The sequence below is a fragment of the Bos javanicus genome, chromosome 24 (genome assembly GCF_032452875.1).
Source record: "Bos javanicus breed banteng chromosome 24, ARS-OSU_banteng_1.0, whole genome shotgun sequence".
In the NCBI taxonomy this organism is placed as follows: domain Eukaryota; kingdom Metazoa; phylum Chordata; class Mammalia; order Artiodactyla; family Bovidae; genus Bos; species Bos javanicus.
In genome coordinates this window covers 44818491-45859358 of record NC_083891.1, presented here as the reverse complement: position 1 = coordinate 45859358, position 1040868 = coordinate 44818491, and the positions used below count along the sequence as shown (strand labels likewise).

Sequence of the window (1040868 nt, the reverse complement as noted above, 5' to 3'; positions counted from 1 at the left end):
TGGGCTGGAAGAAGCACAAGCTGGAATCAAGATTGGTGGGAGAAATATCAATAACCTCAGATATGCAGATGACACCACCCTTATGGCAGAAGGTGAAGAAAAGCTAAGGAGCCTCTTGATGAAAGTGAAAGAGGACAGTGAAAAAGTTGGCTTAAAGCTCAACATTCAGAAAACGAAGATCATGGCATCCGGTCCCATCACTTCATGGGAAATAGATGGGGAAACAGTGGCTGACTTTATTTTTGGGGGCTCCAAAATCACTGCAGATGGTGACTGCAGCCATGAAATAAAAAGACACTTACTCCTTGGAAGAAAAGCTATGACCAACCTAGATAGCATATTCAAAAGCAGAGACATTACCTTGCCAACAAAGGTCCGTCTAGTCAAGGCTATGGTTTTTCTAGTAGTCATGTATGGATGTGAGAGTTGGACTATAAAGAAAGCTGAGCACCGAAGAATTGATGCTTTTGAGCTGTGGTGTTAGAGAAGACTCTAGAGAGTCCCTTGGACTGCAAGGAGATCCAACCAATCCATCCTAAAAGAGATCAGTCCCGAATGTTCATTGGAAGGACTGATGTTGAAGCTGAAACTCCAATACTTTTGCCACCTGATGCAAAGAGCTGACTCATTTGAAAAGACTCTGATGCTGGGAAAGATTGAGGGCAGGAGGAAAAGGGGATGACAGAGGATGAGATGGTTGGATGGCATCACCGACTCAATGGACATGAGTTTGAGCAAGCTCCGGGTGTTGGTGATGAACAAGGAAGCCTGGCATGCTGCAGTTCATGGGGTCGCAAAGAGTTGGACATGATCGGTGACTGAACGGAATTGAACCAAGTTTTTATTATTTAAAAACGCAATCATTTCTGAACAGAGGGACTTCCTTGACATGTTAATAAATCTGAACCTAGGCTTAAAGGTGAAGGCACTTTAGTAGAAGGATCTCCACTCAATTCAGGAACACAGCAAAGTCGTTCTTTTTGCCAGGTTGCATTTTCCAATGATGACCACAGTGGTATCTTCTGCACTCTTCTTACAATGTAATCCTGACCTTCCAACCACTGGCTGGGGAGTCTATGTCCCTTTCTCTTGACTCTGTGGGTGGACTTCTAATACAGTAATGATGGAATTGAGGCTTTGTGACTTTCAAGATTGATCATAAGAATGCTATTATATGTTCGCCTTGCTCTGTTAAAATGCTAACTCTCAAAAACCAGCTATCATATTGGAAATAAGCCCAAATCAGCCATCATGAAGACACCACACAAAGAGATCAGGTGTTAATGTTTTAGCCCGAGGCTGACAGCTTGAGATCCTGCCCAAAGCCAGCAACAAATGCCAGGCAAACAACTGAAGCATCCCTGGTGATTTTACCCCTCAGCTCTTTAACCATCCCCAGCCTTTCAGTCTTCCCAACCTGAGGCTGCAGACAGTATGGAGCAAACGTGAATAATGCCCACTGTGCCCCATCCCGGCTCCTCACCCAAAGAATCCACAGTTATTTTATGCCATTTGGAGTAGTTCATTATACAGTCCATGCACACGTGCCAAGTCACTTCAGCCATGTCCAACTCTTTGTGACCCCATGGACCGTAGCCCGCCAGGCTCCTCTGTCCATGGAATTCTCCCAGCAAGAGTACTGGAGTGGGTTGCCATTTCCTCCTTCAGGGAATCTTCTCGACCCAGGGATCGTGTTTCTTATGTCTTCTGCATTGGCAGGCGGGTTCTTTACCACTAGTGCCACCTGGGAAACAGTCACTGTACAGTAATGACTAAAACTTTTGCTGTTATTAATACCACCACGACCACATTGGCATGATAGTACTTGCTGAGAAAAAAATGAGAAGATCCAAAATTGATAAGGAGGAAGTAAACTTATATTATTTGCATGTGAAATAATTAGATATCTGGAAAAGTCAAGAGAATACACTGAAAAAATATTAGGACAATAAGAGAATGAGGGGTTAGTTTCAAAATCTAATTTCTTTCTTTCTTTAAAAAAAAATGATTTAAATGTTTATTTATTTGGATACACCGGATCTTGGGGCACTCGGGATCTTTGACCTTTGCTGTGAATTCAGGGTCTTTAGCTATGATGTGTGACCCCTTAGTTGCAGCATGTGGGATCTAGTTTCCTGACTAGGGATCGAACTCAGGCCCCCTGCATTAGGAGTGCAAAGTCTTAGCCACTGGACCACGAAGGAAGTCCCCTAAAACCTAATTTCTTCCTATTTTTACTTGCATAAATGACCAAAGTTGTGACTCCCATTGCCAAAATTTCTGTAACATTGCCTACTCATAATTGAAATTCTAATTTAGAGACAACATAAGTGGAGAATACACACTGGTTGCCAGCTTAGCAAATAGAACAAGATATAGGACACCCAGTTAAATTTGAATATTTGATAAACAACAAGGACAGTTCTAGCATAACTGTGCCCCATGAGTCCTGTTTGTTAGAAGGAAATAGATAAGCTCAGTCCACGCGCAAGGTGAGAAGCATAGACGAAGAAGAGAATACCAGAAGGCAGGGGTCATTTCAGAGGCCCCTGCCATACTCTCCTTCATAAATTTTCTTGAGAAATCTTTTTTTGGCCATTTTTTTTTCATTTATTTATTTTTAAGTCTTTTTTTTTAAGCTTTTTATTTTGTATGTGGATATAGCTGATGAACAATGTCATGATAATTTCAGGTGAATAGCCAAGGGACTCAGCCATATATACATACATGTTTCCATTCTCCCCCAAACCCCCCTCCCACCCAGGCTGCTACATAACATTGAGCCGAGTTCCCTGTACTATACAGTTAGTCCTTGTTGATTATCCATTTTCAATATAGCAACGTGTACATGATTACCCCAAACTCCCTAACTATCCCATCCCCCCTGGCAACGATAAGTTCATTTTATAAGTCTGTGCCTTTCTGTTTTGTAAGTAACTTCATCTGTATCATTTCTTTTTAGATTCCACATATAAGGGATGTATTACTATATTTTTCCTTCTTTGACCATTTTATTCCAAATAGATACTGTTGCTCAGAGAGCAATCCTGGATACCTCCCTTCCAGAATTTCTTCCATGGCAATGATTTTATTAGACGAACCAAGGGTTTAGAGGTTTTCTCACTAGGTTTTCATCTAACCACTGTAGAGGTGAATGGGTGTGTTATTACTCACGTCCTATGTGAATAATAAAAGAGGAAGTGAATGATGAATTGCAGCGTTTGCACTTTATATGTTCACAGTGTTGCTGAGATCTGTAAGTTATAAATACATGTATTGATGCATGTACCATCTCACAGCCCGATATCAGGATTGTAAGATGATAGTTGCTTCCTATAAAAGGATGTGAACTGAAGTGGTAAATGTGACTGAGGCGTTCAAGAAAAGACAAAAATGGAGAACTTTACCAGAGAACTAGAAGTTACATGTTTTTTAAAAAGAACAAAATGGAAATTATAAATGGGAAAAATACAATTGAACTTAATAATGCATTAGATGTGTCTAACAGCAGATTGAAAACAAAATCAGTAATCTGGAAGGTTGGTTAGTAAAAATATCCATACTGAAGGAGAGGGAAAAGATGTTAAAAAATTGAGAGAAAAAAGAATGGACAGTAGTGTGCAAGAGATACAGTGACTTCTCAGTGAGAAGGTGCGGACAGCCTCAGCAGGTCCCCCAAGGTCCTTGCTTCCTGATGGGCACGTCCTCATGTCGCCCACCCCTGAGTGTGGGCGGGACCTGTGGCCAACAAATAAGGCAAAGGTGACAAGATGCACATGATCACCTGTGTGAGTGTGTTAGGTTAGTTACAATACTGCACGGTCATACTGCGTAAGGTCACAGTGCCTGTTTTACTGGGGTCTCACCACCCTTGCTGGCTTTGAAAAGTAAGTGGCCATACTGGGGAATCTCACTTGGCCAGGACTTTGGTTGGCCTCACCTAGTAGCTAGCTAACGGAGAAGGCAATGGCACCCCACTCCAGTACTCTCGCCTAGAAATACCATGGATGGAGGAGCCTAGAAGGCTGCAGTCCATGGGGTCGCTCAGGGTTGGACACGACTGAGTGACTTCACTTTCACTTTTCACTTTCATGCATTGGAGAAGGAAATGGCAACCCACATCACTGTTCTTGCCTGGAGAATCCCAGGGACAGGGGAGCCTGGTGGGCTGCCGTCTATGGGGTCGCACAGAGTCGGACATGACTGAAGTGGCTTAGCAGCAGCAGCAGCAGCAGTAGCTAGCAAAAAACTGATGTCTATTGTCCTACAACTTCAAGGAATTGAACGTGGCCAATAAACTAAATGAACAGGGAAGCAGATCCTTTTCCTAGTCAAGCCCCAAATGAGAACCCTGTCCTGACTAACATCTTAATTACAGCCTTGTTGAGGACAAAAATAAGCTGTGAATTCTAACCCACAGAAACTGTGAGATCATAAATATGTTTTAAGATGCTAATTAGCTATAATATTTCTGTATAGCAATAAAAAACTAATATATGATGGAAGTAAGAAAATACTTGAATCATATATTTAAAGTGTTAAAATAACTGCCAACCTATAACCCAGTGAAAATAACTTTTCAAATGAAGGTGAAAAAGCACTAATGAAAAGATGAAGATTGAGTCACTGAATATTAAAACTAATTCTGTTCATCAAAAGATGCTGTTAAAAGAGTAAAACAAGTCACAGAATGAGAGGAGATATTTGTAATAATTATAGCTGATAAAAAACTCTTATCCAGAAAATATAAATAATTTACAAATTAACAAGAGAAAGGCAAACGGCCTAATAGAAAAATGCTCATGGACTTCCCTGCAAGAATCTGCCTTGCAATACACAGGATGCAGATTTGATCCATAGTAGGGGAACCAAGATCCCAAGTGCCTGGAGCAACTAAGCCCGCAGGGACTCGATACGGCCAAATAAATAACTAATTTAAAAAAGAAATAAAGAAAAATAGGCCAAAGACTAAACTGGCAATCTACAAAATAGAGTACGCAAATAAACAAAAAGCAGGTGAAAATGTTCTCAGCCTTAATTGTCAGCAAAAAATTGCAAATTGGACTTTGCTGGTGCTCCAGTGGTTAAGAATCTGCCTGCCGATGCAGGGGACGTGGGTTGGATCATGTTTCGAAGCAACTAAGCCTGTGAGCCACAGCTACTGAGCCTGCTGCACCCAGGAGTCTGTGCTCTGCAAAAAGAGAAGCCACGGCAGTGCAGGGAAACAGGGCTCACCTCTCAAAAACACAGAAATATTTTTTAAATATAAACTGAAACTATAAGTGGGATAATACCAACACTCACAAAATGGCTTAAAATTTTCTTAATGATAATACCCAGGATTTATGAAGCTGTGGAGCAACTGGACCTCACACATAGCTGGTAAGAATGTAAATTAATTTGGGAAATGTTCTCACAGTATTTTCTAGATTTGAATGTATCAGAGATTTTAATCCTAAGTATATACTTCATATACATGTAAATGTATGTACCTCGAAAGACATATATGAGAACATACATGGCAACTTTATTTGTAAGAACCTCAAATGGAAGCAACACATCAGCGGTAGAATGGATAAGTAAAACAATGAAGCACTCTAAAGGAGAGCACTATTGACAGTTTGAGTGAGATAATTTTTTGTCATGAGGATTATAGTTTTTTTCCTATTTTTAAAAAATATTTTAAATGTAGTTTTGGTTGCGTCAGGTCTTAATTGTGGCTTGTGGGACCTTTTGTGGCTGTGCAAGGGCTCAGTAGTTGCAACGTGTGGGCTTAGCTGCCCCACAGCACATGGGATCTTAGTTCCCTGAATAGGGATCCAATCCATGCCCCCTGTAGTGGAACCAGGATGTCTTAACCACTAGATGCCAGAGAAGTCCAAGATTGTAGTATATCCAACAGCACCCTGGGCCCTCGCCCACTAGATGACCGTGGCACTCTCCTAGTTGTGACAACCAAAAATGTCTGCTGCTGCTGCTGCTGCTGCTACTAAGTCGCGTCAGTTGTGTCCGACTCTATGCGACCCCATAGACGGCAGCCCACCAGGCTCCCCCATCCCTGGGATTCTCCAGGCAAGAACAGTGTCTACAGATATTGCCAAATGCCTCTGGGAAGGATTACTCCCCCGCTCTCCCCAACTGAGACTCACATGCTGTGTGATTTCTAAGACAGGATGAATTCAACCTGTGACAGAAGTTGGGGTACTTGTTACCTTTGTGAGAGTAATGACTGGAATGGGGTACACAGAAGGGGTTCCGTGGTGATGGTCCATATATATCCTGATCTGTGTGATGCGCAAGTGAGTGTGTTACTTTGAAAATTCATCAAGTTATAAAGCCTTATGATTTTGCTATATGTGCTCTGCTTCCAGAAAAGTTACTTAAGAGAAATACATATTTGCAAACCTAGAGATGAAGAGAAATAATTCTAGAATATAGAGCAAATGTTAAGAGTTACTTTAAAAATACAAACAAGGACTTCCCTGGCGGTCCAGTGGTTAAGACTCTGAGCTTCCACTGTAATAAGCAGGGCCCATCCCCTGGTCAGGGAACTAAAATTCCCACAGCCAAAACAAATGAGAAACAAAAACCAGAAGGGAGCCTGATATCTTTAATTGGAAGATAAAGAATAATTGGGCTTTGTTAGAACAAAAATGGCTGAATTTAAAAAAAAACAAAGAAAGGAAATCTTATTTCCAGTCTAGATTTCTAAAGTAGTTAAAAGCTAAGCAGGGAGACAGAAACATTACAGTTTAGCCAAAAGTAGGTGATATGGAGGAAAGATCTTTGGGTCAGGAAATAAGCAATCTGGGTTCCCAGCCCAACTTCATCAGTGGCTGGGTGTGACATCTGGGCAATTATTTCATTTCCTTGGGCCTCAGTTTCCTTGTCTATAAGACTAAAATTTGGGCTGAACAGTCACTTCCAGTCTAATATACTGTGAATGCATAAACTGCCTCTCTGAGATTGAGGGGAAACTTATTTATCTTTGTGGGCTCACTACCTAACACAGAGTATTTAATAAAACTTGTTAATAAATAAGTGAATGAGGGCCTCCCTGGTGGCTCAGTGGAAAAGAATCTGCCTGGCAATACAGGAGAAGCGGGTTCGATCCCTAGTCCGAGAAGATCCCACATGCCTATGTTCTGGAGCCCGGGAGCTGCAGCTACTGATGCCCACGTGCCCTAGAGCCTGTGCTCAGCAGCAAGAGAAGCCACAGCGATGAGAAGTCTATGCACCGCAACAGAGGAGCCCCCGCTCTCTGCAACTGGAGAAAAGCCTGTGCAGCAGAAAAGACTCAGCACAGCCATTAATAAGTAAAATAAAATAAAAATCATTTTAAAAAGATAAATAAGTGAATGAAAGAATAACAGGGCAGCTAGGGCAACTGTTACATCCATTCAATACCTGAGTTACATGATGTCTTTAAGGCCACATTGCTAGGTAGTAGACGAATCAGGTTTTACGCTCAGTGTCTGAAGATGTGATAGAAAATAGAGCAATTCTTCCTCTCAATGCAGTGGAGGCAGGCGGTCAGCCCACGACCACCACTGCAGAATGGAAGTGAAAGTGAAATCGCTCAGTAGTGTCCGATTCTGTGCGACCCCATGGACTGCAGCCCACCAGGCTCCTCCGTCCATGGGATTTTCCAGGCAAGAGTACTGGAGTGGGGTGCCATTAGGAAACTGTAAATATGAGGTCTGAGCACTGTAAGATAAACCTGAAAATAAAAACCTGCGCAGCATGAGAGAGAGCTGTGCTGATATGAAAAGCACATCCATGCATCATAGCACTAAATAAAGCTGGCAGGGCCGCCTCTTTGAGTGGTGTGTCATCAAAACCTGGACATCAGCAGTCCTGGCACAGGGTCGGAGCCAGGCTATGGTGAGCCGGCTCTCACGTGCTCCTGGGATAACTCACAAGAAAAAGTTCCCCTGGCAACCAGACAGGCTCCAAGGACAACCCCACACAATCCTCAGTCTTCTCTTAAAATAGCCTCAGACACATTTAACGAGGGACATCTCTTCATTCAAGCTGACTTCTTACCCAACATTCAGTTTCACATTCTTCCCAAGGAGCAGAAGTTGTAATAGCTAATTCCATTCTGCTGGTAACTCAAGCCCCAGCTGAGGTCATGAGTTCTTAATTTAGTATAGGCAAACGCAGCTCTATGGACAGCACAGCCCCTCCAGCAGGGCAGAACTTTGGGCAAAGGATAGTGATGCTGCAGGGCTTGGACCACTATGTGCAACAGTCCCTACATTTGTACCACCCTGACTGAACTCACTCAGATGAATTGGAAAGGAGGGGTGGGAAGTTTCACAGACCTAGAAATGGGGGTCTAATAAAACAGGCCCATCTAGTCAAGGCTATGGTTTTTCCAGTGGTCATGTATGGATGTGAGAGTTGGACTGTGAAGAAAGCTGAGCACCGAAGAATTGATGCTTTTGAACTGTGGTGTTGGAGAAGACTCATGAGAATCCCTTGGACTCCAGGGAGATCTAACCAGTCCATTCTGAAGGAGATCAGCCCTGGGATTTCTTTGGAAGGAATGATGCTAAGGCTGAAACTCCAGTACTTTGGCCACCTCATGCGAAGAGTTGATTCATTGGAAAAGATTCTGATGCTGGGAGGGATTGGGGGCAGGGGGAGAAGGGGACGACAGAGGATGAGATGGCTGGATGGCATCACTGACTCGATGGATGTGAGTCTGGGTGAACTCCGGGAGTTGGTGATGGACAGGGAGGCCTGTCGTGCTGCGATTCATGGGATCACGAAGAGTCGGACACAAATGAGCGACTGAACTGAACTGAATAAAACAGGCAAGATGGTCAAAATCGGGTATCAGAAACTTCTGGACCCAGGTTTCCTGGCTTCCTAACCAGTTTTTTTTTTTTTTAAACCATCAATCCCTTTGGAACAAATAACCAAAGGGGATTCACTTTAGATTCTGGAAACAGGAGGATATTAATAATAATGCTATATCTCTTAAGACAGACACAACTACATACAATGTATGATCTTGGATTGGAAAAACAATTTTTAAGAAGCACATAAAGACAACTGCAGAAATTAGAGTATGAACTACATATTAGTTAATAAAGTCAAAGTTAAATTTCCTAAATTTGATCATTTTGCTTTGATAATCCAAGAATCTCTCTGTGCTTTGGAGATAAATGCAGAAGTATGTAGGGGTGGGGTTCTCATAGGCAGACACGCAGTCAATATCAGAGATGAAAGACCAGAGGGCCCCTCTCATTGACACACACCCACACGTATGGGTATATCTGATATTTCCAAGAAGTATGCAGTTAGAGACCTAGAAATGGAATTAAAGCAAGAAGGTTTAATTAGGGACTGCTTTAGATGCTTGCTTGCTCACACTTTATATCACTCTTGCACATCTACAAATAGACAGACTGTCGGCCTGAGCCAGGCCCCTGACTCCTCCAGGACCTAGTCCATTTTGCCCTGTGGACTTGGGTTTCCTGACTTCCTAACCTGCCTTTTTTGTTTTTAAACCACTAATCTTATTGGAACAAAAAACCAAAGGGGATTCACTTTAGATTTTGGAAACAGAGGCTATTAATAACAACGCTATATCTCTATACTTAAAGATTTAGATGAGGGACTTTCCCGGAGGTCCAGTAGTTAAGTCTCTGCACTTTTAATGCAGGGGACGCACATGCAATCCCTGCTCCGGGAACTAAAATCCTATGAGGCACACAATGCTGCCAAATTAAAAAAAAATTAGACGACAAGGTAAATTTCCTAGGTTTTTTTTTTTTTTAAAGAACCACTCTTGGCTTTTTGTCCTTCTTCTCTATTGTACTCATTTTCTGTTTCATGCTTTTTTGCTCATATCTTCATTATTTGTTCCTGATAGCTTTTGGGGGTTTATTTTTCTCTTTTCCTATCTTTCTGGCATGGATGCTCACTTGACTATCTCCATTTGGAAATAAAAATAGTTTTACTTCTTCCTTTCTAATCTGTGTATCTTTTCTTCAAAAGCTTTATTGAGATATAATTCATACACCATACAATTCGCCTATTTAAAGTGTATATAATTCAGTGCTTTTCTATATATTGGACCTTTGCAACAATTACTTTGAAAGGTACTCTGTACCCTTTAGCTATTACCCTCTACCCTTCATCCTTCAGCCATCAATTTGATTTCTATCTCTATATATCAGCTCAGTTCACTTCAGTTGCTCAGTCATGTCCAACTCTTTGCAACCCCATGAACCACAGCACGCCAGGCCTCCCTGTCCATCACCAACTGCCAGAGTCTACCCAAACCCATGTCCATTGAGTCTGTGATGCCATCCAACCATCTCATCCTCTGTCATCCCCTTCTCCTCCTGCCTTCAATCTTTCCCAGCATCAGGGCCTTTTCAAATGAGTCAGCTCTTTGCATCAGGTGGCAAAAGTATTGGAGTTTCAGCTTCAACATCAGTCCTTCCAATGAACACCTAGGACTGATCTCCTTTAGAATGGACTGGTTTGATCTCCTTACAGTCCAAGGGACTCTCAAGAGTCTTCTCCAATACCGCAGTTCAAAAGCATTAATTCTTTGGCACTCAGCTTTCTTTATAGTCCAACTCTCTCATCCATACATGACTACTGGAAAAACCATAGCCTTGACTAGATGGACCTTTGTTGACAAAGTAATGTCTCTGCTTTTTAATATGCTGTCTAGGTTGGTCATAACTTTCCTTCCAAGGAGCAAGCATCTTTTAATTTCATGGCTGCAATCACCATCTGCAGTGATTTTGGAGCCCCCCAAAATAAAGTCAGCCACTGTTTCCACTGTTTCCCCATCTATTTGCCATGAAGTAATGGGACTGGTCTAGTGGTTTTCCCTACTTTCTTCAATTTAAGTCTAAATTTGACAATAAGGAGTTCATGATCTGAGCCACAGTCAGCTCCCGGTCTTGTTTTTGCTGACTGTATACAGCCTCTCCATCTCTGGCTGCAAAGAATATAATAAATCTGACTTCGGTATTGACCATCTGGTGATGTCCATGTGTAGAGTCTTCTCTTGTGTTGTTGGAGGAGGGTGTTTGCTATGACCAGTGCATTCTCTTGGCAAAACTCTATTAGCCTTTGCCCTGCTTCATTCCGTATTCCAAGGCCAAATTTGCCTGTTACTCCAGGTGTTTCTTGACTTCCTACTTTTGCATTCCAGTCTCCTATAATGAAAAGGACATCTTTTTTTGGGTGTTAGTTCTAAAAGGTATTATAGGTCTTCATAGAACCATTCAACTTCAACTTCTTCAGCGTTACTGGTTGGGGCATAGACTTGGATTACTGTGATATTGAATGGTTTGCCTTGGAAACGAATAGAGATCATTCTGTCATTTTTGAGATTGCATCTAAGTACTGCATTTCGGACTCTTTTGTTGACCATGATGGCTACTCCATTTCTTCTGAGGGATTCCCGGCTGCAGTAGTAGATATAATGGTCATCTGAGTTAAATTCACCTACTCCAGTCCATTTTAGTTCTCTGACCCCTAGAATGTCAATGTTCACTCTTGCCATCTCCTGTTTGACCACTTCCAATTTGCCTTGATTCATGGACCTAACATTCCAGGTTCCTATGCAATATTGTTCTTTACAGCATCGGACTTTGCTTCTATCACCAGTTACATCCACAGCTGGATATTGTTTTTGCTTTGGCTCCATCCCTTCATTCTTTCTGGGGTTATTTCTCCACTGATCTCCAGTAGCATATTGGGCACCTACTGACCTGGGGAGTTCCTCTTTCAGTATCCTATCATTTTGCCTTTTCATACTGTTCATGGGGTTCTCAAGGCAAGAATACTGAAGTGGTTTGTCATTCCCTTCTCCAGTGGACCACATTCTGTCAGTGGAAGTGAGAAATAGATTTAAGGGACTAGATTTGATGGATAGAGTGCCTGATTAGCTATGGACGGAGGTTCATGACATTGTACAGGAGACAGGGATCAAGACCATCTCCATGGAAAAGAAATGCAAAAAAGCAAAATGGCTGTCTGTGAAGGCCTTACAAATAGCTGTGAAAAGAAGAGAAGCGAAAAGCAAAGGAGAAAAGGAAAGATATAAGCATCTGAATGCAGAATTCCAAAGAATAGCAAGAAGAGATAAGAAAGCCTTCCTCAGCGATCAATGCAAAGAAATAGAGGAAAACAACAGAATGGGAAAGACTAGAGATCTCTTCAAGAAAATTAGAGATACAAAGGGAACATTTCAGGCAAAGATGGGCTCGATAAAGGACAGAAATGGTATGGACCTAACAGAAGCAGAAGATATTAAGAAGAGGTGGCAAGAATACACAGAAGAATGTACAAAAAAAGATCTTCACGATCAAGATAATCATGATGGTGTGATCACGCATCTAGAGCCAGACATCCTGGAATGTGAAGTCAAGTAGGCCTTAGAAAGCATCACTACAAACAAAGCTAGTGGAGGTGATGGAATTCCAGTTGAGCTATTTCAAATCCTAAAAGATGATGCTGTGAAAGTGCTGCACTCAATATGCCAGCACATTTGGAAAACTCAGCAGTGGTCACAGGACTGGAAAAGGTCAGTTTTCATTCCAATCCCAAAGAAAGGCAATGCCAAAGAATGCTCAAACTACCACACAATTGCACTCACTTCACACACTAGTAAAATTCTTCAGGCCAGTCTTCAGCAATACATGAACTGTGAACTTCCAGATGTTCAAGCTGGTTTTAGAAAAGGCAGAGGAACCAGAGATCAAATTGCCAACATCTGCTGGATCATGGAAAAAGCAAGAGAGTTCCAGAAAAACATCTATTTCTGCTTTATTGACTATGCCAAAGCCTTTGACTGTGTGGATCACAATAAACTGTGGAAAATTCTGAGAGATGGAAATACCAGACCACCTGATCTGCCTCTTGAGAAACCTATATGCAAGTCAGGAAGCAACAGTTAGAACTGGACATGGAATAACAGACTGGTTCCAAATAGGAAAAGGAGTTCGTCAAGGCTGTATATTGTCACCCTGCTTATTTAACTTCTATGCAGAGTACATCATGAGAAATGCTGGACTGGAAGAAACACAAGCTGGAATCAAGATTTCCGGGAGAAATATCAATAACCTCAGATATGCAGATGACACCACCCTTATGGCAGAAAGTGAAGAGGAACTAAAAAGCCTCTTGATGAAAGTGAAAGTGGAGAGTGGAAAAGTTGGCTTAAAGCTCAACATTCAGAAAATGAAGATCACGGCATCCGGTCCCACCACTTCATGGGAAATAGATGGGGAAACAGTAGAAACAGTGTCAGACTTTATTTTTCTGGGCTCCAAAATCACTACAGATGGTGACTGCAGCCATGAAATTAAAAGATGCTTACTCCTTGGAAGGAAAGTTATGACCAACCTAGATAGCATATTCAAAAGCAGAGACAGTACTTTGCCAACAAAGGTTCGTCTAGTCAAGGCCATTGTTTTCCCTGTGGTCATGTATGGATGTGAGAGTTGGACTGTGAAGAAAGCTGAGTGCCGAAGAATTGATGCTTTTGACCTGTGGTGTTGGAGAAGACTCTCGAGAGTCCCTTGGACTGCAAGGAGATCCAACCAGTCCATTCTGAAGGAGATCAGCCCTGGGATTTCTTTGGAAGGAATGATGCTAAAGCTGAAACTCCAGTACTTTGGCCACCTCATGAGAAGAGTTGACTCATTGGAAAAGAGTCTGATGCTGGGAGGGATTGGGGACAGGAGGAGAAGGGGACGACAGAGGATGAGATGGCTGGATGGCATCACTGACTCGATGGACGTGAGTCTGAGTGAACTCCGGGAGTTGGTGATGGACAGGGAGGCCTGGCGTGCTGTGATTCATGGGGTCGCAAAGAGTCCGACACCACTGAGCGACTGATCTGATCTAATATAATTGCTTTACAGTGGTGTGTCAGTTTCTCCTGTACAACAATGTGAATCAGCCATATGTATACATATATCCCCTCCCTCTTGAGCTTCCTCTCAAACCCCATCCCACCCCTCTAGGTTATCATGGAGCACCGAGCTGAGCTCCCTCTGCTATACAGCAGCATCCCACTAACTATGTTTTACATATGGTAGTGTATACATCGGAGAAGGCAATGGCACCCCACTCCAGTACTCTTGCCTGGAAAATCCCATGGATAGAGGAGCCTGGTAGGCTGCAGTCCATGGGGTCTCGAAGTGTCGAACATGACTGAGTGACTTCCCTTTCCCCTTTCACTTTCATGGATTGGAGAAGGAAATGGCAACCCACTCCAGTGTTCTTGCCTGGAGAATCCCAGGGATGGGGGAGCCTGGTGGGCTGCAGTCCATGGGGTGGCATAGAGTCAGACACGACTGAAGCGACTCAGCAGCAGCAGCAGCAGCAGCAGCAGCAGCAGCAGCAGTGTATACATGTCAATGCCACTCTCAACTCGTACTACACTCAGTCCCCCCAACCCCGCCATGTCCACAAGTTTGTTCTCTGTCTGCATCTCTGTTCCTGCCTTCACATGTGTTTTCATTTCTCGTGGATATACAGCTGGGACTTAGTTTGCTGGGTCATATGATAACTCAATATTTAGTCATTTGAGACCCTGCCAAACTGTTTCCAAGATGATTGTACCATATTACAAGCCTACCATTAGTGTATGAGGGTTCCACATCCTCATCAACACTTGTCATTATCTGTCTCTTTTATCCTTCTTGGTATGAGACAGTATCTCATTGTAGTTTTGAGTTTTAGTTTCCTGATAATCAATGATGTCAAGCATCTGTGCATGTGCTTATTGGGCATTCATATAAATACACACACACACACACACACACTGGAGAAATGTCTTTGCAAATCCCTTACCTACTTTTAATGGGGTTATTTGTCTTTTATTATTGAGCTGAGGTTTTATAGATTCTGGACATCAGTCCCTTATCCGACATATGATTCGCAAATATTTCCCCACATTCTGTAGATGTCTACTCACCGTCTTGGTGGTATCTTTTTTATTTTCAGGAAGTCCAGTTTAACTACTGTTTTCTTTTGTTGCTTGTGCTGTTGGTTTCATATCCAAGAATCCTTTGTCAAATCCAAGATCATGATTTGTCTCCAACTTTTCTTCAAAATTTTATAGTTTTCATTCATATCAAATGTTTTGAGTTACTTTTTATATATAATGTGAGCTACGGGTCTGACTTTATTTTTTGCATCTAATTGTCCCAGCAACACTTGTTAAAAACTGTTCTTTCCCCAAAATCATCTTTGGATGATTTTGGCTTTTTTATTACCATGAACTGTCCATCTTTATTTCCTGTTCTAACATCTATTTTGATAATACTGTAAATTTGCTTTTAAATTGTGCTTTTTAAATTTGTTTATTGACTTATTTTTATGTTGGTTGTGCTGGGTCTTTGTTGCTGCGCACTGGCTTTCTCTAATTGTGCTGAGCAGGAAGGGGCTACTCTCTAGTTGGGGTGTGGTGTTTGTTATTCAGTCATTCAGTCATGTCCAGCTCTGTGACCCCATGGACTGCAGCACACCAGGCTTCCGTGTCCTTCACTATCTCCCAGAACTTGCTCAAACTCATGTCCATTGTGTTAGTGATGCCATCCAACCATCTCATCCTCTGTCACCCACTTCTCCTCCTGCCCTTAATCTTTCCCAGCATCAGGGTTTTTTCCAATGAGTTGACTCTTCTCATCAGGTGGCTAAAGTATTGGAGCTTCAACTTTAGCATCAGTCCTTCTAATGAGTATTCAGGGTTGATTTCCTTTAGGATTGACTAGTTCGATCTCCCTGCAGTCCAAGGGATTCTAGAGTCTTCTCCAGCACCACAATTCGAAAGCATCAATTCTTTGCTGTTCAGCCTTCTTTACGGTCCAACTCTCATTTCCATACCTGACTACTGGAAAAACCATAGCTTTGACTATCTGGACCTATGTCAGCAAAATGAAGTCTCTGCTTTTTAATACACTGTCTAGGTGTGAAATAGCTTTTCTTCCAAGGAGCAAGTGTCTTAATTTCATGATTGCAGTCACCGTCTGGAGTGATTTTGGAGTACAAGAAAATAAAGTCTGTTACTGTTTCCATTTTTTCCCCCATTTACTTGCCATGCAGTGATGGGGGCTTCTCAATGAGGTGGCTTCTCTTGTTGCGGGGCACAGGCTCCAGGACTGGGCTTCAGTAGCTGCAATGTGTGGGCTCAGTAGTTACAGCTTGTGGGCTCAAGAGCTCAGACTCAGTAGTTGTGGCACACGGGCTTCGTTGCCCCACTGGCTTAGTTGCTCCACAGCATGTGGGATCTTCCCAGACCAGGAATAGAACGGGTGTCCCCTGCAAGGCGGATTCTTAACCACTGGATCACCAGGGAAGCTGTACTGTAAACTTTTAATTGCTGTTTACATGTACACATTTTCCATGATTTTACTTTTAATCTATCTGTATCTTTAAAGTGCATTGGGACTTCCCTGGTGGTCCAGTGGCTAAGACTTCAAGCTCCCAATGCAGGAGGCCCAGGTTCAATCCCTGATCAGGGAACTAGATCCGACAGGCTGCAACTAAGGGTTTTCATGCTGAAAGTAGGACATGATGCAGCCGTGTAAGTAAATAAATGAATATTTTTAAAAGAATAGCATTTAACTGAGTCTTGATTTTTTTTACTCAAGCTGAAAATCTCTGCTTTTTAATTGGAGTATTTGTATCATTTGCCTTTAATGCCATTATTGATATGGCTGTGTGTAAATCTACCATCTTGTTTTCTATTTGTCTCTTTTTATTTCCTTCTGCTTTTGGGCTGAGCATTTTTTATGATTCCATGCTAACTCCACACTGATGTATTAGATATCCCTCTTTTTGTTTTATAACTATTGTTATAGGACAGGAGTTTGCAAACTACTGTATGTGGGCTAAATGTGACTTGCCATCTGTCTTTGTAAATTAAGTTTTTTTGGAATACAGCCATTTCCATTTGTTTATGTATAGTCTATGGCTGCCTTCATGTTGGTATGGGTTTTGAGCTAATTCTCACCACCAAGGCAAATAATCTTCTGAGGACACTACTCAGTGTTCTATGGAGCAGGAAGTAGCTCCACTCTAGCTTATAGGAATATGAGAAAATCCCAGTCCTTTGCATGTTCCAGGAATTTTTGTCTGTTCCTTTCCAGTGGCTCTTTCAGCGGCTTCAGGTGATTTCCTCCTGTGTGTGCAAATCAGTTTAGACAAAGATTTGAATAAATACCTCTGCAGACCTGCAGAACCCTCTGATATTTTCTGACATTTTCCTTTGATTTTCTCAATTCTCATCTCTCTCTCTTCAACTAGGCAAGATCACCAGGCTGTTTGGGTTCTCCTTCTCTGAGCTATGAACTTGAAAACCCTGTCCATCACTAACCTGGGTCTATCACAAGGCTCACCTTGTTTCTTTCTCTTATGAATTAATGTCCTAGGCTTCTTTGTTACTCAATGTCCGAACACTATAGTTTCCTATTTTCATTTGTTTTTCTATTTAAAGCCATCTAGTCAGTGTGATCACTCTTATTTCAACATGGCCAAAAGCAGAAATCTATAAGTTTCGATATATAGAATTTTCATCATTGCCAGTTCTAAATATTTTCTAATTTGCAATTTTTGATTCACAGTTTTAGAATGTATTTCTTAAATTCTAAACATACAAGTTTTCAGTTATTTATTTTTATCTAATTGCATTGTACTGAGAGAGCATGCTGCATATGGTTTCAGCCCTTTTGTAATGGTTGAGATTTCTTTAACTGACCACTAGTTGGATAATTTTTGTAAATTCTCTGGATGCACTTGAAAAGAACATGTACCTGTGGCAGTCTGTAACAGGATTCTTTATATATCCATTATCAAGTTTGTTAATTGTGCTGTTTAAATATCCTGTATCCTTGCTGATTGTTTTTCTGCCTGTTCTATCAATTTCTAAGAGAAGATGTAATCTATCTACTATGGCGTGCTGCGATTCATGGGGTTGCAAAGAGTCGGACATGACTGAGCGACTGATCTGATCTGATCTGATTGTGAATCTACCTATCCTCATTTTTAAGACATTTTTTCAAGTACCTTAAATAACTGGAGGTGTTTTAAAAACCTATTCTTTCAATCTTTGTCTTTTATCTAAAACAATTTTCATACTTACTTTACTATTCTATAAAATTATGTAGGTTTTAGGTTTCTTTTTGATTCTCATATTGTACATGTTTTGCTTTTTTCTTTGAACATAAATTTCACGTGTTAAGTGTTAGTCACTCAGTCATATCTGACCCTTTGCGACCCTTGGACTGTAGCCCACTAGTCTCCTCTGTCCATGGGATTTTCCAGGCAAGAATACTGGAGTGAGTTGCCATTGCCTCCTCCAGGGGATCTTCCCAACCCAGAGATTGAACCCATGTCTCCTGTGTCTCCTGCACTGCAAGCAGATTCTTTACTTGCTGAGCCATCAAGGAAGCCAAAAAATAAATTTCAAAGGTTACTTTTATCAACTAGCTGCTACAGCCAACAATCAGCCCCAAATTTAAAATAAGCTCCAAACAATAATCATTTATTATTTCTTATGATTCTACAGGTTGACTCTGTGAGCTTCCAGCCTGGGACAGCGTGGTTGATCTATGCAGTCTGCTAGTAGGGCTGGACAGTATAAGATCTCATTCACATATCTGGCAGTCGGCAACCTGTTTGGTCTTGGGGTGGGAGCAGGGCTCAGCTGGAATTACCTTTCTTTGCTCATCCTCCAATAGTCCAGGTTTCTTCACATGGTAGTCTCAGTAAGAGATGGCAAGCTCCAACGCATAATGAGTTTTTAGTCCTTGGTTTTGTCCTATTTGCTATTTGTCTCATTGGTCAAAACAAATCATAGGGCCAAACCAGATACAACAGGTGAAGATACAGACTCCACCTCTTGATGCGAGAAGTAGCAAGGTTAGAGTACAAAGGGGGAGAGCACAAAGGTGGGAGGGATTTTGGTGGTTATTTCCACAGTTGATCCATCAAGTCACCTTACCAAAAGCACTGCAGTTAAGAAACAAATGACAACCTTGGAAAATATTCACAATTCAAATTGTAAAAGATTAATTTAGCTAACACACCAGAAGCACCTATAAACTGTTAAGAAACAGATGAAACAATCATACCTAAATGGCTAAAGGATATGGACAGTCTCCAAAAAAGGAAATACAAATGTCTTTTGCATTATATTTAGCCACATATTTGTGGGAAAGGAGAGGGAAATTTTTAAGGTCAATTAGGTAATCTTTAAAAAACTAATTGATTCTTGATCCCATGGTGCAAAATTTTTAAAAGTACAAAAAGGTGCAAAGTGAAAAATCTCTCTTTTCTTCTTTAGACTACATTTATCATGGTTTGATTTTATTTATAAGAGATATTCCCATACAGGAAGTTTTAGTGTTTCAAAATTTTCAAATATTTCAATCATTTTATTTATGGCTCCTGGATTTCAGTCGTAAGTTTCTGACTCTGATTATTTAAAAATCAAAATATTAAAATTCCTCTATGATTTCTTTTACTATCTTTTAAAAAAATATTTAAATCTTTGATCCCTTGAAATTATCCTGATATAAGGGGTAAAGTATAGATTTAGCAGCATGTGTTAAATTATCCATCTCTCTATTACTGATTTAAAAGGTCATCTTTTTCATAAACCAAATTCCTACATACATTAACATTTGGAATTAGGCAGGTAAGCAGATCAGAAAAAACAATAGCAAATCCCAAGAGAAGGGTGCGTGGGAGGAACATAACTGAAGCTGCAGAATCTTTCCCTTTCATTTAGCTGACCTTGTGAGTGACTACATGATGACTGTCATGAGTTCACCTAAGAGAGCTACTGAAGGACATCAAGCCATTAACAACATAGAAAACCAATGTTTCTTCATATGAAAACTATGCATTTGCACATAAAAATTCAATACACAACCAGACACCACTATTTCATCAACAATGACATTATTTCATCTAAGAACACAGAAATTAAGTTATACGGAATGTCACAAGGAAAAAATTCTTTAAAGTCCTATTCGATCTACTTTGTTAAGAAAGGTGAAATTTATTTGGCTCTGGTCACAGTTCCATCATGTTTACTCTCTTTGTAAGTTCAGCTTCAATAGTATCCTAAAGGAAGAAAGAAACACCATAAATATTATAACTAAGGACATAAAAAAAAGGGCTCTAAATTCTAAAGCTATTTAAAATAAGGGAAACAAAAAGGAAAACCACTAAAGCAGAAATTTTAAACAATATCATTATAAATGAGATTTTCCTTGCTTTTATATCTTTCCCACTTCCCACACTCCAAGTTTTCAGACTCCTAATAAACATCTAAGGAGGGGAAAAAATAAAACCCTTTAGAGAGGTGAATGACACGCTACATGAATAGATTTTCCTGACCTGTACTCCTTAAGCAACGTACTTTTGCAATGTCTCTCACATCGCTCTTTTCCAGTCTCACTGTCACTGTTCTCATTACTTCTCATCTGGCCTAAACAGGCCAACTTGTTTCTGTAATTTTCTTTCTCTATCCTCCAATCTACCTTATACACTGATTGCAGAAAAATCTTCCTAAATGACTGCCCTGATCAAAAAGCATAACCTTGATCACACTTTACTTTAGCTTAAAAAGCAAGGCAACCCAGAGCAGCTTTCAGTGTCCCCTGCAGCAGCAGTCCCCAATCTTTTTGGCACTAGGGACCAGTGGAAGACATTCAGGGAAGACGTTTTTTCCATGGACTGGAGGTGGGGGGATGGTTTTGGGATGATCCAAGTGCACGACATTTATTGTGTACTTTATTTTTATTTTGTGGCAATCTCAGCATATTCTGCCTTGACTTTAGGGTTGGTGTTCACACTCCTATGAGAATCGGATGCTGATGTGACGGGGCAGAGCTCAGGAGGTAATGTGAGCGGCTGTAAATACGCATGAAGCTTCTCCTGCTCACTCTCTTGCTGCTCACCTCCTGCTTTGAGGCCTGGTTCCTAACGGGCCATGGACCAGTCCTGGGGACCCCTGCCCTACAGGCTCCAAGTTCAACCTTCTTTATATTCAAGGCCCTTCACCTCCTAAACCAATTGACCTACTTCAGTCCTATCTTCCACTGCATACCCCTAAGCAGGCAGATTGCTTTACTTGCAAAAGCTTGGAAAAGTCCTCCATTTTTCAGCTCTTATGTTTTTGTTATTTCCTGACCTCCCTGGTGGCTCAGATGGTAAAGCGTCTGCCTACAATGCAGGAGACCCGGGTTCAATCCCTGAGTCAGGAAGATCCCCTGGAGGAGGAGATGGCAACCCACTCCAGTACTCTTGCCTGGAAAATCCCATAGACGGAGGAGCCTGGTAGGCTGCAGTCCATGGGATTGCAAAGAGTTGGACACAACTGAGTGACTTCACTTTCACTTTGTCTAGAATATTCTATGCCTCTCAACTCTCCTTTTCCATCCAGGAAAATCTACACAAAAATGTAAAAGACCACTACGTATTTTTATGAAAAGAATCACATATGTGCCCCCCAAAAGTATTAAAAGATGCCTGGCAATGATATACCTCAAGTGTGGGACTGCGCTTTACCTTTACCTCCGAGTAGAAAGGAAAGAAAGAGGAGGAAGGGAGTTTTAGCTTTATCAGCACTTATCTTTTAAAGTCTGAAGGAACAAAATGGAACTACTTACTAATTCTCGCTTTGCTTCTTCAATTTTTACCTGAGCAAGAGATGGATTCTTTTAAAGAAAAATAGAATAAGGAAAGGTTATATTGTCTCAGCTAGGAAACAAGGGAAAAAAAAATACAACGACCCTTTTCAAAAGGCAAAAAAACTTATAGAAAGTATATCCCAACTACATACAATACTGAAATTCAATAAAGACTTTCAACACAGACCCTTATACAACCTAAAACCCCAGAATTGCATTCTATAAGAATTTGGAGCTTATATTTTACTGAAAGAGAAGAAAGAGGAGGACCTAGGTCCTTAGACATGGACCCAGTATTTTCATGATCATTTAGTACCCTTGGAGAAAGCTGGAGGAAGTAAACTTTTTTTTTAATTCATAAAAATAATTACCGGCATTAAATCTAAATAGGACTCCAATTTTTTCTTCAAAGGCATAGTCTGTCGTTTTAGTTCTGCCAATTTCTGAGGGTGAAAAAAAACACACAGAATAATAAAGATATTCACAATGCAATTAAACACTGCACATAAATAAATAAATAAAATGTGACAAAGCATTAACATTAGGACATTTTAAACAATGTAACAAATAAAAGAGCTTCAAAGGTAAATGGATAACAAATGGACACAATCCTTAGAAGATGTTAAAACAGGAAAGTAATACTCCCGTTTATTAAGACTAATATGCTGTCTGGGAATACAAAATAATGTGATTAAGAGGCATCAGAACATCAGGAAACAAGAGTCTCAAACACATATTTATGAATCGTCAATTTTAGATTCCAAAACTCAAAGTACCAAAAAATCTTAAGAATAAAACCATAAAACAAATCTCCCCATTTCTCCCTCTTCCCATGAAAATAGATAAAACTCTTATAGAACCTAAACCCCAGAACTGCATTCTATAGGAGTTGGGAGCTGGTATTTTACTGAAAGCGAAGAAAGATGAATACTTACGTGGTTTAGCACATAATACTTCAATACATTTATTCAACAGATAAATCAATAATCATTGACTCCAACAAATAAAGAAAAAAACAGACAAATGTAAAAATATATATAGATAAACAAGTAGTAAAGATATAAATACTGGTAAACATAAAATACAGAGGTAAAGGAAAAGAAATTGGGTCAATAGTGAAAAAAACTCTATAAAAAGAAACACGCACATCGCGCACTGACGTTTTAAAGGAAGCTAAGTTGGGTAAAGTAAGCGAACCTCTGAAAGTGCTACCAGTGACTGATGAGACAGAGAAGCATCCATTCCTCGGGCTGAAAGCTGCTCCTACAATGACAAAAAAGGGAGCTCAGTTTAAAAAATTATTTGCAAGTGACCATCATTAAATATTTTCAATATATAACACAGTAAAGAGCTATAACTTAAAAAAGAACTTTTTTTTAAAAAAAAGAACTTCTGTAAAAGCTACAAAAAAAATCACAGATGAAGAACAATACCTGCTTCTAAGCACTTTTATGTTGCATGTGAGTCATTTCAGACAGTCCGACAAGATGGTGACAATATGGGTGCAGGGCGTAAGAGCTTGAGCTTTGGGACCTGCACGTGAAGTGGGATCTGCTGCTAGACGGCTGTGCGACGGTGATGGACAGAGAGGCCTGGCGTGCTGTGGTTCATGGGGTCGCAAAGAGTTGGACATGACTAAGCAACTGAACTGAACTGAACTACCTTCACAGTATCCTTGTGTGAGAAGAGAATAATAATACTGCCTAGTTGTGAGGATGAAAGTTGAAAAGAAGTCTGAAGAGAGCTAAATGTATTGAGTCTTCCATACGAACCTCCGCAGTTCTAATCCCAGATCTGAACTCCTCCGACTTGGCTTTCAGGAAGTCCATGTTCTGAAGACGACTGTCAACTCTGGCCCTTTCCGTACACAAATGCAACTCTGCCTTCTTGAGGTCCCTTGAAAAAGTGAAGTTGAGAACATTTTCTTCTTGGTGAAATTATTATGAAAAGCAAACTACTACTTTGATTCAAAGAGTAGATAACATACTTGCTGGATTTTCTAGATTAAATTTTATATCTCAGACTGGCTACTACCACACATTCTTCCAGGTCATCTTTCTCTCCATGTTGCCATCTGGGATTTTTCTCAAGGAATACTGAATAACTTTAAGATTAATCTATGCTGATTATGCTCAGAGAAAGTAGATCTGCTGCTCAAAAAAATGACTTAATGGATCCTAAAGACAATTTGAATTATGGGGGTCACAAAGGCCTCTCTTCTAAATGTAACATGACAAGGTGCTTTGCACATACAGAGTCAATATTTATTGGATAAACTTATACAATATCATATTACTTGTGCATATACATACTCCTGTTTCACAGCATCTAACCTCTGGGGCCATAGGGACCTAAAGAGCCAGAATATCAAGGAAGACCAGAGTTCTAGTAACAAAGGGCAATAAAAAAGAACATGACTTTAAGTTGTATCATAGTTTATGACACAGTGGTGGAAGGAGAGAGTGGGACAAATTGAGAGAACAGTATGGACACATACACATTACCATGTGAAAAACAGACAGCAAGTGAGAATTGGTTGTGTGACACAGGGAGCTCAACCCAGTGTTCTGTGACAACCTAGAGGGATGGGATGGGATGGGAGATGGGACCGGGGGTTCAGGAGGGAGGGGACATATGTACACCTGTGGCTGATTCGTGGTGATGTGTGGCAGGGGCCAACACAATACTGTAGAGCAACTGTGCTCCCATAATTGTATTTTGTTCTGCATTTCTCAATATTGTATAATTATAATCTTTGATAATTATTAGTTACTCAAGAATAGTTATGAGTATCGTTCAATTGTCATCACCAATAGAATGATACTCAGATGCATTCTTTCTGTAAAACTTTATAAGTAATAAAAAAAATTTTAAAAAAAAGGGGAAAAAGAATCTACTATATAAAAGATAAAAGTATGTACCCAACCACTCCTATCTTCATCCAAGTCATTTTCTACTTAAAAACATATTTTATCTTACCATTTCCTAATGTGTTGTTTTAAATTATATCTATTGGCCAAAACTAAATCTTACAATGTCCTGTTATTGCCTTTATAGTAAAAATTGTCACAACTTCAAACTAATTACTTACTCTTGCAGACATTTTTCTAATACTAAAGTTGCTGTTAGATTTTTCTCAAGTTTGGCCAATTCAAGCTTGATTTCTTCATTTTTGGATTTGGTGCGAAAAAGATCAGAGGTCAAATCATTCACTGCAGGGATAAAACTAAAAGAAGAATCTGGTCATGTAAACGGACATTAAGGACAATAATTACAATTATTACAATTACTCCTCACTTCTAAAAATGATTTTACTTCCATGTGAATTCTTCCTTAATCACGCTCTTTTACACCTCTATACTATTTTACACGCTGTTCTCATTGGAATACCCTTCCTCAGCTGGCAAATTTCCTTAAAAACTGTATTTATTCCCATTCTGGAATTCACTACCCCTTTCTCGTGCTTTCTACCTACAACTTGTACATTCCTATAATGTTGCAGCTGTCATACTATTTTATAATTTTACAAGTCCATCTCCTTCAATTTACCATGAGCGGAGACGGTCCTTGCCGGCATTCATTATTCTATTCACTTCATTTCTGCTTCCCCAGTGCCTACATAGATAGCTATACATAAATGTATATATACATAGGGAGGGAGGGAGGGAAGAAGAGAGGGGAACAGAGATATAGAGCGAACTATACATATATTGCCTGGAGAATCCCAGGGACGGGGGAGCCTGGTGGGCTGCCGTCTATGGGGTTGCACGGAGTCGGACACGACTGAAGCGACTTAGCAGCAGCAGCATACATACAGTTAGGATTTGGTGTCTGCTGAATTGGCTTAATTCAAGTCAACTGATTGAATTAAGATTTCTACTGCCATATAGCCTATATGAACTTCTAGCTAGAACTCTTCTGCTTAAATATATATATATATATATATACACACATATGTATGTACATATATATTCCAAGGTTTTGCATTAGCAGTTAAACAGAACAGCTATACAGTTCTCTGATTATAATCTGTAATGGTAGTCCCTAGCTAAGATTCATCCAACAGGGATAGTTCTAGGACTCTGAAGTCAGATGGGGTTTGAAACCCAACTCTGTCATTTATTAGCTCAGAGAAATTATCTAACCCCCCACTCTGAGCCTCAGTTTCTTCTTAAGGTTGTTAGAAGAATAATGTCTTTACACAGGTAAGATGCCTGTCAGAAGGAAACCTACTCCATCCAATAGGGTAGGAACATGACTAAAAATCATTATGCTCAACAGTAGGCGATTTAGCCTACTGCTTTTCTTACTGTTTAAGGGAATAATCAGTCCTGAATATTCATTGGAAGGACTGATGCTGAAGATGAAGCTACAATACTTTGGCCACCTGATGTGAAGAACTGACTCATTGGAAAAGACCCTCAATCAAAAGATTGAATGTGGGAGGAGAAGGGGATGACAGAGGATGAGGTGGTTGGATGGCATCACCAATTCGATGGACATGAGTTTGAGCAAGCTCTGGGAGTTGGTAATGGAAAGGGAAGCCTGGCATGCTGCAGTTCATGGGGTCGCAGAGTTGGACACGACTGAGCGACTGAACTGACTGACTGAGGGGAATAATGTGATACCTAATCCCTTTTCAACTATACATGAGAACCAACCTTCACAAACCTAATCCTGAAAGAAGAATACATTATAAATGTAACCAAATTTATCTGAAATAATCAAACATACTAGCAATGATAAGGAGTTGACTAAATTTAGTGTTTCTGCATATATTTCCTATATAAATATAAAATTATTTCCTATAATTTCTATATAGCATTACCCTGAGATACAAAAGCTCCTTAGGTCAACACCTGATAGCATATATGACTGCAGAAATTAAAACAATCACAAGAATTACCTAGCTAGAGAGGTATCCTTTGTTTCAAGGACCACTGCACTGTCAACCAAAGCATTCAGATACCTGGAACCAGTGCTGGAGAGACTGGCAGGGGAAAAATTCACACTCTCCATGAGAAGGTCTTGAAGATGCTTGGCTGAAAAGAAATAAGAGTTCTATGGTGACTAAGATCTTTGCTTTGCTTTAATTTTTCAACAGCTTTATTGCAGCCACCCACCTAAAACATATAATTCAATGGCTTTTACTATATTCAGAGTTGGGTACCCATCCTTGTAGGTGTGCAGTGGAATGTGGTTTTGATTTGCATTTTCCTGATGCTTACTGATGCTGTGCTTACTGGCAGTCCCTCATCATATACATGATTTTCAAATATTTTCTCCCATTCTGTGTGTTGTCTTCTCATTTACTTGATGAGAAGAAAAAAAATTTGAGATCAAAAGTTTTTAATTTTGATGATTTCCAGTTTGCCTACTTTTTATTTTGCTGCTTCTGTTTTTGGTATCACAGCTAAGAAACCATAGCCAAATCCAAAGCATGAAGATGTACATCTATGCTGTCTTCTGAGTTTTAGATTTAGCTCTTACTTTTAGGTTTTTTATTCATTTTGAGTTAACTTGTTTTTTTTAAAACTCATATATATATATATATATATACATATGTATTTATTCATTTATTTGGCTGCATCCGGTCTCAGTGGCAGCACTCGGGATCTTCACTGCTCCAGAGAATGTGGACTTCAACAGTTGTAGCCCACAGGCTCTCTAGTTGTGGCACTCAGACTTAGCTGCCCCGTGGCATGTGGGATCTTAGTTCCCTGACCAGGGATTGAACCTGTGTCCCCTGCATTGCAAGGCAGATTCTTAACCACTGGACCACACAGAAGTCCCTTAAGTTAATTCTTACATATATTATGAGGCAGGGTCCAACTTCATTCTTCTACATGCAGATATTCAGCCATCCCGGCCCTACTCAGCAGACACCAACTTATAGTTGTTGTTGCTCAGTCGCTCAGTCATGTCTGACTCTTTGTAACTCCATGGACTGCTGCATACCAGGTTTCCCTGTCCATCACCAACTCCCGGAGCTTGCTCAAACTCACGTCCATGAATTGATGATGCCATCCAACCATCTCTGCCTCTGTCACCCTCTTCTCCTGCCCTCAATCTTTCCCAGCATCAGGGTCTTTTCCAATAAGTCAGCTCTTCGCATCAGGGGACCAAAGTATTGGAACTTCAGCTTCAGCATCAGTCCTTCCAATGAATATTCAGGGTTAATTTCCTTTAGGATTGACTGGTATGATCTCTTTGCTGTCTAAGGGACTCTCAAGAGTCTCCTCCAGCACCACAGTTCGAAGCATCAATTCTTTGGCCCTCAGCTTTCCTTATGGTTCAACTCTCACATCCACACATGATTAAAAGAAAAACCATAACTTTGACTATACAGACCTTTGTCAGAAAAGTGATGTCTCTGCTTTTTAATATGGTGTCTAGGTGTGTCATAGCTTTTCTTCCAAGGAGCAAGTGTCTTTTAATTTCATGACTGCAGTCACAGTCTGCAGTGATTTTGGAGTCCCAGAAAATAAAGTCTGTCCCTGTTTCCACTTTCTCCCCATCTATTTGCCATGAAGTGATGGATGCTATGATCTTAGCTTTTTGAATGTTGAGTTTTAAGCCAGCTTTTTCACTCTTTCACCTTCATCAAGAGGTTCTTTAGCTCCTCTTCATTTTCTGCCATGAGAGTGGTGTTTTCTGCATATCTGAGGTTATTGATATTTCTCCGTGCAATCTTGATTGCAGCTTGTGCTTCATCCAGCCCAGTATTTCACATGGTGTACTCTGCATACAAGTTAAATAAGCAGGGTGACAACATACAGCCTTGACGTACTCCTTTCCCAATTTTGAACCAGTCTGTTGTTCCATGTCTGGTTCTAACTGTTGCTTCTTGACCTGCATACAGGTTTCGCAGGAGGCAGGTAAGGTGGTCTGGTACTCCCATCTCTTTAAGGGTTTTCCATAGTTTGTTGTGATCCACACAATCAAAAGCTTTAGCATAATCAGTGAAGCAGAAGCAGATGTTTATTGGATACTTTAGTATGGAAAATTGTGTCAAAATTTTGTATATATTAGTAGAAATATTTATAGTTTAATGTATCACCCTAAAAGGTGCTTTATGACAGACATAAATAATCTTAACTTTTAAAATCCTTAGAATTTTTGTTACATATTAGTATAGACCAGAGAAGGCAATGGCACCCACTCCAGTACTCTTGCCTGGAAAATCCCATGGACGGAGGAGCCTGGTAGGCTCCAGTCCATGGGGTCGCTAAGAGTCAGGCATGACTGATGCTGGGAGGGATTGGGGGCAGGAGGAGAAGGGGACGACAGAGGATGAGATGGCTGGACGGCATCACTGACTTGATGGACGTGAGTCTGAGTGAACTCTGGGAGTTGGTGATGGACAGGGAGGCCTGGCGTGCTGCGATTCATGGCGTCGCAAAGAGTCGGACATGACTGAGCGACTGAACTGAACTGAACTGATTTTATATGTCAGGCTAATAAGTTTAGACTTATATTTTAGGGGTTAGTATTTTACCATCAGAGTACCAGTAAAATATACTATAATGATACAACGTATTGTTATTGTTCTTTTGTCACTTAGTTGTGTCCAACTCTTTGCAATCCCATGGACTGTAGCCTGCCAGGCTCCTCTGTCCATGGAATTTCCCAGGCAAGAATACTGGAGTGGGTTGCCATTTCCTCCTCCAGGGGATCTTTCCAACCCAGGGATCTAACCTGTGTCTCCTGCATTGGCAGGCAGATTCTTTACTGCTGAGCTACCAGGCAAGCCTTGTAATATATTAGGTTGCTATAACAACACAGTTTAAGACAAATCTGGGTAAAATAAAGAAGCAATGCTAAAAAACTGTCTACACTAAATCAATCTTGTATACTCTATTGTTAGGGCTTTCCAGGTGGCACTAGTAATAAAGAACTCCTGCTAATGCAGGAGACATAATGAGATGTGGGTTTGATCCCTGGGTTAGGAAGATCTCCTGGAGGAGGGCATGCAACTCCCTCCAGTATTCTTACCTGGAGAATCCCACGGACAGAGGAGCCTGGCGGGCTACAGTCCATAGGGTCACAGAGAGTTGGACATGACTGAAGGGACTTAGCAGGCACGCATACTTTACTCTTTTAAAATCTGGTTACCTCTAGTTAGTATCTCATTCAAAATTCTGTAATTGATCTCACCTTCTGATTCATATTCCTTTGCTTTCTGTTTCAAGTCCTCTGTTACTAGGTAGACATCCCTGTCTCGGATCCTGTTGCGTTCTGAAAGGTTATATAAAATCTCTGTTGTCCGAGCATTCACCTCATATTGTGGAATGGGATGATCTCCAAATATTTTTTTCAGCCATGCAGCGACCTAACCATTACAAAGGACACGAATTTAATAATCCTTGTTTATTTCAACGGCATGAAGCAAATAAGACCAAGTAATGATCAATAGCAAACAAAATGCTTTCTATGAATATTCTGGCATCCTACTTACTTCACATCCTAATTTGTCTTTAGGGAGAGAGATATCAGATGTCAGGAGATTAAAAAGTGAGCAGGTACAGCACAATCAACAAAATTACCAGAAAACAATCTGTTCTTCCCCAAAGCTACGAAAGCAGTATTAGGCAAGTATTTTCATAGGAAGCTCAATATGCAAGTGCTAACCATTATTATGGGCACAAAGTCTGAAAAAAAGAGTTGTCTTCAACACATCACAAGTCCCTCAAAGCCGGAAAGCTCCTTGAGTTGGGATGCGAGATGCGGAAAACAGGTTGTGTGTGCTAAGTCGCTTCAGTCCTGTCCGCCGCTTTGCGACCCCATGGACTGTAGCCCTCCAGGCGCCTCTGTCCATGGGATTCTCCAGGCAAAAAAACTGGAGTGGGTTGCCATGCCCTCCTCCAGGCGATCTTCCCGACCCAGGGATCGAAACCGTGTTTCTTACACCTCCTGCATTGGCAGGCAGGTTCTTTACCACTTGGTTAAGAGTGAGAAGTCTAGTAAAAAGCAGCAGTGAACGGCGAGGCCTGGCTGGAAGCTGAGTTTGGGATCAGAAGTCCCCCTCCAGTGTCCAGGGAGAGGTTTCACACGAGAGGCCTCCTCAACCCTTCTCCAAGCCTGAGTCCCAGCAGGGAAGGCCGGGAAAAGAAGGGAAACTCCCTTTTCAGCGTTGGGGTGGGGTTGGGGGGGAGAGGGGGTAGCTCACAGATGGTGAAAGCCGGACTAAAAATGGATCAGCAGAGGAACATAGTAAAAGTGGCTAGCCCAGGAGATCCGCCGGCGGGGCGGGTGTGTCAAAGACGCGGTTTCCAGGAGGCCGCAAAGCCCAGCTCCCGCCCCATCACCTGCGCCTCTTTCTCCTCTAGAGCTTCCATCGCCGCCAGTCCCGCCACTTCTCCAGCAGCTCCTCACGGAAGAAGCGCCCCGCTTGCTCTGACGGCCCCGCCCACACACCGTTGGGCCCACCCCCTTCGGGATCCGGGATTTCTGGGAGTTGTAGTTTTTACTAGGACTTCAGGACGCGGAGCTCTTGGACGAGGCTGGTCCAAGGCTTCAGCCCTGCAAGCCCTTGTTCCCTTGAGGCTTTCTCCGCTCTCCATGGTTATCACCTCCAGGAGAAGTAAAGCCGCATGGAACCAGGCTGTGTTTTCTTTTATATTTTTATTTCTCACTTGAATCACTCATCTTAAAAAGAAAAAAAAACAACCTGGAACTTGTTTTTTGATAGCAGATGTTTATTTCTTCCTCACTTACAATTTTAATTTTACCTTGGCAATACGAGCTGGGGCCGTCTCACTCTTTTTATACCTTAGTTTCCACTACTAAAGAGCTAAATGTGCTGGAAACTGTTTTAAAAAGGTTTACAGCATACAACTCCTACACTGTCACTGCCACTCAGCCATTCTTTGATTCATTTCTTTGCCTTTCCTAAAGTTCTCTTCTCCTTCCATCACTCTGTAGTTAACACCTTGAGAGGTTCTTTATATTTCTATGGTAATGTATAGTTTTATGTGTTTTCCTATTTTTGTTTCATTCTTACAGGAACCCTGCAAAGTACATTGGCACACATTATTTTACCTATTTTCACATTAAAACCACATACATGGAGTATATAGCTTGACCAAGATTGGGTGGTAGACCTGGAATCTGACCATGGTGTTCTGACTCCAGTTGGGTATTTCAGTCTCCTCAGGTCATACCATACTGCTGTGCACAACCTGCTGTAGTATACTATCACATTAGGAAAAATAGGTCATGTACTCAAATTTCTGTGGTGATGGTTTGTTCGCTAAGCTGTGTCTGACTCTGCGACCCCATGGACTGCAGCACCCCAGGCTACCCTGTCCTTCACTATGTCCTGGAGTTTGCTCAAACTTGTGTCCACTGAGTCAGTGATGCTGCCTAACCATCTTATCCTCTGCTGCCCCCTTCTCCTTTTGCTTTCAGTCTTTCTGTGACAGGTTGCAATATCAAATTGTGGATCACTTAGCACTAAATATCTTTCTCTTAAGTAATATGGATATTTTAAATGATTAAACTTTTCAATGAAATTTTAGTAAGTAGCCTATATCATATTGTGTGGCTTTCTTATTCTTTTCTGTTTCAGTCATATATGTATCTGCTCATTTACTAAATTCCAGATAAGGGTAGGGAAGTTATCTTTATGCCCTTTGTCCACTTTCATCACTACAAATTTTACAAAATATCCTTGAACTTTATTTTTACAAACCCAAAGTTTACCTAGTCCTACCCCTAATTCCCAGGAGGACTGTCATATTTACTCAAGGCTCACCTTGAAAAGGAAGTAGGATATTAGATAAAGGGATGGGTGATCATATATTTGCAAACTGTTTTAGGATATAACTTTTTTTTTTTTTTTTAAGGATATGACTGTTTTTAACCCAGATATTCATATGCCCAACCCAAATTAAGATTTGGGGTATAAGCCAGAATTTGGTGAATGAAGCTAAAAGATCCTTCTCAAAACAGCTACAAGTGCAGTTAATGTAAATACTCTCCACTATCATAAAATGCCATAAAATGGCACAGTGGTAAAAAAAAAAAAAAATCCACCTGCCAATGCAGGAGACACAAAAGACATGGAGTTTGATCCCTGGGTCGGGAAGATACCCTGAAGGAGGAAATGACAACCCATTCCAGTATTCTTGCTTGGAAAAATTCCATGGACAGAGGAGCCTGGTGGGATACAGGCCATGGGGTTGCAGTCTGATAGGACTCAACAAGCATCACAAAATACCTAACATTTTCCTTCCCAACCCAAATTCTTCACATTTCACAATTATCTCAGTCTCTCTCTCTCTCTCTCTCTCTCTCTCTCTCACACACACACACACACACACAATCTCCTTGGGGGGAGCAAAAGTCCTGCCCTGATTTCATTGGGTAGGTATAGAAAGTTATTGTCATCATTGCCGTTTTACTTCAGATGAAAAAGTAGTGTCTATACTGTCATGAAAATAGCTACTTTTAAAGGAAAAATTGAGCCCTAGCTCACTCTGCAGTGATTCTGGACAATTCTTCCCAGGATTAGCAACCACTCTATTCAAATTTTTGCTTGTTAAACATTTTAATGTTAAACATTGCCCTAATTGGCAGACATAATTCTTTCAGATCGAATCTAAAAGAACTACGATTCTTCAATTTGAGTGCTTATCACAGTGAGGGTGCTTTTCAAACATTCAGCTTGCCCCCAGTTTTTGACTCAGTCTCTGGGGGTGTGGCTAGCGATCTGAAGATTAATCCGCGTTAATTCGCACAGCAGGAAATGCTCTGCTGCCTACACGCCCAAGAAGAGTAACTATTGCACCCACATCACCAAGGTTTAATAGCTGTATCTTCGGGACCCGCCACAGTCAACCCCCACGATGGTCAAGCTAGCCAGCTGCGCCCCAGGACAAGATGACGGCAGCATCGTTTTTCTACCAGGATGCGGCCTGGAAACTGCTTCTCAGCCAGTTCCGCTATAACCATGCGGTCGCCCAGGGCAACCACAAGGTCGATGAGAAAGATCAAAGTGAATATGTAACCAGTGCCTGGATCGAAGCTGGCGGACGTCTAATCAGTCAGTTGGAGGTTCAAAATCTAAAAATGATACTTAAAGGAAGAAAGTAATTAACCCCCCACCCGCACCCTGGCAGATTCGCGTCCGGGGGTGAAAGCGAGGGGCGGTACATCCGGGTCACGTGGGCTGACTGCTTTGACCTTCCCCGCAGCTCGGCCATTTTGTCCCAGTCAGTCTCGAGGCTGCGGCTGCGGAGGAAGCACCTCAAGGGGAGCTGCGAAGATGCTGTCCGTGCGCGTCGCCGCGGCCGTGGCCCGCGCCCTCCCTCGGCGAGCGGGGCTGGTGAGCACGGGAGGCTGGCTGGAGGGAGGGTCCAGTCAGCGGCGGGTGGCGATTGCATGGGCTCGGGCTCTCTTTCTGTGCAGAGGGTGAGGGGCTGTGGCGGGCGGCGCCATCTTGCCCCGCTGGCCTCTCGGCCTGGCCTGGGCTCTCGGAGAAGGGCTCTTTCGCTCGGTGCCGGAGGGTGCAGGGTGCTGCAGGGGAGACACTGACCTTCGTGGTGTCTTGAGATGGCGCCTCGGGACGATTCCAGTCTTCGTCCGAGAGGCCGGAGAGGGGCCTTGGATGAAAGTCAGGGCTGGGGCGCTAGTTTCCCGAGGCCTGCTCCGAAACGGGGAGCCTGGGTCCCACTGACTCTTCCTGACTTCCTCGCTGAAGGTCAGAGCACTGTTGTCAGCCCGGGTTGAAGCAAGGTAGGGAGCATTGCGTGAAGGTCAGCAGGCCCCGGCATTTCACCTCCTCCCGAGGTCGGTTCAGAGAAAAGCAATAAGTGAAGGTGCCTTTCTGAATGCTTCAATATGCGCTCTCTTAGTGCCGAATAGTGAAACGATCTTGAAAACACCGTATAGGTGCAAATATGCATTTCAGTGCCGGCGCCACCCTGACAGCGGAGGAGCTGGCTTCCAGATTGTCTCAGACTGGCAGACTTTAGTTGGTGGTGCTTTGACTTGTTTTTAAGATTTCATCCTTGAGGAATGTTAGTGATTGAAAACTCAAGTAAAATAGAACATAGGTTGGGAGATTCTTTTGAAGGTCAATGCCCTTCATCACTAAAATCCCTTGAAGTTAAGGACATTACCCCTAAAGGTTATGTAAACGTTTTGACATTTACTTGTGTTTTCATCTTGAGAGTAATCTCAGTTTGGAAAGCCAAATAAATTCATTGGCCATTTACTGCCCTAACACAACCGCCGATAACATTTTGGATTTCTATTAACAAAAACAAAAAAGAAGTACTCAAGGACATTCATCCTAGTCCTGTAGAAGGGAACGTCTTCAGAATATGCCTTGACCAACCACAGTTGTAGAAGGAGGGTCCGGATTCCTGCAGGATTTGTTGAAAGGAGTTTTTTTGAAAACGAAGTGCATATTGCCATATCTCTTAGTTTCTAACCAAACTCAACGTTTAGAGGCTTTTTAAGATTAGAATAGAAAATCTATTGAGATTTGCCCCTTTTAGAAAGCAGTTTATAAAATTGAGGATTTCCACAACTCAATTGAAATACATTTAAAGTCAAAATAATATTTATCTGGTGCCTTTAAAAGGAAAGATACATTGTTAGTGGTTGCTTTTTAGAATATGCTTTTTTTTTTTTTAAGTGTACTTACAGTGTACCTGGAACTGCATTAACAAATTTTCACATATATTGATAAATGCTTTCTCACGTGGTTACTATTTGTGCTGATAATTTAATCATACTAAGCCTGCATTTGTTTAAGCTTGCTAGTTTTATAAAGGCCTTTTTTTAAAAATCAGAGTTTTAAAGAAAATTTCTTGCACTAGGTCTCCAAAAATGCTTTGGGATCATCCTTCATTGCTGCAAGGAACCTGCATGCCTCTAACTCTCGTCTGCAGAAGACCGGTAAGTCATTATTTCTGTGTCTGGACCACACTTACTACCTTGTTACTAAATGAAAAATGTCACGTAGGTTACATACCTGCTGGGAATATTTTTTGGATTTTTTTCCATTAGTGAATTTTTTTCTCAATTTTAGTTAATGTGGAATTTTAGATTCTGAACCCATAATATGCCATTTAGCTCTATTTTGGTAGGTTCCCTTCTAGTGAAATGAACTATAATTATTTATTTCTCTTGATGGGAGCACAGGTTCTTTTTTTGTCATGATGAATGCTTCTTGGTCCTTATCAGTATATGTCAGGTGGTAGGCTCCTTTCTGACCTATGAACCCTTTCCTAATAGACATTGGGAAAAGACAAGTAGTTTTTATGTGTTTCAAAAACAGGAACTGGTAACCTATACCTGGCAGTCTGAATTTGCACATTGTAAATGCAATAGAGAAATCAGGAGGTAAACTTAAGATTCTGTAGGTTGGGAAATTTTTTTGAGATGTGCATTAGGGCTTTTGAAATAGTTAGGTATCATCTGTATGTCAAGATGAGGAATGTAGTACATGCTTCCCTTGAAAGGGAGAAATACAGCTTTTCATCACTATTTGAAAGTGGGTGTTCTAATGAAGTTTTTCTTTGGCTGAAATGATTAAAGTGTGAAGAAGAAATTACCCTTTTTTGTCAAAGTGAAGTGACATAAATGAACTTTCAAAATGGCAAGGGCTATCAGTACTTATATTTTGTTAAACAGTTGGGTTTTTTTTGTTTTTGTTTTTGGCTGAGTGACTTGTGGTATCTTACTTTCCCCAACAGGGACTGAGCCTGGGCCCTTGGCACTGAAAGCATGGAGTCCTAGCCAGTGGACTGCCAGGGAATTCCTAAGCTGTTGCCTTTTAAGATATACTTTTTATAGAATTTAGCCAAAAAATTCAAGTTTCAGATTTGGTAAGAGGTTAAACCAAAGAATTAGGAGATAGAAAATATTTATTTTAGGGAGATTGCTTAATTTGATTAGCTCCTTACCTGGTTTATGTTTGTCTCGTGAAGTTTTTTCTCAGTCACTTAGATTTGTTTTCATAGTGGTAGGTATCAAGCTTTTTTGAAAGAATGTTAACTTTAGAATACAATTTGATTATTCTGATCACAGCTATAGTTTATATGTTGTTGGGGAAATGAGTTTTGAAAAGATCTTTGGACCAGGCTGTTTTTTGTAATGGAATTGTCCTCTCTTAATAGGCACTGCTGAGGTGTCCTCTATTCTTGAAGAGCGTATTCTTGGAGCTGATACCTCTGTTGACCTTGAAGAGACTGGGCGTGTTTTAAGTATTGGTGATGGTATTGCTCGGGTACATGGGCTAAGAAATGTTCAAGCAGAAGAAATGGTAGAGTTTTCTTCAGGTTTAAAGGTAAATTGTAAAATGAGATTTAATAGTTTTAGCATTGGTGTTTCCTCAGTTATTCATTTAGTAGTTCAGAGATTGTGTCACATTATCTTTTTTTTTTAACTTTGAATCTGAATCTGCTTCAGTGATTTTGTGTTTGTCATTACTATAGATTGTGAAAAGAGTAAATTTTTTTGTTAACCAAACTTTATCCTCTGGACTGATTTACACATAAGTTGTAACCATTAGCACTGAAATACAAAATTGGGTAAATTTTCAGCCAGATTGTGAAAAGCTCTGTTCGTAGCTGTTAAGATCATTCTATATAAAAGCATTTGATTAGTTAAATTCATTTTTGGCAGAAAGTTGGAAGTCATTGACTTTGTATTTCTTGTAGGAGTAGACCTGTTGTTGAGAGGTGAGCTAGTGTTATAGCTATCAGAAGCACTAATAATAGAAGTGTGCTTTTTTCTATTAGATTATCGTAGTTGGCCAGTAAGGTGAGAAGTCAAAGTTGTAGGAGTCATGGGTTCTCTGACAAAAGCAGAGTATGATATCCAGGTGGACCAGGGGCAGTGGAATTTGGTGTCCAGTATGGAGAAAGAACCTGTTGGTGTGAAAGACTAATTATGGAGCCAAATGTTTTATTGGTAGCTCTCAGACCTTGGCTAAAAATTTACCCTTTGATCTATCGTTGTGTGTGTCTTTGAAATGTTAGGCTGAAATAGAGGAACTCATTTTCATTTAACTTAAAATCTAGGAGTCCAGACTGATACTATCTGAAATAACTTCTGCCATGTGGAAATGTTTTATAGATATGGATACGGTAACTACTGAAGTTTCTCTGACTTGGGTAACAGGGCAATTACTAATTTCAATTTTAAATAGCCATATGATGTTAGTGGCTACTCTGTTGAACATTAGAGATTTAGACTAAAGATTGTGTACCTGCAATGGCATTCCATGGTACTCCTCTATATTTACTCTGTAATTCTTGAGAGCTTTATTTATTGACCAGATTCAGTTCCTGGACTAGCCTTTTTGCATTGATTATATATGAGCTGCTGCTGCTGCTAGGTCGCTTCAGTCGTGTCCGACTCTGTGCGACCCCATAGACAGCAGCCCACCAGGCTCCCCCGTCCCTGGGATTTTCCAGGCAAGAACACTGGAGTGGGTTGCCATTTCCTTCTCCAATGCATGAAAGTGAAAAGTGGAAGTGAAGTCGCTCAGTCGTGTCCGACTCTAGCGACCCCATGGATTGCAGCCTACCAGGCTTCTCAGTCCATGGGATTCTCTAGGCAAAAGTACTGGAGTGGGGTGCCATTGCCTTCTCCAATGTATGAGCTAGGGACCTGAAATCTTACCATTTTGAAATACGATGAGATGACCCAGCACTGTTCTGTTGTACAGATTTGTTCTTGATTAGGTAGCTTTTAATTTAATTTTTTACTGACTTGATGGGTATAGGTTCTTACTAGATAATCTTTAAAAAAGATTGTTTATGAGTTCTCACAGATGTAAATCAAGTGTGTCTTCCTAGTTGACCCTGACACTTTACTTCATACTGGTCACCCCATTCAAAAACTGTAGTCAAAGGAAATGCAGTGGAAGAAGCTTAAGCAGTTCAATTTCCTTGCTTATTTTAGTTTTTAGAGGATGTGGTAAGGTGCATGTTTGGCTTATAATTTTAAACTCTGATTATTCGAGGGAACTTGACAAGTGTTTACTGAAGATTGTTTGGTGGTAAAATAGAAGTGAACCAGATCTGAAAAGTTGGTATTGCTCCCCCTTCCATTTTCATATGTAGTGTAGGTATATGGGAAGAAGTGCCACTCAGACTTCATGGATGTTCAATTATGTCTTTTGTGTAGGGTATGTCTTTGAACTTGGAGCCTGACAATGTTGGTGTTGTCGTGTTTGGAAATGATAAACTTATTAAGGAAGGAGATATTGTGAAGAGAACTGGGGCTATTGTAGATGTTCCAGTCGGCGAGGAGCTGCTGGGTCGTGTAGTTGATGCCCTTGGTAATGCCATTGATGGAAAGGTAGGTTTAACATTTATTGGATTTGGTTGTAGCTTCAAAGCAAAGAGCCAAATTGATTGTTCTGGGGTTTCTTCTTACTGTTTAACAGGGTCCAATTGGTTCCAAGGCCCGAAGACGAGTTGGCTTGAAAGCCCCTGGGATCATTCCTCGAATCTCTGTGAGGGAACCAATGCAAACTGGCATTAAGGCTGTGGATAGCTTGGTGCCGATTGGTCGTGGTCAGCGTGAGCTGATTATTGGTGACCGACAGACTGGGTAAAGACTTAACAGCTTGTTAAAAGTAAACATGCTCTATTGAAAGGTTACTTTTAGACTTGGAATGGTAGATATTAATACTTGGACTATACGGCGAGAGTAGACTGTAATATGAGAGTAACTTGTAGTGGAATTTAAGTTGGGGAATTCTTTGAAGTACTTAGTAAGGTTTATGTTTGTTTATTTTTTCTTAAAGCAAAACGTCAATTGCAATTGACACAATCATTAACCAGAAACGATTCAATGATGGAACTGATGAAAAGAAGAAGCTGTACTGTATCTATGTTGCTATTGGTCAAAAGAGATCCACTGTTGCCCAGTTGGTGAAGAGACTCACAGATGCAGGTATTAAGGAATTTCAGTCTCATTGCAGTTATCTGGGATGCTGCAAATCTTAGACTAGCTTATGCTTATAATGAAGTCTGATTTTAATTACTCCCTAATGAACTCAAATTTCTACTAATACAAGTCAATACAAAAGTAAGAAGTAAAAAATTATATCGGTAGTATAAAGCAGCAGTAAACTGAAGGTTTTGTTAGTTTCTTTAAAGTAGAAGCTATTAGACTGGGTAATCTTAATAGTAATGATAGTAGTAAAGTGCTTAATTTTTATTCTAGTAGCCTCTAATTTAAAATCATAGTATTAATAATCATGTAAAACTTAATGTTTATTTTCTTCTCAGATGCCATGAAGTATACCATTGTGGTTTCAGCTACTGCTTCAGATGCTGCCCCACTTCAGTACCTGGCTCCTTATTCTGGATGTTCAATGGGAGAATATTTTAGGGATAATGGCAAACACGCTTTGATCATTTATGATGACTTATCCAAACAGGTCAAAAGAAATGTGTTTTTAGACGTGTTTATATGTTTGTATGTGGTAGTTGACAAATGTAGCGCCTGTCTAATAGGTGCACACTTTTCTATACTGTAGGCGGTTGCTTATCGTCAGATGTCTCTGCTGCTCCGCCGACCCCCTGGTCGTGAGGCCTATCCTGGTGATGTATTCTACCTGCACTCCCGACTCCTGGAGAGAGCAGCTAAAATGAACGATGCTTTTGGTGGTGGCTCCTTGACTGCTCTGCCAGTCATCGAAACACAAGCTGGTGATGTGTCTGCTTACATTCCAACAAATGTCATTTCCATCACTGACGGACAGGTATTATTTTTATGATTAAATATGAAAACTTTGGGTGATTTCAAGGCAGTAATTGAGACTGGTAGTTTTGAACTAATTTGTTAAATTCCTTTTACTTCTCATTATGGAAAACCTCAATTGTAAAGAGAATAGTATAATGAAACCCCACATATCCCACCTATTTATGTATTGATGGTATAGTATACTTCATTCTTGCTTTCTTTTTCCCCACGGTTCTCTTGTGTGTAATTTTGAAGCAAATCCTAGAGAGATCACATCACTTAAATCACCAATTTAAGTTTTACTGTAAATATGGTACCTAATTTTTTTGCATCTCACGTCTCCTCATCTCCGCAATGGAATATACAGGATGATTTTAAGTTGTGAAAGATTTAAGGAGTTCTTTAGGATAAGAAGCCATTTAGCATTCTTTGGTTTTGGGGCTTCAGTTTTTGCTATAGTGACTTAATTGTGAAAATAATTGATTTCTTTAAGCTTGCTAATATGCCTCTGTATTTTCCTTACATTGTAGATCTTCTTGGAAACAGAATTGTTCTACAAAGGTATCCGCCCTGCCATTAATGTTGGTTTGTCTGTGTCCCGTGTCGGATCTGCTGCCCAAACCAGGGCCATGAAACAGGTAATTTGTATCACTTTGTCATTAGGTTAAAAATAAAAATGTATTTGTATGGTGGTCTGTGTCATTGAAGTATTTTTGTTTTGTTTGAGTTAACCATTTCTGTTTCAGGTGGCAGGTACTATGAAACTGGAGTTGGCTCAGTATCGTGAGGTTGCTGCTTTTGCCCAGTTCGGTTCTGACCTTGATGCTGCCACTCAACAACTCTTGAGTCGTGGTGTGCGTTTGACTGAGCTGCTCAAGCAGGGACAGTATTGTGAGTTGTACATTTGGTCAAGTTCCTACTCTGTGTTAGGACCTGGGAATATCACATAGCTCCTTACAAACTGTAGTATGTGCCATTACCTTTGATTAAAGATGTTGCCTTTTGAATGTGATTGATACCTGTTTTAATTAATTACAGTCATCATTTCAATGGAATTGCTAGGAAGGGTATAATAATACCTTTCTTTTGGAAATTAAGACATAGTAGATTCTATGTCTCCCTACCATTTCCTTGGCTATATACGTGTAGAATCTGGCAGATTTAAAAGAATGTTGAAGGTGAAGGTCGCTCAGTCATATCCAACTCTTCGACCCTATGGACTATGCAGTCCATGGAATTCGCCAGGCCACAGTGCTGGAGTGGGTAGCCTTTCCCTTCTTCAGGGGATCTTCCCAACCCAGGGATTTGAACCCACGTCTCCCATATTGCAGGGGATTCTTTACCAGCGGAGCCACAAGGGATAACTAATAGATAACTAATAAACTAATAATTAATAAAGAGTAACTAATAAAGAATGTTAGTATTGGGAATTCTCCAGGGGTCCAGTGGTTAGGACCTCTGTACTCACTGCCAAGGACCTGGCTTCTATCCCTGATTGGGGAACTAAGGTCTCGCAAGCTATGTGGTGCAGCCAAAAAATGTATATTATCTTATTAAAAAATTTCAGCAAGTTATTTTTACCCCAGACAGTCCTGTTGGGTGATGGATGGTGCTCATGGAATAAGTGCAAAGATTGTACTTCAAGGCTTATCAATAAGGGAAAAAACTGTTTCTCCAGGGAGGTGGGAAGGAGTACTAATAATGGAATTTCTACTTGTGAAATTCCATGATCTATGAAGACATGTTAATAATTTGTGAAAAAAATAAGTTTCTCTAACTCTGGAAACAATGGCATGCATTTGTTGAGCAACTTACTTCTTTCTTTTCAGCTCCCATGGCTATTGAAGAGCAAGTGGCTGTTATCTATGCGGGTGTCAGGGGGTATCTTGACAAGCTGGAGCCCAGCAAGATCACAAAATTTGAGAATGCTTTCTTGTCTCACGTTATCAGCCAACATCAGGCCCTGTTGGGCAAAATCAGGTATGAACATAACTGATGTCTCCTTTTTTGTAAGCTTTAAAATAAAAAGTCTTGTTAAAATTCTTTTGAATTCTGTAATTAGGTTAGTCATTGAATTTTTGCCCAGGTCACAACTGATCTGCTTTTGTTTTCAAATAGGACCGATGGAAAGATCTCAGAAGAGTCAGATGCAAAGCTGAAAGAGATTGTAACAAACTTCTTGGCTGGATTTGAAGCTTAAACTCCTGTGGATTCACATCAAATGCCAGTTTGGTTTTGTCATTGTTTCTTCTAGTTCCATTCAGATTACTCCAATACTGCAGATGTACAGTAATCACATTAAAATAAAGGTTCCATGTTGCTTGGTGGTTTTCTATAGATTGATTCTTTAAAAGAACTGAGATTACTTTGAGGAATTGGTAAATATGTTTCTTAGCTTTTTTTACTTTATTAAAGTTAGCAGGCCTACATAATATTTATGACTGAGTTCTTTGCACGATTCCAGAGTGTTTTTTGATTGATTAAATTTAGAGAAATTCACTAACTGGCCATAAGAGGCAAAGTTCATATTTGATAATGTGAAAAGCCTGACTGGCTTCTCTGCCCAGGAGACTGATCTGCATGAAGAGGTACTGTAATCAGTAAAAAAAAAAAAAAAAAAAGGGCAACTAAGGTTTTCAAAGAAATGAAAAAAAATGCTAAGTGCAGAATAAAATATTAGGACAAAAATTGCAAAAGTAGGTATCAGAATGAATAAAGTTGTGAACATGTCAATATCTTTGCTTTAAAATAGCTTTCATACACTGCAGTTCTTAATTACGAAGTGATCAGGTTTTCATGGTTAGCCTGTTTGGTCTTATTTAGGAAATTTTTACAGTCACAGAGGTAACTATTTTCTGTTAAGAGTTGTGAAGGTTTGCTGTCACCTAAGAGCTTAATTCACGTATTAGAGTTCTCGAGAAATGAAACGTAAGTGTAGTTGTGTACAGAGATTATGGTGTTGGCAAATTTGAAAGGGTAGGTGGGCAGGTTGGAGACTTAGGGAAGTGTTCCATTTGGAGGTACAATTCCTTCTCCCACAGTAGACCTCAGGTCTTTCAATGGCAATGAGACCCGCCCTTATGGAGAGTAATGGAGTTCACTCAAAGTCTAATGCTTTTTTATTAAAGAGTTAATCATCTAAAAAATATCTTCACATGGGACTTCCCTGGTGGTCCAGTGGTAGATTGTCCTCCCCCCAACCAAAAAGAAAGACACAAACCCTTCACAGCAATACCGAAACAAACTGGGTACCATAGGCAGAATCAAGGACAGGGCTGTTGATGAAAAAAGGGCCATCTGTTGTTTGTCTACCCCCAACTTTCTGCTCTCTAAAAGCAGCTGACTTTATTTCTTCTGTCAATTGTATATTGCGGTTTTCATTGTGCCATTTTTACATTATGTATGTGATCTATTGATTTCACCCAGTAGTTAAGAATTTTGCATGTGGACACACTACACACCCATGTTTATCATTACAGTATAGATTATGATTTGGGATAAAGAGAAATTTTGCTTATGACAGCTGAAGAAAGCAAAAATGTTTATTTTTACCTTCCTCTCAGAATCTGTATAAGCAGAATATTTTGAGATCTAGTTTTTAAAAATTATTTTGACTGCATTGGGTCTTTGTTGGTTGGCTCGGGCTTTCTCCAGTTGCAGTGCATGGGCTCTTGCACAGGCTCTAGGCGGGTGCACTGTAGAGCATGGGCCTAGCTCTGCTGCATGTGCACTCTTCACGGCCCAGGGATTGAACCCGTGTACCTTGCAGTGGCAGGTGGATTCTGATCCACTGTACCACTAAGGAAGTCCCTGAACAGTTGTAGTTTGATTTGTCTGATGGTAATGAGACACACCAAGTGTGCCATGTGGAAAGAGTTTGTGAGTTTGCTCATGTAGGCCAGTTTCTGTTCATAAGCTGTATGAATTTGGAAAGTCATTTAAGTCTTTGATCATGTGGATTAAGAGTTGTGGCCCTTTCCCTCATTTTATTTACCTAAAGATCAGCTCATTTTATTGCTTGCTCAGGCTCATGTCCATTGAGCAAGCCATCTGGCCATCTCATCTGCCGTCTCCTCTTCCTGCCTTCAATCTTTCAGGTATACTTAGTCGCTGAACAACTATAGTTGTTCATCATAGTGATGAGAAGAGTTCTGCCTGTGTGATTCAAGTATCACCTGTTTGTAAGTTCCAGCACGCCTGAACTCAGTTTAAACTCAAGCCCAGAAAAGGCCATCATTTAACTGGAGCTGATTTCACACATCTGATAGGTATGGAACAGCTCCCAGGTGTTTTACTCCTGTGCCTTGTACAAACGAGTTTCTGAAGAGTTTATACTGGTGTCATGGAGGTGTGTTAATGTGAAGACTGAGCAAAGATTCACATTACTTCAGTAACCTGAAACTTTTTAAAACTATTAAAATAGCCTGATAACTTTAACAAACCCTAGAGCTAGGAAGGAATTTGAAGTGATGCTGTTTATGCCCTGGTTGCTGAACACCTCATTCTATGCTGGAATCTCTGAAGGACGATGTGAAACTTCCCACGTGAAATGTACTTTGCTGTAGCTCCTTCTAGTTAAGAAGCTTTGTTTCTATCTTGCTGAAATCTCTATTGGGAAGGATCCAACAGAAACCATTTGTCGTTTCTTTATAGGAAGAAAACTAGAGCTGTCAAATGCCTGTTCTGTATTCTGGTTACAACACAGGGTAGGCTCAGTGATATTGAAAGAGGAATCGCTTATATATAATGCATTGTTTGTGATTGTAATGTTAGGTTGGTGCAATAATTGTGGTTTGCATTGTTGAACTTTGCTCTTTGATACTGGAATACATTGTTAAATGTGGTTATGTTATACATCAAAAAAAAATTACAGCAATGAACCAGGAGCAGCAAATTCTGAGACTCAAGTGCAGTTTTTTTAAAACCACTCAAACTAATGTGATGGGTTACCTCATGGGCACCTGAATCTTCTGGACAGGCAGGCCTGAATACTTTGCCTAACGGCCTTCCTGTGTGGCAGCCAAGTGGCCTGTCCAAATGCATTTTGTACAGCTTATAGAGGAGTGGTAAATGTCTTAAAAGGTACTTGACCTTTGAAATTTGAGGTTTTATGGCTTTCAGATTTACGTTTTAAAATCTTTTGATAATAAAGTGAAGTCTCATGTCTCTTTCAAGGGTATAATTTATAGGAATATTAAGATAGGCATATTTAAATAGTGCTTAGTTTATTGAGCATCAACTTGAGATTAACACTAAAGAACATGCAAAGTGAGCAAGACAAGTACCATTTCATTTAGGTTATTTAACAGTTACGGTGGGAGGGCAAAAAACATTTAATGACTTCGTAAATATTGTGCAGTTACTACACAGAAACACACACTGAATGCAGTAGATAAAATAACCTACTGGTAGACCTGGAGGAGTTTGTGGATGGATTGGCTTTTGGCTAGAGGAAAACTTGTTTTATGTTGTTCAGTTGCTCAGTTGTGTCTGACTTTGCGACCCCATGGACTGCAGCATGAAGGACAGCTTCCCTGTCCTTCACTAACCTCCCAGTTTGCGCAAACTCATGTCCATTGAGTTGGTGATGCTACCCAACCATCTCATCCTCTGTCTTACAGTTGATTTACAATATTGGTGTTAGTTTAGGTGTACAACAAAGTGATTCAGTTATACTTGAAATTTTTCTGCACAAAAGATTTACGTATTGTTTATATATTCAGTTACCTACTTATGTCAGTATAAATTCATGGTTAATTATTTTGTACTTTGAATTATAATCCAATAAGCTCTAGAAAGTCTTGGTTTTTTATTTTTCTTCTAGATTTTACAAGTTTTATACACACACACACACACACCATACATGTACATTATGTACATGCTGGATATGAGTTCTTAACAGGGTAAAAGTACCATAAATTTCCTCTTTTTTTTTTTTTTGGCCACACTGGGTCTTTGTTGCTGCATTGCGGGCTTTCTCTAGTTTGGATAAGCAAGGGCTACTGTAGTTGTAGTGCTTGGGCTTCTCATTGTGATGGCTTCCCTTGTTGCATAGCACGGGTTGTAGCACAGACAGGCTTCAGTAGTTGTGGTTCTTGGGCTTAGTTGCCCCGCTGTATGTGGGATATTCCTGGGCCAGGGATCAGTCTGTGTCCCCTGCATTGGCAAGTGGATTCTGAACCACTGGGCCACCAGGAAGTCCTCTTCTGTTCTTCAGCTTGTCTGTCTGAAAAGGTGGCTTCTGTTGAAAAAAGCCCTATAGACAGTAGGTTGTCTTATGTAACAGTGAATATCAAAGTTTTTCCGCCTTTAAATTACTTCAGTCAGGAACACATCTGAGTTACTTCATTCAAGAAAATTCTAAACTTAAAAGGTGTCAAGAAGGGGGAATTTTTCCCTCGCACTGCATTTGACTGGCCTACTGATAAATTTGACACCAGACAGATTAATGAGAGAAGTAACAAATTTTAATTGATGCACATGGAGGTCTCAGAAATGGGATATAAGACATGGCTAAAGCAGGTAAATTTTATGCTTTTTAGACAATAAATTTGAGAGGAATTATCAGGACAAACTTAGGCTATGGGTGCTTAATAAGTGAGTCTAAACAGAGTTTGGATTTGGGCTTGTAAATAAAAGAAGCATAACAAGTTTTGTTTATACAGACTTCTTGGCCCTGAATTTCCTATCTCTGCCGTAAGGATGTCTTTCAACCTCCTGGTACACAGAGGGGACCTTTCAAATGGGAGATTTATTTCCTGATTTCAGGGAGACAGGTGTTACAGTGTCCTTGGATTTGCAATTTCTTAAGTAACATTCAAAATCATGCCGCTGAGGATATTTTGGGGGTGGTCTGCCTTGTGCCCCAACAGTACAAAGGGCAGACCACCCTCACCTGTGCTTTGTTGCAGACAGCTAGCCCCTGGGTACTGAAGCCTCCTCCTGGAAGTTTTCGCTTTGTATACTATTCATGTCTTGTTTTGACCCTCTGCTCCACTCATGAATCTACTCAGCTTCTAATCTTAGTGATGAAATCCAACCTCTCTGCTTTTGACATTGACTTACTGCTGCCCTCTGTCCCCTGCCTGGCCAGGTCCTGCTTCTCAGATCCTGGCTTTAGCTCCTTGGCCAGGTTTCCCCTGTCTCCTGGAAGGGAGGGATCAGGCTATGGGAACTGAAGTAAAAATTGGTACTGACTGCTGTTTTTTAAATTAAGTAATTAATTTTTGGCTGCACTGGGTCCTTGTTGCTCTGCACAGGCTTTCTCTAGTTGTGGCAAGTGGGGGCTACTCTTCATTGCCAAGAGCAGGCTTCTCACTACAGGTAGTTTCTCTTGTGGAGCTGGGGCTCTAGGCTCACAGGCTTCATTATTTGTGGGGCATGGGCTTAGTTGCTCCATAGCATGTGGAATCTTCCCAGACTAGGGATCGTGTCCCCTGCATTGGCAGGTGGGTTCCTATCCTTCATGTCACCAAGGAAGTCCAGTACTGCTGTTAATGATCAGGGAGAGCTGGTTGAATTCCCTGTCTGGTACTATCATTGTCTAATCCATGAAAGTACATAAGAAAATAGCATCCTTATCTTGAGGGGCTTTGCAGTCTTCTTGGGGAGGTAAGCTATCCACGAGGAACAGAAATTAGAGAAAAAAACGTCATATTTCATCAAGGGCTAGTTAGTGTAATAAGGATGACACGTTCTAGAAATTCAAGAAATGAGAAGACTAAGGGCTGGAGAAGGTGGGAAAGTGGTGCTGAGAGAGAATTTGAGAAGAGAGACCCAGGCAGCCTGCAAAGGAGCAGCACAGTTTGGGTGGCAGAAAAGCCAGATTGGCCTAGGGTGGGGACAGGGGAGGAAGCCGGGGAGTGAAGTGGCAAAGGTCAGGGTAGGGAAGGTCTTGACGGCCACACACGGGCATTTGGGACTTAATTCTGATGGGGAAACGTGGCTTTGTGAGGACAGCAGAGAAAAGAAGCAGGCAGTGCTTCAAGAAAGAACAACTAAGGCGAGTTGGCAGAGTAGGAAGAGGAATGCAGACTGACTTTTTAAAGTGTGAAAGGAAAAGTGATTTTAGTGGGCATTTGTTATTTTTGTCACTCACCATCCATTTATCCTATTTCAAGGGAAAGATCCCTAATTCCTTCTGGGGAAGCCTCCCTTTCCTTTACAACTCTTGTGGAAAACAATTTGACAGCTTTATTTCAAAAACTTTAAAATTATATTATTTAACCTGTGATTATGAGAAACTTTTTTGAGGTATAGTTGATTTTCAATGTTGTGTTAATTTCTGCAGTACAGCAAAGTGAATCAGTTATATGTGTGTGTATATACACACACACACACACACACACACATTCTTTTTTAAAATCTTTTCCATTATGGTTTATCATAGGTATTTGAATATAGTTCTCTGTGGTATTCGGTAAGACTTTGTTGTTTATCCATTCCAGTATAATAGCTTAAATCTGCTAACCCTACCCTCCCACTCCATCCCTCCCCAAACCTCTCCCCCTTGACAACCACTAGTTTGTTCTCTATGTCCACGAGTCTGTTCTGTTTTGTAGATAGGCTCGTCTGTGTCAGATTTTAGATTTCACATATAAGTGGTATCATACTTGTCTTTCTCTTTGTGACTTCAGTTGGTATGATAATCTCTAGTGGCATCCATATTGCTGAAAATGGCATTATTTCATTCTTATTTATGGCTGAGTAGTATTCCATTGTATATATGTACCACACCTTTATCCATTCATCTGTTGTTGGACATTTAGGTTTCCATGTCTTGGCTATTGTGAATAGTGCTTCTGTGAACATTACGGGGAATTTTAACAAAAATTTATGTAAAAGATATTTATCAGTAATATTTCTAAAAGCATTAAGAGAATGCTAAGAAAGTATTGGTATATCCACTTGATGGGAAATTATGCAAAAGTTAAAAAGTGATACTGAAGATTTTCCTTTTTAATTTGTTGGAGGTTTGAAATACACTCACATTGTATAAACTCAGAGGTCCAGAGAGCATGAAGTGAAAAGCAGGTTTTCTTCCCTCCTATGTCCCTCTGCCCCATTCATCCCTGCATAAGAGGAGTATTTAAAACACGTGTGTCTATTCTCTTTCCTCCTTACCCAAATGGCAGTTTGTTTCGCATCTTGTTTTTCCCCTACTTTATAGCTGGTGATTGTTCCATATCAAAACACAGAGCTTCCTCATTTTTTAAATGCTTGAATATGATTTAATTGTATAGATATATTACAATCTATTGAGCTAGTCCTCCACTGATAGCATTTAGTTCTTTCAAATCTTTTGCCAGAATAACCATGCTGCTATAAATAATTATATACATATTTCACTTTGCACATATGAGGATATCTGGAGGATAAATTCTAACATGGAATTGTTGGATCAAAACTTAGGAGCACTTAGGAAATTCCTTGGGGCTCCAGTGGTTAGGACTCAATGCTTTCACTGCAAGGCTTGTGGCAAAAAAAAAAAAAAAGGAGCATTAAAAATTTTGGCAATAGGCAAAATTTCTTTTCACAGAGATTTTCAATTTTTTCATGAAAGAGTGTCTGTCCTGTCCATTCAGCCAGCACCATGTGCTATCAAACTTTATGTTAGGAAAGGTGTATTAAAGGATTTTAGAAAATACTAATGAAATATTGTTAAGTTACAAAAGCAAGACTCATATCTGTACAGTACAAGCTTAAAAATGCAAATGTAGGACTTCCCTGGTGATCCAGAGGTTAATAATCTGCCTGCCAACCATGCAAATGTATATTATTGAAAGAGATAATGCCAAAATGTTAACAGTGGTTTATATTAAATTCATTATTCCATAATTGTTGTAGTCTGACTCTTGGCAACCCCATGGACTGTGGTCTGCCAGGCTCCTCTGTCCATGAGAGTCTCCAGGCAGGAATACTGGGGCGGGTTGCCATTTCCTATTCCAGGGGATCTTCCTGGAGTAGTGTTATTGCTGTAGTAGTGTTATTTAACTTCATTAGTAAAATGTCCCAAATTTGTTATAGACCCTTGGGGGCTTCCTTGGTGGTGCAGATGGTAAAGAATTTGCCTGCGATGCAGGTGACCCAGGTTCGATCCCTGGGTTGGGAAGATCCCCTGGAGAAGGAAATGGCAACCCACTCCAGTATTCTTGCCTGGAGAATCCCCATATTACTTGTCTTTTTATTCCCAACACGTGTTGAGGTGATGAGGTTTATAAATTAGGAATGAATGAGCAATGTTTTCTGACTGTGGACAACCATTTGAAATTCCCAATCTTGCCACCAGGTGGTGGAAGAGAGTTAAAATTCTGGGGACCTTGTGGGATCTGAGCCACGAAAATCAAGTACAATGTACCCTCAGAGGTTAAACAAAATGTTAAAAATGAAAGTTTAAACAATTAGAATTATATTTAAAATATTTGTTCCAAAATATGCAAAACTCCCAGGAAAAACCTTGATGCTATCTGTGGCACTTCAGCATATTTCCTCAGTTGGCACTATTTTTTACCTCCTGTTGAGCCTGTTCTCCTGGTGCCCCTGATGATGCTGTCAGGCTTCCCTTTCTTCCTTCTAACCTCACTGCTTTTCAAAGAGTTGAACAACCAGATGAATGGATGCATGTCCTGGGAGTGACCCAGAACTGAAGGCCACCTCTCCATCTCTGTTTTTGCAGATGACTCTTGGTGGGATTTCATCACGGGGGTGGGTGAGGGCGAACCTTCCAGCTGCCCTTCAAATCACCCCAGCAGCTGTCTTCACTGTGTCTGTCCCAAGCTAGAAACTGCTCAGAGGCACAGTTTGCCTCTCCAGGTCTGAGGCTGGGGTCTGGCTCTCTTGACCTTCATCCTCCCCTCCTTGAGTGGATCTGCCTCAGGAATGACCTCTATCTTTGGCTCTGATTCTGTTTAGAGGGGCAGAGCTGTAATCGAGCTCCTCATACTTTAAATACCTTGTGATCTTGGCCACGTCAATCAGCCTCTGTGGGCCTCAGTTTTGGTTCAGGACAGGTAGCGCAGGTACTTTGTCCTAGAGTGCCTTATCACTGCAAAGCGGGGATGGGTCTGACTTGCCCTGGGTTATGTTTACGAGGGTGTTCTACTAGGAGAATGCAGGAAGAGGAAGGACGCTGGGACATCATACTTATGGAGGGATTGGTGGAGAAGGGTCTTGGGTCTGGATCATAAGAATGCGGAAGGGTTGGGGAGGAGCTGAGTTCCTGGACACCTTGTAAGGACCCCACTGAAGGACATGGAGTCAAGGGCCAATGACCTTTCCATGACTTTTGGACTAAAACATGCTTACCTGTGGCGGGTGCCTCTGGGATCCCGCACTTCACTAGCTGAAGCGTCCACACCTGACGCGGCCGACAGCGTTGTCAGTGCTCAGGCTTCACGGAGGCCACGCGCGGTCCCAGGGACCACCTCGGATCCGACGGGGGCTCCTTCCACCAGCGCGCAGAGCCTGGATATCTCCGCCAGGAACTGGGTCAAAGGAGGAGGGAGCTGTGGGCAGGAACCGAGCCGAATTCGGGGAGGCGACAGAATCGGTTCCTTCCAATCTTTAAAGGTCTCCTGAAGGAGGGGGACGTAGGGCTAACTGACTGACTCCTGACACCGCAGGGCCTAACCCGCGGGCCGCCTTCTCTTCCGCGCGGGACGAGTGCAGGGTGCGGGCAGACCCGGGACGCGGCTCGGGCAGGAGTGTGGGGTGCTGGGTGCTGCTGACCGCTGAGGGGTGTGGGGAGCGGGACGGGGCGCTGGGTGTGTGTGGGAGTGCTTGGCGCGGGGGCGGGGCCGGGGAGCGGGGCTCCGGGGACGGAGCGGGGGTGGGGGCGGGGCCGGGGCTGGGCGAAGCGGCTGGGGCAGGCGGGTCGGGGCGGATGGGTGGTGTGGGGCGGGGCGGAGCGGGGGAGCTGGGCGGGGCGGGGGCCGGGCCAGGGCGGGGCACGAGGGTGGGCGGGGCAGGCGGTGGCGTGGGCGGGGCCGAGCAGGGCAGCTGGGCGATTGCGGTTCGGGGCAGGTCGGGCGGGGAAGCTGGGTAGGGCGGAGCGCAGTGCGGGGGCGGGGCGGAACGGGGGGAGCTGGGCGGGGCCGGGCGGTGAGGCTCGGGGCAGGCGGGGCGGGGCAGATGGGTAGTGTGTGGGGCGGGGCGGGGCGCGGGGCGGGACGGGGCTCGCGGTGGCGTGGGCGGGGCTTAGTTTCGGGTGCGCGGCCGGGCTGGCGGGTCCTGACAGTCCTCGTCCCCGCGCGCCTGCTCTGGTTCTCCTCGCTGCTCGCTAGCCAGCCATGACAGGCTCACTGTTCAAGGGGAACTTTTGGGTAAGTCAGCGAGGCGAGGGGCCCATCGCCCGGCTTGGGAGCTGGGGGCCCTGAAGGGAGCCGTGGGCCCCTGTCCGGAGCAGAATCCGATCGGACTGGCCGCCGCCGGCCCCTCTCTGCGCTGCCCCCAGCCCGCCGCGCGTCCGCGGGTCCCCGGGGTCCGGTTCGCAGGGTCTCCCTCGGCCGTCCGCGCCCCGGGTCACCGCAGACAGGTGTAGCCTTATAGCTGGGACATTCACCCCTCATTCTCACACCTGGGGAAACCGAGACCCAAAGGGAGGAGCCACCCGTTCTGGGGCAGTCGCAGGGTGGTCCCGGAGGCTCCGCTGTGAGCAGATTTGGGGGGTAACGTGGGTCAGAGAACGTGCGGTAAACTTGGCCGGGTTGTTTGGCTTTTCCAGGTCCGCGGAAATGTACAGCCTGTCCAAGCCTGCAGACATTAGCGGGGTTCTTTAGCAGAAGCTTTGCCGGTCTCGTAGCCCCGTTTCCTGAGCCCCTGCCAGCCTTTGCCCCCTGTCCCCCTATCCAGGGGGAGGCTGGTGCGTGTGTAAGATCCTGCGAGCTGGTGGGGGCATCTGAGCCCGAGGACGGGCCCAACCAGGAGGCGTCAGTTCAGTCCTCTTCTCCTCTGTCCAGTCCTCTTCCCCCCCTGTCCTCTCGCTCCCCAGGTGCCCCTCAACAGTCTGTACCCCCTCATTTAGAGGAGCCACCCTCATCCTTTTAAGGCAGGAGCAGAAAGTCAGCTTGTCTCCAGACTGAGCTACTGCTGCCAAGCCGCCCCATCTCCTTACCTGCAATCCAGATGTGAAGTGAAAGTTGCTCCCTCTGTCTGACTCTTTGCGACCCCATGGACTACAGTCCATGGAATTCTCCAGGCCAGAATACTGGAGTGGGTAGCCTTTCCCTTCTCCAGGGGATCTTTCCAACCCAGGGATTGAATCCAGGTCTTCCACATTGCAGGCGGATTCCTTACCAGCTGAGCCACAAGGGAAGCCCAATACTGAAGTGGGTAGCCTATCTCTTCTCCAGAGTATCTTCCTGACCCAGGAATTGAACTGGGGTCTCTTGCATTGCAGGAAGATTCTTTACCAACTGAGCTATGAGGGAAGCTGAAAGGAAAGCAACCCTGATGGCTCCCCCTTTAGCCTCATAGCGCCTAACAAGTTCCTGTCCCCCATGGAGAGTGCTACATAGAGAAACTTGGCCCTGTGACCTGGGGGACACAGTTTACACTCTGCCTTGAGAAGTCCCTTTTCCTGGAGTTTTTGGGGTTCTCCTTAGGCAATGCCTACCTGTGGGGTATGGTCCTCTCACCCCAAGCAGCTTCACAGAGAGGGTGCATGGCCTTGGAGCTGGCCCCTGGAGGAGGCCTGTGAATTCTTTGGTGGAATAAAGGATCTCTGGGTCCCATGCCAGGCGCTGTGGGAAAAAAACAGCACAGAGAGCCCTGTTTTTCTTCCCTTCAATATGTAGCATTCAGTTTTCAGGTCTCTGCCCAGTGTCTTCTCTTCAGGGAAGCCCTTCCTGATTGCGCCCGATAGCGCATGTTGTATTCCTTCATAGTTTTTGTCCTTTATAGTTTTGAGGTTGGGGGCCTGCAAGCATGTGAGCACCTTGTAGACAGCTGTTGTCTGGCTTTCAGTGCCACTGCCCCTTGCACGGGCTGATGCCAGTAAGATCTCAGCTGATAGCTGTCGAATGAGTACAGTGGACCTATAAAACGGACAGGGCGTGTAGTGGGTTGAGAGCTGCGGCCTCCATCCTCAGAGGATGCCACAGGAAGGCAGCCCCCAGCTGCTCCCAGAGGCAGTCTTGCAGGAATGGTTAGGGGAGGAGGCAGACATGAGGTCTGTGTTGGGAGTTAGAGATTGGGTAAAGGTCCAGGGTAGAGAATTTTCTGGGTTTTTACTCCCCCCCCTCCCCCTCTGAGCTTTTACTTTCAAAACATATAAGATCCTGAGAGATAGTTTGCAAAGATATCTTCCATTTCTAATTTCACATGATTTTTATGTCAAGTAATAAAAACAGTAATAGCTAACATTACTGTGTATAGAGTCTGTGGCAAGCACTGTGCTAAACACTTTACATATACCACTCGTTTAAGTCTCAGCTACCCTATGGGGTACCTTATTGACTATCCCATTTTACAGATGGGGAAACTGAGTGGCAAACAGGTTGAGCAACATTCCCAAGACTGTAGAGCTATTAAACAGTGCAGCAGGACTCTGCATAGACCAAGTGTTCACTGAGTGCTTTCAATGAGGCTGGTGCTCAGTGAGAGTTCCTTTGGCACCATCAGATGTAGATGCTGAGACATCATTTAACTCTTCATGTGGCTATCTTTTTCCTTCAGCTCCAACCATGAGCTTTTGGGGGGTCTGCGCTGAGTGCCACCACTGAGCCTCCAGCACTGCGATGGTGCTTCGGATGGTCAGGAACCAGGCAGACGGGACAGTCAGCCCAGATTTGAGAGAAAAGGGGCAGAAGGGAAACTATTGGAGACCTTAGGGGCTGCTTGAGATGCTCTCATATTCTCAGGGATGGGTAGAGAGTGGGGAGCAAGGCTGTTGTTATTACTGAGGGGATGGCAGCAACCCACGCTTCAAGGACAAGAAGGTTGTGATGGTATAAGGTAGAAAGCTTTGGAAACCCGAGTGGGTATCAGCTGATTGAATTGAACAAATATTTGAGAAAATACGTTCTCTGTATAGAGGTGGCATTTTCAGGGATAAGAGCACTGTCTTGGGTCGAAGGTACATTCATCATTAGGAAGCCAGCAGGGAGGGTGGACTTTAGTCTTGAATGCCTGTCCTCAGGGATATAGAGGACAAAGGGGCTGAGGGATGGGAGAGTTCTAGCAGGGGCCAAGGGGCAGAAAGGGTCTGTTCCAGGATGGAAATCATAGGGAAGGGACAGGAGACCAATGAAAGGAATGGCAGAGGGTGAGAGAAATCAAAGCCACGGGACCAGGTCACCAATTGAAGCCGGGCAGTGGGGGAAAGGAAAGAAAGGCTCGGAGCAGGCTCTAAGTAAGGTGAGCGGGAGAGTGGGGTACTGGCCCCAGAAAGAAGGAAGTCAGATGAGGAACTGGTTTGTGGGGAGAGAAGGAGGAGGAGGCAGAAGTGATATTGACAATATTAACCACAGGGGTAGCACTGGTGAAGACTGAGACTCGCAGCATCCTGAACCCCCTGCAGCAGCCCTCGGCTTTCAGGACAGTGCCAGGGTTGCTGGATATGGGGAGGTCCTGGGGAAGGAACAGGGGCCAGACAGCAGGCTTTGGGGATATGTTAATATTTGAACAGCCAGTACAAACAATGAGTATGCCCTGATCCTAGGTTTGAGAACTTGGTGGAGGTGGCCCCAGTGCCTGGGAAAGGGTGTCCAGGAAAGACAGTGCCTGGAACAGCAGAGGCTCTCAGGTGGCCTCAGTTCAGCTCAGTTCAGTCGCTCAGTCGTGTCCGACTCTTTGTACCCATGAATTGCAGCACGCCAGGCCTCCCTGTCCATCACCAACTCCCAGAGTTCACTCAGACTGATGGCCAGGTTTAAATCCCCATCTGCCCCCTTATAGTTGAGTGACCTTGGGCAGATAACTTCAACTCTCATTCTGTTTTTCCATGTCGAAAAATGAGGATAATACCAATGTTGATACTCTAGGACTGTTGTGAAGATTAAATCAGAGTTCTGTGCATGCCTGGCACATAGCGAGCACTTGTGATTGTCAACTATTATCAGCACAGAGATGACAATTAAAGGAAGTGGTTGACAGTTACTCAAGGAGAAAGAATCAAGAGATAAGAGGACCCCAGAGAAGCACTATTGGTGACTACCTTGTTTTGGCAGGAGTAGAGAGTGGTCAGAGAAAGAGGGGCAGAAATATAGGGATTGAACCCTCAAAGGAGCCATCACAGGCCCAGGAGAGGAATGTTCCATGGAAGTTGAGAGGCCCATGGTCAAATTAGGTAGATGTTCCTGAAAAGGTATGAGTCAGCGCATACTGTATAAATCATGTTCAAATGCCCCATGGGAAGTTCATTTAAAGGAACATTTCGGTGGATCTATTTGAAAAGGGAATACTCTTTAAAACTGGGATAGTGCCCAGCTGGGTTTGCCCATGTGCTTTTTCCTTCCCAGCAGTTGTATGGTTAAGCCATGCTGTTATTTATCCTGGTTAACGCTGATGGTATCTTGTTGAAATAAGACGGGGACCGTGGGTGTGGTTTCCAGGGCTCCAGGGAAGGTGGCCACATAGGGACAGTCCCAGCCTTTGGTCTGTGGTCAGAGGGGCCTTGCACAGGTGACCTGTTCCAGGAGAGGGAGATGCTCCCCGCCTCAGGACAGTCCCATATTCCTCACAAGGGTATGACCCCGGCCTGACCTTGTGTATCTTCTAGGTCCTTATTTTGACACGGTCTTCCTGATTCTCAGGCTCTAAGCCCAGACCAGCTTCCTATTGCCTGTCCTATCCTCTCCCACCCCTGTGCCTACGGTGGGCGAGGCCTCTCTCCTCTGCTTGGGGAGTGACCAGGGGAAGGCTTGGGGCCCCCTGAACTTGCTCGTTGCCCCTGACCACCCAGGGCTGTCCCTCTGCTTCAAACCTCTGACTGCTTTGGAATCTGTTCTTTCTGGGTCTTACCAGATCTTGAGTTGGTACTGTCCTGCCTGGTGGCAAAATGCAAGATAAAGGCATTGACATTCGTCCCTTCCAGTTCATTCTTTCTAGAGCAGCCACTGGGGTCTAGCTTTCAAATAATTATCACAAATCTTTTTTTCTTGTTTTAGCATTGTAAGAGTTTAATAAGAAAGTCATGGGATCTACCTTCTAAGGAAAATAAGAAATTCTTCTCTTTTTTTGGCCATGAGGCATGTGGGATCCTAATTTCCTCACCAGGAAACCCAAGCTCCCTGCATTGGAAGAGCAGAGTTTCAGTCACTGTGACTGCCAGAGAAGCCTCCAGAAAAATAGGAAATTCTTTTTGAAATATATGAAACAAAATCTGAACAAGTGGAAAGAAAACAAAAGTTTGTTACCAAACTTTAAAAAAGTCTAGATGATGCAAGCATATTCTTTAAAAATCCAAATATTCCCAATGACTCAGAATGAAAAACAATATAAATATTATTTATGTTGTCACAGTGTTTATTTTATTTTTCTTTGCCATGTGACTTGTGGGATCTTAGTTCCCTGACCAGGGGTGGAACCCATACCCTCAGCAGTGAAAGTGCAGAGTCCTAACCACTGGACTGCCAGGGAATTCCCACAGCATGTAAAGGTTTTTTGTTTTTAAAGCTAAGTGTGTGTGTGTGTGCGCGTGCTTAGTTGTGTCTGACTCTTTGCAACCCTTTGGACTGTAGCCTGCCAGGCTCCTCTGTCTATGGGATTCTCCAGGCAAGAAATACTGGAGTGGGTTGCCGTTTCCTTCTCCAGGGGATCTTCCCAACCCAGAGGTGGAACCCGTGTCTCCTGCATTGCAGGCAAATTCTTTACCTGATGAGCCATCAGGGAAGCCTGAAGTAGTATATTATACTTAGATCTCCATTCTTATTTTTCCTGGACTTTCTAATTCTTTCTTCTTTTTTTGAGAGAAGACATTATTCACTTTTATCAGAAAACTTTTTTTTTTTTTAAAGCATTTATTATTTAATTTTGGCTGTGCTGGGTCTTTGTTGCTGTGAGGGCTTTTCTCTAGCTTCAGAGAAGCGTAGGCTTCTCTTTGCATTGGCTTCTCTTGTGGAGCTCTAGAGCACAGGCTCAGTAGTTGTGGCCCACAGGCTTAGTTGCTCCAGAGTATGTGGGATCTTCCTGGACCAGGGATTGAGCCCATGTCTCCTGCGTTGCAAGGTAAATTATTTACCACTGAGCCACCAGGAAAGCCCCAGAGACCTTTTTTTTTTCCAATGCTCCACTCTATCAGTTTTTTCCCCTGCATAAACAACAGTTTGTTCACAGATTAGATTTACACAGTGAATGTAGAATTCAGATACCCATTACAGGAACACGTACATAGATAAACATAGTTAAGTTCATTCTAAAGTCAAAAAGACTTGGTGTGTGCAAACTTAGTATAAGTGTATATGGATGCATATTAATTTATGGATTTTTCTGGTAAAAGCAACTATAGATGTCATTAGCCAGTCAAAGCAAAATATTAGTTACATCCAAACATATACAATATCCAAAGTACCTCTGTTTGTACAACCAGTAGATGTTTTTGCCGGAGAAGGCAATGGCACCCCACTCCAGTACTCTTGCCTGGAAAATCCCATGGAAGGAGGAGCCTGGAAGGCTGCAGTCCATGGGGTCGCTCAGGGTTGGACACGACTGAGCAACTTCACTTTCACTTTTCACTTTCATTCTTTGGAGAAGGAAATGGCAGCCCACTCCAGTGTTCTTGCCTGGAGAATCCCAGGGACGGGGGAGCCAGGTGGGCTGCCGTCTATGGGGTTGCACAGAGTCAGACACGCCTGAAGCAACTTAGCAGCAGCAGCAGCAGATGTTTTTGCAATTAACTTCTGTAATTTTCATTTACTGTCTCAAGTATAATCAGAATGTCCATTTTTGGACATATTTTATTACAGCATAAATATCATCTAAGTTTCAATGTTAGTGAAAAGCTCATCTGAGTAGGAAGGGGCTGACATTTTTCTTTCCTCCGCTATACTAGAAATCTCCAGCTTTGACAAAAGAAAAGGTGGGGTGGGGGTGGTGTTAAATAATAGGAATTGTTGGTTAGCTTTATAGAATGACATGTCACTGTTTTTAAAAAATATTTGTCTGCTTATTTATTTATTTGGCTGCATTGCTCTTTGTTGCCACATGTGGGATCTTTGTTGCTGTGTGCCAGAGCTTTGTTGCAGTTTCTGAGATCTAGTTCCCTTACTAGGGATCAAACCCAGGTCCCCGGTCTTGGGAACCTGGAGTCTTAGGCACTGAACCATTGGGGATGTCCCTAGCCATTGTAATTTTTAAAAATATAAAACTATTAGACTTTTCCAACTCTATCAATGGGACTATTTAAGGTATGGTTGCCAAGAATTTAAGAACTCTTGCATGTTATGAAAATCCATGAAGACTGAGAGCTATATGATCTCACTCTGGAAAAGTCAGGCAACAGGAAACCAGATACTTTGGACACTGTGTTCAGATAGGTGCTGTTGCGTCTCACAACATTCAACACAAGCTTCGGAGCCTCCCTCAGAATCAGGGGCTTCTAGCTTCCCAAACAGCCTGTGTGTGAGGAAAGTAGGAAGAGCAGGCTTCGGAAAGACACAGTAGGCTCTTGACATGTTGGTTTAAAAACTTGCCTTCTAGCTGGAATTAGCTGTATCTTTGTGTGAAGGTTAGACAAAGGTCAAGCTGCAGATTTCAACACAGAAGATAACGGTTTGTTCTTGAGAAGAGGAAAACTTTTCCCTAGCTGACTCTAACGCTCTTGTCTTAAACACTTTACACGTTTGTATGTGTAAGGAGGCTCAGAGTAGTTCAGTTCAGTTCAGTGGCTCAGTCGTGTCCAACTCTTTGCGACCCCATGAATTGCAGCACTCCACGCCTCCCTGTCCATTACCAACTCCCGGAGTTCACCCAAACTCATGTCCATCGAGTCGGTGATGCTATCCAGCCATCTCATCCTCTGTCGTCCCCTTCTCCTCCTCCTGCCCCCAATCCCTCCCAGCATCAGAGTCTTTTCCAGTGAGTCAACTCTTCGCGTGAGGTGGCCAAAGTATTGGAGTTTCAGCTTTAGCATCAGTCCTTCTAAAGAACACCCGGGACTGATCTCCTTTAGAATGGACCAGTTGGATCTCCTTGCAGTCCAAAGGACTCTCAAGAGTCTTCTCCAACACCACAGTTCAAAAGCATCAATTCTTCGGCACTCAGCTTTCTTCACAGTCCAGTTCATATCCATACATGACCACTGGAAAAACCATAGCCTTGACTAGATGGACCTTTGTTGGCAAAGTAATGTCTCTGCTTTTGAATATGCTATCTAGGTTGGTCATAACTTTCCTTCCAAGGAGCAAGCGTCTTTTAATTTCATGGCTGCAATCACCATCTGCAGTGATTTTGGAGCCCCCAAAATAAAGTCTGACACTGTTTCCACTGTTTCCCCATCTATTTCCCATGAAGTGATGGGACCAGATGCCATGATCTTCGTTTTCTGAATATTGAGCTTTAAGCCAACTTTTTCACTCTCCTCTTTCACTGTCATCAAGAGGCTTTTTAGTTCCTCTTCACTTTCTGCCATAAGGGTGGTGTCATCTGCATATCTGAGGTTATTGATATTTCTCCCGACATTCTTGATTCCAGTTTGTGCTTCATCCAGCCCAGCGTTTCTCATGATGTACTCTGCATATAAGTTAAATAAGTAGGGTGACAGTATACAGCCTTGACATACTCCTTTTCCTATTTGGAACCAGTCTGTTGTTCCATGTCCAGTTCTAACTGTTGCTTCCTGACCTGCATATAGGTTTCTCAAGAAGCAGGTCAGGTGGTCTGGTATTCCCATCTCTTTCAGAATTTTCCACAGTTTATTGTGATCCACACAGTCAAAGGCTTTGGCATAAAGCAGAAATAGATGATTTTCTGGAACTCTCTTCCTTTTTCTATGATCCAGCAGATGTTGGCAATTTGATTTCTTTCAAAGAGTTAAGTTCAGGGCAACTTAAATCCCGGTGCACAGATCCATACCATTCATCAGTATCTATCTGTGGAAACTCTTATATGGCTTCCTAGCTTACCGGTCGGATATGGCTCTATTGCATTAGCATTGATCAGGTCACACCAGGCGAAGACTTTCTTTTTTTAAAGTTTGTTTATTTGGCTATGTGGGTCTTAGATGCTGAGTACTCTCTAGTTGTGGCCCAAGGACTCAGTTGCTCCAGGGATATGTGGGATCTTAGTCCCCCGATCAGACATCGAGCCTGAGTCCCCTGCATTGCAAGATGGATTCTCAACCATTGGACCACCAGGGAAATCCCAAGAATTTTCTTTTTGACAGAAATGATCACAGCTGAAATATTTGGAAAAGTAAATTAAAAGAATATTCTTAGATATTTAAATCTGTTTTTTAACAGAAGGTTAGACAAAGGTCAAGGCTGTGGCGCTTTATACCCTCTCACCAGCCCAGCACTGCGCCTCCAACAGAGAGTATGACATAGAGTACCGTTTTTTCTTTTTTTTAAGGCTACATGATCTTAAATATTTTTTTTTCATAGATCACTGTTCATCTTTTAAACATATTACTATTTGTGCCTTTCAGATCCCTAAGAATGGTACTGTAAGTGTCACATACCTCAGGGACATCACTGCTTTTACAACTGTATTTTAGGAGAGGGAGACACACACAGAGGATAAAAAATAAGGAAAGTTGGAGTGACAGAGGATGGCTGACCCTGCCTCATACCCTCAGCATTCACACTGTGAGGTGTGGCCACACAAGACCCCCAAAGGGCTGGAGGTCGGAGAAGGGGGTGGGAGGTTTTAGTTGACTTTGCACTGATCTCTACTCCTCCCTCCTGGTCTTGGGGAGGAGACTTTTTTACAAGTCTGTTGCATATTTCTAACAATACGCTTATCACTCCCATGTTTGTTTGTTTTTCTTCCTTGGTAGACTGTGGTCAGCTTCTGTATTGTTTACCTCTGTGTCCCTAGAGCTTGACTCAGTTCTGAGGACAGAACATGTGCTCAGTAAATGTTTAACAAGTGAATAAATGAACACTGAAGTCTCAACTACTTGATGTTAAGAGGCATCCCCCTACTCTCTACCCCCTGTACAATACCTAATATTTAGGGGCCATGCAACTAAATTCCACATATTTAACTAATTTTTGTTGTCTTTTAAAGTGTGATGCCACATTTAAAAAAAAATTGTGATACAACGCACATAACAACATTTACCCCCCAACCTTTTTTCCGTCTAGTCAAGGCTATGGTTTTTCCAGTGGTCATGTATGGATGCGAGAGTTGGACTGTGAAGAAAGCTGAGCACCAAAGAATTGATGCTTTTGAACTGTGGTGTTGGAGAAGACTCTTGAGAGTCCCTTGGACTGCAAGGAGATCCAACCAGTCCATTCTACAGGAGATCAGTCCTGGGTGTTCTTTGGAAGGAATAATGCTAAAGCTGAAACTCCAGTACTTTGGCCACCTCATGCGAAGAGTTGACTCATTGGAAAAGACTCTGATGCTAGGCAGGCTTGGGGGCAGGAGGAGAAGGGGACGACAGAGGATGAGATGGCTGGATGGCATCACTGACTCGATGGACGTGAGTCTGAGTGAACTCCAGGAGATGGTAATGGACAGGGAGGCCTGGCGTGCTGTGATCCATGGGGTTGCAAAGAGTTGGACGTGACTGAGCGACTGAACTGAACTGAACCTTTTTTCAGTGTAAGGCTAAAACTTCAATACTTTGGCCACTTGATGTGAAGAACTGACTCATTGGAAAAGACCCTGATGCTAGGAAAGATTGAAGGTGAGAGGAGAAGGGGACAACAGAGGATGAGATGGTTGGATGGCATCAATGATACGATGGACGTGAGTTTGAGTAAACTCTGGGAGTTGGTGATGGACAGGGAAGCCTGGCGTGCTGCAGTCCATGGGGTCGTAAAGAGTTGGACATGATTCAGTGACTGAACTGAACTGAAGGTTCATTGGTATTAAATACATTCACGTTATTGTGCAACCATCATCCCCATCTGTCCTCTAAATTCCTTTCCTCTTGTAAAACTGAAGGTCTGCATCCATTAAACAACAACTCCCCAATCTCCCTTCCCCCAGTCTCTGGCAACCACCTTTATACTTCTGTCTCTATGATTTTGACTGCTTTGAGTACCTCACATAAGTGGAATCATAGAGTATTTTTTATGACTGCCTTATTTCACTTAGTGTAATGTCCTCAAGGCTCATCTGTGTTGTAACACATGTCAGAATTTCCTTACTTTTTAAGTAGAATATTCTTCCGCTGTATGTATATACAACATTTTGCTGATCTGTTCATCCATCAATAGATATTTGAATTGCTTCCATGTTTCGGTTATTGTGAATAATACTATGAACATGGGTATACAAATATGTCTTCAAGACCCTGCTGCTAATCCTTTTGGCATGTGCCCAGAAATGTAATTGCTGGATCATATGATAATGCTATTTTTAATTTTTTGAGGAACTGCCATATGTTTCCTATAGCAGCTGTACTGTTCTACCTTCTCACCAATAGTGCAGAGGGTTCCTGTTTTCTCATATCCTCACCAGTACCTTTTATTTTCTCTTTTGTTTGTTTGTTTGTTTTTTTTTTCCACTCTACTCAAACCTCCACTTCACTTCCTCATTCTTTCTCTGTTTTGATGATCTTTGCCTCCTGCTCCATTAAGAAATCAGACACCAGCTGGTGAAAGCTCACTTGTCTTCTGTATAAATAAGATGAGGTGTAGCCATGAGTAATAGAAAAACCCAAAACAACAGTAGTCTCAACAAGGACAAAGTTTTTCTTTCACCCACACAAAGCCCCAAGCCATTCATTCCAGGGATGGCACAGCCACCCACAGTGCCAGGGCCCACACTTCTGTCTCATTCCTCTGGTGGTACCTAGGTTAATGCCTGGTACATAATGGATTCACAGTAATAGCTGTTGAATGACTGAAAATAGGGTTTATTAATAATAGGACATTTAAAAACTTGATATGTAGCACCAAACTGATTTCCTAAAGAGGAGACATAGTTTAAGTGTCCCTGATAATATGTGGAAGTAATCAGTTTCACTACATCAGCCACGGCCAGTTTAATAAGCAAAAACAGATGCCTTATTAAATTTTTGTTTGTTTTTATCACCGGGGAGAGTGAACGTTATTTTCTTGTTGTATTTCCCCATTTACAAGTGGTTTTAATTCCTTCCTCATTCTTTACTTATAAATCTACATAAGTCTTTTGAAATGATAAATATATTCTTTGTCATTTAATACAAATATTTGAATGTGTGTTCTTGTATATATGTGTGTGTGTATGCGGTTGTGTATGTAATTCACACGTTCTAGCCTGATTCACACGTTCAGCAACTAGCGTGCAGCAGGGAAGGACTTTCCTCGTGCCCTCACACTTTTGCCTTGAACATTTCTGGGTTGCAATCCCAGCTCTGCTCTTTTCAAGCTGAGGGATGTGCCCTTGTTCAAATTACTCAACCTTCCTAAGCTTAGTATCCTTGTCTGTAAAAGGATCATTGTACTTAAACATGTATAATGTATTTTGAAAACACTTTATACAGTCAAGTTTGCTGTAATTTTGTAATTTCATCTCAGCTCAGTTCAGTCGCTCAGTCACATGTCCGACTCTTTGTCATCCCATGGACTGTAGCACGTCAGGCTTCCCTGTCCATAACCAACTCCCGGAGCTTACTCAAACTCATGTCCATCAAGTCGGTGATGCCATCCAACCATCTCATCCTCTGTCATCCCCTTCTTCCACCTTCAGCCTTTCCCAGCAAGGGTCTTTTCCAGTGAGTCAGGTCTTCACATCAGGTGGCCAAAGGCTTGGAGCTTCAGCATCAGTCCTTCCAATGAATGTTCAGGACTGATTTCCTTTAGGGTGGACTGGTTTGATCTCCTCGCAGTCCAAGGGACTCTCAAGAGTCTTCTCCAACACCACAGTTCAAAAGCATCAATTCTTCAGCTCTCAGCTTTCTTTATGGTCCAACTCTCACATCCATACATGACTACTGGAAAAACCATAGCTTTGAGTAGATGGACCTTTGTTGGCAAAGTAATGTCTCTGCTTTTTAATATGCTGTCTTGGTTTTTCATAGCTTTTCTTCCAAGGAGCAAGCGTTTGTTAATTTCACGGCTGCAGTCACCATCTGCAGTCACCCAAGAAAATAAAGTCTGTCCCTGTTTCCATTGTTTCCCCTTCTATTTGCCATGAAGTGATGGGACCAGATGCCATGATCTTCATTTTTTGAATGCTGAGTTTTAAGCCAGCTTTTTCACTCTCCTCTCTCAACTTCATCAAGAGGCTCTTTAGTTCTTCACTTTCTGCCATAAGGGTGGTGTCATCTGCATATCTGAGGTTATTGATATTTCTCCTGGCAATCTTTTTATTTTTTTTTCTCCTGGCAGACTTGATTCCAGCTTGTGTTTCATCCAGTCTGGCATTTCTTATGATGTACTCTGCATATAAGTTCAATAAGCAGGGTGACAATATACAGCCTTGATCTACTCTTTTTCCCAATTTGGAACCAGTCTATTGTTCCATGTCTGGTTTTAACTGCTGCTTCTTGCCCTGCATATAGATTTCTCAGGAGGAGGAAAGGTGATCTGGTATTCCCATCTCTTTAAGAATTTTTCACAGTTTGTTGTGATCCACACAGTCAAAGGCTTTGGCATGGTCGGTAAAGCAGAAGTAGATGTTTTTCTGGAACTCTCTTGCTTTTTCTATGGTCCAGTGAATGTTGGTAATTTGATCTCTGGTTCTCTGCCTTTTCTAAATCCAGCTTGAACATCTGGAAGGTCTCTGTTCATGTACTGTTGAAGCCTTGCTTGGAGAATTTTGAGCATTACTTTGTTAGAGTGTAAGATGAGTGCAATGGTGCAGTAGTTTGAACATTCTCTGGCATTACCTTTCTCTATTGCACATCAAGGTTTCAAAACTCTGCATGCTGAAACTCGATAAACATTCAGGTTCTTTTTTCTGAACTCTTTTTTTATGATTAGAGTTTTACTCAGTATTTAATTGTCTTTTTCTATGAGTCTTTGGGGCTTCCCAGGTAGAGCTAGTGGCAAAGAACACACCTGCCAACGCAGGAGACATAAGAAATGTGGGTTTGATCCCTGGGTCGGGAAGATCTCCTAGAAGAGGGCGTGGCAACCTGTTCCAGTATTCTTGCCTGGAGAATCCCCATGGACAGAGGAGCCCGATGGTCTACAGTCCATAGGGTCGCAAAGAATTGGACACGACTGAAGCAACTCAGCACGCACTCATGCATAAGCCCTTAGGTGTTCCAACATTTGCAGAAGCTAGAGATCTATGTGGACCTGTAAAGTCAGGAGAAGACTGATCCCTGCCTTCGGGGGGCTTTGTTGTTGTTGCTGTTTTGTCACTCGTGTCCGACTCTTTGTGACCCCATGGACTGCAGCATGCCAGGTTTCCATGTCTTTTGCTATCTCCCAGAGTTTGCTCACACTCATGTCCATTGAATCAGTGATGCCATCCAATCAACTCATCCTCTCTCATCTCCTTCTCCTTCTGCCTTCAATCTTTCCCAGCATCGGGGTCTTTTCCAGTGAATCAGCTCTTTGCATCAGGTGGCCGAAGTATTGGAGCTTCAGCTTCAGGATCAGTCCTTCCAATGAATATTCAGGGATGATTTCCTTTAGAATGGACTGGTTGGATCTCCTTGCTGTCTTGTTAAGGGACAAACACATGTGTATGACACTGATGGGAAACAGGCTCACCTAGTCTGCTCATGCTGCAAGCAATGGGTTAGCCGGATAGGATTATGGGTCAGGCTTAGCTGGAGCATGGTTTCCTAAAAAGTGCTGAGATGGTACCGAGCATGTGATAAGATGGAGAAATCTGTGTTTCCAGAACACCTCAGAGAAGACGGTGGCATGCACAGGGGTAGAAGGAATACTTGAGTGACCTGCTTAGGGTATGGGGACTGGGACTTCACCTGCAGGTCTTGCTTGAGTGAAAATAGCTGATAGTCTGGCCATCCTCTGAGGGGCTGGGGTCTGGCTCACTTTCAGGCTTAGTTTTGCTGTGTGACAGATGCCAGCCGAAATGCTGAGAAAAGTCACCGCTGTCTTTCCTCTCCGCTCTGGCCCTGCACTGCTGAGTCCCCACTCCTGTATGAACATGACTTTTTCTATTTTAAGAAGCAGGATCTGCTTAAAGCAACAGGTTCAAAAATGGCCACAAACACAATTCCTTCACTGCACCAGGCCTTCGTTGCCCCACATCTTGGAATCTACTCTGCAACTGCACCCTGTTGTCAGAAACAAATGTGGCTTTCTTGATCCCATGTCACGGTCTTCGTAGACCAGGATGTGGGGACTGGGGTCAGTGAGAAGAGGGACGCAGGGGACCCAAGTCTCGAGTGAAACAAGGATGCTTTATTTTCAGAAACACATGTTTATATATCTTCATACAAGGCAGCTTTAGGCAGTAAAAAAATTGAGCAAAAACAAAGGCAAGCAAATAGCAATCTTCAAAGGGCCAGAAAGCATTCCATATCCTGAGTAAGAGGGGCATAACTGAATAGATTACCTTTAAGTAAAAGGTCACTGAAGGCAGTCACTGAAAGGAATCCAAGCAGGTGCCCTTCTCATGATCTCAGTCCTGAGAACTGCATGCAGCTCTGATCGCTCCTGTTTTCCAGGAACTGATAACGAATAGAGAGTCCTTGAGAAATGGCACACAAAAGAAGAAAATAACATATTGGATCCCTTAAAGTTGAATGTCCCCTGACAATCCTGCAAGTCAGGTCCTGAAGTAGGGGTGCAGAAAGACCTAAGCTCTGAGGCATTCATCAGTACCTCTGCTGCTGGCCAGATCTGGACAGTTGATGAGTCCTATGGGCTGTCTGCCCCAGATCAGGCTTCCCCCCTACCTGTCCGATGTTTGCATATACCTGTACGAATCAGGATTCCCACGTTAATTCCTGCTCAGAAGGTTGGCCAGCTTTGATTCTGACCAGCCGTGGCTCAGGGCTGGTGTTCTGGTTGGCAGGCCTCTCCCTGGCCAACCCTGGCTGATGCTGCCCTTTCCTGGGGAGTCTGTACATAAGGGACCCTCCCATTCCTCCCGGCCATCCTCAGCTCTGAGTCACAGGGAGCAGACTTGCTGAAGATCCAGGCACCTGCATGTGAGCCATGCGGCCCCTTCTGCAGAAACTAAACTGAAAGGTCCCGGAGTCCAAGGGCTCAGGAAGCCATGAGCCTGTCTGCTATCTGAGGGCAAAGGAATGAGTCCAGTCAGGGTCGTTGCAGAGGGGGAAGCTGGAAGCCTGAAAAGACGGGGGCCCTGAGAGAGGCCGAGTGAACAAACCGCAGCTATTCAGAATTGTGATTGATTCCGAGAGCAGAGGATGTGGGGAGGGAGAGGCCAGCAGCCGCAGTCCTCCCAGCCAGGGCTGTGTATCATTTGGGGTCTGCACCCCACTCTACCTCAGACTAAGTGGGTGACTCCCCGGAAGCCACCCTGCTAACCACTCTGGTTAACTTGGGCTTCCTGTTTAGCAATGTGGATAATACTATCTGGCCAGCCCACTGCCAGCTAGGGCCATCGTGTCTCGGATGGAGGAGGTGGAATCGTCGGGGATGTGTTAATGTCAATAGTATAGTGTTTTCCTGTTTTGTTTGTTTCTTTGGCCGTGCTGTGCAGCACGTGGGATCTCAGTTTCCTGAGTAGGGGTGGAACCTCTGCTCCCCTGCAGTGGAAGCCCAGAGTGCTAACCACTGTGCCAGGAAGTCCCAATATTGTAGTGCTTTCTGCAGTTAAATTAATTTTTAAAATTGAGACCATGAATGAAAATGATGAGTGGAAATCACTTGAAAAAATCTCAAGAATTGTTAGAACAGGTGAAATATAGTCCCTAATCTCTAAAAATTATGATTTTAAACAAGCAGGGGTCCCTGTACTTCTGTTATGAGGCTAATTCCATAGTATTATCCTCAGGGCTCAGTGGCACAGGTTTTAGCACTGAGTGAACATGGCTTTGAATCCCTGCTCAGCTGTGTATGCTTTTGCTGTAGAACGTTGGGCCAATGGTGTTACGTCTCTGGGTCTCTGTGTCTGTATCTGTAACATCTGGGTGATAATACCTCTTGGATATCATCACCTGGATGATCTCTCCATCTCGGGGTCCTTAATTTAATCACAGCTGCAGAGTTCATTTTGCCATGAAAGATAACACAGTCACAAGTTCCAGGTATTATAGCTTGGCACCACATAAGGTGGTTGGGTCGTCACTGGATGTGTGTGGGGGGATGGAGTTGTCATCGGGGACTTCTTTGAGAAGACGCCATTTGAACTGAGATGTGAAGGGTAAGGTCCACCTAGCCTTGCAGGTGGCCGGAGGAAGGGGAGGGAAAAGAGCAAGCCTGGAAAGGGCCTAGTGTGTTTGAGGGATAGAAGGATCAGCGCTTCAGCAGGAAGCAGGTTGAATTGCTGAAACTCAGCTTGACAAAAACCCATTTGCTGAAATGATCATGTCACCAAAACTTGTTTTTAGTGATTACCCAGAAATCTAAAGCATATTGTTTCATCAAGGGTAGTTTCAACAAATTTTTTATTTAATAGGCTTTATTATTATTATTTTATTAATAGGCTTTATTATTTTGAACAGTTTTAGGTTTACAGAAAAAAATTGAACAAGGTACAGAATTCCCATATCACCTCTCTCTCAGTTTCCTCCACTATTAATATGGGGTGAGAAATCTTGCCTTTCATGAATGTTTACTGAGCAGCTACTCTGTGCGAGACATGGCAGCAGATTTTGGGACTTCATACTCTAGTCTGTGAGATCCAAGGTGGCCAAATATTACATACGTTACACAGTTAGGGATTTTGGTGACTTCAGTGAAGGAAATAGAGTGTATGAGCTTCCTATTGCTGCTTTAACTAACTGCCACAAGCTCAGTGACTTAACACAAATTTACTGTCTCACAGTACTGGATGGCAGAAGTCTCACTGGGCTAATGTTGAAGTATCTGTAGGGCTGTATGCCCTCTGGGTGCTCAAGGAAAATCTGTTCCTTGCCTTTTCCTGATTCCAGAGGCTCCCCTCATTCCTTGGCTAGTCGCCCTCTTTTATCTTTAAACCCAGCAATCACATCACTCTGCTTCTCTCTTTTAAGGGTTCTTGGGCCCATCTGGATATCTTGCATTACTACATTACTAGCTAAAGTCCATGCTTTACATTAAGGCTGACTCTTTGTTTTCTGTGGGTTTTGACAAACGTGTGATGCCATGTATCCACCATTACAGTATCGTACAGAATGGTTTCACTGACTTGAAAAATCTTCTTTACATCCTTGCTTGGTTCCCCCGAACCCCGGGCAACCAACAACCTTTTTATTGTCTCCATAGTTCTGCTTTTTCCAGAATGTCATGTAGTTGGAATCACATATGGTATGTAGCTTTTTCAGACTGACTTCTTTCATTTAGCAATATGCTTTTAAGATTCTCCTGTGTCTTTTTGTGGCTGGATAGCCCATTTGTTCTTATCGATGAATAATATTCCATGGTATGGATGTACCACACTCTTCATTTGTTCACCTATTGAGGGACATCTTGGTTGCTTCCAATTTGGGGTAATTATGAGTAAAGCTGCTACCCACATGTGTGTGTAGTTTGCATGGACATAAATATTAAACTTGATTTAGTTTCATTGATTCAGATTTATTGATCTAGCCCAGTTGGATGTCATTTTAACACGTGTTTCACATCTAATATGGCTGAATATCCTCTGTGCTTCAAATTCATGCAATTTATTCATTGGATCAAACTGAATGAGAAGTCAGTGAGTTAGAGAAGGAGAAAAGGCAGCGGGCTCAGATGAACATGTAGGGAGAACTACTTCTTATTTGCTTCTAAAATTTGCTTCCAAAATCCTAACATTTATTATTTGCATATATCTGAAATTTGAATATGAAAACATTCTCATGACCAAATGTCATGAACAGAAAGTATAGAAAACTTGAAAGATGGTGAACTTGGGCTGGTGTCAGTGAAATGACAGTCATGAAACTTAAAAATAAACTAAATCTAAAATTTAACTACATTTAAATCAAAACTTTGAAAAAGCCGTGAGGTCTTTTATAGACTTTTTATAGACTATGAAATTGTCTATTTTATAGTCGTTAGGAACAAGTAGAAACAAGAGGCACATGTTTCAGGGGTGAGAGAGGGCTGAATCACTGAGACATAGAGGATGAGTAATTTTGGGATGAAAAAAATGGTATTGGTGTTTTTCCTCAGACTCAAAGTTAATCAACCTGGTCTTCAGATATGGAGATTATTGCATTTATTTACATGGTGCTGGTTGAGTAACACGTTTTGCATTTATGTATCCCTAGTTGTGTTAAGACTATGACTGGGGCTCAGTTTCTTCATTAGTTGCAGGATGGAGACTGCTTTCATGGTTGAGCTCGGAAATGTCTTCTGATACCTCGGCATGCCCAGGCTGGAGCAACGTGGGAGAGTAAACAGACTGATTACCTAGACAGTTCAGGAAATGGGATAGATATTCTGATTAGCAGTACTTTCTCTTTTTTAAAAGCTTTTTATCTTGTGTTGATTTTGTTGTTCACTTGCTAAGTCATGTCTGATTCTTTGTGACCCCAAGAACCACAGTACACCAGGCTTCCCTGTCCTTCACTCTCCTCCTGAGTTTGCTCAAATTTTGTATTGGAGTATAGTCAGTTCACAATGTGACAGTTTCAGGTGGACAGCAAAGGGACTCAGCCGTACACATACATGTATCCATTCTCCCCCAGGCTCCCCTCCCATCCAGAGCAATGCTTTCTGGTCAATTGATAATTGACCCTGATTCTTTTTTTTTTTTAATTTATTTTTTGGCTGCACTGGGTCATACTTGCTGCTCGAGGACTTTCTCTAGTTGTGCCGAGTAGGGGCTACTCTCCAGTTGCGGTGTGTGGGGTGGGCTTCTCATTGCAGTGGCTTCTCTTGCTGTGGAGCACAGGCTCTAGGGTGCAAGGGCTTCCGTAGTTGTGGTGCAGGGGCTTAGCTGCCCCACCACATGTGGGATCTTCCCAGACTAGGGATCGAACCCATGTCCCCTCCATTGGCAGGAGGTTTCCTAACCACTGGGCCACCAGGGTACTCTAACCCTGATTAATTTTTAATTCAAAATTTGTTAGAATTTATAAATCTACATTTGCTTTGGATAATCAAAGTCCAGAGACTATAAGGGAATTTTTTTCGAGGACTTTTCTGATTATGCATGGGGGTTTCAGAAATGGAGATAGATAAGATGGAGGAAATTGATTAGGAATGGATGTACTGAGGCCAGGTTTTATCTTAAAAAGTTATTAACAGTAAATCTTTTCTACTGACCTGCAGTTTCTTTACTTTAGATAAATTGTCATGGAAAAAGACCCAGGCAGTTGAGTATCTGGATGACTTAAGTCAAGGTTTCCCAGTTAGCTGGAGCCATTATTTCTGCAGGGATGAGACTGCCTGAGTCTCCACAGTGGTGTATTGTTTTGAGACCAAAATTTATTCTCCTTTGAGTATATGGTTTGCCTAGTGGGTCAACCAGAAGGATAGTAGAGATTCAGTCAGTTTAGTCTCTCATTCGTGTCTGACTCTTTGCGACCCCATGGTCTGAGCTCACCAGGCTTCCCTGTACATGGCCAGCTCCCGGAGCTTGCTCAAACTCATGTCCATTGAGTCGGTGATGCCATCGAACCATCTCAACCTCTGTTGTCCCCTTCTTCTCCTGCCTTCAATCTTTCCCAGTGTCAGGGTCTTTTCCAATGAGTCAGTTCTTCGCATCAGATATCCAAAGTATTGGAGCTTCAGCTTCAGCATCAGTCCTTCTAATGAATAGTAGAGCTTAAAGTCCTTCAAGATTGTACTGCAGAGGCTGTTGGGAATTTTTGTGGATTGGACCCAAACTTTCCACTTGCAGTGAGAAGGAATACAGGTCAGCTGGTGCAGTGACTGTGGATGTTCCCTGGGTTGGACCTACTTTGGATTCCTGGCTCTATTTGCTTTTTTTAACAGTAGTGGCAGTACATTTGGTTTTTGAACTGGCCTGTTTTCTTGGCTTTTCTGGCGGAACTGCTGGAGTTTGTTGTTCCCTTGAAGTCTGTTCATCCCATAGTTGAGGACTTACTTTCAGTTTTAGAAACAACCTCTTCATCCTGGTGCTTGCTTGCCCCCCAGGCCTGGGCAAGTGTCTTGGGCATGTCTGGGAATTCTCAGGAATGCTGTGGGTGAGGAAGATGACTTTGGGGTCTGTATTTCTGGTCATTGACATATCACTGGTTTTACCCTATGATGTGTAAAGTCATGCATCTCTTAGGGGTAAGCTTCAGTCCTTCAACTTATTTTTATTAACTAGAAAAGTCATAGCACTGACATTAGCAGTGCTCTTGGGGGTAATCTAGTGTTCCTTGTGAATTGAAATTCTCAAATTTTCTCTGCCAGGAAATTTGTGTTTTCCCTTAGGTTGTGTGTTCTGTGTATGTGCATGCGTATGTGAGAGATTTGGATCATGTTAAAGGTTAAATAAGTAATGCTGGACATGAGCCAACTTTCTGAATATTATCTTTTAAATCTTTTGCCTTCTATGTTAGATTTACAGGGATAAGTATCTTTCAAAAAGTCATGATCTCACCACTGCCTAATATGAATTAATCTGTATTTAGTAAAATAGAACTTGTTTCTAGTTTTACACCAGTTTTGTTAGAGCAGTCCAATCAGTTCAGAAATAGAGGTTGCCACTAGTAAATGTGAGGTATGGCTCCTTCTAGACTTTTATCTTTGCTTTTATATATAATGTAGCTACGCATTTTCTTAACATATATAAGCTCCCCTATTATGGGCTCATATATGCAACTTTCATTTTTCTTGTAATGATATATTGTGGATATCTTTTTATGTTTCTATGTATAATTCTGCTTTATTCTCGTGTCTATTCAGTTTTCCACTGTATGATTATCAAATTTACTTAAACAATTTTTGTTGCTGGATATTTAGGTTGTTTCCAGTTCTTTGTCATTACAACACCTTTGTATATGTATCTTTTCAGATCTGTGTAGTTATAGAGAATGAATTTCTACTAGAAGCTATACACATTGAAAATTTTCATTAATATTGTCTATTTGCCTTCCAAAAAGGTTGTACTGATGTACAATCCTGCCAGTAGAATATGACAGTGACTGTTTTGCTGTACTTTTGTTTGCCAGTACTGGGTATTTTCAACCTTTACCAATCTGATGGGTGAAAACTTATGTCTTGTTTTTTGCTTGTTGGTAATATGGATTCCCTTTTTACAAAGTGCTTATTGGCCATTTTAAGAGCACTGTCTCTATATCTTTTACCTATTTGAAAAAAAATTGGTTTTGCTTATTTTTTGGTGGCCCTGGGTCTTCACTGCTGCACACGGGCTTTCTGGAGTTGCAGGAAGTGGGGGCTACTCTCTAGCTGCAGTGCATGGGTCCTCATTGCTGTGGCTTCTCCTGTTGCGGTGCCTGGGCTCGAGGGCGCTTGGGCTTAGTGTTTGCAGTGTGCCGGCTACATAGCAAGGGCTCAGTAGTTGTGGCGCATGGGTTTAACTGCCCCGTGGGATCTTTCTGGACAAGGGATTGAACCTGTGTCCCCTGGATTGGCAGGTGGATTCCTAACCACTGGACCACCAGGAAAGGCTGAAAGACTGTTTAAGATGTACAGAAAAGTTGTAAAATAGTACACGGAATTTCTAGAGACTTTTCACTTGAATTCCTCAAATGTTAATACTTCGTTCTTTCTCTCTGTTTGTACCGAAAATACATATGCACACATTTATCTTTTCTGAACCATTTAAAAGTAAAGTTGCATGATTTCCCTTTGTCCAGAAATTCTGCATTGTGTATTTCATAAATATAAGGATATTTTCTTGCATAATCACAGTATGATGATAATATAATACTGTTAGCTAATGTATAGACCCTACTCAAATTGTCCCAATTGCCCTGGATAATGTCTTTATAGCAAAAGAAGAAACACTCTTTTTAATCCAGGGTACTGTGTTGCATTTAGTCCAGTCTTTTCAGTCTTCTTTAATCTGGAACAGTTCCTCAGTCTTTTGTTATTTAGGACTGAGATTTTTGAAGCGTATAAGACAGTTATTTTGTAGAATGTCCCTCAACTTGAGTTTGCGTGTTTCCTTATAATTAGATTCAAGCTATTTTTGGCATGAGCTACACAGAAATGGTGCTGTTTTATTCTCGGCATCAGGGGCGTGTGATATTTATTTGTACTGTTACTGGTGGTGTTAACTTTGACCCTTTACAAAGGGTTCCAGTGGTTATGTTGGTTTCCGGTTGCTGCTGTAACAGATTGCTACAAATTTAGTGGCTTAAAACAGCACAAATTTATTATCTTATAGTTTTGGAGGTCAGAAGTCTGAAATGAGTTTCACTTGGCTAAAAATCAAGGTGTTAGGAAGGCTGGCTTGTTCCCGCTGGAGGCCCTGGAGCCTCTGCTTGCATTGTCCAGCTTCTAGAGGCTGCCTGCATTCACTGGCTTGTGGTCTCTTCCTCCCTTCAAGTCAGCGGCACAGCCGCTTCAAATCTGTCTCTCTGACTTTTGCACCTGTCATTCCATTTCTGACTCTGAGTTTTCTGCCTCCTTTTTATGAGGAGCCTGATAATTACACTGGGGCCACCTGGATAATCTAGGATACTCTCTGCATCTCAAGATCCTTCATTTAATCACACCTGTAAGGTTCTTTTGTCATGTAGGGAAACATACTCACAGATTTGGGGATTAGGTTGTGGACATGTTTCAGTTCAGTTGCTCAGTCGTGTCCGACTCTCTGCGACCCCATGAATTGCAGCACGCCAGGCCTCCCTGTCCATCACCAACTCCTGGAGTTCACTCAAACTCACGTCCATCGAGTTGGTGATGCCATCCAGCCATCTCATCCTCTGTCGTCTCCTTCTCCTCCTGCCCCCAATCCCTCCCAGCATCAGAGTCTTTTGCAGTGAGTCAACTCTTCGCATGAGGTGGCCAAAGTATTGGAGTTTCAGCTTTAGCATCATTCCTTCCAAAGAACACCCAGGGCTGATCTCCTTCAGAATGGACTGGTTGGATCTCCTTGCAGACCAAGAGACTCTCAAGAGTCTTCTCCAACACCACAGTTCAAAAGCATCAATTCTTCAGCACTCAGCCTTCTTCACAGTCCAACTCTCACATCCGTACATGTGGACATGTGTAGGGGCCATTATTCAGCTTACTGTGTGCTGTGTTCTCAGTGTCTCCACTGTAGAAGTACTGTTTTCCTCTTTGTAATTACAGGAAGATACTTTGAAAATATATAAACATACCACTTTGCTCAAGCTTTCATCCATTAGTTTTAATATCCATTGATTATTCTTACCTGAATCAAATATTACTAGGATGGTTGCTAAATAGTGATTTTTAAATGTTAGCAATTTTATTGAAGAATAATTTACATACAATAAACTGCCCATGTTTAAAGTATACAGTTTAATAGGTTTTAACATGTGTGTACCACCTATGAAATTCCACGGTTGAGATAGTGGATAGTAAGCAAATCCATCATTCCCAAACTTTACTCTTGCCCTTTTGAAATCTCTCCTACCTCATCAGTCCTTTTCCAGGCAACCACTGATCTGCTGTCACTATAGATTAGTTGTATTTTCTATTATTTACATAATTGGAACATAGTAAGTACTCTTTTTTGCCTGGCTTCCTTCATTTATAATTATTTTGAGATTCGTCCAAGGTGCTGCTTGTGTTAATAGTCTGTTCTTTTTTTTTTTTTTTTTTTAATCACTGAGTAGTATTCCATTTTATGGACAGATCAGTTTGTATAATCATTTACCTTTGACAGACTTTTGGGTTATTTCCAGTTTTTGAAAATTACAAATGCACCTATTGTGAACATTCAAGTCCAAAGTCTTTGTGTGGTGATTTTCTAACTCTATCTACATAATAAAGTTGGCATTCTCTGTAAGGAATAGCCTTTCTCTCTTTCTCTTTGCCTCTCTGTTTCTGTCTTTATTAGTATGGATTTATGGATTCTTATTTTGTTCAATGGATTATAATATGTTGCTGCTGCTGCTGCTGCTAAGTCGCTTCAGTCGTGTCCGACTCTGTGCGACCCCATAGACAGAAGCCCACCAGGCTCCCCCGTCCCTGGGATTCTCCAGGCAAGAACACTGGAGTAGGTTGCCATTTCCTTCTTCAGTGCATGAAAGTGAAAAGTGAAAGTGAAGTTGCTCAGTCGCGTCCAACTCTTAGCGACCCCATGGACTGCAGCCTACCAGGTTTCGCCATCCATGGGATTTTCCAGGCGGTTATAATTTATCTTCATGCTTGAATCATCCTACATTTGGACTGTGGGGATCCCCTTTACACTGGATCCTGTGTCCTTTTGATATATCCCCATCATTCTTTGAGCACTTCCATGCTTTCTGGCATAGGATGCTATAGGACATTTCTCCACCCCAGTCCTGGAGAATCGTATTTCTCCAAAGAGCCTGGGTTCCTTTTAGTAGAGAGCAGGACTTAGAAACCAGGATTCCAGTGCTCTAGCTATGCCTATTGCCCCTTATTGTCATTCTTTCTAGGCTCTCTCCACACACAGAGTAAAGAAATACATATATACACATGATTCCTCCATTTCTATTCCAGCATCACAAGGTTTTTCTTAACGATAGTTTTGTTTCTTGGTTACTATATTTCTCAGTCCCTTCCAGAGGTGTGCTGGTAAATGGTTAACAATCGTTTCTCCAGTGGATAAAACTCTAATTTGCAGCCTTTGCCAATTTCTATGGTGTAAAAGCTTGCCCTTTACCTTTTTTCACTTTAAAATAGGAGATCATTTAATTCTAGAGACATTCCATGCTAATTTATAGAGATATTCCTCATTCTTTTCATAGGTGCATGTAACTCCATTGTGTGGATGAGTGTTTATCAAACACTCTCCTGTGTATGAGTACTTAGCTCATTTACAGAATTTCCCAGTTACAAACAGTACCACAGTGAATAACCTGTGCAGATGTATTTTGGTTTTCCTGGAGATGTACCTTTAGGGTACATTCGTATAAGCAGGATAGCTAGATCAAAAGATAAACATGTATGTGATTTGGTTAGATATTGTTGAGTTCCTACTCTTTGAACCATTTTTTCTTCTCACCAGCAATGTATGGGTGGCTGTTCACACAGTCTTGTGAACAGAATGTGTTGTTGCACTTGTTAATTTTGCTGTTCTCATGGGTGAGAAATGGTATTTCAGTTAAGTTTTCATTTGCATTTCTCTTTTCTATGGGTGAGCTTATTTATTTTTCCATATGTTTAAGGAACACAGACACACAAAGTAAATCATCTGTTCATATTTCCTGCCCATTTTGGGGGTTCTTCTCCATTAGTTTTAAAGAATTACTTATATATTAGGTATATTAGTCCTTTAGCTATTGCATAGAAGTTAGCTAATTCTCTTTTTTCAATTATCTTTATGTTGCTAATTATCACTTTTGCTATGAAAAATTTTTTATTTTTAGATGATAATTTTTTTTTTTTTGCTGCTCAGTTCCCTGACCAGGAATCAAACCCATGCTCCCTGCATTGGAAGCATGAAGTTCTAACCACTGGACTGCTGTGATCAAACTTATGAAACTTATTGAAGTTAGATTTTAAGTTATGATTAGAAACCCTTTATGAATGTTTATTTCTAGTACTTGTATGCTTTCATGTTTTTCCATTTAGATCTGTGATCTATTTTGAAATTCTTGTGTATGGGGTTTAGATCTATTTTTATAATTTTCTAGGTAGCTAACATTTGTCCCAGAACCCACTTATGAAACATTCCATTTTTGCCCCAGTGATGTGAGAAGCTGCCTTTAGCGTATATTGCATTTCCCTGTGTACTTGGCTCTATTTCTGGACTTTATATTCCAGTCTTCTGGCTTGTTGACTGTTTATGCACCAGTACTGCACTGCTTTAATTATGAAGGACTTATGATACGTTTAAATGTCTGGTAGGGCTGGCTTCCCTCATAACTTTTGTCAGTTTTTGCCTTGCTATTTTTTAATTTTTGTGTTTTCCATATAAACTATGTTTACTACATAAAAAATAACTTGCTGGTATTTATTAAGATAGCATAATTTTTTGTTTATTTTTTCTTTTTGTTTTTTGACTGCATGGCACTGCTTTCGGGATCTTAGTTCTTGGACCAAGAATCAAACCTGGCCCTGACTGTGAAAGTGCCAAGTCCTAACCACTGGACCACCAGGAAATCCCCCAGCATTGTGTTTTAACATTAACTAAGAATTGATATGTTAATGACAAGGAAAATCTTTGTATTATACTATCTTCAAGTAAAGATGGTTTTGTTTCTTTTCTGTCTCTTATGTTTCTAATTGATTTATCTTCTCAAATTGCATTGGTTAATACCTCTAGTATAAAGTAGTGGAAATATGAGCATGAATATACATGCATATGTTAATATATATAGATATATAAATTCCCATTTTCTCCACTGTCTTTTAAAATCAGAGATGGGTGTTGAATACTGTCAAAAGCTGTTTTTTTGGCCTTGAATTACTTTTCTATGGCTGCTGTAACAAATCATCACAAACTTGGTGTCTTAGAACAACAGAAATGTATTCTCTTACGGTTCTGGAGGTCAAAACTCCACACAGTATCACTGAGATGAAAAGATGCTCAACATGGCTACTCATCATGTAGGCTGTCTGCATTTCCTCTTTTGAAAAATGTCTATTCAGTTCTTCTACCCATTTTTTATTCTTTTTCTTTTACGTTGAGTTTTATGAACTGTTTACATAGATTGGATATTAACCCTTAATTGTTCATATAATTTACAAATATTTTCTCCCATTCAGTAGGTTGTCTTTTTGTTTTGTTGATGCTTTCCTTTGCTGTGCAAAAGCTTTTTAAGTTTAAATAGGTCCCATTTGTTTATTTTTGTTTTTATTTCCTTTTCTTTAGAAAACAGATCCAAAAAGATATTGCTAAGATAATGTCAAACAGTGTTATGCTTCTGTTTTCGTCTAGGAGTTATATAATTTCTAGTCTTATATTTAGGTTTTCAATCCATCTTGAGTTTATTTTTGTATTTGGTGTTAGTGAATGTCCTAATTTTGTTCTTTTGCATGTAGCTATCCAGATGATTTTTCTTTTTATTTATTAAAATGATTTCTTAGGTTAGTGGATTTCCTTGTATTCAATAACTTTCCCTTCTTGGAATAAATCCCACTTAGCAATGGTACAATCTCTTCTTAATGTGGTATGGATTATTTTTGCTAATATTTCATTTAGTACTTGATTAATATTCATAAGTGATATTAGTAACTATATTTTTTATACTCTATTGGGTTGATGTATTGTTTTATACTTGTTTTATAAAGTGAATTAATAAATTTTTTTTCATTTCTGATCAATTTATGGACCTTAGGAATACCTTTTTTTCCCTCAAGGAAAAAAAGGGTTTCATTCTCCTGTGAAAACATCAATTGCTTTTTTCTGCTCCTTAATCACTTTCTGTTTCTTCTAAGGAAATTGGCCTGTCTAAGCTTTTTATCTCAAGTGGGGTCAATTTTGGTAAACTGTATTTTCAGAACAGGCTAGCCTGTTAATCTTTTCTTCTATGTTTGGAGTCATACTTAGGAAAGAAACTCTTACCTCAAATATGTTTAAAACTCTTACCTTAATATGTTTAAAATATATACATTTTGTATTTTCTTCTTACATGTTTGTGATTTCCATGTTTACATCTTTAATTTATCAGATATTTATTTTAGATGCTATGTTAGAAAGGACTCTATATTTAGTTTTTGGCAGAATGAACAGTCATCGTTACAATAATATTTATTGAACAAGGCATTGTTTTCTTTCTGGTTGTAAATGCTTCCTTTATCACATTGTACATAAAGCCATTCTTGGACTATTGTTTGTATTTTATGCATCTGATCATTAATTATCAATATAAATAACATAGAACTTTAAAAATTTTTTGGATACTTTGTAGTGTTTTTTATAGGGTAGGGTAAGTCTTCACTTATCTTTTCAACATTTTAGGCTCTGTTTTCATTCACTTACTCTTTTTATTTTGGCTTTAGAATGAACTTAAATTTTAAAAAGAAATCCCACTAAAATTTTGACTGAAATCATTTTAACTTTATAGGTTCACATGGGGAGACTTGCATCTTTCCAATACTGGACTTACCCATTTTGGACTAGGATATATTTCTTGATGTTCTGAAATCTTTGTATTTTTTTAAGTAATGTTTTATAGTTTTCCTTCAAAAAGCCTTATTCCTAGATATTTTATAGGTTTTATTGATATTGTGAATAAGATTTTGCATTTTAAACTACATTTTTAAATTATTATTGTTGACATATAAGAAAACTGTTCATTTTTTAAAAAATATTTAATTCAGTTCCTAGCTTTTCATTTGATAATCTCTTGTTTTCAAAGTAAGGAATTATATAATCTAAAAATAATGACGATTTCTGATATTTTTGCCTCTGTCTGGAGTGAAAAAGTGGAAAGGTGTCACCCTGAAAGTGAAGGGCATTTACAGAACTTGAGAACCGCGCCGAACCTCTTTTTCTTTCAGTGTTTACTGCGCAAGCTTTGATGGTGCCTAGGGACAGTGGCCTGTTGCTGTTCTGGTCATCGTGTCCTTGCGAGGAGCCTGCTGCAGGGTGGAGTTCTCACCAGCTGTGGTTTTGGCACAAAAGTTAGAATTAACTGCTCTGGGCAGGGCACTGGCCGAGTTCCTGGTGTCCAACAGACACCCTCCCCGTATCTCTGTAGCTGCTCCAGTTTCAAGCTCTGCTGATCTGAGCTTAGGGTTTTCAATGACTCTGCTGGGAAAGTTTGTAGACTGTCTTCTGTTTTGTGCAGGTTGGAATACTGACTTCTGACTTCTATCCTCTGCCCATCTAGTCTTATCTGCTTTTTGTTTTATAGAAATTCCTTCAATGTACGCCTTCTTCCTCAGTGGGCCCTTTCCTATTTTTCTGTTGTTGCTGTTGGTGGTTTGTTATTTTAGTGGGGCCTGGGAATAGATGAGACAGAAACAAGACTTCAACAAGACTTCATGTTTAAGGGATGGACGTAGGCAGAAAGGGGACTTCCTAGGTGGCGCAGTGGTAAAGAATCTGCCTGCCAATGCAGAGAAGCGAGTTCAGTCCCTGAGTTGGGAAGATCCCCTGGAGTAGGAAATGGCAACCCACTCCAGTATTCTTGCCTGGGAAATCCTATGGACAGAGGAGCCTGGAGAGCTACAGTCCATTGGGTCACAAAGGGTAGGATGCGACTGAGTGGCACACATGTATATCCATAGGAAGAAAGACTTCAGATTATAAAATCTATGCAGTATATTCTAGAAAATGTAAAAATATAGAAGCATGCTAAGAAAAGAATTGCTTTTAACCTTTGGGTGCCCATCCTTCTAGTTATTTTTTTCCCCTTATTCAGAGTTTTTGCACTGTACACTTTCTCAGGTTTTGCTTTCACTGAAAATATTTTCAGTTGAGTGAAGTTGCCTTTGTAATTGACTTGATGACTTGGCAGGAGGAATGCTTAGACATGTGAAAACATCATGTGGACCCAGGCTAGACAGAGGTGGGGCTGTCTAACTGAGGATTACAGGGGGCAAGGGAAGCATGCTGTCGGCTTGTAGAACAAGGCAGGTGTGGAAACTGGGGTGGGGTTTCATTCTTGGCTTCGTAATCCATTATTACTGCTTAAGAAAAGGCTTAAGGGCACAACCAGTGTAGTGGCTTTGATTTTAGGTTTAGGAAAATGTGGCTGAAAATGGCAGTTTCCATGTCCTTTGCTGAGGTATCCCTGACACTTTTCCAGTTGCTTTCTCAGATGACGACACACTTATTTTTGAATAGCTAATAGCTACGTTTATTTCACTGTTGTCTGCTTTCAATGAAAAAAAAATCATGTTGTTCAAACACATATGCTTTTTTGTTTATGTGTCCATTAAAAATCTGGATGTGCCTCCCTCAATTCCTTTAGTTTATGAAGCACTTGGCAAACTCAAAGTTCATGATCTCATTTGGTCCTTCCAACATCCCCATTTTATAGTCTAGTAAGTGGCACCCCACTCCAGTACTCTTGCCTGGAAAATCCTATGGATGGAGGAGCCTGGTCGGCTGCAGTCCATGGGGTCGTGAAGAGTCAAATACGACTGACTGACTTAACTTTCACTTTTCACTTTCATGTACTGGAGAAGGAAATGGCAACCCACTCCAGTGTTCTTGCCTAGAGAATCCCAGGGATGGGGGAGCCTGGTGGTTTGCCGTCTATGGGGTCGCACAGAGTCAGACACGACTGAAGTGACTTAGCAGCAAGGAGGGATTGAGCTATTAGCTCCAGGTCACGTATCTTGTTTGTGGTAAAACTGGGGCTCAAACCAAAGTGTGGCGTTAAAGCCTGCGAGTGTCTCATTTCAAACTGTAGAGAAGTAGGCCAACTGGCAAAAAGTTAGATTTGGTTCTCATCCTCAAACAGAAGAAGCTGTGTGGTTGAGTGGTTTCAGAATACAGAGCCATTGCTTTTTATCCTGTAAAATGGAGATAATTAATTATACTTACGTCGGTAGGATTGTTATAAGAATTAAGCAAGATGTCCCATGCTAAATACTTGGTGTGCTGTTTGGAACACAGCAAGCATTTGATGTATATTAGCCCAAGTTATTAATATTAACTAACAATACTTAATCTATATTTGCTGGAGAAGGCGATGGCACCCCACTCCAGTACTCTTGCCTGGAAAATCTTACGGACAGAGGAGCCTGGTAGGCTGCAATCCATGGGGTCGCGAAGAGTCGGACATGATTGAGAGACTTCACTTTCACTTTTCACTTTCATGCATTGGAGAAGGAAATGGCAACCCACTCCAGTGTTCTTGCCTGGAGAATCCCAGGAACAGCGGAGCCTGATAGGCTGCCATCTATGGGGTCACACAGAGTCGGACACAACTGAAGTGACTTAGCAGCAGCAGCAGCAGCAATCTATATTTTCAGATAAGGTGAGTTTGAGCCATTTAGCTTTACCTCTTCTGATAAAAGAGATAGAAAAGAAAGACCGAGGTTGAGAGCAGAGAGAGGTAAAATGAAGTCTGGTCTTTTCCTGTCTTCTGTTACCATATAGCTTTTAATAAATAGTGAAGATTTGGGTAATACTGTTAATGGAGAGTTAAAATCTTTCACTGTGGTTGGAGGAAGTGATAAGGAGAACTTCTCTTCCTTGTTTCTTACTTTCTTCAGCTGTAAACATGGAAAGAGCTCCTGGCTCACTGTGTTTACATTCAGCATGTTGCGGTCCTTTAATGCAAAGCACACCACATTAACACATCCTAAGGCCAGTCTTCAAACAAATGCAGCCTTTGTGTGTAATGCAAAGTTAGTGCCTTCTCCCCATTCTAGGGGGCTCTCTGGGCTTCCAATGGGCATTATGCCAATTTGCACTTTTTACTCAAAATTGGAGGTTATAAAAAGAAATGCAAACCATGAGAGTCTTCTCTGGCCTCTTCTCCTTTGCATTTATTGATAAAAACAATCGTTCTTTCCCGCCCCATTCTGCTGTATTCTCTAGTTTCATGTGCAAGTATCCTGCTTTCCTTGAGGCAGGAGCCATGATTGTTCTTCCATCTTTTGTAATTTCTGTGGCGGCAGTTCTCAAGCAGCATTATAGTCTTTGGAGTGTTACTGAGGCCAAGCTTTCTCTGCTTGCTGCACAACAAGCCAATGAATCTGAGAGACAAGGAGTTGAGGCAAGGAACACAACTTTATTCTGAAAGCCATCACACAGAGAAGATGGCAGACTAATGTCTCAAAATAACCATCTTTTGGGGTCTGGAAGCCAGGCTCTTTTATAGACCAGAGAAAAGCAATGAGGAACCAAAGTCAAAAGGTAGAATAGAGAGGTTGAGGCAATAGAAAGTGAAAAGGGCCATCAGTCTTATAAAACATCTCTGTGAATGGCCAGCATCAGGGAAGGGTTGTGTTAATCTCTTCTTTCTTGCAGCCATTCACAGGTGGGCAGGGTCAGATTATCTCTCTGTGAGATGAACAAAGACACTTTAATAGTCAGGCAGAGGGGCAGCGTCTTCTGAGGCATGGCCTTATGTATGATTATAATAACAACAGCAACGAAAAGCAAGTCAAATAAACAGTTCCAACATGGAGTCACAATTGGTTCTTCTCTGCAACAGGAGGAGTATAAAAAGTGGGGATTTCCCCACTCCAGATCAGAATCACCAGGTCTGGGGTAAGACCTGGGGGTCTGCCTGTTTACCATGCTGCCTGGGTGATTCTAGCATAGGTGGTCCTTGGAGCCCACATCTAGAGAAACTGAAGCTGTGTAGCAGACGTCATGATAAGATGGATGTGAGAAGCACCACTGAACTGAATGTGCGGATGCTCTGTGTGTGGTAGCACGTGTCATTCTGATGGTGGTTTGGAGACTGCAGGTATCCTTTGCTTCCCCTCTGCCTTGTCTTTCTGCCTACCATCCAAATGGTGGAAAAAGATCACTGGAAACAAATTCTTAGAGGTCCCTGCAGAATGAGCCTTAGGATTGCGCACAGAGGAGGAGTACATATACCTGGATTCATTGAGACCAGACCTGAGTGTTAGGGGTGGATTTGAGGAGCTGGCCAGTGGAGTTACCCTCCATCAGGCAGCCCATGGAGATTTCCTTCTCCTGTGAACCCACACCCCGCCTGGACTGGACTGCCCACTAGTGTCACAGCAAGACTGTTTTTTTTTTTTTTTTTTTTTTTAATTCAGCTCACACATCTCCTGAATATGGCACACTTGTGCTGGAAAATTTTTTGTCTTACAGAAATTGAAGTGGTTTTATGATTAAAGTACTGCTGCTGCTGCTGCTGCTAAGTCGCTTCAGTTGGGTCCGACTCTGTGCGACCCCAGAGATGGCAGCCCACCAGACTTTCCTGCCCCTGGGATTCTCTAGGCAAGAACACTGGAGTGGGTTGCCATTTCTTTCTCCAATGCATGAAAGTGAAAAGTGAAAGTGAAGTTGCTCAGTCATGCCCGACTGGTATCGACCCCATGGACTGCAGCCTACCAGGCTCCTCTGTCCATGGATTTTCCAGGCAAGAGTACTGGAGTGGGGTGCCATTGCCTTCTCCAGATTAAAGTACTAATCCATTGATTAAAACTTGAATACTTTCTGTTATGGCTGGCAATTGTAGTTATCTTTTATTTTTTGTCTGGCTGTTAATTGCGAAAACTGATAAACATCTTTTACTGTTGTGATTATGTAACTAGTGTTCGTTTTAATACTGTAGGAAGGGGAAGCCCTTCCAAGGCCTGAGAGTGGACTCTTGTCTAACACTCAGAAATGAATTGTCTGAGGAGACACACCTGCTGACAAAGCGAGAGACTTTATTGGGAAGGGGCACCCAGGTGGAGAGCAGTAGCATAAGGGAACCCAGGAGAATTGCTCTGCCATGTGGCTCACAGTCTTGGGTTTTGTGGGGATGGGATTAGTTTCCAGGTTGTCTTTGACTGATCATTCTAACTCAGGGGTCTTCCTGGTGGCGCACACATTGCTCAGCCAAGATGGATGCCAGCAAGAAGGATTCTGGGAGGTGGCAGGACATGTGGTGTCTCCTCTTGACCTTTCCTGAACTCTTCCCGTTAATGGTGGCTTATTACTTCCGTGTTCCTTACCAGGACTTTCCGCTGTGAAATAACTCACGCAAATGATTACTATGGTGCCTGGCAAGGGTGGGTGGTTTCAGCCAGTGTGCTTCCCCTAACATTATTACCATTGCATCATGATTGGTCAACAGAAAATAATAGCATTCTGTATCACTAAAACTACCATTTAACAAAAAAACCTGTAACCACTTTTTAAAATCCAGACGCACATTAAAATTATCTTGGAATATTTTGCAAAATATATATGCCCAGGTATTGTTTTTTTCTCCAAACTCCGGATGTGATTCTAATGAGCAGCCACATTTAAAAACAACTGGAAAAATATTGGACTATATGATGATCTTTTACCTTTATCTAGTTTGTTTCATTTTTTCTATTTCATATTCAGTGCTCCCATTTCACCTGGGTTTCCCTCGTAGCTCAGTCGGTAAAGAATCTGCCTGCAGTGCAGGAGACCCAGGTTTGATTCCTGGATTGGGAAGATCCCCTGGAGAAGGAAATGGCAACCCACTCCAGCATTCTTGCCTGGAGAATCCCATAGACAGAGGAGCCCGGTCAACTACAATCCATGGAGTTGCAAGAGTTGGACACGACTTAGCAACTAAATCAGCATCATCACCATTTCATTTAGCTTATGTTTTCCGATTTTCTGTCTGTTTTTGTTATTTTTCCTCAAACTTTTATCAAATGTAGTAGAAAAGCTTTTGTATACATATATGTGCTCGAGCTCAGTCATGTCTGACTCTTTGTGACTCCACGAACTCTAGTCCACCGGGCTTCTCTGTCCATGGGATTTTCCAGGCAAGAATACTACAGTGGGTTGCCATTTCCTTCCCCAGGGGATCTTCTCGGCCCAGGGATTGAACCTGCAGTATTAGCAGGTGGATTCTTTACAACTGAACTGCCTGGGAACCCTACACACACACACACACACACACGCTATGAAAGTCGCTCAGTCATGTCCAACTCTTTGTGACCCCATGGACTATAGCCTGCCAGCCTCCTCTGTCCATGGAATTCTCCAGGCAAGAATACTGGAGTGGGATGCATTTGCTTCTCCAGGGGATCTTCTGGACCCAGGGATCAATCCCACTCTCCTGCATTGTAGGCAGATTCTTTGCCATCTGTGCTACCAAGGAAACCCATATATATTATATATATACATATATGTATAGTAAGTATAATATGTATATATATTTAGAAAACATGAATTTTTGCTTAGCTAAAAAATTTATGACATTTTGGTTCCACTTATTTGACTAAGTATGAATAGAATGCTAGATTTCTAATTTATATTCACTCAAAACTTTGATATTGGAGAAGGAAATGGCGTCCCAGTCCAGTACTCTTGCCTGGAAAATCCCATGGATGGAGGAGTCTGGTAGGCTGCAGTCCGTGGGGTCGCTAAGAGTTGGACACGACCGAGGGACTTCACTTTGACTTTTCACTGTCATGCATTGGAGGAGGAAATGGCAACCCACTCCAGTGTTCTTGCCTGGAGAGCCCCATGGACAAAGGAGCCTGGTGGACTGCTGTCTATGGGCTCGCACAGAGTCGGACATGACTGAAGCGACTTAGCAGCAGTAGCAAAACTTTGATATAGTTTCATTTATTCTGGCATCTCATATTACTGCTAAAATTCTAGAAAGCTTATTATTTTAGTGATTTTTAAAAAATTTTGAATGAAGCTTGAAACTTCTAACCCAATTCTGAAAATATAAAGAAATATTATAAAAAAACAGGAAATTAAAATGTGATACAGTATTTATTAACTAAAGTACAAATTTTGTTCAGATTTCACAAAATTTTATGTTAGTGTCTATTGCTTGTTTTCATACCTCATTCAAGATTCCACATTATATTTAGTTGCATTGATCAACTTTAGCTGCATGCAACAAATTCTGATAAATTCTCTTTTCATTTTTATTCTGTTACAAATATTTTCTAATTTTCCTTGTTATGGCTTCTTAGATATACCCAACATTTAAAAGTGTACATTTAATTTCCAAATACATTTAAAGTATCCTTGATATTAATTTCTCATCTAAATGCTTTCTTCCCTGCAATCACTCTCTGTGATTTTTTCAGTCTTTTAACCTTCTTGAGGCTTTCACTGACTAAGTCAAAGATCTTTCTGGGTAAAGTCACATTGTACTGGAAAATATGTGGGTTATTTTCAAATATCTTTTGATATTGATTTCTAACATCATTCCACAGTGATAAGAGAACAGACTCTATGATCTCAGTACCTTTAGACCATGATATTTTTGCATCTTGTTTTATGTCCCTGGATACATTCCAGTGTCTCCTGGTTTATAGCCTATGGGAACTTGGATAGAATTTGTACCCTGATGTTGTGTGAAACTTGTATAAATCTTAATTATGTGGAATCGGTTCATAGTGCTTTTCAGGTCTGTTATATCCTGCTACATTTCTGTCTATTCATTCTATTAATTTTTGAGAGTTTGATATTGAAATTCCAACTAAAATCTTAATTTATCTACTTAAAAATAATTGAAAAAAATAATTGTAATATGTAGTGGAACTGGTACTTCCTTGGTGGCTCAGATGGTAAAGAATCTGCCTGCAATGCAGGAGACCTGGGTTTGATCCCTGGGTCAGGAAGATCCCCTGGAGAAGGGAATGGCAATACATTCCAGTATTTTTACCTGGAGAATTCCATGGACAGAGTAGCTTGGTGGCTTCAGTCCACAGGGTCACAGAGTCAAACATGACTGAGAAACTCACTCACATAGTGGAACTATATGTAACTTTGTTCTGTATTTTCCAAATCTCCTGTACATGCATTATCATGCTTTCATAATTTAAAAAATAAAAAATTTTGAAAAGTTGAATGCTATTTACCTCTATAGTTTGAACATTTTCTTTTCTTTTTTTTTTAATTTGAGCATTTTCAACCTTATATTCTGGGTCTTTGGGAGGTTGCTGGGTTCTTGAATCTGCCCCTCCTTCTTTTTCATTTCCCTGCCTCACCTGGGACTCCAAGACCAGATCCATTTTTAAGGCTGTTCCTTCCAGTGACTGCCTCCTCCCTCCCATTATTTTCTGACTCCTAATCAATTTTTCTTTTCTTCTTGTTTTTAAGTTTTTGAGGTATCATTTGCCTAAGATGAAGGGCACAGACCAACAAGTTTGAAAACTGCACATACTGGTACAACTCACACCTCCATGGAAAGATTTTTTAAACAATTTTAAAATTTTTAATTTTATTGATTTTAGTCATTTATTTTTGGCTGCTCTGCGTCTTCACTGCTGCTTGTGGGCTCTCTCCAGTTGCTGCCAGCGGGGACTGTTCTCTGGTTGTGGTGTGTGGGCTTCTCACAGTGGTGGCTTCTCTTGTTGCAGAGCACAGGCTCTAGGGTGTGTGGGCTTCAGTCGTTGCAGTGCACAGGCTCAGCAGTTGTGGTGGACGGGCTTAATTGTCCGGAGGCATGTGGGATCTTCCTGGACCAGAATCAAACTGGTGTCCCCTGCATTAACAGGCAGATGCCCAACCACTGGACCACCAGGGACGTCGGGAAATATCTTGATTGGATGCATTGCTATCATTCCGGGAAGTTCCCTCATGTCTCTTCCAGTCCGCCTTCAATTTCTCCCCTGAATTAGGCAATCCCTGTTCTTACTTCCTTTACCATAGAGGTAAATCCTAGAGTGCTTGCCTGTCCTAGAACTTCATATAGATGGGATTATACAGTAAACACTTTTTGTATCCAGCATTTTTCATGAACATAACGTTTTTGAGATTCATCCCCGTTTCACTGTCAGTAGTTCTTTCCTTTTTATCGCCGAGCAGTATTCCACTGTATGAATGTACCACACTCATCCGTCCATTGTTAGACATTGGGTTCTTTCCAGTTTGGGGCTATTGTGAATAGAAGTCCTGTGAACATTCTTGTACAGGTCTTTTTGTGACATATACTTTCCTTTCACTTGAGTAAATGCTTCAGAGTAGAACTTTGGGTCATAGAGTAGCGCATGTTTAGCTTTTTGAGAAACTGCCATTTTTCAAAACGACTGTACCATTTTCACTCTCCCAGCAGGAATAAACGAGAGTTCTGATAGTTCAACATCCTTGCCGACATTCAGTGTTGACTTTTTAATCTCAGCTATTCTAGTGGGCACGAAGTAGATATCCTTGTGACTTTAATTTGAATTTCCCTGTCATGTTAAGCAACTTTTCATGAACTTTCTGGTCAAAGGAATATCTTTTATAAAGAGTTTATAAAGTTTAAGTATTATGCCCAGTTTTTACTGGATTGCTTATATCTTTATGATTAATTTGTTGAAGTTATTTGTATACACTGGTTACAAGTCCTTTGACAGACATATGTACTGTGATTATCTCCTTCCAGCATGCAGCTTGCCATTTACTTTTCTTAATAATCTCCTTTATGAACAGAGGCTTTTAATGTTGATTAAGTCCAACTTTTCTGTTTTTTTCTTTACCAGTATGTATTTTTGTCCTCTCCAGGAAATCTTTTCCTGCCCCAAGGCTTGAAAGGTATTTGCCTGTATCTATAAACCAAAGCTTTTTATTTTGGTTTTGCATCTGAGTCTGTGACCCATCTCTTACTAATGGTGTGTGCGTTAGTAAGACGTAATGTTACTAAACCTTTTAAGCATTAATTTCTGAATATTTCATATCTTTAATGCCATGTAAATCATGTTTAATTTTTTTGCTGCTGGTATATGGAAATGTAATTGACTTCTATGTATTGATCTTGTGCCCTGCAATATTGTTAAATGTATTAGCTTTAGTAATTTTGAGGGGTAAATTTCCTAAGATTTTCTGAGTACACAATCATGTTGTCTGAAAATATAGGCAGTTTTATTATTTCCTTTCCAACAAGTACGTTCTTTGTTTTTTTTTTCTTTCCTTATTTCCTCTTTATTAGAAGGAAATTATTCAGTCTTTTGCCATTAAGTTGTTAGCTAGGTTTCTATAGATGCCCTTTGTCACAGTAAGGACATTGACAATTTGTGTTCTTTTCTTTCTGTTTCTCTTATTTTTTGATCAACCCAGCTGTAGGTTTTCTGATTTTATTAAACTTTTCAAGGGACTAACTTTTGGTTTCACTAATTTGCTTTATTGTTTGCCCATTTCTGTTTCATTGTGTTCTATTATTTTTATTTTCTTCCTTCTACTTACTGCAAACTTAAATTTGTTCTTCTTTTTGTGATTCCATAAAGTAAAAGTTTAGATCATTAATTTTAAAACCTTTTTTTTCCCCCTTTTCTAATATTAACATTTGAAGCTACAAATTTCCCTATAAGCACTGTTTTTCTGCCTCTCATAAACTTTGATGTGTTGTTTTCTTCACCATCAGTTGGTTTGAAATATCTTTTGATTTCTAGTGTGAATCCAGTCTCTTTAAATGACTCAATTTAAATCTTATATCTTCTCCTTTCTGATGATCCTAATGTATTTTCTCTTTCCCACCTCATTTATTTTTTCTCTGGTGGGAAATAATATATATATTTTCTCTGGTGGGGGTGGTTTAGTCGCTAAGTTGTGTCCGCTTCTTGTGACACTATGCACTGTAGCCCATCAGGCTCCTGTGTCCATGGAATTTTCCAGGCAGAAATACTGGCTTGTCAGTTCCTTCTCCAAGATATTTTCTCTGTGTAGTCTTATATTCTGTCTCAGTCTCTAATTTTTTTACGCATACACATTTGTTTTGTGTCTGTGTCTTTTACTGACTCCCGAATGAACACTAAGGGACTCCATCTTTGTAACCTTTTTAAGTACCTTGTCTGTAGTTGGTATACAGTTAACAGATTTCTTAAGCCATTGATGTAGGATCTATTGTGGGTGATGAAGTTTGGGTATAATCTAGATATACTTAAAGTTGACTAATTTTTTAAAAAATATTAACTAATAATGCAAAATAGTATGTAATCAGGGCTAAAGAAGAGGAATCATCATTAAACACACCAGGTACTCCTAAGAGGGAAGGGAGACTGTAGGATAAATTGTCTGAGGAGGACCTCAGAGAGGACTTGGGATTTGAATTGGCCCTGAAGTGAGGTGGGATTTAAGTGAAGAGGAGGAGATGCCATTCCCATGGTAGGAAAGTCCTGTGCAGTGGTCCTGGGGTATAAATGTACACCGCCCATTTGGAGGATGTGGAGAGAGCAGCATGGGAAGAGCTAGGGGAGAGAAGTCAAGATGCTGGAAAGCAGTATATGGGGTTACAGGCTCAGCACGTTCATTTCTGACAGCAAACCTGCTGTGTTGTCTTGGTGCTCGTTGCTGCTTATGCAACTACATCTCTTCTTTCCTCCTTGACCTTCTTATTCTGCACCTGCCAGTCAGGGCTTCTCAGCACTGCTTTCCGAGGAGCATGGGAAGGAGTTTCCAGGCCATATTTCCTGCCACTTTGCGCTTGGGCTTGGACACTCTTTGTTTTCTCTTGGAGATTTTCTTTCTTGGGAACCTCTGAAGTCCAGTCACTCCTCTGAAGCAGCAGTTCTGGTTTTTTAAGGCTGGTGGCCAGGAGGCCTGGTGATTTGGTTTGTTTCCAGGAAATCCTAGTCTAGCTCCACCCTCCCTACCCAGCTCAAAGAGTGTCCGCACCCTTAATTGAGAAAAAGGAAACCACCTTTTCCAAATGAATATCATAAAACAAAGAACCCAAGAGTACTTCCCTGGGAAGACCAAAGCACTTCTGACTACAAATCAACATTGACATGGACCCTTTGTCCCCACCCATTCATTCCCTCATTCCCTCAGGAGTCTTTGTTTTCAGTGTTCTAGTGCATCTGGCTGGGAACACAATAGGCATTTTCATCCCACAGAATGTTACTGTAGACCTTTGGTGTGCATAATATTAAGCTAGATTTTTGGGGTGTGTGTGTGTGTGTGTCTGTAGGATCTGTCTAAGAAGAAGCTACAGGCACTTGGAGTGGAGTTGGGCCAGCAAGACTACTCACAAGGAGGGGTGGCAAACAGCAGATTCAGGAGCTGGACAATCTGAGAGCCCAGAGGAAGGAGCATTAGGGCTACTCAGGGAAGGCTTCCAGAAATCCTGGGGCTGGAGGGTTTGGACCAAGACCAAGCATCGTCTTGGAGTTGCCATTGAGCACTGCACTCTGGGGGCAGTTAGAAGTCTCCCCTGCTGAGACACAAGAGTGTGTGTGGAGAAAGGAGGGTAGGGAAATGAAGCTTTTGTGGAAGCTATTTCTTTAGGCTTCCCAAGGCCTAAATCTATGCTGAAACAACAGCCAGAACCCATAGAACTAAGTGTATTTCTAACTAAGATTTATTTGTATGTCCATGTGTAAAATTTACTATACTTTCAATAATCCATTTAAAAAAAATGCAATGTGAGTTATAGCCAGTTAAGTTTCTGAATCCATATTGAAATCAGCCTCAGGCCTTGCTCTTGCTGGGTCTCTCTGGGACCCCTGTTTGTTCAGCCAGGCCATGAGGAGTTGCAGCAAATAGAAGAGAGAAATTCTGCTTCTCCAGTGTCCTGGACTGGGCAGGCAGGAGAGAGGAATCTTCAGGAGCCCCCTCACCCCCACCCACCCCACCCCTCATTGGCAGAGAAGTACTTTCCTCAGCAGACGGAGGGTGATGGGGCTGGGCTGGGGGTGGCTCAGTTTAAAGCTGCCCAGGACACACCAAAACACCACCTAACCAAGCTCCCTAAGGGCCTGGAGTCTAGATCAGACCACCTATTACATGTACGTGTGGAGTAGGAAGCAGGGAGCCAGCTGCAATAGGTGACACTTTAGCAGGTATTCTTCAGAGCTCCTGGTTTGTTGGTTTGGGGAGCTGAGGAGACTTTGATTTTTAAAAGACACTGCATCCAGGGCTACTGCTTTGGGAGACTTGGACAGCTTCCTCCAACCTCAGAGCACACAGTAGAGTAAAATGGGAATAAATGGCTCTCTCGATGGACAGGAGTTTGAGCAAGCTCTGGGAGTTGGTAACGGACAGGGAAGCCTGGCATGTTGCAGTCCATGGGGTCGCAAGAAGTCAGACATGACTGAGCAACGGAGCTGAACTGATTTGAAATGGCTCACTTAAAATGTAAAAAAAAAAAAAAAAAAAAATTCCTTTCCCCCAAATTGGGGCCAGGCCATCCGGGGCCTGCTGGCTGCTGGTCTTCCCTTCCTGCTACAGTGGGAAGCCGGCCCCTCCTACCTCTCCTGGGGCCTGGCTCAGTGATACCCTTGACCCTCAGACCAGGCTTCTTGGCCGCAGAAAGAGCTTTCAGGGTCAAGCTCTGAGACAAGGGGGAGGCCAGAGTGAATGCTGTGTAGCCCTCGTTACGAGGACCTGTGGCGTGAATGAGTTTCCCCCTGCAGGATGGAGCTCACTCAGCAGAAGGCTGGAGGGGGGCTCAGTTCCTGCTGCCTGCCTGGCCTGATCAGGGCATGGTGGGGACCCAGGGAGGGGCCCCGAGCCAGCCAGCTCCCTCGACCATGTGCCTCTCAATGTTCTGTCACTTCCTTCCTGTTTTGTGACCCAATAGTTTCATAATTCTAAAAAGTCTTCCACAGCTACACCAACTCTGAACTTCTGTTTTGTCCTTTTTGGTCACATGTGCGTTGGAGGTAAGCATCTCAAAAAGTCCCCGTGGCCGGCTTCCCCGGGTCCCCGCCGCCCCGTCCTCGCTTTAGGCCTCGGGGCTGATGTCACCTGGTTCCCCATCTCACACAGTGTTGTTTTTCCCACCAGACTTCAGACATCCTCAGCACCATCGGCTATGACAGCATCGTCCAGCATCTGAACAATGGCCGCAAGAACTGCAAAGAGTTTGAAGACTTTTTAAAAGAAAGGTACCTGTCGTTTTGTTTTTCTCTGAAGACGCAGTGGGCAGAACGCTCCCACACCAACAAGGACAATCTACGGGTTGTGTTTGTTTTCAGTGGTTCACAAGGCCCGCTGCTGTATGTTACAGAATGATACCCAAGAAGTAAACGATGTCTTGGTCCTAAAGCTCTTAGGAACTCCAGGGAGAGATAAAGTTTATGAATGAAATGACAAACAAAATGTAACGAAGTGCTGTGCTCTGTGATACCCGTGATACTGAAGGACCTCATGGCAGAGGGGGAGATTGTGGAGGACTGGCTAAAACGGGGGGCAGCTTCATGGAGGAGGAGATCTCAAAGGGTCCCTCAACTCGAGGTGGCTTGGATGAGTGGAGGATCACAGGCGGACCGCAGGCTGGGCCTGTGAGGTGAAGGGAGACAGAGCCTGGTTCAGAGACCACTGAGCTGGGGGATCGGTGAGAAGGATGCAGAAGCAGGCCCCTCCAGATGGTGATGGGCTTGGAGGTCTGGGGGGCTCTGGCATGGTTTAGAGGATTCCCTCCCCTCCTCTTCCCTTCTCTTCCTTTCCTTTAAGATTAAAAACATTCTATACTTAATGGCTAAGTTAGTTTGTGGAATATCTCATTCATCTGGAATCCTCCATTTCCCAGTGATTCTGGATGAAGGAGTGGTTTAGGGGGATTTTTGGCCAAAGATCTGGGTTGTTGCCAGGACCCAAACTGATGAACCTGTTCTGTTTGTAAGGCAGTGAGTGAGAGATCTGTAACTTGGAGGTACAGACAGCAAAATGTTTTCAGTCAAATCTTTTATTTTCCACTCAAGAAGACTTTGCTGTTGTTTAGTCACTAAGTCATGTCCAACACTTTTGCGACCCCATGGACTGTAGCCCACCAGGCTCCTCTGTCCACTGGATTTACCAGGCAAGAATACTACAGTGGGTTGCCATTTCCTTCACCAGGGGATCTTGCCAACCCAGGGATCGAGCCTGCGTCTCCTGCATTGGAGGATTCTTTGCCGCTAAGCCACTAGGGAAGCCCAAGAGAACATTGTTTAGTAGCTAACTTGTATCCAACACTTTTGTGACCCCATGGACTATAGCCCACCAGGCTCCTCTGTCCGTGGGATTTCCCAGACAAGAATACTAGAGTGGGTTGCCATGCCCTCCTCCAGGGGAGAACATTAGGGTAACAAAGCTCATATTGGTTGCCCATGCTCTGATGGTGAGGCATCTCCCTCTTAAACTGTTTCAAAGGTCCCGGGGAGCTGAGCACTGACATACTGTGCGTCTCAGGAGAGGTGGACAGAGAAAGGTCTGTCCACTGTCAGGCTCCATGGAGCTAGTCACTGTGCCTCCTTTGAGGGACCAGCCTCCATCTTCTACCCAAGCTGGTAGAAAGTGGTGATGCCGAGTTACAACTTTCCTTTCTCTTGGCAGGCACTGGAGGTTGGCTTCCTCCTTTCTTCAACAGAGCTCTGACAAAGTAGCAAACACACAAGAGATTCCCCACTGCACAGGGATAGAGATTTTAGAACATCCCTTGATTTTGTATTTCTCCTCCAGTAGGGCATCTATAAACTTTCTCCTAGAAGTGAAATAGCTCTGCCTCTCATACACAAAGGAGGTGTTGGCTACTGGTCAAAGCTTCTGCTGCCCAGGCAGGTCGAGTCAAAGATCCCCTGATACAACCAGGATGGTGGTGTGTATCAGTGGTGTCTGGATTTTTTTTTTTTTTTTGACTGTACCCCTCAGTAACACAAAATCATTCCCAGGTAGCTCAAATGGTAAAGAATCTGCCTGTAATGCCAAAGACTTGGGTTCGATCCCTGAGTCGGGAAAATCCCCTGGAGAAGGACATGGCAATCCACTCCAGTATTCTTACCTGCAGAATTCCTCGGACAGAGGAACCTGGGGGGCTACAGTCCGTGGGGTCACAAAGAGTCGGACACGACTGAGTGACTAACACACAGTAAGAAATACATTTTACACTGCCACCCCGTACACACATGCATAAAATAAAAGTTTGATTAAACATTAGCATCCTATTATTTTGTTCAGTTCTATTTAATTAAAAACTGCTGGTCATAATCCATTGAATTGATTTATGGTTTACAAATGGGTCATGATGACCCACGGTTTGAAAATCACAAGTCCAAACAGAACTCAAAAACTAAGATCTTCACAGAAAAATGTGGGTAAGAAGAGAAAGCATGTGCAAATTAAAAATTATTAAATATTTATGTGGTATTTCTAGTATATGGTCATCTTTCTTCAGAAGTTTCATAGCAAAAGAAGCCAGCCCCGTATCCACCGGTCTGGGGGCAGAATCTGCTGTCATCAGGTCAAGGTGTGAGATACATCTGCCCTGGGTGGGGGGCTTAAGGCCCCGGAGCAAGGGGGCTGCTGGCTTTGGGCCTCCTTTCCTGCTAGTATGCTTGCCAGAAGGAGACTGCTCCATCAAGGGCTGTTCATGGTTCTGTTCACTGTTCTGTTCATGGTTAACTCAGGAGGGGAGGTGCCATCCTCTTCAGCTTTGGGGGTCCAGCCTTTCTTTTTTGCTTGTCATAGGTGCGGGGTGTGTATGGGGCCTGGGCCTCAGTCTGGGCCGTGGTCTGATATTGCTGAAACTCCTTCCTCGGGTCTTGAGCATTACTTTACTGAGCTGCCATAAATTTCAGGTGGAACCCTGGGATGTTTGGTATTCCTATGGACTAGAGAAAAAAACACACACAGGGAAAAGATAACAGCAGTTTGTCATGTATTATTTATTATTTTATCCCTGGATTGGGAAGATCCCCTGGAGGAGGGCATGGCAACCCACTCCAGTATTCTTACTTGGAGAACCCCATGGACAGAGGAGCCTGATGGGTCCATAGGGTCACAAAGAGTCAGACAGGACTGAAGCGACTTAGCATACACACACATTTGTTATTTTTGTTCATGAAGTGTGAAAGTGAAACTGTTATTTGCTCAGTGTCTTGAGGCGTAATCACATACATTTATAACATATTTATGATATGGGACTAAATATGCCCTATATCTAAGGTGGTGGCCTTCTATGCCCCCAAAGTGTTGAAGCCCCACCATGAACCTCTCTGGAATTTCTGGTAGGTGGCTCTACCTGCCCAGGGGCAGCAAGGGGTAGGGAGAGATACTGCACTCCCCGGGGGACCTCCCTCTCCCTCTCTCTCAGATGCAGCTGGGACTGGGTCCCTCCATGCTGTTTCAACCTGCATCTTGGAAGCTACGAAGTCCTTGTCCTTGGTTGTACCAGATGGATTGCAGTAAATCCGTCTACACTCGTTTGCGCATGGACAGAACAGAGGCATGTCACACACTCCTCTGGAGTGGGCAGGAATGCTACCTTTCCTGATCTATATTGCCAATCCGGGGGCTGTGTCTCAGTGTGTGCCCTGTAGCTAACAAGTCCCCAGTAAGTCCCAGTAAGTCCTGGATGACTTACTGTAACACAGCAAATAAGTAACAAAGCAGAGAAACAATGTATCCAGTAAATTATAAACTGCCTTATCTTCTATCAGTGATGATATAGTTGATGACAACCACAACCAACCTCTGAACAGCCACAAAATAACAAATCACACATTGAACACTTGCTGTGTGTTGCTCTCAGAGTTTTGTCTCAGGATCTTTTTATAATTGGGGTTTACAGATCCCTTTGAAATGGCCTCCTTTGACACAGTCAACTGCCTAAGGTATTATTATTTCCATTTTCTTTGCATGAAAATGCAGCTTTTTGAGATGAGATTGGATAAGTAACTTACCATGGGAACCTAGAAAGTCACAGAATCCAGAACAGCTCCAGAGGCTTCTCACGCAGACCCTGTGTTGATGACTTATCCACCGCAGGCAGAAGGGCAGGTGATTTCCAGGAGGCTGGGCTTGTTCTCAGCACAGAGGTTTCTCTCCCTCCCTTTTCCTTCTGTTTCGTATTCTCACTCACCACACCCACTCCATCTATCCCAGCCAGAGAGATTATTAGTGAGTGTGTTTTGGATGTCTCTGCCTCTCCATCTTTACTCCATATTTCCCCACCTAGAATATTCTCTTTTTTCTGCGACTCCTAAGTAGACTCTCCCCATCCTTCAAAGTCCAGGTCAAATTTCCTTCTCCTCCTCTTCTTCTTTTTTTTTTTTTTCCTTTAAAGGCAGCATTCTACATAACACTCCAGCCTGAGATCTTCCACTGGCTGGCAATTAAAATGAGCCTGTCTTATCTCTGGTAGCCCAAGCTTATGGACTCTCCTGCCCCTGAAACCCTTGACGGGGCCAGACATTATGTACTGAGCTCCTGATACGAGCAGGAAATGAGAAATATGAAAATGAGGATAGGGACTTCCCCCGCAGTCCAGTGGTTAATAATCTGTCTTCCAATGCAGGGGATGTGGGTTCTTCCATCCCTGTTCAAGGAATTAAGATCACACATGCTGTGGGCAACTAAACCCATGTGCCACAACTCCTGAGCCTGCATGCTCTAGATAGAGTCTGTTCTCAGCAACAGAAAAAGCCTGCATACCTCAGTGAGAAACCCTTGAGCCGCAACAAGAGAAGCTTGTGTGCTGCAACTAGAGAGACCCTACGGGCTGCAACAAAGAGCCCAGGGGCCTCAATGGAGACCCAGCGCAGCAAAAATTTTTTTAAAATGAGGATAATCCTGCTGCAGAGGGTGGCTAAGGTGACTCAATGAGATTATATCCATAGTTGCCATTTATTGAAGGCGTATTAGTTACAATGGACAGAGGAGCCTTGTGGGCTACAGTCCATGGGGTCACAAAGAGTCAGCCACGACTGAGCGACTGCACAACAATAACTATTAGTTATAAGCTCCAACATTATTTAAATATATTATCTCATTTAATTCTCAAAATACCCCTGTATAGCAAGTTTTATCATCATTATTTTACAAGTGAAGAAACAGAGATTCACAGATGTTATGTAACTTGCCTAAAATCAGACAGGTAATGAAGGGTTAGATCTGATTTCAAACCTAGGAAAGTTGGACCCTGGAATCTGTGCTGTTAACTGCTTCAGCATGCCAAGTATAGTACCTGGTACAGAGTAAGTGGTGGGTGAACGGTACCCATTACTAATATTGTTATATTAAGCCTAGAAGGTAGATAGAGAATATATCATCAAGTCTGTTTTACAGATGAGAAAGCTGAGGTTCAGTGGGGGTTTAAATGACTTGCCCAAGATTATGAAAGCAGTAAATAATAGAGCCAGGACTTCTTGACCTCACATCTAATTTTTTTTTTTTTTGCACTTTATTTTGTGGTCTCCTAAGAATGTTGTGCATATATTCTTTGAAAAGAGGTTTCTCTGGGAACTGAGTGGTCAGATCAGCCCTCTTAACTGTGTGTCGCAACATGACGCTGAGTGGGGAGGAGGGAAGCGTGCTTGTGGAACCACTTTGTGTGTGAAATTAGCAGCTGTAAGTATGGACTGGGGGATCCTAGCCACAGTGCTTTGGGCCCTGGGCTCCTTCCACAAGCTCCTGTACTCCCCCTGTTCTTTTTCAGGGAGAAGTCAACATATCTTGATTACAGCTCTCTTTCTGGGGTCCTCACTGTGGGCCAGCCATCTCTCAGGATGGGCTTGAGAATGATAGATTGCCAAGGTGGGCGTGACGAGTTCCCTTAGATGTTAGCTTCTCATGGTCAAGTTATAGCCAAACCGTTATTACTATATGAGTTTCCTAGGGCTGCTGTAGCAAATTACCATCAATTGGGAGGCTTTAGACAACGGAAATGTATTCTCTCCTAATTCTCAAGGCCAGAAGTCCAAAGTCAGGGTGTGCAGGCTCATGTGCTCATAAAGGCTCTAGTAGAGAGACTGTGTCTTTTTCTTAGCTTCTTGTGGTGAACGAATCCTTGGTTTGCAGCCTCTAACTCCAGTTTCTCCTATCATCACATGTCATTCTTCTCCTGTGTCTTCCTGTCATCTTCATATTGAATTAAGTGAAAGTGAAAGTTGCTCAGACGTGTCCAACTCTTTGTGACCCCTTGGACTATACAGTCCTGGGAATTCTCTAGGCCAGAATACGGGGGTGAGTAGCCTTTACCTTTCTCCAGGGGACCTTCCCAACCCAGGGATCGAACCCAGGTCTCCCACATTGCAGGCGGATTCTTTACCAGCTGAGCCACAAGCGAAGCCCTCTTCTGTTACGTATATATTATTTTGTACATTTTTATTATGGCCCTTGTTACGTGAACCTCATATTCAGATGAAAGCACTGGTTTACATTCCCTGCTGTCCCTCACCCATGCGCTCTTCTAGGCAGGCCTCATATTTCGGTCACCTCTATGTTCTCCCAGTCTGATGCCTGGCACATAGTAGATGTTCAGTAAATGACAAATTAATGAGCAGATGAGAGGGAAATTTTGGATAGTTGGTAGGAGGGTGATCTAGATAAAGCCTACTTATTTGGGTGTGAATTTTGCAAAGTCCTAGTGATTCCTTCATTGGCTGCAGGTCCCTGGACGCCACCGCTTCCCATTGGCAGTGTTTCTCAGTGGTTGTTCACCTGATTTCATGAAGATGAAGTTGTAGTTTCATTTTTATCAAAGCTCCTTGTTTTCTTCAAAGAGCACACTGTTGTGCCTGCTGGAACTCATTACCGTCATCATTCAGTATCCATGGGGGATTTTCCAGGACCCCCCAAGATCCACAGCTGCTCAAGTCTTGTATAAAATGGGGTACTATTTGCATATAACCTAAGTACACCCCCCTGGATACTTGAAGTCATCTCTGCTGCTGCTGCTGCTCTAAGTCGCTTCAGTCGTGTCCGACTCTGTGCGACCCCATAGATGGCAGCCCACTAGGCTCCTCTGTCCCTGGGATTCTCCAGGCAAGAACACTGGAGTGGGTTGCCATTTCCTTCTCCAATGCATGAAAGTGAAAAGTGAAAGGGAAGGCGCTCAGTCGTGCCCGACTCTTAGCGACCCCATAGCCTGGAGCCTGGTTACTTATAATACCTAATCCAATGTAAATGCTATGCAAATAGTTGCCAGTATGAGCAAATTCAAGTGTTGCTTTTTGAAACTTTCTGGAATTTTTCCCCCAAATAGTTTTCATCCTCAGTTGGTTGAATCTGTGAATGTGGAATATGCAGTTGCAGAATCCAAGGTTGTAGAGGGCTGACTATACTTGTCAGATTCTAGGACTCTCCATGAGGATCAGATGCTGTCTGAGGTGAGTTCAGATTCCTGGTGCCTTAGTGCTAGAAGAAAGGAATTGAGTAAATTCTGCTCCTGGAAACCACAAAGGATTATCAAGAAATCTTCAGGATATAATTCGGAAAAGATAAAATATATGTACTTTATATAAGTATTTTTAATGAAAATAGCCTTAATTCCTTTTTACATGTAAAAATACTAAATGTTCATTGAAGAGGATCATAAAGAGCCTCATCCAGGTTAAGTTATTTAATTAATGAAAGAATACTTCAAGTATCTAGGAAGGGAAACAAGCCAAATTCCCAAAACAGGAATGGACAGCAGGGAAACTGGATCGCCTTGGTCTTCTCTTCAATGACAGAAGCCAATGGAACAAGTTTAACAGAGTTCTGAGGGAAAGTTTTAGAACATGCATTACACCAGCAAGGGTATCACTTAAATATAAACGCCACACCATCATCAAAAAGTCTACAAATAATAAATGTTGGAGAGAGTGTGCAGAGAAAGGCATTCTCACACACTGTTGGTGGGAATGTAAATTGGTGCAGGTACTATGAAGAACAGTATGGAGGTTCCTTAAAAATCTAAAAATACTGTGTGATCCAGCAGTCCCCTTCCTGAGCATATATCCAGAAAAGATGAAAACTCTAATTTGAAAAGACACATGCACCCCAGGGTTCACTGCAGCACAATTTACAATAGCCAAGACATGGAAGCAACCTAAATGTCCTTTGACAGATGAATGAATGAAGAATACATGGTACATACACAAATGGAATACCACTCAGCCATAAAAAAGAATGACATAATGCCTTTTGCAGCCACATGGATGGACCTAGAGATTATCACAGTAAGTGAAGTAAGAGAAAGACGGATATTCTATGATATCACTTACATGTGGAATCTTAAAAAATATGATACTAATGAGCCTATTTACAAAATAGAAACAGACTCAGAAACAGACATAGAAAACAAACTTAAGGTTACCGAAAGAGAAAGGTGGGGAAAAGGCAGGGAAGAAGATAAATTGGAAGTATGAGGTTAATAGTTATGTATTACTATTTATAGAATAGATAAACAACAGTCAGCTCCTATATAGCACAGGGAACTATATTCAGTATCTTGTAATAACCTGTAATGGAAAAGAATCCGCAAAATAATATATAGGTAGATGTATAACTAAATCACTTTGCTGTATGCCTGAAACTGATACAACATGGTAGATCAGCTGTGCCTCAATAAAAAATAATAGTTTCAAATATGAAGGCCATAGGTAGATGGCCTCAAATATGAAAGAACTCAGGAAATACTGATGCCCTCCCTTCTGAGCCATTTTGGTGAAAGATCATGAATTGATGAAATCCAGCCAACCTAGAAATGAACCAGAATACAAATCTTAGGGATGGAAAAGCTATGGTAACAGGACTGGTAGTCAGCATCGCATTTATTTTAATAGAGTTAAGACAAAACAACTAGGGGAATTATGATTGGAGAACAGTGTGTGTTATAGATGCAAATTAAGTAAAAATAATGTAAAATTATTGAGAAGGAGATGGAGGTACAGTAGGGCTAATCCTTTCACCACAGGCTGTCAAGTATCTGAAACTAAGACTGAAATAGATCATTAAAACATTTTAATGTCTCAGTCCCCTTATTTTCATAAACTCCTTTTTAACTTTGGAAGGGTCTTTTAGGAATTATTTTTTCCTGTGCTAGAGAAACAATCATTTGAAATTCAGCAATTCCTTCAGCTTCCTTTCAGTTTCCTTTTCTTCTGTGAAATTTAGCTAAAATTAGGCTTGATATTTTATTTTTATATTATGTTATTTATTTTTAAAATTTTTGCTGTGCTGGGTCTCCGTGGTGGTGCATGGGCTTTCTACTAGTTGCAGTGTGCGAGGGCGTCTCCTGTGGTGGAACACGGGATCTAGCGTGCGCAGGCTCAGTAGTTACGGTCTGCAGCCTCTGTAGTTGAGGTGTGTGGGCTCCGTAGCCGCGGCATATGCGCTCAATTGCCCCGCAGCGTGCGGAATCTTAGTTCCCTGAGTAGGGCTTGTACCCATATCCCCTGCATTGGAAGGCAAATTCTTAACCAGTGGACCACCACGGAAGTCCCAGTACTTTATTTTTAAATAGTGTATAGAATATAGCTTTTAGAACTGATGCTTTTGAACTGTGGTGTTGGAGAAGACTCTTGAGAGCCCCTTGGACTGCAAGGAAATCCAACCAGTCCATCCTAAAGGAAATTAGTCCTGAATATTCATTGGAAGGACTGATGTTAAAGCTGAAACTCCAATATGTTGGGCACCTAGTAAGAACTGACTCCTTGGAAAAGACCCTGATGCTGGGAAAGATTGAAGGCAGGAGGAGAAGGGCATGATAGAGGATGAGATGGTTGGATGGCATCACCAACTCAATGGACATGAGTTTGAGTAAGCTCTGGGAGTTGGTGATGGCCAGGGAAGCCTGGAGTGCTGCAGTCCATGGGGTTGCAAAGAGTTGGACACGACTGAACAACTGAACTGAACTGATAGAATATAGTCTCATTCTTTTAAAATTACTCATGCCTATCTGTCCATCCATCCTGCTTGCATATCTGTGTAAGGGAATGCCCATTACAATCATCACCGAATGTTAATACTAATTATTTTAGTTGGTGGATTTTGGACAGTTTGTTGCTTTCTTCTTTGTATTTTTCTTTTTGCTTATTTTTGAACAGTGAGCATGTATCATTTTAATAAAGTGGATAAGGTTATTATTTAGAAAAGACAGATGAGAGTGGGAGAAACTATATAACATGTAAGAATAAAAATTGATATGTATAATATATGAAGAACTTCTACAAAACAATAGGAAAAAGGTAAAATGTTCAGTTAAAAAATTGGGGTGATATGCCTATGTAACTCATAAAATAACATATAGAAATAAATATATAAAATGCATAATCACTGAAATCAAGGAAAAGTAAATTTAAATGAGACCTTTTTTTCAAACCTCTCTTACTAAAGTCTAGTGAGGACTGATAATATACAGTGTTGGGGAGGGCTTCTGGGAGTGGGAGTGCTTGCACACTTTTGGTGAAAATATAAATTGAGAAGGCTCTTTTGGAGGGCAATTCAACACTGTTTTCCAACATTTAAAAGATATATTCTTCTGATCTAGTAAATCCACTTTCTCAGAAATCCTAGCTTAGCTAGAGAAACATTCTCAGGGATGTCCATGAATATCTGCCTGAGGATGTTCATTTAACTCTTCTTAGCAGTAGTGAAAAGCAAAGCAATTAGGGTGACCTTGAACTGTGGAAGATGCCTAATTATGAACATGGTAGTTGGCATGTACTGATAAAGAAAGATCTATGTGACAGATATATTACTAGGTGAAAAACAGAACAGCAAATAATACAATGACCTCAGTTATATAACTAGAAAAAGCTGTGTGTTTGTGAGAGATGACTATGGAAATGCAGAGAAAGACTGGGAGGATACACAGCAGTCTTAGCAGTGGCTCCTCCTGGGGAGGGGCATGGGGTTGGGGGAGAGCATGAAGGGAGGCGTTTGTGTTTTATTTCATATGACTTTGTGTTGTTTGAATCTTTTGCTGTGAGAATGTATTCATATAATATTTTAAAAAAATTTTTAACTTGGGTATATGAACCTAAAGATCCATAACTTGATAGTAGGATTTAGATAAAACTGGGGCTGGGACACAAAGTGGAAATGGTGACAGAGGCTGTGGGGAGCAGGAAAGGGGGAAAAGGGATATTTTGTGCTTTAGACAGACCCATAATACCACACCAAGTAACAGCATTCCTGTGAGACCTGCTGACTGCAGGGTTTCTGTTGTGAAATTCTCATCTCCTTGGTACAGTTTAGCTACATATTTGAATTGACCGTGAACAGAGAACTCTAAGGGCTTCCCTGTGGCACAGCTGGTAAAGAATCTGCCCACAATGCGGGAGACCTGGGTTCGATTCCTGGGTTGGGAAGATCCCCTGGAGAAGGGAAAGGCTACCTACTCCAGTATTCTGGCCTAGAGAATTCTATGGACTGTATAGCCCATGTGGCCACAAAGAGTCAGACACAACTGAGCAACTTTCACAACATACCATGTCCTTTAATAGGTGAACAAATAAACAAACTGTAGTACAGCTTTACCATGGAATATCATTCATCGATAAGAAGAAATGGGCTATCCAGCCACAAAAGGACATGGGAGAATCTTAAAAGCATATTGCTAAGTAAAAGAAGTCAGTCTGAAAAAGCTACATACCATGTGATTCCAACTATGTGACATTCCGGAAAAAACAGAACTATGGAGACAATAAAAAGGAGAACTCTATGGGGCTTCCCTGTTGGCTCAGTCAGTAAAGAATCTGCCTGTAATGCAGGAGACCTCTTAGGTTGGTAAAAGGATACTCATAGAGAAGATGGGAGGGGTGGGCCTAAGGAGTGCAGCATTTGACGGAAGTATCCTTTACTCCACTTAAAATGTATATATTTCATATCTGTATAGATTTGTGTAGACTATAAACATATATATGTGTATATATATACACACATATATATGTATATACATCTTTTTGGATCAGAGTTTGGAAAATTATTCTGTAATGTAGTAACCTGTGCTGGTCAAGGAACTGTACTTGGTTTGGCCTTAATTATTCATGCTATAGACTTTTTGCTGGAGAAGAACACTGTAGAGATGGAGGTCACTGGTCTTTTACAATTCTTCCTGGTTCTGTAGTAGGAGTTTCACATTTTAGAGAATTGTGAGCTTCTATGTAAAAGGTGCAGTTTTGCCTTCAAGGGAAGTGCCATGTGTCATAAATAAGAATCAGCCCTGAGAAGGACTCAGAACTCTCTCTCCTGTTCTCCTTAGGGCATCAATTGAAGAGAAATATGGAAAAGATCTGCTCAGCCTCGCTAGGAAGAAGCCATGTGGACAGTCTGAGACCAAGTAGGTTCCATGTTTCTTTCTGGTTTCCAGGTTGTCTGATACCACTCAGGAGCCCTGTCACTTCATCAGACAGACCTGGCCAGTAGGGTGAAATGTGTTGGGTGAAAAAAATGTTTACTTTTTTTCTTATTTCTAGTTGTGAAAAACAGAAATACAGAAAGAAATCTAAAATGAACTATGAAGCCATAACTCAATATTTTCTAAATTTTCCTTTGAAGTCCTTTTCTGTGTATACTTTTTATAGGTAGAATTATGCATAATTTTATGCTAGAAATTCAGTAGAGTGTATTATTGTTTTGTATATATATTTGTATATGTGTACATATTGTGTGAAACACATAGTTTGTAATTGTTACGAGAGACTGTCTTTGCATCATTTCATAGTTCTCACCATTGATGTGAGGATTCTGTACCTCGACTATTCATTCTTCCATCATTCATTGAACACTCTTGAGGATACAGAGATGTCCAGACATGGTGCCTGCTTTGGGAACACAGTCCCTCATTTGCAAGGCTGACTTGGGCAATCATATGGGATCGCAAATGTAGATGGGCTTCAGAACCGGTTTACTATCTTTGTGTTGATATGTCATGTCTGACTCTGTGTGACCCCATGGACTGTAGCCTGCCAGGCTCCTCTGTCCGTGGGATTCTCCAGGCAAGAATACTGGAGTAGGTAGCCCTTTTTTTCTCCAGGGATCCTCCCGACGCAGGGATCAAACCCACATCTCTTGCATTTCCTTCATTACCAGGAGGATTCTTACTCTTTGCTGTCACTATTTGAAATTCTTAGTGATTTATAAACAAAGAATGGCACATTTTTGTTTTGCAGTGGGCCTCACAAATTATGTAGATATTCCTAGCACGTGGAAACTTCTAGATTCCTTCCATACGTAGCATACTGAGGGAGACTTGGGGAAAATAGTTTAGGCAGACCTTTGCAGATCTCTGCAGATGTAATCGTACCTCATGCTGTCGTGCACACTGCTTTGTGCTGTAGACAGCGGCAAACCTGCCTTGAGGTCTGTGTCTGCTCAGAGGCAGTATTGGGGCAGACAAGACATTGCCCTTCCCTTTCTCTTCTCTTGATCCTAAGACACGTACACCTGCACCCGCACACCCACTCATCCCAGGTTGCAAAGTACTGGATTACGGAGGAGGAAAACATTGGGAGATATTCAAAGTATTAATAGTTACATAAGTCTTAAAAAGGGGCCACTGCATCTGTGGCTTAGTCAGTGGTAAGGAATCTGCCTGCCCATGCAGGAGACTCTGGTTCAATCCCGGGATCAGGAGGATCCCCTGGAGGAGGGAAGGGCAACCCACTCCAGTATTCATGCCTGGAGAATTCCATGGACAGAGAAGCCTGGCGAGCTACAGTCCATGGGGTCACAAAGAGCTGGACCCAACTGAGCAACTGAGCATGCTGCAAGCCTTAAAAAATATGTTACCCTCAGACATAGGACATTCGTACATGGAAAATTTTTTGTTGATTATATTATTTGATTATATTATTTATCTTTCTGATGTTTTAAATGTAAAAACACACTGAAAATTAAAAAGGCAAACATAATGAATGGCTGTGAATCCATCACTTAAACTTAACAATTATTCATACACATCTTATTTTCTTAATGTAATTTTTTTATGAATTTAAATCTGGAGTCAACTAGATTTTACTAGTAATTAGCCGTATTTATAGACCCAGATAATCACGATGGTGTGATCACTGACCTAGAGCCAGACATCCTGGAATGTGAAGTCAAGTGGGCCTTAGAAAGCATCACTATGAACAAAGCTAGTGGAGGTGATGGAATTCCAGTTGAGCTATTCCAAATCCTGAAAGATGATGCTGTGAAAGTGCTGCACTCAATATGCCAGCACATTTGGAAAACTCAGCAGTGGCCACAGGACTGGAAAAGGTCAGTTTTCATTCCAATCCCAAAGAAAGGCAATGCCAAAGAATGCTCAAACTACCGCACAATTGCACTCATCTCACATGCTAGTAAAGTAATGCTCAAAATTCTCCAAGCCAGGCTTCAGCAATATGAGAACTGTGAACTTCCAGATGTTCAAGCTGGTTTTAGAAAAGGCAGAAGAAACAGATCAAATTGCCAACATCTGCTGGATCATCGAAAAAGCAAGAGAGTTCCAGGAAAACATCTATTTCTGCTTTATTGACTATGCCAAAGCCTTTGACTGTGTGGATAACAATAAACTGGAAAATTCTGAATTCAGAGATGGGAATACCAGACCACTTGAACTGCCTCTTGAGAAATCTATATGCAGGTCAGGAAGCAACAGTTAGAACTGGACATGGAACAACAGACTGGTTCCAAATAGGAAAAGGGGTATGTCAAGGCTGTATATTGTCACCCTGCTTATTTAACTTCTATGCAGAGTACATCATGAGAAACGCTGGACTGGAAGAAGCACAAGCTGGAATCAAGATTGCCGAGAGAAATATCAATAACCTCAGATGTGGAGATGACACCACCCTTATGGCAGAAAGTGAAGAGGAACTGAAAAGCCTCTTGATGAAAGTGAAAGTGGAGAGTGAAAAAGTTGGCTTAAAGCTCAACATTCAGAAAACGAAGATGATGGCATCTGGTCCCATCACTTCATGGGAAATAGATGGGGAAACAGTGAAAACAGCCTCAGACTTTATTTTTCTGGGCTCCAAAATCACTGCAGATGGTGACTGCAGCCATGAAATTAAAAGATGCTTACTCCTTGGAAGGAAAGTTATGACCAACCTAGATAGCATATTCAAAAGCAGAGACATTACTTTGCCAACAAAGGTCCGTCTAGTCAAGGCTATAGTTTTTCCTGGGGTCATGTATGGATGTGAGAGTTGGACTGTGAAGAAGGCTGAGCGCTGAAGAATTGATGCTTTTGAACTGTGGTGTTGGAGAAGACTCTTGAGAGTCCCTTGGACTGCAGGGAGATCCAACCAGTCCATTCTGAAGGAGATCAGCCCTGGGATTTCTTTGGAAGGAATGATGCTGAAGCTGCAACTCCAGTACTTTGGCCACCTCATGTGAAGAGTTGACTCATTGGAAAAGACTCTGATGCTGGGAGGGATTGGGGGCAGGAGGAGAAGGGGACATCAGAGGATGAGATGGCTGGATGGCATCACTGACTCGATGGACATGAGTCTGGGTGAACTCCGGGAGTTGGTGATGGACAGGGAGGCCTGGTGTGCTGCGATTCATGGGGTCGCAAAGAGTCGGACACGACTGCGCGACTGAACTGAACTGATAGATGAAACTCTGAGTTCTAGCGTTGGTCATTGTCACAGACATGTCACTGTTTCTAGGCTCTTTCAGGGGACAGATTTTATTTTGTTTATTATTTATTTATCTATTTGGCTGTCTTGGGTTTTAACTGCAGCCAGCAGACTCCCTAGGTGTGCTGCATGACCTAGTTGCTCCCTGGTATGTGGGATCTTCGCTCCCCAACCAGGGGTCGAACCCATGACCCCTGCATTGCAACACATATTCTTAACTGCTGGATTACTGGGGAAGTCCCAGGGGACAGATTTTAAAAGCTTGAGTTCATATTGATATGTCTAATTCAAATTTAATTTATAATTCACTTCTTATATTTTATATTTATTTCCTCTTAACATAGAAAATCTTGGTTCCTGACAATATTATCATAATTATTGGCTTTCTATGACAATATATATTAAAATGTTTCAAAATGATATAAATACAGCTACTAACAATGAAACTTCTGAATGAAACATTTCTTTACAGTGCTTTTTGCAGTTCCTCTTGCAGTTCCTCTTGACCTTGTATACCACTAAGAATATTGTTTTCTAAGGTCACTTATGGAGAAGGCAATGGCACCCCACTCCAGCACTCTTGCCTGGAAAATCCCATGGATGGAGGAGCCTGATAGGCTGCAGTCCATGGGGTCGCTAAGAGTCGGACACGACTGAGCGACTTCACTTTCACTTTTCACTTTCATGCATTGGAGAAGGAAATGGCAACCCACTCCAGTGTTCTTGCCTGGAGAATCCCAGGGATGGGGCAGCCTGGTGGGCTGCTGTCTATGGGGTTGCACAGAGTTGGACACGACTGAGGTGACATAGCAGTAAGGTCACTTAAAATACTATTTTCTCTGTGTGATTATGTAAGCAGTTTCATATACAGTTAAGTTTGTTTGTTTTAAATGTTCAGATCACATCAGATCAGTCGCTCAGTTGTGTCCGACTCTTTGCGACCCCGTGAATCGCAGCATGCCAGGCCTCCCTGTCCATCACCAACTCCCAGAGTTCACCCAGACTCATGTCCATCGAGTCAGTGATGCCATCCAGCCATCTCATTCTCTGTCATCCCCTTCTCCTCCTGCCCCCAATCCCTCCCAGCATCAGAGTCTTTTCCAATGAGTCAACTCTTCACATGAGGTGGCCAAAGAACTGGAGTTTCAGCTTTAGCATCATTCCTTCCAAAGAAGTCCCAGGGCTGATCTCCTTCAGAATGGACTGGTTGGATCTCCCTGCAGTCCAAGGGACTCTCAAGAGTCTTCTCCAACACCACAGTTCAAAAGCATCAATTCTTCAGCCCTCAGCCTTCTTCACAGTCCAACTCTCACATCCATACATGACCATAGGAAAAACCATAGCCTTGACTAGACGAACCTTTGTTGGCAAAGTAATGTCTCTGCTTTTGAATATTCTATCTAGGTTGGTCATAACTTTCCTTTTTCTTGCATGATTTAGCTTCATGTTTTTGAATATGTAAAACATTTCCATATTCACATGTCAGACCTACATACTATTAGGGTTAGGTAAGTTTCATTCAAGGACAGTTTCTGTAGTTTCAAGGAAGATTAGTTTCTGTAGTTTCAAGGAAGAAGGGGCCAAAAAAAAAAAGAAGAGGTCAGTGGATCTAAAGCCTTGTTTATCATAAAGAAATCATAAGTCATTTGGAAAGATATCCAAAAAGTTTTTAGGTGATGTGAGGGAGAATAGCCATGTTCTCTCACATAGTATTGCTTGGAAAACATATTTAGCAGAATGAGTCTGATGCAAAGTGGTATTTCTTATATTCTTGTGTGTTTGATTTATAACTTGGTAATTTTTCAAGAGACTCTAGCACCAATCTCTTCTGTGAAAAAAGCTCGTCAGTTTTCCTTCTAAGAATTTCTCAGAGAGGAAGGTGAATAGGATATGAGACCTGCAGACTATAATTCCAAGGTTGAAGTGAAAGGCCTCTCAGGTACTTCTGGTTTTGTCACCTCCAGGATGCTCTTTAGGAAGATTTCCTCAATGAACGTGCACAACTTTGCTTGTTCAGGGCCTAGGTAGGATTTTTTTCTGCCTCATTGACCACTTTGAGAGACTTCGTAAGGCCAAAGTGTTTGTAAGAGGGGCGGGATATTTTCTCTTCCCACAGTTAAGGAGAACACCTGGGAGGAGAGGGCAGGGACACTGTGAGAGCATCATCCCCAAGGTCCACATTCACTCCTCGGATTGTTGTCATCATCTAAACACGAGCAGCAATGAAGTGATGCTGCAGGACAACTGCTGCTGCTGCTGCTGCTGAGTCGCTCAGTCGTGTCCGACTCTGTGCGACCCCAGAGACAGCAGCCCACCAGGCTCCTCCGTCCATGGGATTTTCCAGGCAAGAGTACTGGAGTGGGGTGCCATTGCCTTCTCCGGCGGGACAACAAAGCTGATGACAAATAAAGAGAGTTTGGGCTGCTCTATTAGTGGCCTTTTAACCAGTCACTTAGGCTGGGGGAAAAAGTTTAGACTCCGAACAGACTTCATCTCTGTCACTTTCCAGCTCCACAGCTCATTATGGGGAAAGACTTCCAGTTCTATCTGAGGCCAAGACCAGCTTTCTCTCTCGCTAATTCCAGTCATAAGTCTGCTCTTGAGTGAGGCTCATGCATCTTACTGGACCAGTTGTGCGTTTGTTTAGACACGGACACTTTCTAGTGCATTTTCCTTGAGAAATTGTATCATAAGGCAGGGAAAGTGTACAGAGACTGTGCAGTTAAAGTTATTCTGCTTAACGTGTTGGTAATAATTGGGAATGTTTATATGAGAAAAGGCAGGGCGACATAAGGACTCTTTGTTTGAGGATGAATAAGCAGAATGGGAAAAATGAGGTGTAGTTAAAAAGAAGGGGCCAAAAAAAAAAAAAAAAAAGAAGAGGCCAGCCAAAAGATACAAGCCTTTTTAGTTTGTAAGACAGCAGAACTTGCCACCTACATGTATACGTGTAGAATACAATCCGTGATCCTACGCTGTTGTGGCTACGGGCTGGGACCATGACTTCACTTAGTCCCATTTCTTCTTGAGTGGCTGGAGTGATCCCAGTGAGGTCTGCATTCGTGAGGGCAGTGATGAGCAAGAGAATCCCAAGAACCACTTCACCTCAAAAGGAAGCTTGTTAAGGAAGTGTAGGACGGGAAGAACTAAAACCACGAGCAAGGGGAGCTATAAGGGAGGAGGAGCCATGGGAGAGAAGGGAGGAAATTGAGAGAAGGTATGAACGGTGAGTCATGGTCTTCTCCACAGAAACTGTGAAGTAAGAAATGTGTCTTGTTTTAAGCTGCTAAATTTGTGGTAGTTTGTTCTTCTGTGATAGAGCACTGTATTCATGACTGTCTCTTCCGTTGAGACTCTTAAGTCTGTGGCAATGTCTGTCTTGTACCACTGAATCACCAACATCTGACACCATGCCTGGCCCATAGTTTATGTGCAATAAACATGTGAGGACTGAAGAATGGATGGAAAAGGAGGTGATCGGGAATCCCTCTTTTATTGGCTTTTATCCATATTTTGGGCTGGATGAATCACAAGCTGGAATCAAGATTGCCAGGGGAAATATCAGCAACCTCAGACATGCAGATGATACCATGGCAGAAAGTGAAGAGGAATTAAAAAGCCTCTTGATGAGAGTGAAACAGGAGAGAGAAAAAACTGGCTTAAAACTCAACGTTCAAAAAACTAAGATCATGGCATCTGGTCCCATTATTTCATGGCAAACAGAAGGGGAAAAAGTGGAAGCAGTGACAGATTTTATTTCACCGTGGACGGTGACTGAGGCCATGAACTTAAAAGATGCTTGCTTCTTGGAAGGAAAGCTATGACAGACTGAGACAGTGTATTTAAAAGCAGAGACATCACTTTGCCGACAAAGGTCTTTCTAGTCAAAGCTATGGTTTTTCCAGTAGTCATATATGGATGTGAGAGTTGCAGCATAAAGAATGCCGAAGAATTGATGTGTTCAAACTGTGATGCTGGAGAAGACTCTTGAGAGTCCCTTGGACTGCAAGGAGATCAAACTAGTCAATCCTAAAGGAAATCAACCCTGAATATTCATTGGAAGGACTGATGCTGAAACTCCAATACTTTGGCCACCTGATGCAAAGAGCCAACTCGTTGGCAAAGACCCTAGTGCTGGGAAAGACTGAAGCAAATGGAGAAGAGGGCGACAGAGGATGAGATGGTTAGATAGCTTCACCAACTCAATGGATGTGAATCTGAGCAAACTCTGGAAGATAGTGAAAGAAGGGAAGCCTGGCATGCTGCAGCCCATGGGGTTGCAAAGAGTTGGACATAGCAACTGAACAACAAAAACAACATCCATATTTCTAATTATCATACTTTAAGGAATAATTTGTATCGTTATGAGAAATGGATCATAACTCCTATATTATCCTTGGGGAAAATGAAGCATAAAGAATTTTGGCATCTGGCTCTACCCAGATGGACAGTAAAGCATTTATGATGCTTGGGCCTGGGACTGAGGGGCAATAGAGAGGAAACTAGACTGAAGAAGCATTGATCTTTTGTTGTCTTCTCAAGCTCATGGGCAAAGATCAGATCACAGGCTATCAGTTAAGATGTAGGCTGGGAGAAACATACAGTGGCATTATAATAAGGTTATACAGCCAATTTCCAGAACTGAAGCTATACACGTGCTTTTATTTTTTTTTTTTTAGCACCCTGAAGCAAGCCCTTGAAGTCTTCAAGCAGCGTAAGTGATTCCTTAAAAATGCATTTGCTGTCCTTGGTGAGCTCTGTGTTTGTCATCACAGCTGCGTTTTAACTTGAACAGCTCATACTGGTTTAAAAAATAAAATAGAGCAACTTGGTGATAAATAGCCCTTCAGAGCTGAAATGAGTTGGAGAACTGTCTACACCTGCACTTCATGATGTGCATTTGACTCATTTCAGGCAGTGGTTCTCACACTGGGAATCCAGGGTGAGGCCCTGGCACTGGTCTTCAGGGGGTCCTGTCCATTTCTAGCATTCCCTGGGCCTGTGACTCAGAGTTTAAGGCCTTTAAATTTTCTGTCCTTAGTGCCTCTAAGCTAAGGATTTTAACGTGGCACAGTATGTGCTTAACATGTTTCTGTAGCTAGTTGAGTGGTGCTAGATATCTTTCCATTTCATTTCATATAGATCTGCCTCACTCTTATATTTAACGTTTTTTATTCTACAAAATGCAGCGTTTCCTCTCAAAAAGTGGTAAATTTCCCCCCACCCGCAGTACTGTTTTTTTCCCATGCTTGCCAATACCAAGAATGTTCGAACTTTAACAATTTTTTTCCAAACTGAAGGATAAAAAGTGATATATTTCTGGATTTTAAAAATTTTGTTTTTTTTTTTTCCAGTAATTTTAAGGCTGAATATGTTTTCAAATGTTAACTGGCCGTTTGGCCAATCTTTTTAAAAATTTCATGCTTTTCAACCATTTTAAAACCCTGGAATATATATATTTATTTTGATTTGAAGTTCTTTTAATATAGCTATTTACTCTGTTGTGTAAATTGCAATTTTTTTTTCTAGTTTTTTGGGTCTCTTCTAACACACACAAGTTCAAAATTTTTTCTTAGATCATATCTGTCAATCTTTCTATCTTTAATGCCATCTATAATTTGTGTCCTTGGAACAAGAAAAGTAAAAATTTCAGTTCTTCTATTAGAAAGGTAAGTCATGCTCTTTACAAAGATCTCAGAAAATAAAGGGAAAAATACCAATAATCATTCTATCCAGAGAGAAATTTCTTACAGGCTCATGAGATGTTAGAGATGGGAAGAACCTTAGAGTCCTGTAATGAGAAGTAGGATTCAATTTGAAATTGTAGTGGGTTTAGTACTGTGTGCTAGCATGCAAGCTCCATGAGCTTCTCCCCTGCCTTGGGCACACACCAGGTTAGTGCAGCTCGTGGTGGAAAGCTGCACTAAAGGTTTGCTGGCTTCAGGGTAATGCTGGGTATGTGGAGGGGCTTAATAAATGTTGATGACCAAGTGAAGCAGGTTAACTTTACCACATGCCCAAGAGTTCTGTCTGTATTTTAACTTTTTATGTGGTTTCTTTGATTTGAATTCAGACATGTGGGTTTGTTTTTTATTCTTTTTGCAGAAGTAGACAATGTGGCACAAAGTCACATCTACCTTGCACAGACTTTAAGAGAAGAAGCCAGGAAGATGGAGGAGTTCAGGGAAAAGCAAAAGTCACAACAAAAAAAGGTTAGATTTATGTGTTACATGGTTTATGTGGTTGGGTTGGGTTTATGTGTTATATCTTACATGTATTAACATGTTGCCTTTCTTCCAGCAGAAAACTCCAGGCTTGTTTTCTCACTGAACTCCTTAGCTCAGCTCCCAATCTCAAGCGTCCACACTCGTCTTTTAACCTATGAGATTATTTATCGGGAACCATGTGGGCACTCAGTCTAGACAGGGATGCCTCTGTGCCCATTTACATGCTAGGGCAGTTCTTTTTTAACTTGTTGCAAGAATCAGAGGTCCAGCTTGCTTTCCTGTTCTATCTGCTGCCGCTGTTTAAACTATGACTGGAAAGGGGAAGCCCTGTTTTCATAAGGGTCTAGCACATCCAAGGTGGTGGGTTTTCAGTTCACATTCCTCCTCCTGGTCAAGGTGATATGGATGGGTAAGAAGTGGAGGGGACTCAGTTCTCCCTGGAGACCAGAATGTAGTCCAACTGCCCTATTTTACAAATAGGGATACAGAGGTCCTGGGAAATTCAAGTCCTTTTGGCTTCAAAACGGATATTATACAGGCTCTTTTTCCTTGATGGGCAGGAGGTGGGAGTAAACAAGAGTTAATAAAACTGGCAAACATTTAGGAAGTTACAAGGATCAAGACAAGAAGTGCAGATTTATATTAAAGTGTTCCTTAGACTAGACCAGCCTCTGTTTTGTCTCCCTTCCATTTTGGTCCTAAAAGATTTGATTTTTTTGGCTGTGCCGAGTCTTTGTTGCTGCAAGGGCTTTTCTCTAGTTGTGTTGCATGGGCTTCTCATGGCAGTGGCTTCTCTCGTTGTGGAGCGCAGGCTCTAGGGCCCGCAGGCTTCAGTAGTTACAGCCCGAGGGCTCTAGAGCGCAGGCTCAGTAGTTGTGGTGCGTGGGCTTAGTTGCTCCAAGGCGCATGGAATCTTCCCAGACCAGGTATCGAACCCATGTCCCTGCAAAGGCAGGCAGATTCTTATCCACTGTGCCACCAAGGAAGTCCCCACAGAACTTTTCTTTAATATCTGGTCTCCAAGGTTAGCATGAACTTCATGTGAGAGAGAAACTCTTGCCTATGTAGCATCTGAACACGCCCACCCAGGTCTCTCCAGACAGCTCTGCATGGACTTCTTGGCAATCTTTCTTCATCCTGGCCCTTTACTGTCTGGAAGTCATTGTCTGCAGTGTATATATCCAGTTAACAGCTGATTTCACCCATGCCTCAATCCCAGCAACTTTGCCTGTGGTTCTAAATCAGAGTCTAATTCCAACCTCCCTTGTGGCGACCTGACATTTGGAGTGGGCGGAGGCATCTTAAGGGCCTGACTACCTTCTATATACTGTCATTTCATAAGCTGCCCTGACAGCTGTGCCTCTTCTCGGAAGGAAGGGTAGAAACTAACAATTAAGGAACACCATGTTGGGTATTTTCAGACAAATTCAAGGTTCAAGTATCAGGTTTGAGGGTCACATCTGGCCCAAAGTATATGTGTATTACACCCATCTATCTATTGGATGGTCAGACTCTTTATGTCTGCCATTGCAAACCCTACCTGTTCTCCAGCGGGTTTACAGTTTTTCAGCCTTCGACAGCCAGGGTCTGTGCACACATGATTTCCACTAAGAGAAGAAGAGACGTGTTTCCTCACAGTCTTAAGTGCCCTTGGTTTCAGGGAGAGTTTTGTTAATTTTGCAAGGCTTCTGAAACTTCCCTTCCTCGTAAGTTACAAAGACCAAGTTCTCGCAGCTGGAACTATTTTGAATTCTCTTAAGCAACAGCGAAGCCTGGGCTCATTCCACTGCAGTCATCAAAGTTCTCCACGCTGTGTGCCCTCGACAGCAGGAAAACAGCTTCTGAGCTTTCTTTGCCAAGTCCAAAGTTTATTCATAAATTTACAGTTACTTGTATCACAGTGAACTATGGGTTGTTCCACTTCTGTATTTAGATACTTTGGAAAAAAAAAATCAGACTTTTAGAGACTATGTGTCAACGTTAACTTCTCATTTTCACTAGTCAAACCCTGCACGTGTTGGTCTCTCACTTCTTGGAAACTAAGCCATTTCCGTTTATCAAGGAAATCCATCAGTTGGTTTCTTTTAGTGAACTGGGTCAGGGGAGGTATGGCTGGTAGAACTTTTCAGTGAACTAGCTTATAGAACTAGGAGAAGGCAATGGCGACCCACTCAGTACTCTTGCCTGGAAAATCCCATGGACAGAGGAGCCTGGTGGGCCGCAGTCCATGGGGTCACGAAGAGTTGGACACGACTGAGCGACTTCACTTTCGCTTTTCACTTTCATGCATTGGAAAAGGAAATGGCAACCTACTCCAGTGTTCTTGCCTGGAGAATCCCAGGGACGGGGGAGCCTGGTGGGCTGCCATCTATGGGGTCGCACAGAGCCGGACACGGCTGATACGACTTAGCAGCAGCAGCAGCAGCTTATAGAACTAGTTTTCTGAGGGTGGTGACAAATGCTGCTGTGGCCATCCCTCCCCCAGAGCATAGAGCTTGGCCAGAGAGACTGATGTGACAGTAATCATGTCGGTGGAATGAGCCTTAAAAGATAAGAAAGTGAAGCTGCCAGCTGAACCTGCAGTGGGACACCTAACCTAACTGGTAGGTCTGGGGAACCTCCTGGAGGCAGTGACCTTGAAGCTAAAGCCAACAGAGTGAAAGATGGTATGAGTGAGGGCAGAGACAAAGAAGGTTCTCAGCCCTGGAGGTGGCAGGCAGGGAGGGATCTTTGGAGCCACGCTCAGGAGGTTTGACGTTTTAGGTGCTGAGGTGCTTTCCCAGCCCAGAGCATCCTAAGCTGAACAAAGGAAGCACGTGGTCAATCACTCTGTCTTCTGGTGCCTACATTATGCTTTACTGTCTCAACTAAGACAAGGATGATCATGGCAGAAGGCCCTGTGTCGAGAGCGAGCTCCGAAGAAGGGAACCTCCTTGGTCACATAGGTTGTCACTTCCAGTTTTCAGAGTATAGTCTGAGTGTAGGTAAACAGACAAACAGACTATTCAGCTGCTCAGTCAGCAATTTACTGCAGGCCATTATTATACATCTCTCCTTCCTTTTCCCCTTCCTCTTGCCTCTCCCCACTTGATAGCATGCAGGGCTGTGGCTTTGCACTATTTTGTGTTACTGATAAAGCATAATCAAATTTCCAGTAGAGTCAGTCTAAACAGGAAGAATGAGTCCTAGAAGAAAAACATCCCTAAGGAGCCCTGGAAGAGGCTCCCTGGTTGTCCAGTGGTTAAGGCTCTGTGCTTCCACTACATGGGGCACAGGTTTGATCCCTAGTTGGGGAACTAAGATCCTGCATGCTATATAAGTCCTGAAAGAGAACTCATGACTTACTGGGGTTACCATGGAAAGGCCACCTTACAAGTGAGTATGGACATGAGGAGACTTAAATCAAGGTGGTAGCAGACAGAGCTGGACTGGGTGTCACTGAGTGGTCTTGAGCTATAGCACTTTGTGGGCTCCAGGGATCACACCAGTTAGGTTAGAGCTAGACTGCTGCTAAGATCCTGCTGATATACAAATACAGGAATCCTTGAAGCCAGAGAGAAGAATGGCATGAAGTATAATGGAACTTTGTAGCCACATGAGAGGTGCATGATGCTGGTGTTACATAGAACTTGGAGATAAGGAGGCCTGACTTGGGCCATAAACTATAAAATAATAACAGCTCCTGAACCGAAAGAATGGCACTGTGTGAATTTGGACTAGAAAGGACCATGGACAGACCAGCATTGCTAACTGATCTGCTCTGTGGAGCCTGGGAAACCAAGAAACATTATGAATAAACTCTGCCCTCCTCACAGAGGCACATAGGTGCTCACATGAGCCACACAGCTGTCTGTCTGCAATGGCAGGGATCTGCTTGGGAGTCATCCCCGTGGGGTCATGTTTCTGTCCTCCATTTCTTTAGAGCCTTAACCTCGTTTCCTCCTGGTCCTTCCGTTTCAGCTGGGCTGGGAGATGGGTGCTTCGTTCTCAGAGGGCCCCTTGGGGGCTCTCCCAAGGGAGTTTCATATATTCTACAAAGTTCATATCTGAAGTGAGACCATCCCAAAACATATCCAGATATCTTGAAAATCCATCCATATTTGTGCATTATGGTAACAGATAAAAACTTAGTTTTCCAGAAGAAAGAGACATATTTTAATATTCTTAGTATTATTTTGCATTATGTCATCTTGTACAAGGGCAGTGCCATAACTCATTTTGTTGCATTTCTTAGCTTTTATATACCCATCTGATTTTAGAGGGCTATCATGTGGTTAATGGTAGTTTTGGGTAAAGATTAGGAACAAGGACACAGGAGTCTGACTGTGTCCAAATCCCAACTCTGCTACTTGCTGAGAATATCACCTTGGGTGAGGTTACCCAGGGGATGGGGATGAGTACTCACAATCGTGATGCATGAGAGTCACTTAGCACATAATAGTGTGGGAGCTGCCACTATGTCTGGGCTGTGCTTAGTTGCTCAGTCGTGTCCAACTCTTTGCAACCCCATGGACTGTAGCCCAGGTTCCTCTGTCCATGGGGATTCTCCAGGCAAGAATGCTGGAGTGGGTTGCCATGCCCTCCTCCAGGAAATCTTCCCAACACAGGGATTGAACCCATGTCTCCTGCATTGCAGGTGGATTCTTTACCATTTAAGCCACCAGGGAACCCCACTGTTATGTCTGAGAGTTGAATTTTTATTATCAGTCCCATTATTTTGACTAATAAAAGTATTGTCACAGCCACAGCAAAGAAATTGCTCCCAAGTGATCTCAACCAAGTAGCTTACCTTTCCTGGATTAGATGGTGTACAATGTAGGACTGATCAGCTGTTCCACAAACATTTCTTCCCTTCATCCTGCCTGGGCTCCTTGCCAGTGATGGGAGTGCCTTTGACAAATGCCACAGAAGTGAATGTTTCTGAGTCCCTAACTGCGCTGACACAGGCTTACAGAATAAAGAACCCTTTTAAAATGAGCAACATTTTAAAAATCCCTTTTTGAAACTCGAGGCTTCCCTGGTGGCTCAGATGATAAAAAATCTGCCCGCAGTGTGGGAGACCCAGGTTCAATCCCTGAGCCAGGACGATTTCCTGGAGAAAGGAATGGCTACTCCCTCCAGTCTTCTTGCCTGGAGAATTCCATGGACAGAGGAGCCTGGCGGGGTCACAAAGAGTCGGACATTACCGAGTGACTAACACCTGAAGCCTAAGTTTCTTGATTCCATATTTACTGATGAGGATACTCTAAGGTGATCCCTGATTCTCAGTAGTGGCTGGTGGCCACCCAGGTTCAAAGGTAGGCAAATTGTTCCCCCTTTCTGTGCTGCACTCTCCTTATTTGTGAAATAGGAGTAATAATAAATAGCACATCTACCCTCTGGGTTGTGTGAGGACTAAACGAGGTAAGCCATGTTAAACGCTTAGCCTTCAAAATAAACTGGTGTTAATAATTATCTTTATTAATAGTGCTTGTGCTCTCTTCACAGACGGAGCTTATAATGGATGCTGCCCATAAACAAAAGAGCTTACAATTCAAGAAAACCATGGATGTAAGTCTTACTATATTGTTTTAAAAAAAAAATGGTGACATTTTTTGAAATCTTGTGCTGTGTATCAACATTTTCCTGAAAATAACATTTGTGCAGTCTTTTAGAGAAAACAGCCTTTAGTGGTTTGGCTTTCTTTCCTTTTAAGGCCTTGGAAAGATTGAGGATGAAATTAGAAGAAATACAATGATGTTATCTTTTCAGCAATCTGGGAAAATAAAGCAAGTCAACTTAAATATTTCAGACCAGAGCATGTATATTATATGATACCTTTTATCTTGTTGGATTTGAACTTCTTCCCTGTAAGACTGTTTTGAATCTTGATTTCTTACCTTTTTTTAATTGAGTTTTAAGATATCTGCAAACTGTAAAAGCCATCTTTGCTTTAAGTAATTTATTTTAAAAAGCTTATCAAGATAGAACTTAGACAAGTTGCTGGGATCTCACACTAGCATTTCATGAATCCCCTACTGTTGAATTGTGTTACTGGAACATCTGTGACTCCATCTTTGTACAGAAGTATCGTCATATATTCTGTGACTGTGACATCATACCTGGTTACCTGGTCAAAAAAGAAAATGCCACCAATGTTGGTGGCATATGCGGTCTATTCTGCATTTTTTCTTTTGCTGGGGAAGTGTGAAATTTCCTCGGTTCTGTCTTGCCACAGCAAAGATTTGAAACGGCAGACCAGTGTTACAGCTCGGTTACAGCTCAGAGTTTTATTCGGCAAGCAAAGGAAAGTATACCCTTGAGGCATGAAGGTGGGCCGACCCCAAAGGAGAGGCCTCAATCCATCTTGGCTTCCTCCTTTTATACGTTTGTCTCCTCCCTACCTTGAGCCTGCCCTATGCAAATTGGGCTAGCCAATAAGAGGGTGTATTTGTTTGTGAGAACTGAAGTTCTCACTCCAGTCTGCAGATATTCTTTTGTTCCATTTTTGCAGGCTTTTCCCTTTCTTTGTCTTTTAGCCACTGCCATTTTGGACTCCTTTTTCCTATTCTAACTACCTAACATCCCCCCCTCAAGAGATGGGAGGCCCAATTCTCTGGGAGTAGGGGTGTTGAGGTCTCTCTGGCTACTTCCTGCTGAGCTGGGATGGTGAGGGGCATTGGGCCTCCCCCTCTCTTGCTAGTCTCAAGCCTCAGAGTCCTTATAGCAGTGTCCATCTAAAGGTGAGTGATATTTTCCATTGGTCAGGTTGTAGCTTTATATATCCTTGTTGAACTGGCACTGCATATTGTAGTTTGTTGACCTGGGCAGAGACAAAAACAGGTTAGACAATTGATAATACATGGAGCAATCACAAGCAGCATTAATATGGTATAACAGGGATTAGTAGGGATATTAGCCAACTCCAAATTCACCCTTGCCTGGAGAAGGATCCCCCAAAGAGAGATTGTAGCCACCCCAAGAACTCTCCAGCTCATTCTTTGAGATCCTGTAGGATCTGAATGTTTTTCTTGAGGACTGTGAGACTTTCTTTAACTTGGTTGGAGGTATTTACCAGAAACAACACGTCTCATTTAAGATGGCTCAAGTTCCTCCTTGTTCAGGGATCAGGAGCTCTATCTCCTGTCTGTTTTGGAGTACAACCCCTGCCAAGCTGTGTTGGCTCTTTAGAGCTATCCTGAGAAATCTTGTCCCCAGAAAATTAATTTTGGGGGTGTTCATTAGAATGGCACTCATTTGTAGTCCTAAATAGGTATCTGAGATCTACCAGGGTATACTGAATATCCTCTTCTGTTTTCTTACACAGCTTGACTAGTGATTAGTGAATCCAGGAGTTGTGCCCTGGTATCTTAACTGCTGTGAGGGTAGAAAATATTACAGGGTAGGGGCCCTTCCATGTGGCCTGGAGTGGAGCCTTTGGGGACCCATCTTTCCAGACTTTAATTAGGACTTGAGTCCCTGGAGCATATAGTGGTGGCTCTTTAGAATCTTTTGGGTCTTGGTTGACACCCCACAAATGTATATCCTGTTGGAATTGCCCAATGGCCATGGTATAAGACCAGAGAGTCTGAGCCTCTGGATCTAGGAAGAGGTCATTGATATAAACAAAAGGTCTTCCATATAGCATCTCATAAGAACTAAGACCAACCTGTTCCTTATGGGCAATGCGGGTGCGGAGGAGAGCTATTGGTAAAGCCTCCTTCCATCCCAGGGAGGTCTCCTGCGTTATCTTTTTTTATCACTGATTTTAAGAATTGATTGGCTCTTTCTACTTTTCCTGAAGATTGAGGCCTCCAGGCACAATGGAGGTACTAAGTAATGCCCAGTGCTTTCGAGACCCCTTGGGTGACCTTAGAAGTAAATGATGTCCCATTGTCACTTTGTAATGACCTGGGCAGACCAAATCTTGGAATGATTTCATGGAGCATTGTTTTTTACCACATCCTCAGCCTTCTCAGTCCAGGTGGGAAAGCCTTCAGTCCATCCCGTGAATGTATCTATCATGACTAGTAGGTATTTAAACCCTTGAGAAGCTGGCGTCTGGGTGAAGTCCATCTGCCAATCCTCTCCTGGGTAGGTCCCATGCCATTGGATGGGCTGGGCCAGCTGAGGTCTTCGAGCTCTTTGGGGGTTAATTGGCAAGTGGGACAAAAGGTGACCACTTGCCTTATAGTTATTTGGAGGCCTTTTCCTCTGAAGGACCTTTCTAGTAATCTTTGGAGGGCCTTCTCCCCTAAATAAGTGGTGGCATATAAGGAGTTAATCAACTTCAATTGGAGCTTCCCAGGCAGAAAAAGGAGTCCCTCCTCTTGGAACCATCCCATATGATCTTCTTGAAAGCTCTCACTCTTAGCTTTAAGAGTCTTACCTTCAGTATATGAAGGAATTTCTGGCAAATTAGTCTGTGGAACTAAGGTGGCAACCCCTATTAGGTCACTGTTCTGTAATGCTGCTCTTAGCTGCCTGATAGGCTTCTTGGTTCCCTTGTGCCACTTTCGTACTCCCTTTTTGGTGTCCTTTACAGTGGGAGGTTGAAACCTCACTGGGCAGATGGACTGCCTCCAAGAACCTAAGGATTTGATCACCCTACTTGATTGGGGACCCTCGGGTGGTCAAGTGGCCTCTTTCTTTCCAATAGCAGCATGTGCATGTAGCACCAGAAAGGCATGCTTGGAGTCAGTGTAAATGGCTGCTCTTTTTCCTTTTCCCAGCTCTAAAGCTCAGGGCTATGAGCTCAGCCAATTGGGCTGAAGTACTGGTGACAAAGGTTTAGCCTCTATGGTCTCAAAATTGGAGACTACTGCATATCCAGCTCTTCTTTCCCCATCTAAGACCAAGCTACTTCCATCAGTGTACAATTTCTTCAGGATTGGTCAGAGGAGCTTCTGACAATCCTTCTCAGGGTTTTGTCCAGTCGTCCAAGGTTTCTAGGCAAGAGTGAAAGGGGAGAGAGCCCTCAGGGATAGGTTGGAGGGTAGCTGGGTTAAGAACCTCACAAGAGTATATAGTTTGGCCTGGATTTTCCATCAGCACTACTTGATACCTGAGGATCCTTTGATCAGACATCCATAAATGGCCTTTCCCATTAAAAAGTTGTTTCACTTGGTGGCTGGTAAAAATAGTTTGCCCCCAAGAGAGAGTTTTAAAGCATCTTCCATCAGAACTGCAATAGCTGCAAGATTTCGAAAGCAGGGAAAGATCTCTTCCCAATAAGGGAGTAGGACACTTAGGGACCCCCCGAAACTGGTGGGAAAGTATTTGCCCATCCCAGCAACAAAGAAGTGCTTGGGTGAATTTTTTTGTAATTGTTTTTCCTGTAGCACCCGAAACAGTACAGGTTTGGGAGGAGACGGCTCTGGAACAGGAGGTCAGGACAGAGTAGGTAGCCTGTGTGTCCATCAAGAAATTCTCGGACCTATCTGCCACATCCAGGTGCACCCTTGGTTCCATCCCTGTTGATGGTTATCTGTGGCAGGTGGGCTGGCTGGAGCAGGCCACTTCAGTCCTGTTGAACCATTGTGAGGGAAGGCTTGGCACTTGACCTTGAGGCTCTTGGATCCGGAGGGCAGAGTGCCACCCAGTGTCCCAATTGATGGCATTTGTAGCAAGCCATTTTAGGAGACTTGCCACAGTTTGAACACTCTTTGGCCCAATGTCCTGCCTGTCTACAGATTAGGCATTTGTCTCATGCCTTGTCCTTCAAGGACTTGGGGTTTGCCCTAGGGCTTCCCTGGAGGGTGGCCAGCATCTGGGCATGGCTTGTCTCTTTCATTCTCTCTCTTTCCTGGGTCTTGGCTTCCCTCTCCTGTTCTCTGTTGTAAAAGTTATTGGTGGCTGTCTGGACCATCTCATCTAAAGAGGCAGCAGAGTCCTGCTGCTGTAGCTATTGTAACTTTATCCTGATGTCTGATGCACATTGGAACAGGAATTTGTCCTTAAAAATCACCCGTCCTTTGTAAGAGTCTAAGTCCAGATTGGTAAACATTTGGAGGGCCTCTTTTAGCCTTTCCAGAAAGGCAATGTGGTTCTTGTTGGGCTCCTGAGTTATTGCTGAGACTCGGCACAGTCCCACAGTAATAGGCTTCCTTCTATTCCATGGGTGGACTTCCTTAGGGGTGAGTCTTTCCAAAGCTTATCCTACCCAGTACTGTTGCAACCTGAGAGCCAGGCGTCCCCGGGTCAGGGTGCAGATCCCCAGGCAGACTGAGGCATGACAGCCTCCTGGAGATCAAATCCCTGGGCAGGTCAAGGCATATCGACTTCCTGGGACCAATGGACTGGTGGATTCAGAAGCAGGTTGAGGTGTGACAACCTCCCGAGGACCAGATCCTTAGGCAGGTTGAGGCAGGTCAACCTCCTGGGATCCTAGGCTGGGTGAATCCCCAAGCAGGCTGAGGCGTGACAACCTCCCAGGAAACAGATCCCTAGGCATGTTGCAGGAAGAGGGACCCCTTCCAGGGCCCGTAGTGGGCTCTTGTCTAACACTTGGAAATGAATTGTCCGAGGAGACACATGTGCTGACAAAGCAAGAGATTTTCTTGGCAAAGGGCACTTGGGCAGAGAGCAGTAGGGTAAGGGAACCCAGGAGAACAGCTCTGCCATGTGGCTTGCAGTCTTATGTTGATAAGTTCTTATGTTGCAGTTTTATGTTGATAGGATTAATTTCTGGGTTGTCTTTAGCTAATCATTCTGATTCAGAGTCTTTCCTGGTGGTGCATGCCTTGTTCAGCCAAGATGGATGCCAGCAAAGGATTCTGGGAGGTGGTCGGACCTGTGGTGTCTCCTTTTGACCTTTCCCGAACTTTTCCAGTTGGTGGTGGCTTATTAGTTCCATGTTCCTTACCAGGACCTCCTGTCATAAAACAACTCACGCAAATGGTTACTATGGTGCCTGGCTAGGGTGGGCGGTTTTAGTCAGTGTGCTTCCCCTAATAGGCAGGTCAAGGCAGGTTGACCTCCTGGGACCCCCAGGCTGGAGTTGGGCATCCCCAAGGTCTCCAGCGTGACTAGTCCTGGGTAGGATTAGGGGGTGTAATCTTAACTCATTGCCGGTTTGTCCATCACGATGGGAATAGATACCATGATGTAAAGCAATCTAAGCCTGTGCCCTGAGACTGGGAACCTGGTGAAACCTTATCCTCTTATTGCTCTGAGGGAATGTAAGTCAGATTTCTTTTCCTAGTCCTCCATAAGAGTAGTTTAGGGTGTTTCCAATGGTAAACATTTTATTGTCATAGACCCATTTTAGGTAATAACAGAAGTTATGACATAGGAGTAGGTTATCTGGTCCTGTAGGGGCATTAAGAGTATTTTAATAATAAGCAAGGTGGAGCAATGTTGCCTATGAGGGGGCAGGGTCCTGGTTGTAGGAGTTAGTAAGTGGCTTAAGAACAAATTGATAAGAGGCAACAGACCAGAGGACTTCCCTGGTGGCTCAGAAGGTAAAGCCTCTGTCTACAATGTGAGAGACCTGGGTTCAATCCCTGGGTTGGGAAGATTCCCTGGAGAAGGAAATGGCAACCCACTCCAGTACTCTTGCCTTGAAAATCCCGTAGATGGAGGAGCTTGGTGCAGGCTACTGTCCATGGGGTTGCAAAGAGTCAGGCACGACTGAGCGACTTCACTTCACTTCAACAGACCAGATGTTCCATAAAAGTGAAGTGGATATTTGATCTGGGGGTATGTTTGTAACTTTAGGAGAAGGGTGGTAAGGGTTTGGGTCCAAATGGCCTGAAGGGCTAACTCCCAAAGAAGCAAACATTATCCCTGGAAGCCCAGTTGCCCTTGAAGGGATGCCACCAACAGATGGACTTTTTAGCAGGCACTGTGTGCCTGTCACCTGCCCTAGTGGGTTCACTGAGAGTTGCTGTTGCTGCACATATTGTAGGAAACATGGAAGATGAAGGCCTGAATCTCTAGAGTGATTGGATATTATATAATATTGCCCTCCCAAGGGTCAGTTATTTTCTGGTTGTCCCTCCAGAAGAGTGTAGAGGCAACATTGTGGGCCCACACTGGGCTCAGGAAAAGAGCATGAAACAGGAGGGAGGGGGCAGGGCACAACTGTTGAAAGAACGACATAGCCCAAGGGTACAACATAAACCGATTAAAATCAAATGGGTCCAAGATGGCAGACAAGTCAAATTCTACTAAATTTTGATCCTCAATCTGCAAGCTAAACAACACACCCAGAGGCGCCATGACACGTCCAAGGCACTATCAAAAGACCAAGGAGTGGGTGATTCCCCAATTGTTGGAATGATCCTCCCATTCACTAGCATATGAAATTGCCCAGCAGATAAAAAACTAACCACACCACATTTCATGGCTGCCTCACTCGCCCTCTGTGATGGCCCACTCTTGGAGTGTGCATCTCTCTGAATCTGAACAAATCCACCTCTTACCTATCGCTGTGTCTCTCACTGAATTTTTTTGGCAATGAGACATCAAGAGCCTGAGCTTCATTAGGTCCTAAAACCAGGCACCATGGGTTTTGGCTGGGTTCAAGTCCCAGTTGAATATGACTGAGTGACTAAGCATAGCACAGAGTCCCTGCCACGTGGGTTTGAATCCCAATCTTAGGTATAAACAGTTTCATACACAATTTTCAGAAATGGAAACATGATGACCCCCCCAATACTTTGTAAGCAGTGGCATAGTTGGAGAGAGGAACTGAAGGACAGGAGGAAAAAGCAGTGGGAAAAATGTGCTGAGGAATCCCCTTCATAACCTGCCGGAAAGCCTCCTAAATACCTGACCCGTGCTCACAGTTTTCATTGGTCTGATCTTTGGCACAAAGATGATTAAGGACAGAAGAACCCTCACCCCCTTGGGCAACAGCTACCAGGGCATAGCAGATAGTAGAGCCTTTGTGACATACCGGGGAGGAGTCCCTGCTAGAGCCCCCCAATTGCACCCACTGCCGCTTGCCTATTTGCAGGGGGTTTGAGGAAACAAGAAACGAGAGATTATAAAGGAATTAAGATTTTGTTAGCCATATGTCCTTTCAGCCATAGGGGTGAGTACCTCCTACCTTGACTGGAGGTCTGGAATCTGAGGCTGAGCCATGTGAGCTTTCTGCTGAGTTTGTTTTTTGCTGTCCTGGTTTCCAGCACTCTGGGCTTCTTATCACTTCTGTTGCGCTGGGTTTTCTTCACGTTCAGCTTCCACAGAGAGAGCTTTCACCGAGTTGGGCTTCTGCTGGGCTTGGCCTCCGCCTCGCTCGTGCTGAGCCGAGGTTGTTTCAGCCACGTTAAATCCAAGAAATGGCACCAGATATGTCGGGGGAGTGTGAAATTTCCTTGGTTCTGTCTTGCCGCAGCAAATATTTGAAATGGCAGACCAGTGTTACAGCTCAGTTACAGCTCAGAATTTTATTTGGCGAGGAAAGGAAATTACACCCTTGAGACATGAAGGCCGGCCGACCCCAAAGGAGAGGCCTTAATCTGTCTTGGCTTCTTCCTTTCATGTGTTTGTCTCCTCTCCACCTTGAGCCTGCCCTATGCAAATTGGGCTAGCCAAGAAGGGGGCCTATTTCTTTCACCTGAAGTTCTCTCTCCAGTCTGCAGATATTCTTTTGTTCCATTTTTGCAGGCTTTCCCCCTTCCTTTGTCTTTTAGCCACTGCCATTTTGGACTCCTTTTTCCTATACTAACTACCTAACACTTTGATGCAGAGCACCTGAAAAGTGATTGATAGAGAATTATGTCAGTATAATGCAGAAATGGTGTTGGTTGATATATGATTACTCCCAGAATTTTTATGTTTTGAGCAATCTAGGGAAAAGATTTTCTCTCTCATAAAGAGACAGTCTTATTGAAATATAAATTTCCTACTTCTTCTGCCTACATTTACAGCTGTAACATTGTTAAATTTTTGCTTCCTCAAAAATTTAGAAAACACAAGAAGAAAAAGGAAGAGTATTGTGTTTGCCCATTTTTTGCTGAGTGTTTTTTTTTCTTCTAATGTTTCAAGGTTTCTTTTCATAATTTTGTTTTGCTTAGAGAACTTCTTCAGGCATTTTTTTAAGGTAGGTCTGCCAGTGATAACTACTCTTGTTACTGAAAACACCAAGCCCATGTGTCTGACACACACCGAGGGCAAACAATACTAAAACATTGGAGTTTGGAACAAAGGTTTATTGCAGGGCCATGCAAGGAGATGGGTGGCTCATGTCTTAAAACCCCCAAACTCCCTGAAAGCTTTTAGCAAAGCCCTTTTATAGAAAAGGTGAGGGAGGGGTGTGGTTAGTTGTGGCAAACTTCTGGGTGTCAGATCCTTTGTTCTTGAAGTCAGGTCATGGTCAGGTAACAATGTAACTGTAAATTTCTGCCAAACAAATTTTTTTCTCTGTCCTGATAAGAAAGGGCAGGGTCCCAAGGCACAACTTTCAGCCACCAAGGTCCCGGTCCTGGCTAAGAGGAGGCAGATCTCAGTTGGCAGCTCCCTTGGGGCCAGGTTCCCTCACCTTGCCCAGCTATCATCACTGAGGCAGCCAGGTGTCCAAACCAACTGGCTCTCAGGCTCCTCTGGCTGCCCAAGGGGGCAGGGCAGGTCCCACAGACTGTGACGCACACAAACTGCTGCTGATATTAGGTCACAGAGACAAGGATGGGGGAGAGGTTCAACACTGCTTTAAGGCCTGGGCCAAGGCTATTGGGTGGCCTTGGTGAGGACTTTTGGCCCTGCATGACACAGTACCCACCCTGTTTCCTTGGTCCCCCATCACGCACTGGCCCAAGACCAGGGAACAGGCTGGAAGGCCCAGGGGAGAAGGCAAGCATCTACCTCTTACCTCACTCTCCAGCTGATGACCACCACCCTACTGACCACTGGCCGAATCAAGTCCCTAAGGATCTCTCATTGACAGTTGGTTGCTTGTGGGAAGGGCCCACTGTGGTGCTGGCCAATGGCTGAGCAGGACCTGTTGCCTAGTAACAGTATGGAGTAATGGTCCACAGTAACCTCTATGTGCTAAGGGCTGCCCTGCTACACTCTGTTACACTCTTAGCTTTCCTTTAGTGAATTCCCTTCCAGTTCACCAGTTCTTTTTTCTGTCTCTTTCATTCATAAGTCTATCCTTTCAAGTAGTAAATTTTTAAGTTCTAAAGTTTCTATTTGGTTCTTATTTACACCTTCTGTTTCTTCGCTGAGATTTTCTTTTTCTTTGCCACGACGGTTTTTTCATTTTCCCACTGTTTGCAAATGTTTATTAAACATTTTTATGATGGCTGCCTTAAAATCTTTGTCAGATAATTGTAACATCTCTGTCGTCTTGATGTTGAAATCTCTTGATGGTCTTTTTTCATACAGTTTGAGATCCTCCTGGTTTTTGGTATGATGAGTGATATTCAACTGATATTGGACATTTTAGGTATTCTGTTGCAAGACTCTAAATCTTATTTAAATCTTCAGTTTTAGCTGCCTTACTCTTATGCCACTCTAGCACTGAGGTAAAGTGCCACCACATTAGTGCTATGAGGGGGTAAAATCCAGGTTCCTTTCCTCCATCCCCCAACCTCTACTGACACCACAGGGTCAGTGTTACTACTGGGGAGTGGTTAAAGTTCTACTCTCCACTAGAACGCCTCTGATGCCACTGCAGCAGGGAGGTGGTGCACCTCATTATGCCAGGTGGGGATGGTGAAAGTCCAGGCTCCTCACAGAGTCTCTGCTGGCTCTGTGTGTGCTGCTTCATTATCTCTGGGTAGGAATGAAAGTCCAAGTCTGATATTTGTTCTTCTCTGATACCACCTTAGCAGAGGAGTTGGGAACCTCAGCATAGCCTGGTGAGTGTGGAAGTCCCCACTTGGCCTTTGCTGGATGTGTGGTGGGTGGGGGAGGGCACAGTTTCTTCATGTGGTGTGTGGCTGCTGTAGAACTTGGAGGATTCTTCCTGTCCTACTGTGCTGTCCCATGTTTGACCTTTTGGCCGGAGAGAGCAGCTTTCCACTGGGACTATTTTTTGTCTATGCCCGTCAGCATGTCTCGGTTGTCTGCTGCTTTGGCACCCATTCTGTGATATATGAGGCCAAAAGAAAACTCAGGGCACTTGCTTCTGGGTTACTGTCTGAGACCAAGGACATTAGTCAATCTATCTTCTCTCTACCTTTTAGCAATTTGTGTTTGTTTTATGTAGAATGCTCAGAGGTTTTAGTTATACTTGTGTGGAGGAATAGGGAAGAGTAAATCTGCTCTATCTTCCCTGGAGCCCATATACATTTTTAAAAGACATTTTATTATATGCTTTTAGAGTCATAAATGTGATCATACCCCATCAATTTTATGCAAAGAATCTAAGACTATAAAAATCCTCCAAAATGAGAAAAACAAAATGTACTACTGTGTTCAGTACTTATATGAAAACTGTAAATGATTTAATTACCAAAAAATGGAGAAAGATTAAACTGTACAACCTTTAAAGATATGATTATGAGGACTATGTAGCAACAGAGAAAAAAGTCCCTAATATGTCATATTAAAAAATAATACAGAAAAGAGAAAGATGGATCACTGACAGCCTTAAAATGTAATACTTCTTTAGAGCAAAAGAAAAAATATCATATGGTGAGAGATGACATGGGAGAAAAATATTAGTACCACATGGGGCTTCCCAGGTGGCGCTGGTGGTAAAGAACCCTCCAGCCAATGCAGGAGACATAAGAGATGTGGCTTTGATCCCTGGGTTGGGAAGATCCCCTGGAGGAGGGCATGGCAGTCCACTCCAGCATTCTTGCATAGAGAATCCCATGGACAGAGAAGCCTGGCAGGCTACAGTCCATAGTGTCACAAAGAGTTGGACATGACTGAAGTGACTTGGCATGCATTAATAACATATAATTTACAGCCAGTTAGTGTTACTAGTATAGACTGAGCTTTTAAAAATCAATTAAAATTATAATGCTCCAAAAAAAAAAAAAAGTAAAAGACATGGAGTAGAAAGGATATACCACCGTAGCAATGAGATAAAATGCAAAAGGTTAAAAACATTGTTTTATTTTAGTGTTGGTGAGAGTATGAGGCCACCATACCCTCACTATGTGTTTATAGGAGTATAGATGAGGGCAACCATTTTGGAGGGAAGTATGTATATATTCTTTTAGCAAACAATTATGCTTATAGGAATTTGGTCTGTAAATTCACACTACCCACAGTAAAAATTGGAGTGTTTTTATGTAATAAAAATAGGAAATAGGATAAATGTCCACCAGTACAGAGTAGGTTAAGAAAATTATGGCATATATATATATATATTATATGTGTGTGTGTTAACCGCAATTGAATTGCAGGGGAAGCTGAGAAATGTAGGAAAGCATGTGAGATATTTGACGAGCACAAACCAGCTCTGAAAAGGTGTCTTCATTCTTAGTCAAGCATTTTTGGGGTGTTTATAATTTTTTATTTATTAGCCAACTGATTCACAGCTTTGCTTTGTTTGAACAAGTTAAGTCTTTGCTTCAAGAGTTGAAACACAATTATTTGATTCAGTAAGTGTACTTTGTGAACTGATTACACACTGCTAATAGTAATGGTAGCACAGGAGAGACCACACTTACTTTTAAACTACCGAAAACAGAATTCTTTACATCAAGAAGGAGCATGACCACCTTGGGCTACAGAAATGATGAGGTCGGTGCCCTCCCCACTGCCCACATGCTGTAACGAGGCACATGAGAATACTGAAGCATTGTTAGTTAAGTTCTCAGGACCAAATCATTGCATCTCAGTTCTGAGTGTAATGAATAAATGTTGGATTACACGTCCTCTAGTTACATCAGTATTTGATTTTGCCTAATTTATATTCAGTCTTTTGTTTCAGTAAATTTTTAAAGTTCATAGACTTTGTTTTTGCCAAATAGGAGTTGTTAGTTCCTTGATCAGGTTGCCGCTACATACATGATTTGGAAAGGGGATGGAGAAACCTTCCAGAGATAGATTAAAAAGAGCAGCTGCTCTGAGCACACACAGTCTAGAGGCGATCACAGCCCTAATCAGTGTGCCCTCTTATTTGCTGGGTGAGGGGAGCGGTTAGGGTGGCTGCTCCTCAGAGTCACAGTCTGCTTATCTGTTTTGATCCTCTTTTGTCTCATAACTACAAAGGCAAAGAAGAACTATGAGCAGAAATGCCGAGACAAAGATGAAGCAGAGCAGGCTGTCCACCGCAGTGCCAACATGGCAAACCCGAAGCAGCAAGAAAAGGTACCTGGGAGAGCCAATAGCCTGAAAAATCCAAGATTCACGTATGTCAAACTAGAGCCAATTAATAATCTTAACGAACAAACAAAAAATGGACTTGCACTCTAAGCTCCTGGCAATACCCTCCTTCAGGCTATTAGAGTCCTCTGAGCCAGAAAAACCCATGTCCTATTTTGAGGAAGAGCTAGAGAAACCTGGTCATGGGGGAGGGGTTCTGATGTTTTCATCTTTCTTCAAAACTCCATCTCATGTGTTCCTTAGAGCGAGGCTCCCTCCTGCTTGGGTCTTTTATAAATTGAATTTTATGAAATCTGGATAAAGATTGTTAGCAATCAGAAGGTAGGGATATGTTTTAGGAAGATTAAAGAGCAAGTTGAGTGATTAACTTACAAGAGAAACATAAGTATGACTTAGAACTTGTCTCTTCACAGACTTTGCTTTTAAACCTGTTTTGCCTTTAGAAGCCTGGCCCAGCATTCCTGACTTCTTCTTCTTGTTTTTTTTCTGGTCCTCACAGCTTTTTGTGAAACTGGCAACTTCAAAGACTGCAGTAGAAGACTCAGGTGAGGGGTGTGCTCCAATGGATGGGGGAAGACGGTGGTGGGGCTAAATCTGTCTGAGAAAGGTAGTTTTGTATACCTTACAATAGTGAATATATGCCTGTACCATAGGGTTAGCAAGGTATCTGAAGGAAAGAAGGGAGGGACAGAGGGAAGGAAGAGGGGTATATCAGAACCCTGGAAAGTGGGAGAAGCAAAAGAGGCAGCGGTTTCTGGCCCCCGCCTGCTTAGCTCATGCTGCCTGACAGGTGACTGAATGGCATGGGGGCATGGAGGGGTCGGGTCATGTGACAGCTGCTTTGAAATCAGGTACTCACTCTTACTTATCGGGTACAATCATCTTAAAATCCCATTTCATTCCTGATACGTCTTCTCTGCTGTGAAAGAAACAGCCACGTTGTGAGGTCTCGTCATCACTGAAATCTAAGGATTCAAACCAAGAGTTTGCAAGGGCTTCTAATTCCCAGAGTTTCCTGCAAGAGACAAACCTCTTACGACCGTGGTCCCTTAAGTCTCTAAATCCAAAACTGAAGTGACTTGCTAGTTCACTTTTCTGCCTGCCTCATTTAATTTTCCTCAAAATGGAAAGAGGTAGAGGGAAACCCTGGTGAGTTTTTTTGTTTTTTTTTTTTTGTCAGCCTTTAGGTCTCTTTCTTTGGAACATTTCTGGCTGATTGTTTGGTTTTTCTTTAGAAAGAAAGTGATGCCTGCCTTTGCTTATTTTTCACAAAGCTATGATGAGGGTGAGATGTAATTATGGCCTTCCAGCCTCCAGAGTCCCCAGGAGCCCTGTGAGCTCTCGGGAGGGGCCTGGGGGCTGGGTCTGCGAGCCCCGCTCCTCCCAGTTTCCAGACCCAGGCCCCTCCCCTCCATTGCAGACAAGCTGTACATGCTGCAAATCAACACGCTGGACAGGGTCCGGAATGAGTGGCAGAGCGAGCACATCAAGGCCTGCGAGGTATCTGGAAGCGCATGGGCGGGTCTTTCTCCCTCTACTTTTGCAGAATTGCTTGAAGGCAAATTAGAAATGTGGACTTTAAGTAGAGGATGGAAGGACTGGAATGCTTTCTTGCAAACCTTGTCTTTCTGCTTCTTGCCCATCCTGATCGTGCCATCCCATTCTGTCAATGGCTTGCTCTGTTTGGGTCGCAGTTATGAAGCAGCTGAAATCAATTAACGCTTGCTTTAGTGACGTCCAGGGCTTCCCTTGTGGCTCAGCTGGTGAAGAATCCGCTTGCAATGCGGGAGATGTGGGTTCGATCCATGGGTTGGAAAGATCCCCTGGAGAAGGGAAAGGCTACCCACTCCAGTATTCTGGCCTGGAGCATTCCATGGACTGTATAGTCTATGGGGTCACAAAGAGTCGGACACGACTGAGCTACTTTCACTTTCACTTTCTTTGTGACTTCCCACTGAAAGCTTCTCCTTTCTCTGTGACAAGGCAGTGCAGGGAGCAGCAGAGTTGGCTTTAGAGATTTTTATTCTCACACCTTTCATTTCGCCATGGCCCTCCTCATTTTCAACATGTGCCTCACAATGTCCCAGAGAAAGTAAAGACTCCACCTGGAAACTTCCTCAAGTTTCTGTCACCCTGTCTATACATTTTTCTTACCAGTGGTTCTCAAAGGGAGGTCCTGGGACCTGTACCAACATCCTTGTTAGATGCAGATCTTATTATCAGACCAATTCCAGGCCCCTGGAACCAGAAACTCTGGGCCCACAATGAGTGGGCTTTCTCGAGTCGAGGTTAACGGGGGCCATTCCCTAGTTTGCGGTGCATGGGCTTCTCTTGTTGCAGAACACAAGCTCTGGAGGGTGTGGGCTCCAGTAGTGGTGGCTTGTGGGCTCCAGAGCTCAAGCTCAGTAGTTGTGGCTGACGGGCTTAGCTGCCCTGTGGCTGGTGGGATCTTTCCAGACCAGGAACTGAATTAGCATTGCAAATTCTGCATTGCAATCTGTCCTTCGATGCAAAGCGGACCCCCAACCACTGGACCATCAGGGAAACCTGAGGGCAAAACTTTGCATTGGAGGCTCTGGCAAGCTACCCACATGCAGATTGTCCTTTAGGCAGTGGGAAATGTGAGCCACAATTCAGGTTAGAACAGTGACGGCTGGGTTCACCATCACCTCTTATGTACAAAACTGTATCCAGTCCTATTTGTGTTAGTATGTTATTAAAATCCATTTGCCGGAGTTAAGAGTGTATGAGCTTCCTCAGCAGTGGGTGGGAGTACACTAAATGAGACTATAAGCTTACAGATAATTCAAGGTTGAAATTGTTTCTTACATCATGGGCAGTCTAGACCCTTTCTCTGCATGTATGTACCTGTTTCTACAGGTGTTTGAGGCTCAAGAATGTGAACGAATAAACTTCTTTCGAAATGCACTGTGGTTACATATGAATCAGCTCTCACAACAATGCGTCACAAGTGATGAGGTGAGTCAGAGTTATCCACAGAGGATGCTCTGCATATTAGATTCGTAGAGTGGGAGGAGTCAGAGACAGTTGTTGGCTCATCCCCTGTCATTAGAGGCCCAGGTAGGTACAGTGACTGCATACACAGTGAGTATGGACCCAGAGAAACACCTAACCTGCCTGACTCCTGGCTCATTTTACCATCATGAGTCTCTCACTGAGAAATTCACATTTAGGGCAGGAGAGCAAAGAAAGGACCCAAATGCAGTTTAATTTATGGAAAACAGATGTCACAACATGAATGTGAGTCCCGGGGACTGCTCCAGTCTGGAACGGAGTCACCCCAGGACAGTAAGTACCAGGAACTAGCAGGCTGAGCCACGCCCAGGCTAATGGTCACTCCAGGGCTCAGGGTTTAATGTCAGCAGTGTTAAGGGCCATTAGTGACCCAGGTTTAACTCATGCACAGCAACTGTCCTGGGTTCCCAGGTCTCAGAAGGACCAGAATCAAATTATCACAACCTTCTTTCCTAAGAAATAGCCACTCTCACTTAGATGGGACATTCAGTTTTGAAAATAACACCCAGAAAACAGGTAGGATTGACTGAAGAACTTTTCTCCAGTTGTCTTTGCATTTGTGTGTAGGATTGGTCATGGGACTTGGTATCTATTCTCTTCATCCCATGCATTTTTTTTTTTAAGTCTTTAAGATTACTGTGCTGCTACAAAGATATTATTTTTTGTCATCTTTAAAAAAAATGTAATAGCAGATATACATCAAAGAAATCCCTCTATATGAGTCCAGGACATTGTGGTATCTTTTTTTTTTTTCTTTTCAAGACAAAATTTGGAAAATAGCCATTCATCACACCTCCCGTTTTAATACTCCATGCCACCATTTTTACGGACGTAGCTCTACCTTGATTTATCTTCTTTTTTGTTAGATGTGTGAAAAAGTCCGTAAGAGTTTAGAGATGTGCAGCATCGAGAAGGACATTGAGTACTTTGTGAATCAACGCGGAACTGGACAGACTCCACCAGGTGAATGGAGCGGTGGGCCGGGGGATGTTATTTAAGCAATACTATCAGTCTTTCGTGTCACATGTCATTGAGAATGGAAGTCATCAGCTTCTTTAATGTTTTATGTCTTGATGATTCCCTAGCACCCATCATGTATGAGAATTTCTACTGCCCCCAGAAGAATGCAGCCCCAGGAAAGGCTACAGGGCCTAACTCGGCAAGGTAATATCCAGCTTTCTTTCACATGAAGAAAAGTGCTGTTAGGGACTTCCCTGGTGGTCCGGTGGTTAAGACTCCACACTTCCACTGCAGGGAGTTCAGGCTGCAGTGAGGCCAGAAAAAGAACTTTTAATGAGCATTTGTACTTTCAGTGTTTCAGTTCTAATACAAACATGTTAGAATCGGAATGTGTCACCACTGCATTTGTTTAGAGAGGTTTCTGGACTTTTGGAAATAGCGTTTTTAGGACAAATGTTAAATGGATTGTACTGGTCATAGTTTAAGGAGAATTGTGTCATGCTTGAGTGTGATTATTATTACTTATGCACGAATCCTGTACTTTTCTATTAATAATATTTATTGATTTTTACTTATTTATTTATTACTTATTTGGTTGTACTGGGTCTTACTTGCGGCACACAGGATCTTTAGTTGCAGCATCTAGTTCCCTGACCAGGGATTGAACCCACACTCCCTGCATTGGGAACTCGGAATCTTAGCTGTTGGACCACTTGGGGAGTCCCAATCCTAGACCTTTCTTGTAGAAAGCAAGAGTTGGCAAACTCTGGCTCCCTGTGAATCAAATCCAGCCTACCTGTTTTGGTAGGGCCTACAAGTTAAGAACAGTTTTCATGTTTTTAAATGGTTGAGAAAAATTTAAAGGAAACTATTTTGTGCCATGTGAAAATTACATGAAACATGAACATCAGTGTTCATATGGAGAGTTTTGCTGTACTTATCGGTTTCCTTTCTGTCTATGGCTGCTTTCATGCTGGAGATGAGTAGCACTGAGATAGAAACGTCATGTGGCCAGCAAAGCCTAAATCATTGACTATCTGGCCCTTTAGAGAAAAAACTTGCTGCCCCTGATATAAAGGATTGTGAGGGAAAAGAAGCTTCTGTTTTACATACAGTCACCCTGAAATCTAAGCTGTTGAATTTTCAGTCCAAATTTTAAAAAGATAGGGGAGTGTTTGAGTAGGAAGGAAGCCAAGCGCAGGACTTCCCTGGTGGTCCGATGGTTAAGAATCCACCTTCCAGTCCAAGGGACGGGGGTTTTAGCCCTGATTGGGTAACTAAGATCCCACATGCCATGGGGCAACTAAGTCTGTGTGCCACGACTAGAGAAGCCTGTGTGCTGCAACAAAGACCCAGCACACCCAAACACATAAATAATAATAAATGTTTATGAGAGGGAATGCTAAGTGCTGCTCAAAGCTCTTACTAGGAATTGTTTCCTTTAACTCTCAAGGCAAAGTAGGAGCTGTTTGACTTCCTGTTTTGCACGTGAAGACTGTCCAAGGTGATCAGGAACTCTGGCCCACACAGTAGATTTCTGGGCTGCGGAGCAGAGCTCTGGGCATCCTGCTCCCTAGCATAGGGTAGTATTTGTAGCCTAGATCCAGGAGGTCAGTGCTGCAGAGCTTTGGTTTCATCTGAAGTCTTCTTAACCCTCTAGAGCAGAAACCCAGTCTGACTAGCATACAGTATGTTTGTAGAGTGAAGTAGAAAATTGGAAAAAACAGCAAGAACTTATCTGAAAGATTTTGGTTTCCATTTCTTACAGGAGAGGACCTCTACCAAATCCTAAAAGCTTACCAGGTATGCTACCAAGAAAGATCATTTGAAATCTTAGGTCAGGTTTTATTTAAGGTTGAGTAGCTAGAATTTTGAAATAAAAGGAGAGAAGGGAATAAATAGAATAAAATTTCCAAGAGAATGAACTTATTATTAGAAACTATAATACTCTTTGTCATAGTGGAATTTGGTAATTTGTGTTCTGTTTTATAGCTTATCCAAGAGAATTCAGTTACTCAAGTAACTTATACTCAAGTAACTTACACTCAAACTTATAAGGGATTTTTACTAAGAGACTAATTCAACTTAGGCCATGAAAATGACAAAACTGAGATATAGTTTCCTTTGGATGACACTGAAATATAATTTATAGAAGATGTCTAGAAACATATAACCTAATATATTTTGTGCACCGCCCACAATTGGATCTTTCCAGAATCACTCTGGTGTCTTTTTCTTTCTGAACTCCTATAATACCTCTAGGGGAACGAAATATTTAGTGCTTTTTGTTAGTCTGTATTCCCTGGGTAATTATAAGATCCTTGAAGGCAGACATTTTGTTTTCTCCTGAATTAATCACGAAATGTAACACGATACTGGGCACGTAGCCGGTTCTGAGCAAATACCTATTATTTGAATAAAAGATATACCTACCTATGTTCAAGGGAAGAGGGAGGAGACATCTTAGATTGCATTTAGCATCTTAGCAAAAATTTAGTGGTTGAAATTACATCTTGGAACTCTGTAAGAATGTAAGTTAATTTATTTCTCATAACCTTTTAAATACCACTTGATAATATGGGACTTACTTTTGTCTATTTCTGAAGATGATTTTACTGTGGGGAATGATAGCTGGGCACGGATGAAAAAGGGCAAATAAATTATAATAGAAATTTCCAGTATGTTTTCTGGCTTGTAGTTATGACTATTATTTGTAGGTTTTGTTGCCAAATGTTTTCTTCTTACAGAATAGCAGTCACTAGACTCAGAGTGGAATGGTTTGATTTGAAAAGGGCTAAGATCTTATCATGAAGAAATGTTAACTTAGTGTTGCTCTCTGTTATGCCCTTTGCAGATGACCCTGATTACTCTTTACTTGATAATAACTACAGTTTGGTCTATCAGTAACATCAGTGGTAAGAACCTTTCATCTTCACAGAATCAAGTTGCATTTAGACTAGTGACTGTAGTTTTGAAGTCTTTGAAGCTTCCCTACAATATGACTGCAAACGCCTTGCATCAGGTCTTACACTGGTGGGCATGGTGCACTTGCAGAATGGCCTCTCTGGTTCCCACAGCTGGGAGGGTACCAAGACCATTCCATACCTACTTGAATGAGGACATTCCCCCTTTATTCTTGGACTCTTTATTTGCTCTTGTTAATCTCTTTTGTGGCTATTGCACACCTATACTTAAGGCACTGCTACAAACAAATTTGAGCTTCCCAGGTGACTCAGTGGTAAAGAATCCACCTGCCAATACAGGAGACACGGGTTCAATGCCTGGGTGGGGAAGAGTCCCTGGAGAAGGGAATGGCAACCCACTCCAGTATTCTTGCCTGGGAAATCCCATGGGCAAGAGCATCATCACGCACCAGGTGATTAGTACTCTGACCTCGTTAGTAAAGCACAAAGGCTCCTGGAGCAGAACTGCTAAGCCCACAGTGGCTGCAAAGGTGATTCTTCCTGTATGGCACTCAGGTGCTGGCACTGGCACTCAACATGCCCCAAGTCAATATCAACCAGAAGGAATGTCTCTGAAGACAAAACAACATTACCAAATGAAATTCCTCGTGAACTGTAATTCTTTTAACCCAAATGGGCATATACATGTATATATGAGCAAAGAAAACCTCTGAAAGGATATCTTCCTAAACAGATAGTAGGTTTTCTTTTCATCTATCCATGTGTGTAATTAGTCTACAGTGCTAATTTATTGTTTCTTTCATTAAAAACTCTTTTAAAGAGTTGATCTTCTTGCATGTTACTGATCTTAGTGTCTTCCTGGGAGTGACAGGAGGGGTGGGTAGGATTCAGAGAGTCACAGTAGAACTGGGAAAGTCTCTCTCCCACGCTTCTCTGTTTGTTGTTGGTGAAATTCACTGTCTCTTATGAAACAAAATTGATTAGACAGAAATATTCAGCTAGTATATTATTTATGTTTACATGTAAGTCTTTAAATTGCTTAAGAAGTATGCTGCTGCTAAGTCGCTTCAGTCGTGTCCGACTCTGTGCGACCCCCATAGACAGCAGCCCACTAGGCTTCTCTGTCCTTGGGATTCTCCAGGCAAGAATACTGGAGTGGGTTGCCATTTCCTGCTTCAATCCATGAAAGTGAAAAGTGAAAGTGAAGTCGCTCAGTCGTGCCCGACTCTTAGCGACCCCATGGACTTCAGCCTACCAGGCTCCTCCATCCATGGGATTTTCCAAGCAAGAGTACTGGAGTGGGGTGCCATTGCCTTCTCCTTAAGAAGTATGTGTAGTATTTAAAGACCTTTGCTGTGAAAGATAGTGAATATTGAAGACATAAAAATCCTCATCCTCTGACTGTATATAATTTTCTGACCTACCAATTGTAGTCAGCCAGTTATCACTTTTTCATTTCATAAACCCCTCTTCCTCGTGGAAAGAGGCCCAGTGCATTTTAAAAGTAGAGTAGGAACATGGGAAATCAATGACTTGGCGTTCAAAGGTGGACCCTGCTCTCTAGAGTACCAGGCAGTAATGACTATAGGGCAGGGCACTGGCAACACCACAAATTTCTTTTTTATTTTTTACCTCCCTTTCTTCCCTCCCTCTCTTCCTTTTTCTCTCATTCCTTCCTGGCCCTCCCTCCGCTCTCTTTTCTTTCCCTCCCTCCCCTGTCTTTATTTTCCTTCCTTCCTTCTTTGCTTTCTCTTTTCTGCTTTCTTTCTTTCCTTCACCTTTTTGGATAAAGCATACATTCTACCTGCTTAATAACAGCATTTGACCCAACAACTCTAGTTCCTCAGAGCCCAAGAATTTGCCGTTTGAATGCAAGATGTCCACACCAACACGTTTACTCAAGTTAGGTCATTTTACTGGGCCTCATTAGTGTCTGCATCAGCTCAAGGAATAGGAATCCACATGTGTAATTGACCGAATTTAAGAGAATTTGAGAGAGTCTACCTTTATTAATAACTTAGTTAAATGACTTACCACAACATTTAAATAGTTTGAATAAAACTTTGGAAATGACATTTAAATAGGAAGGTTTAAGGATTTGCATTTGTTCTGCAATTGTTGATTTTAGCTGCTATTCCTGTTTTTAATCCTAACATGTTTAGATAAAAACAGATTATAACCTTTGAATTAAAAATATATATATATCAAAAATATATAATTTTATGGGGACTTCCTTGGTGATCCGGTGGTTAAGACTCACTGCAGGGGAGCATGGGCTTGATCCCTGCTTAGTGAACTAAGATCCTACATGCTGCTTGGCCAAAAAAATTCCATTTTCCACCACTTGAAAACGCATCTCTCACTATTTATTCTCCTTGACCAAGCACATTGTTCTCACTGAATAAAATCACAATGTAGGAGCAGGGTGCTGATGTGAATAGTTGATTCAAATGAAATGTCTTTGTTATTTCTTTCAGAAAACAAAGCTTTTTCTGGCTGGCATTTCTAAGGCATGGAAGGAAGCACTTAAAGCAGCAGAATCTGTAGAAATTATGTCAATCGTGAAGACTTTGAAGTGAACCCTTGCTATGATTTTTTAATATTTTTAAGTTTATGGCAGTCATTTAGTTCAACTTAATCTAGTAGAGTTCTGCAGTTTTTAAAAGTTTGTAAATTGCCCAAGACTGAAGAATTATCCTTTCCTAATCAAGTTACTAAAATTGTATGTTTTCTACTTGATTCAGGAAAGTCTTTGGATTTAAAACTTTGACTTGCGGTTTGGGGCAGGGAAGGGTGAAGAGGAGTCTGAGCCAGCAACCCGCTCAAGAAGCTCCTTTGCCTTTGAGGGCAGCGTGACTATGGAATTTCCATGGTGACACATAACTCTCAGTGGTGCAACATTCAAAATCACCTTCCTTTTTGGCTGGAAGATTTAAAGGCCATCTCATACATAGCACTTTCTCATTTTGCAGATGAGGAAATGGGGCCCAGAAGTGTGAAATCAATCTCCCTACAGTTAGGGACAGACACAGAAGTAGAGGGCAAGCTCATCTCACGTTATCGTCCTTCTAACGCTTCCTGAGGCTGTGATGCTCGTGTTGAAATTTGAGACACCAAAGTTTTTGCTGCATCTTTTCAGCTGAAGAGATTACCAGGGTTTGAATGTCAGGTTTATTTTTATATGGCTTACTATGTGTACTGAACTACAGAGCACCGTATTTAATCTAAGAAGCCATTCACTGTAAAACATCCCATTATTTATATGCCACTAAGAAAGTCAGTAGAGGAGCTGATGCTTGTGACAATGGCTAAGCCCACTGGAATTTGAGTTTCTAAAGTGTAGCGGGCAATACATCCTAGAATCAATGAAATATGGTATGTTGACTCTATCCCAGAAGAGAGTTTTAGACATACAAAACCGGTACTCAATCTTAAGTCTTCACAGAGAAGCTTTTCCTTGTTAGATCCTGGAATTTTTGAAGTGTCAATCTTACCCTCTCACAAGTATCTGAGTCTTTTTTGGTTACCCACACACAGCCCAGAGATTGTGTACCTTGGTCTAATATTCACACTGAGTAAACTGCATTTTAGTTAATGACAAGTTAAAATCACACTGGCATGGTTGTAACATTGTGGTACCACAAAGAGCAAACACTTTCCTTTTCTGCTCTGTGCATAGCTTTCCCAGAAGCATGGACAAAGTGATTGAAGGAAGGCTGATAATTTCCCCTTTTTGCATAAGGTGCTGCTGGAAGAAGCAGCTTCTTGTCATGGCCGGACGCTTGCATCAGCTGGATATCCTTTTGAGAAACTGAAGTTTGCAAAGGGCCACTGACTTCCCCAAACTGAACAGGCTCAGGAAATTTTCCTTTGAACTCAGAACATTCTGTTTTTAAGTATTTTATTTATTATTAGCAGGTCCTCAGGGATTTCAGTTTTCTCTCTATTGGTCAGTGTAACTGATGTAAAAAGTTTTAAGAATTGAAAATATTTTTATTTTATTGCTCTGCCAGTTTGATATGAAGTGAAATAAAGATTCTTGGTGGTTTGGTGTTTATTTTGCATTTTCATGTTCATTGTACCTCTCTTCCAAACTCTGTTTCACTCCTTGTCACAGTTGCTACTATTAGATCATGGAAGGACAAACTTCTAGTCAGGGAAGACAGACAGAGACTGGCACCATGCCACTTCCTACTAACCCTTCAGGAGACAGATGTAGGATCCCTTTCTTGGGGAGGTAGCTTCCCTGCCTCTGGGCTTGGCGGACTTCCACTGATGTCTCCTTCCCCACTTTTACATTTTCCTTGTTATTACAGAATTCCCTCTTAAAATTAATTGTTCAAAGTCTGGCTTCCCTCCTAGACTGTAGTATCCATGACAGCAGGGTCCCTCATCGTTTTTCTTGCTTATATCCCCAGCACCTGACACATGGTGGTAAATATGTAAGAATTAGTGGCCTAGAAGAAGCTAACGTAGCTAGAGCAATGATCAGGTGACAGAGGAGTGTCAAGGAAGCCAGTTAAATAAGTTCACATGATAAATTAGTAGGTATGGGCTATTCTGCAGACTGTCAGCACCTTAATTTGGGTTTTACCAGAAGCAGACCCTGGGATGAGGATTTGAGTGCAGGTACTTTTCAGGGGGTGATCCCAGAAAGAAGTGGGGATAGAAGTGGGGAAGTAAGATAGGAAAGAAAAGGAAACCCTGTGAGCCATGAGCTTCAGCTGCCAGGACCCTTGAGTGACTGTGGGGTCTGCACATCAGAGAGCTCACCTGAGGGGAGAGAGCTGGGGTAGTCACTCACCAACTCCCACCCGTCACAGGTAGAGCGCTGCTCCTGGGAGGCATCATTCTCTGGCATTTCTGGCCTGCCGTGAACACTGGCAGAGTGGCTTCCAGCTGCCGGAGAGTCCTCGTGTGCCTCCTGCAGTTGGAAGTTGGGCTGGTGTGTGAGGGAGTGATAGATGCTGAGAGGATGTTGCCAGAGCACTGGCAGTGCTGACCCCTGCATGGCTCAGGTCCACCTGTGTCCCGCATGCCTCCTGTCACCACTTCAAGTCTCAGCTTCCAAAAGACACGCAGACACACACACACACCAGGAAGTTTAGTACAACGAGCTTTAGTACCTGCTGCTACAGATGGTCCTGAGTCCATAATTGACATTAATCATCATCTTCCTCTACCACACTGTTAGGAATTCTGTTCCCCCAAATTCATATGTTCAAGTCTGAACCCTCGATACCTGTGTGAACATTTTGGAGATAGGGCCTTTAAAGAGGTGATTAAGTTGAAGTAAGGCCTTTGGAGTGGGGCCTCGATCCAGTCCTTATAGGAAGAAGAAGAGACATTAGGGGTGAGTTTGCACAAAGGGATGAGTGTGTGAAGAGGTAGCAAGAGGGCAGCTGTCCGTGAGCTGAAGAGAGAGCCTCAGAGGAAACCAATTCTGCTGGCAACTTCATTCTGGACTTCCAGCCTATAGAACTGTGGGAAAATTAATTTCTATTGTTTAAGCCACTCAGTCTCTGGTATTTTGCTATGGCAGCACCATCAAACGAATGCACACATAGAGTTCCCTTCACAGTTGTCTGGTCTTCTGCTTGTCCACATTGCTTGACTGGTGGGGTAACGTAGACCCTCAACCCTAAGGGGTCTTAGCCCCTGGTTAAGACTCTTGTCAGACTCTGTTGGATGAAATTGGAAGTTTATGTTTATCAGGCTTGGCAACATCAAGAGGCAACTCAGTGAAACACCCGAATTTCAGATACATTCCTCCTTGCCCACCTTTCCTTGTGGCAATCACCTTCTCCTGCTGAGTTACTCCTTTCTCTGCTTCCTGGTCTACCCCAGGACCCCAAAGGACCAGGTATCAGTGGTAGTTTAGTGGAACTCTTTTATGTTTCTTGATAGACGTATCCCGGGCCAACCACCTAGAGCCAGGTACTCTAATCCACAGAGCCTAATGTCAAAGGGATGGGAACACGTTCCCCAGGTGGACCAGTGTAAGCTATGGTGAACGAGGTCAACCTACCTCTCAGTTCCCAGGCCTGTGTTTTCTACCTATTGGAGTCAAAACATGCAGTACCATATTGTGACCATATATGAAATGGCAACCCACTCCAGTGTTCTTGCCTGGAGAATCCCATCTATGGGGTTGCACAGAGTTGGACACGACTGAAGCGACTTAGCGGCAGCAGCAGCAGCATGCACCATATAAGACCATATCTCACAAAAGAAATAAGAGCAAAAATAAGCAAAAGGGATTTAATTACATTTAGGAGCTTCTCACAGCCCAGGAAACCATAAACAAGATGAAAAGACAACTTATAGACTGGGAGAAAATGTTTGCAAATGATGCAACTGACAAGGGCTCAACTTTCAAAATACGCAAATAGATCCTACAATTCAATAGCAACAACAACAACAACAAAAACAACCCAATCAAAAAATGGGTGCAAGACCTAAATAAACATTTCTCCGAAGAAGACATGTAGATGGCCAATAGGCACATGAAATGATGCTCACCATCACTAATTATTAGAGAAGTGCAAATGAAAACAACAATGAAGCACCACATCACACCAGTTAGAATGGCCATCATTAAAAGGTCTATAAATAATCATGCTGTAGAGGGTGTGGAGGAAAGGGAGTCTTCCTATGCTGTTGGTGGGAATATAAGCTGGTGCAGTCACTATGGAAAATAATATAGTGGTGGTTTAGTTGTTAATTCATGTCTGACTCTTGTGACCCCATGGACTGTAGCCGGTCAGGCTCCTCTGTCCATGGGATTCTCTAGGCAGGAATACTGGAGTGGGTTGCCATTTCCTTCTCTACTAAACGGGGTTTAATGGCATCGACCTCACTGGGCTGTGAAGGGGCTCAAGAGAGACAAAGACACTTAAAGTTCTCGACACAAGGCTTGGTACCCAGGAAGTTTCCCACACACAGTAGGTTCACTGTGAATAATGATCAGGAACACTCCTAGGGGCCTGCAGGGTTCCCCGAGGGGAAGGAGCAGAGTGCCCACCTCCCCAGTCTGACAGAGGGCTGGAAAACACGGATGCACAGGCTCTCCTTGAGGAACACAGTATGAAGCTTCCTAAAAAGACTAAAAATATAGTTGCCATATGATCAAGGAATCCCACCCTGGGCATATACTGAGACAAAAGTATAACTTGAAAAAATACATGTACTCCTCTGTTCATAGCAGCACTATTTAAAATAGCCAGGACATGGAAATAGCCTGAATGTCCATTGACAGATGAATGGACAAAGAAGATGTGATATATATATATATATATATATATATATATATATGATGTATATATATATTATATATATTTATTATATATATATAAATATATTTATTTTTTTATATATATAAGATGAATGGACAAAGAAGATGTGATATATATATATAAATATATTTATTTATTTATTTATATAAATATATTTATTTTTTATATTAAAAAAATATATATATAAATCAGAATATTGCTCAGCCATTAAAGAGAATGTGATAATGCCATTTGCAGCAACATGGATGGATTTAGAGATTACCGTATTAAGCAAAGTAAGCCAGAAAGAGAGGAATGGAACTGGAAGAATCAACCTGCCTGACTTCAGACTATACTACAAATCATGAACTCCTTATTGCCAAATTCAGACTTAAATTGAAGAAAGTAGGGAAAACCACTAGACCATTCAGGTATGACCTAAATAAAATTCCTTATGATTATACAGTGGAAATGAGAAATAGATTTAAGGGACTAGATCTGATAGATAGAGTGCCTGATGAATTATGAAATGAGGTTCATGACATTGTACAGGAGACAGGGATCAAGACCATTCCCATAGAAAAGAAATGCAAAAAAGCAAAATGGCTCTCTGGGGAGGACTTACAAATAGCTGTAAAAAGAAGAGAAGCGAAAAGCAAAGGAGAAAAGGAAAGATATAAGCATCTGAATGCAGAGTTCCAAAGAACAGCAAGGAGACATAAGAAAGCCTTCCTCAATTTTCAATGAAAAGAAATAGAGGAAAACAGCAGAATGGGAAAGACCAGCGATCTCTTCAAGAAAATTAGAGATACCAAGGGAACATTTCATGCAAAGATGGGCTCGATAAAAGACAGAAATGGTATTGACCTAACAGAAGCAGAAGATATTAAGAAGAGGTGGCAAGAATACACAGAAGAACTGTACAAAAAAGATCTTCATGACCAAGATAATCACGATGGTGTGGTCACTGACCTAGAGCCAGACATTCTGGAATGTGAAGTCAAGTGGGCCTTAGAAAGCATCACTACGAACAAAGCTAGTGGAGGTGATGGAATTACAGTTGAGCTATTCCAAATCCTGAAAGATGATGCTCTGAAGGTGCTGCACTCAATACGCCAGCAAATTTGGAAAACTCAGCAGTGGCCACAGGACTGGAAAAGGTCAGTTTTCATTCCAATCCCAAAGAAAGGCAATGCCAAAGAATGCTCAAACTACCGCACAATTGCACTCATCTCACACGCTAGTAAAGTAATGCTCAAAATTCTCCAAGCCAGGCTTCAGCAATACATGAACCGTGAACTTCCTGATGTTCAAGCTGGTTTTAGAAAAGGCAGAGGAACCAGAGATCAAATTGCCAACATCTGCTGGATCATGGAAAAAGCAAGAGAGTTCCAGAAAAACATCAATTTCTGCTTTAATGACTATGCCAAAGCTTTTGACTGATCCAATAAACTGTGGAAAATTCTGAAAGAGATGGGAATACCAGACCACCTGATCTGCCTCTTGAGAAATTTGTATGCAGGTCAGGAAGCAACAGTTAGAACTGGACATGGAACAACAGACTGGATCCAAATAGGAAAAGGAGCACGTCAAGGCTGTATATTGTCAGCCTGTTTATTTAACTTATATGCAGAGTACATCATGAGAAACGCTGGACTGGAAGAAACACAAGCTGGAATCAAGATTTCCAGGAGAAATATCAATAACCTCAGATATGCAGATGACACCACCCTTATGGCAGAAAGTGAAGAGGAACTAAAAAGCCTCTTGATGAAGGTGAAAGAGGAGAGTGAAAAAGTTGACTTAAAGCTCAACATTCAGAAAACGAAGATCATGGCATCTGGTCCCATCACTTCATGGGAAATAGATGGGGACACAGTGGAAACAGTGTCAGACTTTATGTTTCTGGGCTCCAAAATCACTGCAGATGGTGACTGCAGCCATGAAATTAAAAGACACTTACTCCTTGGAAGGAAAGTTATGACCAACCTAGATAGCATATTCAAAAGCAGAGACATTACTTTGCCAACAAAGGTTCGTCTAGTCAAGGCCATGGTTTTCCCTGTGGTCATGTATGGATGTGAGAGTTGGACTGTGAAGAAAGCTGAGCGCCGAAGAATTGATGCTTTTGAACTGTGGTGTTGGAGAAGACTCTTGAGAGTCCCTTGGCCTGCAAGGAGATCCAACCAGTCCATTCTGAAGGAGATCAGCCCTGGGATTTCTTTGGAAGGAATGATGCTAAAGCTGAAACTCCAGTACTTTGGCCACCTCATGTGAAGAGTTGACTTATTGGAAAAGACTCTGATGCTGGGAGGGATTGGGGGCAAGAGGAGAAGGGGATGACAGAGGATGAGATGGCTGGATGGCATCACTGATTCGATGGACATGAGTCTGAGTGAACTGCGGGAGTTGGTGATGGACAGGGAGGCCTGGCGTGCTGTGAATTATGGGGTCGCAAAGAGTTGGACACGACTGAGCGACTGATCTGATCTGATGGATTGACAAACCTTTGTCAGAGTCATAAAATGTTAGTAGGCCTTCTGGCCAGAAGATGATGTAAATCACCTAAACCATTTGTATACGATAAATTTGCAGGAAAGAAACCCTGGTTTCGATAAGGATCAAAGACTGCTGACTTTGCATGATTTCACATCCCCTATTATCCTCTATGTGCAATGCTATGCTATGCTAAGTCACTTCAGTCGTGTCCGACTCTGTGTGACCCCATAGATGGCAGCCACCAGGCTCCCCCGTCCCTGGGATTCTCCAGGCAAGAACACTGGAGTGGGTTGCCATTTCCTTCTCCAATGCATGAAAGTGTAAAGTGAAAGCGAAGTCGCTCAGTCGTGTCCGACTCTATGTGCAACTTAGGGTATAAAAGCCCCTGTTGAAAATAAAGCTACGGGCCTTGCTCACCAAAGCTTGGTCTCCCCATATCATTCTTTCTTTTCACATTCTGGCTGAGTCTCCATCTGGAGCGTGGAGGTCCTCTGCGACTATTTATTGCCTGGGCTTCTAAGACCCACTCGAGAAGGTGCCTAAGGTGGGGCACCTTCCGCTCTTCAAGAGGGCGCCTGCGGCCTCCGTGGTCAGAGCTAACCTGTTGTCACAGGTTATATTGATTTTCCACGTAAACCTAGCTACTCAGCCTCTTTTCTCCACTGAATTTTCCTACTGAGCTATCCTCATTCTATTACTCTTTATATCTTTGATGAATATTTAAATAAAGCCAGTGGACTCACCGAAGCTGTCTCCCCTTCGAATTCCCTGGATCAGCCGGGGCTGGACCTTGGCAGCAGAGGAATCAGAGATCAAATTGCCAACATCCGCTGGATCATGGAAAAAGCAAGAGTTCCAGAAAAACATCTATTCCTGCTTTATTGACTATGCCAAAGCCTTTGACTGTGTGGATCACAATAAACTGTGGAAAATTCTGAAAGAGATGGGAATACCAGACCACCTGATCTGCCTCTTGAGAAACCTATATGCAGGTCAGGAAGCAATAGTTAGAACTGGACATGGAACAACAGACTGGTTCCAAATAGGAAAAGGAGTACGTCAAGGCTGTATATTGTCACCCTGCTTATTTAACTTCTATGCAGAGTACATCATGAGAAATGCTGGGCTGGAAGAAGCACAAGCTGGAATCAGGGAGAAATATTGCTGGGAGAAATATCAATAACCTCAGGTATGCAGATGACACCACCCTTATGGCTGAAAATGAAGAGAAACTAAAAAGTCTCTTGATGAAGGTGAAAGAGGAGAGTGAAAAAGTTGGCTTAAAGCTCAGCATTCAGAAAACGAAGATCATGGCATCTGGTCCCGTCACTTCATGGGAAATAGATGGGGAAACAGTGGAAACAGTGTCAGACTTTATTTTTTGGGGCTCCAAAAATCACTTCAGATGGTGAGTGCAGCCATGAAATTAAAAGACACTTACTCCTTGGAAGGAAAGTTATGACCAACCTAGATAGCATATTCAAAAGCAGAGACATTACTTTGCCAACAAAGGTTCATCTAGTCAAGGCTATGGTTTTTCCTGTGGTCATGTATGGATGTGAGAGTTGGACTGTGAAGAAGGCTGAGCACCGAAGAATTGATGCTTTTGAACTGTGGTGTTGGAGAAGACTCTTGAGAGTCCCTTGGCCTGCAAGGCAATCCAACCAGTCCATTCTAAAGGAGATCAGTCCTGGGTGTTCTTTGGAAGGACTGATGCTAAAGCTGAAACTCCAGTACTTTGGCCACCTCATGCGAAGAGTTGACTCATTGGAAAAGACTCTGATGCTGGGAGAGATTGGGGGCAAGAGGAGAAGGGGATGACAGAGGATGAGATGGCTGGATGGCATCACCGACTCGATGGATGTGAGTTTGAGTGAACTCCGGGAGATGGTGATGGACAGGGAAGCCTGGTGTGCTGTGAATTATGGGGTCGCAAAGAATCAGACATGACTCAGCGACTGAACTGAACTGAATGAAAAATGATTTGATAAACATGGCCCAAGGTGATGTTATGTCGAATTTCATAATGATACTCAGATATTGTTAGCCCCTGGATGGTGTTACTGGCCAAGATACTGCTGACAAAAAAAAAAAAAAAAAGATAATCTCTTCTTAGAATCAATCCCACTAGAGATGAATTTCTAGACTGTTCATCAAGGTCTGGATTTTAAATCCAGAGACTAGATCCAATGATTTACACAAGGGTTGAGCCCAGATAACACCCCAGTAAAATAGGTAGTGAAAAAAGGAAGAAACGAAGAGAATAAAGAGTGTGTTATCAAGCCAGAGGCCATAATGCAAGTGAGTTGAACCCCACTGGGGATTCTAGGAAACAGCACAGAACACATATCTCGGAGTTACTCTACCCAAGGGGTAAGGGAACTGGGTATTTCTATTAGTTTGCTACAACTGCTGTCATGAAATGCCATAAACTGAGTGGCTCAGATAACAAAAATGTATTGTGGAGGCCAGCTGTGGAGGCTGGAGGCAGGAATCAAGGTGTCGGCCCAGCTGGTTCATTCTGAGGGCTGTGAAGGAAGGAGGTGTTCTAGGTCTCTCTCCTTGTCTTGTAGCTGTGAGTCTCTGTGTCTAAATGCCCCCATTTTATAAGGACACCAGTTATATTGGGTGAGGGCCCACCCTTATGGCCTCATTTTAACTTTGTAACCTCTGTAAAGATTGTATCTTCAAATAAGGTCACAATCTGAATTACCAGAGGTTAGGATTTCAATCCTCCCCCGGTAATCCTAGGTAATTGATGCAAAAGCTAGGTAATTGATGAACTATGGTGTTGGAGAAGACTCTTGAGAGTCCCTTGGACTAAAAGGAGATTCAACCTGTCCATCCTAAAGGAAATCGGTCCTCAATGTTCATTGGAAGGACTGATGCTGGAGCTGAAGCTCCAATACTTTGGCCACCTGATGTGACGAACTGACTCATTGGAAAAGACTTTGATGCTGGGAAAGATTGAAGGCGGGAGGAGAAGGAGACAACAGAGGATGAGATAGTTGGATGGTATCAATGACTCAATGGACATGAGTTTGAGCAAGCTCTTGGAGTTGGTTATAGACAGGGAAGCCTGGCTTGCTGCAGTCCATGGGGTTGCAAAGAATCGGACATGACTGAACTGAACTGAACTGAACTGAGGATTTCAACATATGAATTTTTGAGGATATAATTCAATCCTTAACTGTATTTATATGAGAATTTATATATATGTCCTTGGTCAAGGGTTCCCTTTGGTTTAGGAAAATGTGTTATTTCTCTGGTACTTAAAGCCTGTCATACGTGTGGCTGAAGGGATGTTTGAGGCAAAGAGGTGATAAGAGTTGGAATTTGGGTCTGCATACTCAGACACGTTAAGTGCCAAGGGAATTGGAGTGGGACACCTGGAGTGTCTGATACTTTATCAGATCAGATCAGATCAGTTGCTCAGTCATGTCTGACTCTTTGCAACCCCATGAATCGCAGCATGCCAGGCTTCCCTGTCCATCACCAACTCCCGGAGTTCACCCAGACTCACGTCCATCGAGTCAGTGATGCCATCCAGCCATCTCATCCTCTGTCCTCCCCTTCTCCTCCTGCCCCCCAATTCCTCTCAGCATCAGAGTCTTTCCCAATGAGTCAACTCTTCGCATGAGGTGGCCAAAGTACTGGAGTTTCAGCTTTAGCATCATTCCTTCCAAAGAAATCCCAGGGCTGATCTCTTTCAGAATGGACTGGTTGGATCGCCTTGCAGTCCAAGGGACTCTCAAGAGTCTTCTCCAACACCACAGTTCAAAAGCATCAATTCTTTGGCGCTCAGCCTTCTTCACAGTCCAACTCTCACATCCATACATGACCACAGGAAAAACCATAGCCTTGACTAGATGGACCTTTGTTGGCAAAGTAATGTCTCTGCTTTTGAATATGCTATCTAGGTTGGTCATAACTTTCCTTCCAAGGAGTAAGTGTCTTTTAATTTCATGGCTGCAGTCACCATCTGCAGTGATTTTGGAGCCCAGAAAAATAAAGTCTGACACTGGTTCCAGTTTCCCCATCTATTTCCCATGAAGTGATGGGACTGGATGCCATGATCTTCGTTTTCTGAATGTTGAGCTTTAAGCCAACTTTTTCACTCTCCACTTTCACTTTCATCAAGAGGCTTTTTAGTTCCTCTTCACTTTCTGCCATAAGGGTGGTGTCATCTGCATATCTGAGGTTATTGATATTTTTCCCGGCAATCTTGATTCCAGCTTGTGTTTCTTCCAGTCCAGCGTTTCTCATGATGTACTCTGCATATAAGTTAAATAAGCAGGGTGACAATATACAGCCTTGACGTACTCCTTTTCCTATTTGGAACCAGTCTGTTGTTCCATGTCCAGTTCTAACTGTTGCTTCCTGACCTGCATACAAATTTCTCAAGAGGCAGATCAGGTGGTCTGGTATTCCCATCTCTTTCAGAATTTTCCACAGTTTATTGTGATCCATACAGTCAAAAGCTTTGGCATAGTCATTAAAGCAGAAATAGATGTTTTTCTGGAACTCTCTTGCTTTTTCCATGATCCAGCAGATGTTGGCAATTTGATCTCTGGTTCCTCTGCCTTTTCTAAAACCAGCTTGAACATCAGGAAGTTCACGGTTCACATATTGCTGATACTTTATAGGTGCACATAATTGTTTCTATGACTTATTTAACCTGTTCTTAGTCGGGAAGATTATGAGAGGTTGTGTGCTAAGTTGCTTCAGTCGTGTCCAACTCTTTGCAATTCCATGGACTGTAGCCCGTCAGGCTCCCCTGTCCATGAGATTCTCCAGGCAAGAATACTAGAGTGGCTTGCCATGCTCTTCTCCAGGATGTCTTCTTGACCTAGGGATCGAACCTGTGTCTCTTAGGTCTCCTTCACTGGTAGTCGAGTTGTTTACCAGTAGCGCCACCTGGGAAGCCCTATGAGAGGGTAAAAAGAAGAATAAAAGATAAGTTTTGTATTTTCCTTCCTGTGGAAGCAAAAATCTGTTCACAGAAAAGACCTCATCTATACAAGAGTCTTTTTAAAATATGTGGGCGGATATTTTTGGTACTTATTTGAACTGCCAGCTTATTGTCTCAAAAAACTGAAACAATTTAGCAGTGACATGATTTCTTTATAACTAAAAATGCATTTAGTGATCATGAATGATGAAATAATGCCATGTACAGAGTGACACACAGGAAGTAATTGTTTTTAAAAGAATGACTTCTCTGAAACTGTGTCGGACGAGGGTTCACCGACAGATGATCACCACCAGATGGTAAAGAGACTCTGAAATCTAATTTTGTGAGGGATTTTTTTTTTTTTTTTTTTGTCCTCTGAGGCATTTTATTTGTATGCATTACTTTCCTAGAAAAAAAAAATCCAAAGATTTTCTCTCCTGTGTGTTTTCTTCTTGCTTCTTCATGGTCCATGGTGCCAGGTGAGGATGTCAGTACAATGAAGTCAAACTGACAAGATGTGAGCTGACGTTTTTCTAGATCTTTGAGTTGCACATTAAATCTGGGGCTGATCACGTCACACTTATTTAGCCTGCATGTCAGGTTAACAACAATTTTTCCAACCCTGTGATCATCAATGATTTCAAATTCGCCAATATAAATATACTTCATCACTACATTTGGAAACCTCATGATGACTTTGGAGCATGGCCTAACAAGCACTTGCCATTTGCCTCTCTTTTCAGCATTGTTGATGCTCTTGAGAGCATCAACCAGGATGTTCATGCGCATCATTATGGTGGCACGGAAAGAATGGAGGAAAGAGCCAATTTTGTAAGGGATTTTTAAGAAAGATTTAGCCAAGGGTTTTCCATGAATTCAGAACCTTTCACTTAACCCCGTTACTGCAAAAAAAAAAAAAAACTGTTCTAGATGCTGGCTGACTTAGGAATTGTGGTCGTGTTAAGTTTTGAAATACCTTAATATACATAAATTATACTCTTTACAATCCATAGAGTTGCAAAGAGTTAGGACCGAAGCAACTTAGCATGCATGCATGTCTTCTTTGGAAAAATGTCTGTTTAGATCTTTGGCCCATTTTTTTTTATTGTTCTTTTTTTAAACTTTTTATTCTGTATTGGGGTATAGATGATTAACAATGTTGTGGTAGTTTCACGTGAACAGCGAAGGGACTCAGGCATACATATACATATATCCATTCTTGCGTGTGTCAACTACAAATTGGCACTTACCAAGAGCATTGCCAAGAACTGAACAAGGCATTTGCCATCTGCCTCTGCAGAGATTGAACCCTGTGCTGCTGCAGCTGTTGACCTTCAACACCCTCTGAGGGAGTTCAGGGTGGAGTGAGGCACTCTGTGCTCCAGGAAATCTGGTGGGACAGGCCTTTAGATAGTTGAAGGTTTTTAGGAACAAATTTTATGCTTTCAGTCTTTGCATCTCCTTCCTCATATCTAGAAAAGCACTAAATCCTTTCACGGTGACATCAGATCCTCAAGACTAACAGAAAACCTTTTGTAAAATGAGTTTTTAATGGTATTGAATTCTGCCTTCACCAAAACCTAACATACTGACATTCCTCCCACTACCTCTTTGGAGCAGTCTCTCAGAGCTATCTGAGATGCTGCCTCCTGGGCTGAAGTCCTCATTTTGCCCATATAATACCACAGTAATCCAAGTCTATGCCCCAACCACTAATGCTGAAGAAGCTGAAGTTGAATGGTTCTCTGAATGGTCCTACAAGACCTTCCAGAACTAACACCAAAATAAGATGTCCTTTTCATCATAAGGGACTGGAATGCAAAGGTAGGAAGTCAAAAGATAGTGTCAACTACAAATTGGCACTTACCAAGAGCATTGCCAATGACTGAACAACAAAGGCGTTTGCCATCTGCCTCTATGGGGACTGAACTCCATGCTGCTATTGCTTTGGCCTTCAACAAACCCTGAGGGGTCAGGGTGGAGTGAGGCACTCTGTGCTCCAGGGAATCTGGTGGGACAGGTCTTTGCCCAGGGACAGTTGGATGTTTTTACAAACAGTTTTATGATCTCAATCCTTGAAACTCCTCATATCTAGAGAAGCCCTAAAATCTCTTCATGGTGATATCAGATCCTCATGAAAGTGAAATTCTGACTCTTTGCAATTCCAACAGTCCATGGAATTCTCCAGGCCAGAATACTGGAGTGGGTAGATGTTCCCTTCTCCAGGAGGTCTTCCCAACCCAGGGATCGAACCCAGATCTCCCTCATTGCAGGTGGATTCTTACCAGCTGAGCCACAGGGAAGCCCTCATACCCTCATGACTAACAAAAAAATGTATTGTAAAATGAGTGCTTAATGGTATTGAACTCCCCCTTCACCAAAACCTTATATGTTGACCTTCCCCCACTGCCGCTCTGGAGCAATCTCTTGGAGCTATCTGGGGTGCTGCCTCCTGGACTGCAGTCCTCATTTTGCCCCAAATAAAACTTAACTCACAACTCTCAAGTTGTGCATCTTTTTTAGGTGACACCTGTAATAATGCAAGTTTGGCCTTGGAGTAGAAAATGAAGCAGGGCAAAAGCTAAAAGTTTTTCCAAGAGAACACACTAGTCATAGCAAACATCTTCTTCCAACAACACAAGTGTTGACTCTACACATGGACATCACCAGATGATCAATACTAAAATCAGACAGATTATGTTATTTGCAGCCAAAGATGGAGAAGATCTGTACAATCAGCAAAAAAAGACCTGGAACTGACTGTGGCTCAGATCATGAGCTTCTTATCGCAAAGTTCAGACTTATATTGAATAAAGTAGGGAAAGCCACTAGGCCTTTCAAGTATGACATAAATCAAATCCTTAATGGTTACACAGTGGAGGTGACAAATAGATCCAAGGGATTATATCTAGTAGACAGAGGGCCTGAAGAACTATGGACAGAGGTTTATAACATTGTACAGGAGGTGGTGAACAAAACTATACTAACGAAAAAGAAATGCAAGAAGGCAAAGTGGTTGTCTGAGGAGGCCTTACAAATAGCTGAGAAAAGAAGTGAAAGTCAAAGGAGAGGGAAAGATATACCCATCTGAATGCAGAGTTACAGAGAATAGCAAGGAGAGATAAAAAAGCCTTCTTAAGTAAACAATGCAAAAACATAGAAGAAAATGATAGAATAGGAAAGACTAGTGATCTCTTCAAGAAAATTGGAGATACCAAGGGAATATTTCATGCAAAGATGGTAACAACAAAGGACAGAAATGGCAAGGACCTAACAGAAGCAGAAAAGATTAAGAAGAGGTGGCAAGAATACACAAAAGAACTATGTAAAAATGGTCTCAATGACCCAAATAACCACGATGGTGTGATCACTCACCTAGAGCCAGACATCCTCAGGTATGAAGTCAGTTGGGCCTTAGGAAGCATTACTATGAACAAAACTAGTGGAGGTGAAGGAATTCCAGCTGAGTTATTTCTAATCCTAAAAGATGCTGCTGCTAATGTGCTACACTGACTATGCCAGCAAATTTGAAAAACAGCAGTGGCCACAAAACTGGAAAAGGTCAGTTTTCATCCCAATCCCAAAGAAAGACAACACCAAAGAATGTTCAAACTACTGTACAATTGTCCTCACTTCACATGCTAGCAAGGTAATGCTCAAAATGCTTCAAGCTAGATTTCAACAGTACGTGAACTGAGAACTTCCAGATATTCAAGCTGGGTTTAGAAAAGGCACAGGAACCAGAGATCAAATCGCCAACATCTATTGGATCATAGAGAAAACAATGGAATTGACTACGCTAAAGCCTTTGGAGAAGGATATGGCAATCCACTTCAGTTTTCTTGCCTGGAGAATTCCATGGACAGAGAAACCCAGCAGGCTACAGTCCGTGAGGTTGCAAAGAGTTGGACATGATTGAGCAACTAACACACAAAGCCTTTAACTGTGTGGATCACTGCCAACCATGGAAAATTCTTAGAGCAATGGGAACACTAGACCATCTAACCTGTCTCCTGAGAAACTTGTAAGCAGGTTAGAACCATACATGGAACAATAGACTGGTTCAAAATTGGGAAATGAGTACATCATGGCTGTATATTGTCACCCTGCTTATTTAACTTATATGCAGAGTACATCATGAGAAATGCTGGGCTGGATGAATAACAAGCTGGAATCAAGATTGTCAGGAGAAATATCAACAGCCTCAAATATGCATATGATATCACTCTAATGGCAGAAAGTGAAGAGGAACTAAAGAGCCTCTTGGTAAGCATGAAAGAGGAGCGTGGAAAAGCTGGCTTAAAACTCAACATTCAAAAAACTAAGATCATGGCATATGGTCCCATCACTTCATGGCAAATAGATGGGGAAACAATGGAAATAGTGACAGACTTTATTTTCTTGGGCTCCCAAATCACTGCAGATGGTGACTGCAGTCATGAAATTAAAAGATGCTTACTCCTTGGAAGAAAAACTATCACAAACTAGACGGCATATTAAAAAGCAGAGACATCACTTTGGCAACTAAGGTATGTTTAGTCAAAGCTATGGTTTTTCCAGTGGTCATGTATGGATGTGAGAGTTGGACTATAAAGAAAGCTGAGTGTCAAAGAACTGATAATTTTGAACTGTGGTGTTGAAAAAGACTCTTGAGAGTCCCTTGGACTGCAAGAAGATCCAACCAGTCCATCCAAAAGGAGATTAGTCCTGGGTATTCATTGGAAAGACTGATGTTGAAGCTGAAACTCCAATATTTTGGTCACCTGATGCGAAGAGCTGACTCACTGGAAAATACCCTGATGCTGGGAAAGATTGAGGGCAGGAGGAGAAGGGGATGACAGAGGATGAAATGGTTGGATGGCATCACTGACTCTATGGACATGGGTTTGGGTGAACTCCGGGAGTTGGTGATGGACAGGGAGGCCTGGTGTGCTGCAGTTCCTGGGGTTGTAAAGAGTCAGACATGACTGAGTGACTGAACTGAACTGATGGGACCAGAGGCCATGATCTTAGTTTTCTGAATGTTGAGTTTTAAGCCAAGTTTTTCACTCTCCAATTTCACTTTCATCAAGAGGCTCTTTAGTTCTTCGCTTTCTGCCATAAGGGTGGTACCATCTGCATATCTGAGGTTATTGATATTTCTCCCAGAAATCTTGATTCCAGCTTGTGCTTCATCCAGTCCAGCATGTCTCATGATGTACTCTGCATATAAGTTAAATAAGCAGGGTGACAATATACAACCTTGATGTACTCCTTTCCCAATTTGGAACCACTCTGTTGTTCCATGTCCAATTCTAACTGTTGCTTCTTGATCTGCATACAGAAATGGGCAAGGGGGTCAATTTTATGGTTATAGATGGAAACAAATTTTTAGTGGTGAGCTCACTGTAGGATATCCAGAAGTTGAAATATAATGTTGTACACATGAAACTTGTATAACATCATAAACCAATGTCACTTCAATAAAAAGTAAATTTAAAAATTTAAAAGAATGTATCTTTGGGACTTGCCTGGTGGACCAGTGGCTAAGACTGTGATCCCAATGCATGGGGCCAGGGTTTGATCTCTGCTCAGGGAACTAGATCCCACAAGCTGCAACAAAGAGTTCCCATGCCACAACTAAAGATCTTGCCTGCTGCAACTGAAATTTGACATAGCCAAATAGATAAATATATTTTTAAATTTACTTTTTCTTAAATCTTCAAGTCATCTATATAAATCTAAACTTTCTATTTATAAATCTAATAAATTTGAATAGCCACTTTCAAGGGGGAACTTTAACATTTGGTCAACTCAGATTCAATAGACCAAACTTTCTTAAACAACTGATCTCATTTATGACTTAAATTCCTTCAAACGTTTTAAACTACAGTATTAAATGTAATATATTTAAATTTCTTCTTTTGTCCAAACTGAACAACAAACCTAACAACTTGTACTATTTATTAATATATTATTAATAATTACTGTAAATACTAAGGTCTAACAATTTCAGTTTATAAAGTATTCCTCCTTTTCCCTATTGGCTGTGATCTTCATTTATTTATTTCCCATAGGCTATGATTATTTATTTATAACTTATCTGTCCATTGTGTCTACACCCCAACTATGCTGTAAATCATGGAAAGTAGAGGTGGAACCAGTTCTGTTTTGCTAAGCACTGACTGACATATGAAGAACTTTGAAGTTCAAAAAGAATTTGAATTGGTAGAGGCCAGAGAGAGTATTCCAGATTGGAAAAAGTACCAGCAAAAGTTAAAGACAGTAATGGTGGTATAAGGATTTTGTTCATATGTGCCAAGTCTTGCTCATGATAGTCTTTATGCACTTACAGGCACATACACGCTGAGGCAGGAGATGAATGGGCCCCAGGCTAGGCATTTACAACTGATCTCCTGTTTACATTTCTTGGGGGAAGAAAAAGATGGGCATCAGGTCAGACACTACAACTAGCCTCCTGTTTGCATTCCCTGAAACAGGATATGTGGGTTCCAGGTCACATATTTACAAAGATCCTCCAGGAGTTTTCTCTCCAAAATGGGAGTAACAACTGAAACAGAGTAAAGAGCCAGGCCTCGTCTCCTGTGGACACCTTAAGACAACAGTCATGGCGGGAACAGAGAAGGGCTAAACCTTGTCAAGTAAAGGATTCAGATCAGATCAGATCAGTCACTCAGTCGTGTCCCACTCTTTGCGACCCCATGAATCGCAGCACGCCAGGCCTCCCTATCCATCACCAACTCCCAGTTCACTCAGACTCACGTACATCGAGTCAGTGATGCCATCCAGCCATCTCATCCTCTGTGGTCCCCTTCTCCTCCTGCTCCCAATCCCTCCCAGCATCAGCGTCTTTTCCAATGAGTCAACTCTTCACATGAGGTGGCCAAAGTACTGGAGTTTCAGCTTTAGCATCATTCCTTCCAAAGAAATCCCAGGGCTGATCTCCTTGAGAATGGACTGGTTGGATCGCCTTGCAGTCCAAGGGACTCTCAAGAATCTTCTCCAACACCACAGTTCAAAAGCATCAATTCTTCGGCGCTCAGCCTTCTTCACAGTCCAACTCTCACATCCATACATGACCACAGGAAAAACCATAGCCTTGACTAGACGAACCTTTGTTGGCAAAGTAATGTCTCTGCTTTTGAATATGCTATCTAGGTTGGTCATAACTTTCCTTCCAAGGAGTAAGCGTCTTTTAATTTCATGGCTGCAGTCACCATCTGCAGTGATTTTGGAGCCCAGAAACATAAAGTCTGACACTGTTTCCACTGTTTCCCCATCTATTTCCCATGAAGTGACGGGACCGGATGCCATGATCTTCGTTTTCTGAATGTTGAGCTTTAAGCCAACTTTTTCACTCTCCACTTTCACTTTCATCAAGAGGCTTTTTAGTTCCTCTTCACTTTCTGCCATAAGGGTGGTGTCATCTGCATATCTGAGGTTATTGATATTTCTCCCAGCAATCTTGATTCCAGCTTGTGTTTCTTCCAGTCCAGCGTTTCTCATGATGTACTCTGCATATAAGTTAAATAAACAGGGTGACAGTATACAGCCTTGACGTACTCCTTTTCCTATTTGGAACCAGTCTGTTGTTCCATGTCCAGTTCTAACTGTTGCTTCCTGACCTGCATACAAATTTCTCAAGAGGCAGATCAGGTGGTCTGGTATTCCCATCTCTTTCAGAATTTTCCACAGTTTATTGTGATCCACACAGTCAAAGGCTTTGGCATAGTCAATAAAGCAGAAATTGATGTTTTTCTGGAACTCTCTTGCTTTTTCCATGATCCAGCAGATGTTGGCAATTTGATCTCTGGTTCTTCTGCCTTTTCTAAAACCAGCTTGAACATCAGGAAGTTCACGGTTCATGTATTGCTGAAGCCTGGCTTGGAGAATTTTGAGCATTACTTTACTAGCGTGTGAGATGAGTGCAATTGTGCAGTAGTTTGAGCATTCTTTGGCATTGCCTTTCTTTGGGATTGGAATGAAAACTGACCTTTTCCAGTCCTGTGGCCACTGCTGAGTTTTCCAAATGTGCTGGCATATTGAGTGCAGCACTTTCACAGCATCATCTTTCAGGATTTGGAATAGCTCAACTGGAATTGCATCACCTCCACTAGCTTTGTTTGTAGTGATAATAATAGTTTAGCCATAAAACAAAGTCAAGTTCCTTCAGTTCCTCCTTACAGGCTATAGATAGTATCCTAAGTCATATCTTTGTTTTACAGACCCTAAAAAACCCCACCAGAATGAAGACATTGACTGCATGCTGATCACCAGCATGTAGACTCCAGACCAGTTGTAACCAGAAAACTACAAATAAAACTCCCAAAACATCACCTGTTACCTCACCATCAAGCAAACAGAGAATTGAGCGTGAACTGATCGCGTGCCCTCACTCTGTCTTAAAAAAGCCTCCGCTAAAAGTCATTGGGGATTTGGGGTCTCTTTGCTTGTTTCCCTTATTTGACCCTACAACAAACACCGTACTTCTCTTCACCATAACCAGGGGTCAGTAGGTTGGTTTTGCTATGTGTTGGGTGAGCAGACTCAAGTTTGGTTCAGTAACATGAGCAGCTGGATAACTGCTTTGTTGTTTTTGAAGATTGGGGATCAAAATACATGAAATTGTGTTACTGGAAAACTGGATTCACCTCTTGCTGGGTGTTGAGCCAAAAGTCACTAAGCCAGAGGTCCAGAGGCAGAATTTATCACTTGCAGCAAGTAAGGAGAACACTAGGGAATTTTCCCAACGCAGTGTCTCTCCTATCAGCAAAATTGGGGAAATTTTAAGCTAAGGGTATGTGTATATTCATTCAGCTTGAACTGGGGCAAATGTCACCATATTCCCAAGCTTTAGGTGGCTGCAGTCACAAGGATCAGAAAAGATCAACACATCATCACTTAGATTCCCGCTGATCTAGTGGTTGAGTGCTGGGGCTTGAGTAGGGGGAGTGGGAGGGTGTCTAAATTCTGCAAAACAGCTGAACAAAGTGCCTACCCTTTGAAACAGAACTGGAAGTCTTTACAACTGATTTGTTATCTTTGCTATTGTTACTTTTCTAGTCTGGTAATACTCCTCTGTTCTTTTGTTCCCTTAAGATTATCATTACTGAGACTCATTCAAAGGGAAGCATTGTGGCCAGGCTTACATTACAAAATGGATTAGGTCTAAAAGGACTTCTCTAAAAAACATGAATAAAGTATAATGCTGATTAAGTTGCCCCTAACAGATTAAGTTCAGGGAAGCCTAAAATGAAGCAGATAGAAAAGTTAGAAAAATAAAATGGTTCCTCTTATGTCAAATAAGCCATGCCTGGTTTTCTTTATCTGGGGATTCCCCCCAACCCCAACCTATCTGCTTACAACTGTATTTTATATGTTGTTAGGTCATAAACAAGGCACTGTAAAGACTCCATCTCTGGAGTCCTTTCCATTTCTCATGCCATATTCTTGGATAGTTTCCCTTGCCACCCACATCTCAACTATTTTATACCACCACCAGACAGAACAGCTCACATTCATTTCATTTATCAAATAATCAATATTCATTGAGCCTACCATGTACAGGCTACTGTTCTAGAAGCCCTTGGGATGCCTTAGGGAACAAAACAAAGACCCCTGATTTTAAGGATCTTACATTCTAGCCAGGTTGACAGACACAAACAAAAGCAAATTAAAATAGCATTTTAACAGGTACTAAGCACTTTGGAAGAAAATAAATTGTAGAACTGGGAAAGGGAGAAGGAGCCAAGTTTTCCCATCTGGAATTTTTAAATGAAGGTGTGTAAAACCCATACGAAAAACACTTCTATGGGTCTTGTCTTTTTGCCTTCTCGTCTGCCCTCTTTGGTGCAGCTGTCTCTTTGCTGCCTGGGATCTGGAGAGTAATGATAATAACTACCATTTACAATTGGTCCATAAAGAAGGCTGAGCGCTGAAGAATTGAGGCTTTCAAGTTGTGGTGCTGGAGAAGATTCTTGAGAGTCCCTTGGACTGCAAGGAGATCAAACCAGTCAGTCCTAAAGGAAATCAACCCTGAATATTCGTTGGAAGGACTGCTGCTGAAGCTCCAAATACTTTGGCCACCTGATGGGAAAAGCCGACTCATTGGAAAAGACCATGATGCTGGGAAAGACTGAAGGCAAAACGAGAAGGGGATAATGGACGATGAGATGGTTAGATAGCATCACCGACTCAATAGACATGAATTTGAGCAAACACGGGGAGACAGTGGAGCACAGATGAGCCTGGCATGCTACAGTCCATGGGGTCACAAAGAGCTAGAAATGACTTAGCAACGCAACAACCAGCACCATTTACAGATATGCAGGCGTATACCAGGCACCTTAACGATCAGTCCATTTAATCTTCTTTACACTGGTAGAGGCAAGTATCATCTTTCTCCTTCACATAAGAGGAAACTGAAACGCCCACCTGGAAGGGCATCAAAGTTCTTGAGCACAAAGCATAGATTTAGGCTGATTGGTCCTAGTTATCTAAAGGTCAAAAGAAGGCTAACAAGCACTGTCCCCAGGCTCCTTTAGGCCAACGTGGGTGAGGTGTGCAAGCACTCCGGGGATCCAGACCCAGTGCAGCTTAGTGGAGGTTCCGGCGATAAGGACGCGATCCCACTCGGGAGAGTAAGCCGGTCACCCAGGACAATCCAAACGCAAGTGGGGCGGAGCCAGGCGGCCCTGCACGCGGGTTAGGGGGTGGGGCCTGAATGAAAGGGGGCGTGGCCATAATCCTCCTGTGAAAAGGCCTCCCGAAGTGGTTTGTCCTAAGTTGCGGCCCGTAGAGGCTCCGAGTTGCCGCCCCTCTCCGGGAGTGGTGGAGATTCGATCATGTGACAGTTGGAGGCCGGAAGTCGGCAGGTTGTGGAACGCGCAGGGTTTTGACAAAAACAAGCAGCGACTGAGCCATTGCAGGGTCTATGGCAGAGGCAGTGAGGCCCCCACGCCGGGCCAAGGCCAAGGGCAGCCGGACTAAAACCAAGGTGAGGGGAACTCGCCCATCCCACTCTGCCCAGCCCCTGGAAGTTGCGTGCTGTCTCCTTTTCCTCTCTTCGGCCTCTCCAGCCAACTCTGCCCGTCCCCTGAGCCCCTCTCAGCCTCTGCTCCCACCTTCCCATATTTGATCCCTCTGCCCATTGACACCAGACCTGTTCCTCTGTTCCTTCTTCACGTCCTCCTGCCAGACTTTGCCAGGAGCCTATTTTTTTCTTTTTCCTCCTGTGATCTCTCTAGGTGCTTGGTTTTCTGCTGCGTTCTTGACTTCCCGCATCTAGGTCTGGATTTCGGTTGGGGAGCAAATTTTGTCTTCCTAGGCTCAGCTTTGATTGACTTTCACCTTTTTAACTTGTGAATATTTTGAGCCTCTCTCCGCATTAAGAGAAAAGGGACCGCTCTTCCACGAATGTATCCTCCGGTAGAACTTTACAGTGGGAGACAGAAAGTAGACTGTAGTGATGTGGCTTTTCAGTTTAAAAATGCAAGATGACCGTGGCGCTGCTGCTGTTGATTTCTCATTATCCTGGCTGTTTGTGATGGGGCGTGAATGACCAGAAGTGAAATCAGAAAGGGATTCACACAACAGGGACGGGTTTGAATTCTCTGGGTTTCCTGGATTATGCTAACGTGTGGTATTAGTGTGGTTTTAAAGTTGATCTTTCTTGTTTTTAGGTGCAGTCTGGTTTTTCATTTTGTTCCCATATGTTTTCTGAAATGACGATTGTTTTACAGTGAACAGAATAAATGCTGTGCGAGAATAGCTTGGACATAGATAATTTTGGCTTACCTGAAACTGAATTTATATTAAGGAAATAATGAGAATAGTATTAAAGCGACAGGATATTGCCTTTTCTACAAGTAGGTGATGTCTACAAGTGCAGGTGTGACTTAAAAATAATACCAAAATAAGAATTTCTTATGAGAACAAGATTTTAACAGGACATTGGTGTTCAGACATACTGTATTTAATAAGCTGTAAATGATTTTATGCACATCAGTGATCTCATGTCTGTGAGGAGTTATTCTTTGGGGAGAAAGCCATTTTGCTACCTAATTCCAGAAAAATTTTTAAGAGAAATAATTTTGCATTGTACCGAGCTATCTAAATGGACGAGAAAGTAAAAGGCCATTCGTCAGCCATTGAGCATACAGTCCCTGAACCTAGAATACAGTATCAATCTACAAGGAGCTGAATCTTAATTCTCAATCTATAGTTAGTTTTTTTCAGAATGACTGGTGAAACTAAAGCCTAGATAACTTAAGTGATAAACTGTAAGTCATACAGTTAGTAAGAGGACTCAAGGTAAAACCAGAAATCTTAAATCTCAATCCAGTAGCTTAGTAATTGTTATACATATCTTTATGTATCTGTGAAAGTCGCTCAGTTGTGTCTGACTCTTTGCGACCCCATGGACTTGTAGCCTGCCAGGCTCCTCTGTCCATGGAATTCTCCAGGCAGGATACTGGAGTGGGTAGCCATTCCCTTCTCCTGGGGATCTTCCCAACCCAGGGATCGAACCCAGGTCTCCCACATGGCAGGCAGATTCTTTACTGTCTGAATCATCAGGGAAGCCCATATATATCTATAGATACAATGTTATAAATACTTAAAAAATACTTATTAAGAGAATTCTCTGTCAACTTCTTTGTTTAGAACAGGGTTTCTAAAATAAAAATTAAAAACCAAACTTTTAAATCCATCATGAAAAGTCATTTGCTCATTTTATATTGGCATATTGTGGGCAACTTCCCTATAGAAGTTGGGCTTCCCTTGTGGCTCAGCTGGTAAAGAATCTGTGCAATGCGGGAGCTCTGGGTTTGATCCCTGGATTGGGAAGATCCCCTGGAGAAGGGAAAGGCCACCCACTCCAGTATTCTGACCTAGAGAATTCTGTAGACGGTCTGGGGTTGCAAAGGGTCAGACACAACTGAGCAACTTTCACTTCACTTCTCTATAGAAGAATAAATTTATTTTATTATCTTTTAATGTTTATAAGGAAAACTTCATTCCAGAGGTATTTTTCCAAAACCAAAAGTCCTTGACATGCTTTTAGCCACCTTCCAAATCTCTTCAAGGATTGAATTTTGCCAATTATATTTTGTAATTGATCTCTTGATTCTGCCCATTTCTCTTCCATCCTAAGTCCACCATCCTTCAAGGATGATTTCTTGGATTTTTGCTAAAATGGCCTATCCAAATTTATTCTTGCTTCCCATTCTCTAAACTAAAGCTGGACTGATATTTTTATTAACAAACCTCAAAATGATCACTCTTCTTAAAAACCTTTCAAAGATTTCTTATCATCCAGAGGCTAAGAATCCAAAGTCCTTAGTATGGACTCAAGGCCCTGATTGGTCTGGATTCTGTCTTTCTCTTCAACCTCAGGTCTTCACTACTGTCTCTGTTGACCCTCAGTCATACATGTCCTTTCCTGCTTTGGGCTTCCCTTGTGGCTCAGCTGGTAAAGAATCGGCCTGCAATGCAGGAGACCTGGGTTCAATCCCTGGGTTGGGAAGATCCTCTGGAGAAGGGAAAGGTCACCCACTCCAGTATTCTGGCCTAGAGGATTCCATGGACTGTATAGTCCATGGGGTCTCAGAGTAGGACACGACTAAGTGGCTTTCATTTTTCCTGCTTTAGGGCCTTTGCTCATACTGTTTCCTGTGCCCTGACACTTCTTCCAGTCCCTCTTCACCTGCTCATTCATGAGGTCTCTGCTTAAATAGTACTTCCCTCTTTACCCACATAATCCCCCCACCCCAGTAGTGCTTTGCACCTCTCTTTGTCACTTGTCTCACTTGTAGTTACTTTGTTAACATCTCTCTTCTTCCTTAGACTGTGAACTCAATGAGGGAGGGACCTGTCTTTTTCCCAGTACCCTTCACAGCCCTTGTAGGCATTTGATAATGGTTGTTGAATGAAGGAAAAAATACCAGTATGGAAGAATATTGTTTCCAAGCTTTGTGGCTCAGAAGAATTTACTCTGGGAAATTTTCCTCTAGGTAGTGTGAGAATGGAGAAGGCAATGGCAACCCACTCCAGTACTCTTGCCTGGAAAATCCCATGGACGGAGGAGCCTGGTAGGCTTCAGTCCATGGGGTCGCGAAGAGTCAGACATGACTGAGCGACTTCCCTTTCACTTTTCACTTGCATGTATTGGAGAAGGAAATGGCAACCCACTCCAGTGTTCTTCTCTGGAGAATCCCAGGGATGGCAGAGCCTGGTGGGCTGCCGTCTACGGGGTCGCACAGAGTCGGACACGACTGAAGTGACTTAGGAGCAGCAGCAGCAGCAGTGTGAGAAAACAAATGGGGAAAAGTCCACGATACCAGCAAGGCCCTCATACCTGTCAGTCTAGAAAATGAATTCTTCTTTTAGAGTAAACAGATTTATTTCTTAGTGCTGGTTGTGGTTTGGCTGTGATCCTGAAGCCCAACAGTAATGAAGTCCTTTACCCTTGTGGTATAATTTGGTGACTGTTTATGGAACCATATAAAGTAGTTCTAAGGGGGTGGTTCAGGAAGTGAGTAGTGTCATGTGCTTTTGCCTTTAGATAGTTTGAGTGGCTTCTGACCCAGCAGCTGACCTGTATTTCTTAGTGTTAATCATCTGGAAGGTGACCTCACTTTGTTTGTTTGTGGTTATCTGGTGCTTGTCGCTTGGTACACAAGAGACAGTCCTGACAAGTTTCACCTTGACTTCATTGATCTTGGTAGGTTGAGAATAGTAGATTTCCTTTATTTATTGTTTATGATTGCACTGGGTCTTTGTTTCTGTGCTTTCTCTAGTGGCAGCAAGCGGGGGCTATGCTTTGTTGACTGCAGTGACTTCTCCTGTGGAGCATGGGCTCTAGGTTCACAGGCTTCAGTAGTGGTGGTGCTGAGGCTTAGTTGCTCTGCAGCATGTGGGATCTTCCTGGAGAACCAGGCATCCAGCCCGTGTCCCCTGCATTGGCAGGTGGTTTCTTAATCCCTGGACCACCAGGGAAATCGAGAACAATAGATTTTTAGATTGAACTTCCTCTGCAGAAGCAGTGTATTTTATAGTCATGGAAAGTATTTTTAAAGTTAGTATTAAATTCTGAATGTTAGCAACTCATTAATAGTAACAGCATATTGTAATTGCTAAGGACTGACTGAGATGTGTCCCAGAAAACTGATACCAGAAACAGAGACCTTTGCAGTCCCCATCCTCTCTTACTCCTTGGCCTAGATGATTTCTCCCTCTTAGTCCCTCCCTCCCATGAGTGATTATAGAAGTGAAATTGGGGGATGCTCTATATTGTTGAGCTCCTTTTGTGCCTTCTAAGATCCATATTTTGTTTTTGGTGAATAAACTACACACTGATCACCCACTATGTCCCAGAAATTCTTCTAAGCACTTGGGGTGTAAGTGAAAGTGATAGTCGCTCAGTTGTGTCCGACTCTTTGTGACCCCATGGACTGTAGCCTGCCAGGCTCCTCTTTCCATGGAATTCTTGAGGCAAGAATACTGGAGTGGGTAGCCATTCCCATCTCCAGGGGATCTGCCTGACCCATGGATTGAACCTGGGTCTCCTGCATTGCAGACAGATTCTATACCATGTGAGCCAACAGAGAAGCCTGAGATGTAAACAAGGGGAAAAGAAAGAAGAACCTGGCCTTAGCATAGCCTGTGTTCTAGAAACAGAAGACAAAACAGAAAACTCTGTAGGTAAATAAGTAAATCACATAGAAGATAACAAGGGCTACAGAAAAAGAAAAATGAACTGAGTAAGGAGTTGAGTACTGGTGAGAGATTAGGATGGGTTGTGATTTTTAATGGGCTGTCAAGGTAGTCCTTGTTGAAGATGAAATTTAAGTAAGGACAGGAAAGAGATGAGGAAGTTAGCCATGTGGATCTTGGGAACAACTGGGGCAAATGCCTTAAGGCAGTGGCATGTCTGTGCTGTCCTGGGGACTTCAGGGAGGCAGTGTGGTTAGGGTGAGTGAGAGGCAGAGTGAGTGAGGGGAGAGGACCTGAGATGAAGTCAGAAAGGTGACACAGGGCTAGGTCGAGTAGGGGCTTGTCGGCCACTGTAAAAATGGCTGCACTTGAATGGCCTTTCACTTGCACTTGGAGTGAAATGTGCAGTCACCCAGGGTTTCAGGGGATGGCAAGCCACTCCAGTGTTCTTGCCTGGAGAATCCCACGGACAGAGAAGCCCGGCGGGCTGCAGTTGGTGGGGTTGCAAAGAGTCGGACACGACTGAGTGACTAACACACACACACACGCACACGCACACAGGATTTCAAGCGGAGGAGTGATATAACTGAAGTCATTTTAAAGGGTCACTGTGCTTGTTTTGATGAGAACAGTCTGTAAGGGAGCAAGAGGAGGAGTAGAGAGACCATCTAAGACATTTTTGCTGTGATCCAGGCAGGAGGTGATGGTGTCTTGGTCCAGAGTTTTAAAGTGTAAGTGAAGAGAAAGGTTTGAAATCTGGGGGTTTCTGAATATCTAGCTAAGAAGATTTGTTGGTGGTGTGGATGTGGAATGTGGAAACAGTCAAGGATGACTCTGAGATGGAGGAGGCAGTGAGTAGAACAGCTGTTGGGGGCAGATGAGGAATTCAGTTTGGGACATGCTAATTTTGAAGTAAGTGTCTATTAGACCTCCAGTTGGGTTGGATATGTGAATCTAAAGAATGGGAGAGCACTCCAGGCTGGAGCTCTCTTTTACGAGCTAGAGTCCAAGTTAAGTTACCTTAGGAGTGAGTGTAGTGTAAGAAGATGACAAGAAGAGATTCAGGGGCACTCCAATTTTAAGAGCTTGCGGAGAGGTGGAGAAACCAACAAAGGAGTATGATGTGAGGTAGTAAGTGTTCCCAGTGCCCTTACCTGACTGTGGGATTCTAGAAGCTGAGAGAATCATGTGTAAGAGAGGAGGAGGAAGAGATCAAGCATGGAAAGTGCTGTGGATACCTGTAGTAAGATTGTTAAGAGCAACACGAAAGAAATGGCAGCTGAGAGGAGATGTTGTATTCATAGCAAAATGTGTAACCCCCATCTTTCTCCTTTTTATTTGTAAAGCATTCTTGTACATCCCAAGGAGAGCGGGTAAAATTGCCCTGAGGGCTCTTGATGTTATAGTTGGACCCGTGTGTCCAAGCCTTGTTTATCTCTTCTACGCCACAGGCATTGTGCTAAGTGCTATGGATATAGACATTCATGATAAACTGTGCCTGCACTTAAGTGATCCCACAGAAGTTTTCTGTGTAATGTGTAAAATTGAACCTTTATCATTTACGAAAGTAGCTCATCAATAGTTTGAAGGATAGAAAGAGGCTGTATTTTTTTTTTTTATTTTAACTTAGTACAGTTTAAAGCGGAAGAACTGCAAGTGATGTATGGAAATTTCCCATTTATTTTCCAGAACTTAAAAAAAAAATAACTTTTTTTCCTGATTACAGAAATGCTGCTTGCTTAAAAAAAGTGTGTATCTGTGAGTGTATCACACAGAGAGAGAGAAATGTACAACACAGAAGTGAAAGGCCCCAAATTCTGTCTCTTGGAGATAACTGTAGCAGTTTGTTATGTTCTTCAGGATTTTCCCCCTACACATATGCCAACACTCCAAGACATATTTACTACAATGTATGGTTAACTATTGGAGTAGGAAATGGCAACCCACTCCAGTATTCTTGCCTGGAAAATTCTGTGGACAGAGAGCCTGGTGGGCTGCAGTCCATGGTATCACAGAGAGTTGGACGTAACTGTGCATGCACCCATCCACACACGTGGTTAAGTATATATATATTTTCTGTGTTTATTAACAACTATTCCATTTCTGTATAACTTCTTGATTATAACGTCTTGATTTCTCCTATGGAATTATTTTAAAATTGATTCTCTACCTGTATCTAACTTAGAGATCAAAATAAAGAAATATAGATTCTTTCTAATCTCTAGGCCATTTTCAGTTGTAAGAAACATGTCTTTTGGTTAAAATAAAATTAAGCTCTAATTTTTTATGGATAACTGGATACATGTGGAGTTCTGTTTGAATTTTATTTTGTCATCTGTATGATTGTTATATATGCAACATGTTCCGGTTAACTCAAGTAGGCTAAGTAATTGTTGGCTTTCTTTTTTATTTTTAAATGAAATGTTGTGTTTTAAGTGTAAGAATATGTTCAGGTTTTGGCATAAAACTTCAGTTTCCTCTGGATGCGTTGGCTAATCCCTTTGCTTTCTGAGAGGCATGTCAAAATAAACTTCTGAATATGCTAGAGCACGTAGTAACTGTAAATATTTGTTGGATAATTTGTTCATTTTAGGATTCTAGTACTTAGGACCTCAGCATGCAGTTGGTACTCAGTAAATTCTTGTGAATTATGAGTTGTCATTTTTATTTCAATAAATATATATTGAACAAAGTGCCGAAAATCAGAGGCAGGTCAGACCCAAAAAGGGTAAGATATAGTCCCTGGTCTGCAGATACTTGTGGTCTGTTTGGGGAACACACTGTAAAGATGAATAGCCATACGTGGTGGCTTGTGACCAGGACTGGGGGGTAGGTACATACTGCAGAGTTCAGAGTAGAACAGGTGTGGCGGAAGGCTTGATGTGGTCATTGACAGTTTTGTCTTGAGAAAGGATCATCAAAGGCCCTGAACACCAGAGTTAAGAGGCAGTCTTTAATTAAGTGGAGAGCCATGATTGTTTTGTGGTGTTTGGGGTTGGTTGTTTTAAGGAGACCAGTCTTATAATGGTGTCTGGGTGAATTGATGGTGGGGCAGAGGCTGAAGGCTTGGGACCTTTTGGGACCTGCTCCCCTGTTCTGTGCTTTGGAGAAGGGAACTGAGCCGTCGGGAGCTCACCACTGCTTAGGGGCCCTGGCGTTGGTGGTGATCACAGTGTGTGCACCCAGAGGTCCTGTCCTATCCAGGGGTCTTTGAGGGGCAGGCAGACCTTTGCCACCCTCTCAGACAGTTGTGCCTCTCACAGTTGCTCATCCTTCCCTCCCTCCTGCCTTCTCTGGTATGTCCAATCCGTTCTTTGAATCAGATGACCAGCTTCTTCTCTCTCCTTTCCCCTACTTCCTTCCCTGGAGCAACTCCAGGGTAATTCCTTCTTGGACCTAACTTCTGTAAGAACACAGGTGGAGAATTAAACAGAGAAGCACTGAGTTATCCTCCCAAGAGAAATAAAGCCCAAAGGCATGTGTTCCTCCCTGGGAGGGTTCAGAGGTTTTAAAAAGATTCTTTGATGATCTAACCACAGTATCTGTTCTTCTGGTTTTAATTATTCCCACGAAGGTAGATCCGGTGGAAATGAACTTGCAGGTTTGTTAGTAGCAACTGGAGCCTTCATTTTGTTTAGCGGAGAGGAAGAATTTGAAATTGCAAGGGCAGTGGTGGAATAGAAAAAGAGGAAGTGGTTTGGTGGGGTTAGAGGTGGGCAGCGAGGGACAAAGGGGAGTTAAAAACTACCTGAAGGACAGGCTGGAGAGGAAGCCCGAGGTGGCCCGTGGCGCGAGGGAAGTGTGTCTGTTTGCTGCGCCGCTGACCACATGGCCCACTTGGGCCTACTTCCAGCTTCCTGTCCTCTTTCCAGTTAAGCGTGTAACACCCCCAAAGGTCTCTAACAGTTTTAGCAAAGAGAACTAAAATTTTCTCCCTCTATTCCGCATTCCAGTCTCTAATTCCTTACTTTTCACTTACTTCTCAAGTCTTTTAAGTTTTTAAAATCTTTCATCTTTTCATCTGGCAGCTTGGTTGAGATATAATTCACACACTGTACTTACTTGTTATTCAGTGGTTTGGGGGATAATCACAGGGGATGGGTCACCATCACCACGGGCAGGAATGCCTCTCTTTTCTGTAGAGGAAGCATTGTGTTGCCATCCCACTAGCAGCATGTGAGGGTACTAATTATTCTACATCCTTCTCAACATTTATTATTATCTGACCTTAGTCATCTTAGTGGGTGTGATGTATTACCTCATTGTGATTTTGATTGCGTTTCTCTAATGACGAATAGTATTGCGCAATTTTTTATGTGCTGTTTGTATTATCTTTGGAGAAATATCTGTTTAGCTCCTTTACTTCTTTTTAAATTGGGTTGTTCATCTTTTTATTATTGAGTAACACATGTTTACTTTTTAAAAATTCTGGATATAAGCCCCTGATAAGATAATGGGTTCAAAGACATTTTCTTACATTCTGCAGAGTTGTCTTTTCATTGGCTTCATATTTTCAAACTTTAAAATCTTTATGATGTCCAGTTTGTCTGCTTTTTTCTGGTGTTGTGTGCTTTTGGTGTCATGTCTAACAAGGCTTTGCATAATCCAGGGTCATTAAGGTTTACTCCTATTTTTTTTTTTTTTTAAGTTTAAAAGTTTTAGCTCTTATATTAGGTCTGTGATCCTTGTTGATAATTTCTGTATATGATATAAGGTAAGGGTCTAATTTGATTCTTTGGATATCTGGTTGTTAGCACTATTTGTTGAAGGCTGTCCTTTCTTGGCATCCTCGATGAAAATCAGTTGACTTTAAATGTATCAGTAAGAGTTTATTTCTGGATTTTCAGTTCTAATTCGTTGATCTATTTGTCTATCCATGTGTTAGAACCCCACTGTCTTTATTACTGTAGTTTTATAGTAGATTTCGAAATTGCAAAGTATGAGATTTCCAACTTCATTCTTTTTCAAGATTGTTTTGTCCATTCTGGGTTCTTTGTATCTCCTTAAAAGGTTAAGGATCATCTTGTCATTCTCTGCAAAAATGGCAGCTGGGATTTTGATAGAGGTTGTGTTGAATTTGTATATCAATTTTAGGAGTATCACCATATTAACAGTATTGTGATCTGATCCATGAATATAACCCTTTCAGATTTTGTTCTGTAATTTTCAGAAGATAAATTTTACACTTCTTTTGTTAAACTTACCTCTAAGTATTTTGTTCTTTGTTATAAATTAAATTGTTTTCTTAATTTCATGTCATTATTGTTCAATTCACTGAAGTATAGCCTCTATCTTGATGAGTACACCAATATTTCTCCACTGTGGTAACCATTGGCCTCCCCTCCTAGTCTTCTCTTTCTGACTTCTCAATCTGACAAACCTGTTTTTTATAGCTAGTGTGCTAAATATCATTGCAGTGTAATTGGATCCACTTTTTCATTTTCTTATAAATAATCCCACAATGCTTTCCTGCTATTCATGACTTGAGGCATTTTGACACGGTGCTTTGCATGCACTGTGTGGCTGTTTTCTGAATCTGATACGTGCGGTTCACAGTGTGGATTAGAGCCGTTGTGGAGGGACACATTGCTTCTTGGATCACTGCTATTTGTAAACATTTAGTAGTTCATTACCAGCAAGCTGAGCTCAAATTGCCTTTCGCAAACATTTGTCTTTTCTTCTTAATATTAGGTGCATGTGACTGTTTTACTTTTTTGGTTATTGTCAACTTTTATTTATTTTTTTTGCTGGACATTTGCAGGATAGCATAATCCATTATCAGTTCTTACTGTGTAACTATCATTTTGCCTTTCTTAAAATTTCATAGGGAAAGGGAAATATTTGAATGATTCAGTCCTTTTTTAGTTTCTTTGTAACAGTTTTATTTAAATAAATAATAAATTTCTCCATATTTCTTCTTTTTTTATCTAGCCTTGTTTCCTGTGTATCTAGTTAGTGTGTTAATACCAGAGATACTTCAGTTTGAAAAACCATAATCTATTTTATCTTATTTTTTAAATGGTTAAGATTTTTTGATTTGGGTATTTTTTCAAGTTAATTTTGGATTTAATGAAAAGTTACAAATATAATACAAAGAGTTCCATACTGAACTTTCATCCAGAATCTTCTTTTATTTTATGTAACTGTAAATTCTATGCTCCAGGACATTTATTGCAGCCAAGAAATTAACGTTGGTACAATGCTATTAACTAAAATACAGAACTTTTTTGGATTTCAACAGTTTTCTTGCTAATGTCCTTTTTCTGTTCCAGTATCCAGTCCAGGATCCTCCATTGCATTCAGTTATTATGTCTCCATAGTTTTCTCCAGTCTTTTGATAGTTCCTTAGTCTTGTCTTGTCTTTGATGATCATAACACTTAAGTTATTTTGTAGACGTTCCCTTAATTGGGGTTTTTGTCTGACGTTTTCTCATGCTTAGATTGAGGTTATACGTGGGTACAGAAGAGTCAATCAGCCTTCTCAGATCATAATATGGGAAGGTATTACTCATTATAATAACCCTGATCACTTAGTTAAAGTGTGGTCTGCCTGGATTCTCCACTGAAGCTTACTGTTTTTCCCTTTGTAATGACTAAATATTTAGGGGATACTTTGAGACTGTGTTCTGTTTCTGCTTAAATGTTTACTCCCATTCATTAGCAGATCTTGCCTCTTGCCTATGGCAGTTATTATCATGGTGTTTTAATTGTGATTTTCTGTTTTTCTCATTCCATCTACATTTATTAATTGAAATTCTTCTGTGAGGAAGAATGCTACCACTTTTCCATTAAGAAAAAAATATATGTATAAGCTCATGAATATATATTTTATTCTGAGGGTTATAATCCAGTATTATAGCTATTTATTTCATTGCTCAAGTTGCCCTGACATTTTCTGCCTAAATTTTGAATAAATATGTTTGTTAAGATGACAACCTATTGAAGCCTAAGATACTTGGAGACTGTTGTCTTTTATTTAACCACTAGAGAAGGCAGAGGCACCCCACTCCAGTACTCTTGCCTGGAAAATCCCGTGGACAGGGGCGCCTGGTGGGCAGCAGTCCATGGGGTCGCTAAGAGTCAGACACGACTGAGCGACTTCACTTTGACTTTTCACTTTTCATGCATTGGAGAAGGAAATGGCAACCCACTCCAGTGTTCTTGCCTGGAGAATCCCAGGGACGGAGGAGCCTGGTGGGCTGCCATCTATGGGGTCGCACAGAGTCGGACACGACTGAAGCGACTTAGCAGCAGCAGAATGGAGAACAGCCTAATTAAGACTTTTCCTCCAATCTTAATTCATAATTTGTTGCTTATTTCATGTCTTCCTCTGTTGGGATTAGACTAGTGAATCTCCCAAATTTAACATTCTCAAAATTGAATAATACAAAATATGAAGCACATTGCTTAGGAAGTGAGTTTAGATTTTTAAATACAATTTAAACATTCCTCATGTTGAAAGCATGTTATTGCTGTATTATAAATTATTTCACGTTATTCATCTTATTTTTAGGAAAAGAAGAAATATGAAACCCTTCAGAGGGAAGAGTCTGATGAAATCTCCCTTGCACAAACCTCCAGAGAGCTGGGAATCCTTACTCCGGCTTGTGAATTCAAAGGAGATGCTCCAAAGGAGTTAACCGATTCCCAGCTCCAGAATGATGCTAGTGGACAAAATGAGAGTGAAATGTTTGATGTACCACTCACCTCCTTAACTCTAAGCAATGAAGAGACTCTGACATGTAATACAGAGAGTTGGAACATGGGACAGGAGATCAGAGCCTGTGCTGGGGACGATGCAGTCGAGCTGAAGGTTGATCCTGAAGGCAGTGTTCGAACCACAGTAGAAACCCCCAAGAACTTTACTGAAATGGAGAAAGATACGTTGCTACAATGTAGAACTTCAGAAAGCATACAGCAATCTAACGTTTCTTATATTCAGCAGGAAGTGGAAAATTTGCAGGTCAGAGAAACTCAGAATAGGAAAGAAGACAAAGAAGCCTTGGGTCTTTCTTCAGAGGTGCTACAGAATGTTGGCTTGCAGAGTTCTTGTGAAGCCAAAGACATTTTTCAGCCACCTAGAGTGAAAAAACTGTATCCCCAGTTGCCAACTGAAATTGCTGGGGATGTACCAGCTTTGGTGGCAGTGAAATCCTTGCTTCGTAATGAGCGACTCTACCCGGAGCTCCCATCTCAACCAGAAGTAGTACCATTTACTAAAGAACAGCTAAAGATCTTTGAGCCCGGTTCATGGCTGGAAAATGTCGAGTCATATTTAGAAGAATTTGACAGCATGGCTCATCAGGACAGGCATGAATTTTATGAGTTACTTTTGAACTACTCACGCTGTAGGAAGCAGCTGCTGCTGGCTGAAGCTGAGCTCCTTGCTCTGACATCTGATTGCCAAAATGCTAAAAGTCGACTGTGGCACTTCAAGGAGGAACAGTTGTCTGTCCAGGTGTGTTGACTGGTGTTCTGTAAAGTTTGCAAGAACCGGGGTATTTGCAGTGGAACTCCTTTTCCTGTGATGCGATCAAGGTCTGGAATCTGCTCCTTGTACTCACACTGACCTTGTACTCGCTCTTGACAGATTTGGTGGTGAAGGGAAGCTGGAGGAGATATCAGGGAGAAACGTGTGATTTCCCCCATCCCTAATCTTCATTCCTTAGGAGACTTGTGTATCTCTTTGTAGGTATGAAGGAGCCCGTGGAAAGGGAGACTTTTGAAAATACTGAGAAAGGGGTTAAAATAAAGAACACAGCTGTAGGGTTAACATTGGAAAGGAGAGAGGTTCCTTTCTTTTGAGCAGAATCACAAAGAATGATGAGGGAACATTCAGAGATGTTTTGAGGTCTCTTGAGTTGAGGGGCTATCACCTTGACCTCACTGTTTATAAAGTAGAAGGTAAGATTTTCTGTTTTCTTGCATCTTTCCCCTACCTACTTCATCTTAGGGTTTCTCTTCTCTGAACTTGTGACGCCTTTGTGATTGGCATTATACTCCTTGGCACCTGGTTATGTATTAGTTTTATAGTTTTCTATGTGGTAGTATTGTTCCCTCACTGTGATTTTTAAGCCCTTTGAAGATGTACTGAAGCCTGTGTGTCATATACAGATTGCCTGGTTACATCAAGAGCAAAGGTAACTGGCTTCATATCTTACATCTTACCCTTTTGTCCACTGCTAGGGTATCTGTGCAGATCAAGTGAAAGTTTCAGGCCATCATCGCTACCAGAGAGTGGAGATGAATGAAAATGCACTGGCTGAGCTAAAGAAACTGTTTGATGCCAAATCCGAGCACCTCCACCAGACCCTGGCTCTGCATTCTTACACTTCTGTGCTCTCACGGTTGCAAGTGGAGTCTTACATCTACTCGTTACTCAATAGTTCGGCTGTTCTGAGATCTTTAGCAATTTATCAGGAAGGCCAAGGTGTGTAAGTAATGAAAGCCTCACTCTTCTTCTTTTTTTTTTTTTTTTAAGCCTCACTCTTGTGGTCTAAAATGAAAAGAGAATTGAGGGATACAGTCTGGTTGAATTGATTGTGCGCTGATTGATATTTGTAAGGGACCACCGTTTGTGCTTGCTGTCTTACTTGGCGTCTCCCAGTACAGGTTAGGGTTGACCCCTACCTTAATAACATTTCTTGAAAGCAGTGCCAGGTCTCCCTTCCCTGTGGACTGTCTTTCTCGGCTCCTCTAGGAAGCCATAAGTTTGCTTTTTATCATTAATGTCTCTTCCTGTCCTAATTTATGTGCTTGTTACCAATTCAAGTCCAAGTACGGTTTCTGATTCTAAAACCTAGAGCTCTTTTTCATTCTCTGTCTGTTGCACTTTATTTTTGCTTGTCCATTTTGTTCGATTGTTTAATTTTCATCAGAACGTTTATAATGTTTTGTATTTTTAGTCTTATTTTGGATTTTAAGAGATTAGCCTTTATTATATAATGTGTAAAGTGTTAATTATGCAATTTTTATTTCTTGGAGAGATATTTGAATCATTTAGATAAGAAATCCTTCCCCTTGTGGTTTTCATAACTAATCAAAGAGCTGGGGATGGCAGAGATCTGCTGATGTTTAAATAAAAAATGAATTTTGATGAAGTTAATTTTTTCTTGCTCTGAACTACTTCACAAAGTTAAATACTTTGTTTTCAGTTTATATAGTGGAAATTCATATTTTGATGTAGCTTTCTTCCTTGGATGTTCATCTGAAGTAAATATTTTGAATAGTTTATTCTCGTTGTTGTTTTTTAAGAAGAGACACTAAAACTTCTCCCCGATACCATTTGCAAGGGATTCATTCAATCCTCTTTTTAACTTACAGCTTCTAAACAGGCGGAGAGCGTTCCCTCTGACCTGTGTCAGCTGAAGGAGTGCATCAGTGTCTTGTTCACGTTCACCAGGAGAGTTCACGAAGATGCTCAGTTCCATGACGATGTCCTTCTCTGGCTGCAGAAATTGGTGAGGAAATAGGCATGGTAGTCTTTCTATTATTTCCCTGATAATTTAAGAATTATCTCTTATGTCCTCATAGTTTTTTCTTCAACAGCTTATTCAGCTAATTCGTTTAATGTGTTAGTGACATTTTTTTTTGCTCATGACACACAGAAATAAATTATCCTTATCCTAGTGCCTTATTAAGCACATAGTGCTTTTCTCTCTGATAACTTTATGTTCAGTGATCTCTGGTCTTCAGTTTTGGAAGAAATGGAAATGTGGGAAGTATGCTAAATTTAAGTGTCTTCAGAATATAGGTTTGTTGTTCATATCACTTTTGTTTAATCATATGTTAATGCTATACTTAAATTTTTTTTTTTTTAAGGGAAAAGAATCAGGTTTTGGGAAATTTAGGAAAGATACTAGGTGCCTTATGGGATGAGGGGTTGTTTCTTGGTTATGTTTCTCAATGGGGCTCCCTTGGATGTTTCTTTTTTAGGTTCATGCTACAGTTCTTAGATGTGGACTTAGGTTCCAAGCATACTTACTTGGATTTGAGAACCTTGCAGACTGGAACTAGATTAAACTACTTGACTTATATCTATTCGTATATGGCCAGGAACATTAATGTTTTGTAATTTGCCAGATACTAAAAATTGGGTTTGCAGAGAAACTGCTTATGATATTTTTAGCATAGTGCTCATAGATTCTTAGTCCTCTGTACCTCCGTGTAGAAACTCAGCCAGTCAATGGTATATCTTATGTCTGGTTACTCTTTTGAAAGATCACATGTATTTAAGTATCAGATAGATGATTGCACTAGGCCCCTAGAAGTAGTTGTCTTAATAAACAGTAAAACTCTACGTCCTTTGCTGTTCAGGTATCAGTGTTACAAAGAGCGGGCTGTCCTGGAGATCACCTCTTCCTTCTAAACCATATTCTTCGATGCCCAGCTGGTGTTAGTAAATGGGCTGTTCCTTTCATCCAGGTATGATGAATGACTTTCTAATTTTGAGGAGAATGGGGGAGATTTTGTTAAACATTGTTCCTGAGGAAGTTGCTTTCAGAAATAAGCCTACTTAAAATATATTGATATTTAAGATAAAATTATTAGGATATATCCAGCCTGTATAGGAGTTATTATGCTGCGCCTTCTTGGCCACTGAAAATTGATGAAGTTAAGGTAAAGATGCAGAAGTTTCGTTGTAGTGTGGCATGGTGGTTTCAGTGGTGTTTAATCCTGTAAGGTTTCTGTGCAGGAAGGCTTGCTAGGACTTACTTCTGCAATATTCAACTTTGAATATTCAATAAATTCAATATTCCTTAATTAATCCATCCTACACTGTAGTTGGTGCAGATAAAAAAGAAACCACCAGCATCTCAGAGTTCTTTAATACTAGCAGAGATCTCACATCTGCATGATCACTTTAGGCATCGATGTATGGTTTACGGGTTCCTCCTCTCTGCTGCTTGCCTTAGGGTTGTGTTGTTACTCATCGCAGCCCCTTCAGATGGGCGGGTAGGAGCCAAACGTGTGCCAGGTTCCTTCTGCATTTTATCTTTTCTCTAGTATTTCTGGTGGCAAGAAATTTGAATCGTTTTAGGTAGAAGGAAGTTTTTTAAAAAAAATCTCATCTTTGGATTAAAATAGCAGTATAATCCTCTTTCCCATATTATTTCAGATAATTGATGTAAGTGACTGAGCTGCCTCTGTTCTCTGAGTGCATCGAGCCCAGTCAGTACTGCCAGGTAACTCTGAGGTGTTCTCATTCTTGTGGATGAGGAGCCAGTTTCACCTCTGTTTTCTTAACAGCTCCCTTGTCAGAATGCTGGTGAATTCAGACTATGGCTACTTGGGTTGTTGGTTTTCTGCAGTATGCCTTTTCCTTTTCTGATTTCAGATCAAAGTGTTGAATAACCCATCAGGAGTCTTTCATTTTATGCAGTCCCTTGCCCTGCTGATGTCTCCTGTCAAGTAAGTGTGGAAGAGCTTCGTAAAGTAGAAATTAAAATGTTCTGTCAAACAATTGGCTTCCTAAACTGCCCAGATCCAAGCAATTGCTAAGGGAAGAATCAGCATTCCAGAATTTAACAATTCAGCTTTTCTTGGGGTTTAATACCCTTTGTCCCAAAGTGACCCTCTTAACTGCCTTTTTTTTTTTTAATTGATTAACTTTTTTGGGTGCCTCCTTTTAATGGTCTGCCATTCCGGCCATATATGTCATTGTGGTGCTGTGGGGAGAAAAAAAGTTTCTTTCCTTCAAAGGAGAGATTTAGTGGCAAAGGTAAAAAAGCACAGTCAGAGATTCAAGTGCCAAATTGTATGGAACTATGATCGATGCTTCCCAGGTGGCGCCAGTGGTAAAGAACTCACCTGCCAATGCAGGAGATGCAAGAGACACAAGTTTGATCCCTGGCTTGGGAAGATCCCCTGGAGAAGGAGATAGCAACCCACTCTGGTATTCTTGCCTTGAGGATCCTATAGACAGAGGAGCCTGGTGGGCTACAGTCCATGGGGTCACAAAGAGTCGGACATGACTCAGCTGCACACACACACAATTGATGCAGTAGAAATGAGTAAAGAGTAGAGTGGAGTAGTCAGAGGGTTCCAGGTGAATGAGCTGGATTTGAAGACTGGAACTGATTTCGGAGGGAGAGGAGTAGGGAAGGCACTTTAGGGGGAGAAGGGAGCAGTGGCCCAGAGTGCAGGGAAGCGTAGCTGTGCAGGAGGCACGTTGGAGGCCAGCTGGGCTGCAGTGAAGGGGTGTGTGGGAGATGGTAATAAAGATGAGCAGCTAGAGGGGAGTCGGATTATAGAAGACCTAGAAATTAAGAGAGTTTTGAGATGGTCTGGCTTTTGAAGCAATTGAGGGTTTTTGAACATGGGTAAAAGTCGTATTTACGGCAGATTAGGGTGGACTGGAGGTAGAAGATGCACTTCTGCTTCACTGAGTCATGGTTGCAGAGGTCTGGCTCTCCTGGCTCTGGAGCCAAGTCCAGCATCTAGAGGGCACATCCTTACATGGGGAGAATGCAGGCTATGTCCAGGTGACCTGGAACTGTGTTACTACCACGGGCTCTTGATCCAGGAAAGCCTATCTTCCTGAACCTGAATGCACGCGGTGGGCTCTCTGTGTTTATGTTTATGTGACTGGAGCGGTTTCCTTTGTCCTTTAGAAACCGAGCTGAGTTCCTGTGCCACATGAAGCCCAGTGAACGGAATCCATCCTCCTCGGGGCCTGCGTCCGGGACGTGGACTCTAGTAGACGAGGGGGGAGAAGAGGTAACTCGTCATATCTGCAGCATTTTGATGAATTATTTATGAGCTCTCTCATGTGCCAACTATCATTTTAAGCGCCTCTTTTGTATTAGCCCATTTAATTCTCCCAACAGCCCCATGAGGCAAGTACTGTTTTCATCCCATATTAGAGATAAGGAAACAGGTACAGGATGAGGGTGAGGGAATTTGTCCCAAATCACAAGTCTTGAGCCTTTGTGCTGAGCTGGTGTCTGCTGCCTCCCTTCTCCAGACCATCACTGCATAGCTGGGAGAGTTTGGACCTGGAAGTGTTCACATACTGCATACTCTTTCTATTAGGGTTTTCTTTTATGTAGCATCCATTTTCTGGGCTTGGGACCTCACCTACAGATACTCTGAGCCTTTCTAATAAAGAGCTGGATCATACCAAGGTGGGCTTCCCTTATGGCTCAGCTGGTAAAGAATCCGCCTGCAATGCGGGAGACCTGGGTTCACTCTCTGGGTTGGGAAGATCCTTTGGAGAAGGGAAAGGCTACCCACTCCAGTATTCTGGCCTGGAGAATTCCATGGACTGTGTAGTCATGGGGTCCCAAAGAGTTGGACACCACTGAGCAACTTTCACTTTCACTTCTTACCAAGGTTCTGCCTTAACACTTACAAACTTTCTTACCTAGATCTTCTCATTTGAAAGAAGACAATTTCCTATTTTTAGTGAGAATTTAATGATCAAAATCCAGTTTCTCAGATAACATTCATTGATTTTTCTTTCTACTATTATACATGGCTAGTGTACTGGTAAACATTTTTTTTTCCCTTGCAGCTAGTTATCTGCCTGCCCTAGTGTGTCTTTATGGTCCAAATCCCGATTTGACATGCTTGTCCAGGATTGGCCAGGAACTAAATTTACTAAAACACCTTCTCTTTAAAAGGAGTTGAGAATTTTCAGTGGACACTCCTTAGAATGACACGTGGCAGCTGTGGGATCATGTCTGTATATTTACCCAGCTGTTCATTCAGAAGCAGGAGTGCCTTCACACTCAATGTGCTCTTCCTGGAACTTGTGGGAGGTGGGAGATGGTGGTAAATGATGTGGACGTGCAGAGACCGAACAGTCCTTCTGGAAAGAGCTTCTCAGGTGCAAATGGGTCTTCTAAAGATTGTGATGGAGCAGGGTTCCTTCTCTCCCCCACCCTCCACCCCGCAAGACTGGTCTCTCCTGAGAGAGGAGTCTTTTTTTTCCTGTTGGTTTCCTGCATTTAATCCCAAAGATGGGTAATGGTTAAAGACTCTGGAATGGTGCCTTAGCTCTCACTGGATGTTGAGTGGATTCAGGAACCTAGGGTGGGAACGCCGGCAGTGCTGTTGACTCAGAAAAGGCCGAGAGTGGAAGGCATTGTGCATCGCCCACATTGGTGATTTCCTGACACTGGCTGTGTGTCGGGACCACCTGGGCAGCCTTGCCCCCATCCACACCCAGCTATCCAAATGTTTAGAGCCTCCGTGGTGATTCCGACGTACAGCCAGAGCGGGGAACTACTGCTCTGGGTGGAATTTCTGAGGCGCTTATTTGCTAACTGTTTAGGATGTGTAAGAGGGTAGAACTGAGTGGCTTTAGGAAATTATGAATAAATTGCACTAGACCCTTGTTGAAATTGAGGTGATAATTCTTCAGAATCTCTGGGTCTTTTTACAGTATTCCATTTTTTTTAAGTAAAATAAAAATTACTTACTTATTTTTGGCTGTGTGGGGTCTCTGTTGCGGCACACAGGCTTTCTCAGTTACAGCACAGGGGGGCTGCTCTTCATTGCAGTGGCTTCCCTTGTTGCAGAGCACAGGCTCTAGGGCACTCGGGCTTCAGGAGTGCATAGGCTCAGTAGTTGGGGCAAGCAGGCTTTAGAGCTTGGGCTCACTACTGTGGAGCATAGGCTTAGTTGCCCTGTGGCACATGGAATCTTCCTGGACCAGAGATTGAACCTGTGTCCCCTGCATTGGCAGGCAGATTCTTAACCACTGGACCATCAGGGAAGCCCCAGTATTCCCTTTTGAATGTAGCATATCTTAGGTCACAAATCAATTTGGTTTCTAAGGAGACTTTAGTGCTGTGTATCAAACAAAAAAGGCTTCCCTGGTGGCTCAGTGAAGAATCCACCTACAGTGCAGGAGACATGGGTTTGATCCCTGGGTTGGGAAGATCCCCTGGAAAAGGAAATGGCAACCCACTCCAGTATTCTTGCCTGGGAAATCCCATGAACAGAGGAGACTGGCGGGCTACAGTCCTTGGGGTCTCTAAAAGAGTCATACTTGACTTAGCAATTAAACAACAACAGTTGAATAAAACCCCCCAACTATTTCCTGTATGTGAGCTCTGTGTATGACTACTGTTACTTTTATCCTGTTTTCAATGGTTCTGATTGATGACAGAACTTCAGATATCCATAGCAAATGCTAATTGCTTCTTAATAAGTCAGTTGACTATTGCAGTAAACTTTAATTTGGGGGAAAGAAGAGGCTTATAGGTAAAATAACTTGGACTTGAGTGCATGGCTCTTTAATTGATACTGTCAAAGCACTGAGATTTACGGTAAGATCCCTATTCTAGAGGAATTCATCTTCTTTGGGATAGAAATCTAATGAGAGCAGTTTCAGCCACTGAAGAATGGATATGACTTGGTACACATAAAATTGTACGTGCAGTGTTAGGGGATTTATAGGTCATTTAGCAGAACTGATAGTGTAAATCTCTGTCCTGGAGAAGTCCATGAGGACTCATGAGAATACAGCTTGTGTACCCCTGAGACCTGTGACAATGCAGCTCCTGTAACTCTGTACCATGGTGTCATCTCGTCAAATCAACTGTTAAGACTGCATCTTTTTCCTTAGGATGAAGACCCTGAGACCAGTTGGATTCTCCTTAATGAAGATGACTTGGTTATTCTTCTGTCACAGTTCCCATTTCATGAACTGTTTCAACATCTTCTTGGGTTTAAAGCAAAAGGTAGACTAATTTCTTTTGTCTTATATAAAATGTGGCAGTGGCAAGCTCAAACACAGGAACTTAGCATCAGGTCTTACATCTTGAGTGGGCTCCTGATTTTGGGTTCCCCTATGCCTGGCTGTACTATGCAGAGATGATTGTGTCTCTGTGGTGAGGCTTCTTTCCCCTCTCTTGTGATTGTAGTTTCCTCTGTGGTGCTTAAATACAAAAGGTCGCACATCTCCCAGCTTTAATGAATGGTTTTGGTTTTGTACTTCATATCAAGTTTCCCATTTCACAGGGTATAGGAGCCAGAGCATAGGATTCTCCATCTTGACTTTGTTTCTTCCTTAATATGTTGACATCCGTATCTTTCAGTGTTTTTCCATTGTAATTACAATTTTTTTCCTTTTCTTTGATGAACTTTTAGGTGATTATTTACCCGAAACAACGAGACCTCAAGAGATGATGAAAATTTTTGCCTTTGCTAACTCCTTAGTGGAACTTCTGGCAGTGGGGCTAGAAACCTTCAATAGAGCACGCTATAGGCAGTTTGTCAAGCGAATTGGTTATATGATCAGGTAATACTGCTCTTGGTATATCTATTAGCCCCAGTTAGTCACAGACAATGTATAATCGTGATGGTGGGCATTTTATTGGTACAGTTCATGTCTTATTTCTCATAAAAGTAAGAATTATTTCCTTCACCATCTACTAGATGGGAATTTTAAATAAATACTTCCAGTCAGAATATTTGGTTAATTATCTCAAATTTAACTGGTTTGCTAGACAATTGTTGTTGCAGTCAGGATCTTCAAAGCAGTTGGGTTGACCTTGGCCAGAGAGAGGGAGTCGAAGAAAATACAGGGTCTTTCCCCTCCTTTGCTCTCTTCTCTTCTACTTCCTAACTTTTGCCTAGAAATTGTCATGTAGCTGTGGAAAATTGGCAGTAGCTCTCTTGCACTATTATTTCCCTGTTTTCTCTCTTACTTGCTCTTATTCTGATTGCTGTAAAATACCAGAAAATTGCAGACTTCATCAATGGCTCCTGTATTTGAATTGGGAAAGCATTATCATTCATTTGTGTGAAAGATAGGTTTTTTTTTTTTATTATCAAATAAGAGTAAATTCTGAGAAGTGTACTGCTTTTCATTGAATTAACTTACATCCAAGAGGATTCTGTATTATCAACCTTTGATTTTTATGGTATATATAAAACATAGTTATTTCATCCACCCTCCCTTACCTTGAAAGAAAACTTACAAAAAACTATAAAACTTCCCCTCCTTCTGTACTTTTGTTTGTAAAGCATAGTTGATTTTAATTATTTCAGTTATATATCCATCACATTCATAAAGCCAGGTAATGATATAGGATGCCTGGAGTTCTTGAACTCTCCGCACTCAGGCTTTTCCTCCCAACACTACCCAAACAGCTCTGAAGAATGAAAGTTGCTAATGAACTTTGTTCTACTGACTAATCCAGGAGCCACCTCTGAGTCTTCATCTTGCTTCATCTCTCACACAGTTCATACAGCAGCCTTCATCACGGATGGTCACTTTTCCTTAAAGCATTTTCTTTGTTTGACTTCCAGGATACCACGTTCTCCTGTTCCTTTCACTGGCTGTTCATTTTCTGCCTTCTTGGTTGTTTCATTCTCACCTCCTAGACTTCTTAATGTTGGAATGCCTCAGGGCTTCATCCCTGGACCCCTTTCTCCAAACTTACTTCTTGGGATTTCACCCATTCCCATGTCTTTGAGTATCATCTAAACATGGTTAAAGTTCTGTGTTCTATTTCCATTTCGTACCTTTCTTCTAAGCTTGTACTGAATATATCCAGCTGTATTGAATATAACTCAGCAGCACTTGGGTGACTTATGACCATTACAATTGAATATTCCCCAAATGGGCTCACTCTCCCCACCTCTCAAACTGCTGCTCTCTCAGTCTTCTCAGTGTCAGTAAGTGCCAGTTTTTCCGGCCAGAGCACTAGTGTCATCGTTGACTTTTGTTTTTTTTACAGCACATCCAATCTAATGGTCAGTTCTGTCATCTTTTCTTTCAATACGCCATCTTTCAGCAAACCTAAGATACATTTCGTGTACCACTAAGAAAGAAAAATGGAGAAGGCAATGGCCACCCACTCCAGTATCCTTGCCTGGAAAATCCCATGGATGGAGGAGCCTGGTGGGCTGCAATCCACGGGGTCGCAGAGTCGGACACGACTGAGCGACTTCACTTTCATTTTTCCCTTTCATGCATTGGAGAAGGAAATGGCAACCCACTCCAGTGTTCTTGCCTGGAGAATCCCAGGGACGGGGGAGCCTGGTGGGCTGCCGTCTACCAGAGGCCGCCCAGAGTCGGACACGACTGAAGTAACTCAGCAGCAAGAAAGAAAAAAATGCCACCAGATTATGATGTTATCAGTCTTGATGCACATTCTCGCTGCAGAGATTAAACTGTGAAGGGCATGCATCCTTTGGATTAGTGAAACATGCTGCTTCCAGAACCCAGCCTCTACTCACTGTGTTCACTGCTGCTACCACAGTTCATTTTTAGTCATGTCTCACCGATTATCACAGTAGCCACCTGACTTGTCTTGCCGCTTTTGCCCTCCCTCCCCCACACCGCCAGCTTATTCTTACAACAGCTACCAGTGTTTCTTGTAAATCGTGAGTCAGCTCATATCACTCCTCTGCTCAGACCCAGCTGCTCCCAGTCTCATTCAGAGTAAAAGCCAGTATGCACAGTGGCCTACAGGACTCTTCATGGCTGGTTTCATGTCTCTCTGATTTCCTCTCCAGACGTTCTCTCTCTCATTTACTTTAGCACACTGGCTGCCTTGCTGTTCCTCCAACACAATGAACACACCTCAGAGCCTTCACACTGGTTGCTTCTTCAGCCTGGGTGCTCTTCCCTTAGATAGCCCGAGACTGCATCCAGTCTTTACTCACGGGTCCCTCTTCAGTGAGGCCCCTCCTCACCAACATGCCCGAAAACCTTTATTTTTCGCTCCTACTGATTTTTCTCAGTGTCATTTATAACCATGTGACAGACTGTGCATTTTGTTTTGTTTATTGTCTGTGTGCCCTCCACTCAACGTCAGCTCCATGAGGGGAAGGTTTTTTCCCTCCATTGCATCCCTTTAGCACCTAGAAGGTAGTACGCAACAAAGAAGTGCTGACTGAGGTAATGTTTCAAATGTAAAGTTGCCGGTGTTGAGTGCGTTCACAGAGAAGGCCGCGCTGTCTTTCTTCATGCTCAGGATGACCCTTGGTTATGTGAGCGACCACTGGGCCCAGTATGTGAGCCACAACCAAGGCTCGGGATTGGCCCTGCAGCCCTACTCCATGGAGAAACTACAGGTTGAATTCGATGAGCTCTTTTTGAGAGCTGTTCTACATGTCCTGAAAGCCAAAAGGTAAGATGTATGATGATAACTGTCGAGAAATAGCTCCTTGGCTAGCGAGGAAGACTGGCGTGAAAGTCATTGACTGAAGTAGGGCTCTTATAATAACATCAGCGTATTTCATCTGTTTTTTACCTTGGGTTGATGTTTGGGATTTAGTTTCCTTGTCTGTAGTATTGCCTGAAATGATCTTGACTTTCAGGTTTCCTTCAGTCTTAAAAATAACCTGATTCTGCTACCTCAGTTTTGCCACTCTGAACTTTTGGGGTAACTTTGAGCAGGGGATGAATTGTATTTCATACCCTGCTCTAGTGTGCCCAGTGGGGCAGAGTAGGCACTCAGTACGTTGCTCAAGTTGTCCGACTGTATGGGATTTAAAGTTTAGGACTGTCTTGGATCTGGGGTCCTCCTCCACCACCTTGACTGCATTCTCATCTCGCCATTGTTGCTGCTGCTTACAGCCTAGGATACATTTTTTGGCAGAGGTGGGGACATGACCACTCATCTGCACTTTCTTCCCTGAGTTTTTGCCGAAGTGTGGGAGTGGGTTCTGCTTCAGCACTCTGCCCGCCCACCCCCCCACCCCCCAGCTCCACTCATGAACTGCTGGATCCCTTTCTGAGCTGTTGCCCTTCTTGCCACGGCCTCACAGTCTCGCCCGTTATTTATGTGTGCTGTGTGGTGGCTTTGAGCCCGGGTCTGCCAAGACTGTTGCCTTGGGCAAATCACTTAATATTTTGGTCTCACTTTGTGCATTAATTAAGTGGAGATGACGATGATGATACAACTTGTTCCATTGACCTCATGGATATGTTATGAGGATGAAATGCAATAATATGTGGAAAGTAATATTTTTAAACCATAGAAGACTTTTCAGATGTAAGTGGTGGCTGTTTTTGTGTGGTTTCAAATGAAGAACAGGATAACCACTCAGTTAGAGAAAGATTAGTATTCTTCGACTAAGTCTTAAAACTACCGTTAGGTACTTAGAAGGAGTGGGTCTAAGATAAAGAGAACTTGGGCTTAGAAATTCAGTTCGATTATTCTTGTCCATACTTGGTGGTCTCCTGAGGTGTACCAGGTCCCTGCTAGGGCTTCAGTGCAGTAGCAGCTGCTCACTGAGGCCGGCCTCCTGGTGCTTGGGAAAAGTCTTCCGTGTCTGATCTCCTGTCACCTGGTCTTGTGTTTGTTTAGCTGAGAGGCAAAGCTTTTCTAGAAGAAAAACGGTAGTTCCTTATGAGGTCTTACGCACTGAGCTGTGAACCCTCCTGTAATATTGTTTATGTAATTCACACAGGTAATTGCTTTAAATTTGAAAATGCTGAGAGCTGTTGTTCTTGAATATAATTTATTTCAGAACACATTATATGAGAATCAGGTATTTAAAGCTGTGAAATTTAAATTTATTTGACACTCCTATGGAAATTTCTGACGCTAGTCCCTCGACCTAAAAAAAAAAAACAAAACCCAAACTGAAAGATAGACTACAAAAACCTAAACCAGACTTACTTCATGTCTGCTGCTAAGTCGCTTCAGTTGTGTTCGACTCTGTGCAACCCCATAGACGGCAGCCCACCAGGCTCCCCCGTCCCTGGGATTCTCCAGGCAAGAACACTGGAGTGGGTTGCCATTTCCTTCTCCAATGCATGAAAGTGAAAAGTGAAAAAAAAAAAAGAAAAAAAAGAAAAGTGAAAGTGAAGTCTCTCAGTCGTGTCCGACTCTTAGCGACCCCATGGACTGCAGCCTACCAGGCTCCTCCGTCCGTGGGATTTTCCAGGCAAGAGTACTGGAGTGGGGTGCCACTGCCTTCTCCGACTTCATGTCTGCTCTATAGGAATTTTGTAGCTGGAAATATTTATTGTCTGTGACATTACTTTTAAGGCCTCATTGTTGGGCGATCCTTTATATAAGAACATCCAGTCCAATGTGAGGTGTTGGGATAAATATTTAATAAGACAGAAGCCTGACCCACTTGAACTTAGAGAAGTCTAGCTTTTGCTTTTCAGAGTCAAGGTCAGTTGTGGTTTGGACTGCTAGTGGCCTGCTGGGCCACAGACATGGGTTAAGCATACACTATTTAATTTCTGTTTTTCTTAATAAACATTATTTATAATTGATTAAATTAGAGTTTTGCCCCCAAAGCAACAGTTTTGAGTGCCTCCCCATTTTTCCTTTTTAGATTTTTTGAGATAAAATTCATGTAACAAAATATTTATAAGCATTTATTGAGTATTGTTTTTGAGATACTAGTTTAAGTAGACTTGGTTTCTGCTGTCACATTGCTGTGTGCTGGTATGTGCACCTAAATTGCACGTTTAAATCTCTCACCGTGTAGTTTAAGGACCAGCTGAGTCTTGAATCATCTGGGGTGACTGTAAAAAAGAGGTGCAAATTCTTGAGCCCCAGCTGTGACCTGCAGACACAGAATCTCTTAGGTGGACCTTGGGAGTCTGCCTTTTCCACAAAGTCTCAGGTGATTTTTCTTTTTTTTTTTTTATTTAGCATAATTAGGATATTTATTAATTGGAATTCTTTAAATTGCAAAATACAGAAACCCAACTCAAATCAAAATGAGAATTGTTTGCTTCATATAACTAGACAGTTCAAGGAATAACTCCCATTCAGACAATACTAAATCCAGAATCTATATCATGGTATATCATCAAGAAGCTTTTTTCTCTCATTCCAGCTCAGGTGATTTTTCTGCCCGAAGTGCTGTGAGAAACAGTGATAGTGGGTTTGATCATGCCATAGTCAGGTGTGGTTAGAATTTCATAGTGGTGCGGAGGGGAGGGCATTAGGGAAGGCCTCACAAACGGAGAGATGGCGCTTTGTAGTTGGGGAGTTCTCTCTGGGCTTGTCCAGGAATTTGTTGATGTTTAGTTGCTAAGTTGTGTCCGACTCTGTTGTGACCCCATGGACCGTAGCTCGCCAGGCCCCTCTGACCATGGGATTTTCCAGATAAGAATACTGGAGTGGGTTGCCGTTTCCTTCTCCAGGGGCATCTTCCTGATCCAGGGACTGAACCCGGGTCTCCTGTGCGTCTTCTGCACTGCAGGTAGATTCTTTACTGCTGAGCCACCAGGAAAGCCCCTTGTCCAAAAATGGTCTGATAATAATACAGAGAGGGCTGTGGTTGGGAATACAGGTCTGAGCTATTTTTGGAAGGCTTTGAATTTGGAACTGTGAACTTCCTTCTGTTTTGAGGAAGGAGTTAGGGAGGGCTTTGGTCCCTCCCCCGCCTCTGCCAACTGTGCAGGTCTGGGTGTGCCCATATGTACCTTGGTGTGTGCTCAGACACACACACCCAATCTCAGCAGTCTTTCTGTTGCCAGGTCTTAAAAGGATCTTTGGTTTAAAACCCAGCTCTGCCTCTAATTAGTCTTTGTGTTCTGGTAGCCTGATATGTAAATTGGGGATAATATCAGTAATAGTGCTCGCCTTGGTTTTCGTGAGGAGGAATGTGCTGATAAATAGATGATGTGGTGATGAGAACTGTGCGGGGCACAGAGTAGGTGCTTTGTGTGTATTTGCCGTTAAACATTCTCAAGGTGTTTATGACTGAAGCATGCTAGAAGAATTGCTGTAGTATGATTTAAAAATTTAAGAATTATTTTTGCCTCCTTTCTCAATATGGTGAAGTTGACTGATACATGAAATTATTCCTGCTCTTCTTAATACATGCAGACTTGGCATTTGGCTGTTTATGTCAGAAATGCCCTTCGGGACACTGTCTGTCCAGATGCTCTGGAAGCTCTTCTACCTCATGCATCAGGTGGAAAGCGGGAATCTGGACAGGCTCAGTACTGCCCTCCTGCCTGCCGAGTGCAAGAAACACCTCCAAGGTACAGCCGTGCCAGCATCAGTCTCTCTGTCTCATGCGCCTCTTCTCTTCATGGCTTTATTCTTTCTGCTTTTAGAAGGAGTAAGAGATGTTTTACTCTGTGTACTCGTGTAATCATTTTGAAATTTAAGAGACTGCTTTGTTGTTTTGACTTATTAGAATGATGATTCTAATTTTCATTATTCTTCAAATGCTCTGAAGAGTAAATTCTATAATGAACCCAATTTGGGGATAGGAAATGAAAATTGAGTTGTTAATACCCTGTGGATATTTTGATAATCCTGGAAATTTGATGAACTATGTTTGATTTCTCAAATGTGTAAACATATAAAAGGAATTATTGGCTTGTTGCTTTCTTGCTGTGAAAAGTTCCACAGGGAGTATATTTTTTAAAGAGTATTTTCTTCCCTCTATAGTTTTGCCTTTGAAGCCTTTAGTTTTCTGTCAAATGTGGCCATTCTGTTTATCAAGACTGCCCTCTAGTGACAAAATGTAATATTGCTTACAGAGCATTCTCTGAGGAATAGGCAAAAGTTTAGATATTGTTAATCCTATTCATCAGTATTTCAGTCATGATTATAGCTAATTTCTTGTCCCAAATTTTTGTTTATAAGCAAATGTCTTTTGCGTGAAATGCCGTGTTGGTACTGAGTAGTTTCCTAGTCTTATCGGTTTTTGTTAATGGAGTTGTCCTTCATTTGGCTGATAATTACCAGGTAGCTTCAGGTGTATTGCTGAGGATGTCTTGCTCAGTGACAGTAGCAGGGCTTTGCAGTTGATAAAGCTCTTGACCAGTCACATAGCATCTGATCTTAAATAAGCTTTAGAGACAGATTAGGAAACTGAGACTTCTTAAATGTTGCCTAAGCCAACATTATATTTAGAGTTGGAATTTCAGCTGGTCCAGCCTTCTTCCTAATGCCTGTAGAAATCCATTCGAGAACAAAGATGTTTTCTATCTTTAAATATTTCTTAATATCCTTTAGTTTTATATCTTATCTATCTCTGAAAGAGTAACTAAAGTGACATATGTTTATTCTCTCCCCACTTTAATATTCTCGGACTTGCAGACCCTGAACATTTTGTGAACTTTGAGAAGTGTCTTTCTTCCATGAATAGCTCGGAAGAGATTTGCCTTCTAACTACTTTTGCTCAGATGGCTCAGGCCAGAAGAACCAATGTGGATGAAGACTTCATAAAAATTATTGTTCTGGAGATATATGAGGTTAGAATATTAAGTTTTAGAAATGAGCTAAAAACATTTTCTTTTGGTTTGCCCATCCATTGATTCTTCTGGGATCGCTTTAAAAAAATGTGACAGCCTCATTTTGTCTGCACTTGTGGAATGAGATGATCTGTAAGTAGTACTGAAAACATGAATCATACCCACCCCGTTTCTCCATGCTGTCTCTTTTCATTTGATGTCTGAGTTTTGGTAAAGAATAGACAGTCTGGCACAGCCTGACATTTGTAATTTCTATTCTCTCTGTCCCTCTGCCCGCCTTCCTCATTTCCACTCCTCTGACCCTGCCAGGAACATGGAAACCTGGCTTCCCCGCCTACTTAGATGAGATGGTGGAAATAATACTGAACCTAGAGTTAGAGCACCTGGCTTTGTTTTAACTCTGCTCCTCGTTGCCCATCTCACATCAGAGAAGATATCATATCGCTCTGGGCTTCAGTTTCTTTATCTGTAAAATGACAGGATGAGATGAGATCCTTGCTTTCTTTACTTTTTCACCCAGCCACCCTTAATGGTGGAAGAGAATGAACTTTAGACCCCTTGTGTTGAGGGACATAACTCAAGTGGTTACCAAAATGTTATTGGAGTTTGTGTGTGTACATATATCTGTGTGTATATATATAATGTACATTTTCACTGTAGGCTGTCATTTATCTGTTTGCCTTCATAAAAAATTTCTTCCAATATAAGTAAAAGTTATGTCTGAAGATTTATTGTCATCCCCCTCAATAGTACAGTTTGAGAATGATGGTCTGGGTAATCTAAAGTTCTTTTCCAGAATCAAATATCCTAATAAGCTGTTCCCATTATTGTACTTTGAAAGTAGCCCTGCCTGCGATTAAGGCCTTGATGGATCTGAAATTCCAGACTAGCTTTATAATCTGCAAAAACTGAGGGGAGAACGTATATTTTCATATATATTAAGTGGCGTTCTCAAGGTAATATTACTTAAGTACTATTTATGCTCTTGAATGATGGTTCAGATGTTCTGACCAGTTCTTACAGTAAAAACTGCATTCTGATCCTGTGTGTGTTGTGTATGTGTGTCCACATGTATAAAATTGAATCAGTAGTTATGCACTCTCACATTTTCTTCTTCTATTTTATTCTGCTTTCTTATTTTTCCATTCTGTCCCATTGTGTTAAAAAACAAAAACAACACCACCCAAACTGCTGGCACGAATGGGTTGTGTATTGTAGTTTTGAACCCATTGTTTAAGAAGAGTTGGTAAATATTGATTATTATTATTATTTTTTGGCTGTGCTGCATGGCATGTGGGGTCTTAGTTCCCAGGGATCAACCTGCGCCCCCTGCAATAGAAGCACAGAGTCATAACCACTGGACTGCCAGGGAAGTCTAAACACTGATGCATTAGGAGCTCTTCTGATAGAGGATCTCTCTCTCTTTTTTGGAGAGAATAGATATTTCCAGGAAATGAGTTCTGATTTTAATAATTTTATTGGTTTCCTCAAATTTAGAAAAGTTTTAATATGAAGGGACTATTTAATTGTTCTGAAGACACTGGTGTTTCTTCTGAATCCAGCACTAGAAGTCACTGTTACACTTTGTAGGTTGTCTTTCTTCTCCAGTCTCTCCTGCCACCTTCCAGACTCAGGGTAGACACTCTGCTCTCTGAACTTTTGACATCCTTTTGATCACGGTGTGAACCAAGCCTCATTTTGAGATTCTTTCTGATACTTTACTTGAAAACTTTCTAAATAAAGTATGAAAAAGTTTTTTTTTTTTTTTTTTTTACTGATGCTTGGTTTTAAAAATGCCATCTCTCCACGTTCCCACTAGGTGTCTTATGTCACCCTGTCCACCCGAGAAACTTTTTCAAAGGTTGGTCGAGAGCTTTTAGGGGCCATCGCAGCTGTTCATCCTGAGATAATTTCTGTCCTTCTGGATAGAGTTCAAGACACCATTGACCAGGTTGGAATGGTAAGAGCACTGATTTCGTTTGTTTCCCCTTTTGTTATTGTTGTTTATTTTGAACCTTGGAGTATTGGAGCAGTGGGAAAAATAGTTACTGGGATACAGAAAAAGTTGTTGGGATGGCTGAGTCATGGGTACAACAGAGAAAAGAGAGCATTTACTAAGTCACAGGCTCTGTGCCTGCTTGGGCATAGCTGCTGCTTATGAGAAACTGGATTGTTTCTCTTAATCTCTGCAAAGTGACTTCCCACCTCCTTCAGTAAGAGGTTTTTATTTATTATTTTCTTTTTAACTTATTTTTGGCTGCACTGGGTCTTTGTTGCTGCGCTCGGGCTTTCTCTGGTTGTGGTGAGCGGGGGCTGCTCTTTAGCTGTGGTCCATAGGCTTCTCTTGTTGCAGAGCACAGGCTGTAGCTGTGCCAGCTTAAGTGGTTGGCAGCACGTGAGCCCAGTGAGTGCCACTCTCAGGCTCTAGCGTGCTGGCTCAGTGGTTGTGGCGCACGGGCTTGGTTGCCCTGTGGCTTGTGGAATCTTTTGGACCAGGGGTCAAACCCATATCCCCTGCGTTGGCAGATGGATTCTTAACCACTGGACCCCTAGGGAAATCCGCAGGCTTTTATTTTAATTAGAGCCTAACAATAATCCATAGTTTTTATTTCATAATTTTGCTTTACCTTCATAATTCTTATATTTTTTTTGGTGGAAACAACTCTAAGAAAGAAGACCTGCTTTAAATCAATCAAAAACAAAATTAAAAGTAATAGTTTAAGTTGAGCAAGATGTATATCATTTAGTTCTGTCATTTGTCACAATCCCTTTTGTAATCTTTATGTAGTTTTTAAAAACAGTTTTATTGCAATATAATTCACATATAATTCATTTATTTAAAGTGTACAAGTCAGTGGTTCTTAGTATATTCACAGATAGGTATATATATCACCAGTCAATTTTAGAACATTTTCATCACCTCAGAACAAAACCACATACCATTTAGCTGTCAGACTTCCATTCTCTTCAGCCCTGAGTGACCACAGACTATTTTCTGTTTGTGTTTTTGTTGTTCAGTTACTAAGGCATGTCTGACCTTTTGTGACCCATGGACTACAGCCCACTAGGCTCCTCTGTCCCTGGGATTTCCCAGGTGAGAATACTAGAGTAGGTTGCTATTTTCTTCTCCAGGGATCTTCCTTCTTCCTGAGCCAGGGATTAAACCCATGTTTCTTGCATTGGCAGGTGGATTCCTTACCACTGAGCCACCTGGGAAACCTGTCTCTATAGATTTACCTATTCTGGACATTTTATGTAAATGGAATTACAGAATATCTGATCATTTGTGACTGGCTTCTTTCACTTAGCATGATGTTTTCCAGGCCTATCCATGCTGTAGCATATGTCAGTAGTTCATTCCTTTTTATGGCCAAGTAGTATTCTATTGTTTGAGTGTATCATTTTCAAAAATATATACTTACTGAAGATTTTCTTCATCAAGTATAGCAAGGCTGTAATGAGTGAATTTCTCTCATGGCAGGTAGTCATGTGTGGTAACTTCAGGAGGAGTGTTTAAAGTTACAGTGTTTTTCTCTGGGCTTTTATTTGCACAGGGCCTTTACCTTATAGTGATTGCATCATTCCTATCTATCCATCATTGCAGGATAGATGACGGACAACTATTGTACTTCGTCAACTCATGAGTGAGCAAATTTAATGACAGATTGGTTTATAAGACTGTTTTTTCCCCTAACCGAAGAATAAAGGCTATATCATTCTTTACTTGGAAAAGTATATGTTACTTTTTTTTACATTAAGAGAAATTTAATTGTGGTAAATTATACACAGCTTCCCTGGTGGCTCAGTGGTAAAGAATCCACCTACAATGCAGGAGATGTGGGTTTGATCCCTGGGACGGGGAGGTCCCCTGGAGAAGGAAATGACAACCCCCTCCGGTATTCTTGCCTGGGAAATTGGACAGAGGAACCTGGTGGGCTACAGTCCACGGGGTCACACAGAGTCGGACACTACTTGGTGACTAAACCACCACCACCACCAAATTATACACAACATAAAACATGATATTAACCATTTTTAAGTATAGTGGTATTAAATACATTCACATTGTTTTGCTACCTACCATCACCACCATCCATCCACAGAACTCTTTCATCTTGTGAAACAGATTCTGTACCCATTAAACACTAAACTCCTTGTCCCTTTTCAGCTCCTTGCAGCCAGCATTCTTTGAGTTTGCAAAGAGCAAGTTTTTGGTTGTTCCTTTTTGAGTGGTCATCTAATGGGATGTCTTCCAAGAAAATCTACAGTGGGTCATATGAGTGTTTCAGTTTGATTGAGTTCATGACCTTTATCTGACACTTTTTTTTTCCCTGGGTTTGGCCACATTTAACATTTTTAATTGGGTCCATAATATTTTCAGTAATAATTGTGCTCAGAAATATGCTTAGCTGTAAGTGTGCAAATTAGAACCATAATGTTCTTTAGAGCACATCTTATAAAAGATGCCCCCCACTCTGTTTATACATGTGGTTCCTTTATGTTCATTAAACTCACTGACATTTTTGAGGAACTTGTTTAAGCCCCCTTGCCATCAGATGAATATGATGGCTTTGAATATTTTTGCTGTGACCTTGGACTAGGCTGAAATCAGCTTCGAGCTTCAGAGTCTGGGAATGAACTGTGGACCTAAACTTTGACTGACACGGTTGGGGTGTGTCTGAAAGTAACTTTGTTCTCGAGGCCCAGCAGGAGAGGAAAAGTCATTTGTGCTATAATGTGTGGAAGTCACCCTGGGTTAGGAACAGTTGTTGATAAGGACCAAGCCCTTGGGGACATCTCAAAGTACAGAACTCAGATAAGTTTTGATGACAGCCTGAAAATTGATAAATATTTTCCTGTTGGTCTTTTTTAATAATTTGAAACATTCTGCTTTTGTTAGTGAAATCATCTTCCTAATACCCTCTTCAGGTAAAATTAGTGATCTTTTGACTTTCAGTGAATGCATAAATATATTTTAAAATACATTCTTTAAATTCTGTTTTGTTGGGAATTCTTACTAGGATTCTTCCTGTGTAATCGTTTCTTTTTTTTGCTTTATTGAATGAACTAGATCTTTCATTCATTCCAGTATGAAATAGAGGTAGTAAAAGTGGCCTTACTGTGTTCCTTATCATAGCAGAAAAGGTTCCAAAGTTCCCCATGAAGTATCATGCTGCTGCTGCTGCTGCTGCTGCTAAGTCGCTTCAGTCGTGTCCGACTCTGTGCGACCCCATAGACAGAAGCCCACCAGGCTCCCCTGTCCTTGGGATTCTCCAGGCAGGAACACTGGAATAAAAATAAAAATAAAAACCACTCGATCCTAGTATATTAATCTTTTTATGTGTTACTAGGTTCAATTTGCTATTGTTTATTGTGGATTCATGGCAAATATTGATCTATAATGTTATTTTGTTAGATTTTGGTTTTAGAGTCATGTTGGCCTTGTAACATGAGTTGGAAAGCATTTCCTCCTCTTCTATTATTTGAAAGAATTTTTGTAAGATTGCTATAATTCTTCCTGGAATGTGTGATAGCATTTACCAGTGAAGTTATCTGGGTCTTGGGTTTTCTTTGTGGGATATGTTTTGATAACAAATTGAAAATTGTAAGCAGATAGTTTTTTTTTTTTCTGAGTCAGTTTTGGTAATTTCTATTTTTAAAGGGATTTTTCCATTTCTTCTAACCAGTTGAATTTACTGGCCATAGAGTTTTTGTAACAGTCCCTTTTTAATTTTTTAATGTCCATGAGGTCTTTCTTGGTTAATTCACTTTCATTCTTGATGGGTGGATATATGTTACACTATTCTTTTGTGTGACTGGACAGAAGTGCTTTTCTGGACAGATCTTGTTGCTATACTCATTGTTCTAGTACCATTATTTTGTTCTTTTTGTCAGATGCTCACAGGCTAAAGGAGAAGTTTTGTATGTGATAGATTGCTTAGGTTACTGTTTTATTCAGTTATTCAAGACCTTTATTACAAATCCTTATGAAAATTTAGCTAAGTACACACACACATACTGCACGTGCAAAGGAAAGAAGAAGTCTTTCAAAGTCATTCCTTCTAGTCTTCAAATTTTGTTTTGCCTCCAATATGGAGCAGTGCAGGAACCTGAAAAATGCTAGGATCCATGTTCTCAGCTGAGTTGTTCAATAGAGTAACCACTACGCCTATATGACTATAGAGCCCTTGAAATATGGCTTATCCAAATTACGATATGCTGTGAGTGTAAAATACTCCTGGGGTTTCTAAGACTTAATATGAACGGAAGAATAACATATCCCAGTAACCTTTTGTAATGATGTGGGAATACTATTTTGGACATATTGGATTAAATGAAATATGTTGTTAGAATTAATTTTGCTTGCTTCTTTTGACTTTTAAAAATGGCTGTTAGAAAAATTAAAATACATTTGTGGCTTGCTTTAGATTTCCTTTGGACAGCACTATTCTAGACATTATAAAATGAACTGCTCTTCTGATCATTCTTACTTAAAGCAGACGGTATTAAGTGAACCCAGTTGTATCTTACTTTGCATATGGATTTGTTATTGACAAGTGGTGCTGTGGATTTTTGTACAAAATTTTTCAAGTATATAAAGAGTAGAGAAGAGTGTAATAAATTTCTGTGTACCTGTCATCCAGTTTTAACAAATATCAGCTCTTGGTTGATCTTGTCTTATCTTTACCCCTATCCATTTTTTGTATCTACTTCCTGGAATGCTTTAAAGCTAATAGAAATAATTTTTTAAATGCTACAGGAGAAATAATTATTTGAAGTGGTAAGTTTTTTTGTAAAATGAATGTCTTTCTGCTGATTTATCATGACTTTAAATTTGAATCTTACTGTAGTGCTTTCTTAAAAATGGAAGTATACCATTTTACAGGGACTTCCCTAGTGTCTCAGCTGGTAAAGAATCCGCCTGCAATGTGGGAGACCTGGGTTTGATCCCTGGGTTGGGAAGATCCCCTGGAGAAGGGAACGGCTGGCTACCCACTCCAGTATTATGGTCTGGCAAAGAGTCGAACATGACTGAGTGACTTTCACCTTCTGTTTTCACCAGTTTACATAGGAAAAACCGCTTGACCTTTACAAAGGACTGCAAAATGTGCTTTTGGTGTATCATTAGTATTTATATTCATTTGATCTGGTTGTTCATTTCACTGTCTAAAAAACAAAACCCCACTTCCTTTTGGAGAAAACTTTTTGTAAGCACTTTAATAATGTAGTATTGTAGTAATATAGGATTGTCCTTAAATTTTGATTTTAATTATTATAATTTTTCTTTTAAATAAGGTTTCTTTATACTTGTTTAAAGAACTACCTTTGTATCTTTGGCGACCTTCTGCCTCTGAGATAGCTGTGATTCGGGATTGGTTATTGAATTATAACCTGACATCGGTGAAGAATAAATTGGCCTGTGTTATTCTAGAAGGCCTGAATTGGGGATTTGGTGAACAGGTATGTGTTAAAAACCTTCCCTAAAGACTGTCCACACACATCAGTTTTAAAGAAAGATTTTCTCAGACATTAACATTTTTAAACGTCATTTGCAAGATCTGCAGATTTTCTTAGCTGTTTCAGAATTTAGGATCTCCTCTAATTGAGTTCTCTTTTGCAGAGTGAGCATCCTATAAGTGAAGATAAACTGCTCCACACTGAAAATACTTCCCTTGCTCCTTGGATCGTTTGTCTCTGTTGTTTCATTTCTGGCTATTTGCTGCAGCTCCTCCTAATTGCCTCTCCTGCCTCTGGTCTTCCTCTTACATTTTGTATTGTGTGTCATTGCCCGGCTTGTCTTCCAGAACACTCTGCGCTGCTTAAGAGCCTGAGCTCTGAGCCAGCCTGCCTGACTTCTGATCCCACCTCTGCTACCTCCTGTTTGTGTGACCGTGAGCAAGCTTCCTGAACTCCCTGGGCCTCAGTTGCTCCTCTGTAAACGTCACACTGATAGGCTTACCTCAGAAGGTTGCTGTAAGGTTTCAGCAAGCTGGGACACATGAAACATGTTCTTGGCACATGTCAGGGTTTTAGTGGTGGCAGTTATTAAGAGTTTGCTACCTATCATGTCTCCAAAGATGCCATGTCAAGGAATTCTGTCAAAATCTTCCTCCCTTTTTACCCAGGCCTTATTAGTTAGCTCCTTGATCAAAATATTTAAATATTTTAAAGGGAAAGGGAAGAGAACTCAGCCCCATCTGCCAGCTTTTGTTTTGAGCAAGTCATCTAGTCCTTGCAGTCATCTTGTGTGGTGGTGTGAACATGACCCCTTTTGTACAGATGAGGAACCTGAAGCCAGGGAGCTTTCTCCCCAGCCTGTCCCTAACCATCTGGTCTGCTCATGGGCTCAGCTGGGTCTTCTCTCTCTTAAGTGCTGGTCAGTGAGAGCTGCAGGAGACTCTTTTCCACCTTCGCCTTCTCTGACTTGTAAACAGAAGCCCCCACCCTCCTCTCCCAGAGAGCTGCATGCAGAGTCCAGTCCTCAGCGTCTCCTTGCTCTTTTCTTAGTGTTTGGAAAGTCCTCTTCTCTGAGAGGATTAAGGAATGTGTTATGTCAGATGCAAAGGAAGATTGGGTGGGAGAATTGGTAGGCAACTTCAAGCTCCTGAAGGAGTATTTTACCTGTGTTGTTGAGTATTTTTAATATTTTCACTGATGACAGAAGAAAAGGGAATGTAGACTTAAATTATTACCTTCTTGTTTTGTTAATAATAGTTAAACATCTTCCTGATTCTTAACAGTGCCTTTAAACTTGTAACCTAAAGTATTTATAGAGATTTTAGAGTGGGGATTGGGAGTTGCATTCAAAGATACCTTTTATAACTGGAGTTGGTGATGATGCACCTAACTGGTGCAGTGTAGTGGTTCTTTAAAGATTTAAATTTTTTTTCCTATTTCCATTTTATAATTTCATTGTTAAGGAATGTGAGCTTTGGAAAATTTAGCTTCTGCATCCAGGATTTTTTTTTTATCCTAACTAATCTTTCAGTTCAAAGGTATAATAACAAAAAAAAATCAAGATGACATGTTTGTGATTATTTTTCTCTTTAAAAGGTGTCTCTTCATCTGGATCAAGCAGTCCATGCTGAAATCGCTTTAATGATTCTTGAAGCATACCAGAAGTATCTCGCACAGAAACCATATGCTGGGCTTCTTTCTGAAAGTATGAAGCAGGTATTTCCTTCTTTTCTGTATTGAGGACGTAAGTCTTTATTATAAATGACTTGGGTGGATAAAATTACAGTATTTACTCTTAGGCTTCCTAAGAACATTTCTGGCAATTTCAGATATTGAAATTGAGTTCTATGGATGAAGAAAGATTTTTCTTTAAGAAGTAGTCTATATATGACCATTTTAATATTGTGGAATTTGAGTTGATCTACAGTGGTGGGCTGGTGCTGGCTTGCACTGGCTCGGGAGAAGTGGTTATTACATTTTTAAGAACTCTGAAGCCTGGCTGTTAATCTTTGGTGGCTTGAAGTTGACCATGGTGGGAGTTTTTTTTTTTTTTTTAACTACCAGAGTTGGCAAACCCTATAAATGAACCCCTGAACTCCAACTTGTTGTTAAATTTATTTACCAGCACACCCGTTGCATACCAACTTTCGTATTATTACCCTTGCTCGAGCTGACCCTGATCAGGTTCACAAAGTGACTAGGAAATAAGCAGAAGTGTTCAGTTATGAGTGAGAAATGCTTAAATTTAGTGCTATAAATACTGAGTATCAGTACACATTGTGTCCTTTCTTTTGAGGGCATTATTGATCACAAAGAGAGAGGGGTGGGTGAGCTTACTAATTTAATGGTTATGTGAATAATGTGGTTTAAAATAAATGTTTTAGGTTTCATATTTGGCCAGTATCGTTCGATATGGAGAGACACCTGAGACCTCATTTAACCAGTGGGCCTGGAACTTGATTTTGAGGTTAAAACTGCACAAAAATGATTATGGAATACAGCAGAATTGTGCAGCTGTTCCCTTCTCCAGCACTGTGCCAGAAATGACAGAGTCACCCACGTTTCATCCTCTCTTGAAGGCTGTGAAGGCGGGCATGCCCATTGGCTGTTATCTGGCCTTAGCTATGACGGCTGTGGGCCACAGGTACAGTGTTTGGGTTGAACTTCTAGGGTTGCTGAACCTTGTAGTCAGTGCTTCCCCCAACTTCATTTTTCATATCCCAAGGTCTGAGGCCTCATTCAGATCTGTCTAGGGGTAATCAGGGCCAAATGATGAGCCTCAGTTAATAGCTTACCAAGGGTGAATGCTGCCCAAATTCATGTAGGATGGATTTGTGACAGAAAATCACCTGGGTGCATTATGAAGAGAGTTAGACCTTCACCCAGACTGGAATGTGTATGTCAGCAGTAGACAGAGTCTCTTCCTCAGAATAATGACCAAATAAAAATAGTTGGTCACCTGTGCTGAGTTTTATTTCAAGTGATGGCAGCCCATCTCAGGCTTCCTAGCTGGAGGGCTGAGCCCACCAAAGGGATGAACTGCCTGATCAAGTCAAGCGCTTCTCTTGTATGAGCCCGTAGCTGTGTCGGCTTCTTCCGCTACAGTATTTATCACAGTGTCATGTAGGGTCTGCTTAATTTTACTGAAGATATTCTATGAGGTTGGGACTCAGGAACCGTATTTGTCTTTTAATAATCCCTAATGATGAAGACTGAATCTGGTGCAGTAAGTGACTGAAGGCATGAATATTGAGTTGGTTAAAAATCCTTTTCTTTAAAGATCATTTTGCTACAGTGTATTAATTTTTTCTAGCCTGTCAATTTTTCTAAAACCTCTTTTACCCCTACTTTGTGATTCTTGTGTTTTAGATTAACTGTAGCACCTTTCTAGCATCTGCTTTCAATATGTTATTGCCCATTCAATGTATTTTCAGTGGGATGCCAGTTGTCATGTGAGCTGTTAGTGTTCAGCCTATGCTATGAAGTAGAGATACAGAACAGTTGGCGGTACTGAACAATATAATCATGGGCCGTGAAAATCGCTCAGTCATGTCTGTTCTTTATGACACATTGGACTGTAGCCCGCCTGGCTTCTCTGTCCATGGAATTCTCTAGGCACGAATACTGGAGTAGGTAGCCCTTCCCTTCTCCAGGGGATCTTTCCAACCCAGGGATGGAACTGAGGTCTCCTGCATTGCAGGCAGATTCTTTACCGTCTGAGCCACCAGGGAAGATCTGATCATGGGCTGGATGATACAAATAGAGCACTGGTTCTTAATCTTGACCACCCTTTAGAATCACCTTTGTGGTGATTCTAATTACCAATATGGGGAAGAGAGTGAGAATCCTGATCTAATTGTTCTGGGGGCCAGTTCTCCAGGTGATTCTTAATGTACAGCTTAGACTGAGAACTTATTATGAGTATGGGCAGAGAAAAGGTAAAAGAAGGAGAGATCCCTAGAGCAGGATACCATCATGGAGGAGCTAAGCTTTGGAGAGGAGTCTTAATTAGAGAAGACTCCCTGGGCTAAGGAGCAGAGTGGTGGTGCTCACCTTCGCCCGGTGATCGGTGCGCACGGTGCTGGAGATCCTGCGCTGCAGCACCTGTACCCTCTGAGGAGCATGCTCACCACATTAATACGCGATCACCTCCCCCTCCTTGAGGGGCTCTGTTTCTTGGTGGTAGGGGCGTGGTACGGGTATTGTCTTGTTTATATTTGTATCGCCAGAACTTCTGCTTCATAGATATTTCTTTTTTTTCTTCTAGTTTTATTGAGATATAATTTACATACAGCAGTCTATAAGTTTAAGATGTACAGCATAACGATTTAAAAAATTTTTTTTAACTAGAGGAACATTGCTTTACAATGTTATGTTGGTTTCTGTTGTACAACGACACAAATCGGTCATAACTATGTATATATATATCCCCTCCCTGCGGAGCCTCCCTCCCCTTCCCCCATCCCACCCCTCCGGGTCATCACCGAGCACCAGGCTGGGCTCCCTGTGTCTTAGAGCAGCTTCCCACCAGCTGTCTCTTTCACATATGATGGTGTGTGTACGTCAATGCTGCTTTCTCAGTTTGTCCCTCCCTCTCCTTCCCCCGCTTTGTCCACAAGTCCATTCTGTGCATCTGCATCTCCATTCCTTACCTGCAAATAGTTTTTTATCAGTACTAGTTTTCTAGATTCTCTATATATGCATTAATATATGGTATTTGTTTTCTTCTTTCTGACTGACTTCACTCTGTATGACAGGCTTTAGGTTTATCCACCTCAGTTCAACTGGCTCAAATTCATTTCTTTTTATGGTTGTGTGATATTTCATTGTATATATTTACCACATCTTCTTTATCCATTCATCTATAGACGGACATCTAATTTGCTTCCATGTCCTGGCTGTCAGCATAATGATTTGACTTATATACATCATGAAGTAATTATCACAAGTTTAGTGGACATTCGTCATCTCATATAGATATAAAATTAAAGACTAGAAATATATTTTTTTCTTGTGATGAAGACTCTTGGGGTTTACTCCCTTAAAAACTGTTATGTATAATATACAACAGTGTTACTTACACTTAACATGTTGTACATTACATTACTGATTTGATAACTGGAAGATTGCACCTTTTGACCATCTTCACCTAATTCCCCTCCTCTCCACCTTCCCTGACTACCCCTTGCCTCGTCACCCTTGGCCTCTGGTAACTACAAATTTCATCTCTTTTTCTATGAGCTTGTTTGTTTGTTTTTGAAATATAATTTACTTGCAACACTGTGTTAGCTCCTATTATACAACATAGGGATTCAGTATTTCTATACATTTATAACTGATCACTTGATAAGTCTGGTTATGATATGTTACCATTAAAAAATATTACATAGTTATTGACTATATTTCCCACACTGTACATTTCATACCCATAACTCATTTATTTTGCGATTTGAAGTTTGTACCTCTTAACCTCTCTCATATGTTTCTCCACCCCAAGCTGCTTCCTCCTGGGGTTATGATTGTAGCATTTGTGTGTGAAATTTGGCTCTGTATAAATGTGTTGGAGACCTGAGATAATCCGGGTAGCTTGTAGGCTGATAATGCATTAAAAGGATATCATTTTATGAACTGATTACCTTATATGCTCATTGCTTTTTTCTTTTTCCATAGCATTGAGAAGTTCTGTGCAGAAGGCATCCCACTCTTGGGAATTCTGGTCCAGTCGAGGCATTTGAGAACAGTGGTCCATGTCCTGGATAAGATTCTGCCTTTGTTCTACCCTTGCCAGTATTACCTTCTAAAGAATGAGCAGTAAGTGGAGAACAGCACAGCAAATATAAAATGACTGTGTCCTCTGGTTTTTCAAATATAATATAGGCAATGATATTTCAATCCTGTATTTCTTATGAAACAGAAAGCTTCCTGCCTAGTTGAGAATGCAGAGTGATGAATGAAGACTCTAATAATGATCCCAGTTTTACTGTTATGAAAGATACTTCCTTTTGTCATTTCATTCTGGATTGCTTGATAGCTTATAGTATTGAAAAGGGTGGCTGTTTCCCTGAGACTGGGAATAGTGCTTCTGACCTTGAGCAGCAAATGACTTTGCTATTGTAACAGTAACAAAACATATTGCCTTTAATTGCAGTGTGTATGGGGCAGTATTACAGAGAAGATACAAAGAAAGGTGCCCATCACATGAGACATTCATAATCTTGTGAGAAAATAAGACTTTTGAGGTAATCACGAAGTTATGAAACAAAATACTGGCAAGGCCATGGCAGGGTGTACAGGTTGCATTCACATTACAGTGGACCCTTGAATCACACAGAATTGAACTGTGTAGGATATTTTTCAATAAATGTACTGGAAAACTTTTTGGAGATTTGTGACAATTTGAAAAAATTCACAGATGAACTATGTAGCCTACAAATGTTGAAAAAAGTATGCATGAATGAGTAAAATATATCTGGATACTAGTTTATCATCTCCTACCATAACATAAACATAAATCCATTATAAAAAGTTAAAACTTATCAACAGTTAAACAGACAAGCAGAGATCATACATGATGCCATTCACAGTTGAGAGAAGTAGAAACAAACCTAAAGATACAGTATGAATTTATAGCTGCATAAATTAACTAGTACATTCTGTACTGCTGTAATAATTTTGTAGCCAGCTCCTGTTGGACTTCCAGATGGCTTTGAGGTAAAGAATCCATCTGCAACGCAGAAGACACAGGAGATGTGGGTTCAATCCCTGGGTGGGGAAGATTCCCTGGAGGAGGAAATGGCAACCCACCTTAGTATTCTTGCCTGGAAAAATCCCATGGACAGAAGAGCCTAGAGGGCTACAGTCCATGGGGTCGCAAAGAGTTAGGCATGACTGAGCATGCACGCACGCGCCTGTTGCTCTCAGGGTGCGCTCAAGTGAGTATCCACCTGACACGCTGTGTGACGCTGATCATCTCCCGAGTGAGCAGTTGTTTCTCCAGTAAATGGTGCATCACAGTAAAAAGTGACCAGTTCTCGAATCGTTTTCATTGTGTTTAGTGCAGTATTTGTAAGCCTTAAATAACACCAGGGGAGCTCTAATGATTTTGAAAGTGCTCCCAAGAAGCAGAGAAAAGTCATGACATTACAAGAAAAAGTTGAATTGCTTGATATGTACCATGGATTGAGGTCTGCAGCTGCATTGCCTGTCATTTCAAGATAAATGAATCGGGTGTAGGGACCATTGTAAAAAGAAAGAAAAGGAAATTCATGAAGCTGTCACTGCAGCTCTACCAGCAGGTGCTGAAACATTGCACTTTTTGTGAAACGCCTTTTTATCTCATTGAAAGTACAGCTTTTATTTGAGCACAGGATGGCTCTAAGAAAGACATACATATAGGTCCTAATGTGATTAGGGAAAAGTCAAAGTTGTTATATGACAACTTAAAGCAAAAGGAAGGTGAAGCCGCTAAAGCTGGAGAATTCAGTTCCAGCAGAAGATGGTTTGATAATTTTAGAAAGTAGTTTGGCTTTAAAACGTCAAGATAACAGGAGAAGCAGCTTCTGTTGACTGAGGCAGCAGACGAGTTCCCAGATGCCATTACAAATATCATTGAGGAGAAAGGATCTCTGCCTGAACAGGTTTTTAATGCAGATGAAATGCCCTATTCTGGAAAAAAAATGCTACAAAGGACATTTGTTAGCAGGGAAGGAAGGGAAACAGGCATCAGGATTGAAGGCAGGAAGGGATATGGTAATTCTGCTGTTTTGTGTAAATGCAATTGGGATTACCGTCAAGACTGCCCTTATCTGTAAACCTGTTGACCCCCGAGCCTTGAAGGGAAAAGATAAACACTAGCTCCCAGTCTTTTGGTTGTACAAGAAGGCCTGGGTAGAGAGAACCCTTTTTCTTGATTAGTTCCTTCAAACTTTGTCTGCCTTGACAGTAAAGGACTCCTTTTTGAACTTTTTTTGATGCTGAACATACAGAACCTCATGAGTTCAACACTGAAGGCATAGTAGTGATCTGTTTGCCCTCAAACATACCATCTCTAATTCAGTTTGTATATTAGGAGGTCATAAGGACCTTTAAGGCTCATTATACATAGTACTTTATGGAAATAGTTGTCAACGCTATGGAAGAGAACCCTAGTAGAAAGAAAATCATGAAAATCTGGAAGGATTATGCCATTTAAGATGCCATTGTTGTTATAGAAACAAGCATGAAAAGGAACTTCCTTGATGTTTCACTGGCTAAGACTTTGTGCTCCCAATGCAGGGGGCCCAGGTTCGATTCCTATTCAGGGAAACAGAGCCCACATGCTGCAACTAAGAGTTCACATGTTACAGCTAAAGATCCCACATGCCTCAACTGATAACCTAGCGCAGCCAAATAAACAAACATTAAAAAAGAAAGGAAAAAAACCCTGAAAGCCATCAGCCCAAAACAATAAATTCCTGTTGGAGAAAAGTGTGTTCAGAGGTTGTGCATGACTTCATGATTTATGACAGAGACAGTCAAGGAAATCATGAAAGGGATTGTGGATATGGCAAAGAAGGTGGGGCTGGGGGTGGGGGAAGGGTTTCAAGAAATGGATCTTGCAGAAATTCAAGAGCTAATAGACACCATTCCAGAGGAGTTAACAGAAGATGACTTGACTGACATGGGTGCTTCTGAGCCAGTACCGGATGATGAGGAAGAAGCAGTGCCAGAAAACAGTTAACAGTGGACAGTTTGGCAGAAGGTTCCGATCTCTGAAGACTGATCATGACCTCTTACACATGAACCCTTCTATGAATCAGGCTCTGAATTAAAGCAAATGGGAAAGGAGGACTGATACTATATAGAAATATTTTGGAAGAAATGAAAAAGCAAAGAAGTCAGAAATTTTAGTGTATTTCTCTAAAGTTACGCTGAGTGTGCCTGCCTCTCCTCTTCCCCTTCCACCTCCTCTACTTCCTCCGCCTCTGCCACCCCCGAGACAGCAAGACTGACCCCTCCTTTTCCTCCTCCTCAGCCTGCTCAGTGTGACAATAATGAAGATAAAGACTTCTATGATGATCCACTTCCACTTAACGAACAGTAAATAGTCGTAATGCTCTACACTGATAAACTTACCTGTTGGGCATGTGTGTGTCTTTGTGTGAAAATCTGACAACTGTATGGCAGGAACTGTATGAGACGTTTTCATTCATCATCCTCATCAACTAAGTATTCATCATGTAGTATGCGCCGTGCAAGACTAGTGTTAAAATGAATAACCTCTCCTTGCATAGGCATGAGGTGAGTGACATTTAATATAAGATTAGTAATGTGTTAGTTTTCTTACTGTTGTATACCTTTGCTTTCAAAGAATTACACTACTGTACATTATGCTTCTCTCTCATAATTGGAGAAATGGTGTATCTACCTGTTATCACAGATAAGTGGTTCTTAATGTAACGTTTACAGTACTGTATTATGAATATGACTGTCATACTCTCTGTGATTAAATTTTTTATAACAAATCATTCATTAGTATACAGGCTAGATAATTTTGAAACTGTCAGATTGATTATACTAGGCTACCATAGAACAGTCATATTGCTGCTTCTTTATTATTAATGCATGAATTGTTATTATACCTGTTAAGTCAATGTGAATTTTCACACTGTCTTTTCATTTTTGTTTGGTGTTAATAGGTGTAGCATCTACAGGATTTTATAGCATATAAGGCAGTATTGATGTAGGTGCTGACAGATGGTTCGCCTTGTAAACAGATGATGTAAGCTTACAGTATCAGTGTAAATGTATTTTCTCTTCCTTATGATTTTCATAACATTTTCTTTAACTTACTTTATGATAAGAATATAGTATATAATACATACAGCATAAAATAAGTGTTAATTGACTGTTTATGTTGTTGGTAAGGCTTCTGGTCAGCAGTAAGCTATTAATAGTTAAGTTTTGGGGGCAGTCAAAAGTTATATGTCAATTTTTAAGTGCATGGGAGCATTAATACCCATACCCCTGTGGGTTTAAGGCTAGTCTATATATGGCAAAAGTATATGGAATCATGGTAAAAAATAGCTGCTTAGGGAGGAAAAGAATTAAGGATGAGTATGAATTAAGATTCTTAGTTGCACATGGTGAGAATCCAGTACGTACCCGTTTCCAGGAAGGACTGTATTGGCTCCTGTGATTAGGAAACAAGGCTCATGATAACATCAGGTCATTCATTCTGAAGTGGTGGTTCTCAACTTGTGGAGTTTTGACCCTCAGGGGACACTTGATGTTGTCTAGAGATGAGTGTGGCTCAGCGGTAAAGAATCTGCCTGCAGTGCAGGAGCTGTGCCTTCCATCCCTGGGTTGGGAAGATCCCCTGGAGGAGGAAACCCATTCCAATATTCTTGCCTGGGAAATCCCATGGTTGGGGGAGCCTGGAGGGCTACAGTCCATGGGATTGCAAGGAGCGGACACAGCTTAGTGACTAAACAACAAGAGATCATTTTTGTTGTCACAGCCTGGTTGGGAGTGGAGCAGGTAGGGCAGGTGGTTGGGAGAAGGGGATTTAGGGGACGACTGAGGAAAGCTGCTACCGATACCTGGTGGATAGAGGCCAGAGGTGGTATTAAACATTCCACAGTGCACAGGAGAGCCCTTCCCGGTAACTAGCCGTCCCGACATGGCAGTAGTTGCAAAGCTGAGAGGCGGCGGGTTAGTGCTTCTCTGTGTGTGTCTGCCCTCCCAGGTCCCTTGGCCCTGCTTCTGTCTCTTTCAGGCCTTCTCTTGCAGGTGTACTTTCTCTAGGGGAGTGAAACTACATGGCCACAGAGAGAACTAGGCAAAGGCAAATGTTTTTCTTTATCATTATTCCTTATAATGATTCCCGATTGGTCTGACTCATTTGCTCTCCCTGTGCCTGTTGCTGTGTCCGTGGGTTTGCCCAGTCCTGGGAGGATGGTGTACAGGGATCCTGTATTGAAAGTCCCTCCCTCCCACAACTCTGGTGTGGAGCAAGGACAGTTCCCCTGACGAGAGGTGGTGTTACTAGAAGTGAGACAGGCTACTTGGCGAACAGAAACAACAGGTGGCCCACAGATACGACTTTGTGGAAGAGGTGGGTTTCTAATTGAGCTTTGGAGCGCCTGTAGGCCAGTGGAGAGAACCTGGCCTTTTCAGTATCCGTGGGGGTGATAGGAGGGGCTGGACAAGGCCAGGCTGGGGAGGAGCGTGGCAGGAGGGAGCTGGGAGGAGGCCATCTGGCTGGGGCCTTTGGAAAAGTGAGGAAGGCGGAGGTGAGGCCTGATGAGGAGGCCCGATGGCAGGGGCAGGCGGTGTGTCCAGAGGCATGAGGGGGACACTACAGTTTTCCCATTGGGTGTCATTTCAACAGTGTGTCACAGACTTGCGGGGATGAGACTCAACTGAGAGTTGAGTACTTATTAAGTATGGAGTACTTATAGTACTTATTAAGTACTTATAGTACTTATTAAGTATTAAGTACTTATTAAGTATGGAGTCCCAGCTCCTCCCCCAGATATTCTGCCTTAGAAAGAATGCATTAGGAACTTGGGACCTGTTTTTTGTGAAACCAGCATTCTAGGCGCCGGGCAGGTCTGAGGCCACTCGTGTTCTGGTTAGCACGTGGCTTTCAGGGTGCTCGTGTGCGAGGCGTATCCTCACCCCATCACTCTCATGTGGACAGGTGAGTTCCTTCACTGTCAGAGCCTCCATTCTTTATTTGTTTGATGAGATAATATTCTTTCTCAAACAGGCTGAGTGTAAGGATTAAGTGATACGCTGGAGGTTTGATGCCTGCTTGGAAAAATTTTAATAAATTGCCTTTAGGTTTTTGTGATTTTGGGAGTTTAAAATTAGATTGAATGGTCTATTCTGCCGCCCTCCCTCCCAATGCTAAGTTTTGAGTGAAGGTGAATCCTAGGCTCCGTTTCCAGTGCTCGCACCTCTGTATCTCTGCCCTCGAATGCTCACACGAGCTCTGCTCTCCAAACTCTTACAGGGCTGCATTGCGCCGGGCCTGTCACAGCTTTTCTTTTCCACTTGAGTGGAGTTTGGCCTGCATCGTGCCAGCTGTGAAGTGGGACGCTCCCTCACTCAGCAGTAACCTCTGCACTGCCACCATCTGCACGCAGGCCGGGCATTGCCTTTAGACACACAGGAAGTTATCACATCCTCAGGGTGCAGTTCCCAGTTCTAAGTGCCATGAAGGGAAACAGTGATGCTGTGGGAGAGGTTAATGGGTTAGACATGTTTTAGGTGCAGGGAGGGGGTCAGGAAGTCTCCTCTGAGGAGGGGACATTGCAGATGAGAGGTGAGGGCCGCGTAGGACTTTGTCAGGTTAGGTGTGGGGGAAGTGTTTCAAATAGAAAACCCAGCAGAGGCAAAGGCCCTAGGCGAGGATGGAGCCTGGCGCACCCAGGGAACGGATCTGTAACTGAATTATGATATCTGCACACACATACATCCCCCACCCCCGCTGCCCAGTGTCCTGTATGACACCTTGTGTGAAATTGACACCCAGTGAAAGATTGCAGGGTGATTCTGCAGACATTTCTGCTTTTGTCAGTGGGAGTGGGAAGGGGATGGAGTGGTGCTTTGGGTGTTTTCCCTCTAATGCTCTTTAACTTGCACAGGTTTATGTGTTCTAGACCTGTTCACTGCACGCTATAGGTGGGTAGATTTAACCCATGTCAAACTGGAAAACTTGATTCTTCTGAAATTCCTGAAGGTTTTTATCAGAATCCCTGAATAGAGCTTTAGTCTAAAGATGGGACCATGTCAGTGTTTTCCTGTTTCTCTTTGGTAGTTAGACACTGGAGATTCTGTTGGCTTCCGAACGGGAGGTAACAGTTGCCCTGTGTGCTCCACAGGTTTCTGTCGTACCTCCTCCTGTTCCTGCACTTGGACAGCGGTGTCCCCCAGGGTGTCACGCAGCAGGTCACCCACAAGGTGGCACAACACCTGACAGGGGCCAGCCACGGGGACAATGTGAAGCTTCTCAACAGCATGATTCAGGTCAGGGTCCCGCCAGCCCCTAAATGTACCCTCGCCTGCCTTCCTAATCAGATGCCCCTGGTGCTAGCACGTCTGTGTGTTTCGGTCATTTCAGAGCCCTTGGCACAGTGCTTTTGGCCAAGGAAGGCAGCAGATCTGGGTTTTGTAGTGGAGCTAGATGTTATTGTATTTGTGTTTTAAGGGTGGGAGGCTGGTTATTATTTTTGTCATCACCTGAGTCCTTTCTCCATAGGCCCACATTTCTGTAAGCACTCAGCCCAATGAGGTGGGCCCGGTAGCTGTATTGGAGTTCTGGGTTCAGGCTCTCATAAGCCAACATCTTTGGTACCGGGAACAACCCATCCTCTTCCTCATGGACCATTTGTGTAAAACAGCTTTTCAGTTGAGGCAAGAAGACTGTGTGCAGAAATTGCTCTACCAGCAACATAAGGTAAAGCTGTTGTGGAATTTATCTTTGTCATCAGCTAGAAAGTAACCTTCTAAGCAGGCTCCCCACATGTATCCTTCTCAGTGCTGCTCTGTGCCCACTGCCTTTTTAAAGCCCTGCCTTAATGGTGTCTTATCCAGAAACCATGGTCTGCTAGCATGGATCCTTATAAAGCCAAAGAAGGACACCCTAGGAGGAGCCCTGCTCATTCATTACATTTGCCTATGATGTGGGATTATCACTGCTGGTAGACTAATTACTGAACTCTGTATCTTACCTGAATTGTCCACTGGCATAAGATAATTGCTGTACTCTTGAAAAGCTCGTTGGTTCTGTTTTTTAAAAGCCGCCTCTCTTTGCTCCACATGCTCTCCCTGGTGTAGAATGCCTTGGGCTACCACTGTGACCGGAGTCTGCTCTCCTCTTTGGTGAGCTGGATCCTGGCAGGCAACGTCACTCCTTCCTTTGTGGAGGGCTTGGCCACGCCCACTCAGGTAGGCAACCTGCTGTGGATCACTTGTTATCTCTGTATACTCTAGTATTGTTATTATCCTTACCTACATTACTAATAGCCTAAAATATCTAACATCTATTCAGCACTTACTACACATAAGAATGCTTTTCATTTAATCCTCACAGTAGCCCTCTGTTGAGGTTGTTCTGTTGCTATTCCTGTTTCACAGGGGCATTAACTGAGGTTTATCAGAGTCAAGTGGCTGGCTCAGGATCAGATAGCTTGTTATCAAAACTCCAGCTGCCTGACTGCAGAGCCTGCCCAGCAGCAGGACAGAAGGGTTAAGATGCTGGAGCCAGACTGCCCGGGACTCAGCCTCGGTTGTGCCATTTGCTAGCCCTGTGCCTTGGAAACTGGCTTACTCTTTGTCCTCAGAGTCCTCAACAGTCAAATGATGTCATGTTGTTACTAGGTGTTGGTTGTTTTTATTGTTATCATCATTTAATTCACCACATTGTTTTTATCATTATTACCACCTCTTGGACTCTGTGTGTCCGATTCTGTCTTTGTTTTATCACTTAACTCAGTAGGAGCATTCTTCAACTTCCTGTCACAGTCTTACTCCTGCTCTTCCTCATACCTCTTGGGATCCAGCTGAGGCAAACTCCATGTTGCTATCTGCATATATCTCTGGCATTTCCATCTTTTGCTGAGCTGATTGTCTTATCAGACATGCCTTCCTCTCTGCCTCCTTGTCTGATACATTTATCTTCTCTGATCCCACCTCCCTTCTCTAGTTTCCCATAGCGCTTGACCTCTGATTCAACACTCACACTTGTCACTTTACATTTTGGTTACTTACATATTAGTCTTGTCTCCCCTGGTGAATGGAAAACATCTTATGGGCAATTACTAAAATAGCTTTTCCAAAGGAATTTAATGTTTTTCAATAGCCTATTTTATATAAATTTATATCTGTTGTACAAGTAGAAATAGAATTAAAGACCTTCTGTTTTAAGATCCTGTAGTGTAGACTGTTAATTCTAGAAACTATAAATGTGTTGATTGAAATCTGTGATAGCAAAGGTGTTAGTCTGTGGAGTATTGGGGTGTGTGTTCCTGTCTGAATTGGAGCTCGTTCCCCTCATGTTTGCCTGGTATCCTTGCAGGTCTGGTTTGCATGGACAGTCCTGAACATGGAATCCATCTTTGAAGAGGACTCCCAACTCCGAAGAGTTGTTGAAGGGGAATTGGTTATAAACTCTGCATTTACCCCCGACCAAGCTCTGAAGGTGCAAATAACAGTTCTGCATTTGAGGGGTAGAAGGTGGTTCACACTTTGATGCTGATGGGTTCCCTGTAGCTTTTGGACTTCTGTGTTTTCTTTTGTTGGGAATGTTTGGGAAGCACAATAACTGTTTAATGCTCAACATGGTGAATTGAAGTGTATATTTCCTTCCTGAGGTTTATGTAACATCAAGAGTCACAACTTTTATAATTTGAGGCTGTGTCCACTGCATGTATGAATGGGATTGCCTTTGTTTTAGAGCATCAGAATCCCCTAGAGAGCTTGTTAAGAATCTGATTCCTGGACCCCAACTTCTGACATTCTGAATCTGGAGTGGGACAAGGAATGTATTTTTAGAAACTCCCTAGCTGATCCTTAGGCTCGCCTAAGTGTGAGAAAAACTGGAATGAGTCTTTAGAATTAAAGACCTTCTATTTTAGGGTCCTGTAGTGTAGACTGTGCTTTTGGATTTCAGAGCCTGTCAAGGTATTTCTCATTCTTGAACATCCATTTAAAATCTAAGTTTTCAAGACGTTGATAAAGTTTGTAAAATTTACTTTAGCTTTCATATTATTCTCGCACTATAGTGTTTTACATAGAAAGGAATGGAAAGGCATGGAAATGAGATTAGACTCAGTGATGCTTAAGACTCAGTCCAGTTCTGGGGTTTGTGAAATTTTAACAGAAAAAAGGCTGCCCCACGTGTCTTATTACTGGGAATGTTTAAGTGTTAGCTAGAGGGTTGGAAAAGTAAGGTTTATATGACTTTTTTTTTTTTTCCGTATCGAATCGAAAACACAATGGTTAGCATTTTATTTGAGTCACTTAGGAAGAGCAGACCGTTTGCAGATGTGATCATTACATGGTTGCTCAAAGCCCGTCTCTTTTGTAGAAAGCCCAGGCTCAGCTGAAGCTCCCCATCGTCCCGTCCCTCCAGAGGCTGCTGATCTATCGCTGGGCGCAGCAGGCTCTCCTCACGCCTTCTGACCATCCTCTTCTGCCACTCATTTGGCAGAAGTTCTTCCTCCTGTATCTCCACCGCCCAGGACCGCAGTATGGGTATGGTATCCAGTGTGGTAGGGAATCGGTTCCTGCCTTTGCCCTGCTCTGCTGCTCTGTGTTCTCACACTGTGACATGGGAATGAGAGTCATTCCCTGGCTCAGAGCCTCCCTCCTTTCCTGTTTCACATCTGTTAGACTGGACCTTTTCTGAGTTCAGGGTATCTTGGGGCAGCTCTCGCTTCATCACCCCCATACCCAGTTTGGTGAAGACAACACCCTGAAACTGTTCGGAGTTTATCAGAGAGCCTCTGGAGTCCCACACTGAGGCTGCTTGTGTGGCCATGGTGGGGCTTGTTCAAAGGGACCTATGTTGCTAGTATGTGTGTGCCAAGTCGCTTCAGTCATGCCCAACTCTTTGCGACCCCATGGACTGTACCCTCCCAGGCTCCTCTGTCCATAGGATTCTCCAGACAGGAACACTGGAGTAAGTTGCCATGCCCTTCTCCAGGGGATCTTCCCGACCCAGGGATCAAATCCACGGCTCTTGCATCTCCTGCATTGGGAGGCAGGTTCTTTACCACTCATGCCCCCACAGTAATGCAGGTATGGACAAAGGCCAGGACTTGCCTGGGGTGACCATTGCTGTCTGGCTCCAGCTCAGTGTTTCTGCTTCACTCGCATTCCCTTAACTCACCCTCTTTGAAACATACAGATGGTGATTCTTCATCACTTCTGTTCTCAACTGATTGCAAGTTCAAGAAGAGGTTCTGTCTTTAATCACTTTTGTACCTCTAAGTGGTGACAGTATCTTGAATTTGCATAGGATTTCATTCTTTTAAAAACTGCTTTTGTATGCATTGTATTGGTGGAGCCTCATTATAACCATTGAGGTAAAAATGATATGTATTAATAAAATGGGTTGTTAATGGACTGTAATGTGTCACATAGAGCATCTTGTGTTGATCCTAGTGTGCTCTTTGCTTGCGTTTTTTAAGGTTACCTATAGATGGTTGTATTGGAAGGAGGTTTTTTCAAAGCCCTGCACATATCAGTTTGTTGAAAGAAATGAAGAGGCGCCTGACAGAGGTGGCCGACTTCCACCACGCTGCAAGCAAGGCCCTCCGCGTTCCAGCAGAGGGCAGTGAAGGGCCGCCAGCGAGCCAGGCTGGCGCCCTTGCTTACCTGACTTCACCAGAACTGCACACAGAGCTTGTGAGGTGAGGCATGGCTGTTTAACCATTTGTGTTGTTGTTTGTAGCACAGGTACTTGGATACTTGTGCTGGATTGTTGATTTGTGTTACAACTGCTCTTAACCTGTTAGACTGACTACAGAAGGTGGTTTTGACTATAGGTTTGTATCTTGTAATGTTTCTCTCTCGTGTTTCTTATGAGAAGTGAATCAGCAATTTGGGTGTACCTCTGTGAAGTGCCTGGAGTCTGAGTGAACACGTCTAAACTGGAGGGCTGGTGACCTCTTTTCTTTCTTTATTTAGTAACAGAAGCAAACCGAAACAAGTGATCATAGCAAGTTAACTACTAGTGTAGTCTGCTAGGATAGTTCTCTAAAAGAAATAAATGCCCCAGGCAGAGTCCTTTAAATGGGGTTCATAGACCCTCTAGGGGATTCTGGGATCGACCTGGGGTGCAGTAGATTCATAATCTTCCAAAACTGCTTCTGAAAAATAGACTCAGTGTTTGCACACACTGTAAAGGGTTAAGAACTCAGAGGTGAGTCTGTCCCCTTCACACTGTTCTTCTACCTTTCATTTGTAAGCTTGATGTAAACCAGATATTAATCTTATAAATATGACTTAATAAAAATAACTCTTAATAATGACCTCAATGCAAAATGAATACAAAAGTCTCAGTGAGGAAACTCAGAGTTTCAGCCCAGTTTTCAGATTTTAGGCTTAATTGACCTCAAAGCCTTAGGGCTTCTCTCTGCCTCTAGAATAACTTCTCCCTGTCTCTTTCGCGCTTGAAAGAAAATTTCTTTTTGCTGGGTTTAACCATTGGGAAGGCTTTATCTTTGAACATTTAGATCAGCTAAGAAAGTCTTTAATTTCCCCTTTTGCCTGCTGGCATGTTGTGAAGTAGGTATATAGCCCAGGCAGAAGCTGAATGAGAGCTCTGTCCCAGCCTTTCCCCTTTAAGAACCTCAAAGCCGTGTCCCTGCGTCTCTTCCTAGAGGCTGCTGTCGGGGTGAAGGTGGTATTTTTCCACTTTGTTGCGTAAAGCGCAGCCGCACTACCTTCTGGTCTCCACCTGGTACTTGGTGTGTAATATGTGTGCTGTAGACAACTCTGGTACCTGTTGCTGCAAACAGCTGCTTAAAATACCAGTGGTCTGAGCTAAATGGACTGTGTTCCTTATAAAACCAAAAAATAAAAACAAAGGGAGCATCATTAAAAAAAAAATTTACTGGAAAATTGAGAATTTTTTTTTCTTTTTCCTGTTTTTAGCTCTTTTCTTCTTTCTTCATGGGAACAGGATGCAAACATGCTGTGGGCTCTATTTGTGATTCCTTGAGGCAGGAAATTGTCATTTAGCCTAAAGCTGGCAGAGTCTTCCGAAGCATATGTTTTAAAATGGCTTTTAATGTTTTCTCTGAAAGATGGCAAATGTGTTTATTTGAATGTGATTTACACTTTTCCAAGCACCAACACTCACTGTGACTGGATTGCCTAGGAGAGAAAAACTCCAAATTCAGATCCTTGATCTGTGTTAAAGTCACCTTCTCCGGTTATTTTTTCTGTGTACTATATTTAACCCTCTTTTGTAATAGAGTTCACAGAGCCCTTTCTTCATACTTTTTGTATTAGCAATTATTATTGCATCATATTTAAATGATTTGTGACCTGTCTTTCTCCCTTGCTGGCCTTGGGAATGGAAACATTTTCTGTGTTATGTGCTTCTAAACTTTTATCTTTTAGTGCTGGTGTTCCTAGAGATGTAAGAGACTTAATTTGCTTTCACATCTTTTTGTATTTTATATGATGATGATTATTTTTTTTCTTTTAGGCTCTTCAATGTGTATATATTATGGCTAGAAGATGAAAATTTTCAGAAAGGAGATACCTATATCCCTTCTCTGCCAAAGCACTATGACATTCACCGGCTAGCAAAAGTGATGCAGAATCAGCAGGTGACACTATAGCAGTGTCTTTTTTAGCGTATCTAATTGTAATTTGAATTGGTCACTTTTATAACTTAATGGTAAAACCACTTATTGATATGGAAATGGGCTCATTGGGATGGTCATTTTTTTTGGTGGTTTTCTCAGTATGTAAATGAGTCTTTTAAAAAATTTATTCACTTATTTGTTAATTTTTGGTTGCGCTGGGTCTCTGTTTCTCCTTGCAGTCTTTTTCCAGTTGTGGTGAGCAGGGGCTACTCTCTAGCTGTGGCGTACAGGCTTCTCATTGCAGTGGCTACTCTTGTGGAGCATGGGATCTAGGTTCATGGGCTGCAGTGGTTGCGTCTCTGCAGCTCTTGAGCTTAGTTGCTCCACAGTATGTGGAATCTTCTTGGACTCGGGATCTAACCCATGTCTCCTGCATTGGCAGGCAGGCTCCTATCCGCTGTACCTAAGTGAAAGTCTGTAAATGATTTTTTTGAAGGCAATTTGTTGCCAGAATCTCGGCTCTCTGTGCACCAATGCCAAACAGAAATACAGAGACAGAGTTATGGAGGAGAAAGAAAGAGTGGCTTTATTACTTTGCCAGGCAAAGGGGGAACACAGTAGGTTATGGCCTCAAGAACTATGCCCTCCTGTCTGGTGAGTAAGGAGAGGTTCTATAGTCAGGCAGGGGTACATGATAAGGATGAAGGCAGTAACAGTCTTGGATTTCTCTTCCGCAGTTTCAAAAGGGCAGGATTGCTGACAAGATAGAGTGTGTGCAAGGTCTTAGATGATGCTGTTAATGTGCTGCACTCAATGCGTCAGCAAACTTGGAAAACCCAGCAATGTCACAGGGCTGGAAAAGATTAGTTTTCATTCCAATCCCAAAGAAGGGAAATGCCAAAGAATGTTCAAACTACCATACAGTTGCACTCATTTCACATGCTAGCAAAGTGATGTTCAAAATCCTTCAAGCTAGACTTAAACAGTATGTGAACTCAGAAATTCCAGATATACAAGCTGGATTCAGAAAAGGCAGAGATCAAATTGCTGACATTCATTGGATCATGGAGAAAGCAAAGGAGTCCAGAAAAACATCTATTTCTTCATTGACTATGCTAAAGCCTTTGTGTGGATTACAGCAAACTGTGGAAAATTCTTAAAGAGATGGAAAGAGACACTTGTATGCAGGTCAAGAAGCAACAGTTAGAAGCAGACATGGAACAATGGACTGGTTCAAAATTGGGAAAGGAGTACATCAAGGCTGTATATTGTCACCCTGCTAATTTAACTTATATACAGAGTACATCATGTGAAATGCTGGGCTGGGTGAATCACAAGCTGGAGTCAAGATTCCTGGGAGAAATATCAACAACTTCAGATATTAAACCTTAGATACTAAAGAGTCCCCTGATAAGGGTGAAAGAGAGAGTAAAAAAGCTGTCTTAAAACTCAAGATTCAAAAAACTAAGATCATGGCATCCAGTCCCATCGCTTCATGGCAAATAGATGGGGAAAAAGTAGAAACAGTGACAGATTTTATTTTCCTGGACTCCAAAATCACTGTGGACGGTGACTGCAGCCATGAAATTAAAAGATGCTTGCTCCTTCGAAGAAAAGCTATAACAAACCTGCTGCTGCTGCTGCTAAGTCACTTCAGTTGTGTCCGACACTGTGTGACCCCGGAGACGGCAGCCCACCGGGCTCCCCCGTCCCTGGGATTCTCCAGGCAAGAACACTGGACAAACCTAGACGGCGTATTAAAAAGCAGAGATGCCACTTTGCTGACAGAAGTCTGTATAGACAAAGCTCTGGTTTTTCCAGTAGTCATGTATGCCAAAGAAGTGATGTTTTTGAATTGTGGTGCTGGGCAAGACTTGAGAGTCCCTTGGACAGCAAGGATATGAAATCAGTCAATCCTAAAGGAAATCAACCCTGAATATTTATTGGAAGGACTGATGCTGAAGCTGAAGCTCCAATACTGTGGCCACCTGATGTGAAGAGCCAGCTTATTGGGAAAGATTGAGGGCAGGAGGAGAAGGGGGAGACAGAGAATGAGATGGTTGGATGGCATCACCAACTCAATAAACATGAATTTGAGCAAACTTTGGAAGATAGTGAAGGACAAGGAAGCCTGGAGTCCTGCAGTCCATGGGATTGCAAAAAGTGAGACATGACTTAGTGACTGAACAACAAAGGTCTTAGGTAGTCCAGTTTCCTAATCTTGATCAGCTTCCCTGGTCCCTTTAATCTTATTCCAGGTGGCTTTCTGGCTGCTCCTCCTCTGATTAATAACTGTTCTGTCCTTTGGAACTCAAGAAGGTCATGGTGACTGGATTCTTTTAAGAAATGGGGGACAAAAAGGCGTCCATGCCCAGGAGACCCACAGGGCTCTGCTTGGCATCAATTCTCCATTTTCTCTGATACTCCTTGATCCAGAGGAGCATAGAATCCCTACCATGGCATTGCTCTTTTTCACACTTTCAGCAGCACCAGGTCTCCTGCTTTGAAGGGATGTAAGGGAGTTTCCAGGCAAGGGGGAGACCTGTGGAACACAAATGTATGCATAGTTGTTAACAGTTGTCCAGTCTGTTGAACATACTGTTTAATTTTACCTGCTGTGTTAGAAACATTTCTCTTTTTATTCTTAGGAGCTAAGAGTGGTCTCCTGTATGTAATTTCATAATGGCTCCATCCTATCCTGGTTCTAGGGATCACCAGTATACAGAGAGCAATTTGCAAGATCCTGTCTCGTTTTAGATGAGTTTTCCAGCATAGCTTGGCAAAAGATTTCTTAATAATGTCCGTAAGGTTTTTGTCATCTCTGATGTTGCTTTTTCAAACACTGTGGTCGGAAAGGCCTCTATTCAACCTTGATCCAGATGTGACCCTCTCAAATCTTAGCCAAAATCTTGTGGAAGGGTTTGGGGGGGGGGAATTATTAGATCCTGGTAGAATCTGACATAGCTCAGAAATTTCAAGTTTGCAACAATACAGGGATAAATGCCTCTGAAATCACATCCACAGTGGTCAGCTAGTTTTGCCATATTTACTCCATTTTAACTTTCAAATGCATTTCCCTCCTCAGTGTTAAAGTAGCTATCACTGTTAATGAATTTACTGCTTTTCTGGATATGGGAAAATGCAAGAATTTGGTTTCATAAACTCTTCTGAAGACATCTAAGTATCTAAAGGCCTTTTCTGCCAGTTCTTCTCAGAGCACAGAGTACCTCATTTCTGATCTCCACTCTGAATTCCTTTCAGGGGGTGTTAAAGGTCAGTGGGTGCCATGGCATTGACTTAATCCTTGAAGAGGCAGATGGCAGTTTTCAATTGGCAGAACCCCTTCAAGTCATAAATTTGACCATGTTGTGAGGGCATTTCATGACCATTTTGCCCCATGGTTCTGGGAATGATATTCCCAAGTCTGGTGGAGATTTGGCTACTCAGTGTGCTGGACTAGGCCATAAAACAGTATCCAAGAAGTCTCTAGACCACTAACCCCCATGATCCAGGAAAATATCCCCTTTTATTGCTTTTTCCCATATCTAGAGTTCAACTATTACAATCATTGATCTCATATATGTGTGTGCTATATCGCCTCAGTCATATCTGATTCTTTGCAACCCTGTGGACTGTAACCCACCAGGTTCCTCTGTCCATGGGATTCTCCAGGCAAGAATATTGAAGTGGGTTGTCATGCCCTCTTCCAGGGGATCTTCTCAACCCAGGGATCAAACCTGTTTCTCTTATGTCTCCTGAATTAGCAGGTGGGTTCTTTACCATGAGAGCCACCTGGGAAGCCCATATGGAATTATGCATCATTTTATCAGAGGCTAAGTCATATTTGGTAGTATAAGAAACAATTTTGTAAAATGGTCTATATACATCTATATATAAACGATATAGCTAAATTAATAAGGTCATAAGCAAGAATTTTAAGTCAAGAACTTCAATTAGATGTAGCCCCATATATCCTAGGTTATTTGACTTAGTCTATTCTGTACCAGTCCTTTTCTTTAAGGGAAATTTTATGTTGGCATTGTCCGTAAGACACCCAGCCCAGTTTCCTCTGTTGCTAGGCTGATTATCCTTAACATGACTTGATTGTTTCCAACATAGAGGAGCCTTTAAATTTAAACCACCATAGTTTGGTGTTAACTAAATCCATCCCTTAACTGTGAGAGGTTTAATTCCTTGGCTGAAATTCTGCCTGTTCTGTTGAGCTTGAGTAATGAAAATTCTCTGACCCTGGGTTTATGGCCAGGTCAGAGGAGGTGTTACTAATAGGCCAGGTGAGAGGATCCAGTCTGGTAATAACAGTAGTGGCCTGTACATGACTATAATCTTTTTTTTTTTTCTTTTTAATAAATTTCAAAAGAGTCAACCAGTTAGAGCCTTGGAGTAGAGAATCCATCTAGGTAGCCTGAGAGTACTAGACACAGGTCATTGGCCACAAACCCAACAATTGAATTGATTTTAGAAACTAGCATAGCATCATGCCTATCATGGCTATGATAGAAAAACATTTGATTCACATGCAAAAGTCCAAGAAGTCAGGAAAACATTACAAATGATTGTACAAGTCAGATTGGAGATCTTAGGAAAGCTGTCTACTTCTGATGTTGTCTTCTTCTCACCCTGGTGTGAGTGTAGTTTCTCCTCGGAGCAATATTTTAAGGGTGATTTTGAGGTCAGCTGTCCTCTCTTTAGGCCAGTGCATTGCAGGGGCCTTTTGTGAGTGGAAATTAATCCAGGAGTCAGTTCCCTTCAGATTCACTGTGCATGAGCTAGTTAAGAGTGGTTAGTAAGGGTCCTTCCATACAAGTTGGAAATTATCCTTTAAATTATGTATTTTTCAGTATGCATAATCCCCTGATTGTAGGTTGTGGGACATCTGATGTTCATCCAGAGATAGATTACTGAGGTAAGCTTCAGATACAAACTTAGAGTATCCTTTAATAATTCAATTAAACTTTACATTAATATAACATAATAGCAAGAAACTGTCTGGGAGGTGAGTCTTACATACCTCTGTTAACAAACTGCAATTTATCATTCATTGAAGCATCTTTTTCTTTCCAAAATTACCCTCATTTCTACCAAATATAATTAAATTAAGACTAATTAATTTGCAAAATATGTCTGGTCTCAAAAACTTGATCTGGTGATTTATATAACTGATCATGTAGACATTTTGTCTTGTTAAAATTTTTATAAGGAGTCTCAGACTGACCTCTTAAAAGGTATCTCAGGGCTAAGAAAGTCATGCCAAGGATTTACCACAGATTTTGCCAGCCAGATCTAAGTGAATTCCTCCCTTTTCAAGATCCCCAAAATACATTGAAATTTCTGTACCTGTTAGTGCAGTAGCCTTCCTAATTTATCTGATAAAGCTGCTGGGAACCGAAGAGTCTCCAGTCTCTGGAGAGAGCAGATACAGAGAAAAGATAAATGTTTCAATTCTGCTTATAAAGGTATAATTTACCAAATTGCTGTAAGTCATATTTAGTTTGAAGGGAAATTTCTCCTTACAGCTGGAAAACTGATTCAAATTAGTAATTTTTCAGATAGAAATCATAAAAAGTATAACTGTTACTGAGTCCAAGCTCATTCTGCTTGCCACACGACAGGCCAGTGAATCTGAGAGAGATGTTGAGGCAAGAAATACAACTTTATTCAGAAAGCCAGCAGATGAAGAAGATAGCAGACTAATGTCTCAAAATAACCATCTTGTCAGGGTCCGGGTGCCTGGTTCTTTTATAGGACAGAGTGGGAGAGGAGTTGAGGACGTGAAGACCATTATCTTGCACATATCTCCTGGAATGGCCAGTCATATGTGTGTGTGTGTGTTAATCTCCTCAGGTAGAGGGGCAGGGTTCTCTGAGGCAGGTCATTATGTGTGGTTATAAAAACAAAAGTTAAAGTCAAAGAAATAGATACATCTTGAAGTCAGAATTGGCTCTTCCCTACAACATAACCTAACAAAGGCTAACAAAGTTTTGCTAAGAGAATGCACTGGTCATAGCAAACACCCTCTGCCAACAACACAAGAGACAACTCTACACATGGACATCACCAGATGGTCAACACCGAAATCTGTTTGATTACATTCTTTGCATCCAAAGATGGAGAAGCTCTACACAGTCAGCAAAAACAAGACCTGGAGTTGACTGTGGCTCAGATCATGACCTTATTGCCAAATTCAGAGTTAAATTGAAGAAAGTAGAGAAAACCTCTAGACCATTTGGGTATGACCTAAATCAAATTCCTTATGATTATACAGTGGAAGTGACAAACAGATTCTAGGGATTAGAGCTGATAGATAGAGTGCCTGATGAACTGTGGATGGAGGTTTGGAACATTGTTCAGGAGGCAGTGATCAAGACCATCCCCAAGAAAAAGACATGCAAAGAGGCAAAATGAGAAAAGAAGAGAAAGTAAAGGCAAAGGAGAAAAGAAAAGATATACTCATCTGAATGCAGAGTTCCAGAGAAGAGCAAGGAGCGATAAGAAAGCCTTCCTCAGTGATCAATGCAAAGAAATAGAGGAGAACAATAGAATGGGAAAGACTATAGAGATCTTTCAAGAAAATTAGAGATACCAAGGAAACATTTCTTGCAAAGATGGGCACAATAAAGGACAGAAATGGTATGGACCTAACAGAAGCAGAAGATATTAAGAGGTGGCAAGGATACACAGGAGAACTATACAAAAAAGGTCTTAATGTCCCGGATAACCATGAGGGGGTGATCACTCACCTAGAGCCAGACATCCTGAAGTGTGAAGTCAAGTGGGCCTTAGGAAGCATTACTACAAACAAAGCTAATGTCTATAGCTCTAAATGTCTATATTAATCATATTAATCAAACCAGCAAGCTTGAGCCACCTCCAATAGCAGATACTAATGGTGGCTCAGAGGGTAAAGCGTCTGCCTACAGTGCGGGAGACCGGAGTTCGATCCCTGGGTGGGAAAGATCCCCTGGAGAAGGAAATGGCAACCCACTCCAGTATTCTTGCCTGGAGAGTCCGTTGGATGGAGGAGCCTGGTAGGCTACAGTCCACAGGATCGCAGAGTCGGACACGACTGAGCAACTTCACTCACTCAATTCAGTACTGAGTATTTCTTGGATCATGGGTTCTAAAATTTATCTTGGCCAGTTTTCTGTGTATTTAGATTTAATTTGTAAGCACTTACTTTCAAGTAAGTTAAATATAGTTCATTTACAGGTTAGCTTTTACATAAATCTCAGTTTTTCTGCATGATTTTAAAAGGTTTTTTTCCCCCATTCCCTACTTATTTTTTTTCTCTCCTGAGGCCAGAGCACAGGGGAGAGAAATACCAATTCCTTTTCCTGGGGCCACAGTTGGAGCTCTCCCAGTTTTGTAAAAACACCCTGGGGTTGGGGAGGCTGAAGGATGGAGCAGAGCTCTGATCATCCGTAACAAGGCTAGTCCAAAAGGGAAAATCCCAACCAACATTCTGCTGCAGGCAGGGCCTGAGGCAATAGGGAAGGGCTTCCTGGTATTATCCTATGTGAGCCCTGCTATTTACCAAGGAGGTCTCAGTTGGTCACTGTAAATAGTGACACATATGTATCAACAAACAATACCAAGTACTAATTTAATACTGATTTAATTAATACTAACTTAATTTAATATTAATTTAATATTTCCCAGTTTACATGAATCTGAAATCCATTTAAATTTCTCTTGTGCTTAGAATTGTTTGATTTTTAAGTATCTGCTTTTCTTTAAGCCAATTAAATATCCAGTTCATTTACAAATTAACCTCAGCAACAATATCCAAAGACAAAAACACATCTGAGACATACATATATTCACACAGACACAATGAGAGATCTCATAGCTTTGTTTTCTAAACTTAGTCATGAATCAGGTATCACAATAGAAAACTCACTAGTTTATAAATGACAGTTGGAGTAAGAAAAAATTTAAAAGGATTCTTTTTTTTTTTTTTTTAAATTCAGTTTCAGGAATTAGAGGTGGTCTAGGTAAGTGTTCCTGAGAGCCATGGTCTCAAGGCACAGGGAAGAGAAAGAAACTCATGTTCTCCTAGTAGGACTTACTCCTTCAGGGTCAGAATTCTGGGGGTGGGGGGAAAGTACTTTAACAAACTAGCTTTCTCTAATTGCACATGCAGAAATAGCAAATTTTGCAATTTGAAAACAAATTTTAACCAGTTGTGTCCAAAGTCTAAAGGATGTTGTGGGCACACGGTCAAAAAGTCACTTTTCTTTGTCTGTGGTCATACCTAAAATTTAGACCAGGTAGTGGTCAAATTTGCCCTGATAGGCTGCAGTCCATGGGGTCGCTAGGTGTCTGACACGACTGAGTGACTTCACTTTCATGCGTTAGAGAAGGAAATGGCAACCCACTCCAGTGTTCTTGCCTGGAGAATCCCAGGGACGGGGAGCCTGGTGGGCTGCCGTCTATGGGGTCACACATTGGCTGATAAAATGTGTCATCAGGGATTGTCCCTCTGAGGAGATGGGGTCTTATTTTGATCAGTCCAGGCTTTTGGATTATAGGAGAAAGTCCTGGACATGTGGGAACCCTACTGCATTTTCTCATCCTGTGGTAATGAAGATCAAACTGTGAGAGACCTGTTTTTAGGCCATATTTCTTTGTCATTGGATCATAGATATAGGTCGACCAGTCATTTAAAATCTCCCAAGGAGCTCCCACCCAGGGTGGAACCTTAGAGGAAATGCTGTCCATTTTAGCTCCAGCAGTTAGTACCAGATGTCTGCATGCTCAAACTAAAGTAACCAAGCCAAACCAAAACCTCACCAGCTGGCAGTCACATTTTAAATAGAGCAAACTGCAAAGAGATGCCCAGAAATCAAAAACCAAATGGCACAGGTGCCCCAAAAAGATGGCAGAGAGATGCCCAGAAGTCAGAAGCTTGACATCAATCTTTCTTTCCTTTATATTTTATTTGTTTCATTTTTGGCTGTGTTGGGTCTTAGTTGCGGCACACAGAATCTCACTTGCGTCATGCTGGATCTTTCCTTGTGGCTCATGAGCTTCTCTCTAGCTGTGACATGGGTGCTCCAGAGCATGTGGGCTTAGTAGTTGTGGCGCTCAGACTTAGTTGGCCCATGGCATGTGGAATCCTACTTCCCCACGTAGGCATTGAACCTGTATCCCCTGCATTGGAAGATGGATTCTTCCAATGCAGTTCAGCCACTGCAGCACTAGGGAAGTCCCTGGGATATCCCCTTTTGAATATCCGGCCCCGCTCTGGCATCATGTGAAGGACTGAAGTTCATTCTTGGACCGTCTGCAGCCTCATAAACACAGCCTTTTTCTGACTATATTCTTCCTTGTTTTAAATTGTCAGCATCTGAACACTTTTAAGCAGTCATCTCTACTCCCATAAAAAGTTCAGTGTAAGGATTTGTTAAGACTCATGCATATAGAAAGTTAATAGCATGGAGAAAGCGAGGCGCTCACCCTTGAAGAGGCTGACTTGTAGCTGTCAGTTTTGGCTGCCCTTTTGGATGTGCTCAATTCTCGTCTTCACATGTTCTAATCTTTTCTCAAACAAAGAGGTCTGTTGTCTTTCCTAGGTCAAAACTTCTGATTTTTTTCTGAGCTTCTGTAGCTCTACGTGTGTATGTTTGTGTGTGTGTGTGTGTAGAGATGTATCTCTCCTGTTCCAGTTTATTTTTTCTAGGGACTGAACTCTACTGGCCCTTGACCCCCAACCTTGGATAGGATTTAGGATCCCCTAAGACTTGAGAGACTTGATAGACTGTGTCTTTAAACCTAGCTGTTTCCACGTTGTATGTACTATTTCATCTCCACTAGGTGTCTGACTTTCTTCTGTTTTCTTTCTTTCCTTCCTCTCTCTTCTTTCTTCTTTCCTTCTCTTACTTCCATGAGTATCTATTGGATACCTTTGAGGCGTCAGTCACCTATACCAAAAATATAAAAAGTGATGCAGTCTCTGCCTTCAAGATTCTTACTGTCAAATGGGGGACTAAATAATTATTACATCTGGTGATAAAGACTGTGGGAGTGAAATGTGCAGGGTGCTGTTTCATATGCAAAGGTGGAGGAATGGTACCTGATTCAGACTGAGACTGGAGTGTGACCTTGAACTGAGCCCTAAAGGACAAATGGGAGTTTGTCAAGTTGAAAGGATAGCATGGTGATGTGGAGTGGCAGAAAGTTTTCAGCAGGAAGTCTTTGTTTGGAGAGATGTTGAAATAGCTGGAGTGGTTAAATAAGTGGATGAATTAAAAATATATAGAACAATTCATTAGTAGAATCAATAGGATTCTCTGGTTAGGATTGATATACTTGTAGGGTAGATAAGGTATACACGGACTTCCAAATATGTAGCTTGGGCAGCTAAAGATGATCTTTACAAAACTGGAAGAGAAAGTGCCTGAGGGGCTTCAAGGAGAACTCATATTCAGGAATTGGTGGGGACGGGATATAAAGTTGTCTGTAGTTCAGGAGTGGGGCAGTAGGAGACGTGGGTGTAATGGTAATAGAGTATTTGGATTAAGAAGAGAACTCAGCATGGAATTCTGAAAAGGAACATTTAAGACATGGAGAAACAAGGCTGAGATTGTAGGGCCAGAGAAATAGGAAAAATACGTAAGTGATCATGGTGTCCTGAAATCTTTTGAGTGCAGAATTAACCCATTGTTAATTCTCAGTATTCTTCTCTAATTGTCAGCCTCTATCAACAGTAAATGTTTAGCAGGGCTGTTGAAATTACTTTTTCTAACTGTGGTATATAATCAAAAAGTTTTGAGATTCCTTAGACTGTTAGAGTGTCCATTTTATTTATTTATTTGACTGCATTACTTGGCTTCTGGCATCTTAGTTCCTCGACCGGGGAGTGAACCCAGGCCCTTGGCAGTGAAAGCATAAGTCCTCACCACTGGACTGCCATGCCAGGGAATTCTCCAGAATGCCCATTTTAAATGTGATTCATCCTAATGCTTGGAGAACCTGGAATGGACCACCTCATGTTGAAACTTATGGATTCACTTTAGAGTTAAATATATAGTTTTATATGTGAATATATGATTCATCCCTGAAAGTTAAAGTCTTATGGTTCCGTTTTAGGACCTGTGGATGGAGTATTTGAACATGGAGCGCGTCCATTACGAGTTTCAGGAAACCGTTGGTCTGTGGACACAGGCCAAGCTTGAGTCCCATTCTGCACCCTGCAGTTCATCAGTTCAGCTGGACTTCACTGATCCTTTGTTGGGTGAGTTGTATGAGTGAGTGCAGACCGTTTGAATGAGTGAAGCAATGGGTGAATGAATGAGTGAGTGTGAATCAGAGCCATTAAGTGTTAACATTCATATAGTGTATCCCTCAGTGAGAACTGCTATTTATTTTTTAGGAATTCATTGTTAACTTGTCTACTACTTAGGGTTAGGTTACGCTATGAATGAGAGAAACTCCAAAAACAGTGAGGGCACAAATAAGATAGGGGCTTGTTTTGTTTATGTCAAAGAAGTCTGGAGGCAAGCAGTTCAGAGCAGTAGCTTTATGACCTGAAAGCCTTCAGGGACCCCTGCTCCCTCTGTCTTTCTGTCTCAGTGTTCTAACGTCAGACATCGCATGTGGTTCAAGACGGCTGCTTAGGCTGTCATTTTGCGTTCCATTCAGCGGGCAGGGAAGTCTCCCTCTTTTAAGGACTCTTTCAAGAAGCTCCCCATACACTTTCCAGTTACATCTCATTGGCCCAAACTGAGACACATGGCGTGCTACCGTCCATGGAGTTTCCCCAGAGTCTAGATTTTGCTGATTATACCTTTGTGGTATAATTTAACAGTTTTTTTTTTTGTATCCTGTATTTCCTGTAAATCGATATTGGGAAAGTGATTAAGTAGTTTGTGATATGTGTTCTCCATGATGCTTTAAAAAGACATTTCAGTTAGCTTAGAACATTTGAAGTACAACCTAGAATTTAATTATTTGCGGTTTACAGTTTTAAAATTGAGCAGTCTGTCTTTTTCTTTCATAAACTCTTTTTCTGTGTATCTGAAACTCTTAACCATACAGATGGTTAAGATGGATCATATTCCCAGAGTTTCTAAATTAACTGTTTCTCACAATGCATTTTTCTAGAGAAACAGTTTTATAAATTGTTAGTTTTCTATTCTAGGCCACGAAAACTCATTTAACCTGCAAAGTTGACGACATACTTTATTAAAAAAAAGGAGAAAATAATATTTGGAGTCACTTAATCATTTAAATTACTGAATATATTTTTTAAATGTAGGATATATATAATTATTGAACAAAATATTGTAATATGTAGTGTAATAGAACACTGAGGTGATTCAGAGAAAGGTAAAAATAACTTCTTGATCCAACTCTGCCACTAACCAGCTGTGTGATCAGAAAAAAATACATCTCTTGGCTTTTAGTTCACTCATCTGTAAATGAAGGTGCAGAGCAATCTTACCTAAGATTAAAATTTTTCTCTCCAACATCTTTCTCCCTCCATTTTCCCTGAAATAAGAGGCTTTTTTTTTGGTTTGGATGATAAAAATTATATGAGCCCACTGGGAAAAATTAAACAGTTTAGGAAGGTATAGGGCAAAGTGTAAAAGTTGTCCTCAACCCAGCCATATCAGTTCTCATTTTTAGTCCTGAAAGTTTGTTAAATGAGAGGAAGAGTTATGTTTATAGATCTGGAAGCTGTTGAATATGTGTCTGTTCATGCCCTCCCATCCGTTGTGTTTTCACTTTGCCTTAACCCTGCCCTAAAAGGCTGATTGTTTTTCCAAAGGTAAGCTAGTAATTTATCAAGCCCTTAATTTGTTCTAAGCACTGTCTTTGTATGCATTAACTCAGTCTTCCCAACAACCCTGTGAGGGTTATCTCCATTGAGCCGGCAAGGAGCCTGAGGTGTTAGAGTAGTTATGTAACTTGCCCAAGTGACAAAGCTGGGGCTTTGAAGAGCAGGCTTCAGAGACCCTGCTCTTCACCATTTACCTTATTTTATTTCTGGCAATCAGAACAGGTTGCAGTTCTAAATAAAAGTAAGACCTAGATTTGTAAACAGTAAGTTTCAGGTTTTTCTCAGGTGAGAGCAGATTAGGTAATGATTATATCAAATGATTGAACTTGTGATTGTGATTATAGGAAAAATTTCAGTAGCATGTCATAGTTTATTGTATACTTGTGACACCAACTTCTTTTTCTCAAATTTGTCGGCTTCATAACTTTGTCAGTTGTGGTCCAGAGTTGTGATTATAGTTAAATATGGTCTGAATTTTTGTTTCTTTTATTTTGTATTTAAAGTATCATTCTTGATTTTTCTTTCATAGTAAGTTATATCAGGATGGGAAGAGATCCTCTCCACCTCCCCACTCCCATTTTCCTTTAGAATTATGAGCTAATGTTGCTTGAAAGAAATTTGAACATAGGAATCTTAGCCAGTGGTGAATATCCCGCCTTATTACATTCTGTGCATAGATTGGTAGTTCTAGTGGAAAAACCCCAGCTATAAGGGACAGTCCTGACCTTGACCTGTTTGGAATGTTAGGTTCCATTTGTTTGGATTACAAACAATACAAGTTTTCTTATGCCAAGTAAAGTCATGGCTATTAAATTTTCTTTAATTTTTCTTAACAAGAATAGAAAATTGAATGCTATATCTGGAATGAAATCGGAAGTTCAGAGTAGTCCCTTAAGTACTTTGTTGACTTACTGACTTGAAATTCCCTTGACCTTTCCTGGCCTCTATTATATTACATGGCAGCATTTTTCTTCACATTCTTCATGAGCGATGTGGTATGTGGATAGTGTAGTGAAGAAAAAGGGAAGATAGGAATTTATTAGACACCTACTGTGTTTCAACTCTCTACTGAGTACAGAAATGTAAACATTTAAGTTGGATTGATCAGTATGAGACCATGTGCAATCTAGTGCAAAGTTGCATGATGCAGATTTACCTTGATTTACCTTTATTTTTCTTGTGTGGTGCCTGACTTCTTATTTGGACTCATAAATCAGTTTTTGAGTGAATGAATGAATGACTATTTAGTGAAAGTCGTTCAGTCGTGTCCGACTGTTTGTGACCCCATGGACAGTCCATGGAATTTCCCAGGCCAGAATGCTAGAGTGGGCAGCTGTTCCCTTCTCCAGGGAATGTTCCCAACCCCAGGGATTGAACCCAGGTCTCCTGCATTGCAGGTGGGTTCTTTACCACCTAAGCCACAAGGGATGCTCATGAATGACTATATGACTATTATTAAGTTCTATAGGAGGTTATGCGCATGTCTTCATTCAATTTAACTCTACTGTTTTCAGCCCCCCTAATCAAACCTTGGTCTAATATGGTACTTTTCACTCAGCTTCATTCCATAATGCCCATCCCTCTTTCTCGTTTATTTCTTGTGGTTGCATTAAACTCTTAACTGGGCTACCTGCCCCATTTCCCCATTCTACTCTCCAGATGATAGCCACCATCTTTCTAAGCCTTGCTTAGAGTCATTTACTAGATCCCTTTTGCACGGGTGTCAAGTCCAAACACCTTAGCATGTCCTGCAAAGCTGTCTAGGGTACTAATTTAAGGTTGTGACCTGTAGCTCTGTAACTATCATCAAGACTTTTTGAGGATAGTAATTCTATTTAATCATCCCACGTGCTCCCAAGTTTCCAGTTCCTAGTAGAATATTATTAGGCCAGTGGGTGATCCCTCAGAACTTGCAAATAACAAAAGATAATTTTATTCATTTAGGTCTCTGGTGATGTAAAGAGCTATTCTTCAGATCTTTAGCATTCTTTATGAAGGTAGCAGACTATGTAATTATGTGGTACATTATGACCTAGTAGAAGCCATTAGTCAGCAAAATGACAATTTTTTTTCAGCTAAAGAAAGAGTTTTAAGTAACCTGCGGAAGCATGAGGACCCCCGGCCTCCTCTTGTTCTGCACCTGATGAGGCCTCCTGTGCCAGTTATCTCCTCAGCCATGCTCCTGAGTCAGAAGGATGCCACCGAGCTGGTGCGCACAGACCTGAATCTGCTGCAACAGCAGGCGAGGTAAGAGCACACGCTGCCCGGGATCGTGGGTGTGCGCTTCCTGCTGTGCATCCTGATGAGTAGTACCTCCAAGGGCTTCCTCCTTAGCCTTCTCACCACGAGGGTAATTTGACCAGACTGGCTCAGATGGTTATCTTAGTTAACCAAGTTGTGAAAAATCTTTTAATTTCACATGGAAATTATGTGGGTTTTCATGTACTCTATAAATTGTACGTGTTTCTTGTGGCATTTCCTGTGTCAGTAGCGCCAGCTAAATTTTTTCTTAGGCTTCTCCTGAGGAAACCATATAATATTGGAAAGACGATGTTCAAAGGGAACAGAATGAGATTTATTTTCTTTTGTCACTGCTTTGCTCTCTAAATGTCCGAATTCTTTTAAAAATTACATAGATACTTGATGGAAGGGCAGGAAATACTCATTTAATATTCTGAGTTCATGGTGGCTACAGAATGATGAGCTGTTTGTTTTGATTCTAGCTTGTGATCATGTGAGGAGGATTGTGTGTGTTTTACTTACAAAGTGAAAGAGTTTGTCTTTGCAAAACTCATAGGCATCCATCTATTATTGGGCCTGTTTTTGGTTTATTCGTGTCGTGTGTGTTGTTTGCACCACACTGCACAGGCTCCTTGCAGATTACTGAGATAATACAGTTAGGACAGTGTTGAACTAGCTTATCTGGTCTCCACACGTCGGTTTGAGTCCCTGATGCCTAAGAAGTCGCTATGTGTGTGCCCAGTCACTGAATTGTGTCTGGCTCTCTTGCGACCCCATGGCTCTCTGTCCATGTGATGTCCCAGGGGAGAATACTGGAGTGGGTTGCCATTTCTTTCTCTAGGGGATCTTCCTGACCCAGGGCTTGAACCTGTATCTCTTGCATTGGCAGGTGGATTCTTTACCACTGACCTTCCAGGGAAGCCCCTAAGAAGTCACTGGTACTTAGAAAAAAGGTTCCCCCTTAGGATGATTAAATTAGCACGAAATTCTCATTTGTTCTTGTGTACTTAAGGGTTCATTTAAAAAAAAAAACATTGTTGATATAACACAAATTTTAAATGGAGCTTTGTTTCTAGCCAAAAAGTTGTTATACTTTTCTTTCCTTTCTTAACTGTCTTGTTGACCAGTGACTGCCAGGGAGAAGGTTTGGGTAAGTCTTAGCACACACTTTTGGTCTCTTGTTACTGTGAGATTCTTGTGTGTTATTGTTCACTGATGCAGGCTGGGAGTGACTGGAAGCCTTTATCACTCATCATAAAGTTTTTCCTAAGACTTTTAAAATAACTTCTCCTGATGATGTCTTTCAGAACTGCAGCTCTTCGGGAATCTCAGCAGGTTGCGCTGGATAGTGAACTGTTGGACACAATGCCCAAGCAGTATGTTAATCGAGAAGAACAGACCACACTACATTTGGAGTGCAGAGGCAGTAGTGGTAAAAAGTGCCAAGGAGCAGCAGTTGTAACAGTTCAAGTAAGATTGAGTTTCCTCATAGTTCAGAGAATTTCATTTGAGTTCCTAATATTGGCATATCATTGAAAAAGACTGAAAGAAATATTTAGTACATCATCCATGTCCCACATTTAATAGTTTTGGGGAGAGTGAAGCTGCCCGTATTGGAATGTCCCCTGGAGAAGAGCATGGCAACCCACTCTAGTATTCTTGCCTAGAGAATCTCTTGGACAGAGGAGCCTGGCGGGCCACAGTCTGTGTGATCACAAAGAGTTGGACATGACTGAAGCGATTTAGTACAGCACCAAGCTACACACAAAGCTGATCACTTACTTCCATAAGTGCTGATGAGTCTTCCAGGACAGACAGACAGAAATGAAAAGAAAAGTGGAATCGTTGAGATGATTCTAAGAGAGAGGGGCTCCAGCTGGATTTTAAAAGATTTTGGTGATGATAGTTTGGATTCAGTGAGAAGAATGTGGGAATGGAGTCACTATCTAGGGGTCAGTGGCTCGATCCGTCTGTTTCAGTTGTCTTGGGGAGTAGTGATAGGAATTCACGTTGGGAAGGTTGGAGCTCACATTGGAAAGGATCATCACCTGGGATCTTCCCAAGTAAAGATGTTTGCTGCAGATAGTGGGGAGTCACTGAAGACAGAGGTAGGAGGGCCGCGTGGAAAGCAGATCACTTGGGCAGAGTTTGTCAACAGACCAAAGTTGGGTCTGTGACATTGTAAAGACTTCAAACGGAAGGTTAGCTTTAGCCAACATGTCATAGCACTTAATTTATGCAAGGTACCATCTAAACACTTTATATAACTTATTTTATCCTCACCACAACACCGAAAGGTGGATATTCTTTTTGTCTGTATTTTTCAGATGAAGAAATACAGGCAAGGAGCAATTAAGTTACATGCCCAAAGTGATGGTGCCAGTGTAGGGCAAAACCAGGAAGGCCCAGGCAGAGTGCATGCTCCTTAGGCAATGCAGCTTGCTGTTCCTGCAAGTGAATTCAGAATTCCCTGAGCTGTGAAAGAAATGCTTGGAGAGGGGCGCTGGCTGCTGCTTGACTACACCCACATAAAAATGGCTCCTCTTTTTTGTTAGCTTTTACAAGTTGGGGGACTTATTTTTCTGACTTTTGGTTGTCTTTCAAAAATGTCCCTTCTTTTTGTGCCAGTCCTAACAATTCTAATGTAGCTTTCATCAGTCTCTTCTAGGAGACTATTTTCTCTGAAATGTCTTCTTTGAAATAAGTTTTATAGTCATATTTTTCATTACTTTCAATTTTTGTTTTTTTTCCAACATAGTTGTATGCATCTATTAAGAAACTTGACCTGGAATGTGAGATTGCTAAATATTGAGACAACATCTTTGGCCAGGTGCTTTATGGAGTTACTTTTCTTTCTGTGTGTGTGTGCTTCAGTGTGGTTTATTCCTTCCATTGCTAATGCTTTAGAAAGACTGAGGTAGAGAAGTATTTAAGAAGGATCACTTGCTAAAATAATAAAACAGGAAGAAAAGTTTGCCAGCTGAGGGTGGAGTTTGAGTTGGTGGGAAAAAGGCTGAAAATGCATCTCGTTGTAATGAAAAAGGAACCTTTTATTACCAATCTGTGTTTTTACAAATACAGTGTTTTTCCATATTTTGAAATTACACATCTATATCAGGCTGTTAATTCTATATAGAGAAGGGAATTCTCCTAAAATGCATTTTTGTAAGTGACTGTTGAGATAAGTACAAAGAAATGTTTTTCCAGTTCTGGCTAATAGCTTACTCTTTGAAGAGTTGTAAATATTTGCTGTCCCAGCCAAAGATAAGTCTGACTGTGTGACTTCTTTTTAATTTGCAGAGTCTTGCGATGGAAAATACCACCCAGCAGACCTGGGAGCTTTAGCTCTAAGCCTACCAGTGACCTTTTTTCTTTTTCAGAAAAAAGGATCATAATCTTGATTTATCTGAACCCTTGAATTGAAATTTCTTTTATAACCTTTAGTTTGTTAATTTTGAAATAAAAAGCTACATCTTTTCTAAAATACCTTCAAAGTAATTTTGATTGAAGGGAGATCAGAAAGAAGATGATATATGACAAGAATTGAATGAATATGGTTTAGATTTTGCTTTTACAGACAACACAAAAATATTTATGCTTATTTTCAAAAGTAAAATTGGTAGATGCTAAGATCACTTGAAGAAAGAAGTAAAAAAAATGAGAAAGGATAGAGGAAAAAAGAGGGGATTTTATAGATTCTTGAAGAGTTTGAAAAATAGTTGTGTTTTGTGGCCATAACCTCATTAGAAATATCCAAGTTTTCTTAAAGCACATTTTAATTTTCTGCTGACCTTTCTTGTTGCCCTGTGATTTTTCAGTTTGGGAAATCTCATCATTTGGAAAAATCCAGAAGCTTGGGAAGTTCCACTGATGGCTCCTAGAAATATCAGTATCAGCAGTACTGTTTACTTCTGCCATTATTTTGCCTGATGATGCTGATGTGCCAGGGAAATTAAAAATGTAAAGACAGCAATCAACTTTCGTAGTCTGAGGCTTAAGTAGGATTTCTTTGGAAGGTTATATAGAAATTGCTAATTACAGCTGTCCTGGGCAGTACTTACTGGTCATAATGTCTAGGAATTGAAGATAAAATTATTTTTTGCTCCTTGTCTATGGCTGAGAGCGAAGTAGAGGAAAATTGAAGCTCTAGCTGCCATGAAGTTTGGGGATTATGTATGCAAGTCTGTTAGGTTTGCTCTGATTTTTTGTTAAAGATTGTACCTGAATCTAAAGTCACCCATTACACAAATGGATAACTTTAGTTTGTAGAAAGAGAGGTGTTTTTCAGGAAAAGGGAAAGTGAGTTCTGAGTGTTTATGGATTCATCAGTAAACTGTCACTGGGAGAGAGTATTCCTACAGGAGTTAGATTATATAATTGCATGAAACTGTAGCCCTTATACAAACGTGTGTCCAGTGGACACTTCATGGTTGTGACTAGTAGTGTTGATCCTGTTTGACATCGTTCTCGCATCTGGTGATGCTGTCATGAGGCCTCTTCTAGACTCTTCTAGTCTCCCTGAATCTGTAGCCACTTCTTAGTTTCTTCCAGGGTTCCTCTTCATCTGCTCAATGCTTGGATTACTGGTTGTGCTTGGTTCTACTCCTGATCCCCTTCTTCACTGCAATATATGCTGCTTTTTGTCTTCTGTCTGTGCTAGAGTTCGTAATCTAGGATTTGTGACTGGTCTTTGGTGGGTCAGTGAAGTCCCTGAAAGTGTATAGAAAATTTTTTTTCTGGAGAGTTCATAGATTCAGTCGATCCTCAATAGTCCCTGACCCCTAAAAGGTTAGTCCCTTTGTTGATGATTCCTGTTCTGTTTGTCAAGTCCAGAATTCTCTCTTGAGTTCCAAATCTAGACTTCTTGCTTACTTAGCATCCTATCAGTGTCCCAATGATAACTCTGTAGGTCCCAAACTAATCTCATCTTTATCCTTCAAACCTATTTTTTTCTCTAATTCCACTTACTTGGGCTCCCAAGATGAAGACCTAGGCATCAGAATTCACATCTGCAATCCCACCGCTATACTTCCCATCTAGTCACTTTCCAAGTCATATTGGTTCTGCCTTTGAAATAACTTTGAATGTATTCTTTCTTTGTTTCTGTTGACATTGCCCTGTGGTCAGCCCACTTCTCCCCTGAACTGATATACCTTCCTGTCCATAGTCTTTCTCCCTGTCTAGCTCATTTTTCCCCATTCATCTTTTAAAACTCAAACTGATCTCATTTCCAGGCTAAAAACCCGTGTTGGTTCTTGCATGCTCAGTTGCTCATTTGTGTTCAACTCTTTGCAACCCCATGGACTGTAGCCCAGCAGACTCCTCTGTTCATGGGATTCTCCAGGCAAGGATACTGGAGTGGGTTGCCATTTTCTCCTCCAGGGGGTCTTCCCGACCCAGGGATCGAACCTGAGTCTCCTCCACTCCTGCATTGGCAGGTAGTGTCTTTACCACTGAGTCGCTGGCTTCGCCAGTATAATGGTTCTCTAGTACCTAAAAAGAGTTATGTCTCTTAGGACACTTCATAATCTGTTCTTGATCTTTTTCTAGCACATCATTTACCCTCTCTCTCACGCCCTCAACCTTCTGTTTTTTAGCAGCTTGCTCCTTTTCTGTTCTGCAAAGGTGACATGCACATTCTTTTGTTCTTAGCCCTGTGCTGCTGTTTGTTCTCCCCGACTCATATCTGGGCTGCTCACCCTTTCATTCCTTGGTTCAATCAGCATCTTTTCTTGAGATCTTTCTTGACTCCTCTAGTCAGACTGAGATATTCCTTCCTCTCGTCACAGCTTGGGGAGAAGTGCTGTCATAGTCACCTGCTCTTTTTCCTACAGCCTGTGACCTCTTTGGGAAGTAGAGTTGCTGTCATTACTCGTCTCTGTGCCTGTACCACCTAGCACGGCTCTTGGCACATGATAGGTACTTTTAGCACCTCTGAATCAGTCAGTAAAGCCACAAGCACAACACTTTCTAGGTTGTATTATAACTGGTTTTGTGTTACTACTTCTGTAGCTGTTGATAAAGTTTGAGTTAGCTGCGGGTCAGGATCTTGTCTTTTTCATGTTTATATTGTCAGTGTCTCACACAGTCAGTGCCACAGAAAGAACGTGTTTGAAGAAATGAAGAGAATACAAACTCTTCATAATAGTCTCCCTGAAGACATTATTTGACTGTGGAAGACATGGAAATTGGAACTTTTTACTACCAGAAATTGGCAGTCACTTTTGATTCTGCTTACCTTTGGCCAAGTTAATGCTTAATTGGCCAGCTTGATGCTTTCTACAAAATCCCAACTTTAACAACACACACTTCTACACTTACCTTTTTAAGTGAACAGGCTTCTCCTGGGCATTCAGTCTTGGAAAGTGGTAAGGATGGTCATACCTCAGTGCATTGCTTTATTTCTCAGCCTGGTTCAGTGTATTTCTTGTCCCTTGCTTGGGTACTCTCATATCCCAGGTAAACTGCTAGGGACTTTGCTTATATTATCTCACTTGAGCTTCACAGAATGAGGAAGATGAAGCGGGTTCAGAGAGGCTTGGAAACTTGCCTGAGTCACACAGCTAGTAAGTGGTTCAGTTGGAATCAAGAGTTTTGCTTTTTCCATTCAGTATTGGGAAATGACTAGGCCATTTTCTTTAGCTGTTTCAGCTGTGATTTCGAAGATGAGTTGATCATGATAGTCAAATCTTACTTGAATTAACATAGTATCCTTTTCTTTCTGTGTTAGTGTGCTAGGATTGCTTGTTTTTCAGTGATTTCATGGGAAATGATTTTTTATTTCAAGTGTAAATTTTAAAATTAAAACATCTATTTTAAGAGTAATTTTGAATGGCTCTTTTGTAAGGATTTCAAACTATGTCATGAAAATATATTACTGCTTAATGGAATTTTCTGTGAGGGAAAGCCCTGGAAATTTCCAGTTGTCTGCAGATGTTTGAACTATGTATATCTTGTTTGGGGTATACAGAAGCCAAAGATATTTTATGGCAAGTGGGACGTGCCTCTTCTGTGGTTGCCTCTCTTAACAGAAGCCTCTAATAATCAGTGATATTCCCTGAGGAAATGGGGTGATTTATAATAGGGTTCCTTTTGTTGTACTTTGGTATTGTGGGGCATGTTCGCTGGACCCAGGATTGATTTATGATCATGTGAAAAATTTGCTCGTTTCTGGAAATGAAAGACCTACTGAGGGCCTCACATTATTGTAACAACTTACTGAAGCACATGTTCGTGCAACTTTTGGATTTCTTTGTCTACTTAAAATGACTCAAGTGGAAGGGCTTCCAACATGCTGCTTTTTGTCTACAACTTGTAGTTGTGAGCTGGTGATCATTCAGTGTCTCTCACCTCCAGTGTAGTAAGAAAAGAAAACTTTTAACAGAGGTGGGAGCTATGAACGAAAACAGGTAAACTAGGAAATTACGATAATTTGGGGATGTTTCTGTGAGGAAGTCTGAACTTTCCTGAACTAATTAATTTCTTTACTGTTTAGCATTAAGTCGTTTCTACAACATGGAGTGGTGGTCTTAAAGTTGGAGTCAGAGAGAGCTTTTAGTCTCATCTCTCTGCATTTCCCTGTTAAGTGAGCCTCTCTTCTTTCTTACTCATTGTCTTTCCACTTCTCTTCATTATTGCTGTCTTCCTTCCTCCTCTCAGATTCTTTCCCTCTCTTTGGCTGCTTGCTCTCCAGGTCAGCCAAGGGCTGTGACTCTCAAAGACCCAGTCTAATTGTAGTTGGTGACAGATTTGCCAAAAAGCCAACTGCACATATTCTTAACACATTTTGGGCTATTAAAGATTGACCTGTTACTTGAAAGACTTAAAATAAAATATTTGTATCGGTTCGTTATGTGGTTTACTGGAAACAGTTTACTTTCTTTAATCTTTAGTTTCTCCAATAATAAAAATTAATCGTGATTATCATTACATGTTCTTGGAGAGGCACTTTTCTGCCTTTTGATTCATGATAACAGCTTATCCTTGAAAAGTTTTGTGAAGATTTTTAACACAACATTGGTGAGTTTTATGGAAGAGTTATTATGATCATAAAAGTAGGTGGTCAACGTATCATCTGTTAGAGTTGAGCTGCACTAGGCTGCTATGCAAAGCAAAACAAGCAGGACCATTGTACTTTGGGAGCATTCGATCTGGAATTTATGAAAATAAGCCTGGGGGGGATATCACTGTGGTGGTGGCTGAGGCCTGGGTTTGGGAAGGTGCATGTAAAGGAAAATGTAGCCTTTACTGCTCACCCATGTGATTGGGGAAGACCAGGTAAAGAGACTGGAGGGTTTAAAATTCCTGCCTTCTAAGTGTTCTGGTCTTTTCAGCATTTCCTGCCATGCCTGCAAGATAAGTCCCAATTCCCTCACCAGCTCTAAAGGTCTCCCTAAGACAGGCCGCTTTGCTCCCCAGTCCGATTACATTGCAGTCTTCAGCCCTGACTCCCTACTTGGCTGAGCTCCTCTTTGCTGTCCCTCTCTCCTCCTTGTCCCCACAGCTGCTACACTGGTTCTGTCTTTGGGTTGCAACCTGGGCCTAGGATATTTTCTGCATCTATCCACAGGCAAAAAAGGACATTAAAAATGCACAAACCAAGTAGTTATTACTTAGGTCACCATTCAGTTAATTAGAGAAAGGGATATTAACAACCCCCTCAACTAAGAAAGACATAATCTGAAATAAAGGATTGTTGTTGCTCAATCACTAAGTCATGTCCAGCTATTTGCGACCCCATGAACTGTAGCACACCAGGCTTCCCTGTCCTTCACTATCTCCCTGAGTTTGCTCAAGCTTGTGTTCATTGAGTTGGTGATGCCATCCAACCATTTAATCCTTTGTTGCCCTCTTCTCCTGCCCTCAGTCTTTCCCAGTATCAGGGTCTTTTCCAATGAGTTGGCTCTTTGCATCAGGTGGCCAAAGTATTGGAACTTCAGCATCAGTCCTTCCAATGAATATTCAGGGTTGATTTCCTTTAGGATTGACTAGTTTGATCTCCTTGCAGTCCAAGGGACTCTCAAGAATCTTGTCTCTAGAGCACCGTAGTTTGAAAACATCAGTTCTTCAGCACTCAGCCTTTTTTACGGTCCAGCTGTCACATCTGTACATGACTATTGGAAAAACCATAGCTTTGACTATACCGACCTTTGTCAGCAAAGTGATGTCTCTCTGCTTTGTAATACACTGTCTAGGTTTGTCACAGCTTTTCTTCCAAGGAGCAAGTGTCTTTTAATTTCATGGCTGCAGTCACCATCTGCAGTGATTTTGGAGCCCAAGAAAATAAAATCTGCTGTTGTTTCCATTTTTTCCCCATCTATTTGCTATGAAGTGATGGGACCAGATACCATAACTTAGTTTTTGAATGTTGAATTTTAAGCCAGCTTTTTCACTCTCTTCTTTGACATCCATCAGGAGGCTCTTTAGTTCTTTTTCATTTTCTGCCATGAGAGTGGTATCATCTGCATATCTGAGGTTGATATTTCACCTGGCAGTCTGAATTCCAGCTTGTGATTCATCCAGCCTGGCACTTCCCTTGATGTACTCTGCATATAAGTTAAGTAAGCAGAGTGACAATATACAGCCTTGATGTACTCATTTCGCAATTTTGAACCAGTCCATTGTTACATGTCCGGTTCTAACTCTTGCTTCTTGAGCTGCATACAGGTTTCTTAGGAGGCATGGTAAGGTGGTCTGGTATTCCCATGTCTTGAAGGTTTTTCCAGTTTGTTGCGATCCATGTAGTCAGAGGCTTTAGTGTAGTCAGTGAAGCAGAAGAAGATGTTTCTCTGAAATTCCCTTGCTTTTGCCGTGATCCAGTGGATGTTGGTTATTTTATCTCTGGTTCCTCTGCCTTTTCTAAATCCAGCTTGTACATCTGGAATTTCTTGGTTCATGTACTGCTGAAACCTGACTTGATGGATTTTGAGCATTACCTTGCTAGCATGTGACATGAGTGCAGTTGTGTGGTAGTTCGAGCATTCTTTGGCATTTCCCTTCTTTGAAATTGGGATGAAAACGGACTTTTTCAGTTCTGTGGCCACTAAGTTTTCCAAATTTGCTGGCGTATTAAGTGCAATACTTTAACAGCATCATCTTTTAGAATTTGAACTAGATCAGCTGGAATTCTGTCAACTCCACTAGCTTTATTCATAGTAGTACTTCCTAAGACCCACTTGACTTCACACTGCAGGATATCTGGCTCTAGGTGAGTGATCACACTATCATGGTTATCCAGGTCATTAAGACCTTTTTTGTACAGTTCTTCTGTGTATTCTTGCCACCTTTTCTTAATATCTTCTGCTGCTGTTAGGTCCTTGCCATTTCTGTCCTTTATTGGGCCCATCTTTGCATGAAGTGTTCCATTGATATCTCTAGTGTTCTTGAGATTTCTAGTGTTTCCCATTCTGTTGTTTTCCTCTATGTCTTTGCGTTGATCACTGAGGAATGCTTTCTTATCTCTCCTTGCTATTCTCTGAAACTGCATTCAGCTGGGTATATCTTTTCCTTTCTCCTTTGCCTCTCACTTCTCTTCTTTTCTCAGCTATTTGTAAGGCCTCCTCAAGACAACCATTTTGCTGTCTTTCAGTTCTTTTTCTTTGGGATGGTTTTGGTCACCACCACCTGTACAGTGTTATGAACCTCTGTCCGTAGTTCTTCAGGCACCCTGTCTATGAGATCTAATCCCTTGAATCTATTCGTCACTTCCATTGTATAATCATGAGGGATTTGATTTAGGTCATACCTGCATGGCCTAGTAGTTTTCCCTATTTTCTTCAATTTAAGTCTGAATTTTACAATAGGAGTCATGATCTGAGCCACCGTCAGCCCCAGGTCTTATTTTTGCTGACTGTATAAAGCTTCTCCATCTTCAGCTACAAAGAATATAATTAATCTGGTTTCAGTATTGACCATCTGGTATTGTCTGTGTATGCCAGTATGTTCTCTTGGCAAAGAGAACTCTGTTAGCCTTTGCCCTGCTTCATTTTGTACTCCAAGGCCAAGCTTGCCTTAGGTATCTCTTGACTTCTTACTTTTGCACTCCAATCCCTATGATGAAAAGGGTATCATTTTTTATGTTAGTTCTAGAGGGTCTTGAAGGTCTTCATAGAACTGTTCAATTTCAGCTTCTCAGCCTTAGGTAGGGGTTGGGGCATGAAAAGTGAAAGTGGAAAGTGAAAGTCACTCAATCGTGTCTGACTCTTTGAGACCCTATGGACTGTAGCCCTCCATGCTCTTCTGTCCATGGAATTCTCCAGGCCAGAATACTGGAGTGAAGCCGTTCCCTTCTCCAGGGGATCATCCCATGAACCCAGGTCTCCTGCATTGCGGCAGATTCTTTACCAGCTGAGCCACCAGGGAAGCCCAAGAATACTAGAGTGGGTAGCATATCCCTTCTCCAGTGGATCTTCCTGACTGAGGAATTGAACAGGGGTCTCCTGCATTGCAAATAGATTCTTTACCAGCTGAGTTACCAGTATTGGGGCGTAGACTTTGATTACTGTGACGCTGAATTGTTTGCCTTGGAAAGGAACCAAGATCATTTTGTCATTTCTGAGATTGCACCCAAGTACTGCATTCTGGACTCTTGTTGACTTGTAAGGGCTATGCTTTTTTTCCAAGGGATTCTTGCCCACAATAGTAGATATTATGGTCATCTAAATTAAATTTGTCCGTTTGCATCCATTTTAGTTCACTGATTCCTAAAATGTCAGTGTTCACTCTTGACTTTGCCTTCTTGACCACATCCAGTTTACCTTGATTCTTGGACCTAACATTCCGGTTTCTATGCGATACTGATTTTTACAGCATTGGACTTCACTGTCACCACCAGACACATCATCCACAACCGGACACCAGTTCCACTTCGGCTCACCCTTTCATTCTTTCTAGTTATTTCTCTGCTCTTCCCCAGTAGCGTTGTTGTAGTTCAGTTGCTAAGTCATGTCTGATTCTTAGCAACCCCATGACTGCAGCACGCCAGGCCTCCCTGTCCCTTGCCATCTCCTGGAGTTCACCCAAATTGGTGTGCATTGAATCAATGATACCATCCTACCATGTCATCCTCTGTCACCCCCTTTTCCTCCTGCCCTCAATCTTTCCCAGCATCAGGGTCTTTTCTGAGTCGGCTCTTTGCATCAGGTGGCTAAAGAATTGGAACTTCAGCTTCAACACCAGTCATTCCAATAAATATTCAGGGTTGATTTCCCTTAGAATTGACTGGTTGATCTCCTTGCTGTCTGAGGGACTCTCAAGAGCCTTCTCCACCACCAGAATTTGAAAACATCAGTTCTTCGGTGCTCAGCCTTCTTTGTGGTCCAGCTCTCACATCTGTACATGACTACTGGACAAACCATAGCGCTGACTATACAGACCTTTGTTGGCAAGTGATGTCTTTCCTTTTTAATACACTGCCTAGGTTTGTCATAGCCTTTATTCCAAGAAGTAAGCATCTTCTAATTTCATGGCTACAGTCACCGTCTGTGGTGATTTTGGAGCTCAAGAAGAGAAAATCTGTCACCTTTTCCACTATTCCCCCTTCTATTTGTCATGAAGTGGTGGGACCAGATTTCCAATATACCCTAGTAGCATATTGAACACCTGCTGACCTGGGGGGCTTATCTTATGGCTTATCTTATCTTATCTTTTTGCCCTTTCATATGTTCATGGGATTCTCAAGAATACTGAAGTGGTTTGCCAATCCCTTCTCCAGTAGACCATCTTTTTCTGAACTCTCCATCATGTCCAATCTATCTTGGGTGGCCCTGCCCCGCATGGCTCATAGCTTCATTGAGTTACACAAGGCTGGATCCATGTGACCATTTTGGTTAGTTTTCTGTGATTGTGGTTTTCATTCTGGGGGCCATGGGACTGTAGTTCTTGCTCCTTCTGTCTGCCCTCTGATGGATGAGGATAAGACTTGTGCAAACTTCCTGATGGGAGGGACTGGCTGTGGGAAAAACTGAATATTGGTATGGTGAGCAGGGCCATGTTCTGTAAATCTTTAATCCAATTTTCTACTGATGGGTGGAGCTGTGCTCCCTCCCTGTTAGTTGTTTGGCCTGAGGCGGCCCAGGCTCTATGGTAGGGCTGGAGTTGTCCTCCAGAAGGACTTATGTGACACAGGCTTTCCAGAACTACTGCTGCCAGTGCCCCTGTGGACAGTGCCACAGTCCCTGTGGCAGTCCATTGTTGACCAGCACCTCCACACAGGACCCTCAAACACTCACAGGCAGGTCTGGCTAAGTCTGGGGGGGGTCACTGCCCCTTTACCCTGCGTCCTGGTGCGCACAAGTATTTGTGCCCTCCAAGAGTCTCTGGAGGGTGTGGGGTTTGATTTAAATGTGATTGCACCCCTCCTACCGACTCATTGCCTCTTCTCTTTTGTCCTTTGACGTGGAGTATCTTTTTTTTGGTGAATTCTAAAATACTCCTGTCAGTGGCTGTTCTTGCAGGAGAAGATGAGCACGTCCTTCTACTCTACCATCTTGATAGGATAGTTCTAAAAAATTGAAATAACTTTAGTTGTTTTTTTTTTTAAACCTCAATAAATTCTTATTTTTCACATCTTTGCTGAGAACCAGTAAAACTCTATGAAAGACCAGATTTCAAGAACCACTGAATTAATCAATTGCTCCTTCCTCAGCATGCAACCGATTTGGTCATTTCTCATATTTTATCTTACTTTTGGTGTTTCTTTTATAAATATATATCTTTTCTTCTTCCAGTTGATTTATTAACAGATTTGTGTCATCCTGTTTTTATGGTTTTGTGCAGATGAGACCTGCAGCCCTAGTGTCAAATTATGTATGTTTCTGGATCGGAAGAACAGAGAAGGGTTACAGCTCTGGGGAGGGATGGTCCACAGAAGGGGGCTTGATGTGCTTCAAGAAAAGCCCCAGGGGTGGAAGCCATTGAATTTATTTTTGATGAGAATTGGAGCATTGAAGCATAAGTGGCATAGAACATAGCCTACCAAAAAAAGCTCTGAACCAGCAACAAACTAATTCAAGTTTGATTCTTCATGAAAAGCTTGAGATTCTTAGTTATTTTTTTGACATTTTTTCCCCCATCCTCCTCAGGTTCAATTGAGAATTTTGAGTTACAGTATTAGTTGTAATAATATTCTCTTTATCAAATACCCAGGATATTTGTAATAAAGTGTCTGCTGTAGAAACCTGTAGGGGCAAATAAATCTGTTGACCACTCTTAATTTTTCTTAGTTTGAAGGTATGCATAAGAATGAAGCAATAAGCCAACAGCTTCATGTTTTGCGAAAAGAAGTGAAGCAGTTGCAAGCAGAAGCTGCTAAACCACCATCACTTAATATTGTGGAGGCTGCTGTGCATGCTGAAAACTTGATTACGTAAGTTTTGAGGGCGTTATAATTTAAAATACTAGTTAGTTACTACTGATAGCAATCATACGTGCTACTATCCCCCTAGTCACCTACTAATTAACTAGTATAGAAATTAGCAGCCTTTGGACCAAATCTGACCTGCCATCTATTTTTATAAGTAAAGTTTTATTGTGACGTAACCATGCCCGTGTACTTATTTAATGTGGATGGCTTTTATGTTCCAATGGTGGAATTGAATGTTACGACAATTTATAGCCCATAAAGCATAAAATATTTACTGTCTGTCTCTTTATAGAATAATTTTGCTGACCCTTGAATTAGGAGGTGATACATTACATTAGAATTTAATCTGGAGAGATTTAGTGCTTAAGCTTTATATTAAAGGCACATTTACTCAGGAAGTCATCATCATTAGTTCAGATTATTGAACAAAGTTTGCAGTGGAATTGCTCAGGGCTCACAAGTGTAGTTGCCGGCTTGCATTTGACCATCCATGGTGGTTTCTTTTGGAGCTCAAAGCCACCAGGATATTACCTAGTTGACTCACCAGCAGCTAATCCCCCTGTAGATTAGGATGGTGGTGTGGATGGGGTCATTGAGACCTTTTGTGGGTTAGATTGGAAGGGTCTGGGAAGGAGGAGGAGATAAGGTGAACAAGAGGTTGCTGTTTCTTTTTCTAGAAAAGAAACTCAAAACAGAGTAAGAATTAGAAGAGATATCTTTTATACTAGGATCTTATTCTATACAAAAATCTTTTTCTTCAACCTAAGTCATTGTTTTAGGTTTTAAAATTTAGAGAAATCAAAGTTCTTATTTTTAAAAACATGTATTTATGTAATATACAACATTGAGTAATATTTGAATTAATTGGATAATTTGGAAAAATTAGATGTAAAATTGTGGATTACATACAACTATGAAAATATTTAATGTTAATAAAGGCTGATTTTCCTCCCTCCAAGAGGACATAAAATCATTTCTGTATATTGAAAATAAGTTGTTGGGCTTCCCTGTTGGCTCAGGCAATAAAGAATCTGCCTGCAATGCAGGAGACCCAGGTTTGATCCCTGAGTTGAGTAGATTCTCTGGAGAAGGGAATGGCTATCCATTCCAATATTCTTGTGTAGAGAATTCCATGGATAGAGGAGCCTGGTGGGCTGCAGTCCATGGGGTCACAAAGAGCTGGACATGACTGAATGACTAGCACACTTTGACTTTGACATATGAAAATACTTAATGTTAATAAAGGCTAATCCCCCCACCCTCACTCCAGGAGGACATAAAATCATTTCTGTGTGTTGACAATAAGTTGTTGGGTCAAGTTGTAAGCTATCCTGTGAAGTATTTCTAAAATGACATTTGTGTGGGGCTCTCAGGACTCTTAAGGATATTGCCTGAGAAATGAAGAGTATCAGAGAAACACCGAGGGTCTGAATTCTCTTACTGTAGACCAGTAGCCTTACCAGTGTTTTCCCACAGGGCCCTAGTGAATGCCTACCAGTCGCAGCCCACTCCTGGGGTTCAGAAGGTTGGCATCAGCCTCTTCTTTACTGTTGTGGATTATGTCAGTGATGAGACCCAGCGTCATCCTCCCACAAGGCAGTTCTTTACTTCATGCGTTGAGATCTTGGGACAGGTAAGGTTATCCTGTGTTTTTAGCCTTATTTACGTATGATGAGTCCCTGCAGTGTCCTCATTAGATATAATCAGGGTTGACTCCACACTTAAAGGTTCAGAGTCTTACCTAAGTTAGAAGCCCCTTTGAATTGTTTACTTCTCAAGATGTGGTTAGAATTGCTGGTATGGAATTCTGCTTTTCAGAAAGAAATACTAAGTTATTAGTATATGAAAGTCTCCAGGGAGATGTCAAATTCTATTGTATGCTGTTGGTGTTAATAATAGTATTACTGAGACTATTGTTTATAAAATGCTTTTTGATTCATTATTTTATTTCATCCTTTCAATGACTCTCTGTGATTGATAGCATTTCAGTGTTAAAGATGAGAAAAACTAGTCTCTAAAAGATTGAGTGACTTGGCTAAGAAATACAGCTGGTGAGCCCTGGAGACAAGAGGGACCCCAGGTCTTCTGACTCAACATTCAGTGCTTGTTCCACCTCTCCACTGCTGCCTCTCAGTTGCTACTCACAATTTATTTACTTGACTTAACTCTTAAATATATGGATATTTAAAAAGGACAAGGGCAATGAATCCATGCAGACTTATGAAATGTGTCATTAAAGCAAGGAATGCCACTTGCTGTAAAATATAGAAATACTAATTAACCATGTACTTTCTTCCAAATTCAATTAAATGAGTGGTTATTTATTGGATACTTTTAGGGAGGTGATGCCGAGCAGATATTAAAATAGATTTTTTAGAAATGTTTTTCCTAATTATGAAATTGATGAATGCTTATTATAAGCAATACAGACTGTAAAAAGTATAAAGAAGAGAAATTTCTTATAATCCTAATCTGGAGATACTGGTTACATAGCTAACATTTCATTTTAGTTGATCTTGTGTGTCTCTGAGGTCTATAGGTATGTATGTGTAAAAATGATTTATCATTCTTATATATAGATAAAGAAATAGGGATACACACTTAAAAGCTAGCATATGCTATTTTTTTATTCAAGCACATTTTAGACATTATTCCTTGATAATAAATAAAAACCTGTATCATGCTTTTTAATATATAGTGTTCCATGGTACAGATATATTGTAATGTACTGAGCCAGTGCTCTCTGGATGAATATTTAGGTAGGTTGGTTGTTTTGCTGCTGTAAGCCTGAACTAAATATTCTTACATACCTTTGTGAAATTATTAGACTGATTTTTCTAGGATAATTTCTTAGAAGTGTAATCACTATGTCAAAAGGATTAGCATTTGATGTATATTGTCATACTGTCCTCCTGGGAGGTTTATACCTATTTACATTGTAATAACAGCGTTCAATTTATTATTCTCCATGTTAGAACTAACATTAGGACTGATCATTCTTTTTAGGTCTTGCTAATCTAATAAGGGAAGTGGTGCTTTCTGATTATTTTAAGTTGTATTTCTTTAAGTACTAGTTCAATTGCATGATTTTTCAAATGATTTAATAATTTTTTGTGATTTTTCTGGTTTTTGTTTTTTGCACGTTTTCTGCTGGGAAGTTTCTTGCTTTTTGATTGCTTTGAAGAGCTTCTCAGACTGTTAACCTGGTGTCTGGAATGTGTTATAATTTTTCTACTTTGTCGTTTTTCTATAATTTTATGATTCTTTTTGCCATATAGAAGTCAAAGTTTTTATATATTCACATCTATCAGTCTTATCCTTTATTATTTCTGTCTCTTATCAAATTTATCAAAGCTTTCGTAACTCTGAGATTAAATATCAGCTTATATTCTAATACTCTTAAACATTAGAACAAATTAAAACAAGGTGTATATTAATTATGAAAGTTAGCTTTTTAAAAGTATTTAAAGCATATCTCAATAAAATCTACAACCTAGAATCTTTTGTTTTTCTTTTTCTTGACGTAATGCAGAATCATTTTAGATTCTTAGTAATCAAGGTAGGTACACTGCAAATTTCTGGATTCAGATTATCCCAGTATTTTAATCTTCTAAACATTTGCTTTGACTTGTCCAAACCAAATGAATGGATTAGCCAGAATTTTTAATATAAATTACACTGAAAGTGATAGATTTATCTGTGTCAATTTTAGATTTCTTTTGATTGTTTCATATTTTCATTTAGAAAAAATTCTGTTAGCTGTATATACTATTCCTTAAAACTTGGTTGCTCAAAGAAAAGTTGGGGAGGGGAGAATTTGATGACATTTTCCCTTTTCAATTGTTTTTAGGTATTTATCAGTGGCACTAAATCAGAATGCAGAAAAGTCCTTGAGACCATTCTGAAGAACAGAAGGCTTTGCTCCCTCTTGTCTCCTTTCTTCACTCCCAGTGCTGCGCCCGCGGAGTTCATCCAGCTCTATGAGAAGGTGGTGAAGTTTCTGCGCGAGGACAACAGTGATATGATTTTCATGCTGCTGACCAAGGTGACGTGTGACTCAGTCCTGACGTTGTCATTGAGCTGTGGGTACTGCTGCTGTTTCCCTGTGACTCAGAAATGCAGGGCCCTTGGAGCTCTGTCTCCAGGGGGACTGGAGGCAGACAGGCCCTCTTCACGTTTGATGTCATCTTCAAGTAGTCCGATCCCTTAGCTGCTGCTTCTGGATGCATTGATTACGTCATGTAGGACAGTCTCACCACATGTAGTATAAAAAAGACCAGCTCCCAAGCTCTTTAGAAACTTCCTACAGTTTTGAAATATTCATAATAATAATTTGGTACATCCTTCTTTTGAATGTGTCCTGAATTTATACCTTAATTGTGTTTGATAATTGAGTTGTTGATGTGTCAAATGTCACCAGTTGAGAAATTCAGAGCCTTAGCTATCTTGCTTTTAATACTTCTCTGACATCTATAAGTCATAAAACCTGGACATTTTTTAGGACCTGGAGACTGATCGCAATTTTTAGTAGGGAAAAGCATGTTTTATAGTTTGGGATTCTGGAAGGTGAGATCAGCACCCTGACTTTTCATTAACCAATGCCGATTTAGAAACATGGCCACCAGAAGGAGATGGTTCCATTGAGTAGCCACTTGTTTGTGGCAGCGTGACCAGTGAAGAACTACACAGTTCTGATCCTTGTTTTGTAGGGAAAACTTACCAACAATATCCTTAAATTGTAAAAAAGCTCGCGGAGCTGAAAACACTGCCTCTGCGACCCCAGAGAGTGAAGTAGAGATGGAGACATAATGGTACTGTTAGTTATTGGACTAAATTCTTTTAAGTGTATAAATTTTAGTTTCAGTCTTTATGAAAAGCTAAATACTAGGTAAACTTTGACTTTCAAACTACATTGCACATAATTTGCTCTATTGCAATCAACTTTCTAGTGTAAATAAAACTGCTTCTTATTTCTTTTTCTTTTTAGTTCGATCTTAAGCAATGGTTAAACTCCACTAAACCTCCTCTGTCTGATCGTACCAGGCTTCTGGAGTCCATTCATTTGGCACTTACTGCCTGGGGCCTTGAACCAGATGAAGATATTTTGATGCCATTTAATCTTTTCTGTAAGCACTGGACTTACCTTCTTCTCTACCAGTTTCCTGACCAGTACAGTGACATTCTCAGGCTGCTGATGCAAAGTAAGTGTCTTAATTGTGACTGATTAGATCGCAGTGAATGTTCAGTATGACATGAACCATTCCACAGATGTCATCCAAAAATGTAAAAATAATACAAGCATGCAGGAGTTTAGAATTACTAATCTTCACCCAAAATGCTCAATGAATAATGCCCTAAAGGTTGCTGTCTGTAAAAATTGTCTGTTGTCAGGTTGGGCCCTAATTGGGCAGCCACCTCATGCGAAGAGTTGACTCATTGGAAAAGACTGATGCTGGGAGGGATTGGGGGCAGGAGGAGAAGGGGATGACAGAGGATGCGATGGTTGGATGGCATCACTGACTCGATGGACGTGAGTCTGAGTGAACTCCGGGAGTTGGTGATGGACAGGGAGGCCTGGCGTGCTGCGATTCATGGGGTTGCAAAGAGTCAGACATGACTGAGCGACTGAACTGAACTGAACTGAACTCTTAGACATTGGAGTCCACAGTCCTGTGCGCACCCCTTTACTTTGATTTTGCAGCTGTCTTGACTGACGTGGGCCTGCTTACTCTGATGACTATAGATTTGGGAATAGAAGAAAATTTCTCCTTTACAATGTGCTTAATATACCAGTTGGTTTCTTTCTAGTGTCAAAATGGTAGATACATTTAGGGTTCCCTCTCCCTAATTTTTTGACTCTTGTATTTTGCAAATGAATTTTATCCCAGTATAATGATACACTGTTTTTATATTATCCAAGAGAAGGAACAACATTAAATTTCCCAAATTCCCACTGTTTTATCCCCCTCCTGCAGTTTTCCATCAGAGTGTTGGAGAAATAAAGAGTGCAGGCTTTTTAATTTTTGAAATTTCACTCGGCAGGAATTTTATTGAAATTTGAAAAATGAGATAGTATTTATTCATGTAAGCTTCATACTGTTTATTGATGTAATGGAAAACTAAATTTTGCATTATGTCAAATCTTTGTGTTACTTTACGGAAATAGTTTTATGAATTAGCTAATGATCTTATGTATTGGACTACTTGAAGAATGTATAGTCTAATTTTCAAAGCCCTTCAAAGAGTTCATTGTTTCCTATAGCGGCAGGTTGCAAGGTGGGTGGGGAGTGGTGGTACAGAAGTGCACTTGTATAATTTTTAATGCTTATTTACATAGCTAAGTTTTACTCCTAAGTTTTCAAAATTTGATTAAACATATATTATGGATTTTTCCCCTGAAACCTTTTATTTTATTTTTTTAAATATTTATTTATTTGGCTGTGTCAGGCCTCAGCTATGGCATGCAGGATCTTCCTTGGGTCTTGCAGGCTTTCTAGTTATGGCTCACTAACCCAGTTGCCCTACGGTATGTAGGGTCTCATACCCTCACCAGGGATTGAACCCGCATCCCCTGCACTGCACGGTAGACTCTTAACAAAGCACTGGATACCAGGGAAGCTTCCTTCCCCGAAACCTTTTAAAGAGATTCTAAATTGTTTATACAGGCAACCACTGACTTGGATTTAGCAGAAAAGTTTTAATTCGCAGGAAAAGTAGTTCAGTTACAGGCTTAAGACCAACAGTACCACCTCTGTCAGATTCCGTGACCTCCAGCCTCCTGGTGTTCCATCCCTCCCTGGCCATCATGGCAGTGTTCCCAGGGCTTTACCCATTGCTAATCTGTCTTCATTTGCCCTGGGTGAGCCCACTGCAATTTCCCCTGGCTTCACTGCCATCTTCTTGGTGTGCATGACTCCATCCAGACCTGCCCTTCTGAGCCACTGTAGTCTCCTTGATCCAGGCCACTTCCCAGTGGTAAGGGCATGAGGGCGTAGGTTCCTGTCCTCTGGGAAGTGAGTTTTGCAGGTAGCTGAGTGCTGGTTGGTAGTCTCTACTTTTGCATACTGTCTCTGTGTTGCTTTAGGTTTTGCCTGTTACAGGAGTAGGGTGTTAGATGAGTATGAGACGTCTTCTAAAGAGAGCATAGACTCTGCAGTTGTATTCTGTTCCATGGTTCCTTTGTTTCTCTCACATTGTCCAGCCAGAAAGATGGCATCTTTACCATTCCCCAGTCAGGGGCTCACAGATTCCAGCTCAGATGGCTCTGCTGTGTTCACTCCCAGCAGGGTTCCTGAGAATAAGGAAAATCAGGTGTCCACGTGCACAGATCTTTCAGTAGGTTCTCTTAACTTTGGTCTCTTTGCCACAGACCTTTATGAATATGTTTTGGATTTTTACATAACGCTCATTCATTCGTAAAGTACATGTGTTCTTCGATTCACGTTGAAAAGTTAGTTTGTGAAGGATGCTGACTTGCTGTCCTCTGTCCACGCCCTGTAAGGCTCTGCTGAACAGCTGCTAAGCCCCGAGTGTTGGAAAGCCACCCTGAGAGCCCTGGGCTGCTGCACCCCAGGCTGCCAGCAGGGGGCAGCTTCTGTGGAGAGCACGGTGCTTCAAAGTTCTCCTGATGTTCTCTTGTCCGACAAGCAGGTGTGTAGCTCTTGCCTCTATAAAGTTTCTATATGTGTTTCTTTTTCATTTCCTTTGTTTTTTTTAAACAACTGGAACACATTTAAAATTTATATCTAAAAATGCATCTTTTATCTCCAAGAGCCCTGTGCTTTCCTTTGTCAGTCATCTCCTGTTCCCTCCGTCCCCTGCCCCTGTCTCCATGCCCCCGCGCCTGGATCGCCTTTCTCTCGTGCCTCAGTCTGATTCTTGCTCCTCGGTTCCTGAATAGCCCAGGCCCAGCCCTTTTGTATCTCCCCTTGCCACCTTCAGCCTCCTGCTTCACTGGCTCCTTTGAGTAGGTTTCACACAGTTGTCCCCCAGAGCTGTCAGCTTCATCAGTTTTACATGATGTGAGTTCACGTGAATTTATATGAAAAAATGGTTTCTTTGCTTTTGAAAAGGATTTTGAAATCTGTTGATTTACTTTTCATATGCTATATACCTTTGTAATTCGATTATAAAGTCAAAGCTCTTCATCTCAGCCTACTGTAGTATTCTACTGAAAGCACATATTCAGTAAGCATTTTTTAAAATTGGTCATTTTTTTCCAGGTAATGGAGACTATACAGTGGCTGTCAAACTTTTTTTATAAGCTTCGGTTGTCCACATTGGACTTTAAAAGTTTTGGTTTATTCTCAAAATGGAGTCCTTACATGGCAGACATGAAGACATTCTTGGGCTATCTTGTAAAAAGGCTGCTTGACTCAGAAATGGCCTGCTTGGCCCAAGACCCATCTGCCAGCAGCAAAACAGGTAATATGCCTTTAGAGCAACATAGAGCTTAGGTGTTTTGACCTTCCATCAGGAGAGACTTGAATAGACACTAAAATATTTAAATCTTGGTGATAAATCTATATCTGAGTGTTACGAAGAAAAAATAGGAAATAGACAGTGCAAGTGTGAACCCATATGTGTCATACCTGTTCTCACTTACATAGTGGGTGCTTGCTTCACCCGCTCTTTGTAAGGTGAAATACAAAGATAGAGGTTTCAGTCTCCAATTCTCTCTTCCTATTATCTCATTGAGAGTATTTAAGTTTTTATTTTTAAAAAATGTGTGTTATAAAATTATCTCTGACATTGTATTATAGTAAAACTTATCCAATTACAAAAAATTTATTGCAGCAAATGAAAACTGAAGCAGGCTTAGTTATATTAAACATGTTTTTTCTGTATCACCATAGGTTTTTAAGTATATAGATAATTAGATTTTCTAGTTACCAATGATACTGATAAAATGCCAACTTTGTTTCTTTTTTTTCTTAATTGAAGTATAGTTAGTTGATGCACAATATTATATCAGTAGCAGGTATAGAATATAGTGATTCACAATTTTTAAAAATTATTCTCCACTTAATAGTTATTATATAATATTGGCTCTGTTTCCTGTTATACAGTATAACCTTGTAGCTTATTTTTAACTGCTGGTTTGTACCTTTTAATCCCCTGCTCTTACATTGCCCCTTCCCCCTTCCTTCTCCCACTGGTAACCTCTAGTTTGTTCTTGTATCTGTGAGTCAGCTTCTTTTTTGTTATAGTCACTACTTTTATTTTTTGGATTCCACACATGTGATATCATACAGTGATTGTCTCTCAGCATAACGCCCTCCACGTCCATCCACGCTGCTGCAGATGGAAACTTTGGTTCTTTGTTATAGCTGAGTAGTATTCCACTGTGTGTATATGTGTGTATACCAGATGTAGATACCGCATCTTCTTTATCCGTTCTTCTGTTGCTGGACACCTAGATTGCTTCCATATTTTGCCATTTTTAAGTAATGCTGCTGTGAACTTTGTGATGCATGGTATCTTTTTGTTTTTTTTTTCGGATATATACCCCGGAGTGTAATTGCTTGGTCATATGGTAGCTGTATTTTTAGTTTTTTGAGAAACTCCATACAGCAGCTGCACCAATTTACATTCACACCAACAGTGTATAAAGGGTCCCCTTTTCTCCACATTTTCGCCAACATTTGGTGTTTGTGTTGTCTGATGATGGTCATTCTGACGGGTGTGAGGTGATCTCTCGTTGTGACTTGATTTGCATTTCCCTGATGATTAGCGGTGTTGAACATTTTTTCACATGCCTGTTGGCCATCTTCATTTGATGGACTTGTTTCTTGTCTCTAAAAATTTTGCTTTGTTTTAGTGCTAAGATCCCTACATTCAGTAATCATCCAGCTCTTTAAGCCATGGATACTGGTTTTAGAAGACAATGAAAGGTAAATAGTTTTTCTGATATTGAGATTCCTTTGAAATCTATAGACTTAAAGTTCTGATAATGTTTTGGTACAGCTGATGGTTCACAGATTTGATTTTTATATAGGGCAACATTTAAATTTAGAAAATGCTTATTTACAAAGTGAACTTAATACATTTTCTGTTTGTGGAATTGCTAGTCTGATTGATCAGAGCTATTGATTTTGAAGCAAAACTGGACTCTTATTTCCAGCTTACCACAATAAAAAAGTTAAATGAGTTTAGTATTTAATTTCAGAAAAATAAATGTGTTCTCCTGAATTATGTTTTGATAATGTAACACTGCAAAATATGAGACTCACTTGATTTTACCCAGTATCAGTTATTTTTGGGGTACTAAGTTGACTTTCAAATTACTGGGTGGGAATTGCTCTCTCCCAGAGGGCTATCCTTAAACAGTCTGCAAGCTTCAGGATTTTGTGGTGACTGTGAGACTGCTTATCATAATGCAGGCTGCCTGTTTATTTCCAGGATGAGCTAATGGAATTTATTTTTTATATTGAACTTACTAAACCAGATTTAGAACTGAATTTTCATATAAAGAATTTTTTTTTCCTTTGGTTACTTCCTCTCTATTCACTTTTGGTTATCTTTTTACATGACTTTTTTCCCTTTCTGGCTTTAGGTAGAGAAAACTGTTCTCTGAGGCATTTGAAATGTAACCTGAATCCACAAGGGATGGGTTCACGGGTGTAATTGGATGTAAAAAAAAGGTGCTAATTTGATACTTAGTTAGATGACACACTTCTGAAACTTAATTACATTGGAATAAAGTTTAGGAAGGAAAGTCAATAAAATTATGCTATTGATATTAAAAGCTACAGGTCACCTCCAGGGATTTACAGCCTTTAAAGTGATCTAAATGTGTTTTAGGGCTACATATAGATTCTGGGATGGATAGTAATTTAATCATAGTGTTTCCTTTCTAAGTGTATGTTTCTCTTATTTAAAGCAGCCAGCGACATTACCCCTGGTTGGAGAGTGATGCTGTGGTGGCCTCAAGCATTGTGCAGGTGTTCACTGACTGCATTGACTCATTGCACGGGCGTTTTAAAGGTAGGAAGACATTGTATTATGCCTCTGGTTAGTTTTCACTTTTTCCTTAAGTCATTCAGTTAATCTTTTGCCTCTGCTTTCCTACTTTATTTATTTGGTAGGCTATCATCTTTGAACAAGGAGAGGTCCCCCCTACAATTATTTAGTTTTGGTAAGGTAATGCTGAGTGTCATCAGTTATGGAAAAAAGGCCTTTCTGTTTTGAAATTGTGTTTCCCCCATGTTGTGAAAAAAATGAAAGTGTTAGTCACTCAGTCTGACTCTGTGACCCCCATGGACTGTAGCCTGCCAGGCTCCTCTGTCCATTGAATTCTCCAGGCAAGAAAACCAGAGTGGGTTGCTCTTTCCTTCTCTAGGGAATCTTCCTGACCCAGGGATCAAACATGGGTCTCCCGCACTGCAGGCAGATTCTTTACCATCTGAGCCACCAGGGAAGCGGAGGAATTTCTAAGTATAAAGAGAGGTCAACTTACAAAGTATCAGCAGATACATGCTTGACTTAATCTTATAAATTATAGGCAATACATTAGAATATGTAATGAATCCATATACCTTTTCCAAAGGAATAACCAAGACAGAAGTAACGGTAAAGTTATAAATGACAGTCATCAATCAGATGAGATAATTTAGATGAAGCTTGTCTTTCCTAAAGAGATGGGGATTAGGCAAGTGGTCAGGAAGGAAGTACAGTGTGCTTTTAACTTTTAACTCTATGAAAAATAATGTTCAGTTTCATGCTGCTGAGCATAGTTCTGTTTTTGCCATATAAATCCTCTACTTCAAATTACTATTCAAATGCTTTATTAAAACTCTGCTTGGCTTCTGGCCTTTTTTTGAAATCTGTTCTTTTGTTACCACCTCCTGACTGCTGTCCTCTGAAGCTTCTACCTCTTTCCCGCTGTCACCTGACACCTTGGTTGCCTTCCCACTATCCCTGGAAATTGCCGTATCCTTCCCCTGGTTCTTCTAGCCCTGGTTGCTCTGTGGCCTCAGAAAGCTGCCGGTGCTGTGAATCATGCCATTTTTCCTGTACTCTGTTACTGATGCAGTGGGATATCAAAGCAAACACCCTGCCTTCCTTTGAGAAAGACCATTTCCCTTCACTTCGGCATCAGTATCCTCACCCAGTTGCTCTTTAAGTTCTTTCCAAGCATAACTAATGTTTGGCATTTCATTTGAGCAGTGCAAGATCATGGTCACAAAGCCCGCATCTGAGTTGATCATGGAGCGCTTTACCGATGTGGCACCGGAGATGTGGGTCAGGGCTGCTGCCAGGGCTTCCGTTTCTCCCTTCTCCTCAGTCAGCTTCTTGGTTGACTGCTTGAAGTGATCAAGTGCAGTGGGAGACACAGAGTCCATGAGCCTGATGGCATCTTTGCTGGAAGCTTTTATTATCTGTTGCAGAAGGAACACCTGTTCGCTTAAATTTAATTCCTGCTTTTTGTTCCACTTGGGCTAACTGGTATTCTTCCTTGTGCTGATAAAAGCAGATGCAAAACCCCATCCTTCCAGCTCTGCCTGTTCACCTGGAACGGTGAATGTAGGGCTGTATGTCCTTCGGTGGAGAACTTTGAACCAGCAGATCAGCCTCGGGGCTGTCTGACCCACACGCAGCAGCACTGGTTGCAACCAGAACTCTACAATCACCATTTCTGAAGCCTTTTCGGGTGGTTTCCCTTTGCTTCTGTGGAATGTCTCCAGGTAAAGACTGGGCATCCTGCCTTACGGCCACATTCTGTTTCAACTCCTGGGTTTCTTTCTTCGTTTCACAATATATGCTGCTGCTGCTGCTAAGTCGCTTCAGTCGTGTCTGACTCTGTGCGACCCCACAGACGGCAGCCCACCAGGCTGGGATTCTCCAGGCAAGAACACTGGAGTGGGTTGCCATTGCCTTCTCCAATGCATGAAAGTGAAAAGTCAAAGTGAAGTCGCTCAGTCGTGTCCGACTCTTAGTGACCCCATGGACTGCAGCCTACCAGGCTCCTCCGTCCATGGGATTTTCCAGGCAAGAGTACTGAGTGGGGTGCCATTGCCTTCTCCTACAACATATGCTAGTTCTCCCTTGATAACCACTGTACACTCAGATCACGTCCCAGTAACTGCTGCCCTGTGAGTCCAGTGGCACTTGATAGCCAGATACTATACCGTTACTGCCGTTTTCTGTGTCTTTTTACCCATCAGGTCCACTTGTTCCTATGTAGATTTCATGTATTTCTTAGCAACATTATACACCCACCAAGGGCAAGTTGCAGAAAAAAGCAATGTTGGGGATTGTCTTCTGAATCTTTCTTATTGCTACACATAAAATCTCTTATACTTGATCAGCAAAGCCCATGTCCAGCATCTGGTCAACTTCATCCAGGACAACATGCTTAAGTTTGGTGGGGTCTAGCTTGCCATTCTGCAGGTGGTCTTTGGTATGACCTAGCGTCCCAACCAGGATATTGATCCCATTCCATATGCATTCAGTTTGTCCTCCATAGGGAGTTCCACCATAAAAACAAGCCACTGTCAGCTTTTTTGTGATGTCACTGAAGTCTCTGCGTATTTGACTTGCCAACTCCCTTGTGGGTGCAAGAACCAGTACTGGAGGGGCACAGCCTCCCTTCCTATCTTGCAGTTCTCCCTGAAGTTTCTCAACCAAAGGCATAGCAAGGGAGAATGTCTTCCCAGTTCCTGTCCACGCCTGTGCCATCAACTCCTTCCCACTATGGACAGGGTGAAACATCTTTGCTTATATAGGAAACAGGAAGGTCACCACACGGGCTTTGAGAAGTTTAATCGTTTCTTCAGATATGGGAAAATTAGAGAAAGCTGCTTCTTTGCTCCACAGTCATTTCCTGCTATAACTCACTGTTATTTTCTTCACTGGCAGCTTTCTTGGAGTCAGAGTCAGGTCCAGAATCAGGGAATCCATTCTTCAGGTTGGGGCTTTTCTCTCTAGTTTTTCCATTTATTTCTTTCTCTTTCCTCATCTTTTTGGGCTTCAGTTCAGTTCAGTTTAGTCGCTCAGTTGTGTCCGACTGTTTGTGACCCCATGAATCACAGCATGCCAGGCCTCCCTGTCCATCACCAACTCCCGAAGTTCACCCAGACTCACGTCCATCGAGTCAGTGATGCCATCCAGCCATCTCATCCTCTGTCGTCCCCTTCTCTTCCTGCCCCCAATCCCTCCCAGCATCAGAGTCTTTTCCAATGAGTCCACTCTTCGCATGAGGTGGCCAAAGTACTGGAGTTTCAGCTTTAGCATCATTCCTTCCAAAGAAATCCCAGGGCTGATCTCCTTGAGAATGGACTGGTTGGATCTCCTTGCAGTCCAAGGGACTCTCAAGAGTCTTCTCCAACACCACAGTTCAAAAGCATCAATTCTTCGGCGCTCAGCTTTCTTCATAGTCCAACTCTCACATCCATACATGACCACAGGAAAAACCATAGCCTTGACTAGATGAACCTTTGTTGGCAAAGTCATGTCTCTGCTTTTGAATACGCTATCTAGGTTGGTCATAACTTTCCTTCCAAGGAGTAAGCGTCTTTTAATTTCATGGCTGCAATCACCATCTGCAGTGATTTTGGAGCCCAGAAAAATAAAGTCTGCCACTGTTTCCACTGTTTCCCCATCTATTTCCCATGAGGTGATGGGACCGGATGCCATGATCTTCGTTTTCTGAATGTTGAGCTTTAAGCCAACTTTTTCACTCTCCTCTTTCACCTTCATCAAGAGGCTTTTGAGTTCCTCTTCACTTTCTGCCATAAGGATGGTGTCATCTGCATATCTGAGGTTATTGATATTTCTCCCGGCAATCTTGATTCCAGCTTGTGTTTCTTCCAGTCCAGCGTTTCTCATAATGTACTCTGCATAGAAGTTAAATAAGCAGGGTGACAATATATAGCCTTGACGTACTCCTTTTTTGGGCTTAGGTGCACCCAATTGTTCCTCAGAAGACTCCTCATTTTTTATAACTTTTTTGGTTTTAGGAGAAACAACTGTCTTTTCACAGGGCTCCTTTAGTTTTTTTTGACCTTTTCGTTTTAGGAGAAATAATGTCATCTTGAGATGGCTCCTCTTTCTTTTTTGCCTTTTTGGATTTAGGATCACTTTTTGGATTTGAGAATTCACATCAACCTCAGAAGGCCCTGCTTTCTTGACCTTTTTGGCTTTGTTGCCAGTTGGCTGTGCGTCATTCCTTGACTTGGGCTTTCTCACACTGTGGTGTTCTTCAGTTGTTAGGTTGCGTCCGCCCCTGACAGCCCTGTGGCCTGCAGCACGCTAGGCTTCTCTGTCCTCCACGGTCTCCCAGAGTTTGCTCAAGTTCAGGTCCATTAAGTCAGTGATTTAACCTCTGCTGCCCCCTTCTCCTTTTGCCCTCAGTCTTTCCCAGCATCATGGTCTTTTCCAGTGAGTCAGCTCTTTGCATCAAGTGGCCAAAGTATTGGAACTTCAGCTTCAGCATCAGTCCTTCCAGTGAATATTCAGGGTTGATTTTCTTTAGGATTGAGTGATTTGTTCTCCTTGCTTTTCTTGCTGTACAGACACATGAAATCAACCCCCAGACTCAATTATCACAATCAGCTTTCTCAGCTCCCTGATTCCCATTCTGAGCTATCATGGAGAAGATCCATTCCCCTCCACCCTTATCTGCCCTTTCAGTGAGGGTGTAGTCCTTAGAAGATCTTGTTTTCTGTTTCCTTGTGAGGCTGAAAACCCCACATAAACAGCCCCAGGGAAACTGAGGCTTTTGTTGTGTAGTCTCTAAGTTGTGTCCGACTCTTTAGGACCCCATGGACTGCAGCACCCCAGACTTCCCTATCCTTCACACTCTCCTGGAGTTTGCTCAAATTCATGTCCATTGAGTCGGTGATGCTGTCTCACCATTTCATCCTGTGTTGCCTTATCATCAATTTGATGCTCTGTTTTTCTAGTCTTTCTGCTTCTGACCTCTTTTCTTCCACTGAATGTATGCAGCTATGCATTATCAGAGATGTTGTATTTACTCAGTATATTTAAATGTTTTGTATCAGGAGGCTTATGAGGCTATTAGTCCACACAATCCAGGTTCTTGCAGAAGCCTTCTGTTTCCTCTCATTTCTATTCCTGCTCATTTGCTAGGGTCTGTCCGCTAAATTGATTCTCCTAAAATTCTGTTTCTTATTCAAAAACTTGGAAGTGTAATAATGTTTTAGCTCAGCATTCAAATGTGTCTGACCCAGAGCACTTCAGTATTACGGGATGGGTTTTTTGGAAGCATCCATCCAACCATGTGGCTCTACTCACTGTAGGCCTACACGTCCTTGGGCCTTCCCACCGCCACTTCTTTCTTATGCTATTCCACTGCGTGGGTGAAGCCTCAGGCCCTTTGTGTTTCCTGCATATCTGTTTACGTGGGTACATTTCCGTCCTGTTTCTAAGTCTTTATAGCACATTGTTGCAGTTCAAATCTGTGGGAAGCAGACGCCATGATGGAGCCAGAATGCTAAGAGGTGCTGGGGGTAATGCCTGTGAAAATAAGAGGGGAAGCAATAGAGGTAGACAAGCAAAGCCTTCACCTCTGGTGCAGGTAGAACACCTGTGAAAGGAGAGCAGGAAGGCAGAGTCTCAATCTGCAGGGGAGATCTGAGGAAGTTTTGGCCAGCCAGATGGGGCGTTGGAGCGCAATGATTCTTTATTGAGGAGCCCAGCCTTGGTGGAAGCACCAGGTCAGTGCTCAGTTGTTGGCTGAGGGCTCCAAGGGAGGAGGATGGCCTTGGCTCAGGTGCTGAAGTGCTGTAGCCTGATCTGTGGCAAGTTCTGTTTGAAGGGAGATCTGAGGGGTGTACCTCCATGGTTGCCGTGTGTTTATGTGGCACGGAGTCCTAGAGTTAACAAGCTGTCCAGTATTTTGGAGAAGGAAATGGCAACCCACTCCAGTATTCTTGCAAGGAAAAATCCCCTGAACAGAGGAGCCTGGCGGGCTATAGTCCATGGGTTGGCAAAGAGTTGGGCCCAGCTGAACATGCATGCACACACACATGCATCCAGTATTTTATATATAATAGCATCAGATGATAGATTATGTATTATAATAGTATGTATATATAATATAGCAATAATACATATGTTAATATATATAGCAGTGATATGTGTTATATGTAAAATTTGTCATCTAATAATACATATATATATATATATAGAGAGAGAGACTGTTTTTTAGTATAGCTTTAGGATCCCAGCATAACTGAATGGAAAGTACAGAGTTTGCATATGCCCTTTGCTCCCTGCTCTGAGTGCGTAGTCTCCCCTCCAGCTCCCCGACTATCACCATCCCCCATCCAAATGGTACATTTGTTATCCTTGATGAACCTACACTGACACATTATCGTCCGAAGTCCATAGGACTCATGCTGGGTGTTGTTCATTCTGTGGGTTTGGATAAACGTATAATGATGTGTATCCACCATTACAGTATCCTACAGAGTATTTTCACTGCCCTGAATATCCTGTCCTCTCCTAGTCACCCCTCCTTCCCCACTAGCCTTGGGAGACCACTGATTTCTTTTACTTTCTCCATAGTTTTAGCTTTTCCAGAATGTCATGTAGTTAGGATCATTCATAGTGTTGCTTTCCAGATGGGCTTCTTTTGCTTAGTAATGTGCACTTAGGTTTCTCCATTTTTTTCATGACTTGATAGCTTTCTTCTTTTTAGTGCTGAGTAATACTCCATTCTCTAGATGTACCTCATCCGGTATTTTTGATTGACCTTTACATATCTTATCTCTCTTTCCCTCACCCCTCCCCAATTGTGATATAAACTCTAGGCATAGAAACATTCTTCTTTTCATTCCCCTAAGATTAGGATAATGCTGTATTCTCACTGTCCACTTGATAAATATTGGTTCAGTGAGTAACATGAAATCCTAATAGTACTCTTTTTTGTTTTTTTTTTTTGGAAAGGCAGACTTCTAGCTACTTATTACCATCCAGAATGTATTTGTAGTGTGACAAATATTTGAGCATAAAACTATTGTCATAGAGGCTGTTTATTTAGTTTCTTAGTATAAAGGGGCAAGCAGTGTCACAGGTTTGTGTATAGAAAATCAAAAAGTGGCCTAGAAATAAGAAAGTACTTGGCTAACATTAAGAACTGGTAGCTCAGTTCAGACAAGATTGGGCGCGTTCAGGGTGGTATGGCTGTAGGGTAGCTCACTTCAGAGAGAGGAAACAGAAGAACTGTGCATAACAAGATGAAGAATTATTCAATTATAGCCTTTTAGTGAGATTGTCTGATTCAGCTCTCTGCTTTTATTGATTAGAAAAATGAGGACCTGAAAATCAAAAAGAATTCATCTGAGGTCCCAGAACTTATTTGCATCTGGGCTGAAGCTCGTCTGGTCCTAAGAGATTACCTCCTAGACATCTTCTCCTACATGTCCATCCTTATTTAAACAAAACTATCTTTTTTTTCTGTCCATATTTAAACAAATGCTGCCCTTCACCTCTGTTTTAAAAGATTGTTAAAAACATATGTTACTGTTTCATAAGGACTAGGATTGAGGGCACGGGAATGTTAGTGATAAGTCGACTGGTAACACGTGTTGATGCTCATTGGTCATTTTTCATAAGTCAGTGTTGAGAAACTTCCATCAGTCAGTGTTGAGAAACTGCTCTTATTGTGTGTAACTCTCTCTTCTTAGACTAAATTCCATTCCTGTGCATAGAACCAGAAAGTCTGAAAAAATTTGTTCTAGGCTAAATGCCCCTTACATTGCCACTAGCTGTTGAAGACACTAAAGTAATTGATACTTGTGAGGTTAATACTGAGTGATCAGGTTGCAGAAGAGTGTGAGATTCATTTTCAAATGACTTGCTAGAATGATGGTTAACAGTCTAGTTTTATTGCAACAAGTGTTGAGATTTAGTTATTTGGAGTATTTCCTCTTGAGGAACATTAGATTTCTCCAAGGTGCCCAATGAATGGATCAATTGCATGAGACTGAATGCATGGCTAAGGACAACAGACCAAAGGGATGCCTAAAGTCGTTGGGCTTGTGCAGGTGTATCTGAGTTAAAAAGTCGTATATTTAGAAGTTTTAGGGGAAAACTGCTCACCTCTGCTATCTCCCACATACCAGCTTCTCCTTCCAGTTACTCAAGTAAGTAAACTACCATTCTTCATTATTACTCTGCCATCAGTATTTTCTCTGGTAGGTGAAAATCTTTGAAACTGGGTAATTATTGAGAACATTAGGTTTTAGACTTTTAGTTCAAATTTGTGGTTTGTGTTAGTTTTTTGTTCGTTTTAAAGATAAACCCAAAGGTATTCAGCTGTATTTTCTTTTTCAATTTTAGATAAGCTCTTGCCTGGTGATGAAGGAGCCCTTCGGTTACATTTGATGCATTACTGTGAAGCATGTACAGCGCCCAAAATGCCAGAGTTCATTCTGTATGCTTTTCACAGTGCCTACCAGAAACTTCCGTGGCGGGACCTGCATCCTGACCAGATGCTCATGGAGGCCTTCTTCAAGGTAAGCCCTTTACTTTCCATGCCACAGCCTGGCGTCTTCGGAGCAGCCTGTTCACTGTGGGTTTTTGGCCCAGTTGCTGTGTGTGCCGGTGTGGACCCTGCTCACATTCTCAATTGCCTGGATGGTGCTTATGTCAAGCAGCATCCTATGGACATCATTTTACTGTGTTAGTAAGACAGCATTTACAGGACCATTTTTAAAGCTCCCAGAAAGATTTTGTCTGTAATATAGCAGTCATCCCCTTGATGTTCGTGATATTGTCATGGCAGTACATAGTGTAGTGACTTCATCACACTCAGTCGTGGTGTTTCTGTGTATGCACGTATGCATGTTTTTCTATGAAAGTATCATTAAAACTTTTTATTGTTAAATTTCTATTGAAGTAAAATGTAAATCGATACTTAAGCATTAGTTTCTTTAAGTAGTTATGTAAGGGATAATTAGCTTATAGGTGACAAAAGTGTTACTGTAGCAGCCAGTAATGGATCATAGGCATGTGAAGACCTGGAATGGCCTGGAAAAAGTCCCAGTAAGAGTGTGCGAGTTTTTGGAGTAGAAGCAATAGGTACAGAAAACAGGCACAGTAGTGTCACATACTAGTGGGGCGTTTTTGTTGCTGTTCTTAAGTTTCTGTTTTAAAAAAGTCTTTAATCTGTCTTAGCTTTTTATGATCACTTTAGTTTATTTGTTCATAGTCACCAGTTCATTTGTGTTCATTGTTAACCTAATATCACATTTATTATTGAGACACTTTAAGTGCTTTAATTATTGCAGACCCATAATTATTTATGACACTGAGTAAAATCTAATGCAGTCTTTTAGTGTGCCAATGGTGTTCTTGTCAGCCACACCTCTGTAGCTGAGCTCTAAGGAAAGCTGAGGACAGTTGTCTTAGTAAAATACAAGGTTAAAAATGATTTTATAGCTAGGTTTAGTATATGAGACAGGCATTACGTAAATATTCATCATTATTATGAATACAGAATTGAACCTTTGTTTAAAGAGCTGTAAGAGAATGTTTAAGAGGGCAGCATTAGCTATATGACAGATTAAATAGAATGGTCCATAAAGGGTTGCTGTAGACTTTGTATCTCTAGTGGCTTTAGTCTAAGGATAGATGACTGCCCTGCCCAGAAGCTGGGAAGCTTTTAGTTCCATGAGTCTGGTGGCGTAGTAAAGTATGGTTTTGAGGGGGTTGAGGGTCAAGATAGAGAATAGATTATAAAGGAGGATGAAAAAGGGAGAAAGAGTAAATAGCGTGATATAATTATGGTAATAACTGGAAGACATGAATCATCATCAGATTCCATTGATTGTGATTTTACAAATGGAGTTGAGCTTTTTAATCTTCTTTTAAAAAAAGGAAAAATTTATAGCTAGACATATTTTATTTTAAACAGGCTTGAAATTGACTTGTAAGAGATAACTTTGATATTGATTATATAGTAATACTTCATAATACATTTGCCCCCTCATCCCTAATATAGTTTAAATAGGACTTAATTAAACATTATGCAGTCATCAAAAATTATGAAGACTAATGATACAGAGATGTACTTATAATGTAACATTATCCTAAAAAGGCCATATGAAAATTACATGTGCTAATATAATAGTCTCGAGGTATGGCCCCAGGACCAGCAACGTCAGTACCACCTGGGAACTTGTTAACTCCAGATACAGGACATTAGGAATTCTGTGGATGCACCCACCCCTCCCCACCCCCGACAGGTCCTCTGGGTGGTCCTGGTGCGTGCTCAGCTTTGGGCAGCAGTGACTAGTAAATCTGTCACCTTGGTCTTGCCTGCACATCTGAGGACTGCGGTAGGCTCCCTTGAGCACCGGTGACTAACTGTGGCAGAGGTTTGTCACCCTGCCTGGAGCTAGGAAAGATCATTCCTCTCCTGTTAAGACTTAGTGGAATAAATAATGAACTCCAAATAAGCTGAAAGATGTTCCACGCATCGAACATGGGAGGAAAAATAAATATTAAGTCTAAATCTCTGGAGTAGGGGATGGAGTTATAAATAATTTTTATAATCTGGGAGAAAGTGTAATTTAAAAGATATAATTTAGTAAACATTGATGTATATACATTTTCAAGATACATAGATAGCTAAAAGCGTTGTTTCCTTTTAGGTGGAGCGAGGAAGCCCCAAGAGCTGCTTCTTGTTTTTGGGGTCTGTTCTCTGTGAAGTCAACTGGGTCAGCGTGCTCTCTGATGCCTGGAGTCCCAGTCCCCGCCCAGAGACCCGGGGCATGGTTGTCTGCCTCCTTTTCATGATGATTTTATTGGGAAAGGAAGATCAATTGGTGGACCAAACAGTAAGTTTTTAGAGAGCCTGTGATCAAGTCTTGGCGAGTTCCTTAGATCCTCACTCTGTATGAAGCTGCTGCTTTTCCGTTTGCCCAGTGCCTCTTTCGGTTTGAATAGATGCATGGCCTGTGGGATGCACCTTCAACTAGCTGCCTGGTTTTCACAGACACTTCATAGTCTAAGGGAACCATACCAAGTTATAGTATTAAAATCAGTTTCATTTTACATCTCATTAATTGCTGTTCTACCACAGGATCATAGAGTTTCTTTGAAAACTGGATTCTGAATACTTTCAAATCTTAACATTAATGTGTTTTGCCAAGACTTCAGTTACTACTTTCATGAGTACTTCTGCCTTGAGCAATCTGATGTCTTAACTCTTCTATGCTCATAATACACAATGTTAGTGGTCACTCCATAGACTCAGTAAAGACATATTTCTGGCAAAATGGGAGTGCTGGAACTAAAGGAATGTGTGTTTTCATTTTTAGGATTCTCCTCTACTTACTCTGCTTGGACAGACAAGCTCACTGTCGTGGCATCTTGTGGATATTGTGTCATATCAGAGTGTGCTGGGTTATTTCAGCAGCCATTACCAGCCGTCTGTCATCCTGGCAAAGGAATCTTCTGCTGAATTAATTGTGAAGCTCTTGAAAGTGTCTGCAGGCCTTTCTGTTCCTACTGACAGCCAGAAACATCTTGTAAGTTAAGTGCGTGCTGTGGAAGGCAGAGTGTTCTTCAGGGCTGGTCGTGTTAGTGCCGCTGACTGTCTTGAACCCTGCAATGGCTCAGTAGAAAAAGCTGAGGGATGTATATATCATTTGGGCTTCTTGGGTCTTTTAGTTTCATTTATTTCTTCTAGTAAGCCTTTACCTGCTAGCAGTGCCACATGCTAAAAAGAGGTGAAAAGGATTAAGGGACAGCATTGGCCATTGGTTTGCTGATCTGAGTGTCATTGTCAACAGAATGGCAGCAAATAATGAACATAAGTTTAAGGTCTGCAAACTCATATCCCCAATTCACTGTCATTCTTTGGCTTTCTCACCTGAACTGAAAATAATACCTTACCTTTAATGTGTTCTGAAGATTAAGCAATGAACATAAAATTATTGGAAAAGTTCTTGGCAAGTACTTAGTGTATGGTTAATGTTATTAACCGGAGAAGGCAATGGCACCCCATTCCAGTACTCTTGCCTGAAAAATCCCATGGACGGAGGAGCCTGGTAGGCTGCAGTCCATGGGGTCGGTAAGAGTCAGGCACGACTGGGCGACTTTACTTTCACTTTTTCCTTTCATGCATTGAAGAAGGAAATGGCAGCCCACTCCAGTATTCTTGCCTGGAGAATCCCAGGGACAGAGGAGCCTGGTGGGCTGCCGTCTGTGGGGTCGTACGGAGTCGGACACGACTGAAGCGACTTAGCAGCAGCAGCAATGTTATTAACGCAGTAAAAACTGTTCCTGGGCTTTGGGAGAATGTGGGTTCTAGTCTGAGTGTTATGAAAGACTTCTGTTCCCCGGCACAGGGCCCTTAGACATGCCTTTCCTCACGTGGCTCCCTGCTCTGTCCTCTCCACTCCCTGTTGAGGCAGTCAGTGCAGTGCTGTGCTCCCAGGGAATATTCAGTTAACACTGTTGGCATGAACTTATTTGAATGATCGTTTTTTTATTGTCAGGATGCAGTTCCAAAATGCCAAGCCTTCACTCATCAGATGGTTCAGTTCCTCAGCTCCCTGGAACAAAATGGAAAAATCACCTTAGCAGTCCTTGAACAGGAAATGTCTAAGCTCTTGGATGATATCATCGTTTTTAACCCACCTGGTAAGTGACTTTGAAGAAGTCATGTATTCACTCAGTAAATGATTTCCTGCTGTGTGTAAGACATTTTGAGATCAGGATGATGGTCAGGACACTATCATTCTGTTTGCAGAGAAGCTGACGCTGGACACTTGTCATCTCAGCGTGGGGGGGCCTGAATTGTAAGGACCTGAGGGAGGGGAGACACTGTCAGGTGCTGCTGGGACGTTAAGTGGGCCGAGGGCCGAGCTAGACAAGTCACCGTGATGATTAAGAGATAACCGGAGACTGTGCAGTGAGCAGCCTTCCTGGATGTTTAGCTCTGAACTTGGAGGGCACTTCAGAATCACCTGTAGGCTTGTAAGGAAACTTTATATGAGAACTTATACTCCCAGCAGTTTGGTAAACTGGACATCCTGACTGCCTCTCCTGCTAAAAACAGCTTGGAATGCTGGATAAATAAAATGTTTTTAAGAAACCAAAAATTAAATGTATTGACAAGTTGGCAGAAAATCTCAGAAGTCAGAAAGTAAGTGAAAAGAGGAGCCCATGAAAATAGATGGAGTGTTGAGGCTGCCTTTTAGCATGCAGGCTTTTACTGACCTTCTTTGGATTAGGGGAGGCTATAAAGCCCAGGCCCTGCCTAGACTGGGAGCCTTGAAAGGAGCTCCCACGTAGAACCACACAGGACAGTATCCTCAGGGTAAGGATGAATTAGAAATGAACCTGCTCTGAGAAAGGAAGACGGCAATCCTCAGGTTCGTTAAACCCAGCAAATCCCAAGCAAGGTAAATAGAACACCTGTACATACTGTAATGAGACTCCAGAAGCACTGGTGAAAAAAGAAAAACATTACACGGACAGCTGGCTTCCCAGTGGCGTCAGTGGAGATGCCGGACGGCGCAGCCGCACCTTCAGTGTGCTGTGAGGAGACGACCGGTACCTGGGGTGTAAAGCAAGAGCAGCCGCATTCAAGGAGAAGGACGCAATGAAGGTGTTTCCTTGGAGCCTGAGAGTGTTTGTCCCGGTGGACATCATTAAAGCAAGTATCAACTAGAGCATGCTCTTTAGGGAAAAGTGGAGTGGTCACAAGTGAGAGGCTTGCATTTCAAGAAGGAAAATAAGCAGAGAAAGTAATGAAGTATGGGTAAATATAAACTAAACTGCTGATATAAACCTACAGTTAATCATTTAGGGATTTAAAAAGCAAAAGCTAGAATTAAATTATATGACCACAAATATATATAAGTTAAGAAGGGAGTTGAGTTAAAAGCATTCTAATACTAATAATTCTAATACTGTTTGAGGGGGTCAAGAAATTGGTTAAATGTGTGTCTTGATAGAATATGAATTGTAAAAATTCTAAGCAGTTCACCAAAAGAAAGAAAGAAAATATGTAATTTCTGAGTCAGTAGAAAGAGATAAAAAGGATTGACCAAAATACGTTCAATCCAATGAAGGCAAGAAGCATGTGGAGAATAGTCTTTGGACACAGTGAGGAAAGGAGCTATGCTATGCTAAGTCGCTTTAGTCGTGTCCGACTCTGTGCGACCCCAGAGACGGCAGCCCACCAGGCTCCTCCGTCCCTGGGATTCTCCAGGCAAGAGCACTGGAGTGGGTTGCCATTTCCTTCTCCAATGCATGAAAGTGAAAAGTGAAACTGAAGTCGTGCAGTCGTGTCCGACTCTTCGTGACCCCATGGACTGCAGCCTACGAGGCTCCTCCGTCCATGGGATTTTCCAGGCAAGAGTACTGGAGTGGGGTGCCATTGCCTTCTCCGGAGGAAAGGAGAGGGTGGGACAAATTGATATATTGGTAAATATAAATGGACAGATGGTCAAGTTAAAAGACAGAGATTGTCAGATTGCATTAATAATCAACAGCATCTAGTTTTAAGCTATTCATAAGTATATCTACATCATAGGATATAGAAAGATTTCTACAAGGCAATCACGTTAGGCAGATTAAAATAGAAAACTGATGTTGTTGTATCAATATGAGATAGATAGGACTGTAAGGCAGAAAGCATTACAAAGCCAAATGATCTTCAGTGTGTTTTCCCAACCTGAAGTTGCATGAAGAATACATACATACATAAACAAGAAAAAAACATTATTAGAAATCAGAGGGCTTTCCTGGTGGCTCAGTGGTAAAGAATCCACCTGCCAACGCAGGTGACATGGGTTTGATCTCTGATCTGGGAAGATCCCACATGCCGCAGAACAACTGTTCCCTTGTGCCAGAACTACTGAGCCTGTGCTCTAAAGCCCAGGAGCCCTGAAGCCCACCTGCCACAAGTGCTGAAGCCCTAGAGCCCATGCTCCGCAGCAGGAAAAGCCGCCACAATGAGAAGTTTGGGCTCTGAAAGTAGAGAGTAGCCCCTGTTTGCTACAATTAAAGAAAGGCCTGCACAGCAGTAAAGACCCAGCACACCCCAAAATAAATAAATATAAGTAAAATTATTAAAAGAGAAATGAAGAGAGTCATTGGAAATTGATGTGAGGTTCAGTTCACTGGGAAGAAAATGCATAAGGTGAATTGACAGAACTAGGAAGAAAAATGTCAAATTCGCTCATAGAGATTTTGACACGTCTGACAGTAACTGATAGGTCACATAGACAGAGAATCAGTTAGACTGTAGGATGTCTGTATAGCACGGATGTAGTGAGTATGTGGAGAATGATATACCCTGTAAGTGCAGAATGTACACTGTATCAGTCTTACACTGAACAGTTAAGCAACTTGACCCATTACTGGGATTAAAGTATGTCTTCCGTGCATGCTCAGTCACTCAGTCATGTCCAGCTCTTTGCAGCCCCATGGAGTGTAGCCCACCAGGCTCTTCTGTTCATGAAATTTTGAATAACTGGAGCGGGTTGCCATTTCCTCCTCCAAGGAATCTTCCTGGCTCAGGTATCAAACCCACATCTCCTACATTGGCAGGCAGATTCTTTACCACAGTGCCACCTGGGAAGCCCCAAAACATGTCTTAATCAGTTCTAAAGGACTGGTATCAAACAGATTACATATTCTAACCACAGTGCAATGAACTTAAAAGTCAGTAACAAAATATAACCAAGAGGGGAAAAAAACGTACATTGGAAATGAAGAGGAAAACTTTTAAGTAACTGATGGCCAAAGGAACAATAATAATAGAAACTTAAAATATTTAGAACTGATTTTAAGAAAGAACATTAAAAATTAATTAAACATTGAGCTTAAGATATTGTAAAAAGAACCATAAAATACAATCAAAATCTGTTTAAAAAGGAGATAATAAAGAGAAGATAAATAGGAGACTAAGAATGAACGATGAAACTGGTAAATATAAAGGGCAAATCTAAATGAAATCTGACATCAGGTAGATTAATTAGTGATTTGTTGTATCATGGCAACAATTGAGAAGATGATAGGAGTTAACATCGTCTGGGAGCCAATTAACCTCAGACTTTCAAGAATACATGATATAATTTGTATGATAACCACTTCGAAAATGTTATTTAATTTACAACGAATATTTAACTTCCAAACTAAAGAAAAAGTAGAATAACAAGAAATAATCCCTTAAAAAAAAAGAAATAAAAGAGAGCAAAAGGAATGTAGAATAGGAGGAACAAATTGGAAGCATATAGTAATTAAGATGGGCTTCCCAGGTAGCACTAGTGGTAAAGAAGCCACCTGCTAATGTGAGACGCATAAGAGATGTGGGTTTGATCCCTGGGTCGGGAAGATCCTCTGGAAGAGGGTATGGCAATTCACTTCAGTATTCATGCCTAGACAATCTGTTGGCAGAGGAATCTGATTGGCTGTGCTCCATAGGGTCACACAGAGTCAGACACGACTGAAGCGACTTAGCATGTACGCACAGTAAGTAAGATGGGCTTCCCAGGTGGCTCCAGTGGTAAAGAACCCACCTGCCAGTGCCGGAGACATAGAGATGGGCTTCCATGCCCTGGAGGAGGGCAGGGCAACCTACTCCAATATTCTTGCCTGGAGAATACCATGGACAGAGAAGCCTGATGGGCCACAGTCCATAGGGTGACAAAGAATCGGACACGACTTAGCACAGCATGCACATCAGTAATTACGTTAAATACGACTACGATTGTCACAGTGGATACAATAAGGAAGAAACAGACAACCTAGTAGAAAAAAAAATAAACGAGACCCTTAAATTGACATGCTACAAAAGAGAATATTCAAATAACAAATAAACATGTGAAAACATGCTAAACCTTGTTAATATTCAAGGAGATGTAAATTAAGAACTCAATGATATACTCTATCACACCCCTGAGAATAGATAAAATTGAAAAGGTTTCAATATTAAGTGTTGGTGAGGATGTGTATAACTCTCATATACTGCTGAGTACAGAGTAAGTGGGTGCAACCATTTTTATTTTTAAATATTTTATTTTTAATTGGAGGATAATTACTTCACAGTATTGTGATGGTTTCTGCCATACGTCAATATGAATCAGCCATGGGTATGCATATGTCCCCTCCCTCTTGAACCTCCCTTCCACCTCCCTCTCCGTGCCACCTCACCTGTTTAGGTTGTCACAGAGCACTGGCTTTGGGTTTCCTGCATCAGACAGCAAATTCCCATGGCTCTCTGTTTCACATATGGTAATGGATATGTTCTAGTGCTACTCTCAAATCATCCCACCCTCACCTTCCCTCACTGTGTCCAAAAGTCTGTTCTTTATGTCTGCGTCTCCTTTGCTGCCCTGCAAATAGGATCACGAGTACCATCTTTCTAAATTCCATATATATATACTTTTATATATGATATTTGTCTTTCTCTTTCTGACTTCACTCCATATAATAGGCTCTAGGTTCATCTACTTCATTAGAACAGACTCAAATGTGTTTCTTGTTATAGCTGAGTGATACTCTATTGTGTATGTGTACCAAAGCTGCTTTATCCAGTCACCTGTCAGTGGACATCTAGGTTGCTTCCATGTCCTAATTATTGTAAATAATGCTGCAATGAACATTGGGGTACATGTGTCTTTTTCAGTTATGGTTTCCTCAGGGTATATGCTCAGTGGAGGGATTGCTGGCTCATATGGTAGTTTTATTCCTGGTTTTTTAAGGAATCTCCATACTGTGCTCTAGGGTGGCTGTATCAATTTGCATTCCCACCAACAGTGCAAGAGGTTTCCCTTTTCTCCACACCTTCTCCAGCATTTATTCTTTTTGATAACAGCCATTCTGACGGGTGTGAGATGATACGTCATTGTAGTTTTTTTTTAATGGATTTATTTTTAATTGCAGGATAATTGCTTTACAGTATTGTGTTGGCTTCTACCAAACATCAACATGAATCAGCCGTAGGTTTACCTGTGTCCCCTCCCATTTCAACATCCCTTCCACCTCCTTCCCCATCCCACCCCTCTACTCATTGTAGTTTTGATTTGCATTTCTTTAATAATGAGTGATGTTGAGCATCTGTTCATGTGTTTGTTAGCCATCTATATGTCTTTTTTGGAGAAATGTCTATTTAAGTCTTCTGCCCACTTTTTGATTGGGTTGTTCGTTTTTCTGTATTGAGCTGTCTGTATATTTTGGAGATTAATCCTTTGTCAGTTGTTTCATTTGCTATTATTTTTTCCCATTCTGAGGATTATCTTTTCACCTTGCTTATAGTTTCCTTTGTTGTACAAAAGCTTTTAAGTTTAATGAGGTCCCATTTGTTTATTTTTGTTTTTATTTCCATTATTCTAGGAGGTGTGTCATAGATGATCTTGCTGTCGTTTATGTCAAAGAGTGTTCTGCCTATGTTTTCCTCTAAGAGTTTTACAGTTTCTGGTCTTACATTTAGGTCTTTAATCCATTTTGAGTTTGTTTTTGTATATGGTGTTAGGAAGTGTTCTAATTTCATTCTTTTACACATTGCTGACCAGTTTTCCCAGCACCACTTATTGAAAAGACTGTCTTTTCTCTATTGTATAGTTTTGCCTCCTTTGTCAAAGATAAGGTGCCCATAGGCACGTGGATTTATCTCTGGGCTTTCTGTCTTGTTGCACTGGTGTATATTTCTCTTTTTGAACTAGTACCATACTGTCTTGATGATTGTAGCTTTGTAATATCGTCTGAAGTCAGGAAAGTTGATTCCTCTAGCTCCATTCTTCTTCTCTAAATTGCTTTGGCTATTTGGAGTCTTTTGTGTTTTCATACAAATTGTGGAATTAATTTGTTCCAGTTCTGTGAAAAATACCATTGGTAGTTTGATAGGGGTTGCACTGGATCTGTAGATTGCTTTGGGTATAGTCATTTTCACAATATTGATTCTTCCAATCCAAAAACATGGTATATCTCTCCATCTGTTTGTGTTGTCTTTGTTTTCTTTCATCAGTGTCTTAAATGTTTCATCATTTTCAAACATGTACATGTTTGAATGTTTAATCATTTCATCATTTTTAAACATTTGGCATCATCTACTAGTTTGCATATCCCATGGCTCAGAATTTCACTTCTTGGTATGCAGCCAAAGAAATGTTTCCTTGTGCCACGGGAAACATGAACAATGTTCCTGTGCATATGAGGGCAGCCAAACTGGGAACAAGTCTTGTGTTCAGTAGGCAAGATGAAGTATTGTATATTCACATAATGAAATGCTCTATAGCAGTGAGAATTGCACCAGCACAGATGAATCTCAAACATTTTTTTTGTTGTTGTTTATTTAGATCCTATTTGAAAGTAGGCAACAGTAGTTTTTAGGGAAGCATACTAGTAGAACACTGGTGTGACTATTTGAGTTGGTTGGACAGGGGAACAGAAAAACCAGTTGAAATTTCTTGGACATATCTGTGATATAGATTTATCACAGAGCGTATCTAAAATGGTAGTTAAAATGTAGATTCTGAAGTGACTGCCTGGCTTTGTGACCTTGAACGTACGTGTGACCTCATCTGCATAGAAAGCTTAATAATTGTTCCTGTGTTGTTGTTGTTCACTTGCCATTTGTGTCCGACTCTGTGACCCCATGGACTGCAGCACACCAGACCTGCCTGTCCGTCACCGTCTCCCAGAGCTTGCCCAAGTTCATGTCCATTGCATCAATGATGCCATCCAGCCATCTCATCCACTGATGCCCTCTTCTCCTACTGTCCTCAAGCTTTCCAAGCATCAGGGTCTTTTCTAGTGAGTCAGTTGTTCACATCAGGTGACCAAAATATTGGAGCTTCAGCTTCAGCTTCAGTCCTTCCAATGAGTATTCGGGGTTAACTTCCTTTAAGATGACTGGTTTGATCTCCTTGCTGTCCAAGAGACTCTGAAAGACTCTTCTCCAGCACCACAGTTCGAAGGCATCAATTCTTCAGCGCTCTGCGTTCTTTACGGTCCAGCTATCACAACCGTACGTGCCCACTGGAAAGACTATCGCCTTGGCTATACAGACCTTTGTCAGCAAAGAGAGATCTTTGCTTTTCAACGCACTATCTAGGTTTGTCATCGCTTTCCTGCCAACAAGCAATTGTCTTCTGATTTCATGGCTGCAGTCACTATCTGCAGTGATTTTAGAATCCAAGAAGAGGAAATCTGTCACTGCTTCCACCTTTTCCCCTTCTTTTTGCCGAGAAGTGATGGGGCTGATGCCATGACCTTAGTTTTTTTAATATTTAGTTTTAAGCCAGCTTTTTCACTCTCCTCCTTCACCCTCATCAAGTTATTTAGTTCCTCTTCGCTTTCTGCCATTAGGGTGGTATCATCCACGTATCTGAGATTTTTGATGTTTCTCTTGCCAATCTTGATTCCAGCTTATAACTCATCCAGCCCGGCATGTCTCATGATGTGCTCAGCATATAAGTTAAATAAACGTGGTGACAGCGAACAACCTTGTTGTACTCCTTTCTCAGTTAGGAAGCAACAGTCAGAATCCTATATGGAACAACGGACTGGTTCATGATTGAGAAAGAATTGTCCCTGTATTGTATAGATATTTTAAGTATGGAATGACATAATATAGCTAAAGAAATAACATGGAAAGTCAGCAACACTTAGTGACTATTAAAAGAAAAAGAAGAAAAATTAGCAGACAATAATGGAGAAATTGATTTAGAGTTGGTCTTATGTAACTGGACCCAGAAGATTGAATAATAGCCAGGTAAAACAATGAAGGGCACTCTCAGTTCAGTTCAGTTGCTCAGTCTTGTCCAACTCCATGGATTGCAGCAGGCCAGGCCTCCCTGTCCACCAACTTCCAGAGGTCACTGATGTCCATTGAGTCGGTGATGCCATCCAGCCACCTCATCTTTTGTCGTCCCCTTCTCCTCCTGCCTTCAATCTTTCCTAGCATCAGGGTCTTTTCAAATGAGTTAGTTCTTCACATCAGGTGGCCAAAGTATCAGCTTCAGCATCAGTCCTTCCAAGGAATATTCAGGACTGATTTCCTTTAGGACTGGTTGGATCTCCTTGCTGTCCAAGGGACTCTCAAGAGTCTTCTTCAACACCACAGTTCAAAAGCATCAATTCTTTACCACTCAACTTTCTTTATAGTCCAACTCTCACATCCATACATGACTACTGGAAAAACCATAGCTTTGACTTGATGGACCTTTGTTGGCAAAGTAATATCTCTGCCTTTTAATATGCTGTCTAGGTGTGTCATAACTTTTCTAACCAAGGAGCAAGCATCTTTTAATTTCATGGCTGCAGTCACCATCTGCAGTGATTTTGGAGCCCCCCAAAATAAAGTCTGTCACTGTTTCCATTGTTTCTCCATCTATTTGCCATGAAGTGATGGGACCAGATGCCATGATCTTAGTTTTCTGAATGTTGAGCTTTAAGCCAACTTTTTCACTCTCCTCTTTCACTTTCATCAAGATGCTCTTTAGTTCTTTGCTTTCTGCCATAAGTGTGGTGTCATCTGCATATCTGAGGTTGTTGATATTTCTCCCGGCACTCTTGATTCCAGCTTGTACTTCATCCAGTCCAGCATTTCTCATGATGTACTCTGCATATAAGTTAGATAAGAAGGGTGGCAATATATAGCCTTGACGTACTTTCCTGATTTTGAACCAGTCTGTTGTTCTGTGTCCAGTTCTAACTGTTCCTGACCTGCATACAGATTTCTCAGGAGGCAGGTCAGGTAATCTGGTATTCCCATCTCTTTAACAAGTTTCCACAGTTTGTTGTGATCCACACAGTCAAAGGTTTTTGCGTAGTCAGTAAAGCAGGAGTAGATGTTTTTCTGGAACTCTCGCACTTTTTCGATGATCCAACAGATGTTGGCAATTTGATCTCTGGTTCCTCTGCCTTTTCTGAATCCAGCTGGAGCATCTGGAAGTTCATGGTTCATGTACTGTAGAAGCCTGGCTTGGAGAATTTTGAGCATTACTTTGCTAGTGTATGAGATGAGTGTAGAATGCATTCTAGAAACATCTTAATCAGAAGAATGGCATACTAGAAACTTCTTAATCAGAATCAGTTCTGGTTTTTAAGGAAATACTTGTTGGCTCAGTTGATGGTGAATGGGAAGGGGAGAGGCTGCAATCTATTAGGCTTATTGGAATCATTTTTGTTCCCATGAGTCATAATTAAAAGATAGATTAAAGTCACTATTCACAGATGTAAACTGGTATATATAGAATGGATAAACAACAGGTCCTCCTATAGAGCACAGGGAACTAAATTCAATATCATGTGGTAGCCATAATGGAAAAGAATATGAAAAAATCTGTGTGTGTGTTTATGTGTGTATTTATCTGAGTCACTTGCTGTATGGCAGTAATTAATACAACATTGTAGGTCAATTATACTTCAATAAAAAATATTTTTAAAAAAAATCAGGAAAAATTGGGGGGTAAAAAAGGTTTTAAGGTCTTGCAGGAGTTCCTGCTTTGCTCTTCAAAGTGTTTATGTACCATATCCTATCCGTAAAATCTAAGCACTATCCAGGATTTTCTTTCTGGCCCCTGCAGAGCAGCTGCTTTGAAACACTGTTGTCCCCTTCATCACGTTCATGTCATCACACCAGCAGCCTTTGGCACGTATGTGTTTGTGTTCCCTTTTAGACCTGGACAGCCAGACCCGCCACATGGCCCTCAGCAGCCTCTTCATGGAAGTCCTGATGATGATGAACAACGCGACTGTCCCAACTGCAGAGTTCCTCCGAGGCAGTATCCGGACCTGGATTGGGCAAAAAGTGCACGGGCTGGTGGTGCTGCCTCTGTTAACAGCTGCCTGCCAGAGCCTGGCTTCTGTCCGCCACATGGCCGAGACGACGGAAGCCTGCATCACTGCTTACTTCAAAGAGGGTAAGAGGATCCTCCTACCCTCAGTAGGCTCTCAGTTGATCCATCTTCTCCAGGGAAGATTAGGTGGCTCAGTAGTAAAGAATTGCCTGCAAGAGACTCAGGTTTGATCCCTGGGTTGAGAAGATCCCCTGGAGTAGGAAATGGCAACTCACTCCCAATATTCTTGCCTGGAAAATCCCATGGACAGAGGAGCCTGATGGGCTATAGTCCATGGGATTACAAAGAGTCAGACACGACTGAGTGACTGAACACATACACTGAAGGAGATAACCTTTTCCAGACCCTTCCTGTTGAAGGATTGTACCACTCTAATATCTCTGTAAATGTTGTTGATGTTTCAGGATATAGTTTGTTTTCTTCCTGAAGATCTATAGTCAGCATGAGAACCTTTGGCCCATGTTGCTACCATCTTGTTTCAAGGAAGGGAACCTCTGACTCGTTAAAATGAGGGGTTTTGCAGTGTCAGACCAATCCTTGTATGATAGGTAAATTGTGTACGTCATAGGCCTAGTCATAGTCCTAAAAGCAAATGCTATAAACCAGAATCTTTGTAATTATCCACTGTATTAATTTCCTCTATTTTGTCACTTGTTACAATTTTTCTTAGGTCCTTTTATTGCTTTTTGTCATATATTTTAAACTATTATGAAGAAGTTCTCTCCCTTACCCCCATGCCCATTCCTGATGTGTCTTTATTTCCTACCTGTACACTTGCAGATTCTGGCAACAGCTTGACCTGGTTAAGAACTGCTCAGAGCAGTGCCTCTTAACTGCTGCCCAGATATACATCTTCGTGCTCACAGGAGGGGGAGGAAGAGTGCTGGAGTGGGAATGCCAGGGGCTCCTGTGACCTGCCCCTGCCTCCTTTGCAGCACACGGGGATCCATGCTCCCGTGTCCCCCGTGGAAGGCTCTGTGCTGTCACCAGGCCACCGTACTCTCGTTCCCGCCCCCAGAATTGAGAAGCATCAGGACAACCCTCTTGCTCCAAATTTGTTTACTCTTTGTTCCTGAAATCAAATTCGTTTTTTCCCTTTATGAAACATTTTCAAGAATTTGTGTATTTAAGATAGGAGTCAAATGAAGCTTTGATGCTTAAAAAAATACTTACGATGGATAAAGTAATAATAATATCTCTCAGAAAAGCTGAAGTGTTCGTAACATACTTAAAAATGGTATTCGGTAAAATTAAAATTCTTAGATGACTGGGACAGGCAGTGTCTGTGATTTTAATGGTCATAGTATGGTGAAAGAGGGATTTATGAAAAAGCAGCCAGTCACATGCCTGACTTCTTAACCCTTGGAACTGGCAGCCAGGACACAGGCATTTAGCCTGAGGGCTTGCAGTCCAAACCGTGAAGCGTTGTCAGGCCCTCCGAGGCCAAGGTGAGTGGTGTTTTCTCGACATGAAGCTTTTAAATTTTAAAGTGAAAGGTTCATCAGAGTAGTTAGGAAGTTTGATTCTTGCTCTTACCCCGTTCTCTCCTCTCGGTGTTCTTTTCTTAGGCTCCCTCAAACAGAATCTAGGATGGGGCCCCATTCTGGTGTCCCTTCAGGTTCCCGAGCTCACCATTGAAGAGTTTCTGCAGGAGTGCCTGTCCCTTGGCAGCTACTTGACTCTCTACGTCTACTTGCTTCAATGTCTAAATAGCGAGCAGACGCTAAGGAACGAAATGAAAGTGCTGCTTCTCTTAAGCAAGTGGTTGGAACAGGTATATCCGAGGTATGCTGATCTTCCATTTGCTACAGCCAACCCGCAGGTTGGAATAGCTGGAAATTTGGGCTTAGATTAGTGTCCATTTCAGTGCAGAGACCCAAGTGATGCATAAGAAACAAACAAGGCTGTTTCGGGAAGATTTTCCTTACATGGACTGATTTTCTGAGCAGGCTTTTGATTTCCTAAAACAGGCATTTTTGAAGCACCACCTTTAGCTTTGATTCAGTTAAGTAGGTAGGGGTAGCAGCGTTTATCTCACTTGAGTGCAAGGACATCGAGCTCATATACGGCGACCAGCACGTAGAAGGCGCCGTGAATATCAGCTGCTCCTGTACTGTCCCAGTACTTTATTAACATCGTAACTTGTCAGCCTAAGCTTTTAAAGGGCGCAGTGTCCCTAATACTGAAAGCTCCCGTGTGGACTTCTGGTTAAATGAGGGTGGAAAGAATCTCTTCCTGATTAATTCTCCCCACCCACACCCCCTAACTCCTCAGCTCTATGCAGGAAGAAGCAAAGCTGTTTCTGTGGTGGCACCAAGTCCTGCAGCTGTCTCTGGTTCAGACGGAGCAGAATGACTCGGTCTTGACAGAGTCTGTCATTCGAATCCTGCTTATGCTTCAAGGCCGGCAGAACCTGTTGGCTGAGGAGAGGCTCAGCTCAGGGATTCTCGGGGCAATTGGGCTGGGCCGGAAGTCACCCTTGTCCAACAGGTGAGAAGGCATCTGCCGCTGCTCTTGTAAGTGGGCCTCAGACACCTGCGCCTGCCTAGGGGGCGAGGTACTAGGTAGCTTTTCTGTTTGGGGGCTAGGTTCCTTCCGGAGATTAATAAGAAAACTATAGAGCCTGATTACATCTTTATATTTTAAAAAGGATGTTTTTTTTTCCATTTTAAAACAACTTTTATGTTCAAAGTGTTTTTTTAGCAGTATCTCATTGTCTTTTGACCTTGTAACCTGACCACACTACTCATTGCTTTTTGCCTTTGAGCCAGTGATAGTGTGCAGGGCTAGGTTAAAATGCCTGGTCAGCTGCTATACTGCCAGCGCTTTGTCATGGAAACCCAGGTTCTGTGAGGGACTTGGTCTAGCAGCATTAAGTCAAGATGAGTGGAAGTTAACTGATGAGAAGGATGAGTAATGAGAAATAAAGTCAGGCTTTTGTTGCTAAAAATTCCGAGGTGAGAAAGAATTTGCCATTAGTCCCGTTTTATCCTCTAAGACTTATTTGTATCATGGTTTTTCTGCTAAAGGTCTTACCTGGTTTGAAAAACATTCCCATACTATTCTGATATCAGCATTCTTATGGAATAACCAGCCAGTCCAAACCAGTGTACATCATGCTCCTTTGTTTATGGTAGAATTTAGCAGGGCTAAATTTGATTTGATTTTTACTAAATAAAGTGTGATTTGATTCTCTTGAATTGTAAAACGCATGGCACATATAGTTTATCATGGTAACCCTTTTAAAATGTATAATACAGGGACTTCCGTTGGGGTCCAGTAGTTAAAACTGCTTCCACTGTAGGGAGCACAGGTTCGATCCCTGTTTGGGGAGCTGAGATCCCACATGCCATGCAGTACAGCCAAAATAAAAAGAAAAAATGTGCAGTTCAGTGGTATGTAGTACATTCACAGCATTGTTGCAGCCGTTACCACTGTTTTGTTCCAGATCATTTTCATCATCCCAGAAGGAAATCCTATACCTGCTAAGCAATCACTCTCTTTTCGCCTCTCCCCCAAGTCTCTGGCAACCACTCATGGATTTTCTGACTTTTATGTATATCCTGTTCTGGACATCTCACATAAATGGAATATACAATACATGGCCTCTTGCGTCTGGCTTCTTTCACTTAATGAAGTTTCAGGGCTTATCCGTATGTTAGCATGCACCAGTACTTATTTCCTCTTTCATTGTTTGGGTGGTGGTAATGGAAGGACCATAAAGAATTCCTTGATCATATTTATAATTTTCCCAAGGAGGCTAATAGTAGCAGCAGGTCTGGAGATGTGTTTAACTTATTTTTTTTAATAGAAAATGTGATGTTTGTTATAAAATGCTTACTTTAATAGTCATTTACTTCCTGTAATTCCTCCCTAACACCTAAGGTTCCGAGTGGCTGCCCGAAGCATGGCTGCCTTCCTTTCAGTTCAAGTTCCTGCTGAGGATCAGATCCGCTTGAAGCCCAGCTCTGAGTTATATCTGAGCATGAAAGCTCAGCAGGTCAGTAAAAAGCTTCATGGTTAAGGGTTAGAAGTTTTCCACAGGAGGAGGGAAGGTGGCAACTGAGGTCTTCACACGTGAGGACCTGATGACCATTATTGGCAGTAGGACAGCATGCCCTCTGTGGACTCTGCTTACTGGAAAATGGTCACCACATGGCCTGCCTTGGATTTTAAACCAGTTTTTGTAGGCACTTGCCCAGAGTGCTGTCACCACCCTTGTAGAAGAAGCACGATCACGAGCAAGCCAGCCTAGGGTCATATTTGATTCTGACGACATGACTGTATGCCAGTGTCACACGCTGGGCCTGGGGACAGGCACAGAGGACGAGACTGCAGTTGAGACCGATAGACGTTAGCTGAACTCCAGCTGGGAACCAAGGGAGTGGTTCCTGTTTTGTGAGTCTGGGGGTTGACCACTGTCCATGTGTCTGACATGGACAAAATGGTAGCTGTGAAAAATGACAGTTTGTTCTAAAAACGTGGAAGGCCACCTGGCAGCAGTCCTATCCCATAACTGCTTCACCCGTAAACAGTACTGAGGTGCGGAACACAAAACGATAGCTGTCGTTCTCGAGTGCTTATTGCTCGCCAGGCACCGTTGTGAGTTTTAACTTGCTTGATGTTAACGAGTTAAAGTTTTAACTCTTCTAATTCTCATAACAACCCTAAACAACAGGAACTTTCATTATCCTGGTTTTGTTGATGAGGAAATGCAGACAGAAAGAGGCTAAGGAATTTGTCCCAGATCACACAGCCACAGAGGGCTGGGCCTGGGATTCCCTGGGCCTGTCTGGGTCCAGCTTTGTGCTCTTGCCTCTCTGCAGTACCGTCTCTGTACACAGGAAACACTTAGACCTCTTAGCTTTTGTCTTTTGCAGCATTGTCATGTCTGAGTCAGCCATGTATAGTAGATATCTCAGTAGTAAGAGCAAAGATCAAGTGAAAAAATTAGCAGGTTCTTCACAGGTATCCTGATTTATGCAGTACGTGCTGTTTTGTTATAGATTGGTTAGACAGCCACCGTTTGAATCCCTAACATCATGTAAGAGCCATCACACGTGGGCAGATGAGTGTCCCAGGGGGCGGTCATGAAGTCAGTGACATGCATTTCAGGCTGCGTTTGGGAAGTCTGCTCGCCTGCACCCACCAGCACCTGGGGCGTGGCTTTGCTTTAGTGGCCGGCAGGTCCTCCAGGCCTTGGCAGGCTTTGCTGCCTTTAGATTTACAGTGATGACATGCTTGTCATCTGGGTTTTCAGACTTGAAAGACTTCATCTTTTAATAAAATGATTACTCTTAGGCAAACTGTCAAAGTAGCCTATTCTTTAAAAAAGAAAAAGAAAAGAAAGGGAGGTATGTGGGGTGGGGGAGAGACAGATGGAAGCTGTGATTAGTGTGAGTGCCTGTCCCTACTGATTCTTGTTCTTAGATTAACTCTGTTCACACAGCTGTTAGCTTGGTACCAAAATCCCTTCCATTGTTTATTTTCAACCCAAAACTTCGGCCTTAAACCACTTGGTAACTTATTTCTAAGCTGCTTGTTCATTTACCATCCCCCCCGCACCTCCAAATCTTCTCCCTCCTTATTTACTGAGCCAAGCAAATTCCATCTTTTGGTTGTTGTTGTTATTGATTTATTTAAAAAATTTTAATTGGAGAACAGTTGCTTTACAGTATTGTATTGGTTTCTGCCATTTTTAAACATGAATCAGCCATAGGTGTACGCATGTCCCCTCCATCTTTTTTTAAATTAATTTTTATTTATTTATTCACTTATTCATTTTTAATCGAAGGATAATTGCTTTACAGTATTGTGTTGGTTTCTGCCAAACATCAAAATGAATGAGCCACAGGTGTACCTGTGTCCCCTCCTTCTTGAACCCCCCCCCCTCCCGCCATCCCACCCCTCTAGGCTGTCACAGAGCAGCTGATTGGAGCTCCCTGTGCCCTCTAGTGCAGTGGTCCCCTTACGTGAGAGGGGTACTTCATGCTTCATGTTCAGAATCTAGGGGCGGCCAAGCTCCCCGTCTCCCCAGGAACCATTGTTGTGATTTTTTTTTTTTTTTTTTTTTGCGGTTTTTTCTAAATACAGTCTTTTTCTGTTCTCCCAGTATGAAGGGACGAAAAATTAAAATTATGGAAGTAAAGAACGTTTTTCCTCATTCCTGAAGAGATGCATGGGAATATCATTGCTGTTTCTGTTGGGTGGAAACCAGAGGAGCTTGGTCTGTCTGCTGTGTTTGTTGACTGATAGAGCAATCTTATCAGTCACCCTCAGCAGCACTTAGCCACTGGTTTCTTCTGAATTTTATCTAGTTATGGTTTAGTACGACATTACTTCATAACCCGAGAACAAACCCAACAGAAATTAAAACAGGTCTCACGGGTAACCGAAGCCTGTGGTTTCTGGTTGAGGCTCCAGGAGAGATGCAGAGGACGTGCTGGTGGGGGTGCTGCACCGCTGGCACGGGGGCAAGGAGGGCAAGGAAGAAGACAGCGGGGGAGGACTGGGGAGCGGCACAGGCCAGGAGGAGGAATGTGGAAGGCGGCCGAAGCCGGAGAGGCTTAGGCTGCTGGCCTCCTCCCGCTTGCGGCTAACCAGTGCCTGCCTTTAAGAAGCCTGGCTGCAGTTCTGTAGCCCTCCCGGGAGGCTCCCAGCTGCCCCAGATGACAGCAGCAGGTGCGCTACACCTGCGGGAACGTGTTACCTGCATCCGTGTGGTTAACCCTCTTGTCTTCCATGTCTTTTAGGCTCTGAATGCTCTTGAATCCTTGACATCGAGTAAGCAGTATGTTGAATACCAGGATCAGATTTCTCAGGCTGCACAATTTATAAAGCATCCTGGCCATTGCCTCCAGGATGGGAAAAGCTTCCTGGCTCTTCTTGTGAACTGTCTGTATCCAGAAGTGCATTATTTGGACAACATCCGATAGTAACTCAGAGGCTCTCGATAAACCTGTTGCTATTTATGTTTACATTTAACTTTGCTGTTGCACAGGTAACTTGGCTCAGTTTCACCTGCCGTTTGGCCAGTGAGTTAGCTGACCATAGATGCAGGTTGGTGAGTGAGCACTAGATAATTCTGTTGTGCATGTGCACATATGTATGTGTGTGTTTCCTTAGCTCTTAGAACGTTCCAGGGACTCTGTAGTACTTGTATTCATCCAACAAGAGAAACTTACTAAGTTCTACTGGGTAGAGAACCACTCACAATTCCTGAATACCCGTCATCTCATGAGACCCCAGGATGGGGTGCTTTTGTGTGTCGCCACTTCTCTTCTCCTCTTTGATTTAAATGTCAAGACTCCTGCGCCAGATCTCACAGCTTGGGGAATCATGTTGAACCCTCACTTTTGAACCCCGGTTGTGTTCCTTCAAAGTAAAAAAGCTCTGAAAATGTATGCATTTCTCAAAGAAGGGGGAGGTATTCCCCACAGCTTAAAATATTTCTCTCAGAATGCTGAATCAAAGTCCCTGTCTCAGATGTGACCACTTGATCCTGGTTGAAGCGGACAGCAGAGGTGGTGACACGTCCACTTCCGTCCAGCCATGTGTCCTCATGGAGAAGCCATTTGCTCTAAATCGGGGGTGTGTGCTGGCAGTTGTGGGGAGCAAGTCATGCACAGGTGTGTTTTGTTTGATCCCCGTGGCTGAGCGTGTAGGCAGGGCTTCCTCTCTGCAGTTCAGTGTAGATGTACGATCCCTTTAGTCCTACCCTGGCCCACTCCTTCATTCACATCACTCACTTGGCCCCTGTAGACATGTCATGTGCAACTCTTTCCAGACCCCAAGTTTGATGTCTGAAGGTCCTGCTGTTGAGAGAGACAGAAACAGAGACCTCATTTCTCTGTTCCCTGCCTGTTTATCCACTCCAGATTTAAACTCAAACGAAGCTGGCAAACCTGCTGAGACACTGCTGGTCAGTGGAAACCGGGTCAGGTCAGGAGACTTAATTGAAATTTGGCATTTTTTAAATCGGCGTGTGCCTGCTGTTGTTAACAGTTCCTTCGTCACCGAAGCTTGTCTACAGACGGCATTGCCTCGTGTTACTGCCATCTTCTTGCTCTTGTCGTATTGCCCCCTCACCCCACCCTGGAATTAACATTTTGACTTCTGTCATCATAGTCCTAATTCTGTTGGCTCAAAATTGATTTTGTTTGTCCAGCCGGCATACCATGCCTTGTTTCAGGGTTATCTATAGCCTGAGAATATTTACCTAAAAAACGTGTTAATCACTGAGAACTTTTACCAGTGGGATGGGTTAAGCTAGTGATAATCTCTTCCAAGTATCAATTTGGGGTGCCTCCCCCAACAGTCGGAAGTGTGTAGGAGCTGTTCTTTATTTTGAATCTCTAGTTGAACAGAACAGTTCTGCCCCTCAGACATGCTCTGGTAAAGACCATCCCTGTTACCCTTCAAGTCCTGTGGGCCACCAAGTACCCATCTCCGAGGGACGCATCTCAGAGCTTTCCTTGTTACAAATTTTAGAAGCTGTGGGCCGCTCCATGGCTGATTTGGCAACAAAGATTTTTATGACAGGAAATGTTCTGTGTGCTGCTTTCTTTGAGGAAGATGTAATTACTGATATCCTAGAATGTGAAAATTTTGAGTGACAGTACATATGTTCAAAGAAAATTATGTTTAATCTCAATTTTTGAAGATTTATAATATTTATAATGTATTTGCTCTGTAAAAATTATTAAAAAATAAATTAGTCTTTGGTTGTAGCTGGTAAGAATTTGATTTTTAGGGACATCACACTATCTTGTAAAGTATTTCAGTTGTTAAAGTTGATGAAGATTTTTTTATGCCTGATTTCATCTGTTTTCTTGGATACCAACTGGATTATCAGAGATGATTGGTAAAAGTCCTTCCTCTTTATGCTTCATAGTGGAAGGTTTACTCACACATAGCTTCTTCTGAGAGGCTCTGGGCTAAGAAATGACTGTAACGACACTGAGACAGATCAAAAGGTGGCTACGTTGCTGTAGCCTCCTGGGAAAGAAGAGACCAGTCTGCCCACTGGCTTTCAGGAATAATGAGCCTTTGTCGGCAAAATAGTCACCTCCAGAGAGTGCGGGGCCAGTTCCAGAGACAGCGGCACTGCGTTTTGACACCGAGTCAGTAAGACCAAGGAACTGCCTGGCCGAGCGGTGTTGAAGGTGAACAGCACAGACGTTCCCCGCACGTGGCCAGCAGTGGCATCTGGTTCAGGCTGGGATGCCTGGCAGCTTCTGGGCTTGCTGAAAAGCACCTCTTGTGCTTCTCCACCTACCTCTCTGAAGTTCCCATGGGGTGGGCCAGAGAGGCACACTGCACCCCAAGATCTCCTGGCTCCCCCAGCTCACTCTGCAGAAAATGGGATGCACAGACGCCAAGGGAGGTCGGTCCTGCGGACGCATCTGCTCAGCCTGGCGGCACCCGGACCACCCTCCATGTTCCTCAAGCTCCTGGTTCAGAGTTTGACCACCAGTCTGTTGGCCCGGTCACGTCTGCCTCCCTGGGTTGCCTGAGTCTCTCAGTTCTTTGAGGTGGGGGAAGCCGAGTCCAGAAAGCGGGAACCCCACAGCAGCCCGGCCTCTCTTTAACCGAGTGCCAACCCACTTCCTTCCTTGCAGTGTGTCCACATCATACCAGTAGAGTGTCTGCGTTCTTTTTTTCCTTTTGAGTGAAGGTGAGACACAGTTTTCTATTGGATTTTTAAACCTAAAATTAATTTCTGGAGCAGGAAGCAGATGTTATAGAATCATGACCTTTGAGGTCAGCAGGGGCATTGAAGCTCATCTGGCCCCACCTCTCAGCCAGGATCCCAGGCCTGGTCCTCCAGCCTCCCCCTCACCCTTTCCTGTGGTCACTAGTCCTGCCCCTCATAGACAAACCCAGGTGACCATTGGCAGCCTCTGTTTGTAGCTCTGCTTTATACTGGGCTGAAACTGGCCTCCTGGTGACACTGGTTATGGTTCTGCTGGAGCTATTCTCCTGCCTCTTTACAACAGATAGTCCTTCAGACCTTTGGACAGTTTCATAGCTCATCAGCCCTCTGACCCTGCCCGTCTGCCCGCACCTCAGGCTTCTACACTTGATCTTAGCCAAAAGGCTGAGAAGCGATTCTCAGGCTTCTTCAGGCTAAATGCCTAGTGCCTTTAGTTAGTCCTCTTCCCTTCAGTGTCTGCCAGGGCTGCCCTTCAGAAAGCGACCCAAATTAGCCCATGTTACTAGCAAGGGGCCATGCCCGGGAATACAGGAGCTCAGGTGGCGCTAGTGGTAAAGAGCCTGCCTGCCAGTGCAGGAGATGTAAGAGACAGTGGTTCATTCCCTGGGTTCGGAGATCCCCTGGAGGAGGAAATGGCAACCCACTCCAGCCTTCTTGCCTGGAGAATTCCATGGACAGAGGAGCCTGGAGGGCTACAGTCCATGGGGTCACAAGAAGTCAGACACGACTGAGTGACTGAGCACACATGCCCAGGAATAGCAGGGGCAGGACTCAGGTGAGACAAATGAGGTGCCCAGAGCACATGCATAATCTGGCACCACATGCATAAGCTGGCACCACATGCAGGAGCGTGTGCCACCTCAGGCTTTGTGCCCTCAGACTAGCGTCTGCCTTGGGGGTTGGCCTAACACCAGTGTGGGTCCAGCAGCAGCGCTCGCTCCCCTGGACATGTGGGCAGCATCGGCTCAGCAGCTGTGCCCTCTGGTTGGCACATTCAATCGTCGCTGAGTCAAGCTCCAGAGCTTGGTTTATCATCAGTTGCTGCTGAAGACTGGTCTCATCACCGGCCTGCATGATACGTCCGACAATAAGGCGCTTTGCACTTACCCTTCAAAACTATCTCCCACATTTTGGACTGTTACAGCTTACTTTGAGATAACTATTAATATAATTTAAATTTGAACTGAAAACTATTCTGCTCAGTTAATTTTGTCTTATTAAGCAAAATGGAGAGTATAATGGGCAAAGTAAGTGTGTTGCTTAAAAAAGAAGAAGTCTCCTCCTGTGATCCTCCATTTGTATCTGGGAGGTTCTGGATAAAGTTCTTGGCTTCCAGCCAGGTGCTAATACCGACCTTGTTCTGGTCTGTGATGATCCTGGTCCGTGCTGACTGACCCTCTGCATGATAGATGCATCGTGTGTCCTGTGGAGGCTGTGCTTGATGCTTCCTTCAGTCTAGATAGGGTTTCCCTGGTGACTCAGTGGTAAATAATCGGTTTGATTTCTGGTAACAATAACTTGAAAAAATAAAACTACTGACTATTTTGGGATAATGAAACCACTAAGGAATGTTTTTCATTAAAACTTTTATTTTTTAATGTACATATGTAATATCTCCTGAGCACGAGGGTTAGGATTTATTTTTCTTCCAGTGGCTTAATTTCCTCAAGTGGCAGCAAATACTTCTTAAGTGTGCTCAACTTTTTTCCTTCCCACATGCCTAGTGTGCCCTTGAAAAATCACAGCTTATTTTGGTCATTAAATGTATAATATTTACTTATTGTTGACATTTTACATGCTTGTACAAAGGATGAGTTTTTTTTCTTATATAATGATGAGACATGAAATGAGAACTGGTTAAGTATAATTCTGCAAATAAATGATTCAAATTTAATTTACATGTGGTAGATGTCTCATTTTTGGCAAGTTGGTTGGCAGGTCTTTTCAGCTGGAAATCACAAAAAGAAAAATATGTAATTAGAAAACTTATAATGGGTGGACGTTTCACCACAATGGGTGAGGGCTCTAGTTTCAAAGAGAACTTAAGACTTGGGGGTTTAAGAATTGGAATAGACAGATGATCCCAAGAAAGTTGGGGAGAGCTCCGAGGTCTGTAATGTGTTTGTGACCAGGTCGGAGAAAGCACGTGAAACTGTGCAAAGGCTCCCACCACCTGAGCTCCTGGGTGGGGGTGGGAGAGCCTCAGAGAGGGAACCAAGCTGCCAGGGAGGGCAGAGTAACCTGAGCATGTCCACATCTGCTCCAGAAATCACTTTATATCAGAATGCTAGGGAGTTCTTCCTTAGCTTTCATTTCCATTGCTTTTAGACTCTTCTTGGATGAGCCAAAGTAAGGTGGGAAGGCCTGCACTTTTGACTTCGGATTTCCCAACAGGAGATGGCAGGAGTGAATGTCGACATTTTAGGAATCAGTGAACTAAAATGGACGGGAATGGGTGAATTTAACTCAGATGACCATTATATCTACCACTGTGGGCAAGAATATCTTAAGACAAAATGGAGTAGCCCTCACAATCAACAAAAGAGTCCAAAATGCAGTATGTGGATGCAATCCCAAAAAGGACAGAATGATCTCGGTTCGTTTCCAAGGCAAACCATTCAACATCATAGTAATCCAAGTCTGCCCCAACCACTAATGCCAAAGAAGCTGAAGTTAAATGGTTCTATGAAGACCTACAAGAACTTTAGGAATTAACAAACACCAAAAAAAATATGTCCTTTTCACCATAGGGGACTGGAATGCAAAAGTAGGAAGTCAAGAGACACCTGGAGTAAGAGACAAGTTTGGCCTTGGAGTGCAAAATGAAGCAGGGCAAAAGCTAACAGTTTCTTTGCCAAGAAAACACACTGGTCATAACAAACACCCTCTTCTAACAACACAAGAGACAATTCTACACATGGATATCACCAGATGGTAAACACTGAAATCAGATTAATAATATTCTTTGCAGCTGAAGATGCAGAAGCTCTACACAGTCAGCAAAAACAAGACCAGGAGTTGACTGTGGCTCATATCATGAACTACTATTGCCAAATTCAGACTTAAATGAAGAAAGTAGAGAAAACCATTAGGCCATTTAGGTATGACCTAAATCAAATCCCTTATGATTATACTGTGGAAGTGACAAATAGATTCAAGGGATTAGATCTGAACAGAGTGCCTGAAGAACTATGGATGGAGGTTTGTGACATTATAAAGGAGGTGGTGATCAAAATCATCCCCAAGAAAAAGAAATATAAAAAGGCAAAATGGTTGTCTGAGGAGGCCTTACAAATAGCTAAAGAAGTGAAAGGCAAAGGAGAAAAGGAAAGATATACCCATTTGAATGCAGAGTTTCAAAGAATAGCAAGGAGAGAGAAGAAAGCCTTAAGTGAACAATGTAAAGAAATAAGGAGAAGGCAATGGCAACCCACTCCAGTACTCTTGCCTGGAAAATCCCATGGACGGAGGAACCTGGTAGGCTGCAGTCCATGGGGTCGCTAAGAGTTGGACACAACTGAGTGACTTCACTTTCACTTTTCACTTTCCTGCATTGGAGAAGGAAATGGCAACCCCCTCCAGTGTTCTTGCCTGGAGAATCCCAGGGACAGGGGAGCCTGGTGGGCTGCCGTCTGTGGGGTCCCACAGAGTCGGACACGACTGAAGCGACATAGCAGCAGCAGCAGCAGCAGCAGAGATCCCTTGAAGAAAATTAGAGATACCAAAGGAACATTTGATGCAAAGATGGGCACAATAAAGGACAGAAATGGTATGGACCTAACAGAAGCAGAAGATATTAAGAGGTGGCAAGAATACACAGAAGAAGTATACAAAAATGTCTTAATGACCTGGATAACCATGAGAGTGTGATCACTCACCTAGAGCCAGACATCCTGGAGTGTGAAGTCAAGTGGGCCTTAGGAAGCATCACTACGAATAAAGCTAGTGGAGGTGATGGAATTCCAGCTGAGCTATTTCAAATCCTAAAAGATAGATGGTGCTGTTAAAGTGCTGCACTCAATATGCCAGCAAATTTGGAAAACTCAGCAGTGGCCACAACAAACTGAAAAAGGTCAGTTTTCATTGCAATCCCAAAGGCAATGCCAAAGAATGCACTCATTTCACATGCAAGCAAGGTAATGCTCAAAATCCTTCAAGCTAAGCTTCAATAATTCATGAATGGAGAACTTCCAGATGTACAAGCTGGATTTAGCAAAAGCAGAGGAACCAGAGATCAAATGTCCAACATCTGTTGGAGCATAGAAAAAGCAAGGGAGTTCCAGAAAAACATTACTTCTTCATTGACTAGGTTAAGGCCTTTGACTGTGTAGATCACAAAAAACTGTAGAAAATTCTTAAAGAGTTGGGAATACCAGACCACCTTATCTGCCTCCTGAGAAACTTATATATGGGTCAAGAAGCAATAGTTAGAACCAGATATGGAACAATGAACTAGTTCCAAATTGGGAAAGGAGTATGTCAAAGCTGTATATTGTCACCCTACTTATTTAACTTCTATGCAGAGTACATCATGACAGATGCTGGGCTGGATGAAGCACAGGTTGGAAGCTTGCTGGGAGAAATGTCAGTAACCTCAGATATGCAGATGATACCACTCTAATGGCAGAAAGCAAAGAGAAACTAAAGAGCCTCTTAATGAAGGTGAAAGAGGGGTGAAAAAGCTGGCTTAAAACTCAAGATTCAAAAAACTAAGATCATGGCATTTGGTCCCATCACTCCATGGCAAATAGAGGGGGGAAAATTGGAAACTGTGACAGAGTTTATTTTCTTGGGCTCCAAAGTCACTGTGGATGGTGACTGCAGCCATGAAATTAAAAGATGTTTGCTCCTTGGAAGAAAAGCTATGACAAATCTAGACAGCATATTAAAAAGCAGAGATGTCAATTTGCCAACAAAGGTCTGTCTAGTCAAAGCCATGGTTTTTCCAGCAGTCATATATGGATGTGAAAGTTGGACCATAAAGAAGGATGAGAGCCAAAGAACTGATGCTTTCCAACCGTGGTGCTGGAGAAGACTCTTGAGAGTCTCTTGTCAATCAAGGGGCTGATTGACAATGAATCAAACCAGTCAATCCTAAAGGAAATCAACTGAATATTCACTGGGAGGACTGATGCTGAAGTTGAAGCTCCAATACTTTGGCCACCTGATGGGAAGAGCTGACCCAATGGAAAAGGAAGGATTGAAGGCGGGAGGAGAAGGGGACGACAGAGGATAAGATGGTTAGATGGCATCACCCACTCAATGGACATGAGTTTGAGCAAACTCCGGGAGATAGTGATGGACAGGGAAGCCCGGCGTGCTGCAGTCCATGAGGTCACAAAGAGTAGGACAATCTTAGTGCCTGAACAACAACAGCCAGGATGATGCCCTGTGTGTCTCCCCACCCCTTGTGCCCTTTGTCTGGGTTTGGCTTCCCTCTCCAGACAGAACCACAGGATTTTTAAAGGTGGCTTAGAGGCAAGTTGTCATGCTTCCTGCTATAGGAATCAGGTTACCTATCTCTAGACTATCATCACTGGGGAAGGCCCAGAGAAATGAAGGTGGAGGCCCCCCACGTCACCAAGGGGCAAGTGAAAATTAGGGACTGAGGGAGCCAAGATCTTCCTCTGAAACCTGCCTCTCTTCTGAAGACGAACCTCTTCCCTCCTGGTCTTCCTCTGCTAGCCTAAACCCTTGTAGGAAACAGAGCCACGTTCCTGGTGTGTTGGTCCAAGGGACCAACCCAGCCTCTCTCCCGAACACCACATTTTTCATAGCCTAAGTTTGTGGCTTGGACCAGATTTCTTTTGGAATCTGCTCTGGTTGACCAGCTCCCTGACACGTTCTCCTTAATCTTTCTTAAGGCCCCTCCGTCTAACTTCTCATCCTCCTTCCTTTCCCTTCCCCACCCCACCTTTCCCCTCCACCTGAGGTCAGAGCCAGCAGCCTCTGGTGGAGGTGTCTCCAATGGGCACTCTTGGGGAAGTCTTCAGCCCTGGGACCCTTCTGAGTTCACTCACATGTGGGACTTGGGGACAGAGGCTGGAAGATGAAGGTCTGGGGGCCCAAACCTGGGAAAACCAGAGAGCTCCAACCCCAAGTAATTCTGAATCCTTGCACTGGGAGACTGTGTTTTCTCCATTTAGCTCATAAAATATGACAGAGAGGAAGGGGCACAGGAGAGGAGGAAAGACACACGAGAACCTGGGAAGGAGAAGGTGCACAGGATACCTGCAGCCTTGCCTGTCTCCTAGGTTTTTAGTGAGAACTACAAGGGATCATGGAAGGGAAGGGAGGTTGAGGACCACAGGAGGTCCCAGAGAATGAGGAACTGTTATTATGGAGGGCGTGGGACTGGACCTAAGTGCCAGGCTGGAGGCGGGACAAAGCCCAAGACCCCAGCTCATGGTCTACAAGTTCTCCCCTGTGACTGGCTGAGGCCTACCCTCACCTGGCTTTGCTGTCCAGTCTGGCAAGAGGCATATGTACATACGTGAAAACTCAGCCCCACTCAGTGGCACTTCTGTCCCAAGGCAGGCCTACCTTCATTGTACATTATCTCGTGGGTATTATTTCTCATGTAACTACATCTCAATTTAAGATTTAGGATATTATTAATAGCTCCTTGAAGGCAGAGAAGGTGTGCGGTGCTCTTGGCAGACCTGGGTGGGCACCTGTGCAGTAGTCACCCTTCCTCCTGCTGCCCACCTCCAGGAGCAGCCTGGCAGGTGGCCAGGAGCAGAGAGTGCTGTGCCCTGCACCACACTACCAAGTGTTGTCTTCAAAACATCACATCTCCGGGTTACTTCTCAGGCTCTAGGACACTGCTGACTGAGCCCACTGCCCACCGCTTGCTCCTTGCTCACCATCGACAGCGTCTTGGTGCTCTGAGAGAGGTGAGCTGCAGGACCACCAGGCTTCTGGGCAGGCAAGGGGGTCTGGGGATGGTCAACACCCCTCACCACTCTCCCCTCTGCCCTTAGCAGTCGCTTTAATTGGAGACTGGGCAGGAGGCTGCCTGGGCTCTCCCTCCTCACTGGGCCTCCCCTGGTCCATCTCTGTGTCTGAAGCCCTACAGCAGAGAGAAAGACTGCTGCCCCAGCCCACGGGAAGTCCTTCTCCAAGCCCAAACACTGCAGGGAGGATCACCGGGGGCAGCCAGCACCCTGACAAGTGGGCTGACTCAGAGGGAGTCTCCAGTCATGTCACCTAAAAATCACCTGGAGTCAACTTGTTGGAGACAAGCTAAAAAAGGACAATTGGAGAAATATGAATGTGGGTGATACAACAATATTATTAAATAATTGTTAATTTTCTCAAATGTGATAATGGCCTTTAGGTTATGGAGGAGAGAGCACTTGTTCTCAGGAGACACAGCTGAGATATTTAAGGGTCAAGTACTGTGATTTCCGCAATTTACTCTTGAATGGTTCAGCCAAATACACACACGTGCACACACACACACAGACACACACGTGCATTAAACTAATATGGCAAAATGTTAGGAAGTGTTGAATGTATGTAGTGGGTATCTGGGTGATCATCTAGCTTTTTCAGTTGTGTGTGTTTGAAAATAATCATATTACAAAGTTAGGGCCAAAATCCCCTGGATATTTTGTCTATAGAGCCTGCCCTCATAGACCCTGTGATCTGGGTGGTGCAGGGGGTGCTGAGAACGAGGAGCTGAACCAGCTCCCCAGGTGTCCCTGATGCAGGTGATCCTTGGAACCCATCGGGAGAACGGTGCTCCGACAGCCTAAGGTCTGAAGGTAGAAACCCAGGCTCAGCTGCTCATTCTTGCTGGGGCAGCACCCGCCGTGCCCGGGAGCCTCCATGCTGCCGCCTCGGCTCCAGACACACTGCCTCTGCCCGGTGCTCCAGCAACTTTCCACTGCTTAGACAGCATGCTTACCTCCTGGCCTTTGCCCAGAATGTCCCTTTTGGTTTTTATCCCCTTACCTCCCAATCTCCATTCTCCCCCATTTACATGGCCAATGTGTACCATCTCCACGTCCCCTCCTCCAGGAAGACTGGGTCAGTCACCCCTTTTAGGTGCTCCTGTAGAACCCCAGCAGACTGATGCCCAGCAGACGTGATGCCCGCTTACTGGTCTGTGTTGCTCACTAGCATGAGACCCCTAGAGAGTCCCCCTGTGGAATTTTCACAGCTGTTCCCAAAGGCTCCAGCTTCCCTCCTTCTAGGTATGGTGAAGGGTCCCACTGCCCAGCCCCTGGAGGCCCCCTGGGACCTCCCCACTGGCTAATTCTGGCCAATGAACTATGATCCCAAGTGGAAGACTTTCTGGAGCTTTCTTTTGATCCAACCCAGCAATGCACATTAGAGAGGGTGGGCCCCTGGGAGCCTGGGTCCCTGAGTAAGTGAAATGCACACAGCCTCTTGATGACCTGTGCCAAGCAGGCAGCTTTGAAGGGAAGAAACCTAACTGTTCTAGTCACTGTGACTGGGGTGTGTTAATGCAGCGTGACCTAGCCCAGCCCTGCTCACTTCTATATCCCCAAACACTGGCCCAGCTGCTAGCACAAAACAATGCACATGATACCATTCCTATCACTTTTTTCTTGGCTGTGAAACTAGCCTCAAAGACCAGGCAGATGCTCTAAGACAGACACACCACCCCGTGTCCTTCCCTGGTGACATGGGACTCTCCGTGGAGGTGTCCCAAAGTATCCCTGCCCAGCGAGTTATGGATGCCACCTCCTCTGACCTCTGAACAAGTCAGACAGTCTCCCAATGGATCCTGAGTTAACCGTGAGCCGCCATCACCCTTTTACTCTGGCGATGGCTCCAGGAGGAGGGAAGGAGCCTCCTAACCCCCCGCCCTGCTTGTTAACTTGTGAAGGCTCTTCAGCCTTTGCGCCATCTCTGCAGAAAGCATCAGAAAGGACCCCAGCTACCACTGCAGCTTCTGGAAAAGTTCTGGAGGAAAGAAAGTGTGTTCCCACTGCCTCTTGCGTCCCCGATCTCTGTGGCCCTTTTCTCTTGCTAGATTGTCCAGTCCCAAGCACGCCTCCCCCCTCAACCTGTCCTCAAGGACTGCAGGAGCTAAAATGATCCAGTGTGAGGATGGAAGGCTGCGGCCTGGAGGCAGCCTGGCAGCACTTGGGCAGGTGGGAAACTCCCGGGACTTCTGGCCGGTGCACATCCAGGGAAGAAGCAGGTGGAGGCAGGTCAGAGCTGCGGCTGCTTTACCCACGGACCCACTGCGGCCCAGACTGGTCCTCACACCTCCCGGCTTGTGGTCCTTAAGGACAGTGAATTTTCAGATGCTTTGAGGTGATGGCTGTTTTGTCTCCTCTTCCCAGAGGTCCCAGCTGAAGGCAGGGCAGAGCAGCTGATGGGGTGAGAGGTGGGCAGAGTGGGACAGTCGCAGAGGAGACCTCAGGGTGCAGGAACATCGGACTTCTCCTCGTTGCTGATTCAATGTTCCTGGGACTGCAGGGTGGCATGGCCCAGCCCTGGGCTGCTCTCTGGACTCCTCACTCTTAGCAGGGCCGGGGCGGCAGCTACGCTTGTCCAAGGCGGCTCTGCAAGGAGGAGCCTGTAACCCTGCTCACATCTGTGGATGGCCTTGTACTGCCCAAAGCCCTTCCACATCCACTTTGTGTTCAGACCCTGATAGCCCCTAAGCCGGGAGGGAAGAATAATACTGTCCGTGTTCGACAGTGGACAAGTTCAACAGAAAAGCGAAAAAGTGCCTTGGCCCACATAGCAAGTCAGTGACAGAACCCAGATGGAGCTGGGGCCTGGAGACCCCTCTGACCAGTGTCCTGCCTGCTTTGCTCTGTTCTAAGAAAAGGTGAAAAGAGCTTTGCAGAAGGGTCACACTTGGGTTCCTGTGCACACACGTGCACACACACATACACACACTTTCAAACTGCTGCCCCCTAGAGAGAAATATTGCTGGGGCTCAAAGACAGAAGTCCACACAGGAGACCTCTGAGCCTCTGAGCACGGTCCTGACCTCCTCGGGGTGTCGCCAGGCTGCGGCTGTCAAAGTGCCTGGGAGCCAGGAAGGGCCATCCCAGCCAAGCCTCCTGTTGGCCTTTGTTCCTCGTGGTGACCAGTGGATGGGGGTGGCCAGTGGGCTCCTCACGGTGAACACACAGCTGCTGGTGGGCCCCGAGGGCTCATCTGGTTCAAATTCTCATAATTGGACTCCTGAGCCTGGGGCCTGTGGGCAGGAGAAAGTTGGCTGACCACCCAAACAGGAGAGGTCTTTGACTGCCCAAACCCCAGCCCAGGAAAGGGTGGAAGCAGGGGTGAGATGGGCGTCAGGGGCCTACGTCCAACAGGGTCTGGAGACCAAGCGAAGGTTGGAGGCTGGGCAGCAGCAGAACTTGCAGACGAGGGAAGGGACACCCAGGCGACAGCATCCTAGATCAGAGTCTCTGTCTTCTCAAAGGGATATAGTCTGTGGCTTCAAAACCCACCTCCAGGCCAGACCTCCTGAGCTCCAGATGCTTTCCTGACTTCCAGGACATCCTCCTGGGCCTCTCAGACCTACATGCCCCATGCCCTACATGCCTACATGCCCACCTGGGGCTCTCCACCGCCCCTCTTCTCTCCCCGTCTTCAGCTCTGTAAGCAGCACCAGGCTTTCAGCTCCAGAACTGCTGGCTCCCTCCTTTGCTCGTGCTGCCCAGCAGGCCTCTGTCTGCCCTGCCTCTGTGCACCCCGTCTTTGCTTGTGCTGCCCAGCAGGCCTCCGGCCAGCCCTGCCTCTGCCCCATCGCCCCACCCTCTCTGCTGCCACCTTCAGCCATGCAACCGAGCCAGCCACAGTCCTGATCAACAGCCCTCCCAGGTCTCCTGCCTCCACTCCTGTTCAGATGGGGCCATTCGCCTACTTAAACCACTCACCGACTTCCCATCGCGCTCAGGGTAAATCCTGCAGCCTGCCTGCATTCCCCACCCCCTCCCTGGGTCATGCCTGAGCCTTTGCCTCCCGGTTGCCGCCAGCACCCTTACCTGCCCGTATGGGTGCCTGCCTCCCATCTCTCGCTGTCCTCAGACAGGATGACGGGTCTGAAGCAGCCACAGCCCAGTGGCACCTCCCTCTCCTGGGGCTTTGCTCTATCGCCTTGTCCATTTTTTTCCCCCCACAGCTCTTATTGTATAATCTAAGATCTCTTGTTTAGGTATTTATTAAAATTCTCCACATTCAAGTGTGAGTTCTCTGAGATGGAGGATTTTTGCTTTACCTTTAGCATCCAAAACAGTGCCCAGTACATGATAGGGATCAACTGATGTTTTGAGCAGTGGTCAGCTTTCTGATTTAGGTGCCCTGGTGCAATAGTAAGTTAGTAAAGAAAAGGGACTTTGCACAGGAATTCTAGAATGTGGGGGACTGCTGAGTGGACATCTGCAGAGAGGGTTCTGGGCTGGCGGTGCGGCTCTCCCAACCCCCAGGCCTGGGTGGAGCGGAGCTATAGGAGTGCCTAGGCTTGTTTAAGGGGTCCTAGACGGCTGTCACCAGCTTCCTGCCTCCCAGGAAGCGTTTGTTCTTCAATATGGGCCTTCACTTGGACAGACACCAAGAAGGGGTAAGTAAGAAAAAAAAAAAAAAAATCAGTAAAAAAAAATAAAATAAAAAAAAAGAAGGGGTAAGGTCCACACTTCCTACCTTTTAGGTCTGTGGGCCCTCAATTAAGCCCTCAGTACCTCTACTGACATTTTGCTTGCAAAGCCTTCATTCAGCAGGGTGTCTGAGACAATGATTGCCCTATGGTGGCTTTTGTGTGGATCTGTTCTAGAACACTGGACACTACGAGAGGAAAAATACGGTCTTCAGGGATACCTCTAGGTGCAGAGATAAGGCAGACACAGAAAAATGACCTTCAACAGCATGGACACCAAGCAGCTGGCCTGGGAGACAGGCCAGTGCAAGGCCCAAAGTTAGCGCTGGGAACGTGGTGGGACGGGAGTGCGGAAGCAGGTCAGCGTGGCCTGGTCTCGCTGGTCAGCCTTGGCGGACTGAAGGAGCGGGAGCTTCAGGGGGCAGCAGGGAGAGCCTTGACCCTGAGAAGGGCTAGAACCCCCACCCCAGCCTGTTGTCCATTGTTTCTTCTTGCGCCGCTGTGCCTGAGAAGCCCGTACCTCTTTGCCAGTGGGAACCAGAGAGGGGCAAGGTGGGAGTGGGCTAGCTCGCTTACCTTGGCGGAGCGTCCGGGGTGACTGGGTGCTCTGTGTGAGGAACAGAGAGAAAGGAGGCATGAATCTGCGTGGTGGCCTCTGGGCTCCAAGCCCTGCTGCCCATCCCACCCCACCGTGAGAGAGTGGTCTGGAGGGAGACGAGCTAGCCAGCAGAATGTGAAGGAGTGACCTGAAAGATGACAGTTACGTAGGAAGACGGGGAGTGAGGAGCACACCTAGCAGGGAGACCTGCTTTTCTGAGGCCCCTGAAGCACAGAATTCTTGGTGGGTTTGAAGACCCTGCAAGAAAGCCAGTGTGGCCCCAGCAAAGATGGCAGCCAAGGCAACTGTGGCAAATTTTGGATTTCATCCCAGGAGAGTCTGAGGCTGGTGCTACTCACTTAGGTGAGCTGAGAGGCTCAGGAAGCCCCTTCTCTGGGGCACAGAACAAATCTCCCATCCAGCTTAGTGAGAGTAGGGAGGAGTGACCACAGCTCTCCGAAGATAGCTTGCTAGTTCAAGCTTCCACGCTTGGATAGATGCTGTTCCCTCTGCTAGGAACACTGCTAGCTCCTTGTTCTCCCAGCTCCCAGCTGCTTACAGCTTTCGGTTTAGCCTCCCTTTACTGTGCACAGCCTTGCCGCCTGGCTCCTGTCCCAATGCCCCATCAGAGAGAGGCCTCTGGGCCTCTGCAGTACCTGGGTTGACTGCACTTCTGCCTGCGGACTGCATTTATCTGCTTACTTCTCAGCATCCCATTCAAGGGCAGGGACCATGTTATATTCATTTCTGTGTATCCCCAGCACCTATGCAGCCTGTAGGTGGTGCTTGGGATGCTGCTGCAACCTAATGAATGAAATGGTGCTATTTGGGAAAGCCTGTGTGTGGTCAGGGCCCTGACGGATGATGGGGCACTTGGCAAAAGGGTGAGTTTCTGTGACTCTAGACTGGAGGCAAGTTCCCTAACCTCTCCGGCCTCAGCTTCCTGATGGTAAAATTGGCTCACGCTGGCTGGTACCTCCTGGGCTTGACCAGGGAGGAGAAGGAGACCACAGGTGCATTAATGAAATTCCAGTTGTGTCAGGCCAGGTGGTCAGCCTGGAGGAGAGCCCCACTTGCCCTGAGCACCCATCCTGGCCTAGGGTCGCACCCACCTAGGCGATGCTGGGCAGTGGCCCAAACGCCCAGAACGCCGAGCAGCAGCAGCGCCTTGAGGCCGAGCGCGCCGAGCAGGAGAGCGGTCGCCGAGGCCATGGAGGCGCCATGGAAACGAAACAAGTAGACGCTGGCTTCGGCGCGGCCCAGGCTGTTGGAGGCCGTACACGTGTAGCGGCCGTCGTGGGCCAGCGCGGGCAGCTCGGCGGTCACCTGGTGGCCGTGATCATGACCTGGGCTCCGCGTGGCGGCCGAGCCGTTGCCCAGGGCCGGGCCGGACCAGGCTAGGGCGGGCGGTGGCTCCCCTTCAGCTGTGCAGAGTGCGTGGAAGGCGTGCCCCGGGCCTGGCAGCACAGAGATGTTGACGATCCGCGGGGCGGCTGCGGGCGGCGGCCGAAGGAGGACCCGGGAGAAAGCAAAGCGCGGTCAGAGCAGCGGCGGGCAAAGGAAAGGGCAAGGGGCAGCCCTCCCTGTCCCCTTCGTGGAGAGGGTTGGAGGAGGGAGCGAGGATAGGATATGAGCGGAAGGAAGAGGCGCTCGGGGCGCCAGGGCGTCTGGGTTCCCACAACAGGTGTGGCCTTTGGCAAGTTATTCCATCGCTCTGGGCCTTAGTTTCTTCACGTGTAAAATGGGGATCACTTATTTTATGAGGTTCTGGGGAAGATCTGACAAGTTAATTCATGTGGGGTGCCTGGGCAAGTGCTTTCTAAACGTCTTTACTAAGTGATAGCGCATGATTGGGGCTTCCCCAGGTGGCACTAGTGGTAAAGAAGCCACTTGTGAATGCAGGAGACAAAAGAGAAGAGGGTTCGATCCCTGGGTCCGGTAGATCCCCTGGAGAATGGAATGGCAACCCACTCAGCATTCTTCCCTAGAGAATCCCATGGACAGAGGAGCCTGGTGGGTCGGGGTCGCAAAGAGTGGGAGGCGACTGAAGCGATGGCATGCACGCAGGCAGCCGCAGGATCAGGGCGGCGTGGGGCGGAGAGGGGCGGTCTGCTGGAGAGATTTCAAGGGCACTCCCCAGACAGCCTCACTGACATCTCGAGTGGAGACGGATTCACCGAATCCGTGAGACTGAGGCAGACAAGTCCGAGGAAACTGAAGTGCGGTCAGAGAGGCTGCCCAGCCAGCCCACGGGCACATGAGTGGTTCCTGGCAGAGCCAAACTAAACCCAGAATGCCTGGGTCCCCCACAGCGGGGGTCTCGGATTAAAAAAAAAAAAAAAAAAAAAAAGCTCCTTAAGTCATTCCAGAGCTAACCAGGCTTGAGAATCACCCTACTAGGATCCTGGCCCCCCATCCTTAAACCTCAGGGTCTAGCGAAGTGCTGGGCACGTGGTGGGCTCCCTGTGCCCCCTTCAGTGCACACGGCCCGCTGCAGTCCTTGTTCCTCGTTTTTCTCCCCGCTAGTCTCAGGGCTGTTGGGGCACACTCACTGTCTACGAGCTTCATTGCAGCACCCATCCCAGGCTCCACCCAGCCCGTCCCGGGGCCAGGATTCCGCGGCCTTTGAACCAGTTACCTGGGGGCTTGTGGCCCTTCCAGGTGTGGGAGCACCCTGCTCTAGAGGAAGGGTGTGCCCGTTGTAACCCCTCGGATCCCAGCCCAGACCCCGCACCGAGAGCCCCGCGGCACGCGGCGAGCGAAGTCGGGCAGCACGCTCACCCGTCACGCGGAGCCGGACGCCCTGGCGGCTTTCGTAGCGGTCGTGGACGTCGCCCGCGAACTCGACGCGGCAGAAGTAGCGGCCGTCGTCGGCCAGCGCCAGGCGCTCGATGCGCAGCGACAGGTCGTTGCGGCGCGGGTTGCCGAGCAGCCGGAAGCGGCCGTGCAGGCTGAGCGCCGTCTGGCACAGCTCGCTGCCGCGCGCCGCGGCGCAGCGGAACACCTGCGGGCCGGCGAACGGCTCGCCCGCGCGCCAGATGGCCGTGAGCGGCCCGTCGTAGTGGCGGTGCGGGTGCGTGAAGGTGCAGGGCAGCACCGCGGCCTCGCCCGCCGTCGCGCTCACCTCGGCCGGCACCTGCATGGACCAGCGCTGCGCGGGCGCACCTGCGGGCAGGGGGGCGGACGGGCAGCGCGGGCGCGTGCGTCTACCCTACCCGCATCCCGAGGGGCCTAGAACCCGCCGGGGCACAGGAAGCGCCCTCCTCCCCTCGCGAGTTGCGGAGGAGGAGGGGGAGTCTGGAAAGCCATCCCAGGACTCCAGGGGCATCTCCCAGGACCTTGACCCCCGTGACTTTCTAGGTGCCTGGATCCTCCCCTGCCCCTCCCGCTTCCCTGGGACTGTTTGCTTCACTCAGGGCGGTCCCACCTCACCGACGGGCCCAGTGTTCCTAACCTCTTCTCCATCAAACCTGCCCTGCTTCAGAAAACCTCGGGGATCCTGTGGTTACACTGTGTCCGTAATACTTCCCCACCCCCAACCCCCCCACCTGATGATGATAATAGTAAAGGCACTTACTGTTCATCTCTGTGTTGAGCAAGTTCCCAGTGGTATCTCTTTTAGTCCTCACAAGTGATCCTAGAGGTAAGAAGAGTTAGCCCCAGGTTACATGTTAATAAACCAGGGCACAGAGAGATTAAGTAGTTGCCTACTAGGATGAGGCAAAGCTGATGTTCAGACTCCCGGCTGCCTGACTCCTCTGCAGCACTTTAATGCACTAAAGTGAAGTGAAGTCACTCAGTCGTGTCCGACTCTTTGCGACCCCATGGACAGTAAGCCTACCAGGCTCCCTCGTCCATGGGATTTTCCAGGCACGAATACTGGAGTGGGCTGCCATTTCCTTCTCCAGGGATCTTCAACCCAGGGATCGAACCTGGGTCTCCTGCATTGCAGACAGAAGCTTTACTGTCTGAGCCACCACTAGGGGCATAGAAACTCGGGCCTTATCCAAGGAGAGCAACATTCTCATTTACAGAGGGGCAACGGAGGCCTTGGGAGGGGGTGGTATGTTTTGAAGCTGATGCATTGAGTTGGTGACTGAGGTTCCTCTGTACTGCAGTTTCACCCAAGTGGGCTTTCCAATAGGCCAGCGTCCAGACAGGGAGCTGAGAGACCAAGAGGCGCAGACCTTCATGCTGCCTCCTCGCTTTGCACAAGTGCTTTTGGGCTCAGGTTTCCTCACCTCCCATGTTGTCGTGGGCCTCCGAAGTGTGGTTGAGCTAAGGTCTGCAAGCCGCACTCTGCTGCAGCTTAGGGAGGGCTGGAGGTCACTCACTGCCTCTGTTGTCACAGATGTGTGCTTCTTTGGGAGAGGGGTGAACCAGGTGGGCCGATGGGTGTCAGTGCTGGAAGGATCAGACCAAGGGGTGCCTCCTCAAGGAGGGGGCAGGCTGAGTTGCTGGTGCCTGGGTGCAGGGATCTCTACAGGGAATAATATAGGAGCCCCTGTATTTCCAAAGGGCTTTGCGGTTTGCCAAGTTCTTTCACACACATCACATCACATGATTCCAAGTCCAGTGCTCTTTGCTCTTGGCAGTAGCCCAACTTGTATCTTGGACAGGAATCCCCTCAGCTCACAGCTGGCAGACCATCCTCCAGGGAACTCATCCCATCTATGAATAATGTACAGGACAGGGCACTCCTCCTGGGCCTTCAGGCTCAGGACTGCCTGGTTCCTCTGCTGCACTCTAGTGTATTAAGGGCATAGAAACTCGGGCCTTATCCAAGGAGAGCAACATTCCCAGAACCAATGTCTCCTGCTCCTCACTGTCTCTGTCTGGAGCCTTCTCATCCCCTCTCCGTGATGGCCCTCCCCAGATCCTATCATGGCTCTCCTGGACCCATAAGCCTTGTCCTCTCTGGCCGATGTCCCAGCCCTTCACCTGCCTCTCTCCATCCTCACTGGCCACTTGGTACTCTCCCTGCAGTGTAGTGTCCTCACCCCGAGGCCTCCACATGTGCTGGGCCAGGCAGAGTGGGGTACAATTGGGTTGTGTGAGCTGTGTCTCACATAAAACCTCACTTTGGGATCGCGCCAAGCTTGCAGTGAAATAAAACCACATTTTTTTTTTCCACACAGTCTGTTTCTAAGCCGAATCTCCTTTCTTCTGGACAAGTGGAAATACGCTTTTGAACCCCAGCCAGGTTCCTCATCTATTCCTAGTAAGAGCTTGTATGCCCAGTTAATAATCAGAGGGCCTAGTTTCAAATTTGAGAAAACTTTCTGAAGGTTTGCTTTTTCATTCAGTACTTCCAGCTGCAGAAAGCATGTCCCCATCTCGAGGTTCAGCCCCTGCCTCAGTTTCGCTGTGCTCCCACCCTCTGTGACCTCAGCCTCCTCTGACCTCCCGCCTCTCACAGGCATCATGGAGCCAGGCATTGATTTCCCAGGGATTGTTTGATGTTGCTCTGGACACATCCCCTCTCAAAGCCAGGCACTGGGACCAGAGCTGGGGCTACAAAGAACAAGAGAATAATTTATCAGCCTATTGGAGCTCACAGCTCAGAAAGGGTGGCAGGTCTGTGAACTCATAGTTACACTAAAGCCTGCCAGGAGGAACACAAACAGTGATCTCTCTTGTCTGAACGTGGGGCGGGGCCCTTTCACTCACCAGCTCCCTCCTACTTGTCTCCAGACCTTGCTGAGTCATCCAACAGTGGGAGACTTTCCTTGAGCCCCAAGCCTGGGTCTGGTGCCCCTTTCTCCATGCCCCAGAACTCAACTGCATCTTTTGTCCAGGCACCCAGGGGCTCCTGGAGGGCAGGGACCATGGGTGGGGGTCGTATTTGTGCGGCTGTAGCCCAACATGCACCTGCCACATAGTAGCTGATGTTGACTTGAATCGCTGTGAGAGAGCAGAAGGGAGGGAGCCAAGGTTGGCAGAAGGGGTGGATGGAGGGGGTTGATTGGAGGCCCCACGAGAGAGCTGCCACTTTGGAAGAGCCTTGGGAAAGGAATGGGGTTTGAGGTAGGCTGCAGGCATTCTAGGCAAAGGGCGAAATGGAGTATGGACATCAGCACAGAGGATGCAGATGTGACAGGATAAGGGGGCCAGAGTACATGTGCTCTGGGGGCTTGGGGGGAGATATTGCGAACCTTATTTCATAAGTGCAGCAATCCATGAATGGAGTACTGTTACTGGCTCCCCTTTGGAGAAGGAGATCTGAGGCTCAGAGAGCCGAGAGACTCGGCCAGGTCACTTGACCAACCAGGCAGAGTCAAGTCTTCCCCTCCAAGTGTTACTGAGCAGGACCCTATGAGGCCTCCGCAGGACAGACACCCACCCATGTCTTCCACCTGCCTTGTCTGTAGAAAAACCTTAGACAAAGAATAAACTTCATCAGAGACAGGAAAATGCAAAAAGAAAGGAAAACAATCAAGCAAGACAAAACAATAATACTTTAGCCAATAAACAAAGTAAGGACCTTTAGTTCTTCCTCAAGAACTATGGGACTTCCTAGGTGGCGCTAGCGGTAAAGAACTTGCCTGCCAATGCAGGAGACAGAAGAAACGCGGATTTGATCTCTGAGTCTGGAAGATCTCCTGGAGGAGGGCATGGCAACCCACTCCAGTATTCTTGCCTGGAGAATCCCATGGACCGAGGAGCCTGGCAGGCTACAGTCCATGGGGTTGCAAAGAGTTGGACACGACTGAGCGACTTCACCTTCACTTTTCTCTTTCATGCATTGGAGAAGGAAATGGCAACCCACTCCAGTGTTCTTGCCTGGAGAATCCCAGGGATGGGGGAGCCTGGTGGGGTGCCATCTATGGTGTCGCACAGAGTCAGACACAACTGAAGCAACTTAGCAGCAGCAGCAGCAGAGCGATTTAACATACTTGTACAAGGACTATAGATGATATTCTGTGCATGTCCTTTAGCTGTTTTGCAGATACTGACACTCCCACCAGGTAGAAGTTAACTGTATGCAGCCCACAAGCGCATAGACCCCAGACTAATTGAAACCAGAAAATGACGCTGACTCCCAATTACGTCACCAGCAACCAATCAGAAGAATGTCCGTGAGCCCATCACACCCTTCTCCTTGAATATTATATGATCGCTCACTACCCTTCCTGGGCAGGACACACATTTTAGGTCACCAGGAGGCCCACGTTCTTCCCAGTGTCCAAAAGGCAGTGTTGAGGGCATTAGCCCTTTGCCTGGCAAAGTAATAAAGCTATTTCTTTCTACTTCACCCCAAACTCTGTCCCCAAGACTTAATCCAACACCGGTGTACAGAGGCTGAATTTTGACTACAGGTGGGTCGTGTCCCTGGACTCTGTCTGCCTGAGGATGGCAGCCTGGGTTGGGAGCATCCTGGCATGTGATTGGCCAGGGCCCTTCCCTCTCAGAGTGAGTTCTGCTCTAGGAGGAGAGAGGGCACACAGAGGCCCGTTCACCAGGTGTGACAGTTAACCTGCTGTGTGGGCTTCCAAGAAGCGGCACGGGGACTCACTGTTGGATGAGTCCACCCAGGGGACTCGAGGTGAGGGAAGTCCCAACAAGAATTACCCAGGGAGCAAATGCATTTGCTTTGGCAGGAATCCAAGCTCCCCAGTTCCCGTGACATTTACCATTCCTTCTCGAAGCTTCTGCATATCTCTTAGGACACGGCAGGGATGGCCCCTGAGCTGGAACCACAGCCTCTTTTATAGGGAGGGTCTCTACTCTCTCTGCCTCAACTCTGTCAACCTCCGAGTGTCAACAGGAGGCCTGAATTCTTCCTAAGCCCGAAATGCCTCCCCTCAATGGTGGGCCACGGGCTGCGGTGAAGAGCACTCCCGCTTTGGTATAGCTGAAGGCGGATGACATTCTCACTTGTCTGGAGGACCCAGTCTGTCCCTGGCACTATTCTGGGCCGATCCACTTACAGGGAGATCTTTGGGCGGTATCTGTTGCTTAATGTCCCAAGTCTCAGGCTCTTCTAATGCAAAATGGGGAACATGGTACTTTCCTCATAAGATTGAGGGTGGAATGAAGTCACCCATGAAGGCCACCTGGATAGTGCTGTCACTCAGCGAACGCTCAGCGATGTTAGTTCCCTCCTTCACTAGCTCTGCAAACAGACTGGGACCAGGAGGGAGCAGGGGGCGGTGCTTGCCAGTGGTGGGAAGGAGGACTCTGGGCAGAAAACTCAAGCAGCTCAGTGGGGGGATTGTTTTGGCTCCAGACACTGCTCTATCTGTGGCTCAAATCGACACCTTAGGCATGCAATAGCACAGGCCTTGCCCTTAGCTAACCTGAGATTCATGTATTTTTTCACACAATAGATGCTTATTGAGGGTCCGTCAGGTGCTTAACCCTCTGCGGGTGTTGGGGATACAGTTACCAAACCAATCAGTTGCCTCCTCAGTGTGTTTAGACTGGCTCAGCCACTGTTTGTTTTTCGTTTACTTACAATTCTAACAAGTTTGTTTAATTAGTTTCCCAGCCTAAGGAAATAACAGATTGAAAAGCTAGAAAGTGACTTGTGTTTGTAGGTCCACTGAAAGCAGCTAGGGATGATAATCAGCTTTCTGTTAGGGAGGAGGGTTCGGAAAAAATAATGTGATGACTCAGGACGGAAATGATCCAAGTGCAGCACAAATGGGACCCTTCAGAGGATGAGTAAGTGCAGAGGGCCTTGAGGCATCACTCCCCACAGCAGGCTGGTGGAACAGATGCTCATGGCCATGACCTGAGTCACCTTGGAAGGGTTATTGCCGTGAGAGGTGTGCCTCTCAGATGGGGTCTCAGGCTCTGTCTGGGGCTATAGCCCTGGCTAGACTGGCTGTGACTTTGTGACTTTAGGTGAATCCTCGTAGCTCTGGCTTCAGTGGGCTCATCTGTGAAATGACGTCTTTAGATGTTTACTAAGGAGACTTTTAAATCTAAAAGTCTATGTCGGAAAATGGTATCTTGATAAAAATGATGAAGATGTCTAGGAAGCATTTTAGAAATATGGCAGTTGAAAATTAATCGAGAGACTTTAGGTATTTTAAAACAAGCTATTAGTTATCCAGCAAATTCAGCTACTCAGAAAGAGGCGCCCATGTTTGATAGTCCTGCACAGCCACTTACTAAGATTTCTGAGTTGTTCCCATCTCCCCACGGTGATGATGCTCACTGAGAGAGGTTGGGGGCTGCAGCGCTGAGTATCAGCTTCCAAAGCCCTGTGCCAGGGGTGCCGGGGTGGGACAGGGACTCGGCAATAGAAACATCTGCAGAACCTGAACACCCCATTCTCACTTTTCCGATTCCTTCCTGCCCTGCAGTTTGTTCTCAATAACTCTGCCTTCTGGGCCTGCATGTAGCAGTCCAGACAGGTTATCAGCCGAGAAAAAGTGAGAAAAGAGTGGAGACCAGAGAGGGGAGGAGGGAACAGAAACAGGAGTCCATCCTCCACTGAGAAGCAGACCCTGCAGGTTCCAGGGACAGGGGAGGCAAAGGGACAAGTGAGCTGTTGAAAGGCCTGACTGTTCCCCTCTGCCCTCGGTTGTCCCGTTTCCCCTTTAACCTTGCCTCTCTGGCTGCGTGGTTGTGGATCTGGATCCTCTCGCTGAGCCGATGGAGATGCAGAGCCCTGAGTGGAGCCTGCCCCGGGGCCAGTGTCCGTCACACGGCGTTGCTCTTGGGAGTTCTGATGCAGCCGTCCCCGCCGTGCTCCCACTCCTACACCCCTCCTCCTCCGGGGGCAGGACTTCTCGGTCCCAGCTGCTGGCCACAGTAACCACCAGGGACAGAGGAAGTGTCCTGGCTCATCCAATCTTCATTTCTTCCTGGGCCCATGACAGCAGTCCCTGACCTTTCCCCACGTCCCAAATAAACCCCCATGACCTTGGGTGACTGTGCAAATCGTCTTGCCTTTCCAGTTTGTTTTTCTGCAGGAGTTTAGAGCTAGCAAAGTAAGTTCCTCTGAGTCCCAAGCTTTGCCTCAGGCTCACCACCCACTGCACACAGGTGTAGGCAGTGTCGAGGGCAAGCCTGGCCCTCGGGAGACTCCAGGTCTCATCCAGGCTCTGACACCCAGAAGTCCCCTGACCTCCTTGAGCATCCCTGAAAACAGGGACAAGGGTCTTCACTTTGCGGGGTTGTGGTGAAGAGGAAATGAGCTGCCATCAAAGGCCCAGCACGATGGTCCTTCAGGTTGACAACCACTGTGGTCACTGCACCGGTCATCAGAGATTTGGGGACCAACGGAGGTCTTGTCCGAGGTCACCAAGTGGCCGGAGCTCCCAGACCACCGCTCTTCCCACCACCTCTCATGTCCCCTGACATCGCCCGCTTTCTAAAAGCAGATCTGTGGGGAGACAGAAAGGAAAGACAAAAGAGAGTGTGTGGTGTGGGCCCCCAGGGGATGAGGGGCTGCCCCAGGGCACCAGGTGCAGGTAGGGGGCCCCAGAATGAGGGAGAAGGCCCAGAAAATGGGAGAGGGGGATGTTTCCTGCATGAATTCCGCCCACTTCACTTTTGCAGAAGGCCAGCCCAGGGTCCTGTGCTCGCTCGGAGGTGTGACAGACAGGACAGGACTGTGGCCTGGGGTCTCCCTGCCCTCGGGCCGCTTGAGCTCTGGCCTCTTCCAGGCCCGCCAGCTCGCGGAGAGGCTCCTGGGTGAACGGCCTCAGAAGGGTTTCAGGCAGCGAGACGCTGCTCCCCCAGAATTCACGACCTCCTGGTTTCAAGCAGGAAGCAGCTGCTGGCCACGAGAAGAAGGAGTCCCCTCCCTGGGCTAGCTGCCATGGCTCCCACGGATGCCCAGCCTCCCTGAAGAATTGTGACACACAGCTGGAGCATTTGTGTGGTTTGGGTTTTGTACTTCAGCATGTGACTGCTCATGCTTCCTCTAAGTTTTCTTTTTTTTTTTTTGTCTTTTTTGTCTGATTCATTGCTGCTGACTCTTGGAGGAGAAAAAAAAAATCCCAAACAAAACAGCCCTGGAAGCTATCTGACTTGAGCAACATTTAACTGCCGCTTAACCAACAAGCTGCTGAGTGCTAGGACTGTGCTGGGGGCCTTCCACCCATGACCGGATTCTCCTTCACAGCGCCGGACTGGATCATAAACTCCCACCCCAGTTCAATGAGGCTCAGATAAGTTAGGCAACCTGCAGGTGGCGCTAGTGGTAAAGAACCCACCTGCCGCCGCAGGAGACTCCAGAGACGCGGGTTCCATCCCTTGGTCCGGAAAACCCCCTTGTGGAGGGCATGGCAACCCACTCCAGTGTTCTTACCTGGAGACTCCCATGGACCGAGGAGCCTGGCAGACTGCAGTTCATAGGGTCGCAAAGAGTCAGACACAACTGAAGTGATTAAGCATACCCAGAGCCATCCAGCTGGCAAATAGCAGAGCCAAGCTTCAGTGCTTCTCTGACCCATTCTCCCATCTGCCCCCAGGCCTGGGGAGGGTCACCTCCTCCAGCCCCATCCTCTGTGTGGGATCCAACCCTAAATCATCCAGAAAGATGTCTGAATTGGGTCAACTTGGCCAAAGAAAGCCCCTCCCCTGTCAGCCACCACCACGGGGCTTTATGGGTGGGACCGTGGGCAGTGTGGCGTGGGAGCTGGTGGTGTGGTCCCAGATTGAGGCGCACATCCCCAAGAGCAAATCCCAGCTTCACCCTGCACCACTCACTGAACCCCTCTGTGCTTCAATTTTCTCATCTGTGAAGAGAGAATGTAATAGTTCCTTTCTCATAGGATTATGATGCTTACTTGAATGACTATTAATACTTAAAGCGAGTGAATGACTGAAAGTCACTCAGTCGTGTCTGACTCTTTGTGACCCCACAGACTATACAGTCCATGGAATTCTCCAGGCCAGAATACTGGCGTGGGTAGCCTTTCCCTTCTCCAGGGGATCTTCCCAACCCAGGTCTCCGGTATTGCAGGTGGATTCTTTACCAGCTAAGCCACAGGGAAGCCCAATACTTAAAGTGCCCAGCCCTTAATAAGAGGTACTTGCTGTTACTATTCAAATCAGCCCCAAATAGGACTCTGCTGAGTGCTGAAAGCTAAAGAGAAAGGCCCGAGGAGCCTGGGAATGGGAGTTTATGATCCAGTCGTGGAGACAGGACTCTAGCTTAGGAAGATTGACTAACAGCTTGGAGCACCGTGATATCAGTGGCCAGTGGCTGTACACAGAGAGGCCTGGATGCTGAGTCCAGGGACATCGTCATGAGAGGGATGTCTCAGCCCGAGTGGGGTAGAGGAGAAGACTGGGGCCTGGACAGTGGGGACATGAGGATGGCCTTTGTCACTTATCCCAGTGGCCCTCGACTGAATCCTGCATCAGAATCACCCAAGAAGATGGTTGAAAATGCAGATTCCTTGGCCCTGCTCCTGACATTTTCTGATTCTGCAGAGCAGAGCTAAAGAATGTACATTTTAACAGAGGTTTGCCTCCCCTGGGATTCTGATGCAGATGATCTATGACCACTTTTTGAGACACGCTGTTTCCAGGGACACCAACTCCTTGAGCTAAGTGACCTTAAGTGAAGTGATGTTGTTGCTCAAGCCTCCCTTCTTGGGGTTCCTGCTGGGCAGAAGGGTGCCCTCGATCACTTGCCTACTGCCCACATGAAGGTGCCACCCTTACCCTCAATCAGCTGTGTGCTTTCCCCGCTTTCCCAGGGGGAGCCCATTAAGATGCATAGCGCTTGGATGACAACACCACCTAGAGCCTGTCCTCCCCAGAGCTGGCCCATTATGCCCCCTGGCTCCTCACAGCAAAGGGTGGGGTAGGCGACCTTTCTACAGGTGGGGACACTGAAGCCCAGAGGAGCCCGGCACTGCCTCAAGTCCCCAGAACCCAAGGCAAAGCCTGGACTTAGCGTTATGGCTTCTGTCACCACAGCCTCCCGAAGTGCAGCTCTCCCTTCCCACAGGCCTGGAGGTCCTGGCAACCCAGCTGCCCTGAGTGCAGGGAGAAGACTGTCCCTCCAAGTTTGTGAGCACCTAATCTCTTCTGAAAATGCGCTGGAGAGAATAGTGGGAAACTCACCCATTGGGACGATGCACACCAAGCAGGCCAGGAGTCGGAAGGACCCTTCCATGCTGTGAGGTCCGGAGACCCCGGGCTGGCCCCGCACTCAGCCAGGTCCCTGGTGAAACCCCTCCCTGGCGTGGGTGTGAGGGGGAAGGAAGGGAGGGGGTGGGAGGTATGCCCGGGTCTGCACCCTGCAGGGCTCTGCAGGCGCTGGAGGAACTGAGAGGCAGCCAGGCGGGCCCAAGCATGATTAACTGAGACCCGTGGGGTTTAGTCATGTGGAAAACCAAGAGAGGAACCACTCGGATGATTTTCCAGGATGGGAAACAGAGAAGTGGATACGGAAGATGCAGGACACTTTTCTGTGGCTGCTGTCCCTTTGGCAAATCTACTGTTCTTATGCTTGCTTCCTTCTCTCTCTCTTACCCTCTTCCTGCCTCCTTCTTTCTTTTTCTACCCCTTCCCACATTTTTAGTGTGCCAGGAAGAGTTTTCATCTTGGTGAAGCTTCCCGGACAGCTCAGTTGGTAAATAACCTGCCTGCAATGCAGGAGACCCTGGTTTGATTCCTGGGTCGGGAAGATCCACTGGAGAAGGGATAGGTTACCCACTCCAGTATTCTTGGGCTTCCCTTCTGGCTCAGCTGGTAAAGAATCCACCTGCAATGTGGGAGACCTAAGTTTGATCCCTGGGTTGGGAAGATCCCCTGGAGAAGGGAAAGGCTACCCATGCCAGTATTCTGGAGAATTCCATGGACTATACCCATGGGCTCGCAAAGAGTAGGATGAGATCAAGCGACTTTCACTTTACTTTTATATAGGTGTTGAAGTGATTATTATTGATGGAAGGAAAAAATCGTCTCCAAAATGTAAACCTCCCTGACAATGGTTACATACAGCATGCAGCATGCAGCTACTGCCAAGCAGCATAAATGGGAAAGAGTAAAATTATTAAGCAAATCAGCCCTTGTCAGAACGATCAGAACATCAACATGCCAGGTTAAAATATCCTATGGCGGGGCAGAGTCTCAGTATCTGTTGCAAGGAGATAGTAAGGAAGCTGGAGAAAAATGTGGCCAGACAAGGGGCGGGCAAGGATGAGCCAGTCGCTGAGTAGGAGGAGGTATTTTTGTTCAGAGAAAGGTTAACCTGTTGGGAAAAAAGCAATTCCCAAATATAATGGATTAAAAAAGAGAGAAGGCGACATCTCTCCCATGTATCAGTCCCAAGGTGAGCTGTTATGTGGGCAGGTGCCCTTGCTTCTCATGGTCATTCAGAGATCTAGGTTCTTTCATATTGTGACTCTGCTACCCACCCCACCCCACCCTCCAGGGCACTGCTGACACCTTCAAGGCTGAAGCTGAATATCAGTCTTGTTCAAGGTCTAGCTTGTGTGGAGGGGGAAGGCAGAAACCCTGTCTTGTCTAAGGCTTGTCTTTTTGTTATCCAGGATCCAGAGGTTGTACCCATCATACCTGCACACATCCCATTGGCCCCAAGTTCATCAAACAACTGAACCTACTGCCAAGGAGGCCTGGAAATGTGGTCACTAGCTAGGTGACCATAAGGTCAAGTTAAAATTTTATTACCAGGGAAGAAGGAAACATGTTGATGGACAGTTCCCTATCTCTGCCAAAAATATTTGCTATAACTCCAGAAAACCAGAAATAATTTATTCAATAAACTCTAAAATGTCATTAAAAGATGCACCCTTATTTTATATACCACTAAGACAGAAAAAAAGTTTCTACCTTTTCATAGTTGTAAGATGCCACTGACTGTAGTATATATCCTGATCTCAGAAATGTTAAAGTGCAAAAAAGTGTGTATCTTAAAACTGATGAGATAGAGTTCCTTTTTAGCTGTTTGTATTTTGGGTAATATAGTCTCAGTAAGAAAAGGCCAGCCTATGTTCCCTATGCTGAGAGGAACCAGGGGAAAGAGGCATGTCTGTACATAGTCCAGGGTTTTAGAGGGAGGCCAAGCATGTTGATTTTTGTAATAGGGATAGAAACGAGAGGCTCCTGGGGGGAATGGGTCCTTTGCTAAAGTCTTTCCTCTGCCTTCCTCTTTTTCTACCTTCCCTAACCTCTGGGCACCCACTGTGTTCCCCTTGCACGGCCACTTGTCACTTCCTGCATACCTCTCATTTCCTCAATGTAAGGATGCAGACAGAAAAAAGAACCCCCTACTAAGTGTTTCAGATGGAGGGGGATTGGATATAGATAGCTGCTAATATAAATAACTGAAGGATGAAAGAGAAGATAGGAGATTCTGAGATAGCCCAGATATTAGTAACCACAGGAAGTAGCTACCACTCCTAAGGTTGGGGTGGGTGGGGTGGCAGAAAGGAATAAGTGAGGTTCATGAGGCCTAGGGGCTTAGGGGCAGGGCCCCTGCGCAGCTGGTGGTCGGATGGGTGAAGGGGCCCCGTGTGCCTAATGCTCAGACTACAGGATGAGGAGGGGAGAGACACAGCTGGCGGATGCTGTACCTCTGAGGGGGTTCCACAGGCTGGATTGCCAAAAGAAGCTGGAGGCTGAACCTAGAGCTTTTGGAAGGTGCTGGAGTAATGCTAACAGGAACTGGGAGCCCTTCTCCCATCTTCAGATCTCTCTCTAGTGTCTTCCATCAGATGATAGCAAGTGTATCTGAGAAACGTGGTTTTCAGAGTCCCAGCCTCAGCACCTAGAGCATAGTGTAGAAATGGAGGTGTAAATACGCAACACTCAACCCCTGCTGGAGACCGTTCTTCCATATGTCTGGGGCAGTGTCTAGTCTAGCATAGCCCCTGGAACACGGTATGGGCTAAAAATTATGTGAATTTGAGCTGTTGAAAGTGCTGTTTGCTTAATTCAGGAATGAAAAAGGGATCTTACAGACATTCTTACATTTAAGTCATGTAAGAAGATCTTACAGAATTCACAGACATTTAAAAAAAACAACAAGGGAATATTATGAACAGTTCTATGCTGGTAAATTCAACAACTTGGATGAAATTAACCAATTCCTTGACATACATAAATTATCAAAACATACTTTAGAAGAAATAGATCATCTGAATAGTACTCTTTCAAACTAATTAGATTAAAAACTTAAAACCTTCCAACAAAGAACACTCTAGGCATAGATGGTTTGATGAATGCCACCAAATATTTAACAAAGATCTGATACCAATTCATAATCTCTTTCAGGAAATAGAAGAGGTAGACAGATTCCATAACTCCTTTTATGAGGTCAGCATTACTCTAGTGCCCAAACCAGAAAAAGACACTACAAGAAACAAAAAATACAGATCAATATCCTTCATGGACAAACAATTCTCAATAATGTATCAACATTGTTGACCGAACAATGAACTCAGTGATATATAAAAGGGGTATTACATCACCATCAAGTGTGGTTTATTTTAGGAATGCAAAGCTGGTTCAACTTTGAAAAATCAATCAATATAATTCACTAAAGTAACAGACTGAAGCCACCTTTGGACTCTAAAGAAGGCTGAACAAGGAATGTCGAACAATTGATGCTTTTGAACTGTGGTTCGGGAGAAGACTCTTGAGAGTCCCTTGGACAGCACGAAGATCAACCCAGTCAACTCTAAAGGAGATCAACCCTGAATAGTCATTGGAAGGACTGCTGCTGAAGCTGAAACTCTACTTTGGCCACGCTATGCAAAGAGCCGGCTCATTGGAAAAGACCCTGATGCTGCGAAAGATTGAGGGCAAGAGGAGAAAGGGGTGACAGAGGATGAGATGATTGAATAGCATTATCAACTCAATGGACATGAATCTGAGCAAACTTTGGGAGATAGTGAAGGACAGGGAAGCCTGGCATGTTGCAGTCCATGAGGTTGCAAAGAGCCAGATGTGACTTAGTGACTGACCAACAACAGACTGAGGAAGGAAAAATCATATGATTATTTCAATAAATGCCAAAAAGCTTATGACAAAACTCAACACTAATTCGTGATAACTTTCAGCAAACCAAGAATAGAAGAAGAATTCCTTAACCTGGTAAAGAGCATCTACAAAAAATCTGTAATAAGCATCATACTTAATAGTGAAACACTGAGACTAGAAGGCCCAAGCATGTCTTTTCTAATGACTCCTGCTCAACATTGTGTAAAGATACACAAGTTGGAAACCAAGAAATAAAAACTGTCTCTATTAGCAAACAACATGGTTACTTATATTGAAAAAAATTTTTAATGGACAAAGAAACCCCTCCCATAACTAATAAGTGAGTTTAGAAATGTCTAAGTATAAAAAGCCAATACACTGGAATCAATTGTATTTACATATAGTAACAATGAATAATTGGAATTTTAAATTAAAAAATCCCAGATCAGTTTGTTGTTGTTGTTCAGTGGCTCAGTCATGTCTGACTCTTTGTAATTCCATGGACTGCAGCATGCCAGGCTTCCGGTCCTTTACCATCTCCATCACCATAATCATTTACAATAACATAAAAAGCCTCAACAAATACTTACATATAAACTGAAAAATTAAAAAAAAAAACGTTCCAGATCTGTATGAGAGTGTTTCAAATAAGACTTAGAATAGTTGAGAGATATACTGTGTTCGTAGTTCTAAAGTTTCATTATTGTTGAGAGGTAAATTCTCTCTGAATTAATCTATGTATTCAACACAATCTTAATCTAAATACCAGTGGGCATTTTGGTAGATCTCTACAAGCAGATTCTAAAATTTATATGGAAAGACAAAGGAACTAGAATAGCCATTTTTCTTTGTCTTTGACAAAGAAGGACCAATTGTGAGGACTATTGGACTCAGACATGGTCCAAGTTTAAGACCTAAGATAATGTGGTGTTGGTGAAATAATAACCACAGAGATCAATGAAACAGAATGGAGAGTTCAGAAACATAAATACAGTCAACTGATTTTTGATAAAAGTGCAAAGGCAGCTTAATGTAGGGAGGACAGTCTTTTGAACAAATGCTGTTAAAACAATTGTATGTCCACATACATACAACCTTGACGTATAGCTCACACCTTATACAAAAATTAACTAAAAACAAATCATCGATCTAAACGTAAAATGTAAAATTTCTATGAGGAAACACAGAAAAAAAATCTCTGTAGCCTTGGGTTAGGCAAAGAGTATCTATGTATAACACCAAAAGGATGATATGTTTAGAAATATATAAGTTGAGTTTGTTAAAATTAAAAACATTTGCTCTCCAAAGACACTGTCAAGAGGATGAAAAGATAAGCTACAGACTGGGAGAACATATTTGAAAGTCATATCTCAACAGAAGATCTGTAATCAGAATGCACAGAGAGCTCTCAAAGCCTAACAATAAAAAATTACTATTACTACTAAAATAAATCAACCCCAAATGAGAAGATTTGAAGAGACATTTCACCAGTGAAGATATGTGAAAATGAAAGTTTCTCAGTCATGTCTGACTCTTTGCAACCCATGGACTATACAGTCCATGGAATTCTCCAGGCCAGAAATACTGGAGTGGGTAGCCATTCCCTTCTCCAGGGGATCTTCCCAATCCAGGGATTGAACCCAGGTCACCCACATTGCAGGCAGATTCTTTACCAGCTGAGCCACAAGGGAAGCCCAAGAATACTGGAGTGGGTCACCTATCCCTTCTCCAGCAGATCTTCCTGACCCAGGAATCAAACCGAGGTCTTCTGCTTTGCAGGTGGATTCTTTACCAACTGAGCTATCAGGGAAGCCCCAGTGAAGATATACAGATGGCCATAAACACACGAAATCATGCTCAACATCACAAGTCATTATGGAAATGCAGGAGCTTCTCACTGAGGAGGCTTCTTTTGTTGCTGAGCACAGGTTCTAGGTGAGCGGGATTCGGTGGTTGTGGGATCTGGGCACAGCAGTTTCAGTTCATGGGCTCTAGAACACAGGCTCAGTAGTTGTGGCACATGGGCTTAGTTGCCCTACAGAATGTGGGATCTTCCCGGACCAAGGTTTGAACCATGTCCCCTATATTGGCAGGCAGATTTTTAACCGCTGGACCACCTGGGAAGCCCTCCAGGTTTGGGTTCCAATCTATCATTCACTCCAACTAACTTTCTGAAGAGCTGAATGCCTAAGCTAAAGTGTCTGAACACTTTAGCCTATCTTTGGACTTTGTTTTCTTCCCTCATCGGAGTTACCAGCTTTCCTGTTCATAGCTGAGCTCAAAGGTCAGGTAAAAGCCAGGATTCTTCAGGTCCGCAAAGACTTCAAAATCAGATGCTTGCAAGTCCCAGAGTCTCTCCCCATAACCATGGGCCAAGATGCTGGCATGAGTCCTCTGTCAAGGACTACTGTGACATGATGTGACTTACTGTTCATGGGAGGCAGGCCAGTGAGCCTCCTAACCCAGACTCAAAGGCCAAAGGGGAAGGTAGAACTTGCCTCAAGGGTGAAGTAGAGGGTTTGCTGATGGGGGCGTGGGGTGGGGAGGGGCAAGGCCCAGAGTGGTTGGAGGCAGGCAGGACAGTGGGGGAGAGCTGGAAAAGAAGTGTCCAAGGAGGCAGATGGGGCAGCAGCAACCAGCAGCCTGAAGGGAGCCCCTCCTCTTGCCTTTGTGTCAGGCCTCAGTACCCCAGGACCAGAAAGACATAAATCAGGGTCAAGTGTGGGCAGGCAGCACAGGACGGGCTGAGGTCCATCCTCACCCAGGCCAGGAGTAGGGGATGGTTTTTACAAAAGCCATCCTTTTACAAAAGCCTCCTTTTACAAAAGGAGGAGTGGAGGATTGTATACACACACAGAGACACGTTACATATACTATGTAACATGTATACATATATGGATGACTTACAGATGTACATACACATAGGAGCTGCTCAGTTAAATGGTGCTTCATGTCTGTGTTTGTGTTATTGGATAGTAGGCTGATGCTGCCTTCTCCCGTCTCTCTGGGTTGGCCATTTGTGGCTTATAATTAGAGTGACTGTTATCATTTATTATCCAAACTGGGATACTTTTGTTTGGGACAATTGCTAAACTGTTGGGACCATCAGTATTAAAGTCATAAACTGGGCTGTCCTAGGCAAAGCAGGTGTGTTGCCACTTGTTTAGAACATCCTGTACCAAGAATTTCTTGGCAGAGTATCTCGAGGGCTTTTGGCTTTATATACAGATACTGGGGGTATGGGAGTGGAGGATGGGGGAAGGCCTTGGTGTTCCCAGTTATCAAAGGCAGACTTTTGCCCCTTTTGTTCTGAGTTCCTTTGCCCTGGTTTCCCCTGAGGGATTTGGGGTGTATGTGCATAGGTCTCTGAAGCTGCAAGTCAGTACCAGTATCCTCATAACTGAGCAAAGAGTGAAAGTGTGTGAATCAGGGGCCATTGTGCTTTATATGCCCCATAAGCTTGTGCAATATATAACCTACACAACTCTTACGTGGTCACCATGTGTGAATGCCTGGGAGAAAGTAGGTAAGGGTTGGTGTATGAAACCAGGATTGTTTCCGGGGAGCTTTAGGGCCTTTTGCAATCTGAGACTCTTAATCAGGTTTAATCTGGTCAAAGTGAATCCCTAGCTGATTCCTAGCTCAGTGGAACCAGGGTGTAAACCTCAGGAGTGGGGGTGAGTGAAAATACAGCGGCCAGGAGGAAAGGTAAGAGGAAGGAGCAGGAATATCCAGTGGAAGGACTCAGGGTTACAGACTGTTAGGAATTTCTCATTCCTTAGCACCTGCTCATTCCCTGCCTACCCTAGCTGAGTAAGATGCCAATTCAGGGAATACAGGACAGAGTCGGTTGCAAGTCCTGGATGGCCAGGAAGCTAGGGAAGCCAAATCAGGTCTCTGCCTCCAGGCTTCCGGAGAAGCTGGAGCATGGGTGCTGGTCTGTGGGCCCAGCACTCACCACTCTGGGGCAGGGAGGAGGGACAGAAAGCCTGGTTTTTTCTGTGATTCTATCAGGGTAAGTGAGCCCACGTCTTACTGCTGGTTCTGAATAAAGAGGAGGGACTTGTCCTTCCTTTCCATGTGCTCTTTCCATTTCCTCTTCTCTGGAAAGCATAGTTATCTTCCACTTTCTGTATCATTTCCCACCTCTGCCCTCTAGCCATCGGGGGAAGGCAGTGTGGTATCCAGCAGTAACACAGCTTCTGCAGCAGATGGTGCTGCGGCTGAGCCCCAGCTTTGTTACCAATCACAGTGGGACTTTAGACAACTGATTTTCTATGCGGTAATAGTGGCTCCTCACGCTGCTGCTGCAAGGACCACAGGGTGAAGTTTACGAGGGACAGTGTCCAGAGCCTGGCTCATAGGAGGAACCCAACTAATCTTCAGAAAGGCCCAGTGTAATTTTTTTGTTTTGGATCTCACATATGTAGAATACACATCCATTCAGGTTCTGATGAGAAAACAGCAAACGTCCAAGAAACAGCAGATGGTAGTGGAACATAGATACCTATGAGAGGTCAAAATGATTTCAAGCACTTTAGAAATATTCAGCAAACTAATGAACAAACACATTTTCTCATTAAAGCAAGTCCTCTGAGACACTGGACAAGGGTTCATTGTTAGTTTTGGTTGTTTTGGGCTCAACACAAGTTTTTAAAAATATCAGTATGTAACCAGTCCATCCTAAAGGAAATCAGTCCTGAATATGCATTGGAAGGACGGATGCTGAAGCTGAAATTCCAATCCTTTGGCCACCTGATGCAAAGAACTGACTCACTGGAAAAGACCCTGATGCTGGGAAAGATTGAAGGCAGGGGGAGAAGGGGATGATAGAGGATGAGATGGTTGGATGGCATCCCCAACTCAATGGACTTGAGTTTGAGCAAGCTCCGGGAGTTGGTGATGGACAGGGAAGCCTGGCATACTGCAGTCCATGGGGTCACAAGAAGTCGGACACGACTGAGCAACTGAACTGAACTGAACTGATGTTAACAGGACTTATCCCTGTCCTGTTCTGCCTGCCCAGTACTCCCCCAAGTTTCCCTCTCCTCCTGCTCTCCTTTCCTAGCAGCTGCGCCAGCACCCCTGATCTCAAAGTTGTGCTTCCTCCCTGGTCTATACTCCAAAGTCCATGCTTCTTTTCTACTCTGTGCTTTTGACACTATCCTTCCTCAGAGAGGCACTGACAACGGACGTATAAAGCAGGGTTCATAAGCCATCTGCAAAAGGCTTCATATATTTCAAATTATTGGGCAGAAATGAGTTCTTTAATAATACTGGGAAAACCAGCTAAGTCAATAATGGGAAAACCATTTGGATAAAAAAATAAAGGTGGATATTGTCTTTAATTTTTTTTTCTTTTTAAATTGAGTTGATTTTTGTATGTTTCACGGTATAACTTAGTGATTCACATGTTATAATTTTAATATTACATGAAACTGAAACATTGACTTTGCATCTTAGAATTTCAATATTATATTCTATTTATAGTTATTATAAAATATTGGCTATATTTCATGTGTTGTAGCTCACTTATTTTACAATAGTAGTTTTTACTTGTTATTTCCCCATCTATGTCTTGCTTCTTCTCCCTTCCCTCTTCCCACTGGTTACCACTGGTTTGTTCTTTATATCTGTGAGTCTTTTGAAGGTCTTCACAATTTCTTTTGTGAAGATATGTGAAGGTCTTCAAATATCTTTTGAAAAATTATGTTCACTATTTTGCTTTATTTTTAAGATTCCACATATAATTGGCATCATATAGTATTTGTCTTTCTCTGTCTAATTTCACTAGGCATAATACACTCCAAGTACATCCATATTGTTTCAAATGAAAACTTTCATTCTTTTTTTGTGGCTGAGTAGTATTCCATTGTGTATATATTACATATATATATATATATATATACACCACATCTTTTTATCCATTCATCTGTTGATGAACCCTTAGGTTGCTTCCATATCTTGGTTACGGTAAATAATGCTGCTGTGGACACTGGTGTGTGACTACCTTTTTGTATCAATGTTCTCCTTTTCTTTAGCTGTATACCCAGGAGTGGAATTGCTGGATCAACTCCAGTAATTGGTAGTTCTATTTTTAGTTTATTGAGGAACCTACATACTACTTTCCTTAGTGGCCACAACAATTTACATCCCCCCACCCCAACAGTGAACTATCTCCCGGAGTTTGCTTAAACTCCGGGAGATAGTAAAGGACAGGGAAGCCTGGCACGTGCAGTCCCTGGGGTCTCAAAGAGTTGGACATGACTAAGCGACTGAACAACAACAGTGAGCATTGACATTTTAAGAATCAATGAACTGAAATGGATGGGAATGGGTGAATTTAAATCAGATAACCATTATATCTACTACCAAGGGCAAGAATCACTTAGAAGAAATGAGGTAGCCCTCCATTTCCACTCCACTCCTTCCTCATAGTCAATTAAAGAGTCCAAAAAGCAGTACTTGGGTGCAATCTCAAAAATGACAGAATGATCTTGGTTTGTTTCCAAGGCAAACCACTCAACATCATAGTAACCCAAGTCTATGTCCCACCACTAATGGTGAAGAAACTGAAGTTGATGAAGTTGATGAACTTCAACAGTTGATGAATGGTCTGTGAAGACCTACAAGACCTTCTAGAAGTAACACCAAAAAAGTTGTCCTTTTCATCATAAGGGATGGGACTGAAAAAGTAGAAAGTCAAGAGATAACCTGGAGTAACAGGCAAGTTTGGTCTTGGAGTACAGAATGAAGCAGGCCAAAGGCTAACAGAGTTCTCTTTGCCAAGAGAACACATTGATCATAGAAAGCAGCCTCTTCCAACAACACGAGAGACAATTCTACACATAACATCACCAGATGGTCAAGACTGAAACCAGATTAATGATTTTCTTTGCAGCCGAAGATGGAGAAGCTCTCAAGGCCGGGAGCTGACTATGGCTCAGATTATGAACTATTATTGAAAAATTCAGACTTACATTGAAGAAAGTATGGAAAACTACTAGGCCATTCAGGTGTGACCTAAATCAAATCCCTTATGATTATACTGTGGAAGTGACAAACAGATTCTAGGGATCAGATATGATAGACAGAGAACCTGAAGAGCTATGGCTGGAGGTTTCTAACTTTGTGCAGGAGGTGGTGACCAAAATCATCCCACAGAAAAAGAAATGCAAGAAGGCAAAGTGGCTGTCTGAAGAGGTCTTAAAATAGCTGAGAAAAGAAGAGAAGTGAAAGGCAAAGGAGAAAGGGAAATATATATCCAACTGAATGCAGAGTCCCAAGGAATAGTAAGGAGAGATAAGAAAGCCTTCTTAAGTGCACAATGAAAAGAAATAGAGGAAAACAATAGAATAAGAAAGACTAGAGATCTCTTCAAGAAAATTAGAGATACCAAGGGAACATTTCATGCAAAGATGGGCTCAATAAAGGACAGAAACAGTAAGGACCTAACAGAAACAGAAGAGATTAAGAAGAGGTTGCAAGAATACACAGAAAACCTATCAATAAAAGGTCTTAATAACCCAGATAACCATGATAGTGTGGTCATTCATCTAGAGCCAGACATCCTGGAGTGTGAAGTCAAGTGGGCCTTAGGAAGCATTATTACTAACAAGGCAGGTAGAGGTGATAGAATTCCGGCTGAGTTATTTCAAATCCCAAAAGATAGATGGTGTTGTTAAAGCACTCAATATGCCAGCAAATTTGGAAAACTCAGCAGTGGCCACAGGACTGGAAAAGGTCAGTTTTCATATCAATCCCCAAGAAGGATAATGTCAAAGAATGCTCAAACTACCATACAATTGCACTGATTTCACATGCTAGCAAGGTAATGCTCAAAATCCTTCAAGGTAGGCTTCAACAGTACATTAACCAAGAACTTCCAGATATACAAGCTGCAAGATATACAAGCTGGATTTTGAAAAGACAGATTAAATTGTTAACATCTGTTGGATCATAGAAAAAGCAAGAGAATTCCAGAAAAACATCTACTTATGCTTTATTGATTATGCCAAAGCCTTTGACTGTGTGCATCACAACAAACTGTGAAAAATTCTTTAAGAGATGGGAATACCAGACCACTGTACCTGCCTCCTGAGAAATCTGTATCCTAGTCAAGAAACCACAGTTAGAACTGGACATGGAACAACAGACTGGTTCCAAATAGGGAAAGGAGTATGTCAAGGTTGTATGTTGTCACCCTGCTTATTTAACTTATATGCAGATTATATCATGCAAAATACTAGGCTGGATGAATCACAAACTGGCATCAAGATTGCTGAGAAATATCAATAACCTCAGATGTGCAGATGATACCACCCTAATGACAGAAAGCAAAGAGGAACTAAAGAGCCTCTTGATGAAGGTGAAAGAGGAGAATGAAAAAGCTGGCTTAAAACTCAACATTCAAAAAATGAAGATCATGGCATCTGGTCCCATCACTTCATGGCAAATAAATGGGGAAACAATGGAAACAGGGATAGACTTTATTTTCTTGGGCTCCAAAATCACTGTGGACAGTAACTGTAGCCAAGAAATTAAAAGACTCTTGCTCCTTGGAAGAAAAGCTATGGCAAACATAGACAGTGTATTAAAAAGCAGAGACAAAACTTTGGTTACAAAGGTCTGTTTATCCAAAGCTATGGTTTTTCCAGTTTTTCATGTATGGATATGAGAGTTGAACCATAAAAAAGGCTGAGCGCTGAAGAATAGATGCCTTTATACTATGGTGTTGGAGAAGACTCTTGGGAGTTCCTTATACAGCAAGGAAATCAAACCAGTCAATCTTAAGGGAAATCAACCCTGAATATTCATTGGAAAGACTGATGCTGAAGCTCCAATACTTTGACCACCTGATATGAAGAGCCAACTTGCTGGAAAAGACCCTGATGATTGAGGGCAGGAGGAGAAGTGGGCGACAGAGCATGAGCTGGTTGGATGGCATCACCAACTCAATGGACATGAGTTTGAGCAAGCTCCAGCAGAGAGTGAAGGACTAGGAAGACTGGCATGCTGTAGTCCATGGGGGTCACAAAGAGTTGGACACGACTTAGAGACTGAACAACAACACTCTTTTCCATATCCTTGATGACATTTGCTATTTGTGGTCTTTTTGATGATAGCCATTCTGGCATATATAAGGTGTTATCTCATTTTGATTTTGATTTGCATTTTTCTATTGATTAGCGATGTTGAGCATCTTTTTATGTGCCTGTTACCCATCTGTATGTCTTATTTGGAAAAAATAATGTCTATTTAGGTCTTCTACCCATTTTTAAATCCTTGTTCCTGTACCATACTATTGTTTTTATTTATTTATTTTTATTTTTTGCCACACCATTCTGCATGCAGGATTATTTTTAGTTGTTTGTTTTTAGATGTTGTGTTGCATGAGCTGTTTATATATTTTGGATTAACCCCCTACCAGTTAAATCATTTGCAAATATTTCCTCCTATTCAGTAGGTTGTCTTTTCATGTTGTCAGTGGTTTCCCTTGCTGTGAAAAACTTTCACGTTTAAGGAGGTCCCATATCTTTGTTTTTGCTTTTGCTTTCTTTGCCTTAGGTGACAGGTCCAAAAGAATATTGCTATGATATACGTCAAAGGGTGTTCTGACTATGTTTTCTCCTAGAGTTTTATGGTTTCCAATCTTACATTTAGGTCTTTAATCTATTATAAGCTTATTTTTGTGTATGGTGTTAGAAAATGTTCTAATTTCATTCTTTTAGGTATAGCTGTCTAGTTTTCCCAGCAACATTTATTGAAAAGACTATCTTTTCTCTATTGGATAGTCTTGCTTCCTTTTGTCATGGATTAATTGACCATGAGTGGGTGGGTTTATTTCTGGGTTCTTTATTCTGTTCCCTTTATTTATGTGTCTGGTTTTGTTCCTGTACCATACTATTTTTATTTATTTATTTATTTTTTGGCCACACCATACCACATGCAGGATCTTATTTCCCCAACCAGGAATCAAACCCATGCCTCTTGCAGCTGAAGCATGAAGTCTTAACCACTGGAGTGCCAGGGAAGCCTTTGTACCATACTGCTTTGATTACTGTAGCTTTTTAGTATAGTCTGAAGACAGAGCGTGGAAAAACAGACTGGTTCCAAATAGGAAAAGGAGTATGTCAAGGCTGTATATTGTCACCCTGCTTATTTAACTTCTATGCAGAGTACATCATGAGAAACACTGGGCTGGAAGAAGCACAAGCTGGAATCCGATTGCCGGGAGAAATATCAATAACCTCAGATATGCAGATGACACCACCCTTATGGCAGAAAATGAAGAGGAACTAAAGAGCCTCTTGATGAAAGTGAAAGAGGAGAGTGAAAAAGTTGGCTTAAAGCTCAACATTCAGAAAACGAAGATCATGGTATCTGGTTCCATCACTTCACGGGAAATAGATGGGAAACAGTGGAAACAGTGTCAGACTTTATTTTTGGAGGCTCCAAAATCACTGCAGATGGTGATTGCAGCCATGAAATTAAAAGATGCTTACTCCTTGGAAGGAAAGTTATGACCAACCTAGATAGCATATTCAAAAGCAGAGACATTACTTTGCCAACAAAGGTCCGTCTAGTCAAGGCTATGGTTTTTCCAGTGGTCATGTATGGATGTGAGAGTTGGACTGTGAAGAAAGCTGAGCACCAAAGAATTGATGCTTTTGAACTGTGGTGTTGGAGAAGACTCTTGAGAGTCCCTTGGACTTCAAGGAGATCCAACCAGTCCATTCTAAAGGAGATCAGCCCTGGGTGTTCTTTGGAAGGACTGATGCTAAAGCTGAAACTCCAATACTTTGGCCACCTGATGCAAAGAGTTGACTCATTGGAAAAGACTCTGATGCTGGGAGGGATTGGGGGCAGGAGGAGAAGGGGACGACAGAGGATGAGATGGCTGGATGGCATCACCGACTCGATGAACGTGAGTTTGGGTGAACTCTGGGAGTTGGTGATGGACAGGGAGGCCTGGCGTGCTGCGATTCATGGGGTCGCAAAGAGTCGGACACGACTGAGTGACTGAACTGAACTGAACTGAAGACAGAGCGTATGATATCTCCGGCTTTCTTCTTCTCTCTTAAGATAGTTTTGGCTATTCTAGATCTCTTGTGTTTTCATACAAATTTTAAAAATCATTTGTTCTAGTTCTGTGAAAAATGACATTGATATTTTGATAAAGGTTGTAGATTGCATTGAGTAGTCATTTTAACAGTATTAATTCTTCCACTTCAAGAACATGGTATATCTTTCCATATGAGTGTCATCTTCAATTTCTTTTATCAGCATCTTATAATTTTCAGATTCCAAGTCCTTTATGTCCTTAGATATTTATTCTTATGCATTTTATTCTTTTTGATGCAATATAAATGGGATTTGTTCCTTAATTTCTCTTTCTGATAGTTCATTGTTAGTCTATAGAAATGCAACAGATTTTTGTATATTAATTTTGTATCCTGTAACCTTACCAAATTCATTGGCGAGCTGGAGTAGTTTTCTGATGGCATCTTTAGTATTTTCTATGCATAGTGTCATTTCAGCTGCAAGCAGTGACAGTTCTACCTCTTCCTTTCCGATTTGCATTTCTTTTTTTATTCTTCTTCTTGTCTGATTGCTGTGGCTAGGACTTCCAACACTATTATGAATAAAAGTGGCCAGAGTGGGAATCTTTGTTTTGTTTCTGATCTTAGAGGAAATGCTTTCAGCTCTTCACCATTGAGTATGATGTTAGCTGTGGGTTTGTGGTCATCATATATGGCTTTCATTATGCTGAGGTATGTTTTCTCTATGCCCACTTTCTGGAGAATTTTTTGTCATAAATGGATATTGAATTTTGTCAAAAGCCTTTTACTTTGCATCCACTGAGATCATCATATGATTTTTATTCTTCAGGTTTTTTATGTGGTATATCACACACACACTGATTGATTTGCAGATATTGAAAATCCTTATGTCCCTGGGATAAAACCCCATTTGATCATGGTGTATGATCCTTTCACTGTATTGTTGGATTTGCTTTGCTAATATTTTTTGAGGAGTTTTGCATCTATGTCCATTAGTGATATTGACCTGCAATTTTCTTTTTTGTGATATCTTTGTCTGGTTTTGATATCATGGTGATTCTGACTTTGTAAATTCAGAAGTATTCCTTCCTCTGCATTTTTTGAAATAGTTTCAGAAGGATAGGTGTTAACTCCTCTCTAAATGTTTTGTAGAATTCATCTGTAAATTCACCTGGTCCTATACTTTTGTTTCAAAGTTCAAATTGAAAGTTGCTCAGTTGTGTCTGACTCTTTGTGACCCCATGGACTATACAGTCCATGGAATTTTCCAGGCCAGAATACTGGGGTGGGTAGCCCATTTTCCTTCCCCAGGAGATCTTCCCAACCCAGGGATTGAACCCAGGTCTTCTGCTTTGCAGATAGGTTCTTTACCAGCTGAGCCACCAGGGAAGCTCAGGGACTTTTGTTTATTAGGAATTAAAAAAAAAATTACCTATTCAATTTCTTTAGTGGTAATTGGTCTGTTCATGTTTTCTATTTCTGCCTCATTCAGTCTTGGGAGATCATACATTTCTAGGAGTCTGCCCTAGAGTTTGTTTCTTACAGGTTGCCCATTTTATTGGCATATAGTTGTCTATAGTAGTTGCTTATGATCCTTTGTGTTTCTATGGTGTCAGTTACAATTTCTCTATTTTAATTTCTGATTTTATTGATTTGAGCCCTCTTTTTATCTTGACGAGTCTGGCTAAAAGTTGATCAATTTTGTTTATCTTTTCAAATAATCAGCTTTTAGCTTCATTATTTCTATTTTTTTACCTTCTATTTCAATTATTGTCCTTAGTTCTTAAAAAGGAAAGATTATTTATTTGGCTGCTCTGGGTCTTATTTGTGCCCATGAGATCTTCGATCTTCATTGCAGCATTCAGGATCTTTAGTTGAAGCACGTGAACTCTAAGTTGCAACATGTGAAATCTAATTCCCTGACCAGAAACTGAACCTCCCTGCATTGGGGGCATGAAGACTTTAGCTACTGGATCACCAGGGAAGTCCCTCTTAATTCTTTAATCTCTTAGTACAATTACTTAAAGGCTAAAAATGAAATAATAAAAATATTAGATAATAGGAAATATGGGTGACTTAAAAAATATATATATATATTTTAATTGGAAGATAATTGCTTAACAATGTTGTGCTGGTTCCTGCTGTTCAACATCATGAATTAGCCATAAGTATAATATGTCTGTTCCCTCTTGAGCCTCCCTTCCACCAACCCCCATCCTACCCTTTTAGGTCATCACAGAGCACTGGGTGAGCTGCCTGTGTCATGCAGCGACTTCCCTCTAGCTATCTATTTTACATATGTTTCAATGCTACTCTTTGAATTTATCCCACCTTCTCCTTCCCTTGCTGTGACCACAAATCTGTTCTCTATGTCTCCATGTCTATTCCTGACCTGCAAATGGGTTCGTCAGTACCATTTTCCCACATATATGGTACATAGATTCCACATATATGTATTAATATGTGATATTTGTTTTTCTCTTTCTGACTTACTTCACTCTGCCAAACAGGCTCTAGATTCATCCAATGGACTCAGATTCATTTCTTTTTATGGCTGAGTAATTTTCCATTGTTTAAATGTACCACATCTTCTTTATCCACACATCTGTTGATGAACATTCAGATTGCCTCCATGTCTTGGCTTTTGTAAATAGTGCCACTATGAACATAGGGGTGTATGTATCTTTTCAAATTATGATTTTCTCTGGATATATGTCCAGGAATGGGATTGCTGGATCATATGACAGCTATATTTTTTGTCTTCTAAAGGAACCTCCATAGTGTTCTTTATGGTGACTGTACCAATTTATACTTCAGCAACAGTGTAGGAGGGTTCCCTTTTACCTACACCCTCTCCAGCACTTATTATCTGTAGAGTTTTTGATGATGGCTGTTCTGGCAGGTGTGAGATGATACCTCACTGCAGTTTTTATTTGTATTTCTCTAATAATTAGAGGTGTTGAGCATCTTTTTATGTGCTTGGTCATCTGTATGTCTTCTTTGGAGAAATGTTTGTTTAGATCTTTTCCCCATGAGTGTGTGTATATTTTGGAAATTAATTGCTCATTGGTGATATACTTTGCAAATAGTTTTTCCCCATTTTGTATGTTGTCTTTTCATTTTGTTTATGATTTCCTTTGCTGTGCAAAAGCTTGTAAGTTTAAATAGATCCCCTTTGTTTATTTTTGTTTTTATTTTCATTATTCTGGGAGGTAGATCCAAAAAGATATTGCTGCAATTTATGTCAAAAAGTGTTCTACCTATGTTTTCCTCTAAGAGTTTTATGGTATCTGCTCTTACATTCAGGTCTTTAATTCATTTTGAGTCTATTCTTGTGTATGTTGTTAAAGAATGCTCTAATTTCATTCTTTTAGATGTAAACTGTCCAATTTTCCCAGCAATACTTATTGAAGTGACTCTCTTTTCTCTATTGTATTTTCTTGCTTCCTTTGTCATAGATTAATTGACTAGGTGTGTGGGTTTATTTCTGTGATTTCAATCCTGTTCCATTGATCTATAAGTCTGTCTTTGTGCCAGTACCATAGTGTTTTGATTACTAACATGTTATAGTATAGTCTGAAGTCAGGAAGCCTGATTCCTCCAGCTCTGTTTTTCTTTCTTAAGATTGCTTTGACTATTCAGGGTCATTTGTGTTACCATACAAATTTTAAGATTCTTTCCTAGATCTGCAAAAGCACCTTTGGTAATTTCACAGGGATTACATTGAGTCTCTAAACTGCCTTGAGTAGTATAGTTATTTTGGCAATATTGATTTTTCCAATCCAAGATCATGGTATATTTTTCCCTCTGTGTCATCTTCAATTTCTTTCATCAGCATCTTATGGTTTTCAGAGTGTAGGTCTTTTATCTTCTTAGATAGTTTTATTTCTCAGTATTTGATTTATTTGATAGGATGGTAACCATTGATTCCTGTTTAAAATAGTCATTTATTTGCTGAGACTTACCATATTTTCATCATGTAGCATAGTGAAATTGCTTCTTTAAAATAATTTGATAATTTCAATGTTTGTTTTGAGATTGTTTTTTGTTGATTGTCTTTTCTCTCTTCATAATGGGTTATGTTTTCCTATTTCTTCATTGTCAAGAGATTTTGGATTGTGCCCCAGATATGGTGTTTATTATGTTGTGGAGATTGGATTTGTTGTATTACCAAAGAGTCTTAAATTTTTGCTATAGCAAATAACTAACTTTATTGGACTCAAGCTGTAAACTCTATATTTGGGGGGAACTTCTTAGTTCAGTTGTATTGTCCCTAGTTGGGGTATTTAAAATCTGTCCTATGTGTGGGTAATTAGTGATCAAGCAGAAGATTTGGCAGAGTTTACACATGAAAGTTGAAACTTCTTCCATCTGTTTGTCTCCTTTGCAGGATTCCCCCTCACTCTTCAGTGGCTATGGTTGCCACAGATTCTGTTCCCTGATCCTTCAGATCAGAAAGACTGTGGGTTTTCTATAAGTTTAAGCCACCTGTCAGGATACTGATGGCAGCTTGCTTTCAGGCTAAACCATAAAATCAGGAGACTCATCTCATGTGATTTCCTTCTTCCAAGTATCACTTTCCATCTAGAATCTGCCTGCTTTTGTGTATTTTCCAAGACCTTCAGGTATGTTTTTTTTTTTTTTAATGTGTTATGCATATTTTTGGTTCAGAGTTTATAGTTGTTATCTTTAGTAAAGTTGGTACAGTAAGACCTTACTTATCCTACCAGAAGTGAGACTCAGTTTAGAAACTGAATTCTTAACCATTGAGATGTATTGACTGTCAAGTAGTAAAATGCTATTCTGGCCTCATCCAATGTTCTATAAAGAGTCATTGCTCTGAGAAGTATCTTGAATTGTGGGTTTTCTGATAAAGACTGGTTATGTCTTTTGAAGAGGAGGAATTTTTGTCAGTGCTTTTCAAATTGCAATTATAGTCCACTTATAATCTAGTCCACTTACAGACAAGGGCCCTTTTTTTTTTTTTTTTTTAATGAAAAGAATGTAATGACAATGTATACAAACAGAAGGTACTGACTCATCTTGGCTAAGCTATCCCCTGAGAGTGATTCACTGTGTCTTAAGAGACTGGGGAAAATGGCCAAGTGGATGCACCATTTGCTAATGCTTCATCCTGACTTGACTAGATTTAGAGCAAATTGGTTCTAATTTGGGAAAGGTATGAACTTGACGTTCCAGTCATTAGTTTTCTTCTGTTCACTTTTATTTACCACCAAGATAAATAGGATGTGACTAGAAATGAGCAAACAAATGCAACTGTACTAAGTCATTCAGTCACGTAGGTTAGGTATGGGGTGGAAAGGGAAGAGAGGTGCAAGGAACATGTGGGGAGAGGCTAGAGGCATCAGGAACTACCGGGCTCTGCTTAGTCATCTCCTGTCCATTCCTTGGAAAAATGAGGTGGGGTGGCATGTTTACTGGGAAGGATCTGAGTCTCAAAGAACAGTGTCGTCATTTGTTATAGCTTTGATTCTCTGTGACTCCCTTTTCCCCTCTACAAACCCATGATCATGGATTGGATGTCCTTGAAGGATCTTTTTGGTTCCATGAATCAGTAAGGAAGGGCCTCCTCTCCTTGTGGGCACTCACCAGAGAGGGAATTATGGGAACAAAAGTCAAGACAGGATAAGTTAGGAACAGAAGGAGTGGACACTGGAGGGGAGGTGCCAGGGCCATATTCATCCCCATTTCCATCATAGAGCTGAGGGTGGAAGTGGGCGAGACCTGGAACCCCACAGTGAGGGTGAAAGACCCACAGGCTCACTGCAGTCAGAGAAAGCCTGTGCATGGCAATGAAGACACAGCACAGCCAAAAACAAATGAATAAACTGATGGTTACCCAAATGTGGAGGGGTGGGTGGTACCAGGGAAAAGGTGGCCGCTGAGTTAAGTGATATCTGCAACTTAGAACTGGTGACTCTTTTCTCTACACCCTCTATCTTCTCCGTCTGCCGTGGACACTGTCCTCATCTCCCAGGAGAGCTTTGAAAGGCACAAATGCCAAAGTCCTCCCCTGGTGACCAAACCTGAAAAAACTCCCACTTCCTTTCACTGGGCTAAGCTTGGTTTCAGTTACCAATAGCAACCTTGGGAGGAGAATGCGTGGTCCTTTTCACTTCTCTCCTGGGGATGGGACTTTGGGTGGATTAAAACAACCAGAGAAGGAGAGGAGGAAGGGAGTTAAAGTAGGGGAGTAAAACCGAAAGAGAAGATAGAGGGTGTGTAGAAAATTGTCACTAGTTGTAAGCTGCAGATTTCACTTAACTCAGTGGCCCCCTTCTCCCTGGAACCACCCACTCCTCCACGTTTGGGTAACCATCCAGTTTATTTATTTATTTCTGGCTGTGCTGTGTCTTCATTGCTGTGCACAGGCTTTCTCTGTTTGCAGTGAGCAGGAGCTACTCTAACTGCAGTGCACGGGTTTTTTTTATCATGGTGGCTTCTCATTGTGGAGCATGCGCTCTAAGCTGTGTGGGCTTCAGTAGTTATGGCTCATGGGCTTAGTTTCCCCACAGCACGTGGCATCTTCCCGGATCAGGGATTGAACTGGTGTCCCCTGCTTTGTAGGGCAGATTCTTAACTACTGGACCATCAGGGAAATCCAACCGTCAAGTTCTTATTCACCAGCACCCTCCATCCACTTTAAAAAAGCAAGAGGAGGATGCTTTGGAGTTAATTCACTCCTTCTTGCTAAAATTTTCACCTGTCTGATTTCCCCTCCTTCCAAGCAGCACTCAGCACTCTCTCTTCTGAGAGGCTCTCCTTGATCAGAGCAGTGAACTCAGAGTTCTCTGAAAGTGTTTTTGGTCTCAGCTTGCTGATGCTCCTGTGCACAGCCTGAGACCTCCCTGCCCTGGGACATGAAACATCCCTATCTGATTCCTGGATGGCATGAGGGGCACAACTCTCCCCAGGTGAATAAGGAAGTGCAGGAGGGTGGAGTGTCAAGATCCCAGGGTGAGGGTCTTGTGTTTGTTCAGAGGGCTTCCAGTGACAAAGTGCAGCTGCTGCTCAATGAAATAAATGTCTTATCAGCTTTCATTTTAGTCTTTGAATATTACTTTTTCCTCCCCAGTCATCAAGGTGCAGCATGCTCACTGCATAAATTATGAAAAGTAGAGAAAATGATAAAGAGATTGAAGAAGATCATCTACTGGGAATGCTTTGAGATGTTCTCTTTTAGTTCTTTCTTTTTACCTCAATTTTTTCTTTATATCGTGTTGTGTTGTTCAGACACTAAGTCACATTCTGACTCTTTATGACCCCATGGACTGCAGCATTCTAGGCTTCCCTGTCCTTCACCATTTTCTGGAGTTTACTCAAACTCAAACTCATTGAATCGATGATGCCATCCAATCATCTCATCCTTTGTCGCCCCCTTCTTCTCCTGCCCTCAATCTTTCCCAGCATCAGAGTCAGTTCTTCACATCAGGTGGCCAAAGTATTGGCGTTTCAGCTTCACCATCAGTCCTTCCCATGAATATTCAGGACTGATTTCCTGTAGGATTGACTGGTTTGATCTCCTTGCTGTCCAAGGGACTCTCAAGAATCTTCTCCACCACCACAGTTTGAAAGTATCAATTCTTTGGCACTCAGCCTTCTTTATGGCCCATATTTCACATTTTGTACATGACTACTGGAAAAACCATTAGCTTTGACTAGATGGACATTTGTTAGCAAAGTGAGGTCTCTGCTTTTTAATACGCTGTCTAGGTTCATCATAGCTTTTCTTCCAGGGAGCAAGCATCTTTTAATTTGATGGCTGCAGTGGTGTACAATCCCTTGGGACAGATTCTCAGGAGTAGGATGACCAGAAGGGTCAGTTTCCTTTAATCCTAGGCAGGCTGAGCCTTTCCCAAACTTTGTTCCCTCTGTGCTATCACAAGCTCAGGCCCATTCTTAAGTCACATACTGTATCACATCTCATTACTTTCCCAAAGTTCACACCAGGTCACAGTTCCACTAGCACTTGGAAATCCGGGTTATTTTGACAGGTCATTTGCAACCTGGAAAAACCCTTATGTTTCTTTGATCACCAGGAAAGTCACACACATCCTGATCTACTCATCATGGCCAGTCTCCTGAGACTGTCCCCAAATAATGACAATGTTAACTGTCACAAGGGAATCAATAACTCTTTAGCAAGTGCCAACTTTGTTCTGAGTGTTTTGTACTTATCGTTAAATCCGCACAACAACCCTGAGAGGTAGCAAGAGTCCCATTTTACAGATGAAGAAGCAGAGGCTCAGAGAAGTTAAGGAATGCATGCAGGCACACAGGTAGTGAGAGACAGAGAGAAGCATGCCCTCTGGCTCATAACACCCATGCTCATGACTCACACTCAGTTCATTTCAGTTCAGTTGCTCAGTCGTGTCTGACTCTTTGCGACCCCATGAATCACAGCACTCCAGGCCTCCCTGTCCATCACCAACTCCTGGAGTTCACTCAGACTCATGTCCATCGAGTCAGTGATGCCATCCAGCCATCTCATCCTCTGTCGTCCCCTGCTCCTCCTGCCCCCAATCCCTCCCAGCATCAGGGACTTTTCCAATGAGTCAACTCTTCATATGAGGTGGCCAAAGTACTGGAGTTTCAGCTTTAGCATCATTCCTTCCAAAGAAATCCCAGGGCTAATCTCCTTCAGAATGGACTGGTTGGATCTCCTTGCAATCCAAGGGACTCTCAAGAGTCTTCTCCAACACCACAGTTCAAAAGCATCAATTCTTTGGCGCTCAGCTTTCTTCACAGTCCAACTCTCACATCCATACATGACCACTGGAAAAACCATAGCCTTGACTAGACAGACCTTTGTTGGCAAAGTAATGTCTCTGCTTTTCAATATGCTATCTAGGTTGGTCATAACTTTCCTTCCAAGGAGTAAGCGTCTTTTAATTTCATGGCTGCAATCACCATCTGCAGTGATTTTGGAGCCCAGAAAAATAAGGTCTCGCACTATAGGACATCAAAGAAATGCAGGGTGGAAAGCTGAAAGTGAAAAGTGAAGTCGCTCAGTCGTGTCCAACTCTTTTTGATCCTATGGACTGCAGCCGCAGGCTCATCCATCCCTGGCATTTTCCAGGCAAGAATACTGGAGTGGGTTGCCATTTCCTTCTCCAGTTGAATGCTGAGGCTGGGCTTTCTAAGGGTTTGGGAGCCAAGGGTGAGCCTGGAGTGGGGTTGGTTTGATTTGGGTTTCCAATGTGATTTTGACCTCACCACCTGGGTTACTATGTTTGGGATCAAGGTCAGCAGGTTGCTGAGGAGTGTCTGCTCAAGGCTATGTCCCTGAAAGCACTGATCTTAATCAAAGTTCTTCCCCCACACCCCACAGCTTTACTGAGATATAATTGACATATAACATGGTATAAGTTTAAGGTGTGCCAGGTAGTAATTTTATATGCGTATACTAAAATATGATTACCACAATCAGGTTGATTAACATATCCGTCATCTCATAGCTGCAACTTTTTTTGCAGGAGTATTGTAAAATCTACTCTTAGCAGACTTCAAATACACAATACAATATTATTAACTGTGGTCACCAGGCTACACACTATATCCCCATGACTTATTTATCTTATTACCAGAAGTTTGTACCCTTTGACCACCTTCACGCATTTCCCCCAGTCATTCTTGGCAGCCACCAATCTACTTTCTGTTCTTATAAGTTTTGTTTATTAACATTCCACACGTGAGTGAGAACATACAGTATTTGTCTTTCTTTGTCTGACTTATTTCATTTAACATGATGCCCTCAAGATTCACCCATGTTGTCAAAAATGGCAGAATTTCCTTCTTTTTTTATGGTCAAATAATAATTCATTGTGTACGTACCCCACATTCTCTTTATTGGCTCATCTGTTGATAGACACTCAGGTTGGTTTTATATCTTGGTTATTGTGACTACTGCTGCAATGGACATGGGGTGATAATATCTTTTTGAGATAGTGATTTAATTTCGTTCAGATGTATACCCAGCTGGATCATATGATGGTTCTATTTTTAACTTTCTGAGGACCCTCCTTACTATTTTCCATAATGGCTGCACCAATAATGCATGAAGGTCCCTTTTCTCCACATCCTGGCCAACATTGGATATCTTTTGTCTTTTTGATAATGGCTATTCTAACAGGTTTGAGGTAGTATCTCACGGTGGTTTTATTTGCCAGTTCTTGTTGTAATGGCAATGCAGGGAAAGACTTTGCAAAACTGCTGCTGCTGCTGCTGCTAAGTCACTTCAGTCGTGTCCGACTCTGCGGGACCCCATAGATGGCAGCCCACCAGGCTCCCCTGTCCCTGGGATTCTCCAGGCAAGAACACTGGAGTGGGTTGCCATTTCCTTCTCCAATGCATGAAAGTGAAAAGTGAAAGGGAAGTCGCTTAGTCGTGTCTGACTCTCAGTGACCCTATGGACTGCAGCCCACCAGGCTCCTCCGTCCATGGGATTTTCCAGGCAAGAGTACTGGAGTGGGGTGCCATTGCCTTCTCTGTGCAAAACTGCTACTTCTGTCCTAAAGTCCAGGCTGCAGGGTCTTGATGATTGCTCTACCGCCTTGGGAAAAAGACAAACAAACAACTTTTAATTTACATACTTAAACATCTAAACTCTTGCAAACACAAATTTAGTAGCTGTGGCAGGTTTTTACCCATTTTTCTTGGTCAGTTTGCTCTTCATTCTGTCTTCCCTCCCTTCCCACTTTCACATCAGTGTCCTGCCCCCATGGTCAGGTAACCCATGTTTAAGCTACTATTCATCACCCTATGGAATGACATATAAATGTGTGAATATATAATATATATGTAAAAACACATGCATATTATGTATATATATATTCAAACACAAATAATCACATATTTCAGCATTTTGGTGCTTAATTTATTAAAGGTAATCTAGTTATAGCCAATTGACTGTGTTTGATTTTCTTATCCAACCATGCTTTCTTTCTTTTTTTTTAAACTCAGGTATATAATGGTTTATAATGTTAGATAAGTTTCAGGTGTATAACATGTGATTCACAACTTTTAAAGTTATACTCCTTTTATGGTTATTATGGGCTTCCCTGGTGGCTCAGCTGGTAAAGAATCTGCCTGCAATGTGGGAGACTTGGGTTTGATCCCTGGGTTGGGATCCCCTGGAGATCCCCTGGAGAAGGGAACGGTTGCCCCTCCAGTATTCTGGCCTGGAGAATTCATGGTCTGTATAGTCCATGGGGTCGCAAAGAGTTGGACATGGTTGACCAACTTTCACTTCTCTTCGTGGGTATTATAAAATATTGCTGTATTTCCTATATTGTACAATATGTCCTTGTGACTTGTTTGTTTTGTACACAGTAGCTTGTACCTCTTAATCCCATTTCCCTGTCTTGCTCCTCCTCCCTTTCCTCTCTCACTGGTAACCACTGATTTGTTCTCTATATCTGTGAATCTTTTTCTTTTTTGTTATAGTCACTCATTTTTATCTCATTTTTTAATAAAGTTTTTTAATTGAATGAAATGTAATTTAAATTCTACAGTGCTTTACAATTTGTAAAAGTTTTACACACATGATTTCATAAATCCCATAACCATACTTTTTTTAGTCCTCTCCCTGTATATCACTCCCCCTTCCCTCTTGATTCTGATAACCACTACTTTATTCTCTGTATATGTAAATCTGTTTCTTTTTTGTTTTATTGACTAACCTCTTTTATTTTTTTAGATTCCACATATAAGTAATTTTGTTGTAGATTAACTGACCATAGATATGTGGTTTGTTTCTGAGATTTCTATTCTATTCCACTGGACTATAAGTCTGTCTACATGCCAGTACCATACTGTTTTAATTATTGTAGCTTTATGGTATAGTCTGAAGCCAGGGAGTCTGATTCCTCCAGCTCCATTTTTCTTACGATTGCTTTGGCTATTAAAGATCTTGTGCTTCCATACAAATTTTAAAATTATTTGTTTTAGTTCTGTGAAAAATAAATTGGTATTTTGATAGAGATTTCATTTTATCTATAAATTGCATTGGGTAGTATGATCATTTTGATAATATTAATTCTTCCAGTCTATGAACACAGTGTATCTTTCAATCTGTTCTTGTCATCTTCAGTTTCTTTCATCAGTGTCTTGTAGTTTTCTCTGTATAATCCTTAGATTTATTCCTAGATATTTTATTCTTTCTGATGGGATTGTAAGTGGAATTGTTTCCTTAATTTCATTTTCTGATAGTTCATAATTAGTGTGTAGAAATGCAGCAGATTTCTGTATATCAATTTTGTATCCTTCAACTTTACCAAATTCACTGATGAGCTCTAGTAGCTTTCTGGTGGTGTCTTTAGAATTTTCTATATAAAGTAAGAGTGACAGTTTTACTTCTTTCTTTCCGTTTGCATTTCTTTAATTTCTTTCCTTTTGTTTTTTTTAAAATTTTTATTTGCTATGCCATGCAGCTTGCAGGATCTTAGTTCCATGACCAGGGATTGAATCCAGGCCCATGGCCATGGAAGCATGGAGTCCTAACCACTGGACCACTAGGAAATTACTTTTATTTTTTTTTCATGTCTGATTTATGTGGCTGGGATTTCCAATAGTGTGTTGAATAGAAGTGGCAAGAGTGTTCATCCTTGTCTTGTTCCTGATCTTAGAGGAAATAATTTCAGCTTTTCAGCATTGACTATGATGTTAGCTGTGGGTTTGTCATATATGGTTTTTGTTATGTTTGAGGTATGTTCCCTTTAGGCCCAGTTACTAGAGGGGTTTTAATGATAAATGGGTGCTAAATTCTATCAAAAGAATTTTAGCTTTTTCTGTATCTATTGAGATAATCATATGTTTTGTTAATAAGATATACCATGTTGATTAATTTGTGGCTATTGAAACATCTGTCTATCCCTGTGATATATCCAACTTGATCACATTTACAATCCTTTTAATGTATTGTTGGATTCAATTTGCCCATATATTTTGCTTAGGATTTTTGCATCTATGTTCATTAGTGATATTGTTCTGTAATTTTCTTTTTGTGATACCTTTTCCTGATTTTGGCATCAGGGCAATGCTGGTCTCATAGAATGAGTTTAGAAACATTCCTTCCACTGTATCTTTTTTTTTTTTTTTTACTAGTTTGAGAAGAACAGGTGTTAACTATTAGCTAAATATTCATCTGTGAGGCCACTTTATCCTGCACTTCCGTTTGTTGTTGGGAGTTTTTATTTAGTGATTCAATTTCATTACTGGTAAATGTCCTGCTCATATTTCCTATTTCTTCCTGGTTCAGTCTTAAAAGTGAAAGTGAAAGTTGCTCAGTCGTGCCTGACTCTTTGTGACCCCATGGACTATACAGTTCATGAAATTCTCCAGGCCAGAATACTGGAGTGGGTAGCCTACTCCAGTGGATCTTTCTGACCCAGGAATTGAACCGGGGTCTCCTGCATTGTAGGTGGATTCTTTACCAACTGAGCTATCAGGGAAGCTTTCAGGTTCAGTCTTGGGAGACTGTATATTCTAGGAATTTGTTCATTTCTTCCAGGTTGTCCATTTCATTGGTATACAGTTATTTGTCACAGTCTCATGAATCTTTGTATTTCTGTGATGTCAGTTGTAGCTTCTCTTTTTTCATTCCTGACTTTATTGACTTGAGACCTCTCCATTTTTGGGGGGAGAGTCCTCCAAAATTTTTTATTTTTCTTTATTTTTTCTTACTTTTAAACTTTTTATTTTGACTTGAGTATATCCAATTAGCAATGTTGTAATATTTCAGGTGAACAGCAAAATGATTCAGTCACATATACACATGTACCTATTCTCCCCCAAACTCCCATCCCATCAAGGTTACCACATAACACTGAGCAGTGTTCTATGTGCTGTACAGTAGGTCCTTGTTGGTTATCCGTTTTAAATATAGCAGTGTGTACATGTCCATTCCAAACTATCTCTTCCCCCTATCCTTCCCTCTGACAACCACAAGTTCATTCTCTAAGTCTGTGAGTCTGCTTCTGTCTTGCAAGGAATTTCATTTGCATCATTTTAATAATGGGATGTTATGTTACATATGAGCGACTCATCTGATCTGATCTGATCTGAAGGGATGTTATATTACATATAAGGGATGTTATATGATATTTCTCCTCTGTTTGACTTACTTCACTCAGGATGACAATTTCTAGTTCCATCCATGTTACTGCAAATGGCATTAATTCAATCTTTTTAATGGCTGAGTAATATTCCATTGCATGTATACATAACATCTTCTTTATCTACCCCTCTCTTGATGGACATTTAGGTTGCTTCCATGTTTTGGCTATTGTAAGCAGTGCCACAATGAACACTGGAGTACATGCATGCTTTTGGATCACATTTTTCTCTGATATATGCCCAGGAGTGGAATTGTAGCTCCATTTTTAGTTTTTTAAGGAACCTCCATACTGTTCTTCATAGTGGCTCTACCAATTTACATTCCCACCAACAGTGTAGGAGAGTTTCCTTCTTTCTACACCCCTCTAGGATCTATTGTTTGTGGATTTTTTAATGATAGTCATTTTGAAAGTGTGAGGTGCTATCTTGTTGCATTCTCTAGTAATTAGGATTGTTGAACACATTTTCATGTGCCTCCTGGCCATCTGTATGTCTTCTTTGGAGAAATGTCTGTTTAAGTCTTCTGCCCATTTTTTGATTGGGGTGTGTGTTTTGATTATGCTAAGTTTCATGAGCTGTTTGTAGATTTTGGAGACTAGTACCGTCTCAGTCACATCATTTGCAAATATTTTCTCCTAATCTGTACATTGTCTTTTCATTTTGCTTGCTTTTCCCTTGCTGTGCAAAAGTTTTTGAATTTAAGCAAGTCTTATTTGTTCATTTTTGTTTTTATTTCCATTATTCTGGAAGATGGATAGAAAAAGATATTGCTGACATTTATGTCATAGAGAGTTCTATGTTCTTTCTCTAGGAGTTTTATAGTGTCCAATCTCATATTTATGGGACTTTGCTTTTTATTTTGATGAGTCTGGCTAAAGGTTTACAAATTCTGTTATCTTTTCAAAGATCAGCTCTTAGTTTTAATGATTAAAAAAAAAATCTCTAGGGTATTTCTGCTCTGAGCTTTATGATTTCTTTCCTTATATTAATTTTGAGTTTTGTTTGTTCTTTTTATAGTTTCTTCAGGTTAAGCTTACATTGTTTACTTGATATTTTTCTTGTTTCCTGGAATAGGCTTGTATTAATATCACTATAAACGTCCCTGTTAGAACTGCTTTTGCTAAATCCTATAGATTTTTGGATCATTTTGTTTTCCTTTCCATTTGTCTCTAGTGAAGTCACTCAGTTGTGTCTGACTCTGCCACCCCATGGACTGTAGCCTGCCAGGCTCCTTCATCCATGGGAATTTCCAGGCAAGAATACTGGAGTGGGTTGCTATTTCCTTCTCCAGGGGATCTTCCCAATCCGGGGATCAAACCTGGGTCTCCCGCACTGCAGGCAGAATCTTTACCCTCTGAGCCACAAGGGAAGCATTTATCTCTAGGTATTTTTAAAATGTGGATTTCTTCAGTGGTTGATTGGTTGTTTAGTAACATGTTGTTTAACTTTCATGTGTTTCTGGGTTTTTTGTTTTTGTTTTTGAAGTTTTTTTCCTTGAAGTTAATTTCTCATCTTGTGGTTGAAAAAGATGCTTGATATCATTTCAATTTTCTTAAGTTTACTGAGACTTGTTTTGTGGCTTAACATGTAATCTGTCCTGTAGAGTGTTCCATGTGCACTCGAAAAGAATGTGTATTTTGCTGCTTTTTCATGGACATATATATATACTATATATAGACTCTCTATATATCTGGTCTAATGTGTCATTTAAGGCTGGTGTTATTATTGATTTTCTTTCTTGATGATCTATCCACTGATATAAATGTGGTGCTAAAGTCCCCTACTATTGTGTTACCATCAGTTTCTCCTCTTATGTCTGTTATTTGGTTTATATATTTAGGTGTCCCTATATTGGGTGCACACATATTTATAATTGTTACATCTTCTTCTTATTGGTCCCCTGATCGTTTTGTAATGTCTTTCTTCATCTGCTGTAACAGTCTTTGTTTGAAAGTCTAGTTTGTCACATATACCAGCTTCCCTGGTGGCACAGACAGTAAAAATCTGCCTGCATTGTGAGATACTCAGGTTTGATCTCTGGGTCAGGAAGATCCCCTTGAGAAGGATATGGCAACCCACTTCAGTATTCTTGCCTGGGAAATCTCACGGACAGAGGAACCTGGCAGGCTTCAGTCCATGGAGTCACAGAATCGGACGTGACTCTCTTATAGGCAACACACATACAAATCTTGTTTTTGTATCCATTTAGTCACTCTGTGGTTTTTGATTGGAGCATTTAGTCTATTTATATTTAGAGCATTAATAATTATTTATATGTATGTTCGTATTGCCAATTTGTTAATTGGGTTTTAAATATTTTTATAGTTCTTTTTTCTTCCTTTTTTCTTCATTTGCTATCTTCCCCTGGGATATGGTGGCTATCTTTAGTGTTATGTTTGGATTCTTTTTTTTTTTTCCTGTGAGTATATATTATAAATTTTTGTTTTGTGATTTCCATGACATTTATATATAGCAGTATCTAATATGTGTGATCGTTTTTAAGTTGCTGACCTGTTATTTCAATTGCATTTTAACAGCCCTGCATTTGTACTCTCTTCTCACAATTACTGTTTTTGACATCATATTTTACATCTGATTGTTTTAACTGCTTAATGTGGATACAGATGATTTTACTACTTGTGTCTTTTAACCTTTCTATTAGCTTCATGCGTGAATGATTTACTGCCTTTACTGTATATTTGCCTTTACTGATGAGCTCTTTCTTTTTGCATTTTTCAAGTTTCTATTTTTTTTTTTCTTGCATAGAGAAGCCCATTGACCATGTTTTGTTAAGGTGGTTTCGTGGTGCTATATTCTTTTATCTTTTGCTTGTTTATAAAACTTTTGAGCTCCCCATGAACTCTGAAAGAGAGCCTTACTATGTAGAGCATTCTTGATTGTTGGTTTTTCCTTTCATCACTTTAAATATATTGTGCCACTCCCTTCTCATCTGCAGAATTTCTGCTGAAAAGTCAGCTCATAGCTTTATGAGAGTTCCATTGTTTATAGCTTATTTCTTTCCCCCTTACTGCTTTGAATATTCTATTTTTATTTTTAGTTCTTGTTATTTTAATTTTCAGTGTGTCTTGGTACTCTTTGGGTTGGTCCTCTCTGGGATGCTCTTTGGTTTCTAGATTTGGATATCTGTTCCTTTCTTGCATTAGGGAAGTTTTCAATTGTTATGTTTCAAAATATAATCTCAGCATCTTTCTCTCTTCTTCTGGGATTCCTATGATACAAATATTAGTGTTCTAGAAGATGTCCCAGATCTCTTAAACTTTCCTTGTTTCTTTCAATTCTTTTTTCTTTTTTTTTCAGTTCGGTAACAGTGATTTCCAGTACTCTCCCAGTTCACTTGTCTGTTTCTTTGTATCATTTAGTTTACTGCTGATTTCTTCTAGTGTATTTTTCATTTTAGTTATTGTATTCTTCATTTCTGTTTGATTGTTCTTTCTCTTTTCTGTTGCTGTTGTTAGTTGCTAAACTATGTCCAGCTCTTTTGCAATCCCATGAACTTAAGCCCACCAGGTTCCTCTGTCCATCGGATTTCCCAGGCAAGAATACTGCAGTGGGTTGCATTTTCTTCTCCAGGGGAATCTTCCTGACCTAGGGATCAAACCTGCCACTCCTACATTGATAAGCAGATTCTTTACCACTGAGCCACCAGGGAAGCCCCTTCTATTTTCTAACTCTTTGTTTAAAACTTCTAACTTCTTGCTCTGAGTATTCATTCTTCTCCTGAGTTCTTTGATCATCTTTACAATTATAACTCTGTACTCTTTTGAGTAGACTGCCTATCTCCACTTCATTTAGTTCTTCTCCTGGGGCTTTATCTTGTTCTTTCATCTGGAACATGTTCCTCTGTCATCTCATTATGCCTAACTTGCTGTTTTCATTTTTATGTATCTAGTAGTTTGATTATGTTTCCCAACTTTATAGAAGTGGTGTCTTAAAGGGGACGTCCTTTACATCCCAGGAGTGCACTCCCCTCTTATCACCAGATCTATATGCTCGCTATGTGGACTATGTGAGTCTTTTTGTTGTAATGCATTGACTGCTGTAAGTAGTCGGGCAGGCTTAGTTAACCCTCAGTCCATTTGTTTCCATTTTTCCCCCGTTGTGAACAATTCTGCTACAAATGCCCTTGAATATATGTCCTTCTGTATAGTGATTTCATTTCTATAGGATGGGTTTCTTAAAGAGGTACTGTTAGGTCAAAGAACATATACATTTTCAACTTTAGTGACAGCACTACATGGCTATCTAAAATAGTTGTGATGCTTGACATTTCCATCAGCTATGTTTGAAAATACTGTTCCTCTATGTCCATATCAGAAGTAAGAGTTTTAGCTTTTGGGTTTTTTTACTTGTTAGGAAGGGATAAAGTGATATTTAGTTATATTGTAACATTTATTTCCTGTGAATTTGAACATCTTATTATGATTGCTGGCCATTAAGATTTGCTCCTATGTGGAATTTTTTTTTATTAATTTGATTTTGTCTGATTTTCTATAATAATTATCTTTTTTATGATATTTTTAAGATCTGTTTACATGTTTTAGGTGTTAACTTTATATTACCCACATTATAAATATTTTTCCTTGGGCTATTGTTTACTATTGTTTGTTTGTGGCCTATTTTTCTGTTCAAAGGGCTTATGTTTTCCTTGTAATTTTCATTACCAAATATACCTATCTGTTTTTATAGCTTCTAGATTCTCAATCTTAGATAAGAAGATGTTCTTTGCCCTTACTATATATATATACATAACACTTTAATCTCAGGCAGCCATAACAAAATATCATAGATTGAATGGCTTAAATGGCAGAAGTTTATTTCTCATGGTTCTGAGGCTAGAAAGTCCCAAGATCAAGGTGCCAGCAAAGTTAGTTTCTGGTTAGGTCTTTCTTCCTGGCTTGTAAACTTTATTATCCAATTAAAATTTTATTTATCTAGTTAAAATTAATTTTCCAATGAAAAAATAACCATTGGTATTCAAAATGGAATTACATAAGTTTTATATATTGATTTTTGGAGACCAGTTACTTTAAATCAACCCTTCATTTATAGTTCCTTTCATATTTCTTGTGCCTTTCTTATTAGATACATCTTTAAAAAACTTGTTAATCCTTCAGTTCAGTTCAGTTCAGTCGCTCAGTCATGTCCGACTCTTTGCGACCCCATGAATTGCAGCACACCAGGCCTCCCTGTCCATCACCATCTCCCAGAGTTCACTCAAACTCACGTCCATCGAGTCGGTGATGCCATCCAGCCATCTCATCCTCTGTCATCCCTTTCTCCTCTTGCCCCCAATCCCTCCAATGATTCAACTCTTTGGGTTGATTGGGTCTTTTCCAATGAGTCAACTCTTTGCATGAGGTGGCCAAAGTATTGGAGTTCCAGCTTTAGCATCATTCCTTCCAAAGAAATCCCAGGGCTGATCTCCTTCAGAATGGACTGGTTGGATCTCCTTGCAGTCCAAGGGACTCTCAAGAGTCTTCTCCAACACCACAGTTCAAAAGCATTAATTCTTCGGTGCTCAGCCTTCTTCACAGTCCAACTCTCACATCCATACATGACCACTGGAAAAACCATAGCCTTGACTAGATGGACCTTTGTTCCTCTAATATAGTACTGTGATCTTTTGTCTGCAAACGTGACTAAAAACAATCCCTCTTATCACTGCATCATAATGACACTCCTCCTTGTAAGAGGTGGAATTGGTTTCTTTTCCCCTTGAGTCTGGGTTGCTCTTGTGGCTTGAATTTATCCATGGAATATGGTGGAAGTGACACACTGAGACTGCCAGCCTTAACTTTAGGAGACTTGTCAGCTTCTGCTTTTATTCCCTCGGTAGCCAGCTGCCGGTTAAAGGAGCTTGGGGTGGACCTCAGAAGGGACAGAGACTATGTAGACAGAGGGAGGCTTAGTCAGCCCCCGGCCTTGCCAGTCATGTCATTCCAGTTGAGGTTCCAGATCTGTGAGTTAAGCTGTTTTATATGTTCCTAGCCCCAGCCAACCTCCTAGCTAAACACAGACTCAAGAGTGACCCCAGTCAACACCTCAAAGAGCAGAAGAATCTCCCACGGAGCCTGGTCAACAAGTACAATCATAAGAAAATCTTAAATCTTTGTTTTAAGACACTGAATTTTTGGCAACTTGTTATGAAGCAATTCATAACTGGAACACAAAAGACTGTGTGAAAGTATTTCACAGTTAAACACACACACACACACACACAATGAAACAAATGCTTGGTAATACAACCTTGCTTGGCAATAAACGTTATTAAGTAGTCGCTTGGTTGCTCCTTGATCACATCTTCCTCTCTTCTTGCAAGAGATAACCACTGTCCTGAATTTTCTGTTAATCATTCCCTTGGTTTTGATTTTACCACCTATGTATTCACCATAAATTAAGACTTTAGTTCTGAAGTTTATACAAACGGAATTATACAGTATACATACTTTGTTACTTTTTGTGCTTAATATTTTGTTTTTAAGATTTATCCATGTGGATATACTATCTGTAGTTCATTCATTTTCAATGATGTATGGCATTCTGGTGGTAACATTTGGATTGTTCTAGTATTTCACTCCTATGTTATGAATATTCATTTTAAATTATATTTCAAATTTTATAATTTAGCAGTAATTTTTATCAAGGTAAAAATATTGACAAATTTTATCTATTTTAAACATGGACATAGTTTACAAGATAAATAAGGAAACAAGGCTTTTTATTAAAAAAAAAAAGCGGTTTTTTACGCTCAAGTTTCACCTTTGCTGTTGTTTAGTTGCTAAGTTGTGTCCAACTCTTTGTGACCCCCATGGACTGCAACGTGACAGTCATTCCCCTTCCTCAGGGTTCACTGGCTCACACTGAAGGGCTGCAATTGCTGATTCCATTCCTCAGGTCTTCCCCTCTTAAACCTGAATTTGACCAATATTTGGTAGACATTTCATGATCAACTTTTGTCCCATGGTTCTGGGAGGCTCATCTAAGTTCAGGTAAAAAAAATCTTGTTATGTCACTCCAAGTATTAAGTTTTGGACGAGGGCTCATCAATAATTAAAAATTCTCTGGATTCTAACTCTATCCAGGAGCTACTTTCCCTTGTTGCTTCTTCCCATACCTAGAATCACACTATGGCAATTATTTTATGTTACAAATGTGATTTTCTCAAATGTTTAGCCATAGAAGTTTTGTTGGAGGCCTGATAACACATTGGTTACTGAAAGACACAACAATCTTATAAATTAAGCAATATATAACTAATGAAGACGGTGACATAGTGCAGCAGGGAGACACAAGCCCAATTTGAAAACAAAGGACAAATTTAAACAATGATTATGATAACTAATTGTTATCCAGTTGCAATACTCAAGTGACCAAAGGAGCCATAACTGATTTAATGAGCTATCTGCAGTTTCGCTGTACTGGTCATGCACACTATAAAGAGATTAATCTTTGAGATAAGCATATGTTTCTGGAAGGATCAACCAGGTAGAGAGAAAAAGCTAAATGTTTCAAAAAGCATAATCTACCAAACTATGGCAAGTAATAATTAATTGAAGCTTACACCTGGAAAACGAAATGGCAAACCACTCCAGTATTCTTGCCTGGAGAATCCCATGGACAGGGGAGCCTGGCAGGCTACAGTCCATGGGGTCACAAAGAGTCGGACATGACTTAGCAACTACACAGACACACAGACCAGTAATCCTTTGAGATAGAAACCATAAAAATTATAATCACATTTACCAGTTTGTTATTTCTATGTAAATAATCCTTTTTGTTAACAGCTTAATGAAGTCATCAGGTTTCTCTTTAGAATTCTTCATTTTTAACTCAGTTCAGTATTACGTTCTGAAAGTTAGAAACTTGTCTTTACCCAAAAGTCCTTGAAGAGGAGGCATTTTTCATGGCATCAGAGTGAAACCAAAATCGTCTATATCAACAAAAGACTTAAAGAAGGCAAGTTCAAATCTGATTACAATGCAATTGACAAAACAAACTGATTATCGCTGTGATGTAAAACACCTTCAGATAACTAAAATTATGGCTGATAATATTCTACAAGAACATATCAGATTCTTAGGAACTCAACATAATCTCTATAATATCATACCGTTTACCATATAACTTAAAATTTATTACTCATTTGACAACACTTCCATGAAGTTTAACTTACCAAATGAACCTGATTAGTTTAATATCTCCCTTTGGGGTACCTCAGGGGTCCTCTGAAGCACCCCAAAGTTAGCTAGAGGTCAGAGGAACTTTATTATAATTTGATTTGGGAAGCCCTGTCAAAGGAACACCAAAAAAAAAAAATTTTTTTTAAGTGACAATGGAAGATTTCAAAAGCAAATACAGATTGTTTGAAAAGTGAAAGTGAAAGTCACCCACTCGTGTCCAACTCCTTGCAACCCCACAGACCATACAGTCCATGGGATTCTCCAGGCCAGAATACTAGAGTGGGTAGCCTTTCCCTACTCCAGGGGATTGTCCCAACTCAGGATTGAACCCAGGTTTCTCGCATTGCAGGATTCTTTACCAGCTGAGCCACAAGGGAAGCCCAAGAATACTAGAGTGGGTAGCCTATCCCTTCTCCCACAGATCTTCCTGCCCCAGGAATTGAACCGGGGTCTCCTGTATTGCAGGCAGATTCTTTACCAACTGAGGTAAATAAAGTTGAAATCTGTTACAAAGGCAGTTTAGCATCTTCCAAAAACTTGTCTGTTTTAACAGAGAAAACTCAGCTTTAAACTTTACACCCTCTTATTCTTAAAAATTTGCTCAATTAATTGCCGGGGTCCAGCCCCGGCTGATCCAGGGTATTTGAAGCGGGGACGGCGTCGGCGAGGATCAGGATACAATAGCTTCAATTAGATATTAATTAGAGATGTAAAGAGTAATAGAATGAGGATAGCTCAGCAGGAAAATTCAGTGAAGAAAAGAGGCTGAGTAGCTTGGTTTACGCGGGAGACCAATAAAACTTCAAGACAAGAAGCTTGCACCACTTACGTAGGCCGCAGGCGTCCTTCCATTCTCCCGAAGGAGAGGAGACACTGAGGCCTCCCCGGTCGGATCTTAGAAGCCCAGGCATAATTAGTAAGCATGGCGGGTTCCGCGCTCCAGATGGAGACTCAGCGAGAGTGAGAGAGAGGGCGACATGGGGAGACCAGTATTTCGAGAAACTGATCCCAATTCTTTATTTTCCATGGTCTACTTTTATATACTGAGATGTTATGCAAATGTCACGTGGGGTCAGCAGTCCTGACTTTTATCAAAGTCAGGTGCTTCATACAAATGTATACAGAGGTCTTAGGGGTGTTACATCATCTTCTGGCCAGGGGGCCTGCTGACAATTTATGACCCTCTCCTTGTGACAGCGGTCAGTCAACCAGGACACTTATTTCTCCAGGGGTGATTATTCTTAAAACAGATGCCACCCAAATAAAATTATATTCCTATAGGGTGAGGGTGTAGTGGGTTTTAGTTAAGGAAAGAATTTACTTAGCCTAAGGTCTAACGTGATTAATATCAAAGGTTAATACTTATTTCTTCTATATATTCATTAATGTGTGTAAGGGCAGGGGATGTGGAGATTTAGCAACAAACATTGGCTCAACAAATGAAAAACCCTTCACCAACACAATTTCTAATCAACCCATTATACTTATACTAATAGTTTTCTAACTTTTCTAAGGAACCTGTTTTTAGAAGGTTTAAAGCATCTTGTGCCTCTCATGGTTGGGAGGCTGTGAGCAATCACATGTGGCCGGACAAGCCTGTCAGGCAGGCTAGAGAACCTTCAGAGGAGTTTGTAGGTTAAAACACTCTTGTCACGCCCAGGAGTTTTTATTAACTGGAGCTCTAGGTTAACTCCTTCTCTGAAAGAGGTGGTGGGGAACAGCCCCCCGTTAAGTCAGAGGTGTAGGTGGGAGCACAAAGTAGTAAAGTAGGCAGGCTCTGATTACGGGGGTAGATGCTCGAGGATTTCCAGGGGGACTCCTGAGGCTCAATCCCGCCTTTGCGTATGTCGAGCCTTCTTCCTCATGACCTTTGCCATGGGCGGAGTGCCTCACTTTGGCCCCCAACAATTAATCTTAAACATAGTAACTCCCAACCACACACAAAACTCCCAGTATTTTTTCTTTTTTTTTTATGTCTCAAACCTTCTACTGAAAACACATATCTTAGTTTCCTTAAAGTTTTTCCACATTGAGGTACTTTTCTTGCTGACAAATTTGTAACATGTATAACACCTTATTATTTCATGCAAAAATGGGCTCGATAAAGGACAGAAATGGTATGGACCTAACAGAAGCAGAAGATATTAGGAAGAGGTGGCAAGAATACACAGAAGAACTGTACAAAAAAGATCTTCATGACCAAGATAATCACGATGGTATGATCACTCACCTAGAGCCAGACATCCTGGAATGTGAAGTCAAGTGGGCCTTAGAAAGCATCACTACAAACAAAGCTAGTGGAGGTGATGGAATTCCAGTTGAGCTATTCCAAATCCTGAAAGATGATTCTGTGAAAGTGCTGCACTCAATATGCCAGCACATTTGGAAAACTCAGCAGTGGTCACAGGACTGGAAAAGGTCAGTTTTCATTCCAATCCCAAAGAAAGGCAATGCCAAAGAATGCTCAAACTACCGCACAATTGCACTCATCTCACACGCTAGTAAAGTAATGCTCAAAATTCTCCAAGCCAGGCTTCAGCAATACGTGAACAGTGAACATCCAGACATTCAAGCTGGTTTTAGAAAAGGCAGAGGAACCAGAGATCAAATTGCCAACATCTGCTGGATCATGGAAAAAGCAAGAGAGTTCCAGAAAAACATCTATTTCTGCTTTCTTGACTATGCCAAAGTCTTTGACTGTGTAGATCACAATAAACTGTGGAAAATTCTTCAAGAGATGGGAATACCAGACCACCTGACCCGCCTCTTGAGAAATTTGTATGCAGGTCAGGAAGCCACAGTTAGAACTGGACATGGAACAACAGACTGGTTCCAAATAGGAAAACGAGTACGTCAAGGCTGTATATTGTCACCCTGCTTATTTAACTTCTATGCAGAGTACATCATGAGAAACACTGGGCTGGAAGAAACACAAGCTGGAATCCAGATTGCAGGGAGAAATATCAATAACCTCAGGTATGCAGATGACACCACCCTTATGGCAGAAAGTGAAGAGGAACTCAAAAGCCTCTTGATAAAAGTGAAAGAGGAGAGTGAAAAAGTTGGCTTAAAGCTCAACATTTGGAAAACTAAGATCATGGCATCCGGTCCCATCACTTCATGGGAAATAGATGGGGAAACAGTGGAAACAGTGTCAGACTTTATTTTTTGGGGCTCCAAAATCACTGCAGATGGTGACTGCAGCTATGAAATTAAAAGACGCTTACTTCTTGGAAGGAAAGTTATAACCAACCTAGATGGCATATTCAAAAGCAGAGACATTACTTTGCCAACAAAGGTCCGTCTAGTCAAGGCTATGGTTTTTCCAGTGGTCATGTATGGATGTGAGAGTTGGACTGTGAAGAAAGCTGAGTGCTGAAGAATTGATGCTTTTGAACTGTGGTGTTGGAGAAGACTCCTGAGAGTCCCTTGGACTGCAAGGAGATCCAATCAGTCCATTCTAAAGGAGATCAGCCCTGGGTGTTCTTTGGAAGGAATGATGCTAAAGCTGAAACTCCAGTACTTTGGCCACCTCATGCGAAGAGTTGACTCATTGGAAAAAACTCTGATGCTGGGAGAGATTGGGGGCAGGAGGAAAAGGGGATGACAGAGGATGAGATGGCTGGGTGGCATCACGGACTTGATGGACGTGAGTTTAAGTGAACTCTGGGAGTTGGTGATGGACAGGGAGGCCTGGCGTGCTGTGATTCATGGGGTTGCAAAGAGTCAGACACAACTCAGCGACTGAACTGAACTGATGTTAAACCTAGAGGCATTGAAGGTATTATACTTAATATTATATTTAATATGTTGATGACTCAAGATGTATCTATATTATTATAATTAGACCAAAAAGCAAAGATTAATACCAGGTACTAATTTAGTATTTAATATTTCCCAGTTCATATGAACCTGAAACTCATTTAACTTGATCTCTTTTGTATTTAGAATTGTTTGGTTTGTAAGCACTTATTGCTATGATTTAAGCCAATTAAACAGAGTTCTTTTACAAATCAACCATGGCAATGTTATCCAAATATATATACATATAAACACGCCAACAGTGAGGTCTCAATTCTTATTTCAAGATTTCAGTTCTGAGTCAGGTACAGCAATATAAAACCCATCAATTCACAAAAAAAGTTGGATTAAAATTGGGGTTCTCCCAGATGAAATAAGTCAGGCTCACTTGGCTAGATGGCTAAATAATTAATATTTGCAGGAAAAGCAATTTCTAATTACCTTGGGCAAGCCAACTTCTAAATTTCTTCACCCTCTATAAAATTTGCATTTCAAAATGACAGCAGAGATAAGTTTTTTGAGAAGACCACAGAGAATATTTGCATCTCAAAGAAGCAGGCACATTCTTCCTAGGATGTCTTTGTTTCTCTTTGTTTAATATTTCATTGTTGCTTTTCAGTCCCTTAGTCATGTCCAACTTTTTGGGACCCTATTGACTACAACGTGCCAGGCTTCCCTGTCCTTCACCACTTCCGGAGTTTGCTCAAACTCTCATCCGTTGAGTCGATGATACCATCCAACCATCTCATCCTCTGTCAACCCCTTCTACTCCTGCCTTCAATCTTTCCAAGCATCAGGATCTTTTCTAATGAGTCAGCTTTTTGCATTAGGTGGCCAAAGAAGCTTCAGCTTCAGCATCAGTCCTTCCAATGAATATTCAGGGTTGATTTCCTTTAGGATTGAGTGGTTTGATCTCCTTGTAGTTCAAGGGACTCTCAAGAGTCTTCTCCTGCACCACAATTAGAGAGCATCAATTCTTTGGCACTTAGCCTTCTTCATGGTTCATCTCTGCTTTTTAATACGCTGTCTAGGTTTGTCATAGCTTTTTTTCCAAAGAGCAAGTGTCCTTTAATTTCATAACTACAGTCACCATCTGTAGTGATTTTGGAGCCCAAAACAATAAAGTCTATCACTTTAAAATGGAAAATGTTTCCATTTACCCCCATCTATTTGCCATGAAGTGATGGTACTGTATGCCATGATCTTTGTTTTTTGAGTGTTGAGTTTTAAGCCAGCTTTTTCATTCTCCTCTTTCACCTTCATCAAGAGGCTCTTTAGTTCCTCTTTGCTTTCTGCCATTAGTGTGGTGTCATCAGCATATGTGATGTTATTGATATTTCTCCTGGCAATCTTGATTCAAGCTTGTGCTTCATCCAGCCCAGCATTTCACATAATGTAATCTGAGTGTAAGTTAAATAAGCAGAGTGACAATATACAGCCTTGATGTACTCCTTTCCCGATTTTGAATTGATCCATTGTTCTATGTCCAGTTTCTAACTGTTGCTTTAATATTTACAAGCTTCATAAAATGAACAGGGAAGTTTTAGGAATGGTAAAAGGATTTTTGGAACCACCTTTCTGGTCCTGTAAAGACTACCTTTGTAAACCAAGGATAGTTTTGTTTTTCCTTCCTTTTCCAAAAGAATTGGGTGGCCTCCCCAGCAAGGACTGAGACACCCATCCACCCATGCTGGAAAGCCTCACTGCTTCCTCCTCTATCCTAAGGGAGAAGGCCTCTCGGGATGGCACAGAGGCAACACCCAGGCTCCTGCAAATCAACCTGGACCAAGGAGGAATGAGGCAAAGGCAACGGGAAAGACAGGGAAGACAGACTGAGGAGTCTGCCTTGTAATCCCACTGGCCTGGATCTCAACTTAAGGGAGGAAGAGGAAAGAAGAGCTCTCACCCACTTTTGTAGCAGCTACTGAGGAACAGCAGGCTGTGGGCCTTTGGAACACACCAGAGAGTAACTCTGGCCAGAGTTCCTCAGTCCCTTCCACAGCCACTCACCTGTTTGCAGAGGGTTCAAGGAGAAAGAAACGAGAAAAACAGAGAAAATCTTAGAGGAAGCAATTAGTACCCGCTGTCTGTGTATTACCAAAGTAACCAGAATAAACCAAAACCTAGTCAGCCAGAAAGTCACATTAACATGAATTCCCAGTCCCATTAGACCAGTGGCCTCTCTTCAGAACACTTTATAATGGAGTTTTCCTTCACAGTGGAGCAGCAACCCATTCCAGTATACTTGCCTGGGAAATCCCATAGACAGAGGAGCCTGGAGGGCTCCTCCTTGGAGCTGCAAAGAGTCAGACGTGACCAAGCCACTAGGCCCACATTCCCTTCACAGGGAGAACACCCCAAATTCGAGCTGAAACCTCCCAGATGGGAGCCAAAGCTCCCCAGATTGGACAAGATCAAAAAGGCCCCAGTGGGACCCTGAAGTCAAGTTATTCTGGGAAAAAGAGCATTTAAACATTTAATTTACAAACAAGAGTGGCATCTATTAGAGAGTCCATCAGCTTGTTCCCCACTGTCAAAGTTACCTGGGGCTCCTGTAGGGGACTTTAGAATTGGATGCCTCAAGTCCAAGGGAGCCCCATTCTTTGTAAAGTGCTTCTGACTGCCAGATTGTATAATTGTGAGCCATTAAGGGGCTGTTGCTTTTCTGATTTTAATGTATCTAATATATGCCCTAAAGAACTTTCCTTCAGCATAGATGAAGTATTTCCCATTTTCATAAGTTTTCTAACACCAAAGCACGAAAGATGCAGACAGGTCCTCTGAGGCAAGCTATTAAGTATGATTATAATAACAAAAGCAAAGAAAACAAGTCAAAGAAACAGTTCTCCACATGGAGTCAGAATTGGCTTCTTCTCTGCAACAAATAGGTGAGAAATATATCTCCTGCAGAGTTAGGGGGAAGAAAAGCAAACTTAGTTACAGACATGCAGAGTTATGAGCAGTTAAAGTAAAAAAACTAGGAATATTCAGGCCTGCTCACTACTCTTTTTATCTTCTTTTGTTCTCAGGGAAGGGAGAGAAAAAAACTCGTTCCTCTTTTTTTCCTTTTCACTGCAACATTCACCTTATAGTTCTTCTTTTTAAGTATCAGAAAGAAAGATGCAGAGCCCCTGAACTGCCAGACTCCATCACTGGGTTACTGATGCCAGCCTATCACGGCCTTTGGAACAATTTAAGAGGAAGAAATCAAGATCCTAACATCTTTGTTCCTCATCACCGACTCCTGACTGTGAGCCCTCATCTTATATAAGCCCCTAGACTCCTCATGGAGGAGGGGGGAACAGTTCTTGAGCCATGTACCTACTGTGTTCCCCTCTCCACCGACTGAGAATAAAACCACCTTTCTATTTCCTCCAAATTCTGTCTCAGTATTTTTTATTAAGCTTCGGTGGTCAAAGAAAGCCAAGTTTTTGGCAAGCAACAAGAGGACAGTCACATCCCAGGTCTCAGATGAGACCCTGGGACGGCTGCCAAGTGTGAGTTTTTTACTTCACACGGGAAAAGAATTCAAGATTGAGCCACAGTAAAGTGAAAAGTTTTATTCAGGGAGATACTCACTCCATAGACAGAGCGTGGGCCTTCTCAGAAGGCAAGAGGCCCCAGGGTGTGGGGTTGTCAGTTTTTATGAGGGTGGGTAATCTCATAGGCTAATGAGTGGGAGGATTATTCCAACTATTTTGGAGAAAGAGCAGGGATTTCCAGGAATTGGGCCCCCCATCCACTTTCTGACCTTTTGTGGTCAGCCTTGGAACTGTCATGGTGCCTGTGGGTGTGTCCTTTAGCGTGCTGATGTATTACAATGAACATATCCTGAGGCTAAAGATCTAGTGAAATCAGCTCATGTGCCATCTTGGACCTAGTAGGTTCTAACCTCTTTTGTTTTCTCTTGTGATGACTCTTGGATGTAGGTCTCATGGCTGTCTCTTTAAAAAATATATTTATGTGCTTGTTTTTGGCTGTGCTGTCTTCATTGCTGTGCACAGGCTTTCTCTAGCTGTGCAGAGTGGACTTACTACTCTCTCGTTGCAGTACGTGGGCTTCTCATTGTGGTGGCTTCTCTTGCGGAGTATAGGCTCTAGGGTGCATGTTTCAGATGCCATGATGGAAAAGAAAGGAACTTTTCCTAACTCCTAACTTCCCACTAAGTCCCACAAACTGAGGAATTCTCCCCAATAGAGAAAAGAATGAGAGGCAGCCCAAAGCAAACCACCACTAGCTGACTACAAATGTCTTCAAAATGTGCCAGGCTGGATTTATTCAACATGGCCCTGAGGGCAGAGCTGGGATCAGGAGAAGCAGACTTCAGCTCAGATAAAGGAAAACCTCCCGCAAGCTGCAAATTGCCCCGACACAGGCAAACCCACCTCCTGAGAGGCAGCCATCCACACCTCAACTTTCTGAACAATTTAGAGCTGTTTCTTCCACTCAGCACATCCTTCTACCCATCTCTTCTTGCATGCCAGTTTTCTCACTTGTTAGAATACACAGTTCCTTGAAAGAGGATTAGAAAATGCAAATAGGAGAGTTAAGAAAGCACTGGAGCTGGGGTTTACCACATATCTGCCAATCCCTGGGGCCTAAGGCACATGAGTGGGGGGGCAAAGGAGAATGAAAGCCTGGGGAAAAAGCAGAGTGGGGGTCACGTTAGACATGCCTGCCTACAAGAAAAATATACTCCTGGATGAGCAAGGACAGTTACGTGACTGCCTGGGCCTTGGCTCTAGATGGAGTCAGAGGGAAAAACATATTTCTTTAAGAAGAGGAAGAAACAATCCTTAATATGCTCATATGCACATGAGATGGCCACAGGGCATCTGGACCCACAGCCCCAGAGCAGTCACTCTGGGCACGGCGGCTTCGCTGATTTTTCACCAGTTTATGGTAGAAAAAATTGCATATTGTGACTTCTTAAAAGCAAAAGAGACACTGATGTATAGAACAGTCTTTTGGACTCTGTGGGAGAGGGCGAGGGTGGGATGATTTGGGAGAATGGCATTGAAACATGTATAATATCATATATGAAACGAGTCGCCAGTCCAGGTTCGATACACGATACTGGATGTTTGGGGCTGGTGCACTGGGACAACCCAGAGGGATGGTATGGGGAGGGAGGAGGGAGGAGGGCTCAGGATGGGGTACACATGTATACCTGTGACGGATTCATTTTGATATATGGCAAAACCAATACAATGTTGTAAAGTTAAAAAAAAAAAAAAAGTTGAGAAGCATTGAATTAATGAAACTGGGAGCCAGGACTATGACCCAAGAAAGAAACCACAAGATATTTTTCTGAAGAGTATCCCCAATTCAATAGGAACTATAAAAAGACAGTGGCAGTGCAACAGTCCACCCATATTATCCCATAGTGAAGAACACAATCAAGTCCTACCCACACAGTGGAGCTTTAAATTCCCTTTTAATCCAGCAGAGATTGAGGTAGAAATTGCTAGGCAATCAGCACAGGACTCTGAGATCTGGTCTTGTTTTCAATAAACATCTTCATTAGCCTAAAGCTATACCCTTTGTCCTGAATTCCTGGAATGTGTCCTTGGTCTGATGAATTACTAGCACTCAGATCCAGGGATGGGCAGTAATTAACTTCTCTTCCATATGCCTGAGAGAAAAATAACTGATGATCATTAATCTTTAGCCCATACATCTGGTCCTTTGTAAAATGGCCAGGGGGCATAAAAAAGGGTGGTGACTTAATCCGAAGATCAAGAAAAGCCATAAAGATGTTAAGTTAAGCATCTTGACCTTTAAATTGATTGGTTAAAAATGATGTATTTTAAGGACAAGAGCCAACCAGAAGTGTACAGATTAATACTGGTAAAGATATAAAACTGCTGTAATTCCTGCCTTATGGTGGGACTCTTTACCCCTTCTCAGTGTCTATGTTGAGAGTTTGTACTTTTTTTCTCTTTAATAAATCCTATTTGCTTGCTGCTATGAGTGTTTTCCTGTTTTTGAAGTTCATTCTTTGGCTCTGCAAACAAGAACTTGGGTTCCTATTTCACATGCATCATTAGATTTTTGAGGAAATCATCTATTATGAAAGATAGGCTAAAACAGATTTTCTTATGGAATTTAGAAAGATGGTAATGATGACCCTATATATGTGTGTGTGTTAGTGGAAGCACACTGATTGAAACCTGGCCAGACAGCATAGTAACCATTTGCATGAGTTGTTTTACGACAGGAGGTCCTGGTAAGGAAAACAGAACTAATAAGCCTCCACCAACCAGAAGAGTTCAGGAAAGGTCCAAAGGAGACACCACAGGTCTGACCACCTCCCAGAATCCTTCTCTCTGGCATCCATCTTGGCTGAACAAGGCGTGCACCACCAGGAAGGACTCTGAGTCAGAATGATTGGCTAAGGACAACCCGGAAACTAATCCCATCACCATAAAACCTGAGACTGCAGCCAGGCAGAGCAGTTCTCCTGGGTTCCCTTACCCTACTGCTCTCCACCCGGGTGCCCTTTCCTAATAAAATCTCTTGCTTTGTCAGCACATGTGTCTCCTCAGACAATTCATTTCCGAATGTTAGGCAAGAGGCCAGTTTCGGGCTTGGAAGGGGTCCCCCTTCCTACAACACACACACACACACACACACATATATATATATATATTTGCGAGACAGCAAAAGAGACACAGATATAAGCAGACTTTTGGATTCTGTGGGAGAAGGCAAGGGTGAGATGATTTGAGAGAATAGCATTGAAACACATATATTACCATATGTGAAATAGATCACCAGTCCAAGTTCAATACATGAAACAGGGCACTCAAAGCTGGGGCACTGGGACAACCCTGAGGAATGGGATGGGGAGGGAAGTGGGAGGGGGTTCAGGATGGGGGACACGTGTACACCCATGGCTAATTCATGTCAATGTATGGCAAAAACAATACAATATTGTAATTAGCCTCCAATTAAAATAAATAAATAATTAAAAAAAAAAGCACTATGGAGGTGTTGCAGGGAGGAAGCCAATTATGACTCTGTGTTGAAACTATTTCTTTGACTTGCTTTTCATTGCCTTTGTTATTATCTCTCTCTCTCTTTAGTTGCTAAGTCATGTTCAACTCTTGCAACCCCATGGACTGTAGCATGCCAGGCTCCTCTGTCCATAGGATTCTCCAGGCAAGAATACTGGAGTGGGTTGCCATTTACTTCTCCAGGGATCTTCCCAACCCAGGAATCGAACCCGGCTCTCTGTATTGCTGCTGCTGCTAAGTCGCTTCAGTCGTGTCCGACTCTGTGCGACCCCATAGACGGCACCCACCAGGCTCCCCCGTCCCTGGAATTCTCCAGGCAAGAACACTGGAGTGGGTTGCCATTTCCTTCTCCAATGCATGAAAGTGAAAAGTGAAAGGGAAGTCACTCAGTCGTGTCCGACTCTTCACGACCCCATGGACTGAAGCCCACCAGGCTCCTCCATCCATGGGATTCTCCAGGCAAGAGTACTGGAGTGGGGTGCCATTGCCTTCTCCGCAGAAAAGCACTAGATCCCTCAATTTAGGATATCTGGTTTTCTTTAATTAACAGCAATCTTTTAATGATCAGACTACCTGCTCTTTGTTGCAAAACTTCTATGTAACCTGTCTACTCCCCTCACCTTCTCAGAGCAGTTCTCTCAGGGTTACTTGAGATGCTGTCTCCCAGGGTGGAAGTCCTAAAAATTCCCACAAAATAAAACAGCTCTCAACTTTTAGGTTGTGAATATTTTTTAAGTTGGTAACTCCATCTGTGAAATAACTTTGAATATTGAATTGTCTTTCATCTTTCAGTTCAGTTGCTCAGTCATATCCAACTCTTTGCGACCCCATGAATTGCAGCACGCCAGGATTCCCTGTCCATCACCAACTCCCGGAGTTCACTCAAACTCATGTCCATCGAGTCGGTGATGCCATCCAGCCATCTCATTCTCTGTCGTCCCCTTCTCCTGCCCCCAATCCCTCCCAGCATCAGAGTCTTTTCCCATGAGTCAACTCTTTGCATGAGGTGGCCAAAGTACTGGAGTTTCAGCTTTAGCATTAGTCCTTCCAAAGAACACCCAGGGCTGATCTCCTTTAGAATGGACTGGTTGGATCTCCCTGCAGGCCAAGGGACTCTCAGGAGTCTTCTCCAACACCACAGTTCAAAAGCATCAATTCTTCAGCACTCAGCTTTCTTCACAGTCCAACTCTCACATCCATACATGACCGCTGGAAAAACCATAGCCTTGACTAGACGGACCTTTGTTGGCAAAGTAGTGTCTCTGCTTTTGAATATGCCATCTAGGTTGGTTATAAATTTCCTTCCAAGGAGTAAGCGTCTTTTAATTTCATGGCTGCAGTCACCATCTGCAGTGATTTTGGAGCCCCCAAAAATAAAGTCTGACACTGTTTCCACTGTTTCCTATCTATTTCCCATGAAGTGATGGGACCGGATGCCATGATCTTAGTTTTCCGAATGTTGAGCTTTAAGCCAACTTTTTCACTCTCCACTTTCACTTTCATCAAGAGGCTTTTGAGTTCCTCTTCACTTTCTGCCATAAGGGTGGTGTCATCTGCATACCTGAGGTTATTGATATTTCTCCTGGCAATCTGGATTCCAGCTTGTGCTTCTTCCAGCCCAGTGTTTCTCATGATGTACTCTGCATAGAAGTTAAATAAGCAGGGTGACAATATACAGCCTTGACGTACTCCTTTTCCTATTTGGAACCAGTCTGTTGTTCCATGTCCAGTTCTAACTGTTGCTTCCTGACTGCATTTAGGTTTCTTAAGAGGCAGTTCAGGTGGTCTGGTATTCCCATCTCTTTCAGAATTTTCCACGGTTTATTGTAATCCACACAGTCAAAGGCTTTGGCATAGTCAAGAAAGCAGAAATAGATGTTTTTCTGGAACTCTCTTCCTTTTCCCATGATCCATCTCCCAAATTCTGTACTGTGGCTGCCATGCAGTTGCAGGAATGAATGACGTTGCTGTTGTTGTTGAGTTCCTCAGTCATGTCCAACTCTCTGTGACTCTATAGACTACAGCACACCAGGCTTCCCTGTCCTTCACCATCTTCTGGAGTTTGCTCAAGCTCATGTCCATTGAGTCGGTGATGTCATCCAACCATCTTGTTCACTGTCACCCCCTTCTCCAGCCCTCAATCTTTCCCAGCATCAGTGTCTTTTCCATTGAGTTGACTCTTTGCATCAGGTGGCTAAAGTATTGGAACTTCAGCTCAACGTCAGTCATTACAATTAGTATTCAGTGTTGATTTCCTTTAGGATTGACTTGTTTGATCTCCTTGCTGTGTAAGGAACTCTCAGGAGTCTTTTCCAGGACCACAGTTCAAAGGTATCAGTTCTTCAGTGCTCAGCCTATTTTATTGTCCAGCTCTCACATCCATATGTGACCATTGGAAAAAGCATAGCTTTGACTGTACAGACCTTTGTCGGCAAACTAACATCTCTGCTTTTTAATATGCTGCTTAGGTTTTTCATAGCTTTCCTTCCAAGGAAGTAAGTGTCTTTTAATTTCAAGGCTGCAGTCACCATCCACAGTGATTTTGGAGCCCAAGAAAATAAAGTCTGTCACTGTTTCCATTGTTTCCCCATCTACTTGCCATGAATTGATGGGACCAGATGCCATAATCTTCTTTTTGAATGTTGAGTTTTAAGCCAGTTATTTCACTCTCCTCTTTCACCTTCATCAAGAGACACTTTAATTCCTCTTCACTTTCTGCCATTAAGGTGTTATCATCTGCATATCTGAAATTATTGTTATTTCTCCTGGCAATCTTGATTCCAGCTTGTGCTTCATCCACCCTGGCATTTCACATGATGTACTCTGCAAATAGGTTACATAAGCAGGGTGACAATACACAACCTTGATGCACTCCTTTCCCAATTTTGAACCAGCCCATTGTTCCATGTCCAGTTCTAACTGTTGCTTCTTGACTGGCACACAGGTTTCTCGGGAGGCAGGTAAGGTGGTCTGATATTCCCATCTCTTTAAGTCTTTTACACAGTTTGTTGTGACCCATACAAAGTCTTTAGTGTAGTCAATGAAGCAGCAGTAGATATTTTTCTAGAATTCTCTTGCTTTTTCTATGATCCAATGGATGTTGTCGATTTGATCTCTGGTACTTCTGCCTTTTCTAAATCCAGCTTGTACATCTGGAAGTTCTTGATTCACTTACTGTTGAAGCCTAGCTTGAAGGATTTTGAACACTACCTTGCTAGCATGTGAAACGAGTGAAATTGTGCAGAGCTGTTAGACATTAAATATTTGAGCAGAGCATCCAGATTGCTGATGTCTACTCTGTCTTCCTTCCACAAGGTTCCTGAGAGAACTGTACCCACAAGGAACACTTGCAAATGACAATAAATATACCTCATCACTAACTGGGCCTATGCTCCAAACCAACTACGCTGCCTCCCAGCAGTGTGGTGTTCTAGTAAAGGAATATTTGATAATGTGTGTTAGGCAACAAATCATCCTATACTTTTGCAAGGAATCAAACGAAACTAAAATTTTTGTAGTTTTGAGAATTTCCCTGTTTATGGGTCAGACAAAGCCGGAGAAGCCCTCCTAGGCAAATTGCCCCCCTCTTTTTTTTTTTTTTTTAAAAGAACTTTTAATTTTAGAATAGTTTTAGATTTACAGAAAAATTATAAGGACAGTACAAATAGTTCCTGTGTATTCCGTATCAGTTTTCTCTGACTGTTAATATCCTACATTAGCAGAAGACATTTGTAGCAACTCATGGACCATTACTGAGGAATTATTATCACTGGGGTCCATGTTTTATGCTTAACATATATTTTATTGAAGTAGAGTAGCCTTCCAATGTTTCAGGTGAACAGCAAGGTGATTCAGTTATACATATACACATATGTTATTTTTCAGATTATTTTCCTTTATAGGTTACTACAAGATATTGACTGTAGTTCTCTGTTCTAGGCAGTAAACCTTTGTTGGTTTTTGTATATCTATCTTTTAAATGAGAAATCTAGCATTCTATTCATACTAAGTCAAACAAGTAGAATCAAAATAACATAAATTTTTTAGTTAGGCACAAGTTCATAAGTTTTCTAAAATATATTTTACCACATACTATTTATATGTATGTACACAAAAGCTTTTCTGCTATGCTTGATAAAGTTTTGAGAAAGAACATAAAAAAAAAAGATGGAAAAATTGGAAAACCTGAATGAAATGGGAGCACTGAATTAAAAAATAGAAAATGTGAAACAAAGTAGATAAAAGTAAAAGATCATTATATAATCCAGTTGTTTTTAAACTTGTCTGCTCATTAGACACATATCTGGAACTTTGGAGAAAAAAAAGCAATACATGGGCATTTTTATTTCTCAAAAATTCCAAGATAATTCTGCTATGCACCTGGATTTTGAAAAGAGATTACAGTTTTTTTAAATTAAATGATAGTTTTGGTGATATAGAATTCTATTATTTTTCTGTTGACTGATTATGATACAATGGTATTAAGTGAGTAATAGGTATAGTCACAATAGTAAAAGATGTTTATCAATTTTCACAATCAATAGCCAGACCAAAAAAAAAAGTGAAGTCGCTCAGTTGTGTCCAACTCTTTGCAACCCCATGGACTATAGCCTACCAGGCTCCTCTGTCCATAGGATTTTCCAGGCAAGAACATTGGAGTGGGTTGCTATTTCCTTCTCCAGGAGATCTTCCTGACCCAGGGATTGAACCTGGTTCTCCCACATTGTAGGCAGACGCTTTACCATCTGAGCCACCAGGGAAGTCCAAAAAAAAAGATAATTACAATTGCAAGCCATAATGGGAACATGATTAACCTAACAATATAAAATAATTACATACAATTTACGGGGTCAGGCAGAGTGATGTGGTAAGTGGAAGTGCATGGATGCAGATACTTTCATCTACCCAGCCAGTGTATGTCTTTTGGTTGGTGCATTTAATCCATTTACACTTAAGGTAATTATGATTTGTGTGATCCTATTGTGAAGAAAGCTGAGCGCCAAAGAATTGATGCTTTTGAACTGTGGTGTTGGAGAAGACTCTTGAAAGTCCCTTGGACTGCAAGGAGATCCAACCAGTCCACCCTAAAGGAGATCAGTCCTGGGTGTTCTTTGGAAGGACTGATGCTAAAGCTGAAACTCCAGTACTTTGGCCACCTCATGCAAAGAGTTGACTCATTGGAAAAGACTCTGATGCAGGGAGGGATTGGGAGCAGGAAGAGAAGGGGATGACAGAGGGTGAGATGGCTGGATGGCATCACCAACCCGATGGACATGAGTTTGAGTGAACTCCGGGAGTTGGTGATGGACAGGGAGGCCTGGCATGCTGCAGTTCATGGGGTTGCAAAGAGTCAGACACGACTGAGCGACTGAACTGAACTGAACTGATTATCATTTTCTTAATTGTTTTGGGTTTATTTTCTGTAGATCTTTTCCTTCTCTTGTGTTTCCTGCCTAGAGAAGTTCCTTTAGCATTTGTTGTAAAACTGATTTCAGTTCAGTTCAATTTGGTGGTGCTGAATTCTCTTAACTTTTGCTTGTCTAGAAAGCTTTTGATTTCTCCATCAAATTTTATTGAGAGTTCTTCTTGGTAGAGTATTCTTGGTGGTAGGTTCTTCCCTTTCATCACTTTAAATATATCATGCCATTCCCTTATAGAGTTTCTGATGAGAAATCAGCTGATAACTTGATGGGAGTTCCTGTGTATGTTATTTCTCATTTTACTCTTGGTGCCTTTAATATTTTATCTTTGTCTTTAATTTTTGTCAGTTTGATTACTATGTGTTTTGGTGTGTTTCTCCTTGGGTACTCTGTGTGCCTCCTGGACTTCGTTGACTATTTTCTTTCCCATGCTTTAGGGAAGTTTTCAGCTATTAACTCTTCAAATATTTTCTCAGGTCCTTTGTTTTGTTTCTCTCTTCTTGTTCTGGGACCCCTATAATGTGAATGTTGGTGCATTTAATGTTGTCCCAGAGGGCTATTAGGCTGTCTTCATTTTTAAAATTCTTTTTTCTATATTCTATTCTGTGGCAGTGATTTCCACCTTTCTGTCCTCCAGATCATTTATGTGTTCTTCTGCCTCAGTTATTCTGCTATTGATTCTTTCTAGTGTATTGTTCATCTCTGTTTGTTTGTTCTTTAGTTCTTGTAGGTCTTTGGTAAACATTTCTTGCAACTTCTCCATTGTTTGCCCAAGATCTTGGATCATGTTCACTATCATTCTGAATTATTTTTCTGGAAGGTTGCTATGTCCATGTCATTTAGTTGTTTTTCTGGGGCTTTATCTTTTTCCTTCATCTGGGACGTAATTTTCTGCTCTTTCATCCTGATTTACTTTCTGTAATGTGATTTTTGTTCTATTTGTAAGATTGTGGTTCTTCTTGCTTCTTCTGCCTGTCCTCTGATGGATGAGGCTAAGAGGCTTATATAAGCTTCCTGACAGGAGGGACTAATGGTGGGAAAACTGGGTCTTGCTCTGGTTGGCAGGGCCTTGCTCAGTAAAGCTTTAATCCAATTACCTGGCAATGGGTGGGGTTACACTCCCTGTTTGTTCATTGTTTGGCCTGAGGCGACACATCCCTGTGGTGTAGGGTTAATGGTGACCTCCAAGAGGACTTATGTCAAGGGGGACCTTCCCAGACTGCTGCTGCCAACGCCCCATCCCTGTGGTGAGCCCTGCTGATCCACATCTTCACAGGAGACCCTCCAACACTAGCAGGTAATTTTGGTTCAGTTTCCTGTAGGGTCACTGCTCCTTTCCTCTGGGTCTTGGTGCATGCAAAATTTTGTTTTTGCTGTGCAAGGTTGCTGCTGCTGCTAAGTCGCTTCAGTAGTGTCCGACTCTGTGTGACCCCATAGACGGCAGCCCACTAGGCTCCTCTGTCCCTGGGATTCTCCAGGCAAGAATACTGGAGTGGGTTGCCATTTCCTTTTCCAAGGTGTGAAAGTGAAAAGTGAAAGTGAAGTCGCTCAGTCATGCCTGACTCTTAGCGACCCCATGGACTGCAGCCTACCAGGCTCCTCCATACATGGGATTTTCCAGGCAAGAATACTGGAGTGGCTGGAGTCTCTATTTCTCCCAGTCCTAAATAGCTGTGAAAAGAAGAGAAGTGAATAGCAAAGGAGAAAAAGAAAGATATAAACATCTGAATGCAGAGTTCCAAAGAATAGCAAGAAGAGATAAGAAAGCCTTCTTCAGCGATCAATGCAAAGAAATAGAGGAAAACAACAGAATGGGAAAGACTAGAGATTTCTTCAAAAAAATCAGAGATACCAAAGGAACATTTCATGCAAAGATGGGATCGATAAAGGACAGAAATGGTATGGACCTAACAGAAGCAGAAGATATTAAGAAGAGATGGCAAGAATACACAGAAGAACTGTACAAAAAAGATCTTCACGACCCAGATAATCACGATGGTGTGATCACTGACCTAGAGCCAGACATCCTGGAATGTGAAGTCAAGTGGGCCTTAGAAAGCATCACTACGAACAAAGCTAGTGGAGGTGATGGAATTCCAGTTGAGCTATTCCAAATCCTGAAAGATAATGCTGTGAAAGGGTGCACTCAATATGCCAGCAAATTTGGAAAACTCAGCAGTGGCCACAGGACTGGAAAAGGTCAGTTTTCATTCCAATTCCAAAGAAAGGCAATGCCAAAGAATGCTCAAACTACTGCACAATCGCACTCATCTCACACGCTAGTAAAGTAATGCTCAAAATTCTCCAAGCCAGGCTTCAGCAATATGTGAACCGTGAACTTCCTGATGTTCAAGCTGGTTTTAGAAAAGGCAGAGGAACCAGAGATCAAATTGCCAACATCTGCTGGATCATGGAAAAAGCAAGAGAGTTCCAGAAAAACATCTATTTCTGCTTTCTTGACTATGCCAAAGCCTTTGACTGTGTGGATCACAATAAACTGTGGAAAATTCTGAAAGAGATAGGAATACCAGAACACCTGATCTGCCTCTTGAGAAATTTGTATGCAGGTCAGGAAGCCACAGTTAGAACTGGACATGGAACAACAGACTGGTTCCAAATAGGAAAAGGAATTCGTCAAGGCTGTATATTGTCACCCTGTTTATTTAACTTATATGCAGAGTACATCATGAGAAACGCTGGACTGGAAGAAGCACAAGCCAGAATCAAGATTGCCGGGAGAAATATCAATAAATCAGATATGCAGATGACACCACTCTTATGGCGAAAAGTGAAGAGGAACTCAAAAGCCTCTTGATGAAACTGAAAGTGGAGAGTGAAAAAGTTGGCTTAAAGCTCAACATTCAGAAAAAGAAGATCATGGCATCGGGTCCCATCACTTCATGGGAAATAGATGGGGAAACTGGAACCAGTGTCAGACTTTATTTTTCTGGGCTCCAAAATCACTACAGATGGTGACTGCAGCCATGAAATTAAAAGATGCTTACTCCTTGGAAGGAAAGTTATGACCAACCTAGATAGCATATTCAAAAGCAGAGACATTACTTTGCCAACAAAGGTTTGTCTAGTCAAGGCTGTGGTTTTTCCTGTGGTCATGTATGGATGTGAGAGTTGGACTGTGAAGAAGGCTGAGCGCCAAAGAATTGATGCTTTTGAACTGTGGTGTTGGAGAAGACTCTTGAGAGTCCCTTGGACTGCAAGGAGATCCAACCAGTCCATTCTGAAGGAGATCAGCCCTGGGATTTCTTTGGAAGGAATGATGCTAAAGCTGAAACTCCAGTACTTTGGCCACCTCATGTGAAGAATTGACTCATGGGAAAAGACTCTGATGCTGGGAGGGATTGGAGGCAAGAGGAGAAGGGGACAACAGAGGATGAGATGGTTGGATGGCATCACTGACTTGATGGACGTGAGTCTCGGTGAACTCCGGGAGTTGGTGATGGACAGGGAGGCCTGGTGTGCTGCAGTTCATGGGGTCGCAAAGAGTCAGACACGATTGAGCGACTGATCTGATCTGATCTATGGAAGTCCTACTATCAAATCTTACTGCCTTCAAGGTCAGATTCCCTGGTGATCTCAAGTCCCTTTGTCAGGTCCCCAGGATGGGAAGGTTGATGTGGGGTTCATAACCTTTATAACAGTGAGACAACTTCTGTGGTATTATCGTTCTCCAGTTTGTGGGTCACAGGTAAGGGATTTGATTTTATCTTGATTGTGCCCCTCCTACTGTCTCACTGAGGCTTCTTTGTCTTTGGACCCAAGACATCTTTTTTTGGTGAATTCGTGTTCTCCTTTTGTTGGTTGTTCAGCAGTTGCAATTTTGGTGGTCTGGCAGGAGAAGATGAGCGTACGTACTTCTAATCCACCATCTTCAACTAAAAGCGGGCAAGTCCTCTTTTAATTCTTTTGTTGTACTGAATGAGAATACTGAAAACCCAAGAATCTGAGGCTGGTTGGATAAACTGCCTTTATTCCCTGTTAGTTTTAATGCCTGGTGTTGCTGTCTTATCCTTCCCTGCTTCCCTGGGGGTTACTAGCAACCAGAATGCACTCTCAGGTATAAAAAGAGCTCACTCCACAGTGAAGGAGAGGGCAGAGGCTTGTTCAAGGTCTTCCCTGAGGCCAGTGTTGTCCCTTGACTGATTATACCTGGGGGAAGTGGTAAGAAGGATTTGAATTCTTTTATTATGGCCTCAGGGCATACGTTAAGGTTTGAAGATGGTATCCAAACACAACCTTATTTTATTTTTCTTTTAAACATTGATAGACAAGTTTTGCACTATTTCATTGTAGAAACAAGACCAGTGTGACTTCTAAACAAAAGGGACACTGTACAAAGTAGGTTTGTAAATGCTTCATGCTGTCTCCCTCACCGTACATAACTGTTACGTGTGCAATCGGTTTCTTGGAAGGGGCACAGTGGCCTTGGTGAATCTTAGTGAAGAACAATTGACAATGACAATCATTGATCCAAATTTACTTCCCTGGAGAAGGAGAAGAGCTTTGTAAGGAAGTGTCAGGGGGATGTTATGTTCTGTGTTGGGGGTTTTCCAGAGGGTCTTTCAAAATACAACTTGTTCCCCTTGAGGAAATATGTCTCCTTTTGGCATGTGTTCTATTTTCTATAATTTATCAAGCATTATTGTTAGTGAATCTGATGACACTTTGGACATTTATTCTAAAGTCAGTTCAGTTCAGTCACTCAGTCATGTCCGACTCTTTGTGACCCCATAGACTGCAGAACGCCAGGCTTCCCTGTCTATCACCAACCCCCAGAGCTGGCTCAAACTCATGTCCATCAAGCCAGTGATACCATCCAACCATCTCATCCTCTGTCATCCCCTTCTTCTTCCATCAATCTTTCCCAGCATCAGGGTCTTTTCCAATGAGTCAGTTCTTCGCAATACGTGGACAAAGTATTGGAGCTCCAGCTTCAGCATCAGTCCTTCCAATGAGTATTCAGGACTGATTTCCTTTAGGATGGACTGGTTGGATCTCCTTGCAGTCCAAGGGACTCTCAAGAGTCTTCTCCAACACCGCAGTTCAAAAGCATCAGTTCTTTGGCACTCATCTTTCTTTATAGTTCAAGTCTCACATCCATACATGACCACTGGAAAAACTATAGCTTTGACTAGACAGACCTTTGTCAGCAAAGTAATGTCTCTGATTTTTAATATGCTGTCTAGTTTGGTCATAGCTTTTCTTCTAAAATAATAGGATGCAAACTATTTGATCCTGGAAAGAAAGGTAGGTAGGGTAATAGGAGCTTTCTGGTTCTCTTCTATTATGCAGTTCTATTCACCACTTCCAATGGGGGCTATTAGGAGCATCTCTGGCTTTTACCTACTAGATGCCACCCCTGCCACTGGTTGAGATTCAAATTGTCTCTAGACATTGCCAAATATCCATTGATGGGCAATGGAACCACGGATCCACTCGGGGTTTATTAATCTTTCGTAAACTTACTCAAGTCCCACTTTTTCCACGAACCTTGCTCTGGCTCCTGCTATTTCTGAGGATTATGCCTTTCTTCGGTCTCCTCTGCCAGTGAGTGGTGCTGCCATGGAACTTAACGTGTCATCTTCTACTCCTGTCTTTTGATCTCCATGGGAAGACAGCCTCAAAAATGGCCCTGAGATGTAGATTTCTTTCAGGCATCACAACAAACTTATTACATTTTTAAGAACAAGCTGCTTCTGTTCTGCCAGAGAACCCTCAGTTTCCTCAATTGTCAAATCAAACTCAGTGAAATAACAAAAAACTTCAACCATGAATTATCAAAGACTTGGAGAGGCCAATCAGACTGGCTCCTAAGTACCAATTCTTAAAGCAGATGTGAGTTTCTGTTTTGTGTTTTGCTGTGATTTTACCATGGAGAAAAAGATGTCAAAACCCATCAAGTTTAAAAGCCTTTCCAGCACTTGATAAAGGGGTTTTATTTGTATTAAGTATATTTCCCAATTAAGTGTGAGGTCCCTTTGAGAAATGAAGTATTTCCTGCCATATCAGTAAACAAGGATGTCACAGTCATCAGAGATTCCAACCCTCCAGGGCACACAGGAAGGAGAATACCTGCATAATCTGGCAGTCATTAGGCAGCAGACTAAGCAGACACCATTAAGCAGAGACTTTGTTGACAAAGGTCCATATACTCAAAGCTATGGTTTTTCCAGTAGTCATGTATGGATGTGAGAGTGGGACCATAAAGAAGGCTAAGTGCCAAAGAATTGATGCTTTTGAACTGTGGTGCTGGAGAAGACTCTTGAGAGTTCCCTGGACAGCAAGGGGGTCAATCAAGTCAATCCTAAAGGGAATCAGTCCTGAATATTAATTGGAAAGACTGAAGCTGAAGCTCCAATAGTTTGGCCACCTGATGCAAAGAGCCAACTCTTTGGAAAAGACCCTGTTGCTGGGGAAGACTGAGAGCGGGAAGGGAAGTGATGTATCATTGACACTATAGACATGAGTTTGAGCAAACTCCAGGAGATAGTGAAGGACAGGGAAGCCTGGCATGCTGCAGTCAAAAAGCCAAACATGACTTAGCAACTGAACAATAGCAAGGCAGCAGCCACTCCTTGTGATGAGCCCTGAGGAATTTAGGATGTATAAAAACACAGGATACTGACCCCAGGATATCTGAGGTGCATATGAACAGAATGGTTTCAATGAGTCCAGACTCTTTCATTTTCCCATATATAGAAAACACTGAATTCCTTAACTTGGGATATCTGGTTTTCTTTAATTCACAAAAACAGTTTTGATGTTCAGACTACCTGCTCTTTGTTGCAAACTTCTATATAACCTGTCTCCTCCACCCCTTCCCCCCTGTCCCTAACTCCTGGGAGGACTACTTGAGGGCTACTTGAGATGCTGCTTCCTGGGCTTAAGTCCTGAAAATTTCCACCAAATAAAATAACTCTCAATTTTTAGGTCATGGCAATTTTCTTTAGTCAACACCTTATTGTTCACTGCTTGCTACTTTGGTGATTTCCACAATGCCAGCTATCTCAGTACTAGATTCACAGAGGGTTCAATTCACATTTGCTGTTTGACTGTGTTTTCATTCTAAAGCCAGAGGTGATTTTGCTCTAATGTTGGGTCCCAGCATTTGAAATTTCCCTACATCAGTTAGAAGTGTTTCATTTGCAAATCACAGAAAACTTAATCACCAAAGTTTGAACAAATAGTGTTTTGTTTTGTTTTTTACCTCATATAAGAAGAATGCAATGTCAGGCCTTGGGTCTTAGAGATTTTCTGGGCCTTCCCCTTCAGGGTGTCTTTTCACAAGATGGCTGCTCAACTCCAGGCAACACATATGCATTCCATTCTGGAATTGGTATCAGGATTGGTTCAGCCTCTTTCATCAAGAAAACCAAAGCTTCCCCAGAACCCTCCCACCAAACTTCTGATTACATCTCATGGCCAGTGGAGGACAGGGAAGCCTGGCATGCTGCAGTCCATGGGGTCACATAGAGTTGGACATGACTTAGCAACTGAACAACAAGGCCAGAACTGTATCACAGGACCACTCGAAGATGAAGGTAGACCAGACATTAGATATTTAGCTATCTTACCCTCCATAGTGGCCAGAGCAAAGGAAAGGAGGTGGAAGGTGGGTGCCATGCTGCCTCAGCAGCAGGGCCTGCCACCCTCTCCATTTAGCAAAGCCTCCAGCACCCACAGTCCTGAAAAGCAGGTAGCCTGGGGGTCCACCCAGGGCCCTTGACCTTCTGCCTCAGTTCCCCAAGCTCACCCACTGCCCCAGTGTGGCTTGAGGTGGCTCTCAGAGCAGGAACACTGTCTCGGTGAGTGGTCCTGGAGTGGGGTTAATCTGTCTGTGGTTTAGGCTTCCCTTTCCTCTTGGCAGAGTTTACAGTTGGAATTGAAGGCTCCCCAACAAGGAAGCAATAAGTTAGACAAAGCTGCCTGTTTTTTAAGTCCAATCAGTTTAACTAGGATTAGAAGTACAAATTTGAGCATTAACGCAATACTTTCTCTGATCCTTTATGCTGGCTAGAGCGTTGGAGAAGGAAATGCCAACCCCATCCAGTGTTCTTGCCTGGAAGACCTCATGGACAGAGGAGCCTGATAGGCTACAGTCCATGGGATCACGGAGAGTCAGGGTTGTGGAGAGCTGGGCAGAGCTGAGCGACTGAGCACACATGCATGCATGCTCACTGGCTAGAGCAAAGGAAGGAAACGGATAAAAAGGACATATTTCTTTATTTTTATTTCTCGAATGACTCCCTCCAGTTTTCATTCCAATCCCAAAGAAAGGCAATGCCAAAGAATGCTCAAACTACTGCACAATTGCACTCATCTCACACGCTAGTAAAGTAATGCTCAAAATTCTCCAAGCCAGGGTTCAGCAATACGTGAACTGTGAACTTCCAGATGTTCAAGCTGGTTTTAGAAAAGGAAGAGGAACCAGAGATCAAATTGCCAACATCTGTTGGATCATGGAAAAAGCAAGAGAGTTCCAGAAAAGCATCTATTTCTGCTTTATTGACTGTGCCAAAGCCTTTGACTGTGTGGATCACAATAAACTGTGGAAAATTCTGAAAGAGATGGGAATACCAGAACACCTGACTTGCCTCTTGAGAAACCTATATGCAGGTCAGGAGGCAACAGTTAGAACTGGACATGGAACAACAGACTGGTTCCAAATAGGAAAAGAAGTACATCAAGGCTGTACATCGTCACCCTGCTTATTTAACTTCTATGCAGAGTATGTCATGAGAAATGCTGGGCTGGAAGAAACACAAGCTGGAATCCAGATTGCCAGGAGAAATATCAATAACCTCAGATATGCAGATGATACCACCCTTATGGCAGAAAGTGAAGAGGAACTAAAAAGCCTCTTGATGAAAGTGAAAGTAGAGAGTGAAAAAGTTGGCTTAAAGCTCAACATTCAGAAAACGAAGATCATGGCATCCAGTCCCATTACTTCATGGGAAATAGATGGGGAAACAGTGGAAACAGTGGCAGACTTTATTTTTCTGGGCTCCAAAATCACTGCAGATGGTGACTGCAGCCATGAAATTAAAAGATGCTTACTCCTTGGAAGGAAAGTTATGACCAACCTAGATAGCATATTCAAAAGCAGAGACATTACTTTGCCAACAAAGGTCCGTCTAGTCAAGGCTATGGTTTTTCCAGTGGTCATGTATGGATGTGAGAGTTGGACTGTGAAGAAGGCTGAGCACTGAAGAATTGATGCTTTTGAACTGTGGTGTTGGAGAAGACTGTTGAGAGTCCCTTGGACTGCAAGGAGATCCAACCAGTCCATTCTAAAGGAGATGAGCCCTGGGTGTTCTTTGGAAGGAATGATGCTAAAACTGAAACTCCAATACTTTGGCCACCTCATGCAAAGAGTTGACTCATTGGAAAAGACTCTGATGCTGGGAGGGATTGGGGGCAAGAGGAGAAGGGGACGACAGAGGATGAGATGGCTGGATGGCATCACCGACTCGATGGATATGAGTTTGAGTGAACTCTGGGAGTTGGTGATGGATAGGGAGGCCTGGCGTGCTGTGATTCATGGGGTCACAAAGAGTTGGACAACGACTGAGCAACTGAACTGAACTGAACTGAATGACTCCCTCAACAACTTGCTCAAATAATCCTATACACCACGTTCTTTTTACTTTTTAAAAACTTAAAAAAATTGAGACATAGTTGCTCTACAAGCTATACAACACTTTCTGATGAATTTCTCTGCTTGTGTCCCTCCATTCCTCAAAAATTCTCTGTCCAGAGCCTATATATAAGACTTCTGCTTCTCGAAGAAGATTAGGTAACTTGGTAGTCTTCCTTCTGAAAACAACTAAAAAAATCTGAAGAAAATACTGACAAAAATATTTCCCTGCAGAACACCAAAAAGGAGGAATTAACAAGCCAAAATCCAGAAGATGTAAATCTAGAAAGGTGAGTTTGGCATTTAGGGCTACTTTTACCTGGGAGGGGAGCACTTGCTGCTCCAGAGGAAATTGAGAAATGCACTATATTTTGACAGAATGGCTAGGGGTCCAAAAGTTGGACTGTATTGTTTACGCTTTCTTGTCCAGAGTAGGTGCCCAGGAAAGTTACTTGGCACTTAGTGTTGAAGCCCCAGAGGGCTGCACTGTAGCACTAAGGTAAACCAGAAGTGACTGCTCTCACACGGAGTTCAGCTAAGCTGAGTCACACAGGTGGCCCAAAGTGTCTGAAGCCTTGAATTGGGATTAACCTGACCTTGAATTGCTGAAGTTCTTAGCTTCCTGGCAGAGCAAGTAAAAATTCTATCTGGAAGAAGCTAGCATCCTAGGTCTCAAATGGTTTCTACTGATAATTTTTCAAACATAATTTCCAATACACAATAAAAACTAACCAAGCAAATGAGCAATGCCATCAAGCCCACTTTCAGCAGTACATGTGGTGGCCCCATAGCTCCCTTTATAAGATTTCTGCAACAACTGTCAGTCACTGTTCTGACTATGCTGTGTCTCCTATCCCTGTTAAATTATTAATCTAGTTCCTTCTCTCCAGAGACCTTCTTCTTCATATGTATTCACATCCTCTTCTGACCAGTCTTCGGGCAATTTCTGCCTCTGCCACAAGCTACTCTACCACCCATGACCCCTGTGTCTACCAAACTTTCTAGAGTCTTAATGGACTGACTCAAGATTGGATTTATTACACATTGTTTGGTATTGTGGTTTATTTTTCCTAGAATACAGGTTTCTGGAAGACAAGGATCATGTCCTTAATAATTTTTGTATCTCCCATTGTTTATTGCAATTCTCTATGCTCAGGAGACACTAAATAAATAATATTTGCAGAAATAGGTAACCAAAGAAAGACATTTACTATCCGAGTCATTTTCTCAGCTGTAAAATGGTTAAAAGAGTAACTGTGTAGCCTAATTCATTAAATTGTTAAGAGCATCAAATGGGCTAACAGATGTGAAAGTACTTGGATTATAAATTTTCTATAAAGCATTGATTAAGCATTTACTGGGTATTTATATCATGAGCATTAAACACTCAATGATGAGAAATTAATAAGAATCGAAAGTCATTCTCTGAGCCCTCAGGTAGCTGGCATCAGGATTTAAGTCATCCATTCACTCATACATGCAATGTTTACTGAGATGTACTATGTGCCTGGCATTGGGTCAGGCACTGAGTGTGCAAAAGCAACCAGTCTCTGCCCATGCCCAGCTTAGTCTCTGAAGGATGAGAAATGAAATAGTGCCTGCTACATCAGTAAACAAAGGATGTCACAGTCACTAGCAATTGTGGCCACAGTCTATGGTGAGCTTGTGAGCCCTGAGGGAACTCAGGAAGGAAAAGAATACCTGCCATCTAGCAGCCATCAGACTGCAGCCACTCCCTGTGGTGAACCCTAAGGAAACTCAGGATATGAAAACAAAATACTGGCCCCAGATAGTGGAGGTGCATATAAAAGGAATGATTTCAGTGAGCCCAGGCTCTTACTTCTTCCCATATATAGAAAAATGCTAAATTCCTTGACCTGAGATGTCTGGTTTTAATTAAAAATAATCTTTGATGTTCAGAAGACCTGCCCTTTGTTGAAAAACTCCTATACATCCTGGCTTCCCCCTTCGACTCCTTGCAGCAGTTCTCAGGGTTACTTGAGATGCTGCCTCCTGGGTTTGAGGTTCTAAAAATTCCCACTGAATAGAACATAACTCTCAGCTTTCAGGTTGTGAATAATTAGTTGACAGGGACCATAAAAAGGTGGCAAGTGATGTAGCAGAGATGTTTCTAAAGTGCTGAAAGAGCACAGAGGGGAGACACCTGACCTGGAAACAGAGGTATTAGGAGGGCATCTTAGGAGAGGCGATCACTGAAACAGTCCTGAAGGACAGACAGGAGATAGACAATAGCAGAAGAAGGAAGAACAAGGTATAAAACACAGTTTCAAAGAATAAGTCTCCTTAAGGAAAGTTTTGGCAGTTTTATGTATCTGAGTAGGTCTGTTGACTTAAGGGACTGGACAGTTTCATGAGCACCAGATTAGTAAGGGCCTGAAGGGGCCTTAAGATCCTAAGACTTATGAGCTGTCTTCTCTCCAAGGGACTCTGCAGGTCATCTAGTCCATCAGTTCACAGACTTGAGCATCAATCAAATCTCTTGGAGGACCTGTTGAAAGACAGTTTGCTTGATTCACCACTGAGTTTCTGATTAGGTCAAGGGGGCCAGTTTGATTTAGTCCGATCTCTCTCTCTCTTTCTTCCAGATGAACACGTTAGACCTAGACGGGGAAATGCAGGAGCCAAGTCCACACAGCTAAGCAAGGCCAACTAGCCAAGCAACCAAAGTACCTCCGCCCCGCCCTGCCCTGCCCACCGCACCCCCCTCGCCGCCCCAAGAATGCTTTCTTCTCAGAGTTCCTCTTTCAGCCATTTAGGAAGGAAAGAAATTGGTGGTCCCAATTTATACTAAAATTCAGTTTTAAAGAAGGTCCCTAAGGAAGGCAACGTTTGAACCTAAGAAAATGCATCTAAACGGGCAGGTTTTCAGCCACCATCGCGGCGGGTGACTCCCGACAAATCGCCGGGAAAACCGGCCTTGCAGACGGTGACCACCGGGCTGGGAGGACCGGGCCCTAGGGCCCGGCTCCCGCCTCCGTCGCTCCCCGCGCAGACCTGTGCGCCGGGGATTGGCACGGCCCAGTGCCGGCCGCAGGCTCCGCGGGGCCTGAGTCCTTTAGCCGTAAGAGCTACTTTGCAGACGGGGCAGGGCGTGGCGGGGACGGGCGAGGTCCCTCCTTCCCGACCGCTGCCCGCCCCGAGCTTACACCCTCCCCGGGTCCCCACCTCTCGGCCTCTGGGTGCCCAGCGAGGGCAGCATCCTTCCCCAGGGCGGTTTCTCAAGCTCACGGAGTTCTCGGACTGTTACAGTTTGGAGGGCGTCTCCCAAGTCTGTCCTGATCCCTGCAGTCCACCACAGGCTTAATAACAGCCACTAATATTACTGATTATATTGTGAACAAACGACTGGACGGTACCATCCCCTTTTTTTTTAGTCGGAAGCATTTATCACGTGTCTGCCATTTACACTGCCCTTTGCTGGGCCCCTGGCAGCACCACTCTTGTCTTCCAGGAACTTAATGTCGGGAAACAGTTCCTGGGCAGAGTTCAGCCTCCATTCTATTTCACGGTCTCCGGAGGTGCCACCAGGAACCACGCAAACCAGACACATGTTGGCATCTGCAGTGTAAGTGTTGAAAGGAAGGGTCACAGGAGTGGGCAACAGAGGTTTCAGAAAGCAGGTGGGGCTTGAAATGGACTTCGAAGGAATAAGTAGCCATTGGCAGGGTGGACAGGAGGGGTGCCTTTCCAGATGGGGAGTGGGTGAGCTGAGGAATGATGAGGTAGGACCAGGGTGGGGGTAGAGGGAGCCTCAGGTCGGTGGAAGGTGTGTGCTGGCCTGTGAAACCTCCTCTTTTCTAGCAGATACAGTCCTTCCTTTGTATTTCAAGTGACCCTGGTAAGGCCACTGGATGTGACACCTGACACCTAGGACAAAGACTGATTAGTGCAGTTTTGTGGGCTCTGGCTTTTCTGCCTCCATCAGAGCCACTGGGGGAAATGGTACCTGCCCTGGGGTGGATGCAGGAGATCCAAACTGGAAAGCAGGAAGCTGTCTGGGGTTTTACAGGCAGCCTCACAATAGGAACGTGACATTTATCTTCCAGGGTGATCATTTTTTACTAAGGCCTGTTTAGACACTGCTAACTTTACCAACAAAGGTCCGTCTAGTCAAGGCTATGGTTTTTCCAGTGGTCATGTATGGATGTGAGAGTTGGACTGTGAAGAAGGCTGAGCACTGAAGAATTGATGCTTTTGAATTGTAGTGTTGGAGAAGACTCTTGAGAGTCCTTTGGACTGCAAGGAGATCCAACCCGTCCATTCTAAAGGAGATCAGCCCTGGGTGTTCTTTGGAAGGAATGATGCTAAAGCTGAAACTCCAGTACTTTGGCCACCTCATGCAAAGAGTTGACTCATTGGAAAAGACTCTGATGCTGGGAGGAATTGGGGGCAGGAGGAGAAGGGGACGACAGAGGTTGAGATGGCTGGATGGCATCACGAACTTGATGGACGTGAGTCTGAGTGAACTCCGGGAGTTGGTGATGAACAGGGAGGCCTGGCATGCTGCAATTCATGGGGTCGCAAAAAGTCGGACATGGACTGAACTGAACTGAACTGAATGGCTTATTCATATGCCAGTTAGGCAGGACTGAAGGTAATCTCAGTTTCAATGGGTTCTTTAATTAGTTAATAATCAGAGCAGGGCTGGAAGAGAGAGTTTTCCCAGGGAAAGACTGATGTTTCCTAGAGGCTCTGAAAAATATTAATATTTTATTTATCTTAATGGACTCTCTCCCTGACTTCAAAGGAAAGGAAGTGTCAAGTCCTCTTTAGATTTCAGCTGGTAAAGAATCCGCCTGCAATGTGGAAGACCTGGGTTCGATTCCTGGGTTGGGAAGATCCCCTGGAGAAAGGAAAGGCTACCCATGCCAGTATTCTGGTCTGGAGAATTCCATGGACTGTTTAGTGTAGGGGGTTGCAAAGCGTCAGACATGACTGAGTGACTTTCACTTTCACTTTTTTTCAAGTGTTAATGAGAACCTCGTGCTAACGGAGGGGGCTGGGAGTAGGCATCTTCTCACTTCTAGTGTAAAATTGATGATTTTCTTCTGGTTGGTGTAGGAGGCTATGGGCAGAAGATGGAGAAAACACACTAGGGAGACTGCTGAATGCTCAAGCTCTCTCCTCCTAAACCTCCCCAAGAGAAGCTCTTTGAATTTATCTCTTTTTAGTCTCCACCTTGGAGTGTCTTTGGGGTTGCCAAAGTCTTCCTTTAAAGTACAAATACCTGGAAGACTCCTTAATGGAGAGAGGGGAAGGATAACAGGAGAGTGGGAAAGGGAGGTAAGAAGGATGGAGATAAGAAGGATTCTGAGGTGTGGGGTATCTTGGGGAGGGAGATATGGGAGGGTGTCTGCAGGGAGATACTGGGGTGTGGCAGTAGAAAAGTACTGAGTGTTGGGCAAAGGCATTGACAAGGAGCTGGGAGGGCACTAGACACAAACTTTGCCTAATGTACAGTCTGATTATAAAACAAAAAAGCATTATGTGCCAACTGTGAGGAGGGGAGCTTCCCACTGGTAAAGAATCTGTTTGCCAATGCAGGAGACACAAGAGATGCAGGTTCCATCCTAAGTTTGAAAGATTCCCTGGAATAGGAAATGGCATCCCACTCCAGTATTCTTGCCTGGAAAATTCGATGGACAGAGGAGCCTAGCAGGCTACAGTCCATGAGGTCACAAAGAGTTGGACATGGCTAAGCAACTGAGCACACATGAGGAGGTAGCTTTTTCAGACCTCATGAGGGTTTCCCAGCTTTCTGTTGCTGTTGAACAAGCTACAACAAAACTCAGTGGCTTAAATCAATAACCACTTCTACCTGATGATTTTGTGGGTCAGAAATGGGGTTGGGGCTCTGCTGGGTGATTCTTCTGTTCCGTGCAGAGTCCATGAAGGTCACTTGGTGGTACTTGCTACATTTTTAAGAGGAAGAAATAAAAAAGGAAAAGTCAGCCAATAAACATTTATTGAGGATCTCCTTAGCACAGAGGCTGAGAGCACAGACTGAAATGAAAATGGCCCCATCTCTTCCCAATCACATCGTCTTGCTAAAGTGTCATTTGTCATATCTGTAGGTGGGGTTGTTATGAGATTCAAATGAGATCACAGATGAGTGCTCAATAAAATCTAAGTCATTTAAATTATCCCAAGTGTCTCCCATCTTTAAAGTAATTGCTCTCTCCTCTCTCATCCAGCTTTAATTGCTGCACTCTGTCTCTCTTTTAAGAAACTACAGATTTGCAAACATTTTCCAACTCACTGTCTCTACTTGCATCCCCCATTCCCCATAAATCCAGGGCTCGCCAGATTTTGCTCCCACCATGCCAAGCTCTTCCTCCCAAGGTCACCAGGGACCTCCTTGTTGCAGAATCTCATGGACAATCTCTTCTGGAAACAGAAGCCACGATCAATACTCTCTTCTTTAAATCTGTTCTGCTTTGGCTTCTATGGCGCCGACACTCCTGGGTCTTCTCTCACCTCCCTGGTTACTCCTCAGCCTCTCTAGTGCTGTTTTCCTTCTGTTGTAGCTTAAAGGCTGATTTTCTCTGGGGTCCCCTGTTCATCTTCTCATTCCCCATGCTCCCTTGAGGTCATTTTATTGACTTGTGGTTTGAATTATCACCTGCAGTCCAAATTGCTTTCCCAAGGCTCAGAGCACTGTGGCCACTGCCTCTGGAAAGCCTCTACATATTTGGATTTTGCTGCCCCAACTCTAGCAACTTGATTCTTTTCTGTGTTTCACTTTTCAGTGAATGTCGCCACGACCTTAGTTGTCCAGGACAGTCATCCTTGACTATCCCTATTGTTTTATTTCCCATGTGAAATTGGTCACTAAATCCTAATTCTATATCCCAAATTGCTTTATTTTTAAGAAAAATGTTTATTTTTAAGTTATAATTTACTCAAATTTATTTACCTTCTGTCTTTTTTGATTCTTTTACCTCCCTGTGTTCCTCAAATAGAAGCAGCCTCGGGGACTCCATGACTCCCTTTTTCCTCTCCTTTCTACTATCTGTCTGAGTCACTTTCACTTTTTCAGCTTTTCTTCCTTTTCCATCATGGTTTGTTATAGGATTTTCAATATAGTTCCCTGTGCTATACAGTAGGATCTTGTTGTTTATCCATTCTTTATATAACAGTTTGCAAGTGCTAATCCCAGCTCCCCAGTCCATCCCTCCTCATTCCTCTATTTTGGCAACCACAAGTCTGTTCTCTTTATCTCTACTTCATAAATAACTTCATTTGTGTCATACTTTAGATTCCACATGTAAGTAGATATCACATATGCTATGTTTGGTATTTCTCTTTCTCTTTCTTACTTCACTTAGTGTGATAGTCTCTAGGTCCATTCATGTTGCTAAAAAAGATAACTTTATTTCATTCTTTTTTATGCTGAGTAGTATTCCATTATATATATGCCACATTTTCTTTATTCATCTGTTGATGGACATTTAGTTTGCTTCTATGTCTTTGTTATTGTAAATAGTCTGCTGTGAACATCAAGGTGTATGTTATCTTTTTGAATTATGGTTTTGTCTGGATATATGACCAGAAGTGGGATTGCTGGATCATATAGCAACTCCAGTTTTAGTTTTTTTGAGGGACCTTCATACTGTTTTCCATAGAGGCTGCACCAACTTACATCACCACCAACAGTGTAGAAGGGTTCCCTTCTACACACTCTCAGCATTTGTTATTTGTAGCCTTTTTAAAAAAATATTTCTGTCCTTTTTATGTATTAAGTATGCTAACGACATGCAAGGCCACCAGTAACTTTGTGTTTCTTTCATTCGGGTTTTCTTGAAACTGTATCATCTGTGGAGAAAGAGGATTTCTATGTCACAAAATTTTCCAGCCACTTAAACTTGGAGCTCATCACCCAGCCAAAGAAGTAGAAGCACTTGTAGTACTACCCAGTCACAAGCTCCCAGGGCGTACTGTCAAGAGGATCCTCTTATCTGTTGGAAAGGTAGCATCAGCTTCCAGGAGGGAAGGGGAAGGGAATGTGGATGGTACGATATTGACAAATAACCCATGACCCATACGGGATTCAGAATCCAGATCTGGAGTAGATAAATATACCAAGTTTAGAAGACTATGCCAAAATGTGAAGCTCTCTGGCAGTTTATTTGACTTGTTCTTTTTTTTTTTTTTAAAGTCTATTTTGTCTGATACGAGTATTGCTACTCCAGCTTTCTTATGAGCTCCATTTATGTGGAATATCTTCTCCCATCCACTTACTTGCAATGTAAGTGACCCTAGGTCTCAGGTGGGTCTCTTGTAAACAACATATATATAGGTCTTGTTTTTGTATCCACCCAGCCAGTGTCTGGGCTTCCCAGGTGGCTCAGATGGTAAAGAATCTTTCCGCAATGTGGGAGACCTGGGTTTGATCCCTGGGTTGGAAAGATCCCCTGGAGAAGGGAATGGCTACCCACTCCAGTATTCTTGGCTGGAGAATTCCATGGATGGAGGAACCTGGCAGGCTACAGTCCATGGGGTCTCAAAGCAGAGACATCATTTATACATGACTGAGCAACTATCACTTTCACCTTTTCAGCCAGTCTATGTCTTTTGGTTGGTGCATTTAATCCATTTACATTTAACATAATTATCAATATGTATGATCCTATCACCATTTTCTTAATTGTTTTGGATTTATGATTTATTTTTTGTAGGTGTTTTCCTTCTCTTGTGTTTTCTTCCTGGAGAAATTCCTTTGTTTCGTTGTTTGGTCGCTAAGTCATGTCTAACTCTTCATGGCCCTGTGGACTGCACCAGGCCAGGCTTCCCTGTCCTTCACTGTTTCCTGGAGTTTGCTCCAACTCATGTCTACTGAATTTGTGATGCCATCTAACAGTCTTATCCTCTGTCATCCCCTTCTCCTCTTGCCCTCAATTTTTCCCAGCATCAGGGTCTTTTCTAATGAGTCGGCTCTTTCAGCAGGAGGCCAAAGTATTGGAGCTTCAGCTTCAGCATCAGTCCTTCCAATGAATATTCAGGGTTGATCTCCTTTAGGATTGACTGGTTTGATCTCCTTGCAGTCCAAGGGACTCACAAGAGTCTTCTCCAACACCACAATTAAAAAGCATCAATTCTTTGGTGCCCAGCCTTCTGTATGATCCAATTCTCACATCTGTACATGACTACTGGAAAAAACATAGCTTTGACTATATGGACCTTTGTCAGCAAAATGATGTCTCTGCTTTTTTAATACTTTGCCTAGGTTTATCATAGCTTTTCTTCCAAGGAGCAAACATCTTTTAATTTTATGGCTGCAGTTACTGTCTGCAGTGATTTTGGAGCCCAAGAAAATAAAGTCTGACACTGTTTCCATTTCTTCCTCATTTGTTTGCTATGAAGTGATGGGACCAGAGGCCATGATCTTAGTTTTTTTGAATGTTGAGTTTTAAGCCAGGTTTTTCACTCTCCTCTTTCACCTTCATCAAGAGACTCTTTAGTTCCTCTTCACTTTCTGCCATTAGCATGGTGTCATCTCCATATCTGAGGTGGTTGATATTCCTCCTGGCAATCTTGATTCTAGCTTAAGCTTCATCCAGTCCGGCATTTCGCAGGATGGACTCTGCATATAAGTTGAATAATCAGGGTGACAATGTACATTCTTGGCGTACTACTTTCCCAATTTGGAACCAGTCTATTGCTTCATGTTGGGTTCTAACTGTTGCCTCTTGACCTGCACAAGGGTTTTCAGGAGGCGGGAAAGTGGTCTCATATTCCCATCTCTTGAAGAATTTTCCAGTTTGTTGTGATCCACACAAAAGCTTTAGCATAGTTATTGAAACAGAAGTAGGTGTTTTTCTGAAATTCCCTTGCTTTTTCTATGATCCAACGGATGTTGGCAATTTGATCTCTGGTTCCTCTGCCTTTTCTAAATCCAGCTTGTACTCTGGAAATTCTTGGTTCACATACTGTTGAAGCCTAGCTTGAAGGATTTTGAGCATTACCTTGCTAGCATGTGAAATGAATGCAGTTGTTTGATAGCTTGAACATTCTTTGGCATTGCCCTTCTTTGGGGTTGGAATGAAAACTGACCCTTTCCAATCCTGTACCAGTGCTTAGTTTTCCAAATTTGCTGCCATATTGAGTACAGCATCATCTTTTAGCATTTTAAATTCCTCAACTGGAATTGCATCACTTCCACTAGCTTTGTTCTTAGTAATGCTTCCTAAGGCTCACTTGCCTTCACACTCCAGGATGTCTGGTTCTAGATGAGTGATCACACCATCATGGTTATCTGGGTCATTAATACCTTTTTTGTACAGTTCTTCTATGTATGCTTGCCACCTCTTCTTAATATCTTCTGCTTCTGTTAGGTCCATACCATTTCTGTCCTTTATTGTGCCCATCTTTTCATGACATGTTCCCTTGGTATCTCTAATTTTCTTGAAGAGCTCTCTAGTCTTTCCCATTCTATTACTTTCCTCTATTTCTTTGCACTGATCGCTGAAGAAAGCTTTCTTATCTCTCCTTGCTGTTCTTTGGAACTCTGCATTCAGATGGGTATATCTTTCCTTTTCTCCTTTGCCTTTCACTTCTCTTCTTTTCTCAGCTATTGTAAGGCTTCCTCAGACAACCATTTTGCCCTTTGGCATTTCTTTTTCTTGGGGATGGTTTTGATCACTGCTTCCTGTACAGCATTACAAACCTCCATCCATAAGTCTTCAGGCACTCTATCAGATACAATCCCTTGAATCCCTTGAGTTATTTCCACTGTATAATCGAAAGGGATCTGATTTAGGTCATACCTGAGTGGCCTAGTGATTTTCCCTACTTTCTTCAATTTAAGTCTGAATTTTGCAATAGGAAGTTCATGATCCAAGCACAGTCAGCTGAGACATAGTCCTGTTAGCATTTGTTGTAAAACTGGTTTAGTGGTGCTGAGTTGTCTTAACTCTTGCTTGTCTGTAAGGCTTTTGATTTCTGCATCAAACCTCCATCAAATCATCAAATCTCCATCAGATCGAGAGTGTAGACTTTTTAATGATAGCCATTCTGACTGGTGTGAGGTGGTACCTCACTATAGTTTTGATTTGCATTTCTTTAATAGTTAGCAGTGTTGAGTATCTTTTCTTGTGCCTGTTAACCATCTGTATGTCTTCTTTGGAGAAATATCCATGTAGGTCTTCTGCACATTTTTTGATTGGGTTGTTTGTTTTTATTTGTTGTTGAGTTATTTGAGCTTTTTGTATATTTTGGAAGTCAAACTCCTGTTGGTCACACTGTTTGCAAATATTTTCTCTCATCCCATAGGTTGTTTTTTCTCTTTGTTTATGGTTTCATTTGCTATGCAAAAGCATGTAAATTTGATTTGGTCCCATTTGTTTAGTTTTGCTTTTGTTCCTATTGCCTTGGGAGACTGACTTAAGAAAACTTTTGTACAATTTATGTCAAAGAATGTTTTGCCTATGTTCTCTTCTAGGGGTTTTATGGTATTATGTCTTATATTTAAGTCTCTAAGTCATTTTGAGCTTATTTTTGTGTATGGTGTGTGGGTGTGTTCTGATTTCATTGATTTGCATATAACTGTTCAGCTTTCTCAGCACCACTTGCCAAAGAGACTGTATTTTCTCTGATGTATATTCTTGCCCCCTTTGCCGAAGGTTAATCAGTTGTAGGTGTGTGGGTCCAGTGTTTTATCTATTCCAGTGCCATACCCTGGGATCGGACCTCCATCATCTCTTACCAGCTCACTGCACTGGCTTTCTGACTGCTCTCCCTAGTTGGAGTACTGCTTTGCCCCAGGCCATTCTCTACATGTATTTGGAGTTACTCCTCACAGCCTCCTACCTGATCAGATGAACTGAACTGCCTACAGGTCACACACTGGATACTTTACTTCCAGGCCTTAGTGTGTATTGGTTCTCCTGACCAGTGTCCTCCAACTCCTCCAACTCTTACGATTAACACATTTTCTGGAAGGCAAATGTGATTTGAAAAATATCATGACCAATGTAATTACTGCATCACAGGCTGATCGTTGGCCCCCGATTTTTCATTCCCAGCAGCTCGTGTATGTTTTCAGCACAAACTGCTGAAAATAAGGGCTGCATTTTCTCGCAGCTCTCTTGCAGCTATCTGTGGCTATGACTAAGTTCTGGTGAATGGGATCTAAATTGGATTGTGTGGCAGCTTCTAGAAACATCCCATAAAAGAAAACTGGCATATGCCTTTTGTCGTTTCTTCTGTCTGCTTCCCTGCTTCTTGGATCGCTGGTGCTATCTAGCTAGACTTGGAACACTTCCTCAGCACTGACACCGTTCACATTCTGGGCGTGGGTGATTCTCTGGGATGTGCTGCCCTACCTCTAGATGCCAGTGGCACCTCCCCCCTCCCCCACTCTGCACTGTTACAATCAAAAATGTCTCTACACTTTGCCTATTGTCCTCTGGAGTGGGGTGAATGCCCTTGATTGAGAACTGCTGATCTAAAACAGTCACCCTTAGACCAGGAATGGCGAAACCACTGGTTCCCTTGGGAATAACAGAAGGGGCCTGGACTCTTGAGCAGCTGGGGGCGACAGTCATGGACAGCCTACCTCTAGACTTCTCCACCGAGGAGAGAGAAACATCCCTCCAGTTTAAGTCATTGTTATTTTCAGTTTCCATCACTTGTACTCTTACTTAATTTTAATTAATACAATTATCTCTTTTCTTTTGAAATACAAACTAGTGAAATTAAAGCTCAGTAAAATTTATTTGGTTGTCAAAGACATACATACAGAATGAATAACTTTGTAAAAGGCCATGGCTTAAGAAAGTTCAACTCAAATGTTCAGCATTGATTGATTAGTTGGGAGTCTTAGGTGAAAGAGACAAGTTGTCTTTCCACATGAGCTTAAGCAAAGAAGGTGAGGAAGCTCAAAAAAATCAAAAGGTGAGGAAGATGCGTAGGAATCAGGGGAATTATAGGGGCCTCGGGGAGGGGGGTGGAATCAGAGAGTTGAGCCTTCTAGAACACAGTTTCTGTCTCTACCTGTTCCTCTATCTCTCTTATTCCTGGGGGGACTTTCTGACACTGTGGAACATGGCGGCTGACAGCAGTTGCATCAGCAAGAAAGGAGCTCTTTCCCCACCAGCTCCAGCAGCTGCTGTCCTATTACCTTCTGAATCTACAACTGTGATTAAGTGCAGTGATTGTTCTAACCTGGTTCCTAGGGCCCTCCGTGGTCAGGGGTTTAAGGCTGTGACCAGAGGGTCAGAAGTGAGAGATGGGCACACACTGGACAAAGACCACGGTCACTTTGCTGCTCAGCGTACACACCCTCTTCTTCCCATATACACAACTTCAGAAGTGTCCCTGATTGAGAGAAAATCATGCTGCTCAGACCTCTTTACCACAGGAGAAATCAGAAGTCTATTGAATACCCTTCTCCTTAGGTCTGGGTAAACATATTCCTCATAATCTCGAGAAAGGATAAATGTGCCTCCCACAGCATAGCCAATATGTAGCCATGATGGGGGAGGAGCAGGAGAACAATGAAAGCTTCCACTTAAAACAGGGGAAAGGCAAGAGGAGATGACAGCCCCTGGCTGGCCAGGAACGGTGAGTTAAGTATGCAGACGTGATTGTTGACTCACTGCCCTGGCCGCGGGTGAGTCCTCGGTCAGCCAGTGTGGCCTTCCTGTGCTCTACAGGCTGACTCTCCTCCCAGGGTGCGCCCCAGCCACACCTGAGGGGCAACTGGGCAGGTTTTGCTATTGGGACCAGCCTGCCTTGAGGCCTACTCCCTCCTGGCATTGGCTCTGGGGCCCGAGTTTGCCTTAAGGTTGAAAATCATAAGCTCCTGTGTGTCCAGCCTGCAGTGTCTGGCAGTAAAGCTTAATAAAATTTTCACTGGTTACGTCTGAGGGAGCTTCATTGACTGGTGAGTCATGGTGTTTGAGTCTGAACCCAGGCCTTCCATTTCTATCTCCTAGTTCACTTCCCCCGTCCTCAGTTTAATTTTAATGGCTTTGTCTGCCTTTGCCTTGGATCCAGGACCATCTGCTTCCTGTCAGGCCCTCCCCTAACATTTATGGGGCTGCAGCAAGAGCTCAAAAAGAGACCCATGGTCTCCCAGTTTTTCTTTCCACTCAACTCTGCTAAACAGGGCCTCATGCCCACATGTAGTCAACTCAGTGGGTATATCCAAGCTCTGTTTGCCCCGCCCTCCGTCAGCCATCTCTCAGCAGCAGCAGGTCAAGGGGTGTGTAACCTGGAAGCACGTGGTCCATTCAGAAGAATGCTGTAGGGCAGTGGCCTTCACAGGCCCAGGAAGCAGCTGCAGGACACTTGGAAGGACATTCTGTGACCTGAGGTGCTTGAAGCATGTCTCGAAGGAGGAACCAGGCTCCAGGTGGACGTGTCCCGTGGGCCTGGGCTATTATTCCCATGGGGAAGGGCATGGACAGAGGAAGGTCAGAGTAGGACGCTTTAAAGCATGAGAGTGTGATCAAGACAGGGCTTTTCTTGCTCAGGTCTAAAGCCAGTACTGTTTCTGTCCTCAGGCTGCTTCCTAGCAGTTGATACAATCATGGCTAGAAACTGGGGTGAATTTATAATAGAAGGTGTTTAGCCTGGGAATCAGACTTCCCTATTTCTCTTCATCCTCCCAGATAGTTTCCTAGTCAGGACATTAATTTCAGCACAGAGACAGAACTCAGCTGAGGAAGGGACCTCTTAGGGAGCCTGCTAGGTCAGATTTTGGGGAGTGACCAAAAAAACTATAGACTACTGCTGAAAATGGCAAATCTCTCTCCCTTCATCTTGCCTCCTAGTCTCTCTCTGACCCACCTCATCAGCAGAAATCAATAGGCAAAGGAGAAATAGGGGTTTCAGAGTCCCAGCCCGGCATCACAGAGCAGAGTGCAGAAGGATGTATCTGGAACTGGGAGACAATAGCTTGAAAACGTGTACAGGAGAGTGCACAGTTATTCAACCCCAGGGCTCTGTTGCATTCGCTGAAGGCAGAAAGAGAATCTCAACAAGCCCATGCACCCTTCTTTAATGTAAGCACACAAAAGTAACCAGAGTATTCCAGTGTGCCAACATTTTTCTGCCAAGTGTTTTCTAAAGCTTTAACCATGAGAACACATGGTTTGGGTCATGATATACATCATACATGGTTAATAGTTTAACCATGTAGCAGGGATTATCATATTCCTTGCCTGGGATGGGGATCTATGGGGGTGAGGGTCCTCCCTCAGCTCCCCACCCCATCTTGACTTAGCTTATTTCGTCTTCTAGATATGTCATTTGCAATATTCTGTATCAGTTTTGATTGTTGGTTGCAACAACAGAAACAGATTCTGACTCACCTAAGTACCACGTAAGTTTAATGGAAAGGTATGAAATAGTTCACATGGACATCGCCAGATGGTCAACACCGAAATCAGATTGATTATATTCTTTGCAGCCAAAGATGGAGAAGCTCTATGTAGTCAGCAAAAACAAGACTGGGAGCTGACTGTGGCTCAGATCATGAACTCCTTATTGCCAAATTTAGACTTAAATTGAAGAAAGTAGGGAAAACCACTAGACCATTCAGCTATGACCTAAAACAAATCCCTAATGATTATACAGTGGAAGTGAGAAATAGATTTAGGGACTTGATCTGATAGACAGAGCGCCTGATGAACTATGGATGGAGGTTCATGACATTGTACAGAAGACAGGGAGCAAGACCATCCCCATGGAAAAGAAATGCAAAAAAGCAAAATGGCTGTCTGAGGAGGCCTTACAAATAGCTGTGAAAAGAAGAGAAGCAAAAAGCAAAGGAGAAAAGGAAAGATATACCTATTTGAATGCAGAGTTCCAAAGAATAGCAAGGAGAGATAAGAAAACCTTCCTCAGTGATCAATGCAAAGAAATAGAGGAAAACAACAGAATGGGAAAGACTAGAGATATCTTTAAGAAAATTAGAGATACCAAGGGAACATTTCATGAAAAGATGGGCTCGATAAAGGACAGAAATGGTATGGACCTAACAGAAGCAGAAGATATTAAGAAGAGGTGGCAAGAATACACAGAAGAACTGTACAAAAAAGATCTTCACGACCCATATAATCACGATGGTGTGATCACTGACCTAGAGCCAGACATCCTGGAATGCAAAGTCAAGAGGGCCTTAGGAAGCATCACTAGTGGAGGTGATGGAATTCCAGTTGAGCTATTTCATATCCTAAAAGATGCTGCTGTGAAAGGGTGCACTCAATATGCCAGCAAATTTGGAAGACTCAGCAGTGGCCCACAGGACTGGAAAAGGTCAGTTTTCATTCCAATCCCAAAGAAAGGCAATGCCAAAGAAAGCTCAAACTACTGCACATTTGCGCTCATCTCACACACTAGCAAAGTAATGCTCAAAATTCTCCAAGCCAGTCTTCAATAGTACATGAACTGTGAACTTCCATATATTCAAGCAGGTTTTAGAAAAGGCAGAGGAACCAGAGATCAAATTGTCAACATGCTGGATTACCAAAAAAGCAAGAGAGTCCAGAAAAACATCTATTTCTGCTTTATTGACTATGCCAAAGCCTTTGACTGTGTATATCACAATAAACTCTGGAAAACTCTGAAAGAGATGGGAATACCAGACCACGTGACCTGCCTCCTGAGACATCTGTATGCAGGTCAGGAAGCAACAGTTAGAACTGGACATGGAACAACAGACTGGTTCCAAATAGGAAAAGGAGTACATCAAGGCTGTGTATTGTCACCCTGTTTATTTAACTTCTATGCAGAGTACATCATGAGAAATGCTGGGCTGGAAGAAGCACAAGCTGGGAGAAGAATCAAGATTGCCGGGAGAAATATCAATAACCTCAGATATGCAGATGACGCCACCCTTATGGCAGAAAGTGAAGAAGAGCTAAAAAGCCTCTTGATGAAAGTGAAAGAGGAGAGTGAAAAAGTTGGCTTAAAGCTCAACATTCAAAAAACAAAGATCATGGCATCTGGTTCCATCACTTCATGGGAAATAGATGGAGAAACAGTGGAAACAGTGTCAAACTTTTTTGGGGCTCCAAAATCACTGCAGATGATGATTGCAGCCATGAAATTAAAAGACGCTTACTCCTTGGAAGGAAAGTTATGACCAACCTAGATAGCATATTGAAAAGCAGAGACATTACTTTGCCAACAAAGGTCCGCCTAGTCAAGGCTATGGTTTTTCCAGTGGTCATGTATGGATGTGAGAGTTGGACTGTAAAGAATGCTGAGTGCTGAAGAATTGATGCTTTTGAACTGTGGTGTTGGAGAAGACTGTTGAGAGTCCCTTGGACTGCAAGGAGATCCAACCAGTCCATCCTAAAGGAAATCAGTCCTGAATATTCATAGGAAGGACTGATATTGAAGTTGAAGCTCCAGTACTTTGGCCACCTGATGCGAAGAGCTGACTCATTGGAGACCCTGATGCTGAGAAAGATTGAAGGCAGGAGGAGAAGGGGATGACAGAGGATGAGATGGTTGGATGGCATCACTAACTCAATGAACATGAGTTTGAGTGAACTCTGGGAGCTGGTGATGGTCAGAGAAGCCTGGCGTGCTGCAGTCTATGGGGTCACAAAGAGTCGGACATGACTGAATGACTGAACTGAACTGAACTGATGAGATAGTTCACTACATGAAAGTAATAGTAATCTGGCCTCAGGGGATGGGCTGAGGGAAGAAGCCATGCTGACTTGAGTATTTCAGAGGCTTCCTCCAGATCACTGTTGTCAGACCTTAATCCAATTTATTTCTATCCTGGGATGTCTGCTTGGATTGCAAATTCCTGCAGGGCAGAATCTGAATCAAGAATTCCTGCTTGGGTCAGGTGGCTCTCCCCTGGGCCAATCCCTGTGGCCAGGGGATTAAAGTATTTGGTAAACCAGGTCTGAGTCCTTTGACTCCTCTGTGCCTAAGAGTAACGTGTTGAGGCTGGTAGAGAGAATCCCATGGATGGGGAAGAAACATTTCCTGAGGAAAGGGAGGTGCTGTTACTAGAAGAAAGTGGGAAGTTACGTCTGGGAGATAAAAACAACAAATGGCCTTTATGTCAGGCAAGCTGGGGTTTCAAGATTATGAGAAGTAATCATGTTCTAAATGGCATGAGGAGGAAAACTGCTTCTTAGCCCACGTGGACTCCATACACTGCTGGCACAGGCACACACCTGACTGCACTCTCTGGTCCTTGCCTACTGCCTTTTCAATTCATGTTGCTGTGCTCAGTGGGGAATGTGTTTTAATCATGCATTGTTCTTGCTTTCTTTTTATTTGTCTCCCCTCCTCTTTCTTTTGTACAATCACTTTCTCAGTTCTAGATAACCATCTTCCTTGGATTTGCCCATCAAAACTAATCCTTCTAGAGTCTTTTGCTTATAGGATTTGCTCTTACCAGCTATTAGGTGAAAAGAGACCAGATAAACTAATTCCCCTAGGGCTTTAATATCTCAGATCCTAATAAATGGCTGTCGTCACAATGTAATGTTCTTTCACTGAGACTTCAGTGGAGAAATTTCAGGCTCTAAGGGAAGGTGAAAGCCTGCTGGTAGAAGCATCTCAGGGTCTTGGCTCCTCTTACTTAGATCGTGGTAGTGCTGGCCTGATCAGATCCAGGTGTAACCACACGTCCCTCTAGCACCTAATGCTGAATCCTGGGTCCTTAGACCCCACCTCACAGCCGGGAAAGAAATAATGCTTTGCATTAAATTATAACCAGCATTAGACACACAAAGTCTGTCTGCATTGGCTCACTTGACCAAATGTATTCCAGGTCGATATTCGAAAAGATTATCAACTGGTCTGGTCAGGGTACCAGCCAATCATATCCAGGATGCTGAGAAAGGGGATCCTCACACTGTAATAAGCCTGTGTCTTGAAGCCTTTGAAGGTCCTGTGATGATCAGTGACACACAGGGCTGCAAGTGATTGGTTGGGGAATGAAAGGTGGGACAGGTGTGGATATCGAGGGAGGTCCCTAGTAGAAGGAAAGAGAAGCTCAAGTCTTCCTTACACGATGAATAGAGGGGTAAAGAGGAAGGGGCAGGGCCTGGGGAATCACAGTATCAGTCTTCTTCTCTTTGACTTTCTTGCATCTATGTAAAATCTGCTTGGCTTTCTAGGACATTCTTACAGATGAAAAGGAGTAGCCCACGAAGGTGGGCAAGATGAACTCTGTGCCATTGCCTTGGTTAAGCGTGAGAGTGTGATAGCAATGATGGTCAATACCAGTTGACACAATGTATGTAAGCTTTGCACACTTAAAGGAAATAGATTCTCCTCCACAGGGGCTCCCTTTTTTCCCTGACCACTTTCTGTATACATGTCTACACTGTCAACATCAGGGCCCATCAAAACATGGCCCCTTGGTAAGAGCATCATGTCTTTGGACCCTAGCAATTTTTCTGGAAAGGGTGGTAGTCAGGGAATCCAGGAGGAACCCAAATGAGTTTCCAAGGTCAAGTCCAGGTGAGCCAGGGAGGGAACTTGTCAGAAAAAGGGCAGAGTCACATCTCCAGGAAGCCGTTCTTAGTTACTCCAGTTTCCAAGGATGTCTGAGTTTTCTGAACTTGCAGTCACTTTTATGTAGGAGGGCACATTAGAATCATCCGTGGAGTCACCAAAGATTCATGGGGTCCAGGATGGGATGGGGGCAATTGCATTTTTTCAAAGGCTCTTAACACATAATTCTGAAAAAATGCCCTTGGTCAAGAAGTTTTGTAGAGCATTTATAAGAGGTGCTGGGGAATAGAATTTGCAAAAGGGAGCCCATGGAGGAAATTTAGCATTTAGTGGTATAGTCTTCAGTTTGCCACAGTTCCCCACCATTCCCTGATGCCTTATACCCTGGTAGTCCATTCTTCCCTGTCTGTGACTGATGGGCCCTGGCACATCTGGGTGATGGCATCCCTCACATGGACACACTGGGAGGCACCCTTTATTCCAGTGGTGCTGCCCGAGCTCTGAGTGCTTCTGAGGATGCTTTTCAGGTTCTAACTTCAGAACAGCTTCATACCACACACAAGAAAATCAGTCTCCTCATTCTGTAGCTGTATAATAATAATTTTTTTTTTAAATGACACCTTTGATGTGCACAGAGTAGTCTGGAAAGGTATAAAATTTTGCCTGAAATGAACGTTTATAGTCTTTGAACTCATAGGTTTGAGATAAAGACTCAAGAATTAGCTAGCAGTGTAATAGAGAAAAGGCTTTTTACTCATTCATTCTTTCGAAGGGAAGGACAGATTCTCTGAAAGTTGAGTTCCAACCAACAACTCAGTGCTGTCTGAGTTCCCACAAAGGCTTTGGGTAATGTCTAGCCCAGCACTGCCCAACAGAAATACAATGTGAGTCACAAATGCAAGTCTTATATATAATTTAAATTTTTCTAGTGGCCACACTAAACATTTTTTAAAGGTAAAATTAACTTAATGATATACTAATATTTCATTTAACTCAGTGTATTCAAAGTGTTCTCATCTCAACTTTCAGTCAAAAAGTTATCAAGAAATTTTACATGTTTTTTTGTTCTTCATGCTTGAATCCAGTGTGTATCCTTAAAGCCTACATCTATTTAGGCTGGCTTTCCTGATGGCTCAGGCAAAGACTCTGCCTGCAATGCAGAAGACCTGGGTTCAATCCCTGGGTTGGGAAGATCCCCTGGAGAAGGGAATGGCAACCCATTCCAGTATTCTTGCCTGGAGAATTCCATGGACAGAGGCTATACAATCCATGGGGTTGCAAAGAGCAGGACACGGCTGAGCGACTAACACTTTCACTATTTCAAGTGCTGTGTGTGGCTAGTTGCTTTCACAGATCTCGCCTCTTGATGAGAAGCCAACCTGGGGTCTCATAGTGTAGAAAGGCCTCATTAGATTGGCTTTTCCTGGGGCTGGCCCACGTGTGCTCTCGTTGCCCTAGGATGCATTTTCTCTTGGGCCAGTAACTCGTGTCTTGGCTTTTATTGTTTCCTTGGTCTGATGGACTTAACTTCAGCCAGATTTCCTGGTATTGTGCCCGTGCTTTCCTCTGAGCTTCATTTCTTCCCCTTTAAGTCCTTGCATGCCACTGTGCTATAATTCAAAGCTACTATGGGCTAGGATCCCATGGACCCAATCCAAACAGGAAACTGGCTTTTTCATTGTTTGTTTGGAACCACGAAGTAGAAAATGTCAAGACACTTGTTTTCAATACTTCAGAACTGAATTTAAACTCTACAATTTCCAAACAGGACTTCCAACGTGGAATGATTTAGAGGAGTCAACTGTTAGATTAAGAAGGCTGATTGGAACATGAATGGACCCTAAACTTTCCTAGCTTTGATAATTATCGCTGGTTGTCTCACCCTTTGTTTAGAATCCAATTAGTCAGAGGCTATAAAACCTTGTATGAGGCTGGGGTATCTAAGGTATTCTGGAATATTTCAGTAAGTATTCAACAAAGAATCACTGTGTTGAAAGGTTTTAGTTGAGGTCTTTGTCCCAAATCTTTGTGAATCCCACAGTAGACAGCCTTGTCTGTCATCATGGATTCTCTCCAGTGTGCCCTGGGCACATAGGCGCTGTGTGCTGTATGGTGGTGCCATATACCAACCAGGGCAGGAATGTTGGCACCTGTCCAATAGTCATTCCTCTTGCTTTTGCTGCAATATGGCGGAGCGCACCACCTCTGCAGTAATAGAGGCTGACAAGTGTCCTGCATATATAAAAGAGGCATGCCAGATGGTCACTTTCCCAGACTCCTTTGTAACCAGGACTAGCCATATGACCCAGTTCTGCCAGAAGGACTCAAGTGAAAGTATTTTTAGAGAGCTCCTGGGAAAGATTTTTCTCCCTGATAAGAGAGAAACATGAAAAACTGACTCTCTTGCAGCTCTGGTTGCCTTCTTCTTCCTGATAAGGTTGTGATGTTTGCAAATAAGGCAGCTATTTTGGAACCATGAGGTAAAAAACCTGGGGATGCAAGTGAAGCTGTCTGAGGATGCTGAGACTGATGATGGAAAGAGATCACATCTTTGATGACATCATTGAGCAACTGCGTGGAACTTGGAACAGAACTTCCTACTTTTAGAATTGTTTTATCATATGGAACTCTCTGAAGCTACAAGCCTTCTAATGGTCTGGGGGTTGTCAGTGCAGGTTTAAGAAGGATGTTTAACTAAAGATTAAAGCCTTTTGGAAGAAAGATGTTAGATAAAGGGGAGGCTGACAACATTCACATGTGTAAAACCTCATTCTGTATTAATACTTGTGCTTAGTTGCTCAGTCGTGTCTTACTTTGCGACCCCAGGGACTGTAACCCACCAGGCTCCTCTGTCCATGGGGATTCTCCAGGCAAGAATACAGGAGTGGGCTACCATTTCCTTCTCCAGGGGATATTAATACTTAGCAACCTCAAAAATATTCTTGCAAGCTTCGCCCCCTACCCCCCCTCCCCCGGAAATTCCTGATCTCCTGGAACTTAACCTTCCATCTCAAGGTATGCCACAGTTATCAGGGGTCTGGGTAACAAGAAGATTGGGACCTGTAACTCCTAAAGGAATATGGTGTCTGGAGTCTTTAGCAAAAGAGCGTCTAAACCTTCTGTCTGTTTTCTGTGCTGTGTGCCTAGTTGCTCAGTGGTGTCTGACTCTTTGCAACCCCATGGTCTGTAGCCCACCAGGCTCCTCTGTCCGTGGGATTTTCCAGGTAATAGTACTGGAGTGGGTTGCCATTTCCTCCTTCAGGGGATCTTCCCACCCAGGGACTGAACCCTTGTCTCCTGCATCTCCTGCATTGGCAGGGAGATTCTTCACCACGGAACCGCCTGGGAGGTGATCTCTGTGTTTTCTACCTCATACCGAAGGGGGCAGGTCACTCTTGTAGATTTACTATCTTGAAACCAAATGTGGGAGTGGTTTTGTTTGACAGAGGGCACTTCAAGGGACCAGCCCACTGTAGCCTCCTTTTGTTTCCTGTTTGGGCAACGTTTGAAAGTGGTTGGACTAAATTTCCATTTTTACCTTGTTTTCTTTCACACATGCTAAGCTTGGGAGAAAGGAGGCAGAGACAAGCACTGGCATTTATCCTCAGAGGATAATACATTCTGAACAGTAGTTTATCCTGGAACACTGACCCCTGAGGCAGGTCATGGCTCATGGTCAGTCCTGATGGGTGCCCAGGGCCTGTCTGGCTCCCAGGATCTTCTTCTCAAAGTGTTAAGAGCATGCCCTGAACATCTGTGACTTTTCTCAGGAATGCATTCTAATTCTTGAGTGAGGAGACCAGTGGGTAGTTGAGGGGATATTGAGGGAGAAGAGCTCATAAATCAGAAATTGAACATGGTTTTCTCAACTATGCATCTGGTGCTATTATGAAGTATAAAGAAAGGGAGAAGGATTCTAGTATTAATACATACACACCTATGCAGGTGATTGTTAATATGTACAATAGCTATAAAAGACATATGACTGAAACAAAATTCACACAAAACTGAGCTGTGAGTATAATTTATTCATATTCTTACATAGAAATTTATTATACAGGCAATAGAAAAGAATACAAATGCCCCCTAAGAAAATCAATAAAATATTTGCTAAAATTGTTAGGATAATACTTAGTAACAAAAATAGCTTGAGAAAATGAATACTATTTAGACAACTTAGAAGGTTTGAAACTGTTCCTGTTTGCAAGTCTGTGTGTGGGCATGGGAAGAAAGTCAGCCCGCGAGGGCTTCAGTGTGAAGATGGGCTTGGAGACACAAAGAGGCTCTGGTTCGCTTAGCCATGCCCAGGGTCTCCAGGGCTGGTGATCTTTGGTCTGCTTGCTTTTTTTGTCTGTCCCCTCTGAACTCCTATTTCTCAAATTCCCTAACAAAAGAGATTTTTCAAACACTGAAAATTTAGTTTTTTTCACAGAAATGTACATGACTCTATGACAGTTGCAAAGTCATGGTTTCGAAAGATCACAGGGTTTTTAAATTGAAACAGTGTTTTCCTGAGAAAATGAAAAAGTGAACTTTTCCCTAAAATAATTGTGGGTTTACTTCCCTTCTGTTCCTATAGTTTGCACTGACTACTTCAAACTCAAAGAAGAAAAAACCTTTAAGATTCCAGTTTCACTTTCCAATCCTCTAAAATTCTGAAGCTTCCCACTGCTGTATTCAGCATGTTAGGTTATAGAATCTTTACAGGACTGAGAGCTTACACAAACAAAGCACCACTGGAGGCTTCTTTATCCATATTTCTTTTTGGTGGTTCAAATACCATTGGTTTTTGAGTGAGAATATTGTAAGTGTTTAGAAAATAGTGAATTTTTTTTAAAGTAAGAATTAAGCAACTTCTAAGCACTCAGAAGCAATCTGACACTAACTTTCAGTCTTTGTAATACATGACATCCTTAGATGAATTGAAAATGTGGCTTTAAAGGGCCCTTGGATGTTGATGATTTGATATTTGATCCCCTGTTTTTGTGGCCTTTACAGAATCAATTTAGGGAATAAAATGAAAATAGCTATGCTGATTATTTTAGAAAAATTTAACTTTTCTTTAATATCTAGGAACTTTATAGCCAGGCTTTATAGCCAGGAACTTCTTTTATTTTACCTCACTGAAAACAAATCCATTCTCACAATAAAAAGATAATAAGCTACCTAAAAAAATCCTTTGCAATAACCAAGAAAAGTGATAATACGGGATAATTTTGATGGATGGGATCCCATTGTCCCTCCTGCAGCTCTGCCAGCCTGAAACAAACCCACTGTCTCCTGTAAGAGAATGCCACACACGGGGGACAGCGTGAAGGCTGTTCTGTTGAGGACCTGGGGAGGGAGCTCAGTGATGGGCCCTGTGATGTTGACCACAGTTGTAATGAGTAACTTGCATTGATTTTAAATCTGCCCAATGGCTTGTCTGCGAATTGTAGGCTGACTTTGATTTTGTGACTGTGAATTCCATTCACTTAAGGCTTATAAAGATTATAAGAGATTGGTTTTATAGAGATTAATTTTTAATTAATACTGTTAACCTCATGTACAGTCAAACACCAAGAATATCAATAAATATCAATAATTAGCTTTGGTCTTCCTTCCTCTTTCTGTTGGAACATTCTGACTCTATAAGTATAGTACAGTCTTAGCGCCAATGCCCCACTAGGGTTTAAAATTCCACAGCCAGAGGACATCACCTTGGTGTGTCTTGTCACTTGTTCAGGGATGTTCTGGAGTCTGAAGGAGATACAAAGTGAGCATAAGAGCAGATCACTAATGGTTTAGTATGAAATTTGTTACTAGTAAAAACAACAGTTTTGAAGCTCTGGAAGTCAATGGGGCAGCTCGTCAGAAATGACTTGTGACCATCCACGGCTGTGGATGGGGGTTGCGTTCACAAAGGCCCTTGAACCGTCCTTTTCCTGGATTGTAGGTAGAAGATGCGGTTTTCCTCAGGATAAGTGACTTTACTGATGGGCATCTTGTAGATGTTGGGGTTTTTTGTGGTCAGCAGGAGGAACAGTAGTGTGGCTAAACAGAAGGGCCAGGTACCAGATGGCAATCCGACCTGCAGAAAGAGACAAGCCACACACTTCTTTAAGATCCTGTTGGAAAGCTAACTTGCACAAAGCACAGGCTTCACACCACTGTCATTCAGCTCAGGAGATAACTCTCTGGAGGCACGACTCTGGACTCCGCTTGTCCCCATGGAGACTGAGTCTAAGATCTCAGGACATTCGGCTCCTAAAATGTCAGCATGCACTCCTTAGGGATGATGCATGCCCTGCCCTCCCTCTTACACAGTCAGACTTCCTGCGAATGTGCACATTCCAGCGAATGTGCAAAGATGACACTTAGCCCCTAGAGATGATACTTAGCAACCACCAACAGTTCCCGACCACTCATCACGTCCATGAGGCTGTCTTTGATGACTTCAGCTCTCTCTCCCCTTGGCCTCTGCCCAGACCAGGTCTTGGAATCTATTTGCTTTACTTCTTTTTGTTTCATCTCTCAAACAGACTCTAAACTCCTTGAGGGTAGCTCCTCCTTCTGTGCATCCATGACAACTCAAGCAATTCTGAGCATACATCATGTACTTGATTAGGTTTGGCCCTATAGACTCCCCTGCCACCAACCCGGGTGTGATGGTACCCAAACTTGACTGCACGTCAGAATCATCTGGAAGAGTTTAAAAAAAACACAGATAACCAAGCATCATATAAGATCTACTCTACCAGAAATGCCAAGGTACAGGGCCCGAGGATCGGGCTTTTTCACAATCTCCCTAGCTGACTCCGTTCTGTAGCCTGCCCAATTCTGGCTCACAGGCCAAGGTCTGTGAACTTTTGTTGGGGTGTGAAGGGCCCCCCAAGCTCTAAGGCATCTCATCATGCCTGTAACAGGGCTTTGACATTCCACCATAAAGATAACTGTGTATCCAGAAGGACCCTCCCAGGTCAGCTCTCTGTGTTGCTGTGAAGAGGACTAGATGCGGTCCTGCCCCACTGGCAGCCATGACCACGTCTGTATGGATGGGCAGTTACCAGGAACTGGCCTGGCATCCCCTGCACTGGTGGGTGAGGAAGAGAACTGAGACGTGGGGGGCCCCAGAGCAGCCGGGGGTACTGGGCTCCTCAGGGGAGGGGAAGGAGAAAGTCAAAGGGCTGAACAGTACTGAAAAGGAAGGAGAAGTGGCCAGAGGCACTTAATAGGTGATGATTTTGCTTATTAAATAATTTAGGACAGGGGTCTGAAAAAGTCTTACTGATGACCGACTGGGGATTTTTTTTTTAAAGACTAAGGGTATGAAAAAAAGTCTTGGCTTAATTAAAAAGAAATCTGGATCTTTAGCCAATTATCCTTTTCTTTCCTTTTCTGATTTCTCAACCTCTACATAGTCCCAGCTTTCTGTTTAAGTAAAAGATATTCTAAAGTCAACTTTTTGACACTCAGAGTTAAAGTATGGACTTGATAATATACATGCTAAGTTTCACTTCTTTAAGACAAACAATCTGATATTTTTAGCAAGCCTGGCGATTATAGTTTGGGCTAAGGTTTACTGTGATGCTGGAGGGTAAATGAGGACAGGTGGGTCCAGAAGATGGACTACAGTGATTATCTGTCAAGCATCCTGCCCTGGGACGCCATTGAGGTGGACTTCAGGAGGGTTTCTGTATCATTGAAAAATGACCAATCACACGGATGAGAAAGTGAGATTAGAGCAAACTTACCACGGCCATCACGTGTGACATGCTGGCTCCCAGGTAGGCAGTGAACAGGGCTAGGAGAAAGAAAAGGGAAAGAAAGAGTGCTTGGACTCCTTTCAATATAAATCCCTGGAATGTAAACTTGTGCATTTTACCAGTGAGCCCAGCACCCTGGTGACAAGTCTGAGCTTAGAGTCAGCAGCTCTGGGTTTGCATCCAGGCTCCACCCCTTAGGAACTTGGAGTCTCCACTCAAAGCCCCCGTTTCCTCACCTGTACAAGGGGGTAATGGAAACCTTGCTCTCAAGAGTTGATGTGAGTGTGAAAGAGGGTAATGCTTGGGCTTAGCACACATTAAGTACTCAAGAAAGGTAGCTTTTCTGTGGTACTATTTACTTTTTTTGCTGTTATTGCTAATATAATACTTAAGGAAAAGGCCTTCCATAGTAAATACATGTCCCCATTATTTTACCCAAGCATAATTAAAATGAAACTTATGAATGTTCCTTGAAGTAACATACAATCTCACGGCATCTGAGATTCTCAGATCAATGGTTAGAAATCACAGCTTAAAAAACCCATGGTATATGTATATAGAAGGAGATAGTAACTCAGAAATCAGCAGAAACTGACCACAGACCTGGATTCCTCTTTGTATGAACATTTTCCCTAAAACCGTTAAGGTCGGCATACATGTCAATGAGTTAACATCCTGTGTTTTTATTTACTTTGAGCATGAATTTTTGAGAGTAGGTAATTTGAATACAGAGGATGAGATGGCTAGATGGCATCACCGACACGATGGATGTGAGTCTGAGTGAACTCTGGGAGTTCGTGATGGATAGGGAGGCCTGGCGTGCTGCAATTCATGGGGTCGCAAAGAGTCGGACACGACTGAGCGACTGAACTGAACTGAACTGACTGAATTTGAGTATATGTATGGCCTTCAATGTAAAATAACAGAAACAAAGAGCTCAGCTAACTAACTCTCAATTCTTGGGTCCAAGGAAACTCAGGGAAGCCCTTAGGGTTCACAGAGACCACCTGAAGAATGACCTTCTTATAATGGCCACATGGCCAACTGGGCCACCCACACTCACCATATGGTCTTCATGTCCATCAAGAAACACATCTGCTACTTGGGGGAGTTGGGTGGGGTGGTGGGAGAGACTCTATGATCTTTTCCTTTACTATAGATTTCCATCCTTTTATTGATATTTTATCTTTTTATCCTGATGTTTTTTGTTCAATATTATACCTAGTTCTTTCACATGTCAAGTGTCTCATGCTAACAGGAAAGGCTCATCTTTGGAAATGGTCTGGGCTTCAAATCGCAGCTCTGCCATTTTGTTTGTTAGACAACAAGTCACTGAACTAGGAATCTAGTTTCATTGTCTGTAAAAAGGCAGCTGGAAGAGGTTCTTTATAGGGAGTAATGACTCTCAAATGAAATTATGTACTTTCACAAGCAGCAGCTATAAACTCATCTCTGTCATCATAGAAAAGGAGGTACTGCTCTGAGCAGAAGGGTTGGAAGATTTTCTCTGCTTGGCTTGGATAATTTCATCCCCACCCTCCCCATTTAGTTCATTCATTCATTCAAGAAATATTCACTAGCCATTGGCTAAGTATGGAGACGCCCTGACCCTGCTCTCCTGAGCACCGGCTCTTTTATGACACGCCCCTGAGCACATGAGTCCTCACTGCATTTCTCTCCTAGGAGTACAGTAGCTTCATACCTATCAGCACCCTGTTGGTGCTTAAGCTCTTTCAATTCCATGTTGCTTTTCTTTCTATAGTAAGAGTATCAGACTAGCTAATAGTTGTTGCCCATCATTAAGATGAGCTGAGTTGGGCTGGAAAAGCCTTAAAGTAGAGGTGAAGTTCTGGACATCGTGGTTTGGAGGTGATGCCCCTAACAGTGTGTTCAGTAGCTGAGGGAGAGAAAAGGCCCTCTGCTTCCCTCAATGGAAGGGAAGACTGAATCCCAGTTCTTCACAGACAACATCCCTCCCCACAGACCTCCATATGAAAGTCCTACGATGATAACGCAACCTGTAAGAAGAGATCCAAAATGTGTTTACAGTTTGCAGTGAGAAAATAACAAAATTGAGGAGTTCTCTGGCTGTGCAATTTCTGGCTTAGGGGCACAGGGAAGGCAGATATACCAGGCTTCTATCAGAGACTCCCATGTTGCTTCCTGACAAAGCCACAGGAGTTAATAAAAGAGGAGCTCTATGATAAATGTCTTTATTTATTTACCTTGGCTGACAAGTTTGATCTTTTGTTTGGTGATATGGGCAGGCAGAAACTTGCTGTGTATTTTACTGTGAGATCTGCTTTACAAGAGGGACTGGAGGTCTGTCTCAAAAGTTTACATCCGAAGATAAAAAGGACTGAGGACTGTGCCCAGCGTGGATGGAACAGCGCTCCCCCACGCTGCCAGTGGCACGGCAAATTCACACGGCCTCTGTCGGGTGCATTTGGCATCTGCTGAAAATACGGGGAGCTAGGATTTTGGCACCAGTGTCTGGGCTCTTAACTAATTCTATACTGACTCAACCACTGAACTAATAAAGGAAATCTGGATCTATCCAAAGGAAGGTAGGTATAATAGATAAAATGAAGGCCCTCAAAGATGTCCACGTCCTGATCCCCAGAACTTGTGATATGTTACCTTACATGGCAAAAGGGACTTTGCGGCTATGATAAAGTTAAAGATTTTGAGATAGGGGATTAACCTTAGCCAAGTAGATCCAATGTAATCATGAGGTCCTTATAAGAAGGAGGCAGGAAATTTCTATCTAGGGAGTAGGATGAAGTGTTTTCACCTGCTTTATACTCTTCTGTATTGATTGAATTTTTGTTTGTTTTGTACAACAGTCCTGTACTACTATAAAATTACAGACAGAAAATAATGAAAATATCTCAGCTTTGGGGAAACACATTTGTAAACATCTTTGTCTTCTCCTTTTCCATAATCTGTGAAAAGACCTTCATAGACCTTATCAGCAACTTCTGCGACCAAGACAGTTTTTGCTTGATCTTTAAGGATGTGCTCAGACTGTCCATACACTGGCCCAGACCCTGCTTTGCAACAACTGGAATTCCTCCTCTTACTTTTTAGGACTTACAGAAAAGCCACCCTTTCTAGGAGGTGCTTTTGGATGATTCTGAATTGTATTTCCCCCAGGGACTCCTGGCCTGTGAGTCTCTTGGTTCTGCATCATGTGGTCCCCACGGGCTTCTCTCTCTTACTTGCCTGGCTTCTGCTGTCTGTACACAGGAGCCACCTAGGATCTAAAGCTTCTGAACCCCTAGCTCTTCCTAGTACTGTCTGGATTGTACTACGAATGTTTAGTACATATTTTCTACTGCTACCAATAGAGAAAAAATACTGGTTTGCACCTGAGATAAAGGTTTGAAACCTCAGACTCATCTCAGAATAAAAGGGTTTATCCCACGTGAGCTCAGGAGGCCACATAATCTGTCTCTACTTTTCTCCTTTGCCCTAAGCTTGTAAACAAGTGAGCAAAAGGTTTGACACGGCTAGTAGGTGAAACAGTTATGTAACTATAAAGAAACTGACAAAATAACATGTGAATGGCAACTCCAGAGCATCTGAGTTCTGTTAATCTTACTACAGCATCAGATAATCAAAATTGAATAAAGCCTTAGAAATCCTTGGTCCTATCCCACATCCTGCCCAATGCAAGAACTCACTCCAAATCCTGCCTGACATGTGGCCCACCACGTTAATAATGGCTGGATTGATTAATGGTGATAAATCCAGCCATTATTGGATTAATGGTGATAAATCATCCAACTAATGATTGATTAGTTTGGTGATTAACTGAATCTTGGCAAATATTTCCATGAGACTACAGAAACTCTTGCTTGTTCCAATATCCTTCCACTCCTTTGTCCCCCAGGAAGGATCATTCCTTTCATTCTAGCATATTATCTTACATACTTGTAACTTGTGTTGAATTAGGGATGCTGGAAGCTATGGGTGAATAAGCCACCCCTTGCAATGGCCTGGGAAATGCATTAGCTTTTCAAATCTGAAGCACTTGAGGTCTGTTTTTACCTAAGGGCTTGAATGGTACTGAAGGAAGGGAGAGTAGCGTAGTGGGAGTAACTCTGGAAGTTGTTAGCAAGTATGGACTCTGGGTTTACATCTACCCCTAATGGATGCCTTTCAGTGCATCACTTTCTCTGCTCTTAGAACTCCAACAGTAAAACGAGAAGGATGTCATGGAGCTCTCCAGAACCCCTTCTAGCTCTGACAGCCTGAGTCTGGCCTGGAGCTCGGAAAGGATTAATATTACAGGTCTCAAAATGTGGTCCCCAGAGGAATAGCATCAGCACCGCCTGGCACCTTGTTAAAAATGCAAGCTCCTCCCCTGCCTCCCCGGCCGGCTCTAACAGACAATGAGTCCGGGACCGGGGCTAGGCCCCAGAAATCTGGGTTTTAACAAGGCTTCCAAGAGATTCTGATGTTTGCTCCCGTTTGAGAGCAGCCATATTAATGTGATTCTCTAAGGACCCGTTAATACCACCAGACTTGCCAGGAGAACTGGCTGTATTTAGCTTGTTTCCTTTCAGTTTCTTGGGTCAAACAATTAGTATGAAGAACATAGAGAAGTTGTTTGTATCCCCCACCAAATACATATTGTAAAATGGTTAATATGACCCAGCAGGCTCTCCAGTCTTCAACATGAGCAGTGAGGTAGGCAGAGCAGACCTGGGTCCTCCCTGAGAGGGGAGGCCCATTGCCCTGGTGACACACTTAGCAGGTATCAGGGGCTCACACTAGAACTCCAGCTGTAGTTTCTCACACAGTCCTTTCTTATTGTTTGTTCTGGATTTTGATACCACAGTCACGAGCAACTTTCCCCACGTTCAGGGAATACTCACCACAGGCAAGAGCCAGGAGGTGGGTTTGCCAGGTGAGTGCCATGAACGTTCCTCCAACTGCAATGCAAGCTAGAGAGCTGTTGAAGCCCCAGAGTCCAGCGTAGATGTCCTCAAATGGAGCTGAAAGACTGAGTCCTATTAGGGAAGACAGGAGGGGTCAGAGCTTTGGACTAAAGGCAGGATGTTCTGGAAGGAGCCTGGGGGTGGGGAAGGCATCTGAGAACTCCCACTGGTCCCTTGGAAGCAGGCCTTCAAGAAAGGTCTGGAATGTAGAAGATACCTGAGACAGCAACTGGGCGGAGGCAGTGCTCAGTATCTGGGAGCAAGTCTGACACTCACCTGCTATTATCCCCAGCAAGGACCCGATTGCAGCGTGCAGGCACATGAGTGGGGAGGAGAGGAGGATGGCGCCTAGGAAGATGCCCCCTGTCCACGGATTATCGCAGCCATATATCTGACCCACACCCACAGGCAGGGACTTCAGCAGCTGAGGAAACGATTTAGAAAACACGGCCATTAAAATGACTGGACAGAAACCCATAGGATACCCACAAACACAGTGCAATGTCATTTTAGATTTAGCGTATCTTATCTTTCAAGATCAGAGTTACTAACATTTACAATTCTCTCTTGCTCTACAGAAAAGTCTCAGTCGCTTTACCCCAGAGACCCACCAGCTCTCCCTGCTGCACGCTGGGCCCTCCTTCTCCAGATCCCTTCGCTCGCTGGCTCTGTGGCCTGCACCGACACCTAGTTTTGGTCGCTGATAAGCTCCCGATGTGGGGTTCCTGCTCCCCACTGTGAGGATCAGCCACACCTCCCAGCGAGGATGGTAGGGACCACCTCTTACACTTCTATTCTCAACTCTCCATCAGTTCTCAGGCCAATACATCAATGCATCTCTATGGTCAATAGAAGTATTATTACTCCCTTGCAATTCAGCTGTCAGTGCTACGGTCAGAGATCCAAAGTCAGATTATCTTATGAACAGCTCAGAAGCAATTACTGGCAGGTTCATGAATCAGGACCATATTTACATTTCTGTTGCTAGTGAGAACATTCATTAATTAAATTTTTTATTTTTTAAAATTTATTTATTTATAATTTTATCTTACAAATTAATTAAAATTCTTTTAATTTATTTTTTAATCTTTTTTTTCAGAGAGCATGTATTAATTTAAACCAAGATAGCTTGTTTCAGTTATCAACAACTGTTAGTCCTTAGAACACAAAAATATATTTAAATATCTTAATTATAGCTTTCTGGCTGAGTTCTGAACTCAGATAATGTGTTCACAGAATGGGAGTTCTTAAGAAGAAGGCACAAGGTTTTATTCAAGCTAACAAATGGTTTAAATTAAAATAGCTATGTAGGGTTAATAGCTTCTGTATTGGGCAGTTTTAGACAGCTCAACTAATGCTACTTTTTTCACGGGTAATCCTGATAAATTTTTAAATTTTCCTTCTGAGTTATTTCCAAATACTTCCATTCATTTTCTGTACAAAAGCTAAAGAAAAGGCTATTTGAACTCCTCACGCTTTCACTGCCCAGCAAAGAGGACAGCAGAGGGGTTTAATAACCTGAGAGCAGGAAAGGCAGTCTCTTGACACTAAAAAATGTAAGGTTGATCTTCTTCTGATTTCAAATGTTTTCTTTATTTTTTAATACTTGAGAAAACTTAGACAACATTATTAAATAAACACCAAGACAAAGAGCTGGAATTTTATTTGGGTCAAGCAGGCTTTTAAAAAATAGTACTATCCCTATACATATTTATATTTACAGCATACATCCTAAGAGAATGGTTCTCAAACTCTGGCCCACATCACTGTTTGGGGAACTTGTTAAAACAGATTCCTAGACTCCACCCCAATGATTATGATTTAGGGAGTGTGAGATGGAACTTGTGTTAATATTTAAAAAACAATGACTCTGATGCCCCTAAAGCTCAAGAAATCTGAATTACTGTACATATTTTAGGAGATCCACCATAAGAAAAAGCAAAATAGAGAGGTTCTGAGATGGGATCTAACAGTGAGCAACCAGTTCTTTTGATTGGGGAAGGTAAGTCAGGGAGGACAGAACCCCAGGCTGCCGGCCCCTGCCTCAAGGGCTGGCCCCTGTCAGATACCCTGCCCCTCCAAAATAAGGGCAAAGTTTGGAACAAAGTGTCAGGATTCCAGTGGAGCTATACTTTGGAGTTAGCACTGCAGGTGTTAGGAAAAGAGTAGGAAAAGTTAGTTTTGACCACATAGTCCTTTAAAAAAATCCCTTAGAACTCAAAGATTTGGAGTAGAACGAATAAGCTCTTAGACAGCAAGACAAAGTGGCAAGGGTACTCAAGAGCTGAGTCTCGTAAGGTCTGATGTCCACCAACAATTAACCAGGAAGTGTCTTCCAGAGCCCAGGGGAGGCGGAACGGGATATAAGAAGATCGCGTATCTTACCTGCAGGGCACTGAGGTCAGGCCAGGTGACATTGGGAACTGAGGTGACAGGTGTGATCAAGGTGCTTGGGAAAAATGGATTGTAATGTCCCGTGGCAGAAAGGTACATTGACAACGCCATATTGAAGGGCAGAGTGAAGACAGGCAGGTCCCATTTGCTCAACACGGAGTTCAACGCGCTTGAGAAAAGTGGACTAAAAACAACAACAGAATAGAATGGAGGAACATGCATGTGACAAGCCACACTGATAAATGGAATATCTATGCTATAGAGGGGCTTTTTTTTTTCATTAGCAAATATGTCCTTAAAGTGTTGTGTTGGCAAACTTTTGACAGGAAAAAAAAAATACTCAAACCCAAACACACCTGGAATAAATCCTGTCATAAATAATTCTTACATAAAGTAAAAAGTTGGAGAAGGCAATGGCACCCCACTCCAGTATTCTTGCTTGGAAAATCCCATGGACGGAGGAGCCTGATAGGTTGCAGTCCATGGGGTCTCTAAGAGTCGGACACGACTGAGCGACTTCACTTTCACTTTTCACTTTCATGCATTGGAGAAGGAAATGGCAACCCACTCCAGTGTTCTTGCCTGGAGAATCCCAGGGACGGCGGAGCCTGGTGGGCTGCCGTCTCTGGGGTCACACAGTCGGACACGACTGAAGTGACTTAGCAGCAAAGTAAAAAGTCAACTCTCAGCTTATTTGGCTTGTGGAAAATTATGCTCTGGGGTTGCTCACAATGAGTTATAAGTCTAGGTTTAAAAATATTTTTGATTGGGTCGTTTATTTTTCTGGAATTGAGCTGCAGGAGCTGCTTGTATATTTTTGAGATTAGTTCTTTGTCAGTTGCTTCATTTGCTATTATTTTCTCCCATTCTGAAGGCTGTCTTTTCATCTTGCTTATAGTTTCCTTTGTTGTGCAGAAAATTTTAATTTTAATTAGGTCCCATTTGTTTATTTTTGCTTTTATTTCCAATATTCTGGGAGGTGGGTCATAGAGGAACCTGCTGTGATTTATGTTGGAGAGTGTTTTGCCTATGTTCTCCTCTAGGAGTTTTATAGTTTCTGGTCTTACGTTTAGATCTTTAATCCATTTTAAAGAACTAAACAGACATTTCTCCAAAGAAGACATACCGATGGCTAACAAACACATGAAAAGATGCTCATCATCACTCATTATCAGATCAGATCAGTCGCTCAGTCGTGTCCAACTCTTTGCGATCCCATGAATCACAGCACGACAGGCCTCCCTGTCCATCACCAACTCCTGGAGTTCACTCAGACTCATGTCCATCGAGTCAGTGATGCCATCCAGCCATCTCATCCTCTGTCCTCCCCTTCTCCTCCTGCTCCCAATCCCTCCCAGCATCAGAGTCTTTTCCAATGAGTCAACTCTTCGCATGAGGTGGCCAAAGGACTGGAGTTTCAGCTTTAGCATCATTCCTTCCAAAGAAATCCCAGGGCTGATCTCCTTTAGAATGGACTGGTTGGATCTCCTTGCAGTCCAAGGGACTCTCAAGAGTCTTCTCCAACACCACAGTTCAAAAGCATCAATTCTTCGGTGCTCAGCCTTCTTCACAGTCCAACTCTCACATCCATACATGACCACAGGAAAAACCATAGCCTTGACTAGATGAACCTTTGTTGGCAAAGTAATGTCTCTGCTTTTGAATATACTATCTAGGTTGGTCATAACTTTCCTTTCAAGGAGTAAGCGTCTTTTAATTTCATGGCGGCAGTCACCATCTGTAGTGATTTTGGAGCCCAGAAAAATAAAGTCTGACACTGTTTCCACTGTTTCCCCATCTATTTCCCATGAAGTGGTGGGACCGGATGCCATGATCTTTGTTTTCTGAATGTTGAGCTTTAAGCCAACTTTTTCACTCTCCACTTTTGCTTTCATCAAGAGGCTTTTGAGCTCTTCTTCACTTTTTGCCATAAGGGTGGTGTCATCTGCACATCTGAGGTGAATGGTATTTCTCCCGGCAATCTTGATTCCAGCTTGTTTCTTCCAGTCTAGCATTTCTCATGATGTACTCTGCATAGAAGTTAAATAAACAGGGTGACAATATACAGCCTTGACGAATTCCTTTTCCTATTTGGAACCAGTCTGTTGTTCCATGTCCAGTTCTAACTGTTGCTTCCTGACCTGCATACAAATTTCTCAAGAGGCAGATCAGGTGGTCTGGTATTCCCATCTCTTTCAGAATTTTCCACAGTTTATTGTGATCCACACAGTCAAAGGCTTTGCCATAGTCAAGAAAGCAGAAATAGATGTCTTTCTGGAACTCTCTTGCTTTTTCTATGATCCAGTGGATGTTGGCAATTTGATCTCTGGTTCCTCTGCCTTTTCTAAAACCAGCTTGAACATCAGGAAGTTCACGGTTCACATATTGCTGAAGCCTGGCTTGGAGAATTTTGAGCATTATTTTACTAGCGTGTGAGATGAGTGCAATTGTGCAGTAGTTTGAGCATTCTTTGGCATTGCCTTTCTTTGGGATTGGAATGAAAACTGACCTTTTTCAGTCCTGTGGCCACTGCTGAGTTTTCCAAATTTGCTGGCATATTGAGTGCACCCTTTCATAGCATCATCTTTCAGGATTTGGAATAGCTCAACTGGAATTCCATCACCTCCACTAGCTTTGTTCATAGTGATGCTTTCTAAGGCCCACTTGACTTCACATTCCAGGATGTCTGGCTCTAGGTCAGTGATCACACCATCGTGATTATCTGGGTCGTGAAGATCTTTTTTGTACAGTTCTTCTGTGTATTCTTGCCATCTCTTCTTAATATCTTCTGCTTCTGTTAGGTCCATACCATTTCTGTCCTTTATCGAGCTCATCTTTGCATGAAATGTTCCTTTGGTATCTCTGATTTTCTTGAAGAGATCCCTAGTCTTTCCCATTCTGTTGTTTTCCTCTAAATGCAAATCAAAACCACAATGAGGTACCATTTTACACCAGTCAGAATGGTTGCGATCCAAAAGTCTACAAGCAATAAATGCTGGAGAAGATGTGGAGAAAAGGGAACCCTCTTACACTGTTGGTGGGAATGCAAACTAGTACAGCCACTATGGAGAACAGTGTGGAGATTCCTTAAAAAACTGGAAATAGAACTGCCTTATGACCCAGCAATCCCACTACTGGGCATACACACCAAGGAAACCAGAATTGAAAGAGACACATGTATCCCAATGTTCATCGCAGCACTGTTTATAATAGCCAGGACATGGAAGCAACCTAGATGTCCATCAGCAGACGAATGGATAAGAAAGCTGTGGTACATATATACAATGGAGTATTACTCAGCCATTAAAAAGAATACATTTGAATCAGTTCTAATGAGGTAGATGAAACTGGAGCCTATTATACAGACTGAAGTAAGCCAGAAAGAAAAACACCAATACAGTATTCTAACGTATATATATGGAATTTAGAAAGATGGTAGCAACAACCCTGTATGTGATACAGCAAAAGAGACACAGATGTATAGAACAATCTTTTGGACTGTGGGAGAGGGCGAGGGTGGGATGATTTGGGAGAATGGCATTGAAACATGTATAATATATAAGAAACTAATCGCCAGTCCAGGTTCGATGCAGGATACAGGATGCTTGGGGCTGGTGCACTGGGATGACCCAGATGGATGGTATGGGGAGGGAGGTGGGAGGGGGTTCAGGATGGGGAACACATGTACACCCGTGGCGGATTCATGTTGATGTATGGCAAAACCAATACAATATTGTAAAGTAATTATCCTCCAATTAAAATAAGTAAATTTATATTAAAAAAATAAAAAAGAAAAAAAATATTTTTAAGTATTTAAGACAGATGAAAAGAATATTGTTTAAGCAGCTAAAAGCCCCTGTATAAACTACTTGATCACGTGCCCTTCCCTCCCCACCAGAGGCAGCCTCAGTCTTCAACTTAGTACTGGAAGAAAAAGACTGTAGACTCAGGAGGGCAGAGGTTTAAGTCCTTGAGCAGTTGAACTGTGTGACCTTGGGCAAGGAGGTACCCTCAGTTTCCTTGCCTGTAAACTGGGATATCAGATTAGATGGTCTCTGGGCCCTTTTCATTCCCTCACTTGTGGACCCAATCAAGGAGCCATGGCTTTGACGTTAGAACCCCCCAGTTTTCCTGAACTCGGGGGAGGGTGTGGGTGACCCTGTGCAGTGATCCCTCTGGTCCTTGAACCTCGTCTTCAGAACAGGTGGGGAGTTTCTCCTGAGGAGGTTGGCTGTGCCGGCAGGTTCTCCTGCACGCACCTGTGGCCGCAGCCAGGGTGGGCACGCTGTCCGTGGTTGGCTGTGTGTATGCAGCCACACATCTCATGTGTGTGGAGCCACACATCTCGTGTGTGTGGAGCCAGCATTTTATATTTTGAATCTATCATAGTAAGGAGGAAATGTTTGCTTAAAAAATGATTTAAGACAGTGTCAATATAGAAACCAGTTTGAAGGACTTATGAGGGAATGGAATTTAGTAAAGAATTGCTTTGAGGGGGACAGGGGCAGGTGGGTAAGGGGGGTTACATAGGGACAGTGGTTCTCAGAGTGTGGTCCCTGGATCAGCCACCTCAGCACCACCTCGGAACTTGTTGAGATGCAGATTCTCAGGCCCCATCCCAGATGGACTGAATCAGGAAGCCTCAGGGAGGGAGCAGTAGTCCATGTTTTAACTGGCCCTGTAGGTGGTCTTGAAAGTGTGCATGTTTGAGGACTCCTGATGGTGGAGAGTGCTTCTCAACTTTGGTTGTACTTTAGAATCCTCCAAGAGCCTTCAAATCCCCAGTGTCCTGGAAACTCCCCAAACCAATTATATCAGAACGTTACTGTGGGGGTGGGGGGGGGGAATGTGGGGTGGGGGGGATGAGGTGTGAGGGGAAGCCACGTGCATCAGTATGTTTGAACGCTTCCTGTTTCCAATAGGTATATCCTGAATCTAAATAAAAAAGATAATTTTCTAGAAATTGCCATATATATAACATAAAATTTACCACTTAAACCATTTTAAGACGTTCAGTTTAGTGGTACAAAGTATGTTCACACTGTTATACAACCGTCACCACCATCCGTTCACGGAATATTTCTCATCTTACAAAACAGAAACCCTGTGCTCAGTAGGTAATAACTCCCCCCACCCCCTCCTGGCCCTTAGACAATTTTTTTTTTTTTTCAAAAAGGCATTTTGAAAACCAGGTACAACTTACCACGTCATGGACATAGCAGATACAGGGAATAACAGCCACCAGAAATAGTTTCCCTTGTCGGAATAGATGGCCATGAGGATTCCCACCAGGGTAGCGTTGTAGCCCTGGAGCCCCGCTGTAATGGCGGACCTGTGGGCGAGAGGCACAGCTTGGACACCTCCCGGCGGATGTTGGCTGAACGTGCCCGTGAATATCACTTCTAACTTCCAGGTAATATTTACATTTGAAAAAGAGATTATATTTAGGGTTTTATTGCAAAGTCTCTAGAAACCAAATGCTAATCAAAGCATGAAACAGTAAAATATACATGGATAACGTACAAATGCGCATATAGAACAACCCCTACAGAGGCAACATGCCTAAGGGGTAGAGAAAAGGAAATCAGCAAGCCAACGTAGTCTGTTTCTTTCTAGCCTTTCCTTCCAAAATTTATTATTTCTTTTGAATCATTAGGGTCTCTGACTTGAATAGAGCTTTTATTTGAAACTCTTCCCTAAGCCTGATTTCCTTGCTGAGAGGTGTAAGATTCTTGAAATGTAAATTCAGCTCCACAGTGTCTTTGATTTTATCAACACAAGTCTTCCAACTTAGAATATACTTTCATCTTCTTCCACTTTGTTGTTTCCAGATATACATTTCCAAATTATTACAAAGAAAAACAATCCCTTTTACTTGGCAAATTATTCCATTCAACTATATGCATCTTTAGCACCTAATTTTTTTTTGGGGGTCCCTTTCTTCCCAGCATTTAACCTTACTTCCAAATGTTGTCCTATGGATTAAGTTTTTACTCCTGGCTAAAATGGTACCTTTTCATAACTGGGGACTAAAATTTATCTCTCTGGAAGCTGAACTAACCTTTTCACTGTCCAGGAAGAATGAATTTGATAAACTAAGCATGGAACTAAGATATAATGGGATTAGTGGAATTATTAAGCCACTAAAACTTTTCCTGAATTCATATGCATTTTTTTGTCCAAATAAATAAAATGCTGATGATAAATAATTGATCAATCATTGAAGTAGACTCCCTTTGGACTGTAGGGTCTTATACCTTAGTTATTATTTATAAGAATTACTTATAGCTTAATTCTGGTCACATGTATTGCCAAAAGGATCTGGCTGCTTATTCGGGTACTATGAATAAGAGGCTATAAATGATTTCCTGATTGCTGACTAAAGGCAAATATAAAGCATTCTGTGGAATAAAGGTTGATTCTCCAGGGAGGGTGGGGCTTTATCACTGTTGCCCAGGGTCACTGGTTGGCTCCTGTGTTCTCAAGCAAGAAGCAGAGGCTTGGAGGGACATGCCTACCTGTCCTGGCTGAGTAACAGGGCCGTCAGGGTGGAGACCACTGTTCCCACACAGCCATTGAGTGCACACCAGGGATTCTGGACCAGGAGTCCCACCAGAATCAGGATTCCACTTATGGGGTTGCTGACAAACACAACTTGGGATATCCCCCGAAGAACCCAGTCGACGAACTGCAGAGCCTGGGGTTTGTCTGGAAGAGATGAGATGGGCAGAGCTAAGGAAATGGTGGGGCAAATGGGGCTCCTTCCCGAGTCTCCTTCCCAAGCCTACCCTGAGCAAAATCCCCTCAGAACAAGGTGAGGCTAACTTTGGATATTCCTTGAAACTTTTTCTCTGAACGCTTTCCCCTTTAGTGACCCCCAGATCCTTGGAAGCATCCAGATCTGCTTTAGTGACACCCAGATCCTCTTTCTGCTCAGTCCACAATGTCCATACTAGAACCCCAGTTCCAGAAAGCATTGAATGGACTTATTTAGTATGCTTAGAGGTTTACACCCTTAAGCCAAAGGAATGAATCACCAAGAGTAAAATTTCAGTTTTTAAGCACCAAAATTACAAGGTGGAACTAGGTGTCTTCCTCGGACATGAACAGGACCACTGTCTCCATTAAAAAGAAAAAGAATGGAAGAAGGTCTCAGGTTAGAAGATAAAAAGTTTTAAAAAAATGGAAAGAAAAGCAATACAAGATAGGGGAGTATAACTGAAGATTTTAGTAGAAGAACCAGCAAACCATCTCCCCCAACGCCACTTCTCCAAGGTGGCGTAGATACCTTTAAGCCAGTTGGCAAATTCTTTCATGTCACCAGTGATATAGCCAAGTGCCTTGGGGAGGCATCTTCTGCCTCGACCTTGTGGAGCCTGATTTCCACCCTGGTCCAATTTAACTGCAGTGGGGTTGTCATCCATGGATGTCTCTTCTGGCTCCTTGAGGAAAGAACGGAGCTCATGAACAATCTTAATGTAGAGCCCTTTGGACTGGCCAGTGTGGGGTTTGACCACAGTAGCCACACAGGATGAGTTTGAAGGCACTTCATCTGGACCATGACAATCCCACGGAACTAAGAAAGCACCATTTTCCTCTTGAAATATTGTCAGGAAGATCATTATCAAAACCCAAGCCCCAGGCTACTTTTGTCATCACTGTTTTTAATGTCACCATGAGAAGGTTCTGGTCTTTAATTTCATAAGGTTCAGTTTCTAGCTCAATGAATATTTATTGAGCACCTATATCCTACACTCAGAGCTCAGTCTAGTGGGAAAAAAATTAAAAATAGTTAATTTCAACACAATGAGTCAGAAAATGATACAGAAATAGCTACAATCAAGTACTTAACCTTTTTGCTCCAATGAAAGGAGCCAGATGTCAGGTTACAAAATGATGCTCACTAATGCAGACCAACCAGCTACTTTCTAAGACAAGCAGCCATTTTAGATTCAATTTTTATTTTACAAAAACAGGCTTTGTTTTAAAAGTTTGAAAGAGAAGAAATGTTTACAAGACAGTTTGTGTGTGTTGATATAGCCTAAGAACTGTGCCCTGCCCCACCACAGAATATTCACTCTCCAAATCAGAGATTACGTCCTGACTACATCTTCACATCAGGTAGCTGCTTCATATATTCTTTATTTTTGAAATTGTTATTTAAGTGTTTAAATAACACTTAAGTGTTTATTTAAGTGTTTAAATGAGCAAAATAGTTAAATAAATGAAATGTGCAAATGGACATAGATTTGGGACTATACATTTATATACATAATATATACATTATATATTTAGTATGTTCACTAAAATATTGAGAATTTGGGCTATATCATTTAAAAATATAATTTACTAAATCTAAACTAGAAAAAAGACTGGCAAAATAATCTTCCACAAAGATATAGAAAATGGAAAAAGTGGAAGTGGGCTAGCTGTTGAAAACCAAAGAATTACAACTTAAGAGCTGTACACTGTAAGAGTGTACAGGGCATACTTACAGTAAGCATGCCTCAGGGAAATACTAACAGTATGACCATAACTTGTGCTCACTACAAGACTCTTCACTTCTCATGTTGAGTGTGCAATAACAAAGCATTAGCATCATCAAAATATTGTACCCTGTAGACAAAAGTGAAGGTTTCATGGTGCTGATGGCAGATATAAAAGAGTACTAATGATGTCATCCCAGAGGTAGGCAAAGGGAGAAAGACCATGGCAAAACCACTTTGAGTTTGCAAGAAAAGCAAAGAGCACAGCCAGGCCAGTGTGCAGGAGGGGAACACCAAAACCATCAGACCCCAGGGGGCACAAGTGTGGAATGCTGAAGCCACAGGCACGTAAGACGTGACCAAGGAAATACCCAAAACCCATGCGGTTAAACCAACTCGTCTTCTCCCTGCAACCAGGCTGTGAATAAGGGTTTCTCATGCCTATTTTTGGCCTCACTGTTCTTCCATTTACCATACCCAACAAAAAGCTATTAAAGCCCAATTAACAGGTAATAAAAGTTATGACTTTTAAAGTTTTTATTTTTTGCAATTCTGATTTCAGTTTTGGCTTCTATTAATCCCAGTACAAAAATCCATGTAACTCATTTTTTATTGAGTCAAGATTGTACTTCAATTGTATTAATTCACTGCCAAATAACCATTCTGCTTTTAAACGATGGCCAGCAATTCCACAAAGTAGAGGCTGTTTATGCAATGCATTCTAGACCAAGGTCATTTTGGTTTGGCAAAATAGTGATAGAAACCAGCATTTGTGAGACTTCCAATGAAGCTTGGCATTAAGAGATTCTTAAACTAAAAACTGCTGGAGGACAGGAACCAAATCTAAGTCTATGTGGAGCTCAGCTGGCCTGAAGTTAAACAATGAAAACCTTTTGAATTGTTAAGAAATTATGAAAAATTTGGGTTTTATTTCATAATCTAACTGATAGCTATCATTTATTTTCATTTATCTCTCTTTAAACATCGTAACTGAAGGTATTGCTTGGTAAGCCCTTTCCTTAGCTATCGTGACCCCGTTCTCAAAGTCACACATCCTATGAGAGGCATCAGGCTCCAGTCCAGACATTGACAAGAAACTGCCTTGAGTTTCTGCAACTGGGTAGATCCAGCTCTACAGAGGCAGCACTGAATGAAAAGATTAAAGTGGGCGTTTTCTATTAAGTACAGAAGCAAGTAGATACAGGGGTTATCCCAGGGTGGACAAATTCGTGTTCTCAAAATTCCCAGCATTTATTTATTTATTTTAGAGGGTTTTCAATACATCATCACCTCAGAGATTTTGGAGATACAGATACAAAACCTGATATTCTAACTGGCCAGACACGATTGAGAACCTGACTGGCCAGAGTTCCCTGCCCAGACACCCAAAGTTGGATAAAGATTGAACCATTGATCTGAATCTTCAGCCCAGCATACAGAAGACTTGCTATGCTTTGCCTTTCTAGTATCCATATATGGGGGTGGGTGGTAGGGCTACCGTGTAATAGAGGGATAGATCTTCTCATGAGTTGATTCCCCAGGGAATCATTTATTCTGAAGTGAACACTATAGAGCTCTGGGAATCCTGATTACTCGTTCCAGAACTCAGGCATGAGAACTGGTCGTGAGAAACCAGTAACAGTTGTAGTTCACCCTAGGATGTAATCATGCTACACTCTTTGTGTTTCTATAGGGAACTTTAAAAGTCCACATATCCTAATTGGGTAGGCAATACAAGGTGATGAAGCAGGAACTAAGTTCAAACTTCTCAAATCTAAGTAGGTCATTAAATTTCACCTGAAAAGACAGGACAAGAAAATATAAGGAATGAACTCTATAAAATAGAAGCAAGATAAATAAAAATCCCCAGAATGCTTTTTTCCTAGCTTTTCCATAGTTGTCCAAACTCTGCAGCACAAAGGTCCAACATCTAAACCAAGACGAGTGTCGTGTGAGTTTCTAGACCAAGACCCCTGTGCATCAGGCTCAGGCCAAGCTGCACCGCTCAGCAGAGCATGAGGACCCCACTTCCCAGGCTCGGTTCAGAAAAGACACAGCAGAGTCACAGAGACAGAAGCTGTACGAAGGTAGCATACCTGTTCTTCTGGCCCCTGGACCACGGCCAAATTTATCCAGGGGAAGACTCTGTGCGCTGCCTCACCAGATTTTTTTCCAAAAGGGCCCCTCCAAAGAGGACCAGGGTAGGCGTCACCAGCAGCGCCAATCAAAGACCGTCCACTCATCCTTCCTTTCTTTCCATATACGACAAAGGGCAAAAATACATGAATCAGCAGAAATCGTGCCCTGCCTGTGATGTGAAATGCAGGGTAGAGCTCTCCTAGGGGGTTCCTGGGGAGAGGAGACCTCAACAAAGAAGGCAGACTTCTTCATCAGCTAGAGCTCCATCAGCAGAGACGATGAGCTGACTGTAGACACCGAATGTTCATTTTACTTCGCTTAAAACAGAAGAAAAAACTGGCAAGCCATCCTGCACCGCGACCCACGTACGGATCTTGTGCTCCTGTGTTTCTCCACTGGCAGGAAGCTGACAGGTCTGAAGCCTGTTCCAGAGGGCGTGGTGGGCTTTGGGCTCTGAAACACTTCAGGTGAACTCTTAGGGCTCCATCTCGGGGATGGAGCCACAATTTCCTTCAGCCTTGATCTTTACAAACGTGAGAAGAAGCCCTGGTATGGGTTCTATTTTCTGTAATAAGATGCTAGCTAGCCACACTTGCACAGCAAAACCCCAGTCTAAGAGACTGCTAAATGGCATTATTTTCCTTCTATCTGAATAAGAATTGGTAAAAACCAGACATCACCTTGTTAATAACAAACAATTCATAGTTATATTCAACAGGTGTGGCAACCTTTTGTTTCCCTTAAAAAAAAATAGAAAAAAAACTTCCATTATATCCAAGGATAGCATTCTTCCTTTAGAAGTTCCAGAAAAGTCATATGTTTGGTATTTATTTTTTTCTTCCTCTTTAATTACTTTCTTCCACTGGCTTGGTTTGAAATCTGAAAACTTAACACTCTGCTAGAGTGTTTCAGAAAAATCCATAGTTGTGGAAAACTTTACTGACAGGTCTGTGGAAAAAGTTGTGTGTGTGTGTATGTACATTTATCCATGGTTAAACGATCTGGCTAACACCAAACAGGTGGGTTGCATTATGCATAGTTTTGTTTGACAAAGAGCAACGTTAAGAAACCCAATAATAGGGCTCTCATATTTAGTTTAAAAAACAAAAGAAAGAAAGAAGGAAAGAAAAAGAAAAGAGACAGGCAGGACTGTCACATTCCCCTGTCATGTTTCCCCAGCACCAAAATCACTCATGTCTGGGAAAATGACATCCTTGAGCTCAACATCGATATTTTCTAAGAGCCAAGAGAGAGAAGAAGTTGGGAGAGCATATAGTTCAAGCCTTCATTTTATAGAGGAAAAAACTGGACTCCAAAATTTGGACCATCCATATTCACTCAGCAGGACAGCCTTACAGAACAGGTAAGCCCTGGTGGCTCTTTGTCTTCCAGGCTGGAACCATACATACTGATGTCCCCAAGCGGGTGTTAGGGCTCAGTAACATAGTGGACACAGTCTGTCTTCATGGCCTCCCTGACGTAACCCTGGGGAGGGGGGTGTTGAACAACAGCAAAGGTTGTTTCACCCTGTGTCCTTGCCAGAAGCAGTGACTCTTCTGACAAACAAACATCTCACCATGCCCCCAAGTAAGCCTCACTCCCTTGTATCACAGACATATCCACAACAAGGCCTGTGTGTGTTGAGGTTAATATCCCGAGAATATTCTAGAAGCTACACCCAGTGAGCTTACAATAGAAGTCAGAAAGCACTTTTGATAGCACAGATCACTTAGTGCCACAAAGCAGGACTCATCATTCTGAAATATCAAGATTTCAGTTTAACAACACTTCTTATAGGAAATACAACTCATTCTATTGTCAGCATATATTAGAAATTTGTATAATTAGAGAGCTCGGAGAGTCTTTAACTTCTATGCTTCAAGTATCCGTTTTAAAAATAATGCAAAGTTTTGGACATAGATATGGAAGAAAGCATATAAACATTCATGCTCTATCATAATTAGGAGACTTCAGCATTGACATTTATGTGATACTTACAGAACTCGTTATGTTAGGCAGTTTTTGAATCTAAGCTGTGGGAAGTGCTCAGCCTTCTCTAAACCTGTGATGAGAAACAGAAAATGCTGTCAGGTATCCTGTCTCCTGCTTAAAACACTCTCCTTGGAACACACTCCCTTTGAAGCCTTGAGGTCTGAATTCCACAACAGAAAGTGTAGTTGAAAAGAAGTTGCCAAATTTGTGCTTGCAGTGGGACTCGTTCTCCCAAAGCGTGTTCCAGTGTCCTCCCTCCAGCATGATGGTACATGCAGGGTGATCTGGAAAACTGTACTTGGAAAGGGCCATTCCCAATACCCACTTTTTTTTTTTTTTCAGTCGTATTGATAGATCTCCAATTTTACTTATTTCAAGAACACAGCCTCAAACTCCTATGCAGCGTCGGTGAGCTCAGAGTCCTTTGGCACCTCAAGTGGACTCCTCGCTGAAACCCTCTTGCACGCGGAGCTCTGGTGCCGATCCACCCTGCTGCAGAAACTATGAACCAAGACAGCTTTCAAGCATCCAGGAAGAAGCCTGTGATTTGGGTAAATGGTTTGCTAGTCTACCAGAATTCTAATTTTGTGCTTTTACTCAGTTCCAATCATCTGGAACATATATCTCCGTTAAAAAGAGAAAAATTAGAGAGGTCTAAGGCGACAGCCCTCCCACTATGAACAGTTGCAAATGAACAGACACAGGGGAGTACTCACATAGCAGCTGGCTTCCCGGGCAGAAGGCACTGGCTGATAAAGCCCTGCTGGGCTCTATTAAAAAGGAGGTGCTTAGGAGGAGGGTGCTGGGGGAGGGACCCAGAGCTTTTATACTCAGGACCCACTCTGCTTATCTGTGCATCTGGCTGTCTCCTCCCACTCTAGGCACAGGGCCAAAGCACTGCCGAGGAGCGGGCCCCCTGTCCTGTACCTTCTGTCTGTCTGTCCCTGTTCTTGACTTGGTGCCAGCAACTTTGCCATCGTTTCTGGGGCTTCCCAGGTCTTTATCCAGCAGCAATCCTGCTTGAGCTCATGGTTATCTTCCCCTTGCAGTTTCCTCTGGAGCCTACCCTCACCCTGGGTTGTTCTGGGGAAGACGTGTAACTGAAAAGGATCAACAGAGTGTCACTTCAACTGAAAACATAGAGACAGGTTGCTGTGCGGCAGACTTTAAAGTTTAAGTGGTAGCTCCCAGGTGGAATGTTCTCTTAGACTTGACGTGGTTTCTGCTCAGGTGTAGGAATCCAGGAAAGTTCCATGGGGTGTGGGGTGAGTGTGGGGAGAACCCGGGTCCACAGAGTGTTTTCTGGAAACCAACCTGCCCTTTTCCCCAGTGAGGAGGGAAACAAAAATATAAATGTTGGCCTGGAATGCCCCTCTTTCCAGGTGAGAATCCCAGGACAAACTCTGCTGCCTTTAAAAGTCAGGAGGCAAACATTCTATAGCAGATATATCTAAAATTCAAGAGAAAAATCCCTTTCTTCTTCATTTTTTCCCTTAAATTTCAATTTTGTGGCCTGTTTTGAGATCACGAACAGAAGTGAGGTGAACTGTAGAATGCTTCTGCTGCTGCTGCTAAGTCGCTTCAGTCGTGTCCAACTCTGAAGAAAAGCAACTAATGGGCAGAAGCTGGAAATACTGGATGATGCTAGGGTACAAAGCACGAACCTTGATGTTAAACCGGACAAGTGATTTAAATTCTGTGAGCCTGTTTGTGTTAGCTATTCAGTCACGTCCGACCCTTCGTGATGCCACAGACTGTGGCCCACCAGGCTCCCCTGTCCCTGGGATTCTCCAGGCAAGAACACTGGAGTGGGTTGCCATTTCCTTCTCCAATGCATGAAAGTGAAAAGAGAAAGTGAAGCCGCTCAGTTGTGCACCCAATTTTGAAAAATGAAAACCCCACAGAAAGCTGTGCAGGTGTCCATGGGGCCTCCTGCCTGCCTGGACGAGCTGATAGCCCTTGTCAGGGAGGCCGCCAGTAACTCTCTGGCTCCACCCGCTGGACACCAGCCAAACCACAGCCTCCTTGCTTTCCTGGGGATTCCCTCCCTCCCAGTGTCCCCAGAGGCTCAATGTGTCTATCTGGGGCCTGGGAGAAAAACTACAAACCCAAGTTCATGGCCAGAATTTTGAGGTTCAGGCAAATCTCCTGCCAACATTTTCTTCCTGGTAAAGATTCCTCGGGTTACGCTGAAGGGGAAAAATGAATCATAAGAGGATAGACTGAGAGCCTGGCATAGGAGCGAAAGGAATCACGCTAGTGTATCTGTGAGCTCTTTATGCAAATGGACTACCATCCCTGACGGTGATAATAACAGTAACAGTGATAGTTACAGTACGTATTGGAATTGGACAAATGGCTGGGCATGCACTCTGTGTGCTGGGCACTGAGCTGAGCACTGGATCTGCGTCAGTCATTTAACCATCACAAAAGTCCTATGAGGTTAATGCCATTATTCCCAGTTTGCAGAGGAGCAAACAGAATCTGCCTGCAATGCAAGAGACCTGTGTTCCAACCCTGGGTTGGGAAGGTCCCCTGGAGAAGGGAATGGCTTACCCACTCCAGTATTCTTGCCTAGAGAATTCCATGGACAGAGGAGCCTGGTGGGCCACAGTCTGTGGCATCACAAAGGGTCGGACGTGACTGAATAGCTAACACAAACAGGCTCACAGAATTTAAATCACTTGTCCGGTTTAACATCAAGGTTCGTGCTTTGTACCCTAGCATCATCCAGTATTTCCAGCTTCTGCCCATTAGTTGCTTTTCTTCAATTCACTAATTACCTTAATGAACTCAAGCATCAACATGTATCTCTAGACCTCAGCCTGAAGCCAGCTCCACTCGGCACCTAGACCGCCTGCTGCCTCAGTGGCCTGAGTGGGCTGGTCAGGGGTGGAGGGTGTTTACTGAGTCTGAAGTCTTCTTGTGGAACCAACTCCTCCCCACCTTTCCTCCCTGCCCTCTCCCCTGGTCCTTGAAAAGGCACACCTTAAATGCTGGTTACAAAACACAGCCGTGCTGTACGGTCTGACTAGGTAGAACAAAGCACGTGGGATTCCCAGTCAGGCAGACCTGAGTTTGAATCCTGGCTTCGTCCCCGTGTGCCCTGAGGTGTGTCACCATGTCTGGCCCTCAGGTTTCTCACTGTAAAATTGAATAAGTTGACTCCTTTGTAAGGCTGTGATGAAGTTTTGCAACCGCGTTTGTAAATCTCTGTACCTGATGCATGGAAGTGGCACCATTCCAATATCTGCCCTTCTCAGTCTGGGTTGGTTTATCCTTGAGGATTCCTGAAAGGGTCCCTGTTCCCAGCCTAAACCAGGAGAAAAGGCTTCTTGGCTCTGACATTTGAAGGGGTGTAGTTATGAGCGCAGAGACAACTTTTCAGCAAGAACCATGAGGTGGGCAGGCAGCAGCCATGTTCTGTCACTGCAAGACCCCCAAGATGCCAGGGTCTTGCCGGGTGGCTGTGGCTTTGGAGAGAATCCTGCACTGGATGTTAGAAGGATAACCGGGCGCCAGTAACAAGTGCATACAGAGGTTCCTGTTAGAAGGATAACCGGGCGCCCAGTAACGAGTGCGTACAGAGGTTCCTGTTAGAAGGATAACCGGGCGCCCAGTAACAAGTGCGTACAGAGGTTCCTCGGGGCTTCTGCACGTGCGCTCAGTTGCTCAGTCCTGTCTGACTCCTTACGACCCCATGGACTGTTGCCTATCAGGCTCCTTTGTCCATGGAATTTTCTAGACAAGAATACTGGAGCGGGTTGCCATTTCCTTCTCCAGAAGCTCCAGAACCCAGGGGTCGAACCCGCGTCTCCTGCATTGGCAGGTGGATTCTTTACCACTGAGCCACCTGGGAAGCCCCAGGTACTTTCAAACAGCCCTGATTTCACAGTTTCATGACTTCTTCTCAGCCCCTCCTGGTATCATTTATTGAGTGTTCGGGCACCGATGTTGTTTCCCTTCCCAAGTCCCACCTAGGCCTCTCCTCGCCGAGCCCCTCCTCTCCTGGTCCTGTAACCCTCTGTCCGCCTCAATCCTCTTTGACTTTCTCCACCGAGTTTCTGCCCCTGGAGGCTCCTTCTCTCCCTGCCCACCTTGTGCAAGTGTCCACACCCAGCTCTCTTCCCTCTGCCCGTCCGCACTGCGCTCCTGGGAGCTGAACACAGGTATGTCCATGTTCCTCTCACAGTGGTCACCGCTCCCCGCCCAGCCCTGTGACAGCTCTGCTATTGTCTTTTATTTTAAAAATATATTCTATGGTGTGCAGTCCCACCTGGGCTGGAGAATACTAGTAATTCTTTTTTTTTTATTGATATCAGATCTCTTTCTTTCCAGAAAGCTTTTGAGGAAGTTTATAAAAATAGACGTGAGAGGAAATAAGAGCTAGATGAGGAAATGGGGAAGAAGGAAGAACAAAAACTATGGATAATGACACAATTTAACTATTTTCCTAGCATGTCTTACATTTTAGGTATTTTAAAAAATGTCTTTTTTTGACCCAGAAATTATCCCAGCACTATGTCATTTTGGTTGCTGCTGGATGTTGATTTATCAACAAGCAATTTGACATTACAGATAATTTGCACCACAGGTATCAGGGGGCAGGGTCTACACAGGAATTCTGCAGAAGAGGAACCGGCAGAGGGCTCTTCTGAATCCAGAGCAGGGCCTTTCTAGATGGGAGAGAAAGTGCTAAAGAAAAAGCAGACAGACTTCTCTTCCTATCCTGCCGACCAGCACCACCCCCTCCCCACCGCCCTCCTCCCCCCACACCCGCCGCACAGAGAAGCAAAGACCACAAACTGAGCACAGAAAGTCCCTCTGCACTGTGTTCTGGGCCCACAGTGTTTGGTTTGGTAAACAGTCGGACAAATAGGCTCCAGACAAGAGCCAGACCCCCCACTGACCCAGAACGCCATTCAAGGGGACCCTTTGTGGTAAGAATTCCTGAGACATGGAGCCAAGTGGCATAAAGTGCACAATTTCTACCCGCTGCACTGCCTGTCCTGGCCAGGGAAGCTTGGGGATGGGTGATGGCAGGAGGCACCGAGGTGCCTACATTTTTGCTCTTAAACAATGCTGTTGTGCAATTATTCAGCTCCACTGAATATCTGGTTGTTTGTCCTGCACACAGCAGAAGCATGAGAAAACCTCATGGGGATCTACCTATGACTTTTATCAGATCCCTTCTGTCCATGCGTCACTTTCTTTCCGGCTCTCAAACTCAGGCTAGTGTCAGGAGCATCATGTAGCTCCTCTGGTATCCTCAGCCAGCACCTAAGGTTATGCACTGCGCAAATGCACCGAGTCAAAAGGGGGCACCATTAGCATTCAAGACCTTTATGTATTTTCTGCAACAAAACTCCTATAGAAGGCAGTAAAATGTTCTGATGAAAGGAATGCTGGGGTGCCTTTGCATGTAGTGGCCTTACTGGTGAGCAGTGACCCTGCTGGTGCTTTTTTTTCTTCATAATTAAAAAAAATAATACTTTCCCAAAGAGGGACAGTAGGGAAAAGGGTAGGAGGACAGTAGTTTCAATCTCTTTAGATCAGGTAGAAAGAAGGGACTGGAGTGTTGGGGAAAATGAGGGTTGGGGACTGGCATGGCCCTGTCTCCCTGACCATCTCTTGAGAGTGATTTATAATCATCAGATTGCCTCCTGACTATTAAAGATATTGGCCAAGAAGAGAAGGGGGATGGCCTGACCCCCAGCATTGCCAATGAAGCTCTCTGAGCCAGTGGGCTCTTGGCAAAGACATCAGCCACTGGGGGTGGGTAGGATGGACTGAGGTCCACTCCCAGCCAGGCACTGGGATGGGTGCTACTCCCTAGGGAGCCTTGAGGAGAGAGCTGGCATTTGTGTAGTCAAGAAGTTGCAACGACTGGATAGATATGCTAAAGTAAGGCTGCTCTCCGGAGCCGAGGAGGTGGCAGCTGGCTCAGGCTCCTCACAGTTGCCCTAACTGGAGGCTTAGTGTCTGCTGGCTATATGGTGTTGCCGCTCAGCCTGATTTAAAGATCAGAAACGCTTTCTATTATTATCCACTACCTCTCACCCACTGGCTGCCAAGATTTAGAGAAGGATTCTGAGTCTCTTAGCCCTCATCCCTCCTCCCATTCCTCTTGTCTCTTCTGTTCCTGCTGTTGGCACCTGTCAAGGCTGGGGTGGGGGCCAAAGGCAGAGGGACCTTGAGGGCACACGATTCAACCATCTGTCTGATCAGTTGGCTTAAAGTTGGACCACACTGCACCCTCAATCTCTTGAACTGGTAAATTGAGCTGTCATAGCATAAGTCATATTCCACTGGCCACAGATTTGTATCAGAGCCTGAGTAATCCTATAATAATGTTGGCATAGGAAATGCAGTTGTGCTGGGATAGTATGACAGACATGGGGAGAATTTTCATGCACCTCTGAGATTGTCCTGTTGTTAAAGAAAAAACTTGAGTTCATGTTTTATTCAAAACCAAAATTAAACCCGGTGGAGAAATACTTATGTATTTTTTAATGCACATCTCTTATTAGAACTTAAAAAAATCAACTAAGCCTTCAGTCAGTTCAGTTCAGTCACTCAGTCATGTCCGACTCTTTGTGCCAGGCTTCCCTGTCCATCACCAAATCCCAGAGCTTGCTCAAATTCATGTCCGTTGAGTCTGTGATGCCATCCAACCATTTCACCCTCTGTAGTCCCCTTCTCCTGCCTTCAATCTTTCCCAGCATCAGGGTCTTTTCAAATGAGCCAATTCTTTGCATCAGGTGGCCAAAGTATTGGAGTTTCAGCTTCAGCATCAGTCCTTCCAATGAATATTCAGGACTGATTTCCTTTAGGATGGACTAGTTGGATCTCCTTGCAGTCCAAGGGACTCTCAAGAGTCTTCTCCAACACCACAGTTCAAAAGCATCAATTCTTCTGCGCTCAGCTTTCTTTATAGTCCAACTCTCACATCCATGCATGATAACTGGAAAAACCATAGCTCTGACTATATGCATCTTTGTTGGCAAAGTAATGTCTCTGCTTTTTAATATGCTGTTTAGGTTTATAGCACCATTATCCTCTGCAGAAAGCTATTTGAATTAAAAAATTATTTGAGTATTTAACATTACAATGCAAAAGTAGTGATAGAACTAGAAGGATTCACAATTAATCACACGTCCTTGTTTTTAAAATAAAATATGGCAATTTTCAACACTGTTGTTTTCCTTTTCTTGGTTCCCTGACCAAGATTGAAACTGTGCCCTCGGCAGTGAAAGCATGGAGTCCTAACCACTGGCATAAGTGAGTGCTAAGTCACTTCAATCACAGCTGACTCTTTTCGACCCTATGGACCACAGTCTGCCAGGCTCCTCTGTCCATGGGATTCTCCAGACAAGAACAGTGGAGTGGGCTGCCGTGCCCTCCTCCTGGTGATCTTCCCAACCCAAGGTTCAAACCCACATCTGTTCTACCTGCATTGGCGAGCAGTTTCTTTACCACTAGCACCACCAGGGAAGCCCCCCTAACCACTGGACTGCCAGGGAATTCCTTGTTATTATACTTAGTTGGAGAAATTACTTTGTGTGTTTCACTTTGATTCTAAATGGAAGAAACCAGGGTAGAGCTCAGCTTCTGGGAGCTGGTGGTAGCTTCTCCCAAGTAAGGGGCAGCTCTGAGTTTGGGAGGAATATTGATGAGGGAAGAAGTATGGTACAGACAGAGAAGAACAGGTTTTCCACTGTTTTATCCACTTCCCTTGTCAATAGTCCTTTTCCCTTTCAGCTCAAGTTGTTGCTTATTTTCTCCCAACACCTGGATCAAGGGACATATGTGACTGGAGTGCTATTAATATTTAATTATGTCATATGGCCTAGGTGGTTGGGATGTGATGTGAGTGAAGTCACAGAATTTATAAGTAGGTTTAAGAGAGGCCTGAGTAGGTGGATTAAGCTCCCTGGTCCCCAAATGCACTGGCCAGCTATACCCAGCTGTCAGCTGAGGTCACAAGGTGGGCCAGTGGAGAGTGCGTGGATTAGAAATAGTCCTTCCTTACAGGACAGTGCCTAGGACACAGCTCAAGGGATGCCATTTTTGAAGACTAGGGTCCATGGGCTCATGATTGAATTCACATATGAGGTTGATGATGAGGGGGAAAAGTCCAGTAAGAAATTTAATCAAACATACTGGTAAGTGATGAGCAAAACAATATCCCCCCAACTCTTAATACCCAACATCATTCTGAGTTTTGGCTCCTCATGGCTCATGGTTTTGCAGAATATAGGGTTTACAGAATCTCAGAGTCTACTGCTGAGTCTACTAAACCTGACAACCAATTTCTCAATAGTTTTTCATGCCCCATAACTTACAAGGAGAAACTAGTTTTAAATTGATATCCATTAGATGGGACATCCTTGGTGATCCAGTAGCTAAGACTCCACTCTCCCAATGTAGGGGGCCCCGGGTTCAATCCCTGGTCAGGGAACTAGATCCCACATGCCAAGATTAAGACCTGGCACAGCCAAATAAATAAATTAAAAACCAATATCTGTTACTATCTTGAAGGGAGAAAAAGTTACCCAAAGGCAGCCCTGGGGTCTGGTGGAGGGCCCAGGGCTTTGCTCAGTGTAGAATCTGAGATTTCTTATTTGTGGAGCTCGTGGGTAGCCTCAGCCTTTTGTCTTGATTATGGCAAGAGATGAAGCACTGAAGTTCCTAAAAAATCCTCAAGTCCCTTTTGCTTCAAACACATTACTCCATTTATTTTTCCACTTGATGTATTTCATCCTATCATTAAAAAATAATCCCAGTTATAAAAATAAAATCCCCAAACAAGGTTTCCTGATGGTGACCATTTACCCTGAGGTTGGTAGTTCATCCCAGCTGAAGTCCTTTCTCCCATCATTATGTGCTTAGTCGCTTAGTCATGTCTGACTCTTTGCGACCCCATGGACTGTAGCTGCCAGGCTCCTCTGTCCATGGGATTCTCCAGGCAAGAATACTGGAGTGGGTTGCCATGCCCTCCTCCAAGGGATCTTCCCGATCAAGGGATCGAACCCAGGTCTCCCGCACTGCAGGCAGTTTCTTTACCGACTGAGCCACCAGGGAAGCCCTCCCTTTCCTCAATTCCAGTGAGACTCCCATTTCTCTACTCCACTGGACTTCTAGACTTTCTTGTCCATTGGACCCCCCTTGTCCTTCTTGTTGCATCCATTCACTCATCCATCCAATTGCCCAATGTATGCTAAGTACAGGAGGACTCATAGATGAATTAGATGTTCTAATTTCAAGGATTTTTTTTTTGTGTGTGTGAGCTTTTCTAGCTTTCTGAATCTTTTCCTCAGCTCTTAAATGTGAAATGTCCCCTGTTCACTGAAACTCTCACTCTTCTCTATGTCTTTTCTCTTGCCAAGAACCTCCATCCTGCTTCTACTCCTGCCCTACTCCATCCCATTATGGAATTTTTGTTTAGCTGGCTTATTAGAAAGAGTCCTAGAGCAGGAACTGAGAGGTGCTACTTCTGACAAGATTGGCACTTCATCCATCCCTTTTCAGTTGCCTCACTTACTCAAAGAGGAATTGGACTAGCTCAGTGATTCTCAGTCTTGTCTGCACATTGGAGTTACCCGAGGGGCTTCTAAAAAGTGGTGATAGTGGCTAGAGAGTCTGATCTCATTGGTGTGGGGTGGGGGAGTTTTAAAAGTCCTCCTGATGATTCTAACATGAAGGCAAGGTTGGGAACCACTGAACTGAATCCAATCCTAATTCCTTACCCACCAAAACAAGGAAACATGTCATTGTAGCATTAGATGGGTTTTGGAATTTGACAGACCAGGTCCAAATTGCAGCCAGCTATAACACCCGGGGGAAAATTACTTCACCTTTCCAAGCCTTAATTCCATTATGAAATTAATGGAGATTACTAATACCTACATTGTCAAACAAATAGATTAAACAAGATCATGGTACACAATAGGCATTCAACCAGAGGTAACCTTTATTATTTCCCTCTAAAATAGGCCCTACCTCTGATTTTCTTATTGTTGCCAATGGTGCCATCAGTATTCCAGTTCTCAGGGTGAGTGATAGAGGGTTGATCTGACTGTACTCTCTCATGAAGGAGAGGGGAAGGCTTACTTTTATTCACTCTGGTTAAGGTTCTCCAGTCTTCAAAGTGTGATTCCTTGGGAACTTGTTAAGAATCAAGGAATCTCAGCCTCACTCAGAACTTCAGAATCGGAGTCTGCATTTTAATCAGATTCCTAAGGATCTGCATGCACTGTACAGTTTGGGAAGCTCCACTCTCAAGCCTCCCTGTCCCTGGAACTGAGTGAAAAGGGAGGGACTCAAGCTTCCGGAGTAGAGACAGTTTACAGAGTCCAAGGTCTCGTTGGCGATGCCACGGTGAGCCCAGATGAGTCAGGGTTGCATTCCAGTTAGTGGCGGGGAGCACGCTGTCACACGCTGGGCCACGCCGGTAGAAGGCAGGGCTCTAGGCGAAGCCTATTCATCCCATTAGACTCCATCGAGCCACTCCATCAGGTCCCACCCTCTGCTGGGGCTGGTTGCTTCACATGGGCTCGGTGAGTGCCTCACCCCCCAGTCACCATGACAGATTATCACAGGTCATGCAAGGGTGACGCCTACATGCATAGGGACTGGCCTCCACTGGCTCCTACGTCCAGCCGGGGACCTCTGCCCCCTGCCCACTCACAGGACTGATACGCCTGTGGGTATCAGCTATGACACTCTGGGGAAAGGACTATAATGCCCCCGGGTCTCGGGGATCTGCCCTAGCATTTTCCTTGGTGGCCACCATTTCTCCACCCTCCATCTTGGATTTCTTGGCCTTTTATACTAAGGCCCCTGCAGTGATTTCCCTCATCCCACTCGGGTTTGCAACTCCTTTGGCCCAAAGGCAAGAGCCCTGTGTGGAATCATATTTTCTTACGCTCCCACAGTAGGCATGTTAACTACCCCTTTCACAGCACGCTTGTCACCCCGTGAAGACTCACGGTCTGAGGGAAGGTGCCTTTCAGGCCAAGGCTAGAGCCACTGGATACATCTCCCAGAGGGTTTCTCTCTTACAGTGTTGGCTGTTTGAAATTACATGGTTTTGTGAGTATTTGCTTCATTGAGTTTGCCCACTGGACTGCAATCTTCCTGGGCAGAGTTGAGCTGGTCTTGTTCACGCTGTGGTTCCAGTTCTGGGCTCGGAGCCTGGCTCACAGAGATCCTCTCAAGCTATTTGTTGAGTGTGTAGACGAATGAGTTGGTGAACGATCTGGGACTCTGGGGCCTTCCAGGGCCAAGGCGAGCTCTTGCACAGCGCTGTACTGAGATGGGTGTGTGTGTCTTTGGTGTGGCAGAGGAGTCGGGGTAGACCTGCCCCAGTTACGTCCTCAGAGCTGGGTGCAGCACCGTGCCTGGGACACGTAGCTCACGTGGCAGAGCCCCTGACATCTGGACACACGCAGGCAGCCCTTGCTCATGGGCTCCTGTCACAAACCCATCAATCTAAGGCACCCGAACCCAGCACTCCAGCTTGCAGGTCAGCCTCTGTGACTAGGGGCTTTGCTTTTCCTCTAAGACTTTCCTGAAATGGGAGAGGACGAGCTCCCACTCCAGCTGTGTAGGCTGGCCAGCTCTTGGAGCACCTGAGTCATCCTGACTGTGGGTAAACAGGCAGGAAGCTGTGTCTTCAGGGCCTCCTTGGTGGAGATCAGTACGGACGAGATAGGACAGTCCCAACTCCAGCTGCCAAAACCTGGTTCAATCCAAACCCAGGAAGGCTGGGCTCTCCAAAGGCTGGATGTGGGGTACGGCTGGCTCCTCCTCCCTCTGCACCCCAGGTCATAGGCTGTAAATTCATGATGTCTTGGCCAATTCACTTCCTTCCAGCTGTCCTGGACTCAGCATCTTCTCTCAGGCTATAGGCCATGCTCTGAGCCTCCCCCCTCCAACCAAGCTGGAGTGCTGGGTGCGGGTGCCTTAGATTGATGGGTTTGTGGCAGGAGCCCATGAGCAAGGGCTGCCTGCATGTGCCCAGATGTCAGGGGCTCTGCCATGCGAGCTACGTTTCCATCATACTACTGATCAAAGAGTCCCTAGGACTCTCGGGCATGGTGTGAAGTGTGGTTCTCACATCCTTCTGCAGCAATAAGACACAAGGGAGCATTAGTGTCAGGGTCAAGGCTGTGTCTGATCACTGGTTACGCCATGGGTAGAATGGCATTTTCCTTAGCAAGAAAGGATTTGTAATATCATTGGCCTACGGGGGAGCCTATCATGCGATCTTCCAGGGGGGGTCAGAATACCTGTCAAGTTTAACCAAGAACTGGCAGGTTTTAAGGCCCTCTAACATGATGTGTGTTTTCTGGGTAGCTCAAATGGTAAAGAATTTGTCTGCAATGCAGGAGACCTGGGTTTGATCCCTGGGTCAGGAGGATCCCCTGGAGAAGGGCATGGCAACCCACTCCAGTATTCTTGCCTGGAGAATTCCATGGACAGAAGTGCCTGGAGGGCCTAACAGTCTATGGAGTTGCAAAGAGTTGGACACGACTGAGTGAGTAACACTAACATGATGTGAGATGCTGTGCAATTAAGTGCTAAACTGAGTGGACACAATTTAGGGCTAAAAGAATTTGGGTAATACCAGTGGTGTCTGGAGTAGGCAGAGGGAGTTTTACTGAAGGTATGGGCCTCCTGAGGCCCTTCACAAGTTTGAGTGGCATTAGTGAAGGCTGGAAAAGAGGGAATGGCCTTTTAGGAAGACACTTGAGTGTCAGTCAACAGAGGCTCAGTCTGCTTGTGGGCTGTGAGTAGCCTCACGATTGCACTGGAGGGTGTGTGCTGTGAATCACAGGCCATGAGTCCACCCCACTCAGCTCCACAGAGAAAGCGGCGCTCCTTCATGTTTGTATCAGGCATCTATATTGACAGGCACTCTGACATTGGCTTCTTTGTGATACAATACTTGGCAATGGGTCCCTACCGAAGGACCCAGCATCAAAGAAAGCAGAGGTAAGATAATACTACATTATGAAAGAAAAGATAGACTTATGAACCTATTAACCATATAAAACAGCAAAATTATGCTCAAAGCTTTAAATATGGGCAGTATTAGAGTGTATTGGGGTCCCATGTGTAAAGTATACACTCAAGTAATAAATGTAGCAAACTGTAAGCAAACATTAAGCACTCAGTTTTATTTGCTTTCTTAAAATTTGGGAGGAGTAAGCCAAATTTGCCTGCTATTTCCCTTGCATGTATTTCTATGCTTCTCTGTAATGAAACTTTCTACCTGTCAAAACCTCTTTAAACATGGCAGATGTTTGAGAACAGTAGCTGATGAGAACATTTCTCTCACTGAGAAGCAGTTTTAAAATCAAAGCCAACTTGCAATTTCTTTTTGTTATTCCCTCTCCTCTCCACCCAGTTAATTTCCAAAGCTCTGCTGGTTTCAGATCAAATAAAAGTTACCAGCAAATAAGAAGTGATACTTGTCACTTTAAGAAAGTTGTGACAAGTCACTAGGACTTTTGCCTTAAGTTCTTTTTCTTAAGTTTCTTGGGGATTCTTTGGAAACAAGGGCGTTGGGCAGTCTCTCGAAGTCTCTGCCAGCAGTAACTCTCCAGCTTGGGGGTTTGTTGTAGAAATGCTAACAGAGAAGACAGATTTCCTGCCACACAAGCTAAGGACGGAGGCATTGGAGAATGACGTGAGGGAGGAAGCACCGTGGCCTAAGGGAAAGATGAGGTTTGCTTGGTCATTGGCGAGGTCTGCAGGGTGTCAATAACCAGATAAATAAACAGGTAAGCTCCAAAGTAATTGGAGATCAGGAGCGACTGTACTTTCGTGGACCACAAGGTGCAATGATGAGACAGACTTGTAGGGAGACTGTGCAGGTACGGGTCCTGGGAAGGCTCTGCACAAGTTCATGGTGCCTGCCGCAGAACAGCATCAAAGGAGAAAGGCCACAAATGTGAGATAATTGGGGAAGAAGAAGAGATAAGCTCGGGGTGAAGGATGGATGAATCAAAAGTGACATTAAGCGTTAGAGAGCGGAGGAGCCAGAACTCATGATGCGGGTGGGCGACGCACATGGATACTTCCTGGCAGCATCTACAGGAGTGGATAACTGCCTACTGAAAGCGTGTGTCCAAAAATCCCTCCTTAGGAACGTGCACAAAAGAAACGTGTGCACACGGCCACACTGAGGGACCAGTGCCACAGAGTTCAACGCAACTCTACTCCTAACAGCCGAAAAACGGGCAACAAGTCAATTGCCCATCGCCGGCAGAGTAGCTAATGATTCCTTTGCAGAGAAAGTGAGGAGATGACCTACAACTTCACGCAGAGCTATGAATGCATCTCGTAATGTTGAGCAAAAAGCAGCCAGGCACAGAACAGTACAGACTGTGTGATCCCACTTATGCGAAGTTCAAAATAGGCTAAAACTGAGAGAAGTCAGGGTACCAGTCACCACAGGAGGGGGGATCAGGGGGACTTCTGAAATGCTCAATCTGCTGGCTACCTGGGTGTGTTAGTTTGTGAAAAGTACATATCGTATATTTACAATATGTACCCTTAAATGTCTATCATCGCACTTTAATAAAAGTTTAATGACAGTGTAAAGTAAAAGCAATTGAAGGCCTATGACACTGAGTTTGAGATGTCTGGACAGGCAGCTGGAAATCCTCAGGATGCATTTGGAGATGGGGGACTCTGGTCTGCACAAGAATCCAGATCTGGAGACATTTAATTTTGGGGCGTGGGCGGGGGCTGTTTAATCTGAAGAGACAGGAAGAGGGAGCAGTTAGAGCAGCAGTAGGTGCTGTTAGAAGGCTGAAGGCAGATGAGAAAGGAGCAGAGCCATTTATCAGAAGCCTATTCAGCACTTTCCTCCACTGGGACCCCCTGCTTCATTCTGTGAGCCTTGATTTCTGTCCTTTGGGCCTTATATTTTTGTGGGGTGAAGGAAAGGTGTTCCTTTATCCCTTTCGGTGGCATCATATTCCCCGAAAAGCTGAAGAAACAGGGGGCTGGCGAGGTGAACGGTCTAGGCTGGCGAGAGTGGCCTGAGGCACAAGCCCAGCCGTCCGCTTGAAGGCATGTGATGCCGTTGACCATGCAGCTGCCAACCAGGCAGGCGGGCCCCTGGGCAGGAGGGCAGGCCCCACGGAAGGGCCTTGAAGGTCAACCAGAGGGGGTGGGGTGATGCACCACCTGGCTGTCCTGTGTGGGCTGCTAGGCTGGTGCTTTCTCTGTAAGCACGGCAGGTCAGGAGGTCAGGGTGCTGTCGCAAACACCTGTGTGATGCTGGCGGCCAAGGTGATATGGCCATAACAGAGCCAGTACATTTCCTCTGATGGAAAATACCAGGGCAGCAGGGACTACCAAACATAGCCACATAAAACATGGAGGCGTCTGCAGCAATGCAGAAGGAAAATACTTATCAAGATACCTCTGTCTCTCACACATGTCCCAGTGTCCCCACCATGAACTCTTAACCATTACACACGGAGTGGGCAGGAGTGGCAGAGTAGCTGTTTGGGCTGAGCGGGAGACGTCCTGCATGGAAGCCCCTCTGCTCGTTTTCAGGACGCTCCCTCTGTCGTGGGCTGCTACGCCTCCTCCATCCCCGACTGACATTCCTCCTCAGCGGGATGTTGGACGGGTGTGTCAGCCCCCAGGGTAGAAGTGTCCCAGGACCAGTGGCTCTCATTTCCAGAGCCTTTGTTATGTTATTTCCCCCTAGAAAGATGCCCTTGAGAGTCCGAGGGATGGGGTTTCTGATTCTGGGCTTCTGAGCATGATAATGTGAAGATGTGGGGCAAGTTCTGGGCGCTCTCCTCAGTCTTCTCATCTGTAAGATGGGAACGGCGCTCCCAGCGGCGTTGCCCCAGGAGCATGGAGACCCTGGCAGACAGACAGCACACTGTAGTTGTTCTCCATCTCACTTCCATTAACCTCTGCCTGGAATGTCCTGATCGTCAACAGGACCTTGTTTTTCAAGTGGTTTCACTAATTAGATGGTGTACCTGCCTCGCCTGATTCTGGCTCAGCTCCCAGGCTTGGGAGCACCCACTGTGTGGCCCAGGTTAGCTGAGGGCTGGAGTGTTGTTCTGGAAAGGAACACGGTGTCTCCACATCCTCTGAGTGAAGTCACTTCTGTAATTTCTAAAATGTCTTTGAAAAGCTGGTGACTACTTGCACATTTGAATTTGACAGCTCACTTGAAAAAATCGCACGTTTCCGTAGTTAATAATGTTTTGAAAATACAACTGTCGGAGGGCTTCTGGATGCTAGAGTGGTATTGTCTCTTGACCAGGTATCAGTTACATGAAGTGTGTTCATTTACTAGAAACTTATTTATGAAGTGTTCACTCTTTGGCTACAGGTTTTCTGAGCCCGGTCATTTGAATTCATAGTAGGCACTGAAGACTGTTATGGAGTGACTGCTGGCTCAGCCTGAGGGTCAGAGGTCTTGGACCAGAGTCTAAAGAGGACCTTGAAAAGGTCACTTTAAGGCTACCTCTGGTAGGCAAGGAGACCCCATCAGCTTGTTACCAGCCAGACCAAAAATGTTAGAGCCGAGGTGTGCACAAAGAATGGACACTAATTTTGCCTCGAGGGTCAGGAAACTCCTCAAAAAAAAAATGCCAGTGACATTTGAGCTGGGTATTGAAGACTGAAGAGGGGTGTATCTGGTGGGAAGAAAGAGACGGCAAGAATAGTAGCACAAAGACAGTAAAATTAAGGGCAAAACTGGGTCTGAGGCTCAGAAAATATTCTAATGTGGCAGAGCTTAGTGTGTCAGTGTGTGTGTGATTAACGGGAAGCGAGGCTAAAGAAGTAAGCAGCGGTTGGACCATGAAGCACTTTGTCGAGCTCGGGAGTTGGGATTTATCCTTCAGGTGGTAGGCTCTCTGAAGGCTGCTAAGTAGGAGAGCCCACCGCGGCTTCTCCACCACTACCCTCTCTATCACCAGCCTCAGCAGCTCCACAACCACCAACCTCACCACCACCTCCACCTCCTCCACCAGCACCCTCACCATAACCCCCATTTCCACTACTTCCTTCCCCACTAAGCATCTGCCTGCAATGTGGGAGACCTGGGTTCGATCCCTAGGTCGGGAAGATCCCCTGGAGATGGAAATGGCAACCCACTCCAGTACTCTTGCCTGGAAAATCCCATGGATGGAGGTTCATGGGGTCGCAAAGAGTCAGACATGACTGAGCGACTTCACTTTCTTCTTTCCTTCCACCGCCACCTCCTTCACTAAAGTATCTACTGCAATAACTGCCTTCGCAGAGTGAATTATCAAAATGATAATTATAGCACAATTAATTAGGGAACAACACCTAGATGTCACTTATATTTTACTACCTAACAAGGCCTGGGGAAGGACACAGAGAGAGTGTGGAGCCTGGAGCCGAGCCCCTTGGTGGGAAGGGAGGCTCCCCTTTGCTAACCTGCATTCTTCGGCTCACCATTGGTGTCATGAACTGTGCTTTATGCAAAATGATAAGATCCAGACCAAAAATTATTGAGGAGACAGAGAGGCTTCTGAATATAGGCATGCAAGACAGCCAAGAAGAAACAGATTTGCTTATAACTTGTTGATAATACAATTTTTAGAACTTGTGTTTTTTTTTTTTTTTTGCAATTCAAGGTTTCAGGATTTCAAGCAATGCAAATCACTGCCTATGGTAGAAAAACAATAGCCATGAGCACTACCTTTACTGTCTCATTTAACTGTTAAAAGAACTACAGTAACAGGTTCATATGTTTCCTTGTTCATATGAGAAACTTGTGCTCAGAGGATTAGACAAGTTCCCCAGGGCTTCACAACTCATAAGAGGTTTTTAAAAAACAGCTCTTCGCTCTCATGTGATCTGACGTCCTTTTGGGAATCGGTGAGTTGGGGCACAGGCCTGAGACTGGGAGATTATACCCTGGGTGGAGAGTCTGTAGTGGAAAAGAATACTGAGGGGAGAGGACTCGCATGGCTTTCGGAGGTGCTCTGGTGCCCTCTGGTGGCAACGCAAAGGTATCACGGACCAAGGTACACAGGATGCACGCACATACACATGAAAAAGGGCACGAAGTGGGCAGTGGAAATGGGGACGGGAAAGAAAGAAGTACAGGAAGGGCGGAGTCATTCTGGTCCCACTTACCTCTCAGGGTCTGTCCCCCCTTCCACCTCCTCACACTATTTTGCTTTCTCCCTTAATCCAAGGATGAGCCGCAGAGCTTTGGTGTTAACAGGAATCAACAGAGAGCCTGTCAGCGCAGCATCTGAGCTCCAGCTTGAGGGTTTCTGATTGCTAGGTCTGAAAGGGCCCCAGCAATCTGCCCTTAAAAACCAGGTTATTCTGATGCAGGTGGTTCTTGGATCACACTTTCAAAAAAAAAAAGTGCTATTTAATATTTACCTTAAAAAATGATGCTTCATTATAAACAAAAACTGTGCATCCTAAACCAGTTAGCAAAGTGATCCAGGGGAACTCACAGATTACTGACTTATTTCTGCTCTCATCTGGTTAAAGATGAAAACATGAAGTGAAAGTTGCTCAGTCGTGTCTGACTCTTTGCAACCCCATGGACTATACAGTCCATGGAATTCTCCAGACCAGAATACTGGAATGGGTAGCCATTCCCTTCTCCAGGGGATCTTCCTGACCCAGGAATTGAACCGGGATCTCCTGCACTGCAGGTGGATTCTTCACCAATGGAGCCACTAGGGAAGCCCAAGAATACTGGAGTGGGTAGCTTATCCTTTCTTCAGGGGATCTTCCTGACCCAGGAATTGAACCGGGGTCTCCTGCATTGCAGGTGGATTCTTTACCAGCTGAGCTACCAGGGAAGCCCTAAAGATGAAAAACAAACAACAAAACAAACAACCTCCAGCCATACTGGTGGCTTAATTCTCAAAGAGGAAAGTTAGAACATTTTAAGAGCATTCAAATGAGTAAATCTGTTAAAAGAGTGGATCCCAAACTTGAGTTTCTTGGAAGCATGCTTCTAGAGAAGTTGATATGTGCCCACATAAAAAGCCTTCACTGATAAAGTAAGAGATCCATCAGATATGCTGGTACTAAAGTCTTTGAGACTACAGTATGGAAAGATGCTTAATTTTATTCAGCTTAATATACCTAGAACTTGTTGGGTCATGTGACTTTTTTTCCTGTTTTTTTTTTTTTTGTAACATGTTTATTAAAGTTCTCAATAGACCAGCTTCGGAAATACTACCCTAGAATAATAAGAATGTAAATTAAAGATTTTTCTGGGTTCTGGAAAAAACTCCAATAAGTGGGAAAGAGTAGTCTTATATAAATGATGCTAACTAAATATTCATATGTAAAAGACTAAGAATTTTACCTCACACCACATATAAGAATTAACTCAAAATAGATAAGAGACCTAAATATAAGAGTTAAAACTGTTAAACTCTTAAAAGAAGTGTTTTCATGACCTTGGCTTAGGCAATGATCTCTTAGATATGACACCAAAAGCATAAGCAAGAAAAGAAAAAATAACTTGGACTCATGACAATTAAAAGCCTTTGGATTTCCAAGGACACCATCAAGAAAGTGAAAGGACAGCTCATAGAATGGCAAAACATAGTTGCAAGTTATATGTCTCATAAGGGACTTGTATTCAGAATCTGTAAGGAACTCTTACAACTCAGTAATCAAAAGACAACCTAATTTTAAAAATGGGCAAAAGATGTAAATAGATGTATCTCCAAAGAAGATAACACAAGTGTCCATTAAGGACATGAAAAAATGCTTAACATCATTAATCATTAAGAAAATGCAAATCAAGACCACAATGGGATATCACTTCACACCCACTAGGAGAGCTATAATTAAAGACAGATAATATAACTGTGGAGAAGTGGGGGAAATTGGAACTCTAATACATCCCTGCTGGTAAAAATGTAAAATGGTGCAGCCATTTCAGAAAACAGTCTGACAGCCCCTCAAAAGGTTAAATAAATAGTTACCATACACCTAAGTAATTCCCCTCCCATGTATGCGCTGAAATGAAATTAAATCACACAAAAATGTGTACATGAACATTTATAGTGGCGTAATTCGTAACAGCCAAAAGTGGAAACAACACAAATACTCATTAACTGATGAATGGAGAAACAAAAAGTGGTATAAGAACACAATGGGATCTATTCAGCCATAAAAGAGAGGAAATTCTAATTCCTGCTGGAGTGTGATGATCTGGAAAGCCTTATTTCTGCCAAGTAAAAGTCACATTTTCATATATGTGAAATGTCCAGAATATGCAAATCTGTAGGGACAGAGAGCTGATTAATGTTGACCTAGGGCTTTGGAGAGGCTGGGGGAAAGTGGGGAATGACTGCCAACGAGTACAGAGTTTCTTTCGCAGGTGATGAAAATGTTCCAAAATTGATGATGGTGATGCTTTTTATACAATTCTGTGAATATTATATGCTTCGGTGGGTGAATTGGATGGTATGTAAATTGTATCTTAATAAAAGTGTTATAATAAATTTACAGGTTTTTTCTTCCATAGAGGCAGTGGAAAGTTCTTGAGAATTATGTATGAAAACAAATATTTATTTAACAATTAAGTGTTTAGTCTATCTTGACCACCTTTAACAAGACCTATTGCCTGCTCGAGCTAAAATGATAACAAGGACATAAAGTTTGAAAAATACACATTCCTAAGGGTAGTGGAGACAAGATGGTAGAGTAGAAGGAAGTGAGCTCACCTCTCATGAAAACACCAAAATCACAACTGCTTAAGAACCACTGACAAACAAAACAAAAAAACCCACTGGAATCTCCCAAAAACCATACGCTATGTCCAAAGACAAAGAGGAGGCCACAGTGAGATGGTAGGTGGGGTGCATTTGTAATAAAAGCAAATCCTGGGTGGGTGACACACAACAGGAAAATAATTATCTCACAGAGTGAAGGTTCTGAGCCCCACGTCAGGTTCCCCAGCTTGGGGGTCTGGCATTGAGAAGAGAAGGCCCTGCAGCATTTGGCTTTGAAGGCCAGTGGGGTTTGATCCTAGGAATTTCATCGGATTGGGGGAACAGAAATCCCACTCTTAGAGAGTATGCATAAGGTATTGTGCATACCAAGAATCAGGGGGAAAATCAGTGACCTCATAGAAGCCTGGGCCAGCCCTACCTGCTGGTACTGGAGGGTCTTCTGTGGAGGTGGGGGTGGCTGTGGCTCACTCTGGGGGCAAAGACACTGTTGGCAGTAGTTCTAGGAAGTACTCATTGGTATGGGCCCTCCTGGAGGCTGCCATTTTCTCACCAAGACCTGGCCCCATCCAGCAGCCTATATGCTCCAGTGTGGGATGCCTTAGGCCAAACAGCCAACAAGGCAGTCCCATCAGTCAGTATTCCTGACCCCACAGCTGTCTACTAAACACATCTCTTGACATGACCCTGCCCACCGGAGGGATAGGACCCAGCTCCATCCACCAGTGTGAAGGACCAGTCCCTCTCACCAGGAAGCCTGGAAAACTCTCATAGACCAGACTCATCCACCAAGGATCAGACAGCAGAAGAAAAAGAATTACAATTGTAGCCCCCAGAACAGAAACTGCAATTACAGAAAGCTAGATAAAGGGAGATGGCAGAGGAATCTGTTCTAGAAGGAACAAGATAAAACCCCAGAAAAACAATTAAGTGAAGTGGAGATATGCAATTGATCTGAAAAAGAATTCAGAGAAATGATAGTAAGGATGATCCAAGATTTCAGAAAAAGAATGGAGGCACAGATCAAAATGTTTAACTAGAGCTAGAAGCTGGAGCTAGAGCTAGAAGATCCATAGAACAAATAATCAGAGACAAGCAATGCAATAAGTCAAATGCAAAAATGCACTGCTGCTGCTGCTGCTAAGTCGCTTCACTCGTGTCCAACTCTGTGCAACCCCAGAGATGGCAGCCCACCAGGCTCCCCTGTCCCTAGGATTCTCCAGGCAGGAACACTGGAGTGGGTTGCCATTTCCTTCTCCAATGCATAAAAATGCACTAGAAGGAATCAATGGCAGAATAAATGAGGCAGAAGAATGAATAAGTGAGCTGAAAGACAGAATGGTGGAAGTCACTGCAGTGGAACAGAATAAAGAATGAAAAGAAATGATAGTCTAAGAGACCTCTGTTGGTTATTAAATGATCAACATTTGCATTACAGAGGTCTCAGAAGGAGAAAAGAGAGAGAGAGGACCTCAGGGAATATTTGAAAAGGCAATAGCTGAAAACTTCCCTAACATGGGAAAGAAAACATTTACCCAGGTCCAGGAAGCAAAGAGAAACCCAGGCAGGATAAACTCAAGGAGGAACGTTCTGGGATACATAATAATCAAACTGACGAAAATTAAAGACATAGAGAAAATATTTTTAACAAGGGAATATCAATAAATAACATACAAGGGAACTCCCATAAAGTTATCAGTTGATTTTTCAGCAGAAACTCGGCAGGCAGAAGTGAGGGTCACAATACATTTAAAGTGGTGAAAGAGAAGAACCTACAACCAAGAACACGCCACCTACCAAGTCTCTCATTCAGATTTGATGTAGAAATCAGAAGCTTTATAGACAAGCAAAAGCTGAGAGAATTCAGCACCAGCAGACCAGCTTTGCAACAAGTGCTAAAGGAACTTCTCTGGGCAGAAAGGAAAAGGCCACAACCAGAAACATGAAAATTATGAATGAAAAAGTCCACCAATAAAGGCAAACATACAATAAAGGGAGGGCTTCATCTACACGAATATGAAATCAGCACTCATGAGAAGAGGAGAGCACAATGCAGGATACTGCAAATGTATTTGAAATGAAAAGAACGGCAACTCCAATCTTGTTTACATACAGACTGCTGTATCAAAACCTCATGGCAACCAAAAATGAAAACTATACAATAGATACCCATATACACACAAAGAAAAAGGGATCCAAACACAACACTAAAGTTAGTCATCAAATCACAGAGAAGAAAACAAAAGAAGAGTGGGAGCAGAAAGACCAGCAAAAACACATCAAAACAATGAGTAAAATGGCAATAAGAACATACATATCAATAATTACTTTAAACATAAACAAATCAAATGCTTCAACCAAAAGACACAGACTGATTGAATGGATACAAAAATAAGACATGTATATATGTTGTCTGTAAGAGACTGCTTCAGATCTAGCGACACATACAGACTGAAAGTGAGGGGATAGAAGAAACTTATTCCATGCAAATAGAAATAAAAAAAACTGGAGTAAAAATACTCATATCATATGAAATTAACTTTAAAATAAAGATTGTTACAAGAGACAAAGAAGGACACTACATAATGATCAAGGGATCAATCTAAGAGTAAGATATAGAATAGTAAATATATAGGCACCCAACATAGGCAAATAGTAACAGTCATAAAAGGAGAAATTGACAGTAATATAATAATAGTGGGGGAATTTAACACCCCAGTTTCCTCAATGGACAGGTCAAACAGGGACAGAAAATCAGTTAGGAAACACAGGCCTTACATGACACATTGAGATCAATGGACCTAACTGATATTTATACAGAATCCCATCCCAAAGCAGCAGAATAAACATTTTTTTCAAATGCAGATGAAATCCTCTCCAAGATTGATCACATACTGGGCCACAAAGTGAGCCTCGGCAACTTTAAGAACACTGAAATCATATCAAGCATCCTTTCCAACTACAATGCTATGAGATTAGAAATCAACTATAAGAAAAAACTGTAAAAAACACAGACACACGGAAGCTAAACAATATGCTACTAAAAAGCCAGTGGGTCACTGAAGACATCAAAGAGAAAATAAAAAACCAAACGAAACTAGAGACAAAAGAAAACAAAAGCATGATGATGCAAAGCCTATGAGACGCAGCAAAAGCAGTGCTAAGAAGGAAGTTTATAGCAATGCAATCTTACATCAAGAAACAAGAAAAATCTCAAATAAACAATCTAAACTTACAGCGAAAGCAGCTAGAGAAAGAACAAAACCCAAAGTTAGTAGAAGGAAAGTAAAAAAGATGAGACAGAAATAAACGAAATAGAGATGGAAAAAATTGAAAAGATAAATGAAAATAAAAACTGGTTCTTTGAACAGATGGGGCTTCCCAGGTGGCTCTGGACTAAAGAATCCACCTGCCAATGCAGGAGATGCAAGAGACACAGGTTTTATCCCTGGGCCAAGAAGATTCCCCAGAGGAGGAAATGGCAGCCCACTTTAGTATTCTTGCCTGGAGAATCCCATGGACAGAGGAGTCTGGTGGGCTAAAAGTCCACAAAGAGTCAGACATGACTGAGTGAGCATGCACACACACTCTTTGTAAAGATAAACAAAGTGGGTAAAACTTTAGCCAAACTCATCAAGAAAAAAAGGGAGAGGGCTCACATTAATAGAATTAAAAATGAAAAAGGAGAAGTTATGATCGATGCCACAGAAATACAAAGGATTACCACAAGCAATTATATGCCAATAAAATGGACAACCTAGAAGAAATGGACAAATTCTTAGAAGGTACAAGACTGAACCAGAAAGATATAGAAAATATAAACAGACCTATTGCAAATACTGAAACTGAAATGATGATAAAGAAACTTCTGACAAACAAAAGTCCAGGACCAGATGGCTTCACAGGTGAATCCTATCAAACATTTAGAGGAGAGTTAATACTTATTCTTCTGAAATGCTTTCAAAAAATTGCAGAGAAAGGAACACTCCCAAACTCACGCTATGAGGCCACCGTCACCCACACATCAAAACTAGAAAAAAGATATCACAAAAAAAGAAATTTACAGGCCAATATTACTGATGAACATAGATGCAAAAATTCTCAACAAGATACTAGCAAACTGAGTCAAACAATACATTAAGAGGGTTGTACACCATTATCAAGTGGGATTTATCCCAAGGTTGCAAGGATACTTCAATATCCGCAAATCAATCAATGTGATATACCACATTAACAAATTGAACAATAAAAACCATGTAATGATTTCAATAGACGGAGAAAAAACTTTTGACAAAATTCAATACCCATTTATGACACAAATTCTCCAGAAAGAGGGTATAGAGGGAGACTATTTCAACATAATAAAGGCCATATATACAAAGCTACAGCTAACATCATACTCAACTGTGAAATACTAAACACATTTCCTTTTAGATGAGGAATAAGAGGAGGATGTCCACTCTCACCACTTTTATTCAACATGGTTTTGGAAGTCCTAGCCATAGCAATCAGAGAAATGAAAGGAATCCAAGTTGAAAAAGAAGTAAAACTGTCGTTGTTTGCAGATGACATACTATACACAGAAAATCCTAAAGATGCTACTAGAAAACTACTAGAGCTTGTCAATGAATTTGGTGAGGTTTCAGGATACAAAATTAGTACACATAAATCTCTTGCATTTCTACACATTAACAATGAAAGATCAGAAAGAGAAATTGAAGAAACTAATTCCATTTACTCCTGCATCAAAATGAATAAAACACCTAGGAATAAACCTACCTAAGGAAGCAAAAGACCTACACTCTGAAAACTATAAGATGCTGATGAAAAAAACTGAAGACGACACAGACAGATGGAAAGATATACCATGTCCTTGGACTGGAAGAATCAATACTGTTAAAATGACTATATCACCCAAAGCAGTCTACAGATTCATTGCAATCCCTATCAAATTACTACTGGCATTTTTTACAGAATTAGAATAAAAAAATTTACAATTTGTATGGAAACAGAAAAAACCCCAAATAGCCAAAGTAATCTTGAGAAAGAAAAATAGAGCTGGAGGAATCAGGCTCCCTGGCTTCAGAGTGTACTACAAAGCTACAGTCATCAAAACATTATGGTACTGGCACAAAAAGAGAAATATAGGTCAATGGAACAGGAAAGAAAACCCAGAAATAAACCCACACACCTATGATCAATTAGTCTATGATAAAGAAGACAAGAATACACGGTAGAAAAAGACAGTCTCTTCAATCAATGGTGCGGGAAAACTGGACAGCTACATGTAAAAGAATGAAATCATAACATTCTTTAATACCACAGACAAAAATAAACTCAAAGTGGATTAAAAACCTATATGTAAGACTGAATACTATAAAACTCTTAAAAAAACATAGGTGGAACACTCTTTGATATAAATTGCATCAATATCTTTTTCAATGCATCTCCTAGAGTAATGGAAATAAAAATAAACAAATGGGATCTAATTAAACCCAAAAACTTTTGCACAGCAGAGGAAACCATAAATGAGACGGAAAGACAACTCACAGAATGGGAGAAAATATTTGCAAACTATGTGACTGACAGGATTAATCTCCAAAATTTGGCTAACAACTGATGGCTCAATATAGAAACAAACAACCCAATCCAAAAATGGGCAGAAGGCCTAACTAGACATTTATTCAATGAAGATGTACACATGGCCAAGAGTCACATGAAAAAGTGCTCAACATCACTAATTATTGAAATGTAAAAAAGTGTTAGTTGCTCAATCATGCCTGATTCTTTGCGACCCCATGCACTGTAGCCCACCAGGCTCATCTGTCCATAATTCTCCAGGCAAGAATACTAGAGTGGGGTAGTCATTCCCTTCTCCAGGGGATCATTGCTGTTGCTGCTGTTGCTAAGTCGCTTCAGTCGTGTCCGACTCTGTGACCCCATAGACGGCAGCTCACCAGGCTCCCCCGTCTCTGGGATTCTCCAGGCAAGAACACTGGAGTGGGTTGCCATTTCCATCTCCAATGTATGAAAGTGAAAAGTGAAAGTGAAGTCGCTCAGTCGTGTCTGACTCTTAGTGACCCCATGGACTGCAGCCTACCAGGCTCCTCTGTCCATGGGATTTTCCAGGCAAGAGTACTGGAGTGGGGTGCCATTGCCTTCTCTGCAGGGGATCATTAGAGAAATGCAAATCAAAACTACAATGAGGTATCACCTCACACCAGTCAGAATGGCCTTCATCAAACAGTCTACAAACAATATATGTTGGAGAGGATGTGAAGAAAAAGGAACCCTCCTACACTATTGGTGGGAATGTAAATTGGTATAGCCACTATGGAGAACGGTATGGAGGTTCCTTAAAAAACTAAACACAGAACTACCATATGATTCAGCAATCCCACTCCTGGGTGTATAGCTGGGGAAAATCATGGTTCGAAGGGATACATTCACCCCAGTGTTCACTGCAGCTCTGTTTACAATAGCCAAGATATGAAATCAACCTAAATGTCCATCAACAGATCTATGGATAAAGAAAATGTGATAGATACATGCACAGGAATATTACTCAGCTATAAGAAGAATGAAATAAGTCATTTGCAGCAACACTGGTGGGCTTGGAGATTATCATATTAAGTGAAGTAAGTCAGAGAAGGACAAATATCATGGTATCACTTATATGCAGAATCTAAATGATACAAATGAACTTATTTACAAAAGTAGAATAGACTCACAGACTTAGCAAAGAAATTTATGGTTACCAAAGGGGAAGCATGGGGGAGACAGATAAATCAGGAGTCTGGGATTGGCATATATACACTACTATATTGGAGTGGGTTGCCATTCCCTTCTCTAGGATCTCCCAACCTAGGGATCAAACCTGCGTCTCCTGTATTGGCAGGCAGATTCTTTACCACTCAGTTACCTGGGAAGCCCTATATATATACAATGGGCTTCCCATATATACAGGAGATAATGAATGAGGACCTACTATATAGCACAGGGAAGTCTACTCAATATCGTATAATAACATAAATGAGAAAAGAATTTGAAAATGAATAGATGTATGTATAACTGAATCATTTTGCTGTACACCTGAAACCAACCCAATATTGTAAGCCAACTATATTCCAATATAAAATAAAAACTTAAAAAAAAATGTTCCTGGAGAAAAGACGGGGAAAACATTCTGTTTGAACTGTCTAATAATGTGCCTAATGACATTCATGGTAGCTTAGTTGAGAGTATTAACAGTATCTTACTTTACTCTTTCTGGAACTTTTAATATGTGTGATCGTCCAAGGAAGGCAGGGTGGGGATTATCATCTCCATTTTATCGGTGAGAAAACAGGTTCAAGGACAGGAAATGCCTTGTTCCAGGTCACAGAAAGAAATGGGACATGGGCTGAGGTCTTTGGACTCCACGTCCAATGCTTTGGTTACACCAGTGCGGTTTCCTTCAGTTGTCATGACTGTCCCCCCACAGATCTCCATGTCACTTACTGGTGTTCAATAGCTCAAAGCCTCCTTTGTTTAATTTCCTTGGCCAGAGTCCCTAGTCCAGGCTGGTTACTTTTATCGGTCTCCAGTCGATCATGCCTGACTTAACAAACATTCTCACACTGTCCTCAAGTTCCATCCTTGCTTAAGAGACTCCAAGGGCAACCATGAACGTTTGGGTGTGAGTTCTGGCTAAGAGATTTATGAACCGGGTATTTGTGTATACAACTTTTAACTTACTAGATTCTTGGGTATTTGATCTGTAAAATGGGAATAAGATGATCAACCCTACAAGAACTATGAGATTTAACTGAGATTTTACTTACAGTTCTTCATGGCCACGTCTGTCTCACCTGATCCTACTCCCTGACCTTGCATCGAATCTGAAGTATTTTGCTTAGCTCGCAAGGCCTTTGGAAACCTCTTCCCTTTCCAAAAGCCACACAGAGCACACAAGGGCCAACATCACACTCTTTGGTGCTGGGCTACTTTCCAGTGAATTTTCTGGTCTTAGTCGTCTCTCACCTTGAAAATCCCTGTCAAAGTGTGGTGATGAATCATGGAATAAGGGTCAGAAAAAGCTCTAGCTCTATCCTAATAATCCAGATCTTCTGAATCACACCCCTTGGGTGGTACTGGTAGAAAAGCACAAAATATTTTTCATAAGCTCTGCCATTGTTACACCCCCTCCTGCACCGCCGTTACACAGTAGCTATAAATTCTAAGCTTCTTGAAGCCAGGAGAAGTTACAGGGTCTTTGTTGCTATCACATTATTTAGCACAGATTTAGGCACCTAATAGGACTTAACATCAATACTTCTGTGATTGAAGAGACAATTCCGTGCTCAGCTTACTAGTTCTCAAACTCCACCAGCACCAGCATCACCTGGATTGCTGGTTCCCACCCCCAGAGTCTCTGACTTAATAGGTCTGGGGCAGTGCCTGGGAATTTATATCCCTAACATGTTCCTAGGTGATTCTGATGTGGCTGGTCTGGGGACTACAACCTGTCTCCGTTCAAGTCTGGCCTAAAGACCAGCAGCATCAGCACCACATGGGAACCTGTAAAATTGCAGCGGCTCAGGCCCTCTGCTGTAGCTTTGTTCTGGGCCTCTATGTGAAACCTGCTGTCACCCCACCCAGAGCCCCCTCTCCTATGCTCCTCCCTCAGTCCTTCATATACTCTGGAAGATCGGCCTTCTCAAGTCACTGGGTGATGCTTGTAGAAATGCAGTTTCCTGGTCCTCTTCACCTGTTGAGTCCCAGTCTCTGAAGGTGGGGCCCCAGGATCTGCTTTTGAGCCAACATTGCCTTGTTTAAGGATGCACCTTCTGGAATTATTTGCTAAAGTAGGGATTGGTTTGTTGTTAAGTTGTTTACCAAACACTTAGCACTGCCAGGACCTGGAGTTGGGGGGGGGGTGCCCGAGAGATGCATGATCTGGCCCTCAGAGAGCTTTTAGCATGTGGAGAAGATGGTTTAGTGAACAAGTCACGGTGTGATAGGCGCACAGGAACTCAAGTCATGGAGGTGGTCTCTGCTCATACACACCCGTGTTGGGGTGAAGTCCCGCTAAACGTCTCTATACCAGGGGGATCAGACTGGGAGGGGGAAGGTTGGCTGCTCTTTTCTCCTTTCTACTGTGAAGGATTTTGCTTGTTGATCATGAGTGGGATCTCCTGAGTCTTGCCTTGACTCTAGTTGGGAGAGCCATGAACATTTCCCAGGTTTCCTGGCCTTCAGAGTGGCAGGTGCCATCTCTCTCTGCATATCCCTCTTCCCTGGGTACTTGCCTTTTTCACTGTGTGGTCCGTTGGTGGATATTGGAGAATCATGTTGCTGTCTCAGGCTGTCACCAATGAGGAAGGAGTTTGGAAAGCAGAGGGGAGCTTTGAAGGTGTTGCCATGGGAGAGAGCTCAGCCTCTGGCAAGAGCCCCGTGCAGAACCGGCTACGTAATTCAAAGGTCCAGGGCAAAATGTAAATGCGGGTCTACTTAGCCAAAAATTAAGACTTTTGAGATGATGATAGAATAGCATTAAACCAAAGTGGTAGCCCACGTGACTGCATAGGGCCCATGCCCAGGAGTCCAGTCTCAGCCCGGGAAACGAGACAGACTATATTTGCAAATAACTTGCCTGTCAGGGGATAAGATGGTCTGTGTAGGAGAGAACTGGGGGAAGAAGAAAATAAAGGAGGCAATGCCCTATTTTTCTCACCATGGCTTAGAGGATTTACTTGAGTAGAACTGTGTCTGAGTTTACTTGAGTTTAACTCTCTCTCACTGCTCCTAGAGAAGAGGGTGGGGTGCTCTGGGGCATGTGAATCCCGGTCCCTATCCACGGGGGCCTTGGAGCCTGTTTCTGTTGAGAACCTGGGACCAAGGCCAAGGAGCCAAGCTGGGATCCCAGGGGAACGGGATGCTCAGGCTCAGGAATGGTGGTGGATACTCTGACCCCCGCCCCAGGCTCTCTGTCCTGCCTTCCTGGTCCTCACATCAATCTTTCCCCCTGCTTTCTCTGCTTTATGCCTGCCCTATGCCAGGGTAGCCACAGACTAGTTGAGCACCCATGTCTCTTGGGGAGTTTAAAAACAAAAGAACCGTCAGATGAGCTGAACAGGTCTTTGGTGGAGCCAGGAGCACAGCTAAAATATGTCTAGGTTCAGAGGTTAAGAATTGGACCCCAGAGCCAGGACAACCGTCCCTTGACAAAATAATGCTGCCTTGGTTCCTCCCACATGATGCTAGGTCACTTCAGTCGTGTCCAACTCTGCGAAACACTATGAAAACTGCTCCTTCCTTGGCCCAACTTAGAGGTTCTAATGGAGCTGCTCTGACTGCGGCCTGTGGCCACTGGGGTTTTTAAATGCTCTGCTGCCCTGGTAACTAGACTTGCAATCATTTTGAAATGTATGGAAACATCAAATCACTGTGCTGTCTACCAGGAACTAATAGTGTTATAGGGCACTGATATTTCAAAAACAAACAAACACTCATAGAAAGAGACCAGATTTGTGGTTGCCAGAGATGGGGAGCAGGTAGGTGGCTGGATGAAGGTGGTTAAAAGATACAAACTCCCAATTATAAGATAAATAAGTACTAGGGATGTGATGTACAACACAATCAATGTAATTAACACTGCTCTACATTATATGGGAGAAGGCAATGGCACCCCACTCCAGCACTCTTGCCTGGAAAATCTCATGGATGGAGGAGCCTGGTAGGCTGCAGTCCATGGGGTCGCTAAGAGTCGGACACAACTGAGCGACTTCACTTTCACTTTTCACTTTCATGCATTGGAGAAGGAAATGGCAACCCACTCCAGAGCTCTTGCCTGGAGAATCCCAGGGATGGGGGAGCCTGGTGGGCTGCCGTCTATGGGGTCACAGAGTCGGACACGACTGAAGTGACTTAGCAGCAGCAGCAGCTACATTATATATGAAAGTTAAGGGAGCAAATTCTCCAAGTTCTCATCAGGAGGAAAACATTTTATTTTTTCTATTTCTTTAATGTTGTATTTATATGAGATGATGGATGTTCACTAAACTTATGATCATCATTTCATGAAGTGTGCATGCCAGGTCATTACGCTGCACCCCTTAAACTTACACAGAGTGGCGGGTCACTTGTATCTCGTTAAACTGGAAGAAAAAACTGCTCTGCTGTCTGATTTGCTCTCTTCCTGCCCCCAGGACTCTCCTTATCATGTCTGCCGAGGCCACACCATAGGGGACAGTCTCTCTCTAGCATTCTGGTGGGCCAGCAAGTAGTGGGGACAGGAGTGAGAACCACCCCATCCCCATCCCATTCCTGGCTCTGCCATGAAGGGTGGAACCTCACCTCAGCACCAAAACCCACCTGCTGTTTGCTCTCACCGACTCAATGGACGTGAGTTTGAGTAAACTCCAGGAGTTGGTGATGGACAGGGAGGTCTGGCGTGCTGCAGTCCATGGGGTCGCAGAGTCAGACCCGACTGAGCGACTGAACTGAACTGAGTTAGAGGACCACCTGGCTCGTCTGCACGTGCTCCCTGCATTTCTCTGTGTTGGGCTTTTCTCCGTCTTCTTTATTTCTTATTGCAGGCGTCTACCCGGTCAGGACTTCCTGCACGCGGGTCTTGTGGAGCTTCCCTTCCTGCCCATTTTTCTGTCCACCTGCGGCAGCAGCTGCAACCACCACTGCCCTCCCAGCTCTCCACGCCCCGGCCACCCCGCACCCGACAGCCTTCGACCTCATCCTGTACCTGCTGGTACGGCACCCCTGCAGCTCCTCGCCTCTCGGCACTCTTCTCGGCCAGACCAGCGCTGCTTGTGCCCACGGAGCCAGGGAGACGGGCTCTGGGCCCAGGGCAGCGGGGGCGGAGGTGCTGGCCACCATCCGCTGCCTCACGCCTCCTCCCCAGGGCCAAGGCCGCCCACTCGGCAGGCTTCCGGGGCCAGTGCAAAACCTTGCTTGTCTGCCAGCTATTTCCTGTTAAGTGGTTTCATTTTTCTTTATCTAGTCTCCTTGGGGGCACAGGCTGGGGCCCAACAACCCTGAGAATGAGGCAAACCTTTTCAAGGGTCCTCTGTGCCTCCGGTACATGCCCCTCCTGCCTCCAGGCGCCACGGGCTTTTCATTGTAGCCGAACCAAGCCCACTGCCTCTCATCAGAATCTACTGGGGGACTGAGGGCGGCAGGGCCTCGTAGTGTGTTGGAGTGACTCTACTGGGAGTCAGAAAAATAGAGCCCAGGAAATGGACATCCAGCTGTCTTCAACTTGCGCTGCCCATTGGAACCACACCAGGAGCTTTGAGAAATACCTGTTCCCAGACCCACTGCTGACTTAATTGGTGTGGGGGAGGGGCTGGGCATCCCGGATTAAACACTCCTAGCAGTGATTTCAAAGCCTGGATCTTGATCCAGCAGCATCAATATAATCCAAGAGTTTGTTAGAAGCTCATTTTCTTGGCTCTACCCTGATCTACTAAATCAAAATCCTGGAGTTGAGGCCCAGGGATCTGGGTTTTGATAAGCACCGTAGATGATTCTTTAAGGCACAAGGGTTTGCAAATGGGGATGTATTGGAGTATGCAAACAAAGGGGAAGGGATGATTACAGAGAGCATCCTGTTTCTAAGTCTACACCAGTGGTTCTCAAAGTGTGGTCCCTGGACCAACAGCATCAACATCATCTGGGCACTTGTTAGACATGCAAACTCACAGGCCCTTCGCCAGACCTACTGAATCAGAAACTCTGGGCATGTTGGACATGCTTTCTCAGTGGTTCTGATGTGTGCTTGAGTTTGAGAGTCACTGGTCTCCCATCTACTTGCCTTACTTGAGACTTACATGATTTGTGTCTGCACTGCGGCGGCTCTGTAGGGAAAGGATGGCAGCCAAGGACAATTGTAGAGGCTTGAAGTTATTACCCGTAAAATGATGACATGCCTAGGGTGAGGTGGTGCGTCTGTTCTGACGAGTTCTTTCCTTAATCACTCTTCAGGGAATGCCTGTTGGGGGAGGCTACAGGCAGGAAGTTTTGGAGGCAGGATTCCGTGAGCTGCCCACCCCTCCCTGAGCACCTGTGTGTGTATTATACGTATATGCCTGTGGATGTGTAACAGGTTTTAAGTTCTCCCAGAATGAGTGCACAGGCTCTGTAGAGAGAGAGTGTGGACACAGAAGGGTCAGTTGTTTTCCAGGGCTGCTGTGTGCCCACCTGTGGGGTAGTTCTGTGAATAATAGAGACAGAAACAATAACAACCGTGTGTGTACCTGCAGATTACTCTCATGTGTATGTAGGAATGTACAAGTGCGTATGTGTGTATGTATTGCCTATCTGTATGTACATGTGAGTATGTACATACTTCTGTGTTTAGCATATGTGTATACATCTATGTGTGTTTATATGTGTGTGTGTGAGTGTGTGTTACAACCATGATCCTCACAGGACTTATCATCTAATTGGAGAGGAAAAATACCTTTAATTGAAGCAGAGTACAGTTGTGCCCTGAGCTCCACGGTTATTGACTTTAAAGAAGCCATCGTTTAAACTTTTGAAGAAATTATCCTAAAACAGGTGGTGCTCTTCTCTGGTGAGGCAGGAAGAGGGAGGATGGGGTAGTTCAAATGGGGAAGGGAGGGGACACCTTTAGTGCACCCCCCTGGGTCCCCTGCCCATCCTTTCCTCAGCATCTTAAAGCCACGGAAGGGTTCTGAGCTGGCCCCGCTGGCCCAAGACGCCACATTTTAAAGAAGACCCCTGAGATGATGCTCAGGCTTTGCTGGATGTTCCCAGTCACTGTGACTCTGCTTGGGACTGTGGCTTCTCCATCTCTCCAGTGCCCACGGCCCCTGCATGGACTGATCTGTTTCCAGGGCTTCTTAAGTAGCCTTTACACGAACACTGCTCTTAGGTGGGTACAGTCCTCATTTTGTAGATGATGGACTGCAGGCTCCAAGACAATCCCCCAGCCAGTAGGTAATAGAGAGGGGCTCAAACCCAGGCTCATCTGAATTCAAAGCTGAGACCTTTTCATACCAACCTCCTGGCTCACCAACAAGGTTTGATGACTGTAGGATGCTAGGTGAATTTATTATGTTTCTTGTAGGCTCATGGTCTTTCTGGACTCAGTTTATATCCTCAATTCCTATATCTTTCATTTTTGCAAATGTTCTTTCCCAACTTTCTGCAATCTCAACAGTAACAAAAATTTCCTTGCATTTCTGCATTTCACCAGAGATTCTAAAAACATCTTACAGGCAGAAATAAAACCTGTGTTCATTATTGTTGTTCTTCTGGGAGTTAAAATACGCTCAACTAACTTGCAAGCCAGGTTCAAAATCTTCAACTCTGTCTCTATCTATCTATCCATCTTCTATCTCTCTGTGTATTATCTGTCTATCTCACTTTATAGTGTGACCAGAATGCTTCCAAATGCTAGTGGAGGCAGACAGAATGCTCTCAGGCTTTATGGGTTGATCCTGCCCCAATTCTGGGGTCACTCTGAGCTCTGACAGGGCTGAGCAGAGCACACACTATGCCCTGCCCATTTTATAATTTTTCTGACTGAGAATTGAGCTAATCATATGGCTTAGTCCCTGCATATTATCTTCTTGGTCTGTGCAGGGCCCTTCTCTTGAATCTATGAGGGTCTGTATGTATGTCTTTTCATTATTATACTCCACTCTCTTTTCCCTCTTGTACTCCAAGTGCCATTTTTTGTTTGTTTGTTTGCATCCTTGAAAAATATGTGTTGCTGGTTTGTGTGCGTGCATTTTTAATGTATGAAATGGGTATTGATTTTACATGTCCTTTTCCTATTTGTGCCATCACTAGGTTTTTAGGATCGATCCACGGCTATACGTGCGGTCCTGGCCTTCAGCCTGCTCTGCTGGCTCCCAGGTGTGCAGCAGCCTTCTTGGCCTCTGCTTTCTCTTCAGCTCTCTCCAGTGCAACCAAGGCTGTTGTGAACAGCCCTGCTGGGAACTGTTTATACTCTGGAGTTGAACTTCTTGGTCACAAGGGGTCTTAATACTCAACGTGAGTGAATTCTGAGGACCTTTGCGCCCCACGTGGCAGCAATGAGCAATTTCCCACCAACAGTGAGGACCCAGAGTTTGCTCCAGAGTTTGCTCCATGAGTGCTTGAGGAGAACCCGGTCTCTATTTGAGAACACACTTTGGGGGAGGTGTTGAGTGGGAGGGTTTGGAATCCTACATGTATTTAAGAGCTCATACTTATTAATTCAATTGTTCATAGCCTTGATATCTCTGCTCATTTTTGTTGTTGTTGTTGTTGTTCTCTTGATATATCAGTTTCTGAGGTTTTGGTAAAATCTTAGCTACAATTATTAATTTGTTTGTTTCCCCCTTCAGTTCAGTCAGTTGTTGCTTGATGTATTTTGAGGCTGATTGCTTAGCACACAAGGGTGGATGATAACCGTGTACTTTTGCCCTATTATTCTTTTTCATCGTTCTTTATACTTTTTTTTTTGCCTTAAATTTCACTTTTCAAGGTGTTATGATTGATATCCTAGCTTTTTCTTTTTTAGATCTGGATTTGTTTATCTTATTTCATCCTCTCACATTCAAACATTTATGCCTTTCTGTTTTAAATGTGTTTACTGTAAATAGCAAATTGTTAAGTCTCAAAAAAAGTGCAGCCGAACAGTCTCTGTATTCCGTGGTGAATCTAATAGTTAACTTTTTTTTGGTCAATTAGGTACTGTCATGTTATATCTAATTTCTACCTTCTGTCCTTCTATTTATTTTTTTTGTGCTTACTATTTTTTTTTTTTGGAAAGGGAGACTTTCTATAATATTTTCCTCCTTTTCTGCTTTCCATTGTAAAGATAATTTTCTTCTGGTTCAAAATTTGCAATTCTGATTTTGTTCTCATGGTGGTTGCCCTTATCACCCATGGTTATTCCTCCTTGTGGACTTTGTAAACTTACCAATTTTTGCACAAGCTAAGTACTATAATAGGTGCTCATGCCTCTCTCTGTCCCACCCTCTGCCATCATTTAATATTCCACTTCTAGGTCTATGGCTTCCACTTTTCCCCTTTGGTCCTGATGATCGATAAACACATTTGGTCACGTCACATTTCTTGTCTCTTTTGCAGCATTTCCTGGTTTCATTTTTCTCCCTTGTTTGGACGCTTCCACTCAGATTGTTTTCAGTGCAGGCGTCTGTGGGTGAATCTTATGCCTGAGGACACTTTTGTTATTCTCTTTAATGCCTCCTGTGTGTAGAGTAGTATCCAGGTAGCTTCGCTGGGTTGAATATTTTGGCCATAGTCTTGGAGTCTCTGGTTAGGAAGTCTACAGTATTTCTCTTTTCTACCAAACTGACTTATCAGTGGAGTACTGGTCAGCTGGCCATCTGGGAAAACTCAGATTTGTGGCCTATTGATTTCTGGAGTGTAAATACTCCCATCCTGGCAAATTTCCAGCTATCTAGGCAATGCCACTAAGTGAGACCTGGAAGGATGTGTTCACAGAGGCATATGTATAACCAGAGCTCGACAGCTGCTTGGAGCTGGCTCCTCTCTCCACTGTTGACACAGAAGTGAAGGGCTGTGTTGCATGGGCTTCCCTGGTGGCTCAGCAGTAAAGAATCCCCCTGCCAGTGCAAGAGATGTGGATTCGATCCCTGGGACAGGAAGATCCCCTGGAGAAGGAAATGGTGACCCACTCCAGTATTCTTGCCTGGGAAATCCCATGGACAGAGGACCCTGGCAGGTTGCAGTCCATAAGGTCTCAAAGAATTGGATACGCCTTAGTGATTAAACAACCACAAGTAGAACTACTTGGGTAGCCTCTAGATGTTGTACATTTCATAACTCAATTCTTTTTTTAAATCCCATCTATTTCTACCTTGCTTGGTATCCTGGGCCAACTCAACTTGCTTTACCACGGAGGATATTGAAATATTTAGAACAGCTGAACTTGTTAGTGGTCAGTAATCAGAATGGCATGCATGTAGAGGGTTTTCTGCTCTTAATAAAACCAGATTATAACACTTTAGTGGAAAATGCACGAAAGTGCTATTTTAATAGTGCTATGTCATCACTTGGAGGTTCTGGGGCAGCTGAGAGAGCTGCGAACATAAACAGCCTTCTGGTGAAATTCCCGGATCCTGGACCCTCAGAGAGTCATAACGCCCTGGTCATGAAAATAGAGCCTGAGACCTTCTTGGCCTCCAGATGTGATCACAAACTCAGAGGTAGCCTCTGGAGTGTGACTTGCTCCCATTTCCTATGTGGGCATTTGTTTCCAGAAGTGCACAATTTTCCTGGAGAAGCTATAATTGGTTGGATATAATCGGGAAGAAAGGTAGGCAGCCCAGGATTCTTGGGCTGGTGGAAAAGGACTGGGATCCTAGGGCTGACACAGGAAAGATAAATGTAGGAAAATAAACGCAGACACCAGCTTTTGCTAAGTATTAGATTCATAAAGAGTTTGTCCCCTGCACCTTGCTTCCTTTCTTCATCTTCTGCCTTAGATCACCCCATCATGCTATCCTGGAAGGATGGAGGCCATGGGCACTGTAAGTTCATCCCTGTTATTGGAGGGACTGGTGGGAAGGCTGAGCCACATGCCTTTCACAGAGGGGTCCTGTGTTTTAGGAGCTCAATGTTACAACCAGAGCAACTGAATAACAAAGAGTTGTTCAAGTGGTGCTGGATTAGTCATTTTAGGGTGCAAGACTATACCCTAAAAAATGGGATGAGTTGTAATAACCAGCATTTCAACTCAAATAGAAAACAATGACTATGGTCATTTCTGTATACTTCCCTTTATAAGCAAATCAAATCTTCTGATAACTTTCAACCTATTCTCATCTCTTTTTCTAGAGAGGAGGACTTTTATTGTTTTGCACTTTATATCATACAGTCATTACAATGAATACATAGCTGTTTCTTTCTCATTGTTAAGACAGAATGTGTGGCAAGTGATCCTGTGGGAAAAGGTAAAAGTATATCTTATTTGTTCATCCTCAGGATATATGCTTTTCAAATATACGTTTTATCATAGAAAACCCCTCAAATGGGCACTGTGTGGACAATGTAGGTGAGCCCCATTTTTAAGAAAACCCACACCAAATTGCAAGCTTAATCATTTAATGAGTATTCTTATGAATATTATAAAAGGAAACACATTTGTTTAAAAATATGATTTAAATGTTGAGAAAGATCACGTTTCATTTGATGACATTACTAGTAACATTTGTGATGTAAAGGATGGCATGTTGTCATTTCCAGTGAACTTAGGTTATAACCCCAAGTCAGAGAACATCACATGTGTTCATCTGTGCTCAGTTGCTCAGTTGTGTCCAACTCTTTGCGACCCCATGGACTGTAGCCCACCAGGCTTCTCTGTCCATGACATTTTCCAGGCAAGAATACTGGAGTGGGTTGCCATTTCCTCCTCCAGAACATTGCATGACTCGAGAATAAATCTCCACACAACATTAAAATTGTCCTGCCTCTTCTCCTGATAGCCCTTTCATCTTTTACTTAACTTAAAGTCATTAGGAAGAAAGCTGAGCACCAAAGAATTGATGCTTTTGAACTGTGGTGTTGGAGAAGACTCTTGAGAGTCCCTGGACTGCAAGGAGATCCAACCAGTCCATTCTGAAGGAGATCAGCCCTGGGATTTCTTTGGAAGGAATGATGCTAAAGCTGAAACTCCAGTACTTTGGCCACTTCATGTGAAGAGTTGACTCATTGGAAAAGACTCTGATGCTGGGAGGGATTGGGGACAGGAGGAGAAGGGGACGACAGAGGATGAGATGGCTGGAGGGCATCACTGACTCTATGGACATGAGTCTGAGTGAACTCCAGGAGTTGGTGATAGACAGGGAGGCCTGGTGATGGACAGGGAGGCCTGGTGATGGACAGGGAGGCCTGGCGTGCTGCGATTCATGGGGTTGCAAAGAGTCGGACATGACTGAGCGACTGAACTGAACTGAACTGAACTGAAAGTCATTATTTATTGGTATGTTGATTTGTCAGTTTAAAGGAAAGAGAAGAATCAATACTTCTGAGGTGGAAGGGACTGCAAGGCCCCTCTCCATTATGAAACCAGTAAGAAATTGGAGCTGAGAAGGGGGATGGATCCACCTGAGTGGTTGGAGTTCACTCGTGGCAGAGCTGGAGGCAGATCCGCCCGTGGCCTTGTTGGCTAATTTCCTGATACTGTACATCACTGCACTAAAAGATGACAATGTCACCCATCTCTGTCCCCTTCCTGGTGAGTTGTCCTTAAGGATGTGGTTTATTTTGCAGAAGAGGGAAGCTTCTCCTCAAAGGGAGCTCTTATGGAGTGAGCTATAGGTACAAAGTTGAAAGTAACCATATTATTGACAAATATTGTGCATCTTGGAACCAAGAGCTTCCTGAACAGTGACTGCATGCATATTTCCCTGTTCTTGGGAATAACTAGGGTGTAGGCTTGCTTAGGGGAAGAATCACAGAACAGACAGGAGAGCTTAAGTGGCTTTCAGCTTGGGAACCTGGACACCCTGCCAAAGGCTGAATTTACGGGGACATGTATTGGAAAGGGCAACTTAGGAGACATCGTAGGCCTGGTACTTTGTGATGGTCGATGCTCTTCTGTTTTTCTCCTGGGACAGGTGGTAGATGCGGTTGGCCTCTGGGTAGGTGACTCTGCTGAGTGGGAGCTTGTAGATGGCGGGGTTGTTGGTCGTCAGGAGCAGGAAGGTGAGGGCAGAGAAGCAGAAGGGCCAGGTGCAGGGTGGTAATCCACACTGGGAGGAGGGGAACACAAGAGGAGTCTTGGTTACATCAGATGCCCGTGCTCGTTTCATCAGCCTTTCTCAACCAGCTACGGTCCTGGGTAGGGAAGGGGAGGCTTTGTGGGCACTGATTACAATAGTACTTAATTCACGATCAATATAAATCAAATTGTGCTGGGGGGTGGGGTGTGTCAGTCTGCACTGACAAGCACATATTCTTCAAAATGCAGAACCCTACCAGAACCCTCTTATAACATGCCTCTATGTAGAAGACACCTTTTTTTCTTGGGTGTCTGGCCATTCTTCATTTGGGATAACCTCAATAGCTTTTTAGCAAACAGCCTGAAAATCCAACTATGAAGCAAGTCAAACCATTGCCCCTTCTCCTCCATACATCCTTTTATCACAAGCAGTAAAAACCTCAGGGAATGCCATTGGAGGAATGAGGCCAGGTGTGTGTGCATGCTCAAAGATGGATCTTCTGGGTGGGACTCAAAGAGCAATGACAGCCTCACCCTAGAACTGTAGCCTTAAGGAACACCCACGACTGATGATTTCCACTCTGTGAGTCTTTCCAAAGCCCTGCTAAGGCTGTGTGGGGTGTTTCAAGTCCTACAGAGGGAATGATGTGGGCTGGGAGTTCCACAGACCCAGATCCAAATCTCAGCTCCAGTCACCTTTGTGGGAGCCATTTCCTCTTTCTGAAAACTATTTCCTCAATAAGAAAATAGGCATAAAGCTATCTACTCAAAGAGTTGGTGCCTCGTGCATACTAAGCACTCAATAAATGGTCTTCATTTGTGGTAACTGTCGTCCAGCAGAGGGCAGCCCTGTGAAGTTATGGGGCTGCACATGCCGAGGCTGATTAGAAAGCAAAATTGTGCAGCTCCTCAGTGCTCTCTTCTGTGGAGGTGTGAACAGTCTCATAAATGTCATTCAACACTTTTATACCCTGTTCCTCAAGGAGACTGGGAATTCCTTCAGAGTGAATTAATAGCCTGCATTTTTTTGTATCCCTGAGAGTGGACAGCCACAGTATCTTAAACATAGTATGCACACAGAAAGTAAACATGATTTTGTTTTGAAAAATGTCTAGATTGAGTGGTGTAACCTGTAACTTCTCTGCACATAGAGGAAGGGGCAATTGACCACAAGCAATCAGGAGCCAAAGCCTCCTGTTTGCATCATTTCCAGTATCTGGTCTGAGGAAGGACACATAGCTATTGGATGGACAATTAGGTGAAAGGATGGGGGCAAGAAGAGATGAAAAAGCCTGGAGCAGACAGCAGCCTCAGACACCAGGCTTCATCCTGTTTCTGGTGATTGGCTAGTTAGCCCCAGCTCTAATGTACCCCATGGCGGGGGCTCACTACCTGAGAGTTTCATTCATTCCATATTTCTTGAGCACCTATTATGAGCTGAGAACTGTAACAAGCACTAGAGATAAAGACAGGAATACAATCAGGCCCCTGTTCTGAAGGGGGACAAGGGCTGAAGGTGGAAGAGGATTGGTGTGTACTAGACTCGTCACAGTGTCATTTGTCATATGCACTTTGTCATATGTCAAATGTTATATGTCATATGTCAAGTGTCATAGCAGATACGCACACAAAATGTGATGGGGCCCAGAGAAGGGACTTAATCCAGCAGGGCACACAGGATGGTATCAGGGAAGTTCATTTCTATTGCTTAACAATTTCCTTCCTATGCTATGTCCAAACCACCCACTGTCACTGAGGGTGGAGGAGAGACTTAAACAGGTGTTAGTGAAATTCCCATCTCCACCCTCACCTGTAGGACCATCAGGACTTTTCCTGGTGGCCTGTGATGAGCCTTCAATGCTTATGGAGGGGGAGGCATCAACTGTAGGCTGAGCCCCATGTGCTCTGCAATAGGGCCTGGGCCCCAATGTGTATATGGGGCTGGGGCTGGCCATATGGCTCCCCTGGACTTCACAGGCCACCTACATTGGTGCTGAGACAAAGGTTCTCAGACTGCCGTGCAAGTGCTCAGCCACCAGCTCTGGCTTCTCTTGTACTTGGCTCCCTGTCATCCCAGAAACCTTGCCTCATGACACCAGACCCAGTAGTTGCTGTGGGATGAACAAATATGTACACTGGCCCACAGGTTAACTGGGTGTTGATCCAGAAACATAGGGGAAAAATTAAATAATCACATTTTAAAATTAGTTGTGGAGGAGCTTGACTTACAAGAAACTTATAAAATATGAGTCTGATTTATAAGATCATGCTCTTCACACTGTCCTTCTCTAAGGAGGCCCGCCTGCCCACTGACCACAGGATCCGATGGACTAATGTAGACATTTCCACTTTTGAGGCCTGGCTCCTTCTGTCTAGTAGATGCTGAGGAGAGTGTGATTTGAGACAGTTTAGTTGAGTTCAGTCGCTCAGTCGTGTCTGACTCTTTGTGACCCCATGGACTGCAGCACACCAGACTTCCCTATCATTCCAACTCCTGGAGCTTACTCAAACTCATGTCCACAGAGTAGATGATGCCATCCAACCATCTCATCATCTGTCATCCCCTTCTCCTCCCACCTTCAATCTTTCCCAGCATCAGGGTCTTTTCCAATGAGTCAGTTCTTCGCATCAGGTGACCAAAGTATTGGAGTTTCAGCTTCAGCATCAGTCCTTCCAATGAATATTCAGGACTGATTTCCTTTAGGATAGACTGGTTGAATCTCCTTGCAGTCCAAGGGACTCTCAAGAGTCTTCTCCAACATCACAGTTCAAAAGCATCAATTCTTCGGCGCTCAGCTTTCTTTATAGTCCAACTCTTACACCCATACATGACTACTGGAAAAACCATAGCTTTGACTAGATGGACCTTTGTCAGCAAAGTAATGTCTACTTTTTAAATAAGCTGTCTACGTTGGTCATAACTTTCCTTCCAAGAGTAAGGATCTTTAATTTCTTGGCTGCAGTCATCATCTGCAGTGATTTTGGAGCCCCAAACAATAAAGTCTGTCACTGTTTCCACTGTTTCCCTATCTATTTGCCGTGAAGTGATGGTACCAGATGCCATGATCTTCGTTTCTTGAATGTTGATTTTTAAGTCAACTTTTTCACTCTCCTCATTTACTTTCATCAAGAGGCTCTTTAGTTCTTCACTTTCTGCCATAAGGGTGGTGTCATCTGCATATCTGAGGTTATTGATATTCTCCTGGCAATCTTGATTCCAGCTTGTGCTTCATCCAGCCAAGCATTTCTCATGATGTACTCTGGATGTAAGTTAAATAAGCAGGGTGACAATATACAGCTTTGACGTACTCCTTTCCTGATTTGGAACCAGTCTGTTGTTCCATGTCCAGTTCTAACTGTTACTTCTTGACCTGCATACAGATTTCTCAAGAGGCAGGTCAGGTGGCCTGGTATTCCCATTTCTTTAAGAATTTTGCACAATTTGTTGTGATCCACACAGTCAAAGGCTTTGGCATAGTCAATAAAGCAGAAATAGATGTTTTTCTGGAACTCTCTTGCTTTATTGATGATCCAATGGATGTTGGATCTCTGGTTCCTCTGGCTTTGCTAAATTCAGCTTGAACATCTGGAAGTTCGTGGTTCATGTATTGTTGAAGTCTGGCTTGGAGAATTTTGAGCATTACTTTGTTACTGTGTGAGATGAGTGCAATTGTGCAGTAGTTTGAGCATTCTTTGCCATTACCTTTCTTTGGGATTGGAATGAAAACTGACCTTTTCCAGTCCAGTGGCCACTGCTGAGTTTTCCAAATTTGCTGGAATACTGAGTGCAGCACTTTCTTAGCATTATCTTTTAGGATTTGAAATAGCTCAACTGGAATTCCATCACCTCCACTAGCTTTGTTCATAGTGATGCTTCCTAAGACCCACTTGATTTCTCATTCCAGGATGTCTGGCTCTAGGTGAGTGGTCACACCATCATGGTTATCTGGGTCCTGAAGATCTTTTTTGTACAGTTCTTCTGTGTATTCTTGCCACCTTTTCTTAGTATCTTCTGCTTCTGTTAGGTCCATACCATTTCTGTCCTTTATTGTGCCCATCTTTGCATGAAATGTTCCCTTGGTATCTCTAATTTTCTTGAAGAGATCTCTAGTCTTTTCCATTCTATTGTTTTCCTCTATTTAATTGCATTGATCACTGAGGAAGGTTTTCTTATCTCTTGCTTTTCTTTGGAGCTCTACATTCAAATGGGTATATCTTTCTTTTTCTCCTTTGCCTTTTGCATCTTTCTTTTCTCAGCTATTTGTAAGGCCTCATCAGACAACCATTTTGGCTTTTTGCATTTCTTTTTCTTGGTGATGGTCTTGATCACTGCCTCCTGTACAATTTCATGAACTTCCATCCATAGTTCTTCAGGCACTCTATCAGATCTAATCCCTTGAATATATTTGTCACTTCTACTGTATAATTGGAAGGGATTTGATTTAGGTCATACCTGAATGGTCTAATGGTTTTCCCTATTTTCTTCAATTTCATCTGAATTTGGCAATAAAGAGTTCATGGTCTGAGCCACAGTCAGCTCCTGGTCTTGTTTTTGCTGACTGTATAGAGTTTCTCCATCTTTGGCTGCAAAGAATATAATCAATCTGATTTCAGTATTCACCATCTGGTGATGTCCAAGTGTAGAGTCTTCTCTTGTGTTGTTGGAAGAGGGTGTTTGCTATGACCAGTGCGTTCTCTTGGCAAAACTCTGTTAGCCTTTGATCTGCTTCATTTTGTACTTCAAGGCCAAATTTGCCTGTTACTCCAGGTATCTCTTGACTTCCTACTTTTACATTCCAGTCCACTATAATGAAAAGGACATTTTTTTGTGTGTTAGTTCTAGAAGGTCTTGTAGGTCTTTATAGAACCATCCAACTGCAACTTCTTCAGCATTACTGGTTATGGTATAGGCTTGGATTACTGTGAAATTGAATGGTTTGCCTTCAAACCATTCAGTTGAATGGAAATGAACAGAGATCATTCTGTTGTTTTTGGGATTTCACCTAAGAACTGCATTTCGGACTCTTTTGTTGACTATGATGGCTACTCCATTTTTTTCTAAGGGATTTTTGCCCACAGTAGTAGATATAATGGTTATCTGAGTTAAATTCACCCATTCCAGTCCATTTTAGTTCACTGATTCCTAAAACGTCTATGTTCACTCTTGCCATCTCCTGTTTGACCACTTCCAATTTGCCTTGATTCATGGACTTAACATTCCAAGTTCTTATGCAATATTGCTCTTTACAGCATCGGACTTTACTTCCATCACCAGTCACATCCACAACTGGGTGTTGTTTTTGCTTTGGCTCCATCTCTTCATTCTTTCTGGACTTATTTCTCCACTGATCTCCAGTAGCATATTGGGCACCTACAAACCTGGGGAGTTCATCTTTCAGTATCCTATCTTTCTGCCTTTTTATACCGTTCATGGGGTTCTCAAGGCAAGAATACTGAAGTGGTTTGCATTTCCCTTTTCCAGTGGACCACATTTTGTCAGAACTTTCCACCATGACCCGTCTTTCTTGGGTGGCCTTACATGGCTCACAGTTTCATTGAGTTAGACAAGGCTGTGGTCCACTGATCAGATTGGTTAGTTTTCTGTGATTTTGTTTACTATTGTCTGCCCACTGATGGAGAATGATAAGAGGCTTATGAAGTGAACTGAAGTCACTCAGTCATGTCCGACTCTTTGTGACCCAATAGACTGTAGCCTACCAGGCTTCTCAGACCATGGGATTTTCCAAGCAAGATGACTGGAGTGGGGTTGCCATTTCCTTCTCCAGGGGATCTTCTTGACCCAGGGATTGAACCCAAGTCTCCTGCATTGTAGGCAGACGCTTTACCCTCTGAGCCACCAAGGAAGCCCATAAGAGGCTTATAGAAGCCTCTTATAGGACAGACTGACTGTGGGGAAACTGGGTCTTGTTCTAATGGGAGGGGCCATGTTCAGTAAATCTTTAATCCACTTTTCTGTTGATGGGCGGGGCTGTGTTCCCTTCCAGTTGTTTGACCTGAGACCAAACTATGGTGGAGGTAATGAAGATAATGGCGGCCTCCTTCAAAAGGTCCCACGCACGCACTGCTGCACTCAGTGCCCCGACCCTGCAGCGGGCCACCACCGACCCACACCTCCGCCAGAGACTCCCGGACACTCACGGGCAAGTCTGGGTCAGTCCCTTGTGGCGTCACTGCTCCTTAAGATCACGTATTTGAAGAAATGAAGAGCTTCCCTGATGGCTCAGTGGATAAAGAATCTACCTTTTCAACATTTCAGATGTAGTCTTGCAGGGATTGCAGTATCTGGGTGGCTTAATTTTTTCCCTGTATCTGATAGATCTGCATAATCATCCTAGCAACCCACAGTGGAGGATCTACACAATGCAAATGATTTGAGACGAGAGATGGATTGGGGAGGGGTTCTTGGAAGAGGGGCTTGGGGAGCCGAGAGAACATGGGGGAGGGTGTGAGGCATGTCCTTAGCCCTGTTGACTCACCACAGACAACATGTTAGCCAGGGCGGTACCCAGATAGGCTGTAAACAGTGCTGCAAGAGAACAAAGAAATCGTCAGGAAACCAGCAGTGCCTCAAGTTTATACATTCTCTCCCCATACATTTTATGCCACAAATGCTATCTCTTGGGTTAAAAAAAAAAATTGAGTTACATTTCCATTGCTTGGCAGCTTTGAAAAGTGTTAAATTCCACGCAAATGCCGGCATAACTAAGACAGCAGATGAACTTTGTTAAAAAGGACCAGAATTTAGCTGTTACAGTTCTCCTGGGTCCTACCACCTTGCATTCTAGCAAAGGAGCATTTAGCAGCATAAACCATAAATGAGCGTTTTACTATACAGCCAAGGCGTGTGAATCCCAGAACTCCCTGCTGGGATATTTCATCACAAGTTATTAACATAATATGGGTTTCCAGGGAGGAACAGCATTCTGTAAGCTTGAGGAAGACCAAATATGCTTGCTGGGCTTTGCATGTTGAGGGCATCGCCAGGCTAGCCACTGGGGAGACCCAAGAGCTGGTGGGAGGTCAGGGTCTGTGAAAATGGGCCACAGTAATTGGGATTTGCTTGTGAACCCTCAATTTCTCCACTAAAAACATCCCAATGGTTCCTAGGATATTAACAACAGCAAACCTTTATTAGAGAGTCACTGAATACCCCAACCACACACCTACAAGGACTATTTGAAGGTGTGTGGTCAATGTTCTGGTGTTTAAGGTTAACTGCTGTATCTGATGTAAATCACCCAATCCTCCATATAAAGATTAATTTACACAAGAGTTGCTTCAATCACCTGCCTGGAAAGCAGGAATCACGGACAACAAATGAACAACCTCCATCAAAAACTCTGTCTTTGTGTGGCTGAACACTTTGCATTCAGTGAAAATAGTTTTTAAAGTACTAATCACTAAAGGACTATTCAAAATAGTTTAAAATAAAAATCCCTTTATAAAGAAAACAAATCCTCCCATTTATCTTTGGAGGCTCAGCAAAAGTTTTGCAGGGTGGTTTCCCTGTGGGCATAGACGCTGGTGTCATTTGAAGTGGATAGGGAACTCTGCTGGTGGTACCCACCGCAGGCGATGGCGAGGAGGTGCGTCTGCCAGGTGATGACGTAGAACATGCCTCCTATGGCGATGCAGGCCAGCGAGCTGTTGAAGCCACATAGTCCGAAGTAGATGGAGTCAAAGGGCGTCGCGAGAGTGAGAGCTGGGGGAGAAGACAGGCTGAGTGCTGCGTGGGATCGAGCGGGCCCACTAGCCCTGAAGTCCCCCACCGTTCTCAACTCAGACAGTTATCAGTACCCCCAAGCATTTATGAAAAGGACTCCTGGCTATTCAGTGGGAAAACATCTAAAGCAGACAAATGGCTTTAGAGTCACATGCATATCAGTGCTTCAGCTGGTATGGGTATGAGACTCTTTTGAGTAATGATCTGAAGTTTGATTGAGCAGTGCCAGAAGAAGGAGGGTTAAGGTATCAACCTGAATGTTCTCTCGTGGAGAACAAGCTTCTTATCATGATTAGACATAAGGCTTACAATATAAACATGCCTGGAACAAGCTCCTCCCAAGCTTTTAGTTTATCCAGAGGTGTAAGTGACCAGAGCTTTTCTCAGGGATGGGGTTTGCTCAGCGGAGCGGGAGGGCACAGCACCCAAAATGCTAAGACCAGGTGATGTGGAAGGAGGAAGAGTTTACAGGAATAAGCAGGTGGAGCAAGAAGACACACGTCAGCATTTTCTTTGGAGCTGGCCCCGGGCACAACATTCTTGCAGCCCATTAATAAGGGATCCATTCATAAGGCCCATTAATTAAGTTAATTAATAATGACACTAACCTGCTAACATCCCAATGGTGGATCCAATTGCAGCATGCAAGCAAATAAGAGGCGATGATATGAACAAAGCTATGAGGAAAATGCCTCCAGTCCAGGGGTTATCGCAGCCGTACACTTGGCCGATTCCAACAGGGATGGCTCTCAAAAGCTTCAGGTCCAACAGGATCACATGCAGTTACGGAGGCAAAAGAGACAATTTGAACAGGAAAATATTTGGTGCCAAACCCTCCATACTAACACTTTGCAACAATTTTCCAAGATATTTTCAAATAATTTCACTCTACAAGGAATACAAGATTTATTATTTTAATCTTGAGTTCTAAGAACAGTAAAGGGTTAAAATGTTGTTTCCTTTATTTAGAAACATGAGTGTAAGGCACTAAACTCCCAGGCTCCTCTGTCCATGGAATTTTCCAGGCAAGAATACTGGAGTGAGCTGCCATTTCTTACACCAGGGGATCTTCCCAAACCTAAGGATCAAATTTGTGTCTCTTGGGTCTCCTTCACTGGCAGGTAGATTCTTTACTGCTGCCCTACCTGGGAAGCCCTTCAACTCTCCTTTAAAGGGCCTGCAAAATAAAGCAAATTTTCCTTTCCTACCAATGCTTGTCTCTTGAGAATTGTCTTTTGAGTGATGAGCAACTGGATTTGGGTTTAGAAAAAAATCAGGGTGTTGGTCATTAGAAAATTACTAGATGGCTAATCAGAGTTGGGATTGAAAAACTCTTGTAACATCTTGTTTTTTTTTTTTTTTTTTAAGCTAAAAACATGCCTAGAAGGCCAAATATTAGATGGGAAGATGGTTCTTTGTGTTTTCAAGAGCAGCATGTCTGGGCCATGGTCATATTGGTGTGGTCGTCTGGATGAGCAGCTAGATTGTATCCACAGAGGAGCCCCTGGGCAGGTGGTGCCCTGGCTTGCGCAGGTTTTAGTGGTAAAGCCATCACGTGGTGGCTGATGGGAGAGTGCCCTGATGTGTCAAGCCTCTGTGTGTCTCAGATAGTGAGTGTCTATGAATGAGAAAGGGAGTCCAGAGTCCAGTGCCTTGTGGGCACTTGCACACGTGCCCTGAAGTTTGGGAAAAGATTCTGGGCACATAGCCTTCCCCAGTGGCTGAGATTGGGTCTGTGTTTCGAAGGTTGGGACTTGAGCTAGGAAAACGCAGGAGAGGCTCTGGGCCTGCTGGGGGGCACTGGGTTCATCCTGCCTTTGTTTATAGTTCATGGGGAAGCAGGTCTTCCCACGCCCTCTGAAGCCTCCTCCTGGGGTGCTGAGGAGGGAGGTCTTGTGGCTGTAGGGCCCTCACTCCACATCCAGACAGGATTGCTGTGGTCTAGCGGGCAACCCTCTGGGTTCAGTCCCCCCTTAACCTAGGACATAGAACAGGACAGGACTCAGACATTGCTATGTGGGGGACAGTGGGACAGGCAGAGTTCTGGACAGAGGCAGTGGCTGGGCTATCTGGTCCCCAGCCAGCTGTAGCCTCCAGCAGGCTCTCCCATCACCAAAGAGCAGGGGAGCTTGCAGAGCCTCAAAATCCTTGGGAGGCCTAGACCCTCTCTCTAACATCTACCGCTGTTTCCCCAAACTCAAGGCTCTAATTATGATGGTCAAAATGACAAGACATTCTCATCATCATCATAATACATTCAAAATTAGCCAGAAGAGTATTTCTCAAAGAATAATCACCAAGCATTGAATTTGTCTTTCTTGGAACTTTGGGGGTTCCAAAGTATTTGTACAGTATTTTCCATTTAATTTTTTTTTTCTTACAAAATTCCTAGTTATCTTTTCTATGGAAACTGTGGTTTGAGGAATGCAAAGTATCTCAAACTTGCCCTTTCTACCATCATCCCCGCTTAGCCATGCCCGTTAGAGCCGTTTTGACTTGAAAAGATACTGATTGGGTGAATATTGTGAAAGGGAAGCGTGAGGGTCTGAACTGCCAACATGGCCTGTTTCTCACCTTTGGCTCACGAAGGTACACACACATACACGTACACACACATACACCCACACACACACACACACACACACACACACATGAACATCAACAAGCATGGGGCTAAAGTCAACTTGTCTCTTCCTAGATAACACATCTTGGGCAAATGCAGGGCTCTCTCTTCCATGCCATCCTGCTGTCTCCATGAACTGTCAGAGAAACTTGGCACCATTATTTCTGACACAAAGTCCCTTCAACAAGCCCAGGTGGCTTTGTGGTTAGATGATAGACTGCTAATAACAAATTTCAGAGCGAGCGCTAGTCCGCAGAGTCATTTAGTGTATCAGAGTAGAGGACCTCAGAGAAAACATGCCCAGTTTAAGAAAGAAGGCTGATGGGCACGTTTCTCCAGGCTGACTTAAAGCTTTTAGTGTAGTTTTTTTTTTTTTTTTAATCTATCTTGGCAGACTTCCAGAGGCCAGCATTATATACAGAATGCATACCAAAAGCTTAAAAAACTCTGTTAGATGTTTCTTAGTGGAGGAACACCCGCGCTTTAAAGTGGGCGATACCCCAGAGAGCTAGGGGAACCCGCTCCCCAGCCTGGAGCAGAGACTTCTCCAGCCAACAGAAGGCAGTGTGGAGTGCATGTCGTCAATGATTCAAAGACATTGAATGAGAAGGAAAACATGACGTAGCTTGGATTGAACTGGAGTAAGGGATCAAGAGGCTCAAAAACAAAACAACAAAAAAAGATAAAAGAACCCAAATCTAGAAATCAGGAGGCTTCTTTTGACTTTACCCCTCACTCATGAGCTGCATGACCTCAGGCAATCTCTTAACCTAGCCTTGGTCTTTCTCTCTGGCTACGACAGGACAGGGTGGGGCCAGAAATGGCCCTTTTAGCTCTTAAAAAGAGAAAAGAAATAGCTGGTGGCTAATGTGATGTTGTAGGTAGAGTGCCTTGCACTGAATAATTGGTAATAGGTATTAATATAACTGGATGTTTCTGACATGCAAAATAACTAAATGCTACTTTAACACTGAGTGTTGGCAGGCATGCTGCCCTTCCACCTTCCACCTACCAAGGGCACTTGGATCTCTGACCAGGTGATGTTGGGCACGGAGGAGACCGGCTGCAGCAGTGTCGTGGGGAAGAAGAGGTTGTAGTGGCCCGTGGCCGCCAGGTACAGGGTCACGGCGATGTTGAAGGGCAGGGTGAAGACCGGGAGGTCCCACTTGCTGAAGATGGTGCCCAGGGCACTGGAGAGGATGGGGCTGATGGCAGAAGCACAGGAGATGCTGTTCATGATGCCCTCTGGCCCTGGCGCTAGACTGAGTGGGACAAGGGGGCTCCCTGAGCCTTCTTGGGGGAAAAACAGCTGGTTGGCTCCCTCTCCCAGCCTGACTGGCTCTGGGCAGCCCTCTTCCTGGGCCTCCTTCCTCTGCCCCACACCACAACAGGGTGGGTGCCCAGACTCAGCTTCAGAAGCAGGTCTTTTGGGGAAAGTCCTAAGGCAAGGGAGTCACAGAACTTCCTTGAAGGGCCTTAAGGCTCCCTCTGCAAGTGTGAGCAGAGAGGACAGACCAGCGAAGGGGAAACCCATTCATTCATTCAACAAATGTTTGCAGAGGAGCTGAGGGCGATCCTGGCAGGAGTGCCCTTTGGTTTCTGCAGGGGAGGGAGGAGCTGGACTCTGGCCCTCTGAGGGCTCTGGGCAGTGCCTGGGCCTGCAGCCCACCCTGGGAGGTTGTCCTGGTTGGGGCATGGGGTCCGAGGACAGGGCAGCGCTGGGGAGGAGGGATGGGAAGTTTTCCGGAGAGTGACAGGACCCCCTGGCTCTAAACCCTCTGTGGACCTCAGTTCCCTTCCCTATCTGGTGGGGTAGGGCCAGGGGCTCTTTTAGATCTCAAAAAAGAAGAGTAAAGGAATGTAGGTAATGAAATACTGTGTGTGGAACACCTAGCACTGTGGTGCTATCACTGTACAATGTCAGTAATTACTTTCAGATGGTATTTCTGGTATGACGATATTTCTAAGGAAATGCTACTTTGAACACCTGTTGAGACGCTCACAGAGTTAGGTAGAAAGGTGGGAAGCCCTTTATCTGCACCCACAGCCTCAGAAGCAAACTTACCAAGACATGGACATCACGATGACCGGGAGTAGAAGCCACCAGAAATAGTCGCCTTTGTCTGAGAACACGGCCATCAGCAGCCCCACCAGGACCCCGTTATAGCCGTGAAGTCCAGCTGCGATGGCGGACCTGGGAGGGGAGCGCTACTGAAGGGTGGTCCCCTGCGGCCTAAAGCAGGGCACAGCCCCCCTGATTGTCCTTCTGAGCCAGGCTTTTCTCAGCTGGAGCCTCACCACACACACTTTCCGATCATTAGCCCTTCACTGTCCCCTGGAGAACGTGCAGTTTTGTAACCAGGGGATGCTTGTTTTAGTTATGAGTGACCTTGTTTGAGGCGTTTCTGAGCTGTGAGCCAAGCAGTGAGGATGGGAAGCTGGGGAAGGGTCCCCTCAGGGAGCTGACTCTTGTCTCAGGCCGGGACCCTGGGTTTCCTGAGACTCACTTGTCCTGACTCAGGATGAGGGCTGTCAGGGTGGACACCACGGTGCCCAGGCAGCCCGAGATGGCCCACCAGGGGTTCTGGATGAAGAGGCCGAGGACGATGAGGATGCCGCTGAGGGGGTTGTTCACAAACATCACCTGGGACGTGCCCCGGAGCACCCAGTCAAGGAACTGGAACACTGGGGATTTGTCTGAAAATGCAATGGGTCAGGGAGTCAGTCAAGGCTCAGTTGTGCCAGGTGAGGCCCCAGCGGGTGAGAGGGTGAGGGAAGCTGGCCTCCAAGGTGGGTTCTGCCCCCTGCTGTCACCTGCCACAGAGCCGGGTAAGGAAAGAACCCAAGAGGGCGTCTGACTGCCCAGAAAGCCCTTCACCCCATTGTGAGCTGGCTCTGGTCTGTAGGTTGTTGTTCAAGCAGTGGGTACCCTGCACAACCTGTGCCAAGAGAATGGCCTGAATTTTCAGGAGGACGGATCCAGGCGCCAAGCCCCTGGCCTGACCTCTGGGAGACTGCTAATGGGAACCTGTTAGAACAGTAGACACAGCTCTCCCATAAGCCATTTCTAGGTGGGAATTTTCCTAGAAAGCTGGCTCTAGAATCCCTGTACTAAAAAGTGACTTTCTGAGGGAATATTGGCAAGAGCGTGACCATTATGTTCAGAGGTGAGAGTTTGCACATCTACGGGTATTGGCATTGACATTCTGAGAGTCCATATGCCTGTTGTAACAGGGAAACTCCTATCCATGGAAACAGGACTCCATCTCATCTACAGAGATCCGAGCAGCGTGTTTCCTAGAGGACAGCAGAGAGGGCCTTTTCAGGGGTGGGAGCAGGGGCTGCTCTCGTGGAGTGTTCACCTTTAAGACCCTCTCCACACTCCTTCATCTCTCCGGTGATGTACCCCAGGGCTTTGCGGATCCTCTTCCTGATGGTGGCCAGGGAGCTCCGAATCCAGGAAGTCTTGGAGATGCCCGTTTCCACCTTTATCTCGGAGCTGTCCTCCATGGTTTCCAGAGCCTGTCCAGGGACAAGAGACGGGCAAGAAGCCCCACATTCTGAGCTTCTCACACTGAGGAGTGACGTGCTTGCCAGGCGGCAAGCTAAGGTTTTCATTTGATATTTCGTGAAATTGCTATTTAAGCATCTTTGATACTGTAGACTAGAATATCTTTTGTTTCGTTTCACACGTTACTTGTCTCTATATGATTTACAGATTCAATTAACTGTGGATTACAAATATTTGAAAAAATTTTTAGAAAGTTCCAAAAAGGAAAACTTGAATTTGCTGCACACTGGCAACTTTTTATTAATACATATCATTTACATTGTATTTACAGCTATTTACACAGCATTTTCATTGTATTAATATTAAGTATTATAAGTAATCTAGAGATGAGTTAAAATGTATCAGAGGATGTGCATAGGTTATATGCAAATATTAATACTACGCCATTTTATGTAAAGGACTTGAACATCCACAGATTTTGGTACCCTTCAGGGATCTTGGAACCAATCCCCCATGACTGTAGTGTAACAAGACACTAGCTTTAGCCTCATTCTGTGGATGAGGTCTCAGGTGTGGATGGAGGGGTTAGGTTCTCACTTATAAAGGTCAAGGTCAAATATATAATTTAGATTTACCCACAAATTTTTAGATTCTTTTTTTTTTTAAATATTACTTCTAGTATACCACACTCTTTGCTGAAGACAGCACCTCCCCAAACTCCAATATGTCTAGTCTTTAAAATTTAACTATCCATAAAATTAAATGAGTAGAGATTCTGTTTTGAAAATTAGCACCAACTTATTTCCTAAATACTTGAATGCTGGATCCAGAAGGATAAACACAACATAATCAAATAAAAGAAGCAGCAGATTTTATAAAGTAAACTGAAAAATAGACATCTTTATCCCACGTAATTATGTTTCTAGAAATATGAATTCAAGAAAAGTTTGCCTAATTCAGAGGATGTCTTTTCCGAACCTGGTTTTTCTACTCTGTGGCAGGCTCTGGCAGGCTCTAGGATGCAGGCGCCACCCCTGATTCAGGCCACTCTTTACTCACCAGCAGCTCGACCGTGGGCTTCCGGTATAGGTGGGGAGAAGGGTCTTTGGGGTGCTTCTCCTGCTGCTCACCTTTACCAAACACTGGAGTCGAAAGGAGAGAGCACCATCAGTTAGGACCTGTACCCTGGCATCTTTGCAGCAAGTTTCCTGCCAGGCTTGAGTTGGAATGCTCAGCACTTCCTGGCCCACTGAGGATGCCCTGGGCTTGTCTCCTTACACAGGAAGGCCCCCTCTTCTGCTATTGCAAACACCCATGGGCAAGCTTTTTGGGGAAAAAAATGCACATCTTGATGTAAACAGGACATTTTACAGGAATTTAGGGGATTCAGAGACTAGGCTGACTTTTAGTAAAGAGGCTCTGATTTTACTCAACTCCTGTGTTTTGTAGATGAGCAAATAGAGCTACTCATGAGCCCTGAACCCAGGGTTCTTTCCCTACATGACACAAAGACTGGTATTTATAAGGTGTTGTTGCTCATAAAGCATTAAGCTGCCCGAACCATCCAAGGTCTGTGTTCAAATTTTACTACAACTCTTCCCACCTGGATGACCTAAGCTGCTTTGGTCTTTTTAGGATTATGTCTCAGAATTTTAGATATTTAAGCAGCAGTGGCTGGTTGGATTAACACAAGGGATACCCATGTTGTTAACTCAAAACAGATTTTGACATGTCCTTGTTATTCTAGAAAATTCATTGTAAGTGTTTTCATTACTATGAGAGAATCTATTTGTAAAGATGAGGAATTTCAGAAGTGTTTAAGTATCATGAAAGGCCTTTGGAAGTTTTGCTGTTGATGCTCTGATGTCCTCTTGTGGTCAAGTGTGAGAATGGCAGTCTGAGCTCTAGATGCCGAGAATCTTTAGACAATTGGCCATTCAGTCCGCATTTATGAGATTTCAGGGCACTTAGATACTAGAAGAGATGCACCAATGGCCCTGTGACCCCTCGTTTGAAGGAACAGGAACTGCAAATACCAGTGTGGTGGTTGGGAAGTTACACTACGTGGGGGAAACAAATTAAGGAAGTTTGAAAGGAAGAGCAGGAAGCAAAGAGGATACTCTAGCCTCTGAGGCCAGTGTGTGTGATATCCTGAGAGATTCTCTGCTTCTGTCTGAAATGCCAGCTCTCCAGCAGCTCCTACTAACTTCTCCCAGTCTCAGTGCAGGGCTCTCTGCCAGGCCCTCCTTTACCCCAGCCCTCCAACACCATCCTAAGAAGATGTTTGTAGGGAGAGTATTAACTTTGGGAAGCAAACTATGCTCTGTTCCTTGGGAATGCCCTGGGGGCTCTGTCAAACTTCTGGCCCAAAGGGGTCCTCTCTGGGGGGCACAATTAGGCCTTCATGAGACTGCTCCCACCTTGCATCTGATTGGAGACCCTCCAACCCTCCCTTGCCTCCTCCCCGTTTGCCCCAACCTGCCCCCGCACCCAGCATCCAGGTTTCTGGCTTTCCTGACTGGCTGCACTCTGGACCTCCTCTTGGCCTTTGGGAGACCCTCCCCTCACAGCTGTAGGAGAGAACATTTTATCTCTAGAAGCGTGACCATCATGACTACATCGTGGTTGTAATTTGCAGTTTTGGGGGGATCATTTTAAATGTGATGTTTTATTTAATTTTAATTATTATTATTTTTTTTTTGTATTTTGGCTACACCTGCTGATGGCCTACAGACCAGTTCTCCAACCATGGGCTGAACCCAGGCCACTGCAGTGGAAGCACCAAATCCTAACCACCAGGCCACCAGGCAGCTGCCTTACAGAGAGCTGTTCAAGCTTCTTCTGCCACCTAGGCTGCCTCCCAGATGAACTAGAGTAGCGTTTCTGGGCATGGGATGTGGGTGGTTCCAATGTGCCATCAAGTTTGCAACCCTCCTGGCCAAGACTGACAAAGCCTGTCTCAGTTCCCGTCTCCCCATCCCTGGCTGAGACTCTGAGACCCATGGCTGAAGTCAGAGGTTGGGGGATGACGAGAATGAACCTCACCCTCACAGATTTCCCCACTGCCTGTGATAGAGGTGCTGCCAGGGTCCCCATTTTAGAGGTGAAAAGGTCTAAGGCCCCCTGGGAGCCATGGGGGGAGGCACACACCTTTGCTTCTCCTGTGGATGGATGACCACTCGATATGGAACACGTTCCTGGGCTTGGGGAGCACGGCCTCCGAGCCCTCATCCGCCTTGGGGCTCGTGGAGGGTGGCTCTGCCTCAGTGTTGCCTGGCCAGGGGCAAAACGAGACAGGTCAGTGTCCCACCCTGGTCCACCCCCAGAGGCAGAGAGTGCTGGGAAATTCATGCAGAGCTGGAGGAGCAGTGCAGTCCGAGCTGCAGTAGTGACTGCATTAGTGTCTATGGAAAAAGCCCTCTTTCCCATTCTTTCTGCTAAAACTTCCACTTCCTTTCCTCACAGAAACCACATCAGAGATACCTATCGGTGTCAAGATACGGATGGGCCAGCCTGCCTTGTTCTCCCAGCAAGGCACTGCTCTAAGCCTCCTTCACTGGGCTTCGGACTAGTGTGAATGATGGACCTTAGCCCACTGCCCATTCCCGTCCTTCGGCCAGTGCCCTGGTCTCCATCTGCTGCAGAGAGAGTGTGTGTGTGTGGGGAAGGGTCCTCAATGCTCCCTGCACATAAGAGCCACCTGAGTGCTTAAAAAATGTCTGACTCCCATCCCAGACCAATTTTAAAAGTCAGAATTTTAATGTCAATGGTGTTTAAGAGATGACCCTAATGTGCAGTTGGAGCTGAGAACTTCTCATCTAGAGCCTTGCTACTCTAAGTGTGGTCCCCAGACCAGCGCCATCAGCCTTCTCTGGGAGCTTGTTAGAAATGCAGAACCTGAGCTTCCACCCAGACTGATGGAATCAGAATCCACAGTCCAACCAGATTCCCCGGGTGCTTTCTGGGCACATTGGTTTGCTCTGTGGGAGGTAAGAGTCCTGAGGCTGTGATCAGCTACTAGAAACCCGCGGTGAAAATAGAGTAGCTTACCACCCAGGCAGCGTTTCTCAAAGTGGGGCCTGAGAATAGACAGCATCAGATCACCTGATGGCTAGTTATGAAGCGTGCCCCATGCTGATTAATTTGGGTACTTGGTGGTCCCCAAGGTATGCAGTTTTGACACTTTCTGCTTCTGGTTCCAGTGAACTCTGGAGTTAGATGATCAAATGGCTACCCGGAATAGTGGAGAGCTCTTGCACTGTCTTTACCTTTGGATACTTTTGGGGCGTTGTTATCTCCGAAAGATGGAAAACTTAGGCTCTGGTGATTTCTGAAGCACTCTAAGTGAGTCACATGGCCCTCAGCCCTCAGTTCCTTTCTCTGCATCTTTGCTGCTCAGTGTCAGGTTTGTGGACTGGCTTCACGGACATCCAAGGCTGCTTGTTAGAAATGCAGACTCTCAGCTCCCATCTCAGACCCAAGGAACTGGAATAAGTTTGTTTTTTTAAACAAGATCTCCAACTGACTTGTGTGCAAATTAAAGTTTGAGAAAACTGGTCTAGATCACATTGCTCATGTGGAAACAGCTTTAGCAAAGCTGAGAATATAGCATCAGCAACCAGAGTATGGGGCACGTGTATGAGCAAGGAAACGGGTTTGTTTATAGTTTCAGACTGAAAGTTCAAACATGAAACTTCACACATTGAAACACGAAACTTCAAACATGACCCTCCCCTCTAGGCTCGGGATGGGAAAAATCTATTTCACTCAGCATCCTGCCTGTGGGTCACCATGGAGCCTTAACTCCAGAGGCTGGAGAAGCTCTGGTACGTCAGACACAAGTGAATAAGGCACCTCCGCACGTGCTGTGCAGGGGGATGGGGACCCAGAGGGTATCACTGCATCATCTGACAAAGCAGGGCATTCTTCCATAGCCAGTCCACAGGGCACATCTGAAGGCTGGAAGGGCACCTCTGCCCACCCAGTGCTTTTCATCCCTCATATGCTGACACCCCAGTCACCCTCTGCATAGAGAAATATATTGACCTTATTTAGCATCAGAGACTCAGAATTGCATGGATCTTCAAAATTACAGTCTACTTCCCAAGTCCAGAGAAATTGCATACTGCCCCCCACCCCTCCCAGATCATGTAGTTATTAATTATGGCACAGCCGGGAGTTGCTCTCAGGTCTCCTGGCTCCCAGTTTGCTGATCTATAGAAAAACTGTCTCCCCTTTCCTGCCCTGGCCCTTTGCTTTCAGTTCTTATCAATAGACTGTGCTGCCTGCTCAGAATCCAGGAAAGTAGATCAGGGTCCATATTACCATGCATTCGTAGAACTGATGTCCCAGCCACAAAAACAAAAACAGAGAGTATCTTTCTTTTCCTTGAACCCACGTTTTGTTCTTATTTGGGCGATCCGGGAGGTGGCCCCAAATGTGGTCTGATACAGTGTTGCTTCTGGTCTCCTGTGGGCAGGACGAGAGTTCAGGCCACAGACTGACCACCCAGGGAGGGTGACCACTCTTCCAGATGTGCTGGCCAAGAGATGAGGATGGCAGGTGGGAACAAGTGCCACAAGGAAGACTGGAGACAAAATAACAAATTTCCCAAGGCTGTGAAAATACTTAAAGCTGAGGTGATAGAAATTTACCACTACCTTTGGGACAGATTCTCAGGACTTTCATAACAGATAAAGGCAATTTCAAGGATATCATGAACACATCTATCAAATGCTCTAGAAAGAAACGTTCCATTGGTGTGGTGGGGAAAAAAAGAAAACAATGATAATGCTGGCCAGGAACCAGCATCACTCATTTCTGCACTGCATTTTGCAAGTCACCAAATTTCATTGACAGTTTCCCCCATTGCAAGCATGGTGGTACTCAGAAGGAGATCTACAGACCCTATAGGACTGGCCTTGCAAACCCAGCCTAAACAGAATGACAGGTATTTTGGAGGGTACCTCCTATTTCGTTCTCACGTTACAATGATGAGACTGCTGCTGCTGCTGCTGCTGCTGCTAAGTCGCTTCAGTCATGTCCGACTCTGTGCGACCCCATAGACGGCAGCCCACCAGGATCCCCCGTCCCTGGGATTCTCCAGGCAAGAACACTGGAGTGGGTTGCCATTTTCTTCTCCAATGCATGAAAGTGAAAAGTGAAAGTGAAGTCGCTCAGTCGTGAGTGAGTGTCCCAGTGCAGGTAGCATCATACCTGGCACTGGGGTTGTCCAATTCAGGGGCACAGTCCCTGCCCTCAAGGATTGCCAGCATCTTGTGTCTTAAGAGGCAAGAGTCCAGGGATGCTATCCTCTCATTGATTCAGAGAAGGAAAGAACAGTCATGAGCCACAATGATTTGCTTAAAAGCACTTTTTTTTTTCCCCTGGAGAGTAGTATCCATAGTATCTATGTGTCTACTGATTGCTAACACACAGAAAATGCCATCTGTTCAAATATCAGGGGTAAAAGTCATTTTACAGAAGACCCCACCTGTCAGATACAATTTTGAAGCTTGAAGCTTACTAAAGTTCCTTTGAGGGGGAAAAAAAACCAAACCCAAATCGTATATGACATCTTTCAGAAGGGGAAGAATGATCTAGTCTATTTTACTAATAATCAACCTTTACTCAAACAAGTCTCTACCTGAACACTTTCTACAAGCTGTCTTTCTCAGGTTTTGAACAGGTTTTCCTGCCTCCTGGAGGTGGGCCAATGCTGTCCATCTATCACTGCTGCTGCTGCTGCTAAGTCGCTCCAGTTGTGTCTGACTCTGTACGACCCCATAGACGGCAGCCCACCAGGCTCCTCTGTCCCTGGGATTCTCCAGGCAAGAACTCTGGAATGGGTTGCCATTTCCTTCTCCAATGCATGAAAGTGAAAGTGAAAATGAAGTCGCTCAGTCGAGTCCGACTCTTCGCAACCCCACGGACTGCAGCCCACCAGACTCCTCCGTCCATGGGATTTTCCAGGCAAGAGTACTGGAGTGGGGTGCCATTGTCTTCTCCGACCATCTATCACTAGCAATGCCCAACGTACAGAGGATCTGGAACCTACTGTAAAGACCCTTTCATCATCTCTCCATAGATCCCTAGGTCTCTTATTTCTCTAGCTTACTGTGGCAGAGACTCCCACAACATCATGAGGCAATTCCCTAGCTACTACACCAGAAGGATAGTTTTTGAAGCGACAATTGGATATAATTTGATTTTTTCCTACATCCAGCGCTACAGGATAACACTTCGGCCACGATTTGGGAACACGTTTCCCCATGCAGAAGTTGAGCTTTGCGCTGTGATGTGTAATTTTCAAGGCTGCCGTGTGTGTATGTGTGATGCAGACATTTGTGGGTGGTAAATGAGGTGTTATCTTTTTCTGTGAAGTTGTGTTTAGTTGACATTTTCAAAGATCATTCTATTAACTATCAGAGGCATTGAACATTAACTGGAAAAGGCTTTTCAGCATATCCAGTCCAGCCCTCTGATCCAGTCCTTCTTCTAGTTGCCACGTCCTCATAGAGGCGGAGAGGAAGGCTTAGAGGAACCGGGGAACTTTGGAGTCTCTGTCTCACTCCATGAAGACATTAACTAGCATAAATGAGTTGGTGCCTGTTTCAACCTCGTTTAACCTTATAACAACCTCATGAATGAGGCTGAGGAGAGTGTGAAGGTCAGAGCGCCCCATCGGTAACTGGGGTAACATCTGACTGACCTTCCTCTGAGTGAGATTTCACTCTCCTTCCCCTATTCACACCCAGGCCACACCTCAGAATCGTGTGTCTGTGTTGTTAATTTCCCTCCTTTCAATCCATTCTGTGCTTCAGTTATTAGGCATATCATTACGTGACTCTCTCACTCAACAATCCCCATGGCTCCCTATTGCCAAGGGTATATTAATGCCTAAACTGCTCAGCCAAGCTTTCCAGTTGTTCTACAATATTGCTGATTTCATCGTCCCACTCATCCTTTGCTGCCCAACACACACCCTGCCTTGGCATTCTGGCCTTGCCTCTGACCCTCTCTGCCTCTTCTTGCCTAGTTTCTATTCAGCCTTCATCATCTGGTTTATGTTCCACTTCCTCCGTGAAGCCATCCTTGATTTATATGGCCACACGGATCATTCTGTTTCTTTGCACAAGGTACTCTAGATCCATCTTTTGAAGTTAGGGCCACGGGGGAGTTTTATACTGATAGTTACAATGTACATGAAAATTTTACAATCCAATGAAACTACTTGGAACTATCAGTCTTTAATAACCAAGTGAATTTGGGTCTGTGTGTGTGTTAGTCACTTAGTTGTGTCTGACTCTGCAACCCCATGGACTGTGGCCACCAGGCTCCTCTGTCCATGGGATTCTCCAGGCAAGAACACTGGAGTGGGTTGCCATTTCCTTCTCCAGAATTTGGATCTAGGTATTAGCAAACAAAACAAAACAAAACTGAGGCCCAGAGAAAAGCAGCTTTCCTGAGGCCAAATAGCTGATTAGTTACAGAGCTATGTTTTAACCTCCTGGTTTTGATTCTTTACTCCTGCAATATAGATGTTTTACAGACTGTTGGAACCTTTGCAAATGATATCAATGGACTTGTGATCTTTTTATTTTAAAAAATTACGAAGTATTTCATATCCTAAAAGGAGTAACAAAAGTTACCAAAAACAAACAGAAAGAATCCACCTGTGCCATTACATTTGTGTTATCCAGTGACAGGCCAAGAAAATTCTGGGCTGTTGTGTACGTGCTTTTTCTCTTATGGCAATGTTTCCCTTCTCTGCCGCTTCTTCCCTGCATTGTCTGTGGCAAACACAGCTAACTGATCATAGACCTCTTTCCCAGTAAGTTTCAACACAGCCTCAGAATCCTTCTAATACAAATCTCCAGACAACCAATACCAGTTAGATATAGTTGGCACTTGAGAGTAAACTTATTTTCCCCTCCCCTTTTAAAGGAGAGTGTGGATGCTGTACAAGCCTGAGAGAAAGGGTACATGAAAGCAGGCAGAGGACTGGCCACGGGCTCTCCAAGTCCCAGGATTGCCTAATCTCAGCAAGTTCACTGAGGCTCCTATCCTTCAGCGCTAGTTTTGAGGAGATCACATGCCATACCAGATTGTTCATTCTCTGATCAGATAATGTCAGTGTCCTGAGACATTGTTCCTTATGGAATGGCTGCCTATCTTCCAGAAACATCACTCTGTAGCTACACAGAACATGTCTAAAGTAATCTCAGATGGCCATGAAAGAGAGGGCCACTGAGGAGATGGGCTGTATGAAGATGTCTGTGGATACTGAGATGCTCTAGTTCTATTGGCATGTCTGTGGAAGGAGTATAGGACCTGAGGTGAGAGGCTAAGGTGCCTCTGGACCAGGTACCTCCACCCTGGAAGCAGCAGGTGAGGACTCTTGGGAACAAGGTTTTCAAACCTACCTCATTAGCATCTCACAGTCAGCTCAACGTGGGGCTGCCCTGGGAATCACACTGATGTCAGAGCTGTGTGTTGGAGAGTTGTGGAAAGGATGATAAATATGAAGGCTCATCCAGCGAACAGGTAGGTGGTAAGGGGATTTGAGGCTGATGGGTTAACTTAGATCCATCACCAGATGTGCAAGAAGAGCTCAGTGTTGTGAGTTAGGACACCTGGGCTTTTGACCAGGCTCATTTATCACCTGGACAGTTTCCTGGATAAGCCATGGGGTTCCTCATGGGGTTTGAACTATTAATAGAATTATTTAAGAGCTCTTCCAGCTTGAAGCTTCCAGGATCTGAACTCTCTCTGGAGTTCTTAATAAGGGCCCCCATTCCCAGGACTGTCTTTCTGCAGCTCAGCAGGAAAAGGAACAGAAAGAGACTGACCTTTCTTTTTTCTGTTTCTTTGAAAAGTCAGAAAGATGGCCCTATTGGCTAGGGGGTCTGTTGTTCCGTTGCTCAGTCGTGCCTGACTCTTTGTGACTCCGTGGACTGTAGCCCACCAGAATCCTCTGTCCATGGGATTTCCCAGGCAAGAATACTAGAGTGGGTTGCCATTTCCTTCTGTAGGGGATCTTCCCAACCCAGGGATTGAACCAGAGTCTCCTGCATTGGCAGGTGGATTCTTTACCACTGAGCCACCTGGGAAGCCCAGCTAGAGGGTCTACCTGATTCATTTCTCTCCCCCAGACCTCTTACCTGAGTTCCTTTGGATTTCTTGCACAGGTCTGGAGGAATCCAGACCACTGGGATTTGGGAAGAAACTTCTTTCCAATTGGGTGGTGTCTCTGGTCCTCAACTCAGGCGCTGGACTTCTCCCTAAAACTGAACCTCTTCAGTTCCCACAGCCCGCCAGCTCATCCTCTGGCTGACTTTCTATAAATTCCTCTCGTGTTTCCTCACCTTGTGCCTGGTGCTTGGCTTCCACTCGAGGAAGGGCACCATATGGCAGAAGAGGGAGAGAAAAGGAGCGCTCTTCCTACAGCGTGCTCACTCTTTGACTTTCCTAAACTCCCTGGGGAAGACTGGCCTTGGCCATCATGGTGCCCCCATCAGGCAGGTTTCCTTTAAAGGGGCAGAGCCTGGACTGCCTGGAGGTAGTTTCTCTGTCCTTCCTCAGGCATCACCTTCATCACCCCTTTCCTTAGAATTCTTGCTCCAGTATATGCCTTTAAGGCAATTACCTAAGTGTCGTCTCCTCAGGGGCCAATTTGCCTTCCCACCTCAATGAACTTCCTTAATCCCCCACACAGGCAGGGCACAGGCCGAGGAATGTTATTGCCATCTGTTTCTAGATGGATATTTCTGCACAGCCTAATTAATACTAGATGCCTTCTTTCTGGTTTTGTGGAAATTTCTACACCTTTCCTCCTTCTGACTCTGCTGACCGGGTCCTGGTGGGCCCTCTCAGAGTAAGGAGGGCACAACCTAACCCCCGTCTCCAGAAAGGACTCTGAGCTCTATATATGAGGGAAGCCACCCTCCCGGGTCCCAGACAGCCGTGGTGGTGGTTGGGGGGGTCTGGTGGGCTGGAGTCTGGGGAGGAGGCCCAATCCAAACATGTTCTGTTTGGCTTTGTGAGTCTGAAGGGTCAAGCAGCAACTGCGTATCACCCCCACCCCCTCAAGTGACAGGGTGTGAGGTGGCTGCCCAAGTTCAGAAACAGAACTCACACCGAGGATATTAGCTCCACCTGAGTAGACAAACTCCCCGCTGACGTCAAAGGCCCCCTTTCCAGCAGGCCAGGTGTTTTGGAACTGCCAGAGAGGGGTCCTGATCACAGGGTGAGGGGGCCCTTCTGAGGAAGGAAAGCAAAGTGACGAGAGGTGGGGAGCCCCGCGTTCCAGGGAGGGGTGGGGAGCTGACTGGAGCTCAGCTCCCACACGGGGCCTTCCTCTGGTGCTGAAGCTCAGGGCCTGTGGCCATCTGCTGATGACACGCTCCTTGTCCCCCAGCCTGCTGTTCTCTAAACTCAGGAGGCCCACCTCGTGCCCTCTCTTGCTCTGGCCTCTCCTGAAGACTCCTGAACTTCCAGTGGTGCATTCTTCACTTCAGCCCCGTATGCATCTGAAAGTAACAGGGAGATGCTACCCAGGAACAACATATGACCAATTAGAAAAGACAGGAAATGAGTACTCAGGAGGGAGGAGCCATCCAGGAAATTCACCCACATCTCAGGAGCCAAATGGAGCTGCGTCCTCAGATGAGTGGTGTCTGTCACACACACCAGGTTAGGGAGGGGCAATTGAGTGCTCCTGGAAAGCAGAAGACTGGGGTGGATGCTTGCCGCCAAAGGGTCTCACCAAAGGCCACAGCTTGATACTGGGGGATCCCCAAGATAATTTATGGGTACCGGTTATTATCTCCTGGTGGGCTTGGTCAATCAGAATTTACTTCAGAACTATATTCTTCATAATGCTCATGGCTTCAACTCTGCATTTCCAACTTTGTAGGGGCAGGAGCCTGCACTGACCTCTAGGAGCCAGACTTGGGGAGGTCAGATTCCTCCAGGGAAAAGGCTAGACTTCCTGTGGAATGAATGAAAGCTGAGCTAGACGCTCCTTGGAGAGTTACTTCCTTGATTCATTCAGTTTCAGCAGCCTGTGGACGAGGGGCTGGTGGCTCCTAGTTACCAGTTCACAGATAATAAGAGGACTTATCTAGCAATGTCCCCCCCCTCCCTCCTTGGGGCCTTGGAATTCTAATTCCACTAGGAATAGAATTGTTTCCTACAGATTCTTCTATTTTCTTTGAATCACAAGAGGCAAGAAAAGCCAAGTAAGTTGAAAAATCTCATATTAAAAAGTGAATGCCTTTTAAAGTTGCCAGATGAGACTGTGGTTTATTGAGTGGAAATCAATAAACCACACTGCAATTGCCAACTCTTAGCTGGTTTTAGATTATATTAATAGTTGTCCCCAGGCCCTTACCACATTTATGACCCAAGGAGACAAAGCTCAAGACTCGTACAGAAAGAACACACAGATTTGATGTAGCCACAGATGTAAGAAGATTGAGTTTCTTGATGGGCAGATCTTATAGGGTTGACCAGAAGAGGAATCCCTGGAGAGAGGAAAGTGATAAAGATGAGAAAGTCAAGGAAAAGGCACAGTTAAATGATGCTGCTCCCTCAGGTTGCATCCACACAAGTAGCCATATTGAGCATTTTGATAGACTGAGCAAATGGCTAACCGGTCAAGCTCTAGGAAAACCTATAAATGCAGCAACGGTATATTTTTGATATATTTGTCTTCATGTTCATACTTTTTACCACCTTAATGATACCTCCTCCTTATTTCTCTGTAGGAACTCAGGGCCATAGTATCACTGAAACTTGAAATTGGAAGAGAGGCTGCCATGGTCATCTGGTCTACCCCTACTAAAAGCAAGCATCTCTAATAGGTCTCCTGCCCCTCTCCTGAACCCAGAGTTTCACCCAGAAATGGACAACCATTTCTCAGGCAACTTCCATTGTGAAAAAGCATCCCTTTCCATTGGTTCAATGTCTGTTTGCTTATCACTTCCATCTAGTGGTCCTTATTCTATGCTCTGAAGTACTGCTGAGTAAAATGACAACTTCTTCCACAGTCATGGCCCCAGGCATTTCTTCTCTTCTCTAAGCCGAATACAACAGTTCGTCATGGAACAGAGGCCCTCCATATCTCATTCCTCCAGCTTGGCCCCATCTCAGCATGCTCTCCCCTGCCAAAGACACTCTCAAAATGTGCTACCATTTTTTCCTTTGTACTCTCCTCTCCTTTTTCATCCAACCAATTCTCAGAAATGACTCCTTCAACCTAAGATGCAAGTGATTGATCATGCTTACTATGTTACCTTCCCAAGACTGTTTACATTTTAACAGTTTACATTTTAACTGTTTACATTTAACTTGAACTGAAGGGACAGCTGGGAGTGTTTGGGCAGGCAGGTAATAACAAGATAAAGAACAAGAGGAGAAGAGGCATAGACATTTTCCTGAAACCCTTAACATAATGCTTAATACTTTTCCTAAACAGAAGATTAACCCAACAAGAAATTTCATTCACCACTCAAAATCATGAAACTGGTGCTGTGACCTTATGTGGCTCAGGCAGTCTGTGGTGACATCCTCTCAAGTAAGATTACTCACATGGCCAGGCAAATCCCCATAACGTGAATTCCTTGAAGGCAGTAAATGGTCTGATTCTTTCCTGGTTTGTTATCAAGGGGGCCTGAGTGATATTAAAATAGTTCCTCATACAACGTCTTCTGGATGAATGAGTGAATGAGGTCAGAAATAGTTAAAAGAAAGTGATACAATTAAAAGGAAATGATAAAGTTTAAAATAAAAGGATAAGGAAATACCAGAAAGAAAGTGGATTCAGCAGTGTCAATGTCAACTGAATCAGAATTTGGTTAAAGGCATTAATGAGCATAAAAATGGGCAGTCTGTAGTAGTAAAAGATAAAATTTAAGATAAAAAATAAAAATCATATACTGTATGATTATAGTCCACAGGTACCAAACAATGTAGCTGCTAAATATATGAGACAAATATTTCAGAAATACAAAAAAAGTTGATCTGATCTGATACAATTATAGTTGAATTTTAATAAACCCTTTTCAGAATTAAGATTTATAGACTAAAAGTAAATAAGTGCATAGAAGAGTTGAATGATGCAGTTAATAAATCAACTTAATATACATTTCCTTCAGATAAAAAATCTGCATTTTGTATGTTCAAGATCAATCATATACTTGGCTACAAAGAAAAATGCATAACATTTGAAAATAAAGATTGTACCAACCATATTCTTTGCTCATAATCCTATAAAAGTAGATATGGAAAGCTGAAAATGAAAAACATCAAGAAGTTTAAAGTGCTGGAAATCAAGAAATACATTCTTCAAAAATTCTTGCCTCAAAGAGAAATAAAAAGTAAAATAACAAACTTTTAAAACCGATGAAAACAGAACACTTTATTCCAAAACCTATAGTACACAGCTAAAGCTGTAACTGAGGGAAATTAATAGACTTAAATGTCTTTGTTGTTAAACGGCAAAGATCTAAAATAAGGGAATTTTATATTAATTTTAAAAACATTAGGAGAAGAGAACATTTAAATAAACCACAAGAAAACAGGAAAAGGAAACAAAAACAAATCGAAATGAGTAGAAAAGGACAAATAAATTCTAAACTGCTTTGAAAAAAATCAATAAAATGAATGAACCCCTCACAAGCCTAAGGGAAAGAGAAAATTACATAAGATTAGAAATGAAAAAGGAGACAAAGTCGCAGATAACCGGAGAGATACAAATTACCACAAGAACATTATGAATAATATTCTGGCAATAAAATTTTAAAACTAAAGAAAATGGATTATTTCCTAGCAAGCTCCCTGTTTGAAGTAGAGATTTTGATTATGTCAGTTATCATAGAAGATACTGGAGAGATAATTAAAACTGACCATTTAAAAATGCAGCAGAACAACACTGTTTCACAACGATAGTAGAATTTGTCAGTGTTGTAGGACAGAAGATGAAAATGGGTGGGAGAGATGGCTAGGTCAGAGGGAGGAGACAGTGGAGAGAGGAAGAAAGGGGTTTGTTAGGGAAAAAAGAGTTTAAGACAGCACTTCTGCTAAAGCCCGCCCTCCCCAACTCCACACATCAGATCAGATCAGTGGCTCAGTTGTGTCTGACTCTTTGCGACCCCATGAATCGCAGCATGCCAGGCCTCCCTGTCCATCACCAACTCTCGGAGTTCACTCAGACTCACGTCCATTGAGTCGGTGATGCCATCCAGCCATCTCATCCTCTGTCGTCCCCTTCTCCTCCTGCCCCCAATCCCTCCCAGCATCAGAGTCTTTTCCAACGAGTCAACTCTTCGCATGAGGTGGCCAAAGTACTGGAGTTTCAGCTTTAGCATCATTCCTTCCAAAGACATCCCAGGGCTGATCTCCTTCAGAATGGACTGGTTGGATCTCCTTGCAGTCCAAGGGACTCTCAAGAGTCTTCTCCAACACCACAGTTCAAAAGCATCAATTCTTCGGTGCTCAGCCTTCTTCACGGTTCAACTCTCACATCCATACATGACCACAGGAAAAACCATAGCCTTGACTAGACGAAATTTTGTTGGCAAAGTAATGTCTCTGCTTTTGAATATGCTATCTAGGTTGGTCATAACTTTCCTTCCAAGGAGTAAGCGTCTTTTAATTTCACGGCTGCAGTCACCATCTGCAGTGATTTTGGAGCCCAGAAAAATAAAGTCTGACACTGTTTCCCCTGTTTCCCCATCTATTTCCCATGAAGTGATGGGACCGGATGCCATGATCTTCGTTTTCTGAATGTTGAGCTTTAAGCCACCTTTTCCACTTTCCACTTTCACTGTCATCAAGAGGCTTTTGAGTTCCTCTTCACTTTCTGCCATAAGGGTGGTGTCATCTGCATATCTGAGGTTATTCATATTTCTCCCGGCAATCTTGATTCCAGATTGTGTTTCTTCCAGTCCAGCGTTTCTCATGATGTACTCTGCATAGAAGTTGAATAAGCAGGGTGACAATATACAGCCTTGACGTACTCCTTTTCCTATTTGGAACCAGTCTGTTGTTCCGTGGCCAGTTCTAACTGTTGCTTCCTGACCTGCATACAGATGTCTCAAGAGGCAGATCAGGTGGTCTGGTATTCCCATCTCTTTCAGAATTTTCCACAGTTTATTGTGATCCACACAGTCAAAGGCTTTGGCATAGTCAGTAAAGCAGAAATAGATGTTTTTCTGGAACTCTCTTGCTTTTCCCATGATCCACTCCACACATACATTCTTCCTTTCTTGAATTTCAGAGAGTAGTAGTTTGTTTCTGTTCAACCATAAACATTTATATTCAACTATCATTTTTACTTCCCTGGTGGCTCAGACGGTAAAGCGTCTGTCTACAATGTGGGACACCCGGGTTTGATCCTTGGGTTGGGAAGATCCCCTGGAGAAGGAAATGGCAATCCACTCCAGGACTATTGCCTGGAAAACCCCATGGACAGAGGAGCCTGGTAGGCTACAGTCCATGGGATTGCAAAGAGTCGGACACGACTGAGCGACTTCACCATTCACTATATCATTTGTACATCCAAGAGCTGCTGCTGGTAGTTTGAGATGATAGTAGGAAAACAGCTATGACATGTTCCCAGAAGCCCTTTTTCCCTCCTGGAGGCCTGCTTCTGAGTGCCCCATGCTGGTGGGGAGAATCTGCAAGGTTAGGGCTCTCAACATGTTCATTCAGGGCCAGGAGAGGGGGAAGCTCTGGTTAAGGGGGGACAAGATAACACTAGGGAGTTAGCTCTCAGGTGCTGGGGCTGTTTGGACTACTTAAGAGGACCTCTGGACATCTGTCCACAGCCTGTGGACAGTGGCCTGCGCTGGGCAGAGTTTTCTTAGAGGGTTTTCACCTCTGCCCACTCTCAGCCATGCCCAAGAGAGAGATGCTGCTTCTGTCCACCAGTCTGGCTTAATGACTGATATTTGTTTTGCTTTCAAGAGGAGATTGTTTGACCACATTTGGAAAACATCATCAACTTTCAGCATCTTAGCCTCAAAGGATTAAAAAATATATATATTTTATAGTTCCTGTACAACTGGCAGAGGCAAGGTAATTCACTGATTAATAATACACTTTGTCCATTTTTTTCTTACATCATACTAGCAGATAATGTGTAAAAACATTTACTCGTGCATAAATACCTGGCCATCTTGATCGCACTGCATTATAGAGTTTCTGGGGCCGCGTGGCTTTTCCAGATTTGTTGGACATACTTTTTCCATTTTCAGAATAACTTAGCTTTTATCCATTTTTCTCTGAACAAGTTTGGCAGCTTGCAACACAGTTAACTTTTAATTCTTGTGGGGGAATTAAAACAGGAACTTGGGAGGGGAAAACAACCCAGATAACTGTGACCCACATGTTACCTTGTAAATGACAAACCAAGAAGTGGTGTAGGAAGAGAAGGAAGGGGAGAGAGAATCTCGTCCAACTGAGCTGAAAGCATTTTTCATATCCAGATAGTCTTCCTCTCCTGAGAATCCAATAAGAAGCATGGCTAAAGGACTGTTCCCATCAGATCCAGTGCTCTGGGTGGAGATTCTCAGGGCTTAATGGAGAGAACAGGGGATTTCCCACAATTTGCCCATAACGAACGAATAGGGTTTCTGGTTCTATCTCCTGCTAGGATACGTGACGGAGTCCCCTCTGGAAGCCTGTCAGGAGACAAAAAGTCCTCTTCCTCCAAATGGAGGTCATGGGTCACAGTATGATGGCACAACCTGGCCTGCGTGCTCCTTCCAGCCCTGAGGTTCCAGCGCCTCCCTGCTCCTCTTGCCTAGAAACCCTGCACCGAAGGGCTCCAGTTTTCTTCTTCCTCCCGTGGTGGTGAACTGGCAGAGGCAAAGCAGCGAGGAGCCCAGAGGGTGAGCCTGAGGGGTGGTTCCTAGACCCGTGTGTGGACGGAGGGTCTGGTGTAAGACTGCGCCCCCTGGTGCTCATCACTAGGCTTCTCAGTCCCTGAAAGAGCCTCAGGGCAGATCTTCCTGCTTCCTGCCGCCCTGATCTCCCTTTCTGGGGTGCCCTCGATTTCCTAAGACTCTTTACACTATTGCCCAGCATGTAAATGCCTTGTGGCTTTGTCTGATGTAGAGATCCTGGTGGTGTCCTTTGAGTCTGCCCACTTCCCACCAGCTCCTAAGTCACACATGGATCTCCAGACCCTGAGCGTTATTGTATTGATCGTCTATAGCAGGGCCCAGCCAACTACAGCTTGTGGACCAAATCTAGCTTCTCGCTTAATAAAGTCCTGTTGGAACACAGCCACCCTCTTTCATTCACATGTTGTCTAAGGCTACTTTGCTCTATGATGACAGGCTTGAGTATTTGTAAGAGATTGTGTAGCCTCCAGAGCTGAAATTTGACACTTTCCAGGACAAGGTTGACAACCCCTGGTCTGTATCTAAACAAAGATTGAAAGTAAGTTAATGCCTGTAATTGGGAAGACAAATTACAAAATTCACTGATAATTGTTTGTTCTTCTACTCAAGGTTAACCATTTAAGTATCATAAATCTCATAAAGCTTCCAACACCCACAGGCAAACTGGGAAATGAAATAGATCTCTCCAACCTCTCACATACTGAGCTCAGGTGATTTCCTCAACTGAATTCCCTGCTTAAAGTCGCTGGCTTGACCTGCAGTGAGACATGCCAATCTTTCATCATGAGTCATGTAGGAGCCTAACTTACTGATTACTTCCTGCTACAGAATATCCTCTTGCCCTTTACTCTGACCCCTGAATGTCTGAGTCCCTATTTAGACACGTTCAATGCCCTAACTGTCCCCATTTTGACTTTCAAACTGTGTTTCTCTATCTGAAATTTCTCTTTTATGTAAAGCTGTATGTACCCACCAGTCATTAGCTCTGTGCACTCTGGCATCTGCATTCCCTGAATTTTCACCCACTCAGGAACCACTCAGCACGTTTAATTTCATAGCTTCTATTATTTAGTTAAACCTGCTAAGAAGATCATCTCTGAATCACCTTTACAAAAGACTAAATACAAAGAATGGTTTTGTTTTAAGTCACTGACATTGAAAATACATGCCTTCCTACTAATACCAGGAACTCATCACCAACTTCTTCTAACAGTGTACAGTGGAGAGTTAAGGCGATTTGGGCAGAGAGAGAAAATCAATGTCAGGGAGAGGGAGGTATAGGTGTGTTTTGTTCCACACAGGCGCGAGGAGAGGCAAAGTAAGTGAGTGCTGCAGCTGATTGACCCAGAGCTGAGATTACAGGGAGCAGACCCCAGTCCAGGCAAAGAGCATTTCTGCCTATAACTTGGCTAGTCACCACTGGAGGACTTCTCTTCTTCCCCGCTTTTCACTGTCAGGTAGTAGATGCGGTTGGCCTCTGGATAGGTGACTCTGCTGAGTGGGAGCTTGTAGATGGTGGGGTTGTTGGTCGTCAGGAGCAGGAAGGTGAGTGTGGAGAGGCAGAAGGGCCAGGTGCCTGGCGGCACACCAACCTGAAAGCAAGAACACCGGGATCTGAAATGTTCCTGGGCTCCTGGGACCTTGCAGGAGAAGGATGCGGAAGGGGCTAAGAGTGGCGACCCTCCCCCAGTGACTGCCTTCCTAGTGACCCTCCCCTTGGCTTCTGGATTGATCTGCCAGAATGGTTGGTTTGAATCTGAAATGTTGGTCCCTTTGGGGACAATCAGACTCTTCTAATGATGGAGCTGAAAATCCCCTAGAGACAATCTCTCATTTCCGGCTAAACATGAGTACCTCCATCTGTCCACCCATATTCTCCACTGCTAGTTACAACACTTTCTCTTTCACACACACATCCACACAAACACACCCCTCAGAGGCACATAAAATATGCCAGGGCCAGTCCTTCTCTGGGAAAACCTTGAATAAACCTTGACCAGGCTGTTGTGTGGAGTGCTAGTGACCAGAACCCACTCACAAGACTCCAAATGTCCTGAAGCCCTGGTTGGGTTGGGGCACTTTAGGGCGGTGTCAGGAGACCCCAGACTTACCACTGACATTATGTTGGTGAGGGCTGCTCCCATGTATGCACAGAACAGGGCTGTGGAGACACAAGGACCATCAGGAGTCAGCTTCCCAGGGCCCATCCCCAGCCTTCCCTAAGAGCGGGCTCCACCCCGGCCCCAGTGCCACCGTGTTGGCCCCACACCCTGAAATCTGGCGTGTTTGCTTGTGACCCATCTCTCACTGGGCTGTGTGCTCTCTGAGGTTAGACATGAAAGCTTGCATATCCCTTTATCCCCTCCCCACTTCCATGGTAGCCCTGCATAGAGCCTGGGGTCAATAAGCATCATTTACTACTCCACACTGCCCTTGGTGATGCTCTAGCACAGACTGGATGGCTGGGTGGTTGTCTGTCTGGACAGATGAGTTGTCAGACTATATGAACTCTGAATAAAGTCCCTCTTGTCCAAGATTCTGAGCCGCTGTGATGCTATGGAACCCTCACCAAGTCCCCTCATAGCTGGACCATGTTGGGTCCCTGAGCCAGGCACCTGGCTTCACCCACAGATGATGACCCCCCAGACAGTGAGGGGAACTCATTCACAGCCCTGGTGCCTCTGGACAAGCTCCTTCTGCCTCTGTTTGCTCTGTTTCCCTGTCCAGAACACCTGTCCCCTCCCTGTCTTTGCTTATCCAAATCCCACCCTGAAAGGGTTGAGATAAGCTGCAGCCTCCTCCCAAAGCCTTCCCAGGTGGTTCCAGCCATAGGAATCGGCCATCTCTCTGAGGATCATAGACAGTTACAGTCTCATCCTCAAAATACCTGGCAGTTTTGACTTGGTGAATATTTGCTGAGCCCACTGGCTCCAAGTCCAGACCCCAGCTGGATGCTGAGGCGGGTACAAGAGACACAGAAGGCATTTACAGTTCCGGGGAAAACAAACAAAAAAGCCCTTCTGGATGATATTATACCCTTCACTTGTCTCTAGTTTTGCGTATTAGTGTCCTGTTGGTTCCAGAGGATATAAGCAACTCCAGGACAGGGAGGCTGATGGGACTGGAGTTTGAATCTCACTTCTGCCATCAATAGTTGTGTTTGGACAAGTTTGTCAACCCCTCTGGGTCTCATTTCCTCACCTGTAAAATGGGGCTAAAATCCATGCCTGGCAGTGGCCTTGGCAGGATGAAATGAGTGCTGTTTGTCCAGCACAGAGCGCGGCCCTGGGGTGCAGTATCATGCCTGTGGTCCATTTCTCTTCACACAGCGCATTCTTTGTTTACTCAATGGAAATCAGCTCCTTTAGTGCTATGTGACTATTTTCTGGGACCTCAGGCCTCCCAGGCACGTCATCTCACGGGCTCTTTCCAATGGTCTTTTTAGATATCACAGACAACTGCCCTGAGTATTGGGCGATTATATCTCTTCTGCTGGACCCTGGCTTCGTGAGGATGTGGTCTGTGTCCTCCAGGTCTAGCCGGGGCCCTAGCACTTGGCGGTGCCCAGTCGATAGCAGCTGAGTGAGAACAGTTGTTGAGGCCAGGAACGTTGCCACTAGCACACGAGGAAATGCGTGTGTGATTTCCTCATGAACTTTAGTGCTTCATGAGGAATAGTGGTGGTGACGCCAGCTGACAGAGGAAGAACCTCAGATCCCCAGCTCTTAGGGTACCCCCACTAAATCCCTTAGTGGTAAGACCGCAGCCACAGTCCTTCCATCATTACTGCTCAGTACCGATAAGGGTCCACATGGGTATCCACAACCGGGGGAGTGGGGAAGGGCAAGGAACAGCAGAGTGGCTTGGCTGCCAGCTTCCCCGATACCTACCGCAGACGAGGGCCAGCAGGTGGGTCTGCCAGGTGAGGGCGTAAAACATGCCCCCGATGGCGATGCAGGAGAGGACAGAGTTGTAGCTCCAGAGGCCCAGGTAGATGGTCTTGAAGGGCGTGGCCACCGTCAGGGCTGTTGGACAAGGTATTGCATTTCTGGCTGATTCGAGGTCACAGCACAAAGGCCACCCCGGCTGGTGCCAGTCCCCAGGTGCCCTTCCTCCCGTCGCTGACTCCCCCCCCAATACCTGCTCATCGGAGGAGCCTCTACAAAGGGCATCTGGTCTTAGGAAAGCAACAGTGGGGGAAGAGCAGTGGTTTCCACTGTTTTTCAAATATTTCACTCAGAGGTATGACTACTTCTGGTCATACCTCTGAGGGTGAGGGTGAGGGTGAGTGTGAGGGTGGGCCAAGGAGGTGGGGCTGCAGGCCCTCCCCACTCCTTTGGCCAGATCAGCTGCATTTTTAGCAAGAAAGATTTCAACTGGTTGAGAAAAATTAAGTCTAGACACATATAGATTCATGCAGACGGAGAAATGAGACAGCAGAAGGGGTTGGATGTGAACAGCAGGTGAATCTGGGTGAAGAATTTGTGGGTGTCTCTCAGACTATTTTTAATTTTGTAAGTTTTCTTAAGTTTGAAATTATTTCCAAATAACATTTTTTTTTAAAGTTGTTCTTCCAAGAAATTTTTGAAAAATATTGGGATAAGTCAACAGGCTCCTATTCCCAAAGCACCCACGGTCCATTTCTGACTCTACTCTCTTTGTTTACATATGTGAATGTGTGTATAGACACCTACGTAGAAATTAAGTCACATTTGTCAAATGACAATCCAATTCTTGGGAAAATTTTTCCTGTTAGCTTAGTCAAAATTTCAAAGTGCTAGGTCGTTTATACCCCACTGGGTCTGCTAGTGCTCCCCACCCACACCGGATTCCCCTCTGCCTCCCACCCCTCAGCTCCCAGGGGCTACAGGCCAGTAGGTCTCAGCCCTTTTGCATCTCCCCATACAACCTGCTCAGATGGTAAAGTGTCTGTCTGCAATGCGGAAGACCCAGGTTCAATCCCTGGGTTGGGAAGACCCCCTGGAGAAGGAAATGGCAACCCACTCCAGTACTCTTGCCTGGAAAATTCTATGCACGGAGGAGCCTGGTAGGCTACCATCCATGGGGTCACAAAGAGTTGGACACGATTGAGCGACTTCACTTTATACAACCTAATATATTTTGGAGACTCAAGAAAGGAAAAAATGAGTCACAAGCCCTGACAGTGTCTAAAAACTTCAGAGAAGATAGTAAGCCTAGACTCTTTACTGTGTGCTGGGAGAAATGACCTCAGGAAAATGACCCCTGCTGAGCCGGGGGGGCCCTGGCCTACCTGCCAGCAGCCCCACGATTGAGCCAATGGCTGCATGCAAGCAAATGAGTGGTGAGCAGATGAACAGGGCCACCAGGAACACGCCACCTGTCCAGGGGTTGTCGCAGCCGTACACCTGCCCGACCCCGACAGGGATGGCTTGTAGCAGCTGCAAAGTCAACAAAATCCACGTCAGTGGAGTGTGGGCTGATAATACAAGGACCAAGCCTCAGGGTGAGGACTGAGCCTTTCCCCGGGGGGGGGGTCATGGTGTGGAATGGGAGGATTGCTGTGCCCGCAAGCGTGTGGGAGAATGTGGAAGGGAAGGCATGAGCTGGAACAAATCGCTCTTCACTCCACCACTTGGCAGGCATCTGAGCATCCCTCATGCAAAACTGGGCAGGTCCCCAGCACAGAGGCTGGAGCCAGGTGGTTCTGAGGGACATGTGGCTTTTGCTTTGGGGGTCTACAGGGTGCCTCCCTGGACTGCCACTGGGAGGTTTCAGGGCAAAAGGGGGCTTCCTCTAGACCTTCTGAAATCCTAGAAATATTCCAGGAATTCTGGAAATATTCTAGGCCATTAAAAAAATTTTATACATTTTTTTAATGGAAGGGTAATGGCTTTACAGAAAATTGTGTTGGTTTCTGTTTAGGCCATTTTGATGAATGATTTGACCAAAGATCACCCAGCTCATGGTGGCCGATCCCAGGCTATAGCCTCTGAGCCTGACCCGTAGTCTCTTTGTTGCTCACATTCGGTGCTACCCCGGGGATGGGGGAGCCCGGGAAGGAAGAGGAGCACTTCCCCTGCTCTCCAGGAGCACTCAGCAGACAGGTAGCATGAGAAATATCTGGAGAACATCACGAAGCACCGGATCCCTGGGCTTGAGAGTCACTGGGAGATGTTGGAACTGGAGATGATTGATTTGTCAGTGATATCAAGATAGCTTTTTAAAAAAATATCCAAATCATCCACATTTTGGCAAAAAGTTCTTTGAGGGGACAAAGGAAAAGAGGGAGATTGACAGGGCAGGGAGAACACTGGCCCAGAGTCATGAGCCCCAGCTTTTAGGGGTTTCTGCAGAAATTTGTGTGTGACCATCTCTGTAACACGAGGAGGCTGCCTAACGATCTTCCAGCTTCAAAATTCTGCCAACTCCTTCCTCCATTACCAGCTCATGTGACCTCTTTGAGGACAGGACTCCTTTAGCTGAGGCCATAAAAGGTGCTTAATAAATAGTGTGGATTAGTTCAGTGGTTTCCAAATTTTGTGAACATTGAAATCACTTAAAGATCTTTTTAAAAAAATATTAATGCCTAGCACCTCCCCAGACATCCTAAGTGGTGTGAGGGGGCATGGCCAGAGCACCAGGTACTGCTAATCTACAACAGAATTTGGGGACCACCGGATTAGTCATCATCTACTGTAGATGTAGGGAGTTCATTGCATTTCTCCCTTTGATGAAATTTTGTTCTTTTTAACAACTTGATTTAATTCTAGAGTCAGTCTGATTTCTTTAGAGAATTTGAGGTGTCCCAGACAGTTTTTAAACTATGTCTATTCTTGCCTCTGAATGTGTGGCCTTTTAAACACCAGCCATTGTTTGGTCCAGAGCCTATAGACTTGTGCAAGAAATCACAGGGTGCGGGCCCTATCTTATTTAAAGGAACCCTGAAAATCCTTTGTTCCAATCCAGGGACCTCTGCTCCATCTGGGAAGCCAGGTTTAAAGTCCAAGGAGGCAAGAATGAGAAAAATGAGGGGGCAAGCTGCCTTGGAGTAAAGTTTGAGTTTAGAATGAAGCTCTGCTGGGATCCAAACTTCAGCCTGGTGAACCGGGGCCCCGACCCGTCCATGCTGCTCTCTAAGCTACAGCCAACACCCTGGTGCAAAGGGCAGTCAGGTGTGCGGTGGAAATTTCCTAAGGACCGGCCTTCTCTGTACTCTGGATAATTCTTGTGTAACAACAACAAGCCAGCTAAACAAAACAGAAATCACTCCCCTCATTGTTTTAAAGAGAAAGACAGAAATGGCACTGATTGGTCAAAACTCAGATCTGGATGGTGTAGAGGGAAAGGAGTCAGTGGTCAGAGAGGCGGTGCATGGGAGCTCAGAGGGTGAGCTTGGGCCTCAGGGAACCTGGGTTTGGCTCCTAGTACTTTTTACTGTTTGAAGATGAACAAGAAGCATCTCTTCTACGTGGCTGTCTCTACTCTGGTCTCTCAGCACCGGATGGTACAGCCTCACCACGCAGGGCGGGTCGGGGGCTCAGTGGGCCTTTTTCTCCTGCAGTACCGCATACCCTGTGGCTGTCACTCAGACCAGCTTCACCCGCAGGGCTCAGGGACAGCAGATTGTGCCCTGAGGCAGTGTGTCCAGTCAGCAGATGGCTGATCCTTCAGTTCGTTTCGTTCCTGCTCTGACCCCAGTAGTTTTCCATTTGAGAAAGCAGGCTTTCACTTAAACACAGGGCTCTGTCTTTTCCATTGCCTTGGATTTAGGCCCTAACCCTGCCTCTGATCCCATTCCAGCCCCAGCCCCAGCCCCAGATAAAACTTCTAACAAGACAAAAACTTTAAAAAGAAGTTTGGCATTGTTGGCAGCAGTGTCTGCCATGAGGGTCGGGGGAGGCCTTCCTTTCCCGACAGTTTCAGGCTCAGGGTGTGGCCGAGCCTGCAGGGCCTGCGTTGTGCATGCCACCTGGTGTCCGCCTGGCACCAGGGCCACACCGAGCCCCACACTAAGCACATCGAGACGCAGGGCCAGGCTGGGTGGGGAGGGCTCAGAAATCAGATTTTGTGAACAATATTTGAAGCACCAGCTACAGCTTGATCTTGGGCAACTAACCCTCCCTGTGCCTTAGTTTTCCCATCTGCAGAAGAGGATGATGGTAGTTAGCATTGGGTTATGGTGAGGTTTAAATGAGTTAGTAAGCTAAGGGCTTTGAACAGTGACTGGTACATAATAAATTTGCTCAAGGTAAGCTGTTAGCTATGCCTATATTCATTAACAGGGCTTCCCTGGTGGCTCAGATGGTAAAGAATCTGCCTGCCATGTGGGAGACCTGGGTTTGATCCCTGGGTTGGGAAGATCCCCCAGGAGGAGGGCATGGCAACCCACTCCAGTATTCTTACCTGGAGAATCCCCATGTACAGCAGAGCCTGGTGGGCTACAGTCCATGGGGCTGTCCATTAATACGCATTAACACGGTCAAAATTTTACAGTTCTATATATTTAATCTTGTGTGAGATTTTTATTATATCCCTTTATCTCTGATTTCTAGAGATCAGTAGAATAAATGCCTTTGTCTATTTGTGGATATCAGGACATAAGGCAAGGTTTCTCAGCTTCGACATTACTGACGTTTTGGGCTGGCTAGTTCTTTGCTGTGGGGAGAGGGCCGTGCATTGTAGGAGGTCCGGTACCAGTGGTACATTCCGCCTAGTTTTGACTTTTAAAACATTTCTGTAGACATTCACCGTCCCTAAGAGGGGAAAAAAAGTCACTCCTGCTTGAGAGCCACTGATATGGAAAATACACAAAAATTTACCCCCATCTTCTATTGATAATATCTTTTTTTTTGGCAGGGGCGGGGGACATGCCTCGTGGCTTGTGGGATCTTAGTTTCCTAACCAGGGATCGAACCTGGGCTCTTGGCAGTGAAAGCTTGGAGTCTTAATCACGGAACATCCAGGAAATTCTCCTATTGCTAATATCTTTAAATTCCTAATTTTAAATATTATTTCAGTGCCTTGACCCTTCACCCACCTATTCATCTTATTTAATATTTTCCCCTCAAAGCCACCATTCTGTATTGCCAGCCTAACCCTTATCTGTACCCTTGTTTATCATCTGTTTCCCTGGGCAGATTGTAGGTGTTCTGAAGCCAGGGATGTTGTCCTATTTTCTGTGTATGCCCAGGGCCTGATGACAAGCCTGGCACATGTAAGGTCTCCAGTAGGGGGTTATGGAAAGAAGCTATGGAAGTGGCAGTGACCCTTTCCCGTGCTCCTCTCTGCTAAGGTGCATCATTCACTGGAGGTGCAGAGAAACTGAGAGCCTGAGTAATCCACGAAGTGGTGACTGAGATGGCTGCAGTGGAAACAGGCCCCCACACACCTGCCGTTGGCAACTCACCAAGGGCATCTCAATCTCCGACCAGGTGATGTTGGGCACTGAAGACACAGGCTCCACCAGCGTCGTGGGGAAGAAGAGGTTGTAGTGGCCGGTGGCTGCCAGGTACAGGGTCATAGCGAAGTTGAAGGGCAACGTGAAGACAGGGAGGTCCCACTTGCTGAAGATGGAACTCAAAGCACTAGAAAAGACGGGGCTGGAGATGAAAGAGAGAAAAGATTTAATTGCTGTGATCAGTCTTCAGTCTACACTGTCTAGTCCGCTCTGGTCACTGGGCCACTCACTGTTTCCCTTTCCTTGACAGTCATTCCTGTCTCCCTTGAGAATCTAGTGGTCCACTGACCTGGGACTGGATATAAGCCAGTGTTCAATATAAGTCTACATCTTTGGGAAACAAAATTTAAAAGTCTTATAACTTGTTTTCAGTAGGAAACTTTATAAAATAATTTACATATTTCTTTGTTTCTTAAACCAAGAAAACAAAATCTAATCCTTACAAAATGGCATGTGTTGCCTTTGGATCATTACAAGGTACATCATGATGTATCCTGGGCTGTGATGACATTTAGAATATATGCTTTAAATAACCTTCTAGGGGGAGGCTGCTATGGACATAGGAAACTCGCAGGCTTGAATTCAGCTGAAGTGCTTGGAACTATTCTGGGAATCAGCACGTGAAAATGAAACCTTCAGTTGATTGTGTTTTCTGTTTTCTTTTCATCTTCCTTGTAGAGAGCACGGATATTGGAGAAGGAGGGAGTGAGGTGCAAATCCGAACTCCTACACTTAAAGGCTGAGTGAGCAGCACTAGGAAATTTACCTTGCCTCATCTCAGTTTCTTCTGAAAGGACCATCACCTGGCATCCAATGCCCTATGCCTCCCACAGCTGCACAGGTGCACAGCTGCAGGCCAAACTTGAACTCATGTGATACGGTTGATTGGTTAACTTTTAATTAAGGATGCTCAGTCTCAAACAGGCATTTAAGCCTGCCCTAATCCCTACTATAGATCCCTAGCAAATTAACTTTCCAATTTTCTGAGACAACTATTTCACATTTTCTCCTTTCTCCTCAAATCTTTGCTTTCTGTCTCCCTTTAGTTTCACTAACCACCTTGCTTTACTTCATTAAGAAAAACAGAAATGACATGATGAGAAATGCCTCATCTTCCTGACCATAAGATTCATATTCTAACTGCCTCTCTGCCTTTTCATACAATGGATTGTTCCTGCTGTCTTATCAGGCTAATTCTTTTTCTTGTACTTGGGATCCAGCCTGTCTCAAAGTCTTGGTTCCTGCAATTCTGTCCTTTCTTTTTTGCAGCTTCAACCTCTCCTTTTTCTCCAGGTCACTCTCATAAATACATAACGTGCTCTAGTGCGTGTGTGCTCAGTCGCTCAGTCGTGTCCAACTCTTTGCGACCCCATGGACTGTAGCCCGCCCCAGGGTCCTCTGTCCATGGGATTTTCCAGGCAAGAATACTGGCGTGGGTTGCCACTTCCTACTCCAGGGGATCTTCCTTCCCCAGGGATCCAACCCAGGTTTCCTGTGCTCCTGCATTGCAGCTGAATTTTTTTTACCACTGAGCCACCTGGGAAGGCCAAAGTGCTCTAGCACCTCCTAACATATAGACCTTCCCCCTTTAACCTGATTTCTACTGCAGCTATTGCCCCATTTCTCTGCCTCCTGCACAGCAATACTCAAGACTAGTCTGTCTTTACTGTCCCCAATCTTTCTCTTTCCCTTCTTTACTGAACCCACTCCTATCAGGTATATGTTCTACCCACACCATGGAAATGGCTCTTGTCCAGCTCACAGATGCCATCTCTCTTGCTGAATCCATGGTCAATCTCTGCCCCTTTCATTTGACAGTTGGATCCTGAACCCTTCCATCAGGGATTGAGAGCCTTCTGTCACGGCGACCACGACACTGCACTCAGTTGCTTCTGCAGGCGCTCCTCAAGTCCCCTTTGGCGGTTCTTCCCCTCTTCTGCCAGACATCTAAATGTTGGAGGATCCTACAGCTCTGTCTTGGGTCTTCTCTGTTTGAACCCTCTCTTTCTGCGTGACTGTCTTTAGTCTCCAGGATGAAGTATCTTCTATATGCTACTATTTTCTAATCTTGACCAGATCACTAAGTTCCAGATTTGCACATCCAATGTCTTTCTCAGCATCTCTACTCAGAAGACTGAAGTTTAATGTGTCCAAACAGAACTTTTGATTTGTGTCCTGTCTCCCACCACCAACTTGCTTTTTTTCCACTGCGTTTTCCATCAGCCCAAGTTCTCAGGCAGATTATAGGAGCACACTGAGTCTTCTTTCCTCCCTGCCTCATCACACTCCACAGCCTCCCAGAATATCCTGTTGCCTTCACTGTCCTTAAAATATACCCTAAGCCTAGCCACTTCTCATCGCCTTCATGGACATGGCTCTAGTCAAAACATTTCTGTCCTCTGTGGGTTATTGCAGCAGACTCCTAACTACGCTTCCAGCATCCATGCCTGTTCCAGCTAAAATCCACTCTACACTGCAAGGAGAGAGATTTGTTTAAATTTATCCACATCCTTTCACTCGTCTGCTTAAAGCCCTTTAACTGCTTCTCACCACAGCTGTAGTAAAAATCGAAAGGCTTACTGGAGAGGTAGAAACTATTAGGTACAAAGTAAGCTACAAGGATATATTTGCAACACAGGGAATATAACCAATATCTTATAATATTTATAAATGGAATATAATCTTTAAAAATTGTGAATCACTATATTGCACACCTGTAACTTATATAACATTGTACAGCAACAATATTTCAATTAATAAAAAGGCTCCCTGGAGTCACATGGTGCCTGGGACATGGCCCTCATTACTTCTGCCCTCGCCTCCTGCCACCCCTGCCTCATTCACTGGGCTTCAGCCCCACTGGTCTTGTTTCTTGAACACATCATGCTTTTTTAGTTGGAATTTTTTCACATGCTGCTGGTTCTGCCTGCGACTTCAAATGGCAGGTACACTCTTGTTTAGGTGACTGTTTAAATATCCCCTCTGCAAAGTGGCCTTCCCTGACCATGCAAGTCTGGACCACTCCTTCCCATTTGCCCTGTTTTGCTTTCCTTAAAGCACTTACCACATCTTGAAAGGATCTTTTTAATGAACAATTTATGAATTTATTTCTTTCTTTGCCAAGAAGAATGTAAGCTCCCAGAGGATGGAGACCTTCTCTTGCTCACAGCTGTCCCCACCATCTAGAACAGTCCCCGGACAATGAAGGCCCTCAGCAAATTGTAGTTTGCTGGGGAACTCTGGCACTGCTAGTCTCTGCCCTGTCGACTGGCTTCTAGGAGTGAATGAATGGATTAGTGAAGTGCCAGGGTAGAGGTGCTCTTTTTTTTTTTTTTTTTTTCATTTTAAATTGGGAAGTGAGGGTAGGGCGAGTGCATTGTAGACACACTGGCACCCAGTGCACCGTGGCTTAGGGGCTTAATCTCTGCAGCTATAAACCAAATGGGTGCAAATGAAGACAGGCCCTCCTCCTTCTGCGGCGTGGCGTGTGGGGGGCATTAAGGAAATCACCACAGAAATGACTGTCTTAACATTTTGTCTTGATACATTAAAGAGGAAATCCTAAGAAGAAATGTAAATTGCCCAGAATGCTTAATGTCTTAATTTATTTGCAAACACTACTAAAAAGCGCTGGAACAGCACTTAAACTAAATTAAACTAACGGGTTTTAGTAACTCCTGACTTTGAAACCAGAGAAAGATGTTAAAAATCAGATGGCATGTCGGAGAGTTGTAGAGCTCAGGGACTAGGGGACACAGGCTCCCCTGAGGCTCTTAGTCACTGCGTAGCAGTGGGTGTGACCAGCGGCAGTGGGCGTGACCCCCGGCAGTGGGTGTGACCCGCGGCAGTGGGTGTGATGCTACAGACACCGCAGGTTCAAGTGAACTGGGTATCATGTGTGTAAAAGGCCTATTTGTTCCCAACACCCTTCATCTTGACTTTTTTATTTTGAAAAATGAGGCGATCGCATAGCAAGACCTCAACTGATGCTTCTTGTTCAAAGATTCTATGCTTTAAACAGAGACATTTTGTCCCAAGCAAGCTCTCTGATTCTGTTAGAAGTGAAATTTCAGCTTTTGGGTCTCGGTTAGGCCGCTGGATAGATGATTCCCGTGTAGCCTGGAGTTGAATAGTGCGGACTCTGGGTTTATCACCTGGGGTAGGTTACGCAGCCTCTGCATGCCTCCCCTTCTCTTCTGTAAACTGGGGACAGTAATAGCCCTCCCTTGCGTAGCACTTAGAAAATACTTGGTAAGTGTTAGCCCTCGTTAGTAAGCCTATCATAAAGAGGAGTTAATCAGGACAGTAAAACCTATGTGGTGGACCTCCCTGGTGGTCCAGTGGTTAAGAATTCACCTGCCAAGGCGGGGGACACGGGTTCAATCCCGGGTCTGGGAAGATTCCACGTGCTGTGGGACAACTGAGCCTGTGCTACAGCTGCTGAGGCCCACACACTCTGGAGCCTACTTTACGACAGGAAAAGCCACCACAATGGAAGCCCACATATGGCAATAGGCAGAGTGACCCCCACTCACCATCCCTGTAGAACCCATGTGCAACAAAGATCCAGCACGGCCGTAAATAATAAAGAAATAGCCAATATTAAAAAAAGTGGCATTTGGCCTTTGAAAGGTCCCTATTATTCCCAACTCAAAATGACCCCCTCGTGTTACAACTGAACTCATGGACTCCTGGGAGACAAGCCAGCCTTTGAAGACACTGGGCCCCCTGCCAGTGTCAGACACAACGCCTTGGGTCCCTGTAGGTGTTTAAGCAGAAGGAAGGAGGTGCCTCACCAGGACATGGCTGTGAGGGTCACAGGAAGCAGAAGCCACCAGTAATAGTCTAACTTCTCAGAGAACACGGCTATCAGCATTCCCACCAGCATCCCGTTGTACCCGTGCAGACCCGAGGCGATGGCGGCCCTGGGGGTGAAAACACAGTTACCGTGTAAATTTGGGGGCACTCACCGGGCCCATTCCTGGTGCTCACAGAAAAAAAATCAGCTCATTTGATGAATATTGGGTAGTCACCCTGCTGCCGGTATCTTTCTAGATCACACACACACACACACACACCATGATTACTCTCATTGATCTGGAATTAAATGATGCACTTTGTGTATAAGATCTCCTTTGCAAGTCAGGGCAAGCTAGGCTCCTTGACATAGAGGGAAATCTAATAGAAACCTGACACCAGGAAGGTGTATGTGTGTGTGCATGCACACGTGTGTGTGAAAGAGACAGGGCAGGAAGAAGAAGGGAGGCAGGGAGGAGAGCGTGTATTCTGACTGTGCTGTGTGACACTGTGACTTTCTGACGTTGAGTGCTTTCTCCTGTCTGAGGTTGTCCCCAGAGTTGACGAGGGGTGTTCGCTGTGAGGCCCATGCTCCTCCCCACGCCCGGCATGGCAGGAAGACCAGAGGTGCCGTAGAATCCAAGCTTTGCCTCCTTCTGCTTCATCAGAGATGTCCGTGTGCACCCAAACTCTCCCTGATCTGAGTGAACTCTGCCCTTGACCCTTCCCATTGCTCTGCTGGGCAAGGGATGAGACTGGGCAAATAGCATTGCAAAGCCCCCACAGAGAATGAGAGTTGTGTGCTGTGGTCTCCGCTGCCCTCCACTGAAAGCTTCATGGGGCCAATGCTCATCTGATGTGAGTGTCAACAGTGTCTGTACAAGGAGCTGCTGAATGGCTGTGAGTGCATGTTAAATCCTACCAGGTACTGACTGTTTCACAGGCAGAGGCATCTGGAAGCATCATGTCCTGTAGTGGAGGAAGGGTGCTCTGACCAGAGGAGGCTCCTGCCTGGCGGAGGCCACGGCTTAGGTCTAGAACAGGGGAGCCTCCAGTTGTGGAGTGAGCAGATCAGCTCAGCTAGATTAGGGGAGTGGGAGGCAGGGGAGAGGGTGCGCAAGCGTATCTAGTTTCCAACAAGAGAAGCTGAACATGGGGGACTTGTGTGGGGACACTGTATGGGATTCGGGCAGCTGGGTCTTTAGCTGCTCCCGGGAGCAGGTGGGGGGCTGAGAAATAACAGGGCAAGAGGAAAGACCACTGGAGTTCAGAATCTCCTCAGGACTAGAATAACTACCTGAGAAACCTATGTTTTTTGGGGAAAAAAAATCATTATCTTTAAGGGTGTTTGCATTTTCTCCATATTTTCTCATTTCTGTTCCATGTTAGAATTTAGTCCTCTTTTAGTTTTAATAACAGCTGATTTGGGAAAACTGAGCAGAGACCATTGACCCATATTGGCAGGAGGGTGTATAGGGTGAGCAGGAATCAAATAAAGGAGCTCAGGGGAGATAAAATTAGGGGGGCATCTAAGGGCTGCCTCCACAGTTGCCCTTCCCCATGGCAAGTCCTCTCCCTGGACCCTTCTGTACCAAAACTTTGGTGGCTTCTGGTTTGATCGTCAAAAGGAAACCCATCAGCTTACATCCCTACCCTGACCATCAACAATATAAAATGAGGTTCAATCTCAATGCCCCCAAAGACCTTCATTAGAACCACGTTCCTCCAGGACACTGCGGCATCATTGTTGCTGAACTTGAGGCTGCAGTGGTAAAGTGCCTTCTTGGACTAGTGGGGGTGGGATAGGAGAAGTAAGGATCGGGGAGTCAGCGTAGGGGGAAGAGGGGTGGACAGGGAGAAGGGGTGTAGCGGGGAGTGGGGATAGGGTGGTAGGCATTGTGGAGGGGAGTGGTGGCGGTCATGACTAGGGTATGCAGCTACATCAGTGGGGACCGTGGTGAAGCTGGGGCTTCTCGGAATGATGTGTGTATGGAGGGTGCTTAGAGCTTTGAGCCTATGATGTAGAACATGTCACTGACCTTCCATCAATGAAGGGGGAGTCTTTGCTAGACACTGTGGTAGAATATGGAACATCGGAGATGGAATTCTTGTTCTCAACAGAGCCAGTGAGAGCAGACTCAGAAAGCAGAGTACCATCCCATATGGTATGGGGGTATATTCTGTGATTGTTCAAAGAGAAAGGAGGGTTCAGAGAGCACTGGGAGAGTCAGGAGTGGCTCCCTGGAGGAGAAGGGATTTGCAGGAGGTAGAATTAGATTTTACAGTGGAGGTGATGAAATAGATTTTAGGGATTAGATTTGGTAGACGGAGTGCCTGAAGAACTATGAACAGAGGTTTGTAACATCATTCAGGGAGCAGTGACCAAAACATTCCTAAAGAAAAAGAAATGCAAGAAGGCAAAGTGGTTGTCTGAGGAGGCTTTGCAAATAGCTGAAAAAAGAAGAGAAGCAAAAGACAAGGGAGATAGGGAAAGATATACCAAACTGAATGCAGAGTTCCAGAGAACAGCAAGGAGAGATAAGAAGGGCTTCTTAAATGAACAATGCAAAGAAATAGAGGAAAACAACAGAATGGGAAAGACTGGAGGTTTCTTCAAGAGAACCGGAGATATCAGGGAAATATTTCGTATAAGGAAGGGCACCACAAAGGAGGACCTAACAGAAGTAGAAGAGATTGACAACAGGTGGCAAGAATACGCAGCAGAACTACAGAAGGAAGGTCTTAATGATCTGGATAACCATGACGGTGTGGTCACTCACCTAGAGCCAAACATTCTGGAGTGTGAAGTCAAGTGGGCCTTAGGAAGAACTAAGAACAAAGCTACTGGAAGTGATGGAATTCTAGCTGAGCTGTTTGAAATACTAAAAGACGATGCTATTAAAGTGCTGCACTAAATATGCCAGCAAATTTGGAAAACTCAGCTGAGGCCACGGGACTGGAAGAGGTCAGTTTTCATTCCAAACCCAAAGGGCAACACCAAAGAATGTTCACACTGCTGTGTTGTTGTGCTCACTTCACATGCTATGTGGTTATGCTCAAAATCCTCTAAGCTAGGCTCCAGCAGTATGTTGACTGAGAACTTCCAGATGTACAAGTTGGATTTAGAAAAGGCAGAGGAATCAGGGATCAAATTGCCAACATTCGGTGGATCATGAAGAAAGCAAGGGAGTGCCAGAAAACATCTACTTCTGCTTCACTGATTATGCTAAAGACTTTGACTATGGATCACAACAAAATATGAAGAATTCTTAAAGAGATGGGAGTACTAGACCACCTTACTTGTCTCCTGAGAAACCTGTATGAGGGTCAAGAAGAAACAGAACTGGATATGGAAAACTGACTGGTTCAAAATTGCGAAAGGAGAATGACAAGCATGTATATTGTCACCTTGCTTATTTAACTTATATGCAGAGTACATCATGTGAAATGCTGGGCTGGATGAATCACAAGCTGGAATTAAGATTGCTGGTAGAAATATCAACAACCTCAGATATGCAGATGATACCACTCGAATGGCAGAAAGTGAACAGGAACTAAAGAGCCTCTTGATGAGGGTGAAAGAGGAGAGTGAAAAGGCTGGCTTAAAATTCAGCATTCAAAAAACTAAGATCATGGCATCTGGTTCCATCACTTTGTAGCAAATAAAAGGGGAAAAAGTAGAAGCAGTGTAAGATTTTATTTTCTTGGGCTCCAAAATCACTGTGGACTGCCCTTTCCAATCACTTTCATGACTGCAGCCATGAAATGAAAAGAAGCTTGCTTGCTACAAGGAAAGATATGACAAACCTAGGCAGCATATTAAAGAACAGAGAAATCAGCTTGCAACAAAGATCCATACAGTCAAAACTGTGGTTTTTCCAGTAGTCATGTACAGATGTTAGATGTACATGTACATCATGTATAGATGTAAAGAAGACAAAGCACCAAAGACCCTTGGGCTGCAAAGAGATCAAACCATTCAGCCCTAAAGGAAATCAACCCTGAATATTCATTGGAAGGACTGGTGTTGAATCTGAAGATCCAGTGCTTTGGCCATCTGATTCGAAGTGCTTACTCACTGGCAAAGACCTTGATGCTGGGAAAGACTGAAGGCAAAAGGAGAAGGGGGCGACAGAGGATGATGTGGTTAGACAGCATCACCAACTCAGTGGACATGAATTTGAGCAAACTCTGGGAGACAGTGAAGGACAGAGGCCCCTGGTGTGCTGCAGTCCGTGAGGTCACAGAGAGTCAGAAATGACTTTAGTGACTGAACGACAACAACAGGATTAGATAGGCAGAAGCAAAAGCTCTCAGCTGGGAACAGTGTGATGTTGTGTGGTAGGTTGGGTGAGGCCTGTCAGAGAAGGCTTTGGAATCTGGCTGAGGAATTGGGTTTTTACCTAATGCACTCTTGTCTTAGATTCTTAATCAAGACATTTGGGAAGATTAGGCAGACAAGGTGTGTGTTTCCCTTGTAAAATTGGGAGCAAAAAAATCATTCAAAGAGTTGCTCTTTGAATGACTTGGCAAGTTTTCCAGTGGATTATGGTCAGTAGGGAAGAAGGAGAATCAAACTGTCAGATCAGGAAGGAACCTGGGCTTCTTGAAGATGACCTGTAGATTGGCTAGATGGAATTCACCTCAGGGGATTTTTGGCAAACAACGATGGAGCAGAAAGGACAAGAGCTGATCCTGTCTGAGGCCAGTTATGTGTCAGCTGCTGTGAGGCTTTAGGTAAATGGCAGCAAGGAATAAGGAGCCCAGTGCTAGAAGCCAAGACACAGATCTTGGCTGGAGTGCATTTCTCCTGTCACTCGCCAGAGCTACACCCCAAAGAATTCAGCCTCTCATCCATCTGACCTGGAATGGCCTCCCAGCTAGAGCTGGCGTGTGTCTTGGTGGAGCTGGAATGTCGGGTGGCTGGAGGAGTGTGGCACTGGTTACAACACAAGCAGCTTGGATCATTCCCCAGGCTCTGGGGTCACCAGGGGCCTCTGGCTCTGCTGTCCATTCTGTCCACGTGCCAGCGGGAGCAGCCACGTGTCTAAATCTGAGCCCTGCCACTCATTCGCCATGGCACCATCCGTGAGCAACTCCCAGCCTCCTTTCTCACACTTGCAAAATGTGAACGCTTTTACCTTCACTGTTTGCTTTGTGAAGTGGCAGGAAGAACCACAGGTAACAAGGCAAGAAGGTGTTTTTCAATCTTTTTGACAGTACTCCACAGTAAGGAAGGAATGTATTTCATAGTATGACCCAGTTTCTCTCTCTCTCTCTCTCTCTCTCTCTCTCACACACACACACACACACACAACATGATTGAAACAAAAATTTCACAAAATAATACTTTACCTTTACTACATACGGATCACTCTAATCTGTTTTATTTTATCCTGTTATTTTAATTAAAAAAATTTTTTTAATGCTGCTGACCATTTATGATATGTGAATGTATTTGTGACCCCAAATTAAAAAAAAAATTGAGGACATGGGCATTCCTAAACCTCTCTGGTCATCAGAAGCACCCAGAAGAATCTTATTTAAAACACCACCCCCATATCCAGATCTGCTGAAAGGGAACATCTCTGGGAAGGATGGAGAATGGGGTGGGGAGTGAGAAACTACAGTTCTTAGCAAGCACTCTAGGTGATTCTGGCCATCAGGAAAGTTTGGGAACCATAACTTATGGCAAAGGGCAGTTCAGTAAAATGCTACTTATCGTTACCGGGACTTGTGGCCCCTGGTACAGAGCTGGCCGCTCCCCTGGCCTGCCACTGTGCTTCCCGGCTTCTGTTGGTTCCCTTCTCCAAACCACCCTGGTACTACCCTCTTGCCCGCTGGCCTTCCACTCTCCCACAGGCTGCCCTCTCTAACCTTCCCAACACGTAGAGATGTCTGCCTGCTCTGAACTCTCCAGTATGTGTACTGCCTAGTATTATTTAGAGACATTTCTTGTCTGTTAGATGTATCTTCCTAACTGCATTGTAGGCTCCATGAAGGAAGAACAGCTGCGCCTGCCTTTGAGGGAATGTTTCCAGAAGGCTCTACAGTCAGATGGAGCCTGGAGCTGTCACTGGCTGTGAGCACACTGTGTGAAGAACTCCAGTGACATGTTCAAAGGTGATTCTCAGGAAACTGGTTGGCTGGTACTGGATACAGTTGGCTGGTCACTCAAGTAATTGCTTCTCCACCTTTCTACTCCGAGAAACCAAGGCCCCCATAGAGAGGAACTCACCTGTCCTGGCTCAAGATGAGGGCAGTTAAAGTTGACACCACGGTCCCCAGACCTCCTGTAATTGTCCACCAGGGGTTCTGGATTAGGAGCCCTATGAAGATGATGAACCCGCTGAGAGGGTTGTTGGCAAACATCACCTGAGCGGCCCCCCTCAGAACCCAGTCTGTGAACTGGAAGGCCAGGGGTTTATCTGAAAGAGACAGGCAGAGTCATCAGCAGGGTTGAGCCCGTGCTTCCCTGCCGGACCGCTGGTTGGCGTGGCAACCAAAGCAGACAGGGAGCGCTAGTGGGGACATTGCCTCTCATTCCTCCGGTGCCCAGCCTGAGCCTCTGAGTGGCCTGGCAGTCAGTCCACAGTGGGTGTCAGTTTTGTTGTACAGACTGAGCGCCATGCTGAGACCAATTTAATGCTGTTCCAGCCATCAGCTTGGTTGGCAAGGAAGCCCCAGGAACATTCCAAGGGAGATTTATTGGTCCAAAGGAAGAGGTGGGGAGGGAAGGAAACTCTTTTTGTGTAGAACTCTATGGCTCAGTTGAGGGCTGGTATCTGAGCAGGAAAGAAACTGGTCTGGAGGGAAAAAAAGCTGGGAAAGAAACGACTAGCCCAGCTGTGAAATTAGCATTGAGTTATGCATTGACACTGAAGATTGACATATGTTCTGTCTCATTCTCTGGTTTGGTTTCCAGGACAACCTGTACAAGTGGGCGGCAGGTGAGGGAGAGGGGGGTGGGGGGTATTTGTTGCAACATTAGTTAAGGGAAACTGGGAGATGAATGATGTTGAAAGGAAAGAACCTGGAACACTGGGGAGGGTGAGGCCAGTATTTTCTTGGCACGTAAAAAATGACTGTGGAATAAGTGAAAGAATGACCATTTAGTTTGTTAGAAAATGGCTTACATGTTGCTACTATGGTTGCCCTATATCTATTCCAGGTAGGAGTGAAGCACTGGCAAAGAGCTAAAATCAGTGAAATGCACTGAATTCTGGAATCATGGAAATTCAGATGGGAGGATACATTATGCTCACCGGAGCCAGCTTGGGGCCGGAACACCTGCCATGGGTAAGTGAGGGAGCAGCTTCCCCAGGCCAAGCCAGGCGGGGCGCCGGCTCCTTGGCCTGGCCTGGCTGCTTCGTCCCTGGACATCTACCTACCTTTCAGCCAGCTCCTGTACTCCTTCATCTCGCCTGTGAGGTAGCCCACTGCTTGGAAGAGACCGATGCCCCCTTGGCCTGCAGAGTCCTGAGGGGCTGCCCCAGTTTCTCTTCTTGTATCCTTTTCATTGGGTTTTTCAATCTTCACAATGTGGCTTTCTTCATTGGATGACCGGAGATCCTTTCAGGAAGAACCATGATAAAACATTAAATAACAGAGCTTTTTGAGAGCAGGGGCATTTGGGGCTAGGGAAGATTGTCAGATTTTTTTTGTTGTTGTTGGAGATAGGGGATTATGAGATAAATGTCCATTGTGCCATGTTGTCTAGAGTGCTTCATGCAGGCCTGCTCCTCCCAGGACCACTACACATTCCTCATAGCAGGGTTCTTAACCTTGTGTGTCCAAGGATCCCTTTTGGTAGTTTGGCAAGCCTGTGAACTTCTTTCTAGAATGTTTGTAAATGCATAAAATGAGATTGCAATGAAAACCAATTATATTGAAAGGCAGTTATCACAATATTTTAAAAACCCGATGTGCATATGGGGCAGTAGATCCAATACCAATACTGATTATAATTCCAAGGTAGAGATGAGTGACCATGTGGGATGTCAACTCGGGACAACTGTATAGGGCCATTCTAGCTCCAGAGCTCACGTAGGCTCACCTGCGACCTTTACTGTGACTACATCACAGCCCAACTTCCGCCCAGTCCTGCTGCTCTCACTTCTCTACAGGTACTGACCCAGGGACAGACCCCAGTAAATGTCTTAGATCCACATCTCCATCTCGGGGTCAGCTTCCTGGGAGAACCCAGTCTGTGGCAATGACAAAAATCCCAGGTACTACTAAAGTGGCTGTTGTTTATTGCTTATATTTATCATTGAAGTAAATGCTAAAGTTCATAGGAGGTTAGTGAACATAAATTCTTTTCTCCATCTAAGTTCCATCCATTTATGAACCCTTGGGTCAGGACTCCTTGCTCTAAAACTATGTCTTCCAATACAGTAGCCAGTAGAACATGTGGCTCTTGGCACTTAAAATGTGGCTAATCTGAACTGAGATGTGCTTAAGTAGGTTTTGAAGCCTTAGTATGGAAAAAGAATGTATGAAAGACCTCAGTGATGCCTTCTATTGATTATATATTAAAATAATAATGTATTCATACATATTAAGTTAAATAAAACATATTACTCAAATAATTTCACCTGTATGAGCTGTTTGCATATTTTAGAGACTAATATATTCTAGAGCACATCTCAATTTAGATTAGCCACAGTTCAACATCACAAAAACAAACAATCCAATGAAAAAATGGGCAGAAGATCTAAACAGACATTTTTCAGCAGAAGGCATTCAGATGGCTAAAAGGCACATACAAGATGCTTAGCATCACTAATTATCAGAGAAATGCAAATCAAGACCACAGTGAGGTATCACCTCACACCAGTCAGAATGTCCATCATCAGAAAGTCTATGAACAATAAATGCTGGAGAAGGTGCAAAGAAAAAGGAACCCTCCCACACTCTTGGTGGGCATGTAAATTGGTACAGTCACGACGTAGAAAAACTAAAGACAGGGCTACCATATGACCCAGCATTCCGACTCCTAGGCATGCACAGGGGAAAACACAGTTTGAAAAGATACACGCCTCCCAGTGTTCACTGCAGCACTATTTGCAATAGCCAGACTATGGGAATGATGTAAGAGCCCATCAGTTGCACAAATGGATTGATAAAGAAAATGTGGTATATTTATACAATGGACTCTTCCTCAGCCATAAAAAGAATGAAATCATGCCATTTTCAGCAACATCTGGACCCAGAGATTATCATCCTAAATGAAGTAAGCCAGTCAGAGAAAGACAAATATCATATGATATCCCTTATATGTGGAATCTAAGAAAACGGTACAAAGAAACTTACATGCAAAATAGAAACAGGCACACAGACCTAGAAAACAAGCATGGTTACCAAGGGGAAACAGGAGGAGGGATTATCAGTTTGGGATTAACATATACACACTGCTAAGTCACTTCAGTCGTGTCCGACTCTGTGCGACCCCATAGACGGCAGCCCACCAGGCTCCCCCGTCCCTGGGATTCCCTAGGCAAGAACGCTGGAGTGGGTTGCCATTTCCTTTTCCAATGCATGACAGTGAAAAGTGAAAGTGAAGTCGCTCAGTCGAGACCCTATGGACTGCAGCCCACTAGGCTCCTCTGTCCATGGGATTTTCCAGGCAAGAGTACTGGAGTGGGGTGCCATTGCCTTCTCCGTATATACACACTACCATATATAAAACAGATAAACAACAAGGACCCATTATGTAGCACAGGGAACCATAGTCAATATTTTACAAAATATTGCAATAACTTATCAGGGAAAAGAATTGGAAAAAGAACACACACACACACACACACACACACACGTAACTGAATCACTTTGCTGCACACCTGAAACTAACACATTGTAAATCAGCTATACGTCTATAAAAAATAAAATAATTTTATCTATTTCTTTTCTTTTTACTTTTAAAACATAGTAATACAAATTTAAACTTATATGTGTGGCTCACATTATGTTTCTATTGTACTTTAATGTTCTGCAGATTTCTCTAACCTCGTCCCTGCATCAAAACTTAAATATCTTGAGGATGCCAGTAGAAATGGTGAACTGAGGCCCCCTCAAATTCTCTCCTCCATTAAGGCAATGAGAACACTGGGAAAAAATGTGCCTGAGGTGGTGGATAACAATTGAGGAAAACAAGAAGCTAATCAAAAACTTAAAAGGAAAACTAGGATGTCCAAAGGGGGCTTTAAAAGGCTTGGGCATATGCCTTGCTATACTCTGGAATTCTGCATTCAGTTGGGTCTATCTTTCCCTATCTCCCTTGCCTTGCACTTCTCTTCATTGGAGAAGGAAATGGCAACCCACTCCAGTGTTCTTGCCTGGAGAATCCCAGGGGCAGGGGAGCCTGGTGGGCTGCCGTCTCTGGGGTCGCACAGAGTCGGACACGACTGAAGCGACTTAGCAGCAGCAGCACTTCTCTTCTTTCCTATTTGTAAAGCCTCCTTGGTTAACCACTTTGCCTTCCTGCATTCCTTTTTCTTTGGATGGTTTTGGTCATTGCTTCCTGTACAATGTTACGAACCTCTGTCCATAGTTCTTCAGGCACTCTGTCTACCAAATCTAATTCCTCTAATCTATTTGTCACCTCCACTGATTTAAGTCATATCTGAATGGCCTAGTGGTTTTTCCTACTTTCTTCAATATGTCTGACTTTTTCAACAAAAGCTCATGTTCTGAGCTACAGTCAGCTCCATTGTTGATGGGCATACAATATATAAAGATGTCATTTGTATGACAATAACAGCACAAAGGTGGTAGGGATAAAGTTACATAGTAACATAGCTTTGTATAATATTGTAATTAAGTTGAATTTAATCCAAACTATATTTTTATATATTAAGACATTTAATTGTAATATCCACGACAACTGCTCAGAGAAAAAACTAAAACATATACATAACAAGGACAGAAGAATTAAAAGGATACACTAGAAAATACCTGTTTAAGATAAAAGATGGCGGTAGTGAAATAATACATAAACAGAAAAGGTATATCATATATAGAAAGTAAATAGCAAAATGGCAGGCATAAATCCTAACTTACCAGTAACTACATTAAATGTAAATGGATTACACACTTCAAAGACAGAAATTTGCAGAACAAAATTTAAAAAGTTACACAACTATATCTTCTCTAAAATAAACATACTTTATATTCAAAAATATAAATTGATTGTAAGGATGGAAAAAGACATATTGTGTAAACAGTTACTAAAAAAACCAAAACAAAACAAAAGCTGGAGTGACTATACTAACATCAGCAAAATAGACCTTTTGCTAAGACAAAAATTGTTACTAGAGAGTAAGAAAGAAAAATTTAATAATAAAATGATCAATCTACCAAGAAAATATAATAATTATAAACACTACATGCTTAACAACAAAGCCCCCAAATTTATGAAGCAGTAGTTTTTAGAACTGACGTGAGGAAAAATTGATTCAATAATAATAATTGAAGCCTTCCATACTGCATTTGAAAAAAATGATAGACTATCTAGATAGAAGATCAAGGAAATAGAAGACTTGAACAACTCTAATAAACTAGACCAAATAGACATCGGTAGAACACTTCACCCAACAGCAGCAGAATATACCATTTCTAGTGCACATGGAACCTTCTCCAACATAGATGATGCTGTGTGCATGTGTGGTTGGTTGTGACTGACTCTTTGCGACCCCAGAGACTGTAGCCCACCAGGCTCCTCGGTTCATGGGATTTCCCAGGCAAGAATGGTTGCCATTTCGTTCTCCAGGGAATGCAGGGATCGAACCCGCATCCCTTGCATTGGCAGGCGGGTTCTTTACCACAGTGCCACTAGGAGGGTCTGATGCTGAAGCTCCAATACTTTGGCCACCTGATGAGAAGAGCTGACTTACTGAAAAAGACACTGATGCTGGGAAAGATTAAAGGCAGGAGGAGAAGGGGATGACAGAGGATGAGATGGTTAGATGGCATCACTGACTCAATGGACATGAGTTTGAGCAAGCTCCAGGTATTGGTGAAGGACAGGGAAGCCTGGTGTGCTGTAGTCCATTGGTTCACAAAGAGTCGGACATGACTGAGCGACTGAACAACAACACTTGGGAAGCCCATAGACCATGCTGGGCCATCAAATAAGTAAAACATTTTTATGGTTAAAAACATTAGTAAAGGGATTGAAATCATACACAATATGTTTTCTGGCCACAGATCAGATCAGATCAGTTGCTCAGTCGTGTCCGACTCTTTGTGACCCCATGAATCGCAGCACACCAGGCCTCCCTGTCCATCACCAACTCCCGGAGTTCACTCAGACTCACGTCCATTGAGTCGGTGATGCCATCCAGCCATCTCATCCTCTGTCATCCCCTTCTCCTCCTGCCCCCAATCCCTCCAAGCATCAGAGTTTTTTCCAATGAGTCAACTCTTCCCATGAGGTGGCCAAAGTACTGGAGTTTCAGCTTTAGCATCATTCCTTCCAAAGAAATCCCAGGGCTGATCTCCTTCAGAATGGACTGGTTGGATCTCCTTGCAGTCCAAGGGATTCTCAAGAGTCTTCTCCAACACCACAGTTCAAAAGCATCAATTCTTTGGCGCTCAGCCTTCTTCACAGTCAACTCTCACATCCATACATGACCACAGGAAAAACCATAGCCTTGACTAGACGAACCTTTGTTGGCAAAGTAATGTCTCTGCTTTTGAATATACTATCTAGGTTGGTCATAACTTTCCTTCCAAGGAGTAAGCGTCTTTTAATTTCATGGCTGCACTCACCATCTGCAGTGATTTTGGAGCCCAGAAAAATAAAGTCTGACACTGTTTCCCCTGTTTCCCCATCTATTTCCCATGAAGTTGTGGGACCGGATGCCATGATCTTCGTTTTCTGAATGTTGAGCTTTAAGCCAACTTTTTCACTCTCCACTTTCACTTTCATCAAGAGGCTTTTGAGTTCCTCTTCACTTTCAGCCATAAGGGTGGTGTCATCTGCGTACCTGAGGTTATTGATATTTCTCCCGGCAATCTTGATTCCAGCTTGTGTTTCCTCCAGTCCAGCATTTCTCATGATGTACTCTGCATAGAAGTTAAATAAACAGGGTGACAATATACAGCCTTGACGAACTCCTTTTCCTATTTGGAACCAGTCTGTTGTTCCATGTCCAGTTCTAACTGTTGCTTCCTGACTTGCATACAGATTTCTCAAGAGGCAGATTAGGTGGTCTGGTATTCCCATCTCTTTCAGAATTTTCCACAGTTTATTGTGATCCACACAGTCAAAGGCTTTGCCATAGTCAAGAAAGCAGAAATAGATGTTTTTCTGGAACTCTCTTGCTTTTTCCATGATCCAGCAGATGTTGGCAATTTGATCTCTGGTTCCTCTGCCTTTTCTAAAACCAGCTTGAACATCAGGAAGTTCATGGTTCACATATTGCTGAAGCCTGGCTTGGAGAATTTTGAGCATTACTTTACTAGTGTGTGAGATGAGTGCGATTGTGCGGTAGTTTGAGCATTCTTTGGCATTGCCTTTCTTTGGTATGGGAATGAAAACTGACCTTTTCCAGTCCTGTGGCCACTGCTGAGTTTTCCAAATGTGCTGGCACATGGAGTGCAGCACTTTCACGGCATCATCTTTCAGGATTTGGAATAGCTCAACTGGAATTCCATCACCTCCACTAGCTTTGTTCGTAGAGATGCTTTCTAAGGCCCACTTGACTTCACATTCCAGGATGTCTGGCTCTAGGTCAGTGATCACACCATTGTGATTATCTGGGTCGTGAAGATCTTTTTTGTACAGTTCTTCTGTGTATTCTTGCCATCACTTCTTAATATCTTCTACTTCTGTTAGGTCCATACCATTTCTGTCCTTTATCGAGCCCATCTTTGCATGAAATGTTCCTTTGGTATCTCTGATTTTCTTGAAGAGATCCCTAGTCTTTCCCATTCTGTTGTTTTCCTCTATTTCTTTGAATTGATCGCTGAAGAAGGCTTTCTTATCTCTCCTTGCTATTCTTTGGAACTCTGCATTCAGATGTTTATATCTTTCCTTTTCTCCTTTGCTTTTCGCTTCTCTTCTTTTCACAGCTATTTGTAAGGCCTCCCCAGACAGCCATTTTGCTTTTTTGCATTTCTTTTCCATGGGAATGGTCTTGATCCCTGTCTCCTGTACAATGTCACGAACCTCATTCCATAGTTCATCAGGCACTCTATCTATCAGATCTAGGCCCTTAAATCTATTTCTCACTTCCACTGTATAATCATAAGGGATTTGATTTAGGTCATACCTGAATGGTCTAGTGGTTTTCCCTACTTTGTTCAATTTCAGTCTGAATTTTGCAATAAGGAATTCATGGTCTGAGCCACAGTCAGCTCCTGGTCTTGTTTTTGCTGACTGTACAGAGCTTCTCCATCTTTGGCTGCAAAGAATATAATCAATCTGATTTCGGTGTTGACCATCTGGTGATGTCCATAGTGGAGTGAAATTAGATAGTACTGATGAAGCCATCTGCAGAGCAGCAAGGGGATGCAGAGAACAGACTTGCAGACACAATGAGAGGAGAGGGTGGGACAAACAGAGAGTAATGTTGAAACATATCTGCTACCATACGTAAAATCAGATAGGCAGTGGGAATTTGCTATATGATGCAGAAAGCTCAAATCTGGTGCTCTGTGCATCCTGTGCTCAAATCTGGTGAATCTACCTGGAGAGGTAGGATGGGGCAGGAGGTGGGAGGGAAGCGCAAGAGGGAGGGGCCGCACACATACCTATGGCTGATTCATATTGATATGTTGCATAAACCAGTGCAACATTGTAAAGCAATTATCCTCCAATTAAAAATAAACAAATTTAAATTAAAAATAGTAAAAATACAAAAAAGATCCACTGGGAAAGGATTAAAGCTAAAAATGAAAAGAAAAAAGAAAATCAAACATGGATATTTGTAAAATATGTGAAAATTAAAGAACACACTCCTAAATAATCCATGGATCAAAGAGGAAATCAGAGGAGGAATTAGAAAATATTTTGAGATGAATGAAAACAAAACCACAACACACCAAAACTTATGGGATGAAGCTATATCAGTGCATAGAGTGAAATTGATAAACGTAAATGCCTATGTTAAAAGAAGAAATATCTCAACAAACTAACCTTTCACTTTAAGAAAGTAGAAAATAACACTGAATTAAGCCCAAAGTGAGTGGAAGGAAGTAACAGATTATAATGAAAATAAATGAAATAGAGAATAGAAAAACAATATAAAAATCAATAAAACTAAAAGTCAGTTCCTTGGAGAGGTCAAAGTTGACCTTTTAACTTTTAACTAGTTTGACAAAGAAAAAAAAGAGAAGACTGAAGTTACTAGAATCAGAAATGGAAGAGGAGACATCACTACCAACCTTAAAGAAATAAAAAGGATTACAAAGAAGTGGGTTATAAAGAAATGAATAATGGTATTCTAACAAATTAGATAACCTAGATGAGCTGTATAAATTCTTAGAAAAACAAAAACTACCAAAACTGAGATAGGAAGAAATAGAAAACTTGTATTGATCCCTAAAAAAGTAAAGCAACTGAATCAGCTAAAAACTAAGTCAAACCAAACTAAAATTTCCCACAAAGAAAAACCCATGTCCAGGTAGCTTCATCTGTGAATTGCACCAAATGTGTAAGGAATTAATTCTAATACCTTCCAAAAAGCAGAAGAGAGGGAAACGCCTCTTAAAATAATCTATGAGGCTGGTACTATCCTGATATGAAAGCCAGACAAAGACATGACAAGAAAGAAGATATAGATCAATATGCTTTATGAATATAGATGCAAAAATCCTTAACAAATACTAGCAAAACAAATCCAGTACGATATAAAAAAGATTATGACCAAAGAGAATTCTAAGAATCTGAGACTGTTTCAACCTATAAAAACTATCAATAGATTGTTTAATAAAGAAAAATATTCACATGGTTATTTCAACAGACACAGAAAAACTATTTGAAAAATTCAACAACCTTTCTGATAAAAGCAATCAACTAACTAGGAATACAAAAGAAGTTCCTTGACCTAATAATAAAAAAAATTCAGAGCTAATATCACACTTAATAGTGAAACTGGATGCTTTCCCTCTAAGGTCAGTAACAAGACAAAGATGTGTGTTCTTGTCACTGCTATTCCACATTGTACTAGAAATTTTAACCAGAGTAGTTAGGTAAGAAAAAAAAAAAAGACAAAAGGGAACCAAATTGGAAAGAACGAATTTAAACTATCTCTATTTGAAGACATCCTTTTATACAGAAAACCTTAAGAAATCTACAAAAAAACAACAACAACAAACTGTTAGAGATAATGAATTAGTTCAGCAAGTTTGCAGGATAGATAATCAATATACATACAAAAACAGATTTTATCTCTATACATTGGCAATGAACAATCCAAAAATAAAATTAAGAAGACAATTCTATATATGTAGCATGAAAAAGAATAAAATATTTTGGATTGAATGTAACAAAAGAGGTGTAAAACTGTGCACTCAAAATTACAAAACATCTCTGAAAGAAATTAAAGACTTAAATAAGAAGAAAGATAGCTTATGCTCACTGACTGGATGACTTAATTTTGTTAAGATACAATATTCTCCAAATTGGTCTATAGATTTGATACAATCCTTATCAAAATGTCAGTTGCCTTTTTATTTATTTATTTATTTTTTTGTGGAGATTGAAGTTTGGATCCTAAAATTTATATTTTAGGATCCTAAAATATAAATATAAATATTTTGGATCCTAAAATATAAATTTTAGGATCCTGAAATTCAAGGATCTCAGATTAGATAAAACAATCTTGAAAAGAAGAACACAGTTGGAAAACTCATATTTCCTGATTTCAAAACTTACTATAAAGCTCCAGCGCTCAAGGTGGTGTGGTATTGTCTTAAGAATAAACATATAAATTGGACCCGTAGAAATGAGAGCCCAGAAACAAACCCATATATTTATGGTCAATTGATTGTTGATAGGACTATCAAGACAATTCAATGGAGGAAGGATAATCTTTTTAACAATAGTGCTGGGACAAGTGTATACTCACTAGTTAAAAGACTGAAATTGTATCCTTACTTAAAATCATATACAGAAAGTAACTTAAAATGAATAAAAGACTTATATGTAAGTGCCAAAATTATAAAACTGTTCAATTAAAACATTGGTGTACATCTTTTGACCTTGGATAAAAAAATGGTTTCTTGGATATGACACCAAAGTATAAGCAATCAAAGAAAAAAATAGATTAATTGGACTTAATCAGAATTAAAAACCCTGTGCTTCTAGGGACATTATCAAGACAGTGAAAAGACAACCTACAGAGTGGGAGAAATAATTTGTAAATTATATATCTGGAAAGGGTATAATATCCAGAATGTAAAAAGAATGACTACAACTCCACCATAAAAGGACAAGTGACATAATTTAAAAATGAGCAAAGCACTTGAAAAAACATTTTTCCAAAGAAGATATACAAGTGCCCAGTAAGCACATGAAAAGATGTCCCCAGGTCATTTGCCATTGGTGGTGGTTTAGTCGCTAAGTCCTATTCTTGGTGACCCCATGGACAGTAGCCCACCAGGCTTCTCTATGGGATTTCCCAGGCAAGAATACTGGAGTGGGTTGCCATTTTCTTCTCTAGGGGATCTTCTTGACCCAGTGATTGAACTCATATCTCCTCCATTGCAAGCAGTCTCCTGCACTGCAGGCGGATTCTTTACCGACTGAGCCACCAGGGAAGCCCCATTTGCTGTTCGGGAAATGCTAATCAAAATCACAGTGAGCTGTCCCTTCACATTTACTTGCTGCTGCTGCTAAGTCACTTCAGTCGTGTCCGACTCTGTGCGACCCCATAGACGGCAGCCCACCAGGCTCCCCCGTCCCTGGGATTCTCCAGGCAAGAACACTGGAGTGGGTTGCCATTTCCTTCTCCAATGCATGAAAGTGAAAAGTGAAAGTGAAGTCACTCAGTCGTATCCGGCTCTTCTCGACCCCATGGACTGCAGCCTACCAGGTTCCTCCACCCATGGGATTTTCCAGGGAAGAGTACTGGAGTGGGTCGCCATTGCCTTCTCCATCACATTTACCTGCTGCTGCTGCTGCTACTAAGTCGCTTCAGTTGTGTCCGACTCTGCGACCCAATGGACAGCAGCCCACCAGGCTCCCCTGTCCCTCATATTCTCCAGGCAAGAACACTGGAGTAGGTTGCCATTGCCTTCTCCAATGCATGAAAGTGAAAAGTGAAAGTGAAGTCACTCAGTCGTATCCGACTCTTCTCGACCCCATGGACTGCAGCCCACCAGGCTCCTCCATCCATGGGATTTTTCCAGACAAGAGTACTGGAGTGGGGTGCCATTGCCTTCTCCCATCACATTTACCTGCTGCTGCTGCTAAGTCACTTCAGTCGTGTCCGACTCTGTGTGACGCCATAGACGGCAGTCCACCAGGCTCCCCCATCCCTGGGATTCTCCAGGCAAGAACACTGGAGTGGGTTGCCATTTCCTTCTCCAATGCATGAAAGTGAAAAGTGAAAGTGAAGTCGCTCAGTCGTGTCCGACCCTCAGCGACCCCATGGACTGCAGCCTTCCAGGCTCCTCTGTCCATGGGATTTTCCAGGCAAGAGTACTGGAGTGGGGTGCCATTGCCTTCTCCATCACCTAAACTCATTTACCTAGACTATAATAAAAAAGACAACACAGTTTGTTGAGGAGGTGGAATGGCACAATGTGTACATGGCTGGTGAGAATAAATACTAATGCAGCCACTTTGGAAAACAATTTATCAGTTTCTTAAAATGTTGAATATAGACTTACCATGTGACCCAGAAATACCACTTCTAGGTACTCTTGCCTTGAGAACCCCATAAACAGTATGAAAAGGCAAAAAGATATGACACCAGAAGATGAGCCCCTCAAGTTGGAAGGTGTCCAATATGCTACTGGGGAGGAGTGGAGGGCAATTACTAATAACTCCAGAAGAACCAAGTGGTTGGGCCAAAGTAGAAACAATGCTTAGTTGTGGATGTGTCTGGTGGTGACAGTGAAGGCTGGTGCTGTAAAAACCTAGAACGTTAGGTCTATGAATCAAGATACACTGGACATGGTCAAGCAAAAGATGGCAAGAGCGAACATTGACATCTTAGGAATCAGTGAATTAAAGAATGGGAATGGGTGAATGTAGTTCAGATGCCCACTATATCTACTACTGTGGGCAAGAATCCCTTAGAAGAAATGGAGTAGCCTTCATCATAAACAAAAGAGCCCCACATAGGTACAACCTCAAAATGAAAGAATGACCTCAGACCATTTCCAAGGCAAACTATTCAACATCCCAGGAATCCAAGTCTATGCCCCAACCACTGATGCCAAAGAAGCTGAATTTGACTGGTTCTAAGAAGACTTACAATATCTTCTAGAACTAAACCAAAAAAAGGTGTCCTTTTCATCACTAGGGGTTGGAATGCAAAAGTAGGAAGTCAAGAGACACCCAGAAAAACAGGCAAGTTTGGCCTCAGCGTACAAAATGAAGCAGGGCAAAGGCTAGCAGAGCTTTGTCAAGAGAACACGCTGGCCATAGCAAATACACTTTTCCAACTATCCAAGAGATGACTTTACACATGGAAATCATCAGATGGTCAATACAAAAATCAGGTTGATTATGTCCTTTGCAGCCAAAGACAGAGAAGCTCTATAGAGTCAGCAAAAACAAGACCTGTGGTTGACTGTGGCTCAGATGATTAGCTCGTTTTTGCAAAATTCAGGCTTAAATTGAAGGAAGTAGGGAAAACCACTAGGCCATTCAGATATGACTTAAATCGGTGGAGATGACAAATGGATTCAAGGGATTAGATTTGGTAGACAGAATGCCTGAAGAACTATGGACAGAGATTCTAAGAGGCAGTGACCAAAACCGTCCAAAGGAAAAAAAAATGCAAAAAGGCAAAGTGATTATCCGAGGAGGCTTTACAAATAGCTGAGGAAAGAAGAGAAATGAAAGGCAAGGGAGATAGGGAAAGATATACCCAACTGAATGCAGAATTCCAGAGAGTAGCAAGGAGAGAAAAGGAAGCCTTCTTAAAGGAACAATGCAAAAAAATGGAGGAAAACAATGGAATGGGAAAGACTAGAGATTTCTTCAAGAAAATTGGAGATATCAAGGAAATATTTCATGGAAGGATGGGCATCATAAAGGACAAAAATGGTAAGGACCTATTTGGTAAGGACAGAAGCAGAAGAGACTGAGAACAGGTAGCGAAATACACAGAAGAGCTATACAAAAAAAAGGTCTTAATGACCTGGATAACCATGATGGTGTGCTCACTCACCTAGAGCCAGACAACTTGGAGTATGAAATCAAGTGGGCCTTAAGAAGCATTACTAAGAACAAGGCTAGTGGAGGTGACAGAATTCCATCTGAGCTTTTTAAATGCTAAAAGATAATGATGTGAAAGTGCTGCAACTAGTATGTCAGCAAATTTGGAAAACTCAGTGGTGGCTACAGGACTGGAAAAGGTCAGTTTTCATTCCAATCCCAAAGAAGGGCAACGCCAAAGAATGTTCAAACTGCTGTACAATTGTGCTCATTTCACATGCTAGCATGCTTATGCTCAAAATCCTTCAAACTAGGCTTCAGCAGTATGTGAACTGAGAATTTCCAGATGTATAAGCTGGATTTAGAAAGGCAGAGGAACCAGATATCATATTGCCAACATTCGGTAGATCATGGAGAAAGCAAGGGAGTTCCAGAAAAACATCTACTTGTGCTTTGTTGACTACACAAAAGCCTTTGACTGGGTGGATCACAACAAACTGTGGAAGATTCTTTAAGTGATGAGAGTATGAGACCACCTTACCTCTCTCCTGGGAAACCTGTATGTGTGTCAAGAAGCAACAGTTAGAATCAGACATGGAAAATTGACTGGTTCAAAATTGGGAAAGGAGTATGACATGGCTGTATGCTGTCACCCTGATTATTTAACTTATATGCAGATTATATGATGTAAAATGCTAGGCTGGATGAATCACAAACTGGAATTGAGATTGCCAGGAGAATTATCAACAACCTCAGATATGCAGATGATGCTACTCTAATGGCAGAAAATGAAGAAGAAGTAAAGAACCTCTTGATGAGAGTGAAAAAAGAGAGTGAAAAAGCTGGACTTAAATGACATTAAAAAAACTAAGATCACGGCATCTAGTCCCATCGCTTCATGGCAAACAAAAGGTGAAAAAGTGGAAACAGTGACCGATTTCATTTTCTTGGCTCCAAAATCACTGCAGATGGTGACTGCAGCCATGAAATTAAAAGAAGCTTGTTCCTTGGAAGGAAAGATATGACAAACCTAGGTAGCATATTCAAAAGCAGAGACATCACTTTGCTGACCAAGATGTGTACAGTCAAAGCCATGGTTTTTCCTGTCGTCAGGTAAGGATGTGAGAGCTGGACCACAAAGAAGACTGAGTGCCGAAGAGTTGATGCTTTTGAAATGTGGTGGTTGAGAAGACTCTTGAGAGTCCTTTGGACGGCAAGGAGATCAAATCAGTCAATCCCAAAGGAACCCAACCATGAATATTCCTGGGAAAGACTCATGCTGAAGCTGAAGCTCCAGTACTTTGAGATGAGTCAGTTCATCTGATGTGAAGAACTGACTCTTTGGAAAAGACCCAGATTCTGGGCAAGATTGAAGGCAAAAGGAGAAAGGGGTGGTAGCAGATGAGAGGGTTAGATAGCATCATTGACTCAGTGCTCATGAATTTGAGCAAATTCCTGGAGTTAGTGAAGGAAAGAGGAAACTGGCACGCAACAGTCCATGGGGTTGCAAAGAGCTGGACATGACAACGATTAAATAACAACAGCAAATACAATGAAATGTTATTGGCCATTAAAGGAATGATTACTGAAAGAACCCAAAATATTATGCTAAATGAAAGGAACCAATCACAAAAGGCATATATTTTATGATTCCATTTATATAAAATATATAGAATGGGCAAATCTATAAATCCAGAAAGTAGATTGGTGGTTTTGCCAGGGCTGGGAGGTGGGGAAGATGAAAGGAGGGCTGACTATTAAGGAGTATGGACTTTCTTTGTGAGGTGATTAAAATATTCTGGAATTAGATGATAGTGATGTGTGCACAACCTTGTAAATATGTGAAAAACCAGTGTACTGTATACTTTAAAGAGGTGAATTTTATGGTACCTGAATTACGTCTCATTAATAACCTTAACAGTCTTGGGTCCTTGGCCACTGAGTTGGTAGCTATGCTGCCTTGATGATGCTGGGTCCAAGGAATACTAAAGGCCTGCTTTGAAAGAGGGCTTCCTTTTGGGGACAATAGAGTAATTCATGGAGCAGATACAAGGAGAAAGATTTGGGGGACTGGCTGGAAGACTTGTAAGTGTGTATAGAGTATGCATTCTCTACTTGTCCTTAAAATCACGTCACACACAGAGTCACATTTTCCATCTAAGGTCAGGAAGGATTGATTGTGGATGTGAGCTGTATTGGGGGTGGGCAGAATCTCCCCCAGTGTGACAGTTATAGGCATTAGATCACACATGCTCCACCCTTCCTCCCACCCCCACCTGGGAAACATCCTGGGAAGGCCATTCCTCACCTTTTCTTCAGGCATTTCTAGAAGAGGTAGGGCTGGGTGTGCATCCTGGGAGTTGGGGGAACAGCCTGGGCTGGGAAACTCGAACTCGTAGAGTTTGTATTTGCTGGAAAGAGGCTCTGCCAGGAGAGGGCTGCTGTGAGTGTGAGCATCAGACATCTCTTTCAGGCTTTGGCTGCTCATCACTCACGAAACTGGTAAAAGGAAAGGGAAAGAACAAGTGAGTCAGGATGGAGCCCCAGGGACTTGGCTGATGCTAGATGGGGGCCACAGGAGGCCTGAGGTCTATTCTGAAACAAGGGACCTACTGTTCCAGTCACTTGTGCTACCAGAGGGGCCTGGAGCCATTCCTCCACCAACATGACCTGTATTGTTCAAAATCCACCCATTCTTTCAAGTCCAGAAGAAAGTCCATTTCTCCTGTGCAGAGTTCCCTGATCACTCAGTCAGAATATATCTCTTTTTTTCTGGTCACTAAAATATTTTTTCTCTATCTTTCATATTGCCAATGGTACTGTTTTATTGCAGTAATTAGACGCACATGCATTTTCCCCTGGATACATACATGTAGATCTGGGTTTCCACCTGAGGAGGGCTCTAGGAGAAGTTCATTTTCTTAGTTGCTATGCAGCCTATATTGCTGCCTGTTGGCCTGCAGTGCCCTTCTCTCCTCTCTGCCCTCAATGCCCTTTCCAGCTTCTATTTCCTTCCTCTCCCCAGGAGCAGTAAGCGGCTCTTGTGTGACCCATTGGAGGCTGTGCACACTGATTCCTCCATGTGAGACCCTTTTCCTTTCATCACTGGGCCAGGGCTTATGTCAGGGTTTGGTTTTAGAACAACCTCTTCACAATGTCTTAGTTTCCACTTTAGTCTGGCTGTGTCATGGTAGTTATACTTCTTTCCTTCTTGTTTCTGCCGTTCTTTTTTGGTCTCCCCCAGCTCAGTTATGTCTTATTTGAATTTACTGTTTCTTTGGGAGGTGGTTTTGGGTCTGCATAGAGTTGTATCTCAGTATGATCTAAAGTTTTCCTCATTGGTCCCTGCTGCCACGGCTTTATCTCCCATCTACATACCTATGGCCCCTAAGTCTAACATTTGCAGCCTAGCTTTGAGAACTGGATTCGCAGATTTAATTCTTTACTTCACAGAAGCTTAGACTTAATACACTGAGACAACTCATAATGTTCCTTCCTGAGTCCTGTCTTCCTCTCTCCAAGGGGCCAATCCCAGGAAAATTCCCGTCCCCCCTTCCAAGTTTCTTCTTTAGACATTTCAGGAATCAAACTCCACACTCTCTTCTCCTCCACTTTCCAATCCAAAACTATCTCTAAAATACACCTTGATGTCCAGTATCACCACTTGGTTACCATCACCTCTTGCCACTTGTCCAAATAACTGCCAATTGCTTACTCCCACTTCTTCTCAGATTTCTCCTCCAAGCTGTGCCCCACAGCAGTCAAATTCATCATATTAACATTTAAGTCCACACATGTTTCCTGCTTAAATCCCTCCAATGGCTACACCACACCTTTAGCATGGTGCTCAAGCTCTGCATCACTGACTCCACTGTGCTTTAGCCTATCCTGTGCTTCTCCTGCTCCTCATTTCTGGGCCCCACACTGGCCTCCATTTAGCACTTTTTACCTCAGATCAGATCAGATCAGTCGCTCAATCGTGACCCCATGAATCGCAGCACGCCAGGCCTCCCTGTCCATCACCAACTCCCAGAGTTCACTCAGACTCACGTCCGTCGAGTCAGTGATGCCATCCAGCCATCTCATCCTCTGTCCTCCCCTTCTCCTCCTGCCCCCAATCCCTCCCAGCATCAGAGTATTTTCCAATGAGTCAACTCTTCCCATGAGATGGCCAAAGGACTGGAGTTTCAGCTTCAGCATCATTCCTTCCAAAGAAATCCCAGGGCTGATGTCCTTCAGAATGGACTGGTTGGATCTCCTTGCAGTCCAAGGGACTCTCAAGAGTCTTCTCCAACACCACAGTTCAAAAGCATCAATTCTTCGGTGCTCAGCCTTCTTCACAGTCCAACTCTCAGCCTTCTTCACAGTCCAACTCTCACATCCATACGTGACCACAGGAAAAACCATAGCCTTGACTAGATGAACCTTTGTTGGCAAAGTAATGTCTCTGCTTTTGAATATACTATCTAGGTTGGTCATAACTTTCCTTCCAAGGAGTAAGTGTCTTTTAATTTCATGGCTGCAGTCCCAACTGCAGTGATTTTGGAGCCCAGAAAAATAAAGTCTTGACACCGTTTCCACTGTTTCCCCATCTATTTCCCATGAAGTTGTGGGACCGGATGCCATGATCTTTGTTTTCTGAATGTTGAGCTTTAAGCCAACTTTTTCACTCTCCACTTTCACTTTCATCAAGAGGCTTTTGAGTTCCTCTTCACTTTCTGCCATAAGGGTGGTGTCATCTGCATATCGGAGGTTATTGATATTTCTCCCGGCAATCTTGATTCCAGCTTGTGTTTCCTCCAGTCCGGCATTTCTCATGATGTACTCTGCATAGAAGTTAAATAAACAGGGTGACAATATACAGCCTTGACGAACTCCTTTTCCTATTTGGAACCAGTCTGTTGTTCCATGTCCAGTTCTAACTGTTGCTTCCTGACCTGCATACAGATTTCTCAAGAGGCAGATCAGGTGGTCTGGTATTCCCATCTTTTTCAGAATTTTCCACAGTTTATTGTGATCCACACAGTCAAAGGCTTTGCCATAGTCAAGAAAGCAGAAATAGATGTTTTTCTGGAACTCTCTTGCTTTTTCCATGATCCAGCGGATGTTGGCAATTTGATCTCTGGTTCCTCTGCCTTTTCTAAAACCAGCTTGAACATCAGGAAGTTCATGGTTCATATATTTCTGAAGCCTGGCTTGGAGAATTTTGAGCATTACTTTACTAGTGTGTGAGATGAGTGCGATTGTGCGGTAGTTTGAGCATTCTTTGGCATTGCCTTTCTTTGGTATGGGAATGAAAACTGACCTTTTCCAGTCCTGTGGCCACTGCTGAGTTTTCCAAATGTGCTGGCACATGGAGTGCAGCACTTTCACGGCATCATCTTTCAGGATTTGGAATAGCTCAACTGGAATTCCATCACCTCCACTAGCTTTGTTCGTAGAGATGCTTTCTAAGGCCCACTTGACTTCACATTCCAGGATGTCTGGCTCTAGGTCAGTGATTATCTGGGTCGTGAAGATCTTTTTTGTACAGTTCTTCTGTGTATTCATGCCATCTCTTCTTAATATCTTCTGCTTCTGTTAGGTCCATACCATTTCTGTCCTTTATCGAGCTCATCTTTGCATGAAATGTTCCTTTGGTATCTCTGATTTTCTTGAAGAGATCCCTAGCATTTCCCATTCTGTTGTTTTCCTCTATTTCTTTGCATTGATCGCTAAAGTAGGCTTTCTTATCTCTTCTTGCTATTCTTTGGAACTCTGCATTCAGATGTTTATATCTTTCCTTTTCTCCTTTGCTTTTCGCTTCTCTTCTTTTCACAGCTATTTGTAAGGCCTCCCCAGCCATTTTGCTTTTTTGCATTTCTTTTCCATGGGAATGGTCTTGATCCCTGTCTCCTGTACAATGTCACGAACCTCATTCCATAGTTCATCAGGCACTCTATCTATCAGATCTAGGCCCTTAAATCTATTTCTCACTTCCACTGTATAACCATAAGGGATTTGATTTAGGTCATACCTGAATGGTCTAGTGGTTTTCCCTACTTTGTTCAATTTCAGTCTGAATTTAGCAATAAGGAATTCATGGTCTGAGCCACAGTCAGCTCCTTGTCTTGTTTTTGCTGACTGTATAGAGCTTCTCCATCTTTGGCTGCAAAGAATATAATCAATCTGATTTCAGTGTTGACCATCTGGTGATGTCCAGTCTTTGCAAATGCTGGTCCATTTGTCTGGAAGGCTTCTCCCTAGCCCTTTACCTAGATAACTCCTGCTCTTCCCTCAGTCTTTGTCTTAATTATCACCTGTTGGACAAGACTTCTCTGATGGTGTGCTGTCTGTCACATGTTCTCATGGGACGAGTATTTTTCCTTATACTGCTGTATCTCCTAGCTCCTAGCACAGAACCTGACACGTAGTTCAGTTCAGTTCAGTTCAGTCGCTCAGTCGTGTCCGACTCTTTGCGACACCATGAACCGCAACATGCCAGGCCTCCCTGTCCATCACCAACTCCCGGAGTCCACCCAAACCCATGTCAATCTAGTCGGTGATGCCATCCAACCATCTCATCTTCTGTCGTCTCCTTCTCCTCCTGCCCTCAATCTTTCTCAGCATCAGGGTCTTTTCAAATGAGTCAGCTCTTCGCATCAGTTGGCCAAAGTATTGGAGTTTCAGCTTCATTATCAGTCCTTACAATGAATACCCAGGACTGATCTCCTTTAGGATGGACTGGTTGGATCTCCTTGCAGTGCAAGGGACTCTCAAGAGTCTTCTCCAATACCACAGCTCAAAATAATCAATTCTTCAGTGCTCAGCTTTCCTTATAGTCCAACTCTCACATCCATACATGACCACTGGAAAAACCATAGCCTTGACTACACAGATCTTTGTTGGCAAAGTATTGTCTCTGCTTTTTAATATGCTGTCTAGGTTGGTCATAATTTTCCTTCCAAAGAGTAAGTGTCTTTTAATTTCATGGCTGCAATCACCATCTGCAGTGATTTTGGAGCCCAGAAAAATAAAGTAGTAGGTGTCCAATAAATAGTTCAGTGAAGGAGAAAGAGGGAAGGAAGAAAAGGAGGAAGAAAGGATGGAAGGCTACAGGTAACTGCTAGAGTGGGATAACTTTATAAATCACTGTGGGTCTCAGGTCTTGAGAACTTGAGGAGCCACCTGTACTTCAAGGCAGAACTGCCAAACTCTGCCCTGTCTAGGGCCTGTTCCCATTCCCAGGAATAGCTCATTTAAACCATGGCTGGCGTTTAGCATAGGTCTGCAAATATCATTCATATATGATCAACTCTTCTTTCTGGTGCTTCCATGGCTCTGGAAGAGGCTTTTCCTTCCTGACTGCAGGTGGAATTTCAGTGAGTTTCAGACGGCCCTGGAGGGGCCGCTGGAAAAGGTTTAGCAGAGCGGAAGCCAGCAAGCCTGAGAATCTGTCCCTTCCCAATGCACTCTCTCCCTCTGGTGGCCAAGAGGTGACAAAGCATGGTATGAATCCTTCCAAGTCATCAGATGAGAAGTGAGGGGCGATATCTAGCCACATGATCTTCATGACACTACATATCTGGATGTACTAGAAATGTTCTGGAAAGAACTTGTGTTAAATTCAATGTCTATGAATTACATTAAAAATCCAGTTGAAAAAAACTTTTTCCCCCAAACATATTTCACTGAATCTAAGATGTTATCAACTGAATATTGTGTAATTGTTTTGTGCCTTACCATGAAAGAAGAAAATGCTGCCAATTAGAATTGCAAGATGCACTCTGATTTAATAAATGCTAAAATATGAGAAAGATGTATATTTTATAATCAAGGACATATGACAAAAGTCATAGTGATGCAACTCAAGTAGACTGGAGTAGGAATTATTTTCCAACTATGGGACGTCAAACATGTATATATTTTTTGATGAAGAATGTGTGTATACATCATGAGACCTTTAAGAACAGGGCCTGTTACCATGTTGATTTCTGTATTTGCATTGCCCAGCAGAAACCCTGACACATAATAAACCCTCAATATATGTTTAATAATTATGGAAAGAATGGATCATTGCACAATGGAAGTACTCTCCAGAGTCTTTCCAAAAAGGCTCTATCTTCTCTTCTTTTGAGTATCTCAAGTGCAGTTAATATTCCCATTTACAGATGGAGAAGTCAAGGCCCAGAAAAGCAGACCAAGAGTTGTTTCTCACATGGATGTAGCTCTCTGCACTTTCTGAAGCAAGCTTGCTGCCTTGGGATGGCTGCAGGGAGCAGAGACCCAGGGAAACCAGCAGCTTGCTATAGAGTCAAGATTAGACCCAGTTTCCCACCCAGGGCTCGTCTGTTACTCCAACTGCCTTGCAGGGCACAGCTGGGGGAGGCAGAGAAGGGGGGCCACCCTCCAGCCTGGGGCCAGGCCCTCAGCACAGTGTCCTATTTCATAAGCCCACATAACCTCAGCAGGAACAACGTGATTGCATCTCCTCTGGGGAACACAGCGTTCCTTTGCCATGGGAATGTTTATCCTACAAATGGGGGAATTTTGGCTTTGGGGTAGGGGCGAGACATGCAGGAGAAAAAAGGTCTTGTAAAGAGAAGGTCAGTGTTTGGAAAGAGCACAGGCTGCGGAAGCTGAGATGCCCAGTTTCATTCTCTTCTCTGCCACGAGGTGCTCTGTGGGCCTCTGCTTCTCCCCCTTTACAGGGTTCTTAGGACAGTGAAACTGCTGACTTGGTTCTTGGCACATAGTAGGCGCTCAGTGATTTTTCAGTTTCCTCTCTTCCTGTGCTCCCAAGCTGAAGGGAAAGATGGCTAAAGCAACCCGATGAAGTGCAAGCTGGCTGCTCTGAAACAGAGCGCCTTTCAAAAGTTTCCATAAGGCGTCGGCCACTTGTTAAAACTGGACGGGGAAATGGCTGCCCGAGCCACGTTCCGTCTGAAGGCGGCAGGCCTCAGAGCCCATTCCCAGCTCTGCTCTGAGCCAGTCCATTAAACCTGCTTCCAAGAACACATAATTATCTGCTTGGCGTGAGAACGCTCTCCTTGGCTGCCTGTACCTCCTCCTCTCCCTCAGAAATGTGGACACAAAGGGTTGTTTGCTTTGGCCTCCTATTTCTCCCCAGAGCCGGACTCTCCAAGTGTTCCCGCTAGGGGGCTCCCCCGATAGACTGGGCCGTCACTCCTCTTTGTGAAGATGCTCCCTGTTGAATACCTACTGTGTGCCCTTGGGCTTCCCAGAGAGAGCATGGAGCTGCAGAGACAGGGAGAGAGGGAGCAGACTGTCTGTGTGGGGGCAAAGTGGCAGGGTCGGGGTGGGGTGTGGGCAGAGGGGCCGCTGTCGGAGCGCAGGGCAGTCCCCCAACCTCCCACAGCTGGCGGAGACCGGCTCAGGCCTTCGTGTCAGGACTTGGTTGAACCGGCAAGAGGGAGGTGAACACTCCAGCCAAGGAAATGCCTGAAAAAAATACACACCTGGTTTGTGCCAGGAAATCCCAGTTGTGGGCCCTGCTGGAGCAGGGGGCAGCCGGCAAGGAAAGGCGAAGCTGGGTGTTAGAAGCTAGACTGTGACGAGTCCTCAGTCCATATATTTGGACCCAAGTTCCCTTCCCAACATAGAAAACATGGTGCCCACTCTCTTGTACTGAGTTTGAAATTCTTCCGGCTCTTTTCTCTAAAAGACAGTTTCTGGTTGCAATGCAAGAACACGCCCCTGCCCAGTGGGAAGAGGCTGCACCCTCCCTGGCACATTCCTGCAGTTAGGAGAAGATCCTGTGGCTGTGGGGGCTTCTTGAGTTTTTGGTGTGAATCAGTGCACAGTCGAAGAGCCTGAGACATGTTGGGTTTAAATCTGCTGGTGACCTTGTCGTGGGGGATGAACATCAAATGATCTAACATCATCTTTCACCCAACTGAGTTACTGAGGTTGCAGAGTTCTGGAGAAGGAAAAGTGATTAGTAGGTTTTATTTATTGACTTGATTAATTTTTCCTAAAACTTTGCAATTGATATAATTATGGAAAAGGGGAGTTTCCATAATTTCTAGAACCTTAGGAACAAAAGGCATATCCTATGCTTATTTAACTTTCATGCATTGGAGAAGGAAATGGCAACCCACTCCAGTGTTCTTGCCTGGAGAATCCCAGGGTTGGGGGAGCCTGGTGGGCTGCTGTCTATGAGGTCACACAGAGTCGGACACGACTGCAGCGACTAAGCAGCAGCAGCAGAATACATCATGAGAAACGCTGGGCTGGAAGAAGCACAAGCTGGAGTCAAAGTTGTTGGGAGAGATATCAATAACCTCAGATATGCAGATGACACCACCCTTATGGCAGAAAGTGAAGAAGAACTAAAGAGCCTCTTGATGAAAGTGAAAGAGAAGAGTGAAAAGTTGGCTTAAAGCTCAACATTCAGAAAACTAAGATCATGGCATCTGGTCCCATCACTTCATGGCAAATAGATGGCGAAACAGTGGCTGACTTTATTTTTCTGGGCTCCAAAATCACTGCAGATGGTGACTGCAGCCATGAAATTAAAAGACACTTACTCCTTGGAAGGAAAGTTATGACCAACCTAGATAGCATATTCAAAAGCAGAGACATTACTTTGCCAACAAAGGTCCGTCTAGTCAAGGCTATGGTTTTTCCAGTGGTCATGTATGGATGTGAGATTTGGACTATATGGAAAGCTGAGCACCGAAGAATTGATGCTTTTGAGCTGTGGTTTTGGAGAAGACTCTTAAGAGTCCCTTGCACTGCAAGGAAATCCAACCAGTCCATCCTAAAGGAGATCAGTCCTGGGTGTTCATTGTAAGGACTGATGTTGAAGCTGAAACTCCAATATTTTGGCCACCCGATGCAAAGAGCTGACTCATTTGAAAAGACCCTGATGCTGGGAAAGATTGAGGGCAGGAGGAGAAGGGTATGACAGAGGATGAGATGGTTGGATGGCATCACTGACTCGATGGACAAGGGTTCGGGTGCGCTCCGGGAGTTGGTGATGGACAGGGAAGCCTGGTGTGCTGCGGTTCATGGGGTCGCAGAGTCGGACACAACTGAGCGACTGAACTGAACTGGACTGATGCTTCTCTCAAACAATGAAGGAGCTGAGTGCCTCTGACTTTTGGCAGGGGTCCCATGGCCCTGTGAGGTGGGTTGTTCTGACTGTGAACATCTCTGATTACCAGAAACCATTGGACCCATGGAGCTGACATCAAGCCCCCGGGTTTTACCCACTGTGGGTTCCAGTTTTGTCTATCCCGTGGGCATGGACACATGCCCTTCCTGTCTCACATGAGTGCACTTCAGATGTTGATTTCAAGCCTTCCTTTCTCTGGGATGGAATTCTGGAGCTTCCTTCGGTTTGGTTCACCAGTCAAGGCCCCAGACTCTGCTGTCCTGATGCAGTGACAGAGGGACCGAAGGCAGGGGTGTCACTCAGCCTTGCTGAGTCAGGCTGGTTCCTGGGCCAGGGGCTCCGGGGTGATCCCTGAGCTGGTGGATAGCTGCTGAAAGGAAGAAATTAGCTGTGCAGGGCTCAGTGGACACCGGAATGGGGACAGAATAGGCCCATGGGCTGGTGGATCATCCCCAGGGAGACCAGGGAGGGGATAAGGCTAAAAGAGGCCTAGTCTCTAGACAGATAAGCTGGAGAATGGGGGAAGGGGCCTGGCCAGCTGCGGGGCCAAGGTGAGAGGTGCCATTCTCAGGGCTGATTGTGTAAGAGGTTGGCTGAGCCCTCCCTCTTATTAGGGACGGCCCAGAGCTTTTCTTGGCAGCTCCAGCCCAGTGAGTCTGATGTGGGCTCAGAGGAGCCTGACTCACTGGGGCCAGAGGGTCAGGCTGGGTGGACGGGAGTCAGGAGACACAGCTTCTTTGGGCCCTCTGCAGACTGTCTGGGGTTAGATGGCTGTTGGCCAGCGTGCTGGGGGCTGCATCTTTCTAGGCTCTTCTGCAGGGCCAAGCCTGGAGCCTGCAGCTGGGAATTTAACCAGGGCCCTCTGCTGGAAGTCTCAAGACTCTACGTGGGGTAGAGGTAAGAGACCAGACTTTTGATCTCTTCCTTAGATAGTAGCTTGTGTTTGGAAGGACATTCAAAGGGGCTCACCACACCTTTTTCAGCTGACACTTTTCAAGTGGGATGGCCCTTCCATGTGCCGGGTACGGAACTCCTGCCTCACCGTGCCAACAGCAGTGATTACCAGGCCGGCACTGTTTCCTTCGAGGCCTCTGTCTGTGTCAGTCTATTCTCTCCCTCTGGGCCAGGCCAGCTCCCCACTGGTGCTGGACAAAGGATCTTAAAACACCAGGTCACACCACAGCTCAAAAAGCTTCCAAGTTGCTCCAGGTCTGGGCGCCTCATACCTCTGGACGTGACACTCTGGGCCTGGGAGTGACTGGGGCCCAGAGTACAGGACAGCACTCTGCTCTGGATGTCTGGATAGGAAATAGCTGTATATTTAAGCAAGCATGGCTTATAAAAGAGTACAGTGCCAAAGTTTTACTTAAAAAAAAAAACATTTCTAAGTCTATAGCAACCTAAAGGCTGCTTTAGGTTTGCTCACCTGGGAGGAGGTCTCGTGTACCCCCATCGCTTGGGGCTTCTCGGGGGAAACGTTAAGCAGCACTGAAGGTGCTGTCCTTACTCCCCACGGCTCAGCCTCAGGGCTGGACCTGAGCACATGCTCCTGTCCTGGGGGCGGTCTCCACCGGCCCCATGGCCCCCTCAGGCTCCATTCTATGGCATGCGTGTTATTCTCCATTATCCGCCCTGATCCTGTCCGAGGCACTCTGACCTGTGTGGTGGTTGGGATCTGTTTCACAGCACAAGAATTACACACATCTCTTTCACACACACACACACACACATACACACACAGCATTCACACTATGAACCCTACCAATTCTGCACTGCTGTAAACCTCATGCACACAGCATTTCATACTTGACAGAGCACTTTCCTGATGATCACTGCATTTGTTTCCTCAAACGGTCCCACAGTGTGGGGAGAGTGGTAGAATGGTGTACTCCTCTCACTACAGGTCCAGAGCAGTGATGGTCGCTGCTTGAAGTCACATGGGGTGGACATGGGAGCTGGGGCTGACCCTGCCTCCTAATGCCCGGACCTGGTTCTTCCTGCATCACTGTCAACCCTGCTGACAACCCGGACTGACAACCCCTGGACTCTTCTCTAAGGATGGCCCTCTGCCCCCAGGCAGAGACCAAGGGCCTGACTGTACATGGTTTAGGTTTTTGAATGCAGTGTGTACAAACACACGCTTCCTTTCAGGCTGGCCACCGTGTGAGCTGGCACTCTGTGTAACCAGGTGGCGTGTAGCCTGGTCCAGCCCTGTGGCAGGGAGAGAGTTCTGTACTTGAGCTCTCCAAAGGGCTTCGTTTGGCACGTGCATAAGGCCTCTGAGCTACCCCCTTTCTTTTCCACAAAACCTTGATAATTTTCTTTCCTACACAGATGCTTGTTTTCTAAAAGCAACACCGATTAGAGTGGGGAGTCAGGCTGTCCCTGGGAGGTTGCAGAAACTAGGACAGATCCCATCAGGTGCTGTCCTTGGAGCCTCGTAACTCAGGTAAAACAGAGTCAGGTGAATATTGAAGGCCTCTGTGGACAGAGTGGAGGTGTTGAGAATGGGGTGAGGGGTGCTGAGAAGAGGGGGCGGGGAGTCAGTTAATGGTTCATTCTTCGGCATCAGCTGAAGGACCAGCTGGGCTGCAGCCTCCCGGGGCAGCTTCCTGCCTGTCCATCCTCTGTGACTTCAGACAGTGCTTCTCAGTAATGTGCTTAGGAGTTGGCTTTCCTTCAGTCTCCCAGTCTTCACAATTAGCTCCACATAAGCCATTTTCTGCACATGATGAACCCAAGCCACTGTTTTCAGCTGGTTTGGTGGGAACTAAGTAGGGAAGGGTTGTTTCCAAAGCGCCTCCCCTTTCCCTTCAGCCAGATGTGAATTCTCCTTCCTTTAAACCCTGAGAGCTGAGATCCTCAAACTTGACACACAAGTCATCATCTTCCTCTAGGGAGCTTTAAAAATGCTGCTGCCTGGGCTCCTTCTCCAGAGATTCTGACTTGAGTGGTCTGGAGGTGCAGTGTGAGATGCTTCAAAACTCCCCAGGGTTACTGACTTGTCGCGCAGATAGAGACGTACTGACCTAGGTCTCTGTGTCCGTCCTTGCTGTCTGGTCAAAGTGAGTGATGAGCAGCAGCTCCAGTTCTAAATACAGGAGCTCAGCCCCACATGCAGAAGCAGAATCTGCATTTGAGCAAGAGCCCCAGGTCTGCTCTTTCAGTTCTGAAGGGCAGGGGTCTCCCCTGGGCATGGTGGCAGAGGGCCTGGAAAAGACCTTCATTCATTTCAGAACCTCTGTTTAGTGGTCCAAGCATTCAGCAAACAAGCAAAACCAGATAGATGTAGGAACAGCAAAACCAAATCAAAACAGAGGTTATTTAGAGTTAAACGTAATCTACGTCCTCTGTCTCCAGGTGAAAGGACATGTCAAACACCCGAGTCTTTTCCAGTGTGTGTGTCTTGACCTGAGAAGCTAAGTCCCTGCTTCCCAAATGCAAGCTGCACAGGTCATAGCAATAGCCTACTCCCGAGGAAGCAAGTTATGGGGCGGCACAATTTCAGAAATAAACATGTACTGCCTATGGAAACAGAGGCTCATTCAGTTGTTAGAATATTGAAATCCAGTGCTCACCTTGCCTTGTAAATCTATATGAGAGCCATAAAGAGGGGAGACACAGAAGGGCTGTTGATATGACCAGCCCTAAAGAGAACAGAAGTGTGGCCCCGCACTGGGGTGAGTGGAAGTTAGGGGGCTTTGGTGGTGGTGTCCTCATGCAGCCTCTCCAGAAGCTTCAGTGGGGGCTGAAGGCAGCAGGAGGCACCAGGGAAGACCCCTGGGGGATCAAGTGATTAGTGGGACTCTCAGAGAGGGGAGGACAGAGAGCCCCCCACCTGATGTGGAAAGGGACCTTTCGTGGAGAGAGTGAGAAGAGAAATACTGTTGGGATGGGCAGAGGGGAAGGCAAGAGTGGAGGACTGGAGAATTCCAGACACAAGGAAGAAGATGAAAAGGGGAAAAAGTGTGACTGAGGCGAGGACAGATGAGAAAGTGAAGTCATAGCTCAAGAGACGCTGACAGGCTGGTCGTAAAGGAAAGGCTGAGGAAGCAGGCAGACCGACCGGGCGAGGCCGATAGACGCCCCGGAGCCAGTTGTCTCTGCTCTGAAGGGGCAACGACCTTCACACTGTCACACCCCTGGCCTGGCTTCCTTCCTCCTCCCACTTCCACGAATCAAGTGAAGGATGGAGCAGAGGAATTGAGCACTTCTCTTCACTGGCCTATGTGTGGCTCCTGGCATATCATCTTAACTCAGAAATGGACCCTGGGCCAGCTATCTAAGAAGGAAAACCAGAGCTTAACAATTCCAGCTTCATTCTGCCCTTGCTCCCCCCTTATGACTAATAAGACTGACCAAACGAGCTTTCTTCAGATGCCCAAAGAAGTCACTTGGGGTTGCCTCAGTTGAGTGACAAGGAATGTGTGTATTTGGAAGTGGCTGAACACATTTGCCAAGATGCTTGTCCTCTGACCCCATGAGGCTTGACTGAGGTAATGGGAGAGCTAAGTTGGCTATATTTAAACGGCCAAAAAATCTGAAGAGATGGAATTTGTCTGGACATCACTGGAAAGTAAACTGAGCTTGTTGTGAAATCTCCGAAGATGTGTTTTCTCTTTATCTGAGAGGAGGGGTGAGGGTTATGAGCAAGTTCCACTGGGACAGAACAAAAAGTACATGGAGTCTGGAGCTCAGCCAGACTCCAGCTCTGCCACTCATGGTGGTGCCACGTCGGACCCGGTCCGCCCTCACTGTGAAGCAGGATGTTGGTGACTGCCTTGCAAGGCCACGTGCAGAGGGCCTAGTGCACTGCCCAGCACTTGGTAGGTGTCAGCCATTGTCAGTTCCTACCTCCCTTCACCCCGCATGTTCTGGGGTTGTCCACAAATTCTAAAGACTCCAACCACCAGGGATTTTAAGAGAGTGGATTGGATAATGTAAATATTTAGAAGTGTTAATCTTTCAAAGTTTCTCTGCAGCAAGTCTTATATTGAATACTGCTTTTTCATTTGAAAGTGTTTGTTGAGCACCTGCTGTGGCCCAGTCACTGGAAATTCAACAGTGAGTGAGAAAGCCCCTCTTGTCTAAATGGAAACCAGAAGATAACCTGTAAAGGCTCAGGGATGGGACTGTCTGGTTGCCACGAGGGCAGGGTAGGTTATGCAGGTGGTCTCAGTGATGAGGGGCATCCCTAGAATGTTTTGGAGAAAGACTGGAGAGGCTAAAAGTCCTTCAATATTCAGGACAAGCCTATATGACAAGGGGTTGTCCCAGTCAAATGCTCTGTGAGAAACCATTGTAGACCAAGGGTGAAAAAAGTCATGGAAGCCAGAAACTTGTCTGTCAGTAGAAATATTTTTATTTTTTTTAGTAGAAATATTTTTAATATCATCATTTCCCTAACATCAACTTTTAAGAGACCTTTGAATTGCTGTTAAGGGATCTCATAGCCTGTTTTCTTTCGTTTTTCAGGTTTCCTAGGCACTTCTCTTTTCTCCTAGGGCTTTTCCTTCTACATGATGACTGTGTTCATTTTTTGGTAACGTTCCTAATGCCTTCCTGCACAAAGCTCATGCAACCAACTGTGAATTAAGAAGTGGCATTTACTCAGGATTCTAGGCTTCCACAGACCCCCCCTGATCAGTGATTTGCCTCTACAAGGGGTTTGGCTTTGATTGGTGGTGCACATGAGGATCACTGATTTGGGAGAAGACAAATGGCTCGCGGGGAGCTGAACCCACCACTGTCTTTGGCAGCATTACGTCTACACTCTCATTAGGCTGAGAGTTAGGAAAATGCCTCTAAAAACCGATGACCCATCTATAACATCTTCAAGGGATTCTGAAGTTTTAAGATATGCACATTTTTGCAAATACACATTAAAAATGAGTTGACAATATAGCCCACCCAATAATCATATTCTTTTAATTTATGCCCCTGTTTATCATGTTCACAAAATCATATATACTCATTGTGAAAACATCAATTATTGATGAGTACAAGAAGAGAGCAAATTCTTATTCCATTGTGCAGATGCATAAAAGGTCATCATAAACATTGGGGAACTATCCTTCCAAACAACTCTTCTATTCACAAGTAGCCAGAGAATGGACAGACAAGAATAATTTTCTAGAAATAGGATCATGCCTTACAAGCTATCTTTTAAAGTTAAAAGTATTATATTTAATTTTTTGTGACATCAACAAAAGAAAAATGGAAACTGCTAAACTTCAGATAAATGTTTATTTATCATGGGAAATATTTTTGCTTTTTATAATCTTTAAGGCTAAAAAAACAGAAAAGTTATTTGGAAAAAAATAATGAATTCAGTATTAAAAAAATTCCAGGTTTCATACTTAGGTAATATTGATTACGTCTTCACTAAGAAAAATGAGGAAATTGGTTTTCTTAAACTTTTATCAGTGTTTACTAATTTTATTACTATTATTGTTTTTGCCTTGTTAAGGTTTATACCATTTCATTTTATTCTTTAACTGTAATTCAAACTCATCATCTATCTCTATTTATCTATCCAGAGAAAAAAGAGCTAATAGATTAGGCTATTATTAAATGTGGCAGCTCAGCCTCCAAGGTGGGCCTCAACACTCTTCACCTCCTCGTATCTTGGAAGTTATCCGCCTAACCAGTGGGACATGTAGAAATGATGGTCTATGACCTCTGAGGCTTTGTTATAAAAGACAGCCTCGCACTTCTGTCTCACTTGTTCTAGGGGAGACTGCTGCCACATCATAAGGACACTCAAGCAGCTTTAGGAATTTCTCATGGAGGGGAACTGAGATCTCTTGCCAACAACCAGCATCAGCTCACCAGCTAAGTCACCTTGAGAGTGGGTCCTCCAGCCCTGGCCAAGCCTTCAGATGAGCCTTGCTGACATCCTGACTGCTGTCTTATTAGAGACCTTAAGTCAGAGTGACACAGTTGTGCTGTTCCTGGATTCCTGGATAAGACATTCTGAGAATAATAAAAGTTTATTGTTGTTTTAAGCTGCTAAGTTTTGGGGAATCTGTTCCACATCAGTAGATAATGAATACATCAGCCATTTATACCTATTCAAGGATCTGATTAGCCAGTCTATTAGCAGGAATATAGAAAGGCATATTTTTTAATGGAGGAAAAGGTTCTTGGGGAGAAGGAAGGAACCAATATTTATTGAATACCTACAACGTGGTAGGTATTGTTAACCTATGTGATCTTATTTAACCTTCATATCAACCCTGTAGAATTGTGCAGAGGGTACTTGCTTACCAGCTTGGAGGTAGTCTGCTGCAAAAATGTAATGACAGGACCTATAAAAAAGATCCGTTTGCCTCACACTTTTGCAGGAAATTTGTTTCCTATCAATTGAGCCTCACGGGGCAGAAATTTTTTCTGGGAAAAAATATTGACTGGGAGTCAGCTGTGAAATACAATCAACCCACTAATTGAGAAATGTACATATCCAGCCCTGTGGTTCATTCTGTAGGGACATACCTGAGAAGTACTAACCAATATTACCTTCAGGGAGGCAGAGACAACACTGAGTAGAATCTGAAAGCAAAATGAGAAAGTATTGACACAGTTAAAGTGCTCCATTATTTGATTATTTGGCTTTCCCTAACAAGAGCCTCTCATTTGTCAGGTTGTACCCATGAAGAACATGAAATATATGATTTCTGTTCTCTGGGAACTAAGGGATGGTTAGATATGCGAAAATGATGTAGGTTGCATTATTTGTAAAACTCCCATGGTGGGGTGCAACCTGTAGCTTGGCTTGCCCAGTCTTCCTTCTAGGGTACCTTACTTTACCCAATAGCCTGAAAAGTTAAAATCAAAATTTTCAGCTTCCCTTGCAGCTAGGCTCTAGAAGAAAACCAGGTTTTTTTTCAATTAGAGATATTTAGGAAAAATTTTGGAGAAGGCAATGGCACCCCACTCCAGTACTCTTGCCTGGAAAATCCCATGGACAGAGGAGCCTGGTAGGCTGCAGTCCATGGGGTTGCTAAGAGTCGGGCACGACTGAGCGACTTCACTTTCACTTTTCACTTTCATGCATTGGAGAAGGAAATGGCAACCCACTCCAGTGTTCTTGCCTGGAGAATCCCAGGGACAGGGGAGCCTGGTGGGCTGCCATCTATGGGGTCACACAGAGTCGGACACGACTGAAGTGACTTAGCAACTTAGCAGCAGGAAAAATTTAGAAGGTAGGAGTGTAGCAGTCTTTAACTGTTTTCTGATGAAAGTTAGGTCATGAACATATGTTGTTTTCTGCTACTCAGGGGGTTCAGCTGCCAGCTTTGTGGGGTTTGAGAAGCAGTAGGTGTAGGTGTAGTGACTGTGATTCTGGCATCCTGATTTTTGGAATACAGTGGTGGGTTCTTGAATTCAAGTTTCAGTGGTGGTCTCAGAGGTAAATCAGTTTTGTAGTGTCCAGGAGTAATTTCTGTCCCAACCTAGAGAGCTTCCTCCTACAACTCTGCCTCAAATTTTGTAAGCCCTAAATAAATACATATGTTAAATCCCTTTTTGCTTACAATGACTATAGGGTTTTCTGTTTCATGTAGTGAACCCTGACTGATAAATGCTGTAAGAAAAAACTCAGTGTTCAGAGTTAGAGCAGGGGATATAAGGGAAGGGGAAATAAGAAAGGAATTTTTGGAAGAGGTAACTTTTTTAGCATAAAGAAATAAGAATTTCAGACAGGCCAGAGGAGAGATGAGGGCGCCCGGGTGGAAGTGAGTAAAAGAGCCCATTTCTCCTTCTCCCAAGCTCATACCTATCACTTTCCACCCTTCAGCAGGGTGGGTTATGTTTTTCAGTAAGGCCTAGGTTTGAATGGGAGAAGGAAATGGCAACCCACTCCAGTGTTCTTGCCTGGAGAAGCCTGTGGACGGAGGAGGCTGGAGGGCTGCTGTCCATGGGGTCACACAGAGTCGGAAGCGACTTAGCAGCTGCAGCAGCAGGTTTGAATGAACAGTTTCTTGGAGTTTCTGTTTGCTATCACTGGAAAGTGTGTTGTTTCAATATAGGATTTAATTCCCAGAACACAGACTCTCATGGAGCCCCCTCATGGATCCTGTAAAGACAAATACATCTGGAGAAGGTAGTGCTTTTCCTTTCCTGCTGCCTTCCTTCATCACCCCCCTGGAAACTGCAGGCTGCTGTCCGGGCTCAGCTCCCGATCACCAGCTTCCCCCAGGGAGGATAAAACGGAGGGACCAGGTGTTCTCTGACATGGCAAATCAGAAGAAAAATCACTGTACTGGGAGTGAGGAGACCTGGGATCTAAATTTAGCTCTGCTGCCTACTGGATGTTTAACCTTGGGCAGGTTTAATTAATAACCAGATCTTTACTATCTTGTGAATCTGCCCACTTCATTCCATTTAAAAGCCTGCAACCTTATCACTTCTCCTGTTACACCTCCTGATATCTGTGCATGCTCCTCGATCCATTCTCCTAGATTCATCCAGCATAATCTTGTAAGAATGTAAATAGGGTCATATCCTCTTCTGACTCTTCAATGCTTCCCAGTGCCCCCAAGTTGCCAAAACTCCTGGGCAGGACCTTAAGTCTGGTTTGGTCTCAGTGACCCTCTTTACCCTTCTCTCCAGAAAAGGCTGTATTTTAAGATGAACTAGAGCCAGTGGTTCCTAAACGGAGGTATTCATATGGAGGGGTACATAAGACAGTCCACTGGGATGTGGCTAGAGAATACTAGAACTTCTATGTGTTTTTTTTTTTAAGGATTTACACAAAATGGACAGTTAATTAATGACACCTGCACAGAGACTTCAGTTTATAAAGAAAGATTGAATAAGATAAGCCCACATAAATTCCAAGAAAGGGATGGGACTATTGTTTCCTCAGTTCTGATTATAAACTCATTATCAGCCACATTAGGAAGTAAAGGCAATAGCAACCTAATTAGCCAAGATGAGAATTAGGCCAAAAAAGGGTCAAAATTATGAAGTTGACTTTATAAAGGATTTACATTCACTGTCATTAAAAATGACCCTCACCTAAGTGTGTATGGTGCCTTGGCATATTGGTTGCTATAAGTGAATGAATATAAATTATAATTAAACAACCATATTGGAGTGCCTGCTCAAAAATATTTTCTGGTATAATTGCATAGTAAAGAAATTCAGAGACCACTGAGTTACACATAGACTTAGGTCTAGATGCTCTAAGAATCTGCCCTAGATCCAATAAATGAACTCTGGCTTAATGAAATAATGTGAACTTCTTGGTTATTGGTGATTTTATTGCATTTATAAAGTGGAGTTGTTACTGTGCAGTATATTCTCAGTGTATGCTAAAAAAGTAGACTTGAAAATTTGGAATATTTTATCTGTGAAATCATTTGATCTGGATATTGTCTGATGCTCAAATTTAAAAAAAGGTAGATATTATGTACCATTCAAAATCATGTCCCTGATAGGATGGGTTACTGTACCCTGCCCGCTGTGATGGTGGATTGCTTCCTGACATTAGGACCAATTGGATCTCACACACCTGTCCATCATTTAGAACCCAGCAAGCAATGCCCTGTTTGAACCACAGCCATTGTTGAAGTAATTTGTTTACCCCAGCCATCAGAAAACAGTCAATAAACTGCAGGGACTGACAAAGTGGCACTGTATAGGCAGCACAGGAAAATTGGAAAAGTGAATTGTAGGTGGTATGTGACCAGCAATAAATAATCAGCTTATTCCCATTGCAGCAATGTCTATGACCAGGAGAAAAATCTGACTAGTGGAAAATTTGAATCAGACCAAAGTGGGTCATTTAATTCTGTATGAATATCTTTGAGAGTGAATACTCTCTGATTCTCTAAGCAAGATGTCTCTCTACAATACCTGGTTTTGTTAAAACCATGTCTGCTGACACCTGGACTCTGAAATTACAGTCGGCTCTCCATACCGTGGCATCTGCATCCACAGATACAGAGAGCAGACTGTACTATGCCATTCTACAAGGACTTGAGCATCTGCAGATTTTGGTATACACTGGGGTCCAAAAACCAATCCCCTGCTTGTATGGAGGGACCACTGTATATCATTAGTAATTTACTCTTCTGAGCTAAACATAGACCTCTCTGGGTACCTTCTGTTGAAAAACAGGCAGCTTTGGAAAGAGCACAGTGAGCCAAACATCCCTCAGTGTGACTTGGTCTAGTAAATGGTTCCCCCTCTGGGGACAGCTCTCAGACAGTATTAGAGCCCCGAGGATCCTGGGACAGGATCTAGGAGGAGGTGGGGAGCTGCTAGGGAGGGAGGGGAGTAAAGGCAGAGAAGCAGAGTGCCAAAGGCCAGCTTTAAAGGTTTTGTTTGTAACCAAGAAAGAACCTGATTTTAACCCTTTAGTATTCTTGCCTGGAGAATTCCATGGATAGGCGAGGCAGGTGGGCTACAGTCCATGGGATCACCAAGAGTTGGACGCGACTGAGCGACTAACGCTTTTACTTTTCACTTTTTCAGGTCAAAAATTGACTATTTTCAACACTGAGTTTATCATGATCCTCTGGACTTGGGTAGGAATCACATCTTTCAGAATTAATTCAGTGTGATAGAACATGCAAGGAGGCCCAGTAAATTCTAACTTCCAGTTTTCAGTGCACTTGCCATTGGCTTGTTTGTTGATGGGCAATCCAGGCACATTCAGACTCTAGGCAATCACCCCATTTTCTTATCAATTATGGACAAATGAGAGACAGGAAGGGGAATTTCTAGGGAGAATGGAAAAATGGTCTTCAACACAAAATTGTTGTGTGATTAGGGGTTATCTGTCGAACCTCTTGCAGGATCCCATTTCTCATCGTTATTGTGGATGATTGAGCATGATATTGTGGCCATTCTGATGGCATCTTTCAGAAGATTTCATTTCTGATGTTCACTTGCCTGCTTGTTCAGCAAGCTGACATATCTGTTCAATACTGCACCCCCTCCCCGCAACACACACAACTGATGGATTTTAGTAGATGTAGTAGATTAGTAGTGAAAAAAATCAAAGAAGTTTGACAAAAATGTCCTCTTTTGATAGAATTTATTAGTCATTTGCTAACTAAATCGATCAGCTATTTTTATCTTGATTTTTCTTGTTTTTGTTTTTAGACATAACAAGTTCAGCTAACTAAAAAGACCAGGTGTCTAATCGACTTGGCTGGTTGTGCTGACAGTTATTTGATATGACATCAATTGACTCAACTGACGGGAATTTGAATGAGTTCAGTCAAAATGTTTGAATCCATCAGCGGGGAGTGTCAACCGATTTTTGCTCTGGAGAAAGCACTCAGAGTCTGCCTTTTACAAGGAGGAAGTACAGGCTGTTTGGCCTCAAGAAACAAAAAATCAAGGGGAGAACTCTTTGAAAGACCCTGAGTGATTTTTTTTTTTTTTTTTATGTCTTCTGATCTCTGTAAGGACCCGAGTTTCTCCAGGGAACAGAAATCTATGTGCCCCATTAGAGTTCCATGTTTTAAGTCTCTGGGGAGGCTGGTGGCAGCAGAAATAAATCTCCAGGGTTGATGCTTTCAATGTTACAGCAGAGACCTCACACTAACTCTGTCCTTAGGGTGTCCAGAGCCAGACTGTGGAGAAGCCACGTCTACTGCTAAAATGAGTGTTCAGTTTCCATGATCTGTGCTCCTCAGCCTGCCTCAAACTTCTTTTTCCACCCTCCTACTTCCTTCATCAGAGTGTCTAATGCCCTCATGCTGTCCCTCTCTAGGGCAAATAATAGCCTCTAATACCCCTCAGGAAAGAAAGAAAGTGAAGTCACTCAGTCGTGTCCGACTCTTTGTGACCCCATGGACAGTAGCCTGTACCAGGCTCCTCCATCTGTGGGATTTTCTAGGCAAGAGTACTGGAGTGGCTTGCCATTTCCTTCTCCAGGGAATCTTCCTGACCCACGGATCGAACCCAGGTCTCCTGCATTGTAGACAGACGCTTTATCGTCTGAGCCACCAGGGAAGTCCATACCCCTCAGGAAGGAGTGGCAAATCATTCTGGTCACTAACCCTCCCCGAGACAGATTACATTCCCTTCAGAGACTGGCACTTCAGTAGGACTGTGAGCCAGGCCTGTGCCAAGCACTTCACATGTGCTGCCTTGTTTCACGGTCCCAACAACCCCTGACTGTCACAGGCCTCATCTACAGCTTTGCAAAGTTTGTGAATTAAACGTCCTTGGCTGAAGTTTGGAGCTGAAGTCCTGGCAATTTTCTGGATGTGTTTGGCTTGCTCTAGGCAGTGAACCGACACTCCTGGAACAGGCCCCCGGATCCCAGAATGTCTCTGTCGAGACCCTTGGGCATCTTGTACAGCCATGCACACCCTCACCTAGAGAGAGTTGCTGCAGTGGCCGGTGACAAAGCTCTGACGGTTCAGATCCTTCAGACAGCCCTGCCAAAGTAGCAGCTTCTTTGATAAGACCAAAGGAAATGCCCCCGACCATGTCTGAGGAAGCACATGTCATGCACTTTAGTTCAGCAGGAAAGACTCAAGAGCTTGAGGGTCACCAAGGCTGTGTCTCATTGAATTGAGACAGCCTGGACCCTTTGCTGCAGTGCTGCAATTTTTGCACCTGGACAAATGTCTCCTTGAGCAACAAAATGCAAAGAAACTATATGGGACTAAAAATAACTGCATGCTTGTGCAGTTGGGGCAAATTCTGGGCCAAAAGATACAAAAAAGACCCAAAAAACAAACCCTCCACTTCCGAAGAGTTGGGAGCAAAAACTGGGTGTCAGGAACAAAACCAGGTACTAAGCACACCCCCTGCACCATATACCACAAAGGGGTGGGCAAACCACTGAAGCCACCCTTGTAGCCCGACACGTGGACACACCCTTACCTTCACCCCATATAAAGAAGAGGTTTGCCCACTCCCTCGGGAAGCCCACAAACAAGGGAACCTGTTACTTGCTCTTGCTCCCTGTTGCTGCAGCAGGGGCCCAAATGAAGCCTTGCCTGGATTTCTTGTGTGACCTTTAGTCAATTTCTATTGATTGAGGAAGGCCAAAAACCCTGGCTGATATCAATATTACAGATTTGGTGTTTGTTCCCCAAGCAGTGCTTACTAATGGGTCAGTCTGATCAATGCATTTGAGGGAAAATATCACGCAGACTCTTCCTCCAATGGTATTCATTCAGCAAACATCTGCTCAGTGGCACAGATGTCAGCTGGGCTGGGGGCATCCTCTGGATCACTAGCCCATCATACTAAGTACAGAAGAAAACTCTGCTGGAATTAGCCGATGGGATCAAAGCATTTGTGCCCAGACTCAGAAAACATTACTAAAGTGATCTGAGTGGTGAATTGGTCCAACCTTGTCCCTTTCTGTGTGGCCACTGAGCAGTTCAAAGCATTACAAAATTTGCACACTGTCCTCTCCGGAGATTCAAGGTTGGGGTCAGTTGCCTGGCAAGGGGCTGGGGAAAGTCCCGTAAAGGAGGCAATGGTTCTGGTCAGTTTCTCTCGCCTGTCTTCTCTATTTTATTTTTATTTTTTTTTAAATTTTTTTTTTGAGGTATTTTATTTATTTATTTTATTTTATTTTTTTTCTAATTTTATTTTATTTTTAAACTTTACATAATCGTATTAGTTTTGCCAAATATCAAAATGAATCCGCCACAGGTATACATGTGTTCCCCATCCCGAACCTTCCTCCCTCCTCCCTCCCCATACCATCCCTCTGGGCCGTCCCAGTGCATCAGCCCCAAGCATCCAGCATCGTGCATCGAACCTGGACTGGCAACTCGTTTCCTACATGATATTTTACATGTTTCATTGCCATTCTCCCAAATCTTCCCACCCTCTCCCTCTCCCACAGAGTCCATAAGACTGTTCTATACATCAGTGTCTCTTTTGCTGTCTCGTACACCGGGTTATTGTTACCATCTTTCTAAATACCATATATATGCGTTAGTATACTGTATTTATGTTTTTCCTTCTGGCTTACTTCACTCTGTATAATAGGCTCCAGTTTCATCCACCTCATTAGAACTGATTCAAATGTATTCTTTTTAATGGCTGAGTAATACTCCATTGTGTATATGTACCACAGCTTTCTTATCCATTCATCTGCTGATGGACATCTAGGTTGCTTCCATGTCTTGGCTATTATAAACAGTGCTGCGATGAACATTGGGGTACACGTGTCTCTTTCCCTTCTGGTTTCCTCAGTGTGTATGCCCAGCAGTGGGATTGCTGGGTCATAAGGCAGTTCTATTTCCAGTTTTTTAAGGAATCTCCACACTGTTCTCCATAGTGGCTGTACTAGTTTGCATTCCCACCAACAGTGTAAGAGGGTTCCCTTTTCTCCACACCCTCTCCAGCACTTATTATTTGTAGACTTTTGGATCGCAGCCATTCTGACTGGTGTGAAATGGTACCTCATAGTGGTTTTGATTTGCATTTCTCTGATAATGAGTGATGTTGAGCATCTTTTCATGTGTTTGTTAGCCATCTGTATGTCTTCTTTGGAGAAATGTCTATTTAGTTCTTTGGCCCATTTTTTGATTGGGTCGTTTATTTTTCTGGAGTTGAGCTGTAGGAGTTGCTTGTATATTTTTGAGATTAGTTGTTTGTCGGTTGCTTCATTTGCTATTATTTTCTCCCATTCTGAAGGCTGTCTTTTCACCTTGCTAAAAATATGGAACGCTTCACGAATTTGCGTGTCATCCTTGCGCAGGGGCCATGCTAATCTTCTCTGTATCGTTCCAATTTTAGTATATGTGCTGCCGAAGCGAGCACTGTCTTCTCTATTTTAGATGACCCCGGTGCTTGCATACAATGGACTTCGATGACTCAGTGTTTTTTCCCACAACACCCGCATGTGGCCGGTTAGGCTGACAGAGACTAAGGGTCTGTCCATTGTCACACAGCCAGTGAGTGCCTGTTTCTGTACGATGGTGTGTGTTGGGGTCTGCTCTCTCTTTTGCCTGTTCCATAAGATGACATAGCAAGGTGCTGATACCCCTGGGCAGGACCAGCCAAATTTGTTGGAATAAAGGACAGCATAGTGATGAGGTGAAGAATGAGGCTCTGGAGCCAGATGACTGAGTTTGAGTCTCAGTGTTCACCCCCTCTTCCCAGCATCATGACTTTGGCCATGAGTTCTCTCATGTGCAAAATGAAGGTTGTGGTTAATATTGGCCCGGAGTCAGCTTCATGGGCACACGACCAATGCGAGGGTATGTGCTTTTGAGCTTAAGAGGGTCTGGGTTTGAGGTTTGATGCTCTATAATTGCCATCTTGAAACTCTTCATAACTCACATACCTTAAGTTATTAAAAATCTTAAATTTGTGCTTTGTGAGTGAAGTCTGATAGGAGAGTGGGTCATGAGGTGGGGAGGCTTGGATCCTCAGCTCACACTAGGTGCTACCTCCCGCTGCCTCCCCTGGCCTCTCCTCACTGCTCCCCTGTCTCTGGGTACCCATGGCCCTGCCTAGCTTCTCCCTCTTTGCCCTGCATCTGGGGACAGCTGCTGCCTTCTCTGCACAGGTGTATCTAGGTGCCCAGGTCCAGGGGTGGGAGGTCAGAGCTGGGTGATGCCCCCGAGGCATCTTGGCCAAGTGAATCCTGGCCCAGAGGTGGCCATTTCCTTGAGGGGTCACTGTTCACAAAAGGCTGGGGTCAAGAGCTTGGTTCAACTCTGGGGTAGGTATGTGCATCTGAGGATTGGGAGATGGGAATCTGGTAGCCACTGGGCCTTTATTTGTGTGCTGTGGCAGGGTGCAACCCCTGGTGTCTGGGAGAGTCTGCATTCACCTGGCTGGTGCAACATTATAGTATCAGATAAAAACACCATGACAGTCCAAGAAGGTGAGACAGCGAGAAAACCACTCCAAGGAAGAGTGGAAAAACTTTTATGTTTGAGTAACTTTCATTTTAGATTTCTCTCACTTTTTGGACAAGGGCCCCATAGTTTCATTTTGCACGAAGCCCCACAGGCTCTGTATCTGACCCTGCATAGCCTTGGGGCTGTGGGGAGGGTTTCGGATGAGCAAGCACCTGAAAGCTGGGCCAGTGGGGGCCAGTGGGGGCCAGTGGGGGCGTGCTCAGTGAGAATCTTGTCCATTTCCAGCTGGAGGTGCTGACCAACGCTCAGGTTCTGCTCCTTTGGAGCAGCAGGGCTACAGTCAAGTTCCCCAGGGGCGACCCTCCACCCATCGAGCTCACAACAAAATAGAGAACGGTCTGATCTCTTCCGAACTCAGGACATGCTTCTTTAAATCGGGCCAGGTATTGACAGGTAACTAGCTATGTTTGCAACAGACAGGGCAGGTCAGGGCCAGGGCTGTGGCAGGCATCTCACTGAATCCAATTGGAAGGAGAGCAAGGGGATCGTCATATGGTCACATCCACTGCGATTCAGCTCATTTCCATCATGATAATGAATTCAAGAACGAGCTTTTGAAATGAACTCTCGATCAGAAGGGAGGCGGTAATTGCACTGGTTATTAGCGATTACTCCTGGATGGGGGTTAGGGGTGTGAGCAATAGAATTAAATGAATTTCCTTTGAAAGTTCTGCTGTGCAAAGTAAGAGATATAAATGCTACATTATGTGTTTAAAATACCTCCAGGGTTTGGTTTATAGACTTGTTTATATTTATATATTTATTTGAATGTTTATGGCTTTCTCTGTGTCATTTCCACATTGGTATCTCCATACTCATTATGGTTTTATGACTGCTTTTTGGAAATCAGTGGCTGAACACACCAGCACATGATTTGATGAGAGGAGATCCAGAAAACAAAAACAAGTTTAATATTGTAGTTGAGGGGAAGAGCCCTCCCTTGGGGTCAGAAAGTTAAAAATGAAGCTCGAGGTCTGTGCACATTAGTTAGAATCTTGGAAAGTTACTGCTTAGTAGGCAGCTGTCCATGCTCAGTCACTTCAGTTGTGTCCAACTCTTTGCAGCCTTATGGACCATTGCAACCCTATGGAGCCCACCCCACCAGGCTCCTCTGTTCATGAGATTTATCAGGCAAGAATACTGGATTGGGTTGCCATGCCCTCCTTCAAGGGGCCGACTCAGGGATCAAACCCAAGTCTTCTGCCTTACAGGTGGATTCTTTACTGCTGAGCCACTGAGGAAGCCCAGTAGATAGCCTAGAGATAGTCAAATTCCAGCCCTCCAAAAGGTGGGGAGACAGAGGCCTTGAGAGGTTGAGGGACTGATCAGGGCTCTTGAAGCTCATTGTCCAGAAATCAGGATGAGGGCCTGGCTCTTCTGATGTCCAGAGCTCCTCCAGACCCACCCTCCTTTCCTTCCTGTACACAGAGTGACTTTCCCATTGGGCATAGCAGGCACAGCCCACAATACTTTTAAGGGTCCACAAAAATGCTTTAGTTTCTTTAAAAATCATAAGTAAAAATGCATATAATTCAGCCAGGATTATATTTATCTCAGTACCAGTTCAGTTCAGTTCAGTCGCTCATCTCGGTACCAACGCAGTCATAAAATACAATTTTTAATTTTTTTTATGGAAGAAGGGACTTATGAAAGTCAAGTGCCTAGGGCCCCCCACAAGTCATCATTTTGCCCTGCTGATACAAACCAACCAAGACAGCCATAGGAGAAATTCAGGGTGGGGGACCCAGTCTTCCACATTGGCCCCTCCTCATGGTGATGAGGCTCTGCTCCCTCCCCATCTTGCTCCTTTTAAGTAAGCCCTTTTGTCTCAAATGTCTTTTTGCCTCTCTGCAGAAAGGTCATTTCAAACAGGGAAGAGAGGCTCTGAATTACACATTAGGATGGGCAACGAGTGATAGAAATAAGCTACGTGGGCAAATCTACATGCGTGTGCCGTCAGTTGCTCAGCCATGTCTGACTCTTTGTGACTCCCATGGATTGTAACCTGCCAGGCTCCTCTGTCCATGGAATTCTCCAGGTGAGAATACCGGAGCGGGTTGCCATTTCCTGGGCTTCCCAGGTGGCGCTAGCGTTAAGGAACCCACCTGCCAATGGAGGAGGCATAAGGGGTGCAGGTTCTATCCCTGGGAAGGGAAGATCCCTTGGAGGAGGGCATGGCAACCCACTCCAATATTCTTGTCTGGAGAATCCCATGGACAGAGGAGCCTGGTGTGTTACAGTCCATAGGGTCGCAAAGAGTTGGATGTGACTGAAGTGACTCAGCACATACGCACGCCATTTGCTACTCCATCTTCCTGATCCAGGGATGGAACCCACATCTCTTGTGTCTCTTGCACTGGCAGGTGGATTCTTTACCACTCCGCCAGCTGGAAAGCCTGGGCAAATCCACACTGAGCAGCAAACCTCTGCTGATTCAGTTCTGACCAGAAGACGCTTGAAGGTCTCTATGGTATGTTTGAGTCACAGCTGCTGTGTGAATGCATGGGTGCCCATATATAGAAGATTCCATGTAGTAAAATACAAGGTGTGTTGCATATCTTTGGGTGGGTGTGCATTGGGTGGCCTGCACCTCCTCAAACCTGACCAACCTTCAAGGTTCTCCCGTCTCAGTAAGATAGACAGTCACTCACAGCAGTAGACTGAGTCTTTAAGTCACCCCTAAATTAATGTTTTGAAGCCTCACCCACAATGTGATGGAATTGAGAGGTGGGCCTTTGGGAGGTGATTGGGCCTCAAGGATGGAGCCCTCATTTATGGGACTAGTGCCCTTATGAAAGAGGCCTCAGAGGGTTCCCTAGTCCCTTCTTCCATATGAGGACACAGTGCAACAACTCTCTAGGAATCAGGAAGCCAGGTCTCACCACATCTCAAATCTACTGGCTCCTTCATCTTTGACTTTTAACGTCCAAAACTGTGAGGAATAGGGGCTTTCCTGGTATCTCAGATGGTGAAGTGTCTGCCTGCAATGTGGGAGACCTGGGTTCAATCGCTGGGTCAGGAAGATCCCCTGGAGAAGGAAATGGCAACCCACTCCAGTACTCTTGCCTGGAAAATTCCATGAGGAGCCTGGTGGGCTACAGTCCATGGGATCTCAAAGAGCTGGCCATGACTGAGCAACGTCACTGGTAAGGAATAGGTGTTTGTTGTTTATAGGCCACCCAGTCTGTGGCATTTTGTTATGGTGGCCCAAACAGACTGGGCCCAGAGGGGCTCAGGTCCCACATTCTCTCATACTCCACACCCAGATGGATCATTATTCCTATTAGCGTCTCCTAAAAATCACATGTGCAATCAGCTTTTCTCATCACCTCTTTGCTAGGTGGCCAAGCCTAGGGCATCATCACGTCCCTCCTGTGTTATGTGAACAGCCATCTGACCAGGACCTGTGTCTTTGCCTTCTACTTCAGTCCAGCCTGAGTCGGTCCAGTCAGTGGTCCTTCGGATATGTAGCTGGAAACCTACTCTTGCTCAAAATCCCCTGGGGACTGATCAGCTCACTCAGGTATAATTCAGAGGTGTTCTACCCACTTGGCTTCTAGGACTTGGACTCTGGCTACTGCTCTGACATCATCTTCTTCCTGTTGCCTCCTTCTTTGTCTCGAACACGTCAAACTCACGCCTACTCCAGGACGCTTGCATGTGCCGTTCCCTCTGCTTAGAATACCCTCCCCTGGTTAGCCATGGCTCCTCAGAGATGCATCCTCCAGCCCCCTCTTTACTATAGCAGCCCCAGCAAAACTTTCCTCCACACGCTCACCACCACCCACCACTCTAGTAACCTTCATTTTTTTTTTTTTTGCTGTTTGTCCCTCCCACTGGGATGAAGTACTCCCCTCCCTAGGGAGGAACCATGTCTTTCTCATTATTGTATCTCTAGACTTATAAGAAATCACATTTCAAATAATACTTGTTGAATGAACGGAGCAAAGATTGGGACTGCAAAGTAATTTACTCTGTGAAAATGCCTGAACACCTGCTTGTATGGGCAGGTTTTCTATTTTTCATCCCAGATTTTGAACCGGGAATTTTGCTGATTTTCCTGGTCTCAAGGGTGCCCCTGCCTAGTTTCATCCCTCACTCTTTTCAAATGCTGGGTAGCTGGCTTCCCTGCCCATCCTCTGTGGAGAGCATTTCTAAAATATAACTAGAGCCCGTACCTCCTCTGTGAGAACCCTGCCAAGGCTCCTGGCAGCCTCCAAGGGAATGGCGCGTCAGACCAGCATCCAGCCCCTTGCCCACCACACCCATCTCACCCTCTTGGCTGCAGCCCTCCTGTGCTTTTTCAGTTCCTGAAACTGGCCCCAGCTTCAGGCCATAACTTTTTTACGCCATAAATTATCATGACACTATTATTGCTCAAAACAGTTCTTAAATTGACAGGGAAGGGAGAGAGAAAAGAAAAATATCATTTCCCCACCCCAATAAATTTCAGATGGAACTATGGGAAGAGGAAGAAAGTGAGGAGCGCTGCTAGACGAGCTGATGGTGAAACAGAGGGGCGCTGGGTAATTTTACCGGCAAACATCTTGTTCACTAATTCAGCCGATATTGATGAAACACACTTTGTGAGCCAGACAGACGCTGGGGCCTGTGCTGGGTTGGGGCTGGGGGCAGAGGTGAGATGCTCATTGGATTGTGGAGGGGCAGATGGCAGGTAGGGAGTCATGCCACAGAGAGAGGAGTGCCCGGTGCAGGGAAGCAGGGGTGCTGAGGGAGTCTAGACAAGGGGCTTCCCACACCCGAGAACGGTGTGCTCTGAGCTAGTCTTCAATGGGGAGGAAGAGGTGGTAAGGCAAAGACATGGGCGATGGTCAGAGGGCAGCATAGGTTTCATCAGGATTGAGGGCTGAGTGGGTTCGGTCCAGAAACCATGAAAGCACAGGGTGGTCGCAACAAAGATGGTCGGGTGGGCAGGGGAGAATTATAGGATCACCTGGAGCTGTGGGAGCTCTGAAGGGGTTTAGCACAGTAAGGGCTGGCCTTATACATAGCTTAGAAGTTCACTGGGGAACATGGACTTGGAGGCAAGGAGATGAGCCAAGAGACAGTTCAGCAACTCACTTGAGAAACGAGGCACAGAAAGAAGTCATTCAGGCAGCCACCTTGGAGATCTATTTGAGGTTCACGTGGGGTTGATTGGCAGACAGCTTAAAGGCCATTCCTGGGGGACAGGGACACCAGGAGCTACTTGAGGAGGGGAGACTTCAGGAGGTGGTTGAGGGTCTGACCATAGAGGAGCTAGGCTGCCTGGCGAGGAGGGCAGGTGGCTGTGATGGTTAGTTTGGTGCATTGGCTTGTCTGGGCTCCAGTCCCCAGTTACTCAATCAAACACTTATCAGGTGTTGGTGTGAAGGTGCTTTGTAGGTGCATTTAAGGTCCATAATCAGCTGATTATGTTGTTGTCATAATCTAATTATGACATAATATAAGTCATAATCAACTGACTAAGTATGATCCGGGTGGGCCTGATTCAAAAAGCCTTACAAGCTGAAGTTTTTCTGGGGAAAAAGAACCGTTACCTGTGGATAGCAGCTTCACTGCAGGCTTGAGAGTCCCGTGCAGATTTTGGACTTGCCAAGTAGCCCTCACAATCCCATAGCAATAAGCCAGTTCCTTGCAATAAGTCTGTCCCTATCTATCTATCTAAGCTCCCCCAGGTTCTATTTTTCTGGCTGACCCAACTGATAACAGCTATGAGGGAACCAAACCCAGCATCTTGCCTGGAGAAGACCTCTTGTTCCCCTGCAGTCTTGTCACTCCCTAGGGAAGGTGCCTCTTCCTCCTTCATCAGGAGCCCCATGGAGAAGCCAGTAGCAAAGATGAGTCTGTCTGGGGAAGGGGAGCACATCTCTATCCACCAATGTGTGTGCCAAAGTACATGTCCCTACAATGCAAGGACTGATTCTCGCCTCTCAGAGACCCAAATCAACCTAGCCCAGTGCATCTCACTTTATAAGTACTCCCTCTCTCTAGTTATGGAGAAGAAAATGGCAACCCACTCCAGTATTCTTGCCTGGAGAATCCCAGGGATGGGGGAGTCTTGTGGGCTGCCGTCTATGGGGTCTCACAGAGTCCGACATGACTGAAGCAACTTAGCAGCAGCCCCAGCTCTCTCGTTAACTCTTGGGCAATTCTCTGTGTGTTTATCACATCATGGGAGAATCCCCATCCTTGCTATCTTTTCCATCACTTTTAATTCTCACAACTCTCTGTTCCCCTATAAGGGCTTGAAATATATCCACCAAGTTTCTAATGAAGATCCTGCTCTATCTGCATATGTATCAATTAACCAAACTCAATCTCAGGAATCCTGGGGGTGAGATCAATTTTGTTCCAGATAGCTGTGCCAATTTCGACTGCTTCCAGTAGTATTTCAAACTCACCGAGAGCGCTTGGCAAGCCAAACATTTCCACATGGTTTACCCACATTAATTAATTTAGCCTCATGCTGCCATGGAGGGATAGGAGAGGGAAACTGGGTGCACAGGTGGAGTTTAAGGGAGGGCTGATGGGGGAGGGTCCTTGTGAGCTGAGGAGGCCTCCTCCCCCCAACGCCCCTTCCCTTCTACCCAACCCCGCACCTCCACCCATGATGATGTGTGGCTTTCTTTTTCTTGGATGTAATCTACATGGCTCAGCAGGAGGGCTTCCATGAAGCACGAGCAACGTGGGCCCCATGATCCCATTTCTGCACTGTCTTAAGGGTTGTCAGGGTGGCAAAGATCTTCTTAATGCATCTGCTAGGGGCAGCGGGCTCAGTATGATGCTGGCTCCCAAGGACTGAGTCAGGCAACTTGAAAAATGATGATGCCTGCAATGCCACCTGAGTGTGTGGGAGGGAGAGGGAAGGGCTGGGAGGGAGAGAAGACGCTGGAGGCTGCCATTGAGCACTTAGGTCCATCCAGGAAACGCCTGAGAATCTTCTTAGTTCTCATCCTCATAGCAACACTGCTGGGTACTTACTACTATTTTCTTCTTGAAGAAGGGGAAACTGAGGCTTTGTTGTTAAAGCCTTAGCTGTTTTCTAGATGTCTCTCACATGGAGGGGCGAATCCAATTGCAAAACTTCAAAGAGCCTGTGAACTTGGTGGAAAGTACCTGGTTTCTGGCATCAACATATGACTTCAGGTAATCACTCAATGCCTGTGTCCCTCAGTTTAGTTACTGGTTAATGGAAAGATAGCGTAGAATGGAAGAAAAACTGTGGGGTGTGAAGTCAGCCTACTTTACATTCTAGGACCTTCCATGCCATAGCTTTTTAAAACTCTATAAAATGGGAATATAAATAACCTACCTTATAGGGTTCCTGATTAACTGACATATTGCATATAAAGTACTTAGTGCAGGGTCAGCCACATTGTTAAATGCTAAATAAGTGAAGTATCACTAATTTTTCACGCGGACATTGTGGAGATCAGTTTTTAGCTCATTTTAAATTAGCTCCTGCTTTTTGTATAACATATGTTTGGTACTTCCACAGATATGCAAACACACTGAAAGGGTGTAAAGAATACTATTATTTTTATAATGCAAGGAAATAGCTGAAAAAGGTGGTTGAGGAAGTAGGTAAAATTATGGAAGGGATGGTTGAATACACGAGGTGATCAGATTTTGGAGTGATTAATGCAGAAAAGTTTCATGGAAGAATAAATGTCTGGGCAAGTTCTGGAAAGAGGAAAGGGTTATGTCTGGAAGAAAGGAGCATTTGTTTCTGGAGGGGTTAAAGGCTGACAGAGATGGGAGGACACTGACTGTGTGTGTGTGCATCTCTGTGTAGGTGTGTGTGTATGTGTGTGCATCTTTGCATAGAGAGTGTGTGTGTGTATGTGTGGATCTCTGTGTAGGTGTGTGTATATGTGTGCATCTCTGTATAGAGTGTGTGTGTGTATGTGTGGATCTCTGTGTAGGTGTGTGTGTGTGTGTGGCCTGGGGAAGGATGGCAGGTGGACGCCTGGAAGGAGCCTGTTCTGACAGGTGTGACCGCTGCCAAGGGCAGTGGAGTCAGGGTGGTGGTGAGCCATGAAATCCATGTGCAGGAGTCTCACTTTGGTAGCAAGACTTGGGCTATAGAATTCTTGGCTTGTTTCCTGGAGTTCCAGAATTTAGAACTAGAAGACATCTGGTTCAGCCTCCAGCCTATCAGGCTAGTAAATATTAACTCACATTTTTACAAGGAAGAGACTCATAAGGTGCCAAGAGTTATGAGGGGCCTGGTATCACAGACCCCACTCTCCCCGGTTCACCCATCTGTCCTGACTTCTTCTCTTGGCAGAAGTAATAACCCATCCAGGAGAGAGAAGAGAGGAGGAGGGGAGGAATGGTATGGCAAGCGGGCCCTTGCAATCCTCATGATAAAATGAGGACCGAAGAAAGCTAGGTGGGCCCGCCATGAAGCTGGTGCGGGAGACCCGAAGTACTGCTGTCCGATTGGAGGAGGACATGGGCTGTTTAAACGCTGCTTTCCCTTCACCCCAGAATCCCTTGAGTCTCATAGCTAATGCCCAACATTCTATGATATACCTTATATTTCAATCCCTCATTGCTATAGCACACCCCTAAAGCTCTGCATCATTGAGTCCTCTAGCCCAGTACCCTGCGCTGGAGTCTGTACCATGGTAGCAAATAATCTATGCCATCCTTCTGGCCCCACTGCCCTGACTGTTCTAAATCCTGTAGCCCTGCAGTCTATCCTACCAGCTTCCTCTGCTCTGGTATTCAAGGTCCTTCTTTAAATCACATTTTAAAAAAGTAAACAACACTGAGCATTCATCAGTTGAGGAGCTCCTGCAGGTGCTTTTTTCTTTTTTGTCTTCTCCATTGGTCAGTCATAGTTCCGGAGATTTTTTATTGAAGGAGCTTAGGGGCGACAGCCTGGCTGGGAAGGGGCGGTGTTAAAATCCTCAAGTAGCATGTGCAGAACAAGTCCAGCATTATTCTTTAGGTCGAATACTAGAGAACAATAAAAATAGCAAACTTTTCTAAAACTTTTCTAAAACTCCTTTTGCCTAAGATTGAAGAAACGCCCGTGTGCTAAGTTGCTTCAGTCGTGTCCGACTCTTTGCTACCCTACCAGGATCCTCTGTCCGTAGGATTCTCCAGGCAACAATACTGGAGTGGGGATCTTCCTGATCCAGGGATTGAACCCACACCCTTTATGTCTCCTGCATTGCCAGGCAGATTCTTTACCACCAGGGCCACCTGGGAAGCCCTGAGGAAATGCCTAGTCACTGTATTTAAGAACATTATTCTTAGGGCTTTATTGTTAGTAATAGGATTATTATTTGGACTGGCTGAGGGGGTGGTGTAGGAGATGATGGAGAAGCTAAATGCTACGCAGCGCCACCACACTGGCAGGGTGCCAAGCAGTTCTTCCGTATCCACCCTGTTTGGTAAGTCATCACTGCCCACACATGCTTATTGAGCACTTGAAATACGGCTAGTCCAAATTGAGGTATGTTGTAAATGTAAAATGTATACTGAGTCTCAAAGACTTTGTACATAAGAATGTGATATTTTTCATTAATAATTTTTAATGTTGATTACATGTTGAAATGATACTACTTTAGATATATTAGGCTAAATTAAAAATATGTTATTAAAATTAGTTAGAACTATTACTTTAAAAGATGTAATACACTAAAATTTTTAAAACATTTTCTTAGTAAAAAATTTTAAATGCTGTATGTGACACACTCATTGGAAAGACTGATGCTGAAGCTGAAGCTCCAATAGTTTGGCCCCCTGATGCAAAGAACTGACATTGGAAAAGACCCTGATGCTGGGAAAGACTGAAGGCAGGAGGGGAAGCAGACAACAGAGGATGAGATGGTTGGATGGCATCACTGACTTGAGGGACATGAGTTTGAGCAAGCTCCGGGAGTTGGTGATGGACGGGGAAGCCTGGCGTGCTGCAGTCCATGGGGTTGCAAAGAGTCAGACACGACTGAGAGACTGAACTGACTGAATGTGACACACATCAATGGCTCATGATTTGTTTTATGGAACAGTGCTGATTTAGAACCCTGGATCTTTTATCGTTTGATGATGCTGGTTCCAGAGGTACCCTTGGACTCTATCAGTTTGAAGAACAGATCTGGGAAGTATCTGATTTATTACCAACGTTGCTTGAAGGAAGGAATAGCTTCACCTTATTGCCTCCCTACTCTGTGCCTGTGTGTTGCCCCAGGAATGACACTCACAGGGACGCTGACGACCACACAGGTTGAGATCTGGGGGCGCAAGGATCCAAGCCCAGCTCTGCTGGACCAGCCATCCACTGGGCCCCCTGCCCCTTACCAGGCCACGATGCCCTGTCTCCCTTTGTCAGAGAGAGCCGGATGGAGGAGGCCAGGGGTCAAGTGCTGCCCCCTTTCTGCTCTAAAATGCCTGTTTCTCTTGGCTAAGGGAGGCCTTCAGAGCTCTCAGGCACAATACTGCGTGTTTGGGCTGTAAAGCAAAGCCCTGGGGACTAGGTTCCACCTTCCAGTCTCTGGCCCAGGCTTGGTGGCTGCGGGAATCAACCTCCTGCATCTGCTTCTCAAAATGTGGCGTGGGGTGGGGTGCCCAGGTTCACAGGGAGCTGTGTTTATGGCGTTCTGCCTCCAGATGGAAAGGAAACTGGTTCCATTTGATATCCTGATGTGTGGCGTAGGCGACAGGACATCAGAATATTTAGACATGCAGACAGTTGGCTGAGTTTTTGTTTACTGTACAGGCATTTAGAGACTCAGATTGAGATGAGAAGGAGAGGAAAGATTGAAAGAGTATCTGGTGTGATCCTCTCATTTTACATGTCAAATAAATGGAAGCAGAAATGCTAAAGGTCTGTCCAACCTCGCCAGCAAGAAGGTGGAAACTGCCACACTGGGCCAGTGTCCCTTGGCCAGCAGCTTCCTTTCAAGATGTGGGAGAGGCATTGGTGCTGACCGTTCCTGACCCCAGTGATTCCACATACTCAATCACCGCCCCTGCCGGGGATGTAGAGACTCCGGAATCTGTTCCTGCAGGTCCCTGGCTGTTGCCAGCTACTGCAAAGATTTCAGTCAGAGGCTTCTCATGGCCCCAAAGACTCTGCACCTTCCCCAGGTGTCCCAGGGCCTGAGACTGGAAGCTTGGGAATCTGTTGGCTCTCCCGACAGGCGGCAGGAGGACTAGTCTGGGTCACAGCTGTGAAGTCAGTGAAATGGCTTTGGCCCTCCCAGCTGCCTCCCGTGCGCGTGCCTTTTGGGGGATGTCTCCGTTGGTGGAGGGAAGCAGTCAGGTGAATAGCCTGCAGCCTTACTGCTCAAGTGCCTCCATGGCCCAGCAGCAGCACCTGTTAGAACTGTGGACCCCCAGCTCCTCCACAAACATGCTGAAGAACCAGCATTTCAGCAAGACTGCTAGGGAATTTGTGTGCTCAGTACAGTTTGTGAAGCCCAGGCTTAGAATCTTAGTGACTTAATTCATTGCCGCACTCAGAGGGTACTTACATAACAAAAGGGTAAGGCGAGAGTGAACTGTTTGTTTCAAAAAGTATACCTCCATCGGTAGGTGAGAAGGGTAGGTGAGAAGAGGGGAAGTAAAGACCTTAGTGTCATTGGTAATTAGGTCTGCGCTTTTGTATGGGGAAGGTGGGGTGGGGTGGGGTGGGGAGGGTAGTGGGTCATTTGAGAGCTTAGGCTCTGGAGCCTGATTGCTGAGGTTCAAATACTGACTCAGTGACTATGTCAGCTAAGTGATCTTAGTCCCTAATGAGACCTTGGGCAATTTGCCCCAGTTTTCTCATCTGCAAAATGGGGATGATAGTATTACTATATCATCTATTCATTAGGAGGAAATGATTTAACTCTTGCAAGCCCTTAGAGCAGTACTTCAGCACACTGTACATGCTTGCTGTGCCGTGCTCAGTCGCTTCAGTTGTATCCGACTCTGCAACTCCATGGACTACAGCCCACCAGGCTCCTTTGTCCATGGAATTTTCCAGGCAGGAATACTGGAGTGGGTTGCCACCTCCTACTCCAGGGGATCTTCCCAACCCAGGGATCGAACCCGTGTCTCCTGCATTGGCAGGAGGATTCTTACCAGTGAGCCTCCTAGGAAGCCACCATACGTGCTTAATTAAAGTCAATTTTTATTCTGATCATTTCCATGCCTGAAGTCAATCCTGACAGCTGGGTCAGAGATGTTCTGCCCAGAGTATGACATTCCTATTTTAGGGACAACTGCTTGGATGACAAGTGATCATGATGTTTTGTACCCTTCCATTCTACAGGTCTGGACTTCGGTCCCTGGGGTGCCAAGGCCTGAGGAAGAAGGGCCCCACTTGGCTTTCTGCAAGGCAAACTCCACACACACACACACACACACACACACACACACACATGTGAACTGCCATTGCCATGTCCTGGGGCAGTTTCCAGAAAACAAAACCAAGTCACCTCCAGGGAGTCCTCACCCTGTTTTGTTTGAAAATAAACATGTAATAGTTTATGATGTGAATTATAGTTCAATAGGAAATGAACTAAGAGTGTCCAATTCCTTTAGGATGGGTCATTTCGTAGCTGAGGGGAGTCTGGGCCTGTGAGTTCTTGCAAAAAACCATGTCAGCAGCTCTGATTGGAGGCAGAGAGAGCTGGGGCTCAAGGCAAACTTCTCTGCCTGGTCTGTGCTGGGAGGTGGAGAGAACTCAGGAGCCCTGGGGTTTTAATTTGCCAAACCTCAGGCAAATCCTTCTCTCTCCCTCTATCCTGGGCCCTTCAGCTGTAAAACAAGGGAATGGAAGCTAACAGTATCCCCTGGTTTAGCTGAAGTTTCCTGTGCTCTAAAAAGTCATCTTGACAGCTCACTGGTGACAGTGGGGTGGTCAGCAACTTGACAGGTAGGGGAGTCAGGGTGACACCCCTCTCTGAGAGGAGTCAAACCTTTCCAAAGTTGGGTGCTGCTGGGGTCTGGAGGAGCTCCCACGACCTCCACACCCGCCAAGTGTGCAGCCTCTTTAGGATTCCCAGCACCGCTACGCTTTCCTCAACAGAGCCTCTGGGCCCCCACCCTGCCCCAGCCTGGCCACTTCCCCCTTCTTCAGCAAGTTAACCAAATTCTCTCTTCATGGACAGTTCAATGGAAAGTTAGTCTGAAACGACAGTATATCATATTTCATGAATTTAATAGGGTTTTCATGATTTTACAAAGTGCCTCCACCAGACACTCGCAGCTGGAGGCGGCTCAGCGGGAGGCTGAAGCCCTGCATCTGGGTTTTTCAACTCTTGCCAAAATCCATTGAATTTGATCCGGAATGACTATGAATCTTTGGAATGTACAGTCCCTTTTCTCTTGCCTTATCCAAATAAAAAGGGGGAGGGGGAGGGTGGTGCTGAGAAATATCCTAAGAGAATTCCATATGGAAACACTAAACGTGCATTATAAAGGATTTCCTATAAACAAAATCACGGTCAGAGATGTTGAACCCTCCCCATGTTTAAAACAAAGGGCTCTTGTGTGTGTGTTTGTGTGCACTTTCTAACATACACACGTATTCATGGGGTACCCTGGCCGTCCCCCGTTCTCCCTAGCTAACTCTCTTCTTTTCCATCTCCCCTGCCCCCAGACTAGCCCCAAACTCCTAACAAGAACAAACTTTAATCGTTCTGTGCAGTAAATCCCCTACAAATAAATATCCAGGGCAACTTCAAACGCGCTTAATTGGAAGCACATGGGAAGAACTCCCCAGTCCTGGCCAAGGCTGCAGGGCTGTAATTTAATGTTATGATCTGCCAGAAATATGCGCCATAATGAGCAGAGTTTGGGTTTCCTTTCTGTGTATCAGAAAACTGCAGGTTTGAGTTTTTTCACGTTCTTTTTTTCTCATTTGCTCTGCTTTTGTTCAGTCATCAAACTTCACATTTAACATCCCCCCATCAACCCCAAAAGAAAAAAGACAACCGCAATCTAAACAAGCCTTCCTCTCCCTTTAACCTCTCCCCGCAACTCCCTTGCTTCAAACTGTGCATGACTGTTCTGTCTTTCCCTCTGCTGTAAAAGAATTATGGCTTAGGGTTTATGGGATTTAAAAAAAAAATGTGTTCAATCACCAGGATGGGAGAAATGAGGCTAAACCACCTCTGGACCCTCTAATGGTTTTATCATAGAATTATAGCTGGAATGGGCTGGCAGGAACTTTGAGAGGTCGTGCAGTCCATCCCCCGGGCTCCACACTGCTTTATCTCCAGCACTGAGGTCCGTGGGTAGCCGCCTCTCCTCAGGGATCACCCAGAGAGGAGTTTGTGTAACACTCTCTGGAAACTGAGCCACATCCCTAAGCTTACAGTATAGGAAGTGTTTCACAGGTCCTATGAAAGTCACATGACCTAAGGCCATTTCTCTTCATCGCATCCTTAGGAAGTGGAAGACTTTTCCATGTCATTTTTGGGAAGACTTCATTTGGGAGAATGCCTCCAGCCAAGAGGGTAGGAGCAACTCCTAGGGGTTTCAAAGAGAGGAAACCCAATGCCAAGTTCCCTTTGCACAGAACTGCTGAATATCAGGCTTCAAAGGAAATTCAGGGGCCATCCAGTCCAACTGTGCCTGAAGATCTGGGGTCTTCTTGGTGGTGCCCAGGCCCTTCTAGCAACTGGAAGCCCACTGTCCCCTCAGCCAGTTTCTTCTCCTTTGTGACAGTTCTCATGATCAGATAGCTGTCTCTCCTATTGAGCCCAGATTCATATTTTCTTTCTTTGCCTTTGCTGGGCTTCATTCTGTTCTCTGAAGCTACATGGAAGAATTCAAATTCCTCTGAATGACAGTCATATTCCTATCATATCATTATCATATTCATATCATGTCATTACCATATTCATATTATATTATTATCATATTTACATCATAACATATTCATCCCAACTTTTCCCTTTCCAAGAACTAAGAAAGGACCAACTCAGCTTTTCAGTTACTCTGCCCCTCTCCCACCTCCCCAATTTAATATATAGTCTATACCACTCAGCAGAATCTCGGTCTTTGTTTATTCTACCTACAAAATCGGGGTAATTCTGTCATTTGTTCCTACTGCCTAGAATGGCTGTGAGGATTGCCTTGAGATGGAATATTGTTTCTGTTGCACTTTTCTTCAGCGCTAACACAGTTGGCTGGTGAGAGTGAGCCATTTTCTCCTCAGCATTTTCAGTTGTCTTTCCTAGCTGTGTGGCTCTGGGCCAGCCGCTCTACCTCTCTGGGGGTTAGTTTCTTCCTCTGGAAAATCAAAGAGCTGGATTAAATGACTTCCAAGATTCCTTTTGGTTCAACAGGCTCACAAGGGCAGGTGTTGACACCAACTGAAGCCAACGCCCTAGAAGCTTTTACATCTTTGATCCTACTGCCTTCTGCTCATCTATCAACTGGTGAATTAATGAGGAGTACTAAACCAAGTTAAAGAAGATATGGCTCTTGTCTGCTGGGAACCTACCTTCTGGTTCATGAGACAAGAGATACACAGAGGACAGAACCAGAGGACAGGGCAAGACATCTTATAACCAGGTGGGTGCCAGAAAGAGTATCCTGGAAGGGGGTTCCCATTCCCAGGGCTGACACACTGGTAAAAGCAGCTGGTTGTGTGGTGGTATGCTACAGGCCCAGTGTTCTCAGTAGCAGTTAAGGGCCTGTGTTTGTGAGTGTATAATTAAAAATAAAGCAGAATAAGAATATTTTTCTATACCATTACTCTCAGTCATGCACAATCTATGACAGGCTCTTAAAGCAGTAGATAAAGGGGCACAATTATAGCTGGCATTTAATCTCTACTGCTTTCCATAATCTGAACCGTGCCCCACCAATCCCTGCCTGGGGGCCCCACCCCTTACCTGGGAATCTGTGGTCTGTGGGAGCCCCGTTTATTTCACAGAGGATGGTAGCCAACGCTTGCTAACCACTGACACATGATTGAAGGACAGAGGGAAGAGACCTGTGGGTCTGAAGACAAAGCAAATCCTCAAAGGATGGACTCAAAGCTTGCGCCAGGCTGGGGTAGGGGTGGGGAGTGCAGCCAGCCAGGGCCTGGTCCAAGCCCCCATCGTGCCTTTGGATACTGCCATTTTGCTTCCTCTTGTTCCCTTACAGAATATGCTCCACGAGGCAGCCAGAAGAAACATTTGAAAACAAATTAGATCATGCTGCTTCTCTGCTCTGGATCTTTCAATCACTTTCCAAAGTACTGGGAACGATATCCTAACCCACGTTTATGCCTCTCAGGTTTATGAGAACCAGCTTCCCACTATCTTTCCTACCTAACTTCCCGCCTCCTCTCCTTTTGTGCTCCGCTCCTTAACCACACAGCATTCTCCATCCTGCCTACGCCAGCCAGGCACACTCCTGCTTCAGGGCCTTTGCATAGGCCGTTCCCAGATACGTGACTCACTCCTTGTTTTCTCAGGGTCTTTACAAGGTAGCCTTCCCTGATCACTGCATCTAGGGCAGCATTCCCTGCCATTCTCTCCCTAACTCTCACATCACCTTTTTCCATAGTATTATTACTACCTAACAGCCTTCCAGGCTCCTCCGTCCATGGGATTTTCCAGGCAAGAGTACTGGAGTGGGGTGCCATTGCCTTCCCCACCTAATAGTGTACTATCATCATATTTGTCTATTGTCTCTCTCTGTCACAAGAGGGAAGGGAACTTTGTCTTGTTTGTGTCACTAGATGGGCCCTTTCATTCTAGTGCTAAGGGAAATGTCCAGAGAGGTAAAAGGACTAGTCCACAGCGTGTTTCTGAGGGACCCAAGAGAAGAGCTCAAGCCATCCAGTCTCCAACCTGTGCATCTCTTATTAAGGCCTGCTGATTTTGATCTGAATATTTCAGCATTTAACGTTTTCCAGAGCATTTCCCACAAACATCATTTTGTCCTATATGCAGAAACCTGCTGCCAGATTCTCAGTGTCAGCTTACAGAAGCGTAAAGCGAACTTCAGAGATGAAGGGATTTTCTGAAAGTCACAGGGAGCTAGGGCTGGAACCCAGGGCCCACAGCGTCCGCTGGCCAGGGCTTCAGAGCTGCAGAACTCGCCTTTCAAAGAAGGAGGCCTGGCATTGTCATTGTCCCCGCGTCCCCCCACCCCGCACCGCGGTAACCCGCCGCCCCCTTGCTAATCGACAGGTGCGTTTCTGAGCACTTCCATTCACATCTGGCTTCTGAGAAATCCAGCCCCCTCCCCCAGGATCCGCACTCTCCAGTAGAAGCAGCCCGGGCCGGGGCGTGGCGGGGAGAAGAGGGCAGAGGGGTTGCGGGGAGCGGGGGTGGAGGGCTGGGGAGGGGGAGGGCCATTTCTGATGCTAAATTGGCCCGCGGAGCGGAGGAGGGTGCAGCTGGGTTCATTAGCTGCCTTCAGTCTCGCGCATTGAAAGCTGGAAGGAATGTGTGGTAATTAATAAGCACTCGGGCTCCCAAGGGAGCAGTCCTGTGGGTGAGAGGAGGCAGTGAGGTCCTGTTAAGGTGCAGCAGATCTGGCTCCCTCTGAAATTAATCCAGCCCGCGGGACAAGCACCGCTTCTGCCCGAGTTGTAAAAGGACAACGCCATTTTAAAAATCATCCCCATCGAAAAATCCTAAAATGGCAGGATGTCCCCGTCACCCTGTCTCTGTGTCGCTTTGACTCCGATTTGAGACGGGCGCTGTCAGCGCCGGTGGTGGCCGGTCACGTGCAAGGTCCGAGGGGAGGTGTCCTGCAGTATAAAATAACGCTGGCATTCTGCAGACTCTGTGTGAAACCCAGAAGGTAAAATATCTTAGTAATGATCTTTTATAAGGATTGGACGTTGAAGTAATATTTTGGATATATTGAGTTAAAAATATTAAGGTTAATTTTGGCTGTTTCTTTTTAACAATTTTAAAGGGACTACTAGAAAATTTTAAAATGACATACATGGCTTGCATTCATTCAGCCGTCCCCGGAACTGGCTCATGCCAGCGCGGGAGAATCAACTGTGAGCCTTTCCTCCCAACTCTGTGCTTAGTGAGGTCAGGTTAGCGTCTTGAAATTAGTATGGGTGGGATTTTTAACACTAAAATTGGCAGAGTGCTAGAAATTAGGATTTTTTAAGAGCTGGTTTATCAACACACCACTCCTCACATTATATTTCCCTGTTAGTTCTATTCTGGGTGTTTTGTTTAAGATTTCCTTTCTGGGTATGCAGGTTGCATGTGGGAGTTTTGTGTGCTTTCCTCTGTCTCTTTTCCCTAGTGCCTATATTCTTATTTTTATTTATTCATTCATCCACAATCATTGAATAAGCACTGTGCATAAGGTACTGTTTTAGACCATAGAGATTTATGATGAATAAGTCACAGTCCTGCTCCAGGGAGCACTCAGGATCTAGTGGGAATGAGAACAGAAGTTGGGGCAAACTGCTGTGGCAGTGGTGCTGCTGTTGAGTTGCTAAGTTCTGTCCGACTCTTTTCTGACCCCGTGGACCGTAGCCCATCAGGCTCCTCTGTCCATAGGATTTCAGCAGTGGTGAAGGTGAGGTCAAATGAATAGGACAACCTACAGAGTATGGGCAAAGGTGAGACACAGGGGCAGGCAAGGCTTCAGAGAGGAAGGGTTATTTGAGCAGGGTCTTCAAGGATGAATAGGAGTTTGTCAGGAGAGAATCTGGGAAAGATCATTCCACCTTGGGATCACCACAGCGTGGGATACAGGACAGAGGAGTGATGTTAGATAAGACTGGAAGAGAATTTTGGAACACAAAGAAGAAGCCTTTGTGAAACATGCAAAAAAACCTCAGATAGATTTTCTCTTTTCCTTCCTTCTCCGCTTCCCCAATGTCTCTTTCTAATAATGGAAAATTGGAATGTAGAGCTTTTATCCTTTCAAGCCCTTCTCCCAGGGGTCAGGGATTCCATGAAGGAGATAAGGCTTTTCATGCCAAAGCCTGGGCGGAGTGATGAGGAGATCAGCCTGGACCCCTCATATGGCAGTGGATTCAGAGACTCTGTGTGCGGAGTTTGGGGTGCTCCATGTCATTATTTGGAGTGTTCCTAAGGAGGTGGATGCCTTTGGAACCAAAGGTGTGTCACTGAGATGAAGAGTGAACATGAAATAAGCTCGCTGCCTATTGGTGCCAGTGGCAGAGTGATGCTACAGCAAAGGGTACTGAAGAGTGTGGCCAGAGGCTTGATGTTTGTAGTAGGAAAACCATCCCCTCGTTTTGACCTCAATTTTCTCATCTCTAAAATGTTTAAGTCATATTCGATTCTGTGTTTCAACACTTATCATAGTTGTTGATTATTTTATGTCTCTTCTTCATGGGTTTTAAGAATATTTTCTATTTCCCATAAATAAACCCTAATTTACTTTTTGTTGATGTGGTTTTGGTCGGTAGAGCATAAGGAAAAAAAGCTTTCTCCTCTCTGGTCCAGTATCGTTTCTTTCCTCGCTTGTCAGGGGTTGTCTCAGTCTCTATTCTTAGATCAGGGGCTATTTAGATGCTAGAGGCAGAGACTCAGCTACCTAGACCAGGTGCCCAGGGTGAGCCCTTCTTTTCATCATCTCTCCGTGACTAAGGGTTCGTGAAACTTCAGAAACCAGTGGGCCAAACGCAAAGGTTTTCTGGGCTGGACGGGGTGGTGCGTGCTCTGTCTGACCATTTCTTTTTTGCATCTGTAGCTCACTCATCACCACTCTGCCCACTTCTGTCAGAAGGTACCCCTTCATGACAGATTTGTCTCGCTTTTTTCTCTCTGCTCTAGAGTCATCCTTGGGGAGTCCGAGGACAGAGTTCCACTGGATGAGGGAGGCTCCGTTCTTCCAGCATGGCTCTCCTCTGGCCACCTGTCAGACAGCTCTCAAGAGCCCTCCTTCTCCTCATCCTGATGGCATGATCACTTGCCCCAGCCCCCAGCTCCAGAGACAGCTCCTGTTTCCTCTCTGACTCAATTCCTTCAAGTTCTTTTTGTGAAATCTCCCTAGTCTCGAGCCTGTACCCCACCCCCCACCCTTCGCTGATCACCTATAGACATTTGCTGTGGGTCCTCGCCTGCTCCTTCAGGTCTGCATCTTGTCCTCCAAAGCACACAGTAGGTCTGGGAGTATGGGGACCCTGTGGAGAGAGGGGCAGGAGGAGATGCCTGCCGGCTGGCAAATAAACCCCAGGACAAGTTTCCAGCTTGTTGGCACCTTCCCTGCTTTGTCTGTAAGATGGGAATAATATTCCCTGTTCTCTTTCACAGAGAATTTTTTGGAGGATCAAAGTGGACAATAAAAAACAGGATTTGGAGGGCTTAATGAGCGACCAGGAAGTAGGTGGAACTGAGGTGCCCCTTCCAGGCCTTGATTTCTGAACCCTCAGTGATGGATCGATTACGTGTCATGACAGTAGTTCCGGTGATGTTTCCCTAACGCTATTTCTCTGATAAACATACAAACAGGAAAACTCGGCCATCAGTCTGTCTGGAACCGAGCATGATTAGTTAAAAAAGAAGGGAAGACTCAGGGTGGTAGCAGTTACAGAAGCTGTTTTCAAACATGTCAGGGGCTGTCTGGTGGTAGATGCTGGCTTAATGGAGCTGGAAGGTGGGAGGAGTCTGTAAACATGCAGAAGCGGGCGGAGAGCTCAGGGAGGAAGTTTCTAAGTAGAGCTGTCCCATGGGTCATGGGCTGTGGGCACCAAAGGACCCTTCAGAAGTACTTGCGAAGGGGTTGCTTATTCCCCAGACAGATGTGAAAATGAGGGCAGCTTCTCTGGAGTACAGGAGCAGCTCAGACCGTGGTTCTCTTTGTGCTACTCAGACCTTAGACTGGATAGCTGTCCTGGAGGCTAAGGCAGGATGCAGCGGCCCACACTGACTGCTTTGGTGCTGAGCCCTCCTCCACCACTCTGTTAGCGGAACTGAGTCTAAGAGAAGACGTACCACCTGCCCCAGGTGTACGGCAGAGCCAGAGTTCAAACTTGGTCTCTCTGACTCAGAGCAGGTGCTGGTGTGTCTTCTGGCCACCACCAGTAAAGTGAATGTGAAAGTTGCTCCATCGTGTCCAACTCTTTGCCACCCCATAGCCTATTCAGTCCATGGAATTCTCTAGGCCAGATTACTGGAATGGGTAGCCTTTCCCTTCTCCAGGGGATCTTCCCAACCCAGGTCTCCCGCATTGCAGGCGGATTCTTTACCAGCTGAGCCATGAGTGGCGTGCTAATTCTCTCTTCTCCTTCAGTCCCTGGCTCTCCTTCCTCTTGTGAAGCCTACCTCTTACAAGTGCTGCTTCTCAGCTCCCTCTCTTAGCCCCCTGCTGCCCGAGGCTCTGCGCTATGGCCTCTCTACTTAGCTTGGATCCTGAGCTGGCTCATCCCAGGGTGTCTCCCCTGAGGACCCTGGACCCCTTGCTCCCCTGTCAGCCCATGCCTGTCCTTCAGCCCTGCAGCCCTGTCTTACGGTATGGGGCTCTTTGGGGATGTTGGCACACTCATGGCCCGTGCCTATCAGGTGGCTGATCCTCTGGGTCCCTAGCCCTCCTGCCCTCTGTTCTCAGCTCCCTTCCTTATTCCCAAAGTGCCCATTCAAACAGTCGCTGTTCTTTTCATCCCCCCCACACCCAGCTCTACCCTCCCTGCCCAGGGCAGAAGGATGACCCTTCATGAACACTTTATCCCCTCCTGGCTCTGCTGTGACTCTGGCTCATGTCTTCTGGTTTCCTTCATGACTGAACGCCTCCCTGTTGCCAGCAGACGTCTTCCAGGTCTGATCTCATGGCTCTGCCTAAAGATTGAGGTATATTGTGACCTCTTCATACTCCACCACGATCTATTCCCCAGCATCAATATCCCAACATGCTGTCTTACACATCACACACTCTGGTTTCGGGACACACCTCAGGGCTCCACAAACTCACCATCTCTTTTCACAGCTCCATACTTCTGTACATGCTCCTCCCTCCATCAGCCCTCCATGTGGTCCACATGCTCTCTCTCTCTGGCACCGTTTCCTTTCGTTACAAAGATTTTCCTAGTTCCCCCAAAGCAAAATTAGCTGCTCCTTTTTACATTTCCTACAGGCTTCAGTTTATACCTCCAGGACTTTGCACTGTGTTTCCCCCACTAATCCATAAGCACCTTGAGGGCAGGGGTGGGTCTTATTTGTCCTTGTAGCTCTAGTGCCTGTGGCAGGCCTGGTGCAGAGTTAGTGCCTGGCCCATGCCTAGTAAATGAGTGGGTAAGTCACTTGCTTCCACACTGCTGACGTGGAAGCGGCAGGCATGGCAATGACATATACGGAGCAACAGCAAACCCACAACCATGAAAGCTGGTTTCCCCCTTTTCTTTTTGAAGGAGACATAATTTTAAAACATTTGAAAATAACCATAACTGAGAAAACCATTTATGGAGGGGGACGTAATTTCCCTACTGTGTAAACATCCCTGTCAATGTGAACACCAGAATGTGTCTTAGATCATCACTACCATGCCAACCCATTGATAAGAAAAAGGAAACTCCCATGAATATGTTTATCCCTTGCATAAAGTCGTATATTTTTTCAAAGACCTCCGTATGTGTGATCTCACTTGATCTTCATATCCTCCATGAGGTTGATTGCAAAAATGGCTCTAATTTTCCATCTTTCTCTGGACATGTGCCCTCTATAAAGAGCCTTTGCAGCTCTTCCTACAGTGGCAGAATCCACTTCCTTATCCCAGGGATCTGTGTTGGCCTCGAGACTTGCTTTGGCCAGTAGGACTTTTGGAAGTGACATCATGCTAAATATGAGTTTAGGCCACCAAATGCCTTGCAGCTTCTTCGCGATCTGTTGGACTCCTGTGACTATCATGGGATAAGTGTAGGCTGGTCTTCTAGAGATTAAGAGCCACCTGATTCATCCTAGTGAAGACCGCTGCCACATGAACAAAGCCCACCGAAGCCAACTCTCCACATGCTAGCAGGCCCATGAGCAGGGCCGTCCTAGACCCAAGGCAAGCTCAGTTTGTGAGCTAAACTGTTTTTTTATGCCTGTAAGTTTGGGGTAGTTTATTATGTAGCACTAGCTAGTTGATAACACTCCCTGTGAGAGAAGTAGGACAGGAATGGCAGTTATAGGTGGGGAGGCTTGATGATCCAAAACTCCAGTTCCTAATTCAGTGCTGTTTCCACAATGGTTTTCAATAATTGGTTGATCACAGAGTCCTTCCTTCAAGTAAAATTGTATGGAGTCCCAATATGGAAAACTAGTCAACAGAACACTCTTTCTATTGAAGCTGGTCCAGGGCCCTAAATATACTGTTTATTTACATTGTGGCCCAGTGTAATATATATAAGATACTTAGATTTGGCTTTGAAACAGTTGGTGGCATTCAGGGCAAGCAGAATATGTGGTTTATGGTTGGCAATAACCTCAATCTAGTGGGAGGAAAACAGATCAAGCCTGAAATGATGATGAACAGTATTAAAAGTGACCTGTACATGTTGAGCTTGGTAGTAGAAGTTCTGGATCCTCAGAGTGCAGTAGCTGTGATAGTGGTTGACTGAGGGTGTTCAGAAAAGGGGTCATGGAAAAGGTGGATTGAAAAGGAGGATAAGATGTTAATGAGTGAAGGAGAGAAAGAGCCTTTTTAGGGTGGAAAATGATATAGCTCCAGGGAGGGAAGGAGCATTATTTTTTGCGGGACAGATCAGGAGGTTTGGTTCACAGAGTTAAAGGGGCTGCTGGGCCTTGGAAGGGAGCGAGTTAACCATGGAAATGGGACAGTGTCAGAGAAGTCCTTTAAGACCCATGTCTTCCATGAAACCCTCAAAGACTAGTTTATCTTATATCTGAACTTCATGTCCTGCAATAAGTGTTTCATGACTTTTCTCCTACTCTCGAGTGCATGTTCCTGAAGGGCAGAGCTGGCTTCCTCTTTTCTTGATGTCATCCTTACGGTTGACTATCTCCTGGGAGAGTTGATACTTGTACACTGAGCACCTGATGAACTTCACTGTGTCAGGTTCCTATAACTCACAGCATTGGGATCACAATTCCTCTCCTGGACTCCTGCTTAAGGAAGTCCTGAAGATTATTCTAATCACAACAGTCGGCCTAGCTCTGTGGTTGGGGAAATGTGATTCTAATAGAGAGAGAGAATTGGATTTCATAGCTTTTAAGTCTCTGACTTCTGGATTGTATGGAATGGGGGAAAGGACCTACTAGCCATTAATGCTATGGAGACTATTATGGGAGATATGCTAGTTTTAAACACGTTCGCCAGTTCTTCGGCAATCCTTCCATCAAAAGGTAGCTCTTGTTTGCAAATATTTTCTTCCAGTCTATAGGTTGTCTTTTTGTTTTATTTATGGTTTCCTTTGCTATGCAAAAGACTTTAAGTTTGATTAAGTCTCATTTGTTTATTTTTGCTTTTATTCTATTGCCTTGGGAAACTGACCTAAGAAAATGGTATGATTTATGTCAGAGAATGTTTTGCCAACATTCTCTTCTAGGAATTTTATGGTGTCATGCCTTACATTTAAGTCTTTGGTCATTAAGAATTATTTACAATAGCCAAGACGTGGAAGCAACCTAAATGTCCGTTGACAGATGGGCAGGTAAAGGAGACATAGTATATGTAAACATGCATATACATATACATGTGTGTGTGTGTGTGTATACATACGCACATACATGTACCATGTCTATATATGAATATTACTCAGCCATAAAAAGGAATGAATAAGGCCATTTGCAGCAACATGAATGAGTCCAGAGAATATTATACAAAGTGAAAAAAGTCAAAAAGAGAAAGACAAACACCATAGAATACCATTCATATGTGGAATCTAAACTGTGGTACAGATGAACTTATTTATGAAACAGGAACAGACTCACAGAAACAAAGAACAGACTTGTGGTTGCCAAGGGGAGGGGAGGTGGAGGAGGGCTGGATTGGGAGTGTGAGATTAGCAGAGGCAAACCATTGTATAGAGAGTGAATACAAAACAAGGTCCTACTGTTTAGCACAGGAAACTATTCAATAGCCTGTAATGCACCACAATAGGAAAGAAAACAAAGTGCTTCAGGTTTATATACACATGTATGGACACCAGAAATTAACACAACATTGCAAACAAACTATACTTCAATAAAAAATAAATTTTAAAAATGGTGACGCTTATTCTCTTCCTCTTGATTATGGGCTGGCCTTTGTGACTTGCTTCTTATACACAGAAAGTGACAAGTGATACTGACTTTTGAAGCCAGTTCAGAAAAGGCAGTACAGCTTCTGCCTAGCTCTCTGTAGCTTTGGATTTGCATGTTTGGAGCCCTGAGCCACCATGTATATCACCCCTATTTTTTATTTTCTGTATTTTAATGCTTTGCTGACACCAAAGGGACTGTCCCTCCAAAATGAGTTAATTCCTAGAGAGAGCAAGGAACTCACCTGGGAGCACATCCTTCTTATGCAAACTAGCTGATACAGATAGAGTCCACGTCCCCAGTCACCTCCTATATTGGGCTTTCACATTCTGGGCCATTATTCATCTGCTCTGATCATCTCAGGGCCAGATACCAGACAACTAGGGATAGCTCGCATGCCCATGAGCCTGACGAGATTATTTAAACTAGCCAGTCTTAAGGCTGCTTCCTCTGCTCCACCATTTCCTCCCATAGAAATGCAGTAAAGGTTCTCACCTACATTCCACCCTACCCCACCCCCTAACTGACCCTGGTGCTTCCCCGTGTGGCTCTCTGTGGTGTAGTATGCCTCTTTCTCTTGGGATCTGTGAATTTACTAAACTGTCTTTTCAGTGGAAAGTGTCTCCTGATCCCACTATACCTCAATAACTATAAAACCTAGATTTTAAAAGACCATGTAAGAAGTCTGGGCATACTGAAGCCACCATACCGGAGGGGCCACATGTAGAGATGACACAGGGGAGGAAGGAGCTGCTCAAGGAGCCCCAGGTGATGTTGGAGCCTTTTTTAACCCCAGTGCTGGATATGTGTGGGATCCTGTGAGAAGACCCCTGCTCCAGCCATCTTTTGATCGCAACCTCATAGAAGACACCTAGCAAGAACTGCCACTGAATTCCCAGAACTGTGAGAGATAATTCTAATGAGTGACTTATTACTTGGTATCACTAAGTTTGGATGGTTTGTTACAGAGTCAAAGGTATCTGAAACAGGAGGGATGACCAAAGTCATGGTTCTGTTGATTTCATTTCTGTTCGCTCTGGCTGTCGAATCACTGTTCATGCCTTTTAGGATAATTTAATTCCTGAAGTTTGAAATTCTTCTTCAAATTGAAATTCTTCAATTCTTGCTTCTTCAAAGCAAGATTCTGTAGACTGACCCTACCCGCCACCCAGGGCAGTTAGTAATAGCCCTCTTGTATCGCTTGGTGCAATGCCTTAAAGAAAACATCTAAAACTATTTAGAAATATTTCTAGGGGCACCAGGATGAAATTCAGAGCTCAGCATGGCCAATCAGAAAAAAAGAAGAGGGGAGAAAATAAAAACGAGACAAACCAGGCTTTCAAAGAAAATTGAGGATCTGGAGAGCCTTCAAGTCTTTTGATTTATATTTAAACATTTCTCAAGATTGAAGTCTTGATTAGCCTAGTCCTCTCAAGTTCTGCCCCAGCCCTGATTTATGGGAAGGCCAAGCCGAAGCAAAATGAAAGCAAAATGAGATATTCTTTAAAATTACCTTGGAGCACTTGAAGGAGGGCACAAGTGTAACGTGGAGATTAAAAAGGAAGTGATGAGATGGGCTTCTGAAACCCTTGATCTGCAGACGTCTGGAGTGTAGGGAGGGGGGCTTATGAGTGATGGGCTACAATCGCTGCAGGTGAGACCCCTGCAGGATGCTTTGTTTGGCTTGGCTCCCTGTAGACTGAGCTCTCTCCATCAAAGAGTGGCTCTGAGAGCCCAGGCTGGCATTATGATTTGGTGACCCTTCCTTCATTAGCTGGAAGGGAGAAACTTCTAGCACAGAGAGAATGACAGATGTGTGAAGGGAGGAGATGGATTGGCTGTGGAATGTTAACAGTAGAAATCAAACCCACAGCATCTCAGAGGCTGAATCACCTTTAGACCCAGGCAAGAGGAGGCTTTGATCCAGGCTCCCTACTCTACCCCTCTCCCAGCCGCCTTCCACCTGGGCAAGAAACCTAGGGACCACAAAGACATGCTCACAGTAGCTGACTGTCTAGACTTCACCCTGGGTATCTAGGATCTGTAATTTCCTGACTAAATGGTTCCAAGCCCACTGCCAGGGGCTGCATGGGCTTCCTCTTTGGTTCATTCTTCTGAAAACAGACCAGGTGCTGTGTGTACCTTAAGACTTGAGGGTTGGACTGGTGGTGGCTATTTAGAGGAGGAGGAGCTGGGACACATGGTCTGGCAAGTTCACATGCACGTGCACAAGGACCTTAAAATGTGGACAAAGCCAAGGGTGGAAAGAAGAAAGTGGTGTTGGCTGGACCCCGGACCCTATACCTTCCCAGGCTCTGGTACAGAAAACTGAGTATTCTAAAGTCAAACTTGGTTTTCCAGGTTGATATAAAGATATATTTGGATGGAGGAGGAGGGGATACATTTAATTTGCACTTGTTATCTTGATTTATCACTCTTGCCTATGTAGCCATATGGCATACATGGGCCTTCGTATGCACTCTCGCCCCAGCCTGCAGATGTTAGGAGAGGGCATGAGCAAAGGGCAGAGACAGAGCGTGACTTTGGTCTGTTGCGTTGACCACAGGGAGCTCAGCCTTTGACCAGCCTTCTCCCTTGAGGGTAGGATGGTATTTGTGTGATGGTATTGCTTTCAACTTTAATCTCTCTCACATGTCTTCTCAGCTCAAGAGTCAGCCATGGCTCCTCTCCTTTATGGGAAGAGCCCTGAAGATCTGTGGAACATTCTGGATTTACTCTGCTGTCTGAAACCTACCTTCTACAACTATCTTTTTTGCTTCCATGGACCTTCTGTGTGCTAGTAAAAACTTCACTACTTCTCCCTACCCTCCTCTACCACACACACACACACACACACACACACACACACACACGGGTGAGCAGGTTCCTTGCTCTCAGTTTACTCACAACACCTTCTTTCTCAAATACCATTCCTCTTGTTCTTCATCCATTCAAATCCTACCCATTTTTAAAGATCTTGTTCAAGTTGAACTTCTTAAACTTTGTTTATCCATTAATTCCTTCATTGAATGACTCATCAGTAAGACCCTGGCATTTCTACATGCTCTTCAAAGTTTCTTAGTTATATATTTTGTATCTGAAGCTGCATAGCATATTTCTCATGAGTGGGAACTCTCTGTTGGGTCACTTTCACATTCCACTCATTGGTCACAGAGGATAATGGTAAAGAGTTGATATGTGGCAAAGATCTATTGATTAAGTAATAAGCAGATTGATGGAGCAATCAGTTGGTTAGCCACAAACCTCCCTCCCACATAAAGGAATTTGCAAAGAGCTTGGATAGTCTGGCTTCCATTCTCTCCTTGCCATTTTTTTTTTTAATCATTCTAGTTAATCACATTAGTTTATTTCTATTTCTAAATCACACTAGTTTATTTCTCTTCCATTATGTATCTATCATAGATAGATCTATCCACTATGTATCTATCATGCTGGGATTTATTTCAACCTTTTTGAACATATTGATATTTTGACTTGAAGTCTTAATGAGAATGATTTCTTTATTACAAATTTGAGTTTTTATTTGCAATTTATAACAAATTACTCTCATAGACAAGCATATGTTGAAATAAATAGGCTCAGTAATTTATTATTTCTTATTATTTCCACATGACTTTGGTTTATATTTCTAACAGAATCCCTATTTCTATCTTTTTTTTTTCTTTTAGGAAATATATAAAAACAGTTGTTCTTGAAAGGGTGACCCCTGGACCAGTACCATCATTATTACTAGATCTTCTATTTGAGCAAGCCCTTCAGGTGATTTTTATGTATGCTAAAGTTTGAGAACCACTTTATTAGTTGACCCCTTCATGGATCACTTCCTTGTCGTGGTGAAGGGACTTGCATAACTCAATGAAGCTCGGGCCAAGCCTGGTAGGGCCACCCAAGATGGACGGGTCATAGTGGACAGTTCTGACAAAATGTAGTCCAGTGGAGGAGGGAATGGCTATCCAATATTCTTCCCATGAGAACCCCATGAGCCGTGTAAAAAGGCAAAAAGATATCACACTGAAAAATGAGGCCCCCCACCCCGCACTCCCAGGTCAGAAGGTGTTCAGTATGCCACAGAAGAAGAGTGGAGGAAAATTACTACTAGCTCCAGAAAGAATGAAGTGGCCAGGCCAAAGTGGAAACAACACTCAGTTGTGGATATATCTGGTGATGAAAGTAAAATCCAATGCTGTAAAGAACACTTTTGCATAAGAACCTGGAATGTTAGGTCCATAAATCAAGGCAAATTGGACTTGGTCAAGCAGGAGATGGCAAGAGTAAACATCAACATCTTAGGAATCGATGAACTAAAGGTGAATTTAATTCAGATGATCATTATATATACTACTGTGGACAAGAATCCCTTAGAAGAAATGGATACCACTCTAATGGCAGAAAGCAAAGAGGAACTAAATAGCCTCTTGACAAGGGGGAAAGAAGAAAGTGAAAAATCTGGCTTAAAACTCAATATTAAAAAACTAAAATCATGGCATCTGGTCCCATCACATCATGGCAAATAGAGGGGGAAAAGTTGGAAGCAATGACATATTTCCTCTTTGTGGGCTCTAAAATTGCTGCAGATGGTGACTGTAGCCATGATATTAGAAGACAGTTGCTTCTTGGAAGGAAAGCTATGGCAAATCTAGGCCGTGTATTGAAAAGCAAAGACATCACTTTGCTGACCAAGGTCTGTAGAGTCAAAGCTATGGTTTTTCCAGTAGTCATGTACAGATGTGAGAGTTGGATCATAAAGAAGGCAGGATGCTAAAGAATTGATGCATTCAAAATGTGGTGCTGGAGAAGACTCTTGAGAATCCCTTGAACAGCAAGGAGATCAAACCAGTTGATCTTAAAGGAAATCAATCCTGAATACTCATTGGAAGGACTGATGCTAAAGCTGAAGCTCCAATATTTTGGCCACTTGATGTCAACAGCCAACTCATTGGAAAAAACCCTGATGCTGGGAAGGATTGAAGCAGAAAGAAAAGAGAGTGACAAAGGATGAGATGGCTGAATGGCATCACCAATTCAGTGGGCGTGAAGTTGGCAAACTCTGGGAGATGGTGAGGGATAGGGAGGCCTGACGTGCTGCAGTCCATGGGATCGCAAAGAGTTGGACACAACTTGGCGACTAGTTGAAAAAAAGCACTGAGCTGGCAGTGGAGACTCTGAATTTTGGCTCTGCCTCTTTTATTAAAAGCCTGTGTGACTCACTCTAAGTCTTAATTTCCTCATGCCAGCTTTTCTGTCTGTCTTAGTGTCTTTGGGGATAAAGATGGACTATTCTCATTTTAGTTTTTTGTACTGGCAACATGGTGAAAATAACAATGATATTTACTTCACAGGATTTTTAAAGATCAAATAGTTCATTGCATGCACACTCTTGCAGGATTCTTTCTAAAATCCCTAGAATTATCAAGGGAGCTCAGATTCTCAATATTCTACACTGGATTGCACAATCAAGGAACCTTGGTTTCTACCATATGTAGGTGTTACAGCCCACTGGGGAGTGCACAGTCACTTGGCCGTATAGTGTATTCGAGGTGTTGGAATAAATGGTACATGTGATGGATAATAAGCTTAGAAGAGGAAGCAGCTTCTGAGAGTTGGCATGGTCACACAGAATGCTGCATATAAAATATGGGTTTTGAGTTGGGTCTTAAAGATAAGCTGTGGAGAGACAGATAGTGGAGAAGGGCACTTTTGATTAGTTTCGTGCATGAATGCCGGGATTAAATATGCAAACTAAAATGGGGGGTGGAGATGGGGTCATCTGCCAGTGATTGGGTCGATGTTGAGGGATGTTGTGGAAAAAAGTTTGAAAAGGATGTTGGGGCCAAGTATTGAGGGTCTTGATGATGGGAAAGGAATCTGGAAACTCTGAGTGAGAAAACTGGCAGAATAGGTCACTGGTCATATTTTAGATTTTTCTAGGATCAGTGGGATATTTGGTTGGTGATATGTTGGGGACATCTTATCACATACTTTCAGGGAAGAAGACAGAGTCTGAGGACTGAACCCTTGAAGCTTGTCGTGGGAACTGCCTTGGCTAGCTCCATGGAATTGGCCTAAATACACATGTTAATTAATTCCCAGTAGTTTTAAAGACTAGCCTAACCACAGTTTCAGATACCCCAGAGGAAAGGGAGCAGGTTCTCAATCTTGGCTACATATTGGAATCACATGGGGGCTTTAAAAACTCCATATCCAGACCGTATACCAGGGGAATTCCCTGATAGCCTATTGGTTTTGTTTCTGGGTTTTCATTGCTTTGGTCTGGTTGGGGAACTGAGATCCCGCAAGCCATGTGGCACAGCCAAAAAAAAAGCACATGGATTCTACCCCAGAGATTTTGAGTTAACTTGTCCAGCTTGGGCCCATGCACTGTTATGTTTTAAAAGCTCCCCAAGTGGTTCTATTACAGATAGTATTCAACCACCCCAACAATTTGTGATATATTCTGCTCAACAAGGAAGTGTTTCTGTTGTTTCAGACATCAGTTGTCTCTGAGTTTTGGTGGCTCTTCAAATAATGGAGCAGATTGCCATGGTCTTGGCAGGCTGAGGAGTGTGGCAGACGTGAGTGATCTTGGCTGGCATATTAAAAAATATGGACCCAGGAAAGAAAACAGAAGGTGCAGTGGAGCAGTGGAGAGGACTCTGGGTATAGGCATCTGACGACCTCCACATAATGCCCAACAAGGAGTCAGAAGCTACAGATCAGAACCGTAATTGTAAAAGTGTTGTCTAATTTCTCAGACTTTATATCTCTTGCATGTTTACTTGTTTGTCCTCCTCTCTGTAGTCCCATAGAAACTACCAGTAAATCTTTGGAATTGAAAATGGATGGCATGCCTGTTTTTAGGACTTGTAAGGAAAAATGGGAGACTTTGTGACATAACATCTTGAAGGAAGGAACCCCCAGCCCAGGCCTGGATATTGACAACTGTTAAAAAAGAACAGGGCTGCCAGGAAGGAAGCCAGCTGGGAGCAGAAGTCCCTTGTGGCTTCCTTGTGTTTAAAAGTGCAACATACCCAATTCTCAGCACACAGAATTTGTGAAGTAAATGACTGTCAAGTTGATGTGTGTTCTAGTCCTGGCTTCTGTTCCTTCTGGATTGTGTATCCTTGAGTATGTTTTTCGTTCATAGAGCTCTTCTTCCTCCTCTGTGAAGAGGGGGTAGATCATATCCTAATATCCAGTCTTCAGGGCAAATGAACTAACGAACTTCAAGGAGTCTAGGGTTGGAGCTTAAGGTGCTGTGTCTTTAATGACACCATTTCCCCGAGTCTCAAGTTTCAGCTTAAAATGTCATATACAGTGTGCCTTCATTCATTCATCAAAATTTTATTGAGCACCTACTGTATGCATGGCCCTACTGTAGCACTTAGGACTCATTAAAGAACAACAACAATAAAAAGACCCTGGTCTCCTGTTGTTTCTACTCTAGTGGAGAGACAGACGATAAACTCCTTAATTTATCTGTGTTTATTTAATATAGAAACAAGGAAACATTATTATCTGAGGTCACACAGTGCTCTAGGAGACCCAGCCCCTGGTCTTCCATGGAATACACCAAAGGTTTCAGGAGAGTCTCCTGAGGATCGAGTGAAATGACGCAGTCACACTGTTTGCAGACTTCAGCACTATGTAAATATGGCTACTTTTTTTTTTAAGTGTTTACTTACTTATTTGGATGTGCCGGGTCTTAGTTGCAGCAGGCAAACTCTTTGGTCTGGCATGTGGGATCTAGTTAACTAACCAGGGAATGAACTCAGAAGAGTGATTACTTTTTACAATAATTTTATAATTCCAAGTCACTAATGTACTGTGTGCTAGAAAACAGCAGACTCAGTGTTTGAAAGGTATGAATTCTCTAAACTGCTCTCTTAATCTCCTGGGACTCTCAGATCCCAGTATTTGGGGACATGCAGGCATGAGTGGGGCTTCCTTGATGGCTCAATTAAAAAATCTGCCTGCCAGTACAGGAGATGCGGGTTTGATCCCTGGGTCAGGAAGATCTGGAAAAGGACATGGCAACCCACTCCAGTATTCCTGGGCAGAAGAGCCTGGCATGCAGACTATAGTCCATGGGGTCACAAAAGAATCAGATATGACTTGGCAAGTAAGCACCTACAACAACAGGGCGTGGGTGGTCTTAGAGTAGGAAGTGGCCCAGGCGATCTGGTTTGGGAGATGAGAGGAAGAACCTCTGCCATGGTGCTTTAGGGTCCACTATTTAGGTTAGGGGCTAACTACATATTCCAAGAAAAACTTCATTTCAAGGTGAGGGTGAAGTGAGAGTCTGGGGAGATTGCAGATGGGGTTTTCAAGAACATGTAAGATGTTATGGAATTTTCGAGCCAAAAGGCAGCCCAGAGTGGTTAAGTGACAAGTTCAAGATCATACAGCCAACAGAGGTATTGCTGGGACAAGAACAGAGTGCCAAGCTCTATGTAGACTTCCTCTCTATTAAGAGGTACTAACCGCATACCAGCCTACATCAGTCGCTCACCAGCTGGTTCCCCTCAATGGCACACACTTGCTATACGTTGAAAAGTATTTTGTTCCTGCATATCTGGAACAAATTGATAGAGTTCCAATTCTCTCTTCATTCTTGACACCACTATAATTTAGCACAGAAAAAAAGATGAGAAAGAATCCAATAGTGTTGCAGTTTTAAAGGCCAATGCATGGCTTTTAGTCCAACTCTCTTGATTAAGAGGAGAGGTGGGTGGGCTGCAAACTGAAGCCTGAGGAAGGCACATGAAGCTCAAGATCACACAGCTGGCCAGCTGGTGGCTGGGATGGGAACCCAGGGTTCCTGACTGCCTCTCCAGGGCTCTTTCTCCCACTGTCACTGAGCGCGGATAAGTGCATTGGAGCAGTACTCTTGGCAGACATTATTTAATGAGCCAAATTATTTTACCATAATGGCATGAGCATTTCACAGTAAATCAGGTCTATTGTCATTACCACATACCTAATTACCCACATCTAGCCAGCCAAGGTAAACTTTCCTCTTGAAATCCTTATTTCATAAAATATTGATTTCCCAGATATATTGCGATGTGGCTAACACTGGCCAGGGATGAGATATGAAGTCTGGAATAAATATACTTTGAGTTGCTTTTTAGAGCATTTGATTCCTAAATCTTGAATTTGATTTTGTAAGGAAGAAGCTCACAGTGGATTCTGAAGGAATAGGGAAGTATAGAATTAGTATATTAATCATTCAGACTAGAGCAGAGGTTGGTTCAAGGCTTAGAGGTGATGTTTATTTCAAACTGAGAGGCATTTGAGAGCATTTGCTGGCTACTGGCAGGGAACAAGTGGAGAGGGAGGTATACACACAGGAGAAGAGAAGGGTGGATCATTGGGAGTAGGGCCCTTGAGCACTGGGGGGTGAACTGGAGAGGGACAGGGGAAGGGTACCACATTTTCTCAGACTGGAGGTAAGAGTGTGTGAAGATGGAAGACTGAAAATGTGTGTTGAGAGACAGTTGGGATGGGGACAGGGGGTCATGAGGGATGCATTTGAAGCCTGATACCCTCCTGACTAATGAAATGTTGGAAGTGCATTTAGGTTAGAATAAGTGCCTAAGTTTTATGGGAACTAGGGGAGGTGAACATTTCTTCCCACTCTCATCAACCTAATTAAAATCCTACTCAAATTCCTGGAAGTGCCCCAGACCACGCCAACTTATGATAATTCTTCACTGCATCTGGCATTTACCACCATTTCTGTAACATTTAGAATATGACCATGCCCAGCCCTTTATTACTGTCCTCTCGTCCAAGACCTCCGCTTCATGTGTCTCTGTACCAGTCAGGGTAGGTTAGGCCATGATGCAGTGACAGCCCTCAAGTCTCTGGGGATTAAAACAACCAGGCTTATTTCTTGCTCATGTTAAATGTCTGATGTGGTTTATGGGGGGTGAGGGGGTGGGCTCTGCTTAACATTGTTCTTCAGAGACTCAGGGTGCTGAAGGAGCTGACTTCTTGAAGTAGCTGGTCCTCATGCCAAAGATGAGAGAGTTTTTGAGATCTTGCCTCAGTGGCTAGATGTTCTGGCTTGGAAGTGACATGACACTTTTGCTCACAACTCAGTGGCTGGAGCTCTACCCTCCACAGTGAGCAGGAAGTATAATCCTACACCTTGATGGGACAGGACCATGAATATTTAACCAGCAGTTCTAACAGCCACCCTATTCCTCCGGCCACATAGCATGCTCTCTGAAGGCAAGGCCATGCTGGGCTCCTGCCGTATGGGGCAGCCACAGCGCCAGGCACGAGACAGTGGTATGCCAGCTGCACCCACAGAACTCACCACCCACACGGTCCCACAGCCACAGGCCACAAAAAGCAGAAGACAGACAAATTAGGAATGGGTGGGGCATGGCCCTGTTGGGAGTGCGGATGCAAGGGAAGGAACTTGGGGATGTGAGGAACAAGCAATAAGACAGAGAAAAGAGGCTGCCCTCAGAGAGGGCGGTACCAATGCTGCCTTTGTGAGAGGTCTCGTCACTATTGCCTTTCAGGAGCAGGAGCCGGGCGTTGCCTGAGGGTCTGACTGAGGGGATGAGGACAGCTGCTCAACTGCAGTAATTGAGCATCAAGATACTGGAAGGACCAGTCTGGGGCAAGCCCTGTGATTTTGAGGGGCAGGTTCTAAGAAAGCATAGCTGCCCTTCTGCACGTCCTCACTGTTCTCTCCTAAAGACCCTGGCACGTGTTTGTTATTCACGAATTATTTGTGCTTGCCTAGTTTATTTATTTATTTTTTATTATTAACATTTTTTTTAAAACAGATCTCCTTTTGAAGTAACTGGCCACTTTGACTTTGAACCCAGCAACTTTCCAATGAAATGGCTGGCAAAAGTGGAGGCCCAGAAGGTGGGCAGCTTGCTCAGGGCAGGGCAGCGAAAGCCCAGGGGTCCTGCCTCCCCGCATGCCCTGCGTCTACACAATTGCCCAGCTAAACCCCAGACAGCTCAGGTTTTCTAAAAGTAGAGTTGAAATAAGTCAAATTTCTGGATATAAGGGACACTCTGACCCCTGCCCAAGTTTTCAGGCATCCTAGGTTTTTAATAAAACAGAGAAGCTGCCCTCTGCTCAAGGATAACCCCTCAAAACCAGCAGAGAGATCCGGGATCTCCAGCCAGCTTGCTCTCTGTCAGTCAGGGTCCCTTTAAGATGCAAGAACTTGGAGGTAGGGAGGTCAAATGCAGGCCAGTGGAAGTTTCCACACTCCGTGTGTCCCGGCCAGCTTCTCTGTCTATCTCTGCTGGGAAGGGTGGGCCCTGTTCCCACAGGCCTGAGATTTATGACTTCAGTCTGGGAGGGGGCGTTGGTCTTGACTTCTTGGCGTGAACAATGGTAAACAGAGTTATGAAGAAAGTTTGGAACTGGTATCCTTCAGCCTGTGTCAGGCTAATTCTCTGGTTCTTTCTCTCCTTGTGAGTTGTGTACACACACACATGGTGTGAACATATACCGGCTGTAAAATGAGATAGAGCAATAGTGTAGTTGGCCTCTAGATCTTGTCAAATATGCACCCCAAACTAATCACCAGACTTCCATCGACCACTAAAGGCTGCAACTTTAGTGTCACTTGAAAATCCCTTGAAGGTACACACACACATACACATTCTGAAAACCTTTCATCTTGCTCCTTTGCCCTTTCCAGCACCTCTCATAAGCCTGACCTGTGCAAAGCTGGAGGTATTCTCAGCCTGCCTAGTCCTGCAGTTATCTGATGATGGAGATACAATCTCTTGTCCCTGAGAGTTTTCCTTTAATACACTGAAATACTATGATGCAAAAGCTACAAGTATTGAAGGTTTATGTGGAGATTAAACAAGAGTAAGAAGTCAGTACCTGACTGGCTAGAGCCTTAATTGTTGGGGCAGGGACAGTCACAGGAAGGACCTCTGGCCAAGTCAGGGAGGCAGTGATGTGGGCCTGTGTTGTGTGTGCGAGAAAGATGACAGCAGAGAGAAGGCTGCCATCAGATTTCTATTTAGACAGGTTTTATATAGTCTCAGGTTTTACAAGATTTGGTCAAGGTTCTGAGCTTACAAGAGCACTATCCCACTCTTATCCATTATAGGTAGTAGATCATAGTGGTTAAGACACAGGCTCTGAAAGCAGACTCTCTGAATTGCTGTCCTGGCCCTGCTACTTCTACCTGTGTGGCTTAGGCAAATGTCTTCATTCTCTAAGCCTCAGTTTCCTTGCCTATGAAATGGGCATGATGAGAAAATTCTCATTATAGAACTGAGACAGCTGAATGCCTCGTATAGGGCTGGCAATCTGAAGTTACTATTAGTTCCTGATTTTCAACCTGAACTGATATTGGAGTTATTCCACATTCTCATTTCCTCACCTTAGAGCATACATAAACCACCTAGAGTTCTTCCTTCTGAGACAGAAATGACCCCCGTCTCCTTCGTTTCCTTAAGGAAGCAGTGTGCAAGCACCAGTACTCTGCCCCTGAAGCAAGAGGCACATCCCCCTGCACTGACCTCCCCGCCTGCACCCAGCATCTGTGGCTTTAAACGGAGACAGAGTAAGAGCGCAGAGCAGCCGTGACCGCACGAGAAGGCAGGAGGTCAGCAGACTCGCCTGCATCTTTCCTTGGGGGGAAGGCTGCTCTCTGTGGAGAAGCAGGTCAGGGTACACTGGTGCAGCCCTGCAGAGGAGCCAGGCTGGTGTGTGGTGTGGAGGAAAGCACCTTGGATGTGGTTTTTAAAGGCCTGAAGTGGCTCTGTGTCCTATCTCTGACCACCTGCGGAGGCAGGGCCCGGCTGTCTCAGGGCCTCAGGGCCCCCCTCACGTGACAGATGGAGGTCCACCACCACGCCAGGCCGATCTCCCTGCAGACTTCATGCTGTCCCTTACCACCCTCCTTGCACATTCTCTACATGGGCACGTGACGTGAGCCCAAGCATACAGGCTCACAGAGGCACATGGTACACACACACACACACACACACACACGGACACACACACACAAACACACCTACACTCCTCTTCAGCGTCTGACTCATACTCAGGTTAGGTTTCACCTCCTGCCTTCCTGGGCTCCTACCACACGCACACCCTGACCACTTGCTGGTCTGCCTCTCAATGACAGCCCTACACAAAGTCCCTTAAGTTTCCTTGTCCTGTCTGGGTTGTGTGAAGTCCTGTGCTGTTTTTACATCTCCAGATGCATAGTTAATTCAAGGTCCTCTCCCTAGATCTGCCATAGTGTGCAGAAGTAAATTTTCTGTGGGGCTAATAACACTTAAACTTCTGGCCCTCCATCAGCACAGTGTGTTCACATGGTCATACATTTTCATAAAGTTGACTGTAATCTGTTAATATCACTGTTTCTTTCCCCTCTGACTTGCCCCTGTCATACGGTCCTATCCTCATTTTGGAGGCATCAGAGTGGCCCCTTTGGATACTAGCTAAGGGACAGCTGAATTGGGGGTGTGTTGGTGTGGGTTTACTGGGACATATTTACATGATGTTTAGTCGATTTTCTTGTAAGTCACATGTTGCTAGCTGTCACCGTCGGGAGAAGGCTTCTAGGAACACCCTGCTGGCCTGTGCAGCAGACTCCGTGTGGGGCCACAAAGGGGCACCTGAGTGAGTGTGCCCTCGGGTGCCGGGTCCTAGAGATGCACGGGGAGTGGGTCAGTGTGATTCGTGCAAAGCCCGAAGCTGGTGGGTGGGGGTCCTCCAGTCGTCAGGTCTTGGAGCAGAGGATTCTCTTCCCATCACCGCCTCCTCAGAATGAAAGCTCTCTTTTGTCAGGATTATATTCAATCATGAAAAGTAATACAATCATAAATGCACTACTCATTTTGTTTCTTTTTGATGGGAATTACTGACATGGAATTTATCAGACTCCTCGTGTTTAAATGCCTTGCTGATTTGACAGGAAATACTGACATTGACGGAGATAACATAAAACTCATTATGCGCCACTACAATGAGGACATCGATGACAATCTGGTTAGTAAGTTTCATAAATTCACAGAATATTTTAGATGTGTTGCTAAAAAAGAGAAGTTGAAATGCCCTGAAATCTCATAGCTCATGTATGAAAGACACTTGACAGCGGTTTTCCCAAAGTTGATAACCATTCTGGAGATTCACACGGCATTACCAGTGACAAATTGTGAGACGGAAAGAAACCTTTTTAAACTGTGAATAATAAAATGCAAAATCGGATCAACTCGTTAGAGGAGAGATTGAATTACCTTTGTATTCCCTCTATAAAAATGAGATGGGAAAATGATGCTCATTTAAAGAGACGATCAAAGAGTTTGTCGCTAAAAAAAATGTAGCAAGAAACATATTACGGATGAGGGGTGGCTCTTTTAGATTCTGTGATGCCTGTAGAATTTGTCAGCTTTTACAAGTTTTTAATTTGTTGTGATGGCCCTTCTCCTTATAAATATAATTTCACTTTCAAGCAGAATTTGTATTTGGAATTTTGAATTCTTTTTCCTCAAGCAGTTCCCCAAATTGTAAACGCTGCTGGCCCCACCTCGCTGGGTCTGTCTTGCGTACCCCTCGTCCCTGGCTAGGAGCTGCCTCTCGCAGCTGTTCCTAGGCCGGTGGCTGCCAGCAGGGGGTCTGGACGTGAGACAGAGTCTAGGTGGCTCTGACCAGGGCACCCACTGTGAGCCAGCGGGGAACCCGAGCCTGGCTGACATCACGCATCCTTGGAGACCACCTAACTCTAGTTCTAAAAGGGGCAAAAGTGGTGTCATGCCGTCTGTGAGGGCCCAAACCTTTCCACCAACAGTCTCGTCAGGGCCTGCCTGGGCCCTGCCAGCCCCCCCTGCGTTTCCTTTTAATAAAATTTAATGTTTTCATTTTCAAAGACCTAGAAAATCCAAACACTTTTTAAAAGCCCCAAGGAACTATAAAAATTAATAGCACAGGGATAATTTCTTTTTCAGTGGCAACTCAATTAAACCTGCCAAAGTCAGACAGTGTGATTTAAACGCACCACTTGCAGAGGGACCCGCGCGGAGCAGGCAAACATGGAATGAAACAATAATATTTACCAATTAGCCTTTGGATGTTTCCCACCCGGCCCCTTCCCTCCGGGGAGAATTTTTTCCTTCCCTCCCTCCTCTCGAGGGCCCAGAGGTCAGCATCCCTAATTGTTTTCTCCTTGAATGGTCACATTGCTATCAACAAGTGACTGAACTTCTTCCCCGCTCAGAGTAATGGAAAAATACCACCCGGGCTGGCTGCCCAGGGCAACAGGCCACGTGGACTCCATCTCGCAAGTGGGCCTGAGTTCAGCGCTGAAAATGAAAGAACGGCTCCCCGCTCATCTCCACTAGGCGCTCCAGCCAGACCAGACATCTCACATTCCACACTTAGTCCTGCCCCGGGGCACTTGCTCCGACAGTTCCCTTGCCAGGAATGCCCTCTCCTGTTCATGAACACTTTACCCCTGAGAACTTCCATCTTATGTTTTCTTTGAGGCCCTGATCAAGTTCTTTTAAGAAAGTTTTCCTGAGAAAATCCATATCTATGTGGATTTTCCCCTTAATCTCACTGCCTTCAGTTCCTCTGTATTGAGTCAACTGCACATTCTCTCCTAATTGCATATGGGCTGCCTGGGCCCATCCTAGAGTTTTTAACACACAGGCTCTAACAGGCTAATCCCTGCTTCCAGACTGTAAGCCCCTCCAAGGCAGGAACTCGTCTGTGTGCACCCTTTGTGTTACGCATTGTATTTAGTTTGCTGTTCTTTGTGGGACAGAGGCTTCATAATCACATTTGGACTGGAATAGTCTCAGCGTTTTCTCTACAACAGGATAATGAACTGTGTGCCTCTGGAAATAGGATTTCAATGCAGCTTTGTTTGAATAGAAAAAATAAAAAATGTAATAATAAATAACGGAAAAATCTAAGCAAAATATTCGTTAATGGAGTATGGGTAAGAATATGGAATATGATGACATGCTTAAGAGCAGTTAATGAAAATGGAGTTGAATGATCAATATGTATAGATTCCCAGGACAGAAATGCTGAGTGAAACGGGCAAACTGTAAGACAATATGTTGGTTAAGATATAACTTATATAGATTCAGTGCCACATAAGCCAATATTACATAGCATTTTATGGATCCACATGAATATATCCATGTGTGAACATAGCAATGAGAAAGAAATACATACAAATCTCGCCATTGCTTGCCTCTGAAGAGGGAGAGGAGAGAATGGGGAATGAGATCCCAGACTCTTTAATTCCTTCTAGGTAATTTTTCTTCTCATGATGATAATCTGAAGCAATTAAGAAAATGTTGCTGCTGCTGCTAAGTCGCTTCAGTGGTGTCCGACTCTGTGCGACCCCAGAGACGGCAGCCAACCAGGCTCCCCTGTCCCTGGGATTCTCCAGGCAAGAACACTGGAGTGGGCTGCCATTTCCTTCTCCAAAGCATGAAAGTGAAAAGTGAAAGTGAAGTTGCTCAGTCGTGTCTGACTTTTAGCGACCGCATGGACTGCAGCCTACCAGGTTCCTTCGTCCATGGGATTCTCCAGGCAAGAGTACTGGAGTGGGGTGCCATTGCCTTCTCCGAAGAAAATGTTAACACTTGCTAATTTGGCTTGGTGAATACATGACTGTCTGTGAGGTAGAGACTGGAAAGATGTTCCTTCTGTGGGCTGCTCTTCATCCCCACCCAGACCTGGACCCTGTTTCCTAGCCTCCTTGGCAGTGAGTTGTAGCCACATGACCTCTGTCTGGCCCGGGCACGTGGGCTGCGGTAACAGACACCACTTCTTGTCCTGGCCCGTGGAACACCTGGGCTGGGTCAGCAGCAAATTGGTCATTGACTTTGCTGTGATCTCCCTAAGGGTCTTCCCCAAACCCTGCTGGGCTGCAGGAAACAAGAGGGTAGGGGGGGAAGACGATCACTGAGCCAAGTCTGCAGCTTGCAAGAGGAGTGTGAACTCTGATTGCTGGCTGGGCTTCCAAACAGGCGGTCTACCCTTTGTTTCATCTTGCCTGGCCTCTTCACTGTCCCCAAAATGCACCTCAGTCATTCCTGACCTGCTCTGCATCCAGATTTCCCCTACGGAGCTCTGAACCTTAAATGCCTTCTGTCTGGCTCAGGCCCTGCTTGTGATTCACGTGTCCCCTTCCCTTGCCCCTCCGGTCCAAGAACTTCTAGCCGTACTGCCTGTTTGGCTGGACTGCAAACTGCCCTGTGCTGTTGCTTCTGTCTTAGTGACCAGAAGGATGTCTTATCTTTGTATAGCTCTGTCAGGGAAGGACCTCGGTGGACTGGATCTGAGCTGAGCAAGGAGATGAGAATCCTGGGGCCTCATCTGGTGTCTTCTGCAAGTCTCATGGGCCTATGTCACGTTATTCAGAATTTCCAGGGTTGGTGTAAAAGAGTTCTTTCCCCGAGAGGGGTAGAGACAAGCAGGACTTGAGGAAGAGAGAGCAAAGCATGCAGCGGGGCTAGGACTCTGAACCTGGAGGCTGAGGTTCACTCGCATTTCAGAGAAGATCAAGGCTAACTCCAGCCCGGGTTTCCTAACACTGGCTCCTCTGCAGGGACCTTGGATCAGATCCCATAGAATGCAAGGGTATTGTTTCAGAGGCAGCCAGGAAGGTGAGGAGACACCCACATCCTAGTCCTCAGCCAGTCCTAGGAGAGGAGAAGGTCCAGGAGGGAGCAAGGGAGCCGGTGTCTGGGAAGGAGAGGCAACTGGGGTAAGCCCTGAGGTTTACCGGAAAAGGCAGGTGGGGTGGGGGAGCCCAGGCTAGAGAGGAGGTCTGGGTAGAGGGCATGGGGTCGTCGTCTGTGGGGTGGCAATGGCAAGTCAGTTTTTTTTTTAGCCTTTTATTTTTTGGACAAAACATTTAACTTTCCTGAGTCTCAGAATCCTTACTTTTAGAAAAAGGATGACACGACTCTGCTGGCTGCTGAGATGTAAACAAGTGAAATATGTGAAAGTGTTTATCAACCCCAAGTGCCATACAAATAAGTGGCATCAGTGTGGCAACGTGACGGATGCCAGACCAACACGGGCCAGTCTGAATGGACAGGCAAATGACAAGTGAGCGAATGAACTGAGAGGGGCATGGCTCACAGGTGGCCCAGAGACCCAGGGTGTGGACACGTGGGCAGAGGCAGTATCTAGGCACCGACGGTTCAAGCACCCCCATCAGAGCCCAGGATTGAGTCACTCCACAGAGGACACAGGAAATAGAGCAGCCCCTCCGATGTTAGTAATCTGATCAAATGGCACAGAGCACCAAAACCACATGTTTGGAAGACAGTGAGCAAGCATAAATCTAACTTGGGAAGACCCTGAATCAAATCTGGGATGGAAATGCTTGGAGGAGAACGTAAGGTCCAGACACGTTTATACCATAGAGCTTTGTCTTTCTGGGATGGTCAACTTCCTACTTCCCTGGGAAATAAAATCTGAACATCCGGATCGGACCTGGAGCCTTCCACAAACTAGCCAGAAGATCTTTCTGGTGTTCCTTCCACTTTGGCTGCCTTGCACAGACCTCCTCTCTGCTGAGGGGAGCTAAGCACACCAACCCACTTTAACACGCTGTCTAATTTCTCTCTTTCTAGCCTGCTCTGTCTCATCATCACCCCCCCCCCCACCCCCTGCATCCCATCTTCTTCTCCTGCACCTTTTGCTCTGCATCACTTTCCCATTCCTAACCTTTGGAATGCTCACTGCCTTCACCTCCACCTGACTCAAGAGTCCTTGTCTAGCATCGTGGCTGAGTATCTCATCTCATCTTTTACGTTGTCTGTTCTCTGAAGGTGTTGATTACTTTAGGTTATAATTTCATGCCTTTTCATCTACCTAGTACAGTGCTGAGCACATAGTGAAACCAAAAAGATTTGATGACTGGTTGGGAAGATAGAATCCTTAGTGACCAAATAATCCCATGTCCCTTGGTGTCTATGACCAAATGGACACTTGTCAGGAATTCGGATTTTTATTCTCTCCAAGGTGCAAGCATACACAGGTGACCATTACCTGGCTTCAGCTCCCACCTCCATGTCCCTGCTCCCCCCACCCCAGTGAGGCTGGACCCATTACTGGTCCCTACATAACATGTGTGACCCTGCCGTGGGGATACTGCCATTGTGGTTTGTTCTCTACTCCTCACCTCCTTAATTCCTAAGCACCTTCTGCTCCTAAGAAGCAAGCTCACGGCCCAGGGTGGTTGTGCCACGGCTGTCTTCCTTGGCATCGTTCCTTTCTCATTTCCACCTTCTCTGCATTGTACCTGATACTGGAGTTCCTGCAGTTCCACTGACGTGGGGTGGGGTAAGCCAGATTCACAGATTAATACCATCCGAGGAAGTGGCTGGAAAGGACAGTAAGATATGGGGCAGAAAGATAGAATGTGGGCCAGGAGTGAGAATTGTCCATATTGACAAAGTATTCATACCCGAAGTGTTTCTGGCCCACCACCTGGTGCTGGGCCAGGGACAGTCAGAGTGGATTATGCCTGCGTCACTCTTGGAAATAGCCAAATCCTCAGATACAAGGTGAATATACTCTTTTACAGATGACTAAGGGTTGTGGGGAGGGCATCCTCATGGGTCCATAGCCATGTGGGTCTAGGGATGGTCTCATCTATATGTCTTATCTGCTTCAGAAGTGTAAATAGTCATTCAGTTGTGTCCAACTCTCTGTGACTCCATGGACTGTAGCCTACCAGGCTTCTCCGTCCATGGGATTTTCCAGGCAAGAGTACTGGAGTGGGTTTCCATTTCCTTCTCCAGGGGATCTTCCCAACCCAGGGATCGAACCCAGGTCTCCTGCATTGCAGGCAGACACTTTACCCTCTGAACCACCAGGGAAGCCCTGAACAGTCTCTGCAGCTGCCTGAATAGTCTCTAGGCAAGAGTAATTCAGTGGGCAAGAAATGATGCCTAGGCTCCTGGTGCTTCAAAGAGAGGAAGCTCACCAGAAAAAACAGGCAAAAGTAGGAGAGGAAGCCACACTGAGGGGATGCTTACCCACAGACTTCAGGGCCAATACATGGAGCCTTTGACATGTCTTATGGAGGCAAGAACTTCTCATCACTATAATTCAAGCCCATAGAAGCTGGGAATTGAGGCCTTGCAAGAAACTGTGTTGGGAACATTTTGGTGGGAAGATAGGAGAGTGTGAGTCAAACCCAGCTGCTCCAGGCTATTCCCAAATACCTGTTCCTTAGGAAGTTCAGGTGTGCGTAGCTTTAGTACTGGAACTGACGGCATGAGAGGGCTGGCAGCAAAGTAGATGCAAACTCAGACGTGTAAACAAGGCTCAGCAGCTTGCCTGACTGTGCACCCCCTTTTTAAGAGACACTGGCACAGGGAGCATCCAGGTCAGGGTGGCAGGAACTATTAGGGAAGGGAAATGGGAGGCATGGGGATATGATGACAGAAGGTGAGAAGGGTGGAGGGCACGGCATGTCTGACATGTCACGGATGTGATGTGACATGTGATATGTCACAGATGTGATGAACTGTTGTCTGGGTGAGGGGTTCACCGTTTGAGGGTAGTACTTCTGCTAGGGCAGAACTGGGAATTTAGAGGATGTGGGTTTTTCAACAGGAGCTGAACTCCAGGGAAAGTGCTGCCTGCACCAGGAGTGCCTGCTCTTTTCGGAGCACTTATTATGCACAGGGCCTGATGCTATATTTCTTATAGCAGAAAACTGGCTGCCCTCAGGTCTGCAGCCGGACATTATTTGGGGGCTTATTTGGAACATATGGGGAATGATTTCTTTGATAGAAGTATTTTAAAGAATTCTCATATGCATAAAATTTTTATACTTAATATTGGCAAAAAGCATGTAGGAATGCATGCTTTGAGGACTGCGAAAGTGACGCAAACATCACCCTCTACGGGTGCTAAATGTGAGTGGTTGACTCAAGCAAAAATAACTGCCTATGTCATTTTTGACCTGTGCATTCATCTCATTCTGATTGTGACCACACACAGTTTGCCTATAAGCTCACATGTAAATAAACATAAGATGTATTGCATAAATTAGAGAAGGAAATGGCAACCTACTCCAGTATTCTTTCTGGAAGAATCCCATGGACAGAGGAGCCTGGGGGTCTACAGTCCACAGGGTCACAAAAAATGGGACACGACTAAAGCACCTTAGCATGCATGCACCGCATAAATAGAAATATAACATTCCAAATAGCGAGAAAACAACATATAGTATCGCATTTAACCCCTACATTAATCCCGTGAAGGAGGTACTGTTATCTTCATTTTACAGGAAAGGAAACGAAGACATAGAAAGATTAAGTAAAGTGGTCAAGGTCACTCTGCTGGTAGATGGCTGAGGCAGCACTTGAGCTGTGGTTGCTGGAGGCATCTGATCAGGAGGTGTAGGGTGACTTAGGGACAATAAGGGGAATTTCTGACTTAGGGGTAGAGATGAATAGGTTTTCTTTCACCTCTCCAGGTCAATATCTGGCCTCTGGGGTTTTTAGGCAAACGCTGAAACAGATGCTAAGTTGGGCCATGCCCTTCCACGTGCCTGCACAAGGCCAAAGATGCAGCACTGAGCAGGCAGGGAAACAGGCACCAAGATCAGGAAGGTTAAGTTTGTTTCTATCTCCCTGACTCCTGTTTTATCTGCAATATGTCCTACTTTAGTTCCTGGGAACCCGAGCGGCTGATCTGTCTTAACGAAGGAACATGCAACAGCCCAATGGAGAAGATGGGAGTTGGGGGCCTCAAATCCCCCTACTCAGAGTTTCTCAGCCTTTTTTGATCCTCAATAAAATAAACCCCCCTCCTTCTCTGGAAGATCTAGAGATGCTCTGATTTCTGGTGGGATGGTAAGTGCCCATTTGAATTCTAAGGCCAGTTTCTGAATCCTCACCAGCCAGGAAGATTCAGTTGACCTTTTATTTCTGTGAATTATATTAAAGAAGTCTCTTGTATTAGGAGCAGACTCTTTAGTTTTCCAAAAATAAAACTATATTTTACAATTGAATGTTTTTTTCTCAACCACAAATGCTACCTTCTTCCCTCCCCATAGGATTTGTTGTACCCCTTGGAAAGAACTTTTGTCCTCTTCTCCTGCCCTCACATGGAAAATCACTGGTCTAGGGTAACCCTTATAGCTGAAGGTCATAGTCACAAAATTTTGTGGTCATAGTCACAAATGTCTTATTCAACCCATTCGTTCAGTTATAGTCAACGAATATTTATTGAGCAACTACTATGTGCCTGAGATCCAAAAGGCACAAGCTACACCTGCATTTTCAAATACGTCTCAGGAAAGGCGACCCCTTGACCAAAGGACTGAATGTTTAGTGGTAGACTTTGGTACTGGTGGAATTTTCCAGATGCCAGTAAGATCTCACACCATAGGCAAATGTCTGCTCAGTCAATGCAGAGAGGGCCAGTCCTGTGTGGATACCCAGCTTAGAAGTTGAAAAAAATGAGGAGGACTAGAGACTGCACCCTAAACTCACAGTACCTCCCTGCCTCCCCTTTCTTGTCAACACCCTCTTCTCCTTGGATTCGGTCTTATACCCTGCCTGCTGTTTTCTTTGTTGTCTTTTCATCCTCACCAAGTTGGGGAGAAGGGCACCCCTCCCCCTTATTTCCTCCCATCACCCCCACCCCATCCTTCCCAGCACAAGGTTCCATTCTTCATTAATGCTGTTTTAAAGCTAGCATGGAGCTGTTTTCCAGATGTGGCCATGCGCAGACAGTAATTGTGCTCTATGATCCCTTCCAGCTGCTCCCATCGCTTGCCAATACACCGCCCCACCCCCGCCTTGCAGCCCCAGGAGTCCAAGTTTGGGGGCTGCAAATTAGGGCAAACATTGTAAAATGATCATGTGCTACACACGGCCTTCCTCGCAAGAGTTATGGACTTTATAACGGAGCTAATTGGCATTAGGTCTTGCCTGAAAGGTCAACAGAGTGGCAGAGAAACAGGATCTTTGTAAATTGATCCGCTGGTCCCCGCCTCCACACCCCCCAACTCCTTTCCCGTTTTGAAATACGGCCTACCTGCCCTGTGGAATTGCTGACTCTTGTAAATTACTGCTTTGACTGTACAGGACTGTGACACATTGTTTCACATCACGTGGAAGGCAGTGGGGATGTTGAAGGGGTGCATAATTATACCCTGCAAATTCTTCTGCCAAACCGCAAGCTTCAGCTTTCATGCACCTTGGTGAAGCAGGCTATTGTAACGCTCTTGACCTTCAAATCAAGCATAATTTATCCAAAGGTAGAGTACAGGCTTTGGATGGATTATTTATTTATTTATTGCTCCAAATACTTGAGTTCCTTCTGAATGATCACGCCTTTCTGTTCTCAGATTGGAACACTCGTATGGCTTTTTTTCATCTCACACATTCTTATTAAGCATGTTAGAGGCATAGTTCAAGGCTGACTTTAGGAGGGAAAGAAAACTTATCTTTCTGGAATCAGAGATATTACATCTTTATCTACAGATTGTGTGGATCTTTCTGGATATGGCTTCAGAATGTCTGCCCACCCCTATCGGGTACTCACGTTTTGTGAATAAGCATTGAAAGTCTCTGTTAAAACATACATAGTATCTGGGAAGAATGACCAATTTATTGTGTGGTTCTTACCCCGCCTCCTTCTTTTTCTTAGTAAAGGACTATTCAGAAGTGAATAGAAGCTGACCTCAAACTGTACACACTCACATATATATTGCCTACAATTTTGGCCTCTTTTTCGTTCTTTCAAATTCCAACGGTGGATCAATTCCAAGTCATGAATTCCTGCTCAGTTATCATCATTGACGTTGACACCCCGGCCCCCATGAGCCTGTTGGAACCTTTCAGCAGTGAGGCCTGAGGAAGCAGACCTTAGGCAGGCCAACACAATGGGAAAGGTGAGGGCGTGGAGTTTCAGTGCCCTATTTTGGGGCCACAATGGTGGTGGAGGAGGAGGTCTGAAATCACCTACTCATTGAACAGTCTGCAGACCTAATAATGCAACTTGCAGGCACCCATGTAGGACTCTTTCAAAATGTATGTAAATGCTGCTGCAATAGGAACATTCATTTGGAAATGTGGACACCATTTGCCCCATCAGCAGACACCTCCCCCTCCAGGTTGCTGCTCAGGAGTCAACCCTCATGCAGCCGCCTCCCCTTGCACTGCAGCTAACAGAGCTCCCGCTGCCACCAGCACTCCTGAGCCCTCTTCCCAGCCCAATTTCCCTACAGCATTCAACGCCTCCTGACTTCACATTTATTTGTGTTTGATCGTATCTCCCCATCAGAATGGACTTCCTGAGCGGTGGTAGTGGGAAAGAACCCACCTGCCAATGCAAGAGGCATAGAGATGTGGGTAGGATCCCTGGGTCAGGAAGATCTCCTGGGGGAGGGCATAGCAACCCACTCCAGGATCCTTGCCTGGAGAATTCCATGGACAGAGGATCCTGGCGGGCTATCATGCATAGGATCGCAAAGAATTGGACATGAATGAAGCGGCTTGGCATGCACGTACTGCATCAGAATACCAGCTCCCAGAGAACAAGACTTTTGTCTGGGGTGTCTGCACTGAATCTGTAGTGTGTGAGGGACAAACCATGCGTACTCAGGTGATACATCCACTCTGAGTGAGGTCCCAGCTCCAGGACACTGGGGGACTAAGAAAGGAAGAGAAAGGAACCATGCATATGCAGGGAGGAGGGAGCCTGGGAAAGCCCACCCTGCTTGGTCCCCCTTCTGTGGTAAAGGCACTGGGAGTCACTCATGGTCTGTAGCACCGAGAGGCTGCCCGTGTCTCCCATCTGACAAACTTCGCCAAGTGTGCTAGGGTCCATTTCACTCTCCTCTGTCTGCTGTATCTTACAAGCCCAAGCAAGGGCTGAGCTAATGATGAAGGCCATATATGGACCAAAGCCTGCTACTGGGATCCCAATATGGGTCATGGATCTGCCACTAACGAATTATTTCACTTTTCTGGGCCTTGTTTTTTTTTTTTTTTTTTTAATATACAAGATGAAAGAATTTGTCTAGAAGAATTTCAACATCTGTTTGATTTTATTATGAAAAGGGCTGTGAGATGCAAATTAGCTCCAAGCCCTTCTAAGAATGCCGCTGCTGCTAAGTCGCTTCAGTCGTGTCCGACTCTGTGCGACCCCATAGATGGCAGCCCACCAGGCTCCCCTGTCCCTGGGATTCTCCAGGCAAGAACACTGGAGTGGGTTGCCATTTCCTTCTCCAATGCATGAAAGTCAAAAGTGAAAGTGAAGTCGCTCAGTTGTGTCCGACTCTTAGCCACCCCATGGACTGCAGCCTTCCAGGCTCCTCCATCCATGGGATTTTCCAGGCAAGAGTACTGGAGTGGGATGCTAGGCAGTGATACTGCACTGTCAGGGGCCCTTGAGAAAAATCCCAGATCTGTGACTGTGCCCCCCTTTCCCCACCTGTTGAAGACCCTCCTTTGTGCACAGGCCACATGAGGGGCTGCTTCCCCTGCAGAACCTGACTGGGAGCTCCAGCCTCTACCCCCTCAAGGTTCCTTGACTCCCACGTAGGGCAGCTTCAGCGCTGCCCATCCTGACTCAGCCTCAGGGGGTGGCCAACTGACAAGGCACGTTACCTTCACTTACCCGATGGCCTCTGCTGTCCCCAGTATCCTGTCTAGCTGCCATTTAGGGGCAGAAGGCACAGCCTCCTGTTGGTGGTTGACCCAGACCGTGGGAGAATCAGGGAGAGAGGCGTTGTCTAGCGTTGTCTTGGGGACAGAAGGAAGAAATGAGATTGACACGGGGCAGAAGGTGTCACACGAGCTCTCTTGAGGGCATTCAGCCCACTTGGACATGACACAAGGCTGCTGGGAGCAAGAGAAGGGAAGATCTGGATCTCACGGTTGGTGAGAACGAGCTGGACACAGAGCCTGGCTGTTTAGGAGTTGGCGTGGTGGACATAACCTTCACGCCAGAACCCCAGCCTCCTTCCTCCCATCACACATCAACACAAGGAGACTTTCGAGTCTCTTTCTGAACAGAGAAAGCAGCAGTGTCCTTTGTTAATATTTGTTTATTTGTCCTCTGTGGTGTGGCATGTGAAGAAAGGCCCATTCTCATTTTCCTTGGGCTAGAATTGAGCCCTGAGGCCCAGTCCAGGCCATAGACCAGACTCTAAGCCAGATCCCATCACAGGCTTCTCCTTGGGGCTGGTCCTGACCCTGGAGTCCCTTGAATACACCTGGAGAGACCTTCCTGTTGTATTGGTCACTGAGAGTCTTTGCTGCCTATGAACCCATGGCTTTGCCTTCCTCATTCTCCACTGTTAAAAGTAGGGAGGCCAAAACAGATGGAGCACAAGTAAATAATTCCTTTCTAGAACTCAGTTTCCCCTGATGTCACAGTATGTCCCCAGCCTTTCTGTTATGCTGTGACTTGTGTCTGGCTAATGTGCCCCTAGCATACTGCCCAGCCAAATCCGTATTGTCCAGGAAACCATGGCACACATCATGAATGAATGTGGTCCCTAATCATCAGGACTTATTACATAGGGCAGAAGGGACTGTCCCCATTTAAGGTCAGAGGTCTCCTTGCTGTCTCCTGCCTGTACCTTTGACTTTCTGGACCTTGGAGCAGAGACCAGCTAGTCAGGAACTTCTGTTAACCACTCCTGTTCTACATGATTCCTCTGGAGTTTAATCTCCTAGGGGCTGTAGACCCTTGCCCATCCTGGTTTTTACCCGCTTGTCCCTTGCACTGGATCCCTAGAATGCCCGCTTCATCATGCCCTGGTGGCCTGGCTGACTCCTGTGGTCAGCTCTTTCCTGTAGCCTATACAGCAGATGTGACAAAAAAAATCTGTGTTCCTGCAGGTAGAAGTCACACGGACAAAGTGAGCTTCCACCTAGGGCTCCTGTTCTATCTCTAGGGTGAAATGCAGATGACAGTAAATGTGGGGAAATCCAGCCTGCCCCAGGAAAGCCAGTCTGGCAAACTCCACAGCCATCAGACATCCAGAGATATCAACTTTCTAAGTCACCACCCTGCCCTCCTCTGGGGCCACCTTCCCTACAATGGGCACACTCACCACTAAACCCTTCAGATAGTTTCTGCTTCCTGATGTCTTCATCACACCTAACTCTCAAGTTGACTCATCTCCCTTCCCACTTTCCCAAGATAGGGAAAAAATGCCAGAGTACTTTCATCAGGCTGGGCTAATGTTGAGGGTCAGCCCTGGCAGTCTGTGAGCAAGAAGCCTCCCCAAATGGTCTGGGGGTTACTGCTCCAGCACAGGTAGGTCTCTTCTTGTTGGGAAACTCTAAGCCTCGGCCTCCGTCTGCTGTGACTCTGAACTTTTCCTGAAGAGGTTTTCACAAGTTCAGGAAGTCCTGGGTATTGGGAAGTTGAATTATTTTTACTCATGTGCAGCTGAAATAGCCATCTGCCATCTCGCCACCCAATTCCCCACTGTGTTTAAAATCCATCTGGAGTTTTAGTTTTTTTCTTTAATTCTTCATGTGAAAAAAAGAAATTAATGTTTGGATGTGAGTAGAGGTTTCAAATCTTTGTCTTTTCTGCCTGCAGTGAAATCTGTCCTATGGTAGAGGATAGATTTAGAACTATGCATTGCTTATTTTGAGCCATATTGATAAATTATCAGTTCAAGGCTAACAGTCGTCCCGTATTCTAGGACTGCCTATCTATCTTCCTTATCTAAATAGAATCCAAAACCCAGCTCATGTCACCTCTTCCATGGAACCTTCCCGATCACTCTAGCTTGCGCTCCTCTGATCACTCCTTGGCAGGACTGGGCGCTCCTTAGCAATAGTCCTTCATTTTCTTCTTTTGCTACAGCTGTGTTGTCTTAGTACCTCTCAGCTTGGTGACAACTGGGCTTTGCCTCATGTTGATCTTACAGCAGTCATAGAACCCACCCTGGAAGCCCCCTCAATAAAGTCTTAAGATGTCCCATAATTCCTTTTCTTCCTTCAGGGCTCCTCAGATCCTACCTTGAACAGATCAGATTTTCACCACACTCAGACTCCTATGTCAGTTAGCTTACTTGAGTTCAGTATGGTGCAAATGTTCTTTCTGTTTTGCCAAAAGTCTTCATGAGCACTAGAGTGTGGAGGTAACATCTCACAGCCCATCACCTACATAATGACCAGCTCAGGGGAGCTGCTCAGTAAATGATTTTAGTTTAAATTAAGATGGTGATGATGATGGAAACATTCAATTAATAAACATCTGCTGGGATCCTAGCAAGTGCCCGGTCCCTTGGCAAGTGCTGGGGGTTGAATAATGATTGAGTCACTGTTCCTACCTTCAAAGAGCTCACTGTTAGTGGAGGAGATAGATGGGGGACATCCCAGCATTTTAATGTGATTTCAGAGGAGGGAGCAATGAACTCATTATGGGGTTTAAGATGTTGAGGGGTTAGAACTTGAAATTTCAGGAAAAGGATTCAAGAAGTCACAGAAATGGGAAGAGTCCTGTGGATTTAAGGAGCAGCTGTGGTTCAGTGTGGCTGGAGGAGTGCTGAGAGGTTGGCCTGGAAAGGTAGGAAGGCCAGGACAAGGAGCCCTAACCTGTTCAGCTAGAGACTCCCACTCCAGCTTTCCTTGGTCATTTCTTCCAGTTGCAATGTGTGCAGGTATCTATCTAAATTTCTCTTTGGTAACAAGATCTATTGACTTGTCCTCTATGAATTGGGACTTCTCTGGATTCACCTTAAGTTTTTCATTTCCATCTTGCTATGGCATTTGTTCTAACCGATCAAACTCCCCTTATTGCCACCGGCCTGGTGATGTGTTCTTAAAAAAAAAGACATATGGAAAAACATTTGCAAACTAGGTCTTCTGAGATATATCCATCTACCTCCTTCATGACTTTGAATAATTTCTTTAACTCCTCTGAGCCTGTCTTTTCACCTGAAATATAGGAAAAGTAACACTAAGACCCACCTACTTTATTGGATGGTTATGAAACTCAGTTATAACAATAGATGCAAAAAAGTCTTGAAATACATAAAACTCAGTGCAAACACAAAGGCTTATTACCCTGATGGAAGGAGACAGCCAAGTTTTTCTCTCGTGAAGATTCCTTTGCTAGGCTGTACAAATTACAGGGAGGTCCCATGGTCTTCCATAGCAACCCACCCCATCATCTCATTGGCATTTTTGCCTCCACATAAGGTGGCATTAACTCATTAGGCGTAACAAATGACCCACGCTCCACTGGGGTATAGATGGAGAGCTGTGAGGCAGAATAGATCTCTTCCCCTCTGCTTCCCTCCCTCTCCCTCTTCATGTTCACAAGTCTCCTGTTCACAATTGTCTCCTGTCTGAGGAAGGCATAGCTAGGACTGCCCAGAGCTGGTGTGCGAGAGTCGGGAAGGCAGCTGACCCAGCCTGCTCAAATGCTTGCCACAGCTCAGCTGACTCTGGCTCCGCCCTGCTCTTGGCACATCTCAGTTCAATTCAGTCATCCAGTCATGCCCAACTCTCTGTGACCCCATGGACTGCAGCATGCCAGGCTTCCCTGTTCATCACCAACTCCTGGAGCCTGCTCAAACTCATGTCCATCGAGTTAGTGATGCCATCCAACCACCTCATCCTCTGTCATCCCTGTCTCCTCCTGCCTTCAACCTTTCCCAGCATCAGGGTCTTTTCCAATGAGTCAGTTCTTTGCATCAGGTGACCAAAGTACTACAGTTTTTGAATCTGCACAGACTCAGTGGCACATCTGAATATCAGCTATTTGCGTAAATTACAAGCCCAACACACCATAGCCCTTTGTTTGAGGCTCTGGCTCTAGGTATCCCTTGGGGGCAGAGCATAAATGGATCAGAAGCCAAGTTCCTATTTCTCTACTTGCTCCAATCTAGAGGACATTACACGAGCCCTTTGTGGTCATATTTACAGCCTTTGGCCTATTTTACTTCCACTCAAGCTGAAACACATATCCCGAATACTGGCTGTGAAACATGGGGAATTGGCTGCGTAGGAAGAAAGATGAGGTAGAGCTCTGGCCCTATTACAGCACTGATCAAGAGTGCTGTTCTCTCCCCTCTCCCTAGGGTTCCTTTTCACCGTAATCTGGTGCCTAGGAATTTACAGTTCCCACTGCAGGTGCCCCAGTGTGCCGTCTAGGCCCGTCCCTATAGCCCAAGGTCTAAGGCCCTAGCTCCATCTAGGTCATCGTCAAGGAGTCAAAAGGTCACCAGATGATGAGGCTGGAGACCTGCTTTTTCCTCCCAGGTTAAGTGACATCATCCATTTATGCTCCAGCTACTGCACAATGAAAGCCCTGGGTTGGGGTTAATTGATTCCATTTGGCGCTAACATTTGTGATCTCTTTGTTTGTTCCCTCTGCTATTCTTCTTTCCGCATCGAAAATCATCTTTCCTATGGTCACAGTCCTCAGCACCTTGTCTTGTCACTGAAGGAACTCTTGTTCATTCACTATTGGGAAAAGCTAAGAGGGGTCACAAAGTGTCCTATGGCATCACAGCCCCACCCTCCCAGCCCGTCTCCAGCCCTGAACCCACAATGAGGGCAGCCTCAGGCCCGCTTCCTCCTTTCTGAGACCCTCCATGGGACTCCTGGCTCTGCATCCACTGCCTCTTCTGTATCATCTCTGGTTGCTTTGACTTTGACAATTCTGCCTCCCACAAACAGATTACAGACAACCCTGATAGCTGTAATCAAGCTGACACCAGGCTGAGCCCTTGGAAGTTTCTCAGTCATAATATTTTGAATGATTGATTAATCAGAAAAGGCTCCCATTTCTGGGTTACAAAGTCTTATTCGAATCTAGTTTCCTACCCTACCCTGTCCATCTTTCTGTCTTACTTTCCTCTGTCCACCCCAGGTCAATCTTTTTGTTCTTCCATCCCAACCAGGGCCTTCTGGCCCTTATAGATTTTCTCATTAGCCATCGCTATGCACCCATTCTGGTATCTAAAGTCCTCTTCTACAAGAAGTCTTCCCAGGCCTGATCAATAAATATATAGTGGGCTTCAACTTTTTTTTTTCTTAATCAAAATCCTTCTTAGTTACATATGTATTTTAACAGAGCACTTTTGTAGAGGTCATCTTCGTTTTATCATCTCTCAGACATTATCACCCCTATTTCAGAAGTGAATAGAATGAGGATGGAAGCTGTCACCAGGGGCCCACTGAGGCAGGGCAGGGACTCATGCAACTCCCAGTTTCCAAGCCAAGAGTTCTGTCAGGTGCAACAAAGGATGAGAAATTTAAATACTCATAGAGACTTGTGGCCACTCCCATTGGTTGGTTTAGTTTATCCTAGAGCTTCTTGCTTCTCTTTTCATAGCTCTCTGAAGTTGCCCAAGGATTCCGGGGAGAAACTACTGCAGGATGAGACAAACTATGAGGGGACTAGAGACGTGGGCATCTCAGGGATGCAAAGTCAGTCTCTAAATGTTCCTGAGAAAATTCTCCCCAAGAGTATGTTACAGGTGGGGATCTAGCCTCTAATGCTCAAAGCAATGGGTTACTAAACATGATGACAACAAGAAAGAAATCATTCTGCTTCTTAAGCCAAAATCAATAGTGATTTTTCTTTTTGCTTTCCTTTTGCTTAGCTCAGATGACTATAGTCTTGATGTTGTTACTCAAAGAACTGCTTGCTCTGGTAGCTGCCTTGACCCAGGACCTCCTGGGACAAGAGACCCAGGACCTCCTGGCCAGTATTCTGATGAGAAAGGGGTTGGAAAGTGCCTCCTGCCTAGGGTTGGTGCAAAAGGATCCAGGGACCATGATAAGGAAATAGATTAGTTCCTGGGTTAAGAAGGCTGGGAATGGATTGGTATGTCTTCCCCACATTTTCAACCAATAGCAAGCCTGTAGGAAGAATGGAAATCCAGGTGCATCTTGCTTTGAGAACATCCAGAAGCATCCAGGAGAACAAATAAAATTGATGGCTATCATTGGGAGCTTAAAATGCCAGGCACTGTACAAAGCATTCATATAGACTATGTCATTTTTGTCTTCATCACAGCCTCATGAGATAGGTTCTATTATTGTTCCCATTATACAGATGAGGAAACTGAGTCACAGAAGTTTAAGTAACATTCCCAAAGTCAACCACTAGTCACAGGGGGATTTAAAATCTGTCTGGCTTCAAGGCCAGACTTAACTGTTAAGCTCTTTGGCTTTTCAGGGCTCAGACAAGGTCTTTTGTAAAAAATATCTGTCCACAAGCTTCTTTTCTGAAGCAAGAGCTCTCCTGTTCCAAAGCTGTTGACTGCTGAGGCCAGAGCCTGTATCAGAGGTGGAGGCAACTTTAGGCAAAGGGAAGTAAAACATAGCCTTGTGCTTTTAGAGATTCAATTTGATTTGGATTTGCTTCATTGTGATTCAATTCAACTCAGTTCCCTTGTACTCCTAGTACAACTGCAGTGCTACTTGTGTGTCGCGCAGTTTTCTCTGTCTTGGGGATTCTCAAATGAAGCTGAGTGAGTCCAGAAATAATTTTCAAAAGCTTAAAACTGGGGCTAATCTTACTCAGAAATTCTTTTTTTCTAGGAGCTTATTCTAAGAACATAATCCTGAATGTTTGGAATATTAGCTATGAAGAAGTTCCTCTTTGTTTATTAACAGTGAAAGGCAATATAAATGTCTCAGGGACAGCTGACAGACACTTGATGTAGCTAATACAGGCATTACAGGCTCTAGTGACTTAGTGACCATGTGGCTTGAGATCAGTCAGGCAGGAGTGAAACCAGACAACGCATTATCTTTCATTCTGCAAGGAATATGCCGAAGATTCCCAAGCTTTGTCTCAGTAATATTTTTTTTACAACACCCCTAGACCAAAATAAATGCCTTACAGTTAGGTTTAAGTATGCAGGCACAAACAAACAAGTTAGTGTTGAAGTCCTATTACACAGAAATTGAAAGAAAAAATAATGTTTATATTTTATTGTTAAATAATCATAATTATTTACTCATAAGATGTATGCACCTGTTGGGCATTGTTCAGTTACTCAAACCTTGGAATCAAGTTGGATACTGCCACCCATCACTCATCTAGAGCCAGACATCCTCAGTGTGAAGTCAAGTGGGCCATAGGGAACATTACTATGAACAAAGCTACTGGAGGTGACAGAATTCCAGCTGAACTATTTCAAGTCCTAAAGATGATGCTGTGAAAGTGCTGCACTCAATATGTCAGCAAATTTGGAAAACTCAGCAGTGGCCACAGGACTGGAATGAAATCAGTTTTCCTTCTAATCCCAAAGAGGAGTAACGCCAAAGAATGTTCAAGTTCAGTTCAGCTCAGGCGCTCTGACTCTTTTTGACCCCATGGACTGCAGCATGCCAGGCCTCCCTGTCCATCACTAGCTCCCAGAGTTTGCCCAAACTCATGTCCATTGAATCAGTGATTCCATCCAACCATCTCATCCTCCGTCATATCCTTCTCCTGCCTTCAATCTTTCCCAGCATCAGGGTCTTTTCCAATGAGTCAGTTCTTTGCATCAGGTGGCCAAACTATTGGAATTTAAGCTTCAACATCAGTCCTTCCAATGAATACCCCAGACTGATGTCCTTTAGGATGGACTGGTTGGACCTCCTTGCAGTCCAAGGGACTCTCAAGAGTCTTCTCCAACACCACAGTTCAAAAGCAGCAATTCTTTGGTGCTCAGCTTTCTTTATAGTCCAACTCTCACATCCATACATGACTACTGGAAAAACCATAGCCTTGACTAGATGGACCTTTGTTGGCAAAGTAATGTCTCTGCTCTTTAATATGCTGTTCAAACTACCATACAATTGCACTCATTTCACATGCTAGCAAGATTATGCTCAAAATCCTTCAATCTAGGCTTCAACAGTACATGAGCTAAGAACTTCCAGATGTACAAGCTGGATTTAGAAAAGGCAGAGGAACCAGAGATCAAATTACCGACATTAAGTAGATCATGGAGAAAGCAAGGGAATTCCAGGAAAACACCCACTTCTGTTTCATTGACTATGTTTAAGGCTTTTATTGTGTGGATCACAGCAAACTGTGGAAAATTCTTAAAGAGATGAGAGTAACAGACCACCTTACCTGTCTCCTGAGAAACCTGTATGCAGGTCAAGAAGCAACAGTTAGAACTGACTGGGTCATAGTTGGAAAAGAAGTATGACAAGGCTGTATATTGTAATCTGGCTTATTTAACTTCTATGTTAAGTGCATCACACAAAATGCTGGGCTGGATGAATCACAAGCTGGAATCAAGATTGGTGGGAGAAATATCAACAACCTCAGATATGCAGATGACACCATTCTAATGGCAGAAAGTGAAGAGGAACTAAAGAGCCTCTTAATGAAGGTGAAAGAGGAGAGGGAAAAAGCTGACTTGAAACTCAACATTAAAAAAACAAAGATTATGGCATCCAATCCCATCATGGCAATCATGGCAAATAGAAGGGGAAAATGTGAAAGCAGTGACAGATTTTATTTTCTTGGTCTCCAAACTCACTGCAGATGGTGATTATAGACATGAAATTAAAAGATGCTTGCTCCTTGGAAGGAAAAGTATGACAAACGTAGCATGTTAAAAAAGCAGAGACATCATTTTTTCGACCAAGGTGTGTATAACCAAAGCTATGGTTTTTCCAGTAGTCATGTATGGATGTGAGAGTTGGACCATAAAGAAGACTGAGTGCCTTTCAAACTGTGGTGCTGGAGAAGATTCTTGACAGTCCCTTGGACTACAAGGAGATCAACCTGTCAATGCTAAAGGAAATCAACCCTGGATATTCGTTGGTAGGACTGAAGGTGAAGCTGAAATTTGAATACTTTGGCCACCTGATGTGAAGAACTGACCTATTGGAAAAGACCCAGATGCTGGGAAAGATTGAAGGCAAAAGGAGAAGGGGGTGGCAGAGAATGAAATAGTTTAGATAGCATCACTGATTCAATGGATATGAATATGAGCAGATTCTAGGAGATAGTGGAGGACAGAAGGGCCTGGTGAACTGCAGCCCATAGGGTCGCAAAGAGTCGGATAGGACTTAGTGACTAAACAACGACCACAGAGGTCAAGACTATGCTGCCCAAAACAAAGACATGTCTGTAGATGGTGATTTGCTTGAGAGTCACCAGTTTGGGACACATATATATTGGGACACAATGAGTTAATATGTAACTGTTAAAAATGGTATTATTAACAAACAAGTAATTGTAAGAACACATATTCATGATGTATTTACTAAGAAAAGATTAACAAAAATAATGATGCCATTCTTAGAAAAGCTCTTTATGGATATGTAACCAAGAGATTAAAATGATTATTTATGGATAGGGAATCATGGATGATTTTAAACTTTTCCCCTTTTTTTTTGAAACTATTTTTACAGTAACAAATACATCTAAATTTTTTATTTGATTTTGTTTTGTATTCTTTTTAAAAAAGAAACCTAGAACAATTACTATGAATAAGACTCTATTAATCATAAATGCAAATACAAATCAAAGTTATAAAAGAAACAGTCCCTTGTTTCATAGGAGCTTATTAATGACTGGGACAGAGACATCAGGTATTACTAGTGATGTACTGTATTAATGGACAAAACAAGGGGGAGAGTTGTGTGATTCTATCTAAGTTGCTCAATGGGCTCAGAATAGAAAGAGAATTGGAGGGTGGAATGGTCATGGAAAGAAGCTGTATGTGGGGTCCCCAAGACTACCTTCAAGTTCAGTGATTCAGGTTTTAGCGTTGCACTCAGGGTTAAGATTTATTATAGAAAAAGAATATAAACAAAAGCAGCAAAAGGAAAAGGCCTGTAGGCAAGGTCTAGAGGAAGTCAAGAGTGAGCTTCCAGAGTGCTCTCCCAGTGTAGTCACACAGGGCATGCTCAGTCCTCCAGCACGGAACTGTGACGACACACACGAAATGTCACCTACCAGGAAAGCTCGTCAGTGACGCAGAGATCAGGGTTTTCACTGGGGATGAGCACGGAGACATCCTCTGCCTAGCAAATACCAAAATTCTAGACCTCCAGAGGGAAGCAGGTGTTCATCATAAACTGCATTGTTTGCACACACATTTTAGTGCTTAGCATTTAGTCATGGTGGGAACATTCCGAAAATTCAAGTTCCCAGTTACCAGCCCAAAGGCTAACCTTGCAAGTAGATCTTTCTAAAGATGGTAATCTCAGGCCTGCTAAGTTATCTCTTTTCTGCAGAGAAACCTTCACTGGGGAAGTGAAATTGAGCAGGACCATGATTTAGGAAAGGGGAGAGAAAAAGGGAAAGTGTTCCAGATATTCAAAAGATACGCATAAAACTAAACTTCTCAGAAATCATAGAAACTTAAACTTAAAAAGGATCATAAAAGTTAGCCATTTAGTCTAGTATTTTCCAAATGGCAAGCATATGTCACTAGTGGCATGCACAACGATTTTAGACTGTCTATAATAATATTTCATATTTTAACATTTATATATTTATTTATATGCAATTATATAATATAAAGTTAATGATAATATTTTATAATATATTATAGATATCATGTATCTAGCTAGCTATCATCTTCTTAAAGCCCTACCAATATAGGTATTATTAGTACAAATCTAATTTTGAAAAGTAGGTCAATTTAAAGATAAATATTAAATTATAAATATTAAATAATATTAAATGAATAACAATCCAGAAGTCAGAGGCCACGTCTACTCCCTGTGGGCAGTACAGTGAGTAAGTATCTTTTACTCTTGAGACATGAGCTTTGCTGAGTCAGCCTGATGCTGTTTCCCCCTTGCCTGAAGGACAAGCAGTTCTTAGTGACAATATCTTGGCCCTGATCATCTATTCTGGGCTGTACTGGGACTTCCAAAGCCACTAACTGCAGTTCTCAGTCATGCCCTCTGGGAATTCTGAGCCCACAGAGATTAGAAAGTTATTATTAAGAAATACACCTTTGCAATAGTCCTAGAGGCTATTTCAGGCAAGAAAGCTGAAAACTTAAGCTAGGCTTTCTGACTGTTGATACCCAGGGGACCCAAAACCGAAAGATCTTTTTCTCTTTCATCTAACAAGCCCTTAGGATAGATGCACCTAGTAACGTCTGTCAAAGAGGTAAGACTACTGTCAAGACGAGGCCTCTGCATTTCAATGCTACTGATTCACTCCACAAATAAGTGCCTGTTTTGTGTAGGCCCTGGGAACCCAGGTGGCACAGTGGTAAAGAATCTGCCTGCCAATGCAGGGCCACGGACTGGATCACCGGGTTGGGAAGATCCCCTGGAGTAGGAAATGGCAACCTGCTCCAGTATTCTTGCCTGGAAAATTCCATGGACAGATGGGCCTGGCGGGCTAGATTCCATGGGGTCTCAAAGAGTTGAACACAGCTGACCATGCATGCATGCATGGACACATACATGCACGCACACACACACACACAGACACCCCTAGCGTTGAACATGGCACCCATGACTCCCATTCACATGGAGATTATGTGTCATCAAGAAGCCTCAACCATAGGTAAAGTAGACAGCTCAGTGGCCTCACATATACTCACCTGCTTCTGCGGCCTCTACCAAGTCTCTCCTTTCTTTCAGTTGTGAAGATCCAGATCTTCTTTTATCCAAAGGCTTGGATGTCATGGACGTCAGACAGGGTTGGATCTGGTTCTTAGACTCCCTCAGGTCTAGAATTACCTCTATCTACTTACACTTGCCTTTTTATACTGTTCATGGGGTTCTCAAGGCAAGAATACTGAAGTGGTTTGCCATTCATTCCCTTCTCCAGTGGACCATGTTTTGTCAGCTCTGGGAGTTAGTGATGGACAGAAAAGCCTGGCATGCTGCAGTCCATGGGGTTGCAAAGAGTTGGACACGAGTGAGTGACTGAACTGAACTGAACTGCACTGAATTTACACTTGGACCAGCTTTTAAGGCCCCTAAATGTTCAGTCTCTTTTGCAAACCATTCTGTAGTTGAGGGCCCAAGAAATCCTGTCCTTCCTCAGCTCCCTGATGGACACAGGACTGTTCATTCCTTTCCCTGAGCAGCTAAGCTGGTGCCCTTACAGATGGCTGATTGAATTAGGGTGGGCACCTGATCCAGGGCCAGCCTCTCTCCAGGCTGGCCAGGTCCTATGAGGGGCTCTAAGTTTGAGAGATTTGTCTCCAGGGGTGAGATGACTGTAGTGGGCCGTGGTCCCAGAACTGCACTCATCAGGCTGTGAATGATGGGAGCAGAGGAGGACACAGGCACACAGCTGGATCACGGGAGAGGCAGCATGCTGGCAAGAAGACCAAGGAAGGGAAGTAAAATACCCCCGCCTCCCCAAAGACTTAGGAGCCCAGTATCCTTCGAGTCTCCTTTGTACTATCGCAGTGAGGAGGTCCCACCGAGCTCGAAGCATCTGAATGCCTGTTCCTCCCCATCCACGAGGCTGAGATAAGGTTTTTCTCCTTCTCCTCCTGTCCTGTCCCTTCTCTCCCCGCATTCTCTCTCGCACGCTATTTCTGGCTTCTCTGGACTGGAATCCAACTGGATTCCTGATCCTTGGCTTCTTAATCTTAAAAGCTTTGTGAAGTCGTTGGTGTGTGCTCGGCCCTGTGCTGGGTGTCAAGAGGGAACAGAAGGGAAGCAAGGGCCCTGGACTGGCCCTCGGGAAGTCTCTACTCTGAGCACAGGTAAGGCCTATGGGTAGCATTGGGCTTGGGGACTCCTCGCACCAGCCTCTGGCTCACCTAGGATGTGGTGTGTTTGTGGAGGGTGCCTGGTGCAGTCAGAGGATGCCTCTGGGCACTGGGTAGGGGGTGTCAGAAATGTGGCTGGAAGAAAAGGAGGGGACGTCATGCCAGCTACAGAGACCAGCATGAGCCAGAGGAAGGGAACGTGGCTGGTCAGGGGGCCAGGAAGCAAGTCCTGGGGGAACTGGGGGCTGCTTCACCCTCTGGTCCTCACCTTGCCATTAAATCTGGGGAAGTAAATGGGTGTGCCAGGCAACCTGCCCTCTCAGTCACCTCATCAGCCTTGAATTACCCAGGATTAAAAAAGAAAAAAAAAAAGGAACGTCCTCATTATGTGGTTGGAAATCCTCATACCAGAGATAAAATTTTATGAGTTGCGTATTGCTCAGCACCCCATATTTTTGACATTCCTTGTTTCACATACAGTATTTTAAACATGAAACACAGACATTACTGTTTTTTAATTTTTTTACCCTTTCATTTTTTTTTTCCTTCTTTCTGTCATGGCTTAGTGGGTAGCTCTGAAGTTTTTAATACTGAAGGGCCCATTTCATGTTATTTATTACCCTGCTTGTGTGAAAGTTGAGGCCTATAAATCGTCAACACAGGCTGTCTAATTCCAGCAATGGCGAGGCTTCGTCACATGTAATTAAAAGATCCCAAAGCCTTTGGAATGTAATGGATTTGGAAATGACACCACAGGGGCGCGGGGAGCAGGCCCAGGAAGAGGCAGCTGTATTTCAAAGGCTCTGGGTCTGGTCTGGGATCTATGGGGCTGCCTGGCCCTGCTCCAGCAGGCCTGGCTGTCGTGGGGTTAGGGGCAGGGTCTGGATGTGATCTGATCCTCAGCTCTGAGACCACTGCTGTTTCCACCTGTGTGGAGGCTCACCGAGCTCTCTGCCTCACTACTCCTTCAGCCTGGCCTGCCCAGGCGCCCTCTGATGGCTGTGAGCATCCATGTCCTGGTAGGAGGGTTTGTGAGGAGTAGTACCCCGGCCTTAGGTTGGGTGCGGGGGGAGGGTCTTGGTTTCACCTTCCGCATGAGTACAATGGTCCTCTTATTTTTGATCCCCAACTCTCTCCCCACAGGTGTTTCTGTCTACTTAGATCCCCATGGTCACCCTTCAGCAGCTCTAGGTTCTTCTCTGAAGTTTCCTTGAATCCCCACACCCATTGCTCCTCCATCTGGGCCCCCATGTCTGCCCAGCTTGGGGTCGGTGCGGTGCTGGTGTGTATTCGTTCCTCAGGAACAAGGACTGTGTCTAAGTTGTCTCTGACACCAGTGGCCTTACATAGGCCTGACACGTAGGAGGTGGGCAGTGACTGTGTGGCAGGAAGAAAGAGAAAAAAGATAAAGAAGGAGAAAAGAATGAAAAAAAAAAAGGATAGAAGGAAAAAAAGAAGAAAAGAAGGAAAGGGGAGAGGGACTTTCATTGATCTCCCCCGTCTTGAGATTTACACATAAAGTAACTAGATTCCAAGATGGCCTCCGACTGCCGCCTCCTCCTGGAATCCGGGTCCCACATCGTAACAGGGCTGGTGCTTGTGGCCAAAGCCACACAGCAGAGTGTGACTACGTCACTTCTAAGATTCGATTATGAAAAAGGCTGCAGCTTCTGCCTTGTTTCCTCTCTCCTCCTCTCTCGAATTACTCACTCTGGGGAAGCCAGCCACCATGTTGCGTGAGCAGCCCTGTGGGGAGGCCCACATATCGGGGAACTGGAGCCTCTGGCCCACAGCCAGCCAGGAACCGAGGCCTGACAGCATGGAGGCCGTGAGCCTGGCAGTGGGTTCTCCGGCCCCATGGAGTTTTGCAATGACTGCCCCTTGGCTGACAGCCTGACTGCAGTCTCACGAGGCTGCTCCCAGATTCCTGACCGCAGAAGCTGTACATGTAAATGATTGTTATTTTAGATTTCTAACTCTGGAATAATGTATTACACAGTGATAGATAAGCACCACAAACACCATCTACATGTTGATGACACCTAGTATTTATTTCCAAGTCAGACCTCTCTGCTGAACTCCAGAATCCTATATCCAAATGCCTCCGTTCCATCTCTGCCCTTTGTTCCAACCTGCACTGCTGATCATCCTGTTTGCCTGCTTCCTCCACTGCCCTCCCCATCCCGCTTGGTGGCAGCTCTTACCTGGATGCTAACTACAGCCTCCTACCTGCTCCCTGCCTCTCCCACAGCCACTGCAGCCTATGCTCTATGCAGTAGCCAGCGAGGCCAGGCAAATGTAAGTCAGATCATGACACTTCAGACTTAACTTGCCAAAGCCTTACCACTTCCCCAGGACAAGAACCAAAGTCCTTAAATAACCCACAAGGTGTCACCTATTCCTCTCCGACCTCAACTCTCGTCACTCTCCCCCACTCCCTTATTCAGGGGCCCACATGGGCCTTTTACTGCCAGCCACACTTCCACTTGGCACTGACTCCTCTCTGAGTCTGGAATATTTCTCCCAGTTATCTGCACAATTCATTCCCTCACCTCCTACAAGTCTTCACTCAAATGTCCACTTCTCTGTGAGGTCTATCTGCCTTGACAACCCTGTTAAAACATGCAGCATAACCCCCTGAACCCCCACGTTTCATTACACTACTCTCCATGCCCCCCGTTTGCCCTCCATTTATAAAACACTTAAGACCTTCAAATGGATTGTATGATTTTTTTTTATGCTCACAGCTTGTTGTCATTCTCTGCTAGTATATAAGCTCCATGATTGCAAGGATTTGGGGTGGTGGTTGTCTGTTTTGTTCATTGTGGTATCTCCAGCACCTGGAACAGAGAACCTAGAACTATGCACCTGGCACATAATGGTAGTCCATACATGTTTGCTGAAGAAGGGAAGGAAGGGTGATAGGAAGGGAGGGAAGCAGGGAAGGATAGATCGTGCAGGGAGGGAGGAAGGAAAGAGCATGAGAGTGCTTGTGTTGTGATCTGAATTGCTTAGCAGATGTAGCCCCTCTCCTCATAAGTTCTGGACTGGAAGGTGTGAGAGAATGACCTACCTACAGCGTCCAGTGACAGCACTGCTGAAACTGAGGCTTAAGGAACACACTTGATTATCTGCCTTTGGCCATCTAGAAATCCCCGTTTCATTGCCTTCATGGTCCTGCAAACCTGAATATGTCTACCCCTCTGTTTTTTGCTGCTATTAACATCCAATTCTTCTGCTTTTTTCACCTTTTAATGAGTTGAGCTGTGTCCTCCAAAAATATATGCTGAAGTTTCAACCCCTCAGTATCTTAAAATGCGACATTATTTGAAAATAGGATTGTGGAGAGTTGGACCATAAAGAAGGCTGAGTGCCGAAGAATTGATGCTTTCAAACTGTGGTGCTGGAGAACTCTTGAGAGCCCCTTGGACTAAAAGGAGATCAAACCAGTCAATCCTAAAGGAAACCAACCGTGAATATTCATTGGAAGGACTGATGAAGCTGAAGTTCTAATACTTTGCCCACCTGATTCCAAAAGCCGATTCACTGGAAAAGACCCTGATGCTGGGAAGGCAGGAGGAGAAGGGGACAACAGAAGATGAGGTGGTTGGATGGTATCACTGACTAAATGGACATGTGTTTGAGCAAACTCTGGGAGATGGTGAAGGACAGGGAAGCCTGGCGTGCTGAGGTCCAAGGGGTCACAAAGAGTCGGACACAACTGAGTGACTGAACAACGAAAGAAGGAATTATGTTAAAATGAGGTCATACTGGAGAGGAATGCGCCCTGAATCAATATGACTAATTGTCTTTGTAGAAAAACTGCAGACATTTAGGGAGAAATGTTATAAGAAGACAGAGGCGATGCATATAACCTCTTCAGAGACTGAAGTGATGCATGCAAAAGACAAGGATGGGTGACAACCACCAAAACCAGGAGAGAGGCCTGGAATGGACTCATTCTCAGAGCCCTCAGAAGGAAACAACCCTTGGGCTTCCCTGGTAGCTCAGTTGGTAAAGAATCTGCCTGCAATGCAGGAGACCCTGGTTCGATTCCTTGGTCAGGAAAATCCCCTGAGAGGGGACAGGCTACCCATTCCAGTATTCTTGGACTTCCCTGGTGGCTCAGATGGTAAAAAATTTGCCTGCAATGCAGGAAATCTGGGTTCGATCCCTGGGTTGGGAAGATCCCCTGGAGAAGGGAACAGCTACCCACTCCAGGATTCTGGCCTGGAAAATCCGCATGGACAGAGGAGCCTGGTGGGCTACAGTCCATGGGGTTGCAAAGAGTCGGCACATGACTGAGCGACTTAAAAAAAAAAGGAGGAAGCAATCCTGCCAACACCTTGACTGCAGACTTTTAGCTTCCAAAACTGTGAAAGAATGAATTTCTGTTTTTCTAAAGCTATTTGGTTGTGGCAGCTTGTTATGGTAGGCCCCCCAAAACTAACATTCTATGCCTTCTTCTTCAAGACCATCTCATGCTTGCCTCCAAGCCTTCTTTCAGCATTAATAAACACTAGAACACATTATCTTTGATCCTACTCAGAGAGTTTTCTCTCTCACACAATACAAAGAATCTTACCTCCTTCAAGAAGCCCTTTGGACAGCTTAAGAAGAAGGAAGTCAATACTCCTAGCATCCTTGCATTTGAAGGTTAAACTTTGGAATGTATGGCCTTTTTTTTTTTTTTTTGCTCACAATTAATGTGTATTTTCTTGGCTTGAGAAAATGTAGACAGTCCATCTTATCCATTTGTTCTTGAATTGCTCACTCATTGCCATGTTGTCTCTCTGATTAAATGACTCTAACAACAAGAAACAGATGTGTCTCCTTTGCTGTCTGTAGTTCCAAGTCTAGATACGGAAATGAGAAAACACTCACACTGGTGGGTAAGGACTGTTTAGTAAGAAGGGGCCTGCTGCATTTCTCTCCTTTCCCATTTTATAAATGAGGAAATCAAGGCCCAGGAAGAAAAAAATGACCCCCAGAAGATACAGAATGTTTCCATCTTGCCTCCACATAGGATAGTTAACTCTGGGACTTTTGCTTAAAGTCAAACACTTAGAAATATACCCCTAGTCCCTTGCACAGTTGTTGCTGACCATCTACCCCGAGCTAGGTTTAAACCCCAACCCCATCCTGCTTTATTTGTACAATTTTGGGCAAGTTATTTAACCTCTCTAACCCTCAGATTCTTTATCTGAAGAATGAGCATGGAGATCCTAATCTCCCAGGGTGGGAAAGAGGATTCAGTGAGAATGTCATTTAGGAACCATGCCTGTGTGCTGTGGGAACTCAATGAACTATAATTTCTTAACTCTCATTCCCATCACTCCAGACTAGAAAGAGGTAGAAACAAATTACATTTTCAACAAAATCTTTGTCTATTTGTCATATCCAGCTCAAGTCGGAAAGGTTGTCAGAAATAATGGAAGTGTGTAAAATAATCTATCCTAGCCTTGTCATTAATAGCAAGTGTTACATAGCACTGGCAAGATCCTTCATCAGCAAACAAAGACCCAGTGATATTCACTAGATTCGACTGAGTATAAAAAGAAAATGAGAATCTGACGTTTTGGAGAGATTTCCATAAACTAGAGCAGAAACAGGAAGAGCTTTCTGGTTGCCTCTTTGTGAAGGATCAGATATCACAGCAGATGGAAAAGTAGGCAAGAATTGCAGACATGGAACAGACCTCGGGTCTCATTAACCAGCTAATTCATTTAACCAGAATGCCTCATTTCCTGAGAATTCCAGTGAACTGTGATTTTACAATATGCTAATATTTGAAAGATGTATTTTTTCTCCCCATCAATGGCTGCAAAGATGCCCTGTGGTGCAGTGAACAGCACTAAGAATGGTGGTGCCAAGATTTAGGAGCTAGCTCTACCATTAACTGACCATGAACTAGCTAGCTCCCCTGTCTAATCTCAGGGTCACCCTCAGGGTAGGACTAATGATCTCTGAGTTTCCTAAATCTGTAATTTTATATATTCCTGCTCCAGTTTCAATCCTTTGAATCCAGGCCCCATATTCTCCATGAAGGCCCTTCCTTGACCTTGAACAATCTGTAATATATGAGGGCTGGATCAGAATAACTCTAAAGTTCCTTTGAGGTGTGACATGCTATTGTTCTGAGTGTGAGCTTCTTTAATAATAATGAATAATAATAATAATACATTTATAAGGGCTTCATCTTAGCTATGCGTGGTAAAATAAGATGAAGTGAAGTCGCTCAGTCGTGTCCAACTGTTTGCGACCTGTGGACTGTAGCCCACCAAGCTCCTCCGTCCATGGGATTCTCCAGGCAAGAATTCTGGAGTGGGTTGCCATTTCCTTCTCCAGGGGATCTTCTCAACCCAGGGATCAAACCCAGGTCTCCCACATTGCAGGCAGATGCTTTAACCTCTGCGCCATCAGGGAAGCCCAAATAAGATGAAGAAGCTCATAAAGTTGTTTTATGTAAAGTTATAGACTGGATGTTATAGACTCCGCCAATTTATACGCCAAAATCCTAACCCCCAGTGTGATGGTACTAAGAGGTGGGGCCTTTGAGAGGTGATTAGGTCATGAGGATGGAGCCCGCATGAAAGAAATCAGTGTCATTATAAAAAGAGATACAAGAGAGATGATCTTTATTTCTGCCACATGAGGATACAATGAAAAGATGGTCATCTGTAAACAGGAAGAGGGCCTTTACCAAGAACCTGACCATGCTGGCATCCTGATGTTGAACTTTTAGCCTCCAGAACTTTGAGAAATAAATCACTGTTGTTTAAGCCATCCAGTCTACGGTATTCTGTTATACCAGCCTGAACTAAGACACAGGGTCTGGTGGAAAAACCACTGGGCTTGAATCTGAGTTCTGAACCAACTTTGCCATCCTGAGTAAGTCAGCATATCTCTCTGGACTTTTTTTTCTCCATCTATATATCTAGCTATTTGAACTAGTTAGTGTTTGGCCCCTTCTAGCTCCTTATTTCTGACATTTGCCACTCTTCTGTAAATTTGCTTCTAGCTCCAGTGAGGTCTCATAAAGAAGTAATCTGCAGTGATGAGGAGGAGCAGGGAGTGGAATTCATGGAGACAATACACACAAAATGACCCTTAATGTCTCTCCCATCGTTGCAGCTTTGCATCGTCAGCCTCAAACAGCCCACCTGAGCAAAGTCACAATTTCACACTCTCTCTTACCCTAATGTGAAGTCCAAAGCCCAGGACAGCTCAAGACCATAAACAAGGGTGTTTCTTTCTTTTCTATCCTCTTCCTGATTTAGGCTCTTGAGTCTGGTATGTTTGGCTTTATGAAACTGCTGAGCCAGTTTTAGTCATTAGGAAAGATGGGGTTCAAATGCAAACCCCTGAGTGAGATTAACTCAGTGCTCCAGCTTGCCACTTGGCATCATTTGGCCTCTTCTAGTCTCTGACTTTGGTCTCTTGGCTCCAAATGAAAGGAAGGTGATTTCTAAGGAGCACTTCCCGACCAGGGGTGATATGATAGTCAGACACTTGAATTCACATAGCCTATGAAATTGATCACATAATGTGATTGGTGCTACCAGTTCTCAAAGGACACATTTAAACTTGAAATAGTCCCAGTGTTGAAGAAACTTCTATGTAGCAGAATACATGGGGCTCTTCTGGCTTCAGTTAACCTGAAAGCTTTGTCTCACCAAGAATAAAGTCTAAGTAATATTTCAGCACCCCATTTATTCAAAGGCCAGACTAGTAGCAACTCAGATCTTGGACCCCATGTGCAAGTACCAAAACCTTCCAAACAACTGAAATAGTTTCCCACAGATTTTTTGCAATAAGTAAAGCCCATGGACCATTCTTTCCCCAGCACTTTATTGACTCTTCTTTGACACATGGTTCCAATATGTTTAGTTATAGATAGATTGCCAAAGCCTACAGAAGGTTAGATATGGAGAATGAGGACTGAAATTGGGTTATGAGAGGCATTGGCATTAGGAAGAAATAGAGCAGAGAGTGTGGAGTGAAAAAGAAAGACTGTCTAGACCCAACACAGCAATAAAGAACATTTTTATATTAGGGCAGGCAGCTTCATGTAAGTCAGTAACCCGTGAGATTTTTGCATTCTTTAGCGATGGGGGGGTTAGACGGTAAAGAATCTGCCAGCATTGCAGGAGAGCTGGATTCGTTCCCTGGGTTGGGAAGAGCCCCTGGAGGAGGAAATGGTAACCCACTCCAGTATTCTTGCCTGGGAAATCCCATGGACAGAGGAGCCTGGTGGGCTACAGTCCATGGGGTCGCAAAGAGTCAGACAGGACTGGGCAACTATCATTTTAACTTTCATTGTGTAGAAGAGGCTACATTTAATTTCAGCATTTGTTTTATAAGCAAGTAGGGACTAAACAATCTTTGTCAGGAAGATTGCCAACCAAAATTGTTCAAAAAGGTCATTGTTAACGAGATCCACTTGAGCCCAGGAACTCTGGCCTGTGTCTGTGTCCCAGTGCCCCAGCACACTGTGCAGCACACAGCAGATTCTCAATAAACACTTGATGAATGAATGAAAAGAAGGAATGTTTTCAAGCGTTGTGTTTTTTAATTCCTGGACAATTTACTTATGTACAATAGAATCTTTTCCAGTGATTTATCCAACAGTGACCTTTATGGAAGAGCTACCGTCTAGGCAGGCAGAGTCTTCCTTCTCAGAGAATGGTGCTGGATCAGTGATAACCACTCAGCAGTTAGTACATATGAACCATCTGGGTGCCTCGCTCTGATGGTTGGGTCTGCTTTGGGACCCTGGCCAGGTTTTATGCCTGTTTGGAGAAGTTGAAACCGATAGGGGTTTTGGTCCATTCCAGACACTCTTTTATTTTAAACCCTTAGACACAGGCAACTCTCCACCAAAGAGCTTCCGAGAGGGAGTCCCATACAGGATCCATGTGCTGAGAACATCCCGTCCTCCTATGGCTTGGGTTCGTTTGTTAAGTCAAAACTACTTTTCTCTTGATGGCTAAGTGACTCCAATTCAACCTTAAGTCTTGGGCTACAATGTGACAGGGCTAAAGATTTCATGGGGGGAGGGTGGGATAAGCTGGGGATTGACATTTGGGTTAAACATTAGAAAAATAATTCTTTGATCTTTATTGATGATCTTTTATGTGCCCGGCACAACATGTAGAGGTCTTTAATAGCCCAAAGAAATAGAAGACCCAGACTTTTTCTTATAGAAAACACGCTAAAGGTTAAGGAAGCACCGGGTGAGGTTGTAAGAGCCACAACTTCCAATTCTGGGGTTCCTGCCAGCTCGCTTGCATCTTCATGTGGGGTCAAATAAACAAGGAGAAGTAGATCACAGCGAAGTATTTTCTTTTTTAAAGATCTTTTACTGCACAAGGCTAATAACTGTTTTGACTGTGCTCATCTTACCACCAATGATTTCTTTTTTAAAATGTCAGTTGCTGCCAAACAGTCTCAAAGATATGATAGTTCTCTTGCCTCTGGGGGTCAGGAATTTGAGCACGGCTTTTGTTCCCTGAGTCACTCACTTAGTTACATTCAGCTGATGGCTGGGTTGGAAGGTGTAAGAAAGCTTCACCTGCATGTTTGATGCCTTGGTTCACCTCCAAATGGCTTCTTTCTCTCCATAAGAGGAAGAGTGATTAGCGGTAATCATTTAGAAGTCTAGCCTAAGCGTCTCAGAGTGTGGTGGCTGCTTCCCCAGAAAACAGAAAAGTGAAAGCGTCTATTCTAGGCCTGGAATCGACACAGGGATACGTTCATCTCAGTTTATTCATCAAAGAAAGTCACCAGGGTGGCCCCAGAGGAGGGAGAAGAATAAACAGGAAGGAGGAATGGATGGTGGCCATCTTCGGATGCTGTCTAGCACACAGTGGACTCTGTTTTCCAATTAATCGAACAGATTTAAGGCTCTAAATCTTACCTTGACTTCCAGGCTCAGGGCTGGCTTATTTCTGTATCTCCAATACCTTCCATGGTTTGGATTCAGAATGAACCATCAGGTTTTGATAGAAACAAATGTGTGTGTATGTGTGTGAGAGAAAGAGTTTTAATTGGGAGTGGGGGTTCCTATTGGCTGGATGGTTAATCCATTAATGCAGTGATATGAAATGGAATACAACTGTATGTGATTTATGACCCTGTTTATAAGTGCTCCTGGATGGTGACTAATATGATCCAAAGATGTCAGGATATCAGTGGACTTCTTCAGCAACATGGGATTTTGAAGCCAAATTTGAAACTACATGGGTGATATTGAAAGCTTAATGGCAGCTTCCAATGGCTACCTTTCTGCTTAAAGTTAGGATAATTTTGTGCCTTTCAAATAATAGAATATACCTTTTAGGAGGAATTCTTGAAATGCTTTTGCAATTAGAATCTCTTTGCACATAGACTTAGAGAGACTGAAGAAATGTGTCTTGTACATACACCCATACACAGATGCACACACACACACACATACACACACACAGTTTTCTGCCTTAATTATAGCACAGCATTCCTTGGAAGTAGTATTAAGATTTACCTTAATAAGTTAAGCTTGTTTTCTTGGAAAAAGCTGTTGATTTTGCCATGAGATTAACTTTCTAGGAGAAAAGTTGTAGGTGGTGGGGAAGAATAATGAGCTGCAGTCATTCACATTTATATATCAATTTTCAGTAGTTTCAAATATAATTGTACTTAGTCCTCACAATCCTAAGATCCAGAAAATGCTACCTCCATTTTACAGTTGAAGAAACAGAATATGTGACTTTCCCAAGTGGACACGCTGCTAGGGGTGTCCAGGTTAGAACTGAACTGAGGGTTTTGAATGCCAAACACCACATCTTTTGAATATCATTGGCCTGTAGAAAAGACTGAGATTTATATTTTTCTCTCAGTGTTGTCTTTCTTAATGTGAAAAAGTTGAGTTGGTTAAGACATGAACTGGGTAATTTATGTAATTTTATTGCTGTTGTTAGCTTTAGGGGGCTGTTGTTGTTCAGTCACTCAGTGGTGTCTGACTCTTTGCATGGACCCCATGGACTGCAGCACACCAGGCTTCCTTCTCCTTCACCATCTTCTGGAGCTGCTCAAACTCATGTCCATTGAGTCAGTGATACCATCTAATCATCTTGTCCTCTGCTGTCCCCTTTTCCTCCTGTCCTCAGTCTTTTCCAGGATCAAGATCTTTCCCAGTGAGTCAGCTGTTTGCATCAGGTGACCAAAGTATTGGAGTTTCAGCATCAGTTTTTCTCATGAATATTCAGGGTTGCTTTCGGTTAGGATTTGGAAATCTGGTTTGATCTCCTTGCAGTCCAAGGGACTCCAAGAGTCTTCTCTAGTCTTATTTTTCTCTTAAGCTATCTTTTACAACATCATTAACATCAAGTACCTCAAATAAGGGGTTTCCCAGGGGGCACTGATGGTAAAGAACCCATCAGCCAATGCAGGAGACATAAGAGATGTGGGTTTGATCCTTGGGTCAGAAAGATCCCGTGGAGGAGGGCATGGCAACCTACTCCAGGATTCTTGCCTGGAGAATCCCATGGACAGAAGAGCTTGGTGGGCTTCTGTCCATAGGGTCTCAAAGAATCGGACATGACTGAAGCAAGTTAGCACGCATGCACAACAAATAAGAATTCTAAGGTGGTGTGTTGTTAAGAATTTTGAAATGAGAAATGGGAACATAAAGGTGACTTGGCTGCTAAGCATCTCAAGTCTTGAGCTTGCCAGCTTGTCTCACTAGCTGAGGGTGCCATCTCAGGACTCAGGAGCCTATTGCCCAAGGAAACTTCCAAAAATCTGCCACCACAGGACACAGAGCCAAGCTTTCTTTTCCTGGAGGATTCTTGGGGAAAGATCTCAGCTCTGTCATCTACCAGCTGTATGATGCTGGGCAAGATATGCCCTTTTGGGGCCTTAGTTTCCTGACGAATAAAACACTTTGGTAGTTTATCCCTGAGACCTTTGTAATGCTGATATTTTATGGTTATAGCTTTCCATTGTTATCCATCCAGCATCTATTATTCTGATTTTGAAGAATCTTCTTTCTATTTCTTCTCCCTGTAATTACATTTTCTTTATTTTCATTCTGTATGGGGTCATGGTGAATTTTGTAGCACCTCCCACTTGGCCAATAGAATCTCTGCTCCAGATTATCAAAAAAGATGGAGGAAGTTAAAATCTGCCTCCCTCAGCCTAGCTGATAAGGCCTTTACCGTCTTGCTCCATTTCCACCTACTCACAAGGTATTTCCCCTTCCTCTTCTGCGTGAACTTTCTTTACAGCTAAGTCATTTTCTACCCACCTCCCCTTCCTATGGCCCAGTTCCCTAGAATTATACACCTGGCACCTCTTCACTGACCTCTCAAGTTCACTCCAATATTGCTTCTAATTTGAAGCACTAGGTTGCCCCTACTGCTTTTCATTTAGTGGATTTTCTGGTTACTTTCTTTATCTTTCCAAGTAAATTACAAGCTACTTGACTCAGACAGAGTGATTCTTTTTTCTGTGTCCCCACAGTGCCAAGAGCACGGTTAGTCTGGGTCTATTGATTGGTAGCCTAGAAGAGCCCACCTTCCAGTTAGGAACTGGAATTAGGAATTCACATTTTGCTGTAGTGTCAAGGTGTCATGACAATTACTCCTGGCCACGGCACACATAGCTCTCTCAGACTGCACCAGCAAAGAGGATTTTTTATTTCCTTCAGCTGGACAGGAAATCCCAGGGACTATAAACCATGAGGGGTCACTGTTGGGAAGAGAATGCTTGTTCAGGCTGAGCTATGCTGCATTAAAAGACCCTCCCGTATAACCCAAATATTATAGCTGCAACATTTATTCATTTTCTCTGAGGCTACCTCTTAGAAAGAAGAACATCTTGATACCTTATGCTTCCTTTCCGCATTTAACTAAGCAAATGATGAATTTATTGACCATTTTAGTTTTGCTTTTGGCTTAAAAATATCCTTTGAACTAGTAGATTGATGTTGATGAGACCTGTTGTGACACTAAAGGGCTCCCAGATGCACCTTAAATTCCACTGTGTCTCAGGAGACACCTAGAAACAAAATGGCCAGCACCAACTGAATTAAAAAATGGCACACCTTTCATCAGTTTAAATTTGGACAATGGGAGGTTTGGAGTTGCTGTTGCATTGGGTATTTTCATGGATTATGGTTCATCTAGGAGGCTATTAGGAAATATATTCCTGGTCTTAAGAGTCTCATCTGAAATGTGAAAGTAATTGTTGAGCAGATTTACAAAATGTTAATTGGAATGCACAGCAAATAGGTCAGTTAAGCATTGTGAGCATTTTGAAATTATCATGGGTGATATAAGCATATTTTTATCAGTAAGTTTTAATAAAAACCATTTTTGTGTCTGGGACAAGGGTTTGGCATATGTTCAGTACAAGTCAAGGAGTTAATAACCAGTACTAGAGGAAAACGGAGCCAAGGAACATCTAAGTTGTGTAATGTATCCCTAGGGAGCTTGGAAGTGAAGGGAGAAGAGGCATTCTTCAAGACATGAGGGGGGACAGTACCTTGTGTCACTCTCATCTTGATTCATCTTGATCCACCAGACCTTTCCCAGGAGAGGGAGATGGAGAGCCAAAAGGCCAGGGCCAATCCCAGGAAGTCCTTGCTTCATTTGCTTATTTCTTTGAGTAATTGTGAGCTATTCTGTTTGCTTCGTTGACAGAAGCCACGTTAAAGAATCCCCGGCACATGGGAGTGGGCGAGTTTAAAGGATGGACAGGGACTGAAAGGGAGGATACTTTATGGTATTTCACCTGATGTCAATGAAACTCTTCCCTCTCCCTCTTTCCTTCTCCCTCCCCCTACACTCCCACACACATGCACGGCAAAGTCATCTGTCTTAGGATTTCCAGATTACTCCATCTTTGGTGACCATGTGTGGTTGGAAGAGGATGGGTGGAATCTGTAAGCTTTCTGAATTACTCTCCCACCAGAAACCTCTGAATTCTCAAGAAAGCTTTCCTTTAACCCCAAGTTCCAGAGTTAGAAAAAAAGGCAGAGATCTCACCTTTCAAGGTTGGGCTGGGGGAGGGGCAAGACCAAGTGTGGGTCAAACACTTTCAGCTTCAGGAGGAGGAGAAGTGACATTGACTGTGCTGCACAGACTCCTGGTATTTTATATGTTTCAAAACATTTTTACATATATCTTCTGATTAGATCCCTGAAAACATCCTATATGCTAGGTCTGGGTTCCTTGCTGTCAGTTTAAAAACAGAAGATTCTGAAATTTTGATGAATAAATCAGGTAGTTTGCTCAAACGCACCTCATGGGTGGCAGCTCTTGTACCAGAAACTGCTTCTTTGATATCTCACACTGCTTCGAGACAGACAGCCAGTGATGTGGCTCTGGGAGTTTCTGGGAAACCAGACGTAGTAAGCAGATAGAATCTGAGATCAGGTTCTTCTCCTGTGATATTAGCCACATGTTTGGGGAAGGTGTTCACTGGCTCTGTATCTGTTAATTGGTAGTGGTGATGGGGCTGGGAGAATTGTACTCCTGGCAAGGGGTAGGGATCCATTTCTGGGATAGGCGCTTCAGTGATTTCTTCTGTTAGATCTTGACAATAGCATTTGAGAAGTAAATATTATCTCTGTTTTACATATAAGGAACTGAACTCAAAGGGGTGAAGTCACTTGTTCAAAGCATAAGGTTTAGTAAGTGGCAAGAGCTAGAACTGAACCCAAGTCTTGTGCTGTTTTCACTGTGCACTGCGGACGGTTGCGGTAGCTCTTTGGATGGATGGAAAAATTATTCTGTGCAAGAGGAACTTCTTGTTTGACACAAGTATCTGAAGTCTGGAGCAAGCTGGGAGGGGACTGGAATGACACAGAGAGGACCCGAGGCTCTCTGGAATTATGGTCAAGCTGGACACAGCCCCTGAATGCCTCAGTTGTCTGTTCCATCTATTCTGAATGTTCTAGATTCATTTATTTGTTTACTTATTAAACAAATATTTATCAAATCCCACCAGTGACCAGGCACTAGGCTAAAGCTGGGGTTGTGAAGGGGAAACAGGGGGATCTGGCCACCTGGTAGATGTGACAGGGGCTCTCAGAGAGGAAAGCTGAAGAACTGGAAGGATTCGGTATCGCAGAAGAGACAGGAAGTGTCAGAGGAGGGAGCTGGGAGCAAGCAAAGTGGAGCTGGAGCCAGGTATCTCCCACCAAATCTCAATTACTAGCCCAAGCATCGCCAGGAACATTTCAGTAAGTGAAACAGAAGACAGACATGAATGTGGAAGCCAAGGCTGTCTGTTCTTGAAGCACCAGCTAAGAAAAGAAGCTTTCTTGATGACTCTGGGAAGGCAATGGCTTTGCCATCCCAGAGAATCAGCAAGGAAGTCAGCTGGGTGGGCACTTTCCAAGAAAGGAGTTACTGGGAGCGGGGCGCATGCCTTCGGAGAGAACCAGTGGTTCTTGGAGTGGTTTGCCCCCTAGGCCTATGAGCTGTGCTGCCTTCACCTGTCATAACCTGAGTCAGGCCCTGGCAGCACCTCCGTGAGACCCTGGCTGCCGTCCATCCCATGCCACTCCCCAGCCCCTCCAGGGCTAGGAGGGAGTCCAGCTGCAATCAGGGATGGCTGAGCCTGGAGCCTGCATTAATGCCACTGCCAGGCTCCTCTCCGGGGGTTTCAGGAGCTGTCTTCTGGTTTTCATATGAGGCTTAGATTCTCTGAGCACAAGGGATGCATTTTCTCCTCCTCTGATATTTTCCACAGTGACTGACACTGATGCGGGCATGGAGGTGATTATTGCTGGTGGATGGAGTGCTCACTGGTGCTGCTGCCGAGCACTGAAAGGAAAGGTGCTTTGGGTTTTAAACTTCACTTAGCGTCACAGAACCACGGAGTGTAGGAACAGGCAGGGCCTCGATGCCTACCTCTCATTTTACAGATGGGAAGACTGAGGCCAGAGAAGGCAGGGGAGTCACTTAAGGACTGGGCAGAGCTAGGTCCACACCTGTGTATTTTCTTCCCTGTGCCTTTGTTTTTGCCACCAAAACACCGGCCACTCTCTAAGTGAGCTCTGAACTCAAGAAAAAGAGTAGAAGGATGAAGTTTCATGACCATCTGATACCTGCTGGCCTTCCATGTGAGCTGGATGAGGAAGTGAGGTCAGTGCGCCAAGTCTGCCGTGGGTGACAGGCTGCTCTGAGCTTCCTCAGGGTCTTATCCAACCTTTTATCTCACTTTGGTTCCAGCTGGGCTGGTCCACACTGGGTCAAGTGCACATCCCTCTTGCTGCCTTCATCTTTTCTTCCCACCTTATTTAAACCCTGCCGGGTCTTTACGGTCTGGTTGAGTTCAGCGCAGTGTGATTCAACAGGTATTTATCAAGGACCTCATGACTACAAGGCATCGTGTATCCTTATGTTCTCAACAGCCCCAGCCAGACACTGGGGGCGTTGAGGACACTAATAAAACACACTCTATCTTCCAGTTACAACAACCCACTCTCTGTTCAAATTTCAAAGGGAAGTGATATCTATAAGCAATTTAGACCCACAGACCAAGGCTGAGAACAACAATAACACAGATCATTTATGGAGCAACCACAAATTACCTGACTCCGTTCTAGGCACTTTAATACTGCCAGTCCTTCCAAGGCCAGGAAAGGCAGGTATTAGATGCCAACAGTATATTCAAAAGAGCTCTAGTTTTGGAATCAGTCCTAAGGCTAACTTCCAATGCCATCTCTTTCAAATGATGTGTCCTGGGCAAGTTGCTTAACTTCTCCGCACCTCTCATCTGTAAAGTGAGGGTAGCAAAAGTTTCTTCAGGGGATGGGTATATGAGGATTAAATGATAAAATGCACAGGAAGGGCTTAGTGTTGAGTAAGAGCTTGACAACTGATGGTCCAGGAAAAGTGGAACAACATCATGAAGAAAGCCTGCCATGGCAGAGCAATGCGACCACGCACTTGGGGGGGTCAGGCAAGATGCCTCATTTAAGCCATGTTTCTAAAGGCAGGAAGGATTTGCGGGAGGAGGATGGTAGCCGCCAAGGGCTGTGGTGCTGCCCTGAGTGACCTGTCTTTGTGATGTTTCCCAGGCAAGCAGGGAGTCTGGGCTGGGTTATCCAGACCCAGCATAGTACTAGAGACTACAGCAACTTTCTTGACATTCTCCCCCTTTATTTTTTTAGTCTCTTCTTCAAACTGAGAATCAGATGCAATCCTCCCAAGTTTGGAAAGTGGAGACCCCTAAGCTCCTACTACTTTCCTGGCTGGTGTAGACCACAAATAACTGCTACAAATAACCCATGGGATCCTGATAAGACACTTGAACTGCTCCAGACTTGAACTCTAAATTGATCAGTTTTAGGGGCTGCACATGTGCAAAGCCATGGTATGTTCTGCATTGGAAGCTAGCAGAGTTAGGAATCCCAAGCAATCTAGATTGTTTAAAGGAGGTGTCCTTAAAAATATCCCCTGACTTCCATTCCCCAAGGCAGTGGGATGTTGCCTGTTGGGCAATATGATTTTCCAAGCATGTCAGTGTGAATTGGGAAATTAGATGAGTGGCCGAGGAAGGCAAGCAAGCAAGGCAAACAAAAATCCTCATGCAGCAAACAACATCAACTTTTTAAAAAGCCTACCAAAAAAATCAATAAATATTTGTGATCTAGAATGAATGAATGAATGCATGAATGGAATTTCCTGAAGAAAGTCCTATTACCAAAACCATCAGCTTCTTTCAGAGGACAATGGAGAGCTAGGCCTGTTTCCCAGGAACTGTCAGGGCAGAATTAAGTGTGCTCCGTGGCCCTTCCATTCCCGTTAGTGAGTTATGTAGGGCTGTTCCCGCCCAGAGCTGGAGCTGGGGGCTGAGTAGAGCAGAACGAGGGGCAGGGACTGAAGGATGCTGCCGGGAAACTGCTGCCCTGAGAATGGCAGGGTTAAAGCTCACCCTGGTCTGAAATGTTAAGGGCGAGCCTGCCAGAGCTACCTTCTTGAGTTTGTCACTGCAAGCTAGACAGTTTCTTGGGGGCTTACGGCGTTTATGCTTCTAGGGCTTAGCTGCTCTGGATATCGCGGTGAATGGTAAGAAATGCTTTCTTTTCACAAACATCACACCCGCAGCACAATACCCCTAGTTATGGCACTTTATATTTTGGAAGGTACTTTAGCATTCATGCTCCCATTTGAAATCCACAATAACTCAGTTGCGGGTGTGTGGGGGGCGGTTTAGCTCCTGTAATAAGATGTGCAAACTTAAGGTAAGAAGTGGTACATGACTGCTTTAACAGTACTCAGGGGAAAATAGTCAAGGCAGGATTAGAAACCATGTCTCCTGACTCCCAGCCCAGCATTCTTTCTTCCCCACAAGGTCTGGTGTTGCTCTCTTCCCTTCGTTACCTGCTTCTGCATCCTTAAATCACCTGGCAATTTGGTACAAGTTGGGGGCCAACCACAGAGACTGATTTGGTGGCCAACACCAGAGACTGATTCCATAGAAGTCTGCATTTTTGACATGTTCACCAAATGATTACGATGTATGTTGATCTCTGCAATTTGCTAGTATAGGGAAATCAGTGAATTTTGAACCAGACATCATCTCTAATTAAACTGGTTTGCTTGAAAGGTAAGTTTAAAAAATTAAAAGAAATAGGAAAGGAAAAAAAGAAACAGGCTTCCTCCTTGGTGGTTGTTTCCAAATTTACAATTCCTGCATCAGCTGTCTCTCTTCTTTCCTGCTTCTCCCAACCTTCCAAGCTTCTCTGAGCCTCTCCCTTCCTGTTCTATATTCTATATTCTTGAGCTGTATCACACTTTCCTTCCTCACTGTGCAGTCACTACGAGTCTGCCTTTGTGTGTGTGTGTTTTTTTTTTGACCCTAACCCTGGGGTACTTTCCGAGGGCCTTGTACAACCCAGTGAAGCTATGAGCCATGCCATGCAGGGCCACTCAAGACGGACAGGTCATAGGGAAGACTTCTGATAAAATGTGATCCACTGCAGGAGGGAATGGGAAACAACTCCAATATTCTTGCTGCTAGAACCTCATGAACAGTGTGAAAAGGCAAAAAGACATGACAGTGGAAGGTGAGCCTCCCAAGTTGGAAGGTGTCTAATTGCTACTGGGGAAGAGCAGAGGGCAATTACTAATAGCTAGAGAAAGAATGAAGTGGCCAAAGTGGAAACGATGTGCAGTTGTGCATGTGTCTGGTGGTGAAAGTAAAGTCCGCTGCTTTAAAGAATATTGCATAGGATCCTGGAATGTTAGGTCCATGAATCAAGTTAAATTGGACATGGTATGAGATTGCTAGGTAGCATCACTGACTCAATGAACATGAATCTGAGCAAACTCTGGGAGACAGTGAAGGACAGGGGAGCCTGGCGTGCGGTAGTCCATGGAGTTCTCAAGAGTCAGAATCAACTGATCGACTGAACAGCAATAAAAAGAGTCCTTGGCACAGTGCTGGAGGCTAAAAGGATGGTTTAGCCATACTGTTGCAACGAGCCACTCAAGTCCGTTGGACTTTGCCTGGCACCACTCCCCAGATCCACCGTGTGGCTAATTGAGACATTGTTACTGCAGAAGCAAAGCCCATCACCAAGTAGCCATTGAGACCCTCCTGATGTAAAGTACAAACTAAAATGCCAAAAACTCCCTTCAAAAATATGGGGTCTTAGAAATAACAAATGTTGATGAGGATGTGGAGAAAAGGGAACTCTTGCGAGCTGTTGGTAGGAATGCAAATTGGTACTGCCACTAAGGAAAATGGTATGAAGGTCCCTCAAACAACTGAAAATATAACTACCTTGTGATCCTGCAATTCCACTTCTGGGTATTTTTCTGAAGAAAATAAAAATACAAATTCAAAAACATATCTTCAACCTGTGTTTATGTCAACATTATTTACAATAGTCAGAATACGAAAACAACCTGTCAAGAAGATGTCGTACACACACACACACACACACACACACACACACTGGAATACTACCCAGCCATAAAAATAGAAATCTTGCCACTTGCAACAATATGGATGGATCTTGAGGTCAATAGGCTAAGTGAAATGTCAGACAAAGACAAATACTGTATAATTTCATTATGCAACATGTGTGCCAAGTTGCTTCAGTTGTGTCCGACTTTTTACTACCCCATGGACTGTAGCCCACTAGGCTCCTCTGTCCATGGGATTCTCCAGGCCAGAATACTGGAATGGGTTCCCATTTCCTTCTCCAAGGGATATTCCCGACCCAGGGATTGAACCTTGATCTCCTGCACTGCAAGCAAACACTTTACTGTCTCAGTCACTGGGGAAGCTCATTATATGTGGACTCAGAAACAAAAATAAGAATCTCATAGACACAGGGAGCACATCTGTGGCAGTCAGAGGTGGGAATCAAGGATGGGCAAAAGGGATGAGAGGGTCAAAAGGTGCAAACTTCAAGTTATAAGTCATGAGGTGACTATAGTTACTAATACACTGTATACAGTATTTAAAAGTTGGTAAGAGACTAGATCTTAAAAACTCTCATCACAAGAAAAGAAATTATAACTATATGTGGTGACAGATATTAGCTAGACTTACTGTGGTGATTATTTCACAATATATAAAAATATCAAATATCATTATGTAATATCATTATATTGTACACCTGAAACTAATATAATGTTATATGTCAATTAAAAAAAGGGACTGAAAAATATAGGCGCACTAAACATAACTGTTGATGGGCACCTGGCAGAGCTGGGGTGGTGGGAGGTGCAGGGTGTGGGGTCCAGCCCACAGGTGGTCCTGTTAGTGGCAGACAGTAAGTACTCTTGCCTGGACGAGCTGTTCAGATGCCAGCGGAGCTCAGAGGAGATGGGCTGGGGGAGGTGTGCACACCACTCACCACTGCCAGAAGGAGCACTCAGATACGGCAGCTCTGCTATCGCAGGACGCAGGACGGGGGGGGAATCGTCTTTGTCATTCAAAAGAAAGCCGTAGGCCTCCAGCAACAGGAATAGTAACAAGAGTTTGTATTAACTCAGGGCTTTGCCGTTTACTAAGCCTTTCCTCCTGTCTTTTCACAATCACCTATTTTTTAGGCAATTTGTTACTTCTAGGTTTAGAGAGGAGGAAGTGGATGTTCCCAGAGGTTAAATGAATTGCCCCAGGTCTTGAACCCTGCTTCCTGATGCTGAAATCTCATGCTCTCCTCCAGACACCATGTAGCATCTTGCCTCCAGCCCTATGTCTTTAGGATGTAAACTCCCAGAAAAGCATTTTTCTATAAATATCTAACTCATTTCGGATGCAGATATTCTTTTTTGGTGGGGGGAGTGTAATTGACAGTAATGTTATATTAGTTTTGGGTATATGACATCATGATCTGATATTTGTATATATTGCAAAATTATCTCAAATATGGTTAACATTTGTCATCATGTATAGTTACAGAACTTTTTCTTGCGATGAGACATTTTAAGACTCCCTCCCTTGTGTGTATTAGTCACTCAGTCGTGTCTGACTCTGTGACTCCATGGACTGTAGCCTGCCAGGCTCCTCTGTCCATCGAATTCTCCAGGCAAGAATCCTGGAATGGGTTGCCATTTCCTCCTCCAAGGGATCTTCCCAACTCAGGAGTTGAACCCAGGTCTCCTGTGAGGCAGGCAGATTCTTTAATGGTACTATTAACTATGCTGCATGTTCCATCCCCTGGAGACGGCAATGGCAATCCACTCCAGTACTCTTGCCTGGCAAATCCCATGGATGGAGGAGCCTGGTGGGCTGCAGTCCATGGGGTCGCTAAGAGTCAGGCACGACTGAGCGGCTTCACTTTCATTTTTCACTTTCGTGCATTGGAGAAGGCAATGGCAACCCACTCCAGTGTTCTTGCCTGGAGAATCCCAGGGACGGGGGAGCCTGGTGGGCTGCCGTCTCTGGGGTCGCACAGAGTTGGACACGACTGAAGCGACTTAGCAGCAGCAGCAGCAGCATGTTCCATCCTCATGACTTATTTATTTTACAGCTTGGAAGTTTGCGCCTTTTGACCACCTTCACCCATTTCACTCATGAAGAGTTTATTCCATAAATTATAATCAAAAAGAATACAAAGAAGTGCAATTTTAAGTACATTTAGTCAATCATTCCAAAGGTATTAACATAGTCCTTGCTTCTCTGTTGTTTGGTGGCTAAGTCGTGTCCGACTTCTGTGACCCCAGGGACTGTACCTCCGCAATACTATGGAAAAGCACTATGGCAGGCACTGGGTGGCACACAAGGGTACCGTCGAGTGACGCCCTCCGACCCATGACCTGAACCACACGTCCCCCCAGTTCCCTACTGAGTGATCTGGCAACGATCACTGTAGCATGTTCATTTTTTGGATGGAGTTTTTGAGATTTCAGTTGCAGTTTTCACCTCTTAGGGACCCAATGCCTACTTGATGATGGGCTTTTCTTCTGGATACCCACGTTTCTATTATCCACACTGATGGCAAGAGAATCGCCTGGTGGAGCCTAGCAGGGTTGAATGGCTCAATCCAAGATTACGGTTAAAGCGTCGTATAGTCTCCATCAACCTCACGACTATGGTTTCTAACCCCTAGGTGCTTAATCCAAGCAGTATGTATACACGTTGGCATACATATGCGTAACATATGCATACATATATATCTTGAACATACACATGTACGCACATATATATGTGTGTATACACATGTGCATACATACATGTATACACACATACGTACAGATGCACAAGCAGCATGCACACTGGCCCAAAGCGCTCTAAGCATGCCACAGGTGTGGTTTCCAGTGTGTGAAGGGGGCAGTGGCTGCCAGCTTCTACCCGCATATGCAAAGATCTGGGGGAGTAACTTGATGCCACTGCCAGGCGCCTGGTGGCACCAGAGTGTTAGTTCCCAGCTCAGGACTCCACCTGCCTCTGGCTCTGCTCGCCTTAGGGCAGCACTCAGTGTGTTCTCACAGCTGTGAGGCTTTCAGACCATAGGCCCCTGCTCCCAGGTGGTCCCTGAGCAACAGCATGGTGGGCTTTCTCTGAACCTTTAGATGAAATTCCTAGAGTCTTTAGCCAGGAGATGTTTGCTTCGGCATCTTTCTGACTCCAGAGCATCAGGCTGTGGCTTACAAACTCTCTCCTTTGTCTTCACCTCCATCCCTTAGCCCAGTGGGTTCTCTGCCAGGGACTCTTCCCCAGTGTAAAGGAGGAAAAAGAATTTTCACTCTACTCTTCTAGGGTTCTTGACTGAGACACCTCTGTAGTAAAAGACATTAACAGGAGAAAACCAATGTTTAATAACGTGTATAACTCCTGTGTATATGGGAGATACCCAGAAAAAGTGAGTAACTCTCTGAAATGGCCACCACCTTACACACCATCCTCAGCTAAAGACAAAAGATGTTGGGGGTGGGGTGAGGGGAGGGAAAGGCCAGTTATGGGAGGTTTCCAAGGAAAGGCACAGTGAGCAAGGGTAAGACTGTGATGTAGATATAAGTCTCTGTCTTCTCCATTGATAAAGAGTTTCTGGGGATTTAGAATCACTTTCCCTCCCTGGTAGGAGCAGGAGACACCCCTAGAAACGGAGATTTCTTGTCTAAATATAAATGTTTCTTACAAAAGGGCAACTTCTACTCAGTATTCAGAGCTTCTCCTATGTCTGTATATATATATATTTTTAAATAATCAGCTAAAGATAATCCTTGCACCAAAGAGACGTATTTTGGGGTGTCATATTCTGTTTCCTTTCACCAGCAACAGCTAACAGTGAATTATGTGTCTGGGATTCCCCCTGAGGGGTGGTGAGCAAGTGAAGAGTGTGTGTGTGTGTGAGTGGGTGCACACGTGCGTGCTGACACGTGGTCATGGGGGTGTGGACGTGGGCGAGGATGATCCAGGTTCAGGACTAACACAGAGGGCTTGGTGGATGGGCAGATAATTTCCCCTGAGGCTGGTGCCCGGCCTCAGAGCATTCCATCTCCTGTAAGAAGCGATCAAATGGAGCTGTGCCTGGTTCAGGGGTAGCTAATCTGCAAGGGAGATTTTTTCGGTCCGCAACCCACCTCGCCTTTCCTCGCCTTCGTGGATTTCAGTTCATTTATACATGGATTCAGTTGCTTGTTAGTGTGTTCTGCAGTGCTTCCCTAAGGATATAACTCTGCAGATGGACGACATTTTTTATTTTCTTAATATTATTCTTAGCTTTTTGGAGAAGAGTTTTTAATGATTATTCCTCCTGGTATTATTTTAGTTCCCAATTACAAATGCGGTATACTCTAGCACGCTGCTATTTTGTAAATGGGTGTATATGCTTATCGTTAATTGATTCCCTGAACAGGCCCCAAACGTTTGCATTTAGATTGTGTGTTATATTACTTGCATGCCACCGGGCTGGCCCCCTGCCAGCTGGGGCTCTCAGTCTGCCGGAAGAAGGGTGGACCATCTCATTTTCCCTGACACCTGTGCAAACCAGCTTGCCTGCCTTTGGCTGTTCTCTCCTGGGAGAGAGCTAAGGTGGTACTTTATCGAAGAGGTGTCTAGAAATCCAAGATCTGCTTGTTCTTTTTTTTTGTAAGGAAAAGATGAGAAAAATATCAACTCTAGTCTCCTAGACTATCCTCTTTTTGCAAAAACACAAAAGAAGGTGACCTCTAGGTCACTAGGTCTTAATCCCTGACCAGCAGTGGTGTGTCCAGAGAGCATCAGCTGAACTGCTTCTCTGTGAAGCTTTTCCTGAGCCCTTCTGCTGGATTCTCTCGGTCATTACTCCATCCCAGCGGTTAGGGGGTTGTGTTACTTACTAACATGCCCATTTCACCTTCAGACTGTAAAAGTGGGCTGGGGTCTTTCCAACAGTAATCTTGGTGTCTAGAACTGTACTTGACAGCTAAATAGACATGACTGAATATTAATGCTCTCCCAGAGGAATTATGCTGGAGTTTAACACTGGGTACAGGCCAATGATGGGTGTAAATTTTTTGAAGGATTATAATCAATTAAAACATCACAGTATTGAATAAAGTAGGAAAGCTTAAGTGTGTAGCACATGGTGAACAGGGATCCAGTTTGTATCAGCGGAGGGATGAAATGGAGTATCTTGGAGATGTGTCAGGAATGGGGTGATAACCCTGAGCTGTGATCTATACTTTGGTAGGTAACAGGTTTTTTTTTAAAGCATGGGACCATGATTGGGAAAATATTACGCATCTTATTCCTTGCTCTTGTGATATATGATGGAGCAGAAAGCAGATGGACTCTAGCTATTGTATTCATTATTATTATTATTTTGGAGTTAAGACATCTACTTTAAGATGTCAAAGTTAAGACACAGGGTTAATCTGGATCTTCCCATTCAATGATCTTCTACAACAGTTGCAGTAAAGCATATTACTCTTCCAGCAGCGGTCCCTAGCCTTTTTGGCACCAGGATCAGTTCTGTGGAATACAATTTTTCCATGGAAGGGGGCTGGTTTGGGGATGATTCAAACACATTATATTTACTGCACACTTTATTTCTAATCTAATGCTGTCACTAATCTGACAGGAGGTACCAATCCATGGCCCAGAGCTTGGGAATCCCTGTCTTACAGCATTTGCCCTGCTGAAAAAGCTGCTTGTTTTCTGTTCTCTGTAACCAGTGAACTATTTTTTTGCACCTCTGTGAACCTAAATAATAGTCCCTTCGAAGGAAAAGAGGGATCAAAGTCCTCAGTAGAATGTCCCAAATCCCAAAGGAAGAATTTCAGGCACTAGTCCAAAGGCGAGAAAGCTCTGAGAAAGGCAGGTCAGGGTAGAAAGTTCCTTGGGTTTCAGAATTTACAACTCCTAGCCAAGAACTGGTGCTGCTTTCCCGTCGGGGTGAAACTGGCCTGGCCATGATAAAGCCTGTCAAAAGCAGCTAATTGGCAAGTTGGGTCACAGCTCGGTAATGCTAGCCTGAGGTTTAATGCCACGATTAAAAGAATAACAAGCCCTCCTGCAGAGAAGCCTTTTGGTTACTTCAGAGCCCTTAATTCCCATCAGAAAATGACATGTCACTTCCAAGGGTTACCCACGCTGCTTGCTTTGGAGACCTCAAGGCGTAATTATCTGTGGGGAGAGGCAAGGCTGAGGTCAGTCTGGCTGGGGGTGGGCCTGCCCTTCGCGCAGATATTGGAATGTCTCGGAATCCCAGCCAGCGCCGTGTCTCAGGAGAAGTTTCTTGGGGAGGTCATTTTGTCTGCCCTGCTGCTGACTCAGGCGGCCTTCCCCAAGCTAACCCGAGTCAGATGAATTCGTGGGAAAATCTCAGTTGTCATCACTAAGCTCACCAAGTGGAACTGGGCCCTGAGCCCACTGTGTCCTTTGGTGACTTGTCCACATCGCCTCAAACCATAATCCCCATGAGAGCAGGGACCCGCCTGTCTGGGCGCCAGCTCTTAGACGCCCGCGTGAGGATGGTGGAGGGACCAGTGGCCCCCCTCTGCAATGCGCTCTCTCTTCTCTTCTCGATGGACTGCCCATCCTCAACGACTGACCCAGTTGCCACTTCTCTCTGAAGATTTCTCTGCCCACACCAGTCCTCCTGGCCTCTTCCTTCTCAGGGAGAGAGGTATGCTTGGGTGCCCCCAACACTTCCTTGGTTAATTTCAGAGCAGTGTGAGTGCCCTGGAACCACAAACTGTCTTACGTTCCCTTCTTTGTATTATACTTCAGGGCATGCAGCACAGGTCTTCTGCAGGACAGAAATTCAATAAGGAGTAGAAACTGTCACCCTATAGGGGAACAGGACCTTCAAGATCAGTGGGTTTCTAATATTTTGTCTTTAAAAAGCAAAAAGAACATTTTGGGGTTTTTTTCAACTGAACTATTATGGCGCCTCCCCTGCCTCTGTGTAAAATAGATGAGAAACTCGCTTCCTCTGTTGAGGAGAGAACAGAGGATTGAATACCCCATCTGCGATCTTTCTGCTCCCACTTTGCTCCCTGAGGTAGCATCTGAAAAATCATCGACTCTGTTCAGATCCTTCATTTAACAAATGAGGATGCTGAGGGCAAGCGAAACAAGAAACAAGGTTCACATTTATTTTGGTGGCAAATTTGGGAGGAGAACCAAAGTCTCCAAAATATTATCTGAATGACATTTCCTTTTTATGTTATCATTGGGCCTTTGGCTGAAAAAAAGAGAAAGAAGAAAAGAGGACAGGAAGGAAGGGAGGGAGGGAAGTACTGAACAGAGAGAAAGGAAATAAAGAAAAAAGTGGAAATTCAGTAATTCTGGATGAGTTTAATTTAATGTTTCATTACTAGCCCCAGCTCCGTACTTGGGATAGCAAACCCTCCATAAACTCCTGAAAGTCGAAATGTTAAGGTTTGTAAAGAAATTCTCCAGAAAGGGGATTTAGGGAAAAATATTAATGATTAACTCAGTTACTTATTACAGTAAAGATTTCACATAACTTACGGACTGAATTTTTACAGTGAGACTTTTCTACAGTTACCAGGTAGTTAGGGCATTAGAGCTGCTCATCCTTAGGTAACTTAAAGGAGAGGAGTGTAGAGCGTGCCCTGTGTCACTTCCAAGAACATTCTGTCAAATCCTTCTTCTCCTGGGTCCTGTTTTCTGTGATGTGCCGTTTTTTTGACCCTAATCATCCCACCCACTTGTGCCTTTTCTGAGGCTTCCCTCCCAGTCCCTGCCTGTCTGCAGTCAATGTGCGGTGAGCTTTAGAGGATGCTGGATGCTGAGGGTGAGCTGGTTGGGATGTTCCAACTTAGTCTCTTCCTTCTGTTTCACCCCCTCTTGACTCCGCTTGTCCTCCATCCCCCAGTCGACTTCATAAGAAACCAAGGCTTGGAAAGATTAAAGGACCCTCCCAAGGCCAAGCTGCTTAGTAAGTATTAATCAAACTTACTACCCAGGTCTCTGGATACCAACTTTACACTCTGTCCACATTCTCCATAATCACTCCTTAAAACTGATTTAAACTTATGATGACTGAGATATGACAGGACAGTTATTTTAAAATCATAATACCTAGAATCTGTAGCTGTATGAAGAATGCATAAAAACACTTCTATTTTCAATCATTCATTCATTAAACCAAATAAATATTGACAAATTACTTAGTGCTGGACACTGTTGTGGTGCACACCACAGACTAACACACCTGTGAGTCGAATGTTAATCCTTTTCAACGTGTTCCCTTCACGCTATCCCAGAGAAAGCTGTCAAGATGCTTCTCTTGGTTTCCTTATTGGGTTTCAATAGAATCACTGAATCTGGTGCTTTCACTTCTATTTTTGATAAGTTGGGGAACAGAAGAAAGCTGGTAGCCATGATGAGTAAGAATAAATCCATTTTTAATATATTAATGAACATGTTAATGGATATTAATGGATATATCCGTAGCTACCTCAGTGCCCTATGAGCAATGAGAAGTTGTGATAGTTACGTCATCAGTGAGTTTCCACATAAATCTTGAGGGCATGAGTTAGGCCCTCTTTGTATATTTCATAAAATCTTGCACTGTGCATCATAGATGTACAATAAATTGTGCAAATTGATAGGTCTGCTTCTCAGTCTCACCATTTGCTCAGCAAGTAGTATCGGTCAGGTCTACCCTAGAACTCTGTCTTAAGGCATATACAGCACTTTTCTAACAAGGCCAGTTCATCTACAAGGCCAAATTTACATTTATCAGAGGAGATGTCTACCTGCTTGATATCATCCTTGGGAAATTCTTTCTTCCATCTGTGGCTGATGTTATTTGTCTGATTAGAACCAGATGAAACTACTAGCCACGGAGTAGAAGGAGGAGGATGCCCACCCAGGGAGAGACCTGAAAGATTATAGCTTCTTACCACTTCAGGCAAAGGAATGGAGATGTTCTTTTTAGTCTGTGGGATCCCCAAGGAAATTGGGTCCATCCTCAAACTGGTCAGGGGAGAAACTTCTTCCATCATGGTCTGAGTAGGTATGGTGAGAATGGGACAGGTCAGTTGAATATCTCATTCTTTCAGACCACCCCAGAGATATGCTGTTGTGTCCCTACTATTTTAGGGGCCATAGTTCTGACTGTGTATACGCAGCTCTTACTGACAATGCTCAGAAAATTGGGGATAGCTAATAGAGACCCAAGTCACCCATCCATTCCTTTACAAATATGTAAGTAAGATCTAAACACTCCTACCCTTCAACCTTTGCATTTGGGGCTAAATTCAATCTTCTGTTATTGTAATTAAAAATATCACATATCAACTTTGCATTTAGTGATAGGGCTTAAATAAAGATTCATCAGGGAAAGAGAACACAATGATCCATGTTTGCATCGGGGGGTAAATAATGGCACTGGAAGGCTTTGATCCAGAGCCACAGGAGAGAGTTAGAAGTAAGGGTTTGTACGTGAGATCAGGGTGTGCTTTACATGGAGTTTGTAATAGAGACCAAGTGTTTATTAAAAGCTGGCTCCGCTGACCTCTACATGAGGGGCCCATGATACACATGCAGGATATCACTTCCCTGAGGCCATCACTGGGGGCCTCTGAGATTGGGGACCACACAGGCTAATGGTAAATTTCTAGGCCCCATCTACCCCGAAGCTTGGTCAGCAGAGACCCTCAAAGGAGCACTTGCTCTGATCACATCTCAGAGTAGACAGACTCTTGGTAATGGATTTACCTAAAATTGCTGACAGAAAACTACTTGAACCTGCTCTGAACTAGACACGGTCCTCATTGTTGAGAAATGATGTCTGGGAATTTCCCTGTGCTCCCTACCCTGGCAGCCCACCACCCACTCCAGTAATGGCCTTGTGATCTCATCCTCTGAGACAAACTCTGAAGGCAGAGTGAGCCTGATGTATGTAAATCTTATGCCCGAGCCAGACTCTCCCGGAGAGGCTGCCCTGCAGAAAATCTATTGCCCTAATCAATTACCAAACTTCCAAATGAAATAGATGGTTCTCTCTTGCTGGAAGACTATCAAGTCATCATTTTTCTTGGTAATGAGCAGTAGTGCAGAGGGGGAATTACATTTTCTCTGTGGCATTGGATGAAGGGTTCCAGTAAGCAGGGCCTGGCCAGGAAAGCTGGAAGGTACCTGCCAAAATGATGGAAAGGTGTCTGGAAACCTCTTTCACTTCTAAACTGCTCTCCAAAAATTTCTCTTGTCTGTTTGATGTGAATCAGGCATTTTGCTGGATGTGGGAGGTATAAAGTAAGAAGGGGCTCGTCCCTCTGGCCAGGAAATCACCCCATCTGACTTTGCTCCCCTGTACTCCAGTCCTTTCATGCTGGTCCAGTTCACCCCAATTCCTGAACTGCATCTCATGAGGACAGAAACTCATCTGGGAGCCTCACCTCTATCATTTGGAAAGGGACTGAAATTAATCTGTTGCCCAGGGATGCTCCATAGGAATTGATCTACAGTCTCCAAGCATTTCTCTGTTCCCAGAAAGGGCTCCCATACAGGCACCCTGACTCCTGCCTCAGCTTACCCACCTCTGAATTCTCCTCTGGACTTAGAACAGCATCTCAGACTTTGGTCTGCTTGGCTGGGCCCTTGCTAAGCATCCTACCTGAGAGCCAAGGGCCAGTTTTTCTCCCTTCTTTTCCCACTAGATCCTACCATGAATACTCTGATGAGTCAGTGTCTTGATGCCACAGCCCATTTGTCGTCAAACCCATCTTTCTGGGCATTTCCCCAGTGGTGCTTTGCCCAACAAAATGGACCCTATGAATACAGACAGAGGCACAACCCCTGTGTTATATCGTCATGCCTGTTAGGATCTGTTTCTTCTTCCAAGGCAATGCTTTTTATAAATAATCTCTCTCTGGGAGCAGTATCTGACACAAATGGGAGAATTTTTATTGGGACCCTTGGGTTAGTTCCCCCTTCCTTTCCCGTCTAATTCCAAATTCCTTCTGCCTCAGGCACAAAGGCTGAGATTCCAGTTTGTCGCGCAAGCTTTCCCCGATAATGGCTCCTAGTTGCCCCTTGTACTCAACCTCTGGATGGAGGACTCTAGGTATTTAGCAGCTAAATATGAACCGCTGTGATGAGGCAATGATAATGATAAAGGTGTAAATAAAGGGCCATGGGCGTAAGCACAGGAAGTAGAGGATGGGGTCAGAGATGTATAAAGAAAATACTTGAAGTGGGCTTTAAAGGAGGGGTAAGGCTTGATTTGGGGGACAAGGGTCTTCTAGGGGAAAGTTACCCTGAAAGGATCCACCACTATGAGTGATGTATAGGAATCTGAAAAAAGAAGTTTTAAAGTGATACATAAATCTTAGTGTCTCAAGAGCTCCACTGTCACCAATATAGTTCCAGCCTCTATGTAGGACCTCTAACCTAGGTAAGGAAAAGAGTTCCTCACACAATAAAGGGTCAGATAAGAATGCAAGGCTACCCTTGGATATAGAAAAGTATCAGGTACATCAAGTGCCAAACTCTCTGGCCCAGGTAATGCACCCTGTGACGGTTGGGGAAAAGAGGGGGTCTGTTGGCTGAGAGTGACTCAGTAATCAATTAAGGGGAGTTAATACATGAGCTAGGAGGAGGGACCTCTCTGATGTAGGTAGAATCATTTCATGTGAGTGGCTGTCTTTTAGACCTTTGCCTCACAGAGAACTCTATTGGATTTCTAGGAGAGAAGGCAAAAATAAAATAGTCGTGAAAAGTAATAGCACTTGGTGCAAGTGTGTGAGTGGGTCTAACCAACCAGAGAGCCAGATCTGAGCGATGGCTTGTGGAGAAGTGTCCTGATTCTGCAGGGGGAGAGTGGCCTTTGCAGATGACAGCTATGAATGCTGCTGAGCTGCTCAAGGAGGATGAGGAGGGGCTAGGGAGCTGTCGTCTTTCAAAGTAAGTTTCTTTTTTGGCTTCAGGGGATGGTCTGGCTATTCTGAGGGGGTGGGAGGTAGCTTTGCACATCTTGATGTCTGTCCTCATGGAGCAAATATCTGAGTGTGGGGAGCACGGCTAAATGCCTCTTCATTCTGTAGCTGATTGGAGCACTGGCCACTTTCTAGAGGCAGGACTTGGACCAGCAGGCAAAGAGGAATGTGCCATTGTGATATTCTGTGAAAAGAGTGGGCCAGGCTGGAGTCCTGTTCTCATGGAACCTGGTGCTGCCTGTCAATGGTGATGGTCAAGGCAGGGGGCTTGAAGGGGCCTGAGAGTATGGGAGAGGTTGGCCACAGATTCCACACTCTTCTCATTTTTCCGCAAGCCTATGCTAAGTACCGTGTGTGTGTGTGTGTGTGTGTGTGTGTGTGTGTGTAGTGGGGGAATGGGTGCAGAACACTAGATAAACCACTGGGATCAGGATTCAAATTCCAACTGTATGAGCTGCAGGACCTTAAGGAGTTTACTTAATCTCCCAGAGACTTGTTTTTCTCCCCTATAACATGGGAATTTTAATGACTCCTATAAAACACAGAACTGTGTCAGGTTTAAATGTGAGAGTAATTGTGAACAGCACTATTCCTATAAGAAGCCCTCAGAAATGCTCTCCCACGTGTTCCCTAAATGTAGAGATAAGGCTCTGAGGCTCAGACGGTTCAGGTGTCTTGTCTTTCCCATCAAAGCTGAGAGTGAGGCGGGAACCTGAGAGAGGACGTGGACTGGCTCTGCCCCCTGCCCCCAGCCCTGGGGTTCTGGGTACCTCCTCTCAGGCCTCAGTCTCCGTCTCTGTTAAGGGTAGATTAGATCCTCTGTAAGCCCCTCCTCCCATTCCTGTCCTGAGTTGAAGCAGCATCATTGATTTCTCCAACCTGTGATCCATGATGCTCTGGGTTCCAGGAGAAGCAACCACGTGGGCTCCTGAGTCAGACTCTGCCGCTAACAGAATTTACCTCAACAGAACTTCTTGAGGCTTTGGGCCCTGACTCCTCCAGTGAGAACAGTTCAAGCGAGGCCGGGGCGAGGGCCCACAGGATGCAGAGTTGCGTGGCAGACGGCTGACATGCCATAACTCAGTCTTCCCGCTCCTCACTTTTCCATCCTGTCCAATTTATTTTTCCTTCCCTGTCCCCTCAGTGACCTCAAATCAGTCACAGCTTTATCTTGGTTTTCCTATAAATGTCTTTTTAAAAACCTTGATCCTCTCCATGCTAATAAAGTAGAATTGAGGCTTATCGTGACAAGGGTTGTGGGTTTCTCTGAAAACTGTAGTTGTGAGTTTGTAACAGGAAGAGACAGTGAGAGAAGGAAACACAGAAAGGAAGCTTGTGGAGAATGAGAGCAAGCGTGCGAGAGAGGCGTGTCTCGATAGAAAGACAGATTGAGACAGATAGGGAGAGAAGGGAGGGATTGAGAGTAGGGAGGAGATGACAGAGATGAATTTAGACAGAGACAGGGAGGGTGGTCCATAACCTTTTGTGCACCTGTCTAGAAAGATATGTGTGATAGAAATCACCAACTCTGCAGATGAGTTGAAAGACCGGGGAAGGTATTCCATGAAGGTGCTGGTGGAGTCTTCATTTTTCTTCTCACTTACTCCAAAGAGATTTCAAGGTGATTGGCTACACTGGAGGCTCCAGGATAGAAGGAGCATCATCAGCAGTCCCATAGCCAGGGCCAAGAGTCTTCCATCCCAGCATTTTGCCCTAAATGAACCTGAAGGCAATGATTTGGAGGATGCTGGCTTTGCTATCCATGAAACCAACTCAAAGGTCATCTGTGATTCACCAAATACTCTACATTATGTGAATCTGTTTACATTTATATATATTTATGTCTTGTTTTCACAATCAAATTGTAAGCATCTTATGGACAGGTATTTTTTTTATGAGCATAATGCTTTGAGCTTAAGAGCCCTTAATAAAGTCTTGTTGAATTACTGAGTCTGTATCTCCTGACAGCTTTCTCTGGACCATATGAATGGATGGATGTGGGAAGGATGGAAGGGACTCACCAAATAAACATTGGCTTTTTCTAGAGGAAACTTTGCAGATGAATATATGCTTATAATTAGGCTGGCAAGCAAAGGAAAGATGAAGGCCCTGCCTTTGACGAATAGGACCCTCTACCAAAACCTGAGAGACAGAGAAAGATGGGACAGTTAGACCATGAATATAGATGAGGACCAGTTTGTCAACAGTCAATATGGGAAGACTCAAGAGGTCAGCCTCTTGAGCTGGGAACATGAGACCTATGCAAATCAGTTTTCTATGGAGTTGATAATGCTGGGTAATGGTCTTTCTGAAAAATATTCCAGTCTTTCTTACCTTTGAGAAAAGCAGAGTATGCCGAATCAATTTTAAGGCTGTATTATAGGTTCAGCATGGTGCCTGGAAGGCTGTTGTTTGTGCAAAGATGTTTGCCCCTGTACCAGATGGCCACAGATTGCTGTGTTTATCTAACTGATTATTCTTCTTGACTCTTCTTACTGTTCTTGTTTTTTTCTGGTGTTGTATGTTTCTGCTTCCTTATCTTACATATACTCAAATGAGGGAGCACCAAGAAGCAGCTCTCACCACTCCCGTCAACTAGCCAACTTTTATTCCCAGGGCTTCCCAGGTGGCACAGTGGTAAAGAATCCACCTGCCAATGCAGGAGATGCAAGAGGTACAAGAGATACGGGTTCGATCCCTGGGTTAAGAAGATACCCTGGAGAAGGAAATGACAACCCACTCCAGTATTCTTGCCAGGGAAATCCCATGGACAGTGGAGCCCAGTTGGCTACAATCCAAGGAGCTGCAAAGACTCGGACACAACTGAGCACAGCACAGAGCAGGTAGCTTAAAATTAACTTCCTCTGGGAAGACTGCCAAACTCCTCAAACTAAGGCAAGACTCTGTTACATTCTTGAGTAAAACTCCTCCCACTCTGAACATTGGTACACACTCAGTGGTCTGTTCTCACATTGCACCTCACTGCTGTCCAAGGCCAAGGCCATACTGACTCTTCAGTGTGCTAGATGCTGGTGGGTGTCCAATGAGTTTCATTAATGCATGGATGCATGTGAGTAGAAGGGCAGCCCAACCTCTCCTACAGAGCAGAGCACATCTTGGTGCTGGCCCTGGATATGGGGCACAGTCACTGCAGCCTGATTTCCGGGTGAGTGGGGTGTCAGTGCTCCCATGGTCCTCTCTGCTCCATCCCAGCCACTTCTCCAGAATCACTGCTCATTCAAGCTCTGTGCATTCACCACTCCCACCCTTGTCTTTTATGCTGTCTCTGCTCCTCTCCTTTACCCATCTGTGCCTGAGCTCAGAGACTGCCTCCTCTGTGGGGTCTTCCCTACTGAGCTTTACTGCGCTTGAACCTGCTCCTCTCCTGATCTGTGATGCCCATTTTAGTCTGCTTTTCGAAGTGAGCTCTCAGGCTTATAATGTCATCAGGCTCTGTAGTTATAACCTCTTTTTTTTTATACAAAATAATACTAGAGCCATGAGAGATTATAAATACCAGAGCCATGGGAGATCATAGACTCTAGAGTCATAGGAGATCATAGATACCAGAGCCATGGGGGATCGTAGATACTAGAGCCATGGGGGGTCGTAGACATGTCATGTCTACTTCCTGCAATGGACAGACTAGGATATTGAGGCCCAGGGCTATGTGGCCTCCCTGAGGGGACAGAGCAGATCAGGTTAAGAAAAGTCCGGCCCCTAGCTTCAAGTCCAAGGCCACTTCCAACTCCTCTTCATTCTTAGAATCTTACACACCATGTCACCCTAGCCCAGGGTTGCTTCAACATATTACTACATACTTGGTACCTTAAAACAACAGAAATTAATCCTCTCATAATTCTGGATGGTAGAGGTCTAAAATCAGGACATTGTGGGGTCATGCTCCTTCTGAAGGCTCTAGGGGCACATTTCTTGCCTCCGCTAGAATCTGATGGCTCCTGGCACCCTTGGCTTGTGACAGCCTGACTTTAGTCTGTATCTCTGTCTTCACATGGCCTTTATCCCTCTCTGTGATTTGCTTTTCTGTCACCTCCAGGATTTAGGATTCATCCTAGTCCAGATGATTTAGTCTGAGGATCCTCACCTTAATTACATTGACAAAAACCTTTGCTCCAAATAAGATCACATTCTGAGGTCCCCAGTGAGGACATCTTTAGGGATGGGGACACTGTTCAACCCTCTCTAGGTGAGAAAACAGCAAGAACACAGTGCACACTCTCTATGGGCTGTTGAGTATGGCAAGGCCAGTTAACCCACCATAGTTACCCCACTACAGGAAGGCTCCATAGATTTTGATGGGGAGCAGAAATGCAGTCTCAGCGGCTGGTGTGAACAAGGCTTGTGAGACTCTTGGGGACAGTGACCTCAGCTAGTGTGTGAACCAAGCTGGGAGGAACACCTCGTGGGCTTGAGGGGAGAGGCTCCCTGTGACCAAGGCTCCTGCTGCTAGATCTTCTGCTGGGGGTGGGGAGAGCCAGGCCTCTCTTCCCCAAACATCTATTTTTCCCAGGAAGGTGATTCTCTGTTCTCAGCCTGGCCCTCCTCACTCTAAATTCTGCCGAGAGAAACCAAGCAGAGCACAGACGGGGTGAAGGCCAGAGCTCTGTCGCGCGTCCCCATTGGTTACTTGAGAAGAAAAGGAGAGGAGGCGATGCTAGGCTTCACATCCCGCCTCTTGTGAGACACACAGGCGGGTCTGTACACACACACCGGCTCAAACAAATAAACCAAACCTGGCCAAAAATAACAGAAAAGGCAACAGATGCTCCCAATTAAAATGTCAGCGTCTCCCGAGAAGCCGAGTTCTCACGTGGTGTGGGTGCTCGGGGCCGAGGACTACTGGAAGGGACCACATATGGAAATCTGTTTGCATTATACCACGTCCCAGATGCCACGTGAGACACTGGCCTGACCTTGCAATTAACACGTTGGCTGTTTCTGGGGTGCAGTGTGTGGATGCAGGGAGAAAGCAGAAAGTTGTGAAACAGAGCGATTGTTCCCACTGAGTCCTACAGGAAGCAAGGGACCCAGAGACATCTCAGGGAATATTACCCTGCAAGCTTTCTCACCTCCATCTCCTTCCCTTTTTGCCTCCATTTCCTTATATTCTTCAACATGGTTATAGAGGGAAAATCAGTTTATGAGAATAACAAGCAGTCTTAGTGGGAAAAAGCTGTCATAGGGTGTGTGTAAAGGTTAGTATCCGCTTTGTGTCTTAGTGGCAAAGATTAGGGGCACTAAGACACTGGATCATGTAAATGGTACAGCCTTCCCCACACTGCTGTTCTCCTAAATCCTTAATAAACTTATTCTTTAAAATTGGCTTTGCTATTTACAAGTAGTAGGTCTTCATCCTCCTGTCTTCCCAGGGTAGTTTTGCTTTGTTTTGCTTTTCCCAAAACTGTTTCTAGCTCCAGCTGGGTAAGGACTAAGGAAACCAATGGAAAGAGACAAGGACACAAAAGCGCAGAGAAGCAGAAGGGAAACAAGGTTATTTCCAAAATTTCACAGTCTCCTCAAACCAGTAGGGAGTGTGTTTTTGAAAGGGTGTCTTATTCTGATAAATGAATCTTCTTCTCCTAATTATTTTTATTATCATCACTATTATCATAAAATCCACATTTTATAGCTAAAGATCCAACTAGAGTAATGTCCACAGACAAGAAGAACAATGGAGAAATTAATGAACTGAATCCTCATTTGAGTTTCTGTAGGGAAAGATGATAATTTGTTGGTTTTAATAAGTTCCTGGATCAAGTTGCTACCGAGGCCAGTCCTGCTAAGTCCTGGTACCCACTGGATACAGCAAGATGTGACACGCAAATATTTTTATGTGAACTCAAACACATTTTCATGTCTTAATGGTCACTATTACTAACCAGATAAGAGAAAGACCTATTGGCATAAAACAAACAAATGATTAGTTTTGACAACAGAAACTTAGAAAGGACATTAATTAGCAGCCAAAGAGATGGGAAGGTCCTGGATGGGAACAATTATGCAGACAAACCCACAGTATGGCTACAATGTGCCAGGGTCCCATCCCTCACCATATGGCTGCAGTCTGGCAAATGGCTCATTGGCAATTCATTACCATATCACTTGGAACTTGGGAGCGAATGGTTTATGATTAGCCAATTCATTATGTTATCCTTGGTACCTCAAGGGGACCCTCAGGGCTTGCCTCCCCTGTTCTGTTATTTTAAGGACATATGACAGGGAAGGAACAGCCCTCCTTTATCCAGCTGCCTCAAAGTACTGTTTGCTGGAAAGTTTGCTGAAGTTGAGATAGACTCTTTCAAAAGAAAATAAACAAGCAAAAAATAAATCCCTGTAGTCATGAACTGTAGCCACAGCTGGAACCATTGGAACATTCCAGGAGATGAAAACAAAGATTCCCTCCTTCTTCTCCTCCATCCTATTGAGGAAGCACCAGCCAGCCCTGTGAGCGCACCTGAGCTACGGCAAGGGTGTTACAGAGAAATGAGGCTACAGACCATTAGACGAGGAGACACGACATGCTTGCTCTGGAAGGGGCCCTGTCACCAACTAACTGGGTAAGTCAGCTTGATCCTTGATCCTTAGCTTTAGAACCTGCAAAACAGACATGGCCCTTTCCGTCTTCCCAGTCTTCCCAGTGATATGGGGAGCATCATGAGAGAAAGGGTTTTTGATGGAGAAAACTACTCTGAATCCATGAGATGTATGACCCTGCAGCAGATCAGCAGAGGAGCTATCAGAGAAATTTTTCAAACCATTAACACAAGTGGGCAAGGAAGAAAAGGACCTCGCCTCTCAGTAGATCTACTACTGATGGAGTCCACCCACTTCTGTGCTGTAGCATTTTAACTGCTGTTGCCAAGAAAGAGTACATAGAAATACGCATATGGGAAAAAAGTGGAGGTGAGGCCTGAGAACCAACTATAAAGAATGCATTTTGTAGGGAGCCTGACATAGTAGAAGGGATACCTACTGAGTCAGAGAAACATTGAGACATTGTTAACAAAAACATTGTTTTTTTTTTTTTTTCTTTTTTTTTTATTTTATTTTTAAACTTTACATAATTGTATTAGTTTTGCCAAATATCAAAATGAATCCGCCACAGGTATACATGTGTTCCCCATCCCGAACCCTCCTCCCTCCTCCCTCCTCATATCATCCCTCTGGGCCGTCCTAGTGCACCAGCCCCAAGCATCCAGCATCATGCATCGAACCTGGACTGGCAACTCATTTCCTACATGATATTTTACATGTTTCATTGCCATTCTCCCAAATCTTCCCACCCTCTCCCTCTCCCTCTCCCTCTCCCACAGAGTCCATAAGACTGTTCTATACATCAGTGTCTCTTTTGCTGTCTCGTACACCGGGTTATTGTTACCCTCTTTCTAAATTCCATATATATGCGTTAGTATACTGTATTTATGTTTTTCCTTCTGGCTTACTTCACTCTGTATAATAGGCTCCAGTTTCATCCACCTCATTAGAACTGATTCAAATGTATTCTTTTTAATGGCTGAGTAATACTCCATTGTGTATATGTACCACAGCTTTCTTATCCATTCATCTGCTGATGGACATCTAGGTTGCTTCCATGTCTTGGCTATTATAAACAGTGCTGCGATGAACATTGGGGTACACGTGTCTCTTTCCCTTCTGGTTTCCTCAGTGTGTATGCCCAGCAGTGGGGTTGCTGGATCATAAGGCAGTTCTATTTCCAGTTTTTTAAGGAATCTCCACAAAAACATTGTTATAGTGAAAAACAGTCAAAACTAGGAGGAACGGAAAAAGAAGGAGGATTCAAAGGACCCAGAATTTGAGTTAGTCACAGTAGGTGATCTGTTAAGCACAGGGGATGTGGCATTGCAGAAGGGACACCCCTCAGCCAGTGAAAACCCCAGCACGGTTCCCTTGTGGGTAATGTGCATAACATGGAGCCACCCTTGGTGACACTTGTGCTGTGGAATCCACTGCAACTGTACCCCAATACTGTGGAACTACCTCTAAGTAGGAATCCCAGGGCCAAGACAAGGATTTCAATATCCTATAAACATACAACACTCTCAGGTGTCATAAACACTATCACGCCCCTTCATCATAAATCTGACCTAAAGGAAGCATGCTTGCCACAATCAATAGTGATTAAACACTTAATTATGTCAATTTTGTTTCCTTCTTAGAATTCCAATGGGCTCTGGAGATTTTCCATGGCCCAGGTCTCTGGTGAGAGCTGTTCAAGAAACTTCAAAATAATGCTTTCTTCTTCAGACAGAACACTCACTGTCTGGAGACTCACTCTTTGTCTTTTTCTGGGTGTACAGAACTTGAAATGCCCTCTGACATCTTCTGTGAGCCAGTCTGCCAGAGTAGAAATATCCTGGAGTCCCTCTGTCCCTTACTCTGTCTGTAATTTTGGGCAAGTTTTAGCCTTTATGACTCTCAGGTTCTTTGCTGGTGAAATGGGGCAACAAACCCACTGTTGAGTGGATTGGATGAAATAATGACAGTCTGGTGTGCTGCAGTCCACGGGGTCACAAAGAGTCAGACAGGACTGAGTGACTGAACAGCAACCATAAATGTCATCTTCCTTCCATTTCCTTATTCTCCACCAGCTGTGTATGGAGCCCACGTCATTTGTTTCTCCTCGCCTTGATATGAAAGACCAGTTTCATACCTCCCAGTCCAGAAGACTGTTGAGAAATGCTACTTGCTGTGTTATTTGATTCTCACAGTCACCTGGCTTGTCCTCACTGGTTAATAGCTGATCTCACTTTTCCCACAGCACCGCAGAAATCTCATCTCTTTTTGAAACCCGATAGAACCTGGTAAAAAGGCAGAGATGGACCCAGTTAAACCTGCCAGTTTGTCTGCCTCTCTCCCTGAGTCCTACCACTTTGAAACTCACTGGGCACAGTAGAGCATAGAAGAACGGGCTGTGAGCAAGGAAGGCACCATGATTCTAGCCAACATGCTTGTTCTTTGTGAGCTGCAAACTTGTGCACACTTACCAGAGGGCACAAGAACTTATAAATCATGGTGAAGCTAGGATTTCAGGTAAGAATATATTTTAGAGTACCCAGGATACCAAAGAGACACTAGAGTTCCTTGGGGGTGGGTTCAAATATAGGACAAGTGGCCAAACAGAGAGATTATTTCTACAAAGGATAATCTTTTTCACACACTATATTCTTTCTCTCCATGCCTCCTTTTAAAAAATAATAAGTAGCCAATTATTATCAACTTATTTGCTGCTTCTTATAATCACATTATCCATGATTAACTCACTGGAGTCTAATTTGATTACAGAGTTATTTCATAGGAACGATCCATCATTGGGCACGGTGGGACTCTTGTGAGCACAGCCTCATTCTGTTGGGCTCTTGGAGCTCAATTAGTGCACATGGAGAGGGACAAAAAAAGAGGATGAGAAACTGTGGGCGCCTCAGTCTTGCTGAGCTGTAAAGTCCCTCCACCATCATTATTTCATTTGATACCCACACTAGCTCCACGAGGTCGCTAGCAGAACTGTCATCATCTCTAGTTTACAAACTGGCAGATGGACACAGGTTAAATCATAACATGGTGCTCAAGAGAGGATTAAAACCCATGTCGACACCCAGCTGGTATACCTCTAAGAATACTAATCAATGATTTTAATGGTAATCATTTTTATAGTGTTTTGAAGTTTGTAAAATGTTTTTAAATTCTTGATCTCATTTGATCTTTACAGCAATCCTTTGTAGCAGAGTAGAAATAAAACATATTTTTGCAGAGAGGCAATTTTGGTTTAGAGAGGTGAATTGATCAAGCCCTTAAGGCATGAAAATGGGTATGAGAACTCTGGGCTCCCTCCTTCTGATAAAGTGCTTTGCTCCATTTTAGCACTGTTGGAAGCCAAGAACTTACGAGAAACATGAGACTTAAAAGCAACGTGGAAAAGTCACATGACATCAAAACTACATTTCTATAAAAGGGTATTTTCTGGGACAGAGGCTCTTAACTTAGGGAATCCATGAGTTTCTCCTGAAATTTTATATATATATATATATAAGCATATGCATATACCTATAAACTGTATTTTGCGGAGATGCTTTAAAACTTCCATCAAATATTCTAAAGAGTGTGTGATCCCAAAACACTCAGTAAGTTAGATGATTCTTGTCTCTTCTCCACCAATGGATGACTATCCATCTCAGGATCGTGGTGGTGGGGCTGCTCAGGACAGGGAAAGATGTTTCAGAAGGGGCCAAGGAACAATGTCATGTAGGCCAAAGGAGGCAAATGTTCTAACACGTGGAGTCTAGGCAGTGGCTAAACAGTGACAAGTGCTGCTGACACCAAAGGCTTGGACAAGCTGGCAAAGCACCTGGCAGTTAGAGAAATTTCTGTGAAATTGTGGGACCAGAAAGCAGACTGGTGGATGTTAAAGAAGGGGGAGAAGAGGAAGAAAATCTGGAGAGCATGGATGTACTTCTTTAAAATCTGGTTAAGGAAAATGGAGCAAGGGAATGCTAGCTTGAGGGGAAGCAGGGCCAAGGAAGTCCTCTCTCTCTTTTTTCCCTTCCCCTTAAAAATGTGAGATGATGTGTTTGTCAAAGAGACCAGGTGAGAAAGAAAGAGCCTAATTAGGAGGAAGGAGGGAGTGAATCCTGAGCTGAGACGCATGGTTAACTTAGATTTGAGACTCTCCTGCAGCAGGAGTGGTGATGGGAGGAGAGGTGAAGATACAGTGAAAGTGTTAGCTTCTTGTGAGTTTCTTGCCAATTTCATCCGCAGCACCACTTACGGCACTTTCAGCAGCAGTGAGCTCTGCCATCTAGCCAGGCGACTTCCCGTCACTCCAGGCACAAGCCTCTTGGCTCTGGGCACCTGGCAGCCTCTCCCTGCCCTTCCCAGCCTGTTCTGAGTCTCACCATCTCCCAGCTTCAGACACTGACCCTGTCTGGGGGCTTCTCCTGCTGTTCCCTGTGGCCTCTCCTTGAGCCCCCAGCCTCACTGAATTCTCTTAGGAGTGACATCAGTAGTAAAACACAGAAATGTACTTGAGCAATGGTTTTCTTTGTTGTTGATTTATATGATTGCTAAACCTTTTAGAAAACTTGAACTACAGATGTATCACTTTATTGTTATGAAACATTATATTTGGCAACTTCTGTATAAAGCTTTCTTTCTGGGTGTTGGACAGGAATGGACTTTCGTATTGTTTCTAAAATACAATCAGAGTCTTATTATTTTATTTTTGGTTTCTTTCCCAGAGACATAACCTCTCAAGTGTATGAAAAAACAGTTTCAGTGAGGTCCTAAAGCACATTTTCTTCCTACCAAAGCTCTTTGAGTATGATATCCACCTCTGATTTTCTTTTTAATAGGAGATGCTTGGAAGGCTTTCAAAGCCTGGATATAAAACGGATCCTAAGGACATCTTACTTAAGCTCCTGAGTCAGTGGGTCATTTTCTCTGGGAATAGGCCCACCTTTTAAAAATCCTTCTTGCTCCCTAAGCCAGCTGGTGACCGCCCACCATTTTCATGGTAGGACTTTGTCAGAGCTGGAGCTTACTTTTGAATCCCTCTTCTTCTTTGGGGACCCCTTGCACACTGTGTGTCTAAAATGCTCATTGGTTGCATATTGCGGCTATGAGCAAGATGTAGGTTAAGTCAAAATGGATTTTGTTGGGAAGCTCAAAGGCAGGTGTCAGTGGAGAGGCCTTCTCTGAGCATCCTTTTAAAAATAATATCCCTTTCTCTCACTCATTGCTCTCTGCCCTGCGTATTCTGCATTATCATTCTACATAGGACAAAATTGTCATCACTGGTGATGCTAGTGGTAAAGAATCTGTCTGCCAATGCAGGAGACCTAAGAGACATGGGTTCAATCCCTCAGTTGGGAAGATGCCCTGGAGGAGGAAATGGCAATCCACTCCAGTATTCTTGCCTGGAGAATCCCTGTGGACAGAGGAGACTGGTAGGCTACAGTCCATGGTGTCGTGAAAAGTTGGACATGACTGAAGCGACTTAGCATGCAGCTCATGATGGATAATTTATGTATACATTTGTATTTCAGTGGAATGAGGGCTCCATGGGAACCAAGACACTTTCTGCTTTCAACCTGCTGTACCCTCACTGTCCTCACACTGTATAAGGGCTCGAAATACATTTGTTAAGTTATTTGTGTGATGTAGCATTTAGGACCATACTAGCTTGAATCTGGGAGGCCATGAGGCGCAGTGAGGAAGAAGCTGAACTGGGAGCCAAGAAATCCAGGCTTACCTTTTGCCTCTGTCATCAGTCACCACGCCCCTTCCTTCTACCTCTGAGAGGTCACCCAGCCCCTAAAGTCCCTTACAACCCTGACATTCTTTGGCTGTTTGAAGGGAAGAGAAGAGTGGAAGAGGATGTGAACTGTGCTGATATTCAGTATGGTTTACATCTGACTCTCCCACTGACTTGGTGACATTTGGAACATTTAACTTTTCTGAGGGTATACTTTTGTATAGAAAAGGTAATACTTCTCTCATAAAATGTTGTGAGCACGGAATAAATGATACAAATGAAGAACTGGGTTCTTTCACATCTGTTGCTACGTCAGGGATGAGGCTGCCCTTAGGAATGGAAATGGCCTCGCTCATTCATCTTCCTGCTTCCACTGTCTGGTTTTGAGATAGATCACCACATTAATGCATGAAACACTGTCCATCAGGAAACCGATATTGCCTCAAGTTTTGGCCTTTGCTCCTATTTGGAGGGTGGCCTTCAAGATCTCAACAAACTGGTCAGACTTGTTACCTGAAGCTTTCCCAGGTGTGGGAGAGTGGCACTTGATCTCAGGTCATAGGCACTGCATGTCCCTTCCACACTCTTCTCTGGGCTCTGGATTGCCACATGGCCGATATTAATTGTCCTACAAGTTGAGTCCTCAATTTTGTTGACCCCTCCAGCAAATCATCATGCCTAAATGACTGGGATCCCTCAAGAGTTGGAACCACGTTATTAACCAGCGTGCCTTTCCCAGTGTGCCATGGAAGTAGAAACTGCTCACTTCAGTAAGATGGCATGTATCTCTGTCCCAGCAGAAATACATGTTGGCAGAATCCCAGGGTTGTAGCCAAGATAGGACCTTGGCTTTAATCACTGTTCCTCTGACTTCTTTTCAAGGCTTCATCATCTAACCTGTTTCTACAGGTCACCAGGGAGCTGGGTGGGATTTTGAGTTCAATACTGGTTACTGGGAATCAGTCAAGTGAAATTTGCTCCCTTCATTTGATTTAAATAGAAATAAGTCTTCTACTAGAGTCTTAGAAACAGTGGTCTTAGATCTCTGTCTTTGAAATTAAAAAAAAAAAAAATCTTACTTAGCCCCAAATTTCTTTCCTCTTTCACATGCCTGTGTATTTTTATCCCTCCCCTGTCCATCCTTATGTCTTCCTGCTCTCCTGTACCCAAACTCACTCAGGCCTTTGACAAATATGCATTTGAGCATAGTGCAAAGGGACTCAAGGGATAACAGATGAAGTTTGGAGGAAAGTGGTGGCCAGATATTAAAGGACCTGGCTTTCTATTTTAGGAGCTTGACTTTATTAAGAAAGGGGGTGTGGGGACTTCCCTGGTGGTTCACTGGTCAACAATCCGCCTTCTACTACAGGGGCTGCAGGTTCAATCCCTGGTCAGGGAACTATTAATAATATCTTGCATTCCTCAGGGCAACTAAGCCTGCGCACAGCAACTACTGAACCCGTGTGCTCTGGAGCCTGCGTCCACAACTAGAGAAGCCTACACACTGCAACGAAGAGCCTGTGTAATTTTTCGATAAAGACCCAGCACAGCCAAAATAATCTCTGGCTCCATTATGTCAAGAATGGACCTGAGAGGGTTAGCTTGGAAACAAATTAAAGCCAAAACTTTGGAGGGCAGTGAACAGACAGGAAAGATGTGAAGAGAATGGGAACAACAGGGCTTAGTGACTCTGTCAGAGATGGTGGCAAGGAGAGGAAGGAGTCTGAGATGTCCCTGGGGGTTGGCCTGGTCGAATGGGTAGATGATGTTTGTAACTGAGGCAGGAGCAGGGAGCAGTGTGCGTATGTTTGACAGGGTTTTTAATGGGGACTGTGGACACGAGAGAGAAAACAGAGCCGAGGGTGGGAGCATGAATGCACAGTGGCACCTTACAACTTGGGAGTGTGTACTTTCTCCTGGAGAGTTCAACTGCCTGATGGAGAAGTAGAGTTTTAGTTAAAAGTAGTCACCCAGCTCTCTTTCTGGTTCCTGGGTGCCCCTTCTGATAGCACCAGTCTAGGGAAAGAAGCATATGGCATAAACAAGGTACACTTCTTTCTGCTCTGTCAGGACTTGACTTCAAACATGAGAGTCCACAGAACATAGATCTGAGCTCCTTGTCTTTCCTCTCTGCAGACATAGTTTGGTGGGAACACGGCTTTCTATCCAGATGATAAAGACTATGAATTGATGTTTCTATTAGTTCTTATTCAGTGGCCTCATTGGGCCAGGTCAGCATCAGAAGATCGTGCAAGCAAGGTTTCTGTTCACTAAGCTCAGTTATTTTATCAAAAACCTTCATCAAATGCCTAACACGTGCAGGAAAAAAGTAGAAATGAGGCACAGAGAAAAGTGAAGTTAAGGAGATACACCCAGAAGCTATAACCAAAAAAGTAGTAGAAAGCAATTCAAATAAGAGAATTTTGACCTAGTAGTTGAAAGATTAGACTTCTTATTTGAGCTCTGTGGTCCCTGTAGAATAGTTGGGTACCAAGCTCAGTCCCTGGGGTCAGAATGCCTGGTTCATAAATCTTGGCTTTGTCCTCAACTAGCTGAGTAACTGGAGTTATCACAGGGCTTAGTAATCTGCTTAAGTACTCAGACCAGTGCCCGACATAGAGGGTGAAAGTTAGTGAATGTTGCAGTTCTTATTGTTGTTCTTGTTAGGAGCTGGGACAATTCAGTTCTCTCTTTACCAACAGTGTCTTCATTCATAGAATGAGGGCAAGATATTCTCCTTTCAGAGCCTGTTCTGAAAAGACCTAGGGCTCCTCCATCCTACTCTCTCATTTTATTCATTTTATCCATCATTACCTTGGGATTTCATATCAGTTTTTGCTCGAAGGACCCTGAAAAAAAGTTGTGCGTCACTGGGCCAGATGGTCTAAGGCTCATCCTTAATAAAAGTATTTGATTCTCTGAGTGAAAGATATGCCATTGACGGAAGACTGTGGGGTAAAGTGGTCTCAAAGGAGGATGCCTAAGTAAGCCAGGTAGGGCTCCTTGGAAGGAGTGCGTTGGAAAGTTAAAATATGGTTGGAAACTGCTGCTGCTACTGCTAAGTCACTTCAGTCGTGTCCAACTCTGTGCGACCCCATAGATGGCAGCCCACCAGGCTCCCCCGTCCCTGGGATTCTCCAGGCAAGAATACTGGAGTGGGTTGTTACTTCCTTCTCCAATGCATGAAAGTGAAAAGTGAAAGTGAAGTCGCTCAAGTCATTTCTGACTCTTAGCCACCCCATGGACTGCAGCCTACCAGGCTCCTCTGTCCATAGGATTTTCTAGGCAAGAGTACTGGAGTGGGGTGCCATTGCCTTCTCTGTGGAAACTGCTAGGAAAGCAATTTCTAGAACTGAAAGAGAAGGTACAATTCCTGAAGACCAGGAAGTGTGAAGCATAAATGCAAAGCCAAAACCATGGTGAGAGAAAAAGGTTAACAGCTCAATTCAGACCTATTCTGGAGGAAGGAGAAGCGAAAGGTGAATGAGTAAATGGGAGACAAAGGCTTCAGGTATAACTGACCCAAATAGAAGTTTGACCAAAGTGTGAAGCAATGACGGCAAAGATGATCGGCAACACTCAGGAAACAATGCTTTAGTCCACACTCTTTCTTGCATGAACAGGAAAGCAATGTCCAGAGTAGGCAAACTTTTGTCCATGGGCACACAGTGAGTTGCTGCTGGCTGTTGACTACTGGGCCATCCCTCTTTCTTCCTCAGTAATACTTCCTTAGCAAACCTTTTAGCTGGGCACATTGCTGACTGGATTAAAAGGAAATGTTTCCTAGCCTCCTTTGGGGTTAGACATGGGAGGCATGCCTAAAGTTAGGCAATACGATGTCCTTGAAAGTTAAGGATTTTCAAGAAAGAACCCACCCCCCTCCAGTACTCTTGCCTGGAAAATCCCATGGACAGAGGGCCTGGTAGGCTGTAGTCCATGGGGTCGCTAAGAGTTGGACACGACTGAGCTACTTCACTTTCACTTTTCACTTTCATGCATTGGAGAAGAAAACGGCAACCCACTCCAGTGTTTTTGCCTGGAGAATCCCAGGGATGGGGGAGCCTGGTGGGCTGCCGTCTATGGGGTCGCACAGAGTCAGACACGACTGAAGTGACTTAGCAGACATACACTAGGAACCATTTTGGCCTTCCCATCCCTTCTTTCTGCTCCCTACCGGGATGGCTTTTGGCTGTAGGATCATCTCAGATCATGAAGTGGCCTTGGAGTTGGAACTCATGTAACTAGGGGTGGCAGAGCAGAAAGGTGGAAAGCACTTGTGTCCTGGAGATATCATGTAGCCATCATATTAGCTCCGGACTGCCTACCTCTGAATCCTTTTAAGTTGGGAGAAATACTCTCTTACTGTATTTAAGCCCTTATCATTCCTGGGCCAGAATCCTAGCTGCAGAAGGCAGTTCTAGACACCTCGGCAGAGCTGGGCTGGTGGGGGCCCTGTGCGTTTTGGATGTCTTGCTTGGCAGTGCTTCCTGCATGACCCTATGCTGCCGCGTGTGAAACTGTCTAGGTGTGTGTGCATGAGCAGAAACCCAGAGCCAAAATCATTTTCAAAGCTGTCAGCTCTCTTCCTGCAGACTCACCCTCCCCACTGCCTTTTCATTTCCACCAGAGGAAAGAGAAGCTGCTGCTGAATAACTCTCTTTCTTGAATTGTTTACTACATCAAACCCTCAATATCCACAGCACAGAATATTATAATGTTAACATCTCGGCAGAATTAGTTTTTTTATTAAGAAATAAAACATCATAGGTTGAGCTGAACCCTCTTTGCACTCTCCTTAAGCTAATTTTTCTCCCCTTTCCTCTGAGAAACCGGCCTCCTGAACTTGTAAGGCTCTTTCTGTTTTTATGCTTTTGCCTCACATATGTTTAAATTTGTAAATAACAGACAATATTGCTTTGTATGTTTTAAACATGGGTGTAAATGGTATATTAAAAAGATTTGATTCTTTTCACTCAACTTGGGTTTCTCAAAAGCATCCTTCTTGATAAACGTGTGTGTACACCGCGAGGCTCACAGCTATGCAGCGTCCGCTCCTTCTCCATTGTCGTCAGTGAGCTTTTACATTGCTTTAAAATTTTCAATATTGAAAACAATGCATTAATAAACATCCTTTTAAATGCCATATTATACATAGGACTTTTTCTAGGTTCATATTCCGAGATGTAAAATTAGTTGTCATAGAAACACATTTCTTCATTTTAGCAAGGTATTTCCAAATCACTCTCTCAAGGAATTTGAGCAATTCATATTCCCTCCAAAATGACCCTGCTCATTTCTTATGAAAACTTGGCATTGTTGAACTATTTAATTTTGGACAATTGGATAAGTGTGAAATGATATTTCACTGCTTTAACTGCCATTTTCCTGATTATTAATGAGGTAGAGCATCTTTTAATATTTTATAGGCCATTTTGATTTACATCTCTGTGAACTATTTTTATATTTTGTCTATCTTTCTATTTGCTGTTTTTTACTTATTGTACTGTTTTCCTCACATATTTTAGATATTAATCCTTTATTGGTCAAATACATTACAAATTCCTCCTCTAAGGCTGTCTTGTTTGTCTTTAGGCTTTGCTCACAGTGTCTTTGATCATATAGAGTTTTTAAATTTTTAATGTAATCCAATTTATTTACCTTTCTCTTTTGTGCTTTCTTTGAATCTTAAGAAATCTTTTCCTGATTTGATATAAAAATATCTTCCTGAGTTTTCTTCTAACAGTTTTTTTTTTTTTTTCCCCTAACTTTTAGCCTCAAGCCCATCTGGAGCTTATCTGCAATATTTTGTGTTATTTCGTATATGTCATAGAGCTCCAATGACAATTTTCCAAAAGGATGAGTCATTTGTAGTGACAATGCATATCAAACAGTCCATTCTTTGCCTACTTATTTGTAACCACCCTGTCATGCACCAAATTCCCCAAAATGCATGGATATCTTTCTGGACTTTCTAGTTTATTCCATCAGTCTCTATCTCTACACTTCCACCACACCATTTTATCATGTGTTTTGATGTCTGTGAGGTAAGCTTTTCTTTTTTATAAACTTTCTCAAAATTCTTTTGGTTTTTCTTGGCCTTTTTCGGCTTTATATGATTTACATTTTTCCCCTAGTTTTACTGAGATATAATTGTTATACATCACTGTATATGTTTAAGGTGTACAACATAATGGTTTGGCTTAATATGTCATGAGGTGTGTATGATTTTGGTTGACCTTTTAATGAAATGCTTTCTTCCTACCTCTTTCAGCAGGTACATTTCTCTTCCTCATCTCCATTCTAAAGTTCTGGATTCCAGCTCCAGTCCTGTCACCAGATGGCCATCTGTTCTTGGGTGAGTCATCTACCCTCTCCGGATTTTAGTTTCTTATCTTTCAGATCTGCTCTACCTACCTCACGGGGATGCTGAGCTGATCAAATGAGATAAGGGTGTGAGAATGCTTTGAACAGGTGAAATCACTGAAGCAAAGTGAAAAAGAGTTAAAAAAAAAATCATCTCAGGACTGACTTGAGACAAAATGAAAGTCAGATGGTTTTGCCATCAGCTTCCTGCTTTCTTTATCTTCTCTGACTCTTCTTTCTCCCACACTTCCGTGGCTGTGAACAGAGAGGTCTTCTTTAATGGTGGACATCATGATAATGGATCAGAGGCAACTCAGATTCATAGAGTCTGGGTCCAAAGGTGAGACTTAAGGCAAGTCACTCAAACTCTTCGAATCCAATTTATTCATCTTTACAAAAGGCATACTAATTCCCTCTGCTAGCTAGTTTTGTGAAATTCAAAAGAAATAATGAGGATGAAAGCACCTGGTAAAATGAAGTGAAGACTTATAAGAGTCAGAAGCAGTTATCATTAGTGTTCTTGCTGATATTAACATGGGAGATAGGACTTACGTGATGCTTACTGTGTTGAAGTGCTTTGCTCCTACCACTTGGATCAAGGCAGGCAGGAAATTCAAACCCACTTTGCCTTTAAGTATGGTTGACCCAATACAGTACCTACACAGTCTTCTAGAAGATGCAGGAAGTCTTTTTCTTAAGTAGCATTCTCTTTAGATTTTGCAGCCTGGCTGCACAGAGACGCACACGTGGTTGGGAGTGCGTGATGTCTGTACAGCCAGGCAGAGCTGCCCCGAGGCAGGTGCTGGGCTCAGTACTGACTTGAGAAAGTGAGAGCCTCCTGGGTTCAAGGGTGGGAACACACTAGCCTTCCTGCCCTTTCCACAGATACTATTCCGTAAAGTGAACATTAAGGTCAGTCCTGATGTTCTGTGAAAAGACTTCCCTTGGAGTGAGCATACGGCAGTGCCCTGGCATCTTTCTAACCCTTGCTACTCAGATGACTGGAGCATCTTTTGCTCCAGTGCCAAAATCAGACTTGAGCTTGGGCCAAGTGACATTCGTGGGCCAGATGACATGAAGCTACAACCCACCTGCTTAAGCTAATCTAGCATGCCCTATTCCTCAGTGATTGGGTTCTTGCCCTTTTCTCAGTTCTTTTGAAGTAAAATTACTTACTGATTCTTGAGCCACTTCCGTGTCTGATGCTGGACTCTACTGTTCTCACCACCAGTCCCTGCCAGAAGTTAACAGAATCCTTCTAAGCCTATATCAGCGTTCCCACCCTTGCCATTAGTGGCTGAAAACGTCTACCTTTCCCCAGTGATTTGGGCAGTCTTGGCTTTTTGGCCTGGGTTTTTGACCTAGTTTCCAAAGCTCATGATCTGCCTATCCTTACTTCCACAGTTCCTGATCGAATCTTCTTCTTCCATCCGTCTGTGACCCCTGCCTTGTCTGACTCCCACGCTCATGCAATGTCAAGGTTTAGGCTGTCCTTCCAGACTCTGTCTTGTTTAGCTTTAAACTCTAGATGAAGCACATGACTCTTTTCTTTCTGATTTGTAAGTTCTGAGTCTAGGACCACTTTGTGAAATCTGTCAAATAGACCACAGCTGAGTTTATTATTATTTTTTTTTAAATGTGGGCATAAAACTTAGGAATAGGTGCTCTAGTAGAAGCTATGAAAGTATGCTTAGATTCTCCTTCATGAATGGAGGACAAATTCCACTAGCTACTGGGAGTTTCTCTGTCCGAAGAGATCTGACTTGCTCAAGGTCACAACCCCTCCTTGGGGAAGCTCATATCCCGTGACTACTTGATGTAATCACAGCTATCAGACAGAAGAGATTTTAAAGGCATGGCCCCTTACAACAACTCTGAAGGGTCCTCTCAATTTTAGGGTTCCCCTTGAGATCAGTTGAGGCTTTGTGACAAGCCCACAGCCCCTCCCTCTGCCCATTTCTGCTTCCTTCCTTTCCCCTGCAGGGGCCAATCCTGTGAACACTCTCACTTCTCACACACAAGTCTCCATCTCGAGTTTGATCCTGTAGCAGGTGCCCACAGTTATTTTCTTGCTGAGTCACCCAGTTCATTGACTCACCATCTTCTTTCTCTGTAAACTCACCCTTTCTATGGTAGGAAATATAATGCCCATCCCCACCCGAAGATGTCCATCCTCATTGCTGAGAACCTGCGAATGAGTTACCTTCTATATTTAAAAAGACTTTGCAAATGTGATTAAGATCACTGACCTTGAGATAGGTAGATTATCCTAGATTATTCAAGTGGACCTAGTCTTATCACCTGAGACCTTAAAGCAGAGAAACCTTTCCTGACTGTGGTCAAGATGTGACAACAGAAAAGAAAGATCAGAGAGTTGGAACACTGTTGGCTTTGAAGACGGAGGATGAGTCCACAATCTGAGGAATGCAAGCAGCTTCTAGAGGCTGGAAAGGGAAAGGGGTGAACCGTCCCCAGAGTGTCCAGGAAAGAAGGCAGCACCACTGACACTTGTTTTAACCCAGTGAAATCCGGGTAAGACCTCTGACCTACAAAACTGTAAGATAACAGATTTGTGTTGCTTTAAGTCACTAAATGTGTATAATGTGTTACAAGAACGGGAAACTAATATATCCTTCGGGGTCACGTTAATACTTGCTCACTTGTGTGGCCTTGATGTGTACTTTATCTGAGTGAGCCTTAGTTCTCTCTGTAAAATGCTTAATTTGGGCCATATGCTTGCAAAACTCCTTACATCTTGACATCTTATGGCCCTAAAGGCTAGATTCCCTACTTTGCAACGTTTTTCTTTTCCTTCTAATGAGGCATTGTTTGTTTATCTTTTGGATGTTTATACCAAGGCAAGCTTATCTGAGATGCTGCAAGAAGCAACAGAACAGCCATGCACCTGAGTCAGGAGTGAGATTTCTTTTTCTTTGTCTGTCTGGCTATTCTGGTCTGTCTTTATACTGACTTCTAAATTTCTTCTTCCCATGAGGCCTCATAAATGGGAAAAAGGCATCTCAACTGGTGACCAATTTATGAACCAAACTCTTGTGACCAGTAAATTCTGTCATTTTTCTCTCCACTAGCTTGCTCCTTTGGAGAAGGCAATGGCAACCCACTCTTGCCTGGCAAATCTCATGGATGGAGGAGCCTGGTAGGCTGCAGTCCATGGGGTCACTAGGAGTTGGACACGACTGAGCGACTTCACTTTCACTTTTCACTTGCATGCATTGGAGAAGGAAATGGCAACCCACTCCAGTGTTCTTGCCTGGAGAATCCGAGGGACAGAGGAGCTTGGTGGGCTGCTGTCTCTGGGGTCGCACAGAGTCAGACACGACTGAAGTGACAGAAGCAGCAGCAGTAGCAGCTTGCCCCTTGGAAGAAAAGCTATGATAAACCTAGACAGTGTTTTAAAAAGCAGTGACATCACTTTGCTGACAAAGGTCCGTATAGTCAAAGCTATGGTTTTTTCAGTGGTCATGTATGCATATGAGAGAGGGACCATAAAGAAGGCTGAGCACTGAAGAATTAATGCTTTCAAACTGTGGTATTGAAGAAGACACATGGACAGCAAGAAGATCAAACCAGTCACTCCTAAAGGAAATCAACTCTGAATATTCACTGGAAGGACCAATGCTGAAGTTGAAGTTCCAATACTTTGGTCACCTGATGCAAAGAGCCAACTCATTGGAAAAGACCCTGATGCTGGGAAAGATTGAGGGCAGGAGGAGAAGCGGGTGACACAGGATGAGATGGTTGGATGGCATCACTGACTCAATAGACATGAGTTTGAGCAAATTCCAGGAGATAGTGTAGGATAGGGAAGCCTGGTGTGCTGCAGTCTATAGGGTTGCAAAGAATCAGACACAACTGAGTGACTGAACAACAACAAAGTAAACCTGTAAGTAAAGTAAAGTAAAAAGTCACTCAGTCGTGTCCGACCCTGCGACCCCGTGGACTATAGCCTATCAGGCTCCTCCATCCATGGGATTCTCCAGGTAAGGATACTGGAGTGGGTTGCCATTTCCTTCTCCAGGGGAGAAGTTACTGCTGCTGCTAAGTCACTTCAGTCGTGTCCAACTCTGTGCAACCCCATAGATGGCAGCCCACAAGGCTCCCCCGTCCCTGGGATTCTCCAGGCAAGAACACTGGAGTGGGTTGCCATTTCCTTCTCCAATGCATGAAAGTGAATATAATTAAAAAAAAATTATTATGCTGAAAATTGTTCTTTAAAGATAGGTACCAAGATTACATGTACAATCAAAGGTAGCAGTGTTGTAGCTGTGGTGAATGTTAACTCAGCCTTTAGGAAAATCTATCCATGTTTTAGAGTTAAAAAAATGTCCTTAGCCTGATTTTTGTTAGGAGTAAGTATAATAAAATGCCTCTATAATTAAAATACTTACAAACCCACTAGACATAGCTGTTGTGAAGGGAAAAAAAATAGACTCTGAAATGGGATAAAAATAGAGCTTCCTTTGGCCCTTTCACCCTCCTAGTGAGAAACCAATACAGTTGCCACTTCATTAACTGCTCTGTGTTAAGAAAAGCCGAGCTGACCACAAAATAATTATGGCAATAGCACGGTGATAATGATGACTCTTGGAAGCATTTATCTAGCACATTGTTTTTTTCAAAGCACTTCCTGTTTAGATGTTTGAATCCCAAGTTCTCAGTATTTTCTTAAGAAAGTGGGGGAGTTGGAGAAGGTGGTCATCATCCACTTGATTGGACAGATGAGGTACCCTTGTCCTACAGAGTCTAAGTGACCCTCCTGTCGTTACAGTCAGAGCTGGCTTGGGCCTAGGGACACTGTCTACATGGAGATCCAAGTCTACTATAGCTCACTCTTCCAGGCAGTTGGGTCACCCAAAGCAAGGTCAAACTCTGTCTCCAAAGACCTTATACTGCAAGCCTAAGGACACCAGAAACCGTTCTTTCTTTTCTTTCAGTAGAAAGAATAAATTCATTAAAATTTAAAGTTAGCTGGGAAAAGGTCAAAGAGTTGAATGGATGAAAACGAAAACCATAAGAAACCCGGAAATGGATTCCAGTCTGTCACCTGCCTCACTGGGGTTGGTGATGCTGGCCAGTCATGTGCTCAGAGTGGAGGCAAAGTGCCATCTCTGCCTCATTCCTGGCTGTGCTCAGGTGGCTTGGAGCAATGGCCAGGAGCCTTGCACACCATGGCCTCTATAAAACAGCATCACCAACACCACTGCTACTTGCTCCTACCCCCATCCCCCAGCCCGGGTGCAATTCGACTGGCTAACCTTGAAGGAGACAAGACAACCTGAGACCAGTGGCACAAAAGGGAAAAACCCCCAAAGGCATCCCCACTTCTTTTGAACAATGAGGGGTGGGACTAGGTCTCCTCAATGATTCCATTCTTTCAACAAGATCTCATGTTACATTTGGTATAGTAGTATAAATTTGATCTAAAAGATCTGAGTTCGAGAGCCAACTGGTGTCTCTGACTGGGCTGTAATATGATCTTGGTTATTATCAGTTAGCCTCCGTGAGGCTCAGTTCTCTTGCCCATGAAATGGATGGTAATATTCAGTCTCCTTTCCTATAACTCTTATCAGTTTGTCATGGGACAGAAATGTTAGGACTTTATTGTTGGCTGTGGTGCTCTCATTGCAAGTGTAGCCTGATAGCAACCACAGTGTCACAAGAGTTGGCAACTATGGTAGTGCTAGGAAGGCACTTCTGAGATTATTCATCATGTGGGGATACTTGTTGGAGAAGTCACTTGCTGAGAAAATGTGTACGTACTGTGAGCTTTCTTGAATTAATTCCTTGGGGCTTTACAACAATCCTAAGAGGTAGATACTGTTATTGTCACTTTATACAACAAGAAACAAAGACAAGAAACTAAGAGGGAGATAGCTGTGTTGTTTTTTTTTTAATAATATCAATAGTGAATATTTATTGAACATTTACTAGGTGCCCAGCACTTGCAACTGGTATATTATGCATGAATAATTATGGAATAACCAAAGACTTATTTTGTTTTATTCTTTCTGGTGTCTCACTATCCTTTTTATTTATTATTATTATTTTTTTACTTTACAATATTGTACTGGTTTTGCCATACATCAACATGCATCCACCACAGGTGTACACGTGTTCCCATCCTGAACCCCCCTCCCACCTCCCTCCCCATACCATCCCTCTGGGTCATCCCAGTGCACCAGCCCCAAGCTTCCTGTATCCTGCATTGAACCTGGACTGGCGATTCATTTCTTATATGATATTATACATGTTTTAATGCCATTCTCGAAAATCACCCCCCTCTCCCTCTCCCACAGAGTCCAAAAGACTGTTCTATACATCTGTGTCTCTTTTGCTGTCTCCCATACAGGGTTGTCGTTACCACCTTTCTAAATTCCATATATATGCATTAGTATACTGTATTGGTGTTTTTCTTTCTGGCTTACTTCACTCTGTATAATAGGCTCCAGTTTCATCCACCTCATTAGAACTGATTCAAACGTATTCTTTTTAATGGCTGAGTAATACTCCATTGTGTATATGTACCACAGCTTTCTTATCCATTCGTCTGCTGATGGACATCTAGGTTGCTTCCATGTCCTGCCTATTATAAACAGTGCTGCGATGAACATTGGGTACACGTGTCTCTTTCAATTCTGGTTTCCTCGGTGTGTATGCCCCACAGTGGGATCGCTGGGTGGTATGGCAGTTCTATTTCCAGTTTTTTAAGGAATCTCCACACTGTTCTCCATAGTGGCTGTACTAGTTTGCATTCCCGCCAACAGTGTAAGAGGGTTCCCTTTTCTCCACATCCTCTCCAGCATTTATTGCTTGTAGACTTTTGGATCGCAGCCATTCTGACTGGCGTGAAATGGTACCTCATTGTGGTTTTGATTTGCATTTCTCTGATAATGAGTGATGTTGAGCATCTTTTCATGTGTTTGTTAGCCATCTGTATGTCTTCTTTGGAGAAATGTCTATTTAGTTCTTTGGCCCATTATTTGATTGGGTCGTTTATTTTTCTGGAATTGAGCTGCAGGCATTGCTTGTATATTTTTGAGATTAATTGTCAGTTGCTTCATTTGCTATTATTTTCTCCCATTCTGAAGGCTGTCTTTTCACCTTGCTTATAGTTTCTTTTGTTGTGCAGAAGCTTTTAATTTTAATTAGATCCCATTTGTTTATTTTTGCTTTTATTTCCAATATTCTGGGAGGTGGGTCATGGAAGATCCTGCTGTGATGTTTGTCAGAGAGTGTTTTGCCTATGTTCTCCTCTAAGAGTTTTATAGTTTCTGGTCTTATGTTTAGATCTTTAATCCATTTTGAGTTTATTTTTGTGTATGGTTTTAAATCTGTTCTCTTGAGTCTGTAGTGGCTTCTGCAGTCTCCAGCAATGGCAGGCACACCCAACACTCCCAGTGCACAACAACCTTGACTCCTTAGAGCCTTGGACAGTGGCTTGTTGCCTTCATCATGAGAAGGAAGTACGGTTGGCATGAGAAGTTCCTTCATATAAGGCAGAGTGATCCACTATTCAAAGAGTCATTGATATGTCAGCTAATCCCTGCCCTATGATAGATGCACGTGTGTCTAAGGAACTTCCTCAGCAAGAACTTGCTAGCACTATTTTTCCTGACAGCGCCCATGTTGTGAATTCTCCAACCACAGGGTGAAGTTTCGGGGAGGTGACTGTCATGCAGGGACTAACCCAAGGCCTCTTTCATCAAGGTAATGCCCGTGTGGCTAGTTCTCACCAATGCGATATGATATGTGTCCAGGGGGGTAGGAAGTGAGTGTGCCATTCTTACTTTCTTCTTCCTTGTCAACAGGGTAGATGCAGAAGATCCAGCATAAACCTCAGAGACCCTAGATGACAGTGAAGCCGCAAGATAGGAGGCATCTGGGTTTCTGAATCACTGCTTTGACAAACCTTCATTTGGGCCTTATGTGAGAGACATCTATTATGTTAAAGCACCAAGGTTTGAGTGTTATCTGTAATATTAGCCATTGTACTATATATCCTAGTGAAAAGAGGTCCACAGTACCTCAGACCTGGTCCCCATCCTCTGCCATCTTGGTCACCATTGACTTCCTTCCCTGTGGATACCATATCAGCCATCCTATATATAGTTGCAGAGCATCTGATCTGCTTGTCAAACAACCAGTAAATCTATGTTTGACAAAACAGTAGTTTTTATCAGTAAGTGACCCTAAGATAACATTTGCATTGCTGAAACATCATTCCAACACTGAACCAATGGCATCCCAACTCCAGCCCTCCTGATGACATGAGACAGGAAAACGAATGAAGTGTGAGGACTATTAATGACATCTTCTCACCCATTCCTCCCCTTTTTCAAACTTGCAAATATGTTCAGCAGGGTCAGATCTGTTCATCTATTTTTGACATGTAAGTAGAGTCTATCCCTCTGGAATTTTGCAGAGAGGAGGATTATCTCATGATCATACTAACTTGTATCTAGAAGCCACCAGAATCGAGCTGCTAAGACACTGGCTCAGGGGAAGATCTTCACAGGACCCAGCTCTCTTGGGTCAGTCACAGTTCTCATTGGCCCTTAATAACCTCAGAGGTGAAAAATAATTTTAATTTTTCATGGGAGCATTGTGGGTGGTGACAGTTGTTTTAAAAGACATAGACGCACCAGCATGTTCTAGAACACACAGTTACCTTGGTCACAGTGAGCTCAATGGGTTCTGCAGAGAATCTTGTGATCTTCTATTTAGTTGACTTCAAGCAGCATGCAAGAAACAGACCTGTAAAGATAGACAGTGGAGGTCAGAAACAAAGAGTCTAGAGAATTCAAATTACTTTGCTTTTTAATTTACTACATTTACTTTTTAAAAAATTTGTAAGCAATACATGTTCATTTTAGGGGGAAAAATAGATAATACACATTAGAAAATAAGATATAAAACTAATCTGTGATCCCACTGTCCAGATATAACTGCTATTAACCCATAGAGCTCCTATAGGTAGTTTCATGAATATTTATATATATATGGATATGTATTTCTCTGTTATTATAATACTTTAGTTACAAAACTGAGGTCATATTGTACATACATTTTGTTCATTGACTAAGATATAACGAGCATCTTTTGCCAATAATTAAACTTCAACTCTGTGGTAGACAGCTCCTAAGAGGGTTCCCAATGATCCCTGCCCTCTGCACTCTCAATGATGTGTGATCCACTCCCCTGGAGTGTGGGTTAGACTTCTGACTGACTTCTAACCAGTGTGGCGTGAGTGATGGGATGTCGGTTCTTGGACAAGGATACAAAAACTGGCTGCTGTCCTGCATATTTCCTCCTGCTTGCTGACTCGTTTACTGTGAGGAAAGCATCTGCGACGCTGTGAACCACCCTGCAGAAAGGATGACAGTGGAACTGGGGTGAGGAACTGGGGATGACCTTCAGTCCACATTCCCAGGGAAACTGGTTCCTGCTGACACCCACTGGAGTCAGCCTCCAAGTGGATCCTCTCCAGATGAAGCCTTGAGGTTATTCAAACCCTTTGACCATAGTCTTAGGAGACGCCCTGAGTCAGAGGACCCAGTTCAGCTGTGTTCACAGACTCCTGACCCACAACTGTGAGATAATATGTTTGCTGTTTAAAGTTGCTAAGTGTTGGGGTAATACAACCATAGATAACTAATACAAACCACATAGTTTTTAGTGGTTGTTTAGTATTCTAGTGTAAAGTTTACTTAATCTTTATTGCAGCACATTTGGTTATTTTATTTTATTTATTTTGCTATTATAAATGAGTCTGCAATGAGTGTCATTGGAGCTGAATTTTGGTATACACCATTCTTCCCTGAGGATAAGTTCCTTGAAGTGGAATAGCTGGATTTCAAAGGATTTGCATCTTTTAAAGCTTTTAAGATGTTATTCCCAATTGCTTGCTGGTAGGATTGTACCCATTTATGCTGCTGGCTGTTGCTTGAAGTGGCTGCTGGCTCATACCAAAGGATTTACGTTTCTGAAGCGTATTTTTAGTTAATTTCAATCACTATGTCTTGAGCTATGTCTCTACGGGAACCAGCTGGAAACAAAACCAAAACCAAATTCGAAAACCCAAGAATGAGGACTAAGATTCAATATTCAAAACAACTAGATAATTTGATCCCAAACAGTTTATTCAAAGTACCATTGATTTGAAATCACTCAGATAAATTCAACCATCCTCAAATAGTTATTCTTATTGTTCAGTTCAGTGAGCTCTAAAGTTCTGAAAATGTAATAATGCTCATCTTCCCAAGAACTTTGAGATAGAAATAATACTGGTTGAAGTTAATTTAATGATGGGCTTCTTTGAAAATCTTAGCTTATTTCAGTCACACAAAGGGTTGTCAGTAAACTCAACTTTTTAAGTTACCACACTAGATGGACTGAATTCAAAAGGCATATTTTTTGGAAGCGTTTGCATGCATATATACCACCACTGTTTCCAAATTGCAACTTCACTGTTGGGGGAGAATAAATATTTTAATGAATGCTATATATTTTAAGAGGCTCTGAACCCTGTGGTTGGTTTAAGCTAAGGGTGCAATTTCAGGCATCTAAATAAGTAAATAAATGAGGAAGAAAATCCATGTTAATTGCGGTAATTTGCGGTACTTTCAAATTCTTAATTAAGAAATAAAATAGGATTCATTATCCATGCCCACTGTAGATGGCATGCATAGATCACCATTATGACCAAACACAAGACCTAAAGTTATTGCCATAAATGAAATAACAGAGGGAAACCACTGGTGCATTTTTGATGGAAGTGTGCAAGTACAAAGAGGAAAGAGAGAGCGCTACACAAAATGCGGTCTTCCATACATGCCTTTAAGTCTGACCCGGGGCTTGCATTGTCCCAAAGCATCTCCCCTAAACCCGGAGTCCTCTCTTTCCCTGCCACCTCTGGGATATGTTCTTCCTTCAACCTCACACAGAACTTCTCTGAGCCTGTATGGCAGACCTGCTAGTGTCATCTTTCCCCCAGTTATCTGCCCCAGATTGTTTGTGTGCCTAGACTTCAGGTCCCTGCCTGCCTCATTCTACAAAGGTGGGGAGAAGAACTTTCCTTGTACCTGGAGGCATTCTGACTCATGCTGCCTTTTGATAATTAAGCATTAAATTAAACCAAGGAGAACATAGTTTATCACACAGAAATCAACTTTTATCTGACACAAATGCTTAGTTGGACAGGACACCAGCCATAAACTGGGACTGTTCCAGACGAACCAGGATGCTCAGTGCCTGCAATGAAAACATACCCCAAGGGCAGGGCAGGCGTGGACAGGATAGGTAGGTTTTCAGGCAGGTAAAAGGGAGTTCTGCTTTGGTGATGTGGACTGTAGGGGTAGTATCAATGGACATCTTGAAAAAAGAGTTGATACACTTGGCTGTGGGAAGAGATGGCTGGTCATTGTGTTTCTGTTAGGAATACTAATATAGACTGTGGGTATGCCTCTTTCGGATCCTCTATCTCCTGCTGCCTACTCATCTTCATCCTGCAGGCTGGCATGGACACTCCATAGGCAGTTGGCATGACTGTTGACTCTACAGCTCAACAACTGCAGTCAGCTTAGCAGTGGGAAGGGTGCAGAGCCTGAGCAAGTTGGAGGAGTTTGAATGACTCAAGACATAGGATGAAGAGAAAGGGAAGCCTTCAATAAAGATCTCTGAAAGGAAGGGGGCATGTTGTTCAGGGACAAAACACTGAAGTATTTTGAGAAAGTAAGACGGTTTGGGGTTTTACCTGTAGACCCAAGGAAAATCAGAAATTAGATGGGGAGCTTGGGATTGACATGTACACATTGCTTTATTTAAAATAGATAACCAACAAGGGCATACTGTATAGCACAGGGAACTTGACTCAATACTCTGTAATAACCTAAGGGGGTAAAAGAATTTGAAAAAGGAATAGATACATGTATATGCGTAACTGAATCACTTTACATCTGAAACTAACACAACACCTGAATATAGTTAATCAGCTATATTCCAATATAAAGCAAAAATTAAAAAGAAAATTAACACATATATTTCTCAAATGCCTATTATATTCCAAACAAGAAGACATAAGAACAGTCTAAAACAGACCTTTTCATTCAAAGGGGACTTAGGAAGTAGATTCCTTCATCGTCAACATCTCCTCTTTTCTGGAAGGAAAACCAGAGAAAAACCTAGACTCGGATAGCTCTAATCAATAAACCACTCTGGCCTTTTCTCAAATCTCACCAATGCTGAAGACTTCCATGGAATTCACCAGGGCTGAATGAGTGTTCGTATTTCACAGTATTTCATTTCTCAAAGACTCCTTCCTCCCTGGCTTTATCTGGATGGAGACCAGACCACTGCAGGACTTAAGGGCCCACTGCTGTGGGAAATGTGATGATTATCCCCATTCTTTACCAAGTGGAATCATTATACCTTTAGTTTTCTGATGATATATGGTAAAAAAAAAAAAAAAAAGATATGGGGCTTTTCTAATTTCAGAAGTAAGCCATGGAGAAATAAATTCAGAATGTATCCATAATAACTGAGGCTAGTTATCAGACTAGTAAGAAAGAAAACCACTATATAAAGTGTCCTGTAGAATTCATTGTTTAATTGTGTTAGGTACTTTGACTTTGCTTAGTAGTTAGAACAGGATACTCAGAAGATATAATGAAAGATGGATAAAAGTGAGCAGGAGATTTCTGAACCATGAGAAACACCCTGGGAAATGTGCCTTGTTCTGCTGTTTCAAGAACAAACCAGGAGAATTAGTCGTTGGAAGTTCTTTTGAAGAGAGACCTTAAATGCAGTTATGTCTCAACAATTACATTTGAGACTCTTCATTCTTTTATTTGTTCATTTCACTTAACAGGGCTCTATGGAGCATCTTCTTTTCCCCAGGTATAGTATCGGGTGCTGAAGAATCAAGGGGAACAAGACAGAGATGTAAAATCTTATAGGGATTTTACTCTTAAGACAGCAGTGTTAAGGCATCCCTGCCCACTTCATTCTGAATTCATTCCAAAACAAAAGAAGAAGGAAAAATAGAAATGCAAATTTCACTTTGTTGAGGAAGGGCTGCCAAATAAAATTCCAAGCTGGGGCAAGTGGATGTTGAAAGATGTCTGTTACCAAAGACCTTCATTAAAGGGGTTGGCAGAGCAAAATTTCATCCAACAGGGCACAACCAAAGTCATCTTTTGAGGAGCAACTGGTCTACAGTGAGTAGGCTTTCTACAAGAGCATCCCTGGACCCTGTGTGGCTCCACTGAGAAGCAAGGGAGGAATTATAAACAAGAAAATACCTAGGTATGGCATCTCTGTACAAAACAGTCTGTTGGGAAAGCATATTGTAGAAGATAGGCTCAATAATTATTAGTCTTGCAGCTGTCAATCTGATAGTTCTTCTGGAAAGAAGTAAAGGCTAAGTCAACACATACACATGTGCATATACACAATCCTCTGTATCATAAGGTGCATTCCTGCAAATGAAAGAGACTCTCTGCTAGATGGTACCATAGCCTAGTCCCTGCTCCATAAACTTTATGCAAACAGCTGGTTAAGAAACAGCTCATCTCAGTCAAATGTGAGTCAGAATAGAAAAGAGACCATCAGAAGAGCTCAAAAAGATACTGTAAGAAAAGAAGGTAACAATTAGAGAAAACAAATAGACAAAGAAAACATACAAAATTGTGTTGCCATAGAGCTAAAGGAAATTGTGACAAACAAATGAGCATGAGCAAACAAAACAATTTTTCAAAAAAATCCTCAATGAAAAATATCACATATAACATAAGAGCTCAAGGAAGAAGTGTCAAGACAATTGCAGGACAAAAAATGAGCTGAAAGAGCTCAGGAAAGAAGTGAAAGAGAAACATAAAGTCATCACAAAAATTAGGGAGCCAGCAACAAGGTAAATAGACACCACTCAAAATACAGAAGTAGGCTTAAGAACATGATTGACAAAGTTAGCAAAACAAAATGGAAATGCATAGTTAAAAAGGATCAGAAAGGAACACAATAGCTATGGAAGATGAAAGAGACAATAGACCTATTTGTATGCATAAATGGACCAAACATTACTTGTTTTATATAAGTGATCATCTGAATGAAATACATGTAGAATAGAAAATGTATTTAGAGAAATAGAATCACAAAACATTTTCCAGAAATAAGATATTTAAATCTACACACAATCAAAACCAAACCAAGCCAAACTAAACAAGCCAAACAAAACCCCAAACATAAACTATCTCAGGAAAAGTTGATATAAAAATAATAGCATAAAAGGAAAAGGCTCTTTCACCATCCAAACAAAGAACTAAAACCAACAAAACAGAGCAAAACCCAAACCAAAATTTCTCTCCTAAAAGGGGGAAATTAGGTTGGTTTCAGAGTTTTTCACAGCACATGTCATGCTGGAGACAGTGGAACATGCTTACGATAACCACATTAAGAATTAAATAAAAAACATGAAAAAAGTCTATGGTCAAACTTTTGTTCAAATATAAATGCTGCACCAAACATCTAATAACCCAGAAAATGTGGTTACCAGGATCTTGTCTGGAGTAAACTTTAAGATGAACTTTAACCAAATAGTAGTGGAATAATGGAAAAAAAACTACAGTCCTTGTGCCGTAGTTTTTAACAATTAAGGATTAAGGAAAAATCCTCTGCCAATTATGATTACATAAAATCATGTAAAATTTAACTCTACTACCATGAAAAACATGGCAACTAACAAAATTCAGCAGGTGAGGGGAGTTACACGTTGGGAGGTAACTCAGGGCCAAAAGTTACCACTTAGGGCTAATGAACCAAGTAAAAAATTATGAGATATTAGATTAGCAGGACTAACATCATCATCAACATCATCATCACCATCATCAACTAAAATTGGGTAGAACAGAAAAATGAGAAGTGGGAGAAACATGTAAGTTTCATCATCTTGCAGACGTGACAGATAATAGCTATGAAGAATATATATGACTAAGGATATTATATTTAGTATTATAAAGTGAAAGTCACTTTATACAGTCCATGGAATTCTCCAGGCCAGAATACTGGAGTGGGTAACCTTTCCCTTCTCCAGGGGATCTTCCCAATCCAGGGATCGAACCTAGGTCTCCTGCATTGATTCTTGACCAGCTGAGCCACAAGGGAAACCCAGTATTATAAAGATAGCCACTTAAATAATGAAAAATATTAAGACTTTCTGTTTGTAACTATAAACCTACATATAAATCAAATTTTAAAACAAAGGAAAACACAGATCATAAGGGAAAATAAAAGCAGAAAGCATATAATGTTACAACTAAGTCCAAGCCTCCTATCAAATAAAAAAATATAAAAGTAAAAATGTATCAGTCCAAAGAAATAGATTCTTAACTTAAATTGCAAAGCAAAAAGAAAACTGTACGTATGATGTTAGCTATGGGTTTGTTGTAAATGCCCTTTATTATGCTGAGATATGTTGCCATATACCATATTGACGAGAATTTTTATCATGAACAGATGTTGAATTTTGTCAAATACTTTTTGTCTATTGACATGATCATGTGATTTTTATCCTTCTTTTTGTCAATGTGGTGTATCACATTGATTTGTGAATATTGAACTATCCTGTCATCCCTGATATAAATCCAGCTTGATCATGATGTATGATCCTTTTTATATATTGTTAGATTCAGTTTGTTAATATTTTGCTGAGGATTTTTGAATCTATATTCAACAAAGATATTGATTTGTAGATTTTTTTTGGTATTGTTTTTGTCTGGTTTGATATCAAGGTGATGGTAGCCTCAGAATAAATTTGGGAGTGTTCCATCCTCTTCAATTTTTTTGGAATAGTTTGAGGAAAAATAGGTATTAACTCTTCTTTATATGTTTGGTAGAATTACCCTCTGAAGACAGCTGGTATTGGACTTTTGTTTGCTGAGATTTAAAAAAAATTATAAATTGAATTTCACTACCACTGATTTGTCTGTTAAAATTGTCTCTTACTTCTTGATTCAGTCTTGGCAGACTATATGTTTCTAGAAATTTGTCCATTTTTTCTCCGTTGTCCACTTTGTTGGCATAAAACTGTTTACAATATTCTCTTATGATTTTTTAATTGTTATATCTCTACTATTATTTCTTATTTTATTTATTTGGGTCCTTTCATCTCTCTTTTCTTCTTAGAGAAGCTGGCTAAAGGTTTTTTTTTTTTTTTTAATCAATTTTATCTTCTCAGCTCAGGTTTCATTGATCTTTTCTGTTTTTTTCTCTATTTCCCCTCTGATTATTATTTCCTTCCTTCTGTTGATTTTGGGCTTTGCTTTTTTTTTTTGTAATTTCCTCAGGTGGTAGGTTAGGTTGTTTATTTGAGATTTTTCTTCTTCTTGAGGAAGGCCTTTATCACTATGAATATCTGTGTTAGAACTGCTTTTGCTATATCCCATGTCAAAGAAGCTGAAGTTACATGGTCCTATGAAGACCTACAAGACCTTCAAAAACTAACACCCAAAAAAGATGTCCTTTTCACCATAGGGGACTGGAACACAAACGTAGGAAGTCAAGAGATACCTGGAGTAACAGGCAAGTTTGGCCTTGGAGTACAAAACGAAGCAGGGCAAAGGCTAACAGAGTTTTGCCAAGAGAAAGCACTGGTCATAGCAAACACCCTCTTCCAACAACAAGAGATGACTCTACACATGAACATCACCAGATGATCAATACCAAGATCAGATGGATTATATTCTTTGCAGCTGAAGATGAAGAAGCTCTATACAGTCAGCAAAAACAAGACCGGGAACTGACTGTGGCTCAGATCATGAACTCATTGCCAAATTCAGTCTTATATTGAAGAAAGTAGGGAAAACTAGTATGTCCTAAATCAAATCCCTTGCGATTATATAGTGGGAGTGACAAATAGATTCAAGGGATTAGATCTGACGGACAAGACTGCCTGAAGAACTATGGATGCAGGTTTGTAACACTGTACAGAAGGCAGTAACCAAAACCATCTCCAAGAAAAAGAAATGCAAAAAGGCCAAGTGGTTGTCTGAGGAGGCTTTACAAATAGCTGAGAAAGAAGAAAAGCGAAAGGCAAAGGAGAAAAGGAAAGATACACCCATCTGAATGCAGAATTCCAAAGAATAACAAGGAGAGATAAGAAAGGCTTCCTAAGTGAACAATGCAAAGAAAAAGAGAAAAACAATAGAATGGGAAGACTAGGAATCTCTTCAAGAAAATTAGAGATACCAATGGAACATTTCATGCAAAGATGGGCACAATAAAGGACAGAAACGGTATGGACCTAACAGAAGCAGAAGACACTAAGAAAAAGTGGCAAGAATACACAGAAGAATTATACAAAAAAAGATCTTCATGACCCAGATAACCACGATGGTGTGATCACTAACCTAGAGCCAGACATGTTGGATTGAGAAGTCAAGTGGGCCTTAGGAAGCATCACTATGAACAAAGCTAGTGGAGGTGATGAATTCCAGCTGAGCTATTTCAAAGATGATGCTGTTAAAGTGTTGCACTCAATATACCAGCAAATTTGGAAAACTCAGCAGTGACCACAGGACTGGAAAAGTCAGTTTTCATTCCAGTCACAAAGAAGGGCAATGCCAAAGAATGTTCAGACTACTGCACGAATGCACTCATTTCACATGCTAGTAAAGTAATACTCAAAATTCTCCAAGCTAGGCTTCAACAGTATGTGAACCGAGAACTTCCAGATGTTCAAGCTGGATTTTTAAAAGCCAGAGGACCCAGAAATCAAATTGCCAATATTGAATATATTCTATCTCTCCCTTCTGGCCTGTGATGTTTCTGCAGATAAATCAGCTGATAGTGCTGATAGTCTTATGTGAATTTCCTTGTATCTAACTCTTTATTATTTTTTTTCTTGATGTTTTCAGAATTCTCTATTTTTCTTTAACACGTCTTAATTATGATGTGTCTTGTTGTGAGTCTGTTTGAGTTCATCTTATTTAGGACCCTCTATGCTTCCTGTATCTGGATATCTGTTTCCTTCTTCAGGTTTGGGAAGTTTTCAGTCATAATTTGCTCAAATACATTTTTGATCCCTCTCTTCCTTCTGGGACCCATATAGTGTGAATGTTTGTATGCTTAATCTTATTCCAGAGATCTTATATTGTTTCCATTTTTAAAATTTCATTTTTATTATTGTTCTCATTGGGTAATTTCCATTATTCTATCTTCCAGATCACTTATTCCTTCTTCAGTGTCAGTTAGTCTGCTATTCATTCCTTGTAGTGAGTTTTGTTTTTTTTTTTCACTCACTGAATTTTTCATTTCTGATTGGGTCTTTTTTATATTTTCAAGTTTCTTATTACGCCTTTTTAAAAAAAATTTTTTTATCTATTATTTTCCACAATTCAGTTAACATTTTTTAAAAAATTTCTAATGCTTTGAGTTCTTTATGTGGTAAATTGTTTATTTCTGTTTTATTATTTAGTTTGGGGGTGGGGGGTTTCTTGCTCTTTCAATTGAGGGGAGTTTCTCTCCCTTTTCAATTTGCTTTAACTCTCTCTGCCTCTATGAATTTAGGGGAAACAGTTACCCATTGTGGTCTTGAATGGTTGAACATCCCTCTACAGACCGTGTGTGCCCAATGCCTTTGGTGGGAGGGCTGGATTTTACATGACACAAGTGATGTCTTTCCTCAGGGAGAACCAGCAGCTATTACCTTGGTGGGGGCGGGTGGGACTGGAGATGGAAGGTCTAGAGCTGGAGCCTGGAGTGAGGCAGGGTTTCTCCTCCGCTCAGTGGCCATTACTACCCTACCAGGGGTGGGGTCTGATCCCAAGCTGGCTTTATTTCCTGAAGTTCCTGTTTTCCCCTCTCCCAGGACCAGGACCCTGGACCCAGAGCGAAGGAGCGCTGGAGCTCAGGGGCTCAGGCAGGCTCGCGGCGTGTGTCAGCCGCTGCCGGAGGGCCAAGCTTCTCCGCTGTGCTTCCTGCGGAGGTGCCCACAGTTGTTTCCCTCGCTATGCTCAGAGGCAGCCTTGGGAGCCTCAGGTGCAAGTCCCCACCGTCCCTCATGGCAGATAAACTGTCCCCAGTCTCTGCTGCCCACGCCCTGTTGTAGAGAGGCATCACGATTCGCGCGCTGATTTACCCTGAAAGTCTCTACCGTCTGCGCGAATCATGGTTGAGGGGCGGCTGCCAGGGTTCCGGGCTGCTTCTAAGGCCCTGCCTAAGCAAGCACCAACGATGGGTACCGCCACCGCAGCGGGGCTCTGTCCTGGGACTAGGTCGCCTCTGTGCCCCTGGCCAAGTCTTCCCTTCGGTTGTGGCTGCCCCACATTCAGAGCTGTGCCGTGACACAGTGAGAGGGGCGAGTGTCTGCTCCACTCGGGCTGGGGCTCGTGTGCACGCAGTTACCTGTGGGATGCCCGGCAGCCACTAGGGCAGACTTCAGTTAGAGAATGCTTTGAGTCACATCTTGGGCTATCTATCCTTTCCCACTCCTTATATTTGTACAGATAGCTGTAAAATAAAAATCTGACAGGGTGTCGGTCCTGTTCCCCATAACACACTGCATAAAGGTCAAGTTCCTCTGTGCCCTGGACCCTGCCTAGGTCTCCAGCCTTCTCCCACTCTTCCCGTGTTCAGAGACATCCCGCAACTGGGAGTTCTCTTTTTCACACCTCCTTGCTTTTGTTTCAGCAGCAGCATCTTCAGCATCAGACTGATGCTGAACCTGAAACTCCAATACTTTGGCCACCTGGGGTGAAGAGCTGACTCATTTGAAAAGAGCCTGATGCTGGGAAAGATTGAAGGCGGGAGGAGGAGAGGACAGAGGATGAGATGGTTGGATGGCATCACCGACTCAATGGACATGAGTTTGAGTAAGCTCTGGGTGTTGGTGATGGACAGGGAGGCCTGGCGTGTCCATGGGGTCACTGAGTTGGACATGACTGAGCTACTGAACTGACTGCCTGACTGCCTTTATTTCAGCCCATACTGTTCCCTCTCTCTAAATGCTCTTTACTGTATCTGGTGCAGAGGTAAACTTTAACACTTCATAATCATGCCACTTTTCTGGGAAGCATTCTTACCTTCAAACCCTGCCAGGCACAGGATATAGCCCACAACATATACCTTACTGTAACTAATCCAGTTTCTTTAGCATTGAGGCAATTGAGGTATCTTTACTCCATATCATCCCTCATTCTTCATATGCAATTAGTTATGAAGTCCTGCTATCTCTTTCTTATTTTCCATTCCCTCTGTGTAACACCCAGCCATCACCTCTTGCACTCCTGAGCTTCTCTTCTCTGAGTATTTTGCCACCAGCCTATTCCTCCTCTTAATTCATCATTCGGCATCTGCACCTATCTTCCTAAAGCATCACTTGGTCAATCCAGCTCCTTTGCTTCAAGGTCTTCAATAGATTTCCTCTCCTTTATGACTGATTCCCTCAATTGATGTCAAGACTTTCTGCGACTGGACATGACATCTTTCCCAACACTGCTGTCCATCACTCCCATCTCATGCATTGTTTTAGTCACACCAAAAACACCTCCCAACTTGCCATGTACACATGCTATCACCATGGCCTTGCTCACATGCATCTTAATCGTCTTCCTCATGTTCTTTCCCCTTTCTCTGCCTATTTATCCGAATCCAGCTTCCAGGGCAACTCTCCCTGGTGCACTAGCCCATGATCTCTACTCTGATATTTATCACCAACACCCAGCTTGGCTTCATCATAATGCATGCTATGAATTGCATTTATTTGGACAAGTTTATCTCGTATGATAGACAGTAAGCCTCAGGAATGCTATCTTGGGCTTCTTCTACATGTCCTTGGCATCTTTCAAGGGACCAAGAATACAGTAGGTACTCAGCAATCATATACACTTTTTAAAAAATATAGAATCTGAAGATGCCAGCTCACCTGAGCTTTAAACAGTCTCCTTCACTGTCCCCCTCTCTTGCAGGATTATGGTGACCCAATTTCTAACTGTCATTTCCTAATTATTCACCTAGCCTAATTAATTACAATAGAGTTGTTTAATATTTTAAGAACGGCTTCCCTAGCCATCTTCTCGGTGGATCCCCACATGATGCTGTATGCAAGATGGAGATTGTCAGCTCACTTGCAAACAAGAAAATAAAGTCGATACATCACTGGTACACACGGGGCCAGGCCTCTGGTTTTTGTTTCCAGTGTGATATTCTTTATATAGAGAAAGCTGTGTTTTTACCTCAAGTTTCTAGAACTTCTCTCTGAAAGTCTAAGAATGTATTTTTAAAACATTGATTTTTGTTAAAATGTCTTCTTATTTTGCTTTTGATTTCTCCTGCCTTGTGAAGATACCACCCTCCCCCCTGATGGTACGCATTCTTTTTCTCTCCTGAATGATGGCCTCACTCCATCCCCTTTGGTTTTCTTTGCCTGAGTTTCCACTTAGCCCTGCCACCCCCTGGAGAACCATTCTGGCTTAATGCCTCCTGCATCTTTTCAAATTGTTCTTGTTCCTCAGCTTGGGATTTCCTGCAGGGCTGGCCTTCTCAGCTAATGAAGAGTCTCTAGCTGAAGGCACTGTCCCTGACCAACTTTCCCAGTCCTGCTGGGAGGTGGGGGTGGTGGCTGGTAGGAGAGTTAGCACCAGTCCTGCCTTGATACTCTGGGATTGCAGGCAGGAGGCTCTGTTTCTGCAGCCCTGTGAGCCCGGGAACTTGTAGGTACCTGGTTTGGTTCTGAATGACCCCACTTGCCCATCCCACTCACACCCCACACTGTATCTTTAAAATCCTCCACTTTATCTTTTTCCTGCAGTTTATTCAAATTGCATTTTTACTTTTTCTAAATTGTTCAACGGTGTCACTTTATCATTTGTGAGGGTGGAGTGGAGAGAGTAATAATAATGCCCTAGACTAATCGAGTAGAAGTGACCTTTTATTATGTATTTGAGAGATGCTGGGGTCATCCCTCAACATAATTGCCCGTTAAAAAAATAGGTGTGTTTTAAGTTGTCACAATCCTAGTGGCAGATATCTATTATTTCTGTTCCATCTTCTATCTCTATCAGCCACAAAGGGGAACCGGTAACTAGCCTGGCTGCAGTGTGGAACCTTATCTCCTTGGCTATCAGATTGGCTCAAGAGATGCCCATGTGACCCAAACTAGGCCAGCCAGAACCCTTCCCCAGGAATTTCCAAGCAGAGCTCAACAGAGGAAGCCACCTTTCCCGCCTAGCTATTGAACCGTCAGGATATGAAGCTGTAGGGGCTGATGCCAAATCCTCAACAATAGCCACTTTGAGGAAATGACATAACACCCGCAGAGAAGTGTAAATAGAGACAGAGGGAACCTCGTTATTCATGAAGCCAGCTCCCACCGCTGCTTTTTCTGGAGTTGGCTACATGAGCCTGTAAATCAACTTTTACTCAAGCCAGTTTAATTTGTTAATTGCAATCAAGAGAATCCTGCTAATATAACCCCTTCTGTCTGTAACTTGTCTCATCATGGGTCCCAGATGCCTTTTCTTGGTTGCTCAGCTGCCCAAGACCAGGTGTCTTCACAAAGCAGCACTGCGATCTCCTAGGGGTTGATTCCTGTTGGCATATGAATCCAAAAAGTCCCGCCTGCATGGCCAATGTCCCATTATTGGTAGATAAGGCATAAAATGCATGTGCCCTTGCAAGAACGAGAGCTCCATGAGGCAGGGAATTCTGCCTCCTTTGTTCGCAGATGTGCCCATCTGTCTCCACAGGGTTAGGCATGCAGTGATATGCTCGATGGATATTTGTTGAATGAAAGAACCAGGGAATGTGGCCATGCATTGGTTCATAGGATCACACAGAGGGCTGGGCTGCCACTCTTTCTTCCCAGACATCTTCCATCACTGCCCACTGCATCTGAATTTAACCCTCTCCTCAGTGCAGCCTCAACCTACCCGTCTAGCTTTATCTCTTATACTCCCCAGCTTGCTCAAAATAGGAGCTAAGTTACCCCAACCTCAGCCTGTTTCTGCAGCCTCTGTGCCTTTGCCTGGGCAATTCCATCTCTCTGGAGGTCACCTTCTCTTTGACTTCACAATCTCATGTTTTGAACTCATGCCTCGAGGCCTGGCTCAGATAGAACTCCTGCCACGTGGCAGGCCTGTCATGCCTATTCAGGAAGTGGCATGCTCTGGGGATGCCTCATAGCACATCTTTCAACCTTCATCCCTGACAACTCATATTAATAAGAGCCACTGATGAACACATCATCCTCCCCTCAGTAGATGCCAGACCCCTGAGTGCAGCTCTGCTGTCTCCCTTTGTCATTGTCCAACATCTTTTTCTTCTGTCCCCTCTTCACCCCCAACCACCACCCCACTTTCCTATTAACTAAGTTCTAGCATGGATGTGAGAGTTGGGCTGTGAAGAAAGCTGAGCACCAAAGAATTGATGCTTTTAAACTGTGGTGTTGGAGAAGACTCTTGAGAGTCCCTTGGACTGCAAGGAGATCTAGCCATTCCATCCTAAAGGAGATCAGTCCTGGGTGTTCATTGGAAGGACTGATGTTGAAGCTGAAACTCTAATACTTTGGTCACCTCATGTGAAGAGCTGACTCATTGGAAAAGACCTTGATCCTGGGAGGGATTGGGGGCAGGAGGAGAAGGGGACGACAGAGGATGAGATGGCTGGATGGCATCACCGACTGGAGGACATGAGTTTGGGTGAACACCAGGAGTTGGTGATGGACAGGGAGGCCTGGCGTGCTGCGATTCATGAGGTCGCAAAGAATCGGACACGACTGAGCGACTGAACTGAACTGAACTGACTGAAGTTCTAGCACAGTCTCAGGCAAAAATGGAGGCCAGTGAATATTATCATACATAAGTAAGTCTGTGCACCTTCGTGCAAACCAGTAAGCTCTGGTCTCCCTGGAACTAGCACGTGGAATCAGGCTGCAGGGCTCACATGCAAAATGGAGCTAAAAAATAACAGACTTTATCATGGCATGGCTGACAACACGCACAGCTAGTGCCAAGTTCTGGCTCACGATGAAGGGCTCAGTAAATGCTAGTCATTCTTCTTGTTGATAGATCTCAGGTATCTAGAAAGCTAGGAGAATGCTCTTCTTCCCATTTCCTATCCAATCGAGGTCTCTGATATCTACAATCTGACATTAATTTCCACTTCCTGCCTTCCCACACATCTACCTGCCTCGAGGGTGCCCTCTGAATGGCTGCTTCTCAGTCCGCCAAGCAGCCAACTTCTCCCCTGTGGGAGCCCACCCCTTGTCTTGGTTCCTTCAGCTTCTGGGCCAGAGGAAGTGGGAAGGGCAAGGGCAAATGAGGTCCACCATGGAAGCTCTACCAGTCACTTCCCCTGCCTGCGCCCGGGAGAGATGGGACAAAACCAGAATGCAAAGCCAGCTGGTGACTTGCATTAAATTCCTTTCACGACCTGGGCTGCCAAGAATGAGGCCCGAGGAGGAAGTGCAGCAAGTTTGGGGGCTTTCTCCTATTTTCCCCTCCTCACATATATACGGTTGGCTCTGGGGCCTCCACTCCTCTCGCTGAACCCCAAACAACTCCCAAGGCTAATGATGTGATGGTGCTCTGAGACAGAGCTCGCTCTCTTCTTCTTTGTGTGTGTCTGCGGTTCTCTCTCGGTCTTTGTCTCTCCCCTACCTGTCTTACTCTATGAATCTGTATTTTTTTCTTTACTCTCTAGCTCATATCTCTGTGATCCTAGCTTTTGCTTTTCTGTTGGTTCTCTAGCTCTCCTTTCATTGTCTGTTTCTGCCCATCTCCCTCATCCTGACTCTCCTGTCTGCCCGCCTCCCCACGTGCATCTCAGCTTTCCAGCTCTCCTCCCTGCCACAATGCTGCAGTGGTGAGAAGGGGCCCATCGATCTGTCAGAGACAGGATCTGCCAACCTCGACTACCTCTCTCCCGCTGCTGGCAATTATCTGGAGGTTGGCACAGGGCCCGGAAACTGCCGCTTGCACCGCCCCACGGCTCAGGACCTGTTCTACCATGCCAGCCCCCTTGGAGGACTGCTTGGTGCCATGCCCAGGATGTGACAACCTGCAAAGGTCACACACACACTCCAAAGAAGATGGACCGCTCTACGAGTGGAATTGACATTGGGCAGATTTGCAAATGTCCCTCCAGACTTTCCAGCCTTTCACAGTGGTGAGAAATGAGCAGCTAAAATAGAAATTGTAAGTTGCACAGAGTGCCTCCACCACGTGCGTGCAGACACACAGACACACACTCCTACAACTTAACATACGATCAAGTTTTTAATTTCTTTGTTTCTTTTTTTAAAGAGTAGAATTGTAATCTACCTGGTTTGAAGTATTGTAGCTAACTCACCCACATGACTTCACTAGAAGCTGACAGTGTTTGGTGCCCCCAGGCTGGGAGTGGACCTTGCAGTGACAGGTTGCCGTGGAGTTTCGCAAACTCCATCACGGTTCAGTTCAGTTCAGTTCAGTCGCTCAATCGTGTCCGACTCTTTGCGACTCCATGAATCACAGCACGAACCCCATTTCCCTCTGAGAAGCCAGTGGGATTTCAGAGTTGACAAGGACTGGGGAGGATCTTTAGGCCAAGTCCCTCATTTTGAAGCTGGGAAATTTGAGTTCCAGTGAGACTGAGGAAGTTACCCAAAGTCAGCCAGCTAGTAGGTAGAAAAGGCCAGATAGGGATTCCGGTTTTCTGGCTCTAGATAAGGCCCCATGTTACTCTTCACCCCATGTCCCTGCTGGGGAACCCTGGTACTTATTGCCCTTTAATGAGGGAACTTACCCTCCAGAAAGACAAATGATTCTGCCCAGGTTGCTCAATTATTAGGTGTTCAAATTCTAATGTCTTCTGGTATTCTCATTTATTTAAAAATACATTCTCCCAACCAGTCAGATAACCTCATGAAGCATCCCGGTTATCTATTGAGCAAAGGCCAGGCAGAGTCGTACCTTGGGCTGCTTGAGCCCACTCAGCTCTGCTCAGCTCAGCTGGTTCTGGGCACGGATACACCTTTCATCAAATCTAAAGCAAAGTCCTGTCATAGAGAGCTTACTCTGTTCAATGAGCCTTTCGCCGAGGGCTGGCGTGTGTCATGAGTTCACAGCAAGGCAGGCACCTCCCGCCCCGCTGTGGGCCAGTGTGGCATTATCTCACTGGGGACCTTGGTGCCTGGGAGTTAGTGGCTCACCTGCCACCAGACTCCGCCTCACAGTGGGGGATTACCTACACGCTCTGTGGTGCTGCCTCACTCAGCAGCACCAAGTGGTGCTGCTTTTGGGTGGAAGGCCCAAAAGGAGACAGAAGTACGCCAAAAAGATGACTGAAGGGCAATAGAAAGTGAAACTGTTCATCGTTGCATCGTGTCCTACTCTGGGATCCCATGGGCTATAGCCTGCCAGGCTCCTCTGTCCACAGAATTTTTCAGTCCAGAATAGAACACTGGAGTGGGTAGCCATGGGCTTCTCCAGGGGATCTTCCCCACCCAGGGAATGAATCGGGTTGCCTGCACTACAGGCAGATTCTTCACCACCTGAGACATGCAGACCTCGCTATGACCAGTTTGTGGCTCACTTTTGGGTTGAGTGTCAAGTGGCAGGTTGAACGACCTTGGTTGTTCCCCGTGTCCTTTCGTTAATAATAAAAGCTGTCATTTACTGAGCCTCTACAATGCACCACACACTATGTCAGAGGCTTCATGTGAATTGTCTCCCTTAAGTCTCACCTTCACACCCTGCGAGGTCGGGGCCATCATCGTAGTCTGCTTCCCTGAGGCTGAGGCCACCTGACTGCTGGCTGAGGGAGCAGAGTGTGGAGTTCAGTCTTTCTGAAAGGGTGCCTCACCGCTCTACCCTACTGCTCCCTAGGGTGCCCCGTTTACAGGGAACCCAGATGAGAGAGAAGCCAGATTCACTGCAATGAATTCGTGATCTGTGACTCACGGGAAGGAGAGGGCGGCAGAGCCACTGTGCAAGCAGAGCAGATGGGGCTGTTTATTTGGAAATGTGGGGACTTCCCAGCTCCCAAGGGCATTCTGTATCACAGCACATCATAAAAGTGGGCACTTATCAGACATAATCACCATGAGGGATGTGGGAAGTTAATGCATGTTCAGCATGTTTTGTTTTAGGAGGGGAGGGATAATCACAATGATGTCAACAATAGCAGAGATGGTGTACTGAGCACTTAGGTGACAGTTGGCTATCTGCCTCATCCGTATTTCAAAAAAGTTTGTGAATTAGGCATTATCCCATTTTGAAAGTGAGGAAATTCAAGTCCAATGATGTTAAAAACAAACAAAAAAAATGCCCCACAAAACCTCTGCAGATTTATTCACTTTGTAAGTGTAGGTGCTTAGGTGTGTGCTCAGTTGTGTCTGACTCTTCCCAACCCCGTGGACTGTAGCCCACCAGGCTCCTCTGTTCATGGGACTTCCCAGGCAAGAACGCTGCAGGGGGTTGCCACTTCCTCCTCCAGGGGATCTTCCTGATCGAGAGATCAAACCCGCGTCTCCTTCATTGGGCAGATTCTTTACCTCTGAGCCACTGGGGAAGCCCTTTAAGTGTAGGGCTGGGATTCAAATGTCAAGCTGCCTGCTTCCAAAGTTTTCCACCACACTGCTCTCAAGGAGGCACACACTACCATTCAGAAAGCTTTCCTACTAAATAATTAAAACTTCAGAATGGCCCTCGTCCTTAAAGGGCCATTTCAATTACCTGGAACAGTCACCGAAGCAGAAAAATCTCCCTGACTATATACTCTTCCTAGTCTCCATTTCAGATCGTATATCTCAGAGCCCTCAGGCTCCAGTGGACAATATATACCTGCCTGGCAGCTTCACGAGGGGGCCCTAAAACCGAGGGATTTACGGAGCCTGCTAGACAGCACACCAGGCCCTTGCCCACGCGGAATGGAGGATGCTGGCTGAGACTCACTGGAAACCAGGGCTGGCTCCAGCCAGTCAGCTGGCTCTAAAATTCTATGCCTTTGGTACGGAGGTTTTATTTTCTCTTTCGATGCTGTTATGGAGTATGGTTGAAGAGAAAATTCCCTACAGTTCAGCAGACTCCAGATTTATGGAGTAGTAGGAAAATATTTGCCCTGTGTTTGAAACTACTGAAGAGGGAAAAAGAAATATCACTTTCTCTGAATTTATGAAAACAGAAACATTGATTTGTTTTGCTTGGGGTTTGTCACTCTTAATGATAGCTTGAAGTTTTGGGTGATTTGAGAGGACCGAGTTTCTTGCAGGTAAGACTGGCAACTGGGAAAATGCACGTTTGCTTCTTACATTTTCTCCTCCACCCCCTTGTATCCCTCCTGCTCCATGTTCCTTTTTTTTTCTTATTGAATTATTTTTTTAATTAAATTATAGTTGATTTACAATGTTGGGTTAGCTTCAGGTATACAGCAAAGTGGTTCAGTTACACATACATATATCTATTTTTTCAGATTCTTTTCCATCATAAATTATTACAAAATACTGGGTATAGGCCCCTGTGCTATACAGTAGGACCTTGTCAGTTAGCTATTTTCTCTATAGCCGTGTATATATCATAACCCCACCCATGTTTCCTTTTCAATCTCCCGCCCTGCATTGATCCCAGTGTCCATTTCACCTCAGACTTTCCCTGGGAGGAAAACAACCTAGCACTAATCCATAGCAATTATGAAAAAATTCCTTTTGGATTTTTGTCTTAAAAAAGCTGAAGATAAGTCATGCTACCTCATCCAACTATACTCGTACTCTCAACTGATGTAACTTTTAAGCACTTATGAGAGAAATACATTCCAGTGGAATTTAAAGTTCTTTTCACTGCCCTTCATGTTCCATCGCATAAGCAATGGTGGGTTCTGCCTGAACATGAGGCTGGCTCTGACTACAAACAGGGATTTCGCTTCAGAACCACCTCACTACAGAGCCAAAATTATTCTGGACGCTTTGATCTCAAATATCTGTGTGAAGCTTCCTGAGTTGAGGGGTAGGTCTCAGGGCCAAAAATAAATCAGAGTAGATTCTATAAAAAGATTAGTCTGATGCTTCCAAGGGATGGCTCAGAATGCTGCTCCTAGTGGAGAAGAAACTAAGAGAAATGCAATTCTCGTTAATCAGGCTCTCAATTGCACCCAAGCTGGGTGGGTCTGGGAGATGACCTGGTCCCTCAGATTCATCCTCATACTCTCCAGTGTCCCTGAATGCAAAGGAACATCTCTGAAAGGGGCCGTGACAATGCTCTTTCCACGCAAGACCCCCAGTGCAAGAACTTCTAGCAAACTTTGATTTACCTCTGCATGTTTACTCAGCAACCAACCTGGGACTGGCAAGTTGTCAGTGTCAGGAATAATAAGAAAAAGAAGGACTTGGAAAGGGTGGAGCAGGAAATTAAAAAAAATAGGGGTAAAGTGGGCAGAAGTGAGGAGCCAGCTTTTGGGGGACCATAAAGATAATTGGAGAAAATAATGTTGGCCTCGGATGGCCTTTGTGAAGGAGGAGGGAGGTGAAATTTGGAGGGAACGATTAGGCTTAGGGCACTAGGCATTAGGAAAAGATTTGAGAAATATCCACTTGGCTTCCAATTAAGTTAAATAAGAGTGAGCCAAAGCCTTTTCTCTCTCCAGCTTCCAAATCACACAGTGAGACTCAGGAGGCAGGAGCCAGTAAAATCTTAGACACCCAAGGACCAGGCCCACGCATTCCAAATGCTTCTTAGGGTGAATATTTTTCTGCAACAAAGCAAAATGAATTTACAAGTATCTCATTAAAGCTGCAGGGGAGGGAGACTGTGCAAAATTTCCAAGGAGGGAGAGATGGTAAATGGAATTAATAGCACACAACTCATTAGTACCCATTATTACTAATTTAAGATGTGAAATATTATTGATATTTTCTTTATTTAGTGCATAATCTTTGTTGTTTGTTTGAATAAACTTTGTTAGAGCTATCTCAGCTTTTTTATAGCCCAAACCTCTCAACCCTATTTTCCTGTAAGTTGGAATTTTCACAAAGGAAACGTCCATTGAGAAGGGCTTACAGGAAATTCCCTTGAATCACAGATTTTGGGCTGGCCATACCCCAAGGTGGAGTGTGGAACCTGGGGGAAACAGGTGGGGTGGGACCCAGATGGAAAGATTTCAGTAAGAGGGTACAGCACAGAGGCAGTGTGGGGAGGACAGTTGAAAAATCAGAGTACCATCAGTGAGGTCCTAAGCATCTGCCTTCTCTCTTTACCTGACTTTGGTGGCTACCCAAAATGGCACCATGTTGAACCGCCACTGGTTGAAGGCAGCATTACTTCCTACCAGAAGAAAATATGCTTGAGAAGATACTAGATCAAGTACATCTCTGTAAAAATGGCCTCTTAATCCCTGGGAACCCAATGGCTCTGTCTGAGAGACAGCCAAGAAGTTGGAAGAGTCCTGAATATAGTGCACAAACCAAAGAGGATGGGCTTCGGTGGAGCACTTTGAGCCCAGGGGGAAATGACCAAGGGTGAGAGGAAGGAGACGCAGTAAAATGCAGGTGGAAGTCATGGGCTGCACGCAGCCATCTCCAGGTCTCTATGAAGTGCTTCAAGCCCAATTTCTTATCTTGAGGTTGAGTCATCATGGTCTTTGCAATTTATTTATATGTTCTCCTAAAAGGGAGCTCATCCCTCAAAGTCATGTTCAAAACCACCCACTGAAGACAGTGGTCATAGCATCAGAGCTTCTAGCTTCCAAATCTAGTCCCCAGATGTCAGTACTGGATGGGGCTGCATTTTCCCCAGATTCCTGAATGTTTTCTGAGGCTGTTTGTGCACCACGTCCTGGGTAAGGCCTGGGACTAGAAGGCTGCAAGTTGCCGTCCTGGCCCTCCATGTGCTTCCAGTCCAGCTGCTCACCTCCTTCCTTTCACAGCAGAGGGACCTGAGGCTCAGCTGGGAGGCGACCCACTCAAGGTCACACAGATTGTTCCAGGCAATGCACGGGGCATTTGTGCAGCATCACAAGGACGGTCCCCATTGTGGCAAGTGGGAAAGCTCTTCACCAGGCAAATAAAGTCTCTCGGAAGCAAGGAGGTGAGGACAGGGTGGACAGTGTTTATCCTGCTCAAGAGCATCTGGAGGTCAGACACACTGAGGTCCTGTGAGGGTGTGGCCAGAGCCCAGAAAATGCTCAGTCTCCATGGCACCGCCCTTTGGGGCTGACTACACCATCCTCTCAAAGAGTCGGACATGACTGAAGTGACTTAGCACACAGAACGTCCTCTCTGTCCCCACCAAAGACACTCATTAGCTTGGGGTTTGGCTGAGAGCAGCACGAGGGAGAGGTTTGCTTCTCCTCCCTGGCCTGGAGCTCAGTTTGCTGCTGGAGGAAGTTTGGATTTGACAAGTACTCTTACAGAATCACTCACTCAGCAGATATGCTGCGATGACAAACTGAGAAGCCTCCACAATCCAGCCCTGGCCCAGAACCAGCAGCTACACATGGTTATCCCACCTCATTATACGCAGAGCGCCTCAGGATAATTGTCCTATTTCACTGCCATTGTGCCCATGATATAGATTTCTGTATGTCAGGATGTTGACTGGCACCAAAACTTTGTAGGCTTTCTAACTTTACCAGAACTGTGAAAGGTCACGAGGCAGGGTCACGTCACACGCCATCCAAAACTGGAGTGACACGACTCTCTCCCCGGAAGCCCACTCTGCGGTCACAGGTCCATGAGCCTATGAGGACACTGGGACTCAGGAACTGTCACATGACTGAGCACGTGCTCTTGGGCAAGTTCCAAATCTCTCTGGGTCCCAGCCTGCACTTTTGCAGAAAAAGGAGGCTGAGTTAGAAATATTCCAAGCTTTCTTCCATTTTTAACTTAATTCACGGAGGTGGAGACCGTGCAGAGGATGGACCAGCAGAGGTGTTGTTGAAATCAGCACAAAGCTGGTTGATCATTTCAAGTCTGATGTTAGGAGGAAAAGGAGGCTTTTTTGGGGGGAAGTGAAAATATTGAGGTGTGGGGCCCCTGTAGCCCAAAGGGAAGGGTTCTGTTTCTGGGTGTCACCCCCTGATTGGGGGGTTCCTGCCCAGAAGCTGTGGGGCCCCTCTGGGCTTTGCTGAAATGCCAGTTTCCCTTCTCTAATGTTCTGGGAAGAGCATTTTCATGGAACACAAATCTAGTCCTTTATACTGTGACAGCAAATGGAGACTAATGATAGGAACTTGGACTTAAGAGATGCCTTTACATTAGTGCCCGTTGTTGCAAACTTATTCCAGGAAGCCCCTTTATGCTGCTCGGTTCTTGGCTGGGGCCGTAGGAAGGCAGACAGCAATGCCTCCCCCTGGCAGGCATTTCTTTATCACCTGTCGCCTTGAAATCCCCAGTGTAGGCTCTTTCCAGCCCCCTTATGTCAAAGCAACCCCCTAATGTGGCCCCTGTCCCCTCTGAATAGGGCTTTCCACAGAGAGCTCGCTGGTCCATGTCCTCAGCTTCCTGCTTTCCCCTCTCCCACCAGCGACTTCTGATTCTTAATACTCACATCTCCATCAGAAAGCATTGGATTCCAGGAAATCTCGTCTCCCCCCATCCCTAGGAGGAAGTTACTTTTTATTTCCATTTTTACAGATGGAAAGATAGAGGCACCATGAGGTAAAGTGACTTGGCCAAGGTCAAATTGGATGGAAAACGTCAGAGCCAGAATTAGAACCCAGGCAGCCCAACTCCCGAGGCTGTGCTCTTGACCGCGAGACTCTTCTACCTTTTTTTTTTTTTTTTTATCCTTATTAGACCTCCCTGACTCCCAACCACAACTTTCTCTTCCCCATGAAACAAATCACTACCTGTTGACTTTCTAACCTGTTGCTTTCAAACAATGCTTCTCTCCCAACTGCCTCTGGGCCTCAGAGAGATGGGGCAAAACTGTGATGGAAAGCCATTGTGGCCACTTTCAGGAAACTCCCTTTGCCATCAGAGCTGCCAAACGTGAGGCCATGAGGAAAGGGGGCTGGTTTGGGTGCTTTCTTTTATTTTCCCTTCTGCATGTACACGCAGCTGAACTTGGAGGTCCCAGTGGGGGTGGGGGCAGGGAGGCATGTGCTTTCTTCTCCAAACCCATCACCTGGGATCAGGTAGGGGAGCTTCCGGGAACCATTGTCCCTCACATCCATTGGAAAAGAGCTATTGCTGTTTATTCTACTCTGCTGATTCAGTCTTAAATAAGATTCAATTTTATTTCCTAGCCGAATGTGAGACTCAAAGAGATGAAATATGTGGGAAGAAAAAACTCTTTGGGTATGGCAAAGTACTATGTAAGATATGCTTTGTTATGGCTTATTAATATTCAACTTTCACCCAAAGAGGAATTGATTTTTTAAAATTTGTATTCATGTGTGCTCCCTAATTGGGGGGAGTGCCTGGCAGCCCTGAAGTTTCCAGGTCCCTGCATCTCGTGGGTCCTGGGGGCTTGTGCTCCATGAAGGCGCCTTCCCTCCAGGCACAACTCAGCTGGAATAATAAGACGTTTTCTCACGTTTCCCAGCCTCACTGCCCACCTTGCACTTATTCCAAAGACTGTCTTTATCTCAGCTTTGAAAATCTGCAACAGTCCTGCAGCTGGGAAGAGAATGTATCATTTGGCTTTTTGCCCAGAAAATAAGATGCTTCAAAAAGGTCATAAAAAAGTCTCTTGGGGGAGAAAAGGAAAAAAAAAAGCCTTCTCTCTCAAGGTTAATTGAGTGGAAGGTGAACTTTCATCACATGCCGTCCCTTTTGTGAAAGCCGCACAGCCTTAAGTATGTGCAGAAGGCAATTCACAGAAGAGCGTGGGCTGGCTGGCGGCCGGCCGACACTGTCCTCCAGAGCTGGCCTGAGCCCTGAGCCTTCGGAGAGTGTCTTCGGCACAGAGGGGGCAGAAAGGAGTGTGTAGCACTCTGTGTACACAGAGCCAGGCCTCCATGGCATATAGAGGAATGAAGGCTGGATACCTGCCCCCAGGGAGCTTTCACTCTTGGGGATGAAAGGAAACCAGCAGCCAGCAGCATGAAATGAATCAGAGGTGACCTGTGTGTCTGGAGGCGCCGACTCTGCAGGTGGTGGGTATCAGGGCTGAGACTGACCTGCGGTGCTGAGGTGAGGGAAGCCAGACTTAGAGCCTTTGACTTGCCTTTGTGCCTAGACGCATGGTTCTCACTGGGGACAGTTTTACCCACCGTGGGACATTTGCAGTTTCTGAGGCCATTTTTGGTCATTAAAACTGGGAGGGAGTTGCTACTGGGATCAAGTAAGTAGAAGCCAGGGATGCTGTTAAACATCCTACAAGGCACTAGTCAGTCACCACAATAAAGAATTCAGTTCAGTTCAGTTGCTCAGTTGTGTCCGACTCCATGAATCGCAGCACACCAGGCCTGCCTGTCCATCACCAACTCCTGGAGTTTACCCAAACTCATGTCCATCGAATCAGTAATGCCATCCAGCCATCTCATCCTCTGTGTCCCTTTCTCCTCCTGCCCCCAGTCCCTCCCAGCATCAGGGTCTTTTCCAATGAATCAACTCTTTGCATGAGGTGGCCAAAGTATTGGAGTTTTCAGCTTCAGCATCAGTCCTTCCAATGAATTATCCATCCTCAAATATCAATAATGCCAAAGTGGGGAAACCCTGCCCTGGAACTAGCTCTCACCACCCATCTCACTCACATGGCTTCCTATTTCCTTTATTTGGATGTTTGCTCACAGCCGGCCCTTAGGATCATCTTCCATAATATCTCATTCTATCACTTCTTTCCCAGTTACCCTGCTTCATTTTTCCATAGCTCTTATCCTTGTCTGATTATATATACTTGTATCTATGGTTGTTTATTAACTGCCTTCCCACATTAGAATGTAAGCTCCATGAGAGCAGGGATGTCATTCTGTTTCTAATGTCTACAATACAGGACATAGTAGATGCTCAATAAACATTTCTTGGGTGAATGAGCAGATGCTGAGTTGGACTATAAAGAAAGTTGAGTGCTGAAGAATTAAACTTATTAATTGTGCTGTTGGAGAAGACTCCTGAGAGTCCCTTGGACTGCAAGGAGATCAAACCAGTTAATCCTAAAGGAAATCAACCTTGAATATTCATTGGAAGGACTGATACTGAAGCTCCAATACTTTGGCCACATGATGGGAGAGCCAACTCATTGGAAAAGATCCTGATGCTGGGAAAGATTGAAGGGAGAAGGAGAAGGGGGTGGCAAAAGATGAGATGGTTAGACAGTATCACTGTCTCAATGGACATGAATTTGAGCAAACTCTGGGAGATAGTAAAGGACAGAGGAGCCTGGTGCACTGCTGTCCATGGGGTTGCAAAGAGTCGGACATGGCTTAGCAACTGAACAACAACAAATCCGAAGCAGCTGTGTGATCCTTGGCCAGTCACTTAACCTCTCTAACAGGCATAAGTGTTCTCATGTGAATAAAGACAGCTGAGGATTAGAATGTTTTAATGGCTCTTTCAGCATTAAACTTGTTATTCTATAAGAAAGTGAGAATTTTGGATGATCAAGAGGGCAGGATTTATTGGATTCATGAGTCCCTACCTCTTACAGACTGGGTGAATTCAACAAGCAAAGCACATAGCCCAAGGCCATGATCCCACCAAGCACGTGTTAGTGGCAGCTATTGATAATTACATAGAATTCAGAGTCAGGATTAGGGTGAGGTAAGTGAAGCACTTGGAGGAGGAAATGGCAACCCACTCCAGTATTCTTGCCTGGAGAATCTAGTGGACAGAGGAGCCTGGTGGGCTAAAGTCCATGTGGTCACACAGAGTCGGACACAACTGAAGCGACTTAGCATGCAGGCAAGTGAAGCACTAGATTTAGGCACAAAATTGAAGGAGGTGCCAAAAATCTCATCAAGATAAGTAATATTTTAATACAATATTCAAAAAATAAAAATCAATGAAAAAATCTACAGTGAATGAAGCATCAAGATCTTAAGACAGGTCGGTATGACTGGCTTGTCCTTTTGCCTCAGGTTCCAGTGTGGCTGGGCTCAATGCTGCCACTCATCCTGTCTTTGTTTACAATTTTTGATATCTTGTTCATCATAGATTTTTTTGCATTAATTTTGATTTTTAAAAGCATAGCATCGAGATATGATTTGTCTTGATTACCAAGCTTTTCCACACCTCCTAAGCACCTGCTTACACAGCTTTATGCCTCCCTCTTTTCACCCTGGGTCCAGCCCTGAGATATGGCTGCTGGAGAGCAGTGGACATGTCTAGGGGCAGAGAAAGGCTCCTCACATCCATCACTAAGAAAGAGAAACGGGGCAAGAGCAAGCTTTCAGGAGGTTAGGATTTGAGGACTGGGCTTTTCAGGTAGCATTGGATTGAGGAGATGGGTCCACTTCCAAGTGCAAAGGATGACAGCCCCCAGGCTGGAAGGCTGTGGGTCCCAGTCTGCCTGGGACAGTCCTGGTTGCACCAGTTGTCTCAGAGGAGTGATGAGTAATTCCTCCTTCTGCTCCCTAAAGTGTCTGGGGTTGGGCCACAAGTGTGTGGTCACCCGGGTCAGGCCGCTGTCCAAGCAATCGCTGTAGTGGGCCTCTCCTGAGCATCACAAAGGAGAAAGACGCTGCCCTCTGCTTGATGATGCTGTCTGATCTCTGATGATTTCTGATGCTATCTGATCTCTGATGATGTCTGATGCTGTTGGAAGATTTCCTCAGACCCATCCCAGATCCTAGCTGTGCTTCAGAGCTCTTACCCCTTGCCCTGTAGCCATTTTCCATTGGTCTGACCTTGCCTTTGTCTTGCCAGACTGACTCTTAGCCCTTCACGGCCTTGACCTGTGGCCTGCTGCCAATACCACAGAGAAGCTTTCCTTGACGCAACACTCACAAAGAAGCCGATCTCCTAGTCCACAGTGTTGGAGAGAAAAACACAGATGATAAGAAAAATAATTGCTACATCACATTCATGGTAATTTTGAAACCCATTATTCCTTTAGTATGAACCTATTCTTCTGTTGCATCATTTGTGCTGAACTTGAAATGCATATTTGGACCAAAAAGCGAGGTTCCCAGTCAGAAATGCCAAATTCCCATCTCATTCGCATGTGGTATGAACAAGTACAATGGACTTAGCATGTAGTGTGTAAAATCCAGTGCTAAGGAATGCTGAGATCGGAAGGGCGTGCATGTTTTGTTGAGTATAGATAATGAACTTGCGGGTTTTTCTACTGCGATTCCCCCCATTTTCATTGTACGTTGGATTGCTATCACTGTGTTCTAGTGTTTCAGACTCTAGACTGCACACTTTACTGGCTCGGTCCCTTTTAATTTTAATCCTCTCCACAACTCTGACAGCGGATATTACCTCCATTTCAGAGATGAGCAAAGTGAAGCCTACACAGGTCAAATTGCCAGAGTCACAAAGTTGATAAATAGCAGACCTGGGATTCAAACTCAGGCTTCTCTGAGCCCAAGCTCTCAGCTAAACCCCAGCGCTGTCGTACTTCCTGTCAACAGTCAAACTAGCCCCCACGGCTATCTCTTGCATGCAAGTCTAGTCCTCTGTCAAACAGACATGTAACCAGACATTTCCCCACCCTTTTATATGAGCAACTCCCAGTTCTAAAACTGTTAACAGTTCTGGTTAACTGAGATATGACCTTCAGAATGGGCCAATAGATACCTCAGGAGGTAATTTTTCATGGAACCAGGAAAATGATATTTCAAAATAGATTATCATTGGTTTATTGATGACCCATGCTTCTTAAAATTTCTGATAGGAAAGGATTTAGAAGTAAGCTAATCCAAATCTCTTTGACTATTGAATTGAGATTCCAAGAAACTTAAACAAAAATGGTTTGTTGGAGTATAATCATGGATATAGTGAAAATGTCTCAAAGATGATTATGTGAAATGAGTAGAAGGGAAGAGTTCATTGCCTTTCATTTGACTACTTGTTTATTTTTCAATTTGACTTGCCAACCTAATTTCAGAAATAATTTTATCCCAAACTTTCTTCCCCTCCTTTCCATAATCCCAATCTTACCAATTCTTTAAATCCTAATTTAAAGAATCATACATAATCATACATTTTTTTCGTGGAACTTTCCTAATGGTTGGTTATTTTTCCTTTCCCTGAACTGCTTTTTGACTCAGTCTTCATTATGGCACTTAGTGCTTAATTACTGGATTGCTTTCTCATGGTTTTATCCCTCCAAATTGATTGTAAGATGAACAGAGAAAGTGTATCTTCAACTTCTTGTTCCTCTCAAAGTCTCTCATCTAGGGATTGACTTTGTAGCAGGTGATTTCAGGGCTTCACCCATGTTCCTTGGATCCTTTGGTGGGTTCCAGCTAGCTTACAACCCACTCCAGTGTTCTTGCCTGGAGAATCCCAGGGACAGAGAAGCCTGGTTGGCTGCCATCTATGGGGTCGCACAGAGTCGGACATGACTGAAGAAGTGCAGCAGCGGCCGCAGCAGCAGCTAGCTTACAACTGCTTATTTTTGCACTTCTTTGCCTGAAGGCTCTCCTTCCTTCAGCCTCAGTGGAGGAAAGTTTTCTCTATAAATATATGGCAGGCCAGAGTTTCAAAGAATTATCCCCCTCTAGAAATAGCCCTCAAATCAACGACTCTTGGGATCTTGTGTATAAATACCCCCACTCACTCACTACTTGAAATGGTTCCGAGTCACGTGTTTTGTACCATTTCCCAGAGTTTCCTCGAGTTAGACTCTAGGGGTGCACAGCAGCAGCCACTAAATAAAGGGTATTGCCATTCTTCACTGTCTTTCCACCCTCATTTTACTTGCCCTGCTTCTTTCCTGGTCTTACCATTGATCCCTGCTAAACAGTTTGCATGCACAGCATTACTTCAGGTCTGCTTCTGGGAAACTGAAACTAATACAAGCACAGAGGATTTGGTCAATATTGGTGTGTTGATTGGCTGATTAACTGACTGTCAGAATGCTACCTCACAAACATAGGGATGGGGTGTTCTCTACTCAGGGGGCATGAGGCCATCCTCCTGAATGGGACTTATTCGATCCTAGTTGAACAGAACAATGATGATGGGCAAGGGTCTCACCCAGGTTCATCTGGTTCTGTCCACTATTCTGTATCTGTGATCTATTGCTGACTTTGGTAAGTAGCAAAGAGCCAAGGGGAATTATGTCAAACCTCTATTACCCCTCTCTGATCCCTGCTGCTACCAGCTGCATATAATTCTCATATTGTATTGCCTTTACACTGATTACCTCCTGACAAGGCCAAGAAGAAATCTTGACCCTTGGTTACAACTAAAGCAAAAGCTCCTTCCCTTTGGAAACAAAAAGAATGGGAAAATGCACCATAGCAAGATGTTTCCTAACAGGGCCATGTCAAATTTATAGATAAATAAAATATCAGAGACCAAATGAGGCTAGATCAGCAGTTGGCCCTCTCCCCAACCAAGCAAAGAATGTGATGTCTGACTCTATCTTGGACTGATTTCCAACTTTGTGATTCACAGCTGCAGCCAAGCAGAGCACATCCAGTAATGCTATTTGTTTTCCACTTAAAAAAAAAAGCTGAGGAAATATATAAATGGCTCATAGGAGAAGGGGGCATTAGCAGACAGCCAGTCTGACCATTCGAGACAGGCAGATGGTTTGTGGGAGCGACGCCAGCTGGGCGTTTCCATAAGTGATCACATATCTCCTCAGTGCCCAGCACTCGGCTTGATTAAGAGGTCAGGAGCAGGCTGCCACAGCACGGGGCCTAAGCGCACATGATATACGGCCGACCTGTCGGTCGCCTAGAAACAGCTCTGTAAAGGGCCCAAAGACAAATCAATTTATAAGCTCACAAGTTTGGGCCCAGTAGTGTTGGCTATTATTAAGCATGAAGCTTGATTCTCTGAGTTTGGTTTCTCAAATACCTGCCAGCCCCTTTAACTTTGACCTCACATCACTTCCTTTGCTTTTTAATAGGTCACATCTTTTGATGAGTGACTTATCACTTTTTGATAAGTGACACGTGGGATCCTGGGAAGTACGAGGGTGGAGGCAGAAGGAAGGAGAGGGCGGGGTTCAGGAAGAGCTGGGTAAGGTCTGGGTCCCCTTTGCTCACTGCTGAGCACCTCCTGTGTGCCCAGCACGTGGAGGAAATGTAGGAAAATGAGAAGGGAACATCCTTTGCTGGAGAGCCGGAGGTTTGTGTAACCCATGGATGCAAAGCGTTGAAATACGAGGAATGCACAATGTGAAGTTTTAAATGGTCGGAGAGGCTGTCAGAAAAAGTCTGCAGATAGGAGGTGGAACAGGAGGTAGGTGGGATCACATAGGTGAGGAGGTAGGATTTGAAGAGATGGCCCAATCATCTGGGCAAGCTCAGGGACATCTCTTAACCTGTATGCACTTCAATAGATTTTACTCTTGTTTTTCAGTTGGCATAGGATGGGGAACATCCCAAATAAGGGACTCAGGAAACAAAGGTTGAGCATGATACTATAGGACCAATGAGGCTCTGGTCGAACTGGAGTGGGTCTTGGGACTTTGTTGACCTGTGAACAATCCCGCCCTCAGGTGATTTCCATGGCAGACCTGAATGGCCCTGGTGATCCTGCTGGCTGCCCCTTTCCCTGCTTATGTCCACTCCACAGGCCCATTTGTTTAGTTACAGATTCTGCTCAGTGATCCTGGAGTGAAATTTCATCCTCTCTTCTGGTTAGGAAAATAAGAGTTGGGGCTTCCAAACTATAAAACCTGTTTTGTAAATGTTTACTACGTATCCATGTTTAGTGAGGCACCAAGGGAAGAATGTTGAAAGAACTCAAATTTTACAAGTACAGTCTGTCTTTTTCCTCAAAGAGTTTGCAGTCTCTTCATGGAATAGATTTTAAAATAAATACATAAATGAAGGTATTGCCAGCCAGTGGATTCACAGAGGTGTAAGCAGTATAGTGGGAGTTAGAGGAGGCTGTGGGCATTTCTGGTTGGAGGGACCCGGAAAAGTTTCCTAGAGGAGACCAAGAACAGCCCCAATTTGCCTAAAATTGAGAGAAGGTGGGCGTCCAGGTTTTTATCTAAAACTTTGTATGGAGAGTGGTAGTCATGAGTAGAAACTGATTCTCAAATTTACAATCTGGTAGGAGTAACCCAGCTGAATGGATAAAAGTCACGTTAATTTTTAGAGGCTCCGTTTTGCTTTCCCTAGAATGCTCTCATTTTATATGTTATCAATAATAGCCTCTTTCATTATTGAAGAAAATTGTCCTGGTCTGGACAATGAATTGTATGCTGCTGCTGCTCCTGCTAAGTCACTTCAGTCATGTCCGACTCTGTGCGACCCCATAGACAGCAGCCCACCAGGCTCCCCCGTCCCTGGGATTCTCCAGGCAAGAACACTGGAGTGGGTTGCCATTTCCTTCTCCAATGCATGAAAGTGAAAAGTGAAAGTGAAGTTGTTCAGTCATGTCTGACTCTTAGTGACCCCATGGACTGCAGCCTACCAGGCTCCTCCATCCATGGGATTTTCCAGGCAAGAGTACTGGAGTGGGGTGCCATTGCCTTCTCCGAATGAATTGTATAGTTATCTTAATTACCATCCTTCAAGAAATTCCAAGATGGCAATGTTGGAATAGCCATTTTAAGCTTTAAGCAGCATGGTAGCCCCAGAGTGCTAGCTTAAACCAAGAAATCCCCTTTATTTTGGTTTTAAATCAACAAACACAGATCAGCAATAGAAAAAGCCAAGGCACTCAGTTGTTATGGATTGAACCAAGCCAAGAAGCAAGTGGGCGTACCAGACCCTCATCCAACATTGAGGTACACTGACAAGGCACCGAACGATCGTGAACCATCTACCAACACACTCGAGTCTCACTTTTTGCTTTGCAGATAAACACGGTCGGTGATTATTTTACAACTCTGTTAAGGTGCTAAGGGTTGTCCCTCATTTATTACTTGACTAATAAATACTTTAATTACACTTAATAAATAATGTAAGCAGGGCTCACTGAAGTGGTAATTCTTTAAATTAATTATTAACTGCATGCAAAAGGCTGCACTGCCTGTACCAGTAAAAGAAAATTCAGCCTTTAATCTAAAGTGATTATTCATTATCTGGTATAAAGGCTCTATTTGCATATTATTAGGAAAATAAACTTTGGCCTCTTTGGCAATACAGATAGATCTCAAAGTCCCTGCATTATGAATCTCCAAATACTAACACAATGATAAACAGTATGTAATAAAGTCTCCAGTTTATAGCTTTATAACAGCTGGATTTTGGTTTTCCAAATATATTACAATGATAAAGTGACCAGTTAATGTATAAGCTCTTTGTGAAAGGTGGTGCCTACAGATGGTCGACTGATAGGAAACGGTAAATGTGCAAACTGCTTGCTTCCCTTGAGATTGGAGGCATAAAATGATCTCAGTAAGATGTGAGAAGAAAATCTCCACTTAACCCTTTTCTCTGCTGCAGCCCAAATATGGCCCTGCATGTGATTGTTTTGTGTGTCTCTCTTTCTTCACTACCCGCTAGACTCCCACCATCCCCTGGAAAAGTGAAGGCGGAATATCTGGGTGGGCAGACCTTGTGGGGTCCTCGGTTCTGTCCTGGGGCAGAGGTAAGGTAAGGTTCAGAAAGCTGATTTAGAAAATCAGCAAAAGACTAGGATTCATTTGTCCTTAGATTCTCTAGCAGGGAGTGGGCTTCCAGCATCCTGAGCTACAGAATGAATGAACTGAACACAGCGGTTTCTGAAAGAGGAGAAGAAAGCTTTGTCCTTGGCTCCCTGTGGCAGAAGATGGGAGTGAGGGATGGAGGACAGCATAGGGAGGGAGAGGGGAAACAAGAAGCCAGGGGCTCATGAGAGTGGTGAGAGTCACAAGGAAGCAGCAATGACCTTCTCTCTCCCCATTCTCCGATCCATCGAATTCGTCTCCCTGACCCCCATTTCCAGATTACCTCTTTCAGTGGACTTTCCCTGATCCTCTGTGTGTTCTAGCAGGGATTATATGAAGATGAGGAATGTCTTTCAAAGTAGTCACTTTGGAAGCTGCAACTGGCCGCTACTGCTCCAAGTATCGTTGGAAATCTTTGAAAATTCCCTTTCCTGTTTGTATTAGTCAACTTGGGCTGCTCAAACAAAATGCCACAGACTGGGCGGCTTGAACAACAGACCTTTATTTCACACAGCTCTGGAGGATCAAAATCTGAGATCCAGGTGCTAGCACAGTTGGGTTTTTGGTGAGGATTCTCCTCCTGGGCTTGTAGACGGCCACCTTCTTACTACATCCTCACAGGATGGAGCAAGAGAGAATTCCAGTCTCTTTTCCTTATGTGAGGATAACCCCACTTTGGGGGCCTAACCATAGTGAACTCGTCTGCACCTAATTACCTCCCAGTGACCCTACCTCCTATTACCAGCACATTGGGGTTCACTGTATAAAAATTTCAGTGACAAAATATTCAGTCCATAACAGTGCTCTTATGAACATCTTCAATGAGAGAAAAATTGTACTGTAGTCACTCCCCTTTAACTGAGTATGAGTGAGAGTTGGAGAGGTTGTTGTCCACAATCTCATATTATCTCCATGGTAACACCGAGAAGTAAATGTCATTAGCCATTTACAATTGAGAAATCTGAGATTCAGAGAAGCTAAGAAATTTGCCCAAGGTCACGCAGCTAGTAAATAACACAGCCTGGATTTGAATAGAGTGCCTCCCAAGCCAAGGCTTTGCTGACTGTGCACAGTGCCCTGTCTTTTGAAGGCAGATTCAAGTTTGAAAAGTAACTTGGGGGGTTGACGGCTGGATGTGTCACCTCCTCATGTAACTTCTCTGGACCTTGCTTTAGCCCAAAGAGAATTCCAAGAGTAGGAATTTTAAGCAAACGATAGGTCAGTGGGATGCTATGTGGGAGAGAAGGGCTTTATCTGCCCTTTGAAATCAGCTATAAAGGCAGCCGCCTTGTGCATCTGCAGCTCAGGCCTGGGGCCAGTTCTTTTCTCCCCATCTAATCCAGAGCCCACTCAGATGTACCCTGTCATTCCATCTTCCCACCTTTCTTTTGAGCTAGGTAGGTATTATTATAATCTTCATCTTAGAGATGAGAAAACCGAAGTACAAATAGGCCGAACAACTGTCCTCACTTTACACAGTCAGTGAGGGAAAGAGTAGGCATCTTTGTGTTTACCACTAAGGGATAGACTGTTGGATCCTACATCACAAATTTCTCTCATGTCCTACCAAAAACTACCTCTATTTGACACAAAGTGCTAACAACTCATCTGTACCTATTTTCCCCTTACCTACAAGGTTTCCATCCATTATTCATGCATTCCCTCATTGTTCCATTCCCTCACTGATTAATTCATTTAATAAATATTTTTGAAGCGTGCAACTTGACACCAGCCACCATACTAGGTATCGGCTATCGAATCTAGATTTACAAAAGGAAATTGAACCAATGGACTGTTAACGGAATTGACAAAGTGATCCAATTACTCTGGTGTTGGTGGAGACTTCATCAGAGACCCCTCCACGTTCATAATCTCCCGTTGGCTCCAGGAGAGAAGTGTAGTCTTCAAAAGAGCTGCAGAGGCAGAACTACTTGTAAGCCTCGCCGCTGGCTCCCACTTAGGAAAAGATGACGGCGTGATTTCTGATTACAAGCCATTAGGCAAAATAAAACACAGAGAGCCTGGCTCACCAGTTTCATCCTGCTTAATCAAATAGCCTCATTCATCACATTCACTCACACTATTCAGGGAAAGTGCCTTTCCACGCTTCAAAGATGGGCATGGGCGAGCCTGAGCTGCTTTTCATCAGATGGCACTTTGCTCTTTCCTTTTTAATGCAGGCAGATGATCGCTCCTTCTTTTTTTCTTCCTTCCAAAGCCTGATCCAGAGGCCCAACCTCAGCACAGCAGCAGTCCGGCCAGAAAGCAGCCTGGGCTGAAGACGGCCTTATCCCTCATGATGCTCATACTTCAGCAGGTTTCTTTCTAACTGACTCGGGCGCTGGGCTTGAGCCAGAATCAAAATATCAAAGGACGCTGGACTCTGTGGCAAGAAGGTAGCCCAGCCGCTCATTTTACAGACAAGGCCACTGGCCCAGAGAGGGAGAGAATCTTGTCTAGGGTCACACAGCAAGGCTGCTGCAGAGCAGATGGCAGCATCTCAACCTGCCGCTTGGATTCCCAGTCCTGGACTCTCACCTCTTCTTATGGCCAGGAGGCTGGAGGGCACGGAGGGCCCAGAACAGGCCTCAGGAGAACGCACCTGCCTTAGGGTCGATCCCTGATGGTTGCACAGGGGAGCCCAGTCCTCTGCGTTTATGGCAGAGCTGGTGACAGTCAGTCTATTGTGCCATCATTTCCTCGCTCTGTGTCCCTTTGCCTTTCCAGGTGACCCACTCTCAGGCATGTTCCCGGGAGTTTTGTACTGCTAACCAAGCCTGCTTTCCCCGCACAGAACTCAGGCCCTGGAATGAGGTCTTCTTCCTCCTTCCCTTGTTCTGTGTTTGAAAGAAAATGAGCTCTGGGTGACTGGCAGCTAATCCTGAGTGTCTCTTGCAGTTAAATTTCATGGGGGTTCGATTTTGGAGCAAAGGGATTTTCCTGTGTAGTTTTCACAACATGCACATACGTGGCCATACCTTTGCCGTAGGACTGGCCCACGTCTGGACACTGTGTAGACTTAGTGTAGAAATTGCCACAAGCCCAGAATCCCCTCTCCTGTGCACACACATGTCCTGGGTAAATTAGATGACATAGTCGATAAATATGGAAGCTGATATTTTTCCAGGCATCTGGCCCAGCTAAAGACAAATCTTTAGTAAATGAAGGTTTAGCCAAAGATAGAAATAGCAATAACTTCTTTTATTGAACACTTGCTTTTAGAAAAGTTATTTGTTTTAATTGGAGGATATTTACTTTACAATATTGTGATGGTTTTTGCCATACATCAACATGAATCTGCTACAGGTATACATATGTCCCCCCCCATCTTGAACCCCCCTTGCAGCTCCCTCCCCACTCTATCCCTCTGGGTTGTCCCAGAGCATCAGCTTTGGGTGCCCTGCCTCATGCATCAAACTTGCACTGGCCATCTGTTTTACACATGGTAATGTACATGTGTCAATGCTGTTCTCTAGAATCATCCCACCCATGCCTTCTCCCGCTGAGTCCAAAAGTCTGTTCTTTGCATCTGCGTCTCCTTTGCTGCCCTGCAAGTAGGATCATCGGTATCATCTTTTTAAATCCCAAACATATGCATTAATATACAGTATTTGTTTTTCTCTTTCTGACTTACTTCACTCTGTAATAGGCTCCAGGGTCATCTACCTCATTAGAACTGACTCAAATGTGTTCCTTTTTATAGCTGAGTAATATTCCTATGTGTATATCTACGGCGCCTTCCTTATCAGTTTACCTGCTGATGGACATCTAGGTTGCTTCCATGTCCTAACTATTGTAAATAGCGCTGCAGTAAACATTGGGGTTCATGTGTCTCTTTCAATTCTGGTTTCTTCAGGGTATATGCCCAGCATGTGGGATTGTTGGGTTATATGGTGGTTCTATTCCCTGTGTTTTAAGAAGCCTCCACACTGTTATCTGAGGAAAACATAGGCAGAACACTCTCCAACATAAATCACAGCAAAATCCTCTATGACCCACATTCCAGAGTAATGGAAGTAAAAATAAAAATAAACAAGTGGGACCTAATTAAACTTAAAAGCTTTTGTGCATGAAGTAAACTATAAGCAAGGTGAAAAGACAGTCCTCAGAATGGGAGAAAATAATAGCAAATGAAACAACTGATAAATAATTAATCTCCAAAATATATTAGCAATTCATGCAGCTCAGTACCAGAAAAATGAACAACCCAATCAAACAGTGGGCGAAAGACCTAAACAGACATTTCTCCGCAGAAGACATACAGATGGCTAATAAACACATGAAAAGATGCTCAACATCACTCATTATTAGAGAAATGCAAATTAAAACCACAACGAGGTATCGTCTCACACGGGTCAGAATGGCTATCATCCAAAAATTTACAAACAATAAATGCTGGAGAGGGTGTGGAGAAAAGGGAACCCTCTTACACTGTTGATGGGAATGCAAACTGGAACATTTACTTTTAATGGAGGTTATGTTAAGTACTTTTAATGCAGGTTTAAACTCTTAATTCTTACAACAAGCCTGTTATGGGTTGAACTGTTTCCCCTCCAAATTCATAGGCTGAAGTCCTAACCCTGGATACCTCAGAAAGTGATTTATTTGGAAACAGGGTCTTTGTAGATGAAATTAGTTAAGATCAGGTCACAGTGAAATAGGATGGAACCTTAGTCCAATGTGTCTATTGTCCTTATCCAAGAGGAAATTTGGACAGGGAGACATACAGACAGGGATAATGCAGATAGACATGCAAAGACATGTAGACAATGCTTCCAAGTGCAAAGGACTGCCGAAGCTGCCAGCTAACCCCCAGGAGCCAGGGGAGAGGCCTGGCACAGAGTCCTCTTCACTCAGAAGGAACCAAGCCTTCTGACCTCTCGCTCTCAGACTTCTAGCCTCTGGTTTACTCTAAAACAGTCAGCTATTTGTTTAAGCCTCCTTGTCTATGACACTTTGTTACGGCAGAACTAGGAAACTAACACAGACCTTTGAGCGCTATTTTCTTTATTTTATGGACAAGGAAACTGAGGCTCAGAGAGGTGAAATAACTTGCCTAAGACAGCACAGTTGGCGAGGGACAGAGCTAGGATTTAAGCTTAGCCCTACATGCTCTGCTGCCTTTATTTGTGAGTCTGTGCTGATGAAAGATAGAAAAGGCCAGTCTTCTTTCCATGACAAGCCAGCTGCGATGGGCATTTTCTTTCGGCCTGGGACAGGGCAGCCGGCCCTCCCAGCCCACACCCTCACCATTCACTCAGAGCTCTGAGGTGTTTCCCTTATTTTTCCGCATTTCTCTTCTTTCAGCATTTAGCAGAACCCCCAAATCAGGTGCCTAGGGCTGGCATTAGAAAAGTAAATTTTCTCACTTCAACCTTCTCATTTTATTTTATTTTTATTTAGCCCTGGGATGCATTTGAGGCCCTGAAATACAGTATACGCTTTCATACTGTTTCTGAGAGAATGAATTCCAAAATTCATCAGGATTGGGATAGAAAGTCGTTTAAAATTAAAATGATCCCTCATTCCTGGTCTCTGTGGTCAGAGGGCCCACTCGCTTCCTGGTATCCCTCCGTGCAGCCTTCATACACACATCTGAAAGTTGAACTTGGCTCTTTTAATAAAGCCAAACAGACCAGGTTCCTCCAGAGGCTCCTCATCTTACCAGGCCTCCAGCAGGTCCCACCCTCAGAAGCCTTCTCCACCCTGTGTCCTGGAGCCAAGGTCCATGGTGGTCTCACCTCATAGCATCTCTGTTTCAGGGTTTTGACTGGGGGAGCCCAGGGCAATGAAACGGCTGCCAGCTTGAATTTGATTCCATGTCTGAATCATTTGAATCTTGTGCCCCTCTCAGCAGGAAGCTACTTGCAGACTTATCCTTGAAATCTCTACAAGGCAAAGCATTTCCCAAACTGAGAAACTATATAAAGCTATATTTGAATAAAGGGACCAGTTATTTTTCCAACCCAGCAGGTTAGAATGTTGACGTGATGAACGTCGACAGAGTGGAAGACTAGAGGGCACTGTCTCCATCAGAAGGTTGGCCTCAGAGCAGGTGGGAGCAAGGCAGGTGGTTACAATCCAAGAGATCAGCTCCGTGGCTGGGCAACGCAGGAGACCACAAACAGGGATGTAAGTCCAAACCAGATCAAAACAGTGTAGTGCCTACCAGGTGGCCTTGATGTTCCTCCAACAGGAAGTCCTTTTTCCTCCCAGATGGAGCAGGAAGCAACATCTGAGTCCCAGGGCAAGGCCAGCCTGAGACCTAAGGACTCAAGGTGTCCATTGTGCTTGCCTTGTGGCAGATTCCCCTCCAGGACTCTAAGCAGCAATGCTGCCCTTTGCTGCACACGATGCCTCGGTGTCCTGGATAGATCCAAGGGCTTCACCTTTGGGGTAGCCACCATTACTTTCCTTATTTACAGATGTCAGCGTGGAGGTGTCCAGAGGCTCCCTTGCCCATTGTCTCACAGCTAGGAAGTGATATAGTGCCAGACACTGAAAGACAGCACTCACAGCCTCCTGCCTCCTACACTGGGAGGCACTTTCAAGGCTATGGTCTCCAGACCCTTTCATTTTGTAGGTTTCAGCTCAGTCTAGTCACTCAGTCGTGTCCGACTCTTTGTGACCCCATGGACCGCAGCACGCCAGGCCTCCCTGTCCATCGCCAACTCCCGGAGTTTACTTAAACTCATGTGCATCAAGTCGGTGATGCCATCCAACCATCTCACCCCCTGTCGTCCCCTTCTCCTCCCGCCTTCAATCTTACCTGCCTACAATATTTTGTAGGGTTAGTAAAGGGAAGTCGCTCAGTCTTCTCCGACTCTTTGCGACCCCATGGACTCCAGGCTCCTCTGTCCATGGGATTTTCCAGGCAAGAGTACTGGAGTGGGCTGCCATTTATAGGTTTACCTTCCACTTAATTGTTAATGTGACCATGAAGTCTGGCACCCAGAGAACTCATTTTATTTCCAATAAGCTGGAGCAATTCTGCTTGTGAGGAGTGAAAGGAAACCCAGCTTCTTGGCTGTTATGGTCTTCGAGTGAGTGCTCACTGACTGACTTGGCCAGACATGGGAGGGAGCTGGTGGGCAGAGCGTTAGGGAACAAACGCCCATACGGGACTCAGTGTACGTGGTGTCAACAAAAGCTACAGAGCAACACCTCTGGATTTAGTCCAGGCTGGCATGAATTCATGGCTGACAGGAGGAAAAGAAACACTTAAAAAAACACACATTTTTAAAAAGCAGTGTTTGCCTGAAAAGGAGCTTGGGCAGAGCCGCCTAGAGGGGGCCTGTCTGCAGGCCCCTTTGGAAGCCCCAGCCATCCATTTTCATTAGTTTTATGATTTGATCAACTTACAAAGGTCACTTTTTAGCTTCCTGTGAACCACAATATTATGACTGGGCTTAAATAATGCCAAAGCAATTCATTGAGAAGGGAAACATTCAGTTAAACCAGTTGCTGGGCACTGAGGCTAGCCTTGCAGAGCTGAATTACTCCCTTGTAAGGGAGCTGTCTGGCTTTGGAGAACAAAGCACAGAGTCTCCAAGGCCCTCTCTGCACCCGGCAGAGCCTGGGGGAGACTGGCCAGGTCGAGGCGAGCAGCTGCCACTGCTCTTGCTGGAGTGGGCTCTGCTCTTTCAGTATCCTGCATTCTGCAATTCCCCGTGCCTCGCCCATCCCAACACGTGCTAGTGTGGATATACTGCCGTCGTCTTTAAGACTCTACACCAAGAGCAGAAACAAGTCTTTTCTGTGTTTCTCCTTAGCATTGAGGAGTGGAGACCACCCCATAATGATTTAGCTGATTCTGTGTAGTGACTTCATTAGCATCTCGTTTTCTAAGCATCAGAGGAGTAAGGACCAGGCTGACCATGTTCATCACTGCATCCCAGCACGGTGTGAAGTACACTACAGATGCTCCAGGAAGTGTTCCTCACTGACATTTTATCAAACAGAATCCCTCCCCCTACAAATTACAGAAAATACAGATAGCATGAAAAATTAGTCGTTTCTTCATTTCAGTTTCTTTACTGAACATTTTGCTAAACAGCCAATCCCTTATTCTAATTCAAGTTAATGACATGGTAGAACTGGTCAAGGTAAATGGGCACCTTTGCCATTTCAAGCCAGGTCTTCAATGTCTTGCCTGGGTCTTGAGATGCTAGAGGGTTCACCTAACATTGGGGTTACACAGGGTCATTGGGAAAATTAAAGGTGATGCTGTACAGAAAGTGCCCCATGTGGTGTACATGTAATAATAATAATAACGAACAGCATATGTATCCCTCGTAATTTCATGCCAAATTCTCAGCCAGGTAACTTTGGTGGCTCTACATTGCCTTCTAGGCACCAGAAGCTTGTCTTCCTGCCCTATTTTCTATCATATGACAGATATGAACCTTCAATTTTATCTTTCTTGCTAGATCACTAAGGTATTTTTGCTCTTAGTTTCTAATCTGAGGGATCCCATCAATAGCTTGTTTGAGTGGAAATGGTATTGTTTAGCCTCCAGCAGGGTGGGTTTGCTTTAAACAGTTGCTTTGACTATTATAAATCATCTTAAACCAGCTAGGTCGTATACAAAAATCTTTATCTTAGCACACACACACGCATGAACACACACATGCACGAACACACATGCACACACATACGGAGCCTTTCTTTAGACTTGGAACTGAACTTTGTCAAGCTAGTTTTTCTGTGTAGATACAGATAGCAGGAAGTACATTGTCTTGGCTGTGGGGTCAAGAATATTTCTTTGTGTGTTTTAGGCAGGCTTGTGGTAATAGAAGTACTAGTAGTAATAGAAGTAGTAGCAGTAGAATCATAGTAGTAATAGAAGGGACCCCCACCCCACCCTACTTACTGCCCCCACTCTCCTTGACCTGCCTCGTCAGTCGTCCAGAGAAATGCTGATTTGCTGCCTACTCTCAGGGGAATGACTTTGGAGGTTTAATTCAAGCGATTCTATTTAATCAGATATGCGTCGAGAAGCTACCCCAGGCAGAGGGCTTACTATGTTATGCTTACTCTTCCAGGCTTCCCAAGTGGTGCTAGTGGTAAAGAACCTGCCTGGCAATGCAGGAGACATAAGAATGGGGGTTCAGTCTCTGGATCGGGAAGATCCCCTGGAGGAGAAAACAGCAACCGACTCCAGTATTCTTGCCTGGAGAACCCCATGAACAGAGGAGCCTGGAGGGCTACAGTCCATATGGTTGCAGAGTCAGGCATGACTGAAGTGATGTAGTACACATGCATACTTACTCTTTATTTTTGTCTCACCATGTCCTGAGGACACCATTCGCTTCTGTAGTTTCAGTGCCCAGCAGAGTCTCTCATATATATAGTAAGAGCCTACTAAATGCTTTGTTGGATGTATGACTGAAAATAGAAGAGCTATAAGAGGTCAAAAGTGTGAAGGTATTTATAACCTGAGATTCCCAGGCCACTGGCAGGCAGTGGAGAATACATACATTAAAAGCATGAGTGTGAATTCTCCTTCTGGAAGAACTCCTTATCTGCTAAGAGGCTAATTATCCTTATCGAGTCTCAAATTCCTCATCAATAAAATGGAAAACAATGGGCGATTTTGAGGGCTGAACTATTGATGATGTACTTAGGACAGTACGATGGTGACTAGTGAGCACTTAGCACACAGAGGCAACCCCAAGGCTGCAGCTGGCGAAGATGGCAGGGTGGGGAGCATTGGTCACCTGCAGTAGCACAGACAGTAAAGAATCTGCTTGCAATGCAGGAGACCTGGGTTTGATTCCTGGGTCGGGAAGATCCTCTGGTGAAGGGAATGGCAATCCACTCCAGTGTTCTTGCCTGGAGAATCCCATGGACAGAGGAGCCCGGCGGGCTACAGCCCGGGGGGTCACAAAGAGTCGGACTCGACTGAGCAACTACCAGTACTACTAGAGCAAGCTGGTGTGCCCAGGGAAAAGACCGACGGGGCCCCGGGAGAAGGGGAGGCTGAGGGCTGGGGCAGAGGCGGCAGCTCCCAGAGAGCCTTGAATGGGGTGAGGACCCTCTCAGCGTTTGGTGGGTGAGGGCGGGCTTGCCTGGCTCCTTGGGCAAGCACACTTGACTCTCAGCAGGAGGAGGAAACCACCTACCTTTCCTGCTGGCACTGGGGTCCTGGATGAACAAGTCTGTCCCTGTGAGACAGGTTTTCACTGTCTGGAAACAACACGAAGCCAACCCTATGGCCTTGCTTTCCTTTCTGCTCCTTTAGGGTCTGATGGCATCAACTTTGTCTTCGTGGGTGCCCTCTCTGGTGGCTTTTTTTTTTTTTACAGACTGGAGTCTAACTATAGTTCTCAAGGACCATACTTAAGGGGTAGTAAGAATGTGTGGGAAATGGAAAAGAAGAAGACAGTGGGCAAAGAAGAGGTGTGTGTGTGTGTATGCATGCGTGTGTGTGCTTGTGTGAGCCCAAACACAGAGAGGGCAGGAGTGGCCTGGTAGTGGGAAGAACTTATTCAAGAGGACTCCACCCTCTGTGGTCTCCTCCCTGGCTCACTCTGGAATCTTGAGCCCCTGAGAAAGGGATCAACTTTCTTTGGGAGAAAATATGCAAAGAAGTTCAAGTGTATCTTTCCATACCATTTGCATTTCTGGTTTAAATCAAGCCCCTCCTCTTTTGCATCTTTTTTTTTTTTTTCCTGTGAATGAATATGCCTTTTGATTTTACCTGCTCTTCTATTATAGCTTTGGGTTTTGAATTTTCCAAAATGAAATCTCCAGCCACTCTCATTTTCTCAGCTTCTGGCCCCACTGGCATCTCCATTTTTGCTTTAATTATCCAATTATTGAAGCTATCCAACCTATTTATTCAGGCAATCAAGGCTTTAAATGCATGGATTTATCATTATCTCAAATCACCTGTCACTGTGATTGCATAGAAAGGTAACCAGGATGCTGCAAGAGGTTTGAATCAACATAATTCTGCTTGGTTTGTTATATCTGAGGCTCCTATACATAAATTAAAATTTGTAGGAGGAAACTCTAAGAAGAGGAGAGAGAAGAAAAGAGTGATGGAGGGAAAGGGCGTGAAGAATGTGTGGAAAAGTTTTGTCTTGATTCCTATAAAGATTGACCTATAACACTATTTGATTTCCCCCCAAATTCCCCTCTTTCCCATCACTTGCCATGGTTGCTGTCCCTAGCTATTTCCTCTATAGAGATATTGTCAGGACCAGTACAACTGGATACAAAGGGCTGGAGGGTCATTAGATGACAGAGAAGCTTGTCTAGGCAGATCCACGCTGCTGAAGGAACTGTATCTACTCTCTGGAAGTGAAAGTGTCAGTCGCTCAGTCATGTCTGACTCTTGGCGACCCCATGGACTGTAGCCTGCCAAGCTCCTCTATCCATGGGATTCTCCAGGCAAGAATGCTGGAGTGGGTTGCCATTTCCTCCTCCAGGGGATCTTCCTGACCCAGGGATTGAACTCAGGTCTCCTGCATTGCAGGCAGACTGTTTACCATCTCAGCCACCAGGGAAGTCCTATCTACTCTCTGGAGACACCAGAAATAAGTCCATTTTCTCATTTATCTGATTGTCCCAAACAAGCTGCTTTTTTCCAAAATTAACAGCCTTCTTTCCTTCAACCATTTCTCCTTCACCATGCTCAGCATTGTATTTCAATTTATTAAATTCTTTATTAAAAGATGGTGCCCTAAAATGTAACACAAAACTCTAAGTGTATTATGTTCAGAGGGGCAATCACCTCCCTTTCTCTGGGCATGGTATTTCTATTAATAGAGCCTCAATGCCAAATAAGAAAAGGAGTACGTCAAGGCTGTACATTGTCACTCTGCTTATTTAACTTATGTGCAGAGTATATCATGAGAAATACTGGGCTGGAAGAAGCACAAGCTGGAATCAAGATTGTCGGGAGAAATATCAATAACCTCAGATATGCAGATGACACCACCCTTATGGCAGAAAGTAAAGAAAAACTAAAGGGCCTCTTGATGAAAGTGAAAGAGGAGAGTGAAAAAGTGGGCTTACAGCTCAACATTCAGAAAACTAAGATCATGGCATCCAGTCCCATCACTTCGTGGCAAATAGATGGGGAAAGAGTGGAAACAGTGGCTTACTTTATTCTTTTGGGCTCTAAAAATCACTGCATATGGTGATTGCAGCCATGAAATTAAAAGATGCCTACTCCTTGGAAGGAAAGTTATGACCAACCTAGACAGCATATTAAAAAGTAGAGACATTACTTTGTCAACAAAGTTCTGTCTAGTCAAGGCTATGGTTTTTCCAGTAGTCTTGTATGGATGTGAGAGTTGGACTATAAAGAAAGCTGAGTGCAGATGAATTGATGCTTTTGAACTATGGTGTTGGAGAAGACTCTTGAGAGTCCCTTGGATTGCAAGGAGATCCAACCAGTCCATCCTAAAGGAGATCAGTCATGGGTGTTCATTGGAAAGACTGATGTTGAAGCTGAAACTCCAATACTTTGGCAAATACAATGCAAAGAACTGACTCATTTGAAAAGACCCTGATGCTGGGAAAGATTGAGGGCAGGAGGAGAAGGGGATGACAGAGGATGAGATGGTTGGATGGCATCACTGACTCAATGGATATGAGTTTAGGTGAACTCCAGGAATTGGTGATAGACAGGGCGACCTGGCATGCTGCAGTTCATGGGGTTGCAAAGGGTAGGACACAGCTGAGTGAGTGAACTGAACTGAATACTTTTTAAGCTTTTTTGGCGCCTCATATGCTGCTGTTTTCCCTTTGATGTGCTTTTTTGGTTGTGAGTTTTTGAGAAACCTATATAGAGTAATTTATATTTAGCCTTATAAATTTTAATAGGTAAATCTGGCCCACTGGACTAGTCATGGAGACCAGTTGGGATGGCAACACACCTCCCAATATATTTACCACTTTCACTTAAACTGTAGCTCTCTGCATCCTCATCCTAGTTACTAAGGCTGTTGACCTGAGCAGAGCTGATATAGAATATTGGGGCAAGCCACTAGGCACCACCCAATGGATTGCTACTACTCCATGAACTGGTATTTGCAGGGTTCACTCTCCCATTCAAAGGCAAATTCTCACTCAGGATAGTCCAGAGGCTCCAGTATTGCTTCTATGCTCAGTATAAAGAAGGCTTCCCAGGAGGCATGGTGGTAAAGAATCCACCTGCAATGCAGGAGACCTGGGTTCAATCCCTCGGTCAGGAAGATCCCGTCTGGAGGAGGAAATGGTTATTACTCCAGTATTTTTGCCTGGACAGTCCCATGGACAGAGGAGCCTGGCAGGCTACAGTCCATAGTGTCACAAAGAGTCAGATGCAACTGAGCACTCCCACTCTCAGTAAAAAGAGATAAGAACAATGGACTAGTTTTGTAAAAATTGTCTTAGTAAAACACCAGCCTGAAAGAGGACTCATCGAGTACAGACTCATCCATACTTCACAGTTTGTTTTTTTCTTATGTGGGTGAAACAATAATACAAGCTGTTGACATACTCATTTTTCGCATATAAATTTCTCAATAATGCACTGTGTAATAACAGATGTAATTGGTCTATTCTATTTGTTTTCTCCAAAGTAATTTAAAACACTCCCTTACTTTCTTTGTTTTTGAGGTTGGCTAATATCCTCACACTAGCTTGTTTCCATCTGTGTGTTTGGTCAAAGCAAGTTTATCTGAAAAATTTCAAAGAATCAGCTTCATCTCTGCTTGGCGGCATGTGGTAAATGAAGGTATTTCTGGTAAGATTTATTATATCACCTTCCAGGAAACGTTAACTCCAGAGAGGACCAGATTGCAGAGATCTATATATTAAAGTTCCTCTTCCTATCTCTGGGCCCAGGTGGAGGGGACAAATGGATTCCTACCTGACTGCAAAATATGATATATTATTATAAACAGAGTCTTGAATTATAGAAAATACTAGTTAGCATAATTACATTACCATATTTTTATATGGAGATTATTATTCAAATACCAAACAGGCAATCTTCCATTGGAAAAAACCAATAAACACTCTCAATCCAGACTTTCACTGTTATGTATGTCATAGTACAAAACAATTTTAAAGTTTAAAACCCATTACATTACAAGAGCTATTCACTTCAAGTAGGTGGCAATTTGCTCCTTTTTTTCCACCCTACATTTTGATAGCTATTCACCTCTATCAATTCTTATCTTGCCCATTCTTTAGAAACCAATTGCAGTTTAAAAAGTGCCCATCTATTTCTGATTGAAATCTTCACATGCTGGTTTTTTAAACTATTTTTCAATCTCTTAATAAAATAGATTGCCTCCAGGCTGCCAGTTAGTAAACCCACTAACCATGCAGCAATTTGTAGGTCCACCCTGGCTTGTGGGTTTTCCTTGCTCCTAACCTTATCCAAGAAATACCAGATTTCCACTATTGCTACTACATATGAGACAGTTCAAAGGATTAAACTTATTTAAAATTTTATAAACAACAAAAATTTTCAGATTCAAATGACTCAAACTCTAAGCCTTTTTAGTCCATGAAATAAATTGATAAAATAGATCTTACAACTTTTCCTTTACTTGTTCACCGTTAACTTCTCAGACTCTCTTTAGATTGAAAAGTCTCTCCATTTTGAGCAAAACCTCCTTTTGTAAGAGGGGCTCTCAGTCCATCAGTGTTGGAATAAACACTTCCTAAAGATCTACCCTTGGCTGGCCAGAAACCAAGTGAAAGAGATGAAGACAAGGTGGCTGTCCCACAGGGCTCACACTTCAGAGAGAGAACTCTACAGGACAGCCTCCAAAATTAATGGGGGAGGTTCAAACTATGAGATCACCTGTGAGTTGAAGATGAAAGGAGTAAGGGAGTGAAGGAATGTTTCCTGGTACCCAGGAAGGTCCCTCAGAGATGGAGATGAGAATTGGTTAGGTGGAGTGGACCATCTGGTGTTGAGGAATGGGCATGGGGTGAACAGAAGGCAGTGAGAAGTTGGCCAGACTGACAACTGTCCCATCCATCTTCCTGTCTCAAAGGAGGAAAAGCTATACCTTTCTTTTTACACTATGGTCCTCATCCACCCCCGCTCAGGAAGTCCGTGCCCTTTCCATAACCTTGGTATCATTATTCCCCAGAGTTTGAAGGTACTGTGACCTTAAACCCCATACACATCCTCTTGGTTTGCATCAGATCAAAGCAAACCTCTTTTCAACCCCAAATGCCAATATCAGAAAACTTTAAGATAAGGCAACGCAATAAAACATATCAGGGCTGGACGCTGCATATTCCCAGGCTTCCAAATTCTTTTAACCAGTAGCAGATACAAGGTAGAGAAGTGTCAGCCCCATAAGAACAGTAGAGAGTGTCCTGCTCTGAGGCAGGCGTGTCTGTATGGAGAATCAGAGCAAGTTACATGCACTAGAGATGACACTTAAAAATGACTGAAGTTTTTATATTCATCATAGAAGAAGGCCTACGAAGAGAAGGGGACAGTGGAGACGAAAGCACGGACATACGCAGTTGGGCTTTTACATTCAAGGAAAGGCAGCAAATAGTCCTTTTTGGCTAACTATATCAATAATACAACTTCATTCATTATAACATACTATCTATTGCATGCTCTTGCTTAACTCTCACACATCAGCCTGTGAGGGGGCACTGAACATGTGGGGAAACAAACCACGGCTTGAGTAGGTTAAAGATCCTGTCTGTAGCCCCTTAGCTGCTAAGTGTTGAAGTCAGGACTCAAGCCCATGTTTATCTCATCCATATTGAGAAGGATACAGTTCAGGGGAGGTAAAGATTTATTTTGAAGAGGTAAATGAGAAAAGTTGATGCAGCACATCTCCAGAGGAGAGGGAAAGGATGGGTTAGAAAATCAGCCGCGGTGACAAATGAGAGCCTCTGGGGAGCGCGTGGAAGGGACTGACTGGCTAATGTAAGGGACTCAGAATCCCAAACTCGTGCCCCTCATGTTGGATTTGGTGGTTCAAGGGAATGCAGTGGACGTTTGGTGACAGAGGCCTTGTTTTTATGCCATCAGATCCCACAGACACCTTCTACTAGGCTCTCCCTGGGGTCCACAGGACCCTGTCCTGGGGAGATTAAAATGCGGGGAGATGCAATCCAGGCCTTTGCAGGAAACAGTGGGCGGATCACATTGAAGTTGATTCACAAAGACAAATCCAGGATCAAATGTCAGGGCGTGGGTGTTGGGGGCATGGCAGAGAAACTAGAGCTGGTGATCCCCCCAGGCTCTGCCTCCCCTGGGTCACATAGGCTATTTTCCAACACAGAGTCAGACCTCAGGGCGAGGATCCATGTCCCCAGCTGACTCCCTGGGTTGCAAAAGTCTGTGTACCTTGAGTGAGGGTCTAATCAGGGACTGTTTGGGGCCACTTGATAGCTAATCAACCTTCATTCTTCTACCTACTTTCTCTGGAGGAGGGTTTCATAACAACCATTTCCAGAAAGCTGATCCAGAAGCTTCTTTTAAACCATCACCGGGTCCCGCCTGCCCCTGTGGCTTTATCATTTGGCACAGGAGCATCTGTCATTTTTATTCCTCTCTTGCCTTGCAGAACACTGCCTGGGGAGGGCGCAGGGAGGGGAGTATTGTTATCCCTTTTAACACTGCTATTTTTATTATAAAAGATGGAGACATAGTAGGAGGTTAATGACTGCTCAGAATAAAAACAAATAGTGACTAAGAACAAATACTCAAACGAGGCATTGTCTTGCTGGGGGAATGATATTCAGCAGTGACGCTTGTGTGCAGTTTCCATTTCCCTCTTTAAAGACAGCGTAAACCAGGGGTTATATGGGCTCATTTGTCAGCATTGTATTGTCTTCCACTGTCAAGTGACCTAACAAAAGAGATTCTATTGGGGGGACAAGAACCCCAAGGGCCAAGAGCCTTCCCCAAGGCAGTTTGTTTCTTCCTTTCCCCAGCATCGTACTTCCTATTTCCTTCACCTTATTGAGTAAGTTGTCACCTCACACTGATTATCCAGGCTCCTTGCAAAGCCCAGTCCTGGGCACTGAGGGGTGGATGACTGTGGCAGACCGTCAGCTCTAGACCATATTTGCGAGCTCCTGGCTGCTCATATCACAGAAATTTGACAAGAGGAAAGAGAGTGGTGGCTAGGTTTCCTTCCTCCCCTCCAGGCTTTCCCAGTGCTACATGGTCCTCTCCAAGTCCTCCAGCATGCTTCTGCTCAGCTAGGTCCATGCCTCTCAAGCCACACTGCACAGTGGCTTGCAATGCCTGGCCCTGGCTAGCTTGTCATCATAGGCAGGCTCTTAATAAGAGTGTGGGCTTCCCGCAGACTCCTGATCTGATGGATTTATTCTTTAGAATGTAATTATATTTATTCATCCCATAAGCATTTTTCTTTTTTGCAAAAAAGTGGAAACTTACTTCCTTGTTTTATAAGATAATTTTTAATGATATATTGTGAACATCCTTTCATGTCAAAAAACTGAGAACTCTAACATCTTTGTCCTTATTTTCCTTGTCCTCCATTACATCTGGAGGGCCAGTGTTTCTCCACATATGCAAAAGAGTAAATTTTGCCTTTGGTCACTGGACTTTTTCTTTTGTCCCTGTCCAGTGATGCATCCTTCTCTCATCAGGCACTTGTGAGAGGGTAGCATCAGTGCTTATGGGAAAAGAGCATAGATTCCTCCCATGAAAGCAACAGATATCCATCTTTCCCCCCAAATCAAGAACCAACAGTCAGAGACAAATTGGGGAAGCTCATCAAGGACCACCACTCATCACTTGTTCATGGCCAGTGATGAACCAGTATTCATCAGGAACCACCAGTTATCATCCTGAATGAATTAAGAGAAGCTGAATTGCTATATGTCTTATTTATTAAATACAACCCAAGTGGGAGTTTTGCTTACCTTTTCTTCTTTGGTCTTGGGGCAGTAAGTCTTTTGTAAATGCAAGCTCAGGGATTGGTCCATTTTGTCATCAAATCTGCTATTCCCTTTTGCTCACCTGCCTACCCAGACTCACCGTGTCATCTTGGAAAACCTCTGCCTTTAAAATTATATTCATGGTTCAGGACCAGCTTAGGTGGTAGGTGCCCTGGGACACCCATAACCTCCAGCCTATAGGGAAAGCTCCTTCTCCAGCCCTCAGGGATTTTTCTTTCCTGCGAGAATGTGGCGCCTACAGTTAGTGCTATTTTCTGCTTTATAATCATGTTAGCACCATCTTTTCTCCACACTTCCAATATAGTGTACAATTTCTAACAATTCTGCAAAGCTGGTTTTTTATTTTAGAGTTATGGTGTATGGTTGCCGTTTTATAGCTTCTTAAACATGGATCGTTTCTATCCAACAATCCGAAGAAGTGACACTGTGCCCTTGAAAAGTGTTGTTTTATTTGAATTGGATATAATACTGCTAAGATACATGCTATCCCAAGGAACTGGCTGTGTGTAAGTTTTCCTTGTAAATGTCTACCTTCCAACTTTAATTCTCGGTCGAGTGTTTCTTGTGTTGAATTGACACATCTTCTAGAGGTAATGCAGGTGCAGTAACTGAGTGATTTACATATAATCCCTCCTTCCTGGAGTCCCTCTTAGGAGGGTGGGTTTCTTCAATGGACTGAATGGACTTCAATTCAGATAGACTTGCTAAAAAAGGGTGAACTTTTTCCTGAGTATGCTGCTGTATACTTGTCAGTGCTCATTCGTTCATATCATTCCAGATCTTCACTGCAATCGTATGTGAAAGCTAGGGCAATTATTTAAATCCCATTTGACAGATGAGGAAAATGAGGCCCAGAGATTTTGGGACTTCCCTAAGATTCCATGGATAGCCGATAATCTAGAATCAGACACCAGTTTTCCTGCCTGGACTGTTCTCTTGGCAACACACACATAGATGTTCTGACAACCATCTGTTTCTCCAAGTCATTTTGCTTCTAAAATATAGTCATATTTCTAATCCCATGTAATTTTCAGAAGAGCCCTGGTAGAAATCCTTGGATAAGGGTTAGCTGCATTATTATTTCCATCTTATGGATAGAGCAACACAGGGACTTACGGGGCTTTCCTGGCCACATGCGGATGAGGTGGGAGAATACTCAGCCCCTAGACCCTCCACATTCCATTTTGACACCTTTCTATATATACACCATGTATTTCAGAGGTAGGTCTCCCTGCTGCCAATAATTTCTAAGAAGAAAGCATGAGCCTCAGCCGGAACTTCTGGGTGGCCTTCAAAGAAAACATGCCACCCAAATGAACCCATCTCCTGGTAGTAAGTGACAGGCAGGTGCGCGAGTGGTGTGGTCCCATGGAAAGAGCCAGGTCTTGGGCATGCAGCCAGGGTGAGAAGCCAGGCCTTCTGATTTCCAGGCCAGGGCTGTTTTTCCTAATTCCACTAATAGGAGAAGTCAAAAGCTTTTACCGTGGAGAAAAATTAAATGAATGTCAGACCAGGGGTCTGGTTTCCCCCATGACAAATATAAAGAATTATTCCCACAATCTTCCAGTGAAAGGGGGTAGAGTGTCCGTTTCCATGCTACTTACGTCTCTCAGTAGGTATTTTAGAATGACTCTGTCCACTGTTAACTGAGTAAAATGACCCAGAGTCTTAACTCCGCCAATACTAATATTTCCTCAACTCCGTGTTGAAGAAAGAATGAATAAATTTGGCCTCGTAAGAGGTGGAAGGAGATGGTTGCAATGCACTCACTCCCCAAGGGAGGATAACAGATGGATGGATTTCCTGCTGTTGTGATGGATGGCCCAGAATCAGCAAAGAAGGGGCTTGCTCACACAGGCGTGTGTGACCAATGCAAGTTCCCTGGGCCAGAGCCAGGACTCTGGGACCACGCTGCCGCTTCCCTTAGAAAAAGTCCAATCTTGTTCAAGGGCCATTATTCCACTGTAGTATAGATATATTATTTATTGATATATGTATGTTTTATCTCTGCTTTGTGTTGTCAGGGCTAAAGTGAGGAGGTACCCCGCATGGAAGTCAGTTTTTAAATAAGACAGCTAAATTATTCGATGTGACTATCTAACGTAAACCACAGTGAGGAATAGGGTGAAGGAAGCATCCCTTCTGCCTTCGGGGAGCCTACACTCCAGTTTAAAAGTCAAGATGGCACACTTGACAAGTCAGTGAGGAATTCAAGGATAGTAGCGATGAATGGCACTCACTGAAGAACAGAAAGTTTGGCCGTGGTAGCCCAGGAAAGGGAGCACTCCAAGGGGCACGGATGGTCTGCAAGGCGTCCAAGGAGGGGTGAGACTTGATCTGGGTCTTGACCGCTGAAATGCTGCTGGATAGGAGAGTCAGAAGGGAGGTGATGCCAAAGGCAAGAAGCACTGGACATGGAAGGAAGAGGGGAGGTGAGAGGGGACAGGAGAGCTGGGTTGACTCACTTCCCCTGAGACAGACAGGCTTTTTGTGCCCAGGCACTTTCTTTCTCTTAATCACAGAGGACGACATGAGGAGATATGGATATCTCAGGATAAAGTCACCTCCATCTCCAGAGGTTGAGGGAGCATCCTGGGTGATGATGGGTGCAAAATGGAGGGATAGCACCCAGCTTCCAGACAAATAAAATCCATCCCTTCCCTGCAGCTTTAAAGGAAGAATATACCAGAACTGTGTTACCTAAGTACAGAAAAATATTGAAAGGAAATGTGGAAATTAGGTGGATCTGTAGGATCTATAGAAGGTTGATACAATGTTAATCAACTAGAAAGTTTTGAATCTCTTACTAATATATTTGGATGCATGACTGAAGGACCAAATTCCAGGAGAGGCCTTGTCATTAGGAAGTAGTTACAGTACTTCCAGTGACCATATTTCGTATGTTCTTAAAGGCAGATAGTCTCTGTCCTCTTCCAGAGTAGCCATCTTTTCCCAAGCATCTCTAAGGGCTGGCCATCCAACCTCTATTCTTGGGACTGCTTATTCCATTGATACACCAGCATCCATCAGTGGGGATTAGCAGGGACTGAACCAAGGGTACATTTCTAGGGCAGAGGACGCCATGGAATCCTGGTGCTGAGAAGGTAGAGAGGAAATGGTACTGGGAGGTAGGAATGCACCGATACTTGGCTTTGCCAATTTCAAATCAAAGTTGAAACCTGGGCTTGATGTCCTCATCAGCTGTTATTATTGCCCTTTATGTCTCTATTAGTTATTATGTTTCTCTTAAGTCATTAACTCTGAGACTGGAAGACCATCCTAAAATAAGAGTGGGCAGTACCAGCATTTGGATAGGATATTACCATTGCAGAGCAATTTTGTCCTTGCTGTATTGGGAAGCTTCTTTTGAGAATTTTTATTTTCACAGTAAAAATTGCAGCTGCTAAAGAGCACTGGGAGTATGGTCAAGATACTGTGACATCACAGTTGACCTTGCCATTAAACAGTCATGGCTGGTATGCACTTATTTGATCATGGGTGTTCAATGGGTGTTTTTCAAGTGAATAGAAAACTCAGGGAAAAACATTTAGTTTACCTGGGCTTAAGTTTCCTCATCTCTAAAGCAGGAGAAATAGCCCCTAGCATCCCCAGGGTCTCTGTGGGATAAAAATGAGGTAATGGTTTTTCAAAACACTTTAAAAGTAAAAAGTTCTGTAGAAATACAAACAGTTGCTATAGCAAACTGAGTTGGAAAAGGCGTGTGAGTAGAATGCAGGAAACTTTGGGTCCGGTCTAACTCTGCCTATAAACAATAAATCTTGGGAAGTCTTGTGCCTTCTTGGACCTCAGCTATCTCATAAGTAAATACACGATAATAGAACCTGTTTACTTCACAGGGTGCTTTTGAATGTCCACCAAGATGATTACAAGTTGCTCTTCTCTGATGAGCTATGAAAAAGTTATGGGTGTCCAACTCTTCATGCCTCGCTCAGCTGCAATTTTGGAAACAGTTCGCCCCTGGAGAAGTGCAGCCTTTACGGGGAGCCGCTTTCTTTCTGCCGCTTGTCATCTACACCATGTGTTTCCCATTAGCCCTTCCTGTGCGTTCCCCTTCCGGCCTGTGTTCTTAGCATCATTGCTCACCATCTTCCAGATGCAAGGTCTCCATAGAATCCCAGAACGTTCCAGCTGGACAGGGTCTCTGAGTCTATGAAACCAACCCCCTTATCTTACACATGAGAACATGAAGGCTCAGAAAGTTCACACGGCTGCGCAGTGGCAAAGATTAGAACCAGAGCCTGGGTCCAAGCCATGTTCTTTTTACTACATGTCACCTCAGGCCTTTTAAACATTGTACTTCCCAATGCAATGGGATTTTATTACAGAAAATCCCATCTGCCCAGGGTGCAGCTGGGATTCATAACTAACGCTGTTACGTGAAATCGATAAATCTCTCTCTAACCATCTCAAGCGTCTCCCTGGAAGCCTGCCTGAGTGGCGTTGGTGAGCATGGCCCCAGCCTGCTCCTCCACTCTGCTCCAGTTATTTCTATCCCATGCAGCAAAAGAGAAGAAATAAGGGATGGAAAAACTCTACCTCACCTCCATAAGCTTTGAGTCAGATGATGCAATCTGACAAGGTAAACCAAAAATGAGCACTTGAGCATGGGTGCTGGGGGAGAAGAGGGCGCAGCTCGCATTGTTTTCTCAACATGAAACACACATCAAATTGGAATTACTGCATGCCATCATATGTGGATTTGTTTCTCCTTAGGACAGTTAAATCGACATGTTGGATTTCATATATAAGTATCTAGCCAAGCAATTTTTTAAGACTTTTTCTGAGTGTCAGAACGTTTGGTCTCCAGTCCCGATGTCATTTTTGTCTTTGTGTCCCTAGTTGACCACATCCCATGTCTGAGCTTCAGTCTCTTCATCTGGGAAATGGGTGGGATAACCTAGATGCTCGTTATCTTCTGATGAAGATGTTCCGGTGCAGTCGCTCAGCCTGTGCTCACTGTCATTGAACAGGAAGCCTTTTAAACGTTTGTGGTCACCCACCCACAACAGTGACAGCTTCACACAAGAGCCCCCAAGCAAAGGGCTCTGTTCAGGGCAAACGATGAGCTAAATCTCAAGTGGAGGTAGGTTACCTTGTCCCAGCTCCTGTGTGCTGACAGTTCACATTACCACCTTTCAGAAGGACATGATAATACAGTGTCTGGATTGTAAAATTGCTCATAAAACATTATGGGATTGTAGGAAATCTGGGTCCCTGTAAGGACAATGTTGGAATCCAACTCGAGCATGAGTGGAAAATAAATAGTGAGCTATGTGAAGCTGTCATCTTTTTCCCAAATGGAGCAGAGAAAGTGAAGATAAATGGAAATACCATCAATTACTGTTTTTCCCAGTGGGAAAGTGATAAAGATATTTAAACGATGTGTGACACAGTGGAGTGTGGGTCCTAATGGAGGGCTTCCCATGCTTAACAAGGGAGACGTTTTAGGTAATGGAATGAGTAGGAAAGCTAGGAGGGGAGAGCAAAGAAAAAGCAGAATGAGAGTCTTGGGGAGCCAGGCTGAGTCTGCACATAGCAGTAAAATAAAACTCAGACTGAAACTAAGGCCATGTTTGCACAAGGTCTGATGCCTACTGTCTAAATGGAGACCCGGAAAGGAAAGACAGAGGTGAGACTCCCCCAAAGGGGTGAATGGGGAAATTAAAAGATTAGGCTGTGAGTGCTTGGAGACCAGTCCCTTGAGCCCCTTTTCTGAGCCACGAGAAGCTCTGCGCCAGTGGAGGGAGCAGGGCTTTGGGCCAAGTCCCGGCCTTGACGTTATCCTTTTCTCCCTTTCCCTTGGTCCTCGGGACCTCCCTCAGAGGTTCACTCTGCCCACTTCTTGGGCTTCTACACGCAACACAGAGACTGCATTGTGGATGGTTCCTAAATCTACCCCTGGGTTCCATCCCCTCTCCCCTGTGGGGCCCAGTCCCCCGTATCTCTAGCCTTCTGCCAGCCCTCTTCACCACTGCAGCAGCCCCCCACCAACTGCCAACCCGGTGGAGTCTCCACTCATCACTCCCTTACTCTCTCATGCTCCCTTTCCCAATTTTTATCCTGTGACAGGGCACCAACAATTTCTTCTGTCTCTCTAGACTCAAACTTTAATTTCTTCTATTCACCTCCCCTGTCTTACGGCTCCCAGATTCAGCTACATTTTTTAAGTGAAATCTCTATCTCCAAACTCTACATTTGAGAGACTCTTCTCACACATTATTCCCATACTAACAGTCCCTGCACACTGGTCCTGGCTCCATCTTCTTCCTACTTGAATCTACCCAGTGTCATTTTGCCAGTCTGGTAATCCTTAAGTATCTTACTAGTCATACTTAGGGAGAAGGCAATGGCACCTCACTCCAGTACGGTTGCCTGGACAATCCCATGGATGGAGGAGCCTGGGAGGCTGCAGTCCATGGAGTCACTAAGAGTCGGACACGACCCAGAGACTTCACTTTCACTTTTCACTTTCATGCATTGGAGAAGGAAATGGCAACCCACTCCAGTGTTCTTGCCTGGAGAATCCCAGGGACGGGGGAGCCTGGTGGGCTGCAGTCCATGGGGTCGCACAGAGTTGGACACGACTAAAGCGACTTAGCAGCAGCAGCAGCAGTCATACTTATTCCTCTGCTTAGAAATCTGCTACAGCTTCCTGTTTCCAAAAGTTGATCAAAATGCCTGGACCTCTTTGGCCCTCCCTTCTCTGATGATAGTTTCAGCTTCTCTTTTCCCTGTTCTCTTTGTTATTCTGCTATTCCTCCACATTCTTATTATTCCCACTCATTCCTACTTCTGGTGCATGTTTCATAGCCTATTCAAGGCCAAAGCCAAGACCTCCTCCTCTAGGAAGCCTCCTTGACTACTGAGACTGGGACTGATGGACGTACTGCCTGGGTATTGATATTCAACTTTGGATTAGAAGCTGATCCACATGATCAGCCTAAGGTATGGGGCCAAACATAGTTAACTCTTAAGCATTCATCTTCCCCTTTCTTTAGGCCTTTTCTACATTCTTGGTACGGAGAGCATTATGAGTTCATTGATAGTCTGTGAGTATCTGTATGTATCTGATCAGCTACATGGCCAGCTCAGTTATTTACACAGATTTGATTTTTGAGAAGGGAGCACAAATATTAGCCGTTTCAGTGAATATTTTTAAGGAAATGCAAGTAAGTAACAATATTGACCATAAACATTGCCTTAACACAGAACCACTGAACCAATGCTGCCCATCTGAACTTCAGGACATTCTGCGGAACCTGTGGGGTTAGCACACTGCTAGGGCCCCAGTGTACTCTACTCCTACTGATCATACTGTGTGATTCCACAAATCAGTCGTGTTTGTTCCTAAAACTTTTTATGCTGGTTGTAGTTATAAGTGCGTAATTTATTTAAGCATTATGCAAAACTGTGAAATATGAATGCAAAGAGTGTTGTTTCTTTGATAAAAACCAAGTGGATTGCTTTGGAAAAGTCAATAAATGAGAATTTGATTTTAAAAAAAAGAACTTATGTGGGGAAACATCTCTAAAAGGTTAGCTCAAATCATAAAGGTCTTGATGAAATCTAAATTCTCATTATTTGGAAAATATATTTTAGGTTCTTTACTTTAAAGAAACCAAAGCTAGATTATTTAAATTATACTTTCTGGGAATAGTTGGAGGGAAAAGATGATGCAGAACTTTAGTTAGAAGGACTTTACTCAAAGAAAAATCATTGGCCCTTCATGAAAATATTGGTAAATGAATGCACATTTACAAATCTAAGCTAAAACAAAAAGTTTACTGTTTTTATGTATGTTTCAAATAATTTGACTCATCATCAAACATTATTCCAGACTGTGTTAGATAAAATAAGCACTGTTCAACTTCAGCACAGGTAAAAATTTCCCGTTTTAAGCAAAAAGGACAGTTTCTCTTCTGAATGCTAGAAGCTTACACATCCACTTGTGAGGTGCAAAAAACAGCCCTTTAGTGGGCAGTAGCCTCCAAGGAACCTTCCAAGGATCTTTACCTTCTGGAGTCTGCACCTTATATATAATTTCCTGCCTCATCAAAGCAGGCTGCCTTGTGAGACCAATAGAAAATATAGAGATGGTGGTGTGTGACTTCAAGCCTGGGCCATTGGGATTTGAGCTCAATATCTTATACTTTTAGTACTTACTGACACTGGGGGAAGCCAACTGCCATCTTGCAAGGACACCCAAGCAGCCTTGTGGAGAGACCCTATGACTGAAGAACTGAGGGCTCCTGACAATGGCCAACGCCAGTTAGCATGCCACATGGGTGAGTCACCTCAGACATGTATCTTCTAGCCCTAGCCATATCTTCAGATAACAGTAGCCCTGGCTGCCATTTGACTGAAACTTCATGAGAAACCTAAGCCAGAACTATCTAGCTCAGCTGCTGCCAAATTTAGGACCCTTGGAAACTGATAGATGTTTGCTTATTATTATTGTTTTGAGTCATTATATTTTGGAGAGATTTGCTACACAGCTTTAGATAACACACAGTTGCCCAAGCAGAACTGTTACATCCAACCAGGGAGAGCCTGATGCTGAACACAGATAGCCAGGACACCCACTTCAAGAGTACAATGGACCTACTGCATGTATTCTCATGGGTCTTCTAAAATTAAAAAGGAAAAAGGATTAAAAAGGTTCATTTTGAACAGCTTATAGGACAGAACCACATCAGAAACCAAATGTGAGCAATAGTTAGATGGTCAAGAGCAAGACAGAGTGAAGGGACATGAGAGGGGGTTGCTTACTCTTATACTTTAAACTTCAGTGACAACACATCATACCCCCCAAAAGAGTCAGAGAGGGCTGTGCAGAGTCCCAGGGATCATCCAGGTCAGGGTGTGCTTCATGAACCCAGGTTGTAGACACAAGTCTGTGGAGACTTTCCCTCCACATGGCATGTTCCTTTCACTGGTATCTAGCTATTGCACTCTTGGGTCTAATAGCAGTAATGCTCACTGACAGACTGGTCAGAGCTTATTAGGCACTGGTCAACAATATTAGTCACTTCTTTCCTCTTCACAAAACTCCTGTTAAAACTTGAGACATCAAATGATAAGATTCTGGCTGTGTCTTTGATGCATTTGCTCACTGTTCTCCTACCTAATTGCTAAGCCATGGATATGAAGCTTGCACCAGTCAAGAAGACTGTCATTGAAGACTGCAATCAGTCACTCAGTTGTGTCCGATTCTTTGCGACCCCATGAATTGCAACACGCCAGGCCTCCCTGTCCATCACCAACTCCCGGAGTTCAATCAGACTCACGTCCATCGAGTCGGTGATGCCATCCAGCCATCTCATCCTTTGTCATCCCCTTCTCCTCCTGCCCCCAATCCCTCCCAGCATCAGGGTCTTTTCCAATGAGTCAACTCTTCGCATGAGGTGGCCAAAGTACTGGAGTTTCAGCTTTAGCATCATTCCTTCCAAAGAACAGCCAGGACTGATCTCCTTCAGAATGGACTGGTTGGATCTCCTTGCAGTCCAAGGGACTCTCAAGAGTCTTCTCCAACACCACAGTTCAAAAGCATCAATTCTTTGGTGCTCAGCTTTCTTCACAGTCCAACTCTCACATCCATACATGACCACAGGAAAAACCATAGCCTTGACTAGACGGACCTTTGTTGGCAAAGTAATGTCTCTGCTTTTGAATATGTTATCTAGGTTGGTCATAATTTTCCTTCCAAGGAGTAAGCGTCTTTTAATTTCATGGCTGCAGTCACCATCTGCAATGATTTTGGAGCCCAGAAAAATAAAGTCTGACACTGTTTCCACTGTTTCCCCATCTATTTCCCATGAAGTGATGGGATCAGATGCCATGATCTTTGTTTTTTGAATGTTGAGTTTTAAGCCAACTTTTTCACTTTCCTCTTTCACTTTCATCAAGAGGCTTTTGAGTTCCTCTTCACTTTCTGCCATAAGGGTGGTGTCATCTGCATATCTGAGGTCATTGATATTTCTCCCGGCAATCTTGATTCCAGCTTGTGCTTCTTCCAACCCAGCGTTTCTCATGATGTACTCTGCATAGAAGTTAAATAAGCAGGGTGACAATATACAGCCTTGACGTCCTCCTTTTCCTATTTGGAACCAGTCTGTTGTTCCATGTCCAGTTCTAACTGTTGCTTCCTGACCTCCATATAGATTTCTCAAGAGGCAGGTCAGGTGGTCTGGTATTCCTATCTCTTTCAGAATTTTCCACAGTTTATTGTGATCCACACAGTCAAAAGCTTTGGCATAGTCAATAAAGCAGAAATAGATGTTTTTCTGGAACTCTCTTGCTTTTTCAATGATCCAGAGGTACATCTGCCCACCTCTAATACAGCACCTCAATGACACCATCAAAACGAAATCACCTCTTCTTTTCCCCCAGAAGTAAAAGAGGAATAAAAGGTTAGTTGAACAGAGACTTGAAGTAAATCTATTCTTTCAAAAGATAAATGTCTCCCTTCCTCCTTACCGGCTGCATTTAAATTCTCCTATACCTTTGATCAAATCAATATTCTGTTTAAGAACCTGAATGACTCTCTAATGTCATCCAAATAAATGTCCAAGCATCTTTAGCTGACACTTAAGTAACCTTGGTAAAAATGCTTCAAATCTACCCTGGAGGTACTTCTCGTGTTACCTCTACTCACAACGTAGGGACGTGAATCTGGAGCCCCAACACATGCTGACTCTTCTCAGAACACACACGACACTTCTGAGCCTCTTGCTTTCACTCTTGCCCTCCTCTCCAGTCATCAGCCTTATTCGATTACAGTCACCAGCCTTCCACACATCCTTGGAGTCCAGCAGTTGCACACACTGGAGGCCCGCCTCCCACGACAAAGCCAGTAACCGCAGGCACCTCCAGATTTTTATGCCACTCACTCTCAAGAGATTGGCTTCTCACTCAATAGTGCAGCAGCTGCCCAGGTTCTGTTCATATTTTATCTCCCCTCCAAACTGGTAAGTGCCCAGAGGGTGGGAATCAGGTTTCACTGTTGTTTCCCACACAGCAGCTAGCAGTGTCCTTGGCATTTCCAAGGAACTTAATATATATTTGATGAGTAAATGAATTACTGTGTTCCAACTACAACTCTACGTTTTTGCTTTTCTAAAACTCAGTCTATTGCCTGCCCCATGAATACATTTATTTCAAAGGGAGAATTGCAAAAAGACAAGAACAGAGTTATGACATGGGATGGGTAGTGCCATTTCCCTGCATAGTTTCATCGCAAATCTGCCCACCTAGCTAATTTTCGTCTCCAAACCCAATCATTAACTTCATTTGATTGGACTGCCTGCAGGTCTTTCTTATAAAAGGGAGTCTTAGATGATGAAGTCTGTGGCTATCTGGAAGGTATACTGTGATAAGAACTTTTTAAATGTCCTTCCTTCTCTAATCCATTCTTCAAAAAGCCATACTTCATTGATTTCTTAAATTTTTCCTGTTGAGAGCCTATATTTAGTTTTCTAGGTAACTATCTTTAGGAGTGCTTAGCTGCTCAGTTGTGTCCAATTCTTTGTGACCCCCTGGACTGCAGTCCGTCAGGCTTTTCTGTCCATGGGGACTCTCCAGGCAAAATACTGGAGTGGGTTGCCATGCCCTCCTCCAGGGGATCTTCCCAACCCAGGGATTGAACCCAGGTCTCCCACATTGCAGGCGGATTTTTTACCGACTTAGCCACCCTGGTGGCTTTAGGGAGAGGCTACACCTATGATGTGATTGTTATTAACTACAGTAAGAAGACTCTGGGACTAGGGAAGTGCAAAAGAAGGGGTAAGAGAGAGGTCAGTAAAAATGGGGAGTGTTAAAAAGACTCTGCAAACCACAGTTTGGAGAATTTGCTGAAGTTTGGTCCTATCCCTAGTAGAATTTTACATGGCAACTCTTCATGGATCAGAAAATCTCTCTGCTGATGAATAACCACAATCCTGGCATTTTTTTAAGCCCACCCACCCTCAGCTCTAATATAATTGCCTATGACAGACAGCCAGCTCTATCCCTGTGATGTAATTATTTTCTCTCTGGGTCCTTCTTATGGGTTCGTGCACACGAGAGCCTGTGCATACATGCACACGCGTGCTGTGTAGGCACGGAGACAGCTCACTGATCCTTTCCACCCCATTCATTTCCCTACTAATACGATACATCTGAAGCACACGTGGAATTTCCGAGTGTGTAGTAAAACATGAATCTGTGGAAAATAAATTAACCTAGTAAAATCCATTCAAATGATCAAATGTCTTGTAATTTGAGAGGAAAAAATAACTACTGGTTTTGATGGCAGCTTAAAATATCTTGTATTTCTCATAACAGGCTAGTTAAAATGCCTATTTTACTTAAAGCATGGTAACAAATTCTACATGACATTCCTAAGTTCTCATCCTTCTCTTGTTAAGTCCTCCCAATAGTAATAATGATAATAACAATAACAACAATGGTCATATACAACAAACAGCAAAGATCATTGGAAAGTTTTCTTCCTCCAAAGAGGAATTTTTGAATGGCTGCACTCTGAGCTTTGAATGCATTATGGTTAATTTCAGATTCCGGGGATGATTAACTCTGACTGGTGGAATAAAAGGCCACGACCAATTATTATTCAGAAAAATCCTGCTGTTTAGCCAAAGAGCGTACAGTGCAATCCAGTCCTTGATGTTCCTGTGATAAACGCTCACATGACAAGGTTATTTGGTGTAGAGCAGCCAGAGTGGTTGCTATGGAAACCTGTTCACAATGCTCATAAATCTGAGGTGTAGTTATCCTTGCTGTGTATGCAAAAAAAAAAAAAAAGGGAAAGAAAAAAGAAACCTACAAAGCCAACTCAAGCGGTTTAATTTACAGTGCTGCCTCAAAAAAAGAAAAAAATGGGCAAATGAATTCTAAGATAATAGACCTCTCCATATTATATTCTTTCACAATGCAGGCACTTAGGACTCAAACGCTCTCTTCAAAGCCAAAAAGACTTTTAAGATAATCATTATGGTAGAGAATATAGGTCATCATTAACACCAGGAGTGACAGAAATAAAAGAGGTGGTTAGAGATTGGAGTTTGCCGGCATCAATTGTTTTCCCTTGGCACAGTTAGCAATGCAAACAGCTGTTGACAGTGCATCAGAACAGGTACATTCGATGGGGAACAAATGGCTTTTTTAGTTTCTGCATCTCAGAAATGATGGGCTGTAAGTCTAAGAGGCCAAAGGTCAAGCAGACAATGATGAAATATCCCCCACAGACCCAATGTCAGGTGGTTCGATGTTAAGATCGCTCTGATATGGTTTCTCGGCCTCGATTTCAGTTCCACTCAAGCCCCATTAGAAATAAGGGCAGCCTATTAAACCAGCAGGCAGCAAGGCATTTCTCATCTCGGCTATAAGCTCCCTGGCCACCTGGCTCTTTGACCCCCTGTGGCTTATTTCAACCATTATCAGTTTTCTAAATAAAAATTGGGAAAGAGTTGAACCCTTTGAAGTGGCAATTCTTTAACACTTGGAAATGTGAGAGCCATTGACTCTGAAGCTATCTAGAAGGACAGAAAAGTCTAATCTGTTCATGGTCTAGCTTAAAATAAGACTAAAGTTTGATTTATGCCATCTAATAGTGGAAATGGCTCAATTAAAGAGCTTTGATGGGAAAATTCAGTATGTGATCAAGTCTCAGATTATGCACACCTATTAGGGCTCTTCATAGGGTAGAAGAAACTACACGTTGGCTTGGGCAACAATGGAAATGCTCGGTTGCATAAAATTGTAGAGCATGATGAGAGAAACACACCTTCTGCTTCTGGGCCTCAGTTCTGAGTCAAACTAAAGTTTCCCCAGTAGTCTGTGATGACGGGGACCAACAAGATAGGAAACTTATAAACTAATACAGAAGCCTGAGCCTGAGGATCCTGTCCAAGACGTATCTGGGAGCCACATGGCTGGTTCAGTTCAGAGTCAGCAGGTACACAACTGATCTATAAAAATCTGTTCCACCCATATTTTAAAGAATGTCTAAAATTCCATTACTTAAGATAATCTTTTTGGTTTAAGACAGACCTTTTAAAAAGCTGGCACCTTTCACAGAGAGCTCAGCTTGATGCTCTGTGATGACTTAGAGGGGTGGGATGGGGGAGGTGGGAGGGAGGTTCAAGAGGGAGGGGATATGGCTGATTCACTTTTTTGTACAACAGAAAATAATACATTGTAGAGCAATTAACTTAAAATTTTTTAATTAAAAAAAGGTGATATTTGTGATTTGAAAAGGTTAAATATGTGGACTCTAGCATGAAAATGTCTCATGTTCTCACAAAGCTCTACAGTCAGGAAGTACTCATGGCCCTATTTGATAATAATGATATTAACTGTCTTTAACTGAGCCCTTCTTGTGATTCACATATAGACATAATTTTTATTAATCATACTCTGTTAGGATAATGTAGGTTTTTCATCCATATATTTAATATATGATCTCATTTGATCTTCACAAACCACAGAAGTAGGCATTATTATTATCTTATTCATAGATGAGAAAACTGTGGCTTAGGGGCCAAGTTAAGCATCTTGTCCAAGTCCCATAGCAAGTATGAGAAGTTAGGGGGACGTGGCTCCAGAATTGCTCCTCCAAAATCCCACAATTAACTACTGTGGCTCAAAATTGGCAGAAACAGCGAATCTCTGATCAATTTGCCAAATGACAATATTGGAGGAAAAAACTGTCAGGTTTTGTAAAAGTATTGGGATTTTGAATGAAAAATGTTTCTCTTACCTTAAAATTATGATTGCTCCTTTACAAGCAAGGAGAGGAAAGAAGGTCTTACTGAAAGTCAGAGACTTGAATCTGAGTCCAGATGAGGAAAAAGAAAAAGGAAGGGTAGCAGAAAAATGCTAGCAGAGTACTGTTGTCTGAATATGGTTTAAATCAGGCACCCCCTGCATTTACCTTATTAACGTATGGCAACATAATTTTACAAGCTATTCAACAATTCTACAAGCTCAGCAAAGAAGCCCTATGGGCAGAAAGTTTCCTTTCCTGAGGGCATAAACAGTTGACTTTCTTGTTACTCTATTGTAGGGATTCTCTTCAACCAAATTGCCTTATAAAACTGCCCAACACACTTTCTCTGCAGACAACATTGGACAATAGAAACCAGTGTGCATCACGATCACACAATGCATGAGTTTTACCTCTCCCCCTGGACCTTAAGCTCCTTTAGATGGACGCTCTGCTCTATTTATCTTTATCATTTCCTTAATGATTGACAAAAGATACTTCAGATAGATAGTAATGACAACAACAAAACCTGGTAAGCTGAGGACGGAAAGCCAGATTTCTGCTTTCTTTTGAAAATTTGGCAACACTGGCCCTAAAATTCTGGCATGCAGCTGAGTAGCAGCTATCGGTTTAGACAGGGCTTGTCATGGTTCCACTTGGCCAACTCCAGGTGCCTACCTTACCACATGAATGTTTGAGTTTAAGAATCCTACAACAAAGAGATGAGAAATAGAAGGGCAAGACCTCCTGTCTTAGAAGTCTCAAAGCATTGTTCTACCATCTCAGGGTTGGCCATCCTGGCCATCCTGATTCTGATCATCACCTGCGATTCATGCTGTGACTCCTGTCCCACTCAGATGTGCTTCTTATATTCACAAAGAATAGTCTTCATGGCAAGGAAACTTAAGGGGTATGAGAAAAAGGAAAAAATTCCTCTGGGGATGGACCTTCAGCTCAAATATAAAAGAAAGAGATTATAAAAGCAGGCACTTGAGTCCCTCGCCCAGGTGAGCTGAGAACAAGGCCCAAGATCCTAATATCAAAGATTTGCGTTTAGAAGTATAAATTCTTGCATTTAGAAGTATGAACTAGAGGACCTGAAAATGTTTTTGTTTTCTCACTTTTCACTTCTAGTTATTGCTAGTTTACTCATTTTCAGGTCAAATATTCAAACAACTAAAAGCTTAAAGCATGAGGAATAAAAATACCAATGGGTGTACAGTGATTCCCCACAATAAAATATTTTTCCCTATGGGGAAAAAACCCTTCCAGTAGTGTGACCTTGTAAAACTTCCTTGTAAAGTTGTCATCCTAGATGTAAGACCTTGACCATACTCTGCAATTTTAATTCAGTCATTCAATAGTTTGTGCCATGTGAGGTTTAAGGCAGTGGGAGATGCAACAATGAAAAACAAAGACAGCAGTAACAAAAATACCTGTCCCCTGCTTTCAGGGGCACATACTCCATTTAGGGAGCCAGATGCTAGTCGATTATGTGTGATGAAGGAGAAAGGAGCTCTATGAGAGTGTCCAGATCTAGTCTTGGTTGGGAGTGAATGTGTGTCTGAAGGGAAGAATGTGTCCAAGAGAAGCTTTCTTGAGAAACTGACCTCTAAGGATACAAACTCAATAATCTTCGTGTCACCTGTGATGCCTGTTCAGGACCTTGCACAAAATAAGTGCTGTGGACCCTTGCACCAGTGTTTCCACCCAAGTCTCCGAGCTAACTGGTCCTCATTTCTCACGTAAAGCATCTTATCCTTTGGGTAGCCTTTACTGACATTTATCCTCCATCCCAGGCTGAGATCTCTTTGATGGTCTTCCCCCATTCCCCATCCACCCACAGCACCGTGACATAATCACGAGACAAAGACTTGTCATCTCTGTTACTGTGACCTAATACATCCTGGGTGAATGTGTGCTGTGGAGTGGAAATCTGACTTTGGAGGACAGCAGAATTTGATCATAGAACTTACACAGGACTGAGGGAAACAGAGACTCTGGGGGGCACAAAGAATATCTTGTGTGCACCAGAACCCAAGGGAAAGGAGCAGTGACCCCACAGGAGACTGAGCCAGACTTGCCTTTGAGTGTTTGAGGGTCTCCTAAGGAGGTGTGTGTTGGCAGTGGCCTGCCACGGGGATAGGGACACTGGCAGCAAGAGTCCTGGGAGGTGTCTGTTGGCTTAATTTCTCTTGGAGGAATTCCTATGGTATTAGCCCTACCATAGAGCCTGTAGACTACAGGACTGGGTTGCCCCAGGCCAAATAAACTAACAAGAAGGGAACACAGCTCCACTCATCAGCAGACAATTGGATTAAAGATTTATTGAGAATGGCCCTGCCCACAAGAGCAAGACCCAGTTTTCCCCACAGCCAGTCCCTCCCATCAAGAAGCTTGCATTAGATTCATCCTCATCCATCAGAAGGTAGACAGAAGAAACAAGAATTACCATCCCATAGCTTCCAGAATGAAAACCACAATCACAGAAAGCTAAACAAATGATTGCATGCGTCACAAGCTTGAGTCTCTCAGTGAAGTTATCAGCCATGCTATGCAGGGCCAGCTAAGATGGATGGGTCATGGTGGAGAGTTCTGACAAAATGAGGTCCACTGGGGAAAGGAATGGCAAACCACTCCAGTATTCTTGCCTCGAGAACCCCATGAACAGTATGAAAAGACAAAAAAGATATGATACCAGAAGATAAGCCCCCCAGTGTCCAATACCCTACAGAGGCAGAGCAGAGAAATAGCTCCAGAAAGAAGGAAGAGGCTGCGCCAAAGAGGAAATGGTGCTCCATTGCAGATGTGTCTGGGGATGAAAGTAAAGTCCAATGCTGTAAGAACAATATTGCATAGGAACTTGGAATGTTAATTCCAAGAATCAAGGTAAATTGGATGTGGTTAGGCAGGAGATGGCAAGAGTGAACATTGAATTTAAGAGCTTGTTTTTTTACAATATTGATTTGAGAAATCAGCGAACTAAAATGGATGGGAATGGGTGAATTTAATTCAGATGACCATTATATCTACTACTGTGGGCAAGAATCCCTTAGAGAAAATGAAGTAGACCTCATATAGTCAACAAAAGAGTGTGAAATGCAATATTTGAGTGCAGTCTCAAAAATGACAGAATGATCTCAGTTTATTTCCAAGGCAAATCAAACCACAGTAATCCAAGTTTATGCCCCAACAACTAAAGCCAAAGAAGCTGAAGTTGAATGGTTCTATGAAGACCTACAAGACCTTCAAGAACTAACACCAAAAAAAATATGTCCTTTTCATAACAGGGGATTGGAATGCAAAAGTAGAAAGTCAAGAGATACCTGGAGTTAACAGGCAGATTTGGCTTTGGAGTACAAAATGAAGCAGGGCAAAGGCTAACAGAGTTTTGCCAAGAGAACACACTTGTCTCCCAACAGCACAAGAGATGAAACTACACAGTGGATCATCACCACGGTCAATAACAAAATCATTATGTTCTTTGGAGCCAAAGATGAACACATTGTATACACTCAGCAAAAACAAGACCTGGAGCTGACTGTGGCTCAGTTCATGAGCTCCTTATTGCAAAATTCAGGCTTAAATTGAAGAAAGTAGGGAAAACCACTTGACCATTCAGGTATGACCTAAATCAAATCTCTTATGATTATACAGTGGAGGTGATGAATAGACTCAAGGCAAAGATCTGGTAGACAAAGTGTCTGAAAACTAGGGACAGAGGTTGTAGCATTGTGCAGGAGGTGATGACCAAAACCATCCCAAAGAAAAAGAAATGCTAGAAAACAAAGCGGTTGTCTGAGGAGGCCTTACAAAAGCTTGAGAAAAGAAGAGAATTGAAAGGCAAAGGAGAATGGGAAAGATATACCCACCTGAATTCAAGTTCCAGAGAAGAGCAGAGAGAGATAAGAAAGCCTTCTTAAGTGAACAGTGCAAGGAAATAGAGGAAGACAACAGAATGGAAAAGACTAGAGATCTCTTCAAGAAAACTGGAGATGTCAAGAGGACATTTGATGTCAAGAAGGGCACAATAAAGGACAGAAATGGCAAGACATGGAGAAGCAGAACAGATTAAGAAGAGGTGGCAAGAATACACAGAAGTATACAAAAAAGGTCTTAGGGACCCAGAAAACCACAATGGTGTGGCCACTCACCTAGGGACAGACATCCTGGAGTGTGAAGTCAAGTGGGCCTTAGGAAGCATTACTAGAAACAAAGCTAGTGCAGGTAATGTAATTCCAACTGAGCTGTTTAAAATGCTAAAAGATGATGCTGTTAAAGTGCTGACCTCAATATATCAACAAATTTGGAAAACTCAGCAGTGGCCACAGGACTGGGAAAAGTCAGTTTTCATTCCAATCCCGTAGAAAGGCAATACCAAAGAATGTTCAAACTCCCATACAATTGCTCTCATTTCACTCACTAGCAAGGTAATGCTCAAAATCTTTCAAGCTAGACTTCAGCAGTACATGAACTAAAAAATTTCAAATGTAAAAGCTGGAATTTAAGTTGGCAAAACTAATACAATTATGTAAAGTTTAAAAATTAAATAAAATTAAAAAATAAATAAATAAAAAGGCAGAGAAACCAGAGATCAAATTGCCAACATCCGTGGGATCAAAGAAAAAGCAAGGGAATTCCAGAAAACCATCTACTTCTGCTTCACTGACTATGCTAAAGCCTTTGACTGTGTCTGACTTTTTGCAGCCCTATGGACTGTAGTCTACCAGGCTTTTTTAAACATGGAATTCTCAGGCAAGAAAACTGGAGTGGGTAGGCATTCCCTTTTCCAGGGGATCTTACCGACCCCATGATCAAACCTGGGTCTCCTGCATTGCAGGCAGATTCTTTGCCATCTGAGCCACCAGGGAAGCTCAATAAAGGGGATGCTACGGCTGCATGAGCCAGGATCAAATCAAGGCCTCCTGCGTGGCAGGCAAGAAATCTACCACTGAACCGCCCATGGACTAGGATCACAACTAACTGAAAAACTCTTAAAGAGATGGGAATACCAGACCACATTATCTGTCTCCTGAGGAATAGATCTGTCTCCTGGTTGCAAAGAGTCAAACATTACTTAGTGGCTGAACAACAATAAATTCCTGTACAGTCAGTGTATAGTACTTAATTAGGGGCTTTCCAGGCCAAGGCTATATATCGTCACTCTGCTTATTTAACTTATATGTAGAGTACATCATGTGGAATGCTGGGCTGGATGAAGCTCAAGCTGGAATCAAGATTGCTGGGAGAAGTATCAATAACCTCAGATATGCAGATGACACCACCCTAATGGCAGAAAATGAAGAGGAACTAAAGAGCCTCTTGATGAAAGCGAAAGAGGAGAGTGAAAAAGCTGGCTTAAAACTTAACATTCAAAAAAACGAACATCATGGTATCTGGTCCCATCGTCTCATGGCAAATAGATGGATAAACAATGGAAACAGTGACAAACTTTATTTTCTAGGGCTCCAAAATCACTGCAGATGGTGACTGCAGCCATGAAAGTAAAAGGCACTTGCTCCTTGGAAGAAAAGCTAAGACAAACCTAGACAGCATATTAAAAAACAGAGACATCATTTTGCTAACAAAGATACATCCAGTCAAAGCTATGGTTTTGCCAGTAGTCATGTATGGATGTGTGAGCTGGGCCATAAAGAAGGCTGAATTCTGAAGCACTGATACTTTCAAATTGTGGTGCTAGAGAAGACTCTTGAGAGTCCTTTAGACTTCAAGGAGATCACACCAGTCAATCCTAAAGGAAATCAACCCTGAACTTTCAAGGAAAGACTGATCCTCAAACTGAAGCTCCAATATTTGGTCACCTGATGTGAAGAGCTGACTCATTGGAAAAGACCCTGATGCTGGGAAAGATTGAAGGCAGGAGGCGAAGGGGATGACAGAGGATGAGATGGCTGGGTGGTATCATTGAAATCAGTCCTGAATATTCACTGGAAGGACTGATGCTGAAACTCCAGTACTTTGGCCACCTGATGTGAAGAACTGACTCATCTGAAAAGACCCTGATGCTGGGAAAGATTGAAGGCAGGAGAAGGGGACGACAGAGGATGACATGGCTGGATGGCATCACCAGCTTGATGGACACGAGTTTGAGCAAGCTCTGGGAGTTGGTGATGGACAGGGAAGCCTGGCATGTTGGAGTCCATGGGGTTGCAAAGAGTTGGATGCAACTGAGTGACTGAACAACAACAGGTAGTGCTAGTGCTAAAGAACCCTATGCCAAGGGAAGGGATGTTAGAGATGAAGGTTGAGCCATGGGTCAGGAAGATCCCCTGAAGGAGGGTATGGCAACCTGCTCCAGTATTCTTGCCTGGAGAATCCCATGTGCAGAGGAGCCTGGTGGGCTACTGTCCACAGCATCGCAGAGTTGGATATGACTGAAGCAACTTCGCATGCACAGTACCTAATTATACATACACATATAGACAATCAATTCTCAACATTTGTGGGAGTTATGTTCTGTAAAACTGCTGCAAACACTGAATTAGTGAATACTGAGCCATTGCTTCTAGGGTAAATATAGGATTAGGTTCCTGAGAGTCTTTGGTCACATTTCTGTCAACTAATCAATACATAATCTTGTTTTGTGTGTTTTTCTATTTTAAGATAATATATAATATATATTAATTCATTAACATTGAACTCAGGGTCAATAGCAGTATATCACTCATGACTGAACAAAGCTTATCAAACCTGCAGTTTACCTGTTAGGCACGTCACAGTTGTACTGCACTTAGAAACACTAGACGGCACTTCGCTGCTGTGTTGGGGGCTTTTTTAAACAGCAAAATCATCAAGGAAAAGCACAGAATGTAAAAAATATTTGGCACTAAATATATCACAAAAAGGGCTTCCTTGGTGGCTCAATAGTAAAGAATCCACCTACAATGTGGGAGTTGTAGGAGATGTGGGTTCGATCCCTGGATTTGGAAGATTCCCTGGAGGAAGGCATGGCAACCCACTCCATATTTTTGCCCGGAGTATTCTTCCTCTGTCCCATGGACAGAGGAGCCTGGCAGGCTACAGCTCATGGGGTTGCAGAGTCAGACATGACTGAATCGACTTAGCATGGCACAGCACGGCATATCACAAATAAAGGACACTTACTGTAGTATAAGAGCTAAAATAAGAAGACAGAGCATCACTTTGTTCCAGCTCAACTGGGAACATGCGAGCCCGGCGACGCAGTCCACACATGTCCTTGGATGACTGTGAAAGCAGGATGAATATTGATTTTGAAGTTACAAATAAATTTTAGCTAGTAAGTGAATTAGCAAATATGGATCAAATGCACAATATAAATAATACATAGAAATATATCTATGTATGTAATTATATTCTTCAGCATAGGACCTTGCATCTAGTAAGTATCAGATAAATATTTTTTGAATAAATAAATTAGTAATATTTGTTATTCAATGTAGTAGACATAAAAGATTTTGGTTAAAAAAGAATCCATGTGTCATACGAGGTAATAAAATAATGCATATTTAGTAATAAAATGTTACTGAACATTATTTAAGGCTTCCCTGGTGTCTCAGTGGTAAAGAAACCACTGGCAATGCAGAAACCACAGGAGACATGCGTTCGATCCCTGGGTTGGGAAGATCTCCTGAAGGAGAGCATGGCAACCCACTCCAATATTCCTGCCTGAAATATTCCATGGACAGAGGAGCCTGGCATGTACAGTCCATGGGGTCTCAAAGAGTCGGACACGACTAAAGCAACTTAGTACGCACACTCGCATGAACATAATTTAATCTTTTGATTATGTGCCTCATTGATTTACATAAAGGCCATCCCAAATGGCCATGAAAGTTTATGCTATTCACTTAAAGTTAAATAATTTCTCCAGAATATATTGCTAATGAGGATTTGGGGAGAAAAAGCATAAGCAATTCTTCCTTTGATCTTTTTATTTCTTCATTTCCATCTAAGGAGGATCCTGAAAATATTCCGCTGGAAAAGAAGTGATGAAAAGAAAGCTCGCTTTGAAGCTTAGTGGCTGGGTTAACTTGGGAAGAGGCAACACCACCATCTGTAAATTTAGGAGTTTCTTTCTGTTTCATTTTCACTACCGTAGTTGCTAAGTCATGTCTGACTCTTTTGTGAGCCCATGGACTATAGCTCACCTGGCTCCTCTGCCCATGGGTTTTAATAATTGTTTGTTGAGTGAAAAATTATGGGTATCATAAGACTCGATAACAGTTTGATTTATATTTAGAAAATTAGAAACTCAAGAATGATTAAGGTAGGGGGAAGGGAAAGAGAGTAGAGATGAAGAGGCAGCCACAGGCCCTGACATGACTCCCAGAACCAACCGTCAGTGACCCTGGTTGACGATAATAAAACTAAAAACAACATCGCACATATACATCATGCTTCTTGGTACTCAGGTAAAATATCTTAATCCTCATAACAACTAGACCTTCCTATCAATATTTTAAGAATGAGGAAGGAAGAACTGGATGTAGTTGTTGACTTCTGAAATCTCTCCTCTAGCTGCAGATGGAGCATGGGACTGTGAATCCAAGTCCAGAGCCCTCTGCCTCCCCTTGGTGAGCTGTAGGGGCTTGAACTACAAGGGCTTGACCTCTGAGCCAAGTATTTCACGAGCAGAAGTAGTAGATATGTAAATAGCCGAGCAACTGGCGACTCAGAATATATTTGGTTAAATTCACAGACTTACTGCTGCTGCTGCTGCTAAGTCGCTTCAGTCGTGTCCGACTCTGTGCGACCCCATAGACGGCAGCCCACCAGGCTCCCCCGTCCCTGGGATTCTCCAGGCAAGAACACTGGAGTGGGTTGCCATTTCCTTCTCCAATGCATGAAAGTGAAAAGTAAAAGTGAAGTCGCTCAGTTGTGTCCGACTCCTAGCGACCCCATGGACTGCAGCCCACCAGGCCCCTCTATCCATGGGATTTTCCAGGCAAGAGTACTGGAGTGGGGTGCCATTGCCTTCTCCGTCACAGACTTAGGGCATTGATTAAATAAATCTAAGGGGATAATGGTCGTACAGCCTGCATTTTTCATATAAGGAAACTGAGTCCCAGAGACATAAAGTGATTTATACAAAGTCATCCAGCTATTAGTAGTAGAGCCTGGTTTTGAACTCATGTCTCTATATTCTGGCTCTTTTTCCTGCCAGCCATGTTATTTCTAGTTCTACTGTAAGTCTCCCCACCAGACCCACTCCCAATAGCTTCACAAGTCTGAATCTTCATGATGGAATTTAAAATATATGGTATGGGGAAATCCTCTCTGTGGTCCACAGATAAGAATTGCAGACTTCCCCACTGTATTAATTAATGGCCTCATTAATCCACATTTAACTGTTCAATTAAATGTTTAATGTAACGCTTAGAGGTGCCATCAATTACCATGGGCGAAGCAACTCTTGGAGATCCCAGCCTTGAAGCTGCTATGTACATATGTGAAATCACTGTCGTTCGGACACCCCATGCTATCTCGTGGAGCTCTCTCTGTTCAGGGAAGGTGCGATACAGCTCCGGTTTAACTCAGATCGGATTAAATCAGTGCGTTGGAGAAGAATGGAATTAAATGCTTTGCTGTAATGACTCACATCCTCACAAGTACCACTCATTAATTGTAGGCGCTACATGACATGAATGTTCTAGGGGATGGCAAATAGAATATTTTGAATGCTTTTCTTTCTCAGAATTACCCCAGAGAGAGAGAGAAATGATCTCAGTGGTGGTTACTGAAAACATATGCCAGCTTGATTTCCCCAGCAATGATATTAACAGTGAAGACTAAAGCATTTGTGTCTCAGCTCAAAGAAAGGCAGCTCAATTTCCACCAAATGTATTTCAACCTGACCTAGGTAATAATTAAACAAGCAACGTGGGGAGGTTCATAATTGTAATTGCTTATTATGTGAACTAAAATGGTAAGATTTGTTTCTGTGGCAGTTTCTCTAAGCAGGGCCATAGATTAGAGCTCGCATTTGCTCCTTTCGAAGGCCACTAGATCACACTGAGACATCCTGGGGAGTGGTGCCATGTAGTAGGGTCTATGTCTCACAGCAGCTGAAAGAAGTCAGGGTTTTAAAAGTTGAAGCCAGCCAAGTAACTGTTGCTGTTGTCCTCAGTGAGGGTAAGTGTTTTGCTTTGTAAGCAGTCGCCGAGGTATTGTGGAGACTCAGCCTTTATGAGAAGAGTCTCGGGAGTGAGAGGCAAGACTCAATGGGGGTGTGTGGCCTGGGGATGTGTAATTGTAAGTTTCCTAGAAGATTCTGGCAGGTTTGGGGATTACTGCATTAGGCTCACTGTCCTTCAAATTTCCCATTCCAGCAGGTGTGAAGCACCGTAAGGGAGGTACCGCCCCACTGCTGGGAAGAAGGAAGGGAAAAGAGGAAGGAAGGAAGGAAAATCAGGGATCAGCCAAATTCCCTGAGCTCCTAATATTGTAAAATTTCTTATGCATGTCTGTACTGTACTGGCTTTTGGTTAATGGATTAGAAATCTAGTCTTATTATTACATTATGCAAGAATTAATACAATTCATTAGACTAATTAATGCCTGGTGTATCAGGCATTTTGTTAGACAGCAAGAATACACAGAGAAAAAAGAATTACCTCATACCTACAGGAGAGAGACAGACAAGTTAATGGACATAACACTGGAGTGAGGATTCAATTGGAGAAGGTAATGGCAACCCACTCCAGTATTCTTGCCTGGAGAATCACACGGACAGAGGAGCCTATCTGGCTACAGTCCATGGGGTCACAAAGAGTCAGACACGACTGAGCAACTAACACACACACACACACACACACACACACACGTTCAAATAGAAAGAAGTGGGAGCCCAGAAAATGGGAGAACCTCTCAAACTGGAAGGAGGTGAGGGATTTCTGATGGCAAAGTCAGCCAGCCAGATGAAGAGAGGTCCTTCCAGACAGCAGGAAAAGTATGAACGAAGACAGATATTCTGAAAGAATGCAAGAGACTTAGTGTGGACAGAGATACAGGGAGAAAGGGGCCAGTGCAAGCACGAAGTGCTGAGGCTGGAGGCCGGAGGATGGCGGACCATGGAAGGCCTCACTGGCCTTTGCTCTCCCAGTGCCGGGAGTCACTGAGTATTTTAAGTAGAGCTTGGTGGTCAAATCTGACTGACACAGAACGTGCCCTCACTCATTCACTCACTCATTTCTGACTGAGGGGTTACTCTGGGCCAGAATCTGATTCTGACTCTGGTGGTACAAAGGGGGACATACAAAGCACAGCCCCTGCCCAGAGTGCAGAATGAATGAGGCTGAGGCCACGTGCAAGGTGGTGGAGTGTCCAGTTAGCTCTTCCTGTTTCCACACACAGTTCTCACCTCCTTCCAGGCCTTCCAGGAAGCTCACTTGAGGAGGGGTAAGGAAGAGCCCAGGGAGCTCAGGGGTGGCCACTTCAAAGGTTTGAGAAACACTACATGTCCATGGCCCTGGCTGTGGAGCTCCATCGTTGCTTTCAAGCAATTATTATCATTACCAGCTTAATTTAAAAAAAAAATTCTGTGATAGGATTAAATCATTATCCTATATTAGGCACTGAATTGTGTCCTCCTACCCACTACCCTGGGGCTTCCCAGGTGGCCCAGTGGTGAAAGAATTTGCCAATGCAAGAGAGGTAGGAGACATGGGTTTGATCCTTGGGTTGGGAAGATCTCCTGGAGAAGGAAATGGCAAATCATTCCAGTATTCTTGCCTGGAAAATTCCATGGACAGAGGAGCCTGGTGGGCTATAGTTCATGGGGTCGTAAAGAGTCAGACATGACTGAGCAACTAAACACACTCTCCTACCCCAGTCAAAATTCATATGTTGAATCCCTAATCCCCCATGAGTGTATTAGAGATAGGGGCCTTCAAGGAGGTAATTAAGACAATAAGGTCATAAGGATGGGGCCTTCATCCTACAGGATCAGTGTCCTTAGAAGAAGAGGAACAGACAGCAAAAGTGGAACATACATGCTTGCTTTGTCTCTCTCTCTGTTTCTTCACTCAGAAGAAAGGCCATGTGATGACCCAGAGGGAGGTGATTGTCTGCAAGCTGAGGAGAGAGACCTCACAGAAACCCAATCTGCTGGTGCTCTGATCTTGGGCTTCTAGCCTCCAGAACTGGAAGAAAATTAATGTCTTTTGTTTAAGCCCCCTACTCTGTAGTACCTTGTAATGAAAATTAGCAGACTAATACACCTTGTTAGGTGACACTGAAGTGTCTTATTCATAACAAGAATATTTTAGGAACCAGGAGTTGAAGGAAGAACCTTCCTAGCAGTGTGCACAGGGGTAGGGGAAGCCCTAGACGCCATCCTCTGAAATGGTTTATACCTAGGATAGAAAGTTCAGTTTCATAGGAGGTTGGATGAATCCTGTTATAGCTTCCGCATTCTAGATCCATCCAAGAGATGCAGGTTCTGGTCTCAGGGCTGCCACCAACAGCTGTGCCAACTCCTCTCAATGATTCAGATTTCTCAAGTGTAAAATGAAGTTGGGGGGCAGGAATGGGATACCTGGTATGGCTACATTCTTGCCAGGTCCCTGAGGCTACCAAGACACAGGGAGTTTATGATTCTTTCCCTTCTAGTCTCCTAGAGAGATATTTCAATATTGACAAGATCTATTGGGACATTTGTCAGAGAAACACACCAATCGTATAACTATCTAGAAGTGGCCCACTTGCAATAAACCTGATTGGGGAAAGAAATGGGCAATTAATTTCAGGCAAACAATAAAAATGTGTGAAAATTAAAGACGTAGAGAAACTAATGATGACAGCGATGAGGGCTGGCTCTGCCTTTATTAGTGTCTTTTGTGTTCTTTTATGAAACGTCTATTATTGGCGAACTGGCTGATTATTCTCTCATAATTACTTCATATGGAATAATTAAATAAAATGCAGACAATAATCTTTTATAGACAATTACAAAGAGAAATATTTTTGCAGGAGCAAAAGAAGGGAGGGTGTTGGGTGAGACGAATAGAACGTGATAGCTTGTTCCTGGGTTTTCTCAGGGGTTCCTTTGCTTAGCTCTCTGCTGAGCCCTGCCAGGGGACGGTAGGCCTCTGTCTTAGGTCCTGAGGGCCTACATCCTTGCTTCTTCAATTAGAGGGGTATGGCTCACTGGTAGGTGGGGAACTGTGGACAGATTTTATAAAACAAGACTTGATCCAAATACTCACCAGAAAAGCATTAGTCTCTGTCTCTGGCCATCGGGGATGTCAAAGCTGTTACCGTGAGAGGCTTTAAAGCCAGACAGGTACAGATGCAACTCTCTATTCTTGAAACTTCTACGTGGGGATCATTACTGACACGTTTTCCTCTGCCTTACGTCTAGTCCATCACCTGTGGTCTTAGGGATTCAGCCTCTAAAATATTCCCTAAATCTTCTACTATTACTCTACTGCCACCACCCTAGGCCATAGTCTCCCTCTTGGGTCGCTGAAACAATCTTACGTAAATATTTCTGCTAAATACCTTGCTCCCATACAATTATCTTCCATTAAGTAATCACTGGGATCTTTGAAAAATATAAGCTACATTAGACCATCGTTCCTATATTTAAAACTCTCCAGGGACTTCCTGTTGCCCATATGAGGACAAGGACCAAATCCTCCTGCTGAACTGCACAGCCCTGGCTGGAGCAGGCTCAGTGGGCTGCTCTGCTCTCACTTACCCGCCCCTCCCTACTCTGCCATCAGCCTGACATTCCCTGCCTGGCTGTGACTTTCCTAAGCTATTAGGGCCACTGTCCACACTCTGCCTCAGCATTATTTCCTGGGTAATTTGCATACATCTTCACATTCATTAATGGGAGCAAGGGTTTTCGTCTGCTTTGGTCACCAGCATAGTGTTTACCTTCATAGAGCCAATGTTTTATTTTATTTTGGGGAGGGGGAAGTTAGGGTGTAGAGAGCATAATAAAGCAAACATATAAAATACTTGTAGTGTTGTCTGATGACAAGTGAGAAGGAAACATTAAAGCATCAGAGGAATGGGTCATGCCTAGGGTTGGTGTCAGGGGTTGTGATTTTTAAATAGGGTGGACAGGATGCCCTTGAAGATGATATTTCAGAGGAGACCTGAGGAGGTGCCAAGTGAGTTCTGTCAGCTGAAGGGTCTTCAGAGCAGTAGCACCTTGGGTGTGAGCACACTTCACATCCAGATCCTAACTTCTAAAGGCCATGCTCCACAAAAAAGAACTTGGAGAAGTGGCTGACTCCAGGACTGGGGCAGGGAAAGTATAATTCAAATGAAGTCAAAGGATGTACATTTCAAATGAAGTCAAATCAAGGAATTATATACTAGGTGACAAAGACAGAGGGATCATCTTGAAAGGGCTCCTGCTGGCCAACCCTAGGAGAAAATAAAAGGAATGAATCATGACCCACTGAATAAAAGAGAAGTCCATGAGTCAACACTGATATAAATAAACAAATGAAGAAAAACATGGGGAAAAATAAAATTCTTATAGGAGAATGCCAACTAATAAATGTAGGCATGATGGAATTAGGAAATTGCCATTTGAAGATCGTTCTGGTTAACAATTGGTCTTCCCACAAGGCTCACTGGTAAAGAATCTATCTGCCTGCCAATGCAGGAGACACAGCTTCTATCACTGGGTCAGGAAGATCACGTGGAGAAGGATGTGGGAACCCACTCTAGTATTCTTGCCTAGAAAATCCCATGGACAGAGGAGCCTGGCAGGCTATCGTCCATGGAATCGCAGAAGAGTTGGACACAATTTAGCCACCAAACAACAATGGTGAAGAAAACTGGAAAGCATCATATTAATCAAGTGATCATAGTATCAACATGAATGGGACAAACTGACATTGCACGCCAATGAGGAGAATGCCAATGAGAAGAACGAAGTATTAATTGTGGGGTTTCCTGCCCCAAATGGATAACTTAGGTCTAAACATTAGGAAGGATCAGACCAATGCAAGTTAAGGGAATTTCTACACAATGACTGCCTTATAATCTTTAAAAAGATCAAGAACATGAGATTCAAGGAAAGACTGAAGGACTGCTCCAGACTGAGGGAAAATAGAGACATGTGACAACTGGGTAGAACCCAACATCCGGATGGGTCTCTTTTGCTGTAAAGGACATCATTGGAGACTTTGGTGTAACTTGATTGGGGAGGTTCTGGATATCTCCTTGTACTATTCTTGCAACTTTTTTTTTGTAAGTTTGAACTTGTTGCAAATAATATTACATTAAAAAAAACTGAGAACTAAAAACTCGCATACTTTCACTATAGCGAGTGACAAGCTCCTTACAACACAAATTGCAACTGACTGTGATAACATCCAGGAATAGTGACAAGAGAGTCAGTGGCCTCAGGCCTCCAGGACTGTTGAGGGAACAGCCAACTCTGATGAGGATGAGGAGAAAGAAAGGAAGGAAGAGGGTGTTGATGGAGTGGCTTTGCCATTTGTTTCTTGTCATCAGCTCCCATCTGCAAATTCCTCTGCAGGAGTAGTAGCATAACCAGAGCCCTTTAACTCTAAACATAATCTCACCAGTTGTCTTCCTGCATGGTTGGGAGTGTGTGGGTGGCAGCAAATAGAAGAAAGATCAGAAAAAATAGAAGAAAAATAGATGCAAATGGGGAAAATGTCCCATCATAACATATATTCTTTCTTCCCTCCCCGACAACTATATCAAACAGAATAATGAAAGAAAAACTAAAAACAAAAGTCAGCCACCATCAGGAAACCTCCCAAGTTCTTCTGTGCCAAAACCCAGCAGAAGCCAAGGAAGTGGCATTTCACCCACACGGCCTTCCTGACGACGGACCCCAGCTGGGTCTCCCACGTCTAGGTTATTTATGAGGCTCTGGGAAGGCATTCAGAACTGGAGAGAAACTCCAAACCCTGCCTCTCAGAGAAATGTGGTGACTTCAAGGACTGTGTGGGCTCAGGAGGACACGCCTTCCTCCTGGGAGACCTCAGCTCCAGTCCAGGGATGCTCAGACTGACTGGGTTCAAATCCTGACTCTAGTCTTTACCAGCTATGTGAGTATGAGTCCATCTCTTATGAGTGCAAAGTTTCAGTCGTGAATGTTGAAAAAATTCTGGAAATGGACAGATGGTAGAACCATGTACGTGCTTAATGCCACTAATCTGTACATTTTTAAACAGTTAAATTTTGTATCGTGTATATTTTACCATAATAAAAAACACACTTAGACAGCCAGAGAAATTTCTGCCTCAGTGTCCTCATCTCAAAATTGAGAGCAGTAATAAGACCTACTTCTTGAAATTGCTGTAAGGATTAAATGAGGTGAGTGTGTGCGTGTATGCTCAGTTGCTTCAGCTGTGTCTGACTCTTTCCGACCCTAGGGACTGTAGCCTGCCAGGCTCTTCTGTCCATGGGATTCTCTAGGCAGGAACACTGGAGCGGGTCACCATGCCTTCCTCCAGGGGATCTTCCTAACCCAGGGATCAAACCTGGGTCTCCTGCATTGCAAGCAGATTCTTTATCTCTGAGGCACTGGAAAAGCCCCAAATGAGATGAGACTTAGCACTTAATAAGTGTCATTGCACTATTTCTCTGGCTGTCTACATGTGTTTTTTATTATGGTAAAATATATATGACACAAAACTTAACCATTTAAAAATGTGCAGATCAGTGGAATTAAGCATTTATATTGTTCAACCATTCTGTCCATCATAGTGTTTTCAGTGTTCACAAATGAAACATTGAACTCATTTAACAACTCATCACCTCTCCTTCCCCATTCTGCTATTGTATCTATGAATCTGCGTACTCTAGGTACCTTATATAAGTCAAATTGTGCAATATTTTGTCCTTTTGTGACTGGCTCATTTCACACACCATGTTGTCAAGGCTCATCCATGTTGTTGCATGTATTAGAATTTCATTCCTTTTTAATGCTGAGTAATATTCTGTTGCATGTTGTTTTTTTTTTTCTTCATGTTTACGTGTTCATCTGTTGACGAACATGTGGGTTGTTTCTACCTCTTCACCACTGTCAATAATGATGCTGTGAACATTGGTATCCAAGTATCTATTTGAGTCCCTGTTTTCAATTATTTTGAGTATATTATTGTTTTATGCTGAATTTCTGCTCATCTACTCCCTGCTGCTTTATGGTAAGAATATACTCTGATGCTCAAAACAGCCCAGAAGTGATACCAAACATCTTATTTAAAACCCTCAGAAATCTTGGCCTTCATCATTTGATTTTGGTCAGAAATTAACATCCAACCTGCTTTCAGCCAAACACTCAATGCAGAGAAGCAGGAAGGAGAGAGAATTGGGGGAGGGGGGAGGGGGAGGGGAAGGGGGAAGGACTTTGGGTTCAGAAAGAATTCCTTTAGAATTCTGGCCTGTTATCTTAAATTTGGGGGCTTCCTCAGTGACTCAGGTGGTAAAGAATCTGCCTGCAATGCAGGAGACCCAGGTTCAATCCCTGAGTCAGGAAGATCCCCTGGAGAAGCAAATGGCAACCCATTCTAATGTTCTTGCCTGGAGAATCCCATGGACAGAGGGCCTGGTGGGCTACAGTCCATGGGGTCACGAAGAATCGGACACAATTGAGTGACTAATACTTTATCTTAAATTTACATGGGCCTTGTCTTGCTTATTTAATCTCTATGAACCTCAGTTTTCCTATATAGAAAACAAATTATATGCATAGAATATTCACTTCGTTTTCCAAATGAAAATTAAGTCAGATTATATAATATATGCAAACTCCTGGCATTATATGTAGGCCCTCAGTAAATGTCACTTCCTACCCCCCTGCTAATATTTATGTCAAAAGTAATGTAAACTGGCAGTTAGGTGATTTATTTGTGTCAATGTCAACATAATTATGGTTATTGCTAGTTCTTTAGAGCCTACCATGGGCCAGGCACCGAAACTAGTGGTTTTTACATAGGTTAATGTACTTCTTTAAATGAGACTTCTTTAAATGTCTCATTGAAGAGATGAGTCCCATTGTTATCTCTAATTTAGATGTGGAAATTGTGGCTTAGAGGAATTCATTAATTTGCTCAAGGTCCCACAGCTAGTACGCGATGGAGACTAGAGTTAAGTGGGTCATCTCCAAGGCTGTAAACCTTCACACTCCACTGTCCCTACAAATACTAGCTAAATGGGTACATGAAGAAACCTAGAGCTCAAAATAACAGAAAGTATAAGAAAGGGAAGGAATTCTGACATTTTGTGAGTATGTGTGAACAAGCTGCGGGAGTAACATTGATGATAGTATAGTTGGATGAATATGAACAAATAACCTCAAGGGTATTGGTTAATAAATTATTATAAAGACAGAAAGAAAGTCTCTAGTAGAGTTCCATAGAACGCCACCCTTGAAATGGTTAGCAGTTTTATTTATCAATGACTTATATGAAGTCACAAAAAGAAGGATTATAAAATCACATGGATCTGGGAAGGCCAGTTACTGGATGACAAAAAGGATTCTATATATGAAATAAATGCAGGACAAATAACATACATCTTAATAAGGATAAATATAAAGATCTGAGCTAAGGTTTAAAAAATGCACAAATGGGATGTAGATGAACTGAGTTGCCAGAAGTTAAATGAAAAAAGATTAAGAATGATTTATTTGGCCAGAAATGCTTCATGCTCCAGTTGTAGGATGAGCTTGCCAAACATCTAATGTTCCCTTAGGCACTACAATTAGAGGAGCAGGATCCAGACAAAAGGGAGATCATTTCATTGGTTTGATCACATCTATAACAATATGTTTAGTGCTGGGAGTATTACCTGAAGAGGGGTCTGAGCAGCAAAGTAGCATTTATGCGGAAGAGGATGACCAGAATGGTTATAATGAGAGGAGATCTGGAAACAACATCACACCTTACCTATTGGTTGATCAACACAGCCCAACTTGGGGAGAAGACATATAGAAATAGAAAACAATTGTTTCCAAATATTTGAGAAGCTAACATATCGAAAGAAAAGAGTAATTTCTTTCTTGCTAATCCATAATGTAAGACCAGAACAAAGAAATGGAAGATTAGAGTCAGATTGCAATTTTATATATGAAATTATTTCCTAAAAATGATCACATGTCAACAGTGGAATAAATGTCTTCCCAGTGCCAACCAGCTCATCTTTCTATTTGTGGAGATGTTGGTGGGTTAGCCATTAGAGATGTAGGTGACATCGTTCTGTCAGGCAATGGGTTAGACTTAATGACTGTGGCTAAATGCCCTTTCCAACTCCAGATGCAATGACTGTAAGCTCTTGGGCTTCTCTCTGGGGGCCCTGCACAGTGAGGAGGGTGAAGGGAGGTGGCAGTCCTGGCATACAGAGGAAGGATCTCTGAGTGTGGGTTCACGTCTAGTGGCTCCTTAGCTAGCTTTGTGATTTGAGAGAGCTACTTAGTCTTTCCAAACTTCAGTCTTTTCATCTGTAAAAGAAGCTGGATTAGATAATCTCTTTCTTTCCCTCTCTTTTTAATTGTGGTGAAAAACATGTAACATGAAATCTACCTTTTAAGTGTCCATAAAAGTATTGATCCCTGGAGAAGGAAATAGCAACCCACTCCAGTACCCTTGCCTGGAAAATCCCATGGAGAGAGGAGCGTGGTGGGCTACAGTCCATGGGGTCGCAAAGAGTCGGACACAACCGAGCGACTTCACTCACTCACTCACAGTATTGTTAATGATACACTCATGTGTACAGCAGGTGTCCAGAACTTGTCATTGTGCATGACTGAAATTCTATGCTCATTGAAGTACATTTCTCTGTTTTCCCCCTCCTCCAATGCAAGGTGTTTTTTTTTTTTTTTTGTCTTTTTTTTTTTTTTTACAGTTTTTGTCCTTCTGTGACTGGCTCTATTCCACTTACCATAATGTCCCAAAGGTTCATGCACAATGTTCCTTGTCAGAATTTCTTTCCTTTTTAAGGATGAATAATATTCCGTTGCATGCTAGACCACATTTTCTTTATCCAGTCATCCTAAGTGATGGACACTTAGGTTGTCGCAATCCCTTGACTATTGTGAATAATGCTGCAATGAACAAGGGAGTGCAACTAACTCTTTGAGATTCTGATTTTAATTCCTCTGAGTAAATATCTAGAAATAGGACTGCTGGATTGTATAATGGCTCTATTTTTTATTTTGGGGGGAAAACTCTATACTAGTCTCCTCAATGGTGGCACCATTTCACTTTCCCATCAACAGTTCATGAGGGTTCCAATTTTATCAAAGGAAACGATCAATAGAGCAAAAAGGCAATCTGTGACATGGGGTAAATATTTGCAAACTATATATCTGACAAGGAGTTAATATCCTAAATACATAACAAATCTCAAGAACAAAATATCAAAAAATGCAGTTAAAAAATGGATAAATGATTTGAGCAGACATTTATCCAGTAGCCACCAAGTGTGTGAAAAGATGCTCAACATCACCAACTATTTATGAAATGTATATCAAAATCACAATGAGATATCACTTTATACCTGTTAGGATGGCCATTGTCAAAAATAGATAAGGACTTAAAAGTAATTTCTACTTTGACAGTCTATGATCCTAAATTTGAAATAACCCAAAACACTGAGTTGCAAAAGCTGTTACAAATCTTATATGTATTTTATTTGTAGTGAAGCCTAAGGACCTGATTCACTGTCTCTTTACTTTTGATTTGCACACAATTTTAATGAGCATGATTTTTGCTATTGTTGTTCTCTGGCACACTACTAGATTAGATAAAATCAATTAAGAGGAATAGAGATGCCCAGAGTAGCAAAGAGATGACACTGCAAAGTGACTCCACAACAGAACAGTGAGAGGAAATAAGCACAAGAATTTTCAATCCACAGTTTACTGACCCCATGTAATACTTGGTCCAAAAAAAGTATCATTGCAACAAAGCACAGCACATTATTTAATGTGTATAACATTTCTGGTTTCTTTAAGGAGGAAAATGATAAAATCCTGAATTGCTCTAAGTAGGCAAACATGATTGAATTAAGACCATTTGTGAGACAGAATGAGAAAGGGCCTGAGAGCCTGGAGCCTTGTAGACCTGGGTCTAAATCCCATTCCATCACTTGCTAATAGTGAAAACTTGGGTTTCGACTTGTTTTTCTGTAAAACAAGGTTGATAATACCACAAAGAGCTTTAGGGAGGATTCAATAAGATCATTATGCTTGTAAAATATGTGGCCCATCGTAAGAACTCAGTGATGTTGGCTGCTGCTCTATGAGGACAACTGGTAAAAAAAGATGAGAGTTGTGCTTCTCATGCAAGAAGGGATGGGGAAGAGAGCACTCTGGCTGTTATCTCAGACAACGTGGAGGGGGTCAAGTCAGAAGGGACTAACAGCGTCCAGTCTTAGGGCTTATGTTACTCTCAAGAGTGTCCAGCTCTCTTCCACTCTCTTTGGGCAGCCATGAAATTAAAAGATGCTTGCTCCTTGGAAGAAAAGTTATGACCAACCTAGACAGCATATTAAAAAGCAGAGACATTACTTTGCCAACAAAGCTTTGTCTAGTCAAAGCTATGGTTTTTCCAGTAATCATGTATGGATGTGAAAGTTGGACTGTAAAGAAAGCTGAGTGCCGAAGAATTGATGCTTTTGAACTGTGGTGTTGGAGAAGACTCTTGAGAGTCCCTTGGACTGCAAGGAGATCCAACCAGTCCATCCTAAAGGAAATCAGTCCTGAATATTCATTGGAAGGACTGATGCTGAAGCTGAAACTCCAATACTTTGGCCATCTGATGCAGAGAACTGACTCATTTGAAAAGACCCTGATTCTGGGAAAGATTGAAGGCAGGAGGAGAAGGGGATGACAGAGGATGAGACGGTTGTATGGCATCACTGACTCAATGGACATGAGTTTGAGTAAGCTTCGGGAGTTGGCGATGGACAGGGAAGCCTGGCGTGCTGCAGTCCATTGGGTCGCAAAGAGTCAGACACAACTGAGCGACTGAACTGAACTGAACTGGGCTAGCAAACCTTTAAAACCTTTAAAAGCTTCCTTGTTCCAGACCTTGGGTTTCCATGGTGCAGAGGAACAATCTATCGTCACAAACTTTTCTGTAGAGAAAAATGATTTGGTGCATGCTTTCCTGTTAAACTGATATGCCACCTCTCCCAAGAATGCATATATTTTAGAAATTTGTGCTGCAGAGGATAAGGCTTCAATAAAAGGACTAAATCAACTACGAGCAAAATTTCAGGCATGGGTTGGCAGAAAAGGGCAAGGCATATTTAGAAGTCTAGGTCTTCCTGGATACTTTTCAGTTATTTAAAATATAGATTGAGATCATATGCATACAAAATAGCCCTAAAAATGTATCAACATACAAAACTGTTGGTAAACAATAGATGTTAAGAGAGGAGAGATCTTCTAGTCAAGTGATTTTGTAGAAAGAATGCTAGGGGAACTTATAAAGGAAAAAAAACTTTCCTGTTCTTTCATTTACTAAGAATTCACTGCTTCCTTGAACAAAGAAAATAAGTTGATTCATATTATTAGAAAGCAAATGTGCTCTTAAAAAAAGTTTAATCTCAACAATTTAAGCAAAGGTTGGACTTTTTAACTATCTATGTATCTTTTTTTTCAAAGTGAAATAGAAAAGCCGTATACAAACATATTTGCATATAAATATGTATACATATCGGAGAAGGAAATGGCAACTCACTCCAGTATTCTTGCCTAGAGAATCCCATGGATGGAGGAGCCTGGTGGGCTGCTGGCCATGGAGTTGCACGACTGTAGCGACTTAGCAGCAGCAGCAGCAGCATGTATACATATGTTCAAAAGTTCAGATGATACCTTAATTCAACACTTAGAAATAGGTGAATCTTTATGTAAGCATGGTATATGCCAGTTGAAGCAAATACCGTGTACACCTATCACTTTGGTGGAAAATCTTTTTAAAATACATTGTTCTACTCCAGTCCATGTTGCGGTGGTGGTGGTCCATGTTACACAGAGCTATTACATGTATCCTAACATTTCGTGGTGAACTCCACACTAGCAGTGTGAACACTGACTACCATGCTGTGCCCTGAGATTTTCACTGGTTCCAGTACTACCTGGGCCAGGTAGTACTTGACTGTTTTTTCAATTCTCCTCCTTCTAAACATTTAGCAACAAGAATTCATACAGCTCTAACAAAATTAAACCCTTAGAGCAAAAGAAGAAAACAAGCTCATGTAGGTGAAATGCATGTGTGTATTGGGCAGGGGTGGGGAGTTGTTGGTGACAGCACGACCTGAGGGTCTCCATGGGGTCAGATGGCCTTGGTGTCTTGGCCATTGGTCACTTGACCCATTCCCAGTAGGTGATGCAGCTGGGTAGGATTCTGGGATTTGGATTTAACCTCCCTGAATGTTGCGTTCCTCATCTGTAAAGTGGGCACAGCAGTATTGCTTATCTGACTGGGTATCGTGAGCATTAAATGAGCCAAGTGAAAAGTGCTCAGTTCGGTGCCTGGCACCCTGGCCACTCATGATGGGCAGCAATCTTATCACTTCCATTAGGCCTTTCAGACCTGACCGCCCCAGCTGAATTCACACCCCTCCACTCGAGGTCACGTCCTAACCTCCTTCCTAGACATTCTTTATCGACCTTATTTTATTTGTGCTTCTTTCACAGTGATCTCTCTCAGATAGTAAAATGTAAACTCCTCTCTGTTCACCCCTAGAACAGCACCAAGCACTTAGTAGGTGCTCAAGGAACACTTGTTTAATGATGAAAAAATGAATTGGCTGATGTGAGGCAGACAATGGAGCGCAAATCCTGCCAAGCTTAGGGGATGGCGAGATCCCTTAATCCACCCTAATTGTCCCATTCTCAGAGACAGCTGGGAACAGGGGAAGCCGCACAGGTGGAGGTCCCTCTTCAGCACCACCAGGCATGTCAGTGCCTGCCCCACATCTGGGTTCCTCCCAGCACACAGGTCCTACTCTGTCCAGGTATAGCCTGGTGTATATGGAGAGCAAACGACTACATGTATTCTACAGCTCCAGGGCCTGTGGCAAGGCCATATCTCCTTTCAAGTTCTCTCTCCAGTGCCAATTTAGGCTTCAATAAACTTTTAGTTTAATGTTTGGGTATCTGTAAAAATGCAAAGATATTTAGCAGGGACACCATTTTTACTCTTTGAAGTAACTGTGGAATCTAATTCAAAGATCTTTTGAAATGGGAGTGAGGCTCCCGAAAAAAGGAGAGAGAGGAGAGAACCATTGGGCAAAGCATGCCAAACCTGGTCAACTTTTTTGTTTTGCCAAAGGCCTATCTTGCCCTTGGGCACCTGTAAGCAAATAGCCTCAAATGTAAAGCACCTTTTAGTTCTGTAGTTCAACAACAGAAGTTTGAGAAACCTTTTGTAGCAAAACCCTAACAGGTCACTATTTTGCAGTGTTTACTGTTAACTTAATCCAAGGAAGATAGAGCTCTAGCTGGTGTTGTTTGGGATGCTGAGAGCAACTATAAGAACAATGCTTTTTATATTGCAGAAATGGTCAGTTCTCAAAGATGAACAATAGTATAATTTGACGAAGAACAAGACTATCCTTTTGGAAAAGCTTAGTGTGGCCACTGGGTTGACCATTAATTCTGGGGAAACAACTATACTCCATGGTTCAAGAAATTATGAAGATGGCATCTGTAGTCCAGATTTAGGAGAACAAAAAAATTATAAAGGATCAAACCTGTATAAAAATTAAATCAAGGAAACAAGCTGCAAGCTTGCCTTGGAGTCTATGACCATTCCAGCCCACTACTCAAGCTACACGCTTCTCCAGCCAGTCAACGATTGATCCAACGATTGATCACCACCAACATTTAGCTTCAGGATGCTCAGTTTCCTCTACAGACTAGGGCTCATATTTGTGTCAGGTATTTTAGAAAGATCTCCACCAAAATGATTTGAAATCAAAAGGTTTTACCTCTCAAAGGGTTATCTCTTACTCTCATCCATGCTGGATTACTGTGTCTATTTATATGCACATTTTAATATACATGAATATTTTACTTCTGTCTTCCCTTAATTATTTATTTGATATTTTAAAATCTTTATTAGATGCTTCTAGCACATCAGTGTGCCTTCTTTGAAGGATCCAACCCACATTTGGATGTATAAGGATATAGAAGGATCCCTTGGCTCTATAGCCCCATCATACTCAAATACATATTCGTGTGCAGCATTGAATTTTAAGCCCTGCACATTCATAGATCACAATGGAGGAGTTTATGATTTTCATCCCTTCTCCATGCAAATGCCAGGATGCTCTTCCTTCTAACTAGCATTTGGAATGAGAAACATGAGTGGAATTCTTTTTTTTTTTCATGTTCTCTTGGAGAATATAAGGAGAAATGATGGAAATGAAGGCTCAGAGATTCTGTATCTCAACATACAAAATTGTCCACCCTTTGTACTTTCAGCCTTGGGGCATGGAACAGACCTGGCCAGAATGGCCCCAGCTAACAGGAAGGAATGGAAGAAGCTCTCAACAGCTCCTGTCAAGATCTAAAAGGGCGAATTTGTTTTCCATCTGTGACAAGATGAGGTCTCATTTCAGGTTCATAGTTTCTTTAAAATTTGAACAAGGTGACCTTTAGAAGATCCAGGACTTCTTCTTCTTCCTCTGAACCTTCCCAAACTGCACATTGTCTTTAAGAGTCAGGTCAAGGATGACCTCCTTCCCATATAACTGACCCCATGGGAATCCATCTATTTCTCAGTCCTTCCAATGGACACCTTGTCAATCAGCTGCACGCATTTTCTGTAAGTAGCTGTAGATTATCTTTCAGCTACCTCAGATGTAGATGCTATTTTGTGTATGAGTCAAATAATCCTGAGGGCAAATAATCCTTCTTAGTTACTGATTGTCATAATAATTCATACAACTTTATGTTTAAAAACACATGACGTGAATAAGAAGGACATAAAGTTGTGTCCTCTATGTAAATATCATCCTTCTGACTTGCCCCTAGGATACTTGAAATTTCTATGAGTAGTCATTAAGAGATTTCTGACCTAAGGCATTGATCTTTACTGGGAGAAAGGACATAATTGTGAACTATACATATTCATTCAGTTAATTACTCAAAGATTTCTACTGTGCACTTCTTGTACAAGGTATACCCACTGCTGGGTGATGTGGGGTGTGATGCAAAGTGACTCCATTGCCTTTGCAATCCAGGAGTATGGTTGTCATCTCTCGTTCTCACCAATATCTGGTTCTCTTCACCTTGGGGGTGGGTGGGGGGCACGTGGTATTGTGGGGTGGGGGGCACGTGGTGGGGTGGGTTGCATCTGCTTTCTCTTTGTGTGGGGGGCAGGGCATGTGATGAATTTGTTAATGAGTTGTGACAAGAAGTCCTGTGTGTTACTTCCAGGTTGGAGCACTTACATGCTAATGTGAGACCCTCTTTATGTCTGGTGACAAGCAGAGTGTGAGGTGGTAGCTGCTCCATTAACCTGGCCCCTGAGTGACTGCCATTAGCTGAACCCATCAGTGATGGAAGTCAAAACGAAGACAACAGGAAGACAAAAGCCTTTCCTGTCGAAAACCTTGGGGGTCATTGATGCTGCAGCATGGCCTCACCTCCTTTGATTTATACAGGAAGCTTATCCTTGTAAGACAGGAACAAAATGTGAGCATAAGTGACTGTAATATAAGGAAGAAAGTTCTAAGGAAGACATAACTGAATTCTTACAGGAGAGATGTCTCAATGTGTAGACTCTCAGTGGAAGCCCAAGGAAAGAAGTGGACTAGGAACAGTTTAGAGAAAAACAGCGATTCAGAAAAGAGTCTTCCAGAAACTGTTTGAGCCCAGGTCTGCAGGGAGAGCAAACATTCATAGAATGTTCATAGAGAACAATTCAGATTGAATCACAATTCACACTACTAATAACAAGCTGCCCTTTATCCTGCACATTCGCCATGTGCCTGGTTACGTGCTGAGTGGTTTGGGTTCATTATTGAACTGACCTGCTTGATGTCCCTGGAGGTAGGTACTACCTCCCTCCTAATTCTGTGGTTGAGGAAGCCGAGGCTCTGGTGGGTCTTGTAAATTGCTTGAGGTCCCACAGCCAGCTGGTCTCACTGCAGAGACTCAAATCCCAGCCTGACCGCCCAAGGACCCTGCTCTCAGCCACACCCTGCTCTTCTGCTTCTCAAAGGAGACATCTTAGGGGTTGAATCCGGGGGTGGGGAGGAATCTAGAGTTGTGTGTTATTAGCAAGACTCAGTTTATCTGTTAATGCAGCTGCAGCACTGCTACTGTGCAGGAAGTGAGCCTTTCCAGGATGGGGGCCAGGGAGGTGAGCTGTGATGGGGAGACGCCAGGTGCAGAGGCAGAGTGTGGGCCCATTAGGGGGTGCGTGTGCCTTCAGACTACAAGGTTGCGGTTGGCCTTTGTTTTCCAAGACCCTCCTGAAGTCTAAAACTTCTAGAAGACACTGCAGGAAACAGCTCTGCCTCCAGGTGTCTTGAAAACTGAGTTTCCTTTCACCGACCTTCACTCTACCCTGGTCCTCCCTTTACTTTTATGACCATCTCCCATCCCATCTACTGGTTTTGGACATGAAATTTCCATGAGACATTTGACCCTTCAGTTTGGGTTTAAAAAGCCAGCCAGCAGTAATTTCCAGCTGCAATTTTGGAATCAACTCCAGCTAGACAGATGTAACTTCTCTTCTGGGCCTCTTCATATACCCCAGAATAACTCACCACCATCAATTTCACCTCCACAGTTTGGCTTATGCTTTTTTTCTCTGCTGACTCAAGTCCTCCTTCTTGGTTAAGGATGCATCTCTCAATTCAGAACTCTACAGCATCTCTCCTTTCTTAGTCAACAATCTCCTCTTCTTCAAACAGACCCTAAGCTCCTTGAGGGCAGGCACCATGCCTTCTGCTTCATTCACAGAACTTTATACAGTCCTGGGGATATGCCAAGGGCTCAGTAAAGGCCTCAGCTGCCCCAAGGGCATTTGTTTCCATCCTTTCTGATCCCATGGACTGCCATATTCTTCTTCTTACTTTTCTGTGTAACTGGTAAAACACTGTAACATCTGAATCAGCTCATTTGAACCCCTCTTGCTTTGGGGCCATTGAGTTTGAAGGCCTTTAAGTCAGTCATGGGTCTGGGTTACAGCTTCATAATTCTCTAGCTAAGGTATTTGGGGAAATCACTTGAATGGTCATCTCAGTTCTCACATCTGCAAAATGAGAAGATAGTGATGGCAACCATGTTCTATGCGAGGATGGATGATATACAAAATATCTGGCACGTGACACAGGTTGGATATCCTGGGGTTTTTTAACCCTCCTCCCTTCTTCTATTACACTTTCAAGTCTCACTGGAAGGAACTTGTTTCTTCCTCATCCACTAAATCTAAATCCACCTCTCCTCCCTCCTGCTGAGTTCCTTTTTTTTATTTGGCCTGTTTAAACTCAGCATCTCTGCATCTCAGCACCCTGGGAAGAGGGCCTGGCTGGATTTCTAAGGAAGGTTGTGACCACAGGCAGACAGCTCGGTGTGGAGCCAGATGCAGCTCAGTTCCATTGGTGCCCAGCCCTGGGTTCCTGTGCTCTCAGAAACATTATCAAGTTGCAGGGAATTTGGTAGCACTAATCAAACATTTGCTGTGCCTCACCTGTAACTGGTGTGTACTTTAAGATAATGTCTGGCTTCAGATTGCAGGCTGGTGATTAGAGCAGTAAATTAGCCCCACTTTGTGGTTGCAGGTTTTCTTGGCCCACATAGCGCATCGGAGCAGATTTCAGAGTGCAGATGTTTTTCTGCTTTCCCTTTCATCTCTAAGGAGAACAATGACAATATTCTGATGTTCCCCTGCCATCCAATTATTCCCATTTTGTTTCTGTGCTTTAGCTCACCAGTCACAAAAGGCAGGCAAAGCTTGTTGGTCATCTTTGCTTCAAGGTGCCATTATGGTGGTATGTGGTTTCTTAGCTGAGTGAGACCACAGTGAAGGTCTTACTCAAATCATAAGGGAGCTTTCACCTTTAACTGAGGATAATTGGCCATTTGGGTTTAATCCCATAGGTCAGTCTCACCCCAGCGCCCACACAAGTACACACACCCGCCAAGGTCCTCAGTTTCCTGGTGCTTTTCCACTTGAACATGAGCTGCAAGGCCGGTCAGCCATAGGGCAAATGGCTGGGCAGCTGAGGGGTGGACAGAGCACCTCGTGGGGGCAATTGGGCCCATACCACCCAGCAGAGGGCAGCAGTGCCTAAGAGTCGATCCTAAATCCATCCATTTACTCAGACACAGGCCAAGGCAGGCTGGGGGTGACTTTGGAGCATCCTTGGCAGCCCCATGCGAGTAGGGGATATTTCCTTTGTGAAGCCTGTTGGCTGATTCCATACTGAGGAGCATAGAAATCCTAGAGCCACAAAGCCCTCTAGAGAGCAAGGTTTGTTCCTGAATTTCCAGGTTGGTCCTGGAAGGGTCCACACTGCTTTTCGTATTGAAGGTGAAATCAGTTGCTGGAGGTAGGGTCAGTATGTCTCAGTCAGCAGAGAAGGTCTACGAGGCTCCTTCAAGATATGACTCCTCTCTTGTGTGGTGGGTCAAGGCCCAGTGGTTTAAGAGGCAAAGGCTTCGGGTCTCAGCCCTCTCGTTTTCAAACAAATGTAATTTGCATCCAATCTCCACCTCTCTATGTAATGCCTATGCTAGCATGTCTTGTAGATAGATTCTTTTCCACCTCTACTCAACCCAGAAAGTCTCTCTAAATTTGTTCATTTTCTGGGAATTTACCCTTAATATTGGTCCTTGTCTTCATATCCACCCTGCAGAAGAATCTCAGATTAAACTCATTCACCCTTCTCACCTCACCTCACTGTAAGATGCCCCATGGGGTTGCAGGGAAGAGATGGGCCCTGAAGTGGAGAAAATAAGCCCAGGAAAGCAGAGCCTAGGGCAGCCAGCCAAAAATATTTTTCAGATTGGTCTTCTCTAGACTCCAGCAAGGATAGTGATTTAGACGGTTTGGATTATGGGACAACTTGGGATAAGATTAAGCCTGGATTGAAGGTCTAAACTGGATCAAGAACATCATGAGGGTCTGAGCTCCTGGAGGCCAACTCCCAGGAGACTGGGGGAAGTAGAGAAAGCAAGAGAAGTGTGAGTGTAACAAATGCAAATCTTGCCCAGACCAGTTTTGTTTAGGCCCACAAGGGAAACTAGAGAAAAGGCTCCTGCACTGGCTGTGTAGCTTTTTATTGGGCGACTACTAAGCTCATTTCACCTCTCAGCCTCTGGGATCCCATGAGCTGGATGAAGCTTTGAATCACCATTGGCTGAAGTAGCTTCTGTGTGGTCACTGTGTTTTGCACTGGAGCTGAGCTTTTAATATACAACAAACTAGTTTCTTCTATTTTCCGCAGACAGTCTGCACTGACCTCCCAGGGGCTTCTGGGAGCTGCATGGCATTATGGGAAAAGCAATAAACTTGGAATCAGGAGACCTGGGTCTTAGTCCTAGTTTTCTTGGGCAAGTCACTTTCCCTCTCTAGTTTGCAATTTGCTCTTCTGTCAAATAAAAACATTGGAATACATCAGGGAAGGCAAGTGTATAGCACAAATGGAGCTAGGCAGTTCATGCCTATAGCACATAAGGCTAATAGATCATCTTTTCTACTGAATTAGACTCAGAATCCTTTTCAACATAGCATTTGAAACAGCCATTATTGACCAAATAGAGTTCTTTCTTGAGGCTACAACTGCTTGCCACCACTGGTTTAGATAATTTTAAAGGTTCTTACAGTTCTAAACTAAGCTTTATGCAAGACTGTAGTGGCCTTCAAAAAAAGAAAAAAACTGATATCTAGCAGTGCTTTTCAAAAGAACCGACATACATCACAGCAGGATCCTCTATGACCCACCTCCCAGAATATTGGAAATAAAAGCAAAAATAAACAAATGGGACCTAATTAACCTTAAAAGCTTCTGCACATCAAAGGAAACTATTAGCAAGGTGAAAAGACAGCCTTCAGAATGGGAGAAAATAATAGCAAATGAAGCAACCGACAAACAACTAATCTCAAAAATATACAAGCAACTCCTACAGCTCAACTCCAGAAAAATAAACGACCCAATCAAAAAATGGGCCAAAGAACTAAATAGACATTTCTCCAAAGAAGACATACAGATGGCTAACAAACACATGAAAAGATGCTCAACATCACTCATTATCAGAGAAATGCAAATCAAAACCACTATGAGGTACCATTTCACACCAGTCAGAATGGCTGCGATCCAAAAGTCTACAAATAATAAATGCTGGAGAGGGTGTGGAGAAAAGGGAACCCTCTTACACTGTTGGTGGGAATGCAAACTAGTACAGCCACTATGGAGAACAGCGTGGAGATTCCTTAAAAAACTGGAAATAGAACTGCCTTATGATCCAGCAACCCCACTGCTGGGCATACACACTGAGGAAACCAGAAAGGAAAGAGACACGTGTACCCCAATGTTCATCGCAGCACTGTTTATAATAGCCAGGACATGGAAGCAACCTAGATGCCCATCAGCAGATGAATGGATAAGAAAGCTGTGGTACATATACACAATGGAGTATTACTCAGCCATTAAAAAGAATACATTTGAATCAGTTCTAATGAGGTGGATGAAACTGGAGCCTATTATACAGAGTGAAGTAAGCCAGAAGGAAAAACATAAATACAGTATACTAACGCATATATATGGAATTTAGAAAGATGGTAACAATAACCCAGTGTACGAGACAGCAAAAGAGACACTGATGTATAGAACAGTCTTATGGACTCTGTGGGAGAGGGAGAGGGTGGGAAGATTTGGGAGAATGACAATGAAACATGTAAAATATCATGTAGGAAACGAGTTGCCAGTCCAGGTTCGATGCACGATGCTGGATGCTTGGGGCTGGTGCACTGGGACGGCCCAGAGGGATGGTATGGGGAGGGAGGAGGGAGGAGGGTTCGGGATGGGGAACACATGTATACCTGTGGTGGATTCATTTTGATATTTGGCAAAACTAATACAATTATGTAAAGTTTAAAAATAAAATAAAATTAGAAGAAAAAAAAAAGTGCACAGTGTCACCCTTGACACATACAACAATTTTAACAGCCAACATCTAAAAAAAAAAAAAAAAGAACCACATGAATTTTAAAAGGAATGTCTGAAAATATTGGTGTTATTTAATCAATTAGAAGTCTTTGAGAAGTGCCTACCAAGTGCCTAGAACTTTCATAAGTTCTTTACAAAGCGATTTGATCTAAAATACTTGTATTTCAGGGACTAATCACACCTGACTTAAACTCCAAACCGTAAGGGAATATGGTTCCTTCCAATAATGCAAAGTAGGTAATCACTTAGTCTCCAGGTGGGAAAAATGGGTTGGAGAGACATAATATAGCCGCTAGGAGAATGGAGCTACTAGTAGCTAGTAACACAGTGGCTAGAATTGTGGAGAATATGGGAGATGTAACACAGTAGCTAGGTGTTTTGCAAACCAAGCCATATAGATTAACTCTAGCAAAAAAAAAAAATTTTTTTTTTGCAAGAAGTCTTCCCTTATCGCTTCAGGTAGAATGAAACCCCACTCTTCTTGACATCCATTGTACTTACTCAATATATTCCACCAGGTACTATCTTTCCCTTAAAAAGTACAAGCTCTTTGAAGGTAGAGCTTGCGTTTAATTCTTCTCTATATCCCCAGCACTGAGCACCAGTATTATGCCCAAATGTTACATGAGTTGAGTTAAAATCACAGTTTTTGTCTCCAGCCAGTCTGCACCTTAAAGAATTTATAGTCCATGTTATTAGATTCCTAAAAAGTTATGCCCGAGACACATTGCAGAAGAAAAAATAAAATATTGACATGAAGGTTGAAATCCCCGTTGGTTCAGGTAAGGATCTAAAAGCAAAGGAAACAGATTAGATCCAGCCCTGTGTCTTTGCTTACATAGTTTTAGATGACCCCAATCAAGAGATCACAGAAAACTAAACTCAGGAGGTCTTTCATTACCTGATCCTTAACTTAACTATTAAGAGGCTTGGTCAAGAATATGTCTCCAATGATGTTTTGATTATACGAATGTAATTATTTATTAACCAAATATACACCAAACTTCACTATCCAACTGCACTATGTGATAAGATGATCTCAGGCCTGCTTGATTCTGCTCCACCAGAGAGATCAGCTCCAGCTGGTAGAGGAGATAATTCACTGCCCAGTAAGTACAGAAACTGGCTGCCTTCATCTGTGGTGGGAGGTTTATCAGAAGAGTTCAAGAGCAGCTTCCACAGAAGGCTCAACTATGAAGCTACAGGTAAGATTTTTCTTCTCGGGGGTGATGGCCTAAGAGGGCCCAATAAAACTCAAGAATGTTTGCAGGTCATAGATCGAGGAGCCCAGAGCTGAGCAAGGCAGCCCCGTAGTTAGAAAGCAACCATAGAGTTGACAAAGCATTTCCACACACGTGAGCACTTTTGATCCCTGACCACAATGGTAAGAGTTATTATTTCTGTTTTATAGATGAGGTAACTGATATGCAAGGAGGTTAACAAACAGTTAAGTTAACTTTGAGAAAGAAAAAAAGAGAAGGCCCTGACATCTGAAAGCTGACCTGGCCCTCACAGCTAGGTCATGTTATTCTCCTGATGGATATAAACAATCTTGCAGAACACTAACCTCAGACAAGGTTATTCTGAGACCATGATAAAATGAGACAAAGCAAAGGGTACTTTATAATTTTATCTAAACAAACAAAAACAAGGCCATCATGCCACCCACAAATACTGAAAACCCACTTAGAATGAGTGACATCTACTTCTTTACCAGTAATTCTCACTATGCTGCTGCTGCTGCTAAGTCGCTTCAGTCGTGTCCGACTCTGTGCGACCCCATAGATGGCAGCCCACCAGGCTCCCCTGTCCCTGGGATTCTCCAGGCAAGAACACTGGAGTGGGTTGCCATTTCCTTCTCCAGTGCATGAAAGTGAAAAGTGAAAGTGAAGTCGCTCAGTCGTGTCTGACTCTTCTCGACCCCATGGACTGCAGCCCACCCGGCTCCTCTGTCCATGGGATTTTCCAGGCAAGTGTACTGGAGTGGGTTGCCATTGCCTCCTCCGAATTCTCACTATACATGAGATTTATTAAGATACCCAGTCATAGACTTTCCCCCTCTTCCTGACAGCACCCAATGTGGAGCAAATCTTCACTTCCTTGGACCCTGTCTCAAATCATCCAACCAAGGCCAAGATGCTACAAACAGTTCTTTCCAGCACGCTTTTCCTGAGATAACACTTTGCCATGATGTGCATCCTCCCTTGATTGAAAGAGTAATAACCCCAACATGTTCAACTACAGGTGTGAGCCTGGTGGTCTTTGGCTGGAGGATATTGACAATTTCCATAAGGTTAAGTGGGTTGCCATGATCACACAGGTGTTAAGGGTGGTCTTGTTCTTTCCTGGGCACTAGACCATTGAGCAAGGTTAACCCCATCAGCAGCATATGTGAGAGGCCTGGAGATTACAGTGGCAGCTACCAGGAGATAATTGAAGGGCACTGGGGGTTTACTGGAGACTAAATCATCTTAATATTTCCTTTTCAGTCTTCAGTTTGATTTTTCAAATCCCTTTCACATCTAACTTTCTTATTTGAGCCATATATTAATGGCAGGTGGGATGGAAAGTGGTTTGCATATGGTCTCCTAGCTAGTTAGCAGAAAGCTCCTTTCCTTACCTATCACGTACTCCTACCAGTCCCTGTGTAAAATGGAATACCTGCTTGACATTCTTTTTGGCCATGGTCAAGTCCTATGATAAATGAAAAATCAGAGGATGAGAGACTTGGGGAAGGTGAGTTTATCTAAAATGGGCATGAATTTTTAACAAAATTCTACACTTAGTGTAAGCAAATAATTACCAAGCTTCACAAAATTTGATGTACTCATAGGCTTCTTTAAGAGATGGATGGGACTCAGATCATAGAAGGTAACAGTTGAGATAGAGCATAAATAAGGTATTTTGTTCAGGTCTGGGACTCATATTTTAGAGGATCAGTGAGTAGCATGTTTGCAGCACATTCAGAGGTGGGTAATGATTGTGAAGAATAGCTTTGAAACCAGGTCACAGGAAGAATGGTTGAGGCAATGGGGGCAGGGAATGGAGAATAGTTCACATGGTGGAGACGTGTCTTCAGACATGGGAAGGCCATCACATGGAAGAGAAAATAGATTTTCACTGTGTTACTTTGGAGGCAGAATTAGGACCAGTGGGTGGAATTTATAAGAAGCCAACTTTTGGCTCAATATGGGAAGTGCCTTTTTAACACAGAGAATTGTCCAACAATGTAGATGTCAGCAAGCTTACTATTCTTGAGGGAATTAAAGTAGAAGCTGGAAGGGATTTTGTCAAGGACGCCTGAAAGCTGGTCTTGCACTGGGTAGAAGTTTGTATCCATGACACCTGAGGTTATTCCAGCTCTAATATGCCCATCTGGGTTTTTCTAGGCACTAGATGAGATGAGGGTGGGGTGAAGAATTCAAGGATTAATACAATGCAGTAACTTTACTATCTTGTGTTTTTGTGTAACCTTTTGCTATCTTGGATTTTAATTTGATTAGCTCTTTGGTCAGGTATCATCTCCCCATCGAATTTATTTGATAAAAATGTATTACACACTGATGTTTTTCAGGCTCTGTGAATACCTTGGTAAAAACAAACAAACAAACAATGACATGGACCCTTCTCCTAGAGTTTCATCAGGATCTTAAACTTGAAAGCCTTAACTGTATATTCTTTAACTCTTTACCTCCCAAAGAGCATCAGTAAAGTGTCAGTCCATAAATATGACTGCATGTGCAAGAACAAACGAGAATTCAGGACAATTGATGTCCAGCTCCAGAAGCCTGCTGAGTCACCTGCTTCTATCGTGTCATCTCAGAATTTTAAAGGAGAAAACTACTTCCAGAAGCCCTTGAAGTCAGTTTTCCCTAGATATAGGGGATGGCCATCCAAGTTCAAGTTTAAATATTTTAACTGCTCTGTAGCTCACAGAGTGTTCTCAAGAAGTAGTTCTCAGGACATTTTACTCTGGAGATGAGGAATAAAGGACACTGTCATCAGACCTCTTTATCAGTATTTCAGTTCAGTTCAATTCAATTCACTTTTAATAAGAGCCTTTAAGGCAATGTATTAAATCCTCCAGAGAATTCAGAAACAAATAAGATGTAGTCCCAGTCTTAGGAGCTTACTTTCTGGTTTGGAGCCTGCTGATAAATAATTGTAAATTTTAAAGTAAAACATCTAAGTGACTTAGGGAAGAAACAAAGAGATGGAAATTACACTAGTTTTAGGGTTTAAGGAAGGAATGGCAATTTCACGGGAATTTTGAAGGATACATACATTTTTACAGTAATTGTAGGGCGAGAATATTTTAGGAAGACAGATGAGCTTGAGAAAGCCACTGAGATGGGAGTGTGTGGAATGTCTGTGGAAAACAGTCAAGATCTTTGTAATTGGGAGCTGAGTAAACAGCGCTTGTGCGCTCAGTCACTCAGCTGTGTCTGGCTCTTTGAGACCCCATGGACTGTAGCCCACCAGGCTCCTCTGTCCATGGAATTTTCCAGGCAAGAATACTAGAGCAGGTTGCCATTTCCTCTTCCAGGGGATCTTCCTGACCCAGGGATCAAACCCACGTCTTCTGCATCCCCTGCACCGAGGTAGATTTTTTACCACTGTGCCACCTGGGAAGCCCCTGAATAGGTAGTGCTGGCGATTTTGTCGTTAAGTTGCGTCCGACTCTTGTGACCCCGTGGACTGTAGCCTGCCAAGCTGAATAGGTAGTGGTGGGAGGTAAAAGCCAGAGGATGAGGCCATAGAAGACAGAGACTTGGGCCCCCGACCAAGGGTTTCTTTTAAGTTTTGTAGGTAAAGGAGAATCACGGAAAGCTTTTATCCAGTGAAAAGGGATAATCAGAGCCATAACAAAGAAAAGGTGCAACTGGCAGCTTTGTATGGATTGAAAGTGAGAGTGACAGGGCAGGTGTCTAAGAGGGAGAAAAGAGCCAGATGAAAGGACGGGCGCATGAAGCGGAAAGAAAGAGAGGAATCTGAGCCGAGATGCTGAGGAGGGGGAATCTACAAAGTTTAAGCTTTGGAATAAATGTGGCGAGGAAGGAAAGGGAGGGATGGTGGCGGGGGGAGGCTCAGGGTAAGAGCAAATAGGAAGGGCTTTTAGACAGTGGTTTTGAGGTGCTGTTAAGACTCCAGGCTGACCGTTTAGTTGGCAGTTGACTCAAAGCCGGTGTCCAAAGCTTGGGAGAGGACTTGGGGTTAGTATCAGGAATTTGCAAGTCATCTGGGTAGAAGCCAATATTATATAAAAAAGATGCAATCATCCAGGGATTGAGGTAAAGATTCTCAGTGATTTGGGGGAATGTCTGTGTTTAAGGATGAGAAGGTAGTAAAAAACAAACAAAAAAGATGGAAAGTGAGGTTTGTGATAAAAAAAAGTTGAGCAGATGACAGTAACCAGAAGAGACATTTCAAGAAAGGCAGGTTGGTGGTCAGTAGTTTCAACCAGAAATAGCTCTGAGGTTTGGCAGTTACTGATGTTCTAGAGTCCTTTAGAAAATAGCATCAGCACCTAGGGGAGGAAGCAGCCAGATCGCATGGGGCTGTTCGTGCAGTGGATCCAGTGACAGGAGTCACATTTCCAAGGAGTAAGGAAGTGAAGGAACATGTTGAGGATAACATGAGTGACACAGTGTTTTATTAAAATAGGACACATTTTTTAGGGAAAAGTGTATACAGAGGAGAAGCTAAACGTATGAGCAAGAGTTGTAGAGGTTTCTTACTGAACCGATGATCAGGAATCAGGTATGAGGCTGCCGCTCCTCTCCCACAGGTAACTGGCTTGTATGCCTAGCTCTGAAGCCCTGTTGCAGGTGGCTCATGCATCCTTTGCTCTTGGGATGCTCCCACCCTGTGCCCACCCACCTACTGCCACTGAGAATTGTCTTTAAACGTCCCCTCTGTCAGGGACTTCCCTGGTGGCTCAGACGGTAAAGCATCTGCCTACAATGTGAGAGACCGGGTTTGATCCCTGGGTTGGGAAGATCCCCTAGAGAAGGAAATACCAACCCACTCCAGTACTCTTGCCTGGAAAATTCCATGGATGCGGGGTCTGGTAGGCTGTCCATGGGGTTGCAGAGTTGGACACGACTGAGTAATTTCACTCACTCACTCACTGGCAGGAATCTCTCTTTTCTCTGAATCTCTGTTGCATCAACTATATAGCTGGCCAGTTTAGCCTGAAATGATTTTCTTAACTGAATGTGTTTTTGTTTCCAACTAGACTGGTGAGGGCTAGAAGAAGTTTTATACTTCCTTTGATTTTTAGTAACTCCTCGCAGAATGTGAGCACGCAGCAGGTGCTCAGTAAGATCTTAGACTCATAGAGTTAAGTTGAGAAAGTGCAACTACCTCATTTCCCTGATGCAGAAACTGAAGTGTGCAGAGGTTTTTATGACTTCATTTACTTACTCTGTCTGAGCATGTTTTTGTGGCAGATACTGAGCAAGGTGCTCAAGGTTTCAGGAGACAAAAAGATTCATAATCTGGCCTGGAAGAGAGACATGTAGACAGCTCAGCAAAGTATAAATTGTACAAAAGGAAAAGGGTGGTTTGTACAATCTGAAAAATGAGGCATGCGTGCATGTTAAGTATCTTCAGTCATGTCCGACCCTATGGACTGTAGCCCATCAGGCTCCTCTGTCCGTGGGGATTCTCCAGGCCAGAATACTGGAGTGGGTTGCCACGCCCTCCTCGAGGGGATCTTTCCGACCCAAGGATCTAACCCTTGTCTCTTGTAAGTCTCCTGTGTTGGCAGGCTGGTTCTTTACCACTAGCGCCACCTGGGAAGCCCCAAACATGAGGAGAGGCTCTTAATTCAATCTGAGTAGTGAGGTCAAGTCCAGAAAATGCATCAGAGGGGAGCAGCAGTTTGCCCTGTGCCTTAAATATGGAGAACTTAAGGCTTGCTAGTGTCCCTGCTGGGGTGTGGCCCAAACCTCCCAGACCACACTGGCTCTCTTCCACCCTGAGCAATGGTTAAGTGTCTGACTGAGCAACCAGTGGTTCTGTCCCTGGCCACAGTTTCCCACCCTGCCCAGGCCAGGTATGTGGACAGGGACTGCTGCTTGTCAGAAATTTGGGTGATAGAAGGAGCTTCTAAGGAAGGGGAAGAGAATGATGGAAGTGCCTAAGATTGGCAAGAGAGCCTGGGATAAAAGGGAAGGGCTTAAGAAAATGTGGTCATGGATTACTCACAAAGCCTGTCCTACACTTGCCCAGAGCTGGTGGTTCAGCAGCACTTTTAAAACTGAAATCGTGTGTGTATGTGTGTTTAAGACTCTTTCTACTTCGACAGCAAAGGACTCAACCCTATCCAAGGGGTGTATCTTTTGGTTAGCTCACAAATGACATGTTATTTGGGACCAGATGTTTTTGATCTGAGTTCCCCAGTTTTCTGCCTTGCAGTCCCTGGAAGTTGGTTCTCTAGATTAGAAGTCCAGATCAGCAAGAGGAGCTCAATCAAGAGAAAGGGAAGGCAGAGAAGGGAGAGCTAAAGACAATTCCACATGGAATTGCACAGGGAAGACTGAATTTTAGAAACAAAAACCTGATCAGCAGGAGGTGATGTTGATACATTGTTGGCATCTCAAGAAGGGCTGAGGCTGGGAGTCTGCCGCTGGCTTTTGACCACTGACAGCACAGGATACCCATGTAGGGGCTGCCACATGTCTCTCAACTTCTAACTCCTCATCCTTAATGTGAGAGGTGGTTGGGGAGTGTAGGGATCAAATAGTCTCTGAGATCCTTTCCAACTCTGGTGGTCTCCAGATTTCTAATTGGAACCCCAGGAAGAAAGCAGTTTGTCAGTCTCTCTTCTCACCTCAAGAGGAGTCAGAAAATATTTGGCTCTGGCTCATTAGCATGGGAAGTGGTGGCCCACAGACATCACAGTCGAGATATTAATAGATTATTCCAAATGTTATATTTGCATAGACGCACCACTCATTATGCAGATTGCCAATTATGAACTGTTTGTTCTTTCTTTCAGGGGAGAAGTTTATTTGCAAACTGCATGAGGTGACTTTGGGCAGCACGGAAACAAGGCATCACCCAGGAGTTCTGTGCACAGGGCACTCTGCGATGACCCGCGCTTGACAAGCTCTTAAAGAGCCAGGTGAAGTTTGCCAATGAATGCCAGCTAGAAAGGCAATGAGAAGGAAATCTGTGATGGAATTTAAGGACAAGGGCTGAGTTAAGAAGATCTTGAGATTAGAGGGATTAGACACCTAGTGGTGGCACTGGTGGTAAAGAACCCGTCTGCCAGTGCAGGAGACTGAAGAGATGCAGATTCGATCCCTGGGTTGGGAAAGTCCCCTGAAGGAGGGCATGGCAACCCACTCCAGTATTCTTGCCTGGAAAATCCCCATGGACAGAGCAAACTGGTGGGCTACCATCCATGGGGTCGCAAAGAGTTGGACATGACTAAAGTGACTTAGCATGCACATGTGAAAGAGAAGTAGGTTTGCTCTAAATTCCCTGGGTTAGGAAAACCCCTGGAGGAAGAAATGGCAACCCATTCCAGTATTCTTGTGTGGACAATCCCATAGACAGAGGAGCCTGATGGGCTACAATCCACTGGGTCACAAAGAGATGGATGTCACCGAGTGACTAACACACACATATGCAGGCACGACCCCAAATGCGCTCAGTCCTTTTGGGCCACAGGACTTCTCCTGATGGAGCTGGGCAAGGATCAGGTCCCCTTCTCACGTGTCAAAGAACTCCAGATTTTATAATCACCCGCAACTTATTGAACACTAATCTGTAGGGGTACTGTCTGAAGTCATTTACTTGGGTATCTCATTGAACTGTGTAGCTGTTAGGTGATAGGGAAGCTTAGAGAATTTACATTTGCTCCTATGCTGACTGGTATTTGATCACAGGCTATCTGATCCCAGAGCCTGTGCCCTTAGCCACTACACTTCTATATTCTACTCTTCCTTGCACACTTAATAATTTGATCATGGGTCATTTTTCTCAGGGCCGTATATAAACCCGAGACAGAATTCTGAGGGCATTAAGATATAGGAGCATCTAATATAGTACCCCAATTGTCCTCTATTAGACTTCAGCATTCCACTTAAGCCTCTAAATCTGAGAGTTGCCTGAAATTGGCTCCAGAGGGAGCATGCAGGTGATTAATGAGTTTTTAAGAGGGGAAATGAGGGAGGGATGGAAGAACTGTTTGCCATGAAGAAAAAGAGGCTGAGAAGCTAACGTTGGAATGAATAAAATCATAGACTCTTGGAAGAAGAAGAAAGTTTGGAAGTCACCTTATCTAATGTTATACACAGTGCAGGAACTGGAGAGCTCTGAGCTGAATAATGTAAATGTGCAAAGAGGTGGGAAAGTCTGTTTTCTCCTTATAGGAAGTCAGGGAGGGTTGAAATCAGTTAATGTCTTCACTGACTGTATATGTATGTGCCCGAACCTGGGCAGGATGTCATAGGGCACACACAGAAATGAGTCTGTTTTGAGAGATGAACTGGTATAGTTGGGTTTCAAGACCTAAACATGAAATAGACTTCACAAGAGAGTCTACTAGTAACAGAAGTACAGTCTGGAGCTATTCTGTCTAAGCTGATGGCTATTAGTCACGTGTGTCTATAGAGCATTTGAAATCCGACTAGTTCAAATTGTGCTATAAATTTAAAGCTAAATACTGGATTTCAAAGATTAGATTCAATAAGTATTATTAAATTTAATTTTATCTCTTTTAAGCTTTCTTATATGTGGCTACTAGAAAATTTAAAATGACATAGGCGGCTCCAATTATATCTCTATTGGACAGTGCTGATCTAGATTAGATACCAGCTGTCTAGGGTATAGTTAGTCCATGGACAAATAGAAGAGGCCTCACCTAGGAACTTGTCAGAAATGCAGCCCCCATCCCCGATTCTGATTTCACTGAGTCAGAATCTGCATGCTATAGAACCCCATACTTGATTTGTATGCACACTGGAGTTTGAGAAGCCCTAGACACTACCAGTGTTCCACATTTCCTTTGTGGGTTGATCTTTTCAAGTATTCACACTTCAACAAAGTTAGTTCTGAGAAGAACTACCTGAATGACCAAGAATAAGGTCCTTCCTGAGTCTATACCTTAGATTTTTCACCTATAATGAAAAATCAGCTGCAGTAGATGCTCTTAAAATCATCTCCAGCCCTGTCTATAATTATAGTGCAAAAGTTTTGTTATCTGCTAGAAGTTAATTGTCCACTATAACATTTAATTTTAGAATCTCTGGTTCCTAAAGTCTTACTTAAGAAGATAGTAAAAGAAAAGCGAAAGTCACCCAGGCTCAGTTGTGTCTGACTCTTTGTGACCCCATGGATTGTAGCCTGCCAGGCTCCTCTGTCCATGAAATTCTCCAGGCAAGAATATTGGAGTTGGGTAGCCATTCCCTTCTCCAGGGGATCTTCCAGATTCAGAGATTGAACCCAGTCTCTTACACTGCAGGCAGATTCTTTACTGTCTGAGCCACCAGGGAAGCCCATCTAAGAAGATAATATTCTTCCCATCTCTTCAAGAACATTTGTTAACTGTGTATCAGATAAACCTGTCTCATGTCCTTTTAAAAACTTCATTTCAATATTCATGCTTATCAATGAATTTACTTGTAAAGCAAGCACCAAATATATGCATTGAGTAAAGAAAACAGTCAGATTCAAAGGTATCCATTATTTACAACTGAACATCTTCTCTGGGCTAGATCTGCGAAACGAGCATTTAATGACTCTCAGAAGATAGACAGTAAGCAAACATTATGGGAAGCAGAAGAACACAAGGGTAACAAGAGAGTGTCTCAAATCAGAAGGACTGAGATTCGTATCCAGGTTCTGCCTATATATGTAATTATAGATAAGTCCTTTGACCTAGCTAAGCCTCATTTTGTTTCTCTGAAAAGGATTAAATAATGTCACTATTTATTCATTCAATAAATTGTACAAGGGTTAAGTTGTTTTAGTATAGTTTTAGTGCTTAATAGATATTGGTTATTATTATTATCATTAATAGTTGAGACTAACATAGAGTGTGACCAGGTAGGATAAGTGTGAAAAGAGCCTTAGGACAGGAGCTACTAATTACAGTTGAACATCACAACAGGGTTTCCCTGGTGGCTCAGTCAGTAAAGTCTGCCTGCAATGTGGGAGACTTGTGCTTGATCCCTGGGTTAGGAAGATCCCCTGGAGGAGGGTATGGCAACCCACACCAGTTTTCTTGTCTGAAGAATCCCCATAGTCAGAGGAGCCTGGCAGGCTACAGTCCATGAGGTCACAAAGAATCAGATACGAGCGACTAAGCACACATCACATCAGAGAGGTGTAACCTGCAGTTATCTCACAAGTACTCTAAGACTTGGAGACATGGGTGAGACGTGGAATACGAAAGTCCTCGATGTATCTGGAGAATGGGAGAGAGGCTAGCTTTGTGAACCCAAGTGGACAGGTGGAATTATGGTTGTAAAGGAAGATTGGGTCATCCTTGGTTGTGGAAACATGTAGGAGAGGTATTTCGGGGCTACGAGATAAAAAAATTGGAACTAGCAATGAGAAAATGGGTGTCTAACTGCCCAAACTGAATGCAGAGTCCCTTTACCTTTGTGGGTGTTGTTTTGCTTTGGGGACGACAGCTTATTCCGTCAGCCCATCTCTCTGGCCTGTCCTCCCCCACCCAGCCACTGGCAGTCATTTCTCACTCCCACGCTGACATTTCCCTGAGACTCATTTCATGCTATTTCTTCATGGGGGCATCTGGGCTGACAATGCAAAGAGCCTTTTCCCACAGAATTGAGAGGAATTTCTGATTATGCGCAGGGATGTCGGCCACCGTGAGGTCTTGCACTGTTTCCATCCAGCCTCCCGCGATGATGACGTTCCCCTCTCCCCCTCCCACTCCATCCCCGCTTTCTCCCTGGGAACTTTTTGCTCCCTCTGGGAATGATTTCTCAAGATACTCTCCTGTTTCCAAGCTTCTCTCTCTCCAGCCAGACTGATGGGCCCCACGCAAAGCGTGCTCTTTTTGGGGACCGGCTTGTGAGCCCTGCAAACACTTCGTTGGTGGCTACCCTGTCATTTCCATATCTGGAACTCTGTGCCTGACAGAAAAGGTTGAGTGAACACACATATATTTTGGGTCTTTCTTCAGAAAAGTTCTTTTGAATATGCAGAACAAAGTGAGGGCTACATTTATCTCTGACCTTTTCCGGCTCTTTCTTGCATCTGTTAAGGGAAAAACAGTCCTCCGAGCTCCTCAGCCTCCCCTCCCTGGGAGCAGATAATAGAGTTGCCTGCATTCACTTCGTCACCAGCTCTCATTCCTCAGGCCTGCCGGAATCTTTCCCCATGGCTGATTCTCCTTGGGGTTTGGGGGTCCAGGGAAAATAAAATGGGATCCTTGGGGAGCACTGAGGTGGGGGCTCCTGCCATAGGTTCAGCCTTCAAATCTTTTTTCCATGAAGCCAACTGACCCCCCCTTGCTAACTCCTGTGTGTTTCCTAGCAGAGTCCTCTCTGATCTGGGGAAAGAATGCATCTCCAGAACAGGGAAGGAAAAGATGGAGAAAGCATCAGTTCACTCTCCACAGACCAATCAGAGGAAACTCAGTCCACAGAGTTTTACCAACAGGGGGACCCAGGGGGATCTCTTGAGGAAAGAGCCACCTCTACACATTCTTGCCATTTCTTATCACTTCCAAAGGGAACAGCTATTACATAGGAGAAAGAATGCTTGGATTTGTTATCAGGAGTCTTGGGTTTGATTCTTATCAAGCCTTTTACAAGGTCACACACTGGACTGTAAGCTTCACAGAGTCCTGGTATCTTCTCAGCTTCCCCTTGTATCTTAGAGCTTAGCCCTGTGCCAGCTTCATGGTAGGTACTTACTCATGAAACATGATCTACAGCAAGTTCATACATAAGATATATGTATACACACATACACACATACTCATAGCTTTGCTTACACTATTAAAATAGATTAAATGAATGCACTATGAACAATGTAGTACAATAATGATTCTAACATGAAACTAAGCTTACCCTCCACTAGAACTCTATCCTTCAGTCAATCAATCCATACATGAAATACTCATCTTGGATTCTTGAGATTTCAGCATTAAATGTATGGTATCTCTTTGGTATGCAGCCTTATGTTTTCCTAATGTGCTGTGCCTAGTTGCTCAGTCGTGTCCAACTCTTTGCGACCCCATAGACTGTGGCCTGCCAAGCTCCTCTTTCCATGGGATTCTTCAGGCAAGAATACTGGAGTGGGTTGCCATGCCCTCCTCCAGGGGATCTTCCCAACCCAGGGATCAAACCTAGGTTCGATTGAAGCATAGGAGGCCCAAAACTGTCTTAGGTTCAACATTTGCTCAGTTTCACGTATCCCTAAGTGGAGATAATAAACCCAACTTCAACTGCTTAACAAGGGAAACATTATAAAAGTCATGTGTCTAATGCGACAGGAAATATGCTATGGATCCTCCCTTCAATCTCACCATAGACACAATCAACTCCACAATCAACTCCATCTCAGTCAGACTCCTCATGGCTGATACCCAGAAAAAAGCTAACTATGACTCCAAGGGACCAAGATTTCTCAGTTCCCAGTAAGCAAGGAGGCTATCTTAAGTATCTTAAGTATTCTACTATTTTAAGTATTATCTTTTCCCTCCTACACTCCCAATGAAAACAAAACTCAACAGCAACAAGCCAAAGTACACAATTAAAGGCAATGGATAACTATAAGTGTGGGGATAGTACTCTTTTGGGAGGCCTTGCTCATTAACACTGCATATAAGATCTGCAAAATTCTTCAGGGCCTTTTATTCAAGTTAAGAGTTAGGGTTAAGGAAGCGTGTGTCTCTCCATCCCTCCCAAGTTCAATTTGCTGGCAGGATGTGTCTGTGTCCCTGACCTCCTGGATCCCCACCATATGAGTGAAAAATGGCAGTGCACAGAGCTCCAAGGGGACATACAGGATCACAGCCATCTAGATATTTCTGATCTGAGGTGTCAATCAGCGAGCTTAAGATTTGCCACTGATTAATCAGAAAGAACATTAAGCCTTTAGTGTCTTTCTCTAGACAAAGACCTGCCACTTTGCTCTGATTACAATTCTTCAACAGGGAGCCAGAAGTAATTTGAGCCAAGATAGCCTCTGATAGCTGGAGAAGGGAATGGCAACCCACTCCAGTATTCTTGCCTGGAGAATCCGATGGACAGAGGAGCTGGAGGCTACAGCCCATGGGGTAGCAAAGAGTCGGACACGACAAAAGCAACTGAGCACAGAGCATAGCCTCTGATAGCAGTGGCCCTGGGAAGAGAGAAAGCTGATGAACCCTTTCAGTGGATGGGTGGGGAAAGAAAGCTCTGATGTGCTGGTTTCCTTGGTGTAAATACTTTCATCATGGCCAACTTCAAGCTGCCGATGTGAAGCTGGAGAAAGATGAACAAACTTGGCTTGGTATGAGCCAGCTCTAGCACACCACTGGGAGGGTGACCTTTGCAAGGCCACAGGGTCACCAAAATGTCAAACCACAGAGTGGTGACATGATGTTCCAGCCTGCTTGCTCCCTGATGGGTCAGCTTGTCATTTAAAATGGAAAGAAGGTAAATCTTTTTCTTAAAAAATCATTTATTAAAACTTTTTTTGAAGGAAAGGCAGACTGCCATATGCGGCACGTCATTTGGATGTGTCTGGAGCCTTGGAAGCCTGACTACCTATGTTCTTCTACAAAAGGACTTCAAGAACTTGTCTGGAGTTTCTAGCCAGGGAGCACAGTTACTTGTCTACCCTTAACCGAAGAACTGTCCTCCTCTTATCAGGGAGAGTCGGCCTCTTTGACGGAGCAAGCGGTTTTGGGAGGGACACACGTAGAGCACCGAGGGAGGGAGGGAGGGAGCACTACCTAGACAACCAGATCAACTGAATCAACCCTCAAGACCCATGGGGTGACAGGTGCTGCAGCCAGATCCCCCTCAGCCAAGGATGCTAATTTTTCACACGCAGATTCCATGCCAGGTTCAGCTGGTTTCTGAGACCCCAAAATCAAAAAGAAGAATATATTGAAGGAAAGGGCCTCATTCTCCCTATATCCTATAGAAAACTTTGTTTTATCTTATATATGTGAAATCTTGGGGAATTTTCCCCAAACACATAGCTACTGCCTTGTTCTGGGACCTCAGTCAGGTCATTTTCCTTCCTGGGTTGTTGTTTCTACATCTGTAAAATACGGAGGGTGCATTACAGTATCTCCCAAGTCTCTCATAGTTCTAACGTTCCTCAATCCAAACCTGAAAACCCCAAAGCTATGAATCCAAGATATAAAAGTAAAAATTTCCAAAGAAATATCTTTTATTGTTTACATGCAGCTGCGTGACCAGTTCCCTGCCCCTCTGCCAAATGGAACTGTGATTCTGACAGGTTTTACTCCTTCTCCCCACTCAGGGCCTCAGCGTGCTATGTGATTTGAAAGGCTATCAGCAAGTCCCAGCCTTTGTCCTTCAATTGCCCTCCCACTGCCCAGGCACTTGGCCTGACCTTCTACCTTTGCAGGTGATCTCTGTTCCACTCTTCCCATTTTGAAGTGCATAGACCCCTCTGATGAAGCAGATGGAAGCTCTCAGTAGCCACAAATGCTTTTGTATTGATAAATATTCCACTAGGTACCAGCTGAGCCAATTTTCTCAATAATGAGGGAGACACACCAGGTATGTATGTGTGGTGGAGGCGGGAAAGTAGGAGATGAAGATTCAGGCTCAGTTTCTGTGAAGTGGAGATGTGTCCTGGGCATAAGGCTGCAGCCAGCTAGTTACCCTGGATAGCCAGAGGCCAGCTCATGGGCAACTGCTGGGGAGAAGGCGAGAGGAAGGTGCTATAGGAAGAAAAACGATCCTGAAGAAAAAGGTAGAAGAGCGACAGACAGCGCCCTAGCTCATAGCTTGCTGATATCCTTCTTGTATATGTCAGCTGTCTTTGCTGTCGAGGGCGTGGTGTTGGAGGGGTCCTTGGCATGAGTTACATGAATGCCTTGTCCCTATGATGATCAAAAGTGGCTTCCTCACCTGGTAGTACCTGGATGGACAGAGCTGAGTCTGGCCTCATCACAAACCTTTTCAGCAGCTAACCCCCATCCCCGCTTCCCACTCCTCAACATGCCTGATGAAGGGGAGGAGAACAAATGCGGAAGGAGGTCAGGAGAGTGGTCCCTGGGAAGACTAAGCCCAGAAACGACAATGTGACTGTGGTGACTGCCACGGCTACTGAGTGCAGGGAGCCAGAGGGGCTCGGCTGAGGAAGCCCAGGTCCCGGTTCAGACTCCTGACAAGGGAGGCAGCTGTGCTCTGCTGTCTCCTCCAGGGCACACTCTGCTTCATGGTAAGTCCTTTGGAAAGGAAACACTAAATGATATAGTTATGATTCTCTACCCCTGTTTTGGTGGAATTTTCTGATCACAAAACTAAGTTTAATGAAGTAGGCATTTTTTTTTTTTTTTGGTACATTTGTTTTGCTTGAGTGCATACACTTTTTCTGCTTATGGGATAATCTAGTTCTATTTGTAGCCCTAAACTGGCTAACTGGACAATTCATGTGTACAGCATGCATAAGAGAGAGTCCATTCACAGTCTTGGAAAAACCATTAAAAGCAGCAATAAAAGTAAGAGTAATAATAATAGCAAATGTGTCTAGTGCTTATTACAAGTCAGGTGAGGGAGCTATGACTTGAACCTTAGCCTTCTGGCTCTAGAGACCATAACCACCAAAGGACAGATATCTCCTCTTCACCGGGAGTGTCACCATGTGAGATGGAGGAAGACCACTGAGATAGGAACTACAGGTGACCTGGGCCCGATGCTCAATGTCTCAGATCCTCCGTGTCTTTTCTGAATAATGAAGACCATTAAGACCAAGAAGATTCACGGTCACATCTTCCATTTTGTGTTTGGTGTCCTTTAAGATCCACAAGAGCAGGGATGTGCACTGTTCGGCACATGAAGTAAGACGTGTTTGTAGTGACCATTTTCTATGTAAGATGAATATGGTTACTCCAAGGCGATGAGCTCCCAAGAGCTAGAAAAGAACAGAATTGGGACCTACACCTAGAATTTCTAACTCTCTGTGTAAAGCCTGGGCCCTGGAGGAAAGCTAAGTTTTGCACAGTGCTATGAGCTAGGAAGCCCATGAGAACCCCTGAGGCTGCTAGGGTTTGAGGGGAGGAGAGGGAAGACCATGAGGGAAAGGGAAGACAGGAGGACCTCCACATACCTCATCCAGGGATGACCCTGACTTATTTACAGTTTCATTTGGAGAGGACTCTGTGTCTTGAAACTCACTCTGTTCCAGCTCTGTCCCTCTTCACATCTGGGCTACAGTGGGGCTTCAGATTACCATCAGCAAGAGAAAAGATGTGACTGGAGATGGTGCTTTATTTCTTCTCAGTAAGACCTTACGAGTGAGGCTCTGTGAGTAAATTCTTATTCCTAAGAAACAATCCGTTCCTACTCCTGGAAAAACAACTCAAGACAACATTGAAAATAAAAGTGAACAGAACATGTACTTGCTATATTGTACACTGCCTGATCTATGCCCCTTATAAAAACCTGCAGTTCTTCTTTATAATGAGAGACCATTGACTTCTTTCCAGAAGAAAACTTCTTTATCTCCTATTGTAATTTACTCCCATTCCATATATGTATAAATAGACATATACATTTGTAGACACATGTAGATACATATGGGAATACAACATCTCTGTATATGTTCATGCATAAATTAATTTTTCTTATAATTTGTCCACCTCCTGCATACTGCTATCAAAAAGCAACTCTCTTGCTCTTCTTTCATTTTTACTCTCACAATGATCAAAATAAGTAAACCAACCAACCATTGGGAAGCGCCTCTAAGAATAATGTGATAAAATCTTGAATTGCTGTTAAGAGCAGATTGAATTCCAAGCTTAGCCTGGGTCAGCCATGTGGCAATTCAAATAATGTTTATTAATTATGTCCTAAGCATAAGGACTGGTGGGATATATACCAGAAGTATACGGGGCAGCCCCGGACCCCCCTGGCCCCCAAGCTAGACAAGAAGTAAATTGGGAGGATGGGCTGGCCAGTGGGAGCTGTGGTGAGGACTGGGGTAGGCTTTAGGGGATATTGGTGTTTGAAATGGGTCTGGAAAAATGGCACAAATACTGATTTTTCCATGACCTCTCTAGGCAAAGTGAGGGGACTGAGTTTTGATGGTGAGCAAGGGAGTTTCTCATGGGAGGCAGCAGCCGGGACTCTGAGGAGCACATTGGAGCCCTTGCCCCCTCCATGCCTTTTCCATTAAAGGAGCAATGAGGTGACATCCCAAGGCCCCCAGTTCCAGAGTGACACCCCAGGAAGCCATCCGTGCCCAGGGAGCTCCCCTCCCTGGCAGCTCCCCAGGCAGCAGGGTTCCCTCCTGTCAGTGCCACCTGGCAGAGACCCAGTGCGCTGCTTTTGTCTTAATCCGTGTCATTCAGGAGCAAACTTCTGAATTTTCCCCATCTTCCCCTTCTCACCACAGCCTTATTGACATTCCGCAAACTTTCCTGGCCCTCCTCTTTTCCAATTCTGTGAGAAGACATTTCAATGAGTCTGAGCTGGGACCATTTAGCACTGAGGCTGGGATCTCTATTCACAGCCGGGTCGGTTCTCACAAAATTTGAGTCAGGAGGCTAAGCTGTTCCGATCCCCCATGGCATTGTCTCAGAGTTTCTCGGGCCTGGGCTGCCAAGTTCAGCCGAGGTGCTGATCTCCCGGCTTTCACAGACCTACTTATTAGCAGCTTGCTTTCTTTCTTTCTCTTTTCTTTTTTTTCCCCTTCCAGGCCCATAGATACAATTATTAGAAATTCCTGGTTTTGTGCCCATATTGAAAGAAGGCCTGAATGGGTATGCTAAGGACCCGAAAGTGAGCCGCTGTCCCTAACTCCAGCTTAGGCGGTTAATTAGATTTGGATGGTTTCAGAGGAGCAGCTGGAGTTTTCAGAAAATGGAAGCGATAAAAAAGGGGACTATTCAAGGTATTTTGGAGGGGCCCTATAAAACAACGTCGCTGTGAAATGGGGTTTGGGAAATACAACACTCTTGATTGGGGGGGAGGGGTGGGAGGAGAAGAGGCAGGCCGGGGAGACAGGACTCGCTGTGAGAGGCAGAGAAGTGCCAGGCCTGGCTGGATTCCATTCACACGGATGCTGTCAAGCTGGTGCCACACAGCGAGAGCCGCAGTTAGACGGCAGCTCCAGCACGGCCCTCTCACATAATTCCTGAGGCAGGTAAACTGGGGAAGACACGAGGCAAATAGTTTTCTTGGAGTCCAAGTCCCATTTGGCTGAAACTATCAGCAATTTGTCAGAAAAAAAAAAAAAAAAACAAGTTTCTGCAGTCCTGGCTGTGCACAAAGGCAGAGTGGGTGATGACCCACGGCTGAGTGCACCTGGAGCCGCGCTCTCCCTGCTTCAGGCAGAATTTGACTCTACCTGGAATGGCTGATGCTCAGAATTCTCTGATGTCCTTGGTTTCTCTCACTGTGATCTTTTAAACTTGTTAAATATGCAAAGACTGGAAGAAGGATGAGTATCCTCAGACACGGTCTGACAGTGTGACTGGGCAGGTCACTCTGTCTGTCTGTCGTCATAGGGGATTTCTTCACCTGAGACCAGGGACGTGGGGTGGATGCCCACTCTCACATTCAGTTACTCACTCGTAATAATGAGGGACGCTTATGAGAAGTTTGGGGGAGGGGGCGGTGCAGGAGGGCCTGAAAGCTCCGAGGGCAGGGGAGGAGGCAGGAGGAAAGACAACTTGCTGTGGTTTCACGGGTCAGGGAAGGGCAACTGGTAGCCAGTCTCCCAGCTCTGGTTCTACTGCCTGGTGGCCAGTGGCCTGAAGCAGTTCTGGGGACAGTGGTCAAGGGGTGAAGGTGGGTGTGAGTAGTTCATTTTGCTCCAGGGAGCAGTAATTGGGAAACTTTCTTGTAACCTAGCAGTTTATTTTCTGCTTACTGGAAGACTTTCTTTAGATGAAATCCCACACTAGGAAGCTGGGAGAAGCAGAGCAGTCCTGAATGGAGGGGGAGGGCTGCAGGGCCACGCTTGGCTTGCTGGTTTTCACTCCTGAGATGGCCCCGTGGGTCCAGGCACAGAGCCCTGGGCCCCTGGTTGCTTTAGAGCTTCTATATCCAACAAAGAACTTCTGCCAAACCCAGACGTTTTAACCTGTCCCATCTGTTTCTCATATTAGGGTCTGTCTGAGATTCCATGAGACAGAATTGTCGAGGTGCCCCTCCTTCGCTCCTGATTCAGATGGAGTCAGTGTGTGACAGACTGTCTGATTGTGGAGGTGGGAGCTGTGTGGGACCAAAATGTGGTTATTAATATCAGCGTGTCCACAGGCTGTCAAGGCCCAGAGAGAATCATGGTTTCAGCTAATCGTTCGCTCATTCCTTTAGCAAAAATGCTTCCTTTTGCTGAAAACTGGGCAGTACTGTGTCCCGTGGCTGCTGGGGGTGAATGAGACATAATCCCTTCTCTAAATGGGTTTGTAGTCTAATAAGGGAAAGAAACCACACGCACAGTCACGACGGTCCAGGGCAACTTCATCGGTCCTGCATCGAGAGGACACGAAGTTCTCCTAGAGAAGACGAGGCCTCTCATCTCGGTGACCTGACAGGAGTAACACCGTGTGCTCTTCAGAGAGGAATAACACGCAGTGACGGGTCTGGTGCTTGCTGTCCGTTGCATTCTGTTTTGACATTTTTTAAGGTTTAAATATTCAAAGGCAGGAAGTGAATAGAGAAAAAGAAATGGAGAAACTAGAGGTGGCAGGGAGAAGGCAGGGGGAGATGTGTGCTGCTTTGGACAAGCTTTCAACACGTGACACTGTAAAACCACCCTTTTCTGTTCAGAACTCTGATATTTTTAGATACTGTCTGCTCCCAGCTCTTGTCTTTTCATTGTCTGTGTGCCCTTTCTCTCTGTGGCATATTTTTAGATCGTGGGCTTCTAAAAGACAAGAACGATGGGCGAGTATTTTAATAAATCCATTTATAATGCAAGTGTTTCCCTTCCTTGGAAACCAGACCACCAGATTGAGGGCCATGAGGCAAACAGAACCCACACAGAGCACCCCTACCCCATCCTATTAGCTGGCAGGAGAATGAGGCCTGGGACAGACACCTAAAACATCTTCTGAAATGGACTGCTTAGAGACACAAAACAAGCCTGTCAGACGCTTTTAAGAAACAGTGATTACTAAACTCTGGATTACTAAACAGTGATTACTAAACGCAACTCTGTTGCGTGTGAATCTAACTGGCTTTGATGATCTGAGAGGTCTGAGGAGATTTTGAGAGGTGAGGGGAGATGAGGCAGATTCTGCAGGAAGTTGAGGAATTGGGAGAGATAGGAACTGAATGGGTGGTTATTCAGCGCCTACACTTTTGTCCCAGATGCTGTGGGGGAAACGAAGAAGTAGGAGACCCCAGAGCCACTTTCTGGTTTTCAGGGGGTGGTGTAATACAGCTAGGAAGTCTTCACTGCTACTTGAAGAGTGCACACAGGTGCGCCATCAGGTCCTGTGGTTCCAACAAGGGGAGGGCAGAGAAAGGAGAGAGCTCTGTGGGATAGGTTGGCCCACCGGGAGGAAGGGCGCTTTGATGATGAAGGGGAGTCCGGGAAAGGGAACACTGGTGGAGGAAGTCCAGAGGCAGATTCAGTATATCTGGGTTAAAATGAAAATGCACCCTCCATCTCCGATAGGCGTAGAGGGTCTGGGTTGGCGAAGAGCATGGGAGGAATCTGAGTAAAGATTCTCAATAGAGATAGCGTGCGCATTTGGAGAGAGGGGGGCCTTGAATTCCACGCTGAAAGATGTGAACTTTCTCCTGCAGGTGGGAGACACTCTTTTTCAGACCAGGAAGCTGAGCCCCTATCCTTTCACCCGTTGGAGAGGAGCCCTCGCCGGTGGTCGTGGCAGGAACCCGCGCCCGGACGTTCTGCCACGTTTAGCGTCACAGACAGAAGGAGCTGGAAGCGCTTGCCTGCCGTAATTGGCTCTCTCTAGGCTGCTGCTTTGTGAGAAGAGGCGATGCTCCCTCCTCTACACACAGTGATTGCTGGCCCAAAATAGCCCTGCACCTGCTCTAAGATGCCTGAGAGATAATTTCAGCTTCCAAGGAAACTGCCCTGATTGGTGTTGATTTTTCATGACCTCCCTTCAGGCGAACACCTGGAGATAAGCACCTGATCACAGAGGCGCAACCCGCAGAGCCCAGGGCAAGGAGGTGTGCGCCCCAGCCCATCCAGGAGGCCCTCTACTCATCTCCCCCAGGGAAGGGGGCCCGGGCTTTGGGGCTTCTGCCCCATGTGGACCCACTCCAAAGGGTTAGATGTTAACTGGCTGGTGAGAGGGCCAGGAAGGCTGGGGGTCAGAGCTGGGACCACTGCCGGGGTAGCACCTTCAGAAACGGGGCCTCCTGTCTCGGATTCACAGTCTGACTCTGACCAACCTTTCCAGTTACCTTCATCTCTGTCCACTCACCCCTTTCAGCTCAGTTCAGCCCTGTAAGAGGGCCTTCCTTTAACTCATGCCTGGAGTCCTGGTCAGTTCCCCTTCCAACTCAGCTCTTTTCTGTAGATCCCACTGTGACCATCTGTGTGCAGAAGGGTCTTGAAAGGGGCCACAGAAGGATCAGTGCAGCAGCACCACATTTATGCCGCATTACTGATGCCCCTACACGTCAGACACTAAGAAGTGGCTTCCGGGGCATTATCGCATCTGATTCCCTCCAGACCTCCAGGAGGCTGGGGAAGGCATCCTTTGGGTCTGTTTTTCAGATGTTTGTTAACTTGCCCAAGGTCTCCCAACCAGAAGTGTTAGTAGTTGGGTTAGGACTTGGTATTTGAAGTTCACAGTTTTTTCTCCTTTCTGATGTCTTGGGCATACTTTATACATTTAATTATGGGTTACTGGAAGGAAGAAGGGTTGCTTCAACAAAGTCAGGCTTTGTGACAGTGTTTTGTTATGTTCATCTGGTGGGTCGCTGGGCCTCTGAGGATTCTCACCAGTATTCCCAGCTTTGGAATGCAGGCCCAGGCAGGCACTGCCTCCGAGAAGGAACAGCCCTGCCAGAGTGGCCTGTGGGAGCCGTGAGGCTTTGGCCTGGGAGACCAAATCATTCGTCGCAACTCAGTCCCTCTGGGAAAATTTGGGGAATCTAATGTGGAATCCTCACTTTGGCACATCACTGGCACAAAAGATAGACAACTAATCTTTCTGTGTGTGTGTCTCTCTCTTTTTCAGAGAAGTTATTTTTAATTTTTTCTTAAACTGAAGATATGCGCAATCAACTGCCTTGATTGAGGAATTACATGGCCCTCACCTGCTCACCTGTGCTGATTCACCAACTTTGCTTTATCTCCAAGGAGACTTGTGTGTGTGTGTGTTGTGATTACTACACCTGTATCGGCAAGCTGGAGGCTTTCTACTTTCTAGAAGTCTCGTGAGATGTGGCAGGGTCCTAGCCTTTCACCGAGGTGGAAATTGGCTTCTTCCCCAGGGATCCTGTCAGCCCCCAAACTGGTCTCTTCTTTGGCAGCCTGAGAACATGGGCCCAGCAGCCCCTCCTCAGGACAGCAGCAGCTTCTCCTTACTCCCCCAGGGTATCCATAGCTGCAGAGGAGGTGGGGTTGAAGAAGGGGAGAACCCAGATCCACACTCTTATTTTTCCTTCCTCTTCTAATTCCAGCACATTCCCCTGTTTAGCTCTGTTTTCTTACCATGTCCTGAGAGAAGCCAAAAAATACTGTGTCCCAAGCCACTTCCTCAGGAAAGAAGTTCTGAGATGGAGAGGAGAGTCAACCTGTCCGTCCTGACCTGACCCCCAGCTGCTCCTCTAGGCTCCTGACTGTAGCATTCCCTTTCCTCACACCTGCAGCCCCAGCCTCCCCAACAGCCTGAACTATAGCCCCTGCATTTCTAGAACTGAGCAAATAACCAAAATCCATAGACTGGTGAGGGCTTCCCCATTGTTCCCTTTCTGCGTTCCAGGGCTTGGTGTGCTGTCATGGTCCAGCTGATGGCCAGGCCCCAGGCCCTGTCCTGCCAGGCTGATGGCTTTTGGCACCTGGCCCCAGGACCGGCCCTGACCTCTGCTTTCTAAACCTGGATGGCTAATTGTCTCAGTCATTTAGGGAACTTTAAAAAACATTTGCCCCAGACACCATGTGGAGATTCTCATTCAGTAGGTCTGTAATTTTGTTCAGGTTCTCAGGCTAATTCTAGTGCAGCCAGTCAGGTTTGAAGACCTTGAATCCAGACCCCTCACTTAACTGCTCTCAATTCATCTCTCAGTCTCTTTGCACCCAGACATTTTCTTTCCTCTGGCTACAGCCTTGGGGACAGGCAGCTTTCTGATCTCAAATTTGATCGCTTTCCATATCCATAAGTGGTATACTATCACACTCTAGAGAATTTCTATAAATGGGATAAAAGTCTGTTGAATGGACTTTTCTGTTTAACCAGCCACGCTATACATGACGATTGCTAAGAATATAATAATTGCAGTCATAATAGTCACCTGTAATAGGAAACAAAGCTGTTCCATACTCATTTAGTCTTAATAAAAGCTATAAAATCCACCAGTGTCATTACGTATTTTTAAACGGAGAAGACTTGGAGAAGAGAAGCGACACATGCAAGGACCTGCTCATCCTATTTTTCTGGGCGTTTTCAGTGCTGAAGATCATGGCATACTAAGCACGGAGCCCACAGAATCCTCTGACATGTCCGCAGAGCCCTCACCACCTTCCGTTCAAGCCATCACAAACCCCTTTGGATGCTCACAACAGTCCCAGATGACTCCCTGTCCCAGCTATAGGCAGTCTCCACCTTGTCATCCACTCTGGCTCCTGCAGTCAGCTCCTCTCTAGCACCCTGGTTGGTGTTTACCTGTCTTGGGTCTCCTTTGTTTTCACTGTGTTGGTTGTACTGTTCCCTGGCAGCCCAGCCTGGCCAACTCACTGGTCAGCCCGCTAGAACCCTGGGATGGAGTAGGAGCATTCAGACAATAATGCTTAGAGGTTTGGGGCTCAGGTCTGTCTGAAGCCAGGTAAGCCTTGTGGAGGCCTTGACTGTGTGAGCTTGGCTTAGGAGTTTTTATTTGTATCCAAAAATACCTTCCCTCTCTATCCAACACTGGCAGCTAATAAAAACATGGTCTCGTACTCCTGTGTGAGATTTGGATCACTGTCAGTATCATAAAAGCTGTCCTCCATTGAAGACCTACTGTGTTCCAGGCCCTGGGCTTTCTGCAAGGAAGGGGCCTGATCCTGTATAGGCCAGAGCATTTGGACTCGAGATTAATACAGAAATCCAGGAGCTTCTCTGCTCCAGACCACAGAGCTGGGAGGAAAGGAGCCTTGTCTCCACTCCACGTCTCAAAGGCAGGTCAGCCGCAAGTGTTTCTTCCATTATATGGTCTTTCTTCAGTTCCATTAATACATGGTCCGTTTAAGATAGTGTACATAAAAAAAGAGGAAGAAACACCGTGGGAGTGATCAATCACCAGCATTCTTAAGTGAAATTTTTCAGTTGATGCTTCCCAGTACACTCAGCTGAAAATCCTTTGGAGTTTTGAGAGAGGCAAACCAGAGGTAATTGGGAGGTTGTGATAACTTTGTAGATCAGCAAACCCAGTAGAGCACACAGACAGAGGTGACTTGGTGGGCCGCATGCCATACTGATTTCTGAAAATTTCATCCCCTTCCTGATTTCACTTCCTCTGGCCATTTCCATGGAACTGTCTTTTACCAAAGCAGTTGCTTTACCAAGGCATTGACAAACTGACCCCACCAAGTGCCACCACCACGCAGATGGCACTTCACTAGATAGGATTCAGGTATAGTATCCCTCTGAGATCTGACAACATGCCTGCATTTGTCTGATGCACTGAACTGGAAATGTACACACATCAAAACTATCTTTGGCATGGCTTTTCTCTAGTGCTGGCCACACGGTAGATATTACTTTGGCATGGCTTTTCTCTAGTGCTGGCCACACGGTAGATATTACTCAAGATACCTGAGTGCTGAGTGCTAGAATGAATTACAGATATCTTTGCTACCAGCTCAGAAACCAATCCATTCAGTCCTTGCCTATTTCTCGAGTTTCCTCAAAACTCAGCCTAATCCTGATGCCTAGAAGCTCTGTTGATTGATCCACTGGGGATTTTTGAGGCCTATTGATTAGGTAAATAGAATGCTAGCATGTTGGGCTGATGAGCTAGAGAACATCAATACCTTAGATAAGCTTGAATCAGCGGCTTCTTCTGGTTATAGCATAGGCAATTTGTCTTCATTTTTACCTAGTATTGATGCTAAAGAGAACAATTATTCATTCACTTTATAGCTTACCTCAACCCTAACCCTTTCAAAAAATCACCTTACTCATCTATGGTATTTTAGAGATAAAGCTAAGAGTTTTGCCTCTTTCATAATGGAGGGAGACCAATTGAGCACAAATAATTCTTATCATCTCTGGCTGCTATGCCTTTCTTGGCAGAGCCCCATTCGTCCTGTTAAAAATCTTTCTAATCTCAGAAAGGAGAAAACAATTAGCAACTCATTTAATCTGTCTGTTTAACATAAATCCCTAAGATTTAAGAATGAAGTCAACCTAAGCAGCTACAGGTAGACTACTACAAAAGATTGGGAAGTCCAGGGATCTGTATTTAATCTTGGAAGGTGGCAAGCAGAAAACCACTAGTCACATCCTTTACCCAAGCCTGACACACACAGGCTCTCAAATGTTTCCATTTTCTTGGTACTCAGGCCCAGGATTCCTCTACACCTAGAATACATGTGCTCTTCTACCCATCCTGTTGAGGCTAATAATGTAAAAGAATGGAAAACCATTCACGGCCGAGGTCACCAGGGATAATTCATGTATGGATAATTATGAGACAGTTGCCATTTTAATCTCTTAATTCTGCCTGGGTCTGCAGGAAAATTATGCTAAAATAAAATAGGTAATGCGACACCAATCATAAGTATTTTCTGTAACAAAATTGACCTATAAAATGAACACTAACCTTCTCATATTCCCAAAGAAATATAATATTTACAGAGATCCCAGGTCCCCTTATTTCAGCAGTTTACCCTCATTCCTTCCTGGTATCCCTGGTCGCTAACTATAAAATGAGCTTTCTGCTGTTCCGGATGCACACGATTATTGGAATTCCCTAGAGTTTTCTTTCAGTTCCTTGTATACATAGTCTTTTCTCTTGCTTTTGTTTATGCTGTTTTCTCTTCCTGGAATAACTGATTCCCCCACTCCTTACCCCTTGACCCTCTTCATTGCCACCCCTTTCACCTTGCCACCATCCTCAATCTCAGATTGCACTCCAACTATCCCTCCCTTAGGGAAGCCTGTTCTGTCACACTGCAGCCTAGCTCTGGGCTCTCTCTTACCTGCTCTGGGTGCTCACGGTATTTTTTGTCTGGTGTCATTTGTAAACATATATCTGAACATGACGTGGCTAATATCTGTCTCTCCAGATAGACTGTAAGCTCTGTGATGGCAAAGACTACAACTGTCTGCAGGTCATTGCATCCCAGCACTTAGCCCCAGTGCCTTGATCCTCAGTGAACTTTTGAAAGACTGAAAAATAGGAAGAATGAAAAGACAAAAGAGCAAAAAATAAAGGCACCAACTTTAACATTTGGTCTACTTCTTGTACCTGTTCCTTCTCTTAGAGGGATGAATGAAAGTATTGTAAACTATTTTCTCTTGACTTAAAATAAGAAAGCTTGTTCTTTGGATAGAAAATTATAAGAAATAATGGGTGTATGCAGGGGTGTTGAGGGCAGGTTGAGTGTGTATTTTTCCTTCTCTAGAAGTATCTTCCCATGTCTTCTTGGCCAGTTCAGCTCTTACAGAGGCCCTAACTCAGTTTTTGTGTTTCTTTGACGTCTTCTCTGGTGACGATGGTCCTCACCAACCTGAACTTCCTGCAGACTCCTGCAGGGTCCATTTGTCACACCAGAGAGCTTGGGCTTGGATGGGCCAGTCTTATGCCCTGGCCAGGGCAGTAAGTCCATCACAGCCTGTCAGCGAGTTCCTCACATACCAATACGTTGCCTTCTTTTGCCAGATGACTCTGTTTAATGGATTGAGAAGGTTTCCTTACATTTACCTCACATCTGTCTCCCTGATGATCCCGTGCTTTGATCCCATTCAAGCTCCCCATGCTCCGCTGTGTATCTACTCCTTTCCATCACAGTTCTTCCCACTCTTGGCTATAGTTGCCACACCTACTCCCCTTCTTATTCTCCAGCACATGCTCCTCCCATACTGCCCTTTCCAGTCCATGTTCAACACATGTATCATTTTCTCATGTGGATTGTAAGCTCCTGGAGGACCCACTACTTGGCTGGAAACACAGTGGGCCTTCCCTGGTGAATGGAAGGTGTATAAATGCAGTGGAAAAAGTATATTGCAGGAAAAACGGAGATTACATGGACTGGAGACTCAGGGAAGATGGGATCTGCCTCTTTCCATGGTTGGCAGAATTAAACTGATCAGTGTCAAGAGTTTCTGACACTTTACAGTAGACCTTTAATTCCAATAAAGAAATATAATATGATCGTTTGCTAGGTGAAAAGAAGAATTTTTTTTCCAGCAATTGGTACCAAAATAAACGATCAAAGAAAACTCTCAATAGAAATTGATAGGAACTGAGAAGACAAAGACAATTAGACACATGGAGGAAAACCTCAAGCAGGGAGAATTAAAGAGATGGTGTGGAATTCAGAGCTTAGCCAGGCTAAGAGTACAATTTCTCTGGAATCCTCTGCCCCAGTCCCAGAGGATGCATTAGGTTTAATGCAGAAAAAATGACTGACAAATTACTAGGTCACTAAGTGTGAAATTTATATTTTTTGCTCCTTGCTTTCTTCCATCCTATAATTGTATCGACCTATACAGTAAAAATATTGCTACTGTCTCCTTTATTGTGGCGCCTCTGAAAAGGAAACTGCTGTGTCTTGGTAGAATTTTTTTTTTTTCCTGGATAAATCCTTTCCTTGTGATAAATAAATCTCCTAATAGGGTCTTATTTAAATAACACTGTGCTGGGAGTGAGGCAGAAATCAAAAGATGAACCATTAAGCCTAGTGAAGTGGTGGGCATCAGCGGTGTTGCTGTGTCCTGAGAAGCCACATCAATTACGTATCTAATGTGTAACCCATCGAATAAACCAGTCCAGCCGCACACCCCTCGTGTTCCCACTATCGATTGTAGCTCAGATACTGGGAATTATACTGAGCCTCCTAATTACCAAGCATACAAAGCGGGGCTGGTCCGGCCATCGGGAGACTGAACCGTCACCTTTTCCTGAGGAATTCCCCTCACAGTGATGAAAAAGCTCTCCCTGTGACCTTGAGCTGTGAATGTGTTTGTTTATAATCAGCCCTCTCTGAATCACAGGGGGCAGGTGGTGGAAATCAGGGAAATCAGAAATAGCCACTGTTCCGTGCATTTCAGTGACACATGTGATTCTGGGGCTTTATCCAGGTTGGTTTTATCAGCATTTCCTCTATTTGGAGAAAATTCTCTAAATCCGTTTCTTACACGTTTCTCTGGCTACTATGGTCACCTCAGGTCATAGGGCTGTCTCCCTGCTCTGAGCTCTTAGCTTTTGTCTCCTCCCCAGACTCTGTCCAAGGGTATGTGTTTTGTCTTTTTAGCTCTGTTGTTCCTTCAGGCAAGTGCTGTAACTTACTTTACTTTTGTCTTAAATCTTCTTTTGTGCAAAGAGTTGGATATACTGTAGACGCTCAATAAACAGTTGATAATATTGCTTATTTTTAGTACTTCTGATTTCTTATACTGCTTTAAGCAGTCATTTTTTTCTTACCATTGATGGGTTTAGATGTTGCTTTTTGCCAAATTACCTAAGCACATAAAATATCTACAGAGGGCTGGCTTTGGGTCCCCTGGCATTTTCATTTAGCTAAGTTATGCCTAGTTAGTTCTCTTAATCTTCTTCTATGTTCCACTTCTTGCCTTTTAATTTTTTACAATCTGGAGGTGACAGGCCCTTGGATAATTCAAGGGAAATATTTGGGGAAATGTCCAGGAGAAGAGACCACTGTAACTAAAAGAGGTTTTGCTTGTACATTGTCCCCATCCTTACCGCATTCACTGCACAGCATATCAACATTGAAATGCCCAGTGCAACCCATGGACAACTGTTGCTGTCTGTCCCTCCTTGACCTTTGCTGTGTTCCGTAACAAGCATGTCAGTCTATTGCCGAGGGGGCCTAAGGATATATTTCCATCCACCCTAGGAGGAGGCTGGAATGTGGCCAGCCAGTCAGACACAGAACAGGGTAAAAGGGGATTGTTAGCAGCCTTTTAAAAACACTAGAATTGGTTTCTATCCCTGCAACATGGTCAATGATCCCAATATGCTGCAAAGTTCTCACATGACAGCATAGAGTAACAGATCTGTCTTGGAACCTGTGTGTGCACTCCTCATTATGCGGTTCTGCTCCCATTTTATATCTTCCTCAGGCTGAATCATGTGTTTTTGATCAAGGGGAGCTTCCCTGTGAACTGACAGTCCTTCCAAATATGTCCTTTGTCCAAATGGACAGGGAACATGAAGTACCTTTTAAAGAGAAGAAAGCAAGCGGAGTGTAGAGAAACTGGGCAGAACATAGTGAGACCCCACTATAAAGCACCTCAGTCTAGCATGGATTACATCTTAAGTCCAACCCTTTCTATTGAGTCAACAACAGAGGTCAGCAGAAGCCTGATGCCACACAAAACCTCTGATATACAAGCCTTCCTGTCAATTACTGCTGAAGCCAAAGCAAGGGGCTAAAAGCATCCTGTGACTAGTGACTAGCTACATAACTGGCCTGAAAGCAAAGAAATCAGGAGACTGAAAGATACAGGAAATGGATGCTTCAGTTTGATTTCTATTAGCCTGGGCTATCCGCCTTGGCTTTCTTACTTCCTACAGCATAGTTTACTTTCTGCAAGCTCCTCAGCCTCTCTGGGCCTCAACTTCTTTATACATTGTGGCAAATCGTTACCTTCTGTCCTATCCATCTCCTGGACTGGCTATAGAATTGTAGCATTTTGATATTGAAAAGGAGTTTGTTGAGTCTAACATTCTTCTGTTACAGCTGAAACAATTCAGAGTCAGAACTTCTGAGGAGGAGTATAGAATTGAAGTTTTAGGAGTAATAGTAGTGACCATGATAATAATCACAGCCATGAGGTGTTTGAGCTAGAAGTGACGCTGGAACTGATCTGGTACAATATCATTATTTTATAATGAGGGAACTAAGTTCAGAGAAAGAGAAGAATGAAGGGATTGGAGGAAATACACTTCACAATAAATGTGTAAATAGCAATTCAACTCATTATCAGAGAAGCGCAAAGTAAACTATAGCAAGATGAAGTTTCTCACATAGTATTTGCAAGAATTTTTAAGTCTGACAATTCCAAGTGCTGGCATATCAATGGAAACTTTCAAGTATTGAGAATGAGAATGTAAATTGTTACCCCCCACCCCCAATTTAGAGAACAGCTTGTCATTACCTAGTAAAATTGAAGATGCATGTTTCTTATATTCTTACAATTCTCCTTGTATTTTCCCTAGATTGACACTCATCGCAAGATTAAATTGATGCATATATATGAATTATTACATAGTATAAGCCTGGAAATAACTCACAGGTTTAACTCACAGGTCTAAGAAGAGATTGAGTAAATAAACTGGAATAGTCCTACAATGAAATGACATAGAACAGTGCAAATAAACGAGCAAGATGATTCATATGGATCAATCTCAGAGACTAAGTTCAGAAGAGATGATTGGTTGGGGAAGTCTGCCTGAGAACAGCAGGGTAATAACAAAGAGGAAACAGAGTTGAGCTTTTGTGGAGAAGCAGAGGGCATTATGTACATGATGTGACGTGATCCAGGGCTCCCTCCTGAATGCCTGTTCATCAGATGCCTGAAATATTACCATTAGAGTGCAGAGATTCTGTCTTTTCTAATTTCCCCTTCTCTGGCATATCAGAATTTCTGTTATAGAGTAAATTCTCAACAACATATTTCTAAATGAATGAATAAAGGCCAAGAGCCAATTCAACCTTGTAGGAAGAAGCACAGAGTAGATGCAGTTTGTTCTTTGAAGTTAGTCTCATTGCTGTCACTTCCTGGCCAAATAACTTTCTCTATTTCTCAATATCTCTGGGTTTTCACAGAGGAGAACTTCTTACTGGCCCCATTCTTTTGACATCATTTCTAGGATTTGACTTTCCCCTCATATCCAAAATATCTGCTTGTTGGGACTCTTCTAGACCTCACCCGATGAAGCTCTTCATCTGGATGTTTGTATCCTTTATAATAAACTGGTAATTGTAAACATAGAAGTTTTCTGAGTTTTGCAAGTTGTTCTAGTGAATTATCAAAGCCTGAGAGGATTGTGGGAAGTCCCAGATTTGTAACCAGAAGTGCTTGGAGACACCCAGGACTTGTGGCTGGTGTCTGAAGTAGGGGCAGTCTTGTGAGACTGAGCCCTCAACTGCTTGGGTCCATGATAACTCTAGGAAGTTAGTATCTGAATTAAATTGAGTTGTTGAACACCAATTTGGTGTCAGAGAGTTGTTGGAGTGCATGTGAGCTAAGTAATACCTATTTTAATGATTGATCAACATATATTTATTTATTAAAGACTATGTGTAGGACACTCTGCCAAATTCTATAGGGAATAATAATAACATCAAAGATAGTGACAAATTTTGATTAAAGAAATACATAGATAGCTTTCACATACATTGACCCTTTTCATCCCAAGGAAAACGCTGGGATATTACAGTTTATGAAACATACTAGGCCATTATGGAGAACAATGTGGAGGTTCCTTAAAAAAACTAAAAATAGAACTACCATATGATCCAGCAATTCAATTCCTAGGCACATACCCAGAGAAAACCAACCATAATTCAAAAAGATACATGCACCCGAATGTTCATTGCAGCACTATTTACATTACATGGGATATTTATCCATCAACAGAGGAACGGATAAAGAAGACGTGGCACATATATACAATGGACTATTACTCAGCCATAAAAAGGAATGAAATTTAGTCATTTGCAGAGACGCAAATGGACCTAGAGATCATCACACAGAGTGAAATAAGTCAGAAGGAGAAAAACAAAGATCATATTAACACATACATGTGGAATCTACAAAAATGATACAGATGAACTTATTTCCTTGGCAAAAATGAGACACAGATATAAAGAACAAATTTATGGACACCGAGGGGGGGAAGAAAGGTGGGATGGATTGGGAGACTGGAACTGGCATATATACACTTCTAAATATAAAATAGACATCTAATGAGAAGTCACTGTAGAGCCCAGGGGGACTCTACTCAGTGTTCTTTGGTGACCTAAATGGGAAAGAAATCCAAGGAAGAGGGCATTTATGTATATGTGTGGCTGATTCACTTTGCTATACAGCAGAAATTAATACAACATTGTAAAGCAACTATTCTATGCTATGCTAAGTCACTTCAGTCGTGTCTGACTCTGTGCGACCCCATAGACGGCAGCCCACCAGGCTCCCCCGTCCCTGGGATTCTCCAGGCAAGAACACTGGAGTGGGTTGCCATTTCCTTCTCCAATGCGTGAAAGTGAAAAGTGAAAGTGAAGTCGCTCAGTCGTGTCTGACTCTTAGCGACCCCATGGATTGCAGCCTACCAGGCTCCTCCGTCCATGGGATTTTCGAAGCAGGAGTACTGGAGTGGGGTGCCATTGCCTACTATACTCCAATGAAAAAAAAGATACTTCTTTGAAGGATAGGAGTGGAATAGAATTGAGAGGGGATGACAAGAGTCTTCAGCTATATGTGTAATATTGTATTTCTAAGTCTAGGTGATATATAAATGAGTGTGTGAAAAAGTTTTGTTTATTTTAAAATTTTAAAATTGAAGTATAATTGACTTACAATATTTGTGTTAATTTCAGGTGTGCCACATAGTAATGATCACAACAAGCCTAGCTACCATCTGTCACTATACAAAGTACATTGTACATTACAGTGTTATTGACTATATTCCCTATGCTGTATACTACATCTCATGACTTATTTATTTTGTAACTGGAAGTTTGTATCTCTTAATCTTCCTCACCTATTTTCCCCATCTTCACATATCCCACCTCCCTGACAACCATCAGTTTGTTCTCTGTATCTATGAGAAAAAACATACTGGGCCAGCAAACTGTAGCCTTTCTTGCACAAATCCCATCATGAACCTTTGCTTTCTTAGGAGAAGACACCCTTATAAGTCACTCCTACCCCACCTTGGGGACTACAGTTTCAGGATGCCTGAGGTCCTGTGTAATTAGATGCTACGTCACACAAACCCAAGTCTGTCATCACCTCACAAATTGTCCTTTCTGGATCCTCCCTGCAGTTTGTACAGACAGTGATTTTAGATTTTTCTGACCTCAGGGTACCTGGAATTTGAGAGACCCTTTGAATACCCAGAAGGAATCTCAGGGCCACAGTCTGACCAGGTCAGGGACTCGGAACCCTTTCAAAGGCCTCATAAAGGAGTGAGAGAATCCTTCCAGCAGAAATTAAATCATAGCATTTTATTTTTATCAGATACTTGCTATCATTTCCCCCCTCCTTTTGCTGCCATGAAAATTGAGAAACTGGGAATCCAATTACAAAGGCAAGATAAAAAGGAAAGATAGTAAAACATTTTAATTGGATAGAAGAGATGCTGAATCGTGTTCTGCTCTGTGCTGCAAACACTCCATGCGTCACTGCAGCAGAGTGGGGGTCACCAAAGACAGAAGGAGTCAGGTGACACAGGAGGAATGGGAAGAGCCACAGAGTGTTCCAATCAGTAAGGGAACCACCATCACACCCCCCTAGTCCCTGGCATTATTGATGGCCCTTTGGACCAATATACTGACAGGCAGAATGTAACCCAAATGAAAAAGACCCATCTCCTCTGTGAGTCTCATTTCAAATGTGATGTCAAAGCAGGGAGAGAGGTGCTGATACAGGAAGGTAGCTTCAGGAGGCTTCCCTTGGAGTTGGGTCAGAGATTCATTTATGAGAAAAAGCAAAAAGAACCAAAGACAAAGGTTCTCAGCAGCACTGAAGGAGAATACCCAGTAGGGCTCTTTCACATTGGCGTGGCAACGTTGCCCCACCACTGGGCTCACTACCTGTGCTGCCCAGACCTTCTCTGTCCAACTTTCTGGCCTCCAGCTACTGCCAGAATTGGTAACCCATCAGGGTTTCAGAGATCAGGGGGAATGCTGAAGGACTTGTGAGCCAGGGCTTGAAAAAAGACTGATTATAGGATGATTTAATGGCCTTTGGTTCCATACAAAGTTTGGTAGATGGAGGGGTTCCTTCTCTAGAACTAGGTCAATATCGAGAAGTAGGTCCAGAAGTTCTATACTTCTCTCAAGGACAAAGCTTGGTCATCAGAGAATCACCACTCACTGGAATGTATTGTCATGGGAAGCTCTTTGCAGTTGGGATCAATTCTTGACAGTCTTTTCTGTATTCTGTTCTAGCCAAGCCCAGTCCAGTTTGCCTCCTAAGTATGTCACAAAGAATTGCTTCTCTCCATCTTAATCAGTAGCACTCCGGTGCAAACAAGCACTGTCTCCTATAAGCGAAAGTCACTCAGTCGCGTCCGACTTTTTGTGACACCACGGACCATACAGTCCATGGAATTCTCCAGGCCAGGATACTGGAGTGGGTAGCCGTTCCCTTCTCCAGGGGATCTTCCCAACCCAGGGATCAAACCCAGGTCTCCTGCATTGCAGGCAGATTCTTTACCAGCTGAGCCACCAGGAAGCCCCCATCTTCTATAGAACATTAGCAGTAATCTTCTCTTGGGTTCCTCCCATTCACTCTGCTCTCAGAAGTATCCGCCATGTTTCAGCCAAAGTGATCTCAGGATGGAAATCTTATCATGTCCCTTTGCTCTCAAATTAAAATTCTACAGAGTTGAGCATGAGCTGACTTTCATTTATTTCTCTGAGCTTGATTTTTAACCACACTTTCCTTTACCCTCCACCCCAACATGAGACCAGCTATTTCTCTATCCTTTCAAGGCAGTCTCCCCCATGTGTCTATAACTCAGAACACTCTTCTTCTGGTTTCCTCCTTCTTATTTTTCAGATCTCAACTTAATTCCCTCTTTGTCTGGCAAAGAGTCACCTGGTTCACCCTAAACCCACAGCACCAGCACCTCTTCACCATTGCATTCGTTTTTTCCTTCTTTTTCAGTACTTTGGGGAAGTCAGTTCTTGTTATTTGCAATGGTTTTGTCCTAAAAGGTTTCCATGAGCACTGAATTAGTGTATACTGAACTGCTGCTTCTAGGGAGAATACAGGCTTAGGTTTCTGTGCTCCAATCACAAGATTTTGCACAACAAATAGATACGTAATCTTATTTTATATATGTTTCTGTTTAAAGAAAGCTTACTTAATATATATTGTTGATTAATTAATATAGAACTCAAGACCAATCAATATAGAACTCAGCACCATAACTCTGGCCGAAATGGGACTTCTGTGGTGCACGTATTTTCTCCATGAGGTACATGACAGCCTTCCTGCACCTTGGAACTCTAGACAGAACTTCAGCTCTATGGTGGTTGGTGGTTTAGACGCAAAGTCACGTCTGACTCTCGTGACCCCATGGACTGTAGCCTGCCAGGCTCCTCTGTCTATGAGATTCTCCAGGCAAAAATACTGGAGTGGGTTGCCATTTCTTTCTCCAGGGGACCTTTCAGGAATTGAACCTGGGTCTCCTGCACTGCAAGCAGATTCTTTACTGACTGAACTACGAGGGAAGCCCCCTCAGCACAATGATTGAGGCCATTTAAAACAGCAAGTTCACCAATAAAAAGCACAAAGGGGCAAAAAAAAAATGAAACATCAAAGAAATGACGAGACACTTTATGATACGAGAGCTAAAACAAGAAGGCAGTGCATCATCTTATTCACACTCAGTGGGAAAGTGCACATCGGGAGACTTAAATTTCTCACTGCTCTGTACAAGGCTGTTCAAAAGTGTCACAAGTATTGATTTTGGTTTAACAAATACATTTTAGCAAGTAGGCAAATTTGCAAGTATGGAATCAGCGAATAATGAGGATCAACTGTGTTTTATCCTTCACTGGATTGTAAACTATACGAAGACTACTGGATGCTCTTTGTTTTCCATCTGATTCTCAGTCCCGAACAGTGCCTGGGAAGTGGTAGATGTACATGAATCGATGTTCAGAGATTGAGTAAATGTGAAAGTTGACTGAGGCTCTATGTTGAAAAAAAATAGTAGTCTTGGTCAGTTGTCTATTTAAGAAATAACCATACCTAGGGGCTCTGTCTCGGGGGAGCTCTGGGCTGAAGACAGGGAGGATGACTTTGAACAGCTATCCTCGTGCTCTCTAGCATCCACATCCAAGGTTGTTGTGGGACTATCCTGCCTAAGATTTAGTCCTGTATTGACTATGTGTGTTCACAGCATAGACCACTCCCTGGAACCCTACGCTGTGAGGGTTGGCATTACCCAGATCCAAGCTATGATTTTCTCAATGTGGAGTGCATGAAGGGCCAGAGCCTGGGCAAGAGCCTATGGTTTCTGACTCCCACACCCGTGTGCTTTACCCTGCACCAGAGACTAGAAGCTCAAGAATACTGGAGTGGGCGACCTATCCCTTCTCCAGTGGATCTTCCTGACCCAGGAATCGAACCAGGATCTCTGGCATTGCAGGAGGATTCTTTACTGGAAGCCCTGCACCACAGAACAGCCTTCAAACAATATAGTGTTTGTGGTTGCTGCTTGTGTATCATCACTCTACCAGTTATCACCGAGGAAGGACGCTTTCAGTTCAGAATCTGTCCCTCCAAAAGATGAAGAAAATTGTATTCTGATTTTTACTACCTAGTTGCTTTAAGACCCAGAGCTCGCAAATACCTTGAATTACCTCCTTTGGTAGTACTTCCATCAGTCATTCTAAGCTGAATCTTGAGGACTCTCATTTGAACTTTGGTGAAAATAGTCTATCCTCATAACCAGGATAGCCAGTTCTCTGACTTTCAGGGAATTCTTACCTCATTTTACCTTCACAAACTCTGGGATAAAAATAGAGTAGATACTTGTACCTTCATTTATGGATGAAACAGGTCCTGTTCTCTCCCACACACTTCTGAGAGCAGCTAGGACTTGAGATAGCACGTGGAAAAGCCCTTCACCAGCACAGAGTAGTTTCTCAAAAAATACCTGCTAATCTGAGTCTCAGGGCCAAGATGTAACTGCCCAAGGTCAGATAAGAAAAATAGTGAGGGAGGTAGTTTCCTTACTACTGTTTAATTGCTCTGGACAAATCAAAAAATTTGAAGAAATAGAACATGTTCCTGAAATGCTGCTCTGAGAAAGTAGGGCACAACATTAGCTGAAGATAAATAAATCTGAGATGATTGACCAAGTATAGGCAGGGGGAGTCCTTTCCCAGGTAGCCCCTCTCCCCTCCCAAGTCACTCCAAGGAAACTCTGCTGTGCTCAGGTGAGCCAAAGCAGAGGTGTCTGACAGATGAGTCTTCAACCAAGGCAGCGTTTACCCCGTCTCCTTCACGCTTTAGTTCAATGACCGTAGCTGAGTCGGCCTTATGCCTCGGTGTGCCTAGGACAGTTTGCCTCTCTTGTCCTAGCATTATCATTAACAGTGTCCCTTTTTACTCTCCAAAGGGCCCCCTCTTTGGACAATAAATGATATGGTCACCCTATCCATAGGCTATCGCATCAAACCTACTCAACCTGCAATGCAATGATTCACCAATCTGCCAAAAACCTTCCTATACAACTTGCTTTCTCCCTTTTTCCTCAACATCTATTGGTCAGCTGATAATCCTTCCCTGTCCACAATCCATGCCATATTCTTTTCCATCTATTTAAATTATCTGTAATTTACTTCAAAATTTATTAGCATAGAAAACATATGGGGTAAGTGGGTGTTAATTTTAATCTATGCCCTAGAGGAGATTGTAACATTTGCATTTCCTTAATCAGTAATGCACACTCCAGAGGCAGCGAGTTAGCATCTGAAAGACTGATCCGCAATCATAGCTCCAGGGTCACCTAGGGCAGGTCTTTAGCTTACTTTATTTTCGGTTATGACCAGTGGATGTGTTAATTAGAATAATAATGTGAGAAACCACTGTTTTCATTGACAACTATAAATGTGGGAATTTTTTTGCACTGTTTTACAGGTAGTCCTGCCCTTGCACAATAATCTAGCAAGAACAATTTTCTTTTCACTTTGGAATGGTGTCCCCAGGATTTGGAATTCAAGTGGGCCTTGTGTTTTTGTTTATCAGACTGGAAAGTTATCGGGATCCTACGACCAGAGTACCGCTGCATTTGTTTCAGTACATGTTTTCATACACGATTAGAGGGACAGGACCCATGATGCTTACAGCACAGTTATATGCTTGTTTTCATACCTGCCTGCTAGTGTGTGCCTGACAGAATTGAGCGCTCCACAGAAGACTATGACTACCCTGTGAATTATGACCTGCAAGCACGTTAGTAGGGAAATAGAACACTCTCTCATTTCTGACTTTGGAGACTACCAGTATATACCCAGGAGAAGGCAATGGCAACCCAGTACCCTTGCCTGGAAAATCCCATGGGCGGAGGAGCCTGGAAGGCTGCAGTCCATGAGGTCGCTAAGAGTCAGACACAACTGAGCGACTTCACTTTCACTTTTCACTTTCATGCATTGGAGAAGGAAATGGCAACCCACTCCAGTGTTCTCACCTGGAGAATCCCGGGGACAGGTGAGCCTGGTGGGCTGCCGTCTATGGGGTTGCACAGAGTCCGACACGACTGAAGTGACTTAGCAGCAGCAGCAGCAGCAGCAGTATATACCCAAATTAACTTAATAATTGGCTTGGGTCAGTTTGTAAAAAGTGCTCTGTCCAGATGCATGCTGTTTTCCCCCACTAGATTGCCCATTCTCCCAAACCCTCATTCCAATTCATTCCCATCCTTTAATGCTCAGTTCAAGTGCCCCTCATGACCCCTCATAGTTTCTTGACTATTTCGGTTCTTTCAGAATCTTTTCTGAACTCTTATACCACTTAGAATTGGACACATACAACTTAGTAAATGGCTTATTATTATTATTTATTTCTCTGTTTTTGTATGCATACATCTAAAAAACTGGACTACAAATGACCTGGGCATGGAGATGTATCCCTCCTTCCCCTGGAGTCCCTTTAATGCCTGAACCAAAGGTAAGTACATATTATAGGCTCAGTAAATTCTTGCTGGTCAGTAGACTTATTTAGGGACCTAAACCAGCAAGCCTTGAGCCTCCTGTATTTGGACAGTGAGGCAAGGTGGAGGCCAGCTGATGAGGGACTCTGAATTCCAGGCTCTGGGTTTAGCTTTGGTGGTGGGGAAACTGGAAACCATCATAGGTGGTTATTGTTGCATTTCCTTGTGAAATATGGGGCCAATGGAACAGTCCCAGAACATCTGTCCAGGGCTGGAGGCCAACGCACATCCTCCAGATGTTACTCAGGGATCTATGAATGCATTCTTTCTGCTCTGTTGGCACAGAGGTAACAGAGAGATGGAGTAAAAATCCAGGGGGAGAACTGATGAAATAAAAGAGACATTATAAGGCATACCTTCCGAGAGGAGTCGATTTATAGGTTGGGAATATTGCACTAGAAATATCAGCATCTTCAAACCTCAGAGTGAGAAAGGGCCCTGAGAGCTCATCTGGCCTCACCCTTTCCCTGATGCAGAATTATTAGCTAAGGAAAACCACTGTTAATACAGGTTCCCTGCTGTTTCCTCCTGAAAGTTCTATTTTTCAGGGGTCTCTTCCTCACCTTCATATTCAGTTATGCTACTGCCCAGAGGAAATTTTTATAGTGCAAACACCTTTTTGTTTTATTTAGGGTTCACTTCTTTTAAATTTGTTTTCCGCACAACACAAAAACAGGCTGTCCAGGTGGTATATGTTGTATCCATTATGCTACCCTCACGTTTCTAATTAATTGGTCCATTTTCAAAGCTGAAACTGGCAGGCATTTACTCCTTTAGGGTCTCTCCATCCTTGCCAAAAACAGCCATGCTAAAAAAATGATTTTACAACTAGGTTTTCCAAAGTTACAGCCTCTCTCATTCCAACCAGCTTGGCAAGAAGGAGGCCAAAACACAGATTAAGCCATTTTCTCCTCGTTATCGCCCCATTAAGCTTGCAAAGATGCTGTGGAAGCCCACAGCTTCATCTACCTGTTCTGGCCAGGGATCCAGGAGAGTTTAGCACCTTCCTCTGAAAGGAGCCATTTATTCAGTCAGTCAGGGAGAGACTTTTCCTCTCCTGGCTGGAAGAAGAAGACCCACAGTATAACCATGGCTGGTTAGAACCCTGGGAGGATTCTTGTGAGGCAAATTTTCCAGATAGTTCAGGATGACTGCTTTAGACTTCAAAATTCAAAATAATTCTAGTTACTTTTGGAAGAAATTTCTGCAAAGTGTATTCTGTATTTCCACGTCTTCTTCAATCAGGAATCCAAACAATAATTTGATCCTTTCTTGATTGCTGAGGGTCATCTTTCCTGACATCCATTCTCCTGGCTTAAATAAATGATACCAGTTGGGCAATGCTGATGCTTATACTCAGAATACAAGAGGTTTTAAGTTCTTATATATTTAAGTTTGAATAGAATCATTTTTATGCCTCCTTCCTTTACTGTAATTAATGAATCTATCTTCAATATGTTATCCTCAGAAGGACATCTAATTTATACATATGACAATGTGGATGAATCTCAAAATAATTGTGCTGAGTAAAGAAGTTATACAAAAATAAGCCAACCAACCAAAAAAAAAAAAAAAGGAAAAGGATCCACATGGTATAATTTCATTACGTAAAACTCTTTAGAATGCAAATTAATCCACAGTGATGAAAGCAAATCAGTGGTTGCCTGGAGCAGAGGAGAGGGGAAGGAGTGATTATAAAGGGGCATAAGATAAATTTGGGGGTGAGGGGTGGATTTGCATCTTGATTGTGGTGGCAGTTTCCAGGGTATACGTACTTGTCAAACCTTATCAAACTGTATACTTCCAATAAATGTCATATATTTGATATCAAGCATATATCAATAAAGCTTGTAAGTAAGTAAACAAATAAATGGATGAATAAAAGCTATGTAGTTCTATGGGAGCACTAGAATGTGAAGACAGGAGGCGAGCCCTGCGTGGGAAGAGAGAGAGGCAGAGGGAAGGGGAGGGCAGGGTGCAGGGTTCTTGGAGCAGACCCCTCAGAATGCAGCGGAGAAACACCTGGTTCGTGGTATGCAGATCTCCCCATTTACCAAAGACCAACTCTGCCACAGGCATGCAGTCAGCATTCCACAGGTATTAACTTTACTACTCCTCACAGTGACCTCTTGAGGTGGAGGTATTCATTTTTTTAATTTACTTTACAGATAAAAGATATGAGAGGTCACCGAAAATGAACATCCTAAAGGACCAAGATAGATACACAGAGGTAAGTACATTTATGTGATATTGTGACCAAAACGCTTAAATACTTTATTTCTTATTCTTTAGTTGGTGTAATAGGAATTTGATACCTGCCCCTATGGTAAAAGAAATTTCAAGAAGTTAAAAAAAATGAGTGATAATGGAGAAAATCCTCAAGGACACAGAAAATGGGACTACTACATGGGTGTGTGCATGCTAAGTTTCTTCAGTAGTGTCCGACTCTTTGCGACCCTATGGACTGTAGCCGGCCAGGCTCCTCTGTCCATGGGATTCTCCAGGCAAGAATACTGGAGTGGGTTGTCATGCCCTCCTCCAGGGAATGTTCCTGACCCAGGGATTGAACCTGCATGTCTTAAGTCTCCCACATTGGCAAGGTTCTTTACCACTAGCGCCACCTGAGAAGCCCGGCTACTACATGCCACACCCCAAATACTCACTCTGTGCCCTAGTTCTAGGGGCTAGAACTTAAAATGGCTTAAGTAAAGGATTAACAACAACAACAACAAATTCTCATCCAACAGGCAAAGTAAAATGCAATTGTTTTGGAGGTTCCTAATATGCAGACTTACATTAATAATAAAGGGCAATGACTATGATTCGATTTTCATATTAGCTCTTCTGTTGTATCACTGATTACATACAAATCCTGAAGCACACGATTCAGCATTGACCAGGCCTCAAGTGACAGAAGAAAGGGAAGAGGATGCAAAAAATAAATACATAAATAATGGAACTATTCTCTTGATCTTAATTAGTTTTTGTAAGAAGAAACAGAGTAATTGCAGAACTTGTTATATATCTTTGTAGAGCATCACATACCACTAGCTGCAATAAACGATATATAGTTCTTAATTTAAAATTGGGCTCAGTCAATCTCAACAATCACTTTTATCAAGTTAAAGAACCATTTCAAATGTTGTTATGAATAGCTGTCAGTGCTGGGTATCCTAGTGTGAAGCTCAGTGCCTGGTACCCAGGAAACACTTAGTAAATTGATGAATGGAGTCAAGATCCTGTTGCCCAGAAAAAGCACAATCAATCAAGCATTACTCTTTTTTTTTCTTTTTTAATGGGGTGCATTTTAATGGGGTTCAGGTCCCATAAGCACATTTAGAAGCAAAACAGGAATTTATTCCCCTTTGAACTTCCCATTGTCCCTAGCTTGGTGTGGAGCTCCTTGTGCATCTTCCATAGATTCACGGCTTAAGTGTTTGTGATTTACTGACTCCACGATTTTTCGCAAGACCAGTGCTGGGACAGATCCTCCATTATTTCCTATATGTATTATAGGATATGAATTACACTGTCAATACAAAATAAATGGTATTACAGTATGCATTGGACTTTAAGAAAGTGTCTTAAAAATGCATTTCAGATAGTCCCTCCCTGCATTGGACCTCATTCCCAACTACCTCTTTCCTACTGCAGAGACTCCAATATATTTCCTTTTAGAGAGGTTCAGTTACTGCGTCTGTAGCAGGATGCAGTCACTATGACAAATAAGGATTTTTTTCCCTCTCTATCTAAATATTTTCATCTCTTAGTTCCAGACCACTTCGCTTGATCCTCTGAGAAGGCAAATAATTTCCTCTGTCAATGAATATGATTCCCCAGAAGATACTGATACATTTGGGAGTATAATTTGGCTGGGGAAGAAGATAACCTGAAACCACAAACTGCCCTAAACACTCTATTATTAACAAAGAGAAAAACTGAATTGAGTTGGAGAAAAGCATTGCTGAATGATAAATTGCCAGACCCTGTGTAGCGCAGGAGGCTGCAGCCCATTCACCCCAGCTGCATTTTTATGAATTCTTGAGGAAAGAACTCTGAAATGGAACATCTACAGTCAGGATTTGAATGGCTGCATTTGCTCCCCAAGGTGGCCTGGGTCTTGAGAAACAGGACTGGGAAATTCACCCCGTGCATCTCCCTACACCTGACCCTTCATGTTATTCTCCTCATTTAAAAGCACGTCAGCCAAATTGCTGCCAGTACTTTTATTCCAGTTTAAGCTGTGGATTTATTGTAGAAGTCACAATTCCAGAAACTTCTCTGCAGATCAGCATATAGTGGTTGTCAAGCTGGGTGACGTCTTTGGCTCAGTGTAGCAAATTTTTAATACTTCGTTGGGCTTTTTGTTCTCTTTGAGTTATATACTTGTCTGATTTCCTCCTTTTTGAAAGCCCCTTGAGAGAACTTTCTTCAGCATCCATCCAGGTCTTCATTGGACACTTATATATTTGAAACATGGGGTAGATTTCCAAGGAGAAGCCTAGCAGGATGAGAACAAAGTAACTGCACCACATCAGATAGTGGAACGTCACTGTTGTCCTTCACTTCAGAGAAGTTTTAGAAAAGAGGAGAGAATAGACTTAGGATTTCCAAGGTGCAAGGATTTTAGCTTCTACAAGTAGCCAACTTCTTCAGACTCACCAAGCTGCCCTCCATGAAGAGAGATGGTACACATCACCATTAACACCATCCACTGTCTGTACAGAGGAAGGTCTGAATATGGTCTGATCTCTGATGACCAGAAGAGATCACTTCATAGTTAAAAGATGCAGAATATAGTATCTGCTTTAAAATATTCCAGAAAAATAGGACGTTGTTTGCTTTTGTGTTTTTGGTGGTTGGGAGGAAATAAATGAAAAGAGAATGCCAGAAAGTGGACAACTGTTCAAGATAAGTGATGGTATGGGAATATATTATTCTATTTTTGTGTATATTTGAAATATTAATTAAGTTTTTAAAATTTTAGGTGAAAACTGAAAGAAAAAGTTACCTCACCACCCTTAGAATCTGACTGAGGGAGGAAAGAGCAACTTTCTTCTGCTTGTTGGAGTTTTTTATGTTATCTTAAAATGGTTTTATATCTATTTAAGAGGATATTACAGGAGGTATTACAGGAGATTTTATTTTAGGTCTTACTTCACTAAGGCCCCAAGTTTGGGAACAAAGGGAGTTAGGTTCCATATACTCTAAAGAGGGATGCTTGAATGTCTATGCAGTAGTTTCTAGGAAGGTGGCTATTGTGGGTTTGGATCCTTATCCTCCAAAAGGATAAGTTGAAGCCCTAATCCCAGGTATCTGTGGATGTAACTTTATTTGGAATAAGTTCTTTGAAGATGTAGTCTAGTTAGGAAGAGGCCATACCAGATTGAAGCGTTAGTTGCTCAGGTGTGTCTGAATCTTTGCAACCCTATATGCTATAGCCCACCAGGTTCCTCTGTCCATGGAATTCTCCAGATAAGAACACTGGAGTGAGTAGCCATTCCTTCTTCAGGGGATCTTCCCAACCCAGGGATTGAACCTGGGTCTCCTGCATTGCAGGCAGCTTCTTTACCATGCGGGGCCCTACATCCATTGACTGGTATTCTTACAAGGAGAGGAGATGAAACACAGAGACAAGCAAAGAGAGAAGAAGGCCATGTGAAGACAGAAGCAGAAATTGGAATGTCAAGGAATGCTGGAAACCACCAGAAGCCAGGAGAGAGGTCTGGGACAGGCTATCCCTCAGAGCATCCAGAAGGAACAAACTTTGCTGACACCGTGATTTCAGACTTCTGCTCTTCAGAACTGTTAGAGACTCGATTTCCGCGATTTTAGGCCACCAGTAGTACCTTGCTATGGCAGCTCTAGGAAACAAAATAGTGGTGAAACACTAATTCTACTGTCGGTAGCCCAGGGCTCCTTCCTCTACCATATAGGAGGGGGCTTTATGAGAGAAAAGGCTGGGAGAATGGATTTCCGTAGAGAAAGCTTCAGGGAATCTATGACTTCTGCCCCTCATCCTACTAGGTCAGAGACTTCCAGAAAGCTGCCAGCTTGATTTGTATTCCCTGGATTTTGGACAACTCAGAGCCCGGCACCTGATTCCCTTCTCACGATGTCTGAAAACTGCAGCAGCCTGTGATGGCTGAGGAAGGAGTGGGGAGTGTGCTGGCTTCTAGGGGCTTCCTGTGGGTTAGAAGGGAAAGGCCAGTGGATTCTGCAGGAGAGGGCTCAGCATGAGCCCTTTTGATGGGTCCCTGCTCAAGAACTTTGTCTGCCAGGATGAGGACGCCATGCAGAAAGATTTGACATGAGCTTTGCCACCAGCAGGGAGAGTCAAAGTTGTTCAGATAGAGGAAGCATCATGGTGCCTAGAAGCAAGTCAGAGTTAGACTTCAGAAGAGATCAAAGAACTCACAGCAATGCCCTGGAGAGAAAGAGCCAGTGTTTGTTCACCTGACACAGAAAGGGTCCAATGTGGTTGAAGGGAGGAACGTCTACTGCAAGTTACGTTCTTTTCCTCAAATTTTCTTTCCTCATTGCAGCCAGACTAGGGGGTCAGGGAGTGCAGAAATGGATTCTGTCAGGAGAGTGGAATGAGGAAAAGACACAGAGAAGATTACGTTCCCCAACTTCTCCCCAAGCTCTAGTGGAATGGAGATTTTCACTACTTTTAATCTAATATTCTAACTCCTGAAAATGAGACTGTTTGTTGATATCTAGTGACTTAGTTAAAAAAAAAATGATCTGGAAAATTAAGGGCTCTAAGCTCTCATCAAAGTTGGAGAAAGCCAGTGGTGGGAGAAAATTAATTTGATTCTTTCTTACACCCTGCTCACTCCAGCTTGTCCAGTAAACCAATTAAACTTGCTAGTTTTACCTTCTCTAAAATAGTATAAGCTACCTAATGGTGAGAGCAATGTCATATACATTTCTAGTTATTTCACCCAATGTCTCATGGAATCTTGGACACAGAAATATCCAGCAACAGTCTTGGTTAGTTATATATTTCTTTCTTTCCTTGGATTTTATGATATGTCACAGTGTCCATTATTCATATACCTTTTGAAAATGTGTGAAGCACTTCAGTGTTTACAGATGTGTTGTATGTAATTTGATCTTCTAACAATCAAATGAGTTCAGGAAGGCAACTGCTACTGCTACTACTAAGTCGCTTCAGTCGTGTCCAACTCTGTGGGACCCCAGAGACGGCAGCCCACCAGGCTCCCCCGTCCCTGGGATTCTCCAGGCAAGAACACTGGAGTGGGTTGCCATTTCCTTCTCCAGTGCATGAAAGTGAAAAGTGAAAGTGAAATCGCTCAGTCGTGTCTGCCTTTTAGCGACCCCATGGACTGCAGCCCACTAGGCTCCTCCATCCATGGGATTTTCCAGGCAAGAGTACTGGAGTGGGGTGCAAGGCAAAGATGATCCCAAAATTCTATCTCAAGAATTAAAGACTCAGTTTTTTTTAGCTGGTGAGTGGCCACAAAAGACTCAAGCCATGATCTTCTTATTTCAAATCCAATGCTCTTTTTCTCTAACACAGAACTTTCTAATGTTTTTTTAAGGAAGGGTCTTAGGGCTCTGAGAGTGAGTGATAAATAATTATACTGTGTAGAAAGGGAAAGACTCTCTGGCCACATCACATCCATGACTCACATCTGCATACAGAGCTAGAAAAGGGTGTATGTGTGCTCACTCGTTTAGCCCATATCTACGTTCCCATGTCCTACCTGGGGTGGATAGGCATTCTGCCTTATCCAGTAAATCCCCCATCACTCAAAGACTGGAACCATGGCTGACATTCCTAGTACATCCCTCCTAGACCCTGGCAACCATGCACTATCATCAGTCATGTGAAGAAATGTTTTCCCAGCTCCCCATTAGAAGACCATGTGCTCTGAAATGTAGCTTCAAGCCTAATGATGAATTTTCCCCAAGCCACCCACACTCCTTTGCCTGTGACCAATTGCACAATTTCAAATCCAGCTGGCCCAGCTTAGGGATGTGGTTAGAAGCCAAAATAGAGTTTGTCTTGATGCAACACAAACATGAAGAGTCACAATCATAGTTCTGGGCTCCCTAGTCCCTTGCTTGACCCCAGTGAGTGAGCTGGCTATGATATCAGCTCTGTTTACTTTCCAGGTCTCAGCTCATGGCCAAAAACTCATCAACCCATCTGGATCTGACCCAACTTTAGTCACTAGAATCTAAAGTTATTTAATTCTTTGAGCCTCAGTTTCCTCATTTATAGGATGAGATAATCATGTCCTATTTGCTGAGTTGTTATGAAGATAAAGGGAGATTATATGTGTAAATCACTCATTACTGTGCCTAGAACATTGTATGCTCTTAATAAATGATGACAATGATAACAGTGATGATATTAAAAATATGTTATAAATATTACTTATTATATTACAAACCATGATGGCTTGGAATCTGAACTGGCTCTCTGACAGTTGCATTTATCAAAATTTTCTTCAGATCCTTGCAAATTTAATGAAACAAAGTGTCAAATGTTCCATTCAATTTACTTCTTTCCTCAAATTGACATCTACTACAAGTCAAGCATTGTGCTGGACACACTAAGGGAGTTACAAGGGGGCAAATTCTCACAGCAGAGACAAGACAGACACATTTTAAACCATTAGAAGACAATACAGTCTAGTGACAGTCTGACAAAGTGAAAAAAGTCTTTCTTTCCAATCCCAGTAAAATCTGTCCCCCCTTAGAAGTTACCCCAGCTGTCAGTCATCAGCTTTGGCGCCCAGCGCCCAAACAAGTATCTAAATGGAAGCTACTTTGGGACACAGGGAGTTGTCATCCACAAATTGATGGTCATCTGCAAATTGATGGTCATCTGAAGGTCTGTTAGGGAGGAGGAAGGGGGTCATTGTAGAGGCTTGGGTGTCACAAACACACACACACATACACATCATCCCCAAGTGTCCCCGGGTTTAGTCTTTTCGAAACGAGCTTGCTCACCATCTTACAAGAAATCTATATAACAACCTGGCTGATTTCTCCATCATAACCTGCTGCATAATACAGAAGAAATGCTACCTTGCCAAAGGAAATAAAACATTGGCAATCAATGTGTCTCCTCACTGCTTGTCAAAGAGCCATAACTGTAACAAAATAAACAAATAGATCATCAAAACATTCCTTTGCCCTTTCCCTTCATTTGTCTCTCTTTCTTTTTTTTACTTCGAATGCTCCATTAGAGTGTAGAAAATTTCACAGTTTTCTCCAGCTCTGGAAAAATCGTTAGGCCCTTCTGCTGGTCGGCTTTGGAAACATTTGGAACAAATTATCTCTACTTTTGGAATCTGAATAAAGGAATGTGAGCCTCACTGGAGAAATGTGAAATCTAGGGTGGGATTCGCAAAATGGTTTAAGGTTTGCTTTTGCACACATACGTTTTTTTAAATTTGTTTGGGTTTGGAACACAGTGTAAGAAAAATAAGAGGACTTGCGATGGACTTGCAACGTGCTTTCTGTAATTCCTTTGCTTTTCACAAACTTGCAGCCCCTCCCCCAGTGCTTCGTCATCACCCGTCAGTAGCTTCCCATCTTTAGAGTCAAGCGTGTGCTTCTTACATAACATGAAATCCACCAGTTAGGGAAAAGCAAGAGGAGGGAGATTTAATCTTGCCCCAATCTCACATAAACTTTTGGTTATGCTGCCAACTTCGTGATGTCTAAACGCTCCTCCCAGAAGTTGACATGGCCCAGAGGGAGTAACAGAGACTTCATGAATCTCAGCAACAAGTTGCCTCATATGAGCCCCAAAGCAGCTCTATCCCAGCACAACTTCAATCCCACTCAAGCCCTAAAAAGGTTCCGACAGGGCTGACTTCGGTCTTACTCTGCTTTCCACAACTTTGTCCATCTTTTTTTGTCCCTGGTCCTGTGTTTAGTGCTGATGTTTAGTGAGAACAGGACAGAGGGCCTAAGAGGCTAAGAGATGACTCAGACATCTTGGGCCACAGGCAGCTTCTAGGACATTCCTCCTGGGGGTTCCAGGTACTTGCTTCTCACTGTGCAGACACAAGCACCTTTAGGAAGATAAGACTCTCATTTTCATAGAAGATGCCAAAGTCAGGCAACAGAGTTCTAAAACCTCTGCTTCAGAAGGGGGAAATCCTTATGGAAAACACTTTTTTCTCCACTTTGTTTTTCCAGTTGCTAGAAGAACTGTACAAAAAAAAGCTTCATGACCCAGATAATCAAGATGGTGTGATCACTCACCTCGAGCCAGACATCCTGGAATGTAAAGTCAAGTGGGCCTTAGGAAGCATCACTATGAACAAAGCTAGTGGAGGTGATGGAATTCCAGTTGAGCTCTTTCAAATCCTGAAAGATGCTGCTGCTAAAGTGCTGCACTCAATATGCCAGCAAATTTGGAAAACTCAGCAGTGGCCACAGGAATGGAAAAGGTCAGTTTTCATTCCAGTCCCCAAAAAAGGCAATGCCAAAGAATGCTCAAACTACCACACAATTGCACTCATCTCACATGCTAGTAAGGTAATGCTTAAAATTCTCCAAGCCAGGCTTCAGCAGTACGTGACCCGTGAACTTCCAGATGTTCACGCTGGTTTTAGAAAAGGCAGAGGAACCAGAGATCAAATTGCCAACACCTGCTGGATCATCAAAAAAGCAAGAGAGTTCCAGAAAAACATCTATTTCTGCTTTATTGACTATGCCAAAGCCTTCGACTGTGTGATCACAATAAACTGTGGAAAATTCTGAAAGAGATGGGAATACCAGACCACCTGACCTGCCTCTTGAGAAACCTATATGCAGGTCAGGAAGCAACAGTTAGAACTGGACATGGAACAACAGACTGGTTCCAAATAGGAAAAGGTGTATGTTAAGGCTGTATATTGTCACCCTGCTTATTTAACTTCTATGCAGAGTACATCATGAGAATCGCTGGGCTGGAAGAAGCACAAGCTGGAATCCAGATCGCCAGGAGAAATATCAATGACCTCAGATATGCAGATGACACCACCCTTATGGCAGAAAGTGAAGAGGAACTAAAAAGCCTCTTGATGAAAGTGAAAGAGGAGAGTAAAAATGTTGGCTTAAAGCTCAGCATTCAGAAAACGAAGATCATGGCATCTGGTCCCATCACTTCATGGCAAATAGATGGGGAAACAGTGGAAACAGTGTCAGACTTCATTTTTGGGGGCTCCAAAATCACTGCAGATGGTAACTGCAGCCATGAAATTAAAAGATGCTTACTCATTGGAAGGAAAGTTATGACCAACCTAGATAGCATATTCAAAAGCAGAGACATTACTCTGTCAACAAAGGTCCATCTAGTCAAGGCTATGGTTTTTCCAGTGGTTATGTATGGATGTGAGAGTTGAACTGTGAAGAAAGCTGAGTGCTGAAGAATTGATGCTTTTGAACTGTGGTGTTGGAGAAGACTCTTGAGAGTCCCTTGGACTGCAAGGAGATCCAACCAGTCCATCCTAAAGGAGATCAGTTCTGGGCGTTCATTGGAAGGACTGATACTAAAGCTGAAACTCCAATACTTTGGCCACCTCATGCAAAGAGTTGACTCATTGGAAAAGACTCTGATGCTGGGAGGGATTGGGGGCAGGAGGAAAAGGGGACAACAGAGGATGAGATGGCAGGATGGCATCACCGACTCGATGGACATGAGTTTTAGTGAACTCCAGGTGTTGGTGATGGACAGGGAGGCCTGGCATGCTGGGATTCATGGGGTCGCAAAGAGTCGGACTCGACTGAGCAACTGAACTGAACTGAACTGAACTGAAGGAAGCTATGGTGACCACACCTGCTTAGTTTTCTGGAAAGTATGTTTTCAAAATTCTCTTCAGTTATCCCTGTATGATCATATTTGTCAAATCATCTCTATTTTTAGTTCAGAAAAAAATGTGGAAATGTAATATTTCTATAGCTTATGGAGAGGTTCCCTAAGAACTCACCAGTGCTCATCATTCTCTTCCCTCATTCATACACCACAGCCTCGTTAGGTAAATATGCACCAGATCCAATAAATGACATAACGAAAGTGCCTAGGTTAGTTCACCCACTGATGAATGGGTAATGCAGTGTGGTATGACAGGTTTAATGGAATTTTATCCATCCTTAAAAAGGAGTGAAACTCATACGTATGCTTCAACATGGATGAAACTTGAAAACATTTTCTAAGTGAAATAAGCCCAAAACAAAAGGACACATATCACAGAGACAGAAAGTAGAGTAAATGTTACTTGGGCTGAGGCAGGGGAGAAAGAAGAAATGGAAGGTTACTATTTTATGGGCACAGAGCTTCTGTTTTGGATTGATGAAAAAATTCTGGACACTGATAGTGGTGACACTTGGTGACAGTGAATATACTTAATGCCCCTGAATTATACAGTTGAAGATGGTTGAAATGGTCAATTTTATGCGATGTATACTTCATCACAATAAAAGAGTGTAGGGACAATTGGTTTGAAGACCTTTATTACTGAAAAGAGAGCCCCAGTTGCGCATTCTCTGGGGGAAAAGAAATATATTAATTACATAAAGCCGCTATCAAGTAGATGTAATCATCATAATAGAAAACTGTGTTGTGTAAAACCTTACTTGGATCGTTCTGGACAGAGCATCTTTTATTAAGAATAGGACTGCATAACACTCCATGCATTCTTCCATCAAGAATTTCCTAATGAGGCTTCTTTCTCGGGCTTTAGACAGGAATTGAGTGTAGGAAATCTGTAGACCCTGCCTTAGATCTGCTTATTCAACATGCAGCATGAAATATATCTCACCAAGATTTATGCCCGACTGTTTGTATTCCTTAACAGTCAAGCATATGTAAGCTAGATTCCCCCTATGTCTTTGGAGCAGGTCTTCAGAGCTATCTGAGAGACTGTGCCAGCTTATAGTCCTCAGTAAGACCCTGAATAAAACTTAACTCACAACTCTAAAAGAAAGGCATGCTCAGAAGGAAGTCCTGCCTTTATTTCTTAGAACTTGGGCTCAGAAAGCACCAGAATTAGAGCACTACCATTTTACACAGTAATCCTGTTCACTGGTGAATGGAACCAACTGAGGGCCGTGGCTCTAATGAGCCCCTCCCATCCAGGAGTATCAGGGTACCAGGTGAGGTGTCTAGAGAGAGGTTTGACAGAGGGGCAGAGAAGTAGGGAGAGAAACACTTTTGTTTCTTGACCAGTATAACTCATTTGCCTTCTAAAATGCTGTTTCTTTCTCATCAGTGCTTAACCACATATTTTAGGTTATTGATGATTTGATCCAAAATTCAGTGGAATGCTCCTGGGGGTATGGGGAAGTTGCAGAGAACTGAAATGAAATGTCATCAAGAGAAAAAGAGGGTCATCACTGTTCAAGAGGATCTGAGCCAAATCTTCAGACTGAGGAGTGAAATCTGTGAGGATCATGCATTCAGATGGAAACACCTCTAACACAAATTGTGGTTCTGGGAATTTTACTCACATCAGGCACATTTTAGACAGTGCATTTTTTTAAAATAATTTTTCTTTTTGGCTATCAAGAAGCAAAACATGGTGTAAAATAACTAGCACCTTGTTAGCAGTCCCCTCTTAACTTGGAATGATGTAGAAAAGTGTGAAAGCAAGGCCATTCAACTAAGCATTGGAAGGCCAGGGTTGGAATACAGACACTGCCATTGCCTGTGCCTCTGGGTTCATCACATCACTCTTTAATCCTCAGGTCCTCTACAGGACAATTAAAGGGCTGGTCTAAAGTTGCGGTGGAAATCACTGTGAGTTTCAAAGTGTGTTCTAAGAAGTATTTGTATCTGGGGTCTCATCCCTACTCATTGATTCAGACTCTGTATGTGTGGATGGAGAGGAGGAGTAGCAGGAAGTTGGAGAATCAGGAGGGCAGTGCATATATAGGTTTTGGAGACAATTCCCCTGACAAATCCCTGGTTAGCATAAACTGATCAAAATTATAGATGAGGTCACTTTCAGTTCTAATATTCCTAAGATTTTATTTTAAAAAATAGGAAGACTGAAAACCCATGCAGACTATTATACATGGCTATTATAAGGATCAAATGAGAAAATGATGCATATGGATATCCCAGAATACAGTGCTCTTAAGCAATTATTAGGACTCCCATAATTCTATGTGCTATCCAAGTGGTTCATCAAATATTAACCAAATCCTCTTAGAATAGAAATTCTGCAATGGTAAGTCTGGAGAACAGGATCTACACTTGGCACTTTTCCTTGCGTTTCTCCTAATGAGAGCATTTAGTAGTGTAATAATATCCTTATTTGTTTTCTGGTAATGTGAATGCATATAGGTCAGAAGAGAAAAAACTAGACATGTACATATTTCCCAGCAAAAGTGAGCCATGGAAAGCCTGGATTTATCTGAAATCTACCCATTTTCCCAAGCTCAGAAGCTGCATATCCTGAAAATTTCTGTCTTATCAAAAAGGTGTATCATTTTATTGTTTCCACCCTGTACCCAGAAGCTGATATTCATCCCTGTGCTTTGACTTCTAGGATGACCTTTGAGGTGGAGTTTGTTAGCTCAGTACAAAGGAGGGAAGTCTCTGCCTAGAAACTTTCATTTTCATTGAGCTAACGAGAGGGCTGTCACCTAAATTTTCATTGTTTTAAGAGCAAGTGGAGGCTGACAGTTTCCTTTCAAGCTTGAATGATGAAGAGAAAACATCCCACAGCCTCATCTGGCTGTCTTGCTGAGAGGTAATGAGCCCTGTGCAGCACCCATCTCTGCTAGACTGGGATGACCTTCTGTCTGGTAATGCATTAGGGAAGAGTGAAAAACACACCGCAGGCCCCGCCAACAATTCCCCCACGACGTGCTGAATGTGCCAAACGGTTTAGTAAATAGATCTCAAGTTACGTGTTGGAACATATTCCAACGTATTGCAACAGAGCATATCTCAATCTAAAGGTCACGCTTTACTTTGCAGAGACTCTGTATGAAGGGGTCTTTGGAGCTGGCTGGAAGAGGAATGTCGTGGAGGTGAGGGTCAGGAGAGAAAATATTTCTAGCATTTAAGAACAAATTTCACAATCTTCCCTGGCTAATTGCATTCTATTCTCAGTCCAGACAGGGAATTTCATTTGCTGCCAGTCTTTGTTCCAAGATTTGCTGGAGTTTCTTGGGATAGGATAACAGCTTGGGGTGGGGAGTAGGGAGGCTGGGCTGTGTCCTGCATAAGCTGGGAGAATATAACTGATGGGGAGAGGCCAACATGGAGTTCAAAAGGCTCCAACCTTGCTGACTTCTTTCTCTTTCTTTTTCCTTTTTGATGTTTTCCTTTTTGATGTTTGGCTGTTTATTTCAATTTTCATACTTCTTGTTTTCTTTGCTTCTAGAGTCCTTGGGGGAGGGATTATAGAAGACTCAGTGCTGTCAATCTTCCTTAAAATAATTGCTGGAGATGGCTTGGGTGCAGAGAAGAGTAAACAGATTGAAAAAAGTTGGATCAAATCTGGCCTTGCAAGGAGGGAATCACTGGTATACTGTGGTATGGTTTGACAAATGCCTGGAGAGGGAACCTCCTACATATACCATGATTGGCTTCACTACTGAGGATCCTAAAAAAGTTGCTTTGATTTGATGGATACTTTTTGGACATCTACTATGTTTCTTGTGATGTATGGTATCTAAAGGTCAACACCTATCTCCAAAGAATTTACTCCTGTTTGAGTGATGGGCACATACCCCACTACTCCCACTAAGCACATTGCTTTTTTGTGCTTTCAAATTATAATCAGTTCAGTTCAGTCACTCAGTTGTGTCTGATTCTTTGAGACCCCATAGACTACAGCCAGCCAGGCTTCCCTGTCTATCACCAACTCCCAGAACTTGCTCAAACTCTTGTCCATTGAGTTGGTGATGCCATCCAACCATTGCATCCTCTGTTGTCCCCTTCTCCTCCTGCTTCAATCTTTCCAGCATCATGGTCTTTTCCAATGAGTTGACTTTTGGCATCGGGTGGCCAAAGGACTGGAGCTTCAGCTTCAGCATCAGTCCTTCCAATGAATATTCAGGACTGATTTCCTTTAGGATGGACTGGTTGGATCTCCTTGCAGTCCAAGGGACTCTCAAGAGTCTACTCCAGCACCACAGTTCAAAAGCATCAATTCTTAGGCACTTAGCTTTCTTTATAGTCCAACTCTCATAGTCTTTCATATAGTCCAACTCACATACATACATGCTGCTGCTGCTGCTAGGTCGCTTCAGTCATGTCCGACTCTGTGCGACCCCATAGATAGCAGTCCACCAGGCTCCACCATCCCTGGGATTCTCCAGGCAAGAACACTGGAGTGGGTTGCCATTTCCTTCTCCAATGCATGAAAGTGAAAAGTGAAAGTGAAGTCGCTCAGTTGTGTCCTTGCGACCCCATGGACTGCAGCCTACCAGGCTCCTCCGTCCATGGGATTTTCCAGGCAAGAGTGCTGGAGTGAGTTGCCATTGCCTTTTCCACATCCATATATGAGTACTGGAAAAACCATAGCTTTGACTAGACGGACATTTGTTGGCAAAGTAATGTCATCTCTGCTTTTTAATATACTGTCTAGGTTTGTCATAGCTTTTCTTCCAAGGAGCAAGCATCTTTTAATTTCATGGCTGCAGTCACCATCTGCAGTGATTTTGGAGCCCAAGAAAATAAAGTATGTCACTGTTTCCATTGTTTCCCATCTATTTGCAATGAAGTGATGGGACCAGATGCCATGATCTTAGTTTTTTGAATGTTGAGTTTTAAGCCAGCTATTTCACTCTCCTCTTTCACCTTCATCAAGAGGCTCTTTAGTTCACTTTCTGCCATAAGGATGGTGTCATCAGCATATGCGAGTTATTGATATTTCTCCCAGTAAACTTGATTCCAGTTTGTGCTTCATCCAGGCAAGCATTTCTCATGATGTGCTCTGCATAGAAGTTAAATAAGCAGGGTGACAATGCACGGCCTTGTTGTACTCTTTTCCCAATTTGGAACCAGTCCCTTGTCCCATGTCTGGTTTTAACTGTTGCTTCTTGACCTGCATACAGATTTCTCAGGAGGCAGGTCAGGTGGTCTGGTATTCCCATCTCTTTAAGAATTTTCCAGTTTGTTGTGATCCCCACAGTCAAAGGCTTTGTCATAGTCAATAAAGCAGAGGTAGATATTTTTCTGGAAATGTCTTGCTTTTCTGATGATCCAGTTGATGTTGGCAATTTTATCTCTAGTTCCTCTGCCTTTTCGAAGTCCAGCTTCAATACCTGGAAGCTCACGGTTTACACACTGTTGAAGCCTTGGGGTCAGGAGGTGCCCTGTATGCTACTGGAGAAGAGTGGAGAAATAAGTCCAGAAAGAATGGAGAGATGCAGCCAGAGCAAGGCAGCACCCCGTTGTTGTTGTAACTAGTACTATAAGTAAAGCCTGATGCTGAAAAGAACAATACTGCACAAGAACCTGGAATGTTAGATCCATGAGTCAAGGTAAATTGGAAGTGGTCAAACAGGAGATGGCAAGAGTGAACATCACCATTTTAGGAATCAGTGAACTGACTGGAATGGGCTGGAATGGGCTATTATAGTCAGAAGACTATTATATCTACTTCTGTGGACAAGAATCCCTTAGAAGAAATGGAGTAGCCCTCATAGTCAACAAAAGAGTCTGAAATGCAGTTCTTGGGTGCAGTCTCAAAAACGACCAAATGATCTCTGTTTATTTCCAAGGCAAACTATTCAATATCACAGTAATCCAAGTCTATGCCCCAACCAGTAATGCTGAAAAGGCTGAAGTTGAATGATTCTATGAAGACATACAAGACCTTCTAGAACTAGAACCCAAAAAAGATGTCCTTTTCATCATAGGGAATTAGAAAGCAAAAGTAGAAAGTTAAGAGATACCTGGAGTAACAGGCAAATTTGGCCTTGGAGTACAGAAGGAAGCAGGTCAAAGGCTAACAGAGTTTTGCCAAGAGAACACACGGGTCATAGCAAATACCCTCTTCCAAAAACATAAGATATGACTCTACACATGGACATCACCAGATGGTCAATACTGAAATCAGATTGATTGTACTCTTTGTAGCCAAAGATGGAGAAGCTCTATATAGTCAGCAAAAACAAGAGCGGGAGCTGACTGTGGCTCAGATCATGAACTCCTTATTGCAAAGTTCAGACTTCAGTTGAAGAAAGTAGGGAAAACCACTAGATCATTCAGGTGTGGCCTAAATCAAATCTCTTATGATTATACAGTGGAATGGGATTAGTGTCCTTTTATTTATTTATTTACTTTACAATATTGTATTGGTTTTGCTATACGTCAACATAAAAAGAGACCTCAAAGTGTTGCTTCTGCCACGTGATGATGCAGGAAAAGGTGACCACTATGAACCACACAGCAGACTCTGACCAGATACTGATTCTGCCAGTGCCTTGATCGTGAACTTTCCAAGCTTCAGAACTGTGAAAAATAAATTCCTATTGTTTACTAACCTCCCAATCTGTGGTATTTTGTTTTAGCAGCCCAAGTGGACTAAGATACCTCTCCTCATTGCCTCAGAGAATTTATTACATTTGTATGGGCAAATACTTTAAAGGAAGGGAATATGGCATCTGTCTGAGAACAAGACTCTAAAAGATGGTATTTCACACAAGAAGCAGCTTTTGGGGAGAGGCCTGACATGAGGAGTAGGGAGAAACCACTGGGAAGTTGAGTGGACATGGTTTGTTATTTTGCAGTTCTGTTAATATTTTGCAGTTCACTGAGGTTCTTATTCCAACAGTATCAATGTGTTTGCATTAGTTATAATACATTAAGGAACATACATAAAATTTATGTAGCAAAATCAGAGCTTGGTTCCCATCGTAATTTGCTTACCCCATAAAAATAATCTTGCAACATCCATCGGTTCTGAATTAAACACCTCAAAACCACTATGCATTTAGATGCAGCCAGGTGCTATTTTTACTTGTTTGTTTTATATTTCTGTCAAACAGAACCCAAAGAAAATAATCTCAACTTGACATTCATCTCTGTTATCTAATTTTGCGTTTCAAAACAATTATTAGAAAAAAGTCTGTGTGATCTTCAGTTTGTCAATTCAATTACTGGAGATAACTGATTAAGCTGGATGACTTTTGATGTACTTCCCACTCTAGGTTCTTCAGGAACTCTGATATAGTAGAAAAAGCACTGGGCTTGGAGTCAGGAAACCAGGGTTCTAACGAATAGCTGTGTGAGCTTGAAAAGTAAACTTGAGGAAGACTCTTCGCTTATCTATAAAGTAGAGGAGGATTGGAATAGATATCTCATTACAGATCAGCCCAATATTCGTGGAGAGGCTGCAAAAGAAAAAGGAGAATTTTCTAATTGCATGTGGGAGAAGAGGAGGTGGATCAGAAAATGACATTTTCTGACCTGAAGTGTTATAAATCTACCTGAAAGGTCAAACGCATGCGTAACATTTAACAGATCGATAGTGTTCGCTTTGATGGGACATTCCATGTCAGCATGTACTACGGAAGTCCCATTCCACCCTCCTGCGTGGAGTTGATGTCTTTAGCCAACTGTCAATGCACCCCCCTTTCAGAGTGTTTCTTTAAGCCCTCAACTAGTGTTCACTAATATTTCTTATTTTGCAACAAGAGTTGATGTTCTTTCCATAATCTCCGAGCTCTAGGTCCTAACCAACTTAACCTAACCAACATGCGTTAGCACTAAATCATGTGATTTGTCCTACTTACAAATGTAAGGTGTGTTAATTCCAACCAGGAGGACAATTTTGCCGCTGGATAAAATTAATGAAATAAAAGTTTTTCCTACTTATTCCTATTTTGAGCTCTTCCAAAATAAGCCACAGAGAATAGACCGTTCTCTTTTCTGGATTCAAAATCATCTAAATGTTTCAATATGTGTTCTGCTGTCAAAAACACCACCCATAGATCAGAATGATGTTCCTTATCTCACCTTATTTCTCACCACCACGTCCCCAGCTCATCCTCAACCACAAAGCAAAGCAAAACAAAACAAAAAACATTAGACTGGCCAAGTTTTCAGTGACTCAACTGATAGGGCATTATTCAAGCAGCCAGAGAGAATATGCCCCAACCTCTCCATCTTCTTCTACCTGGTGCCCTTTTGGAGTTTCTACAAATGTCCCTCTGCTCTTTACAACAGCTCTAAAAATAGCAGATGACTGCTTGGGACAGGTGCTGTTTGTGAAAGTGTTCTCCTTGTGTTAGCCTGCCTGCCTCGGTGATTAGTGCTCTGAAGACGCTCAGCATCCCCTGGGCTCTGCTGTGTCAGCTTTTCTTTATAATAGCATGGGAGCTGGAGGATAATTTCGGGGCTGCTGTTTCTGGGGCTGCTCTCTCTCCCTCAGAACACAGAGAGGGCTTTCTTCCTCTCTCATTCCACATTTCAGGTTTCATGCTCCAGAACACCCTGGAGGGAACCTCAAAATGCCTCTGTGACTACCGTACCCCTCAGAATGTACCAGATTTTTCAAATAAATCTTTCCACATAGAACGGGGACACATGGGTGGAGAATGAAAGATTGAGAGCTAAAACTGTAGTTTTCTTCCTGGCTTTTGCTCCTTGTGGACCTTGCAGTAATTATATTCATAAAATCCTAAAATGATGTCTCCTGACAGAAGCTCAGAGATCATCTGGTTCTGGGGTTGTTGAGCTTTAGTAAGCTTCAAAACATCACCTGGTAAGCTTGTTTCTAGTGCTTATTTCCATGTTCACCCATTAATATTCTGATTCAATAGGTCTTGTGAGGAGCCTAGGGATCTACCTTCATAGACAAGGGCCTAGATGACGTGCATGCAGTTGATCCTCAGGCTAAATGATAAAAAAAAGAGAAGTGTCTACAAATAATTCTTTTATGTAAAGACAAGGAAAATGAGACCCACAGTCTGGAAGTCATTCTCTAAGGCTGCAGCTAGAGCCCTAGTTCACTATCTTCTTGCCCACTGTGCTCTCCGTATGAAATTACATGGTTTCCACTCCAAGCCCATGAACACTGGTGACACAACATTTATGCAGACGCTGCTGAAGTCCAAGCCCCAAAGGCACTTTTGGATAAGAAGGCAGCATTCTGTCTGACAGTGAGGGGTGGCTGTAGCCATATGTCCTGACCACTGAATTCTGGTGGTTACTCGGGCCAGTCATGGCACCTCACTAAGCCTTGTGTTTCAGAAGTAGTGTAACAAACCAGACACCCTTTCCTACTTTATGAGGGTAATTGATGTGACCCTGCTACAAGTACTTACGCTGTGTCTTTAACTGTGACTAAACTGAAAGCCCAGAACTTCTCAGCTTTGACCCCTCCCATGATTTCTGCTGGGCTTGAAAGATCCAGTGCTAGGGTCATTGGACTGCAAGTCAAGGTAAACCTGATGCACTGCAGGAGATCAGGAGCCCCGGTCTGTGACTGACAGGGAAATAGGAAGACACTCTTGCCAAAAAATACAGACCACCATGACTGTGGGAAATTTCTCCACCAGGGAGTCATGTCTTTGGAGAATAAGCCCCTTGGGGTTTTCTTTCTTGTCACTCTGTGTGAATTAGCTTATGTTCTGTGAATCATGTGATCAGGACACATGGGAATGCATGTCCCCACCTTGGGAAAAGAATATTGTTCAAGGGTCAAAGGGTACAAATCTTTGAATTCAAACTTCTTGGCAATTGAAAGCTACACCTAATATTAAAGATTGTCTCAACCAACTATTGAAAATATTAAGAATGATTTCATTACCTTATTTACCACGGGAGAAAAAAAAGGTGAAGCATATAAATAAGCTTCATGAATGTTTAAAAGCCTGGACTTGTGGAAGAAATTTTTAATATTTTTTGCAACAATTTTTGGGTGTTCTTTGGAAGGAATGATGCTGAAGCTGAAACTCCAGTACTTTGGCCACATCATGCGAAGAGTTGACTCATTGGAAAAGACTCTGATGCTGGGAGGGATTGGGGGCAGGAGGAAAAGGGGATGACAGAGGATGAGATGGCTGGATGGCATCACCAACTCGATAGATGTGAGTCTGAGTGAACTCCGGGAGTTGGTGATGGACAGGGAGGCCTGGCATGCTGCGATTCATGGGGTCGCAAAGAGTTGGACATAACTGAGTGACTGAACTGACTAACTGACTGCAACAATTATTAAAGAGATTAGAATAGTACTCTAGAAACAGACTAGAACAAAAAAAGAAGAAGAAAATAAAATCAGCACTTGAAACTAGGAAACTCAGCCAGTTGGGTAAATTTGCCTGAGGTGTCACAGCAAATTAATAGTAGAGTATAGTCTTCTAACCTTTGGGAAGAAAGCTTTGTATAAGATATCACTCACAGATTTCCCAGTTTTGCAGAGTATAAATCTGACCACAGGATGAAGTATGTTTCTTTTCTCTCCTCATGCATAGTAGGAAAAACTCATTAGTTGTTTATGTTCTGTTTGTACTATAGCAAAAGAGAACATGGAACTTCGGTGAAAAAAATAAAATACTCTACTGAAGCTCCTTATCTAAGACTACTCCCCCTAGCCTAGTGATTGAGATAAGAACAGTTTAATGATTTGGGGACTGGGTGATTGCAATCAAGTGTGCCTCTCAGGAAACCTAGGCTAAGAGAACAAGGTTGCTCCCTGGGATGAGGTGTCTGACCCAGGGAAAGCCAACCACCAAATTGGTCTTCAGAAGCCCAGATTGACTTGTTCATTCATTCAACATTTATTTATTGGCGTCCAATATGTTGGACACCAACATAAGACATGTTGGTCTCCAACATGTCCTTGATGTCAGAAACATGCTGGGCATTTGTGATTGGCTAAAGGACCAATTGCACTCATCTCACAGGCTAGTAAAGTAATGCTCAAAATTCTCCAAGTCAGGTTTCAGCAATACGTGAACCGTGAACTTCCAGGTGTTCAAGCTGGTTTTAGAAAAGGCAGAGGAACCAGAAACCAAATTGCCAACATGTGCTGGATCATCAAAAAAGCAAGAGAGTTCCAGAAGAACATCTATTTCTGCTTTCTTGACTATGCCAAAGTCTTTGACTGTGTGGATCATAATAAACTGGAAATTCTGAAAGAGATGGGAATACCAAACCACCTGACCTGCCTCTTGAGAAACCTATATGCAGGTCAGGAAGCAACAGTTAGAACTGGACATGGAACAACAGACTGGTTCCAAACAGGAAAAGGAGTTTGTCAAGGCTGTATATTGTCACCCTGCTTATTTAACTTCTATGCAGAGTACATCATGAGAAACGCTGGGCTGGAAGAAGCACAAGCTGGAATCAAGATTGCCGGGAGAAATATCAATAACCTCAGATATGCAGATGACACCACCCTTATGGCAGAAAGTGAAGAGGAACTAAAAAGCCTCTTGATGAAAGTGAAAGAGGAGAGTAAAAATGTTGGCTTAAAGCTCAACATTCAGAAAACGAAGATCATGGCATCTGGCCCCATCACTTCATGGGAAATAGATGGGGAAACAGTGGAAACAGTGTCAGACTTTATTTTTCTGGGCTCCAAAATCACTGCAGATGGTGACTGCAGCCATGAAATTAAAAGACGCTTACTCGTTGGAAGGAAAGTTGTGACCAACCTAGATAGCATATTGAAAAGCAGAGACATTACTTTGTCAACAAAGGTCCGTCTAGTCAAGGCTATGGTTTTTCCAGTGGTCATGTATGGATGTGAGACTTGGACTGTGAAGAAAGCTGAGCGCCAAAGAATTGATGCTTTTGAACTGTGGTGTTGGAGAAGACTCTTGAGAGTCCCTTGGACTGCAAGGAGATCCAACCAGTCCATTCTAAAGGAGATCAGCCTTGGGATTTCTTTGGAAGGAATGATGCTAAAGCTGAAACTCCAGTACTTAGGCCACCTCATGCGAAGAGTTGACTCATTGGAAAAGACCCTGATGCTGGGAGGGATTGGGGGCAGGAGGAAAAGGGGAAAACAGAGGATGAGATGGCTGGATGGCATCACCGACTCGATGGATGTGAGTTTGAGTGAACTCTGAGAATTGGTGATGGACAGGGAGGCCTGGCGTGCTGCGATTCATGGGGTCGCAAAGAGTCGGACACGACTGAGTGACTAAACTGAACTGAACTGAAGGGACCAGATGGTCATGGGCCCTCTTACTGGTGCTATGGCCTACTGATGGTGCACACAAATAAACAGACAGTCCCCATCAAGCTTCATGTGTGAGTGATACATTGCAGGGTACATAGAAAGTGTCACCACCCAAGACTGGAGGGTGGAGAAGAGACCAGAGACATCTTCCCCAAAGGGCTACTAAGTGCCAGATACTATGTGAGATACTGTAATGTAACAGATACTGCCTCAAGAGGCTTTCTCTCTTGAAGGGAAGACAGATATACATCACAGGGTAATAAACACTGTCATAAGAGTGGGGCAGCCCTTCTGTTCTAGGTTGGCATGGAAGGGGGAGACGTAGGGCTATGTATCATCAAGAAGAACATCTTTGAGCTGGACCTCAAAGCATGGGAAGGAATTTATGAAGCACAAACAGCTGATCGGAGCCATAAAGAGGTCATAAAGTGGAGCTGGAGCACCTGTAGAGGTTGGAGGTTGGGGTCAAAGATGAGTAGAATCATATGGGTGAGAGGTCGTCTCCCACATGGAAGCCTGCCTGGGACTCCCTGGGAAGGAGTGAGGAGTGGGCACAGAGACAGCAAGACCACCTCTCTCCACACACTTCAACTCAGAGGCAGGTTCTCCTCTCCAAAAAGACAGTGTCCTCATCCTGATGTGCTTGGGTTTGGCTCAAAATCTGGCTGTGTACTCAGCTTTTCCTGGGACTCCAGGCGGCCTTCTTGGAAGCAAGCATGCTGACTGGTACTGAGCGATACCCACTGTGGGGAGGACCTGCCCAGGAGCTGGGAGTACACGGTGTGGGATCACAAGGGAAGGCATGGACCGCAGGCTGACCACAGTCAAATCAGGACAGTGTTGCCTCCCCTTCCATCCTAGGTGCCCAGGTACTCAGAGGCGCTCTCTCTGAGGATCTCCAGGGCCAACATCTCCCTCAAACAGGATCATTTCTCCAACATCCCCTTCAAGGGGATAGAGGCAGCTGGAATAGTGGAAATGGCATAGTGGGCAGCACCATACAAGCCTGGGTTCAAATCCTGAGAATTGAAGAGGAAGTCATATATGAGGGACCCAGCGCTCCCCTGGGCTGAAAGTGGGCTCCATAAACGGTAGTAAGTTATTTTAAGTCCTCATATATCTCCTTGGCCTTTAAGGATTGTTGCTATTGTTGTTTAATCGCTCAGTTGTGTATGACTCTTTTGTGATTCCAGTGACTGTAGCCCACCAGGATCCTCTGTCCATAGGGTTTTCTGGGCAAGATTACTGAAGTATGTCGCTATATCCTCTTCCAGGGGATCTTTATGACCCACATTTCTGCATCTCCTGCATTGCAGGATTCTTTACCACTGAGCCACTCAGGAAGATCTGTCCTAAAGGACAGTCGTCAACTATTCTCTAACCAATTAAGGTGTTAATGACTGAAATTGGACTAATGTGTTTTACATCTTAGGGATGTTTTAATAGAAGATTTCTGAAATCACTTTAACTTAATCCCAAGGAACAGATATCCAGTGGTAGATCAGTAACAAGCAAGGAAACCCAATTTTGTACTGAAAAGCCAGTTCCAGATGCCTTAGATCTGAGTGTCCAAACTCAGGACTGTCATCCCCCTGTCTTCAGAGTAGTGAGTCTCATAGCTAGGACTTGCCTTGGGACTTGTACCTGAATCAACATCTAACATGTCACCCCTCCCCATTTGCTACAGGGCAGCATGGGTGGTTAGAACCAGCTTGTCATAGCTCTCAGGTGGGGCAGGGCCACTGTGGGAGGCTTGCAGATGGTGAATGGTGTCCCCTGGGTAGGAGAAAGATAGAGGACCTCAACTTAGACTCACACTTCAAATTTAGAAAGCAGCAGAGAGGAGCATGGATCAAAGACCAGTGAATGTACTCCGTGTACTAATGTCTCTACCCGTACATATGGAGATACTCAGCAAGGACCTACTGTGTGTTGAGACCTTTTCTACAGGGACCTACTGTGTGTGCCCACTTGAGAAGCTCGATTGTTGTCAGCTGCCCAGAGCCTGTGTCCATGCACTCCTCCCAGCTGAAGCTTGTCCCTCAGGAGGGCGGTAGGCTGGAACAGATGTCCCAGCGTTTGCAAAAGCAACCCAAACCTGAACCTTCCCTCGCAGGGCAGGACAGGGGCAAACCTCTTTCCCTAAATGTTTCTGGCTGGTCCTTCCCAGGGCCAGGCAGGATCCTAAGCCTGTCCTTGATGTATCTGTCCTTCAGGCCTTTGTTGCCACCTCCTCTGTACTCAGAGCCAGCTGCCTCCCACTCCTGGAAGCCTGCCAGCATCGTCCTCCAAAGAGGCGCGTCTCAATCAAGTTATTTATTCACCTAATCAAAAAGGAAATAATGTATACAGTTTACAGTCTTCCCAGGTCCTAGCTCCCACGGAGACTGGAGAAGGGGAGACAAAAACAGAAGCAGAGCTCTCCGGAGGGTCTCTGTTGGCCCCAGTGGCCCCCTCTTTAGAGAGATGAACCATAAGTCCCATTGTCCAATGGTCCATAAGCCCCCATCATGACTGAAAGAAGAAAACGAACAGAGCAAGAGGTCAAGCTCAGATTGAAGCTGTGGATAACGTCGTAGAAATAAAGCAGGGGTGCAGACAGAAGGGGAGCCATCTGCTAAGCCCTGAGCATTCAGAGTGTGAGGCCCAGGGGCTCCAGAGGCCCAGAAAAGGATGGGAAAGCTGCAGGCACACAGCTGGCTGCTTTGCTTAGGTGTGTTTCTCTAAAGTTCCATGTTTCTTTCTGTCTGAGGGTTCTGACCAGGAACTATTCCATCCCAGATCCCAAGCTTTTTAAATTTCACCTGCTCTGGCCCATCTTTCAAATCTCAGCTAAAATGACACTTTGGAAGGGAAGCCTTCTTTGACCTTCCACCTAAATCAGGCCCCCCATTATTCTCTCTCACAGCATACAGCTTCTTCTCTCCCTAACAATCACACTGTAAATTATTAATATTTAGCCATTTGCAAACTTCTTCGCTAAGGACCAACTCCCTCAGTGAACTATGAGCTTCACTGGGGCAGACGCATCTTTCTTTTGAGACATTTAGGAGCTCAGTGCCATACTTGGGACATACTAGATGCTCAATAAATATTGCTTGATATTATGATACAGTGTGAGTACGTGTACCCTGGGTTTTAACTATCTTTTCAAATGTTTTATTTATCTATCTAGATTGCAAGGTCCCTGAAGAAGGGATGTGTATATATTTCTACACAGTCCAGAAATCTCAGACATAACCCAAGGTAGGGTTTTAATACTAAAGCCACAGTGCACATAGCTAAGACTGGAAGAGGTACTCGAAAGCAGTGGTCCAGAGCTCAAATCCAGGAATCAGCTTGACTGTAGTTCAGATTCCTTAGTATCTTCAAGTTTTAGTTTTTCAATCAGTAAATAGAGAAATGCTTCACTTCATAGATTAGATGTGAATGTAAATGAGGAAAACCATGAATAACTCAGGGCCTAGGAACCCTTCTCAAGTGGAAGCTTTCACTAGAGGGCCTCTGGGAAAAAGAATGCATGGACTAGTGTTGGCTACTTGAAGTTAACTTCATGGAGCAGAGGCCTTGAACTGGTTCTGGAAGGACAGAAAAGTCTTGGGAATTGGCAATTCTACTTGGAGACGCTCAGCATAGGAATGAGTCACTCAGGTCACCCATGTGAGTTGGTGACCTCACAGGGCAGAGCTATATTTTTCTTGTCTCTTCATCTCAGAGATCAGCATCTACATTTGGAGATGTTCAAAAGTCCAGGGAGGTCCAAGCATCATAAGGAGTCACAATTCAGGCTCTCTTGGTGTTAGGAACCCCAAGGAAAAGAAATCTTTGCCTGATTCTCAGGCACGTTCAAGCAGTCTGTTTCTTTCAATGTACACCACCAACCCAATTTTACATGTTGGAAGCTTTCAAATGCCAGGCGGGTTGATTCATTTAGCAAAATAACTAGCTGTGCCGCTTTGAGGCAAGCCACTGCACCTGCCCAGCTGGACCCTTGAGGTCTGTGCTCCTCCTGCTCTGACCTGCTCTTCCCTCTTTCCTCTGCTTACTCTCTCGGGCACAGCAGTGACAGGCAGCCTCCTGCCACCTGTCATTTACTTTACTTTAGAGGGTCCATCACCGACTCAAGGGATATGAGTTTGAGTAAACTCTGGGAGTTGGTGATGGACCGGGAGGCCTGGCATGCTGCAGTCCATGGGGTCGCAAAGAGTCGGACATGACTGAGTGACTGAACTAACTAACTGCTGCTGCTGCTGCTAAGTCGCTTCAGTCGTGTCTGACTCTGTGCGACCCCATAGACAGCAGCCCACCAGGCTCCCCCGTCCCTGGGATTCTCCAGGCAAGCACACTGGAGTGGGTTGCCATTTCCTTCTCCAATGCATGAAAGTGAAAAGTGAAAGTGAAGTTGCTCAGTTGTGTCCGACTCTTAGCGACCCCATGGACTGCAGCCCACCAGGCTCCTCCATCCATGGGATTTTCCAGGCAAGAGTACTGGAGTGGGATGCCATTGCTTTCTCCAAACTAACTAACTGACTAGAGGGTCTTTTTGGATTGACACATCAGGTAAATCTTTCTTGGGCTTTCTCAGAAAGGAAAGTTGGAGACAGAGCCCACCTCAACCTGCTAAAAATTATGGGGTCAGAGAAGTCACCTTGAGTACCCGCCTGACCCCTCAACTTCTGTGTCCTTCTCCTCTGTTTTTTTTTTTTGCTCCACAGGTACCAAGGCAGGGAAGAAATAGAATGGGGAGGGAGGTCGCACATGTTTCTCCCAGAGTCTTTGAATGTAGACCTCCTACTTCTTCCAGAGGTGACTACTTCCAGGAAGAGGGCACCAAGAGATGTCCGACAACATGAGCCACTCCCGAGTATGGACCGCAATTAATGGCAGTCCCCTCCTGGGGCTTCTCACATTCTCACAGGGCAGCTTCTCACTCGAGCGGATGATGAAATAGGGCTTCCTGGAGGCACTGTGTGCTACCTTTTCCTCTCTGCCTCTTACCTTCTTTGATGTATTTGTATCTAGATGAAAGTATTTGCCAGTGAACTTCAAGGGAAACTTGAAGAGCAGAAACTCTCATCCCATGCCTGCTTGAAGATTGTGGGAGGGTTGAAGGGTCACTGTAGATTTCACCTCATTCCCTCTTTCTTCCTGCCAACACTGCTTTCAGGAAACCCTTAAGTCCCAAGCGAGGAGTAACAGCATACATAGGCCATGGATGGTTCTGAGCTAGGAGGAAACAGTTAACCAGGGGAACTTCGCAGGTCCCATCAAGTCAAGGATGTTCCCAGTCCCTTGTTCTACCTGTCCAATAAAGCTCAACTCATTGTCTAACTTGTGAGTGCTGGCTGGGCAGGGGAGTCATGGAGAAATGTGTCCCGGCAGTGTATCAATTCGAACCCCACTTCATTTCTACCCCGCTCCTTCTGCTGCATGAAGCTCTTAAACAACCATCTTTTCCATCTATGAATGTCAAAGTCTGTCTGTCTTCAGAGCCAAATGACCTTTCCAATTAGACTACAACTGAGGATAGATTTGTGATAGTCCTACCTTTTCTTGTGCCTTTGATCTTGACATTTCTCCTGTTTGGAATTCCCTGTTCCAATCCTCCAATGACTCAAATTCTTTCTGCCTGAGGCCCCTCCCTGATTTCCCCTGCTGTGGAAAGCTTTCCCTTATGGCTCCTCCCTGCAGCGAGATACAGTTCTTCTTGTTGTCAGGCAGCCAGTGATGTACTTCCTGGGGTCACTTCTTAACTGCTTCTCTTATCTCTGGTTTAAATCCCTTCTGGCATTAACAGACTCTAACCTCCTCTCAAATTCTAAGTCACATCTGGTCTGTGCAGCTCCGGTAATAGCTGCCACATGCTAACATAAAGTTTTCTTCCGTGGATACTCACTTTATCTTCTCCTGGAGTCTGGATGCCCCAGAAGGCAGGGACAGCCTCTTTCTCACCTCTGAACCCCTCTCATAACTCCAGCCCAGGGACTTGCATGCACTAGGCGCTCCATGGTTATTGGCCACTTTATTGATAGTATTGCTTTTCGGAGACTCCAAGTCTGCAATTGCAACACTGTGACTGTGTTTTTGTTCTTTCATCTTCAGGTTACACAGCTCCAGCTTACACTATTATAAAATGGGCTTTTTTCCCTTTCATTACCGGCAGCCAGTAGAACAGGTTCTTTAGGACAAATATCCCTTACTTTTTGGAGGGGTAGATCAGTATAGTGGAGAGAGAAGAGGACTCAAGTCTGGAGACCTGAAGTCACATCCCAGCTGTGTGACCTGGAGTGAGTCCCTCAATCCCTTGCTGGCCTAGTGTAGTATAGGAAAGAGCAGGATGGATTGTGGCCTCCCTGGGGACACAACCTTGGTATCTGCAGTGTATGGTACAGTAGCCAGTCCAAGGCAGGGGCATAGCTTTTATCAAGGTCCCATGGGGAGCTCATACAGCAATGTCTCTTAGGCCAGGGTAAGGTGGCTCTTCCTCGTGCCACTGAGTTAAAATAAGACTGACCTGGGTTTCTCCTGAAAAGAAACGTCAGCCATCCCCATCAATAAGGAAGGCCTGAAGGGTAAGATTTTTTTCCACTCAGTCTTTTGGCCTCTGGAGCCTTGCAATCTGGCCTTTCTCGTTGGACCCCCTGCTGGTTCTCCACCCATCCAAAATGCGCTGTGTGTCCATCTGTGCTGTCACTAGGGAGCAGAGTCAAGGCAAACTTCCTACCTGCATGAGGATTTCCATCAATGACTTTAGTTTTTATGCTCTTCTCTCAATTAAAAGAGCATGCAAGCATTTCCAAATAAGGGAATTCTCCTCCTAGATTTTAATAATACAAGCAGCACAGATGAAAAAATGAAGGCAAAGGAACAGAGTTCCCCCTTTCTGGGGGAGAGAGGAATATCTGATCACACACCCATTCGTGCAATACAAACAGTACCAACAGGCTAGAAATTTAGAATATTCTAAACTAACATTAATAATAACTAACATATACTGAGCACTTACATTCTGCCAGGTCCTATTTTAAGCGCTTCACATATATTAACTATTGTGATACTCATATCCTTGTGAAGTGTGTGCTATTTTTATCCTCATTTTATTAATGAGGAAATTGAGAGGGATAAGTAACTCATGCAACTGGCTAGAACCAGGATTTGAATTCAGGCAGCCTGACTGAAGTCTCTGCTCACATCCTTGACTGGTCAGGCTACTGACTGCCACCCTGACCCTGAGCAGGTCCCTTCTCCTGGGCCTCACGCCTTCAGTCACAGGGAAAGAAGCCCAGATCTTCTGACTTGTCTGATTTTTAGAGTGGAGTAGGAGGGAGGCCAGGGGCAGGGGAGGCCTGCTTAATCTCCCTCAAGTTTCAGCCTAGAGGGGGCATCTCTTCTGCTTCTCCATAAAGCTACCTCTGCTGCCCTCAGTAGAGAAGGATCCTCTCATCTCATCCAGTTAATCCATTCAGCATGGATATCATTCAGTTGGGTAGCTCTGTTTGCTCTTATGAAAGCAGCTCCACAGGAGATCAGAGGCATCCTTGAACATGAGAGTGTAGAGCCAGCTGCCTGGGTCCCAGCAGATGCCCATTCATCTCAGAAGAAAAATCTCAGCACCAGCCCTAGGTGTGGAGTGGGTGAGGGAGCACTGCGTGTTTCTTGGCCAGCCTCACTGCCCAGGTCAACTGGCTTTCCTGAGCCTTTGGTCTTGCAACAAGAATCCCACACCTATAGTTAGCAAATATCCCTCCCCTCTGTGGTCTGCTGGTTCCAGGATGAGAAGCTGGGGAGGGGGTGGGGTGAGGCGTGAGAGGAGCCCAAGCTTTCTCTTTGGCTAAGTAGACTGGAAAACGTGAAATTAACACACATTGTTTATTTCACGCTCTCAGCCTTGCCTGCACAATAGCACAAATTAAATTCTGCACTAACCAGACGAGCAATTAGCCCACAGAGAAGATCGGGCTTTCAGCTGATTGCTCAGGCATTCCATTCACACTATTTATGAAGGGAACAAACTTACTGAAAATATTTTTGTAGCAATAATTTCTTCTGATACACATTTTCCCCCAATTTACTGCATTACCCCACACTTCCTGGTATTTGAGATGATTTGGCTAGGTTTTCTGAAGAGCGGTATGTAGTTCATCAAAGAGAAATTCATCTTGGGTCAATACCCAGTAATTAGCATCATTTTCATTGAAAATGAAGCTGCTGTTATTTTGAAAAAAAGCAGGGTTTCTTTTCCCTAGTCTGAAGGTAGCCTGTAGTAGGATCAGAGATCTTAACACATCTAAGGCCAAAATCTCTAAATCTTAGTTTATTGTCTCTCACATCGCCCACAGACCCATTTCCCTCTTCTACCAATAAAAATAATAAGAGATAGTACTTACTTAGCACATTCTATGAGCAAAACACTCCTCTAAACACTATGTGAAAAGTGAAAGTGAAGTATATGTGTAAATATATATGTGAAAAGTGAAAGTGAAGTCAGTTGTATCTGACTCTTTTCAACCCCACAGACTGCCAGGCTTCTTTGTCCATGGGATTCTCCAGGCAAGAATATTGCAGTGGGTTGCCATTTCCTTTTAAACAGAGTCTTCCCAGTCCAGGGATTGAACCCTGGTCTCCTGCATTGCAGGCAGACTGTTTACCATCTGAGCCACTAGGGAATATATGTCTCACTCAACAGGGGAGGTGCTCTTTTTATTTTTATTTTACAAATGAACCAAGCAAAGTACAGAAATATTATTAATTGGCTTCCCTGTGGTCATACAGCATGTAGTAGATGGAGCAGGGCTTCGAATGGGAGCCCACCTGTGAATCACTAAGGTGCTCTCAGCATCATGAGGACTTTGTCACTCCCTAAATATTCCCGACTTGAAGACATCCATGACTCTCTTTACACAGCCCTAGCTGGTCTCCAGTGTCAATGGCTTATTTCATTTCTGTTCCATTCTGCAGGCCCAATCCCTCCTTTCCTAAGACTTGGCCTCTGAACAGTCTGCCACTTTCTCCCCACCTCAGCTTTCTCGACTTTCGTAGTCTCTGCTAGGCACAATGGCCAGATCAGTTCTGCTAAAATACTGCTTTGCTTGTGACACTTCCTCATGCAAACATTCAACCTTGGGATTGTTGCTGGGCTTAATCAGAAAATCCTAATGGTTCCTTATGCTGAGAGCAGTGACTGTCAGCCAGATGTGTGCACATCAGATTTACCCAAAGAGTCATTCACATGCATGGAATCTGAATGTTCAGTGTGAAGACAGGCATTGAGATTAAAAACAACAAACACACACAAACTATGAGTCTTTCACTAGTCTTTATTCAGCAATCCCCAGATCCTATATGGCATAGTGGTTAGGAGTCCAGAAACTGTAGCCACCCTGCTGAGGTCTAAAGCCTTACTCTGCCACTTACTTGCTGGAAGATTTGGGGCAAGTCTCCTAACCTCTTTGTGCCCAGTTCCCTCTTCCATAAAATGGCAATAAGAATATGGGGATAACTGAGATAAAGTATTTAGGGTTAGTGATGCCTAAACCGTCACAAATTGTTTAAGTGTCCTGACACTGTTACTGGGTGATGTTTCAGCTCCTTTGATTGGCGCTTGAGGTTCCCTACCGTTGGCTCTGACTTTTTACTTCAACTTCTGGTGTTGTTACTCACCACCATGGACCTTCCACCATAGATTTACTTCTACTTTTTAATTCCATGGGGTCACAAAAGAATCAGGTATGACTTAGGAACTAAACAACAACACACAAAAAGTCCAACACCTACGATGCTTTTTTACTTTTCTTGCTCTAGCTTTCTGTGCATGCATGCATGCTAAGTCACTTCAATCAAGTCTGACTCTTCGGACGGTAGCCTGCCAGGCTCCTCTGTCCATGGGATTCTCCAGGCAAGATACTGGAGTGGGTTGCCGTGCCCTCCTCCAGGGCATCTTCCCAACCCAGGGATCGAAACTGTATCTCTTATGTCTCTTGCGTTGGCAGGTGGATTCTTTACCATTAGTACCACCTGGGAAGCCCCTAACTTTCTGAGTAGATACCAAATCTGAGTCTTCTATCTGTATTCTCAGTACCTCCCAAGTGTCTGAAACTGGCAGACACACAGGAATAATCTGTTCAAACCTCACATGTGGGCTTATGGACTTCCCCTTCTGGGTCAGTAGCCTTCACCCCACATCTCCCTAAGCTAACATGCAGTGCCGAGGGAAAGACCACTGTCTCTTCTGTGCTATGTGCTTATGAAAGTGAAAGTGTTAGTTGCTCCATTGTGTCTGACTCTTTGCAACTCCATGGACTGTAGCCCACCAGGCTCACCTGTCCACAGAGTTCTCCAGGCAAGAATACTGGAGTGGGTTGTCATGCCCTTCTCCAAGGCATCTTCCCAACACAGGGATCGAACCTGGGTCTCCTGCATGGCAGGCAGATTCTCTACCAGCTGAACCACCAGGGAATTCCATGTGCCTATAAGCCTCCTCAATGGAACCCTCAAGTCAACTTGCTGGTAATCAATCTACTGGACTCTACTATCCTCTTTGCTTCTTCCTGCAAAAGCTGACCTGCCTCTGCTTTAATAACTGCCTGAGTATAGTATCACGTCATCTGCAAACAGTGACAGTGTTAATTCCTCTTTTCCAATTTGGATTCCTTTTGCTTCTTTTTCTTCTCTGACTGCCATGGCCAGGACTTCCACAACTATGTTTAATAATGGCGATAAGAGTGGAGGTCCTTGTCTTGTTCCTGATCTTAGAGGAAATGCTTTCATTTTTTCATCATTGAGAATTATGTTTGTTGTGGGTTTGTTGTATATGGCCTTTATTACGTTGAGGTAGGTTCCCTCTGTGCCCACTTTCTGGAGAGTTTTTATCATAAATGATTGTTGCCTTTTGTTAAAAGCTATTTCTGCATCTTACATCATATTGACAGATTTATATATGTTGAAGAATCCTTGCATCCCTGGGATAAATCCCACCTGATCATAGTATGCTGCTGCTTCTGCTAAGTCGCTTCAGTCGTGTCCAACTCTGTGTAACCCCATGGACGGCAGCCCACCAGGCTCCACCATCCCTGGGATTCTCCAGGCAAGAACACTGGAGTGGGTTGCCATTTCCTTCTCCAATGCATGAAAGTGAAAAGTGAAAGTGAAGTCACTCAGTCGTGTCCAACTCCTAGCGACCCCATGGACTGCAGCCTACCAGGCTCCTCCGTCCATGGGATTTTCGAAGCAAGAGTACTGGAGTTGGTTGCCATTGCCTTCTCCGTGATCATAGTATATGACTATTTTAATGTGTTGTTGAATTTGGTTTGCCAGTATTTTGTTGAGGATTTTTGTGCCTATATTCATTAGTGATATTGGCCTGTAATTTTCCTTTTTTGTGCTATCTTTGTCTGGTTTTGGTACCAGGTGGCCACATAGGTTGGGAGTATTCCTGGGACCTAACTAAACTTAAAAGCTTTTGCAAAGCAAAGGAAACCAATAAGAAGAAAAAAAGACAGCCCTTAGAATGGTAGAAATATTTGCAAATGAAGCAACTAACAAGGAATTAATCTCCAAAAATATGTAAACAACTCATGAAGCTCAATATGAAAAAGAAAAAGAAAAAGAAAAAACTTACAACCCAGTCAAAACAGGGGTAGAAGAACTAAGTAGACATTTCTCAAAAGAAGACATACAAGTGGCCAACAAACACATGAGAGGATGCTCAGCATCACTAAATTAGAGAAATGCAAATCCAAGCTACAAAGAATTATTACCTCACTTCAGTCAAAATGCCCACCATCAAAAATCTACAAATGATAAATGCAGGAGCAGGTGCAGAGAAAAGGGAAACCTCCTAAATAGACATTTTGTTAAATAGACACTTTGCTAAATAGTAGAAATTGACACAGCAGTGTAAAGCAAGGCTACTCTAATAAAAAAATAAATAACTGCCTGAGCCTCTCCGATTGACAAATCTTCAGATCCGTACCCAGGTCTTTTTGTCACCCCCAGGGGAGCAGGGCACTTCTCTGCACACATCTTCAAAGCAGAGTTGGCTTTCTATTTCTATGACTTGAACTCTAGCAACAGTCTTCACACTCCCTCTGAGCTACTGCTGTGATCTTCCTGTGCTCCATAGCAGTCTCCTTGAGTGTGGAGGGTGTTCCCTTCCAGAGAACTATATGATCATATGTCTTACTGTTACATGCAGTGACACAGAGCACATGTCAACTGTATCTACATATGTTAAGGTACTGGTTATATTCTTCTAGTATGTATGTCTGAGGTATTTCATTTCAAATGAGTAAACAATAAAAATAAAATAAAAAAAAAAAAACAAATACTCTGAGCACCTCTATTACCAGGTTCTCTGCATGAGTTGATACTTGGCTGCAAAGAAAAGAGCACTGGACAGGGAGCAACCCCTCACTGGACTGTAAAGAACCCAAGGAATGATGCTGAACACCTGGGTTCATCCACCTTCGTATCAGTGTCCTCACCTGTTCAATGGGAATCATGGTGTCCCCCTATTCACAGGGTGGTTGTAAAAATCAGATGAGATGAAAATTCTCAAAATTCTTAAAGAATTATGGTCACCCATGTTAAGAGGAGCCTGGAGGCCAATGGGAGGAGAAAGTTTAGGAAAGTGTGCATTATCAATGCCAGATTGTTGGAGAGGCCTTTCAAAGAATAGAGGATGTTCCTTCTGGAATAAGGAAGCCTCCAAAATGACATGATCATGGTTTTAAAATTTTGGAACATCTGCTCATGTCACACACCTTATTCTGTGTAGGTCCAGTGGGCAGAACCTGGACACAGGGGTAGATGTTTCTGGTTGGAGAAATTCACTGACATAGAGGGGGAGGAAGAAATTCCTACTTAAAAAAAAAAAAAAAAAAAAAATCTTTCAACCATTTGATCAGGAAGCTCCAAAATGTATGCTGAACTCTACCTGTCAGAAAAAAGTACTTGGAGAACAGGCCAGGGTGAAGTACATGACCTCTAAGTGCCTTGCAAGTCAGTCCCTTGTTCGGTGGTCCTAACGTTCTGAAATGCCTCCTTGTGTGATCACAGTTATAGAAACCCTAAAATAACCGAACCACTCAAATGACGTCAAGAACTGATAGGAAACAAACAGATGGCCTCAGTGGCATTTTAAAGTGTTATGTTTTTGCTATGTTCAGAACTAGGGAAAAAATTCTGAGTATAAATCATAAATATTAGCTTTACTTAACCAATTATTTTTATAATGAAATTATTATTTGGCCATCTGGATGAAATGCTACTGCAAGAGATGGGAAGGTAACCTGAGAGGAAGAGAAGGAGGCAGAACCAACAGCTCTAAGGAAGACCACCTCCTGGATTCCAGTACACAAGTATCCTCCCTCTTGGCAAACTGTGAATGAGGAAAGAGAGGCACGTGATCGGAGAGACAACCTCCCCAGAGACAAGATGTGTGGCAGCTACACAGCGTGTATGATACAGTAGTTCATGCAAGCTCTTGCAAATACTTTTCTTCTTCCACTTGTCGATTCCCCAAATCTTACCATTCCAGAGACAGTATAATGGAAGAGTGGCAGCTCTACAGTCAGACTGCATGGTTCAGATCGCCATTTAATAGGTGGTCTTCTTGGCCAAGTTACTAATATTCTTTTAGCCTTTATTTCTTCATCTGCAAAATGGGGATCTTAGGTGGGAAAACACACTCATACATGTGTATGTGCAAATGTACACACAGAGCTCAGCAGATAGTAAGGCCCCATTAAGTATTTGCTTTTATAATGATCAAAGCCCAATTCCTCCAGCTTTCTCCAGTGTTACAAGTTTTCAACAACTGTCCTTATTCCAACGTGAATGATCAAATGATGTCCTTATCCCGAGGGTAGGTTTTCACAGGAAGTAGGCTATGAAGGGCCTTCCTAGGTGGTGCTAGTGGTAAAGAATCCACCTGCCAATGCAGGATTCGCAGGAGATGTGGTTGGATCCCTGGGTTGGGAAGATTCCCTGGAGTAGGAAATGGCAACCCACTCCAGTATTCTTACCTGGAAAATTTCATGGACAGAGGAGTCTAGTGGGTTACAGTCCATGAAGTTGCAAGGGTTGGACATGGCTAAGTGACTAAACCACCATCACCATCAGACTATGAAGGGACAGGCCTGGTTGAAGAAGGGAGAGAGAATCAAAGTGGGAGGCTGGAGGAAGTTGGGTCTTCTTGAGGGCTTGAATATAGCTGAAGTTCAGCCCTTGGAAGGGCTGTTGTGTTGTTTGCTTCTAATTTTATGAACCTCTCCCAGGGTCAGCCCTCCCTGGATGGGTTTTCAGGATGAAGATTCTGAAATTTGCAAGAGAATGGAGTCAAAGAAAGCAGAAGGAGAAATCTTTTCTGTTGCAACCAAGTCCAGAAGGAACCTCTTGTCTCCCAAAGTACAGGCCATGAGCCTAGGACGTTCCTGATCTGGCCTGGTGACTTTTGTTCTCCTTCCGATTAGCCTTCCAGTGGTAGAGAGGGGTTGCTTAAGAAACAAGAAGAACATAAGAACAGATGGCTCTTGGGGCCTCTAGAAACAGCATATGAGCAAGTTCCTGCTGTGGAAGAAATCACATATCCTTAGAAAAGGATCTTAGATGCCATTCAGACCAAACATTTATTTTACAAGTGAAAATCTGGTTCCCAAGAGAGTGCAGTGGCTTTTCTGCAAGTCTCTCACTAACCTCGTGGCAGAGCTAGAATGAGACCCTGGACCCCCTTAACCTCAGGTCTGGACTATTTCTACTCAAGAAAGTGTTAGCAAACTATGGCCATTGGCCAAATCACGAGCTAAGAATTGTTCTTACACTTTTTCATGGTTGGAAAATTAAAATAGTACTTCATGTCATGTTAAAATTATATGAAATTCAAATTTCCATGTCCATCAATAAGTTCTGTTGGAACACAGCCACCAGTCCCTCTATGGATTGCCTGCAGCTGCTTTTGTGCTCTAAGAGCAGAACTGAGGCACTGGGACAGAGGCTGAAGGGCCCACCATCACCTGAAATATTTAGCACTCGGCCCTTTACAGGACATGTTTGCAGATACCCACACTAAGGCATGCCATTCCTATGTATCGGGAATTGGATTAGAGTTGAAAAGAGGAAAGAAAATATTTTTAAAGTACATCGTTTTAGAAGTTCCTCTATGCCATGTGGACTAGTTTGTTCAGAAAATCTCCACTGTGCCTCTTGCTCACTCCAGTGGGGCGGCTACTGTGGTAATGACGGTGTTCATTGTGTTCATGACCAGGGCCTCGTGATGGGCACAGAGAGGCTGGAGGGAAGATGCGGCTGTCTTACTGGCCAGGGAAAACCAAGGATCCTGAAAGCCCCAGGCCCTTTCTCGCTGAAAGGATCCTGATCAAATGTTATTGGATATTAAATATGCATTACTGAAAGCATTAATTGAGGATTTAATATGCTCCTTAATTAAAATTTGGTAGAGAGAAGTTCATCATATTTAGAAACACAGTATTAAGAATCCTCAGAAACTTAATAAAATTATAAATCGGAATATCTTCTCTGAAATTAATGAGCCAAAATATTATAGCCAAGCAGGAGTTAGCCGTGTCTAAAACTCTGAAGGTCACATGGAGTCATAAAAATGCAGTTTTCAGTTTTATGGTTTCTGAACAATAATAAGGCTGAGGGGAAAGCTGGCAGGAAAAAAAAATCATCTCGGCTACACACAGCAATTAATATAATAAGAAACCCTAAGCTGGTGACTTAGGCAGAAAAGCAGGCCTAATTTAGAGTTCTAAATTTCAAGTAGTGGGTGTAAGTGTGTTAAGTGCTGGGGTCAGGTAGATCTGGGGTAGTGCATGGTCGGTTGGAGGGAGAGGTTGTGATGGACGGGGGAGACCTTGAGAAGAGAGAGCATCAGAGAGTCAGGGGGAGAAAGCCCTGATAATGAAACACATCCACAGAGGAACAAGGGCTTCAAGAAGCAGTGGGTTCTCCATCACTGGAAGAATTCAAGTCAAGGCTATTTAGAATCTTGAGGTAGAGATTCCTACCATGGGTGGAGGTAAGACTAGATGACATCCAAGTGCACCTCAAGAGTAAGAGTTTGAAATTCTGTGACCTTTGAAAAACACATTCAGCTGGGAAGCGGTGATGACATTAAATAGTCTATTGACCTGACTCAGCCTTGAGTGCCCTGAGGAGGGGCAGGGACCTCAGATACCTTCCTTACCGCATGCTCACTGACCACTGCATCCTGTCTCCCCACCTCCATGCTCTTTCCTGCCCTTCACCCAGACCTTGTTGTTGCTCCTGAAATGCTTTGGCCTCCTCCACTCCATCCCTCCCTGGAGCCACTTCTGTCTCCAGCAGATCGGCCCTTTCCCAGCCCCTGTCCCTGGTCAGGTGGGAAGTATTTGACCATGAAGACTATTTGTGAAATGACTCCCAGGGGTGGTTTCTGCCTCTCAGTTTCTGATTGACTCCCTGAGGGAAAAGAAACACATGTATTCTCTAATAGGGCGTGCCTTGGTCCATGATAATGTGCTAATGAGTGTGCTAATCCACATTCCTAAATGAAATAAGGAACAGGAGCCTTTACCCGAGGTGGTTCTTGAACTTTGTGAGCCTCAGAGTCCTTCTCTTCAGCAGCTGAATCCACTGAGAGCCTATCCGAAGTGTCACCTACAGCTCAGGGCTCCCAGGGGTAGCACCTGTAGGGAAGTACTCTCTTTCCTTCGGCACTCAGCACCCTGTCTCCTCTTTTGCTCCCAATACCAAGTATAGATTTTTCATTCACTGCCTGAAGAATGATCACCCCCTCCCAATATGCAGACCAACTATCACCTAAGGTTTGCATTTTAACAAAAGTTCCAAAGCCACAAGCTAAATGCTGCAGAAGGGTGCTTTCCTGGCAGTCCAGTGGTTGCGACTCCATCCTTCCAATGTTTGATCTTTGGTCAGAGAGCTAAGATCCCACATGCCATACAGTGCGGCCAAAAAATAATGAAAAATAATAAAATAAAATACAGCTTTCAGAAGATTTGTTCAATCATTGACTCACTCACCAGACATTTTAATAAATAAGTAAATAAATAAATAGGAATTTCCCTGGTGGTCCAGTGGTTAGGACTATGCTTGCACTGCAGGAAGATGGGTTTGATCCCTGATTGGGGAACTAAGATCCTGCATGCCTTGGAGCCAATAAACAAATAAATAAATATGCTAAAATAAATAAAAATAACAAAAATAAATGCTGTGAAAATGGCAGAGTAGTTGGAAGAGCCCAAATGATACTATTTGTACTTTTCTCGTGTGTTTGTGAAGAAAATATTTATGTACATATTGAAATCTCCTTGAAATAACTCCTCCATCTACCCAGGGGTCAGTGGCCCACAGGTTGGAAAGCTATTCTGCATCATTAAATTTTCATTTGCAGAGAAAAATAAAACCCTGAATAATCTGATCTCTGGGTCATCTTTTCTGTGGGTCAGGATGTCAAGTAATTAGAAAAGCATTTCAGTTATTAAATAATTATCATGTCTTCTTAATTCTGCAGTTTGCAAGAAACTGTGCTACCTGCTGGAGGAGCAGGGAGATTACAAGTGTAAGACACAGGTCCTTGTTGGAAACCCAGCCAGACACACCTACAGCAGAAACCAAAGGCATCTATGGGGAGGGCCAAAAGACCAGCATGGAAACACTGTAACAGAGATTGTGTGAAGCCATCCTTGTTGACCCAAAAGAGCAGAGAAGACTCCCTAGAGACTCTGAGAGAACAGTCTTCTAATATAATTAGCATACTTTATACATACTGATAAAAGGGGGAAGAAAAAGGAAAACCATCCCGAGTCCTGAAGAGTTGGGTTTCTTCAACCCTGTTTTTTCAAATTGGTTACTGAATAGGCATTTTATATTATAATAACCATAGTCAAACTGGTATGTCATCAGGATCTTTTAATAGACAGGGCCACTGTGTCTATTGCTATAGCACATGGAAGGCTTTCAAGGGCAATGCATATTTAATCAGAGAAGGCGATGGCACCCCACTCCAGCACTCTTGCCTGGAAAATCCCAGGGACGGAGAAGCCTGGTGGGCTGCAGTCCATGGGGTCGCTGGGAGTCGGACACCACTGAGCGACTTCACTTTCACTTTTCACTCTCATGCATTGGAGAAGGAAATGGCAACCCACTCCAGTACTCTTGCCTGGAGAATCCCAGGGACGGGGGAGCCTGGTGGGCTGCAGTCCACGGGGTCGCTGGGAATCAGACACCACTGAGCGACTTCACTTTCACTTTTCAGTCTCATGCATTGGAGAAGGAAATGGCAACCCACTCCAGTGTTCTTGCCTGGAGAATCCCAGGGACGGGGGAGCCTGATGGGCTGCCGTCTATGGGGTCACACAGAGTCGGACATGACTGAAGTGACTTAGCAGCAGCAGCAGCATATTTAATGTCACATGCGTGGGGATGGATACAGCATGAACTGGTGGGGACAGCCAAACCTTATTCCAACATGAGTGTTTATACCTTTTTGGTATAAAATGGAACCTTGATCTTTTAGGGAAAGGGAAGAAAGAAGAAACAATAATCACACACTGGGAACAGACACATTTATTAAAGCAGCTGCTGCTGCTAAGTCGCTTCAGTCGTGTCCGACTCTGTGCGACCCCAAAGATGGCAGCCCACCAGGCTCTCCCATCCCTGGGATTCTCCAGGCAAGAGTACTGGAGTGGGGTGCCATTGCCTTCTCCATATTAAAGCAGCACCGTGTGTTAAAAACACACACTACTCAACTAACCTATAAACTGATTTGCCACAGTAGGTCTGCAGTGGATGTTACTGTGACATTCCACATCCATCAGTAAAAGAACACAAGGAATTAGGGAAGAAGACAGAGATGTCCCCTCATTTGGCACATCCTGGACACAAATCAAGGCTGTATACATGCCATGGTGACGAGAGCAGCAGCCAGCATTGGTGGCTGTCCCCAGAAACATCCCCTGCCTCTCCCAAGATCTCTATCCTTGGGAAATTCAATGAAAGTCCCCTGATTCACAGTGACCTTGGATCCTGGCTTTGTCATCTGCCAACCAAAGTTGGCTTTTATCCATAGTTACCCAGGGCTGACTCCTATAGGAAAGATCTTTCTGAGGAACTGTTTTGGTAATTTGTTTGACCAGTTAATGCAGACAGGACATTGATCACTTACTGCTTTATGTTTGTGCTAACAGTTTCATCCATATGTATTTTATAAGTAAAAATTGCATCCAAAATACCTTAGGCTTTCCCCAGTGGCTTGTACTAGGATGAGCATATGAGGTTACAATGAGTATTATTTTCTTTCAATCATAGGAAGCTGAGTTCCTTTAGGCTATAGAAAGGAAAGCTTAACTGAGGATTGATAACCAAAGAATGGATAACTAAAGAAGAAATAAAGGAGGTCTCTGTCCTTAGACAATGTCAGGAAGCCAGACATCTTATAAGGATTAGGTATTGTGATGGGAAAAGAGCCCTGGGACCCAGACAAGGAATCTTGGGGCCTCAGTTTATAACTTTCTGAGAGAATTCGAACAAAGATATGTCCCTCTTTGGGCTACAAAATCCTGATCAGTTGAATGAAATCAGTGGAAAAGCTGTCCAATAAGGTTTATGCTAGTGGTGATCTGATAATTCTGATTCCCAGCTGCCTCCAAGCAGGAGTCTAGACCAACTTTTTACTTATTGGAACTCTTGGCAGCTAGAGACATTGCCATTTAAAAACAAGCCTGCTAGGGATCAACCAAACTATCTCCAGTTAGTTCCCTACCCTGGCCACATTCAGGATGGAGAGCCCAGAGTGAGGTGACATTTCTCAGAGGCATCAAGCATGGACTTGATCTCCTCCTCCCTGGAACCCACCCTGGCCACATTCAGGATGGAGAGCCCAGAGTGAGGTGACATTTCTCAGAGGCATCAAGCATGGACTTGATCTCCTCCTCCCGGGAACCCTGTCTCCTGCATAGATGAAGAGATGGCAGACACAAATATAGATGATAAGCATACTGGGCAGAGAGAGGAAATACCAAAATGGGATGGCTTTGCAAGAACTGCAGGAACCCAAGACAGGAAAAGACCTCAGGGCTGGCACTGAGAGAAAGTCTTCAGAGACAGGACGCCATGAGTGGGATTTCAGAGGAGGGCCTGACCTGGAAAAAGCAGAGGCTGACTGTAGGATGGGAAAACATTATAAATAAGAGTAAATTCTTACGGTGATGAGAATGTTTGCAGCACATTCAGGGTCTAGTAAACTGACCGACTTGGCTGGAACAGAAATTTCTTGGGAGGAGGAGTGGGAGACTATTCACGGTACAAAATCATTCCAACCAACCACTTGGCATTATGGAGCTGAAGCAACCTGGTCTTTGAATTATATTTTCCTCTTTTGAAGCTGTTGTTTTGGCTTACAGCTTCACCACACAAACCAGTTTGATTGAATGGAGTGAAAGTAAAATTTCTGAAATTAGTCATAAATTCTCTGAGCCAAGTGCAGGCACAAATGTAGAGGTCTTTGATGCCAAGAACCAGTTCATCTTAGTTTATCTCAACAACTCCCTCCTTGCAAATAGGTAAGTTGGGCCTCTGGGCAGACCTGCCTGGTTCTGTGGATGGGGGAGCCTCTGGTTCTTCCAGAAAGGACAGGTAGGACAGGCTGCTTCGCTGAGTTGTTTTCATTCCAGAATAGTGACCTCCTCACCACTCAGCATGAAACTCACTGGGCCAAAACAGGTCAGGTGCAGCAAATAATTTTCTTGACATGGCAGAGATGGGGACCACGAGGTCAGTATAAAGGATTCCAGTCCTGACTCTTCTACTGACTCTAGTACATAACCCTGGGCAAGTCCATTCTCTTTACTGAGCCCCTGCTTCCCACTCTCTAAAATGGGATAATATTATTCATCCTGCCTGCCTTACAAAATTTGGAAAATGTTTTATAAATTGTTAAATATACTAGGAATAATGATCATTGAGCCCAGCCATCAGACAGAGGATTTGCTTACACAAGAAATCACATTACCCACCTGTCATTGATCCCAATTCCTATTCATCCTTCAAGGCCCAGATAATAAACCTCCCACAACAGCATAACCTCCCCTTTCTGTTGGTCATGCAATGCTTTCTCTGTTACAGCAGAGATGTTCAGGCACACATCTGTCTCCTTTATCAGGGTGCCAGCCTTGAAAGAGAGAAGCCTGGGGTGGAGAGGACAGGCTGAGTCAGAAAGGGTTCAGATCTTGGGTCTGCCTTGCACTAGCTGTGTAATTTTAGAGGAAGGCACTGACTTGTCTATGCCTCCTTTTTGCCATCTGTAAAATGGGAATAATAATAGTATTTAGCTCAGAGATGCTCTGAGAATTCACCATATTCATGTATATAAAATGTTTAAAACAGTGCCTGGTCCATAGGGCAAAAATAATGTTGGCTATTAACTGTTCTTACTTACTAAAGGAAGGGAGAATTGTGTTTTGTTTTAATCTTCATCTCTTCTGTGCCATCAAGCCTAATTTGATGTTTTCAGGAGCTGGAGTCTTTAGGAGGTGATTAGGCCATAAGGGTAGAGCCCTTGGGAATAGGATTAGTGACCGGTAAAAGTGGCTGCAGAAGCTCTCCATCCCTTCTACCTTGTGAGGAGACAGCAAGAAGGTGCTGGCTGTGGATGGGTAGCAGAACATTTCACCCCCAAATATACTGCTTTGATATATGGATTATTTTAAGCTGTAGGCTCTTGAAAAGCAGTAAATACAGGGAGTATTTACATTCCAAGAAATTCCCTTTAATCCACCTAAAGACTAATCCTCCTAAAGGAACTCAGTTGTCATAGATACCACCCTAGGAATTCCATCAACCAGGGAGGAGGTATCCTATCAGAGGGAAAGAGACTAGAAGTCAATGCCACACCCAGACACACTTTGTCACAAACTATTACACCTCCTGTCACTTCTTCTAAGGGCCCATTTCCTAAAAAGCATTTACTCTCACCTAAGACACAGTGGTCAATGCAAAGAAATAGAGGAAAACAACAGAACGGGAAAGACTAGAGATCTCTTCAAGAACATTAGAGATACCAAGGGAACATTTCATGCAAAGATGGGCTCGATAAAGGACAGAAATGATACGGACCTAACAGAAGCAGAAGATATTAAGTAGAGGTGGCAAGAATACATAGAAGAAGTGTACAAAAAAAAATCTTCATGACCCAGATAACCACGATGGTGTGATCAGTCACCTAAAACCAGACATCTTGGAATACCAAGTTAAGTGGGCCTTAGGTAGCATCACTATGAACAAAGCTAGTGGAGGTGATAGAATTCCAGTTGAGCTATTTCAAATCCTGAAAGATGCTGCTGCTAAAGTGCTGCACTCATTATGCCAACAAATTTGGAAAACTCAGCAGTGGCCACAGGACTGGAAAAGGTCAGTTTTCATTCCAATCCCAAAGAAAGGCAATGCCAAAGAATGCTCAAACTACCACACAACTGCACTCATCTCACATACTAGCAAAGTAATGCTCAAAATTCTCCAAGCCAGGCTTCAGCAATATGTGAACCGTGAACTTCCTGATGTTCAAGCTGGTTTTAGAAAAGGCAGAGGAACGAGAGATCAAATTGCCAACATCCACTGGATCATCTAAAAAGCAAGAGAGTTCCAGAAAAACATCTATTTCTGCTTTCTTGACTATGCCAAAGCCTTTGACTGTGTGGATCACAATAAACTATGGAAAGTTCTGAAACAGACAGGAATACCAGACCACCTGACCTGCCTCTTGAGAAATCTGTATGCAGATCAGGAAGCAACAGTTAGAACTGGACATGGAACAACAGACTGGTTCCAAATAGGAAAAGGAGTACGTCAAGGCTGTATATTGTCACCCTGCTTATTTAACTTCTATGCAGAGTACATCATGAGAATCGCTGGGCTGGAAGAAGCACAAGCTGGAATCAAGATTGCTGGGAGAAATATTAATGACCTCAGATATACAGATGACACCACCCTTATGGCAGAAAGTGAAGAGGAACTAAAAAGCCTCTTGATGAAAGTAAAAGTGGAGAGTGAAAAAGTTGGCTTAAAGCTCACAATTCAGAAAACGAAAATCATGGCATCTGGTCCCATCACTTCATGGGAAATAGATGGGGAAACAGTGGAAACAGTGTCAGACTTTATTTTTGGGGGCTCCAAAATCACTGCAGATGGTGATTGCAGCCATGAATTTAAAAGACTCTTACTCCTTGGAAGGAAAGTTATGACCAACCTAGATAGCATATTCAAAAGCAGAGATACTACTTTGACAACAAAGGTCTGTCTAGTCAAAGCTATGGTTTTTCCAGTGGTCATGTATGGATGTGAGAGTTGGACTGTGAAGAAAGCTGAGTGCCAAAGAACTGATGCTTTTGAACTGTGGTGTTGGATAAGACTCTTGTGAGTCCCTTGGACTGCAAGGAGATCCAACCAGTCCATCCGAAATGAGACCAGTCCTGGTCCTGGGTGTTCACTGGAAGGACTGATGCTGAGGCTGAAACTCCAATACTTTGGCCACCTCATGAGAAGAGTTAACTCATCGGAAAAGACCCTGATGCTGGGAGGGATTGGAGGCAGGAGGAGAAGAGGATGACAGAGGATGAGATGGCTGGATGGCATCACTGACTCAATGGACGTGAGTCTGGGTGAACTCCGGGAGTTGGTAATGGACAGGGAGGCCTGGTGTGCTGTGATTCATGGGGTCATAAAGAATTGGACACGACTGAGCGACTGATCTGAACTGAACTGAAGGCATCTACGTCTCCCTTCCTCCTTCCCTATTAAGATGCTATTTAATTCTGAATTCTAAGGCACCTTGGGAGCTACTCATTTTTCCCTGAGTATCTCCCATGTATATGTGAGGTACACATGGTAATAACTTTTGTTTGTTTTTCACTTGTTAATCTGTCTTTTATTACAGGGTATCAGCCAAGACGGAGAAGGCAATGGCACCCCACTCCAGTACTCTTGCCTGGAAAATCCCATGGACGGAGGAGCCTAGTAGGCTGCAGTCCATGGGGTCGCTAAGAGTGGGACATGACGGAGCGACTTCACTTTCACTTTTCACTTTCATGCATTGGAGAAGGAAATGGCAACCCACTCCAGTGTTCTTGCCTGGAGAATCCCACGGACGGGGGAGCCTGGTGGGCTGCCCTCTATGGGGTCGCACAGAGTCGGACACGGCTGAAGTGACTTAGCAGCATCAGCCAAGAACTCAGAAGATAGAGGGAAATTACATTTCCTTCCCTATACTATGAACCAGGAAGAGGTCCCTCATTCACCTATGCTCGTACCTTGACCTTGAACGTCTCAGCCTCTAGAAGCATGAGCAAAAAATTCTTGCTTATAAGCCACTGGTCTGGGGTATTTTGTTACCAAGTCTGAATGGACTAAGGCCAGTAATGAATAAACATTTTGTGATTAACTACATGAATGACTAAGCACAGTACTATCATTATTTTCTGATTAAATGGGAAAGAGATTATATAGTTTCTTGTGACTTGAATTTAGGAGGGTTCAGTAGCACAACATATTGGTTAGTTTCAGAGATCTAGAGACAGATACAGGAGGCTCTGCCAGTTAACTTGCTGTGCAAACTTGAGCAAAGTACTTCACCTCTCTGGGCCTCAGTGCCCTCAGCTGTGAAATGAATATACAACCGTCCTAAGTTCACCAGTTATATTGAAAATGAGAGAAAAAAGTAACCTACAACACACAGGAAGCTGCAGGTCCTCAGAAAGGGTCCTTCCAATGAGACAAGGACAACAGTGAGAGGAACAAAGCAAGGCCACACAGGGCTGTCTTGTCTTTTCACACCACAGTTCTGGCTTCTCAAATGTGTGCAGGTCAAAACCTAGAGAGCCTGGCCTCCAAAGGAACTCTCATTACGATTATGTACTTACCTTTTTCCTCTTGAAAATACATTAAGCAAAACTACAAACCTAATTACCAGCTAAATACCTGAAATTAGCTAAAGATAGTTAAACCAAGAAACCATTCCCTACACAGCTTTATGCAAGCCTCAAGCATTAGCACACACTGGGACGGCCTCAGAAGACAGGCCATGGACAGAAGCATTGCAAAAAAACCTCTTTTTGGCCAGGACTTGAGACAAGAAAAAGGCAGTAGAGGGGATTTTGCACTGCTGCCTTTTCCCTCAGCTACATTTTAAAGTAGAGTGTGTGCTCATATGCGAGTGTGTATGTGTGTGTGTGCGTATGTGTGCACACGCACACACATGTGGTCATCCCTGACTTCCTTGTAATCTAATCTAATCATAATAATAGTGAAGACCACAAGAAGACGATGGTCAACCTGGCATGCAAAGAGCTGCTCCCTAATTTCCTGTCTCTATAAAGAATATTAGGCATTTGCACAGAATGCTAGAAACCCTCTACAGAGAAAGGGCTTCTCATGTACTGGTGGCAGCTTGATGTCACCAGCCTGGCCAGGAGCACTCCACTGTATTCGCTGGTGTCTGTATTGAGAACTGAGCAATCTCCCAGTGATCATGGTCTATTCAGAACCCAGGCTGAATGCTTTATCTCTTTTACTGAATTTCTAATGTGTCAAAGAATCCAATTTTCAAAACAAAGCTACCTTGTAGCCTGAAGGCTTATCTGGTGCTTCATCAGTTACTCTGGTTTTTTATAGCTAAACAATGTGTCTTCAACCAATGGGTCAAGTAACTTAGTTTTCAGACTGTGTCTTTTAAAACTTGGAGGATTGTTTTTTAGTTGAGATTGAGAAAGACGCCATTGTATAAAAAGCAAGGAAACCTGGTTGCCGGGGTATAAGATCCCCCACTCCTTCTGTGGAATTAGGTCAGAGAATACCCTCTCCTTCTGTCCCAGAGAACCACACAAGAGATTGACTTTGGGAGAGATTTAAATTGGGCATTTTTATTTAAATTTTAGTTTTCATAATTAAAATGATGTTAATATAATAAAATCAAGCATTTATCATGTTCTGACATGTGCTAACCTCCCTTGAAAGCCAGCAGGCAAATGGTCTTTGATCAGGTTTACTATCTAAACAAGAGGAAGAAAAATGAAGCTACAAGGGACAAGGGCTGGGAAACAGAAGGTGGCTAGCAGGCCTCAGGAAAAGGAAATTCTATTTTAAAATTATTTGATCAGTCGAGAATAAAAAGGTCTTAACATCATACTTGCTCTTGATGTTGCCCTTGGATAAGTATAGCCCAGACTCCCGGGTAGATTTCTGCACACTATGCTGTCATATTTCTATCAGGGGGAAAACAAAACAAACAAACCACTTTAAATAAATGGTTATTTTATTAGCCTTTCCTCTGAGTAACAGTAACAAGCAGTGCTCTGGGTGACCTGCTTTCACATGGCTGCTCCAACAATTACAGGGACGTCTCCTCAGACAAATGGTTCTAGGACGTATCTCCCTAAATCTTAAATGATCTCTCCTGCTACTTTATAGAGAATGATGTGAGGAATAAAAGAAATGATGCATATGTCCAGTTAAAGCAATAAATATTCAGAAGATATTATATTATGATTATAGGTTTTTCATGCCTCTAACTGTGGCTTAAGTAAATTTATCTTTGAAGGATTTTCCCACTTTTAAAATGGAGACACAGGCACAGAGTATAAAATGCCTCTTTGTCTTTAAAGTGAACTTGTTTTGACCTTTTGAATGAGTGGCTTGTCACATTTTATCTGTGTCCTAAATAGGATTGTAAACTCTTTCCTTCAGGGTGATGCTCAGGCCCAGCAACCACACCATCCAGTCAGTCTCATGAGCTGAGCACCTGTTATACACAGAAACTCCTAACCTGGACTCCTAACCTAAGCCAAGATGGAGCTATTTGTCCAGCAAGAGGGTGTCTCTAGTCTTTCAGGGGCTGACACATGTAGTTAAAAAAGCTTACAAAATGTATCTTTGTGGGCAACCCCATTGTACACTTCCAAATAGTACTGTTGGGTCAACAGAGTAGCTATTTTTACTCCCATTTCATAGATGAGACTCAAGAAAGTTCAGTTCAGTTCAGTCACTCAGTCATGTTCGACTCTTTGCGACCCCATGAACCACAGCACGCTAGGCCTCCCTGTCCATCACTAACTCCTGGAGTTTACTCCTTGAGTTCTCCTCCTGCCCTCAGTCTTTCCCAGCATCAGGGTCTTTTCCAATGAGTCAGTTCTTCTCATTATGTAGCCAAAGTATTGGAGTTTCAGCTTCAGCATCAGTCCTTCCAAAGAACACCCAGGACTGATCTCCTTTAGAATGGACTGGTTGGATCTCCTTGCAGTCCAAGGGACTCTCAAGAGTCTTCTCCAACACCACAGTTCAAAAGCATTGATTCTTTGGCGCTCAGCTTTCCTCACAGTCCAACTCTCACATCCATACATGACTACTGGAAAAACCATAGCCTTGACTAGATGGACCTTTGTTGACAAAGTAATGTCTCTGCTTTTGAATATGCTATCTAGGTTGGTCATAACTTCCTTCCAAGGAGTAAGCGTCTTAATTGCATGGCTGCAATCACCAATGATCTATCCCAAATCCATAGCAAGCAGGTAATGGAGCAGGAAGTAGAACAAAGCATTCCTTGAACCCAGCTGTCTCTCCCACTGTAGGTAACTTCCATGTGGAACACCCTGGCCTGATGTACTGCCCTGATCATGGTCACCAACTAAACAGTCGAATCTACCTTCATCTTTAGAGGATGCAGGATTCAAATGCCATCCTGGCTAAGAATCCTGTTAAAGGATGCTGATCAAATCTGGCCTGATTTGATGTCAACTCTTCCGCTGATCTCAATTATGAAGCTAAGCTGTAATTAATACATAAAAGATGATGACTACACTGAATTGGACAAGATATCAAGAGAAAACACTGTTTTAGACTGTCTTTCAGTAGCTGATGCACCTTTAAAAATACAACCTTCTAACAAGGCATTATTATTGGGTTAATGGACTATCTAAATGTCACTCATGGTCCCTGGCATTGATTGTTAATGCCCAGTATCATTCTTCTTTCCCTTTCCAATGAAACAATTTCCCATTCATCTTTCCACATTCTTTTCTTCTTCCTGTGCTGTATTTGCACTGTTTTCTTCCATAGGGGAGCCTGTAACTTTAAATCAAAATAAGAGGCAGAATAATAGAGGGTCTCACATCTGCCTTCCTTAGAATCAAAATATCTTACAAGGTCTCGAAAAGAAGCTATCAAAAAGGCATAAAGGAAACAATAAACATGAAAAGAACTATAGGATATTTGAAAAGGAGAAAAATATCTCAGCCAACAGAGACGGACACTTTTATGATGATTACCTTGGGAAAAATGCATTCAGAAAAGAAGTTGTCTTGGGTTTCTCTCTAAACTGAGGAAAGGGGGGCCTCCACTTTTCAGAAGCACCACTCCCTCACAGCCCCCGAACACAGAGCCTGGAGACCATCTCCTCCTATTGATAGGTCCAGAGAGCTGGTCAGAGGAGCTGAGCTGTGACGCAGTTACCAGCACTGATGGACCCAAGAGCAAGATTTCAGAGAGCAAGTCGACTACCTGCTCCAGTGTGCAGTTTGGGGTGGCCACCTGGAAGGGTGGAGGCACCGAGACACTGGCTGAACTAGTCCTGAGACACCAAATGAAACCCTGCTGACTGAAGCTCTAGCCGGTTAGCTTCTCTCAACTGGCTGTCTAATTATATCACAACTTAACTTAGTACCTGCATAAAAAACTGCCTCCCTTCAGCAACAAAGTTATAGAATCCTTGGAAGACAAAGACTGTTTTTCCCTATGTTTATCCCTATCCCACCCAATCCCAGAACCTGACATGGGGCTGAACACATAATGAACCCTGAGGTCTTGACTCTACAGTGCTGCCCTTCGGAGGCAAGATTCCTTCCTAATTACCTTTATTCTCCTAGAGCCCTGAGCAAAGCCTTGCCCTTAATGGGCAGTTAACAAATATTTGCTGAATGACCTGTCTAGTGCTTACTAGAGCCTTGTTCATTTCAAACAGAAGGTGAGACTTCAAAAATTAATTCCAAACCTGCCTCTCATAAACAGTGTTTAAGAAATAGTACAATAGCTTACATTTTTTCAGTACTTAACTTCATGCTAGACTTTCCTCTGTTACCTTATTTATACTCTCAAAAGCCCCTTGAGATCAATATTACCTATTCCCATTCTGCAGATGGGCAGTCTTAGAGATGAACTTCATAGCTCATGGTTATATAGCTAAAGTCAGGACCTAACAAAGTGTTTTTTTGATAAAACACACCAGAGAGGAAAAGTGTAAATCTGGTGTTTCCCTCTCTCCAGTGGTCCCTCAAGATAGTTCCCATGACCAACGCGATTGATGGTGCAGAAATCAGTTATCAAGGCAAAAAGGCAGGCTGCAGATAGATAAGGCCTGTAAAAACGGACAGAACACGACATGCCTCACTGGGAGGACTGATGGAAAGGATTGGGATTGCGTCCGAGAAGTGTGCTGATTCTTATCCCACAGTGATTGTGTTCTGACCTTTTCTAAGGAAACAAATCTAGGAAAGTGTTTGTAACGGACTCTCTCCTAGTTCTTTTCAGATGTAGGAAGCTGTAGCTATGAAGAGGATGGACGATTTCTTGATGATAATCTTGCATGGCTGTTTAACAACAGTCTGTGAGTGTGCCCACCCTGGGCATACTTGAAATCATTTTCAAGTTACCTCTATTAACATTTGAAAAATTCCTCTGCAGAAGACTTTAGCTTACTAGGCTCTTCAGAATTTCATAGGATCAAGGCATGCTGTGTTGCATATTAGTTACCTTTCAGACATTCCTTCCAGAAATTTCTACAATATCTATATAGCTCTACATGATGATTGAAGAGAATGCAAAACAAGTAACAGCTTGTTCCAGTCTCCCAACATCTTAATTGCAAAGGAATGGCCACTCTAGTATTAAGAGTACTAATATAAATCCACATCTTGCATTAGCAAAATATATGAAAAGTACATGGTGAGTTTGTTGGAAAGAAACGGTATTTGGAAGTAAACAAAAATAAATTAGACCATATCCTATGGCATAGAATAGAAATTTCTTCCTTGAGTAAGTATCTGGTAACTTCTTGATGACTCACTTAGGTGGATGGGAGGAAAAAAAAACAGGAATGATTTTCGAGGTTTTGACAAATGTTTAAATTTTTGAAAAATGTGAGGATTCTCATTTAATGTGGTGGCATTCTTTGATAAATTATTACTCATCTGGAAATGGTAAAAACAAGGACCCTTTGGGGACTAGGACAACATCTGTTTCTTCTGCCAAAGATGCAGTTAAGGGTAAACTTGTTCCTCAATCAGACTCACTTTCTTTAAATTCCTTCATCCCGGCAAACCCCTTTGGCCTCAGCACCTCACCTGGGCTTCTTTCTGCCCTCCCCTAGCTTGCGACTCCTCCCACCAGTCTCAGATTGAATGGCCATCTCCAGAGAGCTGTGATTGATCCTTCCAGTCTAAATCAGAAACCTCCCTTGTCTCTCTCATCATTTCTGAGCATTATAATTGCATATAAATACTTAAAAATATGTCTTTCCCATTAGATTAGGCTTCATGAAGACAGGGGCCATGTCTATTATGTTGATCACTTTATCCCTACCACCTAGAACACTTCCTGGTATACTCAATAAATATTTGATGAATGAACACATTAATGAATAAATGAATGGACAGATAAAAATTAGAATACCAAACTAAAAACTGAGATGCAGTTATAAACTTATACACCTGAACTCACGCTTTTAAGTACCCTGTCTGTCAAAAAATTTTCACCATGGGAAGTTGTCTGTTAAATAATGTAATCACTGCTTAAAATATGTTTGATGGGGGTGGTTTAGTTGCTAAGTCGTGTCTGACTCTTTGCAACCCCATAGACTGAAGCCCACCAGGCTCCTCTGTCCATGGGATTTCCCGGGCAAGATCCTGAAGTGGTTTGCCATTTCCTTCTTCAGAGGATCTTCCCAACTGAGGGACTGATCCCAGGTCTCCCGCATTGTAGGCAGACTCTTTACCAACTAAACCATCAGGGAAACCCTAAAATACTTTCAGAATTCCACTTTTGGAAGAGTACTTCATGCCTGATTCAGGGTGCCTGACTTTATGAAACAGCCAAAAACTGTTCAAACTAACTCTGGAGAGCTTGGAGGAAATGGAGTCATATGTTGGGGAATAAATATCAAAGCTCATCATTTGATTTTACAGACTATTTTCAAACTGGAAAGTCACTAATACCACACATTATATCATTGGGATCCTTGAGGGGCCACTGGGGATGTTGATTAAAGGGGCAATGTTAACTTGAATGGAGAAGGCAATGGCAACCCACTCCAGTGTTCTTGCCTGGAGAATCCCAGGGATGGGCTGCTGTCTATGGGGTCGCACAGAGTTGGACACGACTGAAGTGACTCAGCAGCAGCAGTTAACTTGAATACTGATTAAAAAAATGAATCCGATGGCTTTGAAATTTTACTTCCTAACTACAAGGTTAATGAAACAACAGGAAAAAAAAAATAACTGACTCAACTGAAGAGAAACCACCCAATGTCCTCAATGGTTTCTAATGGCACAGGCAACAAGTAGGCTAATCCAGCATGTCCCATCACCAACAGGGTTTCTTAAAGTCATTGTTCCAAGGGAGTTGTCAATATCCCTTAAAACTAATTTGGGGGACCCTATTTCAGGATAGAGAATAATGATTGAATGGCATAATGGAGATTCATCTGGTTCAGTACAATTGCCCCCACAACCCACTCCTTTCTTGCCCCATAATGAGATCATGTGTGAAAGCCTAAATTATGTAAATGAAAAGGCTCCACTAAGACTGCTGAAATATTCCTGGAGTGTTACACTTGACAACCTCAAAGTACATTTCACACTGCTAATGACTTCATCACTAACACAACTGCCATGAGTCAAGCAGTTTCCATGGCAACGCCCTAGTACAGCTGTTTACCCATATAAAGTATTGCACGTACTTAGTTACATATACAGACAGATCACTAGATTCCTAGGTACTGAAATTGAAATAATTCAATTTTCAATGTCTCTCTTTATGAAGTGATTCTGCCAGCTATAGGGATTAGCATATCAATGTGACTTTGACAGGGGTTGCTGCAAAAGACATATTTTGCAGGCACTTCATGTCAATTAGAGCCCTAACTGTTTCATGGAATAATCATTCCTGCCAGATTAAGGTCGGGCTGCAAGGTAATTTAATTGGTGCCATTATATGCAGAAAAAAATGCTCTAATAGAGTGCATACACTGTCTCTGCCAGGAAAGGGGAGGGCTGCACAAAGCAAATGACTGAAAAGAATTGCCTTCTTAGCCATTTAGACAGGGTTTAAAAACACCACACACACCAAGATGGGAACATCTGAGATGTTATTTCCTGAATTAGCTGGGAGGAGAACTTTGAAGGGGAGAGGAGACATTGGCCAGTTTGTGGTTTTCTCCAAAGGTTTCCCCACCCAACCCCAGAATAGCAGAATGGTTCAATTGACTCATCACCCAGGTGACCTCCGTGAATCCTGCAGTCATGTCTGCTGACGGGGCATGGTCCCTGGGTAGGGCAAGGGGGAAAGGAAGGTTGCAAAGCAGACAGGGAGTTGCCCAATGTGCTAAGGAGTGATGCTGAGCTATTACTTCTTCCCTTTCCTTGAAAAGAGAAAGATGCTTATACTTTACCATCCTCTTCTGCCAGAATTCTCTAATATAATACACTTTACCTCAGAGAAACTCATATCCTCTCTAGCTCCCCATAGTTGAAGCTCTGGAGGAATGGCTGGGGTTCTGAGTAACCAGGCACAATGAGTAGCACCATTCTAGGTTTCCAATCTTGGTGGGAAAAAATAGGGAAACTATTCTTAGAAGGGAAGACAATAGCTCAGGAAATATCCTCTGTTTACCTTTAAGTCCCTCATGCTCACTCATCATTCCTCACAATTATCAAGCAATCATTTAGGAGAGAATGAAAAACACTAGCCTTACTTTATTTTGTTCTCGCTGTTACCCCCACTAGAAAGAGTCTCCTGGTTTGAAATGCTCTCAACCGATTAAAGCCTTACACATCCTATGTTATGAGAACGAATTTACAGTTGATCACCTCTGATATGATATCATTACTGCTTGTTTTGTGTTTCTAAGTCTTATGTCTTCCTCACCAGCACTTCCTGCTCTAGGACAGGACTTATGTTTTTTCATCTGTTTAGCATCTGGATACCAATACACTTAACCCACATGCCATGTTTTTATACAATAAGTTTTCAACATTCATTGATGATGCAGGTAAATCAGTTCTTAAATATTATAAAAAAGGAGGCAGTAACCTTGGAAGACTGCATGCAAGGAAATTACTAGTTGTCAGAAGTGCTCTCGACTACATCTTTTTTTAACAATTAGGAAAGCTCAGGTTTGTCTGGAGCAGCTCTGTCCCATAGAAATATAATGTGAGCCATGTGTGAAGCTTTACATTTTCTAGTAGCCAATTAAAAAAGTAAAATTGTACACACAAAATAAATATTTTGTTTAACTCAAATTTATCCAAAGTAGTATCATTTCAGTATGTGGTCAATATAAAATTTACTGAGCTCTTTTAGAGTCTTTTAAAAAAAAAAAAATATCTACTAAGTCTTTGAAACCCAGTGTGTATTCTACACTAAAAGCAGATCTCAGCTCAGACTGGCTGCACTCAGAGCGCAGTGGCCACATGCAGCTGGCGGCTTCTGTGCTGAGCAGAGCAGTCCTAAGGCCTCACTGTCACTCCGTCACAGAACAGCAGCCGAACTCACATCTCCTGACCCTCTGGCCAGTGTTCTTTCCACTACACGAAGCAGAAGCGAGGAAACCCGGGCACTGGTTTCCCTTCTCTCAGGTGCCCTTCGAAACAGTGGACTCAGCCATGAGCTGAATTGCAAGAAATACCTTTGAGAAGCTCATAGCCACACAAACCGGAGAAATCCCAGAAGGTACTGAATTTGCCTTACTTTCAACAATGGGCACTTAGAATAGCGTGGTGAAAACTTTTAAAGGCTGATGGGATCCGGGAAGATCAGCCACAGGTGGCATCTTGGCAGTTAAAGGCCCGTCAAAGGCTGATGGGATCCGGGAAGATCAGCCACAGGTGACATCTTGGCAGTTAAAGGCCCGTCAGAGTTACTATCAAGAAGCTATTGAATCTGTCCATTTGTCAGCAGGGAAGGCCGTGCCCTATGTATTTTATTTTCCCCTTTCAATGTGAACAACTCATTAATTAGGCTATAGAGTGATCCCTTCAGGTTCTTCAGGCCTTGCCTTGACTTTGACAGTGACCACTGAAATCACGTTAAAAGAAAACAGGTACCCCTACCTTGCTTGGGACCTGGAACTTCTTAGCAGAGAAAGGCTCCTTGTTGAGTTACTGTTCCAACCTGGAGAACAGAGACCACCTCTCCTCTGCTCAGCCCTGGGGAAGGATATTTTGGGGGAAATTGACATACACAGGCTAGACAGGGAGTAAAGGTAATGTGGAAGAGTTTTTCATTTGAGGATATAGATTATGTTCCAGAAATTTAGCCAAATTGTACTGAAAGACTCCCAGGTGTGCTGGCCAGGGGATAGGGGAAAGTTAATAACACTGTTCTATGATTCGTTACAGTTTATCAGCTGGGGGGTTAAAAATGAAACTGCCACCTCATTATAATAATGGGTTAAGTTTTGTGTCACGGGAATCCCCAAGGTATTTAATTAGGATATTTGCATTGAATTCTAGCTCTCAGGAGTGTTTGAAGGACCACTGTGGAGGTGTTTGAAGGTTGGTGAGTTGCTTAAGTCTTTTAGTATCAACTTTGCTGCTCCCTTCTTGGGTTGATGGGACTTGTCTTACCAAGCTAAAAGAAAAAAGATGAAAAAGATTTTCAAATATGATAATAAATTAAATTAAGCAATAAAATGTAAGGAAAGAGAGATGGGTGTAACGATTAAAGCAGATGATGAGCAGTGTACCAACTTCCTACCCACACTTCCCCAGGGAAGGAAGGTAGGTGTTATTTTTAAGGGGGCTGACAATGGCCAGCTGGCATCCTGGGCACCTGCTCCTGCAGGGGCTGGGTCCACCTTGAAGGTCTCCAAGTCTGCACAGGCCAAGGAGATCTGCATCATCGAGCCCCAGGACTCATTTATGTTTTGCATGAGATGGTAAAATATGCTCTTACTGTGAGCAGGTGGGTTCATTCCCACAAGAACCACAGGTAGAATTGGGGACATCCCAATCCAGTTCTCAGTCTCAGTATATTTTGATCAATGACACCATCAGGTTATGTCAGTTACTTAAGAATGGTCTCAGCTGGTGGTCAAAATTGTCATGAGGGGAGTTCTATCATTCTCCCCCTTTCTGCGGCTTCCTTGTAGACATGGATTTTGATTTCCTTAAACACCTAGTCTCTTTTGGTGTTGGCATGTACTGTGTATCTGGCAACTTCTGCCAGATGTGTCTGGAGGGGCGGGGGCCCAGCCCAGGGACACCTCTGAGCATGTGCATTGTTCTCCCTGCCCTCCTAGCCAGCTGCGGTGGAGCAGGGGATGAGGAATGACAGCTACACATCCATGAGGCTAGAGTAGGTGGCTCACATATTAACATGTAGCACTGATCTCAGAACACAGAGTTAATCACTGGGAGGATCCCAGGGTTTGGTGTGGGTTTCTTGTCAACTCGCCTTACTCCTAAATCCACCAGACACCCAAAAAAACATGCCTGAGAGAAGACAGATCTGAACTAACAAATGCTGCCACTTGCCCTGGGAAGAGCTTTGTCTCTTCAGGGTTCTTTCCTTTCCTTCTCATTTTTACCTCCCAGCAGACCTAAGTATTTCTGTGGCAAAGGGTGGCTGTTTCTACGGTGTGCCCTGTTTGGAAAAGGGAAATGGGAGATCTTAGAATGACAGCGACTTGCTCAAAGACTCTGGACAAGAGGCCAAAGGAGGCAGGGCTGGAGGGCCGTCATCCCACCTGTAGCAGGTTGGGGAGCAGGGAGGACACATACAGGACTCTCGGGGGCCCCAGAGTACAGGTTGGCTGGAGACAGCTGCGCAGTGTGGGTCCCATGGGGCTCAGGGAGGCTGTATTTATCTACTGCTGCTCTGAGGCTGCCCTCCTGGCATCAGGGCAAGGAGGGCCCCAGCAGGGAGGCGAGAGCCAGGAGGGGAGCCAAAGGTCAGAAAGCAGAGAAGATGCAAGTCTAGAGCAGCCAGTGATGCAGACGCCAGGAGGACTAGTGGGCCGGGTTGAGGTGTGGTCATTGGTTTTTTGTGGCTTCCTTTCCTGAAACCCAGTGCCAGAATTGGAGAGAGTAAAGCTGCAGGCCATGAAGCCCCCAAGAGACTCCCAGCCTCCCTCGGCCCCTGAACTTCCCCAGCCTCACGATGAGGCGTTCCCTTCCCATGGCCGTGACCATGAGTTGTTGCTCCCCAGATGTCTGTGTGGCAGCTCCCCTGCAGGGTCCTGACTGCACAGGTCTCTACCCCAAGTCCTACCTGCCCCTTTTGTTCCTCCAAGGAGATGAGCGTGAGAGTCAGCAAGCTATTCCTCCGGCTTGAGGCCATTTCTCCCCCAAAACATTTACCAGCGTCCACCTCTTTCTAATTTAACACTGACAGGTAATCCCTCCTCCCGCAAGGAACCAATTCCCTCCCTGAGCAGGTGCACAGCCATCCTTCATCCACGACGGCTTAGACACAGGCAAACAGGAGGAACACGCGCTGCCTTCCAGAGGCTAGAAAGGAAAAGGTCTTTCTGTTTTCTTTTAAATCTCTGTGGGGTTGGTTTGTTTGTTTTAAATGAGACAGCGTGTAAATGGCTCTCCTTGGAAGAAGGGAGTTCTAATGAACAAGCCCGGCCCATTTTCCACTGGGTAATGAGAGCACCCAGGTAGCTGCTGGGAACAGTGATGTATTCAGTTGTCACCCTGATTTTACACTGGGGCTGGGTGGCCTGTTTAATACAAGAACATAAATCTATCAGCTGTTTTTACAGGTTCCCATTTGGAAAGCCACAGTCTTCGAATAATGCATGCTCTGTGTTTGTGAGATTGGCACAGCCCTTCCATCATTTCCATAACATCAGCGAGCACTTGCAGGTATTGTATATTATAGACCCTAACACTCCTACACACACACACACACACACACACACACACACACACACACACACACAGCTATGTGGACATCAGGACTGTGGATGCCAATAAAAAGAGAGAGATTGGTGAATCCTGGAAACCTCTCAGCTTCTGAAAAGAAGAGGGAGGGTGTGAGATGAGTGAAGGCAGCTCCCAATCTGGGGTTAGCACACCCTCCCTCAGTCTCCAATAAAAGGAGGCAGTCATTGTCTCTTAGCTTTTCTTCACCAAATCCTCAGATTCTAAGATTTGGAACAAAATGTAAATGAGAAATTCTGAATCACATTTTTAATAAAGGCAAGGCAAGAGACTACAATGTGATGGGAGCTTTGGATGTGTGTCTATGACACATACTAAATGGCACTGAATGAAAAGGCTGGGGGTGGCAAAGATGCCATCACACACTGACATGCTTCTGAATCCAGAGAATTCAGGGCATCTGATCAAGGCTGTGTGACTACATGAACAAAGACGCAGATGATGGGCCATGGTAAAGAGGAGACACTCGTGGTGTGCTAACAGTGATAAAGCCAGATGTGCAGTGCCAGATGAGAACGTGTTTCCAAGGACGTCAGGAAGACCAGTCTCAGAAGGGCTCCTGACCAAACACAGCACACATGGAAAGTTACACTCAGATCAGCTGTCAGCTCCCCAGAACAGCTGCAGGAATTGTTAAGTCACATGTGCCAACTCGTAGAGCTGCTGTTCGGTCCAGGTCTATTTCTCACCCTTGGCCAGATGTTAGAAATACCTGGGAACATTTTAAAGATACCTATAACACACGAAAAGATGCTCAACATCACTCATTATCAGAGAAATGCAAGTCAAAACCACTATGAGGTACCATTTCACGCCAGTCAGAATGGCTGCGATCCAAAAGTCTACAAGCAATAAATGCTGGAGAGGGTGTGGAGAAAAGGGAACCCTCTTACACTGTTGGTGGGAATGCAAACTAGTACAGCCACTATGGAGAACAGTGTGGAGATTCCTTAAAAAACTGGAAATAGAACTGCCTTATGACCCAGCAATCCCACTGCTGGGCATACACACTGAGGAAACCAGAATTGAAAGAGACACATGTACCCCAATGTTCATCACAGCACTGTTTATAATGGCCAGGGCATGGAAGCAACCTATCCATCAGCAGATGAATGGATAAGAAAGCTGTGGTACATATACACAATGGAGTATTACGCAGCTATTAAAAAGAATACCTTTGAATCAGTTCTAATGAGGTGGATGAAACTGGAGCCTATTATACAGAGTGAAGTAAGCCAGAAAGAAAAACACCAGTACAGTATACTAACGCATATATATGGAATTTAGAAAGATGGTAATGATAACCCTGTATGCGAGACAGCAAAAGAGACACAGATGTATAAAACAGTCTTTTGGATTCTGTGGGAGAAGGAGAGGGTGGGATGATTTGGGAGAATGGCACTGAAACATATATAATATCATATAAGAAATGAATCACCAGTCCAGGTTTGATGCAGGATATAGGATGCTTGGGGCTGGTGCACTGGGATGACCCAGAGGGATGGTATGGGAAGAGAGGTGGGAGGGGGGTTCAGGATGGGGAACATGTGTACACCCATGGCGGATACATGTTGATGTATGGCAAAACCAATACAATATTGTAAAGTAATTAGCCTCCAATTAAAATAAATAAATAAAAAAAAAGGAATGTTTAAAAAAAACCCACATATATTCAGGCTATAGACCAGAACAACTAGATGAGAAACTAGAACTTTGATCGAGGCGGATTTCAAGCTCCCTCAGTGACTCTAACAGGCAACCAAGGCTGAAAATAGCCGCTGATTCCCCAATCTGGTGGCCCGATTTATGCTCCAGAGAAGAAGCCTGTACAGACCTGGCCTTTAGGAATGTCCTGTGTGAAACTGACCGAGGCTTCCTCTCTCAGGAGGTAAGTCCGTCAGTTGGAAAACAGTGGTGGCTGTCAGAACAATCCCCAGGTTTCAAGAAAGACACAATCAGCTCTCTTCTCAATTCTTCCACTAACAAGCTACGTGGCCCCTGTCCATCATTGTAGTTCAGTGTCTGGATTGTAATTTATATTTAGTGGATGAATAAAAGTCAGCAAGCTCCCCTAGACACTGGGTTTCTTACTTCTTAAAATGAAAATATGACGTCTCAGATCTCCATACCCCTTCAAATTTTAAAATTTGGAGACTGATATAGATCCTCTATAATTTGCTTCTATTCTACCTGTAGAACTTACCACCCTCCACATTTAAATAAACTTTCCAAAGTACCATTGTTATATAAAGTATTGATATCAGAATAAGGAGAGTATGAGAAATCTATGTAATATCTTTGCAACTTTCTGTACATCTTGGATGTCTCAAATTATTCTAAAATTAAAATTTATTCCATAAGAAATCTTCCCATCCTATTAGGTAGTCTATTCTCTATCTTGTTATTTCCCTGTACTTTCATTTCCTTCTACTACCATTCCCATTTAAGTTCTACACATTTAACTTAAAAGATGCATGTGATCACTTTTGAAGTCCTTCCTGCCTGCAGACCCTTGTTTTGTATTCTATCATCTCCTCCAACTCTTGCCGATCCTGCTATTCAGGAGAATTTGTGACATAAGTATCAAACAATAAAAAGCCAAATAGGAAAGAATGAGACTGTGATTAAAACAGCAGGAAGCCACTCCCTCCAGGCTGGAAGGATGAGGCTGAAGGTAATGTTACCAGCAAGGGGGGTCCAGATAACCCTCTACCTGGTTGGAGTTGGAGCCTCTCTAGTAGGAACCCGGGGCACGGAGGGGGCAGCACCTGCCAAAACACTGCCCAAAGCACAGGGGGTAAAAACACATCAGTTTCTCTTTCCTTCTCACCACCAACCTCCTAATAGTGTCTCCCCGAATCAAATCCAGGCAAAAGCCAAATGTCATAGAAACTTGGAAAACGGACCTTGTAGGCAGCAGCCACCTGTGATGCTAAGTGGGAACAAGACAGGGAATGGGTTTGAGGGCAAAAGGCCAAAACCCTACACTATACTTAAAACTTTTATGATAATCTAAAGCTTGATTGTATCATGTCTCTGATACTCTAAGACAGAGTATTCAATAGAAATATAATACAAGCCATGACATGTGGGCCCCGTATGCCATTTAAAATTTTCTAGTAGCCAAATTAAAACAAAAAGAAATTTAATAATATATTTTATTTCACTCAATATATTCAAATTATTAGTCATTTTAACATGTAATTGGTATTATCAGGTTTAGTGAGATATTTTACATTTTTCTCATACTAAGTCTTAGAAATCCAGTGCGTATTTTATACTTGAAAAGTGAAAGTCACTCAGTCATGTCCCACTCTGTGACCCCATGGACTATACAGTCCATGGGATTCTCCAGGCCAGAATACTGGAGTGGGTAGCCTTTCCCTTCTCCAGGGGATCTTCATAACCCAGGGATCAAACCCAGATTTCACCAGCTGAGCCACAGGGGAAGCCCAAGAATACTAGAGTGGGTAGCCTATCCCGTCTCCAGCAGATCTTTCTGACCCAGGAATCGAACCAGGGTCTCCTGCATTGCAGGCAGATTCTTTACCAACTGAGCTATCATGGAAGCCCATTTTATACTTACAGCACATTTTAATTTGGACAATTTAAGTGCTCAGTAGTCACATGTGGCTAGGGTTTCCCTATGGAGTTTCAAGTGATTTTGTATGGATTCCAAGTTTTGAGAGAGTGTAAACAGGCAAGAATCTACTGAGAAGGGCATCTCCATACCTAGAGAGACTTCACATGTGTGAAAGTTTCCAAAAATTCTTATTGAACCCAGAATTGTAAGGGGAAGCTGAAAACATAACAGACACCTGTTGAACATTGACCTGAGACGTCTGAGAAAGGCAGTGTGTGCCAGATTCATAACGTTTCACGCACCATAGGAAGTCGCTTTAGAATCATGGGCTGTGTTATTGATTTGTGTGTTTCTTTTGGATGACGTTGGATAGCGATATATTAGTTTTTAAGAGCCTCCACTTTTATAAGAAGAAGAAGACTATGTTCAGAAGTGGTCAGAAACTTCTCTCCTGTGATCATCTCAAAGTCGGAGGGAAATATTCCTTACAGAAGGCAGTGCCTCTGTATCTGGGGAACTCTGGGCTTACAAGAGTTTCCGTGGCCCATGAGAATCACAAGTCAGATACACACAATGCGGAGTGATGATTAGTTCTGGTGGCGGGGTAGGGGGCAGAATGAGACAGGAGTTTCCAGTTGTGAACATGTCCTGTTTCTTATACTCAGTGTTGATTGCACTGCCAGTCTTCACCGCCTACAGGTGTTTTAGAAGTGTTTTTATATCCTTTTGACATTCAACAAAATTACAAATGGTACTCACACAAAGCACACAAAATGAATGAGGAAGATAGAAGAAAGGAGGGAAAGGAGGGAGGGAGGAAGGAAGGAAACGTGGAAGGAAGACAGGGAGCAAATAATGAGGGGAAACTGAAAGAATGCAGAGTCTGCAGCTAGTGTGAACTGACCCTGCCCAGAGCACACTGACCTGTGAGACATCCCGTTGCACTTGGAAATCCCATCTTTACATTTTGCCTAACTGTCCACCTTCACACACTCAAGGCAGGTGTCTCCTAGATGTGGGGAAGTGTCCCAGCGGGGATGGGCCTGGGCCTTGGCTTCTCCCTCTGGCAAAAGTCAATTTTTTTCTCTCTCTCTCCCTTAACAATCCTGTGTCTTCCAAGAGATGATTCTTTGAGGGCAAAAAGCAGTGGTTGGCTTTTAGGAGCCAGAAGTAAAGACACGTGATTTGCAGACTTGGGGAAGTGCTGGTGGGGTGGAAGAGGACAGCATGGGCTCCACGGCCAGATCAGCCCGCAACAGATCAGGCCCACCCCTGGCTCCTGGAATAACTCCACACTGGAAGAAAACAAGCTATGGCATTAAGCAGGGGTCAGAGTAACTCAAGTATCTCATGTTCCTACTAGAAGCACCCTGCCTGCTGGGTCTTCTCTCATCACACTGGCCCCCACATGCCATTCATAGCCAGACCAGGGTGCACTCCCTTCTGAAGTTGGCACCAGCTCTCAGACTTCATCTCTGAAATCCTGCCCAAGGTGCAATGTGTCAGCATCTCATTCTGTCTACACTGACCTGGAGGTGCTGACATCTTGACCCAAAGGCCCTCACTGCCACAGAGACTTGACCTGCACCCACACGGAGCCAACCAGCAATCAGTATTCCACAGATTCAAGGGGGAAAGAAGTCTTGAGTTAGCAGGAGAGCAGATAGGTGGGCGAGGAGCAGGCTGCAAGCAGGGGCCAGGTGAGGGATGCTGGGAGAATCAGGCAGGTGTCTGGGCTCAAGCGGTTGGAAGCTGAGCCACTTACTGGAGCTCTGGTAAGCAAGGCTTACTTTGGATGCTAGAGCTGAGACTGTTTAGCCCTTCTCTATTTTACACTCTCAGTTGCATGTCAGTATCATTGGCCCTAGAAGTGTTGAACATTGACAGAAGAGGTGTCAGATTAGGAGAGAGCCCTGCGCCTGAAAGAGGCAGGATTACTTCACCCTCCCTGCTGTCAAATGATCTTGTTTCTCCTACTAAGTAGAGAAATGATGTGTGTGCTTTATTTACCAAGAAATACTTCTAAATTCCCCCTAGCATCTAAGAGAGGCAAGAGAGAATGATGACAAGCATTCTCGACATATTTCAACTGACAGAGTCACATAATTAAATTTTGATTGGAAAGGGCCTGAAGAAACAAACAAAAAATATCTAAAGTAGTCCATATTCCACCCCCCACAATAATTCGAATGGTCTTTGAAAGCATGATGACCTCAGACATTTTGTTGATGAAACATACAGACTGGTGATAACCCAGCCTGATGCTTATGGCAGTCATGGTGTGGGGAAGATATTAGTCACACATGCACCTGCGTGTGTACAGATGCACATTTGCGTGTGTGCAAGTGTGTGTGTGTGTATATATATATATATATATATGATTCTAGAAGCATATAAATAAGGTGACTGAGTTGGAGAAGTAGTGAGTAAACTCCAAGAATAGCAGGGACACTGTTAACCCCAGAAAAATGATTTGGAATTTAAATAGCAAGTGTTCGGAAGTGATAGGCAAAATAAACCTGGGAGACTGTTTGGGGTACAGATGGGATCCGATGCTCTCCGAGCAGGGAGAAGCACTGTCAGTGTTTTGACAGACACAGACTGATGTTCAGGACAGAGCCAAGGAGGTGCTGGGGTGGGGGGTAGGGGGGCGGAACTGGAGACCTCTGTGACAGATTGACAAGCCAGAGCAGGAATTCTCCTCCAAGCAGAGGGAGGGGAAAGAGGGGATAGAAGATAAAGGCACACGAGGCCGGGATGCTAGCGGTGTGGTGAGCTGAGAAGGGCAGAACTGCGTTTACCGCCTCTGTCTCTTTGGGGATTATTAAGGAGCTAAAGGCAAGGGGCCAAAAGCCAGACCACGGGGGGATAAGCCTCACTTCCCAGAGCTTTATTTCTCTTTGCAGTCTGTGAAGCTGGCAGCCCTGCTTAGAGCTCCAGGCAGGGAAACCTCAATGACAAATGCCTCCCAGGAGGGCTGAGGGTCAGAGAGCAGAACTCCACCAGCAGCAGCCATATAGAGAGTGTTTCTCTCCTAGCACCTGTACAATGTTACCCAAAAGGCAAACTGGAGCCTAGCTGGGTATAAAAGCATTCTAAACCGTGGCCAATGAGGCAGGAGACCCACGGACAGACTTAAATCATCACGATGGAGATACTATCCTCTGACTGCATAACCTTAACCAACTTGGACCGACCCGTCCCCTTGGCCCTCCCAACCTGCCCAGGCCCCTCAGAAGCCTTGCACACCCTGCAACCCGGCTACCCTGCTCTCCTCTGGGACCCCCTTGTCTGCACTGGGGCCCCCTCTCTCTTATGACGGGTGGGTGCAGCATCCTTGTTCTGATCTTCCCTAGTGAGCTCCCTGGGAGCTCAGCCTCCAGGAGGCAGAGTAGTGGTGTGGTCGCAATACTCCCTGAAGTCAGGAGGCTGCACTCAAGTCTTGCCTCCATCCCTCATCTGCCTTGTGCTCCCAAGCGAGTCTGTTACTCTCTTGGAGCCTGTTTCCTGGTATGTGGAGTAAGAATCACTTAGTATGCCTACTAGCCTTGTTTGCACCTAGATCAGTGGTTCTCGACCAGGTTGTCCCCTAGACATTTGGCAATGTCTGCAGGCATATTTGCTTGTCACAACTGTAGGGGGTGGAGGGCAGGGAGTGTTAATTCTGGCTGCAGCAAGTGGAGGCTAGGCCTGTTGTTTAATGTCCTAAATATGCAGGATAGTCCCCACAACACAGAATCTTTCAGCCCCAAGGTCAAGTGTGCTGAGGTTGCTTACAAACTGTCTCTCAACATCACATGGGTTTTTTTAAAAATTGAACTTTTAATTTGTGTTGCAGTATAGTTTATTAACAATATTGTGTTAGTTTCAGGTGTACAATAAAGTGATTCAGATTGTTTCCTTTCCTCCTTTCCTTCCCTTCTTTCCTCCTTCCTTCTTTCTCTTTCTTCTTTCTTTCCACGTATGTGTTTGGGGGAAGATTGCAAGCTCCTTGAGGGGAGGCAGAGGCTGTATCTAAAATCTCTTTGTTTTGCATTCAGAGACTTGCACAGTGAAAAACCTCACAAGTCATCAGCCAATTGGTAAAAGGAATCACAGAAGTGACTTCCACTCTCCTGGCAAAAGGATAAATCTGCTTTTGTACTGTTGGGTTTATCTGTTCACGGTGTGAGACAGAAGTAAAGTCACCTGTTATGCTGTCCCCAAACCCCTCTAAAATATTAGAAGATCCTGCTAAAACCACATCCAGATCATTTGAAAACAGTCTTCAAGAGAAAAATACATCCAACTCACTGCTTTCCAACCCATTGACAATAAACAAAAGGCTGATTGACTAAATTCATCCCCACGGAGGGGAAGGTGGTACAAGGCCAGGCTGTCCTCACTGGGAAAAATCCACAATGTCAGATTGTTCATGTAAATGTTTTAAAAGTTCAGGAGGTAGGGAAAATTAAGTACTAGGAAAGTAAATAAGATAAATAAGTACTAGGAAAGTAATGTACAACATGATGTCTATAGTCAATATTGCTGTATGATATACAGGAAAGTTGTTAAGAGAGTAGATCCTTAAGAGTTCTCATCAAAGGAAGACATTTTTATTTTTATTGAATGTATACGAGATGATGTTTGTTAACTAAAGCTATTATGGTAATCATTAATCATTTCACAATATTCATAAATCAAACCATCCTCTGTGGATCCTAAATTTATCCTATTTAAAAATTTAAATTTAAATATGATATTTAAATTTATCCTAAATAAAAAGAGAAGAAGAAAGAATGGGGACTTTTTGGCTCCTTGAACATTTTTGTGTTCTTCTAATAAATCAGATCATATGTTACATGTGTTATTGCATTTATCGTCAAAACAACTCATTAAGTAAGAATTGAGGTTTAGAAAAATTAAAATTGTATATTATAGATTTTAAAACAAATACATTTTTTCACACTTTATATTCTGAAATGAACATGCATCTTAAAGTTGATGTCATCTAATAATCAGTGTTCACTTCCCGCTCCCACCTTCTCTCTCTCTTGGCGTTTTAATATACCTGAGTAAGGATGCATCCTACAATCTTTAGCTACTTAGATTCCTAAAAATAAGGTCACTTACTCAGATCATACAATATGACAGAGCTGGCAATCATAAGATACTAGCTGTTATTTATTTCTAATCCAGCAAGGAAATTCAAGTGGTGCATAACAGACTTCTTGTATAGTCCACCAGGTGCTTTTTCCTCAGATGACTTGGATGGTGCCAGTGAGAAGTTAAGGAAGATGATACATTTGTGTTACTGTACTTTTTTACATTTCTTTTTTTTCCAGTGTTATGGAGAACTAATTTACATGTATCACTGTATAAATTTAGGATACACAAAGGATGGTTTGATTTATGAATATTGTGAAATGATTAATGATTACCATAATAGCTTTAGTTAACAAACATCATCTCGTATACATTCAATAAAAATAAAAATGTCCTCCTTGTGATGAGAATTCTTAATGATCTACTCTCTTAACAACTTTCCTGTATATCATACAGCAATATTAACTATAGACATCATGTTGTACATTACTTTCCTAGTACTTATTTATCTTATAACTGGAAGTTTATACCTTTTGACCATCTACTGCCAATCTCCTTGCACCCTGCCCACCACCTCTGATTTGTTTTAAATTAGAGGGGGAGGGGTTTCCCTGGTGGCTCAAATGGTAAATAATCCATCTGCAATGAGGGAGACCTGGGTTCGATCCCAGGTTGGAAAGATCCCCTAGGGGAGGGCATGGCAGCCCACTCCAGTATTCTTGCCTGGAAAATCCCCATGGACAGAGGAGGACAGAGCCCTCCTGGAGGGCTACAGTCCATGGGGTCACAAAGAGTGGAACATGACTGAGTGACTAAGCACACACAGCACAAAGGGAAAGAATAAAGAAAACAGGGGCTGAATATTTGAGATTGCTATTAACATCAAAAATGAGAGACTGAATTTAAATTTAACAGAGAAGACAAACAATTAATGTATATATGTGTGTGTGTGTGCATATACATACACACATATACATATACATGAATACATATATGTATATTTATGTAAAGTTATATCACTAGTAGAAGCAGTCAGGGCCACAGTGGGAGGTCAGGTCTAGCCATCAACATTTATGCCCTTGGTTTTCTTGAAACCCGAGACAGGAATTCAGCCTTGCATAGAAGGTTACAGATCAATAGAATAAAGTTTAACTTACAAGTGCTTGATGACAATTCAGTTGTTCAGATGGCACCAATTTATGCCTAAAAATAGAATTTATTTTCAACTTGTTACTGATAGTATTCTAACTCAATGTTAACATAGGTCAATGAAGTGTATTAGATTCTTGTTGAATGTACCAATGTTTGAAAAAAAAAAAATCACAGGCTGGATAGTGGGCTTCCTCTGTCCTGTAGACAGTGTCTGCGTCCATGAACTTGTCATGCTCCCTACTGCTGTATTTCTTACCTGACGTATTTATCGTACCTCACTTCCTCCTCGTACTTTTGTCTGCCCAGAAAACTTCTACTCAGCCTTCACTGCTCAAAGCTGATCCTTTAGGAGCTTGTCCTGATTTCCTCAGACTTCAGCGTCTCTTACCTGCCCCTCTGCACTTTGTGCCTGTACATCTGTTGTAAAAGCCATCTAAACCACATTGAAAGTTTTGAAGTGCATTTCTGTCTGGTCCTTGTGGATTGTCTTATCTTTTAGGATTCACGGGTACAGCTCCTGATCTTTATATGGTAGTGAACTTGTCCGTAGGATGAATAAATGAAGTATGCACAGCCTGAGACAGGTCCTTATCATGGCATAGAAGGCTGTCACCAAACTGCCCCAGCTCCTCCCAGACTCTATTTCCCAACTCTTGCCACCTCACATATTCACCCAGACCCGCTGGTCTCATTATCACCAAATGCCAGGCCTCAGGGCCCCACACGGCCTGGTACAGCCATCTACACCGCTTTTACTCCAGATATATGTCATATCCCACTTCTTCTCAAGATCTAGGTCTCTGCTGAACTATCTTCACAAAGATTCGTTCTAACCACATTGTCAAAAATAGCAGCTTTCTTCTTTAGTTTCTCTATTCTTACCTGCTTAATTTTTCTTCTTAGCCCTTACCAATAACCTACATATTTTGTACTTACTTACTTTTTAAAACTTTGTCAATCTTCCCCACAGAGAGATGAACTCAGTGGAGAAGGGGATTTTAATCTACAAATAATAAACAAGTAATCACTCGGTAATAAAGGGATTAATGAGTCTATCACTGTCTTTGATGAGACTACTTTCACCTAATACTGAAAAGCAGAATGGCAGTCATAGAACTGCCTCTAGAGGAAACCACTTTATGGACCATCTAATACAGCCAAGTTTGCCTGTGTGCACGCGTGCCCAGTGACATCCAACTGTTTGTGACCCCATGAACTGTAGCCTGCCAGGCTCCTCCATCCATGAAATTTTCCAGGCAAGAAAACTGGAGTGGGCTGCCATTTCCTACTTCAGGGAACTTTCCCAGCCCAAGGATTGAGCCCACGTCTGTTAATCTCCTGCATTGGCAGACAGATTCTTTACCACTGTACCACCTGGGAAGCCCTAATATAGGTATGCGCCATTTCAGTTTCTTTAAATGTATTAGCTCATTAATTACTCACAAAAGCCCTAGCATATTGGTATTATCACCCCAATTTTAAAAGAGGAAGCAACTGCGGTTCTTCCAATTCCCATAGACTTTTTTTTATACTCATCTTTACACTATCACATTTTTGCAAATCCATCTATTCCGTTACCTGTATTCAATAATGCAATCAGTACTTGTTGAGTTTATGCCATATCTATCTATTACAATAAAAGAATACAAGATTTTCCCATAGGAGTTTAGCAAATATGATACTCCCTGGCTGTTTCCAAGGTAGTAGAGATATGTTAAAAACTAGCAAACAAACCATAACCTAAGAGAAAATTTAGAAGTATTTGTTTCTTTTCCTCATTATTTATACATACTCTTTCACTGTTACTTTCATCCATAAGTAAAGCCACTAAGGATGGGGAACAGCTACCATATATTCTGTGAAATATATAGTAGAACCCTAGTGCTCTGCTGCTGCTGCTGCTAAGTCGCTTCAGTCATGTCCGACTCTGTGCGACCCCGTAGATGGCAGCCCACCAGGCTCCTCTGTCCCTGGGATTCTCCAGTCAAGAACACTGGAGTGGGTTGCCATTTCCTTCTCCAATGCATGCAAGTGAAAAGTGAAAAGTGAAAGTGAAGTCGCTCAGTCGTGTCCGACTCTTAGCGACCCCATGGACTGCAGCCTACCAAGGTCCTCCATCCATGGGATTTTCCTGTCCGCATCTACTATGGCACTTCCCAGGCCCTAACTCCTATAATGTTTGGTTTAAATAAAGTATTGCAGAGAAACCTAATCTTAACATAAGAAAAGGAAAGACCAAAATGAAGGAAGGAGTTTAAAAGAGAATTCAATTAATGAGTCGCTACAGCTTCTCCCTGTAAGAGACCTGCACATGCATTCATCAGGCCAAGAATCAAGTCTGGAAAAACTACCCCTGGAAGAGCTATGCTTGAGAACTCACACCAAGAATAACATTCTCAAGGGAATTCGGGCGTGTTCAATAAGACATAAATGATGTTATTAGAGGACTAGTGATTTGAATTATCAAGGAATTGCAGAGAATTGTGGAACCGACTCATTGGGCAAGGCCTGAAACACTGCTATAGAGGTAAATGTAAATTTGGTTTTGGGACATTGTCCTAACTCTTTGGGGGCTATGTGGGTTCCACCTGAGACATCTATTGAGTGGCAATAAGCTGCCCTGAAAAAAATACGAGTTTGCTAGAGCAAAGATTTCTTACTCTATGGATGACTGGAAGAACAAAACATCCTGTATTCATAATTGTGGAGAAATCAGACGTTTGGAAAACCTGGCTCTTGTGTGAATGCGGGGACTACGACTCTGAACAAAGGTAATAAAAGATCTATAGGTGGGTCTTAGCCCTAGAAAACAATGACCAAAGCATCACTTAACCCCAGAGATTTCCAATAATATAAGAGAAAAAGGACTTCAATTTAGTAAAATGTTTAAGTTCTGCTATTTAGCCAAGTAGCAGACTAAAATATTCTGTTTAGGCCAGATGTTTAATCTCACTAGTGAGAACAATACACATCTTGCCTGAAATGACCTGGGAAAGGTCCCTATGGGTGACAGTATCCAGCCAAATTGCACCTGATCACTTCGGTCTCACCCTGAGTGCTACTCTGAAGGTCTCAGAGTTGTGGGCGCCCCTGTTGGTCAGTCAGGTTGTTCTATCACCAATACAAAGGACTCCTGGCAAGCCTACATAAGGGGGAATCCAAAATTATAAGAAAGTAGCTGTAAATTATATTACATTTTCTTAAAGGAGGTATTTCTTATAATAGGTAATTCTCATTAGTCCTGCCTTGGAATTGTAATTTGAAATAAATAAAAGGTATTGAACGTTAAATATGATATAAATTTGTGGCATTATGAAACTTAGATGATCTAATCCTCTTCACTCTGGTTCCATTTTACAGATAATTATACCAAGCCCAGAGATGAAAACTGTCTTACAGGAGTCACATTTAAGTTTCAGTTTCCAAAAAAGAAGAGGTTTTGGTTTCATTCAAAGGACAATCTATGCCAACACAGAGCCTGGTTTGCTCTCCTACTTTGCCCGCATCTTGCCTCCCAGCTCCTCGTTAATGCTTTTTTTTTAGACTATCAGAAATGTCTTTGGAGCCCTCATTAGTTTACTCACCTGGTCCTCCTCTTTGCCACTCTGGGCCACAAATACACACATACACTTTTCAGAGAAAAAGTTGAATCTAGAGTGTTCTAATGTTAGATGGTTTCATTGCATACCCCTCTTGATCTCTTTTCCTCTGAGAAATGCTCTCTTCTGAGAAAAGCGCTTCCATTTCAGTCTCCATAATTTGGTGGTATCTTGATTCTATTCCCTCGTTTAGGGAGAGAAATGCTGTTCAGATCTGACTAATCAAAGCATCCCATTGTTCTGACCTCAGAGATTGGTTCAAGGAGGAGAATATGACCCAGTTAGACCCAAAAAGGTAGTCACAAGACTTCTGATGGGAGCACCTAAAGAGAGGCATTCTCTTTCTTTTTCAGATACAAGCTGAACGTAGAGCTACTAGGATATAGCCTGAAGCAACTGGGTGGTCATTTCACTTCTGCAATGTCTGGAACTACTGAAAATGAGACCAATACACAGCAAAACAGAGTGAAAAGAAGGAGAAAAACCTATTCTGCTGATATTATTAGAACTCCTTGATCCATCTGAGCTTCAAATTCTTAGACATTTCAGTTATAAGAACCAAAAAACCACCCTTTTATTTAAGCCAATTGGGTCTATTATTCTGACACTTGCAATTGCAAGATTCCTGACAGTTTCTGCAGTGTATAGCTTATCTAATGTCTATGCTCACCTAGAAGGGATTCACTTGCTGGCTTGGGTAGCCTTTTACTAACGTATGTTTTGTTGATAGGATTAAAGTCACATCTCAGTTGCTGCAGGCTTTTTCACAATGTCATGAATTACTGTTAACCATCAGACTAGATTTTCATTCAAGTCATGAATTTCCTAATTTTTCTAGGATCTGGGCTAGGATGATCTTTTAGACTCTAGAATCACCTCACAGGAAAAAAGAAATAAAATCACTGCCAGGGAGAGCTAAAACTGGACTGACCCAACGACTAAGACGTCTAAAACAAAAGGCATTTTCTCTGGGGAAGTGCTGGCTTGATCTGATAAGAACTGCTTACCCCTCTGCTCTTATAACTTGGTTAAGCCTTGCAAATGCAGCTTGCTTTTCAAGTTGAGGCATCACTAACTTTCTTTACTTGGACATGGGGTCTTGCCTATGGAGGGGCGTATGGTAAGACTGGGGGATGTGGGCACTGGCACCATTAGGCTATACTTCCCATCTGTCAGGAGCTGCCCCCTACTTTGGGCCTTGCCTGGATAGCTTTGAAGAATGCTTTCATTGATGTATGAACGACAACTTACAGCTTGTTTGTGTTCTCCTATATGGCATATCTGTTTTAAAATAGTCTTATACCAAAGGAAAGACCCTTAGGCATCAGCCACAAACTAAGAAGAAGAACTTTCCTAGCACATCTGAAATTCTACCCATCAATTCTCCTTTTGGGCATAGAGGGCCCTTAGTAATGGAAATGAAAGGGCAGAGCCTTGGGAATCAGGTTCAAGTCATTCTCGAAGTGTTATCTTGATTTGGCACTATAAAGCTTGACTCATTTAGGTGTCTTTCTGGAAGCAGAACTCATTCTCCAGGCTTTCCCTCCTTCTGTCAACAACCATTACTAGTGATCTAGTAATTGGGAATTCCCTGGTAGCCCAGTTCGTAAAGAACCTGCCTGCAGTTGAGGAGACCCAGGTTCAATCCCTGGGTCAGGAAGGTCCCCTGGAGATGGAAATGGTAACCCACTCCAGTATTCTTGCCTGTAAAATCCCATGGATAGAGGAGCCTGGCGGGCTACGGACCATGGGGTTGCAAGAGTTGGACAAGAGAGTGACAAAACCACCAGTGATCTCAGCCTCCTCCTATTCCATTTCGTTCACACACACACGAGTATTAAGTGAAGCAAACTGGTAATGAAGAGCTTCTTCTCCCAAAACACCCACGGGCGCCTCCACTTTTGCCCTGTCACTGCTATTGCTCTAATGTGCTTAACTCTGGGCCTTTCCAATTACTCTCATGGGCTGTGATGGACTGTCCAGTGTCACCTGTCAAGGGATCTCAACCTCTAGCCAACCTGATCCATGGTGGTTACCAGCTCCCGATGCATGGTCATCCAATCAGATAAATTGGGCGCCTGAAGTCTGGACTCGTAACCACCCGCTTGCTGCTCTGAAACTGGTATATGCTGCTCACAACTGTATATACATGCTGCCAGATCTGTCACATGTCAGGTGCTTAGACTTCACACAATTATGTTGCTACCCCATAGAGACCACAGAGCAAAAGAGGGGAAAATAAATGGGAGCATTGCTGTTCATTGTGGATAAGACAAAATCTGTCACTTTGAACCCAACCCTTTATGAAACAACAAGCTCACAGCAGTTGTACCTATCATACTATACATTTCACTTAGTGTATATCAGAGATTGCCTTTGATATCTTTTATATTATGTGCTATTATTATATGTTAGTACTCATCATTTCTATTTAACATTTATATGGACATTTGACTACTTGTGATTTTTTTCCCCCAGTTTTCTCATACTTTGAGGAAAAGATGTATTTATATCCCCTAGCTCCTGGCATGGGGCTTAAACATATATTTGCATTAAATAAACCCATAGTTTATCGATACATATTTATTGAACATTTGGTATTTGCTTCAACTTTGTTCCAGTTACTGTGGGATTTGCAGAAGAAAACTTTGTAATACTCACCCTACCCTGAAGATTATGCAGTTTGGGAGGGGCGTAAGATGAATGAGTATGAAACAAATAGAGACAAATGCAAGATATTTTATGGCAAAATGGTGCATTTTGAGAACTGGGCTATGTTTGCTATAAGATTTTTAAAAACAAACAAATATTTCTGAGAAAGAAAAATTTTCCAGTCATAGATTTGAGGTGGAAGAATACAAAACAGGCCTACCCTCAGTCCATGCCAAGCTGCTCCCTACAATTTCTCTCTTCAGAGTTCTGTTTAGTCTAGTCTTGAATGCCACTAGAGATCCGGTTTCTATCACAGTCACTGGGAAACACCTTTGCAATCCAAGTGTTCTTTGTCTGGGAAAGTTTTTTTCCAGCACTCAAGTTTTATTTCTCTACCTCTTACTGCCTTTCAGTTTCATTTCATCATTTCTCCAGCCGTGGCATGTCCTGGTACCTTTGTTCTCCATCTCCTTTCTCCAGCCGTGGCGTGCCTCCTGGTACCTCTGTTTCCCATCTCCTTTCTCCAGCCGTAGCATGTCCTGGTACCTTTGTTTTCCACTCCTTTCTCCAGCCATGGCATGTCCTGGTACCTTTGTTCTCCATCTCCTTTGTGTTGGTTGGCCGAGTGTTTCACATATCCCATCTCCCCTGTCTTTCATCCTCTGGTTTCTTTCCTTTATATTTCCTATAACAATGACAGTCATATTCCTGCCCTGGAATGTTCTCTATATTAAATAAATGGTTATAGCGTGACTCACAAGATGCAGAGTACTTTAGAAACAACAACTATAACATTGTTTGATATCAAAACATTTCCAATCCATGATTGTATCTCAGTGCCTAGCCCTGGAACATAGTAGGTCTTCAATGATGATTGCTGGGTGCAGATTAGCTCACCCTCCTGAAAGTACTTTGTTCTCCCAAAAATGGACCTTAGGGGACCTGCTGTCCAACTTTCTGTGCTAAGTTGCTTCAGTCATGTCTGACTCTGTGTGGCCCTAAGGACTGTAGTTCACCAGGCTCCTCTGTCCGTGGGATTCTCCAGTAAAGAGTACTGGAGTGGGCACCCATGCCTTCCTCCAGGGGAAACTTCCCGACCCTCTAACAAAAGTTTCCAGCAATGAGGATTCATAATTCTGTATGTTGTTCCATTCATTTGTTGGGCCATTCTATTAGAACTTAAATTCCTCCTTGCATTTAATGAAAATTTCCTTCTTAAATTCTACTCATTGTTCTTGACTTGCTATGTGGAGCTAGTTAGAAAAAGTATGATTCTTATTTCACATGAAAGACCTTCACAAGCTTGAAGAACATTATTATGGCCTCACTCCAATTTCTAATCTAGCCTCAATAATTCCAGGTATTTGTTGCACACAGGTCATTTGTTATGTGCCCCAAATAATTGTTTTCAATGGAAAGATGGGCCAGTGATGGTTGAACGAATATATGAATGAATGCAAGGAGATGGCTCTCTCATTGGTTCACGGACACGATAATTTTAGATTCTTCGCCACCTTGGCTGTCCTCTTCTGGATACTGTCTACTTTGCTGATGTCACTGTTAAAGTGAAGTTTCTAAAGCATAACTCTTCGGGAGAAATGTGGCCCATACAGAGAACAGCACAACTGAGAGCTGAAATGTGAATATCTGTTCTTTAAAACTCCAAAGCCATCTTGTAAGGCAAAAGATATATATATATATAGATAGATATAGATAGATAGATATAGATAGATAAATATAGTTAGTAACTTTGTTTATCAAAAAATATGGGTTAGGAATTCTGAAACTATTTTATGTGTTTAGAACAAATAATTGAATATATCATGGATAGCAAAGAGTAACAGGAGCCAAGTTGGAGAAACCTAAACAACTTGTTTTTTTAAAAAGTCTGCCCTTTTTCACTGTTGGAAAATGAAATCATGAATAAGGAAAGAGAAAAGAGTAGAATGAACCCTGTGGGTTAGGATTAGAATCAGAGGTATTGAATATGAACTAATGGCTTTTTAATATAGATTCAAATGGAAAGATATGGAAATAGGTATAGATGTGGCTATATGCATGGATTAATGTCTATTCACATATTTGTAAGTTCTGCTGAGAGGAGTTAGGAGCAATGACATTGCAGTAGCAGTGGTCACTGCTGGTGCCCAGATCTTGGCTTATAAATGCCAGTCTCTAATAAAAAGAGTCAGGACTTCTTGGAGAAGACTTTTTGATTTTCAAGCTAGAAGAGAAAATATGAAATGAGACTGTTAAATATTGTGGTGCCAAAAAGAAAGGAATGCTTTAAAAAGAATGTGGATATGTCAGAATGGTGCAGGAACCAGGCTGAAGGAACTCCCAATAACAAAATCTGGAACCATAGGATAAAATTAATATCCTATGAGTATTTAATATTTAATATGAGTTGATATTTAATAAATGTGGGAGGGGGAAAACTTTTCATTCTGGAATAATTTTACTTAAAAATAAAAAATTAGGGAAATGGAAAATCATCATTAAAATACTACATTAAAATTGTTACCAGCAAGATTCCCCAAGCATGCTAAAAATAGTGGGGGAAAGTTTGGGGAGAAACAGTATATTTTATAACCTCAATATGCTTCAATAAAATATTTATAAATTTAAAAGGGAAAAATAGAAATTCAAACAACGTATTCAATGATCAAAGTTATTATCACCAGTAAATAGATATATCAATATCATGTAACACCTGACTGATGTACTGAAAAGAACACATCACTTCCTTGGTAAATATCTTACTAAAAATGCATAATCACAATCTAATTGTGAAAAAACCTAAGACAACTCCAGACTGAGGGATAGTCTGCAAAATCAATGACCAGTACTCTTCAAGAGTTTCATGGCCAGGAAAGATGAAGATGAGGAATTGTCACTGACTGGAGGAAATTCAGAAGCGTGTGTGTGTAATCAGTTGTCCGATTCTTTGTGATCCCATGGACTGTAGCCCATGTCTGTCCATGGAATTTTCCAGGCAACAATATCAGAGTGGGTTGCCATTTCCTACTCCAGAGGATACTTCTGCACCCAGGGATCGAATCCTCGTCTCCCGCATTGGCAGGCAGATTTTTTTTACCACTAGCGCCACCTAGGAAGTCTGATTCAGGAGTGATGGGTACTAAACGTGATGCAGGTTGCTGGATCTGATCTTGGAACAGAAAAAGGACACTAGTAGAAAAGAGGATGCCATCTAAAGAAAATCAATAGTTAATGGTATTGCACCAATATTAATCACTTAGTTTTGTATTTGTGCTATGGTTATGGATGATGTTAATGTTTGGGGAAGCTGGACGAAGGATGTATGGGATCCTCTATACTAGTTTTGTAACTTTTCTGTAAACCTAAAATTATTTCAAAATATAAAGTTTAAAACAAACACAGATGTTTCAAAAGTTGACCACTTTTTTTTTTTTTTTTTTTTTGCTCACACTGGTATTGCCTTTGCTCCGTCTTCTTGATGTTCAGCCTACAGCAGTGTGCTCGTTCACTGCCATGGAAGGAAAGAACAGCGGTCAAGTAGGAAGCAGTCAGGAGTGGACCATGTGCCCATACTACAAAGTGGTGCCGTTTCCCCGAGTTGGAATCTCTGACTAGCAGTAAGGAGACCTTAATTCTAGTTCTGGCTTCACCTAATTGATGTTCGTGGTCATATGACGTTGAGAAAGTTGTTCAATCATTTCTACCATAAAAATGAACATAGTGACCTGCCTTCCCTTCCTCATAGAGCTATTGATAGACTCAAAGACCACAGTAAGAGGCTGGACCAAAGCAATGACAAAGCATCAGTTTACTCAAGAATTCCCACTGCATTTACTGCCTGTCTCATTCATTACCTTTCACTGTGTGCAGTGCTGTTTTATACAGGGTAGCCTGTGCAGTGGTTAAGACCACAGGCTCTGGGTTTATATTGCCTAGTTCTTATTCTAATGCCACATGTCACGGTTTCCTCAGCTATAAAATAAGAGTAGTGACAGAACCTACTCCATATAGTTGTTGCATGGATTAAAGGAAGTGATATTTGGAAAGCTTTGAAAAATGTCTTGCAACATAGTTAACTGCTATATAGTACTAGATCATAATATTACTGTTTTTCTGCTGCTTTGAGCATTATTCAGGGAACTATTTTACTCCTCTGGGTATAGCAGCTGGTGCCTTGCCAACAGTAGGTTGTTTGAGGGCAGGGGTGGAGATGATTGTGAAGCTGGAGCCTCAGCCTTCCCCAGCAACTGCCATGTGCAGAGGAGGTGCTCGGTAAATAGCTGGTGATTGATTGATTCATAAGGCCCTAAAGCCAATGTTCTTTACTTCACAATTTTGCTTCAGGCCAACTTGTCAACTGTGTATATTTAAACAAACTTGGAAAATAAAAAAATTCTCCTGTGGTAGAAATGGGCTTTCCTGAACTCTGTCAGAGTTTGCTATGGAAATTGTGAGCTTTTTGACATCTCTTCCTCCCATCCCCCCACCAAAAATCATTCTGTCAGCACCATATTTAAGGAGACGAACTCAGAAATAGCACACCTGCCACTCAATATTTGACTGTACTCTGCCCTTCTCTTTCCTCTTGTCTGGAAGTTAAAAAATAAAAAAATCCTACCATTCATTTTCCCAGATTTTCTCTTTATGTTTCTTTTGTTCCTTTTCTAAGAATACATCTTCAGAGTCAACCTGAGCGTCAGAGCTGGGCAATTACTAAAGAAATAAAATATCACCCTCCTTGTTAAGCATTTGGCCGTGTTCTTCTTGGCGCTTCCATTTTTGGTATCTCAAGTGCAGCCCTCCTTCGGTGCCCTTCGAGAGGTACTTGTTTCCTTACTGAATGCGTTATTTCAGAGAAGAAAAAAATATCATCTTTCAATTTATGAATCACTCTTATCTTTACTCTTCACCTTTCCTGTGCTTTATGTTTCTTCCACTTACATACTTCTAAATTATTCCTGGCCTAACACGAGGCAGCCAAGTTGGAATTCTGGGTCTGTCGCTATCGTTATCATCATTCCTTTGGTGCCATTTGGATGAAATGAAGTCCCTCAGATTCAGGGCGTACTGAAACTCTTTTCATTTCTGCAGACAGCAGTGATTGTACTCGAGAATTATCCAAAGGCTGCCCTTCTCTCCTGACCCTATTTTTCATTTCTCTCCAACATGTTGTTTTCTCCTGTTTTGCCTCTATGATTCAATAGTGGAAATATTTCATGATTCCAAGAAGCTTTGCTATTCTGATCCTAAAAAGTGTTCCAGAATGGTAGGAGTCCTTTCTCATCCTCTAGGAGGGGAGGAGAAGACTAAAACATTAGCACTAATGTCAGTCAAACCTCCCTTCCTTTCTTTATTTGCTGACTTCTGTCAGGCCAAAGCCACTGGCTTTTTTCTTGAGAAGAGAAAGTGTGGGAGCTTAGAAGGCAACACAGTGTGAGATACACCCATGAGTATGCGAATAGCACTTGTGAAGGCACACTCAGAATTAAATGGCAGTGCCTGAGGGACATCCTCCAGTCTCTGCAGTAATATGGAGACCAGGCAGCCAAGGGAAGCCCAAGAAGACCCTACACTGAGTCTCATTTTATTACCTTCAAACTGTATGCTATGACCTTGATCAAATTACACACCTGATCACCTTTGGAAAGAGGAGAAGAAACTCACAGCTTTCTCAACGGCCCTGGTCAAAGTGTACACAAAGTGAAAAATGCCATACGGGTGCCATTATTCAAAAAAATTTTTATAGCAATGAATGAAAGGGTAGTTATTAGCATGGTCATTCAAATCAGTTGATCAATGACTTGTCCTATTACATAAGCAAGAAGTATTAAATAAGGTCTTTGCCCACAGAAACTTAAAGTTCAGTTGAGAAGACTAAACTTGCACAGCTCGTCCAGGCTTACACAGCTGAATCCATGAGAAAGCAGACAAAATCTGGTTCTAAATTGTGTGTTGTAGGGTATTGTGCAAAGATGAGAATATGGTCAATATTATTTCCTAACTGAAGCAGTTAAACCTCTGAAATTTTAGCATCTTTGCAGAATACTCTCTAGTGAAGTGGAACTAAAGTGAAGAGGAACTAAAGGGGCTCTTGATAAGGATGAAAGAGGAGAGTGAAAAAACTGTCTTAAAACTCAAAATTCAAAAAACTAAGATCATGGCATTCAGTTCCATCACTTCATAGCAAATAGAATAGGAAAAAGTGGAAGCACTGATATATTTTATTTTCTTGGACTCCAAAATTACTGCAAACTGTGACTGCAGCTATGAAATTAAAAGATGCTTGCTCCTTGGAAGGAAAGCTATGACCAATCTAGACAGCATATTAAAAAGCAGAGACATTACTTTGCCAACAAAGGTCCGTCTAGTCAAGGTTACGGTTTTTCCAGTGGTCATGTATGGATGTGAGAGTTGGACTGTGAAGAAAGCTGAGCACCGAAGAATTGATGCTTTTGAACTGTGGTGTTGGAGAAGACTCTTGAGAGTCCCTTGAACTGCAAGGAGATCCAACCAGTCCATTCTAAAGGAGGTCAGCCCTGGGTGTTCATTGGAAGGACTGATGTTGAAGTCCTGGTAGTTCTTCAATTAGACTGCAGCAGGGGGTGATATGTGAGATACAGGCTCCATCCAGGCATCCAAACTCCTAACTCAGTGGGACTCAGGCTCTTGGACAGGGAATTCTTCTAATATTGTCAACCTCCCATCACAGAAAAAAGAGGTAGAAACAACACAACATAAGGGTGGAGAGTATAAGCTAAAGGGCATATCAGCCTTGTTCAAATCATACCTCCCAAATGTAACATTTGCTGGCCCTGGATAAGTTATTCATGCTCTTCCAGACTTGGGTGCTATAACTGTACTTATAATAGGATGGTGTGAAGATGATAGGGTGATACATGTCAAGGACAAAGAACAGCGTTTGGCTTATTGCCGTTGTTGTTCAGTTGCTAAGTCATTTCTGTCTCTTTGAGATCCCAAGTAGCATGCCAGGCTTCCTGTCCTTCACTGTCTCCTGGGGTGTGCTCAAACTCATGTCCACTGAGTTGGTGAAGCCATGCAACCATCACATCCTCTGATGTCCACTTCTCCTCCTGTCCTCAACCTTTCCCAGCATCGGGGTCTTTTCAAATGAGTCGGCTCTTTGCATCAGGTGGCCAAAGTATTGAAATTTCAGCTTAAGCATCAGTCCTTGCAATGAATGTTCAGGGTTGCTTCCCTTTAGGATTGGCTGGTTGGATCTCCTTGCAGTTCAAGGGACTCTCAAGAGTCTTCTCCAGCACCACAGTTCAAGAGCATCAGTTCTTTTGTGTTCAGCCTTCTTTGTGGTCCAACTCTCACATCCATACATAACTACTGGAAAAACCATAGCTTTGACCATACAGATCTTTGTTGGCAAAGTAATGTCTCTGCTTTTTAATATGCTTTCTATATTGGCCATAGCTTTCCTTCCAAGGAGCAAGCATCTTTTAATTTCATAGCTGCAGTCACAGTTTGCAGTAATTTTGGAGCCCGAGAAAATAAAATATATCAGTGCTTCCACTTTTTCCTCTTCTATTTGCTATGAAGTGATGGAACTGAATGCCATGATCTTAGTTTTTGAATGTTGAGTTTTAAGCCAGCTTTTTCACTCTCCTCTTTCATTTTTATCAAGAGCCCCTTTAGTTCCACTTCACTTTAGTTCCACTTCACTAGAAAGTAAAGTGGTATCATCTGAATATCTGAGGTTGTTGATATTTCTCCCAGCAATCTTGATTCCAGCTTGTGATGCATCCAACTTGGTATTTTGCATGATGTACTCTGCATAGAAGTTAAATAAGCAGGGTGATGATATACAGCTTTGATGTACTCCTTTCCTAAGTTTGAACCAGTCCATTGTTCCATATCTGATTCTAACTGATGTTTTTTAATCTGCATACAGGTTTCTCAGAAGACAGGTAAGATGGTCTCGTATTCCTGTTTCTTTAAGAATTTTCCACAAGTTGTGATCCACACAGTCAAAGCTTTAGTATAATCAATGAAGCTGAAGTGGGTGTTTTCCTGGAATTTTCTCTATGATCCGACAAATGTTGCCAATCTGGTCTCTGGTTCCTCTGCCTTCTCTAAATCCAGCTTGTACATCTGGAAGTTCTTGGTTCATGTACTTCTGAAGCCTAGCTTGAAGGATTTTAAACACTACCTTGCTAGCATGAAAGGAGTGCAAGTGTACATTAGTTTGAACATTCTTTGACATTGTCCTTCTTTGGGATTGGAATGAAAACTGGCACTTTATAGCTTAGTAAATGCTGGTTATATTTGCAGCTCTTGTCACTGTTATTATTATTACTGTTATTATTAAGTAGCATTTCCCAAAGTGTGTTTAAGTAAGTAAGTGAAGTCGCTCAGTCGTGTCTGACTCTTTGCAACCCCATGGACTGTAGCCTACCAGGCTCCTCTGTCCATGGGATTTTCCAGGCAATAGTACTGGAGTGGATTGCCATTTCCTTCTCCAGCGGATCTTCCCAACCCAGGGATGGAACCCTGGTCTCCCGCATTGTAGGCAGACGCTTTACCGTCTGAGCCACCAGGGGAGTCCAAAATGTGTGTTTAGAGGACAGTTATCCTATAAGATATTCCTCACAGAAGGGTTCTGTGGTTCATGTATGTGGTGATTGTTGCATTTTACATAAAAATATGCAAAGTACTGAAGCACAGAATTCCTTAAAGACCTGTAACTTGAATCAACCCAGGTTATCAAAACACATTTGGTTTAATCATAATGTCAATGATCTTAGACTTCCTCTGAGAGTGCACTTCACGGAACTTACTCCAGGGGGTGAAAAAATGGGGGAAATCTCCAAATTATAAATATTTTAATCTCAATAAAGGGCTACACAGACCTTGGAAATCAGTTTCCTAAGGAAATCAATTGAAAATACTAACTGCATTATGAGTGATTTTTTAAGTTGTCAAATAAATAGTTTGCATATCTTTATGTAATCATTAGCTCTTTATCTGACACATTAAAATTGAATTAAATATTGACTTTTCTCTCTAGCCAACAACTGATCTGCAATTTTATTTAAAAAAGGACTTTAACCTTGTGTCGCTTTAAATTAAAAGACGCTTGCCCCTTGGAAGAAAAGTTATGATCAACCTAGACAGCATATTAAAAAGCAGAGACATTACTTTGCCAACAAATGTCCATCTAGTCAAAGCTATGGTTTTCCAGGAGTCATGTATGGATGTGAGAGTTGGACTATAAAGAAAGCTGAGGGCCGAAGAATTGATGCTTTTGAACTGTGGTGTTGGAGAAGACTCTTGAGAGTCCCTTGGACTGCAAGGAGATCCAACCAGTCCATCCTAAAGGAACTCAATCCTGAATATTCATTGGAAGGACTGATGCTGAAGCTGAAACTCCAATATTTTGGCCACCTGATGCAAAGGACTGACTCATTTGAAAAGATCCTGATGCTGGAAAAGAGGGCTGGAGGAGAAGCGGACAACAGAGGATGAGATGGTTGGATGTCATCACCAACTCAATGGATATGAGTTTGAATAAACTCCAGGAGTTGGTGATGGACAGGGAAGCCTGATGTGCTGCAGTCCATGGGGTCACAAAGAGCAACTGAGCGACTGAACTGAACTGATGCTGGGAAAGATTGAAGGCAGAGGGATAAGGGGACAACAGAGGACGAGATGGTTGGATGGCATCACCAACTCAATGGACATGAGTTTGAGTAGGCTCTGGGAGTTGGTGATGGACAGGGAAGCCTGATGTGCTGCAGTCCATGGGGTGGCAAAGAGTCGGAATGACTGAGCTACTGAACTGAACTGAACTGAACCTTGTGTCAGTCTCAGTCTCACTAATGACACAAAGGACACAAGAAATATGTTGAAGAAATACTTGCCTCACCCACAGGCAAACACAGAAGTGAGAAATAACTCCTGGCTGCTGCTGCTGCTGCTGCTGCTAAGTCAGTTCAGTCGTGTCCGACTCTGTGCAGCCCCACAGATGGCAGCCACCAGGCTCTGCCATCCCTGGGATTCTCCAGGCAAGAACACTGGAATGGGTTGCCATTTCCTTCTCCAATGCATCAAAGTGAAAAGTGAAAGCAAAGTCGCTCAGTCGTGTCCGACTCTTGCGACCCCATGGACTGCAGCTCACCAGGATCCTCCGTTCATGGGATTTTCCAGGCAAGAGTACTAGAGTGGGGTGCCATTGCCTTCTCTGAGAAATAACTCCCTAGGTAACTTAAATCAACCTACTATGTATGAATTTATCTAAAACTTCTTCTTCTATCATCCCTGGAACAATTAATTTCATAAATCAAGCTGCCACTTTATAGAATAATTTTAGGGTCAATGTGTCTGGATACTGTGATCATCTTAATGTTCACCTTTCATTTCTTTGAAAAAAAAAAATGTCAGCATTGCAGTCTCTACACAGATCCACCTTGACTACATGTCACCTTTTCAGAAGATGTGACCTTCATCAAAATATTGGTGGAGTGTGTGTGTATAAGGTATGAGAGTAAGGATCTAACAAAATTTAATTTCTGTTATTGTCTCTAGTGTGTAAGCAATTATATTTTTCCATATTTGAGCATGTAATCAAAAGACAACAGCAACACTGGCTCATGTGAAGGATATACAGCCTTCACAAGGGTTTGACAAATTGACAGCCCCAGGCTTTGAGGGACCCTATAGTGTATATATGAGGTTTGATCACCTTTCATTCAAGACTCTTCTGGTGGTGACATTCCAAGGCCCTAATTCATGTTGTATCTCTGATTTAACCTTTTCCCCTTTCTTTCCTTAGTCAAGAAAAGCAGTTTTGATAAGTCAAAGCTGCTAATCATTAGGTTCTTATTTCAGTCATCAACTGGTAGAAAGTTTCCTCTTGGACTTGAACTTCCCAATCTTTGTCAATAATAGTTCCACAATTGGTAACTCGGCCTTTGTTACAATGATTAGGATACCTTCACTCAATAGAGATTATCAGTTCCTTAGCAGAGACAAGCTAAGAGGGAATGAGACTGTGGACTTATGGGAATCACAGAGAAGGAGGGGCAGGGTGTAGAAAGCTATTCTTGACCCCATCAAAACGTACCTATAGGGAGCTCTGTAGGCAGTTGAAAGAGCACAGAAAGATGACAGGTTCCACTGGAATTCAAATAGCTCAAAAGGATGGCTGAATTGAAGGTGGTATAAAGCAGTCTTACCTTTTGCCCACATATGCCTTTGGGCTTGCCCCATCTTTGGCACTTCATTCCTAATTAGCAGCCATGTTTAATTGTTTCTGTTCCTTTATTTACCCAGTGAGAGACCAACAGTCCAAATCCTTCAATAAGAATTTGTTCTACTCTCCTCTGTCAAAAATCTAACATCAGTATTTTAGATAGAAGTTACCATCAGCCTCTTCATCAAGAAAATCAAGGAAGGACCTTGATGGGTAGGCATAGGCGTCTGTTCAGGCAACCCTGGATAGAACTGTTTCCCAGCTCTTCAATGGGTGAGACCAAACCAGGTAGCGAAATAAACGTCAAGTGTGAAAGGCTAGAATCAATTCGAAGGGCTTAGGCTTGGAAGATCTCTGAAAAGCAGACATCTGGGCCTTCCTACCCTCTCTGTGTCTGCAGGCATCTGAGAGCTGAGGGGCAGAGGAGCTGCCCGTGAGACTCTGTCAGGGACACCGCTGAGTGAAGTTTGGGGGCTGGTGGCATATGTGTTTTTCTTTTAAATATATATATTTTTTCATCTTGGTTAAAACCACAAGTATTTGAAATACTCCCAAAGGAACGAAATCTCAGACCTGTGGAATGTCAGTCATGGAAATTAAATGGCCACCACGTGACCTAGCAAACGCCACTGTGGAAAATAAACATATGATGCTGTGCAGACCTTCTGTTTACGCTAACATTTTGAGATGACAGGCAATCACTTTCCAAAACCACGGCCAGAGGTAGAGCTCTCAGAAAGCTTAAATCAAGAGTCTTTTAAAGCAAATTGACTATTCGGCTGTGATTCTCAAGCAAATTAAGATCTGCTCTTGAATGCTGGACAATGAAAGCCCAGACAAAGCTCCTAAACACACACAAGCACACTCTTCCTTTCTGGCCACAAAAGACCACATGAAGTACCGTGTTGCTCAATCCTGCCTGAAGCTGTGCAAAACCAAGATCTCTTTACTTTAAAGGAGCAAAGACTGTAGCTTTAACTGTGATGTGATGCTATAGGGAACGTGAGCCAGGGATGGATGAGAAAACATGAGAGAGAGGCGCCAAGGGAAAGAGGAGGAAGGATGGGGGATAGAAAGAAAGAGGCAAGAAGATGCAGAGAAAAAGGGAGAGGCTGGCGCAGCATTTAGGTAAAACAGAAAGGAGAAAGGGGTGTGGCAAAAATGAAAAGAGGAGAGAGCAAAACAGGGAAAAGAGAGAGAAGGAAGGAAGTGATGAATGAGAATCAGGAAAACGGCTAAGATGGAGGCAAGGGGAACACACAGAGGTGAGGGTGCCTCTTTTCTGGATTCCTCCTTTCCCTTCAGATAGCATTACAAAGGCTGGAGTCTTGGCCCGCCTGGCATGGCACAGCTGGAATCAATCGAAGTGAACTGTGAGCGGCTCCAGGCCTGCCCCAGGAAGCAGCAGGAAGCCCCTCCCTCTGGTTTGGCGGAGTCTGGCTCAAGCCTGCCAGAATCCTCTGCTTCTTTGGGGCAGAAGACTTGGCCCACTCCAGCCTTCAGGAGAACAGAAACCCAGGCCCCAGCAAAAAGCTCAGGCCCCGACTGCATTCGCACTTGGATTGCTGGGATAGATCCTATAGGGTATTTCTCTCCTCAAAGGGAGAGATATAGTGGTATGAGTCCTTCTCAGAGAAAAATCAAAGTCCAGTCAGCTGCCTTCAAGCTTTCAAAGCCTTAAAATTGAAGTTCAGTGTTTCACAGAATATGGGAACAAAATCCTGGCCAAATCGCACAGTTGAATGGTTTTTATTTGCACCGCTCTCCTCCTCGCCTCAGGGTCTTTCTCCAAATTTTAAGCATCTTAGCTCATTTGATTAAAATATGTGTGAGGCCTACAACGTGCTTGGTCCCTGGCTCCATTTAGGGGAAAAATGAGCGACTAACACGTGCCGGAGCCTGCCTTCAGGTTGCTTATAAGCTTTTCCACATTCCTGTGTCTCTCCCAGAATCCCAGGAGTGGAATCAAAACATCCTGAACAGCATGACAGGACAGTTTGCCCAGCTAACAACACTAGGATTCTGAGGAAACAACCTGCTTTACAGTCTCAGGAAATACACTGCCTGGCTGGGACCTTGACCACAAGGATTCCCACCTGTAAAATGAGACTGTGGGACAAGCTGGACTGCAGGGTGCCCTTCTAGTGTCCCAGTTTTGTGATTCTCCTATAAAACTTCCTCATTTTCCCCTAGTGCCCACTTCCACCAATATCCAAAGAGCCTTAGAATCAAATAAGATACCATTTCCCAAGATCTCTTTTTAGGCATGGAATAAAATTTCTTCACCCATTCAGGGACATGAGAAGTCTGATAAAAATTTAGGGGGAAAAAAACACAACTATTCACTATGAAAATACAATTCAGGAAATATGGACTAAATCAAATATTTCTAAAGTCACTTTAACAAGTTTACAAAATTGAAGCAAATCTATTTGTTCTCTAAAGATAAGACCTGGAGCTAGAGGTTCATTTTCATCTTTCAAATGGCTTGGGGTGTGGGTGAGGGAGAGGGAAAGTACTATATTCATATCTGAAAATGATTAAATGAAGACTTAATCCTTAATTATCCTCCTAACAGCTGCTGATGGAAAATCATGTGTGTGCACAAAATTTTAAAGTGCCTGGGTTCTGTGCCTTCAAATTAAGATTTTTTTATGCAGTCATTTGATTTTTAAAGTTATAATGAATGTCTGTTTTCAAAGCATCCAGCATAATGCAGACAGCAAATACTTTAAGAAGTATTGTGTAAAAGTAATCTGCTCCTTTTTCCAAATCCAAGGATCTGTCTGAACTCGCCTTGAGCTATTTCTTGGTCTGCATTCTGTCTTCTCTCCATTGTGCTCCATCATCACATTTGCACTCTTCTGGCTTTCAATACTGGGCCACAGGGGATACCCTCCTTACTGGAGGTGTAGGAGCAAAGGTTCTCCAAGTGTGGCCTTCCAGCCAGCAACATCAGCATCCTCTGGGAACTCGTCAGAAATGCTAATTATTAGGCCCCCTTCCGACCAGTGAAATCAGGAACTCTGCATATGTGGCCCAGCAACCCCTTTTAGCAAGCCTTCCAGGAGACTCTTGCTCAAGACTGAGAATTTGAGGTTAAAGGAAGGGATTAGAAACTGAAACAGAAGGTTGTAGGTGAAAAGATTTCAGGCTTTTTGACTTCATCAACCATTGGTCTGCTTCCTGACCAGCCCAATTCCCATCCTTCTTGAATAACTTTCCTTATTTTCTCTCTCTGTGGTGGTTTAGTCACTCAGTCCTGTCTGACTCTTTTGAAACCCCATTAGGTATAACCCGTCAGGCTTCTTTGTCCATGGGATTTTCCAGGCAAGGATACTGGAATGGGTTGCCATTTCCTTCTTTAGGGGATCTTTCTGACCCAGGGATCAAACCTGGCTCTCCTGCATTGCAGTTTACCAACTGAGCTACAAGGGAAGTCCTAGAATGTCCGAATTTTGTATTTAAATATGCCAAGGGAGGAAACATGCACTCAATCATATTTCCTAATTCCTGTTGACTCCTCTCCATTGAGCTTTCTTATCTGTAAAAAGAGTTCCATGCCAAAATTGCTATAAGTTTGTTGGCATGAAGAAAAAAACCCAAATGATAATATTAACTGTGATTTTAATGTTTCTCAAATTGGGTTTGTGAAAAGTCTGAACATACTCAAGTTGAATAACATTGATCTAAAAGACTGAGGCTCTCAAGCACTAGTCTACAGACTGCTGATTCATGACTAAGCTCTGTTAGAGTGAGGCAAGATGTTTAAGTGAGGAGGTGTTTTGTTTTTGTACTGCTTGTTTTTTTTTTAACTTGTTTGTTAATAAACCCAGATATTCCATTTAAATGACTATGATTCTTTTAGGTCTGAGATTACATCCTTCAAATTTTTTGTTGTTAGTATGTCCTTTATTATTTTTAATCCCTATATTTAGCACAACAAAAATTAGAAACCCTAAGTGACACCCCAGTTTAAAAAAAATTGGTAATATTAATAAAATGAGAAAAATCTAGGAAACACATTGTAGATCATTTCTCAGTTTCTATATGCTTTCAAACTTCTGTGGTCTCATCTTCATCTCTACTGCTACCCCAATATTGGGTAAAAATGAATTTCAAATCTTCTAAAGATTTATTTTATGATAGAATTGATTCTTTTTTTCCCCCCATGAATAAAATAAAAGTCTGTGGTTCCAATATAGCTGTTCAGAGGGCAGAATCTGTCTGAGCCAGAGTCTGGAATATGGTTCAGATCACTGCTGGTATAATTTTCATTGCTAGTAGCAACGGGGACCAAGGGCTTTCTAGTGCAGAAACAGCTTTTATCAGTAGCAGAGACTTTAGAGGAAGTTTGTTGCATTAAAGCAAAGGATGTAAGAGATACATGTTTTAAGATCACCATTCTATAAGCTAATGTTTTTCTGTTCCTTCAAGTTCCAGACCAAGAGAGACTCTGCCATCATCGTTAGGTGGAGGCTTCCATTAGCATAGACACTCTATTCACTATCTATTAGAGGTTAAATTGTGTTCTCCCCAAATTCAGATGTTGAAGCCCCTATTAGAATGTGACTGTGCTTGTAGACAGAATCTTTAAAGGGGTAATTAGGTTAAAATAGATCATTAAAGTGGGTCCTCATCCAATAGGACTGGTGTCCTTAAAAGAGAAAATTAGGACATAAATCCATACAAAGAGAGGACTATGTGGTCATCTATAAGCCAAGGAGAGAAACTCAGAAGAAACCAACCTAGCTGATATCCTGTACTTTCAGCTTCCAGAATCATGAGAAAATAAATTTCTGCTCTTCAAGTCAAAAGAACAGAAATTTCTTCAAACCATCTGGTCTACTCTACTTTGTGATGGCAGCCCCAGCAAACTAATATGCTACGCATTCTATGCATCAGAATGCATCTAGCCTTTTCTGAGAGGGATGATGGTTTGAGTTCCTCGAATACAGTGGAAAATCTCTAAGCAAGATTCTTCTCTAATGTCTATGCCTGAATTATGAGACTTTTTTAACCTAATTTCACAGTAATCTTTTATATTCTGAATCATAAACACTCCTCCCTAGAATGATGGAGCTGAAGAGATTTAAGAGATCTGATCTACCTGCCTTACCCACCATTTGTTTACAGAAAGAAAACTGAAGCCCTAAATGGTTAAGCAATTGTATTTGGGTCATTGGTTAGTTACAGGCATGAGCTTCCCAAGTGGCTCAGTGGTAAAGAATTTGCCTGCCATGCAGGAGACACAGGTGTGATCCTTGGGTGGGAAAGATCCCCTGGAGAAGGAAAAGGCAGCCCACTCCAGTATTCTTGCCTGGGAAATCCCATGGATAGAGGAGCCTGGTGGGCTACAGTCCATGGGGTCAGAGTCGGACATAACTTAGCAACTAAACCACAACCACCACAACAACCTAGTAACAAACAGAGACAAAACTTGATCCAAAGTTTTGACTCTAACCCTAGTTTTCCTCACCATGTCACATGCCTTTGATTCTTTCTTTGCATATGTTTATTTAATTATCATATGCAAGCTGCTGTGATACAGGGTTTAGGTTAAGTACAATGTCTGTTAATCAAGAGTATACAACAGAGGACGTGGCAAAATTTTTCCAAATGTGGATACCAGGCATTTAACGCAGACCTACTGATTCCAAATCTGTTAGAGTATTTGACAAGTGGAGTATCAAAATTCTATGGCGGATGTATGGTAATTGCTGAACCATTAATGCATTATGTTCCATTCCTATCAGCAGTGTATGGAAGTTTCACATCCCTAGCAACACTTGGGATGGTCAATCTTCTTAATTTCAGCCACTTATATTGTAATATCACAATGTTTTAATGTCTATTTTGTTTCATAGTATGAAGTATCATAATTTACCTGAATTGAGAACTTCCAGATATACAAGCTGGATTTAGAAAAGGCAGAGGAACCAGAGACCAAACTGCCAACATATGTTGGATGATAGAAAAAGTGACGGAATTCCAGAAAAACTACTGCTTCTGCTTCATACAGTTCAGTTCAGTCACTCAGTTGTATCCAACTCTTTGAGACCCCATGCACTACAACACTCCAGGCCTCCCTGTCCATCACCAACTCCCGGAACTTACTCAAATTTATGTCCATTGAGTCGGTGATGCCATCCAACCCTCTCATCCTCTGTTGTCCCCTTCTCCTCCCACCTTCAATCTTTCCCAGCATTAGGATCTTTTCAAATGAGTCAGCTCTTCACATCAGGTGGCCAAAGTATTGGAGTTTCAGCTTCAGCATCAGTCCTTCCAATGAATATTCAGGATTGATTTCCTTTAGGATGGACTGGGTGGATCTTCTTGCTGTCCAAGGAACTCCCAAGAGTCTTCTCCAACACTACAGTTCAAAAGCATCAATTCTTCGGCCCTCAGCTTTCTTTATAGTCCAACTCTCACATCCATACATGACCACTGGAAAAACCATAGCTTTGACTAGATGGACCTTTGTTGGCAAAGTAATGTCTGTGCTTTTTAATATGCTGTCTAGATTGGAAGTAACTTTTCTTCCAAGGAGCAAGCATGTTTTAATTTCATGGCTGCAGTCACCATCTGCAGAGATTTTGGAACCCAAAAAAATAAAGTCTGCTTCATTGACTACACGAAAGCCTTTGACTATGTGAATCACAACAAGCTGTGGAAAATTCTTAAAGAGATGAGAATACCAGACCACCTTACCTGCCTCCTGCAAAACCTGTCAAGAAGCAACAGTTAGAACCAGACATGGGAAAATGGATTAGTTCAAATTTGGAAAGGAGTACGTCAAGGCTGTATATTACCACCAGGCTTATTTAACTTATATGCAGATTACATCATGCAAAATGTCGGACTGAATGAAGCCCAAGCTGGAATCAAGATTGCCAGGAGAAATATCAATAACCTCAGATATGCAGATGGCACCACTCTTGTGGCAAAAATTGAGGAGGAATTAAAGAGCCTCTTGATGAAGGTGAAAGAGGAGAGTGAAAAAGTTGGCTTAAAATTCAACATTCAAAAAACTAAGATCATGGCATCTAGTCCCATAACTTCATGGCAAATAGATGGGGAAAAAATGGAAACAGTGACAGTTTTATTTTCTTGGGCTCCAAAATCCCTCCAAATTTAATTTCATGGTGACTGTAGCTATGAAATTAAAAGAAGTTTGCTCCTTGGAAGAAAAGCTATAACAAACCTAGACAGTGTGTTAAAAAGCAGAGACATTACTTGGCCAAAAAATGTCCATACGGTCCAAGCAATGGTTTTTCCAGTAGTCATGTATGGATGTGAGAGTTGGACCATAAAGAAGGCTGAGCACCAAAGAATTGATGCTTTTGAACTGTGGTATCAGAGAACACTCTTGAGAGTCCCTTGGACAGCAAGGAGATCAAACCAGTCAATCCTTAAGGGAATCAATCCTGAATATTCATTGGGAGGATTGATACTGAAACTAAAGCTTCGATCTTTTGGCCACCTGATGCGAAGAGATGACTCTTTGTAAAAGACCCTGATGGTGGAAAAGATTGAAGGCAGGAGGAGAAGGGGATGACAGAGGATGAGATGGTTGGAAAGCATCTTGGACTCAATGGACATGAGTTTGACCGAGCTCTAGGAGGTGGTGATGGACAGGGAATCCTGGCATGCTGCAGTGCATGGGGTTGCAAAGAGTAGGACATGACTGAGTGACTGAACAACAACAATCACTGGATATTAAGGTGATTTCAGTCTTTTGCTATGACACAATGTTGCCTAATCCTGTACATTCACTTTACATATTGAATTACTACATTGCAAATTTCCAGGAATCATTATGCGCACTGTGGTTTATGTAAGTAACACCCTACAGGTCCATTCCAGCAGCCCAATTTTTAATAAGTAGGAAAAAATTACTAAAAGAGCATGCTGCAACTGTGCCAACATTTAGATATATCTGCACCAGTACATGGATTTTTTATCAGAAATATTCAAGCAGGAGTAAAAGGAGGTAGGTAAGATCAACTAGATATAATTTAAGAATTTGAAGGATAAGGAGAGATGATACCAAAAGACAGAACAATGTGAAACACCAACATTCAAGGTTTAGACCAGGGAAAAAGGAAAGTCAGCAAAGGTGAGAGGCTGGAGGAGAAAGGGAAGTGGTCATTAGGATATTTAAGCAATTTACCCAATACTGCATAACCAGAGACCAGCAAAGCAAAGACAACACCTGACAATATCCTATCAGGGCAGGATAGGATTTTTTTGCAACTTACTTTGTCTCTCTGTCTGTCTTTCTCCATATTTTTCTTTATGTTCTCCAGAAAGTTCCATTTCTTTAGTATCTCTTGTTCTAACAGGCACAAGCTATGCAACCTTGTGAGAGTATCCACCTTTCTGGCTCACCATTGATGATCAGATGTGTTTTGAACATCAAGTGGGAGTATAGGTGTCTTAGACACAGAGATGCTTGTAGCCAGGGTGGAGAAGATGAAGCAAGAGTGTTCTAATACCACTGAAATCCCACTTGACCTCATGGTGCCCTACACTGACTAAGCTTGACAATGCATTACAAGCATGGTTATGATATTGACAATGACTCCCCTTTGGAAAGAAGCCTAGTGTTTGTAGGATTACTTACTTATAGTGATCTCCCTCTCCTGTGAATACCTGGTGCTCTACAAACACTTGTACCATGCTGCTGCTGCTGCTGCTAAGTTGCTTCAGTCGTGTCTGACTCTGTGCAACCCCATAGATGGCAGCCCACCAGGCTCCCCCATCCCTGGGCAGGATTATTAAAATATTTTCCACACTGTAAGCAAAGCATCTAAGTGTTGGATACATAGCACGTGAGCTCCATGAGGTAGCTATTGTGGTCATTGTTGAATACTTTGATATGACCTGATTATAGTGATAACTAGATGACCAGCTTCTTTAATTGCTCTGCTTTATTGTATGGAAGACCACACAACTTCTATCTACATGAACATTAGCTTTGACAACATCAGGACACAAAAGCTCATTCCTTAACCCCACCTCTCTCATGGGCCTGACCTGAAGACATCAAAAAGTCCAGAGCTGCAATTCAAACTGAGTGTCATGTAGCCTATATGCATTTTAGGGAAGAGAGGTGGTTTTGCCACCAAGACTCAGAAGATGGCTCACAGCTATGCGTATGGAGAGGGTGTGAGTGCACAAGACAGATACAGAGAGACAAAGAGAGACAGACAGACAAAAGGGATGTGGAGATAGAGAAGCACTGTGAAACCTTACTCTCTAGTCTTCTGCTAACTCTAACCACTTCTGAGTCCCAAGCGGCAGCTTTCCCATGGGCAGTTCTGACTAAACCCTGTCCATATCACTTAGTGCTTTGGAGACAAGGGAAATGGGAAGGATATTTAGAAAGCAGGCAGAAGGGGAAATAGGTACAATAATAAGGTTGGAGGAAAAAAAACCTCACTTCCAGTGGGTGATGGAACAAGAATAATAGAAAAATTAGGGCAAAGAATAGACAGGAAGAAAAGAAAAGTGAGAGTAGAAAGGAAGAAAAAAGTAAAGAGGGAAAATCAGGCTACACATGATGAGATAATAGGGCATTTTAAAGTGGCCATGGAATAAAAGCAAGATTAAATATCAACTGAGGACTAATTAAAATGTGCCCTTATGTGGGTATGCATGTGGGGGTATTTGGTATTGGTGTCCTTCATCTAAAACCCAGACATCAAATTGGAGCTAATGCTCTGAACAGAAAAACACAGTACTCCTTAACACCCGCCTAAATGCCTGTAGTTGATTCTAGCCATTTGTTTCTTCGGATTGACCACACCTTCAGCAGAGTTATCAGAGCTTGTTGGTAAATCATGCTGTCTGAATTTCTGCCCATGCATTTACATTGCGTTTCCTCCTGCTTCAAAAACAGGATCTGGCCTTAATGAGGATCCTTATTTTCTCATGGTCACTTGGCCTGTCTGATATTTAGTCAATGTCTCTGATTCATGGAATGAATTCGACATTTTCTAAACCAATAACAGGTATCGGGGGACATTGTAGCTGGAAGGAAGCAGAGAAACCTCCCATTGGGCCCAAGAGGAGACGAAGCCCATTGAGGCCAGGTCACTTATAGGAGGCCACACGTGCCAGCTCTGCCTCTCGCTGGAGCTCAGACAAGTCACTCAACCTCTCTGAGCTCACTTATATCTTCTCTAAAATGAGTGTTAAAATATTTGCTTCAAGGATTTTTTGAGAAAATTAAGAGTGTTTAAAAGGTAAAATAGCATAAATTCCAAAGTGGGTCACAGGAAGTGTCAAGCGCGTGTGGCCACACAGGCTCAGTTACAGGACCCGCCCCCTCCTTGCCTGTGCACGCGGAGCAGAGGAGAAACAAGGCTGGGGCGCTGACTGTGACCTGAAGCTCCTTGTTGCGGCATCATGGGACGCGGCCAAGTCCAAACATAAGATAATTAAACAAGAGTGAATGAATGAGCCAATTAAATAATTAGCTAATTAATTAATTAAAGAAAGTTACACCCCTCAGTTTAAAAAGAAATGCAGAAGTAGTTTTATAAAAGTCCTCAAAGAAGGAAGCAATTATTTCAAAGTTCACTTATGTAAAAATCCTCTCTTCTGTTGATACTGAAACGAACACACCTAAATGGAGTTCTCAGTTGTTTCCAAGTGAATGCTGCTTACATACATATATAGATACATGTATTTTATGGTCCTGTGCTCACTATTTTGAAAGCAACCCCCCCACCCCGCCCCAAAGGATACTCATCCCTTTCTTCTATGTTCCTAAAAAGACACTAAAGGGAATTTAAAAGAGAAAAATTATGGAAAGTGGACAGCAATGAAAATATCACTTCACTCAGGTTCATAAATCATTAAAAAAAATTCTTCTTTCATTTCGCACAACCTAGCAGATTTATTGAAAATTTATCACTAGTCCTTTCAAGGAAGCTTTCCCTTGTTCAGAAGAGAAAGGATTTTGACCTAAATTGCCGAACAGCTAAGCCAGAATGCCATTGTAGTTCTGCGGCTCTATTTCAAAACTAGCCTGTATTTTACAGAATTTCAAACATTCAAGTCACTTCCAGTCATAGGAGCTAAAATTGGCCAGGGTGGAACTTGTGGCTGTCAGAACTGATAAACATTTCCTGAATGCCAATTGGTTGGGGAACCATGTCTCTAAAGGCTGTTAGAAGAGTCCGAAGTCTACCTCAACATGTAACCCCAACTTTCAATTGCTTGATGGGAAATTGAGACTTTGTTTGAACAAGCTCAACCAATTTTTTTAGTCCCTCGTTCTGTGGTAAAAGGGGTCTTATGAGTGCTGAGATCTCTGGAGGGAACAGGCCAAGTCTGTTTTTCACGGGGAAGAGAATAATAAAGGTCAGATCCCTCGATCCTGGAAATCAGGGTTTTTCTGCATGAACTAGTAACTTTGATGGGCCTCAGAAAGTGTTAAAGAGGAGAAATCAAAATTAAATCCAGTATTTACTATGGTAGGACAAAATGGGATTGACAATGGCTAAGATCTTTCTCTGTATTGGAGGAGCTTTCTTCTCTAAGGCAGTTTTTCCTTGACCTCCCCTTCCATTTCTATGCAGTGACCCCTGCCAGCTAAGCACTTACTGCACAAAATCAGACAGGCTGTTAACATCTTCTCAAGATAGTATTTGATGAATGTTCCTCTCTCTCCCAATCTCTTTGACAGAAGAGGGTCTCTTGTGTGTGTGTTTTTCGAACACCACGAAACAACTGACTCAATTCTGACACTATCTAACTGGAGATAGCATCAGATCCCACAGTTAGGGGCTCAGTCCTACGATACTGTCACCCAAGACACCAATTGCTAATCCAGGGCATCACCTGTGCTTCTAACTGATTAGCTGTAGATTGGAGGTTCTCCAAATCCTTCCTCAGGTTTGATTAACTTGCTAGAGTAGCTCACAGATCTCATAGAAATGTTTTATTACTAGATTATGAGTTTATTATAAAAGGATATAACTCAGAAACAGCCAGATGGAAGAGATACATGTAGCAAAGTATGTGGGGATGACATGGAGCTTCCACACTCTCTGAGCATGTTGTTTCCCAGCACCTCCATATGTCCACCAATACGGAAGCTCTTTGAACTATGTCCTTTGAGTTTTATGGAAACTTCATTTCAATGGCATAATTCATTAAATCATTGGCCATTGGATATTGGCCAGTTAGAACCGGACATGGAACAATGGACTGGTTCAAAATTGGGAAAGGAGTACATCAAGGTTGTATATTGTCACCTTGCTTATTTAACTTATATGCAGAGTACATCAGACGAAATGCCAGACTGGATAAAACTCAGCTGGAATCAAGATTGCCAGGAAAAATATCAATAACTTCAGATATGCAGATAATACGACCCTAATGGCAGAAAGCAAAAAGGAACTAAAGAGCCTCTTGATGAAGGTGAAAGAGAGTGAAAACGCAGGAGCTCAACTTTCAGAAAACTCAACTTTCAAAAAACAAAGGTCATGGCATCAAGTCCCATCATCTCATGGCAAATAGAAGGGGAAAAAAATGGAAACAGTGACAGACTTTATTTTCTTGGTTTCCAAAATCACTGTGGACACTGACTGCAGCCATGAAATTAAAAGATGCTTACTCCTTGGAAGAAAAGTTATGACCAACCTAGACAGCATACTAAAATGCAGAGACATCACTTTGCCAACAAAGGTGTGGATAGTTAGAGCTATGGTTTTTCCTGTAGTCATGAACAGATGTGAGAGTTGGACAATAAGAAAGCTGAATGCCAAAGAATTGAGGCTTTTGAACTGTGGTGCTGGAGAAGACTCTTGAGAGTCCTTTGGACTGCAAGGAGATCAAACCAGTCAATCCTAAAGGAAATCAACCCTGAATATTCATTGAAAGGACAGATACTGAAGCTGAAGCTCTAATACTTTGACCACCTGATGTGAAGAGCCAACTCATTGGAAAAGACCCAGATGTTGAGAAAGATAGAAGGCAGGAGGAGAAGGGGACAATAAAGGATGAGAAGGTACGACGGCATTACTGATTCAATGGACATGAGTTTGACCAAACTCCGTGAGATTGTGAAAGACAGGGAAGCCTGGCATGTTACAGTTCATGGGGTTGCAAAAAGTCAGACATGATTGAGTGACTGAACAACTGGTGACTGATTCAACCTTCAGCCCCTCTTCCCTCCCTGAAGGTCAGGGGGATGGGACTGAAATTTCAATTCTCTAATCACATGGTTGGTTCCCCTGGCAATCAGTCCCACCTTTTGGGGCTTCTAAAATTTACCTTATTAACATAAAGTATGGTATAATTGAAAGGGGTTTGTTATTAATATTAAAACACCTTTATCTCTCTATGACTTAGGAAATTCCAAGGGTTTTAGGAATTCTGTACCAGAAATGGGGATGGAAATCAAACTTATATTTCTCGTGATAAATAACAATATCACAATGTCTTTTGTTTATAATTGACAAACCCAACCTAAACTAGTTTGGGTACAAAGGGAACATGCTAAATCACCTGGCTGCTGGAAGAGCATGCTGTCTGGGCCTCAAGGACACTTGGAATCAGGGCTTATAATGCCACTACCTTCCCTTTTCTCTCCCTCTCTTGCCTGTGCTTCTCTCTGAGTAAGCTCCATTCTTTCTAACCATAAACTGGCTTCTGCTATAATGGGGAACATGATTGCCTACAATTTCAATGTCTTGTATCACTGGGGAGTTTCTCCTCTTTTAGAGGCCAAATTTAAAAATGAAGAGGAAGGGCTTTGAGTTGGTAAATGAGACACAACTGTCCAGAATACCCAACTGGTAACAGCAGAGTGAGGGTCTGTAATTGGTCCCACTTAATCAGAGGGTGGATCTGTTAGAAAATAGCAGCTTCCATTTGAACTCATTAAGGGAGAAGGATAGAGATGTATTTCTAGAAGGAGGAAGGTAGTTAGGAAGGGTTAGATGAAGTAGTCGAGAAGGCAATGGCACCCCACTCAGTACTCTTGCCTGGAAAATCCCATGGATGGAGGAGCCTGGTAGGCTGCAGTCCATGGGGTTGCTAAGAGTCAGACACGACTGAGTGATTTCACTTTCACTTTTCACTTGCACGCATTGGAGAAGGAAATGGCAACCCACGCCAGTGTTCCTGCCTGGAGAATCCCAAGAATGGCAGAGCCTGGTGGGCTGCCATCTATGGGGTCGCACAGAGTTGGACACGACTGAAGCAACTTAGCAGCAGCAGACGAAGTTGTGCATGTTTATCAGAGAAATCCACAAATACTTGTCAACTAAATCTCTTGCTCACATTTAGGCCTTAATATAAATGAGTAGCTGAGGCCAGAATCTGAGGTGTTCAGGGTATAGACTCCAGGCCTCCACGGCCCATCAAAGGTGGCTACACAATCACTCTCCTTATCAGTATCTCTTCAGCAGTGTTTGCTTGATTCTAGCACAGTTATCGGAAAAGGCAATGGCACCCCACTCCAGTACTCTTGCCTGGAAAATCCCATGGATGGAGGAGCCTGGTAGGCTGCAGTCTATGGAGTCGCTAAGAGTAGGACACGACTGAGCAACTTCGCTTTCACTTTTCACTTTCATGCGTTGGAGAAGGAAATGGCAACCCACTCCAGTGTTCTTGCCTGGAGAATCCCAGGGACGTGGGAGCCTGGTGGGCTGCCATCTATGGGGTTGCACAGAGTCGGACACAACTGAAGTGACTTAGCAGCAGCAGCAGCAGCAGCACAGTTATATTTTTTTCTTCACCATATTTGTTTATGGAATGTGTGTGTAAATCACTTTTTCTAAAGAAAGAGTGAAACTTTAAATGAACAAGGGGAATTTACTTCTTTAAAAATAATCTGTTTGTTTCATTGCCATTCTCCCACATCTTCCCACCATGTAGGAAACGAGTTGCCAGTCCAGGTTTGATGCATGATGCTGGATGCTTGGGGCTGGTGCACTGGGACGGCCCAGAGGGATGGTATGGGGAGGGAGGAGGGAGGAGGGTTCGGGATGGGGAACACATGTATACCTGTGGCGGATTCATTTTGATATTTGGCAAAACTAATACAATTATGTAAAGTTTAAAAATAAAATAAAATTGGAAGAAAAAAAAATAATCTGTTTGAAAAGTGATAATTCTGCTTAAAATGTTGACATAGGCCTAGAATTTACTTTGTGTTTGAATATAGATTTTTATACAGGGCTTACTTAAATGGAAAAGAAATGCAAAAGAGCAAGATGGCTGTCTGGGGAAGCCTTACAAATAGCTGTGAAAAGAAGAGAAGCGAAAAGCAAAGGAGAAAAGGAAAGATACAAGCATCTGAATGCAGAGTTCCAAAGAATAGCAAGGAGAGATAAGAAAGCCTTCCTCGGTGATCAATGCAAAGAAATAGAGAAATAGGAAAGACTAGAGATCTCTTCAATAAAATTAGAGACATCAAGGGAACATTTCATGCAAAGATGTGCTCGATAAAGGTCAGAAATGGTATGGACCTAACAGAAGCAGAAGATATTAAGAAGAGGTGGCAAGAATACACAAAACTGTACAAAAAAGAGCTTCATGACCCAGATAATCACCATGGTGTGATCACTCACCTAGAGTCAGACATCCTGGAATGTGAAGTCCAGTGGGCCTTAGAAAGCATCACTATGAACAAAGCTAGTGGAGGTGATGGAATTCCAGTTGAGCTATTTCAAATCCTGAAAGATGATGCTGTGAAAGTGCTGCACTCAATATGCCAGCAAATTTGGAAAACTCAGCAGTGGCCATAGGACTGGAAAAGGTCAGTTTTCATTCCAATCCAAAAGAAAGGCAATGCCAAAGAATGCTTAAACTACCACACAATTGGACTCATCTCACATGCTAGTAAACTAATGCTCAAAATTCTCCAAGCCAGGCTTCAGCAGTATATGAACCATGAACTTCCAGATGTTCAAGCTGGTTTTAGAAAAGGCAGAGGAACCAGAGACCAAATTGCCAACACCTTCTGGATCATCAAAAAATCAAGAGAGTTCCAGAAAACATCTATTTCTGCTTTATTGACTATGCCAAAGCCTTTGACTGTGTGGATCACAATAAACTGTGGAAAATTCTGAAAGAGATGGGAATACCAGACCACCTGACCTGCCTCTTGAGAAACCTATATGCAGATCAGGAAGCAACAGTTAGAACTGGACATGGAACAACAGACTGGTTCCAAATAGGAAAAGGAGGATGTCAAGGCTGTATATTGTCACCCTGCTTATTTAACTTCTATGCAGAGTACATCATGAGAAATGCTGGGCTGGAAGAAGCACAAGCTGGAATCAAGATTGCCAGGAGAAATATCTATGACCTCAGATATGCAGATGATAACACCTTTATGCCAGAAATTGAAGAGGAACTCAAAAGCCTCTTGATGAAAGTGAAAGAGAAGAGTAAAAAAGTTGGCTTAAAGCTCAACATTCAGAAAACGAAGATCATGACATCCGGTCCCATCACTTCATGGGAAATAGATGGGGAAACAGTGGAAACAGTGTCAGACTTTATTTTTTTGGGCTCCAAAATCACTGCAGATGGTGACTGCTGCCATGAAATTAAAAGACACTTACTCCTTGGAAGGAAAGTTATGACCAACCTAGATAGCATATTCAAAAGCAGAGACATTACTCTGTCAACAAAGGTCCATCTAGTCGAGGCTATGGTTTTTCCAGTGGTCATGTATGGATGTGAGAGTTGGACTGTGAAGAAAGCTGAGCGCCAAAGAATTGATGCTTGAACTGTGGTGTTGGAAGACCCTTGAGAATCCCTTGGACTGCAAGGAGATCCACCAGTCCATCCTAAAGGAAATCAGTCCTGGGTGTTCATTGGAAAGACTGATGCTAAAGTTGAAACTCCAATACTTTGGCCACCACATTTGGCAACTCTTTGACGAAGAGTTGACTCATTGGAAAAGACTCTGATGCTGGGAGGGATTGGAGGCAGGAGGAGAAGGGGATGACAGAGGATGAGATGGCTGGATGACATCACCGACTCGATGGACATGGGTTTGAGTGAACTCCAGGAGTTGGTGATGGACAGGGAGGCCTGGCGTGCTGCAATTCATGGGGTCGCAAGGAGATGGACACGACTGAGCGACTGAACTGAACTGAAATTGGAAGGGAGAGGGGTCAGGAAGAGAAACACCTATACATTTCACTAGGTGCTCTGTTAGATGTTCTGAAAAACGTTTTGGACTGCAGTGTGTTGTTTTTTTTTTTTTTTTCCTGTCATTGCAGGTAAAGCAGTCTTTTGTGAAAGCAGTGTCTTCTCTTTCTAACTGGATGATCTTAAACAAGTCACTTATCTCTCTTGGACCTTATCTGAAGAATGGGGATTATATTAATAGTTACTTCTGCTTTATGATGTTAGTGAGAGGTTCAAAATGAGATAAAGCAATGAAAAATTATTTTAAATTGTACATATATGAAATGAGTTGCCAGTCCAGTTTCGATGCACGATACTGTATGCCTGGGGCTGGTGCACTGGGACGACCCAGAGGGATGGTATGGGGAGGGAGGAGGGAGGAGGGTTCAGGATGGGGAGCACATGTATACCTGTGGCAGATTCATTTCAATGTTTGGCAAAACTAATACAATATTGTAAAGTTTAAAAATAAAATAAAATTAAACTAAAAAAAATAAAATAAAATAAATTGTACATTATTGTGAGACTAATACTAATTTAATATTTATTTATGTTTCTTATTACCTAGGATTATGTTACATTAGGGGGCTTCCCCAGTGGCTCAGTGGTATAGAATCTGCCTGTGATGCAGAAGACGCAGGAGACCTAGATTGGATCCCTGGGTTATGAAGATCCCCTGGAGGAGGGCATGGAAGCCCACTCCAGTATTCTTGCTTGGAGAACCCCATGGACAGAGGATCCTGGAAGGCTACAGTCCATAAGGGTCACAAAGAGTTGGACATGACTTAAGTGCCTGAGCATGCATGCTTGTTACATTATCCCTTCTTACCACCTGTCTTAGTTTGCTCAGGCTGTCAAAACTACAGCACAGAATATATATTCTGTGTGTGTGTGTGTGTGTGTATTCATGTTTATTTCAAAGTTGCATGCCTTTAAATCAAAAGGCATCTGAAATAGCTCATGTTTAAGGCACATCTAATGCCAAACAAATAAACAGCAACCAGAAGATGCAGGGTCATTACAAAAGAAAGCAGAGAAAATGATTAGTAAAAATTTGAAACCAGGGATTGAGGAAGGGCTCCCAGGCTTGTCTTCCTAACCACAAGAAATTTTGCAGACCAGGGTCAGCCTCACAGACTCAGAAACCTAACTTGGTCAGCACCCGAGGAGTAGCCTGTTCAGGAACAGTCTTTAATTAACCTCAGAGATATTGTGTAAATCAGACTGCTTATTAATTAATTTATCCCAAACATTGTAACTCCTGTGCCAGTGACATTGGGTACAATCAGCACATTTCAGCCTGTAGACACACATACCTGGCCTGCCAAAAGCAAACTAGAAGACTGTCTGGTCAGCATGGTACCAGAATAAGGAAATTTTGAGTTAATGGCTTCAGATTCAGATGTCAGTAAGGCTGTGATATGCAAAGCCTATTCTGCTGCTGCTGCTGCTAAGTCGCTTCAGTCGTGTCCGACTCTGTGCGACCCCATAGATGGCAGCCCACCAGGCTCCACTGTCCTTGGGATTCTCCAGGCAAGAACACTGGAGTGGGTTGCCATTTCCTTCTCCAATGCATGCAAGTGAAAAGTGAAAATGAAGTCGCTTAGTCGTGTCCAACTCTTAGCGACCCCATGGACTGCAGCCTACCAGGCTCCTCCGCCCATGGGATTTTCCAAGCAAGAGTACTGGAGTGGGTTGCCAGTGCCTTCTCTGAAAGCCCATGCTCTGGTGCCCCATCTCTTGGACCCTGCTAGCTGGGCATTACCTTTACCAGTCTCTTTGATTCTCGTTTGGTCTGTGCTTCTGTTGCTAAGTAACACTCCTTCTGCCTTATCCATTTTCCCCAAAGATGTCTTGAAACTCTCAATCTGCTTACAATCAAGGTCTACTCATTTTAGGGCTTCCCTGGTGGCTCAGAGGTAAAGAATCTGCCTGCGAATGCAGGAGACATGGGTTTGATCTCTGACCGGGAAGATACCACATGTCGAAACTAAGCCCAGGTGCCATGACTACTGAGCCTGTGTTCTACAGCCCCGAGCCACAACTACTGAAGCCCTACTGAAGCCTCTGCACCCTAGAGCCCATGCTCTGCAACAAGAGAAGTTGTGCGCTGCAAATGGAGTGCACGGCCTGCAACTGAAGGAAAGCCCATGAAGCAATGAAGACCCAGCACAGCCAGATTAATTAATTAATTAATACTTAAAAAAATCTACTCATTTGAAAATTTTCTTCTCTGTAAGGAGATAGCTAATACCTGTTGTTTCCAAATTAACTTTCAAGTCCTATGACCACCCTATTTTTGTCCCCTTTAGGTAGTAGCTGAGAATGCTGGCTCTATAATCACAGAGTACTGGTTTCAAATTCCAGCTAGGTGAACATGGGTGAGTCACTTAACCTCTATGAGTCTGCTTCCTCATCTGTAAAATGGTCATGAAAACAGTTAAGAAGACTATTTTTAAGATTAATTTATGGCAATGTTTAGAAGCACTTAGCATACCTGCAAACTCTCACTCATAGTAAGTAATAATAAAAGTGACTGTTAGTCATTATCTCATATTCCGCCATTCAGCCATCCTTCACTGAGTACCCGCTAAATGTGCTTAGCTACACGCTAGCTCAGGAATCTAGCACAGGGCAATTACTACAACTGAATATTAAATTTAGCTCTTAGCTTCCTGTCTGCCAGAGCCCAAAGGGCCATATTAATTATTGCTAAGATGTTTTCTTCCTGAGCTTAAGTTTATTTGATCTTATGATACTTATACAAGAAGCTTAGTACCAAAAGGTTTAAGCTCTAAAGAAATGACTGTCTAATTATGGACTTTCAGATACTGAGACAATTAGATGAGGACAGCATCTCGGCACTCAACCGGCTGGATGTGGTGTAGTGCAAATTAACTATGTTGACAAGACTCTATGCTTCCCTGTCCTTCTAGAAGAGCCTAAAAATTATAAACTAAACACGAAGGTGACTGCTGCAACATCTCACACTTTGAAAACAGGATTGGTTTTCTTGGCCACCGAGAAGGTTTAGTCAAACAGAGGTTTGACCCTAGCTATTAATTATTTCTTTATAATTTTAAGTACAGTGCTTAGGAAATGAACTCATATGTCTAAGATGCACATGTGCATTCATTTAGGCTGATCTTGAGTAATTCACATTAATAAGAAAGACACAGAGCCCCATCTCACCATATGTTGGCAGTCGCTTTACTGGACTCGAGATAGAATCAAAGTAATTGCTCCATAAAGTAAAGCAGTTAGTAATAACCTAAACTCCAAAAGCCCTTTAATTTTCTGATTCATATCTTTAATCAATTTGCAACATGGAGCAATTGAGTTTTCCCTCTAGTTTCCCAATTGTTTGCTCAAAGGGCTGCTCTGCTGCCTTTGACTGACGTGACATTATTGCATTTATATTGACTTTTACGGCAGTTTTTACAACATTCGCGGTGCATAAGTTACATGAAAATGTAGCACGGGAACATTTCAGGATGAAAGTATGCCATAAAGAGAGTGCCCGGCTGTAATGTTTGCAATTTACAGTGTGAGGACATTACAAATGGAGCAGAGCAAACTGGGTCTGGGCTTGGCATCATCTGCTTCCAAACCCCCTCAGGAAATTGTCTAAGCTGCTTCCCTCAGACCCTGGACCAGGAATAGCTGGAGTTCTGTTGGTTGCTTTTGGCTTTGCTCTGAAATATTGCTTTTAGAAGAGAACCATCTTCTAGCTTCAAAGCTGGAGGAAAGGAGGAGGCTGTTGAGGCAGGATTGTTTTTAAAATTAAGTAAGTTATTTGAAGTCTGAAGGAGGCCAAAGGACTGCTTGAAAATGTTGCTGCTACTGGTCGATTGTTACCTGTTCTTGGGCTGCACACCAATCTTCACTATTCATTTCCTACCAGGGTCCGGCCAGGAAGCAGAAACACATGGAAGGCTGTTTCTCACCCACCAAGGTCTCTCTTCCACTGTCTTCTCAACTGTGATGACTCCAACTCAAGCACCCAGAATCTCCTACCTCATGACCTCCTTCATCTCTCCAGTCCGCCCCCCCGCCCCCGCCCCACCTCTCCTATCCTCACTAGAGGTCTTTTTCTAAGACATTATAGCTCAGAGCAGGTGTTTTATTCCAAAAACCTGTCTGGTGGCTTCCTGCTCCCTCAGAGGAAGTTCCCAGCCCTTTTCCTAGAATTCAAGGATGCAGTCCCATCTCACCTCCCACAGTTACTGCCTCCATTCCAGCTCTGCTAGGGAGCAGCTGATGTGTGCACCAGCACTTTTTTTCACCTCTAGTGTTTCCCAGCACTCCTCACCAACTCAGTGGACATGAGTTTGAGCAAACTCCGAGAGATAGTGAAGGACAGGGGATCCTGGTGTGCTGCAGTCCACGGGGTCACAAAGAGTTGGACATGACTGAACAACAAGAGTATTTGTCAGTTTACAAGAAGGTTCTGAGAGGTCAAGAGGTCTAATGCCCTTGGTTTGATTCTCAACCATACCACTTATTCCTTCTGGGACCCTAGGAAAGTAACTTTTCTGTGCCTCAATTTCCTCATCTGCAAAATGGGTATAATAGAACACTAATCTCACTGGATTAATTCATTCCGTATACATATAGGTGCTATTTAAGTGCTAACTCCTATTTGATACTGGATTCTTCTCCATTTCTTCCTGTAGAAATCCTTTCTACTTTCTCTGTTAATCAAAATCCAATCCTTCAGGAATTACAATGTTTCCTGCCCAGTGAAGCCATCCTAGGTTTTCTCGTTAGAATGAGGCACCCTCTGTACCCTCCTTCCCTCCACGCATGTTTCTTCCTTAGAACCTTTACTAAGAAGGGCATGGTTTCCATCAACAGCTGTAGGAGCCAGCACACAGAAGGATCCGAGCGGGCAGCCCACACTGAGTGACAGCGACAAGTTTGCCACCATTAGGGTTCCCTCGTAGGAGCTTACATACAAAATCGGTTTCAGTTACATTACCTGTGATTGGGTCATGACTCATGTCAGGAAAACTCAAAGTTCCAGGGGAAATTTAAATCAGCAAAGCTACGTATATCTTTCCTTGAGTCAGCCCTCAGCACCTAGAGAACCCCTTCTGGACAGATAGGCAGGGTAGTCAGATTGGAACAGGGACCCTGAGAGGGTCCGTTCAACACTTGCCTTCCTAGGGAGGATCCAGGCTGGCTTGTGCTTCCTCACCACCCCAGAGTCCAAAGAGGCCATTCACTAGCACCTACTGTTCTGGTGGTGATGAAAGAAGCACAGTTCTTGGTCAATACTCCCAGTGGGAAAATTTCTTTCAACATGTGTCCTTTTTATCTTATACACACTTTTTCAAGTAAACACTTTTCATGTACTTGCAGTGTCTTTATTCTGATAGTGTAGTTAATGTTTGTTTATCTGCTCTTTTGGGGTGTAAGGTCCTTGAGGTTGGGGACTACATCTTTTATGTATTTACTTTTGAACATTTTATTTTTAAAATGCTGAAACACAAAAAAAGATCATATGACTTTTAAAATACTATGGGAAGTAAAAAAACCAAGAATGTGGCCCTTTCACTCCTCCCCCCACAGTGCCATTAGTGGCACATAAATTCTTCTGAAGTTGTAGTTTCCTCTCTCTTGCTCTCACTCTTTCTCTCTCTTACTGATCTTCTATTTATCATCTATCTACCTGTTTGTCTACATGCATCATATATGCATATAAACTCATAAACGTACACACATAGTTAATAAACATGAAATCGTTGGCCATCTTCCCTTTTAATGCTATATCATGGACATACTTCCCAAGATTTCTGTATCTAACTTGTTTTTATCAATGGCCACACTCCTGGATGTGCTGTTATTAGGTCAAGAAGCCTGTGCAGTTAGGTGTGGAAATCCCTTAAATTCTGCAGCAGTGGCGCCAGCTTAATTTCAGACACTGCTTTCTCCACTCTAACCTCTCCTTCAGGTTGCCTTGAATAGAAAACAGGTGCCTCCTGAGCTTTATAATTATATTCACCTTCCTTGCTGCTCAGTGCCCCATGCAGTGCTGTACACAAAGCAAGTGCTCAGTAAAAGCCTGCTGTAAGAATGGATGGACGAGGAAGCCCAGCATAATGTTACCCAGTCCAGTCCATAACCACCTGCTAGACAGACAGCATCTGTGGTCAAGGGGCTTCCTGTGTTACTTTCAGGATGTTTTTTGTTTCCTCAGTTTCCCATTCATCCAGTAAGTCTAGAGATATTGGCTTGTCTCCCTGGAGACCTTGGGTGGAATCTGGTATTTCAAAGTGCTTAATGGTGCTGTTCAGTAAATAAAAGAAGCCATTAATATGCATGAAGCTATTTCATCAAGAGGCCAACAGAGCAAATTTAAAAGCTATCTTCAAGGGAAAGAACTAAACTGTCATTATCATGCATACTAATAACTACAACAGAGGTCTGCAGGAGCCAGGACAATGCCCTCCCTGGGGCCCCTCAGACTCTGCTGAAACCTTAAGGTGCCCTGGGTCTTGCTATCAGCCTCTCCAGAAAGGGGCTAGAGATGGAGAATTATCTTCTGTCTCCAGACTCCCACCAGCAGGACTGGAGCTCTCAGCATTCCAGGGCTGTGCTTAAGGGCCCTTAGATGATGCATCTAATGCTTTCCGAGAACTCTCCCTAACAGTATGAAAAATTAGATGGGAAACAGCCAACTCATGGGCAGGAAAAAGACTCAGAGGATTTACGATTTGCCACCACTCCAAGGTCACATTTCCACTCAAAGGCATGAGAAATGGGGAGCATGGTTAAGGCAGAGTCATTAGGAGTGAGTAGAGTGCACTATGCTGTCAAAAGAGCCAGAAACTGCTGGGAAAGGAGCCCTGGGCTGCCAGTGACCTTTGCAAATTCCTAAAACTCTCCCTACCTAGAACCTATACCTCCTCTTATCCATACCTCATCTACAGGTAATCCAAGACACCTTCATGGGGATCCTGCATGTGTGGGTTAGCAGGGAGACTAGTAGTTCCCTCTTGAGTCTTCTTCTTCTTGAATTACCCAAGAACTTCTGTCAATGGGGTCAGTCTTCACTCCAAATGTCAGGAGAGAACTAGGGAGCCTGATGTGTCCCCAGTCGAATCGCCATTATTTCTACTGTTGCCACAGGTGTTGCCATGAAAACGGTTCCACATCACACAATCCTTTGTGTTCTTTTTATAGCTGAGATGATGCCTTTTCTAGTCCAGACCCTGTTGTAGGTTGCAGTGGGTCTCCTCATATGTGCCCCCTTAGTTACAGCCATCGGTGGTTACACACTCATGCCCAGGAGCCCTATTTCTGGACTCTTCCCCAGACTTCCAGGCCCTGGGGTTGAGGCCAGACTAACAGTTCCAGATGTTTTAAGTTCTTTCTCACCTTCAGATATCACCTGACCCATTCCAAGCTTCCACAGATGATATGAAAGGGGATATTTAAGTTATTAGTCTCTCTTGCCTCCCAGGGGAAGTCTTGGCATCTATGCAGACTCAGATCTTCTCCAGCTAAGCATACAACAGGATGTGGAAAAAGTGCATATATTATATTTGCCTAATTAGGAGGGAAAATTCAGGAAAGAGGCAAATTTAATAGGTTCCAAAGTGACTTTCTGTGCCACCTATAAAATGAAATAGCAGATAAATTCTCCTGTTGAAAAATAAGTTCACTTTTATGGATATATTGCTATATATACAATGTGCTTTACAAATTGACCTGCTTCATCTATCTTACTTATTTGTGAGGATCAAGTAAGGTATGTGATAAAAACATGAATCTTAAAAAGCAAAAAATAAAAAAAGCCTGATAATAAAGAAAAAGAATTGCTGTATAAATGATTCTTTCTATAAAAAATAGAGTTTGGTTCTAGAAGCTCTGAATTGACTTCTAGGCAAGTAGAGAATAAAAACTGGTTACCCAAGGAAGTTTGGGGACAGAGCATACTTGATTTGTGGTGCAAACACAGAGGGGAAGCCAAAAGAATGTAATGACAGATAAAAATAATCACAGGGACAATGTTTCTAATTTATAATATCCATCTCCCACTTAAATAATTGTTGTTTCCTTAGCTTTTCCTCCAAAACTGTATATTTTAGAAGCCACTTAACCACTCTGAGATTCAGTTTCCTAAATGTGAAATGAGAGAATTCAACTAAAATCAGTAGTTTTCCAATTTTTCTTTTTAGTCATAGAATGTCTTGTATGAGCAAGACTCAGAAGATGACTTAAAGATGCCCAATATGCAAACCCACTGAAACAGAGTGTTTGAACACTCTAAGATTATATACAATCATAGATAAATGGTAATCTTCCAAAACGTGCTCACATCTTACATAGCAGGGATGCCGCCCTACCTAAAAAGTCTGACAGGAGCCCTCTGGAGATGCAGCAATCTTTAGTGACCATGGCCCAGACCCTCAGCCCCAAGTTGCATGTATATTTCCATTGAGCTTCTTGAATAACCTGACAATGTTAGGCAGATGAAGGAATTTAGTACTTAGCATTTAATTTTTCCTAATTTTTCAAACAGGGAGAATAACTGACTCTGACTGGAGGTCTACAATGAAGACATTACCTCTGATAAAGCCTGGACGACCACAAGCAGTCCAGAGAATGAGTAGCTGAGGTGGCTTCTCTTCGTCTAATACTAGGTCTACGTTCTTCTAATGAGCTAACTTCTCCCTTTTCTGTTAGGTAATCACCTAAAATCACCCCTTGCTCCAAAAAAGCAAAGGCCAGTGTGGAAATAAATAATTTCACTTTCTACATGAAGGCACCATGACTACGGGCAAATATCTTGGGTGGGGGTAGTGAGTGGGGTGGAAAGTGAAAAGCACCCGGGAGACAACCCAGAAATATAAAAACAACCGCAGGAGGAAATAAGTCTGAAAGGCACTGACAAAAGTCAACCCAGCAAGCCAAAGGAAATCATGAATTTGAGTCATGCCAAAAATATGACCCCATCACGGCCTAAGGCTCTTTTTCTTTTCAGAGTCGCATAGATGGTTCTTTCTTCATCAACATTTTCACGACACACAGGAGGGATCCTAAACAAGACCATGAACTTCGGGAGTTTTGAGTCTGGGTTCTTCTGATGCTCTCGGGCACTTTGATGCCCATGTTGAATCTTCGTCAACAGCAGGAGAACAAGGGTCATTCATCAGGGTCAAAGAATCACACCACCTGCACAACACAAGCTTAGTTTGTGGGGCCCATTTCATTACGAACAAGACAGTCTTTCAATAATAACTTTCTGTTAGCCAGTGAGTTTAGATTAGGAGAAAGCTGGTCTTGAGAAGTCAGGTTGTAGAATCTCCTAAGCAGTACAGGAACCACTTCTACGATGTAGCAGAAAGATGGTCATTCAGGGTCTGTGTGAGTCCCTTCAGGGACAGACCCTCCCTGCCATTCCAACATGCGGGTTCCATTGTCAAATCACTGTTAGTGCTGGAAAGTTGTTAGAAAGTAGACAGGATCTTAGAAAACCCATTATTTCTTGTAATTTCAAAGACAATTGCAAGAAGAAAATATTTGCCCTAAAAGAACACATTTTGAATAGGAAAAATCTCTTGTAAGCATTTACGTTGGAGAAAAAATAGGGGTGTAAGAAGTCAATCTATAACCTCTCTTTTCACAGATCTCTTTCTGAACTGATACATCTCCAATAGCCCGGTCCACAGAGCTTGATGATATTTTAATCATATTATCCTTTGTGGTTTGTAGGGTGTGCCTCTGAAGGGGCACACACTTGCTTAATAGCACTCCCGTGACACCCAGCCTAGAGACAGCTGGCTGCTCTTTAAAGCCCCTGGTGACTAAATCAATTAGGCCAAGTATGTAGCAGATTTTTTAAAGTAACAACCCACAATGTATTTATAGTTTCTTGAGTTGGGTCACAAGGAGATTGTCTATGATTTCAGCCAGGTGTACCCTGGTTTGATAAGTGGATCTTCAAAGCTGGAACGAAGCTTGGTTAGTTCTTTCCCATTTCCAAATAGTCACTGGAATGCCAAAGAATTAGAACAATGGGTTGAGATGTGTTAGTATCATGGCCTAGTTGATCCTTTTCTGCTCCCAGAGTCAACCCTGCTTCAAGCTCTTGTCATTTTGTGTTTTTACTATTGCAATGGGCTCTTAGTTGAAATCCTTTAGCCTAGTTCTCAAGGTGTTATGTGAAAGGCTTCCAGCTTTGTCTGTTGTCTCTTCCCAGAGCCGTTTATATTTGCTCTTTGGTAATACTCTTGACACATATAGTTGCTTATTTGAAAGATTGTTTTCACTACCACACTGTAAACACTCCACAAGGGTAGGGGCTGTGCCCTAGATAGTCACTGGGATGTCCACAGTACTCACAGATGCTCAGTAGCTACTTACTGAACGAATGGCCTGATTCCTCACGTGTACCTATCACACTGTGTAACTGAGGTATGTATCAACACCCCTCGAAACAGACCCCCCACTTGCCTGCACTGCTCCTGCTCTTGCCTTTTGCTTATGCCATTTGCCTGATGGCCATTCTAAAAGAAAACACAAAAGACATTATGAAGACAATATTTTGGACATATTTTAAGTGATGAGAAAGGAAAAATGAGAGTATCCTGGCTGGGAGATAAGAAAGGAATTTTAGGGTCACCGCCCGAAAAAGCCTGAACTTGATCATCAGGATGCCAAGATTTTATTACTTGGTTATCCTGTGACCATGGAAGATGAAATTCTCTGTACATTGGTCTGTAAAGCTTGGATAGTAACGCCATTTTACCCCATGGTGTTCCCACAGGCTGCATAGGGACTGTGAGACACTGGGCTTTGGGACTCCTGCTAATACATTTAGCTTTGTTGTTGTTGTTAAATATTTAACATAATTGCAAACTGAGCTCAGAAAAGGTGTTTTTTTTTTTTTCCCCTGCCTGAGGTATTAACACATCACCATTCATTCCAATAATTTGTACAAATGATATTAGGAAAATATTTTCTGGAAAACAACAGACTCTTCAAAACTCTCTTTGAGTCTCCCTGCCCTGACACTCTGTGAGGATTGGATTCAGTTCAGCTACATTTCTTAAAAGCTTTTCATATGCCAGGCTCCATAAGGAGTAGCTGGGAGGAAAAGAGAAGATCTATCCTCAAGGCTCCTGTGGCAAGCCAAATAATGATCCCCAAAGACAACCACATCCTAATCCCCATAACCTGTGAATATGCCACATTGGATAAAGGGGTGTTGCAAATGTGATTAGGTTAAGGGCCCTGAGATGGGAAGCTTTCTGGATTAGCTGACTTGGGAGAGCATAATCTAATCACACAGCTCCTCAAAACTGGAGCCCCTTTCCTGGCTGTGGTCATAGGTGTGACCACAGGAGGAGGGTTGGGCTGGTAGTAGTGTTACTGGCTTTGAAGCTGGAAAAAAGATCCATAAGCCAAAGAACACAGATGGCTGTGTTCAGAAGCTGGAAAAAACAAGAAAACAAATTCCCACTTCGAGCCTACAGAAAGAAATACAGCTCTGCCAACACCTTGATTTTGGTCTGTGTTGGACTTCTGACATGCACAACTGTAAGATAATAAATTTGTGTTGTTTAAGTCATTAAATTTGTGTTAATCTTTTAGATCAGCAATAAAAAAACAAAATCAGATCTCATGAAATAACGCAGGAGGAACAAGGGGAGAAATCACAACAATCTAAGGACATCCAGGATTAATTCTTCACGAGTGAGACAAATCTATCATATTAATGATAATGGTGACAATTTTGATGATAGCCCTTAAATAGCATTTAATATCAATCATATGATACTTGAAATATGTTTTATCATTGATCCCATTTTTCAGATGGGGAGACTGAGGCATAGGAATATTAACTAACTTGCTCAAATTTATCCAGCAAACATGCAAATCCATGTTCATTCCATAGAGTGGAATGATGAATCCACCTGGGAAACAGAAGCATCTTCCTGTCTTAGATCAGATCATGCTTGATCTTGAACTGGTGAGTAGAATTTTGAGTGGAGAAGCTAGAGAGACCACCATGTGGAGGAAGTGACGTGAACAATGATGTGGGAACACCTCTCTGCTTAAAGGAAGGTAAAGAGTTTGAGTTGGCGTCGTGGCCAGTGCCAGAAGCTGCATTGGTGGACACAGGCTGTAAAGTGGGTTCAAAACAAATCATGAAGTTCTGGCCATGCTAGCACTAGGGTTCTAATCTGTCGGTGGATGAAAGCTAGAGAAAGTTTCTCTGTGGAGTGACATGGGAGAACTTATTCAGCTTCACTTCATCCACCAAGAAAGCAAGAGTTGGAAGGCTGGAGGGGGAGGGGGTGGTGGAGGGGGTAGCGTTTGTTTTTAAAAAGCCTAACCTATGGGGAAAATCGCTAGCTTGACTCTAAGGAGAGTGTATTGATTATTCACATCTCGAATTCTGAATTTTTTCCCCAACATTTGACTCCTTAGTTATTAACTCCTGACTTGTAATCCTCTGGAAGGCAGAAACTGGCTTCTGTTTGTATGTATCCCTGGCACCTACCACAGGCCCTAACCCAGCACAGGGGCTTCCTTGAGAAGAAATTGATAAATGAATGAATGGATCAAGTCATGCCTCCTTGAGCTTCACTTATTAAAGTTTATGCTTTGTCTACTTTCTGAAAAGACTACAGGCCAATAATGCACAGAACAGACGTACAGGAAACACGTACATGCCAAATCAAACAGTCTTACTAAAAATTGGAAAGCGTCTCCGGACACCAGATTTCAGCAGTTACTGTGATTTCTGCCCTGAGAGACGTGGTGATGGTGTTGAGGGGAAGTGTGTGGTGTGGAAGGCCAGCAGGCCCACTGGCTCTGCTCTCAGCCACAGAAACCACTGGAGAGGTGGACTGGGCCACACACTCGGGGGCGGCATGCCCACCATAACCAATGACAGTCACTCGACAAGAGTGCTGGAATTGGAAGGTGTAGGGCCTGAGAAGTGTACAGTGAGGCAGCCAGAGCTAGGCTGTATGTCCTGAGGTGTCTCCCGAAAGCATCTGTCCATGTCCTGAGCGTACAGAGAGCTGAACACCATTAGCTTTCTTTTGGAAAATGGTGAAGGGAAGTGTTTTACATCAGGGTGCAATGAAAGCAAAAGGCAGCTTGTTGCCAGGGAAGAACTCAACAGGGGACCCCGTGAGAGACACTCTGGACTTGTGGTTATTCTGCAGGTGAGAGAAGGGGAGGAGAAGGGGGAGACCCTTGGAAGAGGAAATCCTCTTCCAAGAGGGACGCTGAAGGCTTTCCCTCTGAGAAGGCGGCGGAGGCAGGCTATACAGCCGTGGCCAAGAGAATGCTTGAGGCCTTCGCAGCAAGGATGAGCTGCTAGAACAGCTGGAGGACTCGAAGGTAGCACTGTCCCAGCTGCCCCAGGCTTCCAAACTTTCCAAGATCTGAGTTGTTTGCAGATCCATCGCCTGTGTGCTCACTGTCATTAACCAGACTCGGAAAGGGGACCTCAGGAAAGTCTGTAAGGACAAAAAGTACAAGCCCCTGCATCTACAGCCCGAGAAACATGGGCCATGCGCTGCCAGCTCAACAAGCAGGAAGAGAACCTGAAAACCAAGAAGCTGCCGTGGAAGGAGCGGCTGTACCCACTCTGGGAGCCTGCGGTCAAGGCCGGAGCATCCGGGCGTCAATAAAACAAACTGGCAGTGAAATGAAAACAGAGCGGCCCTGAGGACCCAAGTCCTGAATTCGTGGCAGTGCCCTGGGCATGAGCTCTAAATCACCAAGACTCTAGAATAGATCCGGAGAGGTGAAAGAATGCAAAAGCCACAGAGAGCCTCTCCTGGTGGCAGGAAGCGGAGGAAGGGCATCCACATACAGGTACAGCCCAGGGAGGGTGCCCCCAGGCCTGTGGTGACAGCCTCTAGGAAAGGTTCGACAATCACATTTCTCTGCTAGAGCCACCATCATGGTAACTCGACTATATAGATTTTTTCAGTGGCCTTAAATACTTTACTTTTTACCAAAATACAAGCCAACTTCAAAGAAAATGTTGCAATAAAAATAATCACCTCATATCCTCTCACCTAACACAAACCCTATTGTCTTTGTCTTTTATTCTTTTTCCCTCTATCTATTTGCTCTTGTTTTATAGAAGGGACATTCTCAATGAAAAAGCAAAAAAAAAGTGGAAGTGGAACAGGAAGAATTCTTCTGCTATCTATTTTAAGTGATACAATCTATTTTAAATGAAGGACAAAAGGGTCTCTTCATACAGGAACCTAGAGCCCTTTTTCCTACTGCGAATCCATCCCCAAGCCTTGGGGGCAAGTCTGAAATTTATCAAATTAAAGTAATTAACACACGTGTCTTGTTAAAGCAAGAGAATGTGGCTGACAGGAGCATGGAAGCAACAGTTCGTGACTGAAGAGATGAAGGTGGCTTTTAGAGTGGATGCTTAAATTCAACCGTAATGCAAACCCCAGCTGGCTTTCCAATCTGTGCTCCCACCAGTTCTCCGTACAAACTGGGATCCAGACCTGGCCCGACCTCGCCATCTTTATATTTGCACCTTCCTGTCTTGCACTTGCATTTCCCTGTCTCTCTTCCTGACCGATGATCAGGTCACGTTTAAGCTATGGAACAATTGCATAAAGCCATTCCTGTCCTTCCCATGTAGAAAGTACAGAGACAAATTTTTCCTTTCCTTAGCCTTCCTTCCAGCTAGGGGAGGTCGTGTGACTCCCTTCTCATCCGTGCATCCTAAGAAGTCTGTTTTTACTGGGGAGAGGTTGGTCCTGAAAAGCATTTTCTTCCCCGCTGGATGAAAACAGGTAGTGATAGCACCAGGCTTTCTTCTTTCTGTCTTCCTGCCTTGAATACAGATGTGATGTCTGGATGTGTATGGCCTTCTTGGGATGAAAAGGTAGAAAGTAGAAGGTGCATGTAGAAAGGGTAAAGGAACAGTCTCCCCACCCATGGCGTTTGATTGAGCACCAGCAGCTGCCTAGCTCCAGACTCTCATTAGGAGAGAAAAATCAACTCCTGTTTACTTAAGTCACCATAACTCAGATTTTTTATTGCTTGCAATCAAAAGTAATCTCAACTGTTATCACCACTCCCATCAGCCTTCCTTAATCAATCCAGCCTGAGAGGTAGTGCATATAGTGGTTACAAACTTGGGTTCTGGAGCCAACCAGTTTCAAATCCTGGTCTATCACTGACTAGCTGCATGACCTTAGACAAGTTATCTAACTGCCAAAAGCTTCATTTTGCTCATCCATAATGTGGGAATTACACTGGTATGTGCTTCATGTACATGTTAAATGAGATAATGCACATAAAGCACTTAAAATACTGGCTGGCAGATAGTCAAATAACCCTGGTTTTCTTGGTAGAGATGCTATCATCCTTCCCCAGTACCCACTGGAGATGGAGATTTCCGAACCCTTCCTGTGTCCCACAGCTGAGCCCACTCCTCTAGAGCCCTCAGAGCCCCACATCTGACTCTGAATAGACCCATCTGGCCTGGCCTGCTCCTCATGGGCATCCATTTTGGAGCCTGAGTTGGACTTGGCTGTGATGCTATTTGGTTTCCTCTGCTGACCTGGGGCCTCATCGTAGTTTACCCCTTGGTTTCTTTGAAGGAGGGACTTGAGGCAGAGAGAAGGAAAGAAGAGAGCTCTGAGAGTGTTTTCCATGCCCCTGCTTCCCTGTGACCCCCGACACTTTGCTTATTGCCATGGCAGTGGGTTCCAGGACACCACTACTCCCCACGGCAGCTGCTTGGTCTCCCTGCACTTCAAGGATGGGAAAAATAAATCCTTCAAAGAGTCTCCTCCCTCTCTGGGAACCAAGGATTATACTGAAACTTTATTATTACTTTAAATAAATGAATTACTCCCATGAGGCCAGATGAAAACATGCTCTTATTAAATTTTTTTAAAGAAGGAAAGCAACTAGAGAATAAAATCAAAGGTGCCCAAATGGATTGAAGTGGCTCCTCAGAAGCTGTCTCAATAGCGATTTGTATTTATGTTATGCTTCTCATCAAAGGAGCATTTCACAAAGGCCCTGTTTCCTCAGAGTTGCCCCATGGAGCTTGACTCCAACGCAGAAGAGCCCAAGAGTCTTGGGGTCTGCCAGCCTCCAAAGCCCAGCCTCAGGCTCTGACCAATGCTGATGATCTGTCTCTGGACCTCAGGGCTGGCTTAGCGTCAGAGACCTTCTGGGAGCTGTGAGGAGGCATCTCTGTCCCCACTGGTCAGTGGGAAAGAGAGTGGCTGCCTCTCATGTAAGGACTCCTAGTGGAGACATAACACGGAAGCCTAATCAAGGGACAGATGAGATACACACACAAACACACACACACACACACACACCATGAAAACTGTTGGAAATAAGAAGAACCTACCTCAGCTTGAGTTTCCTTCTGACTGTCCATCTACCAAGACCCAAATTTCTGACTGTGTTTGCTTTCCCCAAGTTCAAACTTTTTCTTTCCTTGTTTTCTAGATGGGAAAACAAGCCATATGCATACAAATATGTTGAAAAATAAAACATCCATCACAGGTCCTCTTTTATTTGCTTTTGCTTCCACAGTGCTCAGTACATGGTAGGGGTTAGGTAAGTTTTCACCAGTGAAATAAGTGCACAGGCAAATTGATGACAGAGGAAAGTGGATCAATTATTAATAGATGGTAAGTGGAAGTTTCTAGGTAGGAATGATCACTTCCCAGCTGCCTAGGAAGCTGGACAGAATTTTACTCCTCAGTTATAAAACCAATTAAAAAGTAGACTTAACCATTAATTGAAAAATCTACTCTTTGCTCGGCACTGTTGCAGAATTTTGTTGTTGTTCAGTTGCTAAGTCATGTCCGACTCTTTGCACAATTTAATCTGTTTTTAAAAGATTGGTCTTCACTGTTACCCTTCTCATTTCACAGAGGAGGAAGCTAAGGTTCAGGGAACCTGTAACTTGCTCATGGACTTGGTAAGGCCAAGGTTGGAACCCAGCTCTACCTATCCCCAAAGCCATGCTCCTGCTCAGTGCCTCTGTGTCCCTCCACCCATGGTCTAGCTTCATCTTTCCACTGTAATATCCACATCCTTAATTGTTCCATGGGAATTCTACACTTGAAATACTTTCTTTCTCATTTATTTAGCAAAATTCTATATTTTATTTAGAGCCCAACCCTACCCCCAAATCTTTCAATATCCAGAGTCTGCCCCAGCGCAGTCATCAACCAAATACTCCGTTAAGGAAGACAGAGCAAGGATCACTGAATGAGGGCTTGGATATTCTGTGTAATGGCAAATACTACCCATAGTAGGGCTGTTTCTCATCCGGAACTCCCGTCCTTTGTTGACACCACCCTCCCCCCCCCCCCCGCCACACACACACACTCACACACAGGGATTGTGAGCTCCCTGCAATCAGAGGCCAGGGTCTAAGTTCCAGATCCATCACTTACCACCTTTGTGACTGTAGGCCAGTCACTAAACATCTCTAAGTGTTATTTTCATCATTTGGTACAATGGAGATAATAATATAAAACCCACCTTATAGGGTCATTGAAAGAGTTAAACTGAAGGATAACTATAAAAGTCGTGGCACTATCGGGCTTGTAGTCAAGGTGGCTAGGATCGTCAGTGATGAGAGGGTGATGGCAGAGATGGCAGCACTCAGGTATTCCTCATTCAGTGCAGCCTTGAGGCCCGCTGTGGGACTGAGAGGGGAGGAAAGGGTTTTCAGTGATGTTAGTTGAGTATCATTAGGGAATTCAGGGGCAGACAGATGGGGAGACCATCCGCACTATTTAAGCTCCATGCTGCTAAGTCACTTCAGTTGTGTCCGACTGTGTGACCCCATAGACGGCAGCCACCAGGCTCCCCCGTCCCTGGGATTCTCCAGGCAAGAACACTGGAGTGGGTTGCCATTTCCTTCTCCAATTAAGCTCCATAAGTGTCTGCTTTCTGTGTGTAGGACCAACTCTGCAGAGGTTTATCTCCAGAAGATAATATACAGTGTCAAGCAATAGGATAAAAATAGTCTAGAATATTCCAGAGATAGTGTGAAGTGCTATCCAGAAGGGCAGGAGTGCCCTTTGCAGGCCTGAGTGACTCTGGGATAAACATTGGCCTTTCCCACTTCTCCTCCCTTGCTCACAGTCCCCCTCCAGCTGATGCCCAATCCCCATTCTCGATGACCTCACCCCCTGTCTTTGTCCATGTTAATCACAACCATCCTTATGGACTAGTTGAAATCCCACCATTCTGTGAACTTTTTCTCACCACCTCAGTTCAAATGCCCTTGCTCTGAGTGTAATCAGAATTTTTTTATCTTTCACATGTTAGTTTGTGAAAGTACAGCAACCTGGCACTAATATTCTATTGTTCACATTAAGCCTTATTTGTCTGCAGTTTTTCATAGACAAAACCCAGGCCAAATACAGATCTTTGCATTCTATAACTGAGATCAGGGAATTCCCTGGCTATCCAGTGGTCAGGACTCTGCTTTCACTGCTGAAAATCTGGGTTTGGTCCCCAGTCAGGGAACTAAGATCCTGCAATGTACACAGCACAGCCAAGAGGGAAAAAAAGAGGGAGAGAGAGACCACATATCTTCTGAGAAGCTGTGCCTGGGCTTCTGGCACTTAACCTTCTTAAAACAAAACTGAGGTCAGCACTAAGGCCAGTTGGAGCTAACAATCAGTATTCAAGATATACATTTGTTGGATAGAAAGGTAGGTAGCCACCAGCTGACCTGGCAGGGTTTTAACAATGCAGACAAGAATAATCCTTTCACTTGAAATAAATCAGTAAACTGAGAACCAAAGAAAGGATGTTCCTAGTCCAGAGTCACAGCCCAAACTAGTGTTTCTCAATAGGGAATGTTAAGCCTTATAAGAAGAACCAAACCAAATTATTTTACCTTCTCCCTTTTCTTCTTCATACCTTTATCTTAATGGAAGTTCTAAGCTTTGTTGTTTCATTGGGACAACAGTAAGACACCCAGAATCACTTTGGATCCACTGTGGGCCTTTCAAACTGCCTGTTCTTAAGACATGGACTCTCTAGTCTCAACTTTTACATTTCACGCCACCATGTTGAAATACCTACAAGCTCCCTAAACTTCCCACACAAAACTTTGCATTTCTTCTCTATGCCTCACTCCACTTGGTGAGCCTTCTCCTCCTGGGAATTTTCTTTAAGGTCATTGTCTTTAATGATTCCTCAAAACCCTGTTGGATGTTCCTACCAAGTGCTGCCCTAGCATGCTTTTCATCTTTCCAGATTAGAGTTACCTTAGACCACTATTCCAGAGAAGGCAATGGCAAGCCTTTCCAGTACTCTTGCCTGGAAAATCCCATGGATGGAGGAGCCTGGTAGGCTGCAGTCTGTGGGGTAGCGAAGAATTGGACACGACTGAGCGACTTCACTTTCACGTTTCACTTTCACACATTGGAGAAGGAAATGGCAACCCACTCCAGTGTTCTTGCCTGGAGAATCCCAGGGACGGGGAAGCCTGGTGGGCTGCTGTCTATGGGGTCACACAGAGTCGGACACGACTGAAGCGACTTAGCAGCAGCAGCAGCAGCAGACCACTATTCAGAGTTCTTTCTGACGTTGCATTGAAATATGTTTGACTTCCCCAAAGATACACTGGAGTGCCTGATTGGATCTCACTTCCCCTATGGTAAGGTACTTTGGAAGAACGACTCCTCTTCCTGAAATATGTTCCAGATGAGGGATACTATCTTGGTAAAATCCTGTCTCCCTGGCTGCAGTGACTGATCTGCAGTGATCTGCAGTGGCTGATCAGCCAGTGGCCATGGGCTCTGGCTGAATTTGAACCAAAGTTCTCACAGCTGTGGCTGCACTGGTTCATGGAAAACCACCTGATGCAAGATAGATCAATCAGTGGCTTTCTCCAGGATATTTCAAACTCAAGCTGGGAAGAGGCATTTCCTTTCCTCCCTAATAATGTACTAAAGATGAGAGGTCAGCAAGGCCGGAGGCCGTGGTTCCCTCCTATGGAGAAGCACTTCTAGAATGGTGAAGCCGACAGAGAGAGAATGGCATTTAGAGGAACAGAATCTTGACCACGTTTGATCTCTTATTTTCCCAGTTAAGCTCTTGCCCTGCCAGTCAGAAGATTTGAGCAATGACCATATTTTGAGGCTGAATTGTGCCCCCTTCCAAATTCAAATGTTGAATCTCTAACTCCCAGTACCTCAGAAAGTGACTCTGTTTGATAATAGAACTTTTAAAGAGGAAATTAAGTTAAAATAAAGGTGTTATGGAGGACCCTAATCTAGTATGACTGATGTCTTTATAAGAACAAGAAATTTGGATACACTGAAAGACTCCAGGGGCTCACGAGTACAGAGAAAAGACCACGTGAGGATGCAGAGATAAAGCAGCCATGTGCAAGCTGAGAACAGAGGCCTCAGAAAGAAAACCAAACTGCCGACACCTCGGTCTTGGGCTTCTAACCTTCAGAACTGTGAGAAATAAACATCTGTTAAACCCCCTCGTCTGTGGCACTTTGCTATGGCAGCCCTAGGAAACTCACACAGATCCCAACGTTCTCTTTTTTGTTTGAATTGGTTCAAGATCAGTTTCTAAGTCTGATGATTCAGAGTTCCAGTGCAGGCTTCCACATATCTTCAGCAGATGCCATCGTGCTTGTATCCCAAATAGCTTCATGGCCTGTCCCAAGGCCTAAGGCCTGTGACATCAGGAAGATAGGCTTACCAACAGACTCATTTATGGGCCTAAGTGAGTCAAACCTAAATCAGGTAAATTTAAAACCATTGTCTCAGTTCAATGAATTAATGGCTGCCTGAAATATTTTATTTGATAAATAATGCCCTTCACAGAATTCAGAAACCTAGGACTGAGCAATGACCATCAACGACAGAACTGACATTCAGTCTGTGAGTCATAATTATCTGGGTACCTCTGATTACCTAAAAGACTTGGCATTTCTTTCTAAATGACATTTATGTCAGAGAAACTCTCCTGCAAGATAAACCCAGTGAAGGGTCACTCAACTAGGTGGCTTGCTTTAAATATGACTGGTTGGCATTTTGTTCTTATGGCATTTTCCACCTTTCAAATCATCTACATGCTTACTACCAGTAGTATTTTCTAGCTCTGTTATGAATGAATTCACCTGGTAAAGATCAACATCAATTTTTTAATTTAATCTAATAATGTTATTGAGTTCTAAGATCACCATTTATAACACCAAGTATCCACTGCATGCTGACTAGTGGTCAGAAAACCTGACTACATTAACTTAGCTCCCTATAGAACATCTATCTTTGAATTAAGATTCACAGCCTTAACCCGAAACAAGTGTCCGCCTTGGGGACTACCTCTTAAACTTTAACAGCGTCACAGTTTATTTACTCTTGATTTTGTGTGTTGGTTGTTTGCCTCCCGGCTCTCCTTATACATTGCTGCCCACTCCTTTTTATTGCAAGGACACTCTCATTCTTAAAATATAGTTTCTGAATTTATTTTCCTGTCCCCCCATCCCTCAATAACCCTCTTGCTTGCTTAAAAGTAAGCTAAATATGCATAATCAGCAAAGTTCAGAAAACAGAGTTTAAAAACCATGAGAAACTTACCAAGTTATAAAGTTCTTAGTAATTGGCATGTGAGGTCTACAGAAACATAAAACTGATTTTTGAAAAGTTCTCTTCCTCTTTTTCAAATGCATCTTTTCCTGCGAGCTCCCTTAATATTTCACCCACAACTCTGATAATCTCCTTCAACCTATCACCTCCTTCCCTTTAATGGACTCTACCACTTAAGGAAAGCTTGGCTAAGACTCAGTTCTTTATTTTTTGCTTCACAGATCAAAAGACTGAGAAAAGCTTGATTTAAGCAACTTTGTATTTAAATAAATTTTATTTTTTAAAATAAATTTATTTAAATAACATTACTATCCCATCCACAAAAGTGTAGGCAAAAAATACTATTTCCTACATCTTTTTCTCAGTGTTCTTTATGTGGACACAAAATAAATTCTTGAGTTTAGCTAAATAATTTTTTTAAACAAGTAACAAATGAATTAGCTGACTATGAATCTAAGTGCCTTTGTCTTAATTATGCAAACATAGGGGGAAATTCTTTGTCTGTGTGTCACGATCCACTCAGCTCAAGCCTCTGAGAGGACCCACTTTTTCAGGCGCTCTCACTTTTGCTATCTTCTAAAGATTGTACCTTGATTTAATCCAGAACACGTTGAAGTTTTACCAAAATAACTACTGAAAAATTATTTTGAGTTAAGATGTACTTGGAAAAGGCTAGATAAAGTAAATGAAGCATGAGGACTTTTTGTTTTTTGTTTTTGTTTTCTCTAAGCAGCAAAACTTTTCAGAGACTTTAAAATGTGTGTGTAACAGGAGAATCTGCAGGGTGCCACTAGGAGAAGCACTCACAAGTTTGACCTTCGGCACCTCTTCTGTGCAAAGGATCTTTCAGCATTATTGGCCTGGGGAACATCAGCTTGATGTCTCTAGCCACTTCAATGACTTACAGAATAAAGGAAACTAAGATATAAAATAAAAACATCTTTGCTTTTCTTTTAAAAATCTAAGCTACTACCCTAGTTGACCTTAAAAATACTATTAGTGGCATTAGAGGAAGTGCTATTTCTAGTAACATTCTTTCTTTTTAGAAAGGATCATATTTAACTTTCTTTCATCAAATAGTCAAGTATTTCACAATATAAAAAGAATCAAGTTACCAAATAATACCCAGAGATGCACATAAGTGCCTATTGGATGGTAATGAGCATTTTATCTACACCACAAACTTGAGGTGATGGGTACACAAAATGTGGTATATACAAGCAATGCAATAGTATCCAGCCTTAAAAAGGAAGGAAATTCTAACACATGCTACAATACTGACACACCTTAAAGACATTATGCAAAGTGAAATAAGAGGCACCAAAGGACAGCTACGGTATGATTCCACTTATATAAGGTACCTTAGGTAGCCAAATTCATAGTGACAGAAAGTAGAATATTGGTTACCAGGGGTCTGGGGAGGGATGGCAAATGGGGTTTTACTGTCTAATGAATAGAGTTTTAATTTAGGATGATGAAAACCTCAGAGATGGATTGTGGTAATGGTTACAAAACAACATGAATATACTTAAAGCCAATGAACTGTACACTTAAAAGTGGTCAAGCAAAAACAAAAAAAAAAAAGAAAGGAAGAAATCAACACAGCTTGCTGTGGTCCACAGAGTTTGGCCTTAGAGGGTGGAGTTGTAAGGGCAAAAAGATTGCGTAAACCTAGGGTCAACATTAGGACCACAAACGAAGACTTATCTTGGTCTTGTGAATTGGTGACTTTGGTCTCTTCCATGACTTATTTCTGTCTTGAAATTCTGTTGACTCCTGGACTGTGTGGCCCTATAACCATCTGATCACCAAGTGATTGCCTTAACCCAATCCTGAGAATTTATAACACTTTAATTTTCAGGACTTAAATAAAGAATATGAAATACAGAATCAGGATGAAACAAGCAAAATGACTGAGACAATCTATTAGTCAGGAAACTAGCACCACTGTCCTCTTGAGGCTTGAACTCATCCCCACCCTCACTACATTGCCTATCATGGAGTAAGCACGTAATAAATATTGGTTGAATATGGGGGGGGGGCGTGGAGCATGGTCAAAATGGTAAATTTCATGTTATGCATATTTTACCACACAAAAAACAAATAGCAACTTTAGGTGACCAATATATGGAAATCCCATAGATAAGAAGGGTGGGACATCAAGAAAGATAAGAGAGTAATATATTAAAGAATATCTAAGGTAAATCTCTATTCAGATTTTTTTAAAGTGTTTTTCTTTAATACAGGAGTTTTGTAAAAGAACTCAGCAGTTTTAAAAGAGAGAGCTAAGGGGAAAATTTTAAATTCTAAGGTTTTAACATGTTACATTTTAAATGTATATGAAGACCTAATGTGTACACACACACGGCTAAGTAATATTGTAGATGTAAATACAAAAAGTTTTTGTCCCTCTCTGCAAGTAATTTATTATCTTATAGTAAGGTATACCCATGAGTAACTTAGAGACAATAAAAACTGTCCTAACAAAAGAAAGGACACTCCCAAGCTCATTCTATGAGGCTGCCATCACCCTGATATCACAACCAGACAAAGATATCATTTAAAAAAAAATTACAGGCCAATATCACTGATGAACATAGACTCAAAAATCCCTAACAAAATACTAGCAAACCAAATCCAACAACACATTAAAGGATCATACACCATGATCGAGTGAGATTAATCCCAGAGATGCAAGTATTCTTCAACATACATAAATCAATCCATGTGATACACCATATTAACAAACTGAAAAACTAAAACCATATGATCATCTCAGTAGATGCAGAAAAGCTTTGACAAAATTCAGCACCCATTTATGATAAAAACTCTCTAGAAAGCGGGCAGAGAAGGAACCTACCTCAACATGATAGAGGTCCTATATGACAAACACACAGCAAACATCATTCTCAGTGGTGAAAAGATGAAAGCATTTCTTCTAAGATCAGGAAAAAGACAAAGATATCAATTCTCAGCACTATCATTCAACATAGTTTTGGAAGTCTTAGCCATGGCAGTCAGAAAAGAAAAAGAAATAAAAGGAACCCATGTTGTAAATGAAGTAAAACTGTCTCTGTCTGTAGATGACATGATACTAAACATAGAAAATCCTAAAGATGCTACCAGAAAACTACTACAGCTCATCAATAAATTTGATAAAGTTGCAGAATACAAAATCAATACACAGGGACTTCCCTGGTGGTCCAGTGGTTAAAAATCCGCCTTCCAATGCAGGGGATGCAGGTTCAATCCCCAGTGGGAGAACTAAGATCCCACATGTCACAGGGCAACTAAGCACACACTGCAATTATTGAGCCTACACGCTCAGAGCCCATGTGCAACAGCTAGAGAGAAGCCCACATGCCACAGTGAATGATCTCACATGCAGCAGCTAAGACCCAAAAGAGTCAAAAGAAAATATTAATATACAGAAGTCTCTGGCATTGCAATACACTGAAATTGAAAGATCAGTAAGAGAAATTAAGGAAATCCCATTCATCATGACATCAGAAAGAATAAAATATCTAGGAATAAACATACCTAAGGAGGCAAATTGGAGAAGAAAATGGCAACCCACTCCAATATTCTTGCCTGGGAAATCCCATGGACAGAGGAGCCTGGTGGGCTATAGTCCATGGAGTCACAAAAGAGTCAGGCATGACTCAGTGACTAAACAACAAGGAGGCAAAAGACCTATACTCAAAAAACTATAAGACAACTGATGAAAGAAATCAAAGGTGATGCAAACAGGTAGGTATACCATGTTCTAAGATTGGAAGAATCAATATTGTCAAAATAACTATACTATCTAAAGCAATTGACAGATTCAGTTCAATCCCTGTCATATTACCAATTGCATTTTTTTTTTACAGAATTAGAGCAAAAACTTTTTGTAATTTGTATGGAAACACAAAAGACCCAGAATGGCCGAGGCAGTCTTGAGAAAGGAAAGCAGAGTGTGAGGAATCTGGTTCCCTGACTTCAGACTGTAATACAAAGCTACAGTAATCAAAACAGTATGGTACTGGCACAAAAGAGAATATAGATCAATGGAACAGGATAGGAAACCCAGAGATAAATCCACATGTCTATGGTCACCTAATCTATGACAAAGGAGACAAGAGTATACAGTGGACAAAAGACAGTTTCTTCAATAAGTGGAGCTGGGAAAACTGGTCAGCAATGTGTAAAAGATAGAAATTAGCACATTCTCTAATACCATACACAAAGATAAACTCAAAAAGAATTAAAGACCTAAATGTAAGGACAGATATTATAAAACTCTTGGAGGATAACAAAGGCAGAACACTGTCTGACATAAATTGCAGCAAGACCTTTTTGATCTATCTCTGAGGGTAATGAAAATAAAAACAAAAATCAACAAATGGAACCTAATTATACTTAAAAGCTTTTGCACAGAAAAGGAAACAAAACAAAAAGAAAACCCACAGAAAGGGGGAAAGAAATATTTGAAAATGAAGCAACCAACAAGGGATTAATCTCCAAAATATACAAACAACACATTCACCTCAATATCAAAAAACTAAACAACCCAATCAAAAAATGAGCAGAAGATGTAAATAGATGTTTATCCATAGAAGGCATACAGATGGCCAAAAGGCACATGAAAATACACTCAACATTGGAAGCCCCACAAATTATTAGAGAAATAAAAATCAAAACTACAGTGAGGGTTAGGGTAGGGGTAGGATGTACTGGGAGACTGGAATTGACATATACATACTACTACACACAACATAACTAGTAAGAACCTACAGTATAGCACAAGGAAATCTCTTCAATATTCTGTAAGTCCTATATGGGAATAGAATCTTTAAAAACAGTGCATATTTGTCTATATATGTATAATCGACTGACTTTTCTATACAACAGAAACTAACACAACATTGTAAATCAACTATACTCCAATAAAAAATTAATTAAAAAAACCACTAAAAGCTGTATATGAAGTATAAATACAGAGCTCTGGAAGCATGTGGAAAGAAAGTATTAAATCTGATTAAAAATCCATTCCCTCTTCTTCACATCTATCCTACTTCTTCTATCCCTGTGATCCAAATCAAGCTCCACTGCCTCTGAGGAGCCATTCTTCATTATTCCAACCCACTGTGGTCCAACTTTGTACTCTCACTACAACCATGAGTGTTACTCGCTCAGTCACGTCAGACTCTTTGCAAACCCAAGGACTGTAGCCCACCAGGCTCCTCTGTCCATGGGCTTCTACAGGCAGGAATACTGGAGTGGGTTGCCATTCCCTTCTTCAGGGGATCTTCCCAACTCAGGGATAAAAACTAGGTCTCCTGCATCGCAGGCAGATTCTTTACCATCTAAGCCACCAGGGAATCCACTACAATCATAGTCAAGTAACTGTTCAGAGCCTTGCCCTTTTCTTTCAGTGGTTTTAGGTAGACTTTATAACATAGCCAATATATATTTTTGTGTATTCTCACACATTCTCCCTATTTTGTTAGAGCCATCAGTTGCTTTGGAGATGACTAGAACTGTTAAAACAAGAATACAAATAAATAGAGAAAATTGGGTTTTGAGTCCCATATTGATAAAAAGTTGTTTGTTTTCAAAATCAGCCTTGGTTAAGAGAGACAGGTTTTACTAAATTCCAAAATCTTCCCTTAAAATCAGAAACCAAGCTTGGCAAGCTCAGCAGCAAAACTTTACCCTAACTCTTACTATAGATATTAGAGACAGTAGGGAAGTTTCTTTCAGGTAAGATAAGAATAAAGCATTCCAGGCAAAGAGAGAAGGATTTTGTGTGGATACCCCCAGGGTAAAAATACAGTCAGATTCCCTTAGAATCAAAAGCCCAGACTTTTGTGGGCCTTGATCAAGGATGTGGAGTTAATTGACCCAACACATTAGACTCTAGAGTCTGAGTCTTCTAGAACACTCAGGCTGATGCTGCTCTGTCCCTCTATACCTTAGACGGCTGGAGAAATCTCAACTAGAGGAGCCCAAGAGCAAGCACTCTGTCTCTACATGACTTGTGCATTGCGTGAAGAGGTCCTCTGAGTTCCCATAGACTCTAACGTGGGGTGAACACGAAGATAATGAGCCCTACAATACTAGGTTAGATGAGAAGGATTAAAAAAAAAAAAAAGAAGAAGTACAGAAACTTCTCCATGGTTATATTAGTAACAATATATTTTGATGGTGTAAGTGAAGCACAGGATCCACCAAAACAAACAAACAAAAAATGAAACAAAACCCAGGTGGGATTAGCCATAGTGGGCAGACACCAGTACAATGTGTTCAGGAACCAGAACAGACCAGCCTCACTCTGTGATCAGCAGGGAAGATAGCAAGCAGGTCAGTTCCCGCTCCCTCCACATGGCATGTAAACCCTCCATGAACACATCCAACCATCTTGGGAAAGGAACATAGAGGTGCTTCTTGTGAAAAGGAATATCCCTGATTGAACATTTATGCTTCACATTCACTGAATATCTGTCCAAATTACACCTCAGATGCTATTCTAAAATGAAAAAGGTTGAACTGTATTTAATTAGAAAATTTAAATCCAATTACCACTTGATCGGATTAAGGAGAACAGTCATAGAAAAGAACTCTATTCCTAGAGTATGTAAATATCCATCCTTTCTCCCCTGTTTAACCCAGGAGGTCAGGGCAATGTTACACTATGTATGCCATAGGGGTCCCCTACGTAAACACCACATGAAGAAATGAAAGGAAGAAAATATGGATTTCATTTCTTTCTTTTCTCTTGTTCCACCAAAGCCAAAATAAGTCATAAGACAGATTTTTTTCAAAAATAACATAATTCACAGAGAGCATTCTGGAAAGAGAACTGGCATTAGGAAAGTCACAGGGCTTAGTCCCTCGAATATTGGTACTGCCGGCTATGGACAGTTTTCCTGCCAGGCTTTCTGTCAATAAGTCTAAGTAAATATCTAGTTGAACTAGTAAGTCCCACAAAAGTAATAAGCAAAGTTTTCAATCTTCAAAAATGTCTGACTGTCTCTTTCTTATTGAAGAAAAGCCCTACAATGGCTCATAAATGGATATTTCCCCTGGGGAACTAATATCTTTTCCAAGGTCAAACTTGAGTTTTCTTAAAGATTAGCACAGCAACATTTATGAGAAAGTCATTCTTTTTTTTTCTTTCCTAATCTATTACCTTAAAATTCACTTTGCTTCGAGAAGTCATTAAATATATCCACCCACCCCTCACATTTTTTTTTTCTTTCCTCATTAGAGCTTTTAGCAGGAAAAAAAAAAAAAAAACTAGAGCAATGGCTTCCCTGGTGGCTCAGTTTAAAGAATCCACCCTTGGTGCGGGAGACCTGGGTTCGATCCCTGGGTTGGGAAGATCCCCTGAAGGAATGCATGGAAACCCACTCCAGTATTCTTGCCTGGAGAATCCCCATGGACAGAGGAGCCTGGAAGGCTACAGTCCATGGGGTCACAGAGAGTCACACATGACCAAGTGACTTTCACTCATTCACACAAACTGGAGCAAATTGTAGGCAAAGTAAATGTCAATCTTAAAAGTTAGCAAACAGCCCAGATACCTCTTAATGAGAAAGTTGACAGACTGGCTGGCTTTTCCTTGGTGTATATGATGAAGTACATGAGGCTATTAACAATAAAACTCTGCAAAAAGTATTGTAGAAAGCAGGTGAGAGACTTCCCTGGTGGTCTAAGACTCTGGGCTCCTGTGGTAGGGGGCCTAGGTTCAAGCCCTAGTTGAGGAACTAGATCCCACATGCCACAACCAATGTCCTGCATGCTGCAACAAAGATGGAGGATCCTGCACATCGCAAATAAGACCCAGCATAGCCAAGTAAATAAATATCTTTTTTAGAAAGACGGGTGAGTGGTGATTGTCTGTCTGAAGTTCATAAATGACTAATAACAGAATTGTATTAAAGAAACAGGCATTACTACAGCCATACTACCCTGAACATGCCTGATCTTGTCTGATCTCATAAGGATACAGGCAGTACTCAGTTTTTAACCTGTTACAGCGGTATACAGAAATTCATTATATTCAGTATCCCATAAAAATATCCTCGTCCTTTATGAAGACACTCAAATTTCATCTCATTCATAAAACCTTCCCTGACCAGACTAGCCCACACCAATAACTCCCGTCCCTGAACTCCAAGAGCATTTATTGCCTTTAGCACTGACTTGGTGTAAGCCATTAAGTTTTTTTTTTTTTTTTTTTAACAAACATGGTGCACTAGATAATAAAATCCTCCAGGGTAGGGATCACATTAAATTCATCTTGTCCCTAGCACCTAGCCTGGAGCCTTATCCACAGCCCATAAGGGTTCAATAAATGTTTGTTGTTAATGATGATATGTTGTAGGCGCATCTGAAACATAATCTGGATAAACACAATACAGGAAAAGTGCAAATCATCATCTAATGAACACACAAGCCAAGGAAATCAATATGAGAGAGCTGTCTGAACACCAAGTGAAAGACAAAGTAATGCCCTTCTCCTTGCCCCAACATCCAATATGGTGATGGATTATGCTACATAAAATTATTGATGAAGACCAATGTAGGCACAATGATTTCTAAACAGTAGCAAGAAATATTAGATACAAAATGTAACATTACGACATAGGCAGTTGTACTGAGAGGCAGAACATGGACAAATAGATTCAGTTGGTGAAGAAGCTCTTTGCAGATAAGTAACTTCAAGCCTAATGAAAACATGGTGCTTTCATTTCCTCCTCTATCTCTCCAGCCCAGAAACTGAGATGCCGATTTCTCACAAGATACGTCAAATGAGCATCATTTGCCCCTTAAACAAAAGAACAGGAAGGCAAAGTGGGGCATTCAACCTTTGCCAAAACAAACCTAACCCTTCCAAACAAGTTATGTTCTCACAATGTGAGTCAGGTTGAGTAAATTCATACAATTCTCATTTACGGTACACAAAGAGAGTAGAACAATCTACTTACCTCTAGTTTGAATTATTGTCTTCTTTCATAATATTTGACTTATTAACTTAGTAGTAGAAAGTTTGGGCCAAATCTGTTCCAGCAGTGAATCTTATCTTGCCTTTCTCTGCCACTCTTGCTTACCTTTTCTCTACTAACACCCTTTCTTTCATCCTGGAAGCAGGGACTCTTAGGAAGAAGGCTCTGCTACGTTTTTTTTTTTTTTTTTTTGAGCCTGTAGGTAACATACTCAGCAATAGCATTGGTATAACTGATGTGAAGCAGTGAAAACTCCATCAGACTAATGCAAATGTGCTTGGGCCCTAGGCCAAGATTTGAGGCAAAAGGGGAGCAAGTGAGGACCACAAGTTGACATTCCTCCCCTACTCAACTTGTATATGCTTTGTTGTTATATGGACAACTGAAATAAGATAATAATTAAACTGACCATTTCAGTAGAACATTGATGAGGGCATGACTCATTTTTAAGAGAGTTTACTAGTTCTTTGGCTTAAATAACCAACCAACAATATCTGAACTAGAGTTCCTCACCTCATCTACTATGTTTCCCAGCTGCCTATAAAATTTTCAATGGGTTGAAGAACTTGCAAAACAAATTGGTTATTTAGACACCGATCTAATGACCTGGTTTTCTCCACTATTATTAATCTTCTGGGTGCATTAAATCCACTAGCTGAAGGAAATGAGGACTTAATTCCATGGTTAACTGATGCATAGCAATAATAATTTCTACAAACAACCTGGCTTCCTTCATAGTCAAGGAAAAGCAAAACCAGCTCATTTCTTTGAAATAGTTGGTCTGAGGCATATTTTTGTGTAAACAGAAAGTAGTCCTAAACTTAGTTATGTAAGAAGCCTTCATTATAGGATACAGAGTTTTCCTTCTAGATCCCGAAGACATGGAATTAGACACGATTCATGTACTCACAGTCATTCATGCCCTGTTGGCCCAGTGGATTGAGGTGTCCAAAGTCTCTTCCTTATCTGTGGGTAGTGGGAATATTTCAATGATACGTACTTGTGTCCAGAAATACCCAAGAAGAAAACTGCAACAGGCCTAAATAGAAGTACAGACGAACTCTTAAGCATAGTTGTTTCTCAGGATGATGGAGCATGCTAAGTCACTTCAGTGATGTTTGACTTTTTGTGACCCTATCGACTGTAGACTGCCAAGCTCCTCCGTCCAGGGGCTTCTCCAGGCAAGACTATTGTAGTGGGTTGCCATGCCCTCCTCAGGGGATCTTCCTGACTCAGGGATCGAACCTGCATCTCTTATGTCTCCAGCACTGGCAGGCGGATTCTTTACCACTAGCGCCACCTGGGAAGCCCATGATGATTCAAGCAGCTTGCAAAATGGTGAGTTGGGCCAATGGCTGGAGCAGCACAAGGAGACACTATGGGACAGAAAGTGGGAACCTCCACTAGGTGGAGCTAGCATACACCTATGGCACCCAAGGTACTATTACCAAGGCAAAGCAGGGAGGTGTGTGTGTGTGTGTGTGTGTGTGTGTGTGTGTGTGTGTGTGTGTTAGTCGCTCAGTCGTGCCTGACTCTTTGCAACTCCATGGACTGAAGCCAAGTGGGCTCCTCTATCCATGGAATTTTCCAGGCAAGAATACTGGAGTGGATAGCCATTCCCTGCTCCAGGGGATCTTCCAGACACAGGGATAGAACCCAGGTCTCCTGCATTGTGGGCAGATTCTTTACCATGTGACCCCCTAGGGAAGGTGACCTGTGAATTAAAGTGAGCATATGTGAATATTTCATACCTCCTTAGGTTTGACTCTATGCTGAAGGTATAGAGTGGGGTGGTACACACATGTGTTTTATTATGAGCATGATTGCTTATATGGGTATAGATGGATGTGTGGGTGTGAACACACACATATACACATATATACCTCTGTATTTATGTACACATATGCACATATATATGTTAGATTCTATAGATAAATGTTGATAAAAGTAGAGATATAGCTTGTGGGCCATCACTACAATAAATGGAAGTCATGCTGGAGGAAGGAAGCTAACTTTTGCTGAATGTGTACTGTGTGCTAGGCATTTTCATACACTTTCTCATTTAACCTTCACAATAGCTGTGAAAAGTGGCTATTATTACTCCCATCTTTACCAAAGAGGGCATCTGATGAACGTTATGCAGAACTTGCCCAGGATCACACAGCTAGGAAATTACAGGGCCTAGATTAAAAACCAGTTCTGCTGAACTTCAAAAATCTAAATATAGTCTTCAAAACCATAATACAGTCACACTTCATATCACATAGACTTGCAATAGTTTCTTGCAGCATGCAAACTAAGTCCAGGGAATATGGTTTGTGGTATGTTTTCACAAATAATATTGACATGTGCATTATACAAAATTAAAATAACATATATGCAAAAGTTTGATCTATGTTGGAACATAAATATATATATATAAAGTTAAATAAATACCACATTTCACTTTTTGCTTTTTCACCCCAGGATAATTATTGAAGAATGCCATCATAGGAATATGCACAAGAATGAATTCCAGTATATGATTTAATTAAAATAAGTTATTTAAAAGAATATTAAGCTTGTTTTCAAGTGGATATATCAAATCCACATGCATACATAATCAAATGCATTCACCATTTGCAAAAGAATACATTAGCATTGGGGTAGCAATACAAATTCCATTTACACTGCCTCTTTATGCTGTAGGACTTCTCTGGTGGCTCAGACGGTAAAGTGCCTGTCTACAATGCGGGAGACCTGGGTTCCCGGGGTTCGATCCCTGGGTCGGGAAGATCCCCTGGAGAAGGAAACGGCAATCCACTCCAGTACTATTGCCTGGAAAATCCCATGGACAGAGGAGCCTGGTAGGCTACAGTCCATGGGGTCGCAAAGAGTCGGACACGACTGAACAACTTCGCTTTCTTTTTATGCTGTAGGAAAAGCTATTTCCACTGAGATGCATGAAGCATATTTAAACTTGACCCACTTCACAATGCTCTGTCATTGAAGACTTTGCAGTCTTTGAGCACCAGCCTTTTGGTTTATTTTTCTCTTGTTCAGAAAGTGTGCTGTTTCCAAATAGATGGAGAAATACCATGTTCTTGGGTGGGAAGAATCAATATAATGAAAATGAGTATATTGCCCAAAGCAATCTATAGATTCAATGCAATCCCTATCAAACTACCAAAGGTATTTTTCACAGAACTAGAACAAAACATGTCACAATTTGTATGGAAACACAAAACCCCAAATAGCCAAAGCAATCTTGAGAAAGAAGGATAGAACTGGAGGAATCAACCTTCTGATATCAGACTATACTACAAAGCTACAGTTATCAAGATAATATGGTACTGGCACAAAGACAGAAATACAGATCAATGCAACAAAATAGAAAGTCCGGAGATAAATCCATGTACCTATGAACACCTTGTCTTTGACAACAGAGGCAAAAATATTCAATGGAGGAAAAACAGTCTCTTCAACAAGTGCTGCTGGGATAACTGGCCAACTACATGTAAAAGAATGAAAGTAGAACACTTTCTCACACTGTACACAAAAATAAATTCAAAATGGGTTAAAAAGCCTAAATGTGAGACCAGAAACTAAAACTCTTAGAGGAAAGCATAGACAGAACACTCAGTGACATAAATCACAGCAAGATCCTCTATGACCTACCTCATAGAGTAATGGAAATAAAAGCAAAAATAAACAAAAGGGACCTAATTAAACTTAAAAGGTTTTGTACAATGAAGGAAACCATAAACAAGGTGAAAAGACAGCCCCCAGAATGTGAGAAAATAAGAGCAAATGAAACACCTGACAAAGAATTAATCTCCAAAATACACAAGCAGCTCATGCAGCTCAATACCAGGGAAACAAACAACCCAATCAAAAAATGGGCAAAAGACCTAAACAGACATTTCTCCAAAGAAGACATGCAGATGGCTAACAAACATAAGAAAAGATGTTCAATATCACTCATTATTAAAGAAATGCAAATCAAAACCACAATGAAGTATCATCTCATGCCAGTCAGAATGGCCATCATCAAAAAGTCTACAAAAAATAAATGTTGGAGAGAATGTGGATAAAAAGGAACCCTCTTACACTGTTGGTGGGAATGCAAACTGGTACAGCAACTGTGGAGAACAGTGTGGGGATTCTTTAAAAAGCTGGGAATAGAATTGCCATGTGACCCAGCAATCCCTCAGCTGGGCATACACACCAAGGAAACCAGAACTGAAAGAGATACCTGAATGCCAATGTTCACTGCAGCACTATTTACAATAGCTAGGACATGGAAACAACCTAGATGTCCATTGGCAGATGAATAGATAAGGAAGTTGTGGTACATATACACATGGAATATTATTCAGCTATAAAAAAAAAAGAATGCATTTGAGTTAGTTCTAATGAGGTAGATGAACCTGGAGCCTATTATACAGAGTGAAGTAAGTCAGAAAGAGAAAGACAAATACTGTATATTAACACATATATATGGAATGATGATCCTACATGCAGGACAGCAAAGAAGACACAGATGCAAAGAACAGATTTTTGGACTCAGTGGGAGAAAGTGAAGGTGGGATGATTTGAGAGAATAGCATTGAGATGTGTAACTTACCATATGTAAAACAGATGACCAGTTTGATGGTCATGCAAGTTCGATGTATGAAGAAGAGCCCCCAAAGCCAGTGCTCTGGGACAACCCAGAGGGATAGGGTAGGGAGGGAGGTGGGAGGAGAGGTTCAGAATAGGCGGACACATGTATGCTGCTGCTGCTGCTGCTAAGTCGCTTCAGTCATGTCCAACTCTGTGTGACCCTATACACGGCAGCCCACCAGGCTCCCCCGTCCCTGGGATTCTCCAGGCAGGAACACTGAAATGGGTTGCCATTTCCTTCTCCAATGCATGAAAATGAAAAGTGAAAGTGAAGTCGCTCTGTCATGTCCGACTCTTAGCGACCCCATGGACTGCAGCCTACCAGGCTCCTCCATCCATGGGATTCTCCAGGCAAGAGTACTGGAGTGGGATGCCATTGCCTTCTCCGGACACATGTATCCCTGTGGCCAATTCATGCTGATGTATGGCAAACACCATTACAATATTGCAAGGCAATTATCCTCCAATTAAAATAAATAAATTAAAAAAGAAAGTATGTTGTTCTATAAGTTGCATTTTTGTAGACTGATTTAAAAATGTAGTGCATATTGAGAATGGCAGTTTCTGGCAAATAGTAAGTGCTAAATGAAAGTCAAGTGTTGTTGCTGATAACTATATGGAGAAGAAAGAAGAGGAAACAGAGGAGGGAGACCTGAAAGGAGAGACAAAGACTAAGAAGAGGAAATTTTAATAAAAAGAAGAGGATGCAGAGAAGAGGCAGGTGGCTTGAAGAGAGATACAGGATCCAACTGGAAATTCAGTTTTTGTTTTCTTAGCATCAGAGCTTCCCCCTAAAGATACAAAAATATCATCTGAAATTATATGGCATTTAGATATCTGTGCTGCACCCTGCAAATTACTCCATCCTTTACCTTCGACTCCATGCAGCTCTCCTCTTTTGTTGTTTTGGTCTAAGATTGGTTGCTGTTCTGTAGGAAGAAAATGCTGTGTGCTGAGCCCCTGGCCAGGATCAGGGTACTGAGAAGAAGACAGAGGGAGCATTTCCCCCACATGTGCTGTGGTCCCTTGGAGAGTATATCAGCTGTGTGCTTTGCAAATAGACTACTTGGTACTATAATAAAGGTTAACTTTGGCCTCTGAACCCAGGTGGAGGTCATGGAAGCTCCTCCTAGACAAGTCAAAGTGAAATAGACTTTCTCTGATGTTTCTGTTCTCTAATTAACAGTATCAGAAAGAAGTTATAACTCAGGCAGGGCAGGGGGAGGAAGGAAAATATTTTCAATTATCTTGGAAGGTAAAATTTCTTAAGTAGATTTTTGTCACATCAGATCTCAGTCTTTGTTTCTTCCTTTTGTTGGGGAATGTTGGAAATTGAATTGATAATAAAGTAATAGTGATAATAAAGACTAACATTTATTGAATACTTATCATATGTAGAGTACTGCTTTCCAAGCTTTATACTAGTTTATACCCAGTACAATCTCATCCAGTAGGTGCCATATTACAGGTGAGAATTTAAATAATTTGGCTAAAGTCACATAGGTAGTAAGTAGCAGAGCTAAAATGCAAACCAAGGACTAGCTGAAAATGAAACCCTCTGTAGACTACCAGACTATATTTAGATAAGCTACAAGATGCCTCCTTCACTGTCACACACAGTCAGTACATACGATTAAGGCTTCCCTCTGCTTTTTAAAACAGTTACCCCTTTGGATTATTACCTGTTTAAATAAAGCTCTATTTTCATTTGTGTTAAAATTGAGAGAAGTGATACTCTCTCATGAGGTGAGTGATACTTACTTTGATCTGGGAGTCTAAAACAGCCATTTTTTCCTGAATATTTCTACTTTGTAGATCTTAGGTCCTAGCATAAAACTTCAGCATCCTTCCCTAGACTCAATAAGCCATGAGACATAGGACAACGCCTGAAGGTTACCTGCAAGGATTATCTGGGGAGGTGAGATGTGCAGCGGTGAGAAGGAAGATGTCTGGCTCTGTTGGGCTTTCATGTCTGCCATCTGAGACATTCATGCTTACATGATTTGCAGTATACTTTAAATTAAGGGAGAAACCCAATCCTTAATTTGCTTCCAGAAGGTAATTTCCTGAGCTTTTAGAGAAATGTAGCAAATTGTCTCAAGAGCAGTGGGCATGGTGGCCACTAATTAGTAATTGTCTTAAGAAGTCAAATGAATAACTATCTCAATATTTCCACTACTGTCTCCTGCTATCTTCTTGACCAAACTAGGATAGCAAGATGAATGACGAAACTGAGGCCCATAGATGTCCAAGGTCACACCTTCAGTCTCTAAGAAAACAGAACCTAGGTTTCTTATCTCCAGTCAAAACTAATCTTCGATTCAGGGTGTTAATAGTGAAAGATGCCTTGCTGCAGAAAGAAGGAGGGAATCCTAATTAGTCAAGGTGTTTAGGAAACAGCATTCTCTATCATCCTTCAGAAATTAAAATGTACGTTTTGCATATTAAATTCTTTCCTAAATTCTGCTGTAAATTTTTAAGACTTGGTTTCACCCACAAATTCTGTACACTTTGATCACAAGTGGTTTTTTCTTTTTAAACACTTTTCAATATCCAGAGGCACTAGTATTTCTCAAAATCCATTTTAAGTAGTATACCACAAAGCAATTCGGAGGGAGTTCTGGAAATGCTTTTTATTAAAAATAATGGTCGAAATCATAATGATAGTAACTGACTTATTGGCATTTCATGTTCATACTACCTTACCTTGGAATACTACCTTACCTTGGAATACTACCATAATTTCACAACAGGTCTCTCCCTAGCTCTCTCTATCTGATTGATTCTCTGGACTCCTTCTATATGTGCCTTTTCTAAAGCACTTTCACTATGCCCTCCTGCCACTCTATCATCACCACAACATACACTATTCTTGGCATAAAATCCAACTTCTCAGTCTGGCATTTCAGTCTTTCTCTTTCTCCAGGTTCCCTCTCCACTGTTCTCCAAGACAAGCCCTGTGGTTGAAAATTTGGCACATTTTCTGATCCTCAAACTGGGCACAAACTTCCTCACTTCCCCACCTTTTCTCCTCTCTCCATTTGTGCGGGTGTGTTTCTCAATAGAGCATAGGTTCCTTTGGGAGCAGAGGCTGTGATCTGCTCATCATCACTTCCCACACAGAACCTGACCCTAGGTCTTACACCAAGGATCTTGTAACAACTTCAGCTGGCCACCTGCACTGCCTTCACCCTGTCTTACCATCTCTCAAACAACGAATGTCCACAACGAGAGTCACACCTGACCTGCGGTTTTATTTTTAGACTTTAACTATGGTGACAAAGTTTTATTATGAAGAAAGTTAGAAATAGGTAACTTCCTGGTGGCTCAGACAGTAAAGAGTCTGCCTGTGGTGTGGAAGACCTGGGTTCGATCCTTGGGTCAGGAGGATCTCCTGGAGAAGGAAATGGCAACCCAGTCCAGTATTCTTGCCTGGAAAATCCCATGGACGGAGGAGCCTGGCAGGCTACAGTCCATGGGTTTGCAAAGAGTTGGACACAACTGAGCGGCCTCACTTTCTTTCTTAGAAATATGTTAAGTGATTGTACTTAAGGGAAAAAAGCTATCTCTATTTTAATCTTTTTTTTAATTTAATTTTATTTTTAAACTTTACATAATTGTATTAGTTTGCCAAATATCAAAATGAATCCACTACAGGTCTTTTTAAAAAATTATTGAAATTCTAGACCTTCAAGCTCAAGTTTGTATGTTGATTGAAAGAACAACTTTAGGTCCCCTTGAGCTTGTGTCAAGTACATATTTTGCCTTCCATATAATTACATCTCCACCTTGTTACAGACGAAACTGTTTGCAGAGGGATCCATGGCTATGAAGACAGAGAGGCTGAGATTGGACAGTCTGTAGTCAAAGATCTGGCTTTGGGTTCCAGTTTCATAACTGACTTCTGAGTGACCTTGGGAAAAGCCACCTTCCCTTCTTGGGCAGCAGTTCCCTTGGCTGTAAAATAAGAAATGTAATATTTGAATTCACAGGGTTATTGTGGAAATTAACTGTGGTAATTGCTATAAAATACCTTGTAGATTCTAAGGGACTCTGTGAATGTTAGTTATTATTAAAGAAATATTCTGGGCATCTCCAAGTTTTTGTTGCTTGTCTGTTTGCATAAGGCAATACTAGAGGTATTTCCAACTACCCTTGAATAATTTCTGTCATGAAACGTATGATTCTCTTGCATGCGTGCATGCTCAGTTGCTTCAGTGGTATCCAACTCTGTGATCCAGTGGACCATACCCTGCCAGGCTCCTCTGTCCATGGGGTTTTCCCAGCAAGAATACTGGAGTGGATTGCCATGCCCTCCTCCAGGGCATCTTCCTGACCCAGGGCTCAAACTTATGTTTCCTGCATTGCAGGCAGATTCTTTACCACTGAGTTACCAGGGAGGCCTCTTAGGTCTGTACAAATGCTCCATGTTCCAGTTTTAATTCCGTCTATATTTACATGCAGCAGGCTCAACTTCTTAACCAAAAATTCTCCTTTTAGTGTTTGAAGTCTGCTGTTCAAACTTTTGACTCGATGAAGTATTATGGATAAACTTGCCATTTTAGACGCTGCTATCAACTTTGGACTTTCAACTACACACACACACACACACACACACCATTAGGTTTATTTCCTTTCTCTTTCCTTCCTTCTATCCCTCCTAGCTTTCTCTTCCATCCTTATTATTTTTTCTTTCCTCCAATTAAAGTCTAGAAATATTCACTTCAGAGAATATCACATGAATCTTTGCCCAGAGTGACTCTTATATTTCTCTCCTGCCTGAAACACTTGTAAAGCCTCACCATTTTCTCCAGAGCATTCAGATAATCTCTGGTAGATAAAATGGGCCCAACTCTGTGTTATTTACCAATTAAGTCCCAGAGCAGACTATGAAGTTAAGGCACAATCTACTATGCAGGGGACTTGATTACTGAAGAACATCCCCCAGGCATTCCATGACCTATAGAGGCAATACATTTTCTCTGATATGATGGGAATTATTGACTCACTGAACCAGAACGCTCTGAAAGTCCACGTAAAGACCCGTATTTCCAGAATGGATTGAAAAGCCAACAGTCTCTGGTTTCCTGCATACTCACAGTTTGTAGATTATTGATCTGATAATTAATCAACTCAGAATCCTCAGTATTAGCTCAATGTATGTGCAAAACCCCTTCATCAGACCTGAGTTGAAGAACACCCCAAATCTGCACCTCACAGAAGCTGCTTATAGTGCTCAACTGCTCAAATTATTTTTGTCTTTGAAGTGTAGCAGTTCAGCCTTCCTTAACACACACAAGGTCAAGGAAAGTAATACTGCCTAGGAAATAAGTAAATTGCCACAGACATACAATTATAAATAAGAAAGGCCTATAAAAACAATATAATCATGGAATTTTCAAGTTGAAATAAAATGCAATAAAATTGTTTACAATTTATTGCATATTAAGGCTAGCCTTGGAGGATTACAGACAAGGGTCCTTATAAATTTAAGTACATGTTTGTGTGTGTATGTGTGTATGTGCCTGGACTAAATTTTTTCCCAAAGAATTATTGTTGGAACTTGTTTCATTGAGAGTTGTCATGTCACAGCCTCTCAGGAAAGCATGTTCTCTAGTGACTAGCATTAGCCACATGGAATATTTTGTGGGGAAGTTCAGAACTTAATCTTATCCCTATCTGGCCTATTAGAATTGTCTTCTTTTTTTTTTTATTTTTTTTTTTTATTTATTTATTTATTTTTTTAATTCTTCCAATTTTATTTTATTTTTAAACTTTACATAATTGTATTAGTTTTGCCAAATAGAATTGTCTTCTAAACGTTGATATAAAGATCAATTCTGTTTCAAATGACTACTATCTCACGTATGTAGATGAAACAATACATCTTGCTCCTCTATTTCCATGGTCTTTCTGTCCCTCCCAGCCTCTCCAAATCGTCTTCCTATCTCACACTCTGATGCTGGTACTTCTGCTACAAGTAGAAATCTGAGTCAGCACCCACGCTCTGAACCATGGCTCTTCCTCTCACCTCTTCTTCTCTGGGAAGGTCCCTCTCTCTTCCCATATCCCTGTCTCCTTAGAGGGGTTCTATAACAGATTCCTTTGCTGAGATCTCAAGGATCACTTATATGAAGTGATCACTTTAATATTTGTGGAATAAATTAATGAATAGGTCCAGCCAGGAATCTACATTTTAAGGCTTTGCTCTCTGATGTATTCCATAGTACCTTCATGTTTTTAATACATGAAAGATTTAAAAGATTTATAAATTCACAGAGTTGGTTCTCTAGTGCTAGGATTTTAGCTTCAATGTAAGCAGTGAGATCTTAGTCCTGTGTCTTTGAATGGCACCTACTCAATCTATTTTTCCATCAAGGGTTTATAAGCACCACAAAGGCAATGACCTTTTCTCTACTTCTGTGTTTAACCCCCACAGCCCTCATTATATTACTCTGTTCAACAAATGCCAATGTCCAGCTCTTTCTGCTCCTTCAATCTCCAGATAATTTGATCGACTATAACAAAATGTTTTGCAGCTTACAACATGAAGTTGTTAAAGATTCTTTGTCAGGTAATTGATAAAAGAACATTCCAGCCTAAGCTTCACATCCACTGGCTCCAAGTTTATGCCACCTATACTTGTACACCTCATACCTAAAACACCATTAGCCTGTTAACATGAGACTATCACCATTGCAGATGAATGGTAATGCAGATCTCTGACCCTCCAAGCTGCCTGACAGTTCATGCCACCAGGGGATGTTCTGGGCCCCCTGATGCTGGAGTATTGGCATACTGGGGAACAGGATCTTGAGACGGAGTGGTCTCCAAGACCAGCACCGAGTGCCAGCCCCTAGTTCTCGCCTGGTTTTGATCATGGTCAGGACCATAATTATGCCTCAATACCTACATCTCATGGGCTTCCCAGGTGGTGCTATGTAAAGATCCTGCCTGCCAATGTAGGAGACGTGAGAGATGCAGGTTTGACCCCTGGGTTGGGAAGATCCCCTTGAGGAGGGCACGGCAACCCACTCCAGCATTTTTGCCTGGAGAATTCCCATGGACAGAGGAGCCTGGTGGTCTACATTTCACAGGGTCACAAAGAATTGGACACAACTGAAGCAACTTTAGAGAAGCCAATGGCACCCCACTCTAGTACTCTTGCCTGGAAAATCCCGTGGACGGAGGAGCCTGGTGGGCTGCAGTCCATGGAGTCACTAAGACTCGGACCCGACTGAGGGACTTCACTTTCACTTTTCACTTTCATGCATTGGAGAAGAAAATGGCAACCCACTCCAGTGTTCTTGCCTGGAGAATCCCAGGGACGGGGGAGCCTGGTGGGCTGCCATCTATGGGGTTGCACAGAGTCAGACACGACTGAAGCGACTTAGCAACAGTAGCAGCAGCAGAGAGTGTTATTAATAAGACAAAATAAGATTGAACACTTAATGCCGTTGCTTTTAAACCTACCCTTATGCAAAACCTAAATCCACCACCAGCATACAGTGCCCTCAGGGGATCATCAGCCCTCCATCAGACCTGTCAAAATTTTCCATAGTCAACAGAGAGCCGCACTTGTAAGCCCTGCCATCACATACGGTGAAGGTGGAGCAAAGCATCAGGTGGACCAGACGGTTTCCATTCTACAACCCATCAAGCCTGAACAATTAGAATAGATTTTGGAACCGCCTCCCATATGCACAGATAAAGCTGTAAACATGCCCTCTTGTTCTACTGATGGGAGCCTCAGGAGGCTGATAATCATTTGTCCCAAATAAACTTGTTTGAACTCTTGGTGGATTCCCTTTAGTTTTTCATTACCATTCTGGAAAAAAATGCAAATAATTAGGTGACAGCATGCCCTTCGGACATTATTAACTATATCACAATTATTACATGTAGTGTATTCTATGTGCATACAAGTCCCTTCAGGATAGTGCATATTCTCAACTCCAACCAAAAAAAAAAAAAAAACCAAAAAGAGAGGGAATTATTAACACCCACTCTTCAAGTGCTGTAAAACCAAATCTCAGATTGTGGAACTAAACATTTGTGGCTCTGGCGTCTATACAGGCTGGTTGGAGAATTCACTCACTATGGTGTTTGACACACTCATTCTCTCAGGTGAAATACTGCGGGCAAAACTGCATAATTTATTAGGCTTGTACGGCAAGGCGGAATAATTAGATCCTCTCCTTGTACAAGGCTACATTTTATGATGATCTTTTTAATGCTGTAATCTAAATTGAGGCTGGAGTTGAGGCATGGAGGGGGCTTGAAAGTGAACTAGTTGGGAGATGCTCTACATGAACTAACAGCTGTACTATTATGTCATCAAAAGTAGGATCCTATTCTTAAAGGCTTTCAAATCATCTGTATTATTAGGTAACAAGTACCTCAAATGTTTTAATAGCAAGAACATGATTATACATATCTATCTATCTATCTATATACACAATGTTGTGTTTTATTGTGAGTGGGCAGGAAAAGAAAAAGGTTAGAAGCCAGTAATGTCCTCCATGAACAGGTAGAAAAGAATTTCCAAATGTTGGCAAGAGGTGACAAAGTAAGAAAAAAAGCTCTGCCTTACCTTACAGTTCCTCCTGAGCCTTGAAACGATGGTTTAGAGAAAAGTAGCCAGTGTCACCAAAGACACAATTTGGAATAAGAATTTGAGATCCTTCTCAGGTGATCAAGGCAAAGAAGGCCGCGAACACACGGTGTCCAGGTGTGTGCTTAACTGGCTCGCTCGGTCCGTCCTCACTGTACCAGCATCTGAGCACTAAAGTGGGTCCGTCATTCTAGGAGATTTGCTTTTAAAGTGCCTCCCCTTAGAATGCTTTCCTTAGCATCCTGTTCTCCTTCAGTGATCAAGTGGTGCATGAGGATAGGGTTGTTTTCCCATTGGAGATTTGCTTCTTATTAAGTAGTCAGATGACCCATCTCAGGGGCCCAAGAAAGAACCATTGGAAGATAATTCTTCCTGCAGCCACTCTGGTTCTGCTTGGCTGCCACTCTGCCGCGTTGTTTCCTCCTTTGCACATTACTGAGAGGTTAAATTTTTACAAATCTTATAAGACATTTTTGTCTTTGAGCAGATAGAAGATAAGGAGGGCTCATACACCTGGCCCTCTCAGGATGGAAAACTCCATTTGAGAAACGAATTTGCCATCTTGAAGGCTGATCCATGAGCATATCTGGCCATGGAATTCAGGTGGGAGAATCAAGTTCAAAGAAAAGGTTATGAGAAACCTTTCCCATGAGATCTGGTCCCTTTCTCTTTGAGAGCAGACCAAAGTCAAATTCCTTCACTGTGTCTATTTTCTGAACTCAAGGGCCTAGAACTCCAGTTTTCATCACCCTCATTTCATTCTCTTCCTCTTCATTATCATGATCACAGAAAGAAACAAACGTAATTTTTATTCCCTAACATCGAGTAGAATAATTTGCCTTAAGCATAGTGTAAAAACTAAGGCTCACTTGTATTCTCTGTTTCCTTTGAACATCACATAATTGGTCCCTAGATTTCCCTGAAATCTTAGATTTTATTCTGAAAACCTTGCATTAGCTATGACTTTATCCTAAGGATCAACTCCCTTTAAGCCTCAATATCTATCCATTGCTTTTAGAAATGAAACTGTTTTTCCAAAGGCTCAGCATGCTGTCCTTTGGGCTTTTGCCATATCTTAGCAACCACTCTGTTGGGGAACCTTTCAAAAAAAACTAGGCTTCGGAGTCTGGGCACATATTAAAAGATATGTTGCAATAATAAACATTTTAGTTTCTTTGTTTAAACCAGCAATAACAGCTTTTAGTAACTGCTGAGGTCTTGCCCTTTGTTCTGATTAAAGAAAAGAGATTCTTTAAATTTAGTGTATTTCCAGGTTAATTTGCTCTTGCATTTAAGAAATCTCTACGTGATAGTTCAATATTAGATCCATATTCAGAAGAGATGTATGGTCTCAACTGAAGTTTTTTGTTATCTTTATGGAATTTCCTAATTTTCTTCAAGAATTATACATCCCCATTTTGAAAATCATTCCTTTCAAAGAAATCTAATGGCTTTATGAGGCCATTCACTTTAATCTCAGCATTCCTGCCAGACTGACAGAGGGAAAAGTATCAAATATTTTATAAGTGGATGAAAGAAGAAAACAAGGTCTAGTCATGTAGGATTCAATGCAGCATTTTCTTTTAGTCAATAATCCCTTTCCTAAAGGGAACCAGGGCCCCTTGGAGATGTGGCTGATTTTAGAATTGGGGTAGGAAATATACAAGATAAGCCTAGAGAATTTCACAGCTCTTAAAAATAGGAGGAAAATGAAGACTTGATGAAACTGGTAGACACAAAAACTTATAGAGCCCTTCTCGCATTTGTTGTTTCTCAAGTGTTTTAGCTCAAAATAATCAATATGCCCAAGTGGCATATTCTGAAGTGGCATGTTCTGAACCCTTTCATACTAAGTAAGTATTTGCTGACTGCAAATCAAAAAAATTATCATTTTGAAGTGTCATCTTCTCTTATTCTATGCAACAGCAACAAACCATTTCTCGATCAGATTGTAATATGCAACAAAAAGTGGATTTTATATAACAACTGGCAATGACCAGCTCGGTGATTGGACTGAGAAGAAGCTCCAAAGCACTTCCCAAAGCCAAACTTCCACCAAAAAAGGTCATGGTCATTGTTGGTCTGCTTCTGATCTGATCAACCACAGCTTTCTGAATCCCAGCGAAACCATTACATCTGAAAAGCATCAATGAGATGCTCAGAAAACTACAACACCTACAGCCAGAACTGGTCAACAGAAAGGACCCAGTTCTCCACGACAATGCCCAATCACATGTCACACAACCAAGGCTTCAAAAGTTGAACAAATTAGGCTATAAAGTTTTGCCTCATCCACCATACTCACCTGACCTCTCACCAACTGACTACCACTTCTTCAATATCTTGAGAACTTTTTGCAGGGAAAATCCTTCCACAACCAGAAGTAGTAAGAAAATACTTTCCAAGAGTTCCTCTAATCCTGAAACAAGGGTTTTTATGCAATAGGAATAAACTAACTTATTAATATTTTTCTTTGGTAAAAATGTGTTGAATGTAATGGTTCCTATTTTGATTAACAAAGATGTGTTTGAGCCTAGTTATAATGATTTAAAATTTACAATCCAAAACTGAAATTACTTTTTCACCAACCTCATAAATGAATACATAAATGTACGGAATAGACAAATCACCCATGCAGAACAATTCCACACAGCTTATGTGGATAGTCAGCCCCTTAGAAGGTAGAACATAACTCTTCATTCTTCAGATGTGTGTTGCTCATAGTGTATGCCCTCTTGGGGCATGAACAAGGGTCCATGAGCAAATTATGAACAAGGTACAAAGAGTACTTTTCCAGTTGATAAATCTTACCAATATTATCTCAGACATCAAAAATGATGTCATCTTGATTTCATGTACCTTTGATATAAAGTGATGAGAATGGCACTTTACCTCTGTGATCTTTCTCCAAAAGTGGGACACTCACATTCCCACTCTAATCATGAGAAAAACATCAGACAAATCCCAATTAAGAGACATTCTGCAAAGTTCCTGACCAGTAGCCTTCAAAGCTGTCAAGGTCAAAAATGTAAAGTCTGACTTTTTGTCACAGGGAAGAGGAACCTAAGAAGACATGATAAGTAAATGTAATGTGGTGTCCTGGATTGTATCCTAGAGAAAGAAAGTCAGAACTAAGGAAGTCTGAATACAGGTATAATGATGGATCAATATTGGTTCATTAATTGTGACAAATGTACTATACTGGCATTAGGTGTTAATGATGAGGGAAAAGTGTGTAGGATATATGGGAACTCTACCTTTGCAATTTTTCTATAAATCTAAAACTCTTATTTAATTTTTTAAAAACATCTACCTACTACTTCCCAGGCAATACCTAAGTGCATGTATAGACTGGTCTTCAAAAAATGTTTGCTAAATATATGAAAATAACATTTGTCCTTAGTCTCCATAAATTTACCATAGTGCATCAATTTCCATACAAGAGTTCTTCTTTTATTTAATAACTTTGAGAGTGGTATTAGAATATGAAAAAAGGAAATTCTATAGTGGAAAACTCAGAAGTAATTTTTTAGCAATGCATATTGACTTTACTCACAATTTCCATCACAATAGAACTTTTAAAATGAAAATATTAATGAGACTAAGTGTTTTATTTTCAAAATACTTTCACATGTATTTGCAATGTAAATTCCTTAAATAATAAATTGAAAAAGGCAAGGTAGGCATTACTCTGCATTTTGAACATCAAAAATCTTGAGGCAAAGATACAGTATATGATGTATTCAAGGTGGAAAAGAGCCTCATATCTACATATTGGCAATAATTAGGCTGTGAATTGAGCAAGCTGGCTAACTTTCCTGGGGTTAAGTTTCCCTGTTTGAAAAATGAAGGAAATTTCCATGGTAGAGGAAAGTTCCTGTTTAATACACCCCCTGTCCAACTCCAAACACATAGAACATAATAAATTTATTTATTTAAAAATAAATACAGATCTGTATTAAATATTAAGGAAAAAACCCAAGGACCAAAAAGGAAAGGAAATTACAGGTATAGGCAGAGGCTGAAGTCTCATGGTCACCAATGGGAAGAGACTAGTTGTATGTGGATTATCCAGCTAAAGTCCTCCAATGGGAACGTGTACTCCAAAATGAGCTCAGGCTGTGATAGAAATTAGAATATCCCATCTTGTCTGTCCAGGTGGCTTCCAGAAACATGATTCTTTCCCAAAGCCTGCCACCAAAGTCAAGTTTCTCATATAAGACTGATTTCCAGGCTGTTACTTGTACACACACTGAGAGTAGAGCTGAGACCTCCTGTGGATCCAGATGGCACAAGAGGCACAGGCTGAGGCCATCATGAGATGGCTTCCGGAAAAGGGTGCAGAAGGGAACTTTTCAAGAGATGAGTGAAACCAAAAAACTGGGTGAATTCCAATTCTAGAAAAAAAGAAATAATGAAAGAAATCTAAAAAGATCCTTAAAAATCAATATCCTTGAAATTCTCAAAGAAATAAGAGAGGAGAATGGGAAACTCGAGAGTAAGTCCAATACTAGGCTAACATAAACAAAGAAATTGAACCATGAAAGATAGAATTGAGGAAATTTCCTAGTATGGAAGCAAAGAGATAAAGTGATAGTAAGGAAAAGAGAAACTGAGCTGAAGGCCAAGAAGTATCAATATAAGCCTAATATGAATTTCATAAGAAAAATATAAAGAATTTGGGAGAAGGTCTAAAAGAGCTAAATAATGGCTGAAAATCTCCAAAGTTTCCAAAAGAGTCTTCCAATTAGGGAGACCCATGTTGTACACAGCAAGAGAAATAAAAAATACAGTCCACACATAGACTGTAAAACCCATGAGAAGAGATAAATTACCTAAAAAGAACAGCATCTGTTTGACAGCTCATTTTTTCATTAATAAAAGAATTCATTCAAAGTGTCATGGGAAAATAATTGTGAATATAGAATGTTATGCCTTCAAGAGTAAATGTGAAATGAAGACATCTTTAGACATTTAAGGACTAAGTTTATTACTATCAGATCCTCACTGCAAGAATTATTAAAGGCTATAATTCATCAAAAAGAATCATAAATTCAGAACTAAGGAGTGGGATTCAGGAAAGTTGGTGAGCAAAGAAGTTGAATATAGTGATGATAAAAACACATAGATGTTTACTGTAAATAATAAAGAAGAAAAATTTCTTTTATGTTTAAAACATGTTGGAATTAAAATTCTAAACATCAACAGTATAAAAACTGGGAATTAGGAGCTATGTACCTAACTAAGGAGCATGAGGTACACTAAGATCCTTCATGTATACTTGATTAGAAAATCAGTAATAGAATAAGTATATTGAAAATTTAAAGATAACCGCTAAAAGAAAAGAAATAAACTGTGTACCTTGCCAAATAGTATATGAAGGAAAAGAGCAAAAAAAAGAAAATTATAACAGTCCAATAAAGACTGTTAATAAAGAGGGAAGTAGAAGTAAACCTAAAGTAGCATAAAGAAAACACACAATAAGGTAGCAGAAATAAAATCCAAATATATATGGGGAAGCAAGTTTCAGAATAATATTTTGTATATAGCATTGATACGTTAATATATGTAATCAAGTCTACAAAACGCTTTAAACAGACAAAGAATCAAATTCATTAAATTCATGACAGTGGTTGTATGTTGGGTAAGGGGTCCCAGAAGACTCACCTTATCTATGATATATTAATTATTTGTATATTTAGAAAGAGATAATGCAAATATTAAATTTCAGGCTTAATTAGAGATGATAGAAACCCAGATATTATTAGATTTTTCTTTGTATGCCTTATGTTTTTCTATTTTTTTTTTACAAAAAGTGTTTAGGTTATTCCTTCTAAGTCTAATAATGTGTATATCTCTATATTATCTCAAAGCATCCAGTGAGCTAAAGGCAGAATCAAGACTAGCACAAAGGTTTCCTGATTTCAAGTCCATGATTCTTTCCTTTACACCAATATTCTAGATGTTCAGGTTACAATCAATTTTAGCTGCTCCCTTGAGTCCTTAGAGATGACTTTTGAAAGTTCGTACAAGCTTTGGGTTTTCATTACTTTTTCTTCTACTCTCAATGCTTAGATTGGCACCAATTTACCCTCAAGAGGTTCTTGTGAGCCTTAATTGAAGACCACAAAAGATAGCAAGATCTTTAAGTGAGTAGCTCTGAGTAATTTCCCAAGCAGATCACTCTGCAGAATTTCATTTTCAACATGAATGGTCACACTTCAAGCAATGAATGAGACGCATTGTTCAAGGGAAATGACGCACTCGATTCTGTAGTGCTGCTCAACAGTCCCAGTGCAGCTGAGCAGCAGTGCGTCAGCATTTTCGTTATAAACCCTAGGCAGGATGTAAGTGCCAGAGGCTTCTAAAATCAATTTGCTGAGTCACTGCCGAGAAGGACCCACAAGACTGTCACAAACATAAACACCAACCTCTTCAAGGATGTCTTTCTTTACTATGCTCATCCTCACACTGACCCTTGTATGATCTTGAATATTTTCCTTGTGTATGGAGCCTGCTAGCTTGACTATTATGGGTTCATATCAATAGACTCTTAGCTCTCTTACTTTTTCTCTACAATTAGAGAAAATTTGGGGGTAGGTGGAAGGTCTTTTGTTTATCATGATTATTATCCATAGAGAATCAGATTATTGTTGCATGCCATAGTTTTTAGAAGTAGAATAGCTGAATGAGAAAGGTAATCAATCATCTAATATGTGATCATGCACTTTAATAATGAAAACTCTCTCTTTATGGCACTGGATTCACTCCCAGATTAGAAAATTAGTTGGAGCACATAATAGGCCTTTTTTTTTTTCCCCTGGAGTGGGTACATGGTAGAAGACAAAATCTATGTGAAACATCAAATTCATAAACTAGTATCTTCTGACTCTGGAATGCTGTACATTTCCTTCTGGGTGTCTAAAGCCAAACCATCATTCATCATTAGTAGAACTCTACCAGAGCAGACTTCCCCATTTGCTCATTCCTTCTCTGTTGTCTCTGAACTCATTCTATATTTATGTTCACATACTGTTGAAGCCTAGCTTGAAGGATTTTGAGCATTACCTTGCTAGTGTGTGAAATGAGTATGGTACTTTTGAACATTCTTTGGCATTGCCTTTCTTTGGAACTGGAATGAAATCTGACCATTCCAGTCCTCTGGCCACTGCCAAGTCTTCCAAATTTGCTGGTATATAAAGTGCAGCATTTTAACAGCATCATCTTTTAGGATTTGATATAACTCTGCTGGAATTCCATCACCTCCACTAGCTTTGTTTGTAGCAATGGTTCCTAAGTCCCACTTGACTTCACACTCCAGGATGTCTTGCTCTAGGTGAGTGACCACACCATCATGGTCATCCATGATGTAGAAAGGCTGTCAATTCCACCTTCACCACATTTTTGTGTGTGTGCCCAGAAGAATATTATAAAGCTCCTTGTGCTGGAGAACACTTGAAGAAATGGACTATTTTTGTGCAAAGAGAAAAAAAAAATAGATAACTAACAAAGATCTTCTGTATAGCACAGGGAACTCTGCTCAATATTCTGTACTAAGGCATTTCTTCTTTGTATTCTTGCCACCTCTTATTAATCTCTTCTGCTTCTGTTAGGTCCTTGCTGTTTCTGTCGTTTGTTGTGGCCATCTTTGCATGAAATATTCCTTTGGTACCTCCAATTTTCTTGAAGAGATCGCTTGTCTTTCCTATTCTTTTGTTTTCCTCTATTTCTTTGCATTGTTCACTTAAGATTTTCTTATCTCTCCTTGCTCTTCTTTGGAACTCTGCTTTCAGTTGGGTATATCTTTCCCTTTCTCTTTTGCTTTTCACTTCTCTTCTTTTCTCAGCTATTAGTAAGGCCTCCTCAAGACAACCACTTTGCCTCCTTCATTTCTTGTAGATGATTTTGGTCACCATATCTTGTGCAATGTTACAAACCTCTGTCCCTAGTTCTTCAGGCACTCTGTCTACCAGATCTAGTCTCTTGAAGCATAGCCCTTATTAATAAGTTGCTTTGGTCTGTGATTTATTTAGGGATATTAGTTCTGTTTGCCAAGAAGCTTCTTGTTTCAGAGGCTGAAACACAGTTTAAGAACAGTGATGACAACTTATGAGGCACTAGAGAATTAACCACACATTTATTTTATATTGGAATTTGGTGGGCTAACAATATTGTGCTTGTTTCGGGTGTCCAGCAGAGTGATTCATTTGTACATATACATATATTGCTATCTATTCTTTTTCAAATTCTGTTCCCATTTAGGTTATTACAGAATATTGAGAATTCCCTATGCTATACAGAAGCTCTTTGTTAGTTATCTATTCAATTTATTTTTATTAAATCTTTGTTTGTATTGCAGTTCAGTTCAGTTCAGTCAATCAGCAGTGTCTGCCTCTTTGCAACTCCATGGACTGCAGCATGCCAGGCCTCCATGGCCATCACCAACTCCCGGAGTTTACCCAAATTCATGTCCATTGAGTCGGTGATGCCACCCAACCATCTCATCCTCTGTTGTCCCCTTCTCCTCCCACCTTCAATCTTTCCCAGCATCTAGGTCTTTTCCAATGAATCAGTTCTTCGAATCGGGTGGCCAAAGTAGTGGAGTTTTAGCTCCAGCATCAGTCCTTCCAATAAATATTCAGGACTGATTTCCTTTAGGATGGACTGGTTGGATCTACTTGCTGTCCAAGGGACTCTCAAGAGTCTTCTCCAACACCACAGTTCAAAAGCATCAATTCTTTGGTGCTCAGCTTTCTTTATAGTTCAACTCTCATATCCATACATGACTACCAGAAAAACCATAGCTTTGACTAGAAGGACCTTTGTTGGTAAAGTAATGTCTCTGCTTTTTAATATGCTGTCTAGGTTGGTCATAACTTTCTTTCCAAGGAGCAAGCATCTTTTAATTTCATGGCTGCAGTCACCATCTGCAGTGATTTTGGAGCCCCCAAAATAAAGTCAGTCACTGTTTCCACTGTTTCCCCATTCATTTGCCATGAAGTGATGGGACCAGATGCTATGATCTTCGTTTTCTGAATGTTGAGTTTTAAGCCAACTTTTTCACTCTCCTCTTTCACTTTCATCAAGAGGCTTTTTAGTTCCTCTTCACTTTCTGCCATAAGGGTGGTGTCATCTGCATATCTGAGGTTATTGATATTTCTCCCAGCAATCTTGATTCCAGCTTGTGCTTCATCCAGCCCAGCATTTCTCATGATGTACTCTGCATATAAGTTAAATAAGCAGGGTGACAACATACAGCCTTGACGTCCTCCTTTTCCTATTTGGAACCAGTCTGTTGTTCCATGTCCAGTTCTAACTGTTGCTTCCTGATCTGTATACAGATTTCTCAAGAGGCAGGTCATGTGGTCTGGTATTCCCATCTCTTTCAGAATTTTCCACAGTTTATGGTGATCCACACAGTCAAAGGCTTTGGCATAGTCAAGAAAGCAGAAATAGATGTTTTTCTGGAACTCGCTTTTTTGATGATCCAGCAGATGTTGGCAATTTGATTTTTGGTTCCTCTGCCTTTTCTAAATCCAGCTTGAACATCTGGAAGTTCATGGTTCAAGTACTGTTGAAGCCTGGCTTGGAGAATTTTGAGCATTACTTTATTAGTGTGCAAGGTGATTGTAATTGTACAGTAGTTTGAGCATTCTTAGGCTTTGCCTTTCTTTGGGATTGGAATGAAAACTGACCTTTTTTGTATTCCGGTATAGTCAATTGGTGCCTTTGAATTGTGGTGCTGGAGAAGACTACTGAAAGTCCCTGGGACAGCAAAGAGGTCTAATAAGCCAATCTTAAGGGAGATCAACCCTGAATATTCACTGGAAGGATTTATGCTGAAGCTGAAGCTCCAGTATTTTGGTCATCTGATGCACACAGATGACTCATTGGAAAAGTCATTGATGCTGGGTAAGACTGACGGCAGAAGGAGAAGAAAACGTCAGAGGATAAGATGGCTGAATGGCATCACCAGTACCATGACCATGAACTTGGGCAAACTCTGGGAGATGGTGAGGGACAGGGAGGCCTGCCATGCTATAGTCCATGGGGTCACAGAGTCTGACACCACTGGGCAAATGAGCAACAATAGCATAGTCAATTAACAATGCTGTGATAGTTTAGGTGGGCAGCAAAGGGATTCAGCCATACATATACGTATATCCCTTCTCCCCCAAACTCCCTCCCATCTACACTTCCATATAACATTGAGCAGAGTACCCTGTGTAATACAGTATGTCCTTGTTGCTTATCCATTTTAAATACGACAGGGTGTACCTGTCCATCCCAAACTTCATAAATGTCCCTTCCCTCCATTCTTCCCATGGAAACCATAAATTTGTTCTCTAAGTCTGTGAGTCTGTTTCTGTTTTGTAAATAAGTCCATTTGCATCATGTCTTTTGATTGCTGGGTGATAAGTCATGGGGCATGAACTCCTCCTCTGTTGGGAGAAGATATCAGCTCCACTCCTCTGGATCAGGCCCAGTGAGTTGGGGCTCAGAGCACCCTCAGGTTATTTATATTCATGCTTCTCCACTGTTCTGCAAAGGTAGCAGTTTGTTTTAAGAGATATTGCTCAAAATTACCTTAAGATTGACAAACTCAAAGCAAATTTTGACTTAGAGGGAGAATCTAAAGGACTATTAGCAACAGCTGTAAAACCTCCCCTTATTGAGTAGTGTCTCCTGCACTTCAGAGAATTGCAGCTTTAGAGAGTGAAGGTCCTTCAGTTCAGGAGCTTTAAAGTTCTTTTAACTGTTATCTGTAAGAAGACCTCCATCTCACATTGCAAAATAGTGCATACACATGATTCAATGACAGAAGAGAATGAGAATGAAACAAAAATTTCTGGAAGTGCTAACTACGGTAGGTGGATCAATTGATACTACACGTCCTATTGTATCTTACTGTATCTTATCCTATGTTATTCTATTACATTACAACTCATTTTTAATGTTGAATTTATGTCTCAAATATAGAAATTACTTTCTCCACATAACAAATAAGAATTTTTTATTCCTATGTCATTCAGTACTTGAGTCAACCTTTTTTGTGATCCTCTCTCTGATCAGTAAAAAGTTCCTTGGAATATTTGATAGGATCCTCTCTCTCCATGACTTCTGTGCTCCAGTGTGCTTTGGAGCTTTTCTGGTTGTCCTGGATTGTGGTGACAGCCACAGTTCTTGCTCACCGTGAACAGTTGCAGCTGGACATCTCTGCGGGCTTTCTGAGAGGCCACGGATGGCTTCCCCTCAATAAACCCCACCTCCTCCTCCCATCCCCAGTTTCAACTAGAAAAGAACCACTTAAAATAGTATCAGAAACATAAAATATTGGGGAAATTTTGACAAAATGTGTGCAAAAGTTACACATTGAAAACTATGAAAGATTCCTGAAAGACATTTTAAAAAGCTTAAATAAACGTGTTCATGGGGGAAGCAATTTTCTCAAATTCTTCTCTAGATTCAATGCAATTGCCATCAAAATCTCACTAGTACTTTTGTAGAAATTGGTAAATTGATTCTAAAATTCCTAGGGCAATACAGAGAACCTACAAGAACCAAGACAACTTTGAAAAAGAACGAAGCTGGATGGCTAACACTACCTGATTTTAAGACTTATTGTAAAGCTATAGTGATTTAAAAAAATGCATTATTGGCATAAAGATAGATAAATATTCCAAAGAATAGAAAAGAGTCCAGAAATAAATTGCCACATATATGGGCAACTTATTTTCTTCAAAAGTGCAAAATTCAGTACAGAAAGGTGCTACAAAAGGTGCTGGAACAATAACAGGCGAATTTGGCTTGGAACACAGGGAAGCAGGGCAAAGGCTGATAGGGTTCTGCCAAGAAAATGCACTGGTCATAGCAAACACCCTCTTCCAACAACACAAGGGAAGACTCTACACATGGACATCACCAGATGGTCAACACCGAAATCAGACTGATTATATTCTTTGCAGCAAAAGATGGAGAAGCTCTATACAGGCAACAAAAACAAGACCGGGAGCTGACTGTGGCTCAGATCATGAACTCCTTATTACCAAATTCAGACTTAAATTGAAGAAAGCAGGGAAAACCACTAGACCATTCAGGTATGACCTAAATCAAATCCCTTATGATTATACAGTGGAAGTGAGAAATAGATTTAAGGGCCTAGATCTGATAGATAGACTACCTGATGAACTATGGAATGAGGTTCGTGACATTGTACAGGAGACAGGGATCAAGACCATCCCCATGGAAAAGAAATGCAAAAAAGCAAAATGGCTGTCTGGGGAGGCCTTACAAATAGCTGTGAAAAGAAGAGAAGTGAAAAGCAAAGGAGAAAAGGAAAGATATAAGCATCTGAATGCAGAGTTCCAAAGAATAGCAAGAAGAGATAAGAAAGCCTTCTTCAGTGATCAATGAAAAGAAACAGAGGAAAACAACAGAATGGGAAAGACTAGAGATCTCTTCAAGAAAATTAGAGACACCAAGGGAACATTTCATGAAAAGATGGGCTTGATAAAGGACAGAAATGGTATGGACCTAACAGAAGCAGAAGATATTAGGAAGAGGTGGCAAGAATACACAGAAGAACTGTACAAAAAAGAGCTTCACAACCCAGATAATCATGATGGTGTGATCACTCACCTAGAGCCAGACATCCTGGAATGTGAAGTCAAGTGGGCCTTAGAAAGCATCACTATGAACAAAGCTAGTGGAGGTGATGGAATTCCAGTTGAGCTATTTCAAATCCTGAAAGACGATGCTGTGAAAGTGCTGCACTCCATATGCCAACAAATTTGGAAAACTCAGCAGTGGCCACAGGACTGGAAAAGGTCAGTTTTCATTCCAATCCCAAAGAAAGGCAATGCCAAAGAATGCTCAAACTACCACACAATTGCACTCATCTCACGCTAGTAAAGTAATGCTCAAAATTCTCCAAGCCAGGTTTCAGCAATATGTGAACTGTGAACTTCCAGATGTTCAAGCTGGTTTTAGAAAAGGCAGAGGAACCAGAAATCAAATTGCCAACATCCACTGGATCATTGAAAAAGCAAGAGTTCTGGAAAAACATCTATTTCTGCTTTATTGACTATGCCAAAGCCTTTGACTGTGTGGATCACAATAAACTGTGGAAAATTCTGAAAGAGATGGGAATACCAGACCACATGACCTGCCTCTTGAGAAATTTGTATGCAGGTCAGGAAGCAACAGTTAGAACTGGACATGGAACAACAGACTGGTTCCAAATAGGAAAAGAAGTACGTCAAGCCTGTATATTGTCACCCTGCTCATTTAACTTCTATGCAGAGTACATCATGAGAAACGCTGGGCTGGAAGAAGCACAAGCTGGAATCAAGATTGCCGGGAGAAATATCAATAACCTCAGATATGCAGATGACACCACCCTTATGGCAGAAAGTGAAGAGGAACTAAAAAGCCTCTTGATGAAGGTGAAAGAGGAGAGTGAAAAAGTTGGCTTAAAACTCAACATTCAGAAAACGAAGATCATAGCATCTGGTCCCATCACTTCATGGGAAATAGATGGGGAAACAGTGGAAACAGTGTCGGACTCTATTTTTGGGGGCTCCAAAATCACTGCAGATGGTGACTGCAGCCATGAAATTAAAAGATGCTTACTCCTTGGAAGGAAATTTATGACCAACCTAGATAGCATATTGAAAAGCAGAGACATTACTTTGCCAACAAAGGTCCATCTAGTCAAGGCTATGGTTTTTCCTGTGGTCAGGTATGGATGTGAGAGTTGGACTGTGAAGAAAACTGAGCGCTGAAGAATTGATGTTTTTGAACTGTGGTGTTGGAGAAGACTCTCGAGAGTCCCTTGGACTGCAAGGAGATCCAACCAGTCCATTCTGAAGGAGATCAACCCTGATTCTTTGGAAGGACTGATGCTAAAGCTGAAATTCCAGTACTTTGGCCACCTCATGCAAAGAGTTGACTCATTGGAAAAGACTCTGATGCTGGGAGAGATTGGGGGCAGGAGGAGAATGGGGACGGCAGAGGATGAGGTGGCTGGATGGCATCACCGACTTGATGGACATGAGTCTGAGTGAACTCCGGGAGTTGGTGATGGACAGGGAGGCCTGGCGTGCTGCCAATCACGGGGTCACAAAGAGTCAGACACGACTGAGTGACTGAACTGAACTGAACTGATGCATAAAAACAGTGAGATTGAAATATATACTTATATCATTTGCAAATATTAACTCAAAATAAATCATAGACTAAATGTAAATCCTAAAAAATAAAACTTCTAGAAAAAAACTGGAAATTTATGTTCCTGAGTTAGGAAAAATTTTTTTAGATATGACATAAATGATGCATAAAAAGAAGAAATTAATAAACTAGACTTTCTCAAAATTAAAAGTTTTTGCAAAAGACACTATTAAGAAAATGTTAAGAGAATTTTTTAACTGAAAAAAATCAACAAAACAATACATATCTATATTACTTACTTTTTGAGAGGCCCACAAATATGTTACAACCTATTTGAAAACACAAGTCCCTGACAGGGTCTAGATATTGACAAATTATACATCCAGTAAAGGACTTTTATCCAGAATATATAAAGAACTCTCAAAATGTGATAATAAGAAAACAAACAACCCAATAAAAATGAGTGAAACATTTCAACAAACTTTTGACCAAGAAGATTAAACATTTTAAAATAAACATATGAAAAGAGACTCTTTAGGGAAAGAAAAATAAAAACCACATTCAGATGCCACTATACACTCTTAGAAAAACTAAAACTTAAAATCCAGTGTTGACAGATGTGAAAGATTTAGAAATTATCTATATTCCTATATGGATGGAAAATGATACAAGCACTTTTGAAGACTTTAGTGTTTCTTAGAAAATTAAACACCACCTACTAAATGATCCAGCCATTCCAACCCTAACTATTCACTCAAGGGAAATGAAAGCATATGTTTACAGCAAAGATTGGTACGTGGGTGCTCAAAGCAGCTTCTATCAACAGGAAAAATAGGTAAGTAGATTGTGCCATAGCCATACAATGCCATAGAAAGGAATAGATTTCTGAGACACACAGCAACATAGATGAATTTCAGAATAGTTATGCTAAGTATGTCAAAGGAGTTAGACCAAAAAAAAAAAAAAAGTGCACACACTATAATCACATTTACAAAAATAATGATTGGTTTAGTCACTAAGTCGTGTCTGACTCTTGCGACCCCATGGACTGTAGCCCACTAGGCTCTTCTGTCCATGAGATTCTCCAGGCAAGAAAACTGGAATAATAGGATATATAAATAAATGCATAATTACAGAAAGAAGATCACTGATTGCCTGAGGACAGGGTGAGGGAAGAAATGACCATGGGAGAGACAGATTGCAAGGGAGCACCAGAAAACTTTTGGGGGTGATGTATATCTTCACTATCTTGATCTTGGTGATCACTTAACAAATACATACATATGTGAAAACATACCAAATTATATTCTTTAAATATGGTTAATTCAATAAAACTAAAACATGTTTCGAATATATGTCTGATACCACATCTTCAAGTATGCTAAGAAAAAAGAAAGAGAAAAAAACTGTACTAGTATAAATTTCACTAATCAAAAGTGAAAAAATAATTCTAGGATTAGCACAAGCTGTCCACTGCTACTTTTGCAGGAAGGAGGGTTTCAGAGATGCACAGTTTAAAGCCAAGACTGGAAAAATACAAAGTCATAGCACAGGGATGGATGCCCCCAGTGAACTGGAACTCCTCGATAGTCAAGCTTTATCTGTACATACAGATCATAATTCCTCCTTGGCACTCTACCTTCTTTCCATGACAGTCCATCAAGTGCACCAAGGTGGCTGCCCTAACTCCTCTTAGGTCTCCTTTTATCCAGAATAAATACCCTCAGTTTCCCCAGAGGCAAGATATGGTTTCCAGATCTGTTCATGGGTTTTTCACCTTGCTTTTCCCAATTACTACCAAAATTACTCCCTGGATGGGTAGATTCCATGTGTATTCTTGAAGCTCCCAGGCCTCATGTCACTAATATAAACAGGTTCCTGGAGTTTCGGTGTCAAAAAGGAAGGTGTTTGGACAGAGTCCTGGAGTTTCACCCTAAAGGACCTGGTTCATGGAGACAAAGGAGGGCCCTGACTGAGGTCCCTAAGAAATAGCCAGGCCTGGACATGAGGACCAGAATATGTCATTTAATTCAGTACTTAAAGTATATCCAGTTCCCTTGGGGATACAACTTAGAAATTGTCCTCCTAGCCAAGGTATTTTAAAACAAGTGTGAAAACGAGTGTATACATTTGTATAAATTCCTCCTTAGGCATTCTGATTCTTCCAGGGCTCTTGGCAAGGACGACAGGTCAAGAGATAGCTTACATTGCATCATATCTTTCTGATTCAGCTCTGAGATTTCCTTAATTCATATACTTCCATTTTATTTTTCCTCTCACACAACACATCTTTACCTCATGCAAAATAGGAGTGAGACTATGGATCAGGCACCAAGAGTGGGGTTACGGAGGGCAACAGCTTTGAGCATGACTCCAAACAGGTCACAACCCTTGTCCACACAAGGAACTTGGTCTGCTGGGGGAAAGGATTGGGATCAGACCAGGAATCTGGTTAGAATGTGCCCTAAAAAGACATAATCCAAGGGGAGGGAGGCTCCGAGGAGATTGAGCTGCCTGTCAGTCGGGAGAGAAGGCGCTGCTCTCCTGTCTCCTCATTTAGCTATAAGCCTCTTAGCACACGGAGGATGTTCTATTTCTTTGTACGGTGTCAGTGACAGCCAAAGTGCCTACCTGGAGTGAGGGAAAGTGAAAGTCACTGGGTCGTGTCCGACTTTTGCAACCCCATGGTCTATACAGTCCATGGAATTCTCCAGGCCAGAATACTGGAGTGGGTAGCCTATCCCTTCTCCAAAGGATCTTCCTGACCCAGGAATCGAACCCTGGTCTCCTGCATTGCAGGCGGATTCTTCGCCAACTGAGCTATCAGCGAGGAACGAGAGACTCACTCACAGTGGAGTTTCCCTTGTGGTTCAGCTGGTAAAGAATCCACCTGCGATGCAGGAGACTCCGGTTCGATTCCTGGGTCGAGAAGATCCACTGGAAAAGGGATAGGCTAACGACTCCAGCATTCTTGGGCTTCCCTTGTTGCTCAGCTGGTAAAAAATCTGCCGGCAATGTGGGAGACCTGGGTTCGATCCCTGTGTAGGGAAGATCCCCTGGAGAAGGGAAAGGCTACATACTCCAGTATTCTGTCCTGGAGAATTCCATGGACTGTATAGTCCATGGGGTCACAAAGAGTCAGACACAACTGAGCACAAGGCCACACAAAGTAGCAAAAAGTGGATCTGATTGTAATCCTGGCCCTGAAGTTCTGAACTTGTAGGACTTGGGGAAATTAGTTACTACTTCTGAATGTGACTTTCATCATATCTGAAAGTTGAATAATAAGAATACCTTCATTTCTTGGTTGAAAAATTAGGTGATACGCTGAGGGTTGTGTGAAAGTGCCTCTTACTAGATGCTTTTATACAAGCTGGGCTGGCAGGATGTGCTTCCTTTGTGCCACAGAATTGGTAGGAAGATGTCTGGTTCTCAATAAGCTGCAGGCAATGGGAAGACACTGGCCCCGGAGGAACAAAGATACGAATTCTGGTGAACTTGATGACACTGCCACAGCCCATCTTTATCACAAATTGGGAGTTCAACCAGTTGACCAACTTGGTCATTGATTCAGTGCAGAAATTCCAAAGGGAGTAACCTGAAATGTTGATTCCCAAACCCAAATGTTTACACTAATAAGCTGGGGCAGCCGGTAAAAATGCAGACTATTAAACCCACCCAGTATTTCTGTTCCATTCAGCCTGGGAGTAGGGACAAGGAAATTATATTTTTAATTGTCTCCTTCAGGAGTTTATAGTACTGTTTGGAAACTGGTACCATTTGAAACTTGAGGTCTGTTTCAACACAAAATGCTCATTTGTCTGTCTTGCAAAAATGGATTTGCAAACTTTTCTAGTTTGATTTCCTGCTTCCCGAAGCAAGATCTAAAGAAAGAGTTTGTAGAGAAAATTGTTGTATAAACAGGAATAATGTTTAGCCTGCTGAAGAAAGGTCAACAAATGGTTGCCAGGCAACTACACAAGCCACTTTGTGTGCAAATAATGCTGTTAACAGAAAATCTGCTCATTATAAATTATTCTTATAACACCTGAAAAGGTTTTTCTGATTTTCAAATTCATATTATAAACCTGAGCTCTGCTCACGACCCAGGCATCATCTGCGTGCTGGGGAAACAGTGCCCTCACCTCCGCCTTCGTGCTTTTGGAGTGTTTTCCCGAGCCAGGAGATGACACTGCTCAGAGAACTGAGAACCAGGGGCTCATCTAAGTAGGAACGAAGGAGTGGCACTGCCAGCACACATGCACACTCTTGGCTTTCCCTTTACTTGATAGATTTGCACTTTCACCTCCATTCTCACCACTCTAAGCCAAGGCCTTGAGCCCTTCACACCTAGATGAATGGCTTCATTAATGACAATTGGTACTTCTCTTTTTCTGCTATCATTTTCTTTACTTATTAAATTTTATTTTGTTGTGGTATTAACACAAGTGCAACCCTCTGAACAAAGCTTGTAAGTGTAGATTACATGATTGTTGACTATCGGGACAAGGTTGTGCCCAGATCTCTAAAGTTTATTCATCTTGCTTCACTGAGACTGTATGACTGACTCCCCACTTCCCCCTCCCTTGAGTCTCTGGGAACCACCATTTCACTCTTTGATTCTATGAATTTGACTCTTTTAAATACCACATATAGGTGGGATCATGCTGTATCTCTTTCTGTGCCTGGCTTATTTAACTTAAATTGAAAGGACAATTGTTACCTCTTAGTGGGGCAATTCAGAGAAGGCGATGGCACCCCACTCCAGTACTCTTGCCTGGAAAATCCCATGGGCAGAGGAGCCTAGTAGGCTACAGTCCATGGGGTCGCTAAGAGTTGGACATGAGTGAGCGAATTCACTTTCACTTTTCACTTTTCACTTTCCAGTTTCATGCACTGGAGAAGGAAATGGCAACCCACTCCAGTGTTATTGCCTGGAGAATCCCAGGGTCGGGGGAGCCTGGTGGGCTGCCGTTTATGGGGTCACACAGACTCGGACACGACTGAAGTGACTTAGCAGTAGCAGTGGGGCAATTACTGAGAACCAGGCATTGCTTAGGCATTTCACATGTTTTATCTCGACATCTACTTGAAGTATACCTTCGTTGCAGGTTTAGGAAGTCAAATTCAGAGAGGTTACATTACGAGGCCAGTGTCTCACAGCTAGTAAGACAACCAAGGTGTGAGTATAAGACCTGGGTCTTAATCATACTGCTCTAATGCCTCATACCTACAATATCCTCATTTTATCTATTGATGACAGTTTCTCCACAGGCTAAATTCTCTCGCATTTGACTTGCAGACTTATTTTCTATCAAGAAGAAAGGCAACACTTACTGGCACATAAATAGTGTGCCAGGATTGTTTCCAAGGGCTTTTATGCATTACTTCATTCAACTCTCACAAGAACACTATGAGGCAGATTGTATTATTATTTTTATTCCATCTAAAAAGAAACTGAGCCTGAGAGCTTTGCTCAGAGTTACAGTATTCGTAACTGTTAAGTCTAGCTTTGAATTCAAGTCATTCTACTACAGAGCATGAGCTCATAACCTTTAAGCATACTTCTTCTGTAATATTTTTCAGTATTTTTTTATCACAGAGCACATCTAGTTTAATCTGCTTGTCAGTTTCTTATGTAAATCATCTGTTTCTGCCTCAGAATTATGGGTTAGCTTTTGCCCTGGAAACTGAGTCACAAACTCACATCCTAAGAGAAAGCACATAACTGCCTTGTTTGGAACAGAGCTCAAAATATAAAATCATCCAACAGGAGGCCTGAAGGAAGAGGAATCTCTACTTTTAGTCACTCCTTGCTTTGCTGTGCGCTCAGTCACTGAGTCATGTCTGACTCTTTGCAACGCTATGGACTATAGCCTGCCAGGCTCCTCTGTCCATGGGATTTTCCTTCAAGAATACTGAAGTGTGTTGCCATTTTCTTCTTCAGTCAAATAGCTCATTCTTCATTTCCCTTGCCTTTGCTTTGCCATCTAACACAATGTGGTGTCCTGATCTCTCAGTTGTCCAAATGACTTTGATTCTTGGCCCTTATTTGATCTATATACTTTGGTAACTCCCCAGGTCTGGTTGCTCCCACACTCCACCCTAGGCAGGATTGGCAGGGAAAGGAAGGGATGTTTCAAGGCATGGTGACAAGGCATTTCTTTACTGTGGGGCCAAGCAATCAGGAAAGCTCTAGAATAAAGACTCTAAGTCAAATTCTAGGCAATTCTTAGGAGCAGAAAATTGGGGGAGGAGATGAAAGTAAAGATGTTTTAGTAGGAAGGATTTGTATCTAGAAGGCCCCATGATAGACTTACTAGTCCAGGGCCTATGACAACAAACAGCTGGAATACAGGGACAAGGGCAGGTAGTTCTAGGAACATACTAGATTACAGTTCTAGAGGACCCCAGCTTGCAGATAAGTTATCAAAGCAGAGATTTAGACATAAGAGGGAAAGATGATAACACAGTTACAAGACGTAGGACATAAGTTGGATCAGGATCAGTGACCAGTATGAATTAGTGGCAATCATCACTGAACAGCTGCCCAAAGATTCTGTAAATTTTTGCCTGTGGGCATTGTCAGAATGGGAAGCAGGGGATCAAGGCAAGATATAAGACTACTTTTGGTTGCCTACTCTGTTTTACCTTTTTTATACCACCTTCAGACGACAGCCTTGGTCTACCAACAGTGGCTCCCTCTTCTATCATCTTCAACAATTTATGTCTCTTCCCTGGTGGCTCAGATGGTAAAGCGTCTGCCTGCAATGCAGGAGACCCCAATCCGATCCCTGGGTTGGGAAGATCCCCTGGAGAAGGAAATGGCAACCCACTCCAGTACCCTTGCCCGGAAAATCCCATGGATGGAGGAGCCTGGCGGGCTACAGTCCATGGGGTCACAAAGAGTCTGACATGACTTAGCAACTTCTCTTTCTTTCTTTCTTTCTTCCTTTCTTTCTTTCTTTCACCTTTAGATTGTAGCCATACCCAAATATTTAATTTCTAGTAACCTCTAACTTATACCCTCCCGACTTGGAGGACTGATGTCTCCAGGATATGTATGTATCCTATAAACTCTGACATGTCTCACATGTCCAAGGAAACTGTTCTGAAGATTCACTTGATATAAGAAGAAATGAGCCTGGATTGTGCAATGGCACAGATCTGTCCTTGATGAGTTGGAAGATACCCCTATCAGCAGTGACAGGGCACTTTCTACAGTAGCCATAGATGCCCTCAATTCTCAATGCAATGTAGAAAAAAAGGAAGCCTACTCTGTCTCATAGACCCTTTGGGAAATTTTACTGACTGTAATACTTGCTGGCATGAAATGATTCAAACTTGACTCAAAAGGATATATAATACTGTCACAAAAATAAACATTTTTCACAAAATTAAGACCCTCTTGTCACCAATAATAATAATAAAATTTTTTTTACCAGAAGTAGAGATTGGGGAAGGAGAGTAGTTATCAGAAAATATGGAAGAAGGGATTTGGAAATGCTACTTTTGTCCTGAGTCATTGATGTTTTTCTGTAGCAGCAGCATCAGGTGACCTCATTTTCTTTGGTGTACTTTGCAACTACCCATTAATGCCAGAAACATCCTAGTTGATCTAGGGATCTCCCAATGCTCCATTGCTAAGACCTCCCCAGCCCCAAGTAAGCAACAGTATTGTTTTATCCTAAGAATGTCGTAGGGAATGTAAATCTCAGTTTGCAATTTTATATCCCAAAATAAATACCATTATTGTTTCATAACTTAATTTAACTCCAGTTGTGAATCCCATCCTGTTGGGGCTGGTGGAAGACACTTAACCTTATTCTGTTTAACATTCCTTCCACCCCTTTTTTCAAGATTATATTTAAGTTTGGGTTGCATGTCTATGTAAACTTTGAGGTTGTCTGTCTACCCATTCACCACAGAACCATTCCAAATTTCCTCTAGTCCTCCATTATTGGTTCATAGAGGTCATGGCTTAGGCTTTTCTTGTTTCTGCCACAGTTACCAAAGTAGACTAAAATATTTTAAGATAAAAGAGAATGAGGGACTTTCCTGGTGATCCAGTGGCTAGGACTCCCTTCTCTCAGTGCAGGAGGCCCAGGTTCCTTGGGCAGGGAACAAGATCCCACATGCCACAACTAAGAGTTCCCATAATGCAACTAGACCCAGCACAGCCAAATAAATGAATAAATTTTTTTTTCTTTTTCAAAGAGAAAGGAATGAAGAATGTTTCTGGATGATGAGCTAACTTTGGGAGTAACCTATGTTCTTTAAAAGAGCAATTCTTTGGGACAACAGCCCAGTGAAGTGCTGTAGTGGGCAACAGTGGTTTCTGAAAACTCTGTAAAGGCTTCTCACAAGTGACTATACAGGATTGTCCCAGCAAAGAAAGTGACTGGGAATCCATTCATATCAAGGAATCTCCAGGTTTAAGAAGGCAGAATCCTAGGGTTATGTGGAGGTTCTGCAAGAGAGAAATGATGGAGCCATGAGAGAATATTTTCTGAGCTTTACCATGGGAACCTGGTAGAATTCCTAGATGGAAAGATCATAAAAGTGTGAGGGTTTCCCCATAACTGGAGCCCTTGGGAGTGTTTTATTCCCACACCAGTTCACACTCAGCCTTCAACAGTTCATCCAAATTACCATGTAAGTAGGCTTACTAATTTATGGGTCTCATGGCTTCCTATACCAGAAAAGCAGTTCTTACTATAACACTTGAGATATGACTGTCTTTCCAGATTCTGAGGTGGCAAGTTGCCCTGAAATTTCCAGGTCTCTGATAGGTTCAAGAAAAGCCCTTTATATTCAGTTTGTCTAGCTTTTCTTGCATTAAGAAAAACAGTGATTCATTCCAGGTTCTTTACATGTAGGAGCTGAAACTGAAACTCTCTAATGGTTTTCACCTATATTTTCTTCTGTAAGTTTTGTGATTTTAGGTTTTATATTTGTCAACAGCCCAGTGAGTGCGGTAGTGGGCATCAGTGGTTTCTGAAAACTCTCTAAAGGTTTCTGATAGATTTTATATTTGTGATCCATTGATTTAATTTTTGTAGTTAGTTTGAAATTCCAAAGTGTTGATGTTAGTTCAAAATTCCAAAGTGTTGATTGAAGATATGTTTTTGTTTATTTCCTTTTAAAAATATGTAAATCTAATTGTCACAGTACTATAATTGAAAAAATGATCTTTTTTTCCATTTAGTTGTCTTTGCATCTCTATCCAAAATAAGTTTTCCATATACAAGTGATTCTCTATCTGATTCTGTTGGCCTGTGTGTCTCTTAAAACCAAAACCATATAGTCTTGATTAATATAGATTTAAAATAAATATTGAAATCAGGTGGTATTAGTCTGCCAATGATTTTCTTTTTCAAAGTGCTTTGCATTTTCTTAGACATTTTAGAAGCTTCTTGCCAATTCCTACAAAAAAAAAGACTGCTGGTATTTTTATTGGAATTGTATTGAATTTAGAAGTGAATATGAAAAGAATTGATATCTTAACAATACTGAATCTTCTGGCATATTAACAATGCATATTGTTCCATTTATTTAGACCTTTATTTTCTCATAGAAATGATTTGCAATTTTCTGTGTATTGGTCTTACACTTTTGGGGAACAGATTATTCCTAAGTGTTTAACCATTTTGATGGTATTATAAATGACATTATTTTTTAAACCTAAGTTTCTGACTGTTTGTTGCTTATGTACATAAATACAACTGCTTTTTGTATATTGACTTTTTACTCTACCACTTTGTTAAATTTACTTATTGATTCTAATAATTTTGTGTAAATCATCACATTTTTACACAAATGATTATATTTTCTACAAATAAGGATAGTTTTATATCATCCTTTCTAATTCAGATGTATTTTTTTTCTTGCTATATTTCACTGACTAGAATCTCTAGCATAATGTCAAAGTGATGATAATGGGTGATGTCAGCTATATATTTACTAGGTATATATTTGTAGATTCCCTTTTTCAAGTTGAGGACATGTCCTTCTATTAATTCTAATCTTGGAGCAAAGGCCAGTTATTCCTATATTAGTATCCTCTAAGGTAACCATGTCTATGCACATTCTGACCAACCTCATATGGCTACAAATCTGACAGCTTTGCACTGTGGGTATCTCATTTTCCTTATGCTCCAAGTCTTCCCTCTTAGTGTTGAAGCATAGATGACATGGGACATGCTCAATAACACATGTGTACAACCTGGAAGTTCAGAGGAATTTTCCCTATGTTGGGTAATCCTTTGACTCTTGAGGGAAGTGGCAGATGAGTTCTTCTCTCTCCTTCTGTCTGGAAGGCTAGTCCTGAGATCTAAATGTTTCTGTAACCTCGTAGTGGGTCAAACGTATGATAAAGTCAAGCCATCCGTGAGGCTTGATACCAGACAGAAGTTAACTTGACAAGTGACTCTCCCTCCATTGTTGCCTCACTTTAATTTTCCCTCACTCCTGCTTCTCCTGAGTTATGCTTTCTAATATAATGGTAGCAAATAGTCTTTGCTCTCTGGGGGATTCAAGCTAAGAGGGCTTACAGATGTGAAATGTTGAACTACACTATTCATCTTGCTAACACAAGAGGAGTTTCTTGAAGGATGAAGCCAACAAAGGTGGTGAAGATATACTAATCATAAGGAAAAGGAGCTGGGCTTACTGGACTATGTCAATGTTCTGCAATGTGCTCTCTCTGGATTCCACTCATGAAACAATAAAATTTCTTATTATCTAAGCTAATTAAGTGATTGTATATGCTGTTAATTTCAGTTGAAAGTATACTACTCATGCCTTCTTTCATGTTTCAATCGTTATTTGTGATTTCTCCTATTACTTTTAATTCCACAATGGGAAATAATTGTGGGATTAAATAAATATCTACCTTTTTTACTTTAATTTATAACATTGAAAAAATAAACTGCTTCATTTATGTAGACTGTTTTGTTTGTATTCAAATTAGCACATCAAAGTGAGCAGTGAGATAGCAGGTAAGATTATTTTAACTGCTGAGGGTCTTTAGGACTCATGAAGAGATCTTCAAGAAGAGAGCTGCCTTCATTGGGAAGCTTTATAGCTTCCACAAAACTGATAAGCTTTCCAAAAGGCTGAGCCAATGCATGAGGAGCAGCAAGAAGCTGAACAGTGTGCCTGGATTTAAGGCACTGAAAGACTACACCCCAACCTAATTTGGTGAGAACATATTGGGGACAACCATCTTAAACATTACCCTCATAATCACTTTGGACTTATGAACAAGTGAAACTATGAGCAATATTTCTAAATCTAACTGCTCATAATTTTAATCTATGCTAGTCTCTGGTTTTGTCTTTTATACTGTTCTAATTACCAGTCTGTCAAGTCTAACATCAATACCATACTGTTACAATTATTCCCTCATAATGTTAATTTTAATAATTCCTGGCAGTAGTGTTGAGGAGTTTCTAACAGGGCAGCCACAGCCCTGACTGCAGCATGGAGACACAGCCTCTCAGAACCTCTCAACTTTCCATGACCATGAACAGAGGCCTGTAGGAGCAGCCACGATGGTGGAAAAGAGAGAAACTTAACTCACTTCCTCTCATCACACACCAAAATCACAACTATCTGCAGGACAACCATTGATGAAAAAGACTGGAATCTAACAGAAAAAATCTACAACTAAAGACATAAAGAAGGAACCATAGCAAGATGGGTAGAAGAGGCAGATTCACAATATAATTAAATGCAATGCCCCCTGGGTAATGAAGACTGGACAACAATTATATTACAGAGGTTTTCCCACAGAAATGAGAGTTCTGAGCCCCATATCAGGCTCCCTAGCCAGGGGATCAGGCACCAGCAGGATAAGTCTGCAGAGCGTTTGGCTTTGAAGGCCAGTAGGGCTTAATTGCAGAAGTCCCATAGGACTGGGGGAAGTGAAGATTTCCCTTTTAATGGCACACACAAAATCTCACATGAAGCAGGGCCCAGGGCAAGAGTAGTAATTTGATAGGAGTCTGGACCAGTCCTACCTGCTTGTCTTAGAGTGTCTCCTGGAGAGGTGGGAGGCTACAGCTCATGCTGGGGACATGGACACTGATGTAAGACATATTTGGGAACATTCAACTTCATGAAGACTGCTGCTAGTATCTGCCATCTTGGCTCATTAACACCAAGACTTGGGCCCAAACAAAAGCATGAAGGCACCAGTGCTGGGATACATCAGGCCAAACAATTAACTGGATGGGGATATAGCCCCACCCATCAGCAGACAGGCTGCCTAAAGACGTTCTGAGCCCACAGCCACCTCTTCACATTCTTCAAGACATGCTGTGTCCACCAGTGGGCAGAAACAGGCCCTTTCCTCTAGGAAGTCTTCACTAGCATCTAGACTAACCTCACTTACCAAAGGGTAGACACCAGATGCAAGAAAACTACAGTCCTTCAGCCTGCAGATCCAGCACACCAAAAGCAGGCCAGACCCTACTCTGGGACCACTTGGGCCCTGACCATCCCCACTAGCAGACCAATGTAATCTTCAGGACACCCCAGACTCCATAGCCAAGTGTGCCAGGAACTCTCTCCTCTCCCATCAATGATCTGAAACAAGCTCTGGGATACTTGGGCCCTGTAGTTGGACTCCAAGAGCCATTTCTGTCTGCCGGTAGTCTGGCACTGGCCTTAGGATCTAGCTTCACCTGCAACAGCCCCAGAATCTTCAGAACCTCAACTCTGCCTACCAATTGGCCAGCAGTACAGCCCAAGAAGCCCCTACAGTTCTGCAACTGGCTACTTCATGACCAGGCCCTTATTAACAGCAGCCAGCAGCATATACATAAGGCAGGGCCTGGCACCCAACCAAATTGCCCACGTAATCATCCCATCACAACAGAAGGATCCATGCAGTCTTGTTAAGGTGAATCCCTAAAGCATTTAGCTTGGGAGACAAGAGGGTAGTTCACTTCTGGGAGGCATAGGATGTCTTCTACATAAGGTCAAGGTCAAGAAATGCACCTAACCTACCACATACATAAAAGAAAGAATTCAAAGTAATGATCACAAAGATGATCAAAGAACTTGGGAGGAGAATGGATGCACAGAGAAGTTGTATTTTAAAGTTTTGTTTTTATTTAGTTAGTTATTTTTGGCTGTGCCGAGTCTTCTTCGTTGTGTGCAGGCTTTCTCTAGCTTCAGCGAGAGGTGGCCACTCTCTAGTCTGGTGCTTGAGCTTCTCACTGGAGTGGTTTCTCTTCTTGCACAGCACAGGCCCTAGGGTTCATGGCCTTCAATAGTTGCAGCTTGCAGGCTCTGGAGCACAGGATCAATAGTTGTGGAACACAGGCTCTGTTGCTCCACAGCATGTGGGATCTTCCCAGACCAGAAATTGGACTGATGTCCCCTGCATTGCAAGGTGGACTCTTAACCACTGGACCACCAGGGAAGCCAAAAAGGTTATTCTTTTTAACAAAGAGTTGGAAAATAGGACAACCAAACAGAGATGAAGAATACAATAACTGAAATGAAAAATACACTAGAGGGAATCCATAGTAGACTATCTGATTCAGAACAATTGGTGAGCTGGAAGACAAAGCAATGGAAATCACTGTCTAAACAGAAAAAAAAAAAAAAAGAATGAAAAGAAATAAGTACAACTTAAGAGACCTCTCAGACAACAGTAAACACACTAATATTCACATTCTAGGGGCCCCAGAATTAAAAGAACAAAAGGACCTAAGAAAAATATTTGAAGATACAGTAGTTGAAAGAGATCTCTAGTCTTTCCCATTCTATTGTTTTCCTCTATTTCTTTGCACTGATCACTGAGGAAGGCTTTCTTATCTCTCCTTGCTATTCTTTGGAACTCTGCATTCAAATGGCTATATCTTTCCTTTTCTCCTTTGCCTTTCACATCTCTTCTTTTCACAGCTATGTGTAAGGCCTCCTCAGATAACCATTTTGCTTTTATGCATTTCTTTTTCTTGGGGATGGTCTTTTTTTTTAAATTTTATTTTATTTTTAAACTTTACATAATTGTATTAGTTTTGCCAAATATCAAAATGAATCCGCCACAGGTATACATGTGTTCCCCATCCTGAACCCTCCTCCCTCCTCCCTCCCCATACCATCCCCCTGGGTCGTCCCAGTGCACTAGCCCCAAGCATCCAGTATCGTGCATCGAACCTGGACTGGCAACTCGTTTCTTACATGATATTTTACATATTTCAATGTCATTCTCCCAAATCTTCCCACCCTCTCCCTCTCCCACAGAGTCCATAAGACTGTTCTATACATCAGTGTCTCTTTTGCTGTCTCGTACACCGGGTTATTGTTACCATCTTTCTAAATTCCATATATATGTGTTAGTATACTGTATTTATGTTTTTCCTTCTGGCTTACTTCACTCTGTATAATAGGCTCCAGTTTCATCCACCTCATTAGAACTGATTCAAATGTATTCTTTTTAATGGCTGAGTAATACTCCATTGTGTATATGTACCACTGCTTTCTTATCCATTCATCTGGTGATGGACATCTAGGTTGCTTCCATGTCCTGGCTATTATAAACAGTGCTGCGATGAACATTGGGGTACATGTGTCTCTTTCCCTTCTGGTTTCCTCAGTGTGTATGCCCAGCAGTGGGATTGCTGGATCATAAGGCAGTTCTATTTCCAGTTTTTTAAGGAATCTCCACACTGTTCTCCATAGTGGCTGTACTAGTTTGCATTGGTCTTGATCATTGCCTCCTGTACAATGTCATGAACCTCTGTTCATGGTTCTTCAGGCACTCTATCAGATCTAATCCCTTGAATCTATTTGTCACTTCTACTGTATAAGCATAAGGGATTTGATTTAGGTCATACCTGAATGGTCTAGTGATTTTTCCTACTTCCTTCGATTTAAGTCTGAATTTGGCAATAAAGACTTCATGATCTGAGCCAGTCAGCTCCCGGTCTTGTTTTTGCTGACTATATAGAGCTTCTCCATCTTTGGCTGCAAAGAATATAATGAATCTGATTTCAGTGTTGACCATCTGGTGATGTCCTTGTGTAGAGTCTTCTCTTGTGTTGTTGGAAGAGGGTGTTTGCTATGACCAGTGCATTCCCTTGGCAAAACTCTATTAGCCTTTGCCCTGCTTCATTCTGTACTCCAAGTTCAAACTTGCCTGTTACTCCAGATATTGCTTGACTTCCTACTTTTTGCATTCCAGTCCCCTATAATGAAAAGGACATCTTTTTGGGGTGTTAGTTCTAGAAGGTCTTGTAGGTCTTCATAGAACCATTCAACTTCAGCTTCTTCAGCATTACTGGTCGGGGATAGACTTGGACTATTGTGATATTGAATGGTGTGCCTTGGAAATGAACAGAGATCATTCTGTCATTTTTGAGATTGCATCCAAGTACTGCATTTCAGACTCTTTTGTTGACTGTGATGGCTACTCCATTTCTTCTAAGGGATTCTTGCTCACTGTAGTAGATATTATGGTCATTTGAGTTACATTCACCCATTCCAGTCCATTTTAGTTCACTGATTCTTAAACTGTCAATGTTCATTCTTGCCATCTCCTGTTTGACCACTTCTGTTTTGCCTTGATTCATGGACCTAACATTCCAGGTTCCTATGCAATATTGCTCTTTACAGCATTGGACTTTAGTTCCATCACCAGTCACATCACAACAATCACAACACATGGGTTTGTTTCTGCTCTGGCTCTGTCTCTTCTTTCTTCCTGGAGTTATTTCTCCACTGATCTCCAGTAGCATAATGGGCACCTATCAACGTGTGGAGTTCACCTTTCTGTATCCTATATTCTTGCCTTTTCATACTGTTCATGGGGTTCTCAAGGAAAGAATACTGAAGTGGTTTGCCATTCTCTTCTCCAGTGGACCATGTTTTGTCAGAACTCTCCACCATGACCCTCTGTCTTCAGTGGCCCTACACAGCATGGCTCATAGTTTCATTGAGTCAGACAAGGCTGTGGTCCATGTGATCAGATTGGTTAGTTTTCTGTGATTCTGTGTGATTTCTATGACCAAGGGAATATTTCATGTAAAAATGGGCACAATAAAGGACAGAAATTGTATGGACCTAACAGAAGCAGAAGATATTAAGAAGAGTTGGCAAGAATACACAGAATGACTATACAAAAAAGATCTCCATGACCCAAATAATCACGATGGAGTGATCACTCACCTACAGCCAGACATCCTGGAATGTGAAGTCAAATGTGCCTTAGGAAGCATCACTACAAACAAAGCTAGGTGATGGAATTCCAGTTGAGCTATTTCAATCCTAAAAGATGATGCTATCAAAGTGCTGCATGCAATATGCCAGCAAATTTAGAAAACTCAGCAGTGGACACAGAACTGGAAAAGGTCAGTTTTCATTCCAATCCCAAAGAAAGGCAATGCCAAAGAATGCTCAAACTACTGCACAGTTGCACCCACCTCACACGCTAGCAAAGTAATGCTTAAAATTCTCCAAGCTAGGCTTGAACAGTACATAAACTGTGAAATTCCAGATGTTCAAACTGGATTTAGAAAAGGCCGAGAAACCAGAGGTCAAATTGCCAACATCTGTTGGATCATCAAAAAAGCAAGAGAGTTCTAGAAAAAATCTACTTCTGCTTTATTGACTATGACAAAGCCTTTTACTGTGTGGATCACAACAAACTGTGGAATATTCTTAAAGAGATGGGAATATCAGACCACATGACTTGTCTCCTGAGAAATCTGTGTGCAGGTCAGGAAGGAACAGTTAGTAATGGACATGGAATGACAGACTGGTTCAAAGTAGGGAAAGGAGTACATCAAGGCTGTACATTGTCACCCTGCTTATTTAACTTATATGCAGAGTACATCATGAGAAATGCTGGGCTGGATGAAGCACAAGATGGAATCAAGATTGCTGGGAGAAATATCAATAACCTCAGATATGCAGATGACACCACCCTTACGGCAGAGCAAAGAAGAACTAAAGAGCCTCTTGATGAAAGTGAAAGAGGAGAGTGAAGAAGCTGGCTTAAAACTCAACATTCAGAAAACTAAGATCATGGCATCTGGTCCCATCACTTCATGGCAAATAAATGGGGAGACAATGGAAACAGTGAGAGACTTTATTTTGGGGGGCTCAAAATCACTGCAGATGGTGACTGCAGCCATGAAATTAAAAGATGCTTGCTTCTTGGAAGAAAAGTTATGACCAACCTAGATAGCATATTAAAAAGCAGAGAGATTACTTTGCCAACAAAGGTCCATCTAGTCAAGGCTATGGTTTCTCCAGTAGTCATGTATGGATGTGAGAACTGGACTATAAGGAAAACTGAAAGCTGAAGAATTGATGCTTTTGATCTGTGATATTGAAGAAGACTCTTGAGAGTCCCTTGAACAGCAAGGAGATCCAACCAGTCCATCCTAAAGGAAATCAGTCCTGAATATTCACTGGAAGGACTGATGCTGAAGCTAAAACTCCAATACTTTGGCCACTTGATGCAAAGAACTGACTCATTTGAAAAGACCCTAATGCTGGGAAAGATTGAAGGTGAGAGGAGAAGGGGATGACAGAGGATGAGATGGTTGGATGGCATCACCGACTCAAAGGACATGAGTTTGTGTAATCTCCAGGTGTTGGTGTTGGACAGGGAAGCCTGGCATGCTGCACTTCATGGGGTTGCAAACAGTAAGACATGACTGAGAAACTGTTTTGAGCTGAACTGAGTAGCTGAAAACGTCCCTAACCTGAGAAAGTAAACAGTCACCCAAGTCTAGGAAGCACAGAGTACCATATATTAACCCAAAGAACACATCAAGACACATTGTAATCAGAATGGCAAAAATTAAAAATAAAAACAGAACATTAAAACAGTAAGGGGAAAGAAACAACATATAAGGGAACTACCATAAGACTATCAGTTGATTTGAGTCTATAATTTAAAAATTCCCAACAAACAAAAGTCCAGGACCAGAGGGATTCACACAAATATTTGGTGAATTCTACCAAATATTTAGAGAAGACTTAATATAGATCCTTCTTAAACTTTTTCAAAAATTGCAGAAGAAGGACTACTTTTGTAATTCTATAAGGCCAGCATCACCTGATATCAAAACCAAAGATATCACATACACACAAAAATTACAATAAAAGCCAAAAAAATTCTTGGCAATTTTAATTTTTCCAGATGAATTCTAGAATCACTTCAGATTGAATGTAATAATCAGAGCTGTCATATTTATAATATTTTGTTTTCTTATATTTAGAAATATCTTCCTGGTGGCTCAGAGGTTAAAGCATCTGCCTGCCATGCGGGAGACCTGGGTTCAATCCCTGGGTTGGCAAGATCCCCTGGAGAAGGAAATGGCAACCCACTCTAGTATTCTTGCCTGGAGAATCTGTTAGGTTATACTTATGCCCTTTGGCCAAGATTTTTTACTTTCTTCATATGAGTACAACACATATTATATTTGGCTACTTTATTTTTGTATTTTTTACTGCTTTATATATTACTATTTTTGTGGTTTTGTATTCTTTTAAAAAATTACTTACAAAAATAATTTCTATGTGTTTTACTTAGACTATAGAAAAAATTATGATTTCTGTATATCTTTTCTATATTATCAAATATTTTTGTTGGCTTTAGTAGTTTTAGGTTAATTTTCTTGCTAAATACTTTCCATTGTTTTTCTGTGTTCTGGTACAAGAGAATTATTTATTTCTCCAAAGTTTGAAATAGTATATTTTTCAAATCAGCTGAAATATTTGAGGAGTATTTTTTCAATTATTTCCCTTCTGTATAAATCAATGTGCAAAGGTATATCTCTCCAAGAAAACCATCCATTTCTTTGAGATTTTTAAATTTACTTTCAATGGGTATTATATAGCAACAGGTTAGTATAAAAGTACTGTGCATCTTTTTTTGGCTAAAAATTGTACCTTTTCATAAACATTGTTCTTGTTTTAGATACTTTTTACAAGCAGTTTATAATTATAGCTTTGATGATGTCTTTTCAAACCCAGTAAATTTTTTATGAAAACCATAATTCCAAAAGATACATGTACCTCAATGTTCATTGCAGCACTATTTACAATAGCCATGACATGAAAGTAACCTAAATGTCCTTCAACAGAGGAGTGGATAAAGGTACATATATGCAATAGAATATTACTCAGCCATAAAGAGGAGCAAAACTGTGCCATTGGCGGAGACATAGATGCACCTAGAGACTCATACAGAGTAAAGTAAGTCAGGAAAATAAATATTGTATATTAACACATAGATTTTGTGGAATCTACAAAAACGGTACAAATGAACCTGTTTGCAAAGCAGAAAGAAACACAGATTTAGAGAACATATGGACAGCAAGGGAGGAAAAGGGGTGGGATAAACTGGGAGATTGAGATGGGCATATACACACTACTATGTATAAAATAGGTAACTAATGAGAACCTACTATACAGGATAGGGAACTCTACTTGCTCTGTGGTGACCTAAGTAGGAAGGAAATCCAAAAAGAGGATATTGGTAAACACATGCTGATTCGCTTCACTGCACGGCAGAAACTAACATGACATTGTAAAGCAACTATACCCCAATAATTTTTTTTCAAAAAAAGAACTCTTTTAATACACATCAGTGCAACCTCATTAGTTATTATATTAAAATCTTTCAATTAGTCTACTTTATGTTGGACTGTGAAGAAAGCTGAGTGCCAAAGAATGGATGCTTTTGAACTGTGGTGTTGGAGAAGACTCTTGAGAGTCCCTTGGACTGCAAGGAGATCCAACCAGTCCATCCTAAAGGAGATCAGTCCTGGGTGTTCATTAGAAGGACTGATGCTGAAGCTGAAACTCCAATACTTTGGCCACCTGATGCAAAGAGTTAACTCATTGGAAAAGGCCCTAGTGCTGGGAGTGATTGGGGGCAGGAGGAGAAGGGGATGACAGAGGATGAGATGGCTGGATGGCATCACCAAGTCGATGGACATGAGTTTGGGTAAGCTCTGGGAGTTGGTGATGGACAGGCAGGCCTGGCGTGCTGCGATTCTTGGGGTCGCAAAGAGTCGAACATAACTGAGCAACTGAACTGAACTGAACTGATGCATTAAGAGTGACTGATGTGTATTCAAGTGCCCTGTTTTGTGCAAATTTGTTTCTCATGACTTTTAAATCTATTTTGATATTATTAATTGGTATATAAATCTCTCTTTTAGATAGCATCTTTTATCAATTAAAAATGACCCTTTGACTTATTTTGTACAATTTTTATTTTTATTTTACTTTATTTAAAATTAATATTGTCACTTGTTTTTTGCTTATACTTGAATTTTCTTGTTGCAGTTTTTTGCTTTTTTTTTTTTTTTAACTTTCTGAGAGCTATTTTGCTTATGAAGAACACATACTTGAAATTTTACAAATGGATAGTCTTTTATAAAAGGAATTAAGATAATTTACTTTCATTCTCTGTCTTGTTTGATCTTTCTTCAGGGTAACTGGAAAGATCATGTAATGGCACTTTGAATGACACTATATTCCAGTGAGAAGCCACAACGCCCACTCTATCCATTACTCCTTCCTAAGGCTTCGTACATCTGCTGAGCAGAGGTAATAGGACCAGGAACAGGACTAGACACACGACTAGGAATAGATAATAGGTAATATCATTGAATTGGACCAGGCATTGGATTCAAAGAGAGAAATGAAGTGGGTGGACTCAAGACCTCAGTCAGTCAGTTCAGTCGCTCAGTCGTGTCTGACTCTTTGCGACCCCATGAATTGCAGCACACCAGGCCTCCCTGTCCATCAACAATTCCTGGAGTTCACTCAAACTCGTGTCCATCGAGTTGGTGATGCCATCCAGCCATCTCATCCTCTGTCATCCCTTCTCCTCCTGCCCCCAATCCCTCCCAGCATTAGGGTCTGTCCCAATGAGTCAACTCTTCGCATCAGGTGGCCAAAGTATTGGAGTTTTAGCTTTAGCATCAGTCCTTTCAATGAACACCCAGGACTGATCTCCTTTAGGATGGACTGGTTGGATCTCCTTGCTGTTCAAGGGACTCTCAAGAGTCTTCTCCAACACCACAGTTCAAAAGCATCAATTCTTTGGTGCTCAGCTTTCTTCACAGTCCAACTCTCACATCCATACATGACCACTGGAAAAACCATAGCCTTGACTAGATGGACCTTTGTTGGCAAAGTAATATCTCTGCTTTTTAATATGCTATCTAGGTTGGTCATAACTTTCCTTCCAAGGAGTGAGCGTCTTTTAATTTCATGGCTGCAGTCACCATCTGCAGTGATTTTGGAGCCCCAAAAAATAAAGTCTGATACTGTTTCCACTGTTTCCCCATCTATTTCCCATGAAGTGATGGGACCAGATGCCGTGATCTTCGTTCTGAATGTTGAGCTTTAAGCTAACTTTTCACTCTCCTCTTTCACTTTCATCAAGAGGCTTTTTAGTTCCTCTTCACTTTCTGCCATAAGGGTGGTGTCATCTGTATATCTGAGGTTATTGATATTTCTCCCGGCAATCTTGATTCCAGCTTGTGCTTCTTCCAGCCCAGCATTTCCCATGATGTACTCTGCATAGAAGTTAAATAAGCAGGGTGACAATATATAGCCTTGACGTACTCCTTTTCCTATTTGGAACCAGTCTGTTGTTCCATGGCCAGTTCTAACTGTTGCTTCCTAACCTGTATATAGGTTTCTCAAGAGGCAGGTCAGGTGGTCTGGTATTCCCATCCCTTTCAGAATTTTCCACAGTTTATTGTGATCCACATGTTCAAAGGCTTTGGCATAGTCAAGAAACAGAAATAGATGTTTTTCTGGAACTCTCTTGCTTTTTCAATGATCCAGCGGATGTTGGCCATTTGGTCTCTGGTTCCTTTGCCTTTTCTAAAACCAGCTTGAACATCTAGAAGTTCACAGTTCACGTATTGCTGAAGCCTGGCTTGGAGAATTTTGAGCATTACTTTACTAGTGTGTGAGATGAGTGCAATTGTGTGGTAGTTTGAGCATTCTTTGGGATTGCCTTTCTTTGGGATTGCCTTTCTTTGGGATTGGAATGAAAACTGACCTTTTCCAGTCCTGTGGCCACTGCTGAGTTTTCCAAATTTGCTTGCCTCAGTAGGCCACCCTAAACAGAGTGATGACTCTCTACAGAGTGATGACTGGGCAGCCCAATCACTTCTTCACATTTCAAGAGCTTTGAAAGCAAGAAAAAAAGAAAGAGTCAGCAGTCAAGAGAGAAATACAAGGCCCTGAAGCCCCACAGACTATGTGCAGAGAGGATGAGGAGGAGAGGAGATGAGAGAGCTGGTCAATGGCATCTGGATGAGAAGTTGGTCAATGGCATCTGGAGAGGCTGAGAAGACAGTGGAAGAGCTCCCCTGGGAAGCTGGTGTGGGGAGCAAAACCCAACAAAGCCCAACAGCCAAAGGGTGTTCCAGGTCTCCACCAGGTCCTCCCTCTGTCAGGCTGTTGTCCTGAGCTCCTGGACTTCCCCCAGACCCTTCTCACCCCAGGGAACCCAGAACCAGAAAACTCAAATAGCACTTTAGTTCACATTTTCTCTTTGCTATACTTCTTCTTCTTTTTTTTTCCTTTGCTATACTTCTTTGCTCTTTCTTTCATTCTCTGTATTTTACTATGTGAAATATATGTTGTTTGATTTTTTTGTGCTTCAGAGACTTGAGAGGATTATGCCCTTCCTTGAAATCTATCAATGAATATCCTCTAGTTTTTTGAAAATATAATTTTTCTACATTTTAGTTTTCTGTAGCTATTCAAGTCAAGAATGTACTGCAATCTCTGGAGTCCTTAGTATACAAGGGAAGAGATTTAGCATGGTTGTATCCCCCTGCCTTGACACTCTTCTTCTTCCTTTAAAATATAAACTGGGATTTTTATATAACTTGCTAAGAAATCACTATTCTTTTTATAATACATAGATCATCTTTCAAATTCTTTGACATTTATATTATTTTTAAGCATCTGTGTTAACAAAAGCTACTTAGTTTTAGTTCTATGATTAAGTGAATGATTTCAATGATTATTTCTCAATCTTTCATGCCTTAATTTTCACATTCTTTATTACAATGAGCAATAACTACATAGCAATTTCTAGGTACCCAGAATTCTAATTACATTAGAATAATGAATCTTGTAATCCTCATAACAGCCCTGTGGGATGTGTGTTGATATTATCCCCATTTTATAGTTGAATAAACAGAGGCACAGAGATAATAACTTTCCCATAGTCTCATGGCTAGTTTTCAACAAAACCAGGATTTGAAAGCTATGCAACAAGATGCTGCACCCAGGAATTCAATTTGCTCTGCTGCCTTTCATCTATAAGCTCCTAATTTTAATTAATCTTTCCATGGGCTCTAGTCATTCCTTAAAAAGAAAATAATACTTGAGTGGTATATTTTCTGAGTCCTTGTACACCTGAGAATTATTCTTTGTTATTGTTGTTGTTTAATCACTAAGTCATGCCCAACTCTTTGTGACCCCACGGACTGTAGCCCCCCAGGCTCCTCTGTCCATGAGATTTCCCAGGCAAGAATACTAGAGTGGGTTGCCACTTCCTTCTACAGGGGATCTTCCCAACCCAGGGATCGAACCCCACATCTGCTACATTGCCGGGTGAATTCTTTACCGCTGAGCCACCAGGAAAGCCCAAGAATTATGTTCCTTTTATTTATGAAATCCCTACTTATTTGTTTAAATTAACCTGCAGCATAGTCTTCAAATAACAAAAACAACAACAACAAAATGTTTATTCTTAACAAGGTGGAAAAAAACATTCACAGAATAACTTTCAGAGAGCACCCTGTGTTGGTTTTGCTTTTTATTTTCTTTCTCAAAAGAGAGCATCAATAAACTGTCAGGGCCAGGTGGCAAGACTCTGAGTGTATTGATGAAGAGAACTGGGAAGACTGGTGTGTGAGGCAAGGCAGTGGGGGAGTGAGGAGAGAGATGGGTGAACAAGGCAAAGAGAAAGGGGAAAGGGAGCCAGCCAGATGGCCTGCAAAAGCTCTTCAGATCTTTCCCAAGTCTCCAAACTCATGGATAGAAATGTGGTGTCATGATATAACATGTGGCTCTGTGGAAACTAAATGGAAGGGCTGGGTCTGGCACACCAACTGATCAAGGTGGAACAGCCACAGTGCCTGGGAAGGAAGAGGAGTAAGTAAAGAGGAAGTCTTGCAGTTCTCCCTGAAGTTTCTCAACCAAAGGGATATTAAAGAAGAATGTGTCTTCCTAGTTCCTGTCCTCACCAGTAAGATCAAATCCTTCCCACTGTAGACATGGTGAAATGCCTATGCTTGTATAGGAAACAGGAAGGTCACCCCACGGGCTTTGAGAAGTTTAATCATTTCTACAGATACAGAAAAATTAGAGAAATCTCCTTCTTTTTGCTCCACAGTCCTTTCCTGCTCTAACTCACTGTTATTTTCTTCACTGGCCACTTCCTTGGAGTTAGAATCAGGTCCAGAATCAGGAAATTCATTCTTCAGGTTGGGGCTTTTCTCTTCAATTTCTCCATTTCTTTCTTTTTCTCTCTTTATCTTTTTAGACTTAGGTGAACCAATTCTTCCTCAGAAGGCTCCTCATTTTTTTTAATAACTTCTTTTGCTTTTAGGAGAATTAACTGTCTTTTCACAGGGCTCCTTTGCTTTTTTTGAACTTTTGGTTTAGGAGAAGTAAGGTCATCTTGAGATGGCTCCTCTTTCTTTTTTCTTTTTGGATGTAGGAGAATTCACATCAACTTCAGAAGGCCCTGCTTTCTTTTTAACTTTTTTAGCTCTGGGGGAAATCATTACTTCCTCTTCTTCTGCTGCCTCTTAAGTCTTACTAGATTTTTGTTTCTCTCTTTTTTACCTTTCTTCTCATTTTGCTTTCACGGCATCTCCATTTTTGCCATGGCTGAATCTGACTCCAAATCCATGTCACTAAGAAGTTTCCTCGGCATCACTCAGCACAAGTGGTGTAGGCCAACTGGTCTCCTCTACCATGTGGAGAAGTACTGGTTTTTGTACCCACAAGGGAACTGGCAAGTCAAATAAGCAAAGACTTCAGTGACATCACAAAAAGTTGGCAGTGACTTGTTTTTATGGTGGAACTCCCTATGGAGGACAAATTGAATGAATAAATGAACTAGGATGATCAAAAGTGAAGAATTACAGATGAAGGTAGATATCCTTTAGTTTTTCATGCATTTTGTTCATTGTTCAGTCATTCAGTCCTGTCTGCCTCTTTGCAACCCCACGGACTGCAGCACCCAGGCTTCCTTGTCCTTTATCATACTGCATGCATTCAATTTGCATGTCTTTCTACACTAAGCACTAGGGATAAAATAAAACATTCCTTATATCATCCCTCAAGAAGCACATGGAGAAGGCAATGGCAACCCAGTCCAGTACTCTTGCCTGGAAAATCCCATGGATGGAGGAGCCTGGTAGGCTGTAGTCCATGGGGTTGCTAGGAGTCAGACACGACTGAGCAACTTCACTTTTACTTTTCACTTTCATGCATTGGAGAAGGAGATGGCCAATATTCTTGCCTGGAGAATCCCAGGGACAGAGGAGCCTGGTGGGCTGCTGTCTATCTGAAGTGACTTAGCAGCAGCAGCAGCAGCAAGAAACACACATAAATAATACCAACAGGATATGATTGTGGATTTCTGAATGCTATGAAGAGAAAGAGTAATAAGGTGAACATATATTTCAGAGCAGAAACAAATTCAATCTGAGTAGCAAGCAAGGAGGACTTCTCTGTGGAACTTATATTCTAAACTAATCATTGAAAAGTGAATTGGAAACTTTCAAAGGAATAGGAGGAAGAGCATTCCAGATGAGGAAAAGCCTGTATGTAAATACACCGAGGAGTTTTAGAAGAAAAGCTTGTGACTAAAGCCCAAAATGCAAAGAGGCTTGTGAAAGGCAATGTTCTGCAAAAGTAGCCATGGGCCAGCTCAGGTAGGCCTGGCCACTCTTATTAAGGATATTGAAGCAATGGAATGCTACTAACCAGGTTTTAAGCAGTATAACAGTATGTTAGTACTGGTCTCTAGCAGATCTCTCTGAATGGAATGTAAAAATATTTAAAGGACCAATCATGGACTTAGTAAAGCCAGCTAGGGGCTGTTTCAGTGGCCTGAGTAAGAGAGAATGGTAGTTTCTACTAAGCATTTTGTGGGTACATTGGAGAGACAAATGAGAAGCAAAAATGACAGGAATTGGTGAAAGAATGGGGTAGAAGGAGAAAGAAGGATCAAGGATGCTCCTAATTTGTGTTACTTGACTGAATGATAGAATTTTTCATCAAGATAAAATTAAAAATAGTTTTGGTTAGAAAAGGTAGAGACTAATGATAATATTTAAGTTTGAGAAGTTGTTGAGAAGTCCAAGCAATAATGTCAGGAATGCAGTTACAACACAGATATGGAGCTCAAAATACATGTTTAGGCTTAATTTGCAAGATTTGTGAGTCTTCATGAATTAACAAGTGCTATGGTTGTCCATGAGATCTTCAAGGAAGAATTGACATGCTTAAGAAGTGGGTTATGGCTGAGCCTTGTGGAATCCACATTTATTAGCTGAGAGAATGAACCAGAAAATCAGACCAGATGGGAGACCAGATCCACAATATAGAAAGAAAATCAGGAGTTGGGTGTGAAAGCAACTGAGGAGGGAGGGTTTCCAAAGTAACTGTCCGCAAAGTCAAAGAAGAAATTTGTCACCCTGAGCCCTCCTTTCCTATTTTCCTAATAAAGATTGTAAAAATGTAGTTCTGGGGATTTCCATCTGTGAGTAAATATACAAATGGAAATACTCCTTGGGAAGGGGAGGGTGTAAAGGCAAAAATCCAGGCTAGACCGGACCACATTACCTGCCTCCTAAAAAACCTGTATGTAGGTCAAGAAGAAACAGAACCAGCCATGGAGCAAAAGACTGGTTCAAAATTGCGGAAGGAGTACATCAAGGCCATATATTGTCACCCTGCTTATTTAACTTATATGCAGAGTACATCATGCAAAATGCCCAGGCTGGATGAATCACAAGCTGGAATCAAGATTGCCAAGAGAAATATCAACAACTTCAGATATGCAGATAATACCACCATTGTAATGGCAGAAAGCAAAGAGGAATTAAAGAGCCTCTTAATGAAGTTGAAAGAGGAGAGCGAAAAAGCTGGCTTAAAACTCAACATTCAGAAAACTAAGATTATGGTATTCAGTCCTATCACTTCATGGCAAATAGATGAGGAAAAATGGCAACAGTGCAAATTTTATTTCCTTGAAGTTCAAAATCACTGTGGACGGTGACTGCAGCTATGAAATTAAGACACTTTCTCCTTGGAAGAAAAGCTATGACAAACCTAGACAGCATATTAAAAAGCAGGGACATCACTTTGCCAACAAAGGTCTGTATAGTCAAAGCCATGGTTTTTCCAATAGTCATGTATAGACTTGAAAGTTAGACCATAAAGAAGGCTAAGGGCTGAAGAATTGATGTTTTCAAACTGTGGTGCTGGAGAAGACTCTTGAGAGTTCCTTGAACAGGAAAGAGATCAAATCAGTTAATCCTAAAGGATTCAACTCTGAATATTCATTGGAAGGACTGATGCTGAAACTGAAGTTTCAATACTTTGGCCACCTGATGTGAAGAGCCAGCTGTTTGGAAAAGACCCTGATGATGAGAAAGAGTGAGGGCAAGAAGACAAAGGGGCAACAGAAGATGAGATGGTTGGATGGCATCTTCTACTCAATGGACATGAGTTTGAGCAAATTCCGGGAGACAGTGAAGGACAGAGAAATCTAGCATGCTGTAGTCTATGAGCTCACAAAGAGTCAAACATGATTTAGTGACAGAACAGCAATTAAACAATCAGTACCTACTCTCTGGAAATTTTCTATAGGGTGAAAATCCGGTGTTTCATTGGTAAGGGGAAGGTTGAATGCGAGTTGGTGATGATGGAGCAAAAGGATCACGTGGGCTCTAGAGTTAGACTGCCTGAATTCAAATCCCAGCTCTGCTTCCTCACTAGCTAAGGAAACTTGAGCAAGTTTTCTGTGCCCAATTTCTCCATCTGTAAAATGGAAATAATATTACTCATCACATGTGGTTGTGACCATCAAATGCATTAATATTTGCAAAATAATCCTGAGAGTGTCTAGCACATAGGAACACTCAGCATTAGCTGTGATTTTTTACTTCAAGTGGACAAATCCATTCTTTTTCAGGGAGGGGCGGCAGAGGGAGACAACCAGTGTGGACACTGGTCCAGCCTCTCTGGCAGTCTGCTCACTGCCACCACTTCACCAGGTTGGTGAGATAACTTGTCTATTTTGTTTCTTCTTACTAATTTTATAGGTAGGTAATAGAAAGTTATTAGTCAGAGACTCTTATATGCTATAGTTTTACATTTTTATTTATTTGAACAGGTATGTGAAGAAGAAATTAGCCCCTCATTACTTGTCGCATAGACTGAGAATTAATGGTTCAGAAAACTGATAAAACTTATGTTTTTCTCCCCTGAACAAATAGCGTTCAAATAGTGTGACCCCTTTCAGAAGTATGCTGTCAGCATTATTTACAGAGGCTCATCAAGGTTGCTAACCCCATGGCCCAGCCGTAAGAGAACACAGCAGAATGCTCTTCAATGTTGTCACCCATCACAAAGAACAGCTTGCAGCGTGACTTCCTGAACCGGAGTTTTATTCCTTCCTGCCTGTCACCTTAGGAAAACAACTTATTCAAGAACTTAGGTCTTTAGTCCTATTTTCCTTGGAACATGATCCATTCATAAGCCTAAGAAGTCAAACTGTGTGGAGTGAAGAGGCTCCTCCTTCTTCTCCACCTGCCCAGTTATCACGGAGGCACTGCTGCAGGCAAGCAAAGCCATCAGTCTCAGGAATCTTCCAGAGTTGCCCTTGTTGTTGTGTCAGCTATCATTGTTCCTCCACTCCCATTTATTGAGTCATTAAATGTAGTATATTATGACTATTTTCTGCTTCCTTTTTTTGACTTAATATATATCTTGGGGATCTTTTCATATCAGTATATAAAGAGCTCCCTTCTCGTTTAAGTCATTGTATGAATATACAATTATTTATTTAAGCATCCTTATTGATAGTCTAGTGGCTTTTTTCCAATCTTTTGCTACTACAAACAAGGCTTCAATTAATAACCTTGTAGGTATATCATTTTGCACCCGTGCGAGTGTATCTGTGGGATAAATTCCCAGAAGTGGTATTGCTGGGTCAAAGCATATTTGCATTTGTAATTTTGACAGATACCATGGAACTGCCCTCCACAGGGGTCATACTGACATAAATTCCCACCAATAGTGTATGAAAAGGGTTTGTTTCCCTATAGCCTTGCCAACAGCATATATTTCTGACCTTTTGGACTTTTGCCAATCTGATAAGCAAAAAACGGGATCACAGTATAATTTTAATTTCTATTTCTCTTATTATGTAAGGTTGTGCATCTTTCTATATAAAAGTTTTTTGTATTTCCATTTCCATTCACTGTTCATATTCATGATCCATCCATTAGGTTGTTCTTTATCTCAGATGTTTTAAACATGTATACCTCACCTTCTGTAATTTTGAACAGAAGTATAGTATACCCTGGGACTACTTTAACAGAAGTAGGATAACCTGGGACTCAATTTTTTTGTTTTTTGTTAGGGCCCCTTCTTGCCTTAATTTTCAGTTAATAACATGTACATGTGTTTATGCTAAGAAGGGAAGTACGTGTTACTATTATTAGAGGTGGAAAAAATGAAGAGGAATGGCAATTTATGACTGACATTCAAATTCTGACTTTTAAAAAAATGGTGATTCTGGCAGAATCTCTCCACTTATAACAGCATTCCATTTCTTCCCAGTTCTGAAAGAAATGTGCAAATTAGAGAATATGTGTAACCTCCCTAGAGTGGTCTTCCTAGAACAATTACTCTCAAGATAGTAGTTAGGAAAATGGTGGAGCGAAGAATAAGATTTGCAGGAAATTGTCCAGGAGGAATTATCCTTACAACCACCTGCCAGTCACCTGGAAATCCACTGGCAAAAAAGAAAAATGGCCAGCACTCTGTCATAGCTAGGGGGAAGGAAGGGTGAGTGTCACTCTTAATAGAGATGCTGACATGGGGGGAGAGATCTGCTGTGACGTGCTGGCTGCCAGGGAGAAAACTCATTCCCTAGGTGCACGTATCTGCTCTACCCTGTGCTTTAAAAATAGAAATGGTGAGCCCAGTGCAGGGGCTGCTTGGGGTGGGAGGAAGCATATTCAAATGCAAGAATTGACCTGCTAACACACACTCATATGAGGTAATGGTTTACTTCATGCTGCTGCTGCTGCTGCTAAGTCGCTTCAGTCGTGTCTGACTCTGTGTGACCCCAGAGATGGCAGCCCACCAGGCTCCCTCGTCCCTGGAATTCTCCAGGCAAGAACACTGGAGTGGGTTGCCATTTCCTTCTCCAATGGATGAAAGTGAAAAGTGAAAGTGAAGTCGCTCAGTCGTGCCTGACTCTTAGCAACCCCATGGACTGCAGCCTACCAGGCTCCTCCGTCCATGGGATTTTCCAGGCAAGAGTACTGGAGTGGGTTGCCATCGCCTTCTCCGGGTTTACTGCATAATATCCTTTAAAGTGAAACTCAGAAACTGATTTGAAATATGACAAACACTAACCCAATCAAAGTAAAACCAGGAGACTAAGCTCTGTCGGGTATCAGCTGTGTGTCCTGAGTCAGGTTGTTGAACTACTCTTGGGTTCAGTTTTCCTCTTCTGAAAAATGGGAGTAGGGGAAGGTCAGTTTGGGGCATCTTAGTACCCTTCTTCATCTTCACCACACTGCAATTTCCTGAGGGACCACAGAGCCAGGGTGATATCAAACAGGGCTATACATTTAGTTTTCAAGCCTTGAAAGAAAAATTAAGCATAACTGACAATTATTTGTGGTCCTCCATTCATGTTTCATGTTGTAAGTCAGGTTCTAAATCTTTCAAGCTGCCACCACTCAAAGGCATTGGTCTCTTCTCCAACCTTCCGGTTCCAAACAGCTGGACTCACAGCAAACCTATCAGTTTTATCAAACAAACCAATCACTATATTTATCAGTGTTAAATATCAGGATATTTTGCTGATCCTTTCTACTCCCAGCTGTGAAGTTTTGCCTTGGTCTCTTTTTTTCCTTTATATTTTCTCAGGTGAGCTCTACTCTTAACATTTAACTCCCAACTGAATGATAACAAAAGGAAAAAGGAAAAACTGAAACTGGTGTTGGTCTTCCATATCTGAGCAGGTACTATTATTAAGCATCTTATAGAGTGCCTCATTATTGTTGATATTGTCATTGCTTCTAGATTTAAATGACCAGACATGGAGTTTCCTTTAGGATTTCCTAAGCTTGATTATAGACTCTTAGAGATGGATTAAACACTAAAAATATTATCAAGTTTCATCTCCCACCTATTTCATAATTTCTTATGCATCATCCCTGCTAAAGGGCAATCTAGTTGTTTAACACCTTGCTGACAGATAGTTCACTACCTGACAGGCTGTGACTTGCGTTGGTATCTTAATAACAGCAATAGGTGGCTTTTGCTTTTCCATTTCAGAAGCATTGTGACATTAATCCGTTGTTCCCCTTGCCTTTATTCATCTAAATTAGGAAAGAGCGTTTGGCAGTTTAATAGTACCAACTAAATGTTTATTTAATAGTAAATGTTTCAAATACCAGCTGTAATCTTTAGCAGCTGTTTTGTATTGGTGGTACAATTCCAACAATTATATTTTACAAAATCATTTCCACTGGGTTGAGGCAATCTATGGATGAGTCAGGATTGGAAGACAGAAGAGCTAGAATTTTGTTGCCACTTGGCTTAAAAGTGGTGACTCTGGGAAAAGTCACTTCTCTTTCTGATTCTCAGTTTTCCTAATACATAAAATAAAAGGAAGAAAATAGACCATTTCTAAGTACCTCCCTACCCAATAATAACTTTTAATGAGGCCACAACAGCGCTTTGTCAATGGAAAAAACCAAAAATGGTAAATAAGTGAATTTATTAATTTCTATGGTCAACCGAATATGTAATCAAGGTAGATATTAATCCAGAAGACATAAATCAGAATTGCCAGAAAAGCCCCAGTTACCACCAAATCTCTATGAACATTCAGATAAAATGAGACTTCCATATCTTTGGCATCTTCTCAGATGACATTTCCACTTAGATACTTCATTATTTTGGTGCATTAATGTCACTTGTTCCTAATAAAAAGCTTATCCCACCTAAAAGGAGAATGCTGAATTAACTTTATGAATTACTGGGCTCTTTTCAATAAATTATTTTGATGATGGCTGAACATGTTGATTGGCTTAGGAAAAAGAGGAGGCCACACTCAGAAGATCACCTGAGCCAAATTTCTAGTGCCAGCTGAGAGTGGGGGTCCCTCAGGGACAAAGTTTAAGGAGGGAAGAAAGTGACTTAGGGACTAATTTTTTGAGTGAAATTAAGATTTATCTACATGCTCAAGCCAAGTCAATCACTGCTTACGACATTGATACACATGGAAGATTATTTTCTGGCACAGATCTCTGTGTGGAGAATTTAATTGTCTGTGGAAAATAACAACCACCAGAACCCTAAAGGGAAACTACCTCTCTAAACTTTTTAGGATGTCAGTAGCAATTTGCCCCACTGAGGGCTAATGAAAGAAGTGGAGCCCAGAGAAATCTGAACACCCAAGGAAGGTTTCCAAAGTTGCTTGAGGTGACTTGAGAGAGTCACGATGGAACTTAGGAAAGAATTTCAGTACTTAGCTTTCACTTTCGTGTCCCAATACGTTGGTTTGGGACCACTGTTGGTTTGAAACTACTACTTTATTTGAGAAATAAGAAAAATATTCTGTTCATGGTGAAATGGAAAGTATATTAACCTGAGAATTAGAACATTAGGGTTCTGATCCCAGATCTGTGAGTTTGGGCTGTGTTTTTTTCATCTGTAAATGAAGAGGGAGATGACTGTTAAGGTTTCTTCCTGCATTCATTATCCATGAACTTTCAGTTATGAAACAGAAAGATCATATCTAACTTTTATATCTTCAACCCAGAGTTCATTGGACCAGTTTTAAATTTCCATGTTATGAGAGTGGTGAATTCCTGCCAATCCACCTTTGTCTTCTACATAAACTCTTCGTTCCAGACCACCTGTTTTAGTCATCATCCTTTGCAAAAGTGGCCTACTTTTTAAACTATACACCTCCTCTTCCTTCTAAAGATTCCATTCTTTCTATAAGTTTTTATATCCATCAAGCTATAGGGTAAGGTGTCCTTTGTTTTTATAAAGCTATCACAAAATACAGTACACCCACTTAAACTAAATTTTAGTTAAACAATAGTGTTTAATATAAGTATATTTTGTTCAATATTTGGAATATACTTGTGCTAAAAATTGTTTGTCTGAAATTCAAATTCAATTATATGTCCTATATTTTTGTTAACTTTAGTAACTCTGCCTTTGACCAGAGTTCTTTCTCCCACTGCTGAAGAACTTCATAAAGTCCTGTAGAACTTCATTTAACATTTTGAATGTCTATGTCCATCTGATTTCCCTAAGTAGATCATTAGTCCTGTGAGAGACAACCTGGATGCTACACATTATTATCTCCTCTTATCCACAGTGGTGCTTTTTATTATTTCATAATTGGCTGATTCTTTTGAGACTCCTTCACAACTCATGTACTTTAAAGCACAGTCTGCTTCTTCCTCAGGCTAAGATAACACAATCATGCCACATTAACCCAAACCCACAAGAAAATAGGATGGAACTCAATGAAAGTTAATGTTAGGGTTTACAACAGTCAGTGTTACCAACGACAATGAAAAATATAAATTAATATAATTGTTTCCAGGGAATTAAAAAGTACTACAAGGTCACTTGCAAAGCTGAATTCCTAGCTTACCAAATGTTTCCTAGTTGCTTTTGACTTACAAGATCTATTTAGCAGGACTTTGAAAAGTCTCATAAGGTAATAAGTTCCTTCTGTGTCCATATAAAAATATTTAATCCCTGCCCCCCAAAAACCAAGGGGACTAACCCATTTCAGTCCTCAAAATAAAGTTCTTTAATTTCATTCCCATGCTTGAGACTATTCTCTCCCTTTCAAGTCTTACCTCACTCCATAGGTTACTCACCATTTCCCAAACATACCTTGGACCCAAGCTTGCCTCTGTCTCTAATGCTCACCATCTCTGCCTTTCTAAATCCTACCCATTCATAGAGCCACTGATTCGTGAAGCTGTGGGAGAGGCCCTAGGAATCTGGTGTTACACTAGCGCTTTAAACATAAACCAATGATAGACCTGAGATCTAGTCAACAATATTCTGTAGCAGAGTGACAGAGTCATGACTCAAAAATGTCCTTTAAATCTTTCATTTTTGCCTTTTCCAAGTTCCTTCTTCAAGAAGCACCTTCAGCTACCACATCATTTTTAAAGTCTTCCTTCATCATCCCAGCCAGAAATACTCTCTCTCTCTCTCATTTAACCTGAGGCAGCATTTTATTTGTAGCTCTCCTGAGGTACTTCATCCTTTTTAGGTTATGTTTTTGTTGTTGGTAAGGTTCCAAGATAAAACCATTCCCTCTGCTAAGAGCAAAGAGATTGGGTTGTACTTCTGGAGTATGGTTTTCCTAACAGCCTAAGGGCTTTGTTGGGAGAAAAATGGGTAAATGGTGTTTATCCATTTATTTATCCATTGGTCCAGCCCAATTGCTAGACCCCATGACAGAGGCTTTCCTTGGCAAGGAATCATGGTTGTCCTTCACTCTCAGGGCAGCTCAGCATGGAGAAGCAACTGAGGAGAAAGGGAGTAGGGGTGCCCTGGGTTGTCCCAGGGACTCAGGCTATGCTGGATAGGGAAGAAATGGTCTAAGGTATTTATACAACTTCACCATGCCCTGTATTCAACCAGCCTCAGTGAAACTTGTCATAAATCCATTAAGAGAGACACATACAAACTGTATTATCATTCTAAGGACACCGTAAAAACTAATGTAACTGTGGCTCTGTGATTAAGCTTTGTCAAAGAGCTCTGGAGAGGACACCAGTGGGAGCAAACTTAGAGGAGGAATAAAGCAGCAAAGGGAGGGAGACAGCTGGGCGAGAACCAGGTGTGTCGACGTCGGCTTTCACATCAATGAAGGAGTCAGATGAGGAAGGTGGCACATAGCAGTCACAGGTTTCAAAGCCAGAATGAATTTGGTCACCAAATAATTTCCACAAAAATTGCATATCATAATGGATTAAAATTGGTCAATTTTTTAAAATATAATACTTTGTATGGGAAGTTTATCATCAACAAATAATCTCAATTTAGTTCAGTTCAGTCACTCAGTTGTGTCTGATTCTTTGCGACCCCGTGAATCACAGCACAGCAGGCCTCCCTGTCCATCACCAACTCCTGGCGTTCACTCAAACTCATGTCCATTGAGTTGGTGATGCGATCCAGCCATCTCATCCTCTGTCGTCCCCTTCTGCTCCTGCCCCCACTCTCTTCCAGCACCAGGGTCTTTTCCAATGAGTCAACTCTTCATGTGAGGTGGCCAGAGTATTGGAGTTTCAGCATCAGTCCTTCCAATGAACACCCAGGACTGATCTCCTTCAGAATGGACTGGTTGGATCTCCTTGCAGTCCAAAGGACTCTCAAGAGTCTTCTCCAACACCACAGTTCAAAAGCATCAATTCTTTGGTGCTCAGCTTTCTTCACAGTCCAACTCTCACATCCATACATGACCATTGGAAAAACCATAGCCTTGACTAGACGAACCTTTGTTGGCAAAGTAATGTCTCTGCTTTTTAATATGCTATCTAGGTTGGTCATAACTTTCCTTCCAAGAAGTAAGTGTCTTTTAATTTCATGGCTGCAATCGCCATCTGCAGTGATTTTGGAGCCCCCAAAAATAAAGTCTGACACTGTTTCCACCGTTTCCCCATCTATTTCCCATGAAGTGATGGGACCAGATGCCATGATCTTCGTTTTCTGAATGTTGAGCTTTAAGCCAACTTTTTCACTCTCCTCTTTCACTTTCATCAAGAGGCTTTTTAGTTCCTCTTCACTTTCTGCCATAAGGGTGGTGTCATCTGCATATCTGAGGTTATTGATATTTCTCCTGGCGTCTTGATTCCAGCTTGTGCTTCTTCCAGCCCAGCGTTTCTCATGATGTACTCTGCATAGAAGTTAAATAAGTAGGGTGAATTATTGACTTTAAATCACACAATGCACAGCATTTTGTATTAATGCCATCTCTTTCAAAAAAATTTTTTCCCAGGACATTGGGATAAGAGAAATGTTTAAAAAGACAACAACCACCTATGGTTAATTTCTTCATAAGTCAAAGCCTCAAGCCGTCAGTGGGTGTCTATCAAGTCAACAAACATTCATAGGGTGACTCCTGCAGGTCCAGTACTGTCCAGCCCATACAAAGCAGTCCACGAAACAAGCATAATCTCTGTCTTCATTGAACTTGATCCCAGACTCTGAGGCCACAAAAACACCATTTATACACTATTTGACATAAGAATTAAAGTATCTAATGAGTTTTAATAAATTTAGAGCAGTGGTTTTATGCTAAAAGCCCATTTTTTTCATTTTTAGGGTTATTCTATCATTAGATGTGACACCTTATTCAAGGCACTGACTGCCTCATTAAAAAAAAAAAAAAAGCTCCTTTTTCACCACTAAAATGATACCCTGGTTGGAATACTTCATTAAAAGAAGACTATTTCTCATAGTCAACCAAACTCTATAAACACTTAGTTCACAATTTGATAAATATTCAAAAGGAAGTCACTTACCAAAATGTAAGGACTCCTGTGTATAAGTTCTATGCATCAAACATAAGTACATCTCAAATATATCATTAAAAGCTGCCATGTACTGAGTGTTTCTTGTCAGCTTGCTACTGTTCTAACCCTTTTTTGTTTGGGGTTGAAATTAATCTACACAGAACTGTAAGAGGTAAACACTACACATGATTTCCATTATACAGATGAGGAAACTGAGGCACTGAGAAATCAGCCACTTGCTCATAGACACAAAGCTAGTGTGTGGTTCAGCAAAAATTCTAAACCAAATGTCCAGCTCCAGAGCCCACATGCTATTGGCTGTGCAAGCTGGTAAATGCAAATAAATATAAATTTCATGCCCAAAATCACTGTTATTCATTTTTCCCTGGAGAAATTTAAGAAATGAATTTAAAACTTCAAAGTGAAGTAACTTTTTTTTTTTTTTTTTGCCAATTATGTGTTACTTTAAAAGAAATTTGCAAGAGGTGAAGGATATAAATCTTGACAAAGATGATACTGTCATGAACCATATGATTATAAAATAAAACTGTTGAGCAATAATATGAAGCCACAAGTCCTGGACAACATCAAGATGGATGAACTCTCTACCAAGCTATTCAAATAACTGCCTGCTTATTGGGCTAGCTGTGCTCAGTAGGTGTGGGACAGCAGTAACACCCTAGTCAGGCTCACTCTTGATTATACAAATGACAAAGCAGCACAACAGCATATAGAGGCAGCCTCCACAGAAAATATGATCTCAAACCAGGCTATGACATAAAACAGCAGAACTTAAGTGGGGAACGACAGATGCTCATGTCTTGATTTGTACTTGAGCACTGTCTCAATCTGCTCCCCATACACAGAGCTCAAATAATATCTTCTCTGGTACAAAACCTGAGAACAAGCTCCAAAGTCACCAGAAGGAGAGCAGGGTTGCAGTCATGCAGGAAAGCAGAAAGTTGGATAGTCTGCAGTCCAGAGTGGAAGGTGAGACTTGGGGACCAGTGGCTAAGGTCCCTAGGTTTCACTGGGGAGTTCCCAAACTCCAAACCATTGTTAACTCATAGATCTGTTCTGTTCTAGAAAATAGGGATTGCCTACTTATTAATAAGCATGCCTCACTACTTCTTTACAAGCAGTGATGAGGGAGAAAGTACCTGAGGCCAGTCTGCTGCCCTGATGTTTGGCACAGTCTGAGTACAGTGATTATTTGTCAGCACTGGTCTGTCTGTTTGTTTCTGTTTGAAGGAAAGTATTAGCCCCCAGAGGCTTGGTTCACCTTCTTTGTGGTCGTGGTAAGTTCACTGGTGGTTGAGGGCCATTGTGCTCACCAGCTTAGGGGGCAACCGATATCCAGGGGTGGTGCACCTACGCTTGAGGTTGACCCAAATGCACGTAAGAATTAACAAGGATAGTGATCTCATTCAGCAGTGGAAGGTGTGTAGTAAAAAAGAAATGTCAACATGTTCGAAAGTCATTTCATCCCACATTGTCAACATAGAATATATCGAGTGGCTGATTGAAGTAATAGGCTGTCTTTGTGGAGCAGTAAGAAGTGGAGAAAAGGATGTTCTTTGTGCAATTATCACAATGCAAGGCCAGCTGAGGCTAACTGAATCTTCCCTCATAGACCATAATATCCCCTGGGAACCTTGCTGGGCAACACGGAGCTCCTGACACTCACCTAATTCACCACATCAAGAGAGTCATAGGCCAGACCAGACAGTGATGGAACCCCGCAGAGTCAGACAGTCTGGTGCTGCCCTCTTTGGGCCTCTAGCAAAATCAGCTTAAGGACAGGGCCAAGGTAAGAAGCCCCAGAGAGTAGGAGGAAGTAACCACAACCCATCCAGGGGGGATGAACCGTGTACTGAGAATGCGTCTTCGTATTGGGTGCCCACATGCATTAGCTCATTATTCTTCTCAATTGTTACAGTACATTGACATTGTCCTCACAGCATCTGTGGAGCAAACAGAGCTGAGGAAGCTTATATGAACTGCCCGATGCATGAGCCCCGTGAGTCGTGAGACTGGAATTTTAACTCAGTCTGTGGTTATGGAGCAAACCAGCTCTAGATCCAGCCAGTTAAACTCAAGAATAGAATCTGAGTCAGCACCAGAAAGATCTTGAAGACCATGCTTCTGTGGAGCAAATTTTGTATTATAGCATATCACATTTTGAAGTCTAGTTTACAAGAAGAAAGAGAACATTTATAAAATATCTTATCAGCTATACTGTGATTTGGACTGTAAATTCCATCACCTTTATACTCGGAAAACCTTTTCTGCAGATATGGGCACTATAGCAGGGGCTTGATGTTTTTTAGAGGGTGTTCCAGCACTGGTGTAAGCTTCCCAGTAGCTCAGATGGTAAAGAATCTGCCTGCAATGCAGCAGACCTGGGTTTGATCCCTGCATCAGGAAGATCCCTGGAGAAGGGAATGACAATCCACTCCAATATTCTTGCCTGGAGACTTCATGGACAGAGGAGCCCAGTGGGCTAGTCCATGGGGTTGCAAAGAGTCGGACACAACTGAGCAAATAACACTTTGACTTCTTTTTTCACTTTTCCAACACAGGTAAAAAGTGACCCAAGTCAGAGCTGCCATGCTTTTATGTAGTTTTGCACAGTATTTTCAACTTTTTAGGCAAGCCACTGGGGCTTCCCAGGTGGCACAATGGTAAACAATCCTCCTGCCAATGCAGGAGAGACAAGAGACGCGGGTTCTATCCTTGGGTCGGAAGGACCCCTAGAATAGGAAACAGCACTCCAATATTCTTGCCTGGAAAATTCCATGGACAGAGGGGTCTGGTAGGCTACAGTCTATGAGGTCACAAAGAGTTAGACATGACTGAGCCACTGAGCACACAGGCAAGCCCACTGAGAACCTGTATCCTCTCCTGCTTGAAGAAATAAGTGTAGTTAGCTTGAAAATTCACTTACAGTGACCCTCAGCATCATGTTTAGACATTTTCTGGACATATATATCATCAAATGCTTTGTATTCCGAACTTTTTTCAACTGATTCAGATCATGACCTTAGGCAGTAACTTCTCAACATGATTTATGGTTTCAGGAATCTTAAGGCCCTGTTCTTAGGAGCATTGATTACCCATTTTACCTTCCATACAATTCACGGAGGAATCCAGTTTCCCATTCAAATTTCCAGACCTTGCTCAGTTCTACTTTATGTCTGGAATCTTTCTAAAAATGCAGCAAATACGGGATAAGAAATAGCTGGACTCCAAACAGAATGATTAGACGATATGGAAGCAAGTTTGACTTTTAAGATCCTTTTATTCAGACTAATGCTTCTCATTTTAGCACCCTTTCCTGCTCTCTATAAAATCGTATTCCCAACTGTCTTGGCATAAAGCATGAACTATTTAGGCGTGGATGATCTCATGCACCTCCACGTGCTCTGTTTCCACTTGTGCTTGATTCTTCTGGCTCTGGGAACTTCTCCTGTGTATTTGTGCTCCCACTGAGGACAGATAGGAAGAGAGACAAGTAAAAATTTGTCTAGTCCTGAGTTGACCAGGTAAGGGTGTGGATCAGGAGGAAGGAAGGGACCTGTGTGTACAATGTGAATACTGACAAGACCCGAATAAACCTCTATTCAGGCAACATGTCTCAGGATGCTGGTCATTGCTTGTGTCTGTTAGAACATTGACAACTTGCCTTAGACTGTTAGGCAGGATTATTCTGTGAATTAAAAAACTCAAAGAAATTATGTTTTTTTTTTTTTAAGCAAAAAGAAGTGTCAAAAGTTAACTGCTTATGAGAGGAATATATTTCATTACAAACTATATTAAGCTTATAAATAACCAGATGTAAATATTGTCCAGCAGGATTCTTCTATTACGTCGTAGTTCATACTCATAAAGGACATGCTGGTAACTTTCACCAAAGCATTCAATAATATTGCTCAGTAACAACCTGTAGCATGCCATCTCTTATATAAGCTGATTCATCACAGGGTTTCTTCACCAGGCTTTCTTTTGTTTTCCATACCAAGGCCCTTATTATTAAGTTTTAACCTTTTCATCTTTAAATGCCCAAACATCAAGGTAAACATGTGCTTCTAGAGCACTGACTAGACATTATATGTTCTGCAAAATGCTAGCTGCCTGCTTTGCTTGTCAGTTCTAGAAATGACTTGATGCGTCTGTGATTCCTTTTTCAGCTTCTGCATCCTGCCCACCTGGATTGTCTCTGCTGAACTCTTCCTGTCTTACCTGCTGTGGGAAAAGCAGGGAATCCATTTCCTGATTTGGAACAGTTCACCTCCCTGAAGCCATTGGTTGAGCAGTCTCAGTCTTATCTACCTTACTGTAACCTAAATGTCAATGGAATCAGGAACTTTTCTCATCACTTTTTAGTGTTATCAATGACTTCCTTAAACACTGTATTTTGTTAAAACATTTAGCATTTTCTAATTGCTTTCACATGTACCATCTCATTAATTTATAATAATGACTTCATCAGAACTGCAAATTTCATAAATGAGTAAAACTCATTTTGTAAATGAGTAAACTAAAAACCAGTGACCCCACAAGAGACTGACCCAGACTTGCCTGTGAGTGTCCAGAAGTCTCCAGAGAAGGGATGGGTCAGCAGTGGGCTGTTGCAGGGTTTGGGGGCACTGAGTGTAGCAGTGCCTGCATGGGGCCTTTTGAAGGAGGTCACCATTATCTTCACTGCCTCCACCATAGTTTGGCCCCAGGTAAATAACAGGGAGAAGGAAATGGCACCCCATTCCAGTGTTCTTGCCTGGAGAATCCCAGGGATGGAGGAGCCTGGTGGGATGTCGTCTATGGGGTTTCACAGAGTCAGACATGACTGAATCGACTTAGCAGCAGCAGCAAATAACAGGGAGGGAACACAGCCCTGCCCATCCACAGAAAATTGGATTAAAGATTTACTGAGCATGGCCCCATCCATCAGAACAAGACCCAGATTTCCCCTCAGTCAGTCTCTCCCATCAAGAAGCTTCATAAGCCTCTTATCCTTCTCCATCAGAGGGCAGACAGACTGAAACCACAATCACAGAAAACTAACCAATCTGATCACATGGACCACAGCCTTGTCTAACTCAATGAAACTATGAGCCATGCCATGTAGGGCCACCAAAAATGGACGGGTCATGGTGGAGAGTTCTGACAAAACATGGTCCACTGGAGAAGAGAATGGCAGACCACTGTATTATTCTTGCCTTGAGAACCACATGAACAGTATGAAAAGGCAAAAAGATAGGACACTGAAAGATGAACTCCCCGGGTCGGTAGATGCCCAATGCTGCTGGAGATGAGTTGAGAAATGACTCCAGAAAGAATGAAGGGATGGAGCCAAAGCAAAAAAACACCTAGCTGTTGATGTGATTGGTGATGGAACTAAAGTCCAATGCTGTAAAGAGCAATATTGCATAGGAACCTGGAATGTTAGGTCCATGAATCAAGGCAAGTTGGAAGTGGTCAAATAGAAGATGGCAAGAGTGAACATTGACAGTTTAGGAATCAGTGAACTAAAATGGACTGGAATGGGTGAATGTAACTCAGATGACCATTATATCTACCACTGTGGGCAAGAATCCCTTAGAAGAAATGGAGTAGCCATCATAGTCAACAAAAGAGTCTGAAATGCAGTACTTGGATGCAATCTCAAAAATGACACAATGATCTCTGTTCATTTCCAAGGCATACCATCCAATATCACAATAGTCCAAGTCTATCCCCTGACCAGTAATGCTGAAGAAGCTGAAGTTGAATGGTTCTATGAATACCTACAAAACCTTCTAGAACTAACAACCAAAAAAGACATCCTTTTCATTATAGGGGACTGGAATGCAAAACGTAGGAAATCAAGCATACCTGGAGTAACATGCAAGTTTGAACTTGGAGTACAGAATGAAGCAGGGCAAAGCCTAATAGAGTTGTGCCAAATGAACACACTGGTCATAGTAAACACCCTCTTCCAACAACACAAGAGAAGACTCTACGCATGGACATCACCAGATGGTCAACACCGAATTCAGGTTGATTATATTCTTTACAGCCAAAGATGGAGAAGCTCTATACAGTCAGCAAAAACAAGACTTGGAGCTGACCGTGGCTTGGATCATGAAGTCTTATTGCCAAATTCAGACTTAAATTGAAGAAAGAATGGAAAACCACTAGACCATTCAGGTATGACCTAAATCAAATCCCTTATGATTATACAGTAGACATGACAAATGGATTCAAGGGATTAGATCTGATAGACAGAGTGCCTGAAGAACTATGGACAGAAGTTTGTGATATTGTACAAGAGGCAGTGATCAAGACCATCTCCAAGAAAAAGAAATGCAAAAAGGCAAAATGGTTATCCGAGGAGGCTTTACAAGTAGCTGAGGAAAAAAAAAAAAGATGTGAAAGGCAAAAGAGAAAAGGAAAGATATAGCCATTTGAGTGCAGAGCTCTAAATATAGCAAGGAGAGATAAGAAAGCCTTCTCAATGATCAGTGCAAAGAAATAGCAGAAATCAATAGAATGGGAAAGACTAGAGATCTCTTCAAGAAAATTAGATACCAAGGGAACATTTTATGCAAGGATGGGCATAATAAAGGACAGAAATGCTAACAGAAGCAGAAGATATTAAGAAGAGGTGGCAAGAATACACAGACTACTGCTACTGCTAAGTCACTTCAGTCGTGTCCGACTCTGCACGACCCCATAGATGGCAGCCCACCAGGCTCCCCCATCCCTGGGATTCTCCAGGCAAGAACACTGGAGTGGGTTGCCATCTCCTTCTCCAATGCATGAAAGTGAAAAGTGAAAGTGAAGTTGCTCAGTCATGTCCGACTCTTTGCAACCTCATGAATCGAGCACACCAGGCCTCCCTGTCCAGCACCAACTCGCAGAGTTCACTCAAACTCACGTCCATCGAGTCAGTGATGCCATCCAGCCATCTCATCCTCTGCCGTCCCCATTCTCCTCCTGCCCCCAATCCCTCCCAGCATCAGAGTCTTTTCCAAGGAGTCAACTCTTTGCATGAGGTGGCCAAAGTACTGGAGTTTCAGCTTTAGCATCATTCCCTCCAAAGAAATCCCAGGGCTGATCTCCTTCAGAATGGACTGGTTGGAAGTCTTTGCACTCCAAGGGACTCTCAAGAGTCTTCTCCAACACCACAATTCAAAAGCATCAATTCTTCAGCGCTCAGCCTTCTTCACAGTCCAACTCTCACATCCATACATAACTACTGGAAAAACCATAGCCTTGACTAGATGGACCTTTGTTGGCAAAGTAATGTCTCTGCTTTTGAATACGCTATCTAGGTTGGACATAACTTTCCTTCCAAGGAGTAAGCGTCTTTTAATTTCATGGCTGCAATCACCATCTGCAGTGATTTTGGAGCCCTGAAAAATAAAGTCTGACACTGTTTCCACTGTTTCCCCATCTATTTCCCATGAAGTGATGGGACCAGATGCCATGATCTTAGTTTTCTGAATGTTGAGCTTTAAGCCAACTTTTTCACTCTCCACTTTCACTGTCATCAAGAGGCTTTTTAGTTCCTCTTCACTTTCTGCCATAAGGGTGGTGTCATCTGCATATCTGAGGTTATTGATATTTCTCCCAGCAATCTTGATTCCAGCTTATGTTTCTTCCAGTCCAGCATTTCTCATGATGTACTCTGCAAAAAAGTTAAATAAGCAGGGTAACAGTATACAGCCTTGATGTACTCCTTTTCCTATTTGGAACCAGTCTGTTGTGCCATGCCCAGTTCTAACTGTTGCTTCCTGACCTGCATACAGATTTCTCAAGAGGTAGGTCAGGTGGTCTGGTATTTCCATCTCTTTCAGACTTTTCCACGGTTTATTGTGATCCACAGAGTCAAAGGCTTTGGCATAGTCAATAAAGCAGAAATAGATGTTTTTCTGGAACTCTCTTGCTTTTTCCATGATCCAGCAGATGTTGGCAATTTGATCTCTGGTTCCTCTGCCTTTCTAAAACCAGCTTGAACATCAGGAAGTTCACGGTTCACATATTGCTGAAGCCTGGCTTGGAGAATTTTGAGCATTACTTTACTAGCATGTGAGATGAGTGCAATTGTGTGGTAGTTTGAACATTCTTTGGCACTGCCTTTCTTTGGGATTGGAATGAAAACTGACCTTTTCCAGTCCTGTGGCCACTGCTGAGTTTTCCAAATTTGCTGGCATATTGAGTGTAGCACTTTCACAGCATCATCTTTCAGGATTTGAAATAGCTCAACTGGAATTCCATCACTTCCACTAGCTTTGTTCGTAGTGATGCTTTCTAAGACCCACTTGACTTCACATTCCAGGATGTCTGGCTCTAGGTCAGTAATCACACCATAGTGATTATCTGGGTCATGAAGATCTTTTTTGTACAGTTCTTCTGTGTATTCTTGCCACCTCTTTTTGATATCTTCTGCTTCTGTTAGGTATGGACCATTTCTGTCCTTTATCGAGCCCATCTTTGCATGAAATGTCCCCTTGGTATCTCTAATTTTCTTGAAGAGATCTCTAGTCTTTTCCATTCTGTTGTTTTCCTCTATTTCTTTGCATTGATCACTGAAGAAGGCTTTCTTATCTCTTCTTACTATTCTTTGGAACTCTGCATTCAAATGCTTATATCTTTCCTTTTCTTCTTTGCTTTTCGCTTCTCTTCTTTTCACAGCTATTTGTAAGGCCTCCCCAGACAGCCATTTTGCTTTTTTGCGTTTCTTTTCCATGGGGATGGTCTTGATCCCTGTCTCCCATACAATGTCACGAACCTCAGTCCATAGTTCATCAGGCAGTCTATCTATCAGATCTAGGCCCTTAAATCTATTTCTCACTTCCACTGTATAATCATAAGGAATTTGATTTAGGTCATACCTGAATGGTCTATTGGTTTTCCCTACTTTCTTCAATTTAAGTATGAATTCGGTAATAAGGAGTTCATGTCTGAGCCACAGTCAGCTCCTGGTCTTGTTTTTGTTGACTGTATAGAGCTTCTCCATCTTTGGCTGCAAAGAATATAATCAATCTGATTTCAGTGTTGACCATCTGGTAATGTCCATGTGTAGTCTTCTCTTGTGTTGTTGGAAGACCCTAAATCAAATCCCTTACAATTATACAGTAGAAGTGACAAATGGATTCAAGGGATTAGATCTGATAGACAGAGTGCCGGAAGAACTATGGACGGAGGTTTGTGACATTGTACAGAAGGCAGTGATCAAGACCATCCCCAAGAAAAAGAAATGCAAAAAGGCAAAATGGTTATCGGAGGAGGCTTTACAAATAGCTGAGAGAAAAAAAAAGATGTGAAAGGCAAAAGAGAAAAGGAAAGATATAGCCATTTGAGTGCAGAGCTCTAAAGAATAGCAAGGAGAGATAAGAAAGCCTTCTCAATGATCAGTGCAAAAAAATAGCAGAAATCAATAGAATGGGAAAGACTAGAGATCTCTTCAAGAAAATTAGAGATACCAAGGGAACATTTTATGCAAAGATGGGCATAATAAAGGAC

At 43.1% G+C, this 1040868-nt stretch overlaps 9 protein-coding genes, 3 long non-coding RNA genes, 1 other non-coding gene and 1 pseudogene across 26 annotated transcripts; 6 read left to right on the top strand and 8 right to left on the bottom strand.

The window, feature by feature from the left end:
- Nucleotides 1–18514: 18514 nt before the first annotated feature.
- Nucleotides 18515–31105, bottom strand: HAUS1 (HAUS augmin like complex subunit 1). 2 transcript variants are annotated; one of them, XM_061400066.1, is made up of 9 exons: nucleotides 31001–31105; nucleotides 29850–30024; nucleotides 26599–26734; nucleotides 24784–24918; nucleotides 23465–23588; nucleotides 22890–22955; nucleotides 22064–22135; nucleotides 21672–21719; nucleotides 18515–20121 (listed from the first exon to the last, which is right to left on the bottom strand). In XM_061400066.1, the coding sequence occupies exons 1-9, from the start codon at nucleotides 31028–31030 to the stop codon at nucleotides 20071–20073; spliced, it is 837 nt and encodes a 278-aa protein (XP_061256050.1). In that variant the 5' UTR covers nucleotides 31031–31105; the 3' UTR covers nucleotides 18515–20070. The 2 variants fall into 2 exon arrangements, with proteins under 2 accessions (XP_061256050.1, XP_061256051.1); XM_061400067.1 differs by having other exon boundaries at nucleotides 26662–26734.
- A 2783-nt stretch (nucleotides 31106–33888) lies between these two features.
- On the top strand, nucleotides 33889–42733 carry ATP5F1A (ATP synthase F1 subunit alpha). The gene is made up of 12 exons (XM_061400060.1): nucleotides 33889–34020; nucleotides 35522–35600; nucleotides 36824–36993; nucleotides 38841–39014; nucleotides 39103–39269; nucleotides 39466–39614; nucleotides 39953–40104; nucleotides 40204–40428; nucleotides 40940–41047; nucleotides 41156–41300; nucleotides 42239–42389; nucleotides 42528–42733. The coding sequence occupies exons 1-12, from the start codon at nucleotides 33961–33963 to the stop codon at nucleotides 42607–42609; spliced, it is 1662 nt and encodes a 553-aa protein (XP_061256044.1). The 5' UTR covers nucleotides 33889–33960; the 3' UTR covers nucleotides 42610–42733.
- An 8926-nt stretch (nucleotides 42734–51659) lies between these two features.
- Nucleotides 51660–52452, top strand: LOC133237409 (uncharacterized). Its single transcript, XM_061399439.1, has 2 exons — nucleotides 51660–51957; nucleotides 52031–52452. The coding sequence occupies exons 1-2, from the start codon at nucleotides 51660–51662 to the stop codon at nucleotides 52450–52452; spliced, it is 720 nt and encodes a 239-aa protein (XP_061255423.1).
- Nucleotides 52453–52596: 144 nt separating this feature from the next.
- PSTPIP2 (proline-serine-threonine phosphatase interacting protein 2) lies at nucleotides 52597–168466 on the top strand. 3 transcript variants are annotated; one of them, XM_061400062.1, is made up of 14 exons: nucleotides 52597–52729; nucleotides 95853–95953; nucleotides 108016–108093; nucleotides 116062–116096; nucleotides 117488–117594; nucleotides 123097–123159; nucleotides 135709–135807; nucleotides 136322–136367; nucleotides 137243–137322; nucleotides 138703–138801; nucleotides 139725–139821; nucleotides 139944–140022; nucleotides 141587–141621; nucleotides 165695–168466. In XM_061400062.1, exons 1-14 carry the CDS (start codon nucleotides 52697–52699, stop codon nucleotides 165751–165753), a joined length of 1011 nt encoding a protein of 336 aa, XP_061256046.1. In that variant the 5' UTR covers nucleotides 52597–52696; the 3' UTR covers nucleotides 165754–168466. The 3 variants fall into 3 exon arrangements, with proteins under 3 accessions (XP_061256046.1, XP_061256048.1, XP_061256047.1); XM_061400064.1 differs by lacking the exon at nucleotides 165695–168466 and adding an exon at nucleotides 145220–146799 and having other exon boundaries at nucleotides 52598–52729; XM_061400063.1 differs by lacking the exon at nucleotides 165695–168466 and adding an exon at nucleotides 142673–142733 and having other exon boundaries at nucleotides 52598–52729.
- Nucleotides 123238–133257, bottom strand: LOC133237701 (uncharacterized). The gene is made up of 3 exons (XR_009733307.1): nucleotides 132404–133257; nucleotides 130643–131289; nucleotides 123238–124411 (listed from the first exon to the last, which is right to left on the bottom strand). It is a non-coding gene; the product is annotated as an uncharacterized LOC133237701 (long non-coding RNA).
- On the bottom strand, nucleotides 157564–158666 carry LOC133237700 (small ribosomal subunit protein uS8-like). Its single transcript, XM_061400068.1, has one exon. It carries the CDS (start codon nucleotides 158259–158261, stop codon nucleotides 157665–157667), a length of 597 nt encoding a protein of 198 aa, XP_061256052.1. The 5' UTR covers nucleotides 158262–158666; the 3' UTR covers nucleotides 157564–157664.
- Nucleotides 168378–299909, top strand: EPG5 (ectopic P-granules 5 autophagy tethering factor). Of its 4 annotated transcripts, none has more exons than XM_061400058.1 (44): nucleotides 168378–168465; nucleotides 180697–181641; nucleotides 182370–182613; nucleotides 183507–183643; nucleotides 184500–184607; nucleotides 185521–185594; nucleotides 186797–186902; nucleotides 189760–189874; nucleotides 190284–190434; nucleotides 193121–193276; nucleotides 196952–197109; nucleotides 198179–198333; nucleotides 200153–200293; nucleotides 205630–205794; nucleotides 207388–207507; nucleotides 208176–208435; nucleotides 211462–211602; nucleotides 218661–218805; nucleotides 219038–219235; nucleotides 219616–219726; nucleotides 220856–220978; nucleotides 221867–222033; nucleotides 222972–223193; nucleotides 224999–225122; nucleotides 236211–236355; nucleotides 239979–240150; nucleotides 241452–241614; nucleotides 254367–254509; nucleotides 255983–256139; nucleotides 258357–258551; nucleotides 259494–259707; nucleotides 262008–262156; nucleotides 262729–262930; nucleotides 264327–264399; nucleotides 265392–265492; nucleotides 273815–273990; nucleotides 276130–276315; nucleotides 276799–277008; nucleotides 277981–278125; nucleotides 288121–288363; nucleotides 289869–290085; nucleotides 290575–290790; nucleotides 292186–292300; nucleotides 295053–299909. In XM_061400058.1, the coding sequence occupies exons 1-44, from the start codon at nucleotides 168403–168405 to the stop codon at nucleotides 295233–295235; spliced, it is 7734 nt and encodes a 2577-aa protein (XP_061256042.1). In that variant the 5' UTR covers nucleotides 168378–168402; the 3' UTR covers nucleotides 295236–299909. The 4 variants fall into 4 exon arrangements, 3 of the variants coding, with proteins under 3 accessions (XP_061256042.1, XP_061256041.1, XP_061256043.1); XM_061400057.1 differs by having other exon boundaries at nucleotides 265389–265492; XR_009733305.1 differs by lacking the exons at nucleotides 290575–290790; nucleotides 292186–292300; nucleotides 295053–299909 and adding an exon at nucleotides 289081–289748 and having other exon boundaries at nucleotides 265389–265492; nucleotides 289869–289958.
- Nucleotides 265979–267525, bottom strand: LOC133237696 (nucleolar RNA helicase 2-like; annotated as a pseudogene).
- On the bottom strand, nucleotides 299587–323670 carry SIGLEC15 (sialic acid binding Ig like lectin 15). 2 transcript variants are annotated; one of them, XR_009733306.1, is made up of 7 exons: nucleotides 323248–323670; nucleotides 313787–313846; nucleotides 312991–313374; nucleotides 311322–311702; nucleotides 310188–310218; nucleotides 307998–308207; nucleotides 299587–299963 (listed from the first exon to the last, which is right to left on the bottom strand). XR_009733306.1 is itself a non-coding variant. In XM_061400065.1 (6 exons), exons 1-6 carry the CDS (start codon nucleotides 323297–323299, stop codon nucleotides 308126–308128), a joined length of 990 nt encoding a protein of 329 aa, XP_061256049.1. In that variant the 5' UTR covers nucleotides 323300–323670; the 3' UTR covers nucleotides 305292–308125. The 2 variants fall into 2 exon arrangements, 1 of the variants encoding a protein (XP_061256049.1); XM_061400065.1 differs by lacking the exon at nucleotides 299587–299963 and having other exon boundaries at nucleotides 305292–308207.
- Nucleotides 323671–409896: 86226 nt separating this feature from the next.
- LOC133237693 (urea transporter 1) lies at nucleotides 409897–466175 on the bottom strand. Of its 5 annotated transcripts, none has more exons than XM_061400053.1 (11): nucleotides 466072–466175; nucleotides 433597–433660; nucleotides 431556–431711; nucleotides 428262–428415; nucleotides 427492–427681; nucleotides 426177–426305; nucleotides 420965–421157; nucleotides 418856–419003; nucleotides 418517–418651; nucleotides 413622–413671; nucleotides 409897–411958 (listed from the first exon to the last, which is right to left on the bottom strand). In XM_061400053.1, the coding sequence occupies exons 3-11, from the start codon at nucleotides 431700–431702 to the stop codon at nucleotides 411785–411787; spliced, it is 1320 nt and encodes a 439-aa protein (XP_061256037.1). In that variant the 5' UTR covers nucleotides 431703–431711; nucleotides 433597–433660; nucleotides 466072–466175; the 3' UTR covers nucleotides 409897–411784. The 5 variants fall into 5 exon arrangements, with proteins under 5 accessions (XP_061256037.1, XP_061256036.1, XP_061256035.1 ...); XM_061400052.1 differs by lacking the exon at nucleotides 466072–466175 and adding an exon at nucleotides 434307–434453; XM_061400051.1 differs by lacking the exon at nucleotides 466072–466175 and adding an exon at nucleotides 434307–434453 and having other exon boundaries at nucleotides 431556–431707.
- A 6244-nt stretch (nucleotides 466176–472419) lies between these two features.
- Nucleotides 472420–980667, bottom strand: SLC14A2 (solute carrier family 14 member 2). 2 transcript variants are annotated; one of them, XM_061400049.1, is made up of 22 exons: nucleotides 980324–980667; nucleotides 967997–968125; nucleotides 691404–691489; nucleotides 542727–542917; nucleotides 527472–527652; nucleotides 526319–526508; nucleotides 520080–520208; nucleotides 515233–515425; nucleotides 511117–511264; nucleotides 509735–509869; nucleotides 507956–508005; nucleotides 507262–507436; nucleotides 491083–491205; nucleotides 488992–489074; nucleotides 487784–487943; nucleotides 486929–487118; nucleotides 486487–486615; nucleotides 485434–485626; nucleotides 482407–482554; nucleotides 481643–481777; nucleotides 480552–480601; nucleotides 472420–474085 (listed from the first exon to the last, which is right to left on the bottom strand). In XM_061400049.1, exons 4-22 carry the CDS (start codon nucleotides 542904–542906, stop codon nucleotides 473885–473887), a joined length of 2793 nt encoding a protein of 930 aa, XP_061256033.1. In that variant the 5' UTR covers nucleotides 542907–542917; nucleotides 691404–691489; nucleotides 967997–968125; nucleotides 980324–980667; the 3' UTR covers nucleotides 472420–473884. The 2 variants fall into 2 exon arrangements, with proteins under 2 accessions (XP_061256033.1, XP_061256034.1); XM_061400050.1 differs by lacking the exons at nucleotides 507262–507436; nucleotides 507956–508005; nucleotides 509735–509869; ... (7 more) ...; nucleotides 967997–968125; nucleotides 980324–980667 and adding an exon at nucleotides 498096–498214.
- Nucleotides 567187–567293, bottom strand: LOC133237884 (U6 spliceosomal RNA). The gene has a single exon (XR_009733394.1). It is a non-coding gene; the product is annotated as a U6 spliceosomal RNA (small nuclear RNA).
- On the top strand, nucleotides 585667–598767 carry LOC133237692 (uncharacterized). Its single transcript, XR_009733304.1, has 2 exons — nucleotides 585667–586162; nucleotides 597228–598767. It is a non-coding gene; the product is annotated as an uncharacterized LOC133237692 (long non-coding RNA).
- A 22314-nt stretch (nucleotides 980668–1002981) lies between the features above and the next one.
- On the top strand, nucleotides 1002982–1035790 carry LOC133237391 (uncharacterized). 2 transcript variants are annotated; one of them, XR_009733173.1, is made up of 5 exons: nucleotides 1002982–1003168; nucleotides 1022745–1022826; nucleotides 1025720–1025814; nucleotides 1033298–1033378; nucleotides 1035549–1035790. It is a non-coding gene; the product is annotated as an uncharacterized LOC133237391 (long non-coding RNA). The 2 variants fall into 2 exon arrangements; XR_009733172.1 differs by lacking the exon at nucleotides 1022745–1022826.
- Nucleotides 1035791–1040868: the final 5078 nt, after the last annotated feature.

What these genes read in the sequence shown, in the direction of transcription:
- SLC14A2 (XM_061400049.1), bottom strand. Translation starts at nt 542,906, where the DNA reads ATGAGCAGCCAAAGCCTGAAAGAGATGTCTGATGCTCACACTCACAGC. An exon ending in TCACCAACATAATGTCAGTG is followed by an intron (nt 507,437 to 507,955) that starts GTAAGTCTGGGG and finishes TCTTGCTTTCAG; the next exon opens with GTTGGTGTGCCGCCAGGCAC. An exon ending in GTGTGGAGAGGGTCTTAAAG is followed by an intron (nt 487,119 to 487,783) that starts GTGAACACTCCA and finishes TTGCATTTTCAG; the next exon opens with ACAAATCCCCAGTGTTCCAG.
- EPG5 (XM_061400057.1), top strand. Translation starts at nt 168,403, where the DNA reads ATGGCAGAGGCAGTGAGGCCCCCACGCCGGGCCAAGGCCAAGGGCAGC. An exon ending in GGGCTGTTCCTTTCATCCAG is followed by an intron (nt 184,608 to 185,520) that starts GTATGATGAATG and finishes TTCTGATTTCAG; the next exon opens with ATCAAAGTGTTGAATAACCC. An exon ending in TTTTCATGCTGCTGACCAAG is followed by an intron (nt 258,552 to 259,493) that starts GTGACGTGTGAC and finishes TTTTCTTTTTAG; the next exon opens with TTCGATCTTAAGCAATGGTT.
- HAUS1 (XM_061400066.1), bottom strand. Translation starts at nt 31,030, where the DNA reads ATGGAAGCTCTAGAGGAGAAAGAGGCGCAG. An exon ending in AAAGGAATATGAATCAGAAG is followed by an intron (nt 26,735 to 29,849) that starts GTGAGATCAATT and finishes ATTTCTTTTCAG; the next exon opens with CCAAGCATCTTCAAGACCTT. An exon ending in AAGAAGCAAAGCGAGAATTA is followed by an intron (nt 20,122 to 21,671) that starts GTAAGTAGTTCC and finishes TTCTTCCTTTAG; the next exon opens with GATACTATTGAAGCTGAACT.
- LOC133237700 (XM_061400068.1), bottom strand. Translation starts at nt 158,261, where the DNA reads ATGATGCGCATGAACATCCTGGTTGATGCTCTCAAGAGCATCAACAAT.
- LOC133237693 (XM_061400053.1), bottom strand. Translation starts at nt 431,702, where the DNA reads ATGAGTGGACGGTCTTTGATTGGCGCTGCTGGTGACGCCTACCCTGGT. An exon ending in TCCAGGGGCCAGAAGAACAG is followed by an intron (nt 428,416 to 431,555) that starts GTATGCTACCTT and finishes TCTTTCCTCAAG; the next exon opens with GAGCCAGAAGAGACATCCAT. An exon ending in CTTGCTGGGGATAATAGCAG is followed by an intron (nt 418,652 to 418,855) that starts GTGAGTGTCAGA and finishes CTTCCCTAATAG; the next exon opens with GACTCAGTCTTTCAGCTCCA.
- ATP5F1A (XM_061400060.1), top strand. Translation starts at nt 33,961, where the DNA reads ATGCTGTCCGTGCGCGTCGCCGCGGCCGTGGCCCGCGCCCTCCCTCGG. An exon ending in TCCCTCGGCGAGCGGGGCTG is followed by an intron (nt 34,021 to 35,521) that starts GTGAGCACGGGA and finishes TTCTTGCACTAG; the next exon opens with GTCTCCAAAAATGCTTTGGG. An exon ending in AAACCAGGGCCATGAAACAG is followed by an intron (nt 41,048 to 41,155) that starts GTAATTTGTATC and finishes TTTCTGTTTCAG; the next exon opens with GTGGCAGGTACTATGAAACT.
- PSTPIP2 (XM_061400062.1), top strand. Translation starts at nt 52,697, where the DNA reads ATGACAGGCTCACTGTTCAAGGGGAACTTTTGG. An exon ending in AATTCAAGAAAACCATGGAT is followed by an intron (nt 123,160 to 135,708) that starts GTAAGTCTTACT and finishes ATAACTACAAAG; the next exon opens with GCAAAGAAGAACTATGAGCA. An exon ending in AGCACATCAAGGCCTGCGAG is followed by an intron (nt 137,323 to 138,702) that starts GTATCTGGAAGC and finishes CTGTTTCTACAG; the next exon opens with GTGTTTGAGGCTCAAGAATG.
- SIGLEC15 (XM_061400065.1), bottom strand. Translation starts at nt 323,299, where the DNA reads ATGGAAGGGTCCTTCCGACTCCTGGCCTGCTTGGTGTGCATCGTCCCA. An exon ending in CGTCCGGCTCCGCGTGACGG is followed by an intron (nt 311,703 to 312,990) that starts GTGAGCGTGCTG and finishes CGCCGCCCGCAG; the next exon opens with CCGCCCCGCGGATCGTCAAC. An exon ending in CACTGCCCAGCATCGCCTAG is followed by an intron (nt 310,219 to 311,321) that starts GTGGGTGCGACC and finishes TTCCTCACACAG; the next exon opens with AGCACCCAGTCACCCCGGAC.
- LOC133237409 (XM_061399439.1), top strand. Translation starts at nt 51,660, where the DNA reads ATGGAGTCAAGGGCCAATGACCTTTCCATGACTTTTGGACTAAAACAT. An exon ending in TCGGGGAGGCGACAGAATCG is followed by an intron (nt 51,958 to 52,030) that starts GTTCCTTCCAAT and finishes CTGACACCGCAG; the next exon opens with GGCCTAACCCGCGGGCCGCC.